General features: G+C 39.1%; 21 protein-coding genes, 1 long non-coding RNA gene and 1 other non-coding gene across 58 annotated transcripts; 9 read left to right on the top strand and 14 right to left on the bottom strand.

Annotated features, from left to right (window-relative positions):
• Positions 1-17,311: 17,311 nt before the first annotated feature.
• PTBP2 (polypyrimidine tract binding protein 2) lies at positions 17,312-66,621 on the bottom strand. Of its 7 annotated transcripts, none has more exons than XM_035537802.2 (14): positions 66,110-66,621; positions 64,514-64,544; positions 51,565-51,640; positions 39,021-39,193; positions 38,551-38,694; positions 35,928-36,092; positions 35,741-35,851; positions 27,341-27,536; positions 20,822-20,976; positions 19,377-19,410; positions 18,829-18,921; positions 18,257-18,473; positions 18,081-18,158; positions 17,312-17,951 (listed from the first exon to the last, which is right to left on the bottom strand). In XM_035537802.2, exons 1-14 carry the CDS (start codon positions 66,289-66,291, stop codon positions 17,819-17,821), a joined length of 1,788 nt encoding a protein of 595 aa, XP_035393695.2. In that variant the 5' UTR covers positions 66,292-66,621; the 3' UTR covers positions 17,312-17,818. The 7 variants fall into 7 exon arrangements, with proteins under 7 accessions (XP_035393695.2, XP_035393696.2, XP_035393697.2 ...); XM_035537803.2 differs by having other exon boundaries at positions 17,312-17,948; XM_035537804.2 differs by having other exon boundaries at positions 20,822-20,961.
• Positions 66,622-410,950: 344,329 nt separating this feature from the next.
• RWDD3 (RWD domain containing 3) lies at positions 410,951-418,288 on the bottom strand. The gene is made up of 4 exons (XM_035537645.2): positions 418,171-418,288; positions 412,279-412,763; positions 411,453-411,568; positions 410,951-411,354 (listed from the first exon to the last, which is right to left on the bottom strand). The coding sequence occupies exons 1-4, from the start codon at positions 418,253-418,255 to the stop codon at positions 411,240-411,242; spliced, it is 801 nt and encodes a 266-aa protein (XP_035393538.1). The 5' UTR covers positions 418,256-418,288; the 3' UTR covers positions 410,951-411,239.
• A 7,574-nt stretch (positions 418,289-425,862) lies between these two features.
• LOC118243643 (holocytochrome c-type synthase) lies at positions 425,863-430,615 on the bottom strand. 2 transcript variants are annotated; one of them, XM_035537880.2, is made up of 7 exons: positions 430,497-430,615; positions 429,946-430,098; positions 429,131-429,279; positions 428,361-428,509; positions 427,464-427,583; positions 426,562-426,648; positions 425,863-426,301 (listed from the first exon to the last, which is right to left on the bottom strand). In XM_035537880.2, exons 2-7 carry the CDS (start codon positions 430,061-430,063, stop codon positions 426,103-426,105), a joined length of 822 nt encoding a protein of 273 aa, XP_035393773.1. In that variant the 5' UTR covers positions 430,064-430,098; positions 430,497-430,615; the 3' UTR covers positions 425,863-426,102. The 2 variants fall into 2 exon arrangements, with proteins under 2 accessions (XP_035393773.1, XP_035393775.1); XM_035537882.2 differs by having other exon boundaries at positions 429,946-430,122; positions 430,497-430,573.
• Positions 430,616-432,864: 2,249 nt separating this feature from the next.
• Positions 432,865-465,697, bottom strand: TLCD4 (TLC domain containing 4). 2 transcript variants are annotated; one of them, XM_035537878.2, is made up of 7 exons: positions 465,618-465,697; positions 454,750-454,915; positions 449,985-450,074; positions 445,577-445,635; positions 443,676-443,770; positions 441,254-441,327; positions 432,865-439,401 (listed from the first exon to the last, which is right to left on the bottom strand). In XM_035537878.2, the coding sequence occupies exons 2-7, from the start codon at positions 454,902-454,904 to the stop codon at positions 439,086-439,088; spliced, it is 789 nt and encodes a 262-aa protein (XP_035393771.1). In that variant the 5' UTR covers positions 454,905-454,915; positions 465,618-465,697; the 3' UTR covers positions 432,865-439,085. The 2 variants fall into 2 exon arrangements, with proteins under 2 accessions (XP_035393771.1, XP_050568253.1); XM_050712296.1 differs by lacking the exon at positions 465,618-465,697 and adding an exon at positions 459,703-459,834.
• Positions 465,698-474,717: 9,020 nt separating this feature from the next.
• Positions 474,718-506,434, top strand: ALG14 (ALG14 UDP-N-acetylglucosaminyltransferase subunit). Of its 2 annotated transcripts, none has more exons than XM_050712295.1 (4): positions 474,718-475,052; positions 476,596-476,747; positions 481,608-481,734; positions 505,951-506,434. In XM_050712295.1, exons 1-4 carry the CDS (start codon positions 474,908-474,910, stop codon positions 505,962-505,964), a joined length of 438 nt encoding a protein of 145 aa, XP_050568252.1. In that variant the 5' UTR covers positions 474,718-474,907; the 3' UTR covers positions 505,965-506,434. The 2 variants fall into 2 exon arrangements, with proteins under 2 accessions (XP_050568252.1, XP_035393770.1); XM_035537877.2 differs by lacking the exon at positions 505,951-506,434 and adding an exon at positions 496,278-496,661 and having other exon boundaries at positions 474,721-475,052; positions 481,608-481,730.
• Positions 506,435-513,135: 6,701 nt separating this feature from the next.
• CNN3 (calponin 3) lies at positions 513,136-536,706 on the top strand. Its single transcript, XM_035537733.2, has 7 exons — positions 513,136-513,353; positions 530,978-531,099; positions 531,527-531,593; positions 533,078-533,215; positions 534,096-534,212; positions 534,966-535,112; positions 535,597-536,706. Exons 1-7 carry the CDS (start codon positions 513,297-513,299, stop codon positions 535,942-535,944), a joined length of 996 nt encoding a protein of 331 aa, XP_035393626.1. The 5' UTR covers positions 513,136-513,296; the 3' UTR covers positions 535,945-536,706.
• Positions 536,707-540,474: 3,768 nt separating this feature from the next.
• On the bottom strand, positions 540,475-645,354 carry SLC44A3 (solute carrier family 44 member 3). 10 transcript variants are annotated; one of them, XM_035537414.2, is made up of 20 exons: positions 645,174-645,334; positions 620,352-620,388; positions 619,470-619,508; positions 616,308-616,531; positions 582,125-582,174; positions 581,245-581,352; positions 578,693-578,835; positions 577,950-578,086; positions 576,475-576,568; positions 574,806-574,975; positions 574,139-574,228; positions 573,385-573,509; positions 571,682-571,868; positions 563,128-563,293; positions 557,082-557,238; positions 553,941-554,024; positions 544,479-544,616; positions 543,735-543,971; positions 541,801-541,893; positions 540,475-540,742 (listed from the first exon to the last, which is right to left on the bottom strand). In XM_035537414.2, exons 7-20 carry the CDS (start codon positions 578,833-578,835, stop codon positions 540,737-540,739), a joined length of 1,827 nt encoding a protein of 608 aa, XP_035393307.1. In that variant the 5' UTR covers positions 581,245-581,352; positions 582,125-582,174; positions 616,308-616,531; positions 619,470-619,508; positions 620,352-620,388; positions 645,174-645,334; the 3' UTR covers positions 540,475-540,736. The 10 variants fall into 10 exon arrangements, with proteins under 10 accessions (XP_035393307.1, XP_035393304.1, XP_035393305.1 ...); XM_035537411.2 differs by lacking the exons at positions 582,125-582,174; positions 616,308-616,531 and having other exon boundaries at positions 645,174-645,354; XM_035537412.2 differs by lacking the exons at positions 582,125-582,174; positions 616,308-616,531; positions 619,470-619,508 and having other exon boundaries at positions 645,174-645,353.
• A 397-nt stretch (positions 645,355-645,751) lies between these two features.
• Positions 645,752-652,506, top strand: F3 (coagulation factor III, tissue factor). The gene is made up of 6 exons (XM_035537416.2): positions 645,752-645,894; positions 646,824-646,938; positions 649,080-649,264; positions 649,701-649,882; positions 650,004-650,163; positions 651,328-652,506. The coding sequence occupies exons 1-6, from the start codon at positions 645,825-645,827 to the stop codon at positions 651,465-651,467; spliced, it is 852 nt and encodes a 283-aa protein (XP_035393309.1). The 5' UTR covers positions 645,752-645,824; the 3' UTR covers positions 651,468-652,506.
• An 8,947-nt stretch (positions 652,507-661,453) lies between these two features.
• ABCD3 (ATP binding cassette subfamily D member 3) lies at positions 661,454-692,355 on the bottom strand. Its single transcript, XM_035537183.2, has 23 exons — positions 692,141-692,355; positions 680,059-680,095; positions 677,658-677,756; positions 676,767-676,855; positions 675,526-675,595; positions 674,698-674,795; positions 673,907-674,030; positions 672,744-672,800; positions 670,688-670,830; positions 670,298-670,367; positions 668,864-668,933; positions 668,616-668,713; positions 668,446-668,537; positions 667,826-667,911; positions 667,669-667,744; positions 666,912-666,975; positions 666,485-666,562; positions 666,327-666,392; positions 666,138-666,227; positions 665,794-665,913; positions 665,253-665,357; positions 665,025-665,081; positions 661,454-664,462 (listed from the first exon to the last, which is right to left on the bottom strand). Exons 1-23 carry the CDS (start codon positions 692,257-692,259, stop codon positions 664,385-664,387), a joined length of 1,986 nt encoding a protein of 661 aa, XP_035393076.1. The 5' UTR covers positions 692,260-692,355; the 3' UTR covers positions 661,454-664,384.
• A 119-nt stretch (positions 692,356-692,474) lies between these two features.
• ARHGAP29 (Rho GTPase activating protein 29) lies at positions 692,475-770,993 on the top strand. 10 transcript variants are annotated; one of them, XM_035537179.2, is made up of 26 exons: positions 692,475-692,569; positions 692,655-692,761; positions 711,530-711,650; positions 716,905-717,250; positions 740,879-741,022; positions 750,294-750,390; positions 750,780-750,852; positions 754,757-754,817; positions 755,268-755,405; positions 755,684-755,748; positions 756,225-756,335; positions 756,465-756,545; positions 756,851-757,039; positions 757,279-757,416; positions 759,615-759,805; positions 761,615-761,781; positions 762,323-762,451; positions 762,577-762,675; positions 764,153-764,316; positions 764,541-764,729; positions 764,894-765,031; positions 766,544-766,776; positions 767,496-767,802; positions 767,964-768,072; positions 768,437-768,553; positions 769,056-770,827. In XM_035537179.2, exons 4-26 carry the CDS (start codon positions 716,989-716,991, stop codon positions 769,955-769,957), a joined length of 4,104 nt encoding a protein of 1,367 aa, XP_035393072.1. In that variant the 5' UTR covers positions 692,475-692,569; positions 692,655-692,761; positions 711,530-711,650; positions 716,905-716,988; the 3' UTR covers positions 769,958-770,827. The 10 variants fall into 10 exon arrangements, with proteins under 10 accessions (XP_035393072.1, XP_050568101.1, XP_050568106.1 ...); XM_050712149.1 differs by lacking the exons at positions 692,475-692,569; positions 692,655-692,761; positions 711,530-711,650 and adding an exon at positions 714,549-714,645 and having other exon boundaries at positions 769,110-769,501; positions 769,593-770,931; XM_050712144.1 differs by lacking the exons at positions 692,475-692,569; positions 692,655-692,761; positions 711,530-711,650 and adding an exon at positions 714,536-714,645 and having other exon boundaries at positions 769,110-770,929.
• Positions 770,994-778,699: 7,706 nt separating this feature from the next.
• Positions 778,700-853,384, top strand: ABCA4 (ATP binding cassette subfamily A member 4). Its single transcript, XM_035538111.2, has 50 exons — positions 778,700-778,802; positions 782,542-782,634; positions 786,415-786,508; positions 787,491-787,632; positions 789,642-789,781; positions 792,313-792,440; positions 797,195-797,392; positions 800,865-800,954; positions 801,341-801,578; positions 802,800-802,939; positions 804,116-804,232; positions 804,992-805,189; positions 808,817-809,022; positions 809,849-810,025; positions 812,475-812,697; positions 814,481-814,702; positions 815,858-816,062; positions 817,973-818,058; positions 822,120-822,192; positions 824,957-825,134; positions 826,519-826,650; positions 827,400-827,539; positions 828,399-828,536; positions 829,143-829,330; positions 830,104-830,194; positions 830,769-830,974; positions 831,389-831,437; positions 831,984-832,222; positions 832,635-832,759; positions 834,086-834,184; positions 835,252-835,441; positions 837,095-837,189; positions 838,057-838,089; positions 839,234-839,339; positions 839,451-839,525; positions 839,996-840,165; positions 841,186-841,363; positions 842,786-842,901; positions 843,851-843,998; positions 844,948-845,071; positions 845,803-845,932; positions 846,803-846,923; positions 848,135-848,197; positions 848,311-848,417; positions 849,365-849,506; positions 850,065-850,199; positions 851,455-851,558; positions 851,644-851,736; positions 852,080-852,329; positions 852,914-853,384. The coding sequence occupies exons 2-50, from the start codon at positions 782,569-782,571 to the stop codon at positions 853,031-853,033; spliced, it is 6,828 nt and encodes a 2,275-aa protein (XP_035394004.1). The 5' UTR covers positions 778,700-778,802; positions 782,542-782,568; the 3' UTR covers positions 853,034-853,384.
• Positions 833,091-834,853, bottom strand: LOC118243746 (uncharacterized). Its single transcript, XR_004777310.1, has 2 exons — positions 834,748-834,853; positions 833,091-833,415 (listed from the first exon to the last, which is right to left on the bottom strand). It is a non-coding gene; the product is annotated as an uncharacterized LOC118243746 (long non-coding RNA).
• Positions 853,385-854,535: 1,151 nt separating the features above from the next.
• On the bottom strand, positions 854,536-878,849 carry TECR (trans-2,3-enoyl-CoA reductase). 4 transcript variants are annotated; one of them, XM_050712411.1, is made up of 14 exons: positions 878,721-878,849; positions 878,220-878,300; positions 867,534-867,584; positions 866,970-867,021; positions 866,595-866,639; positions 865,181-865,284; positions 863,075-863,190; positions 862,851-862,956; positions 858,945-859,017; positions 858,813-858,856; positions 857,317-857,374; positions 856,654-856,742; positions 855,562-855,607; positions 854,536-855,460 (listed from the first exon to the last, which is right to left on the bottom strand). In XM_050712411.1, exons 4-14 carry the CDS (start codon positions 866,983-866,985, stop codon positions 855,333-855,335), a joined length of 825 nt encoding a protein of 274 aa, XP_050568368.1. In that variant the 5' UTR covers positions 866,986-867,021; positions 867,534-867,584; positions 878,220-878,300; positions 878,721-878,849; the 3' UTR covers positions 854,536-855,332. The 4 variants fall into 4 exon arrangements, with proteins under 4 accessions (XP_050568368.1, XP_050568370.1, XP_050568367.1 ...); XM_050712413.1 differs by having other exon boundaries at positions 878,220-878,315; positions 878,721-878,847; XM_050712410.1 differs by lacking the exons at positions 878,220-878,300; positions 878,721-878,849 and adding an exon at positions 877,059-877,137 and having other exon boundaries at positions 865,181-865,281.
• A 40-nt stretch (positions 878,850-878,889) lies between these two features.
• On the top strand, positions 878,890-890,413 carry GCLM (glutamate-cysteine ligase modifier subunit). Its single transcript, XM_035538110.2, has 7 exons — positions 878,890-879,214; positions 881,819-881,884; positions 883,602-883,686; positions 884,427-884,483; positions 885,050-885,252; positions 886,415-886,529; positions 888,262-890,413. Exons 1-7 carry the CDS (start codon positions 879,095-879,097, stop codon positions 888,429-888,431), a joined length of 816 nt encoding a protein of 271 aa, XP_035394003.1. The 5' UTR covers positions 878,890-879,094; the 3' UTR covers positions 888,432-890,413.
• DNTTIP2 (deoxynucleotidyltransferase terminal interacting protein 2) lies at positions 889,370-901,317 on the top strand. The gene is made up of 8 exons (XM_035537424.2): positions 889,370-889,400; positions 890,774-891,096; positions 891,863-893,604; positions 895,084-895,219; positions 895,929-896,024; positions 896,412-896,576; positions 897,630-897,739; positions 899,128-901,317. Exons 1-8 carry the CDS (start codon positions 889,370-889,372, stop codon positions 899,219-899,221), a joined length of 2,697 nt encoding a protein of 898 aa, XP_035393317.2. The 3' UTR covers positions 899,222-901,317.
• Positions 901,318-903,483: 2,166 nt separating this feature from the next.
• TRNAR-UCU (transfer RNA arginine (anticodon UCU)) lies at positions 903,484-903,569 on the bottom strand. Its single transcript is given in 2 exon segments — positions 903,484-903,519; positions 903,533-903,569. It is a non-coding gene; the product is annotated as a tRNA-Arg (tRNA).
• Positions 903,570-946,745: 43,176 nt separating this feature from the next.
• Positions 946,746-1,001,404, top strand: BCAR3 (BCAR3 adaptor protein, NSP family member). Its single transcript, XM_050712211.1, is given in 13 exon segments — positions 946,746-946,749; positions 952,669-952,996; positions 963,786-963,825; positions 989,087-989,215; positions 990,281-990,723; positions 991,803-991,903; positions 992,982-993,276; positions 993,278-993,620; positions 995,492-995,607; positions 996,766-996,937; positions 997,076-997,187; positions 998,136-998,348; positions 999,197-1,001,404. Coding segments are annotated over 12 exon segments (2,472 nt in total). The 5' UTR covers positions 946,746-946,749; positions 952,669-952,676; the 3' UTR covers positions 999,385-1,001,404.
• A 90-nt stretch (positions 1,001,405-1,001,494) lies between these two features.
• FNBP1L (formin binding protein 1 like) lies at positions 1,001,495-1,054,164 on the bottom strand. Of its 3 annotated transcripts, XM_035537422.2 has the most exons (15): positions 1,053,969-1,054,164; positions 1,030,921-1,031,036; positions 1,021,849-1,021,902; positions 1,020,127-1,020,274; positions 1,019,672-1,019,734; positions 1,017,986-1,018,090; positions 1,017,273-1,017,401; positions 1,015,065-1,015,211; positions 1,014,194-1,014,397; positions 1,006,420-1,006,529; positions 1,005,657-1,005,789; positions 1,005,085-1,005,179; positions 1,004,434-1,004,582; positions 1,003,888-1,004,046; positions 1,001,495-1,002,767 (listed from the first exon to the last, which is right to left on the bottom strand). In XM_035537422.2, the coding sequence occupies exons 1-15, from the start codon at positions 1,053,990-1,053,992 to the stop codon at positions 1,002,760-1,002,762; spliced, it is 1,644 nt and encodes a 547-aa protein (XP_035393315.1). In that variant the 5' UTR covers positions 1,053,993-1,054,164; the 3' UTR covers positions 1,001,495-1,002,759. The 3 variants fall into 3 exon arrangements, with proteins under 3 accessions (XP_035393315.1, XP_035393314.1, XP_035393316.1); XM_035537421.2 differs by having other exon boundaries at positions 1,001,495-1,004,046; XM_035537423.2 differs by lacking the exon at positions 1,001,495-1,002,767 and having other exon boundaries at positions 1,003,897-1,004,046; positions 1,005,158-1,005,179.
• Positions 1,054,165-1,064,301: 10,137 nt separating this feature from the next.
• DR1 (down-regulator of transcription 1) lies at positions 1,064,302-1,075,450 on the bottom strand. The gene is made up of 3 exons (XM_035538117.2): positions 1,075,107-1,075,450; positions 1,069,580-1,069,743; positions 1,064,302-1,066,443 (listed from the first exon to the last, which is right to left on the bottom strand). Exons 1-3 carry the CDS (start codon positions 1,075,324-1,075,326, stop codon positions 1,066,297-1,066,299), a joined length of 531 nt encoding a protein of 176 aa, XP_035394010.1. The 5' UTR covers positions 1,075,327-1,075,450; the 3' UTR covers positions 1,064,302-1,066,296.
• An 800-nt stretch (positions 1,075,451-1,076,250) lies between these two features.
• On the bottom strand, positions 1,076,251-1,084,568 carry LOC118243749 (retinol dehydrogenase 8-like). Its single transcript, XM_050712398.1, is given in 7 exon segments — positions 1,076,251-1,076,837; positions 1,077,754-1,077,774; positions 1,077,776-1,077,938; positions 1,079,589-1,079,682; positions 1,081,218-1,081,393; positions 1,082,636-1,082,801; positions 1,083,947-1,084,568. Coding segments are annotated over 7 exon segments (951 nt in total). The 5' UTR covers positions 1,084,044-1,084,568; the 3' UTR covers positions 1,076,251-1,076,603.
• A 6,807-nt stretch (positions 1,084,569-1,091,375) lies between these two features.
• On the bottom strand, positions 1,091,376-1,113,108 carry CCDC18 (coiled-coil domain containing 18). The gene is given in 26 exon segments (XM_035538114.2): positions 1,091,376-1,091,588; positions 1,093,028-1,093,171; positions 1,093,576-1,093,692; positions 1,094,786-1,094,885; positions 1,095,469-1,095,682; positions 1,096,474-1,096,637; positions 1,097,266-1,097,408; positions 1,097,871-1,098,038; positions 1,098,521-1,098,637; positions 1,099,463-1,099,540; positions 1,100,117-1,100,251; positions 1,100,980-1,101,111; positions 1,101,973-1,102,004; positions 1,102,007-1,102,082; positions 1,102,843-1,103,063; positions 1,103,733-1,103,890; positions 1,103,997-1,104,097; positions 1,105,439-1,105,748; positions 1,107,321-1,107,442; positions 1,108,230-1,108,326; positions 1,109,408-1,109,536; positions 1,110,427-1,110,536; positions 1,111,604-1,111,771; positions 1,112,012-1,112,162; positions 1,112,345-1,112,487; positions 1,112,976-1,113,108. Coding segments are annotated over 25 exon segments (3,528 nt in total). The 5' UTR covers positions 1,112,473-1,112,487; positions 1,112,976-1,113,108.
• A 101-nt stretch (positions 1,113,109-1,113,209) lies between these two features.
• TMED5 (transmembrane p24 trafficking protein 5) lies at positions 1,113,210-1,121,399 on the top strand. 2 transcript variants are annotated; one of them, XM_035538113.2, is made up of 5 exons: positions 1,113,213-1,113,480; positions 1,115,340-1,115,437; positions 1,116,109-1,116,292; positions 1,116,829-1,117,027; positions 1,118,422-1,121,399. In XM_035538113.2, coding segments are annotated over exons 1-5 (747 nt in total). In that variant the 5' UTR covers positions 1,113,213-1,113,216; the 3' UTR covers positions 1,118,424-1,121,399. The 2 variants fall into 2 exon arrangements, with proteins under 2 accessions (XP_035394005.1, XP_035394006.1); XM_035538112.2 differs by lacking the exon at positions 1,116,829-1,117,027 and having other exon boundaries at positions 1,113,210-1,113,480.
• A 6,838-nt stretch (positions 1,121,400-1,128,237) lies between these two features.
• On the bottom strand, positions 1,128,238-1,152,376 carry MTF2 (metal response element binding transcription factor 2). 3 transcript variants are annotated; one of them, XM_035537847.1, is made up of 15 exons: positions 1,152,116-1,152,376; positions 1,141,964-1,142,162; positions 1,141,738-1,141,819; positions 1,140,148-1,140,243; positions 1,139,687-1,139,787; positions 1,139,193-1,139,341; positions 1,137,555-1,137,650; positions 1,136,164-1,136,232; positions 1,135,196-1,135,319; positions 1,133,052-1,133,119; positions 1,132,488-1,132,658; positions 1,131,708-1,131,816; positions 1,131,484-1,131,542; positions 1,131,232-1,131,336; positions 1,128,238-1,129,155 (listed from the first exon to the last, which is right to left on the bottom strand). In XM_035537847.1, the coding sequence occupies exons 1-15, from the start codon at positions 1,152,118-1,152,120 to the stop codon at positions 1,128,801-1,128,803; spliced, it is 1,788 nt and encodes a 595-aa protein (XP_035393740.1). In that variant the 5' UTR covers positions 1,152,121-1,152,376; the 3' UTR covers positions 1,128,238-1,128,800. The 3 variants fall into 3 exon arrangements, with proteins under 3 accessions (XP_035393740.1, XP_035393742.1, XP_035393741.1); XM_035537849.2 differs by lacking the exon at positions 1,152,116-1,152,376 and adding an exon at positions 1,151,627-1,151,821; XM_035537848.2 differs by lacking the exon at positions 1,152,116-1,152,376 and having other exon boundaries at positions 1,141,707-1,141,819; positions 1,141,964-1,141,981.
• Positions 1,152,377-1,153,433: the final 1,057 nt, after the last annotated feature.

Below are 1,153,433 nucleotides of genomic sequence, written 5' to 3'. Positions count from 1 at the left end.
ATCCTCTTTTGTCAACCAATAGTTCTCTAGTCTCAAGCTATAAATGAACAGCACAACAAATTAAATGTTTGACAGGGAAGATGTATGGGTTCACAACACTGTTTGATCTATGTTGTAAAGGAGAGAACACTGAAACACATAGCTTTAGCTCAAGTATTGATTACTGGAAAAAAATGTTTAAATAAAGAATATAGAATATTTCTCCCCTTTTTCTCCTACCCTTGGAAATTATTCTAATTCACAATCAAAATAAAAATATTAAGAAAAAAGAGGAATTAATAAAAAAAGGCAAACTCAGTTTCATGCTTCAGAAAAACAGTTTTTCACAATTAAAAGGAAGGATATTGATAACTGAAGTTTAAAAGATGCTTTACCAAAGGATAGAACCTTCTCTCACCTTACTGTCGAAAGTCACTAAATTAAGTGAGAATCATCAGAGAAAAACAGCTGTCTCCGGAGATGACTTATCCCCCAGTCCCTGCTAGAAACCTACCTTAATGCAGGTCAGACTGACCTGTTGAGCTGCTTATCTCTGATGACTAATTTTGAGACTAATCTAGATGACTGGTTCAGATGAGGTATCCAATATTTAGGCAGCTAAATTTAGATGTCTATTTGGTATGATTCATCTCACCTAGCTGCTGTTGCAATCAACAGGAAGACGAGTTCTATTTGAGTGGTGCACTATGAATGGCAAACCGGCCATTTTAGCAAATCAGTCATGCTACAGTCATGCTGTAACATGCCATCCCAAAACCTCTAAGTACTGAATTGTTTGAAACACCCCAGGAGGCCTCTAATCCAGCCTAAGCACAACTCCGTATTTATCATCTGGGACAAATTACAGCCCAGGAATGTGGGTAATTTGGCTTGTTAGAATGGCTTTCAGACAAGGAAAGCTAAGAAAGTTTGTGTTTCATCTTTAAAGATATATAGCTGTAGATTCAACCTGTATTCATGGGCACCCATATCCACGATGGATATACGGAGCTGCTACTACAGAACTGCTGGAACTTGCAGCACAACTCTACAGCTAAGAAACATCAATACACACAGTAGTTGAGAGGTATCAATAGCTGGCACTCAAGTATGAACTATACTTCCATGAAGTCAGGAAAATGTGCACCACAGTACTCTGTCAGCCTTTAGATGGACTTCAACAATGCTGAAAAAAAATCCCACTCAGTGTCGCAGGGTAGGCAGACTCCAGCCTGAGTGCAACGTCCGTTTCAAAGAGCATCAGCAAGTCCAAATTAACCCAAGATCCCATCTACACAAAAGGTAACTGCCACCAACAGGTTAGCACAGGGATGTCTTCTGTAGACAAGAAAAAAAGTCTGTTATGAAACATTCAGTTCTTTCCATGTCCATCTTTTCTTGACACATGAACTTTCAGCATCCAGTGCTGCATGAAACAACGGCAATTTTCCTTCAAGCTCCTATTAACAGTGATGAGCTGACAGATAGGAAGCACGTGACCAGCCCACTCAACTTTCTTTTTACCTGCCAAAACAATGATGCTACAGAATGAAACCTGCCCTTGGCTTTACGTATTTTCCAGAGAATCTGGTGTGAAAACTTTCAGAACATCTGTAAAGTAATAGGAGAATCAGTAGCAAACAATTTGTGAAGTGTCAGCCTGGTATTTGTTTCAGATAGTACCTGAATAATGAATTTTACAGGGAAGTAGATTCTTTCCTCAATTTAAAGTTTATACAAAGCGTATTTTAAAAAAAAAAGCTTCCTTCTCCTAACAAGTCACTAATCTGCCCATAGGAAGCAATTTTCAAGCACTTCCCACACATAGACACAAAGTTGTGCCCATCTCTCTATTGGCATCCTTAGGCTCCCTTTTATTTGGTACGTTCTCTTGTAGAAGGAACTACAAAAGACTGAGTAATCCAGTGTTTTCAAAACAGTTTTTTTTTTTTTTAATCTGTTTAGTTATCTGACTGGGAAGAGTAACAGAGAAAAAAGTAACTCAGCCCAAGTTAACTTCTCTACCAATCCCCTCTGTTAGGGAGTTGTCCTAGAAAATTAGAGAAGCTCCCTCCCGGCACCACAGAGAAATGCCGAATGCAAGTAAGAAAGCGTGCCCGAGCACATGGGGTCAGGACAGCCACAGCCTCCTGTTCAGTGCAGCATTTATAGCTACACTGCTGGCTACAATGCCTGCAAATTCAGACCCTGCCACAGAATTTGACACCAGCCATACACTGCTGCAAGTGAAGAAGGATTTGAAGTGCCAGGGGGAACTGGTCATATAGGTTTCTTCCAATGCCATTCCTAATCCAGAGACATGTATATCCTCTGCCTGCACTAGAGGTTTGAACCAGCTTTTAGGCCTAAAGCCTAGCTTTCTGCATGTCCACCTCTCCCAGTGCAGAGAAATCCTTTTTTCAGTCAGGACATCAGCACTTGAGCCTCTACCCAGGCCCAGGCAGCCCCACAGGCCTCACGTTGCCCCCAGCCAGCCTGGCGTGTCTGTAGGCCATGCCTTGCTGCCGCCTCCTCTCCTTCGGCCTTGGCTGTGGCAAGCCAAGTCCACAACTGTTCCTCTTTTGCTGCCCTTGTCAGCAAACACCCTGTTCAGCTGGGGTCAGCCCTCAGGCTGAGTTACTTGGGCCTAACAACGTGTCAGATTCCTGAAAGTAAAATAAAGTAGTAAATGAAAAGATTAGGGCTGCAATCCAGGAGACCACAAGCCACTATACACAAAAAAGTAGGCGGGTAACTGTTGTGGCTGTTGGAGAAGCCAGGACTAAAAGCCCTGGCTTACAACAGAAAAGTAATAAGTTTTGTTTACAGATATCTTGCCCATTATTGACCACTGATTCTGAGTTTTTGCTATTTACAGAATCCTCATTCTCTAGTTTCTGCTTGCTACTTGTGGTAGCCGAATCTCCAAAGCTATCTCTGTCTGGAGAGAAGAGTTTCAGACTTTTCAGCAAGATGGCCTTGTGGAAGAAAGTACAGCCTGCTCCAGACTTGCCATGCCTGCAGAGCTGTGCTCAGCACAGTGCTACCGAGGGACCCAAGCTCTTCTTTCCCCCCACTGGTTGCTCCTGGTGTCCCACTGGGGCTGTCCCATGCTGCCAGCAGCACACCATTCCTTGGCTCTATTATGATTCCAAGACATCATTCTTGCAGAGCAAACACTGGTCATAAAGTGTGTATGGATTCAGTCAAGGTCAGCTCTGTGGTAGTCCCCACATCCCACTGAATTCTGGTCACGCCAGGCTGGGCAGACATTGGAAAAGATTTTCCTCTCAGATGGCCTGGGGATTTTTAGTAGAATCTCCTCAACTGACCCAAACTTCAACAAGGAGAAACTTTTTGGTTACTCAGAACTTAATAAATGAAAGAGTGCAGAGGTCCCAGTAGCATAGTGAGCGGTGTGATCTAGTGGCAAGGCCAGACCACTTCAGGAGCTATGAAGACCACTATGGCCCAGAGTCTGAAGCCCAAGGAAGGTATTAATCATTGTTTTCCAGCCTCATTGGTGTTAGGGCATCCCCAGTGAGCCCAGGAAAGGATCTTTGCCTATACCAGTGGGGTCAAAGCCACACAGGTGTGTCACATGTAGCTTGTCCCTGCACTGCCCTAAGAAAGTATTGGTGTTTCCAGAAGAGCTGAGTACTGCTAAAAAGATATCAAGTAACCACCATCTGATGTGTTATGATAGTAACCATGGCTTTTTTTTCCTGACACAGAGCCTGGAAATCACGGTTAAAAAAAAAAAAATCACGTTTTAGAAATGAAATCCTAAAAGACTGCTCCTTTGAAGAGAGCTCAGTAAATCTCTCTAAATTAGCTTCTGAATAGCTCTAAATTAACTTCTATTCAGGACTAGATTAAGGCAGTCTGAGTTCAAAGGTGCGTTATGAGAGAGAGCCACCAAATGATCCTGCAATCATCCAAATAATCCCCACCAGGGATAGTCAGAGTGACTGAAAGTGTAGCTCAGGCCTTCCTCTCTCTCAGAAGTGCTGGCAAGGCCTGCTCTGTTTTCTGCAGAACAGAAACTTTTACCACCAGCAGGACAGATTAGTGCTAGTGGACAAGTGGGCAAGACTTACAGCACATCCTTCCCCTTGCCACTCTACACAGCCTCTTGCTGGTATTTCAAGCTGGTGCTTTGACACTGGCAGGCACCTTGTGGCTTGCTGCAGTTTCAAGGCTCTAGGGAAGCTGAGGCAGCTGAAGAAACACTGGTTAGACTCAGGCCACATTGCTGGCATCTCCTTATTCAAGACACAATGGCAGTGCACATCTTTGCACTGAAAGCAAGTTTAAAAAAAACCAACTCCCTATCTGTGGTAATACCTTAAATAGCTTGTTCAAGAATGCCAGAAGATCAGTGCTATTTTGAAACAAAAATAATATAATCTAAAACTGAACTCTCTGATAACAAGATGACTTGCACTCTGGAATATTCATACTATGTTCAGCTTCACAAGCTTTTGGCCACATCTTGCAGCTCTTGTGTTTGGAGGTGGCTCCTGTAGCCTGCCATAAGATGGAGGGCTTGCTTACTGCTCATGAAGAGTCAGCTTCACACTTGCACAGGGGCTTGCACACCATAATGCCAGGGCAGTCCTAAAAACACAGCACATGAAAAGCCTCACAAGCACCTCGAGCTGTTCTGAGAACAGTGGGATCCTTGGTGGTGGCTTGCGGTGGAGGGAAAATTCCTTCACGGAGAGTGCAATTTGGTTCCCAAACAGCAAATATGTATTTTAAAAAGCCTTTTTCCCCGTTATTTTACCCTCCTTTTCTCTGTGCCACTTATCTACAAAATAAACAACCTGCCTCTAATGACACACCACACCACCACTCCCAGTGGTCCCAGTATTGCTGGCCTCTGTGCCCCAGCTTGATGTGTCTGACATTGTTACCAGGTAGTCTCAGCCTTGCATGGCGTTTCTGACATGTTTACTTATTTGCTGTTTGCCTTGCAAGACTGCACTCCCCCCCAAAGTACCCTGCCATTATTTCTGAAATCCAGCTGTTTCTCACATAACTATACCTTTCCCACCTTCTGAAATCCAAATAATCCTCACAGTTACAGCAAATCTGCAACTTCTGTTAGTTTCTTACACTATTATCTGTCACAGAGCAATTTCTCAAATCATGTTCCAGTCAGTTTTTCACATCTTCAGTTAGATTACCTCAGGACAGGGCCTGGTCATTTGCCTGTAGCCCTAACAGATGTATATAACAGGGGAAACGTCATCCTCCACTACAGGTAGGCAAGAATGCAGTAGTTCCTTGTTTCTATGGACGAAGAAAGAAAAAAAAGTAATTATTGAGGTTATTCTAAGAGAAACATCCTCTTGCACCCAAACAAATGAACAGGAAGTAAGGTGTCTCATGCTGTCCTCTTATGCATTCCCTCACTAACAGGTTAATAGTGCATAGAGGTTATATTACTTATTTTAAATCTTGGCCACTGTTTTATTAACCTTACAAATTTAAAATTAGGATACAAAACTGTAAATTGTCCTCTTCCACTGTTGAATTTTCCAGTTCTCTCTGATTACTTAAGAAATGATAATACAGTTTGAATTAGCAAGAAAGACTTAAGTTAGTTGTATCTGTAGAGCAGAGAATTATAGCACCTTATAAAGTTACACCTTATCTCAGTCATCTTTAAGAATCTTAAGAGATACTGTAAGATTCTCACTGCAAAGTACAATTATGGTAGGTAGGAGTAGTGAACTCATGTTAATCATATTTAATCTCACATTCCAAATAATGCACATAATAGATGTGAATTAAAAAAAAAGGAAAATAATCAAGAACTTTCTAATAATGTGGCTTAACCCTGGTTTCTATGTAATACCTCAACTACCAGCAGCCCAAAGTTAATTTAGAAGACACTAGACACATACTACGTGACAAAAAAAGGAAAAACTCGATTAGCTTTTAGCCTAGGAGATTAAGGAGGAAAGAGGTCTTCAGAATGATATTTTCAATTATCACCTTTATGTTTCCATGACCCGTGACCTCCCAAAAATTAATGACAATTTTTATTCACCCTACACTGATTTATAGGACCCAGTCTTGGCCATAAGGAAAGAGAATGAATAACTTCTTCTTTTTACCTTAGCATCAGCTGTAAACACCTCGAAGTCAAAAATAACCAAAAGGGAAGCATTTTGGAAACAGCGTTTCTTTCCTGCTCACACTACCATGGCCTCAGTCTCTGTGAATTTTCTACTGGTTCTTGCTAGAGATTTTTATTTTGTTTTGAACAATTCTTTCCATGAACATGAGATCCATACCACTGCAGCTGATTATTCTTTTCAGATGGTTTCCTTCCCTAACATCCTGAGACTTAATTCTTGTTACAGTACTCTCCCTACCCTGAGGAGCACATTTCCTATTGACCAATACTCTGCTCAATTCTGATTATAATTGTAAAGGCACTGCACTGAGATTAAACCTCCTACTTCCACATCTCATGCACAGCAATCTGAGAGGGTTATTAAAATAGACTCCCTTCTGATCATATCTGTAGACAGTTTAATCTTACATTTGGTGTTTTTATATCCAAACTTTGCTCCTCATACACAGGGGGAAGGGAATTAATTGAATTGAGTGGGAGGTTGATTTGGTGGAGTCCATTGGAACCCAGCAAATGTATAGTTCATCTATTGAAAAGCACTTACCCTGAATTCTAACAAATAAGCCCATTTTTAAACTGTTCACTTCAAAGGAAGGAGTGGGAATTGCTTGTGCTCTGTCTTTCCCCACTAGTGTTTCTATTATCATTTATCTTAAAAACAAAACAGGCTAATGGGAAAGGATGATACAAGTGCAATGTATGTAGTGGAACTTTTTTTTCCCTGCTTTTTGATAAGGAAATGTGGAAGGCGGAGTCTTCAGTAACTTCTAGTGGAGTCACGGGACAAGGATGGACCGTGGGGGAGACCGTGAGGTAGGCAAAACTGTACTTAGTTGTCTCCCCCTCCGTGTGAAACCCAATGGCTTGGGTTCACTGACTGATTTTCTCACCTCTTCTACCTAGTCATTCATTATACATAAAGGCCACAAGAGGTGGCAACAGCAAGAGAAAGGATTCACCTAAAGCCTCCATGCAATGTTAGAACCAATGCAAGCAGTAACTTGCTCCTCAGGAATGCTCCTGAAAGGAAGAGCTGAAAGAGCTGCCTGCGAGACGATTGGGCTGCAGTAAGGACAGTGGCTCTCCCCGGACCAGATAAGTTATGAACAGCAGCTTTTAAAATGCAGGTGTAAGGTAACCCTTCGGCTTCTACCGCTGAATAAAGTTTTGAACTTTCAAAGACTAGAACACAGCACTCCCAAGAAGCACTGCTGTGCAGTTGTATCCTTGGCTTCCAGGGTCCCTCAGAGAAATTGCAGGCATGCCTCAACGCCCATTGCGTGTAAAAGTGTCCTCTGGAGTTCCACATTTCTAGCTTTGGCATCAAGAAATGTAAATCCACATTTTGCTACTCTTTATTTTTCTGATAGGTAGTGGAATCTCAAGCGAGCCTGGCAAGCACAAAGCACTTGATTGCCCCAGAGCTCCTCTCCGCAATTAAATAGAAGCCTGAAAAGATATCTGGGTACCTTCAATCCAACAGAGAAATCCTGGGAGGTAAGGACATATTTTCTGCTCAGCTAAAGTGGCTACTTCAGCACAAACAACATCAAATGCTGAAGCACAAAGACGAGGAATTCCAGGAGGAATTAAAGTTTTCTCCAACAAGGAAAAATTAGTCATAAGGTAGCTCATGACATCAGGAGCATTCACAGCTCTGTAGCACCTTGCTCTTACTTATGTTAAAACTCCCCTCACTTGCATTCAACAACAAGCTACTGTCCTCCTCAATATTTGTAATTAATTGCTTTTATTTACTAGATTTTACATTTCTTAATCTGATCAATATCAAATTAACCTTACCTTCAAAGTCATTAGTGAACACACAAATTGTTTTCAGAAAACCCTGGGAATAGCACATGCATTCTCCCTATTTGACACTGGCAATCATCTTCTCTTCTGTCAATCAATCCTTTCTCATTGCTAGCCCTTCCTTTAGTATATCAATATATATATTCAATTGGTACCCAGCCTGAGAAACAGGCCTGGACAGACGGGGCTGGTCAGGTGGCAGAATGCCAAGAAACCTCACTTGTATTTTCCACATCAGTGGATTGGAACAATAAAGAGTGCATTTTTGAAGTGTTGCTACCACCACTGCAACATTATCAAACAACATTTAAAGTCTCTTCACCCTGTATATGCATCCATATAATCCCACACATTCCCACCCTTCACATTTTATCATTAAGACCATCCCGTTACCTGGGAACCTCCGTGCTGAATCTGGTGGTGTTCCACATACACTTTTGGACTTGCTTGGGTCTCCCATCACACATTTTTTGGTAGATCTGCAGGTAATGTCTCCCAGAGCTGGCACTCTGCACTCAGGATGCGAATGATGAAGACGACACACCAGCAGGTAGTGCTTTCTCAGCTCAGCCCTCCCCAGCAGTGCATTATTCCAGCTGGGGAAGACAAAGCGTTTTCTGAACCTTTACCCAACAGCTCCTAGCGTTTTTCCCCCTGCAAATGACTAACAACAGAATTTCAAAGACTGAGTTGCACAGTACCATTATACTTTCACCAACCATCACAGGGAACCCACACCAAGTGTCTAAGGATCATTTACAGATGAAAAGTAGTGCTCAAGGGCCAAGGAGGCAGCAGAAACAGCGGAATGCACTCTGAATGAAACAGGAACGGAGTATCAGCAGTATAAAATGCTCTAAAGTCTGGTGGTGTTTTTTTTTTTTTTTTGGGGGGGGGGGGGTGGAGGCAAGGGGGACAGGGTGAGAAGGTATTAATGGCAGAGAAAGGAAACACTCATTTTACTTAAGGTTTGGTCTGGTATATCTAGCCCGAGCTACATAGGAAAATGGGAAAGGACATGAGAAAGAGTGAGAAAAGACATGAGAAAGGGAAAGGGAGATGCAGGATTTCAGACAAGACAAACTCAGTCTAGCAGAACTTTTACTGTTCAGTCCACTTAAGACTTGAACTCTAAAGGACAGAGCTATTGATACACTTTAGAAATTTAGTACAGGGACTCCTATACTTAAGAGCTGATCGCATGCTGCAAAGTTTGACAATGCTTATCCCCCTTATTTCACCTTTTAGCCATATGCAGAAATATTTTAATCTATTCCTCCATTATTATAGCCTCTTACAATACTCATAGTACCGAATCAATTTGGTGAAACAGCTTTACTTTTGGCTCACTTGTTTTGACATCCCAGATCACAGTGTGTTAATATACATGGCGATTATGTTCTAACTACAAATGCCACAGTATTTTTCTTCATTCATTACTATGTATGTAAATTTATGTGCATGGCTCATAAGTTGTAAATATTGCCATTATCTGTCATGATAAAACAGTAAACGCCTGGCTCACAAAGCACTAATTTCTTGCCTTTCTCCCTTTATACTACAGTGAGGGGCAAAAATCTGAAATGTTTGAGTATTTTTACAGCCTTTATAACATGACCAACAAAAAGAGCCTTTGCTTTAAGAAACTTAAGGTATATACATCGGCCCAACTCAATGTGGTGAAAGCAAATATCTTTCTCATCACAGCTAACAAGGAACTAACACACTGTTTCAGAAAAGCATCCCTTGAAATAGAAGAACGGAAAGAAATTCTCACTGAGACAACTAGAGACTTCAAAATAGTTGTGTCTGGAAAATCCTGCTTGGACCTAGAGTGGCAATGGCAGATATACAACAACAGTTGCAAGATACCTACTAAAGGTAGGTAAAAAAAACTGAAACATCATGCAGAATAATCAACACCCCTGAGACCATCATCATTAGTCCACCATTAAAAAAATATTTTTTCCACCTCACTGAGGGAAAAAAAGAGGCATTAAGAATTTAAATAACTTTACTTAAGGAAAACATTCAGCATAGCCCATAAAGCTGATATAATTCAGCATTTGGCAGCATGTGGCAAACCATTTCGTAAGACGCTGCCGCTGCAGTGATGTGTTTATTATGTTAATTTATGTTACATTATATCTCTGTATAATATACAGTAGTTTTAGAAATTATTAGTGTCTGGGAGCTTAACAGCTTCTTACAGGCATTTAGGTCCATGAACATCCCAGTGTGTATTAACTTAGTCCTAGAGCTACTCAGTATTTCTACCTATACCTAAAATCCACACCAGTTCTGCTTTTAGGACTGGTAAATTATATCATCATGAAGTGTTTTAAAATTGATATTTTCCCTGGTTTTGGCTGAGATAGTGTTAATTTTCTTCCTACTAGCTGGTATGGTGCTGTGCTTTGGTTTAGGATGAAGAAAATATTAATAACTCGAGGCTGCCTCTTGCAGTGCAAATGGTGTGTTTGGAACACCTTCCTACCCTTGATAGTCACATTAACAAGAGGACAGAGAACAAATGGGTTATGTTGTTAGTGTCTATATATTTCAAGTGAAATGCCCATTGTGTAGTATAAACATTTCATATAACAGTATTAAGAAAAAGGATGTAAGCATACAGTTCATTCATTTTTTGATTTACTGGAAAATAACTCCTTGCATTTTGCTTATTGAAGGATCACATTTTGTTCAAGTGATTTTCTAGTAGCTGTACATACTGGAGACTTCAAAAATCCAACTATAAATTTACAAGCATCAAGTATATTGCTTCTGCCTTCCACTTATCAGTTCCTACAATCCTTTGTTTCACTAGTTCAAAATGCACAAATCGGACATTTTTCAGAACCACTGAATCAGCATTTATGAAAATAATGTTTAAAAGTTCCAGGTGATAGTAATCTGTCACCTTCATATGGTGAAGTAATTGAGAAGGCAAGTACTACCTCACCATGTTAGTATTCCTAAAGATTAGGTGCATCATATTGCATTTACAGGAGGGGCCTGAAACGTTAGTTACTGATAACCTACATCAACTTTGCAAAGAAATTGTAAATTCACTTTTAAAATTTGTATTAAAAAATATGTTAAAAAAAAAGAGAGGTGCAGGGAGACATAGGCAGACAGTGGCTGAGAAACCACACCGCTCTGACACGCACCCCTTGCCCTGCATGTACTGCCATCTTTCACAGAGGAAAGTCTCTGCTACTGTTTCATCCCTGGAGAGCTGAAGTTCTTGCACAGCAACTCAGTATTACCATTCTTCTCTCTCCATTTCCTTTCCCTTGCATACTCGGCCAAACTGGATGGATGGACTTGTTCTTCTACCTAGGAATACAGTTTTGGCTGGGCAGAACAGACACCTGCAAAGAGAACATCTCACCATTCAGTAGCAGTTGCCTGGATAAAACTTCCTAAACAGCAAAAGTCTATACCCAGATTTTCCAGCACAGAAAATTAATTCCCTCTGTTGCAAACTCAAATCCCACTGAATCTACAAGTCATAGATGCCTAGAAATCTACTAGCTGCACTAGACAACCAGGTTGTTTTTGAGCATGATGTCTCAATGAGAAAAGTTCAGCATTACCACACTGTGCAAGTACACCAAGTACAATGCATTTACTTTGCAGTAAACCTGTCTGGAAGCTTACCAAGCAATTATAGGACAGGTGAATGCCTTCTCCAAATTAGGAATAAAATCTCTACAAAGTTTCTTCAGCTGTGGAGGAATACCTTGCTTACATTGTCTCAGATCAGGGCTTTGAAAATGCCCTGATTTTCAGATTCCCCTTCTACAGAAAGCGAGGAAGCTGCAGTTGCCTTAAAACTCAAGGGTGTTAAGGGGTATATTCTTTCAGATCAGCAAAAATGCGAGTTCTCAGCTGGATCAAAACTTGCAAGAGCTGGAATCAGAAATGAAATGCAGAATTGCTTTATTTAGAGCAACCTATTCAGAAAGCCTGCATAAAGCTTATAGACAGCCTGTACAAAGTCTACACTTCTGTGAAAACAATTCCTTGACTTTACTGTTTGTTTTGAAAATTGAACTACTTTAACCATTTTGAGGCACCCATAAGGAAACCACAAATAAGTGTCAGCGCTGGTCTTGTCAGTGACAGTGTTGATATGCTATAGACTTCAGTTTTACTTAGCCAAGCACTTGCTAGTGCTAACAGGTGGTGATTTGGTAATTCTACCGCAACAGCTAAGAACACATCCCTTCCTGGGCCAAAAGCTGGAGGAAAAAAGCTATGTAGAGAAATGCAGAAGTGCTATTGTCACCATTACTGTTCTCCTTTCATAATCAAAAGAACAATGCATTCAAAGTATACCCACCTCTGTGAAACAAGTTGGCATCGCAAGCACCTTCACACTTAAGAACCTTCATGAGCAAAGAGCCACCTGTGATAAAAAGGTCATCTACTATAAGTCATATGTTCTGAAGTAACAAAACCACAGGGATGAGGTTTAACTACATGTAACAGAAATTTGAAAATCACATTCTACAAACCAAAATGGACTTAAATTTCAGCAAAAGATTTACATAAAAAAGTTTTCTCTGTTCTTAGTTGTGCAACTTCTGTCTTCAAAGTTGAAAGACCAGATTAGACAACTCTGCCCCAACTGGTTAAGGTTTACCGGAATTTGCTCAAGAGCTGGGAAACAAAAGCTACTTTCTGTAAAGTTCAATGGGAAGTTACTGACCCCCGGGTAAATCTTTCTGCTACAGCAAAAAACAATCAAAAAATTGAGGGGGTAGGGGAGAGAAGCCCCCCCCAACACACACTCCTAAACACAACCCACTCAAAAAAAACATACCCAATTTATCTTAAAGTCAATACCTGTAGGTTAACGTTCAGCCCACAAGGCAGAGCATGCTAGCGAGTATGCTGTTGGCAGAGCACGGGGGCTGTCAGCCAGCTGAGGACTGCCAATGCTTTAAAGCGGCAGCAAGGCTGGCGTCCCCTGCTCGGCACACGGAGCAAGTCACCAGGGCTTGTCAGGTGCAGCTGCCAAGACTCCTCTCTCTTCAGAAAGAAGAGCCCAGCATGATTTTGGCTGCACAGTTGAAACCTTCACAGGATGTTGATGCTGCGAGAGGTAAGCTCGAGCATTCAGGAGCTAAAGGGGATGGGGTCAGAAGGGATACTGAAGCACTGTTCAATACTTAACATCAACTGCATCATTCAACAGGATACAGATGGTCAGAAGTTTTCTAGCAGACACTTTTTCATCAAAAAATCAGTTCCCTAATGTGTCACTTTTGACAACTTTTCTAAGAAATCTCTTCCTAGACCCAGCTAGCTCCTGGTACGGAGCTCTTTGGAAGCTGTCAGTGTCCATTATCCCAAACCACAGTGACATGCAGCCCCTCCAAGGGCTAGTGGCTTCAGGCTTTCAGTCTTGCTGACTTCTCAGGAAGATCAGTACTCATCCTGGGGAGACCAACTTCCACAGCAGTCTGCATTAATTACAAGCTCCAGCATCTCAACAGTTGTTGAGTGGAAGTTACAAAATAGAGTATTTACCTCACATTTACCCAATTTTAACATGACTCATTTCTAAAATAACAAATAAATAATAGTAATTCTCCCCTTATCAGCAATTTTGAAGGTCTTATTTACACCAGAAGGAACTTAAAGAAGCCTACTGAAACCCCCACATGTTCCTGCCCTGCACTCCTCCTGCTGCAATACAGCCCTTTCCCTGAATAAATTATTATATTAAAAGAAAAAAATTAGAGAAATCACCTGAAGGTTCATTATTGTTGCACAGAATTCCTCAGCAAGGCAGGAACCTTGTCACCGGTTCTAGCAGGCTAACTGAAGACTAACAAAATAATTTCTAATAGATTTTCATTCCCTACAGTTACTGCAGTCCATTGATTACCTTTACCAAGGCTCGTTAAGTAGAAAATAGCATGTCAAGTATCTTTGTTTTGGAAAAGAAAAAAAATCCATCTCTCTCCTCATACCCTGCACGGATGAGAGCTGTACTAGCATGCTGCAGCTGCCTCCCAGTACAGTACAGTAAGAAATACTGACGATATTGCATGACCAAGACCTTGGAAAACCTATCTTGACCACATTCACAACACAGTTAGCCCTTTCTACACATGCGAGGATTACATCTATATTGTTGCTTTCATGCTGTGACATAGTATAATAAATGAACTTACAGTGAATCAAAAGGATTTTTTTCCCTAAGATGGCTTATGAAACTGAAAATTACTGTAAAACATTAGAAGTGGCAACCTACAGTCATTTGAGCTGTTTGTTTGAGCTGTTATTCCTGCAGGGCAAAGGTGCCTGTTAATAAAATGTTAAATCACAATAAATAAAAGTACTTGCCACAATTTTTAGTCAGAATGCTAATGCAGGTTTTATTTTACTTCATTTATATACTGTATTTGCCAATGGATATTTCCTGACCAACACCTTTGGAATTCTTTCATCACTCTATTATTTAAAAAAAAAAAAAAAAGGAAAGTAGGAATCAGCAACCACTTCCTATTCATGTCAAAAAATTAAAATTATTTTAAAAATCTGAAACTGAGTTTGGAGTATCAAATGCCTATGGCAAAGCTCTATAATAATCTAAAACTCATTCCACTGAGTAGGTCAAGTTACTCATAACCCTTTTTTTTTTTTAGTAAAATTATAATAAAAATTATGCTTTGCATTTTCACATTCTGAAGAGCAAAAAATACTTCTTTATAACAATGCATGTGCAAATATACCCCCTTTAAAGACTATGTATCAATAAATAAACAGGGATTTTCTTCACTGAGTTCGTAAAAAACACTTCCATGCCATTTATGACTATCATTGCTTTTAATTGTGACTGATACAAATATATGCTCTTAATAAAAGTTACTTAGTTTATAACAATTTCAATATACATTCTTTCCCTTGAATTTTTTTCCACAGAAATTTTCAAACTGAGAAAAGTATAGAAACCTAAAAATTAAGGAAATAGGCCTGGCAAGAAGAATGAATAAAAGTTATAAAAAACCCTCTATTTGTAAACACTCAAGCACTGCAGATATTTGAAGTTATTTCAACATTGTACATATGGCAATCACTAAATGCTATCTGATACAGATGTTTCAGAGTAGAAATAGTTCAGCACAAGCTGAATCCACCCTAAGAAAGCTGAACCCACCCAAAGAACAGTAAATTTCGATTCATATTTCTATTTGAAACATGCAAGCACATTCTGAAATCTGACACATTTTTACTTTTAAAAATACGGAACACCATAGTATATAGATGAAAAGCTTGAGAGAGCAGCTCAGTCAGATCCATAACTACTGTTCAAGGCAATTGTGAGATAATCACATCAATGCCCTTAGGTGTCTGAGTCTTGAAAAAAAGATGTTGATTCACGAGTTTCACATATGGATGAATCTTATTTTACTAGTATTTCAGATTGACTAATTGCTACAATATACGAAGTATAGCTTTTAAGTCAGATCTTGGGTGTATTTCTGATAAAGCAGATAAGAACTTAATAAAATTTATTTCACACAGTGAAGACTAATGAAAGCCCCCTAAGTTAGATCATGACCTTTAAATAGCTGATAGCTATTTATTGATTTCAAAGCCAACTCAAAGAACAAGCACTGGGTCACAAAGTAATCAGACATCAATAAATCTACAGTAGGTATATTGGAGAAGTGACAGAAAAACTGCTTTGAATTGAACATTGTGATAGCTTTCACCACCGTAATGCTTCAGAATCATACAGTTATTCTTAAAAGGGGACTGCGTAAATGTTTCAATCCTATTTCTAATTGAGGAAAAACAATCACAGAATGAAAAAAACGACAATCAATTCAAAATATCATGGATGTAGAAACACTATTAAAGTGCCCAAACTGCTTTTACATTCATTTGAACCCATGTCTCTAAAAAGGTGAAATATCACGGTCTAGAATGTATGGTCCGCTCACCTCACAACTTTGTTACTTAAACCCGTAAGTATACTGTATGATTAGTAGAAAATCTTTAGCAGACAAAAAAAAGAAAAATGAAACTGCAGCAAGAGAAAATGAAACTGCGGGCAAACCTGAGATCCATTAGTGCATAAATCTGCTTAAAAACTAAAAAGATAGAAAGAGAAAGCTAACAAACTACAATAAAAGTTATGTGTTTAAAGCAGTAAGTTTTAACAGGGTGGGAAACGTTTAATATGAACATACGCCTGCAAAAGGATCATGGTCTTTCTGAACGAGCTGGTACTTTTTGCAGCATCAGATTTGCAGTAAAGACTTAAAATTGTATTTATTAATATTATGCTTTTCCCACCCTGACGGAGAATAAACATGAATTTAGAAGCACAGTAGAAGTGAAAAACAGAGTAGGAGGAAAAGAGAGAAAGCAGCAGAGAAAGACAGAAAAGGTGAATACAGAGCTACAGAAGTGTTTATTGAGCATGCTACAGAGGTAAGCAGAGTACACACAAAATGAAATTAAACAACCATCAAACCTCCCGACTTTGTTAGAAAATTATTTTTTAATTGTGCCACTTTCAAACTATACTGAATTTTACAATTCTAAAGATGTAAAAACTCAACTAATAGAAAATATACATGACCATTTTCTCTACATAGATAACAGAATCTATGAATCTTGAAACTAAGTACATCAATTTCAAAAAGTATTGGTCATTTAAACAGAACCAAGGTAACAGTTCAGACTGACAGAGAACTGCTTTCAAATTAACTGGATCTGTAGATTCTGAGCCATGTTTATAGTAAAGTCAGATTAATTTCTAAATACAAAATATTTTGAAGAGATTTATTAAAACTGAATATTACAATGCAAGGTAAATTAAGACTAAAGGCACATAAACTTTGGTCCCACCTGGTTGTCAGTTTTAGAAAACTGCCACAAAATTTCCTGCAATGTTCGCAGAAAACTTTCTTCATCATTGAAAAATACATGCACCATTTCCTGAACTAGCTTGACCAGTCTGTACATGCTCAGAAATCCACAACCATATTCCATATCTTAATTACAAACTAAAGATGGCAATATATATTTAAATGCACATAAGTCATGTCAACTTCAAAAACATCTACGAAAAATATTCAGCCACAAACAGGACATTACTTAGTGCTGACATTTATATGATACATCCCACAAGAGTGTGTACAAAAAGGTTAAGATTCTATAATGTTTTTCACTTAGGGCTCAAAGTCACAGAAGTCACTTCTTGTCCTTTACAAAATTAATATTCTGTACCTTGTTAATTTTAACAAATGCCTACATTCATAACTGAATCTAGACCAGAACCATGAAATACAAAAGGCCTTTTTTTTTTTTTTGAAAAAAGCACAAAGCAAAAAGTAGCAAAATCAAATAACATTGTTTTATTCTTTCAGCATACTGCATCTTACCCAATTAAAAAGAAAAATAAGTGACAGGCCCGCAGATACAGAAATCAATTCCAAGCAGGAGAAACAAAAGCTTAACCTTTTTACACACCCCTGCCTAAACGTATTGAAATCATCATGTAACAGTGTGCCCCAGACAACCAAATTTGTTTTTACTAGTTACGCAATTTCAGCGGTACTAGTTTCCCCTTTTAAGGCACATATGTCAACTCAGTTGAAAAACTGTGGTATTAACTTGAAATCTTTTAAACAAAATGATGATTTATCTAAACAACAGCTGGACAACAGCAGTTAGTATCACTGCTTTTTAATATTAATTTTTATTTTTTAAACAAACAAGGAATGATAACAGCATGAAAGAAAATCCAAAAATAGAAGACAAACTCTGGTCCCCACTTTCCTGAACAGTCAATAGGTGACAACACCAAACAATGCAATACACCCTCATTTTCAATCTGCCTTTTTAAATAGTTGACTTGGAGAAAGAAACTCTCAGATGGTGATTTTCTCCAAGATTGTAATTGTGAAGATCAATCAAAGCCTGAATAGCTTCTTCTACTGTTGACATCTGAAGAAGTGCCATCTTGTGATCTCTTCTGAAACAAAATAATGGCATTAGGAACTCAAACAATACGGGGGTTGTTACTAATGTTTTCCTTAAGACATGCCACAAAAAAACAATTAAGCTGTCCTTTGTTAAAACCGCATACAGAAAAGTTACTTACTGAAAAAATTTAAATGCTTTCACAGTGCCTCCAGTGTTAGCAAACAGTGTGCGGAGATCCTCTTCTGCTACTGATGGTCTACAGACGGAAAACAAGCATAACCAGAAAATTACTAGTCCATTCAGTGTGTTGTGATTAGTATTAATGCTACTGGCTTACTGACAGCCAACACTCACGGAATATTGGATAGATGAAGAGTTGCAGATGGAGGGAATATATTCTGAAAGTTTTTTGAACCAGGTTTCTTGAAGCGATGCAGAGGTGAATTACCAAAATCTTTAGTCAGCCCTTGGTCATCAAGTCCCTCTCGAGGTAGTTGTACTGTCTGATGTTTAGAAAGGGTAACCCGAATAATCTTTCCATACATTTTTTGTCCATTAAGATGGCTCATGGCTGAAAGAGACAAGAGGTTTACTCAATTCAATATTACTTTTCAATAGCATGTTGCATATCACACACAACCCTAGAAACAAGGAAAAAAAACAAGAAAATCAAAGGGTCATTGCACTAGAATCAAAAACGAGGTCTGCAGAGTGTTTAAAGACCTCCACACGTGTTTCAGCTGTTGAATTCATTTAGGCTATTGTGCAAACTTTTTGGAACCTAATACAGTAAGATTTTGGATCTTGGTGGTAACCAGGATACAACAAAAACTAACAGATGAAAACATGCTCAGTTCACCTGATTTCACATAGCTTAATTTCAAATACTTAGACTATTGGGAATATAAACAGAAATCTAGTCTTACCCAGCTGTGACTGGTTTCCATCAGCCATCTGTATAAGAGCACTGTCTTTCTTATTGTATAAAATCTTCACACGCTGCACATCACCATAAACACCTTTTCAAAGTCAAAGGTAACCCAAAAGAAAAAGGTTATTTTAAAGCCAGTCAACTAAGTTATGCATTTTGACATATCAATGGAACATTCAGACAGCAACAAGATCGCTCACTCAAACTCAACACTCTCACAAATGAATAAAGGAGATAAAGATTTTGAATAGTGAATTTTGAAAAGAATAATTTCTGATAAACCCTCAAAGCTATGTGAATGATATTAAATTAAAGACCATGCAAAATATATTAGCATGCATTAAAAGAAAATCTGTGTCTATGGAGAGTTTTAAACAGCAAAAGAAAAATAGCAAAAGATTTACTATTCAACTTTAAGCCAAAGTGCTAGCTACAAATAAGAATTAAGGTGAAACAAACAAAACAAAACAAAAAAAAACAACAAAAAGCAAAACAAAACAAAATTAAATCAATAATAAAAGTATAGTGCTAACAATAACATACCGAAGAGGGTAAACAGACTTTGGGGCGTAACCATCTTTAGAAGGAGAGAAGAGCAAGCAGCGTAAGACAAGAAGAGAGAAGAGTCGAGGAAGAGCGGAGATGAACAGATCATCCATAACGAAGGGTGGTTCCCGCAGAATGGTGAGGTGGTCATGGATCATGGTTTCAAGGCGGTTAATTGGGGCAAGTTGGTCCGAGGAACATTTTGTTCAAGCACAGAAGCATGAACGTAGGGAATGAAGACAGGGAACATAGACAAAGACAAGGAGAAAAGGGTAAAACAGGGAAGGGCACGGGAATTTGGGTAAAGACAAGGAAAGGGAAGTTGAACACAAAGGGAAAAGGATGAAATGGGGAAGGGAAAACAGCAATGCAGAAGAAAAAATAAGTGGGGAACAAAAAAAATAAAATATAGGTCAGTACATAGGAAATGCAGGAATTTGGTCAGAAAATGGTTGGTTTATGTACTGTACAAGAAAAACTGAGTAAAATGTAGTCACCCAAGACAAATATGGGTAAAGTACATTCATATCAAAGAGTAAACTACAGCATTTCATCTCAACATGAAAATAAATTAAAAAAAAGCATGCAATAAAAATTTTAAACTTTAAACTTTAACTGCGTAAGCATGGCTGGTTATGAAATGCAGGCAAAAAATCTTTCAAAATGGCACTCTGACCTAAAACATTTTAACATGCAAGACTGGATGACAAACTAGTACCAGATGATAAAATAAGCTTAATGATTTATAGTGACAGAGGCCAGTTAAAAATGGAACAGCTAGACTGATACAAACTTCCCACATTTCATACCAGCTTTCACAGCCATCAAAATAAATGTAAAGGACAGTAAAAATGTGTAACTAAACAAACCCCTTTAGATTTCAGAGTTAGCAAGAAAGATACAGTGAAGGTAAAAAAAGCTTTGTCACCATTTTTTTTTTTTAATAAGACAAATGAGTAACTGCCAAGAAAAAAAATTACTAAGAGAGACTGGAAGAGTGCCTCGTCAAGATCTTTGGGAGAACCTTTAAAGAAAAATGTGTTAGAGTAGTTCACATAAATTAAAACCTTAAAAAGTGAGATACAAGCATGAAATGAAGCAGCAAACAAAAGAAACAAAAATGGGAATTCTAGTTTACATGATTATAATTGCAAAAGAAAAAAAGCTTTCAATTCAAATGTCAAACATGCAGTAATTACCATATTTTTCTTAGAAAAAAAGGTAGCCAACTATCAAACAACAGTAAGTTTTTAGCTACCTGGAAAAACAAAAGTATTCAACAATAATGGTTTTTAAATTAACTTTGGGGGAGGGTAGGGAGCAATAAACAGCAAAAATACTATGAGCTTAAAATCCAAATATGAGACGCCAAATTCAAAGAAATAAGATACTGATTGATGAAGTATGGCTAAAGAGGAAAAAAACTGAATTGTTTCACTGACCTCTTCATTTAAATTGCTAACCAGGAGGACTGTATTGCCACCAGCTGAGACTCCAGGCATTCCCACACGGCCAGCAGCAGCAGCAGCTGCAGCAGCAGCAGCATTTGGAATAGCCAAAGGACTCAGAGCTCCTGGAACAGCTGCAACAGGAAGCCCTAATTTTAAAATAAAGCATATTTTACGAAACACACACAAGTCGATTAAGAAAAAAAGCACCTATATCAGTACAAGTGTTGCAGACAACACTCTACAGAGCAGACCACTCCACTGCTACAGTCGTCCAAAGAGTTGTGATAAGGGTTAAGTAAACACGAGGAACAGAAATATTTTCTTTATTCACATCAAGTCTTCAAAAATATGAAGTACTTTTTAAAATAAACATTCTTGTGCACCAAAACTGTTTTTTTCTGTACTCCAGAACATACTCTGCATTGTTATATCCTTATTTTGTATCACCCTTTGAGAGGTATTGTTCACTTCAACTTGATGCTTCAGGCTAAATACACAACACTACAGAGTTGGTCAAGTGAAAAGGCCTACATGAACAGCATAAACCAGGTGAGGAGGCAAACTTCTAAATTCAGGATTCAAAGTAGCACCAAACTGGTTACTCCATGGCTTTATGTAATCCGATCCTTTGAAGAGGCACGCACAACTATTAGCTAAACCTTAGCTGTGCTTTACTCTTCTTCTTCAAAGGAAACTGAAATCCTGGAGAGATCTGGTGGTTTTGCCTGGTGATGTCACTGGTATACCAGGCAAGTATGCTACTTTCAGGATCCATGAAAGGTTCTTATGACACACGTGCACTATACACACTTCATAAAGGACCATCTTTATCATATGCTACCAACAGTTTATTTGTACATTTTACAGAATCCAGCAAAAGGATATTTATATAGCAAAAAGGGTAAAGAAAAGAAAAAACAGAACTTCAGTATTTTATTTTCTGCTTCTGGCTTCTCAGATTTCAGCATTTTGGCAAAATTTCGGATGTTTATATGATGATACTAAGCTAACACTTCTGACCAGTCTTCCAGAATGCCAGGTAGACAGTCTAAATATAACCTGTACACTATGTACCTAAGACCATTTTCCTTCCTTTAAAATAAAACTTAATATAGGAAGTCATTATGAGAAAGCAAATTTCTTCAGTTTCAGTCAATGACCAGATATGACAATGACAACAGTAAAGATAGTCATCTGTATATTCAAAAAAGATTCCAGATTTAGTATCAAAAGGAAAAAACATGTAGGGAAAGGAGATGTTTTCATACAGGGGGATAAATATGGTTACCATTATTATTTTTAATTCTCTAGAAAAGATCTCCAACACTTTATGTATACTTTATTACATGAATTCATAAAAAAATAAGTATTTCAGAAAATTAGATTTTGCTGGGCTGGACAAATGTCTCCTCAAAGGGAACAGGACATCCATCACAACTTTGCGAAAGCGTTTATCAAGGATAATAAAAAACACATTCTGAAAAATATTTTCTAGTTGTCTCCTATCAAATCACATAGAAACGTGTTCTAAGAAAGGAAATTAAAAAAGATACAGCATGCCTTCTGATAAAAGCGTTAGTACTCAGAGATAAAACCAGAGGCATAAGAAGTACTGAGTAAAGATCAGTTAGAAAATTCTAGTCATCTCTTATGAAACAATATAAAGGGAAAGTGTACTAGAATAGAAACAACGAATACCATCTTTTTATTGCATTACTTGCATTAGTCGTGGAACTGACTAATAGAAAACAGAAGGAAAAACCCTAACTTGTCATCCTTCCATCCTGCAAACACTCTTACTAGGATTTTATTAAATATGCAATAAAGTGACATGTAACATGCTTCAGCACATAAGCCAAGCACCAGCTATTTGGGGTTTAAGAAAGCACTTCTCTCAGGTATGCCACTGTGTGATCATCCATTATTGAGGCTGTCCTCAGTCTTCCCTATGAGAACATAGAAGTAACAGCTGCTGTCAGAGAAAGGATATCAAATTAGACAGACCACTGCTAGTCCACACATAGTGATTACTGTTTCTTAAAATCAATTTTATAAAACAGGAAAGCGTAAATACAGATCTATATACCTAGGTGTATAAATAGCAAGACAAAAATCTAATATAGGTGTGTTTTGTACTTGGGTTAAATCTGAAGAATATAGCTTTATTCTCAAGTAAAAGCTACTAATAAAGGAGGCAGTTAAAGAAAGCAGCCCTGCAGAAGAAACAGAACAAAAAACCTGTGATATGCAGGGAAATCTGCCGATATAAAATACAACTTCTCAAGTAACAATTTTTAAAAATTCCATTTGGTTCTGAAAGTCATATTTTGGAAGTGCAATTTGTGCGCTTTGTATTGCATATACTAACTCGTATTTGTTTATGCTTGGCTACCATAGAGGTCACACAGACAGAAACGTGAAGAATGACGATATGGTGTGACAGGCGTTCACCTGAAAAGAAACAGGTCAATGGCAATCATTTAGCTATGAAAAAATGCTGAGACGTTAGAGCATTTCAAGTCTTTTAGTGTGTCTAAGCACCTCTCCCTAGCCTTAGAAGCTTTAAGCTAGTCCAGCACTTTTAGGAATAAAGGAATTTTAAAGATGCTAGTGACACTGTTATGGTTAGGTGTAACCAAGTAATTGCCTTTAGAAGGCAAAATTCTTCATAGCATTAAACCCTCTAAAGGACATTCTTGGTACTACTGATGACATTAAAACCAAACATTAATTCAACAGCATTCATACAAAAACGTTTTCAGTTGTTATCCTCTGAAACAGATTCATTTATTAAGAATCTTTAGAGGGAAAAATTAGTGGAAAAGTTAGTGAAAAGGAATAATAAAACCTATGGAAAACAGTGATGAATAAAGTTGTGGTAGCCCATAACTAGAGCAGCGTATTTCCAGCTGTTTATTTATATTTGGCATAATTTGTAGTGGTTAAGTACAATACAGTTGCTATTTATTCTAGATTTTTTTTTCCCCTGTAAGATCTCCTGTAACCTTCGTCACCTCACGTATAAAAGAAATACACGTTCAAAACCAAACAACTATTTGCTGCTGATAATTCATTTGAAAACAACCAATTCTGTCCGTTAGTGATTTTCTGCTTTCAAAAGATACCAAGGCTCATTGAAAATACGTACAATTTACAGTCTCCAAGATTTCTGACAACTTAGTTACATCAAAACTGATGGTGCAGTATATATGAATGAGTATATTATGCACGTGAGCTAGGATCATCTAGTCAGGAAATATTTTTCCACCTGATTACATAGCAGACAGACCTTATTTCTTAAAAAGGTCAGACAAATTATGAACCCATAGAAAACAATTCTTGATCTGTAGGTCCCTACCATTTACTACTATAAGTCAAAATTGTAAAAAGATTAATTTGTATTGTAATTATTAGTTATCACTCAACACACTGGTGACGATTTGAGGACTTACCTGCAACTATTTAGAAACACGAGCTACTTTGTCAAGAAGATGAACTGGTATTTGAAAGCTCTGTCATCATTAATTTTATTTTAGCTTTCAACAATTATAGATAACAGGATTTTGCTTTTTCTGGATATTAATTGAACCATACAAACATTATACATCTTCCTTCCTAGCCACTGAGTCTTTCACCTAAAAGGTCAAACACAGTATGTCATGTATTACTTATTCGTCCTTGAAGTACCTTTTTGCATGACTTCTGAAGTGCAAATTATTAATGACATTTTAGTACAAGGCAAATTAAAGCTATACTAAAAATATAACATGAACTTATGTGTGAAAAACATTGGCAGGAGTAGTCATCTTAACGTAGGTATGTATAACTATGACTGAACTAGATTTACTCCCTACATTTTTCATTACAGAAAACAATTGTAAAACAAAATAAAATGTGAAAATAAAATACAGAAGCAGGAGGAAGTCACTGCCATCATACTACCATATTTCACTCATCATGGTTTGCTAACCTCCATCTTATAACTTTCTGAACTTTAAAGTGTTCTCAAAATTCTCCTTTTGCATATCTGAATAGAAACACAGCCATAAACTGCATGCACAAGCACCCATTCAGGCTTTCATTTTCTCTCCTATCCTTTCTTATTGATGTTACTAAGATTTTGTGCATTTTTGCACAGTAAACAGCACAGAATGAGAACCCTGTTCTTCCATACTCAAACAAGCATCATTCCCACTTTGACATCTGAATGGCTAAGACAGCAACAGTACTAAGAGACCCCTTTTGTGAAGTTTTACAGACTTTGAGCTCTACAGCTGAAAAAAGGCAACCGTGAAAAAAAGCAACACAAGGAGAGATGACAGTATCGTCATCCCCACTTGCCAGATGAAGCACAGTTAAGACATACCCAGCTATCTTAAGTCTCTTCCAATACATAATCCTCATTACTCATCAAAATAAACACATGACTGACTTCACTGATGCTCAGAAAACTTTCAACAGCTGCAATCGAAGTTACTTGTGTTACAACCCTTTTATTTTCCTGCTGCTTAGGAAACAAGTGCAATTGAAGAGATGCATTCAGACAGTGAGAATTAAAATATTTAATTTGTTAATATGACTGGCATCTTCATAATTCTACTAGCAAAAAACACGAATACATAGAAGAACAAGTCTAATTAAAATCAAAAGGTTAAAAAGAACTTGAGCAGTTTTGTGGACAAAAATCACAAAAGCATGTAAGTAACCTACAAGCCTAAAACACTGGAACATTAGGTCTGCTAAACATAACTCATTTGGATACTCTGATAACTTTACAATTATAGTAAACCCAATTACTAAACACACCCAAAGTGATACAATGATTCAAGCATCTTCAAAGTGCTATTCCACTATGCCAAGCAAATTAAAGTCGTCAATTTGACACATACTAGAAGCATTATACACCAAGAAATATGTTAGAAGACAGACTGGAAATCAACTTCTCGGGACTCAGGAAAACGTCAGAATTAGAGCTACATACTTCATGTTGTATTTGACACCGTTTTATAAATCATGACTCTAACTCTTCTCCAAAATCCATGCCTTACAGCACAAACTGATTGGTCTCATTAATAAACAGCTTTGGTATTGTTTTTTCTCTTTACTGTTCATACTGCAGCCCTACATCTAATACCACTGTGCTCTGACAAAAGAATTACTAATTGCTTTGAGTGCTTTTCTACAGCACTCACCTCTATGGTGTCAAACTTCTTCACAAACACTCATCCATCTTCCCTATCAATCTATGAGACGAGAGATTTTATACTTTCAATTTTTAATGATGAGCAGTTAAAACAAGATACAACTTTACTGGGAGGTTCTACAGCTAGATATGAAATGTATCCTTTAAATAATCAGGTTTTTGAAAAAGGCAGACAATGCAGCATTCAGTAGCCATAACTAGGACACTGACCCTCTTCCTGTGTTTGCGGCTTTCACTATGGGCCGCCTAACTGCTGTAACACAGAGAGCAGAGGCCTGCCTTTACTCTTTACATTAACTCTGCCTCACTCCAAGTTGGCCCATCCTTTACAAAAAGCAACACAAGAAATCTGTTGTTCTTAAGTTCCCTGTAGAAGAAAAATGAGAAATTATGAAAAAAAGGAAAAGACTAAGCGGGAAGAACAGTGATCACAACATAAAAAATCAGGTTTCATAAAAGTCGTAAGATTACGTCTGATGTTTTGAAGAGTGAAAGGTGTTCATGCCAAAGAATATCAACTTGACAGAAGTAGCAGCGAAACACATGTAATGAACTATAATAAATTAAAATAAAACCCAGAGTATTACAAATTTCTCCCAAAGCATGCGGAACATGCTGAATTAAGTATTTTGCTAACACTTGAAGATGTAATTATATGTTTTCTCAAGGCGATTCACCTATTTCTTGTGATGAGCTCGAAAACTGACTGGATATTAGAACATGAGTTCTACCATAAATCTATACTACCACAAATCTAGTACCATAATCTAGATACCATCTATCTAGGTACCATAAATCTAGGAGTGCAGCTACAGATTTTCTTTTCTTGTAATTTACCAAAAAAAGGGGCACATTTTTTTTTAAGCAAAGAGTATAATCATTCCTCATTGAAGGAATGAAACAAAATGCTATTTTTAACAATCTGATATTACAAATAAGCATTCCTGAGAGTGCAACATGCAAATCATGTTAAGTCTGTTACAAGCATGATTGGGAGAGTGGGCAAGGTGGGCTGTAGCAGCTGACTAACAGGAACATTAGAAAGAAGTGAAAACTGGCTTGGGAATAAAAGCAGGAATAGTTAGATTTCCTTTTAATTTGTGCATTTCTCATTTGTCATACATTCTCTCATCTACTTCTCCAGGTCTTCTAAAGACAATGCAATAGTGTTATTACTATTCAGATCACGATATAAAATGAACAGGCCTTTGGACACTATTGCAGTTTAAGATACTTATTCATTAGAAGGATTGATAAACATTTTCATCAAGTGACTGCAACACAGAAGTACAATGCCAGAGTCATACCTAAAAGGGAGGTCTCCTTTGCAAATGCTGCAGCAATAGCTGGGTCCAGCGCTGGTTGTCCATCACCAGATGGAAGATCAGGACGAGTGTAGTCTCTGCTTTTATCGTTGTTGTACTTGACATTCAAATTCACCAACTTGGAAAAATCAATCCGTAGGGTACAGCAAGCATTATAAATATTCTGACCATCTAGGGCCTAGAAAAAGAAGTCAATTTATTTAAAATAATACATAATACACATTGGATGTACTTAAATAAATGCTGGGCTTGTGTTTCTTTTATCCCTCTTACTGTCTAACTTAAAACCAGTTAAGATTACAATGCATTAACCTCTTTTAACATGATTCCAGGAAGCTCGACGTTTACTTCTCTTACCGAGAGACTGCTTATGCACCAAGGTGGGAAGAGACATTTTAGTGCAAGCTTAAAGGTTAGTCCATTGAATATAATTAATTAGCCTGCATTCCACAGCATAGCTGCGGCACAGACAAAATGCCAAACATTTCTCAGAAAGTTAAAAATCAAACAAGTACTCTTCCTAAAAAGAAAGATGACCTGAGAAACTGAAAAAAACCCTAAGCTTATATACCACACAGTGGATTGCTATATATTGAAGCAGAACGTTTACATTGTTCTTGCATGTTTTTGTTCTCCCCTTAAAGGTAGTTATTGCAAAAATTTGAAGAAAAATATTATCTGCTAACCTAATATTACTTATACTTAAAAATCCTATTTCCACAATTAGTTGGTACTTCTAAATGGATGTCTACCAACAGTAAAATTCACATGAACTCTTAACACAGCACCACTTTGAACTACATGAAAACATTCTCCAAAAAAAGCCTAATCATACATGGTTTGTCCATCTTCATTCTATACCAAATAAATGAATATATCTGGATTTTATTCCATTTGCATTTTGGGCATACCTTCATGTAGTGTGTGGAGCACTAACACCTATACAGAAGAGATTAGTAAACCGACAACTTCCATAAGTTATTTCATATTTTCAAGAAATGAAAAGAAATAATCACACAGCTCATCTGAAGAAAACAAAAAACCCTAACACGCTTTCAAATACCAAAATCAGATCTTTTGTTTCTTTTGATTAATGCGGTACTAAAACACATCACCTCTGGACCTAAACTAGCTCTTGCAGAGCTAGCTTTGTTACACCTGCAACGCACTTTCAAACACATTCAAGTTCTGGTAGGACTTGCTATTTTGAGCCAAGCACTGTGTGAACCTAATGGGCCTGCTGGGTACGGAAAGCAACACAGCTATTTTCATACAGTGATGCATCTGGAAACTGAACATCCTGCAGACACCCCCCTGCTAGGTCTGGGCCAGCAAGACTGTCCCTTCCTCCAAAATATATTATCACAGCTGACATATCACCAGGGCTCACAAAATTGCTTTAAAGAATTAACACCATTAGCAGTCCATGTACAAGAACAAATAAGACAGTACTATTAGATCTTTCAAGCACTGGGAAAATAAAATACAAAGAAAAAAAGAAAGGATAGAAACCTGACAATCTAGACAATTGTTTCAACAAATACCTAGCAATTAAAGAGGAACTCTTTTAAACTCAGCTTAAATGATGTTTTATACAGTATCAGCAACACAAAATCTACTCCCCTGATTCACAGAATACAAGCAGAGAATTAATTTTGTATTTTGAGGGGGCAAGGAGGATGAGGGGAAAAGGAGGGCAATCAACAATACAAAATAAAGTATTTGCTACCTCTTTCATATACCGTGAGGAAGCAAAATTCAAGACTCTCCTGAAGTTTGTATTTGAGAATATCCTCACTGGAACACTTACGTACAAAAAAGTATATACCAGAGAATCAATCACCACTTTTACAAGACTTATGTTCTAAAATACACTACGATACAGATTAAAGGCAGACCCAGTTTACACAGCCAATGTCATTACCATCAAGAAATAACCATTCATAACAAAAACTAGGTACAACCGGGACCAAAAGGCAGTACTCATTTAGCTTTGTCCAAATCACAGAACGTGACATAAAGCTCTAAGTCTTCAAAACACAGTCAAGACTCTCATTATACCTCTCTCTGGAGTCTGTAGACATGTTGATTTATGGCTGGCAGAAGGATGTTAGTGGTTAAAATCTTTAGCTTTAAAAAACAGAAATAGTAGCAAACCACAATATTACCTATGTTTGTAGTTTCCAGACTAGTCAATGGTTAAGAGAGCCATGCAAGTAATTAAAAACTTATACTAAAACTACTAAAAGGTTTAAATCCTATCATTCTGAAAAACTCAGTTACCTAAAGTACATATGAAAGAATACAGCACAATAGAAATCCCTTGTAGCGGGAGCAGAGACAGTCTGAAAGAAGCTCCTGAACCAGAATGGAAGGAGATGCACTCTTAATGAGCACTGCAGTCACACTCTAGAAAAAGCCCCTTGCAACAGATAGAAACAGAGAACCTACCCCACCAGCCTCTACCAGCAGCATCATACACCTACAACAATGCAAGAAAGCTTGCCAGCAGCTACTTTTTTTCCCCAAGAGTAGCTGTTATAAAGTCACTATCGTGAACGTTTATCCTCAGCTCCTTTTTATACCGCAAAAAAGCAGGTGCAAAGTTCCTCTCAAACTGGTAACCTAAAAAAACTGAGGACAGTAACGGTACTGTTAGTGAATGTACAAATAGATATAATCTCAAAGAACTCTAGTTACTGCTAAGAAACTTTTCTTTCTTTGAGCACTTATCTATACGTATTCACATGTGACAGTGCCACACCACTTGCATGCCAAACCAAGGAGAACAAGTACAAAATGAGAGTATCATTCTTTATCTTGCCTTTGACAGCAAAACCATTATGTAAGCCTCAAGAACAGAAATAAAACTTATGCCATCGTGGACAGATACTTCAGTGGATACTTAAGCAACTGCTGTGATACTGAATCTTGTGAAATTCAGGCCCCTGCCTTCCTCCCTTCCCCCCATCACAAAAAAGTGTACCATTCTCTTGGCCTTTCCTAAGGGGGAAAATGAGCCTGACGAGTTGGTTCATCTCCTGCCAAGAGCTTGTTGTACAGACTCGCTCCTGAAGAAGCCCACTATGGTATTTAGGAGCATACAAACAAGATGGCTAGAAAGAACATGCAGAAGACCATTAGAAAACAGTAGTGAAAGAAAAGAAAAAAAAGCTTAAGTTCAGACTAATACCCATAACCCCAGGAATGATGCACGTGCTTAAACTGACACAGAAGACCTCAACTCTGCAGTACAAACTCGCTTTCACCATTAAAACTTTCTCTACAGCCACTAACATTGCTATTGGGCTGAAAACCAGACAAAACACTCCACACCTCCTAATCACTAAGTATGCTGCACAGTTCCTCATCAGCTATGACAGTTAAGGAAAGAAACAAGCCAGAAATAGAGAAAAAAAATCAAAAACCCCCAGTGCTGCTCAGAGTTTCAAAATAGTGGAAAGTTGATTTGGCTGGAAAGAAGTCAGTATTCCTAGATAACCACTACAGTAGAAGAATTCAAAATACTTAGAAAGTGTCCTAGTAACCAGGCTTAGATTCACAAAGAATCCAAGATCTGCTCATGTCTTAAAACAGCATCTTTCACAGAAGGTAAGAATAGATAAGCACAGCCTAACAACAAGGAAAACAGCAGAAATAACCTGGTGAAAGATCCAAAATAGAGAACTATGATGGTCTGCCAAAGAGTGCAAGTATGACCATATATTCAATGAAATACAAATATATATTTTTTTTTGGTAATAGCAACCAGGGAGATGATGGAGTGATGAAAATGGCTGAGAAAAAGAATCCCAGATGAAGAGGTGAGATGAGAAGAGACTGTTCCAATAAGAAAACAAAGCTCAAGGAAGAGTATTTCCTTCTATTGCTCAAATAATCAAACACACACAAGCTTTTCTGCAAAAGGACAGCAAGAATTTCTATCTAGGCAACATGGAGTTGTAACACTTGCATCTCATTCTCCAATGCGACTGTGGATGTTGAGAGAAGTGACAGCAGCAGCAGCTAAGGTGAACTCAGCAAAAGTACCCTATGAGATTACAAAACATTGTCACATCTTGAATGACTGATGCAGCTCTCTGATGTCGCCTCATGCAGATCTATCAGTAGGCTCTGATGTGGAGAAAGAGAACATTCTTCGAATAATTTATTCTGTCAGGCCTTCCTTGCCTGAATGAATGAATTTCTGATGTTACAGATACAATTCACTGTTCTTTTTACTTTCAGGGTTCAAGATGACTCAAAATCCTTGTGATAGAATGGCCCCTGGAAAAGTATTGTATTTCTAGGAACTATGCTTCAATGAGCTTCTCCCAAGGCCTGTATAGGCCATCAACCTGGGGAATTAAATGCCCCTACAGGAGATGGTCAAATTAGCCCTCTGAACTTCAGGGAGAGAGATGTTACTTACAAGGTTCTTTAGATAATTCACATATAGTACAAAGACAACAAACAAGAATGCAGCTTGGGAGATAGGAAGTGATTTTATGTTTAGATATCCTGAATTCCCAGTTCAGAAACGTAACTCAGAAATTTAGCTAGCATGTATTTCTGGAGACATAGTGCCTCAAGCCACAACAAACAGTGTATCTGCACCTCTCTTTTGTCAAGCACTTCAGGCACCTGAAGTGATGATCCAAAACAGGAAACAGATCTATCGCATGATGAGAATAGCTTGAAAGCACTTGCCAAGGTCTGATAAAAAAAAAAAATCAAATTAGACTGGAAGGAAAAAAAATGAGCACAGAGGAAATACAACAAAACCATTGAGTCCCCACCATCTCTCTCTCCCAAAACACAGCAGCAACTAAGAATAATATTTTAAAAAGGACATGATGTAACAGTTTAGAGTAGTAAAAAAAAATTCCCAAGAGATCCTTACAAAACAAAATCCAGACTCAATTAAGTACCTCAAAGGTGATACGGTAAATCTTGGGAGAGATGTGTCCCAAGTGCATCCTACGGATACGCATTTGAATGAAAATGTTTCTTTTGAGACAAGTGTCTTGGATACAAGAGGTTTCTGTGGCTAAACACCACACGTAAAGCATAATCCATTATCCAAAAATGAGTTTTTGTGTGCAGTTCCATGACTAAAGGACCAGTCATATTCTTCTCTACAACGCTGGAAAGTCAAGGACATGAACATCATTACTGCATTTGCTGGGCTTTCTGCTATAATGGATACAATCCAGCACTCTCCTGGTGATCTAAATATTGCTTATCATTCATTTCAGCTAGCAGTCTTCTTCAGCATTCAAGGTGTCCAAAAATCCTTAATGCAATAATCTAAGATAACTGCCCTGAATCTAAATATCTTATCTTGAGATGTCATTGCTTTGTGTTCTGAAAATGACTACCTGAAGTTCCCATTACAGATTTTATGGCAATGAACCCCAGCAGAAATTTTCTGCAAACTGCTACCAATGCAGAGCCACCCTGAAGCTGTCACTCAAAGCCACTGGAAAGAAGGCATCTTGAATGTGAGTCAGACCTCAACAGAATCTCTGCAGAGAAACAAATCCAGGGTAATATGAAACACTGACATGCCAAGTAAGGACCAAATGGTCAACCGTAACAAAAACTCTCAGTTAGACTTGTGATATTTTTAACTTATTTTGGGTCAAGACAACCATCATGCGTAGCGTACTTAAGAGTCTCACTTAATCCTGCAGAAGACATTATTAACTGTCTATAGCCAAGATTTGGCAAGAATACTTCTAATTCGTTTACACAAAGACAACAGTTTGAATTAGCCAGCTGTTCAGATATAAACACTGGCACTCCAATCTCATTATGGTATACCACATTAGTGGTATTCCAATATTTATGTTTGATGCTTCTGCCGACGGTATTATCATTTACTATGAAAATGTACTGGTTCTGATGCACAGAAAGTCTCCTTGTGAATACAGACATCTCCATAACACCACTTTGTTTCACTGGAAGAAGCACAACTGTTCAGTGTGCTCTACTGTTGCAGGTTCCCAGGACTTTCTCCAAACCATGGCTAGGCTGCTGAATCGTACAGAACCTGAAGTTTGTCATCTTCACCTTTACTTGCAGATATAATGAACTATAGCGATCCAATCTGAAGGCAGTGATGGAACATGAACCAGTGTAGCCATAACCTACTACTACAGGAAATGAGTTTCTCACAAAGCAAGTGGAGTAGGAATGCAATTTTTCACTACGTGCTCATTCAGATAGCAAAGGAGTCCCACAGGGCTAGATGCTTCATATTGAACATTCCTGTCAGTGTCACTATTTTCTCAGAACCTTCAAATGAATAGTATCTCTCCTTGGTACTTACATCACTTGAGTTTTTCAAATTGCTCTTTAACTTCCTTAATAAGTCTTCAATTTCTATTAAGGCCACATTCTGATTTCCTGTGAAGAGTGCCAGTGGAAAATTAAATTTTCCCCATTATCTTCTATAGTAACAACTGATGGAAAACAAATCGAAAACTTCTTTACTCTTTTACCATGCTTTTAATTTTGAACTCCATGCAACAAATTGCCACCACATCCGCTTGCTTGTACAATTTCCAGATGTATTTAAACTGTTTCTCTCTTATTATCTGACTTTCTTTCCTTTAGGCAGTTTTGTTTTGGTGACACTTCATGTTTTACCATAATAACTCAACCATAAAAACAGTTATTTTACTCTATTTATCTCAGGGAGAGAGGAGGGTGAGGAAAAAAAATAAAAATCAAACCTTCCTTCAAATACAGCATTCTTTACTTACTTAGAAGTTCTTTAAAATGAGAAGCTATAAACCTAAGCCTGTTTCAATTCATTACTTTGGATCAACAGCTTCAGGATCACTCAATGACCACACATGCAGGAGTCACTGTTATTCAATTAAGATCAGTCATTCACGCAGAAGCTGACCACTACAGTGTCCAAACAAGCTAGCATTAGTTTGTCTGAAGTCAACAACAGCACCAGATTCTTTATTTCTTTTCATACTTTTACATACCTCATCCTTTGTTATTTTGCAACTTCTTTACTGATTTGAAAATTATCAGTATAATTCTAGGAATATAATATACAGTCCATTTCACAGACAACATTTTTCCATTAAATCTTCTGATAACGTATGTAAGACTCAAAAAATAAAGTCAAAAAATGCATCACTTGATATTACATTTTACTTCAAAAATGCACTTGTTTTAAAGAGTTATTAACATCCACTACTGAAAAACAACTTTGCAAACACAAATCAAGACTAAATTACAACACTCTGCAACAAATACCCGAGAAACACTTGGATTAAAATATACCTCAAATACGAACCCAAATGGCTTACAATCAATTCCTGCAGCAATTGTAGGTTAAATATCTAGTTTCTGTATCACTATTTTAATTCTACTTACAACATGAAAGATGTAATCCCATCCATGGGAGTTTTTATTTATTACAGTAATATATTTGCACCTCCCTCTATTCCGAAGCATCATCTAATATTTTGTATTATACATCTCAGAAAATAATTTTAACTGTATTCCAAGTTTTTAAGTATTTCCAGACTGGTTTTCAGGGGTAGATTATCTTAAAGTAGATCATCATACGCCAAGTTGAAAAACTCCCTATCCCTGACTAACTTATTTTTTCTGAATAAGAACACCACTTATACTTTTCTTTTTGATAGCCTTTTTTTTTTTTTTTTGTGATTCCCTGTTTTGGCCACCTCATACTCTTTTAATCAATGCCTAATATTTCATATGGTGATGAAGATAAAAATGACCATCTTCTACTTTTTAACGTCCATCTTTATCTCAATAGTCATCATTCTTAAAGGCAGAGCAGAAACCTAAGCCTGCTTTTTCTTTCCTCCACTTTCCTTCACTTTTTCCCCTTAAGTTCTCAGCTATTCTATCACCTATGGGTAATAAGCACTTTCTATGCTACCATGCAACAGTTAACCAACACGTCAATTTTAATCAGCCTTCCACAAACACAGAGTGTATGTGAAGGTTTAAAAATATACATTGATTATCTCTTGAATATTTTTTTTTTTAAATAATATCTATCCTTCCCCTTTGGGTCACCTTTCCTATTGCCACAGATGTTAACAAATCTTATTCACTTAATTCAAAATGTCTGGTCTAGATGACAGTCGATCTTTGTCATTGTTTATCCATATGCTCTCTCCTGCTGTAATGAATAAAAATAATTACTGGTTCTTGCCTCTCATATCAAGGATAGAGTCTCCTATGAACTAAAATTAGGATCTCGCTCTCTTGTGTCACTGCTGCATCATACTCTGGTCCCACAAGTAAGAAGGCACTCTCTTCTGGGCACTTAAAATGAAATCCATGTTTTGTAACTTAGCCTTAAAAGAGAACTATACTTACTAGTTTTGCTTGCTGTGCATTCACTGGATCACCATACTGCAGTAAAGCTTGAAACTGGTTATTCTTTGTGAATGTGATTATCTTCAATACAGCACCAAATTTAGAGAATATCTGTCAAAAACATCATAAAGTTTTACACACAAGTTCCTGCCAATCACAGCTCAAATTAAAACAAAATTCAGCTTACCTGATGAAGAACATCCAGAGTTACGGGATAGTACATGTTGTCAATAATTATTCTAAGTACCGGACTCTGAGCTGGAGTCACTGCACTCTCACTCACAGTGGTCCCACTTATGGGAGCATTTGTTGCCTGCACGGCTGTCACTGCCTGAAGAACAGCTTGGGCCCGCTTTAAGACACAAAGCAACAAAAGACATTTAAAGAGATCTTATTTAATATTTCAACACAATAGCTAGAAATTAGTTAGCAATATTCATAATGGTTATCTTCAGAAAAATCAGAGCTACACACAGAACATAACAGAAGTGGAATGCAGTCCAACTTTGTGAAAAAAATGAAAACATCAATTAAGCCTTCAGACTGCATAAGTATCAATCTTCCTAGTAGCAAGCATATTGTTCTACTAATAAGGACAAAAAACAGAGGATTTTGTGGATGTCAAGACTCCTTCCAGACTCTTTTATAGAAAAAAGCCTACAGAAGCCAATTTTCGTAGTGTTTCCAGTTTGTCTTACAGTTAACATTTCAATTCCATTTTAATTCCGTAGAAGGCTCTGAAAGAAAGGGATAATGCTAAACACTTCCAAACTTCTCAGTTGTAACACAAGGAAATAGTACACAGAACTGACAGTGCCAGAAAGTAGTATCCATAGAGGGATAAACAACCTGGTGTCTGATATTCACTCCCTTTACTAAGAAAAAAAAAGAAAGAAAATACTCTTCAACTGTGGCTGTGTTTTTTTTTTTCCCCCCATTTGTTTTCTTTTGAAACACAAGCAAGGTCTTAGAAATTCAGAGGTTAATGACAACATCGTAAAAACACACATCTACTACATTAAACTACTTCTACTGCCAAAACTGAAAGCATCAGAATGACTAATTTTTTTTTTCTGAGAAAGAAAAAGTACAGGGAAAAAAGATTTCCAGTTAATACTTCCATTAGGACAGTCTTATGAAGCAAAACAATACAAAATGAAGAGACAAAGCGAGCATTCCACGTAAAAATTATGACCAATAATAACCACAATATTAATGCACACAGCATATTTCAGTGGTATTAGAGCTACGACCAGTTCTCATGTCTCACAACTTACATGACACTCCCCAAAATGAAATGAATCAATGAGTAAAGGAGTAAAGAAAGTTTAAAAAAAAAAACAGACCTGGTGAACACTAGAGGTAAATCTTGTTCTCCCAACTACATTTAACATTAATCAACCTAACTCTATAAAAATGCCTTTTGGTAACGATAAGCTCTTTTTGTTCAGAAAACTAGCAATATCTGCACCACCTTTATCTTTCCTTACAGAAAAATGAATAATCAACCACCTTCTGGCTTACAGAAGGACTCATGAAATGCTAGTTACAGAATACTTACTGCCAGGTACCTATTTATAGTCATTAGTTCTGGTTTAAAGAAAGATCTGAAATCCTAGGAATATGAATGTTAAAACTGGGCATCAAAGGGTATGGTGGCATAAAAGCCGCTGAAGAGTCACTACATCCCACGTGCTGTGAAGGTGGTCCTGGGATGTACACAAACCACCATCACCACAGAAGCCAGAGAACAATACTACAGAAAGCTTCTTAAGGCTTACCCATCCAGTATAAATTGGCGTGCAGACAGAATCCAGACACCATTCTTCTCCCCCCAAAATAAAGGTAACTATTTTCCTTTGTAACCGACATTTTGGAAAAAAGGAAAACCAATTTTTGAGAAGTACCTTTGACAGACAAACTATCAAATGTTTCTAAGGAACTGGAACGCTGACGTGATCAACAAGAAAATCAATTGATCTGAACCAAGATGCCTTTAAAAAAAAATTCAGAATAATTATTTTAAAGATAACAGCTACAACTTTACTATTTCCATACCTTATCTAAGACAGGACACCAGTAACAGAAAATGTAACTCAGTATTTGCACAATCTTTTGTAACATCAAGGGGATATGAGAAATTAACCTTAAAGTAATTTTACTTGTGGTAAATGAATGTCTTTTTCCCTATAATTTGTGAGACAGGGTCATCACATTAGGAAAACCTATTTTGCAAAGGTATTATTTTTGCTAAATTTCCTGTCCTATCACACCCAGACATGATAGATCTATTTTAAAATAGGTTCTGCAGAGGCAAAAACTTTTTTTTCCCCTCTACTAGCAAATACATTTGTACATTAATATGTTCTTCTTGAGGAACAGTAAATCACATAAACTGATGTTACCAGTGCTACCAAGAGCGATCACTGAAACGTAGGTATTAGTCATTATCACTATGGAAATTCAAAGAGGCATTAGAATTTCAGTTGTCAGAATTAAATAGTTATTTTTTTGTCGTCCTACAGTTTCTAAAATAAGATGAAAACTTATTTTATGAAAAAAATAAAGTTAAGGCATCTTCAGAATCTATTTTACATTAAGAGAACATATTAAGAAAATTCATCCTAATGGAAAGATCACATACAGAGCAAAATCCCCTTCAATATCACAAAATGGAACAACATAGGTAAAACAGCAGTGTTTAGATGTGGACAAAAGTAGATGGTTTAAATATATGCTACACAAGCCAAGACTATGCACCATGAATCATGTTCTACTGTCTATATTTCTAATAGTGCATAACAGTATACCTGGTTCAGTGTGTTATCAGTCTTTAGTTCTTTATGATTGGAATACTGGATATAGATAGGTTGGTTACGAAGATGAGGTGTCACAGCAGAGTAGTAATTAACCATAGTGATAGCTGCTTCTTCTGTAGCAAGTTCCAAAAAAGCCTGTAATACCAAGACAAACAAGTAAATTTCAATATTTACAAAGTAGACAACCTTTATATTAAAAGCACAGGAAAAACCCAGCACTTAGAGGTTGGATAAAATATTTTGCCAAGTATCAGTCTCTAGAAGATGATTTCTTTCTCCACATGCCAACTTTATTTGTTAAACTACTACATTCAAAAAAATCATCTGTGAAGATGCAGAACTGAGTATTTATCCTACAGCCATCTTTCCTACTTTATGTAGCTGCTAACCACCCCACACTCCCAAACAGAATTACAAGGCAGAGTAAATTAATAATAATATAAAAAGAGGCAACAAATTACCTGATTTTTCCCTTTCAGCATCAGGATGTTGGTTACCTTACCAAAAGGTAAACCTAAAGCAATGACTTCTGTTTCTGTTACTTCCCCAGGCAATTTTCTGATATGAAGAACACGAGACGGAGCCCCATCCATTTTATCGTCACCTTTGAATTTCTTGTTGTCATTACCATTGGCTGAAAGACATATTCAGACTATTTGAAGAGCTTACTGCTATTATTAGTGTTTTGTTAAAATGTTTTTCATTATAAACATGAGAATTTTAAAAGAGCCACCTCTTACTCTCATCTAAATAAAAATCAAGGGTTTAGAACAAATTTTGAAGAGGCAACTGGAAGAACATGAAAAAGTGTTAGGTGGTTCAAGTCTGTTCAAGACTAACTCAATAGCTCTGTGATAACATTTTCTAAGCAAGATAAAAAACACAACAAATCTTTTTTATCTCACTTTCAGTGAGGTATCATATAATGCCATGTAGGAATACTAATAACTCCTCAGAAAGGCTTGAATAAAAACCATATGTAAATAAAAAGATCACCCAGGTTTTTTTTTTTATTTTTTTATTTTTTTGAAAGGAGAAAGATGTCAACGGAATAAAGTGACTAAAGATGCTCCTTAGGGAAAATTGTTTTTAAGGACTGTTTTCACTAAGTAACCAGACAAAGAAATGATAAAAGTTTCAAAGGAAATTTATTGATGATACAAATACAGGAAAAATCATTAAATGCTGAGATGGATGACACTGGAGAACAGTGATGACACAGAGGACTGACATTACAGAAGTCTGATGAAATTTACATCCCCGTAGTTTAAGAGCCAAGTACAAAGTGACCATTATGAACTGTGGACAGAAAAGGGAAGACCAACTATTAAAAACAATGCTGCTAACTGGGAGGGAGGAGAGTAAAAAGAAAAATATAGTATTTTCCTAGCAGAAATGAGGAAAAATCGACATCGTTGTAACAAGACACCAGGAAGATAGTTTGGAATGTTGTCCAGAATTCTCGTAAAGATTTCGAACAAAATTCAATAAAAAATAACTCAATCTGGAGCATGTGAAATAAAGAGCTAGCCAGCTGGATAGAAGTTTTGCTTTGAAAAGCAGCCTACAAAAATACTATTTACTTTGGCTACAAGGTAATAAAACTACTGCCTATAAACATGTCACTGGAGCAAACATCAGAAAGGGTTAAAAGCTAAAGAAAAACACTGTCTTAAGATACATAGATATTAAGAATTAATGCTGGAAATCAGAATGCATTTAGATATGAGGAAAGTGTTCAGATTTCCTTTTTTATATTTCTTTCTATAAAACATGCAGCTGACAGTGAGATACTCCATCTCTCATTTTACCTTAGAAGAGCTGTTCAAAAAAAACAACAAAAACGTGATTAGTAGAAAAATTTATGTAATTATTAGGGTTCAAAATCATGGTTGATGGCAGATACCAATGAGGATTTAAAAAATAAAATTATGAACAAAATTACTTTGATTTTATTTTCTAACTAAAAAAAGTCAGAAGATATAAGGGAGGGAGAAGAAGTGTTAATAGTAAACATTTACATTAAATTCTCCAAAAGCCTTGCCTTTGCAAGAAAGCTGAGGGCAGCATTTTCCAAAGGGAAGAAAATAAAGAAGTCCTCAATTATCACTCAGCTATAGCTGAATATAATCCAGATTTTACATCCAGGAAAGTCACTTAGACCTAAACTGGTCACCTGCACAAAAATATTTCATTAAATTATGAGTGTACTGAGAACAGTAACTTTTGCTAAGAGTATGCTGAAATCATAATTAAGAATTAAAGCTTTTAACTCAGTTTGCCTACACCACGCCAACTCACTGAAGATTCAAAACACAGAATGGAATGGACTCGTATTTTTACGAGTGTACAGTATCCATGCTCCGGTTCTGGATCCAAACAGCCAGACCAGGTAACACATTTAACTAGCTTTTCACCACTTCTAGCAAAATTGACAAACCCCAGTTCTCTGACCAAAGCTATGAACTGTTGCCATTTTCAGTAATAGGGTCATTCTTCATATTTCCACTACAGGAAGTGCTGGAAAAAAGAAAAACCTCTACGTCGCAAATTATTTCTATCACTCCCTTATATCTTTTTCTAACAGCTAAACTTCTAATTGGAACACTTCTCTTTCTACTTCTGCTTGCTTTTCTAATGCTTCTCTCAAATTACAATCTCGATTGATCTACAACTAAAAATCAAAGTAGTCAGTATGCTTTAGAATCAGGTCATATATTTAGAAGATAAAAAATAATACTCTAAAACTGAGCTTTTAAGAAGTTCTTTCACTGCTGAACACTTTCTAAGCCTTTTCCAACTTATTCTAGGAAACAACAAAATCCTTGTGACGTTGCAACTGGTGAAAATTCAGCCAGTAGCATGCAAGCAACAGCACTAGGAGAGGATGAATCCAGGCAATAGTATATGTTTTGTTTTGCTGTGCTGCCAAACCTCATGACTATCGCTTATTTTCATGAGTGTGGAGTTTCATGAAATCAAATATAAATAAAATATTCACTCCCAGCTTTTCGAAATCTTCCCTCATCTCCCAATACACAGGATAAGGAATAAAAAGGAAAAAGCTAAATTCTAGATCGATGTTTTAGTCAGGCTTTAGAAAGATCTCCATCAAAAATTAAAATGCTCAAAAACAACTATTCCTATTCAGTATCTAAAAATTACTTTCACCTAGAATTAAAAAAAGATCTAGGCAATATTTGTCTGCTTACGAGCTTAACTGTATGATCTCATTTTTTCTTCACAGAAGAGAAGGACAAACTTGAGGGAACACAGAAGAGTAAAATTTCAAAAAGTGCACACTGAGCTAGGATTTGAAGTCCCTTTTTAGTCTGTACAAGGCTCTAACCTGTATCAGGTTTTGAAAATGTGGGGAGACTCGTCTTCCAGGTAGCCAGATTTCTGTCTTTCAGACTGAGACAGGGCACAATATAGCATGTTATGCTAAAAACCACATGCAGCCAAAGTTTATGAAGTACTTTTACTTTTCACCTGAAGCTCATTACACAATAGCCTTGCCTAGGTCTTAATTTACGTCTCTACAGAAAGCTAGAAGAAAACACTAATACATTAAGCCTGCCACTCTCTACAATCAACGTATTACAAACTCGCAAAGAATAGAGTTGCAGTGATAATGAAAGTATATTTCCAGTGCCTTTTTATTCTTAAACTTCTAAGTAATCTGAACTCGTTACAAGTTTCGAGAATTAAGTATGGGAACATTAACAACAAGAAACGAAAACACAGAACTCGGACATATTTTTTTCCACAGAATAAGTTCCAAGATTTTTAAGTTGATTTTCTCTTTTTTTCTTTCCCCTTAAAACTAAGGCCTATATTAGGATTACCTAAAGCCTAACCCAAATGTTAGTATTAAAAAAGGATCATAGTCTAGTATATAACCACTCACGCACATGGATTTGTAAGGAAATGCATCTCCAGTTCCTTTAATAATTTCTGTAACACCTGACTACATTACTTTGCCATCTATAAACCTTCCTATCTGATTTTCTTCATTTTATAGAGTTTTTCAACTTTTGCTGCAGTAGGTTTAAAGAACTGTAAAATAAAAATATTGTACTATGTAGCATCTCTTCCTAAAGAGCAGCCTAGAGCCTAAATGTGATTCAAATATCTCATATAAGTTTATTTTTTAAACTATCTACATCCAACACTTACTAATAAAAATAAAAAAGAGGCAAACTAGAAAGTGCTTGTGATATGTTTAATACAGAAGGTATATAAATATAATAAAATAATATACAAAAATGTACAGGATTATGCACTGAAAAACGCAAGACAAGACTTGGGTGGTCATTTAAGGACTGCTGTCAACAACCATTTCCAGTGCTGTGTAAAATGCCCGAAGAAAGCTTTCAGCAGTGGGGCAAGTAAGCCCGACAAAGCTGTTTGTAAGGTATACTCTTCCCAGTAAGTAGCAGAGTGAAAGGTGAACTGACAACATTCACAAAACGAAGCCATAAAATTTACCCCAAAACATCTAAGACCAGATTTTAAGACAGAAGAAATTAACACAGCAGTAGCTATCACTGCTTTTCTTGAATGAAACACAGAACACTTTTTAAATTTTTGGTTATCCAGCCAGCATAGCCTAGCACTAACTTATTACAGCTATTATTGAAACAGTAAAGTGTCATATATTAAACATGCATGCACATATATGTGAATTTTCAAAATATTTGTCAAGCAAATGAAATCAGCTTTTAAGACAATTAGTAAAGTTTTTGGCACCATATGACATCTCTCCCTAACTTTATGTAGTCTTTTATTTGCCATTTTAAATGATACTTCTCAGCTGGAGATGCATCGTTACACTGCACTTAGGAACAGAAAGCCACAGCATTTAAAAATGGGAACACAACCTTTTTTGAGTCACTGAAAGGTAAGTTCAGCTACAGTTAAAGCACCAACTGTATAACAAAAAAAGAACAAGGCACTAAGAATAACACTGCCTTGTGTCAGAAACAGACTACGGCAATAAGCAACCTGAAAGATCTTTCTGGAAAAGGACAAAATTGCAGAAAACTGGGGAGGGTAAGGGAACGTTGGAAGGGGAAATCTCACATGAGAACTAATAACTACTGCCGAGAAACTAACTGCTGTTAAATTGGAAGCTCATTGGCAAGGAGCTATTTCATCACATAGTTCGGCTTTCACCAGACTTAAGAAGCCTGATCAATGCAAACTCCTTTCCCCCCGCAGTTTTTAACAACTATAACGATGCACTGGACCATAATGCTGCGAAGTCTACAGTGGGGAAAAAAAAAAAGTGAGAACACTATGACTAAAACACAGTATTCAGTGTTTGTCCATTTCCAATCAAGTCACAGCCTTAAACATACAGTAAAGGAAAGTCCCATGGCTCTATGATGATAAAGCACTCAATTAAACAGAAATCTAACCCTGAATATTTACTATATTCAATTCAGAATTACAGAACAATTTTTATTTATTTTCCTGTAACAGCTACTGCACTGATGCAAGCCCTCTTTGGTTCTCCGGCGAGGAGAGGAAAAAAAAAAAAAAAGCAGTGTCCTTGTAACATCGATTGTCTAATTCTAAACAAAATCTTGTGTCTACAAACAGCATTCAAAAGCATTATTCTCCCATCTAAGTAGGATCCTGCAGTCTAAACGTAATCAACATACAAGCCACTCCCCTACTGCACAGAAAACCAAGTCACTGAAATTGAATGCATTAGAGTCAACAAAGCCTATAAATGGGCATTATCTAAGCAATCTGGATTCCCTGCCATTTTTAGTTAGAAACTCCTACCTTATTAAACAAATGAAGGAAAACCTATATATATGAGCAACAAAATGAAGTATAACACACACAAAACACATGGTAAATCTGTGGCATTCTATCTATAAAAACCTCAATGCTCACAGGTAGATTTTGCAGAAAAACAGATCCTGAACTTCAGAGTAGCTCCTAGACAACAGTAAATAACATACTTCCTGCTGATAACGATTTTAGAAAACATTAAAAATAGAAGATTTCATCCTAACGAGTTCTTCTTTGCACACTTCCCCACCCCTCCCCACCCCTTAAGATATAACCTCAAGTGTTCTGAGGCCAAAAACACAAGAGTTAAATATTTATAGTTTTACTTTCATATATAAACCCTTTATTTTAAGATGTATATTTTTCCTTCACAGTAACTGTAATGAATATTTTCTCTATAAAGTAAGAGCTACTACAGTAAATACTTTTCTTCCTCATGCACTTTCCATAAAAAAAACTTTCATATTTACACCATCTCTTAATACAGAAATGCAACTATGTGGGTATTGGCAAAGATCTTGCATACCAAAAAAAAAAAAAAAAAAGTTTTTTTCATCTGTTACTTCTTTAAAAGAAGGAGGAAAAAGGTCAGATTTCATCACAGGACACTAACTATAAATTGCCGTATATCTGCAATAGCAAAAATTAATTGATAAACACCATTTCTGCAGAAGTTAATCTCTGTATCACAATGGTCAGTACACCCCACCAAACAACTACAAAAGAAATGCAAAGTTATGCATTCCTGAAACACTTATTTCATCCTTCAATACAATCACTTCATTCAGTAAAAACAAGAGGCTCACTAATAGTTGTATTAATTGTTGTCGCTAATATCAAACATATTTCTTGTTTCACCTAACCGAATAGTTAAGAAGTAGAGAGAGCATCAGGCATATATCCACACAGGAAATATTTGACCAAGTAAAAGGCAACAGAATTAAGAAAATGACAATGGAATTAAGAAAATACCTAGTTTAAAATTGTGGATTCTGACCAGACAGGAACATTAAATATAGCAGTAGTTACTGAAAACAATCACCTACCTCTAAAACAACCAGCTAAGGAAATCACAGAAAATCACAAACTGTGAGGGTGTAAGACAAAGAGACCACTGTGGTTTCATTTGAGATTTTCTTAAGCATATGTGCCTGGCCTGACATCATAGATATAAGGTAGGAAGAAAGGACCTTTGGTTTGATCCAGTGAGAGACTCTGAGACAAGGGCCAGCAGGTTCCTAAAACAAGGAAAATTGAAGTGCTTTTTATTTTTCATAAAGACATCTTGGAGTTCAACCTAAAGATAAAATCTGGAATTCAGAACATTGGAAACAGAGGAAAAAAGTAGATTAGGTACTCAAGGTAAAAATCATGAAGAACGTGGAATTCTCTGAAGTTTCCATTTTTTAATTCTTAAATTACAAGTTACATGTTCAATGTCAACTTGACTTTTTGTTGTGGTTTTGAGGATTTTTAGGGAGTGGGGAGCACATTCTGTAATATTTTCTACTTCAAAGCATGTTATACCCCATTATCCTTGTCTTGCTGGGCCACTGCTATGTTGCACAGTTCTTACCACTTGAACTAAAGCATTCATCAGTAATAACAGATGGATCGTTACTCTGGATACAGGCCACATGCAAAGGAAAGTCTTGACCAAACAGCAATAAAACTACTTTATACTACACAGAATATTGCCCATCAGGAATTTGAGCTCAAATAACTAACTATGGTCAGGCAGATTAAAAGATTAACTATACTGCTTTTAATTAGAACTAGCACATCTGCACACAGGCTGCAACTGTTTCAAACCCCACTAATTAACTTTTCTAACTATAATACAGTTATAATATAGTATAACGGCTATTCAACGTTGCACACCACAGTCCACAACTAATGCACTGAATTTTGGCCCTTAAAATATGTAAAAAAAAAATACTACGGCTAGAGTGCAGTGTAACAAATAGGATAAAAATGAATTGTGGCATAGTGATGCAGACAGAAATCAATTAACGATAATGGCCACATTTTATTTCTCCCATCCTCAAAGGTGTTTTTGTTGGCATGGTTGGTCATATGGTTTTGTTGTTGTTTTGTTTGTCCTTAAATTTCTTAATTTACAAAAAGACAGTGTTCAAACATTCAGAGCATTAAAATTCAGTTTATCCACATGCAAAAACCCACCTGAGTCTGTAGAAAAATGTAAATTATAGTCTATTAATGTTATGATACTTTTCAATCATGTGTTGTACTTCTCCAAATCTTTCCAATTACTATTAATTGTAATCAATTTGCAAACTTCAGAAGTAAATTACCTATGCTAAGGCATCATTAATGTTAACTAATAACCAATTTTACTTAATGTGCTATCAAAAACAGCACATGTATGTTTATACCATAAGTTAAACGGGGCACTTGAAACATGATTATTAGCTTGCATGCCTCAGTGCCAAGTACTCTGTTAATACAATGAATTACCTGTCAAAGTCACCACTAACTTTCCCTGCTAATGAAGTAAAAACAAGATCAAGATTAATAGTATCATTTAAAGCTCCAGGAGTTTAGTGAGCCCAGCTGCAAAATGATTTTTGAAATGTTTTGGCTGATTGAGTAAAAATGCACAAATGTAAACAATAAAAGCTATGACAACTATAGGAAAAAATCTCCCATTTTTTCTGCTTCAATCCTTTGTCTTTGATAAGCCAACTTCCATAAAAGTTTCACCAACTTTCACTTTTTATCTATATCCCTTTAATTTTTTTGTGCTCATGGATTCTAGCAACACAGTTCATGGCATAAGCACCTTCAGGCACAGAGCTGTTCCTAAAACTTCCATCAAGCAGCCCTCTACCTCAAGCAAGCTTGGAATAAAAATAACCCATCATAAAAGAAAGACCCTTTCTAGTTCAACAGAAAAAGGGATTTTTTTTTTATTATTATTTTCTTAGTTTTAAATTTGAAAAATACAGAGTTAATAGTCAATTTATTTTTTTCAATGTAACCTGGCTTCAGCTCTTGTTTCTCAGAATCCTGCTATCAAATCATATTTCAGTTTATCTAAACTTCCCTTTGAGTCACTGGCTGCTGTGCATAAACATGAAAAAATGAATGAATAGTTCCTATGAAGAGGTTATGCCCTCCAAAAATGAGAGCCAAGCATGGTTATGGTAGAGAACAAAAATGGACTCCAAGAATATTTTCAGAAAAGATAAAGGAAAACACTTAGAGTAGTGCAAGGCCTGTGGTTCTGACAACACACCCTCAAGACAATGTCACCTCATGCTAGAGGAAAAAAAGCTTAGGTATCTGCTGACCCGAAACCTTACATAAGTCTTTCCTTGAAAGAAATTATGATCTAGGAGATAGGATTCTACCATAAAACGTTTAAAGAATTTACTTTCATATTGCTCATAAACTACTTATGCTAAAAAAATAAAGAGTCTTGTGTAATTAATAGACATGTTTAACTTAAACGAAATTCCTTAAGGATAAAGACAGCAATAATAGGAGATGCAAGGGTTCAGAAGTAAGTGGTAAGAAAGTAACAGTCATCCTCAAATATCCAGGTCTAAATTTCTTTTGAGGCAGTTCTTTTACTAAAGATACACAAAGTACTTAAGATAGTAACCGGACTTGTACTAAACGTTAGTGTAGTATACTGCCAATTTTCTTTTATCTATATGGTCTTGGAAGATAGATACTGCTGACAAAGCCGTTTAGAAATTTTTCTAGGAACAAACCTCGTATTTTGATCAATTTCTTTAAACAGTCCAACATGATGACATTTTCCTTAATTCTGTATTGTTTATCAAACTGCCAGTGGTGCAAATAATCAGTAAGAATGCAAATCAAACGTTTGTCCAAAAATTTTGCACATTTCTTGACAAAAAATTGGGGACAGATTCATATGTAAGACTCTCCAAAGGAGAAAGAAAGTATGCAACTTTCGTGCCTCTAAAAAAGAATTCGCACAAGAGTGTTCTTAAAAGCATTAAACTACCTGAAAGAGTTGAATACCAGAACCAGAAACAAACAAAAAAAAATACCCTCACAGAACAGTTACTATGTTAAAAAGTTAAGATGATCATTTTAAAAACCTCAGGTTTAACCTTACCCCTAAAGACAGAATCCTTAAAGACACAGCCAACAATTCTATGGAAAACATCAGCTTGCACTAAGAGGTCTTTTTTTTTTAAATGAAGAGTTTTTTAAAACAAACTTCCTCAAGCAATTTGTTTTAAAAAAAAGATATTTCTATAGCACAGACTTGAAAAAAATGAGGGAGTCAAGTTTTTGTTCTAAGTTTAGGCCCGCTAGGGCACTGCTGGTGGCAAACGTGGTTTTTGGATTGTGTACTTTTCCATTAAGGCTCAGAATATTAGACAGACAAACTGGTTCTTTTTTCTGTTCACCTAGGTATCTGCTTAGAAATTATAATGGGATCATAGGTTGAAAATATCAAGGACAAAACCAGTTTAGTTTTCTATGTATTAAACAATGGCCAGGTCTCAAAATCGTGACACCAAACTCCAAGTACAGAAAGTAGTTTTAAATGGTACAGAATAGGCCAGTTTTGACAATATGATTAAGCTCTTCATAAAGGAAGCAGTGACTACAGATTCTCTGAACAGACCCTAGGAAATCTACAAGGGCTGGGCTACAGCTAAAAACCCTATTCACAGAAGTTTTAAAATTCTTCTACAGGAAAAAACCTAATATTAATTTGAACATAAAAAAAAAAAATACATCGACTCATTTGGCTTCAGGAGACAGGTACAGAAAAATTAACATACCAGTTTCCATTTCAGGCCTAATTACTTCTGCATCTACAATTTACAATTGTAAAGGAAACCTGTGCAAGTTTGGAAAAAGTACTTCCAGGCTTCTAATAAGCAAGACAGATGCATGCTCATATATTCAGAACTGAATTTAGAACTGAACTGTTGATTTAGCCTACTGTACAGGTTTCATACACTATTCAAAGACCGGAAGGCAGTAGTGAAATTTGAGCACAATCCCAAGAAATTGCTTAAAAACAAAACAAACAAAAAGCCTCAAATGAAACTAACCCCTTCCCACTGACATCTGTAGAAAATGGCTTGAATTGTAATACTGCATTCAGACTTGGGTATTTTGTTCGTTTGATGTTATTTTTCCACACCAACCTCCTTTATATATTACACAGTTAGTACGACCACTGCAACAGGCAACCACCCTGATACTACAGGAGCATATCTCAGGCCGCTGCTGTTTGTTAACAAGATCTTTCCTCTGAAACCATGTACAGTTCTGGATGCCTAGAAATGTATCAAGAGGTCTCCTTTGTATAAAAAACATAAGGATCAATTCGTCTGAAAACTGCTTCCCAAATCTTCAGTGGTTGGTAGAGGGTGGTGGGAGAATTTGCATGTGTTAAATACAAACTCTTCAGTATACATAATGGACTCTTCTATTTGAAGAGCTTTAAACAGAAATTTCATTTTTCTCAAAAAGTTTCAAGACTTCTTAGAAAAGCTTCTGTAACTTTTCTTCTGAAAACTCAAGCCTATAATAGTTTTTTTTTCCTTCCCCTTTTAGCTTTTTCCCTTTGATAAATTAACTTCCACTTAGTTTTCCTGAAGAAAAATTTTCTCTGAAAATATATGGAAAGTTCCAAAACATTCAGGAAAAACTAGTTTGTCCTGGTAACAGTGACGCCCTGTCCAAAGCTCAATGCCCAACGTCCCCCCCAACTCAAACTACTTAAATGAGAAACTAGAATTAAAAGGAAAGTATACTGCTGAAGCAGTATTATCTTGGACCGCACAGGACATCAAGAAAATGAAAAGATGCATCTCTTTCAGAACCAGAAGAAAGCAAGAAAAGCAGAGAGAGATAAATGACTGTTCCAGGGGTTCTAAAATGGCTACCAGTACACTACACTTATTTTTGATCTATGCTAAAGAAGTCTCATCTCCCCACCTCTAGTTAGGTAACAGTCAACGGAGACAGTACTACTCTCTTCTGCCAACCCACCCTGCACAGGACCTAGCCATTGCACAGCTGCGTGCCTAGTCAGTATGCTGGAAAGCTGCACTTCTCAGTGGCACAGTTCAGTGCTGCATTAGCTCACCTTGCAGGCGTATGAATACTCCAATATTGTGTCGAGCAGAAACATGACCAGTTGTGCATTTTTTCCTGCTTCTGCTAGCGATATAGGAAGAAAAAGCACAAAACTGCCCACTCTGGCAACAGCTGCCATCACAGCACAGCAAGTGTAATATGAAACTGCATCGTGAAGCCCAGTCTTTTACTGCTAGATTAAAAGGAAAGGAAATGATCTGCTACTAATATGAGCAACTGTACTGCTCAACACAATGTGAGAGGGGGAATATATCAGGCACATTAAAACAGTGAATCAGGCAACTACTTGGGAGGCACACCAACACTGATACCAAGAACTATTTCCTCTACATCTCTGAGAGAAAGTGAAAAATACATGTGTTCTTGGGGAAAGGAGAGAAAGGAGAGAAAATGCACAACTCTGTGGTGAGCCCCTCTGATAGAGGTCAATGCAAGTTCAACACTCAAGAGCATATACTGCAATACAAGACATTTTATTATGTGCCAATTCATGAAAAAATTCTATCTAGTAACACCATAAACGTGACTAAAGAATAACTACACTCACTTTGCATTGACATTCTGAGATTGTAACATTGTCATCTCAGACTGCAGTAGCAAAATGAAGTTTACTGCTTTAGCAGTCTACATGGGACCAGACCAAGTTCTCTTTTCCTGAAGCCATACTCTATTATGGATTATGGGGCAGCATTCTTCTCCGTAATACTCAGACTTGCAGATGGCTATGTGTGAAAAAGCAGATGTCATAGAGGAGTTGTTAGCTGTTTACCTTTAGTTAGTAGCTCTTATTCCTTACTTTGAAGGCAGCAGTACAAGACAAGTGTAATTTTTCATCCTGTTACCCACCAACAATTTGCTGTACAGACATCTGAAAGTTGCTTTTTGTTTTACAGGATTATTATTCTCATATACCTGAGGTTTGTGAGTATATACAAGGTCACTACAGTCTGATGCATGCCAACAGTTTATCCCTCTATAGCACAATGGAATCTTGTTTCAGTGTCCTCCCCTTGTAAATAGGAAATGAGTCCAAGTATAAATGATAGATTTCTCCTTTGAAAGGGCATCACTTACCAGTAACTACCATGCTGCTCATGTTAGAGTTCGGGCTATTGAGTACACTGCCTGAAAGAAGTTCGTCAGATCCTCTCTAAAAAGAAAGAGACAGTAAGAGATTTTTTTTCCTCTATTTTGTGATTTTTAAAGATGATATTAAAAATGTCAGTTTGACAGGGAAAACCTTTAAAAGAACTTAAGCAAGCATAACCAAACCTATTCAGATTTGGCACACTGTCTTTTCAGATAAGTGTAACAACTTGAAATCTACGTAAAGCAGTATATTTACATGGTAATCTTCGCAATGAGAGCTGCTGAAGCAGTTGTTTCACCCACCACTGAAATACAGCCACCTTTAGAAAGAAGTGCTGAGCAGTAACTTTGTTCAGCATTTCAAATTAAAATATTATAATTGCTTACTGTATTCCCATAACATATTTAATATTTTTATATTTTGTATGTAAAATTAAAATATTATATCCAACTGAAACTACAAGGGAAATATATAGACAGAAATATTGAGTTTAGCCCAATTCTAACACCCCTATTTGAAAAAAGACTTGTCTTCAGAGGATATTATTGCTTTTCAGTCTGGGGACATCCATTTGTCCTGCAAAACACAGCTCAGGGCAGGGAGTTGCATCTTCACTGTAATTCTTAAAACATAACAAACATGAAGTAAACAGTCTTTTTGAAGACTATTCGGAAGTAGGCTGAAAAAAAAAATCAGAGTAGCATTTAAACTGAAAACTTAAAAGATAATCTCTCAAATTATATTCAAGATGAGCACTTGACACAGATGAAGAGGCTTTTGCTTCTTTTCCTTCCTATTGTTTTCCCTCCTTTTTTTTTTTTTCTTCTTTCCCCACTCCAAGAAGTCTTCATCTCTTGAAAAGCCCTTAAAATATTTCTCTTTGTTCACTTAAGGAAGCAAAAACTTTCTAAAAAGGAACTGACCAGACATCCTTTAAACATTTTTTCTAACTAGATCTTTCCCTACTTCAAGACTGTTTCCCCAGCAGCCTCAACACTAAACCAGGTAACGACTAAAATGGAGAAGAGGGAAAAAGTCAGTTACAGCCCATCTTCTTTATAAAGTAAAAGCTTTTCACTCTGTTATGGACACTATGATAGAGTCTCCAGGGTAGTCAGTGAAACGTCTTACACGGTACCTCAAAACTACTTGCTAAATTAAGCTGAGGATATCACCTTTCATTGCAGCATGGTTGCGAGAAGCATAAAAGCAAACCTTCAACACTGCATCACAGCGCGCTGTTATGCATATAGACAAAAAGTGACATGTTAAAGTTTGTTTAATCCATACCTGATATCCAGAGGTTCTTAAAAATAGTACATTTGCATATGCACACAGAGCCATTAAAGTCTACTTAGTTTTCAATGTCAGCTCTGAAGAATCTTTATACAGTTTATGGAATACTCCTAGCAACCAACAAAGCTGTGCCCATCAAATCAACACCAGATTTCCTTTAAAAATAAGTAATGGCTAATACCAAGAAGTCTTCTCATTCTCAATGCAAAGATAGATCTCCAATGAGCTATAACTAAAGAAAAATTTAGTTGGACATAACTGAGAAATAAGTTTGAGAAGTTATGGAAAGTCTCCATTACTCAACCTATACTGCTCTCTATTGTTAATGCCACACAGTAACACAGGCTCTCCACAGAAATGGCTACATAAGCATTCCTTCTCTCTTTCATGGTCTGTTTTCTGACACAGTATTTGCATGGTTAGAACGCCTCAGAGTTCAAGATCCCTAACAGCACTGCTCCCTCAGTAATGCTGCAGTTATTTCTGCCCACAGCTATGCACCCAGCCTTGCTTGGAAGCCCTCATCTGTAGCCTGGACAACTCAACAGGCAGAAGCAGCGTCAGACTTGAATCCTTTCAAAGTCAGGCATACTAAAATAATTCTGTGGCAGTTTTGGTTTTCCTTAATATGCCATGCATTAATTTGCGACTGATGCTACAGAAACAACTGAAACCCCCCAGTACCAATGACTGAATGTTCTCCCCAAAGCCCGTAGGAATTTTACAATTCTAAAATCTCAAATTTATCTGAATTGTCTTCAGCTTCAGGAAGTTAGCTAAATGAGCAACTCCTGACTAGCAGCATGTAAAAGAGATTACATGAACTTCTTGCTCCTAATAAATCAGGCTCTTAAAACCTGGTCATTTCTTAATCCACAGCAGAGAAAAATCCAAAACAAACAAAAAGCTAAAGAATCAATAATTACTCAATTATTTGTTTTCATGAGCAATGAAAAGAGTTTTCATTTTGAAACCTTTTTCACATTTCATAAAAATACAGGCAATTACAAGATTTTTGTCATTGCACTTGAAAAAGTTAAAAATTTTGCTTCAGGAGAACAACTTAATGCAAGCTTCCTATGTTAGCAAATATCAAGTATAAATAGCATTTGTTTTGTTCTTATAAATCAGTGTTCACCAAGACATCAGAGGTGTATAGCAAATCTATGCAAATTAACCCCCATGAATACTTGTCTAGCTTTTGGTAAGAGACAAAGATACCTCCCGAGGCGAGCAGACCACCTGACTATATGTACATAGGTATTTCTCCTTGGTGGTTCTTAAGCAGCCTACACAGCCCTGAACATCATTAAAGCACATAACTTCAAAACCAGCTATGCAGCAGAAGACACGCGATGTATGTGGAAACAGAGCGATCAAATTATAAAATCAAAAGCAGTGAACTGGCTGGTAATTGTTATTTACTTCAGAAGGGTTATCTTAAGATGACAGTTGTTTAACAATTTAACGTAAGCATTTCAAGTAAGCCAGCGTACAGACTAGCACTGCTATGTGACACAAGCATCTCCAAAATTATAGCAGAGAGAAAAATAGTTGTTTTTCTTACAACCATTCAGCAGAGATAAGATGTCATTCAATTTGTGTGTTTGGGCATATGACATTTTTTGTGTGCATTTTCTTGTAGAGGGGAATAAGCCAAAAACAACTTGCACCTTGCTCCAAGGACAAAGTTCCTCATCGCTATCTCACACCTGATTTCAGAATTAACAACCCATTTTCTAAGCATCTTGGACTCAGTCTTAAGCACATCACTTCCATTACTCAAATCATCCAAAGGGAAGAAACCTTCCAATTGGTTTAGCTCAATTCTGTTGAGTGTTTCAGAAACAAGAAAACCAAGCTCAATCTTTGAGGAACACAGAGAGTTCAATAAAGAATGGAAGATTCAAGAGCAACGTTCACTTTGTGCTTTTCTCCATCTATGCGAATTGCTGCATGTGAATCAAACAAGTTTGAGACCGCAGAACAAGACCGAATATCACAAACACACAGGTCACAGAAAAGGTTAAAATTAAAAACCAAAAAAAGCATCAAACAAAAGCCACCACATTTTTTCCCAATCACAGACTGCAAAGGAAACTTCCAGTAACAGCAATGTGCTAGAGACTAAGTGAATACCCATTTTAGCATGAGGGAAAGAGAATTGAAAGGACAAAATAAGAAGTACAAACTGCTATTGTACTATTAATAGGTCATCTTCTGAAAGCTAGTCCTCAACAGCAGAAGTTTTCAATGCTGTATTCCTGCCAATGTCAAGAAGAACATTAATCTTGCATAAAAGCTAAAACACGAACTGTAACACAGATATCCAGAACATTTGTTCATGAATCCAACACCTGCCAAACTACTATGTCAGAGTAAATCAAGGAATTGCCAGATTAGGTTCTTACAGGGAGTAAAACTTGTATTTCTTGCAGTCAATATTGTCTTTTCAATGAAGGCCATGTTATCACACCCTGGCCCCAATGACACAGTATTTCCTTCCACAGTGTAGAAACAGAATGTTAAGCTATGGTTTGAACCAACCAATGAAAATACACAAAACTGACATATAGGATCACTTTCAGCAAAAGATGAAACAGTTATCAACTCAGGTTCTGAATAGGTATTTCAGAGAACCTTAAAATACATACTAAAACTATTTTGTGTATTGGAAACTGAAGATATTATTTCAATATTTCAGTTAATTTCTGTAAATAAGTAGTTGGATTTATTTTGTCTCTTCCACAATTCAAAAAAAAAAAAACAATTATACAAAGAGAAAGAAAAAGCAACTAGCTTAGCAAATTAATCTCCTAGCTCCTTGTTTTAACAGGCACAGTTAACTCAGAGTCCCTCACTACTTAAACTGAATTTATGTAGCTGCATTTCAGATTCCCTCGCGCCCCATAACAGATTATCGTAAAGCTTCAAGCTATCACATGTTATATTAAGTACCTTTGTAATTTCAGGAAGTCATTATACCATCCTTCCAGACTAATCAAAAACAAAGAAAAAATACTATTTAGAATTTAGTTAAGAGTTTTCCTCACATTCTAGATAACACTTCAAATAATTTGAACATTCTCCAGATCTTATTACATCCAACCCTCCTCCCAAAAACATCACCAACCTCCACCTCCCTCCCCCCCAAAATTGTAAATTTAAGCTAGAGAGCTACTAAGGAGGTTTGGTCTTTCAAGCACCAAAGTATTTTGACACCTGTTTATAGAAGAGAAGTATTATCAGCTTTTTCCAATAGTTCAAGGCCATGAAGACTCTGATGAGAAGTTACAGCCGCACCTAACATGACAAACCGTGTATATTACTGGAGGCTTATCAGAAGTGTGTACGTGCAGGCTTCTTTTAACACTACAAAAACACTGCACTGATACTACTAGAAAAAGAAAACAAATGAACAAAACTGCACTTTAAGAAGTCAACAGCATCATCTAAAATCATTTCTTGAAGTCCCGTTAGAAAAGCTACAAAAGGTAACAAAAATCACTGTCGACAAATCCTGACTCGTGGCATACAATTTGCTGATACTACAGACCTCTCACAAGAGCAGGATGCTTTTCCCCTCCACCACTTCCCTCCCTCCCTCCCCTCACCTCCCCCAGATGAAAGAAAAAAGGAGAACTTCAGCTGCACTGCATGTTTACCACAGTCATTCTCAGCCTACAATCATGAATTTCCCAAGGGGTATGACAAGCCAGGAGACAGATCTCACGATTTAAAGAATTCTAACAGCACTGTAAAACACTTCATTTCTAACAACATCTGGGAACAGTTTAAAAGCAAAAGCCAGAAACTCAGCAGTATGGGAGATGAGTAAGAGCATCTGAGAATTCCTGCCTAGATACTAAACACTCCTCTCCAACAGATACACACATGTAAACCCAATCTCTGAATTAACTTTGGGGACTGCCTGTTGAAACAACAATGTACTTTAAACCCCCAAGCACAGTGTTTATAAACTTCGCTCTGTTTACACGCAATGGATCAGAATTTAATGAATGCCTTATTTTTATAGGATACATTTTAAATGAAACATTGCTCTACTGCTACACCTCTTGTACATACAGCATTGCATAAGATTAATTTGGGACAGGACAAGCTAAGTACAACCCGAAAGAAATTTGGTGCAGTTTGTAGGTTTTTTGTTTGTTTGAATGAAGCGTGCAATTTCAACTCTAAGCTTATTATCACTACATCAGAACCGTACATACAAGGAGTATGTCTACTTTTTTATTTTTTGTTGTTATTATTAACAAAGACTACAAAAGCCATGAACTCCATGAGTGCTTAATAACCCAATTACATCGATTGCCTCTAAATTCAGAATGAAATAACTTGATACATCACCACCTTTCCATACTTTTCCTCTACATTCTTTTCCCCCCACTTCAACTTTTTCATGCCATCCCCAGCTAACCATATATCATTTACATATCCTAACAGTAACTTCAGTATTTGTACACTCATACTTTTTCCAGTAAGGATGGATCTAGAAGCTTTTTTTTCTTGCAACTGTAAGCCAGGTATATGCCACCGAATTTGCAGAAATTGAGAGCACAAAATGAAGGGAACATTAAAAGTCTTTAAAACTGAAATGAGACAAGCCTCAATTCCTCAGAAAGGACTCCAAATTCTCAACTGAAACAGTGTGAGAAAGCCAAATTTCTCAAAGCATCTGAAGATCAACACAGACTATATTGGACCAAAGCCGAGAAGTTAAGAACCAGATCTCCATTTAAACCATGCCACCCTGCCTCATTTTCAAACCTCCAGACTTTACATTGCAATGAAAGAACGCAAGCAAAAGTCCAAGACCAGACAATACTTCACGAAGATGGTGAAGGGCCTAGAGGGGAAGACATATGAGGATCGGCTGAGGTCACTGGGCCTGTTCAGCCTGGAGAAGAGGAGGCTGAGGGGGGACCTCATCGCGGTCTACAGCTTCCTCGTGAGGGGGAGTGGAGAGGCAGGTGACCTGTTCTCCGTAATCACCAGTGACAGGACCCATGGGAACGGTGTTAAGCTGAGGCAGGGGAAGTTTAGGCTGGATTTCAGGAAGAGGTTCTTCACCAACAGGGTGGTTGCACACTGGAACAGGCTCCCCAGGGAAGGAGTCACTGCACCAAGCCTGTCTGAATTTAAGAAGAGATTGGACTGTGCACTTAGTCACATGGTCTAAACTTTTGGGCAGACCTGTGCGGTGCCAGGAGTTGGACTTGATGATCCTTATGGGTCCCTTCCAACTTGGGATATTCTACGATTCTATGATTCTACTTCAAACATCCAGGATGAAGTACATAAACATCATCTATTCCAGCACTTCAGACTTACTTGTTTGCTTTTACCAGCACAGAAATGGTTACTCTGAAGCTGCTGTACATAACTGTAGTAAACTGGAAGAGGCAAGAGTAACTCACTAGAGATACTGTTTGGATGTGTTCTTAGCTTTTTGGTTAGAGAATGAGGGCATCTACAAGTACAGAGTTAGTCCTTCTGTAACAGTTGCTACATCTCTAAAAAGGTCCCTGAGAAAGGCTTTTTCTGCTTGACTGACTGCTATTCCGCAATAATTAAGTCCAGTCTTTAATACAATAATCAAGTTAGGTATTCATAGACAAAGTGATTTCAGGAAAAACTAAGAATAGCTCTATGTACTTGCAGCTTAAAAACAAGTAAAAAAAAAAACCAACACATCACATAACCTTAAATGAAACATTAGTCTTCTGAACAGCTTGTGAAAACACGATCTCATTGGAACCAACACTACCACCAAAAGCAATAGCCCTACCTTCTCCCCAGCCCTAGCAATTCGTTCCTATTGTCCTCCTCGATAATACATTGCTACAAGCATTTATGCAAGTATACCAGGTTTGTTCCAATGCCCTAAGACCACCTAACTCATTACACTAGCTTCAAACTGGTTAAGTTCCCAAGACAGATTATCCAAACATCTGTGCCTGAAATATCAGTGGCAGGAAAAAACAGAGAGAAGCTTCGCTAGCTTGTGGCCCCAAAGCTCTCAGAAATGAGAACAGTATTTTTATAGTGATGCTGAAAAATGCAACCAGTCTGTGCAAATGATCACATTTCTCTTCTTATAACCCCCTCAATTAAGATGCAAGTATAGGTGTTCTGTTACAAAAGACAAATAGGTGACTTCCAATTATCAATAGACATCAAAACTTTCCGTAAGTTTTCAAAACATTCATGCCTACTTGCTATGCAGCACAAACTAACTTTCAACATTTTTCTTCTCTCCATTTTCAGTTCCCCTTGTTTTTCAACTTAAAGTAACAGAACAGATGGACACAAAGGAAGAAAATATATAAAAGTTACAAAGAAAAGAACTGGAGTAGAGTATCCTGAGAATAAATACGAAAGTTACCTTCAACAGGGTCAATTTTAAAGCCTGTTGAGAATAAAGCAAGTGTATTTCATTGCAAGAAGTTGTGTTTGTTTTTGTCACCAAGGACATACTCCCCATAGTCGTGCTGAAGAAACAAACCCAGATGCCAGTTCTAAACTTCTGAACTTCATCACACTTCATTCTTCCTGCACGGTTAGAATGTTCTGCATGTTGTAGTTGTAGCAACAGCAGAAAGCAGAGTATTATTGGACACAAAAGTTGATTATCAGCATTATCCTAGCTAACACAGAAGACAGTCTCGCCAACTCACAAGCAAATAACCCATTTTTCTCATATTGCTGCCCTTAGTAGAATCTTCATCTAACCTGCAAGTAGCCGAATTATACCAAATATATCAACAGTATTCATATATCACCAGTATAAGAAGTAGTCTAATGTTTTAAAAACAGTAAAACAGGCCATTACATGGCATTTGTCTGTATGAGTGAATCAAACAATTTCTCATACTATAATTCCGTTCCTCTTAAGAAGTCACTAGAGTGACAACAGTGAAGGCAAAACCCTCAACAGATCTTGAGGGGAAAAAGAAACTGAAGGGAAAAAGCTATTTAAATACATTTTCTCCTTCTGTAAGAATAAGCTAAACACATCTTCTGACAACTTAGTAGAATTTATAAAAAAAGCGTAGCAATAATTTAACTATACTGCATATAATTAAAATAGAAAGCCACCACATATCCAAAGTACATTTCCACCATGAGGAAACTCAATTATTAGTAGCAAAAAACAGCCAGTGTTCTGTAATTTCGTAAGAGAAGAGAACCCCTAAGAACTTGAGTTTAAAAAAAAAAGTGAATAATGCTTCAAGATTCTTTACACACAATGCTACTCTGTGCTTTCTTATTTCTCTCCATCAGCTCATACCTCTTTAGACTCGCACTGGTTTTAGCTGGTTTAGCTACTGCCTTTCCTGTATACTGTTAAATTTCAACAACCAGGAAAAAAACAGACTTGGTGACACATGATGTTGAAAAACTAATAAAGAGTACTAGTACACTAATTTCCAGCATTTCCTGCCCAACCCTAACATAACCAACTAAAAACCCTTAAGCATATTGCACAGGTTGATGCTGTCTTTTGGAAAAAATAAAAGGCCTTTCCTGTATCTTCAAGTGCTACAAAATGATGTTTACACAAATATGAGTTTTCTCTCCTAGGTTTAACTGGGGCTATCTGTTCACAAGCACTTCAGTTCTTGGCCTGTGTGCTGCCCAAAGCACTTCCACAACATCACAAACTCCCAAATGCTATGTACCAAGTAATATACCATGAATGTACGGCCGCTTGTTTTTCTTTTTCCCCTCCTCATCAGGTAGAGCATTGTCAGTAGACTGCAGCCATTCTGAAATGTGCAATGCACATATCCAGAGTGAGTCACTCAATTGTTCAGGACACATTCACTGCACAGCTACACATGCCAATCAGGAGAAAGACAGTATGTCAGACTAAAGTGGCCCACACTGAAATACTTAAAAAACAAAAACACTATCAACTTCAATACTAACCAGAAGCTTACTAAGAGTTATTCCCTGTACCTGTGTGAGGCATATTCTTTACACCACATTTATACACCTCAGAAGATTTTTGCAATTACTCCTAGGATACATTAAATACTTAGTACATTCACTTAATCAACTGAAAAGTCTCTATCAATCCAAGCCTCCAAATAAGTTTACTTACCCAGGGCAAAGCATCGTAACTGTAAAGAGAACACCAGTCAGCAATCCAAATTAGTTATTAGACCCTGATACTAACATCTATATAGCCAGTGAGTGATGCAGCGTTTGAGATTAGAAGCTAACTAGCCTCTGAATTTCCCTGAGTTAGGAGGCCATTTTGGTTTTAGTGACATGGACCACATGCAATGAGAACAGAGCAACTTGGATGTACACTTTAAAAATAAAGATTTAAAAACAAACATTTTTATGTAACATGGCAATTTTCAAATATATGTATGAAGAAATATAAGTTTAAGATGCACAAAATTTCTTCAAGAAACAGAAAACTAAAGAAGTGTCTATGTATATAGTGTTATGACTGGAAACTCCTATACGTAGTGGGAGTTCATAAAGTAACATCTGACAGAGCTAAAATTCATTCTTTTCATACTGTTATCTAAATTGTAGTGTAAGGGACAGTGTACTGTGCACAAAGCAACATTTCCATGTCTCTGTGAATTCTAGCTAAGCAAAACAAGACATTACACATAAGTATGAATTATTTCACATATGACCACAAGATGACTGGGTTTTGACATGTTCTGATACCTTTACAAACCAAGCATGCTGCTGCTTTGACAGATGTTAGCTGGGAGGTGTGCTCTCTTTGCATATTTTGACTTAGGACAGAACACCACGTTTAACTCCATATAAACCAGGCTTTCAAATGGCATTTGTCATTTTCCCACCCTTCACTTTGTGTTGAATGTTTTCCTCAGTTTTTGGCATTAATTTCTTCTGACTCATACGTAAATAAAATAAAGATGGAACATTCAACAGTTTGATGAACAAAAAATGCTTTAAATCAAATCAAACTACACAGCACAAATAAATGGTAATCACCTTAAATTTAACAATCTCTTAGCAGGTAATTGCTAGACTACACAACTCTAAAATTACAAGTACTCCTCTCGTTTTATACTTGCCTTGCTCACACACAGTTTCCTAAAGCTCAAAAGCCTCTTCCAATCCATAGACAACTCCCAGGCTACACTTGTTAACTTCTATTATTACTCTTTCTATGAATGGGTTTAAAACATAGGTGGCACACTCATTTTTCTGCTTAAGAGAGAAACCAGTCAGACAACAGTTAATAATGTTTTCTTGTTTTTAACCAACAGCACTAACGATGATTTTGATAAAATAAATCAAGTTTTTCAAAGAGATGGGTCACAGTCCTTTTCTTCAAGTATAATCAAGTATATTACAAACATGCTATGTAACTGATCAGCATATATACAGCAGGTACAAAAATCTCAAGAAAGCATAAGGTCAAACAAATATTCTGGATAAGCTGACCATGTGCATGGACAGGTAAATCCTTGTCTCCTAATGCCTGTCCAATCATGATAAAAACAGTGCTAAAAGAGCATTAAAGATGCCAATGCAAGTCCAATTGCTTGGACTCAAAAGGAGCTCCCTATTCGCTCCCAAAGCGCCCCAAAGAACATATGACAGCCACTGAAAAGCAACATGAATTTTCCCAGTTGCATCCCTCAATTTTATGTTGTCAGTTCATCAACAGCAATGAATAGGTGCCAGAGGGAGAAAAAAAAAAGGGACATTTACATGTTTCACAATGCTTTCTACAAAATATGACTAAAGCCAACACTAGACTGCTACACAAATAACACATACGAACGGGCAAGAAATTCCATTTTCCATTGTTAGTGTCCTGAGACAATAACAGGAGATCCAGAAGACAGCCCTCTCCCGTAACTCCTCCCATATTTAACAGCTTTCTTCAGAAAACCATCATCCTTTTTATTCTATTCCTTTTACTCCTGTGCACAAATAGGTTGTTTCTTTTTTAAATCCAGAGAACAAGTCCGTTTTCGCATGGCAAAGAGCATATTATTATGTACTTGTGTGCATTTCCTTGTACTTAACTTAATCACTCTCTGATACACCTGCCTTGCCTTCTTTCTTGTATTGTATTAATAATTAAACTTCTACAATCAACAGAAAGAAGTAGTTATGTCATCTAAAGTGTCTTCATTTCATTGGCAAGCTAGTATCTGAAAATACAGTTCCAACATTGCACTACACTCAAGGTATTTTAGGAATGCTCAAATTTCCATAGGAGTCTAAATCACTCAACATTAAGAATGAGATTGATACTGGATCCACTTACTTCTCCTGAATTAACAATGTCACAATTTAATGGTCAAGTAACACATGGTCTACCTGAAATTGCTTCTTCATTAGAAACGAGGAGGGCAATTTATACATTGTTTTGCCTCAAAGCCAACAATATGGCACAGTGTATTTCTTAAAGACTTGAATCTAACTGTCAAATGCATTCCTAATGTTTTAGTAAGTCAACGCTGTCCTCCAGGGTGACCGGGAAACAACTGTACCAGTCTGTGTTTCTGGTTGGGATTAGTTCCCACAGAAATACTTTTAATAACTGTATTTTTCTCCTGATTCTGAGAGTGATTTTGTCTGCAACACTACACAAACACATGGAGCCAGACAGGACCAGAATCTATACAAATGACTTCCTACAACACCTCCTAGAAGTGAGCTTGCTCAGGAACATAATGCAGATGCATCTGCCAGAGTAGCCACTATTATCTGCAGGCTAATTGTATTATGTAAGAGCTAGTCCAAGTCCAGTAGAATCAGTACTGAACTTGAGAGAGAGCTTTACTAGACAAAACCTGGCTCAGCAAGCAGTTAACATAAATCAGCTTCAGGTGAAAAGGCAGCTAGTTAGTACAGCTACAAGTTCCCTGGACAAATATGGAGACTGTATTCATTAGAAAACTTTCGCACGTTCCACTGAAATAGGATTTCTTGCATGCATTCACTAACAACCTACAGTTCTCTTGTCCCATATATTTTTTCATTCTCATTTCTCAGCCTGCTTTTATGAAGTACTGATCCAATTCCTGCAACAAAGCTAAGTACAAAAGTGAAATAAATAATAAATTAATAACCACCAAGAAGCACCTTCCTTGTTATAACAAATATGATAAATTCATAACTGAACTTGAGAAAGAAAAAGTAATGCAAGGCAAATGTCTGTTTCTCTGTCTACAGAAGTTCTAGTTCCCGTATTTTTCTGTCCTGTTACAGACACTTTTTTTTTTTTTATTTCCACGTTAACTGTTTTGGAAAAGGGGGAGGGAGGAAGAGGACAGAAGAAAGCATGTTTTTAACCACCATACAACACATGAGAGTGTTGCTTTGAAAAGAGAAAAAAACACAAAAATAAGCTTTAAAATAGTAATCTGACACCACTATATTAATTTAGAACTCGTGTTTACAGTTCAGTGCTTAGAGAAGTCTTTTGTGTAGAGCTTCCAATTTATCTCTAGGGATTTTTGGTTAATAAAGCATATACTGCTGACTAAATATCAGCTGACAATGACTGGTTAAAGTCTTACAATTTGCAATTACTAAGGCTTAAAGTAGTTCATTTTGTATTGGCAATTTACCCCCTTATTTGCTAAGTGTACATCCTACCTTCACACCAACTGCAACATCAGTGACAATGCTGTAAAAAAAAAAAAAAAAGAAACAAGTCAACCAATTTGTCCTCATAAAAACAACTTTTAGATGTATTGCAATACTAAAACAATTCGGAATCAAAATAGCTAACAACTTCCCCAATCCAGAAAATGTGTCCAAAGAACACAATGTGACTATGGGGAAGTAAAAAAGCAACCTACAAAAGCCACTGAGCCACTTACAGGCATCTCCAGAGTAGTCCGAAGTTTAAGTAAATATTACTCTAATGTAACACTGCCAGGAAATGCATTTAGGAAACTCAGGTCTCTGGACCACATGAAATTACAGACAGGGTGAAAATAAAAAGAACCTAAGAATATATACAGAACTTTTCTCACACACCCTCATTAACCAGACACCCAGTTCAACAAAACAGTAACCCTACAAATCTTCTAACTGCATAAAGCAATAAATACATTTTTTGAAACAAGCTTAAATAAATTAAAAAAAAAAAACACATTGGCTAGTATTAAGATTTCATCATCAGATATCTATATGAAACTGCAACAGGTATACCAAAGTGCATCTTTTCCTGAAAAGTTGTGACACCATAACTTACACTGTGTAACAGAACTCCAACGACAACATAAAACAGTACAAAAGAAAATAAGAAAGCAAAATATGAATATCTGAAAGCATTCCACAGTGTAATAATACTCATCACTGACAAGATTTCTCGGGCAGGATAAGTAACTCCCAACATTATAAACACAAGTAACCATAAAAAGCCTTTAAAACTCTCACAGTTGAAAACTTATAAGCGTAAAGCATACCAGAGAGATTGCTTCTCTGTTGAATCAGAACAAACAACTTAATTGGAAACCTGGAAGCGGGAAGATGTTGTATTTACACTGATGAGGGCTACAACCACCAGTCTCCCTTTCCAGGTCCAAGAGAAAGGGGGCCTTGTGCGGAGCACCTGCCTGCCCACCATGCTCCTGGCCGGCTCTGAGGGTCCTTGCTGTCCCCTAACGCCTTCAAAACCTCCCCTTCTTTGGCTTTTACAGCCTGTCTCCAGCGTGCACAAAGGCATCTTTCTACCTGGGGAGGGGAGGCAGCCAGAGGACTACTAGTCAGTTTCTGAAAACAAAAGAGCTCGACATCTGGCTCCTGCTGGTATTGCTCCAGCTCCAAAAACAAACCCGAGCCCCACACAGAGCGAGCCTCCGCACCCCGCGGCCGGGGGGCAGCAAGAGGGAGCACGGACAGGGCAGGAGCGGGCAAGGAGCCCCCGAGGGGCGGCAGGGGGGCACACCGCGCCCCGTCCTCGCGGCGGGACCCGCCGCCCCGGGCACCGCGCTAAGCAGGGGGCGGGCTCGCACGGCCCAAAGCCCTCGGCACTGGGCACCGAAGCCCCCCCCGAGGGGCGGGCAGGCTAAGCTCCCTGCTCCCCACCCGGCGCCGGGCCTCGGGCTCCGGCCGTCCCGCAGCGAGCCGGGGCAGCGGCCGCTCCCCACGCCCCGCCGGAGACCCAGCAGCGGGGGCTGCTCCCGAGCCCCGAGCGGGCGGCGGCACCGGCGCGGCGTGCCCTCGCCCCCAGCCGCGGCTCACCCGTCCATCGCCGAGCAGGACGAAGCGCGGAGCAGCGGGACGGAGAGCCGCGCGGCCGACGAGCACGGGAGGGCTGCGAGAAAATGGCGGCGGGGCCTGCACGGAAACCAACCAACGGTGCCGAGCGGCGGATTCCGCTCCTCGGCGTCGTCCCCCTCCCGCATGCGCCGGGCGTTGTGCATGCGCAGTCGCCGCAACTGAAGGTTTTGCCCTCAGCTGCTGCCCGGGCCCGGGCGGCCGGTGTGGCGGCGCAAGCTGCCCCGCCTGGGCGGGAACGGGCCCTGGGCGGCCGAGGTGGCGACAAGCACGCTCCCAGGTCGTGGGGCTCCTCCGGCCCTCGGCGGTCCCTGCCCCGGTGTCTCAGCCGCCCCGGCGGATTGCACTTGTGTGGTGGGAGCCGCCGGAGTTGGTGCCGCACCCGCCCACAGTCTGTCCCGTCCCGTTAGGGGAAGCGCGAGGAGCAGGCGCTGGGCGCCCCCTCGGCCTGAGCGCCCCGCGGTCCCGTCCTCGCCGCCCGGCCGCCCATAAGGGAGCGTCCCGCGGTTGCCTTTACTCCTGACTGCTAAATACTATTTCAAAAAATAAAGGTGAAAGTGCAAGTCTAGTGTTGCAGAAACTTTGGCTGTCTCTGTGGAAATCAGTGTAGCCACGGTGGTGAACCATCAGAGCACAAACTGAGGCCGTTAGGAAATGTGCTGCTTTTCCCCACTCCTGTGCTCAGTCTTGCACATCTCACAATGTTTCTAAAAAGAGGTGTTCGCAGGACACTCTGGATTGCATTCAAATGAAAAGTAAATCTAAAGTTTCTATGCCTATGATGGAAGACTTGAAAATGATCTAAACATGCCTGAGCACAAGCCCAGACAGATACTAAAAAGTAGAATAATAGAATCACAGAATGTCTCGAGTTGGAAGGGACCCATAAGGATCATTGAGTCCAACTCCTGGCTTCACACAGGTCTACCCGAAAATTCAGATCATATGACTTAAGAGCACAGTCCAGACGCTTCTTAAACTCTGAGAGGCTTAGTGCCATGACTACATCCCTGGGGAGCCTGTTCCAGTGCATGACCACCGTCTCAGTGAAGAACCTCTTCCTGAAATCCAGCCTGAACTTCCCCTGTCACAGCTTGACACCATTCCCTCAGGTCCTATCACTGGTCACTGAAGAGAATAGGTCGGCGCCTGCCCCTCCACTCCCCCTCATGAGGAAGCTGTAGACTTCGATGAGGTCTCCCCTCAGCCTCCTCTTTTCCGGGCTGAACACGCCAAGTGACCTCAGCCACTCCTCGTACGTCTTCCCCTCGAGGCCCCTCACCATCTTTGTAGCCCTTCATAGTACTCAAAATGTCTTTGTATTTGCTATAGTAGGTTCTGGCAATACTGGTTTCAAAAATACCTTTTAGGAGATAGCCTGATATTTGATTGCACTATTATTTTTTTCTGGTTAGTATAAGCCCCTTGGAGTCTGTCACTGAAACTATTGCAATAAAGCACGATAAAGAACTTGAGAGGCAAAATACAACGCACATTTCCATAACTAGAAAACCAGCATTTTTCAGTTCACTGTGCTTCACTATCCCTGTCTCCATCTCCAAGTGGCTCTGTGAGTAGCACAGCAACTAACTTAAAGAGTATGTGAAAATTCTCATTCCAATTTTTGAGTTTTGTTGCTCTGTTATGGAAAAGTCACTTGGGTTCTCTGCAGCAATGAATTTATGAGGTGGAAAAGAAACTAATACCGGTTCTTATAAATACTACTATCATTTGGGTATCTGCAACTACCTTTTCTTTCAGCAACTGTTTTCAGCACCCACTACTAACCACTAGACAAAAATCGTTGAATCATAGAATAACCTGAGTTGGAAGGGATCCACGAGGATCATCGAGTCCAACTCCTGGCTCTACACAGGACCACCCAAAAATCAAGCCATATGTCTCAGAGCGTTGTCCAACTGCTTCTTGAACTCTGTCAGGCTCAGTGCTGTGGCCACTTCTCTGGGGAGCCTGTCCCACTGCCAGACCATCCTCTCAGTGAAGAACCTTTTCCTAACACCCAGCCTGACCCTCCCCTGTCACAGCTTCATGATGTCCCCTTGGGTATCAAGGCTATCATTTGTTATATTCACTACACTGCTAGGTAGAGCAGCAAAATTGTTTAGCCTATGTCCTCAATGGAGCTGACAGCCATGCCCACATTTGGGCCTTCCAGTGCTGTGCCCTGAGCACAAACCAATCATCTCTTCTTGCTGACAAGCAGTGAAGATTTGATAATTGTCATTCTTATAAACCCCCTTTTAAAAATTGCACTTATTCTTCCTACTTTCTTATTTCCAACGTTCTTATGATTAAAAAAAAAAAAAAAGAAAAAAAAAGTATTTCTTGTAGCATTCTTTACTGTTAGCATGTGGTAAAATTGAGAACTTCAGAGAGTTAGAATTTCTTATAACTGTCTTTAAAAATCCAGTTCATTTTTGTACATTTAATCCAAATAAATCATATTCCTGGTGTTTCTGGCATGTTTAGTACACTTTGCCTGTCGTATACAATTGCAGTTCGGGGTTATAGTCAGCTTCCCTCATTTGCCACTGCCTTCACTCCTGTTTGTTGCCACATTATGTTGGTGATTTTTCCCTTCTTTTTTTCCCTTTCTAAATCTAAATCAATTTTTGTTGTTGTGGTGTTTTTTTTTTTTGTGTGTGTGTGTGATAGAACTATTGGTTCTTCTACATATTACAAATATCAAATCTGTGTTTCTGTTTGACTTACCTCACTGCCTATCTCGCTTACCTCTGCCTTTATAGTAATGTCATCTTAAAACCCATGCTTCTCATCTTTTTTTGTTGTTGTAATATTCCAGTTTTCTTCTTTCATGAAACGTACCAGAATCCATCTGATTAAATGCACTAATATTCATTCTGTTTATCGTCTGAGTGAAATGCTCCTCCATATAAGGGAGACCGAGGAGAGAGCTATGAATGTTTACAGCAGAAAAGACATTGGAATTGAGTTTACAAATCTTTGTGAAACAGTTAAATAAAATTAAAAAAATGAAAGAAGTATGAGTGGATGGGAATTTATAGAGCAAAACTCTGGTCCTTCTGAATCCAGCAATAAAATTGATAATTAATCTGGATTTTACCTAGAGCATTTAATCTTAGAAAAAATATATATACATATATATATCAATAACCAGCATGTAACTAACAAAATCAATCTTCTTGCTCATTTGCTTATTAAGTATGGTATTCCACTTCATGTAGCTTTGCCCTTTATACTATTAAAGTATCATTAGTAAGCTTTTGGATGTCTTTGTAAAATATCTAGCATATTTTGAACATTGTGATAGTACAAACAATGACTTGGTCATGTTTTCTCTGTTGCTGCAGTTTGTCATTCCTTTGTCTTTATCATATTTTAGAAGGTCAGAAAAACATTGCTGTCCAAAACACTCCCCTTTTCCTTAGGCCCTGTCAACTTTCTGCTGAATTCTAGTACCAGATACTTTAGAAGAAGGCTAAAATATCTGGTATTAGGCAGCAAACCACCTCTAGAAAAACCCTCCACATTTAGTGGTTATATTTATGAAACATGAGGGTTTATACCCTCTATTCAACTTATTCTAACTAGAATTTAAGTGTGAATATTATTATTAGCTACACAAAAGTTCAGTACTTTTTAAATCCTATTAATCTTACTGCCACAATTATATTTTGTTTCCCAAAATAATCTCCTTTGATTATCAGCACATTTAGATGTTTCACTTTCATTGTTTCCTTTTTATTTCATGAGCATCTAATAACTAATAGCCTGTGTAGTCCAGCAGCAGTACTAACAGTGGTGTACACTTAGCGAAAGACTAGGAATTAGGCAGCACACAGAGATACTCTCTCCACTACCTTTTCCCAAATTCAGTCCTGAGTTCAGAGCTGCTGAGAAAGAGAAGAGCATCCACACTTGCAGAGGATAGCTTTTCCAAGAATACATCTGAACACTTTTTGACATTCACAACATTCTAGGGAAGCAAGTTATACAATTTAATTAATCATTGTGTAAAAAATATTTCTTGCTGTTTCTTTCAAGCCTGCTGCTTGATCATTTCCTTCAATATCCATTTGCTATTTTCTTAACAAAAATAGCTGGATGACTTTCCCTGTTCACCTAACCATACCATTCATGAAGGCATATACCATCTTCATTTTATTTCAAGAATCTTTGTAAATTTAATTTCTCCTCTATTGGAAGTCATTCCATATTTGCAGTAATTTATCTTGCTTTTTTCTACACCCTTCCTAATTCTTTTCTAGAAGATTATGATGGTCCTCGTTATTCATGTTACAAAACAAATGTTTTTATATAGATGAATAATACATTTTTTCTCTTTTTTTTTTTTTTTAATTTTTCCTTATAAAACCAATCTGATTTGCACATTTGAGTTCTGCTAAACCATGACCTGATATTTTCACAGAACTCAAGCAGTCTTTCCTGTGTGGTAGTCATTCATTTAGATTTCAGCATTTTACATGTATAGTTTGTTTTGTTTTCTCCCTTGCATATTGCTTCAATTTTTCAGAACAGAATTTAACTTGCCATTTTATCATTCAGTCACAGAGTATCATGAGAGCTTTCCACAATTCTTCACGGTCAGCTTTTGTTTTTATTACCATGAATAATTCAGCATCATCAGCAAACTTGGTCGCCTCGATAATCAGTCTTTTTTCCACATCATTTAGGAATATGCTGAACAGCACGGGTCCCTGTGGTACACTACCAATGACCTCCTTCTGCTGTAAAAAAAATATACTATTTTTTCTTGGCCCTTCACATCATATCTTGTAGTAATCTGATATTAATAACTAATAATAAGTTATTCATTTATCAAAGAATGTATCTGATAGTCCTGTATCACTTTATTCTCAAGAGTTATGGGCAGAGAACTCCAACAAATTCTTTTTTTGAAACTATTATGTTGTTTCAATCAATCCTAAACAACAAACTTACTAACTCCTGTAAAAAATGTTATACTTTTTGCTGTTAGATACACTTGTAAAGTAAAAACTCTTCATTTGTCCGTATCACCAAACTAGATAGCTCTATCATCTCTTTAGTTTCCTCATATTAACAGTGATGTTGCTTAGTATAACAGTTCCTCTGGATATTGTGGGAAAGGTTGATCAGTTTACCAGTCTTTGTTGTATTAAACCACATTATTCTATCTTAAATCAATTCTTATCAACTTCATAAATTCCCTAGATGCCTTTGAGCAAAGTCCCAACGTTTATTAGTAGCTATTCATCTTTTTGTGCTCCTGCAAACAATATCCTTAATCAACATTTCTTCCCAGCAGTCTGTGTTGATTTACTTTGTTTTATTGAACTAAGTTTTGAAGTGACTTGAGTAATTCTTACAAGCACAGTACCCTAAATAAAAGTCTCAACTTCAGGTCAGAACGTGTCTCGCTGGTCCAAGTCCCACAGGGTATTCTCCAGCATTTTATTTCCTAGAAAGACAGCTTATTTGGAGGAAGGGAAAGAGGGGGAGCTGGGAGTGTTACTGCTCTCTACCATCTTAAATGTCAAAACATGTGACATATCTTATACTATATTTTACTAAACATTCATACAGATCAAAAAGTCGATTTTTGACAACTACATTATTATTTGCCTGCTCACCTTTCTCTCTTGCTTGTACAATATCCGCCTGGAAATTCATTTTCCAGAGCAAATGCACCTTTTTCTAACACTTATTAAATATATGTACATTTACCTTCATTAGGGCTAAAGATCAGTTTTACTTTTTCTTGCAAACATTATATACCAGAAGTGGTTGCTTATATCTTTCATACTGTAAGGTTGTCTTGTTCTTTGCCTCAGCCAGTTAGCAGCAGCACAAGGATGGTGTTGTAGGACAGGCATGACTGCAGCTCTCATCCTAGTGCAGTGTTCTGTCATGGAAACAGGAGAAATGGATCTTTTTTTTTTTTTCCTGAAAGCAAATATATGTCTGTGAGGTTGTAAGGCAAAGGGGAAGAAGTTCACTGCTTCTCGATCTAATAAAATGTATGGATCCCTCTGTTATCACAGACTGATAAGAAAGGCTGGCCTTGCCACTCTACAAGACCCAGCCAAAATATCCCAACAACAAAACAATGATTACTTTCCAAGTATGTTAATATAGTGTTAGCCATTTGTGAGAACCTAGTTTTTCCCCGACTGTATGTGCAGTAGGTCTGACCAGCACTGAGGAGGACGGCTCCCTTTCATGATGTGTGGTTTGCCATCTTTACTTGCAGACAAAAGCGAGCTCAGACCAAACATTTAAGCCACAGCCTGAGTAAATAATTCCATACCTGACAAGTAAGATGCAATAGATTAGCAGTTTGTATCACAAAACTATGCTTAGATGTAAGCTAAATGGGCTGCTTAGATGTATTTTGACTCACCCTCTGCCCAACTCACAGGCCAACCTCAAACTGAAGACTTTCTGTAATGTATACAGAGAGCCCAGGCCTGTACAAGGTCGGAGGTTGCCTACATATACAAACATGGTAACTATGATTAGTAAAAAGGTGGCAAAAAAGAAATGAACTGGTTTTTGTTTTAAGAAATGAACAGCATGTTCAACACCAGAAATTAAAACCCCCGGTAACATAGTAAATTAAAGCAATATGTTCTCAAAAAAAGAAAGAAGAAAACTCACAGCAATTTCAAAGAATGCACAGTTGGACTGAAAATGGGACTTTTGCTATTGATTTCAGGAATCCACAACTTGAACTCTGAACTCTAATAATTTAAAAGGAGTAAAAAGTGTCTCTCAGTAATTTTTGAAAGGTCATGTAAGTGACGGATGAGCTCACCTTTCCACTTTACTCTTTCATGTTAGAAAATGGAATTATTTTTGTAGATTTTTTTTCAAAACTGTGCTCTCACAACATCTCATCCTACAGAAGTTCTTCCAAACCCTTTTACATCTTACACAGGCACAATATTAGGCTTATTTAATAGGGATTAGTTTACAGACTCCTACAAGAATGTGTACATTATCAAAAAGAATATCACAGAGGAAAAATATTTTCAAATGGATGCTGTCCAGGGTGGTGAAAGACATTCAAAATATAAACTCTTTAAGAAAAATATCTTCAAAGAGGAAAACACAGAGATGTGACTGTTTTTTAAAAATGAAAATCTTCAAAGCAGGCATCTCTTTCTGTGAGGAAATCCTCAAAGAGGCATTCCTCCAGAGTGATTTCATAACTTTGAAAGAAATAACCTATACCTAAAAATGAAGGCAATGTTTCCTTGATAGAGTATAAAGTGTTCTTAAAGGGAGAAATGCTGCCATTATTAACTACAGAGGTGATCAACCCCAACTTCTCTCACAAAAAAAAAAAGCATAAAGATTTTTAAAAACCTTTTAACATAATATCAGTTATGAAACTACATTATTACAATATGTTTAACAAAAGTATTGGTGGCAGTATGCTCTTTCATCACTGGACAGGTAGTTTCACACACACTGCATAGCTGAAAACAGCTTCTTCATTTCTAAAAATGGCAGTAAGGAAGTTCATGGAGTGGAGGCCAAAGGAAATACTTGTGTGAATCGTGAATTGTATTCTCAAGCAGTAATACAGATTTCGTAAAAGTAAGATTTTTCACAGAAGAATGGAGGTTTTCAGTACATTTTCCAGATGAGAATAGGATGGCTTTTAAATCTTGACTGTTTTTCCATGAAGAGAATCCATTTCGTGTCACAGAGATCAGTGCCCGCCCCTCCACTCCCCTCATGAGGAAGCTGCAGGCCAGCATGAGGCCTCCCCTCAGTCTCCTCCAGGCTGAAGAAACCAAGTGAATGCAGTTCCTCCTCATACATTATTCCCTCTAGACCCCTCACCATCTTCGTTGCCCTCCTTTGGAGGTGCTCTAATAGTTTTGTCTTTCTAACATTGTGGCATCCAAAATTGCATGCAGTACTCAAGGTGAGGCTGCATGAGCACAGAGTAGAGCAGGACAGTCTGACACACTGAAACATGATGGCTTTTAAGATGACTGCTATTGAAGCATTTCTTTGAGCAAAGCCAGGAGATGACCCTGCAGGATCACTCAAAGGGTCTGACTGCTGTGGCACGCACTATTGGTGTATGAGCAAGCTGCAGCTGACCTACAGCCAAGGGCAAACCAAAATGATTTTCTAGACAAGATGTTGGAGTTCAAAGCAGCCTGGAGAAAGACAATCTTTTTTTTTTTTTTAATTGAAAAATTCAGAAATTAGAAGATAAAATACATATTGGACCACCTGAATGGCCATTTTAGCCTCTTACCTATGAAGTCTTGGCAGCAGCATAGAGCAGCATAGGTCGCATACTGTTCCCAGCCATGCAGACCATACAATCAAAAACCAGTAGAAATTCAATAACATCGTTTACCCAACTCTCCTTTAGTCTCTTCTCATGCTGTCCTCACACTCTCCTCACTTCAGGATTTGTATACAATAAACACCCTTAACAGCACACAGCTGAGGTGACACACTGACGCTGTGGTTTTTCATTGCTTTGCTGTACACACTCTTCCCACTCCTCTATTTTTCTAGCAGCAGTTTATCTGGCATCACTTAAATATCTTTCTGTATTAAATATTCTGGATAAAATTATTCTTTCAGGCCTACTCATCTGAAATACTTTTTAGCATATACATTTCACAGAACTGTGATTCCTGTAGTGTTAGTGGGAGATTCAATACATATATATAGGATACAAACCTGACCCAAACAGCATACTCTATATGACAGAGGTCTTTCATAATTCTTTCTCTCATTTTGGGAGAGGCGAGCGCACCTGCAGTTCCAGCTTGGCAAGACTGGCCTGGTGAATGTAGAGCTTTGGTGTCATGAGCATCAGTGTCCAAGTAATTCTTAGATGGTGCTTGAATACCACAGGTAGATCCAGTAACTTCCACTGCACCTTGGGCTACAAGGCTAAAAAGGCACCGAAAAGCAATCCATAAGCTAATGGTTTTGTTTTGGTGTTTTCTTCTTTTTTTTTTTTTTTTTCTCATGCTCCACAGGAATTTCATGCTATGTTAGCTGCAATTTAAAGCTGACCTGTTACAGCAAATAAAAATCCCACTTATGGGGAAGTAGCAAGAACAGAACAGGGGCACCTCAGTAATTTTCCTTCTCAAGTCTAACTCTCCTTGTCTTTGTAATTTGGAGAATAATAGAAAACTCCAAATGTTTCTGAGGGCACATATATTCCTCTCTAGCCTAAATGGTGTTTTCCATTTGAAAATTGTAATTTGCTCTATCAACCATACAAAGCAGATACTGTTTTCTTTCTTTCATAACATAAACAGTTTTAGAAATGTTATGTGGTAAAAGGCACATCAGCTGACTCTGAGAATCTGAAAACAGGTGCCAAATAGAAGAGCAACAAGTCAGAGATGTAAGTCTGAAATAATCCTGTAAAGTTCATTACTTTTTCAGAATGGGTATCATTAAAAAAAAACAAAAAAACTTCAGTTTGCCATTCCAAAAACTAATGTACTTTATAACTTTGAGAGTAATCTTCTGTGTAGTCTGCTGTCATTTAGGACTGCTGATGTAGCTGGAGAACAAGAGCAGCTTGTCACACTGCATTATTAACTGTCTGCTTGTAAACCTCAGAGACTTTCTGCCCAATTGTGACTTAATATCTCATTAACCTTTTACAATATCTGAACCCAACAAAGATATCTGCATTTTGTGAATAAACATCAGCTATCATCTCAACTTCTGTCATGAACAGCAGCAACATTTAACGGTATGAGATATGGTCCAGTGATATACATACTCTTCAAAACTTAGACTGTAGCAATCTTCTTTATGGCAAATTTTCATGTCTATACCATTTACTTATTTTTTATTTCAGATATCAGTCCAATATAATGCTTGCTGTCTAATGTTGTGACTTAGGAACTATGTAAAAAATATATAGATATATATATTTTAAAAGGTAAAACTGATCATTTACAGGCAATATAGGCATGGAGTGCCAGAAACAGAAGTCACTGTCCTGTGATAAGCAATCAAAATACTAGATTGCTCTGCTCCTGATGCAGGTTTTCAGACAGGCTGGGATGCCCAGGTGGTCATATTTTACACACGGGCAGGCAGAGTTAAGCCTTGGCCTTGAGGTGCAGGAGCTTGCTGGCTGAGGGAGTCAAGGCTGTGGACAACACTTGAGGATGAGCAGCATGTTCAGAGGCACGAAGTCTCTCACAGTTCCAACCCAACCTGAGGCAATACAGCTCCCTCCTATTACACACAGACTGATGAATAAAACAGGGTTATACACAAACATAGTCCTAAGAGCTGTAGAGACTCTGTTTACATATCTCTAGACGTCTTTTTCAGCTCTGGTACTGTTATTTTTTTCCAAACACCAATTGCCATGCACTCATTTTTGTTCTTAGTTGTATTTGTGTCGCAAAATGTTGCTGAGATCATCCCAGACGTAAAGCTTAGGGACCACCAGACCTAAACCTTAAATCTCTGGCTTTTGATTGTCTAACAATACTAAAGGCATGTTCTTAGTGCTAGAGAAACCGCAGACTTACATGCTCAGTTAAAAAGGAAAGTTTTAGTATACAGTATGTTATTGTTCAGACTCCGCGTATTTTCATTATTGGCAAACAATAAAATAAAACGCCATCACAGTATCTAGCTCCCCAGCTTACTCCTTACTTGCAACATGTTTCCTCACGCTGCTACTTCTGGAATTAGATGTGACACCCTATGCAGTGCCCTATTAGGACCATAGTCAGTTGGACAAAGTATTGATATTGCAGCTTGACAGTAGCAAAAACATAAAGCCAACAACAATTTCAGGAGTAATATCCATACTCTTCTACATTTTCCTCTTTTAGCTGTTTTTACTCTATTTTTCTTGTAAGGACACATAAAATAAAGTAGGCTGGGGTTCACCAGAATTAACAAGTTAATAGCATTCATATGTTAGGAGGGCTTATTTTTCTCGAAGCAAATTAGTCTGAACATTAGTTAAGGTACTCAGGCAAGTATAGTGAAGGCTTGAGTAGAACAGTCTATTCTGGAGAGGTTTGCAACAAAATGTCAAGATTTAATAATACATTGTACTTAGATGTCAGAAGCACCTTTCGCATAATAATCATTGTATGTTTTTACTGTTGGACATACCAATTCATTTCAAGTCACAGAAGAGCATGGTAGCAGAGGAAGAAAAAGATGTTTAGGGTTCAGTCCCAAGTCTTCCACTGTAACCACTGTCAAAACTGTCATACTGGCAGTGGGATTCTTTGGTAACAGGACAATCATGCCTTTGAATTTTATATCTCCAACAGTATAATACTCCATAAAGAAATTAATTAAAATGCATAAATGCATATTTTATGGGACTTCAAAAGTTGTATTTTAAATTCACAAATATTCCAGAATGCCTAGATTCTGATCAGCTCCCTCCTCTATGGCGGTGTTACACTGCATATTCTCAGCTTTCAGTGAAAAATATAATGATCCCAACTGTTATGGTTGGAAAGATAATTTTTAAATCATTTCACTCCTGGAGGTACAAACAGCCTGACACATTAGCTGTCTGAGAAGTGTGAGCTGCCTTACTAAACTGAAGCTGAAAAGTCAGCTTATATCAAGATTTTTTTATTTTTATTTTTATTTTTTTAACTCTTTTAGTGACTGTCAGAGTACCTGTAAAAGGTAGGACATTGAGTAAACCACCCCAAACCTACTATCATCATTAAATGATTGATTGCTATCATATATAGTGTCTATCAAGAGCCAATAATAAGCCAGAAGCATTAATCCCAGTTATAGGCTTGTATGAAGTATGGCACGTTTATAGATTCAGTGCAGATTTGGACATTGTCTTACCAAAAATAGTATTTCATGTCTTAATGGTCAATGATTTTTAAGTAGTCTCATTAAATAGAGAGGATTTTGGCACCAAGGGTATCGATGGGAAAGAGGCATCTCCAAAAACAGTAGGGACACCAAATCATCACAGAATCACAGACTGGTTGAGGCTGGAAGGGATCATCTAGTCCAACCTCCTGCTGAACAGGGTCACCTACAGCACATTGCATGGGATCGCATCCAGATGGGTTTTGAGTTTCTCCAGAGAAGGAGACTACACCTCTCTGAGCAACCTGGTCTTTACTGTAAGGGTGACAGCACTGGAAGTCTTTTCTCATATTTGTCTGGAACTTCCTGTGCCTCAATTTGTGTCCGTTGCCTCGTCCTGTTGCTGGGCACCACTGAAAAGAGTCTGGCACCATCCTCTTCACACCCTCCTTCAGATATTTACATACATTGATAAGATCCTCTGTCAGTCTTCTCCAAGTTAAATAAGCCCAGCCCTCTCAGCCTCTCCTCATATGACAGATGCTCCAGCCCCCTAATCATCTTAGCAGGCCTCTGCTGGACTCGCTCCAATAGCTCCAGATCCCTCTTGTACTGGGGAGCCCAGAACTGGACACAATACTCCAGGTGTGGCCTCACCAGGGCTGGGTAGAGGGGCAGGATCACCTCCCTCTGACTGCTGGCAACACTTCCTCAGGCAGCCCCGCATACCATTGGCCTTCTTGGCCACAAGGGCACAGTGCTGGCTCATGGTTAACCTGCTGTCCAGCAGGACTCCCAGGTCCTTCTGCACAGAGCTGCTTTCCAGCAGGTCAGCTCCAGCCTGTAATGGTGCATGGGGTTATTCCTCCCTCGGTGTAGAACCCTGCACTTGCCTTTGTTGAATGTCATGAGGTTCCCCTCTGCCCAACTCTCCGGCCTGTCCAGGTCTTCCTGAATGGCTGCACGGCCCTCTGGTGGATCAGCTACTCCTCCCGGTTTTGTATCATCAGCAAGTTTGCTAAGAGTACACTCTATCCTTCAGCCAGGTCACTGATTGTGAACTTCCGTGAAAAGTGGTTTCAAGGATGATGGCTAAAATCACAACATCCCATCTCAGCAGCTGTGACGATCCATAAATCCAGGCCCTTTTGCAATGCCCGCTTCCAGGTATCGAAACAGAAGCGGCACAGTTTAGGCAGTGGTGATGCAGGGGTCTGTGGGGAAGAAATACATTTTGGATGACCTGCATTAGCCACACAGACAGCAGAACATGCAGAGAGAAGACAACTGAAAAAGAATTACATTCTGGTTTGTCCTCTACATTTGCAATTGTCATAGCTTGTTAATAAAAGCAGCCAGATATTAATTAAGCTGAAAGTGGTGTAGCATTTCAGGCAGAGCAGCATTGACTCCCCAGATCTTCCTGCAGAACACAAGTCTTCTTAATTCTGGATACATTGGACCTTTATTAAATGTCACAAAAGTAAACGTAGTTTGGAGACATGGAGAGCTACTTATATGTCCAGTTCTTTACTTAATTAAAATGTAGTTGTACCAGCAGAAATTCTAATATGACTTGTAATTAAAAAACATTACATTCTGTATTAATTCACCCTTCACTAAAATTTCAACAAAAAATAGAAAACAGCACTCCTGAAAAGACCAAGAAGGAGAGAGATTGCAGAAGGCCCTCTGTGAAACTGTCACATTTATGCAAGGGGATCGCTGATCAGTTGAGAGGGAAAGCTGTGGAAGAGAACCTTTCTGCAATATTTTTCTTTCACAGCCTGGTAGAGCTGCTAGAAGGAATTCCTGGCGGGAATAATGCTGCCCATAGCTGAGAAGCAGCAAGCTTTTAGTTACGTGCCTATCTCCTGAGTCACTCCATGGCAGTCTTTCACCTTACTGCCTTGCCCCAGTGTACATCCTTATAAAGAAAGAAGCAGTACTTAAGTATATCATCAATATCAGCACGGCATTAAGATGATCAATCCCAGGCTTGTTGTGTACTACCTTCCTCTTCCAGACTAGCACAGCTAATCTTTCTTTTTCTCTAAGTACACTTGTTTTAACGTGATATAAAAAGAAAATTTTAGCTTGTAGAAATACTGCATTGGTTATCAGAATGAGTGTGCATGGGTGAGGACACGAGCGACAGATAAGTAGAAAAAAGCAAAATATGGTTATTTTTTAAAGACATTAGTGTTGATAACATAACAGGCAGGTTATTAGAAGCCAAGGTGTAGAATACCATTTTTATGCAAGGAGGAAAAACAAACAAACAAAAAAGATGTTTGAAGTTTAGCAGGGCAGTTAGTAACCTGCAGCAAGTTCTAATATTCACAAATAAGCACAGGTCAAGACCGTATATTACCCATCTTTGAATTAGAGACGGCAGCTGAAGCTGCAGCCACCACACAGTGCAGGCTTGTGGTAGAGGCAGCACCCTCCCAGAGCAAACCACCAGCCACGCTTGGGGAGCTGTGGTCCCACAGGCAAGACCACAGCCCTGCTGTGGTGACACTCAGTCCAGGCTCTGGGAGACGCTGCCTTCCCACTCCTGCTGCCCCTGCAGCATATCAAGCTTTCTTCATGTCAGGTTTATTTCAATGTTCTACCAAATGCAGTTCTCATATCCCTCAGCAAGCTGCAACAATGCACGTTACAAGTCTTGGAAATGCAGAAAGTGGCATTTACTGGTAGCGTACATCAGGCCATGCCCTATTTCTTTGAGCATCATTTATTCCAGCTTCCATAATACCTTACAATAAACAGCGGACTTTTTTTTTTCTTTAACTGTAAAAGGATGGAAAACTTTTAATGATTGTCAAGATGAGCAAGCATCTCATTACTGAATCTTCAGCCAATTCACCATGGAGAGTTTTTGTTTAAAAGGCAGCTCGTTCAAGCCAGGCTGTGGTTCATCCTTTGAGACACCCAGCTCGCAGACTACTGCTCCTTCCTTTAAGTAGCAGTAACTTTGTCATCTGCCTCTAGCAATACTTTGGGATGTCACACATCAAAACACAGCTTTTCTTCGTTCATCCTAATAGGTAGCAAAGAGTTCAGAGTTTTTAGGTTCGGAGGCTGATGTAGTCTTGTTTTGACCCTTCTCAACGTAGTGAATGCCCTGCAGTGCTCTGCGCTGGAGTGCAGCAATCGCAGCAGAATTCTCATCAATCTCATGGAGAGAGGCAGCACATCTGAGCTGCACCATAGCTTAAGAGCACTGCCCCTGTATCTTAAAATCTGATGTTGCAGCCCATTTGCTGCAATGGTAGATGCCTCAAAAGCTGCAGTTAGTCTTGCTGAACATTCAGCAGCAGCTCCGTGTTCCTCATTACTGCCAGCTCTAAGTTTATTGGCAGCACTTAATATCTTTTAATTAAAAGCAAGCAGAAGTAACAGTATACCTTAACCAAATGTTATAAATAAAAGTGGCTTGTTTTTCTTTTCTGCTTGGAATGAGAAAGCCATTACCATCGCTATGGCATGGCAAGAAGTGCATTTTCTATCTGTTGCTGTTTCTGGTTTGGATGCAGAACTTGCCAGAGTGACAGACAGCATTGCACGTTCAAGCCTGCATGGCCAGCAGCTCTGTGCTTCCCTGGGCTCAGAAACTTCAGCTACTGCTGGATGCTAACTCTATGCAATAGATCATAATAATGCTTTGGTTTTATTTAAAATGCTGTTTTTTTCCTACACCTAGCACTTGACAGAGGTACATATCATTACCATCATTTTGTAGATGAAGAAATTGAGACAGGGTAAGCTATTGTGACTGGTCTACTGTCACAGTGCTGAGGTTTGAAGAGCATGGCTTTTCTTGGACCAATTCAAGCTCCTTGAAGTCAAAATCAAAGTAATGAAAAAATGTGTTTTCTTCACTGGGAGATTTTTCACTGGCCTGCCACTTCGATGTACGACAAAACTTGCATCAGACAGAAGGATAAGAAATGAGAAGGTAAATGAAATATATGAAAGTATAAGAAAAAGTACTATGAAGTGAAGCAAAATGTGAATAACAAACAAAAAGCGGCTATAGATTTACAAATGAGGTAAGAGACCTCTAAGGAAGCCACATCATCTGTCTTAGACAATTTCTGCCATCCAACTTAGGTGCGATGCAGTGTTTTACCCCTCAACTACTGTTGGCCTCTTATCCAAAACAGTGGAGAGCTGCACACCCCTTTCCCTCATCCATCAGGTTATGAAAAATACTGCCCATTACGGAAAAGGCACATTTGGTTATATGACAGGACACGCATGGGGTCCTAGTTACACAACCACTCATGCAACCATCATGCAACAACACATGGCATTTTTTCCAGAAAGAAAGGATAGCAACTAGTAAGCAAGGTCAGTTGTTCTGGAAGACCCCGAGATAGCAATTTCCCTGCTTTTCAAAAGTTAGGAGCATAAGTTTCTTTCTTCTAAAGTAGAAAGTGTTTTTTTTTTTAAAAAAAAAAGGGGGGGGGGCAATCTATGTTATACATTTAATGTTAGATGCTTTGCTATTAACTACAGAGTGCAAAAATACACCTGTATAACTCTGACTTGCTTGTTCTGCAATCATGTTAATCATTTTGATTTACACACAAGCTGCTTAAGGTTAGACATGCTTCATCTGCTGCGCACTAGCCATTCAGACAGCAAATGTTTGGGGCCATTTCCACAGCTTCTTACTTTTAAGGAGTCTCAGCTGCAAACAACAGATAGAGAACATAAATCACTGGAGAGCCAGCCGATCCCTGCTGAGCTCCATGCCAAGCATCCTGTGGTGCCGTTGGCCTGCTCTGGTTTATGGCATCCAGCAAAGAGCACGGGGCCCAAAAACACAGCCTAAAGCCTGCCAGATACACGACCACCTCCGGGTCGGCTGAACAGCTGGATTACTCTCACAGTAGGGCTCAAATATCACAACAACAGACATTATTGCTAAATAGTCAACAAAATGTCATTTGCAGTGCAAAGTAGCTGATAGTTACTACTTCAGAGCTGTATATTGTTGCATGAATAGAAGCCAAAACTACTCTTTATGATAAAGTTAATGGTGTACAGTTTGTAAGTTAGTTATAACAACACCTCAAGCATTTCTACAGAACTTAATTTAATATTCCAACTCATTAAAAATCTTATTATAGAAACCACTTACAGGCTTTATAAACACATTTTTGTATTATTAGGGAAGGATCTTAATAAAGAACAGTTTCAATGCAAAAATGCACATGTAGAGTAAATTGCTTATAGTAAAACTAGCTAAATGAAATTTGCTGTCAGCAAAGCTCCTGACTAGTTTCTTCATCTGTGTTACAAATGTGCTATGTTTTTATGTATGTAGACCTTTTTCTAATCGAAAGAGGGCACCAGAGAATTCCAGCAACTGCGATAATGGTGTTAACGTTGGCCATAATGATGTTCTATAAACCAAAATATCCCGGAGCAGTCAATGATGAGCACACACAGTTGATTATGACAATGGATGCAACTCCCATCCCTAGATATTTCTCTCTTGCAAGCTATACCAATTCTTTAATAGTAAAAATGAGAAACAATATTGAATCTTTGGAAAAGCCTCTTGTAGAAAACCAGTTTGGATCTACTTATAACAGTATTTGTTATGTTTAGCTACTAAATAAGCTACTGCTTTATTATTTTTATTTATTGCCAGCATACTGTGACATTGTGTGGTGATATACCAGTAAAATTATTCATTAAAAGAATTACCTGAAAGCGAACATGTTTCATCTATGTAACTGATTTTTAAATGAGGCAATAGACTAACAGTGAATTAATGATTGCTTTGTCATCAGAATAGAAACCAGTAACATTTTGCATCAGAAATGCCATATTCTTCACCGGCATTACTGTTGTTGCTATTCATACTATGTAAATTTTAGAAACCTGTAATATTTACACCTGATATAACAGATATTTTCATCCTTTTGTTTTAAATTTTGTGCACTAACAGGCTGAAATAGGTATCATTTCAAACCTTTGTAAATAACAAAATTTGTTGTTTATAATAACACTTTAAATGTTGATCTGCAGATCCCTATCTTAATGAATTAGTAGCGTTTTCTACATGCAAAATAAATGCAAAAGGTCAGCTTATTATACGAACAAACTACTGTGACGTGAGAGAATTCATTTTGTTTTTCTGCTGAAACTGCATACAGTCACAGAGGTTTATATGGAGAAATATTACTAAGTTTTGTTCAGTGACACACCACAAAATACAAAAAAAGAGCTAAGAAGTGCAGGTTACTGAAATTACTCTTACATGAAGTCAGATTATTTTTAAAAACAAGCTTTTCAGATTATTTGACAGCAGACCTATAGCTGCAGCTAATACTCCATTTCTGCTTTCTCTTTCTCACACCTCTCTCCAGAAGTACTCTCGTGAGCCTGATGGAGCCAAATCACGCTCCCTGTGGGCCACAGACAGCCCTTCTCCATGAGGCAGTATCCAAACCAGTATTTCACACTTAGTTGTGGTCAGGCCACCTGGGCCAGAGAAAGGGGAGGAGGACCTGCTTCTAGCTGTCTTCCGTGGTAGAAGAGGGGGCATGAAGAGATGGGAAAGGGTGGGAAAAGATGGGGAGTCAGAAACGTGGGGCACAGGATAGATCGGTAAAGTTATTAATATGACATTAATTATGAAAACACTGAACCAGGCAGCAAGACCTGCTAAAGAGGCTTTGCAGGGAGAAACCAGGAATCCATGGCCCCTCATATGAGGGTCACAGTCCATATACATTAGTACCCTCTTTACCTTCCTCCTTTTTCCTCAGTGCTCACCAACAAGCTGTAGGCATATGGGGTTTTGCCTGGTCTTATTGTCCTCATCTCTCTCACACACATCTGGCCCTGTTCTTCCCTTCCAGCCAGAAATCACTTCCAAATGGTCCTGGTGGAAACAGACTCCCAGAGAAGCAGACTAGCTTGAGGAACCAAGTAGAAAGTAGCAAACACAGTCCTTAGGGTCCTCAACTGTGTGACTAACAGTGAATCCACACTCAGAGCAAAGTTCATAATTAGCTTTCTTCCTCATCACCATGCATGTGGAGAAGTGGTCAGCAGGTGGTTGTCCCCGCCTGCTTGCATCCCGTTGAGCTCTTCAGCCATGAGCCCTCTTGCATCTTGTAAGAGAATGAGGAGCTGTAGTAGACATTGCTGCTAACTTCTGGAGGTTTTCTGCAGGGAGAAAAAGTAATTGATGCAATGGAGGACGATGCGAGGACAGAGCCAAGCACCCTGGGGGTTTCTGCTGGCCCCAAGGTGACATTGTCACTTTTCCATGCTAACCCAAACACCCCAGGAAAGCATTTCAATAATATTTAGCTGCAGTCTGTGCCTGGCGGTGCTTTACATAGTTTGTAAGAAATAAGTAAGTCCAGTCCTATGTAGCTCTGTTCTCCCCTTGGCCTTTCTAAGCTTTCCTGGTCTGTACCACTTCTGCTTTACCTGGACACTCCTCAGCAGTCTGACCTCAAGGGGTGGAGCGGAAGACATTTGGGTATGGCACTAACAACAGAAAAACTTATTTTCCTTGCAGAAAATGCACATTTTGAAGTCCAGCAGGGATGGACTTCCTCCATCGTGCCTGTAACCCTCTACACCAGAGGAAAGGAAGGGGGAAGGATTTGCTCTAGCGTGAATAAAACCTTCAGTACTGTTTGCCTGAGATTTTTTTTTTGCAGTAACGTGTTCTGTTTTTTTGTTTGTTTTTTTTTTTTTTTTGGGGGGGTGGCTTTTTTGTTGTTGTTTTTAAACAAACTTTGGGAAGTCAGTATTGTGTTTCATCCTCTAGTGCATTTGCTCATGACCCTTTCATTTATCGCAGAAATAGGTCTTACATTTACAAGTATGGAAGACGCATAAGAAAAGATATTTTTTTTTCTTCTCTCTTTTCAATATCTATTCCATTGATGCTGCCCTTGTGGGCTTTCTATTGCTGTACCTCACTCCCAATGCAAATGTCATCATCAGGTAAAAATAAACTTTAAGACTACCTAAAAGACTACCTAACAAAGTAGCTTTGTTTGCCTTTAGCAATTTAATATATCTTCAGCATAGAAAGTTTGCCCGCATGTGGATGAAAAAGCTTTGGTGCATCTGTATGCGCTCCTGATCTGACTTTTCTCTCCTCTGGGCCCATGGGCTGAACTGATTTAAAGGTGCCTGATCATCTTCTAAGTACATAGCCACAAAGTTCAGCTGGTGCTTTGTGATTAAATCTTCCCTCAAAAGCCAGAAAGCTGAAGTGACAGCACTAAGCCTACAATGAAAGTGCCTTTAGCAGTTCCTTTGTGTGGCATCTGTCGATGCAGAATCCAAGAAATGAAATCCAAAGAAAAAATATAGTTATAATTATGAATATACTCCTGCATTTCTGTAAATGCTTGATATTTAATCAAAATAACAAATATTCATTCCTTACCAGGACTTACTGATGTGAGCCAGAAGATTGAAATGTTGGTTGTTTTTTTTTTCAAGCCACAGATGTTACGTTATCTCAGGGAAATGACAGCAGGTTCTGAGGCAGAATGTTGAACTTTTCTACCGTGTCTGCGGTGCCATCAAATAGGTTGTCGTGATCCTGGTTCTTACTGCGATGTGCCAACAAAACTAATTTTATATCACTTCTTGGAGTTCCATAGCAGGATGCTATTCACTGCTAATGTATTTTGGTTCATATATATACAGAAAGAATCTGTGATAGGTGACAGTATATCACCTTGTTATTTTTAGTCCAAGTACATAATTTATGTTATTTACTGTTACTGGGGCTCCACGACTGATTCAGGACTGTGATAGTGACTCAAATCAAGTTAGAAAAAGAACATTAGCATTACAATCTGTACAAACTATGAACCAGAAAATTCAGATTCAATTTGGGGGATGAGAGAAGGCTGGAGATGCTTCACCTGCTCCTAATAATGTCGTGAGTGCTACACAACCAGATACGTTAGATAAGGATTTCCTCTTTTAAAGGCAAGCATAAATGAAGAGGACTAGTGCTCTGATGATGCAGAATTACATAGCTCTGTTGACATAATGGAGCTACAATGATCCAGCAGGGTATCTGGAGACAGTTTAAAAATACTGCTTCCATGAAATTTGTCTGGACCAGTTAAATCAGCAAGACGAGATAGAGCTGGCAAATAATCAGAAAACATTTTGCCTGTCAAAATTCAAAACTTCCATTTCTGTTTTTTTCTAAAAAGCAAAGGATGGGCAGGTGGGCTCTATTTGCTCCTCCTTTATTTCAACCATTTAAATAGCCAACCAATTGCCTTCCTATTACTGCATCCTGCTGCATCAGTTGTCCTTTTTTTTTTTTTTTTTGTGACTGATATATTAAATATTGGGGATTGGGTTTTATTTACTGCTCTCACTTTCTGTAATCCAATCAACCGAGTCTTCTCAGCTGCCCTTAAATAAAAGTAAATAATATTTCCTAAATCATTAGTAGACAAGTCCTCAGTGTTCATTGTTAGATCTAAGCTAGAGGGTATTTTATGTGACCAGAAGCAGATCATTGTCGACAGAAAAATTAGATGTTACATCACAAATCACCTTTAAGCATCTCTCTATAGATAGTGTATACAAATATCACATTTTTTGAAATGGAAAAGAAATCCTAGAATAAAATCCTACCATCCAATCCAAGTAACATATTCTAGGTATGTGGATGAAATGATGCACTAAGAAGTCATAATGTATAATTAATAATTACCACATTTCTCTCCTCAAAATCATGCTCATTCCCATTAAGTCAGAACTATTTCCTGATCAAGCCACTGTTCTGCTAGAAAAAAAATTAGATGCAATGTATACTAAACAGTAATGAATAACTTAAAGTCTTGCTTTGCATATCCATAATGCTCTGATTCCAAAGATTTCAGATCATGCTTCATAAACTTTAATTGAGCTGCCTATCTCCCTATGACATAGGAAAAGATTACTTCCTGTGTTTTATAGCGAGATGATAGCACAGAGAAATACAGAGGCAAATCCTGCCCTCAAGCAAATGGCCACAGAGGGTCTCCTCATTGCCTTACCAGTACAGTGCTGCTCTGCAAGCGCTACTCTGAATTTATTTTACAGGTAAGGAACAGAGGAGGATGCTCTAGCTGTCAGTGCTAAGGAGCCTTGCTGTTCCTTGAGGCTGTCTGGGGAAGCAGGTGCGATCCTTGTGAAGCAGAGAAGGGCTTCTGTCCTGCACTGCCAGCTGGCAACACCCACATGGGGTTAGCATCTGCCTCAGGAGCTTTGCAGGCTGAAGGCTGGGATTTTTTTCCCTGCTCCTCTCTATATGTTACCAGCCAGCACACTGGCAGCTGCAAGTGTACCCCTGGCAACTTAAAAATCCCCATTTCCATTATATTTTAAGTTCTCCATGACACAAGTGAAATAAGGAGTATGCACAGAAGCTAATTCTACTGTCTCTTGAAATGATGGTTTCTGGGATGAGCCAAAAATTACAACTTTTCTTTTACATAGCTTCAGATTTCACATGTCTTCAGTGGTTTCAAAGACTGTAGCATAAGCACAAGCAAACAACACATTCATGGTCTTCCGGTTTTCTAGGTTAACTCACTACTTACGTTGCTCTTATTGTCGTATTTGTTCTCATCTCTGCTTTGCCTTATCTCCTGGCGAGCTACAGACACCCATTCCAGAGCTCTCTTTCATCCTGCATGTGCAAAAGTACAACAGACACCACATGAGAAATACAGCCATTGCAGGTGGAGAAGTCATTTACAAAAAAAAATAAATTAAAAATTTAAAAAAAAATAGCACACTTACCCACTGACAAAGCTACCTACTTAAAAGCACATGACGTCGAAGTAGAAACCCACTGTAGCTAAGTTTAACAGGTGACTTTGCACTTTTTGGTCACCCTCCCCACTGGTGTCCCAGACACCGTTATCAGCCTAGTTTCCACTTTGTGAATAACCTGGTCATTGCATGGAGGACAGGGCAAGGCCGTACATGAAGCAGGATGCCCGAATCATCATTCGTTACTCAAATTTCAGTACCACGTAAGCTGAGCTGAGCGCTGTGCAAATAAAAGGATGATCTTTCACCACAGGATGACAAAAAGTAACCCAAAGAAACAAGTAACAGCTCCACTGTGATAACAGCATTGTTCTATTTAAGCCAAGGCGTAAGTCTCAAACAGGTATAATCAAGAGTAATAAGACGTGATAAACAGCAGGGCACAAAGCATTTTGCTGGGGAAAAATGGGTGAATTTGCTCTGTAGTTATTCTCAAGGCAAACGACTAAGAGTGGTTTTAGCGTTGCCTCTCAGAGAAAGTCATTTAAAAACATTTTTTACTAAATTAATACTGTATTTGTTTCTTAGTAAATGCTTTATGTTGTATTTCTGTTTCTAAACTTGTGGCACTACAACCCTGCTTTTCCAGCAAGTTCCTCTGTTTCCTTTTGGTTAAGCTATGGAGATGCAAAAGGTCCCCCCGTCACCAGGAGAAATCACCTACCCTTTTGGTGCTGCTCACCACAAAACCAACTCCTTTCCAGACCTTTGCTCATTAACAGATAAACGATTAATACAATCAAAAAGATACTTTGAGCCTGTCCCCAGGCACAGCTGCTCCTAGTACTCCCCACACCCCACCAAGCCCCACAGCACGCAGCAGCAGGGAGCTCGTGGGCTGCTGCTGGCTTCCCCCCACAGCAACAGTGCCTGCTACCACAGCGAGGCCTGTAGGCCAAGAGCCCGGCCCGCAGCTACGTGTAGCTCTTTGGAGCTGCTGCATCAGGGGTGAATAAACTGAATTTTTGAGGGGACTGTTGCCACAATAGAAATAGCAGCAAGCAGCATGTTTTTGTGCAGTGCAGTTATAACCAGTAGCGTCCCCAAATTGCTGTGTCACAGCCATGGGCTAGCCTCCCCACACAGACGACTTAGAAAAGGCTCCTGAACATGCATAAATTTACAGTATCTGCCCACTGCTAAAGAAGAATTACATTTGAAGCTGGCTTTCTTAGGATTCTTGTTTAGCTGTTTATTCTGCCATTATTGGAGATCAATACCTCTTCAAAGGGAAGATTTTTATGAATGACTGCAGTAATATTTAAACTCCAAAGAAATTACTTAGAATTCCAATTTGTCCCCAATTCTCCCGAGTACCCCAAGGTCACGTCCTGTCAGGGCAGAGCAATATCGTTGACTGAATCTGTCTGAAAAAGGAGAAGGCAGGGCAGCAGGTCAGGTATGCTCTCCAGGTTACTCCTGTTTATTATGGCAGAAGGCTTCGTAACCTGGGGAAATGGGCTTTTGTTGTTCCCGCTGATCTCATTTTCTTGGCATGTGCATGCTAAGCAGGAAAGCAGATGAACTCTTGAAAAACAAAGACACTTTTTTAATGCAAATGCTTCTAGTAACTTGGAATAAAGAAATATGGAAAGTATAGGCTATATAAGCAGAATTGTTTTGACACAAAGAAATGTTTAGCATGACTTTCCATAAAGCAGCTGCGGCTCTGTGAAGTCAGCAGAACTGTAAAGTGACAACATCCAGTGTTTATTGTTTGTAATTAGTGATTTCTCTCCCCACTTCAAATTCAGTGTCCATATTACTGTGTACAAACCCAGCACAATTATCCTCATTTATGGATAGTTGGAAAACTATCTTCTCCCAGAGATTATAGTCCAAAACGATTGTGTGTGTGTGTATGTGTGTATTCAAAGATAGTAACATTGTGGGTAGGCTATATGCAATTTAAAAATAATCCTTCTGTGAAGATAATAGCTGAACTTTTTGTAGAAAGAAAGCTTCTAATACTTTATAACGAATAGGTTACTATAAAGAATAGATTATGTAGCCTTTCAATGACGTGAAGTGCAGGACTGAGCATGCAATTTTCTGATGCGATGTGAGCTCTCATCAAGCAGGAGGCCAGCTTAGTTTGGCAATTAAAGGAGGCACAATAAGAAACACCTGGACCTCTGTACCTCTTTTGCAGAGAGCAAAGAGCTCAGAAAGTGTACGCTGCTGCCTGGAAGAATGGCTGTGGTAGCACATGCCACCAAATGGAGGTGGGATGGTTCAGCGCCCATGGATGTGCGACGCTCCCGCGTGAGGCAGTGGCTCCCATCCCAAGGCAGGAGCCCGGCTGTGACACTGGTGATACTGTGCCTGCTGCCAGGAGAACACACAGCAGAACAGGTCAGATTTATACACCATTCTGCTTCTTCAGTCATTGTTTTTTTCATTTCAGAATGCTTCAAAACCTAGAATTTAAAGATTGCCTATGAAATGAAGTGGCCAGGAGAAGTGCTTGGCACCTGAACAAGAACCTTCATTTTGATGAAAACAAGATGCCTTCTGCTTTTGACCTTTCTATTCTTTTACCACAGGGAGACACACCATGCTGTGAAAAGTTATTTCATAGCATAGCTTAAAAAAAATAAAAAAAACTAAAAATTGTTGTTGTCATGTTTTTACCCACAAAGAAAGTTTGGGTTTCTTTTTCTGCCGTTGCCAGGTTCTGCCCATCAGGAAACTCCCCCTGCCTCTGTGGTAACGGCAGCCAAGGCCCAGCTTGGACAGAGAGGCTCCAAACCCGGTACCAGCAGTGGGAATCTCTTCCATGCTGAGCTTGGGCAGCTGATGCCTAACACCGTGCGAGGGCTGTGCTCATTCTCCCCAGCAGCTCCTGTGCTTAGTTAGAACATGCGAGATGGTGTGTGATGGAAGGGCATGATCTTGCAACAGATAGATCATTATCACAGAGGCTAATTACCCTTTGCTGATTCCTGGACAAGGAGATTAGCATCAGTGAGGCTGGGAAATCTATCAAGAATAAAAAGAGACACAGAAGACAAACAATGGAAATTAGATCCCACGGTTAAACAAAGCAGCAAGACGTTTTTTGAGGCAGAATGAAGCCCAGTGCTCCCTCGTCCTCCCTGCCGCTCGCAGGAGGGGGAAGAAAGGTACTGATAAATTGCGGCTCTTTTGGCACCACCGAGCGCAGCAGCCAAGATGAAAAAAGAGCTGCTGCCAGCCTGTGCTGAGCCACGTGCGTCACATCCCAACCACAGACACCACTCGGGGACAGCACAGCAACTTCACCTGCGACAGAGCTGAAGTGCAGCAACACCACAACAACCAGCCTGGTGCCCGGGGACTTGGGTGCCATTGGCAACGGCCTTCAGGCTTCCAGCGCTTGAGCATGTATGCTTAAACATAAGACCTGAATTTATAGCCAAACAGTTACAACAGAAAAATAGGGTGACATTTTTAAAACCACTTGGCAGTGATAAACTTTACCTGTAATGAGGTCAATGGCATTTCTTTCTACATGTCTTGAATGGAAACCAAATTAGGTCTGTGATGAAGTGCTTTTGTAAATCAGACCTGTGCAGTAAGCAAGCAGGTACAGCGTGTTCCTCTCTTCGACAGGTTAGGGATATCTCCTGTCGTGCAGTACAGCATGAAGCACTTCTTGATGACAAAGAAACCATTGTTTATATCTAGAAAAGACAAGTTCATTGTGCATATGAAAGCAAAAATATTTGAAATGCTCCTAATAGGTTACAAAATTACATATTTGAAATTTAAAAAGAAAAAGGAATATATGTTTGTCTCTCTAGAATTTCCCTACACAATTAGGAAAAAAGTGCACCTGTGTTAAGAAGAATGCAAAAACCTTCTTCCAAGAGAGCAGGCCACTTGTAATGCAGAATTGTTAACCGCCAAACAGTCAGGAGGCTCAGAGAGGTACATTTCTAAGTCCTTACCCAAGCAATAATGCCCCAGTAACACTACACCACAGTAACGGATAGAAAATTAGAAAAATCCTCAGAAAAAAGCAGTTTATGAAAAGATTAGACACACAAGTGTGTGTTGAATATGCATGCACAATTGCATGCTTAATTTGCACACCCAATTATTGCCATTGTGCATAAAATTGAATAATTACCCATGAAAATAACTGATTATGGTTATTTACTTCTATAATTACTTGATTTGCACATACAATCATGGTAATTAGGCACACAAATCACTCATCACACAATTGCATGCCTAACCTTATTAAGAATCAAAATCAATGTATTTATTTTAAATTGCGTTTGTCCAATGCTGTTGTACTGTGATTTTGGCTGGTTGTGGAGCTGACACACGGAGCACAAACCAGTTTCAGAGCCTGCCTTGCCCTACTGCCACTCGGCAGCCGTCTGCAGAGCCCACGAATGCCCTGGACCCCCCTGGACCCAGTGCTGAGCTCATGCACAGGAGACTGAAGTAACGGTATAAAAAGGAAAAAAAGCAGGCAAAATGTATCAAAATTAGTCTAAACAGCATACAGTGTTCAAGTATTTGCTTTCAATTCAGGAACAAGGTAAATTTAAAAAAAAGAAGTTTCAACAATTTGTGAGGAGGAAATGGGAAGTAATATATAGGAAACATTTTAATGATGTTTTTCAGCATTAAATCTGTGAAATTTTGTAAGTACTGTATAATCAGTTAGTATAATGTTTCTGAAAATCCAGAGAAACTGTTATATTCAGTTCATAGTCAAAGTCAGCTAAGAATGGAGATGTTAAATGCCCAAGCCTGCATCTATTCTCTGATACAATCCCAGTAATAAAATCCAATTTCATCTCCTAGATTTGTGATTTCACTTATTAGTCTAAATGTCTTCCCTTTGTGGATGTCCTGTCTCCAGGTGCAGTAGGTGAAGATACCTTTATTAACTTTCCTATAAATCACATTTTGCTAGGAAACATAATAAAAGCCTGGGGAATTAGTCAATAAAATAATGCTGCTTCTCTATCACTTAATAAATGGCTGGGTCCTGCAGTTGGAACTTGGTATGCTCTCTAATTAAAAAGAACAAATATGAGAAAAACACTGGCAACTTGAAATATTGAGCTGTTTCATGTTTGTTACTGGAGCCTTCTTGAGTACAATTTTCTAATAATTGGGCCAGATGGACAAGAAAAAAAATAGCATGACAGCTTAAACTGAGTATGTTTCTGTATAGAAAGAATCATGCATAGAGGATTTGTGAATTTCCCTATACATAAATCACCACAAGCCCTACTGTGTATGTGCATATAATCTACTCTTTTTCCTGCCACTTTTGAGTTAACGCCAAGGTAATTAATGTTAGAAGAAATATAGGGGTTAAAACATTTTGTCCTGGATGTATCTTTTTTTTTTTGTTGTTGTTAATTGCGTCTTAATTTAGTTCTTGCTTAATGCACTTTAGAATGAATTGTATTTCTTGTAATTGCTTTATTATTACTTGACATTAGACCTTATGTTAAGCAATCAAAATGGGATGGCAGGCTGAAAAGGAGGGAAGATGATCAAGATATAGTGAAGATGAGTTTGCATCCTTAAAGCAATCACATAGTGCCCAACTGCCAGAAACATTATAGGATTATCATTACACTTGCTCTAGATGACATTCTATCAAAGAGAAGAAGAAAGAATCCCTGAGCAGCAGCTATTTGATTTCCCTTAGCTTGCAATGGAGATTTGCTCCGAGTAACTACACACACGGGAGACCTGCTGCCAGCCCGGTTCTTCTTTGCCACCGGGTGCTGAAACACCTCGCCTGGCAAGCCACAGGCCTTGGGGTGCCTGAGCGAGCACCTGGGCATGCCCACCTCTGAAATGCCCGCCGAAGTCAATGGCAAAAATGCTTTAATAAAACCAGTTAATGCCCTGATACAAAAGCTCGCTGCCAAATCCCTTAAAATATTAGTAGATCTAGGTGTCAAAATATGCCAGAAAAATATAGTGCCTTTGCAACATAGTCCCATTAGTATTTTATGGCAGTAAGAACCTTAAGACTCCCCTATCTTAAATCCTAAGGAAAGCCGTTTAATAGAAATAACTCAGGACTTCCAAAGCGAATGTTAACACCTCTTGCTAGCTTAATTCTTTCACAAGGCTATTTTTATAAATCACAAGTAATTGATGGTTTATAATGTAATTGCAACCAGTCTGAAGTTAAGACACAAAAGAAAAACCCAACCCCAGGAGGTGTTTTAACTTTAAACCATTCATTCTACAGTGTGTGGTCCTACTGCAGCCCGATGGCATACAAATTCGATGTGCTGAGCAAGTGCTATGACCATGCAGAAAAAAAATTATTTATTTACCTGCATAAGGACAGTATTTTATTTTTTTTTAAATCTGTATATTTCATGCTGCTAAGGGGTTATTTGTTTAGTTGATGTAATAGTTTCCATAATGATTTCTGATTACCAAAATGCATAGCATAAATGGTAATCAGTGCCCCTTTCAAAGCAAATGCTGATGCTGAGTACCTCCTATGAGTTTAATCACAGTGTGTGATTCACACCTTAATGTGTTATAATTGCCCCCTACAAAGTTGATCCCGTTTCATTTTAATATCACCAGACTAACTACTGAAACTCAACATGAGTTCCTTAAATGCTGCATTCTTCATTGAGAATTTTACATACATAATTAATCTCAAATAAGGTTACCACGAGAAAGGTGAGGCATTTTTTTAAGAAATGCCTTGGCTTTTAATAGCTCTAAAATCAGTAGTGGTACTTTCAAAAGTTCACACTGTTGGACACTTCGCTTTGAGATCCAGCCTGATTGCTGTTTCCTTTAGATAATTTTACCTATTCTTTGACAGGAGTAAGGTGTGCAGCAATGCAGCAGAAAGCTTTGTACTTGGTTATGTTCTGGCATTGGGAAGTTTATCCTCATTTTCATACACATGGAGTCACCTACGTACATCCGTGCACACCGATACGAGATGATAACTCCTGTACTACTTTTAATAACGGCTGTTCAAGGGACACAGAAATAAATGTTATTTTAAGCCGAAGACCTGAAAGAGCAACTGGAGCTGCAGCGCGCACCTCACCTGGAGTCAGAACATGTGCCACCCACCTCTCATGTCTGTAACAAGGACTGTTATTTGCACGGCGAGCCACAGCTATCAAACTATTCACTATAAATACCTCTCCATGGAAACGGCACTCTTTTTGGCTACTTGTCACCTATTTGCAAGCCAGTCCTTGGGCTCTTACAGTTAACACAAACGCTATTGAAAATACTTGAGTGTCCCCACAGCATTTCCCATTGGCCAAAACTGGGCCAGCCCTGCCACCGCCCCTGGGGTGCAGGTGCTCCGAAATGCACCTCAAAGGCATTTGAGGGTGCAGGGGTGCCCAGCCCAGCTGAGTGGCTGAAGGCAGCAGGACACCCGCCTGCTAGGAGCGATATGACCACCGCAGCTGTGCTGAGGGCATCAGCCAGAGCTCACTGCTGCAGCAGCTGCAGCAGTGGTCAGGGTTTATGCTTGAAGGAGTTAAGGGCTTCTGAATCCACCAAAGGAACAAACATTCACATCAGGCAGTCACCTGGAGTTATTCATGGAAATTACTGGGGAGGAAAACACCTCAACCATCTGAACAAAACACAAAACAACAAAACCAACCAAGCAAGCAACCAAAAAAACCACCAGAACTGTCCATCTTAAATTGTCTATGTTAAAGGGATTGCCTATGGGGGGCTGCAAGACTTCTGGTAAACTCCCAGCTGTGCTTGAAAACTTTCTGGTGGTACACTGTTGTCTCCAGCTGAGATTTAAAAACCAAACAAGCTTCTGAGTCCCTGCTGGTGGCTGAGCCCCAGAGCCAACCCGGGAAGGGTGACACAAGCCCTCCCCACTTGTCTGTCTCACCTCATGTTTTACTGCTCACTTCTCCTCTCCTCCATGTCTCTGCCCTTTAACCGCTTCTCCTCGTCTCCTTGTCCTGCAACACTGAGCAATGCAAAAATTGCAGTAGATGCAAAAAAATAAACATTCACTAGCATATCACTAGTCCAAGCTCCTGCGAAGAGACAACATCGTGTGCAGTATCTGGTCTTTTTCCCTTCTTTCTACTGCCTCCCCCCAGCAGACAGATTCACCCAGACAGCAAATTCCTTCTCATCTTGCTCTCTCTTCTCCCTGTCTTTGTTCTGAATTTTTGCTTATAAAGAGAGGAGGGTAAAAAAAAAAAAAGGGAAAGCAGAACTTGTGCAACCAAACGTCCAGCTTCCAAACCATTTCAATCACTTCATGCTACCTTTAAAAGCATTTACCAATACCAAAAACAACTGAAAAAAATAACTTATGCAGCTCAAAGGAAGAAAATGAGATATCCATCTATCTTGAAAGTTAAAAACGAATCTTAAATGTAAAATGCTCTGTGCTTTTTCTAGCCTTTCGCAAGAGATTATTTAGCAAAAAGAGATGTGACACTGCTAAAGCACAGAACTGCCCTTGCCTGTGCTGTGCGGTAGCGCTCATTGCTGCCAGTGCTCCCCCCTTGGCTGAAGCCCAGACAGCCTGTCATTCCAGTACACCTCTCTCCCTCCCTGGTTAACACCAGGAATTCATTTTTTTCCATTTTTGAGTGGAAGTCACTTTGGCTTGCCAGGTATGCTCAGGAAGGAGGCAGACTGAAAGGCCCTGAATGGCACACCATAAATACACAAGCAAAGTGTGTAAAGAGATGTTTACTGAGTGTTGATTCACAGACCTTCCATTTTTAAAGCCACTAACAACCTGGACCCACACACAAACTTGCCAGTTTTCTATTTTAAGACAGCATATATTCAATATGTAGCTCTGCAAATTTCAGAGTCAACGACTATTTCAGATGTGAACATCATAACAGATCTTCCAAAGCTATAATAACTATTGTCAGAGAGCATTCATGGTTTCAAAAATAATTAAGTCAGAAATTCTAGGGTATATCTTGCCAAGGTCCTCTAAAGTTTATTCCCTGAGCAGCATTGTTTGAGAGGAAAAAAAATAAACAAGAAAAAAAGAAAGCATTGTGAATTGTAATTACTCAAAAGCTACAGTAAATTCCTTCACAGTTGAACTCAACTGTTTAACACATGAAAACTCTAATTGACAATTCTGAACCGAAGTGTAAATTTGTCAAGGAAGGATGCGCAACAAGTTTTTGGGGGGTTGTTTCCTTTTCTGCTTGTATATCCCAGTGAGTGCTGTTGTGATTTGGATCTATTACTTCTGAATATTGCATGAAGCTGACAAGCACTTGTCATTTAAAGACCACATGGAGGCATTTAGTTTTCCATTTAGACATAATAACACATTATGCAAATCAGCTTGCCAAGGAAAGCTGGAGGCTTACATGAAATAAACTGTCAAACACTAGTTGCTAATAAATGAACATTTCTTTATAGATTGTCTTAATTTGGGCAACTGGAAAATAAGCGTGGCTGCACGGATAGACATTCTTTCAATATGAAATCCTGTGGATCGCACGGAGCAGAAATCTTTATGGCATATTAATATTCCCTGCCTTGACAAAGTTAAACAAGCAGAGGGAACTTTAAGCAGCCATGTAACACCTTTGCAGTATGTTGCACCAAACAAGAGGGGCTTTGAGACCGGCTTCCCACATCCCAGAGGTCAGCAGGAGTTGTGCCATGCCTGGGCTGGGCAGCATCCTCCCGGCCTGCAGGGAACCCTTGCAGCCCGGCCCCGGGCTTTGCACCATGCCACAGGCAGGGTTAAGGCTACTGGTGACGGGACCTTGGGAAGAGTAGCATAAGACAAATGAACCAAAACACGGACTCCACAGATGAGTGATGGTCCTGGCCTCTCATACACTGGCAACTGGGCGAGCACCCCGCTCAGTCCAGCTTCCACAAACATTCACCAAATTAAACGCATGCAGACCTCTACAATAAGTCAAACGATCAATCAGTGGATGAGCCACTACGGCAGCACAAACAGATTTACGTGTAAGAAGTAGGTTGCCAGGAGTCAAAGGAGGGTTCTTGCTAGAGGGAATTTCCTCCCCTTGGCCTGATAATGTAATATTAGAAACGGTGCGTTTCTGCACTGTGATTTGAGAAGGGCTTTAGCACGGAGCTCTTCTGTGCCACGTTGAAATATTCTATTAGTTAAGAAGGAAAACAAGCCTTGGGATGCCAGAATGCCAGGTCCTGCTGGGGAAGAACGAGCCAGGAGAAAAGGGTCTCCTGCCAGCAATTATTTGTCCACTCTCTAAGAAGAACGAGCGAAGAGAAGGATTAAAAACAACAACAAAACAAAAAAAACACAACAGAAAAGCAACCACCAAACAAACTAAAATATAGCATAAGTGATCACTCTCTACTTGTACAAATTAAAAGCTTTATGTAGAATATTGATTTACAAATTCACTCTATAAAAATAGCCTAATTGCTCTACATTTTTAATATTGCTTTGAAGGGAAACTAAGGCCAATATGCAATTCCAGTGGTTAATTTACTATGTCATTCCTTGTTTCTATTTTTTAATAATGTGAATAACATACAGTTGTTTCTCAGTTGGCACTTTTTGATCCTGTAGGAAACTACACTACACCCTAAAGTAATATTCTGTCAGAAATCCACTCTTAATAGGGCTAATCAAGTAGTATTTCCACTTTAGGAAGGAAGGATTATAGTCTAATTTACAGAGAAGTTCATATGACAGTTGCAGACATTTATATTTGAGTAGCTGGTTTGGGATCTGTCCAAATCTTTCTTTTTTGCTTCTTTTTAATTAATACTTCAGGCATACAGGATAGCTTCTTTCTTTCCTTTTTTTTTTTTTTTTTTTTTTGGAAAATGAATTGAAGGATTTGATTTCACTGGGCATTTTGCCATTAGGAAAAAAAAATCAAAAACCTAGGGAGAAATTCATGAACTTTTGTTTTGTAGCTAACCCAAAGTTTTTCAGGTATAAGGGAAACTTTACCTGGTCAAACCGCCCTGTCCTTCCCGTACAGAATGAGTAAGGAGAAGCTATTTTAAGATGAAGTAAACTTTTTTAAACATTGTGTGATCCCAGCAACCCTCCCGGAATGACCGAAAGAAGGTATATTAAAAGTTATTTGAAACTGAAGACTTGGATGTTATTTAAGAGCATTTGCAAAGCTTCCTGATAGCTCAAAACTTCATCTTTCATTAGTCTGTGCAAATTTTGCTGTACCGTGACTCTCCACAAAATGGTAAGATTCAAATTTAGGTTTTAATAAAGGCTGTCAACTGCTTGTGGGTGGAAAAAGTGCAAAGCAGCAGTCTGGTTCTATTCAGGATTCACACCTGCAGTGTGAGAACGAGGAGACACCTGACAGGACATAAAGAAGATTCAGTCTTTTTAAATGAAAGAAAGTGCTCCTTTACATAGAGAACAAAAAACTTCTAGAAGCTGCTGTCACAGGGGACTGGAGATGGACCATATCAACAGATGCAAGGAGCATCAACACAAATTTGTGGAGAACAAAGTCCACATACAGATACATCAGAGCCTAGACAGAAGATTGTAGCTCACAAGGAATATGTACAACCAGAAATGTAAGCAAGCTTCCAATTTGAAGCATGAGCTTTCCAGCCTCCTCTTCTGAATCCTAAATTTACTACATCAAGGTGTTGCTTATCCGCATACACGCACAGCCCAGAGCCCCAGCATGCAGTAGTGGCAAAGTGGAAAATGTTGAAGAAACTCATGAAAGAAGAACACAGCACTGACGGTGCATCGGGGTGAAAACAAAATGCAAAAACAAAGTAAACCTGCTTTCCTAATGCGTATTCCCCTGTTCATTTTATTCATGTGACAGCCAATTTCAGACAACTACCAGCAGCTCCACCAACAGCTCCACTAATCCTCAGCATTGTGTAAATACTGTAGAATTGCCACAGGCTTATATGCAGAACAGCACTAATGTTATCAGCTCTGATCAATTAGCAGAAAGAGGATCCTAACAGCGGGCTTATTTTGGTATTGTCTTAGTGCTATTAAACAAAACTGTTTTTAAATTTGGGAATTAGCTGAAACAATGTGGCACAAACCTGAACTACTGACTCTCATCGGAATCAGACAAGAGCACTGAGATGGAATTTCATTAGACTGTTATTTCCTTGCTCTCCTCTTGACATAGTCAATCTTTCTTGCAGGGTTTACATTAATAAATAATTACCTATGGCAAGAGAAAGAGATGCATAAAAGGCCATACAAGTGCTCTCGTACAGCAGGCAGCCTTTTAAAAACCAAAGATGGAATTGAAAAGTTTCACTAATCCAAGCCTTGTCATCTGCAATGCTGTTGAAATAACCCCCTGAAGCACTGTTGAAAGGCACAACGGAGCAGCGCAGAAAGCAAGAATCGGTCGACTTCGAGATGATACTGTCTACTACAAGGGCATCTCTTTGTAGCAAAGATTAAAGGGAGAGCGCTTTTTCCTGAACGCTGTTGACTTATACAACTACCATTCAGCAATTTTACTTTCTTTTTGTGGTCTAGCATGTATTATTAATGTGCAGCCCTTTACAGAACGTACTAAATTCCTTTTGCGTTTAGCACTTACAAAACATACAGAGAGGGGGAAAAAAATTGTCAGTGGTTTTCACAGTCTAAACAATAACAAAGTGCCTCCAGGATCCATTTTAATGAGAAACACCAGTGTTGCACTGTGGAAGTCTTGAGATGGGCAATGTGTGCAAGCAGATTAATTATAATTTAGGAGGCAGGAAATACATGAGTTTTATAACATTGCTTGTAGAAAATAAATATTCTGTTAATCGCTGCAAGAGTTGCATTTCCTCAAAGGTGCCATTAACCTATAAATATATGTGCCACATACATTTAGAAAGAGCAGGAAAGGAAAGAGCCCTTGCTCTCTCCCCTCTCCAAAACTACAAGCCAATAGATTTTCTTCCCTTGTAACCAGCACTGGCTTTTTGATCTCTATTTTGGGGGGATTTTTTTAGGTTGAGATCAGTAGAAGTTTTCCTGGGCTTAACATAGACCTCAGCAGGCGTGCAGTGTGACACCCAGCAGTCCTGTGCACATACACAGGACAGATTTATTATGGCTGGCATGCTATGTAAGCGATGGCTTCAATCTGCATTGGAACAGTCATTGACTTTCATGAAGCCTTTATGGATGACCGAGTCCAAGGGGCGTCTTCTGGTATCTCTTCCGGATTTCTGGGTGACATTTGCAGAGCAAAGCCCTCTCAGTGCCCTGATGCAGAATTTCTGTACTGGAAGAGGCACTTCTCTGCCTCCAGCAAATCCAGTTGGCAGCTGACACTGGTGCCTGCAGCCTTCCAAATGGTAGATGATAAGAGAGGGGAATTTTAACAATGCGGAGACTTGACTCATAACCTCACTGAGCATATTTGATAACTACAGTGTAATTTCTGGTTGTAATTCAGAGGAGGACTGCATTGTTTTACAAGATAAATGTATTAATCCCTATTCTTCTGTGGTGGGTATCTAGGAGATTAACTACATTGCTGAATGTGTGAATTTGTCTGTGACCAAAACCTGACATGAATACAAACTATATGAATGATTTCTCAGACTCTTTTGTTAGGGAATAATCTCTAGACAGATGTCCACAATATCTGAACAGTCAGTCCCATGCTGTATCATTTATCTGAAATTCGTACCCCAAATAAAACTACTTGCCTACAACTTGTTTGTTCTGTAACTGCTGCATTACCCTCTAACCCTCCTGGATTCACAGCGTTCAGAGGGCCTGGGCTCACAGTCAGGCCCTTCTGAAGTGATATGTTCATGATGAAATGGATGTGGTACAGTCCTTTGAATAAGATAGTTTGTTTAAAGTAATACTTTGATAGCTTTCTATAGGAAGGCAGCTCTTGTGAAGTGGAAACATTTTCCATTTACCAGTCAAAGCAGCGCTGGAATGTACTTCTTGCTCCTACTACTTCAAATCCCGCCAGCAGTACTGATCTTACTCTCCCACCGAAACCTTTATCTTGTCCCAGATCCACAGCAGTCTCACTCCCATGCCTTCCAGCCCTGAGATGGTTTGGAGAAGAGGGCTGCTCGCCCCTGGCTGAGCCAGGCACACGATGGGTAGGACAAAGTCCCAGGCATGTGGGCTCACACACCTGCACCAGAGCTGCTGGCACCAAGAACCCCCCTCTGCCTCAGTGCCACTGCTTTGCAACCCAACTAGTAACACCAATTCATTAACCCCACTGAAAGTAGGGCTCTTCGTGCTGCACACGTACCAACTGCAGCGTCCACGCTGAGCAAGTGCTTTCCATATCCCAGTGTTATACACAAGGTGACTCAAAGTCGTTTTTTCTTTTCCAGAACTAGCAATATTTGATGCTAGTGCAGAGTTGTTAATTCTGTCTCAAATCATATTCCGCAACTTCTGCAATTTTCATGTAAGCAGGCTGATTCAGGTTGCTCTGAACAGATTAGTTACTTATAAATGTTCAGTTAATCCATACAAATAGATTGCACTAAGGTTGTTAATACACCTTTTTTTTTTTTTTCCTGCACCTGCTATGGTTACATGATGTGATTTCTTATTTCTGAACAACTTTTACAAGCAAGTGGAAAAAGTGAATAACAATAAGCAATGCATACTTTGGTTAATTTTTTGGGATCCATGTTAAAATTTGTGAAGCTTTTAGAATAAATGAGCATTTCCCCCAAACCCTTGGCAACCGATTACTTTCAGAAAATGAACTCTGCCTGCACTTGTAATTCAAAAATACCCTCTCTGGATCCCAGGCACACAGAGGACACTGCGTACAGATAAGACCTTCAGAGGAGATGAAACATTATTGCCTTCTGAAAAATAAAGGGAACAAAGCCGAGGCAGCAGATTTTGGTGCCGTGGGTTCAGACGGCAGGCGCAGGAGGAAGCAGCGCCCATCCCCTGCTCGGCCGGCACTCGGGCAATGCTTCACAGCGCTGGGTCGCGCTGGGTGGCGGCACCCCCGCCAGCATCACTCCCTCCCCGGCCCCGCACAGGGCAGCAGCAGCCCAACTCTCCCTCCCCAGCTGCCCAGGTGGAAGGAAGAGACGGTTTCTAATCAGCTTTGAGGCCCGCATCTCACAGATGCTGGGTTTCCCCAAGCAGTCTTCCACTGTTTGTTTATGCCTAAAGCCAGCTCTGCAGAGAGGAGCGGGCAGGATCGGCAGCAGCGCTACCCACTGCTTTACACACGCGTGGGTCCCACCGCTCAGCGCTGGCCAACGTCCCCAGGACAGTCACTGAGCCACTGCCTGGCCCGACAGGAGCCTGCACTGCTGCTGCCGGGTGAAGCTGGGCCAAGCAGCTGCATTGAGCCACAGCTAACGAGCAGCCCAGGGCACAGCGCTCCAATGCAGAGACATCCCCCTCGCCATCAGGGCCCCGGTATTCATGCATCTGCAGCCGAGGCACAAAACAATCCCAAAGCCAGCACCGAAGTACATATGCCTACAGCCTCGCTGACACTGCTGTAGCATGGGGAGACCCTGCTGCGGTCCCTTTTCTGGAACAGTGACTTGAACTGAGCCCCCTGTGTCCTGGCTGCCCAGGGACTGATACATTGGTGTGAATTTCCCTCCCCTTGCAGCTACTTGACTTTGTACAACTAGCTTCAAATGACTGGAAAAAATCCCCCAGCACGTTTTCCCATTCCAGGTAAATGACCTAGCTACATGGTACCCAAATCCATCCCCATCCCAGAGCAAGAAATGAGCCAACAGAGCAGCTCCAGCAGTGTGGAAAAGGCAGAAAAGCACGACAGACCTGGTGGTGTGGACACCCTCTCCAAACTGGAAGTGGCACAGTTTCAAGTCCTTTCCCCTGAACACAGGCAATGTTTCATAGGTGTGCTCAAAGCAGTAAGGCACCTGGAAGCACGGAGCATGCAGGACTCGGAGCCGCTCTGGAACCTCTCTATATCCCTAGCAACCAAACTACCTCCACCATGAAGCATTTCAGCCAGCAATATTAAAAACTTCTCTGTTGGAATGAGGGGAACTTTCACAATTGTTATTATTAATTTTAGAATAATTAAGTGAGAAGCTGTAAGGCTATCATTTTCTCAGCAGGACGACAAAATCTTTCAGCTCTGTGAAATGTTTTACTATGCCCATATGTTTGGCTACAGCTGAGTCCGACTATAAAAGTATGACATCTTTTAATTACATTTTAATGAAAGCTGTAACTAATCTAATAGCTCATTTGTTAGTACCTTGTGGGAGAATGAAAAGCACAAGAATGGCTTCAGAATTCCTGTTTTTGGAGTCTGTGGAAAGATACAGGACTGTCGTCATGTCACATTCCTGTTAAAAGCCTACACTGTCAGATTTTATTGGCCAGTGACCACAAAGGACATCTACATTTAAACAGTGTTTAAAGGTGCGCTCCAATGTGTCTCAGTAGGACAAGTGCTTTCCTCCATTTGTCAGCTTGCTCAACCACTGAAGGGAGCAGAAGGTGTTCAAGGGGCATATGGTCTAGGAGCATGTCTCGCTTGAAGGGCTGCCCACTGACTTCACTGAACTTTGAATCAGGCCTTTACAGAGGCATCTCCTGTTGAGACCTTTCACAAACCCTTCTTCAACACAGTGAGCAGGATCATTTCAGCTATTACATACATTGAAAAAATTGTTTCTGAGCCCTCAATAGACATAATTTCCCCCACCTCTGAAAACTGACATCTCTTTTATATTCATCAACAATAGCATGACTTTATACCTTGCCTGCCTGCCCTATAGATGAATACAGTCATAATATTCATAATTGCTGCATATATCTCTAGAACAAGTGAACTATACCTTGTGGATTCAGACTTAGCTCAAGGACAGTCTGGAATTGAATACATTAAGTAGTGGGCTCAAAAAAAAAAAAAAAAAACAAAAAAAAAAAACCACAAAACCACACAATTTCAACTACTGGGGGAAGAAAAAGTGCTTCATAAAGGAAATCAAGCATTTGGTGGGCATAGTTTGGCCCCTAGTGGATAGTAATTCTCATTGTCACATTGAATTGGTAGACTTTGCTTAAGCAAAAGCCAGGACAGAATAACCCTGGAGACTAAATTACCTCTCAGCTTCGAACATGAAGCTTGCTTCAAGCCAGACCTGAGATGAATTTGCAGTTTACTGACAGGACTGGAAACTAAAAACTGTTTGCCTCCTCAGCAGGACTGCCAATACATTCAAAAACCACATCCAAAAAAATGAATTCTCTTCTTTCCTTTTATGTGACAAAATGTTCATCTGAATGGAAAGGTCACTAAACATTTTCCTATTGCCTTGCTAATTAAGAGGCAAGTAATACTCTTAATATGCCAAGAAATAAGGTCCTTGTACTTCTCATGTTGAGCAAAAAGCTCCAACAAATGCACTTGATGGACCCACATCTATTGCATTTTTGTGGATGCCTGCCATCATTCACCCCAATGGAAATGATGCAGTTTGCTTGCGATTATAGACTCCTATTGACTTCCAATTTTCACCAGACATGCTTGAGTCCCTTGGGATCTACGCATTTGTAGATCCCTATCAGTTTTGCAGTGAAGAAACAACATGGCAGTATAATTGGTGCAGCGTAGCAGTAAGACTCTCCCATTCTGCTTTCAGTTTAGTCCCTTACTGCTATTTCTTTTCAGTAGATTTCTTCTTGGCGTTAATGGCCTCATAAGGTTCTCAATGACCAGATTAAACTTTAAAAAGAAGTATATGTATTAGGTCTTCTTAAATTTAATAGCCATTCTCTTAATAGGAATACTATATCCAGAGCTGACTGTACAACACAACATTGGCTTTGTTTAGTTTTCTTCTTCACTAGCAATATCAGTTAACGTTCTATGTGTTTCTTTGCTGCTCAGTTACGATGCTAGTGCAATTTTGATCAAAGCGTTTAACGTCAGTAAAGCATGCTCATAACAACTGCATATCTGTAGTACTAAAGTATAGTATACATAGCCCCAGGTTGTTGCAAGAATGATATTTGCACAGACTACAGTAAAACCAAGTTGATGCATATGTAATGTTCTCCTGTAAGGTGTAAATGGAAAGTGCATCAGCACTATTTCCGTTTAGAACAGCTCTTTCAGCACAGAATTAATTCCAGCCCTCCTCCACTGATTTTCCTCTGCAATATTTGTGCTCCAGTCTGACAATTTAAACTGCTAACACAGGGTAGGGAACTTGAAGTATGCTGAAACAATGAAGAACAACGCATTTACACAGAGTTCTGGAGAAATCAAAGCAAATACATTTCTATTTACAAGTGGACAGGGCATAACATTTATTGTTGGTGTAGGTGCTCCTCTACATGCAGCAGACAGCCTGGTGGAATAGCCAGGTGCTGTTTTTATATGATGAAAGTAGAAATGGTGCTTTAGCCTCTCTGCAGAGCAATGCTATTTGCAGTGTGATGAGAAGTTCCACCAGGAAGCTACAGCCTGACTTCATCAAGGCACAATCAGAGAATTTGTCTCAGAGAATTTGGAGATTTACTAACCTCAGAAACATCTTAGAGCAGCAAACCATGCAGAAATAATAGTTGAACCACAGGTGTTGTGCTTTGTTTTACCAGGTAGCATCTGAACCGGACTACAACCTAAACCAGCAGTGTTTGATCAAAGCATCTGATGCACAGCTTTTCTTACAAAACAAACCCATCTGAGGGGACACACAAGAGGTACTTGTCATCAACTAGAGATGGAGGGAACACAAATACCCTCACAGCCTGTGTGGCTCTCCAGCACAGATATTTAACTACGTGGACAGTAAGGCATTTAAACAAGTGTCAGATGCCGATTCCTGGGAACAGATGATTATAAATGCCTTGGGACTGCATTCAAGTGTTTGCAAAGACTTAACTACACGTTGTGGGCACTATTAGAACTGAAACAAAGAGCCTAAATGTAGCAATGAGAATCATTATAAACATAATGATCTAAAAATGCAAGCAAAACAACGTTTGTAAGTTGAAGTAGCATCTTATGCTAGACAAGGGAATATAGAAGAGAGATAAAAGCAGTTTAGCCATACAAATCTTTCTTCAGACAAGAAATGCCTCAAAGCTTGCTTTGTTTTTTAAACTCTGTAAGAACATCTCTGTGCAAAACTCATTTATGTGAAATGTGGCTACCCACTTGGAAAAAAGTGTTCCAAAATATAGGTACAAGGCTCCTACTGCACAGCATGATAGAAAATAAAAAAAATAAAATACAAAGAAGAAAATATAGTCAGTGAACTCCTTCAAAACTATCAGAATAATGAGGAAGAGCTAGAAGAAGAATGTGCACCCTATTTGTTATTTTTAAACTAAATTTTAATTGAAAAGTTATAAGTACAGAAAAATCACTGCAGTCACTTTTAACGAGTACGTTGCTAATGACAACCTGATCTACTGTTTTGTTTTTGGATTTTCTCCCCTCAGTATCAGACTAGGACATAAAGAGAGGTCTTTAAGACTTCTTAAAGCCTTGTACAAACCCCTGCAGTCTGCAGAAGCAATCTCCTCCCACTGAAGTTCATCAGGATCAAATAAGACTTAACAAAACAAGATTTACTGGGAATAAAGAAGCAGTGGCCAGGATTTTAATGTCATTCTTGGAGACTGGAATGCAATTATTATTATTATTTATTTTAAGATCTACTCTAAAAGAATTCTAGCCAAAAATACTGACAGTAAAAGTAATGATATCTTGGGATAACACCTGACAACTTGAGCTCTTAAATGGTAAAAAGCTCAGAGTCACTACTCATAGTAGCAGGTGGCATATTTAGTGACGAGAATAAATGCTCAGCATAGAAACTTGAGGACCAGGTATGCTTTCTCTGAATGAAAATGAGTAACTCCGTCACATGAACCAACAGAAAAAACACATATGGAAACATATGCTCATGATGATTATAGTGTGCAGTCACTTTGGTAGACAACAGAGGACAGTTACAGGATGCTCGCCCTGTGCTCAGTTACATGGAAATGGTAGGTCTGGCACAAGAGCTAGTTTTCATCAAATTATGAATCATCAGTTTTGAAAAGATCTTATCTGAATGGTTGGTTTGTGTCCTGGTTTCAGTTAGACCAGAGTTAATTTTCCTCCTAGTAGCTGGCAGGGTGCTATGTTTTGGATTAGGATGAGAAGAGCGCTGATAACACGCTGATGTTTTAATTGTTGCAGAGCAGTGCTTACACCAAGCCAAGGACTTCTCAGCTTCTTGCTCTGTCCCGCCAGCGAGCAGGCTACAGGTGCAGCAGGAGCTGGGAGGGGACAGACCCAGGACAGCTGACCCAAACTAGCCAAAGGGGTATTCCATACTATCTGACATCATGCTAAACAATATATAGGGGTGGCTAGCCGGGGTGTGGGGCCGGCTGCTCGGGAATAGGCTGGGCATTGGTCAATGGGTGGTGAGCAATTGCATTGTGCATCACTTGTTTTGTACACATTATTATTAGTAGTACTATTATCATTATTATTATTTTCCTGTCTTAATAAACTGTCTTTATCTCAACTCACAGGCTTCACTTTCCCATTTCTCTCCCCCACCCCAGAGAGGGAGGGGGGAGGGTGAGCGAACAGCTGTGTGGTGTTTAGCTGCCGGCCGGGTTAAACCACAACAGTTTGAAACCCTCTAAAAAGTATTTCCTTGAAATCTGTATCTGAATGCTTATCCAAGTCAGAAACATTCTCAAAGACTCCAAGTTCAAAGGCAAGTGCCAAAACAGATCAAAAATACTAAATTGTCAGATGAAAGCATAATGAAACTTTTATTATTATAAAAAGAAATCAAAAGATCAGAAACCAACACAAATCTAGTTGTGTTAATGTGCTAAAAAAAAAAAAAAAGGAAATACTTGACTTGAGGCCAACGGTGACAATGGGGTGGCAGTATACACAGCCTCCCTGACAGGCCGCAGGCCTCAGGCCCGGACTGCATATGGAGCACTGCCATGCATCGCCCAGCATCGGAATCACAGGGAAAGAACTTGCTGGTGACTCAGAGATCTTGTGAACAGCAACTGAGTTGTAGAAACAAAAAAATCTTTGACAAAAACTGTCCTGGAAATCCTGCAATTTCTTTGAAGTAGAGAGAGGCCATTTAAAGTGTCCCTGCTGCAGGCAGGAATGAGGCAGGTATTTCCAGCAAGAGACCCTAATGGAAGTCCTTGGTTTCATCCAGTGACCACTGTCATAGGTTATGCAGGTAGCAGACACAAATGTTATTTTACAGCTAACCCTGTGCTCACAATGCAGCAAAATGGGCAAAGTGCAACCACTGCTAAGTGAAGGTAGTATCCTACATCACAGATAGATACAGGATGAAAACTCTTGAGAAAAAAATAAATACAGAGACCAAATAAGCTACCCAGGTACAAGGTGTTCCCTCCATTAGCCACAGCAGCAAAGCCAGTGGCTCACATTTCAAGTTCAGATGAAAAACAGCTGTGATGAACACGAGGGCAGGCGAATGCTTGGCTCAGTGCACAGCCAGGCCTGCACCAGCCAGGCTATGGCCATCTGGAGGCTGCCTTATTTCAACCACTATTGTTCACCTCTGGAAAACAAGGAGCAGGAAGAGCTCCTTGCCACCTGAAGGGCCTGGTCACAGCTGGGCCACGATGCTGCAACTGCCACACTGGGCCAGCCCTGAGGCGTCGTGCAAAGGCCAGCACCTCAGCAGGCCTGTGCTGCACCCAGCCCTTCTAAAACTACTATCTTGTTGTGTAACTTCTTGGAGCCGAAACTGTGCTTAACCTATGCTCGATCTTCTTCAAGGCTCACTGTATTCAAGCTGAGCTGCTCGTGTTGCATTTGCACAGAGAGAGAGATGCTGTGCTTGTCTGCAAGCCAAGACAGACAAAGCACTACAGACACTGAAGTTACAATTCTATGCGTAACAACATAGGACACCGCCAACTTGAAATCTGATAAAAAAAAAAAAAATCCGATTTATAGCATTTCTAGCTGTTCTGCCTGACTGAGTTCAAATGAACTCTTAAGAATCATTTTACAGTCATATTTTTCTCTTCTAAGGATGCTTCTGTACTCTGCTGAGGTAGTACACATGCAAGGAAAAAAGGACCTGCTTCGTCACAGACATGCCACTGTCAACTGTACAAAGCACACAGTTTTTTAAGAAGCAGAAAGTAAATTGCCTCTAACCTCTCTCAGTTAGATTTGTTTCTCATTTAACTACAGCATATATTTCAGACAAGCCAATTTCATATCGTTTGCACTAACCTATTAATTACATTAACCTGCATATTAATATGTGAAAGATATGTAGATGTGTATATAAAAATAAATACATGCAACTGAAGTCGCACAGGAAAACAATATTACCAGGTGTGTGCTGTACAGCCTAGGTGTTAGTACCATAACTTCTGCTCAGCAACAGCAAAGCTTGCAGCATCTCATTGTCATTCAAAACAGATCCAGGTAATTTTGTATGTCCTTAAGTGGTCTTACTTGTGCTTTACCTTGCAAAATTCAGTGAAATAAATAAGGTGTTGTAGGAATTAATTCCTACATTTGCTCTCAATTCTGCTTGCTTGTGATAACCTTCTATTAAAAAGCTTTAATACAGCCATTTTAATAAAGCAAAGTTAGATGAGTTTGGATTGAGATCTTTATGAAGTACAATGATGATCTGTGTGAGAATTTTTATCATTCTAACAATAGCAGAAGCAAAATTATGGAGATATCTGAAACGCAGTAGATTGGTTGTTTCCCATCCTCCCACCTTACCAGTAAGCAAAGACAGGACCTTTCCTTTACAAAAGGTTTTGCCATGGATGTTTCAATTTGATATTTCAAATCTCCCTTATGCAAAGACGACTCCCATGAAATTAACTCCTCTCCGTTCACTGCCGCGTAACATCTCCGTGACAACTCTGGTAATTGCTTTCATCGGGTAAGCAATACTCAGAAAGCATGAATATTCCTTTGTGAAATTCAGCAATTACAAATAACTCGGAGGCTCGTGTTGCACAAGCCCCAGCACTGCACAATGGGGATGGGCTTTATAAGCGGCCATTTGGAGATGACGCTCCAGCCCCACCACATGCATGGGATAGATGGCTGGCAGCCTCTTCGCTAAGGGAAGCAAGCATTCTCTTATTGCTCAATGACTCAAAAACAACACCCTTCACCTTTCAGCTAACAGTGCTGCCCAGCAGGGCCCCAGCACCCAGGAACCCCAGGGTATGGGGCGAGAGCCAAAAGGGGTGCCCATGCAACGAGAGATGCTCCAGCCCGTGCCAGGGAGCACCCAGCACAGCCAGGTACCATGCAGCACTGGCCCAGCATGCTTGGAGAGCACTGCCTCAGTCTCATCCCCAACACCAGACCACAGGCATTACTACAAGTGCCACCACACAGTATCGTGAGACATAAGGGGACAATGGATGTGGTACAACAGGCATGCTGAGCATCAGCTGTACTCTCCAGATCTAAATAACAGATTTACCATCAGTATTGTAGAAAACTTTTGGAAATTAAAACTGCTCTAATACCTCCAAGGGGGAAAAAAAAAAATAATAAAAAAATACTGCTGCCTCTGATGGCTCACACAATACAGCAATGCCTGGATCATCTCAAAATTAAATATACCTTGATATTTGAACTGTTTGGGCTTCAGAGCCTCAGCCTCTGGCATTTCATAATACTTGGGTAATAAACGAACAATCTTATTCTATCAAAAAAATATATAAAGGGGCTAGGGGTGGGGGGTGCGGAAGAGCGCAGAGGAAATAGTGTCTGTGAAATGGAATCCACAGTTTCAGACACCAGCTCTCATTAATCTGGCTGATGAATAGGATCTTTATAGAAGGAGACCCTGCAGTTGAGAGAATTGAAAGGAAATAGTATGGAAAGTGAAGCTGCAGTTTCTTGTACTAGTTCCTATGTGTTTTAAATTAAGTGGCTTTTGTGGAGGCTCGAGTCAAAGAAAAAAGAAATCCAAGTAATTCCTGCTTTACGAGAGAAATGCACTTGGAAGCCACTGATGCTCCTTTTGCTGCAAGCCTTTTTTGGCAAAGAGATTAGATCAAGAATACAGCCAAAAAAGGAATGGAAATGCACTGTTCGGTGATTAGTTTATGACATTCTACCCTATATATAGTGTCTACTTGGCAAACCCTCCTGCAGTTCTGCGTTTTTCATTGCAAGTGGCTTATATCAGTACTGACATCTTGCAGATGTTAGTAGCTTTGATTTTTTTCCCCCATATTGCAAATGAGTTGGCATGGAAACAACTATTTTCTGGCAACATGACATATGATTCAAGGCAAAATGCATTTAACACAGATGAATAGTTCAGGAATATGCCTATAACAAAAAGTCATCTTGAAAGCTGCTTTGCATTTGTTGGTGTTTATGACAACTTTTTCAAGACAGTCTCTCAAAAAAAAAAAAAAATCAAGTGTTTAAGACTAGGTACAAATGATGAATTTCTCATTGCTTGGTGCTGCATACTCCATCCTTGATAGATTTGTTTTAATAATAAGAAGATAATATTAAGAAAAAAATTTTGAGAGGTTATTTTCTTATTTTCAAGGAACTGTTACTGTATTAGTTGCTGTGTTTTTAAGATAGGTGCATCAGCCAGGGCCACCCATGCCTGGGGGTATGCTGGCAGCCAGGTGAGCACAACCACATGCAGGAGTAGAGGGCAGCCGCTTGTGGGGCGAGGGCTGGACCAGGACACCACCGGGTCCCTCCCAGCCACCATCCTGTAGTGCCTACAGCAACTGGGACCAAGCAGTGAGCTCTCCCCTTGCCTGTCACTGCGAGCTCCAAACTAGTCCAGAGCCTCAGAAAAGGCCTGAGCATCCTTTTCATCCCCCACAGTGATTTAGGAAAAAGCTGAGGGAGCTCTTGTTTCAAGCAAGAACTGAACCCCCACTTCATGCAGCTAGAGCACAGGCAGGAAAAACACGGGGAGCCAGTGGCTACTTCCCACAGCACACGCAGGCTTTACCTTTTAAATAAGTTGAAAAGAAAACCACAATTTTGAAAGTCTCCAGCAGTCTAAAACTTCCACATAGGATGCATTTAAATACCAGCAAGAAGGTTTCAAAGCAGTAGATGAAGGAGGTGAGCCTGCAGCAGGGAGGAAGAGGAGGGCTTGTGCAGGAAGAGAGAAGAAAGCAAGATGGGAGATGCCTCGTGGGCTGCAGTCAACATTGGATGTGCGAGCAGACCTTCCAGAGCCTGTCCAAACCTAATCCGAACTTCAAACCTTTTGAAATATTATTATTACTGAAGGAGTCTGGCAAGAACTCACCTCAGTGATTTAGAGGAGTCTGAATTCAATAAAATTAGCATTTAAATGAACCCAATTAAGAAATGCTTTAAACTGAGCATGCAAGAAGGGAGTATGGGCGACTTGTCTATTAGAAAGCTGTGGAGTGCTAATGCACGAAGAGACAAGCCCTTATGGGGCTCTACAGAGAGAGAAGAAAACACCAGGCTCTGTGGGTTGAATGCACTGCCCATTAGCATACATAGATGTGTTTTACATTTCATTGTCACTGAAAAAATATTTTGCCTTATTAAAAGTAGAAACTGATTGCAAAGGATGACAAAAAGATATTAATTACTGCCTGCTCAATATTTGTCTGAATGCTCAAAAAAAGCAAGTCAGATTATTTTACAAAAGGTACACCATAAACATAAATGTCTGCCATGTCACGAGTGTGTATTGAAGCATCTTCTACATACTTAGCCTCCATAGCATGGAGCAGCCCAAATGCAACAGGAAATCTGAACAGACTCCATTTATTTTACTGGTATTTGAATGCAATTTTTTCCTAATGAATGCATCTATTTTGGATGATAAACTGTCCATTAGAGAAAGCTCAAGTTTTGTTTTTTTTTTTTTTTGTGTGCGCGCATGTGCCGTTTTGATTACGTTGCTGTTAACATAGTGTTGCATTCACTATTTTAATTTTATCATTGTTTCTGCCATCAGCTATTCAGTACAGGAAAAAAAAAACTTGCTAGAGTGAGCTTATAATCACAAGTATTTTAATTTATTAAATAAATGACCTAATTGCTTGCCTGAGATCTATTTTTCTTCTTTCTCTTGACCCTATTGAGACTTAATCAGTTTCTTGGTGCTAATTAGGTGTCAGCATTAGTAGCCTGCTAATACATAAGAGATAATGACACCATTGTGCAAGACACAGTGTCCAACACATGACCCTGTTTCCTTAAATTATACCCTAAGGATTCATCGGGAAGCCTAAACACTTCATGGTTTTGCAGCAGCAGCTCCTTCTGAACATGGACAGTGGTACAGATCTGACACAGAAGCGGAGAATTAAGACACAAAATGCAGCTTTTCACCATGCAGCACTTTAACCGGAATTACAGCTGCTACGCTCTTGTCCCACTTTGTGGATTCATTATGCAGGATTTGCTCAGTGTAAAAACAAGGACACAAAGAAAGCTTAAATAACAATTCAGTATTTGTCCTGTAGACTAGCAAGCTGGTGGCAGGGAACTGCAACACACACCTTCCTCAGACACCTCCCTGACCCCATCTGCATGCTGCAGTGTGCTGCCGGAACAGCACATCCCATTTTGTGCCAACGTGTGTTCGCAGGGCTGGGAGACACCCAAAGCAAACTTGGAGCTGCACCAAGGCCATGGCTGCAGATACCATCAGCTGTGGGCTGACAGTGCCCCGCAAGCACAAGCAAAGCATCCTCCCCAGGGCACTCATGACAGAAGGGGCACAGAGGTGAGAAGAGCAGCGGCAGCGAGGAGCACATGCAGCAGCACAGGGATGAGCAGCTGGTGAGAGTGCTGGGGAGGCCAGCACGCAGGCAAGCAGCCGCTCGAGCTACTTGCTGCCAGAAAAAGTGCAGAGCAGCTTTGTTTTCTGTAGAACATAACACAGGCCACAGTCAGCACAATGGGCCAGGGCAAGGCGCGCTTGACAATCAGGCCTTCTGTAGAAGATGCTGAAAGAAAAAGCAATCTCAAATTTTGGAGAGCCTTTATTGCAGGTCTTCTCCACAAAACTACATCTGGGGCTTGCAGCCCAGTCCGAGGGCAAACCCCTGCCAGCAATAGCCTACTATACCCTGAAACGTCCTCCAGCATTCAACACCTCAGTTATTTAAACAAGCTCCTGCATTAATCACAAGTAGCCTCTCAACAACTGAGGGGGAACAAGAACTTCTGCATCAAAACATCTACAGATCTTAGTCTCTACTGAGACAGCCTATCCCTGTCCCTCTACCACAGCACTCAGATTCGTGGTACAAAGGAACAGCTCTTAATCCAGTCCTTTGGCATCAGGAAAAAAAAAAAAATCACTTTTCTCTATTGGAAAGGTTTTTGCATTAGAGCAGGGCCTCAAACATTTTGCTATTAATTCAGTGAATATGCCAGCAGAAATACCTGACAGTACAGAAGTGCTGATCAGAGCTGGGGTTCTCAAAGTTTCTCTGGATCAACACAAGCTCTTGAAGTGCTAAGCACTTCACGCACACACACACAAAAAAAAAAAAAAGGAAAAAGGAAAAAGTTACCTGTCATCTGACAGTTTTATGATGGCAAAATCTTCTAGAGTTGAGTTGACCTTAAAACATAAATGTGGAAAGCACTGTAGGGGATATGCAATGAAATTGTGAGCTTTTCATGATTGTTCACGCTCAAAACACTGTGACCAGTTATACACCTGAAAGTCACTAAATGCATTTGCTGTTTGATATTTTTAAGTGCTGTTATGTCTGAGAGGTGTTAATGGTTCATCCATTAGTTGTGACCCAGACTTCACAACTTCACCCTGACTTCATTAGAGCGATTGTGTGGGTTAATGCACTCTACTTTTATCTGGCAGTTAAACCTCCTGGGATCATTTGTATCAAAGCTGCTGTACAAACGAAAGGTCTCCTTTGAAGGGCCATAGCCCTGCAGAAGGGTCTTTGAGCTGGGGACAGTTCCTAAGGGGAAGGATAGAGTAAGAAGGGAAACCTTGTTCGGGGTGCGAAAAACAACAGAAGCTTCAGCGAGGCAGAGCACCTGGAAGTGGTCGCATGTCACAGAAGAGCGATGATGCTTTACCAGGGTTTCTGCAAGAGGCCTTTGGACAAGTTAGATTTGTCTGCGTTTCACAAACAACAACAACAAAAACTCTCCTGCAGTGGAGAAGAAGGTACAGGGTCAGCTTCAGTGCAGAAGTACAAGAATCTGGAATTTATGGGCCAAAATAACTGAAACCTCCAGGCACCACACAGCAGGCAGCTTTCGAAATGCAGAGTTAACGACACGTAAAGCACGAGGCTGCCTAACGCACCTGCTAGCTCTGCAAGAGCCTACACGCACCGATTCCCATGACCTAGGAGAAAATGCTTTACAAATCAGAGCATGGGCCCAGGGATGCAGCAATGAGCTCACCTACCTTGTAAGGTGAGCACCCAGAAAGAGGTAGAAAGGAAAAGAATTGGGCTGCCTGGCTTACTTGGGGGCATCCGCTGAGTCTGTGCTGACACACAGCATTTCAGAAACACCCTTACTACAGCAAACCCTCCACAGTACTGGAAAAAAGAAATATGTTGTTAATGACGGATATTTAACTTCATTGTTAGTCATGTTAAACATAGCCAAATCACAGCACCCAGCTCCATATCATCTTTCATGGGCAGTATGCTAACGGAGAAGGAAGCAGCAATCCAGCCCTTCACAACAGATCCACATTCCCAACGTGCTTTAAGTGTGTATTCAGGCATGTATCCCAGAGACACCCAAATGAGGCCAAACAGGGAAAGAGAAAGAGGAAGACTCTTGTGGTGGTGGTGGTGTTGTTAAAACTCTGAACATATGAAAATGTGTACACAATTTCAATTTGTGGTAGCTCCTGGGGAAATGCATGTGAGATTCTCCATGTGAGAGAAAGCACTTTTATGAAGAAATATTGCACTGTTGAACTCACTGTCCCCAAACGGACAACATGGAGCTCCATTTCCTGCATTTAAGGAAAAGAGAATTATCACAACACTATAGCCCCAGAGTAAATTCAGCAATTATAGAAGTTGAAGCATATCCCCAGATTTGTACTCAGCTCCCTGGAGGCAGCAAGCTGAGCAGCACATCCCATAGGCACATGTTGGGGACAGGTATGGGACTACAGCTGTGCAGTAAAGTGGGGTATGGAAGGGGGCTGTGCGTCACTCTTCAGCACTGGCTTTCCACTTGGCTCTGATCATATGCACACACATCAAGAGAGTATGTGAATATAACCAAATCACATTTTATTACTAAAGCATACAAGAGACTCTAGTATACACATTGCACCAGTGTAAATATTTATACCACTTACAGGACAATTTAATAATGACCTTAATTTCACTTGCAAGCCTAGAACTGCGAGGACAAGAGTTATCTTTAAGCCATGATCTAAACAGCCCTCCAGGAAGCACAAGAAGAACACCACTTATAAGAAGTGAACTGTATCAACAGTTTTGGGGTTAATGAAAGGCTGCTCCCCAGAAGGATCCTTATCCATGGTAAATTGAAGCAGGTACTGGGGCTGTCCGGTGCTCAGGGGAGCTTTCTGTGAGCCCTGGTCTGACTGTGCAGGTCTCCTAAGCTGCTCCCCAGCAGCCTTGCCCACGCTAGAATGATGCTGCTGCAGAATGCCTAAAGAGAGATTTCCTGTAGCAAACTGGGGGAGAAGGTATTACACCTAAAACAATGTTACTGTTTAGGGAAAAAGTTTATAACTGCACATGGAAACTTGCTGCTTAATATTGCTGGAAAGATGTCCAACATGCAGTATTACCCCTGAGTACCTCAAAGTATTCAGGACCATGTGTAGCTCTGCTATGAATTATTCTCTGTAAATATCTGCTATACTTAACCAAAAGGAAAACCTGAAATGGTAAAAAAGAGCACAAGACAACATATTTGCCAGAAGCCATGGGAAATAAGAACCAAAAATAATAATAAAAAAAATAACCCAGAGTCAAATAATAATAGAATGCTAATTAACAAGCTCGTGTTTATTTACCGAATAGATGATAAGTTAATAAATATATGTTTGACCTTTTTAGTCATATTTCTAGCCAGGAAAGTCATGGCTATTAACTGTTACCAGGGTGCCATGGGATTCATGTTCAGAGGCTTCCTTTTCACTTTGTTGTTGTAATCCTCTCATCTTTTACTGACATTACACACCACTCATCACGATCAGTGTCAGAAGCTATAACAGCATCTGTTGCAGTGGCAGCTTCTGCTGGATGAAGAGTCTCCCTCTTTACCTTAAAGAATGTCAATCATTTTTCATTTTCAGTATTCAGACTTGCTCATCAGTTAGTAACAACACTTCCAGCTACACCAAACGTGATTTTTGAATAAACACCGGACTGAGATCATTGGAAATGATTGACAGCATATAAACCACGCTTTTTCAGAAACCAGTAAGAAAGGGAAAAAAATAAGAAAATCTTTCCCTACTTCTAATGTTTCGCTGTCATTTGAAACAGCTTCTACCTGAGGGGGTGGGGGACAAAAAACTTGATTTGTGACATGTGAAGGCCTCGCAGGTGGCTTTCTGCAACGTACCTTGCAGAGTCCCCTGCCTCCTTCCTCCTAGAAGCCACACTGGAGAGAGAAGGGGAGGCGTCAGCAGTTACTTAACGATCTTCATTTTCCTTAATTATCCAGCACCTAAGTACCCAGTTAAGTTAGTCCCTATGGAATAGCTGATATTCATTATTCTTAGCATAACTATCCTCTCACAAGCTTTGTTTGTTCATTCTCTGGGAAGTGTTTCCAACCACACCAGATGGAGACAGGCCTATGCCACCTCCAGGTGCCCATGTCACACCAAAAGGCTGCCCCAGCCCAGCCTGCTGGGCAGTGACAAACAGGGACCCAGGGAGACTTCCCTCTGTGGGGAGGGTGCCTATTACCCTGCACAGGAGGCTGGTGCTGTGCTCTGCCTTGCAGATCTGCCTGCTGCTGCCACGTGCCCACAGGCCAGGGGCAGCAGCTAGGACTACTTTTTACTCCCCAGTCCCCAGGTGTGAAAGCACAGCACCGCCGTAACAGCGCCTGGTCCTGCTGCGGCCTAGGCCCAGGCCCAGCCACATACCTGAACTCGCCACCTCCCTCACATGAGGAGGATGTAAGTGTCTCAAGAGGAGCGTATGAACGTATGAATCACAGCTTGGAAAATGAAATTGCAGAGAGTTAAACAAGGCAGAAAACTGAAGGCATTTACACTTCCCTGCCTCTTGCACCTGAACAATCTTAGCATTGTTTTTCAAAGTTTTCCTTCAATTTTGCTGTGATCTCAAGGTTTGCTTGTAAGACAAATGTAATTACCAAAAGTTGTACTCAAATTGAAGAGGCTTCATACTTTCTCTTTTGCTCTTTGCAAGTGCCTTCTACTCTTGTTAATTAGCAGCTCATCGTATGGTCAGTTGCTGCGGCAGCAGGAGAATCTTGCTTAGGGCTGGGTGCGAGCCCAAGAGGGGAGAGGAGTATGCCTGACAGCCCTAAAGGAGCTAAGGGTTTCAGGAAGAAGCTTCCTATGTGGTGGCATTTGTTTTCTTTAATACGACCTAAATATGAAGCTGAGGCCAAGAAGCTCTCAGCATGTGTGAAGCTGCGTAGGATCTGGTTAACAGGAACCTACCTGATACCCCACACATCACCACACAATCCTACTGCCAGCGGGCCTCAGCATCGTCTAAGGACCTCACCGGAGTTGCACGTGGGAAGTTCTCTTCTCAGACAAATCAGACTGATTGACTAACATAGCAAAATAGGATCAGAATTTCATTGTCTCCCCCTGCCCAGGAAGCATAATTTATGATAGCATTTCCTGTAATATTCCTCTTTTTTTTTTTTTTTTCCAAAGCTTCCTGTGCCCTTTGTCTGTAATGCTCGGGTTAGGTGGGTTTTTTTGTTGTTGTTGTTTGTTTGCTCCTTTCTATTAGTAGTGAGCTTGATACAAATACTGAGAAATTCACTATTAGGTTTAAGTCTTATCTTATAAAAAAAAAAAACTAACTTTTTTTTCCCGATATTGTAAAAAGATGTAGTCTTCTATCAAGATAGAAAAAGTCAAGAAGTCTCTAGATACCATCTCTTAGATCATACCCTGTAAACAAAGCTCACATCTCCTTCCTTTGCAAACAACAGCAGGACATTAGCTTACCAACCAGCTCCACTGAAGTTACTCAGACCTACAGGGGCTCCTTATAAATTCTACCCAAGATTGAACAAGATACCTCAATATACAGAGCATAGATGCACCCCAGGCTCCCAGACAGGCTTAGATGGCAATGTTTGTTAAGGGGAAAGAAGGTGGATGTTTCTCATCAAAAAGATACTTTTCTGTTTCAACAAAAGCTTTTGAAAAGAATAAATAAATAAATCTCCATAAAACTTTTCATTTATTAGAAGACTTCTTAAACTTTGCTTTGATAAGCACACGCACAACAAATTACAGTACTTGCACTCTTGAAAAGTGACAATATTAGTCCATAATACATGTACTTACTCCAGCGGCATGCACAGATGTTTTTCCCTCAACTCAGGAACAGGTTGTTGAATTACAAACTCACATGTTCAAAAAAGTAAATCTAACCCTTTTCTTTACCACCAGAAATTCCTACTCACCTCCCCAAGTAACAGTGGGGGAAGAAGTGGAAGGGAGGGGCAGGAGGTTATTAGCTCATCTGTTCCAGGTGAGCATAATTTGTGTAGTTGCTCTTTCTGCACAGCCAGTTTGTGAAAACTATTCTTTCCCTCCATTTTCATTTTAACAGGGCTCCCAGTACATATCTTACTGAGGGATTGATCACATCCATTGCTTCCTCTAGTCGTAGTAATCTTTATTTCCATTCAACCTCCCAATAGCTCTTGGAAGGTCTACAGCCTGGAGCCAAGGGTAGGAGTAGAGTCCCAGTTGAAATTCCACTCCTCTGGTTTACAAAAAGTCTCAGTGTTAACACAATAGGGAGAACTGAAATCCATAAGATGGATCAAAAAAGCTCCATGTCAAAGTCAGCAGATGCCATATAACTCATTACTGCTTCTTGTGAATGCCGTTTCCAGAAAATTCTACAACAGAATAGGCTCAGGCTTCCTCAGACTGAAGTTAAAGTCATGCTAAACTGCCAGGCTGGATTTTACCGATCAGCAGATTCAGTGGGTGTTCTCTGTTTTTTAATGAAGGCCCCCATTTTAAAATGTTCCTGCTTTTGAGTGGCAACTGGATAGTCTCTAAAAGACTCTAGATGTCAGATGCAGGGCAGGCTGAAATCTGTACAGTTTATTAAAGTCAACAGAAATTACAAGTTACCACTTTTTAGTTGCTAGTTGGAAGGAGAATTTAGAATGTGGACACTAAGAGAATTTGGATACTAAGGCTTCTGTTCAGGGCTGTGACCCTAGCTCAGAGTGCTTGGGCATCAGTGACACTGGGTTATATTTTCTATTGATCTTTTTTAAGCTTTTGAAAATGTGTATGCAAATGCTTATTTTTTCTTACAAAAGGTGCCAAGGAACAAACTAACCCTCTGCAGCTTTTCTGCAAAAGTCATCCAGTCTGACAACTGTAAGTTTTCATGGTTTGTTTGCCATGCCTAATGCTCACCGTTCTTGTCTGAGCTCATGACTGAGTGTACAAATGTGGTGAACATCCCTATTCCCTAAAGTTTAGCACAGCAATTTTGAAAATGATTGTATGAAGAAGGGCTGCTTATAGTGTACAAATGATAAGACTAGGGCTGATACACACAAGGCCAGCAGAGAACAACTGTTGTTATTACAACCTGCTATTTGTCGAATCTCTTAACTAAGCAATTTTCAGAAATATGAAAAATAACATTGCTCAAAAAAGTGATACAGAAAATGATAAAAACATTCAAATGTGAGTTAATCTTAAAAGAAAAATGGAAAGCAAAATCAATACCATCCTAAAATGAAAATATATTTTGTGAACAAAGAAAAGGAGAGGTTAAGTCAATTCTGTTTTGCTTTTTAAAATATTTTCTTTCTTTTTGCCAATATACTGCTTTTGCATAAATTCAAAGTTCTGGGATAACATCTCCAGAAACAGGATTCAAATTTTGCTTCATGAGGGTTTTCCTTTGTTTATTTTCTATGTATGTTTTATTAATATTGTGAAGTATAAAGTATTTTAGGATAGATTAGACTGCCATCAGAAAAACATATTCAAAGCTAAAATTAAAATTGACAATATTAGTCATTTTCAGTGAAAGAGCTTTCCAGGTCAAGGTTTAGTTGCAGAAGAAACATTAGCTGAAGATGCAGCATTATAAATGGCTTTCTCTCAGCCACTTGTACCAGTAGTCGAATAATTCATTTCTTAGTAAGAAATATGATGGTCTATTAGCGGAAAGAAAGATTAGGTACACATTAATCAAACATTTCAGGGACGTATAAACATGCATATAGCAACCAGGAATATCCCATTATACTATTCCAGAAGATATATGTAATCAATATTTCAAACATATCTAGTTAGTTTCATATCATTGAGTTTTAAGTATTTCCTCTCTGTAAAATAGGCAGGGTTTTCAAAGGCAGCATCACTAATTTCCTGAAGTTCTGTGCTATCCAAATGGACCAGGCCAAAGGAAAAAAAAAAAATCTACCAACAGCTGAAGTCAAAAAGACGGGCCAAGTAGTAATATCAGAGTTCTCTTTAAAATGCATTTACTTGAAATAGTGCTGGTTCTTCACCTTTTTCTAGCTGAGGATAGCTTACAAAGCATTGACTTCCTGCCCTCAGCCTCCCCCCCTCCAAAAAAAAAAAAAATTTAATTAAAAAAAAGCCAACCAACTAACAATGGAAAAGTGTGAAAATATATTTGGTGGAAATCAGTCTGAGGCAGTAATTTGTTGTTTGTACTGTTTGGAAACAGAAGGAGGCATTTGCAAACATCATCTCACTGCTGTTTGCATCAAGTAAATATGTTTCATTTGTTAGTCATTTTCTGGCTTCCAAAAAGAGCTCTTGGGACAGGGAAAGCCCTTGGGCCCATGGCAACATTTACCTGGTACTCTGCCGACAGCTCGTGTTGTTATTTTATACTTGCAGGAAGAAGAGTGGTTTAAGGTAGAAGACTAGCTCATCTGTGGATATCAATCAGTAGAACCCAGTGAGCTCGGAGCTTCAGTATGTACCACACTCTTCAGAAAAAGAAGCCATTTTTCATAGCTCAAAACTCAAATATTCATTTTGTGCAAAACCTCACATCAAACAGTGCATCTTTCAAGGGCAGTACCAGCAGTATGTAGCAGGGAAAAAAATTTCTGTTTCAAAGCCAATACCCCCAAAGCATTTCTAATAGCCAACAGCTGCGAATTTCAAGAAAATCTCTTAGTATGGAATTGTCTCACCAGGGTCAGAGGACTGTTATTTAGTTATTTACTAGGATACTTGGAATCAGCATTTTCATAGTTGTGAAAAATTGTGTGTGAAAAATTCCAGATATTATTTCATGTTCTGGTCTACAAAGCTCAGAGTATGCAGCGTTTCTTTCATTAATTCTGTATATTGCCTCAGGCTTACACAACGTGTACTTCAACACCTTTAATATGGTGGCTCGGTGTCAGAGTACGTTTCTGAGTTCAGTCTGTGAAATGTCTGTAGGCATTCGTATTGGACTTACAATATATGTAGAAGTATTGCTGGAAGTTGGCTTCATCCCAGCCATGGGGGTTGTGACTTCACTCCACACAGCTGTAGCAGGGACACTGGGATGAGTCACATATTTTCCTTGAAGCAAATGTAGATTCCTCTTGACAGCACTGCTAGATGTTTCTCAGCTCAGAGTTTACCAAGGGGCAGCTTGTATTTGCACAGAAATAGAAAAAGAAAGAAAGAAAAGAAGAGAAGCACCTACTTTAAAAGCAGTGAAGTTGTTGTAGGTCCTGTACAGAAGGTGGCACAAGCACCAGGACCTTCCTGTCCTTTCTGGCAGAGATGGGACCCTTTGCTGGTGTGTGCTCACCCAAACAAGGCTGCAGGACCTGTCACAGGGCTTGAAAACACGGCAGGGCAAAATGCAGGGAGTGCTTTTCTCATGCACATTTTCAAGCTCTTAAGACTCCATGCAACGTCTGTGGGGAGGGAGGACAGCAGCACTGAGAGACAGGGACCACAGATTGACAGAGAAAAGGAAACTTTCTGCAAAGTCTTCCAGAAAAAAAAATCGTCAGGACTTCTGTTAGGACTCTCACAGGAGGAGTACATGTGAAAACCTTCTTTGGACCTTCAGGGAGGACAACCAGGAGGAGCAGGCAGTCCAGCTAATACTTTTGGATTCAGCAACAAAAAATACTTTTGGATTCAGCAACAAAACCAACTGAATGAGGGACACTGGGTCACTTTAGCTTGAAAACCAGGCAAAAGTTCAAAAAGAATATGAAAATATTTCTAAAAAAACTGGAAAAAATATAGCAGCTATGGTTCGTACCTGCAGAACTGAATCAAGCAGCACACTCACCTGGTAGCAGTGATTCAGCAAACTGTTTTCTGGTTTGTTTTTTAACTAAGCAGTATGAGACCTAAATCAAAAAATGAAAGATGAACATAATGCTTGCTCTTGAACTGAGATGTTCCCATCTAATGGGCCAGCCCTCTTGCTCTGTTTGCCCACTACCCCGCCAGCTTATCTGCACTGCTCGTATCAGCCATCCCCGGGGAGTGCAGTGCTACTGGGCACGGGCACGGGCACAGCTCCGGCCAGGCTGGGGGGACACTGCTCCTCAGCTGGCGCCACGCGTGGCTCTGCCTTACTGAACTACACCAGGCAAATAAAAGATGGTTAGATGGATGTAGGAGCGTGGGGCCAGCCACGTGCTGCTCGGACGTGGCCCCGGGAGGCAGGGGACAGCGGGAAGCACTGGCAGCCTCCTTGCACGGTGGGAGCGAGCCCAGCCCAGGAGTAGATGGCCTCAGGCTGTGTGCAAGGAGCTTCCTCTTCAGCATGCACGTTGGATGCAAAATATGTAACAGCAAGGGACTTATGAGTCTCCATTTAATGGTTAATATACACACAGAGGCACCCAGACGCCGTGCTTGCAGTGACACCCTGGACATCTCTTTCCCGCAGCTCTATGAAGAACCACCCTCGGCTCCTCCCTGCGGTCACAGTGCTGACAGCTGCTGTTGCCTCTGCAGCTGCAGGGAGGGAACACACCAGTGGCAGGCGTTACTGGGTGCCTCTCGGAGGGGAAACCAACATCGCACCTTCAAGGGCTCCAACTGCACGCTTTTATCCAAAAGCGAGACTCCCTGCTCCCTTACACCTTGCGTCTGTACACCCACAACACAGCGGGAAGCTGTTGTATATTGCCACTGGTGGCGCAATAGCAAGTTTAGCAGGGTAACATTGTGTACTCAGTATGTACAGGAAGGGTTTTTGGTCTGGTGTACCAAAGAACACTTACCTGACTTCTGCAGAACAGGTAATCTTGTGGGATTGAAGGCGATTTTTGGTCCTTGCAGGTGCAAGGAGTTAATGGATGCTGTATTTTGCCTGTGGATGATCTTTACTGCTCACATTAGCTCTGAAAGGGCCAATAAACAAGACAGAATAATGTGAGACTTTTCAGTTGCTAAGGCAATGAATTAATCAGCATGTATGCGTTCAGCATATTCACATGATCCTGCCAAGGCCTACAGTTCTGGGTGTCCTGCTATATTTTTGCCAGCATGAGAAGGGAGCAGAGGAATTGGCAGAGAATGAAGTGTCAGTTAGGGCTGTAATAAAAATTTTGGAAGGAGAAACCAGGACCTACTGCATACACTATGTTCATGTATTATGTGATGTTATAGCATGCCAGCGAAACGTGGCTCTTTGCCACCATTCTGTGTAACAGCTTCATTTAGCCTAATTATTGAGTATAAAATCCTCTTGTCCAGTAAGAGCTGATTTCTCCTCCCAGAGTTGTGAATCCAGCCTTAACTGTATTCAGTGCATTTGATCAGATTTACAGACCCTGAACCAACTCCGCAGCTGACAAGACATTGCTTCACTTAAATCATTAAATTTCTGTCTATCTCAGGAGCTGGGTTCTTTAAAACCTTCTTCAAGTAAGATGCAAACCAGCCAAGCAGCACCAACTTCATTTCCAAACCCAAGAGCATCAGTGCATGCTCGGGAGGGTTGAGGCTAGCACAGCATAGTTGATGTGCATAGATGAGCCCATGGTTTGTAAATGTTTTTTGATGCTGATCAGGCAGTCTGACTTAATGACTGTAAATTAAATACTATGATGGCTGCTGACACATGCAATTAGTCAAAAAATAAAAATAAAAAAAAAAAATTTAAAAAAGGAAGACAAAGAAAGTTGGGTTGTTTTAGTTTGGAAGATCAGATGAAATGTTTGGGTTCTTTGTTGCATTCCTTTTTACCTACTTAAATACCAGAGATTAGGTCTTTCCTACCATCCTTTACCACATGTCAGCAGCTAGCCAAAAAGTCCTGTCCCTGTCACTCTCCTCAGAGCTGTGGTCATGGAACACCTTTTGTTTCATAAAGAAGCTTACCTGCTCTATTACCTGAAACGAACGGTAAACATCCAACAAGGTTTAGCCCGATCTGAAACAAAAAGGAGCTTGTAAGAAGGAAATCCATGGCCTGACCTGCAACATTGTGCTGGGAAAGAGCTGTACAATCTACTGCCTTAAGCACGCAGCAGGTTATCATCATATCTGGAGCTCTGAGCCTGGTCCTTACCCCAATTCCAGTCTGGCTTTGTGTGAATGTAAATCTCCTTATCTGTAAAGTGAAGATAATGCTCCTACAGCACAGTGCACAGTGTAGGAGAATTAAATGGATAAAGTTTATAAAGTGTTTTATATGTCAGACAAAGTACATATAAAACCTAAACATCCTTACAGAAAGCCGTGATAGCTGAGTATCAGAAAACTAATAGGGAGAAAGGCATTACAAACCTGGCAGAGAGAACAGGTCTGGTCCTGAACACTAGCACTTGTGCAAAATCGATTTAACTCCAGAGGAGAACAGCCCTAGGCGGGAGGTGCAGGCACCAGGGCAGGGTGGCTGCAGGAAGCAAAGGCTCCCGGGCAGACCACGCTCATCCCTGCATCTCCCACCCAGGAGCAGGTTCGCAGAAGAAGACCATGTGCCTGGGGAATCTAATTAAAAGCCATGTGCAGTTCATTAGCCAGGCTGGCACAGCATGCAGGCCTGGTCTGCCATCGCAGTCGCGGCTGGGTGCTGGAGGCACAGAGGCAGCTGGAGCAGCCCTGCCTACCCTGCGCACCCAGGGGCCCACAGCTGCAGCCCTGCCACCCAACCAGGGCTCCAGGAACATGCTGACGGGAAGCAGGGGGCTGATTTAAAGCATTAAATACCAAAGCCGTTCGAAGCTCCCAGTTGTTGGCTGAAAGCAAAGCAGTAGTGGAGCGTACGCCTGTGCCGCATGGATAGCTGAAGCTGTAGCTCTCTCTACAGGCTTCACGCACAGTCGCTGCACAGTCGGAGGCAGCACGGCAAAAGCAGAAAGCCTGTCCCAAACCATAACTGGACAGTCTTCTCTCGGGAATCCTGATCTTCACCTGTCCAGGAGAAAGCTCGGCATTGCTCTCAGCATGCACTAAAAAGCCTTGGGTTAAGAGAGATTCTCAGTGTAACAATGAAGTGCTGCATTTTTATCTTGCCATTGTGGTGAACAGCTGAGCGATCAAATGGAGAACAGGGAAAAAAAATAATGAGGAGAAAGAAATGCATCAGTGGCTGCTGCCTGCCTAGGCACTCATGGCAGCGGGAGGCTGCCCCATGCTGAGCACCCACTGCGCTCGTGTGGGGAGCGCCAGAAGAGCAGAGCCTGCCGCTCCCACCATGCGCAGCCAGCGGGCCTGGGGACGGCCAAGTCCTTGTGTGCCCACGTGTGAGGATGTTACAGGGAGTCAGGAGGAACGGAGGACTTACCCCCTGTGCAGCGCTCCAGCAGGGCAGGAGCTGTGGTGGGGGGCACCACGTGCAGCTGCTCCATGATGCGGGCAGCAGTGCCTGCTCAGGATGGGGTATCACTGACAGGGCTAATCGGCACCAGCACATCAGCTCGGCACCCACCAGAGCTCGGGGCAGTTCTGGCCAGGCCCCGGGTGCCACCGCTGTGCCTGCAGCCGTCCCACAGCCACCCGGCCACCAGGCTGTCCTGGAGAGGGAGAGGAGCTGGGGCTCCCGCAGCCTCGGCCCAAGCAGGAAATTCAGCTGTGAAGTCTGGATTCCAGACTTGAAAGAAAATGCTCCATCTCACAGAGCATGAGAACACAGAGGGGAAGACAATTAACTTAAAGCTTCGTTACAGTACACGAGGCTATAGGTTGCAGCCTGTTCAGAAGAGAAGACGACCCAGGAGCACTGCTGTGTGGGAGCCCCGCGCTGTGCCTGTGCAGGGCCATGCTGCCCCGTAGGAAGGCGGCGAGCACGGGGCTGCAGAAGACCATCGCTGTGGGGCGATGCAGCTGCACGGTGTGGAGGTAACCGCTCCAGTTGACCCTCTGCCACCACACTGGTGGCACAGCCTTAGGAGGGGACAGGGCAGAAGAGGCCACAGCCTCAACGCAGCTGGGAGCAAGGAGAGGGGCAAGGGCAAATCCAGATTCAGTCTCAATCATTAGTTAACGCTATCACAATAGGGTGTTTTGGTCTGGTTTGGGGGTTTTTCTTTGCCTGTTAGGTTGGTTGGGTGGTTTTTTTGTTTGTTTGTTTTTGTTTTCCTATTCCTAATAAATACTCAAGCTGTTAACAATGTAATTTGATGATGCCTTCAGGTTATCTCATTGTAATGGATTTATTGGGAATATAACCCACATATTTAGAGCTAAGGTGGACAAATATTTTATTTTCTTTTTTATTGCCCCATTATTTATAAAGTTCTCTGTAAATCCTGTAAATACATTTTTTTCATCTCCCTTCAGAGTTTGTCTTTCTCTTTGGCAAACATTGATTTTTTTCATGTTTTTTTCCAGTGAACCTTGAAATTAAAATGTCTTTTTTTGTTTAATTTCTTTTTTGTACACCGGACTCATTGTCAGCACAGCAAGAGCAAGGTGCTTTGTTAGATTACTGCTGCTTCAAAGCTACTGAAGGGAAGAGTTGACCACATTTTCTCATATATATGTAGTTCCTTCATAAGTTGCAATTATTCTCTTTAAAACACAAAGCCAAACCCAAGTTCTCAGCACTTTAATGAAGCATTTAAAACTTTTAGTATTGCAGAATCAATTTTAACCAAATTATACCAGTTTTAAGAATTGTAGAATTCTTTGTCCTGTGAGTGGACAAATCATTTGTACAGAGATGGCGATGTACAAAAATAGCAAGGATTGCAGGCAGAAGGAATATCTTTTATTAGACCAGCTGATATAGTTGGAGGGAAAAAAAAAAGCTTTCAGACACACAAGCCCCTTGAAAGCGTTTCTGGTTTTTTTTCAACTATGTCAATTGTTCTAATAAAAATATTACCTCTCCCCTCAAACCTTACCTCTCTTCCACCCTCCTACCACAGCAGCTACAGCAACGCTATTTCTAGCAGAAAAAATAATTGTTTTTGTATAGCAAAGAAATTATATCGCCATTTTCCCATGTGTTTTTCATCAAAATTAGTCTGTTCCTTTTCTTACAGTAGAGAATTTTTAAAGTATTTTTAGAAAAGAATCGTTTTTATGATAATTACTTTGTCATTGCCATTTTATCTGCTATTGCAGAAGTCTCTATTACATAGTCTTGACTAAGAATGCTTTTTTCTTTTGCAAATTAACCAGGGCACTGTAGGTTATGAAATTAAAGCTTAAACTATAGTAGGGTAAAGTGGCTGGACCCAGGAACACAGATACATTTGTATCCTTGGTTGGATTGATGTGCCATCAGAAAGTTAGGAAATTCTGCCATCTTCAAAATATTCAGTTAAAATGACATCTCCAATAAATTAAAAGGGTTTGCTTTAGCTTTGTGACCCAGGGACCATTATGCTAAGCAAGTACAACCATCTATGTTCAAAGGCTAAAGAGCAGGTAGTAAGTGTTTAAAGCAGCAAGAGTCCTGTTAAAAAATTAAAAAAAAAAAGTCTTTAAAAATGGATTGTTCTAGGCTATAATAAACTATGAATTGTAAAAGGTTAATTGACAAAATGATACTCGTCTAATGCCATCTCTGTAATAGCAATCATTGCTGAATCCATAATTCAGGGGTCTTGCTATATTGACGATTACATTTCCTCAAAAAGACTCCAGTTATTTCCTCAGTCTGTTTAACCTATGGTAATTAATTATAGATTTACAAGTGGTACACAGTCAGATACAGGTATCTGTAACCACTGTGCTACTGGCAAAAAAGGAAAGTGCCTGTCTGCAGACAGGGGTGGCCCAGGTATCAGTATGAAGATTCATGCCATGAGCTGACCTTTGCCTCCATCGCCGTCCAAATCAAAGAGACAGTGCAGGTTATGGTAATCAGCCTCATTTCACGTCTGGCATTCAAGGAAGGGCAGCTTTGCCTCAAGGTTGCTGCACTTAGGTTCAAATCCCATTTTTGCAGAACCTCTGACCCGCAAATCTGATCTATTTTCCCCCAAACTGTATTTCTTATTCAATGAGATACAATATGCTAGCAGTGAACAAACTGACAACATTTTAAGAATAGTAATAAAAATTCAGTCACATCTCTTCCATGTATCGCATTCTCAGAGTGCCAGAGATACCCTTTTCATGATATAAAGATTCCTTTTTATTTTATTTTTTCTAAATGTATCACTGCCAAATTAGAGCTATTTGTTTTGGTTGTTTGTTTTTTAAAAAAGCAACAGTTCTCCAACAGGATGACAAATGAAGTCACTGGTATTGCTGCTTTGCAGAAAGGATTTGCCAAGCACTGGCTAAGTAAGCGGCTTTTGTGAGCAGAATGAAGTGAAGCACGTTCACTTCTATCCACGCATGCTACAGTTTGTACCCAAAAAAATGGCACAGACTTGATAAGAAGGGACTATTATAATGTCTCCTTAATTACAATTTATTCCTTTTTTTTTTCAGTGCAAACTTATCAGCTATAACAAAAGATGTTTAAGAAACAAACCTTGTCAAAATAAATGAATTAAGAGCATTCATCCTTTTCTGGAGTGTGAAGAAGTTTGTAAGGTGATAATGAATTCTGTAATGCATTAGCCACACTTCTTAAAATGTGTGTACCACTTCCTCTCTAACTTGCTAAAGTTTTGTCATTCTTGCTGAATTTCCAGTTACGGGCACAAATTAACAAGATTTGATTGTAATTGGACTTCAAGTAATTCAACTATTATTCTGCCAAAGGCAGGATGTTTTCACCGTGCAGAAGCCTGTTAAAGCTGCATGAAATCCATATGAAATCCATAGGCTTACTACCGTTGGGCTTTGCTACATTACTTGGCAGAGGCTCATGCTGGAGAAGGTGCAGAGCATCTTCTGCTTGCCAGGATTCTGCTACGGCTCGGGCAGCCCCCATGAGCCTGTCCCAGGAGCTTTTGGGCTATGCTGCCAGTGACGACTACACACAACTGAATCCAGCTTCAGTGCTGTTACCAAGTCCACCCATACAACCACTGATTTAGTCCTTTGATGATCAGGCACCAGCACAATCTCGCCATCACTGCAAAAGCCCAGCCCTGTAGCTCCCTGACTTCATTTTCAAAAATATCTCAATATTTGCTTTGTGATACACTTCGCACCCATGATTTTGTCCCTTCACCATTGACAGAACAGAGTCCCACAGTACACACAACAGATAAGTGGCATTTCTGCTTCCCCTCCAAAAAGCACTTACAGGACAGACTGCAGACCTTAAGCTGCTCCCCTATCTTCCTGTTTCATGACTTTTCCTGTAGGACCTCTCTTCTGTGCAATTCACTGCCAGTCTGGTGTCCTCCTCTATCTTGTCATACCCTTCTTCACTTGAGAGCTCCGGTGAGGTCAGTCCCTGTGGCTGAGTGCACACGTTTGAGATGCTCTGGAAACCAAGGAGTGTTTGCCGTGTTTACTGAGGTATGTGTGAATACAGCAAACCCAACCAAATTTTTAAGAAGCTTAGCTGTTTGCAATCCAGCTCACACGGGGCTGTGGATATCTTCAATCTGTCTATTTTCAGATTCTCACAGAAACTCTCCCCCCTGCTGTTTAGAAACAGAGATAGGCACAAGGAAGTCAATACCACTAGCAGTCCAACCTAAGATTCGAAGGGTCAGAAATGTGAATTAGCAGGGAAACAAAGGCTTTGGGATTTAGGGGAGATGTATCTGAGGTGAAGGACAAAAAGGGTTGGACAGATTTCCAGGGAAACAAGGAGGCACAGCAGAGGCCAGGACATCGCCCCTGTCCCAGTCTCCCAGTGCTCCCTGGCAAAATGAAGGAAATACAGTGTGCACCGGGAGAGTTTTTCCTAAAGCAATACAACCCTGTTATCGCTGAAGTATGTCTGCACTGCAGTGCAGTGTAGAGAGACTCAGGCTACCTGAAAATAAGGGAAATCTGGAAATCCAGCCTGGATGGCCCCTGCACAGCCCCGCAAAGCTATTACTGGTACCCTACTACAGTGTGTGATGCAGACATATCCCTTGTCTGCTGTAAGAGCAAAGCATGCAGCAGCAAGGAGGAATTGTGCTGTCTGCAGTTATGGGAGATGGTAGAAAGCATGGAGCTGTGGAGAGGCTGAAATAACTAAGCAAGTTTGGGAGCTGCTAACTTACACTGCAGCCATTTCCAACGCCGCAGCCGCCAAATTCAAGGAAGTGCAAAAGCAAATTCACACCAGTTTTATTCATTCACTGGGGAGCAGGACCAACATCTAAGCTCCAAACTTATGATTAAAACATGTTTTAAGAGTGGCAAATAGACTCGAACATTTGTGCCCAGAAACCAGTATGCTCTTTGAATACTGATCTCTGCTGGAGATCCAATATGCCATTGGAAGAGTTATCCATGGATGTTGAAAACAATTCCAGCACTGAACCAGCCCAATCTGGGATAATATTTCCTATTAGATATCTCACCGAACCTGCCAGATTTGCAGTAAAGCACATAGGAATTCCTAGTTAATAATGCAAAAGGCATTTCTTATATTTAGGATATGCCATACCTGTTGACTGGCAAACTGCACAGTGTTCCTTGCGCCTGGGGGACGCAGCATCTCTCCAACGCAGAAGCCGCTCCTCTGCTGCATGGCAGGTGCTGCTGGCAAGGACACCGTGGTCTCCCGCAGGTGCACGAGCACAGCTTTCCATTCCTCCACCTTATCACTGCCGATGTGCTCCCCTGGCACTGCGAGCATCTCAGCAATGTTCTCATTCATACTTGGAATAAAGTACGTCTTCTCACTCACACTTGGAATAAAATACGTCATTCTTCACCACCAACAGTTGTTCCCATCCTACTGTGATACTCAGTGGTAATTATAGCAGTAAGTGTTTGGAGGTTAAGTTGTACTTTCTAAACACTTGATATTTATAGCAGTAGAACTATTCATGAATTGTCACGTTCACCTAAAATGATTCATGGTTATAATTGGAGAAGACCTTCAACAGGAAAAATTAGGCCATATTGACCCACATAAACAAATTCAGTAAGCCACAAGAAGCTGCTGTAATCTATTTAGAACAATACTTTGGCAGCATATCACATTAATAGTTCGCTGACTGTTCAGTTAGCCCTAACATAGGGTCTATTTCCCATCAATACATATAAAATGTTTCAGTGAAATAAACAAGTGATTTTGTTTGCTGGAGTAAAGCCAGCATGTGCTGCTACTGTGGTTCACATGCCAACATCAAAAATTCATTATTTTTAGTATGAATTAGGTGAACACTCAAACACCTCCGAAATTCTGCAGTTCGCAGAGGAAAACTCGTCTACATAAATTACAAACAAACTTGAAGTCTGGTATTCAACTTAACTGAAAAATAGGCCACAAGAAAATAATCCTCTCTTGCATGTTATTTATAAACTGTATATACGGACTATAGGAAGAACTAAAACTATTTCCACTAGTGATGTACATGTAATTTAATATCACCAGTGAAAACTAGAAGTAGTTGAACCAGCTGGGATGAACTCCAAGCACTGCCAATTTTTTAAGTTTTGGACACAAAAACCAGGAGCTAAATAGAGCTCTTTCTGCATCCTTTTCTGGAGGAAAAGATGGAAAACCAAAACTGTGTGTGGGGAAAGAAAAAGAACAGAGAGAAAACCAATGCTCCCACACTACCATACTATCAAATTCTCATGAATGGATCCATTTCTCCACCCAGTCTTAAAGAAAAGAGCTGTGCATATGAAGAGGTATATTGAGAAGAGTCACAATATACCCTACATTTCATGCCTCTTCACCTAGTCTTTCCCTGCATAATGCTGTTCCTGGGATCTCACACCTCATCCACTCCTTCTCTGCTCAAAACAAGGTCATAAATGCACTGACCTTGTATCCCGCAAAACCAGAAACATCCCATAGCCTGGTGTTGATTTTTTTCCCTTGAAATCTCCAGACTAGGGAAGAGCATTCAGAGCACACGACTCCTGCTGACCTTTAGAGAAACTTCCCCCAAATTGCTGCCTCTTGCACTGAAAAGATAGTAATTCCCCCTGTCTGATTCATGCTTCCTGTTGCAAGCACAGCAGAGGCGTCCTAGGTTACTGAAGAAAGGACAAGCCTGAGGAGCCCAATAAACTTTCAAGACATGGCATCCACGGACCAGGGCTCCTGCCCCGAGCCCAGCAGCAGGATCCACAGCATGCCAGCACCCTTGCGTCCTGTTGGAAAGCAAAGGGAACAGTAAGCCAGCCTTGCTGTGCATACATCTCTTACTCTCAACTTACACCTCCGTGAAAAGGAAGCTAATGGGTTTACAAAGGGGTCCCATGTTACTGTTTTCCCAGTAGCCTGAGGAACAGTGTGGTTTGGACTCAGGGACCCCAACGCTGTGTGGAATTGGACGTGAAAGCAGGCAGCCAGAGGAGCAGGAGAGGGATGAAGTGTAAGCCTGGAGAGAGCAGAGGGAAAGAAACAAGGTGACCAACCCGGACACCAGCAAGCAGGCCATCTGCTCCAAGTGGCCCCACAGCTGCTCCCCTTCTCCCGGGCGCACAGATGGGTGATGGCTTCTGCATCAGGGCTGCTCCTTGTGGGGCCCCTACAGGCTGGGTTAATCTCACTAGTTCATCATACCTCCCTTTGCTACAGGACTCTGGTTTCCTAAATAGTCACTGGGACACAGCTTACTAGTAATACATCTATATAAAACAAAGTTCAGCACAGCATTCATTAACAACCACCATAGCGGTCACATTGTAGGATTCAAATGCTGTGCAAGCTAAGGGCTATTTCCACAAAAGCCTTCAAGTTAGATACATAATTTCTCATTAAAAAATTGCCGGTAGCCTCAGATCTCAACAACTCAGGAAGCCGATGGGGCGGACCAGAGCAGCAGTGCCCCGGTGTCTGGGGGTCGCCCTGCTGGGGCCCCGGGGCGTCCAGCTCAGCATGCCACAGAGGTCAGCGCCGCGCTGCCCGACCCTGGGCTGCATGCCACATAGATGCTGCCTTCACCGTGCCCACAGAGGGATGCGGCCACCCAGCCTGGTGCTCTAAGTGACATGGGGCTGAGGGTAAGCCAGATATTTCAGTCCCAGCCCATCCTCGTTAGAAAAAAAAAAAATAATAAAAAAAAATCCTGTTCATGACTTTACATTCACAAATACTCTCACAATGTTAAGGGATGGGGGGGTTTCATCAATTCATTAGATCTGCTCCCATGAATTATTTATATGCAGTGCTAAAAATGGTTCTGAAACATTACAAGAATTCAATATCAGTTTTCACAGTGGGATTTCATCATTTTAGCACTGGAGCATAATAGCCTAATGCAATACTAATACGATATGGTGCTAATAGGGTACAATGAGAGTTCTCTCTAATATGCAAACATTTCCATGTTGCATTATTATTTCTTTTAAGTTAATATGATATGGTGATAATATGATGAAATGAATTAGTTTCATATCATTGTTTGCATGAGTTGCGCATATTAAAAGAATATTTTCCCCCCTCCCCTCGAATTCACTTGGAATGAGCTTGAAAATTTACCCTGTAGTTATTCTTATGCTAATGAGGCTGTTTAGTAGGAAACACTCCCGCTGTTGCTTAGCCAGCTGAAGAAAGAATAAGCGCTTGTCACCTCTTGCTGGAATAAGAATTTTCCTGGCCTGTTTTGAAAGCCTCTGTCCTAAACATATTTGCTTTAACATTTCCCACTAGCTCATAGATTCATGGCATATTTATGATAAATTCCCCGGTCAATATTTTCCAGGAGCATTTCTACATCAACGGGCATGTCTTCCAGTTCAGCTACTGCCTTGTGAAAGGAACAGGTATTCACGCACTGCCAGCCCCAATGAACGCCGGTTGCAGACTTCACCAGAGGCAGACGTCCTGTATTTCTCTGCTACGGGGTCTGCAATGTACTTGCTCCACCCAGAGGGCTGGGAAGAGCGAGATGACAAACCCACACCCAAGCTCTGGGGTTATTCACCGTCCTCCTGCCTCCCTCCCTCCCTCCCTCCCCAGCATTGCGTGACCTGGCATTTTTCCAGTCCTGCTGTGCTTATACAATGCAAAAGGCCAAGCTGGTTTGAAGGTTTTGCTCTTTGCTTCCAAAAGCAGCTTATCCAGCAGCCTTGGAAAGGAATCCTTTCTGCACCTCCTGGCAGAGAGCCCTGCTCCCTGGCACTTCGGGCACTTGAGGATCCCTTAATTCCTGCTGTGGTGGCAGGCCTACAGGGAGAGGATGCAGGGTTGTCCCAGACATCTGACAGACACTTTGGCATCCCATGCTGGACACGAGCTTCAGGGCTTGGAGTAGCTGAGAAGTCCTGTCCTGACCTTCTGTGAGGATTTTCCTACTGCACTTAAACATAGAAACTGAAGTGGCTGTAATCGGGCTTCATTCGGCCCTTTTCTGAGGGACTCCCAGGGCTCACTACACTTGTTAATAAATTGGCACTGAGGTGTAGAAATTTCTATTTGGGATGTTGTGGAATTCCCATAGAGGATGATTCAGGAGGACATCCATAACAGCTAACGTTAACCTTTGCCAACTCTCTCACTGCACTCCCTATGGAGCGAGCAAGCATCCCGTATGGGGTGGCTGAGAGCAACAGCCTCATCTGCCCACACCCCCATTGCAACCTCATGCAGATCTAGGTATCCCCTTCAAATCCCAGTAAATCCAGCTTGACTGAATCTAAATTCAGCTTGTATGACCTTTAATTCACATGGAGTTACCCAGGAAAATTTTACACGCGAGGTTAGCAGTACATGTACAATGCTGAAAATTTCCCCAAATGTTACAGCGGTTTAAAATGTCATAAATAAAAGAGTCCAAAGTTTTTTCATTATCAGATTTCCAAAGCTACTCTACATAATTCCCTGTATAATCCAATCTTAAACTCAGAAGACACTCATACAGCTGACATTTCCTCTCTGTTTTGAATGGGGATTATTTTTTAAGAGGATACAGAACCTGGAAATATTTCAATAGGTCTGATATTTAAAGCATATTTAATGGCATTTATGTTTTAATCTTCTTATTGACTAAACTTTAAAGAGAGCTGCAAGTAATTCAACAGTGAAAAAAAATAATTAGGCATTAGCTAATAACAAAACAGGCACAGGTAATGGGTCAGTTGATTCAGGAGCAGAATGAGAAAGGCAATGATTGTCAGGGCACCCCAGGGCACCATGCTTTCTATGATTAAGATTTGGAATAGGCAGTCACATTATTCACATCTTCCCGACACTTTGAAAGGTTTCTACAGCTTATGGACTTTGGCTTCACTGTTGGCAACAGAGTGATCAGAAAGCAATGAGCCAAATTCACCAGATTCCTTATAAATGAGCAGATTAAGGGAGATGCTGCCAGGCAGAGACCAGAGGCAGCTGAACAATTCTCACGACTTCCATTCTGTGCTTCCTAGCCTGAATGCAGCCTAGCACCGTCCAAGATCTCTCAGGGGATGACTACTCACGTTAAACAAATCTCACAGAAAATTATACTAAAAGGAACCCATAGTTTTTCTGAGCTCTGGAATTTTAGAAACAAACTGATTTCAGCCATACCGATCCAACCCCTCTGCCTTAGTGCTGTTGAGAGACAGGAACTCAGCTGCTGTTGGGTGTTTGAGTTACCGGGCTTCCCTGCTTGGTGGCAGGGCTGGTGCCCTGCTCCCTAAACTACATATACTCAGTTTTTGCTTCAGCCCTGAAAGAGCCTGCAGACAGTTCCCTGCTTGTTTTTCTCCTCACACGCTGCCTAGCCCCAAGAGCAAGGAGCTACTTTGTTAGAAGCAAAGGTGTTAATTAGCAGTGAACCTGTTTAACCCACATGCTCTTTCACGCAGCTTCATAATGAATCCCAAAAAAACTCAGGTTGTAACACAACTACAATTTTCCTAGATTAGAGCAGATACTAGTTTTCTTGAAATCAGAGGCAACGCTCTAGCAAATGCCTCTTTCTGGGAAAGACACACTTCCCATTCCCTGGAGCCTGCTACAACTTCCCCACAAAGCACTGGGTGCACCCACATCTTCCCCAGCTTCTCTCAGAGAATCACAAACATCACAGTGAGGTCTTACTTCAGTTATGGAACCAGAGTGGTGTCTACAACCCATGCAGGGCACGTGGTGCTGGCTGTAATGCTTGACAAGACACCTTGTAGGCACCAGCTTAAAGCTGTGGGCTCTGAGAACAGAAACTCTTCCAAACAGTCCTGTCGTGGTACTCGTATGTCAGGACTCAGGAGCCGCTGCCCGAGGAGTAACCTCACGCTGACCATCAAAAAGCACAAATCAGAAGAGATGCATTTTAAAAATTAAAATGCATACTTATTTCTACACTGATATACCTGATTTTGCAAAACCTTTCCTATGTGGACAAGCCAAATTGACATGATTACTTTCAGATGTCAGTGGGAACAAGTAGGTCTCACAGAACTTAAGCACAGTTAGCCTGGCCATTATTTTACACTGAAAATCATTTCTTTCGTGCTACCGTTACCATTGCTTGGTTACTTGTAAAAAACAATTCCAACTATCAGGAAATAATTATGAACAAAGCCCAGTTAATTATACAAGACATCTCAGCTGCCCTAATTAAGGATCAGTTCAATACCGTTCACTTTTTTTTTTTTTTTTTTTTTAATCGTGAATAGATTTAGTAGAAGCCCAGCTGATAAACAAATAATGAGACTGGTGCTCCAGAAGGAATCTGATTAAAAAAATATTCACCAATCATTTATTTCCTCCGGTTTATATCATTCCTCCTTCTCCATTAGAACAGGAATAGAAGAATAGGAATTGTATTGACTGGTTTCAAAGACAATGGCCCTTCCTGTCACAAACATCCCACCCTGGTCCTGAGCTTCAAGGCCTTATTTATGCAACTGTGACAAAATTGGGCAACAATTCAGAATCAAGAAAACACTAACTCCCTGATGTAGCAAAACGTCCCATACAGGTAGATTCCTTGACCCAACAAGCCTCTGCCTGCTGCAGTTACCCACCATGCACACCTACAACGTTTAGGCACACTTTTTGGGTCAAACATGAGAAAATGGTCAGGGCAGAAGAAAACGAAGAGACCAGCTAGACCTCCAGTCCCTCACCATTTCCCCAGGAGAACTTAGGCAGAGCCTGTCGGCTCCCAAATGCAGTGTCTTGAGCCCAGAAACAGGATCACAAAAAGAAGAAATCAAGGCATTCAGACATGGCTACTGAAATCAGCCCAGAGGACCCAGAGGGAGCGGTGCCTGCAGGGCGCAGCTGGCACAGAGGTGGAGACGAAGGCACCTGGAGCAGGAGGACAGACTGCTGGTTGCTGTTTGGAGTGCCTGCAGCTGACTCCCAGCAAACGTTGTCATGTTACCACCGGCTCTACGATGGATGACTGCAGTTAAAGCAGGAAAACAACTTTACATCTGTTTTAAACTACAGTCTGTTAGCCTCATATTTTAATAGTAAACTGAAGCAATTCACTTCCTTTTTTAATGGGTTATAGAAGGAAGTCAGGCATAATGTTCCTACCCTTGTATGATCAATAGCATTAACACACTTATAAATTATTAATATTCTGCTCACAAAAATTAACCACCTCTGAAGAAGCATAATTGCTCAATACAGCTCAAAAGAAAAAAACATTTAAGGAAGTAAAAATTTCTTTGCATTTTAAGAAGTTTCTAGCAGCTTGCTAGCATAGCTGCAAAGCTACACTGCATATTATTCAGTGTAGCATATTAATTGTTATTTATTTATTAATTTTTCTTCCTTCTGTGGCATCGTAAAGGGATTTGGCATATAACAGTTTAATCAGTCAAATGCCCACACCAGGAAGACTCTCATTACATTCCTCCTACAAATGAATCTCTCTTCCAGATGGGAAAGCTTTTGGTAAGCGGAAGGGGCTGAGCTGACTGAGGAGTTAGCATAAGTCAATATTATTCAGGACTGGTGCATGCAACATTACACAATATTCCCAGTGCTCACACCACAGTGCCCCTGCTGACATCCTTTCACCGATATTGTTGATAAGTACCATAAAGAGGACATATATCTTGCTGCTAATTAATATAATGTGCTATATTCACTTAGCTGCATTTCTTTAGCTGAATTATCAAATTAGATGATAATCTTTCAAAATGCATCTCATTTTTAAAATTTGTGCCTCATTTTTCTGAATGAAGAGGAAATACAAAGATCTCAAATCTCTGCCTAGGGACCAAAAACTTTCAGTGTACCTCTGAATCCAAATTTTTTTTTCCAAGTGCTATTCTATGTGTGCTAATAAGATAGAATGAGGTTATCTTGGCCAAAAATGACAGAATCAAACTGTAAAGCCTAAAAAATTCTTTTAAAATTTCAGCTAACAGAGAGCAAATGTGCTTCCACACAGGAGTCAGTAACTCAGAACATCACTTCACATCTCGGCTGCTTTCAAGTGTGCATTCCAGGGAGCACTGGAAGGATTACAAGGCTCTCCTTTCTATATCATACTTCTCTGAGCAAAAGGTCTGATAAAGGCAGATCTACTCATATAACATCATCCTTTCTTTAATGAAAATGAATGATAAATATGTTCTTATCTAAACAATAGATGAAATATTTGATCAAAGATTTTGAAGACTTTTATATATATATATATAAATATATATATGGTTAGGAGGACAGAAATAGCATGGCTTAAAGTTGGTTAAAATAAAACAAACTAACTAAATATAATGAAATTTCACTTGGTCTTTTACACAACTACTCCAGGGCTGAACAGACCTATAGTTACTACCAGTGTTTGAGATCCATTTGCAATCTGTTTGCACTGAATTAGCAGCAGCCTCATTTCTACATCCATAATCACGTTACCATCTTTGCTGCAGCTACAATGACTGGAAAATTTAATGGAAATTTTTGGAGTATGAAGCACAAACTTTCATTTGAAATTGATCCTTTCCATCAAGACCATAGCTGCAGCTGCAAAGGAGTTATGTTCCTATGAAGACAGCTTACAGACTACAGGTGTTAATGCCAGTTACACTGAACTTTTTGTGGTGTTTTTTTTTGTTTTGTTTTGTTTTTTTGTGATGTTGGTTTACCATCAGAGGTGCCAGAAAGGTATAAAACTGAGACCACCAAGCTACTACCAGAATTTTCAGTTACCCACTACAAACCAGCCACAAATGGAGACTTTTGTTTACCTTCCATGGATCCTTTAAGCTTCCCCTTATTTACTCAGTTAGTGCCGATGCTGGAAAAGCTGTGACCAACGTTGTTTTAAAGAATTCTCTGGTTCTTTACAATCATTTCCTTAAAAAGCATCAACACGTATCTGAAAACAAATGCTGGATTTCAGCAGCCTCTTGTGTAGCCTAGTAAAATAGCAGGAAGAAAAACATATAATTAGCCAGATTAAATTCTCCAACTCAAATATGTTAATAACCTTCATCAATACACATTTCAATAGATGTTATGATGCTACACAGTGTGAAAACTTAGGTTTTTGTTTTTGTTTGTTTGTTTGTTTGTTTTTCTAAGTCTAGAGGCAGAATACACAGTTGCCAATACAGCCAGGAAGTCCAAGCAGACTTAAAAGCAAGAAACTCTGTCACTTGTGTGAATGCTAAGAAAGTAGCTGTCTTTATACAATTAAAGTTCAAGGTTGCATCTATAATAGGCTTTTCAGCTGTATTTGAAAGTAGATTTAAATAGTTACTCACCCCTAACCTTGTTACAGATTCATGGTGTACAGTAGGTAAAACAGAACAGACTGAAAGGGTTATAATACATTTACTGAAAGAAAAGGGTCTTGTAGCTAGAGAATATTGTGCAGGGAAACTATAGGCTTTTGGAACTGGTGTGTTTGGTGAGAGGTATGCTCCTTTTGCACCAAATTATTCTTAGGAAATAATTCTTTAGAGAGGCAGTCACGGTCATTTACCAGTTTTATAAAGATGGTTATTTTCCTGTTTATTAAGCAGGGATTTGAAATTTTCAGATTCAGTTAGTTATGAAATGGGTCCTTGTGTTCTATTCAGCCTTGGTAAGGATATGGAAAAGGATTTTCCTTCAGTAATTCAGATAGTTTAAAGAGCTGTGATTACCAGCTGTTGTTCTCCATAACACCCTATGGGCCCAGAAATGCAGCAAATTCTTCAAGGCATCTCTGGGAGCTCCTGTGGAATAGTGATATGATTGGAGTTGTTTTCGCATTGATTACAGGATGTTTCTCACACTGTTCATCAAATACAAAAGGACGTGGGAGCTTTAAGTGAGGAGAATAGAGTGATCAAGATCCCACTTTGTTTCAGGACTTAGAGAAAAGAGGGTAGAAAAGAGGAAAAGAAAGGAAAAAATGAAAAGAAAAAAAAAGAAAAAAATGAAATGCTAGCAGGTTAGCCTAGACATTTAGAATGACATAAAATAAATAAATAAAAGAGAGAGAGAAAGAGGACATACAATGGGTAATATTAAGTAATGGCATAATGTCCAAATATTTGCAATGTTTGCTTCCAAGTAGCTAGCAAAGTCATGTTTTCCATTACAGAATAATGCCAGGGCATCACCCCATGATTCAGTCGCAGTCCTCTCTCACTCTTGTCACTGATGAAATACTTCTGTGGCAGCTCTGCAAATTCCACTGTCCAAATCTTCACCTCCAGGAGAGGCTCATATGATCTCTCTTGAAATTTGAAAAATGTCATTTAAAAAGTACATTTCACCCTAGTCTGCTCTTTTCATTTAGAGAATCTGAAAAAGAATGGGGGTATTTAAACGTCTTAAAGGGTTATTCTCACAACATTTTCAAGAAAGCCAAGAACTTCAAAACCCTGCTACATCTGTGCAAATTTTACACTGTACCCAGCACATGCATTTTAAACACCTCCAAAACGTTTGAGTACTTTTTTGACCACGAGGCTTGATAAGCCTCCTGGATGCTTATCTTTTGGAAATAAGAGGTTAAAACCTTTCAAGAGCCATTTCTTTCTAAAGAAACTTCTGTCTCACAAATCATAGACCTGACAGAGCCTGTCAAATGCAAGTTCACTGAAGATACCTTGTAGCTGTAAATGTATTAGTGATATTCAATCTTATCATCACAAACTGGTATTTGCAACCCTTAGTGGCCCATGAATTTCACTGCAAAGAACAGTTATTTATTACATATGTATATATTTATATATATGTGTGCAAGGCTACAGGTGCCTGAATTCATATACTGTAAACTATGTTAAATATGCTGAAAACTGACTGATGATGAGTGCTGCTCTTGTACACTAATTTCTCTTCTAATCCATGATATGAAAATTCCAGCTAATGGGCTTGTGACAAGACTAAACAGGGGTAATAGCAGACTTAATCAAGAAAACAAATGGGATTCATTAAAAGCTGGCACTCGTCGGATAATCTTTGGAGAGTTCTCACCTCAATCTACATGTCCCCATCAAAAAAAAAAAAAAAAAAAAAAAAAGAAGAAATCTTCAGCTCTTTTTATCTCAGGCTGTTGAACCAATTCAGTGGAACTTCATAATGGAAAATAGATACAGTTAGCTTCAAATTTCTTGTTCCTTGTTTTACAAGATGTACCCTCTTTCCAATTCTTTTTATACTCTTTTTCTGAGTATTCACAGGGAAAGGTTAACTACAAGATTCTTCTCACAGCTGAGAAGACAAATTGGCTACAGTTTTCACATCCACCTGTAACAGGTAGCTTAAGAAAAAGTAGTCATGAAAGTATTTCTTAGCAAATGCCACTAGGGAAATACATATATACATCATCATATACACATCTATATATTATACAAAAAGCCTATAAAACCTATGCATTTAGATCAAAAAGAGACATCCAGCCACCCTGCACTGTGCACTGTTGCAAGCTGAAAGGCCAAAAATGGAAGACAAATTCTATCCCAAGTTCCAGTTTCAATTCTTTGTTTTTACAATGAATGAGGCTAACTCACTAAATATAAACATATTCAAAATTCAGCTTCAGGTCTGCCATTCAGCCTCCCATAACAAGGAAGAAAAGTTAGAGCAATTATCACTCTCCTCCAACAGCTATTATCTTGTTAAAATATGCATATAATTAACAGATAAGCAGATTAATTCACCAAAATCTGTAACTTAAATATTCTTTTAGTCAATATCATTTTATCAAAGATAGCGGTAAGGCAACATTTGAACTGCAACAGATATACATCCAGCCTTGATCTACTTTGAATTTAAGAGCAATGAAAAAATATATACAATGGAGTTAGCATTTTTCACTGCTTCTAAAAATGCACGTCATCTTGCGTGAAATCTGTGTAACCTACCTCAGCCATTTGGGGGCCAAATAAAGACATCACTGATGGCAGAGGAAAGACTTTTGATAAATCTGGGATCAGAAACTGTTACATGTATTCCGTCTGTTTTGTAATTTCTGCAAAGACATTTTACCTTTTGCTAACATCTGAAGTACCATTGTTAAAAGAAAGGGTTATCTACCTTCTTTTTTCTGCAGTTGCAGAAACCCTGGCTGCTGGTTTATTTGCTCTTATTTGCTTCACTCATACCTTGTTCTGCAAAAGCTTATTTACTCTCGATACCACTTCCTAATTACTTCAGAGAAGTCATATTGTTTTCTCATTATGTTCTTCTAGCTCTCTTCTGAGCAAGGCATATTTTCGGTTAAAGTGTCCAAATTCTTTTCAGGTGGCTGCACACTCTGCAGCATATGGCTTTACAGAGTGTCTAAACTTGCTAAGGCAATTTGAGCATTATCTGATTGCTAATTAATGCCCTATAATAATTCTGACCTTTAGAAATTGTCTTCTAGCACCGTTGTTTCAGAGGCCTGCTGTGCATATGCTTTTTGTGTGTGAAATTCCTCCACTTACGACTTGTGCTGTCAGAGAACTTGGCTCACTTAAGCATTGCTCACGAAGGTTGAGAATAGGCCTGGCTAGCATTTTAAAGTTTGTTTTGAGGTTGTTGGCTTTTTTCCCCTCTGTTTGCTCTTGAGGCTTGTTTATCTCAGTTATTCTTGCAGAAAACATTCAGAGATGAGTTGTTTGTGGTGTTAACGTGTGCTGCCAGCTGGATCTTTGGCAAGCCACATCCACCCACGGGCCCTTCCCCTCCAGTCAGTGTCCCGACATGCGGTCAAGAGCAGGGTGATGAACACCTGAGCGTTACAGGTGAGCTACAGAGAGCCTGTGCTCTAGACCACTTGGTGCACCAGAACCAGTGCTAACATCCCCACCTGCCTGGGATGGCCTTTCTTCAGGGATGTGGGGGACACCTGGGGGACGTGCACAGCTCTGCCGCCCCACAAGACAACCCTTTGCCAAGTGTGACCACATATAGTCCTTCTGGGGTACTGCTACTGACTCTGTATCTAGTGTCCTTCCCTAACAGATGTTAACAATAGGGGAATGGCTCTAAAAGGTTTATTACATGACCACAAAATGAGAAGCTCCCTTTGCAGTGGAGCCATCTGAGAAGTGCAGGACTGCATATAGCAGTCCGTGCTTTTGCAGCCACAAAGACACGTGGTAACTTAACTGGCCCTGTTGGAAAACTTTCTCTCATTTTGAGGTTAACCCAGAAAAGGCAAACAGCATGCCCCATCAGAAATTACCATAACAGCACTCTCTGTGATTCCACCTCAAGAAGAGGTGGTGTTGCAACCTGCTTTCCCTTTCCCACCCCTCAGGCACATTTTCGCAGCTGTCAGAAATCTGTACCTGTATGACAGTATAAAGCACAAGTAAGCTGTCCGTAAGAGAGCAGCTGTAACTGTGTTCACCTGGAAATGGAGAGGGCATGTGAGTAACCAGAGAAATATTCCAAAACATGCTACTGGAAAAGACATAAAAGTTCGTTGACCCATTCTGTAGTTTCACTAAGGAAGTCAATGCATTATCAAAGCCTAAAGAACATAAATGGTGCCTTTTTACTCCCAAAGTATTTCTACATTTTTGTTACTGAAAGTGAAATCAGTTATATTAATTCAAAATGAACAAGAACATGCATACACCAAGCACACATCAAACACTACGTCGATGTCTTTTACAGATTTTAGTTTTTGTAAGAAAAACTTCATTCTTCGAAATTCTTTTAACGTAGTCATAAACTGCCTGTATCAGCTAAAGCCAAGATATCTGATTATGAAGATATCACATAGGAAATACCTTGTTGCAGATATTATCACAGATAATATCGCAGATATTATCAAGATTATAATCGATATCGAGAGGAAATATTGTACTGACAGAGAGATTGTGTTGGGTAAAAGTACCTGCCGTGCAGATATCACTATGTACAATAGGTATTTTATTATGTTATTTCATGCCACCTCAGTGCATACTCACAAGGAAGAGCAAAGCACATTAATTGTAATTACCCACTGCATATGACTGAACCTCTGGTAATGGGACACTTGTAGCAGTTCACCACCCATGAAAGAGGCTACATGAGACACACCACATGCTTAAACATATTTTGACCTGTGTAGAGGAATAGCAGAGTGCTTAAAAATGAAGCAAAGTGGTCTGTAGCTGATGTGCTATTACACTGAAGCTGGAGGCAGTTCTGCTCTGTCCCCATGGCCCTCTTACCTCCCGTCACGTTGGTCCTCGTGGTGGCAGGGCCTGGGGCCAACACTCCCCCTGTGGCTCCCAGCAGCAGACCCCTCTTGCCTTGACATTAGGTTGTCCCTCAGGTGATGACGGCAGACGTTGAGCTCTTCTGTCAAACTCAACTCCAGCAAAGTTTTGGTGAATTCTTAATTTTTGCAGCCTTCTGGTGCTCAGCTTTCAGATCACCCATTAGCTTGAATAAAATGCATGCCAGGGCACTCCGAGTGTGGGGACACGTTGGAAGTGAACAGACTCCTGCCCATCTGATGGGCTGGCATAAGCTCCCCCAAATTTCCTGCCTGTAGCTGGGGTAGGAGGGCGAGGAAGGGGAGAGAGATGAAGTTGTCCTTTGACATTTTACATCCAAGCCTTACTGTGATAACCTTTACAGATAATTTTCCCAGCAGGGAATTTCTTGTGAGCATTTTACCAGTGAAACATCATTAAGTGTTCCTGATGAAAGTAATTTATTACAAAAGTTTTTGGAGGGGTGGAACCAAGACAAATTAGCCTCAGAATTTTAGATACAAAGACATGTTCTTTTTGTACTAATCCTATTACTGTGGATATCTTTTCCAGTATATTTGTAAGCAGCTTCGCTTGTGCTGAACTTACTGTCATACATCCAAGATGCCCTTTCTCCAAACTTTAGACAGAGGGAACTGCAAACAATTACCATTAAAAATATTTTAAGGGTTTTGCAGCCATTCCTGATTGATTTTAAAGATGCTTTTTTCAGCAAGAGATTAAATCTTAATTACATTTTTCCCATTTTAGGATATCTGAAATAGTAAAATTAATCCTACCACTTCATAAATTGTAGCATCACGAACAAATACAATGGCCTTGTTTTAAAGCTTTACCTGTTGATCACAGAACAGTTGAGGTTGGAAGGAACATCTGAAGATCATCTGGTCCAAGACCTCTGCTCAGTGATCTCAGAAGGATAAGATTTTAAATCAACTTTGTTGTTGTTTTGCTGCTGTTGCTGTTCTGTTTTTGTTTGTCTTTCACAATGCAGAAAGTGTCACTGTATGGACACACGTGCACTCGCTGAGCCATCCCAAGAGCACAGCAGCAGCCCCATGCCCGTGCGCAGTGCAGTGCCCTCTGCCACCCGAGCAGAGCAGCTTTCTTGCAGGCTTTTCCAGGGGGCTTGGCCAAACCCAGCTCTTCAGAAGTAAACATGCTCTCAGATTATTCGGAGCAGTCTCTCTGCCTGCAAAGGTCAGCTGGTTGCTCCCTCAGCCTCACTCCACACCCACCCTTCGTGCTTACCCCCTCATTGCCCAGCTTGTCTTTCACTTCCCTCATTTTTCTACTGCACCAATGCTTTCTTATCACCTCCTTCCTCATTCCTCCTCTTCCACCACCTGCCATGGTCAGGCCCATTTTGCCCCCACAGCCCCCAGTTTTCAAGCAGGAACTGCTCAGAGCAAGGAGCACCCACGGGCAGAGCCCTGCATGCCCCCAGGAGTGGCACAGCCCCAGTTAGTGACAATCCAAGGTATTAGCAGCTCTTATGCAAGTGTTGGCTCTCTGATGGCAGGGAAGTCTGGCAGCATCATTTTAAGGCTGCAGAGCTCCAGAGATGCTGCTCTACAACGTTTTGTTTTGTTTTATAATGGCTGCATTTCACACACTGATGCAGCTGGCTTAACCTACTGTATTTCACTTTTCTTAATTAGATTTTTCTCAGTATTCCCGAGCACCTCCGAAAGCTGGAGCAGCACAGCACTGCTGCACACCCCTACAGCCATGCTCCAGCACCGTCAGCCTACAAACAGCAGAGTGCCATGGCCGAAGGGAGAAACCCAAACCTGCATGCCAGGAGGATGCCTCACCGACCTGGGGCAGCTGGCACAGCTGCTGCTCCTGCTAGAGCAGCCCCTGGGGCTGAGATGATGGTCTGGGCCCTCACAAGCTGAAATGAGGAAATGTATGTTTTGCAGTGAGGAAGGAGATGTGCAGCTATGGAGCTCAGTAAAGCACACAGCCGTGAGGAGAGGCGAGCACTTACCCAGCTGCAGCTTTGGGAGCCCTGTGAGCATTGCTCCCCAGCTGTACGCCAGGTCTCCAGCTCCTGCTGCACTCTCAGCACACCTCCTGGCTGCTGCACCCCCGCTTCCCTTCTCCCCCCGCTCCGTTTTGAATACAAGGCAGTATTTTCTGGAGGAGTGAATTATCTGATACTTATCTCTGACTCCAAGGCCTGTAGGTGCAGTACCCAGCTCCTGAAGCCCCTGGACCTGCAGGAATTTATAGCAGCAGATTGACAGCAAGTTTTTTCTGCAGGTTGTTTATATTATCGTAAGCTGCTTAGGAGGAAAGCTTTAACAGAACACTAGATAAAAAGAAAATGGGTTTTAAAACCACCAGTAACTCTTTTTTCTTAACTTGTTCTTGAACAAAAAGTGCTAGCCCTGGGAAAGTACCCGGAGGTGCTTTCACAGGGAACTAGCACAGAATGCAACTGAGCGCAGTAGGCAAAACACCCTCTGCTCAGCTTTTGGCAACAAAAATCTGACTGAAAACCTGGGGGAAGGAGTAGGACACAGGAAGTGAAGGCAGGTAACAAATGCTGGCACTTGGGAATGTGAATAAATAAAGGGCCTTCACTTCTTCTACTAGTTGGATCCCATATCCCGCAGTATTACATATCTTAATAGCTATTGATTTTTTCCATGTTTTGCTGACAGCTAGAGAGAAATTTCATTCAAATGAAAAACTCACAAACGTGCAGGCAGTTGCCATGGGTGAAGGAAAGATGAAGTGTTGGGAACCAGATTAAACATAACATTCCCTTTAGCATTGTGCTGGGGTCCCAGTCAGTAAAGAATGACCAGCAGCAACTCCAATGAAAATTAGTGGGGTTTAAGGACATAAACAGAGCAGTTGTCTTTCATCTACAGTAAAACTGAACTGTTGCCTTTTTGGGGACAAGCGCATTTCCACCCATCACTTAATGCATCTTTAACTGCACCAAAGGCTCACCCTGTTGTGAGAAAGGCAGCACAATGAAGAAGTAACATAAGGTCTCCCAGGTAGCTCCAAATGGCAGCTTCTTGTGCTGACCTCTTCGCCATCATCCCAAGCAAAGGAGGGGCTGACAGCCCATGGAAACATTCTGTCCAGAAGGTACAGCGTAAACATGGTTAGAACAGGACCATTACTTGGGATTTCTAGTGATCAAAAAGAAACGAAGCCTTCACACTGGGGGGGTGGGGAATAAAATCAAGTGGTAACTCAATCTGCCCCGTTGGATGATGCAAAAGAAGAAAGAAATCTGAGAAAAACTGTCCTAATACTATGCCTGTACAAGTGGGGAACACCAGGAAAGAGCAATTCTTTCCTTCTTGCTAGTGGCTAGTGGAGACAGACCAAGCAGGATTCCTTTTAAGCATCTGTCATCAGCCTGAAGGATAAAGGTTTTCTCCAGGCAGTGAGAAGACATTGCTTGGCCAGACTCAAGTTCTAGCAGGAAGTTTCCCTGCAAAACACAGAATTTAAATCAGTCATTTGGACTACTCATGTCTAAAGGAGATACTGAGAGGGAGAGAGAGAGAAACCTGGGAACAGCAGGCAGCTTCCTTGGAAGGGAACCACAAATACAAAAGCAAAAGGGCAGCTGAGTCCTTGTGCAAAACATGGTATAAAGCCTGGCAATTCTCAGATGATAAAAATAACTCAGAGCAAATTCACAACTCATGGCAAATTGAGCAGCAGCAATTCAGAGCATACTCAATAAATGACTACATTTCTTCAGTATAGCCTCTAATAATTTAGCATATTAGTTGCTGTATGATAGCAGCCTATTTCCTTATTGACAGCATGCTTAGTTAGGGTAGATAATTAAGATTAACTAATCAAGCTCTTAGTCATTCTTCTAGGAGAAAAAGACAAGAATGAGATAGCTTTTAGTGCAACCGTGTTAATCCAGGTAATAAGGATGAGCTCTAAGCTGACCTGTATGGTTGTGCCAGCAGTAACCGTTCTTTGTGCTCGTGCACAAGGCAGCGGAACATGTAGTAACAGTGGTCTTTGGTATACCACTGCTCTGTGCTACAGGGGGAAGGACTGTGGAGAAGCAGAAACATGGGCAAAAACGTGGGAAGGAGCAGAAGCATAAAATGTCCTGAGATGCAGGGAGCCAGGCAGGGGCTCAGGCTGGAAAAGAAAAGCTATTGAAAACAGAAGAGAAGACAAAGCTTTCAGACCCGTTATGCTGCCTTGCTCAGCTGGAGAGTTGGAGGTAGAGCATTTAAAGTGCTAAAGCTTGTTTTCTAGGTAGGGAGATGAGAAAGCAAAGGAGCTGCAAGATAAAGAAAGTGATCCAATGATGCTAGGGCTTGGGGCAATAGATTCAGTCCACAAATACAGAATTTAGGGTTAGGGTTGTTTTCCCGGCAGGATATTGGCTACTGCTCCATACAAGTTTAGTTAATACGAATAATTGAACAGAAGGGTGAAATGCAAGAAGCGGTGTGTTGGCAGTTCATACCTAAATGTCTGATCTCTGTAGAAAAAGTAAGTAAACCTCAAAGAGTCATTGATCCCTATCATACTGTCATCCATTCACTTCAGCTCCATATATCAGTCTAGCTGTCAGTGTTTGTGAAAGGATGAGAGTCCCGCTCCTTCAAAGCCACTGCACAAAAATTGAATGACTGCTTCTGGGCATGTGGAATGTGAATTGGCTGTGTCCTGGGATGAAAATCTGCTCTCTCCAGCATCCATGATAAAACAGGAGGCATTAGGTGTATCAGTGCCTGTTCTCCCCGGCTTTGGGAAAAGCATGCACAGATGGCTCCCTGCTTTCTTCAGCGGTGGCCCCTAACAAGCACCTGAAAATAGACTCTGACCTTTTGATTATACATGGCAAACTTTCCTGCTCTTATAGCTGCTGCTGCTGAGTTTTCCCAAGCAATCTCTAAGCATAAAATAGGAGTGATTTTAAAAGAAAATGGGTTCATCAGGTCAGTGGTAGTGTAATTCTGGAAAGGGTATGAAAGTAGGGAAGTAATGATAATGCACAAATTGAAAGGCTGATATAGTTTGCCATGGCTGCATTGAGGTAAGGAATTGTAAATAAAACTTCCTGTCTGACTGGAACATAATGAGTTCCCTACCATTTAACAGTGGCTACAAAATAAATTAAAAGGAAACACATTCTGCTTTTCTTCTCTAGCAGATAGTATCTATTTATTAAGGTAAAGGAACAGTGACAGAGAATACTGCTTCTGCACAACAACACTTGCATAAACTCAGAAGTCCTGGCCACTGCCCAGAGAGACGGAAGAAGGGGGAATGACAGTGGCATGGGAATAAAGTGATCTGAAATTGCTACTGACAGTAAAATAGGGAGAGCTATAGACAGTAAAGGCTTGTCCCTGTATTTCTCACAGCCTGTCTTGTGCTGGAAGGAACAGTGATTTTAGTAAGGGAGAAGGAGAGGGAGAGGATAGTTGAAGGCAATTATTGTTTCTGCAGAAGAGGTATTACTATTACTGTTAACTGCATCCAGTGCTTTTATAACTTCATAGTGCCTCAGTAAAGAAGCACTGCTCTGAAATTTTGGAGTGGACTTGCAAGTGCAGGAAGTACATGAAAGGACAGTGAAAAGTGAAAAGAGAACAATGTTCATAGGACAGCCAGTAAAACAGGCCATAGCCAGAGAGGTCGAGCTCAACAAGCCCACTAAAGGACACACAGCAGCCAAGTTTCTGAATTATGCAATAATTACACAAAGCATCTCATAAAATAGCACTGAAGATATCCTTTACCTACCCGGTGACTTAAATGCACAACACCAAGCTTCTGCGAACAGGGATATGGCTAAAAACAAGCAAGCAAAAAAAATAAAGAACAAAAATTGATTTTTACCTACACACAACAGGCCTCTGCATAGTTACTTCTCATTCCCTTAAACCTCACTGCAGGCAGGGACCCCATGTCAATCGACTGATCATAACAGGCTTCTATTTCTTATCTAGAGAACAAAATGGAAACTATGGTAACAGAGCTAGACCTAGTAAGGTCCATCAAAGACCGAGAAGGTAACTCAGCCTACCTCCATCTGGAGTCCTTGACCTCTCTGCTGAGACTCCCAACAAGAGGGACACTTCTTGTGACAGTACATATGGAGGTATAATTAATAACTCTGATATAACCACAAGCCGCTGCACAATTATTACTGATTTTCACCTGTGCTGACTTCACCTCCTGACTTAAAGGCACACATTTCAGGATATACCTCTTAAAAGTACATATCATTTTAGCTTTTATCAGGAAAGACACTGAATAATCCAAAGCATTGTAATTTTAGTTGGTAATTTTAGCTCAACCTGTTATGCTTACCTTAATCTGTGTGTATATGAACCACATCTGGAAATTGCGCCACTGCTGTAACTTAGAACTTCATGTAAAACACATTTAAAATACAGAAAATATTTCTGAATTTACTGCTTGTAGGGGTAACCATTTAAAGTTTTGCAGATTTCATTTTTTCTGAAACAACAGATAGAAATTTAAAAAATAGGATAAGAAACTTACCTCTCCAGCACTTTTCTTTTCCCGCAGGAAGTACGGCAATTTTTATAACACACTCACAGGCAATTTACTGCGACATGACTTAAAAAGTAAAGCTCATTTTTACAGAGTATAGTTTTTTTGCAACATGGTAGAATTCCTGTATGTCTGACAGCACGAGGAATAGTGTACAGAATACCATGTGGATTTAAAGTGACCAAAAGGAGAGTCTAGCTTATAATTATATTTCCTTTTGTTGCAGAACACAAATTTTTTTTTTTTTTTTGGGGGGGGGGGGGGGCGGAGCTGGAGAAGGGTGTCTGTGAGCCTCAAGAGAGAAAATAGGTTATATATTTCAATGAGGAAAGGATGCATTTTGGTTTGCTTAGTTTTCCCACAGCTAGAGGAAAAAACTACATTCTGAGCTTAAAAGCAGAAAGCTCGGTGTGGTCAGAAGTAAATGAATCCCCATGCTGTATTTTTACCATTTGCCTTTCCAAGCTGATTTTTTACCTCAACCTTCAAATGTTACAAAGAGGCTCGTATTATTACTGAAAAAAAAATAAAATAAAATAAAATAAAATAAAATAAAATAAAAGCACACATCATGGCAGAGCACCGAAGATGGTGCAAGTCTGCTCCTCTTCCTGGGCTGTCCAGCAGCTGAATTCGGCTGGAGCCTGGCTGCTGCTGGCATTGCACAGGACAGGGACTGTGCCTACGACATCACACTGGAGCAAAAACCTGCCTCCTGTACAGTTCGTGCAGTGGCAGGGGGTGCAGGTCAGAGCTAAGCTGTAAGTATTTGCACTTACACTTTTTAAAGGCTTTTTTTAAACGATAGGAGATCCAGTCACCTCGGAGAAGCTGAGGAGTGGGAACAGGCACAACCTTGTGTTGTTTAACCCAATAAATGGATCTAAAAGCATTAAAAGCAATGGAAACCAGACACAAGACAGTCGGATAAAGAAACCTGACTATACTATACCTTTGCCACTAGATTTGGTAACTTCTGGTTTGGCTGTGCTCCCACCCACAGTAGCCAAGGAATCTGGCCCTGCAGCCCCTCACAACGTGTTCAGTGTTCTGATTAAGGTGCACCACGTAATTCCTACTGTCCCATGATTATTTAGGAGCATTTACATTGGCAAAAGAGCAAAGGAAGTAACATTTAAAATGTTCAACTATACTTAGGTTTGTTTAGATGTTTGAGAATCTAGGAAACAGTAATTAGACCAGTTACAATGGAAAGATGGCTTGAGATGTCCAAAATCCAAATTGCCTACAGAAAATCCTTCAAAATATACTTCTTTTTGGTATCATTATAATATATGTCATAAATGTAACAAAGACTGAGAGAGACAACTTTCAGCACAAAACTAGCATCATCATTTGGAAGATTTATATGTATGACAGACTCTAACATGAAAGAAAAAATAAAAATCAGTTTTGTTTTAGGGTAGAAAACAAAATCATAAATAATGTTTTTTTCATGCACATTTGCTGATTACCCACAGCTCTGGAATTTTAAGAACTGGTGTTGGAGAAAGGAAACAAACTGCCAAATGCAATCTAAATTTCAGTTTCAAACAATTCCAGCACCCGTCCCCTAGCATATCAGGCCACTAATACACAGACAGGTATCTGTATCATAGCAGCAGAGAGATCAGCCTTATGCCCGAATTTTCTCAGAAGTTTCACAGAACTAGCTTTATTCTGGAAATACCACTATCTCATTAATTCTGGATCTCAGTGGACTTCCCAAACACCATGCAAACCAAATATATGGATTAATTGCAGAAAGAATAGACACTATCACTTACCTCTGAAATATAATTGAGATTGCAGAAAAGGCTTGTAAGCAGAATTAAAAGGAGCAGTAATTTCCTTCAATCAGTTTTGAGCTATTACGCACTACCAATTTTCATTAAGACTTCTTGTCTGCTCCTAGACCATACAGTGCCAGGTTAATTTTAGAATTATTGTTACAGCCTGTCTCAGATTTCAGGTCCTCAAACTTTCATAGTCTTTCTATATGAAAAAGAATTTGTGTTTTACAGTTCCCGGATATGGGTTCTAAAAAATAAATTTTAAAATAAAACCTTTTTCCTTTCTTGTAGCATTTGTGCACTGACACGCACCGGTCAGTATCACCACAGTGCTACCATTGCATCTTAGCCACCTGTAGCATCAGTTTGTGTAATTTTGCCACACATGGCATGGTTGGCAGTCATGTATATACATGTGGATAGAAACTCCCAAACACATCTGCCCGCCATGAAGTTCTAAGAGTTTTAGTGCCTTGCAGAGCATGTGTGCTATGCCACAACTACCTCTTTGGGTCCTGGTCTGCCACATTAATGTGTCTAAAAATAGACAGACGGATAGACAGACAGATATAGAAATATACACACACACAGTTTTCAAGCCCATGATAGCACAGTTCGATTCTCCATACAGATGCGTATGAGTGGGAAAGAGGGTGTAGGAAATAGCATTTTGTAAAGTTCTATTGCACTTTACATACTGCTCTTTTTTTTTTTCTTGTGTGTACTTTTCAGCTTTTGTACATTTTAAAATGATATAATAGTATACCAATTATAATTGAGTGGTTAAAAAAAATATTACTTCTCCCTTTGCTAGATGCACAGTATGCATGAGTCAAAGCGAAGATTTGCAGGCTGTGGAGAGAAAATTTAAAAGCATAATGGCTGTTACTGTTTGCTTGTGTTACTAAGTTTGTTTTCTTTTCCTTTTTTTTTTTTAATTTTTGTCATATAATTTTTACTGTGTGTTTTTCTACTCTGGAAGCATTTAAAAAGACATTATAATCCACCACCTTGTCCTATTAAAGGTCATTAGTTCCACAAATTGTCATTTAAGTTGAACTTTAAATTCTACAGCTTCTCCGTTTCAGCCTGTAAGAAATGAGACTGGCAGAGGAAACTAGGAACTGTTCCCTGGTCAAGAGCCAAACAAGGTGTGAGGGACACCTCAGTGGGGTTTGATGGTGTACCTGGCTGGAAGGATGCTCAGCCGCGCAGGGTCAGGGAGAAGCATCCATAACAGCCATGCTGTGGCTGCACCCTCCACATCTAACCTTTGGAAGGCTCCAGCCCTTCATCAAAGGCTATTTAAAAATGCGCTATGTCCTGCATCATCTCTGTTTTTCAAAACATTAATGTAAGATCTAAAGAGTAAAAGGATAGACTAAACCCAAACAAATAGTGAAGGGATCTTCCACTGTGCCCTGCTGCCTTGGTAAGTTGTTTAGAGCTGTTAATGATACTTGGATTTTAGGAAAGAGAATGGTACTCACATACCCAGTTTTCAGCTGTTATGATCTTCTGTGAGAAGGCTCTTGTCTACTTTTCTGAAGTCGCAGCTACAGGCACAGAGCTGAAATGCAGAGAAGCCAGACCACCACCTTTTAACCTTATTACTAAAACCAAAACCAACCCACCTCACAACCTCACCAACAGATTTTTAAATGACAGATCTAGGGGATGAAGCATCCTTTTCTTTTTCTCTTTCTCCTCATCCAACATCACTTCGGTTAGGTGTATGCTGGGCAGTGGGAAGGAGAAGGAGCAGCGCTACAGGGATGCTGCTCGCAGGGCCTGGGGTGCAGTGGGGCTCAGCATCCACTCGCTGCCAGCACTCCCCACAGCCCTGAGCAGCAGGGCAGCATCACCAGGGCCTCTCGCACACATGTCCGATGCTGCAGTGTTATTCTGCATCTATGGAGCTCTGCCTCATTCAGACTGATGTTTATTCACAATTTGCTACTGCTGTTTTCCACATTTGGAGTCTCTTTGCAGGACAAGGCCATTTTTTTTGTGGCTGGATTCTCTGTTTCGCTTGAAGATTTGTTTCACATCATGTTGCTCGTGTACAAGCCGTTGTAAAAAATGTTCGGTGGAAAATTAACGCATAAGCCACAAATAGAACAATTTAGTCCCTGTTTTTATTAGTGCAGACCAACACAGTTCTTAATTGCAAAGCTGACCTGGTACCAAAGAAAAGGCCAGCTGTGCCTAATCATCCAGTGGATGGGCCAGAATACACTGAATAAAGGAAATGGAAAGTAATGCCAAAATGTTTTAAGATGTAAAATGACACAACGTTCAATGAACACTTGCCAACATCATCTCTAATTACTGCAGTGATTAAGTAGTAAAGAATTTGGTCCCAAGGGGATTGCAGTTCTGAAGGAAATACGGTGCCATGTGTTACAGATTTTTTTCTTGCAAATCATTATGGAAATTCTGCTTTCTGTGGTTCTCCTAACAAACTCTTTCTTTGCAAAAACCATGCTTCATTTGTGAAGTGCAAAGGGAGTGTAGCTTGCCTGCTTCTGAAGATTTACGTCTTTATTGCCTTATATTCAACTTGCCTTTTTAAAAAATCCTTTTATGTCTCTAAAGAAAGAAGCACAGAAAGCATTATATATTTGCATACTGTAAGGGTTCCTCTCATCCTCACTGAAGAACAAACAGAGAATAGGGGAGGGCTAGATAAAAGCATCAAGACCTTAACACAGCATGGCAATGGCCTAACAAACAGCCAGAGAAACTGCAATTAATGAAAGACCAGTTTAAAATCAGAGTCCTAGGGGACACCTTAGAATGCTCTTAACCACGAGATCAAAAAATTTCCAGCTTAAAAAATACAAAGCACAACAACAACACAAAACAAAACATAAAAAAAAACCACCCGGAGGTTTAGTAACAAAAGTATTTGAATTGATTTTAATTTATGGGTTGCATTTCAACTTTTTATAGCCCTGGATCAAAATTTCTATTGTACAAGCAAAATATATATTTCACCGTAGTATGCTCATGTTTGTTGTGTTTTATTCTCTCAGCAGGCATCTCTTCTTTTCATTCTGCAAAGGAAGAGGAAAAATCCTTGTCCTCTTGCAGAGCTAGGAGACAAAGAACAGCAACGGAATAGCCATGGTCTTCCTTCTCTGTTTTGTCTTGATTTTTTCGCATCAGATCCATGCCTCTGTCCTCCTTCTACCCGTTGCTATACAGATCTTCCAAACACACTATTGCATGTTCCACAAAGAAATATTTAGCTCTCACAAAGCACTTTTATCAGTACATCAAAGAGACACAATTATCCCCATTTCACTGATGCGAAAACCAAGACTCAAACATCATCTGTACGGAATATGCACAGCAGGGAAACAGCACGGTAAGTTCCCAGAATACGAATGCCATATGTATACATTAGAAATGAAGTAGTAAAGAATACGATATTTCTGTCTGCCGGGCAGGATTACAGAGCACAAAGAGGTCGAGAGAGAGAAGGAAGTAAAGGCACCAGCCCCTAACACTCCCGTTTATAGGCCTTCTCTTGTCCTAAGAAAGATATAGAAATGCTGCTGCAGAATCAACCATAAACAATTTAAAACAAGACCACTTGATTTCACATGTAGCTTTTAGAGAAAAACACTACATGTGATTAAATGTGAGGGAGAAATGTCAACATAGCCAGATACTGTCTGTCAGCTGTACACCGAAAGCTCGGCCATGCCATGTTGCCAGGTATGTGGTAACATGCAATAGCAAAAAAAGAAACAAAACTCCATTGTTTTTAGCCTGTCTACAGCAGCAAATTAAAACACTTCCTCTTGCTTCTTAGTAGATATGAGGTTTAGCTGGAAAGGCAACAGATGCTCTGAATTTTAGCATTTAAAATGAGACATTGAGACACTTCCTCCTTAGCCAAGTTGCTACGAGTATGGGAGAAGATGCTCTTTTTTCCTCAGAATTGAATAAGATGTTAAACTTAGTTTTCTAAGCTCACTTCATGAATCATTCATGATCATGTACAAATCCTCATGAACTCACAAGCTTCCTGGTCGAGAGCACTGAACCAGCAAGAATATTTAGGGAGATTTAATGGGAATGACAAAACAGTTAAAAATGTGACTAAAGGGATCATAAACAGTAAGTGAATTCATTGGACCAGACAGAACATTTATCAGTTGATTCAGTCCCATTTGCACTATCAGCAATGTTGATAATAAAAGTATTGCAGATTTTGCAAAGAACTTCAGATTCTCAAATTCTTTCTATATTTTAATGCGCCTGTAGTTGTTATTTCTGTAAAGGGAATCGTGTCATCCTGGTACGCTCATGACTCACTGAAAATCTGTTTTGAGACTTATCAGTATGATGTTGTAAGTCATGCCGAGAGAAACACTAATTTAGGATAAATAGATCCAATTGTGTTTATGGTGACCAACAAACGTTTAGTAAGTTTTGTCTCAAAAAAAAAAAAATCTAAGAAGATAACCAGATTTAGAAGAAAATGGGTTAGCTGATCACCAACAGTGTTGAACTAACAGCAAATATTTGGAAGGCACTGAAAGCAAATGTCTCTGTGCCATTTTTACTGTTCCCTTTTATGTTCTAACTCAATTAGAAGGTGCGTGCATTTCTGTAGCATCTGCTCCTCATTATCCTGCTGAGGGAGGCGACAGAGGGCAGAAAGAGGGGTTAGGGGAGGCCACGCTGAGGAAAAATGAAGATGACAACCTTAGAGGTTGTAAAGGGAACAAAGATGATGTACCCTGCTTTAAAAATTGCCAGGCAAGGGCTAGCTTATGACGATCCTACCTTCAAGAGCCTGGCCAATGCCATGAGGGCGGTCAGCTGGGAGCAGTAAGTGCTCCACGGCAAGCAGCTCTGCATGCCCAAGGCGGGACTACCTTAACCTCTTTGCACCAAATCCTTCAGCACAACCTCCATAACTCCAAAACAATAGGTCTAGCTCTTTTTACTTTTAATGTCTACTGTAACCGCATATAAACTTCTGAGCAAATATAGGAGTGATTTCAAAAAGAATGTGCAGGGTCATCTTCACAGGCTCCCAACTCCTCGGGGCTAGATTCCTCTAAACTCAAACACTTGCACATCAGTGTAAGGTTTTGGCTACCTCCAAACTACACCACTGCTTTCTGGTAGCACTATAGCAAGCTCCTAGAGGCATCATTCAGCTGGGCATCTGCTGCAATTACCTAGCAGAAACAGGACACGAGACCAGGAGCGGGAACATTCTCAACATCAAACTGTACTCTCTGTCCCCCACCTTGAAGGAGAATGGAAAAGCCATTCTCTTGTCCTTCTCGAATCCCATAATACCTCCATGACACTGTCAAAATACAGGAACTATTGTAATCAGACCTCATCTATGTCAATTTCATACAAACTGAGTGCTCCCAAAATGCAATGAGAAATTAGTCTCTTCTACAGCTTGCCACTTCATATTTTTGTCTGAGGCTTAGGTATAGTGGACAGAAATGAATTAAAATATCGATAGATTAAGAATCACAGAATCATTTAGCTAAGCTTGAGTGTTTTAATTTTTAAGAAGGAAGCAATGTCTAAAAATATCTCAAAATTAGTCATTTATGTTAAATAATAACTGCTTGTGATTTCCATTAAAAGAGGGCTAGTTTTCTTTTTAACTAACTGTATTAAAAGATAATCAGGAGTTTTTGTTTTTTTTTGTATTTTAGGCTCGTGTACTTGTAAAAATCAAAAATCACATGGTTCCTAAACTGCTCTACATTGCATTTATACAGAAATGTAAGTAAACTTTCACCTTTTTGAAAGAGTAAAATCTATGTATTGCTTTGAAAAGGGCACTAAATGGCTCCTGCATTTAGGACAGGATGGCAAACCCTTTTTACTGCAATGTCTGAGATTATGCTGCTGGCCTTTGCTGTGATGTCAAGCATCGGCCTTTGTGGCATTGCAATTTCCCTTCTAGAAAAAAGTTGATATTTGTGGTGCAGATTGCACTGAATGAAATTTGCAGTCTCTGATGCCTGCTAGTGGGACATTTGTTACATGCTCTGCTCTGAATGTAGTAATACATATTTCAACGTGGCACTGCTTCTGCAAAAGATTAAAAACCTCTTAGTCCTGTGAGACTTGTGTCAGCATCTGATTTCATGTGCAAGGTAATCTTTAAATATTAATATGGAGCAAGGTCATGCTCTCTTTAACCCCCAAAATGGAGTTAGTAAATCATGATCTGGCAGTAAAAATATACAGGGCACATCAGTATTTGTTTAGGGCAAAATCTAAATTTAAATTAAACTAAATTGGCTACTGGTATTTTTATAATCACATATATGTAATATATTATCTGTGGGCAGGGGAGCAGCATGGATACCCTATGAAGCTGTAGTTGAAAAACATTTATTAGAGGGATATTAATAAAATCTCCCCCATTGACAGCAGAGAAATCTGAAATACCAGAGAGAGAAATGTAAAGTGGGAATTCAGAAGCTCTTGGGGCAAATCCACTGCTGTCAGATCTCTGTTGACTGCAGCAGAACAAGTCACTTTACACCAGATGAGCAGGAGCCTTTTGGGCTCTCATCTAAGCTGAACCCCTGATTTATGGCATGACACTAGTAGTCTTTTTGACCTCTTTATATGGCATTCATCCTACCAAGCAACAGGGGAGAGGGAAGTGCTGGACCTTGCTGGAAACTAGATGATAGACCCATATAGACTTTCCCTAGGCAAAATAAAACATTTCATAGTTAAATTTCTTGAGAGGGGCTGATGGGTTAGTCCTTGTAATTCTATATACACTGCCATTACATGTTATCTGGAGCTCAGCTCCCAGTGCAGCTGAGGTTCATGCCACACATAACTAAGCACATTTGTTTTGCTGCCAGGGGATCTCCCTTGCTGTGGAGATGGGGAATGGCTTTATCCTACAAAAGAGAGCCAGTTGAACTCTGTGAGGAGTCAGTATTGTGAGACCATGACCTTTCATACAAAATACTCAGAGGGCAACTGAGCGGTAGCAGAGTCTGGGGAGTGAAAGAGTCTTCATCTGAGCACTGGGAAATAAAGGGAGACAAATCATTTAAATTTAAAAACATAGAAAGTGTGCTTGCAAAATAGGCAGTGAATGTGTGATCCTCGTTTAGAGCAAGGAACAGCTTATTTTAGCTTTAGCATGTAATGATTTGAACTACTGAATGGGCAAGATTTTCTTTACAGAAGCATCTGAGACAAAAGGTCCTCGTAAATAATCATCTAAAGTAGCTCTACTTTGCTCTTTGCTCTGCTTCCTAAAGTTGCCAACTATTTAAAGTTATGCATATAAATTTTGCAATGTGGACTGCTGAGTCCATTGGGAGATGCGCTAAGGCTTTTAAACCCATTTCCCTTGGCCCTTTTACTTTGGTCTGAGTCCAGAAGTGTTTTATGGGCCTCATCTGTGTAAGGTAATGGGTGTCTCTGGATCAGGTCAAGCAGGCTCCATTACACCAGACACAAGTCAGTCAGTGGGAAGTATTCTGTACAGACTTGGAGTCTCCAAGAAGCAACATCTACGGTTAAGCCTCTAACTCTACAAAGTGATTAAAATGCTTAAATCAGTCAATGTCACCATTCAGGCCAGGTTGCTCAGCTCAGAGAAGCCATAACATGAGCTTCAGCAGGAAAGATCCTCCCAGAGCTCACAGAGCATTAAATCACCTGGTGGCAGCTGTTTCCAGCCCGCAATTTGTGGGTGCTCGGAGATCTGTGGGGTTTGTTCTAGGCTCTGCAGTGATAACAAGGAAAAATTTATTTTCAGTAGGCTTAAGTTTGTTATACAGGTGCCCACACCTCCACTGGAAGCTTTCTTAGAAATCCACAGGTAAAGTCTGAATTAAGATCTTGCTCTCACATATAACAATTTGATACTAATACTTTGCAGTTCCTTATTCACAGATTGATTTTTTCAGTAGGTTCAGAAATTGCTTTCAAAGCACGTTTCCAATTCTCACTAAGCAGCTCTCACCTGCTAAAAACTCACTGGAGTTGTTTTGTAATGTTTAAACATGTATGGAAACCCAATCCTGCCTTGCATTGCCTCATAGAAATCAAGCTCTGAGCAACAAATGGCCTTCCTCTGAGGAAGATGCAGGAGCAAAGAAACAGGGCAGTAGGCAACGAGGACATCGAGAGAGAAAAAAAACAGAACAAAACAAATTATCGAGCAAAATTCAAGATTGAGAAAAGAGAAGGGAGGACGATGGAGATGATTTCCATCTGAGGATGGAGATTACGTTACAGTCCCTCAGCAGGATGGAGAAGTCAAAGACGGGGGAAACCTGTCAAAGCCTTGCTTTCCAACAAAGGCAGCAGAATAACAGTTTTGGGTGCTCATTTTAGCCATATGAAGCAGCACCTGTGCAGCTGGCAGAGCGAGAAGGTGTCAGTGGCACAAGGAGTGGCCTTGGCACAGGACTGCTGCCATACCAGCGTGCTTCCAGCACAGAACGGGCTCAGAATGGTCAGGAAGTGGCTGGGGAAGAAGGTGGTGCAGACAGCCACCCAGGCTGGGGCTGGAGCACCCGAAGAAGCCTTCAGAAGCCAAACCTCCTTCAGGAGAAGGGCTGTGGTGTGTCAAGAGCAGAATCAATGACAAAACAACAGAAATAAGCACGATTTAAATATTCCTCTAAAATACGCTATAAATCTCTTTGCCCTTGGAAGAGCCAGAACAAAAGACGAGCACAAAACTGCAAGCAAATGCAGAAGTCTCCAACTCACTGTGCAGGCAGATGGAGTTATTTAGTCAATCCTCTACTGTCTTCTCTGGGCTACAAGGAAAAGAAGAAGAAGAAAAAAAAAAGCTGCTCAAAGTTTCAGTCAATATTTACCTCTTGGGTTAATAAATTGTGATTCTGACCTCAACAAAAGTCAATATCTTCTGATTATTATACGCAGGCACCTTTTTATTTGTCCTCAGTCATCGTATAATGAGTCACCCGTTTCCACTGGCAACTTCACTTTAATTTTGAATGTCTGAATTGAACAATCATTTATACTCCAAAAGCAAAAGACAAAATTACTATTACCAGAGCTGCAAAATGTGGACTGAGGTTGCTATTTCTAGTGAATAAGTGAGCTTGGGCAGGGGGCAGAGGGGATCAAGGATTAAACACAAAAAATAGACATTTAAAATCGTCTTTTAAATACCTCTGAGTGGCAAGGAGCAGAGAGAGGAAAGCCGTGAACTTTGCTATTAAATACAATAAGGCTGCAAGTGTGGGAGGGAAGAAAAGAAAAGAGAACAACCTGGCCTGACTGGTGAACTTGTTTTAATGGAACATCATTAATTTTTCCCCCAGAAAACAAAAATAAGAGCAATGCCAGAAAATATACATCAAGGGCAACAAGTATGGACGGGAACACCTGCAGGTCACAGAGGCAGACCTGAGCAAAGGCCACCACAACTCAGTCCTTCGTTAAAGGTGGCCTGGGCCAGCACTGGAGGGAGAAAGCTCAGGGCATTAGTCTTATAATTATGCAATGTTTTATGTGATACCACAGGTGTGCACTCTGCTTTCATGGAAGAAATCAAAAGCACAGCCTCCCCCTGCAAGATCAAGAATCAGCTAGAATCACATTTTGGCTCTTCAACTTCTCATTTTTCTAACATCCCCCACTGACTATAATAAAAACGTCCTTTGGGCTTACAAACCTTGTGATGCTGGAAAGATTTTTCACCCACGCAACCCACTATTCTCATCTCTTTTTTAAAAAGTAAGTTACTTTACCAGTTTAAGTTTGTCTGACAACATTATTTTACTATTAATCACACGCTGGCAGACAGTGGTAAGAGCAGCACACCTCTAGCTTAAGGAAAGCTCTTTTTGAAAAGTTCAGAAAGAGCAAATTATGATCAAAACAATCATGATCTGGCTAACTTTGTGAACACCTAATTAATAAATCCCATACAGACCCATCTTTGCACATTTGCTCTAAAAGCCAGACTCTGTACCGCACTACTCCGATACCACGCTACCTTGTGCTGTAAACAAAAAACAGCTCATTATGCCCAAAGCAGGTTGTGTTGTACTCCTGGGAAAAGCCACAGAAATGTTATTTTCATACTCAAAAAGACGCTGCTTTTCAGATGGGACATTCGACCCACTGTTTAGCCATTCAACAGATATTTTTATTATTATCTGTTAACATCGTGCTTATTTTCTATAATATTTTTAAAGGCATATCTCATTCAGAAGTGGAGTTACTCTGCTTTAGTTTTGGAGAATGTATGCCATCATAAATAGATTTTCCCATTTACTTCACAAAGCTGGTTTACAGCTCACTTGCTATAAACATGTTTTACATGGAGACCAGCAGACATAAGGAAGTCATTTAGACTGTTTATAGACCAAAAAGCAGCTGATTTTCTGATACAAAAATACAAAATTTATGAGAATAAAAATCTGCTTCTTCCCAAGAAGTTACAGCCCGGAATGTGACAATGTGAAAGCTTGATGTATTAAAGGTTCATTTGATATCAGCAGACCTGTTCCTACTGAATTCAAATGTTTTCCACCATTAACATAGTTGAGATCCTTTATTTCCATCTAATGATCTGTATCAATAACTGCCACCATTACCACATCAGTACCAACAGGCAGACATTAACTTGTGCATATTCATACAGGAAAGGTGGAAACTGTCTTATGAACAGAAATGGATGAAGTTTCAGTAGGTTTGAATACATTGGTGGACCCTTTGTGGCTATGTAGGATTTTAATCAACAGCCTTTGTAATGGAGTGAAAATGGAAACCGATTTGAACTTCTTATAGTCAATAGACAGAAACAACTGCAAGAAGGTGGCAAAACATCATTAGATGCTGCTCTTTCTTAAAACCCAACACGCTCCCAGGGAAATGCTTACTTTGGAAAAGAAATTCTCAGCAGGGAGCAGAGCAGAACTTGGGCCGAGGCTCTGGACGAGGTCATTGTCCCTCTCTGCCCTGTGCAGAAGGCAGCTCCGCTCTTGGCACAAACCATGCTGCTCTGCTCCAGAAGCCATCCCTAGGGCTGCTCCTGCACTGCACCCACTACCAAGGGCTGCGAGGAATGCGGACTTGGGTTTCTTCTGAAATTTCACAGCAAGCCAGTGCAAAGAGCAGAGAATATTCTTGATGTGTTTATTGTAGCCTGGGCTGCTAAAGAGACTCAGCAAAGTGCCCTAATTTAGCTGAAGCTCGTGAATCCTAAGGAAATGTAAGAGGGTCTTGTGAAAGAAGGCAGGAGGCAGATGGTTTCTGCAGTGCAAAACTAGAGATGGCTTTTGTTAGAGACTTTCGGAGGTGCTGAAGGATTGTTTCTACCGGCAGCCAAGATCTTAACAGATATAAATGTTACAAACTAGCAATTCAACACTTATTTCCTCAGTCACTCTATGTTTTATACATTATTTTAATTAATAGGTTTAATATTTTGAGCTGGATGGATTTCTGTTTTCTTCTGTGCTCTGCCTCTTTATTTTTCCAAGCGATAACCCAACATATAGTGCACTCACCAGACCACAATTGAATGGACTAAAAAATAAGAATCATAAAAATACTTGTTTACAATATAAAGCTTGGATTAATATTCACAAGTGTTTGAAAGCACTGAAAGAATATTTGCAGTCTCCTCCTTTCTAGTCAAGTAAATCTTTGCTTTATGCAGACAATAGTATTCAATAAAGAATATATTCTAAATTTTGAATTATATAAAAATCACAACACATCCTTTTTTGCTCCCCTAAAATTCAATAAACAGTTCAATAGATCTTCTTTATTCCTTTCACCCTTCCAGGGAAAAAAGTGATTCTTAGGCAAAGAGCTTGCAGGCCAAATTTCAATCTGGAAATAATCTTTATGGCTGAGTTATAAAACAATGAGAATAAGGGTTTATGATGTGAAAGTTGATGCAGACTTTACTTTTTTGGCATGATTGGTGAAGCTGTATTAAAAATAAATAAATGTAAAACAAAACAAACAAACAAAAAAAACAGCAACACACAAAACAGGCATTCTAGACCCTTTGACTAAATAATAGAAGCTGTATGCTATCATGGCCATATAAATCCGAAGTCTTAAACCACTCCACCCTTATTATCTCTACCAAAAGAAAAATGTTTATAATAATACATATATTGACTTTTGCTTTTTGTTCAATAAGAAGATTTACTGCCCCACTCTTCAGTCAATTGTAACCTCTTTGGGTCAACAAATCTCGATACTGATCTCAATAGAAGTCAATACCTGCTTATTACTTACCTCCACATTTAGACGCCTATCACAAATTCTTATGGACATTCCCTCGACAAGAAGAAATGAATATTTTCTCTTTAGTTTCTATACAAAATAGGCTTATGTACTTTTCATGAAGACAGTCTATTTAAAGCCATATGATGATGCTGTATTTTCAGAAAACATTATTATACATGAATTTCTGTAACTAGTGACTGAAGTTGCTTAGCTTCTCTGTGTTGTTTCCTTAAAAAGTCACAGACTGACCTTCTTGTAACTCCTATTTTCCTCCCACATAAAATGCAATTGAGCAATCTGACATTTTGTCCTCACTAACCAAGAAAGGCAAATAACAGTAAGAATTAAAAAGCTAGTTGCAAGAAATTATAAAGAAACAAGCATGCCAGTTCAACAGAGAAATGTAACAATTGCTTTCTCAGTTGCATTTGTGTAAGGCTAGCATAGAAAAAAATGAACCTTAAAACCCCCTATCACATCTCAGTTTATGTATGAATCAAATCTGTTCTTCCACAGAGAGTCAGACTCCAGATACGCTGTTCAGCACCTGAAGCATCTAAATGCTTACTATAAGACATTCAAAAGAGGATTTCATGTCTTACACGTAGACAGATTAAATGGACATTTATTTACCATGCAGTCCAAAGACTTGCATTAAAACTTTAACATAGAGCCAGCTAATAAGGAATGTATTTTAAAATGCTGTCTCATTGGATTTTGTTTTGAAAACTGGATTACTCAATTTTTTGCATGTGTTCAGAATGAAAATTGAGAAAATACTGGTACGGAAGTCTGGAACACATGGCAAGGAAACGTCATCAGTAGCAGAAGTTATTCTGAAAAGTGCCTTTACAAATGTCTCGGGCAGCCACAAGAAACCTCACTGCACTGGTCTCCTGGTCCTTTCCAGTTGCACATGCAGTATAATATTAGTTGTGTCAAACATAGCAGACAACAGATGGAGCAATGATCCTAACCTTGAATATTATTATTTTGTTACCTTCTCTTAAAATTTTCTATTCTGAACATCAAAGATGGCAGTGTTCATATTCCCAGCATTAAAAAGAGTGTGGGAGAGAAACCAGGAAAAGACTATAACTGAGACTGAAACATAAAATCTATTTTTAACTTTTAGCCTAATCAGAGTAACTCATATAACACCGTTTAAGGCCTGCTTAATGTTAGACATTCCCATCACTGTCCCACAACATCTGCATTATCTGAGGTAAAATGAGAATACACAATCTGCTATGATTTTGCTTTCATGTATTTGTCAGTTAAACCCCAGTCTGAAAAAATCCATAGTGAAATATTAGGTGCAGTTTAAGCACAGAAGGCCCCATTCTGCACTCATTTACCCCAGTTTTGTATATACACGGAGGACAAAAGAGGTGTAATGCATGAAAAGCATGGCTGCACTTACCTAAGAACTGTATTTGACTAACGAGTTAAGACAATTCAGAAATTAGATAGTTTTTCAGGCTAAAAAAAAAAATCAGTATTATTTATAGGATGTGATAGTAGGCCTAAAACAACAACAACAATAAAATACATTTCTAGCTTTTTTAAAATAAAAATATTGATTTTCAGAATGTGAGGCATTAGACTACTTAGACACAACTGCCACATAAAAGATCTAGGTAGAGAAACACCAATAAAACTCCCATTCATCTATTTAGTCAAATAGCCCGGTGAAAGGTCAAGCAAGGTTAGATTGCTCTGTCCAGCGCTTGATATTCCTGCAGGATGACAAGATATTCTTCACAACCAGCTTTAATGATGTCCCTGACCATCAGGTGAAGGCCACGTGCTTCCTGGGCATGGGCAACACAGCAGGGAGGCACTGAGAGCCTCCCACCACCCATCATGGCCTGTCCCCAGCTGAGCCCGATCTGATAGCCTTGTCTGGAGGGCAGCACCCTCATTTACACCCTCAAGAGCAAGAGAACTGGATCCACAGAGGCTTCTGATCCAAAGCACACGTGGGTACCTAACTAGAAGACAAGGTAAGCCTTATGCAAACTTCCCCTGCTGCAGATCTCCATGACAAGGAGTGCAAGTGTGCCACTGAAGAGCAGCGTGGTGGGATGCAGCCAGGACCTTAAACAAGAACGTATTCGACCCATATACCACAAAGATCCATCTAATAGGCAGATAATGTTAAAATTGGACTACAGTAGCTCCCGTAAGAAAGAAGAATCTAGGATTTGGTTCCTATTCTAGAAAATAGTAAGGATTACATGTATTGAACCTGACTGTGAAGAATTTCCTTCTAAAGAACTGGTATCAGCTAAACCATCTCCAAACTAAAATATTAGCGCATTCTTAAGTGATAGTGATTAAAGCAAGTGGACTTCAGAACACGGTATTATGAAGGATGACAGTAATCACCATGGATGAAGTACCAACAGAAACAGCAGAGAGTCAACAAAGATCAAGTGCCAGAGTGAGGGAAGGTAAAGGAAAGAGGAAGAAACTAGAGAACATTTCTTGAGGGCAAAAATAAGGTTAAAGAATGATCATTAATGTGCTACTGACACTCCACAGTTATAATGAGAACTGTGCAAATGAATATATAATAAAGAATAATAATAATAGCTGGGTAGCATCAGCTGGATAGGAAGAGGCAGAGGACAATAGGAGGATTGGTCTGATAACAGACATTCTGCCCTGACTGTGGCAAAGGCCTTGGAAGATGCTCACAGGAAAGAAATCTCCATGGAGATTCATGAAAGCCGTTCCTTATTATTATTTTGCAGAGAGATTTCTACTCCTGAACAAGCCCTGAGGCCCGTTCAGATTTCCTGAAGGTCCTAGAATATGAAACCTGACTTTGAATTGTGAGGAGCTTAAGCATAAGTGGTGTTTTACCACCCTCTGAAGGAGGTGGGCTATCTCCAGGTCTATCTGCTGAGAGGCTTTGCAGCTCTGCTACCTCACCCAGCAATCTCCCATGCATTTTAAAATACCACTTACACTTAAAACTGCCATGCTTCAGGTTTTGGTTTCAAAGTATCTTTACTTCATATTATTGACCAAACACAGGATTATAGATCAGCGTCTTTATAGAGCAGAGAGGGAAACAGTTATGAGGGGAGAGAAAAATACTGAAATGTTTAGTTTTACTCCATGCTAATGAATGCACCACTTATTTTCTGAAACAGAGTTCAGATAGGACAGACATCTTTGTCACTATTTGCAAAACCTGAGCTCCCTCATTTACTAATTTCTATAGCTGCAGAATTAATAGGACTGATTACAGCTAGCATTTGACTTGATTGCATTTTAATTGAAAATCTTCAGATGTATTAAAGATTTTCTACTATCAGCCTTTCACATGACAAGAGATGATGAGGCTGATGGAGCTACCAATGCAGCCAAATTTTAAGTGGAGTTTTGACTGTGAGGGTTATTGCTATAGGAACCTCTTGAGTTCCAGCACATATTTCACGAGCAGAAAGCAAAAAGTACTATTGTGTTATGTATTCCACTCAAGTTTCTCACTTGGAAATAGTTATGATTGTCATCCTTGGCCAGGTTTAAATTGACATTTTTATCACAACATTCCTGGCATGGTACTGCAAATTACTTGCTTGTGAGTAGTTATCAACTGGCAAATATTTAAAAAGAGGTTGGCTGATTAAAATTATATGACAAGAGCTATACAGAAATAACAAAATAACTAAAGGCTGCAAATATTCTTTTAAAGATATATATTTTCTAAGAAAGAAAACCTATACATGCAGATGAGTCATAAATCCCACATCTTCATTTAATATTTGATCATCAAAAAGCTAATAATTAAAACTAGGAAGGTTAGTTTGGTCAAGTTTTACAGCTGAGCGCACTCCCTGAACATGCTCAAATCAACACTTATGAGATTAATTTATAAGCTCTTCAAATTCTGAATCTCCAAGGTTTTTGCTATCTGTGCATTGTTTGCATAATGTAGTTTTGCACTGCTAAAGCACTACCTATAAAGGGATTATTTTCATATTCAGCGCATTAAAGATACAGCACAATTCATAGATATCGCACTGTGTTTATGCCTGAGATAGCAGGTAAAGTGTCTCTTGTTCTGATTATCCATGAAGCAAACCTAGGAACGTGGATGTTTTGGGAGAGAGTGTACCCTTAGTGAAATTAATTCCCCAATGGTTTTATTAAAGTCTGCAAATTGCATTATTTTCCCATCATATTTGAAATATTGCACTTCCTTAATGCTTGCTCTAACCCATGGCATGCCATCTTCCCTGGGGTGTCTAGACATGGTGTCTTAGATTTATGTGTATGATCTCAGTGTGTTACAACATCACTCCTGACTAATGCATTATTACGATACTTACATATATTCCCAAGTGTCACTGTATTGATTAGAAAATCACCAATCTGCATATGCACACCATCTGTGCTTCAGAGAAGCAAAACATGCAGGATAACATTTGCTTTACTCAAAGGGAAATTCACATACTACTAAAAGAACAAATGGGAACTCTTTTTTATGTTTTGTTTTGTCAAATAACAAAGAAAATGAACACTATTTTTGCAAAACAACAGCTCATGCCTGACAGTTAAAAACAGAAGCATTTTCCTCACTACACAGCCAGAAGATCTACCTTTAGTAACGACATGTAAACAATCTACCCTTTAGAGATCACAAATAATACAGAAGCAAAGCATACTGCTGCAATGAATTTTAAAAATCTCAGTTCAAATGCAACAACAGGGGACTTTTCAGCAGAACTGGCTGTAGTCAGCAGCGAGTCCTTTCTCAGATGAAAGCTCCAAGAGTGGTTGTAAAAGATGAATGAGGCCCTTGCTTACTGGGGTGAAATGCTTTTAAAGGACAAGAATCTGCTTATCTTTGATTGATTGCTCAGTCTGATACTTTCCTTTATAAAGTTTATTGACTACAAGCCCATAAATCAAAGAAAAACAAATCACAGGTTCAATTTTGGGGGCATTGACATCCTGCCATCTTGCAGCAATAGCTTAGAAGTCACAGGGCAGGGAAAAGGAGGGATACGGGGGATTCACAGAGACAAAAGCATCTACTTGAGGTAAGCCATTACTTCAAATGTTTGGAAATGATTATTCATTTATTCCCCCGTAACATTTTTAAGTCCAGAGAAAGACGCAGACAACCAAGGTACACTGATCATTTTTTGAAGTCTTTAAATGCTGAATTTGCAGTGAAGAAATATACTTTCCACTGTGTTGCGGTCTCTTGCCAGTTCTGCTAGATTACAGTCACATTCCTACACATTTCTCACCCTCTGTAAGGATGCTACGTTTACAATTTAAACTATCAAAGCAAGAATCAGAGTTCTTTCAGGGGGATTTAAGGGTTTGGAAAGATCAAGATCTCTATACTGAAAGCACCCCCACCCACACAGAAAAATTGTTGCATGAAAGTCCTAACCATAGATCTTGCTCATATGTGGCATACGGTATAATATGACAGCACAATAATATAGATTAATTTGTGCTGTTGACCTTGACACACTATTCTATTGTGTCTTCTTTTAAAGTCAATGCTCGGGTCACTAGAACATCTGGTGTGTAACAAAAAAAATCCCATTCTGAAGTGCTAAATGTGTTGAAACAAATGGTACTGTACTATCATTATGCAGTGCAACCTCTCTGTTAGGGGTCTAATTTCAAGGCTACCCTGACTGAACTACATTATTATTAGTGGTTTTATAATTCACATCTTGCCGCAGTACACAAAATACCTCATTATCAAAAGTAGCCTTTTAAAAGCTGGATTGGGTTCCACGTAAGCAGGACTGACTGTCGCTTTCTTTTCATTTTATCTTTAGAGACATCTGGAAGGGTTCAGTTTGCACACTGCTGAGCATCCTGGCCCCAGCCCAGCAGAGCACTTTAGCACGCACTGTGTATTTATACACGCAAATAGCCCTCTTTATTTTAGCAGGACTTGCTATTAAGTTACATGTGCACTACATTACCTTACTGAATGTAAGAAGCGGGTCCACCACATCAGCTAGGAAGCGTGAAGCTCTCGGTATTGCCTTCTCCCCGTTTTACACTGTCTTCTTTTCATATTGTGCTCGAATCTAAGCTGGTGCTCAACACACGGAACAGCTGGCTGGTGAAGCCTTTTATTGGAAGACTGAACATCAGGGAGGTAATCGGTGGCAAAGACCAAGCAATTTTGTTTCACGGGAGTATCTCCATGATGTTTAACATGCAAAAAGACGAAACAAAAGATGGCTATTTTGTCCCACAGCATCTTCCAGCACATTGGCACCCCTGACATCGCTGCCATTCCTATGCCTCTCTACCACCATTCAGCCTGCTCTTTGTTCCCCAGCAGAGATTCTCCACATAACAAAACATGTTTGTCTCTGCAGCATCCTAGGGAACCTCACAGCACTTCCCTGGAAAGTACTGATGGTTTCCAGCAGTCTGATAACCTTCACCTGACCTGAAGCAGACCACAAGCTCTATTAGCATTTCAGCTTTCCCAATTAGCAGAGAGGAACACCAGTCCAAGCCAGGCTTCTCCAACTCTGTTGTGTTTGTGCTGAGAGGCATGGTGGGCTGGCTCTCCTCCTCTTTGCAAAGCTTCCCACCATTTATATCCCAGCAAAGCAAGTACAAGTTGTTACTGCTCTACTTTTTCAACCAATTTGCACTTGCTATGCAAGTACAGGCAGAAAGGAATCGGTCCTAAGAAATATACCAGTAGTTGAGTACCACGTATCTGACACAGCTTTTTTTTTTTTTATCAGGTGGAAAAAATCCTCACAATCAAGAGCATGCAGAAGTACTACTGGCTTTTATGAACTAAAATGTGTGAATCATATTGCCTGAGGAGGGACTGGTACCTCCAGCTTTTAAGAAAAGGGTACATTTCTAAGGAGAGTACGTGTGTGTGTTTATAAAGAGCAAGAGAGATGTGCATGCTGAGCCAAGCAAAGACAGGGTGCCAGTAAGCTGCTCGAGGTCATTTGGCACAGAAAAGTAACAGCCCAGAAAATGCCTTTGACTCACAGCAGGGCTGGAGGACGAGGACATGGCTGTTACTCTGAGACGTGGGCCAAGGTGAAGTCATTTCCAGTTGTTTTAAATGAGATTTCTGCTGCAAGGTCCCAGCTGATCTCCATGAGAAGTTCATAGGCAGTTGCTGAGAAGAAGTAAAAAGAAAAAAAAAGACTGACATCACTGAATGAGAAGACAGCATCGAGCAATCAATCGCCAAAGACCTAATCTCATTAACTCCTTCTAAGATTTCAGCTGTCAGTCTGCAGTCAGCAGCTAGCAGAAAACTGAGTACAATGAATGAGACATCTTTTAAACACTACTTTTTCAGGCCATCTACCTGATCTTTTATACTTGTTTGTTCTGCAGTTTCTTAGAAGTTACAACTGCTGAAGGAAGTACAGAAAATTCAGAAAAAAAAAAAATCTGCTCTCCTATGCAGCTTCATGTCGCTGGGTCAGTGATTAACAAAGACAAGGTCCTACTGCAGGGAAGCTAAATGGAGTTCATTATGGACATGAAAGTTAGTGGGGCCAAAAAGGTGAGGCTAGAGGAAAGAGGATGAAATAAGAGCCTAACAAGTGTGGATTTTACTTCCTCAGTACAATAAGGACAGCTTTTAACTACCAACTACTATTAAAAAAAAAATCTAGGTAATAGTGACTTTAAGATAGATATTGTCCTATATACTATATCCTGCATATACTTAGCACAATTCGTATTAAAATGTATTACTTTAAAAAAAAAGTCATGTTGTTATGAGTAATCTTTTTTCTAAGTGTCTCTTGCAGTTTTGACTGAAAAATTGTTTTTGCAGTTTTCTGGAAAAATTAAGGAAATGGAAACAAAGCTGAATACTATTTGTGTAGAGTAGAATGATGCCCATTGAACCTGGACAGAGACATCTACCTCAAAACTACCACAAAATTATGAGCCTTTATCACCAGTGCTCATTGCTGGAGTGCCAGGGGAATGCCAGTGCTTCCTGGGGGTGCTTCCCCACTGCAGCCTTCTGGAAGGACACTACAAACAGCTCGCTCCTATACCCACTGACAGAACCTGGAGCTGCACCCAGCAGACAATGAGATATGAGAGGATTTTCTCAGCCCTGAGATCTGCCAGTGATAGTCTGGGTCTCACTTGCAGATGATTTTTGGCCAGGCACTGCAGCACTGAGCACCTGGGCAACATAACGGGAGCCAACTCTAACTTCAGCTTGTCGTATTTGCCCCCAGAAATCAATAGTGAGTAATTGCTCACTAAAGGTCTAAAATGGACTTCAGACCTTTTACAAGATACCATTTAGGAGATGATCTGTTGTCTAAGCAACCCTTAGAATAGACAGGAAGAATCAGATGTTAAAGTAAATTAACGTGGCATTAACTTGTCTCCAACAGCTTGTCAATGGAAGGGAATTCAACAAGCAGCACATCCTAGAAGAGGGAAACTGTCCCTGTTTGCACGATTGTGCAAAGTCAACTTCAAAATAAAGCAAAAAGATCTGACAACTGGCTGGTACAATGGACACAAAAAGCTCCTTACAGTGAACACCCCTGAACGACTGCAGCCTCAGCAGAGAAGACATGGGATGAAACAACGCAAGTCTGAGCAAACCAGATAACAAGAAAAAGGAGCAAACGGCCAAAAATGCAAGCTTTTGGTCATCTTTAACATATGAACGTCAACGAAACTTCCTGGACCTTACAGCCACTTTGCTCTTCAGAAAGCGAACAGGAGTTTGAAATGGGGCCTTTAATTTTCAAGTATTTAGGTGAAAAATTTGCCTGTTAATAGGAAAAGAAAAAGAGCTACTATACTGACACACAGTGACAATCATTACAAGAACTATTGCTAAACCATGTGAGTTCTTGAAAATATCATACTTTAACTTTGCTCCCACTGTTATATGTTCTCAGACTTGAAGAGAAAATGAAGAACCTAGTTTGTTATTTTGCTCAGATAATAACAGTTATAAAAATAGATTAACTGTCAGTATCATGAATTAATATCACAGTAGTACAGAGGCTCAAATAACAGACTGAGGCCATAAGGAAAGAAGCAGGAACACAAAGCTTATGCTTTGACCTGGGAAAGGATAACCATAACACTACTGTGGATAAATGTTTACATGTTTAATAATTCTTTTTGCTTTAAAAATCTGCATTTTTTTGTTGTTTTATTCTACACATAGAACAAATTATTTTGTTCTACATATAGAGAAAGCTTTTGCTGTTAAAGCATAACATGCTAGCTACAAAAGCTAATGCTCAAGTTAAAAATCTACAGCTTTTACTTCATGGTACAGCTTTCAATTTCTTTTTTTTTATTATTTCCTTTTCTTTTCTTTTTTTTTTTTTTTTTTTTTTTTAAAAAAAGAACCTCTGAACATCTAAATGATAACATGTTTCAAGTAGCTGCTCCTTCCCTGGAGTTGAACAAAATTGAAAAGATCAAAGTTAGTGCAATCTTGTTCAAAGGTGAAGAGGTGAAATCTTATGTGTGCTAGAGGATCAGAGCAAATAGAAATGTACAATGCTTAGTGTGCGACACCTGAAGCCCACTTTCATCAAGGTACCTCATTTTCATTTGAATTCAGAATGTTTCTCATTTTATGGTAAAATAAGGAACAACACAGGATTCGTCTGCTTACAGAAGAGAAGAAGCCCTTCCCCAGCGCTGAAAAGTAAACATCAGTAAAAGGTGAAAATGGTCAATTTTTTTTTAGAATGACTAAATTCACCACATTACATTCTACATTTCTTCTTTAAGTAGCATTTATATAATTGAGTAAGATGAAGCCATTACACCCACGATGTTTCAAGTATCATAATGCTGTTGATAGTTGAAGAGTTTCTTGAAAAAACACTATGTTTTGAAGGGGGCTGCAGAGAGGGGCATCTAAAAAGGGTATGTTTTTTTCTCATAAAATCTCATGTGACTGATGTGCCCTGACATAATGTATCATGATGAAATACAGCTGCCAAAAAAGAACTTCAAATGATGCCCTTTTTCTCGAGGAGAAAAAAAAAAAAAGTGATAAGAAAATAGGCACCTTTTCAGCAAAAGCTTTTAAAGCTTTAAAAGCATGGCAGCCAGTAAAAAGGTTCTCAGGTAAAGGCTTCTTTACTCAATTTTGTCTAAGTAGCTAGAAGCTAAATGGGGGGGAAAGGGTATGGAAAATAATGCTCCAGCCTCTGTGAGAACCATATCCTGAGCAGGAAGCATCCATGACACAGGAAGACAAGATTTTAATATCTTTGTCCCACAGTGGTATTTCAAACACACTGGAAGGTCAGTTTCCAAATTATTGGAAATTGTGCTACATTACCCTAACAGTGCTGATCTGAAAATGTTTTAGCATAAACCTGGACTTGAACATGGCAAACTGGTCACACACACACACAAACATTCAGAAACCAAATAAAGATCCACTTTTCAATTTTCCTTTTTTTGAATATGTAGAATTTCTTTTGCATATTTTCCTGTACAAAGGATGTTATTATATAAATTCCAGCCTGTATTCCACTGCCTTAAAGCAATAACTATTATTGTCTGTTATGGGTCAAACCTTGATCTGGAAATCAGGTCTGCTCAGGAGTACTATATAAGTCTTTTATATACAGCCCTCCTAGGAGCAATTCCACACAGCTATCTGCCAAAGCATGTTTTCCAAGGACTCACACAGCACATCCACATCCAAATTCCTGTTTTGTTTTCTGTCAAACCTCAACTCTGCTAGAAAAATCTGCTAAAAATAAAATAAAATTAAAAAAAAAAAAGAAAAAAAACACCACCATTTAGTCTTTCAGCGGTAGTTCTGGAAAATGAAAGCCTGCAAACGAAGCAAGCAGAGGCACTAGGATCTGCAGGCTGGGCATGATCTGGGGTTGAGAGAGACAAAGGTGACAAAACATCCAAAGAAAAGATCCAAACATTAAGACAGCGCATGCAGAGAGTGGCTAACTCCGGTACAATACATGTGCATGACCAGACGAGATTCAACTGAATCTTTCACCAAACTTACCTTATACTAGATCAGAAATTATGTTGTTCAAACTTGGAAAACTTCAGGATTGCCAATTGGCACACACATTTCTATTTGTTCGCTTCAGCATATAAACATGCACCTCCATCTACCATGAAATATGATCTAAAATATACATAAACAGCTCCCAAAGACATGACCTTTAGGACACACATCTTGCTGTTTCCTACGTGTTAGTACAAGTCTTAGATAGTTCATACATGTTAGTACAAGGCTTAGAGAAGAGGAATCAAGCCCTCATGATTCCTTGCTTATCTGAGTTTCAGATCAACATTTTTTATTTTACCATAGGAGTACAGAAAGAATTGATCTAACATCCTATATCTATTACCAGCCTCCCAAGATTAACCTGAACAGATAACTGTGAAAGCGTCATAGGTAGATTAAATCTCTCTACTACAGAGACCTTCCATATGTTTCAAAAGATTGACAAAAATGACATTAGATTCACAAAATATATAAGGATCAGCCATGTTGTGTAGCACAGAGTGGCTGACTTGCAAACAGAGGTTGTGCCAACTGTGTATTTTTACGCTGGAGTTCGCTCTCGCATTTTGGTGGCAGGCAGACAGGCATGTTTGCTTCTTTGAAAGGGGTGATCTGCTGGGATTTCAGATTTCTTCTGAAGTATTCTGCAGAACTGACTTCAGTTACTTCTCTAACCAAATATTTCTGCAGTGTTCACATGCTTCAAGCAAAGCTCCCAAGGTTCCCTACAAACCACTATTTTAAAAAATCACAAACGACATGTTGTATGCATAAGGATGGCTTTTAGTCATTAAAGACCGCACCAAGAGCACTGCATTTGGAGACATGGCTTCCATTTCATACATGACTCTCCCATTTGTCTGTATAACAGAAAGCCCTCAGAAAGCATTCAGCTGGTCCTATTTCGGTACTCACGATACAGATTCTGGTAAGGTGGGATAATAGGTCAGATGTATCATACTGTTATTGTTCCTTTCTGTATTTGTATTTGTTATGGACTATAAACCCTGATGATCCAATAAAGGGCTGTGACCATGAATCCCAATTGGCTGCACAGTGCTATTTCATGGTGGGGCGAATCCAGTGGTAACGAATTCAGTCAACATAATGATTTCAGTTTCACTGCATTGCTCTGCTTCCTGGGAACCTGCAGAAGATAAGTGAGTGTGTCACGATCATAAATTCAGACACATACAACGTTAAAATATCTTATGGAGCTTTAAGTCCCCGTGAAATGTCAAACTAATAAATATGGTGATCATATTTGCTATTTGGCAAAAATATTAATTAACTAGGAAAAGTTAATAAAACTATATTCCCCCAAATTATGCAACAGACAAAATATTTTTTTTTTCTCATTCATGGTTATATGAATGCAAAATGCCATGGATTCTTCATATTTAATACCTAAGGGATTTATAAGCATATTGCATCCATAAAACTTGGTTCATCAGTACAGTACACAGCCCAGATATGCATATTTAATTACTCTGAAAGTAATTTACTTGTACAGATGGTGGTATTAGAAGGTCTTACTTCAATTTAAATTACTTCTATTTGAAAAATAATGTTATTTTGCTATGAATCTTGAGTGAAGAATTCACTCTTATTACAGATGAATAATACTTGACTATCGTAATTAATCTGTGACTAATCTAATACTTCCTCAACAAACATTTTGTTTCAGATTTTACCAGGCAGAGCATCCTTTTTCCAGGAGGCCGATCTAGCAGCGCTTCGGATCCAAACCCACTTATCGTGGGGGGGCCCAGCCTGCCCTAGGGGTAACAGCACAGAACGCCACAGAAGATGATGTTAAACATCCCCGAGACCTCCTGAGGAACAGAGGCACTGCAAAACAGTTTGCCTCTTTCTGCAGGTTAAGTGGGGATTAAGGAAAACACACGGGGGTCCCTGGCAGGGTGCTCAGGGTGGTGGTGACTCCCTACCGCCATCCCACCACACACGCCATCCCATTTCCAGCAGCATGCGTCAGCAGAGCCGCGGCACCCGGCAGCACGCTGTGCCACCTCCTACACCCACGCTGGGAAAACACGGACGTTTCCTGAAGCGAGGCCGTTTGCTTGTACATCTCCTTCTGCATGTTTGTGAGACTTTCTGTGGGGATCGCCTGCCTGCTGCCTGTGTTACGGCGCTGGCAGTCTCAGAGGCCTGCCTGCGTTACGGCCTTAGAGGCAGCGCACACACCGTGTGCCACCAGGGTTGCCATGGCAAGAGTTCATGTTTTATTGAAGACTAAATGGCCACAACCCACCTAAAGGTCTCCAAAGTGGCCCTAAAATGTGCTCTGTCTTCCCCTTCCCTAGTCTCTGTCCACAGAACGAGGTGCTTTTGGACAGCTAACTTAATGTGGGGGACCCACCTGGAATAAGGCACTTTGTTCCTTTTATCTATACAACTTCAGCCTCCTGGCCTGGATTTAATACAACAAACTGGCCGTTGTGGACGAGGTGCTGAAAAGGTTCTGGGTTCCCAAAGAGCTGGGCGGAGCAGGAGCTGGATATGCTGGGCAGCTGCAGCTCTGAGCCACTGCAAGCCCAGCAGCCCCACATGCCTTTGTTAAACTAAAATGGGGGAAAACCTGCTTCTCCCCATCCCCACAGTGCTGGGCTGACACCGCAGACTCAACAACTGCGCTACCACCGCACTGGCACGCTGGCTATAACCCTTCAGAGACCCACGACAGCCACACACAAAAGGCAGAGGCTCAGCATAGGATTAAAAATCCCCTACAGCGCAGCTGGTCACATGCAGTCCAGCAGCAAGCACGCCAGACAGCGTGACCATGAGACTTTGGTAGAAGGGATGAGACTTGGTGCTGGTAGCCAGGTGCTGCCAGCATCACTGTGTGTGTGTGTGGGCCTTCCACTGGGTAGGAGAAGGAGGCGAGGATGGTGCGGGTGACAGTAGGGCTATGGCTGGCCTTGCACGAGCAGCAAGGGGTGGCAGAGAGTTCGGCACACGTCCCCTGGGTGGGACAGTGGGGAGGTGAGGGCCGCGAGCAGCAGTCCAGCAGGAAGAAGCAGGGGGATGACAGAAGGTGAGTCAGGAACTTGTAGGAGAGGGAGTACACAGATTCACACTGTAGGACAGCTGTAGCTGAGCTGTTCTTAATTACGAAATTCCTCTTTGAAGCCAGCCACTTTAAAGCATGGAAATTCAAGGCTACAGTTTCTATTTTATAACACAGAGTCAAAAGCCGAAAACAGAAGTATCTTAACAGTTGTGTCCCTTCTTTTCATACAATTTCACACACGTGCTTGTACACATATGAAGTCAGCCCTAACCACAAGATCCATAGTAAGTTTTTCAACAAAATAATCCTTTAGACACAGATAAATCAAGCAATAATGACACAGGGACACCATAGAACCATTAAAAACATCACCACAGTTAACAAGCCTGCTTGCTTCCACAAAAAATAGCGGTGAATAATCATCCTTCAGTTAGCACTTAAAAAAAAAACATGCCTGATGTTGCTTGCCTAAAAAATGATGGGAGTGGAAACACTGTTTTCTTGCCAGGTTATTTTCATTTTGAGAAGAGAAATAACCCAGGGAAAGACGGAAAAAAAGAATAAATAACCATGAGGGGGAAAAATCCTTCATAATTATGCTGTTGCCTCTGCTTTTCTCACTATCAGTTTCCTCTCCTGTACCACACTGTGCCAAGCCACTCTCTGGCAGGGCATCCTCCAGATGAATCAGCACAGTGGCACGCGGACTCTCTAATGTACATCAGAGGCACAGAGGAGGTGTTTGATATTGTATTTACGAACATATCAGAGACAAGAGCTTGGCAGGGTTTTTTTGTTTTTTTTTGGAGGAGGAGAAGAACTAAGGGAAAGAAGATTGTATGTCAGCTTTGGAGAAAAAAAACACTGCATCTTTTTAAATTTCATATTAACTACAGATTCTGTTCAGCCTCATCCTCTATGTGATAAACTAAAACGGCACACACATAATCTGTAGATTTATCCATCTCTCAGAAAACACAGTATGAAAGACCGCCTGTTCTCCTCAGGACTTCTTTGCCCGTCACACCGCTGCACGCAAGGGAGGAGGGCGGGCAGTGGGCACAGCACGCTGCCTGGCAAACACAGCCTGGTGCTGCGTCCCTAGCCCAGCACATGGCTTTTCTTAGCACAGGAGAAACTCCGTGCTGGCAGTAGCACCATAAGGATTCATTCACTTCACTAAAGCAACATTGACAGATTATGCCCACAGGCCTGCATGCCACCACCACTTCATAGGCAGAGCCTCGTACTTGGTTTTCTCCTGTCTGCAAAGCCTCACCTGTAAGCCTTTCTTTTTTTTTTTCTTCCCCTTTTCAAAATAGGAAAACCAGATATGGGAACCATTAATCACACAAGCAATAAACCTTAATGTCAGCTGAGGGGGAAGATGGAAGCTGAAGTAGAGGAGAACAAGACAGTCTAGCACATCTCCTGATGAACTAACAATATTACATCTGCAACTGAACTGTAGATCATATCAGATCATCATAAAGAATGAAAATTGTTATCTTTCAAATATTTCATGGGTAAAACACTTTAGTCAGTAGATCATCAGGCACATAAAATACTGATACATGCAAATAAGCTACTGTATACCTCGGCCACAGGATTTAGTTGCTAAAAGGGGGTGTGTGGGGCGAGGGAGTGCTCCAGTGGAAGAAAAAATATCTCCAGCATACCTCCTGTAGCTCCTGCTTCCTAACCTACAGCCTTGCAGCAACTGAGAGTTGAAAACAAAACTGGAACCTTCTGCTGTGGTAAAGAATATCAGAAAGGCAAGCACTTTGCCATTCCAGGCTCTGAAGAACACAATACATATACAGTTACAAAGGCTGGTCAAATACTTCAGAGCTTGGCTATATAGTTTCAGAAGGACTAAGACCTGGAGGAATAGCTACAGTCGGTCTTACCTGTAAAATAGGAGCAATGAAATGGAACCCACTGGCCTCCAACATCAGGCAACCAGCTGAGTGAATTAGAATTGTTCAGTTGGAAGGGACCTGCAAAGATCATCAAGTCCAACTGCGTGACCACTTCAGGGCTAACCAAAGTTAAAGCATACTATTGAGGGCACTGTCCCAATGCCTCTTGAACACTGTCAGGCACGGGGCATCAACCACCTTTCTGAGAAGCCTGTTCCAGCATTTGACCATCCTCATGTTACAGAAACCCTTCCTCGTACCCAATCTGAACCTCCTCTGGCGCAGCTTTGTGCTGTCCCTCGTGTCCTGTCATCAATTCCCAGGGAGCAGGGGCCAGCAGCACTTCCCTGTGGTCTTCCCTGCTTCAGGACATCGCAGAGAGCAATGGAGTCACCTCTCAGCCTTCTCTTCTCCAGACTGAACAAACCAAGTGCACTCAGCCTCTCTGTATAGGACATGCCTTCTAGAGTGGGGCACATCTTCTACAAAGCCATGCAATTTTGATAGGTCATCCACCAGTCCCAACAGAAGTCCTTCCCAATGCCTAATTATCTCACTCTCAAAAATGTGTTACTTACCAATTTTACATTTTCCTATCTTTAATTGCAATCATTAGATCTTTCTATACATATTTTTCACATCCTGGGACGTGTTCCAAGTCCTCAGGTAGCAGGCATCTTCACTGGACGTAAGTACTTACGTAGCTGAGTTAATAGACTGACCTGGCTCTCATTGTACAATCACAATTCCCAGACCTCAAATCATTCCTTCCATTCTTTTAAACCTACTTGAATTTTTTCACCATCTTTTCGCTTGACAGAGTACTCCAGAAGAAGGCTCACCAAGAAAATACACGGAGGTCATTCCAATTCCTTGCTGTTGGTTTGTCACACTTTTTCAATAGACAAACACACATCTGCCTAGCCTCCTCAAAGGAACAAAATGCTTTGTGTTTATTTTTTATTTTTTTTAATTAAAAATGGTGTTCTGCACTCAAATTCCAACACTGTTGGCGATAAGAAAACGCATCATTAAATAAAAGACTGATTTCCCCTTGTGTTGCTTAAATAAGTAAAAGTGCTTACACCAAGACAGGGATGCAAATTTCAGGGGGAGTGAATGAATGTACGACTCAGAATGAGCGTGTGTGGATATGCCTGAATATAGGGATGCACCTGGGGATGTGTTTTCCCTGTCTGTACATATATGGACTTTCTGAACATCAGACTACTACAGTGAAACTACACAAGACTTTGAGCACTTCCCTTAAACAAACTTTGAAAACTTACTTAAACTGCAGTCAAGTACAGATTTTTTAAAAAACAGAAAGTAATCAGTAATGCTAACTGAGTCTGATTTTATGTTTGGATTTGACTCTGTACCCAAAACTGGATTTTTATTAAAAATAATCAGTGTTTATTTATCTATTAATAGATTGCTTATTGCACCTAACTTTATATTACAGATGCCAGGCTGAGAAATTAGGTATTACTTTTAGATATTATAAAAACATAAATTAAATGAGGTATTCTACATAGCTCTGCACACGACATGTCTCTGGGACACTCACTATTTTTCTCTGACAAAATGTCTGTAAAACACCTAGGCGGATACTGCTTTAGCTGGCTATATACTAATCGCTTGCAGAAAGCTGAAGCTTCTGTCAACCGTATGAAATTAATAGACAGAAGACTATGACCCTTGGTGTCTTGATTACACAAATCAGGAAAAAAATCAAGAATTACCAGTAAGAATCTTAAAATATGCCAGACGTACGGTGTAAGTGCTGCTACTAAGTTACTGTAAGTGAAAGGTGTTGCTTTCAGATTTGGAAACGCCTACTACAGAATAACCTCTACATCAATGTGTTTGCAGCTTTGCAATATTCATTTCTAAATGAATTACTTTATGGAGAAAACCAAAAGGCAGAAAACTAAAGAAATAGGGGTCAAATTCCTCCTGTGAGATCTACCTTGTAAAATTATCCAGAATGTAATAATACCATGTTATTGACTTAAGCACAGTTCCCTGTGACATGCTGCAGCTGACCTGTAATTTTTATCCTACATGTTGCCAGCACTATTAAAATGACACTTGTGAATGTAAATTAAGCTCACAAAGGGGACAGATTGTATGATTCTGGTTTCTCTCAGATGCCTGTAGGCTATCACAGGTTCCATATGTGAAGTAATTATGTTCACTGAAGGAAAGAATAAATGCTGTCAAATTGTGTAGTGAGAGAGAAAGCAGCTATTATATTGCAGTAGTCACTGGAGCATTGCCTCTGAAAGTGGAAAGACGTATAAGAAAATAATAATAAAATAGAAAAACTGGTGCAGCACTATATTAAATATAACCTTTAAATGAGTATCTGCTTTTGAATATATATTACACAAAGTTAATATTTCACAAATAAAAGCATTTCAACTATAACAGCATTTTCTCCCTCACATCCAGAGGGCAGGGCACAGAGCGCCTACCAGCGGGAGAGAGGGCGGATGAGCACCCTGCAGCTGCCGGCGGGACACTGCCCTGTCCCTTTCCCACCTGTGCCCACCTCCTGTCCCCAACATGCTCACACGGGGCAGCAGCCAGCAGCCCTCTTGGCCACCTGCAGCAGTGCCTGTCCCCACCAGGAGGGACCGGTGGTGGCCCCTTTCACGGACCCAGCTCCGCACCCAGCAGCAACCTGCCTCTCCGGGTGAGATGCAAACGTTTTGCTGCACTCCTGAACAGCACCTACCTAAGGCAAGAAACACCGAACACATTTGCTGAAGGAACAACGCAACACAAACGGCAATGTTTGCAGGCAGCGCTGTTACGCTTGGACCAACACCTCCTCCACGAGCCTACCTTGTGGCAGCACTGCCCGCCGAACCTGGCGTCCATGACTAACAGGTGAGGCAATGGCACTGGTGTGTCACACCAAAACTGCAGCTCGTTGACAACCCTTCCATTTGTGTAATGTTACTTCACATTTCTGGTTTTGTGGAAATAGACACTATACATTTCTGAGGTTTCTTAGGAGAAGAACTGCCAGGCAGTGGGGTCTCCTCAGATGCCACCTTACCGACTGGCTGCTGCATTGGCCATTTCCCACCAGGGAGCCCCAGGCTCCAGCAACTCGCCACCACTTTGTCCAGGGCCAGCTTGCAACAGGCTCAGCACAGAGCAACATCCAGACCCGCACACGAACTCAGAGCAAACCCTCTGCCCATGCACCGAGGCTGCCCTACAGCTCACACCTCTGCCAGCACGTTGAGAAGCCAGCCATGGCTAGCCGCAGTCAGCTGGCCACATTTTATGCTCCTCAGCTCCTGCAAGGAGGGGACTGAGGTGCTGGGGGCCAGTCTACCCAGGCAGAGCACAACTCAAACACGGGGCAAGGCGACAGAGCTGTGGGCAGGGCTGCCCCCAGCAGTGCCCCCACGGCTGCCCACCGTGGGCAGGGGGCACGGCACAAGGACGCGCTCCCTGCCAGCAGCTCCTTGGCAGGCAAGTGCCGGGGGGGCGGAGGGGTGCTCGTGCCTCAGTGAATCACTGCATTTTGCAGGCTATTAATACCAATTCGTCACAGATGGACAGGCAGCTAGATGGGCAGACAGACAGCCTGCCTGTTTTCAATTAAATGCAGTAGCAGCCGTACAATACACCACCGCGACTTCTTCTTTAAATAAAAAATTGAAATCAACTACCATTTCCTAAGCAGCTCCAAACTATTAAACAATTGCTTGCAGGGTGGCTCGTATCATACGCGGGAGGCTGAAACGTAAGGTAGAAATGAGAGGTTTTTCTCTCGTTCACAGCATTGACAGCAACTATAATGTATGACTCCTTTGGATGCACTGTGGCAGCAGCAGGGCGAGGATCATCCGGCACTATTCACTAGTGAAATTGTTCTGCACAAAAAAGAGAGAGTCGAACCAAAGATCTCGCAGTCATGGCAGGAAGGAGGGAGGGAGAGAAAGATGTGGTTTGCTCTTACAGTTTTAATAAGGATTTGTGGGGTAATGTTGTGTAAAGCTAATACAGCTGGATCTTTAATAATAATAACTAGAACCAACTCTCCATGTTAACTGACCTTTAAATATTATTGTCCCTTTCAGTTTTACCAAAAAGACATTTACTTCATGAAAGATGTTATTCAACTCTGTTTAAAGATCCAATAGGCTAAAATATGCTAAACTGACATTTAGAATTATCTCATAACACTTTTTACGATAACTCGTATTATTTCCATGTGATTTGAATGTGACATTTATTATTTTTTTTAAATGTATTTTGAAACCATTTCAAATAATATCCAGATATTGCCTGGACATTCAGGTTATCTGTAATGATATTAGGACCTTTCTCAACAGCTGAGTAATTACTTCCTTATTACGCTCAAGGCAAGTTGGAATCACATGCCCAGCCTCAGATTTAAACCTGCATCACACAGGCAAGGGAAGCATCCAGACTGACATTTTACATACCTAACCACATTTTTTATAATAAGGAGAGCATCTGTGCTATATTGCCTTGATAATCTGTGAAATGAAGACAACTGGGAGCACCAGAAAAAAAAAATAATAAATCTGTTGCGTTAAAGGCAGAGGGGCTCGAGTACAGGTAGACGTATTGATTCTCTCAAGTGTCGCTATTGCAACCATCTCCCCAGGCAGCAAGGCACGCCAGCGTGCCGGAGCCTCAGCTACTGCTGCAGGGCTGAGTGTGCAGCATTGCACATTGCACCCTGCCAGCCCACAGAGGACAGGAGCAAGAACGAAAAAAGGAGGAGGAGAGAGGTTCCCAACCTGATGCCCTTCAACTGGGCAGAAAGACAGAGGGGTCACCCAGCGATAACAAAGACACAAGCAACCCTTCATTTTTTAATGCTATGTTTTCTTACCATGCAGCATTCACTTTCCATGCTGGGGACCTGCCTGCCCCAGGCAACGCATGCCACCGCCCAGCCACCCCACCGGCAGTGGGTCCCTTTCTTCAGGCATCCCACAGCCCCAAAGGGAAGGAAATGAGAGTCCCAAGAGGCAGGCACAGCCCCAGGAGTACGGGGATGCTCTGCACTAGCTTCAACTTATTACATGTGTGAATCAGAACAGATTGCCTGCATTCCGACAACATAGACAAGTGAAGACATGGTAAGCATAAGTTCAGTAATAAACATCATCCAGCAACCTGTTTATGCACTCCTATTTTTAGTATTTCATAACGAAAGAGAAAGACGTGGTCACTTATGTGATAAAATGCTGTTAGATGATTAAAAGTAGCACACAGTCAGCAAAGAACCAAATTAAAAGCCACCAAAACAGAAGAAAAGACAGAAAGGATGGATTAAATAATAAGAGGAAAGTCTAATATTTTCCATAAACACATGCTAGTTACAACATGATCATAGGATGTGTTTTAGGTTCAGGTCAGCTCTTATTTCAACTACAATATTTTTAACATTAGGAATCTAAAGCAGAAAAAAATAATTTTTAATTGGATATTGCAGTTCATTTCAATTCAGCTGGCAGGAAAGTATATGCAAAATCTAAACACAAGACTTCAATAAAATACACGAGATAATCACAGCATATCTAACACTGGTGGGTAGCTCTAGTGTGGAAACAAACTATCAGCATTGCATCTTTCAATGAATTAAAAAAAGTATTATCTTTCTTCTTATTTCAACATTTGTTTTGTGAGTTCTGGTAAATTCTAGGTCAGATATTGTACACTATACAACAGAAACAACTAATTATGTTAGAAATCCACAGCGATAAGGAAACTGCACAATAAATACATTATATCCAGGCAACAGCAGAAGCGAAGTTTTTATTTCATTTGCTGTGGATTGCATAAGTTGGTAAATGTTTTCTGGCAAGTGTCCTTCAAATTCCAAAAATAATGCATCTATTTCATAGCATTATCTCATTTCTATTATATTTGTTTATATCTCTGCAGTGAAACCATATTGTTATTAAGGGTATCATTATAATAGAAAATTGCATTAGCTTTTAAAACCCTCTTCTATTTTATGTGTATATAAATAGAAACATTGTGATCATGTGAGATTCCCATTTGTCCTTGCTATACTCTTGACACTGGTAAATGCAAGCAGAGCACCAAGCCTTTACCGGTATTTAAAATATTGCCCCCTTTGATTAGCTGTGCAGAAATCTTCTCTGCTTCTAGCATGCAAAATCTCACCCTGCTGGCTATATGCTCAAAATGTGCCAACATGGTGCTTCTCTTTACCTTTGATCACCAATATGGGTCCATCTATGTCTTTATTGGCATGGTAAAGCAAGGCAGAGTCCACCAGAAGACTGATTTTTGAAGGTATTTGGGTGGCTGATGACAATAAGGTGGCTGCATCCCAGACAGCTCCTGGGGAAAAACAAGACACACTGTCACTATGAGGCAGGCTCAAGCAATGTGCAGCACCCAAGTTTCTCTTCAGGTGGACTTTGGGCAATTGTACCTGAGCGTGCGATGCAGAAACCTGCTCTCCATACCAACATGTCTCCCCAGCGACAGCAGGAGCTCACATATTTTCTTGGATAGGATGGAATTCAATTTCAGTCTCTCTAAATGTTTTACCGAGCACTGTTGTGTTTCTTACCCACTGCTGGAGCACCCAGTAGTTCAGGGAATGCAACTGCATCAGATATCCCTGTCGGGTATACCATGTAACCAGGGCTGATGTGTAGTGCTGTGCTCTGAGAAAACCCAGAAGAGCCAGGTCTATAAAGTGAATCGGGATAATAACAATATTAATCACAATCCATTGAACTAAAGTGGAATTAAATACAAATTTTCTGTTTATATAGCATGCGCTGAATGGCAGCAAGTTTGCAGCAGCCATTTTGGTCTGGTTTAACTGCCTCACATCTGGAGAACATTATTACAGAATCATCAGTGACTTGGCCAGTACCCAATATGGAAGCAAATTTACGCTCTTTTCTCTAAATATCAGCACAGCCTCGCCGAGACATGCACATTTCTCTTTTCTCTTCTTGAAATGTTCTCTTAAATAATTTCAACACTGTAGAATTTAGATGGGATAAACCACTTGTTTCTGTTTAGAAAGCAAACAAAATTGGATCAAAATAAACTGATTTTAAACATTTCATTTTAGCAAAGATAGTTTACGAGAGTCCATGGTAAAGACAGTTATTCCAGTTTTTTAAACAATATAATTAAATAGCATTTCAGAGTATAAAAGTAAGAAACAGATTACTAGAAAGTCTAAAACCATATGCCCTTGTTCCTTTATAAATACGTACACATAAATATGTGCCTATCACTAGTTACTACCAATTTTATATGAAGTATAATTTGGTCTTTATTATGGTTGCTGTGCTTGAAAAGAACCTCTCTACTTATGAAGAATCTTTTTTTTTTCTTTTTCTTTTTTCCTATAGTAATGAAAAAACAGTTGTCAGCATAATATCCTGACATTCAGGATGCCAGCCTGTCTCTACTGGAGTCAGATGTGAAAATAAATAGATATTAAACTGTCAGTCAATGAAATTACAAAGTCAAGAACAGCTCTAGCTGAGATCCTGTGTGTTCTGTTTGATGGACACAGGTGTTTAAGTGTTATGAAATCCAGCAGAGCCTCAGAGTGAATAATGCACCTTCCAGCAGTCCCACATTAGCCAAAAGAGCTGCAAGGAGCTTCCCTGTCATCCTAAAGCCACCGAACAATCGATGTGGTCTCACAAAGGGACCAGAGAGGCCTTTCAGGTTTATCGGAGCTAAAAATCTGAGAAGTCTTACGGCTTGTGTCACAGCATATGTCCAGGAATCAAAGCTACGCTCCTCTAAAACTGCAAAGGTTAGTCCCACTGGCTTTGCATACAAGTCTGAGGCAGATGCCCAAAATCCACATCATTTATTTATTATTCATAAGGCACTTAAAGTCAATCATCTGTCACTAATAAACATTAACACTATTAAAAATTAATGATCATCCTACAGCATGCCGAGACAGATTCCTCTTTCTGTTTGATAAGTATTGGAGCAAAGCACGTTGCGTTCATTCACCAATTCTTGAAGTGTTTATGTGATGTATAATATTGCTATTTTGGCTCCTCCTCTGTGCCCTGATGACCCCCTTCTCCTGGGATACCAAGAAATGATCAGTCAAGTGAGAGGAGCTTGAAAAGATGGGTTTAGATACAAATATGTATCTGCAGAGATGAAAAGAAATCACGGATTCAAGGTTATCACACAGCACACATCACAAGCCTTTGCAATTACAAGGCTTTTTGTCTCCCCTTCCACTCTCCGCTAAAAAATACAGTGTCTGCAACAGGGGGACACGCGCTCCTGTGGTCTCCACCGTACGGCGGGTCCCGGCTCCCGTACCACACCAGAGGTGGACAATGAGGCTGGAAATAGCAGCTCCAATGAGACTACCCAAGAGCCTCACAAGCTGGAACAAGAAAAGGCTTCCTGAAGTGCAACTGAAAGAGGCAACTTCACCAAAGGTCTGCATGGTGTCGCAGGGCACTTTCTTCTCTTAGTGGGTGGGAGGCAAAGACCACTGCTAGAGATGAAGAAACAGCTTGCACCTTAACCCTCAAAAAGGACATTCCCTCTAGAAGAGAAAATGATCCCAGGCCCTTCATCTTTTGTGTTCAATTTTCAAATATAAATCTTGGGGAATACATTTTCCCCTTGCCTTTATCCCACTTCTGTCTTGCACAGACTAGCTTTGTAAGACTGCACTGTCTCCCAACACACACATAGTGCTTTGTCCTGTTCTGCATTTTAGCAATTACGAAATTGTGGGAGTTCTGTAAGTATGTGACAGGTGATTACTTGATACACAGTTAATTTTGTTAAAATGGAGATAAATAAATCTAACTAAACCTGCACGAAAGAACAGTCTATGAGTGTGTGCATCAAATGAAACCAACCCCATGTTTCTTTGAGTTACATCAAGCTGCTAAAAACAAGCTAAACTTAGGGTCTCAATATTAATGACACAGTGGGAAAACTTGTCAAGATGGAAGATGTATTAATCTTCCTCTCGCAATTTACACCATAATATTTCACTGCCAAATCATTTTTCATACAGAAATGGTGACTTAAGAAAGAGAAAAGGGTTCTAAGTAGGATTGAAGGACCAGGATTCAATCTCCCTTCTTTCTTTCCTTACCCACATCTCATGTGAACTAACTAATGAAGATTTGCAAAGAAAGTTTTGCAGGCTATCAGAGCTAGAAATGTACAGACGAAATGGAAAAACATAATGCCAGAGCACCACACTCACTGTACCAAGGACTGGAGGGGATCATGTTACATATGCACTGCCCTCATATCAGCTTCTGACATTACAAATGAACCTTGGTGCCATTAGAAAAAAAGCTGTCATCCAAATTTAGTTCTGAATTTCAGGGAGCAGCAAGTCAAGAAGTAGCTCATGCAATTTCCTCATCAAGATCTGACAAATGCATATTTATTTTATTTTTTTCAGACCAGTAAAGACTGATACAGTGCCCGGTACACCATTTTTACATGTGCATATCTCCACTATTTCTGCAGAACCACACAACCATAGGCAACTCCATGAGCCATGACCTGGGAACCCAGACCGTATCCTGCAGCCTAACACACACCAATAAGCCCCACAGAAGCTGCAATTAAACAGTTTTGAACAGAATTAAGCCAGAAAGCCTTCTAAATCTCAGGCTGAAAACCTTGCTGCTTTGAACAGTATTTTTTAGTTATACCATCTTGTCCTGCTGCCCATTCTCTACTGCCAACAGGCTTTGTCCTAATTTGTCTCTTTTTTAGCTTAGAATTCATGCACTGTGAAGCCAAGTTGTTCTTTTAAGGATGGTGGAAATTACAGTTGAGAAAAGATATATTAAAGCATCATTATTCAAACATAAAAATGCAATGAAATTGTTAACCAGCTTTCCCTAAGGTGAAGGTGTTTATTGCTAAGTTTTTTCAGCACAATTACATTCAAACAGACAAATGCTAGGCTAAAATAAAGCATTTATTTTCTGAATCTACCAAGCAGAAATGGAAAAACATCTTGCAAGTAAGCTGCCTCATAGCAAATACTTCCCCTAAAAGCTTTTCTATTAAAACATTAGATTTTTAAGAATAATTTTGAGAAAATGAGGCAGCTAAAATACAGCACCTTATTTTCCTTTCTGAAGCATGAATAACTTGCATTGACTTTCTGCAGTGGGTAGGTTTGGAATTTATATTCACAAACAAAACCTGATGCTTTTTTACATTACGCAACCCCCCTTTCCACAGACGTACTGCAGTTAGCACAGCACAGACATCTGCAGCCACCAGACGTGTCACATGTACATCAGGATGTCTATTTCCCGACTGCCGTTCCCAAGAAGGCTCCCAGAACCACAGGGTCTGCACATTGCAGGATTTTGTGAGCATTTCACGTGAAGCTGAACTGCGCTTTGGATGGGGCAGTGGCATGCAGGACACACAATGCTGCCAAGAGGTGCAGGGCATGGTGAGGTGTCTGGCAGGTTGGTGACACCACAGACACAGCCCTTCCCGACAGCCCCTGGTACCCTGAGGTGGCTCAGGGCAGCACCAGCCCACACCAGGGGACATTCAGATTAAATATAGCCAGGGACTTCCTTTTTTTCTTCTGGCACAGATGACTCAGAGGATAACCGAGCAGGACGTGCTACAGCCCATACTGGGCCACGAGAAACAGCAACACTGCAGCTCCTATATTTCTAAACATAACCAAGGGCTGCTCTCTATCTCTTTCCTACAATTGCTGGACCACAGACTATGGGCCATCTGCCCGCAGATGATTATCACAATCTGTGAACAATTATAGACAGGATATTTAATCTTAGGAAATGGCAAAGTTAACAAAAAAAAAGGTACTAAAAAAAAAAGCCAGAAAACATTCAAAAAGCAAGCAACAAAACTGTGCTCGGTCGTTGCATGGAGCCCTTAACCCCAGCAGTGCTTTTTTCCCTGACTCACCACCATTCACAGCTGCAGAGCAGAGGTGATTGCAGCTGCTGAGGCCATGGTGGGTGCAGCTTCAGCCTTCTCCATGCCCAGAGATGCGAGTCTGCTGCCAAACGGAGAGGGGTGCTTCCACCACACCACAGCTCCAGCACACACCCTGGCTGGGAGATGACAAGGCCCTGGAAGCCCTGACACAGCTGGAGTGAGCTTTCCCCAGGTGCTTCTGCTGTGCTCTGGGTGGGAACCTCCAAGGATGCCCAGCGGTCAGTCCTGGACAAGGGGAGCAGCTGGGGATGGCACTGCTGGGCTGCCGCACAGAGCCCATGCAATGAAGGGCACAAGGCGTGGAGTGACAGAAACCACGCACATGCAAAATATCCTGCATCAGCCTCCAGCGCAGCCTGAGCAATTAGTGGTTTGTTATAACAGTGCAATGGTACTGAAAGTAAAAATCCAACTGCCTTAAAACAACAGATACTCTCAATTCATTTCTAATTTATGCATTCTTGTCATGTAAAAGCCACTTGCTTAAGCTGCTTTTCTATCTATTTGCAGTCTGTTCAGACACACAATGCTCAGTAGGGGTCTGTCTCCATGATTCATTGGCTCAGATTTCCTATAGAGTTTACATGATGTCTACTAAGCCCCATACAGTTTTGTATCCATTATAACCAGGGACAAGCAAGCAGGGCTCGGGAGGCTGAGCATCCATCTAAGAATAGCTTCCTGTCTTCCAGCTTTCTTCACAACAAATGAACAATGGTTACATTTTACAGGCTAGCACTGCATGGTGAGGGGAAATTATAGGAACTTGTCTGAGTTAAATAAGGGAAGAAGCATTTAGAGTGAAGCTCCTTAAATGAGCAGGTCAATAACTAGTTTACTGAAACCAAGGCACATAGCTAATGAGAGAATAAAGAATTATTCTTGTCAAGAGAGAAAAAGATGCTGCCCTAGTTTTGTGCTAAATAATTACATTCATTATGTTTAGGACAGCCCTGCAAGTGGTCTTTTGCACTAGTAAATTCATTAGCAAAGCTAATAGGCAAACCACTATTGGGGCAAATTTAAACGATCGCAATAGGATGGATGGTAAAGATGGGGAAAGGTAGTATGAGAGCTAAGAGCCAAAGTCAGCTTTAAGTATAATTGAATTTATCTTCTCATCAACTTTAAGGCCTCCTTCTGGGCTTGAAACAAGGAGAGGAAAAGCCATTGAAACCGAAGGATATTCACTTGATTGGATTTGTTGCTAGCTTTTCCAGCTTAAAAAGCTGTCTTAGCTGACCTCTTGACACATGAGAACGATTATAAATCCAAGAAAAATTTAAATGTTAACTAAACTAGCTCAGTGTTTCCAAATGACACAGGACCTCAAATGTGTCAGGAAGCCATCCCCAAGTAGATACACTGGAAAAAGTAACAAGGCTTTGCAACTTACCGGAAAGTTGGTGAAACTCATCAGGACAAGAGGAAGGTAGGATGCAACTTCTCTAGACAAGAGTCAGGGTGACACAAGAGCTACAGAGGAGGACCAGGGGAGGACCAGAAGAGCAGCAGTGTGTGGCCCCGTGCTAGCACTGCAGAGCGGTGGTGTTCCTCCCTGGCGAGCATTGGTGGTGGTGGCCCCTGTGCCCGCTCCCAGCAGAAGTTCCCAGAGGCCATCCGGAGGTTGTGGTCCTCCTGTCAGCTGGCTGTGGAGCCAGGTAGGCACCTGCCATCTCCTAACCCTGGTGGGTGCACACACCCCTGCTGAGGCAGCTGAGGTCGCGTGGTCTGGATGCTTATGCTACAGCTTGGAGGGGGGACGCACCTTTGAAGTACAGAGGGGAGACAGTTGTCCTCCTTTCTGCACCCATGGTTCACACTGACGAGCAGCCTCAGGTAACGCAAACCAGATTTCGGGTGACCATAAACTGGGAGACAGAGCCTGGGAGTGCTCTCATGGGCTCCAGCTGCTCGTGCAGGTTCTGCCCACGGGGGCATGCTGAGGTGGTCTGAAGCAAGCAACCAAAACACATACACAGTAATATACATCGAGTCCTTTGGTGTGCACAGGGATTTCACTTGTGCCACACATCTTCCTGGGACAGGCACAGCTTAGGGTCAGCATGCCATGAAAGCACAGGGGGCTGTCAGACCCCTCTGATTCAGGCTGGCTATGCATTTATGCAGATGCCAGTGCAATAGCTATGTTTAGCAAAGGTTTTCTCCACAGATAAATTTCAGATAAAGAGGTTAGAGTCTGATAAAATCACCAGAGGAGCCATAGGCATAAGTACCTCTTCTTTAATCACACCTTGCCTAGACCGTAACCACAGAAGCTCCATAGCCAGAAATACAGCACATCAAGGTGAACCTGGAAAATTATGGAAATCAATTTAGCAAGGCTACGGAGCTCAGCAGTGGCATGTGTGGGACCATAAAAGCCACAATGGCACTCATGGCAGCATCAGTGCTAGCCCCCATTGCCAGGTCGGCCTACACGGCCTGCCCCGGCCTGCAGCACAGCCTCTGGTGGTAGGGGGTCATGGGCAATGGAGACAGCTTCTGTTCTGGGCCTGAAAGAGCAGGAAGGAGGTTGGTTTTTTTTTGTTTGTTTTGTTTTGTTTTTAATTTTAAAACATTTTTTAGCATTTTCAAATAGAGATTCCAAATTGCTTTTTTCTACTAAAAATGAAAATGTGTTGTGATTGCAAAAGGATAGTTATTAAAACAAGAGAAAAAGAATCCAAAACTATTTAAGCTTTTTTCTTTGGATGTAGAATAAAATGTCTTTAAAAATAAAATAATAAAATAATAAATAAAAACATAATTTCAACTGTCTCATTCAGGTTCAACCAGGTCAGGTTTGTCACAAAACCAAAAAGCTGTTATACATCAAATCTGTGTCCATCTGTTTTAAACGGACACTCAAGAGTATTAGCCAAAGGCATCCAGAAAGCAGCTTTTCAGTAATTGAATTTGGGAAAGACAGAAAAGAAGTAACAACAATGATACCCGTATCTGGAAAAAAAAATAAAAATAAAAACATTCTTTGCCAAGTGGAAATGGGAATAAATGTTCTTGGCTACTGCTGCAGTCTGAAAAGCCAGAAGGAGCCTGAGGCTCCCCAGTAAACCTAGTTTTAAAACTTCCTCAGCTGATCTCTTATTTCTTCTGGCTAGTTGCCTTATCCAGTCAAGTTAGAAAATCAGGATCTAACTCTCAGTGAGAAATTGGACAGATATTGTGCATCTGAAGAAAAAGAACCAGAGAATTAAGTGTCAAAAGGCTCTCCGCCTTCATCATTTCTTTTGAAAATGTCTAAATTACCCTGGCAACGGTTCCTAGCTGTTATCTGAGCAGCAGCATGACTTCTCATTTTGCCCAGAGAAGCTGTGGATACCCCTTCCCCGGAGGTGTTCAAGACCAGGTTGGACAATGCCCTGGGCAACCTGATCTAGTGGGTGGCATGGCAAGGGAGGTGGAACAAGATGATCTTTAAGGTCTCTTCCAACCCAAGCCATTCTATGATTTTCATGAACATGGGCATACTGCAGGTGCCGCAACTTGACCTTCCTTGTTGCCCCTCTGCACGTACCACAGATGGGTCTAATAAACACAAACTAACAGCTTCCCAGAGGAGAGTTTTTGGTGTTAGGAGCTGCTTGTTCACCACTGTTCCAAAACGTGTGAGCTGACCCCTTACATCCAGCCATCATGGTCCACCTAACCTACCAGCTGCTCTGTAGTGTGTGGGGTGCAACATGAAAGGTCTGTTGACAGAAGAAAACCAGTGATCAGCAACCTTCCCTTCTTCCCCTACCTTCTTTCATGCATCTACAGCCTTCAAAACCAGACTGGAAAGGTTAAAAAAAAAAAAAAAATCTGAGGTCTCCAGAAAGTGACAAAGCTTCCTTCCTAATGAATTTTTAACTATTAATTTCCACGGGAAAGATGAAAGCTGGAAGATAACTGTTAAGCGTGCAGGAAGGGTGTCAAGAGGTGTTTCACCGAGGACAGGTCTAACAGTAAGTAGGTAGAATCTGACATCTTGTTGTCCCAGAGGTCAAGAGTAGACCTGGCCTTTCTCACTAGATTTTTTGCCAGCTATTACGCAATGCAAACACATTATGCACTCTTTTAGAGAGTCTAAAAGTTCAATTATATGGCTGTTCAAGGGTTGTTATGGTCAGAAAAGTGACTCTATAAAAATGTCCCCTTGTTCCTGCACTTACGTGCTTCCTAAAGTGTCTGCTCTCTTGTCAATATACATCCATATTGCTCATTAATGTTAATATGAGTGAGCTATGCCGATCAGAATATATCGGCCCCTTAAGTCATACCTATTTTTCCTGCTAGCAAAGCAAACTTTTTATCTCAATAAGCATGAGAAAGCCAGCACAGGTGTGCAACAGTAATATGCATTGTATTTTGCCTCATGCTATGTCACCACTGGTGAAGCTTTATTCTCATTCCAGAACTTGTACACTTGCTTAAGGTTAGTGATGAAGTGCAGTGCAGGTCATAAACAATCAAGCTTCATTTTCCACAACTAGACAGAGCAGTAGGCACTTAGAAAAAAAAATATACTAGCTTGTAAATGGAACAATTTAATATGGAAGTAGCTGATGGCAAATAAACATTGAATGCCAAGGCAAATTCTCTGTCACTAACCGTACTCTGTTCCTTTCAAAGCTAGTGAACTAGAATTTATTCAATCATACCAAATAAATCAGGTTAGAATGTGAAATATATCCTTAAGAAGGAAGAACACTGTGCTCTTTCCTGATAAAAACCTTTTTCTACAGACAGTAAACTAGCTAGGTCTAAATATGTGCAACTCTTGCTAAGATTTTCCAGCTACACAGCTGGAAACACACTATGCTGCCTTTCTTCAATATTCATTCAGTCATTTTTGTGGTAAAACCTCTTTAAAAGAGCAGAGCCTAAATGACATGAATGGCGAAACATCTCCTTGTGTAGTTCCTTCAGCTACCTTCCAAATACATAGGTTGTTCCTCCAAACTTATGATGCTTTCATATATGCTCTGGCCAAACATTTCTTTTTTAACCTACGTGATCATACTTGTTACTTACTGCAGCACATGGTGCTTGAGCCCAGTCTCTTCTAGCAGCTAAGATTTTATTTTCTGGCTTTATGCTGCTAGAAAGATTCATTGTGTATAGACTCCCATTGACAGATGAATGCAGTCTCTGTGATGCATCAGTGGAAGATTTCAGTTTTTATCAATAAGTTTAGCCATAGAAATCTATGTGTACCTCTGAGAAGCACTGTCTCCAAACAAAATCAAGTTGAAACCAAAGAAACTTGTGAAAAGACACCTATACTTCAAAAATGTGATCTCTATACAGGGAACAGCAGTGGAGCAAGGGCTCTGCGCATCTGTGTTATCTCCATCCTTGGTGGTTTACAGGATGGGACTAAAAGAGGCTCTGAGCAACCTGGTCTGGCTTCAGGCTGGCCCTGCTTTGAGCAGGAGGTCAGACCTGAGCCCTACTGCAGTCCCTTCCCACCGAACTTACCATGTAATTGTGCAGCCTGAGGTCTCATTCATCTTACTCTGCCATGCAGGTAAAAAGACCAAACTACAGCTCAGCTTTGCAGCATTTGGGTCTAAGGGAAGAAAAAAACACACCAAATTACATTTGGCATAACATTTCTAAACTGGTGATGGAAAAGCTAGCTAACATAACTGTATCTGAATTTAATTATTTTGTTTAATGTAACAAATTATACTACAATTTCACATGATCTATATTCTTGGCCTTTAAAACTAAAGATAATTTATAGATTCTAAATTTTCAGTTTATCCCTAAACAATTCTAATGGTTGTCCACAGCAGACACAGCTTTGTCAGATGGGACAATATTGGAAATTTGTGGAAGAACATCTCCATCTAACTGCCTACCTGTAAATGAGAAATTAGCGTTCCTCCCAAGGGACAAAGGCTGAGGTTAATTAGGTGATCACTGGACAATGCATGTAAAGGTTTTTATTGTGAAACATGACTTTACAAGGAAATGTATGTGCATGCCCACCTTGCCACAGTCTGATGAAAAGTGAAGGAGAGTACAGTACTTACCGCCAAATGGATGACGACTTCATATAACTTGTTCTGAAAGAAAGCAGCCTGTTGTTTACTGCATTTATCGACAATCTGTGAAAGTAGACCAGAAATCAGTCTAATTACCAGAGTGCCAGTTGTGCTTGTTAGCACCAGCTTTGTGACCAAATGTTATTCCACAGTTGTCACATCACAAGAAGGTTTCATTACTAACATAATAGTGAACAAGATCACATGCCTGGCTATTGATTGATCTGCCACACAAAGGAAGGACATTGTTGTCTCTATTATAACCAGTTACATCTTTGTCTGCTTATATAATATGTGCTGGAATGTATCATGAGCAGTTGCCGCACCATTTCCTAATTTCTTCCTGTTAGCCCATTAACAGCCCATTATGACTTGCAGGCTTTGCCACCAGAGAAGAAATGACCTTGCCATAATTTCACTCTTGTACAATCTTCAAAAAGCTGTTTTCATCACCCTTCCTGTATTGAAAGCCTACAAGGATTGAGACTTATTCAACATTTGCTTTATAAATATATCATTTCTGTCAAATAGAAAAGACATTTTAATTCTTTTCAGATGCAATTAGGTTACACTGCAGGAATAATAAAAATATTCATCATTGCTGGCCCTGAACTACATCTTAGACCAGAGAAATATTCTACTAACAAGCACCTCAAGCAAAATGAACTAACATTGACCCTTGGACCATCAAGATATTGCTTTCTATTCACTGACCAGTCATAAACACAAACAATAGCTTTCAGGCCTGTTGTTAATATTAAAAATGAACAGTCTTGTTTATTTTTCTATGAACTCAATAAATATTATAATATAAAAGTGGATTTGTTTATCATTGTGAGCCTACGGAAAAACAAGCATGCCTCATCATCTTATCTGATGATGAATGATTTATCAGGCAGAACGTGAATCTGCTTCTAACTGAGTCTATTTTCTTGTTTATGCTTGTTGAACAGATACAATTTAATGAAGAATATAAAGTACTTAAAAATCTGTCTACCATTAATAGTTTAATTAAACTGACATGTACTTCAGAAACAGAGAGACAGAAAACATTAATTTTGGCTATAAAGGGCATGGCATTATTAAAGTGCAATTAAAAACAACATTCACTTACAATTAATAGCTAAAACAATTTAATTATTTAACATTTGATTGTCAGTTCGGGCTAACTTAGCCACCCTAAGGTAGATATGTTCATTGGTCCTCTCTGAAGTACATTACACAGCTACCATTACACTGCAAGGACCCAAGCACAAGCTAACAAATCTCTTCTGAGCAATATTTCAATGTAAATCCCCTGACAAACATCTCTCTGTGCTATTATCCCCTGGTCTCTCCAGTGCCCTTGTGGTGCCTGTCTCCCACAGGAGCCCTCCCTGACCTCTCCACTGGGGCAGATAACAGTCCCTGCTGACACTAGTTCAAAGACTACGGGCTGACTGGTGAGCTGGCTCTTGGCTTTTAGATCACTTTTCCTCAGTAAAATCATTAATTTGGGTCCCTCAAATGTATACAGGCAGCTGTTTTCTTCCTAAACTGAATGTCTCTTACAACTTTGTCTTTTCATCAAACTCGATCGAAATTGGCCAATTGGCTCAACAGTTATTTGAGAGAAGGTGCTGGAAGAGAGGAACAAAGAAAATCAGCTCACCCACACAGGTCTCATTTCTTTTGGCAACACGACAAAAAAACTCTACTGCAAAATTCAAAGTTAAAATCTGATGGTGCAAAGTGAGAGTTTGCCAAATAAATGTTGTAGGTCCACTTCCCGGAAGTGTAGTCCTTCCTCAGCAAAGTAGCGTTAGAAATTTCATTGAAATCCAACCTATGTTTTTTTAATAGCACAGCAACAAACACATCTAGAAATTTCATCAGAATTTCAGGATCAGAAGAAAATCCAGGCCCAAGACTCGAAATGCAGGACTAGTCTGAATAAAGGGATTCCGTTCCTTAAGAGAGGCTTTGATATTTGTTTCAGAGCTATATTGAGAATAAAATTCAGGTTTTTCAACTTTCAAACCAAAAGTGAGAAAGCGCTGTCCCTCAGTAACCAGCACAACTACTGCAAAGCCATCCATTTGCAACTGAAATAACCGTGTCTGGATTTCATCACTTGCCAATATGCTAGGCAGCACTAGATAGCTGGCTGTTCTGGGACATGTGCTTGACAAAGTTTGGCTTTAATGATTTCTTCCTGAGAAACTATTTCATTGAAAAATTCTCAAGGAACTTTAATTTTAACCACAGTTTTTAAAAAACAGATGTTACACTTTTCTCTTCATAGGCAGAATGTCATGGCAAATTCCCCTGCTCTCAGCAGGACTTCACAGCTCTCAGACAATCACTCATACATGCAAATGGCAGGATCAACATCTTATTAAAAAAGTACGCTTATTCATGAACGCAGTCTGGAGCAGATGTAGTTTAAGGACTATTTAACTAGCTCCTGTAAATTTGGTTTGCTTGTTTCCTTATTAGCTGAGGTGCACGAGTGGTTGCAACTGGTCCTACAAATTGTATGATACAGACCTCTACTACAAACCCAGAAGGAAAGGGAAGAAAAAAAAAAAAAGGAAAAAAAAGATAAAATCAGGAAAAATAAACAAACCTGCCAGTCTTGCAGGGATAGCTTGCGCACCCAGCACTCAGGCCTGGGGTTGGCCCCGACCAGCTCCAGGCCTTTCTGTCGCACTGCCGGTCGGATGAAGGAACAGCAGAGGACTTCACGTGGAGCTCTGGTGACAGATTAATATATTGGAAAACTGCAAAAACGAGAAAACAGTTTTATTCTTGTTTTTACAGACAGTGTTTTAATGACAAAGATTTGTTACAGTGCACCTGTAAATAATGTATATAAAATGAGAATAGAAGTAATAAGTACAAAGCAATGTATTCCTGCACTTAAATTTCTCCATAGAGAACAGTAAATTTATCTTGATTTCAACTTCTCTTAAATTTATCTGTGGAAAAATGTGAATGAAGAGGGAAATGGCAAAGGGTCGGAGTTAGTAGTGTTCATCAGTTGTTTTGTTTTAGTGTCTTCCTTTACCTTTTTTCCCCTCTAAATAATAGTCCTATTTTCAACGCAGTCGCTATGCCTGCCACCTTCACATAAAAACACCTGCACTGACACAACGTAGGCTTTGAATCCAGTTATCCCCCAACAGAGTAAATTTATTCATAAATGGTCAGAGCTAAAGCATTTCAGCCCACTAAAATAAATAATAAGAACTGATGTTCATTTGAAGGTCTTGTAAGGAGTTCCTCAACTGAGCTTGTTGAGCATTCGCTGGAAAGATCCCAGATACTGTCACCATAAGTCTAAGACCTGATTTTACATTGTGCTAATCAGAGAAGGGTGATTCCTCAGGGTTTGGGCTCTGCAAAGTCTAACCACATTAAAACCTTACTCATTTTCTTTTTAAAACATATAACTCATATACAATTGCAGTCTAACATAGACCACCAGAGTATGTAGAACTGAGTATAAAGTCTGGAAGCAGATTTGAAAGAAAAACCAAGGAAGAGAGATCCTATACACTACTGGATGTAAGCTAGAACTAAAATCACTTGTGCCTGAACTAAGCTTCTTCGCTCACATGTGATTTTGCATCAAATTGCTAGCTCCATTGGTAATCAGATGTTTTCATGTATGGAACAAAACACTGGCAATTACTGAGTTTACTTTCTTCATGGTTTATTCACTGTTATGTGACTAATGTAGCCTAGAAATTCAAACATTTCATGAAATACTATATAAAGAAAAGGTTGAAATTTGCAGTCAATTAAATGGCAGAACATCGTATCCCACAATATTTTAAGTTTATATACCAAACTCCACCCATTCAAAATATTCTTCAGATTTTTCTTTCAAAAGATACTTTTACTTACAAGTCTACAAGTAATATATTTAAAATCGCCTTGTATTTCTAGTTCATTTTTAATAGTGCGAAATTATGTTAAAGTACTATGGATTTCTAGTTAATGGTTTGCCCCAAATAAGACTTCAGCAAAGTATGTTTGAAGCACGCACTGATATGGAGCCTTTTAGACAAAACTTCCTTAAAATATATGATTCTCTAGGTTGCTTTGCAATTGAAATCAAGGCATTGGATGTAGATTTTGCTATTACTGTGTTTAAATTAAGCTTGAAATGCCATACAACTGAAATAAAATCAGAAGCTGAGCAGCATATTGTTTGGTTTCTGAATATTAAATGCAATCAAAAGGTAATAGTACTTATAGATTTTTCATATACAAACAGATTTATGGAACTGATGAAAACCATTTGCCCATTGAGCTTCAACAATTAGATCCTTTCTTCAGTGAATAATCAAATAAGTTTACTCAGGCAGCTTCTTTGGTTCAGTGCTACAGGTATACAGGATTTATACTTAAAGGGCTACTATCTGGTTAAGATATGCTTTTAAAAACCAAGTAACTTAACAAATGTCAGTTAAGATAATGAAATATAGAGCAAAAAAAGTTCAGAGAGTGTTCACAGCTGATAAAAAAAGCAAGTCAGCAAGTTTCATTTTCATTGCTAATCACTTTTACTTTCAGGTTTGCATACATGAGAATGAAATTACAACACTCGAAGGCAATAGTATTTATTTCTACAGATCAGTATCTCTATATACTTTATTTTTATAATTTTATGTAAATGTGACATTCCTGGAGAGCTTTTTTCACTTCAGAAAATCTCAGCTGTTCCTGATTCCTCTAAGCAACCTTCTCTCTCAGTATGAGAAGGCAGTTTATTGACCCAGAATTTTCTCACAATAGCTTTTCAAAAATTAGGATTTATGAGATGTGCATTAAGAAAATATGGAAAATTGTACTGCGAATTTTAGGAGCCCTGGTGCCTTCACAAGATGCATGATGTCTCTCCCCTTCTTCAGTCTCACAAGAATGCTAAATACGGATAAAGAAATCCCTTCTTTCAGGGGAGGAGAAAAAACCCACCCACACCCTTAAAATACCAGATCATGTCAAAACTGGGAAGGTTTTAGATGCTGTCGGCTGTGGCTTTATATTCACGTTCAGCTTGCCAATATTTTGGGTAGTATTCTGAAGCTGAGTTTTGATCCTTTAAGGACCTCCTATCCTCTAGGCTCAGGTTTGACTCAGTATTGGAAATGCCAGGACAGCAGCTGCTCCGAGAGCAATCTGGATAAATTTTCACAAGAGCAGCTTTTCCGGCAATATTTTAAACTAATTTGAACTGAGAAAAACAGGGAGAAAATAAAAAGATAAACACAGATTAGGCAAAGAAACCCTGGAAGGGAAACATGGAAACCAGAAGAGGAATGGGGAAATAAGCACACGTGGAAGGACTGCGGAGCCAAGTGGGGAAACTGAGAAACACTTGGAAAAAAAAATCTGAGGAGCAGAAGGTTGACAGAGAAGGCAAACCTCCACGGGGAAAAAATGAAAAGGGCTGAAGTACAATCACAAAGAGGAAGTTAAAAATAAAAAATAATGCTGAAAGGAAGCAGGGAAAGGACAAAGGGTAGAGCCAGAAACTAGTGAGGTGCTATATAAATATCAGCAGGCAAAGAGAGAGTAAAGAAGGTAAATTAAAAATAGAGATCCAAAAATCAAGACAGATTTTTTTACAGAACAAAAGCCCAACTTATACAGCTTCACCAAGTTTGCAGAAAATTAGTTCTGGGGAAAGCCTGAGAAGAGCAACGAGACATACACATCCTTTACCTTCTGAACCTGGCTTCAGGTTAACGGAGCCGCTATATATAGCAAGCCCAAACATAAGCATCCAGCCTATCAGAACTGGTAAGAAGGACATTATGTAGCTACTGCCTTCTCCCCACGAGCAATGCAATCTCCTTCTTTTGTGTTCTGCTTTTCAGAAGAGGAGGAACCACCAGGCAAAACATAATTTACAGTCTTGGTTTATCTGTATCCACAGCCCATCTGCTTACTCAAACAGCAGCAGAATGTGTATGTGTGCATTCAGAGAGATGGCTGTCATTAGACCAATGAAGTTAACCAACGGATAAAAGCCAGGATCAGATCAGTAATAAAGTTTACACTTCATTATGGATGTCAAAATCCTTGCTTTTTTTTTTCATAAGTATTTAGCTTATTGAATTTCACGAGCAAAACCGTCTCCAGTGAGCATTCAGCAATCGGTTACGTGGAAGCTCTAGCATTCAGTATTGAAACCTGAAAACAGATATTTCCTTAATAAATGTACAGAATTAGAAAAACTGGACATATTAAAATACATCTCTGTATTCATGGACTTACAATGATTGGATTCATGTCTCATCAAATTTACATTGTGGAATCTGAATATAGTATGATTAGACATTATTTTAACAACTACATTACAATACAATTTAAAATAAAATGGCCCTTCATATCGCACTAATATCAGTGTTTTAAATAACAAAGGGGATTTTTTTTTTTTAAATAAAGGAAAGGATTAGCATTTAGTTTCAATCAGTATAAGCAATGCTGTACCAGTTGGTGTCTCAAAGATTCAGGATTTTATTAATATTCCAGAGATGCATTTGTGTTGCCTCTGGGTACACTGAAAAGCCACTTAAACTGCACTTAAAGCAGCACTACAGGATCAAATTGATGTGCATCAACCATTTACAATAAAACTTGATTATTATAAAGGCATACATATTTGCATAATTACATGTTTGATTTTTTGATAATGCAGCATACACTACAAAATGTTGCTTCATGTAGAAAGGCATCATCAAAAAGCACCATCTGCTGTAGTGTTTAATGCACTGCAATGTTTGAAAAGGTAGGTTTGAAAATGTTTTGAAGGTAGATTTGTGTGAATCAAAGGGGAGAGCAAAAGAGTTTTGGTAGAACAAGAGACTCGGGGCTGGAGGATAGGACACTGCACAGTTTGGACTTTTTGTTAGGCTGTCGTCTGTTTCTCTCTGGCTATTTTATATATAATTGTCAGTGGAGAAAGGTAAAAGACAACAGAGCAGCACATGCTATGGTCCTCAGAAAGTAGGAGCCAGAACTTGAAACCATTTGGCATAAACAATTTTGATGTTTTTATTCAAAGCAAAAATTTCAGGTGTCTAATATATGTAATGAAGTAATTACATTTGGAAGGAAAGCATACAGCACAGACAGTGTATTCAGACACTTACTACTTTGACAAGAGTGAATCCTTTTAAAGGAATCTCTACTAGACATCAGAATAGTTTAAAAGGCAGAACTTGAAAGCAAAACTCTTTCCATATTTGCTCAATTCAAAAGGACAAACAAACTGTTCCTCAGTAGTAGTTGACTGTGAATTGTAACAAAAGCACAATACCTTCAGGTCCAGAAAGCCCAACGCTAAGATCGCAGAAGTAAAAGCATACGTTGGAGTAAGAGAAACAGTTGGCACTCCAAGATTCAGCACATTTAGTCCAAAGTTCTCATATCCTAAAAACATGCATCCCTTTGATTATCACTACATGTCTATAATTTTAATATCTGAGGCTGTCTTACTTGAGATGGATTTTGAGAAAGACATTAATCAAACATAGCTGTAGTTGTTTTTAATATTCTGACATCTCAATGAGTTTGTACATATGCATCCAGAACACACTAAGAACAGGTAAGTTGCAGCCTTTTCCTAGACTGTTGCTACCTCTGAGCTATGCTGTGAATATTTTTGGATGCTGTGCTGAGTGGTAAAGTGCACCACAAAGCCAAGACAGAGAAGATCTGGCAGAGAAGTCAATAGGCATGAATTAGCCCATTGCTTCCCAGTAGGAGCTCATTCCTCCACAAATTGGCCTTTGGTAAGCAGTGTGATTCATTGCTCAGGGACTGGATTACAAACTGAAACCAGCTGCCAGAACCTGGGCAACTAATTTCCTTTCTCCATGCTTTCCATTTTCCTTCCTCCTGACTTTTTCACATCACATCAGTTGAAAATATAACACACTTTCGGACAAGGAGTTTTTCATAATACAAGGTTCCAGCACATTGGGCATTAAGCACAGTTTTATCTCTATGGGTACCTCTAGGTATACCAGGATACAAACAACAGTTGGATTATATGCCATATATGGGACAAATACCAAGTCTTTGTGTTGTTAAACAAAGCATCTCTAACAACACTATCTGACTATAAAGTCCAGCAGTCAAGAATAGCATCTGGCTCTGTCCAGTGACACAAAAGAGCTTCAGAAACAGGCAAAACTGGGCCCAGAAACCTGAAGGAAGACCGTGTTGGAGTATGTGTGAATGCAAATACACCAAACCTTCTGTGCTCAAACCACATCTTGTACATAAATTCATTGAAACCGAAGTGATGACCACAGAGCTTCAAGCCCTGAAGCTGCATTACTGGCCTGTTAGCTTACATGGCATCTGGACTAAAATAAATTTACATTTCTACCAAGAAAATAACCACTGCTGTATAGTTATGAGATATGTTTTGTTTCACCTTGTAAAGCAGGATCTGCTTGACTCCTTTGTTGTACACAAGATTTTTAAACATCTAGGTCCCTTACCCTGGCTTATCAAGTACAATTATAGCTTGGTGTTCAGAGATGCTGAACACCCACACTCTCATTGACCTAGTGCTATGAAATCCAGTCCCTCTGAAAAATCAAATCTAGTGTATCATGCAAAGAGTATAAAGCATTTTTTAAATAACTAATATTGTTGTGTGCACATAGTTCACGAAAACACAAATATTTATCCTTCGGTATTTTCCCACACTCATTTACTGAGTTGAACCACACTGCAATACAATGCCATGCTGTTCTCTCCGCCTGCACGTGAAACAGAATCTGTGTGGTTTTCTGCTCCTCAGGTACCCATACTGAAAAGATAACAAAGTATTTATAGCATAATATTGAAAATAGCCCCAAACTATAACAGAGCATCAAAAACATTCGCATTTCTCTCCCAGTAAAGGCTCTAAGCACATTTGGTCACAGCACCGAAAGGGGAAACAAAACCAGGCAGGCAAACAGAAATCTCTAGAAACAATGAGGTTCCCTTTTGTGCCTTAATATTCTGCACTTGGTGAGCTTTCCTAACAAAGTCTGCACTAATCGTTGCTGGAATCAGCACAGCAATGACTGCCAAGCACAGTCTTTTTCTCCACCCTCCCTGCACTAGGCAGACAGGGTTTTTCATTACATATATCATTTTCAACTTGCTGCAGTGATTCCACAAAGACAGGAGGATTTAGAAAGCTAATGAATGGGGGTGGGGAGCGGGCTAGGATTGGAGCCTCTGTGCTAATGTCTAAGGCTACATACCCTGAGTGGCTTCACACACGGGGCATTGCCACTGATTTTATTTTCATTGCATGGCACTGACAGACTTTGACAGCCAAATCATTCATCTCAAGTTAATAAATCAAAGTAAAGAGTGGGGGTGGGGGCATTTGTTTGAACATTTAGTGCTACAGGATTTAAGGCAAGGCTCACTGGGCATTGCCTTGCCCGGATTGTTATCGTGCTGCAATGACAGCAAAATTGTTTATCTTTTAGTTGCTAATTAAGGACAGAACTGAGGAAGAATATGTTTGGTCTGAATATACTATATCGTTAAGGGACTTTTTGCTACATCATAATGAGATGCCATAGATGCTGTAACTCAGTACTGTCCACAAGTCTCTTGTAATTTTATTATTTGGAAAAAATTTCATCTTGCCAGTTAATTGACATAAAGTTGATAGTTTATAAATAAGATTAACCTGAAAGAGAAACTCACATACACACAAAACAAAAAGATCACATCCGTTCCCAAGGTCCCTACAGCCACAAAATGCTCCATTTCACTGATATCAATACTGCTGCTACAATACAGCACTTTTGTACATCTAACCCCCTTTTTGCAGACATGTCATCAATATTGCCTGCCACTTGGGACAACAGGCTATACTGATTACAAAATACCAGTTCTATAAATCTGTTAATTTTAATGATAAAACAGGATATTTTAGGTTTTCTCGTCCCTGAAGAACCAAGAACAATTGTAGATTGATTGTCAACCAATTAAGGACCAAAAATCTTCAAGTTGTGAATATCATCTTTTTTCTTAGAAAAAAAAAAAAGAATTACCTTAAGAATTACCTTGGTCTTACTTCTTGATATAATAACTTAGGATGTGGGTGAAGATGATAATTCGGATCTGAGCAATGAATTAGGACTTCAAATTCCTCAATCCATAGTCCTTGCCAGATCTTAGTCAGCTGATTCTTTCATGACCCTCATCAGCAGCACGTCAGGCAGAGGGGGAAGCAAGCATTACATCAGTGAATAACAGCATACAGGCAAGCACAAGTGGCTTCAGTCCTTGGGTGTTCTCTGTAATACCTCAGCACAAGTTAGTAACTGCTAGTTATAGGCAGGGGCTGCACTTCAGTCCTAATTGCACCAATTCTCCCCCTCTAATAAATGCAAAAATTGGGGCAACAGAGGCACTCCCAGGTCTGGTAGAGACTTTGAGGTGTTCTCCAGATCAGGTGTAGCAATCTGCTCCCACTGTGGCAGATGGACACTGTCCCAAGAGCTGAACAGAAACTACATGAGTTAGTTGGTGACTTTTACTTCATATTTAAGGATAGACTATTCCCTCCAATTGTATCCTGCTGCCAATGCTCAGTTAATAGGCTCCTGCAGTGAATAACATCATGTGCTCTGTCAATTATTAATAACGAGACAAGCGTTTTCACATCATTGTAATGTGATGAGCCTGTATCATATTAGTGCATCAAAGCGCAGACTGGGAACATCAGTAGTTTACTAAGTGAACTTTGAACAGAATTTATTCCCCAAACAGTCTGCTGAGTACTAATATTCACAAATTTTGTAAATAGCAAATGTCTCCTTATTGGCAATATTTTAGAATATGTTTTATATTTTAGGTGGTTGATTTACTGCTACATTGCATTTATTCCAACACATCATTGATCCCCTGTCTCATACATCAGATTTAGTTACTTCTTTATTGTGTAATTTCTAGGTGACAGTGGCTATCCAGGACAGAAACAGCTGATGGATCTAATTTGATTTTGCCCTTATACCAGCAGAAGTTCACTTACTAGTTCACTTACTCAGAATTCATTGATCATTCGAAGGTCTTCTGGGATTGTGAAATCTCATTCTCAGTGTCTTTTCCAATTGTCAAAGCACAGACTCAATACTGCATCTGACATCCTCGCAGCCTGCCTCATTCTGCATAACACAGCAGTCAACCATGGGGTTATAGTCAATGATGGGGCTCTCATAAAGGATGACAAGGCTAACTCCTACTGACTTCAGACATGGGAAACAGGTAGATCTTTCTGAAAGGTGGGTTTACGGATGATAAGCGAGGGGCAGCTCACTGACAGCCATATCTTTAAACACGGAGAAGGAAGAACCGGGAAAGGAAGATGGGAGACAAAAACAGCGATAGCAAAGGAAGAAGAAATCACAGAAGTAGTTTTACATGAAGATCCATGAGCCTAAAAATCAAAGAAATTGTACTATTTAGCATAGCAAGATGATTGAATTCCTTTATCTCTGTCATACAGTTCTTAGCTAAAACACAAGATAATGTCCTGTGCACAACCCATTCAGTTCAACAGCAAGACAGCAAGCCTCACAGAGGATACTGTCAGAACAATAATCACTTTTAAAGTGGTTGTAAAGATCTTCTAGTCACTAAGCACACACAAAGAGGCAAGAGGAGGTTAATGAAACTTCAAGAACTGTTTGTGCTCAGTAAGGTTACTTCATCTTGAGTTTTTGAGTGCAGATAAGGTGGAAAAGAGAGATATTGGGAAGGTGGATGACATTTAAAAGAAGCAGTATTAAAGTTCTCCATTACAAGAATAAAGATCACTTTTTTTTTTTTATTTTGGTCAACAGCAAATACATTCATTGTCATCTGGAGAAACAAGTGATAGTTCCTATAATACACGAGAATTCTAAACCATGAGCTAATACAATTTTTCAAACATGCATTGGTATTAGGGTCAACAGTTCTGGAACAAATGCATTCACTACCAGATACGAGTGAGTTTCTATCACAGAAACAAACATTAGAATCCGCACAGACCTGCTTTAATCACAAACTGTTTTCTGAAAGCATTCAACAGCCTAATTTCAAACTGTTCAAGCACCTGAGCTTTCATTTCTACTCTCTGAACAGTATTAAAGAGCCTAAACACAGTCAACTGTTTTGGGTAACTTTTCTCTGATACGCATTGTCCATCTTCTCTTTTTTAGCTCATCCTTAGGAAGTCATGAAATATTTCTCAATTTATGTGTTTGAAACCCACCCACAGTCATCAGCTGCCACATCATCTTTTCTTAATCTTGTTTATGTTCAAATAGGAGCTAATGCACCATCAAGAGACTCGGTCAATAGTTCCAAAATGGCAAAAATATGAGGGAAAAACAATGAGGAATTACACAACTGGTATTGTTGGTACACAACATGGTATTTAAAATCCCTGTTGGCTTGCAGACCATGATACTCCTATTCACAACTGTTGCTTTATTTCAAATAGAATTTTATTTAAGCAAAAATAAAGCATAGCTTCTGAATAAGAGCTGAAGCTTTGGAACAGAAGATGAATGATCCCATACTTAACATCACTACTCTGAGCTATGATCATTCACTATTTTGCTAAAAACATCCTGTGCAGCCTTAGTCAACTTGCTTAGGGTTTTCTGTGGCTTAATCCCACATCTTTGAGATAAGCATGACTTAGCTGCCCTATCTCACAGGCACACAGTGAGGATAAATATATTAAAGAAGAATTAATATATCACAATATAGTGATAGGAGTTCAATACCCTGAGTATGGAGCCATTTATCTTTTTGTCTCCCAGATCAAGCACAGTTTCTACGTGTGTGCAACAGTAAAAGCCTAATCTATTAATACATACAGAAAGCAAACAGCAACTCCAGCCATACATTTTTATATATGAAACCATGAACAAAAACAAACCTGTAAGTGTAGAGTGGAAACACGGGAGTAGAAAAGAACAGAATTTGTTCCTTTATTACAATGGGCTTAAAACATGGGTAATAGCTACAAACTAGACACAACTAAGTAAATCCATTAATTCCAACACAGTAAAATAGAAAACACAACAAACCCTAACAATATATCAAAATCATAGATAAATATATATATGTATTGAGACATATTTTTAAAAATCCCTCTTAAAGTTATCTTGTATAAGGCATACACTAAAATTTACTAGCATATGTATTATATATTGTTCCCAGAATGAAACCTCCAAACTTCTTGCTGAGCCCATCCTTCCCATAAAATAGCTTTACTAGAGTCGAGCAACGTTAGGAAAAAAGTGAAAGTAATGTCTATACCTCCGATTAAAAAGTCAATCATATGTTGCTTAGTGATTATTGTGTAATGTACTATAAAAAAATGAGTTTTCACCAAATATTCAAAATTATAGATTTATTCAGACTCCCAGAGAAAAATCAAACTTGTAAATTGTGCAGATTATATATCCAATAAAATATTTATTGTTGCACAACATGTATTGTTAACTGTGTTGACTACTTTTCACCAAGGTACCAGAGAAATGAAAAATTAACCAGTGTGGAATATAAAACAGTTTTTTTCAAGTCCTAGAGCTAGCTCATGAGCATACAAAACAGATTGTATTCAGAGCTGTAATATAGAAATTTTTCAGTGAGGACAACACTGGAGCTGAATACCTGACAGCAGAACAAAACAGAGAACAGCATTAAAGCTGTGTAGCTGAGGTGCTGCATGCAAATGCAGGAAGACCTGAATTAGTAATGCTGAAGGTCTAGCTAAAGTAGACAGTGGCTATGTCAATGAATGTTTTAATGACATCTTACTAGTTTAAGGACTAACAAGTGCATATATGCAGCCTAATGGAATCCTGCAAGTTCAGCTGATATACAATCTAAAATCTCTTTGCATTTATAAAACAAGTAAATATTTGAATATGCTTCTCTGCAATTTCATAAACTGTCCTATGAAAACCACATGATTTGAGGTATACGTTCATGTTTCCAGAGTTAACCAGAGACGAACAATATCCCATTGTCCCTATAATTTACTCTTTTTCAAAATTTACATGAATATTCATTTAAACTGTGGCTATAGGGCATCGAGCATCGGTCATGCTATAAAAGGGAAAAGTTGACTGTAAAAAAATATATATATAATAACCCATGGATTGCAGCTCAAACTACTGGTTACTTAGCATCTTAATGCTGGAGCTTCAAACGTACCTCTTTGTTTGCATACCTCTCATTATCTTCGCTTTGAGAGGATCTTCAAAATTTCCTCACGCAGGAGAATGATAACCAGCAGGTTGGTGGCAGCAAGCACTGGTGGAGCTATGGGTGTCACTCTGGCTGTGTGCTGGTCCACGCAGAAGGACAGACATCTGACCTGCCCTCCCCATTCTCAAAGTCATGGCTAAAAGAAGTAAAATAAATAAATAAATAAATGTATCAATAACCTGGAGTGATGGAGTTCATCCCTGCCCTTGCTCCTTCTATCTTAGCTTTTTCACAACTATGCACAGGGTGAGTGTATGTTGGCTTAACAAAACACTGAAAAAGCAGCATCTGAGCTCAACCTGCCTCTTTTGCTGTGTCCCAGCTGGAGCCATGCTCCTGGCTCTCTTCTTCTAGGGACGTGGGTCACTCCAGCTGGTGTGTCCACCCTTCCTCCACAGGAAAAAGCACAGCGACCTGGGCTGCTGAGGGGGCCAAGGAGGGTTTGCCTCCTAACCCACAGCCCTCCTTGCAGTTCAGTGGTGCTGAAGACAGGATGAGGAGCTACCTCACAAGGCTGTAGGTTGCTTGTTAAAGCAGGAATTTAACAGATAGCTATCTTCATCCTCTAGCTCTAACTGGTTGCACTCATAGCTTCGCCAGGGGTGATCCATGATGCTGACTGCTGTGTGCAGTAGGGGATCTCCAGCTGCTAAGATAGCATCCCCAGCTGGCCCCAGAAAGAGAGTCAGCACTTTGAGGAGGGTCTTTCCTTCCCTTGCAGAACCCAGGCAGTGCAGCCAGTCTGGCCAGAGGGAAAGCAGCTCCTCTGAAACAACTCATCCACTAGCCAGGAGACACCTCGGTCCTGCAGCACCTACTGTGAGCAAAGGTGCTGGCGGAGCTGAGGTCAGGGAGCAGGGACACCCGCCCAGCAGCTGCGCAGGGAGGGACGGGAGAGATGCTGGCTCCAAAATGCCCCCAGCAGCTGAGCTGCAGCCCCAGCCCTCAGACACCAGGAGCAGCAAAAGGACCAAATTAAAAGCTTGCAGGTAGACAAAGTTTGAGCTAGGGGCAAAGCCAAATCATAACTTGGATAAACTATGGACAAAACAATTGCTGTTTTATTTTAATTTAGTTCTGACGGCAAGCACCAGGCTTGCTGCAGTGCTGCTTTCTAACCTGCAGCCCAGGTAAAGCCCCAATGGTCTCCAAGGCACACCTAGCTCTAACTCCATATGAGAGACTCATTTCTGCACCACAGCAATGCCAAAGGATGTGGCGGTATTAACCAACACATTCAGATCAAATATTCTCTTCGGATCATGCAGTTGCCGTATTTTCAAATGCTCATTCTGTCAGCATTTTATACCTGCACATTTTCAAAATCTTTTTTGATTTACACTGAAGCAGCTGGATTATACCATCAACCAGCATGAACTTGATGCAAAACACTAGTATTGTCTGCTTGTTCCTGTTGTGTGCAGAAAGAGACTGAGAGCACACATGTACTTGAATGAGCAAAAACCCTATTTCATCATCTTTCTGCTTAGACAGACTAAAGCTTGGAGTCCCACTGTGTACCTATAGGAGTGCAGGTCCAGATCCAAGACTGGATGTCTGAAACTAGGTTACTACATCAATGCTTGATATGCCTTAAAAAAATTGCCATTATCTTAAGAAATTGAAGCTCTTGGACAGCTTTTCTGAGGCCAGTCAAAAATGTTGTGCATTCAGTGTTTTTGTATGCATCTAATTTTAGGATCCCTTTCTTAGAAATCTTGGACTAGAACCAAACCCATCTTCATATTTAAATGCACTGAGGAGCAGAAGAAAAAGCAAACAGCCCTGGACTGCTGCACAAACGGGCAGGCTGCAACCCAGCACAGGCAGCAGTTCCAACCTGCTGACCTACTGTTGAGGAAGGAACTTCATTGCTCAGGGTAGACGGGCACAGCACAGGAAATATGCAACTTTTTATACACAAAGAGAAAGGATTACAATATTATATAGAATAAAGATTTACAGTGCTTCAAGTCATGCATCTCCATGGAACAAAGGTTTTATAAAAAATAAATGAAAATTATATATATATATATTTTTTTTTTTTTCCTGAGACTGCAGGCTCCCCTGGAGACTTCAAGGGATTATTAGTCAGCCATAGACCAAAAGCTGCCAGATGCTGCCAGAGACCTGGCTGCTTGCCGGGGAGCTTCAGGCCTTTCCAAGAGGGCAAGGTAGGGCAGCTGGAGCCTAAAGGGTATAGAGCTCCCCAGAGAGACTTTTTGTCATCATTGGTTTCATGTGAATGTCTTCTTCATAAGACTCCATTTGAGACTCACTTAAGTTTTCCACCAAGAGATTTTATTACAGGGAAATTAGTGCGATTTTTCTTTCTTTTGACTGTGTCCCTGACTTAAAAAGTCTTGCAAATATCTGGTGTTCATTTAACCATCGCTAGCCCTGTGTTAACAAACACAACATTCTTCAATTTGTCTTTAAAAAATTAACTCAGACCACCAGCTAGAAGAGCTTTCATTCCCTTCCTCCATAAATTCTTTCATTTGCCCCACGAATTTCCCAAAGGAAAGGAAACTAACAGCTGAATTGTTTTTTTCACCTACCTCTAAATTCTTTCTAGCTTGGATTTTAGAATCTGAAGTTCAAACTTCACTCATCTCCATATGAACGTACAGTGAGGTTGAACTTTTACAAAACAGATGCCCATTGACAAGAAGCAATTTGCCATCAAGAAATGTATTTATGAAGACATTTCCTTCCTCACCTCTAGCACAGTCCCCTTCCCAGTCTCATACAATACCTACACATGTGGCACCAGCTCTTCTCAGATGTGTGCTACTGCTGCAGCCATGTGAGCTGAAGTGGTGTCAGTAAGAAATGCTACAGGCACAGTATATGATTTTACCTGTGTGTATTTTTCAGTCTGTCATGAAGTGCAAACAAAAAAAATTTGCTCAAAATAATCAAAACAACATTTGGAGTCAAATTCTTGTGCTTACATAGGGCTGCTTGTTCAAAGCTATGGGAACTCTTGCATGGGAAGAGCACAGACTTCAGTGTCGGATGATATAATGCACCAAAAAAGTTCACTTTTGCGACTGTTTATTTCCCAGAGAGTGCTAGCAGAGGTGGCTGAGGCCTCTGGAAATAAGAAGCATATTATTTTAAAGGGGAAGGGGGATTATTTTCTCTAATCTGGAATTGAGTAACTGCTGAAGAGGCCAGCCCCAGTTGCGGGCAGCTCCTGAGGTCCCAGGCTGTGCTGGGCAGAGGGGCAGCCACTGCCTCTGCTCCCCACTGCCCACGAAGCAGTCCAGCTCTCACGACTGCTGGGATGCTGGTGATGCGCAGCCAGCATCATGGAGATGTGAACCGCAGAACTGCATCCCCAGCTTATCAGCCCCTCTGACCATGCTCTGCTATGATTTGTAGCGAGACTCAGACCTCCTTATAAGAGGGGGAGAACTACTAGAAGAAACAGTAACTTCTCTACTTGACCTATTGGCCATGCTTCTTTTGATGCAGCCCAGTGTATGGTTGGCTTTCTGGGCTGCAAGCACACATTGCTGGCTCATGTTGAGTTAACCAACCATTAACCAACACCTCCAAGTTCTTCTCCGCAGGGCTGCCCTTAATGCATTCTCTGCCCAGCCTCCATTTGTGCTTGGGATTGCCCCAACCCAGGTGCAGAACCTTGCACTTGGCCTGGTTGAACACTTGAAGTCCTTCATTCATTTCATTTCATACAAAGACAACAGCCATCAGGACAGATTTTACATGGATTTTACATGGTGAATTGAAACATCTTTGCTATGTTTCAGACCCTGTTTGAATAGAGAAGTGTTTCCACAATCATCTGTTTTAATGTAATTTCAGACTTGAAGCACTCAAGGCTGTAAAAACAACAGCTTTTTTTAAAAAAGGATGGTTAATAACCAGTCTACATAGAAGAGATTACTTTCGTCTTTTTTTCCCCAGAAATGAATGGAGAGATGGAGATTACAGACATATATGTAAATATAAATATATATATTTATTTATTGAAGAGAAGAGCTCCTTTAAGTGTAGTGATCCATTTACACATCAGGAGTCTAACACACATCCTACTTCAACTCAGGATGGGACAGAATGAAAATAAAGGATGAACAATTTACCAGAATTGAATGAGGCCTTAATAAGAGGTAGACGATTCCCACTTTTTATGAAAGATACGGTGCTTCCTTTCTCATACCACCGACTCAGAATAGGTGACCTCAAGTTGTGGTTAAACACAAAGAAAAAAATAGCATATTGTTGACAGATGCAACTATGGTTTAAACACAAAATACTGGATCTGGTTCAAGCAGATGATGCTAATCTACAGAATTACCATAAGGAGGTATTTTCCTTTGATTTAAGGACACACTGTTGTTGCTTGCTAAATTTTCCATGAAATGGGCAGGCACATATACAGCAGCACACAAACACCATCTGAAATGAGCAGTTCCACCCCCCTTTCTTATGGCCACCTCCACACCAGCCGGCACAAGTCCCCACTCCCCATGACACATCCTTGAATGTTCCCTGCCTGAGGGCACCTGTCACGACCTAGGCACACTGTGAAGGCAGAGGCTCCACGCATGGCCCTAGGACAGCTTCTCAGCCAGCCCAGGCACATGTATATGGAACCTAAACTACAATGTTCAGACTGTACAACCTGGTATGTCCAGCAGCTTGTTAATATTCTAATAATAATTTACAGTATATGAATAAAAAGCACGTGTTACCAGTCCTCTGTGCACATCCTGATTACGCATGTGCATACTCTATCACAAAATGAAAAGGAACAAACATTTACCTTAAATTCTAACACCAAGTTCTGACTTCACCAAGTACAGTTTAATGCCACAGTGCTGAGACATGAGACAGATGGGATAGATAGATCTGAAGTGCTACAAATAAAATCTAAAACTGAACTTTTAAATATTCATTCTGAACTATAAAGAGAGCTGTGGCTTTTGTGCACTACAGATGGCTTGGAAATTCAGTGCAAACAAAGGACCAATTTTTGAATACTCATAGCTGCTCTACCATAATAGCTGGAGGCCCAAAACTCCAGGGGTTTGAGATGATTCAACTCAATCCTCTTACCTGCCAAATTTCATCAAAGCAACATTGCTTTTACCATCTTATAGGGATGAAAGAAGTATGAATAGTGTCGTTTTTTTTTTAATGAAATGTGGACTGCTTAAGCTTGGAACAAAAAATTACAATATGAATGGAAAGTGCAAGGTAAAGGGAAAAATGTCTTTTTTATCATAGACACTAAAGCACAGTATAAGATGCAATCTGTACTTTTTATAGATTGAAAGATTAAACAGATATATTTGGTAGATTTAGATAAATGAAGGAAATAAACAAAAAAAAGCATAAAAATTCCTGCCAGTCATAATCAATGAGAAACTGCTGATTGCCAAGTACAGCCTTAGGTTTAAATCTAGGAGAGAGACATATGTTTCTTTGTAAGGTAGCAGGGCATGACCTCATCAATCAGAGATTATCCTCTGCATAATAGTTTATAGAAAGAAACCACTAATGCCAACTTCTCATCTGCCTTCCAGACAACAGCAAGCTGATACAAATACAGCTGGAAAGGGAATAAAGTCATATAACACAGTTGCTAATGCCACACACTGCAGCATTTACACAGCAGTGTAAGGAGTGCAGCCTCTGTGGTGAAAACCATACGAACATTTCCATTTTAATCTGTGTTCTGTTGCTATTAGCCACTTCCTGAAGCCTTTGACTTTAGAGAGGATGCTCACTCTTCTTTCGTATGTATTTGAGTTTCTATAAGAATCAAACGGAAAAGCAAGATACAGAAGTGGAGAGGCAGAGTGCCTGCAGGGGAGCAGGGACCACCCCAGGGGCACAAAGGACCCCTGAACTGCAAATGCTCTTCCAAGTGTACAAGCTATGGAGACAAACATGCAGTGCTGAATCACAGCTAGCAGTCAGGCTTATGGATATTCATGAAGCACCACTGCCAACTGCAATGAGATAACGCAAAAGAATCAAAGAAGGCATGAGGTACTTGATGGAATATCTAAGAGTTGTGTAATGACAGCAGGTGCCAAGAGACGGTCATAGACTGATATCAAGCGATGGGTGAGTGGTAGAATAGGCTGACAACAATCAGATTACACTATCAGTGAAATCAAGGGATTTAGTAGTGGAAGGACGCATCCACAGAGGCTGCCTAGCTGGCATGAGATGCCAGGGAGAGGGTGGTTTGGATGGATGGCAGCAGCTATTGCCTTGATTGTCAAGATTAGAGAAAAAGATGTGAAAAATCAAGATAAGATGATAGGAGTTGAGGCAAGCATTTTAATTGCTCCCAGCCGAGACATAAGTGGCAGCTTATAGCAGGGAGCCAGTCTACCAATCTTGGGAATAGCACAAGGTCGGAGGTCTGAACTGAAGAACAGACCTGCAACCTTGCAGAAGAGAGGCAGGGTCCCAGCACTGTCTGCAGACAGAGAGAAAGGAAGACATAGCAAGGCTTGAGGAGGCAAGCAGAAAGACCAGGGCCTCCCTTTCAGCTGCGTCAGGCTGACAGATCCGTCCGAGGATGAACAGGGACTTCAGCCTGCACAGGTGGCAGCTTGAAACACTGGCTTCATCTCTGTTTGCAGCAAAGGCAAAGAGTGGGAGACAAGCAGAGGGGAAAGGGCAGGATCCTGTAGAAAGAGGTTTTCCAGTGACCTCACTGTCCTTTTGAGAGTAACGGCTTTCCAGGACAGCGTGTCCCAACAGGATACTTAAATGCCTTCAGCACAGTACATTATTTGAAGATAAAACCATACAACTTCTCATGAAATCTGCCTCCAATAAAAACATCTTTATTGCCCTGGGCTAATGTGTAAGTTAGCGAGAGATTATGGTTCATCTTCTATAGCCATTTTATGTAATATGAAAAAAAATCCATAGGGACCTTGTCTGTTAGTCCTCTAAAACATAAAATATAGTCTTAAGCTACACTTCCATCATGGTAATAGGCTATCAGCTATTTTCCTAAACCCTCAGACTCATCTCTGTCAGTCTAGGAAGACTGAGAAAACCTGACTTAATCACCTCCTTGTGACTCACTGCACCGTGCCCCTTCCTTTTGAACACATATAAATCCTAATTATCTTTTAATCCTTCACTAGTACACCAGCAAAACGATGGCTACACTCACAGCATATAAATGTGGACGTGTACAGGAACCAAAGCTGGGGCTTCGGGGGCTCTCCTGCCTGGGGAGTTGCATATTGCCAGTGGGACTCAGCACATGGGACTTCTGCCTCTCCAGCAATAGTTCTCTTGTAACTTCTGCTCATCTTCTGGAGGGGCAGCAAGCATTAAAGCAAGGTTACAGCCTTGTTATTCAAGAGTATTGCAGCCAGTGATATAAATGGCTTAAACCTAGCCCTTACCTGAGTTTGGTTGTCTGTATAAACAACTCACCAAAATCCTTAGTAACCTTAAAATCCTGAGATGATTTCAGTGATCACAAATACCTTTTGTGTGTGTGTGTTTGGCTCAGACTACAGCTTAAGTTCTGTCCTCCTCTGTTGCAAAGACTTGAAACCTAACTATTTATAATCAACAAAATGTTCAGTGAGAACCAGGGCAAGGAGGCGTTATTTTTGTTGGTCTGTTGCCTTCTCTAAAATCTGTAATATGACAATTCACGCATTCAAATCACAAGAAGCAGCAGGAATTTCACCAGTTTGCTGTCTAATGCACTTAAACCGCCCAACATGTACTAACAAAACTGACGCAGCCTGTAAAGGCCTGGCCCCAGACAGCTCCTGCAGGCCTGTGGAGACGTGGGTTGGGACGAGGGGCACCACATAGACAGGTGCTGCCCTGTATTTCCCTGTCTTCCATCAGGAAATGGAGGTGAAACAGAAATCACACATTGCTATGGCCTCAAAGGTGCTGCCTGCCCCTGGCTCCCCCACCAGCAGCCCTGGCTGGTGAGGACATAGAGGAGCTCAGTTGCAGGTTGGTGCTGGCCGCAGCTTTGACATACAAATCTAGGAGCCAGGCTGCGGCCCCTCCACAAGAATAAGCCCCTCCTGATCATGACAGAGTTTCCCCCAATTTGTATAATGACAGTTCAGGAAAATGAAATTTCAGGTAATCTGGAATCTGCTGCCCAAGCCTTCACAGCTGCACAGAAGTCTGCCTTCCTCATGGCTGCACCATCACATGCCAGCCCTGAGGGACACCAGCAACTGAATTTGCACCTCATGACATAGCAGCAAACCCCACTGCTACCTTCCACATGTAATCCTAGAGGGATTGTGGACTGAGGTGACAGGGGTTCAGTAGCTGGCCCAACATGGCCTACAACCACACTTCCTTTTTTCCCAAGCTATCTTGTGACTTCTACCAAAGAAGCTTTTCTTGATAAACCAGAAACTATTGCATACTGTCACAAGTGATAGATATACATGCACACAGACAGCAGGTTCATATCACATACGTGGAACACCCTGGATTCCCAATCACAGAATATCTGGAGTCGCAAAGGATCCATAAGGATCATCACGTCCAACTCATACCTCCACGCAGGGCAGCCTAAGTGTTAAACCATATATCTTAGAGCACTGTCTACACACTCCTTGAAAGGATGGTTCCAATTCCTAAAGCTGTCCTCACAATGACAGCAAAACAGGACCTGTGCTTATCATAAGCCTTGTGGCCCTCTCAAACACAAACCACATTTTAAATGTTAGCTTCTATATTATTATCCCCCAACACTTTCAGACAACAGCTTGAACCACAAGCATCTCACAGCTCTTCCTCCCCAGCTCTGTTCCACATGCAGTTTCCTTTTCTGTCATGAAAATAAACAAGCCAGAGGCAGCTTGTGCTGCCTACTTTAACGTCCCAATTCCCTGGCCTATGAAAGACTATCTGCATCACAGTGTATTTCTGTCCAAGCCCTAGCAGTTAACTCTCCCCCAGGAACTGCACATTATTGGGGAAAGAAGCACTGCAAAAGCAGACAACTCACTGCAGTCATTCACATACTGGATCACTGATTCTGGGAGACCAACATGATAAACATGGCCCTAGCTGCTTCCTATGTTATCATAGGAACCTTATAAAAGCACTCTTATAAAATGTACTTTAATTGGAAGAACTTTTTAATTTGCAATTTTAAATATGAGCATGTTATAACTTGTAGCTGAACATTTCTATAAAGATAATTACATATGGCAAGACAGAAAAACTTTTTAAAACATTTTCTCTTGAATGTATGCCTGAATTCATTTACAACTGTTGCTGCTTTAAACACTTCAGGCAGAATAAGTGGATGGCACTAAACAGCTTAGCTGCAATTATTATGGAATGTCTGAGGTATAATTTCCCCTGCGGTTTTGTTAGGCGTACAAAATTCATAATTCTGATTTGTGGCAGGTACTTATTACCCATCGCAGGTGGAGATATGCAAATATTATTCTAGTAGGGGTGAACAGCCTTTATTTCAGTATTCAGCTATTAACGAGATTTGTGAGTCTGGTACTCTGGGGCCATTTAATTAATTAGATGGTACAGATAAAATATAAATTGTATTGTAGGCTACACAATTCCAGCTCTAGAAGATATAAAATATGGCTAAATGAACTTAGTATGGACTGATTTGTTGTTTCATGTATGGCACAGGGTACAGGCAAATCCTGCTCGTTATTTTTGTCCAATAATAATCCTGGACAGAATCTTTCTATTGTCAAGTATTGCAGGAAAGAGATGTTATTTATTTGTCATTACTACTAAGAATATCTATCAGTTAACCTTTTTATAAAAACTGCTGGCATGCATAAAACAAAGAAAAACAGGCATGTTCTTTTATGCAAATCCAATATATGCATGTTTCAGAGTGAGCACACATTTTGAAGACATGCAGATTTGGTAGTATATTATTGTCTCAAGGACTGACACTTGTATGTTAAATAAATCATTTCCATGGGGTAGATAAGCCGTATTTGCAAAGGGAAAAGAGAGAGAGAATCTACAGCATCATTTTAGCATCTAGATCTTAAAATAATTCTATTAATTGGTTAATTCATGAAATTCCTTTTCCTACGTATGATCTCTTGACAACTCCAGAAGATTTTGGAAAACCATGAACACAGGAATTGGTGGGAAAGGGAGGGGAAGAAAACAAAACAACAAAATAAACACCTTTATTCCTCAAAGTGATAGCTATAGTGGTCACAATAAAAGAATCAACATTTACAAGGAGTTACGGCAAACTACATGTTGAGAAATTCACCCTGCCCTCATATGGAGGAAATAAAATGCAAGATGCATGAGACTGGAAATTGTTAGCAAACTGTCAGCATTTAAAGGCAGGCATTGACCATTATATTAGATCTAAATTGTGGGTAAAAAACTACACTACACAATTACCGTACTCTAAACATTGAATGAAAACCAGTTACTTTTACTGAAGTAGGAGTATAATCAGCAGTCAGCTTTATTGGTTTATTGAACATATTTTGGGGTCCATTCCAGCTGTCTTTATTAGCTCTAATGCAAATGATTTTTACACTGCTATTTTGCCAAGCCCTGGTAGCTGTAGTACTGCAAACACACCCCACTGCTTTCTGTCTGCTGGGGATTTACTGACAAATATGATAAAGAGTACATAAAATGAATAACAGTATAAAACTAGTGCCATACTGGAAAACGAAAACTAACTGAGGGAAATTATATTGTAAGCATTAAGAGCTATTGTACGGTTTTGTACAATATAACTCAAAAACACACAAGTTCAAAATTAAATATCTATCAGGAATCACTCTGGTCATTTCTCCGTAGAGGGGGGACAGGGAGCTGCATCGCAGTCAGCACATCACGTGCTATTTTGGTGGGGCACAGCCCCACCTCTGCTGCTTACCTGCATCCCTGGGGATGTACCCAGTGTACAAAAGCATCATCGGCCTCACTTCTCACCCAGCCTCTGCAAAGATCCGCATGGTTGGCAAGAAGACGAAGAGACTGGTAGAGATGGAAACAGGCCGGTACAGACCAAGCAGGAGAACAGCAGGTGTCCAAGCGTTGTCTAAAAGACAAAAGGACGGAATTTCATTCAAAGAAAATGCTTTTGACTTTGGAAGCATCCTGCACAGGAGAGGTGCAAACCTGGTCTCCTTGAACACGGCAAGATGTGACCGAGGAATCTGGCTGCATAAATAATTTTAACTATAATTTTAACTGTAAGACAGAAAGTAGAAACAAGTCAAAGTGAGGAGGAATTGACTGGGACCTGAGGAAAAGGGCCAGTCATATTTTGTGGGTGAAAAGAATTGATCACATAAGAAATTCTTTGTGGCTCAATTTTCAGTGAGAAATGCCAATTGTGTTTTCAGTGAGATTCCCTGAAGCTGAGGAGACTGCAAAACCATGAGATGTATGGAGAAATGAGCTGTGGGTAACTGAGTCTGACAAAGGGATTTCCAGGGCACGAGAGCCGTGGGTGTTATGGTCACAGCGACAGACATGCAACTTTGTGGCTTGTCTGAATTGCCAGCTGCATTTTGCGCACTGAGAAACACAGAAATCTTGGTGCCAGTGTAAGGGACATGTCCTCATGTTGCACTTGTGTCAATCTGGGAACACTGCAATATTCAACTCAAAAGCAAACCCTGCAAGCAGGCAACAGAGGTTGAGTGAGTAGCTTGCATGGACAAACAGAATAGATGTTCAGTGAAAACACTAGAAAAAAAAACAAACAAACAAACTCCAAGGAGAAAAATGTATTTGGTTAGACACCAAATAAGATAAATGGCAGCATTATGTACGGAAGAGCTGTAACAGAACCATAAGAAATACCTAAAATGTTCAGATGCAGCGAGCCCAAGTTACCTGTAGGCTTTTGACAAACTACCAAAGAGCGTCAAAATAGCTCCAACCTCATCTCTCGCAGCTGTGCAGATTAGCAGGATGTGGCCTGCATCTGCTCCACATAACAACAAAATACTTGTAGGGGGGTGGAAAAGTAGTACAGATTTCCAAAGAATAAATACACCAGAATAATATTCTGCATTTAAATGCCTTAAATTGGATAAATAGTACCCCATGGGTAGAACCAATAAAAGGCCATTCCTAAGGAAGATGAAATCTAGAAAGCAGTTTTAATTAAATCTTTCCAAGGACTTCATAAAAATCGAAGCCCAGCAGCAGTGTTCCATGTAGTACCACGATGACAGCCCTGAGCTACACAGTCCAAAATGGAGGAGGTATGCAAGCACATAGCACTTTTTTTTCCCAGGTATGCACACAAACACATCATTAGTTCAAAATCAATGCACAAATGAGAGATGTGATCAGAGCATTACATCTATTCACAGTAACACAGAGAGAACCGCGATGAACCTAAGGCAGTTCCTGAGAGGCGGAGGAGAGCAGTGCTGCGGCGGGCAATTGATTCCTCTGAACACAGAGGAAACCGCTGCCTGCTGGTAGGTGATTATTACCAGCATTTTTTCAGAATAATGTAAGTAAGCAACATTTTAGGTAGCACTGTAATATCCACCAGGCATAGTATTTGCAAAGAGATAACAGAGCAAAATGCATATCTGAGGAACCTCTGCAGCGCACAGCTGGCGCTCCCCCTGCCACGTGCCCGCCAGGCAAGCCTGGAACTGCATGCGGAGAGGTGGGCAGATACCCACCTACGTGGGAGTCAGGGTTTTCCTGACCAAATGCTGTCACTTGAGACACCACTGCTGCAACACATGCCTGGAACCAGGCTCTGCTCATCCCCTTAAGTGACAGGCAAAAGATTAAATTGGTGAAAAAATCCCTTCCCTTGCCTCAAGCAGGATAAGGGAGGAATGGAAGGGGAAATTGTAATATGATAAGAACATCAGCACGCTGCAAATTGACAGAAGAAATTCCTTTGTGACCACAGTACTCTGGTACACCAAACCAAGAAAAAGCCAGGCCCAGTAAACTAACCCCAAAACAGACAGGCTGCTGGCTGGGAAGTGTTGCAGTCCCTTGAGACCACGTCCCAGCGGCGAGCAGCACAGCAGGAAGGGGCCAGGACCCGCCGGGTGCTGAGCACAGCAGAGCCCCTCAGTGCCACAGCCGCTGCGTGCTGCTGTGCCAGGGCGCCCAGGATGAGCAGCTGTACTTACTGCACATTCAGCTGAAAGCATACCCTGACAGCCCACGAGCACAGCATTTTTGCACCCCTGTTGTTTACAAGTCCTGGTCATCATGCAGAGGGACCTGGATAAGGGCTGACTGTCTTTTTGGAGAGCACTAGAAATCACCCTAAAGCTCTGTGCTGTAAGTATAGGTGATGAGCTGAGCCAAGAGCAGTGGACTTGACATTACCCTGGGTGAAAAACCCAATCAAATAAGTAGCCTAAAGCAAACCAGCACCCAGCCCCATCGAACCACCACTTTGTCAGCAATTCCCCCTCTTCCCTGCCTCCTGCTAAAGCAGCAATGCTTGTTCAATATATAGTGCTTTACAGGCTGCATGCTCCCCAGCCACCAATGTCTGGCAGAGCTGCAAACAGGACTTTGGCAAGATAAGATCAATTACACACACTATGCAAGCATTCAAAAATTAATGCAACTAATCTGCTGGTTTCACCTGACAGGAGGTAAATTAACGATCTTTGCAATATGAAAGCACCAAATAGAAGAAACTCAGAACTGCACACTTTCAAATGCACCCTCATCTCCCTTTGTCACACTTAAAGCTTAGTCGTATCCAAGGGGCTGCAGGGAGATTTGAGAAACACATGTTCCCCCTCTACGATTTAATCATGGTGCAAGCAAAAGGCTGATTCTCCAACAAGCCGATGGTTGTGTCGAACATGAAACGGCATCACCCAAACCCCTGGCACAGGCCAGTGCTCATGGGAATACATGCAGGGAGACTGACAGTGTAGGCTATCGAAGCCTTTCCTTAATCTTTAACAAGCAACTGAGGTTGTACAGCCCTACAGCCAAATCTTTTTGTGCACCTGAAAGACTGGTACAGTTACCAACACATCACCAGTGTTACTCACCCAAGGGGCAAGCTTGCTTTATAAAACCAAACATTGCTTTCCCCAGTCCTGCCCCCCTTCTCCCCCCTCTCTCCTGGCAGCTCTCTATACTGCTACATAAACACAAGCTCCTATAAAGTTGCTACAGGAGCTGACGCTCCGTGAGATAAAAGCCAGGCTGCCCAAGGATCACTTCCCTAAAATGGGCACCTTCCCATGTGCCTGCCTGCTCCCCCTCATACACAGCAATGAAGCACACCAGGACTTCATCCTTAGCTTTTAACACGTGATATATAAGAGAGAACAGAAAACAAACCCACCAATATATGACATTTTTTTCTAACTTCTTCATGGTCTTCTTTGTGAGGGAAAAGGAGAGCAATTCCTCTAGGATAGGGCGTTGTTCCATGACATAGAGCATTACATCAGGTTACAGAAATTGACATGAGAGTCAGAACCTGCTGATATTAGCTAAAAGCCTGATTTTAATTTTTTTATCATTATTATGTCTCTTCCCCTCTACGCACCATGCACACCACCACTAATTTGTTGTATGAATGAAATGGCTTGAATGCTCTTAGCTCAGAAAAGAATTTCTCTGAAGATGCTGAAGCTAACAAGTTGAAACAAAATGAAAGGATTATACTTCACTTTCTACTGATTTTGCTCATCTTTTTTTAAGCCTTCAGATTCCAGGTTATACCTAACCTTTTTGCTTCACGCAGCACTGTCTTTACAGTACAGATCAGCAGAAGCCACTCAGCCTCCACCAGGCACATCATGCCCTTCACAAAGTCCATCACCACAGGAGGAAAGTTCTCCAAACCCTGTGTAAAACCACAGCATTTCAAACCCGAGCTGTGTATTTAATACACTATACTTAACTGCACCTCCCAGAAATGATTCTGCTATTCAGTGGAAAGGGGTCAGCTTTCCTTCTTATCCCGTAAGGAGAGCCATGACCCACATACTCAGCCTCCAAGCAGAATTTGAGCACAGGGTGATGGAGAACCTCAGCGTGTAGCTGTGACATGGTCTCTTTTTCCAAATGCACTCAAGAGTGAATTTTGCATTTTATCAAAACATTGCAGAACGCAGCACAGTTTCAGGAGAAAAACATGCTTTTGAGAACTTTTCTTAATATTTATTCCCCAACTTTTTCTTTATTTGCCTCAGGCCACTTTCTTGTCTCCAGCTCAGATGGTGAATAATTCCTTTGTCTTTTGCACTGTTCATATCTTGAAGGTACTATTGATTAGGAACAGGCCCTTTAGGTCTTCCCACATTCTATACATCTCTTGGTATCACTTTCATCAAGTTATTATTTCTGTTGTTTTCTGTAGAAACTGTTTTCTCCTCCTGCCCTTCCACCTTCTTTCCAAAAGCTGGGAGCAGGGGAGAAGGAACTGTTAATGCTCCTCTGCTTACACTGGTATTTCTGCTAGCACTGAACCTGAATATTGGCAGTAGTTCATACCGGACTGCTACTCCAGGCTTGGCTTATTCTGCCTTCAACAGCCTCACGGGTAAATTGCAATGACTGTTCTAAAAGAACAATTCTGCTCAAAAGTTCCTTAGTAATGTCATACTAGTAAAGTTCCTCTTAAAAACAAAAGATAACAAAACCCTCTTCGTTCTAAGAGAATTCATAGTAACACTCATTATTATTCTGCCATCTCATCCCTTAGCAACAGCCTTGCTGCAGCCCCACTGGAAAGACTAATACATTTTATTTATATTTTACATATACAATTCTGGGAGGAATACTAAAGACTAACAATTATTTATTCTTCTCGTTTTGCAACATACAGAGTTCTTCCCATTTAAGCTTTATATAAAGTATTCGTTCTTTAATCTTGACTACTATCTTTCTTGGTCATACCCCTATTCTCAGTATAATCAAAATCCTTCCCACCTCAATCCCCCCTTTACCCTCTGCCTCCTGCTCCCACAGAGCATTCACTTCTGTGAATGAAAGAGATGGAGGCAGATGGAAGATAGGGTTGTTTTCTTGTGTTTTTCTTATTATTTTATCAAAAGCTTATCATTTTCTCCAAGAATTGAAGTGGCATACGGTATTGTCAAAGGCTAAGAGTAGTTTATCACATTTTCACCTCAGCACATTACAATTCACTTGCATGCAGTCTACTTTTAGCGTATTTTAAGTAATATATTCTATTCCCCAGACCATGCTTGGATTGACATCAGCATCTCCAACAGACAAGTCTACCTCAGTGCCCATGCTCTGCGTTCTGTGCAACTCTATCAGTAATACCCTGTGCTGCACATCCCATCGCAACGGGAATGCGCTTCACTTCCAGCCTCGGTATGGTGTTTCTCCTGGAGGACCTCCCACAAACAGTACTTGGATTGCTTTCAGCCCTGGAGAAGGTTATTTGCTTTTGGACAGCCACAGCCCTGGCTCCCTGCAGTCAGAGGGTGCATCAACTTGAGGGTAAAGCTTCTAGGACACAGGGCACCCTGTCACAAGGAATCGTGTCTTGCCTCTCCTGGGAGCGAGTCTCTTTTTCACCTTTGATCTACGTAGGATTTGCCAACAAGTTACCCAGAGGGGAATTAAAAGCAAACAAATTCCAAGGCTATCAGGAAGCCTCGGTTTCCTCCCCCAGTTTCTGGCTGCTATCCTCATTCCACAGCTCCTTCAACACACAAACACTTTCAGATTTTGGCTTGTCTGTGCTCATATGTAAAACGAGAACTGCCTGGCTCCTTGCCCTTTTAACAGCAAAGGCTGGTACAAAAAAAAGTTTTCTATAAAATAATTATCCCACACGGTGAGGCATACTTTTTTGTTTTGTTTTAATCACTTTTACCACCCCAAATTGCTACAGTAATGTTGACATGCACCATAAGGTAGCTTTTTGACTATTATACTGTAAAATAATTTTGTCTCTTTGCATGCAAGTTTTAAGTGGCCTGTCATGGCTGGAGCTAATACTTGTATGTGGATTAACTGTGCTGCCTTTGGTAGTTACCACATTATACCTAGAATATTCTACCAGAGCTGCTAATGGTGCAATCACGCTTTTGTACTGTTTAAGATAAAATGGGAGTCTTTCATTGTCTTCCCTAGGTTCCAACTGTTAGCACCACTACCTTGAGTTGTTAAATTATTATTAATTGCACCAAGATATCTCAAAGAACATTGCAAAAACTTATTACAAAAAAGTCACCATGAAGACATTCTTTTCAGTCTCCACTAGTTCTCCAGAAATAAAACAGCAGTAATAAAAAAAAAAAAAAAAACACATAAAATCTTGCCTACATCAAAAATATATTTGTTGGATAATTCAAGTATTTGTTTGTCTATAGAGATGCAAAGATAGATAGATTTGTTTAGCCTCCATCATTGTTAAATACAAGCTTACCTGCAGCAGAATTAAGTCTGTCAGAAATTCGCAGCCGGCACTTACAGCAAGTCTGTAATTGTGTGCAGGGTCAGATGTGTCAGTCCAGCATCCCTGAAGCGCTCATTTTGAGTTCAAACATACTATCCTTTGGAAGATTGACATACACAAGAGAATTTTCTGTTTGTAACCTTGAGGAACAGGAAGACCCTCGTGCTTTCAGTTACACACATGCTGTCCCAGCAGAAGGCACTATTTTCATATATTTTACTAAGGTTTCTGCTTTCTTCATACCAAAATATAATGCAAATGGAGAATGAAGAAGATATTTAAAAGAAATATTTTTCCACAACCAGACTCACAAATCAAACTATGCCATGGAACCATGTAAAACCAGAGGACAAAACAGAGCCAGTGGCTGCCCTGTGGCAAGGGCCCCCCATCTCACAAGGCGATGGCCCCCGTGAATGCCCATCCCCATGCAGTGCCAGGGCAGCTGCTGCCCACCTAGTGCCAGTCTGCTGGGACATTACCATGACCCTGTTATCATCTTCAGATAGATTATTTACTCTTTGCTCATCTTAAAACAGAACTGACAAGCTTGTAGCAATATCCTTCAGTCGCAGAATTACTGGAGGTCAGTAAAAGATGCTGGGTAAGCTGTACAGTCTGCGTTATTCTCCTACAGCCTGCAAACATGATTTTTGGTGAGTTCATCATAGCTTGCTGCCCAGGTACGGAGAAGCTTTAGCTATCAGACAGTTCCCTCCTCCCTGTCGTTCAAACAAGGGGCTGCAACATTTCGATTGCTGATGCTGTAAGTATGGCTTTGGTCAATCATCTACACTGAAGACACAAAGGAAAAATCCACCTCAACCAAACGCCCAGCAGGAATTTGTTCAGTTGGTATTTTTAGTAGAAAGCAGCGATTTGTTTGATCACCCTGCCACAAAATAACATGGTTACATCATACACCAACTTTCTAACCCAGAGGTAGTAGGTTCTTGTTAAAGCTTTCTGAAAGGGAAACGGCTCCATGCACGGCATTGTTCTGCTGCCTTCTGAACAGCCTTCAGGAGCTCAAGTGTCATCTTCTGTTGGCAAGAACCGCTAATGAGCCTGTGGAAAAATTTAGAGATGAGATCCTATAATTTTGTCCAACGTTTTAGGCTTTTTAGGCTTTTGTTCTTGACATTCATATTAAAAAACACAGTAGTATTAACATCACTTAACATTATTAACATCACTAACATCCACTGAGGCTTTTGCAGTACACATACACATGCAAGTCAGAGTGAGACATTTGTATACAGCACATCTATCTAGCGTATGGCAGCTTGACATGCATTTTCCATTAGTCTTTGGCAAATTAACCTTAACAAGTTCAAAACTTGTTTTCCAGGAATTTTAAGAATAATCAAGCAACCCAATCAAATAAAAAATAATTCAGTGCTAAATGGAAGATTTCACCGCTTATCCATATGAGATACTAGCAGAAGAGAAATAACTACAGAGAAGGGTAAGCCTCTGCTGAGGAAAGCTCTCTTTGTGCTACCATTAGAGACCTCAAACAAGTTCATTCAGATGTCAGCAGTGGAGGGTTTGCCTTTAGATACCTCATACCTGGAAATCCAGGTTTTCCTAGCTGCACCACTGAAGAGAAGTAGAAAACTTAAAACGCTAAATACATACACGCAATTATGCAAAAAGGTTTCCTTTAGTGCCCTTTGCATGGTAAACGGAACCCCTTCCCATCACTTCCTTGGCTTGCTGACCAAATAACGAAGACAATCCTTTTGTGTCTGACTGGGGGCTGCTGGCAGCGGGCAGGAGAGCGGCTGTGTCAAGGCAGTGGCATGCGGAGAGATGCCACGGGCTGCCCAGGGCAGGGAGCGCCTGCTGCAGGGCTCCCTCCAACAGAAACCCGAATGAGGTGTATACAAAGCCTTTGTACAGAAAGGCAAGCAGATGACAGGTAGGCTGATTTCATGCATGACTCAGGTTAGCACCAGTAATTTTAGCAGAGAGGTTTTATTGCATGTAAACATTATTGTTTCTATTTGGTTGTAGGAACATCCATACAAAAGCAGGTCAAAAGCAGTAAAGGCACAGCTTGATTTATTACGGAAGATTTTATGACTTTTTTTTTTTTTTTTTTTTTTTTTTACTCCTAAAGCATAACTTTTTGGTGTGACAACTACAAGCCAAACATTATCTATAAAACAAAAGGGGGAATATTTTGGCTAACAGTCTCTTACTCTCTTTTTGAATGTCAGCACATGTCCCATTGGCAGATTCCAGAAATTCAAGAGCAACCAGATGGTTGCGTAACAGCGGTGCCCAAAATACGCTCTGCAACTTAAGGAATCATAACAGAAGACAACGAGTGGGTGGCTCAAAGATGCGAACAACATCTACTCACAGTTGTCACTTTGTTAGGTGGACATCCAAGAACATCACCTGGAAGAGAGCAGAACACAGCCCACCCTCGCACGACAACCCTGCACATAGCAGCATCCTGCAGATACTGCTCAAGATGTGTATAAAAACAGTGCTATATTTTAGAAGAGTTTATTTTAAAATTTATGTAATAGAAATGAATAGAAAATGCCGAGAATAATTTTCTTGCAGCATTTCCTTTGGGAATGCTTTATCTCCACATACAATACTCATTTGGTTTTGAAACTTCAGCACAGGGTTTTTCTTTATTCTTAATTAGGCACTTTACATATCACCTCTTCTAAACCTACATCCAATTTCTTTTATGGTTAAGATTTTTTTTTTCCTTATTCAGTAGCTTTCCCACTTAAAAACGGCATTGCAAGAAGTGTTCCCAGTTACAGGTGTGCAATTCAGTCATCAGGGATATGTAGATAACAAATTATCCACAGTTTCAGATTTTCTCCATCTACTTTGTAGCTACCGTAACAAAACCTTGCCTGACAATAGTATTTTTATGAAATCTTAGCTCCTGTCCACAGAACACCACTGGTTTAGGAGATGTGCTATAAGTGAGTGTTTATATTCTGAATTTCTGAGGAAAAAAAAGTGATATCGCCATAAGATAACAGGAAACTTTCTTTGGGAGATGGCAGCAGTACAAGTTACAGTCAGGTGTCACAGCTTTTACATAAAAATAAGGAGTTTCCTTTATGAAGCACAAGCAGCAGGGCGCTGAATGCTGTGAATGCTGAGAGAGGAAGACCTTGGTACTTGTGTCTGTCAGCAGGACAGCATCACCTCCACAGCCGCGCAAGGGCAAGGAGCAGGAGTGTGCACTTACATATGTCGTGCGTGCAGGCAGCAGGGCCACGAGTGCAGGGAGGAGGTCGTGTTCCTCGCATCACAGAGCGTCCTGCTCTTCGGAGGATCACCCCTTCGTGGCTGTCTGAGGCTAGCCAGAGAGGCAGCTGTGCTTCCAGCCGATCACCAGGGCTAACAGCCTTCTTAGGGGAGCTTCTGACAGCACGAGGGCTGGTACAATGGTGCTTGTCAGTTTAGCAGCGCTGGAAATCTGAAAATGCCAAATTAGAGTTTAATTTTTCCTCTATATTTCATTACTAAGATACTAACAGTATCAACGGGATTAATTTGATGATGGGATTAAAGAGGTGTTAACACCTTTTAATGAGATCAATCATATTCTTAAAAAACATATGAAACTATCAGGAGGGAGTCAGGGAAACGATTGGAGAATAGGTTTAACATAAGTGCAAAATTTGGTGCCCATAAAACATTGCTGGCAGAGTATTTTAATTCACTTGAATCCCCACATAGTACAGTCTGGAAGTCCATTAAGGAGAAAACTACAGTATTCCAGTTTCAAAATGAAAAGGCATCACAGTAATTAATGTCCCTGCTGCGGTGTCTGAGGGAAGAGCGCTCGGTCAGGCAGCATTTCCAAGAAAACAGGAGGCTGACACAGCCACAGCAGGGGCAAGCTCAGCAAAGGAGAGCCCTGGTAAATGGCAGGTACCTGCTAAACCCCTAAAATAGGCCCCACACTGCTGTGCAGCAGAGTGTGGGTTTGGCCAACTTCGCTAGAAACAGCCCTGTTATCAGCCCTGTTATCTGAAACACTGCCCCCAGCAAGCACCACGAGGGATCAGAAGCAAATTAATGTGTACTCTGTGCCATGCAGGAGGTGGTAAGGGTAAACGTCGTAGGAAGAATAACACACAAATCCTGAAGAACCAAAACTATGAAATCCAGGGTCAACAAATAAGAAAGAGGGGAAAAAATAATAGGGAAACTTTTCATAAATCACAAATTAATCATAAAACATAGGTTATTCAACTTCTTGCTATATTTGATTACATAAGGCCTTCCTACAAAAACCCATCCCACAATAGACTAAATCTGAATAAAAAGCAAGCAAATTATTCTATTATTGAAGCTACTAATCAAAAAATTACATTAATTAAAAAAAAAAAAAGGGTAATTCTATTCCCAAGACATTTTTGTGCTCCACAGCAGTAATTTTTACTTTCTCAGCACAGGATGAGTTCTAGTGTCCCTGTTTCCATGAACACGCCAGCTCAAAAATTCAGATGTTGATTCAAAGTGTAAGTGAGCCTCCTGTTCCCTGGATGTTCCTGTTCCTAGGATGATAATGTTCACAGCTCATTGTTTCCCAAATTCACAGACTCTCCCTTCTACTCTCAGGAAGCTCAGAGCACTCTGTAGTTTCGATAACAGGTTGTCCTGTCCCCCTTTCTCCCTCTACAAATGCATGAGCAGAATTATTTGTACGGCCTTATTTTATTGTTTTTAAAATGCTATGTCAAGTTTATTTTTTTTCACATCAACTCAGTTGGACCGCAAATTTAGAAGAACTGGCATTCTGAGCAGGAGACGACACCACAGGTGACAGCATAGCCCACTTGCTGAGCACGCCCCCACGTGTCCTACGGATAGCAGAGCCTAGTGCACCAATGCCTCCTGGACACTGTCCCAGTACCCTGCCACCGCTGCACCAAGCCACCTGCGCGTACTTGCAGCCACCAGCTGTAAGAGAGGCCAGGTTGCCATTAACAATGGCCACGGGAGAGGCTGCAGCCACTGCTCTCTGCACTTGCAATGGGAGCACACACAAGGAAGCTGCGCAGGGGCATTGCAGTGCATCCATGAGCAAGTCCGTTCTGCTGGCTGTCACAGCACCAGAAGCGCACGCAGTGCTCAAGGAGCAATCACGCTCCCGCAGGCAGTCCCGCTTCTCCCTTTCTGCACCACAACCAAACTGCCCTTGCAGGCAGAGGAGTGGACACTGACCCCTGCGAGTACAGGGCCGGGAGGAGATGTTGCTGTGGGGTCCTGGCTCCCCTGCAGCACTTCCCAGGTCTCTCCTCCTCCTTGCAGCTGATTCAAATTGTACTCCTTTAGGTGGCCTGCTCTTACCACCCAAAACCCACTCTCTGCTTGTCAGCCCAAGCTCCTTTTCTCTACAGACACCTAACATTCCCCATCCCAGCTGCAACCCTACCTCTCTTTTTTTCCCCACATCAGTTTAATGCCATATTGCTTTCTAACTTTCTTGGGTGTCACCTTCTTACTGATTAGCACTGCTCCAGCCTGATGAAGGCAAACAGGATTATTCAAGATAATTAACATTTCTATAGGGCACTGACAATTACACACAGATTTGAAACCCGGAATACAAAAGAGCGGCACCAATTACAATTCTAGGAGGATTTTCATTCATTTCTGTGTTTACTTGCAAACATGAAATTAGTGATGCCTAGATTAAGATTAGAAACAACATGAGCTGCTGTCACAAAAAAATCCTTTCAAGTATATTTCAAGCACAATGCATGCGATATCTCAAAATACAAAAAATGGTCGTATCACAGATAATCTAATGGAGAACATTTTTTTCTTAATAGTGGAAGTACAGCTACATAGAACAGAGAAAATGGCTTCTTGATCTATTTGAATTTTTTTACTAACAATATACTTTAAAAAAGAAGAGGCGTGATAATCTGTAAAACATTATAATATTTAAACTAAACTTAAAATCCACCTCAATTCTCTTGCTAGTAGCAAAATTCAGCTATATAATTCAGAATATTTTTTTTAACCCCTCCTCAAGAGATGCCGAGGAAAGGCTGGTAAGCAGAGTTTGTCTTGTCTCACAAAATTGTATTTGAATAGTAAAATTGAGCTTAATTGTTAGAATTCAATTTAAAAGATAATTTTGCTATATGCCAGCAGTTACAGGAAGAATACAGTGTACCAAAAGCAAAGTTCTATTTGAGCCCTGCAAAGACAGTACTTTTTCCTGTAAATCCAGATTGATGACATGAACCCAACCACTGGGATTTAAAAAAAAAAAAAAAAAACAGAGGAAAATCGGAAAAAAACATTTATGGTCAAAATCCTGAAGGTGATTCTAAGTAAGAGAAGAAAATCCTAGCAGCAGTCAGCAGTACTTAGTAAGTCAGAAACAACAAACAGGAGCCACGTGAATCAGAGGTTTCTGAAAGGCACATATGGCCTGCTTCCCTCCAACAAAAAGCCCCGCAAACTGAAGACAGCAACTGTGAGCAGCTACAAGCCCACCACCTTCAGCCTGACCACCCAGCAGCGGGACAGATCACAAGGACCTAATTAAAACACGATCGAAAATACATTTGAAAACAGGGTTTTAATTGAAATCTATTCATTCAAGCTCTCGGAAGACAGCATGTATTTTTCTTTAAGCACAGTTCCCCAGTCCAAGCCACGACCACCCAAGGTCCCAGGGAGGACGCATTCACACGGTCTCGGGTCGCAGAGAAATTCCCGACTGCTGCAGGTTGCTGCCCTGCCTGGCTCAGCTTGACCTCTGCCCAAACCTGACAACAAGGACACACATTTTTATTTTTCTTCTAAGGTAGTTTGAAGACATTCAAAGTCTTTCTCAGTTTTGATAATGGTGATCAAAGGTACAGCTCTTTTGAGGACTGTGACCATAATGCCCATCAATTTTCGGTACTACTGCGCGCATGCACACACGTACACTGCATTATTTCCTTTTTTCCAGGCCTGTTTTTCTGTTGTTGTTGTTGTTTTCATCTCTACAGATGTTAAGCTGCTTGGCTCCTGCTCTGAGTCCATGCAAAAACTACCACGCCGGGTCTCAAGCCTTTGCTAGAGTCTTGGATTTTCTTCTTGTCACCACATGATATAATATGATATGATGATAATTCCTACCATGCTCAGTTACAATGAACATAATAGCAGACACAGTACTACTGACACAGTAAAGGCAATAGATACAAATAAAGCAGAAAGGGGCTTAAACTGGACTTGACTTGTCAGGCTTGCAAGACCACCACCACCCTGCACTTGGGGAGAGCAGCCACCTCAGGCTGCAGCCCCCGAAACAGCGGCAGGGAGGGTGCTGCCCCGGGGCTGCCAGAAGACTTGGGGGTCTGGTTTCTAAAATCTTATTTTAAGTTGATTACTGTCCTCCGTCGTAGGGCAACCATGGAAGAATCACAATAAAAGCCATAAGCCAGACCCATTGTTGAAGAGGAAGTGAAAAAAAAATAATATTTTGATTCCAGACCTAAATTTAGACCACAACAATTTTTTAAGCGAATTCTCGAAGTAGTGAGCAGAGTTCTTTCTCACCTCTTCTTGTTTACAGTCTCTTAAACTGGGATCCCACACTACCAGTGTCACACAGGATGTCATTTTTTCTCTTGGCAAGTAAACACATGTGAAAGAGAAGGCATTGCATTTATAATGATAGCAGCAGAACTCGCTAACATAGTTTTTACCAGGTTTCAAAGGGACAACTTCAGCTTTCTGATGTACTACGCAATGTCTCTTAGCTTCACATGTGTTTTTCCACCCTGCTGAGCACAGTTTAAAATGCAGAAGTACCATAATTCAATATTAGACTATTTCACAGTACCATTCGAGTTCAGAACAGAAGAAACAACATTAAAAGCACCGAAATAAATCAAGTGAATCATCTGAAAATAAAATTAGGGCATAAATAAAACAAAAGTAAGGCCAGGAATAGACAGACTGTCTCCTCTTTTCCTCTCAGGACAGATTTCTTTTAGCATGGCTTCAGTCACTCGCCGTGACATTTCCTGGGACTCCCCGGAGCCCTGGCAGCCGGGCTGGGATGGAGCAGAGAAGTTGGAAGGCACCGCGTAGCATTTACTTAGTGGGAAACATGGGAAAACAGCCGCGCTCTTAGAGCACAGGATACCTGTGCATTTCCTAAGGACTGTCTTAACCATTGATTTAAAGTGTAATTAGTTTTCAAGCATCTTTTTGTTGTTTGATTTTTTCTTTTTTTTAAAACCTCAAAACGCATCTGCTCAGCACTTTTGTACATTAGCTCTCTCTCGCCCTCGACTCTCCCCGAGTCAGTTTCTCTCCCTCCAGCACACAGCCAGCACCAGGCTGCTCGCCTCCTGCTCCTAACTCAGCTCCTTCATTTGAAATAATTTCCCCATTTCTCCTCAGATATTATCTGCAATGATGGATGGTCAGTAGCTGCTCTGCTCCTACGGCAGCTGGCACCAGGAGGGAGAGGCAGGGCTGCTGCAGAGCGCCCGAGCCACGCTCCCATCGAAAACACAGAGCCGGACTCCACTTCAGCCACTCCTCGAGGACAAGAGGCGAGGGCTGGTTTGTCAGGGGGATCTCTGTGTTTAAAAGCCGGAGCTCACAGCACAAGCAAGTTTGGAGATCGCTTTCTGGCATGAAAGGGGAGTTTGAGGGGTTCCTCTTCCTCACCAGGGTATACACCCTGGTTTGGGAGGGAATGATTCAGGAGTACATTAGCAAAATACAATAGCAAGAGATACAATTTGTCCTAAAAAAGAGAGAGAAAAGGAGTTATGCTAACGGCAGTCCTGAAGGGAGCAAACTTCTGTTTCTTGTAAAAGAAATGAAAGGTTATTACTTCTACATGACAAGAATAACATTTTTAACATTCTCCTTTTCAATAATAGCAGCTAAATTCTCGCAGGATTCAATGTTTACACTCAAAAATCAATTTTTCCCTTTTATTAAAAAATTATGTACAGTAAATTGCCGCTACAACACAGTCTACATTGTTTAACATACCCTGCTTTGATTTACTGTTCCATTCATAATCTGCTGATGATTAAGCATCTCAAAAAGAATCCACTAGCCTTTCTAAGTGATATCAAGTTGTTTGTTTTTAATCTGCTGAAAATCATCCTGTAGACAGATGCATTATTGAGGAATTACATTTTAATTTATTTTCATGCAGTGCCTGTGATGGGCATTTGGATTAACAGAGTATGATAATGCTTCTTTATGCCTGTATCTATTCAAATCAGAAATTACCTGCATACACCGTCTCTGATGGTGGTCAAAAAATGTACAAAGAACTGAGAACAGTGCTTCTTAATATCACACAGCCCTGCTGCTCATCAATGAGTCTTTTTCTGTTCTAATGCTTTTGTCATGTATATGAAAGTCATTATGTAGTTTAGAAAACAGGAGATGAAGTGAAAGAGGAAGATCAGGAACCTGGGATGCATTAATATTCTACCAGCGTCAAAGATATTTCCCTCGAGGGGCTCCTACAGGCCACACTGTTATTACAGTGCCTATCCATTATCTGGTGCTGTACTTGGTATTAAGACAATAATGGAGAGAATAGGATTATGTGCAGATGATAGGAAATGCGAAGGCAATTCAGCAAGATAGGAAATGAATGGAGACATGATTCTTTCATCAAAGCTAGGGATGGTTTAGCATAGGGTAAGGGAGAAGATAAATGAAGCAAAATGAAATCTTTACAGGTTAGCTAGGGTAAAATGAGTGTTTACATAGAATCCGATGAGTTTAACCTTTTTGATACAGAATATCGCAGCATCTTTCTTTAATGTACCCATGTATATCCCTTCAGAGGTCTGTTTTAATCTGAAAACTTACTCGACACATGGGGAAACGGCCAGTGTTAATTCGATAGAGGTGGCCTTATACAGTGGATAACCCTTTAATTCACTCTAAGAAAGGGAAAATTCTTATCACCACTCCAGGTTTCTGTTTTTCAACTGCAGGCTAGAAAAACTGTCTCCTGCCTGCTAAACAAACAGACAAAATAAAATCAAAACAGCAATAAAGAAGGATCGAGCATAACTGAATCGCTGATCCCACTTCTAAATGCTCACGTTGTTTCACTATTGCACACTTTTAATTCCTCAATTCAAAGCCTGTGGCTGATACCAAGTAACAAAGGCTAATGATTTTAGGAGGCCAGCAATGCATTATGATGGTGATAAACAAAGACAGGACCAGACTCTGTCATTTACAGACGTTTCTCTGGCTTCTGTCTGTCATTTTTTTAATTAGGATAAATCACATACACGCATTTGTTATAACAGCACAATGCCAAAGGAGATCATTTTTGCTCCCTAAAGTACAACCGCAATTTTATTCTTTTTAAGCTGTGCTTGGAGGCTTCCCTGCCGTCGGGTTAAAAACCAACAACATACTTCGGCAGCACGATGTGCGCAGCTGCAGGCAGGCAGCGCAGCGGCGCCAGGCAGCTCCCACAACCCCGCAGCACACGCGCTGCCTACGGGCTTGATTGTGGAACAGGAACAGTTTGCAAAGCAGCGATTAACGTGCACTTCCCAGAACCCATCCGCCAACCTGTGCTCTCCAAGTCAAACCCAGCACCCTCGCTAGCGCTCTGGCTGCCAAGTGAGGCAACGTGCCCTCACACAGAGCAGGGCTCCGCACCAGAAGTGCTTGTGCTATCAGCCTTAGCACGCATCTCCTCACAGGCCTGGCCCTGTGGCGTGGGCGGCCGCCAACGTGGCTCCATGCTGCTCTCTGCTGTCTCCCGCTCATCAGGTTTTCTGCTACTCCCTTTGTCTCAGTCCTGCGGTTTGCCCATCGTGGCTTAAATATTGGCGTGCCTTAGCTGGCAGTGCTGGCTGAGCCGTGGGGCCGTGCGTGTTGGCTGTGGGCCCTGCTCATGACTGGGCTCCCCCTGCTCACCCTGCAACCTCGCCCCTGCCCACTTGCCCAGCGAGGTTGTTCTTGTGGAGTTTTTTCATCCAAAAATGAGTAGAAAATGAAGCTTCTACAGCCCAGCACAATTAGCATCAATGTGACACAAGGACCTGGTCCCCACCAGCTGGGCTGGACCCAGCACTGAACATCCCCAGAGGCAATGAAAGACAGGCAAGGAGCTGCTGTGACAAACCCCAACAGAGGAAGGCTGGAAAGTGACAAGTTGCAATACTGGCACACAGGGGACTGGTAGCCCAAGAGCATTCCACATACAGAAAATAGCACAGGTCCACATAGCATGGGGTAAAGTAAGCAAAACAACCCAGCTCTGAGCTCACCTTGTACCAGTGACATCCTCCTTTACAATCTTTCTCCTTCCCTGTGATCAATACACATTAAATTCAGCCCCTCCACACGTGCGTTTCACCCCAGCAGGGGCATGGCTCCAGCTGAAGACAGGTCCCTCCTGGCTGCCCCCGGGAGTGAGCACAGCATCACCCAGTGCCCAAGACCAGCTTTTCTGACAGACTTCTGAGAGGAGGCATTTCTGTGAGAAACACAGAATTGGCAGATCTAGGGAATTAGGAATATACCCATGAATTCTCCATAAAAGACAAATACAGAAGACTACACAGCAACAGTGGAGCTACATGTCAAGAGCACCCCTTCACAGGGACATGTTGGCTGCACCAGGGTGCTCTGTTTGCCCCCTCACAGTGGGCAATGCCACATACCCCAAGGATATTGCTAAAAACACTGCGAAGAAAACTGTCCACATAAGAGCTACAGACCGAACGACATTGTACAACTGGCTGCTGACTTGAAGAAGAGTGTTTATGACCCTGTTTTAATGTTACTTAAGATAATGGACACATTTATATAAATGTCTCATTATGTTTTGAATTAAGTAGAGCCTAGACTGTCCCATAACAACACATGGGGGCAATGAGAGATAATAACACATTATATCCTTTTATGTCATCACCTCAGTCTCATGCAATGCTTCTAGTTTTTATATTACCAGAAGTAGTTAACAAGGATGGTCAGGTTAATCAATCTGCTTTCCTTACTACTTTGTACATGTCCGTTGCTTTCTCAGCTGAACGCAGACTTACTCATGAGTGAGAGAAGCGTCTCTGTGAGTTAAACTTCACGATTTCTTACATTAGTATTTTGTATCAGAAATTAAAGGCAATCAGTTGATGAAGCCACTTCCAAAAAATACAGATTAAGCACTTTCCAAATCGCTTCTTCAGTACGATCAGGTGTGATTGCACTGAATGACCCCAAGGGTGCCCCAGCATGGGGCCAGATCCACTGCTTTGGTTTGCCGCACCATATTTTATTGCCTGATTTCAGAAACAGGTTGGTGATTTTTCAAGGGGGAAAACCCCAGGAGGGTTTTGACCTAAGGCTGAGAGCTGTGCGAGTGATGCCACAGCCAGCTTCCCAAAAGCAACTCATGCCCAGAGCTCTGCAGCAAGGCCTAGCAGCGCCCCCATCCTCGTGCCTCCAGCCTTCCCCTCAGGAAGGGGCTGCCTGAAGCCTTGTGGCTCCTCTGTTCACAGGAGGCCCTCATACCAGGAACGTGGCATCACTTGCTGGGTATGACGTTATGATGTGACACAAATGGGGACTCACACACCCCTCATAGCCTCTCATTCAACTCTGGCCAAAGCTTGTGAGTCCTCATCTGCTGGGCCGTGTGGGTGTGCAGGCGGAGCAGCATCTTTCAAGCTGGCCACAAACTGGACAGCCCTGGAGATATTTCAATTTCCCTTCTCAAGTCCATATTCACATATTCAAATCAGATGAGTAGGGATTGGTAAAATTGTTATAAATTGCTATAAAAAAATGCTGTAATTCAATGGCTACAGTTCACTCTCACAAGGAAATTCCAGGTTTGAGGAGATTGTTTTCTTGCTCGCTTCCCCCAAGGAACATGTACATAGGCTAGAGAACCAAGGTTTATGGGAGGAGGCAATATCTTTTATGAGACCAGCTATTAGAGTTGGGGGAAAAATAGACAAGCAAATAAGCCCTTCTTTAGATCTGAAACAGAGGTTGCAAACTGCAGTAAAAGCATGTTGGGAGGACATGCTCTGGGATGAAGTTATTATATTATCAATTAAGTGATATGAGAGGAAAGGACAACTAGCACCTGTGGAGCAGCAAGCAGCTCCTGCACAAGGAGCCATGTTGAGGTCACTCGCTCCTGTGGGACAGGGAAATGAGTGAAACAGAAAAACAAGATAGTCGGATACAATTGAAAAGTTAGCAGGAAAGGAATGAAAATTATAATGTCATAAACCAACCTCTCTGTTGGGTCCCTGCTACTCAGCATCTTCATTTGCAGGTTCTTTCTTTGGTTTGTTTTGTAAATCTGCTTTGAAAACCATAATGCCAGAATGGCCAGATTATTTTCTGAAAAATGTTTATCCTGTGATAATGGTGTTTCTGTACCCCTTGATTCCCTGAAGGAAATAATTTTGGTGTGTAGGGCTCATCAAGTTTCCACTCACACCATTTCCACAGCCCCACCTGGTGCAGTGGGTAAAGCCTATTACAGTACTGGTACCTATGTGCAGGATGCACACGCTGTGGAAAAATATCCTGACTACAAAAAGGCTACACGGTAGTGCCACATGGTCTCTTAATTGTTTTGATATTTTTGTGATAAACACATACACTTAATCAGTCCCCCCCCCCCTTTTTTTTTCATGGCTTTGACTTTATTCATTGAATTACTGAAAAATAATTTACCTACGAGCAGCAGATTAGCTGTTTCTTTTCTGCTTTGCCTAATACATTCAAAATCATTATGGACGCTGTCATAAAGGCCAGTCCAAAACACTTTTTACTATGTAATCCTGTCTATGGAAAAAATGTATTTTTGAAACAATTCCTTCTGTAATAATTAAGAACTAAAATTTCATAAAAATTTAAAAATACCGGTTATAGAAATGAACGTCCCCTTTTGCTCTCCTCCATTACAAAGCAGAAATACATTATATATACTGCTTGCTATAAGAATAGTTTCATTTCTAAGCAAAGAGTTCAGAACATCTTTGTGAACATGAAATGATTACTGAGATACTAACTACTACATAATTCAACTGTACCTACCCTGCCTACCAACCTGTTGAATCCCTACTCTGGAAAAAGGATAAGCTTAGAAGCACAGAGCAGGCAAGAAAATAACATCTTGAATTACAGAAACATTACCAATTCTCATCTTAGACAGGGATTCAACCTTGTTTTGTTGGATCCAAGAGACATCAAATGCCACCTTTCCACTGACCCCAACAACTTCCAGCTCAGACCCACCACCTCATTAAGATGATTCCAGTGTTTCCAAGCATACAACTGCTATGGACAAAGCTGTCCATAACAAATGACCACTATCTATACCCAATTCCCTTAACTATAAAATATATTGAAAGGGAATTACAGACTGCATTTATTAAAACAGCTAACAAGGACAACAAAGAAAGCATAACATCAAGACGAAGCACACTTAACCAGAAATATTTTGCTTCTGCTAGCATGCACCTGGCTCACAGATAGTGCATTATTAGTCTGATACCCATGAACTGACACTTCCACTTGTTTTCATTTCTCCTCTAATTGTAAGGAGCCACTGAGTGCAGTGTGCTCATCCAGCAGCACCCCAAGAGCCTTTTCCAGTGAGAGCTGTCTCCTTTCACAGCAAGCACCGAGGATGCTGGTGGCTCTCAGACCTGCCCAGGATGGGGCCAGAGATCATCAGGGCATTAGTACCTTAGTTCCCCACTCCACTGATAAGGCCCACTCAACTAAGCCCATCAAAAGTCCTTAAAGGGAATGTTTTTGTACATCTAAAATCAAGCTGTATTTTGGCTGACATCATTTACCCTCTTCTGAAAGACAACATTTTCCCTGGCAGGTGACAAGCACCACCTCCATCCTCTACTGTAGATGCCACTAATTAAACCACAGTGAAATTCAGATAATTAGCAACCTTTTCTAACACGTCAGGTTACTTATTCTAAACCTTTTTCCAGATGAAATGGTATTTCAGACATTTAAAAAGTCTACTACTTTCCATGCTTTTAAAAGTATTTTCTGTTCTAACAGTAAGAAAAGGAGAAAAGCACACAGAACAGATGACATAGGGTACTGAAAGCAGGGGAAGCGTTTATCAGCAGTGTTTCTTAGCATTTTGCATCACTTGACCACAGGAATACCAAAAATACTATGTTAAATCTCTCCACCTAAGACAGTCTCTCATCATAATGACATGGCATTTTTATTACACTTTAAAAACAAAAGTAGATTTTAACAGTAGATATACAGGCTCGATGCCTATATCCTTGACAGAGACTCTTCTAACTTTCAGAATGTATTACATTACCAAAATCTGGTATGTGGTGAATGCTCTAACACAACACGTTGCTGATGTTTCTGTAGAAGCGGACTTGCTTATATTTAGGGTTAATATAGAGATGGCATAATTACTGGGATGGTTGCATGCCTATCCCTTAAATATACTGTGTATCCACCAAAACCATCTCTTACTCTGCTGGCTGAGACCTCTGCCCATGTATGTCCATTTAAACCTCTGCATCTCTACTGACAGTTCAGGAGATGAAGTCATGCATTTTTTTTAAGGTAAAAGAAGTTGTAAACCAGGAGGTTTGGTTCCAGGTCTTGCATAAAGGAACCGCCACATTTGCCTCGCTCTAGAATATCTATGGCTATTGGTCAAAACAGTAGTCATAGCAGAGAACAACAAAAACTTCCTTCACCTTTTTCTCCTGAATTACAACCAGAGCTGTCCCCTCATCCCCTTCCAGTCACTCTCTGCAGCATTCAGCTGGGTTCTGAAAAGGGTACAAAGCAGGACAGAGTTGCCAAAGCTACTGGGCTGAGGGACCACAGCTGACCCTCACTCAGTACACTGCAATTCGTCCTGGGCACTGGACAGCACGGCTGCAACTTTTGGCCTCTGCTGCCTAAAGTCTTTGAACATCCCTAATTACCAGTAGTCAGCTGTTCTCCCCCTTCTTCCTCCCATACGCACCTCTAATCACACTTCTCCCTCATCAAGCTGAGAGGTATGCTAGGGTTAACCCTGAAAAATTTTACAGTAAAGGCAGCTTTTATTGTAGTGGCAATTACAGAAAAAGAAAAAGCAATTTAGTCTTTTATGTAGCTCACAGTTTCATTGCCATACACTTTTAGCCGACTCAAGTTGTTATGCATTAACTCAAAAAGGCATGGTACACAAACACTGCTAAAAAAAAAAAAAAAAGGCAGGGCAAACTTTAACTTCTCAAATACAGGCTTAATTCCTCAAATACCAGTAATGCTTTTTATATGACAGCTTTATTAGTGTTCTAAGCTTCAGGCCAAACTCACTGTGAAGTAAACTGCTCAAACGAGGCTGCAGAAACAAGGAAGAAAGATTTAAACAATCTGCAAAGAACCCCTTGTACCTCTTGTTTTAGCAGGGAGCTCTGCTTCTGCTGCTTGCTGCACCTTCCATAACCTCAAATGGTGACAAAAGGAACTTCGAAAAAAGGCAATCCACCGCAGCAGTAGTGGTTATGTGGCAGCACAGACCTTTCAATGTAACCTATACAGCCTGTGCTTCCCCTCCTCTAGGAACGGCAACCTACAAAACAGCAGCCCTTCAGCATTTCTGGTGCACCCACTACATTTCTGAATGTATTTTCCTTCTCACGAAGAGATTTCTTCAGCCACAGAAAGGAACAGCCCACTGCGTTCAGCCTTGCTAGATCATCTTACGTTAACAACCCACAGCAACTCACCAGCCTAATATCATCTAAGCATAACGTGATTTTGCTGAACACCAAGGCCTGGTATGGAAGACCAAGAAGTTTGTGTGGCACTTCCTGTTCACAGTAGCTTCACGAAGTTGTCAACAGTGTCCCAAAACAGCTGGTACTTACCATTCAGGAGGCAAGCATCATTCTGAAGAAATCTTCCGTTACATTTGCCTTGCTAGCCAGGTGAATCAGACGAGCAGCAGCAAAAACTGGGATGCCCCTGTGTGCCAGTGGTGCTCTAAGCTGTTCAAAAGTGGACTTCCATAATCCTGGTTTCTGCCAACATTTTGCACCATTGAATGGCTCCAGCACTATCTTGTCCTGTCATTGCCATTTGTCTGACATTAAAAACATTCCTCAAAGGAAACTGTTCCAAAGACATGCTGAAAAACTGGCTGGTCAGTGCTTCTCCTCCCTTTCTTCTCATTAGGTATCAACTGCAAGTTCAGAGATGCTTCTGGGATTCTGCTGATATAGACGTCGTGTTAGACAAATTTCTCCAAAGTGACTGGTATCATTTTATATCTTTGGACTGAAAAAAAGCACAGATGATGATTACACAAAGACTAATCACAGAGATTATTTTTGCTGACATTCAAGCCCCAAAATTTCAGAGTTTGGAATTCTGAATGAAGAAGAGTCACCGGTGTTGTAGTTTCCAACACGTGAGCAGATATCAAGCACTTATTCTGAGGCTTTCCAAATATTTCTGGGCAGTGCAGTTGCACATAAGAAATTAACTGTGTTACGCTGTGGGATCAGGGTATGTAAGTGCAGTTTATGAAAGAGTTCTCACCTATCACTTTACATTGTTACACAAAAACCCACAGCAAGTTATGGGCATGACTACATTTTAAATAAAGCTTGTACCATACATCTGTGTATAGGTTTTTGTTTGTTTGTTGCTTGTTTTTTTGTTTGGTTGGTTTGGGGGGGGGGGGGGGGGGGTCTTTTTTTTTCCCTGCAAGAGGTCATTCAGGCAAGTTAAGATGAGTCAACTAAACCCATGATAATAATGCATGTAAGTTAAAATACATTAAATTCCTGTGTGGATATTCTCACTGAGAAGTGGTCTGACTTTAGTGTAAAAGAGGATTAAGCTACCATGAACTAAGGCCATTTTCCTTCTGAATTAGATCATCCACAGAGGAGCTTAAACCCCTCTAGCTTTGATGCGCTTACTTCACACTTTTCATTCTTCTGAATTTTCCTACAATTGGAACAATCCTTGTTTAAACAAAAATCTCCCCTACTATGTATTTCTGGTTGATATTAAACTACATTGCCTGCTTACCTGGTTCGCAAATGTATTGTAAAAAATAAAAATAAAAAAAATCTAAAGCTATTTTGCAAGTAGCAGAAACAGACATCCTTTTGTAGAGGAAAATGACAACAGCACGCCCAGAGCCTGGGACACCCAACAGATCACCAACTTCAGTGCTCACCTTAGCTGTTGCAAATCTTGAAAAGCAAACAACAAAGAAACACAACTTTATATCAGTCTTATATCCCATCTGAAAACATCTCTTTAGATAAAAAAGACAGACAAACAAGGTAGTCTCATGAGACAAGGTTGTGATGGAAAGCATCTGGCAACTTTGTCCTCTAAAAGGATGAGCGGAGCAGGCATGGATCTGGGGTGCCCTGTCACTGAACATTTTTAGAGGTTAAATAAGGTGCATTCTGAAATTTACCCATCCCAGGCTAACAGATGAAATGTTAACTAATGAACAAGGAAGAGTAAACACTTGCAGCCTGAAACCAACTCAGGTGTTAGTTTATCTGAATGATAAATTTTACATGACTAAAAGGAAATTGATACAATTCATGTTCCCAAGTACTGATAAGTAATTGAGATGTGGCAAACAAACACAAAGAAAATAAAGTAATATATATATATTAAACAAATATTCCCCTTGAACGCTAAATAGCAGGTTGGCTTCAAATGGGTCACGGAACAGACAGCAGTAACTATGATACAAAAAGTTATTTTTGTTGTAAATGCTGTCTTTAGTTTTCTCCACAGCAGATATAGGCACATATCTGTAATACATATTTTGCACTAACATATCCATTACTATTCCCTACAGATATGAGCTACTAACAGCAATAGCGGGAAAGTTTAAGAAAAATCTAACATAGACAGAGGTGTTGAGCTTCCGTACTTCATTTTTTATCATTTCCACTGTTTGCCCTTATTATACCTTGACCTTCTCAAACCCAAAGAGAAAGGATCTGCCTACTCAAAGATGACTGCAGCTGCCAGCCCCACTGCTGTCCTCACACCTGCAATCCAGATGTCAGCTAAAGCAGCAGCCCCAAGCTCCTGGAGAAGGAGGCAGCTCTGCTGCCAGCAGTCCTGCAGGAGAGCACTAGGAACTGCTGTTGCTTCGACTCCAGGCTGGTTACGATCATCTCCTCCATGCATCTCCAAAGAAGTAGTAATAAGTCCAGGTTTCTGCACACTATAGTCTTACAGCACTTCACCAGTGAAAATCTGGGTAGTTTCTCTGATCTTGTGAGGGTACTCTGATCTACATCAGGCTAAGTGACAGACAGGTCTGATATGAGAATCTGTCACGATTTCAGCAGAAGTAATAAAGCTGCAAGGAAAAGACTGTATATTGCTCATGAACTAGGGAATATGCTACATTCACATGTGCTGGTAGAATGTTTTAAAATGGCTCAATCATTTCCTGCAAGAAAACAGGCCATTCAGATCATTTTTCTACAGGTCTCACAAGCCAAGCCAGAAAGAACACCCCTGCAAGTCCACAAATGTAAGACCTTTCATACTAGCTTATAGCACAGATTTCTGCTTGCAAGTTACTTTCCTGACATATCCACCCAGCATGCTGGGATTGCAGTTTGCACTGCACTGTATTAAATCATTTTGTTATTATTATAATAAAGATGTATTTGATCCATATAGTTGGACGTTTCCCCATGCAATGACTCTGGAGAGCAGAATCCACTGGTGTGAAATTCACAACTATGTCACCCTGTACCTCTATCTGACCTGGCCTGAATCTTCTTACATGCCTGCAGAGCCCCTCAGCGTCCCTCCCGCCACCCTGCAACCCCACATCCCAAGGGATGATATGAGAGCTCTGCCTGGAAGGGGACTGCTCCTTCTCCCAGGCTGTCCTGACTGCCGGGCACACTGCAAGCTACAAGGGCTTGTGTCTCCTCGATCTATCTTCCTTCTCCACTTGCTGGGCTATGCTAGTGATGGGATTTGAAATGGGACCGAGCTAAGACGTTTGGCCTGAACCACCCAACGTACACATGCCAGGTTCTTCCGTCTGGCACAGCTGGAAGCTTCTGTATCGCAGGGAAACATTACTTGGGGGTATGTGTGCCTGCAGACATTCATTCCATATTCCTCTTGCAAAACTATCTTCAGGATCTACACCTCTCTATGATTATCTGAATGCCATTCAATCTACCTCTAACTTGAGTAGCCTACGTATATTTGCATGTATATTGTAAGCATTATACTAAATGAGATGGGACTGCCTGTGTAATCATGCCATGACTTTCCCTCAGGGAAACCTGGTAAAATTATGTTCCATTACATTTGTAAAATACTACCCATTAAAAGCAGGAATAAAACTTTTATGTTCATGTGAAACAAAGCAGAAAAGATTCTCCACCCTGTAACTTATATCAATTTTGATATGAAAGAACCATTTTCCAGGCAAGCAGGGATTTCGAATTTGAGTTCCGTAACACGCACTTTCGGCTTTGATAGCTTGACTGTTAAGCCTCTTCCCAAAATTCTTTTTTCTTAATATTATTTTAAAAAAAAAAAAAAGATCAAAAACAGTTCATGTGCCTTGAAGAGAATAGACAGCAGGTTTGGAAAAATCTTTCTTGGTGAGCTTTCCTTATTTATAGCAGTCTATGTCACAAAATAGAAAAACTGTTTCCTATACAGTAGTGTTCAGTGTCCTTTACTGTTGCTGCTGCTGAATTCATTGTTTTAATTCCTTGATGCTCTGGCAAACTTTCAAGTATGCCATAGGAGAATTTTGAAAATGAAGCATTCATTTAGAAGTCACGCAGTGGTGATATATACACACAGCTTCAATTTAAACCATTATTGCATACCATCCTTTTCCTTTTATAATAATCCATTAAATGCTTTCAAGTATAGAGAAGGAATAGCAACCTGTAGATCAGAATGGAGCCCAGATGACCTATAAAACACATCCTGCCTCACTGCCTGACTTGTTCCAGCTCTCATCGCTAATGGTTGCTATTGTTATTCCTCCATCCAGACAACCACACACATCAATTATACATTCTTCTGGGTCACGAATACATTTTCTTAGGCAACCTTTTTGTCTTAATGCATAATGCTTTTTCTTCAACCTGTGAACAAAGTTGAAGGTCTCGATACTTAAAAAAATATATTACTTTTTCTTAAACTGTGTTGATAATTGGAAAACATCTACATGAAAAATCAGAAGATACGGATTTCTGAACTATTTCAAAGTGCATGTTTAGACCATATATTTTCTCTCTATTACACCAAATACGCTAGGCAGCACTCTGTTGTAGGTGAACATTTTTTCTTTTGTTATACCACTCCCTGGCACCACAACTATAATTAAATGTTGTTTGCCTTCTCTATTTTACGACACTTACAATTCAGTCATCTTAATTGGACTTTCCTTGGTATATAAATGCCTGGCTCAGAAGCAAAAACTTTTCCTCTGTGAAGCAAACTCACTATGAGCTCTCTATGACTGTTTTAGAGAAGAGAGGATGGCAGCTGCACACGTTTCAGGAATTCCATCACTACACCATGAGAACCATGTTAATTCCCAGTCTCCCAACCCTTCCACCCAATCTGTGCTTTCACTCACCACATTTTTAAGAGAGCTTTGTTTTTAATTCATGTGAGGACAAAGGTAGCCTTAAAGCAAAGCTGAAGCTGGAGGGTAGGCCATAGCTTCGCATTCCTGCGCTTCACATGCTCACCAGTTTTAGGTCTTTACAGCAGTCAGTGGGACCCATTTAGCAGAATCCTATTCAGATCTACAAAAACCAAGGGATAAATATTATTTTAACAGGGGTTTCTGGTTGGCTGATCGGTTTGTTTGTTTGCAAAGGCAAGGGGGTGTGTTAAGCTTAAACTTTATTATAACTAAGCCTATATAAATGCAAATACTGTTTCTGTAGATATAATTTCATAAAGCAAAACTATCCACAATCTTTAACAGTGAAATTCAAGTGGCAACTGTGACAAGCAAAGAAAAATGAATGCAGTTAACTTCAGCCATCCCTGCTCATCTGAAAGCTTGTGTCAGTTCCTAAATAAGCTTTTCATTTTTCTATTCAGTCTGCTGATCTTTGTTGATTTACAGCATGAATGAGCATGGCACATTGCAACTTGTATAGTATATTTTTCCTAAATAATAAAACATTTATTGCAGACCCATCAAGCCTGCTACCAGCTTTGAATTATTATGGCTGTGAAGTGCCATGTTAACAACTCATTTACATTGTTGCAGAATACTCTGCATTAACACCACACATAATTTAATCCCAATCACGAGAGGGGACTCCCCAGAATATATCCAGAGTTGATGATAAATTACAACTTCATGCCATTTTTCTAATCAACCTCTTCCCAAGATGGGGCTGCCTCCCTCAAGTCCATCCCACCCCTCACTGTGCACAGCGTACAGATTGCAGCTGAATGAGCCACTTCCATGTGCCCTTCACCTCAGCCAGCCCCAACTTCAGGTCCTTCCTCTGCTGGAAGAAGAAAAAGGAGAAGAAAGTATATTTAGAGCTGCAATGATTTGATGCTGCCACTCACACCTGCTGCAGGTTTCCAGAGGAAACATCAGGAACATCAGGAAGAAGCAGGAACATCACAGGAAGAAGCTCCTGCTGCTGTACTGACATGGGTGACTAAAACAATTAATATATATATATATTAAAAAAACAGAGGGGAAAATCCCCCAGGATATATATTATTCTCCTAGTGCTCATCAGAAAAGATCCTGTTCTTGCATATGTTCCTAAGGTAGGTTGGATGGTATTGCAAAGCCTGTTTTAGGCAACCATAAATAAAATTATAACAGCCAAACTTTACTGGAAAGAAAAGTGAGATTAAATGTGTGGATTTTAACATGATATATAATGTTTAAGGAGTAATCCAAAATACCAGTGGTTTAATGATGAGGATAACTCTGACTTATTGTACAGAGGAGCCTGTCTGGAACAACGCAACTTCATTTTTAATTGGGTAAAACAAACTTGCATGGAAGCAGAAAGCATCATTTATAAACATACCCTAAGACAGTACCCAATTCATCTCCCTGTATTCTATCTCACTAATTACAGGTTCAGGTTTATAAACCAGGCCTACAGCTCTAACATACACAGGCAACAGGTTTCTTCTCAGCCATGCTCTTCCACAACAGGTCTGGCAAAGCAAGTGGATTTGGAGGCAACTTTAAAATCACAGGTCTGCAGCTGCTTTGAAAACTTCACGGGTGAACGTTATTAAGCACTGACCGCTGGGTTTGTGTCTCCTTAGTCACAGACCATGCTCAGCTTAACTCCTCTTTCTAACAGGATTACTTGGCGCACACAGAACGAGCTGAAACCCACCTTCACATGAACATCCTGCAGCAATTGCCCTGTGGCCACAGCGAGGCAGGAGCCAACACAGCAGAGGAATGGGGATGCTGTTCAGCACGCAGGGGACATAATACAGTTGCCTCAGAGATGGTGGTGTGGTGGCAGAGTGGGCACAAGCTCCATGACACGCAGCACAGCTGACACCATGTCACCCTGCTGCTTCTCTGTAGCTAGCTCTGCAGAGAGTCTGCAGGCACTACTGCAGCATCCTCAAAATAGGCTTACCGACCCTAAATATAATTTTGCATGGACCCCTGGGGACATGCTCATGTACATAAAATGTCCAGGTTACAACCACTTCTGCATTGCAATACCCAGGTTTTGCTAGACACCCACAAGCCAATACAAAAGTGATCGTTCCTAGAGTCTTGTGGGCTTATGACTTTTATAAATAAGACCAAGAAAATAACATTGCAACAGTATTGTTTCAAGGTCTTAAAACTTACTTCAATTATTTATGAGAAACACTGCCTTTTCTGAACACCATTTAGTTTGTGTCCAGTAGGTCCAAATTCTTCCTGCATAATCTTACTTTGTTATCTAATAAATTGCAAAAGACAACATGTTGCTAGCCTCTCTAGGTTCTCTCTGGACCAAGATTTCCCTAAGAAATGCTTTGTACCACAACAGGCACCAGTCTTTGGCTGTGATTATTTGAATAATTTGATCCCCTCAGTCTTTTCTTAAGACATTTCAAGGTAGGTGAAACTATTAGCATGCTAAAGTGTTACTGTCATTTTCTGAATCCCTGAGATTGCTTATAATAGAGGTCAGAATTTTTCTTCTTATCTACTAGCTTTACTTGCAAAAACATTGTTGTTTTTCTTTTTTCCTGTACAGAAAATGTTAGTTTTCTCTGTAGTGCCCCAGGATGAGTACTGACTTTATTCACTTGAAAAAGACTCCTACTCGAGCTCCATTTCCACCTGCTTCCAGGAACAGACTACAAACCAGCCAAGTGCAGTGCACCTTACCATCTTAAACTAAACAAGCCGGCACCTTGCACCTGAAAGTTGCCTCTCTCGGTCCAGCAAATCCAACCAGACCATTGAAGGTATCCAACTTTCACACAGGTGCTGTCCTAAGTAGCATTGGCGAGGGACTGCAGAGGCCATAAGAAAGCAGTAGCCATACAGTACAAACTGCTAAATCTGTCTGTTAGAGAAGTACTCCTGCACATGAGGTCACTTTGTTGTTATTCTGAAAATCTATGATTGAAAACTACAACCATAAAAACCCTATCTTATGGCATTTAATATGTTAAATCTAACGCAATTTCAATGTCCCTTCCACATGAATACACTTATTCTGCTTTATTTCACATAAATTACCCAGTTAAAAAATTATTTGAACAGGAAGGCACAAATAAGGGAGCATTATTGCTTGCTGGTTGACTAGAAAAGGAGTTAAACATCTAGAGGTGAAGTGGAGGACAATTAACGTTCTAGCCTGCTCAATTATCATACAATGCCCAATTCTCAGGGAATTAGAGCTATTATGATCTACTCCTATGAATAAATGAGAATTTTAACTCTCAGAGGAAAATGCAATAGTTTTTGAAATAATCTTTTCATGAGATTGTGGCTTTATCAGTTATATTTTAGAGTCAGTATAAACACTTGTGTATCATAGGATAAGAACTAAAGACACACTTGTAATTTTAATTTTTGTTCTCAAATTCTTAGTTCATTTCTCCTTATTCTAGAAACCAAAGGAAAAATTAGATTACTTTTTCAAGTTTTCTACTTTTGTAAAATATTACCAGAAATCTAATATCCCAATAAAGATATAAATAATGATTTGAGTAACACAAATTCAACACAAATGGTTTTCCAATGCAAATGAACACGCAATGAAAGTAGTCTTGATGACACTCAAGTGTTGAAACACTCGAGGGAAATTCAAATACAGCTTCAAAGATAAGGGAAAAAACAAAGAGGACATTTCAAATTTCAAGTGATCTAGTAAAACGTTTGTCTTCAGTTTTATATAAAAATATTCTTTGTTGAATATTTGGATGGAAGTTCTTCGAGCCTTTATCAACAGAATTGCTGATTTTCTCTACAGTTGCCAAGTTTCAGACTTTCATGGTCATTTTCTCAGCAGACAGAACAAACCTAAATATTTGATAGCTTTAAAGCAGCCTGACCACAAAAGAAAGCTTCAGGAGGCCCAAATAGTGGACCATATGTGATATCAAATGGGCAAGCCATTAGCATCAGCTGTGAACATATTGTACCAACTGGGAATGAAAATAAAACATTCAACTACCAACTGTTATAATCTGTAAATAGTCAAACCAGTTCCTCTGGGTTCCAAAAATACATGAATAGGGTGACTCATTGGGGCCCCGTTGTCCTGTTCATAGGTAATGGGGTATATTTGGTCCTAGAGGAAAAAAAATAGTAGTTACTGAGATCTGATATCAGACACAGTCCCTGTACATTATACTCCCGGGCTTTTCAAAACTATAACTGAAGATTACACATTAAGGATTATGAAATACAGAATTCTTTTGAAGCAACTTTCCTCTGTACAATATACAACACCAATAAAAAAAAAATCCCCATTGTAAATTATGTTGAGAAACTAGCAGAATACTAGAAAATTTATAGAGGGCATCAAACTGCTGAGAATTCATTGTACAGCTGGCAAGTGCACTCCTACCTACTAGTTGCTTCACATTTAATAATGTATGTTATGAACAGATGGATAGAATGTCAATAAGGTTCTCCGTATCATCAGTGGTAATGAAATACTGGACTTTGAATGCTTAATAACACAGAAAACAAAAAGCCTGGAGGAAATTTGTCAATGTCATGCATGCAATACTTTAGCAGTGCTTTAACACTGTTAGTGTGAGGCCATATGTTTCTTCTAACAGCATCTACTGTAGCTGGGTGCCAAAAAAAAGTTTGACACTTTTTTTTTTTTTAAACTCTTACAACATGTTAAGAGCTAATACCCTGTGAATCAGTCAAGCACAGTAGTCAGCAGAAGTGCAATATCATTACTCTTTTTATTTCATTTCTCAATGAAAAGAAGCTAAGGGAAACTTGCTAGTAAACATTGTTCTTTATACCTGTTTAAGAAATACACTTGAAAGTAATCTCTTAAAAATTAAGTACAGAAATAAAGGCAATGAATTATCTGTATTAGGCAATAAATCTCACTGTCAAGAGCTGTGGAAGATGTAAATCTGGAAAATATTACAAGTATAAGTAAAGCAGAAATGTACACAGCAGAGTCTAGAAATTAGGCACAGAAAAACGAATAAAAGTTATCTTGGGTAAATGTCAGGTAAAACATCTAGGGAAAATGCCCTGGAATAGTCAAATGGAAGAGGAAAGCAGAAAGCTGCCATTCTGAACAAGAGATGCAGACCTGGGGATAAGCACACCAGGTACAGATTTTAACTGTGACATGGATGGAAAAGGAGTGGCCTGGTGGACAGTAGCACCAAGGCTAACAGTGGCACCTGGGGTGGCATTCCCACCTCACAAGCTCCTTGACGAAACACCGTGCTCAGAACTACATAAGACGGCAGACCACTGCTGCAGGTAGTCCTCTACAAGACGTGGAGAAAGATCTCAAGTTCAGAAACACAGCTGGAATTTTAAGTATATGGTATCAGCAGAAATCATTGCAAGTTTAACTACTGATTTGAGGGAACGAATGATTAAAACAGTGCTGGGTGTATAACAGCCCGAAAAATCCTGGGGAAAGGTTCAAGTTCTTTGGGCAGGAAAAACACTACCTCATGCCTTATGACACACCCACAAGTGAGGGACCTACGGTGCCTTCCTTCCCCACGCTGCTTCTCCAAAACCATCCTCAGCCCAGTGTCCCCAGCCACAAAGCCCTCAGGCACCCGCTGTGCTACCAGCCAGGCCACCAAACGTGCCCCAGCTGCTTCCAAGGCACAGGACCACCGTGGGATGCTGGCGTCTTTGGGACCTTTACCACCACCAGACTCAGCTGTGAAAATGCCCAGTGTGTTTGAAAATAATTAGAGAAGGCTGACAGACAGGCAGCATTTCCTTAGAAAATCAAGCTAGAAATTACAGCATCAACAGCAGCTACTCCTCCAAACATGAATAGCTTGTAAACCATTTCACTTACCCTCCATTCTCTGTAAGCCAGGACTAACGCTTAGTGCTAATAACAATAACTTAAGTTGCACTAAAAAGAAAGTAAATTTTTCCAGCTGCTGACAGTAGAAGGCCCTTGCAGCACCAGTATCCATTGGCAGCCAGCAGCAGACTCTCAGCTCCCCTCGCACAGCACAGAAAGCTGCAGGGAAGCAAAGGGCCTGCCTGTCAGCATGGGTAGTGCACCAGCTCACCCACGCTCCCAGCTGGCACGGGGAGCCCCCCTTCTGCCACCGTGAACTGTGAGAAGGTGGGACCAGCCCAGGCTAGCAAGTCTACCTGAGAACTTGTCACAGCTCTCTGCATTTTCCTGCATGGACATACATTAGTTTAGTTTCCTAAATAAGGAGCTAAAAGACAGCTGAGGGCTTCCAAACTGGACTTCAGACTATAGCACAGCATCACCCTCCTCCTCCTGCCTTCTGTTTTACCTGGAAATATCCTGTGTACTGACCACAACAGTTACATTTGCAGGAATGAAGCAAATTTTATGCAAGCTCCAAAGTACAAAAACTAATAGGGATGCAAGTTTTCTGTGGAGTAGAAGACTGAGGTAGGAGATAAAGAACTGAATAGCAGTAGGGGGTCCTCATTCAGCACGGCCAGAAGAGCTGTGCATCGAGAAGCAAAGCAAAGGAGCCTTTCTCAAAGCACTGATAAAATCATTCTATCAGATTTCTCTTAGCTAGAATCTCATATGGATGTTGGACCCTGAGAAAAAGAACCTGAAGAAAATGCTGTGGTGAGCATCTTTCTACAGTATGGTTTGATAGTAAATGTCATTCTCAGCCTAGAAGGTCTTAGGTGGGTTTTTCAAAACCAAAAGCATATTGATAGCTGAGGAAAGTTTCAAGAACAACTTCTTACGGGAAAAGTATAATAATCTATAAATATTTCAAGTGTGTAAAGCCATCAAGGGAAAGGGATATAACTAGAAATAATGGAAAGAAAAAGCTTAAGCTCAATAGAGTATCGGGAAAATCTTCCTGACAGCGAGATGTATTAGCCTGTGAAATAGTCTCCCAAGGAGAGATATGGAAGCTTTCACTTGGGATTTTGAAAACTAAAGTTGACATAACACTAAAAAATGTTCTCTAAGAAATAATCCTACATTGGCAGAAAAATGGATTGAATGATCTATTGTCTTTTCTCTTTCGAAGTTCCTTCACCCTTTGATGATTTCGTAACACATCGTAAACAGCAAAAGGTTATCAGATAGGAGCTTCTTCAATTAATATGATGAATAACAAGATTACAAAGGTCATCATTGTGAAAGCCTGTTACAAAGAATTTCTTTAAATGTGGAAAAGCAGATGCTTTTCAGACAATGGGATTTTTTCCCAAGACTTGTGAAATATGACCTCAATCCAGTTTTTAAGTACATGCTTAATTTTAAGTATCCCATTAATTCAAAGACAGCCCAAACCTACAAGATGAAGCAAACTTGTAAGAAAAGGGCTTTCCAAGAGTCCTTGTAAAATTCCCCATCCTCAACATAACCCTGCCAAGCGTTGTACGCTATCAAGCAAACAAATAATGTTTATTACACATTTATTAGCACCTTTCAAACCTGCCACTGACAGGGACAGCCTAAGTTAGCTCAGAGCTACTATTTTGATCACTGGTCGAAACCACACATCTTCCTGCACTAATTCCTATTTAATCTAACCCACATGACACTGTGAACAGCGTTAATGAATATTACAGTCTGTCATACTGACTTGTACACCACAAAAAAAAAAAAAAAAGATGCTGAAAATACTTTGGGAAGTGTACTGTGAATTATGTTCTGCATGTCCATCTTGAAATTGTCCTATCTTATCATATGATTAAGTCACTACCAATATTAATATTTATCAGATAGTCTATTTCATTCACTGCCTCAGATCAGTGATGGATAGTTAAATATTAGGGCCATGGAAATAATTTATTTACTGGTTCAATGCCTGAGAATGAAAATAGAAATCAGTACATATAACCTATATGAAATTTCTTGCCAAAATGAAAATTCCAGACCATTACATTTAGGATCACAAAAAAAGGAATTTCTTTTCTATTTCTCCCCCTCTGAAAAAGGGATGCTTTGATATAGATATAAATAGATATGACAATAGATACAAAAGGTATGGCAAGCGCCTCTCAGTAGGGTTTGCTTTTGTGTAGCAGCATGGCATCAAGGAGGGCTGGACGAGCCCGTATGCTGCAGCAAAGCTCCCTCCAACATGGCCAGGCGATGCTGGTGGAGGGCACGGACTTTGTGCCCTGCAGATGTGCTGCATCAGTGCATCACTGAGACCATGCTGGTACCCATACGGACATGATCCCTGAGTGGGCATTACCAGCAGCTGCCACGCAAACCAGGAGCGAATGGAAAGCCAGGGTTTTGCTTCTCTTATGAAAACACCTGAGGAACTTAGCAAGAATAAATCAATCAGAATGAACAGACTTAACTTTGAGCACCTGGAGACTGTAACGGAAAATGTTAGCCCATCCAGACCTTTAAGGATTTAGTTCTACAGCAGAGAGAGATACAACATATTAAATATTTTGACATCAATAAGTTGTGAATTATTTCTTCTAGGAGCATTACTGAAGGTAAATCAGGGTTGTTTTGGAAGGAATTCTCCATTTGTGCACTTTAAACATCAATGTGCTATTTGTATATTTTTAAGAAATACATCCTTTACACGCATGAACCATACAACATATAACCATAAGAATAAAATTACCACGTATTTTACTGTCCAAGAATCTGCAAGGATTAAGTAACCCCAGAGCACAGATACCCCTCGGTCGTAAGTCATAACTTTGAATCCTCCACCCCGTGCCACCAGTAATTTTTCCCAGAATAACTCTCCAGTTTGGGAGAAATACAAAACCCCAGAGCACCAAGGAGGCACTGCTCAGCCCTGTCAATCTCAGGCACCGCCTATAAGCAGCGAGAACAGAAGGAGGAGAAGCATTTGCTCATGGGCTGCCCTCCTGGCTGTCCCATCAGCAGCCATGCACCCCACTGCCTAGTGACCACTGCTCCCCTTCTTCCCACCATGCCCCTTCCCACCCTTCACATCTTTTCTTCCCAACCCCCCAAACTTTATTTTCCTCTCTTATTATACGACTTTTCATAGGGTTGTTTTATTATTATTTTTTTTCTCTGAGTTTTACAGCTGGCACATCATCCCCTGCTGCACTAAATCAACACTTCTGAAAGTAGCAGCCTTTGAGTGACTGACTGGAGCCGCTGCTCGCGGAAGTGTCAATTTGGTGCAGCAGGGGATGGTGTCGCAGCTGCAGAATGAGAGGAGAGGCCCTATTTTATGTTTTAAAATGGTAAAAATGCCAGAGGGGAGGGAAATCTATACAAAATATAAAGAGTGTAGAACAAAGAAATAGAAGAGGAGGAAGAGAAAAAGGGGCCAGAAGGAAGAAAGAAAAGGAAAAAATGACACTGCACAGCGGAACAAAATCACTGGTAAACAAGACGCAAGATTTTTGAAAGTGGGCGCTTTCAAGGTAAAAACAGGTCATGTGCACATCACAAATACAAACCTACTAGAAGTATCCTTCCACTTTGGGGAGAAAGTCTGGTTCATTAAGCTTAAATTATTCTTTTAATTAACTATACCCATGATAGGTTGTGATGTGCTTTTAAGCACAAATACTGTGGCTAAAGGAAAATTATTTCACAGAGATTGATTTTTATGAAGAGATTTCAAAGTAGAAGACCAAGCATCCTCCACTCAGAAATTTGAATCACCAAAAGCAAACAGAAGTTTCACCTCCTGAAGTCAATTGGGCACACCCACTCCGAACACTCTCTAGAGGCTCCCACTGGAAAAGGATGTACCTATTATTTTGACAGCTGAAAGAAAAATAAACCAAAAACATAGACCCCAAAGAAGAAATCTCAAAAAAACAAACTTGTGATTTTCACATTATGTGAATATGTAAATTCATCTAATGCATATTTCAAATACCACAAGCATTAACTTTTTGCTTTCAAACAATGCCTTTTGTTTCTTCTAATCTTTGTGTGGGAGCTGCTGCTTTACTTCCTCTCTATTAACTTTCCAAAGCATGCTTGCAGTAAGGGAAAATATAGCTGGGGGCTGTATAGCCCTAAGATATTTTCAAATACAGTCAGCGTACCGTACAAAATTTCAAATAAATGCACCATTTAAATCAACAAGTGAAACCACCTCTCCTGAGCTGCAGTTGTGCTCTGGTGGCAGCAGAGCTTGCAGCACACAGTGCCTCCAAAGTTTTTCCTCTCTAGGTCACTTTGTACATGCCAAAGTAATCTCACTTTTTGTCTGCACTGCTTTTCCTTACCAACCTCACCAGTCCACATAATAGACAAAAGAAAAAACAAAATGCAATAAAAAAGTGGACAGAACTAAAAATCAGAAACCAAACAAGTAGCCCTTGATGTTCAGGGGCTAGATATTCTGTAGTAGGAAAATTCATCTTTGTATCACCTGGAGATGAGGCAAGCCAGCTTCACATGCTTTACACAAAACTTTCAACAATTTCTCTTCAAAATGTTTATGGAGAGCTCCAAATTCAACCCCCCAATGAACCCAGTCCCAATGTTGTCATAAGTCTGACAGTCAATGCCCAAGGTGTAGGCTGTACACACCTGCAAGACTGTGACTCTTCCTTGCACTTCATCTCTTGGTGCAGCACATCTCAGCTTTCCTGCTGTCTGTTACTTGCTCCCTCAGGGTGGGTGCCCAGCCACAACTGCCTTTCTCCAATTTCTGAGCTCCTCGTCCTCACATCAGCAGAAAACAACAGATTTTTGCCTGGCACAAGTCAAAGGAGTCCCAAGCCAGGGGATGAAGGTGCATATTTGCAGGACAGATTTTAAATGTGGTTTCAAAACTTCAAAAAGTTTTACCATAAGAATTCACTACCTCTTTTCTGCCCACTTAATTTCCAAATTGGGTTGTACCTGCCCCTCTGCTCTGATCTTTATCCTGTTGTCCATCACATACAAGTCACTTTATTAAATGCTCCTATTCAACTCCATGCTTCATGTTGATAGAGAGTCCTAAAAGGATGAAAAACATTATTTTCTTCCAAATTTGTTAAATTAAAACACAAATACAAAAGAGTCCCACACACAAACACACAAAAAAAAAATCAACGTCCATCTACATCAATATTTAAGTCAATATTCAATATGCAGTAGCTTAGGTATGTGGTCTTGACTCTCTGGCGGTTCGACTACAATACAAATAGCAGGCTAATTATTAAATAAGGAACTTCTTAACAGAGCCATTGCGTGCTAAAGAACCCATATTAGAACCATAATATTAATCTTGCTAGAACCTTATGTCATCTCAGTATGTTGTATTAATATATGGATTTACCAGTCTGATTGGATAGTTCTGTTTAGGCTTGCTCTAACCATATAGTACCATAGTACCATATAACCATAGTACTCTTCACCTCGAGTACTGTGTGCAGTTCTGGGCACCACAGTACAAAAAGGACATTAAACTGTTCGAGAGTGTCCAGAGGAGGGTGACGAAGATGGTGAAGGGCCTAGAGGGGAAGACATATGAGGATCGGCTGAGGTCACTGGGCCTGTTCAGCCTGGAGAAGAGGAGGCTGAGGGGGGACCTCATCGCGGTCTACAGCTTCCTCGTGAGGGGGAGTGGAGAGGCAGGTGACCTGTTCTCCGTAATCACCAGTGACAGGACCCATGGGAACGGTGTTAAGCTGAGGCAGGGGAAGTTTAGGCTGGATTTCAGGAAGAGGTTCTTCACCAACAGGGTGGTTGCACACTGGAACAGGCTCCCCAGGGAAGGAGTCACTGCACCAAGCCTGTCTGAATTTAAGAAGAGATTGGACTGTGCACTTAGTCACATGGTCTAAACTTTTGGGCAGACCTGTGCGGTGCCAGGAGTTGGACTTGATGATCCTTATGGGTCCCTTCCAACTTGAGGTATTCTATGATTCTAAATACAAGAAGATCCTCTGGATCAAGTACAGCTTTCAAGTCTGTTACAGGCTCAGACCATATAAAACATACATTATGTATAAACAAGAGCAGAAGATGTCTCCCATTCATTAACTCAAGTACATCTTCTCTAATCCTAGTTCTTGCAGTATTCCTAAAGTAATTGAAAAATTTAAAGATATCAGACTGACATTAAGCAGATTAATAATTATCAAATTATCCTTCCAGTACCTAAAGGGGACCTACAGGAAAGGTGGGGAAGGACTTTATTTGGGAGTGTAGTGACAGGACAAGGGGGAATGGCTTTAAACTAAAAAAAAAAAAAAAAAGGTAGATTTAGATATTAGGAAGAAATTCGTTACTCAGAGGACGGTGAGGCACTGGAACAGGTTGCCCAGAGAAGCTGTGGATGCCCCATCCCTGGAGGTGTTCAAGGCCAGGCTGGATGGGGCCGTGAGCCTTTTACCAGCTCCCGCTCCTCCTCAGCCAGCCCCTGCGGCAGGGCGCAGCCACCTGCGGCAGCCTCAGACGGTGCATCGTGCCATAAACACTTCTGGGTTACTTCAACAGCGCTCTCCAGCACAAAGAGGGGAAAAAATTACCATCAATTAATTGTCAGCAAAATGACAATTCTGAAAGTGGAGCAAATATTTATTTTCCAACAAGCGTGTTGTTATGGAAACAGCTGTGAGCTGCTGTTTGTTAGGACACACGGTGCCAAGGCCCCAGCACGGGGCTCCCCAGGCAGCCCCCGAGAGGGCAGCACGCAGCAGCAGCTTGGCCCAGGAGGGAACGGGGCAGGGAGGGGAGAGCGAGGAGGGCAGTGCTAAGTCCTGGGGAGCTGCTTCAAGTCACACTAGAGCGATTCCGATGTACTTTGTAAGTACCAAGTTCTTGTTAATCGGCTCAAAATAGCAGGTCGTCCTGCGTGGAGAAATGAAAAACAAAACACAGCATTTCTACTATGGTGAGAAGCCCCCGAAAACAGACAATTCAGTGCTTCTCATTACAGCTGTATTTTTTTTTCTAGGTAATAAACAGCTGACCAGCAGATGTTTGGTTACATGTACTGCGGTGACAAGTGAAGGCAGCATCACTCCACAGGCTGCATGTGAGAGAGGCCAGTGACTGCTCCACAGAGCCCTGTCCCACACTGGAGCTGCTGGAGCAGAGCTGAGCAGTCCTTGTCCTGCACAGACCCAGGACCTCCCTCAGTGCGGGGCTGAACAGTGACACAGGTGCCTTCCAGGAGGGCCATTGTCCAGGCTTTGGTTACAAGAGCTCATTTCTCCTCTTAAAACTTCAGCAGACCTGGTAAAAAGCAAACAAGAAAACCCAATGAGATCTAGCCACGTAACACTCTTATTTTACTCATAACAAATATTCCTTGATCTTTTTGGCATGATAAAAATTTGTTTTGCCTAAGTAATTAGGCAAATTATTTTTGTTTCCAAGTTTATGTTATTACAGCATTCGTATATTAAATACACAATGCATACATACATGAGCATGTTCAGCTAGTATTCAGATGGAAGAGCAAGAGAATTCCTTTCCAAAAAAAATTCAATATTTCATTCCAATTATAAAAGAAACCAAATCTTCAAATGTTGGAGTACAATGTAGCTACCCTGGAGAATAGATATTTGGTTTTCCAACCAGCACTACGGATTAGTAATTGAACAGCTGCAGAAAAGAGAGAGGAAACAAACATACCAACAAATTAGTTTTCAAACCTATGTTCACAGGAAAATTTCTACTCTATTGTGCTTTTGGTCACAACACGTGAAAACCGAGTTCCTCACTTACTTGTGTGATCTTCCACAAAACAGACTAGAATGGCCCAAAGCAATTTAATTTATTATATTGTATAATCCGTCACTCAGAGGGGCAAGTTAAGCACATAGTCCAAGTACTTGAAGAACTGAAGTCTATCCACAGCTGCTAGGATTGTTAGAACCCATGGCTTAATTCATTTATTAAACAGATGCAATCCTTTTTGAAAAAAATCTACTATGTTCTGATTAAAGGACACTACTGTTGTTTGATTATTTTTAAGTGCCTGGGTCATCACTAATATTCTAAACAAGGTAACAGTCAAAAGGACAAGGCAAAATTTTAAACATAGCTATTTTAGGAGTAGAAACCCTCTTTGTATATCTTCAGAGAAAATGGGGGAATACATCATAAAATATAAATTTAATGTTTATATGTGTATGAGCATCTGTATATCTATGTATAGTCTTCAACACTGAAATCATAAATGTTTTAATGCATCGACAACATTTGTTCATTTCACATTTTCAGGGAGGAAGAAAAAGAAGGTTCTTTACTAGAGTACAAAGAAGGATGTTCTAATACCAAAAGATCCAATTAAAATAATAGGGCCATTTATTTCAGTAGGATTTCACACGTACAAGAGAAATGCTAACCCTTGGGAGAATGTTCTCAGTTCATTTAACAATATATGTTTCCTCCGATATGAAAACTTCAGCTTTTGCATTATAACATCATTGCTAACAAGGCACATGTATATATCTCGTAAGTAGATGGAAACGTGAATGCAGGAAGAATGATAATAGTTCTTTATCCATAATGCACTCATCTCGGGATACATATGCATCTGTTTTGTACTCACGCTGGGTAGTTTTTTCCTCTCCGTGCATTTAATAAACACTCAAGAAAGTCTCTGTACTCTGAAAGACAATAAAAAGATTAGTAAAGAACTAAAAGAGATCAGCAAGGAAAAGAACTATGAAATGAAATGGAGAATTTATATTCCACACCCATGACTGCCAGAACATTTTAAAGGGCAGCTGGCATACAGCTTTTCTCCAGCAGCCAACAGAACGATTTACTCCCAGGCTGCAGCTCCCCGTACATTTGGGGCCGTGACTCAGCCCATCGGGCTCGAGGATGCTGCAGGCAGGCACGGACCTGGCGTGGCCACCTCTCCTCCCGGCCGTCACAGCACACCACGCCACAGGGAGGGCAATGCTGGGTGCCCAATGTACACAACATCACCAGGACAAAACACAGGGGTGGGTGCCATGCCACCAGTACCCTCTTGTGCTGCTTGCATATTGCTAAGGACAGGCAGTCCCTTCATTGCTGCTGGTGACAGCACCATGCCTGTGGTCTGCAGCCCAGGAGGTGCTGTCTTTATGGTGGGTGTCTGGGCAGAGCAGGCTGGGTGGATGTATAAAGTAGCAAGGCTGATATCATGGGGCCTACTTCACAGTTTTGTGTATCCAAACAAAAATCTACTCAAAAATGGACTTCCCAGGGTATAACTCTTTCTATTGTTCAGCTAAAGATATTCAGGACTGGGATCTGATGTCAGTGAACAATTTATAAAGTCTGGAGTTTTGAATGTTGCAATTAACTCATATTACAAATCTCCCTGTTTAATTTTCTGTGTAACAGAAAGTTGCAAATCAACCAGTCAAGCCATTAATGAGATTCGCTTCTGTAGATCTGTTCCTATTGCCTGTCAGCACACAAATATTTCTACCTAACCACGAGGACAAACGTAACACTAAGATTTGAAAGATCAAATCCCTAAATGAATTAAGGCAATAATCTCAAATCACAGATACAGTCTTACAGTCAAAATGTCAAAATTATGCCCATCCAATTCAGGATGGAAACATGATTGATGCAATTAGGCATTTCATACAGCACACGGAAGGGACAGACCTCTAGGAAAAAGTTGGTCTCTGAGTACTTTTCTCTGCAATACACTACTTGTAAGCCCAGAACAACAGACTTGCACATGCCTTGTATATTTGATTGACTCCATAAGGTTTTCATCTAAATTCAAAATATAACTGTGTTTAGATATATTTGAACATTTTATTGCATTTAGTTATGAGATATGAATTTTTACTGAGAGAACCTGGGGCATATAGCATTGCGAGATCATTCCAAACAAGTTAATTCTGAAATGGGCTTGAATCAATAACACAAAAGAGGCAGTAAAGCCAATTTTTACGGTAGTCACAGTTGCATAAAATAATATCAAGACAGTCAGATTGAAAACTCCGTGCATCACAAATATAATTTGCAACCAACTCTAAGCACAAAGAGGAAATAGATAGATAGGTGGAAGATATAGATAAAAAACAAATGATACATAGGACAAAAGAAACTGGTGGTAAAGAAAGAATGCAGAGTAATTTCCATCCAATATGGGGGGAGGGAAGTATGCCATGCAAGTAGTTCAAGGTAAATAGAATGCTTTTCTTTCATTTAGGCTTTAAAACTGTTATGAAAAGGCTCTCTTCTCACTCTGTCTATAAGGCATAGACAGACAGGGAATGAATGTATAAATAAGTATGTCACTGCAATACTTCGCTTTTAATGAAAATGGATTTTTAATGATCCAAAAAGCTGCATTTCTTTCCAACTTGCTCCATTTTCAGGCTACCCACAGGAAGTAGGTAGAGCAAATGCACTTGTTTTCCATGTCCTTCACTAAATCCCAGGACGACCACGCATCCAGGTACTGAAAAAAATAAAAAATAAAAAATAAAAAATAAAAAATAAAAAAGTGGCCATTATGCAGAGCAGATACAGAAAAGCTGCAAGTCTTTCATTGTTTTTCTTGAACTCCAAGAGCTACGTGACACTGCTGCGCCTCTCTTGCCGCAGCCCTGCGCAGGTTACCTTGGTCTCCAGCTGCACAAGCAAAGGCGGACGCGCGGCTCTGCTCCTTCCTGGGCTCTCCACCTCAAGGAGGCTTGTTAGCAGCACGCTGCTCCTCCCACTCCCCAAAGCGGGCACATTGTGCTCAAGTGCCCTGCCTGAAGCTCACAAATACCGGAGGATTTAGTCGGCAGATGAAGAAAAGTCACAAGGGAAAGAGACTGATGCAATCCTTCTCGTTCTCATCAGGGCACAGGAGTTCTTCTTTCCCGTGTCAAAGATCCTGTTACAGTCAGTAATAAAAAGCACACTGAAAAATGTGTAATAATGCACCAAGTAGTAAAAATAACATTTCTTCCTTTTTTTTTTTTTCACCCAGACAACAATATTTTTAAGTCTTCAGGTTCAGAGAACAAAGGGAAGCTTTCCTTACTCCACCTTCCACTTGTGAAATTCCACCTACAAATAGTTGTTGTAAGGCAGGTCCGTACACTGGGAAACTGCAACACAGTTCCCAAAGCCAAGATAGCATTTAAAATAGTCTGGGACTCTCACATTCCAGTCACATTCAGTAATTCTCAGGTAATCTTTGTGCAATATACATTATTTGGGGAAAAAAATCCCCACGTTTATTTCCCATGTTTTTACTTCTTTCAAATATTAGAAAGCACAAGAAGGAACCAAGAATGAGAACAATGCTGATGAGAGAGAGAGAGAGCACGACTGAGGTGCTACACAGCCAGTTAAAAAACATGCTGGTCCACCTAATGAGACAAAAGGATACAGCCTCACGAAGGGCTCCACAGAAGCAGAATCAAATGTTTCTCTTTCTTAAAAACATTTTTAAAAAATCCATTTGTCAGGCACTCCCAAACTCTTGCGTTTTCCATTTTGTCTGCTGTCCTTGCTCAGAATGCCTGCCAATTAATATTTACCAAATGTCTCTCCCTTCTTCATTTAAATCGGTTCAAAAACTGCACCTGTTTCATGAGACCTGTGTGAGCTTCTGACAGCTGGTATTTGAGAAAAAACAAGTTAAAGTTCCTAAAAAAAATATCCTAGCTATCAACGTTAGGCTGGAGTCAAGAAAAGCAGAGCTAAGATTAGCTGTGCGAGTACAAGACACCAGCAAAAACACACACGGGTAGCCAGCTTCTTTGAGGCTCTGTCCCACATCAACAGGGCTTGAAATGCAGCAAGGCATCCAGTAGCAATTTAGAGGGACCTGGAGGCACTGACACTGGGCAAACAGCAAGGTTGTAGCTGCATTATTCCACTAGAAACCTGGCAAAAATAAAAGAATACAAATCTGTAAAAGCGCCACAATTTCCAAAAGATTAAGCTTCAGAAAGCCACAGTGTTCAAAGCCCGGCTTCATTTTAAGCAGCAAAATGTAACAGGCCAGTTAAGAAAAGAGCTTCAAAATCCAGCAACAGCTACTGTGGACAGCAGCCAGAGGATTCAGCAGAAGCCAAGGCACAGACAGCTAGAGCCACTTGCCAAAGTACAGATTCAGGCCAAACTTCACTTAAAATAAAGTTGTTATCAGTGCTTTGGTATTGTAGAGGAAAGGAACCAGATTTGCCCTAAAAAGGCTGGACCAGACGTGAGCAAAAAGCCAGACGGAAATGGGGTTGTAAAAATGGTATCCCTCATCAGTTTATAATTCTCCATGATTTTGAAAAATCCTAATATTTAGGAAAAGAAAGAACACAATGATCAAATAGGGCACTTCCTTTTAAAAATGCAGTTAAATTGCCAGTTCCACCAGAGGAAACTTATCAGGATGAAAATAATAAGGGAAACATATAAAAACAGTATCTGTTGTGTTATTAAATACTGTTCATATGTAGTTTCTGACAGTAGACTTAGTGTGCTGTCCCTATTTGTTCTTCTTTGCCTAAAAAACTCATCCATTTTAGCCTTTCTTTTGCAGTCTCTTTGAAGGCTTGTCTAAGGGTACATCAGCACTGAGCACATGTTTAAGCAGATACTCCACGTAGCCTGTGTTGCACCCTCAAGTATTTTCTGAATCAAGCCCATCACTTCCTAAGTCATGCTCCTTTCCATTCATTTGCTAATATAAAACTTATAGTATTTTATACAGGAGTTCTTCCAGATTATCTAGGTAAAAGGTAATTGCACAAGGACAGGTAAATCTTGTTAGAAAGTATCCCAAATAAGAGGCCGAGGAGTGGTGTGGATAATGTCCAACCTGCCTATAAAAAACACAGAAAACATTAACATCTGTGTATTGCGTTCACTGATGAATTCTGCCTGGGATTTCTTAAATAGTATTCGTGGAGGAAGAGGCTGAAGCTTTTCCAGCCCTTTGTAGTAGATTCTTTCAATGCCACCATTCCATATTTCCAGTTACAATTTTCTTCCTGACTTTGCATGATGTGCAGGACCAAGAATCCCCTGCCGGCATTAATAAAGCAGCATTACTTGGGCAGGTGAGCAGCCGCAGGGTTGTCTTCTACAGCAGTCAGCTGGGCCTGAGCCCACAGGTGGATGCTGCCAGCTGCTGGTCTTTGCCCCAGACACAGGGACTGAGCAGCAACCCTACCCAACAGAGGTCCGTGCTCATTTCTGCATTACACCAGATACCTCCGTGCCAGAGCATCCTTCAAATACGGTCCACTTCCCTTGTATGCCATAGCTCATACAAACTAGCTCCTTATATACCACTATCGAGCTGACAGATAATTGAAAGAATTTATAACATAGAAGACATTTTAATGTGCTAATTTCAAGTACCTTATTTAACTCATATCATTTCTCTAAAGCAATACCTCCTACCCCCGAGTTGTATTTGTTAATTCTGGATGTAAATGCATCCTTTTCGCACTAGGACAGCATTTTAACAGTTATGCCCACACATTTTTAAATTCTTATTAAATATTAATCAAGAACATAATTTTATCATAAAGTAAGGTGTGGGGTTAATCACAGATGCAGACAATTTACATTCTGTATGTTTTGCACGCATTTCGGAGACGGCAAGTTAAACAATATTTATTCAATGTAAGTTTACTTTCACTGACAAAACTACTTTTCAATGTGAGAGACAAGTCAGCCAAACTAAGAAACAAAAGGAGCCACCTACCACAGTCAGCACTGTCTAACTACACCCAGTAGCCATCAAAAGTAAGAGTTTTCTCCATCACCACTCATGACAAAAGTGATGGGAATCACTCAGCACGAGAAACATCGCTGTCTCTGCATGTATCTCATATGCCCTCTTTTTTCTGCTCGCTGTACTCCTTCAATCTGCCCACCTCTCTGCCTCCACATCTCCTCCGGTCTCCGCTTCTCTTACTCTGCACAGACCCCTCCATGAGGCAGGTTCCCACGGCACGGTGCCTGCAGGGTCTCAGCCTCGCTGGTCACGCACCCAGCCTGGATCAGGCCTGATCCAGAAGCTGCGCCTTCTTCACCCCTCCAAAACCTGTCCAAGCCCAGGACCACTCAAGAGTCACCATAGGCAAAACTCGCAACTCGTTTTAGTTTTGAACTACACACAAACAACTATCAGCCAAAAACTCAGCCTCTTTCCATCCTCAGAAATTAATCCCAAACTTTCTATGAGCTTCTAAAATAAACATGTCAGCTGAGAGTGATTTTTTCTGCTTTATTTTTCAGTGTATGGATTGTTACAGAATTATCTTCAAAAACCTGCAGCTTTCAGTCCCCAACAATTAGCTCAGTGCTGACAAGTTCGGTTGTTTTTGCATTTGCTTCTCTATTTTAAGCATAAACAGATATGCTACTGACACTCGTGTGCACAAGTGTAGAGGAATGCCAGCAATTTGAAAAGAAATCAGTTTTCTTTTTTGCTACTTAGATGTTATTACTAGTGTTAATGCAACTCCTAAGTGCCTGATTTCGTTTTTTTTTTTTTTTTTAAACAGACTACTTTTTATTTTTAAAATGTTTCTTATTCCCCTGTTGCTGGAAAAAAAGGTGTGTGTACAAACTCTCTTATTAAATGCTTTAAAAGCTAAACAAAGTAGAAAAAGAGAAAATATTTCCTCCCACCTTTCATTTACACTTGTCTTAGAAATTCTGTGAATATGTTGGTTATACGTTTGGGTAATCTGGATAAAAGAATATTTAGACAGCAGTAACTTAACATTGTTCACATACTTTAAATCTCTACTCTCATAAATACCTGTGAAAACAGTCCTATTTAATTCTTGAAAACACTCCTCAGTACAACCAGCCCAAGTAAGACTTTCTGGAGAGTACAGATGAAGTTCTGAATTCCCAGCTGCAATAAGGCAAAGGACCACAGTAATCATAATCCTAACAATCCCTATTAAGATTTTTCTTTAGCACTTCTTTAAGAGGTTGACACAGTACTAGTTATATCCATAAATAAGGTGTTTTTATTACAATCTAACAAAATCAAGACTGTAACAGTGATTAATTTTTTTTAATAACCTCAGTGCTTGAAGACTTCCCATCTTAATAGGGCAATTGTGTATCACTGTTGTGTTCCAGCAGAACTATTAGTCTCTGTGCTGTGTTAGGCTAATTGCGGTCTAATGGTTTACGCTACCATAATAGCACTAAATATTTTACTAAATGGAGTACAGTATCTAAAGTGATGTAAACTGTTCCAGGCTTTAGGACTTTATATTCAAAGATTAAAAATAAAGTGGTTTGGTTTTTTTTTCCTCTGAACTGAGAGTAACAAAACTGTCAAAATTAGATTCTTGTTTGTCATCTTAATAAATCCGGTAAAAGGTTAAAAAACCTCTCCTTCTGGTAAAAGAAGGAGAGATTAAAAGAGATTAAAAATTGCAGCATAAAAGGATCTGATAAAATATGAAAAATATTGTGATGTTTTAATACTCTGATATAGCAGGCTCATGCAATTCACATAGCCAGATTATCAAAGGCATTACCAGATTCATTAAACTATTTTTTTTGTTAGTGTTATTTCAGAATTTCTAATTATTTGATAGAACAAAACAACAACAAAACAAAAAATTCCCTTGCAGGTGTTGCATATGCTAAACCTGATCTAAACAGCCCTAGATTTGTGAGAAACAATATCAGCAGGGCTAGTGAGACGTCAGCCAGCCGCAGCAGCGCACCTTTCCCAAGGAGCCACTGCCCAGCTCGACCAGCCCTCATAATGCCCACAAACAGCAAGGCCATATGCCAGTAACCTGCTGTGGTCCCAAGATGAGATTCTTTAAACATTCAGAATATTCGTACTCACAAAAATAATTCTGTGAATTAAATTACACTACTTACATAATGAAGGACTACTGAGCCAGGTAAGGACGTGCTAAACCTTGCCATTATCATGCAATGGTAACTCTGACTCCAACCCATAACGCATACTGCCTTACTGCCTTGAAAAAGCCAAACTTCTGTAATGGCCCTGAAGTTAACATGAGAACTGTTCTAACATCCTAAGTCTGCCTCAGAGCTCCAGAAATGTAATTTTCAAAAAAATAGTTCTTCTAAAGAGAATACATAATTCTTCCTGGGTCTTGGTTTATTCACTATTTTGAAACTATATTCCTTTTTTTTTTCGTCTTTTAACTGAAAAATTTCCAGTGTTTTTCAAATTGAGTTTTCTTAGAAAATAAAAGTTTTTAAAAATAACTAAAAAATCAACCCATTTTGTTCAGAAAGGGTCTTTTGAATTTAGAATATAAAACGCAAAATCTTGTGTGCTACTGACATTTTCCTACAACACTGATCCACTTTAAAATGTTGAAAAAGATATACTCTTTATCATTTACAAAACATTTTGCATAGCTCATAACCTCTTGATCTAGGGACTGCCAAGATCTATGGTCGCTTCTTGCCTGGAGAAGAAATCTATTATTTTAGAACAGGATAAAACAAAGCTTGTACTTTGTCCTGTAAAGCTTGTCCTGTACTTGGAATAAGTAAATGTAAAATACATTAAATAATGAGTTAAGCAATTTGTATACTAGATAATCCTTGTGTGTACACAGAGGTGCCAATAACAGAGCGGTTCCTTGCTTGCACAGCAAGGGAGAAGCCTCAAAGATGCTGCTTCCTCCTGCTGACATTGCACAGGGTGAAAACCAAGCCCTGCCCAGGTGTGAGAGCAACTCTCCAGCAGCAACACTCCCACAGGGGTTAATATCTCCACTGGACTAAAAAAAAAAACTAGAAAAATCTCTGATAAGGGGAAAAAAAGTTACTTAACCAAATTTCTTCTCTGAAATATTATTTTTCTTGAAGAACCTTGAAAATTTTGCTTGGACTTCTGTTACCATCATGAATATATTTTTTTTTTAATAAAAATAAAAACACAACCAGAATGACAGTAGAAAAATCTGTTCTCTCGAGATCTCAAAAAGGATTTATTTTTGCAATATACAGACCTAGCCTATTACTCTTAGATAATTACCTTGCATAATATTCTAATTTCACAGAGAAATTTAATTTTAATTTACAGTTTAATTGTCCTACTTTAGGTAAGCCTGTCACCTGTGCCACTTTGTGACTTATAATTGTAATCCTCATTTAATTATTTACTTTGAGGGAGCATTTTAATTATGGGTATTACTATGTGTCTAGAGTAACTTATACTTGAGAGTAGTGAAAATTTACACAGCAGACTGCTCACCTACATTTCCACTAGCTGTGACTGTGCACGTGTCCCAGCTGCAGAAACTACTCTTACAATTGCAGAGCAATGGTATTTTGTTCATCTCTGACAGACGCCCAGTTGTACACAGACACTCTTCTGCACCACTTTCAAAGCAGACGCTCAAATCTACATCCCAAGAAAGCAGTTTGGGTGGAGTTTTTCCACCACAGAGCAGAAACTGAAATGAAATGGGATATTTTACAAGCACTCCCAGCATCTCTCATCCCTCCCACCCATGCTCTTAAAATCCACATTACCAAGAGGACAGGCAGCAGCCCGCAGGGTTTCCCAGCCCTCGAAGACCCGCGGGGCTGGCAGTGCTCACAGGGCTGTGGCACCCATCCCACCTCTCTGAGCCCACAGCCCATCCCCGCGACATTGCCCTGTCAGGCGGGGAATTGCATCCAGGGTGCCCGAGATCAACATTAGTGATAAGTGCAAGGTCCCCAGATGAAATATAAATGAGAAGATAATGACTTATCACCTCTAAGTTTGACCCTGCAAGTAATCTTTGGGCAAAGGAGCAGCCGTGCAGCACTGGCTCCGTGGGGAGGCTGACACAACGACCTGCCTCCATGGTGGTCAGTAACAGAGGTCCAGAGACCGTGATGAAATGCAGAGCAGGAGCTTTCTTCTGCTTTATTTCACCAGATTTGAGCAACCGGTGATTTATGGGTTTCCTGAGCTGAGGGCCGCATGTCAGCTGTCAGTTTTAATAGCCATCATTCAACCAATCTTCCATGAATTTATCTAATATCTTTGCAATCTCTTTATATTTCTGGCTTCCCAAGTATCACTTGTGGTAGCGAGCTCCACCATTTAATCTATTGCGTTAAATATATATAGATAAATATATTGCTTTAAATGTTTGCTTTAAATCTGACAGATTTGTGAGTTTGTCTGCTATCACAGGATCATCAGTCCAGTAATTTTAACTTCCAAAAGAGACATTTCATCACTGCATGAGCTGCACTATTCAGCTTTCCTGCACTGCACCATGCAACGCTTATTCTTCCCCCTTCCTAAAATACAGCCATGGCAGGCTTAAACCTACAGTTTTTCTGCAGCCTCAGAGCATCCTGAGCTTGGCCAGGCTCCCTAACAACTGAGGGTGCTTGGCACCTTTCAGCATTGAGGATATCATGTTTCCCATCTGAAATTGCTTACCTCATCAGTCACTAAGGGCTCAGTTTGGAAGTCATTAAAAATAATGAGAACACTGGCACTTGTCCCAGCAATAATGGCATTGGATTCGGTGTTACTTTTCTACTTTAAGACATTTGTATATATCCACAGATCATTTAACTCGTATCTTTATACTAGCTTTAATGAAACTAATGGCTGTTGAAACTGTGGGCTTTCTATTCTACTTTTTATTTAAATAAGTGTCTGCCCACTCCATCATAAAGTGACACAAACACTTACACAGCATATTGCATCACGAATGCCCCAAAGTGTTTACCAGGATCACCATATCCATCACTAAAATGCAAGCACTTCTCAGTCAATAAACACTTCAGCTGACAATAAAGTCACAAGAGAGTTTTCAGGAGGAAAACTGAAGAGCAACAAATCTAATTTATCCAAAACAAATTTAGAACCAGCACTGCTGGTAGAGTCTCACAGTGCCCTGCATTTTCCTCTCCATCTGTATTTATTGCAGCATTTTTCCTTCTAGCACCATGCAAAAAGACTGACTCCATACCAATGCACTCCAGTATCAGCATCACTCCTGCAGGGTCTGTATTTTACGGGCTTTGACAAGATAATGAGCCCTCAGTAATATGCTGCAGGCCATCACAAACCGCAGCTTTAAAGAGTTTCATTAATCCCCTCAAAATAGAAAATACTGATTGTTGCAAAATGCATATTAAAATTTTAAAACCCTTGCCCTTATTTTCAACATCTACTTTAGGACTAATGTAAAATTTCTCACTGCTACTATTTTCCTGTTAAGAACAAGTCTGAATTACATTCTTTGATATAAATAACAGTAATATAAAACTGAAAAAAATACCATCTTCCTTCGATACATACATTTTATTACTCTAAGCATATATTTAAACTATACATGAAAAACAGACCTGCTCAGGTAGATGGATTCAAAAGTCATAGACCCAGTACTTCTGCACTGCCAAAGTGAGATACTTCAGGCTCCCAGAAATTAGTCACAGTGATATGAACATTTTGGGATCATCTGCTCACAGATAAGATACCTCTGAGATGCACAGGACTCAAACTCTAGGAACCCTGGAAGACTATCCACACTATGAGAAGTCCAGAAACCCTGGACTGCTGCTGAAAACCATATCCTCTTCTCAAAATCAGTAGGGCTTAATATGACTTAACTCACTACTATACCTAGATGGGACCATAAAATTAAAAGGCAGATATGGGTCAAACAACAATTCTGCACATAAAAAAAACTACAAGTATCAGATTTGTTGGAAAGTTCTCTTCATAAAGTTAATTTTAAGTGTTTTGATGTTATTATCAGCATACGTGAAAAATCTGAAGAAGAATATTACCATTGCATGAAACAAAATAATTAAAATCTTCCAAAAGCCTCTTTGATTAGGGAAACAAGCTACTCAGTTATTAAAATAACTATTTTTAAGGCCATTAAATGTTTAGTATCTTCACAAAGTATTTTCTTTGCACTTATTTTTACATGGTGGACAAATTCTGTTTTAGGAACACATATTGCTAATATTCTCATTGGTTTGTGCAGCACCTCTTATCTAAAAATATTTTATGGTATGTTACAAATAGCTTACAAAGCCAGAAAAAAAATAAACAAATAAAAATCACCCAGCCATCCCTAGCAGCACACAGCATATCATGAAGTTGACTTTACTTTCATCTATTAGATTTGTGATCAACTTTAAAGATATCTACTAAACGTCCATAGAACTACTGGTTCCAGCCACACAATTTAACCAGTATGTGTAAATGTTTAGGTATTATGAATAGTCTCACCATTTTAAGACATGAGCGTGTCCCTACACAGCTCAAATAAAAAGTGAAGACCAATTTAACAATTGATTTGAGGACAATATAGAACACCAAGAATGAATTAAATCATGAAACTCCCAATTAAAATAGATATATTTTCAGAATATTTGGGAAATTCTATTATATATTCTCTTGCAGTAAATGATGAAATGAGGAAAACAGCTTTGTGAGAAACCTGAAGCTTGCCTGTGGTTCATTCTGCAATTAATTGATATGAGTAAGTTGGTTAAATCAAGCTAAATGACAGCTCGTTGCTCCACAAGGTAGAAGTATACCAGAGTAAGAGGCTTTCAAATAATCAAATCAGTGCAGAGGTTGTTCCTTTTGAACTTTAGAAACACATTAAAAGGCATTTATATTTGCATCTTCAGAACAATAAGATGACAAAAAAGGATGACAACTAATTCATACTTAGAAACTTGAGATTACAGGAGCTGCAGTAGCAGTGGAGAGTTTCACTATAAGAGCAAGCCAGCATTTTTGTATAGATTCTCTTCTGGAGGGAGATGAAACGATTTTTTTTTATATACCTATTATCTCAACTGTCCCTGTCATATCATCCCCAAGGAAAGAGAAGACAGCTCAGTGTCTCTGTTTCTCCCATCCCCTCCTACCACACCTGGCTGTGCCGATCTGAAGGCACCCTGCTCTCCAAGGTGCTCCTTTGCACACTGAAATGGGAATGACACATAAGAGAACTCAAGGAAGCTTGTTAATCTCTTAAAAAAATGCATGGAATAACTACTGTTAAGGTCTTCTAAGAATCCTGTCTTTGCTTTGCGCAAATGCACAGGGCTTATAACCATTAAACAAGCGAGGAAGAACTGAAGCTGGATTTGTTAATGTTTGTGGTGGAGGGGAGCCTGTTTGTTTGGTATTTTTTGTTGGTGGTGGTTGGTTGGGTTTTGTTTTCTTGTTGTTGTTTGTTTGATCTTGGTTGGTTGGTTGGTTGGTTTTTTAATAGAAATTCAGCACCACGCAATGCAGAAAAAAAAAACACACTCCCTTCTATTTTGATGTAAGCTTCAGTGTTGACTAAAGTGCAGGTTTTAAGATCTGCTCTTAGGAGCAAAAATAATGTAAATGCTCTAAAAACTACATACCTAAGCCCGAGCACTGCAGAAATGGGGAATACACGTTCCTGGGCTGTACAGATAGCTCCTTTATACGAAAAAGAGCACAACTCTCCCTACAGTTGAGGTAGGTCTCACCCTTTTTCATATTAGCGTTGGTTTGTTTTCCACCCTCCTCCTTCCTGCCCTCTCAGGCATGGAAACCCAGGCAGCCAGTACAAACAGATAGGACCTTGATATCCATCTCAGCTCCCTCCCTTTCTCTCCATTTTGTTTATTTTTCATTGTTTTACAGGCATCAAAATGAGAACTCTGTCCAAGATGTTGCTTGTGTCAAACAGCCTGTGGCACTTGGTGAACCTGAGCACTGGGCATTCGCTTACGGCTTTCATCAAGCTGATCCTCAACAGAGGCAGCCCAGAAGGTAGAGCTAACACTCAGTGTTGTCACAAGGACAAAGGGCATGGAGAACACTGGCATCTCTCCAAAATACGCTGATGCCAAGGCTGTCCTGAGAACAGAGATCAGAAAGGAAATGGCCTTAAGAACATATGAGGTATGATTACAACCAAGTTCATGTTCACACATGAATTAACAAAAAAAATAAAGATGAGTATTTAAACTCAGAACATGTCCTTTCTCTCTCCTGTCAAATCCTTCATGTACAAAGATTGAATTTCTAATGTCCATACACTTCTTAAGAATACAGATATTCAACCACAGCAATGACTTCATTCTTTGTTTCCCACAGCCACTCATTCACCCAGGTCAGGCTACCTGCCCAAAATACTCCACACCAGTAGAAAAGCCAGGCCTTTGATTTTCAGATCCAAATGTTTGCTAAGTGTTCAGCCCTGAAGACATTTTCAGACAATTAGTTCAGAAGCTTTGCACAATTTAATCAGAAGTTTTAAACTCTGATTGTACAATTAAACACAGTATATTCTTGCAGTTGTAATTTATCACGCTGCTCCCGTGTCAAGTAATCTGGCCAACAAAACTGCCTGGTACCTAGGAGTGGAGAAATGAGGAGGATAATGTTCTGCAGGAAAGCAGGTCTATCTAACATTTTACAATGCTAAAAATACCCTTGGGACGTGTTCTGATATCTTGTAATTATGTGCACATATCCTGATTTATGGTGCATGTCTCCCAGCTCAAGAAACTATGCACTCTGCCTCATATCTTGCCCTATTTATGAGTAAAATACTTGATTCTGTAATGTCATAAAAGAGAGGACAGGCTCATTGCACATGTTACTATCGATTTCATATGAGCATGGGGCATAATCTAATGATCCTTTTCAGCTGAGGATAAATATGCACAATTTAGCCTTAAACAGAGTCACCATCAGATCATTTCAACTGCTGCCTTTGAGAAATGTGGCTGAGATGCTAAAGACCTCCACTGTCCAGCCTCCTTCGTAAGTCTGGTGGAGAGTGTGGGAAAGGAGATGGAGACAAGCAAGTTGGAAAAAGGACAAGAAATGTTAGCACCTGTGCATCAAGAAACACAACTTCTTCAGGCCAAATTTGTGAATTCATGTTCCACTTCGCCCCCACCCCATCTCCACATTACCATGCTCTCCCACTGGGCAGCAATGAACAAAACAAATAAAATCTTCTTGGCAAAGGGCTGAGGTGGTTGATAGCAAAATAGGTATGCATTTCAGTTGTGAAGATTACTGAAAACATCTTAACCAATAGGCAGATACAGCTCCTTTTCAGTTATACGCAGTCTCAAAAGGAGGAGGGATGGCCTGGCTTAGACCAAGAGGCCAGATCTCCATTCCCTAAACCTGCTCTGCAATCCTCGCACAACCCTGGGCATGTGGCTGAAGTCCTCTCTGTAACAAGACATGGAAAGCAAAATAGCAACCAAACCCATAAGCAATGCTCTGAGGTTTGAGATATTAATAGTTTCCAAACAAATGTCGATCCTATGGTTAAAAAAAAAAAATAGTCTTAATTATTATTTTAAAACATCCTTTTTTGTGTTTATATATAATTATTATTATCATTTTCAACCAGATTCCAGATGAATTAACATGTGCAAATTTAGCATTGTAACATGTTTTTCTATAGTTATTTCATGTTGGTATATAGAGTGAAATGTAGCTTAAACAACTGTTTTTCCCCACATATGCAGAAGCCACAAAAGTTGATGGAAAAGCAACAACCTAATGGTGAATTTACATCTGTCCAGTTTTCTCGGGAAAGTTCACATAGGTAGATAGGCAGCCAATTTTATGAATAACCTACGCAAATAGAAATAAAAAAGTGACAACTTCTTGATAAACTTTTTTTTAAACAATATAATTTGTATGATGTTCATATTTTAAACATTTTTAAGAAAATGAAAGTGGGAGGCTCACTTATCCTGACCTCTTTCTACAAATAATCCCAGCATTCACATCTGTTACTAGTGTCTGCATTGCTGCTAAAGTAAAATGTTTGGTTTTGTTGGGAGGGAGTGGGAGGGGAGCACTCCACTAACATTTTTTTAATGTTCCTTATTTCAGAAGACTCATCTACTTAAACAGCCTAGGGCTCTATTACATGTCATGCATCAGATGCAGCCTAGAAATAATTTTATTCATCCAAAGCCATTGAGGTGCTGTGACAGTGAGGAACAAAACCCAGATTTCTTGAGACACGATCCAACATTTTAACGACAATCAATACCTTCCTCCTTCTACAAGTGAGCTCCCTGATTATTAGCAACCTTGATGAATGGCAAGCTGAACACTGGATTGGGTGAAGTACTAGGCACTACCTCTGCTGCCAGTGTTTTGCTGAACTGGATGCAGAAAAGCAGGAGTAGATATTTTTAATTATCTCACTTTGACTAGACCATGGAAATAAAGTTCTCAGCAGCAGCCTGTCAAAGCAAATGTGTAACTCAGAAAGAGAATAAATTAAAAGGAAGGGGCAGGGTGGGGTGCAAATATTCTGAAGAGCAGATAGGAGGATTTAATTCTTTAGTTTCTGTGCAAAATCTTACAAGATTATCTGGAGGAGAAATGAAGAAACATTCTTCAACTACATAGTTACGTGGAGGCAAGGAGATACTGCAGCTAAGTGTGATGCATCTTTTCAATACTCAGTACTCACTGTTTAGTAATGGTCATCATTTTGGATTAAGCAACAGAAGTAACAAGACTGTTGCTTGGTTTTCCCTCCTTCACACACACCACCCAACAGCCCCTCACAGAAAGTAGTGCCAGGATGGTTCAAGAGGGACCTGAATACATTGATTCAGGAATGCATTTAATACGGCACACACTCTGTGCAAATGCCATATCCCTCAGAGCATAGCATGCTGGACGGCAGCTTCCCTACCCTTCACAGGATGTTTGGTTTGGGGGTAGTGCAGAAGGAATGCTTCTGACCATCTCACCTGTCTCATACAGGAGCTAGTTTTTAAAAGAACTTATTTTTTGAAGCCAAATATTTCATATGATGATATGAGAAGAAGTACCATGTATTGATGTAAGCGTAGTATTACACTAAACAGACCGAAAATTACAACAGTGAAAGCAACCCTTGCTGAGCTAACTCAGGCATCCCCACATGATATGGCACTGGGCCACAGAGTCAAACTGTTCTGAACGTCTTCTAAAAAGTGAGCAATAGCAGCTAGGGAGCAGCTCACCTTTTCTGAGCGTCAGCGTGAGCTCAGTTTGGCTTTCTGCACTTTCCTCACACCAGCAGTGCTGTGCCAGAGCCTTACGCACACACACGTGCCATCTGTCCTGGGAAGAAGAGCAGATAGAAAAGTGCTCTTGGTTTGGGGAATAAAAACGGTCTTAACTGATTCTGCTTTTACCTTGAAAGTGCCACCAGGAGACTGTCCCAAGGGCTCTTCTGAGCTGGATAAAGCCTTTCTCCTGCCCAAACTCATGCTTTGGCTCCCGCGGAGCCAGCAGCTGCCACTGCCAAGAGGAAGCATAAGGCTGAAGCTCACCAGTGGCCTTCCCGCCTCCACAGCCCTTGTGAAACAAGTGAGCCTTTTCAATCCTTGCCTCTGGGAGAGAGCATCTGCACAACATCAAAGGGAGCCTCTGTATTTTCATTTGTAGACAAGAACTCTAGGAGACATACAAGTTTTTTAATGTACCATTTAGATTAAATGAGATTTGACATTGTTACTAGTAGGAGCATTTTTATTTTTTCTTTCTCTAAACTGAAAGCATTCAATCTCACTGATGAACACAGTATATCTGTCACAGAAATTATCGCTCACGTAGATGATTTAGGAACTGCCCTTCGTGTACCTGAAAACCTACCTACAGAGAAAGGAAGGTGATGAAGGTCAAGCACATCTTAGCAAATTAAAAATAAGGGAAGGCTTCTACAGCAAATAAGAGACAAAATAAGCCATCGCCACATTAAGAACCATTTTTTTTTTCTGCAAGGATATTCCACAACAGTCAAAATAAAAAGAGCCCCAGCTCAGAAAACCAGGAATGTAATGGCATTACTGCTTTCTAGCCATGTGGAGCCATGGTGATATTTAGCATTGCAAAGAAATGGGGCCCAATATTGGAAACCATATGGACAGGAGAGAGAGAAGGATGGACATAAGAGTCATTTACAGTCTCAGCAGCCCAAAACTGTCAGGAGTCTGCAATTTTTAGCTTGCAAAATATAGTACATATTTAGCATCTGAAAAGTCTGGATTCTGTAATAAGTACCAGACTCAAAACTTAATGCGCAGAGGATATAGCCTCTTTGTAACACATTCAATAACATGGTACTTGATCGAATAAGAGCAGCCATTTAGACTTTACATATTGAGCAATAGCTCATCTACAAAATGTCAGAGGATAGAAAAAGGAAAAGAACACGTTACAAAAGAATATCCAGTCCTTCAGATAAGACTTAAAAGCAATATATAATATATCCAGGATTAATAACATATTAATAGCTGTGCAAACTCATACCATTCCCATTTCAATAGCTTGAGCCAAATAGGGAATGCATCTGACTTTATCTTTTCCATAATTCTACTTTTTAACAGTTACATTGAATCAGGTCAAGCAGAACTCAAGATACTTTATTTCAAGCTTATTTCAATGGCTAGAGCAGCAATTTGAATAGGAAGCGAGAGTAGTACTGTTCTCCATAGTTTAAACTATTTTAATAGTTTAAATAAATGAAAGTTATTGAAACTGGTTTCCAGAAACGAACTTGAATCATGCAGAAATGTGCTGTTTCAATAAAGAATAGGATCAGCAGCACAGAAATGAATTACATTAAAAAGCAAAAATATGCCAAATCAGACAAAGATTTAAAACTCCAATACATCACACAGGTGATTCTCCAGTAACACGTTTCCACATACACCTGTTGCACACAGGAGGTAGGAAATAAAAAGAAATGTTAATCCACACAACAATGCAACTTGATGGAAGCAGAGAAGTGACACAAGGGCTTCAGTCCTATATTTCAGAGCAGGTATTGGGCCAAAACTAGATATGGCAGCACGCAAAAGGACTAGGTAGATGATTAGAGGAGCACTACTGCAGTACATGTAGGAAAAACATTTTAGAGAAATTCCAGCACCAGAGGTTATATGTTATTGCTTCAAAGCATGATGTTTCTAAGATCGCACTCTCATTACGTTTCTTTTTATAGACATAGAACCATGAAGGAAAGACCTTGCTGACTGCAGCAATTTTCTCTGCTGAGATACGCTATTGGCACTGAGCTGACAGATTTATATTAAATTAAAATATAAATCCTAAGTTATCTTCACTTAAACGCAAAAGCATATACATACTGGGCTCTCAGTGAAAAAATAAAAATAAAAATAAAAAAAAAAAAAACAGAAGAAAAAACATACAGAATGATTTCATTTTTAGCTGCAATAACCATAGTGTTCACACAGTTATCATCTAATACTCTCAGGCCAACATACTAGTACATCACTACATGGGATTAATGGGAAGGGTTGAGTAAACCAAGTACTGTTCTGCAATGCTGACTTACCTCTTGCTTGGAGCCAGTGTGAGGATCTCCAGTGTCTCCAAGTAATGCCCACAACCCAGCATCATCATGCAACAGAAACTTGTCCAAAATCACTGGAAAGCACGTGCCATAGTAAGCCACAAACATACACGATGGATGTAGGCATTAGGTACCCATATTTCTTATTTCAAGCCATAACTCTAAGCCTCAAAACACACATCAACTAACCCAAGATGCCAAAATTTTCATCACAAAATGTAAGTAGACCCCAGAATTTCCACATACAGCAGATGTGCCCAGAAACATTTCAACCCCAGGAGGTCTGAGAAATTCACATCTTTCCAAGGCCTAACCCTCATTAGGATCTTCTCCCTCCTACATCTTGCTTAAGGCAGTCAGCCCCACAGGTGTGCTTAAAACATTTTTTCTATAAGTTCCACATAAAAACACAGCAGTAAAGTTTGTCTTCAAAATCAGTTATTATCACAGTGGCAGAAGCATTATATCTTGCACTCTTTCAAGCAACTCTTCTCAGCCTCTACGTGCAGAAACCAGGTGCCTATTTCAGGAACGAGGAATGAACCTATGAGGTGGACCAAGAACCCAAAGACCAGACATAGCAATTGTTCACGTTCTGGCCATAAAGTCCCCTTATGAACCTGCATCAAACTTGACTGGCAGCTCATTCAGTGTCTGGAGTGAAGTAAAGGGGAACAATTATACTATCTCAAATCATCATTATTGTTTCAATGATTGCATTAGCATTCTCCAAGCATAAACGTTCCACAAAACATTTCAGGCAGACATCTAATGATGGATTTTCCCAACAGAGAAAGCAATTCCTCTAAGCAATAAAACAGTCTGTGAGAAATCCTGCAGTCATAAATCTAGTATTTCTCATTACAAAATTTACATCAGCCACAAAGTGATTACTTCTAAAATTACAAACCCTTGTGGGCAGCAATATTAGTGGGTTACCAATTGCTATTCTCATGACTCATGAGAAAAGCAAAGTTATAATAGTCTTGTAAAACACAAAATACCAAAAGAATTAATTGTCTTATTATAGACAAAGTTTAGGGCATCCACAGAACAGACATGTAGTTATTGAAGTACAAAGACCAGCAGTAAGTCCCCGTGGAAACTCTCAAAGGTTACACAGGAAAGTCTGAACAACGCAGCTTTGTCACAGCTTCCCAACACACCCTCCACAAGAGCTGTCCCCACAGCAAACCCTTCACTCCCACTCACCACAGGCACCCAACAATTCCCCACATGGGAGCAAGGAGCACACAAGAAGGGAAAAGAAGACGAAGAAAGAGTGCATCCATGGCCGCTTTCTCCTCCTGAAAGCAAGCTTTAACTTCCCGGCCTAACCCAGCTGCTGGCCCCCATTCAGTGCCAGGAGCTTTGGGGCCCACAATGTTTGGCAGGTCCCCTCCTGGGGCAGTGAAATTTCAGCTCACACCAGGTGAGGGGGGTACGTGGGGCAACGCGTGCACTGGTTTTGTCTGGCTAGCTTGGGTCTGGAGCAGACTGACCGTAGGACATTTCAGAGAGCAGACATCCTACAGAGCCAGTTCAGCTCACCTCTTTCTTCTTGCAGCCTTCTTTTCCCTAGATGCTGCAACCTAGCCGTGACCTGGTGCATGAGGATCAGGGAGCTCTATAAAGACCACTGGGATTAAACCAGACACATTTTAGCAAGAAAAGCCTGTCTTTCAACACCTCACTTTGGAAGAGGTAAGTGTTACCAATTCCTTGAGAATAGGTAAGAAATTGCAAAAAGCACCTTAACAAACACAGGATTGATTGTGCAGTGAATGTAATCATAAATAAAATTAAATCCATTTAACTCATCAGGATTCATTTTTCCACATATATTAAGAAACTTCATTGGTTTAACTGAAGAGAAAGCAGAGGAGGAGGAGGACAAGTGGATACAGCCATTTCTGCATGACTAGAAAATGACCCACCAGTTACCAAGCCCACGAACACAACACCGCCAGCACAGGCAACACTGCTCAGGCTCCTTCACTAACTTAAATTTTAAGCAATACAGAAGGCATCCTTCAAAAAAGGCAGTGACTGCTTTAAGGGCTTTAATAGGAAGGAAAAAAAGTGTTTCATTTTTGTCCCCAGTCCTCACCAAGGCAACTGCTACCAGCAGCATCCACACTACTTGGCCTTCCAGCATGAGGGGGAGGTTCAGTCTTGAGAGGTGACACCTCTGTAGGTCCAAATCTTCATCCCAGCTGTGTTTTCCACACAGGTAATTGCACTCTAAGGTACAGAGCCCACACACAGAACACCTTGCTTTTCACAACTGGGGGACTCCCCAAAAACTCAGTGGTAGGCCAAGGGACAAGCATGTAGCCAGAAGACTAATCTCGACTAAACACCATGGCAGGCAACACACCGCTGTGGAGAGCTGTCCCTGTTCATCACTGTTATGTACAGGTTTTTTTGTCAGTAGGAGGCAGCCCAGGAAGGAGCAGAGAGGCTGTGCCAACTCCAGAGCAGCAATGTGGCACCCTGAGCAACACAGCCAGTCCCCGGGCACAGGCGAGGGACGGAGGAGGCAGCACGGGACATAAATCGAAGGCAAGTCAGGTTCCAGGCACAGCACGAGCCACTTTGAACCAAGCTGAGGAAGTTGCTCTTCAGCATCCTGAGTAGCAGGTTTTGGAACCAGTTCATTCTCACGTCTGCTCTGCCTGGATCTTTTTGGGGCTTGACCAGAGCCCAGACGCAGATGGGGGTAGCCCACTGCTCGCTGCAGCTGTAGGAAGTTATTATTACTTCACTTTTACTGCAAGTCCGATCATTGGGTTTTGTATTGCTTACTTTGCATGGTATGGTGCAAAATTTATTACAAGCAAGGTAACAGTAGCAAAAAAAAAAAAAAAAACCCTGTAAATACATGCTCGCAAAAGAAATGAAGTTTTATTACATACAAAAATATACTAAAAACACATTCCCACAATTTATTACCTCATCTTCACCATACCCTGTGCACTTCATTTTAACTATTCTGGGAGTAGCCTGGTCACATTTTCCATGTTTATGAGAAAACTATTTTCCAACTATTTCTGTTCCTTACCATAGAATGAAAAATATTCAGTATGCTTATGCTTTCTGCCCTAATAATATATTTGAAATTTATAGGGCTGTAAAATGATATCCTAGCATGGCATTAGCTATTTCAATCTTTGATCTATTGGTGCCATTTGAATGGGTGATAATCGTTTACCAGCTCAAAATACTGGCCTAGTAAAAATCACTTCAATGCTCCCATAACAAATATTTACCCTCTAGCTGTAAAACGTATTTTCTGTGGGTAAATTTTCTATTTTAATAGATGTTCACATGCTGTATTGCTCTTGTGTATCCAGTTCTACATACACTGCAACCCACAGTCTCAACCTTTCACAGTTAATTACAAAAAAGAGTTTAAAGGACCTTTATTTAGAGATGGATAAAAATTGATAGGTATATTATGCCTAAGTTAGCTTCACATCTCACAACTGAGAACCATCAGAAGGCAGATTTGCTCTAAATTGGGACTGTCTGAGATCTGCTGATGAGCACAGAGTAAGGCCCAAGTCCTCCCATCCCTCTCGATTAGAGGGATGTGCTCTATGTGGTAGCGATCTCCAGAGTGGTTAATTCTGATACCTTTTAACCCTGTATAATTTTCCTGTCTTCACCTTACTCCTGTTAGGTGATTATGAAAAAAAAAATGATCACAATCCAAAACCAGAAGTCTTGTATTTCTGCATGGAGCACATGTATCTTTGGATTATCGGTGCAGGGAAAGTAGCTCAGCTACTGCCAGACGGACATCACCCAGGATAAAGACCGGCCATCTCCACAAGAGATTGCTTTTTGCCTCTTAAAAAGATGCTTCAAGTTGAAAAATTAGTTTTGATATGGGAGTTAAAACATTTCATCTTGAAACTGTCATAATGAAAACTTTCAATTTCCTGGACTGTTTATTAAAATCTCAAAACATTGCAGTATATTTCAAATTTTCCCCACCCCACCTCCCTAAGCAGGGAAAGAACAAACGAGAAACAAAACTGTTTGCCGTGTCAGACCATAGTTCTTGAACATTCACGGTCTTTCCCTACTGTGACAAAAGACAGAAAAAAAATGCATTTGTCTCCCCAGCACATTTACTACTCAACCAAGAACACCCTTCCCCTTTATTGGGGTCGTGTTTGCAAACACATAGCCAAACTACCACTCTTCACCTCAACTTTTTAAAATTCTTTTTGGAGTATTTTCAGTACAGTTTCCAGTAAAAAAAAAAAATGAAGTTGATTTTAAGCAATTAATTTTGGCAGTTAATTAGGATAAGGAAATTCAAATTAGCATATTTTTCCAGAGAAAAAAGATCTAGCTTCACACAATGAATTCCTGGTAACAGAGACCAAACGCATGCCAACAGCATCTGGCCCAGTGCATGACTGGTCACTCTTTACTGTTGTCAGAAGATCAGGTTGTGAAATCAATCTCTGATTCCCAATTAAACCACTTCCTTCAGCTAGGAGACTTTCTGCCATATTACCAGAGAACAAATCCTGCACCTACCATGTCTTCCAGTAGAAGGAATTTACCCTCCAATGGTCTTTCTGCAGGGTCCTGTCCTTGCCTTGCAGGATGTAATTTACACCCGATACCCCAATGCAATTTAAATACACATTTTCCCCAAATTCTGCTAATTTGGAAAAAAAAAAAAAAAAAAAAAAAACTTGATTTCCAAGCCGGCTTTTTAGAATGCACATGACAGAGGTGAATAAGCCTATGTTGCTACTTTTGTTTCAGGGATGAAGCACAACAATTTACAAGTAGATCTCCAGTGGGGTTTTACAGATGTGTGCTCAATTCTGTGAAACACAGAACTTTCATAAATAGCCTGGAAAAAGTTAATATGGAAGTGAATATGCTTGCTGGAAATGCTCCTTTCCTTACAGCCCCAAGTAACTTAGCAACAGTGAAACACTCAAAGAAATTTATGATACGAAGTGACTGGGTGCTAGATGCAACAGCAGATTAAATTCAAAAGAAGAAAAATGTGAAGCAATACTCATGGGGCAGTAGGGGGTGGGAGCAGGGAATTAACTTTCCATAGAAAATAGTTGGGCCTGAGCCAACCATCACCATTCAGGATTTTGGGATTATGCTGAATAACACCATCAAAATCTCTCAGGTATATTCCAAAATTTCACAAGGAAAATGCAATGATGGAAGTTATTAGGAAAGGACCAGAGATGAGAAAAGAGAATTTCATATAATGTGTCTTTATAAAAATACAATACTGACACTTGAATACTTCTGTGTAGTTCCAGTTTGCCCTGCCCTGCTAGAAGGTGTAAGAGGAAAGGCAAAAGCTATGAAACAAATTCTGTCTGAAAGATGATTAGATAGATCACGATGCCTCAGCCTGGGTGAAGATGATGGACATTGCGATAGACATGTATACAATGACAGGTGACACAGACACAGAGGGGAAAACACTGCTCACCTTCTCTTCCAACACAAGAATCAGGGTCAGAAGCAAAACTAGTAATACCAAGAGTGATGTCACTTGATCCATTGAATAATTAAAATGAGGAACCAACTGCTACAGAAATTAGGCAATAAAAATTTATGTAGTCTGGGAAGAATGAGAAGTAAGAACATTTACAAAGAGCTATAACATGTAACAATGCTTCTGCTGGTCGAGGCAGTCCTGACCTACAAATCTTGAAGGGTGGGGGGCAGCATGTACCCAGGAAGTACTGCTATAATCTTGAACTGCTCTTTGCTGTTTCTTTTGTATCATCCATTCTCAGAGAGAGCTGACACAAGGCCAAATAGACTTTATTATGACAGTACTTGGGGCATTATGATACACACTTTTATGACATTAGAAAAACAAATTTCAAAAACATTCAACCTACATCACTTTTCCTGTGCTTGCAAGAATAAAGGACAGCTTTCATTAGAAAACCCACTGCTGCTAGGCTAATGCTATGACTTGAAAAAGTTCATCTTACCTGTGGGAAAGGGAAGGCAAAAGACATCAGAAAACAGAAAAAATATGAATCAGGAATGGAGCCGACAGATTCACAGAGTTGCCCTGACATTGCTCTGTGTTCATAAGTGCAGCTGAGGATGTCTCAGATCATCAGTGCATGGTGCTTCACCCACTTGTGGAGTGGCTGCACAGAAATAGGTTGTTTACAAGTTATTCTTCACAGGTGCCTTTCAAGCAAGGTTTTGCACAGTTAATTTTGATAGTAACATCCACCAATGGAAAACTAAAAGTTGCCTCACTGGTTTTTTCCCTGAAAAGGAGAGAGGGGATACAAAACGCAGTTTGAGAACTGTGTTTGAAATGTCTACAGCATTCATTGCTGGAAAGTGTTTTTTTCTTCCTTTTTTTTTTTTCCTTGGGGGTGGGGGGAGGAGGAAGGGGGCGTTTTGGCTTTGTTTGCTTTAAAACCTCATATTTCTTCTACTTTTGAGTGCCTTGCATACTAAAAATGAGACACAAATATGGATTTGTCTGACAATGAGAGCTTGATATGTAACCTACCATTTCAGATCATGAGGGTACTACACCTACTTTGATTTCTTTAAAGAATCTCAGAGTATATTGGCTAGAGAGTGTGACATAACAGCTGCAATAGTTATAAACAACTTTTATTCTCCCCAGATAAGACTTCTATGAAATTTTCCCAGTAAGAAATTTTGAAACCTGACATGGGGTTGCTGGTTGGATTTCACTGCTAGTAAAATATATGTTGTTGTGTCATGTCCTGAACAGAAAACTGAAGCATCCTTTTTAAATTCTCAGCACTGCTAACACTTCCAACAAGTACTTCAGTATTGGTTTTGGTCTTATCTGTTTCTAACAGACAGCCTCATGCCTTGGAAATTTGACCTGAAAGAAAAATTCAGCCCCAAGTATCTGCTGTCAATTGTGCAGAAAATAGGAGATGACAGCAAAGTCACTTATGCATGCTGAATTAGATCTCTTTCCAACATCTTCTAATGTCATTATTAGCACTCAAATACACTGTGTCAAAATGCATCTGTATAAGGAGGTGGACTGGGCAACATCAAATTTATCTCTTAGTCAATAAGACAAGATGGTTTTGATTCAGACTTTTGAATAGGGAGAGACTTAAGAAAAAGGATCTGTTCCACCATGAAGTCTTGTTTGTGAATTTGGATGTTATAATGGAAGTGGTTAGGAAAAAAACTGAATTATGCAACTTCATTAAATTGCTAGAATCAATAGTGCAATGTGAGCTGTTAAAATACCAGTTTGAGCCTTAGTGCCTATACCCCAAATAAGTCAATGATGCAATGTGAAGAGTTTCAACAGCAAGATCATCTGCAGGAAAACTACTCTTTGCTTTGGAACTAGCCTTAATGACAAAAACTAATTTTAATACAACCACCTAAGTGTAGGTCTAAATGTGGTTTTAGAACAGTATTCAAAGGGCAGGAGTAGGATACTGCATCTGGAAAGATGGAATTTTTCTTTCTGACAAAATGTATCCAAATAAGTGAATAATAATGCACAAAAGGCATTTAACTGACAGAAAATAGTTCCCGTAGAGTCAGCAATGTCTACCCCTGTAACACTGAGAAGGAAGAGTGCCTCATCTAAACAGCATCAGTGCTAATAAATAGCTAAAACTACAGTAGTCATTACAGCTCTACACCCTGCATCTGTGTGGCAAAGTTCACAAGACTAATAGAAGGGATGAAATAAACTACAATGAAAAAGGTTTGGATTCTCATATACATGGGACTATTAACTAACCTAAAGAGAGACAAAAGGCTATTTTATTCCATTAATAAATGGATATTAATAAACTTCTCCTAAGCAACAAGACCCTTTATGTTATTTCATCTTTTTATGCTCTCTTGATATCCATTCCATTCAACTAACGGCAGGCAATTATTACTGGTAATGACAATAGAGTTTCATCCCACCTCATTAAAATTAGTTGGCTACCAAAAAACATTTATGAATGTTTAAATATTTTGATTCTTACTGGGCATGTGAAGTGGCTGTAAGCCATTTACATCAATCATCCACAATGGAAGGGGTCATGCTCTGCCTTCTGTCCTGGGATCACAGATTGGTAACTAACATATCCTTTGTCCTGAAAAAGGTGTGTGGGGAGGGAAATAGTCAAAGTAGCACAACTCTTCCACCCGTTTGTATGATTTTTGTCTTGTGCAACAACAGAAAGTTTGCATAAATCCTAAAACCCTAATTTCTCATCTTCTTATAACACAGGAAGTTAACCACAATCAAGCACACTTTGAGTGGTATAACAGTACCCAAACAGAGAAGTATGACGACATTTCCGTTCTTTGTACACACAGTATATGTATAATATACACCAAGTTCCATCAGCCACAGCTAAGTGAACTCTTTTCTCCTCTGCTTATTTGCAAATTAAGACTCAGTGAAAGACTGAAGGGCCAATGACCAAGAGACCAGAAGGAGAAGATACATGCATAGATGTTATCTCATAACCTCTTCCCCTTTTTATTTCTTTTCTGAATTACGAACAACTGTTTGCTTGAATGTTGCTTCCAATGTTTAAAGTTTTGTCTGCTTGTCCACTTCCATGAAAAGAGCAAACCCCCTGCTGGTTTATAGGAAGGTGTGGAAAGAGGGAGGCAGAGTTTTAACTGCTTCCCCATCTCCTCTCTAAAGCTGGGCTGGGAAAGTTGGCACTATTTTTTAATCTCACCACGTGGAAACAGACCCAGTGAAGGCTGCCCCAAACCCAGCATCCTACTAAAGATTAAGATTAATCTTAAGCATAATTTGGGATAAAGAAGGGATACGTGGACAAGTCACACAGAAACATACGGGCAAATACTGGTTACACTTACTGTTGCTCAGCAGTAGACTTTTCAGGATAATAAATTAACCACGTGTGTAAAAAATGCAAGTAGTCTTGCTCTGTATCTTCATCAATTGATACATCTTACATGATGTGAGACTGCAGGCTGACATTCCTCCAAAAACTACACCAAAGAAGATCAAAGATTTTGAAAATAAACTGGAAGATGGGCATATAAACAAGGTCACTGCTTTAGTGAAAGATGAATGCAACAAACAGGTATAGTTTTTAAAGTAGCTCTTTTCAAAGACTGAGCAGGGACCAGGCACTATCCACAACTACAATGACATGGGATCATTGTTCAAAAGAAAGTGATAAATGGCTTCTTGAAGGGCAGCTTTGCATTTGGGAAGTAGAAATGGCAGAAATTACCAAGCTGATGTGTAGGTCAGAGCGTTTCTTGTATGTTCTTGTGCCCCTCCTGGGAGGGAGAGCTCAAGCACCCTCATGCCTGGGTGAGCAACTGCTTCCCTGCAGTCACAGCAGAGCAGAGCTGAGTTCGGATTGCTCTATTTTGATCTCCTTTCAGGGGCTGGGAGAAGTTTTTCTACCTGATGGGCAAGTACAGTGAGTCTGCCAACAGATACAGGAGAAAGCTTTGTGAGAATTCTCAAATGCACTAATAACGAAGCTGCCTAAATAATGTACATTCATACATTTCTTTTACATATTCCTCATTGAAAGACAGGAATTAGAAAACAAAAAATAATAATAAATAAATAAAGAGCTTGAACTACAGGATTTAAAACATAATAATCATTTCTGGAAAGGGACTTATAGTTGTTAGGGCCATACAATTAACCCAAGAAATGAACAATACGTTCTTTGTTTCTCATAAAAAGCTTTTAAGTGATGAATTAGATTAAACAGACACCTTGTTTTGCCTCCCAGTAAATGGCAATAACAGTATGAACCAAGGAAAAAATGTGAAATCAAAGGATCATGCAATTTAGATTGATGAAAAAAACAAAAGGATTTATCACACACGAATTGTGTCCCAACCAATGATAACAGTGCTCAGAAAGGTGCAGTTGAGCACCAGAACACATCCGCCACCAGGGACAGAAGCCAGCAGCTCAACAGTGACAACAAGAAACCTTGCCAGTGGTCTGTGGACAAAAAGTTATGAACTGGCTAAGTTTCAGTTGCCAAGGTTGGTGCTTGTGCCTATCTCCAAACTCAGTGGCACAGCTAATAAGCACAAGAGGCCACCCACACCCTCCCCTTACCTCCACCTGAATCGACTCCGTGAACAGACCATCTAACAAAATGGGAAAAGGGAGAAAGAAATAGAAAGAAATGGGGGAAAAGGATGTGAAGTATCCTATATCTCTAAAAGAAATATGAAGCCTAGCAAGTAAACAACAATCCCAAAATAATGCGTATGGGTACTAAGTAAATACAGTGCTTTATCTTCAGCCCAAACAGATTTCTAATTTAACAAACTCAGCAATTAAAAACCAATTGTAATGGTACACAAGATGCGTGTGTGCTTCCCTCAGCTGAGCAGGGTCAGACAGTTTCTCATTCAGGGAGTAATTAAGTTTTCCTAACGATCTCACAAGGTTTCCTGCACAAAGGAGCCAGGCCTGCTTATGCTATTCATATGAGCAAATATTTTTATGGAGCAACAAAAATTGATCGAACTTCCGTTTTGCATTCTTCACACTATAGAAAAGCACAAAAAATAGTCAAAGACAATTAGAGACTGTAAAGCTATCAGAAACCCAGAAATATAATCAATTAACTCTCAATAGTCTCTATTTACTCTGTTTTTCCAAAGCGAAAAGGTTCCAAAGAACCTTGAAGATAACAGGTCTAATGGCAATGATACTCTCCTAGACATCACCCAAGCAGTCCCATGTTGCATATACTTTTATCGGTATCTTGCTGACCGTGATCAAAAAACTATTTTAGTTACGTTTCCCATAAATTACCTGGAATACCAGAAATAATAAATAAAGGTCCTAAAAGCATTCAGAACTTATCTAGCCTGATTTTTCATGTATTGTCCCCTTTTACACATGCTTTTAACAAAAACACAATTATACTTTTGAGGAAATGCTAAACTCATTGTAAACATTACAGAGGACACTGGTTTAAATCAAACCTCAACTTCATTTTAGGGGAGTCAAATTCTTGACTTCTACCTCATGGTAGGAAGACCTCATGGAAGAAGAAAAGTTATACATGACCATAGGCATAGAAGAACTGGCTCCAGAGGTATCCTCAACATTTCAGAATCAGTTGAGTCAGCCAGACTCAGATTCTGAAAGAAAGATCTACTCATTTATTTTATCAGAGAAAAGGACTTACTCCAACAGCCAGCAAAGATTACAGACTTACTATTGGTGATTTGCCTGAGGGTTTTTACAGATACTCACATTAAAAGCAAATAAAAAAAATACAAAGCATTCCACGTTGAACATATAACTAGCGAATATAAATTTTGCTTTACCATCATATGGTTTTGGGACCCACACACAATGTTAAAAAACAAAACTGCATCACTGCCTAAGGGAGAAAGGGGTAGAAATTTACTTTAAAAAAAAAAAAAGTTAATGAAAAATACTCTTTTGGTTACAAACTAAATATTGACCAAAAAATAAATGCTATTTTCATAGCAATATTTCTGCAATTAAGTTTATGCGCCCTGTGCCCTGTAATCCCAATGAAACAACACAAATAGCTACTTTCATTTGCAACAGTTTGATTTTTGAAAAGAACACAAAATTAACTACAGCAGAGCTTTTTTTAAGACATACTTGTGCTTGAGAAATCATTCTAGGAAAAAACAGCACAAAGTGTACCTCTCAAGTTTGCAGGTACAGTAGTACAAATTTTATTTAGTTTCGCCATTTGTTAGCTGATTAGCATATGCACATAGGATGAAAAAAGAGACCTAACAGGGCAGGTCTCATTCCTGCCTTATGTTTCAGCAGATGATGTCTCCCCCACAGAGGGCCCAGAAATTCTGTCCCGATCTTGAACTTCAAAAACCTCACACGGAAATGGTGATAATGGCATTGGGGTGTTTGTAATTTAATTCCTAATTTTCCTAAAAACTTGAGCATCCTTTGGTAAGGCACTTTTCTAATTCCTTATGTGGATTTCTAATTTCCTGTTTGTGTTTGACCTGCAATGTTCTCAGGACTTTCCTCTTCTATTTATTCAGGCAGGCTTTCCCTCTTCCAGCTGCCAGCCATTTTGCTACCATGCCCTCCCCTGGCCTTCTTACTGAAGGAGGCTCCTAGGGATGATGTAGTTTTACCTTGTTAGCATGCATCATATCAGGGGGCTGCTAAAAACTTTATTACAACAAGCTGATAGGCTTCCTGGACAATTCCTTAAGGTTTTGGGGTTTTTATTTGACCAATTGCCTGAATGTTCTGTGGACACTATACCTGAAACTGCATGACCACATGCTGCACATATTTATTGTGCTCTCTTCAGCTATGAAGTTCCACCTAATCCTACGATGGTTGCTGATTACCAAGCAGCTCTCAGAATTGGCCGCTGCACACCACTCCAGACCACATCCAGGACTGCACCTTTCCATCTTGGAGTCCTAGCACTGGGTGCTCTGGGAAGCAGCCACTTTGCACGTCCAGATGCATCCTCTCTGCCTCCCATCCCAAGGAGGCACTGGTCCAGCCTCTATGGGCCTCGGTTGTAGCCTCCCACTGTTGCTGCCTGTCCTGAATTTGCAGCTTCTCTACTCTCATTTCACATTTCCTGAGCACTATTACAGCTCTGGGCAGGGGGCTGGTAACACAATCTTAGCACTACAATTTTATTAGAGCACAGGATTTCTGCCCAACATAGTTCCACAGTCCTTCTCTTTTACCATAACATCTTTATGCTGCTATACTTGATAAAATACTCTACATACAGCACCACTCCCCTGACTGTATGTCCTCTTCAGCTTTCCTATAAAGCCAATATAGCCCAGCAACCAGGCCCGTTTCTTCGAGGTCATCATTTCATGCCACACAATTCCCTCATCTTGTATATCAGGCCTTAAAGCCAGTGGGGAAGCACTTTAAGTTTTGTCGCTCTTCCATCACTTCACACTGTTTGTTAAATAGCATTGCAGGTGCTCTGATAGGACACTCCTACTTCTTACACTGCGGTGTCTTTTTTCCTCTTGCAGCCTTTTTCAGAAGTACACTGAACACCAGCCACACTCCCACTGCAGCCCCCGATTTTCCTGCCTGTGCTCCCTGCTACAAGAACACCTCACTGCAAGAAGACACTGTGGTGTCAACTGAACTCAGACACACCTGAGAGACCAGGTTGCTCTTTTCCAATGGCTGCTTCCCTCCCCAAGGCTTGCATCCTCCTCAGCAGTGCAGAGGCTGCCACAGAAGGAGGCAGTACTCCTCTCCAACACCTGTAGAGGCTCCATCAGCAGCCCTGCTAGAGTCCCACTGACTTATTCACAGCTAACTGGAAGGAGGCACCCACACAAAAGCTCTATGGGGCGGGCTACCTCACTAGTGAAAACGGGATTGAAATGAAGTAAATGAAGTGGCTCAGAAGAGCAGAGAAAGCAAAACACTGAATGGACAAGGTCAGGCTATATGAAAACAGACTGTCACAGTATTTGGATGTAAGTAATACTCATCACTTCACCAGTACAACCTTACCTGCATTCTGCACTCCTTCCTCAACAGCTACCACCTGTCAAATTAGGCACTCCTTGCTGAGGTCAGAATAGTATGGCTGCAGGAAAGCATTTAGCTCATCATTGGTGCAACTGCAAAGTAATAAATAATACTTAGACCCAAAAAGCGTGTTTTTTTGTTTTCTGTTTTTTGTTTTTTTTTTTTAAATCACATTTGACTTGGTTGATGGCCTTCACCCCTTAATGCTATATTATTATTGCTACCATAGGAAGACATTTAGCTTCTAATTGTGTTTGAGACATCTGTGAGTGACTCATTATTGCTTTCCCTTCTTACAAAAGATTGGTTTCTGGCTCAACTCAAGAACAAAAACACACTGAAACACCTGGGCACCAGAACCATGCTGCTCTGCCTGCTGATCCATCTGCAGAACAAGCTGGCTACCTGCTTGATCCAGGATAGTTCAGCAGCGAAAACATCTTCATCCTTCTCTATAGTTACACATCCTTCACCCAGAGACAGAGGACAATTTGTATGTTATCTGCTCATTAGGTCCTTTTTTTATCTATCAAGGCATTTTAGAAGTCAACTGACTTGTAAAAGACGTCACGGGCACAAGCCAGGTGCTGTAATGTCTTGGAAGAATGAAAAACAGAGGTTTTAGCAGGCGAACAAGTACTTTGACAGTAGCAATTTAGTTTCAGTGATAGAGATTTGATTATCAGTTTGGTTTATCGGTTCATTTCATTACTTATTGAACTTTGATTGCAGAAAAGCACCTGAACAACTTTAAAATATTTTAAGATGTTCTCTATGACATAATTGATAACCATCATTTTTCTAGAAAGACAAATTGCCTTTTCATTGGCTGTCCGCTCTAATAATTACAACCTGAATAATCCTTTCAAAATAGCTTTCTCCTGACAGAAAATAAAAATATAGAATGAAAAGGGACATTACACACAGCTTCTAATGTTTTTCTCTTTCCCACCTTATAATTAAAGGGCTTGTTATTCCAATTGTTGCTTTGCTATTGCTGTTACTAAAATGATCAGGAATTATTCTAAAGTCTTTCTGCATATGCCTTTAAGTATTTCCATACTATATTGCTACCATTTAAAATATACTTACTATGGTCAGTAATTCGTTTCTTTTCATAATGGCACAGAAGTATTTCACACTGGCATTCTCTCACTCTCTCCAAGTGAGATCAACAAATGCCACAAACATTTTTCAGTAAGAAGAAGAATTTATAGGAAGTGTTTCCTCTGGATTGGGAAAGAGTCTTTAAATGGTTTAAAGCCTCCTGATCTACTTCCATTAATACCGTCCCACATTAAACATTAAAAACAACTTATTATTTCTAGCTTTTAAAGCAAAATATATCATGACTTGAGAACCTTCCCTCTGAGATACTGAGCTTAAAGACTAAACTCAGAAGTTTAGTTTATTGAGTTAATAGGAAAACCCCAACTCTTAGTCTTGCACATCATAAATAGTATGAAAAAAAAGGGGGAGAAAAATGTCATTAATTGTCCACAATATCTATTAGATGATCAGTACAAGTCAACTGTACACCTGTCTCAAGTTAAATTCAGTACTTTGCAATGATGTGTGTGAAGAGATAATAGGAAGAGGGAAAGGACTGTTATTACAAGCACAAAGTGCTAATCTGCTGTCTAGGTCTTACTGAACCTCTCCTCTAACATTTAATCTAAAATGCTTTCAGCTCTTAAATTCATCTTCCAAAACCAGTAGGAGGGTAAGGCAGGACCCAATGGGAGGTTACATTTATTTAATATTCAGCCCTTTCTCAGATGAAATATTGCAGTCTATCCTCACAGGTATTTGTCAAACCATTAGAGTAATGGTTTATAGCTATTACATGAAATTGTAGTTCCATTTGTAACTACCATTGACAAAGGATAAGCAAAGTGCATTCATTTTCTTTGAAAAATACCCAAAACCTTTGCCACAGAACACTGACGGAATTTGCCCTGTTAACTAGTTCAGAGCTGTAAGCTGAGGCAATGCTAGTAATTATTGTTTACCAAACATGAACCTGCAGCTCTGTAGGACCTGCTCTAGTACCCCTTTTCACACATGGCAGCTCCATAGTTTGATGCAGATGAATCCTAAGAGCCCTCTGGTACTACCCCAGTTCCAGTATCTTCACATATTAACAAAACCTCTAAAATATAACAACTAGATAAAGAATTATTAAAAAAAAAAAACTAGCAGTATATTTAGCGCATAGTATTGTGCCTGCATTTTCCTAGCATCCATTACCCAAAAAAGAAAAAAAGAGATCAGGAAGAAGCTGTAATCTCATAATGAAATACATAAAACCATCTAACTAAACCTGTCACAGAAATCTCATACACAATCTACTTAAATCTCAACACATGCAGGTTCCACTGACTTTGCAGATCTCAATTTCAAATTTGCTCTTACACACAGTTTCATTTCTAGAAATTTACTTTACTCTCAGTAGTTTCTAAAACCGATTAAGATTTGAAAATAAGTATAAAACCATCTATTACTCCTCTTCAAAGAAAAGATGGAAAACAGATTAAACACGTCCTCACACAGGTAAAAATCCACTAACAAAACAGCCCAAAATAAGATAAACTTGAGTCTAGAGTACTATGTAAAGTGGCTGTACAAAGAAGTGTGATTTACCAGCTTTAACTGATCATCACTATAGAAATAAAAATCTTTTTTCTTCACCTTCAAACAGGTATCTGAATCGTGTCTGAGACAACTGATTTCAAGATATTAATACCTTACACAGCTAGGCAGTTTTGACTTCTATTAATTTTTCTTTTCCGTGTCACTCTTGCTGACACTGAAGAAAAGAGACATGGGTAATACTTGTTGCTAACATTTTGAAAGCTGTCCTTTAAATAAAAGGGAATCTGGTATGAAAAACCTCCTGTTATTGAGAGCGCACAGTTCATAAGAAAAAGTTTTTCACTCCCATTAAAAAAAGTTGACATAAGTATCTAGTGTCATTCTACTTAGATTCTTTTTTGTTGTTGTTGTTTTGCTTTTTGTTTGTTTTGCTTTCAATTTTTGTAATTTTTCCATCAAGAAACAACTACTGATACGAATAATATAGCCTGCCGATGTGACTCCCATCTACGAGAAGGGCCGTAAGGGGACCTGGGGAACTACAGGCCTGTCAGCCTGACCTCAGTTCCAGGGAAAGTTATGAAGCAAATCATCTTGGGTGAGATCACATGGCACTTGCGTGGCATCCAAGGGATCAGGCCCAGCCAGCACGGGTTCACAAAAGGCAGCTCGTGCTTATCCAACCTCATCTCCTTCTATGATCGTGTGACCAGACTGTTAGATGAGAGAAGGGCTGTTGATGTAGTCTACTTAGACTGCAGCAAAGCCTTTGACACGGTCTCCCACAGTATTCTCCTGGGGAAACTGGCTGCCCGTGGCCTGGACAGGAATACTCTTCTCTGGGTAAAGAACTGGCTGGAGGGCCGTGCCCAGCAGGTTGTGATTAATGGAGTTAAGTCCAGCTGGCATCCCATTACAAGTGGTGTCCCCCAGGGGTCAGTACTGGGGCCTGCCTTGTTTAGTATCTTTATTGATGACCTAGATGAGGGGATTGAGTGTACCCTCAGTAAGTTTGCAGATGACACCAAGTTGGGAGGTAGTGTCAATCTGCCTGAGTGTAGGGTGGCCCTTCAGAGGGATCTGGATAGGCTGGACTGCTGGGCTGAGGCGAATGGGATGAGGTTTAACAAGGCTAAGCGCTGGGTCCTGCACTTTGGCCACAACAACCCTATGCAATGCTACAGGCTTGGGGCAGAGTGGCTAGAAGACTGTGAAGAGAAAAGGGGCCTGGGAGTTTTGATCAATGGTCGGCTGAACATGAGCCGGCCATGTGCCCAGGTGGCCAAGAAGGCCAGTGGCATCCTGGCCTGTATAGTGTAGTAGTGTAATAGTGTAGCCAGCAGGAGCAGGGAAGTGATCACCCCCCTGTACCCTGCTCTGGTGAGGCCACACCTTAAGTACTGTGTTCAGTTTTGGGCCCCTCACTACAAGAAAGACATTGAGGCCCTGAAGAACGTCCAGAGAAGGGCAACAAAACTGGTGAGGGGTCTGGAACACAACTCTTACGAGGAGCGGCTGAGGGAGCTGGGAGTGTTTAGTCTGGAGAAGAGGTGGCTCAGGGGAGACCTCATTGCACTCTACAACTTCCTGAAGGGAGGTTGTGATGAGGCGGTGGTCGGCCTCTTCTCTCAGATAACTAATGATAGGTCTCGAGGAAATGGCCACAAGTTGCACCTGGAGAGATTTAGATTAGATATCAGGAAAAACTTTTTCTCTCAAAGAGTGGCCAGGCACTGGAACAGCCTGCCCAGGGAGGTGGTGCAGTCACCGTCCCCCACAGTGTTCAAGAAGTGCCTGGACATGGTGCTACGAGATATGATTTAGTAGCTTAGTGGGTAGTACTGGTGATAGGAGGACAGTTGGACTAGATTATCTTGTAGGTCCTTTCCAACCTTGTGTTTCTATGATTCTATGACTTTGGGAAGCACTCTTGCAGAATCAAAATAAAGTAATAAAAAAAAAATTGCTCTAATGATGATTTTTGTTTACAAAGAGTATAAATTTTAATTTTTAATTTCACGTTTGCAGTGTCCCTTGGCTGAGCACAGCCAGGTCCCAGCTTCAGCGCCTTTGCCAGCCACTGGGCTTCAGACATCCTTGTAGGACATGCCTCTCAAAACACATGGAACTGAAACCCCAATGCAAAGGGCAGATGGAAAAATCTCAGGTTCTTAAGTAAAATGTTACTTTGCTCTGGACCACTGTCTGGGTAAAGCTATATTGCTGACAATTATGTTATTTTCTCTCTCAGATTGGTCCCTCTTAAATAGCCTTTCTTGTTATTCCAGGCCTCTACACATATCTGCACATCCAGCTCCTACTTTAAGTATTATTTCCCCAGTTCCAAGCCTCCTAGCATTAAGTTTTGTTTTTGTTTTTAATAGAAGTCTAAGGTTAAGGTATGAAACACTTCAACTAACTATACTTAAATGTATTTAATAACAGTAGTTAATCACAGCTATTGGGAGCAAATGCTATCCAAGGCCACAGCTCAGTTACACCACTGCAGAGACACACAGCTAGGCAGACAACTTCAATCTCAACAATTGCTTCTGTCATAACTTTTAAACTATTTTTTCAAGTCTCCTAAAACTACAAAGTCAAAGGTGCTAAAACACTACCAGTGTAAACAGTGTCTGTGCCAAACCCAGCCACATTTGCTTTCCCCAGGTTCCAACACCCTCCCAGACAGGTTACAAAGGTCTGAACAGCAGCCAGAGCAGCCAGCACCCCTGCCACCAGCAAACACTCAGAGCAGCAGCCTATGCCAAGTGGAGCTCGCCTTCATGGGGCAGCAGGAGCCTCCTGGTCACAGAGAACATGCACAGCCAAAAAACAGAGCTCCTATAAGGTGCAGGGCAAACCAGCAACATAAGGGTTATAAACACTGAGCATTCAATTGTTAGTTTGCTTCTTGCCCTTTGATAACCAGGGACAAAATTGCTTTTCTGTTGCATAAAGTACCTTTCAAATTCAATTGCTTATCTCCTCATTCATTCAAGAAAGAGAGCTCAGATTTACAGGAATGAAAGCCCATGATACAAATATACCATGTTAAATATACAACAGAAATCTGAAAAATAACCAGAACACACTCTATTGATTTTAACCTTCGATACTAAGATACTCTCTAGCCATCTAAACTGAACCCAGGCTATAACAGTTTCCAATTACTTGAATGTCTATATATGGAGTAAGTATTTAGTTATCAACATCCACTACAAAACACATTTCGGTCATCATTAAGGCACCATTACAATGCAGAATTGAGTGTGTTTCTGCTGCAAACTGGATGACCACTGAGGTGTAAGGGGCTGCCTCCACAGGAGGAACGCCTGCCAGGCAGGCGGCCACAGCAGGGCTGGGCACCTCCTTAGGGATGGGAGGACAGGATGCCGCAGCAAGGCTTCGTCCCGTCCTCCTGACAGCCATGCTAAGCAAGACACCTGTCTGTGCATCAGCTCTGTGCTTACAGCGAGCTGCTTGAACAGTGTTTATCACATTACTTAATTACACTACACAGGGATGTATTTGCAGTCCTGAGGAATACTGCATTTACTTGGCAAAATGTTACTTTGAAGTATGTGTGTGTTGTTTTGCTTAGCTATCAAAAAGACCTCATGCCTTCATTTTATCTTTCTATCTCCACATCTTAATTTTGAAACATCACAGCGAGCAACAGGGAACCCCAGGGTGGGTGTACAGGGCCGGGGCAGGCCCCACAGGGTGTCCCCATAGGCCTGGCCCACAGGGCTGGCAGGCCCTGCCCACACACCTGTCCGTCCCAGCAACCCAGGGAGCTAAGGCAGGAGAACGTTGGAACACCAGCAGGCAGTGGTCTAAGCTCAATGACAGATTCCCTCCTGGAATCCGGGATTTTTCTCCACAAATTCTACAGATTTTAGTCAGAAGCAAGCGCTAGTGTCTGTGTGAATCCTGTCAGCACCTCCAGGCCCTTAGCCTAAGCGTAGGCCTGCAGCCTGGCACAGGCCCTACAACAGGGCCTGTATGCCCATCACCAAACGGTTACCTGGGTTTCAGAGGCAGGATAAGACCATTTCAGGCTCCTTGCCTTTCCACATACACAGAGGAGGCCACAGAAAGCACTGAGCTTGCAATGGCTTCACTGTGGCTCCTGAGTGTTTGGTAGAACAGTGCTGGTGCAAGGCGTTGCATCCTCAGGCAGGAGGCCTGGCTTGCCAAGCTGCGCAGCCCTGGAGGAACAGCCATAATGATGCTTTGAACTTTTCCTAAACTATCTAAAATGTGCTGCTCTGTTACAGCACAATCCTGAAGAACAATGACGTACACCAGCCTCCCAGGTGGGCTGCTGGCTGATAGTTCTTTGCCTCCTGCCCCAGTCCCTCAGGAGCTGCCCTACTCCTGCCTTGCAATTACCAGCACTAACATGGCAATGCATGCCAGGGTGGCACACAGCAGGCAACTGTCCCACTGACAAATAATATTTTTTCCTCCTTCTGAGGAGCCAGGTAGTAGCATTGCTTGGTACACATCTGACTTAGCAGCAGTGAGGACTGTTGGTAAGATCTACTCACATTTGATCATTCAGGACAGTCAAACCTAGACTTCACAAAAGGAAAAATAGAATTAAGCATGGTTTAAGGGCATTAAGGCTAAGATAACTAAGGGCATTATCACTGACTTCCATGGCTCATTTGGGTGCCACACCACTGCAGAGTCTTCCAGTAGAGAGTGCAGCTATGGGTGTATTCAGTGATTTCAAAGTAAAATTCTTATTTTATTCCTTCCTTATTTTCCCAGCACTTCCACAAACATCAATCCAGGGCTGTTTGGTAAAAGGAATAAATAGTTTATTAAAATGACACTTTCCATTGTATTAAAAAAATAAAATAAAAAAAGTTAATCTGAAACTAAACCATAAACCTTACAAAGAGCTGTTTATGAAGCCCCTGCTAAGGGGCTCTGTTCCCAATGAAAGGAAAGCGATCACATCTGAAAGAATAATAAAAGCCTCTAATTTGTATACAAGCTTTCAGTCTACTGACTAATAAACTAAACTTTAAAGGTTACATGTAAGTGCTCAAAATAAGTTCCTGACATTTCATCACCTTACTTGAACTTTTCCAGCCACACCAGCAGTCACAGCTATTAGCTACATTTCTTCTTTCATGTGGTGAATCCTTAGGACTCTCCAAACTTTTCGGTGTAATTTTTTCCATATGAACTCAAATATTACTTCAATAATTATGATTTTTGAGACCAAAGGAAAGAAAGAAACACCACTGAAGGTGTCTGGAAAGGATGATCCTACTTTGCAAGCCCAGATGACAGGCAAGGTTTCTTTCCTTCCGCTAAGAGGAGGATTAGGTCTAATACTCTTGCAAGAATTTTATCATGGCATTTTTGAAATTAAGAGCTTTTTCTATGAGGCAGTAATCTTGTTTGAAAATGGGTATATTTTAGGTTTACTCCACTTTCGACGGATCTTCTAATTAAGGTCTGGAACAGAATATTTGAAAAGCAGACACTAAATAAACAGATTCAAGAAGAAAGAAAAAAAAAAGCCACATAGCCTTGTTAGGTTACAGTTCCAGGTAAGTACTGTACCAGAAGCAGCTCTCCAAAAATCAGAAGGTTTGAACATTGCTGCTTATGTCACCTCAATACATACTTGAATGATGCCTTCGCGTATCTGAAGACTGTATTTTATGTATTTATACCATTACAGCTCAAAATGGCAGTTGGTAGAAAAGTCTAAAAGGGTGATTATAACAAACCTGCTAAAGGTAAAGTCAATGACATAACTTTTAATAGAGCTTTACAGCTCCAACTTTGTAGTCAAAAATAAGGGTACGATGTCTCGCTTTTGTAAATTTAGCTAATTTTAAACATTCTTTCAAAGTAGCTTCTAATAGGTATCATTATAGAGAAAAAGCCACAAATTTTCTGTGGGTTCGCTTCTTCTTTTTAAAAGGAAGATTAGCCTATGAATTTGCTAATCTCTCTATTATTTCCCACACTGAACCGAAGAGTAAAAATCTTTACTATATATTTACTTTTAAAGTAATAAAAGGGGTTGATTACTTTCTATGCCAACTTTCACAAGAGTTTAGAAAACAATGATCTTAATGTACTGGTAAATACAGCAGTTTGAAGAATATCCTTCTAACAATAGTAGAGAGAACCATGTTTTATTACATTCCCATGACACTACCAAGCAGTGGCAGCAATAATCCTTCATCACATTGTATAATGAAAAAAGCACTACAACTTGCAAAAAAAAAAAAAAAAAAAGACAATTTACTGTAGTTTTCCTTTAGAGTGCTATAAAATGCGACCACATTCACATGACAGCATGTGTGTGTATATGTCTCTTAATAAAGCTTCTCTGAAGGGCAATACAGCATGTACCATGGAAACAGGGGTTGCCATGGAAAGAATGCTTTTTAGTGAATAGCAAAAGAAACGAAGGCTTGATTCTCCTCTCACACTTGTCTTAAAAAAAAAAAAAATCAATGTTACTGTTGGCATCAGCAGAGTTATTCCTGAAAAACATCAGTACAAATGAACAATCAAACCCAGTACATGCGCAACAGACAATTTTTGGCGTTAGGACCGCAGTGATCTGTATAGCCCTATATTTCCAGGGCAGCTTGCTAGCTATCCCTCCTCACACCCAGATCCGCAGTCAGCCCCCCTCAGGCGTGCTCGTGACACGTGTCCATCGACACACGGCAGGATCGGAGCTGCAGCAAGCTGCAGGAGAGTGGGCTTACAAAGTTGTCGCTCCATGTCGCTCCAACATCCATGCAGAAAGTGCCAGTCTTCTACCTGCCAGGTCTTGTCTTTGCTAAAGTATGAAACGTTTTCTGTTAAAATGCACGTGGTGTTACAAACGAATGAAAAGCACGGATCACATTAACTTAAAGCGTATTGGTTTCTAGACATGCTTAAAATGAAGTCCAAATTGATGCGTTTCATCTACCTTATTCATTAAAATGGCATTCTTGATGTCCTCATGTTACTGTAATCTCCAAAGCACTGGACAAACAAGGTCATTTGTTTATCTTTATCACTCTTTCCTTACTAAAGAACAGGGTTTTATTAAAGAGATCAATCACCTGTGTACAGTTTAATAGCCTGAGCTGTGCTTGTAAGACAGAACTTGCTTCAATAGCCCACAACTCCCAAAGTATAGAGGGGCATGTAAAAGCATTTGTTGCTTTAATAAAACAAAATTTTTCTCAGAGCTAGCAAATACCCTATTAGAATTAGTAATTTGAGACAGAAAAGCAGTGCTTAAAAGAAACCAATTCTAATAAAAGGAGCAGAATCAATTCTGTTTGCTTACCTCCATGAGAGCCCTATGCTTCTAACCAGAGACACAAAAACACTTTACATGCTTAATGCACTGCCTTTCTCTTATTGAATCACACTTATTGTGGAAGCAGTCTTTTGAGGCTTCTAGCCGTGTTGTAGTAATTGGAGGATTGCTGCTTCTAATGAATGGCCTCCTTATAATGGAGGCCAAAGTGTTAAAAACTTAATGTCAGAGGCAAAACATACAAAAGAAAGCTTTTTAGAAACACTGATGAACAATCTGAAATACACTGTTTTACTGAAATATATTATTTCTTACTAGGCTACTGCTATAGAAGTTGTATGAGCACAGGAAACAGCATTATTTACTAATGCTGTTAGATGTTGCCGCAAACTGCAGCAGCCACCTCTTTTGAAAGGCCAAAAAAAGTGTTAGTTAAGATCACAGCTTTGAAGATTCCACTTCTTCACAATCAAAAGCACCGGTTAACAGTTCGGCCCCCAAATTATCCTTCTACCTACATTACACAATGAAGAACAGAAACTTCCTAATTAGATAAAAACTATAGCTCATTGACTGTCAAGTTTGAGAATTCTTATTAATTTCTGAACTACTTACCTTTATAGCAAAATTATATTAATTTATTAAAAAAAAAAAAAAACTCCTTTTAAACTAGCTGCTTACTTTGATTAACAAGTGGCTTTAGCAAATGGTCATGGTATGTAAAGCAACTGCTGGCAGCCATAATATAAAAGATAAAAGCCAAAAAGTTACTTCAATAATACTTTAAAAGAAAATAAACCCACTATAACTGCAGCAACTAAAAAGCCACTAAGGTGATCAGGAAATATTTCACAGATTTTGAAAGTAAAGCAGAAAAAGGAGAAGAACTAATCCTTCATCTCCTATAAGCTGCTCCTGTTGCCAGTGATTATGGCAATATTTCACAGGGAACATATGGCAATGTTTATAGCCATCAGGCAGTATTTCACAGAAGCTGCGACACCATGTGTCCACCAACTAGCCTTTCTGATTGCAATTAATTAGAGAAGAAGCAGGAGGCACTTTTTAAATAACATTAAGTCTCAAAGATTCCTGAAGTTCCATGGCCCGTGTACAAGACTAAGTGACAGGAAAGCCCATTAAGAGTGTAACAAGCCTCGTACAGTGGATCTGTCCTTGAGGAACAAGACCTAATGAAAAATACACTCTTTAAGGAGAGTAAGAAAGAGCAGAAGTATAATAAACAATTCAGGGTGGTGCCTTGCAAGCCTGCAACAATAAGGAAACATTTGAAGACCTTTAACATGCCATTTGATGGAACAGATTCTGCAGAAAAGCTGCCACAGTGAAAGCTATAGCAGTTGTTTTATAGTTGCCAAACCCAAGAGGATGTATATCAAAATTACGTGGGGATCCATTAAGGAGCCAAGACTTATGAAATACTCTGTGGCAGTCATTTCATGATTCCTATTTTAATAAAAGCAAGCAAGAGAGAAATTAAGAATAATAAACTACCTGATAGGTTTTCATACAGCAGTGGAAAGTCAAACTTTCCCAGCCAGCCCCTACAGTTGAATCCAACACTTTCAGGTAGCAACCCTGGGGGATGGAGCAGGTGGGCAACACAGCCCCCACACCCCAGGACTTTCAGAGAGCACTGTGAACTACAGTGCAGTGATTCCCACAAAACAGCCTTCCATCACAGGGGAATTCTCTCAACCCAGCCCAACCTGATCCACTGGAGATGAGCCAGGAGAATCATGCTCACAAAAAAAATTGTTCCAAAACTTATGCTACAGGTAACAGATCGGGCAAAACAGATATTAAAAACTTCAATATCATGTTCCTGATTTGGGGATTGGCTCATAGCATCCTCTCCCCCTTACTGGGCAACTTTGTCCTCACATGAAAGTATTCCCCATGCAACTTGCTTCTCTGCTTCTCCTTGTGTTGGACTGGGACATTCCCTAGAGATGATGGATAAGAAAGCAAGGTCAGGTAAAATGTCTCAGCTCCGGTCTTGGCAGAGCTCCTCTCTGCCTGTTCTCCGAGGTCTAATCATTAACTGAGCTCACCCTGCAGCTCTTCCCACAGTGAGTGTACAAATATATCTCTTTCTCTTCCCTCCAGACTCTAATTCTTACAAAACTTCTAGAAACTCAACACCTTTGAGCTCTCTCTCCACCTGTCAAATTTGGCTAAATTGGCCAGCCACATCAGAGGTTATTAAGACACACTAACAATGCAGTCATCCCAGCCTCATTTCCTTACGAAGGAAGGCTTTTAAACTTCTCTACCATTATATTCTTGTTATTTTAGCTTTCATTTCATTTCCCCAAACATCTAACAGCCAATTTTTATTAAAGAATTCTCATCCTGAGGCTTGAGACACAGAAAATGCAAATGGTAATAATGGAGGCATTGATTTTTATTAGTCTTAAGAGCAAAATTCCACATTACCTTTTTGAGATCTGCCATGAGTATAATCTCATGGCCACAATACACCTGCCTAATTGCGATACAATAACCTAGGATTTGTTCTCACAGATGTGACATGACAGCAAATACAAGCCATGTTCAAGAGGATGTCAGATGGTTGTGATGGGTAAAATCTTTCCGTCAGCACCAGGAAGACTATTTTAAAACTCCAGATGCAGCCCTGACACCAATCAGCAGCTAAAAACAAGCCACCATTCCACCCACTGCTACACTTGCATGATGACAACAGGGTAACTTAATAAATAAATAAATAAATGCACACTGAAATAAAGTGACAGCTGGCAACTTCACCGTCCTCGTCTACACTTTCCTAGGAGCAGAGTTAATATTTTGAGCTGTGCACGCAGAACGCTTTCAAGGTTTGTTCGCCATCAAAAAAGTTCCCCAACTGTGAGGCTGACAGCTGCCACCGACTTTAACAGCTATACTAAAGTTCCCAGCACAACTTATAGTGGCTTCTCTAGAATTTAAGAGGATCTTCAATGCTGAAAGCAAATTGCAATATATTCCTTAATAAAGCACATTTCAATGAAAAGATGAACAATGGTGTTCAGAGAGAAACTCCTGTCCAATATGCTACCCACCAGCCGAGGTGCCATCACTAACAGCACCATCCTATTACTCGTTATTTTTAGGACAGCCGCACAATAGCTGCTGATAATCAAGAGCTGTAGCAGGGATCACCCTCCCCAATTAAATCCCCACTTTCCCCCCTTTCAGAAGGCTCCGTGGGTGCACTGCTTCCTGCAGCTGGGGCTGGGAGCTGGGCAGAGCAGGCCCGACCCGTGCCCAGAGGGCACATGAAAAATATTCACAACTGCTGAGGAATTATTTGATTCGAGTCCCTCACCTGATATGCTGTCAGCCCACTGCGTGATGAGATAACTAAATGAGAAGGAAATTGAAGAACCAACATGTTTCTGGAACTCCTGCCTAACACCTCCCAACAACTCATACACTGCCCCAAGGAGCTACCAGAGGGGCCGAGGATTGGCTCCAGTGCACGCAGCCTGGGGGGACTGGGCCAGAGGGTCTGGGCTCCACCCCGGCTTACACTGCATCCATAGAAAATAATTAAGAGCTGTGAAGAGTCATTTTAATGAATAATTGAATTTTCACCATTAATATTAGAGATCTGTTGAACACTGACATACTACAAAGCATTTGCTGCTCACTCCAGAATTTATTTGTACTTACAGTTCCAAGACTTAATTTAATTTTCATTGGGCTAATACATGAACTAGAGTTAAAGTTGGGTTGAAATATTTTTTTTTCCCTGTTTTCACAGTGAAGTCATGAAGAACTCAATTAGATATGCTCTTGTTAAACAGACCTTGAAAGAGTCAAGCTCAAGAGAAAGAACAAGTCCAAACTTTACGTTCCTAAGTAGGTACATAGAACATACCTAAGCATAACATGCTATTACCTGGATTACCTTTAACATGAATAAATGGATAATATGAAATATATCTTGATAAATATGCTCTTTTATGTTTCTAGAATATTAGAATATTCTAACTGTCTTGCACATACTGCTTAGAAGGGAGTACTATTATTGAATGTCACAGGCTGCTCTGTCACCTTTGCAAGTATCACATAGGGGAACAACTGAAGCCAAAAAAAAATTAGTTGAAACTACATGAAACTACATTAAGCGTGAAACTTCTGAGATTCTTTCTGCCCAGAATACTGATATTACAAATGACAATAAAAAATAACAATAAAAATCCAACTTAGAACCAAGACAGTTTTTCCTGTAAAAGCAGATTTAAATATTCTGAGTTGTTAATTTCATTCTTTGGATGCTTTTTAATGATGCATTAGTCCTAGTAGTCATGTACTATGCTATTAATAAAGATGATGGTATCTTCCAGGTTAAACTCTCGTTGCATTAAATAAAAATCAGAAATCTAATCTGCAGAATAAATATTAAGTGTAACTGTCTTAAGCATTTGCATACATGTATGGGGAAAAGTAACACATTACTAGTGCAAGAAGATTCTAACTGAATTGTGCCATTAACAGTTAAAAGATAAGAATGAAAATGAAATTTGCTATCAAAAATTTTCATTTGCCATTTTTCCCTGAGAAAACTGTCATTTAGCTAACATTTCTGAGAAATTCTTTTCTCCCTTTTTAATAGCTGCTTCAATTAAATTTCTTGTCGTTCCAACTCTAAAGATGCTTTGGACAAGAGTGACAGAATCAAAATTGCTAATTACTGCACAAATCTAGTATTAAGAAAAAATGAGAAGCAGGAAAAAAACCACCTACCAATGGACAAGGAATCACCAAGAAGAAAAATATGCATTCTATATTATTCGTCTTAACCAAGTTCAAAAGCTTAACTAAGAATACAAACAATATTATTAAACAGCTTAACTTTTTGTTCAGGGTCAATTATAACTTTGAAATAGATAATTAATGTGTCTCTTTCCTCAGCCAACACCATCAGGTTACAGTTTACGTCTTAGGAAAGAACATTATCTTGAGTTCCCGACAGAGAATGTTTCTTCAAAGGAACAAGTAAAGCCATTATACACCTTTTGCAAAACAGTACTTAAATGTGGAGGGTAATAAGTGGGACAGGGACTCTCTAGTCCCTAGGGATAGTGTAGCCTCTGCTACACTATCCTGAAAGGAATAGTGCGCCATGCATTTTTAGAGAAGATCTTTGACAATTAAACCCATGCTGTGATAGGCAGACAAAAACGTTGAAGCTTTTGGTTTTGGCAGATTGGAGACCTGCAGGGTCATGTATGTACTACACTGAAGTAAAGTGCATAAATAACTCTTGAAGGCACTTCTGAAAGACCAGCAGGGTTGTGCCAGACTCCTCAGCTGTAAAACAACATGAAAGGGTTGGAGGAGAAGGGGAAGATCTGTTTTGATTTTTTTTTTTTTTTTTTTTTTAATACCAGCATACGTTATTTGAAGAAAAAGAGTGGATCCCCATGCTTGTCTACGTGCCATGTGCCCAAGGGCTTTGACCTGCAAATCCCACGACCCCAAAGCTGCATCATGATAGTGGGTGTTGATCCTATTTTGGAAAGGGTTAAACAAGTCTAGGTCATCAGATGAGATCTGTGGCTCACTTTTAGAAAGGGATGAGTTGGCTATTAATATATATATATATAAATAAATAATATATATATCAGAAGCATCCAAGCCTGAGTAAAGCATTTTGGTTTCACACGGGTATTCTAATCATATTCTTTTGTTTGCTGCTGTAAAGTAACATGTAATTTTGTGTCATAGCTATAACACTAATGGACAAAGATCTTTGTTGGGATATTTTAGCTTTGCCAAAGAATCCACTGCATTGCAAACCAAACCAAGCTGATCTACCATCAGAACGGTACTTTCACGTGCTTGTGCTTCTTGTGTTTTGTTTTTAATCTATTTTCCCATGAGACCAGAATTCACATGGTGTTGCTTCCGTTGAGAGGAACACTGACAATCAGCTTATTTATACTTTATTCACATTTGCTTCAACTGAAAACTACGGATGTTAGAATGATATTTGCAAACTAATTTGTATCCACATTTTCCACTTTGAAGGCAGTGATAATTCTCCATGAATTCAAAATTCTCCCTGTCATTTTGTTTTAAAGGAAATGCAACAGTAAACTAGTAACTCTTACCTTTTGATTATACTCCAACATATCTGCAAGTCTCAAAAACAGAAACGTAGGATCTGTTTCTGCAGAAATGTAATCCATTTCTGCATTACCACAGACCTGCCAGACAATCAATTTGAGTCTTGAACCCCTTTTTTCCGTAAAAAGTCATTATCATAGATGAGAAATTGTGAGAGGTTGTAAGATGGTTATTTTAGTTGTTTCTTGGATGTTGCAAACCTAGACCAGATCACTGAAGGGTTTATAAAGTATTTCTGCTCCAAGGACCTCCTCCTTGAAGTTGCAAAAAAAGATGCAAAAACTAGAAGCAGCATAGTACAGACAAAGGCAGAAAAGCATGTACAGTTTCCCCTTTCCACTACATCACAAACTTATTTTTTCTCCATCATCTCTCCAAAGACTGCAGCAACATTGCTGCTTCCTTCAGCAAGGTGTGTGTTTTCAAACTCCACCAATCTAACACATTTTCAGAGTATGCTCTGAGATGGTTCTTCCTACGTTCTCATCTCTCCTCGTTGATTTATTGCATTAAGCAGCCTGTAAATATTATCCCTTTATAGTTAAAAAGGATGCACAGTAACTATTAAGCATTTCATTATTTTCTTTGTCAAACACTATTTGTTTGCTTTCCCATTAGGTAGCAAAGTTTTGTTTTTGTTTTTGTTTTTAAATAATTTTCTTGTTTCCTCTGTACTCATAAACCTTTATCTCGTTCCCTTTTACGCTTGTTACCAATAGCATTTTCGTCATTCTTTAGTTTATACCCACATATCCTTAACTCGTCTTTTTCAATTAATTTTCCCTCATTCAAATATTGTGCAAGTACTAAAAAACTCTGCTTTTACACCTTTTCTAGCTAGAGCAAACTGTAGGAAACAAGAAATGACAGCCAGCTGTGTCACTGGTGATCTGGTCCTAGGAAAGAAAGAATCTGACCCAATTTTAATAAACAAGTTTTCTTACTAACCTTAAGTTAGGGTCAGAACAAAGCAATCTCAAAAACTGAAAATAAGTCAGGTGTGCTAGTATTTATATACTAGTGTATCTGTGTTTTGCTCGTTTACTGAATTTCCTACACAGATAAAGTTCCACACTCAATCTTTAGTGACACAAAGTATTTCATGAAGGGTTCATCTCGATTAATTTTACCTGAAGTTATGGGCTACAGCATGCCAGGACCAGGATACAGGTTTATTTCAGAATTCAGGAGGGTGCCAGGAGACAACGCTGCCAAACCTCACCATGACTCCTGGTGCTCTCTTATCTCCCACAGCAATATCCAGAATTTCCCTATTTTCAGGGCTCCTTCCACAACCAAACTACCTCCATTTGGGTGTGGATCAGAGCCTCAAAAGTCACTGACCCCAAAGTCATGTGGGGTGACCAATGGGGATGGTGACAACACAGGAGCCCCCAAACACCAGCCAACAGGAGCTCACCTCTGTCTGGACCCTAGTTTGAATCTTCTCTGACCTCCTCAACCATTTTCTGCCTTGCAGCTGGTCGGTACATGGAACTGAGGAGCTCAACGCTGCTCTTCTGAGAGTAAGTCCAACCAGTTCTAAAAGCAAATGAATAAGGGCGAGTTGTTAGAGCACAGCCACTTCTACACTGAATAGCAAATGTAATGTAGCAAATCGATCTAAATACAATTAAATGTAAGGACAGGATATGTATTTTGATATCATGTTCTAACAGTTGTTTATTTCTTGGTCACTTATTTCATTGAAAACAGGCTCTTCTCCTCTTTGGCTTCACAGTGTAATGTCACATTGTCCTTTCTTTTTGCCCATTTTTCTCTTTGCATGTATTTGATAGTTTTGTTTTTAATAAAAGTGGAGGTGTTCTTGGCATTTCTACTGCAACAGCAGGGCTTGAACTTAAGGTCAAATGAAAGGAACAGTGTGTTCAGTCACCATGGCAACCATACCAGTCTAATATCAGGTACTAAGATACCAAGAATGAAGTGATAAAATCACTACATTAGTTTAATAAACAAGTTCCATTGTCATCATTTTACTATATATATGGTTCTTTGAAAAATATCAAATTTCAGAATTTGCTCTGCTTGGCCTATTATTTATTATCTAACAAAAATGAAAAATGATTTGCTTTCTCAAGAGCTTCAGAAACACAGATATATCAGGAACTCATTAAGGCTGCTATACATTTTAAAGCCATATTCTAGGTATGCCAAGTTTTGCAGATCCTAAAGCCCTAAAAACCTTAGTTTGGCATTTAATTTCAATTCTCATTTTACATTTTTCTACTCTGCCTCAACCTTTTAATAAATGTATAATTAAATTTTAAATACAAATGTTAACATGTCAAACTACAAACCCAAGAGCACACCTTAAAAACATTTTATACCAAGAGGATGAAACCAAACCAAAGCCCTTCTTGGTGCGCCTCCAACAGCCACAGAGAGCTGCTCCTCGGGCATGCCTCCCGCATCCCAGCCTGACACCCCGCTCCAGAGCTTGTTCCCAAGCCAGGGCCAGGAGCAAGCAACCCGCTCCCAATGGCAGCGAGATTAAATTCCCGCAGAGCTAGCTGGAGCTGGCTTCAGGTACCCTTGCAGCAGGTGAACGGGACAGAAGCTGCCAGGCCAGCAATTAATGCCATATGATTCAAAGCAAGCACCCTAAGAAGCCCCTGAAAGCCCAGATGGCCACCAGGCAGTAAGAGCACGCTACCGCCTGTAACGCCGGGGTAAGGGCACGCCACCCTCGCTCTGCCTCCACACCGAGCTCCCGGGCAGCCTGGAGTCAGACGGCTGACAAAGATGCCAGAGGCACATCACAGCACCACGCCGAGGGTGCGGCTCTGGAGCAGAATTGCTAATAAAACACAGATTTACAGTGTTGGTTTTGGCTAGTGGGGACAATAGTGGCTAGAGAAACCATTAACACCAATTTCCATATTATACATAACTCTGCACATGAAAAAGAATAGGGCCAAATGGTTCTGAGAATTCAAGATAACTCCAGAAAGTCACGAAATCCAACAGAGTCTGAGCAATTGAGTTGTGAAATAATTTGAAATTACTTTGCATAGTAATAGGATTCTGGAGCTATGTTGTTAACCATGCAGAACAGCCACATTGATTGAGAGCTGCAGTAGAGGAAAACAAAATGTTTTTCCACAGCAGAGCACTCTGAGACATTTTTGTGCCATCTTTACCCAGGTAAAGAGCAGAACTCACCCACCACAAATCATCAGCATAACTTCACTCAAAAGACAGAGATAATTCACCAGCCACCACCAAAAGGGACACTGCTCAATTTCATCAGCCAAACTAAAACACTCAAAATTTCTGTAGTGTGTTATATTTCCTTGTGTGCACCTCAGACACATCAGTGTCAAGATGTCATCACTGCAAAAACTTCATCTTTTCAGTATAATATTTAGAAAACAGGTTAATAATTGTCATTTATCTTTTGATAAATATATACAGTTAATATTTACTTTCCAAATGAAGTCAGACCAAAAATGAATTGCTGAATTACAGCAACATACTTTTAAGCAGATACTGAAGTACTCCTGAAGCCATTACAACTTGTGCACTCATCTGCTTCTCAGAACATGTCGTTTTGTATTGATTTTATGCAATTGTGTCAACCTGACATTGGGGAACTAGAAGTAGCCTATGGTCTTCCAATCACATATCTATACACAACCTCAAGTACTGCAAGGATTATAGCTGCAACTGCCAGTTTCTGTTAAAAAATAAAAAAATCTCAGGGCAGAAGGACAAGCTGACCTAATCGGTGGGTTGTTTGAATAGGTTTTGCAGTGGGGGCACAGCTAATCCTTGGCTGACAGTCAAGCCTATTTTTTTTTTTTTTAAATCCATGATTAATGGACTTGACATCCATGTTCCCACAGCTTCCACTAAACATGCAGTTCAGACCTTATTGTTAAATACCACTGAGATCACAGAAAACTAAACTCTTATGACAGTGGAAGGACTGTGCCAGAGGGCAGATTTTTCTGAGACGAGTATTGGATTACACTAGAAATATAACAGAATAATAGGGCACTACAAAAAGGTTGACGATCTTGGGCCCCTGAATACCTTACATCCTTAAAATGAGACTAAGCTTTCTAAATGGAAAATAGGTTGTATGAGTTAAGAGATCTAAAAAGATAACATGTTATCCAAAATTATACTGGGAGACTACATGCCCATATGATGCGCTTATCCTATTTAAGTCAAAGGCACGTGCAATCAACTTGACCTTTCACTTTATATTTACTCACTAATCAAAATCTTAAAACAGTTTGACTGAAGCACTGATAGACATCTCTCCTCCAGAACTTGCAGGTTTGGATGTGAGCCGAGACACAAAATTTGGAAATAAATTTTAAATCCTTAAAGTCTGAAGATGTTTGGATCCAATTAACATCAATAGTTCACATGTTCACAGACAGAAAAGAACAAAACCTCCAGACAGATAACCTTTTTTCTAACTACTCTGAGGTATAAAATTTAATTTCCTACCTTCTGCACTACCTACACACAGAATGTTCTGGCTACTCTATATAATTGTTTTCTAGCCTCTGAGCTTCTATTAAAAAAAAGCGTTGATGACTATTTCCTAATTTCTGTTCTTCCTGTACATTTTGCACAGAAGCCCATAAGAAAAAAAAAAAAGAAAAATAGTAAAACATGTCAGTCTGAAACGGAGGAGCAATGTCAGTTCATAAAGGATGTTGTTTAAACAGTTAGCTCTGTCTGAACTATCCTTGTTTTAGACTAGGAAGTATTTCAAACCTTAATTACAGCAGTCTGCAAGACCGTGACAGATCTATCTTTTTCTTATGGGCATCTTGCCAAAATGAAGCATGAATTCTACTTTTAAGACGACCGTACTTAATTAATGTTTTAGCTAACTTTATGTTGCTTGCATGATTCAATAGACTACTTTTGGCTCTGGAAAGTACATGTCTGCTGAAGGTTTCTAGGGTCAAAGCTATTTTGCATACGTTTTCACAATTTCTCATTATCATCTTTGTATCCCTAAAGATTTTGATTTTTAAATGTAAAGTACAGAGAACAGGAAACTGAAATTTCCAAATTTGCTTTTAAAAAGTCTCCTCTGAATCCTCTTTGCTATATCAAAATTCACTACTTGATTGCTGCTTTGGTATGTTATTATAGCATTCTGATATGTATTTAGAGCAACAGCTCCATATAGGAAGAAAAATACTAGAGATGGAAATGCTGAACTCAGTAAGGATAAAAACATAAACACGTTACCCACTGACACCAGCACTCAGTCAGTATTTCATCTGGAGCAGCTGTCCTGTACTGGCTTGTTGCATGCTGTTTCTGCTGAGAGAAAACCTAAAGGCTGTATTTCATTGCTGCAGCAGTTTTTCCACAATTAGCATAGATGTTGCCCTACTTTCTGAATGCAGACAGAGCCCATTTCTTCTCTTTGCTTGTTGTTCCAAGCCCACTCTCTACCTCCCACACACCTGTTTGCTGGATGCTCAATGAGAGCCACCCTGCCTGGCTACGGGACTCCTCACAGCCCAGTCCAGTGACCTTTCTCTCAGTTATCAAACACTGCCACAGGTCTATCTAACTCCAAGTTCCTGTGTTGGTGTAGAAATGAAACCTGACATTACACAGCCCAGCAGCTGGCCAGTACTGTGGGAAGCTGGGGCTTCACCTGGGGATTCCACCAAACATTGTCATTTTCTTTTACATTTAAACATAAGGCAAGGTAGTCATTATCTTCAACAACTGTCATACCCACCACCTTCAATGAAGTTCAACTCTAGTGTTAGCTGTAACAAAACAAGCTTCAGCTCTGCCGTCAGCTCAGGGTCTAAAGTGACATCGTATCTATGAGCAATCCCAAACAGAGTTTTCCAATGTCATATAATATAGGCAAAACTATTTTTATATTTACACTTTCTGATCTCCTATCCAAACCGAGACTCTCTCTAACCACACATCAAACCCTGTCTCTGCCTTTACTCAAGTCCTCTGTGGCAATTCTGTAATATTGGCAGCTCTTAAGGGTGAAGCTGTATCACGACACAGGAGGCAGCACAGACCACCCACACAACACAGCCTTGCTTTAATGCTACCACCGATCACCTCTTCGGCCAGGCCCGGGCTGCACAAAGCCCCAGCACCACAGACCCTGAGGGCAGGGGACGGCCACTGCCCCACGCCAGCTCCTGACAGGGCAGGTGACTGATTGAAGTGACAGGCAGGGTTTCAACGGGGAGAGGAGCTTGTTTTAGCACAGGCCTGTCTACTTCAGTAAATCTCCAGTTTTATCAGCTCCATGCAACTGGCTCATTTAGAGCCGGTCGGCGGCAGTCCATCTCCTCGCAGCCCCTTGTCAGTGACAGCCCGCAGGTGCCGAAGTGTGCCAGGTTTGGTACGAGTCAAACCCTGCTGCAAACAGAGATTAACCTGCAAAATCGTGCCAGGCTCCTTTCAAGTATACTCTAGCCAGGCACAAGGATATACTGATTCTATCAGACTCAGTAAACTTGCTTTAGCCTCTCCTTGTCCTGCATCTCATTTGCATTCACTCTAGAGGCTGAATAAAAATAACTGGTGACCCAGGCAGCCCAGCTACCACACAGGAACCACATGAGCAAAGAGATGTCAAAATAGCCTTTGTATAACAGAGTAGTTTGTCAGAAAACACTGGAATGGCTTTCAAAAACCTGCATAACCATGTAGAAGATGAAATATTAATAGCTTTAATATTAAAATACTTGATTAAATTAATATTAATTCATGATTAAATTTTAAAGAGTTTCATATTTCATAAGAAAATCACGGTGAAACTACCAATAGGGATTTAACGTGTGAAACCAATTATACAAGATCATTAAGTAATTCCTCAAAAAAAAAATAGGGAAAGTTTTCGTTGATAAAGATGAATTAAGGAAATTTTGTTTACAAACAGCACCATTTGTGTAAGTCCTTACTAGAAAGAAGATTTGCCCTCACTCACAAATGTTGCATATATGTTAATAAAACACTAATACATTAGTCTGCTTCAACTCTTTTACATACAGAGCCTTAACTCTTTTTCTTTATATATACTCCAGTCTATCAAAACTGTTTGTTAATTTTGGGCTAGTTTTCTCTAGTCAAAAAAAAAAAGTCATAGCAACACAGAAAAGCAAAACCTCTGAATTCTTTCTCTGATTATTGTAAAAAGCCCTCTTAAAGAAGCTGACTTACTGACAGCTGAAGACAAAAAGCTTTGATTGCATTCAGTTGTCTTCTGACACAAAGCAATGGGGACAATGGAGAGTTTTTCAAGTGGGTCTATTCATTTTTTTTGCTACTAGTTCCAAAGCCAGAAAGCTAACTTCTTTCTCAAGGATCCAATTTTGCTTTCCATAAGCACACCTGTACTTATATACACATTATTTTTAAGAGTTCATTTTGATAACACAAGATTTATTTAAAGCATAAGCAATGAATTTTGTTCAGTTATTCCATCTCTCTTATATTTTCCTTTAAAAACAATTCTCTCTTTTTGTCCTTTCTCAAGTATTCCTACTGCCAAACAAACCTCAGTCAGAACATTACAGTCAGTTCTCTTCAGATGTGAGCTACAAGTTTATAAAGTTACAATGCAAAGTGTCTTTCACTGTAGGACAGTGTATCCAGACTTAAATTATTTTAATAACATGAAAACTGTGTTTGTATAACCAGCAACAAAGGACTAAAATGATGCATGGGGTTTCATAATTAGATAAAGCCATTGTTTAGAGTCAGACAATGCCCTTTTACAGTTGAACAAACAGCTTGTCACAGTTGGCTGGTCAGAGCAGACCTGGATGACAATGGAAACAGTTAGCGCCAAGGTAGTGAAATAAATTGGTCTCTTGGGTAAATAAATTGGGCAGCAATGTGCATGTGCCTCATCAGTAAAAACTGTAATTTATAAAAGCTTTGTAGAGTGTTTTACATCCACTGACATTTAAGGGAATGCCTTACCTCCTATCATGTTTTTGAAAAAGCTCAACAGTCTTTGGTCCAACAGTTTTGCACTCATTAGTGTAGACGATGCAAAACGACGCTAGCACAATGAGAATTTTGAATATTTTTCTCCATAGATAAATACAAGTGATTATACCAGATTATGGTGTGTTTACATTTTCTATGTTGGTTTTGCCATTTGGAAATACCCAAGAGAAACAGGCAGAAGCATGTTGAATGTTAACATGCTTTTAGCCAAGACACATTATGATTTCTTAGCTTCACCAGAACCATCAATATGCATCTATCAGCAAAAAGTTATGTATGTCCACACAGTGTTATGAAAATATAGTGAAAAATTTACCTTTTGAATGATATCTTATCTTTCAAGTATCCTTCCAGAGAAGTAACTCTTCAAGTATTTAAGCTTGTTTAGAATTTTGATTGTGAATGATCTCAAGAAAGCCAGTAGTCTTACACAAAATCATACACACTTATACAGTACTTCTTACTTTTCTGAGTGGTACTAGATAAATGGCTAAACCTAAAAATGATGTCAAACAGTTTGTAGACTAAAAGCTTTCCATAGAAACTTTTATGCTTGATGAACATCTACTCTCTTGTAAGAAAAACTGAAATAGGAAAATAAAAATTTCTTAATACCAGGAAATTTGTATCTGTATACACAGACACACACCCCTATAAATCGCAGCTGCTTATAATCATGAAAATCCAAGTACAAAGGTTCCTATTAATACTGCACTCATTCGCAAAGATCGTCATTATTTCTGGCCTGTGTCTAGACAGATGAAAAATTGATGGATTGTGTTTTCTAGGACATTTCCCAAAGCAAAGGACATCAACAATGCTATTATCTCCATGGAAATAGTTTACTTAGACCTAAATTAAATTTCCATTTTAGCACATTAATCCATAACCATCTATAAAAAGAGGAGTGGGTGGGTGGAGAACAATAACATTAGTAAAATTGTACATAATTCTGGAAAGAATTAGAGGAACAAAGTCTGTCTTTCTATTTCCTTTATTGTTCATAATATGGCTTCCTCTGACATTTCTAAAAAGGAAGGAAAAAACATCTATTAGGTTTCAAGTCCAAAGTGATTAATCATGTGAAAACTATTGAAGTATTTTAAAAGTTACCTCTTCAAAATGCATAACATTTGCTTCTAAAATACCATTATTTTATTTCAAAGCTATTTATAAATGACTTATTGAACCAAAGTGACTTTTACCTTCAAATCTGTGTATATATTCTAATGCTTCTGAACTCCATACATATCACTAACCCACCATATTTTTCTGTTCTTTCAAATAGAAAACTAAACCACCCCATTTTGTATGAACTGCAGTACTTCGATTCACCAGCATAAACACCAAGTTATTTTCTCCTGTTTTTTTCAGAGTTAAATGTAACATTCTCTATTTCTCACAAAAATCTCAAGATATAAGACTTTTATTCTAATTCAGCCTCTTCTGAAGTCAAGTATCAGATTCATTTTACTTGATAGGAGCTAGTTCTATTTTTCTTTCCAAAGAAAATCTCAGAAACCAACTCAGGTTCAACTAATTACACGCCGGTTTATTAGAAGAGAATAGATATAGGTAATTTCAATAGAAATCTCTGCAGGAAGGGAAGAACTGCACATTACCATGGAACACAAGCGACAAGATCATTACAAGCTCCCTGTGCCTCCCTTACCACCTCAGTACTGTTCTCCCTCAATTTCTGTGTCCTTTTTAAATTCAAAGACAAGTGTCATAGTTTCAGTTCCTCTCTCTCTTTCTGTCTCTACTATCTTAGAAAATTAATTCATTACTGTTTCTGAAGGTTGCCTTTAATGACCCTGACACTTACTGCCCAAGACAACTTTGATTGGCTCATCTGTATTTCTTCACAGGCCTTGATCTGACATGATCACTTCAGGGCAACTTGACATTACCTCTTTCAGAGGCATATTTCCTTGAAATTGCTGCTTCCATTTAAATGCTTAATATATTATCTTTACAAAAATTTGTTAGATCATTTTTCCAGCAGCCATCCTACTTTACTGTATTGAAACACAAGTAGACATTCCCTACAAAGAAATAACACAAAGTTTGAAAATGCAGGAGAAAATTAAGTCATTTTTGCAGACATAGCCATTTCTCTCTGTTTTAGAATATACACAGATATACAGAACTCACCAGCATCATGCCTGTATCCAACACAAACCACCTCCAGGATGGGTAAGCCACACTACAGTTCAAGTGACAGAGGAAGAGGAAACAGCACAAACTCAATGGTTGGTGGAGTTTGTGATCATCCAGCCTCTTCCAAAAACATGGTCTAGCTATAATTTTTGAGTGAACGGTTTCAGTGACTTTAAAATAAAAATGTTACCACATCAATAAAATCATAATTCAGCTCTATAAAAACTCAGAGACTTCCTCAGCCTACAATCACGAAACACCATTGTCAAATAAATATATGAAGAACAACTCATGCTAAAAGAGCTCAAGTAAAGGTCTGTCACTTGGTTTCTTCCTTCCCATGTAGGACAATAGTGCCATACAGCTGTTGAAATTCTTCAATTTCTAATTACTTTACAATGGATGATTTGCTATGAAGTGATCTCCTTCCTACTTTTAGGTTCCTACCTTTCAGAGATAAGTAACACCATAACTAACAGGGGAGGAAAAAAAAAAAAAAAAAACTTTTTCCAAATGAATTCATCCTTGTTGTCTTCCTTCAATCATTTTACCCTCTCTGGCTTAGTAGATACAAAATGAGACTGTTTTTAGTTTCCCCAAGGATATCTACCCTTTCCCATGCTTGAACAACATTTTAAACTGAAATAATATTACTAGCATTTCTGTGTTGTATAACTGAAATAGTATGTAAACTGAAAAAAAAAAAAAGTGGTATCATGAAAAATAAAGTCCCAAATCATGTGGCACTGATAACGTTAATCCTGGAATCTCCTCCTATGAAAATTATGCCTCTGCAACCTTCACATTCCCTTAACATAGATGTATTTTAAACACAGCAAATAAAAGAAAACTCTCTTCTTGATTCAAGCTCTTTTTTCTACAGGTAGATGAATACCAAAATGGAAGGAAATTGTCAATGTCGTATGCTGAATGAAGTCACCATTCCTCTTATCACAGAACAGAACCCAGAAATGCATTAATAAATAAAGATGTAAGATTCTAGACTGTCATTTTGGTTATTAGACTAATGTATTCCAGCAACAAGGGAGGAAAAGAGTGCTCTTACAGTAAGTATGTGGTTCCGCAGGTATTAACTGAACAGAAATACTGTAGCACAGCTCCAATTTGCAGGAGCCTGCAGCAAGGTTGCATTCACAATAAGGTCAGTAAAAAATGGCAAGCATTAGCAAGTAAGCTACTCCCAAAAGAGTATAACACTTTTTCCATCAATATTTTGTGGGAATTTAAACCACAATGATTTTATTATTTTATAAATCTAGGTTAGCATGTGTATAATGACATGTCAGTTCATGCACAGTGTCAATATAAAATGCCAGTTTTGAATTCAACCAGGCATGTTATTAAAATGAAAAGTTGACTGACATTTCCAAGGAACATTAGTTCTTCCATAAGTAACTCAGACCTCAGAGTAACCCATAGATAGAGTGAAGTATATCTACTTCACTGTCCAGCAGTCCTCCTACTCAGGGTATGAGGCAGCAAGTCATTTCCCTGTAGACTGAGGTTTTAGTCCAATACTATTCTGTCCTTTTCAACACAGACATAAACAACACAAGAGAGGTATTGACTATCACCCATGAAAAAGTTCATCAGCACTTTTGGCTGTGAAGCACATGGCAGTCAGTCATAGCTGGCCTAAGTAGCATAAAGCTTTAGCAACACATGGGAGAGTAACCTGTAAATGATTTTACAGCCTTTTTTTTTTATTATTTATTTAGGCTGATTTGCAAACTGGTGGTTGAATCTTGGTCTTAATGAATTCAACCAGACGTGTGTCACTGACTTCAATGGACTGAATATTTCTTACTGCAGAGGCCTTTCTTGAAACCGTATTCAACAGAAATGTTTTTAGGTACAGAAAGGATGTATTATAACAGCCACTAAACATAGTACAACAAATTACAGTTCACTCAATTTCCTGTAACTCAAAAGAAGGATATTTTACTGAGTAGCTGGGTTGTTTAACCCAGTGAGGCAGCATTCTCCTTCATACGGCATAGGTGCTATCTGGCTAAAGGAATTGAAAACAGACCATTACTGGCTACAACTGCACCAACAGCAAAGTTGTGAAGAAAAGGTCAATGCAAGTGGAAGTGGCTAAAAGGCTGTTGAGGCAAGGTAGGGTTCCATTCAGTTTCTAAGAACTAACTCTTAGCCAGCTCTCAAGACTTCTCAGCAGGAAAGGAAAAATCTGGTTTTGCTGGAGCTGCAAAATAGGTAGCGGAAAGGAGCAGAGGATTTTAAGAGGTCAGTAGTTAATCAGGTATGAAGATGCTTAGGAAATCTTGGAGGCTATGAATGGGGAAAGTATGACAGGTAGTAGGTTTTTTTTTTCTTTTTTTTGTGTTGTTGGTTGTTTTTTTTTTTGGGGGGGGGGGGAGTGGGAAGGGGGAAGGGCAGCATGGCTCCAAAGATAGAGATCTTTAAGCAGTAAATTCAAGTAAAATATTTCTTACATGTATTTTTATTAAACATTTTTGGCTAGCTCTTGTCTAATGCCATCACCATTTAGATGCCTCCATTTCTTTCTCTGGTCACTTGTAAACATTGAAACATAAGATCTTCTTGCATGATCAAGAAGATATTTGTCTTCCATACACGTGCCTTTTCCAAGCCAAGTAAACAAACACGAAATCCAGCCATCACCTAAATACTTCCTGCAGAGCTGAAAAGAAATAAGTCTTGACATGAGTACTTGAACCAATCCCTCAAGAACTGTCAAAACAAGCCAGTGGTTGAGTAATGCTACCTTCTACTCAGAGCAACTAATGTGAGTATCAGACTGCCCCACCAATTTCAGCTTTCAGGAAGTTTAGGATAATGCTAAGTAGAAGACAATGCAAAAATGCATGTCTGGAGTTTACAGGAAATATGACTTTTACTGGTTGTGAGAAGGATGAATACCATCATTTAACAGTTTAAAAGTAGCATCGTTGGTGGCACATATCTGGTCTTGTGTACAAAACAAGGTGGCAACAGAATTGGGAGACAGTGCACACCGAAGTGCAGATGTCCTTAATCAAAGTTTTGCATCATTGGCCAACAACACTTCCACCTTTTACAGAGAGCACCAAGTATTTTTCAACAAGCTCCCATTTCACTGAATCATATCATTCGTGCCTGCATTCCACTGAACTCATAGCTGCCCATTCCAGGACACAGAGCTTTTCTCCCACATACCTGGGCTGGTACAGTTGTGCATATGACTCCAGAAGTCATATTTGTATTTGTGAGTTCCTACAGAGGATTTTGCCCCTTCTCCACCCCACCACCTCCCATTTGTCTTGCCCTCAGACCTATGACTCAACTTGCTCCTGCGCTGTGGCGCATGCACCAGTCTGGGTCTGAAACTGTAAGGATGGGCCTTCCCTGAAGCTACACTATAGATCATGTCTAAAAATAGCTGTCCTGTTCAAATAAAAAACATTACGGCACTATAATAAAGAGTTCTGGTTTACATTGCAATGCTATTTTTCAGTGCTCTTGACATACCCAGATCTCAGGTTTTGTTATTTGATCTTGTCTCCATTTGCTACACTTCTAAGAATTTCTGAAGCTTTATTTAGTGCATGGCTCTGTCCTGCCACAGGGCAGAGCAGCACAAACTCCTTTACAGCCTAACCTGAGACACTGCAAAAGTAGACTGATTTTTACAAGCTTGTAAGTAAATACTATAAGCAAATTTGCAAATAAGTGATTAAAGCAATGTTTTGCTTCAGGATTTACAGATTTAAATATATATATATATATATTTTTTTTTTAATGGAGAGGACTATTTTCACCAGGAAACAGTTCTCTTTAAGAACGAAAATACAGATGTAAAAACTTTAAGTCACTCTCACTGCAGTTGGAAATTACTGATCAGTAGTGTTGATTACCACTGCAGTTTTTCAAAAAGCTTTAAGATTAAGAGATGTTCACTGCTCTTCTTCTGTCAGGTGCCTCAAAAGGAAACCATGAGAAGAGACACAGAATGAAAAACAGCAGGTAATACCATATGAGACTCCTTATTAAAAACATAAAATGCCTTTCACTCTTGCTTTTATTAAGTCTACTTTTCAAGCCAAATGAAAGTTAGGTGAGACGATTATAATACAAGTCACGTCTAACTATTTCATTATCCGCGTCCTGCAGCATGATAGCCCACAGAATACCTTTTGAAAGCTCCAGAGTGACGGCAGCAAGTTGGATATAATGAACAGTGTTACAAATGGGGACACGAGACGACAGGTCTGGTGAAGAAGGAGTCTCCTGGAAACTCTACGACTGTAATTACTGAGTGCTGGTGCTGTCTCAGTTGGCTTCGAACAAAGGTAACCGCCTTCAGCGAGTTTCATTTCCTCAGCCAGCTAAAATGAAACCAGTCAGAGACACAAATATTTATGATACACAATACATAACCAAAGTCATTGTCTGCTTTTATTACCTTATTTTTGCTGTAGCTTTGAAGTCTCCCAGATCAACAGCACAAGAGAATTAAACAGTAGAGCACTGGATTATTTTTAAATTAGACTTCCAAAACTAGAAATGTTGAAGTCATTTATAGGAAGATAAAATGCTCCTGGTTTTAGGCACTTTGTTTACGTCACAATTCTTTCCTCAATAATTCATTTGGTTTGTTGATCACAAACCAATCAAGCAGAAGTCAGTGAGAGATGAGACCTCTGCATTCCTCACACAGGAGCTCACTGGGCTCCCCTCAACAAACACAGAACAGGTGTACTACGGGGGGATGAAGAGTTTCAGATGCAGAAGGCAAGTTGTGGGAGACGGCAAAACTGAGAACAAAGCTCAGGCTAATCCATATTTTCTTACCCCAACCTGCTAAATCTCAGACGTGGGCTCACTTGGACTTCACAAACGCGATGGATTGAGTAAGAAACCCAAAAGAAATTACACACACTATGGCTGAGCACAGTCACCATAAAACCTTCTTCACTCAAAGGGCCATCAGTGAAACAGAAAGCCACATAGCCAAAGCATTAAACCTTACAGTCTCTAACTGCACGCAAATGGAAAATTATTAGCCCCACTGTAAAAATCATAAACAGGGAACAACAGACAAACATGTCATAACTAAATAAAAAGATAGCAAGGAGAAAAAGAATATTGCCTCTGTCAAAAATATTCCTTGGCTAGTATCTGCTTCCTTTTCGCCCACCCCTTTCTCCTGGAGAAATCATGAGTTCTGAAAATACAAATCATCAGCATCAGATAACCATTAGGTTGTATACGAGAAAATAAGACAAACTATCGTTATCTTGATACTATTTTCTTTCATGGTCAGTTATTTAAGGGGAAAAAACACACACAAAAACACAGAAAGCAAAAATAGAATAGGTTCAGATAGGTGCAACAAAAAGTAGTACGAGTTTGGAAAAAACTATAGTGAGCAACTAAAAAGGATGGGAAAAGTTAACTAGTGAAGAGAAATAAAATATGACAATATGACAAACTGTAATGAAGAGAATGGAAGAGGTCAGCCAGGTGCACCTATCCTTTCATGAAAATTGTATCACTCAGTGCTCCTAATCATATTAGAAGGCAACATATTTAAAAGCGATCAGAGTGATACATAAAATGAGTTTGCAGAAGTTACAGCAATGGCCCGTGGGTTGCACCTGTGGCACATTCAAAATTAAATCTATTTATTGATTACCAGTTGTGGTTCACCTTTCAGTATGGAGGAGCAGAGTCAGCCACAGCACAGATCTTGATCAACTCTCATGCAGTTAAGGCTGTCACAGCACAAACATATTAGCAGCTGGTACACAAAAATTGCCCTACCGAAGCAGAGCAACAAAGAACAAGAGGAGTTGTTTCACACACACACACGTCGAAAAAGAGAAGCCATTTTGCCACTACCATCACAAGAAAGGTGGAAGGACTGCTCCAAACTAAAGACCCAGAAGATAGTAAAAACAGAGGACTCTCAATGCTGATCACATTTCCACTAACCTGCAAGTCCCCCATTCTCATTTAAATTTATTGTTTTTTGAGATACTCATTTGATAAAGGGTTTTTCTATGCTTTACTGCTCTGTTCTTCCTAAAGTGGTGTAACCAAAGCTGTAAGGTAAACATGCTTTTGTCAAATCTAGCAGCAAACCTGAGAAGAGTCTAGTACTACTTGGACTAGATGATCTTCAGAGGCCCAGCCCAACCTCAGCCATTCTGCGATTCCGTGATACTTGGGAAGTCAAAGTGATGGAACTGCTGGGTCCCTCAAAGGACCTGAAAAGGGGCTGCTGCACAGCCCTTCTCGAAGACCCCAGGTGAAGAGAAGCGACTACTGGAGCCCAAGTACATGCGAGATACTGAAACAGGAGTTGATCTGAACAGCTAAACATTTCAAATGGAAAGCAGGACCAGGACTGGCCAGGTGTTGATTAGGCCATGTCAGAAGCCAAACATGTAAGCAAGGGTCAAGTTCATAGGAAGAGGAATATCACTGAACCACAGAATCAACCATTATTTTAACCACAGACTATATCAAGCATTTCTGGACCACATTTTGTGTGTGGCTGCTGAATATAAGCTGTTCTTGTACGCAGCTCTGCATGCAAAAAAAAAATTCATGTGCAACTAGTACACTCTTTCCCACTAAGCACCAACACTTACACCCCCCTCTACCACCCAACCAAAGCACTACAGGATAAAAATGCCTTCAAATAAGGCAAAGAAAACAGTCGCTGTTAGTGAAACTTAGCACAAATACATAAAAGCTGAGAAAAGCAACTCCAACTGTCAGTACCTGTTTTCTGCTTCTTCCCTAGAGGCCCACATCTTACCATTACTGTAACTACTGTGCCCTAAAGGCCTGTGCACCACAACCACAATTCTGCCTTTTTTTTAAACAGATGCCTGCCCTCCATCAAGCCGATTACCACATTACATCCTCCCACTGCTACTTTAAACACCTTCTATTCATAGTATTGAGAACGGGCCATTTCACAAGGAGGGCAAAAATAAGGCAAACTTGTTCAGTCTGGAACACACAAGTTGACTGTAAACAGCCAGGTTCATACTGTTAGTGCTGCTAGCACTACATTTTCCACTGAGGTGCTTGGTACTGCCCACGGCCTGCAATGCTCCAAGGCGAGCCTAGCTGAGAGCTGGGATTCCAGTTCCCTTCCCTCCTGTACAAGCCACCAGCATCCTGCAGGTTCCAAAAGGAAAATACCCTTGAAATATCGACCCATATGCGGGTGGGTTTTTTTTCAGCTCCCAACCACTCCATCTTAGCTAGCCAGCATAGCCGATCAGGAACAGGTGAGACCAGCATTTGACACAAGGAAGCACGTGCCCAAGTCACACAGCACTGGAACAGACACCCACAGCGCTGCTGCCAAGCCCTGCCACCAAAGGCCGTGTCCCCTGGCCAGACATGATTTGCCCAAATCTCAGTGTACTGGGAAGGCACAGTGGGAGAGGACTGCCTGGGCAATCCAGACCAGCCTCCTGTCACTGGGCAACGAAACTATATAGGTGCTTCAGAAAACACCATGTCAAACTACATGTTAAAACCAGTTTAGTTTTAACTTGAGAAGGAGTTGGGTAGGTAGATGAAGACAAGGTAAGGCTAACTATGAGACTGAAATTATTGCATCTGCAACTAAGAAATATTTTGATCTACACTACTAACGGGACATCTGAATTTGCTTTTGGAAAAAAAAAATGTCTTTCTGCAGAGGCTGTTCAGCTCCAACACAGATAAGATGTAAGGTGTAGTACAGCTTCATTCTGAACACAAACACCAGCTGATTTCAATCACCAACTCCTAGATAAAATATTCAAATAAGTGAAGTAACAAAGACAACTGAAAATCTTTGGCATTCTGATAACAGCGTGTGTCACGCATGGTTACCGAGGGCATTATTAACACACACAGTAATGAAGAGGTTTTGCGAGGTTTTTATACATGATATGTAAATTTGTAATTTTTTCATATAAATGTCATTACAGACATTTGCTATAGATTTTTCTGACTGTATTTTATGACTCCTTACATGCAGTATGAAGGGTTTCTGCCAAATTGGTTCCTAATTGTATCTCATCAAATACAACAAATTCATCTATCAGTGATGTCTGCTACCACATGATTTTCATTACACAAACCATTTTATGTCAGACTTTCTGAAATTTTGACCAGAAGCAATAATTCAGGTTCCTGGTTTAGGGCTTCTGGATTTGTCTGACATGTAAGTCAGGCACTGAAAGAACTATAAAAATAAGGAAATCTCAGTCTGCAGCATTTTCCAGTAAAGTTGAAAGCCTTCTCATTTGTGTTAATCACAAAAAAAAAAAAAAAAAGCATTTAGAGACATTGCCTACACAAGTTAAGCCATCCCTGCACTATGCTACTAGTGGTAAATATTCATTGGCTGCCATTTAAGAGTCCCAGATGACCAAAAGAGGTTATTCTCAAAATAATGTCTCCAAATTCACTCAGATAAAAGTTTATATCTCTATATTTCTGATCAAGAACTTAGGATGCAATTGGGAATACAGTAGATTTGTCCTACAGAAACTTATACCAGCAAAGCAATTGCAATCATATTTTGAGCAGAGATTCTGCAAGAGGAAAAACAAAGAGCAAAATATAGACAATAATTGCTAATGTCAGTCCATTCAGACGGTATTATCTTTTATCTGCAGACTGCCTGTAATGTGCACAGTAATGACTCGGTAGGCAAGGCAACAAGCAATATCCTTTCCTACTTGGTTCTTGGAAGAGTAGCCCTTCCTACATACTACATCACTTACATTGTTCATAGCCCTGTTGATATCGTGTGCTATGCTGCCAAGCATGCTAAAGAATTCAGCATCTGTTACGTATCTTTTCCCTGTGTAGGGTAAACAGTATGTATTTATCAAGAACCCCGCCTCTGCTGATTAACCACCCTGTTTCTCTCTCCCTTTCCCATTTGCAATTCTCTTCCATGAAATTTCTGTCTGGGCTAAGTCTCTGCCTGTGCACACACCATATGGTACAATGATACAAATGAGATGAGACTAAGTTAATTGGTCATATTAGACCACATGAAACAGATTTTTAAGTTCAATTATAAACATTTTTGTACCTATGCAGAACACAGAGGCATTGCCTGAACAACAGAGGGATGGTTTCTTGCACATGTAAGTTGTTTGCCCACAGAAAAGTGGATTTTTTTCTTCATGTGCTCACACATCCACCCAGCCAGATCCTTTCATAAAACGGAGATGAAAAAGAACCGCAGACTTGACTTCCATGTTTGCTCTAGGAAAATGTATTTGCACTACTGGAGTGTGCACGGCTGTGAACACACACAGCGGTTTCTGGAGCTCAAAGGGTAAGCAAAGGTGGTTGCCAAGCAAAGCAATGTGAATCTTGAGTCTGGCAAGCACTCTGCATTAACTTCACTAGCAGAGACACTAGAACCAGGCTGAGATACTGCAAACACAAGTGCTTTCCTCTACTTCTCCTGCTATTTTGTGAACCACTTCAGTATCTTGGGATGCAGGGGTACACACAAGCCCCATGAGCAGCACTCATGTAGTTTTAAATGTATGTTAAATCCAACCCCCTGCCCAAGTTTTTTTGGGTGCTTCCAGTAATGAAAACCAAGAAAAGTCTGTCACTTTGATACAGCTTCCAAATCACAGCAGCACTAACAAGATATCTTAGATGAGATTTTATACCTATTCAAAGAGAAAATATGAAGTACTTTTCTAGACAAAAAAAAATCATAAGAATGCTAATGATATAGTAATAAATAAGAAATACAATGCTCTTCCTGAGCTTGGGCATAAATCAGGTGCTGGTGTGCTCCCTGCTGCTTATGTGTGGTGTTGCTCATCACTACCATAATTTGTACTCAAAACAAAAAAATCCTTTTAAAAAGGGATACAATAGATTTCAGCTCAAACTCAGAAAGTTGAATAATACCATCATAAACAAAACATTCTCCATTCAGGTCACCCAGTAATGAGGAATTCTGGGAAAACATGACCAAATTTGGTTCCTCCTAAGGTGGATTTCATGATTCGCTAACTCAAGTATCTCTAAATCTTTTTGTACTAAATCTTGTAAAGCAGTTCCTCCTTGGTATGTTTGCCCTCTGCCAACCACCCCTCACTGGAAGAGGAAACCCAAGGGAGGCAGGCTGCAGCCCCACGGGGCAGGAGCCACCGCACACCAGCAGGCCGCCTGCCCAACCTCCATCAGCACATGCCACGAGCTGTCCTCACCTCCCCAGGGCTGGCAACCCTGGCTCCACGGGACACAAGGGCACACACAAAGCTTTGTGGTGCCTGGGGACTTTGTGCTGGGCCCACACGCACTAAGGACTCTGAGACAGCACTTCAATTGCATGGGTGGAGAACGCGGCCTGGCACTGGTGCGAGGCAGGCGGGTGCTGGGTGACCTGGTGGCAGGCCTGACGTGGCCGGTCCCCAGGCACCCTCAGAGGGCACATGGCCTTCAGCGACAGCACTTCCATCTACCAGGGTCTCCTGGGGACAGTCCTTTCCAGACAGGTGTCCACCTCAGAAAGCAAATGGACTTTTCACTGTGGCTTTTCCTGCATGAAAAGAGTACCCGGGCGTGCCCGAGGGAAACATGGTCTGCTTTCGGTTATTTCTTGGCCACAAGGGTTAAGCCTCTTCCAGTCAGAAAGGCAGAACAAACAACATAAGACTGCTGGGCAATTCTGCTCTAAATACAGAGATCAAAATAAAAGGGGAAAAAATATATTACTTCACCATTTCAAGTCGTTACCAAAAGAAAGATTTGGGGGTAAAGTGCTGCCAAGTTTGGCACTGCAAGGCAAGACACTGCCGTCATACTGGGCGCAGGGACAGAGACCATGCGTGCTGTGTAAACACAGAGCACTGCATCAAAGGTGCACCTGACTCCACCATCCATTTTTCCACCTAATGGGAATAACCTGGAGGACCCCAAACACTACCTAACAGCTTGGATCAAAGGGGACAAAGAAATGTTCGCTGTACTCCAGCTGAATTGGAGTTTGCTCTACAAGATAAAAGAATATTTGTTTTTCCTCATTATATGAACCTTTTTCAACAAAATAATTAACTGTAGCATAACAGAAAGCTGCACTGGATAAGAGTTTTTAAAGCATGTATTGAAATACAACTATGCCACTGGAAAAGAATTTGAAAGGCCATGTAGGAATATGCAAAAAAGATTAGTTTTTTTTAGAACTTTATTTTTATATATATATATTTTCTACCCTCTTAAAAGCATAACCATCAAAGCAAATAAAAGTTTAATAAGTAAAAAAAAAAACATTTTAAATGAAAAACCATGATTAACTTATTAGGACCCATTAAGTGTATAATTACAAGGATTCTATTACATTAAGATACCAATTTCTTTAAAGCCAGAAATAATACCTGCTGAAACTTTAATTATTTAAATGAGAAGAGAAAGAGGCATGTTATCTTCTCTGACAAAGATTAAAATCAATTTAATTGCTTCTCTGCTGCACTGACATGATTCTTGCTGTGAGTCAAGCAACCAAAAAGGGAAATTAATACTGCAGCTGTTAATCAAGTGATATTTGTGTGCTCCATCTTATTATAGCAGGAGAAAGAAAAACTGGTACTTTGGAGTTTGTCCACACTATATTTCATAGAATTATTTTTTTTTTTTGCTTCAAAGAGCACCTTTACTTCATTTGAGTTGCAGGCATCTCCAGGTGACGTGCAGCCTGAGAAAATTGTATGTTATATTGTTTGATCCCCTTGCAAAAATTGTTCTGCCAAGAGTAAGGTTTGTTTCAAATTAAATTCACCCTTGGGTATCTGACTTGCTACTATGAAATTACTAAGTCACACCAAAAAGGGATAAAAATACAGCTGGAGGAGGGGGTTGCCTATGAATCATAATGTATCTTCAAGGAAGAAAGCAGGTCAAAAATCAACAATTTCAGTAAAATTAAAACATGCATTGGAAAACATGTAACAGCTGAGCACACAGTACAACCCATGGCTTCTATCTGCTGATTTAAAAATGTTTATCCTTGCAGTGCCTTTGTTAAACCTCTGTGCCAAGTGAATATTCAGCAACATCTACAGTCGACAAATTAATGTATCTGATTGTAAGAAAAATGGTATTGTGAAATATTTATGAGTTCTGAAATACAAACCCGTGTGGTGCCTCATCATCTCTTATCAGCCCTTGTTAACTTTACAGATGATGAGAAGCACCAGAATAACTGAGGTTGTCAAAACTAATAGATCTCAGAGGCTCAGCACCGGCACAGTTCAGTTCCATCTACAGTCCATTTCTAAGAAGTTTTAACTCCTTCATTTCTCTTCATTGTACATGAATCAACTCCATTACCTGGGCTGTTATTTACTGTTGATAGCATCCAGTGCTCCAGGCACTGTCCTAGACATTTCAGGATGCGCAGGTGGCACTATGGGGAAAGAAGTTGTGTTAATAAAGTGACAGACAGATACCAAATAGTTTGATTTAAATAAGAACCAGACAGAACTTTGGGTCCTATTGGAAACTCACAGAATCATAGAATATCCCGAGTTGGAAGGGACCCATAAGGATCATCGAGTCCAACTCCTACTCCAACTCTTGGATGTGAGGACAGCAAAATTGAGGTAGAATTCTTGGAGAGGTGGCTTTTTGGGATAACATGTATTTGCTAACAGAATGGTTGGTGCATGGAGTGATGCATTAACAGCTACAGGAGACACCGCAAGCTAGAGGATGAGGCTGGCATGCTCTGGAGCAGCAAAGAGAGGCCACAGAGAAGGGTCAAGAAATCTGCGCCACTATTCAGCCCAAAAACAAAGTACAGGAATCCAGCAGCAGTCTCTGATCAGCATTAAAGATTTACGTGGCATGTTTTGTAACTGGGTGAGTGGAGCACCACCTGCATCAGACCAGCCTCATAGCAGGAGGCCTCTGCAGCCAAGGAGGACAGAACTTGAGCAAGAGTCGCAGCAGAGGAAGATAAATGTCATGGAGATACCAAAGGAGTAACAGCCAGCTCTTGCTCATGTGCATACACGCACGTGCAGGCTGGGAACGAAGCACGGGCTGAAATGCAGCATGAGCAGGGGCTTGAAACAAGCTGCAGCATCAGAGTAAAACTTTTCACTCAACTGACATGGCAAACAAACATATCTAATAACAATCACATCCTCTGATGTGTGGAGAAGAAAAACCAAAAAGGGTTAGAGAAGGAGATTTATAGAATGAGCCCAATTTTATTTTCTGCGAAGTGTGACACAGCAAGCTTCACTTGCTTTGATACCTGTCAGAGGGTCTTTGTCACCCAGAGACAGTCTGTCCATTGTCTAGGGGAAAGCAGGATTGACTTTAATGGTTGCTTCTCATAAGAGTCCTAAATGCAATCCTGCATATCTCTAGGAATAAATAGAAGTGATCCATCTTGTTTGACAAAGATAACATTATGTTCTCTTTCTTCTTTGCCTCACATCTTGTGTATCCTACCTCCGTCTGCCTTCAGTGTCAATGGGACTCCATGGGATTAAGAGTTCTTTTACATGCCACAAGAGCTAACATGACCACTTATAGTGATCAATATGTGAGGATTTTGTGGCCAGCCATGGTGCTAGACTCAACAACTGACAAAAAAAAAAAAAAAAAAAAAAAACACCACCAGCCTGAGACAAATGGCCAAGAGACACAAAATAATTGAATAATTGTACACAATTCAGTACTATCTTTGGTGCTGAAACATTAAAGCAAAACGCCCAAAGTTATCAGGTACACATCCAGCACCTTCTGGTCAGTCTGGTGATCGCTTTTGGAAGAACTTAAACTTCTGCAGGATGCACACCAGCCTCCCCAAGGCATGGGAGCGCTGCTCTGGAGAAGTAGAGGATGGGGGAAAATAGGAGGGTCATTGTGGGGCAGGGAAAGCACTCTGGAATGGGGAGAACAGGATAAAAGCCTCCTGGCTGTATGGTACCCATCTGAATCTACCACAAGAGAACAGAACCCAAGCATATTGCATGCACCTTCAGCAGCTTGCACAAAACAGGCTTGAAACCATGATTCAGTTCACAGCACCAACTTCCCAAAAAGCTACCTACAGGGACCCTAGAGAGTAACGCATTTGGAGTACCCAAGCTTCCCTTCACCAGCTCTAACACCAACTCACAGCCAAGAGATGCAACCAAAGCAGAACTTAATCATGCTCTGACCCAGCCAACATCACCTCAAAGTTGCAGACTTACTAGCAAAACGCTAAGCCTAAATGCTTCATGCTGCTTAGGTCCAATGCAGACCCAAATGTATTTAAAGGATCTGGAGAAGGAGAGAGAAGAAAAAGTTTCCGTAGTTTCAAAGGATGACAAAGATACTGAAAGAAGTATCCTTTTGTAGAAACCTGCCCAGTAAAAGCAGCTTTTGTTATTGATTTCAAATAAAAAGAACAAAGCTGATGCAGGCCATTCTATTGGACACAAAAATATTTTCAACATGTATTTTGATACATGATTATGGGAACTCTTCCAACAGACATCTTTCTTTCCTGAGTACCTCACTTGCTTTTTCAAATGGCAGATGTACACGTCTATGATTCTATGACTCGCTGTTATCACCTATAAGACTTATAAACCCTTCCACTCCTCCCAACAACATTAATTCCCACTGGATTTTTGTACTTACATTCCTCCTTTTGCAGAGGTGGAGAGAAATGCTGTCTAACATCTCAGCATGGTGCCCAGCTGAACCTTTAACATTTGCAGTACTGTCTAGCCAAAATCATGCTCCTGCTAGCGGTTATGATGTTTGTGGTAGGGGTCAATGGGGAGAATATAAATAGAAAAGATGGTTTAATTTTCCCTGCAAGAATAATTTTATGGAAGGAAAATGAGTCAGAAACCAAGGCCAACAGTATCTGTTTTTCTTGATCCAGGCAGATCTGGTGAAGATTCCTGTTCTTCACCATCATGTATTAGTTCTGACATGGAAAGCACTTTTAAAGAGCACATTGATCCACTGGTATGGAGAAAGGATCTGCTCTTTGATGGCAAGCACGTACAAGAAAACAGCTGCTTGCTGTCCCAGCATGCTGAGACTGGAGTTGGGTTTCTCTACAATTCTGCACTGAACACCAAGGCCCCATGTCAGATAGACACTTTTTTTGGGACACTAGCAGCCAGAATAAAAAAATAGCGATGAGACACTTTATAACCAATATTTTGGTCTCAGTCTTTTCTCAGCCAACAACACTTCATAAAATTAAAAATTGTGTTCAAAGCAGGTTTCTGGTCCCGTACAGCATGCCAGGAAGTAAAAGGACATTAGAAGCTTATCAGCTTTCCAGTATCCATTTCTTCAGCAAGGCATTCTCCCTTCTTGCAACGCCAATCATTTACAACTAGACTGGCAGGAAAAAGGAAAGAGGGAGGAAGGGAAGGGTATCCCCATAATTTTCAACATCAGTAGTTTTTATATTCTGACATTATGGGAACATAACTAGCAGCTTAGTATGCATCACTAGATGAACAGTCATCATCAGGGACACAAGAAAAACACAAAAAGGAAAAAAAAATATGGAGATTAGTGGCACAACTTAGAGATTTGGGAGCTGGGAAATCCCACACTTCAGATGCCTAACAGGATTCTACACTAATGGTTCTACAGGGATGCTTGCAATGATTAATTCATGCTTATGGCTATACCACTGACATCTGCAGCAAGTTAACCTCTCTGCCTCAACTTTAACTTCTGCATATTACAGATTATGGTAATCTACAAATGATGTGCTAGGAATTAGTATTTGAAACAGAGCTAAAGCACAAAAAGGCACAGAATGCTACCAGCTATCAGAAAAGAAAAAAAAGATTATTTTTTTTTTATTATGATGCCCATGGATGTGTAATTCAATACTGTATGAAAAGAATGCAACCTGGTTTGTATGTGACACGTTCTGTACAAGGAGAAAGAAAGAAACTTTAGAGATAGATAGCAATTGTGAAAAAATGTATACAGCAAGCTCAGAGACCGACAAATGCTGTGGATTTATGAAAAGAACAACTATAACTATTATTATTCTAAGTCGTGACAACCCTCAGATATAGCTACGCAAACAGGTTCCACCTGGGAGGTTAAGTGTGGATTTACAGCAAATTTACTGCTTTGTAGTGTCTACCCACATGTATGCTTTCATTGTGCAGTGAATACAAGGCAGTTATATCTATCACATTCATTGTCCAGTTTATGTAAATTCAAATATATCTGAATCTCAGAATATTATCATTAAAAACACATGCATCTGAGGTGATAACAATAGCAGGTCCTGTATGATACCAGCAAACAAACCTGAAATGGAATTCAATACAACATAATGTAATCCAATGCAAAATGATGTGAAAATGGCCTTACCACAGCTCTGTGCATTGAACAGGCATTTAAATCTTATTGTGTCTGGTTACATTGCACTATTTGGGCACATTTCTAGATAGCTATAAAGAAACATTATGCCTAGTAATGCTAATTCCCCACACATAGCAGATGGTTTCACCATAGTGAAAATGTGCATTTCAAAGTCAGACCCTATGTAGGAAAGGTAACGGTGGAAACCGTAGCATCTAGTTTCAAAGAAATACAGCTCAGAGGTACAACAAAATAAATAAATAAATAGAGATGCAGTACTGGCAGAGAATACAGTATCGTTTTACTGGACTTCTACAACAAGTGGAGGAGCCAGAAGTGAGATGTTGAGGCTTTCTTTACCGTTTAGGAACAAGCAGATGCACAGAATATGGCTAAAGATGTGGGGACCCAAACAACTTTTTGTTGTTTTATAAGCCTGGGGCATCAGAAAGGGGAACTGCCAGTCCTAAAGGAGAGCTCAGCAGAAGCATGAAAAGAAGCAATACCGCCCCATAATCCAGTGAAAGAAACAAATACCTTTCTGAATGCCCCAGGCAGCACAACCACATCAACTGTTAGCTCTTCCAGAAGGTATTTGGTCTTGGAGGAGTTGTCTTGTTGTTTCTAAGAGATTTCTCCATTGGAAAACAATCTGACAGCTTTTTGAATTGGAGAATAAAGATGGTAACCCTGTAGTTGAGGAAGATAAGCCCATCCCTGTCACTGTCCAACTTCCTGCAAGCACAAGGTTTTGGTTTTAGTGCCCTTTTATGCTATAACCCTTCAGGTGGAGAAATGGGCTTGGCAGACTTCTCACTAGCTCCTGCGAATTTATGCCCTTTGCAACCAGCATGAGCGAGGGCAAGCAGGCCCAGCATTTTACATTTGATATCCAAAGCTCAAAAGGAATTAAATGAACCTAAGTTTTTTTGTTGGAGGACATTTCCCCTGAGTATCTTCAAAGACCCTGGCAGAAGGCATCATTGCTTATTCCAGCCCTGACTCCTGGCCCAGAAGAAGCCTGCTCAGACCCAGCGGTAGAGCTCACACCCTGCTGAGGGGCGCAGGTCCATACAGGGGCTGCTGAAGCCCACCCAAGCTGAAGGAGCAGCAGCTGGGACCTTTCCGTGCAACCAGGGATGGGCTGCACACACTCAGCACTGCCTGCAGCACTCAGTGCTGGTTGTATCACGAAACCAGCAAGAGTTCAGAGGGGTTTTTACTACCTGCAGAAGTTTAATATATTTTTTCTATGATTACACCTATGTGGGTTCTATTTAAGTTGGATTTAATGCTTCCACATTCCCTGTTGGGACATAACTGAGCCAAACAGACAAGATTCACCAGGAATCAACTCCCAGATGGGGCGCGTTTCATACCAGCACACTTTCAGCTTCCCACAGACCAGGGTAGTGGTCTCTTTCATCCTCAGACCAAAACCCATGCTGAAGTCATGCCCAAGGTTTCTCCAGAAATCATTTCACAGAAAATGCCATATTCTCTGAGAAACTTTGGGTTTCAACAAATCGCCACTTTCTGATATTTGCTTTATTGAAAAATACCCAACTAGTTCCGTGAATATAGCATTAAATCTGTTGTACAAAAATAAACACAGAAACTGGATATTGTAAATTTGGAAAAGTGTTAATTACAGCTAAGCACATAAAACATATGTCTGTTACTAATGTATATTAAAAACAGTTATATATAGCAGCTTGTTTTCCATTGCTACAGCTATGTAACGGCTGGTGCAAAATGAGATGTGAGAGGGCAATTATCTTGAGACAGTGCATTAGTATCTACTTTGGTCACTTCACTGGTGTCCTATGGACATCACGTGTACTGAAGACAAAACACCACTGCTTTTCAAGGACCTTTGACATGTGAAATCCAAGTATCAGCTCTGCCCCCTTTCTTTGTGAGGAGCAATGAATCCTAGATCAAAAGCTCGTCCTCTCAGAGCTGCCATGGCTCCACAGTGAACACGCCTGGAAAGTCTTTGGTAGCAGCCTATGGCAGGGCTTAGTTATACGTATAGAGTCTATCACCTTGGAAATGTCACCTGGTGCTTGCAGTGGCTGCTGCTGGTAGTTCATCAGAAGTTATGGAAACTCTCCTACAGAGTTAAGAGATGAAAAGTAGTATCTAATATAAATAGAGGAATTAACATCAGCTTTAAAATAAATTAAGTGACTTGTCATTCACAGAAATGGACCTCACAACCTTTTCCTTTTAAGTGCCATTCATTGCTGGGCAGCAGCCAAACTCCTCACACAGATGAGGACTAGACAACGAAGTGTCCAAGCTCTAACCTGCAGCCTGTGCCCAAATACAAACTGGCACCCAGCACCACCAGCTTCTCTGCAACCATGCAGCAGACCTGACGCTGGAGCCAGCCACCACAACCCAATGCATGCACATACTTGGCTACTTCATTGCAGGCTCTCCCCAGACAGGCTGAATGCAGACTTTTTTTTTTTTTTTTTTTTTTTTAACTGGTGACTAAATGCACTGGATCTACTCAAAAGAGTACATCTGCCAAGAGAAATAAAGCCCAGGACTTCCCATAAAAGCAGTACGAAAAAAGAAGAAAAAAAAAGAAAAGAAAAAGCCACTTTAAAAGTCTGATCCAGTTTCCAGCAAAACAGAAATCACTACACCAAAGCACCTTGCATGAATAACAGCAGAATAAAAACCCTGAAACAGCAGAGATTCCAGTCACATTTGCACTAACCCAAGCATCTTATTGGTATCCTCCAAGGCAGAACTTGCCCTTTCCCCATCCAATACTTAGTTAAAATTTAGAAGCAATCAATAAGCCTTCCGTAGCAGAGAACCATTTTCTGTATGTGTCAAGTTTCCTCAATCATTTGCATACTACACTGGGGTTTTCTCCACCCTCTGCCCAGGGGCTAAGCCCTTACTTCACTAGAAGGAATTACAAAAAGCTGGAAGTGTTCAGAACATACGGTGAGCTGTTTCTATCCTACTAATGGCTTTTATACATTCAGCATTTATAAAGCTAGTTGCATACACACACACCAGAATAGATATACACATAGGGCAGACAAATGCAATAAAGTGAATTTGATGTTGCTAACTAGTAGCTATTGAAATTCTTTGATAATACTACAGAAGAGTTTGAAAGTAGCCATAAAAAATATTGGTTCCTTTACAAAAAATTAAAACTTAATATCACACAAGAAAACCTCATTGAAGTTTTATCACATTTTGCCCTTGCTGAATAGTCTTGGCTTCAGCAGCTGCTACATGAAATGCAACTGTCACTACAGTGAATAAATAAGTAAATAGTGCTATAATGCAGCTGCCCCCAATAACAGCATTAGTATAAAGCCTTTAGTGGTACACACCAGCAAAACCAGAAATGCATTCTGACTTTAAAAAGATATGTTTTCATGTCATCAAACATCTCAGTCCGTATTCTATTAAGTGTATGTACCAGAGCTTATCATTGATTTTTCTCTTTCTTCAGAGAGCATAGAAAAGAGCAGGTACCTTGCCCACTGCTGATTCTGGTTTCCACCCTGTAAGACACTTCTAACACAAAACATAAACCATTCAGGTTCTCTGTACCCCAGCACATTCTCCAACACTACAGAACGAGTTCTCTCATCTCACCCTGTAACCAGCACTACCACAAGTTTTCTACTCCCTTTCACAAGGCATAACACAAACAAGGGCACCAGAAAAATGCTGGTGGGGTAAAGGGACGAGGCAAGACCAACTCCCTTGCCTATGCCAGTCTGCAGATTTCACCTACACAAATATACAGCATTGTAACAAGCACATTTGGGCACTATGAATGAAAAGTGTTGCAGACAAACCATTTTTATTATGGTTTTAAGTTCAATAGCTTGTACTTATTCTGCTTTAAATATTTCTTTTTAGTTCTCCTGTGGAGTCTCATTTAAATACAATCACAATTCTTCAAGCCAAGTTATTTCCTTGGTAGACAAGCTCTTTTCATAGAAATGAAAGACGAGTCTTTTGTAAGGTCACCCTCAGCTTGCCCAGAGAGAAGAAAACATTAATAAGGACCTGCTCCACATTCTAGAAAAAAATATATATTTTTTTTAAATATATTAAAAAAAATAATAATCAGACAAGCAAGAACCAGGTGGGAAGTCTTACTATCTACTCATTCAGCACTTCTGAAAACAAATCAATTTAGTCATCTGCAAGCTTGGCCATAAGCTCCCTGCAGGAATTTTAGCTCATGCATACACAAGCCCCAAAGAGTTTTTTTCACCCAGTTTAATCACATGGCAGAAAATATCATCAGTTTTATTGTATATGCTAGCTCAAGTTATGAGATAACATCACATTTCCGAAAAGGTAAAAGAACTGCGGAGCATGTTGGATTTACTAGCAAGGTGACAGAAATTATTTTAAATGTTCGATTCAGCAGCTATTCTTGCTGTTACTCAAGGTATTCTCATAAAGAGTAGAAAAAAAAAAAACTAAGGCAGTCATGAAGGAAGGTAAGTGTATGGAAGTTTAAGCATTAAATGTAGGACTAGGACTGTAGTATCAAATATGAAATTCAGGTGAACCCATTAGGACTTCCTCCTTTCCCTGTTGCAAGGACACTGACAATTAAAAACATCTGTTTTTGTGGGGTTTTTTTGTTTGTTTGGTTGGTTGGTTTTGTTGTTGTTTTCCCTCTTGACATGCAGGTCAACACATTAAAGTTTGGGAAGACCTGTGGGGATAATATACTGCAGAGTGAAGTGCCAGAATAGCAGAAAGCCCTGCTGCCATTTTGAATAGCTCTTGAAGCAGCTGGCTGTCACATCAAACATCCCAAACTACCTAATTTGTGGCCATACCACACTCCGATATTCTCATTAATTTAAAATCATCATGATACCTAGAATAAGGAAATACCTGTGTTTTCTGAAAGAAGTTGTTTCTCTTCCTCTCCCCAACACCCCTTCCCTTTGGCATTTCTGTTTTTTGTTACTCCTCTCACAAATTATTTAGTTATAAGCAGGAAGGTGGCAAATACATCTGCTGCATTGTTTAGAGTACTTGATTTGCTTGTAATCTCATATTACTTCTGCTTCAAAATGTATTTTCTTAGTTTTTAGTTTTCTCATTCTTCTTGTAGACTAAAAAGCAACAGCCAGCTATCTCAAATGTTGCAGAATGTATGGGAAAAATTGTTTACCTCAGACACAACACCTTTTCCTCTGCAAAGATATTTCAGCTTCACCTGTCCCTTGCAAGTCTTGTTTTTTTTGTTTGTTTTTATATACAATTTCAAGTCCAAAGTAAACTACAGAGTACATCCATATGTAATCATTTGATCTTGGCTTAAGCTAGGCAATCAGAAAATGGTTAACACACTACAGCTGCTCCGTAACAAGGTGGTCAACACCCCCTGAGACCCGAGGAGCCAGCTCTCAGAGGACAGGCCCAAGTGGCGGTGCTTTGGCAGCTCTTTGGGATTCCTCCCACAAGTGTTGCAAGAGACCCGCTCCAGAGCACTTGCTTATATGATTACAGGGGCTTTGTGAATACATCCAGATAAAAACAAATTCTAGATGTATTATTTAGAGCTGTAAGGAGAAAATCCATAATCCTATAAGCAGACTGCCATTCAGGAGCCCCTCACCTCATTGAGGCACCACACGCAGGCCGGCCTCTCAACACACACTATTGTTAACCCTGGGAGGTTTGTGAGGTAAAACAAGGCCTCTGACTCCAAATTTTTTACTGGATTTTTAAACGTCCTTTTTAAGGTTTGAGGATAACACTTCTCCTCAATAAAATGACTCTGCAAAGTCTTTTGCTTAAAAGACGCTTGTCCAGGGATCTTAAAGTTGAGGTGCGTTCTAGAAATAGCTGAATTACAGTCAAACTTTCTTGAAGTTAAAAAAAAAAATTTTTTAAATGAAGAATTCAAGTCAGACACCAGGTTGAAAACTTCAGATTCAACAGTTAAAAAACAGACCAAGCCATAAAAATCAAGAGTCATGACCTAAATTATAAGGTCGTCCTTACACCTGTGCAGTACAAATTGCACACAATACAGTTTTGCAACACTTTTGCAATAGGATGCGGTAGTGTCACAGATTTTGGATGCGATGCTGACTCATAATTGCACAAAACATCTCTCCTCCCCTCTGTTTATTTAAAGATTATAATACTGTCGCTGAAAGCACAGAGGAAAGCCAGCATCTCCCAGCACACCTTCATCAGAAAGAGGAAAGCACAAGTGAATTACTACCCTGTGGGAGGCTGAAGGAGGGATTCAGATCTCCAAATACCAGGGTGAAGCCAACCTCCTCAAACCCATTTTTAAGCAAGCAGCCTGTTTTTTCAGAACAGCTGAGCTTGCAGCCCTCACAACTGAAGAAGCATGTGGCCTCAGTGTATAACGTTGCCTAGCCACCCAGTTTCATGCTGCTATTTTGAAAGTTGTATCGTAGATTTGCTTATTTTGACTCTTTATTTGGCTTTTACTAATGTCCTCAATACCAGGTTTCAAGAACTTCCAGATGTGTGTATTAACAGCCCAGGCAGCTTTTCTAGAGAAAAACAAATCTCATCTTTGAGTTGTGCTTGGAAACATCCAACTTTCATGAGTTTACATCTACACCGTCACAAAGACAGAGAGCCACCTTGGGCCCAAACTCACCATTCCCCTAGAGAGAATTATAGATATGAAAAAAGAAAATCAAAAGGCTTTGCAATTCCTCTGTGGCTCACTGAGCCTGTAAAACTAAACCCATTTTATTTCATCATATTCAAATCCCTATAGTTCCAGTGAAATTTAATTATACCTTCACTTTGCATAATTAAACAGCCATTGCATAGCTTTATAAAGCATATAAAATGACTGATGAGTGTAGCGGAAAAACTTTCAGAAGTACTAAGTGGTTACGGAGGCTATAGGTATATCTAGAGAGCAGCTAACTCATAAAAGAAGCACCATTTTGTTTGCCCAGCAGGATGAAGTAGCTCTCCACATATGCCTTTTTTTTTTTTTTTTGCGTCTCATCTATTGCAGTCAAGATTGGGTATTTTATCTACCTAATTTACAGCTAGCTTAAGTAATTGCATCATGCAGAACAGATATATCCAAAGTCCTGCCAATTATCAAATGGGACTCACTATCAGCCACAAAGGAGCTTTTGAAAGTTTCCCTGTTTGGTGAAGTGGTAGCTACAGAACCATCAGCTAAATCCTTAGCACCAATTCATTCCAGTACATTGAGTGAGAAACAATATATTTACAAACACACAGGCACGCTCAACAGTCCTATTACGTGAAGCTTTCTACCTTCTTTGTATGGCCTGAAAGCCAATGTAGGTCACACTCACTGTGTTTTGGTAGGTTTCCTCTTCCCTGTATTTTTATACCACATCCATCACTTTGGTAAACAAGTCTGCCTTCCTTAATTCATTCCTCTTTGAGAAGAGGTGCTAATGAGCTGTGATATCTTTGACTGTAGATCATGAAAACTTGTTCTGTTTTTTTCCCTTTATCAGAAATCATATATTTTTAAGCAGCTAGAATATGATTCCAACATATCATTTCAAGGATTATATCTCTTTTTGTTTTCTCTCTCATTCCCTTGTCTTTTCAAAGAGATTTCCTTTGCTGATAGAGCTATTGCTGAAGCTAAAGAATACAATTTCCAAAATCTTTTCTTTAAGCAGCAGATGATACACTTTTCAGTCACCGCGTAGAACGTGGAATGTAATTAACAATAGCCTGCTTTGAGAATGTATTTTATGTTTCATGTACTAGGTGAAAAGCAGTGTGTTTTTTACCTTTCTTCTCAGAAATTCTGGAGAAATTTCACTGTGCCCACAGAAAGCTACCATTTTATATGTAAAATTACTCAGATTAAATTGACGTGTCTTGCCCTCAGTCATTTTATTAAACATTTTGCTTTACTTTTTTGTCTTATTTTATCAGATCACAACCCAGGAAAGCATTTCTGTGCGCAATACATAACATATAAATGTACTAACATGCAAGAAAACAGGAAAAATATTACCTAGGACTAATACATCATAGTGTAATTCAGATGGTGAAACAGGTGTTTTAACTTAGTTTACAGGTTTGTATTCAACTATACTTTTAACACAGAGTAGTAAAGACTAGATGAAAAAACAGATAAAGTAATATTATCCACGTGCAAAAATGTTGAAGTAGATTTATGGCATATATGAGAGACTACTTAGACAATCAGGCAAAAATCAAATAAGCACAGCACTCTCTGTTTTAGTCTGCAGTCTTAAGATGGACGGAGTTTTCATATCTTTTAGAAAGGTTGGATCGTTCCTTTTTCTTGACAGACTACTACCACACTCCCTAGATGAAACGTTTTTTCCTCAATTTCTATTACTCGGTTTCCAGAAGCGCTTCTTAGCTTGGCTCAGTTGGCAACTGCCCGGAGCACACAACCTGATCACAGCAGTTCTGTAATTTAGCATTTGCACCCATACATATGTAGCCTATAGACAGGCACAGGAAAACTGAAGTTTATAACATACATGTCAGTGGAATAACTATACAGCAGAGATCCTGATTGAGGAAAAACAACCTTGAAAGTCCACCAGATTGCATAAACTAAAAATAAAATAGTTATGGTTCATGGAAGTGTCATTGAAAAGCAGGAAAAAAAAATGGTTTTGGACAGGAAAGAAGGGAAAGCTAAAGCAATATATTATCCAAAATTGAAAGTCAGATCATCAGGTTTGAACAGCGTGGTAACAGATCAGTTCTACTTTGACCCTGGGACAGGCAAGATTTTGGTTAGAAGACAACAGAAACCACCACAGAACAAAGTGGAAATTACTGGACAATCATTGTCCAATAAACAGCTGAAATACACAAATACAAAACTGAATTGGAAGCAATAAATGACCTACTTTTCCTTAGAAGATCCAGCCTTAGGAACTGCAACACCGGAAATACCCAGAGCCTCTACAAACCTGCAAACCTACTCAGCCATGCCATCCCTAAATTACTCCTCTGACACCTGGTGCCACCAGGGCCTTGGGCTGTGGTGGGTGCCCCTGAGCACACAGCTGCAGCAGTTCAGCATGACTGCCCGTTCCACCTGCTTCTTACCACCCCTGGGTGGGAAGCTGTTGTCTCTGCAACAGGATCAGAGCAGAGCTCAAATGCCAACACCTCAGCTCTCCCACCTCAGACTGTGTTTTAGCATAAATCCTTTGATGTCCGTTTCAGCTATGCCAGATCTCACTAGGCCAGCTGAGGCACAAGCATATTGTTCTCTTTTTGCATAAAACAAACAACCAGAGACAGCAATGGCTTAAAGTGCTGCTGGAAAACTTGCTGCCACCACCATGTGAGAGAAGTGTCACATGCGTGGAAATAGAGCAAGTGTCTCAGCAGCTCAGGCACCAGGCTTCCTTCTCACTTTCCTGCTTTACGCTATGTCCTCTGCTAGTGCGATGCACCACGGGGCACGGGGAGGTGGTTGCCAGCCATGCCCAGTGAATGACGTCCTGCTGGGCTTTGTCTGCCGTGCCTGTACTTTATGCAATATTTTAATCTACAAAGGCATTTGTCAGGCAGGTTCCTTTTACTCAAGCACAATGCCGGTTTGTGCAGGTGGAAAAAGAAAATAGGGGAGGAAATTCAGCTGCCTGCTCTAGCACTTTCAGACTAACTCTTGGAAACAAAGGTGCAGCATTCACTGCAAGTGTCATCGCTATAAAACCAGCAATGAACACAAAGGATTTAAAAAACAATCCTCACTTACAAATGCACATTGATTTTCAATAAAGCCATTTGCACGTTTTTTCCCTGGGACTCCAAGTTGACTGTCACCACTGATTTACAGGCAAGATATCTCTACATAATACTATTACTATTATTATTTTGCAAGCGTTAAGATTTTTTAAGCTTTTTTTTCTGCTTCCAACAGTGAGGAAAATAATATGAAAGCAAAAAAGAAGAGAAGAATGACATTTGATTTTCTTTTCTTTCCTAGTAGAATTGCTTGGAAAGCTGAAAGAACACACAACCTTACTGGATAAAGAGGCATTTGTTTTGAAACTGCAACACATCATATTGGCTTTTCACCAGAAATGCTGCTAACAGACCCAGCACAGGAAATTAAGAACAGACAGCTCTAGGAAAGCTTTTTATGATTCACATTCTAGGTGAGTGGCAATTTTTTCTTCCTCTCTCAGCACCTTTCCACTACAAAACATCCACATACTAGAAGGCTGTCATGCAAGAGCAAGAGGTCATGTGAAGAAATTAAAGTAATACAACCGGCTGATATAGGTCAACCTGGTGATAGCAGACCTTCTGATTCAGTACTGACTTAATTGGGCTAACAGGCAGGATAGCCACCGAAAGAGCAATCAGAGTAAAAACATACTAATAAAAACAGGGCAGGGAAGTGAAGAACACCTGTTTGGTGATGCCAGACACTTCACACGCACACACCTGGAAATGCGAAAGGAGAAAACCTTACAACAAACCCCTTGGCTATTTTTCATCCACACATAGATACCTATGGGACCTGATTTCACTTTCCAAATAGATGTAACTACAGCTGCTTCACTCATGAACTGTCTCCTAACACCGCTGATGAATAGCCCTACATTTATCACACAGGGACACTGATCAGAAAGGAATCTGCCTTCTGCTCCAAATTTCAGTAGAAGTGCCTGAAACCAGGAAACGCCACAGACAGCCATGGATTCATCTGGGAATAATGACACCGTTGTTATGACTCCTAAAGAGTTTTCAGTTCCTGTCAAAACAAAAAGCCAGCACGTGTGCAGAATGGTTAACAGGGACTGAGGGGGTTTACACGGGAGCCAGCTCCCCTTGCAAGCCCCTGACTTTTCCCTACACGGGTCCCTGGTTCTTGGCTGCAGGCTGCAGGGAGGGCTGCAAGACTGCCCGGTCTGCTCTAGGGCCACGAACCGGGTACATTCATAAATTCTGCATTTCACCCATTAGTATCAGTGTTTAACATTAAATATTTAGCGTCAATATTTAACAGGGATGAATGAGATGACCTGGATAATTATAGTCTTCTCAGCCCAACATCAATCCAGGGAAAAATAATGAAGCAGCTGATACAGGATGCAGCTAAAAGAAGTGATGAAAGGTGATGTCACGTCAGAAAACATGGTTTTATGGAAAAAAAAATAGATCTCAAACAGGTGTTGCCTTTCTTAAGAAAAATACAAGTTTCACTGAGAAGGGTAATATACGTAGCCTTCCAAAGGGTACTTGACTTGGTAGTTCTCGTTAAAGAGCTTGAATGATACAATGCCAACCCTGGAAGTTTTAGATAAAAATGAAAGAAACTTTCTGAACAATATGTGGAGGTCACTAGGCTCCAGCTGGCTAATTTAAGGGGAGAGAAGGAAGAGAAACCCTGCAGGAGGTGCGGAGACAAAGTGGAAAGTCCCTTGTTCTAGAAAGTGCCCCACTGATGATCCTGCATTTCACATTGTTCCTGATGCCCTGGGAAGTCCCATGGCTGTTCCCAGCTCGTCTCATCATTTTTGACAAGTGAGCTCTTGGTATCCCTTTTCAGGACAGTGATGCAGCAAAGGCTAATTATTGTTCTGCCTTTAAATTGTAGCTAAATATATGCTACATCCTGCTGATTTTTGTGTTTGAGGATGATGGATTCATGCACGTGCTTAAATCAGAGTCTGAATCCTTCACATCTTGGCTGAGCAATGAGTGTCAAGCAAGGAAGGGGAGCATATTTTTGTTGCCCAAAGAGAGTAGGACTGAGCCCAAAAATCAAGTATGGTCCTGGATGTTACCTGAGGGTTACCTTCAAGCGGTGTCAGCTTGGCTCATATCTGAAGCGGTAGCTTTGAGCAGACAAACACACACAACGTCCTTCCCCAGGAGCTATCGCTATGTCCTTCCAGCACAGAGGGAAGCAGATTATTTCTGGCCCTGACAGCCTGGCAAAATCCTATCCCTGCTCATACAAAGTGAGCAATTCTTCAAGGCTTGTTTTTGAAAGGTTTTTTTTAATGGTTAAATAACTATTTGTTTTTACGTTGTTATCAATCATCATGGTGAATGGCCAGTGATAACAGAAAAAAAAAATAGGATGTCTTGAGAAGGGAAGTATACCTGGAGAGCCGGTTATAAACATTCCTCAAAAAAGCATCCTCGGGAAAGCTGTTTTTTATACCTTCCAAACACATATCTCAGGCACACTGGCACTTCCTGAAAAAAACATTTTAACTGCTTTAATTAAGGAAATATAGCTAAGCTGTCACATCCAGGTAAGCTACTGCCACTTCTGCTGAACAATAATGACAAAGGCTTTATTCCCAGAAACCTGGGGGTGGGGACAGTTTTACAAATCATTTTCTTTCTGTCCATCCTGATTCTTGTGTGAGACCAAGTTTGTGTTCTCCTCTGTACTGAAATTCACTGAGCTAGAAAATGTAAGACTAGAAATATCTGTTCACCAATCCATGCTAGAGCATCAGTTTAGAAGACAGCTGATAAAAATGTTATTGGTTTTAAAAGCTGAAGTCTGATGTCACCATGCCCTCTTCTCTCTCCTCTCCTTTTCAAGGCACACGAGTAAGTCTCATCAGTCTCAGAAGGAACTGTTTCTATCACAACAGCTGAAATTCTGGCAAAAATATCTAATTCTGGAGGAGGAAATAACAGACTGCTCTAGGATTTAATGTTTGTATTGCTCTACCAGAGCAATGTTTTGTGTTTTAAGAAAAACAGAAATGGAAGAATAATACCCCGAATTTTGCATATGGCAATTTTAAATGAAGAAGCTGAAAATGTTTATAAACATAAAGGATAAAATCCACAAGAATATGAGCAGAATTGTCCAGCGTAGGCAAAAATACCATTGCAAAAAATAGAAATTGAAAAAATAAAATTGAAAGAATAAATTTGCCAGATTATTATGGAGATTATACCTCTGTCCTAAAAGAGAGAGAAAGAAATCACCTCTCTTTTAAGCTGATCTTAACTATACATGGAGACGGGAAGGACATGCAGTTGAGGGGTGATTCTGTGACCCAAGGCACTGTGAGAGGCATGGCTGTGATCCTACCCAGCCCTGGCTGATGCAAGGGGCAGAGAGGGAGCCCCTGCCCTTGGGTCTGCCACAGCACACAGCACCCAGCCCTATAGGTGGCTTTCCCCCTCCATACCCCGTACCAGCTGAGTGGGTCCCAGTATTCATGCAGCTAGCCCAGACAGAGCTCCACCATGCAGCAGTGTGGTTACGTGTGCTCCGATCGCCTGCTCTCAGGCTCACTCTGGCAAGCATGCATGAACTGCAGTTGCACCTCTGAACTCCAGTAGCATAAGGAATTAGCTGAGGTGACCTGCCCAGCCAATGCACCCTGGTGCCAGGGGTGACCTCGCCGGGACATCAGTCCTGTGCACGCACAGGTCCCCGGGGAGACGCCTTTGTCCCCCAGCTTTCCGACCTGAATCTCTCATGTCGCACCTCCCGGGGCACAGCAGAGAAGCCTGGCCAGATGTTTCAATTTCCTTGTATTCACAGCTCTGATTGCATTAGACTAGACAGGATTTCTCCACTGGCACTACCCAGGGGTAATATGAAATGAGTTATGAACATTATCCACTCTGCAGTGTACATATCTGATGCTGAGAAAGCCTTAATAGGGTCAAGTGGAATTTCATGCTTGAAGAATCTCATATGCTTGGACATGACCCAACTTCAGAAAACGAGTTGGTTGTGTTCCTGTACAAATGCGTTGGAGATTGCGTTCCTGGTAGAAAGCAGCTGCCAGCTGGGGAAGCCGGCATTATCTGTCCTGAAGGGGAGCCCTGCATGGGGAGGATGCTTTCCGTTGTTTCACTATAAACTGTTTGCTGCATTAAAGGGCTCTTACTCTTTGTGAAATGGTGACTTTAACAGTGTTTGGTTCTGTTTATTGGAAAAAAATGAACTATAAAGGAAAGAAGAAAAGCTTAGCTTTTGAGCAAGTGTTAATCACGACTCAGCTCTTCGCATGATCTCAACATTTCAGATACTTAACAGAGAGCAGAGGACACAGCATCTCTTCCTAAATCAAAAGCTGAAGGTTTTGTTAAAATCCTCTAAATTGTTCAGTGAGCAACAGAATCAGTGAAACCTCACTCCTGCACACGTCTGCTCCCAAGATGAGCATCTGCCAGCACTCTGCTTCCAGCCTGGTTTAGCACAGCACTGCTGTGGTGGGAGGGTTTCCAGATGCCCTATCTAAATGCATAAGGATGCAATGTCTTTGAAACCCTCACCGTCAGTCAAAGCAGATTGACACGGACTGAGCCCAACAGGTCCACGAGTTACAGGGATGGGGCAGAGATACAACAGGCAGACAGAAAGTGATCACATAACGTCTCACTTTGTTGAGAAATCAGGCTAAAAAGCAGTTGAAACACAATACATTTGTGTTTGTATATACTGATATATACATGATCAATAATAATATTTATCATTGTTGTGGTGCTTTTCACATGCAACATGTCCCGATTTAATCACTGACCACACAGTGCTGAGGGGGAAATTCTGGTGCCTGCAGAGTTTTTGCATAACTGCAAGGGGGACTCACCTGACAAAGCCTGGGTCAGGAGGAGTTAACACATAGTGCAAAATTATCACTAAAAGAATGGGTAATTGTCTTTAAGATAAAATATATTTATTTTCTTTTAATCACAATAGCTCACCCAATATGCACTCCATTACATCTGCATGCCAAAGATTTGATCCAAGCCAGCTCAACCAGCTACACTTATTACTAACTTTGCTTTGTGTAAATTCGTGGATTTATTTACAGAGGAGCTTGGGGAGTAGACTGCCCAGCAAGCCCTCCACTGCTGACAGAGGCCAGCTACCACATGCTTCAAAGGCTAGTGCAAGAAACCCTTCACAGACTTATAGGGAACAGCCTATTCAGAGAAAAATCCCTAATTAGTCAGAAGATGGCTTGTACCCTGAAGCACAGGAGACAGTCTAAGGTAATTAAATATAAAGAAAATTAGCATGTAGTTCATGAACCACACAAGCAAGACGAAACAGTGCCTGGTAGCACTGAAGTGAACTATTCTGGTCACACAGAAATTAATACTTCTGTTATTAACGTGACCTTTTCCACAGCCCCAATTTAAGCCTGCAAGAAAAGGAGAAGTAAGGAGGAGAATTCAGGAGCAACCGCAAAAGACACTGAGACTCGCCAGTGACAAACACGGCGTGAGGAGAAGGCAGAAACAGCAACGGCTGCTCAGCCCTGAGCAGGTGCCCGTGGGTGGATGCGGGGCTGGTCGCTGCTCCTACCTCCGCCAAACCCCCCACCAAACACTCCAAAGAAAGCACAGATGGTAAACACTTTGAAGAAAAAGGCAGAAAGGGCTCCGAACAGCAGCTGAAGTTACTCAGGAAAAAGCCCCAGAAAAAGGGAAAAAAAAAAAAAAAAAAAGAACCTATTATGAAAGAGGGCACCATATAGGAAACGCACCAGGTAGGCTGGATAGGTGCAGGAAAGGGCAAGAAAAGGTGTAGAGGAACATAGCTGAAATGTGAATTTCCTCTCCTACTCAAAAATCAAGATAAAGAGACTTGGAAAGAGACAAAGACGTGCAAAAGGCTGACAAGCAAATTGAAAGGTGGCACTGAAAAGACAAGAGACAGGTAAGATGATCTTGACAGTACCAATACAAGACGTAAAATGTGTAAGATACAGGTCATGGGAATAACAATGGCATCACAAGTGTAAATCCATCCCGCTCCCCAGCAAACCATACATATGAGAAATCAGAGGGGAGCATCAGTGCACATAAAAGATATGCAGAGTAAACTCAAAACTGTATTAAAAACTGCAATGTTTGGTAACAAATTCCACCAGCCATACTATATTTTGCAAAGATAGGAGGATTATTTGGTTTTGTTATTGTTGTTTTTTTGTTTGTTTGTTTGTTTGTTTTTGGGGGGGGGGGGGCTATTTTTTTTTTCCCTCTAAGCTGAAGATGCCTTTCCTCCTGGGCTATAATATCTCAGCACAAAAGCCCCTGGAGTTCTCTCTTCCCATTACCAGGCCTCCACTGCAGGTCCTTGCACTTGGTGCTATGAAATTCATCCCACTTTTATACTTCAGTGTGCACAGTGATCTACCTCTCCCCACAAAATATTCTGATCCTTATCTCTAATGAGAAAGCCTCCTAATTCCTATCATTGTATGTGTCCAAGAACATTGATTATTTTCAGCCCTGCTATTATTTTTCAATCTGTAAATCAGTTCTCCTTTGGGACTCCACGTGAGGTAGTCTCCTACTGTAACCTCTCCTGTTTCTCTTTGCAATTAAACTTTTATGTTTGAATTCCCTGACATTGGTCACAGCCCTTATATTTGGTTTCAGACCCTTCTTCCACATGAGCATTTCTCTGGCACTTTGTAAGAAATGGACTCAGTGTCCCAGACAATTCTCACAACCCCAGTGAGAATGAGCTCTGCTGGGTGGCCATCCTTTTGGCTTCATTGGAAAGTCATGAAACTTCGGGGGAGGAATGAAAGCAAATTTCAAAATCTCAGTATTTTTCCCAGGAATGCAATTCCTATTTCCTAGCCAGCCGTAATTTATAAACGGAGCGACAAAACCAGGGGAGCATTGTGGAGGCAGAGCTGCGTGATTACCTCCCAAGGTCTGGCAGACAGGCTGCTTTCCTGCTCCTGTTACCTGATACAACAAAAGAGCACACTCAGTTAATCCCTGCTGGCAGCTACCGTTTCAGTTTCTGGGGCTGGTGGCAACGCAAGGCAGCTAATGCCCCTTTAAATGCCTAGGAGATTCATGTGAAAAGAAATATGGGCACCTAACTGGAAAAAAAACACTACAGAACTATAAATCTTGAGTTAAATTAGGAAAGACCTTCTCACACAGTACTGCAGGCAAAGAAAAAAGTGAACGTATGTATAAATGGTGACAAGTTGCATGTTTACAGCCACTCATCTTTGAGTAGGGTCGCTTTTGTCTTCAATAAATATACACAGCTTTTTATATATGTCAATGCAGACATACAAGGCGATCAATAATACTGTTCAAACAGTAGACAGCAAACCTGAATGAGTAATTCTATCAGGAGTTTATCAAACCATAAACACAAAAGCCACAATGTTGTCTTAAAAAACTATTCATAGCTAGTGTAAATTAGGGATGGCATGGCTAGCCAAAGCATTGCAAAGGCACAAATAAAAGCTAGGAACCCACACTATGTATTAAAAGAATACCTGTTCTTTGGCCTTCATTTAGACTACCCATTATAGGTGCTAATGCATTTGCACTGGCTGTGGGAAGCCAAAGTCTGTCAGCCTTGGGGTACAGCTTGCCTCAGTCCCTCGCTGTAGGTTTGGACACAGACCTTGTGATCAGCTCCCAAAACCACTGGCACTGAGGTCTGCTGCAGGTGCTTCCGAGACAGCCAAGCCCATAGTCATAGCCACCAGCCACGGTGGGCGCACCGCCCGTCACTCTCCCACGAGTGCCAGTCCTCGGTATTTCCAGTCACAAGCCAACGCCCCCAGAATCATCACATTTCCAAAATGCTTATTTATTTAGCACCACCAAACTGGTGCAACTGGGGTTCTCTTATGTGTAGGCCATGCATCCGTGCTCGCACAACTCCTCCTGCAGCTACAGCCCTGCGCCAGCCTGCTCCTTGCCCTCCCGCGCTGGGTCAGCCTTCAGCCCTCCAGCCCTCGCCTCCCTGGGTGCCAGGCGGGTGAGAGGGCCCATGGACAGCCGGCAGGGCTTCTCGTGGACTCCACCACCAACTTCTTGCTGGGCAAAGCGGAGCTCAGCTCTTATTTCCTTTCTAACCCAAAAAACAGTTTATATCAGTTTACATTTCCAAGGCTATCATGGCAAGGAATAGTGCCAGAAAGTTACTTTTTTTAAAACGAAAGCCTACTTTACATGTTTAGCTTCTCCAAATAATCGCAGCCTACATTGTGTTTTGAGAGGCCTACAGTCTAGCTCTGTGCAAGTGAGAGAAAAACTCAGGGCCTACATCTTCTTGAAATATATGCTGAGTGTCTGTGATTACCAGTGGAAATGTGCCATAACACGCGTCAATCTAATTTTGGAAGCAGAATGTCCAACCGGATGGCATATTGCTAATTTTTTCTCCTTCCCTGTGATTCTATGCAAATCCTGTCATTTCCCCCATCTCAGAGTTGTCTACAGCCATCAGAAACACTGACTTCTGTGCATTTAGCATTCACGTGAGCCTGACAAGAGCCAGCATTTCTGATCAGTGCCAGTGCTGCTGAGGGAGGACTTGACAAGATTTACAGGCTACAGGAGTTTGCACCTTTCTTTTCTTTCGCTCTCCCTAACCCCGTCTCTGTAAAATGTCCCAAACCACTGTTTTCTGTTTCTGTCACTACATGATTAACCTAATTAGCTACAGGAAACAAAGAAATCAAGACAGGGTGTAATATACTGATCTTCTGAACAACCTGCTGCAGTTCTGTCTGTGCACAAGAAGATGCTGTAAGAGAAAAACTAAGTTTTTCTAAATTAACCTCAGAATCAAAAATAAAAAAATAAACAGTGATCTTTAAAAAGTCTTATTAATTTTTGCATCAACCTTGATTTTATTTTTTTTTTAGGAAAAAAAAAGTATTTTTATGTTAAACTTTCAAGATTTAAAATTTTAGCATAATGGAGATGCATAGTGACATAGCAGATTAAAATATTAACACCTTGGGGGTTTTTTGTTTGTTTTTAAGGAGATGGCCATCACTCTTTTAGCATGTATTTGTCTGGTTTATCAAGTTTAACAATTGCGGTGTGTCTCTGGACTATAGGTCTAATATAATTAAATCCTATTAACACATCAGGAATAAAATCCTTTAATAGGCACACGAGGATTTGAGAGGCAGCTCATTCCTGAGCAGATTTAATATCCTTAAATTAAGCAAGTGTGAATGGGAGGATGAATCTTATTAAAAACTTAAATCTGATTATATTTGAAAATTATTGGTTTCTTAATGTAATAAATTATCCAATACAGACTAGAACAAATAATATATCCTAGCTTCACATAACTCCACTCTATAACAAGTGACAAACGAAATTAAGAATGACTGTGGGGCAAAAAGGAAGGTCTTTTTATAAAAGTCATTTTGCATAATGAAATACTTAAATCATTTTAACAAACACTGGGGGAGGGGACGGAAGATATATGTGCAGATGAGGGCATTAGAGCAGGACTCATTTTTCCTCTTCAAAAAGGGAACGCAAAGATAGTAGGATTGTTTTTTTTCCCTCTAAAAATGCCATTCTGACAAATTTGTTGTAAATTTTGAAAAGAAAAGCTGAAGCTTATGTTGGTGGGAGCTGATTCCTTTTCCAGAAGGCTAATGCAAATGTAAACCATCTGCCACACATTCTGCTGATAAAGCTGTACTTCCGAACAATGGACCAACAGCACTGGAATACTAAAACATTAGCTCAACATTAGGAAAAAGTTTTGAAAGCAATTATAACTTCCAGAAGACATATGTATTTTTACTGTTCTTTCACCCAAAGAGGAACTATATAAGTGTGTTTATACATACCCATGTACACACACAGGTGTTTTCTTATGTAGTGTATACAGAGCATAAATCAGGAGCACTGAGGAAGAGGTAAAGGTGACAAGGTTACCTCTGATAAGGTATAAATCACCTAAGAAAACAAATAGTTCAAAGCTTGTAAGTAGCATGGCTACTTCAATCAAAAACCAGAGATTAACATTAATCCCTGAATGCAAAATATTTTTAAATCTGTCCCTTCTAACATTGTGTCATTGCAAAGTGTTAACAAGAAACTTTCAAGCAAGCAAGTAGTGTGACTAGCAATAGTCTGAGGTCTTTCAGAAGCAATACTAATAACCAGGACAGGGGACACCATCCAAATCCTAATGAATCAAAAGGAAAACCCCAGTGAACTTTTAGTCTGGTTCTGTGTGACATATTTATGAGTAGAAGAACCGAAGACCAGAGAGCTTTACTTCTAAATCAGGTTACCAAAATTGCTTTCTGCAAATGCATGCAAACACGAATAGTTAGCCTGAAGAGAGCACCACAGAAACGTCTTTATGTATAGACCATAAGTCTACACAACTGATTAAATATCATGCACAAAATGGTCTCTTATACTACTTTGATGATGGTGGACACCAGGATAAGGATCTGTAGTGAAAAAGTTTACAATGTTTCTATTGTGTAGTGCAGCAGCTTAAAACTGTTCTGCTATTTCACTGCTGTGCAATATTCTGAAGTTCATTCCGGGCATGCACAACTATGTATGTATCCACCATAACAACAGATCTGGGTATAATGTAACGTAATCTTAAAATGTTGATGATCTAACTAGTAAACTTCCATATCCATGATTTCCCTCAGCTGTGTTAATTTTTCAGGTATCAAGGCGAAGATGGGAAGACAAAACTATATAATCACAAGTTAAAATTTCTCTAAAATGCAATGCCAGTAATACTATATATATATGTATATGTAAATATATATACACGCACTTTTTTCTTCCTTTTTTTTTTTTTTTTTTTTTTTTTTACATACCTGCCTTCTAGAGCTGATGTGGTTTCAAATTGTAAGCAGGTACCAGTAGAAAGAATCCTCAGTATTCTAAATTTCAGAGATTTTTACATGATTCTGCAAGTCCACCTCCACATGCATTTCCATAATTTGAATTTGACTTCTCTTTAGGCAAAGAAGTGTCATTTAATTGCAGAAAAACACATATAATTGTTACTTCTTTAACAGTAGTTTTCTTGCTCTTTCTAAAACTTCAGCTTAAAAACGACTATTAGTCTTTCTGCAATTACTGCCTCAAGTTGTGTGTGTGTTTGAGATTACCAGTAATTTTCCCCCATTCTTTTTATTTAAGTAAAATAACTGATACATGTGTATACAATATACAAAATAGCTTATTCTAGAATAAGTAAATTAACTCTCCCCCCCACCTTTGGTTGCCAGTACTCATTTCTCTTTAAATCTGAGGAGGAAAAGAAAAAAAAAAAAAAAAAGATTTCTAGTTGTTTCTTAGATGGATGACAGATTCTGTTCTAATTAATCTAGAGCACTGTGTATAGAAACGACTGCAAAAGCAAACATGTCTATTAACAAAAAGCAGTGATTACTGCTTGGCATTTAGCCAGTAACTCTACATAAGCAATGAATTGATGCCTGCAACTGTCTCAGTGCCATATGGGTTCTGCTGTAGCAATGAATTGGATCCAACGCAAGGTTAAGATGTGTCAAATTTAACTGGGGTTTAATTGATACTGGTAAAGAGGCTCTAAATAAAGAAACAGTGTGTGCGCTATTAGAAACAGGATGCATGTCAGCCTACATCCCCCAGCTTGTTGGCAACAAAACTATGTTGAGATATCCAAAGGAGTTTCCAAACTCTTTTTTTTTTTTTTTTTGAAAGAAAGAAAGGAACGAACAAACGAACAAACAAACAAACTCTGGGTTAACAGCTTTACTAGCACTTAATTGGAACTGAAAGACAGACCGCTAATCAGGTATACAGTGCTACAGTCCTCATACATTTCAGGCTTTAACATCTTAAGAAATCTCTTTTCACGCTGATGCCAGTCATTTTGCCTGACTGAAAATCCAAGCTAATGTTTCCATTCACTTATGAAAATATCTCTAAATTACAGGAGTGGCACAAGATTATACAACTTAATATTCAAGAGCTAGAAATGGTAAAGTTGCCTACCAGAAAGATTATCTTTTCTTAGACAGCAACAACATACTCTATGATCACCAACCAGCCTCCGAAGTTTTTCATTGTTTGTGACTGTTATTTTTGTTCTACTGACAGCTTTGCCGCAATGAGCCTTTTTACACAAAGTGACACATACTTAGAGTGTAAAGATGTAAATTGCTCAGTAGGAGTGGATTAGTGCCTGGCCTGAGAACCAGGGAGCTACAGGGAGTTATTCTGATCCTTTTTGTATTTGGAGTAAATAGAGATGAATGGCAGGTCACAACTGTTCACCTCAGCACCCAGAGACTCTCCTCTCCTATCCAAATTCAAACCATTTCATGTCTGAGCTTCTGGAAGTGCCACAATGACAGATGCTGATGTTCAAAGTGACATCCCCCCTCTGCAGGCCTTGGGTAAGGAAATTGAGGGAAAGGGTAAAGTGGCTTAGAAAGAGGAGTGGAAACCACCCTTAGTGGCAGCTTTCCACTGAACCACCTCTTCTCCTTTCTCTTCCCCAGCAAGGAATAATATGGCAATAGGAGCAGAACATCCAGATTTTTCCACAGTGTTTCTGTGGAGAAATTAACCAAATCCTCTCAAAATATAGATGACTGTCCCATACTTTTCAGTTCTCACAGGATCAATCCCATAGATACTGCAGTATGTCAGCTTACTGAAGTTGAATTTCAAAAACGTCAGAGATTTGAGTCAGAGTATGACTCCAGCTTTAAGTACAACGGATAAATGCTTGGGCTTTCTTCTCCTCATAAAGTGTCTTCAACTTCCCTCCTCAAAAAACACAGAAATATTGCAGAATATCTCCATTTACTCAAGATTTCTCTTCTGCTTCCAGCACTCACTGGGATGCTAAACATAACAGGCCCAACAAAGTTGTTCCATGAAACTTACCTAGATTTCTTTGAATCTCAAAAATATGAACTGAAAATAATTAACTTGTTTCGAGATCAGACTGAAAATACAAAGCAGTTCATATTTCCACTCTCTCCAACTAAAAACCAAACAATCAAATATATGTGTAAAAAGCAAAACCAAAAAAACAGTGGGTACAAACCAGTATTTCTGAAGGACTAACAAAAGATCCTGAAAAGAGAGTTTTAGCAGAAGGGTCATGTTTTTAAGAGGTGTCTTTATGAGGTACACACCTGGTGATACTCTGAATGCAAGGTCCTGCACCAGCACAGGCAGGGGCCAACCATCTGGCAAGCAGCTTTGCAGAAAAGGCCCTGGGGGTCCCGGGGGAGAAGCTGACCACCAGCCAGCCACGTGTCCTCGCAGCAAAGGCCAGCAGTGCCCTGGGCTGCATCAGGCAGAGCATCGCTAGCAGGCCGAGGGAGGTGATCCCTCCCCACAGCCCAGCACTGGTGAGACACCCGGAGCACTGCGCCCAGAGCCAGGCTCCCCATGACAGGGACGTGGCCTTACCGGAGTGAGTCCTGCACAGGGCACTGAGGTGATCGAGGAACTGGGGCGGTCTGCCCCATGAGGGCAGGCTGAGAGCACTGGGGGCGTTTAGCCTCAAGCAGGGGAGGCTTGGGAGGATCTTACCAATATGTAAAAATACCTGATGGGAGGGAGCAAAGACAGCAGAGCCTGACTCCTCAGAGGTGCCCAGTGAAAGGCTGGGAGGCAACAGGCACAAGCTGACACAAAAGGAATTTCACTTAAACATAGAAATAATAATATATACATTTGTTGTTGTTGTTATTATTATTATTAATGGTGGTGATTATTACACACAGGAACACAGCTGACCAGAGAAATTGTGAAATCTCCATCCTTGGAGATATTCAATACCACACTGGCCATGGTCCAGAGGGACCTGCTGTAGCTGGCCCTGCTTTGAGCAGGTGGCAGGACTGGATGGTCTCCAGCCATCCTTTCCAATCTCAGTGGGTCTGTGATTTGGTGATTGTGTAAATTAGCAGCCTTTTGACACTGAGCCTGATCTCACCTTTCATGATTCAAAAATACATAAATAAATAAATAAAAATAAAAAAGCTGATCAGTAAAAATATGGAACTGAAGTATTTTTAGGACTCCCTGTCTTACACTTGCTACATTTCTGAAGATATACTGCTTTCAGTCTAACTGTTCCTCATGCTCAGGTGGCAGCAGCCCATAAATATCTCTAGCTACCTTTCCTTAAAATTGCTTTGATTTACTTCCCTTAAAACAAAAAAAAGTAAGAAACCACCCATGCTGAGACCATGGTGAACCTGTGCTGGCTCTGCTACATCCATCATCAAAACATTTTAAATTTTGGGTTGGAATTAGGCCACCATTCACCCCATATTTGAGCCATGCATGGCATAGTGATGTCCAAGTTGAAAGCCAGAATTTCTAGGCGTTTCTCTACTAGCAATAGTAGTATTATACTTTATTCTAACAACAACCTTGATAAGTGAAAGTCAACAGTATCTTTGCTTCTGCCTCCCAGACTGGTATATTCTGAGTTAGTGTTTAGTTATGCAACAAATGGAACCTAGCCTTTATTTGATGCCATATAGTCTTTTTCCTCAACATTAAATTCTTGCAATATTCTACGGCTATTCTGACAACTTTTTATCACAGTGTTTTATTGCACAACTAAATTATTTTTGATAATCATTTTGATGCAATTTTGGTACATTTTGCCAGCACTGGAAAATGTTTTCTAGTAATTGTAATGATTTCTTTTCTCTTGGCTTTGCTGGCAGTGTTCTAATCCTGTAGGTAGCTTTTTGCATTGTTTTTAACCCTGCAGGGAGTAATGACTGTGTGACATATTCAGCAAAGGAACCATTTACAGTAAAAGGACATTGTTCCATTACTTGTATTAAGAAACAAAGCCAAAAAAGACAAGACAGGGAAATAGAGTAAAACCAACTGTATCTATATAGCTAATGTCTGGTATTTGTCAGAAAGACGTAACAGAGTTGTTGTTCTCTCTATGCAGACAGTTGAATCGATACAATTCTACAAATAAACCTATGACAAAGAAGAAAAAGTTACTTGTTGCTTATTAATGTTCAGTAATATTATGTGCTCTGTATATTGCAAGCAAAATGCAAACCCCAGTCGTGTGCTGCAAGGAGCACAACAACCAAGGAATTATTTACTACTGTATCTTTAATGCCCCACTGACTATCTTGTCTGAAAAGTAGGAGCTTGATTTTCTTCCTCTCTGTCCTTTCAGACGATGTGTGTGTCTGAGAGACAAGATTGCCATGTTACTGCCAATTCTCTAATACACAGTCTTGTACATGGGAAATCAGTATGGAACACTGCACTCACATCTCCAGTAACTTTTTACAGCCTTTAAATTGCCAGTCTTCTGACTATATTTCTTCAAACAATATTGCCATCTGACTGATATCAATCAAACGTATTGCCCTTTGATGTCAGAACTCAGAGTCATCCCACTTGACTGAATTTTGATTACCTCTGTATTCAGAAAAGTAATGTGTTGTGTTGTTCTTAAAAAGAAAAAAAAAAAAAAAAAGAAAAAAAAAAGAAGCAGCAGAAGCAGCAGCATAGCCACTGTGCATATTATTTAATGAAAGGAATATTGATCCTTGTACTAGAAAAAAAAAAATGCCAAAAACATTATCTTTCAAAATATCAACTTTTAAATTCCAACTTTGTGGGTGTGTTTTGCTTCCTGAGTGGAGGTAAGTTTTTTATAGTATAGAATGGAATGGATAATAAACATTTAGAGATTTAACCTCTAATATCAAGTTTTCATCTGTTGTGGCCCAGACTGCCTCCACGTTTCCCACATCCTACTAGCCCTACAGTACCTTTACAGAAGGGGACATGCGCACCCTGTTCTGGTGTCCAATTCTATTTCATATGCATTATAGCAGGAGAGATGCTACCACCCAACTTTTTTTTTTCTTTTAATCGGTTTTATGTTGAAGCATGATTCAAATATAGAAGCCTTTGCTCAACAGGGAACAAATCAGAGATCAGATTCCCTGTTGTTTAAGTCAGATGCAAAAACCCTACAGGATCAGCGTCACAAAGGAAGGGAGCATCAGGAACACTGATCATGGTAACTGCTGCATTCAGCCAGTCTGTGAGGAAATGAAGAGACTGGATAGCTTACAGTGAAACAGCACTAAGAAAGGGTCTATGAAACGGTGCTGAAAACTGAAGTCATAATTTGGAGGTTCTCTGATGCTAGCTGTTAGGGTTTGTTTGTTTATATGTTTTTTCCATTTATGCTTTTCCTATGTTTTAACACCTGCAGTATTTTCTTTCTCTGTTCTTCTCTGCTTCAATGAATGCATACTGTTCCCTCAACAAAATAATAGACAACTGCAAAAATCACATCCATTGCTACCACACCTACCCCCATCCCTGCATCTTGCCCTTCACGCAGATCCTGCAGGTGCTCTGACTTCTGCTCTCACATTGTCAGCTTTTACAGGAATCCATTATTTGAGAAAAAAAGCTGCTCTCCCAGGTGACTTGCTTTGCCTGTTGCTCAGGGAATGGATCTGCCACCCTCACAAGAACCCCTCACCTCCTCAGACAGCACTGTCAAACATCAGCAGCAATCCCCAAAAAGAGCAGTCTCCACAGAAGGGAACTCATCCACTCCTCAGGTATGCACAAATTTACAGCTTATTTCCCATCCATGTTCAAAATCTTTATGTGCTCAAATGCTGGTGAGTTGGCTTTACTTTTATATGGGCTAATTTAGTGCTATAACAAACCAAGCTGCTAATTTTTGGAGTTAGACATAGGCTTGGCCCAGGATGAATGTAAGAATATCAATCTTCTTTCTGTACATCAGAATAAGATATTTCAGCAGATTTGGCTTTGCAAGCAGATATTTTAAAAGCTGCCCAAACAGAGAGCCATTGGCCACCTTTCAGTTCTGGCTAAGCTTAAGCAGATGTTAATCAACTCCTGACCAGGAAAGAAAGACCAGTTCCAGGGAATGAGATCAAAGACAGTCTAAACGTATCAAGGATAACTCATTGCATAGCAGGTAGAGGCTAGCAAAAACTTCTTTACCCTTAAATGATTAAAGTGCTGAGGAGATGGGAAAGTTTTGTAACACAAGGAGATGGCAACCCAAGTCGTCATCATGTGGAAACGGTTCTCAAACCTGTGGACAGCAGAAATAAAAGTTTAGTTTTGAAAGCCCCTGTCTAAAAGATAAGGGTCCCAGCAGATGAAATTCTAATCTTTCTAGCGGAAAATGATAAGCATGTTATAATAAGAAGCTCTGTTTTTGAAAACCATCTCTGTTAAAAGTTTGTGAAGGAAGCAAGGTGAGATGTGCACAGAAGACCACTCCTTGTGATCTGTGATGACAGTTCCCTGGGAGATCAGAAGCTGTGTCAGTGCTTCTCTGTTAAACACTGCACAGTGCCTCTGCTCCAAACTCCTCAGGCTACCTGGTTAAAAAAATTCTATGTACAGGAAAGCTTATACACAGCAAGTGGTTCACACATTAGTATCAAAAAGAGTTGCACTGTTCCTCAGATTCCTGCATTTTTTCCACAAATACACCACTTCCTACACACAAATTCATCCAGTATTATTGTTTCCAAAAGTTTTTGTGCTGACTTCAACCAGCACCTCCTCAAATATAGATAGGGTGGGATTTAAAAAGGAAAAAAAAAAAAAAAAGAAATTAATAACCAGTTGGGACTGGAGCAAAGTTAAATCCCTCCAATGAGCATTAGAAGATCCCATCCTTAGAACACAATCCAAGCAGCTTTTGACAGCAAACTACTAGTAGCAAGCTTTCATATCTTCCTTAGCTTTCTTTTTGGTCTGTTAAGTATTTGAGTGGGTTTTAACCATTCTTGACTTGTCTATTGGTACACGTGTGTTACCATACATACCCTAGCATTCTTCTTAGGCTCACTAAATGAGCAGAGTTTCTGCGGCCTGCATTTCTGCTTAAAGTGCTGGCTATCTTTTGCTTATGTCTCATGAAAATTCAAGTCTTTTGCAATGCTTAGCTTTTGCTGTACTCACACTCCATCACTGTTGCCAATATATAAAGTTCCTTGGCACATCAGGGCAGGCAAACCGTTTCTTTGGATGGCTCATTTTTCCAGGAATGACATGTGTCACAAAGCACCTCAAACTCCATAAACCCCGCATTCATTCCCAGCCAGTCAATATATTCTTATGCCCTTGTGTACAACCTTCAGGCTTTGAGAGGAAGAATTAACATTCATCAAATCAATCCATGGTGTCCCCAGCATACTGAACTGTCACACCTAAAGCCCCTGCTCCTTCAAACAGCCTCATCTTTTTTTTTTTTTCTTTGGGGGGGAGGGAGGGAGGGGTACAGGGCTGGGGGAGAGAGGAGGAGAATATCGCTTACTTACTTAACTCTCACCCTCAAAATAAACATAAGTATTTATGGAGGTAGCAAAACCCTATGCTGTCAGAATTATGTCCTCCTTCTGCTGGAAACAGACGCTCCAAACACTCACAACATCATTTTCCATTACTGTGCCAGGCAAACTGCCCCAGCCTGTGCTCTCCGAGCCTGAGAAAGCAGCAAGACTGGCTTGAGGCTATACGTAATTCTTAACGCTCTACTTTGAAGAATGATTTTAACTCAAAAGGGTGGTGTTTTGTTTTGTTTTCTCATTTGGGTCTAAATGGCTTACGGTGACACATATTTCCATTGGTCAGCTATACAAAAAGATTAGCTCTGCCAGACATTACAGTACCTGGGTAGTGCCAATCAGGAAAAAAAAAAAATTAGAGCTGCGTGGGTGGTTTCTATCTCCATTAGGCTTCTTTGCCAGGCCACTACAACTTTGAGTTGTGTTTATAACCCAGCTCTTTATATATTAAGGAGAGAAACATCAGTATGAGTTTTCTTTGCTTCCTCAAAACGCTGTGCTCATAGGCACACAGGCACATCCCAAAAGGAAACATGCCAGGCACTCAGCATCCCTCCCAGATGCTCCCTCACCACCCTTTTTATTGCCCAATTGAGCATGTCTACGCAGAGATGCCAGGGGAGAAGCGCCAGGCGCAGAGGTCGGAAGCGGGGCGGGCTGGGCTGGCCTCAGGCTCTCCACTGGGACCAGCGGCACAGCCCCCGTGCCAGCGCCAGCCATCGCACCTGCGCCATGGCACGGCCCCAGCGAGCAGCACGGCGTGCTCGCCCCAAAACAGGAGCTCCGCGGGGCTTATTGTGTGCATTAGGAAGGGGATTTCCATTTGGAAGCAAAAAAAGGCTTTAGAGTTACAAGACCATTATGCTTCCCATTTTCCCAGCTTGTCACTGGCCTAGTCTCTTTCCTCTCTTCTTTCTTTTTTAATTTAGGAATATATTTGGTTTTTTACAAATATATATGTATATTTATATATAAGCTAAGCATCAAAATTCTGTAAACTGTAACCACGTGTATGAAGGGCTTAACAGCTAGCACAAAAGAGCTCGTGAATGACAGTAAGAAAAGCACATATGTGACTGAAATGCTGTCTACAGAATTAGGACTCAAATCCTGGCACTTCTTAAAGCATGGTCACAAGAAAGTTGCACGAGTGGTGCACAGGCATGGAAAGCATCCCTCCTCCAAGTCAGTAACAGAATAGTCCACTGGCAGATGACTTGTAGATAAAAATAAAAAATAAATAAAAAGTAAAAAATAAAGCAGGTGAGCATTGTATAAAATAGCATTGAATGATTATTATATTCTGGTCATCTGTTAGAAGGCTGTTGGAAGACAACACCCACTTTTCAGAAGGAAGCCATACTCAAACAGGGCTTATACCTCTCAAGTGTAAGTGATTCATTTTTTTAAAGCATGCTCAGCCACCCTTTCAGACATATTTCTTCTTTGTGTTTCTGGCACCCTAGTCAATGAATCTGTTGTTGCAAATCTGATGGATAACGCTCCATCCTCTGTACAAGTTATGGTCTACCTACAGATAAGAAGGCACTTTCACTATAAGGTCCAAATCACAATTTGGCTTTTCAACATTCCTAAAACATGAGTGTCCTACTTCCTTCTTCAACCCAATCCCAACCTCATAAATAATTGCGTCCAAGTTTCCACAATATGTACAAATAGAAATGTTGCTATTTAAAAGAAGGGAGGGAAATTATACACAGTATGTCATTTTACAACAAAGTCACCGGTCAGATGTTAATAACAATTAGGATATGCAGAAATATTGAGCTTATGGACTAGTTTAATGAGGAAATCCATAACCTCCCCTAGCAGATGCTCTAGCCAGTGCAGGAATAAGGTATAAACTCCAAAAATTAAAAATCTACCTAAAGGCTGCCCATCCATACACACAGAGTGATTAGGCTGGGGGTTGGCTGCAACAGCCAGTTTTTTCTTAAACACGTCTACTGAGAAGAGAGAAACATGGAAATAATATGAAAGTTTCTTCTGGCATTCTTCAGGGCATTAATGCAAAAAATAGGGAATGATTAAATAATATTTTGGTTGGATGGGATGGCCATTTATTTCAGCAGTTCAGAGAACAAAATGTTACCTTGAGAAGCTACTTGCAGGAGTTTCAAAATTCAAGCACAAAAGAGGTTATCACCAGAGGATACAATACAATATTAGTTTAGCCTATGATCCAGTGTAGTGCTATTTTCTTTAAAAGCTTACACAATGCTATATTTTGTGCTGCCAGCAAAAAGTTCTAATAACATGCTTTTGGATTGGCAGTTCTTGCTCTTGGTGTTCATTTAAAATTTGTTCCTGTTTCAAAATTGGCATTTTCAAGATGCCAAAGAAACAATGAACACTTTTGTATCATGGCTCATCACATTTTGCTGTTCTGGATCATTTCTTTCTTTTGCGATTTGATTTTTCTTGGCTGCTCAGTCTTCAAACAGCTCATCTTTTAATTGTCACATTACACATCACACAACAATAATACAATGTGGTGTTGCCCTTGAGTATTATTTTTTTTGAAGCCCTGTCAGAGGGATTGACCTTCCTCTCTCTTGCCTTGAGTCAATGGTTTGTCACTGAAGTCTACACTGAGCCTTTCCTCTTTACATACTTTTCCATCCCTGCATTTTGTCCCTGAAGGCTGCCAAAAGTCAACAGAACGTCACCCTTACTGACCCTGTGCTACAGGTCAATATATCCAGGTACATACAACATAATTGCACTCCCATGCAAACAAAAGGTGTTTTATCCCAGTACGGGGTTTTAAAAAACCGTGTAGTTACCAATACTTCATTTTAATTTATAGCTACTGTGACAATTACTGCCAAGAAAAATAAGCACGAAGGCTCAATTTTACCCTTCATCAGTTCAGAACCAATTGTTTTAAGAACTCCATTTGGATTTATTTTTTTTTTTAAGGACACGTACCTTTGGACCAGAATTTTTTTTTTTTTTTATTTCTTTGCTATTGGGATTTCTCCTCTATACTGACTCGTTATGCCCACCTCTGGACAAATAACAGCACAGGCCAGGGACTATTATTTAATTGCAGCTACAAAACACCATAATTTTAAGTCTGTTATTCCCCTTCAGCAAGGTCATGTCAAAATTGTTTTTTAAGCAGTGATACACTCAGGCAGCCTAACTCCTGAAAAGATGAACATTGGCTATTTTAACCATGAAACTTTTCTAAGTTTTAGCCACTAAGTATTTTAAACTAGAAAAATACAAAGAACAAATGACTGCACAGACGTCTTTCTGGCCAGTTCTGCACTGCCTTTGTCCATTTCAGCGAATCACCTCTGTTCAGATTATGAACAAGTTCAAAAGAAGCACTTGCTTAAATGCTATCCTGATCTTAAGCGATGTTAAGGCAGTTTTGATAAATCAGCAGCCTTGTGAAGATTTGAATTATCCCTACTTTTGCCCTTGTTTTTGAATGCAGAATACAAGCCCAGTAGTCGTTAGAAAACACTGCAAACTGTCGTAATGAAGAGCAAGTACTGATAGGAGGAATTTACCTGCTTACAGTTCAGTCCGTCTAATGTACTCACATCTCATACATACAAAGCAGCTGAACCTGCCCATTTTAATTATTATTACACTACTGATTTAAAGACTTTCTATATTGCTAGGAACTTGCATTTTCAAACTAAGCCTACTTCATGCCATCCCTTTGCCAGCACATGGACCACCACAGCAGTTCTTGGAAGCCTCTGTCCCTCACAGCAGGCTCGGCCTGCTCCAGGACTCCTGCACACGTACATAAGAGCTTGCAAGACATGGCACTGAGTACTGCTGAGAAGATAGAGTTATTCAAACTCGTGCATACACGTGCAATCATATGCTGCAAGAGCGAATAGTTCTTTCTATTTAAAATGTTATTCCCTTCTCACATCACCTTGAAGCAGCAGTAGGATAATAGAGATATCTGCAAAGGTGAGCAAGAGATCTTTACAGATCTTCTTGCCCAACAGTAATTTACTGCCTTTACATCCTATCCTGATGGCTGGTTGCTCCCTTCATCACCACTGTGCTTTTTCCATTATGACAGAAAACGATGAAGCAAGAGGAAAAGACCTGCAATCACAAAGCAGCCCAGCAATAGCCCAGCTAATAACATGAAATAAAACGCATTGTGCTTCCCTGCTCCTGTGAGAGACAATGATGAAGCACAAACCCAGCTCTCATCATTCAGTAGTCTGGCTTAAGGAAAAAAAAAAAAAAAAGAAAAAAGTACATGATTGCTGAAGAAAAAGATTTTGGACTATGTCAAGGCGATTGTTCTATTTTCGGTATTACATAACCGACCATTTTTGAGTCTGTCTTTGTAGCACCACCTGTGAAGTCAACAGACCTGAAAAAGCAAAGAGATACTACAGCATTTGACAATACCACACATTCTCAGTGAGCAGTAACAGCCATCATGTTCCAGAAGGCACATACTAGTTCAGTTTTGCACGTGGATTATTCCCTCCAGTAACTCTTAACCAAACTTCTACCTATTGAGTTTTCTATACTCCACGAAATATGCTGATGATTGCAATGTGGGAAGGTAGTTGCTTTCTTCTATTTACTTATTTGCTACAAAACTGCCCAAAACAGCAACAGCTTTACTGTTTAGTTGTTTTGTTTGTTTCTTTTTTTTTCCCCAACTGCTAAATTGTTAGAAATATATTCCATTAAAACAATGTCTTTGTGATCAGTTTCCCAATCTTTCAGTAAAAAAAAAAATTCTTTTGTCAAGCAGATTTTGATCATTTTTTCCAAAAATAAGTAGTATTTATCTAATATTTAATATTTATTTATAATAATAAATATTTATTTATTTTAATATTTAATATTGTAATATTTAAAAAATAAAAAAATAAAAAATAAAAAATAAAGAATAAAAAATAAAAAAGTAGGTTTGAAAAGCTCCAACTTTCAACAATTTATTTCCCCTTGTCATCTTTACTCATAATGGCTGGATTCTGTAATTCAAAATTTTGTTTATTCCTTAAGCAGGCTGACTGCTTGGGGAAATATATGAGAGCGCCAAAACCAGCCTACAAAGCCCGACAGTCTGCCACAGCTCCCCCGACAAAATGCTAACCAATGCGGGGTGCAATGCTACAAGACGCCAAGTGACGGGCACCAACGTGAGATAAGGGCGCGCAGCACCCGACAGGGTCAGCAGCCCAAAAAGCTCTTTGTATGCAGGTGTGCAGAGCCTTCTGCAACAGCAGGCAGCACGTGACAGAAAACTTTCAGTCACACATGATTTGCGTACTGATTTAAGGCAGTAATTGCCACATTCGGGGAATGGCTCAGCTCTCCTCCACCCCACCCACGCCACACGTTTTCTGAGCTTTTGAAGGAAGCGGCAAGTTTTCTGTCTCTGCTACTCTCTTCAAGCACTCCAGCTGAACAAAATACCCTCAGGATTACAGTCAGAGCGAAGAGATCTAAGTCTGTTATGCCAAAGACATTACCAGACTTCCATGCCTTTCATTCCTATGATTTTATAATTAAGCAAACAGCATTTGTTGAGAATATTGCAAAGTATAGGGTACAAGCTGAGTAGGCATATTATCAAACAATATTCTTTCCTTTTTCTTCAGATCTTCAGGTTATTTTCTTCTGTCTTAACTACATAATATTTCATTCTTCTTTTTTCTTTTCTTTTTTTTGTGCTATTTGTGTTATCTCTACCTTACTGTGCAGAGACTATATGTTCTTTGCTACTTTATAGAGGAGCTCTTTGAAAATAAGCAAAAGAATAAGTCAGTTTATGAGATTCAGAAATGTATTAGCCCCTGAAATTGTAGCTTCCCACATTACTGCAGGTCCACATTTCTTAGCAGCATTTTCACTTCTATCAGTATTTCTTCAGAGTACAATGACAAACAGATGTTGCATACCCCCAGGCTCACAAGCAGTTGAGGAAAGATCTGCCATTATAGGAATATCCAAATGCTAGATTTTAATAAATACACTGTGTCATGCAGCTTTAGACCTAATACAGAGACACACATAACATATCAATATTAGAGGCACATGCTAATTATATAACTACATTACAATAATGCATTTATTCCCTGATTTATTCAAACTCTATGCAATGAGCTTAATTATAAACACAGACAAATTAATAAATGCATAATAATCTTCAGCTCCCTTCACAAATGGCCAGCACCTACTTCAGTGGCTTTCCAGACAGGGATGGATTATCTTTTTTAAATCACTGTGTAACATAATTTGGAAGGAAATAACCACCTCTGTCATGTTTACACCTATCCAGCAAACAGAAGTTGATGATTAATGTGTAAAATATTTCCCACAATGAAAGAATCCAATTCTTTCATATACTTTGATTTACTCTCTCTTATTATTATGCTGTAGTTTGATAAAGGACATTGTACCTGTCTATCAGGCCTGGTCTTAATCTTCGTAACAAACCCAGCTCCTGAAATACTCAGGCTTCACACAAGCTATTAGTATTTCTATACAGGCACATTACCAGCTGCTGCAGAAATAAAGCAGCTTCTTGCAGCCAGGTTACCCTTTTAAAAAGCCCCAGTCTTTTCTCTTATAGGGAGAAATATAATCAAGACAAGGCACTGGAATCCATCTTGCAAAGTAATATTCATCGTATAACTTTATGGCAGCAGCTTTATTTCCTGTCAGTTCCCAACAGAGCGGTCACAAGGTGCTTGCTCTCAAAATCAGTCCAGCAGATTTTTCCTCACAAGGTTTTCCAATATGACCAAGAACAGGGACACTCCTCTGCTCAGTGCCACCAAGCTGGATCTTTGGTCTTCAGCTGGAAATGCAGATTCCAGTCACCTTCTCCAGGGTAATGTGCCCCAGGTCCCCCAGTCCCTCTTTTGGAGCTGCTCCATTTTTTATGTATAATTAACTAGGCACTGGGGCAGCCAAAGGCTCCGCAGGGCAATGGGCAGGGCCCTGGCAAAGTCCCCAGTCAAGGACACGCTAGACAGGAGGATACAGGGGGAAAGTCAGCTCCCAGGTCATGCCTGCAGATCAGGAGGGTAACTTCTATGTACATCTTGCACCTGATCACACATTCATCCTTCCCTAAAACCAGCAAGAATGCATAGCACTACCCCTCCACCCCCAGCAAGGTGTGGCCCAGCACTGGGCACTCACTGCAGCTCCTAAACCTCCACTGTCCCCTCCATCTTCTTCCCGCCCTCCATGCCTCCTCAAATAATTCTGTCTTGGGCTCTGTTGGCAAAGTGATGCAGAGATGCCTTGCTTTTCTCACGCCTCACCTTCTACACGCAGCTGCGGGGGAAAAGCAGCACAAGTGGTGACCAGCAGGAAAGCTCGGGCCTTGTGAGGCTTAAGAGCAGCCAGTGCAGACTCGGGCTTACAAGCCAAATTCATTATTAATATTACCATCTACTTGGCTGTGACATTTGGCTAAATAGCAATTAAATAACAACAAAATACAATTTTAACTCTAATGTGAATATTTTTAAAAGGACTTGTTGAATGGGGACAACTGGCCAGAAGCTGACGGTGCTCTAGTAGCCACTGCACAACCCCTCCGTCTGAGCAGCAGCATCTATTCCCTGCAGTTTGTTGCTTGAAATGGGATAAAGGATAGAAAATCTCTTGACTCACAACACTTAGGAGCCACAGTACAAAGCAATGTTTGTTTTGAAAATAAGATTACAACATATACAGTGATTCATAAATATTTGCATGTTATAATTGTTTCTACAAGTGAATTGCCAAGTCAAACCACACAGGAATGTGATTCTCCCCCTGCGAGGAGCGTGAGCTGCAGAATTTTAACTAGTTTCATTCTTAGCGTCTGGGAGCCCTGGTCACTTTTCCTCTCTCAGAGCTCTTTCTTTGTGACTTGAAAGGGAAAAAATTACTAATTTTTCCACTGCCTGTCTTCTTACTTGGAGCTGTGTGCATTAGCTGGGAGAGGCAGCTGTTCCCAAAAAGCAATAAGAATGGCAGGAGTAAGGCAACGGTCTATTTGAAAACAGACATGATGTTTCACTCAGACTCCTGCAGTTTCTCCCTTGTACCATATAAGTGTCTATACTTAAGGCTATGCTGCCACAAAGAGGCAAAGTGTTCTGGTCTTGCTGCACACAGAAATCCACCTACTGAATTCCAGACAGGAGGACAACCAGTCTTACAAATGCTGTTTACAGTGATATAAAAGAAGCCCCTGGTAATACTGGGGAAACTAGAAGATGATTAATTAGCCTATAACACCAGGATAATGCACACCCTCATGGGTGCTTTCCCTGAACTCCAGGTATCAGGAGTCCCAATCCCAGATGTTCTCCCCATCCTGCCTGACCTACAGATATTGAAAGCTGGAAATCCCTCCCCAGCTGTGGAATGGCAAATCAAGAGCACGTAGAGAGAAATTACTGAGTCACTTCTCTCTCCTTCCTCATACACCATGGAAAGCCAGGGAGGGACCTTCAAAAGGCAAAAATAAAATAATCCAAGTCACAAAAAAATTACCAGACAACAGCCCAAAAATGAGGTGGTCAATCTGACAGTGCACAAAGCATTGATAGAATTGCATGGAGGAATAAAGAAAAAAAATCTAGGACTGGAGCTTGTGGCCAGACCCCACAAGACAGTCCTCTGTTGTGCCTTACAGATGCCCTACACAGCAGCAAGGATGCTTTCCCAGGTCTCCAGCACAAGGGCTGCCTCTCCTAGGAGAAGGAGAAAATGGCACACACAGAATTTTATTTCAGAGTAATCACTGTCAAACCCTCCTCTATTCCTTCCACATACTCCTCCACAGAGGCAGACCTGTATCCAGGCTTTGAGGTATCGTTCTTTTTCTGCACAAAGTTGGAATCGGCAAGGCGAGTTCAGGCAAGAAAACATACGGCAGAGCTAGGTGCTGCAAACACATCACCCTGCGGGCCTCTCAGTACCACCAAAGGGAAAGCACTGTCTTCGGGACAAGAGTGCTTGTCAAGTAAACCATGCTGCAGAGAGAGAAGATTGGCATATCTAAAGTTGAAGGAAAATAAACACATTTACAAATATTACAAAGAAGTTATCTGCATCTACCTGCCACAAAACAAGTCTCCCTTTACTGAAATGATGATCAGCATACAAGGAAGACCAAATGTGCTTAACAAATGCACCTGCACCAGAATTTCAAGCATAGTCAGATCAAGTACACGTGTTTAAACAGGCCGCAGCAGAGCTTTACTTCTCCATTTTGGACACTCACTCCCTTCCCTCCTTTGCCTGTGTACCTGGCAAGCTCCGAGATGCCTCCCAAATTCCAGCAAGTATACCAATTTCAGATCATTTGAATGAGGCTGTTGCTAAGCAACACCTTTCCTCTCTCTCATTCTCTCTCTCTCTTTCTTCTATTTTTTGGGGTTCAATTATACTTAAAAAATCCAGGATGTGCTGGATGTGAGCATAGAGAGAAAATGTTGCTTGAAGTTTTGCTAATGCTACCACAGTCTGTAATAAAAATAGTTAGGGTTCACAATTTTCATGTTTTACCAAAATAATGCCTAAAAGAAGCCCAAGTCTGTAGGAGACTAATCTGTACAATTTTATTTCCTACATTCTTCTCAGTCTTCACATTAAAACCAAGTTTGTTATTAATAGATTATTACTAACTCTTATCTACAGTCCATCCTATACCTTGAGCCTCCAGTGCTAATCAGCTTCCTTCCCACATAGACTTCTGCTTGCGTGTGTGTGAAGGTTTAAGGGCCCTTCTCCCTTACTGAGTTAGTGTAAATATGTGAAATCAAAAATTCACTCAAGACCTGACCCAAAGCATGCAATACTAATAGGGGATTTTCCTTTAATTTTAACATATTTTGGATCAGACCCTAAGAAAAGTCAGGCAATTTATAAATTTCCTTGCAGACATTGCACATAAGATTATGAAGCAGTTTCTGTAAAGCGGCTCATTAATTTAAAAGGGTGTTGGATCCCCAAAGGGAAGGCCCACTTCAACAGGAAGGGTCTGATGTCACGACGGGATTTCATTAGTGTACTGGCTAGAAAAGATGCTAAAATAAAATGTGACTAACTAACTAATTATGCATGCACTACAAAATGGAGTGCCTCCAAAGTAATTAGGAATGTCCATAGATGGCAGGCAGAACTGTAAGCTCAGCACGGAGGGCTCGTGCTCGCCAGCTATGACAACCAAGGGATCGCTGAGAGTTTCTAGGCTGCAACGGGGCAAAAGAGACAGCATTTCCTGAGTGTGTCAACTGCGACTAAATTTAAATTAATAAAATTACCAGGGATTGAACCGTTGCCAAACCAAGACATTCCAAATTTGTCCTCATCTGTCAGAGATCCACCTTAAGCAAGGCTTGAAATCAAACATTAGCAGAGAGATAAAACTAGACTTTTTTTTAGCAGAACTGAACCTCAGTAAAGACAAATATAGCTCTGTATATTGCCAGTGAAAATAGTGGGAGCTAAGAGAGAGGATGAATGTAGTGACAAGTCAGGAACCAAGATGTTTCACCTTCCCTTCACCAACCAAACTTTTCTCTTATTTTTGTGCCATTATTCTACCTGTAAAACTAACGGATTCAATGTAAACACTTCATTATTTTTTAGAACTCCTTGTTAGACCTTTTTAATCTTTGGCACAAAAAGATGTCATTTGGAAATTATTTTCATTCTAAGGAAAGTAATATCCTTGCTAAAAGACGTAGGAAACTTTCTTTGTAGAGAATACAATTATGCAGAATGGCACAAATTTTGCTGCCATTTGTAATCCTAAAACTCCTGTGGAGCTATTGAAGCTATATGGGCATTTCAGAGAGGAATCTATTTTAACTCATACACTCTCCACTTTCTTTACAGCAAGATTTGTCTCTTCCCACTCAATTCTTCTGCTAAAACATCACTTCTCCTCTCGTGCAATTTAAGTGAGCCCAGTTCTGTAACAGCAGTGCAACGCTCAGCACCTGTGCCGGAGGGTTTGTAGCTGAGGCCAGGTCACACCTGCAGGAGAATTGCCAGCAGCCAACATAAACAGTACAGGACCCCTCAGTCTGTTTCCCTTCCTAAGACTTCCCTCCATTTTGATTTAACAGTTGGTATTTGGGTAAGAGACTCTCACGTCTCTATTTTTCTCAGCTTGGTGTTGCAGGTGCTACTGCTATACACGTAACATTTTTCTTGTTATAATAAAAGAAGAAATGGCCCTCCATTTTGACGTTCTGCATGGCTCACAGGATAGGCACCCAAGCCACGGCGTTTCCTCCTATTGATCAGCTCACTCTTTGCAGCATGCAATATCTATCTAGTGGGAGGCATCCCTGCCCAAGGCAGGGGGGGGAACGAATTAGATCATCTTTAAGGTCCCTTCCAACCCAAACGGTTCTATGATTTTGTTATTGCGTTTACCATATCCATGCATAACTTCCTCTACTCCTCCCAGCATATATCTGAAAATGTTGCTAACTAGGAAAGTCAAATTCCTGCTCCTTTCTTATTTTCAGAGTTATTTAAAGCCTTACGTATTACAAGACACATTCAAGCTCAGCCAGTAACAATTTTATGCCGCTCTGTGTTTGTATAATTCCTTACAAGCTGCAGGTCTCTTCTGTTCAAACCACAGTGGATTAGAAACCCCTGGCCACCAGCTTCCCACGTACTGATGCATTCGCCCCTCCTGCACCTCCTGAGACGGCTGCTCCACACTCCTGCTGGCAGCACAGCATCCCAAAGCCCAGCTCCGGGGCAGCACCCAGCCAGCCCCACCGCCACCCCTGCCAAACGAGCTGCTCACAGCATGCATCACAGCAGCCTGCGTGTTTTAAAGGGTCACGCTAAAGTATAAGCTGCTTGTACTGTGTGATTTTAATGTATTCTTCTATTCCTATAGTAGGGTTTTTGGTGTGTGCTCCTGGAAAGAGCCCTGCAGTTCCCCATATCACTCCTCATGCTCCCCCACCAGCATCGCCTCTCAGGCCAATGTGACCTGCCCATTAATAACTAAGGCGAAAAAAAAGATAAGTAAATCTGGGACAAATGAACACACTTTCCTAAACAAGGAAAGTGATTACAGTCTGGAACAACAGCGCCTTCTGGTAAGAAGATCCCAAGATCATCATCAGCTCGGTTGCAATTTCTGCGCAGTTCGTTTTACAGCTAGGCTGCTCGCTTACGGGGGTACTCTGACACTTTTTTTTTTTATTTGCTCCCCAGGCGAGACAAGGCCGCTGCGGCCGCACAGCACCAGCAGTCAGGCCTGGCCCCTGGGCACAGCACGGGCCCAGCGCGCAGGCGGGGGCCGGGGCCTGCTCTCAATGCCCCAGTCTCACCATAACTAACGCACGGGCCCGGCTTGTGGCAGTTGCTACGGCAACAGCCTTTATTTTCCAAGGCAGAGTACACAGATGTGTACAGCCCACCAACTTGTTCATTGTCGATTATTGCCTTCTCACGGGTTCAATAACTCGGAGGCTCCTTTCCAGAAGTTGTCGGAAGTGTTATTAAACACACGCTCTTTTTGGGGGGCTGTAATGACAGCCGGGCCAAGAAAGGCTTGGAAGGCGGCATCAGGGAGCGAAAGGGAAGAGGTGGGGATCGTGCAGGGACAGGCACAGTGCTCCTTCCTCTGGCACTGCAGCATGTCCCACGAGAATAAAGGAAACCAGCTCCAGAAGGGATTTTGCAGAAAGTCCTTTGCAGAAAAATGTATCGTGGAAATAGAATTTCAGCTTAAACAAGCTGTGAACGTGCAACTGATCGATCAATTACAGCAGGTTTCACTGGAGCCACTAGTGTAAGTGCTTAAAAGCCATAAGCTTTCTCAATAGCGTGTAATTTTTAAGAAAACCTGCAAGTTTTAAAATGTTCCTAGTTTGAAGCTGTGAAGTGAGAACAGAGCATGAACAAAGTGATAATGATAAGTAAATAAAAATAAATGCTCTTTACAAAGTTTTAGAAATGAAAAATAAACACTTTAATAATGCAGGTGTAAGCTGTATACCCTTTCATAATAGTAACAAAAAGAAGTTACAAATCATAGGTGCACAAAATGTAGTTACTAAAAAAATTAATCAGTGTATTTACAATCAATTACTTCTTTGCTTTACTAAACCTTCCAGAAATAACCACTGAATTATTACACTAGAAATCTTATGCTGTGTTGAAGTGCAGGGGTGCACAGTGGATTCTGAGAAGACTACAGATCCAAAGAGAGAGAAAACAAATTTCTCTGGAAAGTGTTTGCTGTACGAGCAGAGTATTTACAACTCTGTATATGTCATCTTCAGCATTTTCTTTTTTTTTTTTCCCCTCCTTTTTCCTTTTTTTAGAAAATAAAGCAGGGGGAGAGCTGCTTCTGGTTTACAGGCTACAAGACAGAATTTGAAACATGCCATATTTTGTGTGGTCTAGCAAGATACTACAGGTTCAGGGAGCATACTATTTGCAACTGTTTTCCTGGATAATAACACCACGTGGAAGTCTTTTATAACCAAGTCATATAGATGGTTTATAATCCAAATGTATAAATACTCAAATAACCTTGTGCTAAAGCAGGTAAGAAAGGCTAGAAGGAAAATAAACAACAAGAAATCATGTTGGGGGGGGGGGGGGGGGGGGGAGGGGGGCGAGGGAAAGAGTGAGAGAGACTGCTGCTGCTGTTTTCCTAATGCAGTGAGGTGGTTTGTGAAGACTTTTACATTTCTGGAAGATAATGTTAAATTATAACCATACCTTATCCATTCAAATCATTAACAAGATGATTTAAGTTATCTCCTACTGAGGACTTGATCTGGGAGAAGGAATACATGGGAATGAAGGTGCTTCACTGCTTGCTATATTCTGAAAGTATTACTTAAATTACATTCAAGTCATCAGATAATTATGAACTTTCTTTTCCTTTATATTTATATGGAATATTTATTGAATTGCACAGTGTGCTTTTACAATAAAATGCTTTTTACGTTGGTTTCTTTGTTCATCCAAAATAAAACTGACAGTTATCTTTTTATAAGCTATTCTGAGAACATTTTCTCTTCTTTGAAACTGATTGATGCACTACTTTAAATGTTCCTGCAAATATCGTTTCAATTCAAGTTTCTGCATAATGTAATAAGAAGATAAAAGAATTCTATACTTCAACAAGAGACATTACAAAGCAACTAGAGACATTATCAAGGGCATTAACAAGCTCCTAATAGCAATAAAACCTTTTAACTGTCTGATGTAGAACATGCTCCCACCAAACCACCACATATTATGGTAATTGGCTTCAATTTCTGAATCTTTCATTGTAAAGTTACGAAGAGTTAGGTAGAACTGAAAAGTGAACCCTGAATCCACAGTTTAGTTGCTTATCCTTCATTATTATTATTATTATTGGTGTTTTCTTTATAATACACAGAAGCAACATAAGGCCCAGAAGTAGCAGCCTGTTATATTCTGTTCTGAGGTTGCTGATTCTTTATTATTCTTGTTTCTCAATACTTAAACATATTGTTTTTTAGCCCTTCTACCAGCTATCGTTTAAACAGATTATTACAATGTGTGAATGTCATATTCCAGTCACTTCATATGTTCATTCATTGGAACACTAGAAGATCAGAAAATGAAATGAAACTTGACTTCAAGGCTCTAATTTACCTTATGAAATAAAATGGGTATGTTGCTTAGGGTGTGTTTTTTTCCAGTTTCCCCTCTCAAAAATATGCAACTCAAACCTTATCCAGTGTCCCAGGAAAAGAAATACAAAATTCAGTAAATTATAAAAATAAAAATAGATTCTGCAGCAGGAAAGTGGAGAACTGACATGAGGCTCCCTAGTGATTAACCTGCAGTTTAAAGCCATATGTCCTGCTGACATGTCTATCGTACCACGCGATCCTTCACAGGCTGGCAACCTGTTTACTTGAGAAGGGCAATCCTATTGGTATCTAGCATCATGCTCTGAAAAAGAAGCTGTCATTTCATGTCTCTGAAACAATCCTGACTAATGTACAAGATGCCAAGAAACAAAGTACAGCAAAAGAAATTCCAAGGGGAAAAAAAGAAAAAAAAAAAACTATTTAAAATCTGTAATGTTTCCAGCCCAAAGCTTGGTGTTCAGACAACACAAAACCTGTCAGGCGCAATCTGCATTAAAATGGTTGGTTTTGGTGCACATGTGCAAGGTTTACAGAAGAAAGACACACTAGAAACAGATAAGGATAATTGGACCACCACCTTTTCTTCCTCACAAGAAGGACGGACTACTTCATTTCTGAAGTTCTTGCTATTTGCATGGAAGGTAATCACTCGGACTTCACTATGATCGTAAAAACACAGCATGCAATTTCTGTCTGCTCTGAAAAAAGTAGTTCCACTGTTTCCTGTATTATTTAATGGCAAGATCCTTTCATTACAGTATAAATTAAAGTAATCCTTTATTATTGCTATTATCAAAGCCTGTTTTAATTAGACTCACTTAAGGGTTTGTTAAGGCTTTTTGACAACAGAGTGCACAATTATTGCACAGTTACCAGCATGCTTCCAGGCCGGTTGCTAACATTCCTTAAGCCTACTCAGAACTAAAACAAAACCAGGACAAGTAAACTAATTCATTTTCCCCTCCCAAAAAAAAAATTAAAAATAAAAATAAAAATCTTGGAGTGTGCTCTTCCCACTGCAACTATTGTAAAAGTTTGTGGAAAAGAAAGACCTGAGGAGAAACAGAAGAAACTACAGTGACACCAAATATGTTGATGAAACATTTTATCAAAACATTGTAATTACCATATGACTTCACCTTCATGAAATACGAAGTGGCGTTTTTGCGTGACACCCAATTTTCTTTATAATATTACACTAAAAATCTGTATAGCCTTACCTTTTGCTTTTTCTGATCTTCTCTATCTCACTGGTGTCAACTCATTAACTATCAGCAGTGGGATATTAACCTTGTGAAAACAAAGATGGCATCACTCAATGACATATTATCTCACAAATGTCTGAATCAAAGCCTACTGTCTGCCATGGATCAACGATTTGAACGGTCGCATTGCTAAAGATATTTTTAGGGCATTTTAGAAGATTTTCATGGTTGAAATAACTTTTCAAGTCCATATTTTACAGGAAAGAAGCAAAAAGAAGCCAACAATCTTAGAGGACAAGAAGGGAAACAGGAATCACAACACTTTCTTTAATGTACATTCACGATAAAAACCTCACCAACACTGCCTTAAGAAGGGAAGACACCTGACTTATCCCCTGTAAACACGTTAACATTAAATTATGGCTGAGCTACAGTCAAGCCCTTCCAATAAGCAAGCAGGTTTGGACTGCAAGTTTAAACTATCGTATTAACGTATTTGAGAAAATAAAAAATAAAATAAATAAATAAATAAAATACCCCGGGGTGAAGGGGAGGGAGTGTAATTACGCCCGTATGACACTGGCTGGCGGGGGATCAGCGGAGCCCCGCGTGAGGAGCCCGGCAATGGGGCCCGGCGCGGCCCGGTCCCGGGGCTCTGCGCGGGGACCTGCTGCCGCCGCCCCGCCCGGGCAGGGCCCGGCACGGTCCACGAGCAGCCCCTAGCGGAGCCCGGGGAAGGTTTTGTCTGAGTCCCTGCTTTCGGCTGGCGGGCAGCCCGGCGGCAACGGCCCCGTCAGGTTCTTGGTGTTAGCGGCCTGCCTCCACGCCCGCTGCCCGTGCTGGGGCTTCCCTCCCCTACTACGCCTACCCGATTCTTCTTCCACTTTGGGCATTCTGAGAGAAAATAATAAGCCGGTCATGCTCAAAAATGTCGGTTCATCTAAATAAAATGCTAAGCCCCAGCACCTGGTGTCTCCACACACACCCTCCTACATCCTCATAATCCCAAAGCATGGGGCTCTGGCCCCCACTGGGACCCCCGCCTCCCTCAGTAGCTTGGGCCACCTCAAAGCAGCTGTTGTGGCCCCCTGGGCCTACCGTCCTGTAGCAGCCTCCTGACAAGGGGGAGCCAACACTATCCTCTCCTGACCTGCCTCCTCTCTGCAGGCATAGACGGATGCAGTTGCTAATTAGACACATCCCTGGGTCAGGACGTCAGGGACATGGTAACCAGCTGTGTGAGCTGCTTTACCGGCTAGAAACATGAGGCAAACACATCAGCCCAAATCACAAACTCCAGCACAACACACAACGCATGCCCACACCTCAGAAAAGACTTGCTTTTGCTCATTCATGGAGCTCAGATGGCACCTGCAACTGAATTTTACAGCCATCTTCTCAGTTTTGTTTCTTCCCATACAAAAAGCATGCCCTGGCATTTCACAGCGTATTCTTGGAAGTCCAATATTTCAGTGCAGCTGCATCGTGTTTAAGATAAATCCCAGCTTAGATAAACAATTTTTCAAAAATAAATGGGCCAAATCAATCTTTCATTTAAAAACAATATATATAGACACATAAACCCTAGAAAACAAACAATGAGAAAGGAACTAACCTTTGAAATCCCCATCTGAAGCTACAAATCTCTCCAGTACTAGAAGCAAGTAGGACTGGGTTCTCCCAAATAAAACCTCCTAAAAAATCCCACAGTGTTATTTTGAGGAATTAGCCCACCAGAACAAATACAAATGGTTAAATATAATCTAAAAAGATTGCACTGGGCAAACAACTTCCTGGTCTAGGGAGTTCATAGAAAATCTGAAAGCTAAATGTTACAGTCTCAGCATTAGGGAGGGTATCCATCTCTGAATTCCCCCCACACACACACTTCATAAGCTCCTTGGATAATTCAGGTTGGAAGGAACCATGGGAGCCCAATCTGTCCAGCCCCTGATCGTCTGGGTGGCCCTCCACTGAACCCCCTCCACCTAAGGACATCATTAATGATACCTTAGCTACTGCTGCGGCACATTGCTGTCTCACATTCAGCATGCTGTTTGCCAGACCCTAGGCACTTTTTCACAGAGGCTCTTACAGCCAGTCCAGGAGAACCCCAGGGATTCCCCCTTCCTCAGGACAGGGCTTGGCATTTGTCCTTACCAAATTTCATGAGGTCTCTGGCAGCCCCCTTCTCTATCCTGGCTACATCTCTCTGAAGAGCAGCCCAGCCCTCAAGCACATCAGTTGGCATCCCTCCCCTAGATTGGTGACACCTGTTAACTTGATAAGGATGCACTCCACCAGGTCCATCCACTGATAGGGATGTCAAACAGGCCAGGTCCTAGGACAGACCCCTGCTTCTCACATGTGACAGGCAGAGTGCAACCCATCAAGCACAACCCTCCAAGACCCATCACCCAACCAGGTTTGTATCCATCAAGTCATCCACCCATCCAGAACTTAATGTACTAATTTGGATAGTTGATACCCTCCATCTTTTTCAAAGCTTTTTCTCCTGTACTGATGTAACATAGAAAAGAATGTCAATGTAAGAACCTGCTTAAAATGCAGAATAAACACCCCCAATCACCGATCTTAAGTAGAATACTATTTCTCACAGGAAAGAGTAGAAAAGTAAGAAAACCACATGAATGTCCTACATTTGACTTTAGTGACAAGCCTGTTTACATAGTTTGCAGCATTGCCTTATACCATGAGTGTCTCAGCAATTTAAGGAGTTATTACACTATGTACCAGATGTTTAAATATTTTATAGATCTCACTAGCAAATGAAAGCCATACCTCATTTCAATCACCTGCTTCAGTAAAGACAGGGAAATAGGTGAGCCCACCACACACGTGCATTTTTCTCTCACACTATTAATTTCCTTATTTCCTGGGGAGTAGAATGGCTCTGACCGTGTGGAGCAGGCCAGTGCAGATTCCCTGACAGCCCTTCCCCTTTGGTGAGGGACTGCCACTTGAAATCGTAGCACAGATCTGAGCCCACACTGCTGGCCTATGGGCTGTCCCTGCTTTCCTCAGCACAGGAACAGCCATCTCCCACACAGACCTTTGTCTTCTGCGGCCTTTCTAACCCCATCACTGATGCTTTCCTGAGTCCCCACTGCTGTCAGCTCTCTGTCTTGCCATGTCCAGGGCCCCATCTCCCCAGTTTCTATTTCCATTTCCCTTCTTCCCTCCCTTTTCAGTTCTAAAGGACACAAGCAGCCAAACCCAGACAGGCCAAAACAGTTTTTTTTCCACAGTCAGAGAGCTCCAGGTGAGCCTGGCCTGACTCTCACCTGTCCCCTGCTGGGCTTCTGCTGCAGGTTGCCTCCAACACTTCATGAGGAACGTTTTCCATTACATTTTTCATTTCCAACTCTCAACCTTTCTATCATATGATTTCAGGTTAAAACAGCAGGAATTTTGTACAGCTTATCTAGTTCAATATGATCTTTCTGTCAGCTGCTAGAAAAAGATTAGTAGACGTTAAAGCCGAAAGCCAAAATCCAGCTGTGATTCGTCTCCAACTTCACCCTAGAAACTTAACCTCATGCTGAATACCTGAGTTTTTCTATTGGAAACCAAAGCTTTGTACACATGAACCATAATTTGTAACCTTAACATTTACCACAACACGATTGCAACATAACCAGATTTTCCTCGTTTATGCATGTTTTTTAGTGATTAACATAGTCCAACAGCTTAAAAAGAAAATACCATGTAGTTGCAGCTACTGAACATGCATTTAGCGGCTACTCACCACCTTGCAAGACTGCCAGCATTGCTTTTGTCACAGATAGGTAAAAGAAGATCATCAGAAGTCACGTAGGCTTAGACAACCAGTGCACCCAGGCAAGGGATCTAACCATGCCCAACAGGGAAGAGAAGAAAATATAAACTTACTGGGATATTCCCTCAGGACTTCTCTGGCCTTAAAGATAAAGCCTTTGTATTCAATAAGAAAACACACACAGCAGAAAAAATACTTCACTGGTGCTTCTCATTGCATTCTTAAATAAAAGGAAAAGCATCTGACGAGAGGAGTCCTTCTCCAAACTGACAGTGTTTGGTGCTCCTGCTGGCACAGCTCTTCCAGGGGATCCAGGGCAAGCTTCTGCCCTAAACCTAACATGTAACACCTCTATAAAGATACATAATTTACATGTATTATTCTTGATTAGCAATAAGACAAATGTTATTTCTGCCACTTTAAAACTATTCCCACATTGAACAGTGTTTATATATCATTTCACAGAATTATATCTACTCTTTCCTGAGCCATCGCTTTATATCCTGTATTAGTTTGTTTTGTATTTTTCAGATTCCTTGTGTTAGAGCAGTGGTTCCTAAGCTGCAGTCCACAGAATGACAGCAATTGATCTAAAGGAAATATCCACAGATCTGCACAGCCTTTGTAATGTTCAACAAAGTTTAAAAAAGGAGGACACTTTATTCCTACCCATCACGTCACCCCTTGCCAAATGCTGAGACTTCATAGTTGCCTATGGAAAGTCAAAGAACCTTGGGAGTCAACATCCATTTTCTATTCTAAAGAATAATGGCTTTATAATGATTTTTTCTGCGTTTATAATGCAAGGAAATCTGGCTATAAAACCAATTAGGATAATTAAGAAATACAAAAAAAAAAAAAGATAATTAAGAAATTCACAAAAGTATATATCTGTAGCAAAGTGTGCAGATTCAGGAATTTTGTAAATCCCAGACACTAACTCTCTTGATCCTCTAATTTACACTGACATCACATTACAATGACCTGTCTACATCTGACATTAAGCATAATTTAATGCTTGTTAATCAACAATGAAACAAAGTGTAAGCCCTGCTTTCCTTATCTAATGCTTTTTCTCTCCTCTGCTGAGAGAGTTAGAGGATTTGTCTTGTTCTGTCTATCATCTTCTTTGGTAAACACCAATCACTGGAGTAAATCTGATAACTAGAATGACTTCTGACCTCTTTGTTCATATTTGTGTCATATATAAATATGTTGCTGGCAATATTTTCTGGTGGCAAACTACTTGTTTTTTTATCCTATTAAACAGAGAGTAGAACATAAGGGAATTTCAAAGCATTATAAATATAGGATTAGGAAACTTGCCAGCAATATCTATTGCTGACAGCTGACTTTATTAAAGTTCATCAGCATTAATTGCCTCATTGTTGAATGACTTTTGCATGTAATTATCACCAGTCTAAACACAGATTGCCTCAGGTACAGTATCTAATGTGATCATGTGTTCTGAATCCTATTAAAATAGCTGAGATGTAGCAGCGATTATTCTCTCCCTAACAGTAAGGAAGTGTAAGAAGCAACAGCAATAGGGAGAAATGATTTGGCTCAGCCTAAACAGTGTCAATTTCTCTGTCTCGTTCCAAGATTTCCGGTGGTACTTTGGTGCCATAGATGCTGAAGCAAGACTTAGAGATGCCAATTCCATACCAGTGTCATTTATCTCAAGGACAAGTGAAAATTCCTGCGCCCCACTAGAAAGAAAATGCCCGAGGCATGATTGCTAAAATGGGCTTTAAACGTCATGCTATATTTTAATAGACAGAAAGATGGATACATCGATGTCTAAAATAATAATTCTTAGATTATATTTATCAGAACAAGGCAAGGCTAGAATTGTAATTTGAAGAAGCCAAAGCTCCAGTATTGTGAGCTAATACCCAAGGAGAGAAGACACAAAACCCTTTCTTTGAACTTCTATGCTGTTTTAAGATGTTTTCAAGATCTAAAGGCTCAACATCAAAGACAAAATTTCATACATTTTTACACCAACCTAAAATCTTTATACCATATTACTATCCTAGTCGTAAACCCTACTTTCTCAATAAAAAATAAATAAATCAATTACAGTTCCTTTTCCTCAATGTACCAGACCTTTTGAAACCCACTTTGCAAAATACACTCTACTCTTTTGAATCCTTACATGCAATAGACACATTAAGGTTTTGAAATATGTGTATTATATATACAATTTTGCTCATTGATTTATTTAAAGTTTCTAATTCAAAAAGGATCATCTCAAAAGCCTTGACATAGTCTTAGGAATGAGTTGCTTGTCATAGTAAAGTTTATCAATGTCAAGTACCCACCATTCTCATATATATGCCTACCTTTGTGCATATGTACCTATGATCTAGCAGGGTTCTGCTGTGACTTTTTAGAGAAATTTATATTCACAATTGTGTTTCAGCTATGGATTTAACAACAAATGAGTTCAAAACTGTTACACAGTGTTTAAAAATACAGCATGAAAAGCTATTGAATAAAGACTTTAAGTAGTCAATAAAAGATTTGACTATGGCACAGACATAGCTTCAGAAATTTTATAATATTTTTAAACACTACTAAGCAGTTCTTGATTTGATATTTTGTGTTGCAAAGGGCTTTTGCAGTCCTCTTGAAAGAAAAGTAGCTGCAGACAAATGCTTGAATAAAGACAAGACTTGTCACATATTACCTTCCCTTACCCCTCCTCACTTTGCTTTTTCTCTCAAGTTTATTAGCATTAATAACTATAGAAGCACTGATGTAGCCTTTTAGGGTATTAGACTGAACCTGCAAATTAATGCATTGGTTCATCACAATTCATTAATCAAGCCTGTGTTGGATTTAACAGACAGCAGATTATTAAAGACACCAAATTACACAGACGAAAAAACCCAGCTCCCAGAGGGTCAGATGTAATGTGAATGGTTTTGCATAAAACCATAAACCTGCTATTAAATTAAAAACAGGCAAAAATTATGTCCGTTGCTTATCTAAAGTAATTTTTTTAAAAGGGATGTTACGCTAATTTACTTCTTAACTGGTCCTGGTTACACAGCAAAGGACTAAAGGTTAACTGCAATGGCTCCTCTGATGCTTGGTTAAGCAACTTACACTAACATATCCTGACTGAGGTGAAGAAATTAATGAAATTACTACTGTAATTCATTACTAATGGAAAATTGTCGATGCTTTCAGCCAGCAGTTCACACAAATTTTCTGCAGACACGAAGACCTAGTACAGTGACTCATGCTCTTAGACTTGCTAGTCCTATTTCAAGTCCTAGCACCATTCATCACAGCCGAACTCTATGCCATGCTATCTAGCAAAGTTTACCGACCTTTGATCTCAATAGTTGAGGTCTTTCTACGTCTGCGACACAGGTTTATGAAGGAAGAAAAAATAACATGTAAATTTCAGCATCAATCCAAGGAATGTTAAAATAAACAGAAAGGCAGAATTGCTGCAGCCAGCATCCACAGTATAATAAATATAGGAAAGATTGTAATTTGACAACTAATGCTACCAAACGTAAACAGTGTAAATAAGTATAAATATATATATCAATTACCAATGTAAAGGACATTTGTAATAAAGAATTAGTAAACAGCCTGAATAATACTTGCCTGTTGTGTTACATAGTCCTCTTTTGCCTGGTTTCCCTTTTTATTTCACCAAATGGGATATCAAACTGAGATAGTGTAGCAATGTCATTCATCCCTAAAGAGAGATTCATCTGTGACTACTCTCATCATCATCTACTTACGAGAATGTTATATTCAGTCACTTTGACATAAATAAAATATTAAATTTTATTTTACATATAACAAGAAACTCCTAACAGAAGCATTCTTTTATGATAATTTGTAGGACACTGTTGTTTTATGGTTTGGGGGTTATTCTGGGAAGAAGCAAATAAAGAAAGTCTTTATGATCTTTCCATTGATTCACTTTTTGTTTGTGAGCAAGAAAGATACTGCTTCTGATGGTCATAAATATCCAAGAGAAAAGAATTGTGCAGCACTGTTCCCAGTAGAGCAGCAGGGTTAAATCGTGCAAACAAAAACTAAAGTTTAAGTGTTGGTACAGTTTTTCCCAAGGGGAAGAGCAGAATTAAAAGAGATATGGAAATCCCTACTCATGCAGGAACCCAACAAAGCACACCCAAAGCTACTATGAGTGTCTTCTGTACATCCCACTATGTGAAATGGAAAGAAGATCTAGTACTACAAGAATAACACCGGCAGTTACTGTGAGTGCTTTTCATGGAAGAAGTCAGATCCTTCCCTCCCTGTGGGGCACTGCTGATGATGTCCAGCTAGCCCGACCAGAAAGTCCCTGTACATCACCCAAGTGATGTATGCGGTGTCCTCAGGAGAAGACAGTGCAAGTGCACACCAAAAGGAGGCAGAGCAGGGAAGGGCCTCCCTGCAGACATTGCCCATTCCTTATACTCGGTCTAGCAGCATCTTGTCAGCTGCTCTCGGGAAACAAGTGCTAAGGCAGGCAGGATCCCAGTGGCCCCTGAGTGGTATTTCTCAGGCTAAGCTTTTGCCAAGTTCAAAACTTAGCATTTCTCACAACTCGGTGAAGGGTACTACAAAAACTCTTATTCAAACTCCAGCTAGCTCTGGTGTCACAGCACATCTGAGCCACAGCACACAGTGAGAGCAAAGCAGTGGGCAGGAAGGTGTCTGTCATCTTCTCTTTGCAGTTGTCACTCCTGTGGGCTCAAAAATTGGGTAAGGCAACCTAGAAACCAAAGGAAAGATGAGGTCTTTAGGGGCAAAGTATGTGTGGAATTTATTTAATTTAAGAGTCTCTGGTTATGTTATTTAATACATGAAAATGACTTACATTTCTAAGGCAATTCTCATTAAAAACCTCTGAGCACCACCTTGTGTACACGTCCATGTCACTAGGCTATGAAGTACCACATCAAGCACAGTCCTTTTGCCAGTATCCCAAGACCCAGTCTCTACTTCAGACATAGGACTTGTGACATCTGATGATGCAATTTAGTAACTCTTCCATCAAGTTCTTACAACATGATTTGGAAACCTCTCTCTAGAGCTCAGTGAGATGGACTGCACAGTCCCACTTCTCCACAGACATGAAGGCCTAGTACAGTGACTTCTGCTCCCGGTCTTTTTGCCAAATGTCCTGAAACACTTGGGGGTTAGGGGAGAAACTTAGCACACAGATGTAATAGCTGTGGTAATAGCTGGACTTTTCTATAGTACAAGCAGTTTTTTATTTTGTAAGATACCGTAAAATATTGATTGTGTGTATTATAAGGATATGCATATCATAAGATATTATGAGGACTAATTGAACAAAAAAGTACACTTTCCTAGCATTACAAAATTTTCCAAATTTCATGTTGTATGTGTTCCTTAATTACATAAACTCTGCAAAGAATAGCATGCTTTAAATTTATTATGCAAATGCTCTTAATTTATGACATTGCTACTTCAAATATGAGTATTAAATCTCTGTTAGATTCGTTGAGGTAATGCACTAATATGCATCACTAAGGTCTTAAATTCCTAAGTAGCAATAGTGTTTGTTAGATGCAAATAAGGATTACTTTAATTAAAATACTATCCTCAGCATCTCAAAAGATTTAATCCAAATCTTTACATAGGGCACATTCATTATCTATCTCCAGTTAATAAAAATATGACCTACTTTGGTTACATTTTAGAATTTAACGTTGATTACCATTTTGTTAATAGAAATAAGATGCTAAAGACTTTAAAGACAAGCCGAACGCAATTTTGCCAGCCTAATTAAAATACTATTTAATGGCCTCAGAAGGAGCTTTATATTTATTCATAACTGTAGAGGTACAGTTCGTAGAAATGTTTTTAAAATATCAAATTAGACAACGGATTCCTAAAGTACACCTAAAGATAACAGATGAGATTTATAACCAATGAGCTTAAAATACAGCCTGAAGAGATCTGGCAAAGAACTCCTAAACCCCACAGGGACATTTTCGAACAAGCGAGCTGTCCTGATAAACTCGACAAGACTACTCATTTCTGTGGGAGGTGGCCCATACCATGTGTCTTGGCAGAAGCAAGACTTAAATTAATCATAACACTCCAAACGGAGCGTCAAGTTACGGCTAAGTAGTAGTTTCCAAGGAGACACGATGCTTATCAAAATACTCTGATGCGCTGCAGCCTGCCAGATCTAAGACAGTATCTGAATGGGATGGTGCACTTCTTAGCAACATGCAGTTTATTCTCGATTAAATCAGGGACATTGTAAGCTCAGTGAGAAGACAATGTTTTGGGAGAGCAGGGGGAGAATAGCTGCCCACCACAAAGCTTCTCCTGTGCTTACCACTGCAGGGTTACATGGGGTAAATGGGGCAAAATGCAGCCTCCCTGTACATGCCATCTTCTCCATGCAGAATGTGGGATAAAAACGTGCATCCTATAAAGAGAGCGTTCCAGGATTTGTCCTTCAAACACCCACACAGGTGCCACTTACAGTATCCTAAAACCAAGTATTTATTCTTGAAGTAAAGAGTGTAAGATGATGGCTGAATCCAAAGTCTTGCCCATTCATTACACAACAAAAACACTAGTATATAGTTTCTCTTACTAGATTTAATTCAGATTTGTCACCTCTAGTTATTGCTGGATTTAGTTTATTAAAAGGCTTCCAGTGCCAAAAAAATAATAATAATAAAAAACTTGCTGCTTTCAAGTGACAAAATGTTTATGGCCTTCTACTAAAAGTTCTTATCAACTCCTACATTGTAAACCTGAAAGCCTAAAAGTATTGTGGGTGACTGATGCCACAAGATCTCTCATGAGGGTGCTCCCCACAAGTGGAAATTCCTGGCTGAATTAGAGTCAGTACACACTGTTTCCTCTTGATCTCCATCAGGTAGAAGCCACCTGCTCACAGGAGGGATCCAAGCTGTCAGTGGCCACAGCTGGGTTTATAGAGGTTGGGAGACCAAGTGGCAAGCTCAGGCAACCCAACATCACTCACAGCGGAGGCCAGGATAAGGGCATGTGCAGCAGCGAGGAATGCTCCCTGCACAGAAGATGACTGGCTGGAAACACAAGACACACCAGCAAACCGCACGCTCACACTTCAGCTCTGTGCCCACTCGGTTAAGTGCAACAGCCCCTGGCACCACACGGCCATGGGGACTGGCCAGCCCGGGGAGCTGCTGCCCTGGAGCAGGAGGGACACAGTGGTGTCTATGCTCTGCTTTTACACCTTGCACTGTCTGGCACCCTCTGCTTGGTTTCCTCACACTGTTTTTAGCATCAGTTTCTAGTCAAAGGTCTTATTCCTTCTCCCTCATTGTACTCTATTTCTTCTCTACTACATGACTCTTCATTGGGCCCTGTACCACTGAGAAGTACCCCTTCCTTCCCAGCTCCCAGGTACATTTGCATAAAACCAGCAGGCTATGGTATACATTTCTGTCTCTTCCACGCTCAGTCCAACAGCAGCAGTCATTGCAAATGCCACTTTGGCTCCCACCTGCCCGGGGCAGCAGCTGCATGGAGCCAGGGCAGCAGCACCCTGCCGCAGCAGCACCCTGCCCTGCACGCACCTGTGGGCTTCCCTCCTCAACCCCGAAAGCTGATCACTGCATGCAAGGAGTTAACTTTATTAGACAAGGAATTTTTTAAGCCTAAAAAAACTGATGACATTAGAAAGCTCATTGTAAATTTTACATAAAGAGGTCTTGTCTCTTTATCATGTACATAAATGTCACCCACTGAAAGACTGTTGTCACAAATGTCTCCCGTGAGTGCTGGATCTGTCTGTAACACAGCACATAAGATGCTTGTTCTTCTAGTAACCTGCACTTTTCAGCAATTATTAATTTTTTAAACATTTAAAATAGACCTTTTCACTTGTGCTTTCACCTCTTCAGGTCACTGCAGCAATGTGAGCCTGTGTGGCTCATAGTCCCCCTTTCAGCATCCATTTTCAAAGACACATAAAGCGCACAGACAAACCAAGAGTCAAAAGAGGACTCCTGAGGCTAAGATCTGTTTTTCCCCAAAACTCTTCCATATGTTAATATAACTCCCTTTTACCAGGTTTCATGCATGAGACAAGGGACTCTAAAATATCCCTTATCTCAGGGAAAGCACAATAGTCAGGATTTTTCCCCTTTCAACTCTCAGCTACTCCTCTTCATAAGAGCATAGGCTGGAAAGACGATAAGGAGAGTATTCCAGCAGATCTGCCCCTCTCTCTTCCTCTATTATTAAGAAAGCAAAAAAAAAAAAATAAAAAACCCATTACCTCTAAAATGGAGGCAGGCTTTTGTGAGATAAGCCACTCCTCCACATCATGTATTCCACCGAAGGGATTCATATTGGGCTCAGTATCTTCTAATGGTTTCATCAGATGATATTAAATTGCTTTTAGATAGGAAAAAAAAATAATTTTCCTTGCACTGCACTAAATAATTTGCCTTTACATAGACTGCATAAACTGCGTTCTGAAGGGGAGCAAACAATTATTGTTCCATTTATGTAAGTGACAGCATATGGCTTCTCACATATTGACAGTCGGTATCCCATACTGTTTGTATTTGGCTGTGTAGTTCACTCCTAATGTTTGATAATTTTCTTATACTAGGGAAACAGCTATTTCAGAGTAAAAATGCAAAAGGGTTGCGTTGCGTAGCATGGAGCTCAGAAGGCCTTCCCGCCCTTACAGCAGCAAGGTGGCCCTTAGTGTCAGTGCTGGAACTGCCCTCATCCAGAAACAACCCCTGCAACAAGCAGGACAGTTAATGGGGTAAGGTCACCTGTGGGTGACCCACTTATATGGGTGTTGGTCAGGTGTTCCCAGAGACACTGCCAAAATCAGTTTTCATGTAGCCTAAAGACAGCTCTGATGCACACCTAACCCCTGTTCCTGTTGGGTGGCCAGGAACAGCCATTGCTGGGGACAGCTTGTGCCCCCTCTGTACGGATGGAAAGCGTATCACTACCCCATCTCTTCCAGCCTTGGCTGCCAGAGCAGCTTTCTACATCCCTGGGGCAGCCAGACTGAAACCATGTCTGTCTGGTGCTCCTTCAGACAGCATCTGTGGAGCAGCTGGGGTTCAGTCCCAGCAGAGTTCAGGCTCCTTTACATCCCAACAGGCCATCGTAGGCTGTTCTCACTCTCAGGAGCTAACCACATTTTTTTCCCCCTGACTTTAGTTCAGATCACAAGGCTTCTCCATCCTTCAGTCTATGTCCAAATCTCCTCCCTCTTCTTTGGAAACTCTCTGGGCAGAAGGTGCTAGGGACTATTTTCACCACTGCCAGCTATTGTTCTCCAGGGAAAAGATACTTCACCACAGGATTTTGCTGCCACAAGGCAATCACCACACAAGCCTTTCTAATTGCCCTCCTGTCTACATGCGATACCAAAGGGATCACAAAACAAAATGTATCACATAAAGAACAGACACAAAAGGCTGCCAGTCATGAAAATGCTACAGCTGGGTCTGCTAACCACTGTTACAACACACATTGCTGGGCTTTACCACACTGTGCAACAATTTTCCAGTACTGATAAAGCTTCCTATTTCTGAGGAGCCACAGGTTTCAGTTTTGCAGTGGAAAGCTCACCCTTTTTACTTTGTACCCAAAGGTAAATTACTGCATTTTGGAATGACTCACATCATGTTCGACCTTGAGCGACAACCTGAGCTTTACTGCAGATTATTTGTTCACATACTAGCTCTTGTTCAAAGGTTTAGCATGTTCCCAGCATCCCCCTAGCTTTAATAGGCCAAAAAAAAAGGAAAAAAAAAAACACCTTACCCTTGCAGTAGTCTTTCAAATACAGCCTTGCACAACCTAAGAGTTGTCACTTCAGATTGCCACAAGCTATGTTTTGCCATGAAAGTAATCTTTTCCCAGGCCTCTGGTTCCTCTTCTGCTTGCAGCTGGACAGCAAAAAGCCAACTCTGTTACACAAGAAATAACAAACCTTCCCTTCAGGATAAAGAATCGCAATCCTTTAGAAATGACTTTTTTTTCTTTTTTTTTCTTTTTTTTAATTTATGATTGAGACTTACAGATTTGTTAAAAAATGTGTTACACCCTCATGACGTGCTTCCAAGAGTCCATCCCAAACCTTTTTGCTTTGTTTTGCTGTTAGAAAATGATGAAGTGGCAATTAAGTGGCATATATGTAATATCTTGCTGCTGGCTCAAGAAAAAAGCAATCCTCATTTCTATCCAGAAAAAAACATGAGACCCCCCTTGCTACTACACCTAAAAAGTCCCTGCAAAATTCTGAGCAACAGGAATTAGGTACACTCACATAGTCTGTGGTAGTTTATAGCACGGCAGCTGAAATTTTTTAACATTTGTTGTTCCACTTTTAATGATTTGCTGTTAGCAAGAAATTTTCTGTGAGCTGTAACACATTCCTACTTCAGATCCACAAGAAACATAACAGCTAGTTTCCTCTTAGGACTTTAAATCTCACTTTCCGCCTAAGGGCAAGAAAACTTTTTTGCCACTAAACAATTATACACAACTTGTTTGAGTTCAGCAATGAATTTATAGGAGAATTTTATAAACTACATGAGTAAGAAATTTATTTCCCTTTTTTACAAAGCTGTTACTAATAGCTATGCAAAAATCCCAATTATTAGATTTGTCATTGTCTCCAAGACTGAGAAAACTCCCAGTGTCCAACTTGCAAAGCAGCCTTCCGCATCACTGAGTAGGTTTGCCTTTTGCAGTGACTCTTCGTTTGGAGCTGATGACATGGTTCTTGTTTAGTTGGCTTTCCCATTATATTTGGGCTGTTAAATAAATATTCCTGGGCCAGTATCAGTGCTCCTGTGGGTATTACAAACCCTGTTACACATCAAGTAACCTAACTTCCACTACTGTTTAAAAGCTGAGATCTTAAAAACATCGGCACACTGCAGGTACTTCCAAGCTTTGCCTCTGCCTTCAGCTGTCCCCAGCCACCTTACAAAGAGCTCCTCGGCAGACATAGGTGACACGAGTCCCCCTGCAAGGCTGCAGAGGACATGACACGGGGAAGAAGTGCCAGCCACAGGCCACCCATCCTCACTGCCCATTGATGGCATCAGCTTTGGCCAGGAGCTCGGAGAGATGGCAGTCTAGACTGGCTGGGAACTGATCTTCATACCTGCTCTGCTTTATGACTTTTCTTGCTATGGTAATTTTTTTCACATCACCAATATGTAGATGAACAGCTTTTCTCAAGGTTTTATCACTGTTATCACTGTTGCTTTCTTTGCTTTGAAAAGCATTCATCTGATCCCTCACAATTGGTCTGAACAAAACCTGTATTATCTTAATAATTGCCAGCACAGGAAGCAAATGACAGAGTTGATAGCAAGCAGCTCCCAACTTCCTCTCTGCAGCTGCCTTAACAAGAAAAGAAAGAGAGAAAAAGAGAAATGTGGTGCACAGCTGCCAGGCAGATGCCCAGTCTGTGCCAAGCTCCTCACTCCCCAGGTACCATGCAGCCTAGAAATTTGGATTGACATGCTCACACCCAGCTGAGTTTCTAGCACTTGTCTTCTTGTAAATGCAAATGCAACCTTCAAGTCTTTCTTTACTATACTGATACCTCAGAAACACCATTTTCTAGAACTCTTGTGGCCATTCCAGTGGAATCTTTTATTTCCCTCCTATTTTTGCTCTTATTAGATGTGCTGTGCCTAACTAAGAGGGTGGCTCTTACTCCCACAGAAAATTCTTGACCCATAATATGTTTGCAGCAGCTAAACCTTGTAACACCAGTGACCACCCTGTTTTCATCCAAGACTGCCATTGCAATTGACGTGGAACTGAAACACCCAAGCCTCCTGAGACATTGCACACTGCTTGAGCAAGAACAATCCAACATCTCCACTCCAGGTTTCTATAATATCAATGAAGAAAAAGTCTCATAAAAATTAAACACTTACCTATGTTCTCTGATCCCACACACAAGCAGGCAATTTTTTTCTGGAAGTGATTTGCCAACCCTCTTAGTCTTTTCTTTCCAGAACGCCCATGGTTTGCAGGGAATCTGCTCCTGAAAGCTGCTGGTCACCTCTGAAATCTGTCCAACCAACCAGAAAGCCTGATTTGCCAGTCTTGTAAGACTTTTTCAGGTTATTGCCTCAACAAAGCCTCTATCATCCCTCAGTCACTTGAGGAAAATTTCTAAGAATTGCTCCAATTCCTTTGCACAGCCGACAGCTCTTGAGCTAGGTTAGTCATCTCTATACCCATGAAGCCTTCCATTATTAGTTCTCAGTTGTACACGTCGTTTCTGCTAAAAAGAGAAAATGACAATGAAGCTACACATTTATTTCAGGCACTTCCACTTGAAGCTTAGATACAGTAGCAATGTCTTTCCTTATATTCCCAAACCTCTTTCCAGGGAGCAATCAATCCAAAAATTCTCTGAGAGCCACATCACCAGCGCTTTTATTGCCATCTGTTCCTTTCTAACACCTCCACTTCTACCAAACAAAAATCAGCCTCTGGCACAGCTCTATCCATACAGCTCAGCTTCTGTTCAGCATCTCACAAGGACAGTGTTCTCACAACTAACACAGTTTACTTTAAAAAAGAACTGTTTTTTATATTATTGTGACTGAAAGGTACTCATAGCACAGACTCCCATAAAAATGTATCCTCCTCCTCCTACAATTTAGTGATCAAGCAGAGACCAACAAAATTATTTTGAGTTTTTCTTTTTTTAAGTGCATCCCAAGAACGTTAAAGGTACAATGATTTTAGCACCTTCAGTCTTAAAATCATGGCCCTGACTTTGCATTGCAGCGTTGTGACTAGCATGGGTGTAGGCCATGAGCTGCCGCTCCACTAGCACAAGAGGAGTACCACACTGCTCTCCTGATATAAAGCTCAGATTAGGCAGTGGTCAACCAGTCTATGTTTTCTGCATAACTAAAATTAGTTCCCTCAATTTTCCACACAAAGTTCAAGAAACCTCCGATAGCAGCATTAGTGGAGGACTCAGATGTTGCCAGGAGTGGCCCCATAAAGGCCTAGAGGACATCCCACCTCCAGGCAGCAGTTACCCAGGTCTACGACAATACAGTGAGTCAGGCTGTTAAATTCCACTCAAGGAAATTGTGATCATTCACAATTCCCTTATAAATCAGTCCTCCTTTCTTATATTCAGAAACAAGTTGATGATAAGAAGCCACCGTTCTCATGCAGAGATCTGTTGTATCAAGTTTCATCCTAAAATGGCTCTTTGCATTCAAGGTGTGATAGATAATGTGTATATATAATGAATAATATATATATAATGGGAAATACTGATAAAATGCTTACCACAACTCCATGATCAGCCATTTTCTAATGCAGGATACAAACTGATTACTGGCATTCAATGGCTTAAAGAATGCAAAGAAAATCAAAAGTGTAATGGCTGTTACCTTACTAGGACAAAATTAAAGCACCTGAATACATAATTGATTGAAAATACTGAGGTATTCATTTTTAGAGTCAAAAAAAATCCTTAAATTAATGTGAAAATCTGTCTTTTAGGCAATATTTTCTGTCACTCTGAAGAGTTCTCTTTGCTGCAGGTTAACATTGTGGGGTTAGAAAACATGAACTAATCTTGATATATGTGAAAATAGCTTGGAACAATAACTGCAAAATGCTATTAGCGTATTTATATTTCAAGCTCCCTTTATGTCTATAATTAAGGATATAAAGAACCATAATTCTTGCATAAGATAACATAACATTAAGTATATCTACAAACTATAAAAACAGAACAGAGTACAGGCAGCATTGCATGTGTTATGGACAAAGAAACAGGACAATAATGCTTAATAATACTGTAAGATATATGAAAGTTGATCCCAACAATTGCACTATTTCATAATATAAGCCATTTCAGTTTCAAACTCTGGCAGAAATACAGTATGTGCAACGTTTCATCATCTCACTTCAATGAACTATAACATTATTATGTTTCTATTTTCACAGATATGCTGAACAAATCAAGGGACACTAAGTTTTAAATCATCCATATGCAGGTTTTATTAAACTATTTCTAAAAGAAACAATGCAAACAAAGAAATTTCATTTTGAAAAATATTTTATTTGATGCTTATTACAGCTCTTCTGTGCATAATTTATTCTAATTGTGGTGGGTTTTGTGGGTCATTCACAGAAATAAGAGACAAACAGTCTTATTATTGTAAAATGAGATATAACTACAGAAACATAAAAACAAGCCTTATTTACAAAATAATTAAACTTCGATTAGTTTTTTTAATCAATTATTTCAAAGATTTTCACCTAAGAGTTTCAACAGTGTCCCATCTTCCCTGTAACAGAAAAAAAACAAATGGGGAGCAGGGCAGGGAGAAGGAATCATAATCTTAAATGAGACTAAACAGGTTAGGAAAGAAAAAAAAAAAAAAAAAAAGCTGTCAAGTTCCCCATACTGATGATGCCCCCCATTAAAAGTATTTCCCCCATCTGGAACTTTGCATGACTTCCACTGAAGTCATGCAGTTCTCCTGAACGGTAGGCTGCTGCACAGCACATGCTGCTCATATGGATTTCTTTTCGAGATGTGATAATATAAACCCTTAACTATAAATAGCATGTATTAATACTATAAATAATGATTAATATCAATGATTAATACAGAAATTAATACAGAGTTTTATTCCTACTCCTCCCTCTACAAAGACATAAAGGTTTTTATCTCCAGACCTCGGTCACAAGGGAGAAATGGCTGTCAGTAATGATTCTTAAAAAAGACCAGACTAGAAAGCCTGTGGAAAGACTGACTTCTGGTAGAACTGAGTAATTTAAGCTGTTAGCACTCGGATGTCCTTGTTTCCACAGACATCACTACTCTGCCACAGTACTAGCGTATATTTGTGGTATTATATGTATTGTATGTAACCCGATATATTACATGCAATAGTAAAAATTACCTGGATCTCATGCTGCCCTTTTGGTTACTTAGTTTACATGCACTGCACAAATGTAGTTATCTTCAAGTAGTTAGTCCTACTGCAACAGCTTTCATTGGGGCCTGATTTTCAAACTAAAGTATGGTTACATGGCTGTGCGGCCCATAAGGAAGCAGGAATATTTATACTACAAGATTTTTAAGTTTTCAATTCAACTCATGTCAACTAAAATGAAGTTAATAACCCGAATGAAACAAAGTTCCAACAGCTTTGATGAAAACAGGTAGGAGGCAAAGAAAAAGCAACTGATACTTCAATCATTTATGCAGAGATCACTACCAACATCAGACACTGGGAAACCCACCTGGAAAAGCACCATCATGAGTGTCTCGCCAACGAGAAAGGCTTCACGAGCGCTATTGTTTAGACACAAGCAACTCCACAGGAGACAAGGCTTTACTAAACATGTTGTTCAAAGAATTGTTTATAATATCCACAAGAAAGCTAGCTTCTTATTTGTTAAACCATTTTTTGTTTGTTTGTGGATTTCTTTTTTCCTTGTCTGACTCCAATAGCTGCTTGTCTGACTCCAATGACTCCACTTACTTTTTAGGCACTGATACATGCCCTCCCAACAATTCTTAGGAGCTTTGGCTTCGTTTCCCTGCGTTTTGTACGTCTGTGTCTGCTTCACTTCCTTTGGAGGGAGGAACATGCACTACAGTATGCATTTCGATGACTTTTGTGCCCCAGGGGCTCACAGGCTTGCCCATCTCTTTTAACAGTAAATGCAAACAAACCATCTGTTAACAGACAGCTGCAACATCCTTCCAAAAGAACAACCTTTAAAAATATTGTTTACTTGTCTGAACACAAGATATCTCCTACCCTTCAAAATAAGTGACTGATTGATGGGTAGGCAAAAGCATTTGCTTTGACAGAATCAGACTGACATCAGTTTTCATGTTCTTCTTTGCTGTCTGAACAGTATCACACTGATCAGATTTGTAATTCCTCTGAAGCAAATCAAACCAAGCATAAAAACTGCATGCCTCTCCCGCACTGGAGTTGTTGATTTGTCCAAAGAAAGTTAGTGAGTAACAAAGTCAACTATGATAATGAAACTATGATTCCTTTGTGTATATTGCTTTTTATAGCTCCTGAAATACAGAAATCATCTAGCTCGTTAGAACAACTCCATTTGGCAAGATGAGGTGCATAGATCAGAAGAGAGCTACAACTTACCCATTTGTCACTTGTATTTTTGTTTGTTTGTTTTGTTTCAAATGGGCTGTTGCAGAATGCTAGCTCTGTCCAAACAGTTAACCAAGAAGGTATCAGGTAATAACATTCAAGAAAATACATGAGTTTATAACCAAGTGTGACTGACAGCCACTTACCCTGCAAACGGCTTTTCTAAGGTAGCTAATTATAGTAGCGTTTACAATAATGAGGAAAAAGTTGGAGAGTACGCCTAAACTTGGAAGAAAGATGGCTGAAATTTATCTGTAGGTTCGTGCCCAGTGCGCCCCGCCAATAAGTACAGAGTCCACACAAACGTCTTTAATTAAATAATTAATTATCTAACTCTGCAGAGCTTGGGACTACACCACAACTGTATGCCTCAGTTACTTTTGCAGTCAAAGACAACTTGAGATCACATGACTAGGTACACTATTCCATCCGATTCCCAAAATTAACAGAAAAAATATTCAACTGATTTAAATGGAAGTTGGATAAAGCCCCAGCTAGACTTATACAGCCAAGATGTTGATATAGGTTGTGCCAAAGTACCTTGCAGTTGTGTTTCCAGAACACCGGAGGATTTTAAAGATCTGGCTGAGGACATATAATCCACCTGGCAAAACCTTAAAACATAGATATGCAGAGAGGTACCAACTAGTTTTTCTTCTGATGTATATGCTTACGCCTTTTGTTGTTTCGATCCTCGCCAGATGTATCACATAGTGTAAGGAGAGAGCCTCTGCATCTTATCATGGCCTTCTACTCCACTAGTACACAATTTTTCAACACAGATCTTTTTAACTCAGAGTAACAGAATTCTGGAAACTGTAATTTAAAATCTTTGTTATTTTAATATTTTAAAGATACTTGTGCTTTATTCAGCTTTATAAATGTAAAAATTCATTTCCACATACTCTTAAAGTGATATAAGTTGTGCTTCCTTTCTCTCAGGGAGCTATTTCAAAATAATACAGAACAGATTTGTAAAACCTCTTTAACCCACACTGTTTTCTGCTGTGCCTGAAATGCTGTATGTACTATACATGAAAGGCTCATTAAGAAGAGATTTTGCTACTGTCTCATTAAATAAGCCTCAGTGAATACACATGCAACATACATGTTTGACACACTCCATATTGGGAAAATTACCCAACTCTAAAAACTTAAATTCTGAAACAGTCTAGCCACATCCCTTTATGTATTTGATATCTCAAAGAATAAAAACAAACAAAAAAATCTTACTAGTTTTCTTTAGTTGGTTTTCTAGTATACACAAAGAAAGAGGTATGATCTCATGGTCTGAGTATGAAACTGGAAGTAAAACCTTTTACATAATGTACATAATACACCACACTTTGGGAACTAACCAAATAGGACTGGTCTTCCCCTGGTACAATGGAGAGAACATAATTTACACTGAATTGATCAGGTCTGTTCTGTAAACACAGAACATGTGACGCATTTGGCTGCTGGGAGTGAGTTTTAGAGAGCAGTAAAGCACATGTATAGCTATATGCTAAAACCAATTAAATGGCATTGCTAGTTACTGAAAAACTCATGACTTCAAACTTTTTACTCCTGGACAATTTATTTAGCCTTGCTAGAGGATGGCATAAGGTAAAACAGAAACCAGAGGACGCTAATAATTATAAGAAATAAGCAGTCAACTCTCCCTAAGCAAAAAGAACTTGCACAAAATGATTTGTAAAAATGCTGTATGTAATTTTTTAACACTGCACTGAAGTAAAACATAGACTAGTGACAAAAAAATTTGTAAGATGGCCAAGGCTACTGACCTCAAAAAAATGCTACAGGTGGGTACGTTTCAACAGGGACTTATATCCTACCAGCTTTTAAATGATAGAAGACTTAACATAAGTCTTGAGAGATAGAAGACTGAAGTCTCTATATATACTGCTCTAACAGTTTAATTAAGTCAAGATATCTAAATAAGCAGTCAGTAAAACCAGAGTGCAAAAAGAAATCTGTAAACTATGAAAGAAAATACAATTGGCTTTACCTCAGATGATATACATCATTTTAATCAATTTAAGTTCTCCACTTGAGTTGCTTTATACATTTTAGAATAACATTCACAAAGACACTTCCAGTTTTTGTTTAGATCCCAAAATCACATGAACTTTTTCTTGAAATCAACACTCCAGTATTTACAGATTCAAGTAAATAGAGAAGGAAAAGTTAGCAGATGAACACCTGACGATTATTAAGTATATGCTGTATATGTCCTCTTGTATTCAAATCTGTTTTGCTATGCTTTTTTAAAAAATATATAAGCTTTCACAGTGAAATTAGTCATACTTTCTAGCAGGCCATTATGAAAGACCACTATCACAAAAGATAAAAAAAAACAAAACACTGAAAACAGGGACTGAAAAACAGTTTAATTGAAAGACTTATTTTAACATGACTTCCTCCCCGTCTCTCATGTTTGCCATGCAAATATCACAATTAACTCCACATTCCTTTGAAAAAGTTATAATGCATAGGAGTCAAAAGATTATCAATTCATAATGTATGAGTTGCTTTCTCCTTATTGCAAAAGGATATATACTTCAATTTTTTTTTCCAGAAAATCTTGTTTGTTAAATTAGTCTTTGTATTTTCCAGCAGCATCTGCAATCGACTGCTGCTTTGGTCCAGTGTTTTATTTTTACTTTAAGAGAGGAGGCACAAACTCAGAGAAGAGAGTCGCAAGTCCTGCAGTTTCAAATTCCTTTTGTAGCTCATCCAGTGTTGAATATTCTTTGACTTCAAACATCTGAAACCTACATTGTACAAGAGAAATTCATGAATATGCCTCAATTTGTCAGAATGTAATTATCTATTCAGTTACTTTTCTGTCCACAACAGTATTAAATTATACCTTTTATGCTGTGATTGTACTTTTGTCTCACACAGTACACTAATCATTTTCTCTTTGCATTTCTTTCCGCTTGAGTCCACATCTACCTTAGAAGTTTTCTGAAGAATCAAGTACTCCTAAGTGACAAAAAGAACAAAATATTAAATGTCACCTAGTATCTCTGAAGTTTAGTAAAATTCAAAAACCTATATGAAACAAAGATCTTTTTTCAGAACACAGAAATCAAATTTTGAAAGCGACGATTCCAAAAAGCGCATGCCTGTTTCAATTCATCAGCTTGAAGTTGAGCACATTCTTAACTGACCCAGAGAACTTGAGTTTGAAAAATAAGAACATTCTGCTCCAGTATCACCACAAAGGCCTGCCTAATGCAGCAAGAAAACGTAAGCACAGACAAGTTCCAATGTGCAGCAGGAGGGAGCACCAGGTGGCTTAAATGTCAAGGAAGGAGACAGTTAGGAATGAGCTACAAATAGTCTATTATTAATTTCTCATTACAACTTTTCTGTTTTCTGGAATATTTTCTGGAGTGTTTCAGAAATAGAGGAGAATGAATCTGGGCATATTACAGTCAGGAAACACAGGGAATAGAGGAGTATAATTCCAGTGGTAAGCAAAGGAATATGAGCCACATGCTTCACTGGTTTCTTTCTCACATAATAACTTCTATTTCTTAAATACAGAATAAAGTTGTTGGGCCTTCCTACTCTCCTAATGATCAATCTGCTTCCAAAATTGTTAATCTTAGAAAAACACACACAAAATATTCAGACACAGGTTTCAGTACTAAATCGATAGAACTAGTCAACATTCATTGTTCCTGCACCTTAATGTTGCTCCTGTCACCCTGAAGAAGAATCAATATTATCTTGCCCATGAACATCAGTCTTCCAGTCAGCCTTAGATCTGAAGCCCATTTTTCCACAGTTTTGACGTATTTTGCCTTTGCTCTCATGTGATCTAAATGCAAAAGGAGCATCCAGATAGCATCCTCTGTACTTTCTGCTTTTGACAAAGTACTTTTTTCATTGCAAACTGTTGCTGGTTGCTTAATGACATATTTAAGATTCTCCTGTATCCAAAGAACCAGCTCATGCACCATGGGTTCAGAAAGATGTTTCTTTGCTTGTTCAAGTAATTTATCTTTCACCTCCGCACACTGGGCCCTTGTAAGCTGGTCTGAGTTAACAGAAATTTCTGGTAGAGTTGATGGATAATTAACTGGCAAATGAAATAACAGCTTTAAAAGTATATCTGTATCCAGTAGTTCTTTCACGTTGATTTGAATTCTAAATGTGATTCCATGCGTTTCTGGAAAGTATAAAAAATAAACATTAATAGTTTGCTTAAAATGGAACTTAATAATATATGTTTTTCAACTATTTTCTTTATCAGTTCAACTCAAATGACTGCCATTCTATATTAAAAATTGTGTTTTTGGGCGGGGAGGGGGACACGACAGGGGATGGGTTGCAAACAATGCCTCAAGCTGTACTTGCAGGGAATCCTGAAATGAAACACTTCCATATCATATTAGAGGGAAAGTTATTTAACACATTTTATAAAGCATTCACACCTCTTGGCTCTTTTAAAGTCTAGACAAGCCAGTAATAAAGAATCGTCCTAGAAACACTTAAGTCAGCTTCTACAGGTCAATAGCAGTAGCAAGGACAACTGAAAATAGAGGGACTCAGCAGTGCCCTAACTTTGCTCCCAGAAAAATCTGTAGGGCTTTTACCACCAACACCAGCACAAGGCAAACAGCCTTATACTGAGTATTTTTGAAGACACGACCACTCAAAAGCAGTTCAACACTGAAAACAGACATAGAAAGAAAAAACATCATAGATTCTTTGTCCCTTACAACTTTCAGAGAAACTATATTTATTTCTTTTCTGTCAACTTCTCTGCATCTACAACATTTGGAATGAGAAAATTAAAACTTTTCTATTGTACAGTTGACCTTAAATATGAGTCCTTAAATGACCTTAAATTATGGGTCCCTTCCAACTTGGGATATTCTATGATTCTATGAAATACTACAAACATCCACATATACATATATGCATATTCATATATAAAATATGTGTGTATATATATATATATGGATACGTACTGAAAATATGTTCTTGGTGTATTTCAGAATATAGTCATTTTCAGTGTGAAAAGTATACATACAGCACGTAGCATGAAGGACAAAAGACCACACTCTCCTGACAAACCACATAATCCAAGACACAATATGAAAGTTATGTACAGTAATTCCTGCAATAAAGTCCTTCTTGACTAAAACATGTTTCACAGAAAAACAATACAAAACTTCATAACGTGAAAAGAGGGGACAAAGACCTAACCTCTTCTACAACAAAAACAAGGGTATCAGATAAAAGGTGAACTTCTTCAGATGTTCTCTGCTTCACCCTTTTGATGCATTCCAAACACTTCACCCTATTTCTTATTTAAAATAAAAAAAAAAAAAAAAAAGAAGAAGCTAATGATGTCAGGTTGATTCATTCTATGAGGGCAGGAGAAGACAGATTTGAAAGGCAGATTAGAGCAGAGATGAGTTTCCGAGGAGCTCTTTTGAAGTGATTTGCCTTCCTCTCCCCCTACTTTATCTTCCTTTGCACGACAGTCATTCGAATTACGTTTGATTAGCATTGCTGACACTACTAGCCAACCTCAGTACTCTCTATGATTTTATATTTAAACCATATTAAATAAGTGAAAGAAACTAAAAGTGACTTGGACAGACAGAAGTACTTTAGATTGCTTAGCCAAGGGTCTGTCTCCAAAATTCCTTCTTGGTTCACATGAAGAACATTCTAGGTCAGAGCCATCACAAAATGAGCAAACCCACCAAATACAAAAAGTAAACTCTAGCATTACAATAATGAAGCCTCAAACAACTACAGACCATCACTACGTAAATGGAGTCAGATCTGGTGCTGAAAGTAGAAGATGCAAATGCAGCGAATTAAATGAGATTACGCCCACTCGTGCCCACTACCTCCAGGCACTAAGGGTCAAAGCCTCATTCCTTGCCGACAGAAGCTGCTCTCCAGCCTTCTAAGACCCTGCTAAAGATTCCAGACTGCTTTTAAGGCAAGTTTATTCCAGAGAAGCACACCAGCCCTGGAAGAGATTCAAGTCTCCAGAGCACCAGCCTGGCAGCAGGCACCACGCACAGCACTTGCTGACAGGCAGTAGCTAGGCCGGGGACCTCAAGCCTTCCCACTCCAGCCTCCATCTTCAGCTGAAACAGCCCTGACAAACGTTCCTTGCTGGGCACCAGCAATTATAGCTCCTCTGCCGTTATACTAGGCTCAGTACACATAAGCACACACCCGAGAAGAAAAGCCTGCCTTGCGGCTCCCAGGACCCAAGTAAGTTCCCAGGCTGAGCACCATGCCTGACAGAGCGCTCCTTCCAGCGGCACGCTGCTGGCTGAAAGCAAGTGGTGTTTGGCTGAACACCATCAACATCCTCAGATTCCTGCCCAAGAGATACCTTGTTTTAAACTAGGTTGCCAATAAATTTTGAGATGGACAGCCTATAGATGAGCTGAAGAACAATACGCTATTGCCAGCTTAATTACAGTGACAGAAAACCAAGTTACCTTTCTGACAATCCTGCTAGGATTTTTTCACTGACTTGTCACGATTGGTCTCACCAACTCAAACTAACTGAGGGACAGCCAGACAGGCCAACCTGCCTCTTCGGCAAGGGCCTCCTGCTGCCCTGATCACATTCGTAAGACTGCAACAATCTCACACCTTTCCCGGCGATGATGAACTAATCCAAAGGCAGCTACGCAGCTTCACATCCCAAGGTGTATCACTCTATCACTCTGAGCCGTCGCGAAAAGCCCAGCCATGCTCATTTACATCTGCTGCAGACTTACTTTTAAAAAGGAGAACTGGTTCAAAACGTTCGTGGGGCTACAATGTGTGAAGTTTATTTAAGCATTGCAGCATCCATGTTCTGCGCCAGCACTGCAGACTGCTGGCAGAACAAAGAGCTAGTGCTCGCCGTCCTTCGTAACTAGGCTCTAAAGAAATATTTCCTTTGTTTGCACACACTACAAGGTCTGAGTTGCCTTCACAACAAAATGGTGATTATTCCTGAAATAAAGAGTTGGGTATGACCATTCTATCGGCATTTAATGTGCTAATAAGGCTAAACTCAATACATTTTAACCTATTTTCCCCCATAGCGGCATGCTTATCAGTATATTTAGCTCTAGCATACTTCAGATTTTTTCTTATGTTCCATGTCAACCAGACAGATATCCCCCTCCTCTCCTGCCCAAAGGCATTTTATGCAACACATGCGGTCTATTTTTAATTTCAGAAAATGGCACCTATTAAAGTACAAGCTTAGAATATATAAATATATTTTTATAGCAAACTGGGTGAGCAAACCAGAAGAGCACAGATTAACAAGTAAATTATGGATTTCTATCTGTAACACTAATCTTTCTAAATAGACACACAAGGTAAGAAAGATACACTGTAATTAGTTTACTTAAATTCATCAACACATTGGTTTGGATAAAAACATATTTTACATTCTGAATAGTTCACTATTAAATTCTGGGAAGCTGAAGTTTTTAGCATGCCCAGAGATCTGCAAAAGCATTTTCTTACATTCCTCAAAACCATAAATCCCCAGTGGCCTCCTTTTTGATCCTGATACATGCAAATTATTCTTTATATATTAGGGATAGCAGAACATAACAGTCTTACTGGAAGTTACCTCTGTGCACTGTTTGTCAATGACAATTTATACAGTTTGAAGAGACAAATCAAACATAAGCTAGTGAATACAGCAAAACTTTATTTTATACTAACTTAGGGATTTTGTAGCAAATTAAAAGAGAAGCAAATTCCCAAAGTAAGAAAATTACCAACAATCAATACTGTAAATGATATTCTCAATTCCAGCAGAAAACAATGGAAATAAGCCAGATATAAATGATTCTAACACACCATGAAAACAATGCGGCCAATGTAAATATAACCTGTTCCCATTGTGCACTCATGGCACATCACTTCATGTCCCAGGAAGGCTTCTAAGCCTTTTATGTCCTGGTAACTTATTAACACAAAAACATTTTGCTGTATATGAAGGACAGAGAAGGATGTGCATATATTTTTCTAACAGACTCGGAGAAACAGACATGCATATGCAATGCTCAGATATGATTACCTTTTTTTTTTTTTTAAATGAACAACTGTTAAGCCTGGATACTGTATTTTCAAACTATGCCTGAAAAAAACATTTCTGAACTTTATGACTTTTAAGAAAATAAAACTCAGTTGAAACATTTCATCAATCATATTTTAAAAATATACCCTTAAATACCACTTGAAAAGATATCAGAACTACCTGCCTACACTAGAGCAAGAGGTGTGTCACGCAGATCTAGACACAAAACAATTCTACTTTTAGATTACCTCAGTTAATTGTTCTCCATGCAGACACTGATGTCTTCAGCCCTCTGAGGCTGTCTACATGTTCTCTTTTCAAACAGCTACCTGTTGTTTTCTGAGAATCTATTTCTACAACTATTTTAAAATGAAAGTTTGGGTTTTATTCAATGAATTTCTTAGTAACCATTTAAAGTGAGTCACTTAAGAGAGCCACGTACAATTTCACACCAAAGCAGCCAAAGCAGTTTTCACAGAAGGGCTGAGGTGGGCAGGGCCCTCTGGAGGTCATCTTGCCCAAGCCCCTGCTCAGGCAGGGCCAGGGGCCACAGGCAGATCTCCAAGGAGGGAAATGCCACAACCGCTCCGAACAACCCCTGCTGGTGCTCAGCCATTCTCACAGAAAAAGAAACAAAGTGTTTCCTTGTCCATCTCAGTACTTTGGGGCTGAGTACGTATGCCGACAAGATCTCAAGGCAGGACATTTAATCAGGTTTTACCAGCCTTCTCCAGGTAACCTCTTTGCAGTGCACCCGGCAGGGAGCCACTGCTAGATTGTGGAGCTGGGCAGCATGCTACAACAGCGCCCATGACACCAGGGAAACTGCATATTATACAGAATCACCAAAAGTATACAGGACAGGTGTCACATCTCTAGTAGGAACTGAGCAAAATCTACCCGTACTCTGGATCTGAGCAGACATACACTGCTTGCACGTCCTGCCTGGTACAGCCTTCCTTACCTCCCGATAGTAACTGTGAGTGCACATCGGATCTACTGAGATTTACTGTCCCTTGCTGACGGGGCACCTCAGCACTATAGCAGCACAGACTGCTACAATTCATCTCTAAAAACTGTGCTCTGAACAATGGCCACCAAGGCTGGCACAGACAACGTGGAGTCACAGAACCTACGGTCACTGCGCTCCCATCCCACCGCACCCAGGAGCGGACGGCAGCAAGCACTCTCTCCTTCCCACCTAGGGCAAACCCGCAGCACCCCCGTAAAGCCTACACCCAAAGCGGCGGGGCGCTGTGCGCACAGGCAGCGCCGGCAGCCGACTCCCCAGGCAAGCCGGATCCCTGCGCTGCCGCCGGGGGTGGGCAGCGGCCCCGCAGCGCCTCCTCTCGGGGCCGGGCCGGAAGAAGCGCCCCGAGCAGAGCCACGGCAGTGCCCGCCGCTCCCAGGGGCCGAGGGCAGCGGGGGGCCTCGGAGGGCGGGCACGGACCAGCCCTGCCGAGCAGGGCCACCGCCGCAGGACCGCAGCCGGCGCGGCCGCCGTCACCTGAGACCGCCAGCACCTCGCAGGCGTCCGGCTCGCAGTAGATGGCGGCGAGCGCCGAGAGCTCCTCCAGCGCCTGCCCCGACATGGCCGCACCTGCCCGCAGAGAGGCGGCCCCGCCGCCGGCAGGGGGCAGCGCCGCGCCCCGGCCTGCGCCTGCAGCTGTCCCTCAGGGCGGTGGAAGCGGGGCCGGGCCGGTGACATCGGCTCCGGAGGGCGTGGGGGCCGGGGCGCCGCCGCTGCGGGAGTGCCCGGAGCGAGGCGGGGGCAGGGGAAGGAGAAAGGGGCGCCCGGCGGGCAGCGCCGCCACGAAGTGGCCGCCCGGCCCTGTCCCGGGTGTACCCGAGTACGCGTTACAACTGATTGCAAACGCAGCCCAGCACGATGTAAAACGGGACCTGCTGGGAGCATGAAACGTGCCAGCGCGATTCTTAACGGTGTTTTTTTATAAGCACTGTGCCTAGGTGTAAAAATTGGCATGACAATTCCTGGCCCATACTGGATGCTTTAAATAGAGCCATGTTGCATAAACGCACAGCGCTTGTAACAGAGGTGTTGGTCAAGTCACAACCTGTGCAGCAAAGCAGTGGCCCATCCTTTCTGCTGAGGCACCCACAGCAGCATGGAGTTGGCCTTCACAGCCGCAACACATTTCTTCAAGGCAGCACACAGTCACGATACAAGAAACACCCTCATAACTGTGCTACAGCTACACGTAGTACCCCAAACCAAATTGATAGATACTGACATGCACAGGTGCATGCACAAGTACACATGAGCACATCAGCAGTGTCTGTATTCAAAGAAGGTTAAATTCGTGCTTCTTGGAGTCAACTGTGGTGGCTTTATGGTCCTTTAGTGGTCATTTGACTGAGGTCTTCTACAGGCAACGTTATAATGCACAGGTCTAATCACGTCAAAGAGATATTATTCAATGTTTTCCATATTGTAAGACTCCCCAACTGGAAACGCAACAGGAGGCTGAAAGATCAGACAGCAGTGGGCATACATCACTGAAGTTTATTTATTACAAATCACTTTTAAAATCAAGGGATGAAGAGGGGCTTATTTTTTCAGGAAAGTATATCATTCTATTTTTAATGCCATAAGTTCTGTTGAAATACCAAGAAATACCAGAGTGCTGAGCTGGGAACAAGTGAAATAATGTGAACAGACATAAGACTGGAGCTGTCAGAAGTCCTGTGAGGCAGCAGTCCATGCAGCTGTCAGAAGGCTTCGTGGAAATTAGCCTTAAAAGTGCCTTATTCTATTATTGAGAACTTTCTTGCCCCTGGTCTTTCCCCCTTCTCCTCATTCACTTTCCATATTCCATTTTACATGTTTAAATAAAAAAAGTCAGTGTAAATGTCTTTTAAATTGACACTATCACAAGACATTGAGGTCCCTATGAATAAGTTACTGCACTCTGACATTTGGAAGTCATCAAATGAGACAGTATAATGTCAGCTTGATATTTTTCACACTATGAAAATATCAGCTTCATGTCAAAGATCTAAATTCCATCTTAATGTAATAAATTTTCTTGTATTCGCAGACTAGTGAAAATGCTAAATATTTAAATTTGAAATGAACTTCTACAGTTACAATCTGGCCTTCATATTCCATTACTATTAAATTGGAAGTCAAGATCTATTTTCTCACTTTTTTTTTCTTCAAACATTGTAGTGTTTGATAGAAAAACATCAGCTATATTCATGTCTCTAAATGGCTGCTTTCCCATCAACACATGGCAAATAAAGTTCAAAAAAATCTCACTTTTTAGAGTTAACCTATATTAAAATACCTTCAGCCTCCTGTCATAAATACCGCTGATACCAGTATTTTCCACTTTGCCTGACAAAGCAAACAGAATGCAACCTTTCATAGATCAATAGGATTATTCTCCCCCGTGTTATTTGCAGAAGTGGTATCTTTTCCTTTCCGATTACAATAATTATGACCCCCCCCAATCAATCAGGTGTTGCATCGACAGCCAGAAGTGATTAGATATAAAAGTGTGCATTTAGACCTGTTCTACCCTAAACTGAGTGGTGAATAACAGAGGAGTAGACAGACATTTGAACAAAAATATTGACTTGGACCATCCATCTATATATACTTTTGCCATCATTTCCATGCCAGCCAACCTCCTGTCCCAGCTACCACAACTATATGCAGTCCTGAAAGTATGTACTCTAGAAGGCATTAAAGGACCACTAAAAAGAGTCTAAAAATCACTTCAGTTGCCCATTCAAGGGTCACAGAGCAAACAGTAATGAGAAGCCCATAACCATGGCATGAGTGTGATGGCTAAGCTGATGATACTGCTGGGAAAGGGAGAGCTGGGGGACAGCATTTCTGCAAAGCTCGTTAAACATCCATCCATTAAGGTCAAATTTGCCTGTTTACCCCTAAGTTTTGTGCTGATTCTTTACAGAACAGACAGTAGTTTCACCTGGAATAGATGCTGCTGCTTCCAAGACACAGATACTTTGGAAACTGATGTACCTCCAGGATTTGGTGCTGGGTCCAGGAACTTGCAAAGCTTTTACCTGAATATGCTTACATGGGTGAGAACATCGTATGAATAAGCTCAGGGCTAACCTGCCTCCACAGGTACACACATTACATAGGCATTTTTCTAAATTAGAAACATAACTAATTTGGAGGGTTTCCTATTTTATATGGCAGCATTCTAGAGCCCTATCAAATGAAACTTCAAGAATTCAAGAATAATACTCAAGTGACTAACATCATCTTTCAATTACTCCATGATAACAGTTTGTCTTGGTTATCAGGACAGAGTAAAATAATATATGCTTAACATATGCTATAATCTTACCTTTGGATAAAAAGAGAAATCACAAATTACCCTAATTCACCCAGCCTACTAATATATCATTTACAACTTATGCTTAGAAATTTGCAGTTTGGAAGATTCTATTTAACAGTTTTAGAGTAAGCATCATAACAAAAAGCACTACAACAATGTTACCTAAATGAAAATGTTTATTACGGAGTGTAAAGAAAATACTATTTTAATTTAAACACCACTTAATACCTATCTCAGAGACATTAGGTGATGTAAACATTTTGATTAGAGAAAATCATTTAGCCGCAAAATTTAATTCTCAAACTTTTTAAGGGAACATTTAATTCCTCCTTCACAATTTCTGTATGTATTAATTCATCTATAAGTGCAATACAAATCACATCCATCTTTCAGTATTGCTATAAGACAGCTGCCACTACTATCTTCTGCTACGCCAACGTTAATAGTTCTAATGCAGACAATGTTACTTTTACCATCTAGAACTGTTCTTAACTAAGTTAAATAGCACTGATTTTTCAGATACCTAAGAAACTAAGCCATTATTTCTCTAGTAACATCAGTAAGTGTTATCTCAATGGTGCCAGTTTTCCCAAAAATGGCTTGTACAAAAATTGCCAATAGAAAGCAACATAAAAACTTGCAAAAATCACTCAAAATGACCTAAAAGGTGAAAGTTGAAAGAAAGCAGAAGGAGAAGCAACCCCTCTAGTTGTGATAAAACATGAAGCGATGTTGTTCCTCAGTATTCTCAATTACGATGAGTAGAAAAGTTTGTTTGTTTGTTTTTTGGCCCAAAGCAGGTGTTTTTTGTTTTGTTTTGTGGTTTGTTTTTGTTTGTTTGTTTGTTTGAAATAAATTCATGTAACTTAAAATTTACTTGCAAATAAAACTGCCAAAAAATGAATAATTTCTTCTGAAGTAAAATTCAGCATTTTCATGACATTTTGCTCTTTACTTTTTGAAAATTAGAGTTAATAAATTCTCATTGATATCTTTAAAAAGGCTTCTCCAATTTGAGAGACAAACATATATATATTGCTTTTCCTTTTAAGTATTTTGGAAGGAAATTTTTCAAGGATTTGTGGTCTAGCAGTGTTTTTTGAAGGCCCTTGCATTTATCCTCTATTAATCATACTGCTTCAAGTCAATTCCCTAAGACACTTAATCTTTTGTCAGATAGAAACTCATTTTGAAAGTCTACTAATGATCAATTAAAGCTTTAGCTATCTCTATACAGAAGGTTTATGGGGTTGTGGTCTTCAGAAGCTGAAGGCAAGAGCAGCAGCATGTAAGAAAAACTGCTAAAATTTGATGTAGTTACCACAGAGTTGGCAACACACTGGAAAACAAAAATCATGACTTAGTCCTTGATTTTCTTTTTACTAACTACACTGAAAACAAATGTGACAGTTTCTATTTTCTAAGACAGGTTATGGTCCAAACTGCAATGGAGTTTCCTCAACAGAGTTTCCTCAACAGAGGAAACAGTGTATTATTTTAAATTTTTCAATGAGACCTAAAAACAGTACCAATGCTTCCAATACTTTGATATTATCCTTTGAAAATTGAATTAATTCAGAGTCCAGTCATAAGCATACGTATGCATGCTGCAAAGATGCAGTCATGTCTTGTGAGTAGCCCTGAATAGAATCAGCGGGACTGTTCAGGAGGGTAAATAACATATCCTTTCACATGTGTTCAAGGCCACACATCTAGGTTTGGAGTCAAGACTAGTACTCTACCCACAAGTTTCTGCACAATTTGACATACAAGTATTAAGACTAAATAGAAGCAACTGTCACATTCATAAAAGAATTTCAGATTCTTTCTCTAGGAGCTTGACAAGCCATTTTTTCTTGAAGATGCACATAAAAGTGATTCATCATCTAACACAAATAGGAAAGGATGCTTTTTACAAAATGACATATCTAGTATGACCATAGATTCTTACTGACAATGCCAAAAGAATCAATGCTTACTTGACTCACTGCGTATAGATCTTTGCCTGTAATTTACCTTGAACAAAGTTAAGACAGTGTAATAAATAGAATGCGTTTTCTTTCACTGAGAGTAAAAATGCATGCTGAAGTTGCCTGCTAAGTTTGTTTAAAAGTAGTCAGGTTCTGAACTTCTCTTTCAGCCTAACTGCGATTGGGAGCTTGACAGTGCTCGAAAATGCCCTGAAAGGGCCTGATCAGGATACTTCACCTTTTTTTTCATCATTTTTCATATTATTTTTTTCAGCAATGCTACATGCCTTTCTATACTTACATAGGAGGGATATAGATATATGTATTTTTACTTGCACACACACACGCGCATGCACATTACCTTTCAGCAACCCTAGATAATAGTTTTACAGTGAAACCATCCCCCTGAAGGGTAAAAATTTACAGTTTAAATCACTGTTTTCTAAGTTTTATATTTGAATTCTAATCACACTGACACCTATCTTAGAAATAGTGAATTGCCAACATCATGCAGAAAGTAACCCAAACCTAAAAGGGAAAAATTGCATGTTTATTTCATTAAGTCTTAGAAAAGTCTTGTAGAAAGTATTTAATTTATACTCCAATGATTATTTAAAAAAAAAAAAAAAAAAAACCTTGAATTCCTCTCTTCTGAAGTTAGATGGACTCAGGATGAAAATAATTGTCATATGCTCTTATTCTGAAATCTGCTGGTTTGGTTGGCTATTACTTGAATTAGTCCTTTTTTTTTTCTGTCTTCTCGTAAGTGTATGAGCAGTACATATTCAAAGATGTGTTGTAACAGACTATAAAAATTCACATGTAATACATAAAAGAGCTTATATTAATAATTCTTAACGCTAGAAATATATACCAAATACCAACATTAAGAAAACTATATTTATTTGATTCTCCTTTTTGTTTGAATGACAAAGAACTGCATTTTATTAATAGTTGAATGAATTCCAGAACAGAACGAATTCACAGAACAGAACAATTTTGAATCTAGGAAATAGGGAACATAACATAAGATAGTAAACTCATGAAGTGGCATGAGATATCTTTTATCAGATTTAGCAGCAATTACAGTCTTTGTTAACACACTTAATGTCAAGCTTCCGAAATCAACAGTACAGGTTTGTTTGAAGCTTCTGAAGCACTCCCTCCACTGTTGTACCTTTTCCATATTTATTTGTGAGAAATACAGAATCAGAATTCCATATATATTGTTACCAAATGCATACATAAACAAACAATCAATCAAAAAAAAATCAAAAATCTGTGGCCCTCAGTCTTTTCTGTTAGAACTGAGAGGAACATCTCTTTTATCAGATACAATGCTTCATACAAGCTCACACATTCCTCGTATCTAGTATATATATTGCCTACTCAGATTGAAGGTTACTTTTTTTTTTTCTCCAAACTATTTTTGATTTATATATATATGGTTCACTGAAAAAGAGGGAAAAGGAATGTGGAAAAGTGGAAAGGGATAAGAATGAGGGTTAATTTTTTTTAGTATTTTTGACTTCTGGTTAAGATTTATTTCCACCTTGCAAGACAGTTGCCTCTGAAGTAAGAGCCATTTGTCTTTGTTGGTACTACAAAGTATGGTGGCTTCCCTGAATAATTTTCCTAAATGGGAAGAGCTACTTCACTGAAGTACTAAGGTGTTTTCCCGTCAGGAGCGGGGGGGGGGGGGGGGGGGGGGGGGGAAAAAAAAAAAAAAGGCCTCTATTGTCAGTTAAAAATAGCTACTTTCAGAAAATTATTGTACAGCTGGTTCCCAGTTAAAAGTTTTGAAGTTTCATGAAGAAACTCTGACTTGAGAAGCTACAACATAATACTTGGTTATTCCTTCTATTCCCAAGTGTTTCGCAGGGAGGTCTCATTCTCAACAGTAGGGTATGCTGAAAGGGAGGAATAAAGCTATTACACTGGAAGACTTAAAATGTTAGTTTCCCTTATTAAGCACAAACATCACTCAAATATTTAAGCCCCACAGCATTAACGTGCATAAGTCTTAGAAAGCACTCAAATCACTCTTATTTCTTGGCACTTCGGATATTCTTTTAGCCAAATTATCTACACATCTGTAATATGCCTCACTATAATCACCATGCAGAAACATGACTACACAGTCATACACCGTTGTGCGACTCTGTATTATATATATAAAAACCACTACTCTGTAGTTGATGAAACTAAGATGCAAAATCCAGATGCAATAAATGAAACATTCTTTAAATACAGCTTGTCTTGAACACATTACAAGACATAATAAAGACAAAAATACTTAAGCACACTAAAATAATACAATTTTCTTACATCAGAAAACAAACCCTTTAAATACTCAAATAAATATCCATTAAAGATCCACCCTATCTCCTTTTAGATTGTTTTAAAAGCAACTGATATACTAATTTCCTGCCTCTAAATCACCTGTTCTTCTGTTCAAGATAAATTGCACATTAAAGCATAAGTATATTCTCCACGTTTTCAACTTACCATACCTTTAAAAATACTCATACTGTATTTCCTTTAACAGACTAGATCTGACTGAAATTTTCTGAGAAAACGTGTTTGAACAGGTAAAGTGCTCATGTAAAAACAATTATGTGGTTTTCTATAGTTAATAAACTATGCAGTTTGTAACAGACCAAATTTTTTATGCTTTAGCATCTGAGTATGTAAATAGTGTAACTATGTGAAACCATTCATGAAATTTCCAGTTTTCACTATTTTTCAAGTAATCCTCAAAACTCCAGTCAGAAGAACCAGAAACCTAATGTATTTGGCGCAGCACTGGAGGCATGAAATTAAAGAAAGAAAGCTTACACAGTATCTGTGACAAAAAAAAAATAAATCCCAACTCTTAAGAAAATTAAGATACATGTTTTTGCTACTGTAACTTTATTATTTAATTCAATATGTATCATAGACCACTGGTGTACTTAACAAGGCATTTCCCCATACCCCCGTCACCCATCACATCCCCCCCAAAGAACAGTGGTGATGATGAAAATCACAGTTGCAGTCAACTTCTATTTCAAGTCCTACTGTCCACTTATCCGCAGTCTAAGAAGACAGTGGTTTCCTTTTTGATTACACACAACAGGAGTAGTGTAGTAGTTATGACGTCCACCTCCACCAAGCTACCTTCATTCTGTCCCATACAGCTGAGAGAGAATCAAATGCAGGCCGAACATCCAGGATAGTGAACTGGTAGTTTTTATCTACTGCTCCACCATCATAGTAATCAATAACATATCGCACTTCTTTTCCACATCGGTCAACAATCCAATCATGTCTGTCAAAGGGAAGTTCATATCTGGAAGACAGATAATAGACAGTGCAGACAGTTTAATGGGTAGATAGTATGAAACTGGGAAAGGGAGTGGAAGTTGTATTTAAGAGAATTTATTTATCCAGATGCTGGTATAAGATCCCCCACTACTACATAAATCTTCTGGTAATTATAACTTGCAATTTCATTTGCATAACATCTTTAAGTTACTTCTACACTATGTTTTCAGACATGTCTCTCTACTCTCCCACCTCACCAGAAGTCCTACTTTCATGCCCACGTACCCCATCCATGAACGTATTCTGGCTCTTGGTGAGTACTCCTTCGCTTTGCCTCCAAACCGCATCAGTGACGGTCCACATGGACATTCCCTACAAACCCAATTAGAACAGAGAAAATGGTTTTTACCTTTAAAAAACAAGGTCTTATTTTAAGTGTTTAAACCACGACAGTAATTTATTTTAGTAAAAGAAAAATGGAATAGGAGAAATAGCAACAGTAAAAAATTAATCACAGTGATCTAAGCCAGCTATTTTTTTAAGGTTTGAAAAGTCCCCCAGTTTTTGACAGCATTTAGTGATAAAGTACTTTTGATATGCTCCACACAACTGTTCTAACTCATCAACAGAGTAGTTATCCACAAATCTAATCCACAAATTTAATGGATTAGAGAATAGAAAATGATTAAAGAACAAAAAAACATAATCCAAACCACGCTGGAACAAAGGTCATAGAATTTCAGAAAACAATTTCTACATACATCACATTTAATTAGTCTGTGTCTTCTAGGACCAGGGACTATACTGACCTAGAAAGTGACGTAGTTTAAAAGTGACCAGTATAAAACAACATTTACATTCCTCATCTTTTTCATAACAAAGAGGGAAACTAAGTAGTCCCCAAATAAACATATGCAGTAAGAAGCTTTACTTCTCCAAATCTACATTACATACACACCACCAAAAGGCTGATCAGTTTTGCCACCATAATTATTTAGTTCTAGTCAAGCTCTTCTGAGTAATCTTCCTACCTGGCAATAAAAATGGGGGATCCTACAAGATCGTGATTTTTTAAATGTATCAGCACCAGAATATATTCGCAAAAACTAGAAAGACATCCTGCTTCCAAGGAGTACAAAAGCATGAGCTAAACCAAAGGACTTGCTTTTCATTTCATAAGTACGTACACTGCATGAAGAGCTTCCCACTTCAAAATCTCCTTCCAAGCTTGCTCATTATTTTGATTGTGAATCTTAATGATGTTAGTCATGTCTTCACTTGTTATGTCATCATCTTTCCACCTCCACCTAAAAATAAGAATTTGAAAACAATTTACAACTGAGTAATTCCTCCACTTTCCTCATTTTATCTGATGGGCTTTTGAATCAAGAGATTTAAGGGTTTATGCAAAGACAGAGCTAGAACGGTAACTGTTGGCTCATCTGCTTAAGCATCTTGAGAACCACTTCATTTTCTGTGTAAATGCATAGTTGTCAATGTTATCATCACAGAGATACACAAATTGTAGTCAACAGATTAAGTTAACAGCTTTTCTGGATCAGAAAGTTATCAGAATGTACAAACAATGCAATGACCCGTTAGATCTTGCCTACACTGAAGTTTTGTATAGACAGAAAACATCTACCAGTCAATTTTTATTTTCAATTTTTTAGCAATTTTACATAGTCAAAATAAAAGTTCTTGGATTCATAGAACTTTTCCTGTCAGTTTATAGGATTAGCCTGAAACCAAATGCATTTGAAAGCAGGCAGTCATACAAGGTTTTTTCCAAACCTATGCATGACTTTTAAGAACGTTTTCTGACATAGTGGCAGTTGCCTGACATTCTCTACCATCTTGCAGATCACAGAAGAGGGTGTGGTCTTTGAGACCAGCTCACCCTTTATTTTAAAGCTGTTTATAAAAATGGTTATTTTTAGAAATTCAAGTTAATTGTTTGCTGCTTGGAATATGCTGCCACAAACTCTTAAATATTATTGATGAATAACAACTAATGATACTGTTTCATAAATCTCAGGATTACAGGCTCACACAGATTTCATCTGGTAATTCTGTGTATTTACCCTTTTCTTAGCATGGCATTCCAAAACATTTGCTCTGAAGGATAGACCCATTTCTTGTCAGAATGTGCTCTAGGAATGGAAGATTCTTCTCTAACAGTTGACAATGGAAATGGTTGACCTGGGGATGGCAGCTGATTAGGAGGAGGCATCTAGAAAACAAGGAGAATCATCTGAGCAGGAACAACAATGAACTAGAAAAAGAGTGTGTTTTTTTAAGCGTTTGAGAAAAAATTAAGCATAATTAATCAGCTGCTACAAAGATCAAGAAGTTCAGCCTTTGTAAGTCCACTGAAGTTACCTCTCTTTTTTTTGCAGAACTCTGCACAATTGTGTCACCTGAAGACTAAAGGACACCATTTGTCTAAACTTCATCTTTCAAATCAGCAGTGCTTTTTTGTAAATCAGAGGAAATCTCAGAGAGACCTAAATCAGAACTTATGCATACCACTATTACACAGAACCTGGAAACCACTAATGTAACATAAAAACCATGCACGCAACTAACAAATAGAAATATGCGGCATAAAATACTTACAAACTGGAAAAACACCTTTTATCAAACAGACATAACTTTGAAAAAGAGAATGTTAAATAAGATCTAACATGTTTTTATCAAATATTTGGATATACAATCTGAAAAAGCAAATTAAAAATGAAAAAATAACATTAATTGCCAGTTTCCATCTTCGCAGCAACACTTTTTACATTTTTGGGATAATATTTCAGGAGAAACAAGACTGAAGAAAACATGTGAACTAAGTGAAAGTTACCATATTGCTAGGATCTATGTCATCACTCCCTTGAGATGCACCAGACTTCACCGGACATGCTACGTATTCATACGCTCTTTCTTGATGTGCAGGAACATTATTTGTGTTCTCAGTCCTATGCTCAGGAGTCTTCCTGTGCATTGGACAACCTGAAAGACAGGAAAAAAACAGTTTATGTTTTGCTACAAAATGAAGTCTCTAAGACATGACAGGACACGGGAAACAGTTCATTGAATGCTAACGTAAATATTAAACTGGTATTTCACTTTTTCTTTTGAACTTTATTACAGTTTCCAACTTTTCCTATTTTAAAACCCAACACCATGTTAAGATCTAAGCTTCTTACACAGTCCTTGAATGCTTATATCCTGCTCCACACTGGTCCCTACACTGAGCTGTTTGTAGCCAGAATTTCCATGGCAACATTAACACAATGCATGTTCATTTTGTCAACAAACAGCTGATTTCTGCTTATACTGACATTTATCTTATCTCACCCTTCTGCTGCCCTTTCCCAGATGCATGTTCTTCAGCGACAACCACCTGCTCCCAGCAACCACCCACAGTGACCTGGGCATTTTCCTGGTGGGTCTGCCCCCTCTGAAGCATGGCAAGCAGGAGCAACCCGCAGGTTCTACAGCAGGCACCTCTTCTGGTGAACACCTGACTTTTTTTTATGAATGGTTACTTGCAAACTACTTGCAAGGTAGGGGAAAAACTCAAGTTTTTGTTGTAGAGTCATCTTCCTTTCTGAGAAATATTTGTCAGTGTTCAGTGTAAGGAGTTAGTTCCACTTAAGCTTCAGGCACAATTACCGCTCTTTTTCTCCTGGTGCATAGGGCACTCCGCAGGTGGTGATGCTGCCTGATGCTGCTTGGATGGGTCAGCGGGCGGCTGGCCTGCAGCAGCTGGGGACGATGCAGACAAACCCATGGCCTCTGCACACCGGGCCTTTCTAGAGCAAGTTTCTGAAGAAAACAAAAAGCAAACATCTGTAGAACAAAACCACAATGATTATTTACTACAGTACAAATACAGGTATATCGCTGCATCACAGATTACTTATAAAACATCCAAAAAAAAAAAAAAACGATTTAAGCAACAGCCTAACTATAAGCCCGCAGCCTCCAGCAGGGCTCACAGCGAAGTAACTCCCGTAGGCCAGAGGGGGACTCCGTCTCCTCGCGGACGATACCCGTCTCTGCAGCCCGGTGCCACCCGCGAACCCCTGTGCCCGCCCCGGCGGCCGCCCGCGGGCAAGGTCAGGCCCGCCCCCGTCGCCGACCGGCCCCGCACGGCGGCCTGCGCCCGCCCTCCGCTCCCGCTGCCCGCCGCCGCGCGGCCCCGAGCGCCGCCGCTGCCTTGCCTCGGCCCGACCCGGCCCTGCCGGTGTCCCCGCGGCAGCGCTCCCCGCGCGGGCCTGCCAACAGCGCGGCGCCGCCGGCCCGCTCCGCGCCTGCGCCCAGCTGAGGGCCGCCGCCCGCCCGCTGCGAGGCCCCGCGGGCCGGGCCGGGCCGCCTGAGGGGCGCCGCTCCCTGCCGGGGCCGCTCCCCGGCCCCACGCCCACCCCAGCGCCCGCGGCAGGAGCAGCGGCCGGCGGCGAGCCGGGGGAAGAGGCGGGCTGTGCCTCGCACCTACACCGCCATCGGTCCCCAGACAGGCGGTTCCGAGGGCACCCTCCGCGTCTGAGGGCTTAACGTTCCGTTGCTAAGGCCGCGAAAGTTGTTCCACGTGCCTGAATTAACACAGAAATAGCTTTTATGCATTCTTCTCGGAGTTGAGTGCTTTTAAGAAAGCGTTCACATACCAGCTCTCAAAACAGGATCTTCCTTATTAAATAGGTCATTGCCACACGCTGTGAGCACCACACGAGTGTGAAGCTCTGTCAGATACTAGTCCTTCCACTCATTTTTGCGCTTTTGTAGTCTACTGTCAGAGGAAGTTGTTTTCAGCCTGCTTTTCTGCACATAGGAATTCACTAGCACAGTATAGTGAGAGCCTGGAGTTAGAAAAGTGGCACCATGTCTGTAACTGAGTTTCTATATGCCTTCAAAAACATTATTTTTTACCTCTGATGCTATCTGAGTTTTGGCTTTGCTGAAACCGCTCAGTAACAGCTGTGTAAACAGCACTGAACTAGATTTCGGTCTTCCCGTGCTGCACTTCACAAGGCAGATGAATAAGAGCCTCTTGTAGACTAAGTGACATCTTTGCTCCCAAACATTTCAGGTTAGTGGCAGAAGGACTCTACCATAAAGCACATTTCTCCATGGACTCTCCACTTCTCTCAAAGTACAGTGTGTTGCTGACATCAGTAAGTCGCTGTCTCCCCAGTTTCCACCATCACACTCAAGCAGGATCACAACCTCAGTGAAGCATACACTCTAAGTATATTACGCTGTGGACTCAACTTCAGAAAAGCAGAGCAAAACCAGAATATACTCACAACAGAAGTCCACCATCTAAAAAATTAGATACCCACAGTGAAATTTAAGACAATAAAATAATAAACTAATTCAGAAGTATCACACCAATACAAGTACTGAAAACCAAAGAAAGCTTTCAGCAAGAACACAAAAGACTGAAGAAAAAAAAAAAACACACGAGGGAGAAAATGAAGAGCAGCTATGCCCTAAAACATTACATAGAAGTGGATACACAATACACTTTCTGTATCTCAGGAGAGGTTTCTCAGACTTCAGGCAAGATTTGTTGAATTTTTCAAGTTAAGAATGGCTCAGAAAAAGGCATTCCTTGTTCCCAGCCATGTTCAGTCCTTCCTTTCTACCATTCAGTGGTAAAAGCCATCCGGTGCCAAACTAAAGCCTCCCACCAAGCCCCCCTTGTCTGTTCTCAAGCAGTTGGAAATCTGACCTATTTAGCATCTGACCCCAAATAAGGTTTCCAGATATTCCCAGCCTGAGTCACTTTCAGACAGATCGACTAGTTAATGAGTAATTTTCTACACTAACAGTGCAAAACTAGTACTCTGAGAATATAATTTACAAATGGCACAAAATTCCCCTTAGAATATGAGGGGGGGGGGGGAAGTAAAAATCACTGCACTGCTTCTTATCTTCTTCTAGTAACTTAACCACTGCGTAATACAACAGAAAGCTTAGAGAAACGCAAGCAATTCTTGTGTTTGGAAGTCAATGGCTAAGATATAAAACAGCAACTTCCTCTGAACATGCTAAGAGAAAGCTCCAAGCTTTACTATGCAATTTATAGTTCATGGGCGCACACATAAAATCTAGAACTGCCATATTAAGGAGCTTAATTGCTTGTACGAGTATTCAGGAAAGGACTGTGCAATGCATCACATCTATAATACACAGATGGCAGTAGCTCTTTATCCCAGCAGCCTGCAGAAAAGTGTTTGGTTTATGTCCTGAAACATGGTACTACAGTACAGTACAATACAATTATACTACCTGATATAAACGTAAGTTTTTCCTCGAATACGCAACATAATTTCAAGTTACGTTCCTGGCCCCAGTCAGGTCCTACACAGAATTTTACCCTTCAGAAGTCCAGCCAGTCTGGCTCAGAGCTTGTACTCACTCCCCACATTCTTCTAAAGAAATGAAGACGCAGCACACAGTTTCACAATACCCTAACGAGCCAGCTGCTTCTGAACTGAACCCTAGGTAAATTGTCCTTTTATGATCCATTTATTACTATAGGTACATAAACTACTACCATAGTAAGAAAGAAACAAATCACAAAATAAGAAACTGTTTCTTTCATTTATTACAAAGTACCAATACCTTGCATACAACATGCAATTTATTGCTCATTGACATTATTGCATATATCAAAGGAAAAAAAAACAGCTGATTTAACTTCATGCGAGCTCCTAAATTGTTCAAACAAAAAAAAGACGTGCTCTACAATATCACTGAAATGCAAACAAAAATTCAGAACTTTTACAGTAAAAAGTAAATTTAAACCCATAATATTTAATCATCCACTTTACTACAACTGATTACATTTATAGTCAACCTTCAGAATTATTATATTGCATTTTTAAAGTTTTTGTGCAGCGATAAGGATTGCTACTACAATCAGGCCACATTACTATTTTAATTTAATAATGTGATCCTAATATTTTGTGACAGTATTAGTCTTTACTGCAAACCAGATTGTCATGACTTTCCAGAAATGAGTCCAGCAGAATTTTCACTCTTCATCCTTGCTCTGTGTATAAATTAGCCATACCATATTTATCAAATTTCTTTTTAGACACAAGATTATATAAACATTTTTGAAGTACAGACTCCATTACTCATGCTTAAATGATAACTTATTTGTTCCCAACAGATTGTAATTTGTTTTTGTATCAGTTTAACTGTGCTTACATGTTAAATTATTCTCCATATATAGGTATCCATATATATTAAAGAAAACACTGTTTGGTACAAGCATGCTAGAAACCAACCCAGAATATTTGGATGTATGCATATTAAGTGTATAAAATATATACCAGAGCTCATGATTAGCCCTTGTCCTCCTTCCCCCTACCATATGATGGATTTCTCTTGTGAATCTGGTATAGTGTTATAATAAACAAAACCAATACATTTTGCATTGCATTCAAAATGTTATGCTCTGTATTAGAGCTTAATATTAATATGTTGCTTTCAACCTAGCAAAAATTTTTAAATAGCAAAATTTAAGAACTTAGAAGACAATTTACATGCAACATGTTCCACTTGGGTGCAGATCCTCATATACTTAAATATTTATAGGCTCATAAAAGCATGTCCCGTCCACAAGACAATTTTTGACATCCCACGCATAGATTAAAAATAAAGATACACTACAGAATACTTTATTTGCTTTTATATTTTCAATGACTAAGGAGTTATAAACAGCACACTGAATCATTATATGGCTGACACCAAGGCATGCTGAACTCTTCGTAAATCACTCCCTTAAAGACATTTCCTTTACATTACAACTAGATTAAAAATTTACGTACATTGTTATCATCAGATGCCCTCTCAGTGCAGGACACTACATGATGAAACTGATCTCAGAACTAATTTTGACAAAGTATTTCTTATACCAAAACACTACAAGTTATTCTTTATAGCTACCTTCCACTCTTTACTGAGCTATAAAGTGCTTGGTTATTATAAATAGAGTAAGAATGCCAGACGAGGTAGCTAGTAGAGATTTGTAATGGATAAGAAAACTTATCAAGTGTTATGATCTAAAGGTACGATTTGATGCTTAATCCCAGCATCCCAAGCAGCACATCTTTCTTTTTCTCTCCCATAAAAAGACCTTTCATCAAGTTGCTTTCAGAAAATCGTATGACCTTCACCTGTCCAACAGAGATTTCACCCGGGTTTGGATGAATGTTAAAGTTTGTAAATATTGATCATTACTTCCATTTGACTGGTGCCAGATCTCAGCAATGAAGTACTGTTTTTTCTCCAGCTGTCAGATACATTCCGTATATAGAGACACTCTACAGAAACTCTGCCTTGTGAAGTTCCTTGTAACCAGTTAGTGAAATTGTACAGGAGGCTATTAAAAATATGAAAGAGGGCTGCACACACTTGTTGAAGTCTTCTACATTTGCATTCATCATCTGACAATCCTAGTCCCTCACTACATGCTTTATCGATGGCTTTCCCCAGCAGTGAACACTGCAACAGGTCCTAAGCTGGAGTAATTTTCAAGCAGCCCTTTATTTTCCTCTGAATGGCTCAGCAGAAGCATTACAAAACAATTTAACAAACTTCTCTATTAAATGATCTTTCACAGAAAGCTTGTATGTACATATACACACACGAGTCCATGAAGTCCTCTTCATACAGCAGTCAACAATTTATAAGCTATTTTATACAGCTCAAAAATAAATTTTAAAGTTTCATTTTGCTCTGTGTATAGAGATATAGAAACACCTAACCCTTTCTGCTACTTATCGTTCTACCATTGTCCCAGCAACAGCAGCAGGAAGACATCTGGATTCCTGCACTGTGCATTCTCAGTCTCCTCTGCCTCTCCTCTCTAAACTTGCTTGAACATATTTGCTCACTTGTGTGAGCTTTCACTTATAGGTTCACATTAATTTTACAGTATGACTAATCCTCTGTCATAATTTTTAATGTAAAGACGGAAGTAATTCTCTTGCAGACACTAATTAATTTGATTTTTAATAAACTTTAATACAAAATTTGGAATTGTTAAGAATTTATATAAAGTCAGCTCCTCTCATTTTTCCTGCTCATAGAATATTTTTCATTATTCAATAGATTCTCTTTTTAAGCAATTAGGTTATGAAAGCATTGAGCTCACCCAAAATAGCATGTATTTATAGAGGTAGAGTAGGCTTCAGAGATGGAATTCGCATCACTGAAGTATGCGTACAGATACCCATTAAGCATCCCTGTAGTGTAAGGCTCTCAACTTCATTGACATCCACTGGAACACTCACCACGAAGATGAGTATTCGTACTACATTTCCTCTCTGCAAGTTCTGCTTCCACAAATCAATTATAAAAGCAAAACCTGACCTATCATTCCCCCATAGTAGTTCTGAAAATGGTATTTATTCATCTTTTGATGAAAAGTAAAGCCATAAAAAGGGGGAACATATTCCTACACGTAGCCTTACTGGTACAAACAGACTCTCCCATGGTCACCGTGCTCATTTAATGTCACCTGGTACTGAAGAAGATTAAAAAAAAAAAAGAAAAACATGATTTTTGAATATTTTACAAGATTAATTCCTTCAATATGTCCATGGCAAAGACCCCTGGTGACATACTAAGGGTCTGCTTTGCAACATAAATGTTAAAATAGAAGTTTTAAGCCACTAATAAAGTAATATCACATTCTAAAGATAGTGTTTATTACAATGCTACTAATCATGCACTTACTTTTTTGCATAAAAAAGCAAAGAGACAAGTTTGCAACATTAAATGTTGTCAATATTTTAACAGTTTTTAACTAAGAAAGTGCAATTGAAAAATGGGTGCCAAGGCTATCTAATTTGCTGTATTATAAGCTTTTAATAGCAGGCAGCAGCGCCCTATGCTAATGTATTCATTACAGCACAATTTTGCAAAACTGTTTACTACAATCCCCACAACAAAAACAATAATATTTAATATTGTTTTCCATTAGAAAGGTGCCTTCTGACACACAGTAGATGCATCAGAACGTAACGGTAATTCATTAAAATATCAAAATAGAAAATCTAAACTAAATGTACTGCAAAATATTGTTTTAATTACGCTAATTGTGTGCAGCATTCCAAAACATTGCATGTTCTAAGATAATTATCCCACTACCCTTCCATTCTGGATTGTTGCCCAATGTGCATTATGCAGGGCAGTTGGTTTTTTCGTTGTTGTTGTTTGTTTCCCAGTCTAGTTTTAGCACAATCTTCTTATAGCTTGACTTTTTCCTATGATACACAAATCTAACTAGAAGTGAAGAAAACTGACCATTTTAATGAATGTTCTACACTGAAAACAAACAAAAAATAAGATACTGAAATATAAAAGATGAATGCAAAGAAAAGATGAATTTGAAAAGTTTTCATGAATTATCATCGTAAGAGCTGCTTCGGCTCATCTTCCTTATCAATATTTTTCATCCTACCTCCAGAATAAAAAAAGGATGCTTCTACCTTCAAACATATTCTCCAAGATGTTTGAATTTTGTTAATTTGAAATTTATTTTAGAAAGGAACAAACTATTAAAAACAATGCCCTGATCTAGTGACTCTAACAGCACATGAAAAAGGTATTCCATTTATGCCTTTAAATCATAAAGGTAATACAAACAGAATGTTAGTACGTATCCTAGGTTTTGCATTAGATACACCAAAACCACTATTTTAAAAGATACCATGTTCTGCAAATGAACATAAAGGGAGTCTGCTTCTTTCAGCGAAATGGGTCACAGAATCAATTCATAAAGACTACGAATTTATTGGTACCCAGATAAGGTTTTGCATTCATTCATTAAAAAAAAAAAAAAAAAAGGCAGCTAAATAAATTAATTGCTAGCTTTCCCAAGGCATAAGCAGATTTTTGTTGACAGGTTTGTGAAGTATTATTAAAAACAGAACCCCCAAAATAGAGTTATTGGCAATCCTTGACATCTCCCTCAAGACAACAGTATTGGAAACAGTATGGGAAAATGCCCAGTGGGGGGAAAAAATAAAAACAGGCAGAAAAAAGCAAGTATTATGCTACCCCAGACAATACTCCCTGACATCATTGTCACTGGGAACTAAACTCAGCGCAGCTGCCTTGGTTATAAGGCACGACATCCCACAGATTCCTGGGGGGGCGGGTACCACAACTCTGCTTCTCACCCAAAAGCATCATAGCATTGGTGCACTAACACCTTGGTCTGCAGAGGTAAGAGCTAACTATTTCACACAACTTTGTTGAAGGGAACAGGAGCAAAAGAAAACAAAATATCCTATGCAGGGTAAATAGCTTCTATCTTTGTTTAAACATAAATTGCTTACACGGTCTGCTACAATAGTTGGTATGTGCACTAAAGTACTGAGTGAAAATGCATACTTCTGGCACACCTTACCAGATGATATAACAAATAAACTGATGTTCAAAAGTAGTAATAAAAATTTAAAAAAAAGGAAACAAATCTAAGTTAATCAGTCACAGTTCAGATATGATTCAAATAAGCAAAACAAAACCAAAACTATACATAAATACAGTTCTAAATCATTTTTAAAAAATCCGCTAATATTATAATTTAGATTCTGGAGCATTCCTAGATGGTAAGATTTTTCTCCGATGTCCTCCAAGCCTTTAGGCTTGCAGGAGAACAGAGTGAGTACCTATGACAAATACACAGTTCTGAAAAACGTGCCTACAGATGTGAACTATCATTGTACAGAATTATGTTACAGCTTTAAAGAAGTTTGGCACAGTTAATTCAAGAATATTTTTTAGTCAACAACTCAGATGTGATTAGCAAGGAAAGCGTGACAAAAAAATTCAGCAATCACATCAGATGGGTCACTTCTGTGATATAAGTCATACTGTACATTACATGGCACATATACAGAAGAATTTTATCTCTTTACAATTAAACTTCACATCCCAAAAGTCAATGGTTAAAAATACTCTCAGCAGAGTTGCAGTGTTTCTCAAAGGCAGCAGCAGCAAAGGAAAAAGCACTCCAGTAAGAATTATGCTGTTTCCAAACAACATTTCCTATATTAACTTACGAAATAATTTCCATGACTGATTTAGTAGATGTGGTCTAAAACAGCAAAAGTGAATCCTTTCCATAAAAAAATCAGAGAATTTTAACCATTGTTAAGGTATCTTGTATAGTCTTATAATACAGCATTTTACATAAAATTATTTCATAAATTTCCCAAAATGGTTTGCATTCATACAAGGCAGAACAAAAAGCAGTAAAAGACTTCACAGAATCAAAGCTAGATTTTGTTTTCCTTGCAAAAATTAAAAAGTTTTCAAGAATGAAATCTTGATTGTTATGCTTAGAAGAAAACATAGAAACATGCCAGGAAAATTGCACCATATCAGAGTTTGGGGCGTTTCGTTTCTGTTTTTTAAAAAAAGAGAGACGTCACTATTCACTAGTTTTATAAAACATTAATCTGAGAAACCTGAGTGAAACACTTCAAACACACTGGTGGACAACAACCAAGTAACCAGTCTGCTCCTTCCTCATGTCAGTAGTTTGTTAAGTGCTCAGAACACACATGTAGCATTCATTTCTGTGAACTTTTGCTTCTGTTCCTCACTGGATAAGATCCTTAAAGCGTGGCCTTGGGTGCACAGGCAGTGTGGCTAGGGAAAGATAAGATCAGTACAGAGGTAATACCTTGTTTCCTTAACAGGAGCTTTTCATGGCAGAAATGTGCACTGGTTCAGTGAACCCAGATTATTTTCATAGCAGAAATTTCATTTTATGCATAAGATCTCTAGTCAGATTTTCCATTTTTGTGAGTTTTAGCTTCCTCCTGTCCAACAAGACAAATAACTTTGTAGCATCCTTTTGTAATTTTGACCATCCACATCAAGTTCATAATATCCAAGACAACACTTGAGATAATCCAGGCGCTCTGGGCTGCAAACCCTAATCTCTGGAAACCCTCAGTTCCAAACGAAGAAATTACCCGGCTGTAATACATAGGTATGACGGCAATCCTCACCACGAAGAATACAACTGTCATCAGCACACCATTGATGATGTTGGCCTTTGAAGATTTGGGATATCCCAGTACTTCAAAAAACCACCTGCAAAAGAAGTGTACACACAGATGCCAGGCAGACTTAAAGCCATTTCAGCAAAAATGATTTTTATTTATTTAATTAATCATGTATTTTTAATTGCTTCTAGCTTGTATTTCTAAGTTATTGTTTGCAAATTGCACCTGTAGCAAGGTGGGGATCAGGCTCTTCTCCCACGCACCTAATGATAAGATGAGGGGAAATGGCCTGAAGTTGTGCCAGGGGAGGTTTAGGTTGGATATTAGGAGAAATTTCTTTAATGAAATGGCTGTGTGGCATTAGAACAGGCTGCCCAGGGAAGTGGTTGAGTCACCATCCCTGGAGGTGCTTCAAGAAATGCATAAGTGTAAAATTTAGAAGCATGGTTTAGTGGTGGACTTGTCAGTACTAGGTTAAAGGTTGGACTAGATGACCTTAGAGGTCTCTTCCAACATGAATGATTCTATGAAATTCTTCTACTTGGCTGCATTTTCTCCCTAGTTGAGAACTGCATGATATTGAGAACATTACAGCAATAACATGTAGAAAATTCTGATTCAAATTGTAAACCAGTTCACAAGAAGTATGCATTTCAACGACTACCGTGTTATTACACTATAATGCAAATTTATTTTTAAAATGATCAATACAAACTTATTACTTGTTACTATAATTTGCACCAATAGGCAACTAGTGATATTTTAAAAGGTTTTTAAAATCTACAGTGATGTGCCAATATAGGTAACTGTTGGAGAAAAGGGTAACTGGACATCTGCTTAGTGATTTCCCACTCCCAGGAAATTCAAAAAGATATTAGTCAGTAAATCACAGTGATCATGAACATTTTACCCATCACAGTTCACAATTAATTACATAAATGCTGACACTAACATAAAAAGATCTGAATGTTTGGCATGGAGACAACCTCCAATTAGACAACCCTAACAACACAGACAGGAAATACAAGGAAAATACTTCAGCTCTGGGATCAGAATATCATTTGATATGTTAATATTGGGTCTTTTTTGGTAACACTAAGAATGCAAACAAAAAACATAATGTAAATCATTATCCACAACTTGCTGTCTTATGGATCTGGTTCTCTTCAAATTCAAAGAAAAAAAATTCATGCACTAATGAGGACATCCCTTAGTGCAATGCACTTTATCATCTCCTACAGAGATTTCCGTTTTTCTCAGAAAGCGGTAAATGTGGGTTTTCAAGGACACGGTCTCACCACAGGCACTTTATAACATGGTGCTTTTAATTAATCTGAAAGGTTAGCAGCTGTATAGGTACCACTTCAACATTTCCAAGATGAAATCTATCTTAATAAGACAGTTTGGAGAACACTGACCGGGACGTGAGTGTCAATATAGAAATCTATAGGATAATACCACCTTCAGATTACAAGGCCATCTTCCCTCCCCCCCCCCCCGCCCCATTTTCTTACTCTCCTCTTCATTGTATCACTAAAATAAGCTTAAAAGAAGCCATGTCTCTTCTTTTCCTGACCCACAATATTGAAGAAATCCCTACTGAAATCGCTGGCTTCTACTATAATAACTGGCTAAACACCCACGCTAATAAACAATATTGAATTTATGATTTTTTGTCATTCTGTAGTTTCACAAAAATTTAGCAATTGATATGAAGGATTGTCTACTCTAAAAGGGAACTCAAGAGCGAATACACCAGTTATACTGTTTGCAGTTATAGCAGCTAAAAGTTTTCATTGCAAAAACGACTTCCAGGTAGTAATCCTTAGTTGTATAAGTTCCCTTTTAGCAGATGTTCAACAAAAATCTTTCTAAGTGAGAGAAATAACCATACCGAACAAAATTTTAAGAACTGTGTAAAAAATTCCACAACTGCTTACCGCTGATTGACAAAAGGAGTGGAGAATTCTGCAAGCAGACGGAAGTTTCCAAAATAGGCCAACAGACCTTTGCTCTAGTTAGACAAAGACAAAACAGACATAGAAAAATCAACAATCTAGCAGATAAACCTTGATTAAAGCCTCCAAGTATACACAGTGATAAAATGTCTCAACTGCTTTATTAAAACTGACAGTAAGCAAGTTCGATAGCTGGGGCAAACTTCCTTGAAATTTCAAAATTAAGTTTTCTACAGAAGATGCAACTGTCCTTCAGGTATCTTAAAGAGTAGTTTTTTATTTTAAATAAATCTTTAAAAGACTTACAGATAAGTGGTAAATGAAATCTAGAGAAGGCTATCTAGAGAAGACTGGCACAAGTTGACATAGGTTATAACTATAATGGCACTGCCCAAGAGGATTACAAATATTTTGGATTTCTCATGTTTAAACAAACCCAAACAGAAACACTAAATGGAAGAAGAACATCCCTGCATTGTTTTAGAAATGCGATTTGCCAACATGAAGATGAATTGCTGGCTCTTATTTGGCAGCAGAAAGGGCACACAAAGCCCTTAATTCTTCTCTCCCCCCATCTCAGGGAAACACTATTCCACCGGTTCTGTTGTAGCCCCTGCCATATCCCCTGGGTTGGAAGAAGAGCATGTCTTTTTTTTTTTTTTATTCTGGTATCCAGATAACAGCATGGTACTTTTACACCGATACACGTTGCAACTGAACACTTCCCTCCAAGTGACAAAGTACAGAATCTTCTGTCTTATCTTTTGGTTGGGCTATGTGCTGGAAATAGTATCTCATTGCATAATGACTGGGTAAGCAGCACTTGGCAGGTAGAGAGAAAAACATTTTTAAAACAAACACAAACAAAACCCCTCTGGCCATACCACTGAACAACCCACAGCATATGTCATCACTGCTTTTTCCCCCTTTGAAGGGGTTACCACCCATTATTTCAGGCATTTCACATAAGTTAGCACCACAGCAAACAGAAAAACTGTGTTCATAATCAAATTCTGTCCTAACTGCAAGAGCAATTTTCTAAATAAGATACATATGAGTAACAGAATGAGAGTAAGGCATAGACATCCAAGGGCAGAGTTACACACAAATAACAACTACTTTAAAAAAGTTTATACTAATACTACAGTATTAACTCCAGAAACAACTACTGAATTTTCTGCATTAGGGATTACCCCTGGTAGTGATATTTTCATTTCTCTAATATTCAGCTCTAATTCAGTTTCATCCACGATAACAGTAGCAGATCTTATTATTTTTAACTAGAAACAGACTGTTTACTTGTCAGTGTACTTCATTCCCTTTAAACCGCTACATGGAAAATCTGACAGTAATCTGATGTCTTGACACATTTTTAATACTGTAAGTGTAGGATTCGTGAAGTAGGTAGGGAAAGAAGTGTTGTAAGTGATATAAATGGTATTTTATAGCATTTCTTTATTTATTGAATGAGCTTTTCAGAAGAAATTCAGCAGTCTTACTCTGGAGTTCAGTGGGATTTCTACCAAATCACATAGGCATCTTTGAGAAATGCCAGCAGCAAAGCGTAACTAAGTTAGTCTTCAGCCTAGAACAGTACCCTTCTCTTTCCCTCTTCTCATTGATGTACGCCACAGATATTTAGGGATATAAAGAGTTAATAATCATCAACTGCTTCCCCAACAAAGCAAGTTTAAAAAAGAAGTCCCAGAAAATCAACAGCAATCTTTATAAAAAATACTTAATGAGAAATCTCAGTTATAACAAAATTTAAAGTTAGCCTAATACTAAACAATGGATATGGTCCCTTTATTAGATACTCATGAACTTCATATAATAGTACATTTTTCAGGTGAGTGTACTAATATTACATATTAACAAGTCAGCTGTTCAATAACTCAAAGTGGAATACATTTCAGAACCCTACCTACCATAACAGTAAAGTGTTTGTGTCTGGGTGACAAAACTGTGTGTAATAACATTTTTTTTTTTCTTTTTAAATAAAAAGAAAAACCCACTGAAAAAAACACATCCGGCTGACCAGAGTTAGAGGTCACTGACCTATGGCCTTACAAATACGGAAACAAGCAGAACATAACCCATTGAAACCATCTTCTTCTGATTTTCTAAATAAATGTTCAGATTTGTGGTTTTATTTGAGACCCCTTTCCGTAACCATGTAAAAGCCCCTCTCTCAAAGTCTCTCTACAGCAAAAACTGAGAAGAGCTTCCAAATGACTGATAAAACCATTTATAAAGTAATGATAATTGAAAATATAAATATGCCTTTCAGAGGTAATATACCAACCAGTGAAGAACTTTTTTAAACTTTAAGCAAATGAGATTCATAAAAGCATTGTCTTCAATCTCATCTGCTTGTTATGTTGCTAGAAAATACAGTACTCACCAGTACAAAATAGTAAGCATACAGAGCCGCCAAGTGATGTATTACAAAAAATTTGTCACCAATCGCCTTCCAGTAGTAAATAATAAGCAACAAATCTACAAGAAAAAAGGAATCATGTTAAAAGAACAAGTTAGTATGCTACCATTTAACTGAGAACAGTGTTTCTTTAAGTTTTTAGAGGTATGAATGCAAACATATGGTACCAGTAATTAGTTATCTCTGAAGAGAACACCTTTATCCCAAAGGCTTTCCTTTACGTAGTAAAAGTTCTGACAAAGCATTAAGCAACGATGTTCTTCCAACAGTTGCCATGAATTATTTTCTGTATCAGTGGAAGTACAGGAGCAATACCTTTAGCTGAAATATTCTGGAAGGAAAAAGTGGATCCAAAATCTCATAGCAAGACTTCACACTTATGAATCCACAAATTTGGAAGAAGTGACCCCAAAAAAATAAGGGGGGTGGGGAGGGAAGGGGCATAGCCAATGTACAAATGCATACAATAAATGCAGGGGAACTTGTGAATCAAAAAATTGTATTAGCAAACAGGGAACCATTAACCAAAATATTTTGCAAGAGACACTTGGAAGGAGAAGCATGTTCATCTTAATCAGACTTTTCCAATTACTGCAAAAAGTATTGTGGACCTGAGCTAATGGTGTAAAGAAAGATTTGACAACCAAGTTTTTCTTGTCCTGGGCATAATTCAGAAGATTTTCTGTTCTAAACTGGAACAAGCAATTTCTGCCTCTACTTTCTCCAAATAAACAAACACTTGGTACTTTGAATGGAATACTAGCGATCAAGGTTCAAAATCAAAGACCTTACCCCTATGCTTTTCTTAACTCCAGTGAATGCCTTGATCTCTTTTAGATTGGCTGTCCTCAGGCAGGACTCTATATTATCTGATACAGCTGCTCCATTTCCTATTAATAATTTAACTATGTAAGGAAGTAAAAGAGAATGAGTGGCCAGGTTCAGGTCTCTGTTCAAAGGCATTCATTAATTCATAATGAAACTCTGGTGTGTAATTATTCAGAAATAGACACCAATGAATTTAAACACAGAAGATGAAGTTCCTTTCACAGACAAACCAGAGACTTAAAAAATGCCACACTTTAACAGAGTGTGCTGATTACCAGATTATCAATTCCATTACAGTGAGAAGCCTAGTGTGTAAGATAATCAAGTGTACTGGCCAGTCTCTGATCAAAGGCTTCATCCAAGTACGCAGTTTTCCCCGAAAATAGTCCAAGTTACGAAGTTTTCACTTTGGTAAGTCAGTATTCCCCAGACACAACTCAAGTTCCAAATAATTTTGTAACAAAATTCCCATGACAATTTTAGTTGACAGTAAACAATTAAGAACTCTAACATATCTAAGGGTTAATGCAGTATTAAGAAATAATTAAAATTTTGAAGTTTTATACACAATTAAATTTTGTCTTAAAATGAGACTAGAAGGTGGGCAGGTGAGATCCTACGACATCATTTGCCTCAGCTTGTATTAAGGGTTATTAGAATTCCTCTGCCAGTATTTTCAGGTCATAAGAAGAAACATACAATAAAAGCGCTCCAAGTTCTAGACACTCTGAGCGAGTGAAGGGCAACCACTTTAACACCTGAACTGGCTGAAGTACAAAAAATTAGTTGGAGTTGGTGGCTATGTATCAAATTATCACAAAGCCACACTATGGCACTTCCTTAGGGCTTGGGGAGACGTCATTTCCATCTTTCACATCCACAGGCAAGATCCTGTGATTTCACCACAACCCACAACCCCATTACAATACAGTTTCTGCTGTGGCTTTTAAAATTGCTATATACATATCACATCTCCAGCATAGTGACTTAATATAAATATATAGGTTAAGCGCATTATACAGACATTGCATAATTACCAGAAATGAGGTAGCCTGTGGTAATAGCAATATTCAGTTGCACAATTGAAGGGTCACCCCTGTAAACACACCAAAAATGCAGTTATAGCCTTTATAACAAGGTAATTTGCAGAGAACATACGGATATCAAGCATCATTACGTCCAACAGGTCACATAATATTTGGCCCAACAGTAAGACTTTATGACTTTTGGCTAAAGATCATCCTCGTCACAAAAATGGATTCCTTTTTCACCCAGATATAAGACATCTATCTACTAGCTACCCTAATTGGGACTACCCCTGGCCTTGGGGTAGAGACCCCAATAGCCTTGCTGCAGACTAGAACCGAAACCCAGCAAGTACCCTGAGCTGGCTTCTCCGGCCAAAGTGAATAAAAGCATACAGCCCAGGCAGTGTCTCTTAGCACTTCAACTGACACTCTACATCTCCATTTTTGTTCTTCTGCCAGTATTAAAACTTTGTTGCGGATGACAAAAATAACTCGCTCAGCTGATGCTTTTCACATTTGTGAGAGGATGGATGCTTATAGAAATAAACAGAATAGAATGAGACATGAAAGGAATTATGTGCCTGCTCTTTGAAGCCAAGGAACCTTCCAGCAGAAATGTTTCTGGCGTAGTTTCCCACCTCCTGTACCTTCCATTTTGGTGCCAAACATTCAGCAGGCAAAGCTCTTAGTAGCAAACATACAACTTCAGTTCCTCTAGGATGTTCAACAAACCCGAACTTGTGAACACTGCTCAAGGGGAGGAAGCATTCACATCACAGTAAATAACTTTTTTGTTCTTTCTTCCATTGTCCTCCATGCCTTCCTACTTTGAGGAGTTTGGTAAGCAATTCTCTTTTTCTCTCCATAAAGATATGCATATATACACACATATATATTAAACTAATTTGTGTATCTAATCTAGATGTGTTTTGTGTACGTATGAATTGAGCTTCAAGGGACAGATCTACAGATTTATAGAAAGTGGGCTGCCCAGGACAGGCTATGAAAGCAATCTTTGTTGCAAACCTTTTAAGAAAAAAAAAAAAAGGAAAATAAATGTGTTTAAATCAACCCTCAATACAAAGTCCACCCCAGCTAGAAAGCAGTAAAATGCTATTAACTTAGCTATTACTTCTTAATCCTACAGGAATGAAACAATGGGAGAGACTTCCTGTAGTATTACAATCTCTTCTCTACATCTCAAGTCTTTCTTGGTGTCTACAACTAATTGGTTGCTTGAGTGAGAGGGTAGCTTACAAGAAAATGGAAGGACTCACAACAACAGAATTTTGCCATGAGCTGAGGAGAAACATTACCAGGAGAGCCCGGAGCTGTGTCCAGCTCTTAACATAGGCCATACAACAGGCGCTCTTAACTACAGTCTGAGACAGAAGCATTTTTCACAGGCTTCAAAACCTGGTTTCATGTAGGCTGTGGGCTAAGTGCTTCTTCAGATGTAACTCTTCAGAAAGTCACAGCTAGATGCAGAGCACAGACAGATGTGCTCTCACAACTTCAGGCGGTGTTTGAATAGTTCCAGCCCTTTGTTAGAACTCCAAGCTGCAGCAGGGGCAACACCAAGCCATAACTTGCAAGCACGCCCAGATCAATTCAGCACAATCACCCAGATTGAGCCTGCACTCACTATCCTTCATTTTCTTATCCAGAGAAGACACAAAGGTCTGAGCGTATGAAATTGGCTCCCTGATGCTGGTAAACAAGACTTAACTGGAAGAGACACCTCCCTTCAGCCTTTCCGTGAGAATGATCACCTTGCAACAAGCCCTCTCTAGGCTTGCTAAATCATCTCTACAACGTACACTGCTGCACTACCCATTTGTCACCTTCCAATACCTTCAAGAAAAGTCAGTCCATGTCAGATTGCCAATTAATCTCAATTAATGGAAAATGCAGAATTTAGTCTAAAATTTTCTGGATTCCTGATCTGTTTGAATGGGAAGTACAACAGAGCTTATGAGCCTTGATGTTTGCAGCCAAGTTTTGATGCAAGCGAGTGCCAGGAATGACAAGCAGGGAGTGACCTGAACAAGAAGAGAAGAGCTCTCTCGTTTGCGATTCCTAAGGAGGTGTGCATGACAAAGGAACATGCACAGGCAGATACAATGAACAAAAGTCCACACGACCAACTTTCTTCGAACTTTTCTGCAAATACGATCATGCTAGATAAAAACAAAATGCTAATTGAACGTCAGACTTCACAAAGTTTAATGATTTTAAAGTGGACAGTTGCATGAAAAAGCCCGCCTTTTTGTGAAGCTACAACTCAATTCACTTATTTACACCGTCTCCCTCTCCTTATCTAATCTCTGCCACCTCCACATTTTCTACCATGTTATTCCCATCACCTCAAAAACAATTTCTACATCACCTCTGTTACCAACTCTGTATTACATACAGAAAACAAGGCAAAGTGCTACAGGAAGTCCTAGACCATCAAAAAAGGTGTGCATACACCAGGCTAATGAGTCTCTCTAATTTATGGATGCTCTAGTCTTTATTATCCTTTGTTAGGATCTACAGTATCTAGTTTCAGGCATTACCTCAGAGCAATAGCACGTGCTCTCTCCATTGCACCCAAAGCCTTAGCAGGAGCCCTGATCCTTTTCCAGACCTACACGTATCATCAGCAGCATACATTTAAGCTTCATATGAGCTCTGAAGTTGGGCTGACAGGCTGAGACTCAGAACCTGTGATTTTCCATTATAGGTAGAGATAGATATAAGCCCTGCAGAGAATAACTGGACATGGTCATACAGTCAATGACTGCACAAAGATAGTGGCAATAGCTACAGGGAAAGAGTGCCCATATCAAAACCTTCCCAGCAGTCTAACGTTGGAGCACCTGAGTAATGTTCTCAGGCTACATGAGTGCAAGTGAGCTGCATCAAGGATTCCTGGGCATTTACTCAAAAACTAGACTTTACTCCATAAACAATAAGCTTTCAGATCAGAATATAGAAATATCTAACATAACTTTTCTCAAACTTTGTAAGAATGAAAAAAAAAGTTAGTTTTCTATTTAATTTGATTTTTTACTGGATTTATACCAGCATAATTTAGTAAGTATGAAGACTTTATCATCACGAAGTGGTTTTCGTTTCTGCCATTCATGATTTCTTTTGTACTGCTTAGAACAAAGCCTACTCAAACAAACCATGATAAAAGCTTGTATCTGATAAAGCTTACCACAACACATACACTGAGCAAGTTATAACAGCCTCCTTTTCATCATGGTTAACAGATCTCATAAGATATTCAGTGTATTTGGTTTCTCTAAAGATACTAGTATATAAAGAAAAAAATCCAAGACAGCCAGCAATTTAATCCTGTTTCACTACATACATGAGGCCAATGTTGTTAAATTTGTGTTATGAATTAGTGTTGCATTTATGAAAGCCACATAACAAGTCAGTGGCAGAGATATGATCAGAATTCGTAGCTTCAAGTATCCAATTCTGTCTAGTCCACACTGCATTTCCATTAGTTTACAATATCAAAAGAGCAGAACAAACATCAGATATTACATTTATCTAAGTTTAAACTGACTCATAACACAGTCCTTTGACAAGGTTAAAAACAGCAGCCTCTGACAGACATATAAAATTAAACTTAAAGTAGGTAATCACTCTTCAGGAAAAATATGGCCTCTTCCTTCCAGGGAGCAAGAGTTTTCAGAGGGTAGAGTGAGATGTCAAAATACCAACTGCAATCTATAATTAACTAACACAAGAGGCATCTTATATTCCCCCCCCCTCAAAAATAAGTATGAAAAAAAAACAAACGATGTAACTCAATATAACTAGAAATCACTAAAAGATTAAGCTGAAAATAGAGTATTTTATAACTAGACAAAATGTTAGAAATTTATTAAATAATCCAATTCCTTGTGAAAATAGCATTATTTTCATCTTCTTTTTCTTAAACAAATATTGGTAGAAGCTCTTTGAGAGGCTGAAATACAAACATCTTAACTCACCACTTTCCACATATATTTTAAAATATATAGTAGGCCCCACCAGCTTCTTTTTTTTCCAAGACTATCAACAGCATTTCAATTTTGCTTTAAAATGATTATACTAAATAGCATAGTTTCAGTCTTGTCAGCTTACACTTACGCGCTCAGTTTCATGGATTAGTAATGCAATTTGCTATTCCAAATCAATTGCCTCTCTGTGAAGTGGCATAGAAACAATAAAGACAATAAACTAAGGGATTAGCACTGACAAGTAATTTGGAATTATCACGTAGTACAGACAAAAATGGACACATCACAACTGCGTATTTTAACAGAAAATAAAGCAATTATTTCAGTAATTAATAAACAGCAAAACTGTTTTCTATTCTCAGTCATGTTATTTTATTGCGTAAGTGCAACATATATGTAAAATGTCTTACCAGAGATGGTCAGCGTTAACAGCGTCATCGTACAACAAAATATACAGACAAAACCCACCAACCACCAAGGCATGGAATGTGGACACTGTCCTGAAAAAGAGATCACAGTCACAAGGAGATACTGCCATTCACAACTTCCCGTACTGTACTTCATGTAGGATACATCCTAAGTCATGCTCAATTGCATCTCTTCTTTATGCTACTACCAACGACTCATTTGATGTCAGGTGGGAAAGACAGTCAAAAAGTAGAAAATATCTATTAAATAAAGAGGGGGGGTGGGGGGGGGATGACAAAGGAAGGGATGCGTTGAACAGAAAGTGGGGTCTTAAAGTACAGTAACTGAGATCTACATTTTTTCCCCCTGATTATCCCATATATTAATGAGTCCTTACAGACAATATGACACCCAGTTCTCAAATAAATACTTACTGCATTGCATCACTTGCTGGAAAAACTAGAGGAAAGCACCTTGCATTTTATATTCAGATTGGCCCATGAGTGCCACAGCAGCTGGCTTCTCCGTCCTGGCACCAAATTAACAGATGGCCCAACACACATCTCCTGAGACCACGTTTTGGGAAGAGGGGCATTAAATTAAAAGTCCTATCAATGAAAGTTTCAGAAAGAATTGCCAGAGCACTTGAAGTAGATTCTGGCCCTCCAAGAGAAAACTCATGTAACCACAAGCTATAGCTGCACATGTGATGTGTAACAGCTGCAGGTTCTTACAGCCAGCAGCTTGCAGCCTTCCTTGCGCTGTTTTACACTCCTCTTCCCTTACACAGAATTGCAGTAGTCAGGGTTGCCTGGCCCATGCTCTCGTACTAAATACCCATGTACAAAGACGTCAGCATTGAGCATACAGGCTGCAGGTGTAACGCAGATAAACACCGAAGGCCAACATGCCTGGAGAACTGCCTGCCCTAGGGCACAGGAGGGCTCCTGCCAGCACGGGGCCAGGGCCATGGCACCCCTGCGCAGCCCCAATGTATTCTTGGAAGGCAGAACAATGCGGTGGGCGCAGGTCCAGCAAGGGAACCTCGTTCCTCTGGCCAGGGGTTGAACACTGCTATAAGCTGCACCTAAGTGTGCAGCTACAGACTGCTGTCCCACTTTCTAAGTGTGACTAGGAAGAAAAAATGAAGCGCAGAAGTATTTTTACTGAATGATGGATGGTATTTGAAAGATGAGAACTCTGAGTTAGGGCTGAGCGATCCGAAACTCCTTCGCACCACATTCACAGCAATACGTACACACAAACATACAGCTGCTGTTAGTTACTAGTCTTGTCTTTGTATGTACTGAATAAATGTATTTTGAAGTTATTCATAGTTTAAATGTGCATAAATCACTCTCCAGAGTCTCGACACTACCACGCAAGATATAAAAAACACCTTAATTCCTGTAGAAGACTTTCCAAAGAAAGAAGGGTTTATAACCCTTAGTCTATTTCCAGCGGGTGTATTATCTTCTCCTGGCATTAGAAGATTCTATCACTTTTCATGAAAGAAGTCTGCATTTACAATTTGCTTAAAGAGTGTATCACGCTATTTTCAGCAGCTTTTTCAGAAGTGTTCCAAAAACTGAATGGAGATTAATACAATATGAATATCCACGTGTAGCATGCTGGATGAAAACATTTACTAACCATTATAGCACAGGATTTTTTCTTTTCTTTTCCCCCGAAGAAAGAAAATTATGTTATCATCAGAACCTTAATGATAATTAATAGTTTAATTAAAATGTCAACTCTTGCAACACAGAATTACAGAAGACTAGGAACTTTGTATCCTTGTTTAACATATCCTTTGCTTTAACAAAGCATGGCATGTAAGATTAGTGTTTAAGAAATACCCAAGGTTTTTGAACTTTAGGAGAGGAAGTGCTGAAAGAAGAAAAATTTGCCCTAGCAGATAGTTCATTAGTTTGCAGTTGCAGTTTGTCTTAGGAGTGGCTGTTTATTCAAACCTTAGGTTGGATAAGCTTACAACCTATACACAAACAGAGCATTTAAAGAGGGGAAAAAAAAAAGAGAGAAAGAAAGAAAGAGAGAGAAAGAAAGGAAGGAAGGAAGAAAAAAGAAGAAAGCAGATTTCCTCCTTAAATTTGCACTTTGAAGTTTCTCCACAGAAGAAGAGACAGAAGGGAAACAGTGCAACACTCCATTCGAACATGGAATCTAGGTCAAGCTATCAAGCTCAGTACACTTCCTTGAAATTACTGTCAAAGCTTGCATCCTTTAACTCCTCATTAAACTTAAAAGGAAAAAAAAAGTTACACTGGTAAGTTGCATGCTTATTCCTTTACTACCGAATGTACATATTTTTACAACTGCATAATAGCAATACAAATAAGTATTGTAGAAGGGGTGACAGGAATTTATGCTCCACAAACAAGAAAGTTATACTACATCTGTGTCAAAGTATAACTTCTAACTCAATCTGAGAATCTGCATACTTAAGATCCCATAATCAGTTACTTATTGGCTCTTAATTCTTGGAAGGGCAGAATGAACAAATCCACAGCATGGAAAACACAAACCAGAGCTGCAGTTCAAATGCTTAATTCAAAAACCCCTCCAAACTAACAATATATTTTCAATGCTACAGCTCATTTCAGACAGATGCCCTGCTCCAGACCCAGCTGAGCTGATAAAAATGCAGAACCATCCTCTGTGCCAGTTTCCTTCAGGACTGCCAACAGAACCATTTGTGTGAGCACTCCCTACATCAGTTCAGTGTAAGACAAAAGAGCAAGCACCTACTTTTAAATCACTTAAGCTAACCAAACTGATTTTAACAGGAGATAGTAACTTTTCTTCACCTGCATAGCTATATGCAGAATACATACGCATCCATCTATATTCTGTGAATACACAGAATACCCCTAGGGGCATCTTTTGATTTAAGTGAAACACTGGAGTGATGAAGCAGTTTGACAAAACACCGCATTTGGTTAGCAGAGTTAACAGTCCATCTCTTATAGAAACATAAGCACCATTAGCCGTTCTTTCACTTCATACCCTCCTCAAGTATAAAATCAAAAAGCTGCTGATGAACCATGCTCTGCGTTTCATGCCTTCTAACTCCAGAACTCAGTGTGACACTGGACCATGACTCATCTCTATGCTGACATCTACATCCTGCTATAAATTCCAAGCAAAATTGCAGAAAGTAGTAAAAACGGGTACAGCCCAAGGTGCTTTACCAACTTGAGCAGTTAAACACCTTACTGCAAAGTAGCCCACAGATTACAGAACAGCTTATTTCCAGCAGACTTGTGATCTGTGAAACAATTTGTATGTTGTTATGCAAAGCACTGCAACTTAGCATCGTGCTACCAGGCATGGGATATGTCCTCAGAAACCCTATTATGCAATTCAAGGGTCACTTGATGTGGCTTTGAGACAAAGGTTCAGCTCCAACATGATAAAAGTTTAGTTTAGTTTCCTTGTCAACCTTTATTATTGATTTTGAACACAGAGATAAACCTAAGCTTGCATTGATATCATGAACTGGCAACCTAAAGAGATGTTCTAGCAGATAAACAATTATTCAAAGATCGAACTGAAATTAAGATGGTGCCTCTAAAAGCACTGCAAGTGGACATTTGCCAAATGGAAGGACAAGACTACTTGAGTTACTAATGCTTCAAAGACCAGTGGAAATAACTTTAAAAGTATCTACCTGATAATGCCTCTGAATGGCACAGGGGAGGAAGAGTATAACACTAATGCATTTTGAATGCAGTTACAGCAGTGCAATACAAAAGTTTGAGCTCAGAATTTGAGAAACACCTGAAAAACATCTGAACATTATAACAGGCTACTCAAGCATGAAGTTATACTATATCAATTCCTTTCAACCGTAGAAGCTTGTGTACTATATATGTATAACCTTTCAGAGTAGCATATTGCAAACACAACCTCAGTGACCTGTTTGCAATTACTACCCTATACTTCCTCTATGGCTTAAAAGTGAGGAAAGCACCCATCCCAAAAAGTTTCACAGGACTGAACAAGCTGCTACCAGTGCTCTGTCTGAAGGACAAGTGTGATACACCAGGATATACCCCAGTGACAGGACTGAAGAAACACAAAGGGAATGGGGAAGGGTTTTAGAGCAAGTTTCCACAACTCCTTTCCAAACACTTACCCAGTGTCTCGTAATGTCCTCCTCCTCTTCTTGCAGTCCCCTTCCCCACCAAAATACCCACGTAGCTGTCCTGTAACTATAGCATAACGCTGCCTCACCGCAATGCTACACTGATGATTCAGCAAATTTCTTCGAGAACCCTAACTTACCCAAAGCAGGTTGTAGTAGTAGCTCTGGGAGAACAGAGAGCAACTTGCATTTAGATCACAGAATAAATTGAAACATATATAATTTTCATTTATGTTTGGGGAAAAGGAATTCTGTACTTCTCTAACTAGAAGCATCAGAGAGAAACCATTTAAAATTAATCCACATTAGCTTAATATCTGTCAACGGTCACTTTTCTTTTTTAAACTTATTTTGTCATTTGTGTATCACTGTCTAAAGAAGCGTTTATCGTACAAGTGTTAATGCTCTGTGCCTAAGCAGGGGCCTCAGCATTTTACCAGCAGAACTTGTCATGTGTGTAGAACTGTCCCGCTGATCATTGAGCTGATCATTGTCATTAACTAAACGACATTATGAGCAGTTTTAGACATATAAACACACAGGTGGTTCAAATGTTGAAAAGAGCAGATAGTTCATTAGCTGTAGTTTGAACACTTTACCTTGAATTCCATTCGATCTTCCTTTTTTGGCTGAGATTGTTAAAACCAGGTGTTATCCATGTTGATAGCCAAGAACTTAAAACGTGGAACAGGAGCTGAAACGTGGTAAAACTGGCAAGAGCAATACCAATAGTCAGGTTGCTGAAGGAAGCCATTGTTCTTCAGCCTGCAAAGAGAAGCATCAGGTAATTTCAGTCCATTGTCCGTTTAACTGTTTTAATCAGGCACAGTGTGTTATTGACAGCTAACTTACCAACAGAAATACTATTCACTAAAAATACTGAAGTATCCCCAAACTTTTTTTTTTTTTTTTACTGTAGAAGTTGTGGTGTTGTGGATTTTTGTTTATCTTTGTATGGTACGCATCCAACTTGAGCTTCCCAATTTCTGCTACTGGATCCTCCCTACCCTGAACAATGGAAGTGCTGGCTCAGTAGCCTCTGCTCCTGTCCCAAGAAGCTCCGAAGTTAAAACCCATCTCACTCTTAACAGATTGACGGCTATCAACAGGATTTTGAAAGCAACAGTGAAATCACATAAGCATAGTAGAGAGATTTCCAGGTCAGCTGAGAAGGCTTCAGGAAGTACTAACCTCACTGCAGCTTTGTTTTTGTACTTTACAGGGACAGGAGCTCTCAGTTTGCACTTTTGTTCACAGCTGAGGGCTTCTCCTTGCCATATCATGCAAGCTATGGCATTTGAACTTTTTTCTTTACATGGAAAGCTAAACTTTGTGCAATTTCTGAGCACACTGAAAAGCTTCCTATCATCAGGGCTAATGCATTTTTCAGATACTGTATTGTTTAGCTATTTTATGAGGTCTAAATCAATAGCTGAACAATTCCAAACACAAATAACAGTCTGTAAATACTTGAAGTCATTTCTCAGAAGCCTCCAGTACTTTGCAAGGCAACATGGTATTTTCCCAGAAGTCACAAACTTCTGACATATATCTCTGGTTTGATGGTGTGGAGAAGTGTTTTATATTCCATGACTGACAAAGGTCACAAACTCATAAAAAGTCAATTTCTATTAAGTTGAACAGAAAAGGGGAAGAAAGCCACAAACAAATGGTTTGCTCTAAAATAACAATTTTAGTTAAATAACAATATAACTACTGTCACTCCTTTGATTTTTTTTCTGAAGAAAACATCTAAAAATAGAATGAAGACTTAGAGGCTAGCATAATTTGATGTTATTACAACAACTAGTGGTAGCAAAAACTGATACAATAATACAGTACACTTATGTCCATATTCAGTTCACATGCATTATACAATGAGGGAATGTGTATTAGAGTTTTAAAACTATATCTGCATTGCAGATAGAAAGAAACTTGAGCTTCAGGGAGAGACAAAAAGAAATAAAAGTCCATTATTTACAATAACAGCTTCTAAAAAAATTAAGTGCAATAGTGTAGGCATGTGGGGTACTTGGTGAGTGAGTGTATGGAAACGTTTTGCATTTAAACAGAAAACTTTACAAATGTGTACTATCTATAAATAGGAGCTAAACAATAAGGAAGAATGCACTTTTGTCTTCAAAGTTTTAGAAGCAGAAGGTTCAACTGTCTCAAAATCCCCCCCGCTTCTCTTTTTTCAAAAAAAAGTGAATTACCTAAAACATTCTCAGAGCAACACCTACCATAAAAGCTACAGCTGTGTGAGCAGAGTGCAGCTCAGACATGAGCAGATCTCTCGAGTGAAGCCCACACCCATATCATATGGATTTCAGGAGTGTACCTTAGCCCAGCTTTAATCCAGTCCTAGGGACCCCACACTTGTTAGATTGCATTTGATGTGCTCTCTGGGTGCATCTTCCTGCTTAGAGCAATGCAGAAGAAAACCTGCCTACAAGATCTGGGACTGCTATGCAACACAAACCAAAAGGCAGTAAGTGGGCACGATGCAAAGATTCAGTTTGTGAAGTGCACTTTTACTCCACATTAAGATTTGAAAGTACACACGCTGCAATGCACTACAACAAAGTTTGGTTCATTCCAGTTGTTCATCTGATGACCTGTTCTAGTTCAGCAGCATACCAGCCTTTTGTACTTTTTAATGCTAGTCTACCTGAAACTTTCAATTTCAAATACTATCTGAAAGTATTCAAATACTATCCTGAAAGTTCTGCATTCTCTCGATTATGTTTATAGAGTTCTCCCCATACTTCTCCATTTGCCTCCACTGGCCAAGAGGACACAAAATATACTGCAATGCAGTTTTTAGTACTGGAGACAATGGGTTCAAAGTTTCATTTTCTAAAAACTTTTCAATTTGAAGGAATAAAACAATCAGTTAAGTTTTATAACCTCCTATTTAAGCCCACTGAAAAACATCGCATGGTGCCCATTCCAGATGCAGCGCCTGGGGCCAGAACTTTGTTGTTACATCTTTAATTTGTAGTAATAAAGTCCTCTCCTGGACCACTTAAAGAAAAAGTAAGTCTGCTTGATTTCCAACGTGTATGAAAGAAGCCAAAATGCATGGTGAAGCCGAATCTCCTCAGAAAAATATCAAAGGCAGTGAACACAAAACACACCTACTTTACCCTTTTGACCAGAATATTAACAATTCTCATGCCACCAATTTTATTCATCTGCCATGACTACACTAGTACCTCTGACTTTGAAAGACACTAACAATTTCTTGGACAAAAGAAACGCATGTTTTCTTTTGTTCCCTTAGCACCAGAAGATTTTATTAAGTAAGTAATATTTCAGTGCATGGCAGATGCTCATTTCAGTACAGGAGATTAGGGAGTTACACACCAAAAAAACAAAACAAAACAAAACAAACAAACAACAACAACAAAAAAAAAAACTCCCAACCATCCCTTGCAGGAAATTAATAAAAGAGTTTATTTTTGTTCTATGGAGATTGTACATGGAATTTGTTTTAAGAAAAAGCACTTGTGTGGAAAGTACATGATCTGACTTTCAGAAGTATTATGTGCATACACCTCTCAGCACTTTTAGTAGCAAGTACAGAAAGAACCACGATGCCAGCAAGGGAGGAAGGTATCATGGCAGCAGAGAAAGTAGTCACCCGGCCCCTACGGTTGGTCTGACAGGTACTAAGAAGAGTTTTGCAATACTGATTTCAGAAGGGGATTTCATACGTGCTTTATCAACACACTGTTCATGCACATAAAGTGCCAAGGTCCAGGAATAATTTCATATTTTACTTTGGCAAATTAAGAGTGCTGCATTTTAATTCAATTCAAGAACCAGGTTTTAGGACACAATGTTTTATATGAGATGAAAGAACAGTTCAACTATAAATGTTTTCTCATATTTCTAAGTTGTTTTCAGCTATATCCTGGTTAACGTCAAAATTAACTGCTGCTTACCAGATTTCATTTTAAATAAGCAAAATCATTCACTTTGCTGAACTAAACTTTATCATTTAAAAGTAACATAATATGCTTCTGATTACATATTTCTTTGTTCTGACAAAAAAATCACTAACGTAAGTCAAAAGTGGATTTCAACTACGCTGTGTTTTTCTGCCCCAGTATCTTCTCATGGCTGTCCAGCAAAGTCCAGTCTAGATACAGAACTTCATGGATTATATATAAGCTGACACTTTATCCCACAAACTGCATAGTCATTGATTACCATTCAGTCAGCGGATACGGTTTTTGAGCTACTGGAAGGTAGGGAAGGGGGTGTTAGTGTAACTACTTTGTAATTCAGCAAAAAAGTAACGTATCAGGGTTGGTTCTTCACCATTAGATATTTAACAGCGGACTTTGCCTTGCTAACCCAAAATTGCTGTCTTAACCATTCAGCTAGACAGTAAGTACAAGTGGTCCGAACTTCACCCTTGCATCTTTTCAATGTAGTCTTGATGTAAATAAACATCATCAAATGCTTGAAACTAAAAAATTTCAGCAAGGTATTAGTTACACGTGTCTAGCACAGTATCAGATTGCTCTGTTGACCCCACCGATTTTGAAAAAGCTAATAACAGAGCTTTTCAATAGTATTCAGAAAGCACTGAAAATGCAATCTTTTCATCTGGTAATAACATTCTGTGGTTTTCCTGAGACTCTGTTTCTACTTTAGAATAAATAAATAAATAAGAGCACTAAAATTACATATATGTATACGACAACTCAAAATTCATTCACCCCAGTGTGAAACCATTACAAACTTCTAATAGGAAGAAGTCAGCACTTAGTGAGAGTATAAAGGAGCCGAAGAGCTACCAAGCGTTTGTACCATCCATGGCATTTGGTGTTTACGTTTTCCCTGCTGATATCAATCTTTCACAACACAAACATAAGACATGCTATTGTATAACCACAAGACATAGTATGGAGGTGCAGAGCAAGGTGCGTGGCCCACAGCCCCTATTTTCTTTAAGACTAGGGCGATCAATTCCCAGCCGGTATTAGGTGTTGAAGCCGCTAGCGACATCAGGACATCCCATCCAGCCCTAAGTTCTCCTGATCTGCTTAAAACTGAAAGCTAAACCCAATCTTCATAAAAAAAACTTGCCACGATAATATGCAAACAACTTGGTACTAGCAACTGTTGGCTCGTTTTACAGCAAACCTAACAACACAACACCTGCAATGCTCCAGTGTTGCCACGTTGCCGGTCCCCACCAGCAGCTCCCGCCGCCCCAGTCACGTTAGACGCACCGCACTCGGTCTGTGCCTCGGCTCCGGAACAAGCGCAGGACGACTCCCCAGCACGCTACGGCAGCCCCCCGGAGACAGCGAGACAAATCACAGCCACCACAGCCTAAGCCATCCCCTCCTCTCCTCCGCAAGGATAGCGGCGCCCCGAGCTCCGACGGGATCCCGGAGCACCGAAGCGACGCCGGCGACCACCCGCCGGCCCGGGCAGCTCCGCGCTGCGGCGCCGCTCCCCGGACCTGCCGGCTCCCGGGAGGGCGCGGAGGGGCAGGGGGCAGCCCCGGGGCGCGGCGGGCGGCCCGTTACCTGCTCCTGGGGCAGCCCCGCGGGCAGGGGCCGCCGCACAGCTCCGCGCACCGGGGCCGGACCGAGGGAGGAGAAGGCAGACGAGAGCCGGAGGCCGCCGGCCCGCCCTCCGCGCCCGGCAGCGGGGCCGCCGGGGCCGCCCCCGCCGTGCCTCCCCGCTGGATGCTCCGCCGGCGGCGGCGGGGCTCGGGTTACGGCAGGCGGGGCCTTAAAGCGGCCGAGCCGCCACCGGCTGCCGGGCCCCGGGCGGCCCCGCGGGGCCGGGGGCTGCCGCTGCCACCCCGGGAGCCCACTCACCGCCCGCTGCAGCTGCCGGGGCCGCCCGTGCGCCGCGCTGGACTCTGGACCCCAAATCCTGCCACATGCGGGCGGCTGAGAAGGGCTGGCGTGTCGGGGGGCTGCTGCGGGCAGCGCGCCGCCTGCACCCCCTGCGGTGCTCCCGCCTCCGGGGCCCCGCGGCCCGAAACGCTGGCCGGGAGCAGGCTGCCCCGTAACGCTGTACGGGGGGCGCAGCTCCTCCGGCACCGGGCTGCCCGCGGAACTGCCGCTGCTGACGCTCGCTACTGCTGACACCAAACGCTGGCATGTTTCTGGCGGATTCGTTTTCATTTCACATTTTTGAATTGTCACGTATTTACAAAACCAAGCAAAATTCTGCTAACGCAATGAAATACTGTGATGATCAATGGGCTTATTTAACTTTTTCCAGGAAATAGCAAATTTTATGAACTAGGAAGCGTAACGCTCATCATTCCACTTCTTTTTGTATAATTCTACTATCATAGCATCCCAAACCACTTCAGCTTCCATTTTCCCTTAAGGATGCCTGATCTTCAAGATCAAGAATGTCTAAGTTCTCTTCTCTAAAACAATTAACATTAAAGGTATTCAGATACACCTTGCAATGAAACAAGCTGCACATGCCCAAGAAACCATCTCTCCCAACTGCATACACCGATCTCTCTTGCGAGAGTCCCCCACGGCAGGAATGCAAAGGCTTAAATCCCGAGCAGAAACCGATGTTGCCTTACTGCCGCCAGCCAGAATGCAGGTATGGATATTGAGCCATTGAGCCATCCCTCTGTGGAAACGGCAACCTGTAGGAGGTGGGCAGGGCACACCCCCAGCATTTGTCCTTGTTTCAGGCTACTTCAGCTTAATCCATTGCTAAACATATAAATCATCTGCCAGATAAACATTTGTGTAAAGATGAGAACTACTAAGTTTGACTTCCAATGGACTTGTGTCGTATGGCTGACTGACTTTTCTGAACCACGAGGCACGCTCAGCTGAGTAAAGCAGGAGATCCTGATCCTGCTCCCAAATTCTTCCATTCCAGAAACAAACAGATGGATAAAGACAGTAATAGAATATAAACACAACTTCTTAATGAAATTGGGATAAAATCCGCATCTTTTACTCTGATGTCCTATCATTTCATTCTTCATATAATGAAAAGATTTCAACCTACTTTCTTTTATGTATGTCTGCAGTTTCTAGCAAAACAGAACAGTCATTACAACCTAAGAACAGCATGGTGGAATCATAAACCACTTCCAAGATGACAAACTAGAATGTTTTAAGAGAGTGTTTTCTTCAACAATTCACCTTCCAAAGAGCAGGCCTCACTTCTTGTTTAGTCTGATATCACCAAATTTAAAATGTCTTTATATGTACTTCTTGCTCTCCCAAGCCATAACAACTGTAACAACCATCTTCCACGTGAACGAGCAGGAGCCCCTGGGGATGACAGAGGGCCTGTGGTGCCAGGGAAGGCTGCAATGGCTGTTCTCAGGCCCTCAGGTACACCGGGACAGGCAGGCACCGGCAAGGACTGGCAAGGACTCTCTGCTCGCAATTCAGAGCCAGAGGCTCTGACCAACAAGCTCTGGCACATTCAGCAACCTTGTTTTAGGATGTTCTTTCTCCCAACTGCCTGAGGTCATGATCGTTCCAGCAGAGCACAACAATTAAGTAGGCAGTTTTTTAATACACCTGTTTATGATCTGGAGCCTCTACCTTAAAAGCATGGTTGTACCTAGCAGCAGGGTAAAGCAGGCAGTTAAGAGTGGTAATGTCTTAAACTGAACGGATAACTGTCAGAGCTCTAAGCCTCAGAATAACCCATCACCATTATGCAGTTACAAGGCTAGGAAGCATCCAAAAGACAAACCAGATTCTCCCCAAACCTCTGCATCAGGCCAGCATAGCACGCTTCTTACCAAATAATTCCTCTGGCCCAGCATGCTGCGTGGGTGAAAGAAACTAGTTTGACCTGCCTCACTACTCTCACCTTGGCCCTTGATAAGCACGTTGTTGAGCACGCAGCAGATGATGACCAGAGGCAATACTGTCTCTCAACAGCCCAACAACACGTGCTCGGTTGAGCAAAGCTAAGGAAAGCTGAGAGATGGTGATGTGCTGAGAATTCCTGGCTGGTAGCTGCTCTCCATGTGCATATAGTGGGATCTCTCTCAGCTTTTTGATAAAGAGAGAACTTGCAGATAAAAGAGAACTGGCTAAGGAGGTACAAAGGCATTGTAGTAGAAGGCTGTGGACATGTTTAAATACAGCTACCTTAAGCCCAGGTTGTCTTTGTTTGTCTGTCCTCTTTTCCAGCCAGAAATGTTCTCCAGGAGGATTTTGAGCACTGCCTATATATCTGGGATTGTTTGTATCTAGTAATCCTACCAGACTGGTTGCTACTGCATAAGTGCGGCAGCTTCAACTTGGATGTCTTACGTCCAGCAAAGCCAAAGAGGTCTCAGCACAAACACACTATGCCAATGTTGCATGGGCAAAGAAATTCCAATGAAATCAAGAGTGTTCTCATACTCTTGTATGGTGTTGCATGAATCACAGAATATCCTGAGTTGGAACGGACCCACAATGATCATCAAGTCCAATTCCCGGCTCCACACAGGGCCATCCCAAAATCAAACCACACCTCTGAGAGTGCTGTCCCAATGCTCCTTGGACTCCAGCAGGCCCAGTGCTGTGATCACTTCCCGGAGGAGCCTGTCCCAGTGCCTGACCACCCTCTCAGTGAAGAACCTTTCCCTAACACCCAGCCTGACCCTCCCGTCCCAGCTCCACGCCATTCCCTCGGGTCCTGTCGCTGTCCCCAGAGAGCAGAGCTCAGCGCCTGCCCCTCTGTTTCCCTCGTGAGGGAGCTGCAGGCCACCATGAGGCCTCCCCTCAGCCTGCTCTGCTCTGGGCTGAACAAACCAAGAGAACTCATCTGCTCCTCATAAATCTCCTCCATACCCTTCACCACCTTTGTGGCCCTCCTTTCAAGGCTCCCTAATAGTTTTATGTCGTCTTTATACTGGTGGTACCCAAGGCTGCACACAGTACTCGAGGTGAGGTCGCACCAGCACTGCGCAGAGTGGGACAATCCCTTCCCTCAACCAGCTGGCAATGCCGTGCCTGATGCACCCCAGGGTATGGCTCGCCCTTTTGGCTGTCGGGACACACTGTTACTCATATTTAACTTGCCATCAAACAGAGCCCCCAGGTCCCTTTCCACAGGGCTGCTCTCCAGTCTCTGTACATATAGCCAGGGTTGCCCTGTCCTAGGTGCAGAATCTGGCACTTTTTCTTGTCGAAATTCATGCAGCTGGTGATTACCCAGTCCTCTAACTTGGCAAGATTTCTCTGCAAGTCCTCTCTACCATTAAGGGAGTCAACAGTTCCTCACAATTCAGCATCATCCACAAACTTACTTCTTAGTGTACCATTGAGCTTTGCATCCAAGTCATTTATGAACTTACCATACATTTATGAACTTACCATACAATTACTTTCAGCATTTACAATAAGTCCTAAAAGTATGAGGCTTATTGATGTATCTTGTGCACCTAACTTTTGCATTGAAAATACAGTAGCCCAAGGGTGGGGTAAGCAATAACCAGAGTAGTATCACAGCCAATTGGTTGCTATACAGCAACCATGGTTCAGCTTTCACAGTTTATGCACCTTTTCCTCACTTCCTTGTGATGTGCAGCCATCATCCTCAAGCCGTTGTAAAGAAGAGTTGCCACCAATAAATGGTAACGGTCAAGAAGTTCCCCAGTAACAAATACAGCTTCTGGAGACAAGCTTCAGAAGGGAAGTAAGGGCAATAGGGTTGCTATGGTGAGGTGTAAAACAAAGACACAGGAACACGGGGGAAATATATATATATATATATATATATATATATATATATATATATTCCATGTTGATAAAAGAGCAGATATACTGAGAGAGCACAGGGGGGACATGGAGGTACTACAGTACATTTGCAGATAACAGCATAATTCTGGTGGCTTCAGTTGGATCATCTTATTTACACTATGTAAGAGAAAACTGGGCTCTGCCTTTCATCTACACTTTAATTACAATAAAACTTCTTGGCTATATTGATAATTTTAAGCTTCATGCCAAATAGGCCCAAATATTCCATAAGTGAGGAACAAAGCTGGATGAAATGGAGTGGGTCTGCTAAGATGGGGTGGTAAAGAGAAGGCAGTCCACCGTAAGTTGAAGTCTGTAGTAACCCATCCTCAGCCAAGTTGTACACACCTGTTCCATATCCTTCTCCTTCTGTAATTGACTTTCAGAGTAGCATTTCAGACATGGTAAAAATTTCTTGTCAGATGACTGCTTGTAACTCCTACTAAAATCTGTGAGAGAGGTGACCACAAATAGAAAACTACATGGCACCCTTTTCTAAGTATGCCTGTTATTTCAGAACTGAACTTACCTCTGCCAAGAAGCAAGCTTTTATGATGGTTGCTGTACTGAAAAGTGAGGCATATGTGAGAAAGCAAAATACTTCTAGAGCAGTCAAAAATATTTTGGTTGCAGCTTTGAACTTAAAACATAACTAACCTTTCTGTCTGAATTTACCAACTGTAGAAAGAATAGAATCTTAATGTTTAAAGAACAACCTGATCAGTTTATGAAACAAATTATATAACATTGTGCTGTAGCAGCAGTGGATTGAACTCAGTGACCTAAAAAGTGCTCAAATTTATTTCCACCTTAGAAAGTTCCTATGTCTACCTGTCAGCAGCAGGAGATATTCCCAGAAAATCAATTATACATGTAGGCAAAAATATCATGGAGAAGAAGGAACGTATGAAAGAGAAAGCACAATTCTCCTTTCACAACATTGTGAATCAAGAGCAACTCCACTGAAGCCAACAGTTACACTGGTGTGAGTGAGAAAAGAGCCAGCTCCATTGTCTGAAAATTGCTCATGCCACCCCTGGAGTCCAATCACAGGAAGTGTAGGCAGCTAGTATTACAGCATTTAATTCAGACAACCCATGACTGAAAAGACACTGAAAAGAAAGGATCTGAATTTGGTGTTAGCCAAAATAGCTGAAAAATAGCAGGGAAGTAGTGAATGGAAAAAGAAAAAACAAAAAAAACCCACTGCATTTTAAAAAAAATCCCTTCCCCCCAAAAAAAAATTTGCATAGAAAAAATGACTGTTTCTGCATGCTTTTTGTTTGTTTGTACTTTTTTTTTTTTTTAAACACTCTGCATGCTCCCAGTTAATAGCTGTTGAGTTGTATGTTTGCCTGAAGGAAAAGTGTAATCCTCACTTTCCCACTTTTTGTATGTTGATACATACTTTGCTATACCTACTCAGACTGAGTGCTATAGAATGTGAATCTTACCTTTTCAGCACAGGTCACTATATCATACCTTGTCTCATTTTCAGGTAACAGTGCACTAAATATCTTAATTTCCCCGTGTTAGTTTACTTCCTCCAAACACACCCTCCTTTTTTCATGTCAGATCAGTTAGTTGAGCTTTCTCAGCTCCTGTCACCTCCCCATTTGAAACAGCATTTCTGACAGCAGTACTTACTCTCAGTGATCAAACAAAGGCTTGTTCTGGAAAGCTGTCTGGTCACTAACCTCTTCCCGTATCTCAGCCTCCCTTGTTCAGTTTTCTTCCAGCTTTTCTGTCTTCTCTTCTCCATTTATCTCTCATCGCACGCTCTTTCATCTAGTTACACCTCACCTGCAGCATTACCCTCTCTGTTGGTGTTACTGTCCTGATTATAACCATCCAGAAGCTATTGAGGACCTGTAAAACGGCACATTGTGAGTTTATTATTCCGCATTACAAACATTACACCGATGCACCTTGTCAGCATTATGACAAAACATCAAACTGCATTAAGACAAATGTGCTGAATGTGATCTACAGAACTTTCAAGAATAACATTTTTTTTTTTCCTTTTCCAGGTCACTCTTTTTTGCATCTTTTTGCCTTTCCTACTTTATTCTCTATTTTCTTAGCACCTTTCCCTTTTATGTCACATTTTCTTCCTCCTCACAGTCATCCTTCCCGGCTTCCTTCACTGGCCACCTCACACTCCTGCATGCATTTTCTTTCCTCTGATGCACCCATACAAAGGGCTGTATTAAAGGCAGTACTGCAGCTTTGTTAAATGTGTCCTTTGCTCTTTCATAAATAATGCTGCACCTGGGTGCATCCTTGGGATCTGCAAACTGAGGGTCTAGAAAGCATTCCATTCCCAAAGGCTTAAACCAGACAGCTCCAAGAGTAACATGACTTCTTGCTTCCCTAATGTGTGACATGGAGCACACCAAAAACAGTAGGAGGAAGCCTGAAATAATACAAGACTTCTTTATTCACATGCACGTATTTCCTTTTGCATTGTGGCAGTTGAGACTCTTAACAACAAGAGCCCTGTAGAATTGGGTAGTGACTAGAATTTGGTAACGTCAGAGCAGCAGAAAATGAAAGAAGATGTACTTTGTAAAGGCATACAACTGAAAAGCATTACATTGGTGCCAAACTGTACTAAAACCAAACAAATTATTTCCCAAATATTCAATGTGCGAAGGGCCAGAAAGCAATGTCTTTTTATTCAGACTGTCAATTAAAAATTAGCATAATTTAAATAGTGAACAAAATAGCGTACATTGGCTCTAGTTTTTTTTTTGTTTTACGCATCAGCATCTGATTTTCAGAAGCAGCACATCAGGTAACAAGACAGAATGCACACTTGGGAGTGTATCACTCATCTGTATGCTAAAGACAGCTTCCAAGCCTTGCTTAAATCAGTCTCAACTTTGGCACACGCCATAGCAGCTGCACAGCATTCAACTATGCCTCTTTCAGAATGTACCATGGTGCAGAAAAAAATGGTTTATTTAGATATTTTAATGTCAGATATATTAATTCGGAAAGGTTACGTAGTTTCTTCAGACAATATAGTTTGCTATGACCGTCTCTGTCAATTTTCAAGATTTTACAAAAATTTATCTATCACTTTTAGTAATTTTTCCCTCCTTTGCTGCTCTGTGAAAGTCTTGAGGAAACAAGGAAGGAAAATTAGTGGCACAAAGAACCAATGAAACCACCTGCACACTCACATCATATATGTCTAAATACTGTTGAAATCCATTTGAAAAATCTTGAGTAAGAAAATAAAATCGTTTTCCACACAGTTCCCAAATACAGTACTCATTAATATTTGCAGCAACTATATATTTTTCAGAGAACAAGATGATTTTTACATTGTTCTCTCTTAAATACTAAAACTTTTAAATTTCATATTTTGGGGTAGATATTAAAGTGGTATAATTTATCTGCTTAGGAGCCTCAGAATGAACTATTCTTCCTTGCTAAAAGATATTATCAGTAAAATAAAGACCCTGCTTTTAGAAGTGCTAATTGTTAATACTGTAATTTATTTAAAATTTTTGTATTGGCACACTTACCAATTACTAACTTCTTACCTAGAGTTTAATTCTTAGTTTCTGTTGATATCAGCAGGTCTAGTGATTTTGCCCCTCTCTAAAGCCTTGATCTGCACATTATTTCATACAAGCCTCCACACAATCCTAGTTGTTCGAAGGAGATCACGTTCTGTCCTGTAACTTGCAAACCTATTATCTAAACAGCAGTCCTGGTAAGAAAGATTTAAAAGAGAAGAAAAACTCTTTTTACATCCATTGGGGCTAAAACACAGAACTAAAGCTTGCCTTTCAGATCAAGTGGAGAATTTTTTTAGCTTTTTCACACCAACATTCATCAACGCCAGATACATTTTTACAGACATGCAACACTCACTCTGATCGACTTACTCAAATGTCTACAAATATTAGGGAAAAAATATAAAACCCACAGATAATTAAAAATAAGTTCAGAAAAATGCAAAAATAAACCTAATCGTCTATCTAATATACATGAAAAAATGCTAAGGTGGAAGTTTCACCATAAAAATATATCATGCAAACATTATAAATGAGTTTGAAAAGTCTCTTTGCAAACTGCAACAAATACACTGTATAAATGCAATTTTTCTGGAATTGGATATTCACTAATTACAACAGCTTGATTTCTTTTCAGCATTGCACATTTATTTTGTTGTTCATGCACATTTTGCTATAATAATTCTATTGGAACTTCTTAAAGAACTTCTTAAAGAAATTCAGCATTTGTTCATTTGATTTGCTGAATTATGGATATTACACATCTGGAGTTCCTCTGGAGATGTCCTCTTCTTAAGTGGAAATTATGCCCCAGCAGAAACAAGAGCTTCCCCACTGAAAGCAGGAACCTTCAGATTCAAGGTATTTGGGGCAGCAGCGCTGCGCGTACGCAGACCCAGTCCTGTGGTCCATGTGCTGTGCTCTGCTATGCACAAGTTAGGTACGTTCTGGCCATACCGTGCTCCATGTGCATGCACGGAGTGTTGGGCTGGCCATCTCTGACTCACTGGATGTGCCAGACTTACCATGCAGCAAGTTCACAAGTTTCACAATTCAGCAAATTCGATGCTCACGTATACAGGCCATCTGGGCGCTGAACAAACTTATTTGCCAGGTTATCCTAGGGAAAAACATGAAACCAGGTTCCAGGGCAGGCAATGCTCTGCACCTTGCATAATTAATCTATCTTAAAAAAAAAAAAAAAATACTTCTGCTTAAAACGGGACAGTCTTTTCACCTTTCTTTTATATTGTGCTTGTCCCAAAGAATTCCCGCGTCCCATAACAATAAAAAACAATTCAGAAAAGAACACAGTACTTCATCCCCTTGTAAGCACTGTGGAAGCTGCAGGAATACAAGCTTCTCATGATCTGATTCTTAACCACCAAAATAAACAACGTAGGGAGAAGGTAACAAGTACAGGACCAGTAACTTTTCGTGTCATTTTGAACAAACTATTTTTTCTTTCTATGGACAGAACCTTCTAACTGAGATTGCAGCTTTCCTTGCAGTTTCTCAATTAGATGCAAATAAATATATCAACGCATATATGTGCCCTTGGTGTGACTATTTCCTGCTTAAGAACTGCTTGTACCTACAATCATACTAGCCCTCCCGATACAAAGGTCCAGTCAAAAAGACAACATAGCTTGTCTTCAAAGTATTCTAAAAAAAAAAAAAAAAAAAAAAAAAAAAAAAAAACAGGAAATCACTTTTAAGATCTCTATTTGGAAATTCTATTTTTTACTTGTCTTTGGTCCAGCATTAGAAAATCAGAAGCTACCATGAAATCTCGTGTTTTCACATGCATAAATTTTTATTCTTTTCACTAATACATTCATCATCAGTCAGCAAAATACTTAATACCATAACTTAACTCTAAGCAATTGCCTCATCATTGTTTAATTCACAACAGGAACTGACCAACTCCTCATGACACCTTAACAATGCATTTAACTCACACCAGCTGATGCAAATCGTGTATTTTTTCCTAACGTTCATTTTATCAGAGAGAGAACAGTGTTGCACATTACCTGAAGTTGATGAAAAAAAGGTAAGTGAGGCGGTATCTGCCTTTAAATTGTACATGATCACCCAATTGAGGACTTTTAAAATGTAGTACAGAAGGTGAGCCATTGTGTTCTATCTGGACTGTTAGCTGTGAGACCTTTTTATTGCCAGTTTGCTGCATTTCACATTATACATATTTGTAACAAACCAGATAAACGCAATAGAAGGAATGTCAGATTTCAATTTTTTAATATATTGTCTTGCAAGGGTTATGCGCAAATTTACACAAATTAAAATACTGACATAACTTGACCAGTCCTTGCAAACTCTACAAACAATTCAATTTATCTCCACTGAGAGTTAGTGGAGCTGTAACATTCAGCTGCCTTTAATAGGATTTGGACAAATCCCCAGACCTGGCAGTATCCCCAAAGCAATAGTCAATAAATGACATTTTAAAATATTACTGCAAAAGACACAAGGAAAAAGGGAGGAAGGGAAAAGTGAATGAAAGACAGCATAGAGCAAACCCAGAGTATATCATCAACTCCAGCATTTCACTAACTCAATGCTAGACCTTCAGAAACCTGAACAGCTCAGAAAACTGTCCTCACTTTCAACTCAGGAGCCCATCTTTACTGGAGAAGATATCACATGTTGTATCCTCATAAGGAGGGGATGGAGAGAGCAAAGAAGGGTGAGGCATTTTTCTTAAGCCTAAAAACGCTAAGGGTGGAGTACTGAAACCTAGAAAAGGACCCGTGATGCCAGCAGCATCACCCCAAGTGCCTGATTTCCAGTCTGAGGGAAGAGGAATGTGCTGATAGATGAGACAAGGCTATCTCCCTTCACAAGAAGCATTTGCCCTGGCCAGTTTTCTCCTGGCAGCAGGGATCAGGGAAGGCCAAGCAAATGCTGCATGTCTCCACAGTCTCCTTCCAGATCCAGGGAAAGCTCAGGAAATCCCCGTCTTAGTGAAGCAGTGAATATGTACAGAACACCACAACTTGACCCCCGAGTACACTGCAAAATTTCATCTTGCATTATAAGCAGATTTGAAAATATATTTTCAGGAAGATAATATCAGACTCCAAAGCTAAAAAGCCTTATTTTTACAGTCTGAGCAGCCAGAGGCACCCGGTGACCTCCAGGTTGCTCACTACTTTTAAGTTATGAAACAAGTCTCCTTCTCCTGGCTTTTGGAATAGATGAGAACATGAGTTTACATTATGTTACAGGGACTGCTCCCTAAGCATGCTTCCTGGTAATTAGAGCAAATTGCAATATGTAATTTTGGTGTTGCCTACTATAAATGTTCTTGCTTCATAAAATTGCAATCAGAATGCGTCCAAACTGTTACAAAGCGTTGTGTCATCAAAGCAAGGCGGGCTGGCTCTCTGATGCAGCAAGCTGAAGCAACATCTGCTCAGTGTAGCTCATGCCTATGAGAGAAAAACTTCTTCCCTACGAATTGCTACTGATTGTAAATTCATACACTGCACTTAGACCAAGATGGATTTCTAAAAACAACCTCTTACCTCTTCCCCCACTTCCTCAGACTATATACAGAGAATTTATCATGGCCAGAAAGACAGAAATCTTTAGGCAGTTGGAGGGAAGGCTACCTTATTTCTTTGGTTGGTGTAAACTAACGACCACTTTGCTCTCCGTCACTTACGGCAGAGTTACACACCAAAGCACACCAGTGAAAATTAAGGTGGAAAGAATAGCAAGCGTAATTGGGAGAATTAATACAACCTTAATAGAGAACAAATCCCATTATTTGGGGAATTGGTTCCAGCTTTTCAGTTACTTAGGCCAAGCGCTGTTCAAGTGTTTGCAAATGTTGTATCTTTGTGATTAAACAAACAAGAGCCATCTTAAATATATATGAGAAGTGCCGTTATGCTAGGAAACACGGCACTAACTGTAATGTTAACATAAATATTACAAATGTTATTGATTACAGATACAAATCAGGGCTTCTAAGACTGCATTTCTGTAATTGCAATGACAGCATCTTTTGTAAGTTCCTGACTCATGAAGAAGTAAAACAGCACTTAGCCCAAAGAAAGCAATCGAAAGTAACTGCTGCTAAAAAGGACAAATTTTGCCACAGACTGGCTCTGACATACCCCAATTCTGCCATCAAGTGAGATCAGCCAACAGCTTGTACGCTGATCAGCTGCCTGCTCCATCTTGTCCCCAGCTGGTCCACAATGGTCTAGTCCACTGCTTTAATTTAAAAGCCCTTTTCCTCCCAACAGCAGAGCTTTTTACAACATCTGTGATGATGTTATTGTTCTGAAGTCTTCCAGATGCAACTTGAATTTCTATTATTAAAGAATAATCATTAGAAGCCCAGTCAGAAGCCTTCTAATTAGAGGTTTCCTCTAATCAGAGAGCATAATATCACTTCTCTTTATGTTTCGAAGAACAATTGGAAGCACATAAAAAGTGTTTTCTGCAGAAATCACATTTACTTATGTAACATTTTGTTTTCCAAATCACTTCTCTTATAAAAAGATCTTGCAGAAACTAAGAAAAATAGTTAGATGCATTTAATATATAACTGGCGTTTTAACATTGTAAACAGTTCCACAGTACAATTTTTCCAGTAGCAAAGACTGGCTAAGAGGTTCCTACCCTTTTCCTCACCCCTTCTCGTAACATTTTGCTAATTCACCCCACGGTTGTGCTGATGCAGCTGTTTGTGGAAGTCCAAACAAGGCAAAATGACCTCACTTAAGAAAACAACAAGTTCAAAAAGTTTTAAAAGCTTTATCCAGAATAGATAGCTTTACGTAAACTTACACCTTAAGTTATTTTGGAGTAAAAATCCTAGACTGACAAACGTGAACAAACCTCATCAAATGGATCTAGAATTTAAAAATTGTTTATCATCTAGAAAGCCAACAAAAGCAAAACATTATCTGAAAAGCACAAGTACTTAATTTTCCTATTGGTTTTTAAACTTTTGTATTAATAGCTTTATGTCTACTTCTAGAATTCATAATTAGAAGAAGAAAAAAGTAATTATTCAAAGTTCCAGTTAAGAAATTGTGAATATAAGGTATAGTTTAGTTACATGGAAAGAGTTTCTTTTTTAACAGTTAAAATTAGATCACTTAAAAATTGAATGTCAGAAAGTTAGTGACTATTGGATAGCCAAAGCTGCCTACATTTTTTTTTCAAGAAAAAAATACTTTCGTTTACAGTCTATTTGCAGCCTTTCCTACTGAAGACAGAAAAAAAATGAAACTAGATAGCGAGTTTTCTTCAATTCAATTTAATACTCACCAGTGTAACTTTCAAAGGAGACATGCACCAGATGTACTAGTTTGCTTCCACAGAGAATAGTCACATATAAAAAGGACAGCAGCAGTTTTTTCTCCAGAGCATTGGCTTACAAATGGTAAATGGAAAAAATACTATACCATTTTACATTAAAAAAAAAAAAAAATCCTATTCAAGAGTTTAAAAGTTTTCTTTTGAACAACAGTGACCAATTGCTTGGAATGAGGGTGGTTTATTTCTCCTTCAGTGAAGCAGTTCAAAGGTACTTCCTGCATAAGCCACACAGGTACCAGGGACAGCCCTTGTAATTACTGCACTGACATCACTTTCTGTCAAATGACTCTCAGGGCAAGTGCACTGCTTCCTCTCAAACAAATAGGTTCTACATTCACTGGCAGCACATGACATCTTTGTGGGCTAACTCTACTCAACTTTTAAAACAAAAAGAAATAATGAAAACACCTTGCAAAGCTTTAGGTTTGCAGGTTGCATATTGTCACTTCAGTCTTTAAGAAATTCCTTTAACCAGCCTCACCAAACTCTGAATCTTCCCTCCAGCCTTGCAATTGGCTGTGGATACTCCTTGGAAGCTATATTCCTTATTCAAGCAAAATTCCCAATGATTAGGACTTCCAGCACTTGTTCTAGGAGATTATGAGGCAAACTCACTGGTAGCTTTCTAGACGCCTCGAAAGTCGGGACCTTTGCTTTGAACAGTCAGCTTGTCAGTTTCGTAGTCCAAGGAACAGGTATTTCACTGAAGAACGTTTAAGAGGGATGGATACCACCACAGACAAAATTAGTATTTACATTGCCTACAGAGCTTACTAACTTGTTTTAACACAGTAGTTTATTTTCTGAAAAAGGACTGTGGTGCTTTCTTCCTCTTCTGTAATTTAGGGGCATGTATCTCTATTGTCCCTAATTATTAGTTTTATGTAGCTAATTAAGTGGAAAGCAAAACTAATTTTTGAGATTCATGCATCATCAATGTAACTATTAATTAAAGCCTTGTTGCTTCCAAATGTCAGTAATGATTAAGTAGTGAGATATTTGTTGTGAGGCTGTCTACAAACAGGTTACTCACTTGGGTGGAAAACCTTACTATGGCAACACTTTTTAATAGTCTCTGCTTCAGACAACTGCCAATTTACACACTGCACTGACTTTAAAAAGAAGGACAAAGGATAACGTGTAGAACTGCAAGACATGAATTGGAAAAAATCACTTTACTTCAGATCCTAAGATGGCAAATGGTAGCTAGGAATAATACAATTTACTCATAAATTATACAAGAATTACTTGAATCCATGGCTGACACAAATTTTCATTAAAAATGAGAAAGAAATGTTCAGCTTCCAAGGCTGATGGGGATACAAAAACTTGCTAAGAATGAACAAGAAAAAAAAAAATACAACAGCCAGAGAAACCACAACAGACAGGTGCAGAATTCAGGCATCTGGTCTATTGTGTTTGTGAAGTCTCCAAGAAGTTCTCGAGCTCATTGATCCCCATTGCGAGGCCAATCGCAGAGCCCTCCTCCCTGGCAGGTGGCTTAAGGGCAACGATGAACAGACACCACTGGAGCTTGCTCTTTCCTAACCATAAAGTGTGATCTCCTACTCTCTTTTAGCAAACGCACACCTCATCTGAAATTAGTCCCAGCGGCTGCATGATCACAACCTCCTCCTCGCAAACGGCTGGCTGCTGACAGGGATGGAATGAATGCTGGTGTGGTGCTTCGCGTTTCCTACCGGAATGAAAGGCTAAAGCGTTAGAACAAATACAAACAGGGCTCGTGAGAGGCGGCAGAACACTGACATGCCTGTGTTTATGCATCGTTGTACGGTATGTGAGCGGTAATTCCACGTACGCATACATACCTGGATAGGGGTCATGTCTGCGTGTTTGCAAACTCCCTCAAGACTCGGCGGAACCACACGGGTATTTCGTAACGCATAACTTAATCACGGGGGCCACACCTCCTGCCGCACGGAGGACCAGCGGCACAGAAGCCCTCACCTCACGCCGGTGTCTGCCTGCCCTGGGGCTGTGGGGGCCGCCGTGCCGGGGCCCGCGCTCCCGCCCAGCGGGGAGCCTTGAGCCGCGCCGGCTGCCGTAGGCCGAGAGGTGCCGCCCGCGGCCGCGCCATGGAGCCACCGCTTCCCCTGCTGAGCGGCACCGCCGCCATCCTGCTCCTCCTCCCCCTCCTGCTCGTCCCCTTGGCGTTCCTGGCAAGGAGACGGCGTGGGCGGCGGGCGCCTCCCCTCAGCCTGCTGGTGGTGGCCGGCTCCGGTGAGTAGGGGTCGCCGCCAGCGGGTCGCGCGGCAGGGAGCCCGCGGAGGACAGCGGGAACTACAGCTCCCGGCATGCAGCGCGGAGCAAGGGCGACGGCGGGGTTCACAGGGGCGTCCCGGTACGTGCCGGGAGTTGTAGTCGCGGCGGAGCCGTAGCCCTGGGCTTCTTACACGCTGACCGGCGAGAAATTAATGCCGGTCTTTGTGCTGTCTGACGGCGTTTTTGTAACGTCAGGTGATTTTACTCCGGCCAGGACTGGTAATGTGCTTGTTTTTCTTCAGTCCTGTCAAGTCTAGTTTGCACATATTAAAAAAAAATAAAAAGGTTTCCCAGGTGAAATAATTCATCAGTCGGTTAAGATTCACACAACGCTCAGACCCATTATTACAGACTTCTTTGAAGTAGGAATCTCCTTCTCTTCTATGAATGCTCACACGACTTTATTAAAATCTGTGAAAGCTTCAACAAGCCATCGCTCACGAGAAAACCCCTCCAAAAATGTTTGAAAACTGGTGCATAAAATCATGTGGGGAGGGGGCAGATTCTTGCGCCTAGTCCAGCAGCGTCAGATCCTTGCTGGGCCGGGACACTTGGCTTCAATAGTAAAGGTCTCGCAGGAGGCTGATGAAAGCTGACAACAGGAGGCAGCAGGGATACGTCCAGCTCACTGTTCTGGTCTGCAACTTCCAGCAGCACACAAAGCAACACATCCCATAAATGCCTGTGTACATACTGTGGGGTGCAGCCTGATGTTAGGCTGATCCAGCCCCAGGTGAGCAGACTTCATTCTACACAGCTACACCGTCTTCCCCCTCCCCACTCCACCGTTATTCATATACCCCCAGTTCTGGAAACTAAACTGACAGAAAAAAAAAAAAAGAACACGCCCTTCTCTTCAGCCTACTGCCAGTTCAGCTCCCCGAACGAAGTGACCTTGCAGTTAAAAGCTCGACACCCATGCAAGGGCAGTAGGTGAGGCATTTGGCTGGGGCTGGACGGGCTGGTGCGTGACATTCGGCTTTTGCACTGACCTAGCTGCAGAGTGATATTGCTGCCTGCTCGTTTCCAGCTTTATGAGCTGGGACAGCGCGGTCCCCGAATCTGGTCTTCCAGGCCGTAGGCTGAACGCTCGGGCGGCTCAGTGAGAGTTACACTTCCAAGGTGCAGCTCCTATTCAGTTTTATTTCGACAGCTGGACTTGGGTATGGTCTCTGAATATGGACTGCAGTATAACTCTACCCAATTATTTTTGCATGATGTACAGGACATTAAACACAAATGTCTCACTTCTACGTGATCCTGTTTCAATCTCATTTAACTGAAGAACTTCCATCCGTATAGCTTCAGTGGGACCTGAATTGCCATTATGTTACTTAAACAGTCTCAATCATCCTTTAATTGAATCTTCTCCTTTCAGAAGAGTGTGACTGATACTATTAGTGCTAAAAAAATTTAAAAGGAAAAGCGACTAATTCAACTGAAGAAATAGAAAGTTACAGAATATTTCATACACTAACAGCAGTTTATTTTATTTTTACAGGAGGGCACACAACAGAAATCCTGAGGTTACTTAGTTGTTTGTCAGAGTCATACTCGCCTAGACATTATATTTTTGCAGACTCAGATAAGATGAGTGAAGCTAAAATACGTTCTTTTGAACAAAAAAGGGCTGAAAAGTTCTCCAATTCCCAGGTAACTTGTTAAATATGCTCTTATAAGATAAATTGATCTCAACATGACATTCTAATTCAAGACAATTTAGAAGTGATTCTTTAAAAGGTTATTTTTAAGATCAGCATGTGCTTTTGATTTTCTAGCTATTGATAATCATTTTCACTAAAGTTCAGCTAAAGTGCCATTCTGTACATACTGGATTTTATGTTGCTAAAAGTGAGCTAAATAAATGAAATTGATTTATCTTGTACTAGAGAGACCCTGAAAACGCAAAGTACTTAAAAATAGCAAATGCCATTATCGCTTCCAATTTTCACTCCTACCTTCCTTACTTTCTTAAAAGGAATGGTCTTTACCACTGGTTACCATGCTAATCCATTTAAAGCAATGGGAGAACATAATTGTAGCGAAAGTGACTGTAGAAAGAAGGCTATCTACTGCTCAAGAAAAGCATGCTGAAAAAAAACTCTCAATTCTGTAAACTAGTTAGTCACAGAAGCGTTACTTGTAGCTATAAAAAATATTTGTATAGAAATATGGTGTGTTTTTTGTTTGGTTTTGGTGGTGGTATTTTATTTTTTACTTTGGCATTTCCCTCAGCAACATAAGTATATTTTTGAAAGAATTATTATCTAAGGTTTTATCTAAGAATAGAAATTGAAATTGATTGAAATTGTATTCCTTTTGTGTTTCTAGACTGTGTTTTACTGTGTTTTTAAAACTGAGCATTAGTTACACAAGTGTTTAAAAGTATTTAATGCATCTTAATGTCAGTAGTTTTCTGGTTGATGACCTGAGCAAACACTGAACTCCTAAAAATAATGAAAAATCATGAATATGTCCTGAATATCTTTTTATCAAATGTTTGCTTGCTTTGAGCCAGTTGACTGTATCACTAACAGACCAGCAGTATGACTCTCTGCTGATGTAAAGTACAATCTGATGCCCAGTGGAATTAGTAGAAAGATTACGTTTTTATTTAGAAAATGGAACAAGTACAATGGAAATTAGTGTTTCAATTACAAAAATCTTATTCCTTTTGAGCAAGCTGTACAACATGTCATAAATAACTTATTTATGTGACATTGATTTCTAATGGTGCACTTACACTATTTCTGTTGTTTTCAGCAACACTGATAGGACTGAAAACTAGGACTCAGTACTAGTGATTTTCAGAATAGACCCTTTCCTTGTAAAGCAACTGCTGCTAAGGCGAGCAACAAGCTCACTTAGGAATGAAGTTTATAAGTTTGTCTACTCCACTTTCAACTCTAAAGGTGAAGGTTCCTTGCATTTCACAAATGGCTGAATCGAGTGGGGATGACTTCATTTACAATTCAGTGTGGCTGTCTCTTCTCTTGTTGTGTACCAAGGATGAGTTTAGTTAAGTGGCAGGAGGTATTTTGTAATTCAGAGAAATCTTGTTTGGTAATTGGTCATTTGCATCAAGAACCATATTCACTTATCTGAAAAATGTCCAACCCTAAGTTATTAAATTTCTTAAAAAAATACATATTTCAAGTATTAAAAAACGATGTATTTTTCACTAGTTCACTTAGTTTTGCTAAGCAACTTCCCTTTCCTACCCCCAGCCAACTGCTAACACATCGTGTAGTTACATTTTCCTTGAGCATTGAAAGCCAGAGGAACGTACTTGGCTGCATCTGAGTTTGCTGTCTGGATAACAGATGCTTGCTTTACTTTGGCCATTCTTTTTCCACTGAGCAAAAAATATTCAGAGTGAAATAGAAGATACATTTTGGAAAGTGAAGGTCACGTGCCTATAGCATATATTTGCCAACTTTCAGAGTATGCTTTCACCTAATGTGTGTTTTGGCACTGAGGGTGCTAGAATACATACCCGTTTAAAAATCACGTTAGTGGCTTCTTGCAGCTTTGAATAAATGAAGGGGAAAACTCTGAAAGCTTCAATCCACAATCATTACCTTCCTCTTCTTGTCAAGGAAGTATGTTTTACCAGAACTAAGGACTGGACAGAAGACAGATTAGAATAATGATCTAAGAGAAAATCAATGTATTTCTGTAGCAAATTACCATGTAAAAAACACAAATATAACCAATTTATCTTTCTGATATGTGGTTTAGCCCAGATCTAAAAGCTGCAGTATTCAGGCAGAAGGAAAAGAAGCTAAAGGCAACATCTTGCTTACAAGAAACAAAATGCTGCACACCTACCCACTAAGTCTTCTGGAAAATAAAATCCAAAAAGCCTCCTAAGAGAAGTCCCTGGTCATGCTATCACTTTTATTATCTCTGGCTCCCAACCTGTAACAACAGTAATTCTACTTGGTTGCCTCCACAGCTGATAGCCAGGTTATCTTCTGCGCTCAGCACAGAGAACCTGCTTACGCTCCTGCTGACTTAGTCTAGCAGCAGAAAGACAATTTACATATGTTGACTGGATAACACACATTCTTCAAGGGATCTTGTACCCCCATTCACCATGTCTAAGAGGACAAGCCAGATTAACTTGCCTTTACATAATGCTCATTTGACCACGTTCTTTTCCGTTATGTTTCATGAAAGTTATCATGCTAGGAAATCCTGTTCGTCAGCATGAAAAAGGACTGCATAAACCCAGTTTCTTTGGAAAAACTGCAGTATATTCAGTTGAGGATACTATAACAAGTCACAGCAATGACAGTTTTCCATGATGCATGCATGCAACTTTTCCCTGCATGCTTGCAAAACTACGCTATTAAATAGGTAAGGACTACATCACCGGTTTTTAAAATTGCAGTACCCTGTCAACATCATAGAATTGCCAGTTTGGAACATTTGTCTTCAAATAATGAAAAGGTTTCTGATTCTGCTACAGCAGTAAGAAAAATAAATGCAACAGTATGAGACCACAGAAGTTAGGGACGAGTTTGTCTGTTTCTGATATCAGACATATTATGCAGTTTTCCAACAAAAGATTCAGGAGGTGCCTTTGTCCAGAATACTAACAGTACTCCATTAGGTGAGAGACTGGAAAAACACCTGGCAGTGGCTTTTAAACAAACAGAATCCTATTTTGTTCCCCAGCTAAATATTCAAGGGTTGATTGATGCATGGGCTGAAGTTCTAACATACGATACAGACGTCAGTGTGCAAAGTTTCAAGCATGTATTGTGAAGAACATAGTTTATATAGAACATAGATAAAACCAGTTTGATCTTTACTTCAATTCTACAACTAAATTTCTACTTCGATACTATTTGGGGTCCCTTTTTTTTTTTTTTTTTAACAATGGAGAAAATTACATACAGTTCTTTGGCAAGAACTTTATTATTTAGTACCATTCTTGCAGTGAAGGGAACATCCAAATACTTCTGCTAAAACTTGATCTGCCTAAAACTACCTTGTCAAAACATATTTCTTACAGGATGGCATACTATGAAAGAGTCTAAACTCCACTTACAGCATTTCTTTTTATCACCTGATCTCTTCCAAAGCTTTAAGAAATAGTGATAACCAGAATCCTGTTAAATGGGGAGCAGGAGGCACATTTGTTTTTCCATATTTTGTTATCAGACTAATGCAACCAGTTTCAACACCTTCAAATAAAATATAAAACAGCCAGTTTGTAACATCTGTTAATGCCTTATAGTATTACAACAATTAAAGAACCTTATTGCAATGAAACAAGATAATTTCAGTCAAGAAAATTAACTTAATATTCTGCATTTGTAAGGGTTCTTTTTGTTTGTTTTAATTCTTTCCACTTCACATAAAAAAGACCTCAGTTACACCTATTCAAGACTGATTCCTAGTTTGTATTTAGTGTGCAACTATTGGTAACATCATCTTTCCTAGTCACAAATCACCAGGGCTAAATTGTGTCAGTCAGACATGGTGTAATTGAAGTAAATGGGGAATTTTCAATATGTATAATGATATTTAGAGTCCCTCACTCCCAATATGAATTCTGCCAGAATGTTAGTGATCTGGTGTCCCACGTGAAGTTAGTGACTACTGTCCAGATCTAAACAATATGTTAACATCACTGGACAGTACAGTGTACTTAATGTATTTGTTTTTCATCTCAACAATGACAAATTGAGTTGGCATCAGGACTGCCCTTGGCTGTAGCAATAATTCTTAGGTGTGGTTCCTCTATGTCAAAGACATCGGGGGAGAGTGCACGAAGCCTGATTACTGTTGGCGGCATACAGTGTTCTGAGACAAACAGAAAACATCCATATTTTGTTAATTTGATACCTTTTCAACACATTGGATGATCTCTAATTTTGCCTAAGTAAAAAACAATGAATAGTATTTTTTAAAACTTATTATGTTCTGTCCTGTTTTAAAATGCAAATATTTTGCATTTTGAGTATGTCTTGCATATTCTTCTGAATATTCATCGAGTACTCGCTTAAAGGAGAGTGATATTTGCTATTACATTTTAATAGCATGCACTGGACATTAATTGAGAAATGTCGTTACATTTTCTGCAGTGTAAATCCACAACGAATTTAAGCAGGCAATAAAAAGAAGAGTCACCTTGTTTGGACTAGTTTATGAAACCTAGAAATGTGTCTCGGTGACCACTAGGAGGGGCACTAAGTTAACATACAGCAGACGAAGTTGCTCCAGCTGAGTTGTTTTTAAATTTAGGAATGTTTTAAAGTAATATTGGAAACGATTTAAAAAATAGATATATAATTCTAGTATTTCGTTTAACCTCATTCCAAAGAGTGCTAAGCATGGTAGTGAATAAGGCATCTAAGAAAAGATTTCATACCCAAATATTTCCAACCTAGATTTAAAAAAAAAAAAAATGTTGGCACAGATAGGTCTAATAACTCTATAGAAGGAACAACAACATTCTTAGAAAAAATAACAATTCAGCTTTATCATGCTCTCTTACAGTTCACCCTTGATCGCATTCCCAGAAGCCGCGAGGTTAGACAATCTTGGACCTCCTCCGTGGTAACAACCCTGTACTCCATACTTTATTCCTTTCCTTTGACCTACAAACTGAAACCAGATTTGGTAGGTAAAGTACATTTTAAAGTATTGAGAATTTGCTAATCTTCATTGTAGAAGCATTTGGAATATCGAGACATTGCAGACTGTATCACATATGTGTGCTTAGTTTTACAGTTCACAGGACATACATTTTTGAATGTTAAAAGCTGAAAGAGATACTGTAGCAATACACCAAGAAACAGAATGGTTTCATGCAAGTGAATTAAACCAGCAAAACTAGTGTCCTTCCTCAAAGTTTTCAGGTAACATTAGGAAGTGAATGCCAGTAGAGCTACCACAAACAGGTTTGCAGGTTCTTGATAATATCTCTTCAGGATTGCGACAGCACAAACTATGCCTGAAAGCCTGGTTATCCTGTTGGCTGGTCTTGCTCCAGAAATGGTGTGACCAGTCTGGAACAGACAGGTTCAGACCTGCAGAAATGTTCTTGTGCTTACATGGACTTTTCAGCTAGATACATATGTATTTAGTCTATGGCAGACTAACAATTACCTGATGACAAAAAGTATCACTGCCAAAACATCAACTAGAGCCTCTCACTTCTAGTAGCTTTTTGTAGCTGTTCACAAAACCACAATTCCATGCTAATTACAACATGCATTTTAAAATATTCCACACATTTTATCGAGTCAGAAGCATTCAGGGTTGTCAGATTATAGAAATAAACAAAATAGTAAGACATATCTGATCGATAAAGATTTTTGTTAATGCAAGACTCAGAAGGTAGTGCATTGGACTCCCTGGTTTGAGTCCTACCATTCTCTAAGAAAAATTTTGGTAAAATCTGACCTTTTGCTAGAGTTGTCATATTAAGGTATCAGATATCCAAACTTGGGATTTAAAAGACATTTTAGCAGAATTTCAAATTATTATTACTTTTAATATTTAAATGAGACCCGTATAAACTTGTGCAGTTGCAAGTTATTTTTCATAATTTAGTAACGATGTATATACACCGCAGAGGATGTTTGTAAACAGACTTTTTTAGCTCTCGTTGTGAACTGTATGGCTCATTCCAAAGAGGCTCAAATATATTTGTGTTACTTTGAACATTTAGAGAAGCTGCTGTGAATTGTATGATCTCATGGGCTTCAGTAGTACTTTTCAGTTCCTATTAGATCAAAAGCTACTTACTTGCTGAAGTTTTCAGAACAGTTTAATGTGCAGAACAACACACAGTTTCTTTTCAGTCCTTTTTTTCAAGCCTATAAAGTTGGGATGGAGGAGGGGATACTTTTCTTTCTACAGTGATTTTAATTTGGGGGGGAAATATTAATGGGTAGTTTACATGAAGCAGATATCTTACAGGAAAGGTATCAGATATTTAGGAATCACCTTGCTACACCACTGGTTTCATTGATGTATATATATTTTTAAACTAAATATCGCAAAAGAAACTGACTGGAAATCCCACTGTGTAGCTTAATATATTACCAAAAGTGTCAATAGGATACATTCTAGGAGAAGAGCAGCAAGTCACTAATTCCATGGTTCCTCTGTTTACAAGAGAAATTTAAAGTGACAGTAGGATTTACATGTAGAATTACCAGAAATGTGGTTGGAGTTAATAAACTATGATAAGATGTCAAAAGCTTAATGCCTTTGAAAAACACTTGTCCTCATAAAATTAAGAATACATTTTAGCAAGACCTGTAAGACCTTCGCAGTGTTTAAGGGAAACACTAGTCCAAAGATTCCTTATCCATGATTAGAAAAGGGCTTGAGGGGAGGGAGTTCCCAAATATTTTTTTGGCCACAACAGCAGCTGGTACTGCCACTGGCAGGAATATTTCTGGCTTTATGCCAAATCTTATACCACTTCAAAGTAGCTTTGCATACTACTTGCATACTATACTACTAGTTGTGTATGTATGTATCTCATAGTTAGGATTTCTTCAAAACACAGTAAGTCAGAGAGCTGTAAAGATTGTAAAGCACTTATCAAAGTAAAGCGGTATGGGGATTAAAATGCCTCGCATTGCCAGTGAAAAGATTCTGTGTGGTACGTGAAGCAACTGGTAATATTTAATTGCCTTTAGAGGAAAATGTTCTCAGTGAATTGCAACTCCCCCTATTCTTGGCAGAACATAAATGATTAGTAGTTTAAAGACCCAGAAAGGGTGGAACAAATGCTGGAGTTTACAGGATTAATCTATAACTTTTTGGCATGGAAACGAACACCCGAATATAGAAGCAAGCACACTATTACATCATGCTGAGAGTTTCATATTTTTGAACAGTAGAGCTTACGAGTAGAGTACAGTTTCAGCCTAGGCAATTGTTTTTGTTGAACTGCACGAAGGAAAGACACATTTGAATTGCTTCTAAGTCATTTATACATACATGTGATCCCCAAATCTTTACACTTGCTTTTAGGCTTGTCACAAACTTGTTGTTTGAAGGAATACTAGCTATATCCTTTGAAGTCTTTTCCAGACACCCAAAAGCTAGAGAAAAGCAGATTTGTTGCAGTTTCAGTTTAAGGAATGCGGGACAAGAGAAGTAGTGCAAAGGGAGACAGAAACCAGTAGGTGTACAAAGGCAAGTTTGGAGCAGATAGGCTTAGGCTGGCATAACTCGCAAAACTATCCAGCCAAAATAGCTACAAGGGGGAAAACAGCAAACCTAGCAGCACAGGAGTTACTTTATATGTACTTATTTACATGAGCACTGTGTCCCCTTTGCGTCTCACACTGATCTTCTGGCAAAGCTTCTTAGTTTACTTTACATGAGAAAGCAGTTTCATCTAACCCTTCTTCAAGACAGTGAGTTCAGAAAGAACTGAACAACTTCCAGGAGACCTTTACTGTCTTGCAGGACTTGACCTGCACTTAAAATGGGCCCCCAGAGGGTTTAAGAAATGTAAAAGTTAGTTGAGTTGTTCAGTTTGAGATCATATTCAAGAGGCCCATTTCTGAGTTATGAGCATCTGCACTGTGCGAAGTTAAATCCCTTTAGAGGTATTAAAGCAAGTAACAGAATTAAGACGTCAGAAGTGATGATTGTCTTGTGTTCTTATAGCCAAATACAGAATTCTAGAAATATAGGTATCAAAATGTTTTGCAGGCACATCTATGCTGGGCAGTCTTTACAATACGTCAACCTTATATGGGCTTCCTAAGCAGAGACCTAAAATTCCAGGAAAGCAAGGCTCGTGCCAGCACGCTCTGTCTACACCTTCCTTCCCCCCCCCCCCCCAAAAAAAAAAACAACACCATCAGCTGCAGCCAGATTTAATATACACTTATAGCCTCAAAGACTGCAAAATCCTACCATGAAAACAGGCAGCTGGTCAGAGAAAAGAGATTTTTATTGCCTTCATTGAGAGAAAAGTTGAGAAGAAACTTAAACCCAAAATAAGGTGTTAGAAGATCTGCTATCTAGGGAAAGATGCAAATCCTGCTTAGACAGATACAGAAAAATAGATGAGCTGCACAGAGATTTTCCCAAAGATAGAGAAAAGTTATTGAATCTTTTATATATATATTATTTGTTGTCCAAGAAGGCATAATGCTACAGCCTTTCTATAACATGCTTACAGTCAGTAGCTACAAGTTCAGAGGATCCTAGTCTTCAGTTTTCTTGCTCCTCACAGAGCCATTGTCTTTGTAGTCTCTGGGCCAATCTGCCAACCCTGAAACCAGGTCTTCAGGTGATCTAGCCCTTTGGCTGGATCACAATTACTCCAGGCATTCTGGCATACCGCAAAGTCAAGCTGAAAACAAAGGATACACATGCACCGCACAATAGAAAAGTGTACAGAGATTGCATCCAGCCCTCATTTTCAGCCACAGATGGGATGTGTAATTGGGTCAGTGCTGGACTCTCCTTCAAAGCTCTGCAGCTCCATTCATTACTGCATCATGCATCCTAAACTTTGGGGACGCTCCTCAGCAGTGTCTGTTGCTTCAGTGCTCTACAGAGCCTGAGATAAGCAGATATTTTCAGGCCGCTGCTGTTTGGAAAAGCCAGGGTTAAATCAGGCAAAGAAGGCAGTCCTTCCACTTTAGAGCCTCCTTCCCGTGGGAAGTCTCCAGTAAGAAGTTTACATTTGCACAGCAAGTACAACAAGCTGTGCTGTCTCCCTCCCCACCAGCTGTCAGCTGAATAGGACTCTCCTTTTCAAACTTTTATAGAAGCCTGAAATCTGCACAGCTGATTATGCTTTTAGCAGCCTACCGATTCTCGTATGAGTCATCTGAGGCCTGCACATCCCATTACACACGCTGGTCCCCAGACTGGTTAAATTCACTACAGCAAGCTTCTGGAGTTGTTACAGAAGTATTCACAGCAAGCTATATGAAAGGAAATCATTATTTCATTTAGCTAAGATTTTCCATTCTTTGTACCCTGCCTAAAATGTCTGAAGTTCATAGCACTTTGATAAATTGCTATGATGAATAATAAGCTATTGTCCCTTATATCACGGTTCTTATTAGAACTTGGTGGAAAACTACAAAATCTGGGTGGTGACATTTTTTCCTCTGTTCACTTCATAACAAGTGAACTTTGTATAATACAGTATTATGACTAGCTGGTTCATTTTTTTTGTTTACTGAATCCTTCTCCCCTGCTTATAATTCTTTTGGATCAAATTGATTTTACAATGTCTGATCAACTGTTGTTCTTCTAAGATCAAAACGGTCAAAACAGATGAGTGAGAACATCAGGTTAAGACCAGTGATTTAAGTTGTATAGTCTAAAAAGAAAACAAAGTGAAGACATCCAAATTTGTGTTGTAACTTCCTAGTGTTAATGAAAATGAGTCATGTTTGCCGCTCCTCTACCTTGTATTTTGTGTGCTGTGCACAGCTACCCTGCGGCCACTATGTCGAATTACCCTCTGCTGAGCAGAGATAAACATCTCAAGCCATTCAGGTCAGCTGCTTTAAAGCTAGCTTGGTAGCTGTGTCTTCTGTTACCACCAGTCAGACATGCCTCTAGATACCACATTTCAGAAAGGGAATCGCAATAGCCGTAAAGATTAACTGAGATCTTAGCTTAGATTTAAGTCCAATTTAAACTAAAGGCTGATCAGTCTTAACTCATTAGCTCTGTCATGAGCCTAATGCACACCCTGGTCACGCTACTTCCACATACATCATACAGCCCTGTTTCAAGTGAGCAGTCTCACTAAACCTGACAGCTGAACCAGGCCCGTGCCATCCAGCGCAGACTGCTCACACCTCTAGGTTTTGCATTGTGAAGAAGTTTCAGGCAGGTGTTTGATGCAGATTCTTGTTATAGCAACTACAGTTAGTATAGTAGTAGCCTCAAAAATGTTAATATACTACAAAATGTAAGTTTTAGCTAACCTAAAGTGCTTATTTAAAGTTCTACTTAAATGAATGCTTGACTAATGAAAGACGCATTGAGATTTGCAATTAAAGCCCCATTCCAGGTCACTGTTAGTATGTATGATATAATTTAATCTTTGGATTTCATTTCTCCTTTCCTTCCAAGTAAAAGCAGGCTATTATAATAAGCATTACTTTTTGACATGAGGAGATGAGATGCTCTCTTACATTTAAACAGGCTCTAGAAGGGTTGATAGTATTTCTCGTGGCTCTCTGACCAAGCCCATTGTCAGGTTGACGCTCAGGCAAGGTGACAGTAAGTGCAATAACAGCTTGCTGAAAGACATCCAGCACCTAGTGTTTGTAGCTGCAGGTGTGGTTTGGTAACTGCCATTCCATGTGCTTGGCACAGGCCCTTTGCTGAATTGCACTATGACCAACTTTTTCATCTACACAAAGTCCAATTTCTTTTACTTCTCACAAATTTAGAAGTGGCAGCAATAAAGAACAGGCTGTTGGTACTCCATGGTAATGTAGGTAGGGAGTTAACTTATTCTCCAGCCCGCACCTGCCGTGGTGATCTTGTTCTTTTTTAAGCAACCTTTTATCCGTCTCCCAGTTTCTTGCAAGACTCACTCGTGCCACTGTTTCCTCACACAGATGTCTGGCAGAGACAATGATGCTTGGCTGGTCTCATTGACAGTCTGGGTGTTAAAGTTTTAATAACCAGCACCAACCTTCCAATAGACTTGAGTATTAGTACAACTTTCTTGCCTGTCCTTCAGCATTGTTTTTGGCTGATTCGTTCTATGATTCTCATTTTACGTTTGGTAGCTCGACTGGGGAGAATGCTAAGCTCACATCCCCTTCTGCTTCCGTGTATCTGCAGCATCGTATATGGGGATGGAAACTATCACTCCAAAGACCTTTTCTTTCCAGTCACAGACCTGCTACCTTTTGCCTGATTACAGGGGCAGTTAAGTAGGGTAACTAAGGTTAGTTTAACCCAAAAAAAAGTCAAACTTGCACATTTCTGTATGCATCCAAATCTAGATTTTCAAACTTACCTTCCTAAGCTGTTGCCTAACTCCTGAGACTTTGCATGACCCCAGTTATCTTTCTTTTCAACATGTAAGCCCTTAGGCACACACAGAAACAGACCTGAGCTGTTTATGGCTTGATGGCATCAAGTAGCCACATTCCTGAACTCTGCTGAGGTCCAGAAACTCTACTACTTCTTCTCTACTACTACTTTGCACATGGAGACTGACACATGGCACGTCAGCGGTGCTCCCTGCCTTGTCTCTTACCTCTGAGGACAGTTGGCTAGTAACTCAGGGCCAGGCAACTAAGTGCCTAGAAGGCAGAAGTGACAATGCTTATTGCTGTTATGATTAAATCCAGTTGTATCTGGTCCCTAGTATTTTGTGGAACTACTGTTTTCCACCTCTAGAAAATCCCACCAGGTAGGATTTTTGTCTCCCTCTCTCCAGCTTTTTTTTTTTTTTTTTTTTAAAGTGAGAGCTGGGAAAATGAGGGATTTGATGATGCTTCCTAATACATTTTTATTCTTTAATGAAAATAATGCTCCTATCGAAAGCAGAAAAAGGTAGTGCACATCAGGAAACCAACTGCACAGTTTTCTAATTTAAGTCATTGCTCTCCCACATCTCTCTTCCAGTCTGGCATTCACTGTTCTTATTTACCCTTGTTGGGTAATCTGCCTTAGAACCACACAAGTCTCTGCTTGTTTTGAAGAGCACTTCACCCACTGTGGGTATTATGTGATAATAACAATGGAACTGTAGCAATAAAATGCCCAGGAGTGGACTAGAAATGTTTCATGGCAGTTCTACAAGCTGTAACTGGTGACTAGCTTGAACACAAGCTCCTGCTACAGAACACTGGAACTATTGTTTTGTACTCATGGTCATTCCAGGGCTTGGAGAGTAGAAGATAAAGGGGTATCTAGGTATGATTCAATTCTACCTTAACTACCTGATTTACATCAGACTACATACCTAGATTTTTTGTCCTAGCCTGAGCATGCAGGTATATTCAAGCAAGAAATAGCGTGAAGTTTTAGCTGCTTTTACACAGGTTTTAGAGGGAAATGAACTGGGCAAGATCTTCATTTTTCAAAAGGAATAGGCCAATAGCTAGTTTAATGACCTTTATACTGTTCAACCTGACTTTCTTCTTCCTCCCCACCAATAACAACAATAACAGGGAATTGTTGGAGAAGGACTTCCTGCTTATTTTAAACCTCAAGAAATACCAAAAATATTAAGGCAGTTCTCTGTTTGTTTGTTTTTTTCTCCTGATTACCAAATGGTCTTGTATTCCCTAGAATTCCTGATTTCTGTCATAACAGCAGTACCTCCATGTACACCAACAATTTATCTTTTGAAGCCTTTTAGATTTAGTTGCTATGAAAAAAGTCACAAATTTTCTGTGTTTGCCATCAATGCAAATGCATGCTAATAAAAGCAATACTCATCATACCTGGAGATCTTCACCGAGAAGAGTATACGGGAATCTTGATGCATCCCCTCTGAGCAGTAAATTACTGTTTTCCTGGTGTTAAAGTAGAAAATATTGATATGACAGAAAGTAAGTACCAGGTCCCAAATCCCATGCTGACATCACAGCAGAGTCATGAATACAGCCTGGGTTTCTTGGCTCTCCATGCTTGCATCTTGATCATGAGCTCACAATGTAAATAAATTTACAATTAAAGTTTGAGATATTTGTTCATCAATACTTTTTTGTTTGTTTAATTTTTCATTAGAAGAGTCTCCCATATTAAGAGAGCTGGTACCACAACTACAGGGCTGTAATGCTCACAGTTGTGTTTCTCACAGACTGCAGGTGCTGCTTAGGATCCCCTGAGCTGAATCAGGTCCCTGAGAAGCTTGGGAAAAGACATGGTAACAGCTGAGACCAAGAAGCCCATTACACCTACCTTTGTAGCCACTCAGTATTTCTGTGGGTGAAAAAAAAATTGTTCAACTGGATACTTCATTTTACAATGCATTAATGTGAAATTTTCATACCGTAAGATAATATTAAAAACAAGCAAGTGGAGATGAGCTCATGAGATGCTGTAATTTGCATGGTGGAATACAAATGAATTCATTGCAGATTCTCTCTTACTTCTCATGCCACAGAAAGGAATAACCCCCCCAGCAAAATACCCACAAAACACACGAATTCGTTATTGTACTCTGAAATCACAAAAGGCAATAAACTCCTGAAATGTTAAAAACCCTAGTTCCTACTTAACAAAAGCAGAAGTCCAAAAACAGCCCATGCATAAAAATGAGTATATTATTATGGTTTTTCTTTTAATTGTCCTCTCCATGTCCAAGGACTTCTGCAGAGCTTTTACTAAATCTAGCTGTTCAGTTTCCCTGTCTTTGTAACCATTCTCGGTTCCATTTCCCTTGTTTCTGAAAGATCTTCAGGTTATTCAATGGTCAGATTTTTGGTTTCAGGAGTGTGGTTTCTTTGTATCAAGACAGCGTGTTCTGCTCCCTGTTAGTTTCTTGTTTATGTGTCATCGAATTGTGTTTGTTTACTGTTATTTTTACTGCTTTTGTGAAAGGCTTACTTTTTTGTCTGCCCTTTTTTTTAGAGTTTTCTAAAGCTATTTTTGTAAGATTTCATACATTATAACTTGCTAAGGCATTTCTTTTTTGTTGTTGTCATGCAAGTCCAGCCACCAACAGCAGCACATTTGGGTCTGTCATTTTTAAACGCCCTCTCCTTTTCCTTTGCCTTCCTTAAAATATCAGAAACAGCTATTCAGATTTCCTTGGCCTTCCCGACAAACCTCAGAGATATCTTGTGGGCTTTCATAAGCTGAACAGTTACTTTTTTGTTCCCAAATGTTAATTAGCCATTGAAATGAAGTATTTATCAACAAAAGCTGAGTTTTAGCAGTCCAGCAAAAATATGAAGAAAATAAAATTTATAAGCAAGCATTTTAGGCTAGGAAGCAGAAAATACCTAATTGCTTTTTATTTTTTTTTAACATTGTTAAACATTGTTTACTGGCATAGATAAACAAAGGTCACACAATTAACCCAATTTGGGTCAAACCCAATTTTGTATCATCCTGTTTTCCTTTACCTCTTTTAGCAGTTTTCTGCCTCCACTATCCTCTCCCTTATTCATGTCCCTGGCTGTTTAGCCCCGTGGGGAAAGGGCATTACCAGGGCAGCAGGGAGGCACGAGCAACGCCCTGACCCCCTGCCAGGAGCTAGCTGCAGGGCTGCTGAGCTGTATGGTGTTGGGTTCAGGCGTGTGCATTGCCCCACAGTCAGCATTTCCATGCTACAAGCTGCCCAGCCCCAGGCTGTGAGGAGTTGCTCTGCTCTTGTCTAGGTGGTAAAGGCCAATGTCTGTGGAAATCATTACAAACAGCAGGTGTTAACAGTTTCTTATGCAAATCAAGTCTCACTTTTTTTTTTTTTTTACTTTCTGACTAGGTTTAGAGGGGCTGATGTTGCCCTCATTTGATTATCGTAATTTGGAAATGTAATCAGTACTCAAATACTTGTTCATTAAAGATTTACAGCAAATACATGTTTACATAGTTATAGGAAAATCTACAAGTTTTCTGCTGTTCTCACTTTTTGTTCTAACCAGTGGCTTGACATTTAGTCCCAGTGAATCTGCGAGCTATGGTTTCAGTGTTTGAGCTGGTAAATGTCACTCTGCTACAGTGCTGCATTCACCAACTCTAAAGCAGTTTTTATCAGCAATGGTGCCATGTGCCAGAGTTCCCTGTGTGCCAGACTGCTGGCTTAGCTTGTTTTCTTTCAACAGCTGTAGAAAATATCTGAAATGCAAAGGCAAGAACTATTCCAGTTTTATGGGAAAGTGGTTATTATGAAATTAGATTTGTAGAATCACTAAGCATAAATGTTTTATACTGATGCTTTATTTTCAAACCCCCGTCAATAAGCAGATTGATTAGTTTACGGTTTAAAAGACAGCTTCCGTTGACTTGCTAGAGGATTTCAGTATGTAGGATTGAGCTTACAGGCCTCGCTGTGAAGACAGGCAGCCAGTTTAAGAGTTGTCTGGAAATTTCTTTGCATTAAAGCTGAACACAAAGGGTGTAAAGAGACCTGCTGTGCTGGCTTCTGGAATGATCCCTTACAGCTTGCTGGCAACAAAGTGAGATGGACCAGTGACCAAGAAAGTCCGTGGGCAGTTGCAGCAGAGGTCACAAAGGCAACAACACAAAAATTGTCTTTGACACTTTTCTTTCACCCTTTCTGCTGCTTCTTTGAGGAAGACTGAACCAAATAAACCAGAAACCATCAGAAAAATATCTCATGCAAGGCAAATATGCCACAAGCAGCCTTGTAGCTAAAGTAAATAGACATTGGGAAACACCCTAAATAGCCTGATCGACCTTGTAGAGGCCCTAGTCCTTTCTTGCCCAATAGATGCCTGCGTCTGCTGCATGGGGCACTAATAATTCCCACAAGATTCCCCAACAGATTCTGCTGGGGGGAGAAAAAACAAAAGCCTTGATCTTTGCAAGATGGAAGCCATCAATCATTCGCCAAAAGTTACTTTGGCACAGTGTTTTGAAATTCCCTAAAAGGAGAGCTTATCTTCTCTTACAAGCTTTGGGAAGGTTGCAGATCATTCAGCTCCTTTCCATCTTCACGAAAAGTTTGCTTGCTGGAAAGAAGTGAATGGCAGCATTTCTAACTTACAGGTCTGTAACAGGTCCTCGTCCTTAGAGCGTGCATGCTCCTTTCCTCAGAAGTTTCCCTTGTATCTCTCGATGAGTGTCTAGCATTGCATTGCACATGGTGGAAGCACTGCTGTCTCTTCCCAGTGACAGCGGGAGAGGGAGTGAGTAGGGCTGGTCAGACAAGATTTTTGGAGGGGAATTGCCCTAATAGTTCCAGGTATGACATGTCTCTAGACACGTACTGAAGGTTAACTGAAGGTTAATTTTTAATGATCAGAAAGGTTGATTAATAGTTCTGACTTAAAGATCACAACCCCAAATTCGGACAGGGATCTATTTGTCTGTTGGGTTCAGCAAGTTCATACCAGAGTCTTTTTCAGGGCAGAATTCCTAAAACAGAGGATTTTAGAATATGAACATCTATAGCCAGAGCATCTAATGGACGTTTTGAATACAGAGATCCCGTGGAGTCACATCTGCTGTCTCTTGTTTGAAGGGGTATGTGTGAAAGGGCATGAGTTATGATCAGATAATTTTTTTTTAGAGATGCTTATTCCATACTTTTCCTGATCCTTTTTCCCCATGCAAGGAGTTTTCCATGAATCAAAGAACATCTAAGAAGCAGATCACAAGTTACAAACAGCTAGTAGAAGGTATAAATTGAGTATGTCATATCTAAATCTTTATATAGTAAAGATGTTTTATTAGGATTTTATTTTTGATTATTGCTTTTCTGGCTTGTAGGTCAGTAAAGTAATAGCACCAGTGTGCTCAGCACTCAGTGTGGCCTTTAGATCTATGTATATATTCACAAACAGACCAATTTAATATTATTTCATTACAGGATCTTTTGTGAGTACATTTAGTTTGGAATTCATTCTAACTGTGTGTTGCACCCAGTCAAAGTACTGAAAAGACTAGAGCTTTTAGCCAAGTTTAATGAAGGAGGGAAGTAGAACGAAGTATATGGCACAGTGGCTTGATAAACATCATGTTTATTATTAATTCAGCTTTTTATAAAACCTGTTGTACCATCCTCAGCTTCTGGGATGAGGAGAATGTTAGGATTTCTGTGCGACATAAATCTCATCAGTGATTGTTATTTTTTGTGTCAGACTGTAGAAGGTAAGGGAACGATGTGAAACTCTTCCCTTGCTTTAGCCAGCTGGGCTGAGCTTTCACAGGGGCTGGAGGCAAGAATAATGCAGAGCCAGCGCGAGTCCAGAAGGAAGAGAGGTGGAAGTATGCCTGGGAATAGGGTGGCAGAAGGAGGAGAGTACTGAGATCACAAAGATGAGGAAGGAGAGGATGGGTGGAGACCTCTCAGAGGGCTGGGCAGAGTGCAGAGAAACACTGAAATGGAAGACAATGAGGAAAGGACAAGGGAGGGGATGGGACTCGAATGAAGCAGAAAAAGATCCTGGAGAGCAATGAAGACAAGACAGGCAGTACTTGTACTCCAGGTAGCTCTACTCAAGGAAAGGATAAATAGAGTTTCTATTTAGCAGCAGCACACATTTTTATCTATCTAGTTAAAGTGGAATTTTGAAGCTGAAAGCAGTAGTCAGACTGAATATTCAACTCACAAGAAAAAGTAGTAAACAATTGGACTGTTTTGGTGCTTCTTATGTGTTTGTCTGAAACACAGCAGGTTCTGCAGCAGATTTCCTGGTTGATTGTGTTTCTGTTTTTTTTCCCTGAAAACTCAGAAAAACACTCCAGGTCGATTCATACACCTATGTTTACACTACAGTAACAAATGCTGTTACTAAACAGAGGTACACAAACATGCTTTAATTTAGGTATCAGGAGCCATATACCAATAGCAGGATCACCATCAATGCAAATTAATCAAGTTTGTCAGGATATAGGGCAAAATGCATGGTTTAGTTAACAGGTATGGAAGTTTCTTTGAAATGCTAAAAGGCCAAGTGTGGTTGATTTACATCCTTGTTTGCGAAGCCAAATATATAAAAAAAAATGGATTTTCATTCTCATCAGATTGTAGAGTAGGTTTTTAAGCCCCAACATGGATTTACTTGAAAGAAAGTTCAACCGGAGGTTTGAAACTGGAGAATATGACTTTGATTTCAGAAATATCATATGCAAAGTGGATGTGTTCAGCTTAATCACTTCTTTGCTATGTAATTGTTAACAAAAGAATTACGCTCTTGCAGTTTTCTTATACAAATATTTCAAGACAAAAACAGTATACAGTATGTTGGTTCAAAGGGTCTGCCAGAAAACACCAGCAAGTTTTGGATAAATTAAGATAAACAGTAAAATCAGAATAACTTTACATATAATATCAAGTTTTGTGGATTCTGATAAGAAAGTATTACCTTATGGTCTTCACATCCCCAAACTAGATTTCTGGGTCCATTTTAGAGACAAAGGACAGTGTATGTGAGCAGGTCAGTAACATCAAAAGCGTCTACTTTTAACCGAGGCAAGGTGCTGTCATCCAGCTTATCAGTGGGATCTCACCATGAAGCAGGGAAGGAAACATTCTGAAATGTTTGTTACAGCCCTGAAACAGAAACTCTATTTTTTTTTCTCCTCCCCACCAATATAACATTTTTCACAAGCTGTTGAACTTGGAACAAAAATGTAAGTTCATAGGATACAGGACCACAATTTTGTAAAAGAACTCTTTATTTCCATATAACCCCCAGCTGTGCAGAAAAGTGCTGATTACATGGTAGCAGTTAAATTTAGTAAGAAATTCCTTGCCCGAAACCAATTTTGATACTCAAGTAGTATGCCTGATACATACCCGGCTTTAAAGCTTTTAGTTTTAAGCAGGCTGTTTGTCAGTTTATCAATGTCTAAGTTTGAAAGACCACTTTCTTTTGCTGTTAGCATTTACATGTGAATTTGAGACCCTCTACTACAAGTATGCAACACATACATAGAAATAAGCCTACCTAAGGAAGGCATTTTGGTAAATACTAGTGTTTACTGAAATAAGAATCCTGGACATGCAGATCAGCTAGTAGGTTTTGATGAAAGTCCTAATTCGTCAGCACATTTTTGCTGAATTCTCAAGTCTTTTGCTGACTTAAGCCAAAGTTCAAGGGGTTTATAACTGAATCCAAGGTTTAGTAATCCTAATTAAACTTCTTTGGCCTTATTATGCTTTAATCTGTGCATAAATCTCATGAATGATACAACACAAAGCTGTGATTGAGAATCGAAGCTGTTTTAGTTATAAATCCAAGAGCCCAGGAGTCCTTTCTGCTTCCTTCTTAGGCAGACTGTACCATTTCAGAGCTCTTCTTCTCCTTGAAGAATGAAGTGATGATCTCTTTTGGCAGCTACTTTGAAATAATGTCTTGGGTTTGCCACCCCCCCCCCCTTTTTTTTTTTTTTTTTTTTTTTACATATTCAGTTGCCTCTTCTGTTTAAAATATCTTTGTAATCTTTTTTCTTTTTTTGTGTGTAACATTTAATGTTACTAGAATATGTGCATTTTTAATTCTTTACTATATGAAAAAACTCATGGTTTACTTCTATAAAATGTTTCTCTTTTAGATACTGTGCAATGGACCAGGAACATGTGTTCCTGTCTGTGTATCTGCTCTTCTTCTTGGGCTTCTAGGAATAAAAAGAGCAATCATTGTGTACGTAGAAAGCATCTGCCGCGTGGAAACTTTATCCCTGTCTGGAAAGATTCTTTACTACTTTTCAGATTACTTCATTGTTCAGTGGCCTGCTCTAAAGGAAAAATATCCCAAGTCGGTCTATCTTGGTCGAATAGTATAACAACAGAAGACAGGCTTTACCTAAAATAAACTCTGAAAGCTCCTCACTGAAGAAATTCATTCATGTAACAATTTATTTTCAAGTATTCCTGTTAGAAAAAAAATCGGCCATTACTGGAAAAGCAGACAATAATAAAGATCTCTCTACATTAAAGTACATTTTTGTGTAGTTGTATTTATTGGCATCATATAGGTCTGTTCACTAATACCCATAATGGCCTTAAGTCTATGCCATCTGTTTTCATCTAGTTTTCCTGCTATGTGAATAGCAATTTTTGTCTACAAATAAATATGGGAATTTGTATGAATTGTAACATTTCCTGTAAGGAAACTTTGTGTAGTTTTCTAAATTGTAAGAAACAAAGTCTTGTTCTAGCACAACAGACTTTATTTCCTGTATGCTAGCAGTGAAGTCCCTTGTGAATCCTTAGAGTATAAAAGAAACAGTTATATTAAGTTGGCTTCATGACAGTTTGTACTCTGCAGTCTTCCAAACCCCCCAAAGCATTAAAGCAGTATCATTTTTCCTCTGGGCTTGTCAACGCCATCCTTATAGTCTGTAGTACACGTTTTGAAAATTTTTGTTCAGTTCTTAAGATAAATAAAAAGGTGACAAGTGTCATGCACAGGCACATTATTTATACATACGAGTAGTACATCCTTCAAAGCTTACATGCTTACCCTTATCGGGGTTACATCACAGAGAGCAAACTGTCACTTGGAAGAATTGAACTGGTTCACGCTCTAATATATAGAGGGGGAAAAAAAAGCCTTACTATCTGTTGTAGGGGAAGGAACAGAGATTCCCTTCTCTTTTCCCAATACAGGGACTTTGAGTTTCAGTATATCCTACCTTATCATTTTGAGCACCTTACTTTCAGCATTATGATACACACTTAAGATTCTGTCATGGAAAACGGTATGCTATCCATAGGAACCATTTTAAAAATCTATTTTGTTGGAGCTAAGCATGTGAAGCCTACTTTAGTATTTCACATTCATCTGGCAAAATGTAACTCTACACACTGTTCCACCTCCAAAGCAATATAAACACATCTGTCATCTGCGTGCACACAGAGCTATGTGTCTGGCTACAGAAACATATACAAAGAAAAAAGCTCAAAGAAAAGTAGAAATACTTTACAGACATTGTGGTGAAGCCAACAGCAGCTCCTCGTGCTGCCACGGAAGGAGACTCGCACTCTAAAGCCTTTTCCTCAGTGTCAGATGTCAAGAAAGCTGCAGCAGTTATTCGGGTAGGGAACGGGGGATGGCATTCAGCTGAACAGAAACTGTGGGTCCTGCTGTTAGGAAACAGGAGTTAGAAGAATATTTTGCTTTTTGTAAAACATTAAGTAGAAAATGACTGTCATGCTATTGCGAGGCCCTGTGGGGAAACCAGCCGTTATAACCTGTCCAACAGGCTTAATAATCCTGAGCTGTGGGAGAGACACAATTAGAGTCCCTTGATGTGGTCACATGTGAGTTTGGAACAGACACTTTTTGTGGTTTTTACCCCAGATTGCGTCTGACATTAAAGAGCAGCTAATAGGTTAAGAATACGTGGGAAGGGATCTGTACAAAATATACTCGGGTCCTTGAAAATGACCTGAGTAAAGCAGTTCTGATCTGCTAAACATCTTTTTTTTTTTTTTTTCCCTCCCTCAAAGTGGTGTGAGGACTATCTTATCAGGACTTTCTACACAGTTGCAGATAGTTCAGTAAATTGGTGATAGGCTGGACTTTATTATGGCTAACGGCACGTTATTTTAGATCGGTGCTCTCTGAGCTGAACCTTGCTTTTAGTTTTACAAGGAAACTGGAGTAGAGGGGAAGGAGGACAGAGGCAGCCTCTTCCTCCGCTCCTGGTTAGGGGCAGCAGCACAGGATCACACCCTGAGGCTCAGAGAAGCATGAGAAGAGAATGGCAATGAATGCTCCCATTCATGCACCGCATCCGTGCCTGAATCGCTTGCTGGCCCGGCAGCACGGCCACCTCCCAGGCCGCCCAGCGCATAAACACAGGCAAGGCTCCAACAGCACGGAGTTCACGTGCTGCTTCTGTTCAGAGCAAAGCAGGACATATCCCATCCTTCATCCTGCTGTAGATTTATACCTTTGTGAAAGCATCTCTGGCTGCTCTGTTGCCCCTTACGGCCCTGCCCAGGGCTGGATTTAGGGGTTTGGTGTGCTTTCAAACTACGGGTTCATAAACTTTATGAGTTTGGCTCTGAACACCAGAGAGTTCCAAGAGTGTTCTTCCATCTATCACCTGTGTAGTAACCACTGCTGCTGAAGGAAATCACTTGCCTGTTTAGACTTGTAACCCCACACATAAGTGCTCTGAAAGTAGCAGTTGATTTCTTTTCAAGAGACTGCTCTGAAAAACTGAGCTGCTCCAGGCCTTCTCATGTGGAAGAGTTTCATCTTCAAGGTCTTGGGAAGACTTTTTCCCCTTTACTTCCCTCCCAACCTTTGGGAGCAAGGCCAAAAGAATCTCTGCCTGTGTTCCCTGAAAAGCATGTCCTTCACTAAATTTCCCAGATTGACCAAACTGAGTCAAAGCAGTGAATGCAAACTGTTTTTTAATCTGGATAATCAGTTTGGGTGTGAGCCCATAAGAGAGTGGGACAATACCCCAGTTCCTTGTATTTGAAGCTATTTTCCTTACTGCTTACTGGCTCAGGCATCCACTTGAGTTAAGGAAATTTACATATTCAGCAGTTTATAATCAATCTTAGTAAGCAAAAACTTGGGTTAGAAATGACAGAAGTGTGTAAAGTTAAAGCAACTAGAACTACTTAGGAGAGCTCAGAAATGAAGGATCACAGACTGACTTTGACCAAAGCCTTCAGCAAGAGACTGCATTTGTAACCATGCAGAGTACAGAAAAGAGTTCCTGGCTTAAACTCTGTTCAAGGAAGTTTTCTTATCAACCAGATTGACTTTTCCTTGAAAAGATTATCTCAAGTAACTGCTAGTTCTCTCCAAAAGCGGTGGAGCCAAAGTCAACTATCGTTTTATTATTGACTAGCTCTTATCTTTTGTTTGTAGTAGGTGGGTACAGCCAAACTGTCATTGTTCTGAAGGAAAATTGCATTCTTCCTGCTCCCAGCAGTGAAATGCAAAAAAGTATCCTGACAATCTACCCCAAAGACTTAGAGTTCACTGACTAGATTCCTTCTGTTTAGCTTCTCGCATTTTGCTGTGTCTCATTCTTTCCCTTAAATATTAACATAGAAGCAAACAAGTTTGCGTTGTATAAATTTCACTCCAAACCTCTGTCATATATTACCTCTTCTTTCTCCATGTCCAAAAGAGGAAAACAGTATCTTATGGATTTAAAGAAAAATAGGGAATAAATATATTTTTTTCAAAGAAAATAAATATTACTTTATTGAAATACCATCATCAAAACTGGCAAAGAATCAAAAGAGAAGAGAAGGCATCCAAAAATTCCTTCATTTAGTCCTAGCCTGGAAATTAAAACTTAAAAATTTAAAATGAGTTTTAGTTATCAGATTGTTTTATCAAGATATGCATTAGTTGACAAGCATTAAATATTCAGAGTTGTTTCACTTTTGACCTGGTTGTCTTCTAAGGGAAAATACATAGTGCATATACAATAAAAGCTGGTTAATTTTATTTAAAAGAAGGAAGGGAAAATAAACGAGGAGTGCCAGTTGGACTGCAATAAAGTAATGATATGGGAAGAGAACTGACGCTTGATAAAAACAGCTTAAGAGATTATTTCTATGTTATGCCAGAAGAAATCTAAACAGGCTGATCTACTTTCAGCCAATAAAGCAGATAGCTTTTAACTTTCACACTAACCATTTTAATAAGGTTATGCTGCTCTGTAGCATGTTACAAACCATTAATGATTTCAGGGGACAAACAAATTTCTTGGACAGTAAGTCAAAATCACAAAGGTAAATTCTGAGGTTGTTCTCACACAAATCTATAGACACCCGTTTTTAGTGCAAGAACACTGTCATAACAATGACAGCCAGTTAGTGCCTTGAAACAAAAGATTGACCTATGCAAATAGCACACAGACCAATTTAGAGATGTTTACAAATCATGTTTGTAAAGCCAAAGATACTCTTGCATCTGTGCAAGGGGCCACAGAGCATAAACGAACCCAGCTTAGTCCTGTGAGACCATCTTTTCCTCCTTTCAGCCCCAAGTAAGCTTAACAGCATGCCTTAGCCATCGTGGTATCACAGATTGCATCCAAGAAGCAACCTTTTTTTCTTGGGACAATAGAGAAAATAGGTCGCTTACATGGAAGAGTGTCTGAGACAGCCAGCCACAGAGGCACACAAATCTCTGCTTGGTTCAGTACCAACTGGCACAACCCAGTTGAACAGCTGTTTGCCCCACACATAAGTCCTTTGCAAATAGCACGAACACCTCACGAACACATCAACATTTCTCTTTAAAGACTGCATGTCCTCCATCTTCACGATGGAAATGAAGGCTACAGACCTGTGCTAGATACCGTAATGGTAGCTCAAACACATTATCTGCACAGTACCTGAATTCCCTCTCAAATCATCTGTTTACATTGTCTTTCCCTGTATTGATCACATCTGAAACCAACAGTCAGCTTAGGAGGATAGGGAGCTACAGCAGTGTGCAGATACAAGCCGCTGATCTTACACAGCTTTCATTTCTTCTTTAAAGGAACTTCTGCTCTCACTAAACGGCGGCACTGGGAATGAACACAAATGCACAAGGACTGCAATGACAGCGCTCTCACCTCACTTCTGCTAGTTCAGTGCTGTGCTTTGTTAAAGCCTGGCAGACTACTATTAGGTCATACATTTCAGAAACATTGAAGCTTTAAAAAGTCACTTTTTTCCTTTGCTTTACAACATATTCTGCAAATCAGAAACATAAAATAGCCAATGTTAGATAAAAATGTAAGACATTATAGCAAGGATAAGCAATAATGTTTTCTTCATGAATATTTTCTACAATTGAATGCAGTACTGCTCTCAGGGCAGAGCAGTAATGTATTTGCTGTTAGTCTGGACATAGGTAGAGTCTTTCCTTCCAGTCAAAGAAAGGGACATCACCAGCTGTGATGTATGCAAGAGCTTTGATCATTGGAGTATGTATTAGATGTTTATCAGCACTAGGAATAGAGCATACAACATTTAATCTGCATCTAGTTTCCTGAAATGAATCTAAATTTCATGAAAGTAATTACAAGCTGGCTGTTAAATGTCATGTTTAAAATATCCATTCCCTAGGACATCACTTCTTAATTATAGTTTCAGCAAGCTCAGTCTTCCATTCACTTAATAAAACTGTGTGAAAGAAGGACAGCTTACATGGGATGAGCAAAGATCATTTCAGTGGAGCTCATTTGTCAGAGTATTGCACTGGCGAGTGTCTATTGTGGGACAGAACAAGTTCTACAGCAGAAAGCAAGACCTTTCAGAAAAACGTATTTTTAAACAAGACTGAGTTATATTTTTGTTTTAGACCTGACAGTAAAAAGTTAGAAGACCACTAGTACTGGTCACAGTGTCAGAGCACAAGCGAATACCATGTAAAGTCTTTGAAGAAGCTCTTCGGCTCGTTCTGTTCTTTGATACTCCTGTCGTTAACCCCCACCAAGGCTGTGTGCACATTGCCCCAATACGTGTCTGATAGTTCTGGGAGGCGAGTGAGAATGCAGGAAAGTAAGCGTCAAGCCCTTCTTGTTCTCTGTAACTTTTTGAATTTAGATCTTCCTGAAACTTGGATGTGACTTGCTTTTTTATCACCATACTTCCTTATAGCATAACGATACTCTTATGACCAGTACTGTTAGAGTCAATAGGAATTACTTTGATGCAGAAGTCATCTTGCAGAAAACAGCTTTGTGAAGGACAGGCAAACCAGTAGCTTCCACTGCAATAGCTGTAGACAGCATTTTTCATCTGCATTACTGTTTCACGCTGCAATGGTAATGGATAACGAAGAGAAAGTGTCACATGCTACACAAAGATGAGCCTCTGCTGACACGTTTGTTTAAACTCAAGTGACTATCCTGCACAGTGCAAAATTTCTCATTCAATAGCTTCTATTCTTTTTTCTACATCCCCACTCCAGAAAGAGTTTAGCATGCTCTATATTACAGTTAGTGGGTCAGACAAATATGCATGAAACAAAAATAAGCAATTCCACATTTAGCTATGCCACTGGTAGGCTTTAACCATGCATGTATCCAAAGATCTATTTGTTGATAACAGTTTTACACATGCCTTTTGCTATCTTTGCTTATACCTGAAGAATAAAGCTAAATGAGATGTTTAAAATTTACTATCTAATCAGAGAGAGACTTGAGGCAAGAATAATATTTAACAGACAAAAATGGAGAAAGTAGGGGGGTCTCTGCAAGTGTTGTTTGCTGTTTCAAACAAGCTATACCACTTCATCAATTAAGATATTATACACACTACACACTACCATGAATTGATGCTTCATTAATGGTAGCACAGACACTACTCCAGTATTACCATATTCTCATCACTATTCCACCCAGAGGATTTCATTTGAGTTTTTCCAAGAACACAGATCAGATATTCATGACTGTGCAGCACTGTGGTCTTCCGGAACAGGGTTCAAGTGCTCAATTTAGACTTAACTGTACAATTTTCAAGAGATTTTGTACAAATTTCATTCATAAAGAAAGGGAGAGATAGTATTCGTAGATGAAGTTGTCCTTGCAGTATGCAGGAGATAACACTGTGTCATGACTTGTTTAATATATATATATACACACACTTTTTTTTTTTTTTTATAGAGATTAAGACTTAGGAAGTATTCTAATCCATGCAGTGAAGTTGCAGGTCAGAACAGTCATAAATAATTTCAGAGGAGGAACTGAAGAGAGTAGATAGCTAAAACTGTTTGCACTGTTGTGCCTGATTGTGCCTCTTCTATGCCTTGGTGCACAGTAGGCTTCTAAAAATCAACCCCCCTCTATTTCATTTAAGAAAGCATGGGTATTTGTAGTGTTGTATCAGTTGGATCTGCTCGGTTCGCATTACTGTAAATTCTACTTTCAGTTACCGTAGTCTGCTAATTAGTGTTTCCTGCTTTATTGTTATATAGTGCAATCGAACACCCCTGCTTTTCATTTATGATCCAGCCTGGGTTGTCAGCTGACACTGAAATGAATGTCCTAACCTCAAATCCAGTGGCTTAAAAGATATCTCCCTAACATTCATTGCCAAGATGAAGTCCAGAAATTACTATTCAGTAGAAGCAAACAAGGCCTGTTTTTGCAGGCAACCATTTGTATTAAAAAAAACAGCATGACAGCTGGGAATCACAGTTAATGGTTTCATATATCTACACTGAAAAGCAAGATAAAAATAATGCTGCAATATTTGTAAAGCAGCACTTGAAATGATATCTTAACAGCTCTAAATTAAATACTTGTAAAAATTCTGTAAAAAAAAAAAAAGTAGCACGGCTCTAAAAGGGTGCTATATCTGATTTTTCACTGTAGTTAGACACATAACAGATACTTTGGTAAATTATTGATGTAGGTATTCTCTGCTCTTCTGTCATGGATTTACAGGTTTATCAGTATGATACAGAGATATGAGCATATTCTTAATTTCTCTCCAGACGAGAGAGAATTCCTGAAAACCTTCATCTAACTTTTTCCTTAAGTAACAATAATGGGGGTAGAATAGGAATGGTGAGGAAAGACAGAGAGCTGCTTCCATCTCCAAACTACTTTAGGAAAGATTTAACAATTCTAACAGGAAAGATGTCATCACTGCTGCCTTGCCACCCTCCCCTCCCCCCAGTTCTTTTAGGTTTTTATTTTTTTGAAGATTCAGAATATAACATAGCAGTTAAGGTTCTTATACCGTGTAGGCTGAATTTACAGCCAGTCTGTAACACTGAACTGTGCTGGCTAGGATGTCATGAGTATTTCTAGAATATCACGCTCATTTTCCAAGCTTTTTCCCTGTAAAGAGGGCTTATTATAGAATGCAGATACAAAATAAAGCTGTCTGTTTACTTAGCATTTTTAATCTCCATAAGCTTCCTTTGTAAACATTACCAGTAAACATTACCCGTACTTGCACTGAGTTCTCCCTCCCCACCCCTTTTTGGAGGCACGTCAACACGCAAAATGCACAAGAGAACTTCATGTTCAGAACAGTAGCATCTCCAATACCGCATTTACTACTGAGTAAGCACACCTAGTACACACAGAGGACAAAGTATTACTATTACCTATTGTTTAAAACTCAGTATTCCTTTCATTAAAAGTTAGCAAATAACTACTTCAGATATTAAGCCTTTCTGCCAGTTTGGGAAAGAAAAGACTTCTCCACACCACACACAAGAGGAAAAAAAAAAAAAAAAAAAGCCACCCACACTCAAGATCTTCTGGAAATTCTGAAGTTTTGTGGGATGCAACACAAGCATAAAGTGGACAAGATTAATGATCTGGGATGAAGCAGCTGAAAACCTCAGGATTCTGTATTCCAGTACGGTCTCAGTTATCTGAACATCAGCTATTCCAAATTCCCTTTTCTCCCCCGAAGTCTGAATCACATCCTCCAACATCTACTGAAGTACATTAACAGTGACACTGATTATTTGAAACCTCTCTTATCCAAACAGATTTGAGATCCCTACTATTGTAATAACAGAGTCTCCTCTCTGTGGTAGCGAGCCCCTGGCTAAATGCCACTGTATCTCAGCCATTCACTCATCATGTGCAACACTCATCAGCCGTTTCTCCTTTGACTCAAATAATCTTATGAAGGATGCTGAATATCACTTATGTATTGTTTTAAAGCTACATTAACTTATTCTAAGTAAAGCTCTACAATTGAAACGTTGAAAGGAGGGTAATGAACTAAAGTTAACAAAAAAGCAAAAGATTTCCTCAAGCGTTTCAAGAGCACTGTGTCAGAGGTGGGAAACACTTCTGGTTAGGAATCAGTCTCACTTAGAAAATACAGCCTAGATAATTAAAATTGAAAGAAGTCACTGAACTAGGCAGTAAGGGGAAAGTTTTCTATTCTTTTCCATATTCAGATTTTGAGAAGGAAAACAACAGTATCACTGGATAATTAAGCAGCCATTTAAAATATCAGCACTGCTCAAGCATAGTCTTGTTTTCAATAAAAGGCATTCTGTATCAGAATTAACTGCTTACATCAGTTCATTTTTAGGTCTGCTCAGAGCAGAAGACAGGACACTTAAAACCAAGCCTCTATAGTTTTAAGGTGTTTGGCCAGCAGTGCTGTCCCGCTGGGCTGGAAGCGCCCCGTGGCTTTGGGCACACCAAGCCCCTCAGCTCTCTCTGCACCTGGCACAGCTTGGTAAAGCAGAGCGTGTGCTCCTAGGATAGCTTCACCTGCTAGCATCCTTTCAAGACTACTCATTATTTCTCTTTGTCACTGATGCAGATACAGGACTCTAAGTGTGTGCACACATCCTCTGTCCTGTCACTGGGAGGAAGAGTTGTGGCGTATTCTGCTTGGTGGGTCTGGACCTCGGCTTTCTGATGCTGAGGGCTGCCAGCAAAGCTGCCTGGTGAACTTGGGGAGCAACAGTGAGACTGAAACAGAGCTTCACATGGGAAATTTTTAGAGCTATCAGAAACAATTAAGGAAAAAGCCACCATTTCTTCAGGCATTCAGTGTTCTCTTCAACAACAGCATGAAGATACAGTGCCAAGTTACCTGCCTACCAAAGTCTGCCTTCAATAGGCACGTGAAAGCCAAGTGCTTTTCCTTTTCTTCCTTTATGAAGAAGAAAAGAAGAAAAAGGAAGATAGCACTTCTGTCAACTCCTTCACAAGGATGATTGCTAGTAACATATACTGTCCATGCATGCATTGCCTGTGTGTGCTTTGCTACAGTGTTCTTGTAGATAAATATCAAAAATAAAGCAGATGTTTGTTAACATTCTTTGTTGACAAATGGAATAAAACACTTGAGTACACACATGCTGGTGACAAATCACAGAATCACAGAATTGTCTAGGTTGGAAGAGACCTCCAAGATCATCTAGTCCAACCTCTGTCCTAACACTAACAAGACCTCCACTAAACCATATCACTAAGGACTACATCTAAACATCTTTTAAAGACCTCCAGGGATGGTGACTCAACCACTTCCCTGGGCAGTCCATTCCAATGCCTAACAACCCTTTCAGTAAAGAAGTTCTTCCTAATAGCCAACCTAAACCTCCCCTGGTGCAACTTTAGCCCATTCCCCCTCGTCCTGCCACCAGGCACGTGGGAGAATAGACCATCCCCCACCTCTCTACAGCCTCCTTTAAGGTACCTATAGAGAGCGATGAGGTCTCCCCTGAGCCTCTTCTTCTCCAGGCTAAACAACCCCAGCTCCCTCAGCCGCTCCTTGTAAGACTTGTTCTCCAGACCCCTCACCAGCTTTGTCGCCCTTCTCTGGACTCTCTCGAGCACCTCCATGTCCTTCTTGTAGCGAGAGGCCCAAAACTGAACACAGTACTCGAGGTGCGGCCTCACCAGAGCCGAGTACAGGGGGACAATCACCTCCCTAGACCTGCTGGCCACGCTGCTTCTTATACAAGCCAGGACGCTGTTGGCCTTCTTGGCCACCTGAGCACACTGCTGGCTCATATTCAGCCGACTATCAACCAGTACTCCCAGGTCCTTCTCGGCCAGGCAGCTTTCCAACCACTCATCTCCCAGCCTGTAGTGCTGCTTGGGGTTGTTGCGCCCCACGTGCAGGACCCGGCACTTGGCCTTGTTGAACTTCATACAGTTGACCTCAGCCCATCGGTCCAGCCTATCCAGATCCTCCTGCAGAGCCTTCCTACCCTCAAGCAGATCGACACACGTACCTAACTTGGTGTCATCTGCAAACTTACTGAGGGTGCACTCGATCCCCTCATCCAGGTCATCGATAAAGATACTAAAGAGGACCGGCCCCAGCACTGAGCCCTGGGAGACTCCACTAGTGACCGGCCTCCAACTGGATTTGACTCCATTCACCACAACTCTTTGGGCCCGGCCATCCAGCCAGTTTTTAACCCAACGAAGCGTACGCCAGTCCAAGCCACAAGCAGCCAGTTTCTTGAGGAGAACGTTGTGGGAAACGGTGTCAAAAGCTTTACTGAAGTCAAGGTAGACCACATCCACAGCCTCATCCACCAGGCGCGTCACTTGGTCATAGAAGGAGATCAGGTTCGTCAAGCAGGACCTACCTTTCATAAACCCATGCTGACTGGGCCTGATCGCCTGGTTGCCCTTCAAGTGCCGCGTGACGACATTCAAGATAATCTGCTCCATGAGCTTCCCTGGCACTGAGGTCAAACTAATAGGCCTATAGTTTCCCGGGTCTACCCTCCAGCCCTTCTTGTAGATGGGCATCACATTTGCTAGCCGAAAAAGATCGTCTGCAAGTGGTTTAGGTCCTACTGATAGAGAAATGAGGTTGCCAAATAGGAGGGAGAAGCGTATCTCTGCTACCTACTGCAAGCCAGCAATCTTACTTGTTGTTACTATGCTTGAGGAAGAAAACTGAAATCTCAGCCATTTTGCATAGCAAGTGATCTGAAGTCCTTGTTTGCCTTCTGTTTGTATATTAGTTATAGCAAGTTAAAAACCAATACCAGAAGCACACCTATCAATCATATTTGGGATGGGAGGGGAGGAAATCCATAACGCTAACCAGGCTGCAGGTAAGTTGTATTTTTTTTAGTCTTTAATATAAAAGCTCTATCCAGGAATGTACTTTGGAACTGAACTGTTGTCTAGCTGTACTCCCACCGGTAAGAATTCAACTATCACATTTTAATAGGTGATGGATCTCAAAAATAAAAAAGCACAAATGTCCATCTTAAGCTTATTTATCAGCAGCTAGCCTCACGGGGCGGGGGATTTTCATAGGAGAACAGAAAAGGATTTCAGCACTAGAGTCACTGAAGAAAATGGTGAATTAAGAAGTGAACATTTAGATATTGAAACAAAACTGGATATGTATGTGAAATAAAGCTTAGACTGCTACACATTTGTATCTGTAGAGATTTTCACTTCAGGAAGTTATTTCGTCATCAATGTGACTAACATTTATGTTGTAAAAATCTAAATACAAAGGGGAATCTTTCTCCAAAAGAAGACTAAAGCTCCCAGTCAATTTCCAGAACTTGTGCTTAAAAACCCTTCCCACAACCAGAGATTTCCACTACCGCCGCTTCTCAAGGATGGTCTTGGTTTATATTTATTTTTTTCTACTACAGTATTTTAGGTTTGGTCCTATGTAATTCTCAGAGCATTTTGGCATTGCATGTGTCACTGAAGTCTCCATATAAGGTTTTTTTATTCAAACAATACAGGGAAAACACAGAACATAGATATCAGATAATTCCATCAAGGCCGAATCTGACCCCATATTTCAGTTTGTGGTATTTGTTAGAAGCACGCATGCTTTGTTTTTCCAGATGTTGGTTTTTGAAACACTTGTAAATGCCAGCCTTTTAGGTAGAATTAATGACTGCCAAGAAAATATTGTCTTCTATAGTCTGCTTGAGAGGAGAGTGGAGTGGCTACAAACACCTCATACAATCTGTAATTGTTCTACAAGGCAAGAGAATCTCATGTAGGATGAGAATGGAGTCTGTTAAATTAGACACGGAGGCAATACCACATACATACAGTATGGCATGTTTCCTTAAAGCACAGAGGGGAGGACTGCGCACCCCCTGAAATCCCCCCACATAGTTACAATTAGTAGTATGAATATAGCAATGTTTTAAATAGATATTTGAGGTAATTTATCAACAGATGTTACCTAAGTTTACCTAGGGAGACATCACTTACTAAGATTCCTTTTGAAAATAATCAATGAAAAATCCAGGACATATATGAGTACTGGTAGGGTTCACCATTGCCTGTCCTGTACAGCTCTTTTTAGGCAGTTTTTTTAAATATTACTGCGTGCTATTCTAACATTTGTTCTGAACAGGAATCAACCAGCAGGGAGATGCAAGTCTTGCTGCAGACAGACTCACAAGCTGTATCTATCCTGCAGTTGGTTTAATAACTTTAGTCCCACACATCAGTTAATCAGGCTAAAACATTAGCAAGCAGCAGTGTCTCTAGCACCCTAGGACAGGCCATTTCGCAGTACCAGGACTAATTAACACACTGACGTGGGACAGGACTGCCCAGGAAAGGCACCACCAAGTTCAGAGGAAGTGCAAGAGGTCTTAGCTTCTTGCCTTTCAGCTGAAGTGCATCAGAGGGGAAACAAGCAGTACAGCCTTGTCCTTTGCCTCACCAGGTCAGTACTCACAGTATTCTCCCCCCAACCTCAATGCTCAGAAAAGGAACAGCTGTAACTGAGAAAGTGTCCTGGTTTCAGGTAGGACAATGTTGAATGGGGCCCTGAGCAATGACAAGCCTTTGAACAAATTAAACAGGAAATAGTTCATGCAGTAGCCCTTGGGCCAGTCCGAACAGGACCAGATGTAAAGAATGTGCTCTACACCGCAGCCGGGGAGAATGGTCCCACCTGGAGCCTCTGGCAGAAAGAACCTGGGGAAACTCGAGGTCGACCCCTGGGGTTTTGGAGTCGGGGATACAGAGGATCTGAGGCCCGCTATACTCCAACCGAAAAGGAGATATTGGCAGCATATGAGGGAGTTCGATCTGCTTTGGAAGTGGTCGGTACTGAAGCGCAGCTCCTCCTGGCACCCCGACTGCTGGTACTGGGTTGGATGTTCAAAGGAAGGGGTGGATATCCGGCTAGCCACCCCTATATATATTGTTCAGCATGACGTCAGATGGTATGGAATACCCCTTTGGCCAGTTTGGGTCAGCTGTCCTGGGTCTGTCCCCTCCCAGCTCCTGCTGCACCCCCAGCCTGCTCGCTAGCAGGACAGAGCGAGAAGCTGAAAAGTCCTTGGCTTGGTGTAAGCACTGCTCTACAACAATTAAAACATCAGCATGTTATCAGCGCTCTTCTCATCCTAATCCAAAACATAGCACCCTGCCAGCTACTAGGAGGAAAATTAACTCTGTCCTACCTGAAACCAGGACAGAAAGCTTAGAGTACCTTCCCTTCCTTAAGGCACCCTTTCTTCAGCCAGCTCCCCCATGGTTACTGCAGCCAGGTAGCACCATGAATCACAGAGCATGGGACTCCCCACACCAGTCACTGCTGCCTTTACCCTACGGGGGCATGGCCCCAGCTTCATCCTTCTTTTGTGCTGCAGCACAGCCCCCCCCAGGAGCCCACTCCTCTGCTCCAAGCAGAGCTACACCCATATCTGCTACTACAAACATCTGGTAGCATCATATCCCACCCAGCCCCAAGGCTGACAGCACCTCCTTACCTGCTGAGGAGCTCTGCTCCCCTCCCTAGACAAGCCCCCTCTCAGCAGAGCCCCCTTCTTATGTATCACCCTCTGGAGCCAGACTTGGCAAAGGAACTTCCTGAGCACAATTTAGCTCTCCTAAACAACCTCTCTCCATCCTTCAGGGAAATCATCCAGCTCCTCCTCAGCTGAGCCAGATAATTAAACCAAGGCACTTTATCAGGATCAGATGGGTAGGCAAGAGAAGATGATCTGTCCCAGGCAGGGCTAGGCCTGAATCCACGTGGACGACTTGCCAGTCACCCCATTACATGGCTTCAATCACTGACGCTAAATAGGACCTCCATGACAGAGTCAAAAATGAATAAAAGTGCGCGTTTGATGGTTTTCCATTGAGCCACATTAATTCTATAGATTACAGTGGAATTACACAAGGGATAATTTAGGCTCAGGGCATTTAATAGGACTACACATATGCTTACAATAATTCATGTGCAAGAATGTTTGTAAGATTATGGTCCATGTTTCCAAGAAAACAGATTGTGTCTCTTCATAGCTCTTTTTTCCTAGTTTCCAGCTGAAGTCATCAGCGCATGTTTATGATATTACATGTGGTTGCTGAAGAAGTTATTACAATGTCACAAAGAGGATTATGATTTCAGGTGGGGAATAATTCTTCTACAAATCCTCTTTCCATACAAACAGCCTTGGTAATAAGTAATGTGGAAAAATAGGGCAAAGATAAGAGATTTATACATAATGAGCCAGATTGCCCAGTATGGTCCAGCTGCTTTGTATGGCACTGAGGGGTTTAAATTTGCTTTGTGTTCTCAGAGGGATGCAAAACAGAATGCATTTTTAACTATGCACAAATATTTCTCTCTTGTTGTTGTTTTCCTGTAGGGTATAAGCATGATTCTGTGATAGTACTGGTCACAGAATAAATAGCAGCAGTCACCCCAAGAGATCGGTAGCTTTCTTAATGGGTGTACAGTGTCAGAACAAAAACACCAAATGGCATTTGTGTCCTGATCAGATGAGGTAAAAAACAAAAATGCTAAGTGATTTATTTGAGCATTATTTAAACCTGATTGTTCAGCGAGAAAGTATTATCCCATATTTTTGTCTGCTACTAATCAGGAACATTTTGTTTCAAAATTGATGACACATATAATTCATGGAGCTGAGAAAAGCATACCCATTGTAAATGTCTGAAGCTTCCCAAGCCACTGTGTACTGTAGCAGAACTGATTGAGCACATTAAGAAGTAAGGTTCTGATCCAACATTTCTTAAGTCAATGGAAACATTTCCAAAGACTTCAGAGGATCTAACCCTAAATCGTATGTTCCCTTGAGGTCACGAAAGATGAGTTTCTCCCAACATTAATGTCTAAAAATTAATGAACTTTCATTATGCTTACGTGAGCCACCATTTCCCTCACCCCATTCTTTAGTTTCCGGCTTCTCCTGCAGTTTCCTTTTCCCAATGGGTAGCTCAGGCAGCTCTGCTTCCTTTAATTAGGAACAGCCTCGGCTGTTTTCGTTAGAGGCTGAGCAGTGGAGTGGTTTGAGCTGAGGCAAGTCACACACCACCATCTCAAACAGCCTCCTGGCTGCCCCACGGTTCCCTCAAGACCGTGGCAGCCTGACGGGGCTCCCACCCCACGTCTCCTGCAAGAATCCCGCTGGTTTCAGCCGGAGCTGAGCCAGGCCTCGCTCCTCGATTTTTGCTGCAAAATTCAAGTGCAGAGCAGTGGTTCCTGGGGGCGCAGGACAGGCAGTGAGGCAGGCCACCTCACAAACCACCATGCACCCACTACCCAACCCACCCCATCAACCGAGGGGCTGGTTTTCCCCACAAATATCTCGACGCCAAACTTTTTTTTTTCAAATATTTTTGTTTGAAAGGACACCCCGCGTGTGGGGCAGGCGTCCCTCCCGACTTTCCAGACGCCTCGCCGCCGCTGCCCTCGCTGCTCAGGACAGCCCGTGAGGGGATCTCACACACCTGGGGGGCCCGGCCCGGGAGGGGAGCCCCGAGGGGCGGCACGGGGCCGGGTCCTCCCGGGCTGGGCTCTCCGCGGAGCGCGGGTCCTCATCCCGGGGGATCCAGCGGTCGATGCCCCGTGCGGGAGGGCAGCACTGCCCTCGCTGGCAGCGGATTCTTTCCCGTTGACGTCTCCCTCCCGCCCCGCTCCCCCTCAAGCGGCGCACGGCGGCGGCGGCGGGGCGGTCCCGGCCTCTCCTCCTCCTCCCCCCGGCCGGCCCGGGAGGGGCTCCGTCAGCCCGGCGCCGCGATTGGCGAGCGGGTGGCTCCGAGGGCCGCGGGGCCGGGCTGCGAGGGAGGGACTAGAACTTTCCGCGGCCGCGGGCTGACTCTTCCCTCAGCCCCGCCGCAGCGAGCGCCCGCCGCCAGCGCCCCCAGGCAGCGGGGAGACCGCGGACAATGACCCACTTCAACAAGGGGCCCTCGTACGGGCTCTCCGCCGAGGTCAAGAACAAGGTACGGGACGTGGCGGCGGGCAGCTCGCCGGGGCTTTGTCTGCACGGGGGACGGAGCGCAGCAGCCGCCGGCTCCACGCGGTGCGGCGGGGCGGGATGGAAGGATGCCCTCACACACCCCCGCGGCGGGGAGCGAAGCGCTGCCGGTGCCTGGGCGGCGAGGCGGCCCCGCCGCGCCCCGGCTGCCGACACCTGCCCCCCCCTCCCCTCCCCTCCGGTCCCGTCCCGCCGGGGCCGCGTGGGCGGGGCCGCGCCGCGCATTCCAGCCGCGTGACATCATGGGCACGGCCGGCGCGCGGCCAATCGGCGGGGGCGCCGCGCTGAGCGCGCCTCGCCCGCCCCGCCCCGCCCCGCCCGGGCACACAAAGGCGCGGGGGTGGCGCGGGGGCGGCACTGGGGGGGGGCTCGGCCCTGAGGGCTGCGACAGAAAACAACGAAAAAATAAAAAAAGCGGGCACTGACGTCGCCTGCGGCCGCTGCGCCGGGCCGCCGGTGTAGCTGGTGTCGGGCTCCTGCACGTCCCTGAAAGGGGGACGGAGAGGAGCGCGCTGTCAGCTCCGGGGCTCGTGCAAAAGGCGGCTGCAGCGGGAGCTGCCCGAAGGGACGCCGGTGCGTAGTCGGCTCCCCCGGGGCGGCACCGTGCAGGGGCTCCCCCGGTGCCTGACCCAGAGCCCCGTGCGTGCCCGTGGGGCCCCTGCCCGAGCACGGCAGGAAGGACGGCACCACGCGTGAGGGGAGCGCTGCCGTGCTTCACAAACACAGGGGCAGCGCGCAGGGCGAGGTGGAAGTGCTTTGTCTCTTCCCTCAGTCGCTTATTGTCACCGGCTCCCGTGGGGCCCCTGAGAGGAGCTGTGTGAGCGCACGTGTTAGCGGAGGGGCTGACGCCGGCGTGTTTCACGCCCCTGAGGGAAGGCCGCCTGCTCCTTGTCGCTACAGCTCCGGCCCTTCGCTCACTCGCGCTGCTTTCTCAATGCAGGTAGCGAGGAGGGAGGGAGGGAGGGAGGGGTGTTGTGCAGGCAGCCCCGCTTTCCTGGTGTGCAGACTTCTCCTGTGGTCCTGGGGAAACATCGGAGCAGCGTGGCCATAAAAAGTTACTCAAATGTACCAAAGACAAATTAACTCCCATTTTTGTAAGAAAAAAAAGTCCAGCAAAAATACAGCTTTGAACTCTGAGAATGTTGTGCTTACTGCGAGAGATCAAATTTCAGAGCAATTATGTTATGGACAGAAATGCTGCATCCCTCCTAGCCCGTATCTTGCATGGCTCCATGCATTGGATGCGTCTCTGTTTCCCTGTGATTCCAGAGGATCAGACAGGAATGGCTTTGTGAAGATCAGAAATTCCTTTTTCCAAATCCTCCTGTGTCATAAATGAAATGTTTGAAGATCAACATCCAGTTTCCAGCTCTCGGTGGACTATTTATTTAGTACTGATCTTAATCAGGCTTCCTAAAACACTGACCTTCACAGAAACCATTGTGTGTGTGTTTTTTAACGTGGCATTGGCGTAACGTTTGTCAGTAGCTGCAGTACTTCCCTGCTTGAATGATGCCGTATGTTAGATGCCCTTGTTTGAAATTTTCAGTGCTAATCCCCAAGCAGTTTTTTTCCTACAGAAAACAGACGTGTTGATAGCTGTGCGGCCTGAGGGCCCAGCTCTGCTGGATAGAAAAGTCTCTTGGTTTTGGTTTTTGTTCTTTATTTTCTCATTTGGCATTGTATTAGTGTTCAGAGAGACCTTTTGTTTGCTGTGGTATTTGAATAGATGAATATAACATGTCTTGGTGCTGCCTAAGAAATTTTTTAAAATTTATGTTCTAGATTCTGGCTCTAAGCTTCAAATCCTTATATAGTTCAGTTTGGTGTTCAGGGATGTATATATTTTTTTAATTTTCTTCTGAGGCCCCACCCTTCTCTTGTTTTGCTCCTTACCTCAGTTGACCGATAAGGTACCTGCTCTCATTACTGATCTCCTTCCCCCTCTCAACCAATAAAGGATGGAATTTGGGTACTGGTTCCCAGCTAGAAGGAAACTTGTCTGCATGAGAAATGTGCAGGTAGTCAAACTAGCATAATCCCTTTGAAGTTGGTTCCCTGTTTACTTGAGATCATAGCTGATACTTGATCCAAAACAAATGTTCAGCGAGGAGCCTTTTAAGCTGATTTAAGCGGATAGTTTCTTCTGCAGGCAGTAAATTTTCTTCTTAAGAAGTGGGACGGTTTCTGCAGTGCACGACGTTAGCATAGCTTGAGACAATGATAGAATTAAATAAAGCTACAAGCTGGTGTTGTCTTGGTCTCTGACTTAGGACCAAGGTAGCAAGGCGTTAGCAGAAGCTTATGCTCCGTTGTCTCACGGCATAGTGCGAGGAAAAAACAGGAACAGGGGTATGAGCTGAGCAGGCTCCGGGTCGCTCAGCTGCTTCCTCGCGACTCCACCCTTCCCATGTCAGCCGCGTTGGGATGGGGCATTTATCTATCTTCTCCCTCCTCCCAGCTTTGGTGCATTGCCGCTCCGTCTTAGCTGCGCATGAAAGGAGGATGGCAAAAGGGAGGTGTGGGTGGGGAGTCAAACTTCGCGTGGCCTTCAGCTGTCCCACGTCTCGCCTCCAGTCTCCATCATTCCTCCCACACCGCCACCCATGAGGGAGTTGGCCTCAGCCCAGACCATTTTCTGACATTTTATAAAAGACAGGGAGTACCTGGAGGGAGTCTGGCTGTCCCTGCAGCGGTGACCCTGAAAGGCCAAGCGCTGGCGACACGCAGGAGGCAGGGATGAACAAAAACATCGCCTGGCGTGAAGGCGTGCGGGAGGGCAGCGGTGCTTCCTGCTTTCATTCTCAAGGGCAAATATGAATTAATTAGCATGAAATCAAGTCTGTGCTGAATAAGACCAGCCAGACCTAGGTATGATTATTATGTTCCTCCTGAAACTGCTGAGGAGAAAATTCTTGTACTGATTTCACTTGCTACAGGCCAAATAAAAACAGATTTAATTTCTTCATCCAGAAATTACCTTTTCATGAATACTTTAACTGGGAACCAGATTCAAATTACTGCCTTTCAGACTTTTTACCTTTGTGATCCAGTTGGCTCAGGATCTACGTGAAGTTTTGTCTGCCTGTAGCTGGCCTGCTGGGTCCTCTCCTTCCCCTTTCACAGTCTTCCTTTCAACATAAAGATAATATATACCCTTTTCTTTTTAAAAAGTAACTTAAAAATAAACTGTTCCAACTGCACACTTTTTTCCCTTCTTTTCACACTTCCTATGTACTGTTTTCCTTCAGCAAACCTTTAGGTTTGCTCACAGAGTGTTCTTTAGGAACCTTACATAAGAATTTTTGCTGCTGATGAAACATATTTCAACTAACATTTATCTATAATGACATAACAAAAAATAATAATAAGGTAATAATGAGGCTAAAGGCAATGAGAACTTAACACTTTCAGAGCACAGGTGATGCTAACTGACAGTGCAGGATTTCTGCTTGCCTATTCTGTTGTACAGAGTAGTCTAACCTTTAAAGAAATAATATCTTTAATTTACAAGTTATGAATTAAACACAGGTGATTAGTTTAAAATAAAATCAGTCTCTGACCTTTCCCATGATACACATCTTAACAGGTTGTTGCATGGAGAGTAAATTAAAAATGCAGTATTTTGATGCTGTCAGAAACATTACAATAGAAGTATTATACGCTGAGATTTTTCACAGGGAATTTCAGAAGCAGCAGAAGGGTTTTAAAGGATCAAGCGCTGAACTCCAGTTTGCCCCATTAATTGGGGCATGGTTTCTGATAGTTGATCATTGGTCTTGAAGTTAACATTTACTGGCTAAATATAAGGTTCATTGTGCACAGGACTGATTTTTTTCTCTTCGTGTCTGATTTATTTTTTTCCAAAGAACTGTGAATTTTTTCCAGCTGGATCCAGGCTTTAGTAACAGATCTGCCGTTCAAATGAACTACTCGTAACTTTGTCTTTTATATTGATTGTCTTCCAGAAATCTCAGAGCGCAAATCTTCAAGGATCTTATTTTTGTGATATATGTTCCCAAACCTCCTTTATAATTGTAATGTACAAAGATGAATGAAACACTGAAAAAATTCCACTATAGATTTAGTTAAGAAGTCTACCCAACAGATACATAGAATGCACCAAACGTAAGAAGAGAATGGTACTTAGTGGTATGGTTCTGATAGCGGAGTCAGCACAAATCTGACCGCAACCCACAAATGTTACAGTGGCTATTCCATAGCTAAACTAACGTTCAGTCTGTTTGGCACAACAGCTATATGTACCACTTAAAATACATTACTGATGCAAACACAAGAAAACTTGCATTTTGTAAGTTAATCTTGAAATGCCAGATTTTTTTATTGTATCAGCAACCTAGCTTACTTCTAAGTTACTTAAAATATGCTTGCTGGTTACTTGTTTCCGATGCTTAGTTTTACTTTGACTGATAATACTAAGTTTCAGTATCTTAGGTGCAAGGTCACTTAGAAAATGGTCCTGCCATGTGCTTCCATTCACGTCCAACTCACGCGTTGCTCCCTCTCTGGACAGAAGTCTCTTACGCTTCTGAGCATCCTGGGTGTGAAGATCCCTAACACCAATTCAAGTGGCATGCAGAAGCCTAATCAACAGCTACGCGTTTAGTTTAGATCTCTTTTTTAAGGGGGGAAGGTCTTCCTACAGCAGGGAACCTGAACTGCGGCGTCTGCATTCATTGCTGTCTGCTCCCTGCTCTGTCTCTGCGTGTCTGATCCGTTTTCTGTCACGCTGCTCACCATCTGAGGACAGGCCTGCTCTCCCGACCATCTCTCAAGCGCAGGTTTCCAGTTCATTGGGCATTCCTTAGAAGCGTTAATACTAAAGCAGCAATAAGTGGACCTCCTAACAAGCTGATGGCAATGAAACCTGTGTAGTAGACAGTTCATACTTAGAATACTTCTCTATGATAAGCAGAGACGCGTATTTTGCCATGGAACTGTTTCCCTTGCCAGCTAACGGGGATGTGAGCACCCTTCCCGCCCAAAACACAACCCTTGTTTCTGTGTGCTGAGGACTGCCCAGCCTGCACCCTTCCTGAGCTCACGGACCCTTCCTCAGCTGCCACCCGGGTAGGCCCATCCTGCGGCCACGGTCACTGCTGGGTAACCCCACACAGCTGGGGGGAAGCACGCCACTGAAGTGGCTGCCGGGAGGACGTTTGGCCGTCACTGCTGTCACCAGGGATGTGACAGGCGATTTCTTTACCACATGGTTTAAATCCCCAGTAAACCTTGGCATGTCTCTGTCAAGCTGACAGCTGTCTTTGGTAGTCCTGTTGTGTTCCTAAACTGGCCTGGAGCAGCATCCAGCAGGAACTCCTGAACTGCGGGACTTGTATCAGCATCCTGTGTAAAGCCCTGCACAACAGGTGGAATCTCAGGTCCGTCCCTTGGCTTACCCCATCTTTTCTGGGAGGAAGGTGATGAATGGCAGAGCTTAGCTGGGATCAGCTGCTGCTGCCCCATGAACGCCTCTCTGAAAGCAGGGGTGGTGCACTGGGCAGGCCTGCACGGCGTGGTGGTGTCTGAGATGCGAGGCTGGTTGCTCCATGCTGGTTTTGTGATTAACCTTGGGCAGCGCGTTGGCTGCACTTCCAATTCAGAGCTGTTACTTTATAAAATGTGTTACAGAAACATTTCTGGTGGATTAATAAACTTTTCAGTAAAACTTTCACTGGTGATAGAAAAACATAAAACTTGAGGTTAGTGTTTAAGGGTGGGGAATAAGTACCAAGTTTTGCAGCCTTTATGTGCAAGCTAACAGTATACCTCCTGTAGCCAGAACACATCTGAGGAAAGCAAATTGAATTTACACAGTCGTGATGATTAAATAGGATTTGTAGTCTCAGAAAATAGAAAATGTAATTTGCACTTCAGTAATACTTGCTTGTTTCAAATGTTCGGATTTTTTTTGTGTGTATGTGTGGATTCAGAGTTAGACTTGGTTTAGAATTTGGAGAAAAGTACCTAATATATATATATATTCCTGTTGCTGAGTCAATACTCTTTAAAAGCTGATGGATGCGTGCACGTGTTGTTTCAGGATAATGGCACGAGTAATTTTTTTCATCTCAGCTTTCTTTGTAAGTATTAATTCAGAGGCTTTTTCCTGGGTTATAATTTACCTTGGAGAGTAAAGGATGGAAACTTCTCTGTGTCCAGGATTGCTAGCTTTGGTAGCTACGTAACACCGTATGCACTGTGCATCTGACACATCCTTTTAAGGAAAACTTTTTAGAGATTCCCATCCCCTATGGAACAGTACAGGAAAGGCCTTCAGTAAAAATGGGCCTGAGGCCAGGACACGTAGGGCAATTTGAAACAGATTTTTTCTAAGTGAGATCATGTGAAAATCCCTCTTTGTAAGAGGGACTCTTTTGCTTAGAAATGCTTTTTGTAAGTGTTTGATTCTACACAACTGTTAACTTGTATGGCTATATTCAGCAGCAAACGTTCTCTTTTGGGTAAATATTTTTGGTTTTGCAGTATTGCGTCAGTAACGTATGTTGTTTCTGTTTAATTGGATTGAATTACTTTGTGTTTCTCTCTACCGTTTTGACTTTCTTCAGGTGGGTGGTTCTGTGTTCTTGTTTTCTTTTAAAAAATAAAAAAAACAACCCTTCATTTTTTCTTAAACTAGTGCTGATTTTCCTAGATACTAGGAGGGGAGACATAGTGAAAATCCTTACTGCCTTATACAGCCATCTCTTCCCTGAAGCAGATGAGATTCTGGCATTTCCTTGCTGCCCTGAAAGGTGTTCATGAGGGTGGAATCTGCTCTCCTGCATCAAGGACCGAAGAGTTACAGATCAATCCCAAATGAGCCTCCCTAGCTCGCCTTGCATGCTTGGACCATGGCTGTTCCCAGAGTGAAACCAGACATCACAACTATAAAAGCTTTACCTAGCTTTCCTGTTAAGAAAGCTCTCCTGTTATATTGCTTTCCTGTTGATATTTCCACTGCTACAGCCTCTTGTTTATAGACAAATAGCCTGATCTTAGTACTCCTTGTTATGCTTGAATAAGAGTGACTTAACTGAAAAGTGTTTTTCTGTTGTCCCTAATCCGTTGGCTAAATGCTCCCAAGTCTTGCCAGCAAAAGACAAGGCAGAAAGAACAAATGCGTACAGGAAGGCGTTCGCTTATCCCCAGAGGCTCAGGGTCAGGGGCAGCTCTGACTTGGCCGTGAGCAGGGACCCCCGCGGAACGTTTCCCGTCCGTGCTGAGTGAGGCCAGGCCGGGAGGAAGGCCCGCACACAGCCCCCAACCCTGCTCTGCAGCAGCTGGGTCTCATGGCTGCCCGTCGGGGCTCCCGCTGCCTGGTGAGTGTTGAGCTGCCGCTGCTATGGCTCTCTGTAACACCACGCTGCTCCTGTTCGAAGTGACCCTATACATAGCACATCTGGAAGTCAGTGCAGCGTTAACTCGATGGAGCAGATATAATTCAGACATCTATCACTAAATGTTCTTTGCGTATTTTTGTAGAAGGCTGTCCCCTTACCTTGCTGAAATTCTTGTGGTAATCATGTCCAAATAAAAGTAAACGGTTCAGGAAACTTTCTAAGAAAATAGAGACTGCTGCCTCTTCATTATGGCCTATCTTGAGAGCACCCTTTATCATTACTAAACGATGGCATGAAAATTTTTGCGGTATGGAAAAGTACCTCTCTTTTGAAATAATGAAGTGGTTTTAACAATAATTTTAAAAAGATCTGTAAGATTAAACATCGGAGAGAAAGAACTGGTCTTTTAATGGGTGGAAAAGAACTGGAACAAAACGTAACTAACAAGGGTAGAGTTCAGTCAGGGCACCCCAGCACTTCGTTCTGCAGAAGAGTGATGGAACCTTGAACACTTTAGGTCAGGGACCTCTCAGTTACACTTCGTTTGTAATACAGCATTGCCCTGCTCTTAATTCACTTGCATTTTACAAACTTACACTGCACACCTCAATTCATTGTAATGAGACTACAACTTATCTTGCAGTATCCAGAGTTTTGGATGCTGTGCATACGTGCATCCCCTACCCACCTCTAGTGGTGCTGACTATTGATAATCCTGTAGGATTATCAGGGCCTTTTACGATCTGTGCCATTCACTATCTGAGCAAAAGGAGCTGGCAGGAAGTTTCCAGAAGACCAACCACGACCTGTAAAACGAAATCTGTTGTATGGTAGGGGAAGACCAGTAACTGCCCCTTTTTTTTTTTTGTTACGAACTATCTCTGCCCAAGGTGGATTTATGTAAATTAGCAAGGAAGAAACTGCTGAAATAAATCAAGGAACGTGTTTTACCTGTAAAGTGCAAACAAATCTATATGCACTTTCTGAAAGACTTTTCATTGGTTACTAGCAGTAAAACCACAATTTTTAACTTTTTAACACTTTTGTAGTATATACCGTTCACAAACATTCACATGTGATTAATTAAGCATGTGTATGGGTTACTCTCCATTCGGATTTTTAACCAATTCCAACTCTCTTATACTGTATTCTGTACGTATGGTGTGAGTACAGCTGGATTTGAATAGAGATGAAAATTCAGTTAGATGCCAGAATAGCAAATAAAGCAAGTGAATTAAAATAAACAAGTATACTTATGGTAGTTTTCTGTGTAGAATAGATCATCTTACATTCCATGCTAAGAGTATGGTTGTATCCAGTGATGTAAATGAGCCATTTCAGAACAGTGTGTGCAGGATCCCATCTGCTGGGATCTTTGTCTTCGTACCGATTGGAAGACATAATTGAACTTACTTTCACCATTTTTTCATGCTAAAATAAATCAGTTACTGAAATGCTTTAGTTTGAAAAACTTACATGGAGAAATATCCTTCCAGTACTTGCTTAATTGCTGAAAAATCCTGGCTTAGAACTTATTACAGGGCGGTTAAATCAGAGCATCTTAGTGGTTTGACTGTCTTTAGTACTTTAACAGTAGTACTTTCTTTCATACTAGTTATAAACTTCAGTATAGCAGGTTTGTGGCTTGATTTTCACATAACTTAAAATATAATTTAAATAGTTGCTCCAAAAGTTCATCATAAACTTCTTAAAAATACCTATTCTACTGTCTGTTACAAAGATTTTATGATTTCTATAGAACTGCCTACAGGATCTGTGTAAACCGGGAAAGTGTCATGCTAAATTTCAAATGGTCTTAGCATATGTTTTCTTAGACTTTCTTGAGTAATCTTCCAGATTTTAAATGGTAGACTTTTAAAGATAGATGTTATTACAAAATTAAGTAAATATTTTCTAATATTTTTGTACTTTTTTTTTTAATATCACAGTAATTGCAGATCATATTCTTCTTGCAACTCTTTCTACGTGGTTAAAGCACAACTTGCCTGGGTGGTCATATCCAGAATATTCTTTGATGTTTCCTGGAATACGATCAACATTTTTTATCTCCTACTGGGACATTTTAAAAACTGTTCTACTGGGGGAGAAAAGTATGTAAACTTGAAAGAGCGCATGATTTCATGGATAGTTGTAGCAGCAGTAAAGAAGTACTCTCAAATAGATAATAGTGATCCTTGGTGCTATTGCTTTCTGCCTGCAGGCTGTCTAGTCTTTGAGAACACCGTTCCACCAGCATTACCATAGGAGGAACCTCAGGAGACACTTTCTAGTTTGCTACTAGGGAAAATAGGACATTCTCAGAATTTTTGTTTGATATTTGATGTTTATGTACCAGGTTGCTCAGTTAGATTTTGTTTTCCCCCACCCACAAAACAAGCAATTAGATATCACTGGTCTTTCTGGATGGCGTGGTAACAATATTTTCAGTGCATGGCTCAGCACTTTTCTTTCATCAGAAGTAGTCACTGCTGCTGATGGTGTGATCTGCACCCATCTGTTGTTGTACCGGAGTTCAGTAATGTTGGGGAAGGGCTCAAAACCAAGTAAAACCTGTTCTCAGGAGGTAACAGGTCTTTGTGCATTGTGTGGGATCAGCACTGTCCTAACTGAGAAGAAACTTTACATTCTGGCGCTTTTTGTGCAGTGAAAACTGCCATGGTTTCAAATAATAGGTAGTGAATATTACTGAAACCACGTTCTGCAAAGAAATTCAAACTATTCAGAAATACACAGAGTAAATAATACAATGCAAACGGATTCGATATCAAGAATAATAATGTACGGTGACAGGACCAGATCACAGAATCATAAAATGGTTTGGGTTGGAAAGGATCTTAAAGACCACCTAGTTCCAAACCCCTGCCATGGGCAGGGACACCTCCCACCAGACCAGGTTGCTCACAGCCCCATCCAGCCTGGCCTTGAACACCTCCAGGGATGGGGCATCCACAGCCTCTCTGGGTAACCTGTGCCAGTGCCTCACCACCCTCTGAGTGAAGAATTTCTTCCTAATATCCAATCTAAACCTACCATTTTAGTTTAAAGCTATTACTCCTTGTCCTATCATGTTGCTGCAGTTGGAAGTAGAAGCTGATCAATGAGGAGAACAGGAGCTACAAGCCAGAAAGCTCTGGCAGCAAAAGCTCATCGTGACTACAGGTATCTTGTTTGTAAGATGACTTGGAAACTGTGAGGCATGGCTTGTTCTTACTTCACAGGGCTTCAACTTGTGCAGGTGGAAACAATGCCAGGAAATTTGGATTAATTCTCATCCATTCCTCTTTTAAGGTTTGTGTTCTAAATTATGATTTACAGAGAAAACAGTGAAATGTGGGTGAGTTACCAACTATGCTACAAATAACAACAAAAAACAGTTTAATATTAAGCAAAATGGATACAGCTGTAAAAATTTTGTGCTAGGTAGTGTATTGTGCTACAGTGAGCTCTTTTAACATTAGCGTTACACACAGTTTCCTGCCTTTCTGTACAACAGTCCATAATGACAGAAGAAAACTGTGTGTTCAAATAGCAGGGCATGTTTAATGGTGGCTTGCATTTTGTACTGTACCTTGCCATTTATTTTTCATCTGGCTGTCTGCATTTCTTTTTACATTTGGGTTTCTCACTGCACAAATACGCATCCCGTGACATCTGTTTTTGCATGGAGCCCTGGTCAACATACATAAAATTAACAGGGAATTTTAATTTGTCCTTATGGTGAAAGTTCATTGGGTTGGAAGCTCAAATGACAAAAGGCTCCACTTGACGGTGAGCTTGGTGCTGTCACTCCCTCTTCTGCCCCACCTTCAGTAAAACCAGAGATTTGTAGTTTCCCACTGCCTAAGATTCTTTGTCTCATTTTAAAGGTTACACTCTTTATTTTATTCTACAACTAAACCACTTTGTTGACAGACTTACTTGCTCCAACTAGAAGGGTTGTGCTGAGAAATACTGATTATGTCCTTATGTTACTCTCCCTTAGCCCTGAAGTTTAGATATGTACAATGATCTATTTACACCTTCAACCACAAAGTTTTAACTCAGTTGTATAAAAAGTAGATCCAAACAACCTTAAAAAAAAAAGTGGGAATTGAAAACGTGTTCTGGAACCACAGGCAATGAACACAACAGGGCAATTCAGATGCAAGGAGCAGGAATGCTGCAGAATAGTTTGGGATTAGCCTTGTAGTCTGCCTCACTCCCGCTTTGACAAGCAGTTGCTCTTAGGGTTAAAATTTTTGACCAACGATCAGTTTTCCAGCTGTATTCTGGTACTTCAAATACAGCATGCTGCATGCTAAAGGCGTGACTCCTGCTGCGGGGGCGTGAGGCCTGAAGCGCAAGTCAAAAGTTCCAAAAGAAGGAAGAGTTGTTGGCAGATGTAACATGATAGGGAACTTCGAAAGTTTTATCTTTTATAACTTTTCTTTTTAACTTGCTAAATTCTGTGTTTGTTAGTCCCAGTGACTTGTAAAAAGGTATGCAGCGTGTTTAAACATTTTCCTGAGATACCGTTACAGTATTTTTCCAGAGCAGCAGCAAGATAGCCGAACTCAAACTGGAGATTTGGCATATGTATAGCCTGTAACGTGCAGTGTGTAGCGTGTAATTTGGAAAAGATTAGTATAAACGGACAAATGAAAGTCCATATGAGATCATTTATGGTGTGAAATACTTGTTAACATTATCACTCAAACTCAGCACCCTACAGGCACATACAGTAACTTCAGTGATCTGCCTGTGTCCCTTTGGGTTGGCAAAGATAACTTCCCATTTGTTTCAAGGAACCCATACACTTGATAAAAACAGTGATGATGATTTCTCTTGTACTAAGGATGGAGGAAGGTTTTTTTACGCTGTAAGAGGTCCCAAATGGGAAAGTCCTACCTGAACAGAACAAGATGTGAGGATCAGAGAGAGTTCAAGAATCCTGAATTCTCTGTTTGCCAAGATAAGCATATTATAAGTAAGCATGGATAGCATGAAATGCCGCAACAAGTCTATCAATGTATACCATCACCAAAGAATATTTCATTGTACATCTAAGTATTGTGAAGTTTCCAGAGGAATCAAGTTTAACCCAAGGATTTTAGCCGAAGGCATATGCATTGGCATGAATGTACATATATCAGGATGCCTAGTATTATATGCGTGTGACATTCAAAGATGAAACTTGGCATTTAAGATGGGAATTGCTAGTAAAAGTAAGAGCTGACCTATTGGTACCCCAAGTTCTAAAGCCGAGTGTGCTCCTTCCACTCCAGAAAGACAACACAAATCTAGGAAACAAAAGCTGAAAAAAAAAAAACAAGCCTCCACCTTTAAGACTGAAATGCATCAGTTCTAGGTTATAAAGATAATGTGCTTTAAGTTATCTGTAATAAAAGATTACTATGTGGAAGAGATTTCAGCTAAATTTCATACTGTGTTAGTAAAGCTTTTTTTTCCTGTTTCTGTGCATCATTAATGAGGCAGTCTTCTATTCTGGCTTTATAAGACAAGATTGTATACAGGACAGACTGTACAGCAGCAGCACATAAGCATCTGAAACAGCTTCTGATAAATTTAAATCCTTTAATAAAATGTTAACATTGTATGACTGTGTGACAAGCTCAAGAAGACAAATTTAATGTCTGTGATCTCAACCGGTACAAAAGAGTCAAGCTCAAAATGTTCTTTTAAAGCATGGAGAAGTTTTCCAGATTTTGACCTCCTTCCCCAAAAATTCAGATAGAGCTGGAATGTTTTGCAGAGATGCAACTAACTGAAGTATTTTATACAGCTCTATTTGAAAAGGAGTACGTGGTGTGTTTTTTTTTTTTTTTAAATGAAAAGAAGCCAGTCCTAAATGACAATAAGATCCTAATTTTTCTGCAGCCTCCTCTTGTGACTTACAGTAGCAAAGTGAAACCTACTTAATCTTCTGAAGATTACCTCTATGGTAAAAGTATCATATTTCTACTTACAGTTAATCAGAAAAGTTGTCTTCAATTGTCAAAGTATTTTTTCTGTGCTGAAAACAAAGCCAGCTCTTCCATATTATGAACTTGACTAACAGTCAGGAGCTTGTAAAAGGCAAGTAACATGTAATTGTTTCCTCCCACTACCATAGATTTTCACCACTTGCGTAAGTTTAGTTTCCTTTCAAAGAGATTTCTTTGAAATCTGTATCTCAGAAGTAACAAGAACAATAGGATTCATAGCTTTATATCTTTCAAGAATTATCAGAACAAAGTAAAGAACTTATATTAATAGTTGGCTTCCTGCTGTTTTTAAACCAGGTTTTAAATTTTTATATCCATTGCTACAATTGGATCTTTTCTACAGTGTTCTGAATGGTACCTTTTTTCAATGGCACTGGTGATGAACACTTCGAATTAAGCTGCTTAGCTACTGCTATCGTCTTCACTAGACAGTGCTTTCTTTTTTGTGAACGTAAGTTTTAAGCATCTTCCATGAAAGTTAGTACTTTAAAAAGAATCAAATGTTGGCATGTTGATAAGCAGTAATGGAAAAAGCCATAAAGTTTTTCATTTATATTAAAGCTTCCAACTTTCCCCTCACAGATAGCAATCAAAGGAAAACTGGAACAACTGATGGTGATAGACATGTGGAAAATATGAAGTATTTACCAGTTTGGTGTTACATAACTTCTACTTGTGTGACTGGGAGTAAAAAAAGAGCTAACAATTCAAAGTAAACATAATACTTTGCTCCTGGTACCAGACCCAGGCTCTTCCTGCTTAACTCCTTCTTGTCACATGTTTAAGCCAGATTCTAAAGTTTCCGTGTCTTTACCTTTCAGATAGTTTCTCTGAAAGTTATACTTTATCTACCACCCGTCTTTACTTTCTGTAACCTAGTTGCCCACCAGTTCAAATACATCAAAACAAAACCTTTGCCATATTTAAGTCAAACCGTACAGTACTTACTGAAGACAATGCAGAAAATTTTCAGATTTAATACTAATGCTTTTAATGCAAAAAATGCAAAGTTTCCTCACGTGTTTAAACATTTCCTATCTGTATTTAAGCACAGTAGCGATATCCCCGAGACACTTTAAAACCTCTTGAAAAACTGAAGATTTTAACACACATGAAAGTACTCCAACATAAAGTAAATATGTAAGAGACATGATAAAATTCCATCTGATTACTTCCAAGTTACCCAAGCGGTGGGGGTAGTGATTCAATATTCATATCAGTTGTAATCTCAAATGTGAAATGTACTTGACATTAAATGAGGAAAAATGCTACCTTTCTTTTTCCTTTATATACTTGCAAAGAAAGACTGAAATAGCCACACATGTAGAAGTGTTTGGTGGTACTCTGTCTAGTAGACTTTATATTTATTTATTGTAAATAGGGGGAGGGAGGAGTGATCTTTGAAGCTTGTCCCTTGATGGCACGATCACCAGCTTTTCTATAATCTCATTTACTTTCATGCACTGACAATTTTTTTCTTCTTTTAAAAGGAAACTAAGTTGTAGAAAGACAACTCCAGTTGTACTCCAGACCCTTCCAGCTGCAGGATGGCTGACCTATCACTTAGCATTGCCTTTAAGCTACAGTGAAACAAACTGCCTGATTTTTGAAGTAGCATAATGTTTGTTACATGTCTAAGTATGACTAAAGAATAGTGGAAGAGAGCATAAACCCCTCTCTGTACCGATGTGCATGTTAGAGCTGAGATTTTCGTGTCGTATGAACTGTCAACACAGAAGCAACCAGCCTGCACAGTTCACTCCCCTACCCAGAATATTGGAACAGGCCGCGTTCTGGCCTCCGCTGAGCTGGGCATTTCGGTATATTACCTACAGCACATCTCATCTGTACATCTAACTTCAGATTTTGTCTGTGCGCTTCAGTAAGGTCTTTGTAGGTTCTTTAACACGTAATAATGGGATGCTACATTTTAGTCTTCGGGAGTGTTTTGAGATCTTTCTCCTTTGCCTGAATACTTTGACACACACACACAAAATGATGGATTCAGTTGTTTCTGAGATTGCAGCTCCTCTCTGAGTTTGACACAACTCAGGCAGCTTGTTCAGATGTTACTAGGGAGACAGACCTAGGGTGTGATCACACAAGCCTGGTTTCCATAGGAATCAAAAATAGCCATGAAAAGTCATTTGTAAGCTAACCACCAGGTCAGGAAGGAGAAAGACAATAACCAACTTCCTCATACACCATTTTCAAGACAATTAACCTTTCTGGTAGGCCTTCGAAAGGGGCTACCCTCTCCTTACTATTATTACAATCACTGAATAACGTGGTAGCACTGAGTCTTGGGCTAACCTTAAAAAAAAAAAAAGGGCAAGAGGAGTATTTCTTAAAAAAAGAAAAAAGAGAAAAATGTGGTGGCTTCTAACATGGATCTGTGAACTTAGCAGCTAACTTTTCTAGTCCACTTCTCATCTTAGCTATGTAATATCTGAAAGTTATGATTAAAGAAAGTCATTTTCCTCACACTAAGCAGGATAACCTGAGCTTTCTTCCTTTTTTCTTCAATAAGAGAGAACGTTTGATTATTTTAGACCACCACTGGTCTAAGCACTGAGGTACTTACTTACTGTCTTGTGCAGAACACTGCGGAGTTTCATGTATTAATCAATAAGGGAATTATCCTGATCTGTAACTAAGGCACCAGAGCAGCACTATTACAAATAGTTTAAGGAAAATAACTATTACTCACCCTAGTTTCTGAAGTAAAGCCAGAGATACGGGAATTTTCCATTCCCTTTAGAAGAAAAATAGAGAACAACATACTGTAATTTTTTAGTTTGGTCAGATTGGAGTTGGGGATTGCTAATGCTAGCCAAAATGCAGTAATTTCCTCTCTCCCAGTAATTCAGATAGATTGGAATTATAATGTCCTGCACTATAAAATGGTTGCTAATACCTAGTCTTAGCCTTTCTGGGATGGAGTCTATATGCAAAAAGTATGAAACTTACATTTTGGCCTGAACATTAGCGGCTTTACCTGAGTTTCCTGTTAGGAATCTGTAAGGGACCGGAGGCCAGCCGGCCGAGGTGTCAGTGAGGAGTACTGCAGGCACCCCTGCGCTCACCCATCACTCACATTCGTTGTGGCAACTCCCTCATCCCAGTCCTGCTCACTGACCCACGTGAGGCAACTTGTAATGCAGGTGGAAAGGTGTTGCCAACCTCCGCACTAGAGGAGGTTGGTTATGCCATAAAATCCTGTGCTCAGTTCACTTGTTCTGTTTGCAGAGAAAGTAGCAAGTTATAGTACTAAGGATTGCTTTCACTGAGGTAATCCCTTCTCTCCAGCTTGCCCCAATGCTTTTCAGCATCACCTGTGAAGAGCAGGGATGGGGAGCCAGTTGAAGTGTGCTGGTTCGCATCAACTTCTAGCGAGCGCGGCATAAACTGACACGCTGAGTGGTGAACTCCGAGTATCTGGAAAAGGCGTTTTAAGTCACCTTGCTAACAACTCTTGGCCTCTGTTTGGTGCCTTGAACTTCAAAGACCAGGCTTTCTCTCTCTACCATAATAGTGCACTAACTTTGCAATTAAGACATGAGATCACAGCTTATTCCATCCGAGTCTTCCAGCAAACCCAAAGAAAAGAGGAATAGCAGGGATACTGACTCTTAACTTGGGGGGGGGGGGGGGGGGGGAATGCCACACACAGCCCCCAGATTCCCTCACGAGGTAGCTCTGAATGTTGTAGCAACAAGGGGAAAAGCTAACAAGCCATTTCCATTAGGTAAAGAAGCAAATCCACCATAATCTTCTGGTAAATAACATCAGATCTATTATGCTAAAGTTCCCATCTGGAAGTCTGTGTTGGAGCAGTACTACTGATGCTGTGGCAGTTAAAAATTCTTACTTCCATACAACACTATTTCACTTTTTACTTGCTGCTAAAGTACAACTTAGATGTAAAATAATTTTTCAAAAAAGTCCTTATTCCTCTGCAGCTATCAAAAGACTGTTCACAAGTTCTAGCAAATCTTACAGTAAGAGGAACTGTTAAAAGTGCTTTAAAGGACTATTTCCAAATAAACATTTAGTAAAGCCATTAGCATTATAGTAGAAGGAATAAAGACTTGTATCTGTAGCCTGATAACTAAAATACCGTACTAAATAAATGCTATGGCATACTCTTTGAAACAGATTTGGGAGAAAGACTTGCAGTTTTCTCTTGTGAAATAACTTTATAACTGCTTCTGTTACAGATAGCCCTCAAGTATGATCCCCAGATAGAAGAAGACCTGCGTAACTGGATAGAAGAAGTTACAGGACTGAGCATTGGTGCAAACTTTCAGCTGGGACTAAAAGACGGCATAATCTTATGCGAGTAAGCATTAAGTAACCTTATTTTTAGCAATTTTCCACATTTGCAGAACTACAGAGGGACTTTCTGAAGATTCCCTTCAAACACATCAACAATGACAGTCAAAGATAGCAGACAGTAGGGTGGGAGACAGCTTCTTTGAAATTGTGGAGAAGAATGAGAAATCTCCTTTATACTTCAGCAAAGATATCTAACTATTTCTAAATTTAACAACAAAGATCTTTTCTATGATAATGAAATGGCACACAACAATAATGACTTATTTGTTACACTTGTTAGACCAGAGGCACTCTGTATAAATCAAAAAACTAACCATTTTGATTAAACTAATGCAACTAATAAAGTATGAGTGAAAATATTATATGCCTGCACAAATCGTATAAGGATGAGATTTATTGTTTAAGCATTTCCCTTTTTTTCACCTCCCCAGGCTTATAAATAAGCTGCAGCCAGGATCAGTGAAGAAAATTAATCAATCAAAACTAAATTGGCACCAGGTAAAACAACAGAATAAAACCCCAAAACTACACCTCTAACCCCTCCAACCCCAAAACAGTTCTTTTGTATTAACAAATTTCCTCTGAATATCTACACCTTAAATCTTCATAGCATCAAGTTTTTTGTATGTGTAGCAAGATACACACACAGCAGTTGAGATTACTGCATACATGGAAAGCATTCAACAGGAGAAATTCTAATAACTGAGATGTCTCATAAATGGCAGTTGACTATACATATTTAATAGTAACGCTTCAGCTGTTATATGAAGTTTTAAATGGAGAATGAACATAGAGCAATACAGCAAGGCTTTTTCCAAGTTTAAAACCAACAACACCACGTGTCCTTGCATCTGTGTCTTCCTCCCCTCCCCCCCCCCCACCCCCCAAAAAAAAAAAAAAAGAGAAAAAAAAACCTTTTTAACCCAACAACACCTAGAGTATTCCATCCAGGCAGTGCTGTAAGGCCCTGAGGTCAACAGCTTGACTGTACCTGGACATCTGAGGTCACCATACAAAGCATCCTCCTGAGAAGACAGTTGGGGGACATAGGGGAGGGAAAGGACCCAAACAGTCTCAGAGGAAGTAGTTGTGTAACAAAACTCAGAAAATACATGGTGCAAACTACAGTGTGTGTTTGAGTTCAGTATATCCAGATTGGATTTCATATGGGTGGTCTACCAAGCGCTTTTTTTTTTTTAATCCCCAAGAGACTATCAACAGCACCATGCTTTTAGAGCAGGCATTGGAAAGGCTGCTGGTTAGAGTTGGCTGCCTTTACTGATGCTGGATCAAGCTCAACACTGCTGTGTCAGCCTCTTATTTTTATTGGTACCAAACACTAATAAATACAGAGGAGGATTTTTTTATTTTTTAAGTTTTAATCTCTTATGATTCCAAAAGGAAAGATGAGTTTTGGTCTTCGCTTATGTACTCCCTAGTACTTAATTGCCGTTTTCTACGGCACACAGTGCTAAAAACTAGCAGTAAAACCCAAAAGCTTGTCTGAATTTTTTCCAGTAGGTGATCAAGAGAATACTTTCAGACCACGTTTAGTGTTCTTACTAACCACATAGTTACGTTTTTGATTCTTTTACTCAAAATTATCAATTGCTAAAGTCAAGCAGCATCGACATTTAAGTAAATTCTTCCTATTCGAAGGTTTTGAATTTGGATTTCTCTTGGGACACAGTTGAATTTTGTCATTACAACCCCCCCCCAACAGATATTCGCTGATAGAGAAATGCCAGACTAGACAAACCCTTAAACTGATTTCAGAAGTCAACATTAAAACTACAGAAAGTAATCTCAAACTCTCCATTAGTCACTCTTAACCAGGCCAGCTGTTTTGACAAACTTCACAAGGCAAAGAACCTGTGTAAAGACAAAACCAACACCAAAAAGCTGTGAAGTTATGTAAACTAGTTACTTAGTTTCTGAACTGAAACACTGAACAAAAAAATGGCTTTTTTGTTTCTGTTTAGCTGGAGAACATTGGGAATTTTATCAAAGCCATTCAAGTCTACGGCATGAAGCCACACGATATTTTTGAAGCAAATGATCTTTTTGAAAATGGGAACATGACTCAAGTACAGACTACTCTCGTGGCACTAGCAGGTCTGGTAAGTATTTATACCCTTGGCAGTGGTAGAAATCCACATGCCAGTCAAGATACTCTCTTGCCACTCATTTAAATACAGAAAACAGCATCCAGCCTCTCAGGAGGGGATAGATACTATCTACTAGATAGTTGCTCTTGAAATGGCTGTGTCTTCATTCCTTGAGCAAAGGCTGAAATGATGTTTTTTCCAGGGAGCCCTTATAGTGGCCTTCCAGTAACCTAAAGGGGGCCTACAGGAAAGCTAGGGGACACTGTCAGGGAGCGTAGTCATAGGACAAGGAGTAATGGCTTTAAACTGAAACAGGGTAGATTTAGACTAGATATTAGGAAGAAATTCTTCACTCAGAGGGTGTTGAGGCACTGGTACAGGCTGCCCAGAGAAGCTGTGAATGCCCCATCCTGGGAAGTGTTCAAGGCCAGGCTGGATGGTGCTGCGAGCAACCTGGTCTGGTGGGAGGTGTCCCTGCCCATGGCAGGGGTTGGAACTAGGTGGGCTTTAAGGCCCCTTCCAACCCCAACCATTCTATGTTCCTTGACTGCAGATACGCAGAACCAGGGAATATCACAAGAGAACATTAATGACTGCAGATTGTCCTTCTCACTCTGACAAAATATACTTAGATAGATTGGGAGTGCCACCTTCAACTGGTGATGGGAACTGTTATCTCCTCCCACCCACAATACAGAGTTTCTCATACAAGTTAATCCTGCTTGTGGCATCATTTGAGAGACCAGAGGATCAAGTACAGAGGCAGCCTGCCTTTCAGCCTAGGTATCCATATAATAGTAGCAATTTCAGTAGCAGAAACTATACTTTTAATACATACTTCAAGTAGCAGAAACTATACTTAATACTCCTATATTCCTTCCCCCCTAAATAGGCAAAAACCAAAGGTTTTCATACTACAATTGATATTGGTGTCAAATATGCAGAGAAACAAGCACGAAGTTTTGATGCAGGAAAACTAAAAGCTGGTCAAAGTGTAATTGGCCTGCAGGTAAGTAAGAAATTCATGTTCGCAGATACTCTTGAGAACAGCTTTCTTGTTTTGATTAACTGATTTATTCTGTATGCAAAAAAAAAAAAAGCTGCAGTTAGAATATGTTCTTATCATGGAAGGAGGTGTGAGGTTTTAATTCCTGTAAGCAGTTGATTGCCTTTCTATGCTCATGTGACTGTCTGGAAGGTTTTTCTGCTTGTTCTAAATCTGCACTAAGGGTAATGAAAAGAGTAGCTAATATTATCAGTATTATCTCTGTCCCCGACAGCGGCTTTAAAATTAGTAGGAGTCTTTGGATATCAAAAGCTCCTTAAATGGTAGAAGATTTTTTTTTTCTCCCCCCTCTCTCTCCACTTTCCATAATAGTCATAAAACCCAAAATAAGTGACATAAAATCCTAAAATTCCTGTGGTAAACAAGTTGTGGCAGTGAAATTGAATCTTTACTGTCCAGAGTAGAAGCCGATTATTATATTTTGATGCATAAATTCATTTCTAACTGCATATGCAGTCGGGCAAATGCCAGTCACTGAAACGCGTTAGGAGGACAGTTGCTTTATTTTACCTTTTGAAGCTCAGTATGGAGAAAGGGTAACTTATTACAGGTAGTGGTCAAGCTACATGAGAAAAGCATGCATTGAAATTACTTTTTCTGTCAGCCATCAATTACCAACTGTATGTTTCCTTACAATGGTGCTTGCTGTACAAATAGATCTCTTACTCAGTCTACCTCTTCCTTCTCCCCATAAAGATGGGCACCAATAAGTGCGCCAGTCAGGCAGGCATGACTGCTTATGGAACTAGACGACACCTCTATGATCCAAAAATGCAAACTGACAAGCCATTTGACCAGACAACGATTAGCCTACAGATGGGCACTAACAAAGGAGCCAGTCAGGTAAGGAGGACTGTGTGTGGTATTTCTAGAACAGACAGAACTCCCAACCTGGGAGAGGCTGCAGGATGGGCAAGTGAGTTCTGTGGAGTCATTTAGGAACTTCAATTTCTTATCATTTACCAGTGTGTTCTGTGCTGAAAAATCTTCAAGCATAAAGGTGACCTGGCACTTTTTTCCGCTGGCTGTGTTGTATCAGGAGAAAGTAGCAACTTCATTTCCAGTACTAACTAGACAGACACAAAAAAGAAATTACTTCCTGAGCACTACCTCAGTTCAAACAGTATATTCTTATCAAAGAGGGAAAAGTCCCTTTCAGCAGGGACTTTCTTCCCAGACTTGCTTCCTAGTGAACACATGCGCTGTTCTGTTGTATTTAAGTTTGTACTTTCTAGCACTTCCAGTAAGTCATACAAGTTGTAATCATAAACCCTGTAACCGCAGCTCTTGACCTTCTTATTGAACTTCTACAATCCTGTTTCACTAGGCTGGTATGCTGGCACCAGGTACCAGAAGAGACATCTATGATCAGAAGCACATATTGCAACCTGTGGATAACTCAACTATTTCATTACAAATGGGTACCAACAAAGTAGCTTCACAGAAGGGAATGAGTGTGTATGGGCTTGGACGGCAAGTGTACGACCCCAAGTACTGTGCTGCACCCACAGAACCTGTCATTCATAATGGCAGCCAAGGAACAGGAACTAACGGGTCTGAAATCAGCGATAGCGATTATCAGGCAGAATACCCAGATGACTATCATGGAGAGTACCAAGATGACTATCAAAGAGATTACCATGGTCAGTACAGTGACCAAGGCATTGATTATTAGATTTGCATCAAAAGTTCAGTATTAGTCCATTATTTTATTCAGTAAGAACGAAACTAGCCTTGTGGAATTGTTACCTGTCTTTCCTACACACTATGCTTAATGTACCTAAAGAAATACTGCCTTACGTACATTCCTTTTTCCTTTCTCTGCCCTTTCCCTGTCTAGTTGCCTTTAGTGCTGTAACAGTTGTAGTCTACAGCATAAACAATAACTGCATATGAAGTAAAAAGGAATACTGTGAAAGGGGGAGTGCTCTCGTACAGCCAGGCCTTCTAATAAGAAGCTATGCATTTTCACAATCTACTCAAGTAGGTTTACATACCACATTAAGCCTTCATTTGACATATTTACAGCTTTTCTGTTTTCCAGATGAGATAAAAGAATTTAATGCTTAAAATTAAATACGGCCTTTGCCAATTAAGTTTAAGACATCACACTAGTGATTTAAATATCATTACTATGTTTCTACGGTATTGTTTGCTAATGGTAAGTCCTGCATTAGACGTAAGTGTGCATTTGTGATTGTGTATTCATTCCATTATCTACACTGACCAAACTCATAGAAATAGTTGTCTTACTAAAAAGGGAGCTTGTACAAAGTCTTGAGCCAACAGAAGTCCCATGTTTGATGGTGCATTTACCTTTTATTGTGCCATAATATATCCATGTAGAAATGCTTTTTCTTCCTTGAACTGTATTTATTGCCACTTCTCAAACTGATCCCAGTGTATTTTTATAAATAAATATTTTTTCTTAAAGGTACGTAGAAGATTCTGCCTCATTTGTTATGCTACCGTTATTAAAGAATAGAAGGCAAAAATTATTCCCAAATCACCATCACCCGTGCCTCTGTTAAGGGCAATGTAAAACTGCTGTCTGTTGCAGCTAAGTTCTTTATTTTCCATGGGATTTAATCTAACAACCTTGTAAAAATCTCTTGTGAGTGAGTGACAGTGACTTAACAGGAAAGGAATGTAGCTCCTTTACAGCAGAGTTCACTTCCCCTCTACATTACTGTGAGATTACAACCAAAGATCCTTAGATGTTCACTAAATCCCTGCTCTTCTCTCAAGGCAAATAAGGAACTGCAGATACTTAACGCTGCCTCTGCTTCAGCCTATAACCTTCCTTCATACCATCATTTTGAGAAATTAAAAGACACTTGCTTTAAAATATGAAATGAGATATCCAGATCTTCATTTCCACTGGTCTGCAATCTGCGTTCTTTAGGAATAAAGCTCTGATAATAGTAACTAAATTGAAAATGTTTTTGTCCTTGCCATAGAGTACAGATAGGCTGCATTAATTTACCTGGGCTCCTTGCAACAGGAGAAAAAAGAGGCTTCTATCAAGGGCGGGGGGAATTTCACTGGTCCTAAATTCTGTGAATAATAGAAGGTATTTTAACATTTATGTTTTGGACTTGTAAAAGATTCTTCCCTCAAGACAAAATTTTGTGCTTTGCTCCATTAAGTTTATCTTCAGGTCTGGTGATTTGACTTTCAACTGACTTATTTGTTGAATAAGTCTTAAGCTTATTTATTTCATAGAATTTAAATTAGGAAGGACCTCTGGAGATCATTGGTCCAGGCCCTACATGCAGGGCAAGAGAATTACCAAGATGTCTGTTCAGACCTGCTCTTCCTGACCTACACTGTACTTCCCCCCTTCAAAATAATAGTATTTAACAATTTAGAACTAGGTTATTAAATGCTGAAAAGCAGTGCTATGATTGACAACAAAAGCTCTGCTATTTTCATAGTTTGGGTGAAGTTAGAATCTCTTTTGAAAGCCTGACCCATGCCTTCCTTCTATTTCTGAGGCCAAAAATTGTGTGTTAAACTGCTTGCACATATTTATTATGTATGTACTTGACAGGAGGCCCAAAACAACATGCAAATTATTCTCAGCACGTCTGTTCCTTTCATGCACAGAGGTACACAATGGAATCATAACTAAATTGAGATTGAAGAAGACACCAAGCAAGACTAGATACAAACTTCCTTGCTTAAAACAATAAACTGTAATATGTAGCTATTTCCCAGTATGCAGAAACACCATCTAATCATCCCCATCTCTTTTTTTTTTTTTTTTTTTTTTTTTTTACGGGAAGTAGTTTCAAAAGTACCTTCCATTCCTCGGAATCCAGTCTTCTGTAGGTGCAGGAAATAGCATCAGTCAGTCCAGAAGGGTCCACGTGCTGTTGGGCTGCCTTGCAGGGCAGACATTGCAAACACCAAAAGTGACTTGGACAAGTACCAGTACATGCAGTAGTAATAACTACACTCTCACGAGCTCTGCCTGCCTTCCTACACCAGCCCCTCCACCTACTCCAGCCTGCTTTACAGTTGCCTGACTAGGTATCCTGCAGGGGAGGACAGCAGTAACGAGCACTAAATAGCATCAGCTTCTCTAAGGGTACTTGATCCTTTTTACTCAGGTGAAGATTCTTGCTACATTTGGAGGCTGTTGACATAATTACTAGAAGAATGTATATGATTAGGAAGTCTTGTGTTGCACCTGAAAGCTATAAAGCTATGCTTTCTGTACAAAATATAGTTAAAAGGTAAACATTCTGAACTGTTCTGTAAAATTATACCTGACTGAAAACATTCTGTTGTCACAGTTGTAACTTCCGCACTACAGGCAGTACAGCACTGCTTAAATGAAACACCCTCAAGTACAGTTTAACTGCGATTTTCAGTAACTTCCTTCTTTGAAGTACAAACCAAACTTCCTAGTAAGCATCTAAAAGTCCTTTCTCCATCCAGTAACTGCACTGAAGGCAATGATACTGAATCATAATTGCAATGAACATAACCCCAGAATCATTGAGACTGAAAGGTACCCCTGGAGGTCATCTAGAGATTGTCCAGCATAGGGACTGTCTGAAAATGGAGATACATTTATTGAAATGTCCCCTCCTTTCTTCCACCACTCGGTTCTCAAGTCAAGGGCCAAAACATGCAGTGTGAGTATCAAATACAAACCAGGGAAAAAATAATGCACAGTAACTGATTGTTCTAACTTCCAAGGCAATCTACTATGCTTTGTAAATTGTGAAACATTTTTACATTGTGCAGATGCTATAATTTGCAAACAATCTTACTGAGACCTGTGGAAGAAGAAAGTTTTTTTCCCTCTGTAAGTACTATATCTGCACACCTTCTCAATATTAGAGCACTATTGCTTATTCGGTGTAATTTCCAGTTGCCACAGCATCCACAAACACAAGCACCAGAAGTACCCAAGTGTATAGTTTAAAATAATGAAGAGGTAGTGAGTCACAGCCAAGCAGATCATCAAGCTCACCTGCCACCCAGAAAGTAATTAATCTTTCTTTTCCCTTCCCATCATGCATCCCTTATCCTTCCACTTCTTGAAGTCGCTCATATGAAAGTAGACAGGTTGTTTAAACGAGGAATAAGCAGCCACTGTTTCTGAGCATCCCCTGGCAAATAGCTAGTCTCCTTTCAGCAGCAGATCAGATAACAGTATTCAGATGAAAACAGATTTGGCATTCTTACCATCAATGAGCTTTACTATTCTGTATGTCACTTCCAAGCTGTGACTAATCAGAGGTTTAGCAATGTATTCTACGGGCCTTACTTGTTACAGCAGTTTCAGTCACTTAACTTGCAGTAATGTCTTGCTTCCTGATGTACTTGATGCGTACTGTACTGAAATCCCTAGTTGGAGTCATCTTTCTACCTCAAACCTCTCTTCAAAGAGAGAAAGAATAAAGTCATGTCCCACTAAATAAAATCTAAAACTAACCCCATACCCAGAACAAGGTGGACTGTGAAAGTGTTTTATAAACAGTCCAAGTATGAAGTTTAAACAGACCTCAAATCTGCTCAAAAGAAAACAGAGTTTTTCTTTTTAAACCGCATCTAAACTTACCTTCTCTCCCTCTTCTGATTTAAAGCCCTGTCAGTCACCTCTACATTCCTCCATGATACTGTGTATTTCACATCCACGTTTCAACTAACACTTCTTCATAAAGTATTATTTACATCATCCTTTTATCTCATTTCTGTTCAGCCACCACTTCTTTGTCAAGCTTTAAATCCAGCTACAATTTGTATCTGCTTTGTCTTTTCAATTGCAAAGAGAAGGTAGTTGTTTATTTACACACAAAAAAAGGCCATTCCTCATCTGCCCTTTGAAGAGGAGCCAATGGATGGTTTATGATACTGACTTGTAAAGACCATTCCCAATAGAGTCTAATTACAAGAACGACAGCTACCTCATAACTATTAATTATCTTGACTACAGAGAATTTCCATCAATGAGCTCAGTGCCATTCCTTAATTGGATGCGCTGGCTGTTCAGATATACTGAATAAATCGGGAAACAATCAGAGTGCCTCCTCTGCAAATGTTTCTACATTTTCTGATCCAGGCACAACCGGCCCAGAGAAGCATGATAAAAAAAAAAAAACCCCACATGTTAAATGACATGCTACAAAGGTAAAAAGGACAGCTCTATGACCTTGTAAACTCAGTATTTTTAGTTAGAGGACATAGAAACTTATAAGGAATTTGTTTATTAACAACTTTCATAGACTATCATAACAAGTCTATTAATAAAAGTAAGATATGCTGACATGAAATACATTATTCATACAAATAGATGGTCATTTTACCAGTGCAGACGGTACAACAGATTTAACAGAGATTTACAGAACTAATAGTTACTTTGTCCTGGGTTATTGGTAACCTTTACTTTTTTTCTGCAACTGTTTTTGCTATTGCTGGTTTGCCTTCATACTTCCTGGTGTACTTCACATTCAAGTCTACAAACAGAGAAAAAAGGAATCAAGCAATGTGTAGCACTGGTCCTGTTATTGCATTTATATGCCTGAAAAAGTAAACTGGGAAAATAATTACGGTTCGTTTGTGTCTTAAATCTGCAGTCATCTCTTAGGGAACAGAAACCCCCAGTTTCTGTGCTTGCCAAAATATTACTGAAGAATGCAGTAACAGACACACACAGTGAAAAGAACAAATATTATAAACTGAAGCAGTGCCCTCTAGCCCAACTGCCTACAGCAGAATGCCCACAAGACTGTGGAGGGTACCCTAGAGCCTGGGACCTCTTCAAAGTAGACCAAGAAGAATCATCACAATCTCTGCGCCCCCGTAAGGAGTAGCTAGGACGCAAGACACTAGTAGTAATGTGGAGCAGGAGCTGGTGCCAGAGTAGCTGCTGCATCTTTCTCCAGCAGCCTTGGTGTAGCCCCCTGGTGCTGGAGTAAAATCACCCCAGATTCTCAGCTGGCTGGGGCAGTTCCTCAGCTTGGGCAATGTGCAGACCTCAGATGGCAGTTGGTGAGCTTTCACTCTCGGGACATTCCCATGCTTGGGTGTGGGAGAACACTCCCTTCTAGCATCTCAGCTTTTTTACCCCAGCATAAAACAGAGGCAAGAAATACTTAATTACTGTAGAGGACATGCCAGGGAAGTGGGGGAGAGGAGGGGTAGGCATCTAAGCTCTAACTTTACAGTTCCAGAAAGTGTTCACAAAATCAAGCAGCCTACTGCTGTTCTGACTTTCCTACAGCAGGCACGTGAAGGACTATCCAAAGAGGATTGCTCTCCCATCACCTTGCAATTGTCTGATTTTTCTCATCCTCTGCTGGGCACACTGGGGAATGGGAAGAAGGATGAGTATAAATATTTCATCCTTCCATTTTGTACCAGCAGAGGGTTTCCTGAGGAGTGAAAGCAATAGAAGGGAAATGTTTGTGGCTGTGAAACATCAGAAGACGCAACAGTCTACATCTTTTCTTCTCAGGACATAAAGGCAAACAGCAGCTGGCAGACAAGTTCACAGCCCATATTCCCTCCTCACCATAGGTTGGAGCTCTGTCCCATCTTCGTTGTCACATCTCATGGTTCTGTGTTTATGCCCTTGTGTTAAGTTGTTACTTTGATTCACAAACATCTACAAACAAAAAGCAGGGTGAGATCATTCAGGAATGCGAACCATTATGTAAATAAAATAAAATAAAATAAAAAAACAGCCTTGTAAAGGAAGATAGTTAACCTGGGGCTATAAAACTAGCTGGTTCCTAGCTGGATGACACTTAGTGATACTTTGAGGCACTCTGCAGGGTGATGAAAGCAGCTGAATAGGATGAAACAAGAATCCCTCTTACTTCCTCTACTGCAGCAATGAGAGCTCTGGCTGTCTGAAATCACTCACCCAGCTCTCCACCTATTGCCACATATCATCCTGAGGGCCACAGAGCCTCCCTTCCACCCCCAGATGTTTATCACCCAACTGTAACACAGATGCCACACATCAATGCCTTCATGTGTTGGGAAACTCCAAGTCCTTGTCTATGTGATGAAACATACTATTGGTCATGCAATGAGGAGGAGTTTGGATGTGCTGCCCCCAGTTTTTCCATACAAGGTTATACTGCCTGCCCTGCTTGGATGACTCGCCCCTGCGGGAAGTCCTCTCTTCACCCCAGACCCCAGGGAATAGCTAACTACAAAGAATTAAGAGTTAAACCAGAGTTAAAGAAAAACTACCACAAAGTCTGGAAGTGGAAAAAGGAAAGCCTCTGTTTGTCTCATGAAGGAGAATTGGCTTAAGAAGTATTCTAGCATTTGGCAAAACAGAGGAAGAAGAACAGAGGTCAAGGCTTCAGCGTTTTCCATGAAGTAACATATTCCTATTCAGGACGTGTGCTTAAGTACTGTTCTGAATCAAGGCCAAAGAATCACCATCTGCTTTCTTCTGTAAAAAGGGTTAAGCCTATGTTTAGGCTGCCTTTTTATTGTTTTTGTTTGTTTTCAACAAAATTCTAAGAACATTACAGGAAATCTAATAGCAGCATTAAAACAAACAAACAAAACCAAAACCAACCAACCAAACAAACCAAAACAAAGCAAACAAAACAAAACCAAACAAACCAAAAACAGTTCTGACACTGTCCTGAAGAAATCCTTCCAGAAGATTCATATCATCTGAACTAGTCTGGCTGGCTGCTAAGACTTTCTTTGTTGCATGGTTTATGAAAGAATGGACAGGACAGGCAAAAATAGTATGAAAGGAAAAAAAGCTTCCACATTTCCAATATTCATATGAAAGGGATGGCCTGTATACACTCAAATGCTTCAAATGCAGCTGTTAACTAAAGCTCTCCATCACTATTAGCTATGCATTGATTCTCCATGGAAAGCTTGCAGTTCAATACAGTAATTATCAGGGTAGAGACAGAACAGTCAGTCCAGAGACAGAAGGATTTAATCAAGAAACATAGGACAGTATTTTGGCAAAAGAATCTGTATATGTATGAAGGAAAGCAACTCAAGTTTGAATCAAGTTTGTTCAAAACTACAGCATCCATAAGATGTATATTAATACCTGACCTGCTACAAGCTCCTTGTTCTTTAGTTTTGCTCCTTGCTGTACAGAAAGGAAAAATGGAAATAAACATCTAATCTTAGGGCACACTGTGGATCGTACTGCAGCTAGCTCAGCTATTTATTTATATATTTACTAAGCCTTAAAAAGTCAGCCATTGCCTATAGGGTATGATCTAAAACAAGGTAGCAGATCATCGCTAGCACGCAGGGGCCAGAGGGAGGAGTTCATTTATTTCAATTTTTAAACTCACTTTTTTAATTTGCATCCCTGAGCCCATCCTTTTCTAAGGGCTTGGAAAAGAAATCAGATGGATTAAGAGTTCAGATTACTAGGTCATGGGAAAGAGAGAGTCCTCAAAAGCTTAGAATGGCTCAAATATTTTTGTTGTTATCACTGGGGCTTACCAGCAGTTCCTGATCTACGAAGTATGGCTTCTCTGCAGATCCATCATTTGTTTCCATATCAATAGCAAAGCAAAGGAACATGGCATCTAGCGTCACTTCAAACACAGACAGGAAGCTGTGGGACATCAGGTAGGCAAAAAATCCAACCAACAACAGAGGAACTACCCAAGCTTGCAACTCCCGATGGTAGTTAAATGCCATCAATCCTCCAAAAACAGTAAAACATACAACAAACACCTGTAAAGGGCATTGAGAGAGAAATGCAGCCTTATTAATCACATAATTTGTTTCTTTGTTTTCCTAAGAAACAACAAAAAACCCCACCAAAATCCTCAGGCAAATTACAGCTAATATTTTAAAAGAACATCTCATCTGAGAAATGGCTACGCAGTTTTCGGAAAATAGTTGCCACATTTTGTATTCAATTCAGTGTGCAAATTTTGTAGGGCAGGAGCAATCTTCTACTATATATTTACCAAAGACTCAGTGCAACAGGAACTGCAAGAGTGGCACCAAGGACACTAACACAAATAAGTAACTCAGTAAAAGCTATGAAAAGGATTAAGTTCCTCAAACATTATCCTCTCTTCCAAATTCATTTTACAGCATTAACAACACCTAGTTTAACAATAATATTACCTTATTTAAGCTTAAAACCTTTTATTTACTTTTGGTACAAGAAACAGAATCATACCCTGATTATTCACTTCAGCCTTACGGAACAGTACCTTTTCTTACTCTTACCTTTCCTAGAAATATGATAAAATCTCCAAAACAACTAATGGATGCAAATTCAGCAGAACTCTTTGCCAAAATAAAGACAGCATCCTTTGCGGATGTACAAAAACTTGTCCCATTTATGGCAGTAGTTGTGTACACATGCTGAAATGAGAGAAGACAATGCAATGGGAGATGAAAGACCCTTTTAATCTAGATTTTACTTCAACAAAAATGAAATGCTTTAAACATGATTTGGAAATGCTGACTTTGTGAATAAAAAAAGTTATTTTGCATGATATGACAATTTTATTTCAAGTGACTGGAGTAACTATGCTTCTAGTGTCAAATAGTTTTTTCTACATCATTTCCACCATTAGGAAATGCTAGAACAGGGATGAAGTAAGTTTCTAAACCCATCTTTATCCAATTTATTTTAAAACACCGAAGTTCTCTACCCTAATTTTTGTTAATTAATTTAACATAGTTACGACATAACACTTACCTGAATCATGCTATTCAAACTTATTTTCCAGATATCTACCTTCCACAACTGCTGGCAACCTATATATGCAGTACAATCAAGCTATGTAGTGATCAAGTAATTTAAAAGTTGATGATTTTTTTAAAAAGTTTTATGCACTGCCTTTTTAGACTATTCATATGCTACTGAAATTCAAGCTTATGGCTACAGCCATAAAATAAAACCATTGCATGAAAACTGAAAACAATTACGACAATGATTGTAAAAGAACAGCTAAAGGACTAGACCAGTGAAGAATCTTGTCACTAAAAATAATAATAATTATAACAGACAGAAGGGGCAATCAAAGGTATCAGGAATATTGTAAGATTTCTCTTTGTGGAAGTTGGCCAATACATGTGGGATGGCCTTCTTGGACTGGATTATTTTAGCACCTGTTCTGGATAACTTGACACACCTGTCCCATTTATGGAACTCCTCAATGAGGCTTTGAAACAGCATCCAAAGCATCAGCTAGGAATAACAGCACTCAGGATACCTGAAATATTTGCTGAACTTTGCCAGCAAGTCTTATGAATAGTTTCCCTTTTCTCAAAATATTAGAAGGTGGATTATGTCGCAAGATATTAGTTACATCTGGTACATTCAGAAGAACCGCAGTGTGCAAGGGATTACTGTTTTGAAGGAATTTATATACCCGAACATGTACTGAAGTGCTTAGATTACTTTCTGCTACACGTAGAAGCAGAAAAAAATGATTTGCTAAAAGTGAATTATATTGGCCTACTACAAAACAGTTCCTGTTCAAAAAATCTGTTTTTTCTTACAAATCAAAATATAAAACAGCTTCAGATATCTCAAGGCAGAGAAAATTATTTCTGCAGAGTCCAGTTTTATCCCAATTTCTGTAATAAACTGTAGTGTAGCAAAGCTATATTGACATTACTGTATCTTAAACTATTGCACAGAAAGAAATTAAACACAAAGATCCTTTGTATCTTCATTTTTAATATTATTTATTTTATATATAGCAAAGGACTTATTTCCTCTGATTAGTAAGCAAAACAAAGAGTATAAGCAAACAGTGACATCCTGTAAGCACTGTACTTATATGGTAGCTAACGCATCCATAGATGGAAAAAATACAACTAGAAACCATGGATTTATTGCCCACTATGAGGAAAAAAATAAATAAAATTAAAGATTCCCCTGAACTCTACAGAAACATGTAGACTATTTGCATAAAAATCTGTTTAAACAAGCAAGTTCTCTCCATTCCCAAATAAGAAAAAACGCTTTCAGTATAACTTTCATTTACACCGTCCTGCGGAGTGCTGCACCGGGGCCTGCAGGCAGCCTGCCCCTTGGCCCAGCCAGCCCTCATCTGTTCCTTGGGCTTCCCGGCTGCCCACGCCTCTGAAAGAGGCGGCCTCGTTCCACCTGCCTCATGCAGCCTGGCCACTTGGCAAGGAAAGCAGACGGCCTGCCAGCTTGCCCACCCCAGGGTTGAAGGCAATCAGATCAGCAGGCCCAGGGCAGCCTCACTGGGCCTCCCCCTGCCGAGGGCACTGGCACCAGGTTCAGGGAGTGCGGCCTCAAATCAGGCTCCCTCTCTGCCTTCTGTCTCTAGCTGTCACTGCATTTTTCAAACACGGATAATACACCTATCTTTATAACATGCTGTGAATTAAGGCTGCTTCATCGTTCCCCTTAACAGACAGGAAACTGAGACACAAAGTGGAAAAATTGGTTTTGTAAGTTTGTTGCTGTCCCTTAAGAACTAAATTCACAGAGCAGATCCTGATCTGGTGAGGTCAGTATACATTTTGCCAATAAATTAAATACAGATTCTGTATTCGTTATAAACTGAAAGAAAAAAAAAGTTCTGTTTTAAAAATTAAAAAAGAATGCTGAAAATGCATGTGCACTTATACAAACACTGTACCAAACCTTAAAATAAACAACCACTTTTTCACATTCTGGAATTAGCCACTTCGGTATCTGAGGAATGTGCCACGAAAAGAATTTCTGATATTTATTAACTCAAACAGTTTTCTTGGAAGAACTGGAAAACAATGCTAGAGACTGAATACTACCTGCATAGGCATTTGTGATGCTACAAACCGGTTAATAAGAAATGGAACTTATAACTATTACAACTTCAACAAATACAAGCATCAACTAGTCATAACACACAAGCAAGAGAGACAGCTAGGTGGTAACCCAACATTACAGAAGAGGCACAGAAATTAATGAACTACTAGAAGGCTACAAAAGTAGTCATTGGCATGGGTGAAGTATGAATGTTACTAGTAAAAGCTGAAGACTGAGTCAAGCGATCTTTGGGGAAAAAATACATTTCCATCAAACTCAGAGTTGCACAGAAACTAGTTCAAATGATTTCTCATCCTTACCAAAGAATAACTAATACACATAAGCTACTCCCAATATTTGCAAATGATTTTGGACTTTGGACTAAGAAGCTTAGCTCTCCCCTTTACTTTCTAGTTGCAGGGAGTGCAACCCATTCCTTTTCAAAGAAAGGATAGTTGCAAAGGCTAAGACGGCAGACCGCAGTCACATAAGAGCCTGCTATCATTTAGAAACAGACTATTCAAATGTGTTTTTTTTCCTACCGTTGTATTCTCTTTCCTAATGCACAAAAGCTTTAGTGGAATTGGAAATGTGTGAGAGAAGGGCAGCAGGAATGATCCAAAAGGTATGGAATGTCTTCTGTCTGGGGAACTACTGAGTGCACCAGACTCCACTGTCTGGAAAAGAGATGACTGAAGTAGGATGCGGTAAGAGGGCTACAAAAACACAAGAAATATGGAGAGCGTAGGTATGATTAGATGCTTACTGTTTTTTCTAATGCAAGGACTAGGCAGAGGGGGTAACCATATGAAGAAGCAGGAACCAAATTTGAAAACAGATGACAGTTCTTCTCACTGTATCCTGTAAGTTGTGAGCTCCTGGCCAAAGGATGCTCTCTAGCCGCTAAAAGTTCCCGTGAGTTCAAGGGAGACAGGAGAAGTTCAGGGAAAAGGGATCCACTGAGAGATATTAACCACACAGAAACCACACACAGCTCAGGATGTTCCTAGGCCTAAAACAGATTCAGAAACAGCACTGGAGACAGGGGAACATACACTCTTTATGGCTTTGCAGCCACTCACAGCCACTGTTGGAGATGGGTCACCAACCTAGGCAGAGGTTCTGTCCGGCCCAATAAAGCTGTTATATACTTAAACTTTGCTTAATGCATCGATGTTTTACAGTGGTAGTCTCTGCTGCAGTGACAAGCAAGTACTAATAGCATTGATAGCGTACCATGGATCAGCAAGCGTGGGAGACAGTGGGTAAGGAAGTGTCTTTATCCTTGCACCATCGAGTTGGTACTGTGTCACCAATTTTGTGAAGAACACAAGCCTCTTCTGGCTCGGAGCCTGGGAACTAGACACTGGTTTCTCAGTGTCAGGAGGAATAAATAAGGAATGTGAATGTTTACATATTTCCAAATACCATGCTATGCAAAAAAAAACTATTTAAAGAATACATCCTTCTATGCTTCACAACACAGAATGTCAAGGGTCTTGGAAAAACTGACCTGCCAGTTTCATGAGAAAGGCACTGTGGCTCAGATCCAGCCCATAAGTTCCCCGATTGTTGAGAATAATTGCTACTTTGTGTAACAGCTGAATTCAGTCTTCCATTCTAGGACTTGCTTTAATAAAATGAGCTTGGGGAAAGACCGGATTGCCATAGCAACAGAATCCTCTTAAAAAAGAAGCAGGAGACATGCTGGTCTCACATCCCATTTCAGCTTTTTCTGCTCTACTGATATTTTCAGCCTGATCCAATCTGCTTGTTGCTGCCAACTCCCTTGGGGGCTGCCCTGGCTATCTACACCCACTACAATGTCATGCAGCTCAGCCAGGGCTTTTAAATGTCCTAGCTTGCAAGTGCCACAGCTGCCATAGGAATTCCCTCAGAAAACACAATCTAGTGGTAGCAAGTGGAAGTGACATTTCTGTGGCTGCTGTACAGGCCTTTAGTGACCCAGTGGGACAGCTGTATCATGACTCTCAGGTGGTGGGGGGAAATTAGAGCAGTGTGGGCCTGTGAGGCCCTGCTGAAGAGATGAAGACATGTAAAACTGGAACAGACGTTCAGCCACTCCAGTCCCTGGCTATTTCAAGCTATCATGCTACTCAATTTCTTCTATTAAGTGGAAAGCTCCCTCTTTAAACTACTTAGGGCTTTTCCCTCTCCCAGCCCTTGCATTTGGATCTATTCCAGACTGTTGTTCCTCTGGTCCTTAGGATCCTTCTTCCAATTTCCAGACAACTCAGGAACTCATGAACAGCCTACAACTACTCATTCTTCTGCTTATCTTGTGTTGGCTCTTACCTTTCCCTGCTGCTTCTTTTCCTGATACACTCAGAGATGGCAAATGTGCATGCTCTGACCCTTTACTTGTAAAGGTAGACACACCAGGATATTCCAGTCCCACCTTGTGAGGTAAGGCTGACTACCTAAAACCAGCAACCTGAACAAAGGCATTCATCCCTCTTTCTGGTGCAAGTATTTCATCCCATACCTTCTCCAGGACTGAATCTGCCACTTTTGCGGCCATCTCAATAACCAAGTAACGGCTATTGTCCTGTGAAAGACAAATGCACGGAGCACATTCTCGTCCATCACTTCCCCAGTGAGCACACAGCTAGCTAATACAGAAACTGTTATTTTTGATTCTTAGGCTAATAACTATTTATAAGAAACTCGACAAAAGCCTCCTGATTTTTTTTTACAAGCAGTCCAAAAAGCCCAGCTTTGCATTCCACCTTATATTTGCAATCTGGACTTGCTGGAAAATACCTTGTCCTTCAACTCGCCTTGTTTTCTACTCGGTCATGTATTCCCTCCACAGGTGTCATCCAGTGGGTACGATCAACACAGCTTTCTCCTGGAAGGGTAGTTGGGTGTTCTCTCCTGTAGCATCTCACTGCTAGGACTCTTACTGCAGAGAACCTGCTCTAAGTGCCCATTGCATCATGATTACATTATTACTGGAGTCACTTAACTGTAGCTTCTGCAATATTAGTGTGACATGTTTCCATTAGGGAGTTCTGAAATAAAAACAAACTGAATGTGGTCTGAGAGTTGTTTAGAATTGCCCTGCTTAAGAGCACTAAATTAGTGGTCAGTTGTTTCACTGCATCCCATCCCCCTCAATTTTTATTTATTTATTTTTTTAAGTGGGAGAAGGGAGAGAAGAAAAGCATCAAAGCAAGAACAGGTCATTCTCATTCATCTCTATGCCCCACATGGTTCACCCTATGAAGCAAGGAAAGACCTGCAATATTTATCTCCTATTACTGCATGTTTAAAAAGTCTTTAGAGGGAAAACAAACATTTAAAACAAGATTTCACCAAAGATTAATGTTTTAGCCAGTATTTTCAAGATGATTGAAAATTTAGCTTCACATCTAGAAGAAACTTTGCCAGTAACATTAAAGTGCAGTATTGGTTTTGGGAGGAAAAAAGAACTATTTGATGGTGTGAGACACAATATGTTTGGCAGCACACAGGAGAACTGTACTTACATTAGCATGCCTGAATTTGGGTTTTATCTAGATCATTTCTCCAGAAGGCATTTAAGCACAGCCTCCTGATAGGCTTCCATCCAAAGTTTAAGAGACAACTAACTACCGCGGATACACGACCAACAGACAGACTTGCTTCTGTTTTTTCACACTAGACAGTTGCTGGCTTTCAGTGTCACTGAAGGGTCTCAGTACCAGCAAATGCAGGCGATCACACTGTGTCATTCACCAGTAATGGCTACCACAGGGCCCGGAAGGCTACACAGCACGAAGCTGTGCTGAGGAAAACAGAGAAACCACATACACTCAGCAGCTCCAGAAATCCATGTGCTGCACTGTGGAGCGGTTGCCTGCCAACTGGCTGCAGATGAACCCAGAGCAGACACAGAAAAGCAGAATTATCCTGAAATAGATATATTGTTTAAAAATGTCATTGCAACAAGGCTGTAAAGAAAAAAAGTGACTGCTTTGATGTATCAAAAGTTAAGACTTTGCCATAACAATTTAAGAGAGCAGGAGACAGACAGACCTTGTAGCTCCCAAACCACATAAAGAAAACAGTATATTCTTTTTACGGAAGAGAAATTTCAATCTCCCAGATTTTACTTGAGATGATTGGATATGTTTATCTGGAACATACTGAAACCATCAGAGCCAGAAGATGAAAACTCTGTGGTAATTCTGACAAGTGTTGGCAAACAGAGCTGTCAAGTAAGGATAATGACTTTATATTCACAAAACACTTTTCATCCAGATGGAACCCAGAGTGCTTTACAATTGTTACTAATGGATTATACACACACATGAATCACTTTGCCCATGACTGAAATGGAACAGCTTAAGGAGTGAACTGTTTAACAGCACATAGCAACACTACACCACAGTTTAGCACAGGATCCAGTTGCATATCCAAAAGAAATTTAGGAAGGCAGAATGTAATTATCCACATTGCAATCTGAACAGGATACTAGTTTACATTATTCCGTCTGCAATAACCACCACTGGAAATACAGCAACTGTCAGCATCAAGTGCACCATCTGTCACAACAGGAAGATGACAGGGTACTTTTCTGGCCCTGTTCAACTTAAATTGCAAGAGAGCTGAACACAACTTAGCTGACCCTGGAGAGAAGGAATCTCTTCAGGAATACACACAACAATCAAAGTTAGCGTTACACCCCACCTGAAAGACAGCACATCAGCCCATTGACATCATAACAGGGCATTTGGTTCATGCTGCATGGGAAGAAAGAAGCTCACACACTACCACCAATGTTACTTCCTCCAACACCTATATATCATCTGCAAGTTTCCCAGAGGGAAAACAAGGTGCTCTGCTTAATCTGATTATACTTGTGAATGAAAGAGCAAGAAAGGATTTAAAACATCTAAGCAATACAACAACAGGTTGAAGAAAATAATGCAGAAGTGATGGGGAAGGCTTTTTAAGTTTCCAGGTAATTATACGCTTATTACAATGGTGAATGTAATAGTGGGATAAAAGGCAAAAGCACAGTAAGGAATGTTAATGAGCTTTGGACTGACTTTTGTAACAGCTGTTCCGCATTTCTATAATTTCAACTCATAGAAAAATCAAAATCTAAACTTAAAAATACTTTCAAAACATTAGATACATACGCATACGTACAAGCAATTTTTTAAAAGTCCCTAAAGTCCTACCCTTGAGTCCATGTTTAACAGCAATGTGAAATTTCAAGGCTGTACCCAACTTTCACAAATCTCAGTGAGCGCTCTTAAATTCAACACTTGTGTTAATCAAGCTGTATGTTAAGCTTCTTAAAACTATAGTTATTTTTTTCCACAAAGACTTTCAATCTTAGTCAACATTTATATTTTTTAATAGGCTTGAATATATTCTTTATAGAAAAAAACATTAATTGCCCTATGAAATTAAATAATCTGAGAACACTACCCTTTCATACAGATAAAATTTCTATCAAAATCTTACAAAATGTTCTTGCTTTTGTTCTCCTCTGTCTCCCAAACTGCCCCAGATTTGGAGCTTGTGTAGCACCATCATCTTTGCTAAACTGATGTTCAAACAAACAATTATCTAACAGCAAACACAATACTAAGATCATTAGGCTAAAAAACACAACTTGTATAGAAATAAATTTGCCTACAATAGATTAGGAAACAGGAAATCTTTTAAGGGAACAAGAGATACAAAACAGCCTTCTGAAACAAAAGAAAGTACATTACTGTAATTAATTCTCCTTTTAACAAACACATACCATACAACAGCTGGAGAAAGTAAACACTATGATGCTGGCTATCTCTTTGAAAGGCAGGAAGCCAAAGGGAAAGGGTGACTACAAACGGGAAGCCTGAAGTTAAAATGAACTCTAAGATTCCTCGCCGAGTCAGTGACCATAAGATCTACCTAAAAAATGTAAGTCTGGAAAATTCATTGGCTAGAACCAGAGATTTTACTGCACAAGTATTTAATCTAAGGTGAATTAAGTGAAAAAATGTTCTTTTCATAGTTGTCCAGGATTAAGCTTTATTTATGCAACTACTTTAGAATGAGAAATCTGACCCTTTATCAGCATCGTCTTGTTTACTTCACTGCTGTTCTTAGCAATGAGAACAAAGAAAGAAACAGAGTTATGAATCAGCAAGAACATCTGATTCCTTGTCACATTAATAATATCACAGCCACCAGAGATAACAAAAGGGGACAGACAAAGAGAAAAATTAGCTATTTACAATGATGTACATGGAGCTTGGAGAAATATACATAAATTTGGAGAAAAGGATCAGGAAGGAAAGAGTATCAGAAAACCTGCTGCATGTCAGAAGTCATTCATTTCCAATAAAAGCACTTCTGGAACAGAACTGCTAACAAAACAAAGAAGTCCTTCAAATACAGAGAGTATTATATCATCTGGCTTTTTGATCATGGATTATATTCCTAGATATTTTGATAATGGAAATCAGGCAAGACTTCAGTTTTCTTTAATAGGGACTTTCAGGTGGAAAATACTGTATCTAGTTTAATGACGCATCTCCAGGTCTGTTTCTCACTTAATTTCTTCCTTCTACCTGGACATTTCAGTTGTCTCTCTGGCACAACTTAACAATATGTTGTCCTCTTACCTTCAGAAATAGCAAGTGGTCCTCAGAAAGGGTCATCTCAAGCTGTATTAATAAGTTTTCTGAAATTTACACTCGGTTGCACGTTTGTCAACTCCCTGTTTCTTTACAACAATCTCTACCTACACTTGAAGGATTTTTTGTTTGTTTAGCTAGCCAGCAGGTAGCTTTGACTTACGCGCACTGGATATTGCTTTAGTCATGCTAAATGGAGCTAGCATACACACATGGTTTCTAAACTACGTATGCAGATGGTTGAGTGGTGGAGATGACAGAGCGTACCTGGTTAAAGTAACTTAAGCAACCTTCCTGGCACCACAGCCAGCAGGAACAGTATTTCAACAGGCACTTTGCACATGCACTCTCCTGCAATAAAATGAAATGTTTGGTTATTGGACACAGAATTAGACTCAAAACTGCCATTTTAGAAAAGCATGCTTTACAGGTGACCGACTCTTCTAACAGAGTATTCACTTAGGCAGCACATGCTTCCTTTTGGATTATAGGGCTTGTTTTTAATTCAGACCCTACAGTATTAATGACTGATGAGCTGAGCGTATTTTTTTTCTTCCTGTAGATGGAAGATACTTCTCCAGGAAAGAAAGTAAGTGCTGTAAGCAGCTTTGTGAGCGAACAGCTGCACGGAGAACAAAACAGGCAGGCAAGTCAGTAACGCTTACAGTACTATGCAGTGTTTAGGGAGTATAGTTTGTTGGTTTTTTTTACATTTAGTTTTAAACTTTTTTGTCATTTATCAAAAAACTTTCATAGTTCTGAAATGAGCAGTATCCTAATGGACGAAAATTAAAAAATGGGCAGGACTTGTGTGTTTGTGTTGATCCAGAGCATACATTCACTTTCCAAGACATGAGGAAAAGAATTTTTTCTAGAACAGACCGCAGACCACTGATCTATGTTAATTTCATACTAAAAACAGAGAAGAAAACTCAGTGTTTTTTCTACCCCCCACAGCCCCATCAAGAGCTCAGAACTCTTCATCACCAAAGATTTTATCAAGCAAGACAAGAAAAAGATATCTTGGTAACCCTGGTAGCCTTCCAATTTTAAATGGCTGTTTTTCTCAGCAAAAGGAATTTCAGTTCAGTGATATTTGAGTCTTTTTAACCTTATTTTTCCAGAGGCTAGAATGTTTTTCTTTTGTTTTGGAAAGCAGAGATCTTCCAGTTACTGTATGAAATACTCAGGTCCCACAGCTACCATGGAGTTATGTTGAAACCATGGGCCTCCCAACTTTTTTCCCCCAAGTTCTTGAAAATATTCCATGAATAATTCCTTTAAAATGGTGAGTGTACATACAAACTCCTGATAGCAGAGAAATACTTTAATCCCGCCATGCTTTGCTGGAGAGATGATTTTACTACAACTGTGTTAATCTCATTAAGTACTGTTTATTAAAAACAGAGTAAGGGGCTTCAACTGCAATCTCCTTTCTGCTATTTGGCTTGAAGACTGCTGTGTACAAAACACCAGTGAATTTACCTGCAAAGCTTGCAAACCCCTGACTTCTCCTCTTCTCAGAAAACAGGAGCTTATTTTGCAAAGGTGACAAATCTGGGTGAGCTCTACAAGAATGCAGCATCTCTTCTCCCTCTTTAGTACTTCTCCTGCCCTCTGCTGAGAGAGCCTTGATGGAAAGGGGCCACAGCCCCTCCCTCCTGCCATGGGAAGGAGCAAAGTTACTTTGTGGGGCATCCTTTTGTGGACTGAGCACTTCATAGCCTCTTTAGGAGCAATTATGGCAATGGGTCATGTCACATCCTAGCTAGATGATTGGCGGCTGGACCGAAAGGAGTTTAAAGCATGCTGCTATTGAAAAAAAAAGTAATCTTTCTTTCCTAGGTATTTCTACAAGTATTCAGATTACAAACAAGCATGCCCAACAAGTCCACTGATTCTGCTTCCTCTAGATTCAGGCAATACTCTGTCTTCTTTCTAGCACAACTCAACCCACCTACCATCTTTAAACAAAATTCTTAATTGACCCAAATCACCAGGTTTTATAACCGTCATACGTTTTTGTATGAAAGTGATGATAACCCAGACACTTCTACATCTCCTGAGCATTGTATTAAGAAGAGCGTTTTTATCTGAGCATTCTCAAAGTATACCCACATACTTCTCAGAGGTAGACCCAGACACAGACACAGATTTCTAGGTTGGAAGAGACCTCAAGATCATCGAGTCCAACCTCCGACCTAACACTAAGTACTCCACTAAACCATATCGCTAAGCTCTACATCTAAACGTCTTTTAAAGACCTCCAGGGATGGTGACTCCACCACCTCCCTGGGCAGCCCGTTCCAATGCTTAATAACCCTTTCGGTAAAGAAGTACTTCCTAACATCCAACCTAAAACTCCCCTGTCGCAACTTTCGCCCATTCCCCCTCGTCCTGTCACCAGGCACGTGGGAGAACAGACCAACCCCCACCTCGCTACAGCCTCCTTTAAGGTAACTGTAGAGAGCAATAAGGTTGCCCCTGAGCCTCCTCTTCTCCAGGCTGAACAAGCCCAGCTCCCTCAGCCGCTCCTCGTAAGACTTGTTCTCCAGACCCCTCACCAGCTTGGTCGCCCTTCTCTGGACTCGCTCAAGCACATCCATGTCCTTCCTGTAGCGAGGGGCCCAAAACTGAACACAGTACTAGGGATGCTCAAAACTATACCCTGTCAAAACTATATATAACATGCTTCACGGTCAAGGCATTTTTTCTGGAGTAAAAGATGAATTCTAAGACCTACATTTAAAAACTTTGTCTAAATCTACCTCTGAAGTCAGAGCTGTGCAGTCACGAGAGCTCACTCGCTCCTTGCCGAAGTGCCAGAGCTAACCACACTGGTATGTTTTCAGCAGAAGGTAAGAGATGCAGAGATGCATGAAAGACAGAAAGACTGCAAGCAACAACCACAACAGCCTAGCCGTATTTTTATATACCATAAAAGACGTGGTTTGGATCCTGTATAAATCTCTAGAATAGTTCTTATTTCACATATTCTTTCTCTAAACACACATCATAAAACACATGAAATCTTTTCTATAAAAGGTATTTTATACTAAACAATATAATTCTTACTTATCTTTACTTTTTTCAATTTTTTCAATGTGAAAATTCTAAATAAAGCCTTCTGCCAAATCTGTATTTTTCCTTTATCTGTCATAAAAACATTTACATACAAAAACTAAATAAAGGTGTTTTTTCATGTTAGCATTTTCTCCTCGTATAAATATCTGAATTGAGAGAAAAAAATGGAAGCACTTGAAAAAGGCTTTCTTCATGAAGAAAATGGAATAAAATAAAAATTCACATTATGTCATCCATTTTAAACAAAGTATATTCTTCACATTATTTTCCTTGAACCTCACCATTTAACTACTACTTTTATGTGTTACAGAGTTATATACTTACCTTTTGTTTTAGGATATTATAAAGGTACAAGAGAACAATCCTTGGTATTCTCAGTATAGTAATTAAAAATGAGCCTTTTACAACAGTTCCTAGATGATAGCAGAAAAGGATTGAAATGGAAGACAGGACTGGGTGACGTGGTGGACTATTTTTGTTTCTAAAAAGAAAAACAACATTTTAAAATGTTTTGGAAACTTATTTAAGGAGATATGCATAGTATCATTTTAGTATTTGGAGATTTAAGCATTTAAGCTGGTATACCCTTTCACACATAAAACTACTCCAATTTTCCTTCTGACTTCATCTGAACGTTCACCTTAGTACAAAGCAAAGTAGCCAAGTTTATAACTTTTATTAGATTTGTTTAATTCTTAAGCAATGAATATTTTGATATATTCACTAATGGAAAAAATATCTAGAAAAAAATTCTATGGAAAAGAACAGAAGTGAACAACATCTGAGAACATTTCTTCAAACATCTCCCTCCAGTTTCTGTCACTTTTATCCTCTCAATCTTTTATTTGACTGTCTTTTCTGCAAGATTTTATTCTGAAGGAATGAATTCACTATTTCTGCTTTAGTGGTAAAGCTAAAAACAGAAAAAATATGACAAGATCTCTTGCGCAAAACTGAGATCTAGTGTCTACTTCCGCTGTTGCAACTTGACCGAATTTTGTTCTAAATTTTGTTCAGATAATTAATGCTTTTTATTTTTCACTGAACAGGTTTTGTTTTAAAATGGAACACACAAGAACACACAAGGAAGGAATTTCAAATGTATGTTTAACATTATAATTTGGCCTAAAAATCTTGTAATTCCCCTGCAATCTGTGTCGTTTTGGGGAAATAATGTATTTCCCAAATTTCAAATGGAAAGAGAAAAAGTTAACCTCATACGACTGGCCTAAGAATCCCAAATACAGGTTTTATTTCCTTGCTTCCTTTATAGAGTTCAGTTTAATGTCAATCATTTACAGAGAATAGTATGACACAGCTCTCAAGAATTTATCTGAAATCCAGGAAATGAACTTAAAGCCATTCCCCAACCCCTCTTCAAACACTGTAAGAAAAAAAAAAAATCAGAGTAACACCATAAATACCTAAAAAAATATTTCAGAGTGTTCAAAAAGAAACAACAAAAAAACACCAATGATTAAGAGTCACAAACTATCCATCTATAATGCAACTGTATGCAATAGGCCCAACCCTGAAAAATTTACTCAAGCAACAGAAACAGTGATTAAGTAAAGATTCAGACATCATAAATATGATGTCCTATTTTCATAAGTGATTCCTTCAAAACATGTTACCTTGAAAAATTAATAGTTTGCAGAAGAAGCTAAAAAATAAAAAGTAAGTGATAAGAGAGAGTGACTGGTTGGGGCTAAACATTTACAAATATATTTTTGTTATATAAATACTTTTTAATTAAGTCTTCATATACACTGCTTTATGATGGGTACCACAGTTCTGCAAGAATCCTGCAGGTATCACTGCAGTTCATTTAAAACTCTAACTGCAGTTATATTTAAATATGTGAATATGCCACATTATTTCAAATAGGAAATTCCAGCAATGCAGTTGCTGCATTTATTATTTTTGGTCTCACAACTAGAGGAACTGCTTGGGGATACTGCAATTTTATAATAAGTTTTTTTTTTTTCAAGTTATCAGGTTTCCATGTCGGAAACACTTACATCTCAATATAGAGAAGTCACTCTATTCATATAGCACTAGTGTTTCCTTTTCCCTTTTACACTGCCCTACACATAACAGCCTCAGTTTAATCTCAGAATATAAAAGATTAAGTTTCTGCAAGTTAAAAGGTAACCACGGCTGGGAAATAAAAAAGGACAAAGTTTACTTGATAATTTACTTGCTACCAAGGAGAAGAATAAAGAATGCCTTTCATACTTTTAACAGGTCTGATTAATGAGCAAAAATCTCAGAATTTGAAGTTTAGATAAATTTCTACACATTTGGAAGCTCTTCCACATCTTCTTTTCCTAGCATAGGAATTCTCACAAGGACAGAGTCTGACAAAGTTTCTTGCTTTGCTTCCAAACAGATTGGGAGAAGAACAAACTTTTTCCTTATAATTCTGGCTCAGGGAAGGAAACATAGGAAAATAGCTAGCTAAATACAACAACAGGTGATGCTTGTGATTAATCAAGTTCAAGGCTGGCTCAATTATCCATGTACACCCAAGTACCCTCTAGGATGAAGTTTCATCCAGCTTTTTACATTATGCCTGCAATCCTGAAACAACTTTAGCACAAGCATGCAGTCAGCCACATGCATAAGATTTCGTGGAAAGTTTGTATTGTTCAGTGAATTCTGTGCATGTAGGCTCTTGGCATGGACGCAGTGCCCCAACATATGCAAAGTATCAGGAAAACAGGAAGATTCCTGATAGGACTGGTTACAAGATTGATTAGAGCCACAGCTTGATTTTCCTCTTGAGTATTCCTATTTTATGTCACCAAGGGATTGCTTGATTTATACAGAACACTACCATTCCAAAATCCTGTGAATCGTCCTCGATACTACATCATCTTTTAATCACTTTATTTCTTCAAGTTCTGCCAACTGTCTTTATTTTCTTATGAGCTCTGTGATATTTGATATCTTTCGTAACACTTAGTTCCTCGGATTGAATGATCACACAAGCATCTCAACTTTAATTTTAAAACCACTTTTTTGTGTGATGAAAAAATGCCATCTAGACTCACCCAAAAGTCTTAGATATTTGAAAGAAAAAAAAAAACAAAAACACTTCTCCTCCTTTTCAGAGCTGTGCTTATAGTTTTCTTAATCCTGCCTCACCTTTTTCAAAGCTTGCCTAAAAAGAGATTTACTGTAAAATACTTCAAAAGCATTAACAAATGAATCATACATTCTCCAAGTAAATATGAATTCCAGTTTTTAAAGAAGTACTAAAAATTTCAAGATTTGTAACAGAAGAGACATTATCAGGCTAACAGAAAACTCAGCATGTACTTAAAATTGCCCTTTTAGCTGCTCTCAACATCACAGGGACAGGTTTGACTACATGCATACTGATAACCCTTTTCATGAGGTAGGTCAGTAGGGTAAAGGATGCTCATAAATGCTACAGATGTACTGGAAAAGGGGAGAGGAATCCTTTACAAATTTGGTCCTAGTTCATGTCTCAATGACTTTGGTGCATATCCATAAATCTCGATTGTAAATCCATAAACCTTGGTTTACTGGGAGATGTATTTCACCTCTTACTGCGTCGACTGGAAGTTCATGGTGCTGAGCATCTTAGAGTCAGGTTGAAAACTCCAGTCCTGCAAATGCTTATACACTTCCTGATCATCAACACTGTGCAGTGACATACATACAAGATTTAGTTATTGGATAAGCTCAAACATGGACAGGACTGTGATCGCTGTGACATAGGTCAAGTTACCATACCACCCTCCTTAAATCCCAGGGAAAGGAAAAACCTCATCTCATCAAAAAGGCAAATACGTGCATAACCCCTAAGCACACCAAGGTGAAAATAAACCCTCATGTAGGACAGCAATACTAACAAAGAATATATATATATATATTTAGATTGAGCCTTCTTCACAAGTCATAAAAAGTAACCATTCAATCTATTTTATTGAATTAATAAATTATTTCACAAATTCATGTTTTATCTAAAACCAAAGAAGGCAAAATTCATTTGTGGTGGTGGTACTGCAGGTCAAACGTACATTACCTGTAAAGCTGACCCAGCTAAAACAACCACCCTGCCCTCCCTGCTCACAACCCTGCCGCAGCTGACAGCCGCACAGCACATGGCTGCGTGTGCTGTGGAAGGAGATTTCCGCAAGGAAAGGCCATGCCATTTCCTCAGAGCGCTCAGAAGCCAAGAAGAAAGCATCTCTGTGAGCTATCATAAACAAACTCTTGTGACATGCCTTTGCAATGCTGCCCCAGGGAATACATTAAAAACACATAGCAGGCAAGGCCTGAATTTCTGGAACAGCTTGAGATAACCCCTGCCCTCAACAGTGTGACTGCTCTTGTAGCTCACCATCCTCTCCCCGTCCCTTCCCTGCTCTCTGCAGGTCTGTGCTGACAGCCTAAAGACCAGGAAGAGGGGTCACCACCACACCAAACCTGCATTTCCTTTTCCAAGCACAAGTCACTCAAAACACTGTTTAACCTGGCAAGCAAGAAGAGGGCTCAAAAGTAGCAGTACAAAAATGATTTCAATACAAGTGGGTGCAGGAACCTTCTGTACTCCACAGCCAGTTCCTGCAGCAGCAGAAAATAGCTGGAAAGCGGAAGACCCTGACAGAGCAGCAGAAGTCACCACAACAGCTTCTACAGCTGCTTCCCTGCTCTGTATGAAGATATGGACAGTGTCTTTACCTTGGGGATTTAGATGGTGTATTGTCCAAATATGCACTGCAGCATGCAAAACAGTAAAAGGCAGCAAAACTTATTTTCTTTCCTGTGCTTTCCCAAGCAAACAATCTAAATGAACACAGTGCCTCAGCACTCAGCTGCCAAAACTAAATCAATTGCTAAAGCTTGAAGAACATAAAATTTGCTTAGGAGAAAAGAGCAGCCAGCTACCCACGGAACCACAGACATGCTAGTTACTTGCACTCAGAGCCTCAATAGGGAAAAAGGAGATGACTTGAACTGTGAGCTCCTCCCTTATCAGGTCCTTTCACAGCATGTAAAGTAGCAGTGTCACTCAGCAGGTCTTAACCTTTTGAAAAACAGCATTTTAGGTTTTGTCAGCACTCTTACTAGCACCCATTCTGTGGAACGGCTGTTGGCTGTGTAGAGGATCCTAGCACAGAATTCGTAATGCACATGTTAAACAGTGCCCTGCTCTGGATTTCTGAATGGGATGACTAAACGTTGCTTAAAACAAGAATGGCCACTGGCTGTTACACCTTCCAGCTTTGCTGGTACAGCTGGAGCACTCCTGCATGCAGGCCCTGTGCTGCTGTCTCTGCTGGGCACAGTAGAAACCATTTGGAAACCTTTTGGAAGGAGGCTTTTCTCAGAAACAGAAACATCCAGGGATATGTTCTAAAGAGCATCAACAGAAACCTGCTACCTAGGTGTTGGCGAAGCCCAAAGGCTCCCTTCCCTGATCCCCAATCCCAGTTGTCCCAAGCTGCTTTGGCTGAAGCTCCCTGGGCCCTCTCCTGCCACACTTGAGTTTTTCACAGACGGAAACCCTCATTGCTGGGAGTAGAGGAACAGAGCAATGAGGGGAAGAAAGCTCATGAAATATTTATGAAGAAAAATGCTTTCCAGATACTACTCTTCCCATTGTCAAGAAAAAAAAAAAAAAAAGCCCAGCAACTGTGAGATTTAAATCTCCCTCACAGTGACAGGGTAGCACCACACAGGTGCATGAAACCAGTTTAGTTTCATCTTATAATATTTTAGATGTAAAAAGCAGTACAAATCACGATAAGTAAGGATTTTTCTTCCACCTTTACCTTTCAATGTAGTATAAAATTCAAGGAAGTTTCTTTACACATCTCAAAATTCTTAACAGGGCTGTTAAAGCATTTACAGTTAACTGAAAATATCTGCACAGAATAAAAAAAGTGGAGCAGGCTAGGCACTTATGCAGTCAGAACTGGAAACCCAGAGCAGGGATGAACACTTAGGAAGAGGTCAAACAGCCAATGAATACATGAAATTATGGCAGAGCTATATATTACATCCCCATTTGGAGCTAATGCAGTCTCCTGGAAAAGGGTCAAATGGAGCCTTGTGCCTTATGAATGTCAATTTCATCAGAGTCAACAGAGTTCTCTTGGCTTATATCATGGCTTAATTTGGCCCAATAACTCAAGTGGTAGGGGTGAGTCATATTAAGATCACTCACACTGTAAAATCAAGATCTTGCAACAAGCAACACTATTTTATATTAAACTGGATTCCAAAATATTGGCATAAACTGCAGTTCCTTTGAGACTACCTTACGTAGAAAGAGACTGAAAGTAAATGCTGGTAAATCCACAGAACTATAAGGGGACAATTCAGCACTCACCTGTTGAAGTAGCAAGTAACCACTGCCCCAGCAATTGTCATTTGCTGACAGGCAAGAATGAATTCACTAGTCCAGATAAGGCCAACAAAATGGTACCATGCCATGTGGCAAATTCCAGACAGAGCTCTGTATTCTACTTGTCCTTCTGAAGTGGTCTGTGCAGTACCTGGGATTGGGATTATATCACCATATTAATATAATTCATTAGAGAAGAACAAGTATGTATGTATGTATCCTTTTTCTTAACATTTGTTCAATGAAATTATAAAAAAATAAGTTCAAGTGCTATTTATTTCTACCCACTCCAACAAAACCACAGAGCCAAAATTTTGTAATTGAAATAGAATTTTGAAAAATAAAATCTTGCAAAAAGTAAAAGCTTGGGTTTAAATTTGGTCTAAAGCAGAGCTGCCAATAAAGTCAAGAGGAGAAATATAAATCAGTAAAGATTTCTACGAAAACATTACTCAATATTTTAGTAATCAAATGCTTCAGAAGCATCCTAAAAAAAATCTTTGTTTTCTTCATTCAAATTTGAAAAAACTCATAGTTATGAAATGTTTTAGATTTTCTCTATAAGGAGCAAAAGAGAAAAAGTGCATAGAAATATTAAGGATGTATAACATTGCAACAAAACAAAATTACTACTTTTATGACTATTACTAATTAGAACAATGGCAACTCAGTTTGCATTCTCTATACTTTGCAATCTTTGTGCAAAATACAGGCATATAAGGAAAGCCTCTCCAAACCCAGTTCCAATAATAATGCAGACATCTGTATGGTAGTAAGCGCTCCAGAGTGACTACATTGAGGAACATTGAAAAATACACTTATTCAAGCTAAATAAAATTGTTTCCACTTCCATTAATAACAAAGAATTCATTCCATACTCAAAAGATAGCTTTTCACAGAAGGTAGGAATAACTCAGGCAACTTAGCAATCAGACCTTTCCCTATATAATCCAATTTATGACACTTCACTTTCAAGTCTAGTCATGGAATAACTGTATCAGAACATTCATTCCTAGTGAAAGGTCTCTAGGTCCATAACCTGTGGTTGTTTTTTTAATGTTTTGATTTTGCTTTTTTTCTTTTTATTTTACCAAGCCTTTACTCCATTAACCTTCAAGATATACACGATCACAGAATAAAATGATCTCTGGAGGTGAGTGGTTTCTTACTCCAACTGCTTGAAAGAAGAGATAGAATTGTCTTTTACTGCTGGAGCAGCATTCTAATGCCAGCACTAATGTGCACCATCTGCAAGTTCAAAAATACCACAGATAGTAAGCTATGAAGTGGTTCACTTAATTCTGTCCTATTTTCTACAACAACAGAGTTCATACTCAAGAATAGCTAGAAGTAGAAACAATAAAGATTTGTTTTCAGCCATCAGGTTTAGACAAGCTTTACAAGCCTTCACAACCCAAGTCCATTTGCCTGTAAATTATGAAAAATACTAATCCACCCCACAGCAGCACAGCAAAATTATTTTAAAGTGCTTTGAAAGGACCAAAAATCACTACACAGGTGCATAATCATTACTATGTGGTTAGCTTAAATATGTGTCTGTATTTAAAAAATCAAATTATTTTACTCCTACAACATTAGCACTATAAGAAACTCATCCCTCTTAGATGCTCAGAGAAGAACTATTTGCTATTGAAAGCCATGGAAAAAAGAACAAGTCTATGAATAGATTTATAGCCTACAAACTAAGCATTCTTCCCACAGGTGAGCCAATCTTGTTCTCAGCACTCTTGTAATCAAGACTCGCATCCATCAACACAACACAGCTGGCCCTCAAGGAGGTGTTTGTAGGTACTGTAGGTATCAGGCTTGTTCAGCAAGGCAACCTTCGCCGAAGTGCAAACACAGACATATTTTTTAACTATTTTGTTTTCTGAAAGGTTATGAATTTTAACTGAACAGCTAAACTCTTTGCAGTGCTGTAAGGCTGATCATTCCCAGAAATATTGCTGCTTCCATTATATTCAAATGCATTTTAAGTCTGTGAAATGCAAGATGCTTGCTGTTGTGAAAAAGCTATTACTCTTACCTCAGATCCCTTATCACAAACTCTCAGCCATTCTTCCCCATTCCCTGGCTCCTTGTTTTTAAGTTCGGATACAAAAGTTATTTATCCTTTTTAGATTTTTTGAGAATAGATTCATCTACTTTGGCACATTAAAACAAGCTATGTGCTATATCTTCCCTTCTTGTTCTGAATCTAAGTGGGGGGTTCATCGCCCTTGCTTCTTCCAGGGGCTCTAGACTGCCAGTTTCCAGCAGCACACCCAACTAATTCCCCCCAAATATGCTCATTAACCATAGCCTATAGCCTTTTCTGAGGAATTTGGGCAAATGATAGGTCAATAAAATGCAAGGTCTCCTACCTCCCCATTTCTAGCATTATATATATATATATATATATATATTTCTAGCATTCTAGAGACATTATGCCGTTTGGTAGCAGCATTAATCATGTTTTCCAGCATACAATCTACTTGAACATTTCTTTTTCAAAAAAAGGCACATTTCTGGTTTTGCTTCTCTAGCTTTGTCATGAGGATTGGAAAATATCTGCTTTGTAAACTAATTCCTTTTGCTTTTTTCCAGCCTACTGAAATAACCACCTGCAGTAACAACAGCAATGGTTTTGTTTCCTGGCCAGCCTTACACACGGCTGTGTGTACAGCACTGTACCCTGCTGCACAGGTTGTTACCTCACAGAAATCTGTTTACCAATGTAAATATCTGTGCCTGACTGATACCCTGTCTGCTGGGCCTACTGTGCATATACAATGTTGTCAACAGAACTCCATGCAATGCTGTTTTTCATGTCAGTCCTAGCAGCACGGATAAGCTTTAATGCTACCTTAGATAGGCTTATGAGAAAAGTATATGCCTTTTTCCTCATCACTCCACTTTGATCTTACTGTTCACGTAAGCTATTTCTCAACTTTCTCAACTCGTAATTTCTCGTAACTTTCTCAACAAAGCCTTGAAACACATTTTTAATTTGTCAGCAGAACATTTTTCCTCCAACTACATACTCACAGCAGAGTCTGCTGAAAATGAATCCTTCTGGTGTACTATATATACACTCCTAGCGGTAAGGCTAACAAGTCAGTAGTAAAGAGCTTACAGAACTAGAGTCCTCCAGCTGAATCACCAAATCTGAAAACCTCTGATCAGTACAAATGTTTATCTGCTGCAAATACTTCAAAGCAGTGCTGTTAACAATGCAAACAATCACAAGTGTTTGCGGCAGGATTCGGAACAGTTCCTCCACCTGGCTGTGCACTGACTGCAGCGCGGTGCCATGCCGCGCCGTTGTACCAACCAGCCCAGCAGTGCAACGACAGGAAAGGCAGCGTGCAAAGGCAGCATCACCAGCTACACTCTGGTACTCTAAGACTTGGGTTAGATGTTCTTGGTCAGCAGCAGCTGCTGCAAGTTTTTGCTGATGCCCGAAGCAGCAGGCTGTTTTAAAGGGATGAAAATTCCTGGGAAGTCTAGTTCAGCAATTTCATTATCAGAACAAAGAACCACTGCCCAGAAAATACCAAGAGCCTGTTTATCAGTTCCTGTTAAAATGAAAATACAATGTGCACTTCCCACTGCTAAGTGAGGAAAGGTTCTGGCAGCATGCACTGAATCTTCATGCGTCCTCCAACAGAATTTATTGTGTAATTTTATTTATTTATTTTTTCCATGTAGTGGTATTTACAGCAAAGCTAGCCAACTGTAATTGGAATGTCAAGGACCCCGCAAGCAATAGGTTTTTATTGTTGGTTTAGCTACTGAACAACTTTATATAGCAGTTCTATTGCTCTTGCCTGTAGGATGCACCTTCACTACAGGAAAATCTCATGCTGCCTTCTCATCCTGCATTACGTACACAGTATTAATGCCACCTGGACTTCACAGCTCCCGCATGCTAGAAAGCTGAAAGACATGTTTTGCTCTGCCAGACAGCCACTTAAGTTCTGCAATGAAACACCACACGAATTTGCAAACAATAAGACTCAACAACCCTAAGACACATCAGCTTTTCCAAAGCACAGCTGAATTCCATTCCTAACCGGCTAATGGTTCTAACTGGTGCCACTGTTTGCGCTGTCTCAAGTCTTGTGGAGTCTGGCATTCCTCCTAGATTTCTAGGTCTGGAATTCACTCGCTCTCTGCTGCTCTTACAGACTCTGAATTACTGAGGTACTTAAGCAGGTGCCTACCTTAAAACGCATAACTATTCCCACTGATTTTATAGGATTATCAACGGTTTTCAAGCCAGTCATGTGCATAAGTACCTTTCCAAGGGCATCTATAGGTTTCTACAGCTCCCAAGAAGTTAGTCTCTTCTCAGAGTAACACTAACTTTTGGAGAGGATGTAAATAAGGTGCCTGTGTGGTCACATAAAGATCAGGTGCATCACAGCTCAAGCGAGAATCCAGTGCTCCAGAGCTGTAAGATGCAAAAACGCTATAAATATTATATGACTAGCGAAGATCCAAGAAAAATGTTAAGAACAGGTGCAGCACAGTAGCAAGTCAATTTCATTTGCCCATCTCTTTGTATTATACAAAAGAGTCATGTCTTTATAAAAATTTCAGTTTCTCAGCTTTCTTAATATATTTCCATTTAAGATATAGATCCAGAAAATACATGCGTGAGAAAAAAAAGTCAAAGTATCATAAACAAGACAAAACTACCTATATTTTATGTAGTGAATGCTGGCTAGGCAGCTATTTGTCAACAGAGAAAACAAATTGTTCGAAGAGAGCATATCCTGGGAGATCTTCAGAAAAGATCTGTGAGCTGTTGCAAAAAGTCCCCAGAATTCAAAAAACAAAAGAAATGTCTTCCATCTACAGGGTGATTAAAGAAAACAAGTATAAAATACAAAGCTGGTCTGCCAATGTATTATTAGCCAAACAGTACAGTATACATATATATATATATATTTATGGGATGCTTACGTTCTAGCCGTTCTAAAAAACCAAAGCAACCAGCTACCTTACTGTGATCTGCTTTAACAGTCAGCATTTTGAGGACTCATATTTGGGTTGAAAATTTGAAATAAAATTTATAGGAATTTTCTCAATATCAAATCTAGCCTAGAGATCATTATCCTCGTTTTGAACTACAAAAGAAATCTAAGCTGTGGTTTACTGGGTCTGGAACAGGACTGGAACAACTGTCATACATACTTCTTGCTGACACTGACCTTCTCTCTCACCTCATCAAACCCCTTGATCTGTGAGCCAGATAAAAACAATCCTTTATTACCTCCCCAGATCATTAAAAGGCTAAAACTGCCTTTGTTGCCTTCGAGCTCCTCTCAGGAGGAGTTGTTCTGTAATCAGAGCAGCTGTAAACAACTGAGCAGATTCAGAAATAAACCTTTCCTACATTACTTTATCGGCCCCTAGTGGGCACTGAGGCTGCTGCAGGTCATTTACATGTTATTTACATATAAACACCTAAGCCCCTGGACTTTGCCAAAAACTCGGTTTACATCTGTTGGGTAACAACAGCCGCCATTTAACATAGACATTGTAATAAAAAGCATACTTGCAAACAAATGATAAAACCAATGGATTCAAATTTTAATCAGGTAAATTAATGAAACTCGTAGCGTGCATTTTCCTACCTGCATTCACACTTAGGCTGTAACTTAGAATTGGTACAGATCCTTTATCAGATACACATTCCCTTCTAAGTATTAACATGCTATCTATTAGCAGAAAACTCATACAGGGATTGACACCTACACTAAAAATATCCTGGCAGATCTCAGTTAAAACACGTTTTACTAGACTCCCTACATGAGCAATATATTGATAGTTAAGTGCCTGGAAATGACCTTCCATTCTTATGCTATATCTGCAAGAAATCAATTCTTTCAAAACTGAGAGCATGCTAGAAATTTCAACATTGCTCTACTATGCAGCAAGATTATGCTGCCTTCCATACTGCCATTTGTATCTTGGAGCACTAGCATTCCTATTATGCTAGGGAAAAAAACAAAAAGTAAAATACCTCTGAGCCAAGAGACGTCTGCTGCACTATGAATGTCAGAGCAGGTCACAAGCTATTTGAATTCTGTTCTCCAATATGGCAGGAAAAAAAAAGCTGAATGGAAATGTCTAGCAGAAAACAAAGAACATAACCAATACGGGAAAATGGCACAACATGGAAAAATCATAAAAAGTCTCTCAAAGGCAGTTTTCACTGTTTTTTATTTCCCTGTGAATACATGTGGAATTTGCTTTCAGATGTAATGTGCAACTCACTATTTTCCTGCAAATCTGTAAAAGCCTCCAGGAAGTATCTGACTAATTCCCCATCCGGCACTTATCATCAAGCTGTTTCTGTCATATAAGCTAAAATATTTCTACTCTTTTAATGATTTCTGCATTTCCAAAAGCTTTTCAATATGACAGACTCAGCTGGCATTTTCTAAATTTAGATTTAACAAGGGCAAGCTTCACATCCCTACATGTGCTTATTAAAGAGTACCAATGAATATTCTTGTGGGTAATGTGTCAGCTCAGATAAAAATCAAGAATGTAGTATTTTTTCTAATAGTTCTTGTTAATTATATATTTAGCAAATCTGTGTGTTATCATTCTTTTTATTTACCTGCTGCTATTTTTACTATAGTTAATGTCTGTTTTAAATTGCTTCTGATCCAAGCAGGTGCATGAAATGAACAGTTGGTTGACAGCCCAGGAGATGCTCCTTTCTATAAAGGACTTGTCTGAACCAGTGAAAAGGTACCCCCACAAGGACAGTTTGAAAATTACTGCCACCTAGCTGATACGTGCAAAAATGGGATGAAGACTACAGAAAAGCTAAAAAGGTATGTCTAGCACACGATACTGTCTCTGTAACGGGAAAACCCAACTCAGAGGAGCGTGGAAAAGAAATATCCATGACCCTTAAAGCAAAGTGAATCTGTCTGACTATTTAGTCAGGTAGGAACCACTCACAAAGAGACTGCAGGCTGGACATCTGGCCTTGCTAGGTCAGACTGTTTTGTAGAAGCAGGTCATCAGGCAGACAGTGCTTCAAGCAGCAATTTCTGATGGACATGAGCTACTGGGAAAATGGTAGCTGAAACAGAGAGATCCTTGCAAACCTGCATAACTCTCCAAGGAAAAATGGAGGGAAACAGATCCTGGTCTAGCCTAAGCAGTGGCTGACTGATGCACGATACCAGTATAGACTCAGACAGATGGTGTCTCATGTTGCAGGTGAAGTGGGTTTTGTACATTGCCAGATTTAACAGGGTCAGACTGAGATGGAAGCAGTTGTCATGGGAGAGGAGTGAGGTGCCTGACCCACAGAGGTGAGGAATACTGCCAGTTTTGGCAAATGGGCTCAGCTACAGAAAAGTTAAAGGCTTTTCTGACCTTGAAGGGATCTGCAAGCCTGTGCAGAGGAGTTACTACAGCCACAGTCTCAAGAAGTGGTGAAAGCATATGACAAAATAAAACATAAGCGTTAAAAGAGCTTGGCTGCATTTGCTTCTCCACACACAAAGGACTGCAAAGATTCAGGAAAACAAAACAAACAAACAAACAAACAACAACAAAACACACAAGAATAATGAAAGCTTCCATGACAAACAGCTGTCTCTGCCTGCATCAATTCTGTATGAACTCCAACCCACAGGACAACATCTGACTCCTAGCAGTCACTGTAGAAATTCAAAATGAAAAACAAACAAAAAAACCCAACACTCAAATCATAATGATTCCCATGGACAAAAGCTGATATCTGCATGAAGAGGTATTCCCAGAGCTACACACAACCAGCTTAGCATCCTTCCTTCAGGTGATGTTTCACAAAAGGAAAACCTTCCCCTCCCTCAGACAATGATGCTGTGCCAAGGGACAGCACCCAAGTTAGATATGGTTCAGTCAGTGACAAATCTTATAGCGGAATGTCCCTCAGTAATACCATTTCCATACTCATAATCTGTTCTTCTTACAGATCTTTCACAGTATGATTGACTTTCTCTACAGAGCACCTCCTCTACAATTGCAAGAGCCTCTGGATCGATCCAAATACTATTGTACCAACCCAGATAATTACAGCAGTTGTCAATAAAGTACTGCTCTAAAACAATGTGCTGCCTCCACGACAAGTGGGCATTGTTTATAGTCAGAGGAGATTAACAGGAGAGAGAAGACAACTTTTAATGCAGTTATGAAATGAGAATGTTACTTTCCTCATTTAAATACATAAAGCATATACATATCTACCACAATCTAATCATAAATTAAGTAACTGAGAAAGAACAAACCTAAAGCCCACATCTAGGAGCAAAAAACCTTTCTCCTGTGGTGATGACACACAGAAATACAGCAATGTCAAAGACTGTAGCAAGAGTTTAAAAAAAAAAAAAAAAAAGAGTAAAACGCCTAAATAACATTGCTAGCCCATATTTTGCATACTAACAGCAGAAGGTCACATATTTAAGAACTGAACTTAGAAAGCAGATAACATTCATCAAAAACATGGAAAGCATATACTTACCTGCAGTTCCTAAGCTTAGTAGTACAGCAACCCAGAATATCCAGAAGACAATCAGAATCAGAAAGGTCCAAAGTGGTTGGAAAAGGAGGAAAGGGATTCTGCTTATTATTTTACCAACAATCTGAAAGAGTTGTACAGTGAACTGAAGCTTCTTTCTTAGCACAAGTATAAGGGAAAGCAGAACAATCTGTTACAAAAAAAGAAAACAAAAAATAGTTGTTTTTTTTCTTTTCTTAAGAGAAGTAGGAGAAGTTGTCATATGTGAAATTTACATTCCACAAACACTGTGCACTGGAAATGCTTTCTAAGACACTGCCTATATTATCAAGGAGCCTGTGAATTAAAATCTTTAGTTTCATGAAATTAAATCTATTAAGTGTTACTATTGCTGCTTTAAAAAAAGTAAGACTCAAAAAACTGCAGTTCACCCAATGGAAACAGTCTGTTTTGCTTTACAGCAACAAACATAAATGTATGTTTTGTGCTACACTTTCAGATATTCTGTATGTCATGAACATGTAAACTTCCTTCCTACTCAAGTCAGCTTGCCACCATTCACAATGGTAGGAGGTCCAGTCCTTTTCTGCAGAAAGTAACAGTAGCAAAACTAAATTGATTTAAGAGCTCTGTATACACTGAGGCAAAGCAGACATAAGATGAAACCTCTATTTAAATAATTCAGTTTTCCCAAAGTACAAAAACAAATTCAAAAAACAACAACAAGGTGTAAACACCACACCTCACAAGTTTTTTGTATTTGACAAGGAACTATGAACAACATTTAAAAGACAGGCTGGAATTCATAAAATAATAAATGCAACGAGTGGCAGTTGGTTCACCAGTTTTCTTGCCTGTTCAACAGAGATGCCACCAGCCATGAGAGAAGAGCAATCTGCAGCAGACGTTCCCACTGTCCTATGAATGAAAGTCAGCTGCATACAAATAGACCTTCTCTTACTCTTTTATTATCGACAGAAGTTAAAAGGTAAGTTCATAACTTACAGAGGATATGAAAAAAATCTGATCTGTAACATTTATATTTTCACTATAAACTCATAGGCTGTTCATATCCAGTGAATCCTAGTATATGGATCTGCTTTAAGAAAACAGAAATACAAACATTTTGACAAATGTCTCATCAACTACAAATTGTACACTTGTATTGAACAATGACTCCTCTAACACTGCAACATCAGAGTGAAAAAAATGTCTTTAAAAGTTGAAGGCCAGAGTCAGGTTTTCTGTTGGAAAACAAGGTCAGTGAGAGAAAAGCAGAATTTAACCCTGTAACTTGAGGCCTACACACTGCTGCCCGTGCTTCACCTACCCCTTTCATTGTCTAAAAGAGCCACCCCTCTCTACTTCTGACACGGCAGGCTGAATGCACAGATCTCCTCTCTGTTCACTCGCCATGGTTCTACAACTAGCTGATGCACAGAAGAATGGGGATGGAATGTAACTCCTGCATTTCTACAAAACTGGTGCTAATGCTGCTTATACAAGTGTGACACAGCCCTGTGATGAAAAATGAAATTCACAGTGAAGATATAAAACTGTTTAAATGACTGTAAGCAGATCTCATCATTGATTCTCCTTTTCAAATTTGAAATGGATGAGGAATTATTCTTATTGCTGCAGAACCCCTGTAGTTCAAATTTTTTAGTTACAGCCTCCATCACTGCCTACTGTAAACTACTACTTACTGTAATTATTGTAGAGAAGATAGCGTATCCAAGTAGAAATTTTACGTTCTCCTTTTCTGTTTCCAGTTCAGTGCTGGGATCATTTCTGTAGTCATAGTAGAGCCACCAGAGGACACCTGAGACAACTGCAGCAAACAAGCAGTGTGAAGGTGGGCAGTGCTCCCCGGGCTGCAGCATGCAGCCTCCCACCTCCCTCCTGATCCCCTCACCCTTCTGCCTACACCCAGCTCTGCTCAGGAGCTGTCATGTACGAGAGGTACAGTATCCGTGATCACAAAGAAAATTCACATCATGGTCTGTTAGTCTGAGGTACAAACCCAGAAGAAGGAGCTAGGCTAAAACTCAGCCATATAATTTTATTGAGGAAATAAGAAGCTAACTGTTATGGAATGACAAGCATTAGCTGGACACATTCCTACAGTTCTCCCTTTCCAAAGCAGGCAATATAAAATTTCACTAAACTTTCTGTGAAATAGCAGCATTTTCGTAAATGCACTCATCTGCCAAAAGAAATGTCATTTCCAGGCATCTATAAATAACTAAACCTTATCATCACCCCAGCAGCTGGAACAGCACAACCAGATGTTGGCACCCCAAGGCAAGCAGGACTCAGTTTGAAAATGTCTGGGGTAAGCTTAAGGTTACCGAGGAGGGCCATGGAGAAAAGGGACAGCTGTTTGTTCAGCTGTCTCTCCTTCAGTTTAGTGAGATGAGTGCTTTAACTACCCATACACTAAAAGGTAAATATACTTACATAACAACCCAAATACAACCAGCGCAATCAAAGTATGGACCAGAAGTGTCCAAATGAATCTGAAGGTTAAAACCACTATAAAACAGAAAGCTGAAAAATACACAAAGTTTATTATTAGTGTTACCAACCATTTAACTTAACTCTTATTTATGTTATAGTTAAGTTTAAGGTTCTTGTAGAATTTGGGCTTTTACTTTTAAAGGGTGGTCTCAAAAGCAACAGCATGTACTGAAGTTGGTGACCTTTTTAACATTTAAAACAATTATCTACAACTTTCTAGTAAAGAGTTTATAACTGAAATATTTCACTTTGGGAATAATTGGCTATTCAGTAATATTTTGTATAAAGATTAAAGTTAAAATCAAAATGTTAAAGCTAATGCTATTATTCTTTTTATCAACAATTTCTTAGTCCCATGAAAAAAGGTATATGATCATATCTAGGAACACAGAATCTGCTATTTGCTAGCACTGAATTTCACCTGTCTATGCCTCCTGATAAGAAACAAGAACTCTTCCTTGAAAACAACTCTGCCCAGAAAATGTAAAAAAGGTCAGTACTTTTAAATAAAAAACTATAAAGGTCATAGAAACATTTTAAACCTCACATTCTAATTGAATATTATTCACTTTTTATTTATAACCTCATTTTTTATTTGTAACCTTACCTAGTGCAAGGACACTCAGTCCTATCACAGTATCTCTTCCTGCCAATATTCCACTCAGAATTCGGTGAAAAACATCCATTTCATTAACCATACTTATTAAGACAGATGCATATTTGGAATAGCATTCAGGATGTTGTGGAACACACCGATTAAATAATGGAAAAGATTTACTGGAAGGTTAAAAAAAAAAAAGATGATGAAAAATGTTTTCATTACTGGACAAACAGTTTCAAACTCACAGCAATCTATTCCACTGCTCCCTTTCAAGCCCTCTGCAGTGCCCTTCCAACAGCCTCAATACACTTTTGCAGCAGCATCCAGACAATCTGCAACCTACCAGTTATCCTCCCTGCCTGGGAGAAAACCTTACACACAGAGTCTGACACAACAAGACATTGGACATGGGAGTGGTCTGTTACAAGTGGCCAGACAGTAGTTCTATGCTCCATCTGCAACATAAACTCTTGGCAGCACCATGCCTGTGTTGCTGTGCTAGAACATCCATTCAAGACCAACCTGGAGAATTACTATCTCAATCACCATCAGCATGTAGCTCCTATCCTGTTTCTAATCTGGCTTTGTCTGCTTTGCTCCCATGTGTTTATGTAAAACACAAACTCCTGCTAGTATGGCTGTAAACTATGTTGTTGTAGAGAATGTAGAGACCATGAACATTTTGCATCATTTTGAGGATATTTAAGTATTCTCAAAGCTGCTCCAAAACAATGTTTGTAATGTACAATTAACATCACCTAATATTTACATATAAAATTATCTGGCTCTCAGAGCCAGCTTATTGAATTTATTTATCATCCTATTTTGGCAAGGCCACACTACAACAAAGAGACATCCCTACCTAAAAAGGAGAGGTCTGTTCATCAGCACTTTAAAGCTTCTCTGACTAGCTTTGCTGCTACTGTGAAATGTTACTTTGTGAGATGTATATGGTAAGTTCCTTGCCAAATAAAGGAAGGCTTAAAAAGTCAAAGAAATAAGTAAAATATGCCATATTTTTCATCAGTTTACATGTCTTCCTTTGATCCATTGTATAACGCTTTTATGTGTCTCCTACTCTCTTCTGTGTTTTTTTTTCCCCTCTATTTGCTCTTGTTCAGAGCAGTAGAGGACTTAGCTCTGCAGACATGGAGATTCCAATTCTTTGCTGTATCTTCACGACAGCAGAATTGAAAATCATGGGTTTAAGGATTCTGACTCACTAATTTGTAACAAATTAAACAATACAACTAAACTGACATCTGTACTTTTTACATGCTGCAGAATGTTAGATGCTGACATCCACAGACCTGCGGTTCAAGCCAGTTGGCTGTGAAATGATTCTGACAGAAAATTTCTGGGTTCAAGATAACAAGCCAGGTCCGAGAGCACAGCTCCTTTTCCTTGGCATTGAGGGAGAGAGCAAAAGTCTGTGCAGGAGATAAGCTGCCCCTCATGCGGAGTGCTCTGACCCTGATCTGGAGAGAAAACATCTCTAAAGGGTGGTACAGTCCTTGTTCATTCTGTGGGACAGGACACAGGCGTGTTCACAGGCACACACAGCAACAAAATTTGGATTGTAAAGCATCATGTCAGCTACAAAATGCGAGGAACTAAGAACCCTTAAGAAGCTGTTTGGACTCAAGGGTGTTGTAAAGTACCCATTAATTCTTACCTTGGTGGAACTGGTAGTGTGGGACACAACTCAGCTGCCTTTGGATTTAGTGTGTAGCTGGAAACATTCAGGTTGTAAACACAAAGACAAGAACCTAAGAAATAGGAGAAATTGTAGCTTAATATTAGTTACAATTTTGGAAAAAAATACATTAAGCTTTGTTTGCACTTCTGCTTTAATCCCTTAGAAGGCCATATTCATCACTGATATTCTTGTAGGAATGTAGATTAGAATTAGTTACCCATTAGAATTAATGGGTAAATCTACAGCAACCTCTACAGGATCTTTTGTCTTCTACACTTAACTTCAACTACCATTTACAGATCTTCCCTGAGGGCAGGCACACTGTTTGTTCCATAGCACAGTACTTCAGCTTTAAACTCTTGCTCCTTTAGACAACAGAAAAACCTAAATTGACACAAGCTACAATAGAATCAGGTCCCTCGTAATTTAGAACAGAATATATGTCTATCCAGAAGCTTAATACTTTCTGGACTCTGCCTAAATAGTGCCAGGTACTCTGCTAATAATACTCTGCTCCATTATATAATGCTTCTAGGAGAGAAATGCTGGTTGCATTCAAGCCATTCAAAATGCAACACTGCCCTCTCCCTTGAGATGCATATGCAAGCAGTTTTAGCATGTGGATGGAATTTCATGCCATTTTATTCAGTTACATTGAAATTACTTACACAATATCACAGGTGCTTACAGCTTTCTGTACATAACCAAATGATGACAAAATATCCCAAAATGAAATTAAAACAAATGTTGTCAATTTAAATAGAAACGCTTGACAAAAACTCAACAAAACCAAAAAGAATGGAATTCTGACCTCCAATAAAAATAGCCACTAGTATCTGTATGGTCTGCGGTTGATGCATACACTGTGGAATAAGGGTTAGGCCTCAGGTTATTTTACTTACATGTTGGAAATGAATAAAGTGGAGCTGCCTCTTTTGCACAATAGCTACTTCTGCCATCATATTCATCTTGAACAGCAGAAAAATTTAAGAAAAAATCTAGGTAAAATAGCAAATTTGGGGCTCTGATGTCAAAAAAGGTAACAGTGCCTATGTATATCTGGAATTAATAATTCCACCATGGTTTTAACCAAATTTAAAAGAACCATTTAGGCAAGTTTCTCAAATAGCATGTAAGCTCTGTTCACATACAGGCATCCCCAACAAACCAATTTAGTTCATTCTCAGCAGCCAGTTTTCTGCTGGATAATCTCAGCATCGTGCAGGAATGAATCAACAGCTTTCAAATTTGCATAAGAGAGCTGTAACAATTCTAGAAACTATGGCTCTGAAATAAAGCAGAGACGAGGTTTTATTTTCTGTTGCCATGGACTGCTCAGGAAATTAATGGTAAGAAATGACTCCCTAGCGTAGCAAACGGAAGAATAATAAAGTGAAAGCTTCTCAACTGTTCTACAGATACATTAGATACTCATATTCCCTGTTGCACACCATTGTTCCTTGCAAAACTCTGGAGGTCTTCCAAAGAGTTGAGCTGCTCTTGTGGACAACTAGACACGCACAAGGAAACTGAACTGATTTTGAGGCTTTGCATTTCCAGGCTGCATGAATTCAGAAAGAACACATACCTAGAAAGACAAAAAGATCCTCGTTTCAAAAAACAAGCTTTATGGTTTTCATAGGTTTAAATTCTGAGTCTTCTTTCCATCTTTTTAAAGTGCTACAAAGCAGATGAAACTTTTTCCACATACAATGAAAAAAAATGGAGTTTGAAGGCTAAAGTTAAGAAGCAATTTGAGAATATGCTATATTTTTACATTTCATTTTAGGTTCTTAAATGTGATCAGAAACTTCCAAGGTGGATGCCACTCTACAAGTGTTCTCTTGCACAGCAGTCAACAGAATGACTGGCAACTTCAGCTTTTTTTAAACTTCCATAAATTCAAATACTTGTCTGTGTAGATTGACTACTGGTCTGTCTGAAGTCCTATTTAAGACCCTATCTAAGAAAAAATCAGCATAAAGCATAACGATGTAGTACCTTTTCAAATTCCATCTTAAATTTTTAGTTTCCCCCACCATTTTGCACAATTCTTACACCTTATTTGCCTTTAAATTTAAGCATGTATTTATATATGTTTGAAAATGATCGACAACTAGATGATGTATATCGTATGAAGTTATGCTCACTTCTCAAACATTAGATTTATTTAAACATTATCTGATGTACTTACTTTTTATTAGTCATGTCCTGTCCAGAAAGGGGTGCCCCTTTTACAGGAGTGTTCTTCCTACCACATATGTTCCCAAAGCTGTCATATCCAAGCACAAGTCTTTCTGCCGCACCAGCCATCACAGCATAGCCAGTTATAAACATCTATTAAAATATTTTTTTCATGTGAAATCATGCTATGATAGCCTTTCCCTCCCATTCAATAAATATTTCTTTTAACACATGCATTTTTGTCTTGTGAAGGCAAACAGTTAAATCTAAAATTCACCCCTCTGAACAAGGCCAGAGCAAGTCATATGGACAAGTTTAGCCCTGTTGTCTCCTTAGACCCTTCCTTTATCTTGCAGAAAGCGGACGGTACATGAATTAATTTAGCAGAACATCACAGGCAAAGAAAGATAGGGGCTCAGATTAAAATGATTGGAAAGAAGTAGTAAGGTGCTAAATCCTGCCTCTGTCAAAGTTCCTGTGTGTCCCTGGGCAAGATCATGCAGGTGGTAATTTTCCATATGTAGCCACTGCTTCTCATATTTCAGAGTGCCCTTCAAGACACACCTGGGCACTATATATGCTGAAATGTTGAGACATTGCAGCTGCTATTGAGGTGTATTTTAAAAATAAAGAATAATTAAAATTCAGGTTATCTTAAATTTCAGGAAGGTGCATTCTTTACCACATGTGAAAAACCTCAAGAGAACTACATTGTGAACTTAGGTGTCACTGCACCGAGCTTTTGGATGCTCTGTTGCTAAGCACCTCTGCTACCTGAGTAGCAGCAACACTTTGTCAACATAAGATGCTCTGCCTAGGAATGCAGCATATACCCTGCTCGTGTACCCCATGAGGGCCAAAATGCCCTTTGAAGAGAACCTTTCTAAGTGCCAAGCAGCAGTAATTCTGTGAAGCTGAAGTCTTGAGCATTTTACCCAGCAGCTTATTTACAGCTCTCCAGCTGAGGAACTTGGTGATTTAATCATCTCCTCTGTCCCATGGGGTGTAAAACACATTTTGCGTATATCAAGGACAAAATAGTTGGCTCTATGGCTGCATGCAAATTGTTGGCAGCAGCAAGTCTTCTCTGTCCCTCATTAACCACTGCTACTTTGCATAGAGTAGCTGAATATCAGCTGTGCTGGGCAGAGATGGCACGTATCAGATCCAGCACAACTGCTTTATTAGTTAAGGTTTAGTGCCTTTGTTATTCTACTTTTAGCACTCATGACTAAAGATGGGATCTGGGCAGAAACTTAGTCTCATACACAAACAAGTAAATGTGTCTCCTTAGTCCTCAGTGTAGTCTCATTTGTGCTTATGTGTTTGCATTGTAACTATTTAAATAATACTATTTAAATTATGCTCACATGTTAATGTTGTCTTAACACAGAGAACTTCGTAGAGACTCCATAATTAAAGTTGGCATACTACTTGTGTGTGTGATGCTTGTTACAGTAACAAGTTATTTTCAGATCCAGTTTATTTACAAAGCAAATACCTGTTAAAAATCATTAGTGTTTTTTTTCAGGAGAAAAAGAAAAAAAGGAGCTGACACTGAAATATGCTTTAGAAAAAATCTGGTAAACCTTCTAATGATAGAAGTTACAGGGCCATTGCCATCAGTGCAGCAAGTACTGTGTGCACGTGAATGATTTTTTTTTTTTAAGGTACAGAATGCTGCATACAAGCCATATTGTTAAGCAACAGACAGCTGTATGACTGCTGGAGGGGTGTGTCATTCTCTACATGTCAGTGATACACGTTTCCACAGAGCCAATAGTGTGATTTCTTTTTTTTTTTCCCCACTATGTGAATAAATCAGTATTACTTTTTTTTTTCAAGTCTTTTAAAAATAAGATTAAACAAAACTATTTTACAGAAATTGAGCACTAAGAATAGTGGCAGAGAAAACAAACAAAAATCCTAAATCCTCACCATTTGACAGGTTTAATATTTGGCATGCCTTACACTGATCAAAGCACCAAGCACAAGACAGCACATTTAACAAAAAAACAAAAAACCAACCACCCTGATCACAAAGTTCTGCTTCAGCTTATGCAGCGTTCAAGATGTGTATATATTCTTCTGCATGAGCTTCCATTAAAGCACTTATTAGGAATTGAATCTAAAACTGATTTAATAGTGTATTCATTCCTCAGTAGCCTCAGACACGTCGTGAGAAAACACTCATGCTTAAGAAAGACAAAGCATGCTCCCCAAAGCTTGCGTGCTGTTCCAGGCACAGGGCAGAAAGCCAGCTGACAGACCAAGAGAGACATGTTGCAAGATAAAAAGGCTACAGAGAGTGAAATAAGTAGAAACAAGAGTCCAGTCGGAGCCTGATTAGCTTACAGAAAGTGGACCCCGAGTATCCCAGCCCTGCACAGACCCGAGATATGGAGCGCAGGGGCAGGACCCGAAGGTGTGAGCAGGCGGCGAGGTGCAGGAGCCCCCCGGGCAGCAGTGCCCCAGCCCCGGCCCCGGCCCCGGCCCCGGCCCGCCGCGACCCGAGCACACCGCGCTGCGGGGCTGGGCTGCCTCCGGGCAGGGCATGCTTACCGAACCAGCCCAGAAAAGGAAGAAAAGGAGCAGCCACAGAGGGTCCGTGCACTTTCTATAAACGACCGGTCTCCATTCCCTTAGTTCAGCAACGCATTCACCGGAATCCTAAAATGAAAGAAAACCAACTGCGAAATCAAAAACAAGTTCCCAACGCCTGAGATCCTCTGAAAGCACCTAAAATGCCGGACACCTGGCAGCTCTCTGCCCTCGCAAGCCTGGCAGCTCGCCCGCCCCACGCCGGCCCCGCACGGTCCCGGCCCCCCGGCTCACCTGCCGCCGGCCCCCGGGCCGCGCCATGCTCCCTCCCTCCCTCACGCCGGGCCGGGCCGGGCCGGGCCGGGCCGGGCCGGGCCGGGCCGCTCGGGGGCGCCACCGGGGCCCGAGGGCCGGGCCCTGCCGGGAGGAGCGCCCGGGCCGGGCAGCGGCACCGCGGTGGCTCCTCCTGCCGCCGGGGAAAGGGCATTTTCCCTCCCCTCGCCGGGGCAGCCGCCGTCTAAGCCGTCGTTCCGGCGGCCTTGCCGAAATACAGCCCGCCATGGGGCCTTGCGGGCTTGCGCTGGGGGTGGCCGTGGGGCTTTGTGTTGTCTTTTTCTGTTCGTTTGTACAGTTACATTACACTGACACTGTAGATCACACATGCCTCTCATGGATGTCCACATGAATTTAGCATGCACAGAAATAACCACCGAGTTAGATCAGCACCTGTGACTGGAATGACCAGTGAATGCAGAAACCACCACCCGGCTGCAGCGAGCCGTTTTCTGTGCAGTGCTGTCCCTGCTGTCTTTTTAGATATATGTTCACGACGTCCAGCTCAATAAAGTAGAGAAAGCTAATATTACAAATCAAAAAGATAAAGTGTATTATTGTTCTCTACCTTGACAGTCAATGGAAAGATGTGCTTTTTCAGCAACACAAAATCAGCAACTGCAATAAAACAGAATTAAATTGAACCTGTTGTGAAAATCTGTTTAAGAGTTGGTCTGTCTTGCACAGGAGGGAGAGCATAAGGCTGGCTTTGCTTAGAAGAAAGAACTTACCTCAGATTTAAAAAAAAAAAAAAGAGAGAGAGAGAGAGAGAGGGAGAGAATATGAATCTCTGTCCCAGAGCATTTCAGACTTCTTCTATGCTAACTGAAAATAAATACATTTTTCAAAGAAAAAAAAAAAAGTTAACCTGTGCAATGTTTCTTAAATTAACTTTTTCTACTGATTTAATATGGCTCAGCACAATTCTGCCTTATATTTAACCCCCCTGCACAAGTGGTTCTGACCAAACATGACAGAAAGGGTTGCTAAAAACTGTTTTAAAAGGGGTTTCCTAAACCTTTTAATTTCCAGGCAACTCACAGCTGTCTTTATCAGCATTGTACCTTTTAATGTTCATGATTCATCAGTTTGTAGAGTTTTCATAATGTAGGAAATTTAGAATGAAGTTTTAAGATTTAATACATGTTGCACAAGTAATTTTGTGTCTGTAGAACCTAAATAGACAAATAACTTTTCCTTCACTTTGCTCTACTGCACTTTAAAAATACATGAAAAAAGAAGTCATTTTCCATCAAAATACCAATGTCAAATTTCATGCAATGGTCAATTTTTTTTCTGTAAGAGAAATTTAGTATTTCGATTATATCAAGAAAAATAACAAAAATTATTAATAACTGGTAACTTGGACAGAAGGAGTAACCTCCTTGTCTGATTGAGAAAAATCATTCTGAAAGAACAATGCCAAGGATGAAGGCTAATACTAGAACTGATGGCTTGCTAATACTAGCTTTCATTGTTGATTTGCTCCTTTCTGAATGATTCTCCTTAAACTTTGCATTACATTCTTATTGTGAATAAAGGAAAGCAGCAAGAAGAGCGAATGTTTTTAACAAATTCAGATTCCAGGCAGATGAAATTCATGGAAAACCACCAGAATCAAGTGTAAGGTCTGCTTTTACCAAATGGCATCAGAATTAGTGTATTCTTTCAATCAGTCTGGGAAAGTTATCTTATACTCGATAGCAAATACTTCCGGATTAGAACAGGATTTAACAAAAATAATAATAATATTTTAATTTAATAGTGTTTTTGTTGTTGTTGTTGTTTTGTTTTGTTTTCTCCTGAATTTTAAACATGCCCGAATCAAACCTTTATTGCATTTAGCAGTAGCAGGTGGGTAATTCTGTGGCGTGTCACCAGGTGGTGCTCTGCTCCTTGCTTAGAGTTACAGTACAGCATTCCGGACTTGTGCGAAGGGCCTTACGCAGACCACAGCAAAAAATAACAAATGAGGATTTTCATGTTACGGTTGAAGAGGATACCCCTAAGCAAGGCTCAGATTTTATAAGGGTTTAAAAATCCACATCCAAAGTGTAATACTGAAAATTTTTTCTTGTTATTTGTCCAATCCTGCCAGTGCCCAAATGGCCTGGGTCAACTAATGACTTTGAAGTTTCTGCCCTACTGTTTTCAGGTATCCATACTGAGCTTTGGGGTGATGGCCGCCAGCGCCACACCTTGCACAGGCCTAGCGGCCCTGAGGTGCCTCACAGCTGAACGCAGCCAGGACTAGAGGGCTGGCACCCCCTCAGCACAGGGGCTTGCTTCAGAGCGTGTTCTCACTGCCACATGCCTGCCCTGAACACCAGACGGGGTGAAGCCTGCAGAACTTGTACTGGTAGCTGTAAAGGTTTCTTGCTTTTGTAACAGCCGAATGGCTGGCACTGGAGCAGTAAGGGACTGGGCTCTGTTCATGGTCTTTTTCTGCCCTGTATGTTACCTGAGGCAAAGAATTCTCTGTATCTCTTTAGTGTGAACGTTTCTACCAACAGAGAAAAGTTGAGTTTTAAAGGACTGGAAAGAGCCTGGTTCTGCAGCTCGGTAGTTCCAGCACTTAATGGGGAATGGGGATTTTTAGAATTGACAATTTGTGGCACTGATCCTCTTTAACCTAAGCAGAAACAAGATAAAATAGAGTTCTGGAAAAAGAGTACTGGATTCCAGAATTGTTCCTTTTCTGAGAGCACTAATGACTTGGCTACAGAGGTGTATACTGACTTGTGCCCTCTGATGAGAAGCTTAACTTGGAGCCTTTGGTCTCCATCCCCTGGGCCACATGCACAAGACACTGACTTTTATAATTTGCTACATTTAAGTCTTGTATCCAACTACAGCCACTTTCCTGGGAGATTAGTATGATGTGTGTCTGCATTCTTCTAGGAGTCTTCACTGCTGTCTGGAGGATGCACTGCCCCCTGCAAAGACAAAAGCTACTTAAAATCCTAATGCTTCATACATTCTGCTGTAACCAGGAACTCATGGGCACTGTCCTCTGTTTTCGATTCACAAAGTCACTCAGAATATATATAGAAGAAAAACTCAAGCTTCCTGACTCCAAGCCTCTGCTTTAATCACAAGGTTCTTACTTATGAGGGTGGTGGTTATTCACAGAGAATGAGTCCTGGTGCTGCCAGGACAGCATTCACAGCTCCTCTTTCTTACCAGGAAACTTACCTGGTTAAAACTGGGGCAGGAATGTGGGTTGGGAGAAGGTTTTGAATGAGAGCATGGCAGTTCCTTGCTAGACTGGTTAAGTGAGATGACTACCCTTATCTGTATCCCCTTCGGGGTCAGAAAAGAAACAGAGACCAATTACTTTAATAGCAGGACACAGCAACTGAGAAAGTCAATCTAAAAGCAAACATTTTCTGCCTAAATAGAGAAGGTGCAGCTAGGCACAATTTCCATTACTCTCAAATAATCTTGCTTATGTACAGTACTTTTGCAAGTAGGCACTATTCTCCATATGTAGCTATGTTACTTGGAATATCCTGAACTGAAACACCCAGAGACTGAACATAATGCCACCTATTATGTTCAGGCTGTTAGGTTTTCTGACAATTTCCACTCTAAAACCTGTTGTTTATGACCTTGACTTACTCGAACCATTCAGCCTGAAATTTCTCATGGCAGGTGCTGAAGATTTTTGGACAATTTCAACCCAAACTATTCAGTCATTTCTAGGAATGAAAGTAGAAAAGCAGACATTATGATATCTGTAGTAAATAAATGCAACACCTTTTTTGGGTATTAGTAAAGAAATTCTTACACATGTTTTGGATCAGAGATTGGCTGGACAAGGAGAAGAAATTCTTTCTATTTCTTCTCATGTCTGAGAAACGTCATATGCGTTTGCCCAAATTACTTTGATAAATCACACTGTAGGCTCAGTCAACTTGCTAAGTTTCAGAAAGAAGCTAAGGAGTCTGAAGACTGTGTCTGCATGGTATATTCCTGAGTCTGCTTGACACTGTTTGGACTACCCCGAAATGTGCTTCTGACCTGCCACATACTCACACTTTTTTGTGTCTCAGTGACTGTCTGTCACTGAGAGTGACAGAGGGACTAGGTGAGTGTCCAGGTACAGTAGTCAAAGAAAAATGCTGAGATGAATGTAAAGAAAAACAAAAGCAGTGATTATTTTTGACAAACAGCTTCTTGCAGTTGATAAGGAATACCTTGGTGAATAAGGAAAGCAGGGCCTAGGAGCTCTCTGCAAGTGATCAGAGGATTCAAAAGGTCAGTATCAGGAGGGCTCATTAAAGCACCTAACATATAGCCCTACACAGTGAGTCGTTATGCCTCTGTTGAGCCGCAGTAGCTGTGACTGACTGACAGCCAGGAGTGGCTCAGCAAAGACACTAGAAATAAGTCTTAGAGCAAAATGGGAGACAGTGATGGCAGGGGAATGACAGCCAGAGAGAGGAGGTGGACAGAGAGCCATCAGAGGGACAGCATGCAGGATTGGAGAAAGGAGTAGGAATGGATATGAATGAGTCTGAAAGCCAGCAGGGAGACAGCTGGAAAAGTGAGGTCAAGATGGGACAAAGAAGGACGCAGAGAGCAAAGACAGGTCAGCACTGGCTTAGGGAAGAGTACCACTGGCCAGGGAAGAAAAGGGTAGGTCTGAGAAGCATGAAAACTATGTGGGGATTAAGCAAGCAATAGCACAGGTCCTGAATGTGCATAAAAGATTAAGACTGTGGGGAATGAGTAAAAGAATCTGGGTCTGCTAACACCACTCCCTTTCACAGCCAGACTATCACCTTTCCTCTGCTCTCAGCAACCATCCACAAAGCTCCCTTGGAAGTGTTCTGTTGCACTCCGGCCTGCCTAACAAGTCAGATCGCCCTCCCAAGGCTCTGATCAGCCTGCTAGTGCTGTCAGTTCCTCCAATGGATCAGCTGGCAGAGGTCTGTCCCATGTATCTAGGGAATCCAATCCTTTTGACGATTTGAATTAATGTCTTTATGATGCTCCATGTTAGCTTTTCTGTTTGCTCAGCTGCAAAGTCCCACCTGATAAAGCTATAAAAGAATATGCTTCCAGCTGGGAAACAAACTACTCTACATTATCCAGGTGATCATGAAGGAAAATGCACAAAAGATGAAATAATATTTTTTCTAGTCATTTAATGTGTTTTTTTTTGAGATGTTTCACATCTTAGCCTTAAAAGTCACTCTAATTTAACAAGCTAATAGTCAGTCAATAAGCCAATAAGCCAAGTCCTCCGTTATTCCCAGCTTCCAATGAACATCAATCCCACCTTCTCATGGGTGTTTCCAGTGCATCCAGAGGCTCTATTTATTGTGTCAATTACACAGGAATTTAGAATAACAGAGTGTACATCTCTTATAGCCCAGCTACATTAGCTTCAGCTTGCTACCACTAAAGACCACCCCCTCCTGTTATTTACCAGTCATGTGAATCATTCAAGAAAGGAGTATAACATCACAAAGTTAGTTTGTTCCAGTTTCCACATGAGCAAGCAGAGATCTTCACAAAGAGCCCTTTCAGCCTTGTCAATACCAAAGCTAGAGTACAATCTGACCCTAGCAAAGTTTTGAGTGTGCTTGCTGAGCTGAAGCTGATAATAAACTCCAAAGCTGAGTCATTTCAAGGTCTTAGAACTGAGCAAGAGGATCAGTGTTTCAGGATTGCGTGGTCTTTATACACAAGCCCAGACAAGAAACGGCAGTAGAGTTGTACCTTTGTGGAATGTCACAATTACAGTGTACTTACTAAATGGTCTGAGCGGTAAATAGCATGGGTGCCATAAAAGGAATGAGCTTGATTTGGAAGTATATCTGCTATTTGGGTCTGCTGTTGTCCCTCTCCATCCCAAAGAGTAGACATGCCAGTACATCCGTGTGCACCAATACACAGACCGGAGAAGTACGTATATTGCTCTTCTCAACACACAGCAAAAGCCAGGGAACAGAATTGGCTGAGTTTCAGAAAAATTGAAATCATGAAAGAGTAGTAAAGATCTGTTTTTGTAAGGCTGGAGAAGACTCGTTTGTTCTATAAATTATGTAAATGGAAGGAAGGACAGAAGGCACCCTAGAGAGCAGCAAAGGGAACAGGGAATATCTGGGATAAAACCAAGCCAAACAGGCAGTTAGCTGCCAAAAGGCATCAGTCAGCCCACATGGAGCCTGTAGAGCTTTCTGTGACCAATACAGTCAGGTCTAGCTCTGAGTGCAAAGGATGAGAGCTTTTCATTAACTGGGTGGAGCCCATGGCAGCGTGGTTTTTATCAAGTAACATATTCATTACCAGGACTAGAGGGAAGTCTTTTGTGCCAGCACAAGATCCTTCATTGATAGGTCAGTCCTTGTAAGCTCAATTTATTTTAACGAGGTGGATTCAGCTATTGAACGTTTGCCAGTGAAAAGTAATCCCATTGAATCCCGACAGACAACTTGGTCTGTAGGCTTTTCGTTAGTCCCTTTCAGAAGTGCTGCTCCTGCGCAAGGAGCTGCTGCTGTGGCGGATTTCCCCACAGGATGTCACTCTTGGGCAGCTTTGCCAGCCCTGGTCTTTGTCTTCAGCAGAGGAAGGATTATGAATTCCAGATGGCAAACGCATACACAGCACATCACTTTGTTTACAGTATCAGCTAAGTGGCCTAAGTGCAATTTTGTTGTTGATTTTAATTTTGGACTTTCTGGAACTGCTTCCCACTGGTTCCTTTAGTGACTAATTAAGAGTAATGTCATGGCTTTATTATGTCTAGACATTTGTTGTACAGTTTTAAAAGCACGTACACTTCTATCTGTATTTTTATAGTTGTCTTTTTAAAACTAAACTTTTTACAGTATAGAGAGGCATAGACAGCAGCATATAGTTTCTGTTTTTTCTTTTTACAAATAACAGCTTTTATACTGAGAAGACATTAGATCATCCAGTCCTTTCAAACTTACCCGGCCTAATGCTCGCAACCACAACACAGGCAGCCAGCAGAAAATCTACTCCAGTTACTGGGCCACTTTGTAGACTTCATTGTATTCTCCGCATATGTCTGGTCTCTTACTGCCATTACTATACATAGGAATAATCATTACGGTAGTGAGGAATTCCAGCATAAAGCTCTTCATGTGTAATGACATGCTTCTGTATAATTTTATAAAAATGAATGAGAATCAAAATTCCACCACAATGCACTTTAAAAGACTCAAAGACATGGCATCTTTGTTGCTTGAAAAGAGAATGCTAAACATCCTGCTTTGCTCAGCGTGTTAACAGCGGGAGGAAAGGTAACTATTTGCTCACTGGCAATATATTCGCCTTCCAGAGAACTGACAAACTACTTTATAAACATGGATGTTTGAACATCAAATTTAAAAAAATCTATATGCAAGTAGTTGTAGGAAGTCAGATAATGGCCAACAAGATGTCTGTTTTTTATCTGACTTATTCCTTATACTATCTCTATTTTACCTTCATGGTTTTATAGAGACACATTTTAATAGTCAGGACTTCTCATAAATTACCTGCTCAATTAAAGTTTCACCTTAATTACTCATGAAAAGAAAATCAACAGTGAGCAGAAGGCAGCCATGACTAGCAGTTAGCGATAGTTCTACAGAATGTTGATGGCATGAACTACGTATAAAGTTTATTCGTCTTCACTAAAGTTATACTGAATCAGCACTGGGCCACTGATGAGAAACTCAGATGACAGGCTCTAACTCACAGAAGTTATGTAGTCATCCTTATAGATGCAACTGCTTTCAGGATGAGTTCAATAGCAGAAATATTTGCTGGGAACTATGGCCCAGTTCTGCGAATCCCAATTAAATGTAGTATAGCTAGAGAAATAATTCAAACTCTATTAATAAGTGACTATATGCTACTGTTTCAGAAAAGAGAACCCTGAAACCTGAAGTCTTCTCCATGACATTTTACTTTTCCCCATTATCAGAAATATCTATAAAATATCATTATATGGTGTATGTCAGACTCTGTCTTCTAACATCCTATCAGGCATATATTCATGAAGTTCAGCTAGTTAGAGCAGCTGGATGCTAAAAACAGGAGCCTGGCAGCTCCATGTCATCAGTCAGCCATACTCTTCAGTGCTCCATCCATTTCCCTCTTGCTACTTAAGGTATCAATATATAGTTTCATCTAATTTTTAAGCACTTTGCAGCAATGTTTCCATTGATTGTTTAAAGTGAATGAAGAAACAATTTTTCTATGATAGCAGTAAAACCAATATTTACTTATTTTGTAGTTATCGTCACTGAAGTTCATTATGTTCCATTTCTAAGATTAGGTTTAAGAAATGCATAAGAGAGACTTGTGAGACTTCCTTTCAAGTAATAACACTGCCGCTGTAATAACAACTAATTTGCCATGGTCATAATGCTTATTACAGAATCCTGATGCAGCTTATCAGCAATATTATTTTGTAAAATGCTTCTGTAGTCTTAGCTAAAATGAGATACAGTATTACTTCTGTAGTAGACTTAGAGACCTATATGAAGAAAAATGTACATGAATGTCTAGATATTGTTGCAGTATTGATTTATTTTCATCATGTGCAGTTAAACCTAGAAGTGTTCCAAGCTGTTGTGATTCAACAACAGAATAACAGTATCCCTAATCCATTACATCATCAGAAAAGTTATGGGAAACTACTGTACTTTGTTCATTTTCATGCAGTAAAATAGTTATCATTTTAAGAGCTGTTCCTACAAGAGCTTTTTTTTTTTTTTTTTTTTTTAAGTAACTCTCATTACAGTGGAGTAAACTATTAGGTAATGTGTGATACAAACACACTTGATGGGAGGTAAAAATATCTTCTTTGAGCAGCTATTTGAGGAAACAACATTTTGCAGCAATCACTGCATGTTTAATAATGGGAAGATATTTTTTGAAAAGAGGATGTTGACCATCTTTCTAGTGACTAAAATTTGAAATGGTCTGAGCAATGATAGTATAATACAGTTTCCTGTTCACGTAACATGTTTGCACAACATAATGTTACTGATAATGCTAACTGTTTAGTAAAGCTTATAAAACCAAAGGATGTGCATGTGTCTGGGAATTCCCATGATCCTTCCTGTCTACCAGTAAGGGGGATCAGACAAAACTAACATCTATGGGCTAATCATGCGAAGGCTTATTCATACGAGTTGCCACTCTTCACCCTGCTGACCTATGAACTTTGTATCAAATTTCTGTATTTACATAAGTCAGTTATGCAGCTAAAAGTAATCCCGTTGTCCGTCAACACTTGGCTCAGAAAGTAACATGCCACAGCAAACAGGGATTTAAAATTTGATTCTATTCTGTGCATGTAACTATGGTAAGAGAGTTAGAGGCAAGGGGCAATCCTCCACTGTTTCTGGCTTTACTCTGAAACCATTGAAGTCTGTAGGCCAGGTAGTGGTCTTGCTACTACTGCTGAAAGCAGAGTATTTGAAGCACACCAGGACATAGCACCCAGTTGAACTCACAGTATGCTCCCATATGACTATTTGTTTGTAGTCGCTTGCTCATTCTTGCAGCAAAAAAATGCATAGGCTTGGGGTTATACGCAGAGATGTGACCTTTAGAGAGTTCCTTAGTTCTTCCTTACCTCACTAACTGCTGTTAAACAAGTATCTATCTCCGCTTGCCTCAGCCCTGTTCCTTGGTAAACTGTGAGCTGTGGTGCTTTCCTGCTCTTGTAAAGCACTCTCATATCTATCTACGTACAAGAAGTAAGCTATCTTTGCTACAAATGATTTTGTTCATTCTATTAACCTGAGTATGGTCTGTTATGGATGAATGTAAATAAAACAAACAGTAAAAGGAGAAAAATATGCATATCAGATTTAAGTTACAACATTGATATTATTCATGTAACAAGATGGTTGAAATTCTAAAAATAGTGGCCAGTGTACATCAGTTTTCTTACTCCCAGATGATATATTAAAAACAAAACAAAAACAACAAAAACAAACAAACAAAAAACCACCACCACCACCACCACCAACAACAACAAAATATTTGATTTTGTACCAGGAAAAGAGGCATCAAAACCAAATATATTTATTCGAGATAATGTAATCTGAATAAAAACATTCAACTGTGATATATTCCCCAGAGGAATCAGCTATCTGCAAAGAGGTTTCAACATTCACATCTGTGTGAGTCACAGTGGGAGCCTGATTTCCTTGAATGTATTTTTTTTGAAAATTACTCAAAAAAACAAAAAAAAAGTTTCACATGCCAGCTTTCCACAGAACAATGCAACTTCCATTCTCACTACGACATAGTCCCAGAGTATATATGGTATGTGTATGTGATGATCTGAAAGGACAACAGCTATAACCCAAAGAATTATAGCATGTGTGGTCTGTATTATTTATCAGACTTAAAGAGGGTTATGAACCAAGAGATGGAGTCCAAGGTAAACAGTGCTTTAGCCATTGATAACAACGTGTGTCATTGATGTAGCCTGTTAAATGGCATCTGGTCAGATCTGTGGAAAGTAGCTGCACGTTTTTAATGCATATTAGCAAGCTGTACTCCATGGTTTGTGTCTTATTACTGCAGAGTGCCCTGAAGCTTTTGTTTAAAATTAAAAGCATGAAGATACTTATTTTCCAAACATCATAAGCTACCTGTGTGGACAAGGAGTCTTCATTCCCTTGTACCATATTTTTAAAGCTCTCCTGTTAATATGTTTGTAAATCAAGCCACTAGTCATACCTTTTCTGTTGCAGCTTGCTTTTTAGGCTTTTCCATGACACACGAAGGTGGTACTTAGGCACTCTAGAACACTTCAGATTTCTGGAAGTATCCGTAATACTTCCAGGTAACTGAATAGGAAATTCTATTATTGCTCATACACGTTTGTTGCAAATTTTTATCATTTGGAAATCGTTATGTGTAAATCTCACTTCCTTCCCTCTAGGGATCAGTGAAGGAGCTTTTTAATACTGACTGACAAAGCAAATTTGGTGGAATATAGAAAACAAAACAACTGATGTGGAGGAAGATACACTGATTGATAATACTTGCTGTCCTTCCTAATGTTTCAAAACATTGATTCTGTAGCTGTCACATCTCATGCCCAGACCTCTACAGGGATGGAAACACCTTTGTCAGAATGTCACAAATATTCTGGGGATTGTGTATATTGATTCGGGAACTTTGACTTAGGTACACTGTTATTTACCAATGCCATCCATTCTTCAATGGCTTTCTTTGTTTCTAATACAATCTTTTTGTATTTTGTGTTATTGCTTTTATCCCATTACACCAAGTTTGGGAAAGAGAAAACATGAGATGTGGACAACAGAATAATTGGTAATAGAGGCTGACTCACCCCTATTCAGAGCCCTGTCAGATGAAGCTAGGCTTATCAGGCGGGCTAATGTGTGCTAGCCCTGTTGTTACAGCCTGTTAAATGGTTCTGGAACTGCCAGGCTGGAATCTTTAGAAGAGTTACAATTGACTGAAAATGGCTTTAATAAAATGTGGAGTGGAAAAATATCCTCAGTAAAGTCTAGTAAAAATAAACTTTGTGTGTATGCCTGTACTTCAGGTTGAAATCTGGGCTGGCAGAAATCAGCCTGTGATTCAGGGACACAGCAGGTCTGCAAGCCATCAGGAGGTCATCTACAAAATGACTGCAAAAGGACTGCTCCCGTCCCCCTCACACATGCACCGTTGTGCACACAGCTGGCAGTCGTGTGAGTGCTTCCTAGCAAACATAGGCTGTTCACAGCTAGCCCCCAAATCCCAATACATTTATATCCTTTGTATTTTTCATTAATGTGCTTAGAACAGCTAAACTGTAGTGCTGTAAAGCAATAACACTGTGCTTACCTAGACAATAAGAATGTTACTGATTTATCTCCCCCTGGAAATACCAAATAATTGCAGAATCCATAATGGCTTTTCCTCTATGCAACCTGATTAGACCCTATTAGAAAAGGCTGCAAATACCATTCTAGGCTAAATTCTCTGCTCATCCATGCGATGATGGAGCACAATACACAGATGGTTGTATTCTCTGCTGCAGGAGACCTTCAGAGACAGAGAAGGGACTCCAGAATATGTTCCAGGAATTCATTTTGCCTCTCTTGTCTGAAGCAGATTACTTACGCTCCATCTGCCCCAGGCCACAGTGCTTTTAAAACATAGGGTCTGGTCCAAAGTCTGGTGACCTTGGACTCTAACTGAATGTATGCTTCACAAACTGTATAAAATGAATTTGCCCTGTTACTTGATCTGCTCTGAGGCTTTAAGATGATGCCTAAATGAGCAGGCGGGAGGAAACCCTGCTGTCTCAAAGAAACATGTAATATGCTCCATGTCTGGTATCAATTATATCATGGGAATCTCAGAAGCAAAAAATTTAACTGGTGAAATGGTCCCTTACTTCTTCACCAGAAAACCAACACTTTTCTCTAATGTTCAGCCAGGACCACTTTTGACTGAGGCAAGGGGGATCAGGCTTTCAGCACTTTCCCAGGGTATCTCTTCTATAGCTAAAATATTGTTCTGTCATTCCCCTTCAGGTTATTCATGGTCCCTAGAATTACCCTAGTAACATCTATTTTTCCTGTTCTTCTATTTACTGTTATGATACTGTTTCATTCCCAAAATTTTCAGTAATCATCTATCTCCCTCTGCTAGTTATTTGTTGAGTGATTTAGGAAATAGTGTAAGAATGTCTTAAGTGAATTGAGCTGTAAGACTGTAAATAATGCAGTAGGAAGCTATGCAGTATCTTCCAGGTTTTTAAGCACAATAAAAATATTTACTTAACAACCATCCCCAATGTATATTCTTTAGGAAATAGCTTTCCCCAACAATCTTCAGTGTTTGTGGCTTAAAACTAAAACAAAACAAAGTAAAACCAGAAAACTGAAAACATGAGATGTCATTAACTCTCCTTCGTTTACACATATCAAGTCCAGCCTTGTTCAATTTAACGCGAGTGTTTATTCCTCTGGAAAAATCATGCTGTCAGAAGTAACAACTTAATGAACGATGATGAGCAGTAAATACAAAATATTTATATTATTATGATATGCATAGAGCCTTCAATGTCTTAAAATTGATTTACTGCCTTAGCTAACTTAATCCGACAACGAAGATGTCTCAGAGGGAGGAGGTGGTGCGATGGAAAAGATGGAATAACAACCATCAGATGGATCCCCTTTGCAGTCATACACTAAGAATGATCACAGTCATTATCTGCTTTGCCATTAGCAGAACATTGTTCTCTGAACACACTATGCGAACTGAGGATTGAGGAACTGGGTGAAAGCAATGTTGGCTTCTGAGAAGTTGTATTTATCCAGCAAGGGCCAAACTGACAGGAGACACAGAGTCTGGAGTACTGGGGTGAGGCATGGTGTCAGCAGGGCTGCAGCACAGAGGTTCCAGGCCTGGGCTGAGAGAGGTGGCAGGACAGGCAGGGCAGCAATGAGGAGCTGTGGCCCCAGCACTGTTCTGGAGGCTGAGCAGACACGGAGGAGTAAGGCTTTGGGGCTGGGAGGATGATGGGAAGCAGGTGTGGTGAGAAGGCAGCTATCATGGCAGGGTTCCAGGGGCAAGGCAGGCATGAAGGAGGGACACCCGGGGCAAGGGAGGACCATGAGAATGAACCTAGAGCATAATGAGGAGGTGCAGCTCATGGCACCGCTTCAGATGTGGGACAGGCACAGAGGTATGGGCTTGGGGCTGAGGAGGGCCACCAGGATGGGCCAGAAAAACAGCGAGTCCCTGGCACAGCTTCAGAGAAGATAGCCTCTGGCAGTGCGTCTGACGTATGGGCATCTGCGGAGGCTCAGGTCTCAGGGGAGTGCTGCCAGGCCGAGCCCAGTGGATGCTAATGAGCTGGGCTGGGACAGGCACAGATGGGGACCTGGGTGTGGTGAGAAAATAGCAGCGGCACAGCTGAGAGGTTATGAAATGACAAAATGCCCAGACCTTGGCTGCGTGCCCTGGTAAAATAATAAAAATGAAGGAGAAGGAAAGAAATCACATGGAGCACGTGGCAATGTGCTCTGTCCCTCGATCCTTGCTGGAAAAACTTGGCAAAAAAATGGGTTGCTCTTGTAAGTCATCTGTGTCAAGACACAACAACATTTCTGAGGGGTTGAAAACTGGCTTTGGTGTGTCATTGTCTAAGGCAACAGACCGTAGCCTGATGCTATGTTTTTCTTTGCAGCAAAGCTGATGAACAATTTACCATTCTCTCCTTCTCCAGGTACTTGGCAGAAAAGAACCTTTACTGCCAGCTCCGCCATGGAAGAAATCACATTTCTGGTTGCTAAATTATTATAAACTTCAGAAGTGAAATAGTTCACACTGTTGTCTTGTTATTATTGTTTTCCTTGTTTTTCTGAAAACTCTTTCTTCGGTTTAAAAAAGGAACATGAATGATATACACCCTGCAGCCAGCTAAAACTGAACATCTAAATCCCCAGAGAACTGAAAGGGTTGACTCATGTATAAGAAACTTGCTGAGTAATACTAACCCTTAAAAAAAACCTGCTCTGACTGTTGCAGACTATTTGCTATTCTTTCAGACCACGTTCTCTACAAACAGAAGGTCTTACTACTTCATGTTGCGTAATGTCTGGCAGTTGTGCTTTCTATTAGCTTTATTGGTGCTTAATAAGAATACAACTATTTTCCAGTAATTTTGCTTGTTATGTCTCTATGTCTCTGTATGGTCATGCTAAATGCTGTGTCAGAAATTGCTATGAATAGAACTGCAACATTCCTTAGCACTGAGCAGTACTCCGACTTTAGAAAGGAGAAGTATAACATAAACCAAGCTTTTTTTTTTCCGTGTGGTGCCACCTATGTATGTACACGTATATTTATACATAGGTATATATGTGACATGCATATATACGTATGTAAATAACAATACACATACATGACAGAGTGTTGTATTTCTGAATGTTGCTGTTCAAACGTCCTATCACCTAAATATAACTTCTTAAACAGAAAAGACAGTACAACCAACCTGCATTACAGACAAATTTTAGAGTTTAAGGCCTACTGGTAACAAGACTTTCCTGAAAGCTTACCATATGTTAATTCTGCATTCCTTGTGAACCCAAAATTCCCATTAAACTGTAACAATACTGTAACAATAAGAATCTGCACACTGAGGTGATCTTCCAGATCTTATTTGTTTTGCTGGTTAAACATTTCCATGATTAAAGGTGTCCAGAAACACACGGTGAAATGTGGAAGCTATGGTAGTATGTTATTGAATACACAACCTCTAAACACCCTAGAAATGGCACGTAGGTATATAAAAATATGAAGTTAATTCTCTAACAAATATGAAGTTAATTCTCTAACATTTATCAGAAACTACAATGAAATCTGCCCTACTGGAATATTAAACCACAACTAGGAGTTGGGTTATGTTCAGCTGTGACAATAAGAGACAATAAGAGATAAGACACTTTTCTATTTTAATAGATCACCTTTTGATGTCATATAGCCTTTAGTCACTGTCTCTTAAACGGATGGGATATATTTGTTTTGAGAGAAACTTCATCTAATCTCAACATCAACCTATATTTGTTGATTTCAGTCCATCTGCCAAAGACTTTTCTCCACTGACCCAGAAGTTTTGCTGATGGTGCACATCACTTTATGCCACTTTCTTTGATGTGTCTTTACAGTCAATCATTTTACCACTGTAAGAATAGATCGTGGTTCTCACAACTACATTTCAGCAAAGCAAACATGCAAAGATATGCACTATCCTTAGAGCAAATACAAAGACATATGTTTATAAATATAAACAAATGTGCCATAGCTCTCAGCAGAACTGAAGATGTAACACTGCGAGCTAAGGTTTGCAGGTGGCTTTGGCCAAGACACTTATCTCTCTGTGACCTAGTTTTCCCATCTGAGAAAGAAAGACGGTATCACCAAGACCTCCAGCTTCCTTTTATAGCATTCCTCAGACAGTTTGCTTTATCCAAAACACCTTGAAATGTAAGTACAATGCACTCCTTGTTAGTGAGTCTGGTAGTAGAGAAAGAATACTAAATACCCTTCTGTCTCATACTGCACACTATTATAATGAAGGAGTACTTTCATTAGTTTTAAAGGCATTTAACCATATCTTTGAACGTACCAAGATTTGAAAATGATGATGGTGACTTCATGAGAAGTGATTATCTCCCCCAAAGCATTTCTGATTGCTTATACCTGTGGTGGAAACAACAGAAACACGATATTTCTCAGGGAACATCAATGCTTTTGGTTTTGATGCTGATCAGAAGTCTTAAGTCTCTGGTTTAGAAGACTCTTTAATTCCCTTTTGTAGCATGAGCAAATTCGGTCCGAGTTGGTGCAACTAAAACAAAATTGTGATAAACAAGATTTTCACCTTTGGAAGCTTGATTAAAATCTGGCTTCGATCAAATACGCAGGCAGTTTTATGTTTAACACAGGAAGAAAATTCACGATTAGCAACTAATATAATGCATAACTATTCAGTGGTCACAATATGCAAAGAATAAGACACTGAACACTAAATTAGAGAGCAAATATTATGTGTTCAGTTTGGCCAACATTAGGCAGACATTTTGCACATTCAGTTTGTTGGTGGGAATTACATTGACTTCTCCTAGAGTGTGGTATCTATTAGACATAATCATTTATCCACAAGTTCAGACTACTGTTTGATAACTCTGCTTATACAGTGTTTTAAACTTAAGTGTGAGTTTATATTGGGACTAAAAGGTGTATCCGGTCTCTCTGAACATGAGTCTGTGGTCATACATGGGCTCTGGGTGAATTTGATAGCATTAGGAAGGGACTACTTGAATGCCTTCTCCCTAAGCACAATCCTATTAGCAGCATGGCCATACATAGCTATTCCTGCTCAGCTCAAGTCTGCCACTGTTCGTCCCGCAGCACCTTGCAGCAGCATCAGATGACACAGGCTGCTGTACTGTTCTGTGGTCCTCTCCGTGACTTGGTTTCACATGAAGTGCCTTATCAGAAATATACGTAGCAAGACTATCTTAAGCCATGTGGGCATTTGGACTACAAGATCTAGGACAGATCAGGCTCTCAGCTTGCCTGGTTTTGGACTTATATTTCACCTACCAGCATAAAGGTAGACTACATACACAGAGTGCTAGCAGGCTGCTTCCTACATGTTTCCAAATAAAGAAATAGAAAGAGAGATCTTTCTGCATAAAAAAAACCTTTGTAATGTTTTCAATAGATTTTGTTTTCAATTTTTTGTTTGTTTGTTTTGATCATTTCCAAATACTCTGGCAGAACCAGAAATTCATTATTTAATGTCTTCTTGCAGGGTCTTTGAACAGACTGCTGGAGGGGGAGGTCTCCGACAGAGATCTATTTTCATGAGAATCAGACATTAAGAGCAAAGTTCCTTTGAGTTTGGAAAGATTTCAGACATACATCTGACTTTAACAAAACATCTGTCTTTGTTCATTTCCAGCACATTTATTTATTTTGAGAAAAATAACCACCAGCAGCCTGTTGGTGGGGCTTGGCTTCCTGAGTCAGTATCACTCTCTCCAGTGCTAGCTACAGCTTTTTTATTTTCTGAATGAAGATTTTTTTGTTTCTCAGAAGCAACCAGTGTAGTAGAGTCAGAAGTAGAGAGCACAAGAAAAAGGAAGAAATTGTGTTGATGTAAACCTCACAGTCTAAGAAAAATCCTGTTGTACACTACATTGATGGAAAAGTGTTAGTAGAAGTCAATGAAGGCTCATCAGAACAGACACAAGTATAAGAGGTGAGAAGCCAGAACATTTTTTTCAGCAGTGGAGTTTAACAGTCCATCTACCTACTCCCAAATCTGTATTTGGACAGAGCAATTTAAGAAGTTGAAAAAAATATCATTGGATGTCAAAACCTTCATTTCTCAAAATAGTTTCTACTATTGAACTATCTCCTCATTACTTATCTGGTTTCTGTTTGCAATCTACCTGGCATCAGCACATTCCTGAGTCTACCTACTCACTGTTGTGGCTGAGCTAACAATGGTTAAGACAACTTAGTGAAGAAGAAAATAACAAGCTGACGGGCTGGCCTCCTTAGCTATTCAAAGAAGAAATTAAATTGCTTTGTTCAGCTTTTAACCAGACTCTTTGCACCCATATTCATGAAAACACATTCTACAATAATAATTTGTCTGTCATTAAGTTTTTCCTTTTAACAGTGTGGGAAAATAAAATTATGTTCAGCTGGCTTCATTGCTGGATCCTCAAGTGTACCTATTTGATGCTGGGGAATCATTAGCTTTTATTTTTTTTATAAACTGGAATTTTATGTGCTAGGGAATAGAAAAAAATAATTAAATGTCTCATCTGTGAATGAAAATATATGCCAAGAAAATGGCTGGAAAGTTTCTTAAATTAAAAGTCGTATTCTACAGACAGAAAATCCCTCTGTATCAAAACACATATGGTGTTTTATTTTGGTAATTGCACACTTTTGATTCACAGACTAATTCATTTTCAGAGATTAAAATATTACTAGTTTTAAAATTTAGCGTTTTTCAGCACATCTCTCAGTTCTCAAATGTTTTGTACTTCTCTGCTTTATAAATCTGGAAAAGATTGATATAAAAGTGGGAGGCTGTGGAAAAGGAAGAACATCTGACTCATGCAATTAGAAATCAAGGCCAAACCACTCTGCAAGGAGGAGGTAGTAATATCCTGGGAAAACTGAAAACTAGCTGTTAAGAACAAGAAATGCCAATTACATTCAATAGGTCTATGTGAGCCTGTGTAATTGGTGCATTGCTCTGAACATGTAGTCAGCTACGCAAATTTAAAAGTAATGTGACAGAAACTGACACTAGTGAATTAATTCACTGACACAAGTGACAAGTGAATTAATGAAACCAATTAAAATAACTGCAAACTTACTGGGGCCTCTTTGTATTTCAGATAATAGTTTGGATATGTTTGCAATTCTAGTGTCACTGTATGTTGTAATTTAAGGATCAAAACCAAACTTTTTCTTAGCATTTTCTACTTTTCCTGAGATTCTATGGATTCTATGATATTTCTATATTAAAATTATTTGGGCATTTGTAAATATTAATACAAGACTGATCATCATGTAAACAAACCAAAAGTTTTATTCTGAATAAAAACCCTTATTTTATTTTATTTTTTTTGCTCAAAAGTGATCATTGTCTAATTAAAAGTTTGTATACAAAGCCAGCCCTATTTTGGAACAGAAGAATCCCTTTTTTGATTGTTGGAACTGTTATAACAGACTGCTGTTACTGATTCACATGGACAGCTATCATCTTCTTCTTAGCACTAGACACCTGACTTTATGGCTTATTTGCCTTTATTGCATATATGGGAGCTCTGTTTTTAATGAGAAGAGGTTTATACAGAGATGTCCTCTCCTACATGGGTCAAGAACTGAGATTTCAAAATATTTCTTCTGCACCTGAAAAATTAAATAACTGTAGCGCTGAAACTGTAAGGGCTGCGGCAGGACATGTGGGATCTCTCTGGGTGCAGGAAAGCAGAGGCCTGGTGAGACAGGAGCAGCACAGGCACTGCCAAGAGCTGGCTAAGGCCCCAGTGCTCGCGGAGGGCCTCCTTCAACTGTACCAGGAGCTATGCAAGAGGATACAGGGGCAGGCACGAGGAATTGTTCTCTTCTTATTAGACCTCAGATTGGCCCAGATGCCTAAAAAGATTTATCTTTTTTTCATGCAATGGGCAGAATCACTTTTAGTTCGTTTTAGTTTGACTAGCAATAAAGTCAGAGAGCTTTTCTGTGGGAGCTGTGACAAACATCGCTTGGGCTCGGTTACCTGCGTGTAATGGCAAACATGAACAATACAGCCATGGGAAAATGGATCCAGAAGATGTGGTAAGGGGGAAGGAGCAGCAAAAACAACTCTGGCAGATTCTGGTGAGGCAAAAAGTACAACCATTAACAACGAAGCCTATGAATAATTATTAAAACCCACTAATAACTACCAGCAAGTCCAACAGAAACTATAGGAAAACCAGTCCTGTTAGCAATGATAGCAACGCCTTGCATAACACTGCAGTTATCATAACAGCAATTCCAGGGAGAGAACTAACAGCAGTTTCTGTTCTGCCTGTGAACCCATGAGAACCAAAGTCCCAGTCGTGGTGCTGGGAGACACTACAGGAAATAGGGAAGTCCTCCTAAAAATGGAGTGCCGTTAACTCAGAAGTCACTGTAAATATGTTTGAGATCAGTAACTGAGAAAGGGATGAAAGCCACCCACATAGGTTCCCGTCCCTCTGGGGCATTCCACACAGTAAGCATGAGGTGCAACGCAGTGGAGCAAATCTCTTTATGCAGTCAATTCAGATGACCCTGGCCTGAGTAAGAACAATTACTGGTGATGAACTTGAAAATACCCCAGAAATCCAACCTTGAGCAGTACCTTGATAGTTCACAGATTTATATATATATGGAGACTGAAAACTAAGGCACATTGCAAAGGTGGCATGAAGCAAGGTGAACTAAACCAACTTGGCTGTATCCTTAAGAACGACCTTGGTACTACCAGCTGTTTGTATTTCAGGTACAAGAGGCAACATAACTGAAGAAAAATGACTTGAAAGCAGGACTGGGGTACCAGCTGAGAGCTGGGAGAGGGATGCACCTTGTAAGGGGCAAACCCAAATGTTCAGCCTTTGTTGGTGCGGTTGGGCGGAGGTTATCTTTCATGTTGGCAACCAACATGAATACTTGTTAGCACTTACAAGAGGCACACCAAGGAAGAAAAAGAGGTCTTTTCATATTTTATCCTGTAATCAGGAGGTGACAAGAGCAGAGGCTATCCCTTTGTGTGGTGTCTCATTGTGTGCTTCAGGGACTAGGTAAGATCCACCAAATAATGCTGCTTGTCATGTCTGTGTATGTTAGCTGCCTATGATGATGTACGTTTCTAGCCTGTGCACAGGAGAACAAGTATGGTGCTAACAGTTACTCAGCAATTGTGGTACCTAGTAATATCAGCCTACGACTGGGATTCATGGGCCTCACTCCTGAAAACAGTCTTGGAACATCTAATGGAAGAATATTGTCCTTTTTCTGACCCTCAATTGTTGATCATTAGCCAGTATCCTGCTGAAAACAATGCTGAGACAGCAGGGAGATGTCTGTAGCCCAAAGGAACTTTAAAAAGCCTTGGAGTACAGTGTAGTACAGAAGTTCTGGTGAAATATCTTGGGAAGTGGGCTGCTCCCACAAACCCTCTGCAGCTGGCTGACATTCTCCTGTATCGAGACGGATTTTGTCTAAGGTCAGAGAGCCCTGTTTTGTACGTGCTGTTCAGCAGATGGTTGATCAACTTCCTTATACTGAAGTTTCCTGGGGATGATAATCCCCAACACGGTGGCAGGTCAGGGGATTGAAAGCACCTGAAAAGAGACAATGCTTCTTCGGGCTTTCCACCATTTGAATGGCTGTATAGAAGGCAGCCCTGAAAAATACTGGACCTCTTCCAAGAATATGATCAGAGAGTCTATTTGTTCTTCTTTTGTCACTGGTAATAAAAGCAGCAACCAAATCTTAAGCTTATTTAATGTCTTCGATTAACAAAACAGCTGGAGGCTTAAGGAAACATGGTGTTACAGAACCACACCTGGCACAACACTGGCAAACAGCCTGAGCCCCAGAGCTCAGTCTTGCTGCACATCCTGGGCCCTGACAGGTTCAGTCTCCTGCTTACACTACACAGTCTCAATACAATTCTAGAAGCTGTTCTGGTTTCCAGGCAGGTGATACACCGTGGTGAACTCTGCCAACCACCTCCCTGGCAGAGCTCTTGGAGAACATTCAAACTGCCCCGGAGTCTCCCTGTCAACTTGGTTAAACGTCAAGGCAGGCATGAATAGACAAAACATGCGAGGTGAAGCCTGAAAAATTAAGATGCCTGTCATCAAGAATTAAGAAAAGATAAACCCTCGTTTAGGTGTGGTAAATTTTTCACTGGAATCCCCTTTGTCTATTATTAAGCAACAGAGGATATTTTGGGGGATAGTTTTAATGATCCATTCAACAACCCCATTAGCTGGTTTACTAGGAGCAGAAAAGCACAGTGCAATGCAGCACAGTGGAGGCCTGCATATCTGCCAAATACACAGCACCCAAGACTGTACTCTGTAAATGGGTGCTTCTGAACAGTGTTATTACTGTGTTATTACTGTGGGATTTAGGTTGCTACTCAGTGGCTGACATAATTAGTCTACTTTGCTATGTTTTTGTAACAGAGTCAGTATAAACTCACTGATTAAAAAAATGAAAATGAAATTGTACTTAGCTCTTTAAAGATATACATGTGATTTATTTGCTGCAGGTAGAAGATAGTTAATTTCTTGTGTTTTTCTTGGTGTTCTATTGCTTTTCAATTTATCAGTCAGCTCTGTTGAACAGGCTGCGGAGTTCACTGCTACACTGTGAACTTTTATTCCTTATCCCAAAGAATACACATGAGAATTAGGTTCTCTGATTATATTTTGCTTGGAATGGTGCACACAGGCCAGAAACAGTATCTGCATGAAACCTCTGCATGCCTTTGCTTAGGGTTGTACACTTTCGTTCAGTCTTGCATACTGCTAAATAATTATATGAATCATAAAAACTTCTACATCATTTCATGCAACGAGAAAGAAAGGAATACAGTCTAGTATAAAAAAACTGTGTTATAGATATCCATGCTCACATCATTTAAACTTCATTTTAAGATTATCTATCTCATAGAGCTGCTCAAAGATTCTGGAGGGCTTATGGCAAAAGATTGTGGCCCTCACATTGCAAAATGGATTATATAAAGTAGAGGCCCTTTTCAACCCCTCAGAGGAAGAAGTCACAAGGAAACTCTCTCACTTCTACCCTTTTCTGCCTTCCCATTTGAGACACAGAATTATATCCATGCTAAAATTCAAACTCCATCCTGTTGCTTTGCTCTGTGAAAAAATGCAGGAATTTTACTACAATTACATGCCTACATCTCACTGTATAACACCTGACTGGTGGCTCTTTTAGTAATATACTATGTGACTCAACTTTAATTATTAATACTTTTTTTGAGAGAGAGCTACTGGAACGTTGATGAAGGAAGGGGGGTGGGAAGGAAATGTTATCTTTTTAATAAGGACTTTTCTAGCTGCATAGCTAGTCTTAAACATTAATTCAGTCCTGAACTGAAAATTTACTTTTGCAGATAATAAACTCTACATGTTATTAAATTATTAGCTACATTCTTGCGGTCTGTGGATAACTCCAGACTACCCAACTATTTCCCAAGCAACTGAAGCTCTTTTGCATCTTTTGCTTCTCTCCTGTACTTGCACATGCTCTAAGTGTGGCTCATCTGCTGGAAGTGGGGCAATTTCTGAAATTTCCATATCTGCTCAGAGTCACTCATCATGTAATGCATGATGATATGGGAAAAAAGCAGAGCTTGGAAAAAGTCTTTTGAAATCAACTGTAGTCATTGTGGATATGGATTCATATCAACAGCAGCTATGTCATGAGGCACGAGAATCCTTCATTAGCTCTTCTCTCTATTTATAATTATGTTTTAAATGAAGAGTTAAAAAGTCAAAACAGAATCTCACTACTAAAGCTCCCAAGTCCAACAGTCACTAAGCTACTTGACTGAAGAAGGGTGTCATAAATATCTGTTAAAAAGTACTACCAGCACAACATCATACTAAGTATAACTGTTCTTAGAGGATGTTGGGTTTTTTTGTTTGTTTTTAGAAAGAGACTGAATTTGCATAAGAAAGAAATTTTGCAGGAAAAAATACCAATTTTCCCAGTGCTTTCTTATACCTGTTAGAGTAGTTCTGTGCAGTTCTGTGAAATCCACTCCCTGCTCTATTCAAGTCTTTTCTCTTTATGTTATAGTAACTTGTAATAGCCTTGCATAAATACAGGGAAAAAGAATCACACAGTTAACAGAGAAACATGATCAGGCAGAAAGGCAAGTAAAGACTTAAACAGAATTGGATTGATACTATCTGCTAAATGAACTTGAATTCTACGAAGTGAATACATGATACAGCACAAAATACAGCCAGCAGTCAGGCACTGAGTATCAGTTTGCTATTTCAGATGAAGATGCTGTCATCTTGAAGAAGTTTAAGAGTATAAATACTGGTAAATCCAGTGACGTGAATCCTGGAAATACATTAAATAACCCCCCATCACTGCTCACTGAACTTGAGTAAAATTGACATCTAAATGAAATGTTCTGTTTTGTCAGTTTTAGACAAAAATTTTGTATTGTCTAAATATAAAGAAAATGTGAAGCAAGTCCAAGGATAAAATATAATTAAAAGACTGAAAGTGATATCATTAAACAGCAGTTACTTATAATTCAGCTTGGTTAGTGCAGTAATCATCCTGCTGTTGGGGTCTACTGTCTAGGGTATTTCTAATATTGTCTGATACAGGTATCTGGAGAAAACATACCTTGTACATTTTCAGGATGACACTGGGGTGTCTGAATTTCCCCCACTGTAGTTTTAGAAACCTGAACATAGAAGACAAGCCCCTGATTAATTTGTAACTGTTTGGAAAAGCACAGTCACATTTGACATGACATGTTAACTAGAGTGAATAAAGAAATACACTGAAAACTGAGAAACACGGTCCTGGTAAAAATAAATGCAATTTCAAGCAACTAAGACAACCGATGTGGAAAAAATATAAAAATAAACAAACAAACAGGGAAAATATAAAGACGACAACACTACAGTAAATTGAATGGAGCAAAAGGAGTTTTTTGTTGCTGTTTTTTTTTTTTAAATCTAGAAAAATGTAATTTCTTCTCAGACTGACTGTGATCCGTTTTGAACTACCAGATATAACCCTGAAGAATTCAACATGTTTACTCATGAAAGCGTAAAAGAACTTAACAGTGAGTTTTCACATGAGTGAAATTTTGATTTATTTTTTTGCATTTTTCTCATGTCAAAGGAAAGAAAGTGGAATGTCATTTCTTTAGGGAGTAGCTTTTATATTTTATCCTCTAAAGCTCTTAATCTTTCAGAATAACAGAACTCTCATCTTCAATTCATTTGAGGTTGAGACACAGGAAAACCGCCCACGTATGGTCACAAGACTAAGTATCTAACTGTTTAAATGGGTACAGAGTAGAATAAAAACACATCTTTTTACCCTCAAATATTAATTGTCTGATACATTTTTCTGACTATAGATAGGATTTGAACATCATCTACTCTATCAATAATTCAAAAAATTTTTAAAAGAAATTAAATGGAAAGACACCTGTCTTTCCCTCCAAATTTTGAGAGCGCTAAACATCACCACTTCATGGACATTGCTGCCACTTACTTAAATTAAAAGAAACAAAGAAAAACACAATATTCAAAAGAAATACTGGGGAGTGTATGCTGCTTTTAAGACGGAGCAAACTAGACTGCAAGGTTAGCTGTAGTCTTTCACCCTCACATGAAAGCGTGACAAACTGAGAAATTTTGCCTGCTAGTCACCTGGACACTCTTAGAACCACATCTTCAGGAGAAAGTTCTTGCTTGGCACTTAAGACCATTAAGAGCTTTCTTGGCAGTCTAGTGATCTCCAACCCTGAAACAAATTATGTAGCAGCTGGTCTCCAGATGTGAAGCCCTATAAGCCTGAGCTCTGTAGCAGCAAATCGAGTGAATTGGAAAGGCAGCAGACAGGTCTTTGTAAGAAGGTACTGCATGGTATCAGAAGCCACTCAATACAGAGATATTCTTTGCCAAATATTTGTTTAAACAAATGATGGTTTTCTAGTGAAAACCTACTTAGTAGAAAATTGGTGAGCAGCCCTACTTATCACCTTTTTATGAGGCCCCATTCACAAATTAAAGAAACAATCTATATCTTATAGAACCTGTACCATTGGACTACTCAGAATAAGACCTCGCAGATCGAACTAAAACTAAAAAGCTATAAACAAAAACGTAGTCAGATGAATGGAAAGGAATGGGAATCTCACATTCCATGTCCTCCTCCAATGCCATGAAACTAAAATCATCCATTATTTAGACTATTCATATATTTAACAGGTCATCTTTAATAGACATACGTTAAGAGCTGTGACATCTATCGATTTTAGAGCCATTATGCAAGGTATTAACCTCTGACACTGGTTTGTGCTTTACTTCAAGAATATAGACAAATTCTTTCAGTTCTAAAGCTTCTTTCAAAGTGTTATGTCCCTAAACTCTGTGCTGCCAGAAAGACAAAACTTCCTACGAGGATAGTATTCTAATAACATAATGTTCTCTTCTGAAAAGAAGTAGCATGTGATCATTGTAAAAGCAGCTCTTTTTTTGTGGCGAGGATTTGTGTGATCTGATGGCCTACAGATGTGCACTGAGAACTGCTTTCGGTCTCCTTCCTGCAGTCTACATGCTTAGTCACTACAGCTATAAATAGTCCCACTCCTACTAGTTTTTATTTTTTATTTTTTTTCCAAAAGAGCATTCATCAGCCCCCTTCACAGGAAGATTTCTCTCAAGGGGAAAACGAGAGCTTGGACACATGTATGGATGAAACAGTATTTGTTGAAATTTACAAAAAAAAAAAAAAAAATCAAGTACATGGAGTAGTTTCCTCAGAAAAAAATATTTGAAATTGCTGCCCTCAACTCCCACAAAAAAATTTAGCTGTTAGTGGGTGGTGCGGGAGGAATGGTAGGAAGGAGCTGGTAACAATTACTAGTAAAAGTTTTGGTCCTTGTTGTAGTCTGCCTTCTGGGACTTGCCACATGTATTCTTTATTGCAAAAATCTGTTGGCAATTGTTACTCAACTCCTCAGAAGGCAGCCTGAGAGTGATGTCAGCTTCCCAAGGTTTCTGCGGGGAACAGTTCTTAAAACAGCAGGAAGGAGTCTTTTCTACCCCTGTGTTTTGTTCATTATTCTCAGCATGTTGTCGATGATATCACACTTCTGTTATATTGGGCTTTTGCCAGAAAACCTTAAAGAAACTCAAAGAGGAGGTCTGGTCTAAAACTAATTGAAGAAATCACAGGGAAAAGACTAACAACAACTTCAGAGATTTACTTCAATCCCCAATTTTTCCTTTCACCATGAGGTGCGTGACTCCTTCCTCTCTTTTACAAAGAATTGGGAATTTGAAAGGGGCCCAAACCTAAATTCCAGTCCCAAATTCTCCACATATTTTGAGGAAGTATTCATTAAGGTCTGAACTATGCAGCTGACCCCACAGTAATGGATGAATGAAATTGTGAGTTACAAGCACCTGAAGGGCATAGGATGTTTATAACTTTTTCTTTTTAAATTAACCTATTTGATTCCCATGCATGTAATTGTCCAGGCGCCCCTCAAGCAGCACAAGTGAGGGGGAAGAAGAATTAACCTACCCATAAGCTATAAAATTTAACCAATGGCTTTCCTGAAAACTAAAAGCAGAAAATCTAAAGGTCAGTCACATTGCAGTTTTGGGTGCCTAAACCAGATTTCATTATAAATCTAAACATATATGGTTTTCAGTTTATTTGAACGAAAACCTCAGTTTAAGGCATACTCTTCTTTCTTTCTTTTTTTAAAAAAAGAAAAAGTATTTTCCTGAGCAGGTTTTGTTAATGTTTAAACACCAGCTGGAATTTTATGGGGCTTAGTATTTTTTGCTACAAATGAAATAATATGCAAGATACCAGTTAAACGATCTTCAGTGTGACAGAGAAATAATTAATTTTTCATAAGACAGTTTTTATTCCCCTTAAATCCATTTCAATTTCTTAACTCCTCTCCCTAGGCATCACAGACTTGACTCACGTACTACGATGAGTAGTGGAAAGCACTCTCTGTACGCACAGATGCTTTCTGTGACATGTTGGAACTGGTATGAAATGCCTTATAAGGTATTGCACTGCTTTGGCCTCACACAAATTATTCTGAGATTTTTTGGCCTGAACTGTATGAACTAAAAAGTTAAGTAATCCAAAACCTGCAGATGTACAAGGAGGAAAAGCCTGGTGGGGATTAAGTGATGTGGGGTTTTAAACAGATACGTTATGCAATAATAAGCAACCAGGGACACGGGTTAGAGTGCTTCTTTGTGAGAGCTTCTCGAATCTTTACCTTTTCATTTAATTAAAGTAATAAAGATTTTAGGGAATAAACAGAGTAGGATCTCAGTCATGGGTTCCTAAGGGTAAAGCTACGTTCTGCTTCCTGCTTCATATTCTAGTCAGATGAAGAAACCGCATGATGTCAGTAAAGAGGGCCTTCAAACTCCAGGCAAATGATCCCTGTTCAAAGAAACAAAGATGCACGGGCTGTAGATCTTATCTGTATTAGTAAGTACAGATACGATACTCAGGATAAAATAAATACTTTCACAGAGTTTGTGCTTTTAAGGTATCCTACATGAACCATGCTGCTATAAGATACTTTTGTTACACTCCTTGCTTGGAGCTTCAAGCCCCAGGGTTACCTGACAGTGAAAGTAAAATCAAAATCTTACTTCTAGCTTGCTTACATTACTGCATACAATCAAGGAAATCACAGAATCATCTAGGTTGGAAGAGACCTCCAAGATCACCTAGTCCAACCTCTGACCTAACACTAACAAGTCCTCCACTAAACCATATCACTAAGCTCTACATCTAAACGTCTTTTAAAGACCTCCAGGGATGGTGACTCAACCACTTCCCTGGGCAGCCTATTCCAATGCCTAACAACCCTTTCAGTAAAGAAGTTCTTCCTAATATCCAACCTAAATTATACATGGAATCAGGGTTAAGTCTCATATAAGCATTTAGCCAAAAACCAACATGAATTTCTAGCTTCAACAAGCTGCCATATATGTTATATTTTTCAGTTCTGCTGAAATGCTGCTTCATCCATGTCTAAAGTGTGAAATATGTTGAAAGATCATGGTAACATCTCATTGGGAATAACTGATGGATAGCTGAATTTGTTTTTCTATATTATCTGTATACATAGGTTCATCTGTTCCTAGACTATCTATATAATTTCTACATTATTATTTCCTTTACTATAATACCTGAGTATATCAGTTAACACTAAGACCTCACTGTGGTGGCTTCATAACGTAATAAGATGCCTCAGTTGCAAAAAGCTGAATAGATGAGTGTGCAGAAAGGAGATGGTGTTCCCGCTGCAACACATAGGAAAATGAGATGAAAGAAGATGCTGGTTTCAGTTTTTAGACTTCAGTATAGTTTAAGTGGAGCATTCAGTATTTCTCCTTCTCCCTGATTCTCTCTCTTTTTGTCTCCTTTCCGAGTAGCATTTCATCCCTGCTTCTTAGCATTCATGAGCTGCCTTATTGCTTCCTCTCCTGTATACTTTGTTCTTACCCCTCTGCCCAAGTTCTCTCTAGCTTGTCTGCTCAGACAGTAAGTTCTTCAGAGCAAATACTGTTTTATTTCCTGTTTATATAGTACGTGTAGAACAACAACATCTCAACATCAACCATTCTACAAATATACACACCTGGTACAGAAGAACACATGAGAGATGTTAACCAGTGCCTTCATCTCTTCAGGGTAACAACTACTGAGCTGCATGGGTACATACCTGCCACAGCCTTTGATTTCCCTATAGCTTGCATTAAAAAAAAAAAAATGCTCAATTTCTTTCTTAATAGGAATGCCTTGTTCACAAAGCAGCTTCTAGGCTGACATCATTATAGTGACTGATCATAGTAAGTCTAACTGCTAGAAAACCTGGTAATTCCACATACTTTAAAATTTAATACTGAGGTCCACATACTTTGTGTCTATTTTTTTTTTTAGTTACTCACAAAGCCGCTGGTTAATAACATGCATACACAACTTATATGAAAGTGCTTGGTTGTGTATAAATTCGATGGGAAGAATCTCTCATATTTTACACAACACATTTAAGAGAGATCCCAATAACCTTTTCTACCCTAGTCCCCCTGTCAGTAGGACTTGCTGCAGTTCCTATGGAGCACACTGATGTTCTCCAGGGATACTGGAAACTATGTGAAAAATGAAAGGGCAGTGCCCCATGGGGTTGTCAGGATTAATTTTGAATATAGGTGCACGTGTTCATCGTTTACAGAGAAAAAGCTGTTAAATTTCTACATGCTAGTAGTTGCACACACTGGTAAATGGGATGGTTCCTGACTGGGAATTTGGAAAGCAAGTGCTCTTGTAACAGCATTTCATCTGAATGTGAGAATATACATATATAAAAAACTGCGACTGCTTCAACAATTCAGCACTTTGCCATTGTTATTGCCAGCACGTTTTTTATAGTGCTATGCTATTTCCTGCTCTCTACAAATGACTGTGAAGCATTTTAGTCCTGACATTTTAAGCAGTAAATTAGAAAAGGTTGGATGAGGTTAAGATGAAAATGAAGATGAGTCCAAAGGACCCAGTGGGTCAGTCTTCACACCCCATGACTTGCTTATTTTCTTACTAGGGATCTTATCTAAGCTAAACTTGTTAACTAAAAGACCCTATGCCACTTTCAGCTTATTCAGCCAACTCACACCAGCATCAGAGCAGTAGTTTACAAAAAAGACATACAACTTAAGAGCAGTATTTGGCTCTCTGTGTTAGAGGATCCAATGTTCCTCTGCTGTCTCAGACACGATTTTCTTCCCAGCTGCTCCCTCATTTCCTTGGGTGCAGTGAAACAAATAGGTTGCTCAATAGATTACTCTGATATAATGTTATTTCATGGAAGTTTGTGTAAGAACAGCCAGTGGCTTCTAACCTTTCAGGCTGACTGATTTACTGCCCCTTTTTTTATAGGGAGAGGTGTTAGTCATTGTTTTGCACTATTCTGCTCAGGGGTGTGGCATCGCTAGTTTAAAGTAATGCCAATTTTAGGAAGTTACAGTGCAATGTATAGGCCCCAAAACATTCTCCATCCCACATTTTTTGCAAAGAAAGCTCTATTATTTCCATTCTAGCCATCCCAGAAACAGGTACATGCAAAACTTGATTCTCAGCCCAACTCAGGAACTTCCATCACCAAAAAACTTACCAGTGCTTCCAGGGCAGGAACACCTGAACACCATGAGCCCACCTCTCACCTGACGGGAAGGTGTGTGACCAGCAGTACAACTACTTACTTTCTCTAAGTTTCTCAGAAACCACACGGTCCACAGACATTTATTTTTTCCTCCAGTTTGTCTAGTTGCCGAGTGCAAAGCCCAGTGTCCCTCAAGAACATCACTGTACACTAAGTTACCGTGTGTTCTGAGAGGCATGTTGTACATTCTGATAAACAAGTCCTGGGGTGAGATAAAGAAAGGCTGCCTGTTTAACTGGGAAAGGAGAGCACTCCATCATGAGAGAAACTGAACGCGCTCAGACTAACTATAAAAGCTCCTAGGGTACAGGGTCAGGCAGCCAGGAGGGAGACAGTAAGTGGGAAACTACAGACTGGGAGATTGCTGCGAGGAGAAGGGGGTTTGCCTGCTGTGGGGAGCAGATCTAGTGGCAGTATGACAGAGCTGAATAGAAGGCTGTGACTGCAATAACAAGGGAGGTAGGAGCAGACCTGCATGGCTGGTACTGCGTGCCAAATATCTGCAGTGTGATTAGGTCATTTTACTGCAGAAAAGTTCTGGTTCTGTAGCCAGAAATTCCCATAAGAAGTTGCAAGACATGCTATGTTCAGGGGAAAATCTTGTGCTTTAATTTCATCTGAAAGGTGGCCAGTTTGCGTACTCAGATTGCTAGATAATATCTTTCCGTAACCATCAGGATGTGGCATGGTTAACTGAAAAGATAACACTGCAGTCTGTAACTGTGAAAGTGGATTTGTTTGTCACCTGGAGAATATATAGGAACAGTGCCCCAGTCATTCTGAGCTGCTATACATGTAACTATGTTCAAGATCTGTTCCACTGCATTACCAAATTCAGAAACACGAAGAAAGTATTTTCTGTATTAATAATAAATTCCTGACCTTTATTGTGTAGTTAACCTCCTGCCATTCACTCTGTGATGTGATGATACAAGGAGGAAATGAGAAATGGAAATCCTAGTAATGAAAGACAAGCTCAGAGCAGAATGAGAGGGAAGTGACATTACTTTCTGATCATCTGAGAGGTGCATTACAGGAAAACAGCGTCTAAAATCTTTTTTATGGATTCATACATTATGTAAAGAGAGATGCTTTTAATTGTACAAGACAAGAAGTAATTTATTTAGTTAGAAGAACACAACTACATTTTCTAAGCTTTGAAATCAGTACGTGTTTACCTGATTCCATTTTTACAGTGAAACAACTTTGGCCACTTTTTTAGATCTTAATCACTTTTGAAGAAAAGAGAAGCGAACTGTATTGCAATTTAAAAGTTGAGTTTGTTATTAGTAGTAGATACACCTAGAAACCCACATGTAAACACAATACATTTTAAAAGCGCCATGATTTTTAACTTTGTTCAAGATCTGAGATGTGCTAATGTGTTCCAGTTCTCCAAAACCTATTCTGCCTATGACTATAGAGAGATTAGTTTGCTTTCCAGTTTGAAAACAAGTCTTAGCGTCCTCTATAACCCCATGTCAAAAATTTTAATTAGCTTAGAATTGGTGTGCTAACACCCAAATTTTGGTTTCTCTTCTGCTGACACTGTGTCTTGTGCCTTTGCACTACCAGTTCAATCACAGGAATACAAGAGGTGGGTTCTGAGGCAGCAAGTTTTGTGATCACTTTGTATAAATCTGTCTTGGATATCCCAATTCAGTAGCAACTTCCTCCTCCTGCTCTGCCACATTTTAAGAGTGACCCAAGCTCCTAACTGTAGAGTTTTCTGCAGTTCATATGCATATTTCTGGGTGTACAATCATGACAAGCTTATCTTCCTGTAGGTCTATTCAAAGCAGAGCTTAAAACCTTTCTAAAGGCCTCTGACAATGAACAGCAGCACATGGTCATTATAGGGGACAAAGTGACGCAGGAATATACTGAGAGGAGTTAACTGAACTTAAATCTAATTGTTCTTCCACCTCTACAGAAGTACTATTCTGCCTGGTACCTACTTGAATACTACCAGATGTCACCTGCCACCACTTCTTAAGAATGCAATAGAGCAAGTATATTCACACATGGCAAGGCATTTCAGGTAAAACTAGGCACTTAAAAAAGTTAAGTGATACAAATGGCAGTTGGGGTTTTATTTATTTTTTTTTTCCTCTTTTGCAATTTCCTTTGGGCTAAGACAGTGTTGATTGTTTGGGCTTACATTTGTTAAGCAAGCATATCAAGCTGCCAGAAAAATTTCAAAATATCAAGTCCTTTGTGGTGTATATGGACTAACAGCACGATAAACTGTTTATTTTGGAATGAATTTAACATGTATGGAAGTAGAACAGTATCTCAAAGACTGCATGGTATACCATGCAACTTTCAGCAACACACAGAAGTGTTGAGATGGTACCTAAATATATAAGCTAAAGTCCCGAAATTTTCTCAAAGGATACAAATACCTATTTTGGTTTGAGTTAATGAATAAGGATTTTCCAAAACCCACATATGGCTTTGACCTGTAAATAATTTTTAAGGATCCCTGTAAGTATGGATTGAGAGATCTCCTGCTCAGTGGCTTCTACAGTATTCTTTCTTAATTTGTTAGTTCTTGAGCAAAGTACCACGTTCTTTGCTTTACGCTTTATGCTAGTGTCAATAATTAAGAGTGCTACAGACCAAATTAGAAGGCCAGCTACTTCTGGTAATCCTACTGTTGGCATTATGCTGTCACAGATGCAAGCAACCAGAATTAGGGAAGAGTGCTTCTGGTAAAACACGGAACAGCTGTATCCAGCTTCTGCTTTTAGATGGTTGTGAAAAAGCAGTAAGATTCTCAGAGAGAAGAAGAAAAATCTAAGAGTCATGCTTAAAAGAGTCAGGAAATGCACTAAGTTTCTCTTTGGTAAAAAGAATTACATATTTTTCATGGTACCAGCCTTTTATAAATAAAAATATTTTTAGAATAAATTTTAATAAAGTTAACAAATTTTTATTTTTCTTTAACAAGCTTTTGTAGCAGACTTCATAACTGCATAATAAATTGTATAAAAAACATTTCTAAAAATATAAAGAATATGACTAGTGAACCTTTCTATCTTAATATTACCATGAAGACAAAATTTTGTAGCCTTCCAAACTCATGTGTTTAAGTCTTTCTTTGTGCCGCTGTTTAATAATATCAGCAAATATGGAAGAAGCTTGCTAATAACGTAATGACAGTTTTGTTTTGTTTTCACTTCTTCATTGACCTGTGGCTACAAGAAGAAATTAATTAGATCTGTTTCTGCTTACTGTAATGAAGTACACATCATCTTAGCAGAGATCCTGGCATGAACAACAGTTAAAGTCTGAATAATTTACTTCAGCAGAAATTAATTCATTGAAAGGGTTTGTGGTGAACCGTGTATGTTATGACGCATTCACTGTAAAGATTTTCAACAGCGGTGTTAAACAAAGAATTAATTTGACCAAGGATATGAAACTTGACTTTGTTAAAAATGAAATCACAAGGGAAAACGTCATTTTCTGTCAATACATACATCAGTCATCAGTACGTGAACCTGATACAGCAAACAACTTCAAATGCAACTGAACTCTATAATCGCTTGAAAATAAACCAGAATGAGCTCATCTGCATGTATAAACTAAATCCATTAGAGGTCAAGGAGTGTTCAACAGGAACAGTTATGCAAAAGGAACCCATTGTACCCACCGATGACTAGGCACAGAAGCACGGAGCGTCTGGGACTTTTTCCAAAGTGTCAAGCAAAAGTGAACAGAGGAAAGAAAGGCAGCAAAGCATAACTAGGCCTTAACTTCTCTCTTTGAACAGGAAGAAGAAGAGATTTCCAATAACTTCCTCTTCCTTTTTGGTTGGTGGGATGCAGGTTGTCCAGTCTAATTCCTGGTATTTATCCATGTGAGAACAGTGACAAACTACAAGGAAGAAGAAGCATTAATAAAGTCCGTATTAACACCATGTTTTCTAAAACAGGCAGTTGGAATGCTGTAAGGGCATTACAACTCTGTAATTCACTAATTTGTTGAGTTTTATTAGTTCAGGACTAAGCCTTTTTTGCTCAGTCTTGCGAAGTACAGACGACTACTACTAAATTACATTTCTTGGATATCGGTATTTATAATGAAGCTTTCAACAGCACAATCCACACTTCCTACAATGTTTTGACTGACTTGCCCATAAATTGTGAAGCCTTGTTATATGAGCATAGTACCTGTACTCAAGTAACACTGGTTCCATTAGATGTATAGACAAAAGGCAGGAATACGTGGCCAGAAATTTTTTCTTTAATCAGAGATTAATTTAGGAGGTATCACTAAAGCTAGTCTGAGTACGGCAGAACTCCATCCATTTTATCCATTATTATTCTGCAGCAGAAACTGACCAGACCAGTCCAAGAGGTTTTAAACTTGCAGCTTAAAGAAGTATCTGAGGATTAGACTGCCTCAAAGACATTGTCCTGTGAATAATCCTGTGTTATATAAACTATCATAATATTTACATATAATATTCTACTTTACAGTGACTGTTCCAAATTTGCATCTTATTTCTGATCAAGCTTCAGGGTTGTCAAGCTTCAAATTTTCAAGCATTAGCTGGCAATATGAGTGCCTCCCTAGACAGGAGAAACAGCTCTTCTGCAGACAGTTTCTTCTACACTAGCAGGAGTTGTTTCTTTGTCTTCACAAGTAAGCAGGTTGAATTAACTTATTACTGAACTAAGGAAGACTTTTTAAATTATTATTCTAAATGATCCTGTAATTACACTAATAATTTGTTGTTACAACAGCAAAAAAGAAACTTATTTTGTTTATATTATTTCTAAAAGTTACACTGGATAGTGACTAAAAATAAATGGGATAGTTGAGTAATTAGAAAAAGAATCAAAGTGAAACAATTGGAAAAGATAATCATTTTTCCGATTCTGTGAGTCAAATCAGTTAATGTGTCTAGCCAGGAAAGAGACTGAAAGTATTGCAAAACATATTGCTGTGTTCTTTTTTCCTTTTACTCTTCACCTGGAAAGGAAAGACTACAATTACTTCTCCTGTAATCACTAGCCTTAATTGTGCCTCTAGCGCAGTACCACAACATTTTAAATGTAAGTTGGTCCTACATGGTCTGACATACTGTAGCTCAAATGTGAGAGCTAGACTAGTAGAAAACTATTACTATTTTTCCGTACAAACAATATTCTGGCAGTTTTGCTGTAAAAACTGTTCTCCTAAAAGAGAATGTACAAATGTATGTGCCTTAACATGTGAAGGAATTGGGTCATAGCAGACGTTACATTGGCTGAAATCATTCTGGATCTGCACCTTCACTGTAGGATTGGTATTGAGCTGGTGCTACCAACTTCTCCATTTAAAAACATCTTAGGGCTCTATTTACTCAGTGCAACAAGAATGCCCTTGCAACTGACAATGACTTATGCTCAGTCTTCCAGGTTCCTTCCAGCAAGACAAAGACTGCAAACAAAACAGCTACAGGTCTGGCAAATGATAAACTTAGCTTGTTGGTGTACTCACAGCAATGATGTGATAGGGACATAAGCATCAGAAACAAGATAATCCTAACACCTCAGAAACATTCAAAACTTCAGAAGAAACCTAGGCCAAAATGAATTCTATGGCCTGAAGAATGAAAGGCAACAGTCAATTTGGTGCTGGCAGCAAAGAAGATTCCAAGAACGAGTTGATGAGGAATTAGTTGAGCTTAAACCATGTTGTTGAAGTAAACGGGGTCTTTGGAGTGTGCCTGGAGTTGTCAGAGAACTGATACAGGTCTGGGATTCCCACCTCAGCCTGACTGCCTCCCAACATCTTCCTTCCTCGCCTTTTTCTCTCCAGACCACAGTACAGGGCTCTTCCCAGCCCAGCCCCTTACCAGGATTGCCTCCTCTTTTCCCATCCCAGCTCCCCCTACAGCACCCCACTTCTTGGTGGAGCACGCCTGGCCCAGCTGTGCTGCTTGTTTGCTCCTCTGCCTCCTGCCACCACTAACAACATAAGTGAGACATGAGGGGAAGCATGGATCTCTTACAACACCAAATTTTGTTATTTTATTTAGAATTACTATTTAAACCTAACTCAGGCAGGTCTATGCAACATACAGTGCAACCTATTCAAAGAGGGGTCAAATAACATTATTAGGAGAATAGGAGATACAGCACACATCTCTGGGATCCCACATGAGCATGCTTCCTAAAAGAACCCTCACATGGCTTTCCTGCATGCTTTCAAAGGCCTATGCCACATGCCAACAGCAGCTTGGCCCCCAAAACACGCAGGGACAGAAAACCAAACAGCACCAATTGTTTTTGCTGCCATTGTGTTTACACCATCCTCTTGTAGTTTAACAGCTGTGAGTGCCTGAGCCAGGGTACATAGGAGAGCCTTTCCAAGCTTTACACAGATGAAAACCTCATCACAAATCACAGAAAGACAAAGAAAAAAAAACTAAGCTTGTCTGGCATTTATTTTTTACTGACGTAGTCTGGGTTTCTACCCAAGCTACCCACTAAAGAAAATACCATAGAAACTCTACACAGCATCTGTGTATCGTATGTCAGCCTGGGCTTGGATCCAAACCATCCACTAAACAAAATACTACAGAAACTTACTGCACAGCATCTTGTATCATGTGTGCCTTACTCTGAAATATTTATCTCCCATACAGTGGAAGGCTAAAAGTTCTTCCTCAGTTCTGCTGCTGCCATTAATATCCCCCTGTTCATTCACAGGTAAATAGACTCCTTTTTTGTTTTGTTTCTTTTTTGGTTTATTTTTTCTTTAACTTAAATAATTAGTGTTTTCAGATGTAACTATTTTGTAGTATCATTTTTTATATTCTTACCTTGTATATTAGCATCATTAATTACAGTAGCAGTTGAGTCTGGAAAGGGCCAACAAGAAAGAGCAGCCAAAAAGTGAATGGTTTAGTAACAAGAATTTCAAACTATTACTACAGAGCAATTCTGTATTTTTAGAGCCATTTTAAACTTAATATATTTGATTAAATTTTCAGCTTCTGTAAAACTGTATAGTTGCTGAAGATAATGGCTTTAACATGCATTTAGTTCATCTAAGTATCAAGAACAATAATTATATGGGGAAAATAAACTTCTATGACTTCATTATTGGATGCAAAAAAACAACATGAAATCTGTTTTGAAACTGACACATTCCCAATTCCAAAATATTTTTGCTTGTATTGCTTTTATATGACAGAAAACTGATAGAAGAACGATATTTACATGAAAACATCTTTGCAGATTTCTAAGGAAGTTATGCAAATTTCCTCATTTAGAAAACAACGTGTCAGGCTTTGACAGTTCTATTCAGAGATGTAACTTCACTGACCGGGCAATCTCTGTGACATCATTTAGTGGAACGACCATTCCAGGAAAGTAAATTATTCTTTTTATTTTGGTCTTGGAAAGCTACCCACAGAGGAAATGTTTTCAATGCTCAGAGACAACGTCATTATTGCCATGCTATTAATGTATGAAGTTGCACCAGTTGCACCATTTACACGAGGTATAGAATTTATTTCCTGTTTTCAAAAAAAATTAATATCACTTCAGCAATACTGCTCTTTACATTTTCATTTGAAACAACATGAATTTGCTATATGAATGCACTTACATATTCTTAAAACACTATAGGAAAAGAAATACTAAGATTCTAGATTGTTTTAAATAGAAGAAAATATTCTGAGCATTACAGGCATACTAACCTCTTTCATGTCCTCCAGCCCCCACAGATCAGTAGAACTGTTTGAAAAAAATATTGAAATTGGTAAATAAAAAACTTAAACAACTCTTTTCATTTGCCACATTTGTTCACTAAAATAGCATTTTATAGTACTAACTGTAGGATCACAGGATCAGTAACTGAGTTGAATTTTGTGCTAAATCCTCTAGTTTTGTCTCCTCTACCTGACACCCACTGTGCTCATTAGACAGTGGCTGCACGTGACTTGCCACGGTGGCTATTTCTTAACTCCATGCAGTATTACAAACACCACTTGCACCACCATGCACTATGCACTTTCATAGCCCCATTTCTACTTGCCTCCAATCACTTTCAGCACTATCCCTCCTTTCTTACTGTATTACAAGACTGAGTCAGTGAAATTTTACCCCTTCTCTTCATATTCTCATCTTCATTAGACAACAACTATTCCAGTTTACAGTGCAGTTTTCCATCATAACAAGTACCATCGTAGCAAATTGCGTCTTGCAGCAATAACCTGCCTACACGGTTTGCACAAGAATTTCAATAAAACCTTCCACAGTAATTTTCATAACAACAAACTAAAGACAGTTGGCAGTGTTAGTAAATAAACCATCATCTGGCATGTATTCCTGACAGCCCTAATTGCACAGACTCCGCAGTTAAACAAGTTCCTTTGCAAGAGAACCAAGCTCACGTCACATCATCACAAAGCAAGAGCTGTTTCCCCTGCATCCTGCAAGCTTCCTGAAACCTCTTGCAGTTGTTCTCTCCCCCTCAATTCTGAAGCAATGATGTAATCATCATACTGATGGTAGATTGCAAACTGCAGAAGAACCAACCTATTTTAGCTTCAAATGTTTTTCAATGTACATTATGTCTGTTCTCCAGGTAATGCCTATGGAAGCTCTAGAAGATAAGGGTAGCAACTCCTTCTAAACACCTGCATCTATGAGAAAGTTCCACGAATTTATGAAGACCTAGTGACATAGTGGTAACACCTTCTTTCATACCTGAATAAGTTCTTTCTCAGGTACAGATAGGATTCAGCTATTTAATACAGGACAAATGTATTTTAATTTTGACACTGAAAATTTAAGACCAAATTTCTGAATCCCTATCACACTCTTTTCTCATGCCTCACAAGCCTAGCTGGCTACAGGGAACTGCACACAAAGGAAAGAAATCACACCTCGTTCCCACTTGTCTGCCCTGCCTTAGATTACGAATAAAGTCCACATTGCAGTGCTAGCAAGTGGATTGAACAAACATGTGTGTATATTTAGATTAATTAGTATTCAACTTTAGCCTAAATTATAAGGCTACTCTTTGTCATCTCCCTATGTAACCATTAATTTTACGTTAGTCTACTCCAGAGGGCCATTCAGAGCAAGACCTGTTCTATCTCCACTGACTGAAAATGGGGTGAGGTGAAACTGAAACTCCTAATCTCAGTATTTAATGTTAAAAGTAGAAAGATAGGATACATGAATGCCCTCTTATCCTCATAACTGAGAAGAACTCAGTATTTCTATTTATATTCCCTGTTCCACTTAATTTTCTACACACGTTCTTTCTTCATTCAAAGTAGCCACCATATTTCAAGATGTATTAAAGATACGCAAATCAGATTGGAAGTGATCACTAGTTTTATGTTCTTTATCTTACAGTTACCTGATCAGAAGCATTGGGTTGTGACTCTCTGAACTATTATCTGAGTCTAAGTAATGTATTATAAACAAACTTAAAAAAACATCAAGACAAAAATCTCACATCTCTCACTTTTTTTTGGGAGGAATCTACCGAGTCAATCTACATAAAATGGTAAACTGACAAGTACTAGCCATTAAGTCCTTTTTCAATATTTTGTAAGGTTTTAGGGCAGGCTGGAGAACAGAAAAAATGGAGATTTAATTAACCCCACACCACCAAACCCTCAAAATCTTCTGTCCTAAAATAGAGCCTTATTGGAAACAAGCTGTAAAATGAACAAGCCCTGGGATATTAACTAATCACAGAATGGCTGTCAGACTGCTGCCAGTCTGAACAAGATATATGAGACTATGTTGCATTGGAAAAAATTATTTCCAGCAGAGAAGTATGAGTGGCTTTGTGCATGTCTTCATCTGGATTACTGGAGAAATACGGGTCACACACATTAATGAAAGGAAAACTCGAGGTTTTACAAGCACAAAAAGAGGCTAGTAGTTAAAGATCCCATCTGACAAAAAAAGAGGAGAAAGCTTAGCTTGTTTAAGATGACAAGGGAGGATTCTTAAGTTCTGTTCTCCATACAGAGAAAAAACAAAAGGAGGAAGATAACTATTCAGGTTAAAAATTAACCTGAGCATTAGAACAGAAGTATACACGAGTATAAGGTTAGTAGCAGTACTTTTAAGCTGAATCTCAAAGGCAAGTTCCTATTAATCACACTTTAGAAAAGTCTTACTGAATAATCTTTTGACAAGAAGATCCTCAAACACAAAAGGTAACTCACTAGGTACTGCAGACAGTACTGACAGTGTAAATTAGAAATTAAACAGCAGAATTACATTAAGCCCTGTTTTGTTACTACTGGCCTGTTGAAGTTTTGGATTGGTGCTGCAGGACTCTATTTCAGGACAAATTCTGACTACCAGTTTTAACCATCTTTTGTTTAATTCTAATGATTCAACAACCATCTGATTCATTGTTGTTATGTGTATCTACCAAGTGCCAGGCACTCTAAAGTACCTTAAAGAGAGGTGAGATGGGTACCCATTTTTTCCTTGCTGTATGACTCATTTAAAAGTTGTATTATCCAAAAATAAATAAATTAAAAAAAAAAAAAACTTATCACAGGTATTCAACCTTCCACAACTGTAGAAGTCTGCGATCCATGAAATCCCAGTCATATTTGCATACCTCTATGAAACCAACTAAATAGTATCTATTGTGGTTAATCTGAATTACTAATACAGTAGAAGATACATAAGAAAACCATAACAGATGATAAGTTTTTGAAGTCATAATAGGCCCTTATCTTTTTTCCCCCCTCTCCCTCTATGGAAAATTGTTCCAAGGAAGGGCACACACACGACCAGCTGTATCAATTACAATACTTAAGATAAGAAATAGCAACACAGCATAAATCAAACCACTAACTATGGAGATCGCTGCCAAAACAAGCAACAAAACACACAATTCTGAAGAAATATGGAAAGGGATGGAGGGAGAACTGTACAACAAACCAGCCACCAGGAAATAAACAGAGTGAATCTAAGTCAGCAAACCGCAGCCAGACATTTTGGGCTAGACAGTACAGTTTACATGGAGACTTGTGTTGAGGGTGTGAAACAGCTGTAGAGTATCAAACAATTGTCCACAACACCCTCTGATAGATTTTTATAGACTTTTTGCTGCCATGAAACCAGCCCTTATTTCTCACCTAGCCCCCAAGATGAGGGGCACTGGGGCACAGGGACTTTGATCAGACCTAGTCTGCTTAGTAGTGTTACTGCTAGTGCACTGGAAGGAAAAGGTGCTCCTGAGTCCTCACACTGTGCTTTACAATACATCCTTATGTGAGTCATGAAAAAAGACTGGAGAGAAACTCTGTATGTGCACCCACCCAGATATATTTCTGTAAGGGCCTGTTGTAATCTTTGCTGAAGCGCAAGGTAATATCTATGAGCGGATGCAGCACACGCAAACCGGGTCATTAAGCAATAAACAGACATTACTATCTCGATTGTTCTCTTCATTAGTGCCAAAAGCTTTCAGTCTCTTGGGTGGAAGGTGTGTTTATCATCACAGTACACACCCAAACGTGTCTCACTGAGCTTATGAATCCTAACTAGCATTACCTTAGTAAATACAAGTTTCTCTTATCTTACTAAGGTGGAACATTTCCTATTGGTCTATTGGCCTCAGTGTTACAGCAGTGAGGTACTAGCCCTTCTACCATTCTACTGTGGTGTTTTATAACTTCATTCCAGATGAAGAGCAATGCCTTGATCCCACTTTAATCCCACCTGGGATGACTGGCTGCAATACATATATTTGGACTACAAATACATATTTGTGGCATTAAAATGAAAACATTTGGTTTTAGTCTTATTAACATGCTAAGTTTAGAGTTTCAGATATCACTGAGGTGCAAACTAGCTTAGATAACATTTAGATTTAACTGAAGTCAGCAAAATACCTGTAAATGTATTATTGATTGGGAGAATGTTTAGTTATCACTAATTTAAATTTGTGACTTAACACAGTGAAGCAGTAAAAGTCATACTGACAGGACTGAGCCCTAACCTCTTAACTGTAAATTGAAGGTGGAGACAGTGCTAGTGGACCTTTAAAGGAAGAATACAAGATAGGTTTTCTGTACAAAGAAAAAAGTGAAAATGCAGTACAGATAGGGAGCTAAGAAAAATTTGCCACTGATCTGCAGTCTGCTTTAGAAGCATGTGAGCTGACAGCGTGTCCTACCAGGAACAAGGAGTTTAGGTTCCTCGGTCCACAGCTCAGCCACAAACACCCCCATTACACTGCATTTGACAAATAAAGGGCTTTCAGAAACGATGATAGATTTCAAGGAGAAGCATGACTGACATCATAGGGTCAAAACAGCACTGACTACGTATGCGATGACTAAAGAAAAACAAAGTAAAAAGGGCAGTGAGAATAATAAATCCCTAAAATGGTAGCGTGATTACCTGGAAATGTCTAAAGAAATAGTAGCATAAATAAATGAGAGAAACTAAAGAAAAATAATCTAGGTAAATACTATCTTTTCACCTAAAAAAGCTGCCTAAGGAAATCCTATATCCAGTAGCAATTATGTTCAAAAATGCCTCTTTTCCTTTCTGATAGAAAGGGAAAGAAATATTAGTTGTGACTGAGAATTGTATATATTATTTTTGCTCTATTGCAGCAGTTCTGTACTGAGAAATAATGGATTTTGAAAAAAATCAGTGTTTTACAAAAGTATAATGTTAAACACAAGCAAAAAATATTTTTACAAGCATAGTGATTTTAGCCTGTGTCAAAGCAAATATTTTTCTGTGATGTTACAGCTCTAGGACAGGTTAACATGGCTTGCCATTTAGACATCTAGTATTTTGCCTATATGTCATACTTGAGCATGTCCAGTGCTCCTATAAATAAGCTATCAAATAAAACTCTGGTTATTTCTTAAGCAAAACAGATTTTGCAAAGGTCAGAATCCTTCCTTCCCCTTTTCCAAAATAAGTGCAGAGCAATAGTAGAACTGATCCATGCCTAGCTCTACTAATGACTGAGCAGGTGAATTGCAGCTCCCATAGAGTCTCCCTGACTGACTTGTTTGGCCTTGTTTGCCATGAATTATAAAGTCTAAACTGCTACAGTCCCTTTTAAATACACTGTTGCCTTCAGAGATTTCAGAGTATTTTCAGGCATGCCCTCACAGAAGATTGAGCGATTTTTCTCTTCCAAGCCTGTTTGGGACAGGCAAGGAGAACAGCTTCTGTCCACACACCCACATACACACTTTATTACTAACCCATTACCATGCTTTATCAGGGTCATGGGACTCTCATTTCTCATCCTAACTGCTAGGATAACATCCTAACATCAAGAATATAGTTTCTAGTTGAAATGTACTCACACCCTTATTTATCTTTGTTTGCAGTAACTGCATTTATATCAAGCTTCTCCTCTGCGAAGCACTAGTAACAGCAGCTCCTGCAAACTCTCCAGACAGTCACTGACCTAACGAGCTAGCACAGGAGGTCCTTTCCCCACACTGCCATTATCTCTCTTCAGACTTGAGAGAACTTTTTTCCTCCTTTGTTTGGCCAAGGTGTGGTGTGTTAATCCATGCCTGTGACTGTAGGTTGATAGCTTAAAACCTTGCAAGTCAGAGCAGCAAGATATTACATCTACCCTGGTCTCCAGGGTACCTCAGAGGCCCAACTTTACCAGGAATACCCTTTGTATATTGAAGACAAAGTGTTATATAAATATTGTTTCAGAAGCTTGTCTATCTGGTAGCATTTACAATTTCAGCTAAAGATAGATTGCTTCTTTAAGTAGTACTGTGTGTAACTAACTTATATATCTACTATATAACAACTTCAATACTGGGGAGGACTGTAACCTTTAAACGTCTGGCACATGTTGTTGCCTAACTTCTAAGTTACTTAAGAAGAAACTCTGAAGTTCCCATTGCACATCTGGCAAGAATTCCTGCTTCAGGTAGATAAAAGACTTCGCCTTCCAGTGGGAGGGAAGTAGAGTAGCATCACTTCTTTACAAAAGCAAGTCCTTTGAAACAACAGTGAGCCTTAGTGCAAGAGCTGGTATTGTTCTCAGCTGCTGCTTTGTTGGGAAGAGCAGCCTCTGGCTGTAAACATCACTTGTTCCTGTTCCCTGGGAAGCCTCATTAGTGGACTTTGAATGTTCTTAGAAAAAGATGGATTAAGACTTCTCAAAATCCTTTCCTATTCTGACTAGGTTTCTTGGCAAAGGATTAATTCATCCTGGCAGGACCACGGTCTGCTGATCTGAACATATTTACAGGATGGTAAATTTTTGCCCTACATCCTGGTGGTTTTCTAAGGAAGCAGCCAAGAATGTTGTACAATCATTATCCACAACCTGTGATGATAGGAAACCAAATAGGAGTTATGGGTGTTTTATCCTCACATTGCAGGTATCTTGGCAATATCGATTTTTTGATATGGTGTGGATAAACAAAGTCTGAGGAATACCGTGAGTGGAAATAAAAACATTTCTGTAGAATCAGAAGAAACAAATTTCAAGTGTTGACAACACTAAAAATTACTTGATGGTTAATAGTGGTAAGTGAAATTCACCTGACCAAAAAAAAAGAAAACACCACTAAACCCAGAGCATTTAAATTTTAATTAGTGCCCTTATCTGCTTTCTTTATCACATCAATAAAAATAGTGGTATATCTTGAGCTCATATTTTTGTGTTTTGCATGCCTACTGCTCTGCTTCTCTGTTTTTATAGTGGGCTGTTAGGAATGTATGATTACATCAACATTTAATATATCTGGCAAGCTTTATATAATCTGTATGTAACTTAAAAGCCATTTATAAATCTAAGGTAGCTACTGTGTAAACTCCACTCATTTCCCTAGTTTCTTGTTTACCACCTTCCCCCCAAACTAAGGCATAATTCTAGGTCCTTTAGCAGCTTTATGCAGCTGTTCATACATATACTGAAGTGCTCTTCATTACATTCTTTCTGGAGAAAGCCACTTGCACTGTTAAACATCTCCTAGGCTACTAGGAAATTTCGATTATTATTATTTCGTTTTTCTTAACTTACTGTATGCTTTTAGTGTCTTAACCTGATTGCAGCACTGCTTAGGAATCATAATCACATACCAAGAATCATAAGGTCTATCTCTCTGTATAATGTCACCTACCTACAAATACGAAAGAATTCATAGTCTTGCTCCATAATTCAGCGTCAATTTCAAAAAGCACTTCTGTAAGTACTCGTGTTTGGCTCAGTCACCCCTGCCCACAGCAGAAGCTGTCTCCTGACTATTGTGGGAGAAAAGCCGACACATAATACATTGCTCGTAAAGGTAAGTAAGGGTACCGAGACTGGTACTCCCACTGTTTTATAGACACCATTTTCACAGCACAAAGACAATGCAAGACACCTTTTGTTGTATACGTCTTCATAAGATTATATTCCTAAAACTGATTATTCATAGGAACATATTTTAAGCTATGTATTTGTGAATTGGAAGAATTTCATTATCCTTGTAAAAAGTAACATTATCACCCCTTTGTCTGATAAAGAGGTGGAAAATGCTTGCAAGATCACAAAGGCTTCCTGTAAGCTTTATCAACTGTTACGGATTTCAGATTAAACCATACAGGGGACTTTGCTGATATGAAGACACCTGGAAGACATTTTAGCACCACACCAGATAAAAACTACTCTAGGGAGCCATCTCTCTCTTTAATAAGGTAACATCCCACTGATTTCAACATCTCCCTGTTTTGCACACCTTGTGTATTCTTCCTTTCCTTCCCCATTCTAACAATTTCCAATAGCTGCTCTCTTACAGAAAGAAGCTTCACTTCTTTCTGTCTGACAGCTATAAAATGTTTAGAAGCTGTCAGTGTGTTTTATATTGTTATGTAGATGATGGTAAGAAGTTGAAAATGCTATGGATGCCTCCAGATCCACTTACACTTACTGTGCAAGCTGCTCATTTCATTCCAGAAGGTGCAGGAAACTGATTGAGGTGCCAGCATGTACTCAGACTGAGATACATCCTGCAGTGCAGTCTTCAGGTAAACAGTGCCAGGCAGATATATTGGGCTGACAGTGGAATATGGGTCTTTTGTAACGTGAATTAGAGATCTATTTATTGGGGGAGAGATTCTGTATCACCAGCTTCACAGTTTCCTCCTTCTGAACTCAAGGCAAGCTCTGAAGTAGAGTAGAAAATTTTTATGAAGCCCTTCAGCAATATTTCTTTAACAATTAAAGACTCTAAAACATTAAAGAATTCACTAGATGCTGCATGAATTTTCTGCATAAAGTCATGGTGTTGGATTGCAGAGACCAAGAGTCAGGTTACATATTAGCACCCTCCATTCAATAGCACCCCCAATACTGTCCCCTCCCATCAGTCGGGCCTAGAACACGACACAAATTTTAATCAAGTTCCACAAGAAGTGGGTGAGATAAGGAAAATAACAGGTATCAACAGCTTATGAAAAATAAAAACAAATCTCATAAAAATTATGTCCCCAAAGATAAATAAACACTCTTGGGAAGAGCTAGAAGTTGTCATCCCAGATTCTTCCTCCATAAATTTAATTGGTAGATTATGCTGCCTTTTAATACATGAAGTTAGTAAATACAGAAGATAAAAATAGTCCTTTTCAGGCTACATTGGAAAACAAAAACAGAAATGATGTTTAAGCTTTTAACTAAGTAATGAAGTCTTCTTTATAGCTTTTTTATACAGGAAATTTTTTCAACATCTGACTTCAGCTCAGAAAATTCCCCTAGGGCTGAATACTTGCATCTACTAGAAACTTAAAAATACCTTCTTTTTTTTTTTTTTGGAACATACCATAAATACTGAACATAAACATTCAGCCAAGAAACATGATAGAAACCAAATACAGACAGGTCCCAAGCAGCTACAAAATTCCAGTTAGCTAGATCCCTCAAAATCTGAGCATATGCAAATGAAATTTCAACAAACTTTCATTCTTATCACTTCAAAACAAAGGAGTCATACAGGAGAGAAAAGGAGAGTAAGTTTCTGCCGGAGATTTGAACCTCTTAGAAAGGCCTTTCCTCCCTTTATGAACTACTGCAAAACTACAGAAGAGAAGCATGCTGGTTCTTAGGGTGTTAATTGACAAAGTAAATGGGACTTACTACTCTTCCTGGTTGTCATAACTTCTGTTAAGTAAAATTTAGTTTGACAACTAGAGCCTCAGAGTGATACCTATCACATATTTTATCATCATTAACTGACAATCATTAATGGAGTTCTGTAAACTTACATAAGCTTTTGTAAACAAAGGTTTAGAAGAAACATTGAAGGTTTACTCAAATTGGTTCTTTAAAGAAAGATTTGCACTAAGGAACTGTATCTGGAAGAAAATTAAAGCTATCTGAGACAAAAGCTGACTGAAAGGTTATAGGAAATACAGTCAGAGAATGGTATAAGCATTGTTATGCTTTGGATGTGAGTCTTCTTAAGTAATGCAGTGGAAAAAAAAAAAGGTATAATCCCTGACCAACGTTCGGGTAAACTGGCTGTGAATATGAGAAATCTGTGGGTTTACAGCTGAGACAATCTTTCTCACCAGGCTGCAGAAAACAGACCTCATCTTGGGCTAGAGGAGCCCAGGTGCCTGCCTCCCTGTTGATGGAGGCTGCCCACCTTTGGTGACCTCAGCCTTGACCTCTTCTGACTTGCCTCTGTCTTGCCTGCCCGGGGAATGCTCACTTCCACTTGCATTCTAAATAAAAGCAAGCCTGTAGACAGAGAAGTCAGAAAATCAGGCTCCTGAGAATGAACAAAGTCAGCAACAGCTAGGTCAGATGTCTTAGTCCATCTGCAACTGTGCCAACCCCTTAAGTCTTCATTCAGTTTGAATGCCGTTCCTTCAAAAGATCCCCAGAAATCTGAGAAGCAAAATGCTCAACAGCAAGGGACAACGTTATGTTGATTTTAACAGTAGTCTACTTTCCTACAAGTCTGCTACAGTGGGAAGATGAGGCCATTCTCTAGTCATACCACATTATTAAAAAGAGTTAATATTGAGAAATGTATAAAAACTCAGCATTTGGGCTGATTATACTCTTAAATTAGTTGCATGTGTCTCAGTTAGGTTTTATTTTTATAAAGACAGGGGGCAAATTTCCTAGTGGAAATTCCCAGTGATGGTTTTAGCTGTGTACTCCTTGGTATTAAGAGTTTTTTCTTCAAACCTATACACTAATAACAGCAGGATAACCTGGCTGGTTTTTGAAGCAGTAGCACATAAATATTTTCAAACCCTTAAAAATGAATAATTTGGCCCAGTGGCCCTCAGCTGCCAAGTTTTGAAGGCACTGTGCCAATGACACTGCTCGTAGAGAATAAGTCTGGAGAAGAGCTTAAGACCAAAAGCAGTGAGATCCATACACTGAGATTATAGAATCATTACGACTGGAAAAGACCAGCAAGATCATCTGGTCCAACCACCCCCCCTACCAACAGTATCACCCACTAAACCGTGTCCCTGAGCACCACGTCCAACCTTGCCTTAACAACCCCAGGGACAATGACTCCAACACCTCCAGAGATGAACCATATCTCTGACAGTATTTTCTTAGTTTGCATTAATTAAATTCATTGATTTCATATGTGGATTATGTCCCTGGTGGAGATACTCCTGTAAATGTATACCATCAAATTAAATCAGTATATTTTTCCGTCTGGGAATACCCATATAAATCATGATGTAATTCACGGGGTTTTTTCATTTTTTATCTTTTAAAAAATGCCTTGTTTAGGAAAAGAGAACAAGGATGTGACTAGTAGTTGTAAAGAGAAGTAAAATAAGGAAGGAATAAAATCATGCAGCAAATAAGTGACTTTTACAAATACAATAAATCCAATAAAATTTCAGTGATTTCATGGCCTGCTTCTGTTCCTTCTCACTCAAGAGCAAAAATGAAGTAGTCCTAACTGAATTACTTAGATTCACTTTTTTACTAATTTACAGCAGCCCTAATAAAACCAGAACCTCAAATCTTGTATAGCCATCTACACATTACCAAGTGGGTGTATGACACTACAGAATCAACTTAATACATTTCATATTCAAAACTTATATTAATAAACAGTTTGCATATGTTGCAAACTATGTGTTTCTTGTTTGTTTTGTCTCAGTGTTTCAGCACTATGGTTTCTGAAAACATGGAGATTATGAGAGCGAATGGTAACAGGCATTTTTAAACATATAGCAGTTTAAATTATGACCCAGCATAGCATTAGGACATGACAAATAGTGTCCAAATGTGCTAGAAAGCCACAACCCTTAAACTTCCCTCTTTATGATGTTGTGTCATCTGCTTCTTTAAAAATCCCATGTCCGCCTCTCTCTTTTCACTCACTGCTCCAGATGAAAAAACATACCAAGCAACACTTCCACCCAAAAAAAAAGCACAAAAAGGAAAAGTTCAGTTGATCTCAAATAAAGAGATTAAATGGAAAGCAAAAACATAAGAGTTTTGCAACAAAAATCTAGCACACAGTTATGGTGCTGATGACTAGCATAAGCTAGGGTCTGAGAACAAAAAAGCAAAATATTTTGGTTCTTCATATACATTAAAATATGTGCTGTATAATTTCAGAGTATATTTGAAATTGATGTTTTACAGAAGGCTCATCTGTCAAGCTGGATATAGCATTTGGGGATATCTCATTGCTCTCTATGTCAATATTTGTCAATAATGACCAGTTTCTACCACAAAGTAAATGCAGAAACATAGTTAAACCCATATTTAATAAGGCCTAAAGATTCCTTCATTTTTACTAGCACCAGTGTATCCTTTAAGTATGTATCCCATATTACTGGTAGTGGCAGAAGTGCAAATGCACACACGTTTTCACCACATCAGAGGTACGTTAGTCAACATGAGCCTTGGAAAGTCTGCAACACACAGCCAGTGCTGTATGGTTCTACCCTGTCACTGCAGTCACAGTCACTACCCTGTCACTCCTGTCACAGCTGGGGGTGTAGTTGTTCCATACCTGGAAATTATGATGCTCTGAGAATTTAACTCTGGATGTCAGCAGGAAAGTTTTCTTTGGAATTTTAAACTAGAATTGCTGTGAAATCCACTGATCTGGCTGGCAGAATATACCATTAGCTGATGATTGTTTCCTTTGCAGAGAGGGTCTGGTCTTATGGAGAAAACAAAGTTCCTGTATGAATCATAGTTTTAAGCCCGCTGATGAAGAACGTACTACGGCTGACAGATGTAGGTCTCGCATGCATATCCAAATCTCATATACCTTGAACCTGATTTTCTTTTCATTATCAAATTAACTTCATAAAGCTTAAGTTCTCATATAAGCACTGCAAACAAAATTAGTATATACGTCCTTTTAACAGAGTTGCACGGGTATATAAAGTTTAAAAATAAATGCAAATGATTTGGAAGTAGGTGATTTAAAACTCAGTTCCAAGTTCCTCAGGTTCAAACTTGTTATAAGCCACATACCTTCAAATTATAAATTTGGCTTGTAATTGAAAACTCTTCTGAAAATCTCTTTCAGATCTGGAGACAAATTAAGCTCCTTTAGTACCGGAAGGTGACTTTTGATCTGTTTCAGTAGTACAGATTTTTGCACCCAGAAGTTAATGATGTGTAGGAAAGCTGTTCATTCAAGTAGCACATCAGGTATTGCTTACATGATATTACACCAACACCAAGGAAAAAGTTTCCAGACATCAGATCTATCTTAAAAATTGAAAACAGAAACTGGGATTACAAAGTTAATTTAGCCAGCAGTGTAGAAGGAAAATCTCTGAATTTGAATTAGGACAGAAGTAATTGAGATGACTATTATTTGCTGTCTTTCTTCTGAAAGCACTATTGAAGGCAACTTAGTCATAGACCCGGTCACTCATCTTAAAATCTAAGACACGTGAAAGAAAAAGACAAAAACAAAAAAGCCATTATACTTTTTGTAATACTTCCAAGAGCAGTAACTCCAGTTATAAAGCTGGAGTTCTCTGGATATAAAGCTTGAGTCTCTGGATATATTCAACTCAAATGTGTGTTTTGTTTTGCAATTTAAAAATGTCATGAAATGTCATGAAGAGAAAATGAAGTCTCTAGACAGATTAATATTTTTACTGTGAAGATAAATTTACATTGGATTTTTTTTTTTTGCTAATATAGTTAGACCTGTGAAACTTTCCTGGCCAAAAACTTTCTGTATAGTTGTTTGATGTTCCAGCTTTGCTTTTGTAGGACAGTTCACTTATTTAACACAAGTATTCTATATGGGGAAATAAAAAAAAAAAAAGGGTTATGAGGCATGTTTTTTCTTATATTAATTCCCCTTGCATCTAAAAGCAAATTATCATAAACATTTTCATCTGGAACTACTGTTCTGAAGGATATATGAACCTAAGGATACAAAAATAATCTACCATTAATTCTATCAATTACAGGAACATTTTAAAAGTTATTTTATATTAACAAAATGTTTTAATTTTTATTAACTAAATTTTCTTCATTGTACTTCACAGTGTCAGTTACTTTCCACTTCTATACTGACAGAGAGAACCAGGGAGAGTTGAGGAAACAGTACTGAATGGAATTATAAAACCCAGCTGAGTAGGAGGCTATTAAAAACACAACTGAAAGGGGAATTAGTTGCTGAGCAAAAACTATGGAAATGTGTCAAACACAGGCTGTATTTGCCAAGTGATCAAGACAAAATGTAAAACTCTTATAGATGCTATGTACCATGGCAGTTCAATTTAACAGCATTTTTATTTGCAACACTCCTTTCTATATAACTGACTTTTCTTTCAGGGTTAAATCAGGACAAGATATGAATGTCAGCTACAAGTGACAGAGAAAAGAGGGATGGCAGAAGAGACTAACAAAAGCTGCTCTCCTGCCTGCCCCTCTCGAATAGGAGTCTATACCACTGATCCCTGGCAAATAACCAGAGAGGCAGAACAAAATTTGCCTCTGTTTCTTTCTTGGCAGAAAGAAAATGTGTTTCTGCGTATCTCTGTTAGTTTCTTTAGACTTCTAATTTCTTCTGTGCCATCAAGGCTAAGACCAAAAAAGTGTCTGTCTCCATCCTTTCTTTCAAGTAGCTCATAAAGGCCTGCATGAGTCTGGTATTATGTGTGTCAGATTCCTGGTTAGATTGAATCATTAAGCCTTAGTCAATTCATGGGTAAAGCAGCCCCTATTTATATTCAGAAAGTGTCTGTGTTCCAGTTCGTAGGGCTACCTCCTTTCTTTTCTATAAGATGCAAGTATCGAAACCTTTATCATACATAGGAATTAGAACAAGCAATGAAAGAGGAAATCCTCAGTGCATGCTTAATCAAAACTTCAAGTTACAGATTCAAAACTGTTAGTGAGTTGTGCACCACTACACGACTTCCCATTTAATGCAGGAAGCCTTTTCAAGCAGAGTAATGAACTCGCTAAACTCTGAATGATTTCGGACAATAATGTATAAAGTATTCAGAAACATTTAAGAAAAATAACAGAGGGGCTGGAGACAATCTTAGATTTTGGGGACGCAGTTTCAGATTGGACACAAGATAGCAAGACTGGATATAAGCAAAATCGTGCAGTGAGGGTTTAAGGCTATGTCAAAAGAGATTGGAAGCTGAAATCCAGCCAATTCCAGCCTCTCTTACTGGAATTTCACCTCCCATTTAATGCCTGTCTCTGCCTGGCAGTACTAAGTGTTTGCAAAAGTAACACCTCAAGTTCAAAGGACTGCAGAATTCTTCCTGAGATTTTAAAATTCCAAGGTGATAGAAACTCAGCTCAAGCCTCTGTTGTGTATCAAGGATGCCTATGCCAAGCATGCCTCAGAACAGGAGAGAGGCAAGAAAGGATCCTGTGAAATATTTAAAAAATGCAGTCCAAGATTTTCTTTGCCTAGCCAGATTTTACATTTTAACTGCAAGACCTAGAGACTCTTAAAATTCCAACCAGATTAAGAACAAAGGAAAGTAATATGTAAGATTAGAACTAGGTGCTATAAAATTTTATGCCTCTTTTTACTAAAGCATTTCAGGAAAATTTATCAGGGCTGATCATTATTAAAAAAAAAAAAAAAAAGGAAATGCTATCAAGGAAAGCAACAGTAGATCCACAGTCCCAATTTTAATTTTATTGGGACTGCTAATTATCAGCACACCATTATCTGCCTTCAATACGTGCTGCACAATACTGTATTTGATCAAGGGAATTATCAGCACAAATGCTACAGGTTATTCATCAGGAAAGGCAAAGCTATCTCTACCAATCTAAATCTTTCCAAATCTTTTCATATCTATCAAAAACGAATGTGCTGGAGCTGCATAGAGTGCATGGAGTTGTTATCAAGTTGATAGCGTACACCCTGAGCTTTGTAAGCACAAAGGAAACTATGCAAGTTGGACAGTCAGGTTTTGCACTAAATTAGGACTTGCACTAAAGAATGGAACAACCTCCAAGCAGATTAACTGCTGGATGTACACGTATGGAATTCAGGAGCAGGTATATTGTGCTGTATCTGTGTATCTACAGGACTGTAAGTATGCTTCTCTATTATTATCAGATACAACTTGGTTCTATTTACTTCTTTTTTCTTAGGCTTTCTCCCCAAAAGCCAAAGAGAAAAAAATAAAAATAATAATTGTGCTGAATTGCAGGGGAAGAATATATTTGCTCTGCATATCATTTGAACATTAGTCTCAAAGAAGTTCTTCTAACTCTGAGAAGTTGAGAAGTTAGAAGAGGAAACTTTTATAAGAAGACCTGTTTTCAACCCTCTGTTTGAACAGTTGAAGTGCTGCTATTTTTAATGAATTGGACTTGATTACATAAGTACCAAATTCCATGTTAGTTTCATGAATGCCCCTCATGGGCCCATGAACTCAGCAACCTCTTTCTTAAGTTCTTAAGCATTATGTTTCTTAAGGTGTCCCTGATGGACAACAGTTTACAAGGATTCCACAACTAACACTCACCTGATCACATTCTTTAGATAAGAAATAGTTTTTCTTCAAAACTTTGTCCCCAGCATCTTAGTGGGAGTTTCAGATGTGTTTGTGCTGGTACTAAAGTAACTCCTAAGACCCTGCTTTATAAACCTGGAAAAGTCTAAAAGGATTTTGCCAAATCTTTGGGACTTCTTAGGTGACAATTCGCAGCATTTGATTGTGGTACTGACCTATTTATGAACTGACAAGTTTTTGTCTCAAATTGCCTGTAAACTAATGATTAACCACAAAACTCAGGGCATGTAGCATTTGAGATATGTTAAGGATCTTTCTTCTGAAGGAATCTTTGTTGCAGAATTGCTATCTGTTATAACAGTGCAATAGATGCTCTCTCTTTTATTTGTAGTTTATTGTGTCCTGTATGTTGTGTTCTGCTATTAAGAAAGGGAGAAAAAGAATGAGTGAGAGGCATAGAAAGCAGGAGCCTGTAATACAAGCAGAGACTGGGAGACTGCTGAGATCAGGGAAAAAACATACAGCTAGTTCTCCAAAAGGTTAAAAAAAAAAAAGTTTTTTCTAGGGACCTAGAAGGACTCTATTAAGTGTATTGCAGCCCATGAAAGACTGGGGAAAAGTACAAGCCTAGAGGACAGGACTGTCTTTTGGAGTCTAAATGCAAGTTTGTTTTGAGTTTACAAAACACTTTGGGTAGGCAATGTATGAAAAAGACCCAGGCAACTGTACTTCAAAATTTGCACTAACCTGTGGACTTGCTACCAGCAGAAATACATCACCAAAGCTCTGAAGAGCCTAAGTTCGTAACTGCAAGCTTACAGGGTTGTTTTTATTTTTTGGCTGTCCAGGTGTCTTAGAGAGCCAAGGAGTATTTTCTCTTTATATGAAAGGTACTTTTCCTCCTACACTGACAATTGGTTTATCAACCAGTTACAATCAAGACAGACCAAATTAGGAGCTGGAGGGGAGGCATATAGTCCAAGATGTTCCTGCTGGTATCAGCAGAAGTCAGTATGGCCCAGTAGGGTTTAGATGATGCAGAATGATACCAGGAAATAAAAATTGATCTAATGTTATTTAGAAGTTAAGTATCACAGAGAAAGAACAATTATAATTGGGCTCCAAATAAAATCAGGTTCCCAATCTTAAAACAGATATGCTGTCTCTAGCTGTTCAGAGAATCATTTGAAATCACACTTTTTATGAGCAAAATCATTTGAACTTTCAGAGTAATTAATACTATTCATTTTCAGTTTTTCTTTTTTCCAAGGCAAACATTCAGTTTAAGAACCATTTTCTTTATGATGTGCTTTACGTTCCGTTCAAATACACTCACAAAGCTCCAAATGCAGCTAATCAAATTGCTATGTTTAGAAGGTAACACTTTGGAATGCCAGAATTAAGGCTCTACAAGAGATCATAACTTGCCTTCTATTGCATTAAAAGAATATAATGATACAGTTGTTTTAAATTTCTTGAGACTTTCGGGGTTCAACATTCAACAGTTGGCTGCAAACCACAAAGATTTTCTAACTAAACACGGGTTACTGGAAGTTTCACTTCACCCCTTCTTTACTAACTCCTGAATCAACCCACACAGGTCAGTGAAGTGTAGTGTTAGCCCTCTGATATAGTGAAAGAATGCATTTGGATGCTGGCCACTACAGGAGGATTGCTCCACACAGAGGAATGTGTTGCCTGAGTTCTTACCAGTTTTTGCTGTAATCATCCAGTCTAGAGCCGGCTGAGTTAAAATTGGTTATGACTTTCAGACACAGACAATGAGTATGCCTGTCAAGACCAGTGCAGTGTATTGATATTCAAGAAAACCACTTCAGACTTTGTCCCTAGATCAGACCTATGATGGTTCTTACCCTTTGTATTGGACAGCTAAGAAGCTGATTGGTAACAGTGATGTCCCCCCCACTTGCATAGCTTGTTAGCAGAGCTTAAACTTTAAGATCCTTACAATGACTCTGTGATTTGAGCTGACAAATAGCCTGAAGGAGCAGAGAACATCTGATAGGTGATATGGTCTCTGCCAGTATTCTGTCAATACTAATTGACACCAGAGAATTCAAATCCTTCTTTCATTCTTTCTTTCTCCTTTTTTTTTTCTTCACTTCTTTCCACATCTTTCAGAAGATCTGGAAGGTAGACTTCACTCTTGTCATGATGATGACTTCTGAGCTCAAACCAATGGTGCACCATTAACCATTTAAGTTTTTTAACACTATTTTTTTTGTTCCTATTTTAAGAAGGTTTCCAATCTGACTCTGAGGGACAAGTGCATTTATTTCACTAAATAGTATGCCTAATCTACATTGGTTTTGTATCATTTTAAAATAATGTTTCTTTACAATAATATTTAATTATTCAGTAAATCGTAAGCAATTATGTCACATTAAATAGATATGCCTAGTATTTGGGTATTGTTCTTTCCATTAGGATTTTATTAAAGAAAAAGGTAAGAAGATGAATAAGAAGGTGAATGTGAAGATAACAATAAGAATACTTCAGTTGTATTTTTCTGAAAAAATACTGTTATTTATTTCCAAAATCTCTAACCAAAACCCTTTTTTAATCACATAGGGTAACTTACATTATAAGTACATTTCTAACTACCACTGGCATGATTTGTTTTCTGAGGAAACAAGAAACATAAGGATATTAAATTCCAGTGATAACAAAAATATACTAAATTAGCTAAGTTAACTGCAATACAAACTTAGAAAGTGCAAAACAAAGATTGTACTGTGGCAATCATTACAAATCAGCCATTTTCCACTGTGCAGAAAGCTTTCAAAACTTCAAGGACTACCTCTGACCAAGGTAGCAATCAGTGCTGGGTCTCATAGTAACCTATAGTACCATACAAACTTACCTAATGTTTTACAAGAAGGAGACAAATGCAGTTTTTTGATGAAAGTATAGAAAGTATACAGAAAATATATGAAAGTAAATAGAAAGATGACTGACAGGACACAGCAATCTACAGTCTGATACCTGGGGAAGAAAAGTGTGTCTACCTAATGTCATCATTAGTGCACAGACTGTAATTCAAATACATGATAGTGAAAAAGTTGTCTATATACTCCTGGGCTAAACAGGAACTTGGGATACATCTTAAAAAGTCAAATCTATGTTTGATAATCTCATTGACTCTCCTTGGGTGTGAGACAGAAAAGCAGACTTGGGAAGTGGAGAAATCATTTCAGAAGGAAATGCCCTGAACTGTAGAAGGGACAAGCTACCAGTGGGAGTTACACTGGTGCAGCAGGCTAATTCTGTCTGATTATCAAATCCAGAATTAGTCTCCTGTAATAGCTAAGATGATCCATTCTCTAATTATCTTTAATCTATTCACCCCCAAATCAGCAGTAAAGGAAGCATCAACAGAGTACTGTAATGTCAAAGAACAGAGATACAGCATATTAAAGAAACTATCACTTTAATTTTGCAGGGTACTTTCCGTACAGATGTCTTTTGTTCCTAGCAAGTAACTCGAAAAGAGAGCAATACAATAGCATTAAACATTAGAACAGCCAAATCAAACAAGGTTCAGTTTACCTTTTCATCTCCCACAGTTCTTAAGAATGCATGTAATGACAGACTGGGAACCACACTTGTTCAAACTGAAGCTTGCCTGACCTCGAAGGCATGTTCACAACAATATTTTTAGAGCACAGAACTTGACTTCCATTTTCTTCATGGAGAAGTTGCGTATGCCACATCTAATATAAAAAGTCCCATTTTTTTTAATGAATAGGTTGGGAAAGGAAATGATTTCCACTAGCAGCTATAAATAACTGCTTAGTAGAATTAATTTATTCCAGTTACTTCATTAAAAAGTCATGAGCTGAGACTGGATTTAACATGAAAATAGATTCATTAGTGGACATGCCTTCTGTTAAACAGGAACCTTGTCACTTAATACTGAAGTTGCTCCCTTTTTTTTTTTTTCCCCAGTTTGGCCACTTATGTTTGGAAACCAAACCCAAAATAAATTGCAGGGAGAAAAAATGATTTTTTGTTTTTTTGACCCATGCATGAAGAATGTATACTGGCCTAGGTGAAAGAATGTTAAACCTTAATTTGACCTCGCATATATTGAAATGTAACAGGAGTACCTCTACTGTTGTCACTGGTGATGAAATTTGCAAAAGCAAGCTAGCTGGGATTAGGCGTACTGGCTTTGCCAATGAGTATCCCTTCCTCATGAACTCAGGCATGAAAAGAAAACATACGTAAATAAGGTCTGGGAGTTGCACCTGCGTCACATCTATCATCATTTGGAAAATAAAATCTTACAAGAGAGATGCAAAAGAACTGCAAGATTAATTAATGTAATTAAGATATTCTGGGGTAAGGGAATTACTCTAAGAGTTCTCCACAACTGTGGTGGAACACAGGAGCAAAGGGAAGACAGACAGAATTGCAGTGCTGAACAATAGTGCAACCTCCTAACAGTTTGGTTAAGCTAACCAAAAACATCTAGGCACAGAAGGAATTGATACAATTCAGTGCTTTTCTCTGTCTCAACAGTTTCTGTTGTGCTTCAGTGACATTAAATTGCTCACCCTCTGGCAGTAGTGCCATAAACAAACACAGCTGTGTGCAGCGTCACACCAGCACCTTACTGCTCCTGAGAACACACCTTTGGCATTGCCATAGTCACTCAGATGCACAGAAGAACAGATGCTGAGAAGACTTCCATGCATCAAACTAAGCAAAGAATAGTTTAAATTTTCATTTAGACAATCTCTTTTACTGCAAAGCATCCCCAAAGACAACAAAAATTAAATGTACACAAATCTGTATCTCGGCTTCCTCTTCAAGAAATAATGCTGTGAAACAATTTCTGGAAAGGATGATAAATGCATCCCACACCATTCCATGAGCAGGAAACAGGAAAGCAGTCAGTAAATTGGAGTTAACACCAAAGACATGTCCACAGGATTTCCAGCATGCACACAGCTCACAGCCTCCCCCCGGCAGGGCTCCCCAGCAGGCACGGTTCCACACCACCAGATCCCAGAGCCTGCGCAGACCCAAAAGCTCCCACAAGCTTTGTTCTTCTGCTAGTTTTCTGGTTTTCATATATCAGTGTAAGTGAGAGAATGTGTGTACAATAAACGTGATAATGAAACAAAATTTAAAAGCACAGTATGAGAAACCCCTAAAAGATTTGCTTCAGGAATTCTAATATCGACCAGTAATTCCTATTGTACGTGGGATCTCACTTGGTAAAATACCTGTTTTGTTGATATCAGCTTAGCTCCTTCACCACACCTCATCCATCACACTGCTCAGCAGCTACGTAAGCAGGCCAGCAGCAGTCGGAGCGCTGCAGAGCAGCTCAGCAACCGGAGCAACTGCTGACCAGTGCCCGACCCCACTGGCTCCCACGCTTGGGCTCACGGCCGCCCACGCTACCCTGGTGCAGGTCCTTCACACAAATCAGTTACTTAGCCTTTAGACAGATATGAAGTATCTAAATCCTGATATCAATTTTCTGTATTTTTCCTTTATCTTCACTAGAGACATTCCACAGATATGTTTTTTCTTTGCTTAATTAAAAATAAAAAATAAAAAAAGGAAGCACAAGCCTGTGATTGTGGCACAAACCGCAGAAATCAGTATAAAATGAAGACATTGTACATTCCTGACTTCACCACAGGTTTTCAGCACGTCCATAGGAAAGCTGGGTAAATACAGTTTCCTTCCAGTGTATAAAATGGTTGGAATACAACTCACAACATGTAAATAAGCTAAGTTAATTGATCATTTTGAGGTATTTACATGCAGAGGAAAAAGCAGTGTTGATGTAAACTTGCTCTCATTTCAAGATTTTTGAATGGTCTTTTCCTTTTAGAAATTTGGTTGGAACTGGAAAAGACTGAAAGAACAACAAAGAACTATGCTGGGTATATACAGTGTATGTTATTGAATTTCACAGCCTATTTACTACCATAAAAGCAAACGTATTGTAACTGGCAAGTATTTCCACTTACCAAATACATTAATTATAGTACTGCTAAATCATAATGTTTAAAAGACAGCAGTATTTGTAAGTCTGTGTATGCCTTTCCAGTACTGTACTTGATTGAGCAGCTCTGCAATATAAATGTTCAGGTATTTATAGAAGAAGGTACCAAAGTCAGTGAATGCTCCCTAAATTTCTGTTTTATCTAAATAAATATATTTAATTGTATATGTAAATTAATTAGCCAGTAATATGCATTGCTGAGACACATTAAAGACAGATCTAAAAAGCCAAGTGAATGGAGCAAATATCATGAGAAATTTCATTTTCAAAAAAGCTCCCAGGGATTTCAAATCTTACTCACACAAGTAAATTTTTCACTACTGGGCATGACAACGTTGCTGAGTTTCATGTTAGCATGGAATGATGAATGTTCTATAGCATTACAAAATTTCAGAACTTTAATAAGTATTACAAAATCTTACCTAAAATGTTGCAAAACTATCAGCATAGGGAAACTGATCTTTTACTGATGTTATCTGAGGCATTCTACTTCAATGTCAATAATTATATATGACAGTACACAAAATGTATGATGTTGAAATTGCTTTGCTAAGCAATAAAGTATTTCTTAGCTATCTCTAAGCTAACCAGTTTAGGGTTAGAGTCCTAGTAGATCATACAACAAAAATAAATAAATACATGCATCTCTTTCCAGAAACCAGGAGTTTTGCAGATTTAGTTCCCCTTTTCTCCTCACCTTTCGCATAAGCTATATGTGGTTTTGGTTCATATCAAAGAATGAAAATCTGTGGTCTGCTCCTAATCCAACAAACTTTCCCAATGGTGAATAACCTTGATTCCACTAAGCTCATCAGAGGGACACACAGAGTGGAAAAGGTCATCTCCTTAGCCTAAGGCGTGCAGCCAAGCTTGTGCTCTTGTACGTTTCCCACACTTTCAGTAAAGTCAAGATCGTGGGCTCTGCCAACAGAAATCTCCCGTTTATTTCAATATTAAGTGGACTGATCTGATTTGCTTTAGATGCCTGTACTAGGAAAATATGGACTTCACCTTAGGAGAGAAATTTTTCTCTGCTGACTCTAAAATGAGCAGAGGATGACTAAATCAGCTATAGACATATACACACTAGATGCTTACATTTTGACATTCCACTGTGGAAGCCAAATTCTAAATTTCTATAGAAATTGCTGGACGTCTAAATCAGCATAATGCTTGCCTGCATGCAGCAACACATCTTTAAAATAAGGGGAATTTTTCTGTCTTAAACAAGCTGTTGAAATACCATTAAAGCGGACAGGAAATGTGACCCAGAGTGTCACCAGTCACCAGCTAAGTTACCAGCTGCTGAGCAGGCTCCCGGCTCAGAGGCATTACCCCTTGTCAGGCAGCGCCGGGCTCCCCTTACCTCCCACGGTTTGGTGCCTGGAGTTGGGCAGCACGGTAACTCTTACCCTTCTTATCAAATCTGCACCAAGACTTGATGGAAGAGGAGGAAGAAAGCAGAGGCGGCAGCAGCGGCTTTCCTCGCCTCTGTGCTTCTCCCTTCTCTGTCATCCCTTTCCCCTGCTGACTTCATACGGCCACTGTCCCTGGAGCACGCTGCCTTCCTCCCACAGCTATCAAATTTTCCCTCCGACTTCCTTCCCTCGCCACGCAAAGTTTCACTGCTTCCTCCAGCCTCACACCCGACCTTCCCTGCTAGATCCATACAGGCCCTTCCATTCAGGCCCTGCTTCCCAGCGCCCTGGTGAACTGGCAGCCTGCTCCCCTCGTCCTGCAGTGCCCAACAGCCTCTAAAAGCCTCGCACTACTCAACAGGGGATGGATATCTTCCTGGAATCTGGAACAAGGTAACACTGGTCGAGGTGGTTATTCCAGACAGTCTGGAAGGTTCCTCGCCTATCTCAGGTATGGGAGGTCACAACAGAGGAGATGGCAGTGAGGAGAGGATATTGAGACCGTCTCCATAACACAGCTGGCCTGCTCTCCATCTTTTGTGACTAAACTGCCAGGAAATTTAACTGGAATTAGAGCTTAAAGGTGATTTACGGTTTTATATAAAACCTCTTTTCTTTAAGAAAATGAGTGTCATCTCTGTGAAGACCTTTGGAAATCAACTATGATTTTGTAAGATCACAATCTTGAAAATCTAGTCACATGAGATCAGGATTCTACACATAGCTAAAGGCATGCGAGCCTTTGGGCTGACGTCATGCTGGCATACAGCTGCACGGAGACAGCGCTGAAATTTGGTAAGAAAAACCAAGGGAGGAGAGTCAGGTGTACAGGTGGATTTTCACGAAGGTATGCTGATAATTTAAAAACCCCTGGCTTTAGGCACACCTTGAAACACGCCATGTGATGCAGGCTGTGAAGTTGATGTAGTTTGGTCCATACGTGTTTTACTGGGACACAACCACTTGCTTGTATCTAAGTGTGCACCAAGCATGAAAGACAACTAAATGCGAAGCTTCCCTATTAGTCTTCTCCTACCCACACTTTCCAAGTATAAGTCTTTGTAAAGGCACCGAAACCCGAGGAAATGCCGGGTTAACACCGCAGGACTCACCTACGGCCTGGGATCCCGTTTGGGGCGGGAGGCACAGCGCGTTCCGCCCCCTACAGGCCGGGCGCTCGGCGCGGTCGCAGCTCCCTCCAGGGCCCCGAGGCTGCGCCGAGGCGTGAGGCCCGCGGGCAGGGGGCTTCGCAGAGCCCCTCGGAGCGGGATCCTCCGCTGCCCGTGGAGCCTTCCAACAGAGCCCGGTAGGGGAAGGGTCAACAGGTCCCCGATTTATGAGGGAGGTGAGGGAGAGATCCCGAAACTTCGCCTGGCGCCTGTGCGGACAGGTGAGCCCTGGCACGCGTCGCTCAGGCGTGAGGACAGGGAGAGAGAACCGAGGCGCAGCGTCACAGCGCGGCCCTCCGGTGCGGCGAGGCGAGGGCTGGCACACGCCCCCGGCCATCCGGAACGTGCCGCCCGGCCCCAGCAGCGCCCGCCGCGTCCCGCGGCCCGGCAGCGGCGACACCGGGGAGCAACGGGCACCCCGCTCCTCCTCCGCTGCCCCGCGCCCCGCCGCTCCCGTCCCCCGCGCTCCCGGCCTCCGCCGCTCCCACCGGCTGCCCCGCGGGCGAGGCGCCCGCAGTCCCCGCCTCTGTCCCGGCAGATATAAGCCCGCGCTTCCCGCCCCGTCGCAGCTCACCGCCGATCCGCCCCACGAAGATGCTGCGCGCCCACGCCGGATCCCGGGCTCTGCTGCTCGGCGCCCTGCTGTGGCGCCTGGCCGCCGCCGGTGGGTATCAGCGGACGGAGGGCGCGGGGCTCGGACCCTCTGAGAGGGCGGCCCCCCCGGGGAGAGCCGCCCCGCGACTGCGGGGGCTCCGTCCCCGTCCCCGCTGCGGCTGCGGAGCGCTGGGGTGGCCTCGGGCCGGCTTCTTCTGAGGGGAGCCCTTTGGGTACCGGGGGGCGCTGGGGCGGGAGTGAGGTCTGTTCGCCTCGGCCCCAGGGCTGAGCTTGCGGGGGGCAGAGCGGGCTGCGGGAGGTGACGAGGGTGTCGCCAAGCGCAGCGCCGGCCGCCCGGGGTCGCGGAGGTCGCGGCGCTTCCCGCGGCTCGGGGCTTCCCGGCCCGCTGCCCCACGCCGCTCTTCCCCGAAGCGGCGGCGGCCTGCTCGGCAGGGGCAGGCCGGGGGGCGCGGGGTGCGGGCGGCCGCTGCCCCAGGAGGGCTTTGTCCGCCTTCCCTGAGTATAAGGGCTTGTCTTCTCCAAGTAAATGAAGGGTTTGGCTTCCCCAGGTAAATCAAAGGGGGAGCAGGGCTCGTGTTTCCTGCAGAAGATACAGCTGGGGTGATTTTGAACTACACTATATTTGCTTGGTTCTTGGACTTTGCCACAAGCGTCCGAGATTTTGTAAGTTCTCGGGGGGTCTTGGACCAAAAAGTAGAGGCAGCCTTAGACAAGACTCCGAATAAGTTACCTCAGCAACCTGGGAGTTAGAGGAACCAGGAAAGAAAATAATTTTGTTCTCGTATTTCTCACCTCTGCCAGGACACATTCCTTCATGGAGTGAAGCATGAGCCCAAAGGGCAGGACCGAGCCTTTTTGCCCAAAATAACCTCTCTTTTAAGCAATTAACAGCAACTGCCTCATTTAACAAAGCAGTGAATGCAGGGAGACAGGAATTACCTACAGTGCAACTGATGATGCTCTTTTCTGTTTTTAAAGGTAACACAGAACTACCAACAGCAGTTAATGTAACTTGGTCTTCAATCAATTTTAAAACGATACTACAGTGGGAACCAAAACCGTCAGGCTACTTCTATACAGTAGAAATACATGGGTAAGTAAATAACACCATGGCATGTACCTTAATGGCAACTAGAGAAGACGCAGACAGAGCGTTTGATTATTTTTGAGACCGAATGTAACAGGAAAAGAGCTCAGGCAAGGGGTCTAGGAAAACTGCCAACCCAGCTGTTAATACTTCTTTATATCCAACTATAACAATATCTGATTCAGGTTTCTGGCTTTGCCCACTTCAGAAATGATAAGTTGAGCTTTAGGTCAGTATTTCAATTCTGAGGTTTGATGTGGGCCAGCTGCACTGGAGATGTAGGGCAGGATACTCAGAAGAAGTTGACACTCAATGTGACATACCATGTATTAGAGAGAATTTCACTTTTTTATGTCTTTCAAGGTGTCTGGACCAAGTCTTTGTTCTTCAGTCTTGGGAGGTGTCTGATAAATATGAGTCTGAATTTTATTCTAATCAGTGAATCACTATAAATGTATAATTAATCTTGCTGGGTAATACTAAAAACCCCCTTTGTCAAGACTTCCCCTGTCGTAATGTTTCATAGAAGCTATAAAATACTGTGGACATAAAAAACAATCAGCTTATGTGAAGTGTCTAACACCTCTTTTAATACTGCACAAGAACTTCTGTGAAGTTCAGTAATAAATGTGTATGGTTCTTAGCTCCCATATTAATTCATAGACCATTATTAAACGTGCCCTGAAGGGAAAACACATCATCAGCTCTCCCACATATTAATGAAAATATGATGCTGTAGCTTCTTCTGTGTATAAAAGTTGCCTAGAAATGAGAGCTCTCATGACTAATGGATGAAATACCAGTGCAGTGGTCTCATGTGCTCTTTTGTTCTTTAATCTAAGGGAGTGATAAAAGGAATAGACTTAAAAGCACATACTTAGCAGAATGGCACAACTTACCTTAGCAGTGTGATTCTACAAAAAGACATCAAAAGGACACAGAGCCTTATCTAGCACTGTGCACTTTGAAATGTTTTGTGAATCTGGAGTTTATTTCCAGACATTTTTGCTTGTGAAATACTGAAGTCTGTTTGCCCAAGATTCAGTGTAGAATCAAGTGTAGTTCTGATACAGAGGCACTTCTTCAGACAAGGTGTTCCCATGGATGAAATGCACTTAAATGTTTTCTTTCTCTTCCATGTACTCTTACGAAAGTACATTTGATTGATCAACAAGATCAAATCTATTCTGTCCTATTTCAAAGGAAGGATACTAAAACAAATAGATCTGTGACATAAGAAATCTAGTGAAGTGGGAAGGGATTTCTGGCAACTCTTAAATAAAGTTTGACCTACTTGGAGGAAAACTCATTTGTTAATTTCCAGTCACCATGCTTTCTCTTTCAGCTAAGTTTACACAATTTTTCTTTTCCTTAATTCACCAGCAAAAACAAGGAAAAGAATTGAAGCAGTAATATCAAAACTGTTTTTCTGTCCCTTCTTGTGAGGATGCAAAGTGAGCCATTAACACTTATTTTACCAGTTTATTCATTATTTCTCAAGAAAGTGGACCCACCCTCAGCCCTTTAAAAACCAAGAGAATTAATGGGTCATGTTTTTTGTCAATATTTTTTCTTGTTTCTATAATGCAATTCTGCAATTAAAATTGCTGCTAGTGTCAAGTTCTTAGTGACATTTCTACCTGCATAGATGCAAACACAAGTGACATATATGAGGAGACGTTGTAAACGATTAATTTACGTGGCAGCTTCCTAGTACAACTAATGTTTCTAAAGGCAATAGTTTTCAGATGCATCAGTGATCAGGGAGAATGCTTTCTAAGTGATTTACACATATTTTTTTTCATAAGTCAACAGAAGGAAAAACAAAATAAGAACTGCTTATGGTTTCAGTTCAATTCATATAAGTTCATATTGTTAATTTATATGTGTATCCAATGACATCTTACTGTAATTACTATTGCTCATATTTTACTTGATTCTACTTTTGAGTTGTGAAATATACCTGTACAGAACAGTGGTCAGGTTTGGTTTGGTTTTTCTTCTACTTTTCAGCCTATACCTGAAAGGTTGTTCCACTGACTGAGGGAAATCTATACAGTCTGAGGGGAAAAATGTTTTTAACATATATAAATAGCTTGTAAAAGCCTGCTTGGGAAGAGTTGACACTTTGTTCTTACTCTTTTCAGACAGACATCTGACACAAAAAAAAAATGCACACTGACCACGGAAACAGAGTGTGATGTTACTGATGCACTCAGGAATGTGAAAGAGACCTATACAGCACATATATTGTCTGTACAATCCGCAGGGATGGATAACTTTGAAGAACCACCTTTTGCAAGCTCTGAAAAATTCACACCTTATAATCAGAGTAAGTAGGATTGCCAATTAAATCTTATCATAAACTTCATTTCAAAATGATTTCCACTGACTTAAGGTTTGTATTTGGCCTAAAGATTTTTCCTATAGATTCTTTTAGTAGCCCTACTGATATTTTAGAAGAAAACATACAGGTGTAAAGATTTCCCTGTTGCAGGGCAGTGTCTAAGATTTTATTTACCACTTGTTTCTCACTGCAGTAAATTGAACATTTTATTACCATTGTGTACTAGATACAGATACTTGTTAATAATCCTGTACTGCCTTGGCTCAGTAAACTTATAATTCATTTGAGGAGGGAAGGAATTAGAGGGAGGAAGAGAAAAAGAGCATATTATATAGAAAACAATAAAACCATAGAACAGCTGACATTGGGGGGGGGGGGGGAAGATAATACTAGTGTTTTAATCCTAAAAATGCTTTTTTAGCTGTTCTTGGAAAACCAGAGATCCAGCATTACACACAGAAGGATTCCAAACTGAATATTGTGTTCCAAGATCCACTTACACCATATATGTTTCCTAATGGAAGCTTTCAAAGTATTCGAGATATTTTCAAACATGACCTGGAATACAAACTCTATTACTGGAAAGATCAAAGTTCTGGAAAGGTAAGGTATTGCTCTAGTTTTTACATATTCCGTAGCTATAGAACGCTGCATAATTTCTGTACCACCTTAAAGAGCTAGCATTTTTGCAGAGAATATCTTCCTGATTTTTTTTTCTTTACAGAAAGATGCAACTACAAAAAGCAATACTTTCGAAATAAGCGTTGACAACAAAAACAACTACTGCTTCTACATACAGGCAATCATTCCCTCTCGCAGAGAAGACCGTACTGGTCAAGAAAGCATAGTGCTTTGTACCAGTGTGGGAAGAACTATCTTAGATGGTATGTATCTCGTGAATTATGTCATGCTGTCTTTAGCATTGCAAGAAAAAAGTGCTTTGATTTTTGAATATATTTCGTACGTCCTTAAAGTGTGATGCCTAAGTTGTAGAATAAACTACTTGCTCTGTAAGCAAGGGGACACAGACAAATGTGGAAACTCATGGGAAGAACGCCATTAAGGAAGAAAGAGTCCAGCATCTTCAGCTGGATAGAGTTGGTTTCAGGGTTTGGCTAAACTGCTTTGATTTAGTTTTAAATTGTTTGAGTTGATGGCTGGCCACTGATGTTTCAGATCTCATCACTGGCCTTCATCTTTGTGTTGTTGTTCCATTGTTTGCCTCAGATCCTTCCAGTACTGGGTCCCATAATAAGTGATTGATTAGCAATCCAGAATAGGAGTGCTGGAAACCTGCATAACAGGCATTTCTGTTGACTTGCGGTTTGAACTAAACTTTAGTTACTATCTCAAAAGCAGATGAGAGACTTTCTTTACTGTTACAATGCCATGTCAGCCGACAAACTGACTTCTTTGCTGGTAAATAAGTTAGTGAGTGGTCAGTGAATCAGCCAGTTTAATTCCAAACAAACAATTTGGAAAACAACTTTCTTCAGTATAAAGCCATGATTATTTATTAAATAGTATCACATTACTATATCAGATGAGACTATCTCATCTGTAGGGGAAAAAAAAAAAAAGTAGAAAACCTCTCCCAGAACTGGCTGTCTCTAATTAACTTTCTTACCTAGATGTATACTTTCATATATCACAATAGTTTTGAATTCTAGTAAATTTGAATAAAAATCTCTTCTATTGGTGTTTTCTAGCTTCTAGCCTAGAAAAAAAAATCCACTTGGACTTAGTTTCACAGAATTAATGCAGGGGTTTGGGAGGTGCTTGGCCTAGTCTTGAAGTGGTAACATGGTATTTTAGTGTACTATCTAGTTTAAAACCCTATTGTGGACCGTGTGAAATAAAGTTTTACATGAGTTCAACAATTCCGTTTTAAAATGAATTTAGTTCACGCTGAGGTGATCGTTCTAATTCTGTGATGCTGTTAAATACAGAAAGCAGTTTTTGAGTTCAGTCGGGTGGGTTCTAAGAATTTGTATTGTGACATTATACCTCTGATAACTGAACCTTGGATTTTTTTCCCTATCCTACAGAATATGGAGCAGAAGTCTTTATCATCATAGCAGTGATAGCAATTGCAGTCATCACTCTTGCCATTGTTCTATCAGTGATCCTGTGTAAACGCAAAAAAGCAAAAGCTGCAAGAGAAAAAGAACCGTTTAATGGTATCTAAGGAAAAACTACTGTGGATACTCATGGCAGTTCCAAAGCAAAAAAAAAAGAAGTGAATTGGGTGAAACCTTTAGCCTCTCTGGTACAGGAGTTTTGAAGCCAAAACCTTATGTGGATTTGAACATCCATTAGACAGTCACAGATGAAAAATCCCCAGATACCAGGAAGCCCTTGTGTCACTAGTGGCTGGAGGCTGGAAGAGTATTCTGATCTGTTACAGTATGATTACCCTGCACATATACTCTTCCCAAGCACCTTGTATTGTCCTGTTTGAAACAGGATTCTCAGCTAAAATCAAATGAGTCTTTGATTTGGCCAGGTATTCTAAAGTATAAGCCTTACTGAGCCAGACAACTTACGGTACTTGTGATGGGAAAAAACACTACTTTTGAAAAATACGTTTCCTTTACTAACTAAAAGGAACAATTTTCTGTTTCTGTGAAACAAAAACCTCTGTTTATCTGACTTTCTTACAACATTATTAACTGGTGAAATGGTCTGTTAGTTCAGATGGGACAAAGATGCTACTATCATTTCTGCACTTCTTGGATAAAATTGGCTTGGTCTATTTATCTATTCATATATGCAATCAGTGGTAAACAAACTGAAACTAGTGTATTGGTGACTTTAATGAACGCTCTTGAAGTAAATAGCTGCTAACCATACGGAAAGTGTATCTGGATTACACCTATACTTGTACAAAGAGCGTAGTCTGATGGTTCCAAGCAAGTGTTAGGATAAATATTTTGCAGTTTGAGGCAATAATAACTCACCTCAGGCAAACACTGAGTAGGTAGCAGTATTTACTGCATTTTTAATTTTATTTTGTATTAAACAGTGAATCAGTAGGTTCTGTGGTACAGTATAGATTAAATCATGTTGGTGATAGGTTTCGGAGGTACCTTTTGCTATGACTATTTTAGTATTTATTTTATGAATGTCAATCTAATTTTTGTACTGGTGATATCTGTATTTATGATACTAATTTATACTTTATTAATTTATACTCTAGTGAAATAAAGGTGACTGGGAAAACAGGATTTTCTTTTGCCTTTTTTTTTTAAGGAAGTACAATATTCATTCAAGAACTAAAGTTAAAAAGATGTTTAGGAAACGTATCTTGTGACAGCAGTTTAGAAAAGTTGTTGGAAGTCTAAACAGGACCAGGTGAAATAGACCATCAGGGCACATATCTGTAAGGATAAAAATAGAAGACATACTTCATGAACTGATAAAAGGTTTTGAAGAGTTCCAAGTTGTTCCTGGTTTGCTGTTGCTCCTGCCTTTTTCCAAGTTGCTTGTTTGAGTGATTATTCAGTATAAATTTCTCATTCTAATGGAAAGTATATTGGACACCCACCCGTCTGGATGTCTGTTTAGGGATTCCCACACCGTTGCCTATAGCAGTTGCGGTATTTGTGTTTATTCAAGGCAGTATGGGGCATGGCCCATAGATAAGAACTGCTGCAATTTGATACCTCTTGATGCTGCTAATGGTGGGGATAGGCACCAAAACAGGAAAGAAACAGCAAAAAAAAAAGGAATGGGAAAAAATGAATCTTACAGTTTACACTACTTGGCTGTGTATCTCAAAACTTTATATGTGCCTTTAAAGAGAATATCCATTGTGTTTATGATAATAACCCATGAGTATCCCAACCTATCAATTTTTGCAGAATTGTATTTGATATTTGTCATCCTTACTATATGATAGATACTTCTTTGTATGAATTAAGAGTCCTGTGAATATGCCAGTGTGATTTATGGTCATTTTCTTTGTCCTTGACTTCTGTTTTTCACAGGGTGGGAAAAAATTGTTTACTTAATATTGTGCAATAACTGCTTGATGCATTTTCTGCTAATGCACAAACCTTGTAAGGAGGAGGAATCTTACACCAGCAATCAAAAATACGAAGAGTGTGTGGGAGTACATTTAAAAGCATTCCAAAGTTGTCACCATTACTCCCCTTGCCTCTGCTGTTCTACTTCAGTGGTTTCATTCAGTGCAAAGCTCAGTAAAGGGGAAAGTTCGTAAGAAAATTAAAGCCCATAGAAAACTGAATAGCATTCAATAAGCTATATCATGCATTTGATTATTGTCATCTACATAGAAAAATTATAGATCATGCTTCATTACTTGGGAGATTTTTCTTTTGTTCTGAATATGAAGGTTGTTTTTATTGAAAGAAAGAACACCCATAGATATGTAAACAGCGCCTTAAACAGCATTAAGAACGACCCCTGCTGCACAAGTTTTGGAAACCTGTGGTGCTTCTGCTCCCTAGCTACAGTACTTTATTGCCTTATCAATGCTAAGTAACCAGAGTCACAGGGTCTACAGATCCAATTTTAAAAGTTTTATTGCTGTTTGTGGAGACAGTTAAGAATTGGGCTTTGGTGATTTTTTCCCCCCAAAAAAAATATCTGCAAGTGTTATTCCTTGGATCAGTGTATACAGCCCAGGTGAACTGCTTTATGCAGAGATTCAACTTTGTCACAGTATCAGGGTGGAAAAAAGTTGTTGAGTAGAGGTATTGTCACTAGGGAGAAATACTAGGTCCCATCTACAGCACACATGGCCAGCTTTAGCACTGTAAAAATTGAAGACAGAGCCAGCAATCCAGAGAATCAATGGGAGAAATAGAAGGTTTTCCTACGTACCTGCCTTCCCTGGCTTATCTCATAAGCAGGTTTCTGTCACCAAGTGTTCCTACTGACAATCCTAATTCCCATCTGCTGATTTGCTCCTTGACATCTATTGTGGAAAAGGGTATCCACGGTATATACTTGTGTACCCTTCCTATACAAGTGAACGTGTGACACTGCATACTGTAACAAGCCACTACCATAATACTGCTTTAAAACCAAATTCTTCATGTGAGTGAATGAAGGCTGATGTTGTGATGCTAGTTTTCTGCTAGTCCTAACATTACAGATGATAAAATTACTGCCGTCACTTAAAATGAACTTTACAAGACTTCATAAACACATGACAAATAGCAGCAGACAGCTTAGCTAACCTGTTTCTAGCGGACTCAGCTTTTCATTGTGAGAAGGCTGCTGCTGAGAGGCATGTAATGATAAGAACGCGATTATAAGCTTAACTTGGATCATTGTCCATGTGGCAACTCAGGACAAACTTCCTACATAGAGGGAGCGAGAATGAACCGCTATGAAATGTGTCCTTCTTGGTTCAGTTTTGCAATGCTAATTGTTTTCCAGGTTAGTAGTAATTGCTACACAATATTATAACTTTATAATACACAGGAACGTGGGCTTTTGAGAGGACTTGAGAGTCAATTCAGTAACTGCAGTTCCTCAGCATTTAGCCACATACATGTAACTGTGCTTTCTATCACCTAGGTTCGTTACCGAGAGAGAGAAGTCCTGGTGTGGTGGTTTGTTGTTGTTGATTTTATTTTTTGTTTGTTCAAACACAAAGGACGATCTGTTAGACAGGACAGAAACAGGAATTGGCCAGCTGAAAATCTTTCCAAAACCATTTGGTGTGGTGTTATTCACCATGCCATACTCTCTCTCTCATGCTGTTCACCCACACCCTGAACAGAGAGACTCACAGAAAGCTGCCCTTCCCATATTTGTTGCTGTGTGTCCTCCAGTGCTTTACAGTGGGACACTTACAAAGCTCAGGGTATAATGACCAGGAAAGACGTGCTGCAAATCTCCTCTGCCTTCCACCCTATGGTGGGATACGTTCCCACCACCCAGATTGTTTTGTTTCTTCTGGCAAGGGCTCTAACCCAGCCCATGTCAGTATCTCCACAAGGACCCAGAAGGAACGACTTTTCCTGCAGTTCCCCAGCCTCTAACTGCAAGTGAATTAGGCAATTTCAAAGGAAGATTTGCTTCAGGGGTGATTTCTTTCAGTAAAACCTGCCATTACCTGGGAATAAAGACACAACCTTATTGACTGCCTCCAGGGCTTTAATAGCCAGGTACTATTTGTAAATCCAGTTGCAGGGATTATGCCTGTTTCTCTTGTAAAAATGTGTGCCCTATTAGTGACATACTTCAGTGATTTGTTCCTATGAGATGTTAACAACTTTTCTATTCCTTACTCCCCCCCAGCTCCATTGTTGTTTCAATTCCTCCCATCCATCTCCTACTCATTTCCACGACATGTTCTTCCCCAAAGAAGCACTTACCTTTTCTGCAAATGAGATCCTAACAACTTGTTAGGATCTCATTTAAACAAAAATAAAGCACCAGAATAAATATATATCCCTTAGTCAACAACTAGGAATATACTGATAGCATGGCAGCATTTTTTTTTTTATTCTCTACAGCTTCCCTTGGTCACCATAATTAGATCAATAACTTCCAGAGCATTTGCTAGCACTGTTCTGAATGACTCCGTGCACCTACTTGCCATTACATAGACACATTTTTATTGACTTATTAACTAGCAATGAAGTTATTAATCTGAACTCAAAGAACATTCACAGTTAAAGATCTCGGTAAGTCTCTACAATGCCTTTTCTTCTATTTTTATTTTCATATTTTTTACCATATTACTTCAGGTCATATTTAAATAGCAAAGTAGTATTATATTCACAAAACTATTTCATCAAAAGAGTGGTGTAATTAAAAATCTCCTTCCTCTGAATAGAGACATTCTCCCAACGAGATCTCATTCATTATTTTTTTAATTAGCTCTTCAGTAATCATATAACTCAATTAAAAATCTAGTGTAATAAATGACCTAGAATGACAAGGGAGATTTTAAAATCTACTCCAATAAGTAGTCCTTATTTCAGGAAAAAAAGTGTTTTTTTGTTTGCTTTTTTTTGTTTGTTTGTTTAATTTAATTAAAAGAGTACATTCTTGATTAACATAAAAGGTTTTCCCTCTGCTGCCTTCATACTTTACTATCCATTCACATCAAATACATATCTCCATAGAACTGATAGTCTTATTTTCCATCTTTCCACTCTATTCATGGGTTCTTTTGCTTCCATTAAGCATCAAGGTTGCAACCATACCATCATATGTCAGCTTCAGCTGTTGCCACAGGAGTAGAACCACAAACACATCTACTCCTCCTTTACTCTTTGTACAGCTATATTAAAACTGTGTAAGCAATCTATGCTCCATGAGACATCTCTACAACATTAATCCTTCAACAGAATGTTTGCTCTTTCAGATGACTTAGGAAAGATGACCCCAAGTGGCAAAAAAGGGCATAATCAGTATGCTATCAGTGCAAATTTTCCTAAATGGCTAGTATGCTGATACACCACCCCACCCTCCACCCCCGCTTGAATAGATTTCACCAGAATTTGAAAGAAAAGTGCATGTGAAATTTGTTACATCTTTTTCCTAGTAATGAAGAGCAACAGTTCATTAGAATAGTCTGAAGAGACCCAATGGGAAATGTGGGAGGAGCTCTCTCCCTGAACAGTTCCTGTATCTTCCATTGAGTCTGCATTTCACTCTGCCAGCTTCTCCAAGGATTTTCGGTTATAACATACCTTATCTTGTCCAGTTTTCAAGTGCCATTGGAAACACAGCCATAGTCAACAATCCTTCAGGTAGCAGCAAGTACTTATTTACCCTGTGCTTGATGGTGTTAAAATCTTCACAAAACCGTATTTCCTTCTCCTCTAGTCTCAGAAAACTCAGAAGTAGCTCAGTATCAAGAGATTTTCACAGAGAATGTTAGACTTACCAGACTTTCTTTCCTCAGTATGCCTCAAGCAGTATGCCTTGCTGTCCTTTTAACTCTTGGAGGAATGGACTGAGAACCTCTGAGAAGCAGCTAAGGTCTTCCAAGGAGCACTGGAAAATGTGTCAATACTGCACGCAACAAAAATTGTGCAGCGAAAGCTGTGTAAGTTGAAGTACAAGTATGTTTGGAACTACAATAACATGCTCTCTGTCCAGTGACAAGTTAAAAAAAAAAAAAGGCACAAATAGGAAGATACCAGCTGGAATGCAACTGCATTTGTAACAGGGGCTATTTTGGGCTTTACATGCTTTGAGTTCTACTGAGCTTGTCTCAAAAAAAAGCAAGTCCCCAAAAACTTTTCAGGGAACGACCTTCTACCCTAGAGGCAAGACAGGCACAAGAAGTTGCCAGAGGAACAGGCCCCATGTGAGAGGCTGCTCATCGGTGCTGTTTCTTTGAGATAGATCACTACCTTATATACAATGATGGGGAGAAAAACTTAAAGGGTGTACACAGGAACTACCCCGTCCATCAGACTCACCAATGCGAGTTGGTCCTGACCAGCAGCATCCCACTGGCACAGCACGCCCCAGCATCTCAAAGGAGGGGCAGGGAAGTTTACAGAATATATCCTAATCATTACGAAATTTTTGTGAAGAATAAAGCATTAACTTCAAGCAGCCTTTCCAAAATTCTTTACTTTGGACAACTATAAATACAACTATTCTGTCACAGTAAATCTGCTTTAACTTTTTATTATCTACCTAGCATTTGCGGGTTAAAAAAGAACAGAATGCCAACGTACAGATTTGACTTTGGCCCTTACTTCCTTATTATGTGTGGAAAAAAATTTGCTAATAGCTCATGGCTTTCCAGAGAAGTCCTGTTGCAATGTGTAAGATTGCACTGGGGTTTTAAGAAGCCTCTAGCACACATTTATTTTCTTTAACCATTGTTTCCCCAAAGCACTTCAGCTCACTGGCCCTTCTATAGACAGTTATCTTTCAATGTTGTACTAAGTCTGGCATATTAGCAGCTTCTGACACAGCTGTCCCGAGCTCTGTGGCTTTTGTGTCAACATATTCCTGCAGCTGCCACACCATAATAAAATAAATAAATAAAAGGCTGGTTTATTTTGGGGAGCATTTTGGGGATCATCTTCACACTACTTACATTGTCATGATTCACAAACTTTGAAAACAGTCAAATGTTTCTTAGCACCTGATTGCAATAAGCCATTCCATCTAAGAAAATAAAGGGCATATTTGGTTACATGGAAGAACATCTCTTTGGTTACGTGGAAGAACGTATGTAGTGTGGTTTTTCCAGAGCAGTGTTCTTCAAACTTTCTATAATCAAGGTTAAAAAAAATTGATTTGTGCCAAACCCAAGTTTTTTTCATGTAGAAAATTTGCTCTGTCATGTAGGTGGAGTTCCTTATTTCTGCCCATGTAAACCATTCTCAGCAGCCTCAGTTTTGTCCAGACAGCGCTGACTTCATTTTTCCAGTTCTGTTCTATTTTGGTGTGGCATCATGTGTGGACGCTGTGTTTCCCAGAATGGGATGGATGGGCAACAGGGATGGTGGTTCGTGGAAAAGCAGAGCGGGGAGTGGGGCTGGGCACTATGGCATAATAGCTCCTCTTACCCCTAAAAGATGGTATTAAATCTTTACAGTACAGACTTGACAAAGGTCACTGAGGGTGAGGTTTCTAACCAGAGTGAAAGAGTTTGTCATTGTTAGGTCGAGTTTGTTGAAGATACATTCCATATGCACAGGGGTGTCAGAGTTCCCCTTCTTTCGTATTCTGAAATGCCACTTCATCATTCTTATGCTGTTGCATTCCTCACAGAATTACTGAGGAAACGTCTTTAGTTTCCAAAGTCAAGCCCTACGGAATTTCAGCAGACATAGAACATATTATTTTTTATGTAAATTTTGAGTCTATCGTGTTTTTTAAACTATTCCCTTCAGACAGTCTGTAGAGTTCCAGGCTGTTTATAATCTGGCTCTGGTTTTGCATGCAGGGCGAGAAAATTATGCAGCACTTCAAAGATGACGGTGCAACAATGAAGAAACATTCTTTTAAGGTTTTAACATATAAGAAATTCCTTCTGCAGTAATCTAGCTTGGCTGTATTTTCTGTTTCAAGACAAAACCCATTTCATCTTGTGTATGAATGCACATGACAAGATGAGTTTCATCAGAACGCAAACACGTGGAAACCTTTACTGTACAATAATTCTAAAGTTTCAAGTTTAAGGCAATATATAATTGTATAATTATTTATTATAATAAACCTGACTGTAGCAGGAAGGAGGGGTGAGGGTGGCAGTCTGTTCCCCACTGAAGTCATGGAATAAGATGCCTATTAATTAATAATAAACTAATCTAAGGACAGCATAGGCAGACTGACCCATAACTGTTAAAGGATATCCTCAAAAAATCAAAAAGCAAGTATGCACACACAAGAGCAAATACACTTCCTGCAGCACTCTATTTTAAAGTCTTTACTTTGTATACTCACACTCATTCTGGACCAGGGGGCACGGATTAGAATCCTGACATGCAACTTCCACGTTGACAGCTTGAAGGAGACTGAAATTAGACAATGCACTGCTATCTGTTGGGTCTGCAGAAGGCTGTAATTCTATGGGGGAAAAAAGAAATCACTGAATTCTCTCTCCAGTGCTAAGCTATGGGATACTACACTTCTACATAGATTTAAGAAACACAAAGATCAAATCCCCAACTTTGCTAAAGTGTAATGACTCTTGTCAATTCCAGTTATGATTTCATTTAAAAAGTCTGTCAAGTAAGCATTATGGTGGCACTCCATGGAGAGAACCACACTGCTGCTTCATTTCTCACTAGTTAGCTTTCTCTTGTATACAGGACAGCTAGTGAAGTGGCAATGCCTCCAGACTTTTCTTTATAGTACAAGTCACCCTCAAATGATGCTGAACTAATTTTATACATGGGCTGTCTAGCCAGGTGTCTCTCCTCCACTGTGCATGCCTCTTTTGGGCAAGGAACATCCCTACAACATGAGTACTGGCCCGGATGGAGTTCACACTGCCAACTTTTCCCAGATTAACTACAAGGGTCAGAAGGCAGCTGGATTTTTCTTACAAAAAAAAGGAAAAAAACATTATGCAGTGATGCACGCTTTGCTCTGGGGATGGAAGATGACAAGGCTGACAATGGTCTGTTCACCTTGCAGATCATTCGTGTCTTGTGCTTTATGTGTACCATCAACTCCCAAACAAGCACAGTCTTTGTCAGGAAAGATCAATTTTTGCTAAGACAGGACAGTAGCCTGGACATTTAGCAAACCATTCAGAAACACTGGACTAAGGGTATTGAACATGCTCAAAGGATTGTAGATTGATTATCAAAAATTAGTTTGAACACGTTGCTCCATGATTTCAGTTGTACCATTACATAAACTGATGTTTTTCCTCTACATAAGGAAGAATTACTGTTCAAGCATACAAAGCAAGGATTTGGAAACAAACTGGGTAGCAGAGTCCAGAACTGTACACATAGGAGACCACACTGCCCTAAACGTTAGAGTACTGAATATCATTTATGACATAAAAGGTCATTTTTTTCCATCCAGCTCATCAGCCAAGTAGGAAGATTTTTAGACTGAATCCCTAGTTGAGAAACTTCCTTCCAAAGGCAGCTCTACCCTTTAAGAATGCTACACAACACACTTGTTGCATACATAATCTCAGTTAGAGAAGGAAAAAATAGTATTAACATTAGAAAGCACTGATTACAGGATAAGACCCTTAGTATCAGTTCATCTAAGTACATCTTGGTTTCACTCTTACACGACTGAGTTTCAAGTATCCTGACAGTAGTGATCAACCTATTTTTCCCCAAAGTACAAGGATTAGGAAGCACTCAAAATAATTACCACTTCAGTACTGCTGTTAATCTTATTCAGGCCTACACCCTTATAGTATCAGTAGCCTTGAGAGGAAAAGAAGTAGACAGTGGAGAAAAAGAAGAGAGATCAGAATCAGTGCAGATTTAAAACAGATTAATGCAGCTATAACCTGATTGATCTAAGAACAGATATTCAAGTATTGAGTTCATGTTTTTCTTAAGCCTACAACTGGATGGCATCATCTGGCTGATTCCAAGGGGAATTTCAGGCAGTACTACTGACTTCGTAAGTTGAACACAAGTCAATCAACTCATTAAGGAATTGGGTGTTTGTTTAACATGCGCTCAACCATATAGATACAAAATTCCTAATCACATGAAGAAACATAAAAAGCCTAGATGTATTTTGTCTTTAGATTTATTATTTCAGAGGCACTTAATGTCTTACATTGATATAGCGCCATTTCCCCCTCCAAAGCACTTTACAGTATTTACATACAGGAATGTTTCCCACCGCTGTTGAAATGCAGCCATCTGAATACTATTAGTACCATCTTCAAATCGCCAACAGTTTGGAACTGAAAATATTTATCAGTACTCTGCCTTACCGAGATCGATCAGAATTCCAATTTACAAACTTCCAACTTGTGCTATTAAAGAGACCTAAGAAATAAAATACAGTATCACAGTGCGATCCTGCAACGTAACTGGGACTTGATCATTTTCATTACGTTTTAATAATCATTCATTAGACCAAGTCTACCTCAAAATACTTTAAGGCCTTTTAGAAATACCATTCTAAGTCATTTCTTGTACTTTCTTTATAAGCCTCTTACAATCAAGCATGGATTTTTTTTCTTTCTCCCAGTATACTTAGAAAGACTAAATCCTGGCCCTAAGGAGACAGCAGCATCCTCCATGTCAATGAATTTCATGTCATCTACAAAGGCAAGCCTATTCCTCCTTGGTTACAGAACTGGACTTTGTTTTTTTAGTTAAATCTGAGTTTACACAAAATTCTGTTATTAACCAGTTGAACTGTAAAGACACAACATTGGTTGCTGGAGTTCTGTATAAAAGTATGCTGTGTGTGGTTTTGCTTGTGTTAGAAATATGTTACAGTATCTCAAGTCCATTACTCCACTGTCCTAGTCACAGGGACAATAACAACTTTCTCATTTTAAAGTGTTTTTGTTTTTTTCTTTATCTTTCTAAAAAGCTACTAAAACACCCCTTCCAATAAAAGAAGTTGCATTTGTGCTGACAACTTTCACAAAAAAAACCTGACATCCATATTTTCACAGTTACAATTAAAAAAAAAAGATTACAACCTCACATACTGCATGCTGCTACCTGCTACATTATAAATTAGGCTGATATGAGAACCTGAGTGCACAAAAAAATTAGTAAAATGCGATTATGTATTTGTTATCATGTGGACCAAGCACAAAAATTTATTCCGGCGTCTTATGCTCCTGAATATGCTACACTTTGATTTTCATTGATGCATTGTAAAATCAGTCTGCGATCACCAGATTCTTAAACTAGGTTAGCTGTTTGCATTTGAGTACTATGAAAGAATATTAGTAGTGATGGATATGGCCAAGAACTATGATAAAAGGAAAAATACTAACAGGTAGCAATCTTAACATGAAATAGAGTGAAATTGGGTAAAGTTAACAGACAGCAGTACATCCAAGTTCATATCATTTTTATAAAAAGATATCTTTTTAAATCTAAACCTGTGATAAAAGATGCACAGAGCAGATTTATTGCATATTTTATGCATGCCTTCATGTAGCGCATTCATATATTAAATCTTATGTGGAACAATAAAGAACTACTAGACCTTCACTGTACAACAGTTTTCTTGTTTGTTTGTTTTAAAGCCTAAACAGTAATTAAGTTCAAGTTATACCTTCCTATTCCTCAATGACAAAAATCACCCTGCTGCATTTATTTTTGTAGAAGTCACACGGCCACCACAGGAATCATTTGTACGGAGGGGAGAGGAAATAAGTTTACAGTAAACCGTTTAAAGAGTTTGGTTTCTTCAAGGGGATTTGGCAGCTGGAATAAGAAAACCAGCAGGGACAAGCGATTCGTGGACAACAGCAAGAATCAATGCTGAGTAATATCTATTAGAAATCAAGAAACCTCACAACAGAAATTAGAGAAAAATTTGAAGGACAAAACATTGTTTTAGGCTTCACAGACTGGAAAAGTAATTAAGAAGTACCCTTATCACTTATTTTCAAATTCAGATCTGAAGAGCAGCTAAAACTATTAGGAGATCTGATTTTTTTGAAGAGGGATAAAAGGAGGGACTCAGAAAAAGTAGCTGCTGTATCACAGGACTGAGCCCAGACAGGACAGACATCTGCCTGCCATTTTCAGGCTAACATTATTTTTCAGAGGAATGAAGATCTGAGTCCATTCTAACTCCTACCGACTTCAAGAGGATGATTGGTGCCACACTTGACTTGTGGGAGCTATTTGCTTCCTCAGAGCTGAAACTGGCACAAAGTTTTTTTGATACATCACTTATCTTTTCCCTTTCTTTTTTTGTAAGTCCTTTCCTCCCAACTCTTCATTGCCATAGTATTTCACTGACAGAAAAGGTGGGGCAGTGGGGAAGAAGAAAAGGGGTCTTGTTAAATTGGAAGAGAATGGTATTGGTGAGCAGCAAAGAACTATGGACGGACAAATGTGAAAAGAATCCCAAACCCAGCACAGAACAAGCTTAATTTTTCTTAGCAGAAGGAATTAGTTTCATCTTTTAGGTTCAGTTCATTCTTTATCAGCAAGGGCATATTGGCTATATCACAAGGCTTGGTCAAGGAAAAAGCTCTTTCATCAACCAAACAGGGCACAGATCTGAAGATGGGATAATGTCCTGCACAATGTTAGAACTCAGAAATATGCATAGAAGAGAGCAAAAAATCCAAGACTGCTTTGCAGGAACAAGAGAGGTAGCAACCCTAATTTTAACAGGGTTTTTCACTGAAGGGAAAGAAGGTCTACAAAAGTCAAATCAGCTGATTTCAAATGGTTTGCATCCCAGGATGAATCAGGTTACACTGATTTAAGCCCAATTTAATTTAGGCAGGTTTTTAAACCACAAGAATAAAGACATTCTTAGTACATATTAATAATTAAACCAACATATACACAATTAGCAATATCCTACATAATAGTAAACGCTTAACAGCTTGTTTTAGGTTACCCTCGTTAATTTGTTTAAAAACAAGCTGCGTAGTTTATTTGTACAATGTCTGCCATTCTATGTGTTTCCAGTAATCAGTCTCTGTAGCAGCTCAGTTTATGAATTTTAAGATCCAAATTCAACTGTGTCTTCAGTTATCTTCTTGAACTCATAATTCCCTCTGCCATCCATGTGCAAGTAAAACTGAAATAAAAAAATACATTATCAACCCCTTAACATTTTCCAGCTCAAAAATGTAATTTACTTATGCATTTATAAAGCAGTTTACTCATCCCTGTGTATTAATTCAGTATTACTCCACAGTCATTTTATGTAAAAAGTGATCAGTAATATCTTAATTTGGAAGAAAAGATGTCCATGTATTAAAGATGGACTTATGCTTAGGTATATTGGCTATCTTTTGAAAGCAAAATCTCCGTGCTCTTTACTGGATTCTGGTTAAAGTTCATTTGTTGTTTGTTTGTTTTCAGGCTAAGAAGTCTAAGACTGTATTTCATGACCCTATTATATTTTTCAAGCTACTTTTACACTTACAGATTTTTGGTTATTTCACCTTTCATAAATTGTAAGTGTAAGAATATTTCAAATATTGCAACTGGATTATGAAAGAATTAATAAATTTTAATAAAACAGAATGCGATCTATTAGGAAGCAAAATATGAACACCCTGAATTTAGCAGAAAAAGTCAAACAACAAAACCTTAACCAACTACAGATATCTTCAGCAAAACAAAAGACTACATACATCATGGTGTTTCCAGAGTGACTTTCTGTGGGAGACAGTGAAGAGAGTGATGCCAACCTACATGACGAAGGAAGCACACACAATAAAACCATTAATTTCATTTTTCTAACGTGTTAAGTTGTATTTATTTTTCAGCTTGTTAACAGCTGAACAGATTAAATTCATAAATACAAACTTCCAGACTACTGGAAGTTTTTATTTACTGTGACATAAAAAGAAAGGGCTCACCTTTCGACAATGGCTGTAAATGTAGCCTTCTACGTCAACACTAACAGCACTTGTGCATTCATCCAGAATTGCAAACTGGGGCTTATGATAAAATAACCTTGCCATCTGAAATGCAAATCAAAACCATTATGTAGATACAGGACCAGAACCAGTACTGCAATGTGACAAGTTAAACTAAAAATCCGTGTCCAAAATTTGCCTGTTGCAATGCAATAGAATTTCCTTTAATTTGGCACTTACTGAAGCTTGGAAATTTGAGTACTGTATATTATCCTTATTATCCTTTTTTTATAAAAAAAATTTAGAACTTTTGTTTATATAAAAAAAATGTAAGGAGTCATAGAAGTTCAATGTTTCCTATTAAATTTGGAGCAGAAGTAAGCCTTACTTTAGCTAGTTTTCTCAGTATTCAGGTACTCCACATTTTGATGTTTTCTTCTTTCAATAAAATATTATTATTTATTAAAAAACTCTTAAAATTCAGACTGCATTTTCAACTTATATACCATATCTGTTAAGTGTTTATGCTTTTGTGACATACGGCCATTCTCTGTTTTTCTCCCCCGCTGAGTACATCCATCCAGTCCTGAACACTATCCCAGCCTCCTTCACGTTCCAAGATCTGACCAAGCTGGACATTATCCAAGTACTCTTTCAGCACCTTTATCAAACAGTAATAACAAAGCTTAAATGAACTCGTTAAAAAAAAGTGACTGAAAAAAAGGTTATAAAGTGTTACACTACTGTGCAGGTGTACAATCAACCACAACAAGCATTAGAAACATACTACATGCGGTGTTTTTAATAGCGACTTCAGTATTTTTTTAATCTGAAGCATAACAATTTGTCTCACTTAAGATGAGTAAATGAACTGCTCATTATTACCTGGTCAGAAATCCCTTTCTTTCGTTGATCTTCTAATGTATCTGGATATATAACTTGATCTCTGAGGGTTCCAAGAGTCATATATGGTCTCTTGAGACAAAGTTACAAACAAAAAGATATGTCAAATGTTTATAAGCACAGTCAAAGAAGGAAGAACAAACTCTTGTCAATTACAGTACTTTGCCTCACCTGGGGAACATAGAACAACTTTCCTCTTACAGGTTTTGTTAAACGTCCACCAAACAAAGGCCACAACTGCAACAAGAAAAAAGGTTTAAACTTGAGAAAAAAAGTTCAATTGCAACAGTGCTTTAGACTTTTCCCTGTTTATCTGAAAGTTTCCTTACCTCACCAAGAACACGAAACAGTGAGCTCTTCCCACACCCATTCGGCCCACAAATCAGAACATTTGCACCAGATCGAACCTAAAAATGCAACGCCAACACATTAAAACAGTAGTTAGAAAGTACTGCTGTACACAGTAGTTATTGACATTAATGTGTGATTTCCAACACTATTTTTTCTCCCCAACTAGTTTAGCACCAACTGCAGCTGGAAGAAAACATGCTTCTAACAAGCATTTTTGTGAAAATAGCTTTTTGGTTTTTAAAATATCTTGCTGAATTTTGTTTAAATATTAAGAATGCCATATCAATACAGCTTTTCACATTTTTTGTTTGTTTTCTTTTTAACTCAGACCACCTCTGAAATTATCATTTTCACTTTAAAGCATTATATGAAGTGTAATCTATGTTTCTATGTTTAAAAACTTACCTCAAAATTCAGGTCTTGAATCAAAACATCTCCATTAGGTGTCACCAATGGAACGTGATCAAATCTATTTGTATTGGGGTGTTAAAAAAAAAATATCAAAATAAGAGCAGCTGCCTAAAAGCAGCTAGCACTGCATGCTTACTCAAAGACTTCAGGATTAGGGCAAGACTTCACCAGTATTTCATTGTCCCACTGAATGAACAGTATTTCATTCAGTCCCACATTCATTCACTGTCCCACTTTCCTACTATCAATAGCTAAGGAAATTAAGGTACCATTTTTCAAGAGTGTTTAATGAACCTCTTGAAACTTTTTTTTCCTTCATATATTTGTTTTCTCTATCCTTCTAAATCTTTGGCCTCCAAAATATCCTATGGATATAAATGTACATTTATGGATGCACTTGATTTTAAACCTGGTAGTATATTCCTTTAGTTCTAGGACACAGAATGAATGTCTTGTCTGCTGGCTTGTCTTTTTTTTAAATAGGTCTATCACCTCTTCTTCTCTTGCCTGCCCTGCCCCCTTTCCCCTCTGCTCCACTATCTGCTTTGCACATTGACCAGATTGAGGCTATTTAATCTCTTGATTTGCCTTACTTTATACTTCGGTTTTAGTAGTACTACTACGTCAATACTATGCTTTTCAGGATGAAAAAAAGTATATTAAGAGCTATATTAACCTTGGTAGAAGAAAAGACTAAAAAGTCAGATGTTATGTTAAAAATACTGAAGTCATGGTAACTTTGTAAACATACTTGATAAGGTTATCAGTGTTGATAATTTCTCCAGATCCAGGTATCAAAGGCAAAGTTGGCTTTTTATCTGCATCTTAATTTAAGAAAAAAAAGTATTAGAAATTGGAGCACTACAAAGAGGCGCAAGCATTGCATAGTATACATCCCATTTACCTTTTTTCTTGCGATACCATAGTACGCTGGTATTTGCCACTGTTCAAGTCCTTCAGAACCTGCATTAATTCCGTAATTCGAGCTGTGAAACTAATGAAAATAAACAACAGTCCTTAGAAGTTTTGGAAATAAGCTCTAATGAATACTCTACTAGGATGCCAAAATGACAAAGTTCTCCAACCCACAGAAAAAGAAGAGTTTACATTTTAGAGTTGCACTGAGGTTCTCCAACACTCACAATATTTGGGAGAACCTTTTCCTGTTTCAGCCAAGCATTTGATACTTTAGTGAATGACTTTTCTTAACATAAAGCCCCCAAATATTTTTGCAAACTAAGTAACACACAATTGATTTACATGTACTTGCCAATGTCTTTTCAAATAACCATTCAAACTGTATGCTGCTACTCTCCAGATACAAAATTATTAGTGGAGATAATTAGCATATCTTCAAATACAATTTTTTTGTATAAGATGTTTTAGATTTCTAGATTTACTGCTCTGAACAAAGCACATGGCTCATTTTATTTTAATTCTACAGTTATCAGTTTCTTAAAATGAGGTGAGAAACAGCCAAAAGACAACTTTAAGAAAGATTATTTCATGCAACTACTATTAGGCTTACCCAGCCAATCTCGTCATTTCACGACCTGCTAGGACTATTCTGCCCAAAGCTTGAGACATTCTCAGTAACATTCTTCCACTTTGGTAGTAATCCTAGAGTAAAATAAAGTCTCTGTAGGTGAACTAACAAACTATACATTTGAGAAATTGTTTTAATTCGGTTCTGCTTACCTCCAGAAGTTCTGCATGGGTACTGTTCTGATGACGAGGATCAGCCAGGTTCAAAAACGGACGACTAACAACCAGGTAACCAACCACAGTGGCAAGGTCTGTAGTTTTTAAGGATGAATATTAAACAATATATTAATAGCTTCTATTAAACAATATATTAATAGCTTCTGTTAAAAAAATAATTCTCCTGTAAAAAGTTTACCACCTAGTTATTTATTACAGTCCATCAGCACTGGACAAACACTTACATTTGGCAATGATAGTATCAATGAAACCCATAGAGAACCGGAACAGGATGAAGTTATGTAAATGTTCCACCTGGCAAGTAACAGAAACAAAAATGTCAGTATTTGTTTTACTATTTTTTATTATTTTATAGAAATTTGATTACAAGTATAGCTACTTCCCAGTACGTCATGAATACCCCAACAATGCCTATGGCCTAACTGTGACAAGCTCTACATATGTCCCTGCTGGCAAAGATCTACATTCTAGATCAAGACGATCTATACCTGAAACAAAGCAGTGAGAAAACATTAATTGTGGTTGGTGGAAAAGAATTAAGCAGCAAGAGAAAGTCCATTCTGTCAGAAAACTACATTCTGCTTATAGCCTACAAATCTATTTTTAAATTTGATGACTGTAGCAGCACAAACACCAAGCCACCTCCATTTAATATACACACCATGACCAGGGGAAGGGCTTGAAATAAGAGTCCAAAATTAATCAACACATACAACAGAAGAAGAAAGAAAGCATAAAGTTGTGCAGCAAGAACAGACGGAAGAGGAAAAGTGGACAAAGTATGGAAATATGGCAAAACAAGGAGCAGAAACAATTAAGGGAAAGATGGTAGAAGAACAAATAAACAAGAGGGTCCTTAAGTTCTGAACACACTCTAAATGCATGAGAAGAGGAATCAAAGGCAAGATAGACCCACACACACAGAACGGCAAGACAAGACTGAGGAATATTTTAATTTTTAATGCGCTGAACAGACAAAAATCAGTGTTAAAAATTAAAACTACAATTGAATTGGAAAATAAGACTTAATCAGGAGAATTATGAGTAGGGTTTTAAAAACTATTTTTGCTGACACACACACTTTGGACATTTCCAATTTTCAACTTCTCCTTTATGTTCTCCACTTTCATTCCACTACATTTTTGTGTATTCAACAGTTACTCTGAATAGAAGAAATGCAAGTCTTTCAATACAGTTATTATTCAAACTCTTACAGAAATGAGTATATGACAACTTTTCAAGAACTCATATACTACAGGTTTCCAAGATATTATCCATTTCTGTATTACACAGTATCACCTTTCTTCTGACATGAACCTTAAAGACTACTTACGCAGTACATTTATAGCGTTATAATTATTGTAGTTGAAATCACAGTACCAACTTGTACACAAAAATTCATTGAAGCAAAGTTGGCAATAATTGAAGTGATTTTAAGATTGCGAGTATGTAATCAGCTGTTTCAATAAACTCAACTCAGACTTAGATAAACCTTTCTCTAGTCTTTATCCTTTCACAAATTCTGACAATATATAAAGGGAGAAAGAATTGAGAGAAAGTCAATGAAAAAAATGGTAAATTAAACTTTGGCTCACCATGATAAAATTACGCAAAGTTTTGCTTAAAATGTTTTAAAAGATTAAAAAAAAGAGTCTTACCAGTTTACGGAAAGTTCTGTGAATAGTCTGTTTTTCTCTCAAGTTTCCATTATAGAAAGCAATTTCTTCACTTTAAAGAAAGACACAAAGAATGAAACTTATTGTAATGGCAGTCTGAAAGAGTCAACTATAAAACACAAACAGCTGTTTTTACCTGAAATAAGAGTTTGTATCTTCTCACAATAGAACATAAGTTTATTGTACTACAGCTACAGTTTTTCTTTCAAATTAGAAATGTAATGAAAATAGGAATTATTTAATAATAATCTGCATAAAGATGTAAACACTTTTGCTCAGAACTGATTGTGTCAGACTTTCAGACTATATTTTAATGTTTATAAGTGACCAAGTAATTTTGTGGCATATCTTGGTAACCAAGTAAATTTATACCTGTTTGTAATAAGCCGTGAGTTGACGTATCTGTACTCCCCTTCATATTTTTGTTCGATGATAGTCATCTTGCCAATTGGTCTCCTTAAACGAGTAAGGAAAAACCCTGAAACAATCAAGTATGCCATCATGCTAGCTGGACCCTGTAAATATGAAAAGAGAATAAAAACTTACCATCTACTGCTTTCAAGTGCAACATCTGTACCCAAAATGCACAGGAAAGCTTTAATTCCTTGATACTTTCCTCCCATGTGTCTGCATTACCAACCTCTTACAATTCCCAACATGCTCCTTCTCTTTTGTGCTGTAGATAATGCTTTCTTCCTCCTAATTCCCTGTCCCCCAAATACCCTCCCCATCCCAGTCTTCTACTCAAGTTTTTATCATCACCCAGTGCAACCTCCATCTCCTGCTTTCCCTGCTAATTTCACTAATAATTTCCTGGTCCTTTCTCATTTCCACTCCTTCCATTTCTACCCACTTCTTGTTCTCTGTTTTTACTACATTGCCACAGCAGTTGCTCATTCAATCCCCTATTCCTTTCTTTGATTTATACATCTCTAAAACATTTCCTGCTTCTCTTGAGCAGTCCTGGTAGGGGTCTCTTCTGGAACCTATGATTCAGGACACAAGGGCTCCCAAACAGCAAAATAAGTCTCTTAAGCCATAACACACTTGAACATTACTGAGTGTGGCATGGTATAAAGCCAAATATATACACTGAATTTGATGTAAACTGTCTGTGAAACTACCTATTATGAAAAGCAATGCAAAGACTTGTAAGACTGGAAAATTACCTAGGTTCAGCTAAGCCTTACTGCAATCCACTACTATGAAATCTACATCACGTGCCCAAGAGCTGCTACTTGTTGAAACCTTAAAAAAACGCATTATCAGAAATGTTAAGGTAAACAATTTTTGTAATGATTTGACTCATTAAAGGGAAAAAGATGACCTCCTAGTGATACAGGATTCAGTAACATTAGATTTTATTATTACTTAAAATTGTTGTTTTAATTCAAGCTTTAGAACTTCAGTAACCTTGTAACACCAGGGAAAAAACAATCTATTATTGCTTTTTGGCATCCTGTACATTTACCAATGAAACAAAGTATGCTGGTTGTCAAAAATGCAGACTAGAATCCAAAGATAACAGATGTATTCCTCCCCCCATACACACATGAAAATTATTTTTTCTTATCTATTTAAAAGAAATGGTTGCAGTTGTAGAAATGCTAGCTGATAGCTTAATGATGTTGGCTGCAAGTCTGTGACTGCAGTCCTAACAGCAACTGGTATTTTGATTTTACAATTAAGTTTTGTGGATCACGTGCAATTTTTAAAATATCCTCATCTTAATATCCTTTCCCTACCTAAAATTATTTAGGTACAACATATAAACTCAATTTAACAGATTACAGTAGTAAATTACAGGATTTTATAGAAATTTTAATACATGGAATATGTAAGATACATGAATGGAGCAAGCAAGGAAAGAAGAAACAGAGCTCCTGCCCAAGAGCATGACTCTTACAACTCTTCTCATGTTGGAAAAGATTCCTAGCAAATTAAACATTGAATAGTTTGCCATTTAAGAAACATTTTTAACAGTACAAGGTCTCTACTTGCTATCCTATTGCTGCTTCTTATGTTCCATCAGCAAGTGTATTAAGCTCGATGCAAGGAACAGCTCCCCTTTACAGAGGTTGCAAAGAAACAGAAAACTTATTTTCTCCCTTTAATTAAAGTCATGCAAGATATAAGCGGTCAGGAAGAGTACTATACTAAAGGGATTCCCAAGTAGCTGCTAGAAGAAATTGAAGAACTTTCTTGGGTTTTATGATAGTTGACTGCCCACAAATTGTTTTTACCTTGCGTGCCTCACGATAGAAAGCACTAAAGCATTCAAAACACTAAGCATAAATGAGTATTTTAGTACATCCTTTCAAATAATAGATCAATCTATAATTAACGTCTAATGTTCTCCTCAGACTCCAAACAGGTACAATGCTATAACCAAAGGGAAAACTTAAAATGCTGAGAACTCTCAAGTTACCTGAGCTCCTATTGCACTTGTGAGCTTGAAGATATACAAAACTATATCCAAAAAGGGCTGTAACAGAAGCACAGAAAAAAAAAGCATTAGAACACCAATGTAATATGAATATAAAATGGTGCAGAAACTATTACCTCCCCAAGAACAGCTATAGCTCTGCATTAACAGCACAATACTGCAGTTAAACCTATCACACAAAGTTAAATAAAAGGAATTTCAACATATTTTCCAGACCACATTCATTCAAGAATTGAACATCATAGAATAGTTTGGGTTGGAAGGGACCTTAAAGATTACCTAGTTCCAATTCCCCCGGCAGTGGGGAAAGATACCTTCCACTAGATCAGGTTGCCCAAAGCCCCATCCAATTTGGCCTTGAACACTTCCAGGAATGGGGACATCAGACAAAAGACATACTATATAAAAAAGTAGTTTGCTATTTTAAGTCTGTAATAACTTCCTCTCTGCTACCCAACTACATAAAGTCGGACTACATCCTCCCCTTAACACAGATGATTGTGAGAAATAGAGTGGAAAAATAATGCCATATAGTTGGTTATGTACCTGATAGAAGCAATATTACAATTTGAAGGCAAAGTATTCTCTGTCAAATCTAGAGCAGCTGATCTACAGATTTTGGAGCCAGAAGTTTCTGAAAACATTAACTTGTATTTTACTTTATACTTTACTTGTACAAACAATGTAGCATGAAACAATACTGTTGAAATTTTTAGAATAATTTTATTTCGTTATCTCAAAAAACACAGGTTTACATGTGAAACACTGGGAAATGCTTGTTCAACCATACCTCTCCAGCCAAAATAATATTTGCATTTAATGAAAAATTAGCAATTGTTTTTTCTTCAGATATCTAACTAGCTGAGAAAGTATACTCATCCCTGTTTAACTGCAAAAGAATGCATTAAGTTCCTTAAAACAAAATCTATGAAAAATTATTACGATCAACAACAGTGCTTTAGCAGAGATCACAGAAACTGCAGAGAAAAAGAAAAATTACAATATATTACCTTAAACAGTTTTTTTTTTTTCAGCACTATACCCCAGGCAAATACACACTTAAACGCAAGCAATAGTTTTGAGCTCTGACATAAGGTTACAAGCATCCACAGCTATTACTCAAGGTCCTCTCTGAAAAGACTTACCTTACTAAGGTTTGAGTACAGGTCCACTACACTGTTACAGAATTTTTCTACATCCTGTGTAAGGAGTTGATCTGGATTAGCTATTCTGTTGTCCAGATTTCCCATTTTGTAGTATGTATAAGCTCTGAAACAAAACAATAGTTAGTTAAGAGGTAGGGAAAAAAAATCAGTACCTTGGGATCTCAAATATTTGGAAACCTCTTACACCATACAATAAGGGGGAAAGCAGTGCAGACATTTAATGACTGTATGGAGTCAACATAGCTCATGCTTCTGTGTGAAGAGATCCACATTAAATCCTACAGAACTGTTTAGGCTCCCGGATGTTGTCTTGGTTGAAGCTCAGCTCCAGACTACTCTATGCACTGGTGTTGCATTTAGAGTTAGAAAATCTTCATGAACCCTGCATCAGCAGCATACCTGACAACCTAAACTCAGTGCTGAAGAATATAAGAAGCTACTGCATGCAGTTCATGCACCCAATCCAGTTTGCAGGATTATTACCACTAAATAAACTCCCCAAGTCCCTCGGTTACTTTCACCTACTAACAGAAGCAGTATGGTACGTACTTTTTGTGTCCCATTGACAAATGCAGACTCTGCTGTGTTTGTACCTGGTACCATATAAAACCTAGATAAACCACTTTTCCTTAATTGTAATCAAAAGCCTCTTCTAAACAATATAGCTACTAAGCACCATGCTACCTTCTTACTATGGGCTTAAAATGATTTGTTTTGATTTTGATCAATTTAGTTAATATCTAATGGTTTAAGAACCAGGTGTTACTTACTTAAGATATTCCTCATAGAGGTATCTGGTGAGTCTTACTCGGAAGCAGAGTTTCAATTCATTTAGACCATATTTCAAGAAGTTATTCACTAAGGAAATCTATAAAGAGATAGTATTTCAATATTTAGGCAGGAAGACTTAATTTAGCTCGATCAGTTTGCAGCATAGATTATGCAAACACTCTGAAGCAGGTAAATTGTCCCCTTAGAGTCAACAATACTGTTAACACCAACCATACAGTGTCTGCAGGACCACTGATTTGTACCTACATTTTTGACAACTCCAGTTCTCAGTGGGATTCACCACATCAAAAGACCTAATATAAACCAACGTTCAGTTAACATATCTTTAGCTTGGATAAAGATATAATAAACATATCTTGATCATTTAACAATCATTTAACTACTGTAAAACGGTCAATTCATTTTAAAATCTATTGTAAAGCAGGTACATTATCTATTCAGTAGTAACAATTACTTTTATGTGGTGGGGGTTAGATGTCGACGTGCTGAAGGAAAGATAGTGAGGAAAAAATTAGAAAAAGCTGTAAGAAATTTAAAACTTGAAGACTAAAGAAATCATCTTCAATGGTATCAAAAGCATCCTAAAACTACGTTGCTGAAACATCATCCAATCCACAGAATGTTATTACGCAGAAAAAGTTATGTCAGAAATATTGCGTCAGAAAATGAAATCTGTTTAATACAGATCTTCATGTAAAACAATTTCCCATTGATTCTGAGACACTCATTTTAGATCTTGTCCTCAAATTCTTAACTAACATTTAAAATATTTTCTACTAAAAGAATGACACAAGAAAAACACTTACAGCAGGCATTGCGGCAATGAAGTTGAACAAGTATTTCTTGAAATCTTTTCTGCTACGACCAATGATAGCACTGCAAACAACCATAAGCTAAGCGTTATTTACAAAAGAAACTATAAACTAGTACTCCTTCAGTGAACAAATTCTCAGTGGACCACATAGCAGAGGAAAAAAAACATGGTGAAGACATCTAGTAGGATCAAGTATGACAAACTTTTGTAAGTTAAGTGGTAACTGACCCACTGTAAGCAACTACCAGCCTTCTGTTCCTGCAGTAACTGCTTCCATTACGGGCTCAGAGATACTGGGTCACAGAATACCAGTTCCTTTCCTTCTTTGATCTGGTCAGGCTGGGGTGCTGCTGTAGCACTCATTTTTTGCAAGTTTAATAAATGTATAAAATTGAAGAAGGATGACAAAAACCCAGTAAACATATGCAAGAGAAGGCAAAAAAAAAGGAAAATAGAGTAATAAGGAGCAGAGCGTATGAATTGCTGCATAATAACCAGTTGTCAAATCCCTTTAACTGGACAGGAGATATAATACACAGATAAACAACAACTACCTGTGACTAATTAGAAGAAAGAGGATTTTTTTTAGCCTTATCTGCAAAGCATTCCCAAAGAAATGCAGCTGCGTGTTCATTTTCTTGTAAATTTTCAAGCTAAAATTAAAACACTAACACTTGAAAAAATAAATTCAGAGATATTTTTTCTTCTATAAAAACAAAAAAAAGTAAGAAGCAAAACGGTAGAGGGAAGAAGGCAGGGACAGGCACACAGACGAGCATCACAGAAGAGAATCAATATCCATTCTACAAAGCTCTAAAAGTCTCTCCTGTAATACAATGTCATTTTGAACTTTAAAACTATGTAGTTCAAAAGGTCCAAAATTCTGTTTCAGATCTATAATGACCTGTATATTGACCTCACTGAAAATTTACTATACCACTATTCTAAAGTACTCTCTAGTCAGTGTACACAAAGTGACGAAAAGACTGAAAAATCATTTACTAAGAGGTAAATTTGGCTTAAAAAAATAAATTATTATTCTGCTATTGGGCACTTTCAAAAATGAATTATTTTTTTCCTTTTCAAAAAATATAGAATTCTCTCCCCTTAAAATCATGACTATACCTGTTTCCAACTGCTTATAAAAGCAATAAGAAAGGAATAAAGTGTCTGAATCAGGCTACGCTCCCTGTCATACATGAGAAAAAATATTTTAAAAAAGTTTATGGATACCTTTCAATGACCGTTCCATTTTGAATCATCCAAATATCACAATATGTGCGGACTACCAGCATCACAGCAATAAGCAGCAAATAACCTGTCTAGTACAAAAATAGAAGCATAACAGTTAAACAATGGATAAGAGTTACCACGTTTTTTCTTAGCTGTCCATCAAATCTCTTGCTAGTACTAATCCCTCATGAACTTTGACTTTCCAAACCCCATCCTTGCATGCCTAATATCTCCATGCTCTCAGTAGCCCATCCCTGCTTCCACATTCTTTGTGCTTTTCCTTTTCGTATGTGAGCTGTCAGAGCTCTCCCTTTTCATCCAGGTTGGATTTTTTTTTTTTTTTTTTTTTAAAAAAAGCAAACTTAAGTGTTCTGGAAACCATGACTAGGATGCTGAGACAAACAGTCATATCATGCTAAATTCTAGTTTGCATAGCTTTCCTGAAATGCTGTTAACAGACTTTCTTTGCAGGGACAATTTGACTTCGTGGTCAGATGGCCTACACATAAGTTACAAAAGCAAAGTTATGGACGAACAGCACACTATTTACAGATGTGAAGCACTTACAGGGAGAAGTGGACTACCTTGCATTGAATCAAGCAAAACCTGGATGCTCTTTTAAAACATATGCTACAGGCAGTAGTTACTCGCTGACGGCCGATGGCTTACTTCGCAATTAAAACCAGAATAGAACTTTTTAAGTGATCTAACAACCAAACATGAATGTAGATTTTTGTATGTATATGTTATGTTGCTATTTTAAAATATGTATTACAACGTGGTCCTATTAAAGCAAGATAACGTGTTTTCACTTAAAATCTAGTGTAATTGCAAGAGAAAACATGACTCCAGAACTACTCACTTTTCTTTGTAACTGTAGGCAATGCTTACCTCTTTACAAAGTGCTCTAGGGACCATTATTTTCAGAATTCGACATATTCTTGCAATAAACACTCTGTCCACCATTGCTCGCTCCTTCTTTCCCTCTTTCTGTTCCACATGGAACAAGTAAAACAAAGTAAGTTTAAATGATACAATACTTTCCCTATCCTCATTATTTACAGCTACTTTCTTTCTGCAGCATTTGCAATTTTTCCTGCCAATTTAAGACAAGTTAAATGAAACTTATGAATTAGGATTGTATGCCTTAACAGCTACCAGAAATGTTAAGAACTAAGCCATCAGAACAAATTGCAATAGGAAATAGCTGCCATGATGCTAAATTATATTTATTTCAATTTTATGTTAAAAGTAATACACAAACAATGCAGACCACAGCATTAAAACATCCAATTATAGGCTACAATGCAATTTGCTATCTCTTAAAGTTGCGTGTCTCAGGAAGACATCATCTGCCAGTATTTTTAAAGATGTATTCCATCTTTTCTCTAGACCATCAACAGTTTAAACTCCTTGACTGTATAGCACTAACTTGCTTCAAGTGGATCGAGCATTTGTTATTCCTTCACTTCTCTGGGATTGCATTACACTGTTTTTGAGAAATAAATCTACTAGACTTAAACCACCCCTCCCACACTCAAGTACCTCTTTTTTCATGTGTCAGTTACATTTTTTTTTAAATCACATAGCCCTATCTCCTGTCTCAACTGAGTATTTTAACAAAGTAATGGTCCAGATCTTTTCTTTCTTTTCTTCTACAGTTGTGACATAAGGATTCAGTCCTGAAAACAGACCAAAAGGTCATACGTGTGTACTTAAAACAAGTCCTGTTTTATTAATCTAATACCGCTGTCTTTGCTACCCAAGATGTGTATGAAACAGAAATTATCAGTATATCATCATATTAATACTGTAACAGGAAATCTGAAAGAAAAACCTAGAGAAACAGTATAGTGAAGACAAGCAAAGTAGAAAGAAAAAGCTTCTGTTTCACCATTAGTCAATTTGGACAATGCTATCAAGCACTCATCTTTTCTCTCTCCCCCCTCCAATTCCCAAGTATTATTAAACCCCAGAAGCTTGCACAGAGGGTTTTACTTAATCTCTTCACTTGCTGTTCTCATATGCAATATGATAAGCAACAAGTGCAAGCTCTGAGCCCCAGCAAACACCAATTTACACTGAATGCTCTGGGAATAAGCCTAAGCTTGTTTTCTATAGGAAGAAGACAGCCAGAGCTCTGTCCCTTTTAAACAAACATGTATGAATAGAAACTACAGATAAAATTTCTGTTCTGACAGGATGCTTTACAGTAGGTGGTAAAATATTTTAACTAAGAATTTTTATGCAGAAATTCAAGCCAGTCCAAACAAAGACTACTGTCAAGGTTGTATGAAGCATGACACTACAAAGTTACTGCTTTGTTTGGAACAGAAAAGACAAACATGGCATCTGATGTGCAACGTTTCTAGGAATACCTGGCTATATGTACCTGATGTTTGAGCTGAACTTATTCTCCTTCCTCTTTAATCATGTCTTCCCTGTTTCTACCTTTGTGTTGAACTTACACTAATTCCAGTATCTTCTTTCCCACAGGTATTTCCTTACACTGTTAATACCTCATTGAGTACAATTACATCCAAGATGGTTAGGAATAACAGACAGCTAGTTAAAATTTGTAAAAATAGCTATTGGTCTGTGAATCAATTTTTTATGGCAGATACTGCAGTAAAGGCCTGGCTAGAAGCTACCATGATGATACTTGCATAAATCTTAGTATATATCCAGTGCAAGCCTCTTCGAGATTTCAAAGACTGAAGTATTTGGAATAGTTATCTATTCATACCATGACAGGACCCTATACTTCTAATCATGGGCTCTGCCCTTTGGGCTAACTGTTGTATTTTATTTTAACATGAAAAAAACTTGACTAAAAGGGATACACCCTTTTGAAAATAAATGAACACACACAAATCAGGAAAACGCCAAACATCCTATGAGAATTATTTTAGAAATGGTCATACTACATCACGTTGCATACTTTTTTTTTCCCTCTTAAATAGAGGGCAATTACAGATCCCACCAAATCTACAGGCAGCTATTTGTTGCTAAGCATGTAGTCAAACTCACAAAACTAGTCCTTAAATGTTCATAAAGCATGAAGAGATTAAAAAGCACATGGTACACATCAAGCTCTTATGCAAATTTCAGCCATATGTGATTCATCTCATTCCTCCACTTGTTTCACCAATGCAAGTCTGAAGGTATCATGCAAGCCACATTTACATCATACCCATCCTACTGTCCAAAATAAAACTGTTGGGACTGAAAGTAAAAAAATGTCAATAGCATTTAAAATTATTACAATAACAACACATGAAGGAATAATTACCTCATTGGTCTGCAGTGATTGTTTTCCACTTCTTTTACTGTAGAAGAAAAATAAAGTATTTTACTTTTTATTAGCAAAAAGTTCTTAGTCTTGATCTCTACATGCAGGAGACAAAAACAAAAGCTTACAATTATATCCCTATCTATTTATTTCAAAGCAACACAGTGTCTTCACAGTACAACTACCCTTTGTGTCAAACTTACATGCTACTTTTATACTGTTTCCATGAAATGCTACCCCTTCTGCCACTTGGTTTCATGCAGGAAAGCTACCTCTTTCATCTCCAAGTTTGGCTTCACCTTGTCTTTTGTAGCCTCAACACCCAGTGTTTTTATGCCTGTAACACATACTTTGCAGGTATGGCTATAAGGTTCCAGTGACTACAAATGAAATTACATGAATGCAGATTCAGCGATCCAACTTCAATGTTTCACACTATCTACACAAGCCAAACAGATTTGTTTTGCATGGTATTTTACTTCCAAATAACTAATTTTACTACATGTAAAGATTATTTATTCATAAGCCTGTGCTGCAGGGGGAAAAAAAGCTAGATCCTGTGAAACCAAGGTTCTGTAAAGACGCGCAGTGGAAGGAGAGCTGGTTTTCCTTCTGTCCTTTTTCCTTTCCCCGCATCTTCCAGAGCGATTAGAGGAAAAACATTTATCAACTAGTACTAAACAATCATCGAAAAATACAATGGTATTCTTTTTTCCCTCTTATAAAAATGCAGGCTGGCATGTAATACAGTTATAGTTTGCCTTCCTTTCTGACCATTCAAGTATCAAATAAGCACATGAAGCCACGGGGAGAGTTCATGCATTACGGAGCTTAAAAGTGACAGCTACCCATATTACATTGTAAGCTGCCATATCATACAATACATTATCATTAGGCTGACCTCAAAACTGCAATATTCATACAGTTGCAAGACAGCACCTGGGAAGTGACAGGGCAGCAGAAATCAAGAAAGGCACTATGCTTCTGCCTACAACATCGAAACAACTGCAGGCCGCCCCGTGACCAGTTACCCCACACCTCTGCCAGCACCAGCACCTTGCACTGGTGCTTCAAAGCACCATGAAGGAAGTACCTAGGATGAAACTATGGCTGGTTTAATTTGCCATGATTAGACTACAGATCTGAATGCCATTGACCAATGAAGAAAAGTAACTTAATTACAAGGAAGGAAGAGGCAAGGCAGCAGAATATGAAAAAGAAGAGACCAGGAAAGCGAGAAGGAAGAGATGCCAGTTTAACAAGAACTTAATTAAAGGTAATGGTGAGACATAAGCCTGAGAGGAGAAGACAGAAATCTTGTAAGACTACTTGTGCAAAACACAGAGCAAAGAACATGACAGACAGTAGATGGCAGACAGGAGAGAAACAAAGCTTCAGAACAGATGTAACGCAATGGAAATGTCTGGAAATGGTAACAGCGTGCAAAGCCTAAGGAACAGCTTAGTTAAGAGACTACATCCTGGTGATGTCGGAGTGATGACTGCTGGTACAAGAAACTTCTTTCCTCCTCAACACATCTGTTAATTTTTCAAGGTACAAAACAGTAACCTATTTTTAAAAATGCCCTAAGCATGGATCTGATTAGGAGTCCAATCACATCTGGTTTGGGACAAGGAGAAAAGTAGTACTCTTAGGAGTTTATGATCAAACTAAGCGGGTATTTTTCTGGATGATTCATGACTTGCAGTAACGCATAAATCCTACCTTCGTTGCTTCAAGGCTAGCCAATGTTTGAAGTCACAACATTCAATATACAACTACTGCACCTTTAAAAGGATCAGAAGCAAACACATCAAAACAGTAATATTAGGAACATGGGGCCCAGAACTGTTGTGGCAGTTAAAAACCTTTGATGTATTTATTAAAACACTTTTTCCTACAGTAGCTGAAATGACTGAACTCATCTGAAACTGATTGTTTATTAAAGGAAAAGAATTGTCCAGAAATAGTGACCTTATATTTGTGAACTTACATTTACTTAATTTTTATCTTAAACTTTATAAATATACTCTAAGTATTTGTAAATTAAAGCTCTATTTTCATCAGGTTTTCAACAGTGCTTTTCCTTTTTAAAAGATCATGCAAGCTCAAAACAAGACTAATGCTTCAACAAGAAAGAAAACAAATCTTACATCTGATCTGTGGATTGTCTAGATGCAGAAAAATAACTGGCTACACAGCTCCATAAAGTTGTTCTCAATATTAACAAAATTAGTCCATTGTTACTTTAAAAAGTAAAACTACTTTGCTTTCAACAAGAAACTCTGGCATAGCTCTGCCTCGAATAAACTGCAGAACTTTCCTTCCCGAAGTCTCACTTCTTCAGCGAGACTGAGAACTGGCGCTACTCCAGACCCCATTATACTATTGTACAAGTTTGTGTGAGAGAATTGTGGTTGCATTCCCATTGAATTTAAAGACCAAATTAGTCAGCAAGAATGCAACAAGACTATCTTGTTGCAGCAGAGAGCTCTGTCATTTGAATCGATGCAGCTCTCTATTACTCCAGCCCTCTCACTTACTTGGTGCTGGAGCATCGCAAACCTTAGCGCTGAAGGAAGGTAACTGCTACGTGCTGTCCAAATCCTCTGCTGCAAGTGACTTCTCCAGTGCAGGGGTCATGTTTGAGTAGTAAGGGCTGATTGGAATAGAAACATAATGCTGCTTTTTACTGCCAGGTTCATCTGAGAGATTACCCTATCCGCACACACCACCCTCCAGTCTGAGTTAAATGGTGCTTTTCATTTGAGATAATGGGCCTGTCAGAGGTGGGCCTCAAAGCTCAAGTGCTGTTGATGCCTAGTGACATGGCAGAATAACAGATACGGGTACAGCTCAGGTTAGTACAGTTTGTCACATAATTATTCAATTACTAGCTGCCTGAATTGTAGGAATAGTATTGAACTGCAGAAGAGCTCTACTTCCAAGCTGTAGCACAGCTGCTCTCACTCCACCACACGATACTGACATGAAACCCTTCCTGAGAGCAGACATCCTGAGGCTGACTGGCTGGTGTAACGAGAAATACCAAGTAAGAGCAACTTCCAGACAGTCTGGATGGAAGTAATGCTGGATTTAACAGTGACACGACAGATGTCCCATAAGGAACACACTTCAGTTCCTCTTTACCTTGAGGTCTAAACCGTGCAGTGACCTGTCACCATTCATTTTCCACCTTCTCCCTCTACAACAGAAAGTCCCCCACACACACTTTTTAAAAAACTCTAGAGAATAGTTCCCCTGGGACATTAGATTTTACCAAGCAGAATTCAACAGTTAGATTACAGAGAGCAGGAGAATACAAGACCTTGTTTTAGTCGACAAAAAAAAAAAAGTTAAGGTGACAGAATAAGGGTACAAGAATAAATACTTAAGAGCACCTACAGCAACAAAAATAAAGCCGAAACACTATGGCATATGCCATAAAGCAATGACATCCAGCAAAGTAAATTATTAAGTTTTTGAACTTATGAATGCCTAACTTTGCAGCTTAAAAACAATGTGATTTTAAACTGAATCATGGCAGTTTACAGATGGAGAGAATATCTTGAAAGCATGACTCAAACACAAATTAATACAGTAACATTAGTCAAGATTACACAAAAATTTGTATATTGAAATGCCCTATTAATTTATTCCTCCAAAATAACAAACCCCGTAGAAATGTAAAGCCTAGCTTTTTTTCTCTCAGCATACAAGAGGAATAAAGACTTCTGTAGCGGAATTATTCCTTAATAAAACTTATCTTCAATGGCTGCTTGCTCTTCTGTTTTCCCACCTGGAAGAGTTTCACATGAACTGAAACTACGGGTACCGCTGGAGAATTAAGAAAAAAAAGGCCTACCAGCACAGTAATGAAATAACTGGCTTCACTAAGTAGCAAGTAGATGACAAGCAGACAAACTTCCAATGCAGATCTTGCTTTGAGCACACGCTTGGATTAAGTGACACACAGAGGTCTCTTCTACGCCGAATTATTCTGCAATTCATTCTATGTTTCTACAACTTTAAAAAAAAAAAAAGAGAAGGCCAGAGATACAATGAGACATGTATCGCACGAAGAAATTTCAGGGAAAGGAACATCCCGTATGTAGCCTGCTATCTGTTATTTAACTGCACAGAGCTTTTACAACAAATGTACGTATGGCAAGCCAAGGAAGCTATCAGCAGTACTTGGTTAACAGCTGTGCCAAACTTGTCATTTATACGTGCATGGTTACTGAATAAATAGCAACTCACTAAAAATAAGTAAATAGTTAAGTACTTACCTAATAAATAGCAGGTAATAAAAACAAAACACCTTCCCCCAACATCAAGAAACACGATGAGGTAAGAAAAATGCAAGATATTTTAAAGAAGCTGATGTGGTTTCAGGACTGTGCACAGGCATTTGACAGCTGATCCCCCTTTAAGGGAAGCAGTGAAGCACAAAACTTGAAGATGATAATACTGTGCAATTTCAACTTGCAAGTCAGTGTTGGTCACTTGGTTTTGTGTTTGCCTCTCTATTTCCTTATCAGTAGAACTATTCTTCCTAAAGAAACAGGCCGCAATGGTGGTTACTCAAAAAGGATCACTCTCAACACTACTGCAGAAGAAAGTGATTTGAGAAGCACTGGGAAAAGTCTTCCAGAGACTATCTAGTTACTGAAAGGTCTCAGGAGTACCAGTAGCTCTGTGGCATTTATTAGCAAACAGGAAAGTTAAAGAATTACAGCTTCTAGGATTATCCATCTGTTTCCAGAATAAAGTTCATTTAAATTCTGTGGAAGCAATGTACACCGAGCTAGGCACAACCACGTGGAATTGCAGACGAGATAAGCAAGTCTTCCAGTTTAATGATGGGTGAAAAGGAAATTTGGGGTTGAAAATGGTATGCCGCGTGTAACTGTGGAGAAAGTCCAAAGTTCAGGTCATGCTACCTGCCTTCTGTGGAGTAGGCTGCCAAGCTTCTGCTCAATGCAGGACGAAGAAGTGTCTGTTATAGGGGTAAATGGAGCTTTTCAGATGGTTGTTACCCCTAAGCAGCTCTTGTGTTTGTCTTTTGCAGACCATGCACGATTCTAGGTGCAGCTTTCAGTTCATTTCATAGTTGGAATACCACTCTGACATTGTAAAGGCAGAATACAACTCAAACAACTGAAGCTTGCACGCACTGTTCAATTGCATGCACTGTTACAGTGTGAAGGAGTAACACGTGTTGAGAATCGCATAGCATAAACCTCCCAGCACAGTCACTGGCAGACAGCTTCACACTGCACACAGCGCGAGAGGCAGCAACACCGCAGTTACCTTGGGTCAAGGGCAGCGACCTTACTCAGAAGCACAGGCACGCTCCGAAAGCACGCCCACTTACACAGGACACCATGAGCACACACAGAAACCAAGAGAAAATTTTCTTGGCTCTAGGTTGCAGCATAACCAAAAATAATGTGAGAGAATGCATTCAGGCAAGCAGGACAGGGACTGAGAAGGTCACAGCTATGTAACTGCAAGCCGAGCGCTGGCTCCTCGCTGCACTGGAAGTTTCTATACAGATTTTAGAAGGCAGCCAAGCAGCAATGTTCTAGAGAAAAATGTCCGTTTCAGTAGAAGCCTGCATCTCAGTAACAGAGTAACACAAAGGAAAAAGGCAAAAGCTATTAGTTTTTTCCATAAGCTTGTGCTTTCACCTAAGCTGTGGCTGTAGCTCTCGCTCATGTACAACAGTGGAAAAAGATTTGTAATTTATTTCCTGCTTTCTGCAAAGTGGAGAAGAAATCTGCTTCACACTATTACACACTCTTACACTCGATTTGGCATTGAGAGCAGTCATTTTACGCGATTTAGTGAAAGAGAAACCACTAATTAACTACCCAGGCTCCAAACAAAGGCAGTTTGAATGCTAGGAGTAGACCCGAGCCATCTGGTTTCTCCTGCCTCCTTAGCCTCCAGGTAAAAACAGGTTTCCTGAGCCCCAGGCAGTTGGTTTTTTTCCTATGAGATTAGATTTTAGATGCTTTTTCTGGTAATCCTATCTCTATGTTTCAGCATTTGTGATGTTTTATTTTTTATGTTTGGTTTTGTGCACATGTATGAAGTAGTGGACTGAACAGTCCCATTCCCATTCTGGATAGGCCTACCTTAATGTAGCTGCAGTTTTTCTTGACACCTTCTTAAACCACTTCGCAAAGAAGCACAGATTCTCCTTAAAGCTTCTACATGCATGTAAGCGGTGTATTCATCCGCTGTAACGTAACCTCCCCCTTTTTGTCAAACAGCCATGGGGACTCCAAACCAGAACAGGCCCCTTTGTGCTAAGCACTCAAGCCAGGCTCTCCGAATCTAAAGAAACAAGGCATGTTAACAAAAGAGAATGACTCAAACATAGAATTAAACAAAATTGTGACTTGCTTTAAGTTACAACTGCCACTTGTTAGGTTTTAACTTCTGTAATTACATTTCCAAGCATTTGTACAAGTTTTTGTCACTTCTGGCTGCGCTTGTACCGAGCACCACCAAGCTGACAGGCAGCCCCACCAATGGCACCAGCAGCACACCCACTCCCACTGCCAGCGGCCCAGGGCTGGGAAGTCCAACAAGAGGCGAGCACATGGGCAACACACCACCTGAGATGACCTGCGTAAAGCCCTGTCTGATGCACGCTGCCTCAGCAGCTCTGCTTATTCCTCTCAACACAAACGAGCCTCTCCCATTGCTTTAGGCAGACCTAAACTCTAAAGACCCAAGCAAACATTTTTCTTCCCTTCTGCATTTCTTCCCCACACAGGATGGACAGAAAACACCTAGATTTCAGAAGTTGAATTTATAGAAAACTAAATATCCATACTCTGGCATCCCCTTGAATTCTAATGGACATATTAGGTGATAGGAAAGGCCAGTGTCTCTAGGAGAAGATCTTAAAAATGTTTTATTTTGGCACCTTGCCATTTACTATAAATTCCTCCTATATTCTCCATATTCTCATTTGCTAATCTTACAGTTCCAAACTCTTTACCTTAACTACCTCCTAATACTCCTTTCAGTCCCTCTTCCAGCAGAAATCTGTAAGTGTTAAATACTTAATCTAAGTACATTCTCCATTTTTATAAGTACTTTATTTTAAACCACATAGAGATCAGGAACAATTCTTTCTGGGGGGAATCACAGACAATGCCCAGCTTTTTTATGTAATACCCATTAAAATTTTATTTCTGAAGCAATCAAATCTTAAGCAAATATTCTGCTTCTTGTTCTAGGCAGTAATGTCTAGCATTCAAGACAAAGCTCATAGAACACGGGGTTAGACTTTTGGGGATGAAAGATAATATATTAACTTCATTCTATTTTACACCTTATACAGCATAGGCTTGCTCCCTCCCACCCCCCCTTCCATTTTACAGTCCTATAATGTATAATCCTATTTCATCATTTACCATCTTTTTGACTGCTGATACCCACTAGGGACTTACTGTCTTTGTTTAAAGACATAAAATGGTTGGGTGAACCGAAGAGGAGAAGCAGAAAGATAAAGGTCGAGAAGCAGGGAGAAGGGCTGAAGAGGGGCTCAACATTTCAACCGTCTTGCTTGTTTTTAATGTCACACAAGTACGGATTACAAACCCCACTCATGCATTGTCCATAAGGTTGAAGCCAATTGCATTTCATTAAAATAGCAATTCATAGCAACAAACTGCTACCCATAGTAACAGCAGCTCTTAAAAAGAAAAACATTTGTTTGATTTGCACACATCCAAACAGCACTTGTATTAGACCAGAATATGTGATCATTTAGAAAAATTGTAAAGATTAGTTCAAAGTTTTATTTCAGTACTTCCATTACTTAAAAAAATCAATTCCAAAACCCAATCTTCTCAGACCTTGCTCAGTGGCAAGGTCTTGGGCATTAAACTTTTTTTTTTTTTTATTAAATCTTACAGCGAACAAAGTACAGACCTGATCTGACTTCGACTGGTTTTCCTTTGTTCTTTTACACTTCAAATCTTTCTTCGATACTCAATAGTGAAAAAAATAGTACCACTAGTCTTTAAAAAAGATTTTACAAGTAATTTCCCTAAACAGAATCAAGATTTTTCAATTGTTAGACACAGACGAGAGCTGCAGCTGCTTGTGCTTGCAGAAACAGATCAGGATTGACTAATGCCACAATTAATTTTCCCTGTTCCTGCATTATATTCCCAGAATAACGTAGCTTCTCAAAAGAGAACTTCTTATAACTCTAAGAAGACTGCCAATACTACAACCGAAGCCATAATTGCATTTACACATAACTTCCTCTCTCCCAGGAAATGAAAGCTTTTCCAAGGAACCAGACTTTTTGAGGACAGCTACTGAAATGGAGAAACAGTGCAGTTTTTTATTTCTACGCTTTACTTGAGGAAGTAACATGAAATACTGGCAAGTTATTTACTACAAGCAAACAGTTCTACATCATGCCTTTTTGGAGGAATTTAGGAAGTTGTGGTTAAAATATATTGTAAATTGCAAGGGATGCCACCTCTCAGTCCTGCAAAACTGATGAGCAATGTAATAGGTACTACAGAAGAACAGCTGTGACTAATCTAACACACTAATTAAGGGATCTTTGACCTACTAAGGTAGGTTAGCATAACATACAGCTTAATTATTCATACATTACTACTTGATATGAGTTGTACTGGACCTTGCTCCTATTGTCTGACAGCAGAAATGTAGGTGGAAGTTGTCCCTTTTTCCTACTCTAATTTCTACAGTTGACTATTCCACATCACAATTAACACACACAATACAAAGTCTGCGTAAGATAAGTCTGTTCTTGATATGTTACAGATTTAACAGATATTTGATTTGCTAAAATATGGTATGTGTTTTTCTCATTTGCATTTGATATTTTTATCATTTCTTAACTTTGGTCAGCAGTGATACTGAGCTATTGTCAGCCTGCCAGCAGACATGAAGAAAGAAGTTATTCTGGGAAAGCATGATATAATAGTGTATCTTATTCTGAATTTAAGTATTTATACTTATACATACTTAAGGTATATATATTTAAGCTATACTAGGAACAAGTAAGTTTTGCAGGTAAAGTTTACAGTCGCACTAGAACCCTTACATGATTCACTTGAAAGTGAACAGCAAAACACTGGTCTGCAACATTTTCAAATTTCAAGTCTGCAACATTTACCCTTTGCCTTTAAGGGGCTCACAGTCACAACTTCACCTTTCTGAATTCAAGAAGCTGAAGTTCATCTCACACTGAACAAGATAACATTTTCTGGCATTATATACTAAGGTGAACGAAGGAATTCACACACGTAAAACTAAACTATCCCATAGGTTGCTACTACTCACTTGCTTTTCTGAGCCAACCTCACGCTGCAGATACAATACAGTTCTTATACAGACTATGTAGATTGCCAGACAAAATCCTTCTCCTTTTGAAGAAGTAAATAAATTTAGGCCAGCCGTACTCTCAACTTCTCTCTCTCAAAGACTCTGAGAAAAACGCAACACAAATTAGAGGGCACACTAGGCCCTGGAGATTTTTTATCATTATTGCATGATGGTTTACCACTTATTATTATGTGCCAATACCATATACCAGCACAAGTATGCTGGAATACATAAAGATTTGGCACAATGACAGTCCTTCCCAAAAGTATGCTATAATTTAAGTTAGCAACAAAGCATTAGGAAATGAATGATACATGAACTAATGAGACTAAACGAGGACAAGGCAATGATAATAAGTGGATGCTTTTGTCTAGGCAAGTGGTGTAGGCAATATAGCTTGCTTACCACCTAGTCTTGATAGGTAGCATTCTGTAAGGCTCCTGGCAAGATTTGCCACACAAGGAAACACGAAGAAAAGAATGACAACCAATGGCAAAAAAAACATCCTCAAAAACAACATTCATGCAGCAGCACAGCTCTTTTTGAAAGAACTGAATGGCGGATGTAGAGTTTGGAATCTACAGCCACAATACGGTAGCAGTACTAAGAACTACACTGTGGAAGGATTCAAAAGCACAAACCAACACACACACACAGGTGGAACAACCTAGTTGGTACACATGGTACTTATTTTAGCAACTACATTTTCTACCAGGTTTGAGGAAAAAATGGCTTAAGAGGAAGATTGCAGCAGTAAAGATAAAGGATGAAGTATCTGGATGACTGAAATACAGATAGAAGAAAAGGGACAGATCAGGTCAGACCATCTCAACTCCATTCAACTGCTGAATGTAATTTATCAATCTTCTCCACTTTCCAGCTGTCACTAATCTTGAAGCAGTGTTTGATACGGCTAATACATATGAACACCTCTGATTTTAACACTCTACCTAGCAAAATCAGACGATCCATACAGCAGGAATGCATTCTAAATACAATCTTCAGTGTAAGGCTAACGCTCAGTTTCAGCATACCCAACACCCTCAAACTAACAGCAGCACTGCTCTTGTCAAATCCTGCAGATCAACATCAGGAGACCTGCAAAAAAACACTTCATGGGGACAACCCAGGTAAACCTTGCATGAAGGTTTACCGATTATTATTTTATGTCAGTATCATATACCAGCACAAGTGTGCTGGAACATATAAAGAATTGGCACAATCTTAAAGGTACAATGACAGTCCTTTCCAAAAGTATGCTATAATTTACATTAGCAACAAAGCATTAGGAAATGAACGATACATGAACTAATGAGACTAAAGGTGGACGTAACCCACATTACAGATTTCAGGGGTAGGGAGATGACTTTGGACAAGTTCTAGCCTACTCTATCAACTCAATACTAGTGCTTGGAGTATACTAAATGTACTTCAAAACTACACTTGACCTCCATCTGCATTTGAAGATGTGCTCCAAACTGAATGTAATCTAGTATGTGCTCCTCAACAAAGGGAGAGCAATCAGGAGGTTCTCTTTAAAAGCACACTCTTCATCTGAAGAATCTGAAGTAGATTCTCCCAGAATATCTGCTTGGCCTTGTCTTTCTTACAAACACCATTACCATATGCTAAGTGTGAAAATCTTGCATTACAGTACTAATAATACTCCCAGCTCATCACTTTCAAGCCCTTCTATATAGCTTTTCACCTTTTTACAGTGTTATTTCACTAACCTCAGCAGAGATACTTGAAAAAGACCATCCTTCCCTATGAGTTTGATAAAAGAGTAACTCTACTTGGGATCTCGCTTCTATTCTTATGGAAGCAACAAAACGTAGCAAATTCCGTAAACAGTTATGCTACTGATCAGTCGTGTGTTATATGACAAAGTTACCTAACTTCACAAAGCTCTAAAGATATCATGTATATGAAAGGAGTTAGGTAAAATAACACTAGATTGTTGCTTAACTGCAGGTATGTTATTACTTAAGTCTGTTGGGTAAGCCCATTTCACCATCAAGATTTAGCACTGGGATAAGGTTATAGTAACCACACAACATCTAACTGTACCACTGTAACACAGCAGGTCTTCTGTATATGATCAGCAGACTACATCCACAAAGACACTAAAATCATCAAAGGATCAAGTGGGGAGCACATCCTTGATCTGCCGCACGTTGTGGTAGCCAAGTGCTTCACGGAGGGCTGGCAGACAGACAGGAGCACACATGTACCTGTACAACACCCTCACAGGTACGAGAAGCAGCTACAAGCTCTTTGTAAGGGCTGCCAGCATACCCTACTGCCACACGGCCGTGTTTGAGGAACAACTCGGCTCCACTACTTGCCTGTGCAGACAGGACGCACCTAAAAAGTCACCTGCTCGTCACTGTTAGTCCACTGAGGAGAAAATGGAACAAACGAGGAGAATTTGAGCAACGAGGCGGCGGCGCTCGGATGCGCGGCCGCACCTAGAGGACGGGGAGCTCCGGAGCCTCCCTGCGGACCTCTGCCGGGGAGGAGGCCGGCAGCTGCCCCGGCTCGGGCCTCCAGGCCGAGGCCGGCCCCGGCCCCGGCCCCGGCCCCGGCCCCTGCCCCGGCTCCGGCTCCGGCTCCGTCCCCGTCCCCGTCCCCGTCCCCGTCCCCCCGGGGCCGCCCCCACCCTCCCCGGCCCGGCTCGCTCGCTCACCCGTGCTGGGCGGCCGCCCGCCGCTTGTTGAGCAGGCAGAGCAGCGCGCAGGCGGCGGCCGTGGTGGCGCCGGCGATGGCGGAATGGCGCACGGTGAGGTACTTGCTGTAGGCGGCCATGGCGCGAGTGCAGGCGCGGAGCCCCGCCGAGCCGAGCCGAGCCGTGCCGTGCCGAGCCGAGCGGGCGCTGGGAATGCCGGGACGAGGGGCGGGCCGCGGGCGGGTTGTGCAATGGGAGCGACGGCGAACAGCTCCGTCCTCAGGCCCCGCCGGGCCGCGGGCAGCGGGTGAAAGGCAAGGGGGAGGTTCCCCGGCCGCAGCCTCGCCCCGCCGCCGGAGGCCGGGCCTCCTGAGGGGCCTCCCGGGGTCCCGGCCGGGCCCCTGGGCCGGGAGCCTCGGCGTCCGCTGTGGCCTCCTCGCCGGACACGGGGTGAGCGCTGCCCGCCTGTAGAGGCAATGCGAAATAAACCTTCCCGAGAGCTTTCTCGTGTGAGTTTTGCCCTGCTGTTTTTTAGGGCCATGCGAGCAGCTGCCAAGGTTAACGTTGAGAGGGCGGAACAAGCTGTCAGCTGCGTGAGTACGGGCAAACAATCCCTGACACCGTCAGTCGGAGCCACACCAGGTGCGGCCGTGCCAGCCAGCCCCTACAAAACCAGTTAGACTCGCGCAGTGCTTTTTCGCTCAGAGTCGATAACAGTTTGACACATTGAGTTATCCCAGCAAAACACCCGTGCCAGCAGAACCGTGTTTAGATTAGATCATCCCCGCTGGGGACATAGCCCTCAAAAAGACACCTGATACTGCGATGAAGTGTCGGTACCTCATGCAGGATCGGGTCGATCTTACGTTTAGAGCCTGTACTGGTGCAATGGTTGACGCTGGAATGACAATTACTCTGGTCAACCTTTTAAATGCAGAACACAATGCAGTTAAAATCAAGGTATCTGCTTTTAGTCTGAGAAAAGCTTTTGATAAAGGCTTTTAAAAATATTTAAATACTTTTGAATGTTGCATTTTTGTCATTGTAGTATCAGATTGTGTGCATAGGTCAGTCCATTTCTCAAATATTCATATTTCTTTCAAATATGTATGCCAGGAGTAGCAGGGCTGAAGCTGCAGTTGATTGAGAAATAATCTGTTTCTTCATAGTGAATCACCACATATACTTTTCTTTCTCATTCTCTTTCCACATCCTTGGTATCATCAGGCATTTGGGGGCAAGTTTATTTTTTGGAGCCAAAACTGGATTCCCAAAACATCAAATTGTTCACATTTTCTACAGCACCGGAGTCAGGGCTGTTTAATCTAGTTTTATGGCATTAATTTGTTGTGTAACCTCAAACTGGTAATCTCTCTGTTTTAAAGCATCATTTGTGTTTTAAGGGAAAAATCATAAACTATTTAAGTTGTTTTCTGATCCTAAGGAAAATATACAGCAGAATCAGAAAACATTATTAAGTTTATTGCATATCAAGATTTTGCTGTATATGTTGCTCAAAGTTGGAGGTCCTGTCATGTTTTCTTAAGCCTTGGATACTTTGGCAGGAGGTAAGTGTAAGAACCTAAAAAGAGGTCATTTCCTCATCAAATCAAATTTCCTATATTCATATCACTATGAAAATGAAAGTCTACAAATTTTCGGGTTTTCTGAATCTTACAGTTTTGCGGCTACTTTTCATCTCTCTATGTGTGCTGAGATCAAAAGCAGGGTGGTATTGTGACCCGTTTCTTTACAAATCCTCTTCTCTCCATAACCTGAGGTTGGTTGCACCTTTCCACGGAACTAGCAATCTAATATAGTCCAACTTTATTTACATTCAACGTCCATCTATTTGGGCCATGCTGACCTTTGTTGTTTGCTTGTCTATGTGACTTGTGTTCTGCTATGTTTATCTTCTTCAGCGTCCTTATTTCACTTTTTAAGGCTGCCCAATACCATGTCCTATTACATATTTTTCTTCTAACTTGTCTTTAAATAATTTTACATATACGTATCATCTTTTTTAAGAAACTTGTACCATGCATCCAGTCCTCTACTGTTTCTTCTACTTTCTGTCTCCATTTTTCAGTGTTGCTTTTTGCTACTTTGTGTAACTAGCTTTGTTAGTTATTCCTAATGTAACTGTGCACTTAGTGTAAAACATGAGGTTTTTATTGATCCATTATTTCATCGACTTACAGCTGCACTCATGGATAAGCATATTCTTGATAAAATCACTCACACTGATCAAATGCTTTTGTGGCAGAAATTCCTTCTTTGTTCTGCAGTTTGAGATCTTCTGCATTTCAATACTTACACATTGCAGCCACTTTCTGTTCTTGGCATTCTTGGTAGAAGGCAATTGTGAGAGTTTTCCAAGGTAGCAAGTAACAACAACATTAATTAAAATGTATTTCAAATATAAAAGCTAGAGGTGGACAGGTAGCTTGGAAGAAAGCAAAGCAAACAGTACCAGGACTGTCATCTGTATTAATGATGGCACATAGAGTTTCTTAGAAGAAGGAAGAACAAATTGATAACTGTGCTTTTGATATGGTCCATGGTATGGTTCAACTTCTCATTGGCTGTGTAAGAACATTCATAGAAAGAAAGCTATTTGCACTTAAAATAGCGCTATGGAAGACTGAAGTCTGTAGGAAGAAAAAAGCTTATTTACTATTAAAGCCTAAAACCCAGTAAAGGAAATAAGGAGACCTCGTAACAGCAAGTGTTAGGCTATGGTCCTGTGTCTGAAGTGTCAAGCAGCACTATCCATGTAAACACTTCCCAGCCAAGCTGGCTGCTTTTTTCTACACAGGATGACACATTCTCAGTTATGCTGGTTTGTGAGACCAGCTTATGAAATAACTCAGAAAATTAACACCGTGAGACAGAAGAGAGTCAGGGAGTTGATCCAGGTTAAAATACAAGAGCTTTTGACAAGTTTTGCAGTGCAACCCCACTAATACTTGAGTGGGTAAAACATAATGTGTTGTGCATCAATTTCACAATAAGTGAAATGTCTGTGTAATAAATAGTAGTAAAAAAATTGCTAAACAGTTCAGACTCTCAAATCGTGTCCTCTGTCAATACTGATTTTAGCCTGTTGAATTTTAGGAAGCGTCTCTAAGACAGGAACATAAGAAACTTGTACAGAGTGTTTTATCCCACTAATAATTATGTGAATACCTTTTTTTTTTTTTAATGTAGTCTGGGTTAACAAATAAGATGCTCTGATTTGGTTTCTCTCAGAACAGGAAGAACCTGTATTATTTGCTGTTGGCACTTGGCGTACAACAACCAACTACATTCTGAGAGCAACATATCTAATAATTAAATGAAAATCATGCTGTTTATTGTCGGTCCAATGTAACATTAATATTAGGGAGAGCAATTTACAAGTGTTGTGAAAGGTGTCAGAAGAATTAGATTAATTTATGTAAGTTGAAGTAAGCTGTAAGATGCAAACTGTACAGCATATGTAAGTTAAGTTTGAAAGTAGTTTGTATAGTGCTGGTCTCCAATCTGTAGACCTGTACTTGCTTGATTTCTAAGCCCATATAAATTCAGTAAGATTGTTCACTTGTTTGATGTTGAGTACTGCAATATTTGAAAACTCAATAACTAGCAGAGCAAACGGAACAGTTCCAGGGATTGTCATGTTGTCTTCTGTCAAATGTGTGTTCTCTCTTACATATATCCAGCCATTCTTAGCTTATAGTTTTAGAATTTGGCATGGGTTGCAGGGAAATTAATGATTACTCCATTTGTGCAGGCACCAATGTTAAATGATAAGGTTTTGTCAGTTCTACTGAAGTAACATGCCACAGTATTAATTTCTTGCTTGATTTTTAACAGAAGGAAAACACCTCTGAAGCTAAGCTACATTTAATTAAGTATCAGTGTATGTATGTGTGTGGTGAGTGGAGTATTCCAATGACAAGCTCGTCAATACAGCTAATACCAACCAAATGGAATCGTTATATGTTTAGTTACACAGCTTGAAACTCCAGTGTGGGTGAAGTAATGTGGATATGCTATCAGCCACTCAAAAATCAAGCCTCCACCTCCGTGAAATATATGCTGATTATACCATGAGTTTGATCTGGGGTTTGAGTGGGGCCTCAGTTTTTGGCTTGAAGAATAATCCCATTGATCTGAATGCTGGAGGAAGACCAAGTAAGGGATGAAATGAATACAAGTAAGATGAGGCAAAATTGAGACCAGAAAAAAAAATAAAGGGCTTGACAAGAAATTGGTGAAGAAAGGCTGCAGAAACTGGAGCGTCTTAGCAAGACAGCATGTAGGACAGGCAACTGAGACACCTTGGTCAGGAAGCCAGTGGAAGAAGGGTTTAGAGACCAGTTGAGCAAGGAGATTAGAGGGGCTGAACAATGATTCTGGTATTGGGAAGGAATCAAATGGTTAAGCAAGACCACACTGGATGTGTGTTGCAAAACAGAAGGATGACACTGAGCTAGTGAGGTAAACAGAAAGGAGGGATTTAGAACTAACTGACTGGAGGGGAAAAAGGTTGAAAGAAGGTACTTAAATTTGATGAGCTACGATATGGAACTGTCTAGACGTAGGAACCTGTGGTACCTGAGCTAGCAATTTATGGTGGAGGAGATGTGGGTCCCTTCCAGGATCCAGGATATTCTGTGAGTCTATGAGTGTAGGAGAAACACTTGATAGAAATTTGCATTTTCTCATTTTAAGAACAGCATGAGATATATCAGAGATACATTTACAGAAGCATTCTGTGCTACCAAGTAGTTGCAGTTAAGTGGCGCTTGCTCTAAACATAGTAATTCTTAAAGTACTTAGCATTTAATAACATATTTTTAAATTTTGCGTAGTATTTGGATGGTGTTCATTAAAGTCTAGAGCTAGATACTGATTACAAGTGAATTCAATATTACAAATGAATACTAAATAACTGTCTATTCACCAAATGAAGCAGCAATAGTGTGGCAAATATGAATGACCAATGATTTGTCAAGTGACAGGAAAATAGTGAATTCAATGGAACTGTACAGAAAGTACAAAAATGGTGGATCTTTGAATTTGATTGAGGAGACCAACAGAGACTTCAGTGTTGGTTAAAGATCATAAAATTGTGAAAAATTGGACTGGAAGGTACCTTTAGGACCATCCGGATTGACTTCAAAAAGATGGTATAGAAAGAGAGGAATGAAAAAGGCCAGGGAAATAAGGTTATTAACATGGAAACCCTCTTAGTTGAATGGGACAGGCAGGAAGAAATATGTTCTTAATATATTGTGGAACAGGTAATAAAATGTATAATTTAGTGAGGAAAAATCAGAAATGTGAAACAAGTATGCTTTTCTTAAATAAGTATGGGATCAAAAACAATAGATGCAGAAAGTGGATCCGTAAGGAATGTGAAGAAAATAGTAAACTGTTAAATATAAAGCTCCTCTCCGTGAAGACACGTAGAAAGAGTGCTGGTGTTCTTTAAAAAAGGGACATGACTAGTACATGTTACTACTATTACATATTGCTACCAACATCTGCTACTAATAGTGTTTATTACTTATGTATATTATATATTGGTACTAGTAGTAGTTCTGTGATGATACCGGTATTATATTTAATGACAAATGACTAGGATAAGTCATTTAGATTACTAGTGCCCAAGACGATGCTTGCAGTTAAACATGTTTTCACTTGTTCAGTGTGCAGAGATACTGCTTACTCAGCTTTCTAGTATAGCTCGTGTCCACAGGAAATTAAAATTTGAAACTGAATTCCTCAGGGAATATAATGTAGAAAACTGTCGAAATGCATTACCCTTCAAGACTTTTGCCCTCATACTATATAGGCCAGTGCTTTACATGTTTTAGAAAAAAATGGTGAAAGTCTCTGCAGGTATGTAAATATACACACGTGGATGTATACAAATGCACTTTTTCCTTTATTGATACAGAAAAAAATCATCTTTCATACAAAAAAAATGAACAGTGAAGTTTTATCCCATTCCAGCAGAAGGAAAAAAAATCATATTATTCTTCTGCCTTAAGGCATAAAGTTGTATGTCTAACCAACGTGAGAAAATTCTCTGTTCCTTCCTACGTAGAGCTACACCCTAAGCCACAGCTGAAAGCTCATCCTACCTGCCTGCCAGCTAGGGCAGAGTTTATAGGGTAGGGCAGGATTCTTTGCTCCAGCTCAGCAAGACTGAACCCACACAGTCCATTTTAATGCCGAATATATAAATAGAAAATACACAGTTTAACTATTAAGTAAATCATCATCCAAATTACATCATTACAAGTCAAATGTCATTGCCCTCTTATCTGAAGATGAGAGTGAGCTTTTACCACAAGTAAAGGCAAGTTTGCATGTTATTATCCCAGATTTGTTAATGCACTACCCTACACACCCTATTTGATCTCACACTAACTTGTTGAGAATAGCATAAACAGGCAGCAAAAATAAGCAATACTATGTATGGACCAAACCTTTAATAGTTGTTGGTGTTAACTAAGCAAAAAGAAACTAACTTAATCCTCTTAGTTCTTTTCCTGAACTTAGTTGTGCCATACATTTGTCCTTGGGGAACACCTGTCCCCTCCCTAATCTTTAAGCATATTAGATTTTCCAGATCTGAAATTGTAAATCAGGCTTGACTCATGTGACTGCCTGAGTAAATCAGAAGCAGAACAGTTATGTTGTCCTGGTTGTATTGAAATACCTTTCAATACAAAAAGCCCTACGGTCCTGGGAAGAGAAAGATGAATGAAAATGTTAAAAGCAGGCAAAAGATCAAGACACAAGTTCTAAGGATCCCTTGTAAGCACGTTTTGCAGAGGTTACTTCAGACACCATTTAAATCGCTGTTTCTCAGATGGATGTTCAATGGGCTCATCTGTGCCACTGTACGTTAAAGCAATAGTTCTACTTACTGGTGGACCTTTACTTCTTCAGAAACATCTTTATTTTTTCCTTCTCATTAAGGAAAATTGGAAGCTTCTGTTAGTAACAGAAATAAGGCTTTGGTAGCAGTGTAGCACAACCACTGCCTGTTCTCTCTCCTCTGCTGGGAGGACAGTATCTGGAAAAGATTGAATGCCCGAATAAAGTAGGATTTTATAGAAAGTGGAGCACTGTGACTTCTGCCTTGGATAAAGAAGGGAAACAAGTTAATAAATGAAATCTCAGAAGAACAAGAAAGGTTAAAACAAGCAAAAAAGGTCTAGGGAAAGAGGAAACAGAAGTGGGGAGGGTTCCTACAAACATAGTTTAAATTTAACAGTCATTCCCTAGAAATTCTAGAGATGAATAATAGGACCTCCCAATCACAATAGCAAGCCATAGATGCCAAGTTTATTCAGTTGTGGTTACATAAGCAGTACTTCACTGGTTCTATAAAATTTAATTCATCTTTTCAAACTTTTGGATAATAATCTAAACTTGAAGGTTCTTCTCCAAACGTTCTAGATTTGTCATCTTCCTTTTGAATGCAAAGTGCAATCCCACAATGAGCACAGCATTAACATTTTAGGGATACTGTCGCTTGTGCTCTCAGAATTTGCAAGAGAACTAGTAGGAAATAGAAGTTGAACAAGTGTGAGAATAAGGGTTAAAATGCTCTAAAGTTTGCTTTAAATCTACAGAGTTTCCTCCAAGAGCATGAAATATTTTGACCAACACCCAACCTAAACACAGTAGCTCAGGATTTCTTCCCAGATGCTAAGTAATAAAAATTGAGTTCTGAAAAAGAACTCAAAAACTGGATACATGGTAGTGAATTCTTGGGTTTGGGAAGTCAAACTAGCTCTTCAAAGACTTGCTTTGACTGTAGGTTTTGTTTGTTTGCTTTCTCAAGGTAGTAGTAATGCAAATGAGAACTCAGATGTAGCACAAAACTCTTAGTCAACCTCTGCCATAAAAACAGAAAATTCTTCTATGCTTGTGACTATTCACTCCATTCGCTTTCTGGTATAGATATCTTACTTAACTACATTCTTAACTTTTGAAGGTTGCATTCAGCATCATTCCTAGCAGCTCTAATGAATTAGTATGTCCAACCAGTCTTTGGGAACACCTGATCCACCACAGGTAAAGCTGGGCTGACAGCTTGTGGAAGACTCAATAACATTTCGCGAAGGACAGTTTGTTCGAAATTAACGCTGGAGAGCGCAGTGCTATACATGACACCATGCTGTGTGGCTCTGTGTTTCTTCCCAGAGGCTTTCTAGTCAATTAAGGACTGAAATACAAATATTACAAAAATCTAATAGCTTTCTTCTAGGCTGGATTCACCATTCAAAAATCATTCAGTACCTTATCATTATCACTTTTAACCAATTTCCTGCCTATATTATAATCCATTATAAAAATTACCAGCTTTGCAAGCTTGATAAAAAAATTCTGAGCATCACATAATGTGTTCTATTAACATTCACTTGGACAGTGTATGTAACACTGCTTTTGTCTAGAAGATCCATTTATTTTCTGGGGAAAAAAAGTCCAATACACTCTTGCTACTTTGACATCTGGTTATTCACCACTTCACTGTTATTGCACACAACTTGGGTCAAATTCAGGGACCTATGAGACATGAATCCCGTTTTACAGTTACTGTGTTCCCTGCTCTCCCATAGTGCCACTCTGACTTTATACTCATTTGAAATATTTCCCATGGAACTGATCCAACAGCCTTCGGATTCTGGTTTGTTGCAGAATTTGGGGATGAAGATGTTCAGCCCATGCAATTTGATTTTTTTTTCCCTTCTTCAAACACATACCCTATTGCTGTATTCTTCTCTCTGTTAATCATACTAGCCTTGTTTGAGGAGTGTATTTAAACCCATTTTAGGATCGTAGGGAAAGCTCCCCCCCTTCAAAGCACTTTGCTATGGATTATCTGAACCTTGGCGAGAGTACCCAGTATCATAGCCTGAGACAGACATGAAACGTAAACTCTAAGCTATCCTCTGTCCACCGCTGTTAGAGATTGTGGCCACTCACTGCTGAAAAGTCACAGCCAGATCACAGCAGCTAGGAGTCGTGCAGTTATCGAGTGTGCCACGGGATGGCGCCATCAGGTTAGCTTTGTAGATCACTCAGAGGTCACTTACATTAAGTTCATGAAAAAGCAACGCTAAAGGAAACAATACACGCAAATATTATACACTTAATGGAGGGCAATATCTGCATTTGCTGTAATCTTGACAGGTAATTTACATCCTAAAGCTAGGTTAGTTATTTTCTCGGTCTGTATTCATTTCCTCTTCATCCTCAGATCTCATGCACGTATTAGAGGTAGCTCTGTGGACCAACAACAGTGAAAGTGAACATCTGCACGCTAAGGGCTTATTGCTGTTGAAACACAGTAGACTTCTTTGCCATCATAACTTCGATTTTATAGTTTTTGTAAAACAGTGCACAAATAATATGAATAGTGTAACTACTAAGCTAGTAGTCTACAGATCTCTTCATTTTCCTTTAATTTACCAATGGTGTATTTATACAGCATATTCCTTCTGCTGTCATTGTAGCTAAACCAGTCTAAGTCACTGTTGGTCTACTTTGGGTAGTGTTTTAGTACTTCGGGGACTAGCAAAGAGGTATACTTGTAAGACCACCTGAGAAACAGGTATGATATTCCATTTCTGTGGTATGCTGAGCTTTTTATACACAAAAAAAAAAGTGTTCCTAAGAGTTCCTACATAACTGAAATAGTTGATGTAAATATTCAGGGAGTGATCTGTAAAATAAAACTAAAGTGACTGAGATTGTCAAATGCTTTTTGTTGTTGGTCACAGACCTTAACCTTCTGAGGTTAACAAATTGATACCATTAATTTCACTGTACCAGGAGCCCTGCAGTTATTGAAGGCCCCTCTGTTATTTCAGATTCATTTTGAAATTAATTACATGAACTGACAAGACTACCAGCATCTCTGAACACGGCTCAAAGTACAGACTTGTTGATACGAAATATATACAACATATGATAACTATATGCAGTTTTCAGAAAGTAATACCTGTTTCTTTATTAATAGGAATTCAAAGCTCTAATTTATGTAAATTTTCAGTCTAATTTAGATTAACACTTGGGGGTAAGTCAGGATGGCACTGGTGAAACAGATGCCGTTCTTTTTTTCATTCCCCTCTGTACTTGTCTTACAAGTATGCAATTCTTTAATTTTGTTGACAAAAGTCTTAAATTAAGCCATTATTCTACTCGAGGTTTATCAATCAATAAACATGAGTAAAAATACTACTGTTAATGTTCTCACTCTATTACTTACCATCCCAGTTACAGTAGTGCATGTTTTTACTCTTTTCAGAATCATGTTTACCACAATTTTCAAGTCTTAGATGCCTTCTGGTCTCTCTTACTGTATTTTCATTTCTGCTGTGGACATATGAAAAAAGAGCCATTGCTGCTCTATGTTGAAACTTATTTTGGCTATCTAGCCAATGCTTCGCTAGCATGTTGTAGGGGAACTTCTGCTGCCTCACCAGAACTGTCAAAACGTTTTCTAGGAAGCAACTGTTTTCAGTTATATTCTTAAGACTTTACCTGTAACAATAAGGACATTTACCTCTGCTCGGAACAAAGTCAGGCAACACGAGTGGGGTGTTAGCTTATAAAATGCCTCAGAAATGGTGATAGGAATAGGACAAGTACATAACAGTGACAAATTACTTCTGAGTTTGCATACTCAAATATTTTATTTTCCTAGTTTAATTGCTTAGTTGATTGTTTGGAAAAAAGTATAAACTTGCTGGTATGTTACTGATCTGTCTTGTGTTGATCATGGGACTCCTCTTGTTATTCTGTGCAAATTATGTCAGTAGCTACAGAAACATGGAATTGTGATCCAGACTACTAGTTGATAATATTCTGGGACAAGAATTATTTTGTCTTAATCTGCCTGAACAGCTTTGCAAAATTCCATTGCTTTATAGAATAATATTGCATGCCTGATCAGGAATCGTAACTGAAATTTTCTTCTTTCATCACAAGTGAAAGCAAACCAGCAGCATTCCCTTCTCCATACAGGTCTTTCATTGTAAAGGAAGCAATTAAAACTTGCACTCATAACCACAACTTATTCCAATAAACAATTCTTCTTTCATATATCTGTTCTAAGCCTTTAGTGAGGAATTGTGTTTGATGACGCTTCTAGACTCAAGTTTCTGTAGTCACAATTCCATCCAGGAAACTTCTAAATCTTCAGATGCAAATGAACACATGAAACTGGTTATGACCATGGGACTGGGTGCATAACCCACTTTCATCAGAAAGATCGTGGTGCCTTACTCGATAAGTGTTATATTAACTGTCAGGAATTCAGGCAGTGGCCTCCAGGTGAAGACAATTAAGCTATCCTACCAGATCTGGAATGTGTTGGGAGCAATCCACTGACTACGAGGGAGGGAGGGAGGGAGGGAGGAGTCCTGCTTTTCCTTGTTAGGGCGTGCTGCCACCCTAGGGATAAGAGAATTGGTTATTTTCCTCTTGAAGAAAAAAAAAAAAGGTTTTATGTTCCACCTAAAGCAGGTGATCTGAACAGCTTAACCCTTTCCTGCTGTGTATGATATATTCAACAGTAGTCTTTTTTTAAAACAAATATATTTGTAGGAGTACAAAGCAGGAAAATTCTGATTTAACATACCACCTACCTGTAAGTTTCTCTGTCCCTGCTGGAGGCTACAGGGAATCAGTGCTTCCCACTGGGAGGGGGAGGAATCTGCTTTGCATCCCCAGTGCACAGGCAGTCACACAAGTCCAGAGCAGTAGCAGATTCTCCCATATTTGGTAACACTGCTACACACTGAAAATTGAGAACAGAACTTCACAAAAGGAGGAAAAAGTTATCAATGGAATTTTAACTAAAGCCTTATGTATTCTGGCACCATGCTAAGCCACACAGAGCATACAAAATGTGCTAGAACGCATTTGGGGAATGTCCTCAAGAGGTCATTTTGATGTGCAGGGTCATGTGCTGTTATTTCCTTCTCCTTACTGATTTGTTTCACTCGTTGCACAGTGGCACTGATGGAGACCCCGATTCCTGCAACTTGTTCTGGTAGAGTCTGTCCTCACAGATCAGGTTTTGTGGCAGAAACCAGATTCAGAAACTCAGACTGAATTTCAGTACAAAGCCGTGATTCTCAAATGTCAAAACAAAAAACAAACCACCAGCACAAAATAAATAAATAAAATACCACAAGTCTAGTTTTTAAAGCTGTGGAACTCCCTGCTACAGAATTTTGGAGTTGCTAAAAGTTTACATGGTTTCAAGAGAGAGCTGTGCAAGTTAACAGAGGAGGAATTCACTGAAAAATACTAAATATACAGAAATAATGCCTGGCTCAGGAAGTCTCTTAGCTGCAAATGGCTGGGAGCTCAGGGAAGCTGTTATACATTCCTGTCCAGTGCTTATCTTCCTTAGGCATCCATTCATGGGCGTTATGAGAAACAGGATCTTACCCAGCCTGCTCGTTCTTATGTTCTTCTTTCGAAGCATTACCTCTCTCCAGAGTTCTTTCTACATACATTTTACATTCACGTTACATTTTTATTCTTGAGAACTCCTTATTTGAGAGACAAGGTACCAGAGATGATAAAAAGACATACTAGTGAGACTAACCCATACCCCAGTAAGTATCCTGCACTGAGTTCTTTTAGGTTCCACACTTGGATTTTGGCAAGTTATGTGAAGAACCTGCTCTATAACAATGGTGCCTTTCACTATTACTTACTTCCTCCACTGTGATAAGCTACATTTAAAAATGTAGTACACCAGCTTTTTAAGTGTAAGGAAAAAATGTTGACATCAATTGTTAGTCTCCTTTCGAGACACTAACTGTATATATTTATATTCTGAGCGTACTTATATATGTCTGAAGACAAGATAGCTGTTGCTGACACAGCACACAAGACCATAAAGAGGCAGTGCATATTTCTTCCTTTTATTTCCTTTCCAACTTCTCCTCAAGTCTGAAGATTTTTGTTTCTCTGTCTGATTTTGAACACAGTTATCAATTTTCCACGTATCTTCCACCTTTGAAGTCTTTTCATATTATCTTTGAGGATTTTCTCATGGTTTTCTGGCTTCCAGCCCTTGCAGCAGCATTCCCTGACATACCTTTTGATGTTTTTGTAAGTCACTGACATACAGCTTTTACCTGCCAACAGACTTCAAAGCCTGCAATGTTTGGCAGTCAAGCCTGTCTCAGAGCTTTTTTCTGGTTGGAAGAAGTTATTGAAATTAAGTGGCAAATCCTCCATCAGCACTGGAGTCACATTCCTACCCTAGAGAAGATTGCCAGCATTGCTTTCTTGACTATATGCTGCTTCATGGCTAAACCTTGATTTGGTAGCTGGGGAGGATGGTCTCCAAAAGCACTCCACAAAATGGTATCAGGGTGGCAAGGAAGAAACCAGCCTTGGTTTGTGGCCTGCCCTCAGTAAAGACCTCTGGCTCTAGGAGAACGGAATTTTCTTCTCCATAGGCTTGGACCTACTCAGACGTCTCTTCCAGAGCAGCTACCAGCAGTGTTCACCAAAGCAAAAGGTCTCCATCTACAGTCCCAAGGGGAGGTGCTAAGGTACTGGGCTACCATACCAAGGTGAGAGAAAACTAGTACAAACCTCAGCCCTCATCTCTGCCCCGAGAGTTCCCTTGTGGTTCCCAAGATACCTCCTATATTCTTCGTGGAAATAGGTTCCTGGTTTTCAAATAGCTCCTTTTAACCAAGCAGCTTCTCAGTTCCTAAAGAAATACACGTTCATTTTTGGGAGGGGGAACCTCGGCCACTTGGAAGCTAGTTTAGGTTCTTTGCTATCCCTCAGGTTTTATGGTCCCCTCAAGAAGGGACAGACAGAACCTGCCACTGAACCTCCATGTTCAACAGCAGCCCTTGTCATGTAGGCCTGACGTGGCAAAGTCTCCTGACGGAGGCACCCCATCATACATGGGGACCACCACCTTTCTGAGCCATGGCACGAGCTGGGGTACTTGTGGTGACTCTCCTCATGCATTCCTAGCAAGACAATTTGATTCACAATGGAAAGCTGAGGGGGGGCTCTCTGGTCAGAGTGTGTTCTGCTACAGATCAGGTGACATCAGTGGCACTTCTGTTTACTGGATTTGCAAGCTTGTCAATGTAGATTTCTCATTGATGCTGTTAGCAAGCACAATTCCATAAAGCTAATATGCCAATGAGCCAGTAATGACTTGGACATAAACAACTAGAGCTTTGGTTATTTTCAATTATTATTTTTGCAATTTGCAAATTTTGCAATTTTCTTTTTATACTGAGTTATGTATTATTCAGATATCTCATTAGGGATGCAGATTTATAAGATAATATTTGATTAAACCAAGCTCTTTCTTAATAGCTATGCAATAAATGGCAGCCAGTTATGGCTTCTATCAGAATAAAAGTGTTAAAATACAGTGGTTTTCAGTGTAGCTAATTGTACTCTGTATTCTTATGCCATATATATAACCCAAAATACCAGAGCTTTACATATTTCCTTTGTTGACCTTTAACCAATATCATGCTGAATTCTTTTATCTAGGCAAGATGACAGTAGTAGATCAGTCATATTACCTTATCACGTAAGCCTTCTGTGATCAGTGTGGTACTTTAGAATATATACTGCTCTATTAGAGAAGTATTTTCTAATATACATGTATAAAATAATGGTCCTGATTTTGTGCATATTGTTCAGTAAGGAGTTTCTCAAAGAGCAGAAAACCTGTTTTTCATTGCACAGTAGAATGTTAAATAATAGTAAATAACATGTCATTTAAACAAAGGCCACAGCGTGGCTCACACATGTTATTCAAATCCTATATTACAACAGCATCTGCTGTCTTACAGACATTGAGATTCATGGTTACTATTTAAAGCAACAACAGGAAACAAAACAACAATCAAACCACTGCTGATGTTCGGTTAGCAACTTTTGGGCCAAGTCCAGTGAGAGAGTGATGGGCTGTAACACTCAGTGTCCCAGCCTGTGGTCTGCAAAGAATTATGTACTGGTACCTACACTCCCTGTATTGTGCCCAAGAAGAATTAGCAGCCTCATTAAACAACAGCTGAACAACCCGTGCCTTGAGAAAAGAGCCATGAAGGTCAGCAGAAAAACACCTTGAGAAGTTTAGGTGCTGCATGTAGCCTGCAGGGAAGTTCACAGCTAAGGTCCACAAACATTTACAACAATTTCATCAAAAATGGACTGGAGTTCACTATTCTTACTGTACCAGGAATTAGAACACTCAAGGATATTTAAGAGATGTTTATTAACTTGCTTAGATCACCCATACCTACATCTTTTCAACTTACATTTATTTGTAGCAGATCTGTTCACATGGACAAGTCTTGCAGCTGCATGTCATGTGTTTTCTTACCCTCTATTCATAATTGTATTACTTAAGTGAAGATCCAATACTTTGGATTAAAGGAAGGAAATACTGATAGGTGGAAAAGCTCAGTACCTGGCCCCAGGATATAGAATGTTGATAATGTAAAACAGAAATGTTAGAGTAGCTAATCCTCTCCCCAAAGCTTTGTCTGAAGTTCATATTCATGATTGAGACATTCATAATTATTATTAACAGAAGCAAACAGACTTTTTAGATGAGCAATAGCATTGACAACTTATGTAAAGTGCTCAGCAGGACTAAGAGCAGAGCTCTCTCCCGAGTCTCACCTCTGTTAGTAATCTGGACCCTACTTACGTACACAATTGGTCTTAGCAAATTCAAATTTAACATCCCGAGGCAAGAGAGACGGGCAATAGCATTGTACTTTCAAAAACCTATGAACACATTGTGATCACTTTAACAACTTCATTAAACACTATCATAGCCTCTAGCATGTGTACTCATCAGTGTTGAATGAAGTAGGATAACATTCAAAGACCTAAATTAATGCAGGTGACTAAGACTACTGCATCACAAAGCAGACTTACTTGATTTGGTAAGAAGACATTAGAAAGAACTTGCCTGAGACATTCAAGCTATAAATTCCAGAATGAAAAATACTGAATGAGCTCCTTATATGAAAAAATACTTCCTTTAGTAAAACGCAACCAGCATATGGAATTCAGTAAAATCTTCAGATCAGCCATACATTATAGCTGGATTATTTTTTGTAGCATCATTAATATTACGGTTAGATGTTGCCTCTAGTTATAAAACTAAATTATCAGATAGATCTACTCTAGCATAGAGATTCACTATTTATGAGCTATGGTAAGGATAAAATATACCTTGCTCTGTAATGATGAGAATAGCCTATATTCTCCAGCCCTTTTCTGAAGTATCAGATGCTGGGCTTTAGTCATGCACAGCAGAACACAGTTCATCACTTTCCCCACTGCCTCCACCCCCATATCCGAGCTGGCCCCCAGCCACAGTTTCAGGCTGTGATACAATGGCACACACAGTCACCGTACTTCAAGTTTGCCACAAATAGGTCGATTGTCCCTACTAGCCAATATCCACCAGCTTTATTCTTCCATACTGCTCGTTACATACAGCTCGTTCAGCTGTATTCTTACAAGCATACTTATACTAACATACATTGTTACGAGATTACTAAATGCAGTAGTATAAGACATTTTTTTTGCCTGCATAACTGCAAGCAGCTAGGAATAGTTTTGGTTTAACTACTCTTTTTCTTTCCTACTTCTCCTAAGGTAGATGGAATTAAAAAAAAAAAAAAAGCAACACACATCCCTATATCTGAAACGTATGTTGGCACGAACAGTGAATATGAGAGTTTCTTCCTGCACAAACCCTACAATGGCTGAGGCACCAACAGTGCTGGTCCTTAGTGAATCTCTCTTATGCTTGTCTATGCTCCGGCATAAAAATATGATCCCTCGCAGCAAAACAGCATATGCTTACCAAAAAAGACTACAAGACTATCCCAGGAAACTCTAATCCACAATGAGAAAAAAAGTATTTCAGCGTCACCTAAAACCGGTTGAGAAACTGCAACTCTCTACACCATCACAAGTTGTTACGCTTACATTCATCAGCACAGACGCAAGACATGTTTTCTTTCTTGACAAAATGATTCTCGTTGACTACAAGACCTTGAACCATACAGGGTTATTTTAAACTGGATCATTTTATCAGGCCTGGTAGGACAATTACACCAGAATATCAGAGGTGGGAGAAGGAAGGAGAAGGCAAAAATATAGCTCTGGAAGTACTAACCTCTTAATCACATCATGCATTTGATTGTTATTTAAGGACCTTACCTGGTTTCCTAATGTGAAATATACCATTCTGTCTTGCAGAGAAGTACTTTTAATTTACCTCTGAAAGTTTGCTTTAAGCCTTGTTACACAGCATTTTTCTTACATCTCCTTTTTCTCTAGCAATGTTTATGAAACGGTAGAGGATTTGGGGTTTTGTTTGCCACATTTGAAATCACTTACTGTTGTGTAAGGAGTTATGCAAATAGAGGAAAAAAAAAAACCATATTTCTAGCCATATATACTTTTCTGTTGTTTTCATCTGATTTATCAAACACTTAAGCTACTGAAAACTTTCAGGAGTGTACAAAGGAATTCTTGCTTTGCTGTTGAGAGCGGTGATGGTCGGTGGTTTCAGGGTGATTCTAGCATGCTCCAGAGCAGTGAAAAACAGCCCAGGGGTGCCAGGAGGCCCCACAACACGCTGCCAGGCACCTGCTAGCATCCTGGGCAGCATCAGAAGCCACCTAACGCACTCTCTGTATCTCTTAATCTACTTCAAACTCTGAATTCAAAACACAAGGCCAGCAGAAGCTCCCCCACGAGACAAACCCCAACACCAGCAGCTTGCGGTACTGCCTCTTGTTTGCTGTACTGCCTCTTTCTCAGCCAGCAGGCAATAACCCTGTAACCCAGAGCATATCAAAACAACAGCCTGACTAAGAGCATTTAGCAAGATACTACCTACAAGCAGTTCCCAGCCAAACCCCTGTTCTCTCCTACTCCTTAATTGTTGGGCTTTGTTTCCCTTAAATCCAGCTGGTACTGGTACAGCAGGTGGGGCTAAGGGAGGAGGGTGGTTAGCTTCAGGCCTCCTGGCTCTGTGAGCAGTAGGTCGCTGTGCCATAATTGGGGTTGGTTAATAGTGTGTTTGGCAAGCCAGGAAGGTTCTGGAAGTAGTTTCCTTCATGCAGTCTTTCCTCTCATTCCTCACCACCCACTGTCCTTGACAATTGCTAGTTAAGGTGGAAGTTTTTAAGACATGGCTTGTTAAAAGTTAGGAAATGGGGTGCTGCCCATGCCAGCAGCGATCTTTTTCCCCTGGAGGATTAGCAAATTGAGCTGTCCTGTGTCCAGCTGCAACTCCTCCATCACACTTCCAGCCTTGCATCTTTTTTGAGGAATAGCTTACGACAGTATGCAGATCATCCTGAGCAGGGCAGGATGTCGTACAAAAAGAGGAAAGACCAGGGAAAGAGTTTGAAATTAGGCCAACTGATATAAGCGAAAAGAAAAGCCCGCCAGTTTGGGGGCATTGGGTTTGAGATAGAGGCAGTGAAAGGTCAAAACTATATAAAGCTGAGAAGAACTGCTCTACATTGAACCATATATATATCAACCAGGTTATCTGAGAGAGAAAAGTCAGTAATTGTGAAAAAGGAGAGCTTAGTGGAGAAGAGGACTATTCGCAGGGGATGAGGTGATTGAGTGATTATCTCCTGTGAAAAAGACTGAGGCCTTATTCATCACGTTAAGAAGTATGGAGGGATTATCTTGGAGGTGAATTATAATCAGCCCTTAAACCAAATATGTGTTTTTTAATACCTGCTGGAGCTGTGACTTTCACTTCCTGTACTCGTCTTTTGAAGTGTTTTGTGGTCTGCCTTGAAGATCAGGACTGCGCAGGGAGGGACGGCACGATCCCTCAGTGCGAGGCCTGTGTCTGCAGGTGATGGGGGTTTCTGTTCCTCATCAGTTGGCTCTGCGAGTTCATTCCAGTGCACAGTGGCTGCCTAAGTTTCACCCACATAGTTTGCCTGAGGGCATTTGGTGCACTGCTTGAAATATGCTTCATTCGAGGAAGTGCATGTGGATCTGGGTATCTCAGGGGGTTCTCAGGTAGGCGGTGTTTATTACAGTCAAACTGGAGATCTCGTGAGAGGAAAAAACACTTTTCCAAGCCAGCAGTAGGTGTAATGGCGGAGGAACAATTTTCTGAGTTTTCTCGTTGTTGGGTAGGATGATTTTGTACAAAGAATTTTCAGTTTTGTGTTCTAGCTGTTCTTCTTTGACTGTTTGTTAAATCTTATAACATGGCTATGGATAAGATCTTATTTTACCAAAAATGTCACATTATTTCCTTTAACAGTAGCTGAGTCCTGAACTGTTTTCTGATACACAAATGATATTGGTCTTTTGCAGGAGCTTGTATGTAAGAAATGATTCTTGGAAAGAAATGGTTTATGGAAATGCTTCTTCAGAGCAGAATTCTCTCTTTGCTGGAATGTAAACAGAATGTGGAATCTTCTTCCAACATAGCTCCGTAAGTCATTTGTTTAATCTTATTTGCAGTGTTGCTTAGTGTGTGGTAGAAGGGGGGTTACAATACTAACAAATACCCAGCTCTGTATTGAACTCTTATTGCTCATATTAACTTATATACTAATTACGTCTTCCAGCTAATCTAGAATATTTGGTTCTTCAGCAGATAAATTGAAGAACAGAGCCAGTATTTTGAAACGAATTTATTAACAAATACCACTTTCACAGTTTTAGTTACATTAATGGTGCTACATGGAAACATATCTTCTTTCTAGCTTCTTTCTAGCTTTCATCAGGGAGGCTTTTCCTTGATTTCAAACGGACATTTTTTTTTTTGTGAACAAAGTACTATTCAATGCAGAGAAGGGAGAAACGGGCACTTGGAGTTTACTCCATAGATCGTTTTCTCATAAAAGAGATGTGCTGTGGCTATTATTTCACCATGTACACATGCGCTATATGGGGAAAAATCTGTTTAAAAAAATGTACAGGTGGCTCTTAATGAGTTAGAGTTCAGTGCCTGCTCAGAGGAAATTTCAGCATTTTTGATGAAACTAAATTCAGTTTTGGTTTCTCTTCTTGGAGAATACATTGTTGAGGTACTATGCTATCTTTATTGCCCTGCTGTTCACTATTTGCCTAATAACTGACTGTTCATTGTTCTTGTTCATTCCAAGTAAACTATGACATTGGATGATGTGCAGAAAAAAGAGGTGACTTTAAATAACTTTCACATGTTCAACTTCTGTTGCTTTCTTGAAGCCTGCATTAGTGATGCTGTAGGTTATATTTGGCTAGAAAGGACCTTAGCCCTGTAGAGTAACAAGAGATGACAAAAGCATAGCAGCTGTCAGACTTCAATCCTCCTTTCAGTTTACCTGTTGCAGCAAAAATTGCAAGCTAGGATGTAGACCTGGCCTTTTATGCAAGCCGTATTTTCTTGAAGGTGTATCTGTTACTTCTGTGTATCTTTCATGTCGTATTTTCTAAGGCAATTTAGGAGACAATCAACACTGTACAGTTTGTGATATGATTGGGGCTGTTTTGTGCTAGTTTTGATTCAGGGGGAATGCAGAGAATTATGTATTCAATTTGGCAGCCAAACTGAAATCAGGGAGGAAAAAAAGCTCTGAACAACTGAAATGGAAAAGTACTTTGGTGAAGAAAACCCCAAACTTCACTTAACATTCACGTAACATGGCAGATGTGGGGTCAAATCATTTTTTCTCCCACAGTGTAGAACTCTTTCGTGTTTTAAATCATGAGCCGGCAATAAAATACTTCAGAAGCATAAATGCATTTAATCTTAGGATTTGTAACTTCCATCACTTTCAGTTTCACTTCTGATTTTTTTCTGCAAATAAATGGTTCACCAAATAAATTGATGAATTCTAATATAGACGCATGTTAGTCTATGGGAGGACCAAAGTAAGAGAAAAGACTAATGCACAGAGTGGCGAGGCATGAAGAAATGTACGTCTGCTTCAGAAACAGCAAAAGGACTAGAGCGGGATACGTACTCAGGCCAGCAGAGCTTATTCTTCCTTGCATTTTCTAAAATGTGCCTGGAAATGGTGTAATTATAGTAAAATAAAATGCTTTATCTTTTCAAGAAGTGTAACAAAGACAAGGAGTCTGCTGTAGCTGCTATATGCTTTTCTGAAAGGTTTGGGAAACCGAATGGTATCCATTGCTTTGTAGCCTATCAATTGATAAGTATAGGTGGAATTTCTTATTTATCTTTTTATTGCTATCGTACACTTATCTAACAGTTTCAATGACTTTTCCCAAAATAAACCTTTAATACTTTTCCTGATTATGTGATTGCTGATTGTACTGTTTAACGCACATTCCGCATGATTGTTCCTTGCTTTCACATTAAATTAGTTTACAATTGTTTGTCCTGGCCTGATTTTGACATCTGCTGGATCAATTACCTGAATCATCAAAATCTTTTTGAAGCTTAGGGCATTGTTTTCTGTGTTTGTTTTTCTCCACACTTGGAAGACTTGAAGAATTTATGACCACTTACTTAATTTCTAAATTTACACCACATTTTATTTAGTGGTGGGGAGTTTTTTTTTAAGGTAAAGAAGTTACTGAACGATACTTGAAATTAGCACGAGAGATAAGTGATGTCACAAGTTGCTTTAGTTTGGTTGCTTAGTTTTGGGCTTCAGAAATTCTGGTAGAATTGGGAACAGAGTTCTTCAACTGGAAGCAATTGTTTGCATACATGGAGGGGAAGAATGGTCCGAGGAGAGTGGTGCCCTGACACAGCCCTGAATGAAGCGTGCTGGAGTAGCTGGGGAAGGAGACTGGAGGAGCGAGGACAGGGAACGTACAGATGGGAGACCTGGAACTGCTGGGGATGGCAGACTGGGCCTAGACTTACATCAAGGCCCTCAGCATCTCTGATCTAGAGTATGTCCCATTCCAGAGCTTCACATCTAGGACTGCTGGATTCACGTGGCCCTCGATGAGCAAGGCGCAAGGCGTGGGCTGCAGCCCCTGCTCTAGCAGACAGAGCTCCCGCTGCCCCCGGCCACCCTGAGCTGCCGCAGGAGGTCTGTGCGGAGGTCCAAAGGCCCCGCCGGTGCGGAACGATTTTGGTTTCTGTATGGTGCTGCGTGGCCGGTGCTCCAACGGCTTCCCTCGTCCTCTGACCACGCCGTCACGCACGGGTGTGTGCGCGCACAGCCCCTGCCCGCGCCGCGCCCCGCGCCCCGGCGCCTGAGCGCCGCGCGCTTTCCCGCGCCCCGCCAGCACCGCGCGTCGACCGCGGGGGCGTGGCCTGGCGAGACAGGAGGCGTGGCTGCCTCAGGCTCCGCCCCCGCGGGGCTCAGCCGGCCAACGGCGTTGGGCGGGCGTGAGGGGGCGTGGCCCGCGGCGGCCGCACCGGGGCGGGGCGGGGGCTTCGCTCCGTGGGCAGCGGGGCGGCCTCGCGCAGGGCCCGCGGCGGCCCGGCTGCTGCCTGCGTCGGCCGCCGCTCTCCGGTAAGGGCCGCGGGGGGGGCTGGGCGGAGGGAAGGAGAGAGGGCGGCGTGGCCGCCGCGAGGCGAGGAGCGGCGGGCGGCTCGGCCCCTCACGGGACCCTGGCGCTGGGCTCCAGGCGGCCGCGGCTGCCGCCCCGGCGGGACGGGACGGGACGGGACGGGGAGCCGCGGGTTGTGGCGGGGCTGGCGGTGCGGCTTCGCCCTCCGCTGCCCCGCGCGTGCTTCACTTCCCTTCCCATCCCAGCCGGGAAGCTGCTCTGGGAGAGCACGTTTCTGGACCGGCTGCCTTTTTTGTTTTCCCTTCCCCGTGGGGACCGGCGGCGCCTGGCCCCGGACCGGCTGCACGCGTCGGTAGCGAGGCCGGGGCTCGCTTTTCCTCCCCCGGGTTCGCTGTCCCGAGCCCCCGGCCCGGCGCGGCTGGCAGCGCCCCGCGGCGGAGCAGTGGCTGGCCGCCGGCCCGTAGCTCTCCGGCAAGGTGCCTCCGGGAGCGTGGGCTCGCCGCGGGAGCGGGTCTAGCCCTGCACGCTGCTCCAAGCTGCCTCTGGAGCTGGCCCGACTTAAAAGGGACGAGCCTGGTTTAGATGATAGGGAAATCTGTCCTGATACAGATAGATAGGTAGCGGGTTCGTTACAGGAGAGAAGGTTGGGCGGCTTTTTTTTTTTTTTTTTTTGTGATTGCGAAGTGCCTTTGTACCCCTGAGAATTTTATGTGGGAACAGAAGAAAGTTGCTTAAACGTTATGCTTGATGTTTAATGTAAACCGCACTTCAATCCAGCTGAGCTGTTTAGAATTGCTTAATTATCGGCGTTATTTGTATGGACTTATGTGTGCTCCTCCAGGTACAGCCTGTAAACACCAAACAGAAAGCAGAGCAGCTAACCTGGGTTAAATTCTGAAGTTTTCTCCCCTGGCCCCTGCCCCCTGTGCGCAGTCCCTGGAAGCAGTGCCAGGGTAATTACAGAAACAACTGCTCTCACCACCTTTCCCTTGATATTCTGAAATTGCAAGGAGAAATAAAGTAGAAATAATGGGAAAATAATTGCAGTGCATTAGAATAATGCCTGTTGAAGTACGTGGGGGGAGTGTTCAAAACATTAAAGGCGCTGTTCCTTTAGTTAGTCTAACCAAAAACAGAAATACGTGTGGTAGCCCATTTCAACCTGCATTTAATACTCAAATAGTAGTGACTTATTTTTCTCTAAAAGTGGTTGAATTTGAAATTCCAGCTGGTTGGTATCTGCAACCAGTGTTAACGTTTTAATCTGACATGTTCCAATTTTTCTTTTTTTTTTTTTTTCCCTGTAGTGTTTACCCTGTAGTGTAAATGCTGAGAATTTCTCCTGGTGTTGAAAAAATAATAGCAGGCATTGTGAGAGCTGCTGGAACCAAACCTGGCTCCACCACCTGGAGTTCGCTGCTTGGGGAAGAATGGCTTAACCTGATGTAGTTAGCATTCTGTTTTCCCAAAACTAAACCAATGTGGATAGGTTTTTTACTTATACCAGTGTAATAGCCCCCAAATCTGAGTATTTTTATGGTGGAATTTTAAGGTGTGCTAAAGCAGAATAACACCCTTCAAGCTAACTGCACCGAGACTTGCAGATAAACTGTGGTACTAAAACGTGTAAAATGGCTTCACTTTGCAATGTCTTTCCTTTGATTGGCTTTCATATTAAAAGATAGCAGGTTTAAAGGCCCATATAACTTCTTTCAGGATGTTTTCGTTTCTCAGAAGGTGATAGTCAAAGTCTCTTGCTCAGCACGATCTATGCAAAGAAAATCACCCTATCAGATCACAGCTGGCTATTATCTTAAGAGACAGGATGCTGAATGCAGCTTGGTGGTTGATGCAAGCTGGGTTGTTGCTTGTGGTCTGTATCAGAAAGGTTTTTGCAATTGTTTTCAGTTGTAGTAACATTTCATGGTAAAGAAAGGACAAGTGTAATACTTAATTCTTAAGGTTTCCGAAATAAGTACTTAAGGAACAGACTTTTTCTCGTGAAATAAGCGCGCAACATGCTTAGCTTTAGAAATGAGTTTTGCACACCTCTGATTTTTATTTGCTGTACAAATTGAAAAAAAACACATTTGAACAGTCAACAACCTTTATAAAGCTTCAGTTAAACATTGTAATGTAAAGTAGTGTCATCTTAAAAGAATTTTTGGATCTTGTCAGTACAAAATGTTACATCACATGTATTTCTACACTAATCAGCATTTTTCCTTCTCCTCCTCCTTCCCCCTCCCACAATTTTTAAGGGCTTCATCTTAGACTTGTCAAATGGACATTAACCAATACTGAATGTTAACTGCGGGAGCTCTATAAGCACAGCGGCTGCTGGGATGTTGCGACAGAACGGTGGAAGTAACAAACGTGGTTTGGGATTAGCCCGGCTGTCTACCTCCAACTTCTTCACCATCTCTAATTCAGGAAATTGGGGAATGGGGCGCAGCACCAAGAGCAGCTCTCTGAGCAGCATTAGCTCCAACTCTGATTGTTATGACAATCCTGTTGTGGACCCGGAATATATCATGCACCTGGTGAATGATGTCAGAAAATTTGCAGATGTGCTACTCTATTTGAAGGAAGCCATTCTTTCAGAAGGTATGTGCCAGTTGATTTTTATCCTAAATTCTTAGGTTTTCTGAAACTCCCACACCTCTACTCATATGGTTTTATCTAGTGTTTGCTGTGGTTATCTTCCCCTTTACTTCTCCCCTTTATTGCACCCCCCCCCCCCCCCATGCATGATGGTTGTGGGAAATGGTGGTTGTTACTTTGGGTTCTGTGTTTCCTCATCAGAACACTGCAATCTGTTTCATAATCTGTCATGTAGTGCTTTTGAGCATGTAATATTTAAAAGGGCAAGGGGGAGTAGGTTTTGAGCAGGCTGTTGAGGCTGCGACTGAAAATTAGTGAGACTGTCAACTGATTAGTTTTTAACCACTTGAATGTTCTTGTCATTTCAAAGAATTCTGTTGATGGTGGCAACGTTCCAGTTTTCTGGGCTCATATGATTCTCTGATTTTTCTGTTTTGATTGTTTTTTGAGATGCTCATATGTTAGTTTGAATTTAAGGTAGAAGGAAACTCTTCATGCTTTCTTCCTCTACATGGTAAGTGTTTACCATCTTCTGCCAGCAGGTGGAAACTGCAAATTTTTTTTTGCTTACGAGGAGTGTTTCTTATTGTGCCTTCAGATACCTTTAGGGAAAAGATACTAGTCCGTGTCTGATCATCAGAAGGAAAGTGTTTATCTACATTTTACAGAAATGTTCTCATGTTAATAGCTGAACTGACATCCAAAGCAGCTTTATATAAATGTCCTGAATACGAAGCATTGTTGCACATTTTTTTTGCCATTCCCCATGCCTTAGTGCTATAAATGTCTGTTTTCTCTTTTTGGTTCAAATTTGCCAATAAGCAGATTTGGGTACTGTGTAGATATTCAGAAAATGCTGTTCCTGGAGAGTAAAATAATGTTTTAAGAGCCTTCCTCAGCTCAAAGGCAGTGAATTTGGTAGTGCTCATCTTGTATACTGGGTCAGTGCAACGCTTATTACCTCTAACTTTGTATTTAGGATTACCACTTTGTTTATAGATATGATAATAAGCCTTAGCAGGAATGAAAAGAATGATTACCCTGTGATTTCAGGTTTTGCATTGAGCCTTCTTTGAGCAGAAGGCTAGACAGTGAATGGATCCGGTGCTTTGTAAACCCAAAGTGCTTGAGCGTGCACACAGCTGAAGCAGCTGTGCCAAAAAGCGTGAACAAATCTTAACAGGGCAGTAACTTGAGACTCGTGATTGCTTCATGTCAACAGTATTTCTGCTGAACACACAGGATGAGCACAGTTATTTGTGAGGTCAGGTGTCTGGTGCCTACTGACACTGAAGTAGGCATCCTGTTAGGAAAGGACTATCAAAATACGAATGTATTCCAGCTGCCATGCAGTGCTTGCTAATTAATATTCAATATAAAATTTTGGACTCGGAAGATTGGAGAAGCTAATATGGGACACGGGAGCTGTCTTCTTGTTTTATATTAGATTGCAGAACTAATTTGTGAAACAATGTTGTTCATTTAAAGGATTATTTATAAAGGAGAGATGTTTCTTTTCCTTCATTGGGAACATCTTTTGGATATCTGTTCCCAGAATCTCATCATAGAGTGAGTTCTGTAATATTGGGCTTGCTTACTGCTGGCTGGAGACAGCCCTTCTGAAGCTGAATAGTTTGGATTGCATTTTTCCATCCTATCTTTAGAAACGTTTATAGTTTTCTATCCAAAAATTGACAAAAACTTACTAAGGTGGCTGAACACACTCCTTACACAATTCTGGCTTGTAAGGCTTGCAGCTTATACCACCATTCTGGAATTTCTCATGTGATTTATTTCAAGGTGGAATCAGGACAGGAAATTATTTTTTTTCCTTTCTGGACAGCATTAATATAATGACTTGATGTATTTTTTTTGTTGAATAGTAAAGCTTTGCTCTGAAGTTCATGAAGTCAGAACCAAAAATAAGTTCTGCTTCTAGCTACAGCAGACATCTTACCCTGATGTGCATATACTGCGTGCATCTTCAGGCAGCTCAGGAGTGACCGATGTAAGTGGTGCAGCAGGGTTGGGGTTGCAACCACAAGCTCTGGTGTTTGTCTGGCAGGCATTCCTAGAGCCTGGTGCAGGTCTTTTGACTTGTGGCTGCTGTTCCCCAGTTAGCTTCCGCATCTACTCCTAGCCGTAGTGTCACTGCTTTGGCAGACTTGTCTACAAATTCCTTTGCAATGCACAGTAACTTCACTCTGGTCACAGGACTCAGCTGGCTCCAGGCTGCTCCATGGTTCAGGTCTGCATCAGTCGTGGGCTGGCACCTGGAGGTGCTGGCCCTGTGTGCTGTGCCGGCAGGGCGGTGTGTGCCCTGCTCACGTTAGCTGCGCACTGCCAACGTCTGCAGTTGCTTGCCAGCAGTTCGCTTAATGTTCTCCTGATGTAGTGATGATATCTGGAGTGAAAAATTTAAGCTATTTTGGTCTATAATATGCGTTCATGTCTTGACTAGATCCTAAGTGTCTTTAGACACAGAGTTGTACTGTTTTGAATGGTACCAATGAGAGTCAATAAATGAAAGACCTCAACAACTTCATACTAGGTGGAGAGTGTTATATAACTGAAATTTCTCAGCCATTTTTTTGTAAACTTTGGTGCTATTTCTCTTTGCATTACTTATACTAATATCACTTAATTACTTACAGCAGCTTCATTGTCATAATACTGAATGAAACCTGGCTATTACTTTTAAATGTAGATATGTAATGATGATTGCTGTGTAAACTGAAATCTACGAAACGAGGAGTCTCCCTGTTGGCACCAAGTAGTAAACTTCCTTCTCAGCAACACACAAAAACTAAACAAACCATCCCCCTTCCCCAAAACAACCAACCCATCCTCTGAATAGAATTGCTGGCTGGAAGTTTTTCAGCTGCTTGGACATGAGGGAGCTGCAGTTGCCTCTGGTGGTGAGTGAAATACCATGTGTTCCCTACGCTTCAGTTCAACTCCCTCTCTGACTCCAGGCATTGTACTTGCTGGTCATAATAATCTATTATTAGCAATCCATCTTGAGGCACAGGACCAAGGCGCTTACCAAGGTCTTCATTAAAGAAGAGCTGCATGTGTTATTTGAACGTAGGTCAATGAGTCCAGTACTGTTTTGCAAGAAAAACTGTATTTAATTCTAGCTGATGACAGGCTGTATCTGTGGTGGTTGAACTGCACAAACAGTTAATGGATCAATCTGTTGGTCTGGTCTTAAGTTAGGTTTCCAGATGAGTGAGATTGTGTCATATGGCTGATATTAATAAGGATAACTTAATTGTCGTTGTGTATTTGTGCTCGAACTGAAAGGCCTGGTAATTTTGTAGCATTAGTACTTTCTGAGGTCAAAGATAATTGGAGTGTATTGAGGAGGCTCAAAATAAGTCAGTTGTCTTTCCTTTCTGATAAGAAAAAAAGGAAAACAGTTCCTCAGGAATCCCTGCCTGGAAGGCCAAACTTGAGTGTATATGCTGAATTAATACCTAGAAGACTCAACACTATTTTTGTCACCTACAATCTGTGCTACTCCTAAGATTGTTCATCTGGTGTTCAATTTTATTGATGGCATCCTGCATTCGGTACCCCAGGTTTACTTCTTGTCTCAGTTTTAATGTACATGTTAAACACAAGCTGTGAAGATGTAATGGCTTGAAAGCTGATGGGTTTTCTGTTTGTGTTTCGAGTTCAAATAGTGGCTTTTCAGCTATAGGTTGAGAGTGTGAGAAAATGACTGCTGGCTCCAACTGGCACCCCGCTTTCAAATGGTAGGACATCCAGCGAAGTACAGTCTAAAGGCTGGAGCTATCTTGGATCTTCAGAGGTAGTGGTACACGAGAGAAGAAGTAACTTGCCACAGTTGAGAGTGCTGCAGAAACTGAATAGTTTGGCTCCCACAGACCTGCTGAGGGCCCGGTAACCTGACCACAGGACTGAAAATACTTCAGAATTTGAAGTGCGTGGAATATAAGTGAACTACATTTTGTGACTTGAAAGAAGGATAATTCTTGTCCCAAAGCATGGGTTTAATGTGTCTGCAAGTAAATGCTGTTCAGTTTTATAAGGCTGAGTGACTTTTGCATGCAGAGTATCTTTCTTTGGCAGAGAGGAGATATGGGGTAATTACTTCATACTGTCCAACCTCTTCAAAATATAAGGATGCGTATACTTAGAAATAATATAGAAAGCATGTAAGCCACTTTTGGGGGTGAAACAAAGAAGACCTACCTCTTAAAAACTTCTATTATAGAATTTATTGATTCAAAAATAGTTTTGTGTATTGCATAGATGTGCAAAGTTGAGAATCTGCGTAAGAAAAGCTATCTGTGTGAAGCCGCTGCCATTATACTCTTACTGCCCATAATAAATTCCACTGCTGCCTTAAGCAAATGATGTCGCTGTGGTCTCTGCTCAAATGACTGTCTTTTACTTAGATTTAAAAGGATCACACAAAAGAATATTTAGGGCACAGTCTGAGTTCCTAATTAGAATATTTTACTTAGGGTTTCATTTTTAAGCAGTAAATAGTAGTTTTTACTCGTATGAAGTCAGAGACGGGAAACATTCCTGTTTCCCTGGTCTGAAGATAGTTTACTAGTTTTGTGACATCTGCTATTTATTTTTTTAAGGAATGTATTGTATGCTTCGTACTGTAAGGTCTACCCTTGGGACTGTGGGAAATAGTGTTGTATTATGAATAGCTGTAAGGGTAAAATTTGCATGTGGTCTGAGTGTTGGTGTAATTATACTTTATAGTTGAATATATAATCTGCTTGACTCTACTTCAAAATATATTTAGGTGTTACTGCTTTCTTTATCACAAACTTTGAAGTAATCTTCAAAGTATGATATTGTGTGCTTCATGTGGGCAGTTCTGCATACTTTTCAAGAGCAAACGCTTCTTTCCTCAAGTTCATCCTGTCTTCAACTAATGCAAATTGGAGCTTATTCTAAAATGGTAATGTACCTTTTTTCCAGATAGATTAGAAAACAACGGCAAGGAATAGCAAGGTAAAGCTCTTGGCTTTCATCACAAGTTTCACTTTGAGGATCAGATTTCACTGTCTGGTTTCTTAGAGTTTGATAAGGTGGTTTTTTTCCTTCTCTTATCCAAAGCAGAAGTGAAAATACTGGTGAAGCTGGATGGCCTGGTCAGGAATGCTTGCATCCTCCTTGTAGTAGCAGCAGTACTTTCAAAAGGATCAGGAATGCTACCGAACTTGAAACCTATCAGGCCCTTATTCTTGAAAGATAGATATTCAGCCCAGTGGACAGGATGTCTGTAAAGGTGTGTCAAGTTAAATAGTTAGTTTCTCAAAATAAGGAACTTGTAGTCGTTAGTGACTTCAAAACCACTGTGGAGATTGGTATTAATTGCATGCTACACTAAAAGCCAGAAGTTGTCTACTTAAATATAGTGCCTGAGGGTCAAAGATGAACAATTTCTCTTCACTCCTTCCAGGTTTGACTGTGTGCTTTTTCTCATACTGCTTACATTCTTAGTATGATTATGGCACTATTGTATTTTTAGCTTTTTATTTCTTTATCTGCTTGTAGTGTAAAACATTCAAGTTCTTTGCAGCAAAGTTCTGAGGCAGTATTTTGGAAAGTTAGCTTGTCCTGTTTTGTTAGGGAAATCTGAAGTTCATTTGCTTTGGCAGTGAAGATTGCAGATTGAAATTATGATAATTCATAATACCGAGTGTAATTTTGCTGTTTGTTCTTTATTCCAGTTTTGTTGCTTCTCAGTGAAAACTGCTGCCTTTGATACACCTTAAACTGGATGTATTACCTCTCTAATGACACTGTAGAGTCTAAAAATGTAATTTGTAGTATGGTAGAAGTATTGCTTGCTAGGTGGGCAAACTGCTCTGAGCAAGGTTCTAATAGTGTTTACCTTTCTTTGTAGCACTGCCTGAAAGAATTATTTTTTTGGGTGATATATTGCTTTCTTTAGTTTTGGGGAGAAGATGATATTGTTTTTCTTCTTGATAGTGTTTTATGTCCTAAATTAAAAAGCTTTTTGGGGAAGTGAAATGCTGACAGAGCAGCTAACTTTCAGGGACCGTGAGAACATAGTGATTATCAAATATGTAAACAATCTGTTTGTGAAGTGATTGTGACCTTTGAGAATCCTCTGGAAAAGATAGGGGAATTCATGTAAAGCATAGGACATTGTTTCTTTTATTCCATGTAGCGCAAAAAAAAAGGGAAAATAAACCATCTGGAACATAAATCCTGTTACAGAAATCATGCCGCTTCAGAAAGCTAACATACAGACTGAAGTGGAATTTCAGGTCGATCACTTTCAGGATCTATTGAAGTGATACATGTAATATCTGTGTTATAATTTTGTAAATCTTATAACTTACTGTTAAAATATGCCTTTTTTTCATTTCTTTGATTTCATAGCTCTGCTCACCCTTGGTTCGCAAGGGACTAACAGTGTGTTTTAAATGTATTAGCTTACAATAACTTTGTTCAGACTCCTGCTGAACCAAATAAGGTGTTAAGAGCTGAATTCTAGCAGTTTGTATTTGCTGTTTTGGATATTGTCATTCCCGTAACTGGCAGAAGTGATCTTGTGAACTGCAGTAGCAGAGAAGCCAAGATTCAAACAGATTGGGACAGGTGTGAGGCAGCTGGGCAAAGCTGGAAGTGAATTTCTGAAAGTGATCCTGCAGAAATTCCAGGTTTTTCTTCCCCATCAACAGCTGAAATGATAGTACAATTCTGTAAGTGTTGAATATCTGCCAGACATTGTTGATCACTCATTATTATAAAGCTTGTTATGTTTAGTACTCTGTTTTAAACCGTGCTAATAATGTATTTCTTTTTAAATTTAAGTGTGAGTTGCTGTGATCTCACCACTTCTTTCTGGCACTGGCAGTAGTCCTCTGGTGACCACATAGTGCTCCTGTGAGCAGATCTGATGGATTACAAGTCCTAGGAAGAAAAGGAATAGTTTTCAGCCAGATCAGCTCTATGAACTGTAAGGTTGTACAGAGTACAAGCTAAAGAGGGAGAAGGCAGCTGGCAAAGAAACAAGTGGCCAGAGGTTAAAAATGGAATGAGACTTTGATGGTTGGGGTACTCAACCATGACATTACAGCATACACTGCTAAACCTTCTCGCAGCTTTTTTTTTTTTTATCATCTCTGTTGAATGTTATGTTTGGCAGAGATATATGAAAGGTGGCGAGGAAAGGACTGCAAGCAGAAAATGCCCTTTGTAGATGGCAAATTAATCAGTTGTTTGAGCTTTAGGCATATTTGAATTGAACAGTCATCTCTTAAACTCACCTTCTGAAACTTGCTTTTCATATGTATGCAAAAACAGAAGGTTAGTCTTTCTGACCTGGAAATTTCTCAGCATACCCCTGCACACATATCCTAGTAGTCACTTCTAAATATTAGTACTGCCAATCTGAATTGAAACTGTTCTTTGACAAATGTGAATGTCTTTCAAGCTACAGGATGTAAACACAGATAAGAGCAAAGTAAATAGTTCCTTAAACTTTTTGTTTTAACAAGTTAGAAATTATCACTAAGAGCTCAAAGCCAATAGTAGTGATTTACTCATTTCTCAGAGCTTTTGATGCTTTTTATGGTAAAACTTGGAGGGGAAAAATAACCAGGCCTGTAAACGTTTCAGAAGAGCTCCGTGACCACAGCACACTGAAGACCTCGTGGTCGTTTTCCTGTGCTTCCCTTTCCTTCATGCTGTTGTGTTTTCATTGTCTCTTTGATGAGCACAGCATTGAGATCCCTGGCTGAGAGTCCTGTCCTGTCCAGTGCTAGATTTCTCAATGACATGACAATTTCAGCAAAGAAAAGCAGAAGTTTGATGTACTTCCAGAGAGTTCAGTCCATAAACACTAGTGAAACCTGTATGAAGGCAAGTTTGCCTTCAAACCTGATGGGAGACATCAGTAGCTACAGACTGCTTTTCCCAGGGGGTGCTACGCTTGAACCAGGGGAGAGACCTTTCCAGCTGTCTTGCTTCTTCACTTCAGGTCATTCCAAAAGCTGTTTTACCCAAGCTGCTTGTTTTTCACCAGTCTACATCTTTCAGGCTTTTGTTAGGGAGTCTTGGACTTTCAGTGACTGTGACCTAAGGAGAACCAGAGGAGTTGGGCAATTCCTTTTCTTTGCAGGTTTGTACTATTAGAACACTGCTTAATTAATCTGCAGTCATGGAACAAGTCTGCTGTTTCCAATTCTCTGAACGACAGGAGGAAAAACACTTCCTGAAGTTCATTTCAGCAAAGCCATGTTCTTCATAGTCGAAGTGTAAGCTACTAAATAAATGCAGGTTGCTAATGTTGGATAATAAATGCTGTTTGCTCAATTTCAGGGTTTGGAGAAGATTTAAGTTAAACAATAACTTAGTGGACTGGTAGACAAGTCTGTGGTTGATACCACCCCCCTCCCCCAGCCACATACTCAGCATTCCTGCAGAACAAATGCTCACTTGTTGCTATAGTGTCCAGGAGCAGCAGCCAGGAGGGGTGTGTGTGTCTTGGCTGTCTGTGAGTGTTTAAAATGTAAAATCAACCTTTATGGGTACTCCGGATATTTTTGTTGACTTAAATAATTAGCATATCTGTCTTGAGGAAAACTTTCTTTTTATTAGGAAAGCATCAGCATTTTCCATTTTTATGTTGCTTCGGAAGTCCAACAAATGTAATACAAGTAAAACCTCCAGTCTTTATGCATTTCAACGTGCAAAAGAATCACAGGACATCTCATTTAAAGAACCTTAGTTTTTTGTTAATTAGGATTAGAGCCTTTCCTTTCCGCAGCAGCAACTAGACTAATGAAACATGTTGTAAGATTAGCAAGATGAAATGTGAGTAGTGAGGTAGAAAATCAAGTCAGATTTTCTCTTATTTGACTTTAAATGTAAAGTTAGGCCTCTTAACAACAGAATATTTTCTGATATAGTTGGCAGCTTCATCGAGAAAAGGGAACACTTGGACACACAAACTTGTCTCTCCGAGAACTCTGCTCCAACACCTGAAAGATTAGATTTGATCCATTTCCACTGAAATCTTGTGTTCTTAATGGCAGTTTCCATGAATGTAGGAGTACTTGTGTTTAAAGAAAATATATCCAGTATCGCTAAAATACATTATAGCATATCCACAAATGTATTCTGTTTTATCATTTCTCTGATGCATGAATTTTGATGAATTGCGATGTAAAACAAGAACATCAGTACAAACGGTTACTGTGTACCTAACAGCATGGAAACAAGTTGTGATTGTCTGTCCCTTTAATGATCGTGACTTTGTGTTCACAAAGTTTTCATAGACTAAATCATACCTTCCCTCTGTTTTGGTGGAAGTGTGCTTCCTATTTATGTTGCTAGGTCACAGAACTGAAGCTAACTTGTTTCTTAATTCGGAGTAAATGTTCATGTAATCTGGCAGTTGCAGTGATTTGGTTATGTTTGGTTTAATGTCTTATTAATGGATTGGAGTTAGAACTGTATGGCAGGGTAATAGGTTTGATATGCATCTGGGACGTTGATCTTCATAGGGAGCTGCTTGCCTTTTTATAAGGAAAATAGGGATTTTATGGGGACTCATTCCTTTGTCTCCCCTAAAATGTCACTTTTTTAATAGAAGATTCAAGTGACTTATATGATGCTGTAGCAAATTGTTACGTTCAGGTTAAAATTTCATCTTAATGACATCCATTATAGAAGAGTGTAAGTGGAAAGCAGAGGACTGAAGCAGTTTTATTGTAGAGGCTGTGATTTAGCTCAACAAGGGATTCTTCCTTTTTACCATTTTCCTTGCTGTTTCAAAGCACGTTCTTGGGCTAATTTTTAAAAATCTGTAGGAATTCATGTTTTCCAGTTTTAGTTACCTTTACTTCACAGACGCTGTCAGCTTAGGAAGGTGAAGGTTGGTTGATCAGACTTAACCTGTTTGGAGCTGTGCTCTGTGTTGTGATTAAGCTGCTTGAGATATTTGAGCAAACCCAGTTATTAAGTTTGAAGTGGCAACGAAAGCTCTATTATTGTTTAAATTTCAAATGGCAATGATGATATATCTAAGGCATGAACCATTGAAAAGCTTTTAAAGGAACTTAGAGGACTGATTTCTGGGGTTATAGTTCTCAGTTGCAGTGCTTTTACACGTGAGGCAGCATTTGGAATGGTTCTGGTTGATTTGGTCTAGAAAGACGAATGAATGTGAGGACTTCATGGACATATTTTTCTTGTAACTCATGAAGTAACATACAGACTTTTTTGATTCTCTGTGCTGTATATTACCTGGGTTTATATTATATTACTATTATATTTAAATATTTTAAAAATTTTAAGTACTAAGCGATGAGATAGTGACAGTGATACCGCTCATGTGGCCATGCACACTGAAAGCCGAGGGGAAAGGCAGGCTCTTATTTTGGAAAGAATAAAGTGTATATTTTAGAAAGAATAAAGGAAATAATATCTCTAGTAATTATGTCTTAATTATCTTCTAGTTTCAAGAATCTGCAAGATGTGGAAGGCCAGGTGAGGAAGTTTCAGCTAAGATGTGTTGAAAAAATTTTGGCTTTGGTTAAAATAAGTTGCAGGATTGTAGATGAATAATTTGTGGGAAATATATTTGTAGGATGGAGTTTAAGCACAAGTATGTTCTCTCTTACCCCATGCTAATCCCTTCTCAACAAAGGGCTTTTACATCTTGATGGTTTGGGGCCAAATTTGAGTGTTGTTATACAGGATTTTGCAAAGATGCTCTTCTGTGAACATTATATTGAGATTTTCCCAGTTCATGCAGGTGTGATCAGTTTAGGGTTCTGTGTTGTGAACAAAGTTAACATCTCAGCTGATGTGCTACTTTTGGACTACAGCATTGTTTTCACTCCATTATTAAGATCAGAATGTTACTGAAATAGCTATGGACGTGGAATTCCTGTAGCATTACCTTAAAAGACTGCAAAATATTCACAAATTCCTATTGCTGTTCTAGTGTTGACAGTGATATGAACAGATTCTTTAGGATGTTTAAATTCTTTAATCTCTTTGTTGTGTTTTGTTGTTTGTTTTTTTTTTTTCCCTGAAGATTTTTTTTTCCCATTGATTAAGTAAGGTAGTATATAAGACACTTTATTCTTGATGCTACTGCACTCATGGAACAAAGAAGTCCATCCAGAAATTCTTGAATGCTGTCGAGAAGTGGAAAAAATATTTACTGGAATCACTAAAGCAGAGGTGCAAGAAACAAAACGGTGCAGGTCAACAAAATGGACAATGGTCCATGGTCACACAAGTAGGTTAACTGCTGCCAGCGAAGGGCTGCTGAAGGAGGCAGCTGCTCAATGGATGATCCCAGATGTTTTGTGCTTCACTTGGTAAGATGTGAATTGTTTACCTGAAAGTATCGTAGCATAAGTGACTGAAATTGGCATTGTGCTGGTTGAGCGAAGACAGTTTGTGAAAATGTGAAACAAAGAAAGTGACCGTGATAAATAGCTTATGTCAGTGATGAAGAAGGGGAAACTAACAGTAGGATTAAGCTTGCAGAGTGGTCATATTTAAATACTCTATCTTATTCATCTTTAAACCCTTGTGTAAGAGCATGCTAACAAATGCAGCAAGGAATGGAGAATTCCTTTTAGCAGTAGCTGGCCTCAGCTGATGACTAGACATGAGAAACAGGCTGAGATCTTAATTGGAAAGAAAGCAATAGGTCTGGAGCATGTAAGTAAATTGCTTTCTTAATAATGAGAGAAGCTTGTTGGGCAACCTCGAATGCTGCATGCCCCTGGATGAAAAATGAAATGCATGGGGCTACTAAGTATGTAGTTGACCAAGTTCTGCCTGTTTCTGTTACAATTTTCTCCTTCTGTAACTTTTACTTGCCTGCACTTCCTTTTGCTTGTTACTGTTTTGTTTTCTACAACAGCTGTGTAAATCCAGGACCATAAAGCAAACATTCTGTGGTCTGGCTTTATTTCACCTTTCTATTCTAAGTTATTTGTGAAGAAATACTGCTCAGCTAAAAATATATAATGAGCTGTGCTGTGGATTGTTGTTGTCTTTGGGTGTGTGCAAGTACTAGTATGACATTGGTTACTACTACAACAAAAGTGTTTGTGTCTTCTCTCCATAAAAAAATAATCAAAGATGTTTTGGTGTGAATTAGCTGGTACCAAAACATTGTGTTGCAATGGGAATTGGCTGTTCCTGGTTCTAGGAAATGGGAAGATTTTGAAAGTATTTCCTTTTGAGCATTCAAATGGCTCATCGTTTTGCTGTCACCTGTGGAAGTCATATAGCCAGGCTGTACTCTATTGTCGGGTGGTTGTTTCAGCAAGACTTCAGTGCTGGAACTTCAAACAGTTAGTCCTTTATGTTCACCAGTTTCCCAGATAATGGATGTGATTGGTGACTACTGCAATGATTTGAAGTATTACTTAAAATGTGAGTTGATTTTTTTTTTCTTCAACAAAATAGAAGTGGAATGCTATCATACCCTATATCAGTCCGTAACTGTGTTTAAAAGATCCTTTAAAAGAAATGGACAAAGTAAATTCACCTCTTGTTTAACACTATATAATCTCATAATCCTGGCTTTGTGTGGTCTTTTGAAAGCTAGGTGGGCTGGCAGCAATAAAATAGCTTCTGCACTCAGTCAGTGACTTAGGCTAAAAGTGGAAGGAGCAGCCATGTAGAACAAATTGTATTTAGACTAAAAGTAAAATGAGTTAAAGGTTAAGTATTCTTTGATAATATCTTGATATGGTTTACCAAATGCTAAATTTATTTTCTTTTGAATTAATTTAAAAAAAAAAGTCCATACTGTCCTTTCTGTTTGGTACAGTGTGATCAACTTTCTGGGGATATTTTTTTCTTTTCTGACTTGTGGTGGTTTTGGGGGATGTGGTGTTTGTTTTCTTTTCCTCCAGAAATCGGTGTTGTGAAAGTTCTGGGGGGGGGGGGGGGGGGAAGAAAAAGTAATACTCAATTTGAAGCAGTACACAAGAAACATAGTTGCTTGATGAGGCATAATTGTTTTCTATTTTTTATTTTATGAGCATCTTTGGTAAACTGGGACTATTGTGCTAGGCTGTAGTGAAATGCCATTGAATTAGAAATTAGTAGCATACTACTAGAAGTATAGCCAGTAGTCAGTAATCTTGATGGATATGACTGGTGAAATGTGACTGGGTCCGACTTACTGTAATTGTATTCATTAAGAATGCAGTCTTGCATCCACTTGACAATTTACAATTCTGACTTCAAAATGTGTACTGGAAGTGTTGACACATTACCCTCACCTGGTTTTATTCTTAAACTGCTGGCATATTTGGGGTAGGGGGTGGGGGGAGAGCGGAAGAAATATTAATAGTGACTAAAACGGCCCTATAGTTATGCCACTCTCATTTGTCAGAAACAGGTAAATAAGGAAGGAAAATTCAACAGTTTTCATTCCTGTTTTTTGGTATTTAAATTTTTTGTTAATAAAAGATTAACGTATTCTAAAGATTAAACTGCATGGCTGAGCACATCTAGGTTAGTTGACTGGAATTTCAAGGCTAGTAGAATACAAAAGTTGGAGGAATGTGGCCTACAGCATATTGAAATAGATTAATGAAAAGCTGCGTTGTGGTAGGTTTTTTGAAAGGCTTCCTCCCACACACAAACGCAGAGTTTATCTGTGAATTTAAATGTGAAATGGATGTGAAGTAACAACTGTTCTGTTGATATCAGTTGGCACACCAAACATAATGAAAACATTTAACTGTTTTCAGTGTAGGCAGAATTACAAGATTTTGATTATTCTAATGTATTTTACGTGTGTACATTGTGACTTTTCTAAAAGATTTTTTTGTTAGGATGTCTTAGTTTTTGCCACTTTAATTTCTTTGACTTCTAATAATTTCTAATTTAATTGTACATCCTTAATTCTCATGGGTTTGTCATTATACCAATTTAGACTTATAAAGAAATTTGGAATCAAATTAGGCTACTTTACCACCACCACTACCCCTAAAAAAAAATACTGGAAAAAAAGCACTTGAGCTCCTTTACAGAGCCATGGGAAAAAAGAAATGTGTTTATTTGCTAATTCTGCCTGCACTGATGAGGGTAATATTTGCTATAAAGAATAGGCAACCCCCTGTCCTCGAGCAAATGGCTGCAGGCAATCGTTTTGGAACAGAAGTGAATAACCTGGTAAGATTTTTTTGTACTGGTTGTCACTTATGTCCAGCATTGGTAAGGTATGGTCATTTGGGGCCAATAGTATCTGGTGTTGCTCTGCTTCTTCCTAGGATGTGCCTGTGCCACTATTTCCTCCCCCTTCAGTTTTGCTACCTGGGAAAAATAAGGGCATCAATTGGCACCCAGTCCTTTCCATGCTTAAAGCTCCAGGACGAATACTGTACGATACCAGCTTTTCCATGCACCACATAACTCCTTACTGTCAGTGTTTTTCTTTTTGTGACTAACAGGGAAAAAAAACAGGTGTTGCAGAAGTCTTGAGTTTGGGGTGTCCCTGATAATGGCATCTTAGTGTCTAAGAGGTACTTAGGCAACCTTCTGTAATGTGTCTTTGGTATGATCATTGTCTTATTGTTCCTTCTATGGGACCCATTCAAAGGCTTTTTATCTTAAATTCCCTCGTTGAGTGTTTAATGACACTTATCTTAATCAGAGAACAGGCTTTAGAGGTCCCGAAGCTTCCTGTGAAGTGTACCTCAACTTTCAGGGAGTCATCAGTGGCTTGCTAACATTGAGACCTAAACCCATCTGCTGTCTGGTAATGATTTGAAGGGTTTTGACTGGAATGTGTAAAGTAAGAACCTGAGCCCCCACCTCCTGACCGAGGTGGGAAGCCATTTACAGAGCTAACCCTGTAGGGTCTTAGCTACCTACCAAATAATTGGGATGTCTGCTTGTTTTGTCTGTCACCCCAGTTCCCACTGTTATAAAACCATATGCTGTCCGTGCTCAGGCTGGGGACTGGAATGGAGGTAGGAGACGTGAGGCAATGCAGACATGCTGTAAGAGGCCCTGCTGGCCGACGTCACTCAGGCGCGAGGCCTGCTGTGGGTGGAACCTGCATTGCCTCAGCTGTGACGAGTGGTAGGTGTTGGGTGCCCGTGTGCTCTTCCTGTCCTCTTCCATCCTGGCATTTCTTTCTTTTGTATTCTGTGAGGAGTGGGATAAATATGTATATTTCCATTCCGTAAGAGCAGTTGAAAAGAGGACTGCCACAAAGAAGAACTGCTTTCTTCTTACAACAAATTGATAACTCCCTGCAGGTGTGATTCGTTCAAGTAGAATGTGACTGGGTAGAGTGATGTGTTTTGGTCAAATGACAGATTTCAAAAGAGCTAGGTTGGATATTCATGTGGTACTCAACAAAAGGTTTTCATGCTGGAAATCTTGCTTGGAACTCTTCTCTAACAGAGGATAGTCTCATGTTTTTATCCAAGAGCAATTTTTCTGCAGAAAAAAAAATCTGCACTTCTGTGCTGATTTTCTTAAAAAGTCAAGGAAGAACTGCCCTTAAAATATCTAAAACTGCAAATACCAGGTATTCTTTCATTTAAACCTAAATTTGTAACCTGATTTTAAGATCAAATGTAATAGTTTAGGGAACCAACTTGCTAAATGTGAAACACTTTGTGCAAATTATTTTTATAATACAATAAATGAAAAAAAAATTACTAAATTTAATGTACTATACTCAATAAGCTATTTGCATAAAATATCCACGGAGCTTCATAGAATCGGATATGTGCATTATTCTTCTAAAAAGAAGTCCTAAATTTTTGATGCTTTTATGTCAAATGTAGGGATTGGGGCTACAATGTTTTATGCTTTCATTCCTAATGAAATGTCAAATGTTCTTAAATTTTCTTTATTGAATTAATTGTTTAACTGTTTATTTTCCATAAGTGGTCACATTTGCTGCAATATAAAGTGATTGAAGTACTGTTTGCAGTGAATTCTGGAGCCCGTGTTCCCAAAGACTATGAATTTGGTGTAGTATCTCTTAATGATGCTATGATAACAACATTGCCATGATACTGATTAACGAAAAAAGGTAGGACTGGTCAGCTTGTTATTTTGAAAACTTCTAGTACAAGGGAAAAAAAAAAAAAGAAAATAAACAAAATTCTAGATTTAAAGCTGCTTTAAGGCAATTTATTCCTTGGAATCTTCAAAAGTAGACAGCTTCTCAATATGTTGAGTAATTTGGGAAGAAATGATAGGCATGCTTTTTTTTTCTTTCCATTCTTCCAAATTGCAGAGTTAGAGCTCAGCAGTCATAGCTGAAAGGTATATACTTTTCACTTGGCATAAATCTTCCTCAGAGGTTTTTACAGTAGATTCTTAAAAACATCTGGTAATTTTTGAGTATTTTATTAGCTATTTCTGCAAAAATTAATGTTCATCACTCTTGGGAAAATTCATAAATAGGTCACATTTTCTCATCTGAAATTCTAGGACAAGTTATTTCATGTGTTGGGTTTCCAATAGTTGTATGTGGTGGTGGTGTTGTGTTGTGTGTTTTTTGTGTGTGTGTGTTTTTTTTTAAGTGACCAATTACAGAGGCAATATTCTAAAAATCTTAGTGGTTGTTTTGTGGTGAGAAGTAGGCTTTTGTCTGTGACTCTTGTGAACCAGGTAAATAATGAAAAGTTGATGAGGATAGATGCCTTGTTATGTGCTGGAAAAATGCATTGGGTGTTTTTATTTCTCCAGGTGCTTATGCATGCAGAGCAAAGGAAAATGGCTCAAAGCAATGCTAAGGATGTAATGGACACTAATGCTGTTTTAACGTGCTTTTCTATGAAGAACACTGCTAGCTGTTTTATGCAGATGATTAGTTGTGTGTGGTTTTTGGCTTTAGGCCTACAGGTTTCTATCAGAGCAGAAATCATTGTGGCTTAGTTTTTGTCTGAACCATTTAATACACTGAGTACGACTTGAACATGAGACTGCGCTACAGCAATTACAGCTTTCGTTTTGTAGCAGCATATATGTGAAAGTACAAATTTCACAGAAATGAAGATTTTTTTTAAATGTACAGGATCTAATTTCAATGCATGCAAATAGGAATAGTAGTTTCATTTCCCAATAAAACTTAATAAATTAACTGTAGTCAAAGATGGATCTCGAAAGCAGAGGTGTACAAGGCTCAAAGCCAAGGAGAATAAATAGTCCCTTTACAATTGTCCTGACAAAAAATAATGAAAATGCAGTTAGCAACACCTGATTTGCTTTAACAATATAGCTTATTCTTCTAGATTTTGACTTTTGAAGGATTCGGAGCTATACACTGGAAGTCCTGGGTTTCATTCTGTGTAAAATGATTTCATTTGATTGCCATCTCTCCTGCCCTTCTCTAAACCATTCATGTTGGTTTGCATAGCTCAGGGGAGGCGTTGCTACTGTAGAAATTGTGACTTTCTTTAATGACTGAAAAATAAGATTTCCTAAAGTTCAGGCCAGCTGCTGAAGAACAACAATACCTTCATTTGGTATAAAATTAGTGGAGCAGATGAATAATACCCAAACTGATCTGGGTGCATGATTGTATTTATTGCACTTGCCAGAGCACATAATACAAAGTCTGGGCTCATTTCATGGTGTTGTGCCAGCTGCACCAGTAGTCTGTGTCAGCTGTGAGAAGACAGGCAGCTGATTTAGCATCAAGCTCGAGGTACATTCAGGTGGTGTCTAATGATTAACCCCTTGCCATTTTGAACAACCTCAGGCTGCTTTATGACTAGTCAGCACTCTGTGCTGTGTGGCAATAGCATTTTCTGGCACCGGAAAAACCTGAAGATATGTTGCTTGTTACCAGCCCCTGGCCTGTTTCTTGATGTTGAAGGGATAGGTAGGTAGCTTCTAATTCTGTGCCATAAAATGAGGCTGAAGCACGATGACTTCCCTAGTGCCACTGGCAGCTTGCAGCCTCTCTAGAGATGTTAACACTACAAGATTCTAGGATAAATTCTTTCAGAACTTTTGAGTTCTTGTTTTTCAGTTACTTAAAGTGCTTTGTTCCTTATATTTGTGGCATGTTTATACAGTCAAATAAAGGAATAAATGATAGCTAAGGCTGCTGTTATTCTCATCCCTCCTGAACCATGGCCACCAAGAAATAAAATACCTACACTACCATTACAGTAAATAAGTTTTGTTCATTTTATGTTTGTACAATTAAATAAAATCACTTCTAGCTGATACGTATATTTTGTTACAAAAGCTTCCAAGAGACTAGAATAAAAAGCACTGACAAAGGTCAGCTGTACATATGGTCAGACCACCGTGTAAAAGACACTTTAACTGTATGTTTTGATTTAGATCTTGAGGTTTTTGACTGATAGTGACCTCTGTCAGATCAGACAAGTAGGGCAGACTGCCAGGCGTGTTAGTGGGGCTAAAGAGAGGGAGGAGGAAAGGCAGGAATAAAACAATGGGTTAATCTGAGGCTGTCTCCCAGAGCTGTGGATATATGAATTAGGTGATTTCCACACAGTTCACTACTGTATGATTGTTTTGCTTACTCTGTGATGCTCACTGGGAAGTCTCATAGTCATTTGGATGGGGTTCAGAACTGACTGCTGACAGTTTCCTAGTACGCAATGTGGGCACTGTTGAACCTGATAGTAACACAACTCTAGCTTAATGTTGTCTTTTCTTTCTTAGCTTCATTCTAAAGCTGTTCTTTTTTTCTTTTTTTATCAAATTTCAATGACATAAGTAGCGATACCATTTAATCTTTCTCAGTAACATAACAAACAGAATGTAGTTTACCATGATGCCAAAAATGAGTTTTTTGGTAAATAAGAGATGGCAGTCTTTTAGCCAAGGTGTTGGCCTTGCAGATTGAAATGTTGGGTACTCAAACATATTCCCTCTGAATCCTTCCAAGATAAGAGAGGAATTTAAGTGTTCTCAGCCGGTTGCATTATCATCTTCTTAAACTATTCTTAAACTAGTAACAACTTCCGTAGATCTAGTTAGTTATTTCATGTTAGACCCCTGTCAAAGACAAAACATTAAATCATACTCATGAAGGGAGATAAATGTGAAAAAACACAGGTTAGCTTGTTTTACAATAAAATTTTCGTGACACATGAGATAAGTGTATATGTGTTTCCCTCGTAGTTAAAAGTCTGGTCTGTGTGGCTCTAGAAAGAATGCATGGCGTGTTATTCCACGCTGATAATATCTTTCATTGTGTGTAATGTTCTTGAAAGCTGTTAAATGCATGTACTAAAATAATTCAATTTTTCTGTTTCTAATAAGCTTTGTGTGGAAAGCAGGATATCATTATGTGGTGTTCACTAGACTATTTGCTTTGAATGTCTCGCGTGTAACCTGCCTTCAAGAACTTTTCACAGATGTGAAAAGTTTTCTCGGCTGTTTGATCTAGATGGCCTGTGACCAGCTTCAGTTTTAAACAAGTTTTTTTAGCTATGGCATAACAACAGTTGTGTAACTGGCTTCTTTTGTCTCATGACTTCTGGAAGTTGGGTGGTGGAGGATGAGTTTGCTGTTGCTAGAAAGTGTTGATGTTCTAGGTGGAGAAGCTGTGACCAGGATGGCGTATGTGTCTCTTGCAGGGGTCTGAACAGCAGCGTAGGGTGGGGTGATGGCAGTGCAGGGGAAAAGCTGTATGTTAGTCCACATTGAAACTTTTCCTGGCAAACGTTAGTTGAAATAAACAGCTTCAGAAATGTTTGGGCCAACAAATCTGATCAGACAAAAGAATGCCAGCTAACTGACACAGCAGTGCTTTTCCCGACCGTGTGTATTATGATCAGCCCTGACTTGGCAGGGAGGGTGACTGGCACTGGCAGGCTTGATGAGCAAATCTTCTTTTGTTTTGGATGAATAGAATCCATAGCTATTACTGCTAGCTAATGTTTATTAAATGAGGGCTTCCCTTTGAGAAATATCTACAATTAAAATAGGTAATGTGTTTTTTACACTAAGGGTAGCTGTTTCAATCACATTCACAACCACTCCATCGAGGAGTGGGATGCTAATGCCAGAACAGCGTGCTCCTCAGGTGGAAAGCCTGTTGGCGTTAGCCAGGCCAGCTGCTTTGCTGTATCGTCCTTGTGTATTAGATTTTTCTGCGGGTGAGTTGAGGCTGTCAACTAAGATCTTAATGTAGGTTTGTGAACTTTGAAAACAAGCTTTTTATGTCCTATCCTTCTTTCTCTGCTTCTCCTACAGAGCGCACTTCCCTTGTGGTCTCCTTTACGTTTGGAATCAGTTTTTTTTCAGCTGAAGTAAATGATGGGTTAAACCCCAGTGACAAAAGATTTGCAGACCAACTACTAAGCTCTCCCAAGCCATTTTTGTTCACTTTTAGGAGCTCTCTTTTTCTTTTCGGGCAGAGAGCTGGTTGATTCTTAAAGCAAGACTTCCAAGAGACTCATCAATGAGGCAAGCAGCTGGACTTGTGTGTCCTCTCTGCCACCAACATCATTGCATTGCTCTGGTCCAGAGTACTAACTAGTCTTTCATGGTATTGGAATTCATGTTATCAAGCTTGAGAACAACGTATGTATATTTTAAACTTGACATAGTATCCATTGCTGGAGGAATTTTCTGCTTGCCTTCATGTAGAAAAATGAACTTGTACAGTGAGGCAAGAAAGGACGGAAGAAAAACTGAAAGTAAATTCTGAGTTTTGTGACTACTTAAGTCAGATTGTATTGCTGCAGGAGCAATTGCTGCTACATTTCCTCATGCATCTTTTCACTGTAAACAGTGTTTGCTCTACCGTTGTTTTGGTCTCTGGGAACTCTTTAGTACTGAAACTGTTTTTATTAATCTGGTATATTAAGATTCTTTTACAACCTGAGGTTTATAAATCTGTCACGACCAGGAAATCCCTCTATTAGCGTATGTTTGAGTTTCATTTGCTGAATGCGGGGTCACTGTAGTTCCTGATGGCTTCTGCCCCCTCCCTGATTACTCCTTGTGTCACGGTCCTTTTGTCTTCACAGGTACAGAAACAGTGTTTGGTATTCTGTAAACAAATAATACTGTGATGGAATACAAAGAAATCTCAGTTGGGTGTAGTCAGATTTTTGCTTTTGAGAGTAAATAACTAACTGCATGCTTGAATGCATTTTAGTGATAGTGTTTCTCTGGGATGGTATGATAAACCTCTAATTCAACTCAGCAGTTGTTTTCAACATGTGTTTTCCTTTGAAGCTTACCGCTTCTGTTTCAGACTTGAAGAGGCTTGTGTCCCCTGAGATTTTTCTCTACCTCCTTTCCCTCTCTCCCCGTTTTTTTGCTTGTTTTCCCCAGCTCTGCTGGTCTGGGAAGATACTAAATGTTAATACTCAGAAACTGCATCTCGGTATCAGATGTACTCTAATTAGCCTCCTGTATGACTTTTTTTTTGCCTTTACCCAACCTGTAAGGAACCTTAAGAGGCTGTTTATAACAGCCTGTAATAACAAGCCTGTATTTGCAGATCATACTGAACCCTGCAGAGGAACTTGTCCAGTTTGTCATATGTCTGTAATGCCATCCTTCCTGAGGATCTGGGAGCAGTCTGTAGACTGGCTTGCCTGCTTTCCTGCCTTGTTTGCCCTCCCATACTTGTTATGGGACCATAAGTCTGCCCACCATGTCCCCAAAGGACTTGGCTATGGCGTATGTGCATGGGTATTCCAGATCACCTGATCATAACCTGATGTTTTTTTCTCTCTGGCCAGAAGTGGATGTGTGTCCATCAGAAGATTGGGTGCCTTCATCTTGGCTACATGAGAGATGCAGTTCTGGTCAGATAGTGCACTGGTGCAGACCATTGCTAATCGTCCTTGTTCCCATATGAGCTTCTGTCAATGCTGTGTTTTGGTGAGGAATTATGCAGGTCTCTTGCATGAAGAATCACCATTTCTTGTTTTGACTCTAGCTCCTGCTTGCTCTGTTTAATCTTCTGCGGTGTGTTGCTCTTAACTGAAAGAGGTGGTAAGCAGTTGAATCTGTCCACTGTTTTCATGCCTTTCTTGATTTCTGTAGGCTTCTTTCAGACCCCTGTAAGTCACCTCTTATCCAGTGTCCCAACTCCCAGTACTGTTGTTTCAAGCCTGGTTAACTTTTCATATTAAATTTCAAACCTGGAGCCTTTAGATCAAAGCGTATTTGTCATGAATTACTTCCACCACTAATGTGTATGTACTGAATTCTTGCCATTTTTTGTATCAGTGTCTTCACACTTTCTGCTGTTGTCCACTGTTGCCTTGTCAGTTCAAAATCACTGGATGTATAAATGTAAATGAAGATCAAGATACAACTATGTTTCTCTTTAATAAATTGCATACAGCTTTCTTAATTTATGGCTGTGTGAGATGGGTTTTTCTAGTCTTCTGTATATCCTGTCAAGGATACAGAGCTTCCTACCCCCCTCTAGCAGGAAAAAACATGCAAAGTGCCAGTGAAGGGTAGATAATGTTTTGCCTTAGTCCACTTCCTGAGTCAGGGTTTTTCCTTTGACCGTGTAAAAGCCAGCCAGAATTGAAAAAAATCTCCTGATATTGGACGTCTAGGGACATAAAGCCTGAAGCATAGTGATCCTTAGAAGGCTTGCTATTGGGGATTGTATAAGTTTACTTTTGTACGCGATATAACGCAGTATTGTTGATTTGTAGTCTTCCCCACCTACACACAACAGTAGTGGTATATTGTACTGACGTATCATGTTGTACTTTGCTGATTCTTTAGAAAAATCAGGTATTTCTGGCCTAAATGTAATGTCTTGTAGTCAGAATAAAATGGCTCAAATTTGCTCTGAGTAATACTGGATCAATTTGCACTGTACTAGATGGTCTGTATTGACCTGTTTGTTATCGTGCCCACAGACAGCACAGAAATGCCGTTCCTTTCTACTCTATGGGGAAGTGAGTCAGCTTGTACTAGATCCTCTTTTTCTTTTTCATAAGCTAGACTTTCCTGAGTTTGAAAGCTTTTTACCACAACTTGCAACGCAGCACTCTCATGCATGTGAAACTTTATTCCGTGCACCAGCACCTTTTCTGTAACAACGGAAGAGCTTGTGGTTCAACCTGTGCAATGTATACAGCAGGAACTATTAAAAAAAAAAAAGGGGGGGGGTTGACTGAAGGCACAGGCACAAAGCAGGAGAATTATGCTGTAGAAAGGAGTGTATGTTGTCCCGTGTATGCTTTTTTGAGAATTTTTCTAGCTTAGAAAATTCTACAAAAAATATTTCGGTTTTCAACTTCATCTGGTTTGACATGCCCAAAGACAGAGCTTTGTTGGATCTAGGCCTGTGTACTAAAGATGCTTATGATTTAACTGTTATGTGTTAAAAGCTAACCAACATTTGCCAGAAACTTGTTGTTTTGCTTAATTCTATGAGTATACAGAATTTTTGAAAATGACTTTACTTGCAATGTTGCATGTCATTTACATATAAACTTTTGGCAAATGCAAGTATAACCTGTTTTCTAACAATTTCCTTGTTTCAAGCATGCCCAGCTTCCATTTGGCTTACTTCAGTGCAGCCAAATATCATCAAAGTATTTTTTATTATAATTTTTGGGTGTTAATTCCCTGTTCTAATATAGCTTCTCATTTACTTTTTTTTTTTTTTTTTAGAAAATCGAGATGGCCTGCATCAGGTAGTACACGAACGCTTGGGAGAGTTGCTGCGTGTTTTAAAAGCAGTGATAAATAAACATCAGACTCTAAACTCAGTTGATATTCTTAGTGCTGCCGGAACAGTTATTGCGAAAGTAAAAGGTAAGGAAATATTGCCTTTTAAATTCAGGGAGAAATTTAATGAGTGACTTGCTTGACTATGGCTTAGAGTTTTAGGTGGGATTCTTTGTATACAGAAGAAACAAGTTTTTTAATAGCAAAACATTAACATATGTTTAATATACCTTCTCTAAGTGAAATGTAATATTAAATAGTTTGTTCTCCTGTTGTAATAAAATTCAGTTGAAAGGAAGCTAGCTGCAAAACCACACTGAATTCTAAAAGCACAAATCTTTGATCTTGATCTGTTCTTTACCTTTATCTCAGAAGAATATCTCAGAATGATAAACATCAGGTTTATCCACTGAAATTTGCCAAAAATTTTTGCTGAGTTCTGTGAATTTATAGGGATGGTGTTAGATTTATATCAAGTGAAGAAATATTTAAATGAGCAATCCAAATCTGAATGGCCTAACACTTAAATAAATTCCTTTAAACAGATAATAAGCATGGTAAAGGTAACAACAAAGGATTGCAGGCATATATGTTAATACTTTCTGTTATTGGCCTTTACTGTTGCAGTTTTCTGTGTGTCAGACAAATACCAATGGTGTAGCATACAACTGTTCCAGCCCAGTAAATCATAGCTGTTTCTTCTCTGTGTAGCGTTTGACTACAGCTCTCCCTGTTCTGGAATAAATCCAGTATATTCCTGTGGAACGAGCAGTTTATTCAACCTGGCATGGAGAACGCTTTCAGTAGGATTAAATCTGTACCTCTTGTGTTAAATGATGTGGAATGTCTTTGATCAGAGATGTCTAGTTTAGTTTTTCTCCTTGTTATAGTTTTTTTCCTCATTTCCTAATTAATGTTAGTATGTCTGAATATATACTGCCAACTCATTGAAGTAGGAATTTCAGTGAAAATACTAACATGTTTAGCTGCCTGATTCCTGTATCTCAGATTCTTCCAGGCTTTTCCTAGCTTCTTTATGTTAATAGGTAGTTTTAGCTGTTTGTTTGATCCTTGAGTATGGCAGCTACTAGCAGCCCGTTTTGCATTTTATTATGGCTGCATGTAGAATGTGCTCTAGGTCTCCCTGGTATTTGATATGATCGCAGGATTGTAACTCTGCAACCTCTGAGCTTGCTTTAGAGCATTGTATGTAACAGTAGAAAAATAGAGGGTATCCCTGAAATGTTGTTTTCCTGGCTGCTCTCTGGAAGACTGAAGTACATGTGTGAAATTGTAATCAGATATGTATCAATGAGAACAGGTTAAATGTTTAGTGAATGTAACTCTACAGCCACCTTAGACAAGCTGTTCCCATGCTGTAGTGTTATGGTAAGATTCCTTTGTCTGTTGGACACAGGGCAATGTTAAGCTGCTCTTTCTTTAGTTAGAGCAACCTTGAGGAGAACTGACTCGAGATATGCAAGTAAATCAAATTATGTCAACCTTTGCTAAATCCCATTTCCAAAAACTTCTGTAATGATATCGATCCTTTCTGGACTACGTGCTTTATCAAGATTGCTATTGATATGCAGTGACCCCAGACTGACCAATTCCTATGCCATTCGAGTGTACCATTGCTGGGTAAAGCAGTAGGATTATTTTCATCCTCTCGTGAGGTAACAATGTTGATAGATCCCATAAATATGTTGGCCTTCTTTATAACAAGTGCACTTTTTCGTCTTTTTTTTTGTATTTGATTTAAAGTCCGTTCTTCATCCTTGGTCACTTTATGTAGTTCTGTTACAGAACCAGTTAACCAGATATAGGCTTACATATTTTTCTCCCATTCCCTTCTTCTGAAGTGGAGAATTAAATACTTTTTTGAATTACATAGTTTTGGATGGGGGTTGTGTTCTGGATGTTTCAAATTCTAATCAATTCCTTCAGAGTACTTGTAATTTTCTGAATCCAATACCATGCATAGTTATTCTCTCATCTTTTCACACTCTGTTCCATCATTGAGTTTCAATAGCACTGAACCCTGGTCAGGTGTACTGGTGTTTCATATATTCTCTTACAGGCATCTATTTCTGCCTGGTTTGATGAGTAGTTGTTCTTTGGATAGTTACGTTAGGATTCATTCATTTCTCTGGATAATGAGCAGAAGAAATAACTTGTATTAAGCTGCTTTTCGGTGATACAGATACTTAAAAATACTTTTTGACTTTTTCTCATGGTAACAAGATTTAATATGTTTGCACTTCAACCTCAGTGTTAGCAGCTAGTTAAGTTCACTTACTGTTAATATGTTATCAGGAACTATAGTTGTAGAGGATTGCATAATTTTCTAGATGGAAAGAGAAACTACTGTTAGGAAAACTACTGCATGTTGTATAAGTACTGAATTTTGAAGTAAATATTCTTTATTCTAAGAACGTCACTTAAAGCAAAAGCAGTAGAGTCATGTCATCCAGTTGTCTGGCAAATGTATTCAGGTGGGTCAAGTTGTAAGACTGTACTTGAGGTATGTCTGAAAAGTGTGTGTTCAGCCACAGCTCACTTGAATTATCTTAAATATGATCTTGTGTGATGAGAAACCTCTCAAAGAAAAAAGCATGTTAGTGGGTGATTTTGTTATAGTTGGACTTTGGCCTTGAGCTGGAATCGAGTACAAGTTTTGACACACACACACCAGGTTGCATTAATTTTTGAATAATTTTCTTATAGGCAATAGTTTGACAGTACTGAAAATCTAGCTTTAAGACTCTTGCTACAGTGATTGTATGGTGCACAGTGCTGATCTGATACAAATGTGTTCTTCCAGTTAGAATATATAAATAAATAGATTATCTGATAGAATAAAAGACTGTGGTGTGAAATTACTCTTAATAGCATTCTGAATAGTTTCTCATGGAGTTATTCATCTATCTCATAAGCAGCATACATTCAGCTGGCCTAGAATTGAGAAGCTGGCATAAATTGTCTGACTATTCTTTGGCTAAAGCAAACACGAGCTTGCTCTGTGGTGAATCATCATTCTTCTGATCCTGCGCTGTGTGACCTGGCACTGTGCATTTCCCAAGTTAATTGCCAAGGAAATGGAGCCTGAGCTGAAGCTAAAGACCATGGTCTCCATCAGTCCTGCCTCAATATTTGTAGCCTTTGATACAAACAACATGAACATGTAGTATCACTTACTACTGGTTGCTCAGCCACTTCAGAGTATTCCTCATGTCTGGAGATAGAAATGGGAAGTTAACAGGGCTTCAGCTTGTTCATATTGTTCCTTCAGTCTTCTCAGAGAACAGCAAAACCTTTGTTGTATGAAAAAGGCCTGTGTCCCCCCGCAGCATCATCTGTACTAAACGTGAGGGCAGCTTGTCCCTCTCCTCAGCACCTGTTTGGTTCTCACAGCTGGTTTTTGTGTGAGCATTGTGTTACTCAATGTCTGTGTTCAAACTGAAGTAAACTGCTGCTGGAAGTGAGGAAGTTCAAGTAAAAATATCACATGTTGCAGTGAATAGTGATCATATCAGACCTTGAGTTTGCTTACAGTGACCTGTCAGTAACACAAGAGTTCGCAGGTTTTCGTCTGTGGTTATTTCACTAGAAGTAATGTAACTTTTGGATAAACAGGAAGCTACAAGAATGAGAGGACTCAGTAAGATAGAAGTAGTATCCTTTTTCCTCTGTCTTCCCAGGCTGTGTTAATGTGACATTACGGAATAAGTTCATCTGAATCATCTGCTTCTTGTCACTGGAGGACAGAACTATAAAAAGACGTGGAAGCACTCTGTAGTCAAATTTATGACTAGGAAGCTTAACCTGCCACAGAAAATTTCTAATGTTGTTTATATAGGAGACGATGAAACAGCAGCAACTTGGGATTTACACATGATTATTTTTTTCCCTTTTCAGAAATAGAAACTAAACTGTTTTAGGTTCTTGAAAGATCTCTGTGAATCTGCAGAATGCCAGGTTTTCAGTCCTAGGTTGTATTTGGAACTTTACACAGGGACATATGGTGATTTTAACAAACGATTGCCTTTGTTCTTAATGAAATCAGTTACAGTAACTTTAGAAACAGTGATTGGGAGAAGAGTTGGAAATCTGGCTTGTGATACGTTTTTAATACCTAATGCTTTCTCTTTTGGACAGGTTGAAGGAGAAACTAACTATGTAGCATGTTACCTTAATCTTGTTACAGAGAATGATGTTTGGCAGAACAGATCATGTCAGACTCTACCATTCTAAACTGAGGCTGCAGAAAAATGTGGAGGAAAAAAAACCAGCCGTGTTCTCTCAAGTTACACCTTTAATTGAATAGAATAGTTCAGTTGGAAGGAACCCGCAAAAATCATCAAGTCCAACTGCGTGACCACTTCAGGGCTAACCAAAGTTAAAGCATACTATTGAGGGCATTGTCCAAATGCCTCTTGACACTCACTGACAGGTGTGTGGCATCAACCACCTTTCTAAGAAGCCTGTTCCAGTGTTCAACCACCCATACGGTAAAGAAATTCTTCCTTGTGCCCAATCTGAACCTCCCCTGGCACAACTTTGTGCTGTCCCTCGTGTCCTGTCATCAATTCCCAGAGAGCAGAGGCCAAGAGGCCAGTACCTCCCTTTGGGCTTCCCTGCCTCAGGAGCTGTAGAGAGCAACGAGGTCGTGTCTCTGACTCCTCTTCAGACCAGGCAACCCAAGTGTACTCAGCCTCTCCTCATAGGACATGCCCTCCAGCCCTTTACCAGCTTTGTTGCCCTCCTGTTCATCTCACAGTTGGACAATTCAACCAGAAGGATGCTGTGAGGGACAGTATCAAAGGCCTTACTGAAGTCCAGAAAGACCACATCAACTGCCTTCCCTTCATCCACCAAGCAGGTGACCTTGTTCTAGAATGATATCAAATTAAGAAGGCAGGAGTTGCCCTCCTTAACCCATGTTGACTATGCCTGATAACAGCTTAGTGATTTAGATGCATTTCAGTAGCACACAGAATAATCTTCTCCATAAATTTTCCAGTGACTGAGGTTGAACTAACAGGTCTGTAGTTTCCTGGGTCAGCAGGGACATCTTCAGAATCTCAAGACCTTTGGTAAATTGTTGAGATAGGTCCAGCTGTAACACCCACAAACTTCCTCAGTACTCTGGGGTGAATCCTGTCAAGCCCCAGAAACGTTCAGCTGATACAGCTTGGGCATGACGTGGTTCACTGTGCCTCTGTGCTTGGACTGTACTCCTCATGCATACTTGCTTGTGTGCTTTGTGAAGAGTGTCTTTTAAATGACACCTCACCTCACTTGATCTGGAAGAATTGAGACTTACTGAAGCTTCTCACTTGGAACTGATTCAGACTCCTATTTCTGGAAGTCACTTCCCAGTCTGGCACACCGTCATACTCGTAGTTGTTATTTTCCCATTCAGTATCCTTAAATTGTTGACGGCCACAGACAGCACAAAGTGCATGGTTCTCATGATCAAATGCTGAATTCAAGGCTGCAATGTTATTTTGCTCTAAATTGTGTTTCTTGACTTAACTGAATCCCTAGAATGAAAAGGGATTCCTGGTAAAGCTGAAAATTGCAGTTACTTAGGAATTCCTGTTTTAGATATGTTTCTTATAATAGCTCTGTGTCAAAGTTAAACACCTCTAGCAGGGTGAAGTCATTTCAATTTGGTTTATCTGTGGTGTAAATTCTAAGCAAACTTTATTATGGAATGTGTAGGAAACAGTTCCTCAAACTTGTAAGCACTGGGAGTAAGCTAGTGGGGAGGTTGTCAAACCTGGTAGTAGGTACAGGTGGGTGAAGTTTTATGGCACAGAGAGCTCAAAGTGGAACTGGGGTGATGGTGGGTAATAACAAGAAGCATTAAGTACTTTTCATCTGAGGGGGGCATCTGTTTTTTAGTTTTGTCTGTTTTCTTGTTTGAGTGGTGTTTTTTGTTTTTGAAACAATTCTGAAAGGTTCTTGAAAGTGTTGTTGGGAGTTCAAGGAAGGAAAATGTGTTGCAGGGGTACTTGGGTCCAGTGAATCAGCCAGTTGGTTCTGGCTTGCTGCTTAAAAGTCAGCTGGTGAGGCACGAATTGAAGTTGTATTCTGTTTGAGGAAGTGGGTGGTGGTGTTGCCATCTCAGCCTATCAGGTGTGAGAAAATTGATCAGCAAAGAGAAAAACCTGCAGCCTGTACTTTAGACTTGCCTGGGCTCTGCATGCAGCTGGCAAGGTAACTTTGCTGCATCCAGTCCTGCACATGTCTCTGGTAGGGGGAAGGAGGAAGCGAGCAAACTGCTGCAGTCTCCAGCATGTCCCCTGGGTTCCTGGGCTGTGCTGGCCTCACTGGACGGGCAGGGGACGAGAGAGCAACGCAGGAGCTTGTGTGCTGTAGCCACTGTGAGCTGTCTCAGCTTCATCTTTTGAAGACCTTGGTCACACTTTGGTCTTGACGCTTGACAGCCTCTTCTGCAGAGTCTCAGAAACTTAGCTCAAGTATCCTCAGTCCAGCTCCCGGGATTGCAGCTTCCTGAAGGTCTGCAGCGATTGCTGGTTCCCCAGCCTCTTCTGTGCTTGGTTCAGAAAGCTTTAGAGAGCGTGACCCAGAAATAGAAACTCTCCAGGGTTTAGCAGCATTTTCATGAGAATACCAAGCCCACCTCAGTTTGAAGACAGTTTTGCTAGCATTGGAAATAAAGATACACTTTCATGCAAGCCAGGTTTGCAGTTCAGGTACAAGCTTCTAGATCTTAATGTATTGCTACCATATAATTGTTTTTAAAGCCTGTCATGTGCAATCTGAAGTCTTACTTAAAAGCACTGCTACATTGCATTCTCACTTTGAAATGTGTACAACTATAGATAGATAGCTGTCACTTCCAGACAGGGAAATATTACTATAGTTCATTGTTGTCAGTAGCTATTGTGTGCAGTCAGGATGTCCTGGGGAAAGAGCGTGCATGGTTTAAAGTCGATGTTAAGTACATCAGCATTCCAGCGGTTATAAGCTAGAAGAAAGCTGTTTGTATCTAGCTGAATTGGAGATTGGGCTAACCTTTTTTTATTGTTTTTTTTGTTTGTTTGTTTGTTTTTGCTGTGGAGGGGAAGTGGTAACTGAAAATTTTTGAGATTTGTTGTTCAGTTTGTTATGGAACCTGAAAAGAAATGATTTCTCTGGTATGTAATACGTAAAGCTTAATAAAACTCTTCCTGGAAAAGAAAGGCAGAGCGAAACAGACGGCATTTCTTTAGGGAGAGATTTTCTGTATTAATGTCTTGATAGCAAAGTAACAGAATAGCTCTTTCTCCGAAGACTCTGCAGCTAATGGATATCCGAATATTTCAGTGGTAAGTGTTTTGAACATACAGTCAGCTTTTGTCAGTTCCTTTTAACTTTGAAACAGTTCGCATGTCATGTTGGCACTCAAATGATTTTTCCAGTCATTAGTGGCTGTTAATCAATTGATCTCATAATAACCGTTGTTGCTTACTGATTTGGAATGCAAAGTTTAGATTTATAATCAGTGTTATCTCAGGAAAGCTGAGACTTTCCACTAACCTGAATTTTAAAAATACATACATAAAAAAAAAATCCTCTGGTATTTACAAAGTTGTTAAAAACTGTGGTGTTTTGAGTCTCATTTCAAACAAAGCTGCCAGAGACTTTTTTTAATGTAATGTACCAGAAGAATTAAGAGGTGGGAGAAGCCTTAATTTAGCAGGGAACTGTGGCTACAGAATCTGTTAACATTTTTGTAATACGTGGTGTTTTTTATTGCTGTAGGCTTATTACAACACATTTTTCCAGGTCTGCAAGTAATTGTGGAAATAGTCCGCAAGAAGAATACATATTTTATGTAATAGCTTTGTACAGAAACATTTGTTATAGAAATGCTGGTCAGGCCTGTTGGCTTGCTGTGTAAAAAGGAATGGATTCAATTGTGTTAATTTACTAGTTTAGATTTCCTTTGTGAAAGGAAAAGTTTTTACGGGGGAGCAGATTACTGTACTTTCTTTGTTTGTTACACATTAGGGTTTAGGCACCTGGCAGGAAGCTTGAATGCTTCTAAAGATTGAAGTCTGTTACATTAATTTGTTAAGAAAATGTGCGTAGAATGGATAATGGTATAAAATGATTTAATTTTTGCTACTTTTAGAAGTCATCGCAGTCGATTATTTCCATATTCTTACTTAAGATGTAAGGAGGATTAATAGTCACAGATCTTGCAAAAAGTAATTAATAAAATCACGATAGAAGCAATGTAAAGGGGTGAATAACTGTATGTGTCACTGCAGTATTTCTGAAACAGTATATAATTCATAGCAATTTAGGCATGTAGTTGATGAAGTATATTGCATTGCTTAAATAAAATCAAGCATTTAAAGATACTAATGTGGGAATGTCACGGCTCCCCATGTAAAACTGACTTCCATCGAAAGGGCTCAGCTTTGGCTCAAAGGGGTATATTTGACTTTGGTACAAAAAAAAATTCCTTGTCACCAATGATTTAGGAGTTGGGTTGGAAACTAGATAAAAAAAAAAAAAGTTGTGGTTTTTGTCTTCTTTCTCTGTCCTCTCCCTTGTCTGGCAGTTGTATTAATAGAAACTCTGAATGAATCATTCCTTTTGTCTCCACGTTATTCCAGTTTGTCATGGAAGCCTGTTAAAGGGTTAGTGTTGCCTGCCTAACTACTCTTCTTGGTTACCAGCTCAAATCATCTAGTTTGTCCAAAAATGTTCCCTTTCCTATTTCGAAACTATGATAGCTATGCCTTGCTTCTTCCACACTTTTAACAGGCTGCGGGGGTTTTGCCAGACTATGAACCTAATATTTGAAGTGTTTTGCAATGGATGCTACTTTTTAGTAGCTTTCTGTTTTTCAAAACAGAAACACCATTGGGTGTTCTGGGTGTACACAGGATTGCATGCAGATAGAGGGGGGACCCTCATAAACTGCTGCTCCTGTTCTGAAGTATCTAACCAGAAAGGGAGAAGCAATTGTTCAAATATTTTGTTTGTTTTTGTGAGCTCTTTTATGATGGTGTCACTGCTGTGATTTGATTTGACACTTGCTGATATTTAACTATTCACCTCTTCCACCAACATTACCATCGTGTTCCTGCACAAAGCTCCTGTTTAAGTGGGAAGATAGAGGAAGTAATAGTAATCTGTTTGCATTGTGGAAAGCATCTGGAAGGCAGTCATTTCTTTCCTTTCAAGTTCTTAGAATTTTTTAATGTGTTTTTGAAATTGTTGAGAATTATAATACTGCCTGTTCTATAGGAGACTGTATAAACTTGTCTTCAGGCACAGTGAACTTTCTTGACCCCACCTCTCACCCTTTGGTTTTCATCTTTTTCATAAGCGGTGAACTTCAAAGAAGTTAATGAAGAAAACAAGAGAGAACTCTTCAGTGAAATATTTACTTCCATTGAAACATTGGCATTTACCTTTGGAAACGTGTAAGTTGGAATCTGAGAGTTGTAAAGAGTTCAGTGGAGCTGAATCAAATTAAGATTTGAGCAACAACAACAAAAAAAGCCTTTTGTTTCCTTACAACCAAATATCGGCTGAAAAATGAATTTAAATTGACCATATTCAGAATGCTTTTTCTGCTTTGTTTTGACGTTTGTTTGTGTTTTTCTTAACAAGGGAAGCCATGATGGAAATAGATGGTATAGAAATGGTAGGACATGGTATAGAAATTGCAGGGAATTCAAAACTATTCCTGAAAATCTTTGTGCAGAACTTTTAAAGAGTATTAGAGAGATGATCTGAATTTTTGTTCTCAGTGATCTGAAATTACGTAGGTGAAGTAATGAAGTAACACAGCTCTTTGTTTTTCTGGTAGTGTTTCAGACTTCCTTATGGGAGATGTAGACAATGGCTCGTCACTGGGACTTCCTGTATCTCGGAGAAGTCAGGTAAGCTAAACGTTCTCTTGGAGCGTGAAATCATATCTTTTAAAGGAGATTTTAATTTCCACTGAAACTCTGTGCATCGTGGGTCTAGGATGCTTGAAGTCGTCTGAGTGCTAAAATAAGATTAAACCCATGAAAAAAAAGTATTTAGGGTTTCAAGTACTCATACATGTTCTCTGTTCTCAATGCCAGTGATGATTCAACTGGGCTAGCACTTAAGTGTTAGGATAAATGATAACCTGCTCTAAGTTCACTTGATATTTTAAATTGGTTTAGTGAAAAAAGCTAAATACTTCATAATAAGATACTTGATGAAATGAATTATTTGCATGCAGGAGTAGCTGGAATAGACGTGTCAGATCTAGAATCTAAATTGAGGTTTAATGACGTCTTTTGGGTTTTTAAAGACAGTTATTCCTTACAAAATAACCTTTTGTTCTTCTAGAGCCCAGTTTGTGCTGTAGCTGTTCCAACAATTCACTGAGAGAACTGAAAATAGCAGTGTCAACTTATAGGTAGTCAAAGAAAAATATTAGTTTTTTTAAACTCCCTTTTAAACAGTCTGAAGGTGAGATTTAAAAAATGCTCAGTACCACATGCAACTCTGAATTTTTGTTTATGTCAAATCAGACTTGCAGGTAAATCAATCCAGATTAATGTAACGAAAGTGTGTATGCCAAGCAAAGTTGTAACAAGGTTAAAAAAAAATAAATCTTTTTTTAGGTTTTATTGATATGTTACTTAAGACATAGCATTCCTTCATACAGGCTTGATCATAGGAATGCTGTGCAATTATGGCTGAGAAATAGTCTTTTTTAAATTTACGCTATGCTTGTTAACACATGAGAATAAGATGGACAATCATAGAAATTCTTCTAAATCTGTAACTGTTACAAAGCTAGTCTTCTCAAAGGACATGGAAGGGAAGGAAGCTGCTCAGAAGACTGGTTCCAGCAGACACAAAAAGAGGGTTAGGCTGCTGAGGAAAATATGTAATAAAATAGCATAGAAGCCAGCATCTCAAGTAACGTAGATGAAATTATTTGAACAAGTGCTGTTTCAGATGATCAGTTCACCAGCAGAAGGAAGGTGATGAATTTATTTGCTTTTTAATCCTGTAATGGCTTCATAATGCAAAAATATATTCCCAAGAAATAAGATGGTCATGCTTCTAAATGTGGGGGTAGGTGGAAGCCAAGGAAAAATTACGGTTTAGTGAAATGAAGAAGAAATTCTAGTCTAGCTTCTCCAGAAGTCACCAGCTTGTATTTAAAGTCCCATTTTTGTAGTGTCATTTGCTTTCCCTAATGTGGAAAAGAACAAATTTAAATTCTGGAGCAGGTAGAATAACATGGTTCAATTTGTTGGAAATATGTCTTAAATACATATGCACTGCATTCAGACAAATATTTAACAGGTAAAGCATTTCACTTTGTTTTGCAATTCAGAAAGTAATTTGGAGGCCATCTAGTAGATGTGTTAGGAGGAGCTAAGTGCAAAATATTTAAGTAGCTGTATTAACTTTTCATTCCTTCAGATCTGTACGTTCACTGGTCAAACACAGCAGCTAGCTGTATCTTAAAAATATTAGAGCATAGCATTTTGATAGAAATTAACGTATAAACAGTTTGAAGGTTAATTTAGGAGAAAGCTTTTAATTGCCTGTTAAGTTAAGGGCCTTCTTAGCTAAGCTGTTGAGGATTGCTCCAAGGCTTCAGAGGGGGTTGATCTTGCTTCTCTTGACTACAGGGGCGCCTACATTCTGTAGTTCAGGCATTCAGCTTGAAGGCTTAAGTTAAGTGATATGTATACCCCCCTCTTTGCAAGTGTAATTATTCTCATTTTAGTCCTTGTAGTACAACCAGAAGTACAAGGTAGAAACAGATATTTCTTAATTAAAAACAGAAGAGCTTTAGAATATATTGGGAGAAGTGAGATGGGCACGTGTGACCTTTCATTGCTCAACAAGCTATTCGAATGCTATTGGACATTATGTAGGTCTGAAAGCGCAATAAGAGACGAATAAAATGTCAAAGTGTGCTCTTTGCAGAGTTTTGCCTCTGACAGGTTGAGAGTTCTTGGGAAATGAGAAAACAGGCTTGGTTGAAGTTCAATTTAAAATAAAATCTATGTGCAAGTCAGAAAGTTTGGGTTTATTGGGGGGGGCTGGCTTGCTGGGATGAGTCACTGTCTTTTTGGTGGTGGGTTGAGTTCTGACAATAAAGCAGTATATAAAGAGAAGTAGCAGAGCATCAACAGCAGTCTATATGCTTGCCTTTACAACGTGGTATTGCATATTTGTAGTGGGGTGAATTTGGATGGACAACTGAGCATTAAATAGCTGCCCTAACCAGGCTGTGTGCCTGAGTTACTGGAGAAGACTGAACAGTTCTCAGGGCTAAAACGATTTAGGTTTTATAGAATAGGAAGTAATTTTTTAGGACCAGAACCTCTAAGTACTTACTGAATTAGTATAAGATGTGGTTGTTTTTTTCCATTTCTTGTTTATTCTAACCTAACAGTTGTATCCCACTTTAAAAGCTAAATTTTTTGCTGTGAAGTGAACAGTGATCAGGGATTTTTCTGATTTATGATCAGTTCTCATTTACATTTAAAAAAATGCAAAAAACCCTACTTGCATCATTGCTACCATGCTCCATTTTAGCTTTGTCTGATGATAAAACACACCAAAATCTAAAATGGAAACAAGTTCTTCATGTGAAGCTTAAGGCTATTTTGCAGCTATTTCTTCGTGTTTGTCTTCTGCCTGCTCTCTGCTTCTGAGTTGTCTAGAGTAATTTATTCATTTAAAATGATGCAGGTCTTAAAAGGCAGGGGAATTTTTTTTTACTAGGTGAACTTTTAATTCAATTTTAATTGGCCTGGTTTGCAGCACAGTCCTACAAATAATTCTACTTCAACAATTAAAAGAGATGCAGCATGAGGACAAAGGGATGAAATCTTATGCTAAGCTAAATTCCGTTTCCTTATTGTTGGATTAAATTCTGTCAGGTAGTACTGAGTATCAGTGCTTCATTAGAAAGTGTTACTAGTCAGCTGTTGTGCCTACACTGCACACGTGCAAGTAATTTAGGTGAAATCATGGCTTTCTTCTCCTATGGAAGAAATCCAGGATTCTTAGGGCTTGTAGAATGGTGTCTGTTACACGTATATGACATCAGGTCTGGATGAAATCCTTCTTAAAAGATAGGTAGCAAATCATAGAATATCCTGAGTTGGAAGGGACCCACAAGGAGCATCGAGTCCAACTCCTCGCTCAAACACAGGACCACCCAAAAATCAAGTCATATGTCTGAGAGCATTGTCCAACTGCTTCTTGGACTCCGGCAGGCTTGGTGCTCTTACCACTTCCCTGGGGAGCCTGTCCCCGTGCCTGACCACCCCCTCAATGAAGAACCTTTCCCTAACACCCAGCCTGACCCTACCCTGTCCCAGCTCCATGCTGTTCCCTCAGGTCCTGTCACTGTCCCCAGAGAGCAGAGCTCAGTGCCTGCCCCTCCTCTTTCCTCATGAGGAAGCTACAGGCCGCCATGAGGCCTCCCCTCAGCCTGTCCTGCTCTGGGCTGAACAAACCAAGAGACCTCAGCTGCTCCTCCTATGTCTTCCCCTCTAGACCCCCTGAATGTTAAACAAGATTTTTTCATCCCAACCTTTCAGGATTGTTGGTTTAAAGATATATGATGATTCCCTGCTATTTGTTATGTCTCAGTTGACAGCTATGGGAGCTTAGATCCTATATTAGATGAGAGGGAGTTACAGCATAGTTCTTTCCTTACTTTGCAGAGGAGAAAAAAAGGGGAGGGTTTAATTTGAAGTTTAATTTTTTGGACTATCAGCTCTAGTGAGAACTTACCTTCCCTAACTTGATCTCTTTCCTATACACCAGTCTTTTGAAAATCTGTCTGTGGAGTCTGGGGGTTCACTGCATGAAAGGGATGATATTCAAGGTAGGTCATTCCTTTAATATTTAATAAATACAATTCTGTATATATGTTCTCATCTTCTAAATAAGTTGTTTGGTCACTTTTTGCCAGTAAAATTTCAGTGTAAATAATTTGCTTTTGCAGAGGTTTTGCACTTCTGTGAATAACCACTCTGGGTTGCTTTTTGGGAGAAGGAAAAAACAAGACGCGAAGCACTTCTGTCATTGATTAGTGTTTTTTCGGGTTGATTTCTTTAAGAAAGCTATGCTGGCCATATGACTAGTCAAGATAAAATACTATGACCTGTTAATTTGTTCTAAAACCTCTGTCAGTCCTGTTTAGAATCAACTAGCATTAAAGAACAACTCAAGATGAGAGCTGCTTAAGTATTCACAGTTGGCTAATACTGGCTTTGCTCTCAGTGTGTGGTCATGTCTAAAATTCACTTCTTTGTGTTTGATTCTTTATTTTCAGGACATCTTCGAGCAGAGGAGGTTGATAACATGCTTCTAAGGAATGACAGTGGAATTGAATCAGCTCTGTCCTATGCTAAAGCATGGTCAAAATACACCAAGGATGTAGTCGCATGGGTAGAAAAAAAGCTTAGCTTGGGTGAGTGTTTTTTTCTGGCATTTAATCAGCATTGTCACGATAGAATTAAATCTGTTGTCAGGCCCCTGTGTTGCAGACTGTCAATAATGTGATTTCTAAATCAGTAGCTGTTCCACTGAAGTGGACAGAACACCCATTTCCTATAATTAAAGGCTTGTAACGAAGTGAAGGTGGTCCCCTATGTAGCCTATCTGTTAGAGGAAGAATGTAAAAAGCATTTGGGAGGTGGTATAATAGTTATCATAAACAGTTAATTATGTGATTTATTTTCTTAACAGAAGTTGAGTGTGCTAAAAACCTAGCAAAAATGGCTGAAACTGCTAAAGCTGTTGTTGGACCCCAGGTGAGTGTGACTTAGGAGCTCTTTTTAAGTCTTAAATATGCATTAGATGTCTTGAGCAAAATGAAACTTTGGGGACATTAAGGAATATATTTTTAAGTCAATACAGAATTGATTTATACTGCAAATTACTGTAAAAGATCTGTTGCATTATTATCTCTTCCCATCCTCTATGGAAATTTGGATAAATAATTTTTTTTGTTGAAAATACAGAGTAGCCTTATGGTATTCAGCGTTTTTTTTGTTCTTTCTAACATCTTGTATGTTGTGTAATTTGGACTTGTAGACTTGCCTTCCCAAGTTTTTCGAGTAAAAATGAAAGATAGCTGAGAAATCCCACTTTCGATATTCATACCTGACTTCCACACACATTAATATTGTATTAAACGTAATTGAAAATCTAGTTCAATTATACTGACACTTAGAACATCGGCTCCACCTTACCTAGAGCACTTATGTTTTGTTCTGTATAATTTTAGGATTATATGCCATTCCAATCAATATTCCTTAATGCTTTTCAAAATGATATTGAGAACAATCAGCTCTGGCAACAAACAGCTGCTGCTCTCCAGTCTAACAAATTTGTGCAGGTAAGCTTACAGAAACTGACAAAAATATTGTTTAGGTTTGTAAAAGGTTTTGCAACATCATGGCTTATTTGAAAGAACAAACTTGCAACCTGTAAGTCTTGACATACTTCTCTAATATTTCCTATCTAGCCCCTTCTGGGAAGAAAAAATGAGTTGGATAAACAAAGGAAAGATATCAAGGAGCTTTGGCAGAGAGAACAGAAAAAAATGGTTGGTATTTTTCATATCTAACAGTGTTCAATCTCAAATTCTTAAAAAGGTCAATATTTTCTAACTATGCTGTCTAATGTTACACATCTTAATTCACATGTAGAACCCATAGGACTTAATGGATGTAGAATGTAACTGTCAATTTCATGGCATATTCCTATTTGTAAGAGGTTATCCTTCTATGACTTTGTAGTCTGAACTGAAGAGTACCAATCTGGGCATAACATTTTTTTTAAACATCCCATTAAACAAACAGAAAATGAAAATAATTTCTTTTGCGTTTTTTTCTTTGTTGCATTCTGCAGCAAGAGCTGGAAGCTGCTCTAAGAAAAGCAAAGTTGCTATATACACAGCGTCAAGATGAGTATGAAAAGGCGAAATCCTGCACCGCTCGTGCTGAGGAGGAACATCTTAGCTCAAGTGGAAGCTTTGTAAAAGATTTCAGCAAGCAACTGGAAAAAAAACGAAGGCTAGAGGAGGAGGCTCTTCAAAAAGTAAGTTTTTTTTCTTACTTTTAAAGATAAGTCTTAGCTGGCTTCGCTTGTTCTTTCACACAAATGCTCTCAATGGGAATGTTCTGTTCATAATTCTTCATTTTAATCTTGCTGTGCTTTCTGGCTTCTATCCTAAGGGAGAATCTCCTGTTACAATTTGTCATGTGTATGTATTTTTCTTACCTGTTAGTATCAAGGTTTGTTGTCCATCAACCCTTTATAAATGTGTTTTTCCATAGGCTGAAGAGGCCAATGAACACTATAAAGCAAGCATAGCAGAGATTGAAGAAAAAAGAAATGATTTGGAAAGCTTTAAAAGTGACGTTTTAATGCAGCTTCGGGAGCTTATTTTCCAGTGCGATCTTACTCTTAAAGCTGTAAGTATGCTTTTTAAAATAGCTTTGGCAATAAAGTGGCTTGGCCTAATTGTTAAATAGAGCTATATAAAGATTCTTAAGACTGAGAGAAAACTGCATTGATAGTGTTAACTGCTTAAAATAGAAAGTTTTCAAAGGACAGAGGGCAAGCCAGTAGAAAAAGAAGGAAAACTTTTAATGTTTGTTGTTCCTGTTTGTATTAAGAGGTATTTTTAGTGTAAAAAAAGAAGATGTGAGTATACCCATCTTGAATTTTTAGATGTTTTTGACGAGCTGTTGCACTGCAAGAACCTTGACTACAGAATTCATGTTGAATCTTTCTAGTTATATTGAGGGCAGTAGTATTATCTTGTTACTTTGAGTACAGCTCACGTTCCCGTTATTTTCATTTGTGCATTAGCAAAGAAGTTTGGCTTAAGTGTTTGTTAATGCACTGCAGCATGGAGCCTGCCAGCCTTAAAAACTTTACTGATTACTGCAGTATCTGCTGTGACTAATTTAATATACAAATGTAATGGGTGTAAATAAGCAAACGATTGTCAAAATGTTATATCTACATATACTGGTTGTAAAAACCTTGAGTGCATTTTGCTAATAGATGCATATTTTCATTTAGATGAGATGAAGTCAGATATAGCACTGTGTCATGGGGGGGGGGGGGGGGGTTACAAAAAAACACAGTAAGCTTAGTAGAAAGCTTAAACCTGTCAGTGCAAGTTTCTCTAGGTTGCAAATTATTCTGAAATCAACAGTTTGAGGAAAAGTAATTCTTAACAACTAGTTGACATTTTAATCTTCATCTTCAACTGACACACTAGCAAGATAAATTTCACTGGCAATTGAATTCTACTTGTGAAAATCAAAAGCCCAAGCTTTTAGCTAGATGATGAAGGAAGTTAGAAATTCTGTTGGAGAGCTTAGGAAGATGGAAGTGTTTCTCATTTACAAATAATGGAATGAGCAGGCTTGAATTCCTTACCTGGCTGCATGCTGCCACATTAGTGCAAGCTGGTCAGGTACCAGCTTGTTAAAGGCCAAAGAAGAAGGAAGGTGTGAAGGCAAAAAATCTTTTCCCTTCTGAAAAAGTTGGAGATGTGTTGTGGTTTAAACCAGCAGCCTGCTAAGCACCACACAGCTGTTCACTCACACCCCACCCACAGTGGGATGGGGCAGAGGGAAAGGTAAAAGCTTGTTGGTTGAGATAAATATAGTTTAATAGGAAAGAAAAGGAAGGGAAATGATGATGATGATAATAGAATGTACAAAGCAAGTGATGCACAATGTAATTGTTCACTCTGACTGATGCCCATCCCATCCCCAAGCAGTGGTCCCACCCACCCCAGCCAGCCACCCCATGCAAATTCTTTAGCATGATGCCATGTGGTATGGAATGTCCCTTTGGCCAGTTTGGGTCAGCTGTCCCAGCTCCTTGAGCACCTGCAGCCTCCTTACTGCCAGGGCAGTATGAGAAGCTGAAAAGTCCTTGTTTTAGTATAAGTAATGCTCTGCAACAACTAAAACATCAGTGTGTTATCAGCATTATTCTTATCCTAAATCCAAAACACAGCACAATACCAGCTACTAGGAGGAAAATTGACTCTATCCTAGCAGAAACCGGGGCAAAGCAGTAGCAGTTATTCCTGCAACCCCCTACCTGAAGCAGAAGCCATGAAGTGTCCCCTTCCCTCGTCTCTGACTTGGATAAACTATTTTAGAAGCTTTATTTTACTTAATGTTCAGTTAGTCTGTTTTGTTGGAGCAAGGCATTTTGTCCTTTTTCATGTCTCAAGGTGATACAGAGCTGATTTGGGTTTGGAACTCAGACTACTTCATTGTAGACTACTTCATTGTAGCATTGACTAACGTTCCCAGAGGATGAAAATTGCCTTTTTGGTAGCAACAAACCTTGCTGTATAAAACTTGCTTGTTTAACCCAAAGTGGGAAAACACTGGAGTTGCCTTTGCTACTTTGAGTATTTGATAACCCAGAGAGCAAAAGAGGAATACTGCCTCATATGAAGTATTTGCAGTAGATATCCAGGAATCTTGCACAAAACCCATCCCTACATGTGTTAATAACTCCTAGCATTTTATAGTATTATTATTTAAATCACTGTCTGTCGTGATGCTAATTTGGGTTGAGCATAGTGAATTGAAATACCTAGTAAATCATGTACAAATTTTTCTCCTCCTAACAGGCAACAGTTAACCTGTTCCAGCTGCAGCATGCTCAGGTTGTATCTCTTCCAGTTAACTGCCAGTCCCTCTGTGAGAGTGCCAAACTTTATGACCCTGGTCAGCAGTATTCAGAGTTTGTGAAAAGTTTGCCAAAGGAAGGCATTCCTATTGAATCAGGTTCTTTTGAAACCCGTAGTTCCCAGGTTGATGGGTGAGTCCCAAACTACTTGCGGCATTTCCTTGTTTCAGAATTAAATGCAAGGCATATGTGTTTACCAGTAAAAACTTCTGGAGGAGTAAAATAGCGTTGAATGAATCTTCGTGTTTTATTTTACCATTCTTTATTTCTTTGACACATAATTTGGTGGTTGATTACGTGTAATATTCACATTCAAACATGACAATGCTTGCTAAAACATTGACAATTACTGTGTAAGAATTCACTTGTTACTACTTTAATGTAGATAGTAGTTAATATGAAAAAAATAAACTTTGAACTGTAAGGTTTACTAGTGTGGTGTGGCAGTAATATTTGATAATTTGTTTTAGAATGCCTGGAAAGGTACTTTTCTCCTTCTGCAGGCCTTGCTACTGTACATTCTTGTATATTGTTTAGGTTTGGAAAACTTCAGGCAGGAAGTTTTGTTTGATTTCTGTCTCTTGCTGTGTGACAAAAAAAAGTTCAAGTCCACGTGTCCCTTTGTTATATAGCTTAATTATTTTTTCCAAGCAGTATGAAATAGCAGCTTTTAATGTTAATCTATTAAAGATATTGCTAATATGGAAGTAAAGACAGCAAGACAAAAAGATCTTGTGTCGGTATGCCAAATGCTTTTTCCACCTTTAACTTGTTGTAAAGTAGTCATCTTGGCACTAAAGTACCAGAATACCCATTCCAGTCTGTATGTTTCACAGTTGTACAGGAAAGTGTCATCATCGTCTTTCAAAAGAGAACTAAATACAAAAACCTAATGCTTGAGTCAGACTTGTACCAACAAAAGCCAGGAAATTCAAAGTTAAAGCTGAGATTCTTAGTTCTTGTCTGTCAATTTCCTGCCTTTTAAGACTGATTTAGACATGCTCATAAGCTTTGACTTAAGGGATTTAACTATGAGGCTCCCCAAGAAACTGATGAGCATGAAATTTCAAACTCTTTTTATGGTCTCCCAGCTATTTAATGCTTAAGATTCATAGGAGCTTGTTTTTTCTCCTCCCTTCTTCCCTCTTGTTTTCTTTGACGTGGCCTTGTGATTCTTCATGCACTTGAAGGGATCATTTTTATTGTTCAGGTGTGCATTTATTTAAGGGATAGTAGCTTGGACAAATGCATGTTTTAATGTTTCTTAAGTCTGTTACTTCCTTCAGCTGGACAGGGTAAAACTGATTAAGCAACAACTTCCTGACTGCTAAACTTCGCTAGTAGGCCATTTTGTCCACAGAGTGCTTCAGCATTTTACATGAGACTAACTGTTTTCTGTCCTCATCTTGAGAACAAATATTTCACAGTGGACTTAACATCTCTGGTAGCTTCGACATATTTTCTGGTTTTTAGCGACTATTGGTTCTGCAGCAGTATCTAGCAACATTTTAACATCTATATGTTTATAGATGAATAGTGGTGATAGCTGGGCAGAGAATCTTTCATATGAAAGGATTGAGAGTAGGATGCAATAGCCACTAAATTTTTCTGGTCTTCAGCTAAACAGATTTGCTGTATTTGCAAAATCTACCAGACAAAAACCTTGCAGATAAAACCTTGCAGAGATGTGGAAAAGCTGATTTACATGAAAGAAAAAAAAAAAAAGAAACTGCACTTATTTAATTAGAAATAAATTGCCTTTTTTAATTTGGGCTTTAGTAATGACAAGTGAAAATACATATGTTCATGAACATTAATGAACAACAATGTTCATTAAATGAAGCATTTTTAGTGTCCTGGCATGGGGGGGGGGGGGACCAACTTTGTCTTTCGTTCAATTCTGTTTTATCCACTATTCAAATTACTTTCTTCTTTCCAAAGGGTTTTTAATAAGCAGTCAACCAACAGTGTCCATACATCACACGGTAACTTATCGCAGTGTTCAGGAGATTTTCCATCCCAGATGTTAGATGATGTGGGAAGTCCAATTTACCATCGTTCACAAAGGATTGGAGAAAAGAGATCATCCAGCAGCACAGATATCCAAGGTAGTTCTTCTGTATTTCAGCTGCAGTTCAGTCCCTAAATAAAAATATCAGGAAAAATAGGTGCTTGATGTCTCACTGCCAGAAGAAACTTAGCAGTGAAGGGAAAAAAATCCATTTTAAAGTTTGAAGCCTGAAAGCAATTATACATTCAAGCATAAGGAGAAATGGAAAAGTACATGTATGTGTAGCTTAGATTCTTCCAGCAAGAAGGGTAAGGGGGTAACTCAAACAGTAAGTTCTGTTAAGCTCAGTGTATTGAATTATTTCTATTGACATTAGCAACTTAATATCCTGTGTTTTTGTAAATACTGCATTGATTTCTGCTTTTCTGCAAAAGTACAAGTGTCAAGTTTTCAAAGCTAATTTCTTTCATCCTGAAGCTTTTACAGAAATATATGCTGTGTGTTTTTCACTGCACTGCATGTTCATATAACTTTTGCAATATTTGCCTATTTAGAATATAATCATAGTTACTTTTCTCAATAAAAAGACTGTCACTTTGTCCTTTACATTTGGAATTCTTGGATTTTCTTTCTGAAAGCAATACGAGGGCCACCACCATTCAGATCTTGGTCAGTTGGAAACCAGAGTGGAGGAATGTGCAGTGATTCTGAAAGTGCAGGGGGAAGCAGTGAGTCACGATCTATGGATTCTCCATCTGCTAGCCCAGGTATAGTTACACTCGCTGCTGTACTAATTTTAAATCTTTTCTTTGAACTGTTTAATGAAGACAACTTTATTAGTTTAGGGCAGAAGTGATACTTTCAGCTTCCTGAAATTTTTGTCATCTTCCAGGGGATTTTAAAAGACGACTTCCACGAACACCTTCCACTGGTACTATGTCATCTGCAGATGATCTTGATGAAAGAGAACCACCATCTCCTTCAGACTGTGGTAATGTTGTTTCCATACCTGAAAATTCCCCCAAAGATGTTTTTGTTGTGGAATTTCTTTTTCTTTTTAATGCTCTCGAGAAAAGTACAGTGCTGTGGTTACCAACAGCGTAGTTTTTCAGTACAGTGTATTTTCCACTTGATGTTGGAAGTTGAAAAATAATGTTCAAGTCATTTTAATGAAGTGGTGCTGAATTGTCTTAATACATTTAGATTAACTTTGTAGGCAACCAGTGAATATTTCTAGTGTTTTCACCCTCATGAGGTAAACATGAATGATCCACTAACCATTTTCACTTAACGTTCATTAACTGCATGGCATTGAGTCAGATATTTAAGATCACTTCATAAAGTCAGGTAAAATGCACAGATATGGAGAGCTGGTAATAGTCAAATCCGTGAAAAAAAAAGTTCAAATGTTTAGGGGGGTAATTGAGATTTTACCCTTTTGAACATGGAGAAACTGGTTTCATAATGTCTGTCCCACATTTGAACAGACCATTTCCAACTTTCATATGAATTAATTTTTTACTGTATGAAGATGAAGTTGCCACAGGTACTGAAGCCTGAATAACTAGATTATCAGAAATAATTCTAAGGGATATCTGCAGTACCTGCAAACTAGTTCAGTTATATTTGTGGCACTGTTCATTAAAGCATTTAGGAAATCCTTTAGTTAGTCCTTATTTCCTAAATATATACTTTGCCTTCTGTGAATGAGCCTGTTGTTAATACTAGTTTAGATTTAGATTTAAAGCATAGCAACATACCAGTTAATGCAAACTTTCACTTGGAATAGTATCTAATCAGTATTTGAGCATTTAAGAAGCTTTCTGGGCTTTCTAACTGTATGTATTTCTTTCCTATGTTCTACAGATAAAATCTTAATTTTTGTTTCACAGAACTGTTGATAACTTGGAAAAAAAAAAGTCATGAAAAGCACCAGTTGCTATTGTGTTGTAGAATCCTCTAGAAACTATTTTGATGTTATCATAGGAAACTGAGAATTAGTGATTGGGGAGGAGTCATTGTTTTATATGAGTTCTGCTGTGTGTATTAATTCTTACCATATGCAGTGTATGCTTATGAAGTACTTCTGAAAGATTACAGACCAAACCATAGTGTAATCTTTCATATTCTAGTACAGGACTTTGAAGTAAATAGAAAGAAACTTGCCTGATCTGCATGGTAGCTGGAATTAAATATCCTAGTGTTTTCATGTGCCATTGATAGAAGAGAACTGAAATACTTTATGCAAAACTATTTGATTCTACTTCCATAGAATATTATTTGAGGTTAATTTGTTAAATAAACTGTAACAATGCTTTGGTTCCTTGTGATTGAAATGGTTTTGGTTACTTTGATAGTTTCTGTTATAGAACTCTGTGTTCTACAGCACAGTTCTTTTAAAAAGAAAAATAAACAGCCCATCCCAATAGTAGATATTACAATGACTGAAACAAAAAAATTCTCTCCAGGTTTAAATGATCTGACATCTGAAACTGCAAACTCTCCGGGACCTTTTAGAAACACTAATATGTCTAAAGCAGCACAAACGCACAAACTGCGGAAGCTGAGAGCTCCATCTAAATGCAGAGAATGTGACAGCTTAGTGGTATTTCATGGAGCTGAATGTGAGGAGGTAAGTTGAAAAGTAGTTTGAATTGCTGCTTGGGATTTATGTGAAGTTGAGAGTTTGGGAAACCTACATTTTTCTATCTAAAAAGTACGGACTTTGTGGCACATAAGCAAAAGCACCACTGACTAATGAATTTTCCTTTTTGTTCACATATGGGGTGACAAACACCAGAGATTTCTTATAGTGTTAGACTGTGTCAAACCATGTACTTTTTTCCCCCCTTGTAGTGTTCACTTGCATGCCATAAAAAGTGTTTAGAGACTTTAGCTATTCAATGTGGGCACAAAAAACTTCATGGAAGGCTTCACTTGTTTGGAGTGGAATTCGCCCAGGCTGCTAAAAATATTCCTGATGGTATTCCTTTCATCATCAAAAAGTGCACATCAGAAATTGAAAGCAGAGCACTGAATGTCAAGGTATGCCCAAGTTTGTTTATAAAACTTAAGTATGAACACACTTTTTTTTAAATTAAAAAAAGGCTTTCAAGATGATAATGTTACACTGTTGATTTTCATCTGTATTTTAAACTTGCACTTGCATTTCAAATCACATTAGAGTTGTGCTGGTCTTTTTATTTCAGGGCATCTATCGTGTGAATGGAGCCAAATCAAGAGTTGAAAAGCTTTGTCAAGCTTTTGAAAACGGAAAGGATTTGGTTGAGCTTTCAGAGCTCTATGCACATGATATCAGCAATGTTCTCAAGCTGTATCTCCGCCAGGTATGCACTTCAGAGGTCAAATGGAAAAAACGCAGTAGGATAGTATATTTCATTGTACAAGACAAAAAAAAAAAATCCTTTTCAGCAATCCTGCAGCATATGCAGATGACCTGAATGCCTTCTATATTTGCAGTAGGCTTTTTTAATTTTCATATGGAGGCTGTGATAAGGGCAGGGAAAGCTCTGAGACGGCTGACAGCTTGTATTGCAATCTAGATTCCATGTGATATGATGTCTCCAATCTAGATTTCATGTGATATGGTGTCTCTTAACTACCAGTATCATACACAGACCTAGCTTTTATTTATCCATTTGTAGTGAAGCTAAAACTTTTAAAAACCTTTGGTTACTGTGTTTTGGCTGTTTTATATATGTAGTTTAAAGCACTGCCATATTCTCATATTCTTGCCTCAATATGCAGACGTGCTAAAATATTGCTGTTAATATATGCTAACAATGATTTGATCAAACACTCATAATCATCATAATGATGTGCTCATCATGGAGGGATTGTCCATCTTTTCCGTACAAAATGGAGATTTAAAGCTTTAGGATTGATTTTTCCAAAAGGATTTCAGTGTGTAACTGAAAAGGTGAGGCTGGGATGTTGCCCAGTGTGACTACTGAGTCACTCAAAAAAAAAAAAAAAAAGTTAACACTGAGAAGAGCATTGCTTAGCTTCAAGGTCCTGTCCTATATACATCACAGTGGGATAGTTTGTGGCACTGTGCCGTATTTTGAATACGGCTTATAACTCTAAATATAGCTAACTTGTTTTCTTCTGGTCTAATTACTTTTGTAGATAGTCTGTTTTTTTAAGTAGACCTGTCCATTTTAAATGTTGAAATAATTCTAGAAACCTGCAGACATTTTTTGACAGAATCCTGAGTTAAACCCTAAAAATAGTTATTTACACTAATTATTTTGAGTTTTAACTAGTTTTCCTGCTTTTTGCTTTTATCTAAACTGGAGCTAGACAAGTAACCAGATTAGGTTTGAGTTTTTTGTCTTTCTGTGATTTTTTTCTTAACATTCACTTGGTAATACACTACTGTTACGCCAAGAGAATATTTGAATCATGATTTAAAATGCTTTATGGCCTAAAATCCAATAAAAAATAGAATATGGACTAAACTGGATACCACATGTAGTATACTATCAAAGAATGGAGGAAAGAATACTGTGTTTTGTTATCACAAATGTTTGTTTCATGCATCTGCAGTGTAACACCTTCTCTCACAGCAATCTTGTTATCGAAATACCTATGTATATTGATAAATGCTCAATGCTGAAGCTCTTGCAGTAAAGTGCTAGCAAATAATTTATGGAAAAAAAGTGTAGGAGGGAGTCTTTTACTGTTACTGACGTTTGTTTTTGAGAACTTGTTTGAGCTAATAAACAAAGATAAAACGTCATCTAAGAAAATACGCTAGACCAGACAAGGCTGAAGAAAAACAGGAAGGAAACAAAATTCAGGCTTGAGTAGTTTCTGAAATGTTCTTATTTATTCAGCTTCCAGAACCCTTGATTTTGTTTCGGCTTTACAATGAGTTCATTGGACTTGCAAAGGAAAGCCAGAGTGTTAATGAGGAACTGGATGCTAAACAAGCTAGCCCTAAATCAAAGAAAAGGCAGTCAATCTGTATTGAACTGAATAGGATCATCATTAAAATTAAAGACCTTCTGAAACAGCTGCCTGTACCAAACTATAACACTCTTCAGTACCTTATTGGACACCTTCACAGGTGAGAAAAGACTTTAAAATGCAAATTGCTGTTGAAAATTGAGCTGCATGCTAGATGGTGTATACTAGGAAACCACTGTACCCTTCTGGATGACTGTAGAGGAAGAAGTTGCAGGATTTGTTGTCATTTGTCACTGTTTATTCACAGAAATAGTTACATGTGGATTCGGGTGTGCTGCAGTTATATTATTAGGTCCTATATTACATAACCTTATGCCAGAAGAGAATTTAATGAAATCAGGCACGTTCTGACCTTTTAAGAGGTCCTATGGAAAAAGACAGATCTGTATTTGTATTCATCAATTACTTTTACTAGGCGCTTCAAAAGTAGCGTAGAGACTTTATAGTTTGCCTAAGCATGCCATATGTGTAATGATATTGGGTTTAGGTCTTCAAGTTGTCATGTTACTAGACTCTAACTTGTATTTCTCAATCTGTTTGCACATACCCTTGCCTACCCTCCTGCCTCATTTACTCAAAATTCCAGATGGTCACAAATAACACTAAATTAGACATAAAAAACACACTGAAAGGGCTTAGTCCAAGTTGCTGTTAAGTGCTGTCATCTTTGATGATTCTGCATGCAATCCAAACCCACCTTCGGTATTTTTGTCTTTTAGCCTCTTTAGACATAACTTTAGAATTAATACCTAAAATAATTCTGAAGTAGTGAAACCCCCTCTTACTCTTGTGGTCTTTTTCTCCCCTCTCCTTATGCAGGGTTACAGAACAGTCTGACGAAAATAAAATGTCGGCCAGCAATCTTGGCATAATATTTGGTCCAACTCTGATCAGGCCACGTCAAACAGATGCTACAGTTTCCTTGTCATCACTTGTGGATTATCCGTATCAGGCACGGGTAGTGGAGTTACTCATAACATACTATGAAAAGATATTTGATGTTTCATTGCAACTACTTCTGAGCACATCTCAGTCTGAAGAAGCTGCCATTACAGTCAGAGTTGCATTATCAGGAGGAGAGAGGGAGCCACAGCAGCAGAGGAAGTCATTTGTTGCTGTAAAGGAAGTGAGTGACTTCTCTTGTGCTGATGCAGTGCTACCTGTGCCATCTTCTCTTGTGTTAAATGCTGCAGCATGCTGAAGCACATTTCTATAAAGTACTTTTTTTTTTTTTTTGGAGTCTTTTCGTTTGTTCTCATTTACTTTCACTCTGACTCCTGTTAACAGGGTATTCTGATAGCTCCAAGTGAAAACAGAGCTTCAGAAACAGCTGCATTGTTCTTGGAATCAAACAACAGCAAGAATACAAAAGAACAAGTAGACACGTCTGCAACTGGTTAGTGGAATTTTATTCTTGGATGGGCGAATAAAATGCATTTAGATGGATGCGTAGATGCATTAGATTATGGTGCATGCAGCTCTTCAATTCAAACAAGCTAGTCTTGCCTAAAAGCTTGCTTGTCAGTGCTTGATATAGTGTTTATCTTTGTAAGAGGAACAGAATTAAATCTTTCTAAAGGCTATCAGAAGTAAATGTGGTTATAGAATCAGTTTAAAGTATTTAAGACAACACAATGGTGAGTAGACTTCTTCAGTAAAAAAAAAAGGTAAAAAACATTGTGGCTGTGGATTTCTGCAATCTACTATGATGCTATGAAGCAATATCCAGTGATTAACATATTTTGATCATTTTCTCCCAGAACGTGCATCATTACCTCTTAGTGGTAAACAAGAAGGCTCTGGAAAGAGTAGCTCTCTGGCAGAATCAACAGCTGCAAGCATTTTGGACATTAACATTTCTGCTCCAAAAGAGACAGGTTTGCCTATCCTAGCTATAAATCTTATATAAGAATTTTGTTCTCCTGTTTGCATGTGCTACTACAGTGGTTCATTTTAACGTAGGCATGATTTCCTACACTTTATTTAGGTGTAACTATACACAATCTCTTAATTATAATGATTTTGAGCTGCTGTTACCAGTTTGGTGATGTTCTGTACGTAGAGTACAACATTCTGAAATGTGTTAAATTCTTAAAAATGGAAAATTATCCAGGAAATGGGAGAGCACTAGCAAAAAAAAAAAAAAAGTAATGCAGTGTCTGTCTGCTTTCTCCTTAGTCACATCTGTACAATATCTGTTTTACTGTTATTGAAATACTAACATTTGGTTTTAGTAGGTTGCTCATAGCTACGTGGAAAGTTATACGTAAAAGCTGTTATCCTATTACAATACCAGCTGTGAAGGAGTCATTAATGAAGATTGTATTCTGTTTGTTAAAGTCTTGCTGACTTGACTAACATCTATTTATGTGTTTCTAGGTGATGCTGTGAGTCTAGCTTCAGAAAAAGACAATGATTCATTTGTTTCTCCAGGTGAAGATGGCTGTAAAATTAACTTACTTCCTGCAAAACCTAATCGTCAAATTAACAAAGTTCCATTGCGGGTTCCAAGGACAAAACTAGCTATTCGCCCTGTGAGCTTACCCGTAGACAGAATACTTCCTCCATGTGTTTTGAATGAAAGAAATACAAGAAATGCAGGAGCAGTAAGTCCGGAGAATCTCGGCAAGAGCCCTACTATTGAAGAAGTTTCAGAGGTAAAGGCACTCCCTGCTGTTAGTACCTGTTGCAGACTTTCTTGTTGTGACACCCAGATGCTGCGAAAAACTTGGGACAAGCAATATAAACAGTATGATATCACAGCAAGGACAGCGATGATTGTGACTAATGTGCCCCAGGAGAACCGAGCACTGGAGAGTGGAACTGTGGGTGCCTTATCTTCATCATGCAGCGTGGGTAACAATTCTGCTAACACTGTTCTTCATGTTAAGCCATACTCTCTTTCTGTAAGGTCAGGAAGGACAGCAGCAGAAGGGAATGGTCCTGATGCCAAGCCTGTTACTACCTTCAGAGCACCAAGAACATTGCAGCCACCCCCAGGGACATTTTATAAACCACCCTCTAACAAATTAAAACAAAATGAAGAGAGTTCTACTGCAAAAGCTTGTGTACCAACCAGTGCTAGCTCGGTGCTTCACCAGGATAATACTGTGAAACTAGCTAGGAGCTCTGTGCCTCCATCAGGTGATCCTGGACAAAACACAGATGATCAAAAAACTAGCTCAGAGGATGCTCACCCTACAGATCTGAAGCCTGCTTATCAGAGACTGAGACCAAAAAGGATCCAAGAGTTGGAACACAGGGAAGCTCATTTTGTATAGGGTACAAGCTCCTCATGGACTGTATGCAGTTCGTTGGTCTTGCCAGGGGATACTTCCCTTTGCCCATTTACCCTTTGCTTTCCCTTGAGAATCCCACTTCTGTGCCATATTGAAGTTATTTTTATATATGCAGCATTTTAAAAATGGGGGGGAGGGGTGGGGAATTGTGAAGGAAATAAGTCAAACTTTTTTGTAATTCAGTGGATTTTCATAAGGATCTATTGCATTCCCGATCTAGATACAGCTAATGGGCTCATTGGATAAGACACAGAGCTTCATTTCACTGTATGGAATGAAGTACTTAACATAGAGAACTGACTATTGCATGTAGCAATGAGATGACCCATTTTTCATAATAGATGATGCTAATAAAAATGGAAGGGTTTGTTTACTGTCTAAGCATAAACCAAAGCTTGTAATTTGCTCTATAGAAGCATTTGTTCAGTTTTATAATCTGTGCAATTAAAGCTTTGCTCCTGAAGAGACTTACTTACTGGCCAGTATGGCCAATCATTATGTGTCATATGTGTATATTTAGGCAGATATGGTTATCTGTTGCCAATTTTCTGTGTGTCACTTTAATGTTTTTTGTACAGCAAAGATGTACTTACTGAGCTTTGCTATTCAGAAGCAGCAATCAAACCACATCTAATTTCTTGTATATGTTAGTGAGTGGGACAAATGTGCACAGTCAGTTTCATATGGGTGCCCTTCTGGAGAGACTCAGTTGCAGTGGTGCTGTCTTTCCCAGTGGAATGAAAAGGCAACGATTTGCTTGCTATAGATCAGTTTTGCCATTTAACCTGGTGTAACTGAAATGAAGAGCACTGTTTCCAAGTTTCAGTGAAAGAGCTTGAAAATAACCAAAAATCTGCAGTAATAGGTGCATCTAATGGTTTTCACTTTGTATTAAATGGTTTTTAAGTGTACACTGTTATATTTGCTTTAAAATATATTAACTTGTTAACATTCAGTGACTCTGTGGCTTCTATATCTTCTAACTTATTAAAATACAGACATTTGGCCTTTGCGATAGTATAATACTTTCCTGCATCTGTCTTTGGGGGGATGGTTACACTTTCCTTAATCAGATTACAGTTAATTTGACCCTTTCTAAAATGCTATAGAGAACAGTTAGCATAGTACTTTCTAAAAATAACTAAAAGGACTCCAAGGATAGGAAGAGCAAAGAAACAATTTTCTGTTTTACAGTGTTAAACATACTGAACTTTTCTACTCCATTCCTTTAGTCCTTCCTCCCAAAATACCCAAATAAATCCCACGTTGCTTTCAGTGGACATAATCTGATTTTAGTTTCCAGAACAAAAGATGATAAACTCACAATACAGAGCTTCAATTTCCTTGTACAGAGGCACGGCCCACATACTTGCCAAAGGCCATGCTACCACTAGTCAATTCTGGTCATGGCATGAGCCATTTTCTTAGGGTGCTGCCTCGTGAAGCCTGAGGATGCCAGCCAGACAACTCCTTCTGGCCAGACTGACATTTCAAGCTGCATAATAAAATTAGAGGAGCACTATGTCGTCTTGACGTAGAAGGGAGTTTCTTCCATTTTGAGAGTGGAGGAGGGAAAAAAATTGCTTTGTGAGCAGAAATAGCATTAATGAAATCTAGAAGCATGGTAGCAGAACATTATAGCACAGTTGTGAAAAGGTGATATCTGTATGGATTAGGACTGCATGATGGCAAGTTCATTTTTGAACTTCAGTTAAATCTATTGTCTCACTATATTTTTAAATACCTTAGCATATGTCCAGTACTAAATATGGTAATGGATTAAATTCTAATAAAAATTTTGATACTTTTAGTTCGCGGTTGTCAGGTGAATGGAGGGCCTCCAGCACTCCCCCTGTGCAGGCTGCTGAGATGGAGAATCAGTGTGTGCACTGGGTCTGTGGGAACAAATAGACGTGTTTCTCAACTAAGGTGTAACGTTAGCTGCTACTGGCCAAGTTACCATCCTGTTTTTTACGTGCCATCCATGTATGTCGGGCTAGTGTGAAACACTTCTGCTGTTTCTAGTGTGCTTCAGCTCTTTGGACATTTCCTGTAGGCAGGCAGCTCCCAGAAGGTTGGGCTGAGCATGGGGTGAGGGCAGCGTTGCAAGATGCAGATGCTATAATGCTATAGCAGGTTATTTTTATGGTTATTTGAAAGGTTTATCCCTTTCAAACTGCGTGTCTCAAAGTATCGGGGCTAACTGCTAAATGTGCTTGGTAACCTCGTAGGCGTGTTTTGTGTGGTACGAGTGCAGCAGCTAGCGCGCTTCTGAAAACAAGGCGTTCGCGTGAAGTGAGGCGCCGAGCAGCGACCCCGCTGCCCTTCAGCCGGGGGGCCGCCCTGCCCGGCCCCGACCGCTCACAGGGGACCGGAGGCAGCGACCTCTTTAAAAAGTATTTCTAAATTCTTCGTAAGCCGCTGTATCTCGGTTTCAAGCCCTTCTGCTGGGGGTGGCGCAGCGAGGCCTTCCCGCCCGCGGGGAGAAACGCCTCAGCGGGCCGGAGGCGTGAGGGACGTGGCGGGGCGGGACCCCAGCACGGCTCCGGGGGTAGCAGGGCCGTAAGGCTGACGGGAAAGGTGCTGGTTTTCTTTCTGACTGGAAATGTTACGAATGGGCCCTATTGTTTGTTTCTATTCTGATGCAAATTTCTCCAGGTCTTGCGTTTGGAGTTGCTTTACCGCAGCCGAATTGCTGCAATCCCACCCACCTCCCTCAAGTGACAGGACTCTGGGTCATGCAAAGTGCGAGCCCCCTGCGGCTTGCCCTCTGGGGAGGAAACCTTTCTGTGTCAGATTTGCTTGGTAATTAGGTTTTCTGAAGTTGTAATGCACTGCCTCATCCCTCTTAAAGCTTTGTCAGAGTACTGACTTCCATAATTCCCTGACCTAATTAGTCATGACAGCTGTTTGTTTAGCAGGGCCCCTAATGCTACCAGAACTACCGTTCTGACACCATCTTTTCAAATGCACGGTTTGTTCAGATCGGAGGGAAAATCTTAAAGGAGTATTAGCTTCCTGGTCCATATACCAGTTGTGCCTGTCCTGTTCAAACCGAGTATAAGGGAGGTTTTTTATTCAGGAGTTCTTAAAGTTGCAGATTGAGCTGTTCTGCATCAAGCGCAGGATTAAAACAATCTCCTTACCACTGAGCAGTGTTATTCTGCATCTAAGATATGTGTTTCTCTGCAGCCAAGCTGAACGTTTCCTTCAGAAATCTTTCTCTTTCCCATAGCACAGCAGTGCTCACGCATGAGGTAAGCTTTTGTGGTAAGTTTTCTAGTATTTTATTGCTTCTCCTTAAGTCCTTGTTTTGCTTGCAAATCCACGAATTCTTTAGCTCCTGTAGTGTAGTAAAGGCCTAATTGAGGTCATCTGAAAGCCAGCACAAAATGCTGTGTGAATGCTGTCAGTGTGTGTATGCTAACATTGGTAATCTAGCTCAGATCATGTTTGTACTTTTTAAGTGACTCCTCTACATATTACTCTGTGATCTCAGCACACAAGCCTGACTGGTTTTGGATGAGATTAATCTGAGATGTGCTTCAGCAGTGTACCTGATGTGCTTCAGTTGCTAATGTGTGGTCTGTGGGCCCAGACTGGAGATACCTGAAGCAACTGAGACACCGTGTCTGGGTGCTGAGCCCTCACCACTCACTCTTTCACTCTACAGATTTACTTTTACAAGGTCATCACGCTTGTTAATGTACACAAACTTACTGTGCTGGGAAAATGGGACAAATCATTTTGGCTTTCCACTAGCAAAGCTTTAGGGGTGGTTCTGTGATATTTAGAAATAATGCTATTTTATATAAGCATGTCAACATGTAAATAAATTACATAGCAGGAGGCTTCAGAACAAGAGTTTCTATCTGCATGCCCATTCTTCTTTGTAGAGGAAGGAGAGTTTGGCTTCAAATACAGATGCGTGGGATCTTGAAAAGTATTTTCGCTCACAAATAGAAGAAAAAGGCATCCTAAATCTCCCAAAATGTAAGATGTTAGAGAAGGGTAAATGCTAGCAAAAAGCCCTTGTGCTTCTGGTTGGCAGAAGTTTCTAAGTGAAGTAAACCAAATTATGCTAGACTAGAAAACACTCCTTCCGAGTTTGTACTTTGGTATGCTTTGCAATTGTTTAATCACTGTGTGTCCTGTGTAGATAGGGGTCATTAGCCCTCCACTGACTCTACGTCATAGGATCTGTTTAAGGTGCCACATTTGCCTGTTTTGAAATGTGGAGGAATCTGTCTGATTCTGTTTACCTTTGATTCTTAGGAGCATGCACCTTTCAAAAAAAAAGTTTTTCTAGGGTTTTTCTTACTCTCTGATTTCTTGCCAGTGCACCCCTCAAATCATTACATCAGTAACGTTATGAATTGTACAGTTTTCACTAGTTTCTGTGCACTGATTTCTTTGCAGTCTTTTTAAGTGGCACAACTCAGTTCTCTTTTTCTCTCTTTTCTTTAATTCTTTCACTAGCTGCCATTACCAAGAAATACCATTTGACCCCAACTGCATATTCTTGTCCTTCAGGTCATGCCTTATCTGATTCATAGAGGCTTCTGAAACCCAGCAGGAAAAACATGAAAAACCTTCCACTTGGGTTTTCCACAGGAGTTTAGAATAACTGGATGCAAAAATTACCTTAACTCAGAAAATCCCATCCTGACTCTGTGCATCATAGTTTTCTCGATATGCACACATCAGTGTATCTGCTTGACTGTAAGGTATGTTTACACACACACTCCTTTGGTTTGCCTCAGCAAAATTGTGTTAGCATTTAATTGTGTTAGCTTTCTAGTGAGGCACTATCTAGGAACAATCTAGTAAGAAGATTCCTTCTATGTAAGAAGGAACAACTCACCAGTTCAGAAATTGTCAGGATGCTGGAGAGCATTATTCTTGAAAATTAGAAGTGTTGGCCCATGAGCACACCCAGTACACAAGTGTGCATATATTCAAAGCTATCTTTGCAGGTAGTTTCAACGTTCTAATAATTTTAGAGAATTTTTTTCTTGTGTTGCTGGAGGGTTTACTAGAGATGTTTTTATAATTTGCTGGACAAACAGCACTTAACCAAATCTGACTTTGTAGTCAAAATTCAGGAATAAGTCAGGAAATAAGAAAACTAATAAAATGCTGACAATGTTAAAACTATGGCACATGTAGGTGAAGTGATGTGAACATTTAATTAGGTCTTAACAGCGTCCGTTATGACTCATTTGGGCCTTTGTCTTCTGTAAATAGTGCAATCACAGTCTTACTCTGGCAGAACACGTATACTGTATGACCCTATGCTTTGCATTTATGTGTTCATGAATGTACAGCCCAGGGAACTTTATCATGTGTTTATTGTAGGCATAATACAAGGACTGTAATCAAATCTGTATTTCCACTTACCGCTTTAGCCGTGTTCTTTTTTGCTGCTGCTAGCAACAAACTACAGATTAGGAGATCCCTAAGTGATGGTGACAACTGTAGATAGAGCTACCAGAGAAATTGTGCACAGTGCGCTTTGTAAGCTGAACCATATTTTCTCCTCCCCTGTGAACTGGTAGGCCCCACATAAGCTTTCTGTGTTTACTTTTGAAGATCCCACTCTTTACAAAACAAAGGTGGGTCACAGATAGAGCTGATGTAGTTGAACTTAGAAGAGAAACATACTGCATCATTATCCTTGTGATGTAAAAATCTAATTAGGGGAGATTAGTTTAATCTGTTAGAGCTGTCTCTGCATACCATGCAGGCAGCAACAAAATAGCAATTTTCTTAAAATAACTTGAGTTCATCTCACGGCTAAAATGTTTGTTTGCTGAATAAAAGAGTTAAATTGTCTGATTGCCTCAGACATAGTAGCAGTGCTTAAGCACAAGCTGCAGCCTACTAGCAGTGCTAGTGTCTCTGTTTTGCAGTGCCATTAGTCAGAGTGGACTTCCCTCTGCAGGTTCATAAAGCCCTTTGTTTCTTTGTTAAGATTGCAGCAGGGCCGTGATATGAACGCAGCCAACAGAAATTAGACCAAGGCCACGTGTAAACGATGAGGTTGCCACGTAATCCTTCCTGAAGAAAGCCAGCTTGAAGTCGTTGGTTTAGGCAACAAATCTGTGCAGCAGCTTGAATGTCCTGAGATAGTCATGGTAAGCAAGCACGGTGCTAAGTGCTGTGCTGTGCTGTCAGAGCTGCATTGTGGTCTGACGTAAATTTATGAATTATCAAATTCAGTGAAGCAGAGTTCTGTGGAGGATTCCCAAAGGTCTCCCAAGAGCCCTACGAGGAAGAAAGAAATGGGCAAATGCTGCCACAACCTTTTTCATTATTTTTTAAATAATGAAGGTTGGAGTAGTGATCAACTCCTACTTGGAAGAACAGCCCCAGTGAGGCAGTGAGGGACGTTATGATAATGCTCATACAGAGCCACTGCCTGACAGAAACGCTGGTGGGAGTCTTTGCTGCATTGTCGTCTATTGAAACCCTTAAAGATGAAAAATCTGTTGAAAAACAAACCAAACCCTTAGTGTTCATTCAGTGCTTTTTTGCTTCTGTGTCTGACCTTTAACAAGTACTACTTGGGGATAATTTATCTTGGAGATGTGCAGTGAGTCATTTAATCCTAATATGTAACTGGATATAGTAAATATTAGTTGAAGGACAAAGCTTGCTGAAAAGTTCTCTGAATGCATCTCTGGAGGTGTGAACTAGAACACATACAGCCAGGCTATATTCAGCTTACTGTGTTTCTGTGGGAGCTTGCAGCTTGCTGACATTTTAGAAGTTCTAGAAAACCTAACATTGAAGAAGCCTTGGATGAGAAGAACGGACTTCTTTCTCCTATAGTGGTGTTATGAAATGGTTACTTCTGTGTCTGACTCTCTCTGTTCCTTTAGAAATCCATGAAGATCCATGAGATCCATGAAGAAATGTACTGAACTACTTTACCTGGCTATTTTTGCACACGCAGACACTAGAAGAGCAAACTTCCAATGCTTTTCACAAGGGAAGTGTGGCAGCAACAGCAAAATCATTCATTTTGTCATAGTCAAGTGTGAAAATGAACTGGGTAAAAAAATATTTTTCTCCAGTTACTGCAGGTTTGATTTGTCTAGACAGCCCAGAAGAAATTCCCAGTCTCTAGAACATTGTCTCTTATAGAGAAAAATACTTGTGCCACCTTCATAAAACAAATGGAGCTTAGAGAAAGTGTTGAAATTCCTATGAACTAAGTGTTGAAGTAGTGGGAAAGGCTTGTGTCTTCTCTAAGACCATAGAAGCAGACATACAGTTGAAGGAATCTGCTTATAAAGTTACTAAGGGCAGTGCTTAGATTAAACAATCTGAGAATTAATTAACACACTGCATTGTTCTTAACCTGGTAATGAAGTAGTCTGATATGTCAGTACCCTTGGAGCTCAGGGGCTCAGGGTCCTCAGCAGAAGCGGGAACATAGTGAAGGTATTGATTAAATTGATAAAATAGAAATACAATACCTGAAGAAATACACAGTTAAGAGAATTTCTTGATAGCTTTTATTAATAAGGTATAATGGGTACAGTATAAACAGGGTTAGAGTACCCTTTGCTAACTGCTATTTACAATCTGGAGAAAGAATGTTTTACTGAACCTCCAGGATTAAGTCAGGGAAGAGCTATTGTTCGTTGTTGGCAGCCAGTCAAAATATGAAACCTACTCCACATGATGTGGATTTGTTTAACTCATTTTTAGGCCTCCCTGTTACCTAACATGAAGTAAAATACAGAGGCATCTGATTTGGTCTATTACTGTCTTCTGCCTCATTTACTATCAGCTGAGAAATAAATGCTTAACTTAATTTCTAACGGCTTTTTGTAGTTCCAGCTGTAACACTAGAATGTCAAGGTTTTAAAAGCTGTCACTATATTTCCCTGTTGAAGGGCAAAAGCTAGAAAAAAAATGAAGAAAAAGCCCCTTTTTATGACTTTATTGTTTAAAGATATTTTCATGCCTTGCTTGTTTGCTTGTTTCTGATGTCGTCCTGAAGGTAGTAAGATAGGATTGAACTTTGAGAAATTAGGTTTTTTAAATATAAAAGTTAATTTATTTCTACTGATTTAAAATCAGTATTTAGCTTTGTTACATTGTGTAGTAAAACTAGTGGTAATGATTGATCTAACTAATTGTTTCACTTGTCTTCTGTCAATAATACATATAATTTTTTTCTGAATGTATGCAGCAAATCGTTTTTCTATGTTATCATACTAACAGCTAGGAAAAAAGGAAGAAAACACAGAAGAAGTGCCATTTTTTATTTTCCGATGGTTTGGGAATTTGTAATAGTCTTCCCACGCTTCAGCAGTATGCTGCTGATGGAACCAAGTTATTTTTGTTGACCCTTACACTCAGCCCCCGGAAGGGGAAATCAGTTCCTGCAAAAGGAAAATTAACAATCCAGAGATTTATGTATGCCATGGATATAAGTCACATCCTTTGAGCTTGTTATCTTCAGGCAGCAAATGCATGCCGTTCTAAATATTAACAAACTTGATTTGCATTAGCTTCTTTTGAAAAGCTAAATGAACAGTTCTTAATGTGGTGGGGTTTTTTGTTTTTGTTGTTGTTTTCTGCTTTTAGGAGGGGGGTTAATATCTGTGTTAATAAACTTAACTTTTTTGGTAACTGAATTTCTTCTAGTGCCTGTGCTGTTCCTAATTGCAGTTGCCTCAAGCCACGGCTGATCTTGCGATCTGGATGCTGCTGCCTTTAAGAACGAAGGTAGATCTACAGCATGACTAATCACTTCAGAAGTTCACGTACCTCCAGAGCCCACGTGGAGTTCTCAACGCATTGTTGCTAGGTACTATTTTTAGCATGGACCTACTCAGTAATTAAATTGCACTGTTTTGCTCTACTTAAATTAGTAGAGCTTGAATCTTGACGATACAGTTCTATGTTAGTCTGTTGAGTAATGCCTAGATAGGGAAGGATATTTCGGGACTGAAAATGAATTACTGCTTATTTATTCTGTCCTGCTACAAAATCTGAGGTTTATCTCTCCACTGTCTTCTGATTGCACTATTTTAGTTCTTTTTTCCTACACTTCTGTTCCATGTTTACTTGTCTAATTTAGGTTTCTAAGCTGTATAAGGTTAAGACAATTAGTCTTAACAGACTTAAGACAAAGACAACAGTCATAATTGTGAAAGTGTTCCATTTAGGAAAGCAAACTTCTTTCCACTTAGCTCCCAATTAAGGTTTAATAAACAAGGCAGTCTGGGGAAATATAAATATGCAGTAAAATTAGAAATGTTTCTAAAATATGTCCGCAGAGCAAAATGGAATCTTTCTTCATGTTTTATATGTTGTCTGCACCTCAGGTATTAATGCTATAATTTAAATATCTTGGTTTAGACTAAAAAGAAAAATGTTTTTATATTCTGATTTAGTTAGCAGAATCTTAAGCTTGGCAATCAGTCTAGTAATCACTGTTTTCTTTCTTTCACTGATTCCTTTGCAATTTGTACATGTTAATTAGGTTGTCTATCATTAAGGAGTTACTTCTCTTATAAGGAATCTCTCTCCTGATCGCTCTCAACAGCCCTAACTAGCAAGGTTTAATGTAGAAGGACAATCTGGATAACCTTACTTGTGTCCCTTTTTCTTTCCAAGGTTATTAGTTCTGTCTTGTTTACTACTTAAATGCCAAGTCTCAGAAAAGTAGCTAAATTTTCTAGGGCGAATGTTAACAGCCATTTTATCTGGCAGTCCTAACCCCATTCATGACCTTGCACTGCAATTTTTACTTGCTAACAACAATAGTGAAAGTTACAGGATGGTGCAGGTATGTCATACATTGTGAGCAATATGGGAACAAGAGCTGACAGACTCTGTACTACTAGGGAGTCTCTCAGTGAGATAGAAACAACATATTGGATAGTTCAGTAATGAGCCAAGAGGAAGAAGAGTAGAGGCCAGACCACTGGCAGAGTACATATTTTATGGCCTTGACATGAAGGCTTGAATTTCCTTTCACAGCTGTTGCAGAAAGATTGCAGAGTGTCCACCTGGGGTATAGAGGAGGGTGAGAGGAGCTAGAACAGAACTGGCCTTTTCCCATTTTTCCAGCTGTAGGATTCATTCTTCGGAACACCAACAGGTTAGAGAGTCCTGGGTGATGTAAGGGTGTCAGAAAGCCATCTGACTGCTCGTAGTCAGCAGCTCTGTGAAGAGAACCTCAGTGGAAACCCTTAAGGGGTTGCAGGCATGCCACACTAATGGCAACAGCAAGCTGGTTGCTGCTGGAGCTGCCTGCAACTAAATATATATATAAACTTGGCTTTCCAAGGGAGAAAGTTCTTATGAGCCATCAGCCTGTTCAGCTGCAGAACCTGCTGCCAGTAGTGAAACTGCCAAAATCTTGTCTTGTCTTGAAGGTCAGCCAATTTTATTTATTTATTTTTTTGTGAGATCTAAACCCTTCCAACAGTTAATTGCTCAGAAGTGCTCTGGATTGGGTAAACATCTGAAGAACTAGATGTGCTTCTTTTCAATTACTGAGGAAAAGAGGGGAAAAAAAGTGAATGTTACTGTCTAAATTTCAGCCTTTTCTATCACCCATGTATATGTAGGAATCAAATGGTCAATCTGAAACTTAATACAGATTTTCTTTCTCACTCTTCTGTATTCAGGTGTTTGGTCTCAAAGTAAGACTTCAATTTTGTTCCCTCTGTTAAATGGTCAAAATAGGCCTCAAATCCCATCAGTGTGAAGCTGGATCTCCCAAAACAAAATTGTTGTCTGCTGCATGTCATTATGCCTGTTTAGAATCTTAATGCTCTCTGTACCATAAGGACCACTTTTCAACGCAGTTGCATGGAATTGGTCAGTCACTCAAAGCAGTGGGTTTATTTTGTTCCCTTTAGATTTTATCCACTCAAGCTGGGAAGCTGTTGCAATCCAAAAGTGTACATCTTCAAACCCTCAGATGTTAATCCATTTACACTTTACAACAGCAATAGCTTTTTATAGCTGGTCTCATTTCCTGTGTTGTTCTAGAACTCGAGTTATTACAGTTGATGGACTAACACTGAAAATTACATGAAACTCTTAACCTACAAAATATGGGAAATGATGCAGGTTTTGTCATCATCAGCTTTGCATGGATTTTTTTTCTGCAGAATTGATGTCTTGTTATTTGGTCCCCAGTAAGCAGCATAGACAATTCTAGCTAAGCTTGGTCTCAAATACCCTGCCCCAATCTCTTCCATGTTCAGTGTGTCAGAAGAGACCTGCATGTTTTTTAGGAACATTTTCCAGCAGGTGCCAGCCCCTCTAACCAGTGCTGTCTTCCTGCTGCCTGTTGAGGTCTGAATTTGTTTTCATATCTTAAAATGTGCACCTGAGAAGATTTTCTGAAATGGTCAGAGAGTTATTACTGATTTTTGTGTCAACTAATGCTGTGTTGACAGGTTAGGACAATATATTCTTACATGCTCTCCAAGCCTTGCCTCTTAAAACAAAACAAGATTTCCTCCACTTAATAGGTTTTCTACAAACAAAATTCTAGACGAACAGTGGCAAGAGAGAGTCAACAAATCACTTAATCTGTGAGCAGTTTTGCCTGTGCAATTCTTGATAGAGATTTGGGTAATATCCAACAAACAGATCTACTTCATCATTCTTATAATCAGAAAGTGCTTTCCAATACTTAACTTACATCTCCTTTCCACTGACTCGCAGTTACTAATCAGTCATGAAGAAACTACTCTCTAATCCCATAAGGCAGCTATAAAGTAGGAGGTGTATACAGGAGCAAATTGTTTCCTTTATTTTTGAATAGGTCCCTGTATGTGGAAGGTATCTGTTTAGACTTATGTGTCCAATTGTCTTTTTCTTTTTGAGGGTAAAAATTCACGGTGGTTAAACTGAGGCATGAATCTAGAAAGCAGAGCATACAGTGGCTTAAATTCTATTGTATCCCCTGTAAAGTGTCCTACAAGTCGCTGAATTTAAAAACCTGTAAATCTGAGATCCTGTTTTTTTTTTGTTTCTTTTTTATTTTGTTTTAAATGGCAGCAAAATTGATTTGCCTTTCCAAAACCCATTCCAAGATGTGCTTATCAATGTACATTTATAGTGTCTAAATGGAAAGACTAATTCTGCCTTTATTGTAAGTATTTTTTATGTAAAGTAATATCCACTTGGAAATCCATGTTTTCTTGGAAAACAAAAAATTATTTTGAAAACACTGATTTAATCTGATAAAGCAGTTAATTGTTGCATCATTTCATTACTTGCAAGTCCAAGTTAATAGCTGGATTCAATGTTAGTGACATTTTTTCACTTGAAAGAAATGCTTTTCCTCTCTCTTGCTTTTTGCTGATAAAATGTGTCACAGGAAACAGCCTCCAAACAAAGGAAAACCACAATTTTTCATGTGTGATAGTGTATCAAGTGCAAAATTACACAGTGCAGACAATGACAGGAACCAATCTCTACAATAACATAATCTTAAAATAAGAACAGAAAACAGTTTTGTTGGTCTGAGATCTGTTTAAATTGTCAGCTGAGAAATGTCAATGTATCCTTTGCCACAGGTTAGCTAGAACAGTTGGTGCAGAAGAATGAACTTCCTTAGACAAATCAGACTTCTACTCTGGAAGAACTGGATTCTTCGGAAAAGACAGAAGGTAAAATATTAGTCTTTGGATTTCAGCTTTGGACCATGCAGTCCCCTGGATGAAATGACTGGTGATATGTTTATCAGCATATAAAAATCACAAATTCCTGACAGAATCAAATGAGACTGGGATATTGTCTTGTGCAGTTTGCAAAGATGTTTCTTGCAGACAGTGTTGCATTGTTTTCTTTGTTTGTTTTACAAATACTACAGCATACAAGGAGAAGAGTTGTGGGCAGTAATATTTTGTTACATTCATAGAAGAAGATCTATTGTCAGGAAAATGTGGGCTCAGGGAAATTTGATTCCTAATTTTAGATTTGCTCCTTACACCCAACTGCTTTTAGAAGTGAATCCAATTAGGGACCTAAAGCTCAATTAATTTTTTTTTCTTTATGTGCTTGAATATCACGATAAATAAAGTGAAAGTCAGAGAAGTATTTTAAATCCTTTCAATCCTTCTAGATCTTATGACACTTAGTCATGGATTAGAGCAGATTTATCTATTAGTTTCTACTGTATTTCACCTTTTTTTTTCTTCTTTTTTTTTTTCCGAATTTTCTTGGTCAAAACCCTAAGACAGGGTCATGGTCATATGATATACTGCAACTGCCTCTGTCAAGCTATTTTTCATGGAAAGTTCCCTTTGAGCTCATATAGAGAAAGACCAACCATTTCAAACTAAAAATAATAAGGAGCTACAGTCAGGCAGCTGTGAAGCTGTAACAGTCATGCAGATGATTTTGTCTTGATAACAGACATCAATAGGATCAGACAGAATCAGGATAAGTTGAAATGCTTGCCTATGCTGTCCTGATGTTTTCTGTGCCATCATTGTTTGAAAGTTTTAATAAATGTATCCAGAGTTGCTTGGAACCAGAGTTGCTTTGACTAGAACTTGGTCAAAACCAGACAGAAGGTACCTCCAACATTTCCAGCTATTTTGCTGATGGATCTGAGACAGAGCCCACTTTTGTGTCCATGCTAATGTGATTGTTTGATTGGTTTTGGCTAATAGAAAATAACAAAAGGGATATTGTGTAAAAATGCACCAGCTGTCTTGTCCTCTTCCATAACTCCTGGAGATCTTAGTTGTTAGGAATGACTCAAGCTAAAAGTTCCAGGATCAAAGAATTACCTGATTTTTTCCATAGACAAATTGAATGTCCATTCTTTCATAACTTCTCTGCAGACTTTATCCCACAGTTTGCTTTGCCAGCAAGAGCTGATGCATACAACATTGTCAACTCATGATTTAATACAGTATGAAATTCACTGATCCACACTTGACCTAAATTACACCAAATATAAGGACCTCTTTACAAAGCTAGCCTGCATTTACTGATTACCAAGGAGCTGTAATAGTTTGGTTCTCAAGTTCAGGGAATAAAAAGAAAGGAAGAAGGACAGAAAGGAAGAAAGAGAGAGAGAGAGAAAGAAAGAGGAAGGAAGGAAGGAAGGAAAAGTAAGCAAGTCCATCTTGGAATGTGTAATATCTATACTGAGAGAATTGAAAGCCTTTTTTTTTAAACTTTTTAGCAAATGGATCTGTCTTCAGTATTTTCAGTGTATGAAATATTGTTGATTTGAGCAAATATTTCCAGATATTTCACCCAAAGTTCTTGCTTGGGTTTTAGGAATTCCCTTTTTTTCTTGTTGATATTTTTCTTTTAGAAGTTTCAAAAGTGCTAGCCTTGGGGTTTCCTGGTGTTGCCAAAGAATGCCTTTTTGTGGTGATCATTCCTAGCTTTTAAGCACAGCGATTTAATCCACGTCAGAGAAATATTTACTCTGAAGGGTAAAACAAATTTTAAAACTGAGCCAGTAAAAATATATTTTTTTTAAGTATATAAACCTACCTGCTTATTTGTTCACACAGAAAAACAAGGTAACCAAAACAAAAATCCCTAACATCAAAAGCAGATATAAAACATGTTTGGGGAAAACCAGCTTGGTTTTTGGTAACCATCACGCAGTACCACAAATGGAGGCATGTCCAATCTTTTACCTAAGTTCATTATTTACTCTAATTCACAAGAGGAAAGACTTCCTTACAGTTAACAGATGATCCACAGCCAATTTAGACTTGTCAGATTTATATGGTCTTATCGCTGATCTTGGTCCATTACAAGTCCACGTGGATATTACATTTCTCTGTGTGCATTGCTGGGATTTTTGGCTCTTTATCTTATGGTTCTGTGGTTTTATGGGCTGCTCTTTGATCCTTCCTAGTATGTTCTGAGATATCTTCGGGAAAAGGCCTACAGGAAAATATCAGAGGGCTAACAGCATTTGGTCAGTCCTCATTGTACAACACACTGAATGAAAGCTTCACGTGTACTTTAGCCTTCAATCCCATCCCAACTAGTTAGATCAGAGAGAAAGTAATACTGAATTCAACCTGAGGATTTTTTATTTCCTGGGAATGGAGCAAGACCCAACATCTGAGCAATAACCCAGGTTAACTGCAGCAAAAATGACAACTCAGGAGTCTTCCCCAGTTCTTACCCCTTTGAGTTCATTTACACATAATGCTTATCCCAAACATCTTATTAAATTGTTGGCGGTGGGTGTTAATGGTCTGCCCTGTAGACACGTTAGCTGCTGAGAAGGACCTGTAACACTGTATTCTCAGCTGTGGAGGAGAAGAGCTGTACAGTGGGAGGTTTCCTACTCCAATAATTTTGTCATCTGCCCTTTGCTTCTAGCAAGATTTTGTCTGGCTTTAAAAATGAGGCATGCATAACTTCTTAGGTGATGGGACTTTTTTTTTTTTTTTTTTTAACAAACCAGCCTTGAAACAAAGTGTGAAATAGGAAACAGTTGCCTGTTGAAAAGCTTTGTATCCTTTTGCCATAATCTTAAACTGTGTTTCATTAAAGCCAGTAAACAGAATTACAGTGGAAAAAGTAGGGCAGCTCCAAAAAACTGTTCTTAATTATTCTGTGGAGTATCTTTTACCCTGCGTGGCTCAATCTGAAGAAAAAGGGGGAAAAAATTACATTCACATGTGACCCATGGTGTCTTTGGCTCTGCTGCTGTACACATTACTGTTACGTATTTGATGCCTGATGTGGGAGGCAGGAGTAAAAGAAAGGAGGCAGGGAGAGCTTTCCTGTGCATGTACTACAACCCAGGTTGTGGAAAGAGTCTGTCCTGGCTCTTGTAGGGAGGAGAAAAAAAGTGCCACGTGGCTGGGTCCAAAAAAAAAAAAAAAAAAAAAGCTGCTCCTCAGAGCCCAAAGCCTGTGTCACAAGATCAAAGGACTGTAGTTTCAAACCTCTGCCAAAACACACAGAGGCAGTAAAACTGAAACATGAGAGTGGAGGAAAGACTGAAAAAACAGGCAGGATGTTGCTCTGTGGTACAGTAGTGCCCTTGATTTTCTGTCACGGCTAGCAGTTGATGTCTGTGCTAAGTGTATTGAAAGACCTGGGCAATAAAGCAGCCTTGGATGGAGTCTTGCATGTTATTCAGTAAGAGGTTTGATCTTAATGTATACATTTTTACCTGTATTAGAAAATTAATGATGTTGAAATGAGTGGTGAAAAAAAGAGGCAAAAGTAAATATAAAAGAATGTAGGTTTATGAAAAAGTCTTTACCTTCAGGTATGTATGTTACACTTTAGCCTGCTAATGAGCCCAACATTGCAGAAGTGTGGATAAAATCCCTCTGTTTCTCTATTGCATCTAATCCTGTTTTTCTGTATTGTTACAGTGTCATCCACTTTGTGTAAGAACTTAATTTATCTTTAGCATTTGGTTTGAATGATTTTTGCTTTTTTTCCAGCTTCGTCTTCTGGTGGAGCTTGTGTGGCCTCTGTCATTATTTCTTGCCCTTGTGTGGCTGAGGAAGGCTAATCCACTATATCGCCAACATGAATGTAAGAACATTTGACAAGTTTAATGCTCTGACTTGTGCTAGATAATGCCTAGAAGGTCTCAGACAGAGATACTGGTCTTGTATGCCAAGTATTTTCTAATGGCAAAAGGACAGACTTTGCTGTGAGTAGTTTAGTTGTTTGTAGCCATATATTATAAAACTTACCAATGAGGGGGAAAAAAACTCTAGTTTTCCTGTGAGCTATTTTGTGGTTGGACTTACTTGATGTCTCAAGGCTCTATCAAATTGCAGATTTCTATAACTCTGTTGTTGATAAATTGTCTCACTACTGAATAAAAACAAATAAATAAATAAATAAAAAGGCTAGGTCAGAACTAATTCCAGTAGAAAATAGCCATATTGCTTTTATCAGTGCCTTTAGAAGATATATTGTGTGAACACTTAAAAGTTTTCCAGTGGAAGTGTGGACCTTAGTGAAGCAAATATGAATTTTACACAGTAGGCTTCTTTTCTTAGTAGGTAGTAACCAACTGACTGACTTTATGCAAACCAAAGACCTTAAACCGCAGTTATACTGAAAGGCTGTAATGCTGATTATTGCTCCTCTTGTAATTCTTTTTGTGTTTATTGCTGCTTGCACATACTATAGCATGATAATCATCCTCATTGTTTAGTGTGCAGGCTAGATAATTGCTTGACTCTAGAGATACCAGGTTTTGCTTGTTTAGCTCGAACTGTTTATGAATGTGTTGCCTGAAAAAAATAATAATCAGAAAGTAGGATTTTAAAAAGTATTCAGTATTCTAGTATTCTTCCATTTCTGTTGACAAAAAAAAAAAAAAAAAAACAGCTCTGCCACTTGTCTCATTGGAAACAGAATTAGTCCGGTGCTAATTACTTTCAAAAATCCTATACAAACTATTCATTGTTTAGTAAAAAAGCTCACAATGCTATTCAGGTTCACACAAGCTGCGTTAGAAAAGGCTCCTAATCTTTTATATTCTTTTGTTTCCATACTCCAGGTCACTTCCCAAACAAGGCAATGCCATCTGCAGGAACACTGCCATGGTTACATGGCATCTTCTGTAACATGCACAACCCTTGTTTCCACAGCACAACCCGTGGAGAGAGTCCAGGTGTTGTGTCCAACTACAACAACTCCATGTAAGCAGAGCTCTGTCTGCAAGACAGGGTTGCAGTAGTACAGGCCTGCTAGGCAGCTGCTGCTAGCTTGCCCTGGGCACCTGTTGAACCTGTTGTCACCTGCTGAGTGTTATGGGGAGAAAGGATGAAGCACCTTCAGCCTGCTCAGATTGGTCCCTCAGTATACTGGGGAGAGTTTATAGAATAGTTCTGTGATGTAAGCAAAAAGGGAAAGGTGAGGATTTAAGAAGACACCAGGGTGCAAGTACTGAAAGGCAAAAATTTTCAGATCTGGCAAGTCAGTTTCATTCCAACAGTAGTCAGCAATGTCGGAACGGATCTCATAACAGTAGGTCAGTGCCTTTTTTGAAAGAGTTCAGGTGTACTGGTCTCTAGGAAGCATGTATTCACATAATAAAATCCGTTCTTTCTGTTGCCTACTGTTCGGTGACTGTGTCAAGACAAATCTTTTTGATGAGTTGGAAAACCCCTAAGCTTTCTTTTCTCGTTACTTGAGTTGTTTCATCTGAATGAGGGCTCTGATATAGTAGTAGCAAGGGGAAATCTGCACTGCTACTTCTTATATAACACTTGTTTTGGCTATATATCTGTGAGACTTCAATCAGCATAGTAACCTTCAGCTACTAAGGTTATTAGCAAAATAGAAGGATGGAAGATTTCCGGACTGTTAGTGAAAAAGAGCTGTGGGAGTGCTTCATTGCATTCTTCGTTATAGCTGAGTCATGAAAGACAGCACAGTGGACAAAGACCCTTAGAGTGGACAACAACCTGTTAGAATAGCTATAAAAAATATTCCAAATCTCCCTTTACAGCTAGTCCATTTTGGAGCATCCAGAGATTATACTTCAAGTATTGACAATGACAATGCCATCAAAGTTCTTGTAGTATTTAAATCCATAGCTTGGAGTTAATTTAGCATTTCAACTTTTGTTCCTAGTGAACAGGGTTTAGAATAGTCACCTGGGCTTCTTTGTGGGTACAGTCAGTCATACAGTGAAGCTAAAGGGTTCCATTTTGTGTACATTCTGGCTTTTCTAGGTTGCTGATTACAGAACGAACTGTCCCTTTGTGAGTCAGAGTAAATTCAGTGCACTACAGAGGAAGCAAATACATTGTGTTTTCTGAAAGAATTTTGTCCTTCCTGTTTGCTGTTTCCTGTAAGCTAAAATAAGTCATGTGGGCAGAGATTTACCTTTCCATGTATGGAAAAACATAACCATTAAAGAAATACTGTGCTTCTTAACAGGTATTTGTTCAAATTCTATCTCAGTTTTACTGCAGAAGGAAAAGCCTGTGATGTTTCAATCCCTAGATGTGCTTGGCCTCCCATGCTGCTAATAAGATCTGTTTTTCACATTTGTTTATAAACACAGGACCTGACTGAATCCTTATTTGAAATGTGTGTCCTAACTCAGAACTGTAGGTGAACAGCTGCCTATGGTGAAGTCAGGCACTGTTGTTTTCAGCCCCCAATAGAAAAATTTTCTGAAAGTACTTAAAAATCACTGTTACATTGGAGGGGACTGAGATGGGAGAGGGGGGAGGATTCTGTAGCTTTCCATGTCACTTATCCAGCTGAGCAGGGCTGCTTGTGCTCTGAATGCCCCAACCAAATGTCAAAGCAGATCCTGGGCCATAACCGGAGCAGATTTTCAGTACAACTGTGACATAGGTGTAGTTTGGGGAAGGTCCTTTCCCCCCAGCAAGATCATCATGGCTAATGAGAGAGTAAGGGTATGAGAGACCAACCTTCTGCCACACCAGTAGCCCTCTGAAACCTTCTTTGGACTCCAAAATCTAACTGAATCCCACACCACCTGAAACTACTTTGTTACCACCAGAAAACTGAACTTTGAATTTCAAGGCTAAGGATAAAATAACTTTTTTCCTCATCCATAGCACAGAGAAAGTCAACCTTGCTTTTTTTTGCTTTTTTTTTTTCTTTATGTGAAAGGTTCTTAAGAGTCATCAGTCTTAAATTATTATTGATTCACTACTTCCTCTTTCAGCCTTGCAAGAGTATATAAAGATGCTCAGGAGCTCTTACTGGAAGCCCCTGAAATCCGTGACCTTGGCAGAGTCTGGGAAGAACTGATCATTATGACTCAGTTTATGGAAACAATGAGAACTAATCCTGAAAGAATTGCAGGTAATTGTTTTCTCTATATCCTTTAGACTATTGAATTTTTCCTTCTGAAAACTGACTAGTAGTTAACTATGCAGAGACTAACAACATAATGTATTTCACACCTGGCTGTTACTCTGCTTATTGTTAGAGAGGGTGAGCTAAAATTCACTAACAGGAGGTGTAACAAACACCTTTCATTTGAGAGAGGAGAGAGGCATACAGTTTTGTTCTGCAAACAGGTTCCTTAAATAACAGTAGACAAAACTCAAACCACAAAAACAAAGAGACATCACCACCCAAAGTGAAACACGTAGATGAAGAGATTTCATTAATTGTTACTACGGTAGAGGCAATAGCAGTAAGAAAGCGTCACTGGAAGATGCAGAGGAATGAAAAGCTAGGAACATACCTGAATAAATATGAAGGGCATAACCCAGAGAAGAGCTTAGAGAGATTTTTATTTCAAGTATTAGCTGAAATAGGTTTGGAACAGCGAGGAAAGAAACACTTTGTTCCTGTTTTGATTATGCGTTTAGAGGGATTAGGTATTGCAAACTTATATAATTTACAATTCTGTTTGCTTATAAACTCCATCAGTTTTTACGCAAAGTCATGTGCCAAACTCAAAACACTACACTTGGAAAATATAGGAAATGGATCAATAATCGTTTTCTTAATTTAATATTTGGGCTTTAAATACATAATTTGAAAAGATACTCCTAAAACTAATGGCACAAAAATGGAATGACTTTGAGAATTGATCTGTCCCATTCTCAAATCCTTTGCCACAGGAATAATATTCGTATTAAAATCAAATATTGTCACCCAGCATATGTTTTAATAAGATGTGTGTAAACCATCAGATACACATGCTCCACTATCCCATCAGAGGTTTCTAAGTAGAAGTAAGAAAGGGTGTTTCATTATAAATAACAGTGGGAAGATCAAAATGCAAACAACAAAAATCTGAGTATAATCTGAGATGTGTTTTTTACACAGCTATAGAAACCAAACCCACCTGTACAGGGGAGAGGAAAAGCATAAAGTGCAGTGGGTTTGTAGAATATTGCTCAGGGACAACACCCCATGGTTTGGGAAGTTGCCTTTGCATCCTGTATCAACTTTACTTACCAGCTGGGAAGTAGAGCATGTTGCTCCCAACTCCTGTGAAATATAATGCTAATGCTGTTTCAGAATCTGTTATTTTGTAATATGTTTTATTAAAAAATAAAAGACTCTTGGAATCTCCTGTTTCATAAAGCAAAGTCACAAAGTCAGTCCTGGAGCTAAAGTAATGAAATGTGAATTGCCACTTTTATCTATGCAGAAAAAGATACTGTTGAATTAACTATATAAGGTCTGCGTGTGTGTAACTTATTACTATTGCCTGTAAGAGACAACCTTAACAGAATACTAGGGCTGCAAAGCTGAGCAATGAAACATTACCAAATGCTAGAATTAAAGCTGCTCCTCCTCCCGATTTCTTAACCCCGATTCACCTCTTGAGTCCTCCTTCCTTGTCCCACTCCCCCCTTGCATTTGACAATATGTGTTCTTGTAACGTGCTTCCTCCTACACTGTGCCTGGGTGCCAGGAAGGGCATCATTGAAAATACAAGCAACAGGCACCTGGAGTTGTTTCAGTGTCTACTGCTGAAACAAATACATGGAGAAGCAATTGCAGAAGTTCTGCTCAGCCCCTGCAGCCCAGGGCAGAGTTTGCGTAATGCAGCTGAGGTTGTAAAAGGTAGTTGTTGGACTTTAATAAGATTCTGCATAACTTGCATGAACAGAGACATTCAGCAGCAAATTAGTGCATGTTTATGTGGAGATGTCCGAAGCTGCATTCCCCATGTCATTGTGATATATGTTGCTCCTATCAGCCTCAAATTCCTGTTCTAAAGGCTTCAAGAGCTACTGCTTTTCAAACATTCTTTGCATAAGTCTGGGGGTGCTTGGTGAACTACCTTTAATTAAGGCCATAGTATTTAACAGACAGGAGTCATTTCACTTTCCAAGCTTTCACTTGGACCATGCTGAGGCAAAATTCATGCTGATACGCTAAATGCAAAAACTACAGAATCAAGTTAAATAGCTAAGGTTATCAACAGCAAGCAATAAATTAGTCTAAGTGTAAAGTGTTGGCCAAAGTTATTCACACAAGACACAGCAGAAAGGACCCTTGTTCTAACAACAGTAGCATACTTCAATCCAAACATTTAAAATAAATCATTACCTCAGAAAAAAAAATGCACAGACTTTCAAATGCCATCGGGGATGCTTTGAATATTCTCATTGCTCAAGTCCTACTCAGAAGGATTTTTGAGAGATCAAATATGCAGAGTCAGAACAGTCATCATTTTCTCATAATCATTCCCCAGCAAAAGATTAAAATCATGTTGAATTTCAAGAATAGTTTTGGACCCTATTAGTCACTACTAAGCATGTGAGTCAAAGCACATAGTTCTTGCTGGTTTAAGCCAGTGTTTGAGATGTTCCTTACCTTCCTTTGTCTAGCATTTCACTGATCCCCATACTCCTTTCTTCATCCAGGAAGAGGAATACGAATTCTAGACATTTTGAAAGATGGGGAGACTCTCACTTCCTTCTTGCTGGAAGATGCTGGTCTTCCAGATGTTGTTGTTTTCCAGCTTATTAATGCTCAAGTGCGCCCTGAACAGGTGGGTAGAGTGTAAAAACTACCAAGCTGTTATCTGTGTGGAACACAATCCCTTGAGTTGTATATGCAAAGTAGCTTCAGTGGGGACCTTGTGCCCAGAATTTCTGTTGCCTTATAGGTTACATGCATTATATCCACCTTTATGTTTTTGTGAATCTGGAAGAAGAGGTGTTTGTTTTGTCTTAAAATAATAATAATAATTAATAATAATGTTTTGAATATGTATTAAATAGAGGTGTTTGGTTTGATGCTGTTGTTGCTCCTGAACTACAAAAGAAACATCAAGAAATGATACTGCCAAGCAATGCATCTGTCCTCATGATTACAGACTTGGCTCAAAATCATAAGGCAGCTGTGCGTCTTTTTGGAACAGCAGCCCTGCTGAATAGCAGCAGAGAACTATTTTCAGGTTCTTGATTTAACATTTAAATTCTTTGCCCCAACGTCAGCAAAGTAATACGTTGGCCTTACAGCACTGTCTCACGTGAATAGGTGGGAGTGGGAAAGCAGCCCCACTTTTTCAGATTCCAACTGAATAACAGACCTGCTCTGAAAATTCACAGTGAAAGCTGCAGGTCAAATCACTCCTGAAGCAGCTAAGCGGGAGACTGCGTTTGACCAAGTCCAGGCTATCTGTGCATCTACATGCACTGGTGTCTGCGAGCTGAGAGGAATGCTGTATTAATGAATGAATGTTGCTGAATCAGAACTCTGGAACAATTTCTACGTTGTGTTAGTGTGTGGGTGGAAGCAAATGAATAATTGACACTAAAAGTTGCAATTCCTCTTTTTCATCACCACATAAAACATAAATGCTAGAACTGTGTACGGCCAGAAAGAGGGAGGAGATTAATGAATTTGCATTCAGTTCCTTTTGTGCACCACAGGTTCCAGCTGGAGTGACTAAATTGCCAGGTTACATATCTGCTCTATTCTCAATAAGTACAGGAGAAGCTCTTCCCTCTCCTCACTTCGTTATGAAGCAATACCACAAGACAATAGCAAAGGCAGTGTCAGTTGATACATCCTACTTGTCTTCACACCTCTGTAGCAGTTGAAATGGCAAAAAAATTGTTTCCTTGCTGCTCATGACAAGAAGAATTGTACAGAGATCCTTTTGGGCTTGATTTTTCCCTTTTTCTCCCTACCCTCTTCTTTGTCAGATGTCTGCTGCATACAGAGAACTGTGTGCTGCTGTGTTAGGCTGCATTAGCTCCCCAGTGGCCTTCATTCAGCTACTGTTGAAAACTCTGCTAGTGTATACAGGACTGGTGGTGTTTTCAACACCATCACTGAAAGTCTGACTGAGACCTGCTGGAACATGGTGTCTTTCTAATGTATTCTCTGTGCAGGTGTAGAAAGAGATGTAGTTCTTTTGATGCTGGGAGTTAAAAGATTTGAACATCAGCTTGAGAGGAAGCTGAAGGAGACCTGGCATTAAATACCACTTTTGCTGTCCTCTGTGAAGTTTTCTTGTTAGCAGTAATTGCAGGGGTACGAGGTCTTCTCACTGGAGCTGGTTTACAGATACGAGGAAAGAAAGTGCTATGAATGCTTCCTCCAAGAGCAACTGAAGTAGAAAAACTGATTTCATAGTTCTCAAAAACATAAGAGAATTATTTTCAATGGGAATTGAACTCTTTCTCTGCTGTGCGGGATAAGTCACAAAATTCCTATAGACCTTATTGATATGACCAGCCCAAGTAATTGCTTTTAGTTGGTTGAGTTAGAAATTGCAGAGCCATGACTGGAACACAGATCTGTGTTTGTAGCCTTAACCATGACAGCTCACTTCCAGTTCTTCTTGCTGCTCTACCCTCTGTTTGCCTGTATATTGCTGCGCGTCCTCTCTCCCGGGCTGTAACGGAACAGAGCGCATTGACCCGAAAGCAGCTTGTTTACAAGAACCTGACTGTTGCCAACAGCTGGCTGCATATCTAGGTCTGAGCTGCCTGGGAGTGCAGGAAATGACACACAGACCTGAAAGCTAAACTTGATCAAACAGGCAACTAGCTGAAAAAATAATTTGGACTTCATTTCTTTAGCCAAACAGTGACACGTCGATTTAAAAAAAAAAAAAAAAGTATTGAAGTTTTCCTCTGAGGACCTGCTTCTTTTGAGTCACTCTAAGATAAGGATAAGAGACTGATGTTAAAACACAATAAGAAGTTCAAGAAAGATTGGCAACAGCCCACCCTACCGGAAAAATTGGAAGGGCGGAGGTTTGTTGTTTTGCTAATCCCATCTGTTCATGGAAATTCCTGAAATGCAGTTACAGTTTGTAAATAACCTGTCCTTTTTTCTGTGTTTAATCCTCCTCAAAGATGTTAATGTCACAGTTTTCTCATTTCACAAGTCAAAGCAAGGCTCCCAGGCTGCCTCCCTGTGCAGCTCAGTTGCATTACAGCCCACGCTGGATGGTGAGGTCAGGCATGTGCAGCTAAAAAATACTCTTTTCACATGCACATCTCCAGAACTGTAGTGACTGAGCAAATAAGCAAGTTCTTTCACTGACAGGAGGTCAGTCAAATTCAAATCTTAGTTTGCAAGACTGTCCATCAGTTGCATTTCCTCTCTTGCATTCTGTCTTTACACTATCTAACTTGTGTTAGCAATGCAACATACGTGCCCTGTCTTTGTGTCACTCTCAGTATGAGTTTTGACTTTGCTGTAAAGCAAATCTCACTTTCTCAGTAATATCTGTACTGGTAGATTCCCCATAGGTGAAATTGTATGGTGAAAAGGCACTAGCTAAGGCCACACTGTTAATTTGTCATTTAATTTTTGAAAATTCATAATCTAGTAAGTAAACTGTCACTGCTACTGAATAGATTTAAGTGCTTATTGCGCCACTTATGGCAGAACAGCCCCTTGCAAAGAGAAAGCCTGTGCTTTCCATGCTGCCTGGACTGATGGTTTAGACTGTGTATTCTCAAAGATCAAGCAATGATGTAAAGGATGACAAAACTGAGGGGTTAATTAGTTTAATTACGGCTGTGTGCTTAATTTTCAGGTATGTCCTGGTTTTTTAAGTTGTGTTATACGTTAGAACTCTTTGAGGATTTGTTACTCTACTTGTTCTCGGACTCCCTAGTGCAAATACGATACAGATTCTGGCAATATGTGGGTACATCTATAGTGATGATAGGGACTGTACCTGTCAGATACTTTTACTAGAAATTCGTATCCCTTTTTTGCATTGTTGTTCCTATACACAATCTGGGTGTAATTCAGCTGTATTTTTTGTAAAAATCAGCTCCACAAGCTGAAATTCAGAACAGTCATGACTGACAAAATACACTCTTGTTCTAGACCTCTCTTCACCTGATTTTCCACAGACACACTTGCAGTTTTGCTGGTAGCTTCTGACATCTGAAGTACTTAATGAATAACTTCTCAAGCCTGAATCCACTCTCCAAAGCAACTAAATTAATTTTATTTTGATCTCATTCATCTAGGTTTTTAAATACTTCTCTTTACAGGCATCATGAAGCAAGTCTCAGCTGCTAATTATAGGAGACTGGCAGATACAAAATTTTGATAATGTTCAGAATCACTTAGATGGCCTTGTTAATTTACTTAGGAAATAAATGTGCACCTGGTGTAGGCTTGGTATGTTTGTTTTGATCCAAATGTCTTGAGGACTGGAATACTCAGCAGATAATTTTTCTAAAGAAAGTTATATTTTATGCATATTTTGTCAATTTCTTTTTCTTTGCAGTTTTTAAAAAGCATCTAGCCTAACAATGTAGTGTCAGTGCACAGTCCTCATTTGTCTGAATGTCTGTGTTTGTCTCAAACATGGTAGGTATTTAGAGTCATTATGGTATTGTGAACTTTTTTCCATGCAATTTGTACGGGCAAAGAGATGTACAGAGGATGGGAACAGCCTCTGAGCAATTTCCAGTGCTACTTTTTATTTTATTGTCATGTATTCTGTCCACTGTAAAGCAAGTAGAACTGAATCATAGACTTCCAAAAGTATTCCATTACGACAGTACAAGTCCTAGGTAAATACATCAATTTCTGAGGAGTTATACTGTATTTACACTGGTTTCAACTATAAACTAATTTGCTGTCACTGGTTAAACACTAAAGATAACTTCTTTATTTTCTGTTCCATACTTATATTAGAAGCTGAAATAAGTAGGCTGGGTGTGGTTTAATGTAAAATGGCTTTGTTGAGCCTGGCTGTATGCCTGTGCACAGTGACTATGAATAATGGATGTGGGGAAGCACTGAAGTGGAAGAATCATAACTGAAATAAAATAGTGAGGGAAATCAAGCTTGAGCAAAGGCAATTGGAATTGTCTTTTTCCGGTTAGAACAGCTGACAGCAAAACTATAACCAGGATAAACAAAAGTTATAGTGATGTGGCACATTTGATTGGTCCTGAGGAAATACTTTCAAACAAGTTAAAGCTTAACCATAAGGATGGGTTGCATGGCATGGCCTCAGGCATGCTTAGATGACAGGGAGAAAGCAAAGAAGACTCGTAAGAACTTCTGCAATGGAAGGAAGAATCACTAGTGAGAAGAAAAACCTGTCTGAAGGTGAGGTGATCTAGCATAACATCGGGTGAAGGTGACTGAAGAGTTAGTGCTTCAGCTGACCACATCTTCCTGCCATTCAGGAAAATATTAACAGATGCTGATATCAAGATGTCTGTTGTTGATAAATCTCCAGTTGTTCCTGCATAGTCTGAAGGTTCAAAAATAATAATAATAATAATTAAACATTATTTTTGGTTGCAGTTTGCCTATGGTGTACCCAACTTGACTCTGAAGGACATTGCTTGCAGTCAGATGCTCCTGGACCGCTTTATTATCTTCAGCAGCAGAAGAGGTCTCCCTTCTGTCCACAAGGCCATGTGTGCCCTCTCCCAGGAAAGCCTACAGAGAGTGGAAGATGCCTTGTATGCAAATGTTGATTTCTTTAAGCTATTTCAGCTGGTAAGTATTAACACAATCATCTTGCCTTATGTGGTCATTTTTGGCTGATATTTCATTGTACTTCAAGAATTCTCTTTCTAATGCATCGCCAGTGTTTTGAGAGGTCTTTGTTTATTTGCCCCCACAAATGTGAAGTTATGGATATACAATTATTAACCTAACATCAGCAGGACCACTAGACAGTTTGGAGCATGCTTTGGGAGGTAACAGATAAAATTCACTTACAAGAGAACTAAAAGATTCAAATAAAATTTTAAAAGGTTTGTGGAATCTGGCATTCCTAGTCTGTGTAAAAGAACAGAGCTCAGGAAGACCTATCTGGACCTTGCTGAGAGATCTGAAATACTCCTATGCAACCCATCCTGTATTTGCTCCATCCAGCATGACGGGATTTTACTCTGAAGTCACAGTCATGATGCAACTTGAATTGGGATACCCATATGTGCCTTTTTATTTGTTTGTTGAAACAAGTTGTACTCGTTTTCATTACTCTTTCTACAGAAGCTTTTCCTTCTGTTCATTTTCATTGTTCTTCTTTGTGCTGCTCATATTTCTACTGTGTCCTTGCCATAAATTAGCTGCTACTGCAGCCAGAGTTCAGTATTTCCATGTGTCATGGATATACATACATATATATGTATATACATATATATATATATATATATGACAGCATAATGGTATTTTTTGTTCTTGCTCTCTGTTATTTTCCTTGTGTTTTCTAATATTCCATTTGTCTTCTGAACACGGAGCTGATGCTTTCAGAGAACTAACTGTAAAGACTCCAAGGTCTCTTTCCAGGTGATAGCCCATCACTGTGTATGATGATGATGTTTTTTCCCCATGTTTGTGACTTTGCGTTTTGCAACCCTAAAATTAATTTGCTGTTTTTCACCTTGTAAATAAATGTCATGAGATCATCACATTGACAGTTTGCTGTATACAACAGGCAGCATATATGGGGAGTTGCTGAAGTTAGAAAGCATTGATCAGACTTTCCTGCCACAGCAGGAAACATCACAGTTCATTTAACATGGATTTAATTCAGCTTTGAGTTACTCAGAACTGGGAACACAGGATGCCAGAAGCTTTAATTTACACACCAGCCAAATTACTGTTTGATTATTTTAGCATTGGCAGACATTCACTGAGCCTGTGTGATTTTGCCAGTCCTGATAAGAATCTGTGGTGAGTTTCTGAAAGCTTCTGATTGTTTTCCCTTTCTAAAAATATGCACAGATATTTTCATATAACTGGTGCTTGCTTGAAGTAGAAGAGAGCCCTACAGTACTTCTCGGGTAAGTTTTCAGCACTGAAGGACTTCCTGTGAATATGCATGCTGCACTGCCCAGCTTCAGGATTAAGCTGCTAATATCATGGTTTTGCTGCCATATCAAATAAAATGGAAAGAAGAGATTTGATGAAGCAGTTGTCTGTGTTTAAACAAAAATAGACTTGTGAGAAATAGGAACATAAACCTGAAACTAAACACCAGAATTATCAAAGATGCAGGTTTATGGTCTGGTCTTTTCCTACAAGGTCTGTCTGCCAAGACTTCCCCTCAGTATTGGAAGTTGGTTGTGTTGGAAGGGATATCCACAGCCTGATTCCCAGTGGTTTTAATATGTACCTAGCTGAAGAGGGAGGGTTTACCTTTTCATGATTCCTAGCAAAATGATACCTCATGTCTTCAAGATCCCAGGTTATTTTCTACCCTCTTACACTGTCAGTCCCTCTGTACTTCTTGGTCCTCAGGCTACAGTTGTAACCAACTACATACCAGAATTTATTTTTGCAGAGCTCCTTTTGTGAGTAGGCCTCATTTTAGGATCGGCAGCTGACTGTGGATTCCAGAACTGGGCTTTCTGTTTTCTGAAGGAAACTCTTCAATGTTCATTTCTTGTTGTTTTTTCTTTTGTTTTTATTTGTTTGTTTGTTTTACAACACTATCTTTAATTCTAGTGAATGTGAAAATAGTTGGATAAACATTTTGGAGAAAGCTTTTGTTCTCCTCTGTGCTAAGGGTCAATACACATTCCTAACTATATGCTCTGATATTTAGGTCAAACATGTGCATAGTTTGTATATAATCCCTGTTGATCCTGTCTTTTGTGTGCTCCTAGAGAACATGAACTAACTTGAGTACAAACTCAGGCCTTTTAGAACATTTCTTTTAAGACCTAGCTCCTACAGAGTGCCTCCTGCAAGAAATAATACTTAGGAAAAAACACATGCAACTTTGCCCCTATTTTTCCTTCTTTTCCTCTAGCTCCAGGAAAGAGGTTCTTAATTCCATATTTAGCCCAGGCTTTTCTCTGGTTTGTTTCATGTTGTTTACAATATTGTTGCTCATAGTTTCAAAAAGGCCAGGTTAGGACAAGTGCTCCAAGAATGCTGTATAATCTGTGCAGAAACTGGTTCCTTTCAAGTGAAAAAGGAAAAGTATATTTTGAAGCAGTACTTGTGTGTACTTCCTGCCTCTACTGCAAGTGACAGATCAGAACATGCAAACATAAGCTTTCCATAAAAACTCTTGCTGCTGTGATTCCCTGCCAGGTGCCTACATAGTGCAGCTCTGTCTTTTGCTTTTTTAACTACCAACTGACTGAAAGAAATGGCAGGGAATAAGCAGGGTGTATAGTTGCACAGTCTTGGGAAATCTTTTTAGAGGCTTATCTAATAAATATTATGGTCTATTCAAAAATCCTGCTTCTTTTTTTTTTTCTTTATTTTTCTTTTTGTAATACTTGAGAAATAAATGCCTGTAAAAACCTCAGAGTGCTAACACCAAGTGCACACATGATTCTTCAGAGAGTTGACAAAGAGGGATGCAATGATGCAAGCAAAGTAGTAAGTGGCAGCATGCCATGGTGTCACCTGTTTCTTAAAAAGCCAGTGATAACTGAAGTGTTAACTTCTGGCAGAAAGGCCATTTGGTCAGTCTGCAGGAGCCTGGAGAAGCAGATCTGGTTTCTGGCAGATCTAACAGACCTTAAGAACCAGTCTCCAAAATCAGGAGATCTCAGAAGTACTACTAGGTATTTTACCTCCATGGCAAGCAGAGGCTTCTGAATCACAACACTTGTTAAATTCAGAAGTTAATAAGAGTCTCTGCATCTCACTGGAAGAATAGCCTCTGAGAAACAGCTTCTCATAAATCCCAGTTCCTGCATTGCTCCTTTATTTTTGTACCTTTTGGTATTGTGGGCTTAGATAAGCAAAACATCCCAAGCTATACTTTCAGTGGCCTGTGACTGTTTCAGCCTCATATTAGTAAGACAGCTTACTCAGGCTGCTGTGAGAGTTTGCACTTGGGTTATGGGTTTGTGGTCCCATAAATCTCACAAGGCAGTGTTACAAATAATTCAAAGCATTTGAACTGAAGAGATGCTGTCTGGATTTTCTTCTCACTATATAAGCTGTTGTCGTGTAGAAACTATCCAAAACTCATCTGTATTTTCTGATGTATTCACAGCTTCCCAGTGTGTTGGACAGAAACTCACCAGGTATTGATCTGAGGTCTTGGGGGAGGGTGCTGTCTAATATCTCCCAAGCAGCACAAAAGGTAAGTGGTCTGCTAATAGATGGCATCACTTTTCTGAATAGTTTGTAGTTCTTTGTCCATTTTGTTCTTTTTATTTCCTATTATCTGCTTTATCAGAAAGAAAATAGAATTGTTTGGGAAGAGCTCCTTCCTTAGAAATTCATTATTCTCTCATTACAAAATAAATGTGGGCATAAGCATTGGCAATTATGAAGCATTTGATTTCTTCAGAATAAACATGAGAGAACAAGAACTGAAAATCGTGCCTGTGACCAGCACAGAGGAGATGAAAGGATGAGGTTCTAACTGCATCTAGACTGTACTAGTCTGTGCACTACTGGAGATCTCTCCAAATACTTTCTTCTTCTGAGGGCTGCAATTAACAAAGAAGTCTTGTTTTACTGCAGCTAGCCAGGAAGCCAAGCGTTCAGGACCTTTTCAAGGTTTTAAAACCATTTGTACAAGATGGAAGAACTGAATCCTTAGGCCACTTGGTGAACTCCATGTCTGATCTTTTCTGTGGCTACCCAGAAGGAGGTGGATCCAGAGTGCTTTCCTTCAACTGGTATGAAGATAACAACTACAAAGCTTTCCTGGGGATTGACTCTACAAAGAAATCCAGTTATCTTTATGATAATACAACCAGTAAGTTTTTCCATCAAACTGTGACAGAGAATGTAGACAAGTGAAGCTTATGTTAGAATACCACTATGGCTTTTATCAAATAACATTTTAAAGTAGTTAATTTGGGAAATTAGGGACAGATGAAATAGTTTTGCTCAAATGTACTTTTTAACTGAAAGCAAAGAAGACCAGGAATTGAGAACTGACAGAAACACACATTAACTTTCAATATGAAGGCATAAACATCATCATCATAATTAAAACATTCCCACTGCCTTATTTTCTAATATATGCTACTGATATCAGGAAGAACTAGATACTTCTGAAAAAGGTTCAGGAAACTCTATGGTGCATCATTCTCGATTTACTTTTCTCCAAGACAAATTTATTTGGAAGTCTCTTGATTGTTGGCCTGGAGTGCAGTAATCTTTAAAACTCTCCTTTTAAATAACACTTAATGTGATGTATGGTGGCTGGTTTTCTTTTCCTGCATAAAAGTACATATATTTTGTTGCAATAATGTTCTACAGGTTAATTAAATCTTACATAGAAATTAACTCAATTTATAACTTTAAAATGTTTTTGCTTTGATTTCTTCACTTATCTTCTTGCTATTGTAATAGAAATGTTTTTCTTTTCTACCATTCATTATTTTATACCATTATTATGTCCTTTTTATTTGCTGTTTAGTTTTTCTCTATATTGAGACCACCAGCAATTTTTGTTATGCTAACATTCATATCATAGCTGATATTAGATTTGTCTGTCCCTTCTGCCATGATGGATATATTTGTGTGCTTGCAAAGTACAGGTGAACACTTTGCCTGTGAAGGGAATCATAGATTTCACTTTTTGTGTTGCACTTGGCTCTACATATGTCTGAACCTCCACGAGACCTGGAGAAGACCCAGTACTCCCCTTTCTTTATCCAGGGAACAAAATAGTTGAATACTTTACAAGTAACTAATCCATTGTAAGATAGAAATGCTTACAGGAAAATGCTTAGTTCTAAGTTATTGTAGGATCAAGTTCTCAATCCTTCCAGAGAGTTTGAACTATAAAATCTACTACAGTCTTTTCCATCTTTTCAGACATACTTCTACATTGGAAAATGTGCTTAACCCATTCAGATTGAAAATGCTTTAAATGGTCCATGTCATTAGTAAAAAGCCCTGCAGGATGTTATGTGTGGTAAGATTTAAGGAGGGTTACTTAAGGATTTGTCTGTCTTTCGGTCTTTAGCACCCTTCTGTAATGCATTGATCCAGAACTTCGAATCAAACCCTTTAACCAAAATAGCCTGGAGTTCTGTGAAGCCCCTGCTGATGGGAAAAATTCTCGTTGCTCCTGATTCACCGTCTGTACGGCAAATCCTAAAAAACGTAAGAAATTCTGAAATGTAAATATGTGTATTTCTGAAAAAAACAAATGCATTCTAAGAAACATCCTTTGAAAAACAGCAAGCCACCTGTGTCAAACTAATCAGATTTTCTCATTAGAAGTCCTGTTCTGGTGATCATCAGAGGAGGGATAGTTAATCTTCATTTACAGAAACAGGAGACAGATCGTCACTAATTCATCCTGCCTTGGTCCACACTACGAGCTTTTTCTAGCTCAAGTAGCATTTTTGTTGGCATGTTCCCACATTTACACTAACAAAAATAGTAATGTTCATACATATTTTACAGATGTAGGAACATTAGCAGCTCTGTGCCAGGAAGAATTTTAATGGTGCTGCTATGAGGTTTGGATAGACTCATGGAGACCTGACACTGAGAGATTACAAACCAATAGCAACATAGTGGTTTAGTAATATATACATTGAAAGAATAAATATTTTTGACTTCATGAATTAGGATGCTGGATTGATATTAGTGTATAAGATGTAATACTTCTGCTATCTCAAAACTGTTGCATATGTGGTGCAAAGGAAAGAAAGTCAGAAAAGAGACAAAATGGCAAAAAGTTGCTTGGGGTTCTGTGAAAACTTCTTGGCCTGAAAACACTTTCTCAGTGTTGAATTGCAGTTTCATCTTCCATTCTGGAAATGAACTCTATTGAACTGTCTTGAGACTAGATGTTGAGAGTAAGTGAGTGGACAGTGATAAGGTAGGTAAAACCCAGGTCATATGTGAACTTGATTTAACTGCTTAGATTCATTTCACCCAGCTTTAGGCATTCTTTAGGGCAGACTTCATCTACAGTCAGTGGAGGGAAATAATCAACGGAAAGAAGAGAGGAGGAAATCATTCTACCTAAAACCTGAGTAGTTAAACGAATTGAAGTTAACTGGGGCTAATGTGGGCTCTTGTTTTTCTCGTTACACAAACAAAAGAATTTTATCCAAAATGACTTTGATTCCAGTTGGATTTTAAGAGTTTCTTTTTTGAGAAATATTAATATTTCTGGCATTTAAGCAAGTTTATTAAGTACTGAAGGTAAAAACTACAACATTCATAAGTTACACGTTTCACTGTCGCTGAATGCTTGGATTATAAATTCTGTGTGTTTCTTTCCCTAGCATTCTAAACATTCTTTCCTGTTGCTTTGTTCCTCAGGCAAACTCCACTTTTGAGGAACTTGAACGCCTCAGACTGTTGACCAAAGCTTGGGAAGAAGTAGGACCTCAGTTGTGGTACTTCTTTCAAAACAGCCTGCAAATGAATATGATCCGTGTATGTTATAACCTAGCAGAGAGCCTCAGTAAGAGCGGCCTTTCACCATCCTATACTTTAATTAAGAAGCTAATTTTTTTGGAGGTTTGGCTGGAAGCACAGCCTTTGCAGCAAGGAATTTGTAGCCTTTAAAGTTGTTGGACTGGTTACAGAACTTTTTTTGAAGGATAGTCTTATATGCATTTCAGAGAGTTCGTGACAGAACCTCAGATCTGGACACTCTCTTCAGTCTGCTAATGATTTCTTAATAAAGACAGCAGTCGCCACTTGGCCTCTGCAAAATGTCCTGCAAGAACAGCAGAAGAACCAACTTGATTTTGTAGGGTTCTACATAGACCAAGAAGGCAGTAGAACCATGTTTTTTCTGAACCCAGCAATTTACTGACTTAGGAAATTACTTAGTTCCTCTTCCCTTAGATCTGACTCTGGATACAAGTATTGTTTGTAGTTGGAGTTTTTATAGAAGTTCATACTGAAGAAAACATTTGTATTTCCATACTTATTTCTTTTAAATTATCCTCTTGCTTATGCAGAAAAAATATGCAATAAATAGTCAAGGATAAATTTCTTTTCATTCAGTCTTCAATTCTCACCTCCTGTTCAGCTGTGCAATTACCCATCTATAAAATTCCTTCCTTAACATACCCTTTTGTACTACTTGGTAGCTCAGAAAGAGCTGTGGAAATGGAAACCTTTCTGGCTAAACAGAGCACGTGAAGAGAATAATTGTAGTGAAGCTGTTCTGATGTATTTCCACAGGACTCTCTGAAGCACCCTACAGTGAGGGACTTCTTGAACAGACAGATGGGTGCTGAAGGCTTAACTGCTGAACACATTATCAACTTTCTCCACAATGGGTCTTCGGGGACCAGGGAGAAGGGAATGGTGGACTTTGACTGGCGGAACATCTTCAGTGTTGTAGACCAAGCTCTGCGTTTGCTCAGTCAGTATCTGGAGGTAAGGTCAGCCCTTCCACTGCTGGGAATCATTCTAGAGAATATCCTGAAGCACAGTAGGCAGTATGTGGAGTCTGTGGCAACAGACAAGACAGTTAAAAGTATAAGGTATCTTCATTTGTTTCAAATTTCATCTCAATACTAAAAAAATGTTTTAAAATAATACAGTAGAACAAGAACACAAATATTTTTTATTCTGAAAAAGCTTAAATTTGACGATTTCTAAATCATATCATATAGAATGGCTCAGGTCGGAAGGGGCCTTAAATATCATCTAGTTCCAACCCCCCTACCACGGGCAAGGATACCTCCCACTAGATCAGGTTGCCCAGGGCCTCATCCAACCTGGTCTTGAACACCTCCAGGGATGGGGCATCCACAGCCTCTCTGGGCAACCTGTTCCAGTGCCTCACCACCCTCTTCCTGCTACCTCTCACATTCAAAATACTGATTGAATGTCTGAACACATTTTGATACTAAGAAGCAGAAAGTGAATTTTTCCTCAAAGAAAATATATATATATATTTAATATTTAATAACTGACAGGCCACTAATTTCAAAATGACCATCATCAGAGAAGCTAATATTTTGTTGGAAATTTCAATGTCAGGATTTTGAACACCTGATCAAAAATACATCAAAACCAATAGGGAACTTCCACTTGTCCTGTAGCCACTTCTGCCAAGATGTCTCTCTTTTTCCTGGAATCTGTGCACCCATTTTCTAGGAGTGCTGTGTTTTTACTGGGGCTCTCTAAAGATTTTTGAAAGTCACAGTGCAGAAAGTGACATGAAGTTTAAGTATGCAAATAAGAAATGCTAAAAACATAGATTAAAATATAAAGCCATTCAAAAAATACTTTGGAAGATACTTTTTATGAGGTTATTCTGGCATGAATGATCTAACTTACTGATAAGTTCATCAGACACAGATTAATAAGTCCAGTGCAAAGAAGATTTTATTTTTAGAGGGCTAGACAAACCGCTACATCCATTTCTTCCCACAGCCAGGTAAGTGACACAAGGAATTATTTTTCGTCTTATATCTTTCTGACTGCAGGTAAAGATGTGTTGGGAACTGGACCTGATATGGTCTGGATTCCTGCTGAGTTAGATAAATGAAATGCTGCCTCTTTGTAAACTTACAAGTCTGGACAAAACTAGCAGGTCCTGCAGTGCTGTAGATTAACTCTGAGAGTTTAAAAAACTGTTGCATTTGGCAGTAATATTAATACCTGTGTACTCTGTATTTAGCACTTCCCACCTGAGGTTCAGAGTCTTTACAGAGGTTAATCATATTGTACAGCATCTCTGAAAGAAGAGTAAATAGTTATTTAATGGTTGAATATGCTGAGCCTAAAGTTTACAGAGAAAATTGGTACTAATTGTAGGCAACAGGAGCAAGCCTAGCTCTCCTGATTTTGGTCCAGTTCAGATTAAAAGACTATCCATCCTCTGCAAGAAGGCAGAAACTGAAGGTTTATCTGCCTTCTTATAGCAACTACAACAGGGAGCAATAAGACTTATGCACAAAGCTCTGCTAATTCTGATGATGTTTTGCACGATGTTAGCAGAATTATTTCTTACTCAAGCTGGGTGAAATATATTGCTTTGCTGCAGGTCAGTGGTTGAACATGGCCAATATCAGGGCAGTTGTTATACCTGGTAATAGATCTCAGCGTCCTAAAATTCTTTGTAATAAGTTAATTCTTTTAAGTCTGCCGTTTACACTGAGTTGCTAGCATTTGAGAATGTTTTCACACTGTGCCAAGCACAATGGGAACAAACAGCTCCTTTTCAAGGACACCCTACTCCTCACCATAGTATACAATGAAGGAGGTGTGCTGCCAGCAGCTGTCTTTGGAGACTCCAGATTTCTATGGTGCAGCTGAGAATCCCACAAGTTATGAAGTAGCTGCTTATCCTCACCACACCAAGAATTCCTGTTACTCCCTTTGATTACCTTAGGCCATGGAGCAGCTAAACCTAAATACCTCTTTATACTTAATTCTATTTTCATATTCCAACCCTCTTCTTGGTATTTTAGTTTTGGTTTTCTGATCTTCATGGGGCCATTTTTAATTGCAAATAATTACTGGGAGAAGATGTGAAATAAATTTCAGTAAGTGGAAGATGACTTAATTTTGACATAGCAATATTTCTGAAGGCACAAGCTGTGTTGCAGTTCACCAAGAAAAAAGCCTAGGTAGAGCATACAGCATTTGTTTTGAATGCAATTAATGTTAAGGGAAAGAATTCTAGTTTTTGGCTAGTAGACTACAATATAAAATCTCTTTTCACTTCCAAACAGGCTCAATTATTGCAACATCGGTGTGTTAGCCTGTGTTCTTACACAGGCTTTGGTTTCCTTCTGCTCTCAAGGAAAACCATAAGCACTTGTGTTTCCTTTTTTGAATCCTTGCTACTTCCTTTACTGGACACCTGGGTAAAGCCTGTAGTGTTCCTCAGCATAGTCGAAACACTGTGCATTCTGCGGTGAAAATCTAGACAAGATCACTTGTCTGTCATAACTTTGCCAGTGCTGTTTCCACAGATTCCCCTGCAGAACTACATGCATTCTCCTGCAGCTGGTAAAAGTCCCTTGAACAGAATTCCAGGCCACCTCATCACAAAGAAATAGCTAATAGTCCATCAGACACTGCAGAGGCACAGTAATGACAGTACAAAGACAAAGTCACATGGCAGGACTAAAAAAACTGAGTACCAGAACTCAGTTAAATATGTGGGATAAACATAAGAAAAAAAAAAAAAACAAGAAAAACACCACCACCAAAAACTATAGACACCAGTCTAATTTGAATTTTTCTCTGCAATACAAACCAGAAAGGTTTTTTTCTGCCTTATTTTGCTTTCTGATAGGAAATTCTATGCAGTTCAATCCTATAAAGCAAACTAGGAGAATCAACATTAACAAAATGGGATGCAGTGTCACAAAGCTACAAAACAATTTTGTCAACTTAAGCATTGTTTTGTTCTTTTGCCAGTTTAAATATATATTTCCATTATAGATACCATTAAACAGTGATACTTCAACTTCTAAACAACGAAGTATGTTTTATCACAGGGAAGGGTTAAACAAAGGAGTCTTTAAGACGTCTGTTAAATAACAAGTTGCCTTTATGAGCCCTTTGGTGTAGAATAATTCTTGGTTATTGACCTGCAAGAGGTGATCAAGAAGATAAGATCAAATATGTAAGATCAAATAAGCTAGCGTCATGGCATTTTATGAAGGAAGACAATTGAATATATATCTTCTCAGTCCATTAGGAAGTTAAGTACTTCTACTCTCTGGTAATGTCTTGCTGATTCTGAAGGGAAGAAGATGAAGATACAAACCTAAGCCTGCAATTTTACAGATAAACAATGATGGAATTTGTAGAGTTTACAGTCTTCACACAGTTTTATTGCCAGTTTGAGATGAAGAGATTCCCTTTTGATGCTAAATCTAATTATTTTTCTGATTTTTCTTGTACACCCTTGCAGTGAAATGGCAACTACTTCAGATGAGCCTATCTTCCTTTTTTGTTGTTAGCCACTGATGTTTGCTTTAATGCATATCTCTTGCTAACTTACTCCAGTGCAATTGTTCTCTTTGTGATTATTTGTAGTGCTTGATCTTGGATAAATTTGAAGGTTATCATGATGAAACCCAGCTGATTCACCAAGCCCTTCACCTGCTAGAGGAAAACAAATTCTGGGCTGGTGTGGTTTTTCCAGATATAGAGCCTATAGCAAGCAGTCTTCCACCACATGTGACATACAAGATCCGGATGGACATAGATGCAGTGGAGAAAACAAACAAAATCAAAGACAGGTAGGTGATGGTTCCTTCTCAGTTCTTGCCTGCCATCTTTTGAATATGAGAAATAAAGGGACACTATAACCTGCCTTGGATACATGCATGAAACCCATTTGTATTCAGCAGTATTTGGTATGTAATGCAGAGCAGAATCCATCTCCAGTTACCAGGCACTGACACCAGTGGTATCGCTCCTGTGACAATTAGGCCAGGCAGTGGGTAAGTGCATGGATACGTGGCAGAGGAAACGGCTCTGCTCAGACTCTGTTCAGTAACCTGCCCCAAGTTTTCAGTTGGCTCTCTTGCTGGGAGAGGTGAACAAGGAGGTCCCACACAGGTTGTGACCCAGCTCTCCTCTACCTGGACAGCAGAATTTCTCTGCTGTTTCTCCTCAAGTCCCCCTTCACATGGACTCACTTCTTAAAGGGTTAACAGAAATGATTTCTCAGGGTTGTCTACATAAAGGAATATAACAGTGAATATGATAGTGTCTGATGGTTGCAACCCAACTGTTCCAGTTCAATCTCCAGGGATACTGTATTACAAATACAGATATTTCTGTTCTAGAACAATTACTCCGACACACAATTAATTTATACATGTTTTTGGCCAAAACTGCTATTCTGTGTAAATGGAGAAAAAATTAAAGGAAACAGAAGAACCTTCCAGGTCGTAAACTTTCTCAAGCAAGTCAAGCAGACTATTGGTCTGACAGACCAAAATCTGGAAGGGGCAACTCCAGGCAGTGCCCATACAATTTCAGTAGTTAAGATTTTTTATTTTTTATTTTTGTTAAAGTCACTGTTTACCCAAATGATTTCCATATGAATTTTCTTTTTAGGTACTGGGATCCTGGTCCAAGAGCTGATCCTGTGGACGATTTACGTTATATATGGGGAGGCTTTGCGTATCTCCAAGACATGATTGAGCATGGGATTATAAAGACCCAGACCAACACTGAAGTGCCAATAGGAATTTATCTGCAGCAAATGCCATATCCATGTTTTGTGGATGATGTGTGAGTAAGAGGAGTTAATTTTTTTTAATTCTGATTAATACTTGTTTTTATCTAACTCTGGCACTGAGCTTCATGCTCTAACGTATGACCAGTACTGGTAGGAAAACTGAACACAAAGCACTAACCTGTGTTATAACCAAGACTGCCTCCTTCAGTTAGCCATGTGGAACCCACAGAAGTATTGTAAGGCCATTTCCCCTAATTACATCTCTAAAACCTACCTTTATTTATATCAAAAGTACTGTTTCTTCAAGAAAAATTGAACAAACACTGCTTGTCCCAGTGGAATTGGTGCCTCTCTTTCTGTCATTGTAAGTTCTGAAGAACCCAACAACCCAATCTCTTCAAGTGTATTACCAAACCCTAACCCTAGACTTATTCATATCTAGATATAACAATGCCCACAGCAGTAGTTTTTGTTCCTTGAAGATAGCCAGCTTTCTACAGGCCTTGCAGAATTTCAAGACACTTTAGGCTCTTGAAACTTTTTCTTTCCAGAATCCTAACGACATCCATAAATATTATCCCATTTATAACTAAATCACAAGTACCTGCAGTAAAGCTGGTTGTATGGCATTGGTTTCTGTTAACATCAGTCCTTTTCCTTTCCTTGCAAGTGCTACAGTTTTCAGCAATTATCTGATCTTACCAAACCTTCTTTTTCCCTAATTCCCATCCATGGATTTTTGTTGAGATTGACTGGTTTTGTCTTAAATCTCACATAACTCCAGTGAAGGATTCCAAGAATTTCTTTTCTTGGTGAAGAACAGAATAAAAAAGCTAAAGGAGAAAGAAATTTGTTGCTCTGTAATAAAAGAAAGAGGGAGGGCAGGGGAGGCATGGGGAGGGAGAGAAAGAGAGAAAGAGCATCTCCTGGCCGTGGAGATTTCATGACTACGTGGGCCTTGGAGCGTCTGTGGTTGCTATGCCCTTCGTTAGCACTGCCTCAACCAGCACATGTGCTCCACATTTTATGAAGTGGTGCCACTTCTGCATTCAGTGTGCCTGTTCCAATGCTGCAATCTGTGCTGCTGCAACTGTCTTGGTATAAATTTCACTTAAGGAAAAAAAAAAAGGTTATAGAAATCATTACACAGTTCTGTCAGTATGTTCCGTGCAGGCAAATGCTAGTACTTCAGATAAATGCAGACTGCAGACACATGATTTAACCTGTCGTTACCTGTTAGCCTGACAAAAAGTTGCCCTAGCAATCCTGCTGTTTATGTCCTCCCCACTGTGAATACTGTAGGGCAGAAACCTCAGATATGCAAAAGTTCTCTGAAGCCTGCAGCAGCCCTACACATTTTGGGGCTGATAGCCAGTGAAGCTCTCTGCAGAGAGCCTGCTTAAGTGAAGCAAATACATCCTCATGGTGAGCATGTATGCTGCACTGTGCATGGTCTAGTGCTGGGTTGCATGGGTCCACCAACAGGGAAAACCTAGTGTGCCCAAGGCCATTCCACAAAAACACAGCTTTATTTCAGGAGGTCAAGTTGCTCTTCAGGAATTGTTGGTGAAAAAAGTGACAATTTTCCATTTGTTTAGACCATGAAGTAGCTATGATAAAATATGGCAAAAATGTAGTTCTGTAGAGCTCAGTTTTAGAAATCTGAAGGATTTTTGCTCCTTTTAGTTTTTAGCAGCTCTAAGCTCTTGGCCTTTAAGGACAATCAAGTCCACTTGGGCTTCAAGGTAATTTCATTGAAAAATTGCAATCCCAGATTAGTAGAAAATATTTTCTGCTTTTTCACCGAAAAATCTTTTCTTCACCCTGAGAACACACTTGTGGCAGTGCTTTATCAAAGGATCATATGCAAGGGCTGAGCAGCAATAGAAGCTGGGGGGAAGGATGGAGGAAGGGAGCAGCGCCTTCATTGTGTGGAGGGACACACACAGCAGCCTGTCCCAACACTGTTTTGGAAGTGGCACTGTGTGAGATGGTCACAACATATTTTCCAAGTCATGGTTTCGATGAATTCTGGCAGCCTTGCTGGCAGCACCAGATGCTTTTAATGCTTAATATATTTCACTCTTTTCCAGTGACTCCTGGGAGCATAAAAAGACAGCAACACTCCCAAATTGTTAATATTAGCATGTCTTATTTTTTTTGTACACCATAGCAAAAGCATTGTGGCAATTCACTGTGAAGAGAGATGTATTCTTGTGCCCCACTGCATGTTCTGTAGCTTTTAGCATCTCTTAGGACCTCTTTGTAAAACAGAAATGACATTTATCTATCTCATGGAAGTGAAGCAACAATTTATTCATAAGTACTTAGGTTGCTTGTGAAGTTCACTAGTAACATATTAAAGTTCAGACTGAGAATTTCCAGTCCCATGTTTAATGAATGCATTCTTCCCCACTCCTGTTCCTTTTCATTCTTACTTTTTATCTTAATATTTCTCTGTTTTACCTAAATTTCATTCATCCTCTCTTCTTGCTTTGGTAGCTTTATGATCACCTTAAACCGCTCCTTTCCCATCTTCATGGTGCTAGCTTGGATATATTCTGTTTCCATGACTGTGAAAAGTATAGTGCTGGAGAAGGAAATGCGTCTGAAGGAGGCAATGAAGAACAGGGGCATCACCAATGGGGTGATTTGGTGCACTTGGTTCCTAGACAGCTTCATCATGATGGCTGTGAGCACATTCCTTCTCACAGCACTGATTATGGTAAGAATGACTGCAGGAAAGACAGTAGAAACTCCCAAACTCCCTGTTGTGTTTGCATTGGTGATACCAGTTTGGGTAGGTATAGGAGCCATTCGTGGGGAACAGCTGGTGGCCTGTTCTGATCACAGCACATAGCAGGCACATTCTTGTAAGCAGACCTCATGACAGTATGAGCACTTAGCAGAGACCAAAAGATAAATTCACCAGTAAGATTTCTTGCGAGAGCTCCCACAGAACAATCAATCAAGCCGATTACTCCATGTATTGTATTTCCTACAGACAAAGGTCCCAATAAATATTAATCATTGCTTTAAATAGAAGGGGTCATAATATGAGGAATCTTAATCTTAAATTCACCGTATGTGATTCATTTATAATATTCAGTGCTTGCCTACTTAGAATTTATGACACTATTGCAATGCAAAAAGAGACAGAACAGCCTCAACGTTTCGCTCCCTGACTGAAAACAAAAAAATATCTTTTGCTTCTGTGGCTCAGAATTGCTGTTATTTTTCTAATATTTTAGAGCAATTTGGTTCTTGTCTTTGAGGCCCACCTCCTACCTCTTTCACCTGAGAAAGTGTCTCCTGGCTGCTCTATTTAGTTGCATAAATCTGTAACATTTTGATGGGCAAGAATGCCCTTCCATCTTTTCTAATGTGGGGAACTGGTGTTGGTATAAATGCGTAGTTATAATTGAATCCACTCTATTTAATCAACCTGCCCTGATGTTGTTTTAGTTCTTTGCAGTTTCATTATAACTTGGGTAGATAGAGAAACCTTCCTTCATTTGCTATGCTTGTTTAATTAAAAATCAGGATGTAGTTAATACCAGAGAGGAATGTGTTTAAACCTATAATTCACTTCCCTTCCTGAATTTCACTATGTCAGTGGGATGCAAATTTGTAAATACATTCTTGTAAGAGACTGCATCTTTATTGATAAAGAAATCAGTCTCACAGGCCCACTGGTATAGTACAACAATGTTGAGACTAATTTATAGCCTTGTAGAGTTATTCTGAACCTTTTGTAAGGCTTGAAACAATGTTGAGACTAATAAATAGGTCTCAACATTTTTTTAGAATAGAAAATCAGCAGCAGTCCATGTTCTTTTTGAGAGGGCATGTTCAATCTACAAAAGCTCTAAAGGAAGAAGAGTCAGAAGTTCACCCAGAGGGTTGTTTAGTACACAATTAGTTCAGAGAAACTGCAGTTGGATTCCTCAGTGGTGATAGCCTTCTGGAATTTGAATATCATTTAGGGGCAGAAAGAAGTACTTCCTAATTTTCCTGTTACATTTTTTTAAGATGCATTTTGTCAGGCTTCCTTACGTCATCTTTCTTGCATATGAGCAAGTGGACTGAGGAGAAGATAAGAGATCAATGAAAAATTCTTATGACAGTTCGGATAGTTTTATTTAAAATGTGTGAATTTCCATGCAGGCACATCTTGCTTAGAATCATTTGCATATTAAGACAAGGACATACTGTGTTTTCAATCAGTTTTGAACTTAGCTCAGACATCAAATACAAATATGAACGCTGCAGCCTGTGGTGCTGACCTGTAGTCACAATTCAAAAGCAGGGATAAAGTTAAATAAAGGATTTGTTTTTGTAATGACCTCAAGTAGTGAAACATTACTCTTGGGCAAATTAGATGTATTGGGTAAGAAAGACTGGCTTACTGCTTATTACAGGTTACGTGTCAATGGCAATTCTGACCTTTTCTGCTAGTTCAAAATGTGACAGTGCTTCTAATTCATCTGTTTTCCTTTTGCCTACAGTGCGGCCAAGTGCTACATTATAGCAGTCCACTTCTCTTCTTCCTATTCCTACTGACCTTCACTACAGCCACTATAATGCAGTGTTTCTTGTTCAGCACCTTCTTCTCCAAAGCAAATCTGGCAGCTGCCTGCAGTGGAGTCCTGTACTTCACCTTGTACCTGCCTCACATTGTCTGCTTTGTCTGGCAAGACCGCATGACTGTTAATCTGAAGATCTTAGCAGTAAGCCTTTCACTCATTATGTGGTATTTTGGGGTTCACATTGAAGATGCCCTTCTCACTATCCATGTGTGAGTAACAAAGAACTGCACACCTCCTTGCCTTTGCTTTTTTGATTCAGAGAGAGACACGCCTCTGAAATACCTAGAGATTGCAAGTGAATAAGCCTTTATAAGGAAATGAGTAGGGTTGGCCCATGACAGGTTCTGATTTGAGAAGGAAAAAAGATTACTTTTTGGAAATTGTACACAGTTTAACATAAAGATAACTCTCTTCTCACCCTAAAGTGAAGGAGAGAGGACCAATGTAAGACTGTTTGCTAGCCAGAAGCCATGAATACTTTTCTCTGCTGCTAGTATGTTCGGTCTTATATTTGTTGTTCAAAGGTTGGCCTCTGAAGAACAGCTAATTACAAGAGTTACGGGGGGTTGTGCATGTGGAGAGGGGTCTGAATTAAAAGTAACATTTTTAGGACAAGTAAAGTAATTGAACAATGAACGATTGCTGAAAACCAAACATTTTTTACTTAGCACACTATGATAATGCCTTACTGGGAGTTGCTGTCAGGATCCTTCTTGTCTGTCATTCCTGGCTGAACTACATATCCTGTTAAACAGCACCATGCCCTTTCTTTATGTGTTTTTGTAGAGCAACACTGAAGACAACTTTTGGATGCTGTGCTGGTTTATTAGTTTGTTGTGTGAAAAAACAGTAGCAGGGGATGGTTGCAGATTTCCTTATCCTGAGCATCTGGTATACTTTGTCTTGTTACTCACACTGTCCCTGCCCCATACACTCAGATATTTTGTTTCTCCAATATAGGCAAAGTGTACACTGCGAACTTCTAGATGAATATATAGTATTTTCTGAACAGAGACATTTATAGAAAATAAAATATTTGAAGGGTTTTTTGTTGCTAAATAAAGTGGGGCCAAGGTTGAATTCAGTCTATTATGGCTAAATATTGCTTAGAATTGCCACCATTCAGAGGATTAGACATTCCAGTCTGATATAAAAGTGAAAGCACTTTTCCTGATTATTTTTTAGGCAGGATTGAGTTTTGAAGTCCAGTCCCCAAAGGTCTGTTTTTTTTTTTTTTTTCCTTGCTTTAGCAAATGTCCCTCTGTCTGAGTTCATGACATTTTTTCTTCATTCCAGAGTTTGCTTTCTCAAGTAGCTTTTGGTTTTGGTACAGAATACTTGTCGCGCTATGAAGAGCAAGGTCTTGGCCTACAGTGGGGTAACATCAGAACCAGTCCCTTGGAAGGAGATGAATACAGTTTTCTGTTTTCCATTAAAATGATGCTTTTTGATGCTTTTCTGTATGGAATACTTTCTTGGTACCTTGATAATGTTTTTCCAGGTATGTTAATTTCTTATTCATATGAAGTAGTGGTAATTGTTGTAAGTTACATTAGTCTAGTCAGTCTCTGAGTATTTCTCTGTCAAAACCAGAGTATTTGACATTGTAGACCATGAGTCTTACCCATTATGGCACCGTGAGTTTATTAAGGACTTCCACTTTTTTCTTTTTTTTTCCTTTCTCCCATTTTAGTCCTGACAATAATGGAAATGAAGGAAAGAAAAAGAAAGGTGATGTACTTTCTGGTCCTGTACTTGTCTGTACACATCACTTACTGATAGTTAATCCAAAACAAAGTATGTATTGTTTTTTTTAAAGTTGTTTCAGATGTATTTGAGGATATTTTGCTTCCATAATTGTTAAATGGCCTTAATTCTGCTTTGTTTGTGTCCCTTTTAAAGTGAGCTATGCTACACCAAATTAACACCATTTTGGTTTTTAAGAAATGTGTCCTCCCAAAGAAGTTTAACACAAATTATCTTATTTACTTTCAAAGCTGATATGCAGTAACTTTCATAAAAGTCACTTTTTGGACAAGTCTGTGCTGCAACCCTGTTTATTTAAACAAGTGTAGACAATGTATTATTTCCACAAACACAGCAAGAATTAAACAACAGGAGAGAGTTTCTTTGCTCATGTTTCCAAGTCTATTTTTTTTCAGCCAGCACTTTACACAAAAGTAATATTTCTCAGCGATTCTATTCAGCATGTTCAATTCCACTCACTGTTTGTTCTGAGTGTCTCCTTGGCTTTCTGCTTCTCTGTTTCACTGAAATTTCTCATAGCATTTCTCTCTTACACACATGTAGGCCTAGCAAATCAATGCTGTAATATTTGAACTTACTATTTGAGTTCCCTGGATAATCCTTTGAATCATATGGTTCAGCTCCTGCTCAAGTTTTCTCTGCAAGCAACCACCCATTGGCACACTGCTCTTTTGGCTATTTAAGCATTCTGCTCCATAATGGAGTTCACTTGGCTTTTTGCATTCATCCTGAATGAGAAGCAGTTGTTTTAGCTACCAGCTTCAAAGGAATAGAATCCAGTCTGTAACAACTCAAATAGGCAAACTGTTTACGAATTCAGACAGGCCGTTTTTGTGCATAATGGGAGTACAAGTGGTTGCCTGACATAAAGGATATTTTTGGTAAGTCAAAAATAAGCAGACACTTTCACAAAGTGTTTTTCAGTGCAGAAAAACTGACCATCTATCAGTGAGCGTCACAAATTTCCATTGCTTATCACTATGCACTATCCACTTGCAAATCACTGTGATCCAAGAAAACAGTATGGACTGTCACTGACTCGAGTCTGGTCCAGCAAGAATGGATAATGTTATCATACTTTCTTTTTTCAAAACAGAATTAACCTATGACCAAAAAAGGCCCATTTCTGTTTAAGAAAAGATCTGCTTTTTTCCTGGTCTCATTTTTCCTGGAAGGCTGTGTGCTAAAAGAACAGCTAGAGTCTCTTTTCTCATTGCGAGTTGAGAGTTCAGGCCCAGTGCCTCAAATGTCAAGTAGTCATTTAAAGAAAATTATTGAGTGAGGCTGGGATCCCATCTTAAGCAATCAGGATGTTCCTTGGCAGCTGCTGGTTGGTTTGTTGGTTTGATTGTCCCCAGGTAGAGAGTAGCTTTACTCTGTAATTAAACCACATTCTACTTAAGAAAATTTAAGGCAAATCAGATTACATTTTCTGAATATTTTACTCCTGGGCTAATAATAATTGCAAACAAAATCTGTTCTGACAGGTGGTTGGTGGGCAGTTTGACCTCTGATAGGTAACACTATGACCGCTAAGGCAACTGCAAGTGTTTGTAATTACAGTTCAGACTTTGTCTAGATGAATTTGTGCCCACTGAGAAATGTGGTTATAAAGTACGTGTCACCTTCTTATTTTTCTTCTAGGGGACTATGGGCTACCACAGCCTTGGTATTTCCCTTTGCAGGAATCTTACTGGTTTGGCTCTAGAAACCCAAAAGCTGAAAAAACAGCAACTGCTGATGGTGAGTTCTTTCAAAACTTTGATATTTAGAAATAACTTCAAAACCACTGATCTGCTTAGAGGTGACTGTGTAGCATTTTCATTACATGAGCTGCTGCAAAGATTAGGGACAGACATATACTGGGAATCTCAGCAGGTGCCTTTGAACTTGGAGTGGCCTGCTATTATTAGAGTTGCTAGAAGTGAGTCACTGTTCCATCTGAGAGCCTTTAAATCATGGGTTAACAAGCAACATCAAACTCCCACTCTCTAACCAACACCTTTTGAGACATTCAAGGAGTTCTTATTGCACAACACGGCATTTGTAAAATGAGTCAAAATGAGATACAGTGTTGATCTGGTTTACACTGAGGATCCCCTTTTCTAAAGGCCTTTCCCCTTTCTAAACCTAATTCTTTTCTAATTCAGACTAATTTAACTGTTTCCTTTGGGTTTGTAAGCACGATCAAAATTGATGACGCCCTTGGACTGACTTGAGTAAGAGCAGAAATCTTGCTTTTGCATAATTTTGTCTGTGTATTGATAGTAGAGTAGTTAAGCACATCATGTGGGTGATTGTATTTAAATTGGAATTAATGCATAATGATGATTAATGTCTGGAGTAGAGGCTTGCTGAAGGTAGTGTTTTGAAACCTGTCTTAGTTTTACAAGTAACAGCGAAACCAATCAAAATGACAGATAAAGAAATCATTTCTTCAGTCTGTTCATTACCACCCTTTTACCCTTCATCAGCTCAGACTGCTGACAAGGCAGTCTCATTTCAGGATGATGCTTTTAGACCAGAAGGGAGTTAATCCTTTCTGTGAACATGCTGAATAATACATCCAATGCTCACATCTTTTGATCAGGAAAGAGGAAGCTATAACATTGTTTTCTTTGAAGAGGCTTTGTCTTATGGTGCATTCTGAAAGAATGAGCAGGTTTTCCTTTAGGCTTGCTGTGAGAGTATTCAGAATGTTAGAGGCTCGTCTAAATATTATGGAGCCTGTCATCTGCTTGTGCTTTGCAATTGCTACCCTCCTGATTGAAATGTGCGTAGGAAGGAGGAGGAAAGAGCCAAAAGAGGGCTTGGAATATGTTTATAGATGAATGAGGAATTGCTGAAGGCACAGATAAGATGTCAGTCACTACATCTCATTGACTTTTTTTGGAATTTGGGCATATTCTGCATCAGAGCTCCTTTGAGTATCTCAGATTTGGAGCACAGTTGCTTATAGGATTTTGACATTTTCTAGTTACTTAGTTTAACCTAAATTTAGTAAAAACAAAATCCATTTTCTGGTTATCTTAATGGCTCCTAAGTTCTGTGTTCTTTAATGTATTTCCAGTACAAGGGGGACACGTGATTTTGCAGGCGTGAAAATGCCAAAACATTCAGTTGCTCAGGTGGGTTATCAACAGAAAAGCCAATGGCTTCTGCTTTATTGCTAGCTTTTAATAGTATTTTTCATGTTGCTTAGATAAAACATTTTGCTCAAGTAAACCCTAGAGTTTATTTTGTGAGTGAATTTATATCAGATATCTGAGCTGATCTAATAGTTCACTGTTGAGAAAAAATGGCACAAATTTTCAGTCCTTTCTGCAGCTGTCATCCTAGTTCTGTAGAGGCTAGCCTGGGTACCTGGTCAGGTTATAAGGTAGATCCTTCTTGGAAGCCAAGTACATGAAGGACAAGATGATAAGAAATAACAACATTAATTTACTGAGAGCAAATCATGCCTAACCAATTTGATTTTCTTCTGTGATGAGATGACTGGATCACTGGACAAGAGGAGAGTGTTGGATGCCATTTAACCTTTCTTTAGCAAGGCTTTATAGAATGGAATTCTGTAGCATTCTGATAGCCAAATTAGTGAGATACAGGCTGCCTGAGTGAACAACAAAGGGGTTGAAAACTGACTAGACTGTTGAGCCCAAAGGAATGTGATCAATAGTACAAAGCCTTACTAGGAACCAGTTATTAGTGACATCCCTGGGTACTAACACTGGGGTCAATACTGTTTAATTTCTTTAAGAATTTGAGTGATGGAATAGAGTGCACCCCGAGCAAGTTTGTGGAAGATAACAAATTGGAGGGAACAGTGGGGTGCAAGACAGCTGTTCAGGTGGGCCATGACAGGCTATAGAAATGACTTTACAGAAATTGTACAGAGTTCAACAAAAGTAAATGCATAATACTGTATCTGGGATGGAGTAACCCCGTGTGACAGTACAGACTGTCCACCACCTGGCTGGTAGGCAGCTTTGTAGGAAAGGCCTGGTGGACAGCATGTTGATCATGAGCTGTCATGATCATGATCAAGTGTGCTCTTGTAGCCCAGAAGACCAACTGTATCCTGAACTATATTAGCAAGAGTGTAGCCAGAAGTTCAAGTGTAGTGATCATTCCATTCTAGTCAGCACTTGTGAGACTGTATCTGGAGTACGATGTCCAGTCTGGGCATTCCCAGTGAAAATGAGACATTGAGTTAATGGAGGGAGCTCAGCAAAGAGTCACCAAGTTGATGAAGAACTGGAGCGTATGACAAATGAGGAGATGCTGAGAGCTGGATCTGCTCAGCCTTAAGAGAGAAGGGTAAGAGAGGGCCAAACTTCTCAGAAGTATCCAGTGGGAGGATGAGAGGCAATAGATATAAGCTGGAAAACTGGAATTCTGATTCAATATAAGAAAAAAAAAATCTTTACTATGAAAGTAAAGATACCAGAACAGGTTGCCCAGAGATGTTGTGAAATCTCTATTCTTTGAAAAAGTCGACCTGCTATAATTTGGCCTTATTTTGATGGTTGAACTGTAGACATTTGGAAGGCTCTTCTGATCTAAATTATTTCATGATTATCTCTGCTAGGCTCAGAGCATTACTAAGAATCTGTTCTGTACTATTTCATCTTCTCTTTCACAAAACATCACCTTGGGTTTTCTCAAGCAGGAAGAGTTAGAAAGGTCAACTCTGTGTGATGAATTCCTGAGGCATGTGATTCTTACCTCTTTAGTGTGCCTCAGCTTACATGAACAGCTGTAGAACTTCTCTCAACTCCTATCTTTTCCTTCAAGAGCATTACTAAGTATTTTCTTCATTAGTCATAGCTCATTAATGTGTTTGGAAGGAAATGGGATAAGAAAATGTCAGATAATGAAAATGCAAGACTGAAAAATAAAACTAAACTGGTAAATCATCCAGGTACTTTTAAAATTTGGTTGTATCGATGTACTTTTTTTATCCCTCATTTTGCCATTTTAGGTGACTAGATAAATTTGTTGCTTATGTAGCTATTTGTGCCCCTGGTAACTTTATGCAGCTCTACGTTCTAGAATTTCTTATAGCAGAAAATTATGGTGAAATTCCACAACAAAATTAAGTCCCGGGCTATTTGATAATGGTAGTGACATTCTAGGCTACCAGCATGAATCTGTTATGTATACAGTTTCTTCAGGATCCCTCTTCTTACACTATGGTTCTTCCTACTTCTAGTGATTTTGTATGACTCTTCTTTTGTGTCAATAAGATCTGAGACCAAGTTGGAAAGCCAGAAATTCTGGTGTAAAAGTTAACACCAACTCATTTGCTCTGGTCTGGAGCTAGCCTCTTAACCTAAGTAGCAGTTTGCTTTTCATTTCATCTTTTCATTGGGTTTTCTTCCTCTCAGTCCCTGTAAGTCTGTGAAACACTTGTATAGCTTTTCTCTTAGCGTGGTGAAGTATTTAGTCTGGAGCTTCATGGACAAAATATAAATATATAAAACATATACATTATGTTAGTAAGGACCTTCTACTCTTGAGTCTATAATTGCAAAATTGTCAGTCTTCTTCTGTAAATATCTGTTTCTGACATGGTGAAACAGATTTTAATCTAGATGGCCTCAAGTGCTGTGTTCTTAACCTGAGTAAAGCACTTTGATTAATGCTCTTGCAGATCTCGAGGCTTAGGACTACGTCCTTTTCCTCAATGCACCTCTAAAGATAAGAGGAAAATAAATTTTGGTTGACTAAATGTTGGTTACTTTTGTTTTATATAGAAAACAGTCCACAGTCAGAATGCTGTGTGGAGCAGAAGGCCATGGAAGGGGAAAAAAATGAAAGCAGAACAAAGAAATCTGAAGAACCTGAAAAGCCAGAAGAAAAGAGTGACAACCAGGGGGAGGATGGTAAAAACAAACAATGTAAACACAAACGAGAAAAAGAGCCCGGCGAGCAGGGGATGCCTAAGACAGATGTCCAGGACAAAGATGAAATGAATAGTAAGGAGAGAGCAATCTGAGTATTTCTCAGATACCATACTTATAGTACTTCATAAAGTACTATAGTAAAAAGTATAAAGTATAAAGTACAAAGTAAATATAGGAATGATTGCAGTTATTAAAGAGGTTAGCATGCAACTGCCAGAGCTAAGTTTAGGAGAGGCACTGATTCTCCCAGCTACCCTCCTACTGATTTGTCTACATTCAAGATCACTCAGAATATTTTAGACACCACCCATAAAAGAGATGCCTTTCAGGAGAGCTGTGTAATTTGGTGGTGGTGGTGGTGGGGTGTTTGTTTTTGTTTTGTTTTGTTTTGTTCTTAATGGTGGAAATGCAGGCTGTCTCTGTAACAAGTTAGTGTACTTGCTAAGGGAAACCTCTGAGAGGCATACATTGACTTCCTAGGATTAAACAGAGCCATGACTTTAATATAAATACTTATGCTGAGAAGAATGCTGTTCTCTCCTGCCCCCCTTTCTTTGCCTGTCTTCAGTGTGTTTTGCATCTGTGGGGATAGGTTGGTTTCAAAGGGATTTATCTGATGTGCTGTGTGTCTGTCTGTAGCCTCTTCTGATGCTGACATTAGCCACCACCTAAGAATTCCTGAATGACCTGTCTTGTTTTCAAGTGCCAGTGTCCTCTTTTGTGGGAAGCCAGAGGAGTTTTCTGCATGTGGTGCTCAGAGGAATGATGTGGATTCTGTAGCAAAAGTAACTGCTATAGACAGCTCTCTTGAGAAGCTGGAGATGAAAGTGGGGTCATCAGAGCGCCTCACGTAGGCACTGAAAGCATGCATTCAGGGTGAATAGAAACAGGACAGGACTTCAAAAGAAACAAGACAGGCAGAGGGCAAAGGTTACTTCAGCCAATCTTCTCTTAGTACTGCCTTATCTTTGTGGTGCTGTACTCATCAGCTCCCAGGTTCCAGCTGTTACATGCCCAGAGAGGAAGGGCTTTGCCTGTCACTGCACAAAGAAGCCTTCCTTCCTTTTCAGCCAGCCATGCAGAAACTGGGAAGTGGGTAGAGAAGTCAAGAGTAGAGCTGGTATAGTCGAATGATACTTTCTAAAATGGCTTTGTGTTAGCAGTGGTGCTTCATGTAAGAGTGGTGGGATAGGAAATGGTTCTAATGGCTTAACTCTACTGCAGTCCAATATTAGCACCAGTTCACAGAGCAGGGCAGACACAGCATAAAGCCTAACTGCTTGGTATGCTTTAAGCAGAGCTTTCACCAAAGGCCCCATTCACATCCCCTATAAATGCTGCCACCTCTGAAGAAAGACCTAATGGTCCAAAATTTCATTGTGGGAATAAGATCAGGATAGAGGAATGGCCCACCCCAATAAAGGGAGCTCACCCCCCCACCAGTGCTTGTCAGGTGATGCTAAGCAGATACTGGAGGAGATCATCAGAGCATTTGTCAGCATTTGTCTCAGAAATTGTCTCAGAAAACACAGCATTTGTCTCAGAAATTGTCAATGAGCCTTGCAGGCAAATAAGAACTGAGCTAATGATACACATAAAAAATGGGATGGTACCTCAATTGCCCGTATATGCAGAACTATCTAGCCTTCATCTCAACTTCTGAGAATACAGGGAAGTTTGTATTTGCCCCAGTAAAGCAAAAGCCTAGATTCCTTAAAAAAAAAAAAAAAAGTTTGTTATGAGCATCATTTTATTTCAAATAAAGCTCTCCCATCTAGATGAGTTATTTCAGCTGCTCTGTAGTATACGCAGCTCTCTCATGTACAACATATTTGGGACTTTTTCCCAAGCATTGTGTGTAATGACAGAGTCTTAAAAGTCGCTGATGGAGGTGGGGCTGGTTTCACCCAGATGGCATTGGCTGCTCTCCACACAGGCCTGATGGGTAGTGAATGATTTAAGTGAACTGCAATTGCAAAACAAGCCTCCTTACAAAGCCTTAAGCATTCTGTGTAAACAAAAGTGGACAGGGTCTTTAGTTTAAATTTCTCAACTCCCATAATTCACATTGCCCAAGGGCTTAATTTACTTCAAAGGAAGTTTGTTTTGTCTAGAAGCTGATGCAATAAAAATTCCTGATGGTGCTGTTTACAATAATGCATTTTTAATCCTGAGGGAAAGCCATCCCATGTAGTGTTCCTGTTAGGTAATGCCTAAGTTTTGAGCTGGCCTCAGCAAGGGGGTAAATTTCACCTACCAGGATTAAAGGCGAATGTTGTTTTTTTAAAGCATCATGGTAAAAGAATGCACAGCTGGGCAGATGATTTGAATGGCAGATTTCAGCCTGGCTGGAAAGGCAACATGCTGCTCGTTTAATGTAATTTCAGCCTATCTAAGTATCTAAAGACAACAGTGCCAAATAATCTTCAAGCTACACAGTAAAAACAGAAAGCATGTTCAGCTCCACCTGATCTAGTGAGCTACATCTCCACAGACCATTACAATTCTGGGCTCTCTTTCTTCTGCCATTCATAGCTAGGTGAATCTAAACAAATTGCACTGCAGTTAGGAACCTTGCTTCAGTTAACTACTGGTGTGACTGGAGAATCTGGCCCTGGCATGTTTTACTGGGTATGTGCACTTACTGATGTGTCATCATCAAAGTTGGGATCGACACATATTCTTATATTCTTTTCTCATTCTTAATTTCTTGCCTTTCAAGTAAATACCCTCTGTGAACCTGAGCCAACAGGATTGATTCCAGGAGTATGTGTTCAGAACCTGGTGAAGATTTTTGCGAACAGGCCCAAGCCAGCAGTAGATGGGATGAATATTACTTTTTATGAGGGCCAGATCACAGCGTTTCTTGGTCACAATGGAGCAGGAAAGACAACCACCATGTAAGTCTGTATTTTAAAGAAGCAAATCCAGAGCAGTGTTCTGTTGAGTCCTGAGGAGCAGCCTTCTCATTTCACTCTTCCCTTGTTTCTCTGCCACCCTTGTGGCTAGATTGACACAATATCAAGCTTGTCCCAGACAGGGAAATGCTGCCCCTAAGCAAAGAGAAGATACGCTGGTCTAGCTAAAGCTTTGAGAGTGAGGCAATGGTGACACACACTAGTGGAAATACAGAAAGGAGGAAGCAATTCTGTCCTCCAACACCCCAACATTAATTTCCTATGGCCAACTCCCAATAGGTGAGGAGTAAGAAACATCTGGCTGAAAGAGATGAAGATTTGAAAACTACTACAGTCTGCATATTCTTGGTTTCTCTGTCTAAGTGGCTTTGTCAGACATGCTTTTGGCCTGTGTGCAAAGGATGTAAATTCAGATGCTCTTTAGACAAAATGGTTATGTATATTAAAGATATATACCCAGATTAAAATGTTCCTTTAGTTCTAGAACCCTAAAGTCACAGGAAGATGGACTTCAAGTATGTTTAATCTTCTTCATACAGGACTTTATTTATCATAATAGGATTAATTGGTGAACAAAACACCTAATGAATCTGTGAAGAGTTCACCAAATGTTGAAAGAACTGAAGTGTTTCATTACAATGTTCCCCAGCAGAACAGTTTAGGTTTTTAATTCAAAAAGACTTTTATTTCAAAAGCACTTTAAATTGCCTTTGAAAATTTTACTTGTTCCATGAAAAATGTTTGACCCCAAACAAAATGATTGTAATCTGCTGAAATGTTGTGTAAATGTATTTATTAAATGCTTGACAGTTGGACAAGATGATCTTAGAGGTCTTTTCCAACCTTGATGATTCTATGATTCCGCTGATAAAAGCAAAAATTTCTACTGCTTTGAAATTTTCAGAACGGAGAAATCCATTATCCTATCCATTTGCAACCCAATGCTCTGCCCCCCTTCCATTTTACAGAAAATAAAGGTTAAGGTATGAGCCAGTCAGCATGGCTAGAGACCTTAAAGCACTATTGGTCCTACTGAGCTTCATTTTAGACCAGTTTGTACACAGGAGTAGTGTAACACACTTAACAAACTCCTCTGAAACAGCGTAGCTGACAGAAACAGTTTTCTGTTTGCAGGCCAAAACCAGGTTTACAGGCAGGTTTATCAGAAGTTTTAAACATTAGCAGAGCCACAAGATTCTCACTGCAGTGTGCAAGAATATGCATATGTATGCTTTTCATTAGGATTGTTTCATCGAGGCCATAGTAAGAAGTCATCATGCTCCATCTAGTGGAATCATGTAAGGTGTGTTCCTAATCTGGCACAGAAAGATGGGTGAGTGGGAATTCCCTCATTTTATTTTCATAGGTCAATACTGACAGGCCTCTTCCCACCCACCTCTGGAACTGTGCTGATTGGTGGCCTGGATATTCAAACCCACATGGACTCCATTCGGCAACAATTAGGCATGTGCCCTCAGTACAACATCCTATTCAATCAGTAAGTATTGTTCCATACTAGCTTTAAGAACAAGAGTGCATTCTTGTCACATCCCCAAAGCCTGTGTTGTTTCTCTTGCTCTGCTCTCAGTGTACCTCTGTATCGCAGAGGTACTTCTCCAACTCTTAACACTCCTACAATATAGTTGTTGTATGTCCTTAGTAGATTTCTCTGGCATCATTTATCTGGGAACAAACAAGTTTCCAAGGAAGATGACAGTGTTCTTTGTATTGGCATTTTATGTTGTAGTGTGGGTTGGCAGGAGTTCAGCCTGGGATTTCACGCACTATAATGTAGGCCACTTTTTTTTTTCCTAAAGCAGAAAAATCTGATCTGACACTGCAGTAGCAGGATATTTTTATGCCCATTGTGCCCTACCACTTGACAGTTGACTACCTTCTCAGATGATTTCCAGATTTACTGCCATCAGTTGGTAGTCATACCAACAGTAGTCTTTCTTCCTCGATGCTGTTGCCCACATCAGTACCTGTTTCATTCCCGTAAACAGGTAGCTTGATGTCTGTTATGCCTGTTCCTTTGGTAGCAGTTTCTGATTTGAAAAGGCAAAGGAAGATCCTGTGACAGCTGAGTGAAGTGTGTTGATACCAAACAATATCTGTGATCCAAGTTTAGGGTAAAGTAGGCCCTCTTCTTTCAGCAAGATAAACCTAGAGCAAATTTATTGTTGTTTGGAAAAATTGTGCTAATTCATTTAGATTGCCTTGATGCCTTTCTGTCTGATTTCACAGCCTTACTGTAGCAGAACACATATTGTTTTATTCCCAACTGAAAGGGAGATCCAGGGATGAAGCTGAACAAGAGCTGGAAACGATGCTAGAAGACATGGGCCTCACCCATAAAAGGAATGAAGAGGCTCAGAATTTGTCAGGTGCCCACGAGACTGTTCTAAGAGTTGTTTTTCTCTGCTGCCTTTTCTTCATCTGTGGGTGAAGAACTCAAGTATTGTTTTAGTTCCATTGTCTGAGGCTGTATTTTGCCAAATCACTCTGCACTAGGGAGGTCTTTACTCTTAAAGAGATTGCTTAATGGGACTGCACAAAAAACTGGCAAAATCTGTCCCTGAAGCTAGTGCTTCTTATAAATGTGACAAATTCAAATATACTTAAAAGTTGCTGATTTTAAATGAATATATAAAAATATATCTATCAGCGTAACAACAACAACAAAAAAGTCTGTATAATTTCAAGGCAAATGAAATATTATACCACCGTGCTGGTCCCCTGTTTGTGTCAGTACTCTAGAATACTGCATTATTTGGTAGGGGCAACTTCTTTAATTCTAAAGGTTAAAAAATGCATGCAGTGTATTTGAACATATTTCACTTTCAGGTTCAAAAGCTGAATTGAATACAGAGTCAGGAGTTCTTACACTTTTGTCTTGATTGCAGCTGTAAAAGTTGGCCGATTTCACACAAAAATATGAAAAATTTCAGATTTTTGTGCTTTTTCTTTAGGTCAGAACTGGAAAATGTAACACGGAAATGAAAAATTCTAAAATAAGTAAATGAATTATATGTATGTATATATATATATAATAATTAATGAGTTGTTTTGAACTTCAGAAGAAATATGTGACTATGGATCCAATGTTGCAGAAATCTGTTTGAGGATGGGTTTTGTTTTACTCGTATCAGTTTGTCTCTCTCTACCCTGAAAAACTGTGTTAATTACATCCCTACCATGTGCATGATTCATCTCAGACTCCTGGGTGTCTCCATCCTCTGGTAGGTGGAATGCAAAGAAAACTCTCTGTTGCCATTGCTTTTGTTGGTGAAGCGAAAGTGGTAGTTTTGGATGAGCCCACTTCTGGAGTTGATCCATATTCCAGGCGATCTATCTGGGATCTTCTGCTGAAGTATCGCTCAGGTAACAGGTTTGAGGGAGTAAAGTGTGGGGTTTTTTTTGTTTGTTTTTTTTTTTTTAAGCCTGCAATAGATACAGCATGTGCCTGCTGTGTAAACTGTTTTATCATAGAATGGTTTGGTTTGGAAGGGACCTTAAAGACCATCTAATTCCAACTCCCCTGCCATGGGCAGGGATGCCTCCCACCAGACCAGCTTGCTCAAAGCCCCATCCAACCTGGCCTTAAACACTTCCAGGGATGGGGCATCCACAGCTTCTCTGGGAAACCTGTTCCAGTGCTTCACCACCCTCATAGTAAAGAATTTCTTCCTGAGATCCAATCTAAATCTACCCTTTTTTTGGTTTAAAGCCATTCCCCCTTGTCCTATCACTATACTCCCTGATAAAGAGTCCCTCCCCAGCTTTCCTGTAGGCCCCCTTTAGGTACTGGAAAGTTTGCATGCTAGGGATATATGCAAACAAGATTCTTTGAGCAGACGATTATGGATGCAGCAAACTGAGTGCTGGCCCTGGTGCAGAGAAAACCCTGCATTAATTGCCAAAAACTATGTGCTGTTTTGAGTTCCTGAGAGAGGTCGTCCCTTAAATGTTCTTCCTTGTTCCTTCTAGGCAGAACCATCATCCTCTCAACCCATCACATGGATGAGGCAGACATTCTTGGAGATAGGATAGCTATCATATCCCATGGAAAACTCTTCTGCTCAGGCTCCCCTGTATTCCTTAAGAACTGCTTTGGATCTGGCTTCTATCTCACTCTTGTTCGCAAGATGAAAAACACCAGAATTGTAAGGAATGCAGTAAGTATGTGCTTCCCTCCTCATGTAATCTGAACAATACATATGCATGCACTGCACCAAGGTAGAAAGCAATCAAGCGCTGCTTGAGGCTTCGTACAAAACTGACTTCAAAATGGAGAAAACAATGACAGAATTTGATAACGCTTCATGAAATTACATGGCTGCATGAGGATCTCTGTAAAAATCTCTGATTTTATAAATATATATTCAGCAGGACAAGTGAAAATAGTAATTTGACATGAAGTCTTCAGTGGTCTATAATTCACTTTCCTCGATTATGTCTATCAAAACCTTTACCTGTTAAGTTGCCTTTGTGTGTATACCGATCTTTCTGATGCCTCGTTTGCAGTATACTTGTAAACATGGTGCTCTCTAGTACCTAGCTGAAATGCCAGATGAGTCTAAATTTAATCCATAGCTAAAGCAGCATTCCACAGCTTGAGAAGTATGGTTCTGGATTGTTTCTACTGTAGGGAGCACTTTCAGCCTTAGTACCAACGTGATCTTTATACTTATGGCCACTGCTGATCACATTTCCCCAGGTATTTGCATGTAATTTAGAACTGACAAATATGGTTTGTGCAGGAGAATTCGTGTTGTCTGTTTTACTTAATCCAGTCCTCAGATGACCTTCAGTGCAATATGTTCCAGATGCTTCAGATATGATGTATTTTTCACTGACTCAAAGTGTTCAAAGGCTGACAGCCTTTATATACTGTTTTGCATGTATCTGAAGCACTTTCATCTTTGTATCTGTTGCTTGTCCATGCCAGTCATTTTGTAGCTGTGGATCTCAGTGCTCCTGCTCCTGCTCCAGCTGTGCACGCAGGGACAAAGAAGGAACTCAAGTGCAGGAACTGGATGGTAAGAGTGGAATGGTTCAGCATTCCAGCACATGGCTATGTCTCCTGTTGTACTGCAGTCTCACCTTACAGATCACTGCTGCTGAGGTCCACTTTTCCAGCACTTGTCTAACTGCATTGGATTGTAAAATGAATAAAGTTTCTTCACACTTCTGTATACCATTGCCCCTGTTTGATATATGTGTGGTCTCAGTGTGCTTTGGAAGTCTACTGTGAATTTTCAACAACTCTGCACCAAAATATACAATTTGGTAATGAAAACTGAAGCACATGTAGAGCAAAGGAAACTGGCTTTCTCAGAACAAGTTATTTTGGCTTTCTATGTCAAAGAAGAAATTAAGCAGATATTCCTGAAGATTTTGTTATGCTTTATTAATAGACCTGAAATAGTTTCCTGCTACCTTGTTCCAGAACCATAATTAGTAACATGGCCCAGTCTATTACAGGTTAACTGAGATATCTTTAAGTTGCGTAATAGAACAGTCCCCTTTCGTATAGTACAAACAATGGCTTTTGAAATCATGCTTAGCATGGTGAAATATTCATTCTTGGAACACCGTTTTGACTTTTCACAGGAGATCTGAATGAGCTAGCAGAAGTAATTCATCATCATGTCCCAGAAGCAAAATTAATTGAAAGCATTGGTCAAGAACTTATTTACCTGTTGCCCAGTAAGCACTTTAAACAGCGATCTTATGCCAGTCTCTTCAGAGAACTGGAGGAAACATTGGATGACCTGGGACTTAGCAGTTTTGGAGTTTCAGACACTCCACTTGAAGAGGTAACAGACAAAATATTTGCTGGTCCTACCATCAGTCCCCAAAATGTTTTCTAAGACTGTTCCTTCTCTTAAGCATGTAACCTTACTAATTCCTACATCTCCCTTGAAACCCACTCACATTTGGTGTGGCACACTCAGAAAATCATTGGAATGGGCATAGAGAAAGGCCCCAAATCTGACTGTGTGTTAGCCTTGTGGAGCATGACTCATTAGCCAGAAATCTCTCTCTCTATATCTAAGTTGGATCATTTCTTTATTTTCTGAGATATTTCATAAGAGACCACAGACTGTGTAGTAAGCAAGAGTACTGAAAAGGTATTGAAATCTTTTTCTGTTGCATTAAAGGATAGTATATAGTGTTTCTGAGGTCAGGTTAATGTTCTGTTCTTTACCAGATGTGCTTGTCTCTGACAGGTTTTCCTAAGGGTCACAGCAGAAGCTAGCCCTGAAATGCAAAAAGCAGGTATAAATCCATGAATCAGTATTTGATAAACTTTTCTTGGGACTGTTCTGTATTCTGAATGCCAAGTAAAGAAGAGCCTCAGAACTTTTGGTCTATGTATGGTATTCTCATCAAAATACATTTAGTCAGTAAATACCGGATTTTAGTGCCTGACATGATATCTGAGAAACCAGATGAAGTCAGCAGAAATACTTTTATTTTGATTGGATCAGGTCCATAACTGTGTAAATAAAGATGTAGTGTCCATCCCCCAGATGTCAGTGGTTTTTATAAGAAGTATTGTGTTGCCTAGAAGTCCATAAACTATCTACATGATTAACTAGTTCATCCTGCTGAGTAAGTGTATAATCTATGTGACGCTACTGGATACAGCCACACTGTAACAATTATAATTAAAGCAATCTGGTGATGTGATACATACTTTTGATCAAATCTTGAGCTCAGTAAAATATTTGTGCTGTCTTCATGTATGGAGAATAAAGTGTCTTCTCTGCCCCTTTTCATCAGGGTAATTCCTATTATTAATTGCAATTTTTAACCTAGGAGACAATCAAGAAAATGGTTCTACTTGTGGCAAAATTTCTACTGAGAACAAAACAGCTGAACAAACCCCACTGGAAACCACTGACACTTCTCAAATGCCAGTAGGCATAGCAGGAGATCAAAATGAAGGCAAAGGGTCCCAGCGGTATAAAGGTTTTCAGCTTGTACGTCAGCAGATCAAAGCACTGTTCATCAAACGGTTCCACCATGCCTCCCGCAGCCATAAGGACTTCCTAGCCCAGGTATTGACTCACTGTTGGTGTCCTTGACTCTTTCCTATAATGTTCTTAACACTGTCTTTCCTGGTAATGTCTCCATGCAAAGCAACAGAGGTGCTGCAAATAGGTAGCAGGTCCCTCGCTTTTCTAATCTATGGTTCCAGCTGTTCTGTCTCTGTCTTTCTGCTTGTAATCTGTCATTGTCACCAAATTCGGGATTCAATCACTACTAGCCCAGCATTTTCTTTTTAACACAGTACAGTTCTGTGACAACCAGTCTTAACCGAAAGTGTTAGAAGTTAAATAGTTGGTGGTTGGGAGCTAAGCCAGATCTCTGTTATCCTGCTGTCCCTCCTTCATTTATGTATGTTACAAGCTGCGTACAGTGTCACTCTGCAGCATATGTCTTAGTGTGGTGTTTTCATGTCCCCTGCAGATTGCTCTCCCTGCTAGTTTTGTGTTGCTGTCTTTAATGCTTACAGTCATTATTCCTCCATTTGGAGAATATCCTGCCTTAACCTTACACCCTTGGATCTATGGACAACAGTTTACTTTCTTCAGGTAAGAGGAATAAATAAATAAAAGTACATCTGTCATATAGACACACTTTTCTCCCTAGCATTAAGGATCATGGGGCTCTGACTTACTGGGCTATCCTCAGTCTGTGTAGTATAAAAAAGTAGTAATTCCACTGAATCAGCATACATCAAATAGCATGAAATTGGTGCATGTGGGGGAATACAGCTAGTAGTATGCCTAACCAGTAGTCCTCAAATACATTGTTCTCTTTGGTACTCTTCTCCTTTTTCCTACCTGAATTCATGACCTCAGCACCTAAAAAGTTACATATCCGAACAGGAGATACAGTACAGTAAGAAATCTGTCTCTGGTATGCCATTGCATGTCTTTATTCATAATCTTACAGAACAAGATTCAAACCTATCTGCTGACCTGTGGTAGGTTTATTTATAGTTGGCACAGTAATTGCAAAGGTATGGAAACAAGACAAAAGCAGACTCTTAGGTTTTGTTAATGCTGCTGCTTAGCAGTTTCTCCCCATGCTTTGGCTGGATCTATTTTTTTCAGTCTGCTAGCACTTTGTCTCCTTTCATTCTTCATAGCAGCTTCAGTTCTGTTCTCCTCAGGTCACTGCACAATTCCTCTGTGTTCTTCAGGGCACTTGCTTCGCTCTCACTTGCATCCATTCCACAGCTGAACTTTTGCACCAAGTCCAAATATGTGCAATACAGAGGAAATTTAGAAACAATATGTAAGTCTTAGATGAGACTGCAACAAAACTGATGGCAGTAATAATTTTGAAGCATTTCCTCTGAGTTTTATATTGAAAATTTGCACAAAATTTTAATGTAATTTACACATAGTAGTGTGTAAAGCAACATTTAATATTCATATTTTTAAAACGGCAATAGCAATATTCAGTAGTCTAGTGTTATTAGGCTGTTAATTGTAGACACTTCATTACTATTAGCTACATTGTCTCTTTAGCCTCAGCAAATGTAAAACATAGAGTATTTGAATAGATTAACATTTTTCATCTTCTAATTACTGTGTGTGACAGGGCTGAGAGGGTAGAAGTACATATTCAAGCCTGTTTGAAGAATATTGCCATAAGAGCATGTGAGAAGTAATTTAATATTAGGAGAAAATGGCCATTGCTTTAACCCGTTAACCATCTTGGAAGGTTCTATTGGTTTTACTTTCTTTGAATTTCTTTTCGTGCCTTTCCTTAACAAAATAATTTAATTATCAGCATAGAGAGGGGGCAGTTAGTTCTGCCATATGGGTGTCCTTCACCAGTTGCTTATGTGTATTCTAGTGCAGTAATTTGATTTTTTTTATAGAGAAAGTCTTATCCTATTCCCTTAGCAATGAGCGTCCTGGCAGCGAGCAGATGGTCTCCCTTACTGATGCTTTCTTGAATAAACCCGGATTTGGAAATCGCTGTTTGAAGAATCAGCCCCTTCCGTAAGTTGCCTGCTAATGTCTGTTGAACCAGACTCTACTAGGATATTACTGGTAGAACCTGAGTAGTGGAAAAAGAATGAATTGGCTTCACTTTTTGCTAGAGCCAATGCTTCAGATTGGTTGTTGCAAGAATATCTCATATTGGGTCAAAAATAACATACAGCAAAAAAATCCCCTGGATTAAGAATCAGTCACAGTGCTAGATGTGAATAGCTGGAAGACAGCTCATGTAGCCTTGTATTAGGAATTAAGCTACCAGGAAATGTGTGAGTAAGGCAGTGTAATCAGACCCAGATCTTCACAGCTTCCCTGGCACTTTCCACATGTGAGTCCCCTCAGGTTCCTCCTGTTCCCACTGATGTGTTTGGAAGCAACAGCTTCATCAGTTGCTTGGATGATGAAGTAGCAACAGGGCAGTCTCTATGATTCAAAGTTATTCTCACTCTGAAGTGAGGATAACATTGGTAGAACTCTTAATTTAACATCTGTTGCCCACTTCCTCTGCCTATGAGTTCTGCTTTGGAGTCATTTATCCCTATCATGCTGCATTCCTTTTCTCTCACCTTTCTCTCGGCCATGAGAGAACCAGCAGCTTGATTCTTCTGGCGGTTTTCCTCTTGCTCTTCTCCTTTCTCCACTCTACCTGGTGCAGCAGGAACCAGGAGAAAACTTTAAATAAATAAATAAATAAAAAAAAAAAAGAGAGAGAGAGAAGATGCCATGAGTAAGAAGCAAGGAGAAGGATAGTCTCCTTGCAAAGGTATCTCCTCACTATGTTTTTTACCTGTACTAATGGGTCAAACACAGTTCATATGTTCCTTCAGTTCCCTATCTGTAAGCTGAAGACAGTAAATTTGGGAGAGGTTTGGGGGGGAGATGATACTTACTCATGTAACTACTTTGGAGTACTTACTTATGTTTATCAAGTACCCCAAAGTGTTATTACTCAGAAGTCACAGGATAAGGGGTGAGAGGAGGGTGTCTGGTGAAACCATTGTGATTTTCTGGATTTGTGAGCTCTTATAAACTGTATCTCTGAATAGCTAAAGCACTCTTCCTCTACACAGGAACTACCCATGCAATAATACGCCAACTGCCTGGAATACCCCTGCTGTTCATCCTAATGTAAGTAGCCTCTTGCTGAGCCAAAAGTGGAGCTTCGAGAATCCTTCACCTTCCTGCAAGTGCAGCACTCGCAAGAAACTCACCATGCTGCCAGAATGCCCCCCAGGAGCAGGAGGCCTCCCACCACCACAGGTAGTGTCCCTGTGCTGTGGATCTTTGTAGAAAAAGTTTCATGGTGAGAGCTGGAAAAGGGATTAGTGTATACATTTCTTTTGGCTGTTCTTCTAGAAAGAAAGTACTAAGCTAGAAAAAATGAATGTTTGTGTGCATGTGCATGAAGATGAGTAATTTAATAACAATTGATGCTGTAAAGAGAGGAGATGAGATCTACGTTCACACCTGGTCTGATTAATGAATAATCTTAGTTGTGTCCTTTATAAAATGTTTGCTCACTTGAAGATGAAGGGAAAATTATAGCCTGTTATTATTTACATTTTTTACATGCTTTTCTAACAATTTAAAGAAAACAACTGCAGCAACTCTCAGAGTAGTAGCTCACTGATTTACTGCCTCGTCATGCACACTGCTCAGCTTCAGTGTTCCTCTTTGCCAGGCTTGCGCACATTAGCAAAAATGACTTAGTAAAATACAGTTTTTACACTAATGGTACAAAGTTAATTGATTTCTGAATCCAAATCCATGACATGGACTCTTAAAAATACTGATTGTTTGCTTTGGTTTTGCTATCACTATTCACAAAACAACAAAGCAGAATTATATTATGAGGTTATATCATAATCTTATTAACAGCATCCAAAGTTATTTCTGATTTCCGTGTAATCCCTGTCCAAAGGACACCCGAAGTTGAATTTTCCTAATTGCGTACTAGTATATTTGTGAGGAAAATTTTATCTAAAACTTCCAATCCAAGTAGGATGCAAAATTAGTTTTTGTTGCTTGTGGGGATTCTAGTCCTCTAAGGGAGATTTATTTATTATAATAACATATTATCCGAATTATTTTGCAAGATATGATTATTTTGTTTAACTTGTCATGAAGATACAGTTTATATTTCAGTCTTCAGGGAAGCAACAGTATGTAAATAACTGAGAAGTATGTTTAAAGATGAATACCTCATTTATGAAGGCACTAGGAGGATGCGATCTTCCTGTTAATTACCTAGAATAAAGACAGACACTCTGTGTCATCCAGTATTACCTCTCTGTGGACAAATGTAGGAGCTTCTGGAAAGTTCATGAGTCTTGTTTTCTATATAGTAGCTCATTTTCAGGTTGCAAGCTTTGCACTCTGAAACCTTTATAAGCATGTTCCACCCTAGGATGAACTCAACATGTTTGAGATTTTTGATAACTTCATTTTCATTACCAAAAAAAAGAATAATTTTTGTTCGGTGTATCTAATGTGCTAGTAAAGGTGAGCATGTTTGTACACATAATTTTTATTTCAACTTGCTACATCATGGGACAAAGTGAACACCTTATCTTCACTAGGCCTTCAATTTATTTTAAAAGTCTCCTTCTTTTATAGTGAAGAAAAAACCTTGAGCAACCTTGGCCTTTGCAAATAACTCAGGCCAAGTTTCAGAGTGAACTGCAACTGTTTTGTGCCAGGCATTGCAAATTTCTGTGATTTCATTATTTCTTCTGAAATCTCAATAAAGACATTTGGGCTAGAAAATGAAAAACCCACTCTGGTTTCAGTGATACTATTAACCTGAGCAATCGCCCTGAACTGAAGCCACTTTTACTGTTGTTTTACTGACAAACAATAGGTGTAGAGACTCTAAAGTTTACTGTGACTGATTGGATTTTCCTTTCTTCACAGAGAGTGCAGCACAGCACAGAAATTCTTCAAGATCTGACCCACAGAAATATCTCAGATTTTCTGGTGAAAACATATCCCGTTTTGATAAAAGGAAGGTAGGCACAAACCACTCTATTTTTCACATGACATTTCATATCTGTCCATGAAATTCTCATTTAACAGCATAACACCTGATTTGTCACGGTATTGGGTAGACTTGAGCATCATGTCCATATTCCTGATTTAAGCATAGGAGATATGTATTTTAAGGGAGTTAAATTGTTTTTATTCCACCTGTTTGTATAATCGGGTTCTCCTTTATTGGTAGAGCTAAGTTTCAATGTCAATGGCATGCCGTGTTAGCAGTAACGGTGTCAATGGTGAAAAAACTAGTGAACTGCAAAGATACTAGTTTGTGTCACTGAAGAACTGTAGCCACACCAACACGACCATCTGCCTGAGTTAATTATAACTTGCTTCCCAGAAACACTAAAGGGCCAAAGGACAATGTTGCGTAGATGCATCTATCGTACTGTTAGCTCCTGGGCTTGTCTGAGTGTCGTGCATGTTCATTAGCTGTGCAGTGTCCATAGCCTTTTATTTCTGATTTGGGCCTTGCTACCTTTTCCATTCCCAGCACAGTTCTTGATATTCCCATTATATCAGCTATTTGCTGGCTACATTTTACATTTAACTGATTCCTCTCAGGACGTCAAAATTGCTTCAGATGCATATTTTAAAATCAGTTTGTTATGGATTTAGGATAGAGCCAGTATGTGTGACTTTAGAAATTTTCCTTATCTCTGTACAAGCTGGAGATGAATCATGTCAGAAAATAAAAATTTAAAAAATTAAAAAGCTACCTGTGGAAACTAAAGATCTGCAAAGCATAGGAATTCACCTTTAATTTCCATCTAAGTCTGACAGTACAGTTGACTTTGGTTCAGTGCATTAAGAGACAGGATTCTCTTTGTCTTTTTCAGCTTGAAGAGCAAATACTGGGTCAATGAGCAAAGGTAAGAAACCATTTCACAGACTGTGGTGGTAAATAAAGGAACAATGAATTTCTGTTTAACCATGGGGCCTCACAATGTTTCTCTGAATGGACAAGAGGAATTGTGGCAGATAGCATAGAACAAAGAGATGACTGCAGTGTGAAATAGGTTGTGGGTCAGCAAGGGTTTTATAAAGACAAAGGGATTATATTTGTTTGGACTACCCCCACAAGGGTGAAGGCAAGAGACATACAATGGAACTACAACAATTTTATTATCTACATGAATTTGACTAACAGGATCTGAGTGATGGAAAGTTAAATGCAGCTCTACACTGTGCTCAATTTAGTGCTCTGATGCAGCTCTTTCAAAGAGCAGCAGAAAAAAATATGATCCCTCCAAAAAAAACACCTGGGGAAGATGTAAACTAGGCATCAATCTACCATATACATGGGGATAGCAACTGCAACTCCTCATCCCCACTCTGAATACATGCAGTAATTATAAAACAGATTCCACTATTTGCTTCATGCTTGCATGGGGACATCTAACCCCAATGTGATGTCTACACTCGCAGATACTAAACTTAGAAAGATGACATATTAGCTTGAAGAAAACACTTGTGTTTTTCATCAATAGAGGAATTAATTTCAAGAGTAGCAGCTAGATGACTGGCTTCCTTCAGGGAATATCTCCTTGGTCGTGTGCAAACATTACTTTCTATGGGATTAGACTTTGGTTCATGTCATTCAATAGTATTTGTTATTATGGCGTATTGGCTGGCACCAGCACTGCTGAATACCTGCTCCACCAGCTCCACTCAGGGCAGCTGAAATTTTAACTGAGGTCCATGATGTCCTCAGTCCTCCATGTTGTCCAAACAGTTCTATGTCAATTATCTCGATCTAAAGATTTTGAATTGTAGAAATGGCTGTTTTCTCCAAGTATTCTATATAAATAATAATTTTCTCAGGATCCTGGCATGAACCCCTCATAAATTAATATAAAGACCTAATACAACTTGTTAGAAAAAGAGTGGAGATTATTATAGATAAATGATACCATGTATGTAATTTAAACTTATATTAAGGGAGTTTTTAGTATTTGCATCACTGTACAGAGGGTCTGTGATACAAGTGGCTAATAATACTGTTCTCTTTGTTAGATATGGAGGAATTTCTATAGGAGGAAAGCTCCCTGTCCTTCATGTTTCTGGAGATGAAGTTGTCAGTTTTTTCAGTGATTTGTGCCGAATGATGAACGTGACAGGAGTAAGCAAGATTTTTTCATCTCTTTACTGAAGAATTGTTACAAAGCTGAAAATCTGCAGCACTGGAATTCTCCCAGACAGCTGATCTTTATCCTTTTCTTTTTTATTTTAGGGACAAACTTCACTGGCTGCTGCTAAAGAATTTTCTAATTTCCTTAAATACATGGAAACTGAAGATAATATTAAGGTATTTGCTGGAAATTGTCTGAAAATTTACTTTGAGTGTGTTTTGAGATAGAGTTCAAATAGTGAGAATATTACTAGTGGCATTCTCAGATGCAAAAAGAGCTGAAATACTATATTTATTATAAATAACACTGGATACAATGTTAATGCAAAGTTATTTTTAATATGAGTTTTTTTTTTTTTTTTAATCATGTTCTTAGTACTTCTTGCTGCCCTAAATACTTTTGAGTAAGACACATTCTGCTAAATTTTAAAATGTCTTCAAAATCGCTTTACAATGGTTGACCAACCCTTTAAAAGCACAGTATGTGAGCTCCTCCTGCTGGACTGTGCTTACAAATTCTTGGTGCTGGATTCTTTCCTGTTGACAATGCCCACCAAAGTGGATAAAATGCAGCCAAGTTTTCTCCTGCAGCTCAGGGTTATTAGTGAAAGCTTCTTAAACGAATCTATGCTTTCTGACTCTTTTAGGTATGGTTTAACAATAAAGGCTGGCATGCTATGGTTAGTTTCCTAAATGTAGCCAATAATGCAATCCTTAGAGCTAACCTGCGGACTGGCCAAGCTCCTGAGGAGTATGGGATCACTGTTGTAAACCATCCTCTGAACCTCACTAAGGAGCAACTCTCTGAAGTCACTGTGTAAGTCTGCCTGTGTTTTGCCACTGACTTTTACGTACCCTCTCCTGGCAGTTTACCACATCCAGTGGTATATGAAAATATTAAAAAAAATATGAAAAAATATAACAAATATATGAAATAGTTCTGATGATAGAACATGGAGGCCTTTCCTTGAAGTCTTACTCGAATCAAGACTTAGATGCACAATCCATTTTTTTCTGTTTCATAATCCTGTAAGTATTCATTCCTGTTCCTATGTAGTAGCCATGACCATTGGTTATACATGGGTACATGTTTCTGTTGATTCCAAAGGATAAAGGTCAAATTCTGAAGTCTTTGTTCATGCTCCAAAGCCAATAGATCTACTTGTGAAGTGACACAGAGATCATAATCAAAAAAGGCATCAGAAATTGTTCGTAAGCAACTACAAGTAGGCAATAGTCGAAAACCTCTGTCTTGGTGTCAAGGACAACATACAGGTAGATTTTCAACGGCATGTAGTAGGGTTGATGTATTCCTGAACTTCAAAGCCATAACTTCTTGAAAAAGACACTCATAAGAAGTCATGGCTTCCCACTCATGTCTTCTATTAAGTTTAGAAGTCAGTGAAACTGGAAGCTTTTGCCTTAGCGCATAGTCAAGATCTGTGCTTCATCTCACTTTGCAACTTGCCTTTTTGAATACCTTTTCTCCCAGCTCCCAGACCATTTCTGCTGGTGTGCCTTAATGTCTACTTTGTGACACACCATCCAGAAAAGGCTGTCAAACTGAGATAGGAGCTGAACTGTTCCAGAGAATGAAGGAAATTATATAAAAAAAAAAAAAAACTGAATGGTGCCATCAACAGCCACATTTGTTAGCTGCTGTCCAGTGTGATATAGCAAGATACACTAGCACATTTTGAAATTGGAAAAGTCTTCTACTTACAAAATAACCTTGCTACTTCTAGATCTTAACATTTCTATCAGCTTTCCCAAATGCTAACGTAGAGCTGTGCTGCATCCATTCCCTTGCTCAGTCTTTTCTTGTGCTTTGTTGCAGGCTGACCACTTCAGTGGATGCTCTTGTTGCCATCTGTGTGATTTTTGCCATGTCCTTTATCCCAGCCAGTTTTGTTTTATACCTGATTCAAGAACGTGTGACGAAAGCCAAACACCTCCAGTTTGTCAGTGGTGTGAGCCCTGCTATCTACTGGCTAACTAACTTCATGTGGGACATAGTGAGTAACTTCTGGTCTGATTTCATAGCCAGCAATTATTTCTGGGTTTGCATTAACTGGAGACTGATCAGTGAATTGAGTGAAGGTAATTCTGAACACTGCAAAGTATTCATTTCTTGAAGTTCTTTCTCAGAGTATGTGCTAAGGATCTGACCTCTCCTAACTAATGTTAGATGTAGAGATTGTCAGGTGCACAGCACTGAACTAATGGGAGGGTTGTAATCTGAGGATTTCCAGTCCTTAAAACTGAATGTGTAATCAAGTAAAACATGCCATAGCAGGGGAGAGCACTGTTGCCTGAAGCTAGTTACAACCATCTGTGACCCTGCCCTCAACAAGAAACTTAATGAGTGTCAAGATATTCAAAATAGCTAAGTGGGAGATTCATGGACTGCTGGAACAATAGCTGGAGGCCATAAAAAAATCTCCAGGGTGTCTAAAATGATGTGGATATATTTGTTTAGGCCACTGAATCATGTTCACTGTGTTATGCCAAAAGGATTTAGAGCACAGGTCCAGGCTTGCTTAGGCAAGGCTCAGCTATCCTCTCATTACTCTTCAGGCCACTCTGTCATGAAGAAACAAATTATTTGCCTTGTTGAAGCACAGCAAGGATCTTGTTTTGTGGTTATGCTGGCTCAAGGGCTTGTTTGATAAGAAAAGCATTAACATGGAGTAGAAAAAAAATTCAAAAAATAAAAATAAAAAAATTTAAAAGCCCCAAACGTTGGGTGTTTTGGAAGGTGCTTTTTCATGAGAAGGTAAAGCAAAACATATTAAATGAGGGAAAAGAATCAGATCTCTGAGTTCCTGTACCCTGCTGGTCACAGCAGCCTCCCATCAGCTTCACTGCTAGGAATTCTGCTTGGCCATGGCCCTTGACAGCATGGTGCAAAGGTATTAACTGGGGTTAGCAGTTCTGTGAAATGCCACCTTTCAGTCTGCATGGGAAGCTCTGTGCATTGCAGTGGACCTGCACGACTAATGCTGAACAGAGAAACTGAACAGAGTAGTGGCCAAGCGTCACTCACTTTGGCCTCCTTCCAGTAATGTGGCTCAAATAACTAGCTTTTTCCTTCCTATACATAACCTTTGTATCACCAAAAACTGCATTTCCTTGTATACTCACTGCCTCTTTCTGTGGGCAGCCTGCCAGCAGGACCATGAAACAATCAGTTCCAAACCATAACCTAAGAAACAACAATATGTTATAATTTTAATAAACAGTCTGATAAAAGACGCCTCAGAAAAATGTCAAATGCTGCCAGAAGTCCATTGAGTTAAAAACTTGAGTAACTAGTCTAGCTCAAAAATTCCAGTGTTCCTCAGTACAAAATCCTTTGGGAATAATGTTTAGGATCTAGATAGGTTTGCAACCCTTCTCTGGTCTTACACACTGATCTTCACCTTGTGATGTGGCAGGTGAATTATGCAGTGAGTGCTGGACTGGTTGTGGTTATATTTGCTGGATTCAAGAAGAAAGCATACACTTCTCCAACTAACCTCCCTGTGCTTATTGCTCTGCTGCTTCTGTATGGGTGAGTGTTCAAGATCATTCCTGCATGTGGAGCCCTGTATTTCACATGGAAATGATTTCACGTTGTTGAGCTTGGTGCTTAGTGAAATCCAGCTTCAAAGAATAAAACTAAGTTGGCACAATGCAGGTTAGAACTGTATTCTGTTCCTAATTCAGGTTACTTACACTCTTTGTCCAGCCACATGCTGTGAAGATTTTTGTCACTACTTCACAGAAATTTTCACCATTTAATGTTGAAATTTTATCACTCCTCACTCCCACCTGCTACTGCACAGAAGATTTTTCTTAACTACACTCTCACAGAGGCACAACCAGTGTCACTCCTTGGCTTGGCTTTGGCCAGTGCTGGGTCCCTTTTGGCGCTGGCTGGAACTGGCTCTTCTCTAACGTGGTGCAGCTGCTGGACTCTTCTCACAGAGGCCACCCCTGCAGCCCTCCTACTACACATAAATCTAATACATCGTCTAATTTACCTTGACACGTAAATCTAATACATCATCTCGTTCCTTTATGATATGCACATTGTGTAGGATTTTAATGGTCATTTATTTGCCTCATTGACATCCAATACTAAAATATTATTCAGCGTTTTACCCAAGGGCAAAGAGAATTGAGTCTTCAACAAATATTTTTTTTCTTCAAGTGAACATTTGTGTTGGCAAAATAGCCTTTTATAAGGGTGACTGGAATTCATTTCCTCTCATTTAATTAGTTATCATATGTCTTTATATATAAAATAATATTCCTACTAGCTTTGTAGTGGGAGTTAGTTTAGAGAAAACAATCTAGAAAAAAAAAAACAAAAACAGATCTCTCTCTGGATTTAAAAAAGAAATAAAGTTTTTTGTATTGTCCTATGTATATCACAAATTAAATCTAAGAGGCCACAGATGTTTTCTGGACAGACTACCTTTAATTTATATTGTAATATTTCTATCTTTTGCCTGCAGATGGGCAGTAATTCCCATGATGTACCCTGCTTCTTCTTTCTTCAGTGTCCCCAGCACTGCTTATGTTGCATTGTCTTGTATTAATCTCTTTGTGGGGATCAACAGCAGTGCCATTACATTCATCCTGGAGCTATTTGAAAATAACCCAGTAAGTAATGTTTTTGTTGTGACCTGGTTTTAAAAAGCTGTTAAAAGGATGTCCAAGCATAGCCATCTCTAACTGTCTCTCTCTATCTTGCCATTATTCTGGCAGTAAATAAGTGAGTGGAGAACTTGCTGTGTTACTGCAGGGACAGGTGAGCAGAATAAACCACAGAAGCAAACCTCAGGGCTGTTGGTATCTTGGGCTTCCAACCATCCACATACATGAGGAATGACGTTGAGCTGACTGCAATCCAATTACCTATCATTACCAACAGTACGTTTTAAGACACCCCGTGCTGATAAAAGCATTGTTGTTTGGTCGGAAGGAAAACACAGATCTTGATTCAATTGGAGTCATGGTTTCAAGGGCCAACTTTACAATACTTAATGTCTGTGGGACAGCAGCCCAGTATTGTTACTTTTGACAATATGTCTCCATTGCAGACATTGTGTCTCCAGAGAGATAACTGTCCTTCTCTGGATTCAGTGGTGGTGCAGCTAGATTGATGCAGGTACTTACACTGCGTTGGGTATCTCCACCTTTCACCAAAGTCTGCTGTGTAGTTATGCCCAGACACTGGTATTTTTCAAAATTATGACAGCCCTGATTATGGAAATATTCCAGCTATAAATAAAGCTATTACGATAGAAAAGTACCAAAATACCAAAGTACTCTTACTTCTTGTTCACAGTTCTTGTTTGCAATAGCTGACACCAGAACAGCATGTTGCCTCAGCTACATAGACAAATATTTCATTACGAAGATTAATTTCTCTTCTCAGTGACAATTTTTCACAAGCACCTTGATGGTGCAGTGTATGCCAGTATTCTGCCATGCTGCAGATAAACATAAAACGTCCAGTTTCTCTGACATGAAAAATAACTTTTCATTCATTTCGCTATGTTTTAAGTCTTGTTTCAACTGCTTATGATGTCCTTTCTGTTCCTTATAGACTTTGCTAAAATTTAATAAAACATTGAAAAATGTGCTGATTGTCTTCCCACACTTTTGCCTGGGCCGTGGACTCATTGACTTGGCCATAAACCAAGCTGTGAGTGAAGTTTATGCCAGGTTTGGTAAGTAAGAGCCAATAACCAACAAGGTGTATCAGTTTTACCTGGTCTGACCTTGGGTGAGATGTTTCAGAGGGTTGTTTTGGAAAACTAGAGTCTTTTTCTAAAATCTTCCCCTTTCGCATGATCAGGTAGATGAGTATGAAAGCTCAGTCTCCCTGAAGGAATCACAGCTGCCAGAACTTTAGGGTCTGACCAGTGGTCTGTATTGGAAATTAAACTATTTGTTCAGTGCCAGACTGTGGTGTTTTTTATCACTTGTCCTGAAGTCCCTAGATTATCACAGCTAGGGTATATAATTTCATTTCGTTTGAATATTTTGGTGGCCCTCATGTTAATGATTAAAGTGGCTGTTCTTCAAATGCATGTTCTTTGGATGTGGCAGTTTTTGTTATCAAACTTCTTGTTAAAAGCATAGTGATAAAGCAAAACTTTTTTTTTTTTTCCCAGAAAATGTCTTTCATATAATCATACAAATTTCATGCTATGAAATCCAAATAAGAGCATATTCAGAGAGCTTATATTCATTTTTGCTCCCATGCAGCAGCTGAGCTTGGGGTATAGTTTCTTAAGAATCAGTATTTATAATACACTGGAAAAGGGCAGACATTGCCTGGTCATGATAAAATAAAAATTTTCATTCTAAACCATTACGCTTACGCCTTTTGTTCTGATGTGCACTGTTTTTTTCAGCAGTATTTGATCTTGCTTTCTGGTGCTCTCTCCCTCCATAGGTGAGGAGCATGTTTCCAATCCTTTTCAGTGGGACTTTGTTGGAAAGAACCTGGTTGCCATGGCTGTTCAAGGAGTTGCATTCTTCATTCTGAATCTCCTTATGCAGCACCGTTTATTCTCCTCAAGATGGTATGTCTGAAAGCTTGTATTAATATTCTTTCATTAACAGGGCAAGTGTCTTTATTGTTCTGTATGTTCCTGTTTTGTTTTTTTTTTTCTTTCTTTTTCTCTGAATTTATAGCAGCTTTTATAGCTTTATTCTGTTTACTTATCTGATTTCATCTTAACTTGTTGCTAGTCTCTTTATCTGCATTGTTTTCATGGGATTTAAGAATATATTTATATAGCTTATTGAAGAAATTAGTTTTCTTGAACTAGGACTTCAGTGTAAATTTTGTAGATTAGGACACTAATGGTGAGATGATAAAATGACTTGGAAAGCTTGTTGTTTCCTAAGTAATGGCACGAAGTACTAGCCTGACATCCCAAGACTAGAATACTAGTCCATTGCATAGGACAGTCACAGCCTGGGCGCACTATTCAAGCTTCCCTTCTCTGTTTCAATGAAAGCAGCTGCCTTTCAGGTGTGAGTGGGTTGTTCATTGCTGTTGGAGATTGCCAACAAGACTACTAGTTGGTAGTTCTGAAAATACTGTCCTACAGGGAAGTCTGCTCAAAAGATAGGTAGAAGGACTATCAGTAGATACTGAAGAGCTGCCAAACAGTGAAAGCTGTCGCTTAGAGGCAGCTTGTCGTATCAGTGACTGGCAACATCATGCTCGTTTGAGCAAGCGATTTAATCCCTTTTCAGTATTTAGAGCTTAACTTTCAAAGGTCAGGGATTCTCCCAACCCCAGGAATGCTCCAGCCAATGTCACAAGTTTACTGCTTCCACCAGTCACAGTTTTGGCAATTGAGTAACTGTTGTTTCACACTCCTATTGTAATCGCACTCAGGGCAACTCATTGTTTCTGCATTCAATCATCTGTTTTTTTCCAGGTTTGCTGAGACTACCAAATCACCTGTTATTGATGAAGATGAGGATGTTGCAGAAGAAAGAAAAAGAATTATGAATGGAGGGAAAAAAACAGATATCTTAGAATTACAAGAACTGACCAAGGTACAATTTGAGAAGAATGAAATATATGAACCCAGTGTAAGTTGATTCTCGTAGAATGTATTTCAGCAGTGGATTCAGATGGTATTGTTTTCAAAATCAAGCTTGTGCCTTGGAAAATAATGAACATTTTAGAATTCAGGGATTTATATGTTATTTGGCTATTTCCTTTTATTAGAAAACAAACCAGAAAATCCAGCGAGGACATTGAACCCCCTCCCTTCCCCAACACACACACACACACACACACACACACACTCCTTTTCTTGAAGTATTTTACCTCACATCATCCAACTTGATTTATATATTGATTGTCCATTTCTACTACTAGTCTTTTCTTCTGCATTGCTGTTTTTCCATAGGTGAATTTCAGTCTCAAGTTCACCATTTAGTTCCTTTCACATTTAGGGCTATAGTTATTGCTAATTTATCTTCTTTCAAGACAGTGAAGGCATATAACTGTTGCTATCAGAATACATGCAAGCCTGAGCTACAAAAATAAAAAGGCTGCACACATGTGGGAAAAGAATTTGCAGGGAGCTTTGCGCTGTTTCACACGTCCCTGAATTAGAGATAATGAGGAAAACAGCGGTAGAACCAAAAACTTGAGCAAGGTCGAGATAAAGTAAATTGGCTACAGTGTTAAAGATGAGCTTTGGGCAGTGGCCAATTGCTGGCTGGCTCGAGGCATGTCTGAGGGTCTCTAACCAATTGCATGACAGATTCGGGCGTGTGGACAGCGCGTGGGACTACGGGGAAAGTATATGTAGTAGTGAAAAAGGGCAATAAAGGTCTCCTGTTCAAGAGCCATCAGGAGTCCGTGTCTTGCATCCCTTCAGCACACATTGTTGGGATCTCAAGAACAGAGAACTGGAATATCATTCTCCAGATCTTGCTGTATTGTTCCACTTTGTTTGATATGTCAGAGATACTTCGTCCCAGCAAAGCATCAGGTCTGCTGCTTAGCACTAAAGATATGAAGTAAAAGGGTTCATGAAGGAAACTTGGAATTTTTAGGGGTTATTACAAATGTATTTAATGTAAATAAATGTCTGACTTGGTAGAATGCTTACTCTTTCTTTCCAAAATTTTATTTATCTTTTACTTTTGTCTTGGTTCTAAAGTTGCCTCATTCCAACAGCATTAAACTAAAAAAATCAGAAATTTTTCTTTGCTGCAAAAGTCCTGAAATATTTTTTTTTCTGTCAATTTAGATTTATGCAGGTAGGCACAAGCCAGCAGTGGACAGGCTCTGTGTTGGCATCCGTCCTGGAGAGGTAGGTTGTTCAACAGCACTAGGTTACTCATTCCATGGATCAGTTCAAATTGCATGCCTTTGTTGATTTACAACTTGTAAATACTAAAAAATGTGATAAATTTTATAATTCAGTGCTTTGGTCTTTTGGGAGTCAATGGTGCTGGCAAAACAACAACATTCAGAATGCTGACTGGAGATACTGATGTGACATCTGGAGATGCTGTAGTGGCTGGCAATAGGTAAGTACCTTAAACAAACAAACAAAACTGTGACAGTTCATTTACCATGATAGACTCTTAGTCTCAATGACCCAGTAGCTCCCTTCCAGTTTTATGGGACTGCGAGAGACCATACTAGCACCTTTAACACTGCGTTGTAAAATTTGGGGCTAAGTTATACTAGTGCTAGCAGTGCAACTAGGCAATCAGATCTAATGGCGAGAGCTTCCAAACATAAGATAACACCCAAGAGAGCATTTTGATTTGAGCTTTGGAACTTTTCTCTGTCTGTTTTTAGCTGCTTTATTTAAACAGGGCTGGCATGCCATGACAACTCATCACTACATCATGATTCAATATGTATGTCAGTTTAGTTCCAGGTTGTGCATCTTGGTTCCTTAGGTGTAGTTGGGGTTTGACTCTTTGATGTGATTTGAATAAATAGCTGTTTTGTTGCCAGGACATGATTCTGAGCAACCTGCTGCATTTGACCTTGTTTGAGCAGGGTGGGCGGACAAAGACGACGTCCAGAGGTTCGTTCCAACCTCAGTCATTCTGTGATTCTGTACTTCTCTCATCTTCTCCCATTGCTACTACCAGCAAACATTGTTAGCTTCGTATCTTGCATGTCTGTTCCCAGTGACCACAATCTGAGATGAAATTTCCTAATTTTTAAATCTCAAAATAAACACCATTTGCAAAAAGTAAGATCTATTGGGAACTTCTCTTTAAGTTAGCCTATACTTACACAGGAAGTGGATTTGCACTCTTAACCAGAGCTTAGCTGGCTTAAATGAGAATATATTCCTTGCTACACCGTACAAACATTTTAGTAGATTCTTGTACTGGGGTGAATTCATTTTCCTCTTAGAAAAGTTGCCCCAGAAAAGGAAGATTTTATTCAAACTGTCCATCTCTGTCTTAAATCTAGTGTTACAGGTATAAGATTTTTTTCTTTGTTTCTCCAGTATATTGACTGACATTTCTAGTGTTCATCAAAACATGGGATACTGTCCTCAGTTTGATGCCCTTGATGACCTGCTCACAGGACAAGAACATCTGTATTTATATGCACGCCTGCGAGGGGTTCCAGCAGAGGAAATCAAGAGGGTAAAGCATCTCACTTTTGACTTGTATATAGTTACAGTGAATGTTTGAGATGATTCACCTCATGCCAAGGTCCAAAGTTTCCAAGGTGGGCTTGCTTTTCTCTGTGTTGAAGTCCTGGGAGTGGTTCTTGTCATTTGGAGTTCAGTACAAGAATGCAGAGTCAAATCCAGGTTCATAGGCATTAATGATACTGGCAAAACTGTGGAGCCAACTCTGGAAGGCTAAGGATGCAACTGCTGTGACTCTGAACTGGTATGGTTGCTGTTTTGTTATTTTATTTGAAGTTGTTTATGTATGAGAAAAAAAAAACATGAAGATTGCAGAAGAAAATAACGTACATTCTTGCACAAATAGGAAGTCTACAGCTAAGGCTGGGTTATGGCTTTGCTTCAAGGAATTAGAATTCCCCTCATCATCATAATTTTTTTTTTTGACTCCACTGCTCCAATACTAAAACAAATGCGCCAAAACCCAGGGGTTTGCCAGAAGAGGGATGTATCAGCAATCCAGTCCGCTGTGTATTAGCTGCTGTGTGAAAAAAAATGTTCTTTCTCATAGGTTGCTGAATGGGGCATCCAGAAGCTGGGACTTCCCATGTATGCAGACCAGCTGGCTGGTACCTACAGTGGTGGCAACAAGCGCAAGCTCTCCACTGCCATTGCACTCATAGGATGCCCACCACTCGTCTTGCTAGTAAGTGTCATGGTAGCATAGCTTAATATGACATTTCATGAAACTACATGCTAAAGAGCTACAAGGATGGTAATGATTGTTCTTGCAAGCTCCTTTCTGCCTCAACTTAAGTCTACTTCCGTGTAAACTTGAGTTCTTTCATTTCAGGGTAGACTGGGATGCATTGCAAGATACTGTTTCAAATGGAACCTAAGTTATGAAAGAAAGGTCTTCAGTAAAGAATGGCTTGAGATAAAATCTATAACCTAGACAAATCTGAATTTAAATCCATGTTTGGTTTCAGTCTGCCTTTTTTTGTCAGAGAAAACCAGTCATGTAAAAAAGGATCTTATGACATATACATTGCTGCTTTTTCCAGCAGAACAGAGGAAGGTAGTTGCCCTTTTGCAACATTTAATATCTTTAGAATGAACTATAAAATTTTTGAATAAACTATACAAATGCTGAAATGTAGTCCTCATCAACTAACATAAATTATCAGATAATTGCATATCTCAAGGGTAATTTAAAATGCAATTGCTACAAAAATTATTTATTTAGATTATACTGTACCACCTAAATCCATAGGCTATAAAGAAACATTAATAACTGCTCAGTAGTTAATAGCTTAATAGTTCCTTCACCTATTTAATATGCCTTTACATGTATTCTGCCTAAACACAGTAAGCAGCCAGATGAAATGTTTTCTCACAATATATTTTATTTATTTATTTATTTTCAGCTGGTGTAAATCAGGGTGGCTTCACTAGCTTCTTGGGTTGCAAAATGTCCTGTTTCTGTAAGAAAGAAGGTTACTTTTAAAGCCAGACTTGACACAGTTTGATGCAGCTGCTACTACATCACTCTCTTTCTGTTTATTTTTATTTTAGGGCCTAAATGTTTTGGTAATGGGGTATCACGAGGCTTACATTTTTTATAGCTAAGACTCCAGACTGTGGAATGCCTTTATCAGAACATTCACTCTGTTCCTTTCCCTGTAGCTGTGCCCTACACAGACAGCACTGTACTCTTATGCATTATTTCTTGTATTTGTTTCCTTACTGCTTTGTGCCAAGAAGTACCTTAGTATTCATTCACTTAGATATTTCTCAAGGCATTTGTGCTTTCTCAAGGCACAGATTTCAGTAGGGAAGCAGCTATATCAGCTATATGCTAATTCCCAAATGTGCAACAGATTGATTCCAATGGTTTACTTCTAAATGATTTTTTTTTACCTGCTTTTCTTAAACTGGCTGTCTTAACATTTCCCTTCCAGGATGAACCAACTACTGGAATGGACCCTCAGTCCCGGCGCCTCCTGTGGGACTCTATTGTCAGCGTGCTCAGAGATGGACGAGCTGTGGTTCTAACTTCACACAGGTATAGAGCTGGGATTCAGAATGCCCGAGAAGCTGACATTCATCTGCTGGCTTTTATCTCAAATATCTTTTCTCTGTTCTGAAAGTATGGAAGAATGTGAAGCTCTCTGTACTCGTCTAGCCATCATGGTAAAAGGTACCTTCAAGTGCCTGGGAACAATTCAGCAGCTAAAATACAAGTAAGTTGACTACATTATGGTGTTTTTTTTATGGGAAAACTTAGTACATGTGACACGAACTGTTGTTAATACAGCAAACCAATCTGAAGAGCTGTTGTTTGAACAGACCAATTTCTGGGTGCAACTCTGTGGTATTCTAGACGATTTAGGTAGACTTCGTTTTCAAATCCGTTATACTACAGGCCACTTCTGCAGGCCAAACACAGTGCTTCCTACAAAGCTAGATCTTAGGCATAATCTTTCAGATATTGTTACTGCTTTCATAGCCGCTGAAAATGATTTTTCTCCCTGAATAATGAAATGATCTCCTCATCCAATTCCCAAACCCATATGTGCTTCCCAGGTTTGGAGATGGCTACATTGTCACTCTGAAAATCAAAGCTCCGAAGGCAGGGCTGCCTCCAGATCCTAGTCGTGCTGAGCAATTCATACGCATAAACTTCCCAGGGAGTTTACAGAGAGAGAAACACTACAACATGCTGCAGTATCAGATTTGCTCGTCCTCTCTGGCTAAGATTTTTCGATTAATAATCTCCAATAAGGAAAACTTGCATATTGAAGAATATTCTGTCTCTCAAACAACTTTAGATCAGGTGAGTAAAAAAAAAAAAAAAAAGCATCCATGAGAAAGCCTATTCTGCGATGCAACGAGGATGTGTCCAAACAACTGAAGGACCAAACTGCTTAGAGTAGAGAATTCCCTCACATCTCCTTCTCAGACAAAATTCCCAGACTCCTCATCAAGGAAGGTGGATCAGGTATGAAATCTGAAACTAATTCCCTGTGTAAATAGGTGCCAGTTGAATGCTAGTGAGACAGCATTTCCCAGATGCTAGAGTTCCCACAACCCATTCCTTAAGGAGCAAGGTCAGCTAGTCAGAATGAGGCTTGCTGAGCTAGGAATGATCTAATACTTCTTTCCATTTCATTTCAAGTAAGAGATATGACTATGTTGTGTCAGAGATGCTGATAGAGAGATGTGGTATCTAGTTAAATGTTTTTATGTCTCATCATGGTTATTATACCAGAGCAATATACCAGAATCCAGTATCTCAGTTCAATACATCTTTGGATTCCCTTTTCTGTATCTTCCCTGCAGAGATGCCAGTGTACAGAGACATTCCACTAACTCACCTCAGTTGATGAGGTGGTGACATTTTCTGCTTTCCTCACACAGGTCTTTGTGAACTTTGCTAAGCAGATGGAGGATGAGGAAATTCCTTTGCATCCCCGTGCAGCTGGAGCCAGTCGAGAAGCAAAGGTGTCCCCTGCTTTGCATCAGCAAGCAGTTGCATAGACTATTCCTACTGTCACTAGCACTTAATGTGCCATACCAGAGCAGTAAAAAGTAAAACAAGACTCCTAGGCTCAGTACTATACTAATTTTTTGTACCTTTCTGAGAACTGTGCTCATAACTCCCTAGCAACAGCAAACTTCTGCTGCTCTACCAGGAACACTGCATACAGCATGTGCTGAAAGTGTTGAAGTAAAGGCTGGTTCTTGGTTCTACAATGAAATCTTCTTCTAATGTAAAGTTCATTTAAGATACAAGAAGAGAAGTCACACTCCTCCTTGTTGACGTGTAAAGAGCATTAAAAACAGTTTCTCTGTCTGGCCCTTTCAGGCTGGTAGGTTTTTCTCATTTAACTCGTTTTTCATTCTCGGCAATGGAAATAGACAGTTGTCTCAGCAAAAATGAGAAGAACTCATTAAGATCTCAGACCCAGGCAAGAAATTTGCTTAAAAGAAAACATCTTAATGAAAATTATTTCATACTCACTTATCTTCAAGTTCAGAAATAGAAGCAGAATAGCAAATTGGGGTTTAAAGAAAATAGAGTATGTGCAAATTGGCCCAAAGTTTAGTTTTATCATGGAGGCTTGGAAAAATATCTTTGTTACCAAACAAGATCAAACTTTTCTTCTTTCCTGTAACCTGGCCCTCAAATGGGTGTGTAGTGTGAGTAAAGTATGTGTTTTGTCCGTGCTCAGGAGAATTTCAGCCAGCTTGTACTCCGCACTGCACTCAGTGGGAAATCATTTGACATTTAGCTCCTTTCTCTGGTTCACAGTTAAACTAGTGGAAAATAACAGTACTGAAAACAAATTCATAATGATGTATTGCTTCAGTTATCTAAGAAATCATTTCATTTCCAAGAAATCTCCAAGATGTGTTATACAGAAATAAAATCTGGGTCATGTATTTTTGCTTTTTTAGTTTTTTTTTCTTCAATTTATCTTCTTATTTAATGAAAGTACATTCTTGCTTTGTGCTTTACAAAATATTATGAAACTTTGGCAACCACCTGTAGTCTTCCTCTTTTGCCGTAATTATTTCAACTGAATTCAATGTAAAGGCTAGAATTTATTGCATATTTCACCCTTACAAATAGCTGCAAAATCTTTCTATACATCCATTATAAATAAATTAATAATAAAACAAAACAGTATCTATGCATTCTCTTCATATTCTGAAATAGCTTCTTCAAAATGTCATTCAGATAGATTGCAATAGTCTTTTTTTTTTACTAGATTTGCATAAAACCCAACTAAGTCCCACTGAACATCTTGTGAAAAAGAAAACACAGGAAGTTCAAAATGTAGCTGATTTTTTTACCCCTGGCTCTGAAAATAGGAAGGGAGCTAGCATTCTGAGGACTAGCAGCCACTTTTTGTATTTACAAAGTACATTAAAAATTATTCAGAGAATACTGACAAATAGTACAAGGTAAAAGGTCCTTTAGTAACGTAAGGACTTGTTATATGAAAACAGGCCAAATATCACAGATACAGCATAGATCAGATCTTATGAATCTTATTTACTAGTATGCAATTTACTAATGAAGAATACTAAAACCAAAACAAACAGAAAACAAGCTTCCCCCCCAAAAATCAACAAAAGATGTTACATCTACAAATTCATCTTACTGTAGAATCATTTGGCAAATTATAGGTTAGACCCAAAACAGGTATTTGAGATATTGCCTATTTCTTTATTCTAGGAACCATTCATATTCTTTGGTAATGTTGTTTGTCACAAAGCACCTGCCCCCAGGCAGCACACTCTCTTTTTCAAGTCAAAGAAGGCAGAACATGCAACTGTCTTCAGGCCAGCTGGCCATGCTGTCTGAGCTGAGCTCTCTAGTAGTTGGCTGGTATGTCCTCGTTCCAATGTACTTACGTCACAGTCTTGTAGAGTGCCACTGCTAAATTTGGAGCTACTTTTCAGCACAGGCTTCTCAGTATCTCAGAGGCATCAGTCTAAATAGACTAGTACAGGAAAATCTAAGTCAATTGGGTTGCAGTGAACTATAGGAGCTTTTGGCTACCAAATGTGCAATGAAGCCTTACTTTCTGAAGGTGCTTCTGAGCTGAGGAATTCTTGAACATAAGGAAGTATAGTTTTCAAATGTACACAATTTCCCTCAGCAGTGGAGATTTAACATACAACAGAATTATTTAAATTAATTCACTTATTTTTTGGCAGGAGGTTTATGAATAAAAGATCCATCAGCTTTTTCTTCTTGAAGTTCCATGCAATATTGAAGTCAACCTTTTTTTTCTTCCTTTTTTTCCTTTCTTTCTTTTTTTTTTTTTTACAACAAAAAAGGAATAATTGGCATTCTAAGACTTGGATAATCCTTGAATTCTCGTAGGTAGGTGTAGTGTTTATCTTTTGCCCAGATTGTCATCTGAATGAAGCAAAGCAAGGTGAACAGACCCACTGGGAGGAAGAAAAAGAAAAAGATATGCTTCATACCCAGGGAAAGAACACGCTCTTGTCGCTGACAATGCTTCAGAGAGAAGTTCCAAAACTTTACTCACCTGGAACACACTGAGTCATGACAGTGAAACTGATCCATGTCCCCACCTGTTTTGGCCAAGGAAATTTAAAACATTTCTGATGACAGCATTTGCACTTATGTCTCTATTGATCAAAACCAACCTTGTCCTAGTATAGGTAAATAAAAAAGCCAAGGTCAGCCAGATCATTTTCTAATGTGAATAACCTTTAGCCAAAAAGGTGAACAGTGCCTTGTTACCACAAACAAAACCTTCATGTTTGCTTCCATACTTAATATGACAATGTTAAGCATTACAGCATAGCTTCCTTTTTCTCTGCCTAATTAGTATTTGTTACTTGTCCATCAATGGCAGGCACAGTAATTTTCTACAGCCTGAGACTTAATGCTGTTCTCATTAACATCTGCTAATGACAGAATGACACTTAATCTTCACTTAAGTCAAAACCTGACACAGTCTTTCTGCACAAAAGTGAATTTTACACTCAGTTGCACTGTTTCTAACAAGTTTTGAATTGAGTTGGGAGTTTGGCTCCTGATTAAGGAATATGAAGCAATAAACTGGTTCAAGCTTCTAAACCAGACAGCACCAACACAAACGACTGTATAACTTAGGAAAATGGGGATGAAGACCTGGCAAGCATTGCCTCATACACACTACTTCTCCATTTTCTCTACTACAGTATCCTCTATTTACCTGTGCACTATCTTCTTGTACATTGTGATATTTGTTCCTGGGCTCTCTTACATTTTAAATCCATTAGATGCCCCAATCCCCTCACTGCCACACACCCACTGGCACACACCCTCAGTGTCGATCCCCCTATTCCTGTCTGCAAAGTTTCCACTGCTTCAAAGTGCATTTATATCTTGTCTAGCAGCTACTCTGAAGCACAGGCCCAGGTCTGTTTGGCCCATAAGTACTGCCTCAAGGGTGGACAGGAAGAACAGGTAAGTTCCTGTCTGCCGTGTGGTTTCTTGGCGTTTAGAAGAGGAGGGAAAATATATTGGGCTGAACTGTTTCAGAGTTTTCTTCCATGTTTTAACATGCCAAAAGAAACGAGAACTTATCCAGCAAAACTAAAATCTTAACAGCTTGTTCGAAAATACATACCTCATAGGTATAGTTAGGGCAAGACACAAAGAAAAACAGCCACGTGAAAGGATTCTTTGTTGGATATGGGATCTTACGGGTTTTGGATCCTATAGATTAGAAAACAAATCACAAGATATTCATACTCCTAGATATATCATTTCCTATAAAGACAACCCAAATCTGCCTACTCGTGTGTGTCATCACTGTCATAGGGACAAGAAGGATGTGGAAAAACAGGATGTCCTCTGGACCCACAAGAAGGAACAGGATAACTGTGAGGAAATTCTCTGGACATTAGCAAGACATACATAACCCTTTGATCGCAGTCACACCTGTTGTGACTTATGTATGTTTTAGATGTTAGAAGTTAAAGGTGTTCTCTGTTTGTCACAGAGCTGGATTTTAATAGTCATAGTTGATAGCTGTTAAGATATTTGGCTCATGCACAAGGAGCTTTGGTCTGCACAGAGATCTTGTGCCCCTCTTCACATAAAGTCAGTGAAATTACTTTTCCTTGCTCACCAATGCGTTGCTTATACCAGCACTTCTGCACTACCCGTGTTTCCTTCTGCGCTACCTGTGTAATTGATACCCTCCAGAACGAGTCCTTTCATGAGACAGCATAACAGTGGAAGTACTGAATGGCTGGACTTAAGCGAAAAATGATAATGTAATTTTTACCATCTCTCCGGAGGTCACTAAGTGCAACATGAATGGAAAAATTTCCAGCTTCACACAGCTGCAAGAAAAGGCATGACAGTTAAAATGCACTTCTCTTCCACTTACTCTTCTTCTCTTTGTTATTTCTCAGGGTATTTAAAAAAAAGTTAAAGAAGTTATTGTATTAATATATGATTAAAAAAAGGGAGTTAATTGTAAATAACCAAGATTCCTTTCTGACAGGTGGATGGAATCTTTTTGTTCAAACATAAGACCATATTATGCTCTGTTACAGTATTTATGAGATTTGCCAACAAATGTGGACTCTCTGTCCAAAAGATCAAATTTACTTCTTATACAGTCCCCATGAGATCTAAAGGCAATAAATAAAGCAGATAAAAGTAAATCCACAAGACGCTTTCTTTATCTTTTAGCTAAGTCTTAAAAAACACCAGAGAACTTGATTCGGACAGTTTTGATTTCTCAAAAGTTATCAAAATCCCAAGGAGGATATGAGTTGAGCTGTAAGTTTTCTTTTCTAGAGTTTAATGATACAAATCATGAAATGTAATTGACCCAGCTTCCTCCACTGGCTTTAAACAATGCTTCCCCAATCAGTTATGCAGAAAGTGTATTGAAACAACCCATTTATATGATTATGGATAGTCTTCAGTGTCTGCAAAGCATAACCATTAAAGCAAATGACTGGTCGTCAGACCTCCTGAGTTTTACTGTCAGCTCTTGTACATAGTTATGTAGTCTCTCTATAAAATGGGAATGGGTTACTAACTCACAGAAATTTCATACCAGGAAGCTGCTTTGAGAACCTCCAGTAATTGACCTTTAGTTTCTTCAAGCAAGTGAACAGCTGGTGTTTTAAGTGAGTTAAACATACATAGGAAAAATGGGTACATCTTTGTTGGCTACACTAATGTTACTTCTGCACATATGGAAATGTTCCTAGGAACAGTGAGAATGAACAGACACTGTCTTAAGAATTTTGCTTTGTAAGGAAAGCTGTAAAAAATGTTCCTGAAAATGCTTGTAAGGAGCAACACCTCCTCCCCTCACCTCCATTTGCTGCTAACAGTTGTATCAAAATGAATGCCTTCCCTTGAAAATAAGCAATGTACTGTCTTAGTTGGCCAGTTCACTAAATTTTATGACCTGTTGTGATTCTTAACACTCAATGAATAGTTCACAAAAACAAACTCACTGGCTTTTACACACAGTGTCTCAAACCGATAGTTCCAGGATTCTTTTAGACTGTGAGAGATCATTTTAGCAGATCAATATCCCAGTCTTAGAATGGATACTTAATCAAAATCTTCCCTTCTGTACAAGATCACATTAAAAACTGACATGTATCTGTTCTGCATGCAGGTGGTTAGCTTTAGTAGTATGTCCCAAGTATTCTAGTTTTAAGTATCTGCTTATCCTACCCGTTACCCCACTTACACAACATAAAAAATAAACCAGCATGTTTTAGCATTTTATAAAAGGAGCAACAGACCTACCAGAAACATGATCACAGCAAAATTAATCTGTTTTTTCCCATAAGCTACAAAACAAAATGTTTACATATGGTTACCACTAATATACAGCGAATAAAGGATTTAAATCATGTTGAGGGCTTTTATGCTACTTACAAGGAGGAGTGTAAAGAGGATGATTGATGTAATAAGCAAGCCAAGCTGCAAATCCCCAGTAATACAAGCAGTTCTGAAAAACAGTTATTTTTACTTTGTTTCAGTACAATCCTCTGGGTCGTTATTCACTGCAAGGACCACTGATAACAATCAATTGGGCTGATCCTCCAAGTTGCTGATAATACAACAAAAAGTGACAACACTGGGTATGGTAAGGCAGGAGCAGACAACAGGAAATAACAGGAAGGAAGTAGTGCTCATAGAGTAAGATTTCCTTTCAAATATCTCAGAGCTGTTAAATTTATAAACAGTTTTAGAAAGTACAATCCTACTATTGGAAACAGACTTCTCTTGTCTGACAAGCCATTTGGCCAAAGATGATGCGCCATACAGACTGTATGTTAAAGACAGACTTGTTTTGCTAACCCCTGAGACTGTGCCTAAAATCTGATTTAGGCATCCTGCTCTCTTCCTTGCTTATTTCTTTGTATTTATTTGTACAATTTTTATTTGTACAATGTATCGACATTCTTTTTCTCCTTCATCCCATTGTTTTCTTTCCTTCATATGCCTTAACCCTTCCTCCTTTAAAACATCACACCTGACCTTTCCCTCTGTCCCTTTCACCATGATATCTTTATTTTGTCCCTTTTGGTGCTGTTCTTGGCTTTCTGTGATCCAGCTTCCATTCTCTAAACTCTGATAATGAAGCTTGCACTGTACTGACTCATTCCTGACTAATTTCAAGCGCTTCATCCAAAAAAAAACCAAAACTGTTTGGTTTTTCCATTTCTGCCTATTGTGGTTTTTCTCCTTCAGTATCTTGGTGACAGGTTATCTTCTCCCTCCTTGTATGTCTGCTGGGAAGCCTCTTCTTGGCCTATTCCTCTTTTTCCTCTATGGTCTCAACTCTACGTGCCATTCTCTCACAGACAGACCTTAAGCATTCTTGACAACTCATACACCTGTCTCCCATCAGTTCAGATCTCCTCCTTTATCAAAGATAGTGCAATCATTGAACTGCCCAGAGACCTAAGACAAAATGAAGATCCTTTTGGGTATGCTGTAGTACAAACACATAATGGTTCCTTGCTCTGGGATTATATATTACTAGGTAACTGATGAGACAGAGCAAATTATTAACTAATGATTATAGATCAGGTAGGACAAGAAGGGCAAAGAGATTAAGGATCTTCCCCGTGACGACCTCCCTTTTATCCAGGAAAAGCAGCAGAGCTGGAGGAACAACTCCAGTGAGGAACAATCTAGTCAGTGTCCTACTGATAAACTACTGCTTCCTCCCTAACACTGATTTCTTCTGCCATCACCCACAATGTACTAACTGCTGTGCAAACTTAGGTAGAAATGGTTCGCTGTAATCTTGGAATGGCACCTTATGAACAACCATCCTATAACTATGAAAGCTGGCACAGGATGGGTCATATGGGAATGGATTTTAGTAAAGTTAAATAAACAAATAATCATGGCTCAGCTCCCAATAATACATGGTGTAATTAAACTGATTATTCATCCAAAGAACGTGATTGACCACAATAGTTGTAAGTTATACCTCAGTTATAAGAAAAGGAGCTTTAAGATGAGTGGAGTCTGCCACTGCTAAGATCCTTAGCAGTAATACTACAAATGGCAAGCTGTCACTAGAAGCCCTTACTGCTCATACAAAAGCCTCCAGTGAGGTTCAGATAGGAGCAACAGAATATATGCAGGCTTAATGAACTCACTTGAAAGAAGGGAATTGTTTCTGTGAATCTTTCATATTCCAGATAAATAACAAAGTTTTACAATAATATTTTATAAAGAGGTTTTGTGGATGATCAAGTTGAGATATTGCAGGAATAGTTTATTTATGAGATCTCTAAGTTTAAATATTTCTGGTTAGCATTTTCGTTTTCTCTATTCCGACTTATCATCATTCCTATGATAAACAAAACTATTTCTTAAAGTTCTGCCTACGTTTACTCATATCCAGCATGTTCCTTTCTGTTTGTTTCATTATATTATCTTCTGGTTTAAATGATATTTTTCTTTAGCTCTAGATGTTTTTTTTTCCTCCAGATGTGATCATAGAAAGCAATAATATCCTGTTTTTTAACCCATGAAAATGCTGTCTAAGACCAGTCATACGACCAATCTTCGAGGAATTCCACCGGTAACCTCCCTATTAATAAAGGTATGAGAGATCCTTTTCTGGTATAACCACTATCAACTTTCCCTTAGTTAGTTCCTTTACTACCACACATTTTTTTTGTATTAATCCCTGTTTTACTCATACTGAGCCACGTATCTGAGAAATATATTATGTTAATCTATCATGAACTGCTTTTGCTGAACCCTTACTGCATTTTACTGCATCATTTATTCCCATTTCCATTTGGTGAACAAAGGATTAAAATCACAAATCTCATCAATTCCTGTCTCAGGCCTCTGCATAGTGAAACTTAAGTATCTCTTGCTAACTGAAACATTCCGTTGTGCTTGGGAAATAAGCATCTATATTTGCTTTGTACGTGATCACACACTTAAATTAAGAAGCTTTGTCTACCATCTCTGTGTGAGAGAAAAAAGGGAAGAGGACGTGATACTTTTCTGACTGGCACAATTCTGGAGTAACACCATCAAAGTCAATGAAATTATAAAAGCAAATCAAACCCAAGCACTGCTAAGCAGGGAAAACTGAGAGCAACTTTACAGATGAAAGCAAGTACCACCAACCTGAAAAGGTAGAAAAGTGATCAGAATGACTGGTACAAGTGACAATTTTAGCAACTACATTTTGTTTGGTCTGAAAGGAACTAAAAGTTGGCAAGGACCACAGTGAAAAATGAAGATTTATCACACTGTACAGATTCTTTTTCAAAGTAAAGTTGCCCATATAACTGTTGTTTAGCATGCATTAGCTACTATTGTGTGAAGAACAAGTCTTTAAGAGATCTGCTAGCCTTTTAACAATCCCTGCATTCTTCTGCTTCAGAAAACATTGACAGTAAGTTGCCAGGGAGGGTTCTTTCTGAGGGCCACTGCTCAACTACAGACCCTCACTCCATTTAGAAAGCATGAAGCCATCACCAGAACTACCAGAGCCACTGCAAAGCTGTAAGGAGTTAGCCACAAGGTAAAGCTTCAACTGCCTGGAATATTCATTGCCATAACGCAAATTCCAAGGGACTGTCTAAATGCAAAATGTTAACTACCCAAATGGTCATACTATATGTTTTTCTAGCTGTAGATGATAATCTCTTGTTTTCCTGAGTACAAAGAGCATTTTTGAATATCACTGTGTACTCTGTTGCTAACATTTTAAAATAAGCCCATACAAAACTGTGCAGCTTTGCAGACAACTAGGAAATAAGGGATCTGCATCTTAAAGGCTGCCCTATGCCACAGCAGCACTGATAACATTAGGGGATGCTCCTGGGTGAGAAGAAAATATAGAACAAACAAGTTTACTTTGCACTGGAACAATGAAAGGTAAATTAACAGTTGCTTATCAGTAAAGACAGTATGAGGTGGGGAGAGGTAAAGTGACTGTTTTTTGTTATTTGTATTTTTAATAAAAAAAACCCAACCCTCCCAACATTGCACCTATCTGTGCTGCCTTAAAAGTTAACTTTAGTAAACCTTCACATCCAGGGAGGTAGTTGAGTGGAAAGGAAGGGAGAGCTAAAGGTCTAAAATTTTAAGAGAGCAATGAGAAAACTGTAATGTGAATAACTGTATGGCAACAAATGGGTTATAGAAATCTTTTGAAGGAACTAGATTCATGGGTAAGATTTGCTGCACATTACTACAAACACCACGCCAAAAAATCTGTGCTGCAGAAGCAGAGAATAGGTTGGCTAGGTTGGATTTGTAGGGGGGCTATGGATAGATTCTGTCACAATTTACCTTCACAATATTCCTCAGTGGCATAGTCCCATGGGAGAACCGATGAACAAATATTGTTTCAATCAACCTTTTGATGTAGTGGAAAGAATGGCAGATACATGCCAAGCTAGAAACAGCAAGACAAAAGCATTTAAGAGTGCTTAAAAAAACAAATGTGGCAAGACATTTGGAATAAGACTACAATGCTAACAAGTAATACAGCTCAAGCCTGCAAACGGACTTACTTAACTACTGGATGTGGGCTTGATGTAAACCTCTCATCCAGTCCATACACAAAAGGCATGCGGAAATAAAACAGAAAATAGATGAACAATGGACCTGTATATTCTATCAAAAACACCTGCAAAAAGAGAGAAAATAATTAGACAGCTGAATCAGATGGTGGTTCTGCTTTGGTTTCTTTATGATAAGTAATGCAGTGGGATAAACACCTCCACTGACTCAGAATGGCATTTAGAGATACAGGGAGGGAATAGCAGGTTTGGGCTTAGGCTATGAAATCAGCAGACATGCATATAAATATTCTGCAATGTATTTGCCTCAGTTGCATACAAACAGCCATTGCCAGTGCAGCTGACACAGTATGGGTATGAAAAGCTAATCACAGCAGCCCAGAGATCATGATAACTGTGCATGCATGTTACATTTATGCAACTCTCACCCTCCTCTTGCCCTTAAAAACTATTCATTTATTTTGGGTTAAAATGAAAGTTGTTGAAGAATTTATCTTGAAGGAAATGAGCTTTCTTTCCAATGAATGAATTTTATTTAAACTGGAAACACAGTTTGCAAGTGTTCACAGGTGACCCCATCTGTATGAACAGTTAGCGCAGCAGATATTCCGGAAAACAATCAATTAATTCTATACTCAAATAATCTTTCACTGGGGATGGGGGGGAAGAGGAAACTAAAGAAGCTATTTTCTAACCTAACTTCATTTCAGGTAGGAGTGTATTTCTCATGAGCATCACTTTATATTGAGGTTAGCTTTGGACCAAGCATTAACAGTTGCATTTTCCATTTTTAAAGTGAAGAAGGCAGGTCAGTACTTCATTTATGGAGAAAGAAGGGAAATTGATTGTAATTCCATTGAAGAAAACAGAACACGTCACTTTTCAAATGTGTTTAGAGTTATTTTAACTATGAGAAAAGATGTTTTCATTTCAACTTCTGTAACAGAATCAGTATTTTCTGTGGCAAAGGTAGGACTTGATTGTCTTTTTTATTTGATAAAACTGAAGCATTTCTTGGCTTACATTTGAATGAACTAGTCTGAAGGGCAGGGAAAGCAGAAGGTAAAGGACGGATTATGGAATTGAAGAAGTCTGGTGTTATTTTACTGTGATATTTTAGTATATATTAATGCATGTATGTCTTGGAGTCTACATTGCCATTACAAGTTTTGCTTGTCTTCCTGGTTTATGGCTTGTGTAATAGCTGACTTACTTATCAGCACAGCATTTAAAGTGATGATCTGAAGATTCGGTCTTGCAGATATTTAAATTTTTTTTTTTTGCTTCCTGTGAATCCTTGCTATGTCATTAACACAAGATTTTAGTAATGTTTCATAGCTAGGAAATGGTAAATGTGTTGTAAATTACTGGGTACCCTTCCCTTTGTGCTGTGCTGGTTCATTGTAACTAGTGGAAAATACGTGCGCCTTGGAGTTCCTGAAGAACTTTCTAGGGTTATTGGTCACCTCACTGCATAAACAGCACGCACCTGCAGAGTGAGTTGTGATGGGGCTTGCCTTTGAGCTAAGAGAGTAAATGTGAGGTCTTTGTGGATGGCTTCTAACACTGCAGAAATGATCAGCTGTCATTAGCCTGGCACTAGCATCCTGGGACGCAGCCACATGCAGACAGCTAACTCATTTTACTTTCATGCATTTTCCTGCTGAAGTCAGTTCAGTTACTGACAGGTAAGTTGCTCACATGCCTCTTTGCAGAACAAACTCTGAGTATAATCCTGATTTTGTCAGGAGAGTTACACAGGCCCTCTGAAGCAGATCCCCAAAGGCATTTAGATACCTAGTTCCTAGTGATTTTGCAGTAGACATCTAAATCCCTTTGAGAACTTGCACCTTAGTTCAGTACAACCAAACTACCCTGTAGCAAGTTTCCCACTGCTGCTCTCCCAGGGAGCTAGACATTCAGAATATTTTGTTGCTGCTTTCCCTGGTTAAATGAACTGAAGCGATGAGGATTCATTGCCTGCATCCACTATCAGAGCAGACCATGCAGAAATATTGTAGAGAGACAAAAAGTGATATAAGGATTAATTATGGAGAAATAGCCATTAAAATGGCTCAGATTTGACACATAGCTCACCGTAGTCCATCCTATCTGTGGCCCTAAATCTTTAAAGTATAAGGTAGCAGTTGTGCCAACAGGGAGGTGCTGCAGGATTTCCTCATCCCTCAGGGACTTTCCTTCTGAGAAGGAAAGAGGTAATTACATCTCAGTGAAATTCAAGTCAATTTTGCCAGCATGCTAGCTTTATATTGTGCTTTTATCCATCTGTGAGATTCTTTGACCTGACATGGGTTTATTGGAATCTAAATAAAACAAACAAACAAACAAAAAAGACTAAGAATGCTTATCCTTAATTTTGATTTATCCCTATAATCATATGTAAGCCTAGATCCTCTATTCAGGATCTCTCTAGTCAGGAGAATTTCCGATCCTATCTGCCTAGTCCAGTAGACTTGCTTCATCACTGCTACAGTAGAATTTGCTGATGGGTCACTGTCCATTAATACAGTTCACTGACCTCGTAGTCAGCTGCACCTCCATCTTTCTCTTCCCTGCTTCTCACTGCTCATCGCCAGACACAAGGAAGCTGTAACAAGCTAGGACTGCAAGGCCCTCCTACGGAGGTCTTCATTGCCTCCTTTTTTTCCAAAGCTAGGACGTGATTCCACAGGAACTGAGCTGGTGATCAAGTTTTTAATGCCTGGATTTCAGGGAATCCCAAGAAGGCCAGCATTTTCTCATGACAAGTCTCACAACAGAAACTCATGGAGCAATCTAGCAATGTAGATCTTAGAAGAAGGAAACAAGGTACTCATACGCCTGTTCTTCATGGACAGATTCTACACAATGAATTAATCTTCACCAGCATAATTCTAAGGGAATATATAAATTATGCTTACTAGAAGCAAAAGAACAAAGTGCTACATTTTATACTGAATGCTAAGATGAATAAGCACAGTTTGGCGATTGGACTTTCTTTTGTGCACCCAGACCACGTACTGAGGCTTCTAGCAGTGATGCCTGCAACTATGCTAATCAAGTCAGTCAGCTGGCATCAGCTTTGTCAGCAAATCCTACATCCACAGCAATGTGTTTTACATTAGCTTACCTCAAAGGAACTGTAATTCCTGTCTGAGAGCAGAGGATTATGTGAATTGATAGCTGTAACTCAGTTCTTTTTAGTACTCCCAGCTGAGCATCACTATGGGAATCATTTCACTGCAGCTAAGGGAAGTTAGAGTCTAGATTCTGTGCTGCCTTTAAAGCAAAGGTGCTCAGTAGTTAGAAAGTGCATTGGAAAAATGTTCAGACTCCTGAGTTAATTACCAAGCGCCAAACAGATGGATGGAACTCTTTTCAATACTTTCAAAGAATTTAATTTGTTCTCGATTCATTTCAGTCTTCATGGAGCTAATACCCATGCAAAGTACACCTTTTACACAAGGCCCCTGCTCAGAGCTTTATTACTCTAGTCCTCACAGGTACTTACTTGGATCAAGTTTTATCGACTGTCTTGCTGGATACCACCGAGGATCTGTAAGACCATACAGAATTTTGTGATATGCAATATTTGTTTTAGATTACCCACGGTTACAATAAATGCAACATAACAGAGTATGATTTTTTGAAGATTTTTAGGAATATTCATTTAACATGAATACCTGTGAGAAATTATGCAGCAGGAAAAATACAAAGGTGTATCAGGATAGTATAAAAATGGTATTGAAATCTCACTGTGATCACATTCATGTGCAAGTTACTTAGCATTATGTGTGTGTGCATCATGTTTCAAGTTCATAAGTTTCTCTTATTTATATACTGGATATTCTGATGTGATACAAACTGTTGCAAAAGTTATACTCACATAATTTATGGAACATCAATCTTATCTCCCTAATTGTAGCATTTGGTTCCACCTAGACAAAAAATAATTCATATATATAGATATATATGTAAGATATGCACGTTTTGAAAGACAGCTATTAGGTGTAAGGCTATTCATGTAGAAATGTGACTCAAACAACAAACAATGTAACTTTCTTAGATATAGCTAGGATTGGTATGGATGATTCCAAGTATTTCTTACAGGAAAATGGGAGGACCTAATTTGTGGCATCTGTTTCAGAGGCAGTTACAGTGGCAGTGATCAAGAGTTACTACAGCAGCATTGACAGTTTGATGGCTTATGAGTGAGTAAGGTACAACTGGCACCAAAGAGAGAAGTGAGTGAAGTTGTGCTATTTGCCCAAGGCTCCTTTGTGAAAAGGGCTGAAGTGCTCTGTAGTGAGTATGAAGTACGCATAGCTGTTGCCTCTCCAATGGCCAAAAATGGCTATTGAAATACTTCTCACAAACACTAAGTTTACTTTAAAAAACATTAGTAATTTTAAAATAGTCACCTAGCATTTTGAACAGATTTTTGTTTTACCTTATCTAGGAAGCATAGCTGTTCCTTTGTCTTCCAGTCAAGGATTTCCACCTGATAGGATACAAAATTATAATTATTATTGCCTACATAATCTCTAAACTCTTGGTTGATTCTCAATTTTGCAGTCATTATTCAGAATGAGACACATTTTTCCTCTGACCTATGGACTGTGTTAAAAACAGTTCTGATGTGTTCAAGAGACAGCTTTAATCATTGACGGGTTCTCAAAGCACTCAACTTGTGAAAAAAATAGCACTCTTGCCAAATAAATTGTCTTCCTGGATAAATTCAGAAGCAGAAGCAGCTAACTGATCGAAACACACATTCTGGGGTGTTTTGTTATGCTAGAATAAAAGGAACAAATAAGGGACAGAGAAGTTTCATGGTAATCACTAAGGAACAAGTTTATCTTCAGAACTGTTCTGATTTATAAAACTAGAAAGGCAATTTGAGAAAAAAAAAGTAAATGTGTATATACATGCATGTAAGCAAGTATTTTGAGTACATAGAGCATAAAGATTACTGTACATTGTTCCCAGAATGTGTGTTAATTATAAAGAGAGTGGAAAACATCGAAAGACATAATGGACAAATGCAGCTAAAGATGTGGACTTCGTAAATCATTGAGAGGTTGTTATAGGAATATTCAATGTTACTCTTGCCTCTCAGATCACCCATACTAGAAACTATGTATTAGCATTTTATCTTCCAAGTGGTGGTTTAATTGCAGCTCTGTATTGGACAAAGTGGATTATTTTCATGATCAAATGACATTTTGGCAAAAGGTTTTGATTTTAATTAACAGCCAAGCAGAAAAGTCCCCAGATGTTTCAAAGCCAAGTTGCAGCAGACTAGCAAAACTTACCATATAGTTCTTGTGTTTTAATTTGTTCTCATCAAACACTTGGTAATTGAACTTTAAGGTACAGCTAAGACTGAAAGTTCAAAGCTTATCTGTCACAGTCACAAATGACTGGGACTATCATTACTCAGTTGTGTTTTTTTTTTTTTTTAAATAAATGTCTAATGTTAATTATGATTGGTATTAACTGACCAAGGGGACAGATTAACAGTAGACTTTAAATATGATTCCCTACTAAAAATAGGAGTCACAGTCCAGTATCTTTCTAATAGGATATCTTTGAAGAGATGACTTGGTTAGAGTATCTTATTTCCTTCTTTTACTTGTCCCAAACTATTCTTTATCTGTTGGCGTAGCAATGAAGCACTTCAGCTCCAGCCAGAAGTATCCAATCTGATCCCTACAAGGGACACTAATGCAGTAGTATTTTCTACTTGTGCATTGTAAGCTGTCAAGGGGCATCAAGGGAGGTAAGCACTTTTCCTCCTTTGCAATGCATAATGCATGTGTGCCAGATTATTGTGTTATTACATATTTCTACCTATCTCCTTTAGAAATAATATAAAGTACAAGTTTTACTGTCTCTCTGGGAGATCACTGTGGGAAAGCAAATGAAGTGGATTCCTCTTCTCTGGGATGCTGAACTACAGCACTCTGACTCTTGCAGCCCACAGAACAGGTACTGTGGGGACAGTAAATATTTTTTTGTCACTTCTGATGCTGAGTTGTCACAAGGGTTATTGAAACCTTCCGTGTATTTCAAAGCTCTTGTATCAAAGAACACCACTGGGCAGCCCTACAGACTGCAGCAGCAACCAGTTTAGAAGCCTCCTTCCCATTCCATACCCACTCCCAGCATATACATATTGGATCAGAATCCACCCACTCCACTCTGCCCTGGAAGTTTTAGTCTCTGGTCTTTAGTGTCTGCATTAGAAAAATCCTCTCCAGGCCAATTACAGAGTAATTTGGTTATCTGTTCTGCTACCTATCCTCTTTTAATTGGGTTATTCTTGTTATGCACAAGGCCAGACAGAAAATTACAGAACATCTATCTGCTTTTGCTCTGTGGTTTTCTTGGGAGTAGCTGTATTAAAATGTAGGTATTTCTGTGAACCACTGGAATCAGTGTGGAAAATAACCAAATCATCCACCATCTTCTGTATTGCTATTTGGTTCTGTTCCAGCATGTTGCTTTCAAGTGCCAAACTGGCATACCTTCCTGTACTAGCCCTTTTCTTCAAAAACCTACAAAGATGATGGATTCAGACTTCTGAAGGTGCACAACGACAGTGGTGAGTGGTAAGGTCACCAGCTGCAATATGGGAAATTCCCATCAAATATGAGGAAATGACAAAAATTGGAAGAGACTGCTTAGAGGGGATGTGGAATCTCCATCCTTGGAGGTATTTGAACCTGGACTGGGCAAGCCCACGTGCAGTCTGATGTAGTTGCATCTGCTTTGAGCAGTAGTTCAGCTACATGACTTTCAGAAGTCCCTTGCAACCTAAATTATTCAATGATTCTGTATTTTTGAACACTCATTCCTGAACTTCAAACATTTTAGTTACCATCAGTTACATTCAAGATCTAAGCAAATATAACACATGCTTTCCCTTTTCAGAAAGAGGGACACAAGAACACTGCTGTAGATTCCATTCCAGCTCATAGAAATCTGTGCAACGACAGAGTGAAAGCAAGGTGACCATTTCCTCTAATTATCATGCCTCGTATCTGTGACAGAACGTCCCCACCATGGTTAGCAGTTTCCTGCATAAGAGCCAGAAAAGACTGATCCAAGCTAAGAAATGTTATCTTTTCTGAACATAACGGCCAATGGCATGAACCCACATAGCACTGAACACAGTGTTTCCAGTCCTCAGGCACAGCACCAAGTCAGTTAATGTACTGGTTGGCAACAGTCTTTAGATACGCAGCAATCTGTTCTTGGAACACTTACTGATGGGTATCATCCCTTTTAAACATAAATTGTTTGGCTCAGAGCATTTTAATTTCTGAGTGTTTTCAAAGCATTTAGCACAATAGGACACTGACAGTCAGTTTGCACTAGTGCGGTATGACTTGCAGTCCACTTATTTGGTGATTTTTTGACAGGCATTTTAAATTACAGCTTCTCAAAAACTACTTTGAATAGAATGTAAGCAATAGGCAGATTTGTGCAAGATAGCTGAAAGTTAAAACTCTTCTAGAAGTGACTACAAATACATACTTTCAATGTTTAGGAGACAAACTTGTTCTCATGCATAAGGAGCAAAGATTGATAATGTCTTTAAAGACAGAGAAAATCTCTTAATTATTGTTTAGAACAGGTCAAGAGCAAAGAATAATCAATTTATAATAAATGCAGAAAAATTAATTGCAACGGTTAAACTTCTATTCAGAAGGGTGGAAAATTTATTCACCGGGGAAAAATGGTTGAGCAAAGTGTTAATTTTTTTTAGATAGAGTGCCTTTAATGGGATTACAAAAATACAGTAGATCAAATCCACCCAGTTTAAGGCTGTTTCAGATGCTCAAGCATCAACAGATCTTCAAAAATGATGTGGTAACTGTAATGGAAATACAGACTCTTGGAAGTTTTATTTGCAGCCATTTGTACTCAGCAGATTCAGTAAACTCTAGCTTAGTGAGATTTTTTGAACACTGACATAAGCATATATTGTATCGATTTCTTTTTAAATTACTCAGAAAAAAAAAATGCTTATTTTACAGTCTTAGAACCAACCAGCCCAAGAAAGAGCAATGCAGAATGAATTAATTCTCCCTGAGCTACTGGACTGCTTACGTGAGTCAGGTTTCTGTAATTTAACCATTAGAAAAGTCAGTGGTTGCTATAGTTCTAATTAAATCTTTCTGAACATTTAAATTTTCCAATGGAATTAGTAATTTTCTCTATTCCCTTAGACTTTTCTTGAATACTGTGTTGTTCCTGAAAGAAGCAAGCATGCCTTAGTGTGGTCTCCCACTAGGGCATATCAGGAATAACGTTCTTGAAGTCAATAAAGTTAAGCCAAAGGGAAATTGCTGTAACCGTAGTTACACTGAAAAACTGTGTTTGTGCTGCTGCTGCTACAACTGACTTTCAGTCTGAAACTTGCCTTGCATAGGAATGTACAAACCATTGCAGAGGATGAGTCTAAGGATCCATCCAGAATGGTACCTTTCTTTCTGATACAGCCAACAGCAGGTGACTCACAGGAACAAAATACGGCAAGAATGTAGTCAATGTGGGGAGGAGAGAAGACATACAGATTGAGATTTTCCTGCAGCAGAAGTGCTGCCTTTGTGTTTATTAGCTTTTTGTGGATTTTTCTTCAATTACTTCTTCCACTTGCCTTTTAAACCTGTGTAAACTTTTAGCATTCACAGTGTCTTTAGGTGAGGAGTCCCACAACTTAACTACATGCTATGTGAGAAAGTTTCTGAGCAGAACCAAGGCAAATGCTTAACCACAAAACCAAATTTCATCATCTTTCCTGTGGAGGGCTACACTTTTTTCTGTAATTAGTTCAGCTATGTAAAGCCTTACCTTTTTGAAGTAAATAGCTCACATTTCATGAAACTAGAATCTTATTACATGATTTCACCAAGTATTAAAAAAGGAGATTGTGATACCCATACTCACAAAGTTTCACACAATTAAATTTCACTTTTGTAAAAATCAGATGTCTAACATTTAAAGGTTCACAGGACATACACCAGGTGTTTACTCATCAGCCTCTTAAGTTCTGCTCCTACGTATGCCTGAGAACCATCATCTGGACTACACTGAAACTCAGTATATTTTTATTTCTTCCACCTGTTAGAGGTTTGTGCGTTAGAGGTTATCACAGTGAATTCTGGCTCCTGAAAGCCTATGAAAGCTTTCCAGCTTTTGCTAGCATGGCATCTTCCATGAGGATACACAGGATGGGAAAGTAACCAGCACCAGTTAATTCTGACTCAGTGGGTATTTACTTGCATTGGCTAGCACAGCTGCCAATTTCCCAGTCATGCTGAAGACTCACATCATTCACCAAGTATCACTGTCACTATTAAGCAAATTGGAGTGCTTCCATCTGTGAACCTAAGCCAGCTTTGACGCAATACTAAGTAGACATCCAGGTTTTTCAGTGGCACCTCATAGCCTTTTCAATGTACAAAGGAGACTATTCATAGCTCAGGGCTCTAGTTCATAGTGATTATTTTCTGCAATGAGAATATTCAGGTAGAAGAGGTTTATAAATGCTCTGTGCAAATCAGCACTGTGATTTGCGGTGTTGAACTTCGGTATCTATAGTTCTATTACTACTCTTCATGGATCATTTGGTGTATGGATGTCAAAATGTACATCCAGGGTGTGCTTTCAACATGGAATTGAAGAGACTGAAGAAAGATTTTTTCCTTTAAATTATTTATGTATTTTTCCCTAGGGGTATTAAGGTTGGGTCTGCTGTCTTTTCACAAGGCAAGAAAAGAAGAAGCTGTAGGAAGCCTGTAGCCCTTATACTGATGGGTGAACTCACAATAGTTGTATTTACTTTTTAAAATATACTCTAAAGCAGTCCATTATTTTCTTTAAACAAGTCTTTTGATTTCAAATGTAGCCTTCAAATCCTAAGTGGCTCCAGGTACTCCCTGCCAAGTAATGTTTTATTGTCACATTTCCCTGTACAAAATTAAGTTTCTCTCTTGCCACAGAGAAAAAGGACAAATTGCCTGTCTTTTAAGCGAAGCAGCACAAATGACTGTACAAAGTGTTGATAAGTGTATGGAGAAGTGGTGAGGGAAAAGAAAGGGAGAATGTTTTTCCCCATCTTCTCAGTTCTGTGATAATTTTGTGTGTTACTTGTGAAAACAGAGCAGACCTTTTCAAATAGCTGGGCAGTTTTTGGCAGTCTCCCTTTAAATGACCGTTCAAACATCTCATATATGGCCTTGTCTTGCTCAGGCTGCTCTTGGAGGATACAGAATCTTAAAATCCTCTGCAGTCCTGCTTTTGGCACTTGTTCTCAGTGTTTCTACTTGATGAGGCTTTAGACAGCATAGCTCTGAGTGGGAGAAACCTTTGTAACAGGAGCTGTGACATCTCAGCAATGCCAATGAGGCAGCAGCCATCCCCCTTGCATTCAGAAGGTTTTCATCACAGTCAGAAGGGGGAGAAACTTTAAATGCCAGCAAGGAGGGGGGCACTACATTATAGCTTTTAGACTGTACTGCATATGTCAGCTCAATCTATCCTCAGGGAACGAAGATTCCAAAACATTTTGGGTTAGCACAGCTTACAAAAGGCACTCCCCATCCAAACCAGTTAAGGAAGCAAAATTATAACTGAAGCTCCTATGGCACTAGTTTTCTGCAACGTGAGTGTGTTTGCTCAAGCGTATTTCCTCTAGGAAGACACAGGGACATACTATTTTCTTTATATGAAATGCTTTTGAAGACTTAAACCTATCAAGTAGAAAAAAGGGTAGAATTCATTAGCCTAACTTCAGAGCTCTGCACTACAGACATTTACATCTGAGCATGTCATATAAACACCCTTTGTAGGGAAAGGAGAAAAGCTGGCACTTTTAGGATAAGCTTCATCATAAGCTTTGAAACACATCTAAACTAGGTCAGAAGAGTTGTTTTCTAATACATTTAGAGAAATGAGCACTCCTAGAGACTATCAGTTATCTCAATACCAGTCTCTACCGTAGACCTCTAAATTCTGGGAGGTGAATCTCAAATTATCAGGTGCGGTCCTTTCAGGTATGCACATGTCTTTAAACAGTAGCTGTTCTTGCCAGGCTTCTCCTGAGCAATTAGTGATAAAACAGCTGCGAGGTGAAATTAGAAACATACCGGTGCCCAAAGTAAATAAAACCCATTCTAGCCTTATTGCAGAACAAGAAATGTACAGACAGTCACCTAGACATGGGTCTAGGAGTTCAGGGACCTGACTACATATGATAAGTAGGGGAAAATCACTCAGCCACTCTGGATTTTTGGTGGTTGATCCATTAGGTCCAGCACACTTTGGCTTAATTAGTTGTTGCTCATAATTTTTGGTACTTAAGTTTGAACACAACCTATTCAAACTAATTAGTTAAAGGTGATTCCAAAGCTGCACCTGCCTTTACTGGCTTCTTAGAAGTCACTCTAATACAATGTTGCCTATTTTTGAAGTATTTCTGCCCTTAGCAGAAATGAGGAAGACTCTCATTCAAGGAAGAGAATTAACAGCTGGTGTCTGAGCACTCACAGTCAGACTGGTGTTCTTGTCCATCTTTTTGTTGGTCCATTCACATTTTATTCATGATTAGGGGAAAGGACCTTCCTATATATTCAGTATGAAATGGATTGCAGAATCACAGAATCAATCAGGTTGGAAAAGACCTCTAAGATCACCCAGTCCAACCTTTAACCTTGTACTGACAAGTCCACCACTAAACAATGCTACTAAGTTCTCTATCTACACATTTCTTGAAGACTTTCAGGGATGGTGACTCAACCACTTCCCTGGGCAGCCTGTCCTAATGCCGCACAACCCTTTCAGTAAAGAAATTTCTCCTAATATCCAACCTAAACCTCCCCAGGCACAACTTGAGGACATTTACCCTTGTCTTATCACTTGGTGCTTGGGAGAAGAGCCCTTGCTACAACCTCCTTTAAAGTAACTGTAAAGTACAAGAAAGTTTCTCCTGAGCCTTCTCTTCTCCAAGAGAAACCCCAGTTCCCTCAGTTGCTCCTTGTAAGACTTGTGCTCCAGACCCTTCACCAGCTTCGTAGCCCTTCTCTGGACATGCTCCAGCACAATATCCTTCTTGTAGTGAGGGGCCCAAAACTGAACACAATATTCAAGGTGCAGTTAGGTACTAGGCATGATAAAATGCGCAAAAAAAAAAAAAAATCAACAAAAGAGAAAGAAGCATTCCACTAATAAACCTCCATTAAACTTGTAATAGTCATATTAGAAAAAATTTAGACAGCAACAGTTTGGTGTTTGCAAAGTGCTTTGTTATTCTTACAAAGACGTACCACAGAAAAGCAATAAAGGGTAAATGGCTCTGACATGTACACGGAAAAGCACAGAATTGCAGACTAACCCAAAGCAGGGAACATTAATGTTTGTAATATCAATAGAGATTTTTTTCCCTTTAGGAAGTCTTGGGAAAGGTGCGACATTTACTATCTCTCCTTTCCTAACTTAGGTTTTTTCTCCTTTCATAACTTAGTTTTGAATGTATGGTGAGGAGATGCAGTTCAGTATGCTAAGCTGTCTTGAATTTATAACAGAAAGCAAGTCAGTGGGGAGAACGGTGCTGAAAGCGATATGCAGCAGCACTGCTTAGTACTACCTAAGCTGTCTTTGTCCACATCCCACACCCTGAGTCTGCTCACACACACACTGGCAAATCTGTTTCCACACATTATCTGCTGTACAGAGAAAAGGACTAAGACATATGAGGCTGACTTGTAAATAAATTCATGAGACATTCTGAATTTGGATTAGTGTTGCTTAGACACAGAATATCAATTAAAGACACAAAAGATCTGGATCTGCTGCTGTTGTTCTGCCTAGTGAGGTAGAGCACACATCATTCCACTTTCTCATGTTTCTTCATCTGTAAAATTAGGTAGTAATTATATCCATGCTTTTGAGGTCTTCTAGTAATGAGTGCTATAAAGAAGTTCAGTACAACTGGAGCAGAAGAGCAAACCTGCCAACCAGACAATGACTGGAGATGTTTAGAGGGGTATTACACATGTGCCTGATCCTGCATTTGGATATCACAGGACCTTGGGACAGTGATAGAAATGCAGGAGGCAGTGAAAAGCACGGTCATTTCTCCTAAAAAAAAAAAAAAAAAAAAAAAAACACACAGGGAAGCGAGTATTGCAGGGGAAAAGGCACTGCAGGTGCCTACCACACACCCACAATGGATAGAGTCAGCTTAATTTGCGGAAGCCTTAGTGACATCCAAAAAGCTCTCATAGCTTTGAAAAGCAACATCTGAACTTTTAGGTCATGGTAAGTAACTACAAAAGCAGTTTTGTTTCTGATTTCTTTTAGACTCTGTTAATGTTATAGTAACAGTTGTTTTGTATTTTGTACGGGGAAAAAAACGCATTCAATTTTAGGTGAGTTTTGTGCTGGAGAAAATGAAATGTAAACCTGCAGAAACATAGTTAGGATTGCCACCGGTAGGCTAGCACCAACCTCTTTGGGTAACACAAGCCACACTTAAGAGATTTTGCATTAGCCAACATAATTCCAGCAGAGTTGGTGGGGCTGTTTATGTAAGCGGATCCTCGCCCGTCCCGCTCCCCAGGTGCATGTCACTCCGCACTTGCAGCGTGCACAGGGAGCCAGGGGCCCCAACCCCTTGCGGCCGCGCCAGGCTGCGCTCCTCTGAGCCCCGCCGCGGTGCCGAGCCGAGCCGGGCCGCCCACCGGCACGGTCCTGCCCCAAGCCGGGCCACCAGGTGCCCAGAACATTCCTCGTCCGGCCGAGGCGCGCCGCCAGCGCCGCACCGCAGACCGCAAGGAGCCCGGAGCCCCGGGGCACCGCTCGGGTACCCCCATCCCAGGCCGCCCCCTCGCCCCGGTGCCCCCCCGGCTCCCGGCGCTCCCCTCCCGCTCCCGCCGCCCCGCTCCCCCCGGCCGCCCGCACCCACCTCGAAGAAGCCGGCTCTGCCGCCCATCCTGCGGGCCGCCGCCTCCCGCCGCCGCGGCACCCTCCCGGCCCCGCCCCGCCCCGCTCAGCCGGCGCCCGGCCCCCGCGGCGGGGCTCCGGCCACGCCCGGCCCCCCCCAGCCGCCCCGCCCCGCCCCGGCCCGGTGTGGGCGAGGCGCTGGGCCCTGGGCGGCAGCAGCACCGCGGGGCGCCGGCAGCAAAGCGTCCTGCAGCCTTCAAACACGGGGAAAAGCAGGTTCAGAGCCACGACTCGGCGGCGTTTGATTCGAAAGGGCGCTTTATTTTTCTTTGAGAGGCACGGGGGTACTGCAGGAGATCAGTGTTTCATGGTGTGTGCCGATCAGAGGTAGAGAAATGAGATAACCAGCAAAACCCACAACTGATCAAGAGCCAGAAAACACCCTCCTTTCTTTTTCTGCTAGCGTACCTCGTGTTTCTGTGTGATTTGACAGACAGCAGACCTGGGCTGGGTCCCTTCTTCTGTGACGTGCTCCCATTGCTGTCAGAATTAAGCTCATAGCATAAAGCAGTACGGAGGCTGGTATTGTTTTTTCCTCCAACTAGTATTTATTCCATTATCCTCTTGTGAGAGCTAAAGTAATTAAACATTAGTGGATTCTACCTGCTATAAAGAAACATTGCTTTTTTATGGCTCTAAGTTTCCATTATACAGAAAGGTTTATGCCATGCGCTCTTTGGAAGCCCTCTGCTAACGCCAAATTTTATCTGCTTCCATAGGATTATAACCATCAAAGCTTCTTAAACAAAATATTGAAGAATAAATTTCAGATGTACAAAGCATGAGGCCCCTACTAGCAAGCCTGAGGGCAGATCAGAAACACCCAATGGGACAGAATTTACTACCGGTGTGAAGACAGGCTGAAAGTGTGTGAAGGTGTGTGCTCCTTTTCAAGGCAATTATGTGTTTGGATCGTTAGTGCTGGGATCGGGTTAGACCTTCTGGATTTTTATGTTAAACAGAATTACTGCCTTTCTAAAGAAGCAGACGTTCTTTTGGTATATTTGTCTTCCAAATGGCCTGCATTCATATACTGAGGAAAACTATCTCCAATATGTGAAAGTAATCAAGGTAAATACAGAAAAGCAACCAGAACACAAATATAAAAGCCATTTAAGCTAACCTTCTATCAGAAAGCTCTCGGACAGTACTTCAGACCAACAGGTCGTGCAAACGGCCCCTCCGTATCGGTGCGGCATACCACCTGGAGAAGGAAAACCTGTAACAGACCATTCGAATTCCAGTGCTGACAACATTGCAACCTACAGCCTCATGCTCCCCTGAACCTCACTTACAGATCCCCCCTTCTGAATCTGTAGCACAGAAGGACTTTAGCGCTCAGGGTCCATCATTCCAGAAGAAACCCAGCCTTGGACAAAAAAACCCCAAGCCGTAATCCTTCAGGCTTCACCCAGCTGGAGCAAGGTAGTGAGGTTTGATCAAACCTCGGGTTTGATGAAGTAAGCGCTCGGCTCCCTGCGCGGGCCTGGCAGCCCACCCCCTGGCAGCCACCATTCGTCACTTACGGCGCCGCGACCACACTAGCACAGGTTGGGCCGCTTCAGTGACTCCACGGCGCAGCCCAAGCGGCGGTGCCGGGAAGGGGCCGCGCTCGGGGACCTACCTCGGCCGCCCTCCCGCAGGACCGGGCCCTTCCCGGGCTGGGCCGGGGCCTCCCGGGGCCTCCGTTCCCCCGTGGGCTCGCGGGACTCCGCGTCCCGGCCGCCCCCAGCGCCCAGGGGGCGCTGCCGCTGAGGGCCGCTGAGGGCCGGGGCCGGGGCCGGGGCCGGGCGGCGCGCAGGCGCACGGGGTGGCGGCGGCGGGGCGAGCCGTGCCTGGTCCGCCCGCCGCTCTCCGGGCTGGGCCCGCCCCGCCGCCCATTGTCCTCCCCGCCGTGTGACCGGGGCCGGCTGCGGAGCGTCCCCGCCGCCCTCCCGCCCCGGGTGCTGAGTCACGGCGCTGCGCTGCCCGCCCCGGCAGGTGCCGCGGGGCTTCGCCATGGGGACGGACAGCGCCCGCACCCTGCTGGAGCGTGCGGCCACCCTCAACCTGCAGACCGGCAACCTGCTCAGCTGGGGCTGCGGCCGCAAGAAGTGCCCGGCCACCCCCAGCGAGGAGGTGAGCGCGGCGGCTGCCGGCCCCGGGGCTTTCCCGCGGGAGGTGCTGGGGGAGGGCCCGGGGGGGCTGCGGCGGAGCCTGAGGGGGCGCCCAGGAACCCTCAGCCGGTGCCGGGGCCGGGGCTACTGGCTGCCTGCTGGCGCCCCGCAGCGCCGCCGGGCCCGCTGGGGAGCGGAGCCGAGCGGTGCTGGGCCCGGCTCGGGTTGCCGCGGGGAGCCCGTCCCGCCGCAGGCCGGAGCTGCCCCCGGGGCGCTGGCCGCCCATCGGAAAGGCCCGGCTGTGGTGGGGTCGCCTCCTGGCGGAGCCGAGCCGCGCCGCGCTGGTGGCCTCGGGGGGTAAAGGATCGAAAGCTGACAGGAGAAAGGGCTGTCTGTAATGGCAGCGGGATTCCTGATGCTTCTGTGGCGATAGATGTGTCAGTAGTTAGAAACCGCCACTGCAAAGGATGAAACCGAAATTCTCCTTTATAACTTGGAATTAGTCTTAATAATTCGCTGGTGGTGACACATCTTGGGGAAATTTGGTCATTGCTGTCTTCTCTAAAGACTACAGTGGTCCTTTGTTTCAAAAAAAACCTGGAAGATCGTTTTAATTAATACTTGAAAACCATTATCTTAAATAGTATGTGTCAACCTTTGCAATAATTCTGTGTAAATGGTTGGAGATCCTGCGGCCACAGGCTTCGAAACCGCTGTGTTTGTTGTCTGGTCACAGCACAGGGCTTAGGGAATGGTCGCTGACCAGACACAAGAGCTTTCATTGCAGCTGGTTAAAGCCTGGTAGTGACACTGGTCGTGTGTCAGGAGCTGGTTGAGGGCATGTTAATTGAGAGCAAGCGGTAAGAAAGGTGACTGTGTGAGAGGATGATGTAATAAGGTGGGAGAATTCATCATACTTTTGTCATGTGGTAATAGCTTTTTAATTTGTCCTAGTTACTTATTACAGTGTTCTGTGATCTATGTGAAAGAGGATTAGATTTTGTAGCAAAATAAGGCTGCCTATCACAATGCGCCTGTCCAGTAACTTTTGGAAAGCTATTACATAAAGAATGGCCAATGTGCATAATTAATCACTTAAGGTATTTCTCTCCATTTGTTTACAGAGAAATCTGCATTTAAACATAAGGCTGCCAACTTCCCAGAGTTGCTGGTACTCCAAAAGCAAATAATTAGCATTATTTATCAGAAATAAATCAGCTTTTATCGCTTCTATTCAGTGTAGTTAGTGTCTGTAGTTCTCAGTGTAAGAATGTAAGCCAACATTTTTCAAAATATGAACCCAAGGGCTAGGAGTTTAGGGATGTAACTATATTTGGAGTCATATGCTGTGCTTTCCACGTGTGTCGAGAGGTGATGGTGGTGTGCTTTGGAGGCAGAGGTTTGTTCATACTAACTGCAGTAGAAACACAAGGTGTGAGTGTTGCAAAGCAGTAAATGATACATCTTTAGCACCTTTTAACTTTTCCTCAGAAAGGAAAAGATAGCATATTTTGACGTAACATAATGTTAAAGACTGCCAGCATCATGGGTATCTGTTTGAGGGGGCAAGCCAGTTCTTTCTTGCCTTTCGAGTCAGTTATTTTTTTTCCTAGCGTTTTAAGTGACAAGGACAGAATGTACCGCATTTGTGTTCACAGAGTGTTCTCCCAGTATTATGTCTTAAACTTCATGATATCCAGTTTTTTGTTTGGTGGTGGGGCATTGCCTTCAGTCAGTTTGTGCACGTTATTATTGGCTCTCTGAATTCAGCGTCACAAGAAATTGCTATTTAATGGTACAAAAAGTACGTATCCATGTAGATATAAAGTACGTTGTTAAAATGTGAAGTGGGAACTTAAGAAGTGCTTCTCTCCATGGCAGATCCCAGACTTTCTAGTACATTTCCTGAGTCTGCAGGATGACCTTTCCTGAGAGATATCAGAAGGCAGTTAGAGCGTTGGAGCAGCTGAAGCATTGGTGCAATGTGCAGTCAGTTAATTAGTTTATGGAGACCTAATAGTTATGCCTTGCTGTGTTCAAGAAGATCCACGGACAGAATCCTTGTCAGGTCTATTTTGCATCTGTGAAATCAGGAAAAATGCAAGTGCAGGGTAGGAACTGAAGGATCCCCCTAAAGATTCAGCACAATGGAATAGGTAGGTGGTGAAGGAGAAGGGTCAGATGCATCTCAGGAAGAGAAACGATGAATATAATGAGTAATTAGTGATTGACTGTGAAGACTCTTTTCCAAGGATGTTACAGCATGTTATCTGACTACTTTGCAACTTACGAATCTTTATGTTTCAAAAACAATCAAAAAAAACAACAACAAAAAACTCTAGTTCTTAACAGTTGATCCTGTCTTTTAAGATGGCATTGGAAAATAAATGAAGTACAGTAGTTGTATTACTGCTAACATGCTGTGAAAGAGGAGAGGAATTTTCTTAAGTAAACTAGTTTGAACAAGTTTCAGATGGAAGCTATGAAGGAAGAATCTTCTGTGGTTAGAGGAATGGTGTCATGAGTTCACGGGCTGTCTGTCTGTCCTGTATGCCTATGAATCATTGTATTTCTCTGCAACTAAAACATAACTACACTTCAATAAGAAAAAAAATATTTTTTTTAGGTGCGGGACTGCATTCAGAAAACACTGACTGAATGGAGCTCAAAGATAGGACAAGATCTGAATCAGGTAGGAGAGGTATTATGCCTGTTACAGGTGAAAACAGAAATATGTGTATGGTTACACCTTTTAAAATATGAATGAATCTATTAAATTTCTATAAAATTATCTGCAGCTCCAGATACCTTAAAATAGTATTTCTCAAATCTGTTTTTTTTTAAACATTTAATGCTTCTCAAGAGGTTAAGAAAGACCAAAGTAAAGAATTCTGTTGATGAGAAATAAGATGATTCTTAGTTGGAAAAAAAAAAAAAAAAGTCCTGGTTGGTAAGATTTCCAGTTAATTGTTGAGATGATCAGATGATCGATCGCACACCAAAAAAAATCATATACCTTAGAAGTATGATAGTTCTCTCCTGAGTTTTTACAAGCATGCTATCTAAACCATGGAGATGATAAACTAGATAGATGAAGATTGTCCAGTTTGGCAGGGAACTCTGAAGTGTAGTCTTGGGTGTCTCAGAAATATTCCCAAAGATGCAGAAGTGGCAATCTTCCCTTTAAGAACTGAAGACTTTGACATAATGCTTAAAACCACTGTCATTGCCAGCTGACATGAACACAAAGTTTCTGGTGCATGTCTGTTCCTTTTTCACTATTGCTTCTGAAATTGAGCAAAGCAGTAAGAAGTTCCCAGTAAATGTATTTGCTCTGTAAAATATTAGCATATTTCTTTTAAAAACAACACAAAACTTTCCAGACAGTTTGTTGTTGTTGTTGTTTTTTGTTACCAGTTCTTGTGTAACGATGACACATGAAAATGCACTTTGCTACATTCCACGCTGGAGTGTGGTGAGGCAGTTACTGCTGAATGATTTGTGGAAGATCTAATGATTGCTCAAGAAGTGAACATAAATATAAATGTTTGTATCAGTAGGATACAGTGATCCATTTAAAGTTAATTGTTTAGTGTAAGCTGGGTTTTCTCTCAAAACATGTTAACTGCATATATATGAATTCTTTTATGAATCGTATCAGCTTCCAATAATTCAAAAAGTGTTAACTTCCGTTTAGAATGTTGACTGTATGGAATAACTCCATGATTCACTTGAGGACTTTTTTGTAGGGCAGGAAAAACTACCAGAGATCTTAGTTATAGGGGTGGGGTGTGCGTGCTTGTGTTGTTATCATACAAAATCTCACGGAGATAAAGCCTTAAAGTTACCTTGTACCAGCTGATACATGGTCTGGTCTTAAGTGAGCACAAAGGATGAAATCTCTGAAAATTTCTTAATTTCAAAATTATTGTATAAAATTTTTTTACAGCACTTTCATGCTAGATTTCCCTGAAAGTACAAAATACTGTTATGCAAAGTTGTTCCCACCCAACACCACAAAATACTAATTTGGATAATGCTTTTTTCAGCCAGTCCTGAGGCTTTTTTTTTTTTTTAGTGAGGTAGTTTGAATTGGCATGGTGATCTTTTTACATCAGAAAAGCAGAACACTGCAAAAGGTTATTCCAATAATTCTCCCCAGACAGTCATATTTTTTATGTTAGGAGCATAATATGTCCATAATTGTCATATAGCTTTATTTTCCTCTGTTGTTCTCACAGAGGTCAAGAAGCAATGGGTTGCTTTCTTCCTGTGTGATTGCATTTTTATACTACTTTTGTTTCTAATTGTGCTGTAAGGTGGGTTTTTTGTTTGTTAGCTTTAATTAAAAATATTCCTCAGAAACTTATTGTCACCTATTGATGAGTTGTCTCATGTGCTTACTAAAGGAAATACTGGAGGTTCTGGAATGTACTGTAGCTCAAGCTGTAGAAAAAATGAATCCTGATGAAAGGGATGAGTTGAAAGTATCAGGTAAGAAGGCAATTTAAAAATCTGGTTGCACCAAGAGGTTTCATATGCTGTTTACAATAGGATGTTCATATATTTTTTTTCCCTCATGTTTTGTTATTGCAAAGTCAAATGTCATCAGTACACACTGTCGTATTTGAATCAGTTGGCTGAGAAAGACCTGAATGTGTTTCAGGTTTTAAAGCATCTCAATTTTCAAGCAGCTTAAATTTTTCTAGTTTAACTTCCATCCCCTCAAGACATTTTAAATGTATTTTGTGAATCTTTGTTGACTTTTCTGAAGCAAATTACTAAGAATTAAGTAATTAAGAAGTAGCATTGGAAGCAGATTTATTTGCATAATTTTTCCAGGTTGAATATGATGAAATTGAAGGAGGCAGTCCAAACTAACACTAGTACATTTTGAGTCTCAGTAAGTTGTGAAGAGGTCTGTTTGTACTACTATGTATGTTTTTTTATCCAGGTTATGGTTAGTGGTTAGTGTCTTGATGCGTAAGTCCTAACTTTACAGCTTATTAGACCATATGGTTTCTTATTCTGAGACTGTGCAACAGCTACCAAATTTAAGAGAACAGTGTCATTATTGGGCAGTCATCTTTCAGAAGTTTTTTTCAGTTTTGGTGTATATTCTTAAAACCCTTTACCCAAGCATTCAAAAATATCTCTTTACTTTTGCTAGATACACCATATATTTAATAATAGCTGGTTTGTTTAGATATTGATTTCAGTTTCTTTGAAAATAGCAAAACTTTTCATCGTTGGATCAAACTCTTCATCAGTCAGAGATGCGGTTGACATGGGTAAGTGTAAACTCCCTTTGGTATTTAGAAATAAAATTAGGATATTTTCAATCTAAGAGGTGTATTCAATATGTGTCACAAGTATACATTGTTTCTCTCTAAAGAGAGACAGAAGTGGTAAAGTATAACTTGCACGCTATTTCAGTCAGTAAGCTTATTAAACGTGGATCTCTGTAGTCTTGGATCCAAACACTCGTCTGATTCCTTGCTCCAAGAAGGAGCAAGTTCTTACTCTTTTGCACAGAACTTCTTAAACAGCAAGTAGCACGTGGTTTTCTTGTAACAGTGATACAATAAGTTTTTAAAAGGGGCAGCTAAAAACAGTATGAATTTCACTGTTAACTGTGATATTTCACATGTCCTTCATCTCTATGTTTGATTCTTGGCTAAAAAATTTGCGTTACTATCCTTGGCTAGCGATACATTTGGAATTTTCAAATGGTGAATTGGAAACTAGCAGAGCAAAGCAGATTTTTTTTTGTTTGTTTGTTGTCTGAATTTAAGATGTCATGCTGCTTATGTTCTTATTTCACAAAAAAAAAAAGTCTTTTTTTCTGTTTCTTCAGCATGTTCAGCCCTTGGAGTTGCTCAGTTAGATTCAGTCATTATTGCCCCACCTCCTATTGAAGATGGAACTAGCCTCTCCTTGGAGTATTTGCAACCTTATTGGCAAGAACTTGAAACTCTAGTTCAAAACAAAAAGATTGTTGCCATAGGTACCTCTGACCTTGATAAAACATTGTTAGAGCAGCTGTATGTGTGGGCACAGGTGAGAACAAACTTCCTATTTGTAGCATTTCTAAAACAGATTAACTACTGTTTAGTTGGCTGTCACATTGTTGTAAATGGTTTTATTAAAAAATAGAAAAAAATGGCCCCAGTTATTTTCAGTACCGTCAAGATGTTGGTCAGTGTTCTTGCAAACAGGCCTGCAAAGACTGGAAACCATGGGGCTGTTCAGTAGTGGTTCTTTGAAGAAGTGAAGGTTTTAGTTTTGAATGCTCTTATACTTAAAAAGGAATATAAAAAGTACCCTTAAACCTTTGGATTTATTCCAGTGAGTCTTTGAGCACATACCTGTTTTCACTTCAAGCTGTGTTATGAAAGTAAGGATTTCCCCCTAAGAAAAATGCTGCTAAAATGCTGAGCTTAAATGGAAAAGAGACTCTGAATCAAGCAGCACAATATCTTGTTGTCCAGTGTGACTAATTGCCTTGTCACATTTGAGCAATGGAGGTCTTTACTAGTATCTGGCCATGCTCATGTAAGCTTGTGGATTTACTGTTTCCTTATCAGTTCTTTGGATGCTCATTTTATGACATTTCTTTTGTGATAAGTACTGCATCTGTATAAGAGGTCCTCCTGAGAGTCTTGTTGTGTACTCTTCACTGCATTGCATGTGTTGAGAGGAGGCCAATTGAGCGAATTCATGGCCACCTGCATGGTGATCATGAAGGTAGTTTGTGACGAACAGATGCTCAACAGAAGAGAGTCCCTTTTAACTTGAGCAGTTCTAGGCACTGACTTGAATACATGGAAGATGGCAAATTCCATATCCTTAACAGAACTGGATTTTTATTTTTGATCTTTTTCAAACTAATAGCCCTATAATGCTTTTACTACAAAGAGAGGGTGGAAACCCACAGCTGTTTAGGGAGCACAGCAGGCATGAAGCCAAAATGGGTTAGTACATGCCTCACAGTGACAGTACCTGAAGTTAGATCTTATTCTTGTTTTAGACCCTATGCTGCAGGAAATTGCACGTGTAGGAGTTGCCTGTTCAGCAACATGCAGAATTAGTTATCCTTGTCCAGACCTCAGAACAGTGGTCAAAGGCAATTGTTAAAAGCGGCATTTCTGTTGTAATAGAGGGCACGGGGCAAACAACTAAAATAATGTTTTTTCTTATAAAAGCATTCTGTTACTTTCAGGTGAAACCAAGTAGTAATCAGGTGAACCTAGCTTCCTGTTGTGTGATGCCACCTGATCTCACAGCATTTGCAAAGCAGTTTGACATACAGCTGCTAACTCACAATGACCCAAAAGGTAAGGCTTGTCTGGACAAGTTAACAGAACACTTCTGAAGTGCTCAGACACTTCATGATAACAGAAGACTTCTAAATATATTTATTCAGTACAGAATCAGGAATAATCTTTCTCTGAACTCTAAATTTCATTACATTTGAGTCCTGAACTTTTAGAAGTTTCACCTTCATAAAATATTTCTATTAAGTTCTTGCTTTCCCTTCCAGGAATGGAAGGGGTTGGGAGGCAGTCTCCCAGCCTGGTATAGTCTTTTGAAATAGTTTTAATCAGAGAAAATGAAGTCAATAGAAGAACAAAGAACTGAGAGATTTTTGCTATGTATTTTTCAAAAATAGATTATTTCTATAAATCATAGAACAAAATGACAGTTGTACTGGTGAAGAAGAGTAAATGACAAGTGAAAGTTCACTTGCCTGGAATTTTTCTGTCAAAAAACTTGCATAAAAATGTTAATGGTCAGTTGATTTTTTTGGGTAATGGTAGACATTAAATTATAAACTTCAAGCAGGGGTCTCTCAAAGTAGTGATGACTTGTTATTACAAAGAGAGTTGGTGTAAATTCTTTAGTTGTTTAGTGCAGTGATTCATCTACGAAATGATTGAAGGACTGTTAGACTTTCTATAGACTCTTGAACTCTGAGTTATCTGCTCACTAGAATATTCTGGGATATTGCATTTGTTTCTCTCAAAACTCATCATCTTCACTGTAACGATGCCTTAAATGTCTTGCTGGAACTGTAAGCCAGAAGTCTTAAACAATACTTAGTTTATTTCTTCTCTATACTCTTCCTTATGACCAGCTATTCACAATGACCGTAGTTTTCTTTCCTTCTCCTTTTTTAACATCCCCCCCCCCAAAGAAAAAACCATATGAAATGCTGTTTATTAAGTACCATGTTTTACATAATCATTGTCATAGCTAATGAATTGCATCAGTGCTTGAACATGTAGCAGCCTATAAGATGAATTGCCATTATATGTGGCAAATTCTATGTCCAAAACAGAGCCTGCAATTTAATAAATGTTGCCTATCAAGAGTCATGAAATGAAGAAGAGGAGTTAGATTGAAAACAAAGCAAGGAGTCATTCCCATATGCATTGTTTGCTAAGCGTTATTTTTCTGTCTTGGTCAGCTGAAGAGCATTGAGACTATCTTTTGGGAGCACTCCTCTACAAAGAAATTGTTGCCTTGATTGCCTTTCCAGAGGAAACTAGGAGAAATTGTATTTGTCTTCCTTTTCTGCTTTGTGGCATTTAAGCCTATTTTTCTTAATGCTTTCTTGGCTTTTGCTTATTACAAGCCCAGTTATGGGAGATGCTATAAATGTTGAGCTTCCTGTGACTGCGGAAGTAACTCAGTGCTTTGCTGATTTCAGACTTTTGCTTTGCTCTCTTCTCGTTTGTCTGGCTAGCTTCTCAATTTTAATTTTTGCCTTTTTCCTGCTAATAGCTCTGCTGATCAACTCCATTTGATATTGTAGAAGTTTCAGTTTATTAGTTCTGTGGGGAATAGTGTTGAAAAAACAACAACAAAAAAAACTTGTCATGAAGATTTCTTCTGTAATGTTCAACAGCTTTTACCCTGCATGCATTCTGGAAGAGTGGATCTGTGGAGTATCTAGCACTGCTTAAGATTTTTGACCGTAGGCAGAAGCTTCTCTTACTAAGTGTTGCTTTTTGCAGCTGTTTACATGACATTGTTTAAAGCATGAATATCCCTTTTTAACTTCAGAATTACTTTGTGAAGCAAGTTTCCAAGAAGTTCTTCAGGAAAGCATCCAGAACGTCAAAGCACACGAATGGATTCCTTTATGGATTCTCCGATATTCAGTCATTGTTAAAAGCAGAGGAATTATCAAGTCCAAAGGCTATATCATGCAAGCTAAAAGAAATGCCTCTTAAAACACTCTCATCCTTTTTTCTTCTTTGAAATGGCCTACTGTTTTAATTTCTTGGGGATGGGGGAACATTGTTTTTTCCTAGAGATTTTTACAGCATTTATAACAAAGACCAAAAGTTGTAATTATTCAGTGTGATGTTAGCAGGAGTGTCTGCAGTGTTCTAACACTATTTTTATTTCTTAACCTATTAACCAGTTCATTAAAAATATGAAATATTTTGGGTTTATTGTTTTTAATTGAAATGATCTATAAGAAACAGTTTAAAATATTTCTTTGTATGACCAGTTCACTGTAAGAGTTATCATATTTTAGCTACCATTAGGTAGTATAGAGAAACACATATTTTTAAAATTTAATTTCTATTAAATAATAGTTACTGATATGGTAGGTACCTAGATTTAAAGCATTCAAGGACTAGTTTTTATAGAAAATTGTCATATTTCATGAAAAATATCCTGAAAAAATAAACTATCTCGTTACTTCGTGTGTATGTACAGGTAAATCAGCTAATTAATTTGTGTGGATGGGAAAATTGGTTTATTTTTAATACTGTGTAAGAAACCTCTGATTTAGAAAAGACGCATCTTCCAAATTACTTTCTATTACTTGAATTCCTTCTGGCTTCTTTGTGCCTCGATATTGTTTTAGTGTTTGCACAAGTGATGACATCTTTACAGTTTGAAATAGAAAATGTTTTATTGTATGAGTGTTTAAAATAAGAACTGGAAACAAATGATGAGAAATCTGTTAATCAGAATTCAAATTGTACCTGGCTTGTCCTCAACTGTTTGGTGTTTTCCGTTTGTTTGGTTTTTTGATACTTGGAAACCACGCAATTGGAATCAGTCGAGTGAGAACATGTTTGCTTCATGATCATGTAAAATGGATTATTATTTTGGGGTTGCCTAGGAAACTTCATTGCTTGAGTGCCATTCAGAAATGATGCTAACAAGGGTTAGCTTAAACTTAGGTATGTTTCTTTTTGGCAGTAGCTTAATGCACTGGCTTGGTATCTTGGGGAGATTGCTGCAGCTAAGGCAAGGCTTCTGGTTTAAAAATAGTCTTTCTATTGAAAACGCCTTTTAATTTGCTTAGTATTTTAATCAGGCTATATTGCAAAAGCTCAACCTGTATTTCAGCACGGGCTCTAAGTGTCTAAAATCAAATACTCCTTTTCCTTTTGATTTCAGGTAGGAATAGGGCTTTATACTATTACTCGGTAACTTATTTGTACGTATTTTGAGCTTCAGAGTGTAAGGAAATAAATTTTCACCAACTTCTTTTAAATTCTGTTGTGCAGGCAGCTAGTAGAATTTAAATGCTTTTAGGCACTGTCTAGAAATACTAGCTTACTATAAACCATTCCACAAAGTTAAAATATCAATTTTGATAAAGATACCTTTGAGTGCTTAATCATCTTATCTGTATGTGGCAAACTCTAGGAAATTCTCATGGATTACTTCGATTGTTTTGATAAATAAAAAGGAGAGAACTAGAACTAGTAATGTACCAAGAAAATGTTTATTTTTTTTCTCCTAATCAGAATGTATTCTTTTTTATGTCGGGTTAGGGTGTATCAGATTTTGAAAAGGAGTTGCATTTTAAACTTCTGTACTAGCTCTGAGATGAGTGCTGCTGCTGATTAACCACTCTGTAATTTCTTTGACTGTTGACATTCTGTACGGTATTAGACTTGCATGTGTGTTCAGTTTTATACATTGAAATTCCATAAAATTAGAATTGTGCTAAAACGATGTACAGGTTGCCCTAATGGAATAGTTATTTTCTTCCTGACTATAAGCTGTTAACAGGTATTTTGCTGTAGAAAAGTACCTTTTAAGACACAATATTATTTTTGTAGTGGCACTAAGAGCATAACAGTTTATCAGGTTCTCATTATTTGTGTGTCAAGGTGGGAGAGGTGGGAGTTCCTTTCATGGGAAATTGGAAAAAATGAATTAAAAATTGTAGGCTTTTAATTTATGCTATGTATAACTTCTCTTTCTGTTGATAATAGTATTTTACACAGAGACTTTGTCATGAAATGGTCTTAACCGTGTTTTTACGCTCAGGGATTTCCCTGTAAAATGGCACACCTCAGCCTTTATGTAACAGAAAGGGCACTCCCTACTGCGTGGTTTGATCATCTGAAAATGCCACGTTCACAAATTTAATATAGTGGATATGGAGAGGGGGAAAAACAAAAAACAAACAAACAACAACAACAACAAACAAAAAAACACCACCACCGTTGTAATTAGTGAAGATACGTTAACTAACGTTGCGGTTTTTCCCCTCCTTCTTTACACTTTCCTAGACCCCATTCTTGCACCACTCTTTAAGCAGAGCTGAAGGTGAACACGGGAGCCCCCGGGTGCCTTTCTGGTGCCTTTCCGTGCCAAGCAGAGCCAGCGCTGCCGCTGCTCCGCCAGTTTCTGGCGTTTGGCCGCTTTACTTGCGGTCTCACGCAGGGGACCGAGCACCCTGCCGGTGCCGGACGGCGGAGGCCAGGCCGCGCCCCGCCTAGCGATCCGGAAGGGGCTGGGCACGGCGCGGCCGACAAGATGGTGGCCACCAGGCAGGCGGCGAGGCGGCAGGGGCAGGCGCCGCCGGCAGTGGGGGACACCGGCAGCACCCCAGGGCCCCAGCCCGCCGGGGCGGTGGAGGTGAGGGAAGGGGCCGGGCGGGCGGGGGGGCGGGCGGTGGCCCCGGGCTGCGGCGGGCTGCCTGCGGCGTGAGGCGCGGCGCTGCGGCAGCCATCTTCCCTCTCCCCCCTCTTTTCCCTTGCTGTTAGCTGAGCGCTTGCCTGTAGCTTTTTCACGAGACACACGCACTGTCCTGTCAATATTGACCCCTTAGATAGCATGTTTTATGGTGATCCAACGTTATGCTGTGCTTCGGGAAGATCCTGCCACTGCAGAATGCTTTTTCCACTACAGAACAAGTTTTTCTACGATTTTGATTTGCTTTCAAGGGTAGCTTACAAGCATAATTAAAGAAGCAGATAGTGCCTAGTGTTGCAGTTGCTGTGAGACCAGTCTGTTCCTAAAGCTGCAAAAAATGGATTCAGAAACCTTTTAGGTCTAGTTCTGTAGTTGGGCAAATCTGCATGTGTTTCCGAATGTCACCTCTGGATTTACTCCCCATGACAGCTTGCCAGAATTTTGTGGAATGAGACAGAAGGTATCTTTTTATTTATATTTCTTAATGCAGTGGATTTCTTTACTCTGTCTTGACCAAAAGACAGTAAACAAATGGATAAGAAAGGGATGGTTTATTAATGCTCCTTTGACATAGATAGTTACTTGGAGAGTTAACGCGTTATCAGCATGACTAGATTTGTGTAAAGAAAGATTGTTAGTGATTTGTGTAGCATACTTTTTTATGAGATTATCTTATCCATTAATAACAGATTTTTCATTTTCTTTCTAGAGGACATATACTGAAATTGGTACTTCTGTATCTACAAAGATGCCCAGAAGGAGTAGAGCAATTTGTAAGCCTGAGGTAATTAAAGAATCTCAGCTTGAACAGGTGGAACGCACAGAAGCAAAATCAGATGCTAGTGATAGCTTAGAGATAAAAAGTACTAGAAATGAGAACACGAGTGTTCATTCAGCACAATCGGCTGCCGAACCCCAGGTTGATGGGGATGTGTCAGAAGCAGAATCAAACTGCTCTGCTGTGTCTGGTCTTCAGACACCTTTGATTATAAGAGTAACAAGAAGACGACAAATTGTAGTTCCTTATCAACCAGATTCTCCTGCAAAAAAAAGACACGACAAGACTACTTTTCTAAACGAGTTAAGCAGTACTCTAGATGAAGATGATGTCTCTGAAGCTGAATCTTGTTCTGGTGTTGTTTCTGGTGTCCGGATGCCTAACGCTACCAGAACTACAAGAAAAAGGCAAAGCAAAAAGAAGTTACAACCAGATCCAGTCTGTGAAGCCCAGAGTGAAGATATTTCTGATGCAGAGTCATGCTGCTTTCATATGGAACAGCCCATTACTACCAAACGACTTACTAGGAGCATGCGAATGAAAGCACAGGTAGAAAATAATGAGGAAGTAAACAGAATTGTTTCAGAAGATGAGAATTTAATTGAGGACACAGTTAAATCTGAGCCATTAATAATTTCTGATTCTAGACCTGCTCCACAATTAGTCTCTGACAAAAAAGATGCTTCCTCTGTCACCGAACATAATGAAGAATCCAGTTTATCTACAAGCAAATGTTCTTCCAAATCTGCTAATGCAACCTTAAATGAAGATGTGAAACAAGACTTTTTGAATGATACAACACCCAGTAGTCTTACAAAAATGAAACAAAGTAGTAATACTGAATCGCCCAGAAAAAAAGCAATAAAAGATACACAAATTCTTGGGGTAGATGATTCAGAGGAAGAAAGTGACAAAATTCAGGAAGAGCACAGTAAAATACTTGTGAGGGGGGTGAAATTAAAGAATATGGATCTTTGTTTAACTGATTGCATGAGTCCCAAACAATTGTTAGAATCCGAAGGGCAATTAACACCAAATGTAAGTAAAAAAGTTCCAGAATACAGAAGAATAGACGCTGAGGCAGCGGTAGAGAGGTCTTTAGCCTGTGCAAGTGAATTAAAAAAGGATGAACAATCTAGTGCAGTGAGCAGCCCACGAGAGGATGCACCTGTTGCACAAATAACTGGCAGCGTAGCTGGTAGGTGTAGAATGCTTGAAATCAGTGTGGACAGTGGTGAAGACCAAACAGTAGAATATGCTGATTCTGTATCCCACAGCAGTGAAAGATCAAGCAGTGGAAATAATTCTCTTACATTGTTTCTGAGCAAAGATGAAAGTGATGAATCTGAAAATAGTGATGTGGCAGACATAGATACAGTGGAAGAAAATAAGAGTTACATGGAGGCAGATGAAAGGACTCCTTCCATGAGCAAACCTTTAAAAAAGAATTCACTGCATGTTGAAGGGCTTTTTGTAATTGATACTGAGCCTGGCATGGGTTCCAACCAAAAGTATTATCTAGATCAGGTTGACCAAGCTAGTGTTGTTGAAAGTAAACATGAAGGAAATGAAAAAGTTGAAGAATCCTCAGATCTAGAAGAGGCTGAAGAAGAACTGATAGATGAAGATGAGAAAGATGAAGATGATGATTTATTGAAAAATAAAATTGATGTGTAAGTATCTTTCTGGGAGTAACTAAGAAAATCTGCATTATATTTAAGCATATTCATAAGATGTACATTATGTGCTCAGTGACAGAATAAATGAGGGAGTAGTGTTGTCATAGTCATAGATGTGGAAATGGATTGCTCAGATTATCAGAGTTATAATTCAGTTGTTTTTTCAGGTTTACATGTAGCAGAACAGAAGTGTCTGAAATATTTAGGTATCCTGAAGCCTTGTATGTGTTCAGCATAAAAAAAAAAAAAAGTGAAACTGGTTTAAACTGGTCAGGCTGACTTAATTGCTTATTCAGAGCAAAGGTTTTTATTTATTTATTTAAATTGGGGAGGGGGATATAAATAATAGAAGTCCAATAAATCACTTGCATGTTATTTAATTAGATCAAGCTTTTTAATCCTAAACATGTGCATAAGCTTTTATGTTTTCAGTTCTTGTTTTCACAGGATGGCTCAGGGAAGATACTAGATTGTGACATAGTAACACTTCAAGCAAAGCCAGCCCAGCATAAAATTACAGAATAATTTAGGCTGGATGGAACTTCTTGACCTCATGTAGTCCAACTCCCTGCTAAAGCCCCTTTACGTGCTTCATGTGTTTAAAGCATAATACTCTGTTTAGGTCTGATAAATTTAAGGCTTACTCTTTTAAGAAACCTTCAGGTAGGCCAGAAGTCTTACAAAAAATGAGACAGGCATTCTGTGTAAAGGTGTTACAGATTATTAGTTCATAATGTATATAAACATTCAAGCTACAGTAAATACCAGATATACCAGTTTAGATATTGGCATATTTTTCCGTAATACTTTATAGGTGTTATGCATTCTTGTTATTTAAAAGCTCCTCTTGAGTCAGCCATCATACTTTGTTTATAGATGGATTTCTTTGGCTGCCTGAATGTAATAATGAAGAAAGAAAAGGTGAAACATCCTAGCTTTGAATTGTTAAATCACATTATTCCTAGCATTATTATACAGACAGTGACTTACCATTCCAACATTCCTCTGATGAATTCTAGCATCTTCATACTTTTCACTAAAAGTTGAAAATATTTTTACCACCTATGTGTTTGGCCTTTTTTTTTTTCCTCTTTAGCTAGCAAGCTTCTCGATGTATAGAAGAAGGAGACTGGTCATAAGTTCTTTTGCAAGGTTAAGCAAATTGATAATTCACTTTTACAGAAGATAGAAATATCTAAGATAGGAATACAACATTAAAGTTAATGTGAAAGATCTGTGGAAGTGAATCTACAGGTATTGCTCTTTAAAAGCCCTCACTTCGTGTAGTGGCCTGATTTTTCCCCATTATCTTCCGTCACCTCTTAATTAGGTATTTCTTCTAGATACTGAGACTTAACTGCAGTACTGAACATAAGTTGGAAGAAGAAGAAAATATTTTTTTCTGCCTTTCCTATTCAGAGGATAGCAGGTGACTTATTACAATATTCTAAACATTAACTATTTCCCTTTCAGTTTGCATCTTTCCAGCAGCATAGACCCTGGCTTGAACATTAAAAAGCTCGGAGGTTTATATATAAGCTTTGATGGAAAAAAACAGAAGCCTAGTTCAAGTGTAATTAAACAACCGATGGAGAAAAAGAAGGACCAGGTAATGTGTTTACAATTATGCAGTTACCTATGACTACAGTAACACAAAGTTGTTAACTTCGATAAGGTTGGTTTACTTGTTTTTAAAGAAGTATCCTGTTTTCTGGTTTGCTGAGAACCTCCATTCATTTTGGCCAAAGTGTGTATTTACACTTGGTTTTAATCATAAGAATTCAAATACATGTGATGCTTCTGACATAGAAAAGCAGCGTGAGTACCAGCATTGTCATGTAAAATAAAAAGGTTGATTGTGCATGCAGGTTTGCCTAACCGCACATGAGCTTAAAGTCTGCTAACAAGATACGTAATCTGTAGCAAGAATGAATTTCAGTAGCTATGGGACTGTACCATTCCTAGTATGAGATGAGTAGTTTTATTTCAAAACACCCTTAGAGATAAAGGAAATCCATTATTTTTGTTGAGACTGTTTTCTTAGGCTTGTCCATGATAGCCCACTTCATTATGGAGCACTTGCTGTCATCCTTCTTCCAGAGTTAGCCACCTGTTGCTGGCCAGGGTTCTGCTCCCTCTTTGTTTCGAAGGCGACTGCTATTTTTGTTGCGCATCAAATGAAGTGTTTGCAACTCAAATGCTTTATTGTAATGCTTGCTTAGATTCTGTATCATTCCTTTGGTAAGTTCTGTAACTACAGGTAAACAATACGTTTGTATTGCTGATGTGACTGACTGACATTTAAAAATACCTTGCAGCTCTTGCAGAAGAGTATAATAACTCCAGATTTTGAAAAAAAGGAATGTGTCCCACCCTTCAGGGAATCACTTCACCAGCTAAAGAAACAGCGCAGAGTAAGTGAAGAGCTGTTAATGCTTCAAGTGACAACGCAGCATGTTTAGCAGAAAACCCCACACTGGGACTGTGTGCACATACACGGCTCACAGAAAGTGGAGTGTTAAACTACAGTTTATTATCTTTGAGTCATCTTGTGAAAAGCAATCTTTTTAGTAAGTAACCAGTACAGTGGAGGGAAATATAATGTGTACTCATGGGATACAAATCTGGGGTTAATACAGTGCTGATGATCTTACTGAAAGGGTCATAAAATACACTTTTTAAAGGTACAAAGTTATGTTCTAAATGCTTTATCCATCTTTTGGAGGGAGGAGGGGGAAGTTCGTTGTTGTATCCTGTCCTGGTAGCTGAATGAACTTTAGTATTCTTGTACTGCATCCTAGGCAGAGCGAGAGAAGACAACAGGTGATGGCTGGTTTGGTATGAAAGCCCCAGAAATTACAAGTGAACTGAAAAACGATCTTAAAGTTTTGAAGATGAGAGCTTCATTGGACCCTAAGCATTTTTATAAAAAGAATGATAGAGATGGTCTACCCAAGTACTTCCAGGTAAGGAAGAAGCAAAAGAAGGCATTGTGCTACTCTCAGGTGTTCTGAACAGTTACTCTCTACCTATTTTATAGGTGCCCTCTGTTTTTGTTGATTTAACTTTATAGCTAAATTACTAAGTATTTTGAGTAATTTGCTGCAGTTTACAATTGCTTAACTACATTAAATAGTTAAGCAATTGTATATTTTTTATTTAATTTTATTTTTATTTTAATTAAGCAGTTGTATGTGCTGGTTTTTTTTTTGCAGCTGATCTCATAGGACTGAATGAACATGTGACTTAATCGTTATTCTGAACCCTCAGTGACTAGGTTTCCACTGCTTTTTAAAGTACTAGCCTTTATAATTAGTGTGTAGATAATAATTAGCATTTATTTTCTTACTAGCTAATATAGTTTGAATGGATACAACTAGCTTTGTGAACAGCTAGAATTTCTGCTACTTTGAAAGCTCTTGCCTTTAAAACATTTTGCTTAAAGAAAATAAGTACTGGAGAAACTGTGGAAATGGGCTTGGTTCCATCTACTTATGTCTCTTTGAATAGTTAGCATGCTTGAGGAAATTGTTTACATTTCCATTTCATTATAAAGGGTGGATTTTACTGGATTTCATTGTGTGTTTTGAAGTTTATGGACATATAAATACATTAGAACTGGCCAACATGCCAATTGGAAGAAATGTGATGCCTTACAGGATGAAGCTTTTATTAGAGCTGCTGTGGAACCCATCTAGCAAAACTAGCACGCATAAGAATTTCCTTTCCCTCCTTGGGAAGATGTTTGAAAGTTAACTGGATTTCTTAAATATTGATACAGCAGTCTGATGTTGAAAATCATACTGTCCTAAAGCTGAGACCCTCCTGTGTCCACTAAGCATGAAGGAAAAAATGACTTTGCGTACCAAATATTGCTTACTTTTTGATATTTTGCACTTATCTATAATAAATACAATTCTGATCTTCTCTGTAGCTGTCTTTAGAATTGTCGTTAAGGATTAAAAAATAATCAACATCTTGCCATTGCAGTAAGAATGTTTATAATTTTTATTTTTTAGGTTGGAACTGTGGTTGATTCTCCCATAGACTTTTATCATAGTCGAATTCCTAAGAAACAAAGGAAGAAAACAATTGTTGAAGAGCTGCTTGCAGATTCTGAGTTTAGAAGGTATTTTAAAATAGTTTTGTATTTCTAATACCACATGTAGAAGAGAAGTGTATTTTTAACTATATAGCTCTTCTGTTGTTTCCATTCAGTTTATATGTTGTTTTTGAAATTCAAAGAAAACTTTTTAGTCTGTTTTAGCAATTCATCAGCACTTGCTATTGAGAAGATATAAGGGACAGGAGATAATTGGAATGTGATAGCATATTTTTTTTTATCTCCTTAAAAGGGCTTTACCCAACTCGGGGGTCACTGATATTGGCAGTTACTCTTAAAGTAGTGTTAGTGTTGAAAAGAAAACATTTAGGCTTGTTCTGGTTCGCTTCTAAAATAGGTGTCCATACGGGCTTGTACTAAAAACTGAGTGCTTTATGCCTATGCATCAACATTTTTTTTGTACTTGTTGTTCATTTGTGTGAAGACTGATTAATTTTTCTTGGCATAAGTGATAGAAAAATGTTGACTATAATAATGTGGAAGTTGGTGGGATTTCATTTGATAAGTATGTCAGTCTGCCACCTGTCATAGGAATCAAAACTGCACAGTATGGATGATTTAATTTTGGCCTAACCTCCAGATTTTTGGAGATCGCTTAGTTGATCCATTTTTATATTAGTTGTTACATGATGTTAATTTGTATTACTTTTTTCCCCCATAATGATATGTTTTCTTGGAAATAGTACATGATTTAGGCTAATAAGGTTAGTCTTGTCAGGCTTCTAAATTGATTGTTAATGTTGGGAAGGCAAGTTAGTATAGCTGTTTCTTAACTAGCTTTCTGGCTTGACCTGATTCATAAGGTGTTTATTAGAAGCAACTTTAAAAAATGAATGTCTTTGAAATTTGATCAGCTAACTTATGACTAATTAGGACTTCAGCCAGCTCTTTTAGCATTAGTGCAGATAAATGTTTTTAGTCTTGCAATTAAAAGCGTTAGTAACACTAAGCGTGCAATGATCCATTGTGATAGGTACATGAAAGTCTTGTAGAGGAGCTAGCAGCTCATGTTCAGTACGTATATCCTGTTTATTGTGTGGTGTTAATCTCATCTCACTCTCCAGTCTTGAGTAGAGTAAGGTTGATCAGCTAAGTCTGCTGAGAGAGTAGCATAAAAACAGGTATAATGTATCCATAGCATTGTTGAAATTGGTGAGTCTTCCCAATAGGAGCAGTAGCAGCTTTTTAGCAAACTGTCCAAAAATGTGATTATATATGCAATGATTATACCAGAATTCTTGATTCTTGAATCAAATTTATTTCTAAAACAATTTGACCTGCATTTATGTGAAATCCAAGTGTTGATATCCCTTTATATATGCATAAGTATCCATATTATCTTTTCCTGAACCTTGATTTGCCTTGCTTAAAAGTAAATTATCTATTTTGTTCAGATATAATAAAAGGAAGTATCAGGAGATCATGAGTGAAAAAGCAGCTTTTGCAGCAGGGAAGAAGAATCGGAAGAAGAAGAAATTTCACAATTAAGACTTGAAGAAAAATAACAAGCTGGAACAACTTATTTGTTATAAAACTTTCCACAGATTTCTTTGGTTCGTGGTGTATTGTTTTTTTTTTTTTTTTTTAAGATTGAAGGTCATGTAAATTGAGGGTTAGGGAAATTTCTGCAGTAGGAGTGTGTTAGGAAGCTGTATCAAAAAAAAAAAGTGAGTTTATATGTAATGTATATTTAATGTTTGTTTTAAAAGTTGATGATTTGAAAGCATATCGTTAAATCTGAGAACAACATCCAAATTCATTGGTTATGTCTTGTTCAGTCTTCAGTCTTTATGTGACTGAATTAGTAAATTTAGTTTAAAGTTAGGTGTGTAATTCACCTTTACACCCATTATATATCGTAGCAAATTTTTCTAGGTCTTATCAGAGGTGCTTCTGGCCAAATCTGTAACAGAGGGTATTGAGAAATAGTTCGGTTGTGAAGAGTTTATTTCAACACTGAACATAACAGGGATGAGAATGCTGTGGAATTCAGCATAAGCACATATATACAAATAACATATGTAACTATAAACAAATATTAAAGTATATAGTATTGCTTAATTCATAAAATAATATAGTAACTATTTATATGCAAAGTTTTAACATCCAGTCTTCTATCACTTTTATTAGCTTTTAGCATTTAATCATTGTTTAATGAATTTTGTGAAAAGAATTTGACAATTGGGTCCATTACCTAGGGTGTGGTCTGCAGATTGTGGTCTAGTAGCTGATTTGGAATAGTTATTCAGAAAAATGAATAGAGTGAGTTTGGAAGAACTAAAGATGGTATTAGTTCAGTTTCCCTTCAGTGACAGTTCATAAAGTACTGTGATTGTGAAAAGTTTTGTGTTGTTTGTTTTTTAATGACCTAGTTATTGTATTGCTGTTACAGTCAGTTTAATTCAGTTATTGCAGAAAAGACAGATGATAGAAGAAAAAAGGCTGTTACTACATTGTGTCAGATGGATTGGGTGAGGAATTTATAAAAGAGATTATCAGAGGACCAGTGATATTTATTGTTTTCTTGAAAGTCCTACTGAATTTTAAAGGTTGTAGATTTTAAGTGAAAAGGATGTTTTTGACCAGTGTTTAACTATGATTTTCTTTTTTTCCATTCTCGAGAATGAGTAGTTTTTTTGTGTGTTTTATGTTAAGGATATTAGCTATTTGTGCTGGAGGTAGCTAAAATGAAATGAGAATCATGGTATTTATTGATCACCAACTGAAATATGAAAGAAAATTTCCCGTGACCCTTTGGATTTTTGAAATTCTTTTGAAGTTAACCATAAATATTCATTACCAAGGACAGACAGGGACATAGATTCCTTAAAAAGTGCTGGTTGCCTGGAGATAAATGGTGCACAAAGTAAAGTGAATTTGCTGGGAAGTATGAAACATGTAGACGTAGAACCACTAGCCCCCAAGTCCCTGCTACCATGCAGATATTATTCTAATACAGTTGTATGTAAGCTAAAATCTTGAACCTGTAAATGATAAAAAGCCAATAAAAGCAACTATGGTGTCTTGTTCTCTGGATGAGAAATGGAAGCACAGAAAATGCATAGTGAACACTGAGGAAAGAAAACAAGGCACCAGAGTAGTCGTTATTCTGTTGCATCTTGGGACCTTCTAGCTGAACTCCGGAAAAGAGATGTGCTACCCTGAAGGGCCCTAAGAGAGAAGGAACAAGTTCTGGTTTTAGGCAGCAAGCAACAACGCCATGCCGGTTGTTCAGGCTGCTCAATAGCTTGTTGCAGATCTTAAACCAAGCTAATTTATATACAACATTGCTAGTGTGGGATTTGTTTTATGTTCTTTATCTTTGCCCTTCTTTCAGATGTTCTAATGTCTTCTGTTTTGCCACATGCTGTGTCCAGCAAGTGCTTGTGTTCTACTGTGGGAGCGAGAAGGGGACACATCAGACAGTGTGAGCGGGGCTGCAGGGCAGGACCTGCACCTCGCATTTGCCAGCGTGCTGGTCAACTACTGCCTCACCTTGTGCTTCATTCAGCCTCTTCCGGTGAAGGCACCGGTTGGCATATTGTTTTGCAATGACCTATTTTCATAAAAGCATAGGAACATAATGCTTTGGAGTACTCCTTAATTTCAATTAAATCAATTGAATTTGATTAAAAGTGACAAATTTTAAGTTGCTGGGGAGAGCAGGTGAAAAGAAAATGTACCACGTGACTCCATAAACTTACCAGATGATTGGATTTGTCTGGAAATACTCAAATTTGTCAAAGAAAGATTGTTAAACACCAGCATAATTTGAGAAACTATTTGCCTATAAATTGCAAGTATTTTCTTGTAATTGTGCTGTCAGAAATGCTTGTGTTACGTTAATTCTGCCTGTAATGATATAAACAGTTACTGACAAATTTCCCTGAGATTAAAGAGCAACAGAAACGTAGCTAAGGGTGGCTGGGGTGGTCGTGGGGCAGTACCACCAGTAGTTATGGTTAATTTAGGTGCAGAAGTAAAATACTTCTCGTTTTCCTTTGCTCATGCTTCCATTTCCGTACCTTGGGCACTTTTAATCTCCCTGCAATCAACAATCCCTTTAAAATTGAAGCTGCCTAATGCTGCCAATTTATGTTGTTTGCCATAATTCTTGATTCTTTTCCTTCTGATTCTCTTAATGCGTTCCGAAAGACTATGCGTGTATTGTCTTTGCAACGTTTTCTTCAAGCCCCTCTTCACACGCATGTTTTGTGGAGTTGTCCCCCTGTACTTCCCCACTGGGGCTTGTGCCTGCGCGGTGGGAGAGCCGTCGCTGCTGCTGCCGCCTGTGTGCTTGCGCCAGGGAATTCACCGCTTCGCCATCAGGCATGTCTCTCTCTTAATTAACTTACGCACTTCTCAGGTATGGTTGTGTAAATGTTGCTTGCAACATGCAAATACATACATGTGAAAGCCTTGGCCTTCTATTTTTTTCACTGGGGTCTAGGCAGATTCTGTGGCACTATCCTTAAATACAAAACTTAGGGGAGTAGTAGTTGGAAATGAATGCATTGCTGGAAGTGATGGGATGAGGAAGATTTTGTCTGTCGCTTGACTTAGTTGCTTTTATGGGATTCATGTAAGAGAGGTTAGTGTTGGCTATTTAACTTTGAATTCTGGGAAAACTGGATGTTTTTGTAAAGGGATGTACATATTTTATAGCTAGATAGCATTCCTGAAGGGGCTTCTCTGCTGTCAGTCATAGTTGATGTTACTAACAGCATGGCTCATTTTCAGTTATGGGGATTTACCTTGTTTTTAAATAAACATTATTATGATTTGAAAGAGAGGCTGTAGTCACCTGTGCAGGATTTAAAACCAATTTTTTATTTTAAGAAATTAAATACAATTCATTAATTACATTGTGAATTTATTAAGTTGTGAATAAATCATGAATTTATTTCAGTCATGAATAGCATCGAGGTTTGCTTATTGCTGCTGCTTTTTAATTATTATTATTATTTTACCACCCAAATTTTTAATTTGTTTTGATAGGTCTTATTAAAGTGGCTCTTTGTCTTCTTTTTATTGGTATGCATAGGTTAGGAAGAAAAGATGGTATTAATTCAAGCATTAAATGCTTGTTTCATTTGCTGCATTTTGTGGGTGTTTTGTTGCTTGAAAATGATTTTGACTAGGTCTGTGTCAGACCATCACTGAAGGAGAGAAGTAGCCTTATTTCCAGCTAAGACCGTTTTCCAGAGACGGTTCTAGAAACCTAACAGCATGACTCAGTTGGTCAGATACAAGTGCCAAGGTCGTTGCTATTGCTGGGCTTTGCTTGGAACCTTTCTTTCCACACATTTTTTAAAAAACCGCTCCTTGCGTGAGGCACGGGCGGGCGGCTACAGGCGGCCGTTGGTTCGCCTCGTGCGCGGCCGTTGGTGCCCTGCGCGCCTCAGAGCTTGGTCGCTGCCTGAGGGAGGAGGCGGACTCGAGCGTCCCGTAGCGGGGGCGTCCGTGTTCGGCTCGGCGCGGCCCCGCTGCCGCTCTCTCATAGTCGTGGTTCGAGTCCAGGCGGCGGCCTCGCGGCCACCCGCGACGCGGGCCGCGGTCGTTGTCGCTGCCCGCCGCCCCCGCTCGGTCAGGCGGCCCCGCAGGGACTCGCTGACGGGAGCCGGCCGCCGGGAAGCCCCAGGCTGGTCGGCTCGGTTGCCGCGGCCGTGAGGGAAGGTACAGCAGGCAGCAGTGGAAAGGTCGCAAACGCACGGAAAGAGGAAGGGGACTAAAGAGTAAAAGAGCACATGCGACTCCGCCGGGACTCGAACCCGGAACCTTTGAATCCCTTCAACCCTCTAGAAGTCCAATGCGCTATCCATTGCGCCACGGAGCCACCTGTTGGAGTCTTTGCACGCCGCCCATAGAGCCTGCGCGGCCCTGCTCTGACTGTAAGTGGCCTTGGCGTCGGGTGTCTTCCTTTTCACTCGTTAATAATGCGTTTTGTATCATTTCTCCATCTTTTAAAACTAGTATCGATAGGCTTAGCCTTATTAGCTGCTGTGTAAACAAGTCCCGAGGCAGCCTGTGCGCACGGCCGGGAGGGGGAAGGGAGGGTGACTACAGCTTGCTGTGAGGTGCTCGGCAGCCTACCTCTTCTGAGAGATGGATTGTTGTTTTTTTTTCATCAGTACTGTACATAAAATATTTATTGTCATCACACTTGGGCGGTTTCAATATTAACCCTTGTATTAGAGGAAACATAAGGGAATCCTGTTCCACAGGTTCCTTATGTTGTGGAACTGTTCCTCCAAACATCCTCAAATAAAGTTGTGTAAATAAATCTTGTTAGGACTGGGTCTTGGTACACACATGAACATGAAACATTGACGAATTAGGTTAGCTCTGATTCTGCATCAACAAATACAAGCATTTCTCATATTCCAATTATTTGATGTGCTTTTAACATCACTCCACTTCTGGACTAAATGTGAAAATTCAATTTCAGACCCAGAAAAAACCTTTCCATATCAAGGATATGGAAGCTACACTGGGTCAGCTCCAAACCTTATATTCATTTAAATACACTTCACACAGGAAGTTATTTTAACGTGGGTGATTTCCAACATTGTAGGTTTTTAGAAACAATCTCAACACATTTTCTTAAAACAATAGTATTTGAATTAAAGTATTTGGGAAAAACATGGGTATGTTTACTGTGCACCCTATACACTGCAGCATTTTGTAGCTCTCCAGTGCCACATGAGACAAAAAAAAAAAAAAAAGCTGTGTGGGAATCTGAAAGGTGGCAAGTGAAAATATGTCCCTGAAGTCTCTGCTAGACATGATGTTGTGAGGTGACAGAGAAATACGGTGAGATGCAGGAAATGCCTGGAAATCAGTGACTGAGAATATTTTACTGAGAATATTTTGGAGTCTTTGAAAAACCTTGTAAATGGGAAGAACAAAAAAACAAAAAATATAAATAAATTAGGGAAATAATATTCCATTATGTGGCAGTATTTTCGATGAGAATGAAAACATCACAGTATACCTGGATCGTTGTTTCAAATACTGTGTCTGTCACTAAATCCATTAAGGGAAGCAATGACTGAACTATATTTGGTCTAAATTCACAGTAAAATACCCAGTATTTCTGTAAAACAAGATTTTTCCTTAAAAGCTGTAGTTACGATCAGTAGCATGTTTGCTGCCGCAGCGCTCGGAGCGGGGCACAGGGCTCCTGGGCACCTGGGTGGCTCAGGAGAGCACGCTGCGGCTGGAGCAGGCAGGGCTGGCAGCACGCCTGCTCTGTAGTGCTGCTGCCTGGGTTGCACAGGATGTACAGGTTTTGTGAGACTCTTGTATTTCATGTAATAATCGATATCAGTACCTATAGGAGTGGAGAAAAACACAAAAATAAATGCATCTAAGAATCAAAGTTGTGCAAGAGTCAGAGTAGGTCTCATTGGATTTATGAGCTCTGGGTCTGTGTTGTCTTGCCACAACTGTGCCATTCTGGACCAAATTCCTTTGTGCTTCTTGTAAATAAATGTTTATTTGTGTCCTCAGACTAACAACTCAGGCTCTGTGCTTCATAAAGGAAACAGAACTTTTGTTTTTAAAAGCTGAATTAGTCATCAAAATAATGAGCTTAAATTTATATTTGTTCAGCTCAAATAAATCACTTGTATGTAGCTAAAAATTGCCATGAACATCCTGTAGTATAGGAGTATCCGGGCACATTTATTGTAGGGCAACAGGGTGTCAGCACCTCACCAGTGTGATTTGATACCATGGTAGTAGCTTTGGACAGCAGAGCACTAATAATTGCAGATAGTGAAGAACAGGAGTTAGCTTTGAGACAACTAGTCTGAAGCTGTATGAGCAAAGAATTCTGAGGCTTGTATGAATGTTATCTCCTCTCGTAATTTCATTTTGGTTAGTTGGTTTACACAGGCAGGTAACAGGCTGGCTGGTGTTCTTGCAGGGCTGACTGGGGATGTGTTCAGAAATTGTCCAGAGATATTTAAAATTGTTCAAGTCAGTTTCCGTATTTTTTTCCCCTCCGCTGTGAACGTAGTCCCAATGCAAAGTCCACCTTTCGTTTTTGACAGCAGATGGAGCTGCTGCATGAGAAACAGAACAGCTCACAGTTCATGAACTGAGGAAACGTGGTATGTTAAGCAACAACAGATGAACCTTTGATGGCGTTTGGACCTGGATGTGTCCTTTGGACTAGCTTTTCTAGGGCCAGCTGAAGTTCAGTTCTCTTACAAGCTGTCTTCTTAGCTCCTCTTCACATTTATGCTCTGTTTCAGGGAGTTGAAGTTCAATCGTGTGGGCACTTAGACAATTTCATTGAACTAAGCTAGGTGCTATTCTGCTAATTTTAAATGAGGAGAAACTGAGATAGCAATACCTTGACACAAGACAGCAAGTGGATCAAAAGCAGGCCAAAAATATCACCACTGTATGGTATTTTCCCACTGATAGTAAAAACCTAGAAATTAGTCATAAGATTGGAGTGGTCTTTGAGACACTTTGTACAGTTTGGGTTTCAGCATTGTTTTCCAGCGGAGCGTTGCTTTGCAGAATTATTTCATGCTTGCTTTATGGACCTTTTCTGCTTTTATTTTTTTGGTCCTTGTTTGTGTAGCTTAACACAGTGAAAAATAGCTACAAGCATTTTTTCAGTGTTCATTTATAGTTCTACTGCATTTCACTCATCTTATGTTCCTGAAATGCACTGGAATACAACTTTTGTGCTTTTCTGTTGCAAAAAGGAGAGCCTGTCCACTTTATTTTAAAAATGTGGAGCTATTTGCTCTTTATTAACATCTCAGTTTTGATAATAAGCTAAAGTTTGTCACTTCTCAAACTTTCTCATGTAGCTCTTTTCAGTTTCCTTTTTGTATGTTCCTCAAGTTGTGTACTGTGCAAGGTACTTACCTGTGATGTGTTTCGAATTAATGTTCTTAACTGTACCAACCACCCTTGATCTTTGGCCTTTGTTTGTGCTGCAGCTGTCTATTTCCGTGTGGCTTAGTTCCGCTTCTTGCTGTTTGTGGGGTTTTTTTTGTTTGTTTGTTTTTGTTTTTAGTAGCAAAATCCTAGATTTCAGCGTATCTTTTAAGTAAGCATTTGCTCTTAAGCTTCTTTCTCTGGTATCATGAAATTTTATCTAGTCTCTCTTTTGCTATTTGTTGTTTTTAGAGCAAAGAAAGAGATGAGCAACAGCCATTTTTGCCTCAGCTTGATCCTCAGATTTACCTTAAGTTGTGAAACAGTCCCGAAGACTACAAGCTAAAGTTAATAATTACAAAAAACAAAGTTGAAGGTGCAAAGTTTTTGTTCTTGCCTTACATTTTGAAAACCAGATGTAATATCTGGGCTTTTTTTTTAATTATTATTATTAACATCAAGCCAACAAATATTTACACAATTGAGTCGTTCCTGTAAAGCTTTTCACAGATGTCACTGTAATTTAGCTCCTCCTATGCAAAAAAATAAAATAAAATAAAAATGTATCTGCAGTCTAGTGATTTAATCTTGAACTTCTGGATTCTTGTTCCAGCCTTGCAACTACCATGCCATGTTACAGTCTGCTCCATTTTCCCTTCTGTAAAATATAGGTGCTAGATGTTTTCTTATTCCTGCATGTTGTTGTGCAGTTAGTCATCTGCAAGGTAACTTCAAAATTCTGAGATGAAACCTCCTCTGGAAACGCCTTATTACATACCTGATTTTGTTTGTCAGTTTCCATATATCAAACGTAAGTGGCAAAAGTTATATATTAGAATCTATCCAGACAGTTGGGCTGCTTTTCACCAAGCTTCCCTTCTCCTTTGTACAGCTTTGCTAAATGCTACTGGATGATGGAGTTTTCCTGTTCCCTGTTTATTTGGTTGTTTCCTCAGTTCAGTTACTGGTTCTTCATTTTGTAAGAATGAAGCAGTTGTATTGTCCTAATAAACTTGAGACACTGATAAAGATTATTCTCTCTTTGCCAGAGTTTGCATGCAAAACAAATAGGAGAAAACCCACAGCAAGTATACAGATTTGGTCTCAAGACTTCAGAAAAAATCAAGAGGGGTAGGACATACTTCTCTAGTATGAACTTCTTTATATATAGGACTTTGAGATATTTAATATATAAATTTTGCTCAGCAAGGATGCAGATTAAGAACAAGAATTTGAATACGCAGTTAAAAGATAATAATTTTGAGACCACTAAAACAATCTTTACTTTCCCCCACACCATTTAAATGCAGTATTTGTTTTCTCTCCTCACTCATGTGCTCTGTGAATGATGTGTACATATGAAACAAGTGCAGTGTTTGAGCAGTGGTGCAGTACAGACATCTGGTTGAGTGCAGGTAATGGGAATGTTTTGTAAGTAAAACACTGGCTTAACTTCTGCTTTCATTTGCACTGTTCTGAATCTGACCTAACTAAACCAAGTCAGTGAAGTTATTTCAAGGCAATGCTGACGTTAGTAAGAGGAAAAATTGGCCTGTAATGCCTTTTAGTTTGTTTGTTTTGTTTTGTTTGTTTCTTACCAGCTGAGCTGGCACAGTGTTCACTTTTACATAGCAAACAGGTGATTTTTGCCAACCTTTTATTTGGAGATGTCCCTGGTTAATAAACCCTGGCTTTAAGTGTTGTCATTACTGTTCTTTCTGGAGAGAAGTGCTTTGAATCTCTACTGACTGAATAGAGGCAGGAAGAGAAAATGTTGCAGACTCACGTCTCCTTGATAAGGAGAACTTGATCTTGGAATAAATTATGGGTCTTGTTGTGCTTTTTAGATTTCCCACTGTGCAGACTATTTTTCTTGACAGCTAAAAACAATAGTTGGCTCATGGTGTCCTGCCAACTGTTAGGTCATCACTGAACAGAAAGTGTGTCCCTAAGGTTATGTGTAGTCCGTGTCACTTCTGGCAAGGAATTGCCAGGCATCTTCTGAAAGGATGAAAAGTTTTATTCTTAATGAAATTTTGCTTTGTGATTATGAGCAACTGACTCAGCATAATATGTGAATACTGACTCTGATGTAATCGCAGCAACAATGTTATTTAAAATCATGTTCTTTTGTCAGTCTTTTAATTACAAATATTACACAGGCTAGGAATCTAGCCCAGAACTATATATATACTTTCCTCCCTCCCTCCCTTTCTCCTTCAACAAGTTTTTACTAGATCCATTTCAAATGTATGTTGATTTGACTGTACTGGAATTTTTCAGAAAATTATCCCTCTGGACTTCTAGAACCAGAAGACGTGAATTGTATTTTCAAGGTTTATTCATAAATCATCTGTGTCTCTTTGAATTTTAACTTAATGGAACTGTATCACAATGTATGAATTTGACTTTTGTAACTGAAGTCACTGCGTGCAATATGAGGTAAAGGAATGGCACAGGATGGGGTGCCAGCAATTCTCAGATTCTAACTGTGTGTTTGTCTTTTACTTATGGCATGGCTTGGCAAGCCATCCACATTTACTTGCAGGTATAGTGAGGATCATAACCAACTCAGTCTTCTGCAGAAGCTTTGGCTCCATGGTACGTCTGTGGAATTGCCTAACACTCCAGTCAGTGCCTGCAGCCTTCCGACTCTGCACTGACATTCTTTGTCTTGCTCACTCTTTCACTCCCACTTGGCAAGCTGTGAGGGAAGCATGCTGGCAGTAATGACTGGGCATCCGGCCCTGTGCAGGCAGAGTGGTGCAGAGAAGATGCTCAGCAGCTCGTGGTGCATGCACACTCTCAGGCTCACCCTCCAACAAGAATAACAGCAGGGAAGTTAACAAAGCATGAGTTCTATAAAAGAGTTACCTGCAGATACTGCAGGTATTTTGGATGAAAAGATATGGCAAGCAGGAAATCACTACTGTTTTAGGGCTCTTCACTTCTGAGGGTGAAGTTCACAGGGGCACAGGTGTCTCTTCAGTCTTTCCAGAGGAGGCTGGGATAGGAGGGAATACATCCCATGGGAAGGGTTCCCATAATCTAAAGAGAAGTGATGGCTTGGGCTCAGTGAAGAGGTGCCCTTATGATGCGGGAGGATCTCACTCATCCTCTGTGAAAGCAGCACACCTGGGGGCCCATCTTAAGTGCCTGGATATGAATGCTTGCAGAATGGGAAGCACACAGAGGGAACTGGAAGTTTGTACTCAGTTGGAAAACTGTAATGTTATTGGTTTTATGCACATTAGAAATAGTACAGCAGTTACCTGAAATGTATATTTCCATTGTGAGTATTGTGGTAATTTCTAGCCTTTTAATATTCTATTTATTATCAAGTGGTTTTGTAAAACCAGATAGATAGCAAAATTCCAGTTGTAGGTAGACTGACTTGAGAAATGGCTGAGTGACTCGCTTAAAGACGTCTGCCAGTCACTAGCAGGGCCAGGAGCTAGATACAGCTCTGCCTTACCTGTCTGGAGTTCTGCTCTGTCCTTCTTTTGCTTACATTCCATCTTGGAATTGTATAATGAAGGTGATTATATAACATAACTTGACTAATATTTCTAGAACTGTAGATTTGCCCAATCTATTGCTGTTTACAATAGATGATGATCATCAGTTGCGCCACATTTATAATCTTGTACTGGCCCACTTGAAATCTGGCTAACTTTTATTATAGTTCCAAGACAACTTATTTAGCCATGTATTGTAGATAATAGGTGTATCTAAGGAAAGTGGAAACAGCAAAGATCCCCATACACCAATTAAGTTAAAATATCTTCTCAAGAACCTCCATTGGAATGACGTTATACATAGGAAGTAGCATTGTATGCTGGTCAAAAATATTACAACTTGATCAGTGCTTCAACACTGACGGTTTAAAAAAAGGTTTTTTTTATCTGTAAACACAGTAAATTTATTCTGGAAGTTATTTAGATATTGTATAAGTGAATGCCATGTTGCAATTTTGCAGCAAGCTTATAAGCAGACCACCAAACTTGTGTTCTGCACTTCTATCAGAATTCTTTTTTCTCTGCTTTAACAGCTATAGCAGAAGAATGTTGAACTAGCAAGAGTTGTCTGTAGCTAAGCATTGCTTAATTGTTGTTCCATATTCTTCATTCCAATTTTTATCTCATAAAGCCAGTCACTGAAGTTAATACAACTTACTACTCTGCAGAAGTTACAGTATGAAGACACAAAAAGCTGCACATCGAAGGCTATTCTGTGCAGATAGTGCAGACACAAAGGCTGCTTTGTGATGAATGTGCGGAGTTAGCTCTGCCACTCTAAATCAGTACTGAATTTTCCTCGGTTCTAGTGTTGCAGTAAAATAATCTCCTTTTGTTCTTTTGGGGACTTCAATTTTATTTCCAAAATACTGGCAGGCAGTGAGCATTGACTTAACAACCTGAAAAAAAAAATCCACTTTAAAAATTGAAATTCCTGTTTAGTCTCTCATTAACTCAAATTTCCTTATTTTGTAGAAGTGATATATACTTACATATGGTCATCTTGATTTGTTTGAATTAGTAGTATGTACCAGTCATTACAGCAGCAAATCAAAACAAGCAGCTTCCAGGGTCTTTGATATCTGGAAATTGTAGCAATCACTACTAACGAGATCTATTCTTTTTGGCAATCTTTTTCCCTCCATGGAAATAATGCAAATATAATTATTGTAATACATGGTTGTAAGTACTATTGTAGATATTTCAGTTTGCAACCACTAAGGTGTGGAATCCAGAGAACCAGACCGAAAAAGCCTGAAATACTAGCACAGCCCCTATCCAAATTTGCAGGGGGGCAGTTACACCCAGCTAGAGGCTCAGTGGTGCTTCTTTCAGATTCATATTTATGTGGACTTTGTTTAATGATTAATGTAATTGCTACAAAACTGTCATTTGCTTTTGTAGGTCTTGTGGTGACAAAGCTAGTTTGGCAGGGAAATGGGCGCTTTTTGCATTTAGTATTAAATGCCATGCAATTGTTATTGTATGGAGGCCTTAGTTTTTTTGACTGACAGTTTTGCATCTTATTTTTCAGTAACAGTTACCTACTAGAGATGGTGGTATGATGTAGGCTACTAGTCAAAATGAGAAAACAGTTGAACAGCATTTGGTGAAAGTGTGAGAAGTGATATCTCTAGGCAGGCTGGGGAAATTATAGCCACACTAAGTTAAAATAAAATAGGACTACTGTGGCAGGAGGAATTTGAAATTAATTTAATTAATTAATTAATTAATTAATTTGGAATTCCTGGAAGATATAAGAATAGAGTGGCAGAACCTGGTGGACAAAAGAAAGGACAAAGGAGAAACGTGAAGATGTGGGCTATGGAGAAAGAGAATAAAGTTGATGGTGCTAGTAAAAATTTGGTAGGGGGTTGGCTTTGGTTTGACAGTTTTTTTCTGGGTCTCTGCTCCTGCAGTACAGAATGGAGCTGGGGTGACTGTCCTGCTAATCCGCAGAAGATCATGGTGAAATCAGCCCCCCACAGCCTCTGCACAGTCACTTCAAGTCAGAAATCCACATCGGCAATTTCTGTGCTGGCAGAGCTCATGTGACACGTGTTGGGCATGGGAAATTACACCTGCAAGATGCACATGGCTCAACTTTAATTTACTTATATAAATGATAGTCATTGCTCTTCAACTCATGGATTTTAACATTCCTGACATCATACCTCTCTTTCTTGAGGTTTTACCTCAAAGCAATCTAGTGACCTGTTGTTTGGCATCAGGAGGTACTGGTTCATTATTGTCCGAGAAATGAATGCACTCAGACTCTGTAAAGTACTGCTTAAAATACCATGCTAATACTGTAGATTTTTTTTTTTTAAAAAAAAAAAAAAAGGAAAAAAAGGATTGTATATGTAATTTCGTGTCCTTCCCAATACTGGGAACCCTGCGTTGTGTGGTATCAAACAGGTTTCAGGTCTCAAATCGGGGTGCACTACGGTGGGCGTATCCTGCCCATGGAAAGTTCACCTGACGTTTTGGTCTTTTGAACTCTGACGGGATTTTCTCAAATAGTTGTAGTTCTCATTTCTATTGTCAAACAGAAAGGACGTTCACATGAGAACTGGTTGCTGCACTTTTAAATAAAGCCAAGGACACGCAGGTGGTGCAAGTGCCAGCACTGAGTGGGAGCTGCCTAGAGGCTCCTGTGTGGCAGGGAGCTGGCCAAGTTTAGCCTGCAGCCACTGGATGTGCACAGCACAGGGCTGACAGCAAAGCTGTGCACGCAGCGCAGTGCAGCACTTGCCTCATCCTGTTCTGCAGATCCTCAGTACAAGGGCCTTCTGGTTAGGATAAGTACCTGTGGCTGAAGGAAAAACAACCTGGATTGCAAAATAATGTAAGTATACATCTAATTTTTGAGAGCATCAGGGATTTCAAGGCAGACATGCAGCATAGGTAAGTGGGGAATGATCCTAACTGAACCTTGTAAGTGGCTACCATAATCAAATAGTAATAATAAAACATGATAAACTATAATGTGATACCTGGAGTAGATAAGTGTACCTCTCCCTAATAATCTTTTGATCTCTGGTACTGCTTGAATGTGTTTTGAGCTTGTGCATTGTTTTACTTTGATGTAAATGCATCATTTTTTTTTTAGTTTTTGAATCTTTTCTCCCAGTGTATAAGCAAATTTCTTTTTGAAAAAATACATTTTTTGAAATAGCCTGTAAAAGTGACAGCTGAAAAATAGGAACTTCTTTGTTTCTTAATGAATCATTGGCAAGTAGTTGTCACGCTTTTCATCTAGTAGAAAAGTACCAAAAAAAGAAAGTCAAGAAGTTCACAAAATACAGCATACAGCTTCTTCCTCATTTAGGAAACAAACACATACAAAACCACCAATAACATAAAAACAAACTTACAGCTCAATTATCATCATTATGATTCATCAGCTGCTGTCTCCTAGGCAGGTCTGACTGCTGATTGGGCACAGGGCTTCTCAAGGTGTGTCTTTTACCAGAAAGCTTTTACATTTTAAGCCTACATAATAGAACATGATAACCTCCTTATATGGTAAGAACTGTTATTTATATTTTATTAATCATTACCATTTTATTGTTATGAACCATGTTATTGTTATGCTCACAGGTTAATAACAGACGATTAGAAGTGCTAGCAGATGTTTCCTATTCAACTTCTTGTAGAATTAAAATTTAGAAAGATCTTAATCTTAGGTCTAAGTCGTAGGAGTTACTCCTCACTATGTGAGCAATGCTTTTTAAAACTCTGAATGAAAATAAATGTTATGTAATAATAAAAGGTTTTCTAAAATCCATGAAGAATGAGATTAAAATCCTCTTTGCAATAATGTAATATATTGAGAGAGAAAGGTTTGTAGGGAGATTGTATATGATCTGCATTTATTGTAAAAAATAATTGTGTTAACAACTTGCAAGTTAAGTAATGCAGGGAATCCTTCTTCTTGTATAATGTTTAGGGCATTGTTTTGTTTTGTTTTTTAGATGTTTGAATTGGTTTTACATTTTTGTAAATCTAAATTACTTGGAAGATAAAATTAATCTTATTTTAACACGTCTTTAGAGCTGGATTGGGAAAAAATAAGGGAGAAGCTTGAGGAAAAATACAGGAATATGTTAGTGCATTGTCTGTTTTTCCCACTTTGACAGCGGTATTGCTTAGAGCTCATTTCACATGACTGTACTTGTTTCTGCTCTTGGAAAAATGTTGCAGTCATGGCACAAGCATGAATTTCTGTGTAAGGGATGATGAAGGGAGCCATGCTAAATAGTTTTTCATTTTAATGTTACATCAAAAATGATCTTTTTTTTTTTTTTTTTTTACCAAATACGTAACTGAAAGCAAAAACCTTTTAATGGTAAACAACTTATTTTAAGCAAAGAGACAGATACTAAGAAGTAGCTCTTTCACCAAACTATCAAAAATACAGTGATGGTTTAATAGCAAGAAACCTTTGTTTGAATAAATTACATGGTTGGGTTCTAGTGTTTCTGTATTTCTTGGATTTGGAGCACCAGTTGGTGCTTTAGAATAGAATCCAGTTCTTTATGTACATCAGGAGTGGCTTCACATTTAGTAATGTTATGGATTTTTTTCTCTGAATTTTAACTCTCAGCACCAGTCAACACCAGAGGGTGATGAAGTGCAATCCAGTATCCACGAATTCCTAGTAAAATAGCGTTATATACATAATTTGCCTTTTCTCAACGTTGCTGTTTTGATCCTCAGCCTTTTCTTGTTTTTGTGTTCACCGCCATTATTGTGTAATACCAGAATGCTCCTGGCTCCAGTTTTCCTTTCGATGATAGCAATGCATTCTTCTCACCAGTGTCTGGTACCACCAAAGAAAATGTTTAAGTATGCACACAAACTTTGCGTAGCTACAGCAGTAGTTCATGTCATGTCCTCGCCTTGCTTATCCTGTCTTCAGTTCATGGGGATTTCATTCCTATTTCTACGTGCCATGCTTACCAGGAAAGGAAGGAGTTGGTAATAAGAACTGTGAAATGCATTTGTTGTTCTTAGCAAGACCTCATAGTGCAATTAATTTTATAATTTCTGTATTTAAGTGAAGTCCTTGTGCATGCCAAAGCCTTTAGGATCCACTCACGTTCCTCTGTTCACGCTTTTTCAAGTCTTGCATCTAGCATGCTTCAACACAAGGGGAACTAAAATGCAAGTACTATTGACAGAGACACTAGCATTTTAGGGACTTTGAAATCTGACTTCAAGGAATGAGAAATTTTGTCTTTGTTCCTTGAATGGCAAAGCATTTAAGATACTCTGAGTGGCATATATTTTTTTCTTATTAATTTTATTTTATTATCTGGTAAAAAATACCGGACTTTATAGTCCCTACTGCTGAAGAACTGCAGTGTATTTCTAAAGCTGGTTTTAATTCATGAATCAGCCAGGGGAAGATACAAGTCTCTGGCTAAAGAATACTAAAGAATACTTAGAGAAGGTCTCCTGTGTGTGAGCACATTTGATCAAGTGCTTGCAAAGAAGCAGATGCTTCTTTGTGTCTTCCTCTTTGGCTGCTCTCAGTAATAAACTGAATTCAAATAATAAACTGCTAAGTCTAAAATTCTTAAATGCAACCATTAATTTAATGCACTCTTTTTTCTGCTCTAGCAGCTGATTGCAATCAATAGTCCCAATGTTTAGACACTTACCTGACTTGTGTTGAAGATAGATATCTAAGTGTGGCATTAGTTCCTGCAGTAAATTACAGCTCCAACTTATGCAAGGATTGTAGAATCCTTCGCAGTGGATTGTATGTTTGGAATGATAATTAGATGCCATGCTAAGAGCTCTCAATGTCATATAAACAGGTTTCTGAAAAGAAGGAAAATAATCTAGTCGTTGTTGGAGCCTTTTCTGTATATTTTTAATAATAGGCCTGTCACTTTGTTAGAGTAGTATCATCAGATTAGTGCTGCTTTCTTAACTATGTCTAATCTCATTTGATTCGAGCATTATGAAATTAAAAAAAAAAATCAATGTAGCATAGATTTGTCTTGAAATAGTGTTTTTTTTCTTTTTTTAGCACATCAATAAACATGAGTTCATCATCATGCTGTTAGGTAACAGGAATTTTCTGAAGCTATTAAACATGATCTGGACTAGCAGATTGGATGTAGGTTTATTAATATATAGGGAAGTATTGGTGAGGAAACTGGAAACTTTGAATCTGACTGTTTTCCTTTATACAAACACATTTTTTTTAATTTAACAGAGTTCAGTTAACAGAAATCAGAAAAAAGTTTGTCGTCTTCAGTAGCTCCTTCAATAATGTGAAGCATTTTTTTTAGTCCTCTTCCATCTAGCTATGAAATCAAAAAGATTAATATTGGCCTCTATCTTCAGATCATTTGCAGGAAATAAAAGATTGTAAACAACTCAGAAAATCCTTTATGTATCAATATATCAAATGCAAATCAAGTGAACTTGTCAGTGTTAGAGCAGTGACCTTCAACCAGACTTTGAGTCTAGAATTTCTGTTTCCAAGGCTGCTCATTCTTGCTGAGTATTTTCCTGGCATAATGTATGGATCTTTTGTGGTGTGTTGTTTGATGGAGAATGAATGAAGCCCCTCTGGCTCATTTATCCTCCTCTTGCTTGGGGTTTGAACTGTGTTGGCAGAAAAGAAAGTCCAGTGCTCTCACTTTCTATTCTAATCCCCTCATTATTAGGCTTGCTATAGGAGCTCCCTGTTGCATGAATATTTTTTGCAACTATACAACCTAGTGGTAGTAGTTTTGGAGAGTCAGTAAAAGTTGGATGGTTTTGAACAACAGCTAACATTTACAGAATATTGTAAACCTATGCTTTTCAAGCTCTCCATCAGCAGCAGCATTTTATATTTTAGAATGAGAAGAAAGATGTGTATTTTTAATGAATGCATTTTGCTTTCTCAATACACTGTCTTCCTTTTTAGTTTGCTTGGTCTCTTTTTGTATTTTCCTTGTCTCAAACAGTTGAAACTGGGGCTATCTGATATATTATTGTAACACCAATATAAAAGCTATAGCAGACTGAAAAGTAATTCTTTATTCTTTTCTCTCCTTCCTCTCCTTCCTCTCCTTCCTTTCCTTTTTTTCTTTTCTTTCTTTTCATGAAGGCAGATACCATTTAAGAAGATAAATACTGTTATCACATATAAAACATCTTGATTTCCAATTGTGTAGGAGTAGATTTTTTTGTTGTTGTTAACTACATATAAGATATTGTTAAGAGTTTATACATAGTTATTAAAAAATGTTCCTTTAAAAACAATTTCAATTTGTAATTAGACCCAAGAGGGGGTAATTTCATTAAGACCATTGAAATTGCATGTAGGTTCTGGTTTTAAGTGTATATTTACAGTGTAAGTACTTTGCTTTGCATGTGAAGTTCATTTTGAAGATCCAGAAATACAGATCTGATCTGATGAACATTTTGTTAATGGAGTAAGGAACAATCTCCATTTCAACAGTCTTTAGTGGGAATTCATGAGACTTATTTTGTAGCAAAGAATGATCTTTTGTGCAATTATCTCTAAATGGATTATGTCATAGAACTGCCTTGTATTTATAAACCTCCTGTTAGGTCTGGATAGCTTGCTAAGAAAATAATATAACCCTGTTTTTACAGAATGCTCTGTGCAGACATAGATTTTGGGAGAACAGAATAAACCCTTTTGCAGATGGCATTTCTTGAATTAAGTATCCAAGAAATGGCAAGGCAATAATCAGTATAGTTTGTATTTTTAACTGATGTTGTTAGAGTAAATTATGATTAGTAACTTTCAAACCTATTATTATTTAGAATAAATATTTTTATGCTCGAGTTCCCCTTGAACTCTGCTGAATGTATGAGCTTGCTGGTGCATCTGTGCACTTTATATCACTGACTGATAGCTGAGGTAATTGTCTCTGTTGGAGGAGAGTCAAGGAGCATCAATGAAGCTGGCACAGAAGAATGTGTGGAAAGCCTGACATTAACCTGTACAGAGGGCTGTTGTCATTAATGGACTGTAACACTGGACTGTAACACAGTTCTCTAAAATGCTAAATGCTATTCCATTCTTGCAGAGGCCTTCTATGTTGGTAACAGTACCTCTTTTCCCTGGAATGAATTTGGAACTTTTGTATCGGATATGTTTGAATACTAAATACCAAAATGATTTTTAGAAATATCAATCCATACTCCAGAATCCCTATTTTCCCCTGGCATCTCTGTTTGATGCCTTTCTTTTAGAGGTGTTATACACACGTGTCTTTGAGGACTGATATCTTTGTGATTTCTTCTTTAGAAATCCAGTCTTATTTTGTTCCCACTGTTAGCTCTAAACTAATAACAAAACTTTAAATCCAGTTTTGGCTTCAGACTGTTCAGAACTTACTGCTTCTTTATTGTATTTGGCAAAGGATCTTAGACCATTTACCTAAAGCAAATATAAAATGGCATGGCTTGTCATTCTGGAAAACAGTAAGAGGTGAAAATCCATTCATTGGAAACTTTCTGGCACAGTGGATATACTATAACCTGGAAAAAGTGGCATAAATGTTGATGATTCATTAAGCAGTTAAAAGGTTAAAAATGGGGAGACTTTTAATCCTGAATTTCACTGACACACAGTGGGTTGAGGCAGACTGATATGTTAGTTTGAATTTTATGATTCATTTGCTTGTCTGAATTCAGAAAATTGTATTTCAATTGTTTACTTTCCTGTCTTTTTCTTACCTTACGTAATAACTGTTCAGAATATTAATGCCTTTAAAAAACAAAAACAACAAACCACCACAGCCCACACCTCTGCTGTTAACTGTCCCTTAAGACCTAATGAAATTAAATATATCAAAAAAGTGCCTTGAAGAAGGCATAGCTTCACAGGGTTTCAGTCAACAGACAGCATACCAACTGATCTAATTCAGGTATGTTATTGGCTTGTTCTTGTTCTTTCTTGGTTTTGTTTTGTTTTTAACAATGGGGAGATTTTTTATATTTAAAAATGGAAAACAATTATCTAGCCAATTGTTGATCTACTTCTAGAGCAAATAATGTGTTTATAGACTTTTCTTCTAGCAAAGCTGCACTACTGCTCATGTAATGGTGGTTGAAAAAGAAAAAAAGAAAATTCTATTCAATTTACTCTTTTTTTTTCCTCTAATCATGCTTTACTACAGGCTTACAGATCTTTGTTTTGGTCTGTGGTAGATTCCTGTTCTCTATTCACTCTCTTTACTAACTTCAACTTAAAATGTTCTTCATGTCTTTTCCTTCCATTTTTTTTTAGCTTTTCTTTCTCTTCCTCTTTGCTGCATTCCACATTTCTCTATGCCTTTCTTGTTACTGTGGTGTTTTTTTCTACTTTTTGAAAATATTTCTAGAAAGACTTCATTAGAAGTGGAGGAGTCTATGAAACTGTAACATGGAAAATGAAAATTAAAAGGGCAAGTTAGTTTGAGGAGGGGGAAAAATAGAGTAGTTATACACAGAGAAGGACTTCAGAAAGACTGCAATAAAATTAGAAAGGATCAAGACTAGCAAATACAGTTTAAGAAACTTCTCTCGTTACTCTGTCCTGAAGTTTGGGAGCTATCATCTTTAACAGTTGAGGGAAGGAAAGAAGAGCACTCAGGGTGATTTATCATACGGATAAGCGGCACAAGTCCTCAAGTGCAGTGTTCTTGCCTGGTATTCCACTGTCTTTCTGTGTACAAGCTCTGTACACCCATGCCCGATCATATCATTAGAACTGAGAGCAGAAAATTTCCTTACAACTTTAAGCATCTTGTGGAAGTATTTCTGTATACTGTAGCTTACTGTACTTGGTATACTTTAATGTACTCATCTAACAGCTACTTTTGACATTTGTTCACATACTTAGTACAGTGGCTACTGTGTTACGGACTGGTGTACTTTCATCAGATTTCTGTGCATATCAGCTAATGTCAGTGTGACTTTTAAGATGAACACAGATATTTGTATTAATAAACCTCAGGTTTCACAGTGCAATTCTGTCAGTGTTGAAACTTGCTTAGCCTCTTGTTCCAAGAGGGAACAGCCCTTTCCCCCCACCCCCAATGACAGCTCTGTCTCCTTTAGTCTTCCAGGACAGGTGATAAACTAGTTTCTGTTTTAGTTGTTTTCCACAAAATGAAACTGATGACATAGAAGCATGTTTTACTTTTGCATGCAGATTTACTATTGTATTGTTAACACTTAGAACTTCTGTGAAATTGGTGAAATATAAATGAAAGCAAATGTATAAAAGCAGATCTGCTGTTACTATTGTTCAATGTACGAGTTGTTTCTGTCTCTTCTTCCTCTTCTAAACAGAATATGTAAAGCTTCAGACAAATGCCAGAAGAAAAGTTTCATGAGTTTGACACTCTTAAAAGCACTGAAGAATTCCCTTCATTTTTTACTTGTTACAGCATACAATTTGTGATGAGGAGTTTATCCAATTATTGCAAGATTACAGATGTTTTACAATCAAGAGCAAAGTAGTGCAGCTGCTGGAAGCCCAGTGCTACACCTGAAATGCATTAAGTTTTTAACTCAAAGATTACACTTGTGCCACTCAACAGGTGTTTTGATATTGGTGTAAATGCAGAGCCTGGCTAGAGTAATAACCTTTGCTTTGAATCACACATGAGTTCCTTTAAGTTGTACTTAAGAACTAAGGTTCTACTTGCTGGTGTCCTGTACTACAGCAGTAGGGGTCATCCTGCCTGGACATGGATGCTGTATTATTGCAGCATATCATGCATAATAATGGTGAGGCAAGGCTGGAAGGCCTTCTGATGAAGAGGCTCAGTGCATGTAACGATGATGACGGAAGCTTGGTATTGGGAATGCTGCAGTACAGAAGTCAGCAGGTAAGGAAAGCCTAACAGTGGTTCCTGAGAAATCAAGATAATCTAACCTGAATTATTCAGCTAAAGGTTGTTCGTGATTTAGATGCAGTATTGCTGCTCAAGGTGTAGGAGAAAAACAGGAAAGGATGGGAAAAAAAAATCCTTTGGGCAATCTGCAGAAAGACCAATAAAACTGTTATGTAGACAGAGTTAATAAAGCACAAAGTTTGCTACCACAAAATTAATCAAAAAGACTTTGAACAAATTTGAATTGGCATAGCAAGTTCAGACTGGCTCAGCATTTTGTGTTATCTATCTGTAGTACTTTTTATCTGGTGATAGGATTCCTGGCACTGCCTTTACCATATCTTCAAAGGGAAAGGAAACAGTTCTTTGTCTGGGACTTGCCCTGCGTTCACAAAGATATGACTGGTAGCATCTTTGCAAGTAAATTCTGTTGATTCAAGGAAATTCGTGACTCACCATCAGTGTTTTCTCCAAACAGAAACCAAATATCGTAACATTTCAGCTAGCTAGCTATTTGGATCCAAAGATGTAATGGAAGTTGTTGCTTTTTGTGTGCACAATCAGATGCTAGAATTTATTAAGTAAAAGATTTGACTCTTACAAAATAATTGACATATTAAGATGGTTGATGAGATTACTAGCAATACTACCCTTTATAGCTAAGCTCCCTGTAAAGTAGCTTCTAAACTGTTGTAATTTTTAGCCCAAGTTTTAATGTTACTCAGAAATTATTGTTATTGGTAGCTGTCGCAATGCAAATTACCTGTTCTTGTGAGCTATAGCTCTAAATGCCATGTATGCAAAGGCATTCATAAATAGAATTTAGTTTAGGACTACGTTTGTTGCAACTCATGCCTAATGCTCTATAGATCATTCTCACCAAATACAAAAATTAATTTTAATAAGCCTGCTTTTTGATCACCTTCAGGAAATGAACTCTTTCTTTTCCCATGTAATTATAAGTTGATTTTAAAAAGGAATAAAATTGGAGAGTGATTTTACTTTCTGAGGCATTGAATTTTCAACTAAATTATTTTTCCTTTCAGACAAAGTTAGTTATTTCTGTTACTGCTTTTTATGCTGCTTGATTAAGTATATCTGGATGTAGCAACTAGTGTGTTATTAGCTGCTCTAAACCCCCTGAAGAGCTGTAATTTTGTTACCTTTGCTAGGTAAGCAGACATCTTAAGTAGTAGAAATTGTTCGCTGTTCATCTGTTTTAGAAATAATATAATGAATTTTTCCAATAAAATATTGTTTGCTGTATTTAGTAAGGAAGAAATATTTTTATTTCAGAGTAATTTACTATAAAAAGTTACAAAATAAGCCTCATACATTAAAATGAAAGCACCATGGCTTAGCAGCAATCTATATTTCCTGTTCTTTTAGATCTTATCGTTAAGTGTGTTTTGTCACCAGTATTCTGTTTGTTGGTTTTGTGAGATTCAGTATATAACTGGAATGGTTATAACCTATGTGCGTAACCATTATGAAATGTTTTTGGCTAGTGTCTTTTCCGCTTAATCCATTATTTAAATAAATAGAAGTAGTTTACATTAGGGGTTGTGCTTGAAATTGTGAAATGAAAGTCAACTAAAATGAGTGCCTAGATGGCTTGCGGTTCCAGAGTAGTAGAGAGAAGGGAGAGGAAGATGGAAGGAAGGAAGGAAGAGATGATTCCTGTTGCTAACTACACAGTTCAGAAGTTTGGGGCAGTCAAGCAGTAAGAATAAATGTACATGAGAGTGGTGGCACATTGCAGAGTAGGGAGGCCAAAGACAATTAGGCTATTGGAGAAGAGGACGGAACCAAGCTCAGATAAATTGAGATTTTTCTTCTAATCAACCTTAATGCAAAATCACCTGTGTTTGCTCAAACCATGTTTATCAGCATCTTAAACTAAAATAATTGATTTAGCCCAGGAGCACGTGAGGAGTGCCAACATAAGCCAGCTTTCTTGTGTTACACAGCAATAGCCTGCAACATAGGAGCATAAGGAACCACAATTTGTGAAGAGAGTATGTAGTTGTCCATTGGCCACAATGTAGCAGACGCACACGTGTGCTCTATTTCATTAATTGTAGTGCTGGCAGTTTGATTTTTATCACAAGTCTAATTTGATAGATAAGATAGCACTCAATTCCTAGAATTATTTGGTCATATGAAAATTTCAGACTTCTAAAGAAGTTACATAATTTGTAGAGCAACTTGACCTAAATTTACCATAAAAGTTCAAGCACCAGAAGGCAAACAAAAAGAATGTATGTACTGTTATTAAACAGCAAGAGCAACAACAAAATTGTGGAAGTTGTGAACAAAATTCAGGAGTTGTGTGTGTTTCAAGTCAAATATTGTGTATAAGCAGTCTTATTAAAAAACACTGCAGTCCTACTATTTTTTTCCTATACTGATGGGCACAGAGGTGAGTTCAGATCTATTCTGTGGCAAAGCATTTCAGAAACCTACTGCAGTAGTAACTAGTAGTTAAAGGACTTGAGATAGGTTCTTTAACTATTCGAGTGGTCCTGGATCTGCACATTTGAAAACAAACACACACGCTATGGGGAGCTGTTGTTTTCTTTGTTTTCTAAAAGAGGACCATTTCCAGTTTAGCCTTTAGCCCTCAAACAGTAGACTTGGCACAGTGGAGGTTAGTAACTTGTGGGTTGATGTGGCAGAATTGAAAGGAGCTGGTCTAGAACATTTGAAATTGGATTTGTCTACAGTGAAACAGTAGCTTGGATTCACAGTTGGAATTTCATTTTCTCTTGAGCCCCCTCTCCCCACGGGTAACTTAGCATGCCAGCTTTAACCAGATTTCTGATTATGTGACACATGCATTTACAGTCTGTTACTGTTAGATGCATGATAGGTTCTCTCTGTTCAAGCTGAGGAACAGCTGTGCAGTCTTTTCAACAGTATATACTGGCTCAAGTTCAGCATTGCACTACGAACAGCCATGCTGCTTCTGGTTGGCTTCAGGTGCAGGTAGAATGATTTCTCATCTACCTGCAAAGACCACACAGGCATACAGAAAGAGGAAAAACTTACTAGGCTGTAGGGATCAATGCTTTCTGTTGAAGTGCTTGATGATCTTAGTTGTATTTATTTATTTAACTAGAGTCTGCATCACAAATACTATTACAATGAGCCCTAGTCTTCAAGCTGTCTGCTATGATGCACGTACTGAATTAATTAGAAATTTGTAAGTCTTTTCTGTTGAGGTGTTAAGTTAATCATTACTTATTCACGTGATTGCTGTCTGATCACCTGCCAAGGCAAATCCGATCTGCGTCAGTCATGACCATCTACCATTCCTGTCAATCAACAAGCACACACAGTACAGTATTCAGGCTAACTTCATGCCAGTTACAGGAGGGTGGATAAAAGCTACTCTAGACATAGAGCTGGGAGTTGCAGCTATGCTAGGTCAGATAGTGTTAAAGTCAGCAAGAGCCAAGTGACACTTTCAAAGTTCTTTGAATTAATTTGCACTAGTGGAGTAGGTTTGTGCCAACTTAAATGCAAGAACATCTGTGTGGAATCAGACCAAAATTATATCAGCCTCTTCAAAGAACAAGCTTGGGCTTATTAAAATTATGTAAGAACGTAAGTATACAGAGGTACTTATTACCTCAGGATATCACCACAGCTTTTGGTAATTCATTGCTTAAGGTTTTTCAGAGATTGTGGTTGTCTCTGTCTCTGCTTTAAATAGATTTTAAAAAGTTGCCTTGCATAGATTGTCTTTTCAGCTCATTTACACTTTTGCAACCCAAAACAACTGTGGCACTATATTCCCCATTGAACGTGAGTTGTGTGAAGTACTGCTGCTTCTGTTTTAGAACTTCTGCTTAATCAAAATGTATTGATGTTATGAAGTGGAGAAAGTTGCACTTCTGTTTTGTAAATGAAGGATGACTAGTCTGTGCCTTCCAACAGAAAATAGCTGGTTTGAAATCTGACATAAGGGTAAAGTAATTCAGTGTTTGTGGTATTGTTTGTGAAATCTCTGGGAAACAGAACTGTATCACAGGAGCAAAACCAAATCGATATATTTCATATAACTGAATTACTCTGACACAATAAACTGTTTGTCTTTAACTTCTACTCAGACTAATTATCTATGAGTGATAATCTTAATTTGCTGTGTGGCTGCTGAGTCTGTCTGTATTTAATCCCGATTGGTTTTCTGTAGATGTTTTACGTTAACAGTGGCCAGAACAACATACACAAATTGATTAATGTTTTATGTTTGTTTCTGTATAGTCTATAATAGATTTTAGTTCAGTCAGACATTTAGCAAAATTCAAGTTAATAAGTGCCACTTCAGTGCCTAGTCTGCCAACAATATTTACACTAATGGTTTCTTTTCAGAGAATTCCTGTCCTTAAGTCCTTCGCAACAATTTGTCAAAATTTTACCAAAAATATTTTCATTCTGATAGCTTGAACAAGAAAACATGAAGCAAATACAGGATTATAATAAAAGAATGAAAGGATTGATAAGTTTACTGAGTACATTGTGTGATACTGCATACTCCTATCTCTGTCTGCTCTGAACTATTACTACAAAAAACGCTCCTTTTAGTTCAGGCCAAACAGCATGGGTGTCTGTGATGGCTTGAGCCCTTCAAGGTGCCGTTGGTGGAACAGAGTAGTCCATGCAGGTGAACACTGGGGATTCATTCACATGGAAATCACTTTTGGAGCAGTTGATACCAAGTATGAGTTAGAGAGGAAACTAAAAGGAGCCCCAGAGGGCTGCACGCTCAGCATAAGTGAATCAACAGGGCTTCGTTACTAACAACACATATTAGTTACTTCACATCACATCAGTCTGGCCCAAAATTTTAGGAGGTAGTGGTGAGACATAGTTCCACAGTGAAAGATTATAAACTGATTTAAAGCCTGATACTTATTTATGTATATAAATAGCACATGCTTACCAGTGTTAAAACCATTCAAACAGCAAACTTGAAAATGAAGTGATTTTCATTTTCATCTTCCTTAAAAGCCCATTGTACTGAAAAGTTGCATGAGTCTAGTTTAAATCAGTGAAGAGGGTAGGAAAAAAATGCAGAGCTAGTCAGTACCAGCAAAAGCCTGGTATTAATACCTAGGACATCTGTGTTTTTCTGAATTTTGCTGTATTGGATGTGCCTCCACTAGAAGGAGTTATCATTATATCCTTACACTGTAATTGTATCAGGCATGTGTTTGTTATTTAAATCATTTGAATGAAAAATTATAGTTACAATATTAAATATCTATAAAGTTACTCATGTCTTTTCATTAAATGGAATGGAATGTGATTCTAGCAAAATGCGTGTTTGGACAGTTTTTCAGCAATACGGCTTCTGCATAGACTCCCATGGGGGAGAGAGACAGAGATCTGAATCAAGCCTGACTTCTCATTAAGAGGAGACTGCTTAACATGCATGTCTTAGAATATTTACACAACTTTTGGATTGCTCTAGAGCAAAAGAAATAAACCTCTTGCATATTACAAACTAGAACTGAAGTTTTCCATGCAGGTTTACTATTTCTCTTGTCTAAGGGCCTTGACATTTGCACTGAATCAGACAATTACATTAACTTAAAATGTTGCCGCTCCCAAGCTGCCTACCCCATCCATATGCTGTAGTTGTTTCCACAACACAGTCGGCAGAAATAAGTAAATCTGTTCCTCACTTGCTTTATTCCACAATCCAAGACTGACTAAAAGAGTGTATATTTACATGCAGACTGTGATCTATATGGCAATGCGGTCTGTAACCTGCAGCAGAGTTTGAGAGAAGTATTCTCTCAGGTTTAAGGTCTCAGATTCACACTTTTGTTGTTTGACCACTTCGCCATCATTACTTGCTTTGTGTCAGCACAAGCTTTTCTATGGCTGTACAATGAAGGAAGTAATAAGAGGCTGATCTGACTTGAAGTAACAGCCTTTGAGTCATTTTCTCTGCCTGATTAAGTCTCTGATCCCCTTCACTGCATGGTTATGTAAATGCTAGTGCTGGCCCAGCAAAGAAATCAGCGGAAGGCTGAAACAAGCACCTAGGGCTAGAGGCTAGTAATAGCTGGTAATTACTTAAACTGGCTTCAGCGGTGATGCCACCAGCCATCTGTCTAACCATAGATGAAAGCAACTGAAGACTAATTGTAGTATGCAAATGAATTTGACAAAGAACAGAGAAGCAGTGTTCAGACATTCCACTGGAAAACGAATACATTTCTTCATTTTTTTTTACAGTTTTTATTCACATCTCAGGAAAGTGCAGAAACTAAATATTTGAACTATTATAAAGTTCTTGTATAATATACTAAGTGCACAGTCAGTGTAGGCGTGATATTTCCACATTTGATGTGGACAACAAATCTCCAGATTTGAAGTGGAAAGTATAAGTAAATATTAGTTTGTATGTTAGTTTATGAGATTTTGTTATATTATTAATTTGGTGAGGTCTGTGCAGAAGGAAAAAGGGAAAAATAAATTTAAACACGAATTAAAAAAATGCATTGAAGTTAGCCAAATACCTGAGTTTTTATTTCTTATTCAAGTTTTTTGATTTATATGTCAAAGTGAAATTTTATTTGCTTTTTCAGCACAGAAGAAAGCAAAATTGGAAATGCAAATGTATTATTAAATTTTTTGAAAGTGCATTTACAACCTAACAATAGTTTAACGCAGTTTACATGAGTGATTACTGTATAATGCCAGCAGCATTGTATGCACTGAGCAAATCTGAGTAGTATCTTTGGAGCGGTCTAATTTATTAACTTAAGCAGATAATATGTAGGATGACTGTTGCTGTTTCTTCTCTACTGGTTTGCCCAAAATTACATAAAACCACTGTAAGCATTTGTATTCTCTGTACATATGAATGCATTTATTTTAAATAGTTGATGTGAATCATTGCACAAGGAATGTCATTAGCAGTCTTTGAATCTATTTTAAATTCAGTATCTAACATAAAAGTTCTTAATACTTCCCTCTGTTTCGGTAAAAAAAAAACATTACTATGCTTATAAATAATACACTGGAAAAAATATAAATAGAATGATCATGACAATTCAGCTGTGTGATACTGTTTATAGAAAACAAGTTTTATAATAAAGTTAACTGTAGCTAACACCTTGCTAGCATAAGTGGATAACATTTGCATTGAAGGTTCACATACAGAATTTGTCCTTTTGGGTCTCTTTCTTCTGTCCAGTTAATCACTCCTGGTTCATAATGTGCAGAAGGCATTTATAGTTTAAGTCCAAACTGTATGGATGTAATTGGTTTCCAAGAGAACTGAGAATTAAGTATGTAGTTCACTTTGACAAGCCGAAGATTTTCTTAACCTGAGTTGAATGTCATTATCCTAAGTAAAATAATTGTATCATCCTCATTTTTTTCCACATCTTTGCTCTTCTTAGGTGTTTTCTACATATAATAACAGATTTATCAGAGATAGTGCTGTGATCACTTTTATTTTCTTTGTTTTATTTTGTTAAGCCATCATTGTAAGAACATTACCCTTTTTTTTTACGTGATATTCTTACACTTTCTTTTTCCATTTCTGCCCCTTGCTCTCAGCATGTGGATTGTATATGGAACACATACCCATCTATGACACTTCATTATGTACATAGTTCTTCCCTTGTAAAACGGCTTTTGCAAGTCTGCAGATGGAATCTGCCTGTAGTAATTATTATCTGATGAATAGTTGTCACCTATTAGTCTGTTATTCCTTTTCATGCAGAGCTAACCAAACCTTGAAGGTTTTGCATGTTGTTTCTATCTGAAGAAAAAAAAATCCTAGGGATAGCTTATCTTTGATGTCATCCCATTTATATACAACATACCAAGCTCAGTTCCTCCGAATACAAGAGGATTAACATAGGGGAAACCGGTTTTAAGTCATAGTTTCCCACTCCTTCCTTGGTCCAAATAGTGCTTTCTCTGGACTGTCTGGTGCACAGTGCCAGTATTTGTTTGATCAGTGTCTGATTTGCTTCTGCTGATGGATTGCTTCCCTGGTATTTCTGCTGGTTTTGTCTCTTGCCCTGTCTTACAGAGGCATTTTCCCCTTTTTTTTTCCTTTTTTTTTTTTTTTAGCAGAAAAGATGGAGATTGTATTACAATATACTGTTTTTAACCAGTCATTACCAAACAATAGCCTTATCGGATTACAAGAACCGTGCTCAATTCTTAACTAGAAAATTTCTGGTTTTCATTTAAGGCACAAGTCCTTTGTAAACTATGGCAGCTCACCATTCCTGCATATACGAATCCTGGAAAAGGTTACTTTTGTCATTAATATGTTATCACGGACATAAAGATGAACACGCTTTGGGTCATTGACAGTTAACTTCTGACTTTGCCACTCTGCATTTAGTATTCTGTTTATAGAACAGTTTCTGAGATTTTTCAAAGATACACTGTTGTCTTAAAGCATGCTGTCAGTGGCACAGTTTAAACTCAGCAACTTGTTAAGGGGGAGGAGAAATAGAAATATGACCAGGGCCACAAAAGACAAGGTAGCTCTCCTGTATTAAAATGTTAGAATCTCTGAGTGGTGGCATTGCAAGTATGATGACTGCTTCCAGCTTATCTAGCTTTTCACTCAACTGCGTTTAAGAGCATATTTCCAATTGGTTTTGCTTGGTATTTCATATAACAAAAGCATATACCAAAGCATAACATCGGAAGTGCCAATGTTATGCTTTGGGACTAAGGATTATCATCACAATTTGCTGTATTTCTGCTGATTGATGAGGAATATTAGAACATAATTCTTCTCAATTTTGGTATTTCATCCTGATCTACCTCCAACTGTAAACTGGGAGGGCTATTTATAATTCTTAATGACAAATCATGTGGTCGTTACACTATTTTGTCATTACACCATGTGTAAAACTTCCATTAAAATAATCAGATTTTCATTAAGAGGTGCTAATAGGTTGGTTTTTAGGCCCTTGTTATTTGTATTGTTTTGTTTCTTTCTGCAAGTGGAAGATCAGAGTCCTTGTGCATATCCTGACATTTAAATTATTACCTTCTGAACTGCTACACCACCTCCCTAGATGTGTAGATTCAGGGTCCAGAAATCTACAAATCCTTATTTTAAAATCTAAAAATTGTCCTGTTGAAATCTAACTAGCTTCTACCAAACTTCTCTGAAGTTGTTGCTCACAATAGCTTTTAATGAATTGCTCTAGTGAGGTACACAGAACCTCTGTAACTCATTTTTCAAGGTTTCCTAAGTTTGCAGAAACTTTCTGCCATTCAAACATGTTGTGATGGAATATTCAAGAAATAGCTGTCTAAATTGCTTAGTTAAGCATAAATTGTTAAGATGTTACGATCAGCAAAGAGAGTGGACCTTTGGTCAGTGGTATTCATACCTCATTACAGGTCATGAGGTGTATAGACTGTTGTATGAGAAGATTAATTTTATCAGTGCTGTGTCATTGAGGGTTTAATTTCACTGATGCCAGAGGGAAATTGGGGCACGTCTGAAAATTAAAATACATCTGAGTACATCTGAAAACAAAATTGGTGGGCCCTTGATTCAAAGGAGCTAGCTAGGAAGACATGCCAAGTTTAAGCGATTAAAATCCTTATGGAAAATTTTACTCATGCAGGTGCCCATTAAATTCATTTTTTCCTTACAAATGATTGTGTCACAGCAACAGGCTAGTTGTAATTTCAATACATATCAATAATTAGATATCAATGTAATTTCAATACATACCAATTTTGTTAACATAGAAAAGTCACAATGAAAGAACTGGTAAAACACTTTTCAGCCCGAACATGGAAGTATGAAAATATGGCTTGCCAGGTGAGATGAAATAGCTGACTGTCTTGGTGTCCTGGCTGTACTGGCTCACCTTAGTAACTCTGAGGACAGGATTACACCGTGATGTATGGCTTGCTCCACTCCTGAGCGGCCTAATTACAGCCTGAATCCCCAGTGGCTGAAAAAAGGAGTATGAATCGGTGTCCCTGGAATACTTATTGTATAACACAGAGATTTTGAATTACTTAACCTTTGTGTCTTTGGGGAAAAAAAAAAAAAAGATATATATATATATGTATGTGTGTGTATGTATATTAAATTTACAATGAAGCTAATTTAACAAAACCTTAGCTGAATTAAGAATACATAACTGCATATCACTTACCTTGCCTGGAGCATAACAAGCAAAAATTATCAGTAGCATCATTTGATAGTCCTGGCATATTGTGACAGGGGAAAGAAGAAAACTAATAAATTAATGTCAGAGTAAAGCACTGCAATATGAGCAGTTGGGTTTAAAGCTACATATAAAACACCTTTCACTGTGCTTTTGGTTCAAATATGCTCCAATACATATGACCACAACTCTTTGTGTGTTCCTAAAACATTTCCAGGTTGTTTTTCTGTAGTAAAAGCTAAGATCAATTCAGTAGATCAGGGTGCTGTCATAAGAACATCCTTTCTTCTTGCTACCCAAGGGAGAAGTTACCCATTGGATTAATTTAATTTAATCAAAAAACTTAAACACATTTCCACTGTTCCAAGACTTACAGAAGTGCTAAACAACCTCTCTGTCTGTTAGAGAGCACCGCAGGCTCTTTGCTGACCATAACGTGTCAGTCTGCAGGCAGCTTTTTCTCACGTGTTTGGTGTAGAGAGATGTGTTGAAACAAGTGGTTAGCTGCTGGAAAGTCATACTTCTAGTTAGTTTATACGAAATTAATGAGCAAGTCCTTTTCTTGAACTATGGATGAGAGGAAAATATTCAAATAAAAGGATGTATCAAAGATGTAAGATTGAAGATACTGCATGTCTGAACATGAGCAGTTCCTGCTTCTGGCATCGGTGCTCCAATACAAAATGTTCAGGACACAAGTTGTAGGATTTAGAACTGGGCGTCCGTGAATTTATTTAGGATATGTTCAAGCTTGCAATAAGAAATCTCTTCATAAACTCAGCAGTTTTTGGAAGGTTAATTGTTTGCTTATGTAGATCTTACATAACCGTTTACACAGAACACTGATGCTGGGAGAACATTTTCTGTGTCTATCTGTTGTCTTATGTCCCTCATGCTTATATCTTGTTGTCTTATATTTATCTTATATTTTATTATCTTATCTTTTATATCAATTTAGAAGTTGTAGAAAAGGAGAAAAAGTAGCAAAAAGTATTTTGCTTACTGATAACTTAAATACCAACAATATCATGGAAACCAAGTTCTAACAACTTCTCAGGTGTTTTAGTCACAGACATTCTCTATAACTGGTTGACCTTGACTGTGTTCTCATCTTGGGCGAACACCCACCACAAACACTTTTTCACTTTGATGAAGAAAGAATGAGCACTTTCTAATTGATACTATGGTACTGCGTGACTCTGTTGATTAGTCTTCTAAAAGATAATTCAGCCATGAGAGCTAAACGAAATGCAGCCATCAACATCCTCTGTTTTTATGAGGATTACAGTGAAACAATGAATTGATTATAGGCCTGGACAGACTCTCAATTGTCATAAACTGTTGTCATGTTTCCACCAATTTAGGTATGGTGAAATAAGATACTTAATGCATATATAACTACTTGTTACCAAGTGACCAAAAAAGTATTAATCTCTTTGGCCATAATAACAGGACTTGCATGCTTTCTGTGTTGTTCGGTCATTTAATATTCATAAGTGATAGTAATTGTAAAGGGAGGTGGTTTTTTTGTTTGTTTGTTTGTTTTTCCCAGAGTCAAATGCACTGTGAGGTGAGGGAGTAGATAACGAAGCATATACCTTTTTGTAACTGGCTGACCCAACTTGATCTTGCAGAATGTTGCATGCTCTTTGAACAATATAGTAGTGTAGAGGTAAGAACTGATTTTTTTTTCAATAAAATCCTTGCGAAAATTTCAAGCAAGGTGATATAGTACAACTTGAAGAAAAAAAAAAACAAAAAACACTTTATTTTGTCTTAGGAAAAGGGAAAATAAAACCAATGTCTTTCATAGCTGTATGCTAAAACTCACAGTGAAATTCAGCCACTTACCAGTCAGCTAGATAAAATTAACATTTTACTGTTTCTAATGCTGCTTGTCCAATTTAGTAGTAGTTATCTCAGATTGTAAATAATGGGCATGTTTACCAGAGCACACAAATAAGTTTTGTTTTGCAAAAGTGAGCAAATAAGTTTCTTTATAATATAGGTAAGAATTTTGAGAAACACGTTTATTGTTATATGAAGTTGGTTTATGGATAAATGGATGCAGTGTGGCTTAAAGGTAGTCTTCACTATTGAATAAGTACCACATTACATAAGTCATCTTGAAGATCCTTAGAAACTTATTTAGAAATTTTTAAGAAGACCTTTTTCCCACAGGTCTTACTTGATCAAAATTTTCTCTCTATTGTCCTTTTTGTGTTTTCAGTTCTTATCATCAATGTACAAATTTATTGACACATACTATATCATCAATTAAATGCTACTTGACATGTTTTAATTCTCTCTCTGTATTCATAACTAAAAGTAAATGTAGAAGTGTAACTGTGTATTCTCATTCATTCAAAATAGCCTTGGATTCATTTCTAAACAAATTTTCAACCAATTTTTGTGTGTGTGTGTGTCACTAACCAAAGTTTCATAAGGCTTAAGTTTAATTAAAATTGGTTTATCTGTCACATTTGTGCTGCTTGTATACCAGAGTTCTTCAAATATAGAGTTTGTAACAACTAGGAAAAAGACTATTTCTAATTTCCCAAATGGACTCAGTCAGTAAGACTTAGAAGCACATCAGGGAATGCTATTATGTGACTCACACTACCGTTGTAACACAGGAGATGGTAATACAGAATCTTCGGACAGCTGTTTTGATGGTGAACTTAAAAAAAAAAAAAAAATAGGCAAAAATAGGCAAAAATAGTTCACAGGTAACCTAGCCTGAAAGCTGGCTTTGGAAAGTTTTTGCTGAAGTGCAAAACTTAAATATAGGCTTAGCATCTTGTTTTGGATACAATGGACTTGTTTTAAGTTCAAGGCCATGAGTCAGAATCTCAGTTCTGCAATGTCCATGGAATGAAATCTACAGATAATCATTCTATCATTTCTTAGTTCCTCCAAATGTATATTTTCCTGAATAAAAAAAAATAATAATTTAAGAAAATGCCTGCCTTACCCTGACTTCACATACTTAGTAACCTGCTTAATGCTGGGGATATGCTTAGCAAACATGTTGTACCGTTTCTAAATTCTTGGAAGTCTGAGTACTTGCCTTTGACGTCTTCTACCTTTAAAAATAATTACTAATAACTATTTACATTGTGTTGTGTGTTCTTTTGTGTTTTTTTTGTTGTTGTTTTAATCTCTGCAGTAGAAGGTAAGGTGATTGTTATCCATTTTGCTGAGGAGGACAGTGATGCACAATATCTTGAATTAAATTCTTCTTAGCTAAGTAGTAAATTTACAGCAGTAGAAGCCAGACTTCTTGGCTGTAATGTCAACTGCTCTAGCTAATTCTTAAGCCGAACCAGAAAGTGTTTTTGATCTGGAATGAAGGAAGAAGGCTTCAAGGCAGGAGACTGTTCTCCTAGATGAATAAAATTTTCACACATTATGGTTGTCTGCTGCAAAAATGAAGCAAGTTCTTTAAAGCTTCTTAAAAAAAAAAAAAAACAACTCAAAAAAGCGTTTATAAAAGCTCCAACTGTTCCCCTGCGCTTATGCTGTTACTTACCAGAAACAACACCAACCCTTTCTGTGCTCCTCCTTACAATCTTTTTGTTAAAGTTTAAAGAGCAGGCATATTGTGTTTGTACTCTTTGTGGTTTTCTCTTGGGGGCTTACTTTGGAGTAACAAAATGGAGTACATTGCATAGATTTATCTATCTGATTCGCAGTCAAAATACATAACTGTAAAATTAAGAAATATTTGATCACAAACTTTCCACTTTAAATAGATTTGCTTTTTGCTCTAAAGAATTAACATCAAATTGAAATTTTGTACAAAAATAATTAAGTTATTCAGCAACTTATTTTGGAAATAAAACAGTAATGATTTTATGCACATAAATGGGAAAAAGAGAATTGTTCAGTTTTGATTATTTAACATAAATTTCCAGATAATGCATTTATTCAAAACAGTGTCACAACCCCTGTTATGTATTAATTTGCAGTAAAAACTCTTGAGTATCCAAAAACTTCCTTTCCAATATTATTTTGTGTCTCAGTTCGCTTTAAGATTGGCCTTCCTTCATTAGCTTAAATACAGTTGACACACTAGCACTTTCCTTTTTTGTTTTTTATTCAGAGGAGTCTTAGCTTTTACCAACTCTCCAGTTATCTTGGCCAGTTCTGTTCTGAGGAAAAAAAAAAAATAGGGATAATGAATTAATGTTTTAAAAGAAAAATTTTTCATCCCTTCAAGGACATAGCTTATCACAACAAAGGGGCTCCATATAGCACAGAATGCACTTACGCTTGCTTAGGTTACAGTATCAGAAACAGTGAAAATGTCCAAAAGAAACTTCAATTACTCTGGACTGATAGGTGTAGTATGTTCTTTACTCTGGCTACAGGACTTACTCCATCTTATAGAAGTTGATCTTAGAGTTGTTCTTAGAAAATTGGGAATTGAAAATCGGGTTCAGTGAACACCCATTGTTTCCAATATTCTGGTGCTTAAGGAGGTAGGAAAAAAAGATTTCCACATTGTCTCCTAATGACTGAGAGAATGAGTTAAGGCAACTTCAGCTTTCTTGTTGCAAAGAGAAGATAAACTAATACTCTGATTCACCCTATGGTACTGCCCTGAGTACAGATTACAGGGGTACTTTGCACAGACAATAAAAAGAATAGCTAAACCTTAAGATTTTGGCAGGGTTTAAAAAAAATACTATAATCTGTACTTTTCTTAGAACTTGTCATTTAGAAAATCCTCCATTTTCAGTTTCATTTCACTTTCTATTGCTCTCTCAGTCTTCAGCTTAATAAGATATAGTAATATTAACAGACCATAACTGACAGAAGGCTATGTTATGAATCTGTGTTCCTCACTCAGAAAAACCATAGGCAAAAGGTCAAGACCAAGCAATCTTGTGTAAGTGCCACCTCATGTCTTGTAAAGAGAGAGGAAGAGTTCTTTTACAGGCAGCCCTTGCCCTCCTTTTCCATTTTGGACTTTGCTATGAATTAAGACTTGATCACTATGTCTTGCTGCTTTCATGATGCTTTTATTAGTTCACTATCAACATTCTACTCAGGTTTGTAAGAGTTGGAACAAGCCCCGTAAGGCATTCTATTCTAAGTGGAAGGATGTAGTGAGATGTTATTCAACTATGACTCATTGTACAGGATATTTTGTGAATAGATAACAAGACACAGTTATTATGCAGTCTGTCCAATAATTCTAAATATCACGGCCTAGAACTTTTACAAATTTCATGCAAAGCAGTGACTTACTTAGTTAACATTCCTGCTTTTCCCCTCTCTTGGTCAAGGTGAGAAGACTTTTGGAGACTCTGTAGAAATAGGATATTCATAAAATGTTTTTAGCTACTCTAACTTTTTAGAAGAATCCAGAACTACTTGTGTTCAAGTAGATTAGTGTATGTCCTCAGTCTTTTCTGAGGAGTTCAGAAAATGGTTTAATAATTATATAACTTCCAATTCATGGGTTTCACTTTCTTAAAATATAAATATGACTTTTGTAATTGCTACTGTGGAAGGCTGGGAAATCATTCAAGTTGTTTTCTGTAGTGAAACCAGACATATTTCAATTAGATCTTTTCCACTTGTTTTGGGGACTGCATTTTGTAACCTTTTCAGGTACCAGAGTGAGGAATATATTACAGTTCTCAATGGAACATTTTTCAGATGAAAGGACTGTTCAAATTGTCATTCCTGTGGTGAATTGTTTTATAGGTAGGTTTGTAACAGTTCAAACAACTGACTAGAATGTTCCAATTTCTGTTAGTATAACTTCTGACTGGGCAGCTTCAGATACATTGTGTTAAATCTAATGTAGCTATACTGCTGTGGATTTCAGTGAATTTGAATTTTAATCAAGAATTTTATCTCCAAATTCAAGTGTATATTTTGTGATTCCCAGAAATGCATCTTGCAAGGTGATAAAGTGATGCATATGTTTTTTGGCAGTTAAGCGCTTGAGTTCTTTAAGCTTTCACAAAAGTATTGGTGTTTCATATTTTTCTGTGTGAGCAATGTTTTTATTCACTCTCTGGCTTTGGCTAATGAAACAATTAAGTATATAATTGAACTATGTGCTTGAAAAATAGTGCCATATTAATCTCTGACTTCTGTTTACACCAGGATATTTACATCCTAGATGGCTTTTCCTATTGTATTAAAGAATTCTGGGAAGGCTGCAGAACAGATCAGTTCAGTCAATCAAACATAACTGCAGACTGTTTTGTTTTCACAGTAGGGACTAATGCTTGTTATCTAGTCTCCAGCCTATTATGACATGTTTTTGTTTTGTGTCTGTCTTTGACAGAGTGCTGTGTCTAGGAGCAGAGTGCCTAATCAGTTACACTGTAATGCTTCTTTTCCAGTACTGAACTGAGGTCAGACATTAGGAAAAAAAAAACATTGTAAAAACATCTATTAAATATTAATGTCTTATTAAAAGTTAAGCCAGTACAGAGCACAAGATATATTATTCTGTTTGCTTAAAATTGAGCTTTAAACAACAGCATTGTATTTGTTGCTGGTTCAACAGTTTCCAGGCAGTGGCTGATGTGATAAATCACTTTAATATGCAAGCATTTTCACAAGGTTAATTTTACAGGACTAATCATTTCCTTGTATATCAAAGTTAAGTTTTGGAAAATCTTGTTAAAACATTTTCTGTTTTCTAAAGTCATATCTGGTTCTGAAACTACTTTTAACAGAATATGCTTCAGTATGCTAAGATTTGGATTCATCCTGTTTAACTCGAGGTACTCAGGCTATGGTTCCACGGTAATTAATACCAAGATCTATGCACTGACATAATGCCCAGCAGCACATTTGACCTGGATCAAATACATGCACATGATCGCATATCTGTTGAATTAGGCAGAGTACACAATACGAAGGTCACTACCTTTATGCTTTTATGCTATCTTTACACCAGCCAATGGGAGGGAAGTGATTAGAATAACTGATTTGACATGAGTGATGCTAGCTAATTATTACAAAAATAACTATTCAAAATTGTTAAACAACTTCAGTCCAGCAGAATGAATTTTATAGTGGATCAGTGCTTTGATTATGATATTTTAATCATAGCTGGGCTGTGATATTTTTTGTCTTTATTAGAAAACTTAAAGGCTTCTGTGCCATTGATTCTTGACCTTAAATGTACGTTGGGGTTCCAGAATGCCAAAATAAGCAGTCTGTGCCCTCTTTAGCTTTTCTTTAGCTGCTTTTTCCCATTTCTGTATCATTCCTTTTGTTGTCAGCAAAACTATCCTGTGGATGTGAGGTGAATCCAGTTAGGTGAAAAACAACTTTTTTTCACCTCATGTTTATCCAGATCAAGTCCTCATCCCAGTTCACTGTTCAGCTGTGTAAACACTCCAAGTATGAATGGCCAGGGAAGAAACAGCAGAGCTAAGCTCTGGTGGCAGAAACAGCAATGCTGCTTAAATGGAAACCACAGCCAAAGTTGCTGCACTGGGAGGCGAGTCATTCTATGCTCTAGTTCTTAGAGACAGATAAATTCAGTCAATAATTCAGTCCACTTTGAATTTGAGTTGCCCTGTGTAGCTGTCTATACCTTTGTTGTTGATTGTAGAGCTGTCCTAGGATGACTGACTTGTTAGCAGACCACTCAGCAAGAGTTGGCAGCTGGTAGAATGAAGTTAGGCCTAAAAGCTACATCTGCAGTTGGCCTGGAACATTAAATCTCTTCTTTTGAGCACAGCCTTCCAAATTTCAAGAAAGTGTTTGTTTCCTCTTCTCTAAATCATGATGATCTCATTTTTTTGCGTAGGACTTATTGTTGTATTTTATTTGGCTTTGTGGATTTGTGCAAAGCATTTGACACTGTCCTGCATGACATCCTTGTCTCTAAATTGGAGACACGCAGATTTGATGGATGGACCACTTGTGGGTAATTAAAGAGGATGGGTTTAGATAAGGTATTTGGAAGAAATGCTTTACTGTGTGTGTGGTGAGGCACTGGCACAGGTTACCCAGAGAAGCTGTGGATGCCCCATCCTTGGAGGTGTTCAAGGTCAGGCTGGATGGGGCTGTGAGCAACCTGGTCTGGTGGGAGGTGTCCCTGCCCATAGCAGCGGGGTGGAATTAGATGATCTTTAAGGTCCCTTCTAACTCAAACCTTTCTATGATTTTATGATTTGCCTGCAAACCGAAGTACACAAGTGGAAAGATTCTTCCAATTTCTGCAAACTTTCTTCCTAAGTGCAGAAATGTTACCAGATATGCACATAGTTCCTAATGCTGTTCCATGAACAGATCACAGAAATGGCTGTGTACTGAGTCCAACTGATAGCTGCTCAGGTCTGGTATCTTGTATCTGATAGTGGCAAAGTAGATGTCAAGTAAAACACAAAAGCACTCCAACCCATAGTGATGCTTTCCCAGAATGCTTTCTCAGCCCCTGAACATCTAACAAAAAAGAAGTAACAAAAAGGTATGAATGTTGAGAGCTGTAAATAATCTTTCACAGTCCTTTTCCACACATCTTTCCACAGTCCTTTTGTCTGTGTCATCACTTACCTTTTGATGTGCACTGCAGTACATTCTAAACCCTGTTGTCCTGCCACCTAGGCTGGCATTTATTCTTGTGTTCATAGCAGGTTATGACTCCTTTCAGATGCATTTTTTGTTTTCTGTTCAGGACAATTTTGGAGCCAGAGGGTGGGGCCTGCCTCTTGCCTTGGCTTGTCCCAGTATGGAACCAAGATGCATCCAAAATTCACGTAGCACTCCCAAGTACTACAAAGTAGGGACTGTGCTTCCATCTGTGCTTATAGGAATGTTCTCAGCTGCAATCCAGCACCTTTTGCAGTCTTAGAAATGTGTGTTTGGCATTGCAAAGAAGCCTGGAAATAACCTCATCTAGAAATAGCTTCATTAAAAATTACCTTGGATTTTGCCAGGCATGGAAGATATTTCTTGGTTTGTTTATCCGCATGAATTTAAATATATATTTTTTGCATCATTTGGCTGTTAAAATGTTTGTTTACATTCATAAGTATTCATGATGTACTTTTCTGTGCATTTTTGGCTGAGTTATGAATGCAAAGATGTATGAAATGCAAAGTGACAAGAAGTATTTTACAAGGCATTCTAAGAGCTAGAACTTTTTTTTTCCCCAGTGTCTTCTCTTACTGAGCTGAATTCTAATTAATAGCGTTTTATGGCTCAGTATGATTTCATTAGCATCTTAGAGTGTTTTCCTTTGAGTGGCTAACAGTATAAAGAATCTTTCCTTTTTGGCTTGTGCTTGTATTGGTTTTCTTCTACCAAGAGATTGCACTTTTAGTAGGATATATTTTTGGAACCTTTGTAATTTTATTTGTCATACAAAGAAGGTCAGCCTTAGTGGATTAAAGAAAATATAAGCATTGACATAATTTACTGTGGGTGAATACAAAATAATATGCAAAACCTCAATTAGGTGAAATGTAATTAACGCAACATAATTTCCTGCATTTGCTGGGGAAAAGATGGTTTGCATTTCAATTCTTAAATGACCTTTTAAGAATATGTTCTATTTCTTGCCCTGCTGCAGTAGTGTAAAATTAAATTTGAAGTGATTTCTTGCCATGTGGGTTTTCTCCCTCTCATTCATGATACATAAGACCTAAGATGTGTACTAATAAGAGGGAAGATGAGTGAGCAGCGCAGAGTTTTACTTGTGCTCGGGACAATATCAACAGAGCAGCTTAAAAAAAAAAAAAAAAAAAAGTAAAATAATTGAGGGATTTCCTTATGTATTTTTATCAGAAGGCTGAAATAATCGGCATAAAGCCATAACTGGTGTTGCCTTTTTAAGCCCAGATATCTTGCCTTTGTCACTCTCAGATAAAGCCCTTTTGCTCATTCTTTCTTTTTTGCTTATGTTTGAAACAATGCAAACACAACCAGAGTCATTTGGAGCAGTGGTATGTAGTGTCAACCTGGCAGATTCCAGACTAGTGCTAAAGTATTTTGGTAGCTTGCCAATAGATGAAGAGGAGACTGCTTTAAACACTTTCATCTGCATAATAGAGGTGATATTGCTACCTGTGTGGTCTATTTCGCTCTCAGTGAGAGATATAAGGATTTGCAGGTTTTCGGGATTTCTGTTTAAGGAGCTCAGAAATGTAGATGCTGTTACAAAGTGTGTAAACACACACCTCTCACTGTATTTCATCCCTTGAAAGTTTCAACTTTTTTAGGGCTGCTTTCTGGCCTTCTATTTATCCTTTTCTTTATGTTGGTTTATGTTCTAAACGAAACTCGTCAACATCTGTCACATTCAAAGAGAGGCTGTTAATTCTCTTGTATTTGAGGCTTTTAACAGAAACATGAAAAAACAGAACCTTACAAGGAAGTCTTAGCTCCACAGTAACAGTTCTTCCACTGCTAGATTGAAAAAGAGGAAAATAGACCCTCTGGTGAAAGGAACCCATAAAACCCTGCACAGCTTCTTTCTGGTATTGTCTTCTAGTTTAATGTCATTTACCAAAACTAGTCAACAAAAGAAAAACAGTTTTGATGCAGTTTTAGTCCCATGTTTCCTGCTTCTGCAACAGGTCTATCTAATCTATGCAAGCTCAAGTTTTTTGATGTGATTGTCAATGCCAAACTGAAGTTTGGAGGTGGTAGTGGTGAACATGTTATTGTCACAGAATATGTGCAATCATTTATTTTTATAGTGTAGAGTGGATTTACTAATTGATAGTTAAAGATGATATTTATTTTTATTTTATCTGGCAAGGGTTGTATTATACTCAGTTTTTTGGTTCTAGCAATGGTTGATACTAGCTGACTCATGGCACACACAATTCAGCAGCAAGCAGCTCTGAAAATTTCTGATAGCTACAGTGAAAATCCTTCCAAAATTTTCAGTTTCTTTCTAATTTAAGACTCACTTATGTGAGCTGCAGATTAGAGGGGTTTAGCAGTAAACCAGTTCCTACCAGAAAATACTGATCTATCGAAAGTGAAGTTTTTAGCCAGTAGTGAATGAGGATCAGACATCTGGTGTTATTATGAACCCAATCGGCACTCCTCTAGGGCTGCAAAAGTTAAATGTGCTGAAGCCAGAAACTTCAGCAAGCCAGAGCATGCTCATGCTCCAGTTTGTCACTGAATTAGGTCAGGTTTATATAACTCCTCAAACTCTCCTGCTTTACTACAGCATTATTTCCAGGATGATCAGCTATGGGACATACCTGCTTGCAAAGTGTTTTGAACCTAGGGATTGCAAAGGCTTCTTGACTCTCGCTCATAACAGATGGCTCTCAAAAGTTTCTGAAAGACCTAATGTCTCCAGGACTAAGACCAAATAGCAAGACTGGGTGTTGGTAACTTTCTCCTGGAGGTCTGGAGAGCTGCTGGCTAACCTTGTCTGTTTCAGTTGGCAACCAGGGCAAATTTTACTGTTGCTATAGCTCATAGTTTTCAAGCTAAATATTGACTAAATATCGTGAGACTTTCAGATGTGCACATTTGTCCCATTTTGGTATTTTCATTCTAATTTAGCTTGAGCTTGATACGTCTTCCATTAATTTGAAAATTACCAGCAAGTTAATTTGATTTCCTAGCCAACAGTTATGCTGAGCATTATTTTTTTCCATGTGGTGTTTGTGGGAGTAGAGGGCATGTAACATTTTGTTTGTTTGGGCCCTTTCTCTTCTAAGAAAAGTCTACAGTAGAAACTTGCTTTGACTTTTGTTTATTAGGAAATTCACAAGAACTGCTGTGTGAGCAATCCTTGCATACCATGTCCTCATCTTGTGTAGTTACTTCTGCATTTTATCACTGTAGCTGAACAGCATTGCTTTTGGAATAGACAGATTTCCTCCCAGATATTTTAGGAAGGAATTATGATGTTTTAAGGTTAAACTGAAAAGTTTCAATGAATTCTCCTGTTTCCTTGCATCACCTCTGGTTGTAACTGTGAGCCAGCCATTTTCGTTTTGAAAATGATCTTTCATGAACCAAGTACCCAATTCTTAGCACAATTAAAGTAAGCAAGCTACAATAGCATAAGTCTTGGGACTGTCTTGGGCCCCAGTTATGTTCCTCCTCACTTACCTGTTCAGATTTGTATAGGTGTCTTTGCATTAGGTGGAAAGATACACCTGTACATACTCCTTTTCTTCATAAAGTAGAAGTCAAGGGTGACCATACAAGGCCACAGCTGTGTTGTGTGATGTGTGGCCAGCAATGGTCAGCACACTGCTGGTTTCTCAGCCTTCCCCAGCTGATGTTGTGAAGTACAGTGATTCACCACTAAACGTTTTGTGGCAAGGTGATAAAGAGAGAACATGATGCCATGTAGATAAACAGACGATTAAGGGCTAAGGCAGATCAGCATGGAATACTGATAGGGAGGGCTTGACAGAGGTGCTGCGGTTGTTTCAGGGCATTACTGCTTTCAGACTTCAGCTGACATCTCAGTAAACCATTTCTGAAGTAGATTTAATAAAATGTGAAAACACCAAAAATTTTTCAACAAGGAATCTAATCTAACTTAATTCAAAATAACTCAGTAAGTTAATGTGACAGCTCACAGTAATTTTGTGCAGCTAGTGTCTGCAGCCCTGTGAATCGTTCTCACAGGTTGCAGGTAAATTTTCTTTGAAAGCTTTGTATTGAAAATGTACAAGGATGTGTTATGTAAATTGTCATGTAAGAAGACAAAGACCAATTTTCAGTTTCATTTGAAGACAGAATAAAATGCCTAGGAAAAGGATGTAATGACTCATGCAAGAGTAATCACAGTTTATGCAGGGCTGCCCAGCTACTAGTACCATTACTGAGCACCCAGTCATGTTACTAAGGAAATTACTACTGCTTTTCTAGGTCTTATTCATAAAACATGACAATGAACCATGACATTACTTCCTATGTAATGGCAGTGCCTGAAAATTCCCTGAGATTTTTCATATCTGTCAATAAATAAGTTGTGACTGATGATTATGTGGTAACCGATCTGAATTTTTGGTGTGATATTTTAGATATTTTTTGAGATTTTTCAGTGAACTGCAGAAGATATGGTAGAAGCAAGACTTTTTCCTTTATGCAATAAGGAAGATACTAGTGTGCACTTATGTAGTGTGTTTCACTCGATCTTGTGGTACTCAGAGACATGGTTTTAATCGGGAATATTGGTGGTAGGGGGACGGTTGGACCAGATGATCTTGGAGGTCTTTTCTGACCTTTATGCTTTTATGATAACTGAAAAAGTACTATATGGTCTTTCCTGTGAATATATTTACCACTGCGATGTATGTTAGAAAAAACTTACAGGAGGTAAGTGGATTCATCAGAACATTAGAACGAAAAGCGTAATCCAAGTGTCTCAACTCTTCTTTCTATGTTCTCATTATAATTATGTTTTTCTTGCACAGGACATGGTGAGACATTTTGTTGTCCAGGACAGGATCACATTCTGGTGGTTTGGGTTCCTTTCCTCCTCTCCCTGCTCTTCCCCTCCCTCCCACAGCTGTATTTGAGGAAAGATTGTGCCTGAAATATCGTATGGGAAATCCTCATAGATTGTTCCTCATGGCATGACATTCTGGAATCTGCCACTGTGGCTGAAACGTTTATGGTTTATATTGATTTTCCTGTCCTCAGTACTTACCTGATTTTGCACAACTGGCAATGACAAAAGCTACCATCACAGCTTGCCATCAGCTATCCCAGATTTGCCAGCTTTCCTAGTTCATCAGTATCTTAAATGTCATTGCATTTGGGAAAACCTTTGTTGAAAAAAGATTAAGTGGGTTTAGGCCTCATTTTGTGCGGGAACAGTTTGAATTTAGATTGTAACTTCAAGGTTTTGTTCAGTGTCAGTATAACGTTATAATGTTCTGTAATTTGGGATGAAATAGGTATGAAGGTGTAGCCGTCTGTGTCCATCAGCATGCCACCAGTGGTGAGTTAGGTCCTACCACAAGGGAATGAATCCTTCGGGAAACTGTCATCTTTTACTTTTTTACCTAAACTTAACTGTTTTTGAAGTAGTTACTGTAAAAGGGGTGTGGCAATACCAATGATAATAATGTTTTCCTACTGCTTGCACCTTCCTTACGGAACCAAAGTGGAATTGCGATGGGGAGGGAAGCACCAGTCAGAAATGTCACTGTAAGCTTCCTTTATTTCAGACTGTTAGACAAATTTATTTTTCCATTCTTCTATTTTTCTCCACTCTTCTTCCTCTACAGCATATTTGAGTTCTCTCCACATTTCTTTTTTTTTTTATTGTATTAAACTAACCATCTTACTTGAGTTTTCTTGATTTCTCAGACTTTTCCAAGAAATTTCCTCTCCCAATACTTAATTCTGCAACATACATGGTGCCTAAATAGTCTTGGCTTGGACCGATAGGAGCAATCTGTCACAGGGAAGGCTGTGGCTTGTACATGTACGCATGCACAGGCCGTGTCTGGACTGAAACAAGCAATAAATGGGATTACCTGGGGAAAGGAGATGGGTGACTTGAATACGTGTCTTAAAGGTGATACTGAAAAGGTAGAGGGGAGTGAGTTGGGCACTTGTGGATCCGACGTCAGGCTGTGCTGTTCTTCAGTGCATAAAGAGAAATTGGCATTTGTGGTTGTGTGAAAGGAGAGGGCGGTGTGTTTGCTGTCTACGGCCAGTCTGTTACTAGTGCCTGATCCTCTGCAGATAGATGAATCTTTGTGTTAGAAAGTATGTTTCATACCACGACCCTGTTGTACAGATAACTTCATGTGACATGGTAGGATGAGGGGAAGTCTGATAAAGTCAGTAAAGTGGAAAAGTGAGCGTGGAAAAGTGCATGGAAAGTGAGCAATGCACTCCGAATTGTCCGTCAGCGGGTGCATTTGGGAACTGTTACTTGTCGCCTTGCAGCCCTGGTTAGTGGCAGAAATTACGGCAGCCGAGTTGTTAAACGCCTGAAACAGGGCCCGGGGAGGTGACTGCATGTCAGCGCCTGGCGTGGCGGGGCCTCGGAGGGTGTGGCCGGGACCGGCAACCGCCGCTCGCAGCGCCCCAGCTCCAGCCGCAGCCCCAGGCGGCCCGGCCCGCGGCAGCAGGTGAGGGGCGCCCGGCAGCCGGGCGCGGTGCCTGAGGTGAGTCCCGTGGAGAGGCGCGGAGCCAGGTCCGCGGTGGGGTGCTCGGGGGAGGCTGCGGCGGAGTCCCCTTCAGGGCGGTTGTCGCCAGCTGCCGCCGCGGCGGGGCGGCTCTCCGGCACGTCCCCGGCTCGCTGGCTGCGAGCTCGCCCTGAGCGCCCGGCACCGCGACAGAAGCTCGGCTGTGCCCAAGGATAGCCGCGGCGGTGGGACCGGTAACTGCGGGCCGGCGCGTTGCTCGGAGCGGAGGACGGAAAGCTGGCGCTCAGCCACAGCCGCGGGTCCCGGCGGGCAGTCCCGGCCCTGGCGGCCGTGAGGCGGCGGGCCTCGGGAGGGCCGGGCCTCCGCCCCTGGCGCGGGCTGCCTTACAGCGGGGTCGGCGGGAACCTGCCGAGTGGTGCCCAGCTGCAGAAAGGGTGCGCTTGAGATACCGAGGTACTTCGCTGAGGACAGAGAAAGGAAACGCTCTTCTTTTTTACTTTTTTTTTTCTCTCAGGCGCTTATATAAAGGCTCTTTTTTTCTGTCCAAATTTACAATTTAGATAAGTTGGCTGTTAGTTTAATATAATAAAATGCATATTTGCTGCTGAAAAAAATTTTGAAATATTTCATTTGCAGTTAGAGTCGTTTTTTCTTCTTTTTGGTACTAAAATTGTAGGAACAGAGCAGCAAGCAAATAAATGACTTTCTATATGAGAGGAAGAAGAACAAAAGCTTGTATTTTGAAGCTTTAGCTGAAAAACGCTTAGGTTTGACACTTGGTGAAGTCTGCTTCTGCCAGCAAAATGGGGATAGAATGGTTATTGCAGGTTAAGGCTTCAGGATTACTGGGCAGACTGGTTGGGCATGTAAGTTTCTGAGATAATTTTATAATATAGGCCCAATGATGAGGTCTGTACTTGTTTATTCTTGAGAACTCTTCAGTGATCACTTTTTCATGTTCTGCGTGCTTTCTGTTGCATGAGAGTACTAGTTATAAAGCACATTTAAAATATGTTGTCAGGTTACAGTGCAAGGATGTATGGGGGAAATGATGTCTTGTATGCATGTATACAAGGAAAGAGGAGAGCAAGAAGAGTTTGATGACTCAGGAGCCTTTGGAAGCACTGACCTGTCTGTAATCTGGTGCAGAGTTTTTGATGTTTGACAGACTCATGCATTTTCTGATAGTAGCTTAAAGCCTTTGAACTGTCATGTATGCTTTCTCAATCTATTTCTCCTTATCATAACAGGCTGTAGGTTTTTGAACCTTAATATTCTTCTCAAAGTCCTGCGACCTGTTTGCTATAGCAGCTACTGCAGAAGTTTATCCTGTTTAAAATACAAACAAAATAAAAAACATAAAATATAGGTTGTAGCCATTTTAGGAGCAGAAATAATCTCTCTTTTATTATACAAATGAAAAAGACTCTAAGTTGCTTCTTGGGAAATAATCAACACGTAATCTGCCTTCAGTTTATAGCAGCTTTAGTTTTGACTTCATTTCTTCCCCTAATATATTAACTTTTGTGGCTTTTCAGTCATGCTTTTTGTGTTTCCCTAAGTTTTTCTATTACTACACAAAAAATAAATATGAGGAAATTGATCGATTTTTTTTTTTTTTTCCCTGAACTTGGCTTTCTTTACCACTGAAATTGATTGCTTTCTTTAGTTCTCACATGGTTATCCATAGCACATGTAAATGTACCAAGTAGCTCAACGGCAAGAGAAGAGTTTTATATCCCACTACTCATAATTTCCTGTTACTGTTTGGGAGGGAGGGAGGGAGTATGGAGGAAACTTGTAAGGAAATGTACTGTGTCAAAAGTAAGTATGGTTTTCATAAAAGTTGACTACATCCCATAAAGACTAGAGAACATAAGGCAGTTTTTGACTGGATGTATTAAACCATTTTCAACTCTCTTAGCTTCATAATATATATAATGATAAAACAGTGGTAAAACTGAGTCAAGTGCTGTACCACGGGTGATATAATAAAGTGTTGTACCACGGGTGATATAAGCAACAGGTATAGACTTAAGTGAGTCTGAAGTCCAGGGGATTCTCCTTGTTAGATCAGTAAGGCTTTGAGAGAAGTGTGAATCTTTTAATGTCCAAAACTGATGTAGTTATAATGCAGAGTTTGAGATAGCTTGAGAGTCTGTTTCAGAGCTCGGAAATTGCTTTTCAGTTCCCTTTTATGAGACTTCCATTAGCATGACCATGTACTTGGTCTGTTTGTTATGCTGTTCACGAATCTCTGAGGCCAAAGTGGAGATTCCTTTTCCTTCCTTTACCCTGCTCCAGTGTGCTGAAACAATGAAGTAGCAACCATTGGCACCAGTTGTGCTATGTTGTGGGCTGGGAGGGCTGCTTGTTCTTGTACCCTTGTCAGGTTGAACGGAGCTTCAGAATGCTTCGGACTGCAAACTGCATCGGCAAGTATGTGAAGACTGAGCCAGAAAGTTTGTGTTTGCATCCCAAAGCTAAAAGGACATAAACAGAAGGATTTCTGTATATTATTTTTGAGCAAAGGAAGTTTTTTTTGTTTCATTGTTTATATGGTTCTCTTTGGTTTTGAGCAATGATGTGAAGAGACGCACACCCCATTGGATTAGAGCTTGGTTCATGTTTGGTCTTGCCCACCAGATAGGTATTTTATTCTGTGTCTGATCTCATATGGTTTCCTAAAGGCCATGTTGATTTTAAAGATGACTTAGTTTGTGTTCCCTCATTCCCATTCATAACAAAAAGACAGGACATACCACAAATTACCTGGAAACAGTTCATGCCCTCCAGTTCTCTGAATGTAGAATCTGACTTATACTTTCCCTAATTACAGACTGAAGAAAGAGAAATTGGATTCTCTATAAAAATACAAAATCATACAGCATTTGTACCGGTATAGTGGCATGAATCAGTCTTGTTTGTATCTAGTTAGAGGAAACGTGTATGACTTCTGAAGTGCTCTGTTCTGTTAAATGCTGTGTTTTGACAAATAGCAGTGTGGACATTTAAGTTACTTTTGGTCTCTCCTTCCACTATAATTTCTACCATTTCCATTGTTGACTGCGTGATGACAGATATTTAAAGTTCACTGTCTCTTAGGGAGTAAAACTGCCAGGGGTTCTATCTCTAGCAAAGTCAAACATTCTTTGAATCATACGTTAAAGTATTTGAGATATTCCAGAGTTTTCAGCTGAGGAGGCTTCCTCCTGCAGTGTTTACATTGAATACAAGAAAAATGTATGGGCAGTTTGGCAAGACTTTTGTTACCGAGCTAATTGTTGTAATTCGTAGTTTACATTTGTGAAGAATACTTAGTATAGGAGCAGATAAGCAAGCAGATAAACTTGTGTATAAGTTAGCAGACCTGTTTGTTTTGGTTTTTGAGGGGAGGATTGCTTGAAATATTGTCAAAGCTTCTGTGCACATGTAATTGTGGCTAACTGTATTGCAAGTTCTTGAATGTCTTGAGTTTCTTAGGTTTGGAACTGTAACTCAATTCCTCAAAACAAAACTCAAATGTGAATTTGAGGGTTGGGTGTTGAATATGTGAATTGGAGGATGTTATTGAGGGAGTGAGTTACACGGTACAATGATTAGGACATAACTGAGGGTGTCTGGTTCGGTTTTCTTTAAGATTCGGTTTTCTTTAAGAAGGGCTTGTTAGGAGGGGAGGTTAAAAAGAAAATAATGTACTTCAGGAGATCATCATTCATTTGGTGAAAAATTCTGAGATCAGATTAGAATCCTATTAGATTGATATAATTATCCTGTGATTGAATTAGGAGAAGGAACACTTACCTTTCTTTGTGGATCCTCAAACACGTGGTGATTGAGAGTGTACTGTCATCGTAAGCCTATCATGGACTCAGCTGGTATCAGCTATTAAACTGAAGTGTCTATTGTTTATACCTGCTTGGTTTTGCTATCCATCCACATGAACTATCGTGTTTCATTTCAGCATAGTGATGGTCTTGCAGAAAGGCCAAGGAAAATCCTGCTGACTGGATAAAACAATCACTTAAATAGTCAGAATTCAGGGTTTTGGAGGTGTTTTTTTGTAAACCAATAAGAAAATATTATTATTAAATACAGAATCTTTGCAGCCCCAAAATAGGAGAATAACAATACATTTGTGCCATATGAGCAAGCTAGCCTCCATTTTTTAGGCCATTTATAAATGATGATTGCTTCCTTACTACATTAAACACAAAAAGGTTGAGTGTTCAAATGATTGTGTGAATTATAAGGAGCTTATTACCCCTCCTCCTCCCCTGCCCCCCCCCCCCCCATATTGCTTGAGATCAATTTTATTATTCCTCTCTAATAATAAATTAATTTATAAATTAATTTACTGGAAATAAGCTCTGTCAGTTTGCTCTAGCTAGGAAATTGTAGCCTTGTGGTAAACATTTGCATTTTAGAGCTTCCCCTCTGGACCAGTTGTTTTGCTTAATAATAGATGCAATACAATTGTAATACAAGCCTGGCTTTACAACACTTTTTTTTTGTTTGTTTTGTTTTGAAAGTAATTGTGATATTTTTAATACTAACCAGCAGAAACTATGTCTTCAAGGCAATTGGTAAATGGAGAGGTGACTTAGTATTTCACATCAAGGGACCATATGATAATTTAAGATAAAGATATTTTTATTATAATTATTTTTGGTGAGTGTGTGGTTTGGTTTCTCTAGGGTTTTGAATTGTATTTGGATCTACACAACTAACAATCTCACTTCTTTTTGACTTCTCAGCTCTTTTCTACGCTTTTCAACAAGAAACATGTCCGAGGTCAAACAGATTCTCTCTCTGACAAGAGATGCTGTTTCCAGAGGCTTTTCTAGTAAAGTATATAGCAGCTATGTTGAGAGTCTTGGTAGATTTGAAGATGAAAAAAATCATAATCTAAGTGTTTCTTATCATGAGCAAATATTTATTGTAGGGCCTTCAACAAGGAAGAAATGGGAAGGGGTTTGTGGTGGAAGTCTGGAAACTTTACCCAGTCTGTGAATCTCTCTTCAGTGCAGCTGACAGAAGATAGCAGAATTCTTTCATAGATTTGACATCAGCTTTAGTGTAAAACTAAGCCTGTTACGATAATCTCTGAGCAGAAATAACAGTAGTGACAGTGCAGTGACACTTTCATAGTCCTTGTGATGCTGAGGCTGGAGAAGGGAGCAGGAGAGTATAGTGCCAGCTATGTTTTTGTTGCAACACCTGTACATTTCTCCAAACCAGAGGAATTCTTGTGTAGTTTTAAGAAGCTGACTTCCAGGATGTTGGACCTTCGAGGTACTACTCTTTTTTTTCTGACATGAAACTAGACTAAAGTCAGAACAGATTCTTTCTAACTTCCATCTCCAAAAAGCTTTCCTGGCTTCTGATTTCATATCAGTGTGTGCTGCTCTTGCACTTTTTCTAGTTTTCATAGGAGACACGTGGTTGACTAGTACCTGGCTCAGATAATGTGGGATTAGTTGACTTTATGACATTCATTGCATAGAATAGCTTTTGCAGTCTAACGTACCTGGATAGGATAAGGCAGCTTGTCTTCTGTCATGTAACACTATGAAGTGAAGTGAGCTTTTTTTTTTTTTTTTTGAGGACGAGTACAGGGATCTGTTAATGTGCCTGAAGTGTTTGTCTCACAGAGTTTTTTGCTCATGACAACAGAAAAACCTGTACTGTACAGCAGGTTACAACTGATGGAACAAGAGACTGACAGCTATGCAAATCCCTAATGTCAGCAATGATTTGAGCCAGCAGTCTGTGCATGCTGCAGAAGAGAATTCCAGTAATCTGTTCCTGCCTTTATCTCTCGGGTAGAGCCCTTTAGTTTTCAGCTTGTTGTAAATATGTGACCAGTTCTCTGCTAGATTTATTACTTGAGCAAGACTTTTCAGGAAGTATTTTCCTCACAGTGTGCCAGCCACTGGATTTAGAAGTGTCCAAACCAAGCTGTAGAGTGCCCTTTTATTTTTGCCCAAATGCTCTTAAAATTTTGCTTTTTGTTAATGACTCTAAGCTGATGTCTGACTCCTCAGAGGATGTGAATAAGCAAAAAAAGAGGAACCTCATACAGAAAAATGGAGAATAGTCCAGGGTCTGGTGTTGCATATGTGCTCAGATCAGTTGTTTTTTATTGTGACTTCTCATGTATGTAAAAGTTGATACCCACATGCTTGACACATGCAGTTGGGAGCAAACGTGACTTGATTATAATACAGGCTACCTCTTGAAGTAGCTGACTGCCTTAAAGCAAAGCAGAAGTTCAGTTTTAAGTGCTTTTGTTAATTGTGGTATTTAATTTCCATTAAAATGGGGCTTTGATTGATGTGCTATGATTTTGTTTTGTTTTGTTTTTTCCAGAACCAAGAATGATAGCTGCAGGGAAATTTGCAAGTCTTCCCAGAAATGTCCCGGTGAATCATCAGTTATCATTAGCTTCTTCCATGGACCTTTTGACCACCAAACCCTCACTAGCTGAGCATCGCTCAGACTCCTTTCAAGACATCTCTATCCATGGCACTCTCCCCAGGAAAAAGAAGGGGACAGTTCCTGTTAGATCCTGTGATATATTTAGCCACATGGGAACGTTACCATACACCAGAACACACCGGCAGCAGCCACCTTTTATACAGGATGTCATAGAAGAGTATCCTCTACCAAATAGAAAGAGCAGCAAACTCCATGCCAGGTACTTGTAAAACCTTAATTTACATTTGCTTGTTGTGTAGGAATTATTAGATATTTCTCTAAACCTCTAAATGTCTAGTTAGTGGTGCAGATGTTTATTACAACTTCGTGTGCTAATGGAAGTTGATTTCTTCGCTTGTACTCAGTTTAGCTCTTGATGAGAGGAGACAAACAAAAAAACAATGTGAAACATGCAATATTTGGGGTTGTGTGGGAATCTGATGCATAGATTTCAGGAATTCTGAGAATTTCTTTTTTGACTTAATATCTCAGGCTTCAACATAATTTCCCTTTTCCAGTAAGATCAGTCAGTATGGGAGGTTAAATATGAATGCCTGTTTAAAACTACCTTCTATGCCACTGTGTCTGTGGGACTTAGTGATTTGGATATTTAGTCTTTCTTAGACATCTGTGGAGCTTTGCAACAGTAATTTTCAAGGACTAGGTCTTGCCTCTGAACCTTTAAAAGGTACATTTTTTGTACCGGTGTTGCTATACCGTTCCCATGGAGGAAACTTTTTAAATAAAGAATCAGAAATCCCTGAATTGCTTTGAAATGGCCCTTTGCATTGTTGGAACAGAGCAGTTTTAACCAGAAAATCAAACTGGTCAAACTTGTTTTGGATTTGGATTCAGTGCTTACAGGGATGAAGTGTGGAGGAAAGGAGAAAATGGTACTCTAGCTGCCCCCTACCTAGAGCTGTGTGTGAGCTGTTGTTCTTGAAGACTCTGTAGAACCCAAAGTACGCTCATCATACTATTCCTGTAGTAGTCCTTGCCTAACTTCTGGTTATATCCATGACTCTTGAGAAAGAATTCTGCTTTCATAGGTAGCTTTTGTTTTGGGAATCTGTCTTCACCACCAATATTCATTGCCACAAAAAATAATTTTGTGAATAGCCTTGTTTGTTCTGATATTTAGGTCTATAAAATGGGACATTTTTTTCAGCTAACATAAGAAAAATTCAATGCAATACAGTGGATCTATTAAAGGCACAAAGGTGAGCGAGTGTCAAGTTGTTTGGGTGACAGAGATAAAGGTTGAGGAGAAGGTAACCGAATAACAACTTCTGAAAAAGCATGCACAGTTTGCTTTTCAGTTACAAGATATGTTCTCAAACCTCATGAGGGAATGACAGTTCTAATTATATGGGGTTGTGTGTGTACAGTGGTTTTTGTTTGTATGCTTTTGCTTGTGGCATACGAGATGAAACTTTCTCCTCACTTGAAAATAAATTTTTCTTCTCTATATCCCTTTTACTTGTGAAAGAAAAAAGGACCTCAACATGTTCAGTATTCTGCTGTCAATGACTTCTGAGACACCTGCTTACACAAACTGACTTCTTAACATAATTTACTTCTTTGATTCTCGTACTTTTAGAGAATCCAAGCAGCCGTGGTTGCTACCATTAAAAGAATATGGTGGTATACCTAGAAGTTTTCTTATGCCTTCCTTCCCAGGAGCAGTTACTAAACGTGATATGCAAGAGGTGTTTTTTCTCTTGGGAGACCAGAACTTCTATATTAAATATAGAATACTTGTAACTGGTAACTTTCTTTGTCCTCTGAAGAACACATCTGCACAAGCTGTAAGAGTAAGAACAGAATGCTTGCGAAGAAAAGGTCAAGAAGTTCTGCCTAATCAGAATGAAAACAAAGCTTTTGAAATGATAAGAAATTCAAAGGATGTTGTCAGTCTAGCCTATTCATAGAATTTGCATATTTTGAGTCATAACAGCAAGTACTGTTTCTGTGTTTGATTTTCCAGTGGCTTTGCTAAAACACACACGCGATACTATGTTAACAACTGCTGCCTTTTGCTTTAATTTTAACAACAGATCTTTAGACAGTCTGCTCCATAACCTGACAGCCCAGTTATATTGGAGCAGGAGGTACTGCCAACTTGACAGCAAATATGTCACTTCTCGAGTCTCCTTTGGGTGACTGTACTATTCGCTAGTATATTTTAAAAGAAAACTGAGAGAGCAAGTCAGATTTTCCTGTGGTAAGAGTTCTGCTGTATATGCTAAGGTATATATTCTAACACTTACACTCAAATTGAAATTAGTTGAGACTGACGGTATAGGGAAGTCCACATTATCTGTGTTTTATGAAAACAGCCCTGTAATAGTTTGATTCTTGTAGGGACATATGTATAATGTTACAAGGATATTCTCGTTAGGAGTAAGTCAGTCTTTCATTGCTTTAATGCTGTTTACAAAAAATGTGTGAACACATGTTTTAGTCAAACTTCTTAATGATGCATTGTTCAACTCTGGTGCTGTATTTGGCATCAGCACACCAGAACTAGCAGTCATTAGGACTGCAGTGTTCATGTGCATGTGGATCTGGTTATACTGAACTTTGACTCAGGCATGTCCATAGCTTTAAGCTTGATAACATCTAATTTTAAAAGCATAATTATGGTAACATTTTTGATAATTCAGAATGAGTAATATAGTCTTTAATCAAATGTATTTATATAAATAAGCATATTTATTTATACAAACATGTAATTTTGTGGGACAAAAAAATAGGACAAAGCAAGGAGAATGGGGAAAGAAGGTAAATTGTATGGTTACCTAATGGAACTCTTGATTTCCAGAAACTTCTCGCCTGTCTTACGTGATAGCTAACTAATTACATTGCTCTGTAGCTAAGATGGAATATATGTATAGTTGTTTATTTGTAGGATTATGTTCTCTTGGGTTTCTATAGTTTTACAACCAGAAAAGTATGTCTTTGTGGAATTTTTAGATTTCTTCTGGATTAACATAGAAAAATATAATTCTGATGTACAAAAGCATTCTTCTAATGTTTCAGTAGCTACTTCATGTAAATGTTTCAGGAAAAAAACAAACCACACGAGATGAAGATGGAAAAACATGATAGTCACTTCTGAAAACTTGGAAAATAGTATTTTGTCGGCTTTCAATAAAGGAAGATGGTGTTCTCTATTTGGTTTGGGAACGCACAACTGTGCTAGTTTAAGAGGGAAAAAAAGGTTTCTTGAGAAAGCCTGTATGTGATTTTTTCGAGTCTCTTGGAAATAATTCAATGGCCAAAATTAGAAGTAACTGAGCTCTTAAAAGCTATTCTGTTTTATGAGAGAACTCTTGTTTTAGCTTGTAAAGCTACTTGTAATAATTTTTTATCTGATATTGACAATTAATCCTAAATAAAGCACAACTGGAATTTCCCTTTGACACCTGATCCATAGCTCACCCATGTTTAATTACCTTGACCTTGTTTTATGATGTCTTTATTTAAAGAAGAAAATCTTCAAATGCATATCTGTTGGTAGATTTAAAAGATACATATTTTTTGAATCTGCTGGGTGTAGGACAGGTAAGGGGTAGGTTGGGGTGAGCTTCATTCTTTCACTGAGAAAATGGGTAAGCAATCTCTAACACCTTCCAGTGCTCACTGAACCCTGTTGCAAAAGATCAAAACGTCACAAACATCCTGTAAACTAAGAGGTGTTTATAGACTAGCCCAAAGAATCTATGTACAAGCACTAAGAATACTCTTCGTGGTTCTGAAAGTATGGTAGGTGTATCCAGCTTTATATTTAGCCAGACTTCAGTCTATTTTAATTTGAGTACTGATCAGCGAACTTTGTTGTTTTTCCTGTGTCAGCTCTTTTTCCCTGTAATTTCAGATAAAGCGCTATCATCTAACATTGGACTTTCTGTTGGCCGCAGTTGAGAGTTATTTCAGACAAGATTAGTTTATCTGGTCATTTAGGATGTTCTGTACTCTTTAATATTTCTGATCTTCAAGGCTCTGCACATTGAGCTGGGTGAAACATATACTTCTCTCAAATATGTGATAGCATCTTAAATAACTGTCCACGAAAAAAAAAAGTTCAATTTTAAACTGACTAGTACCACTGACATCAGTAGGACAACTTTATCAACAGAAAGCTAAAGAGATTCACTGTCCTCTGCAGAACTGTCCTTGGAGAGCAGTACGTTTGGAAGTTAGCAAGGTGTTGGTATTGAGTTATAAAGCCATTAATGGAACTTTGGTTCCCTTTGAATTGTTGTTTTAAGGTGGGGAGGAACTTTTTATAAAGCACATAATTTTTGAAGTAAAAATAATTGGTTTTGGTGTAATGCTTGACATTTCCTCTTAGTATGAGTTTTATTTTCCTGTAACAGACCTGTAACAGACTGTTTGTGGTTGTGTTTTTTCACAGGAGTAAGACAAGCATAGTAAATTTAGAGCTACTGAATATGTTTTTGACTTCTCCCATGTGCAAACAAATGCTTTCTCAAAAGGAAGGGTTCCTTAGAAGTTGCCAAAGCTTCATGCTTTTTGTCTAGAAGTTTCCCATTGTTTTTCTTGATCTGACCATTCACATGTACACCTGTAAATCTCAGCTATGCTTTCACAGAGATGGAGCTTAGCCATCCACTAAAGCTGATAGACATTTGTGATAGAAGCAATGCTCTGTTGTATGAGCAGAGAATACCTAATGTTCTCTGCTTATATTCAGAATCAGATCTTCTTAACCTTAAACTTTCGGGGCTCATTTCTGGTATGACTCATCTGCCTTCCCTTTCCAGCCCCTCAGTCTGTTGTGTGGACAGATTCTTCTGCTGCCAAGTATGTACCAAGTACTGTGTTGCTTCTTCTAATGGTACTTTGTTTCACCATCCCTCATCTTACCTCCTGTCCGCATGTAACCATTTATTTTTCTTTCCACTCCTTTTATGCTGTGAATAAAGTTCTGCTTTCCATGATTACTGCAGGACATAACAACAGTACGTTGGTACCTGCTGTTAAGAACCACCAGTCCTGCAGATAAATACGATGGTTTTCTTTTCAGTTCTCTTTTCAGGTATAAATTACATAGCAAAAAGGCAACTACATTTTTCCCCCCACCTGTGCTTAGGTGCTTAATTCAAGTATAAATCTTTTTGAAGGAGGGCAGCAATCATTTTAGTGACATTCTTTTCAAAAACACGATAAATGAGAAGAGAACATGTCAATGTTGTACTAGGGCAGCTGTGCTTATAATTATGGTGGACCATTTCTTTCCGAAAAGTTTTACTAACTGTGTGTCTGCTGCCATGCACCCATCAATCTGTCGCACACTGGCCGAAACTGCAATTTGTAGCTGTACTTTTACTTTCCAGCAAGAAATGTTTGTTAGCAAAACAAGCTGGCCTCTGAAAGTATTGTAGAAGCCACAGTTTGTTTGCCAAGTGGTGATAAGGTTGCATGTTTTTGGAGTTCTGGGCTGAGTTTGTTGCAGCTCAGGAGGCCACACTTGTCAAAATACAATCTATTTTGATGAGGAGGAGAGGAGATGAGCAATTAATTGTAATATAGGGTTACAAATTTCTGATCTGTTAGTGTGGAGGAAATCAATGAAATTGAGAAGAATATCCCCAGTGGATGTCAATGTCAAACAGAGGAGTGTATCATGTATTGCTGATGCTTGCTCACAACATCCTGTATAGAGAGGTGTCTGATACAGTGAGCTTCTTAAACTGGAATAAGGGAATAGATAGGGAGGAGAGCTCTTCCTCCCACCATCTTCTTGGGATTAACTTTCCTATGTTCCAGTTCAAATACACGTTTCTGAAAGACACATCAGCCACATGACAACTGTGCTTTGTGAATAATGTTTTTTACATAGATTTACATGAAATTCAGATGAATTGGAAGAATCCGTGATACTACTGAGTGTGTGACAATTTTTTTGAGATTAAGTGATTTAAAATTGTTTAAAAAAATCTGAATAACTGGATCCTGAACAACTACAGTAACTAAAGCACTGACTGTAAAGAATTGCCAGCTAGAGGTATAAATCAACAGATTACAGCACACATACAGAGAAGTGTATAGAAGCAGTGGCTGTTTGGATAAGCCATAGTCCTGCTGCCCAGCCATTGCTTTCACAACATTGTGACAGTCTTGGAAAAAGAATGTTTAAGAATAGCTCTAAAGAACAAAGCTTTGGCTCTGAGACTCCTCAGTGTTAAGGAAAATAAAAAAATAGAAGTGCCTAGTTTGGGTTTTGTGGATACCAGTACTGTATGTGGTTCAGAAGTAGAGAGTGACTTGGAAAAAGTAGAAAGCAGTAGATTTTCTGCTGTGATAGGTAAAATGCAGCAAGTGGAGGGATGCAGCAAGTGGAAATTGTGAAAGCAAATGGCTGTAACAACATTAGCTCTGCAGGGGCATTCTGAACAAATATGAATGAGTGAAGATCTTATTTAATTCCAGAGAAGATGATATTTTATCTTTTCCTGAGATTTAATTACTGAAGATTCCCTCCTGTTCTTGTGTGAACTGCAGGTCATTATGCAGTTAGTCATAGAAGTTTGCACTTGTTTCCACTGGTGTTTGAATGAGTCATGTCCATAGTGTTGTGGAGCTGTAGACAGAAGTGTGGAATGGCTTTAGGAATATAGTAGGAGTGTGTGTGTGAAGCAGAAGCTGCCCAAGGATAAAATCACTGGGTCTTACCCTAGTTTACAGTACAAATAACATCAGTCTACAGTATGTATACTTAAACACAGTATGTTTAACATGTTCAAACTTGTACCTTCATACTTAAGTAGTTGTGTATTGTTTAAATCTACGTAGGTGAAAAGATTTCAGAGACAAATTGAAGGAGACATTTGATCCCATTTGATCTCTATAATATTTTTGTCTACCTAAGCAGCCATGCACCAGTTTCTCAGGCTCCATTTGAGCCTGCATTGTCTTCACACTGATTTGTCAGGCGTCAGTCTTGGCCCTGTTGAGAAGATTGTTCTTTTCAGCCTCACTTTTTCAACACAGTAGAAAGGAGATGCTTTTGAAAATGTTCCCATCAAAGGTCACTTCACAGTGAAGAAACATGCTTTCACATATCAAGTATTGGCAATGCATCCTAATGTTTTTCCCCACAAATAGATTTATAAAAGTGTGGAGTAGCACAGAGCTGCTTCAGGGCCATTCAGCAGTTTTCATAAATGTAAGAATATCTATCTGATCATTGAATGATGGGGAGGATTTGGGCATCTCTGATAATACTGTTGTGTCTACACTTAAATTTTGTTAAAGTTAGCACAGTTACTTTATTAAGTGTGGCTGTGAGGATGGCAAAGGCCTGGAGAAAGCAGATGATTAATATGGCTTAATCTGTCCAGGTCTGTATGTTGCAGGGCTCTTCACAGCAGCAATGAGGACAGGAGGTCATGTACAATTGTTGTAGAAGGATGGAGGTTTTCTTAGAATCAGCAGCTAAGTATTAAAGGATATATCTGTGTAAAGATTCTTTATTGAAGCAGTGCTAGAGAACTATTGAATAAACCTCGGAGTACAGAAAAAGAAAGGCTGAATGTTTCTGAGTTACTGAAATCCTGGCTATTTTGCAGCCACTGGACTGAATAATTTGTGTTGGGGTTGGACTCTTTTCAGCTGTAGTATTAATTGCAAGTACATTATAATTTTATCAAATATATTTCTAAGTGACTAGTTATTCAGACTTAAATATTTTCCTTAGCAGATTCTCTTGCTCAGTTGTTCATTGTCTTTAATCAATTCATATTTTGAAGCTGGCAGTATGGCAGTATTTAGTTTGTCATACCAGAAGTATGATTTGAGTAGTTTACAAGGATTTTTTTCCTTCCTTTTAACTGATGACAACTCATGTTGACAACTTCAAAAGGTATTTTTAAAAATTCTTCCCACACATTTGGCTGTCAGGTGTGTTGGGAGGTGGAAGAATATCATCCAATAACATCTGAATTCCATCCCCTTGGAGGGAGAGATTGGAGGGTTATGTGCCTGCAAGGTCAGCCAGAAGAGAGAAAGGTGTTTTCAGGTGTAACAAGGGAGCTCAAGAAAGAATGTATTTTTGGCCAGGACATCCTTAGGATGGTGGAGGCTAAGATTTTGATGATTGATTTCTTGTACAGGTGAACTGTTATTGGAGGAGTGTTTATTCTGCTAGTTTCCACACAGACCTTGTGCATGTTATGTGTATCATCAGGCTTTTTTTTTCCTTTCTCTTTTTTTCTTCTGTAGCCAAACACAGACTGAAAAAAAAAGAGTGAGTCTTTGTTCCTTGCCTCGTGAAATGAGGTGACGTTGGTGTGAATACCGAATATCCCTTTCTTATATTCTTTTTCTGTGACAGACTGAGTATAAAAAGAGCATGAAGTCAGTGCTGTGTCATACTGCAGCCATTACCCAATGCCTTACTTTGAGGTGTGCTGAAAACACCTGTGTCTTCCAGATGACATCTTTCTGTATTATATAGGCTTTTTGTCTAGGTGGAAGTAGGGCCTGTCTAATTATTAGGAAGCCAAAATGTACAATAAAAGCTAACCTGTGAACCCACAGTTTATACACTAATGGTTGACTTACGTACTGACTCTGCTTTATACATATTGTAGGTAAACATACAGATGAACGAAGATGTAAAGTCAAGCTCATTATGAAGATTTATATTAGCATTTCTTGAAATCCAACAAAATCTGATGAAAAATGAAAAGCTCAGTATTGTTGCAAGAAACCTTCAATCACATTGATTTTGAGAAGTAGCAGAGCCTGCAAGTACCTTTCATCTGGTCTGGTAGTTATCTGAAAGTGCATTTTATTTTTTTAATATTATCCAATACAAAAAAATGAGGCTGTGGCTTCACCCTTCTTATTAACATGCTTTACAAGAAAAAAGGAAAAGGCCTTTGTTCTGAGCCTTTTTTCTGAAGGGTCTTGACATTATAGATTTCCTTTGCTGGGAGCATATGGCATAAAGGAGCACATTATCATTGCTAACAGAGAACTGAGATTCAGGAGGTAGTTTTGTGATCACTTCCTAGTTATTTTGGCAAACTGTTTAATGTGGCCATATTATGGTGGAATTGAATGATAGGAAAATGTAGTAATTAATCTTTACTATTAGTTATTGCAGAAATTTACCATTCCTTGAAAATAAGCTCAAATATTTGCACAAAGATGAAAAGTTAGACACCAAGGTAAGGTGGGAGAGAGGGGAAGATCTGTTGGGAGAAAGGTGAGGAGAGCTCCAGCATGAATATCCTATTATATAAACCTGAGCTGGTCGTGAATTGCAGGGTTTGCTACATTTTGTTGTGTAACAGCTTACCAGATTAAGCGTTCTAGTACTTGTGAAGAAATTTGCTACAGCATCCATTTGCTAAGACCAAATTTTTCAAGGCACTTCTGTTGTGTGGAAGGTGAGTGAGTACAGTGAAAGAAATGTAGATTTCTCTCTCTTTCTCTTGTTTTCTATGTTTTACATGGCAGTAAATAGACTGTTTTGTCTTAAAGTGTTTCTGCCTCTTTCATTTATTTTACTTTGGCTTGATCTGTCATAAAAATCCATTGGCTTGTATCTGACAATGGGAACAGTAGAGTCCATAGCAAGGCTAGTCTGCAGGAGTAGAGTGTTAATGCAGACCATAAAACATTCTCACTGCTGAAGTGAGCAAGTAAACTAGTTGTTAGTCTCAGGTTCACATTCATTCTTTTGAAGTTTGTTGCATACACAGTGCTGTTAGATCCTTTTTCTGAAAGATTCCACAGCCTACTGATGAGCAAAATTGCAGACTTTTTCAGAAGTTTTTCAGAAGTGTTCAGTATTTGCACAACTTTCCACAGATCATTTGAGAAGACTTTATGGACTTTGCTAACCTGGTTAAGAATGGCATTTTTTTCCAGCCAAATTGCAAACTGTTGTAAAAGAAAACATTTTAATTGTTAGCAGCTTCCTTTTCCTTTTGCTTTGTACTTCACTCCTGTTTTCTCTGGTATGTTTTTACATATTTTCTGTGCATATGGTTACCAAAATGCCCCTTCTTTATACATTGTCTAGGAAAATGTTTCAAATGGACCAAATTCTATTTCCACTGGGCTTGGCAGCATTGTTGTTACTTTTCTGAAACTAAACTGGGAATGGAATTTGACCCTTGATAAATACTGGGATAATGTGAAACTGCAACCCATGCTCCAACATGGACAGCTGAGCACCATCATATTGCAAGACTGCTTAGAGGCAGGGCTGAGAAGCAGGAGAGTTCTGTTCTTTAATGTTCTGCATTAAAAGCTGTGAGGGAGCCAAACTTAAAACTGAGTATAAAACAATAACAGTTTCAAGTGATACACAATTACATTTCAGATAACACAGTAAATTTAGAGACAGTATTCTGAGTTGGCTGATTCTAGTGTAACCCATGTCTACATATCTAAAGCTTATTAGTAAGTTTCCAATGTAATATCATCATAACTTTCACTGAACAGGGTTCTCTTTCTAAATTTATAGGGCCTATGTTGTCCGTGTGGCAAACTTGATTGACATAACAAGCTTTTTTCTGTTAGCAATGCTATCATTATAAGTAACTTAAATAGGAAAACAATACAAGTAAAGAAATAAATTTGAAAGCTCGAGAGATTTCTCCCTTTACTTGATATGTTTTAGGTGGCATATAACTATTATCAGCCATCTTTTGGAGTGGTTTTTTTATAAGATTGTTTTTACTTTGTTTAAAAATGGATAATGATCTTTATTTCCCAAATTAATTAATAGTAGTTCTTCTACTAGTACTAATTTTCTAAGAGGAATCAGTGGTTTATAAATTAGTTGAAAGTTTAAATAGGCCATCTAGATACACGAGCATTTTTTAACAAGGATTTTAACATGATCTAGTAGCCTATTGCTCATGTGAGTATCTATTCAGGATGAGAAATATCTGAACTCACCATTTTTTTCTGTTTTTGTTTTTGTGTCCTTTCTTCCTTCCTCTTGCCCCGTTTTCTTACAGAGATCAGAATATTCTGGATCCTGCTTTGGAGTATGTTAAGGTAAGGTAACAGTTCTTACCCTCCACATATTTCATTCGGTATATAACCAGCACTGCCAGAGTCTTTCCAGTTCTTTGTAGTTAAATAGTGCTTCAGTCTATCTTTTGTTACAGATAAACTAATTATAAATGTCAGACTGTTTTCTGCATGCTTTAGTGGACATCATGTTTCAGGGGTAGACTGCATTTTGATATTGGGGCCTCTTCTCAGTTACATGGTGACTTTGATCTTTGTTAACAATTTAAAAGAATCCATATTCTTGTTTATGCATTTCTTGGGAAGGAACATATCTGAAAAAATTACAAAAATTCAGGTTTATGGTTTTAGCAATATATTTACTAACACTATAGTTAAAAATTTTACTTCTGATCCAAAAAGTAAGTGGAATCCTGGCAAAACTGTATATTCTGTTTTCCTTTTGTACAAGATGAAACTGCTTAAAATATATAAATACCTATTTTGTTAGTGTAAATCATAAACACTCTGGAGCATTCATAAATTTTATTCAAAAGTCAGTCCTGGTTTGGCAATATAGAAACTTTGGAAGAAACCTTAGGGATGTGATTCCGTACTGAGAGCCTCTTGTAGTGCTGCATGTCTGTAATTTCCACTGAATTAGCACCTTTTATCATGGTTAATTTAAATGAATAGTATTTCATAGAAAACAAAAATCTGGTTTACAAGTCATGTCTCTCAAATATGGGATTAGTTAATTTCTGACTTTTTTTCTCTGTCTTTTAGAAGATGGTAATTTTCTGTAAAGGATCTGAGAAATACAGATTATCCTTGACTATAGGGTATTTCTGTAACTATTCCATGTGGACACGTGAATTTCTCAGATGTGTATATTTCTGCTTTAGGTTAGAGTTGAGGTGATGAAGAAACTAAAGAGAGCCAATAGCAACAAATTGAACAGGATATTCCAAAGTCAGCTGGGTTCTGCTGCTAGAATTCCCTGTGTGGGTGTTCATAGTTGAGGAAAATGGAGGGGTGCCTAGGTTAGGGTTGAGGCTGATAGAACAAGTAAACTAGGAGAAACAGTAAGGCAGTGTTGGGAGGGGAGAGATGTATCTTAGGTGTGCCTGCCCTGAGCCTCACTCCTGGAGTGCTGAGTGGGAAGCCCTGGATGGACCTTGGGTCTGGCCTGTTAACCTGTCTTGCCTGAGGCTTGCTGGACTGTCACAGGACTTGTCAGTGTCATCACCCTCATCAGCATGCTTGTGCTTTGGTGCTCTGGGACTGGACCTTATTGGGGAGCTTGCCTAGGCATACCTAGTCCCCTTCAACTGCAAGACAGCTAGTTTTAAACTTTAAAATAGTAAGAGGTAAGCAGAGCAACTTCACAGCTGCAAATCCTCACTGTTTCCGTAGTGATGCAAACATGCTACTTGACGTTGTGGGTCCCATAAGAAAGGCAATACTTGTTCAGAACGTGCTCCTGCTGGGAAGTGTTCAACATCTCTTCAGAATTGGATTCTACGGTAAATAGAATGGGCAGAATTAATTCAGGTACAAGAAATAACATGGTTATCTTCTGATTCAATGTGCTCTGTTTCACAGTGGAAAGAATATCATAGTGCTTATCATGGCAGTAGTGACTACATGCAGACACTGCTACAAAGGGCAGAGAGACTGATGGTAAACTCAGAAGCCAGTTGTATCAATTTTCTCTTTATGCAAACTTTTACCTTGCTAGAATCTGGTGACAAGAAGTAATATGAATAGTTCCTTGCATTTAGATATGCTCTGGCTGGAGGAAAGGCAAAATAAATTATTTTTCCTTCTCTATTCTGTTCAAGATACAAGATAGAAAAGGCATGATTATAAAATTAATCCTCTGAAGATGTTCTTTTATAGGCTGCTGTCTATAGATGTGCTGTGGTTTCAAATACTTGAATCTAGAGTACAGCTCACAAATGGCAGTTTTCTGCATCTTGAATGTTGATGTATTAGTTCATTCAGTATACAAAGAGACCTAATTATGCAAAAGCAAGTTCTAAGGAAAAAAATGCACTGATTTGCTGGAGTCTGAGTACTGAAGTGTCTGTATGACTTCAACCCTTCCTTTGTCTTCACAGCGTTGCTGAAACCATGGTCACAGTTAAATGGCTCTTTCAAAAACCCTTTTATGGTAGAAGCAAAAACAGGCCAGACTGCTTTGAGTCAGGCTGCTAACTAAGTCATGAAAAAGATTTACAGACACAATAGCACGTTGTACATTCTGTGAGATTTTTACAAGTTTTATGAGCCAAATAATAGATCCATTGGTAGTCTCAGCAGGTTTCTCCCACACCGTGAGTCTATGCATCCACAGAACAGTCTCCTGCAGGGGAGAAAGGATCAAGTGCTGGCAGCTTTGAGTGTGTTGGAGAACTTCTTGAGAGTTGTTTTGATCAAATTTGTGTGAACTGAAGATAGCTTTCTGTTCCATTCCTATGCGCTGTAAATACTTTAGGATCTTCTAGACAGAAGTCTGCACTATAGTCATTAAAACTGTATCACAGCAGAAAGAAAGAAACAGATTTCTCTCTTCGTTTTATGGAAATCTTTTAAGTATTTCCCGTGGAAAAGTGCTAATAATTACAGAAATACTCATCAGAATATTATTAAGGCCTGAGATTTTGGAAATGTATTTTAATCCATTACAAGAAGAATTACAGAATTTATGACTGATTGTCTGCTGAGCATGGTCATGAGGCAAGTTTATATTTAGATTCATATTTGAAAATCAACTGTCACTGGTTTAAGGAAGCTACAGCTGCAGAAAAATGCCATTCCCTTGTGATGTTCTACTGAATGATACATGTTTCTCAGCACCATAGTGTTCATTTTTCCCTAGTTTTACTCCTTGATTTTTTTTATAAAGCAAGCTGTCAAAGATCATATTGCCATTTGTGACAGCTTTAGTGAACGCAACTAAAAATAAAATGTTGGTGACATTCCAATGTGTTGGTTATATCTAGTTTTGCAAGATAGGACAGTACTTTGTGGGTTTAATTCAACTGCAGGGAACTTGGATCCCATGATGAGGTTTATTGATGCACAGTTTGTATTGCACAAATTCGTCATATGGTTGATGTCAATCACACGTGGCGGCATTTGACCCTCATCATTCTAATGGCTGTTCCAAGAAGATAACCTGGGAGGAGTACTGTCAAAAGGGAAGTTTGTTTGTGTATATGTACATTTGGGAAGGTTTAGAAAAAAATCCTTGTCAGCATAACACGTATTTGCAGTTTGGGAAAGAGTTCTTCCTGATCACATTTGAGATTGCATTGCAAGAAGCCTTTTTTAGACATGGAAATATATTAAAGAAATCCCCCCACTGGAAAACTTGCCAAGTACAGTGTATACCTGTTTATGAGCCTCTGTGTATCACTCTCCTGTAGAGACTTGTCTATTGAGATGCAAGTTGTGACTTGTGAATGGAAAGTTTGTTGGGTTTCTGAGTTGTCTGACTGTTAGACATTAAGTATCTGAGCTTGGAGGATTGACTAACACTAAGGCACCAAATGTTCTTTTTGACTCTGTAAGTCTTTTTTTTTTTCCTTTTTGCAACTGCAATAGTGGCAACAGCATTGCAGAAGGTAGAAGTATCAGGTGAGTATTTCAGCAAGGAAAAATGGAGTATGCCCATACAGTTAAGTTTGACTTTACATATTGCTTTGTCGCTATGGGATTGGTATCCAACTTCAAGATCGTTGGCTTGACCTTGGCATTGGTCTCAATGATGTTTTACTAAGACATTTACATTTTTCCATGTTTCTCTACCTAGTAGGAGCTTATGCTTCACAAACATCACTCCACGGCAGTTACCTCTTGTATATAAATCATGTAATTCAGAAAGTTAAGAAACTGTTAGATCTAATCTAATGTTAAATATATAAATTTATCTACCTCACAGTGCAAAAAATCCTTAATTTTTTGAGGCTTGCTGACTTAACTGATAGTTATACGCTGCCCTCTGCTGGAAAAAAACACCGTACCTGTATTTTAATCGAGATGGCTACTAAAAATCAGAATTTTCATAATTTATTATAACTTTCATAGTAATAAAAACTCCGTTTATTTTTCTACAGAGGCAAAGAATGAGGAAGAAAGATTTCCACCATCTATGCTTCCTCTTATATCATAAAAATTTTTGAGAAATTCTGTATGAGAGTGTCACTGACATTGTTATAACAGATGTTCTAATCTGTTCAGCAGCCCAGAAATTTTTCAAAAAAGACTTTAGGAGTTGTATACGTAATTGAAATTCAGCAGCTCTTAAGTAGTTAATTGCCCTAAAATCATTATGAGAATCTTGCTCCCATATATTTGAAATTAATGAAAACTTGTTTCATTTGATAGAGCAGTTATCCATAATTACACCCAAGCTTCAATACTTTCCAATGTTGAGATTTGTTTGACCCAACAGGTTACTGTCTGAAAAGATGGCTGAGTCAGCAAGTCCATAGTCTTTTGGGTACAAAGTGATGAATAAAATTTAAGATCGTGTTTCCAGTAAATATGCAGGAATGGTGATTCTACAGCTATGCAAGGCAATGCTCTTGTCAGTCTGCTGTCCTAGTTCATGTTTCCCTAGTAGGGTGATTCCTAAGTTAGCCTGTTAATGTCTGGGGCTTTTTGTTCTTTCCCAACCCCCAATTCTTGAATGACCTGATTAGCTCTTAAGATCTGGGTTTTGTTGTGGTGGTGGTGTTTTTGTTTGTTTTAGCATACTGAGAGCAGGGATTTTATTTTATTTTTTCATTTTGGATGATAATCCTTATGAATTTAGTCAAGTGGATAGTGACTTTCTAATTTTTCTGGCCTTTATTGTGAAGTCTTTTAGCAGTGGCTCTTGCATTCCCTTTCCCTGATGCTGAAATAGAGTTTAGGGTATTTTGCATGTGGAACAGCTTTTGTAGTGCCTAGTGTGCTTTGGTAAATCTAAAATATTGATAGGTCTTTTTGCAGCATACATTCTCTCTAATAGCATGCTAAAGATTAACCTTACATTTAGCCTCTCATTATAAATTTGACCCTGTTGACGTCCGTATTCTAGTACTTGAATATTATCACTCATTAACTCTTAAATTATGTCTGTTCTGGAGTCATCGCAAGCTACTGAATGCACTGATATTGCAATAAGCTTTGAGTAGAAAACCATCTATAAAATTACACTGCACTATTTTTTCTGGTGCCAGTAGACACTTAGTTGATCTTTTCAGTATCTTTGTTAGATCAATGACTATTATCGAGCCATGTTCACAGATGAGAAATGTCAACTGGAAAAACCTGAATCTGACAGGTTGGCCAGAAATTTTGAGGTGCAGAGAAAAGCCTAGCTTTCATATTATGAATAATTTTATTTTGTCTCTAGAGATCATGTGAAACTTGGATTTAAGTGAAAAAAACTTTCTCCAAAATATTAATGCCTATGGCCTTCAAATGCTGACAGTTACAGATTGCTATTTATGTTATCCCCAAGTCAAAATGATAGTGTCAGTGAAAAGAAATAGTAGTAGGTGATGAAGATTATTTATGTTTCAAAGAAAGGGGGAAAAATGGGTGTTTTTTTTTACTTTTAAGACATTGTCTAGTTCTTCTTGATTTGTGATTCATTTTCATTGCAAATGGAGTTACTGCATACCTCTGTCAGATATCGTGGTTGTTGAAGGGACGGATCATTTCTGGAAAAAACAGTGCTTTCCTGTGTAATCCCGTACCCAATCCGTTACACTGCAGTAGGCACTGTATTCGCTTACTTGCTAAAAAAGAGCATGCTATTTCCCACAGAAGTGCTTCCCATGGGGAAGAAAGAAACGTGCAGAATCATACTTCCACTGTGTCTAATTTCTCCTACCTCAACTGCAGTGTACATTTTAAGTATTCTTGGTAAGAGCAACCCTGTGCATGATAAAAAGTGTTTGAAGATTTGAGCGGAGAACATAAAACTAAACATAGTTGTAAAGCGGGTTTAGTTTTCTTTCCATTTTCAATTTCTGTACAAACACTTGTGTCTATTGACACAAGAAGAAAAAGGTGTCTTGCTGTGTGTTGGCATCAGCTGGAATTCTTATAACTTACAGTAGTCTTTTATATATCTGTGTTAATAGGTGTATACATATATAAATGGTATGAGTGCAGATAAAATTTAATCCTTTTCATGTGAGATATTTGAACTCTGCAGAACAGAAGAGAGACCTGATTGCAGTCTGCCATCTTTAGTGCTGATCTGTTCTTAACTGTTACTGAGCTGTGTCCTTTGTGCAGAATGCTTTTCATTTTGGGTTTTCAGTATTGTTCCACAGGAACTGTGCTTTGAAGATGACAGTTATAGATGTGATTGGGTCCTTTTCATTATCTTGTGGGTGGGCTAATAGCAAAGGCTGATTGGCACATGAAAATGTTTATATTTAACTCCTTCATAGTGGCACCCGACTTAAGTTGATTTTTAAACATATATAAATACATAAACCACAAGGGGGAGTGAGTATATAGCTTGTTGAAGTCAAATTATTAAAGAGCATTTCAGGTACTCTTCCTGACAAAGTGTATGGAGGTGAAGCTCCTAATCTCTCGGAGCTTTGTTTATAGAAACTAATTAGGGTAAGACTGGTATATTGTGCATGTCTGTACAATCTTGCCTCTTTTTGACATACTGTTTGGCTATAGGTTGGCCTGTAGAGAAGGCAGCAGAAGGAACATTAGAAGTATATTTCAGTAGAGATACCATCTATTAATTTGTGTTCTCAGAGGAGCAGGATTTGCTGATTGTGGTTTTTGTATGTCAAATACTATTAGAAACTAAGCACCTATGTGAATGAGAGAATATAATGTTATGTTGGCTATCTAGAATACGCTGAGGTCATTTGCCTCCTTGCCCTCAAATCTTTCCATTAGGAAAATGTTGAAAGGGAGCATATGAACTGAGGTGAGCTTGCTGCTTTTGTTTCAATTTCATCAAAGTGTATTACGCAAAAATGTGTGAGGGAAACAGGCCTTTCCAAACTCATACATGCTGCTAAAGAATTTGAAAAACTGAGCTCCAGCAGAGCCCAAATGACTTGTGGATTTAATTTTTAAGTGTTACACAACCAAAACCCCTCCTTCTATAAAAGGGAAGTATTCTTGGATATTTGGGAGTTTTCAATAGAAGGTTGATTTTAAGGTGCCTCCCCTCGGCAAAGTAAAATATATGTGTATATAATTATTTTTTTGAGTTACAGTTGAAATTGGAGTAAATCTCAGATAAACACTTTATTTTGATAGGACTGGAGAGATTTTCAGAAGAAGAAATCTGCAGCTAGCGATTGCATTAAATGGGTCCTTTTTATATGCAAGAGAACTGTACTGTGTCAAGTAAAGCTGAAGTTAGGCTAATGACAGTTATGTTGGCTAAAAAGAGAAGAAAATATGAGCCAGAAGTTTGGAACTAATTCTGAAAAAAAAAGTAAATTTACGCCTTTTCAAATTTATTTATTTATTTATTTTTATTCCAATACAAGGAATAAATTGAAAAAATAACAGGTGAGGCATTACAAAATAGCTTCATGTTTGTACACAAGTTGGCAGACAGTAGATGGAGCTCAAGCGTATATAGACTAGTTTTTGATAAGTTATATAAAACTGGCTGGTGGCCTCTTAATAGATGGCTGTAAGACAAACTATGCCTATTGTCAGACGTCTGAAAAGTTTGCATGTTATTAATAAAAGACCAGGTTTTTCAAAGGTATTTGGATATCTTAAAGTGCGCCTTAGGACCCAGTAGGAAGCTCTTCAGGAGGTTGGGCACCTATTTCTTCCAGTTTCCAATCTGTATTTTTAGATAAATCATATTTCTAAAGAGATTTCAACACTGAATGCTAAATAGATGCAAACTCCATGTTCTTACTCTTACTGTACAACAGCTACAGACCTTACAGAACTGCAATAGAAGGAAGGAGTTTTGCTGACCTCTCCTGTACCACACCCTTGCAATGCAAACAAATGTAATTACAACTACAGCTCTATCTATTGCTTTATTATCAGGAGCTGCACCAGCAGCCTGCAGGAAGTGAGGTTAGAGGAAGGACATGAAAGAGTCAGTTCCAGTAAGACGTATCACAGGAGTGGTACGACCTGAGCTGGGTGGTGGGACATTACAGTACCTGTAGACAGTTAAGGACAAATAAAAGTAAGCAGTGTTTTTGAACTGTGTTGTCATCCCTTTTCTCCCACATATTCTACAATTTAAAAAGTGTTCAGCTGTAAGCAGTTGGGCACTACTTGTATTTGGAGGCATCCCCCACAGAAGTTTGGTTAGGGATGCTAGGCCATGTCCTAATGACTAAGTACTAAGACTAAACAGTAGTGGGCATTGTGAAGATGCTGTTTGTGTGGACAACTTGTTTGGCAGTTGTATCCTCTGTTTCCTGACTTTTTCTTTCATCAAAAGAACAAATAATTAGTTATAGAGAGAAATCATACATACTAAATGAAGAATGTTCCAATCTTAGGATCTCCATGCTTTGATTTGTTTTTTCTCTTTAAAATTTTATTCATATTATACCTTATTACAACCTTATGGATGCCATTTTATAGCAATAGGTGCTCACAACCCTTGTTAGATTGTGCGCGTGCACTGTGCAGTCAGGAGGTGCCTGCCATATGTCGTCACTAGTCCCACGCACTGTGCAAGCAGGAGGTGCTGTATGCCGTATGGTGACATGAGTCCAGCGCCAGTGAGCGGCATGCTCTGGATTGGCTGCCTGCTGCATCAGATCGGATTTATGCTGTTAACCCTTGTACTGTACACCATTTTCTTCTCTCGTTTATAGTTGACTTTCTGGGTGGATTGTTTACTTTCACTTAGTGGAAAGAAATCTAATGTAGCATTGCATGTATTCCACTGGATATTGTTGGGCTGATTTAAATGCTTAGGTGATTTGTCGATGTAGCACCATCTAACAGTGGCAAGTCACCAATTCCATTGTGTTTAGTTTAGTCTAAAATTATTTCTCTGTAATATGAAATCAAGAATCATAACTCTATGTGTGAATTATAAGTACACCCGTGAATATGAGTGCTGTTTGGAGCAGATGATCTCGATGGTATTTTCCAACCTTTATGATTCTATGGAAATAACTTTTTTTTAGCTCCGCAGACTGTTCTGATAACTTCAGACTGCTTGTGAGCTTTCAAGTATTTGTATTTTTACAGAGTTCGGTTGCATTACTTGAGCCACTTGCAACTTTGAAGCCAAAGAAATCTTTGGTTGGTTTTGTGATGAGAGAAAAAGAAGCCCAAAACCTCAAGAGAAATGATTCCTACATTCTGTCTCATTTAATGTATAAGATTAAAGCAGCCTAAAAGGATTCCCCCAGAACAGGTTTGCACTATCCAATGTGAATACTTCAAGCTCTTGCATATGCAATGTGCTGTGAATGGGGCTGGAGACAGTTTAGGTGTGTCAGGAGAACAGTCCCAATCTGCAGTGCTGAATAAGTGTAATTTAAACCAGATCACGAAACTCCCTAAATAACTCTACAGGCTTTATAAATAATACAGATGGGATCAGGAGAGACACCTTAATTTCTCTTCCTGTTGAACTATTAGGAACCTGATACAGAATGTGATCAAGTGTCCTTAAATTTGTGTCCTTAAGTTCTATGAGTTTAGAAAGACTTTCTTAATAAACTTACCTATCAAAAGCACTCTAGCCAGCCATCCTTAGAAACAAATGAAGGTATTTTCAGATATTTTAAGATTCTTGGCAAGAATCTTTGAAAACAAAGAAAGGAATCTGATATGATAATTGATCTACTGATGTTGGAAAGTATTAGAAATGCATTGATAGGTTGACTTAGCAGAAAGATCACGTTTGCTGTTTCTTAGGTGCATGAAACAGTTTATTTCTCGTGCAGTCAACCCAAAGTACCAGCAAAAGGTTGCAGAACAGGAGAGTGGAAATGGCTGAACCATCCTTAGCTCCTCTGAGTCAATATTTACTAGATATAAATTAAGTGTAATTTGGAGCAGCCTGAAGGCTGTTCATAATCATGCTGGGTGAAAGAGCTCCGTGGTAGCCAACAGTGCAAGAATTATTTTACCATTACCCAGAGGTTTCTTGTGTACTACTTTCTTCCAGTAGTCTTAATTTTCATAGTGATGTATCACAGTGTCATATGAAGGTTCCAGTTCTGACTCTCAGTCATGCATTCTTAAGAATGCATCATCTATTCATTGAACTATATGTGCAGAGCTTGTGTAACCTTTATTAAAAAAAATCCTATTAGTTTTGCTTAAAAAAATAGATTCGCTATCTAAATAAAGCACTCTTTCCTGCTGGTTATACTATTGATTTAAAAACAAACAAACAAAAAACAGCTGCTGTATAAAATTGTACAGTATTATTTTTAAGGGTTAATTTCATTGTTTCTGGCATTCCCACACCATACATAATTTTTTTATTCTTTAATTTGTAATTTATGCAGTACAGTTTGGGTTGAGCAGTGGATGTAAAACTTTTTTTACTGCTGCTTAGTAACAAGCCTTTCAAATGAAAAATAGGTACGCCCACATTGAGTACACATTAGGCCAAATTTACTTTCCAGATTGAGCTGTGCTAGTCTCATTGAAGCAAAGAGATTGTGCCTACAAGCAAGGTAGTCAGTTGAAGATGCTCATTCAGTCCCAATGCTTTCAGTATGGAAAATACTAGAGGGGGAATCCAGGTCCTGTTGAAAAGGTTTGGGAAGATGATTCATATGTAAAAAAAAAAAAAAAAAAAAAAAAAAAATTCTTTGTCTTGCTTGTTTTTTTTTATGTGCTGTTTCAGGTGAAGGAACTCTGTCAGGAATTGTATCATTCGAGCTAGACCATTAAAACTATACCACTGAGTTTCCCTAGGTAAATGAGTCACACAAGAAGTTGCAAAACTAGTAGGTCTTTCTGAAAGACATGAATGTACACGTAAAGTCATCAAGGCCTGGGGAAATGTGTGCATTAACTAGTGAACCACAACAGTGGTTGGATTTGCAGTCTAGGGCTTGATAAAGAAGGAAAGCACAAGTACGTAAAGGATATTGCATCCTCTCTGTTGTCAGAAGTACCGTATCATGCTGTTGTTGGGATCTGGGGGTTGTTTCTTTTTTTTTCCTTTCAATAGATCGCTTCATGATGAACTGTATTAGAACTGTCGCTTCAGCCTTCAATTCTTTGGAAATCTATTTTTTTAATTCTTACGATGACTGAGAACTTTTGTCTGAATTCTAGTGTAGGTTTATTCATTGCCAAGTCATAATAAATCCCCCCCTGCAAGCACCTCTCCTTTTTCAAACTGATTTCTGATTCTTTTTGGAGCAAAGGTAACCCGCCTTACTTTTCATTGCTAAACCATTTAGCTTCTGTTGCCAAAATAACTTACTCATCCTAATAGCTCTTTTCATCACCTGGAATGGTTTTGAGTTACTTGTATTGTGCACTGATTCCTAATACTTTCTTGTCATCATTACATAGTAGAAATGCTATATAATAAAAATTCAAGGATGCATCCTTGAATTTCACTTCCCTTTTTGTGTATGTGTTTTTCCTCTTCTATAAATTGGATTAGGATTTTACTATAAGAATTTCTTTGTGAAGATTCTTTCAGAAATACCGTCTTTGGTATGTCCTCCCATAGTACCAAAAATGTCCAGACACAGTCACAGTCAAGGCTTTCGTCGTTGGAATTCTTCAGAGTATCTTTTGATCTCTTCTCTAAAGCAATCTTAAGGATTTCCTCAAAGTGGAAAAAGAACTTAAAGTATATTAAAATACACTGCATCATAGAACAGAGAGAAAAGGAGGTTACTTTCACGTTTAGTGTTTTATTTACTCATTCCTTTTTTCAGTCTGTCAGACTACTTTGAGGTGTTTCTTCTCCCCAGCTATAAGTAGGACTCTGTATTCAAAGTCGTCATTGCCAGCTTCTTTTCTGAGCTATCTTCTATCCTTTTTCTTGTCAAGGTAATCACTTTTGAGTCCATTTTCTTTCATTCTAGAGAGTTTTCCTTTCCTCAAAAGAGTCATGGGCATAACATCTCCTGCACTGAGCCATGTAGTGTGACTAATTTTATGAACATTCCGGTTATATTGCTTAATTTGGTGCTAGTTACCTGCAAACATTTGGTGGTCAAACAGGGTAAGGGAACTTCACACATCATGCTTCCTTTTTCTTGGTTTCAAGACTGGGGTTACATTTTCTGTTTGAATGGGCTCTCCATTCCCCTTGCTTTGAAAGGCAGCGCGCATTTTAAGTCTTTGCTCAGTGCTGCTGCTTGGTTTATGTGCCAAGTCCCATTGCTTGATGCGGGCACTGAGGACATTTCACATTGTTCGATCAATGTGGGAAGGAGGTACTCTATTATTAGGTGGGAAGTATTGCTTTGCAAGGTAATATCTGAGGACATCCATAAACGTTTAATATATATGCCCTCCTAATTATGGGTTATATTTGTTGCTGATGAAAAAGACAAGTAGCTCTTCCTTTTAACCACTCCTTGGGATTTACTCTTTCCTAAACTGAGGTCTGAAACATCTATGACTTCCGGATTTTTTGCTACCATCCAGTTTATAAATGACTGATACTTTCAAAGTTTCTCTTTAAGTGTTACAGGCCTTCTTGCAACACTTAATCCAGTGCATTTTGTTTCCTTCACATCTCCTAATCAGGCTGCTTTGGAGGTGAGGTGTTCGCTGTAAGTGCTATTATAACTAGGCAAGTTATTTCCCTTTTTTGGCTTAGTTCTTGAGAGGTCATTGAGGTGTGGAGGGCAGGTACTTTGCTGATCAGTGGTTTACCAGTCAGTAAGCTATCCACTGACTGCATAACCTGGGAATTTGTTAACTCTTTCTTTCCTCTTGTGGGGAGTTTTTGTTCTCAGAGCTTTTCATACCCTCTCCTCTTGTTTTCTGTTGGTAGAAACTACCTCCAAACCAAGAAAACTCACTTTTGATTGCACACTTCACAGCAAAAGTTGTCTTTTGAAGTTAAAATACAAGCTGCTTGGACTGCAGAAAGTAGATGGCCTCGTCTATTTCCTAAATGAAGCACATCAGAGTAGGTGTGCTTAATACCATTGTTAAAGCAGAAGAGGTAGAATGAGTGCAAAGTTGTGAGAACCAATGCTGCATTGATTTAACTTAATTTCTTGGCACCTCAGTCTGCACACTGAAGTTCTAAGACAAATTTTAATGAATCGCTAGTTAATCTTGAATGAAATAAAACTTCTTAAAATTACTGAAATAAAAAATGTAGTGTGTTATTATTTGAACAGTTATTTTTGGTTTGCTGGTCCCTTTTCTCTAGTGGTATCTTCTGTCAATGAATTCCACAAGCTTTTCATACATTTGGGTGAAATTCGCTTCTACTAGAATCTACAAGACAGCGCCAGCATCTTTTTTTTTGAGGGTATGTGTGATAAATGCAGTTTTTATTCTTGTTCTCTACTAGTGGCAATGGAAAAAAATAGAATATGATGCTTTATTAACCATGTAAAATATTCTGAACAAGTTGCCTTTGGTCAACAGGCCATACGTTAAATGGAGAAATGGATTAAAAAACATTTTGCAGCTATAGAAGAACTACACAAATTATGCTTGAACTAAACTATGTAGTCTCTGCAACTTGGTAGGAGTAAGAAATCCGAGACACAGCTGAACAGTTGAGGTTTCACCTGGATGAAAAGAATGCTGTTTAAGCAGGCAGTGCAGAAATGTGCCCATCTCATTCCATAGACAATCTGTGATCAAGTTGTATCCTTGGAGAAGGATACTGTGATGCATAAATTCTGGAATGTCACTGGAATGCAGAATGTGAGACAGGAAGATTAGAAGCATGGAACAGAAGAAACTGTTACGCGGTTTTTAGTTCTCTTTTCCACAGCACAAAGACATTGAAAATTATAGATGAAATATACTAACAGTCTCAATCTTGCAGGTGATCTCCATGTGTGAGCATGGTATCCAAGAGAATAAAATCAGAGGTGTAAATATAACTTGTTTTTATTTTGTTTTGGTGTTCATTTTTACTTTGTCAAAGCAGATTGTCTTTAATCTTTTCTTTCTCTAGCAAATTGCACAATCCCATGGAACTATCATCAAGCTAAAGCTGTCAGGTGTTAGCTGTACCTACTAATGGTACCTTGGTTACTCCACTAATACTGACCATGTTGGCAGTCTTGGTTTCTTGCTATTTTTTTATTCTTTTTTTTTTTTTTTACAAGGACTAGGTGCCAGAAACTTCCTAATTAAAAATGAACAGATTTACCGTTTTCCTTGGTTACTGAAGCTCTAAGGATGTAAATCTTATTCAAGTATGATGAACAACAGTTGTCAAACACTAATCAACTGCTTTTTCTCTTCGGTTATCTCTTTTATGTGTTTGGAGGTGTTATTGATGATGCAGATAAAAATATTGCATGACTGGGCTGGAGCAACTGATTAAGGTTTTATCAGCACAGGGAGACAGTCAGGTTCTGTATCTCATCGAGAAGTTTGCCTTGAGCTGGTGCCTTAAATGCAGCTCTGAGCCAGGGGATACCAAGATAGAGGAGCTAGGATTTCACTGGGTGAGTGGAACAGATCACATGAGGATTCTGGCACACACTGTATGGCATGCTGAAAGCAAGAATGACAGTGGTGACTGAATTGATAGTATCAGCTTCAGCTGTGGAAAGCGTCCCAGACTGATATGTGAGCAGGGGGTGTAGCAGCACTGGCAGGCAGTGGTCATACTAAAGAGCTTGCTAAACCTCTGAAAACTACAAGTAGTGACCATTCATCTTCAGTCTTGAGGACACACAAGCAGAAGAACTGAAAATGTCAAAGGATTATAATGTTTTTCAAATGCTGATTGCAGCACTTTGCTGCTTTTATCATCGTAAATCTATTATCAGAGTCAAGGTAGGTGCCCTGTTTCAATAACAGTAAATAAACAGTATGCTAGTCTGTAATGCTCTTAGCTTCTGTTCAGAAGTGTTTATATGATGGATGGATGCAGTGTGTTTCTGTTCTAAAGAACACAATGCACCATTATCTCAGAGAGAAGCTTAAACAGCTTTCAGTTTTATGAGCCTGAAGCTGGCTGTCTTCATGTTGAAACTGCAAGTATAAAAATGCTCTGGTTTTGGACTTGTTGAAAAGAATTTTAACAAAGTTTCAAGCTTTCAGAATGTGAATCAGATCACTTGGTTCCCTGTCTTTTTCACCTGCTTATTGAAAACACAGGCAACTTTGCTCAGAAGCTGTTTTTAAAAACCCTTTAGACAATTTTGGACTTGACCTTATATTTCAGAACTTTTAAAATTAAAGTGAACAAAATGCACACTATATGCATGCAAAGATCAAGTCTTTTTAAACATTCAGAACAGAAGGGGGTAATTGTACTGTAATCAGGTAGATTTACTTTTAGGTGACTTAGGTTTTTTTTACTTTTTAGGTGATTACTTTTGAGTATCTGTGAGCTACACCTAAACTTCTAAATCTTTTTATTTAAGATTTATGCTTGAATGGTTCTTTGAATTATGGTCAGCTCTTTAAGTTACTGTCTAATGTGTATGTTTTTTCTGGCACGCCTACAACGAGGAAGGATGTTACGGTTGCTGTCTTGTAGCCTGTAGTCTTTCAACTTTTGATGGAGGCACTTACAGATTGGGAACAACCATTCCTCACCTCTCTGATGCCCAGCGATTCAGCCTTCTAACTGTCCCTTTCTGAAAGTGGGAAGTGGGGATCAGTCTTCTGGGCATGCCGAAAAAGTGACTTTTATCAGACTGTCTTCTCTTTGACTGTGACAAATACCAGAAGTTATCATCAGAATGGAGAGCTAGAGATGCTGTCCTGTTATTGTAATTTTCATTTTCTTTAGAATTTCAAACACAAGGCTTAAAATTTTGTTCTAAAACTTCAAAAATGAGATTGGGTTTTATTGTTGGTTGTCAGAACAGTTATAAAACTGTTGTTCTTGACCATGCATGCCCTTTGTTTAACTTGGCATGAATTCCTAATACCTAAAATAACGGTGGTGTTGTCATAGCAACTTTCCATTTGGTCTAATCTATATGGTCTCCAAAGAAACTGAAACATTAATAGTGTTTGCAGTATGGATGGTAAAAAATAAAACCTTTTATGCAGAAAAGAAAATACAGCTAGACTCTTTCAAAAATAAGGTTCTATTTAAAGAGATTTGCAGCATTTAAAATAGATTTGAGTGCATGTGTTCCAGAATGCAGATTTAGCATTAGATGAATCCGATGAACTGCTATTTTAAGAAGTCCTTTGGTAGGAAACTGGGGTGCATTTGTTTAAGAGAAAATGGTTGTGGGTATAGAAACAGCTGGTGGTAAAGTCAAGTAAGGCTCTCACCTTGAGGCCAAATGATGTCTGTTCTATTAAGTGCCAAAGTGCCTAGGACTGTATGAACAACTTGGCGTAAGTTGTCTTAATTTGTGGAAACCTACCACTTCAAGCAAAATCAGTTTGTGTAATTAGGTGAGATTAATTCTTTGTTCTAATAGGGAGTATTCATGTAATGAAATATCAAATTGATCTATAAATAAGTATGTTAAAGTCAGCAGCTATATCTGAGAGATTTTTTTTTACTGCATCAAGATAAATTCATTATAACTACATTATCTGACTTAATTGAAAGTGGTATGTGGCCATGCTCAAGGGTTCCTTGTGCTCTTTCACAGCACAGGAAAAAGTTCAGCACTTGAGTACTTGCATTTCACTGTACTTCTAGCATGTGAAATTAGGATCTCAAGAAGTTTGGTTTAGTTCCCCGTACATTAATAGAAAATACAATAATCAGTGCAGAAGATCTCAGCTTGGATCAACATATTCTTCACTCGTGATGTGTCGGTACCTTTTACAATCCCATTTGTTTTTAATACCTGTTTACAGTTAAGGTCAGCTTCTGTATTTCAGGAAAATAATGAGTCTTTAAGGCTTAAGGTTTCTGTTTGGGGTGTGGGGGTGGAACTATGGAGAGAGAATGATAAATTGTGACTTTACACCACTTTGAAGCCAAAATATTGCCTTTTTTGGGAGTTAAGAATAAATCAGTGATAAACAGTGTTTTAAAAATGAAGTGGTGTAAATAATGGTATGTTTGCCATAATAAATTTTAGTTAGTTAGTTACTATTTTTGTTGTTGCTTTTCTAGCTAGTTTGGCCATCATGATTGGAAAGAAAGACCTTGATGTCTTTAAGGCCAGGTTGGATTGGGCCCTGGTCAACCTAATGTAGTGGGTGGCATCCCTGCCTAGGGCAGAGGTTGGAACTGGGTGGTTTTTAAGGTCCTTTCCAACCCAAGCCATTCCGTGATTCTGTGATGTTCAGATATTTTAATTCTTAATTCTCTGCTGTGATTCACCCTCAGCTGAAGCTGTCTGTGCAAAAGGGGAAAGCCACTCAAATTATTGGAACTGCCAAGTTTTAAAACTTCAAGCATGCTGATCTGTCTCACTGCTGGGCAATGTACTAATGCTATGAATGTGGCATGGGTAAGAAGCCTTTTATAAGCAACTACTTATTACAAGTGCCATCTCTTATCCTGGATGAATTGCAAACTCTTTTCATAGATAGTAGATCTTAATTAATATTTCTTCAGTATGTGATGGTCTAAATCTGTTTCACTGGCATCCTTGGGCTTTGTGTATCCAGTTTCAGCTTGCACATGGAGGCAGTTGGGCTTGATAACATGAGTTTACGAGTCATCACCACCCAGCATTATGGGTCTGCCTTTTGATGTTAAATTTGTTGATGTTGGAGAGGGCCAGATGGGAAAGACTGACTTATCAAAATGGCATGAAACTTTGTGTAGCTTCCTGGACTCCTCACTGTCTTGCTGTAGGGTTTGAGTTTTTGGTGAGTCTTACAGTGTGTCTCTTTTTTCCATTTTTCACTGCGATATGCTCTCTTTCATACATATATAGATAGTAAAGGGACCATTGTTCCTCTGTAAGGGGTTCTTGTTCACTGCTATGGGAACATTCTCCAGTGGATTGCATTTAACTTCTTGGTAGTACATTTTGTTTAGGTATTTTTCAGATTAAAACAAAATAAGTAATCAACTTCTAAAATCCTTTAGATTTGGTAGAAAAATCCCCAGGGCCGCTGAGTGATGAGATTAGGATTTGACTAACTCTAAACTCAGGATTTCTCGGGATCCATGTTCTGGAAATGAAGCTGTCCTCCTAGCTCTGAATGTCGTCACCTAGAAAATTAAGGAGTTTTTATAAGTGTAGTTTTGTAGTGGAAGGTAGATCCAGAGTCCACTGGAATTCTTTCTCTTGCCTTCAGTTGACATTAGACTGAATTAAAAGCCTGTACTAAAAGCCTTTTTTATTGCCCTCCTCCCAAACAAATACCTCATTTACTAGTTAAGAAAGAATGGCTACTTTCTGTGAATGTCAGGCAGGTTACATTATGCTGTTTATAATGGCAGACTGAGGACATGCACAGAATGGAGTTTATTTGATTTTAAAGAGCCATGGCAGTTATGATGGAAATTGTCATGGTGGTTTTTTTATATCTTCATCAGTAACCTCAAAAGTTGTCAGCTTATATCTAAACAACCACAGAGAAATGTTGTGGTTTCAAAGCTGCCATTCTCCTATATTAATTCAGGGCTCTGGTTAGTTCTAGACTTCTCTTGTATGTCTTAGAACAAATAATACATAAACTTTTGCTGTGCCTATGTCTCAACCAGTTAAGTCACTAGAATATAAAAATAAAATCCTGCAGAAATTGACAGTCATGTATGCAAGGAGACCTTTATCGTCTGTTTTGCACCTCCCATTACTTAACATAGCACTTGTTATAGTCCTGCATGAACTTTGTGCGGTCTGGAAGGTTAGAGAAAACTGCCCCTGTGAAGAACATTGCCACAGTTGTTTAAAATGTCCAAGGTAATCAGAAAATGTTTTACTGAATTGAAAAACTACCTTTTTTCTGTTAGTACTTTCTCAAAAAATATTTGTGAAATAACTTTATCTTTGTATTCTCATCCCTTTGTAAGCTCTTGTACAAAATAATAATAATAAGTCACTGGCCAGGAAAAGATAAGGACCAACAAGACTGTTTTTAAGCAAAGATTGAGAGTCTGGTTCTGCATGGGTATTCTTCTAAATGCCAAGTTCAACTCTGCTGTTTCTTGTGGCTGATTAGTAGAGTTTTAAATGAAATAAAATACATTGTACTTATAAATAAAATCAAAACATCTTATAAATGTATATAACTGCATATTTTAAAATGCTTGTAATCATAGTGCCAGACATGCAGTCTGATCAAGATCACAAGAGTCCAGGGTTAGAGACTTCAGGGATTTCTGCAGTGACATATGTTTTATTTCAGAATTGGAACTTGAACGTGTTCATTTTCTGTATGATCAAGATGATTAAGGTTTGCTCTCTAGTGGTTTGGAAATTGAAGAATTTCTTTAAAATTTCACTATTTTGAAAGTGAATTTTTAGTTTTATTTTTTTAGATATTACAAGAGGAAGTTGTAGATCAGACTTCATGGTGCTCTTAAGCAAAAGTAGCAGGCCTCCAGTGTTGGAGAAAAGATGTATTCGGGAGAAACCTATCATAGATCTGTTTTTAGAAAGATCTAGTTTATTTATTAAAAGTTTAGTAAAGGTGCTGGCTTGACTTACTTCCTCAATCAGGTCACACTGTCATTTCCACAGAGCTGTTCTCACTTATCCCTGCTTTTTCTTTTTTCTCTCTGCTTCTGCTTTTCTTTTTCTTGTTTGTTTTCAAAACCTTCAAGGCAACTGAAAATCATGTGCTTCCAAGGCTGCCTGTTGGGCTACTTTAAATACCATCTGGCAGAGCTGTGCAAAGCACCAGGAAATAATTGAGTTTGTATGAAAATGCAGCCACCATTAGTAAGGTATCTGTAACAGTCCTTAGCTGTGCTTTGACTAAATAATGCTTTGCCAGGAGGATACAGGGAGAGGTGATGTGAAATCCCTTGTTATCAGAAATGAAGGACATGATACAGGTCCAAAATGACAGATTTTGAACCGCTTTCAAATTGTGTCTAGGTAGTAAAGTTCTTCCCTTCATAATTAAAACTGTTTAAAAATAAATAAAAACAACTCTTAATCACGTCAGAGAGAAATTAAGATGTTTTCTTTCTGTCTAGGCCATCCTCTACTTACATTATGCTTGTCTGTCATTTTTGGTTATTAATTGAGGTAAGCCAGGAAAGCTGAATGCATAAGATACAGCTTCAGGGATATATGTAGAAAACCATGTGATTCTCCTCTCAGCTACTTCAGTAGTCCACTGGTACATGTATTTCATTGGCGTTGATGCAGATAGGAACTGGAGAAAGAATCCAGTGCCACTAGGGAACAGAAATAACTGTGGGACTTTTATTTTGTTTACCTCTAAACTCATACAGTAGACTGTTCAGCACAAGTAAAAATTATTCTAATCTAGTGAGGTAGATTCAGCTAGGATGATTGACACAAGCTTGATACATCAAGTTTCCTTTGGTGAGTACCCTACTCAAATGGAAATAACATTTTGGATGCATGAACAACAGATTATTATAGATTTCCTTAAATGGGTTCAGAGGTGTCACAGGTAGAGCATATTGTGGTAGGTCAAGTCCTCTCTAAATTTACACGCAACAAGACTGTATTTTTATGTTTGACTTCTCTAAACTTTATTTTACAGTTTTCAGTCCTCTGGGCTAATACTTGCCTGAAAAAATGTAAAATCTTATGAAACACCAAGATGACATTGTTAAACTAAAAGCAGGCTGTGCTTTTACAGATGTAATGGCCGTGAAGTAGAAGTACTTTGTGTAATATAATCAACTTCTGTGGCATTTATTAAAACCCCTAAAATAATTGTATTGATTGGACTTTTTTTTCCATCTCCAAACTCTTAGCTCTCTGGGTTTTCCATCAGCTATGTAAGTAGGATTGAGGGCTTTTTCATTAAGGTTAATAATACTGCATTGAGAGATACTTATTATTTTTCTTACAGAGATCTGTTTAAAAAACAAACAAAAAAAACAGCATGGTGGGAATGTTTTAAACTAGCACCAGGACTGAAATAATTGCAACTAAAATGTGAACAAGAAGTTCTGGAAAGCACCTCTTACAGGGAGCTCTTTGTAGGTCAATGAAAGTGTCTGTATCTGAAAAGAGACCTGCATTTAATTTGCTTATATGTTCCAAAGACTTCTGACAGGGTTGTTACTATTTGGAAGTCTTGACATACATAGACTGGCAACTTCCCTGTTTTGCCTTAGCTGTGTTTTGTTGCAGAATATACTGAAGTCTTTAATTTTTTGCCCTAGATTTTTTTTCTTGTTAATTTCTTTTTACCATCCACTTCACTCTCAGGCTTCAAATGCAAATTCAGTTTTCTTTCTGTCATTGGGAGGGAGCCAACAAAGCCTCTTAGAGAAAGACATCAACTGAGGACATAATACTAAATGGTTTATTGCTATGAAGTTAGTGAAAATGCACATCATGCCATTACTGTCCATTAACATTCAGGTTTTGTGACCTATTGAGAAATGAGGCTGCAGTATCTGCATCACATTGCACAGAATAAATCACCTTTTCTTTTAAAATGTAAGTCTGTTGAAATAGCTAACTATGCTGTTCTAAGCTGACTCTCCTCCTTGCTTACAGACTAACACGATTGCGTAGGCTATTCCTGAGCTGATTTTGAGTGTGATGTGAAGTTGAGTGTGTGCAGACATTCTTGCAGGACAGGCGGCCTTGGGTATATAGCCTTTGGAATAGAAAGGCATAGGCTGGTATGATTACTGACAATTTATCGTTCACACTTTTCTTTTAACATACTGAACTTATATGAGAAATAAGTCTCTCAAACAAAGAAACTGTCCAGGAAGACATGGTATCACTAAACTTGCTTACCTATTATGCAGTTTGTCCCCTGCGTATTTTGGGATGTGTGCTAGCTGCAGGAGTTCTTCACTACGTTCAGAGTTGCATAAGGGTTACTTCAGTGTAGTTGCTTCATCTCAGGAGATGTCTGACCTCTGGCAATCAGAGTATGCTCAGAGTGGTGGAGTGATTTTTAACAAATGAGTAATTGTGAATGTTAACAATTTAGTTGGTTTGGATTCCTTACACGCTTTTCATGTTGTGTTGCTAGATGTAATTCAAGTGTAATATGTCTCATTACATTCACTGGAGTAGTGAAATACCCATTCAACCACCAGAAATTCTAGGTTTCTATGCTGGTTTTGAAATTCAGATGTAGCTTGGATCAGCCTGTTTTTTTGTTGTTGTTTGTTTGTTTGTTTTTAAGATAATTTATATCAGTACAATGGATGAAATCAGTCGATATGCAAAAACCTACTGCTTTTTCTCTTGGGTAGTTCGCCTAAGCAAACACAGTTATTGCATTTGTATGCTGTAGTGTGTTCCACTTACAATAGCTTTGTCTACCACTGAGATACAGTGAGATGCTTTGGGAATTATGCTAACAATTTGCTAAACCAGTTTTGTTTTGTTTTAGTATCTCTATTCAGTTATTCAGTCAAAAATAGCTTTCAAATACTATTTTTGTAATAAGTACAGTTCATCTATAAGTAGTAGTTCCTTTGAGAAAGTCAGCAAAATACATGGCTATGAATGTAAAAGATATGTGTAACATTACAACTGAATCCTATTGTTTATAGATTGGAGAGGGGACTTGGAAAGTTTTTTAGACACTTCCATGGAAATGGGGTGGCTCAGGTGCTCTTGAAAATTCTACTCTTAAGTTTGTATGCTCTACCTTTACCCCCTCAGCTTGTGTAAATGCTATAATGCTTTCTGTAACTCCGTATAATGTGACAGTGAAATGGCTGTTAATTCTGGAATCAATGCCAGCCAACTGGGTAGCCAGCCATTTGAGTTGGGAAATCAAAGGTGGCAGGCATGTGCCACTGGTTCTTTTTTCAGCTACGTTAGCCTGACAGCTCACAGAAGTTTGGAGTGGGGAGGGGGATTATTGACTTTACTTGACTATGTTTTGATACTTTGATATGTTTTTAGATCTGAATCCTCACCACAGTGTCTTGCATGACTCATTCTACACCCAGCACCTTCATCTCTTGATGTTGGCCATGTGTTTTTGTTTTGTTTTTGAAAAATTGCTTGCTGTGAAGGTCATGTGGTGTGGTTTGTTCCAGCACAGACTTTTCTTCCTTGAAAGGGTTGGGAGGAATTGGTGAAAGGCCTTGACTGTACCAGAGCACAAAGGATTTATTCCTTGTTGAAAATTTGCATGGACCACCCTGTTGCAGTTCACAGAAGCAAAATTAGTGAAAAGTGATCCTGTACCAGATTGTTTTTATCTTTTTTCTTTGTGTGTAAGATACTACACTCATTTGAGCTTATCCTAATAATAATAATAATAATAATAATAGTAATTTAAAAAAAAAAAATCTGCCTTCATCTTCTCTGAGAAAATCAGAGAGAAGTAGAGTGAACTAGAATTTATCTCAGAATTTCTCAGGCCTCTCGGCATGTTTAAATAGCCTTGGCAGCAGAATGCCTCTTCTGGCATTATTCCACCAAAAATCTGCTGTCTAGTAAACCGTTGTAATTCAGTCTACTTAAAATTGCAGGGAGGATTGTTGAAAGTGGTGCTAAATGTATGCCACCTGCTCCTACAGTTGGTGCTAGGAATATTCAACACCAAGAGGAAAACACTATAGAGAGCAGTGTTCATGGGAAAAATAGGATTGGTGGGTGAGCAATGGCTTCCTCAGTTCTTTTTTAAGTAATGCATTGCATGTTTACATCAGTGTCAGGGAAGGGAATCTGTAAGCTGTAGCTCATATCCACAGCCAAGATAAAAAGTGTGATGCCATGGGGAAACTGCTGCATTTTAATCTACCTTCCCACTGGAGGCCTATGTCACTCTCTCTTTTTTAATTATCTTATTATTATTACTTTCCTTTAATGGGGAGCATACTCTGATTCTTTGATCAATATAGCAGCATGTTGCCTGCCACTAGCATGTGTCTGCTGAGTACCTCTCAGTGTGCCCTGGCAGCACAGAGGGCAAATTGCTTTTGGGGTGCATTAAGCATAGCATAGCCAGTCGGTCAAAAGAGGTGATCCTCCCACTGTATTTAGCACTGGAGTGGTCTCACCTTGAATATTGTGTGCAGTTCTGCACACAGTACCATCAGGGTGGTCAAATGCTGGAACAGGTTTCTTAGGTGGTGGATGCCCCACGCCTGTCAGTGTTCAAGAGGCATTTGGACAATGCCCTCAGTAGCATGCTTTAACTTTTGGTTAGCCCTGAAGTGGTCAGGCAGTTGGACTTGGTCTTTGCAGGTCCTTTCCATCTGAACTATTCTAATTCTCTTCAGTAACATTGAAGGTGGGTGGGAGTCCCTGACCATTGAGAGGATGTAAGGAAGTCCAAAAACTTTTCCTCCACTAAGTGCTTATGAAAGTGTACTTGACAGATCTCTAGAGAAAATACTGCACCTGACCTTACTAGCAGTAGCACTGCATCCACAGGAAGGAAGCACTAATGAGCCCTGATGGGAGCGTTCCAGCATGGAAACTGTACTCAAAGAGATGAAGATGGAAATTTTCCAGAAAATCTTACGGTAGTTTTATAGTAGTGATAGAGAGATCTCCATGTAGATCTTGTGCTTTTGGGGATAGGGGGCAACAAGAGCTTTTTTCCCTTAAGAAGGGAAACATCTTGGGCGTGCAGATTTAGTGACCCTTAGAAGTAAGCCCGTTAATGGTGAAAATTTACTTTGGTAGAGTCAAGTTATTTTTAGTGCAAGAGAAATATTGAATGTGGAATGTTTTTAATTGGATGGGCCAAAAGGATATAAAAAGGAGAAAAAAAAAGAATCAGGATTTAAAATGGAAATTTGAAGAGGAGAAAGGATATTGAAGTAGGGAATTGGGGTCCAACTCCACTTTTTGAGTGGAGTACAGTTAAAATTCTTACTGGGAAGAGAAAGTAAGAAAAGTGACTTTGCAGGTGTGTCATTATTAGCTTGGTATAGAGAAAGAACACTGCTGCGTTTTGTGCAGTGTATAACAATCATGTTATCTCACTAAATGCTGGATTTTGCAAAATACAGCGTAGATACTGAAGCCAGGCCAGCCTGCTAAAAGCAGCCACCTGCATTCCAGTGGGTTAGTGCAGATCATGTGATGGAAGTTATAACCTAGGTAAAATGTTAATGACTAAACTTGGCACAGTTGAAGCTTTTAATCTTTTATTGCAGTTTTCTAAGGAGCGGCAAGTTACGGACAACAGCCCGGAAAAACTGAAGAAGGAGTTAGAGGAAGAACTGCAGTTAAGTAGTGAAGACTTGCGTAGCCATGCCTGGTACCATGGACGTATTCCTCGACAGGTATGTGATTTCTCATCTTTGTGTTGCCAAGAGTGCTTTGAGCTTTTATAGAATTTTGCACTAAAGTACTACACACATCTGTGATACCTCCGTTAATTTAGTAGAAACGTAATGCCTTCTTAGTGTGAAAGCTATATTTATCACCACTTGGTGTAAAATGAGGTTGATGAAGGATTCAGGGCAGACACTGGTGGAAGATATAAATATTTCAGGATTTTCATGCACTGAATAAAGACAGAAATGGAATTTAAACTTTATATCAGAATGCTATCCCCAAGTATTGTTCAGACACACTGATATCACTGTACTGAACCAAGTGTTCTTGTTTGTTTTCTTTATTGTGTATCAAAGTTTGGGGAGGGAAAAAAAAAATCTATTCGATAACTTCATTTTGATCGATTATAGTTAGAAATATGTGAAGCTGTCGTTGTATTGGAGCTTAGCTTGCAACGGCACCTGGAGCTCCCCCTGCAGGCTTCCCTCCTACCCAGCTCTCACCAGAGCTTCAAGCTGCCTGCTGCCCTTGGTGTACATAATGAGAGCCTGCACAGCAGCCACATTTTCAACTTACTGTTAGATGCACAGTTTATCAAATGCAAAGGACTAACTTAAAACAGAAAAACAGATTTTTCTGACTCCTCCTAGTTTTATGCAGCATTCATGAAGAATAAAAAATGAAAGCTTGTCATTAAGGTAACAATGAAAGGACAGTTCCCGGGGTCCTGTAGTAATGACTTCTAAACTCTTGTGTGACTGTATATTCAGATTCTTTAAACTCTATTAGCAAACTAGAAGAAATTTATATATGTAAAAGTGGGTCATGCTTCTGGCTGCTGGGCATTTTCCATGGAGTCCTTCCAGATACTGTGGGATGAGCTTGTAATTTTAGAATCAGAGACATTCCTCTACCATGCTTTATGCTTTGCTTTATATTTTCTGGCTTTGTCCTGCCAGAGCAGCCAAATTAAGTTCTATGTATAAGAATATTTTGTTGTTTGGTGATGGTGGTCGACTATTTCCTTCCTTATTCTTAAAGCATTTCTTCTATGTTCTTTTTCCTTAAAGGTGGCAGAAGGCCTAGTTCAGAGGGATGGAGATTTTCTGATCAGAGATTCTCTTTCCAGTCCTGGGAACTTTGTTCTTACCTGTCAGTGGAAAAATACCTCTCAGCATTTTAAAATCAACAGAACAGTTCTAAGATTCAATGAAGCCTACTGCCGTGTTCAGTATCAGTTTGAACTTGAAAGTTTTGACAGTATCCCTGGCTTAGTTAGATTCTATGTTGGGAATCGCACACCAATATCAAAGCAGAGTGGAGCAATTATTTTTCAGCCTATCAACAGGACTGTACCTCTCAGATGTCTAGAAGAAAAGTATGGTGTAACTCCAGTCCGACAAAAAGAGCAAGGTATACCTGCAGGAAAAACAGAAACTGCAAAAAGACTGAGCCTTGGTAAATCCAGCATGCAGTCGCAGGAGCAGAGCATACCCAGAGGAAATCTTATGAGGTACTTTAATTTTTCTGTCCTTACAGGGTGAAAAGAGGTGACTCCATCAGCTCCAGTGTGGGTGGTGATAAGTTTCATTCTGACTATAGGTGGAAGGACTAGGTGTCAGGGTTTGCTGATTTTTAGCAAAGGATATTGTAGGGCCTTTATTTGAAACTTCCTGAAATTGTTAAGATGTTCTCTACCTGGTGGTTATTGTGCTAGATCTTTAGAAAATATAAAATACATTGCGGAGGTAAAATAAATGGAGATGGATGAAGCCATGACTTAAGTGGCAAGGCTGCACTCTGCAGTCCTTATGTGAATGAGAACATGCCCCAGTTTTACAGGGTGGCTCTTACCCTCCTATTTGCATTGGAATAATGACAAAACAGTGCTTCCTGAAGGCCATTTGAGTATGCAATTAGCCTAGCAAATTAAGAAATTCTAGTGGCATGGAAAATAAGTGCATAATTGCATTCTGAAAGTATCTGTGGAAAAACAAGATGCTCATGTGCAGTTCCAAAGGGTTGGGTTTGTCTCTGGTTCTCTATTTGCAGATTGATGCTTTTTGAAGAGAGGGAAGGAATAACTCACTTGGAATTCAGGGACTCTGAATTCATGTGGACTCTGGAAGCACAACAGTAGTGCAACATGTTCTTTGGTGGCTTAGCAAATCTAGAGTAGTATAAACTGAAGGGTTAAAATAAAATCGTGCTGCTTCAGAGAAGTCTTTTTATTTATTTTAGTCTTTTTGCTAAATATTTCTGTATTTGCCTGCTGCAATAAAAATACCAAGTGTGGGATAATGGCTACTAATGTCAGTGTCCAGATTGAATGTTCCATTAAAAAGTCTCAGCATTCAAAGAAACACCCTCATAAATGCTGGAAGTTCATACAGTATATAGCCCGTTTCATTGCTACCATACCAGCATGAAGTACCTTTTGATCTTATAAGCTGCCCGAGTAGAAAGCTAATGATCTCTGCCATGGTTAGGATATGTTCTGTCAGTTAGATAGGTATATTAAGATTGTTGGATATATTGATATATTCGTGTTGTGTGTATTGATGTTTGTGTTTGCATTTTTGTCTACCCTAGAAACAAAGAAAAAAGTGGTAGCCAGCCAGCTAGCTTGGATCATGTTCTGGAGAAAAGATTCCCTTTAAAGACTCACCAGTCGGAGAGCTACCTGCTGATTGGTATGTTTTGTAATTACGCATTTCACACACACAAGTGGTGAGCTCCCAGGTGATCTGTTACACTTCAGACCAAAGTGAGACTGTAGAGTGTTCTAAGTACTGTATATACAGTTAGTACTTACTGGCCTATATAAGCTGAATTAATATACTGATTGCTCTTTAAGTACAGGAACAGGTTCTTTATTTCCAGTGTGCCAGCTAGTTCATTACTTTAGTGTGCAATTCAGCAGGATTCCACAAAATGACAGGTAGACTTGGCATTGATAGCCTTTTTGACAGTATTACGTGTCCTTGCTTGTGCTTCACAAGAACTGCCTCACATCTTTCTTACAGTCTATTAAGTAGCATTGATTTTCATGGAAATCCTTGTTTCCTTGAGAGCAGTTCCTTGGGAACAAGCAGTAAAGCCACTTAGCTGTAGATACCAGCAAATGCAGTGAGAACTGAGATTGGGAATTAGGGTTCAGTTCTATATTGGATGTTGAGGTTTACGTATGGAATGAATACAGGATGAGGCATAAATATTTAACACAGCAGTATATGAATCTGTTTCTTCAGGTCTTCAAATCAGCTTTGTTTTGCAAAGAGATGAGCATCCCTGAAATTCATTCCTTCCATACCTTACTACGTGCTCAGGCTTGACTTTGGGAAGCTTTCCTTTCATCTCAAACTTACCATTCTCAGAAATGACTCATCTCTTATGTGGTATGGCTGGAAGTTTCTGTTTTTATAGCATAGATCAAGTTACATAGAAACCTCTTATTCTAAGCCATGGAGGCTATCCAGCTCTGACATTATAGCCTATGTATGCAGCAGGGACTAGAGTTATTGTCAGCATTACCACAGAATAACATTATAGTGCAGCTGTTCTGTGTATTTGGGATTTCGGGAGGATCAGCAACTGAATGGAATTTGTTGGCTAGCTCTTTCCTCAAAATACAATTTCACATACATTTAATCAGTGAATAATTTATATGAGGGGACAACAATTTCCTCAGGAATTGTATATGTTTTGGCCTTCTAAGTCACTGTATCATAAAAATAGTAACTTTTTTTTTCTTTTTGTTTTCTTCTGCAGGTTCAAGACATCCTTCTCAATTACCTGAAGCAGATGCAGACTCCTGTCCAAGCTCTCCTGCATTTAGAACAGGCAGTGAACCTTCTCTAAGCCCAACAGTTGTTCAGAAAGTCACCTCTGAGACACAGGTAGGGGAAGCTCTTAGAGGATCAGACAGTCAGCTCTGTCCAAAGCCTCCACCAAAACCCAACAAAGCACCCCTGCTAAAGGCCCCGGATTCTCCTATGGCTTCCCACAGTTCAGATGGACACTATTGTGAACTAAGTCCTGCCAGAGATCCTGCAGCAACAAAACATTTGTGTCAGAAAAAACAGCTATGTGGAGCATCTGACACGGAAGGAGAAGGGAACACACTCATTCAGGAACTCTGAAACAAGCTATTTGATCCTGGATGATGACCCTACAATGAACCCTGCAGATTGTTTAGAAGCTTCAACTGAGATGGCTGAAGACAACAGCATGTTTTCTGCACCTCTTTTTGAGACAGTGTCTAGTTTTAAACCAAATGATTTTGAATCCAGACTACTTCCTCCTGAAAACAAGCCATTGGAAACATCAATGTTAAGAAGAGTGAAGGAGTTTTTCACCAAGAACAATCCAAAGGTTATTGCACAGCATATTCTTAGGATGGACTGCAAGGTAAAAAAGAAAAAAAAAAGTAATTTTAGAAAGATTTTTTTCATTATATTTTATATTGTGCGAGCTTAGACTTTCCAAAGATTGATTTGAGAAGATTAATGGGTAGATTTGCAGCTAGTGTAATAAATTTGTTGACTTGCTTACAGGATTTTTTAGGGTGGGAATTTTTTTTTCCATTTGAAGAACAAGGCCAAAAAGGCCTTTGAATTAAAGGTGCCTCTCAGCAGCTTTGACTTTAGACTCAAATTCTCAGTGCTCCATACATCTCATTAATCTGTCAATTGCTGTGTATCTGATTCTCATTTAGTGCTGGCTGCTGCTACATGAGGCTTCAGAGACATGGTGACTCAGAAAAACTCGGTGTAGGGGCATGTTAGCTAAGAGCAGGACAGCAGCTCTCCAGGATGCTCACGTATGAAGGGGGAGCCCTTGGGTTTGCAGCCTTCCTCCAGTAACCATGTCCTTATTTTATATTGTGTAAACTTTGGAATGGGGACAAGGAAACTAGCCTGCTGGTAGTGTGGGAGCCTGTACAATTAGTTACGAGGCACTGGAGTGTCTTAAAGATCCAGATTTTTGTATTTTAGAGCAGGAACAGTAACTAGCTGGGACAGGTAGAAGTCTGTATTTTGTTGTCTTCTTGTGGAGCTGAGAGCCAGTGACTCATTCACTGGTAACTTGTTGCATACTATTGCACTGATAAGAGCTGTATGATACAATGAGATTGGCATGCGAACTGGGCCAAAATAAATGCTTTGTACTGAGATCTGTGATAAGGCTGAAATTTGTAGTCCTCCTTGTGGTATCAGGAGCTCAGTTTTCCTTTTAAATAATGACATATATATAAATGTTATATATATATATATATATATATATATTCATATATAATATGTATATAGAAAATTTGATTTGTGAAAGAAGCACCCATTCAGTAAGTGATGGAGTGAATGTCTGCCACCTGGTTGCCTGAAGAGGGATCTTTGTGAAGGAGTTGCAGTCAGGGTGTATCCAGGGGCTTTGTATCACACTCCTGCTTCTCTAGGAGAGAAACAGGTTTATCAACAGTGCTAGATTTTGCACCAGCAAGGCTTGTTGTGGCAAAGGTTGCTTTCATCTTTTCATAACCAAGAAAGCCTGCTGATGGATGTATCAGAAATAACAGGCAGATTGGTTTGTAAATGTGTCGATGTACAGCCTTTAATCCAGCAGATAATCTCTCATTATTATATTAATTTAGTTTTGCCTGTAATTATCATATCTAATTGTTACTGATATAACCAGCAGCTAATGCTGTATGTTTAGAAAGCAAGGACAAATCGGTGAGGGTGGTAGCTTTCCATACTGACTGACTTAGGCACTCAACGTCGTGTCCTCCCAAAAGTCCTTTTACTGATTAATCCTTATGAGAACCCTCTAGCATAATCTCAACAATTCTCAGTAATGTTGTATTTTTAGAAATGAAGAGAGCAAAGCACACTGTGCGACGTGCATGTTCTTTAAGGCCAAAGAGCAGTAACATGTTGATTAAGCATCAGGCCAAGAGAGCACCACGTTTCCTGGAGCTTGCATATGAAACTTTTACTGGGAATGAAAGACATAAATTTGATACAGCATTTAGGTCACACTTTTTTTGTTTTGTGATGACTGAGTCATTGTGCAAAAAAAAAAAAAAAAATTGGCCTTCTTATATGAGGCACTGACTGTCCGTAAGTTAATTAAGTTGTTCTTAGATGACTATTCTAACATTGTGCACTCAGCTGTGTATGTCCTGCACTAGCCTGGAGTGCCTCTGTGTGGGCAAGTTTGTGGTAGTTTTGTTGTTGTTTTAAATAAAGTTTCAAAACTAAAGCACAATTTTTTGCACTTGTCAGGTGGCAAGGATACTAGAAGTTTCTGAAGAGATAAGGAGGCTTATGGGAGTGAACTCTGGTCTTGAACTGATTACCCTGCCTTACGGACACCAACTGCGCCTGGACCTAATTGAAAGGTAAATGTTCCTGTTACACAGGGCAGATGGCCAGAAGGTGAGCGCATTGCTGCTTTGTACTCAACATCTTCTCAAAGAATGCTCTCTTGCAAGATTTTCTGAATTCATGTGTACAGAAGAAAATTTAGTGAGATACTTTATCACTTCTTTGGCAAAAATAAATTCTTTGAGGTCATAGGGCAACTCCATGGTTGTAATACAGGAAAAGGCAAACAGTATGGAAAGCAGGGTCCTAGATCTGCTGAACATCTTCAGCTCTCATTTAAGCACTTGGATTTTAGGTAAAGTTCAGAGGACCTATATTCTAGCTGAGCATGTGTTTGTGGTAGAGAATGAAGGTAATAGCCTTCTGCAACTAGGGAAAAGGGCAGAGGAACTACTAAAGTAAAACACAAAAACAAACCAAAAAAAAAAAAAAGCCACCAGAGATCAGCAGTTTTCTGTAAAGCCTCTGCGCAAGTTAAGGAGGAATAATTAGCATCTTCTATCCTGATCTAGTTTCTCTGATTAAATTTCAGCAGCTGAACTACTGAAATCTAAGGGGGAAGATCCCAAGATTTCAGTGTGGAGGACAACAGGAACTGGGTGGAGCTGTTTTGCACAGGGTTCAGTCATTCATCGCATGAGGAGAATTTTGTGTTCAAAATGTGAGGGATAGCCAGCCAGCCAGCCAGCATGCTATAAAGTGTTACTGACTTCCCTCTGATTTCTAGCTCCTGACAGCTCACGTGCGCCTGACATACGCATGTGTGGAGTGAAACGAAAAGTAACTCATTTGGCTAGTTCAGGCAGTCAGTCATGCTCTGTCCTTACTGTTGAGTGGACTTTACAGCTACTAGCCTGTAACACTGGCAGGCCTCTAAGCAGGTTTTACCTTCCTTGAACAGAGTACCACAGGAGGTCTGGCTGCACAATAGTAATTAATTAGTATCTTAGGAAAATGTATTAGAACACAAATTCGGGAAAACATATATTCTGTGTACTGGCATTGCTGCTCTTGATACAACTATGTTTTTAAGAAGAGCAAATAAGTATGTTTGCTAGGCACAATCAAGATGTTGAAATAAACCTTTGAATTGATCTTCTCTGAACTAATGTACAGCATAATGTATTATTTTACTAATTAATAACCAGCAGTATAAATTGTTTCACTTGCAGGCATAATACTATGGCAATAGGAATAGCTGTGGATATCTTAGGTTGCACAGGAAATATAGAAGACAGAGCCGCAACATTAAACAGGATCATCCAAGTCGCAGTGGAGCTGAAGGATTCGCTGGGGGATTTGTATGCGTTTTCTGCCATTATGAAAGCACTGGAAATGCCACAGGTAAAAATCTGCTTTCACTTTATGTTCCAAAACATGGAGTTGTTCGTTGGTTCATTTTAACTAATTTACGCAGTAGCAGTGTGTTTCTCCTGTGAATTACTGAAGTTAAAAATGGATATTTCTGTTTCATTTGAACAGGTCACTAGGTTAGAACAAACCTGGACCTCTTTAAGACATCACTACACTCAGACTGCCATTATGTATGAAAAACAGCTGAAGCCCTTTAGCAAAGCTTTGCATGAAGGACAAGGTAAGTGGAAGAGTGAGCAGGAATGGTAGTGGTTTCTGTTTAGACTTCTACCTCTCTCCACTATCACTTGCTGGTGAAGGGAGATGAGGCAGCTGCTGTTTCATAGCCATATATCATAAATTGACTACGTGACCTCATATAATGTAGTATAACACAATGAAATAGAAGGAAACAGTCTGCCAGCCACACATGAGCATGTGCTTGTATGCATGCATCCACGTAGAATATAACATTGAGTGTAACATATGTCTGCTCAACCCCACGTGCCCCTCCCCCCCCTCCCCCCCCCACCGTGGGAGATGCAGCAGAGCAGAAACTGAGAGGAATGACTCTGCATCATCTTGCCTCAAAGACAGGACAAAAATGTCCCTCTTCCTATACAGGGAAGAAAAAGTTATTTCTGGCAGCTTTTGCTTTTTATATGCTTTGCCTATAGGATCAGAAGATGAATTCGGGAATACAAAGAATGGGTTAGTCAGATAATTCCTCTGATCACATCAACTGCTCCTGCATCAATTTTTTTATTTGTTTTGTTTTGTTTTTTCAGCTCTAGTCTCCATAGGGGTGCAAGGGGGAGGTAATATTTCTCTGAACATTTCTGTGGCTACAAGAACAGTTAGAGAAGGAATACTTTTTACTCCCACAGACTGTATTGTGGCTTGGATTATAAACACGTTTAAAATCTCTGTGCCACTAATATTTCAGCAGAGCCTTCTCCTGTAGCAAATACAGTTCTCCAATGCTGTTAATTTATCCTGGCTGTCTTCCCCAACCCCAGCAACTTACTGGAAACTTGTAGGACAGGTGCATCTGAGGTGAGGTGCTAATAGGAAAAGTGGGAGACAAATACCAGTTTCTGACTTTGAAAAGAATATTGCAGTTATACCACCTTCTTCAGTTAGCACTTTTACAATGTCTGATGATATGGTGTGTTACTCTGTATTCCAGAGATGATCAGTTCTCCACAGAACAACATAACAGTGCCACTCTTGATGCCTCTTGTTACCTTAATGGAGCGACAAGCTGTGATTTTTGAAGCGATGGACCTGTGGGAAAGCAGCGACCAAAGCTGTGAAATAATGCTCAAGCACTTGACCACAGCTCGACAGATAGCACAGAATGCAGAAATGTACAGCTTGACCGCAGAACGGATGCTGGAAGGTAGGGAGCACCAGCAGGAGATACTTCTGCACAGTAACAGAATGTGTGGGTTATGTCTGAAGAATAAGATCTTAGCTTAAGTGGCAATAGAAGTCACTGCAATAAATTCTCAGCTTTCATGGGAGCTGACATGGTAGCACATGTGCTGCAGGAAACTTAGGCTAGGGACACCATGGATACTGTTTAAAAATAGACAGCAAGTTAGTCATCACTATAGTTCTACAATAAGCAATACAGCATACATTTCTGCTAAATGTACTCCAAGGTCTCAGGACTTAATACGCTCAATCTTCTAGCAACTAAATGTAAGTACAGGAAGGACAGAGGATAACTTACTGCCTTTTGTACAATTAAAATTCCTACTCTTATCTTTCTTTGCAAATAAATCACCACAGTAAAATTCTTCACCAGCAGACCAAGATGCAACACCAAGATCTTTACTGTTTGCAGCCAGAAAGCAGCAATGTGTTAGTAATACGACTTTTTAATTTAAACTTGCAGTGAAAAAGTTGAGAAGGGGAAGACATGTAAGTACTTCTGCAGGCAGCAGGTATACATCAGTAATTACAGGCTATGATTATAATGACAATTATATACAGGCTATAATGACTATTCTAGACCATTACAGTTGGTCTAGGAAAGCCTATCCCAGTATTTGAATGGTACTGGAATATGACAGAGGGAAAAGATTTTCATTGGTCTTCTAGCTTGTTAAAAGAATTGTGCAAAAGAAACCAGTGCGCTAAAGCTTATCTTAATTGGAGGGAATGCAATTTAAAAGCCATTTTTTTCCAAGTAAAAAAAAACTTGCCTGATGGTGATACTGTGGGATTCTTTTTACTTACTAGGTTTCCAACCAGATGAAGAGATGAGTGAAATCTTCAAGACAGAATTTCAGATGAGATTGCTCTGGGGCAGCAAAGGAGCACAAGTTAATAAAAATGAAAGATATGAGAAATTCAGCCAGATTTTAACTGCACTTTCCCGAAAACTGGAACCTCCTCTGGTGAAGCAGGTGGAACAATTAAATATCTAAGACTCTAAACACTATTAAGTGATATACTTGAAATAACCATAGCTTTCTTTTGGTAATTTGATACTGCACAAACTTCTTGCATTTCACAAGATGTTTAGAACTTTTAACAACACAATGCACACTTGTTTTAAAACTACTGATTTCTAAAACAAATTATTTATTTACTGTGGCACCAAGTCATTTAATGATCCTTTTAAACAGGTAGGTTATCCCTGTAAGATAGTTTTACAGCTTTCTATATTTCTCTAGTGTTGCGGTGTTTTCATAATGTCTACAACTAGGGGCATCGGCCTCTTAATGATATTAAAATGAAGCAAATAGTGTAAATGAAGTGATAGATTAACTATGTGACACTGCAGAAAATTTCAGTTGTATAATATTCCTTAACTGAGTACAAAACACTATGTACAGAATTGTGAATTAAAGTCTATCTTTATGCAAAATTATTTGCATACTATGGTTGAAGAAATGATCTGTGACTGCAAAAGAAGGCTTAAATTTCACATTACCTGTGAAAGTAGAAAATTAGTTGTGTATGTGGTGGGACAACTTCAAGTGTTTTTTTTAAGACAATCTGTAGGACTTTGGCTTTTACTGGAGCCTGTACAACAGCTATGCTGCCAGGAAATGAATGATGAAATGGCAAGAACAAACAATCCAGATGATTAAAATGCTTTCCGATAAAACTAAATGTGGGTGTATGTATATGGTAAACTTGCTTCATCATCTAGAGGTGAATCACTTTGATAAGCAGTACTTATATTTTTTTCTTGGATGACAGTAAAAGGTAAGTTGTTAGCACTTTTCATAGATAATCAGGGTGCATGATGTTTACATAAAGAATGCTTTAGCAGCAAATTCTACTTTGTCAGATACAGATTCAGTGTTCTCAGAAGTTGTACAAATATTTAGGCAAGAACTATGGTTAGTGTTGAATTTGCTTGTTGTCATTAAGCCTGCTTCTAGAGTGAGATGTTACAGCATTTGAAAGTACTGGAATAGTGAGTAGGCTAACCAGAAAACTGACCAATACCAAAATGGTAGCATTCTGTTCCCACCATCTGTAATCAGTGCCGAGGTTCTACAACCATAACAACAGGTTACAAACTTCCTATTTAGGCCAGGATGCTCTAAGTCTCCCCGTCAATCTTAATAGAAGAAAAAGGTTGAAACTAATTATTTAGACCATGAAAAGATTTTTTATTCCATGAAAATATTCTCAACAGAGAACGCTATTTTTAAACAGAGCATTTAACATTTAAGAAATCAACATGTGCACAAAAAAAAAAGATTAAAAATTACTGGAAAATGTAAGATTCGTTAAGACAATTCACGTTCAAAATTTTAGAATAAGTGATAACTAGCTATGCAAGGACAGATGTCTTTTTTCCTATGCCTAATAACCCTCATAACAAGTTGCACTATCCCTCATGAAAGCAACCTGCCTCCAAAGGAAGCAAATCCTGGTTTTAGAAAAACAAACAGTAGCGTGAAAAGAACATTCAGTCCTTTACCAGGAAGTGTTATTACTGACCTGCAAGGCTGTTAGCCAGGCAAACAAACCACAGGCCCTTTAGCAGAAAATACACAGATCACATTTCCAACTTCTAGCTTTAAAATAAAAAAGCACTAATTAAAACAAAACAAAAACTACATAAGTAGTTTTGTCAGTATTGAGTATTGTCACATTATTATATAAATAACCCTGTATACAAGCTCCAAAAATCTAAACTTTAGAGTTTAATAGCCCCCATAATACACTAGGTCAAGCTGTGTAATAGTGGTATACATAACAAAAGGAATAAACCTCTACACAAGTCACTCAAATTCAGTTTTACTCGTAGTACAGTTCCTAATAACACTGAAATTAAAAAGAATCCAGCACTGCTGCATCCAAATATTGCTTCAGACCCCAGGAAAACAGGATGTTTTGATTATTATTTCATTTCCCCAAACAGCAGTTGGCTGGGCTGACAAGCTTTGTTTGATGCAAGTATCCCTCCCACCCCCCACCCAACGTTGCTAGTCTAATTCTTATCACCCTAATAGATCAGATATGATGTATTTATTAATAGAACCACAAATGGGAGGCAAGACAACATAAGCAATAGGGGCACTGCAGACAACTATATTTACACGTATAAACATATCCAAATTTCAATTGTTTACAAGTAAAAGTGCACATAGATCATTACAAAGTATCACTCAAATTTCAACAGGTCCATACAATGAAGCATCACCTGGAAACGGACTAGCACTGCAGTAATTAAAATGGGAACTTCATAGTCAAAAACTAAAAGTTTCCATAAAAATATTTTTTAAAATATTAAAGTCAAATTAAGAGATATGCGTCCCAATGTATAAAAGTCATGATGCACCATGTATCCTGTAAAGTAGAACTCTAGAAAACACCTACCGTGGCTACCTCAGCAGCTGCAGCACTGTGGAAAGAGCTGAGACACAAAGCCCTTTGTGAGATACTGTAAGTGGTAGTGTTGGCAAACAACAGATTTAGGCACTCTAGTTTAAGGCAGCATTTGAATGGCAAGCAGTCGACTTCTGAAAACAGTCACTAGCTTGCAGTGGTGAATCTCTGGTGGTATTCCAGGTTTTCAGTGCGCACAGTAGGTTACTGAAGTGCTGAAGATGGACTACAGGTCTAGGAGTTTCTCTTGACTGGATTGTAGGCTAGAGCTGTGATGTATTATTTCCCCAAATCAACATAAATACATTACGGTCTCTTATCAGTTATGCCAAAAACTGGAATGTAATGATGGTTGCAGTGGAAACGTTGTGGAAAAGTTATAGCAGCATACATGGATACTGGGATGAAATTCTAGTGCTGAAGATATTTAAAACAGAATGATTTGTTACAAAATAAGAAAAGCAATGATGTCAAAAAAGTGTTACACAGACATGCCTGACTGTCCTAGGCATGCAGGAGGAGGTTAAGGGCGAGCATGGAGGTGGCACAGGCAGACTGGTAACTGACATGGTTCTAAATGACTGCCAATTACGTGAGTTGGAAAAAAAGTATAAGTGAGACAACCAGAATGTAGCACAAGCTAAAATCTAGTTTGTGCCCTTCGGACCACCTATGACAAAACAAAGAAATTTTAGGAGCAGTTGCCTTTTTACTCTGGTAATGGAATGCTATTTTCCTGCACAAATTTAAGAATTTGTGATGCATCCTTAATTATGTATGGAAATGCTAAGAATGTTAGTGACTAAATGTATGTCTGCATGCATTCATGCAACTAGCTTTTCCCCTTGTTTAATGGGCCTCCCAGTCTAATACCTTCCCCCCCCACCCCCGCCCCAAGCAGCTGCATGTAACCTCCTTCAAGATCTCGCCCATTTTCTCAGAAACCCGCTTCAGGAACCTGCAGTCCAAGAGGAAAAAGAAAAGAAAAAAGTTACTGAAGGCCTTTAGAAGACAGAGAAGTGTGCTCAGTTCTAACAGGCCATTCTCAGTGGCTATGCATTAGCCTTGTATTACTTCCACAAATCCACATTACAAATACAAGCTTTTAGTTTTTAGCTTAGTTTTTTTTTTTTTTCTCTAGTAATCAAGTAGTGCAATGCAGTTTCCAAACCTCAGTGATTAACAGTGAGGGAATTAATTACTGTACATTCAAGAGCTTGATTTCAAACTAAACATTATGCAATTCAAAGACTTAGCTTACAGGCACAAATTAAGAACATAAAATCATTCCCTTTTCTGGAGCAGAGAGCTTAAAATTCAGTGAAACATCATCAACAATTACAATTATTGGCTTGTTTGGTTTTTTGGTGGTGGTGGTGGTAGTAGTGTTTCGGGTTTGGTGGGGTTTCTTTAGGTTTAAGGTATCTAGAGTTAAAATAATGGAGTTGTGTCCTGTACACAATGTTTTACTTTACAACCACAGAAAGGGAAGGAGAAACACAGGTCAGTGGACTTTCTGTCCTTTTAATCATACTGTTTCTTCCTGAGTAGTTCTGTTGAGCTTTTAGAATCAGAAAAGATTTTCCTGTTTAAGAGATGAAAGCTGCCAAGTATTTGCTAAAGAAGGAAATTAATAATTTTCAGTAACCAAGTTCAGTTAGTTATTAGAGGAAAAAAACCTCTGGTTTAAGCATACAGTTTAAATTATAGAAATGAGAACAGCACATCTTAGAAGTCTTTAAAACTTAAATTTCAGTTCTCTATAAAACCAAAGTATTGTGTAGAACAAGCAGGAATCCTGGTCTTTCTCCATTTAATAGCTGAATTGGATTTAGTACTCTGTAGAGCAGGAACAGTGAAACAAAGTAGAAAACACTGGCCAAAACTATAGACCAATTTAATGCTGTTGTATCTGAAAAGGCTGTGGCAAACCCACATTGCAAACAACAGGCCCCTCCTCACTTCTGTTATTGTAATGCTTTCCATGAACCTGTGAGACTTACTATTTGTCCACTATTTTCCCTGGGGAATGTATACTTGTAAGCTGCCAGTTTACTGTTAGATATAGGTTACTGCACCTTTGCTGTTTTTCTCTAGCGTTACATCTATATATGATGTTGGTACGTAGCCTTCCTCTCCATTTTGTCTTCGAGCTCTTGTCCACCCATCTCCTTTGTCCTCCTCAATAATGTACAAAATTTCCCCTTCTTTCATTGCTAGAGTGCCTTCGTTATGACCTGGGAAAACAAAAGGCAAAGAAGTCTTAATGTGCAGACAGAATTTCAAGTCTTTTTCCCAGACCACAGTTTACAGATTATATATAAACAGGAAGTATCAAAAAATCTGTGCAAGAGAACATATGGTCAAACAGGCTTGCAGATGAAAACCTCGTCTTTTTTGTAAAGCTGAATATTTGCCAGTAGCTGTGCTAATATTTATCTTAGAACAGCACAAAAGTACTGCTTATGAATTAAGGTTATTTATAAAATACTTCCACTAATATTATAAGCAACTAGTTACTCATAAAACTTAATTTACTTTAAATCATTTTACCTCTCTTCTTTGTAACAAAAGAAATCCATACATTTTACTGAAGGAATCATAGTGTATGTTGTCAACCTTACCATCAAAGGGATATATTGCCTTGCAATGTCCTATAGCTGGTAATGGATCATCATCTTCAAACTCATCATCAAATTCATTTGTATGTGCATGCTGCTGTGGTGGGCCTCGAACTTCCTGATTTGCATCATCCGTGTAACTCCCTTCAGGGCTGTAATGCAATGAGTGGAATGTGAGGATTCTGGAGAGTTTTTAGCTCTGAAACACTGAACATACATGCATTATAGAAAGGGTAAGACCATGGATATTGTTCTGGGAAGGCCTGTTAACAGTGTTTATATTTGCTCCTGGAGGTGATTTTCTGAAAATGTTTTGATCTAACAAAGGTTTTGGACTGAATTCTGCTACGAAAACAAACATAACTTTGACATACCTGTCTCTACAAAACATGGAAAACTGGTGAGCCTTATGGAATGGAAAGAGTTCACTTTAAGAGACGCTGGTATTTAATGAGTGGTTGTTTCCATCAGACTCAATTTTTCTATGCTACCATAATGACGTGAAGTGAGCTCTAGCACTCAGAACCAGTAAGATTTTCCTCTGGAAAAATAAACTTTCAGAGGATAAGGAATAACCATCACCTCCTCTTAACTATCAGACGGATGTATTGATTCTAGCGTAAGATACAAAAGCAGTAGAGATAGAATAGTGACCTCTCTCTGCCCTGTGTTACAAGGTGGTTGATATCACTGCTGTGCCGCCTGTCGCTTCTGGCTGCTACTTTACCTTCAACTTCAGACAGCCAGGCCTGGGGGAAAAAAAGACAAATACTGGTTTCAAGACAAAAGTTGATTCTAAACCAGCAAGAACCATTCCAAAAATGCACTTAACTGCATGCTGTTCAGTTGTTAGTACACAGCCACAAAGAGACTGCATTCACACATGAAATCTTGTAATCATTTCATATGAAGTATTAATCTAATCCTCTCTGCTTAGCATATGCTCCATACTTGAGTTAGGTAATAAGGAAAAAAAAACTTTAATCTCCTATGAATTGCAGAATAAGTGATTAATAACTTCTTCTTAACAGTTTGCATCTTTAATAAAGTATACCGTCATTATAGCTAGACTAACATACCTGAAAATAGCATACCCTAGGGACAATTGTATTGGGAGCTTGTTGTTAAACCAAGTAGTTTCATGACTGCTACATTTATAACCCATAAGGCAAACTACTACATTACCATTCATTTAGATTTTCCGATTAATTGTTTTAGATTCTCACCTCATTCTTGTGTATTTCCATCCGAAGACGGTCCATGTTGCTCATTGTCTCAGCTAATTTTGGTTGCAGACTGCTTGGATCACCCATCTGGGGATTTTTTTCATAAACATCTTTCATCTTGATGAGGGCATCTCTAACAGCATACAAAACCCCACAATAATTATAAAATTACAAACATCTGTACTGGTTCATTAAAGCTAAAATACTATTTAGGTGTATGAGAGCCCGACCCATGATTAGAGTTCCTAGATCCTAAGCACAGACATGAGGAACTACTGCTCCCTGTAACACACCTAACGCCTTTTCCCGTTCTGTCATCTTAATGTTTTGCTTTACTTTTTCATGTCATGCACAAACATGCAAGGAATCCAACTGTCAACACTTCTCTATGCAGTGTCAATACTGTTTTCTGTACTGTTATACACAACTTTCTAAATATTAATGTTCTTTTCATAATGCACTAAGCTGCAGCTCTCTTGCTCAACAGACCTATGTATTGTTTTTTTTTTTTCTTTAACGGCATGCTTTTAGATCCAATGTTTCCTATGCAACATTAGGATTGAAATATGTATTATAGTGAAGCAGCAGGAGGAGGCGATGATAACAATCTACATACAACAGCACATCCACTAAAAATGCTTTGTAATAGCTTGTAATAGTGTATTCTCTCCTAATGTCTGAGAGCTGTTGGCCTAAGCAGAGGACTTCAACTGAAACTGACATAAAGAGACCCATGATGAACCTCTAGAAAAAATGCACTCACTTTTGGTCGGTTTCCTTCTGTAGTTCTCTGTTGAGTTCATCAATTCTCTGCTGCAGTTTCTTGCGCCTTTGTTCTGGAGGGAGGTGGCTGAAGTCTTCTAGTGCAGGGCCCTGCAAATATGAATGCTATTAAAGAAACAGCGCACACACATTGAGACAGCTGAACTGACATACCCACACATGAACAGCGGTCACTGGAAGCAGGATGGACCTTCTTAAAAGCTCTCTACTTGACACACAGCTTTTTAAGAGACCACAACAGAATAAATGCAAGTTTTTGGTGCCAGCTTGTAGTCACTCATTCAAGGTTCTTTTTGCCTTCTGCAATAGGTGTCTCAGGGTTGTAATTAATAATTTCTACGCTTAATAATAATTAGTCTGAAAAGCTGAGCCACGAACCTCCCTTTAGCAAAATCAGAATTAATTACTAACAGTAATTTCAGTCAGAACAAAAATCTAAGATGTGTATATAATAATAGTATGCACATAATTGATTCTTTCCATGGATTATGTTTTCTATGGCTATTTAGATGCTGTCAAAAGAAGAATACTGTAATTTGGACCTACGTTACAAATCAGTACTGTAATTGCCTTTCAGAAGTTCATCAATCTTGTTAGAGAACGTATTACAAGAATCTCAATTAGACTTACAAACTTCTGATACATTTTACCTAGCATAAAACCAGTTCACAGAACACAGAATTTACACCATCAAAATTATGACTTAAATTTGTTGCTGAATCAAAACTTGGTTAAATATTCTACGTCACCTTTTTAATTATAAAAAAGAATGTTTCAGGGAGAAAAAAAAAATGTTACTTTTCAAACACGATTCCCCCACCTCTCCTTTTTTTTTTTATACTTAAGACCAACTATTGTTACAGTGTAAGCTTGTGCCAGGGTTATAAACAGGATGGAAGGACTTGCGTGTATAAAGAATGGGAAGAAATTTTTACATATCCTGTGAATTTGTTGTGCCAACTCTTCCCCTTGGGTGACAGACACCTACACTACTTTCTAAGAAGGAAATACAGTACACATATTAATAATAGAAAGTTACGTTACTTTTGTGCTAGTTGCATAAGAAAGTTATTTTTAGCCCAAGAAACCTGCTTGCCATTACAGAAACCCTCCTCAGAGGTAAACTGAACTTGACATTTCTCTTCACAAGAAGAAATTTGACAGAAACATAACTGTCAAGATTTTGATACAAGCAGCCTCAGGCTCAGATGCTAATTCCAATTTTCTAGATATGTCCCCCTCTTAAGATCTTCTTGCCCCTCAACTTCCTGGTTCTTTTTCACTTGTAAAATCATAATCTCATTACTTTTTAAGAAGGGAATACAAGACACCATAAAAGATGGACAATCAAGATATGTTGTTTCCAAAATAAAGCAAGAGCTCTTCTTTCTGGGGGAAAAAGTCTTTTCAGGTGCTTCTACATGCTACAGGGAAAGAAAAAGATAATCACATCCTCTATATGATTGCTCATTACAGGTCAGTTAAAACTACCCTATCCTACAGTAATAATCAGAAGAACACTTATTTCTGTGAATTTTGCTGATCTACTCTGCAAAATTATAATATTGATTAAGATGTGCTTTTAATTTATAAAAGCTTCATTTATTTATTGCATTTATTTCAAATATAAAAGCTTTCTAATACTCCTGAACATAAAAGATCATCTCCCCTGCAAACGTTTGGTTAAATTCAAGTGACTGAATATTGCAGTATTCAATATTTCTCTTTTAAACAAGTTTTGTAGTCTTTTTGTATAACTATTTTATGCTGCTTTAACATTTCTCCTGACAAAAGAAATCCCTAAGTATTTCCATTATCACCAGCTGATGAATACTGGTCAACCTTAAAATTCCAAAATCACAGAATTAGTTGCAGCTGGATCACGTCTAATTATCTCACATTAAGCATGGATGATTAAGAACATGACTGTGTATGAGAGTAGAAAGTCTGGAGATGCATTTCAGCACCTGACTTAGCAGTTATGATATGGAAACACTATCAAAAGATTACTTTCATGCTATCTTAGCAGAAGTACAGCAGACAGATCAGCACACGGGCTTACCATCTTCACCGACCACTGCACAGTTCATTTGAAAGCAGAAAGAAACGGGAAATTATTCACATGCAACGACCAGTTACAAAAATGATTAATGCCTAAAACCATATCTTTAAAATATTTTTAAAGATTAAAATTTAAAAATTATTAAAAAAAAATACATTTTACTATGAGCACAAGAACAGCAAAATACAATAATCAGAAATACACTTCTGCTTTAAGCATTACTGATTTTAAAAATGTCACTAGGTGATAACGGGTAGTTTAACTTACAAAATTGTAATACACAATTTCATTGAACAAATTTTGAATTTTAGTGCTTCAAATAATATGCTTAAAGAACTTCTGTTGTGGGAGAAGAAACGAACACACAGCCAACAACACACAAAATAGCAGAATTCAATGATGATGAAGGACTGATCAGCCATATACAAATACTTTGTTAATTATAGCTAACAATCCACTACCATCGATTTTACAAAGGTAAAAAGGTATTTTTACCAAGTGTTTTACCTTATTATCGAAGCAGAACTACAATAAACAAAGACCTTTTAAGTTAATAATTTTACTTTCTGAAAACAGCACATTTGAGTCATTGCTACTATCCTAAAAATGTTTTACTTGGATGAAAATAAAGCCATTTAGAGAGTTACAAGTTCATCCTTAGAGGAAGCAAATAAAACAGGTGTCAAAGCTTTGGCTTAACATGTCACAGCATTTGGAAGATCCACTACGGGTCCCATGACCTAGTACAAGCCTGTCCAGAGGAAGGCCAAGCAACTTAGAATACAGTTATCTGTGACATCATTTATGACCTTCAACAATTGTTGTGACAGTTGATTAGAGCACACACTTAAAATTGGAATTTCTAGCCATAAAGAAAATGATACTCCTTTGCAAATGTTACCATGGTAGAAACCTCAATAAAGTCCAAAGACATAAAATGGCTATAAGAATAAACTACTTTTATGTGTACAACATATCCATTTATGTATCAAGTAGCACTGAGCAAAGACCTCTCACAAGCACTAAGACTACCTGGAAATGTTAAGACTTCAAAGAATAATAAACAGTACAGAATAACAGTACTAATAAAAGAAAGGAGCAGCTACACTTCAGACTTCAACAGCCTATTACTTTTATATAGAGTTGTAACTTAAACTACTGTATGCTGCTTTCTCTATACAGCACATGACAGGAAAAATCTAATGCACGAAGTACGGAATGAGAGCAGTTTGGTTTTGCGATTTCTAGTGCCTTGAGTGACATCTTATACAGGGCATGTAAAACAAAATAACCAGTGTGCTTATTATCTGGTATATGGCAATTCATGGATAAATCTCAGTAGAAGCCAAAACAAATTAAAATACCATTTGATAGCTCTTCCCGTCAGTACTACTTGGACATCATTTTCCAAGGACAAAACAGAATCATACTAGCATCTACTAATCACTGATTCAAGATGTATTAAAAAGATAAATCTGATCCGTAACACACACAATCTATTAGAATTACAGTATACATTTCAAGGCACTTGATACATGTGTTACCTATTAAAATATTTGAAAGGTATTTCAAAAAAAATAAGTCATTAAGTGTTCATCTCAAAGATTTATAGAGATTAAAATATCTGATACTGTGGGATATTTGAATTAATCCAGATTTGTATGACACTAGCACTCCTTGTTAATTTTACAGAGTACTATGTATTAAGTTCATACAGTTTTACAGCATGATCAATGAATTACTAAGAATAAAAAATTAAAATACTGTTTCAGTTTCCATGGGCATTGTGTAGTTGTTACAAGATAATCTTTTGCTTCAGTAAGGGATTCTAGAACTACTAATACTGTAAGGTGTTGATTTGTGAGCCAGGAGCTGATACATCTAGTGATAAACAAACAAGTGGAGTAATCAAAATCTCTGCTATTTCAGCAACCGTGCAATCAAATTCTACATTGAGTGCTAAAGAAGGAACATTATCTTCATGACCAAAATAAATTATAACACAAGTAATTCAGAAGGAGAAAGGAGAAACTGCCCTCCATAAACACTTAGAGGAGCACAAGAATCTTCTAAAAATGGTGGTGGTAGAAGGGTTATTCAAAAATAAGTGGGGGCCTGAAATAAGATACGACAACATGACTTAAAGAAAATAAATTTAAAATTTGAATAAATTTTAAAAATATAACTCATTTTGGTTCAGAATGACAGCAAGGGAGCCTCTGAATTGCTTACTGCAATACAACGTTGTGCGTTGTATTACATTACGTTGTCATTACATCTACAGTATCCAGCCTTTCTCGATGCATATGAGACAGCACGTTGATTTTGTTTTCAAATATGAGCAAATCATGAATTAAATATAATCGAATTCATCCAATTACCTCATTATGTGGATCAATATCATAGCACACACATGAACTGGGCAGCCTGTGTTTCACCAACATAGCAGGAAAGTGCCAGTACATTTATCACTAGTACTACAAATGTTGCTAGAAAACCACTTAACAATTCCCTTTTACTGTCTTCCAGCAAATTCTATTTGCAGATTATGCCACTACAGATCAGTAAATGAATTGATTAATCTCAGAAAGTAGCATTTGGTAGTAATTTTTCAGTAATTTTACCTAAACAGACCTAGGATGACGAAAAACAATCAATCATAAAATGCATTAAAATTGCAATGTTTCAGTATTTCAAAATCTGCAAGCACCATGTGCTATAGCCTTTGATGTACAAAAGATAAACAAAACTTCTCTTAGTTCAGTCTTGTCATCAGTTACTATTATTTCAATTAAAAGTCAGCAATAAGATGTGATCTTTCAGATTTTTTCTGGTGACTATATATACACCCAATGATAAATTACTGCAAAAATATGTTCCATGATGGTAGGAAAACATTTGTGAATGTGAACGACAATGAAAAAAGGTATCAAACACATGCTGAGCACCCTCTTTATAAAACCTTCATTTTAGGCACCAGTATTTGGAATGTTGTAAAGGGTATTTCTGTTTTATTTTCATTTTAATATGCTGGTAAGGTCTATGTAATAAGAAAAAAAGAAGTATTCTGAAAGTGACCTTGTAGCTGAAGTGTTACTTTAAACAGAGTAAGCCTTATAATGAGGGTGAAGAGCATTAGAAAAGCCACATCACAAACACACTGCTCATAGCCCATCATGCATTTCAACTTGTTATCCAACTTACCCCTCTTTTGAGGCTTCTGAAAGAAGGAATTCTGGGCTTCCCTGTTTTTATGTCACTCATGCAATAATGCACTGGTTCAATGGAGAATATGGGATACTGGGACCCATTAGGAGTACTGGATGTGTATAAACTAGTAGGGGTTAGGGGTGGGGACTGTGGCTAATGTGGAAATAAAGAAAGCAATAAATAAGCCAAATGTTCAGTGATTTTAAAATGAAAAGTCTGTCTTATAAAATTTCCATCCAACACAGAAACACCTTGTAACGTTCCACAGTCACATTTACACTACAACTGTATTACTTTTAAAAGGTTTCTGTCACGAATCTTCACGACAACTTCAGAGTTACAATGAAGAAAGCTTTAGACACAACTTCCACAAGATCCGAAAAAGATCCTGAAGTTGTTTATCTCCTCTCTTAGAACAGTTAGTTCTGCTTTTCCCAACCTTAGTTAGAGTCATTTTGGAAGCTTGTGCATTCCTGCTCACATTTCCTTCCTATATTTTGATTCACATTACCAGCTAAGCTATGTAAATAGAAATACTACATGTATCTATGGAGAATGACTAAAAAAATAAGTATACTCAATCTCTGTAATCAAATTGGACTTAAATAATGGCTGAATGGCGCTCCTAATCAACATAATCCCTAGAGCTTTCTCTGCTTTCTTCCTCCCCTTTTAAAAAATTGCTTCTCTCATTTTTTGTCTCTTATACCCCTGCTGCTTTTGCCCATTTCAATTTTTCTATTTCCTCTGCTGCACAATTCATTCCCTTTCCAAAAGGCTTTTATATCTACAGTAAATAAGCGTGGGGGGGGGGGGAGGGGGTTCTTATATTAGCTAATATAATAATATATTTTTTAAATTTTCAGTAATATTTACAATTGTATTTTTCTGTTAAAATATATTGTTTTTAGTATTTTATATATCTATATATATTCTGATATTTTGCTCCCAGCTGCTGTTTTTTTGAAGTGTATCCATCCATCCCTCCCCAGAAAAACAGGAGAAAAAAATGGACATAATCCTCCATTTCCTCTAGGTACTTAGGGAAGAGGTGCATGTAGTACATATGTACATCTGTGATTCCATATAGGAAACAGTAGGGATGAGTCTCTGAATGCTACATACCAAAAAAAAAAGTAGGAAAAAAAAAAGTGTCAGCTTTCTTCACCTATCATCATACAAAGGAATTTCTTGTAACTACAGTAAATGCCAACATCCAGACTGTACACCAATTTAGATTTTCACTGCTTCACTGTCCACGGAAGGGGGGTTGTTGCACAAAATTCTTGGGAAGATGGCTTATTACCAAACTAGTAGTCATGATCTAATTTCAGAACAGGTTAAATCCCACCCATCTCTGCAGCCAAACGCAATAAATATACTAATGCATTGAAATGATAAACTACTATCAAACATTAATTATGCTGCATGAAAAGTAAATAATCGATTTTCATTTCAACACAGCTGCAGTTACACATAACAAACACACTGAGAAGGAGATGTAGCGATCTGCTTGCTTGGAACAATATCAATTGGTTTAAAAAAAAATCCTACGACTAATGAGCTGTAACAATAGCTTTCTATAATAAGTGGCAAATACTGATTTGGAGCATTAAAATGACCTCACTGAAATTTGAGGGAATCATTAAAATGACTTTCTGATACGCTCTAATACTAACTAAAATCCTAGTGTAAAATTTAAACATGTATCTGCATTTATATAGCTAGCTCATGCTTGTATTAAAAACCTTTTTTTGTTGATCCATGAAGGCACCTAGCACAGAAAGCGTCAATTGAAAGGAGCAATTCCTCTGCTTTCAATTTTTTTCCCTCAAGCTCAGGAATATTTTTACCTATTTCTTAGTACTATTCCTTCTGGGATATTTACATGTATGGAGCTTCAACAGTATGTCTTATCAGTAAGGTATTGTAAGTTTTAATTTTTTCAGACAAACTTAAATGTTTTCAAAGCTAGCAAGTTTAATAAAAATCTATATAATATTCCTCTATAAAAGCACATATAAAAAGTGCCAGTTAAAAGTGGGTTGCTTGTTGTAATATTAAAGAGATCTGAAGTCTGCCTGCTTTCAAACCATACCTCTCCTTCGTGACCTTTTTTGTTTATTTTGACACTCAAAATCAACACCTTTTCTGTGCAATTGCAAAAAGTCTTTATGGCCACTTAGAAATAAAAGAAATTGGAAGCTACTTTTATTTACACTATTTAAACCCACGCAGAATATCAAATACCTAATAAAAAAACATTCCAGGACACAAATGACTAGAAGAAAAATTGCAAAACTTCCCCCATTTTTAATATGATAAATATCCAACCTTACTCAAACCTTCAGATCTCTTTGTACATCTTCAAAAAGACAGTGGAGGGCAAGGGGAAAGTTATATTAAATTAAGTAATTGCTGCTTCCAGGTACTCTGAATCTTTACATTTTAATTTTCCAAATAGTAATTTCAAAATTGTTACCTTTGGCTTCTTTCCAAACAGCCACAGCTTTCCTTTAGACTTGCCCACTGTAGTTTTTGAATCAATTCTCATTCCTTCCTGCTTTGGTGTACTGATGGTTCCATCAGAGATAGTTCTGTAAATATTCTGACTGTAATCTTCAAATGGAAAATCTCCAGGAGGTTCAAAACCAGATTTGAAGCAGTCTATCACTAGCTGGGAGTCCTAAACATGGGACATTAATGAGTTTAAAAAGAAAAACAAGCAAAGCCATCAAGAGAGAAGGAGAAGGAAACATGGAGACAAATTTCCCCTTTAAGCACGAAGATGCACAGGTGGGAAACAGAACACAAAATGCACGCTTGTGGATAGATCAATTTAAGACAGCATATATTCTTTTTTCTCAGTAGTGTTACCAACAGTGTAAATCACAGTAAACCCTGCTATTCAGAACCCAGCAAATAGTCCCCCCTGGTTCTCACAGATTTAAAACAGAACATGGTTTAGGCCCAAGCTACTACTACTTCTAATCCTTCAACATTAGCACTGAAATTAAGGTAACACTCAGAAACTAGATACAGTAAGATCTAACGGGGTGTTAACTGAACACCCTTTTGTATGATTTAATGCATACCAGAGAAGATACCAACCATGCTGGTATTCTGGGATGTTTCAGGATACCCAATGCAATGTGTCCAAAATCATACACAACATGGTTAAAGATCTTCAGATCAAAGGAAAGAAATAAAACATGAAGAAAACAGACACCAGCAGTGGTGGAAGCTACCATTTAGACTAAACAGTGATGTCACGACACTTTTAACACTCTCCACAGCGTCTGTATCAGTTCCTTTACTCATGTGCACTTAATAAGAAGCTCAATTCTACTTACCCTATGTTCATCAACTGATTTTGCTGCAAGGATCATCCCTTCTAAGCATTTGGAGATGATCGGAATAACCTTGCGCTCAGAGTCAGCAAAGCCCCTGTAACATTCACTGAGTTTGATGGTCCTTCTTTCATCCATCTCTTGAAGTTGCTGCAAGCACAAAGAAGGATTATTTTATTGAAGTTTTTATTTATGGATTTTTTCCTGTTCCTGATGTTTGCAGTTAGTGTGGTCATCACAGTGTAGTACAGAATTTCTGTGCTTTCCCAGTGTTTTTATTTCCCTAACAAAACAGAAGCTAATTAAGTTTAAAAAAATTAAGTCCTTTCAGGCATAGACTAAAGATGCACAGAACAGTGGTTACAATGAGTCAATACTCTTTTATTTATTAAATGGTGTGAAGGCCTGGACTCTATTCTTTTTTAAAGCCTGTGTATAATGCCTACCCCCACCTACTTGTTAAAAATATTTGTTTCATGCAAAAATGGAAACTATAATGAAAAAATTCTACTAGTTTCTACATCTCCTCACTCTCTCCTTCCACTTCGAAATAATTTCTCTGGTGATAGGTATATCCACCTGAAATCTCATCTTCTTTAACTTTGCTTTTACTTTTATCCTCTCCAATAAATACCTATGATTAACAAAAAATAGGAAAGGTTAGAAATATGACACTTATATGCATTTAGATGTTCTCTGATTTCAAATAGAAACCATTTCCTTTACAAGTGTGTGAGAAAATAAAAGATTACCATTACACAAGTAATGGTACACACGATTTAAGTTTGTAATTAAAGTCTACTTATTGGAACATAAACATAACAGAAAGAACAAACTAAAGAGAAATCCTATGAAGATAATAGCCCTGAACCTTTCAGCTCAATGAAGGTAGAAAAGAAAACAAACAGAAGAAAACAAAAAGCAGTATTACATACCTCAACCAGTTATCAAAAATGGGATAAGAAGCTTGACCTTTCCTGTATCTACACTAGCAAAGGCAGGTATCTCAAACAGCATCTGATTTCATCTCTTTGAAACACAGCAAGAGCCTAGCCCTGCTACACTCCTCTCCCCATGCTTTCTCGTATAATGTATAGCCAACACCCTCAAGGAAGTAATAAAAAAATGTAGTCCCAAGAAAAAATAGGACTAGGACTTCATGCTTTTACTGGAGATTTCAGAAAACATACATCTCACAATGATAATGGATTTTAACCCTAGAAATAAGGCAATAAACAAAAACACTTATGCAAGCTACAAGGTCGACCAAGCTGTTTCTCCCAGGACTTAACTGCAATTACTCCCTCAGTTTGCTAATGACAGATCTGCTGAAGTGCTGCTTACCAGTTAAAATATTAAAAAATTCTTTAATCAGCCAAGAAAATATGAAGCATTCTTAAATTGATACATCTTCAAACAAAGTCAGCGTTTTTACTTTCCTTTCATTTCCTAACTCCATGTCTCAGAATCAGTTTTGACAGCCATAGTAATCTCCCATGTGGCTGAACATACATACCACTAGGTGTCTGAATGCTCCCTCAGCTGATGGACCCCAACTATTTTACTTTAAACTGAAGTAAAGCCTCTGTTTTTGAAAGCATCAAACAAAATTTAATAGTTATACAAAGCACCTAGAAATAGTCCTTTTCCAGATTCAAAGTACTGATTTAATTTGACTTTTTTACTTTTTCATTATTTTAGAGAGTTTTGCGGATTGCTACTAATACTGATAAAGCAATGACTGCTTGGGAGAGGAGGGAGCAATTCTGCCTCCAAATCTACCCAGTATATACCTGATATGAGATAGATTAAACCACAAAGTCACGAATAGCCGTGTGCTTTTCTACAACTCTACTGAGATCAATGCATTTAAAAAAGAGAGAGAACTAGTTATCAAACCGTACTAGAATGACTGTTTTAAACATTTGCTTTCATGTCACAAATTTTTATTTTACTGTACCTCTTCAGTAATATTTCACATCTCTAAAATATAAAACTTTAATAAAAAACTCAAGAGTATTTTCATTGCAAGCATAATTACTGAAACCAGCAAGTCTTGTGAGAAAATGCAGACTGCATGAGATTATGTTAATTTCCTGATAAAATTATCTACTATAATACTAAAAAAAAAAAAAAAAAAAAAAAAAAAAGAGACATTTAAAATCTAATTCCCCCTTTAAACAACACCAGTCATACTTTCTTACTTTTTACCTTATAAATCTGAGGAATGACAATGTAGTAGTGTTTGTGTTGCTCCCCATTAAAATTCTGTAGTTGTGCAGCATATTCATTTTTGTTTTCATCAGCCATGTGTGTGCGCAGGTTTAACTGTTGTTTAGCCTAGTAGGAAAGTGTTATCAGTTCAAACATGTCTTGTGCTTTTCAATGATATTTAGCATTATTATGTTATAGCATTATAGCATTATTATAATTTATCTTACCACCAACTATGTAAAAACACTAATCAAAATCATCATTGAAAGTTATGCCCTTATAATTGAAAGAATGTGACCCCTTAATTTATACTGACAGCTTACATCTTGTTACATACAGAGAGAGCAATGGTCATTTCAGCCACACTGCTTAAATATATATCCAAAAACATAGAAGTAACGGAACTAGACTACATACTACTATATACTACAAAATACCAAACACCACTAAGCCTGCCTATTGAAGAAAGAAGATAACTGACTCAGCATCATCTTGAGAATAATGAAGCATACTCTCTCTGCACTCTTACATTTTACTGTACCTTTGATTTTGCATGTAATAGGAAAGTGTATTTTATATGTAATTTTATACAAAAAATGTTGTTCCAATACTGATGATAATCATACAAATAAAAATATGCTTATAGAAAAGGGACAGTAAAAACAAAAACAAAACAAAACACACAAAAAACCCCACGGCACTGCTCTTACCTTTTCAACATCAGCCTTTGTCGCGTTAGTGTCATTGTCCAGTCTTTCATAGCTTTGCTGCGCCTTCTCTGCCTCTCTGCATTCTCTCTCAAATTTCTTTTTGCTCTAAAAAAACCACAAACTTACTGCTTCTACAGCCACTATCCCATTTTGGTTTTGTATAGCAACTTTGAATTCTAGGTATCAAAGCTTCCCTTTAAATGAAGACCTTAAATTCTAAGTACTTTTATTTAAGTAAATACACTGTTCTCATAGGGGCATGCAACAGGTATCAAATATATTCAACTGGTTTTTATATACAACTTGTTTCCTTTAAGTAGCAGCAGGAAAACAACTGTAATTACGCTATAAAATATCAGAAAATCAAAATACAAAATAACCCATTACAAACAACATCAGCAAATTAGAAAACAGACAAGTTCACTGTTTAACCTGACTTCAATAACCTAAATGGAAGTTGGAGGGTGGGCAAAAAACTCAAATCCTGAATTATATTTGTAAAATTTAAAGTTAACATCTTCAACACTCAATTTTAATTCAATAAATTCAACTAAATTATTTTGAAGGTAATCAGAAGGATTTATCTCTATTATGAGATCTTAGCATATTCATCCATTATCATCAGTATTCATATCAGCTAGCATAGCTGTAAGCAGCATAGACAACAGTACTCGATATACCTGATGTTCAATAAATCTGGCTGTTGTCCAGATAGCTGCTGTAGGAAAAACTGTTGCAGCTCAAGATGTTAGTATCTCTAGAGACAAATAGGCAATAGAGATGGTGTAAGCACTGCACTTCTGCTTCAGAGCAAAGTCAGACAATTGAGGTTAATGTGCCCCTTTAAAGGTTGTATGAATTTCAGAGTCGCCTTGCACTCAAGTAAATACCATGCACAGAACACAACTGATTGACTGAGTTGAACTCTGGGAATTATCTGGATGAAAGATAACAGCATCTTCAAGTATCACACCTGCTTCTATTCTGATCATCTGACCATGAATTAAAACTCTCTGACATGACACTGACCCAAGACATTGCTTATCTGAGTCCAAAACAACAAAACAGAAATTCACCTTTCCAGTTTTGCTTCACAATAATCTGGATCAAAGACAATAAATTTCAAAGACACAGAAACAGCAGAATATCAGAATGCATCGTGAACATACTTGTTTTATATTTTCTACTCATTACAACCACTGCCTGTAAACTGTCCTAGAGAAATTTCCTTTCTGCATTTCTCTGTGAAAATGTAACTGTAACTCCTGAAAGGATCATGGCTTAAAGTGGTATTCTTGAATAGACCTCATATAACAAGCCCTCAAATGCAAGTCAAATACTTAAGATTTCACCTTCATGGAAATAAATTGTCACTACTAATTACTCTCTAACTGAACAGGAGCCCACTGAGAAGCAACCAATGAAGTCTGTACCCGTTTTAAAACCTAATTCCTTTGCGCTGAATAAATACTAAGTCTTCACATACACACGCTAAATAGCTGTTTGCAAAAGAATTTTTTAAGCAGTGAACTACAAACACTTTGGAATGTATTTTGGGTGTTACTAAGACTGATTTGGCCATTCAATAAAATAACTAAAGGTTAAAGTCTAAGCAAGGGAACTGACATCAGTTCCATTTACAAATTGTGTATTATTAACACGATAGATCCCCCCCTCCAAACTCACATTATCCATCTGTTTCCAGCACATGTCCAGATATTGTTGAGCCTTTCGCCCTTCCTGAAGATGCTAAAAACACCAAAAATAAGTTTGATTTACATATATATATATTCTTTTTTATTACTATTACCATTATCTAGTTTGTGCTCTAGTTGACACACTACGATACACATCTCCAGTAGCTACCAGTATTCTTTGGAAGACATTATTATTAATGATGCAAGAACAGTACCACATATGAAATTCACTTGGCAAAAAAGCTACCAGTAAGCACTGTCTCCCAAAATATCAATTCTTAGGTTTTAATAACTGTAGTAAACCAGTACATAGAAATACATGAATAACTTTAATTATGTGTATTACAAAGCCTATTTATTGCTGAGTTCATGAAATTGGGTAAACAAACTATTCAAAGACATCCATTTTGATATCCTATTATAAAATCAAAGTATAGAAATTACCATTTTTCTCTCAGTTTTTAGATCATGAGAGTATCTCATCAATTCTCCATAGACTCTGTGTCCCATTTCTTCAGCAACTACTTCACGTTGTCCTGCATAGTCATTCAGCTCGTTAAGGATGTTAAAAAAGGCAATACACGAAGTAAACCTGGCAGAAAGCACATACACACAAATAGACATATGCAAAAAGTGAGATAGTGCTTGGTTTTTTAATCATTTCCTTTAACACAGTCTTTGCTCCTGATTAAATTGAAGAAAAAAATCAGATACATTTTACAAGAAACCTTATTTTAATGCTGACTGAATTACAACAGAAATGAAAATTGGGAAAGCCTACATTGAGCCTAGCACGTACTATATGTTGCAATGTCTCTTCAAATACATTTTATAAGAACATGGATTTTTGTGGATAGAAAATAAAGAAGAAGAATACTACCTGGAAAGCCCTGTAGTATAGTGGTATCTCCTAAGCTGCCAACTGAGAGGCCTGAGCTTGGGAACAGATATATACGTCCCTAGGCCTGGAGGCTGAACTTGTTGCAGAGATGATGTGCTTGATAGTCTTGAGGTTGGAACATGCCAATCATACCACTCATATGCATCCCGATGGATGATCTACAGAACAAGTTTGCTATCAGCTCTGGAGACAGCTGCCTGTTTGCCTGCCCACCTCTTGGCTGGAAGTAAGGTGCCACTATGGCTGGCACTGAAAAGGGGGGAAGAGGAGGGGCAAAGGGTAGAAAGTGTGTGTGGAAGGGAAGAAAGAAAGAAAAAAAAACAGGCACCACATTAAAATATACGTCTTTCTCTCTTTAACTGTGGAATACTGCCATCTCCACAGGCTTGGCTTTGTGGAATTTATACGCCATCCTAGAACTACAAATCCCATTCCCTGTGGCCCAGGATCTTTAAATAGAGTCAAAAGAGCTAGAGGAAATCCTAGCATAGATTCCCAGGCACACTGTGCACAGCATGTGCTCTGGTCACAACCTGAAACTTAGCCCACATTCTTTCATTCATAAGTGTTTATCCCTAAAGGAAAAAAGTATTGTGCTTTTCTAAATTAAAAAATGGTAATGGATATGGACAGCAAAACAAGCACCTCTCTGTGTAACTAGAGAAGCAATTTATGCTAAACAACTCTATAATTATTTATTGTACAAACTTATTTTGTCTCTGGAGTCAAAGCAAGTCAGCAGCTTAAGAGGCCTAAGCTCTCCTTGCCAAAAATAAGAGTTTTGTTTATACTCAAGTCTCAAACCTGAATAGCTATATTCGTACTGCAATACAAATACACTGAAGAAAAGTCTACTGCACTAAGCAAAAACCACAGCCTAAGGGTAATCGTTGCTAAAAAGCAAAAACAAAAAACATCGTCGTTAAAAAGCAAAAACAAAAACAATAACAACAACAAACATTAGTATGTACAGAGCATACTAAACTTCTGCTTTCAAACTTTCAGCTCGCTGAAGACTGATTTGGAACAGAGCAAGTACAGCCTGCCATGTTTACTACTTTAAAATACTAATGAAACAGAAGTGATGCTTCATGATTAAGAATTACAACAGAAGTGTGAAAAGCCAAGCAGAATTCTTTTGTTGTCTTAGCCAGTTCACTATTTTTTCTTAAACAAAAGAAATACAAATCCATAAAGAGACAAGTAAACACAGTTTATTGCAGTCCTTATTTCTTATACATAGAACTCGAAATGCACATTTTTACCTGGGTTCCTCATCTTTGGATGAACGTTTAGGACAGTACTTCTTAACCAGATTTCTATTAAGGAAGAAAAAAAAAGAGTACACTACTTTAGAGTGTCTTTTGAGAAGGCATACATATAGTAAACTGCACGAACAAGTAATTTAATTTCAATGACTTCCCTTTGTAATCTTGTAAGGGTCCCTAATATAACAAAGTCCTAAGTCACTCTGACCTAGAACAATGTATTCATAAGCACTTTAAAACTTCTATTCCACAGTGACTAGACAGAAAAAAGTGTTCTTTATTTAACAGCCTTTTCGTACATGTAAAATAAGCTACAAATAAGAAAGAAAAACCTAACGTATGGTCAGTGTGTATGTAACATATACATATTGCACACTGTATGCTATACCCATGAACACAAAGCTCCATGCCTGAATTAAGCTTTGAGTGTACATTCAGATCAATGGTTTTACCACAATACCTTCAAATATTCCATACATATGTTTCCAGAACGCAGGGGGCAACATCTCATTTAAGGAAAGAGGATACATTTTGCCTCACCACCACTGTTGTGAACACCAGGTTGTTGGTAAACCAAGAAAATCTCTAGAAGAGGATCCACGGACCCAGCACTTTGCACCACATCACAGCCCAAATTTATTTTCAAGAACACTGATGTGAATTATTCTGCTTATCATACAATGCAGAAACAGCACCTTAAGAAACATATGAACCACATCTCCTCTACCTTAGAACACCAACAATACAGGCACACGCTGCTTACACCACAAAGTATTTGCAGTTGCAAAATAGTGCTGCAAACATCATCCCAAGTCCTGTGATGGAAGTGGAATTAAGCCACACAGTTCTACACGCACGATGGATGGGAGAAAATGCGCACCATTTTTTCAAATTCTAATCTTTCTGTGAGCCAACCTTTGCTTTAAACTTCTATGGATATGGTTTTTGCTGCACAGCATTCTGTCCTGACTTACAATATTGCTTTTTTCACAGCAATAGTCTTTTAAAATTCTTGAAATCCAAGAAGACACATATTGTCAGTCTTGAAAAAAAATCCATAATTTCGCTCATATTTGTAGTAGTTGGACAATCAACTGTATGTTGAATTTTTTTTTGCTTTTTTCTTCTGTTACTATGCAAGCTTTTTTGAAGATTGTCATTTTTTCCAGGAGACAAAAAAAGAAAACGGGGGAGAGTTATAACTGTACTACAGTTCTCCTTTCCCTAAGACAGTGTTATTTTGCCAGCAATAAAGAATCACAAAGCATTTTAGTTGCTGTGTAGTTTTAAAAGTGACAAATGCTATTTAAAAAGAGATTGACTACTCAAATTAAACAGACCAGCACTGAAAGACTAATGCCCATACCCTCACAAAATTTCCCGTATTTTCGAAATGTAAGAACCACTTCATCACATCACTTCAGTTTAAACTGTGGCACACATTGTCCATTATGGATATCTCTCTTTTAAACTATCCAAGTAATATTTTTAGGTACGAATTAACATCTCAGCATAAAGTAAGGAATGTCAATTATTTGCTTTACAACCCATAAACAGAAGCAACAGAATGCTGACAATTTTTCCATACATCTCTAAAAAAGAAAAAAACCCAGAGCTTCCAAAAAATAGATAAATAAAAAGAATTGCCCACAATTTAAACATTTTGTTCAAGAAGCAAAATGTTTGCCTTGAGCTTGTCAGGGCAGAATTCTCAGTGTGTTCTTGAGAAAGGAACCTGAATTATGCAAAGAATGGTTCTGGTTTTTAACTGGTATGAAATAACACTTCGTTCAAACTTTTGTTTTGTGTAAAGGGACAATATTTTGTAATTAAACTGTTTTACACACCTACCCAAAGAAGAAATTAAGTACAAAATGCCAACCTTCAGAGCTGCTTTAACAGTTGTCTTTTAATTGCCCTCTGAACATAATTCTTCCGTCTGTCCAGTAATAATTGAGACAACCAGCCTTTGACTTCTTAGACTAATTCTTAATTAGTAGCCCACATCTGCTACTAATCTAATCTAGTTCAAAATACTTTCCTCAGAAACAGCCAAGAACTGGACAGTAAAAGCAAACTGTACCCTCCACACTACAGAAGAGTCTATGAAACAAAATCCTGCATGTATGTTTTGTATCCCATTCCCACTGGCTGCCTGTGACTTTGGTTGCTACAAACTACTAACCATCTCATCAAGAAAGCACAGGTACTAGTCCTGCTTCCATCTAAAAAATCCTTCTGCAATTTCCCCAATCTCTTTATTTGGAAATCACGTGTTATCTCTAAGGTAACTATGTCCAAGCAGTGAGATCATGTTCAATCATTAAGCATATACCAAAATAAGAAAAGGAAGTCAGTGTGGAAACAGCAAGCTTATATCTTTTGTCTCTTTCCATACGCTCAGACACTACAACCAGAAAGAACAACTGTAAGATCGTCACACCCTTTTCACATCCATTGGCACTCTAAGAAAGAGAATAAACACTGACTTCTTAAAAGGTATCTGCAAACTGTATGAGAACTTTCTCACTGAAGTCTAAACATAAAACACTCTTCACCGTCACCAAAATCCACTGCCCGTTGTAAAATTCAACTCAGTAGGGATTAAAAGGAGACATTTGGATTTCAAAATTCATAAACTCAAAAGGAAAAAAAAAAAAGGATTTAATAATCTTCTTAGCTAAGTAACTTTCCCATGTTTCGTTTTCCCTTACACTTCTGCTTTGCTACTCAGTGCTTATTAATTACTGGGAAACTCCTGAAATTCACCTTATTATTATTCAGAAAGTGAAATGCATACCAGGCATACAATGCTGTAGCTTAGCAACCATGGAAAAGCCTTTTCAAGGGAAGATTTTCAGGGGTGTTACAAGAGAGAAAAGAAACCACTTAAAAAAAAAAAAAAAAGGAAAAAAACACCACACATACAGTTTAAAGTGGCAGGAGAGAAGTACTTCAAGGTTCAATAAACAGTACAAAGTACAACAATCAAAGTTAATAAATAAATATGAACTAACAAGCAAACGCAGAGTTTATAGCTAAAAGAAAAAGCAAGTGTTCATATGAACAGTGAAGCATAAAAGCTTTTTACAAGTGAACACCAACAGTTAGAAAGATACCAGAGAAATTAAATTTAAATCTTTGAAAAAACACAGGTTGACTAGAAGTTAAGGATGAAGGTGGATCCGAAGAGTCAAGTTTTATTTCAAAGAGGAGCCAACTGACACTTCAAAGGGAGCATAATAATCTTTAACATTTTTATCTAAACATAGGTCTAATTCTCAGGACCCCAAGTATGGCTCTAGACTAGTTATTCCCAAACCTGGCAACCTTATCATATGTGTACAGCAGCAATTAGAGTGGTTTAGATCTTTAAGTAGACCTTTAAAGCACAGCAATAGTGCTAAGGACCCAGTGTTTGCACTACATGAATTTCTGGAGGTTTTAGTTCAGACCAGTTCTAGCCATTTCCACGAGCTAAACACCCACCATCATTTACAGAATAGGCACGCTTCCCACAATTCAGTTTCCCTGCAAAGAAATCTAGTTTGCATACTTTTAGACTCCTCCACAAGTGAACACGACCACAAATGGATACAAGTCACTTGGTTCATTTCCAAAGAGCATTCCTGCCTGAGACTGGAAGACTCATTTAAATACATCCTTATTAGAAGAGCAGGCCTGACAATGCTTCAACGGCAATTAACAGCAGCCCCTCCCAATCCCTAATTGGAGCAGGAGAAACTATGAACAACTTACCCCCACTCCCAGTCAGATTTGTACTGGCCCCCAACAGCGCATATTGAGTTTTATGTGCGTGTTTGTATGTATATAGATGTATGCGTATATGCACATGTAAAATACACAGAATAATATACATACATGCATATGTATGTATTGGTTGAGAAATTAAAGAGCTTAAAAGTAAAAAATATGAAAATAATTAAGTGCTTACTTTATCAAGTAACTCTTGGCACTCTGCTAAGTTCTCCTGTACTTTTAGGGAGAGTTTACTTCATACTATAACTGGAAGGAGACAAAATGAAAACCTACCAATGGAATATGAAAAACTTTGTTCGTTCATCAGCAGCATAAATCCCACTAAGTTGAGCTGTGATCAAAAACGACCATGAGCCAGTCTGATATATTAATTGTCTTAGCAGATAACATAACCTAGCAATTTTGGTAGACATGCTAGAGATGACAAAGGTCTCTGAAACAATACTATGAGCTAGCTTTCTCTGAGCCTAAGTCCTTCAAGAAGATGGCCGTAGCAGTCTTGGACTGCCACATTTAACAATCTACTCCAAAGACAAATGAATGAACTCACAAATACACTGGGCCAAATCAGAATTATAGGCATCTGGCAATTAAATTAAAAGTAAATGCAGAATCTCCATTTTCCTTCAAATTTTCTTTTTATTTCAAGGAAAGAAAAGCAAAAAATGCAAGTAACAGATCTGAGTAACGGTACTGTCAGGTTTAAAGAAAATTGAAGAAGTAGCTGCAGACTATCAGAACTGAACCAAATTTACTGGATAAATTGCTGTATATTTCTTTAGAGAAGTGTAGAGTGATGACAGGTTAATATTCTCTGGAAATACAATCTAGTCTTCTACCACACTCTGACTTACATCTGGAAGCAGATTTCATACAGGACTAATCACACTCAGCTGTGATGACCCTGTAATTTTATCAAACTCTCTTCTCAGTATAAATTGGTCTCTGGTTAAATACCAGTGAGAAATCAGCTGAACTTTATTAGTAATTTTTAGGAGAAAAACTACCTTAGTCATGTAGCCACAAGTTTCAAATGCCACCCTACTTGATACATTTAAATTATTTATAGCCATGTACATAAAATATCTACATTTGTACAGACATTTATACAAAAATTCATAACTAAATTTTATTCAGTCATCCAACACAATGTAAAGAATGGGAGCAGCAGCATCAATATTGAAGAATTTATGTCAAAGTAAATGCTCAAGCACTGTGACATCTGTTTATATTAAACTTCTACAGTCCCTACATCATATTACAGGAGACTGGGAGCAAAGTGAAGTCTGCTTTCAGAAATTAATTTTAAAATGCAGTAAGAAATTAAAGGCATTTAATATTTATATGTGAAGCAATCATTTCAATAGGGTTCTGTGACTGCATATCAACATATAGAGTTGGTGAAAACAAAGAAAATGTACTACTGTATTTAGTAATAGCACCATATCGGAAAAAGCCTTTAACTACATGAGTCTTAAAAAATTGTAAGATGGAATTTAGGTTTACAAAGCCTTGTAACCATTAAGAATTCATGTTTTGACTTGCAGAAATACCACTATAAAAAACCTGCTATGTGTGTATTTAGAAAATCATAAACAGCCCCAGCTCCAACCAAAGAAAAAGGTATCTGAGAACTGAACACAACTGAACACAACTTCACATTTGAGCGTACATAGACTTTAAATAACGTTTCCAAGATTCTGCATATAAAAATTTGGTAACTAAGTCTCAATTTGACTAAACATACACATATATTACTATCTTATTTAGAAAAAAAGACACTTAATGGCATACAGAAGGAAATAAAAACCATGAAAAATGCATTTGCTCAGATCAACTAGAAATCTCTTAAGATTACAATGTTGAGTTTTAAAGAGAAACAACTAGTTCAAGAATAATCACATTTTTTTCTTTAAATTTGCAAAAAAGAGAAGCTGATCAAATTCAGAAATCTTATTCTGCAAGGTAGCTTCATCTGTAACTATGGGTGTAACTTTTATTACCACCTAGCATTAAGGAAAGTGGAATTCCATCTTCCCAAGTGTCGGAATGCTTCAGACAGTTAAAAAAAAAAAAAAAAAGGAAGAAACCTCCTGAATTATTTTGCATGTGGTGACATGGTAGTAAACAAAGTAGAACTTCACCTCACCCCTTTTAAGCAATAATACTAATCAAAAGCAGCATCTGAGAATGCAATTAGAAAATTCAGCTACGTGCCCAGTTATTTGTCACATACTCAATCTAGTGTTGTTGGTTTTTTTTTCCACTTATAAAATAAGAACAAATTAAGCAGTTGTGCAATCAAAATGAAATCTATGAATATGCAGCAATGCATATTGCAGTATGTTTGTCCTTGTTCACATCCCTGTAACTGATTAACAACCTATAATAAACCTCACTTTCCTTGGGGCACCATAATATGTTAGCTGAGACCTGAGCTACGCAAAGCTTAAGGTTTTTTTTTTCCAAGTTAGCTCAAATAAAATAAATTAAGGTTGATTTTTTTCAGAACAAAGTATATTGCAAAGACAGGACAATCTTTACAGACAGTTTTTCTTTTCTGTAGACATTCAAGGTTTCCTGAATTGTGCCAGTTCTTCTTACACTTCTGAGCATCAACAACTGCATATCAAAGAATAACAACAATAACTTGTAACTTAGGCAAAACATTTGGACAGAATTCTCACAAGTAATTTCTGGAATTACTCAGCAACCATCAACTTCAATCAGTTTCAGTAACAACATAGTGAGCTCATTCAAACAGTTCTTCATATGCTACATGTGCATCACTTGCTTGCCGTCTCCTAGAAGATTTGGAACAGCTGTTGCCAACTGGGAACATGCCATCACTAAGTTGTGACTGTATACCAAAAAAATATTTTATCAAAATGCAAGGGTATGCACTAAGTGAACAAGAATTTCTGCCAGGACATGCACTCTAATTTGTGCAAACTGCTATGAAAAATTAATTCAAGTTTACATCCTTAGATTTAAGGCTATAAAATAAGATCCACCTCAGCAAGATGTTGGTGGCCCACCACCGATGAGGTGGTAGGCCATATGGACTACCAGAAAACAAACAAACCCGCCATCATACATTGCTAGCATTACGCCCCTCATTAAACTTGTTTTTTCTGTCTCCCATCCAAATACTAATACAGCCAACAAACTACCACGAGGTGACCATTTTCTGTATAGTTTATACATCTGCTAAATAAAGGCAAAATAAATATCAAAGTTCTTTAGTAAGAGATTCTCAACACTGTAATTGCCAGGTTGTGTTTCATTACAAGAGGGAAAAAATGATAAACAAAAAACTGCTATTAGAGATATTAATATCCAACCTACAAGTCATATGCTGCTAGCATTAAAATTTACCAGAACCACAGTCTATCCCCAATTATCTTCTCTCTCAGCTTCTTAGGGGTAAGCTACAGAATGGCTAACTTTGCTAGCAATGAAAACTTCACATATCTCAGTCTCCCATGGGGTCTCATGACACTTCCCTTTTACATGGTTAACACCAGTACGTGTTCTAAAAAGAAATGATGGTTGAAATCAAGGTGATATCACAAGACAGTGCACTACTAACAATCAGTTCTCCCCCAGGGAATACCCAGGCAAGAATATCTAACAGTGGATTCATGAACTGGTCTGCTGGCAGAAAATCAGTCACCCTCGTGTGTGTGTGCTGTCCAGACCCTCGCTGGCAGCAGGCAAGAAGTGCATGCATGCACTGTACAAGTGTGCAGCAAGGCCAGTGCTTCCCGAAACTGCCATACTTACTGCACATACGCAGTCAGCCCAGTCATCTGACAGACGGGGTACTTGACATAACTCTTGTTTTTGAAAGATGCTTTGAGAAAAATCAATAGTTTTACCCAAAAGAATAAAATGCTACACAGAAATGATTTCCCATTTTTAATTAAATCCTGGAGTACTTATGTCATCTTGCTAGCTGTCAGAAATTAACTTTTAAATGTAATTAAGCAAAATGGCATTTCTTCATACTATTTAAGGAAAGCATATAATAGACCCATGCAAATTAAGCACAATCCCATTTTTTAACAAACAACTGAAATCAAAACTGGGTTGTGAACTGGGGCTCTGCATGCTTCAAATTTCCCTTTACCTCCTGAAGTTCTTCTATGTCAGTTTTGGAAAAGCGGTGTTTATTTCCTTCCTTTTGAGAACAAATTTCCTTCAGTAAAGTAACAGGATATTAAGTTAGGTGACTATACATGACTGGATCAAAAGAAATCAAACAGGAAAGGTAAAAGAGCAGCCCAGACAACACCCACCCCCCTCAGCTATAAACCTCTTTACTGTGTTTATGAGGATGGATTCCTCAACTCTGTATCTGGTGATGATATTGTTTGCCAATGACAAGATGATGGAAGACACCACGGAAGAGAAGCTGTTACCAGTTTTAGTCTGACAAGGACTTGGCAGCAGCTTCAACTGAGTCCCCAGAGGAATGCAAGGTTAACAGTTAAAACCAATTTCACAGGAATATCCTATTTTAAACCTTGTTCTTCAAGCAGTGTGTGCTTTTTGGTAAAACTCAATCCCACTTAATTCTGAAAGTGGGTTCCTATGCCATTTCATTGCAACTACTCTTCTTTTCGATCCCCTATCCCTAGGAGGGGAAACTCCTATTGAACCTAGATCTTTCACTTGGCAACAACAGAATATAAACTAGAGAAATAAGACAAAGGGTGTTTGGGTTATGGGGATATCCAAAGGGATAACTAGCTATGGCCAAGGCACGCTCTAAGGACACGAAGAACTGCTGCTTTCTGAAGTTCTTGTCAGTGATTTCAATCAGATTTCTAAACAAAACGTAGTGAAGCTCTTGCCAATTCAACATGAGAAATTAATTACTGGGGCTTGAATTACAGAGGCTTGAAGCTGGTTGAATACAGAGAAAATGTAGATTTGGATAATGCACTTTGCACCAAATAAGCAGATAGAAGAAAAACATCAGTGTTTTGGTTTTAATCTTAAAATTTGAGTCTTAAGACTTTTAAGTTCAAAGATTTAAGGGGTGGATGGGAGGAGAGGCAGGGATAGAGAGGAAAACAAACAAGCAAGTAAGCACACACCCAAAGATAATTTTGTTTTGGACTGGTAAAGAAAATCTTGTCTGTCATGAAAAGAACTAATGATCTAATTTGCTCGGTAAATGAAAAAATAGTCTTTAATCATGAAATTACACAGTTGCCCATCATGTGATTTTAAGTCACTGTTAAGAGCCTTTTAAAACAAACAATAATAATAAAAACTTACCTCAGTTGTTTTGCATAGTTTTGCTCAATTTCTATCCTTTCTTTTACAAATTTTGCATATTTCTCCAAGAAGTCAATGCCCCACTGTGTATGCTTGTCTAAGTTATCGAACTGATCCTTAAAAACAAAAGGAAACAAGAATACTGACAGTTAGTTAAAAATCACACCAATACCAGAAATGACATATAATTTAAGAGTTGTACTTTGAGGGAACGCTTTCTACTTGGATAGAAGTCACTAAAGTTACAAATCAGTCATACATGTGCGTATACACCAGCCACGTACTGGAACAGTAAGCTGTACATGCAGGCACAGATCTAGCTCTTTCCATAAAAACAGCTCTAAATATCTTCATTTAAGTTGTGTACAGCCTTTGATCACTTTCACAAAGCAAACACACCTTTTTCCCCCCTAAAAATACTCCCATGGAAAAAGTGGATATTTTCCACCAAGACGGTGAAGACATAACTAGAGATTAGTATTAGATAACTAAGGGAAGCGACTGTTCAACAAAAGAGATGCACTTGGCATTTTTAAAACACAAGTAGTAATAATTTCATTTGTCATGAAAAAGTAATTCCACTTTTAAGATTGCCCACTGAAATAAAAATAATGCAAATTACAGCTGCATGACTAAGTTGGGTGTAATCTGCATATGAAAAATATTTATTAAATAAATCTATACACAAAGTTCATCATCAGCTCTAGCAAAGATTCCAAAGAAAGCGAACCTGCCCTTATCCACTGAAAGTTATGGTAAAGCAAATGCACAAAGCAAACAGGAGAACCAAAAATAAACAAGATTTCCAAAAAAATGGTTGTGTGATTATTAATAAATTATATCATCTCCAAAACTAATCCTTCACTTCATTCAGTATTTATCAACATCTGTTGATCCTAAAAATTCTGCCAATGGAAAAATTGAGGATTTTCAGCTCAAGCATTTCCTGTAAATTTTCTGTAACAGTTACTTAATAAGCCAAAAATACAAGGAACTGCAACATCAAAGTTCGTGTGTTCGGTATAAGCTGAAATCAAATACACTTCACACAAATTAAAAAACAAACAAACAAAACCCCACAAAACAGTGGGGGAAAAAAGCCAAAGAAGCTCTTAAAAGCAAGACTTAATTTACATAAGGAAGTTTGGAATGAAGGGTATTTATCAGAAGCTGATTCAGTAACACGTCCGAACCTAATGAATTATTGTCAACCTTTAGTATTACCAATTTAAGTCTAATTTCAAAATGCAATAGGATGATCTGAAGTTAAATCAAAGAACACCAAAATGCTGCATAGCTGAAGACTCAAGGAATACATATTCATTAAAATAAATATCAAGATTACACACCTATATACAGCCAATGGGAGTAATAAAAAAAGAGCTACGAACTTTTAACAACATGAGGAATTTAACGGTATTCAGGTTCTCTCAAGTCTTGCCTCACTGCTCTTAGCATTTCACACCCCAGGCTAACCACAGCTGTTAGCGCACTGAAGGTGTCAACACAGAGGCATGCCAACCAAGCAGACATCCTATTCCACTGCTCCACGTGCTCTCTGGATCCTCTCTCCACCAAAAAAAAGCCAACCACCTCTTCCTGATGTTTCACCAAAGAACCACATTAACAGGGAAGAGACAGAAACGGGACTGAAGACAAGATTTCAAAATATTTGGGAAACCAGCCAAATTTACCCCATCTGGACATTTCAGCAATAATTGCTTTCTGTCAAATAAGGTCACATTCCTGCTATTGTTTTTAGAAGAGCTGCATATGCTTTGTTTGTGTGTGTGAAGAGGGAGATGGTTATCACAGTGCTTTTAGTTTTGAAGCACTGTTACACGTATGTATAAAATTACACCATTCTGAAAAGGCCTTTTTTATATTGTACTCATTTTGTAATTACTCTGACTATATTAACCTGACATCCAAAAGAAATTTCAAAAAGGTGCTGTTGGCATGGAGCCAACATCCAAAACCATTTAAGAAAATGTTATTTCCTTCAATGAACACCAGAACAAAGCCATTGCTGTCCTACTTAGGCGCTTTAGACCACGGAGCTCTGATTTGATACTCAGGTTTTATTAACATTATGGAATGCTAAATTACTTGCATTTCAGAACGTGCAATCAGAGAAGTTGGCTTTCCAAATATTTTGCTCAAACAAAAGAAGATTCTACCAGTCAAAATTTCCTCTTTGCTACTAATAGGAGAGTGGAATGGAAAACCTATTACTCTCCCCTCATGCAGTATGTTCTTGCTCTTCAAAAGAGTGAGACAGCTCCACAAGGTCAGTTTGCTTGCTGTCCTTTTTTTGTCAGCAATTATATTACATGCTATCTTAGAATGAAGCATACCGTATGGTGCCTACAAAAATAATACTTTCAGGAAGTATAAAAGCATCTTTTGAACACTGGCTTATGAATGACCAAAGCTGAATGCCTTAAAAAAAAAGAAAGAAATTGATTATTTATAGATAACAATTTGTGTTCAAAATAAAAACACTATTAAAAACTTCCATATAAAAACTGATAATTAATCAATTAAATTGGACGTACTGATGATGTCTCAAACTCTCTATATAATCACGTACATACTGCACAACAGAGCTCTCAATTAACAAATAAAATGTATGTTAAGTGAATAATACATCTGCTTTACAATTCTTCCAATTCTTGAACACAAAACCAAAGAACAGAAGTCTGCAGTGTCACACAAATCATGTTACACTGCTCAGTAATGACCCTGAGATAAATGAGCAAAAAAGAAAAGTAGCATCAATGAATCAGCAGAAAGAAAAAAAATGGATCTTTTCAGAAAGGCTTCTAGATGTGAGTCACAAATTTAATCCTTTCAACTTCTCTCACGTAGCACCCACGTTTGAGGCTCTGGGCCTCAATCAAGCCAAAGACATCCTTTTCATCCAAGAACACAAACAGAAAATCTTTCACGCTGCTAAAAAGGAAACCAAATTATGCACTGAGAAACAAACCAGGCTATGCAGTATCTTGAAAGGAAAAAAAAAAAAAGCCAAAATTGGGCAATACTATACAGAGAAGAAAATGGACCAAACAGATGCAACAGACTATCTGCCTGGAACTTTCATAATTGATCTATCAATGTATTAATACAGCCAGCTGCTTTGTAAGAAACGTGAAAATTGCATTGACTGAAGATCAGCAAAAGGCGATTAAAAACAAACAAACAAAAAACCACATCCTACGATATCTGGCTGTCTACTACTTTGATAGCAAAGAATTTTCTCTACAACATTCCAAAGCAAAACACACATTGCTGTTTGTCCAGTAACTCCCCACCACCCTTAACAGCTGAGCAGGCAATTTTTGTAAAAAAAAAATAAAATAAAAATTTAAATGCAGCTGACTATTATTAAACTGATTAACGTTAGCTAATGGATGGTGGCCCTCAGTAGAAACTGCCCCCTCAAAAGCCGGAATGCAATTCAAAGTCTGCTTTGTCAAAACAAATCTGAGACTTCACAAAAGTCTGTAGTAGGTGAATATAAACTATTCCAAAAGAAGTGTTATGTCCCTAAATTTGACTTCCAGATTATTTAATGTAACCATAGATTAACACTACGCATACTTCAGTTATGCAGTTCTAAACTTATCAGGTTGTTGCAGATACCAGGGAGCTTTTCAATAACAGCAGCTGAAGTATCAAAGCAAGTAGCCGAGCTGAGTCAAATCTGCACTGGAGATAAAAACATCATTCCCCAAGTTAAACTTAAGAACTGATCTCCTCTTATTGGCACCTGTTTTTTCCCCCAAAACAAACCTCAAAAGCCAATAAAAAGAAAAAAATAATGAGGATCTCTTCAGAGGGATAAACACTGAGGGAATGCTGCAGCATAAATGCCAAACCTTTCCTCCTCCAAAAACTATCTGTAGCTAGTCCAGCCACTGTTCATCATAGGAGTTTCAAATGAAATGTGTTAGGCCAAACTGAGATTTTTAAACAGTTAATGTTCCCAGTTTTCACTGACTTGGAAAGCAGTTATACTTGCATTAAAAGCTAGGACTGTGGTACTAAATTCTGTAAAGAAAAGATAAAATCTGCTTTACTAAATGGTTCCCTTACAAAAAGCTCTAGTTTATCAGATCAACATCCAATTGTGGATTTTTCCCAATTTCCCTGACTTCCATTTTGATGATCTCCAGACAACTCAGTTGAAAGCCTTAAGAATCATCTCAAACACAGAACTACATCAACTTATGTTTAAGCAACCTACCTCAACTAATAATGTTTAGATCTACAATCACTTTTAAATAATTAATAAAAACATTTTATTCCAAATTATGAATGACTTCATGCCTGTATCATTTTATTCTCTTGACTCAATTTGTACATCAGTATTTCCATAATTTTATCCGACCACAGTTTTAGTCTGCAGTTACCCAAGTGACCTTATTTGCAGTTTTGAAATACTGGCACAGGATTAGTTCTTTCCCTGTTCTTTGTTCTCCAGGCTGTCTCACTTGACCAGTCTAAACTTCCAATTAAGTGAGTGGGAGATTAAAAGCTGAATTCCACATTCAACTCTCTAAATTGTTAACACTTCTACAAGTCCTGTGTAAGGAAATACATACTACACTCCAATGAGATTCAATGAACAGAATGATTCAGAGCATGGAGCAGCAGGATGCAGGTCTTGTTCAGGTAAAAAAAAAAAATAACAATAATAATAATAAATGGAATCAAAAAAGTCCAGTTCATTTGCAAATAAAATGTTGTATTTTATATCACTTTAGGAAAAGCAACCATTTACTTTTCCACAAAACCACATGTCCAAAGTAATCCAACTGACAAAATAGGGCTGATTATATAACTCAATCTAATATTGTTTACTGAATCTAAGCCCATTAGGGTTTCCCAAATTAACTGGAATTATGGATAAAGTTAAATGATAATGTTCTTCCTTCCTGCATCTACAGTACTACAGAAGACGAAAAGCCCCAACTACACTTAAATAGTTAAGCATTTTAAGTTAAATTACAAAGTAACAATTTTCACATATTATCAAACCCTTCTCCTGAAATACCTGGTGTGTGTCTGAAACATGAAGCCTGTTTTTGTTTTTTCCTTTTTTAATGAAGATAAAGGCCTTGAATTAAGTTCAAACTGTTCAACAATTTATACCAAATCTTGTCTACATATATTTTTATAAAATAATAAATTGGTGTGTATTCAACATATACGTTATACTTGTTTAATTTGCAGTGTTTGTGCAAAAAAATTAATCATGCTACATGAGAAGTTATGGAAACCACAATATATTAATGAGAAATTACCAACAGAACACTGTGTACCTTCCCCTACTTGTCCTCAGCACAAATTAGATTATAAAACTGTATTTTAATTAGAGAATGTTACAGTAATCTATTTTGGACAATAGATTTCAGTTTTTCTGATCTTTGTAACCTCTTCTGTGTCTGTTTTTTGTTTTCCTTTTGTCTCTATCTTTACGCATTCCTGCTTCCTTTTCTATCTTAGTATAATAGCTCTTCTATTTTACTGACTGAACTGATTATCACTTCTCTCTTCCTGCTTGTTTGCTTTTATAATTATTGATTTGGTCTTCTGGTCTTTCTTTCTTCTTGCAACTGCAATCTGCTTCTTTCTAACAGGGAGACTAGATCTGCTTCCAGCTAAACAGTAGTTATTTTTTTAAACATCCTGTTAGTTTTAAATCTAAAAACTAACAAAGAGCTGCTCTATACCGAGAACAAAACAGAAACCATCTTGCTTTTCTGCTTTGTGAAAGTTCTGTATAGTAGCTTCCAAACAGACTAACCTGCAAATTATACCTTATTGCTCTCTGAAAATAACCTATGTATTAAATTTAAGAGAGGGGAAGAAAGGTGGCTAAACATTGTTATAAACTTGAAGATTAGTGTAAACAAAGAGTCAGAGCAGCAACACTGAAAGGCAGAACTGCTCTAGAAATAAAGCAGAGGCACTCAGAGATTAAGATGACAAAAACACAAATTTACAGGTGCTTACATGTAAACTAAAGAGTACTTCACATTCTAATTTCATACTAAAACAAATGTTTAGTATAGACTGTTCAGACCCTTATAGTCTGAATAAAACACTCATCTTTTGAAGACAAAAAAGGAAAAACAATATTCCCAAAAAAACTTCTGAAAACACATTGTTAGCTGACCTTCAGGATGCAGAGCTATTTTGCTTATGAAAATGAAGAAATTGGGGTTAACAGTAAACAGTATGTTGCAGCTTTAAAATATTTAGGTGAGAAACTCTGCCAGAAATGCAGGCTTGAAGTGCTGAATATGCAAAAGGGAAAAAAGCAACAATTAAAACATGACTTTTAGCTGAACGAACAACGACTTTGCTCTAAGGAATAAGAAATAGTCATTCACAGCTAGATCACAGTATAAAAAATCCTTTTGCCTGTTCAACTTTTGTATATAATCTGAAAGAGCGATACCAATTCTTTGTCAACTTTGTTGTTAAAAAGTTGAATCTCTGTATTTTATTATTAGAGAAATGTTTGCAAGATAAAATTAGCAATCAACTCAAAAGTGATACTGAACCACTGGAGACATAGCCACCCTTGAAGATAACATACAGCAAATCAGGATTTTACAGAGAAGCTACAAATGGAGAGTAACAGTTGAGGAAGAGAAATACAAAGTCTGTGTTTCTCCCTTTTAACATCTCCTTAGACCACCAACAGAAGAACTGCACTGGGATTTCTTTTTTTTTTAAATGGAAAGTCATGTCTGGCAGGAGGGGATGCCTTGCTTGGCAGCTAGCAGCTTCAGAGGCCTGACGGACACCTTTCTGTCACTTTGCAGGAAGAGGCAGGAATCTACCACAGACAGAAGAGGAGTACAAAAGTTTGTGGTTGCTTTTGGAATGAGCAGCCAGAAGTGCAACACAACTGAGTTCTGCATTTGGAGATCAGCTGAAAAACAAGTAGGTAAATAAAGCCACTAACACATCTACTGTATTACTGTATGTACTACAAGAGACCGTTTACATTTGGAAGTAAAAGTACTGACACAGATTTCATGGCAGATTAAGCTAGGATGATCCAAGGAGTCACTGAACCACTTCTGTGAATGGTCAGACCAGTACAAGCATCCAGACAGGGGAAGGAATGAGCCACCATTTTCAGAAGCAGGCAGCTGGTGAATTAGCTCAGCCATCTTACGGTATGGTGTCCTTGAGGACACCGCTTGGCATTACAGATTACAGCTGTGCACTTCAGTTCACCCATGCCACTGGCTGTATCTGTTAGACTAATGATTAGATTTTAACAGCAGTAGTTTTCTGCCAGCACAGCAAATTGATTGTCCCAGTTCACAGCTGCAGCATTGAGCACCAACATTAGTAAAAGTATAAAGGAACAAGCTGCTACAGAGGGTAGCTCAACACACGCTCCTGTTGTCCAGCTTGGGAGTAACCTCTAAAATTCTTCATTTAATGGATGTGCATCTTCATATGAATTGAATGGTGTGTCTACCTCACTGTATCAACATGTAAACCTAACTGGAGAGAAACTCAATTCTTCTCAAGCTTACCTATGGGTCTGCCTGAAAGCAGGCACTTTGCAAGTGTCCTGGGAGTGCCTGAATGCTGTCACTAGACAGAGTCATAGAACGACAGAACGGTTGGGGTTGGAAGGGACCCTGAAGACCATCTTAATTCCAACCCCCTGCCACAGGCAGGGACACCTCCCACTAGACCAGGTTGTTCAAAACCCTATCCAACCTGGCCTTGAACACTTACAGGGATGGGACAAGAAGCTTACGTAGATTTTAGTCCTAGTTATGTCACTTGTAAAAGGAGCCATGAAGACTTTAAGCTTAACCATAAATTAACTGTGATATAATGCATCACAGTAAAAACATATTAGTGTTTGTTCAAAACTCAAAGATGCTGTTGCTCATTGTAAGAAAAACCTGGAGATAATCCCACCTTTACAGCAAGACTGGAACAAAACAGAGTATAAAGCACTGTGGCTACGTATCAATGAAGTAGCAGAATACTAAATTTGCTGCATGCGCAATAGCCACACAAGGCCTCAGACAAAGCAGAAGTTCTGTACCAAAACAGTACATTTACAGCATGACTAGCGTTAGCCTGTAGAAAATCTGAAAATCTGCAATTATCTGGCTGGAAAACAATGCTGCAAGTTTTTTACTTTTGAAAAGCTGTGTAAAGAATGATTTTGTTCCTCAATTAGAAGGGTTATTATATGGTTCTACAAAGTACAAGGTGAACATTTTAGTGTACTATGAAGCACCATTGGTGAAACTATCCAAAACTTAAAACTAAGAACTTATAAGTATCTCTGTAAAAAATTATACATACTTCCACAATGTTATTGGAAACGCATCCATAGAAAGCCAAATGAGCAGGAAGCCTTGACACTTTCCAGTTCTTGCATATGTGACCTAACAATCTACTTTTGCATTCTAAAAGATAAGTTTTCTAAAAACTTGTAGAAACAGCAAAGAGATCGTACCTACCACCAGCTTCTTCAGAGAGCAGCTGACTTAAATTCCTGCTCTGGCCAGTCTAGCACAGCATCCAACAAGCAGGGTATCTACGGCTTTTCTCCCCTCCATGCAGTAACAAGTGAACTTAGAACAGTATGCTCAGGAAAAGGGAGTGGTACATGTGTTACAAAGGGAAAAGGTTCGCTGAGAGGAGGAGGAGGTAATTACCCTGGAGGTAAATCAGCCAGGGGAGAAGTACACAGGAGACACTAAGGTCAAGCTAAATGTTTTGTGAAGGAATCAGAACACCAAGGTACCCTCTATCATACCTTCAGAAGAGAAGTTCCACCACCTTTGCTGCTCATTCTGTCGTGATGCACCTGCAGAACACTGCTTTGCAGGACACAGTCGCTACTTAGCGAGTGGATTCCATCCCTTACACATACACGCACAACTCTGCACAAGCGATTTTTCAGTTTGTCCAATTGCACTACCATGAAATCCAGCTTATATTATTTAGTGGAAATTTTAATGACTGTGACATGGGTAAAATAACTACTAGTTTGCATATATCTTACGAGTTGTAGTTCTGAACTCCCTAGAAGCCAAGATGACTGTGATAACAACTGACACTAATTTAGAACAAGGAAGTTCTTTCTGCCAGCTGGGGTAGGGGAAAAAAGAAGGGAGAGAGTATCAACTTCCCTGTCATCCAAGTATCACTTCCCTGTATTTATTTGCTCAGCTACATTAAGTAGACAGTACTAAGGATACCATTTTTAACTGACATAAAAACCATAACAAGTAGGGTGTACAAATCCCATACAGAAATGTCAATTTGGTGCGTTTCACATTTAAAGATGCACATTTAAGTCTTATCTCAGTGGAGTAAATACAAAGAAATAAATTGTATGGTATATATTGTATCATGCTGCTTATCTTTCTGACAATTAGGACAAACCTAGCATAAAAATATTTATACAGAATCCAAGCACTGAGTATCAGCAGCAGAAATGACTTCACAGTTCCAGCACAGAGAGCAAGGCCTCTTTTATCTTTTTCAGACTTTTAACAAAGGTATAGGTTATTTGGAACGTTAACCTTGACTCAACTATTCCTTAAACAAAATATATTTCAGGACACTATTCCTGAACAATAATTTGGAGTAAATAATGAACTCATAAAATAAAACTTATAACACAGGAACAAAGCAAACACATCCTGATGTTAATTTTCAGATCACTTCTCACAATAAATGTAACTGAAGTAGCCAGTAAACCTACAGAGCACTGTACCTTCAGGTAAAGATCAATCTTTTACCTTTAAACACAGACACGGAGATCCAGACAGAAACTCCTCATTGAGCTTAGCTCTGGTAAACTGTATCATCTATTCTCACAATTCCTATCGCAGATATACTGTAACACAGTGAATGCAACTGGAATATAAGAAGGTCTTTCAAAGTGCTGTTATCAGCACCTGTCAAACAGATTTAAGATGAAGGCATATACCTTACCTTTGATGCTCCTGGTACTCAAAAAATACAACTGTACTACATAGACTGTAAACAAAATTTTGCTCTTCTACACTATTCAGAGTAAGGTACACATACACAGGTATTCTGATCACCTCTTCAATTTTATGGAACGCAATTCTTAGCGTTTTGTTGCTTGTGAAAGGCTGCAAATATTAACAGAATAGTTTAATATGTCTGTACATACTCCATTCTGAGCACGCTCTCCTCCCATGAAATGGGAGTAGACACTGTTCTATATTTCAGAAGATCACAGGGGACTGGTGAGGTAAACAGCCAGCAGAACTGGAAGGCTAGTCTCTTAACTCATTCACCATATGCTGTTTGTTTTTTGTCAACTCAATAGATTAGGGGATATTTCTGTTAAACGCCCTGTCCTAAGGTGAATTTCTCCTTTTGAATATTTTGTGAATATTTTAGCGTTCAAAAGAAAGAATAGAGAAGGCACACCATTTTCTCTTCATGAATATCTTGCAAACAACAGGAAGTGTTTTTCAAACTTGATTTTAAAACCAGATCCACATACTTAACTGGAGATTGACAAGGCAGTAAATTAGAGCCTTCCTATCTTCCTTGGAATATTATTTCAGATAAAAAAAAAAACAAAACACCATGTTCACAAAGGAATCTACTGCATTCATTGTTTTTAAAGCAAAATTCATAGTAGCATTAACATAACTGAATAAAGAATGTTAATTAAAACCAGATGTCACTACTGGCATCTTCAAAACCATGGAATTTTTCAAAGTTTCACGATTCAGATAAATAACATTAAAATGTAACATGATTCCACTGTGTATTAATTTATCTCAAGAGTTTTTAGGATATAAGCCTAGAAACTATACAGCAAATTTCTCTTATACTTCACCATAAGAGACTTCAGCATCATAACCTGGATTATATGAAAAATATTAAGATTATTCACAGAACACATTTTTCTAATAGAAATGTACTTTGCAAGATCAAATAATACAAACACACTGTTTCCCTGCCAGATTAACAAGATATTTTTCCTTCCCAAATACCTTAAATTTCAAGGAAAATGATCGGTGGTGTAATTTAACAATAAGCACATGCACTCTGTTAGAAGAGTAGTGTTTTTAAAACAGAAAAAAAAACTAATTATCAAAATACACTTGACAAAGTTTTGAACGATCTTCTGCATCGCATCTATCACAAACAGTCACATAAAGGATTCATTTCCCAGATGCTTTAAAACTCACAGTAAGAATAAGAAAAAATATCACAACTCTACAAGAGCAGACTGGGCAATTCAGGTTAAAAAAAAAATCACAAGGTTTATTGTGACAGTGAAATTTGTTTTCATATCATAAAGAAATCATAAGCAAAACATTTTGTAACTAACAATATGAGATACGTTCAATGGTACTTTGCACCAAGATGAAATATCTCCACTCTCCATCTTCGAAGTAAATTAATGAACCGAAATGAAGGTAGCAAAGCTGAATCAAGTAACAGTCAAGAACATATTTTTATCTTACCACAAATGAAAACAAGTCAGCAAAAAAATGAAGCCTCTTTTCCAATGATCTAATGAAGTAAAACAGTCATGAAAGCCACAGACTTCAGGTTTAACTTTACGGTCTGATTACGTCAGCATGGCAAAAGTCTAAAACGCTAAGTACAAGGTACTACAAGTAGTTTATCAAGATTCTAAAAATACATATAGGACCTTAGAAATTAGGTTTAGAAATTGTTAGAAATTGATTGTTTGTTCTCAGTTTCCCAGCATTCATTGCCAATAATCTAACAGCATTACTTCCACCTTAAGTCTGTACAGAGATGAAACAACCACGCTTCTTTCAGAATTAATACTAAAGAATGAAACATATTTGAAGCACCGATAATTCATTATGCCTCATTATTGAAACGAAAGCATCAAAGTTGGCCCTTCAGCATTATTACCTTCAGCTGATTACACAGTTTCTCAAAAATTGCAAGGCATTTCATGCAAAGTCAGGACGTATTCCTCATATAGCCCACAATTACAGCCTCGCAGTATAAACCAGACAGAACATGGAAAAATATTTTATCTACAACCTACCAAGCATAAATACCACCAGCAGCTGATTTCCAAGAATTTATTTTAAACCTTTAAGAAAATGATTGCAGTTCATTTATTGCCTGAAATTTCAGTGAAATCAAATGATAATGCCTCAGAATCAAAGTAGTTGAAAGTCATTGGTTTTTAAGCCATGAAAACACAAAGAGTAGCTAACATAAATGGCCTGACATTGTTTTATTTGTACCTACTCAGGTTTTAACTGACAGAGCCAATTCCTGGTTTTACTGGACTCCGACTACAACCCACTGATTGGGTTCTATGTGCAGCTCCTCGCATCTCACTACTTCGCTTTCAGGAATGCAGAAGATGAAATTGAAACTCAGGGAATTAAACTTCACTCTCAAGAGCTAGCCTAGTGCCCTGAAGACCTGCAGTATTGTTCTGGGAAACAGACGGTCATTAAACTGCCCAGCACCAGTACCAAAGGAAAAATGTTTTTTAAAAAGCCATTTTAGCAAGAAGTTGCCTGTGCTATTAGGAAGGGACCACAATCAGGAACAAACTACTTAGTAGGGTCTCAAACCCAGAGAGATAGACAAAGTAACCTAGGTTATATGAATGCAGTACTTGAACAGGAGTGAGAAGAGGACAAGGAAAACAAAAAGCCTCACAGCTTTTACAAAACAAAGAAGCAATCAAGCAAAACCAAAACAAATAACACCCAACCCATACTTCCTTGGTTTCAATCTAAAGACTTAATCACATTATCACACCCCTTACTACAGGAATAAGTATTTGAGCCCCGCATCAGAGTGAGGAAACTTGGCTTTACCAAAATTACTTGCCTCACATGATGACATTTCTATTTGAAGTTTGATGGCACTGTACACTATACAGTCCCCTCACATTATTTATGAAGCAGAAAAATCCCAAGCAATTGGATTTTCCTGATTAAGTTACTGTTTATCTTCAAGAAACCCATTTTTCCTCTTTCAAACATGTCATCCTCTGAGATAAAAGACCTAACCAGAAATTCCAGCCTGCTGTTCTTTCCCATTTTATTACAGGATCCCAAATTGCTTTTCAACAGGAAGTTCATCTTTTTTTTCCTCTCTTCCAAATAAACAAGCACCTTCTTGGCTATTCTGCACAGATCTCAAATGTCACTATCTACTTCTTAGCGAATTCTCCAGACAGTAAAAAAAATAGTTGTTAAGATAAGCTTTTAATTAATGAGGTTAATTCTGAATCCTTTGAAAGCAGAATTTTCACCATTCATAAATCCAAGTACTAACCCATATCCCCCGTTCTACTAAATCCCAGTTTCCAGCAGTCAAAGATTGTAAGTCTGAAATGAGATCCCATAACAATTAATGAAAATAACAAAACATCAGTAATTTTTGCTGATTTAAATAATTAAGGGCAGCAACCACAATCTACAGCTAGAGCCAGGAAACTCAGATGTAAAGTTGTAACACAGGATATGCTGCATATTTTACCTCAGAAGCGCACTTTGGGAGCCAAGCAGGGTGAAAAATAAAAGACCACTCTGTAAGATCACCTGGAAGAATGCATTATTATTATTATTATTTAATTATTATTATTATCACTGGAGTATCTGCTGACTTCATTAGCTTCCCATTTGTCCCCTCTCTTAAAAAAAAAAAAAACTGCTCTGAGAAGTTACTTGTATACAATACTTACTTTCAAGCACATCCATGTGATCCTGTGAGGCTTTTGTTCGCAAAATGAACAAATGCTCGTACAATACATAGACAAGTATCTGCACTATTAGTACCTAAACAAAAGTTTATCTAAGGGAGAGGAGGGAACTCTTACTTGACTTTTCAGAGCTATATTGATTTATCAGTCTTCATTAATGAACCTTCATAGAGTTTTCCACTTACTAATCATAAATTTGAATTCATTTTCAGGGAAAAACTACAATAAAAAGTGTTTCATTAAAATCCAGATAATGCATATAATCTCTTAACTTTAACAATGCTTTTCATTGCTTTTTATCTTTTATAAACTGTGGACTTAACCTTTAATTCTTCTTTCATTTGAGCATCTGATTTCTTTCCAGAATCTCAAATCCATGTTCTATGTTAATAACATTTTCTATGTTGTTTTTGGAAAATTAGGCTCTTTCAAGCCATTCCAACAGCTGCAATCTTTATCCATTCTTTATGCATCTCATTTTTAAATTATTGCAACATCCTTTCCTCTGGTATTGAGATATCATTTCACTTGCATATGTTTCTTGAGTATTCTCACCCCGTTTCTTTGCATCCTTCTCTATTGCATCAAACATTGGCTTCTTGACCTCACTTTCCAGGGCACTGCTGTCTGATTCCAACTCTATTACCTCATCGTACCAAAGGACTGACACTTGCTTTCCAAGAGACTCCAACACTCCTTCGTACATTTCAACAACTATTTCCTGCTTCGTAGGTTGCTTATGATCTAATCCCTGCAAACATTGCAAATTCTCCCTGCCCTCCTCCTTTGTGTTCCAAGACAAACAGTTAAGACGCTGCAGTTGAGATCAGTGCCCATCATGCTACATGAGATTTGGGTCTGCACAACTCTGTCATTTGGCACAGCCAGTAACTGACCTACCTCCTGCTGGCACTGAACTGGGAATAGTCCTTTTACTCTGTGCACAGTATAACAAGCACAGCACAATTCAAACCCACTATGTGACTAATGGCTCTAGGCATCAAATAAATACAAACAACATAGAACACACTCCAAGTATTGATTACGGATGTCAAATACACTGAGAATATTCCTCTAACTGTGCATAACTTCACATAAACAGCAAAAAGAAAAATCAAGACAACTAGATGTCACAGAAGACTGCTAGAACAGGAACAATTTATCCATTATAAAAATAAAAAATAAACTGGGCATTAGGTACGTTAAAATTTCCTCTACCTGAACATTCCTCTACTGCAGAAAAAGCCAACTGTAGCACAGCACAGATAATGTCTTTGGTTCACATGTATCAATTATGTTCCTACTCAAAGCTGAAAAAAAAAACAAAAACTATGCCACCTACAGCAAATACTTATTTGAAAATATTATTAGAAAAGTGACACTTTTTTTTTTTTTTTAATCTTCTTGGAAAGAAATCAAGCTCCTGGGGAAAAGAAGCAAATGAGTGTACCCCACATTCAAACTCCCTCAATTACTCTGCTAACCAGAGTTTACAGAGAGGAAGGTTTTCATATCCACCTGAATTGGACACCCAGCATGAAAGAAACAAGAAATCAAATGCTGCCTTTCAAAGGATTTACCAAACAGATAAAGATGCAAAAGGCAGATGCCCTTTTTCATCACCTTCACACACATTTGGTTCCCCTAAACATGCCAAAAATCTAGACTGCCTTTTGACTCTCCAGTGCAATTGCTGTCATATTTCAGATGCTCTTCAGTACTTAATTAACACTCTAAACTCAAATCAAGTGGATGTAATTTCATTGCGCAATGCTGCAAAAACATTGTTTGCTTAATGAAGAACTATAAAGCAGCATGTGGCACTACGACTTGCGTACCATCCAGTGACAGGGGAACTACACAGCATTTGCCTCCTGAACAAATATTTAGTAAGGATAAGCATTACATGAAGAAATAATGATAAAATGATGAGCTTTGTTAGTGTACAGCAGACTTCACCCATTCAAGTGGCATTTGATCAAGTATTGTGAACAGATTTCTTTCCAAACATACATTTTTTTTTGTACAAAATCTAACTAGGTAGTTAAAATGGAGTTACGCTTTACAGAGAAGAGTTTTAAATGGTTACTTCATGTAGACTGATGAAAGAGAATGAGGAGGAAGTTATCAGGAGTTTGCGGCTTTTTGGGTTTGCGTATAACATTAAAAAACACGGTATTACTTTGAACTTACAATTAAATAACCTTGAAGTATTCTACAAATGCAGATACTGTTACAATATTAATTTGATGCAAACAAACTTTATTCCAATTTTACAACCTGAGACAGAAAATAAGTTTACCTGCCCAGGATGATACAACAGGTCCACAGTAAAGCCCAAGAAAAATTGAGATCTCACAGCATTTTCAAACCTATGAGACTACATTTCTCCTCTATAAGATGTAACAAAGCGATGTATAAATGTACAAACCACAATGCCAGCAAGCAGTTTTACCAGCCTAATGCCCTTTTTATTTTAAGTGACAAAGCAGAAGACGAATTTTGAACAAAGGGAAAAAAATGAAGGAACAGGTATTCATGAATCTGGCATGTAACTATTTCAATTTTCAGTTCTACTACAATATAAGCAGAGAATTAACTACGCTGAAAATTAAGCCCATTCTTGTCACCTAAGTAGGAAGTAAAACACTATTATCACTCTGCTTTTAGAATAGAGCTTGTAGTGGGGGGGGAAAAAAAGACTAACAACGAATAAAGTCAGTGTAAAGGGTCAGAATTTTAATGAAAACCAGAAGGTTTTCATTATTATAATACATTTTTTTTTCCTTCTCTTCCCATCCAGCTGAAACACTGACATGCTTCCGAGGACAAACCTATAAAGCTTTCTGCCAAGAGAGCACTGGGACTGGGGTACGTAAACTCACTAGGGACAAAATGAAACAAGCTAATTGGAATTGCAGCTTTCACTGAACAATTTGTTCACCAACACAAGGAAAAAGCTGAACACATCTGGACTTTGGGGATTCTTTTTCTACCAAAAGAATTCAAGTTGCTGGAAAAGTGTGCACGTGTGCTACGAACAATGAAAATTTAATCTGAAATGTGCTGAAGAACTTCCCGTCCATAAAAAAATCACTGCATTACTCAACTACTGGCTTCACCAAGCATGCTAAAAAACTGCACAGCAAGTTTAAGGGCTGAAGTATTTAACTACTTTTCTGTCAATATAGTGTCTCACCTAGATCAGTCCAGTGTAAGAATTTAAATACACAAATGAACTTTTAGACGTTTTCCCAGGGTATTACAACTTATTTCAGTATGTCTATAGCACAAATGACAACTCTACTCATGCACTGATACAAACTTTCTGGTTTTGACCATTTATTTGCAAACTGTTGAAAGCCCAAATCATACCTACTTGGTCACTCCTCACCAAGAACAAACCTGAACACATTGATAACAAGACTTTTCTCTATTCCTGCTTTTTTCCATCCCAGGTCCTGATGGATTTTGCCATTCCAAAGAACCTTGTTGCAGGCATTACTTTGATAGGTACGGTCTTTAAAGAAATCCTCTGCTTGGCTGAGTTAAATAAATAAATAAGTAAATAAATCTTACAATCTCAAAAAATCTCTTCCCATTCTCACTCAGGAAATCAAACTGCGAGCATTCAGATTCTTGACGCAGCCAACCCTCAGAATTTGTACTATCAATACGGATAGCATGTACATTTCAGAAAAAAATAAGTCCCATGTATGCTTGTAAAAACTTCCTTGAAGAGCATTTATATTTCTCAGTACATACAGAAATCAGGCCATAAATAAAAGTAAGATGCCATTTTAACAGATATCAGGTGATAAATGGTTTTCAAAACTGAAAAAAATACTCTCTAAACAGATACTCAAAGACGCAAGCATGTATGCTTCCTTAAATTGAAGTATGTTCAACATCAAAACCAAACTGATAAAGTCTCAAGACAGTGACTCACCCCTTCCTGGAAAAATCAGTAAAAAGGTCAGATGTTTATGAAACAGACAATTGCTGGAAAAATAAAGACAAATATTATTTCTAACTACAGCTCAGTACAATTGTTTTCATTCCTGAGCCTGAGGTAACTACACATTCACTAATCAAGTAATCAAGTACTCGATCCTTACATAACTTTCCATTTGGAAATCAAGAAGTCTTGACAAGAATGAGATAAGCTGCACAATATTCCTTGTGAAACAGACTGTAACCTCACAAAGGTTACATGTTTTGTCCAGTACCTCACCCATGACAGAGGAAACGTATGGCCATCTCACACATCTAGAAAACCGTGTAATTTCATACGTTAGCCACAAGACACATTCCTTGCGCACATTTGCAGACCACAACAGCAAGAACACTGAATTAAAAGAGAACTATTTGCACTCTTTGGATTCAGTTGAAGGAGAAATCTGGGGAAAAAAAAATCCAAGCTTCATCTCACAAACATCTACATATAAAATAGAATATTGACTTAACACAGTACACGTTACCATTCTGGAAAACCAGTTTATGAAACATTAAGATTCAAAACCACACAAGAATTTCCGCATAGAATATGGCTTAATATGTAGAATTATTTTCAATTTTTTCTGTTTAAAAGAAATTACTACCATTAACAATGCAGTGACTATATAATCTCACTCTTGTATTAACTGTACACAAAGGTTTCTCAGTATCAAACTGTTTTGAAAAAAAATTATTTAGATTGAAAACCTGTTTTTCTGATCTATGAATAAAAATATGACAAACTATTAGGAAAGAAACATGTAACGAAATAGTTATTATTTGTTAAAGTCAACTTTTTCATATTTACTTTTTGTTGATGTTTTACCATCAACAATTAAACATGGTGACTTTTAAAATCAGACGACATCACCACACAACTTACCCTCTTCTACACAAAAAGAATAGATTATTTTAAAATAAGAGGCAAACAATGACTGAAACAGGCATCAGAAGCACAAGAAAAATTACAACAAAAATTGAAAAATTATTGATGCAACTGAAAATTATTTAACATTTTCATAAATAAAACTTGGTTTTAGGCACTGAATTAATTCTGTTTAAGTAAAGATTAAAAGAGCACATCACCAAACATCCTTTGATCTTTGGTCAGATGTAACTCATTTCTAAAACAGCGTTCTACAGTGCCAGTGGTTTTTTAATTATAAAAGATGGGGTGCTTCTGGCCCCAAGGAGCTCACAACAATAGTATCATTAAATCTTCCATAGCCATTTTCTTAAATCACAAAATCTTAGCACAAAAGCCCTCAGCAAAACTTCTGCTTTAAATATTTATCAAGAGGTGAGAAACAGATGGCTAGACTGGTTTTACAGACTGAAAATGTTCTGACATGGTATTCGACCTCTTTTGCTGCCAACTACTATTAAGAGATTCAGAGGTTCAGAAACACAGAAGATACACTAAAAGTTAAAAAAAAAAAATCAAAAAGGATGTTTTTCAAAGAGGCAGCCTTAACCTCTCTAATTAATTTCCAAGGAAGCTACTTTAATAACAAAACTGCCAATCACACACTAAGCTTCACTTGCTTCCATTAAGCGAAGGACTTCATCACTAACCATCCTCCAGCCTCCAAAGCTCAGCAAGCCTTTAGTGTCAAAACAAACACTATATATTCAACTTAACTGAACAAAAACCCAAGATGACAATAACCAGGTACGGTTTGTCAAATCTTCTATGTTAATATTATTTGTACAGTTGATGCCCATCACAGAAAGAACTCCAGATGTACAAACATATACACTGAACAGAGGTTCATGCCAAATAGACTCGAACAAATCAGAATCCATCATTTTTATTTCCAAATACTTCACTTGCTAAATTAAGGCCCACAGCCTTAGTTCTATTCTATCTTGCCTTGGATATTGCAATACAATTTGACAGAAGTCAGACTGGGGCATCTTATTAAGCAAGTGTGCAAGTCCACCCAGGACTTGAACGTGTATGCCCTCAGAGTGGCTCATGAGGAGAACAAAAACATAATACCAAAACAAACAAACAAACCTTACTGAAGTCAAAACCCTGAAAAGTGTATCTAAGTGAACAGCAACAAGCAACAATTTCTCATTACCAACAAAACAATGATACTTTGTTATTATATACACCCTTTCATCAGATGATCATTGCTTTACAATTCCTATCTATAAAAAAAAAAAAAACCACCTAAGTATTACAGATAGGAGAATTTAGAGCACAGCAGTCCGAGTCTCAGAAAATACAATTTTACCTGGATGACAGACAACTAGAACCCAGGTGTCCCAATTCCCACTACTTTCTCATAACCATGAGGAGAAGACTATCATGCAAAGTAGTTCACTGAAGTATCCTGGTTTTAATGAGCACATATCATGATGTATATGCTGCAGTCACTACAAAAACAAATGCACTAATAATTATCTGTGGAACAACACTCAAAATTCATCACAAAAATTTTGTTGTGGAAAAAAAAGAAACATTTCACATAGTGTGGAAAAAAAGGTAAAACAAAAGTTCTAATGACAGAATGGCTTGAACAAATCAACATTTATTTCACTATTATTAGTTCGTATTATTTTATAGTGTTATCAAAGATCATTACTGAAAGCAGTTACACACCAGGGAATATGCTGTTTGGCCAAGACGCACTAAAAACACAAAGCACCTCTACTTCAGCCTCCCCAAGATATATGTGCATTGGCCACCGTATACCTAATTCTGAGTGGTGTACTTATAAAAATGGTTGACTGAAAGGCAAAAACACCCAATAATCCACAAATAGAAATAGCAGCTGAAGAATTTAAGAATTAGGAAATACTGGCCCATCAAAGAAAATATTTCCCTTTTTTCATGATATAACCATTGAAGATACTTTAAACATGAACAACATATGCAGCACTTTAATACCAGAAGAGCCATATTAAACAGGTACCACATAAATATTGGACATGAGTTGTTTTTTCTAATCCCCTATATTTTCTTCTGGATCCTTATTTCCCTCTAAATGTACCCTTGCACACTTTTTACTTTATCAGAAGTACGTACAGATTCCAGGAAAATAAATAAACAAATACATCAGAACTGCAAATCAGCGTCAAATACCAATGATCAGCACGAAGAGATACTAAGGAGCTTGACACAAAATCACCAGTGTACGAGGAGAGCCTACATACGTATTTGCTTACAAACACATTGTGAACGTTTGCTCAACATCCAGAAAAACCGTCCTCCAGATGCGAGCCTTGATCCCACCAACCTGCCCTTCGGAACCCCAGGCGCCAGCGCTACCAAGGGCAAGGCCTCTCCCCGCTGTGTTCGCGCCGAGCACAGCACGCCGTGCCGCTGGACGCCCCGCACCAAGCCGCAGGCACCCCGCTGCCATTAGCGAGTCCAGCCTGGCTCTGCCGCTTCGAGGCTGCGCTGAGGGTAGCAGCAGGGGAAGACGAAGGGAAAGCCTCACGATGAAAACATAGCTAATACTTTAACCGCCCATTCTTCGCAGCCCTGTCTCCAAAGCTCCCAAAGCACTGTTTTTCATTGTGTTTTTGGTCTAGAGGGAAGCTAATATATTTATAAACAAAATTTTACACCAGAATTAAAAGATAAATGTTTCTCTGCCCATTTAAAGATGTCAAAGCAAACGTTTGATATTCTTTTCAATTGGTATGAGAAGCACTGAACTTTTTTTTGTGTAAGAAAATACTTGGCTTTATAGTCCTAAGATACAATTTTTCAAAAAGCATGACATAATTCAACAAAAGTAACCCATTTAGAAGATACATTTTAATATAAAAACTTAAATTATCAGAGAAGCTAGCTATATACCTACAAACAGACCATTATATATATATCTGCATCTGTACCTTAAGGAAGTAGCTATCTCCTAATAGTATGAAAAAGCGTATTAAATTTTGCTGAAATAAAAGCAGTAGCATAGAACTTTTAGTTTAAATATCTGGCATTATTTCTTTAAACCAGCACAATGGAATTAGTGACTTAGGGAAAAAATGTAGTAGGTCTAGACACAATTCAGGCAGTTTTATGACACTGTAAATAAAATTGCCTTTTATTGAAATGAAGTCTGAAGTTGAAATCCATCTTTTTGTACGTATTTCTGAAGCGTTTTCTCGCAACACTGAATACCAGTCAGAACACAAAACCTTAACTATCATTCGCAAGCCGAACAAAGAAAACAAAATTAAGAGGCTGCCAAAAGGAACAGAGATGCCCACAGAGATGCTTACTGCTGAAAGTCTGGTTTCTGAAACGATACGTATTTAAGTACACACAAAAAAATTCAACGTTCTCCTCCAGCGCACCCCCCCGACTCTCCCCAGCACCAACCTATAACCTCTCCCGGGTAGGGGCGGGTGCACCAGACGACCACTGAGATCTTTTCCATCCTTAACGATTCCACGGCCGTAGTACACACAGGCACGCACTACAAAGGCGCACTCGCGCTGCCACTAACCCCGTCTCTCGGTGCCGCTGGCCGCACCGGTGTCCATTTGGTCTCCTCGCAGCCGAGCCGTGCGCCCCTATCGTGCTGCTTCCCCCTGCACGCGCCGGCCGCGCAGGGGCACGGCCCAAGCCACAGCCGCAGCCCCTCGGCAGCTCCGACGCCACTTCCCCACACGGCACGGGGGAGACGGCGCTGCTGCAGCCCCCCCAACCCCGATCCACCCGAAATCCGCCCCCGGCCCGGGCAGCGCCGCTCCCGGCGCCCAGCGCGCCCCGCAGCCGTGCGGGACAAAGGGGCTGCCGGAGCCGCGATGGGCGTCATGGCCGAGCCGCGGGCTGCTGCACCCGGGTTTTCGGGAATATTTTCCTCAGGGCGTGTGCGCGCTTCGCGCCCCGGTCCGCAGGGGGCCCGCCGAGCCCCCTCAGCGCTCTCTGCCCCTTTCCCCCCACCGGCTCGTGGTGGTGGCCGCCCCCGCTCTGGAAGTTTCCCTCCGGAGAAGACCCCCGGGACGCGGCGCCGCAGACAAAGCCAGGCCCGCTGCTCCCCCGGGCCGTTACCGTGACGCCCCCCCCCCCCCCCCGCACCCCGCCACGGCCGCCCCCAAGCCCCGGGTACGGCGCTGCCCGCCGAGCGCCCGCCTCTCAGCCCCGCCTCGGCGCCCCCCTTCCCCGCCGCCCTCGGCAGCGCCTCTCCCCCCTCACACCGCCCCGACCCCCCCCTTCCCTTCGCCGGTGCCGCCGCCCTTCCCCAGCGCCGAACAAAGCGGCCGGGCCGGGGGGGGGGGCGGCGGGTGCCGACACAATGAGCGGCCGGCCGACACTCACCCACAGCTCCGTGCCCCAGCTCATGGCGGCTCCGCGGGCAGCGCCGGCTGCGGCTGAGGCGGCGGTGGGGACAGGGGGCGGCCGGAGAGGGTCCCGCCGGTGCCCTCGGTCAGCGGGGAGAGGCGACAGGCGGCACCACGAACGGCGGCGCTGCGAGCTGCGGCCCCGCCTGGCTCGGGGAGGGGGAGCCGCGGAGGAGACTGGGAGAGGGGCGGGCTCGGCGGTGGAGGCCGAGGCTGGGCAGGGCTGAGGCGCCGCTCCCGGGGGAGGCCCGGCGCCCAGCCTCCCTCCCGCGGCGCCGGGCGGCCCGCCCCCGGCCTGAGGCGGCGCCCGGTACCGGGCAGAGGGAGGCAGCGGCAATGCTCCTTAACGATACAGGAGGGGTGTGAGCGGCCGCGCCCCCCTCGGCTCTGAGGCGACGCCCGGGGCCAGAGCTCGCGCAGCGAGACCCCGGCCCTCGCCGCTGCGCCTCACGGCCGGCCGGGCACGCGCTGAGTCACGGCGGGAGCGGCCCCGGGCACACCTGAGGCGGTGCGGGGCCCGGCCCCGCCGGGCGGGTAGTGGTCCCCGGCGGGAACAGGGAGCTTCCTCAGCGACTGGAAAGGAAATGGTGTTAAATCCTCGCAGTTTTTCCACCAAAATGTCCGTTTTGAAACCTCATAGAAGGCAGAGGCTTGGAGAGCCATCAAAATTCCCTTCAAAGCATCAATTTTTGGTTTTCCTCCCATTTTTACTCAAAAATTGCAGCAAGGACTCAGTGAAAAGACTGCTGTTCTGCTCAGTCTCCATCACGAAAAAAAAGTGACTTAAATCCAATCATTTTTTTCGTTTCCAAAGTCACCTTCCAGGTATTGCTCATTCACATCACACATAATTGACATTTAATCTTACCTTCTTCCTTATGAGAGCAAAATACAAATTCTTTTAGATCTATATGAAACCATTACAGTAAGATAATGTGAATTATCAAAATAAGCAGATGAGATCACAGGTCAACGATGTCATTTCTGGAGTTAAGTGTTGGAGCCAGTCACATTACACTAGAAATGTATTTGGTCTGGGGGAAGCCACAAGCTGAACGATTCTGCCACGTGCTGTGGTGGCCAACATAGAGGATGTTTTAGCAAGCCAGCAGTCACAAAACCCCAGATTTGTACTCAAATTCCACACTTGGGCTCACTTCAATTGAACAGATGTTAATTCAAACACTTTGTACATTGCATGTTACTGAAAACATTCACCAGGCTGGAAGCATTTTGAGGATTCTGATAATGAAGCACTGATGAATAAAAAAAGTAATCAAATACATATTTGAACTCATTCAATTCACATGCTTTTAAGGATTAGGAAGAAAAACTTAGATCAACTCTTTGCTTAGCTACTTGTTCAATAAAGTTTGATTTTTAGTTTGCTTCTAACCCAAACTTCTTCCTAAAAGAGCAATCATATATGTATCTCAGGTGTGTTTCCACACAGGTGCATTTCACCTTTACTTCAACTAGGAGCCACCTGTTCATCCACAGTGAAAAGATCATAGCTCATTTCAACAAGCTACAAATGTAACTTCAAATCAGGTAAAAGACAAAAGAGCAGTCATTTAAGTTCCCAAAGAACCTGGAATTCCTAAGCAATATATAAAGACCTTAGGATCAAACCTAATTTTAGCTCATTGAAGATAAAATAGAAGTCTTAGCAGCATAACACTTAGTATCTCAGTTTAGAGAGAAGTTTGACATCAGCCACCATCAGGCCCTTTCCTGTTCAAGTACAGTCTTGCTTTAGGAGATTCCCATCCACACAGTGAGCTATGCTCTTCTCCAGTTTAGCAGTTCAGGGTGTGAAGTGACCTAGCTGTAAAATGAGGGAAAAAGCTTACTGCATCTCTGCGGGACACTGCTGGAAGCATTATAATTAATCATTTAGAATTTTGATGTTGTTTCCTTATCAGGAACTGCAATTGGCCCTACTCCTAGACATAATTAAACAAATATTACCCCACAGATTTTTATTCTCTTAGTCACACCTCTGAAAACATTTATCTTCAGAAAAAGTGCAGATGATTAAAGAAGTCTCACCCAAGGGACTCAAGAAGAGAAATACACTGAAGACATATTTAAGTAATTTTTACACACAAAAGCGCCATGATAAATTGCATTGTCCTAGTATCCTTATAACCCATTATCATCTTCTATCATCTTCTAGATGATGATTACAGCTTATATTTAGCTTAGAAAAATTTACTACTGTACTTAGCTGTTTTTTTCCCATCATTGATGGATGAACAAGGGCTTTAAAAGAAAACTGCCTGATTTTATTTTTAGGCCAAATCTACATCACTCTAGTTATTACAATTGTTACATGTTCTGTTAATTCTGTTCACTTCTCAACAGAATCTACTCAGATTTACAAGTGTACCTAAGGATATTATCTTGGCAGAACAACAATTTGTGTGATTAATTTGGAGTGGCAGAGAAGTCTGTCTGGCACTCCCTGCAGGCACGCTTCCTAAAGAAGGAAGCAGCTTAGCTTTCCATTGCCACAAAAATCCGCAGGACCAAACAAACCATTTCCAAGTATCTCTTTCTCAGTGTGAAATGCCATTAATCCTTTTCTCTGCTAGCCAGCAGTCTTTGTTATATTAAAATTGGATTTTTACTCCACGAAGAAATGTTGCAAAAGCATATTCTCTTTTCACTTTGAAAACAAAAGAATTTAGCTTTTCCCTTTATTTATGCATGTATTTCCTCCATTGCCAGCATTCTAAGTGCTCTAATTTCTAAAAATATCCCATGTTCTTAACACCTGTGTGGTGAGCAGATGATCATTATTTTACAGCTAGGAAAATATCTAGAGACAAAAGGAGTCTTGACAATTCTACTTGCTTTGCTATCTGCACAGAATTCCTCTGTCTCCCAGAGGCTGGTTATTCAACAATAACCAGCAGCTTCCAAAGTGTCTGCAGTTATGCATCTGGCTACAGGCTTACTTCCATTGGGTTCCTATTTCTACTATTAGGGAAAATATTTAAACTCACTTTTAAATATTTTTTTTAAATATTTTTACATGCGAGCATTTTTGACTATTTTTTTTTTTAAAAAGCAGAAAAAAACTGTATTAGACTGCACTACCTCTGCTTCAAGGCAAAAGTAAAACAGTACTTACTAGGGCAGCTTCAGCCACTGGTTAGGTCATCTAAGTTTTTCCCCTACCTCTGAATTTTTGTGGGAAGTACTGTACACCCTCCCCCATCCTTTCTGGTTTGTGCTGTGAAATGCATTTTCTATAGCAGAGAAGTGTATTTCTTCTCCCCACCCCCCAGCAAGCAAAACAAAGGTATCACCTGTGATCAGGTAACAGAACTAAAAGGACAACTTACACAGCTGTACACAGGGCAAAAATGAGAACTTTCATCTGCTTTTATGAAATACTGCATGTTCACTCCTTTTGCCCACACTACAGCCAAGAGCACATCTTCTCATGCTATACGTAGCAGAGGGAACGTGCCATCAATCAGCATCAACTAGCAATACTTGAACGTCAAACAGCTTCTTATTTCACAGGAATTTGCTTTTTTCCAGTGAAGTGAGACTCAATTTAGCATTTCATCTGACAACGTACAAGTGTATCCCAAGCTGAAGGCTGGCCAATTATTGCAGAAATATCAGGGAATACCCTTAAGTCATGATCTTAAAACACTACTTTGGACTCTAACGCTTGAGTATTACAAAGCAATTTGCTTTCATTGCATGTAGTTTCAGAATTTTATCGAAACAACCACTAACACCATGGCTTTGCTACCTTAATTTCTGAAATCTCCACCTAACTCCTATCTTCTCCATTCTCCCACCCACTCCATGCATATTTCCTTACATTAAAAGGACATTGAGCTGTAACAAATGTGTGGAATTAGGTTAATAACAATGCTGAATTTTGATATACAAATTTTCATTACTGTATTATCTACACACATAAAGATCATTACTGTCAAGATAAAAAGCAAAGACTTGAACAGTAACTACCATCTGCATTGATTAGCTAGCACCTTTCAAGCAGAGTATAGATTAACATGCTGTATCAATATTGAACCATGAAGTCTGTCACGGTACTAATTCAAGCTGCAGAAAAATGAGTGGAGGAACATCCAGCTACAGATCAGCACCACCCATTTTCAGAGTTGTTAAAATATTTTACTATCATCTGACTGAATTATGATCAGAAATATACATTAAATCGTGTGCAACCTTTTGTAACATTTGAACTTAATCAGTATGCTGAGTCACTGGTTAATCTCTTTAAAAGGAATTTAAATTTAAAACTATATTACCCCAGACTGTGACAGTAACAGGTAACAAGTTTGCAGTAATTTCCAGACACCAAGCTGAAATCATTTACTGAACTTGACAGCCACCTGCTGGCAATCACTGGAACAAACAGAATAACAACTCATTTCTGCTGTAGCTAATCAGATCCTATTTCATGGAGCCAGTGTAAATTACATTAATCTGAAACTCAGAGGGCAAATGAGCCCTGGATTGCCCTACCTTCCACACACATCACTGCAGGTCTTGACTTCTCTCCTTTAAGGGAACTCTTGTCAGTGGTTTACTTTCAAGTATCCTTCCTTCATTATTGTAAGTCTGTGGTGGTAGGTACCTCCTTTTCTCATGAGAAAGTTGATGTCCATGTTGCATAATACCACATTTACATTGGTGCATGAAAGAACTGGCAAAGGATCACAATACAGAAGGAAACTCAGCAACTCAAGAACATTCCCAAGAACATTCTCTCCTTCCCATCATTAATCACTTGTAAGAACAGGAGCCTGTATATAAACCAGCAATGCCAATGAGGACACTACTGTTCATAGAATAGACAACCCATCAAGCAAAAAGATGTAGTTACCTTCCTACACCTTTCTCTCATATTAACAAAGATCACTACAATTCTGTTCATCATCTTATTTCTCCCCAGGTGATACCCTATCAGGGACTGTTTGCTATTTTTACGTAATTTCAAAGAAACAAAACAAACAAATCACTTGTCAGAAAAATAATCCTTCCTAAACATCGCATTTCTGGTGCTCTATTTAACTAAATTCAAAGACCAGCATCTGTTTTTAGGACTTAATATGCAGATCAGGTCTAAAAGGTAGCAAACAAACATAGTAAGAGTCTTTTTTCCTCTTTGTCTTAAGCATATTTTTCCCTTAGAGATAGTGGGAGATGCAGAGGGAAGAACACACAGAATTTCTTAATAAATTTTTTTTTCCCTCCCCAATACACTTATCTTCTAGTAGCCAAGGTTTTCCTCCTGGATTTCCTGCTACCTTGAGTACTCTCCTTACATCCAGATTCTCTTCAGCTGCTGAGGTTTTGAGAAGAAGGTAAGGACTAAGTTCTGTTGCTGCCCTCGTCCCCCCCATACACACTGTACAGTACCATTGATTTTCTGCCATAGTAATAGTGGGAAAGTAATGACAGAATCAGTCAAAAATCAAATATTAAGTTCAGCGAAGTAGCAGCAATAGAACTTAATTACAGGTTCTCCCTGGCTTCACCAGATTATCCACACAAATTTGGCTTTATGGTCTGCTAATTAGATCATACACATGGCCCTGCAACCAAAACACCTCAGCCTCTAGAGCAGAGCCTGAGGCCAGCACAGCCCATGCCAATTAGCCCAGCATATGAGTTGCCTGTTGAAGAGGCTCACAAATGAGCTTCTCACCTGGGAAGCAGGCAAGAAAGAGGCCACACAGGATTCTCCCAGTCACACCACTGCAACTTGTAAGCCGCATTCCTGAGAAACCCAAATGATCCTGTAGTTTTCCTTTTAACTTCAAAACTAACCAATTTGCAAGAGGACTCATGTCTTCTACTTTATCCACTGATTTATAATACAATTACTGTATGATCAGCTTTGAAAACTCAAAGTACTGGAAATTATCGGGAAGTTCATCTCTAGTAATAAAGGTTTTTGTTTGTGACCAAAATGTAGCCAAATTTGAGGACTAACCTGCCCCTCCCCTCTAGGCTGAAATTTGTACACCTTTCGGGCAGGTTACAAAAATATCCAGGCACAGATACATATGAAAATCTATTTCAGCATTCAGAAGCTTTATTCTGAGCTCATAAAGGAAAAGATTTTTAAACATGCTGTCATAAACTCAGTCAATACTGGAAATTTCATTTTAGGGCAAGGTCCAGTTCTCAATCCCTTTCCCTTTCTCACATGATTAAAGAAAAAACACTTAGAGCAATCAATGAAATGTCTTCTTTCTCCAAAGAGAACCGCAGAGAATTTCTACCATAGTTCTTCCCTCAAGACTGTGTGATTGATTCATGCCTTAGACCCTTTTCATCTATAAAGGGAAGCCAATTTAGAGTAAAGATTTCTACCTACATAGGTTCTTGAAATTTTCTGTTACACGCCTATGTGGGCCACTTCTATTTGTGCCTATTCTGTTCTGCACCCATTTGGGCACAGAAGTTCATCATCACTAAAATTCATTTAATTAATGTTCATAATTTTCCTGAAAGAAAAGTTCAATAACTGATTTTCATCTCCTAACATCATCTAATGCTTAAAACGCATAACAGAGCATTTTTCAACATTTTGAAGATTAACTCACCAAAGACAGTGACAACTTTGCTGTTTTCACATCCTGCAGACAAAATACTTGCACATTTAGTCCAGAATTGCTCCTTTAAAGCATTTTAATGTTACAATATATTAAATTTTTATAAAGCTTTAGTTTTGTTTAAACTAACTTCATTGAGAACTAAATGCTTTTAACCTTAGAAAGCCCTTCAAAAACTGTCAAAAATGTAAAAATGAAAAAAATTTCAAGCTTCGTGACATTTCAACATATCAAAAGCAAGAAAATACTAAGTTATTCATAATTTAAGAGTAATAAATTCAGCTGCATACAACTTACCCAGCAATCCCGGTTAAATTACCATAGGTAGAAAACATATAACAGCATCTGAGAATATGGAAGATGGGTTACCAGCCTGAAAAATAATCACTCACGCATGAGAACTTGCACCAGTTAGCTGTTTACATCACAGTAGAAAAAACACTTTTTTTTTTGCTCACATTCCTTCCTCATCATACAGATTTGTCACAATTCTGGAAGTTAAGCCTTTACTGCAGAATGATTTGGTAAAGACAGTCAGACTTCTTGTGTTACCAACACTGTCACCGTCCTGATAAATCTATTTCTCTTCCATGGATTACACTGTTTCTGACCCAAGAAAACAAATTTGTACACAAATCAAAACAATGCTGAATTTAATTTCTAATTCAGCAGTGGGTTCTCATTCTAGAGGTGACAAAATGATACATAAACACAACATTAATCAAACCGAGTCCTGGCCCATAATCAACAGTCTCAAGCACTGGGCTATTACAAATAAATGCTTTCATCTCTGACAATGACTTTTAGAACAAGCCTGTTTGTTTTTCCTATTACTTACTCTCTCTAAATGAGTCACCCTTCCATGAAGTCTGATGTGACGATAACATCTTGTTTCTCTACATAGTGCAGCAACTTTTAGTTCTATAGCATGTGAAAGCATTAACTTCAAAGCACAGCACAGACTGTTCAAATACTCACTTTATTTCACTGGGCAGCGTAACATTGCCTAAGCCTAATTAATGGTTGTATAATGCTTTGAAGATTTACAAAAGTTCACAGTAACTGACTAGTAACAGTATTGAACTAATACCAAAACTGGATAGTGAAATAATTCCTACTGAAGTGGGTGTGGAAAACATTCTAAGTTACACCAAGCATTACTACAGCTCCAAAAACGTTAATTACCTTAGCTGGGGGCTAAGGAAGGAAGGGGAAAAGGGTAATTTAAGTCCGAATCTTGCTACAGTAAGACTCTTCTGCCTCTGAACCAAATGAAAATAGAGTTCAGTGTCCCTAGCTTAAGACTTCGTTTCAAAGAAACACAAAAAATCTATTACTAATATTAACCACATAGACAGCCTTAAAATTAAATGTAATCTTAACCCAATTTAATATACCTATTTTAAATCTTAACCCCATATATGTAAAGCATAGTAGGTCTTCACATTTATAACTCAGGAAAATTTGTACAAGTATTATCAATCCTTACTTGAACGTTTGGTTCAAGCTGTGGGATAGAAGTCTTTATGATGTATTCTGTAGCTGACATTACAATGAATTACTTCCATGAGTTAAAAATCAAATGTCCCATTCTCCAACATACAAAGAAGCATCACCTACCTGCTGCACGTATCTACTCTTGACTATTCAAGTTTATACTAGGCTTATCTATACATTAAAACCCATGCTTATTGGATACATGAATGATTAAAGTATAGGACCAGACATACTAATGTAGCAGAATCCTCACTCTCTTGGGTTCACAAATTATTCATGTATGGGAGCTGCCATATCCAGCTGGATTCACTGTCTAATCGTTTTGCTATGAAACAACTCTCCAAGTATTGGCTCAGTTGCATTACAGGACAGGACCACAGAACAGAATCGCCTTCAATTAAAGCATTCCATGAATCTTTTCCTCTCCAGAAGTATACCACCCTAGGAACTTGTTACCCAGGAACTGGGATAATATGCCATTATTAAATTTTCAAGATTTCCAACCTCATCTCTGTAGGTATGTTTGAGTGTTTTTTTCTTTTTGGTTCCAAGTATTTTAATCAGTGAGAATATAATTTTAAAAAAATATCAAACTAAGCGCAAGCCTCTTTTGAAAAGGAACATGATTGCCTGCAAACCTTAAGCAGCCTACACTAAGCCTCATTGATGATCCTTTTCATTAAGTTATACCCTACATACTCAGGTGTTACTCTAGTCACAGCTGGTACATTCACCAAGTATACCTTCAGCAAGTCCAAGGAACCAAAGAACCAGATTGCCCAATTTATCTGGGAGAAAAATCCATCTTAACACTTGAAAGCATCCCACTGATGCGCACCCACTACATCAGCTGCAAATTAAAACGTTACCATGTTAGATTAGTAGTGTAACACTGAAAGTAAATTTAACCACAGCATTCTTTAGTACTATTACGTAATATTACGCTCCTCTCATATTGTTTTGTGTGTAGTTTACACAAAATTGCAACCCAATATTGGGAGACTAACATTAGGTGTACGTCTCTGAGTAAGGGTTTTACTGTTCCACAATAATCATTAAATCACTTTAATGCCCTTGATTTGGCACTATGTTTCAAAAGTACGAAAAGATTAACACAGGCATTATTACACAATGTCCTCCTTAATGGAAGTACTTTTACAAAATCCAAAGAGCAACATTTATAATTGTGGCTTTCAGAGACATTTTCCGTTCTTGCAGAAATTCCTTTCCAGCGTTTCAATACCAAACACAACTAACCACAGTTAAGTAGTAAAATTCAAATACCATTTTAAGTATTTGATGTCTGTAATCCTGAAGACACTCCCTTTGAAAGTAACTCAGTGTAGTAAATACAACTATATTCATTATCCACAATGTCATGCAGACATACAACTTTATTAAAGGAACAGAAAAGAAAACTTTCGCAAGAAAGTCACTTTTAGTGAAAGCACTCAGACTGTCAGAATAATTTGGAAAACCTACAGATCTCATCAACTCAATATTTAAGAAACAGACATATCCTTACACATTTCTTCTGAGACAAAGTAATCATACAGTTCACTAACCAAACTTTAAGATTCTGTACCAAAACTCAGTGATACCATGAATTCAGAAATCTTTCGTCTTCACTGAACAGCTAGTACATGGAAGGATAACAGGAAAGCAATAAATACAAAAATTCTTAAGTTTTTTGAAAGACCAGTGAAGATTCTCCCCTCTACAACTGGTAGAGTTACTTCTCATACTTGAGCTGGAATGGCTGAATAAGTAAAGCAGACTCAAAATTTAAACAAGTCTACCTACGTGAAATTAGTTCAACAGAAGACAAACATATATTATTTCCCTAGCCTCTGCTGTGGTCTTTCACTTCGACATATTTTCAGTATAACAGTAGGCTACCTGATCTACAGGGTTTTTGTCCAACTTTCCAAGTCACGAAGGTCAGCATATAAAAACACCTATACACAAAATGCAATTCCCAAGAGGAACGAGAGTAGGACAAGCCCAGAAATATTGTTTGCAAGCATGTAACAACCCCAGTGAACAGCAATGCCATCCAACAGCACTCAGGTTGTAAAGACTTTGGTCACATGAAGTGTTGTTCAGTGGGTCAAAACAACAGCAGAGTTTAAATAGTCTTTTTTTCCTTTATAAATGCAATGAAGAAAGCAAACTATTCATTAAATATAAAAGCAGTTTTATAAAAACACATCAGAATTTTATTGCTTGAAGAATACAGCATATGAAAAAAGCACAAGAATGTCCAAAAGAAAGGTAACAAGGATCCAAACATATTACACCATACATACTAGATGCAGTAAAATGTTATCCTGAATTCTGCATCAGAAAAGAAATGTGTGAAAATATACCTAATATTTAAAAGGAAAAGATTTGTTTAAAATAGAAAGTGTGAAGGTGTTACAGTACAAATTAGAAAAGCCAACACTGCACATTAACATTGTATCACTAGACTACATTTTCCTACCTTTGGTACTTAAACCTTCACAGAAAACCACTTCCTTAGTCAAACCTTGCCTATTTCATATAGTAGCCACGAAAGGTTTTTTGTTTGCTTGTTTGTTTTAAATTAAATATTCCAACACATACTTTTCTGAGTTTTCACTGCCTGAATGCATTTAAGGAAGTGTTCACATTTAATCAATATGAAACTTAACACATCTCACACTTAAATCAAATGCCACTATGTGACTGAGACCTGAATATATGCCAATTGTACCTTGTTCAGATCTTTATGTAAAATTGGGCACATCATTTTCTGTTTGCTTCCTTATGTAAACAGTGTTGCTGCCCTCCTCAAGAACTGTGACTGGAGAAACCTGCTGAGGACATAAGTTAAAATAAACAATCCACATTGTTACAGAGCTATCGGATCATCTACAGCAGTATGCAAGTGGCTTTTCTAGTCTGCTCAGATTAGTGTACCAGAAGATATGCCAGTATTACTTCAAGTAACACATTAAAACTCAGTAATGGACACTACTGTGCTTTATTTCAACACAAAGAACAGCTGCTCATCCATTAATCAACAGAATTTTCAAATCAACTATCAAAAGGACTACTACATCTTTTCTGTTCCATGTATTGCTGACCACTTCTGGGGAATGGTTTATCAAAAACCTGGACTTATCTACAAACCAATTTGAATGAAGAAAATGTTAACATACAGCAAGGTATCTTAGTAATCCAGTGGCAATCTAGTCTGGAAAATGTTAGCATTATGCCAACAACAATGACTAATCAAGGTTAAATAAAATCCCTCTTTTATTGTAAGCATGCTCTTAGCTTCAGCTTTCATAGGCTTGAATATTTAATCATTCCCAGTTATAATCAGTGGAACTGGAACAATTCTGTTTTATCAAGTTCCAGCTTTATATTTCAACAACATGAATATATCTGGACTAAGCAATACCATCAACAACAGTTAACATTAAATTGGAGTGAAATAATAACAGTTAGTTCTCCAAAATGGGCAGTTTTTGAAGTGAAATATTCAGTTAGGACTGTCAAAGGATGTTATAATAAAACCATGGGTTTATTTTTTTCCACCCCTATACAAAAAATGACCAAATTTGTACAACTCCTATTAAACATACCTTTCCTAGCTTGATGAAAATGTATCATTTTCAAATTTTAACAAGTGTGGTCTTTGAACATATATAATATTTATTGCCATACACATCCTCATTTTAAAAAGAACTAAGAATTCAGACTGTACTATGCTGAACTCGCCTTTTTTTTCCCATTAACAGATTATGTCTACTGTACCACTCCCCCCAAAAACAATTAAAAATTCTAAGTAAGATTTTATAGTTTAGTTAAAAGGGAAAAAATGCAAATGTGGATTTAGAGCTTTTTGTATAAATCTCACTATATTTTATAAACTTGTTGTTTATTGTAACACTGTTTATTGATCAAATAAGTGACGCACTGCTATCTAAAATTTCCATATACACCATTAAAAATCCAAAGTTGATATGATACTGAACCTTAAATCTTCAAGAGTTCAAAAAAAGACAGTTTATACATGTACAGCACACAACAGCAGACACCCCTAGAATACCAATTGCCAGTCCATGATGCATACAAACTTACAGGTAAGCATTCATTTCACTGTTTTCATTGTGCAGGAAAAGTATTTCTTAGTGAAGACAGAAACTCAGCTGGTGAATTTCAGATATCATCTTCATCATCTTCATCCTGAGAAGATCCTGCCTGATTGGATGCACTGGCTGAGGCAGCAGCAAGCTGTGCCTGTTGAGCTGCTTGTTGCATCTGTAGCCATTCCTGCTGTGCCAGTTCTGCTTGCTGTTGTCTAGCCTAAAGACATGAATTTAATTGTTAAGGCCATACTGTAGCTTGTGAAGAATCTCTAGAGCACCTCAGCTGTAAAGCAGCTCTATCTGCACACCTGCAGATTCCTTCTGTATAATTTTTATTAATTGTACATACAAATAGAGGTACTTCTAAGCATGTTTTTGTACCAAGATGTTTAGCTATATTCTCTCTTCCTCTCAAGAGGCCACTACTTGGAATATTTACACTTTCCAACAAAAAGAGGCAGGAGATAGTCTACTCAAGTTCCATTGTACAGATTGTCCTAAATGACTTACTAATGGAAAAATTAAGTAAGGCAAAGCAATGGAAAACTTAAGCTTCAATTTCAAGGCATCTTAACATTCAACCACTGTTTAGAGATGGGAATAGCCTCACTTTGTTGATTACAAATACTAAAACTCACAATTATGAAGTCATACACTGTATCACACAGACACACATTATTACAAAAAAGAAAGCCGTTATCTTATTTGGCTAAGCAATCTTTGGAAAGCAGAGCAATCTAAGGTCTTCTCAAATAAAGACACGCATCGAGGGTGTCTGTTACAGAAAGGTACAATGCTTGTACTTAAAGGTACAAGACACTAACAAAACACTTCAAATAGTTCAAATGGTGCCCTCACATTTTTCCTTTTACGCTTTTTGCTTGTTGTTTGGCAACCACTTTTGATTTCAACAGTATACTAGCCCACTGCGTTAAAATTAAAACTTCAATTCCTGTTTTCAATGAACATTAGAAAAAAGTTATTGAATTAAAAGTCCTTCAGTCTTCATTATTCACTTACTGAATTTTCTATTTTTTTTTTCCAAAGCATGAACAAATCAGTTTCAGACTTCAAATGCCAACAGATGATGCTTCGGAAAAAGTTATCAAAACCAGTTTATCTATTTAAAATGTGAAAAATAAGAGTCTTCCCATATGGTAAGTGTCACATTTATTTCAGCCTGTGAGACCTTTCCAATGAGGATTTTTCAGTATTTCAAAGTTCAAGTGCCAGTCAAGTTACAAGGGGTGAAAGACAACTTAAGACACTGTAAAGTTTTATAGTTTTAAACAAAGGAAGACATGAGCATCTGTACACAGAGGCATAAATATTTATCACATGCAAAGTAACAAGAGAGTTCCCTACTAACCTTGCTACAATTAAATTTACTGTACATTCAATGAACTAATACACATGCATGCACCAGTAATTGGAGACTCAGCACTTCAATGTTCAGTGCCTACCCTCACTGCCATATTTATACTTAGCCATTTCAAAAATGGAAAAAGAAAATTCCATTGAGTTGTATTGACTAAGAAACCTTAATAGCATCTGGTAAACTTAACTCATTTATTGGACAGGCCATTTACATCACCTGCAACCTTTAGTAAGGAAGCCTCAAAAAAAATCTGCTGATGCCCTCATCTTACAAAGATATTTAGAAACATGCATGAACATCAGGATGAGCCATTCACTGACTTCAAATATTTACAAACATCCAAGCTACAGATGTCAAACATTCATAACATTAACAGGCAAATATTTTAAAACTAGAGTAGGTATTTTCACCCTTCAGGAAGTCAGCATTAGTGTCCTGTTTTGGAACATTAACAAGATTATACAAGTGCCTGTTTGTTTGTGTTAAGTATTTTCAAGAATAATTATAGTACCTCCAGCAGCATCCAACCACTGACTAGTTTTTTTGCATAGTTAGACCGACATCTTTGATTTTAAGCATATATTCTTCAGTAATATGGAAAACGTTTTTTAAAAAAATATTCATACCATCTTGTCAAAGCTGTAGTCATTGCCTTAGTTCACACATTGAGGCATGGTACTACAGAATTTAAAAAAGAATATGCCTCAAGGGATCATGAAGCATGGCCTACATAAGGTGGCAATGGTTTTACATTACTCAGGAGCTAGTACTCCCGAAATACACTTTTATCTTTGCTGCTGCTTCTTTTATTATTTTGCAAACTATGCTAAGAGATTTAACAAAAAATAAGTAAAAAACATGGCAAACTTCACTGTAAATTGCACCCTTAATTCAGAGGCAGCCATATTGGTCTTTGTAACATTAGCACAAAGAAAATTGGGCACACATGAATTTGTCATAACTAGTTCAACGAATGCTGACAAGAGCCATGTGCAATGCTGAAATTTAACTGCCTTAAAATTCATCATGCAAATGAGGTTAACATAGTTGTCACCTAATCAAAGAAAAATAACGGTTATTAAGTGCTTCAGGAAGAGAGTAAAGAAAGGGGAGAGGAGGTTGCAGTAATCAGACATGACAACTTAGTAACAATTTTTCAGAGGAAATTAAAGCAAGCAAAATCAGAAAACAAGACTCATGCTATGTGTAAGAGGAGAGAAAGCAAAGGTTATTTTCACACCGTTTAATTTAGAGAACCACCTTATTTTCAAGGTAAGAATAGTAGAGAGAAAGATGGTGTAGAAAAATAAATACAATTGGTTTTTAGTCATTTGAACTCAGAAGCGTTCACAAACTATCTGGGAAAGATGGCAAAGTGAAGACTGGGATAAAAGAGAACATGTGTGAAGGCACACACACAGTATTTGCGTGCAGTCTTCTGTGCTTGAATCGCCTCCTTAAAAATGTATGCATGAATTCACTCAAACAGAATCTTTCCAAGAGTAAAGATAAAGGACAAATTAGAAGTTTTGAACAATTGTTTCTTTCAAAGCCAAAGAATTAACGTGCACACCGTTTCTGGCCATCAGAAAGATATTTTCACTTTTTAAATGATCAAAACTGCTAATTCCTACAACACCAGTTGCCATTTTTAATTTCCTCAGCCAAGTAATTCTTTGTGTATTCTCTACAACACAATGGAAATACCTGTAAGTAGCAGCAAAAAAAACGCTAAAACTAGAGTATAAAATTTGATTGTTTGTACATGTCAAATCAAAGAAATAACCAGAAGTAGCATCTTTTTTATTGATTTTCCTTTGCCTAATTCTAACAGGCCAAGGAAATCAACAGTATCTCTGATGCCACAGCAATTGAAAAGGAAAGGCATAATTCTGGAGGTGTGCATGTTTTTGTGGACTTAGGTCTACCACGTTAATTATTCCAACCTCATAAGTTCAAGTATTGCTTCACTTACTTTCGCAAATAATTCCTGTTGCTGCCTTAGAAGCTCTTCTTCCGGAATGCCGAGGTTTTCCAAGCGTGAACTGGCCTTTCTTCTCTTTAGTGCTACTGTTTTGCATTCTTGTAAGACTTCTTTTACTTCGCTGATATAGGAGCCAAAACCCAAACTTTCTAGTGCTAGAAAGAAAGAAAACACATTCATCTTTTAGAAGGCTTTTGATAATAGATACCAGTGTGTTTATCTGAAAGATTTTTTTCTAAAAAATAAGTTTGACCATTTTTCTATTATCTGGTGAAAATCTATGTTCGTAAGAAGATCTGATGGTATTCTCCCTTCCACTTCTCTTATGCCATTTAAGAGTGCATGTTTTCAGGCTAGAAATTTTAAGTTTAGTCAAGTGCAAGCAAAGACAACTTCACTTGCAGAGGATTCAGGACTTTGATGCATTTTTTCTAGAGGGAGGCATGATTCTTTGAAGACCTCTTTTAGATGTTCTACATATCAGAACCAAGTAGGAATTACAGAGCGAAGATGTCATTAACCATTAATCTCTGAAGAACTCTGTATTTCCATTTTTGCTGCAAGCCTTCAGTAAAGGTAAATTAGCTACCTATAACAGAGCAGAAATACAATACATGGAAAGTGACCACAGATCTTCGATTAATACAGAAATGATATTACCACAGAACTACAACTTTTAGCTTTTGTCTCTGCGTATCTAAATTTATTTTCTGAATGCCCATGAACTAGAAGTGTATATTAAACATATGCAAAGTTACATACAACCCCTTTTTATTTTTTATAACCCTTTTATCTCTACATGAAAACGAACTCAGAAACTAAAATGCAGCATTTTAACCTTCCCCAAAAAAAAATTGAAATGCAGATATATACTGCAAAAACATTTTTTAAAATAATGCAGAAGTAACAGAAGACTTAAAAATACAGACAGAACATGTGGTAAAAGGCATACTGCTTCTTGATTCACCATTTATTGCCATGTGCCTCCATGAATACACCCCCCCCAAGTGCAACCTGTTACAGACTATGCTAGAAATATTACATAAACATCAATTACATCTGAAACAAGCCTCAATTTTATTACACCTCGTTCACTTCCAATGTTTACACAAATCTGAGTTTCTTATGTAACGCCAGTTATTTTAATATTTATCCTACTTTATTTCAATCCTGTCACACACTATTCAAGAAATAACACTAACCTACAATACACAGCAGCAAACATTACTAACATTCTAAACCAACTCCTATTTACACTAACTCAGACTACATTCTAACATTAATTTTGTAAGCAATCTTTTCCTACCCATAATTAAGGCAGCATGCCATTGTATCGCACACCTAAACAATAACCAAAGGCATTCTGTAAGCTCCTGGCTTCCAACCTGGACCCGAGGAGGTGGTTAGCACGTTGTCTGCAGCAGGGCAGCACCGCAGCTGTCTAGTCATGAAGGACTACCATTCTTTTAAGAGACTTGGCAACCATTTGGCAAATGAATTTACATAATATGTATGTTTCTTAAGAAAAATAAAATTAAAAGATGAACTGATTTAGAGATAATTAAATTACATTAGGCAGTATGCCAGGTCAGCCTCAGCCCACACAGATGCTGGAAACACTTTTTTAAATTAGTCCACAGTTTGTGAGAATCACCAAAAGCCTTCTAGAAACTATTTAATACAGCCTCAGCAGAGAGGAGGGAAATGTGTTTCATCGTGCAGAACTGGTTAACTAAGCAGCCCATTAATATTAAAGAACTCATTTAATTCTAATACGTAAATAGCATATACGTTAAACCATGCATGCTGATAATTTTTCTTTTTAGTGTAAGAACCCTACAAGCCTAACTCCGCTACGATTAACTATCACAGCAAATACGTAAATGTTCATCAAAAAAACATCCACAGTGATCAGGCTTGGCAGTCTGCTGCAGAGTATGAGGAACAGCCCAACCTGAAGTGAACAGCAAGATGCAGGCTTTTATAGAAGCTTTACATGGCACTTACAGAAGAGAAATTAACAAAGAGAACTTAGTTATATACTGAATATCACACACTAGAAAAAGATCCAGAAGAAAACATGATATAACCATGACAAAAGTGTACAATAGTTCAACATAATCAAGGTATGAAGAAGCATTACAGAACAGAGGTCTGCTGCCTCAAAATTCCACTGGCAGCAAAACAACTTTAGAAATCCCCTGTCTTGTTGAAACAGATCAACGCTTTATGGAGTACATGCATGGCAGGAACAAGCACCCCCTTACACCAAGGTGGTACCCATATGTGTGATAAGTTACTACTTTATCCAAGTTACTATTCCACCAAAATTTAGAATCTATTTCTAGAATCTTAAAGACTGTCTAGCCAGATTGCTGAAAATTTGGTATCTTGCAGATGTTAGAATGATCACACCAAATTTAAAGCAGCATCTTTAAGGCGTGAGGGGAAGGAAACATTTACAAACACCAAATCACAACTGTCAACTCCCCAGCTTCCTCCCACTCTTAGAGATTGCAGGAAGGTACAGATCCCTGGTTAATCAGTTAAGCATAATTAGTTCTACATTTGTTTTCAATACAATCAGGTCACTCGTACCTGAGATTTTTACTCTTTATGCCCCTTTCAAATGAAAAATAGCTTCCAATGTGAAATTCCAAACCAAAACAGATTTTTACCTTAAATGCTGAAGTAAACGGTGTCAATAGCCTGATGGTCCATGAAGAGAAGAGCCTACCTTCCTGCAACACAGTGCCTCGTAGACAAAATAATCAAAGTAATCAGCTTCTTAAAAATAGTGATTTAACACCTCATTATTTTCAGAATTCAATGGAATTTCAGTTTCTCACAAAAAAATCTGCCTCATCATAACTCACATAACTACCAAGTGTGGCTATTTTCTGTTCCATGTGGAAGTCCCCAACGGTGAGTTTCAGCAAGAGGCACGAAGACTATCTCCACTTCAGCCTCGATGCCTCCGGGCACCCTGCAGGGAAGCAGCTGCACATTTTATCACTAGGAGCGAGTGCCTGGCATAGCCTGAGTCCATCTACAGAGTCAGGCCTCCCAAGGGACGCAAGAAGCCTCTGCTTTCCTTTCCCTGTGCTGCTCGTAGGCACTGTGCCAGCCGAGTGTTTGCACTACCACACAATGGAACATGGCAAGGACTTCCTCCATCTGAAACAGAAGCTGCTGGTAGGGGGAAGAGTCCTAGCCTAGCCCACGGCCACACAGCCGCTTTCACTACTGCAAAGGAGGGGGTGGGCTTAAGTACCACTGCTGCCAAACCCCTAATTACAGCAACAGAGTTGCAGTTTCACTTTAGCTCTAACCCAGCCCTGCAGCAGGGTGTCACCAGCTGCAAGGAGGTCTCTTTCCCCTTCCTCCTGCCCAGTGAAATACCCTTCCTGCTCCCTGCTTCCCAGCCAGCAACTTCTTGTTTACAGAACAGCCAGATCAGCGATCTCACCCCACAGAACATGGTCCCCCTCCCGCACCCAGCCCCTCCAAAAGCCACAGGGGCAGTCAGATCAGAGGTTGCTGGAGTCAGCTCCGGGAAGGGTGCAAAGAGACTCCTTTTGGCAGCAGCCAGTTCGCTGTGATGTGATACCCATTAGCCTCACTTTACCTGTAATGGAATTGGCTCACACAGTTAAAAGGACAGAGGCATCCTGATGACCACGGCAAACATATTTCAATTACTGGCTTTGTTAGCATCACTGTCATGAAGCTACGCTAAAGGACAGTCAAAAGAGCAAGTACCTAGCATGTATGAAGATCAATAAAAATGCTGAAATGCTGTACCTATATACAGATCTCTGCTGTTTCCAACCCTAACAATCTAGATCCTCATACTTCACAGAAGTACCAGCTGCTAACTGACCAGCACCTGGCACAAGCTAGCAGCACGAACACCTCCCCACAGGTGAGGACAGCACTAAGTCCAGGAATAACAACTTCCACCTCCAGAAGCACTACAAAAAGGTGCTGAAGAAAACTGTGGGTGCTGGAAGAAGTTTTATTCAGCAATATCTCAATAAAATGGAGAAACCTAGTCTGAAACAAACTTTTACTAAGTCTGATAACACAAAGACACGAGCTCAGCAAGATCCTCAGTTGGAGACCACCTGCCGATGATACACACATGTACACATATATACATTCTGATTTCAGCTTGTCTTCAAAATAAAAAAACAGAATAATCCTACAACAGCAATAGGTTTTCTAAGAACCACATCTACTGAGCATAAAATACTTCCATACCTGAATTCTTTATTGTGCTCAACCTTAAAGACTACCTCTATTCCCACGTTAAGAACTGAGCTCCAGACTTTCAGGGATCACTTGAAGAAACTACCCCTGCATTAAGAAGCATCGCACCCAAAGAACATTTCCACGTGCAGGCACCTGCTTGACTCCTCACTTCCTGAGCTTCTGTAACAGAGCTGCTTTGCTAAGCTTCCAGGTACTTGTCCTTTTTATTTAACGTTTAAGCCCACATGAATGCCGTATCTTTGCTGTTCATAGCCTTGTCAAGTACTTGAAACTCTTCTGGTAAGCAAGCTAATAGGAATCAAGTTTTGTTTTGTCTGATTGTTTTAAACAGGGAATCTAGCAGCCCATTACAAAAATGAACCTTTTTTTTTTTTGACTGACTTGATACCTTCACAGTCCTGAAAGTAGCTCTTCTGCAAGTGCTACAGATTACAGCTCATCCAGGCAGCGAAATGAAGCACCCTTTCACTATTATTGCTACAAATTTGTTTGCAGCAGGCGCTGGCATCAACCATCTTTGCTAAAAAAGCAAAGCAAATGGTTCCTGACAAAAGATGCCTGCTGGCTGCAGACTTACCCACGAGAGAAGGAAACTCCCTAACTAGGGCAGAAATTAAAGAAAAAGTAGATGAGACACATAGAGGAAATTTTAATTCAACAAGGGGAAATAGAAGGCAACAGCTTAAAAAGATGCAAGGGAGTATGTCTCGTTTAAGTGCTCTCTCCATCAGATATGAATACTTAATTTTAAACAATCACACTTGGTGGGTGACCCTGGAGAAATATTTTACTCTTTGTAAGGTCCAGACGGGAATGCTCTGGATTAGAAACTGGGCCCCACATACCCAATCGCATCTCTTTTGTCAGTCTCCAATTACAAACACATTCAGTAAGTGCAGGTCTTGAAACATGCTGTAAAAGAAACCCGCACAGCCATTCCAAAAAGCAGACCTTATTTCACAGCTACAAGAAAGGTTTATGAATGTGGTGACTTCTCCCAAGGCATCGCGGGCGCCTCTGAATCACTAAACAAGGGCTGATGCCAAGCACACTCATCGCTCACTAGCCACACAAAGACAACCCTCCCTTGCAATGCAAGACAGGCCAGACAACGCATGCTTTTCCTCCAGAACCTCTACAAAACCCTGCCTTTTGCCTTTTATACAGTTCGAGGAAGCCAGAGAGAAGAAAGCTGCGCGGGGCCAGGAGCGACCCCAAAGCCCGGCTGCCTACCAGGGCTCACCTTGTATGACGTGCTCGGGGGATATGGTCTTCTTCTCGGACTTGTTGCAGATCTCGTTGGCCTCGGAGGAGATGAGGTGGATGAATTCCGTGCAGCAGTTCACCACCAGCTCCCGCGCGTCGTTCGCCACGCGGACGTTGGGCAGCGTCTCCTTGATCATCTTGTTGATGGCAGCCCGGGGGATGGTCAGGTCGTCGTCGTTGCCCGACGAGGAGGCCATGCTGGCTGCCGCGCTCAGGGGCTCCCCCTCGGCTCCAGCGCGGGGGGACCCGGCGAGGGGCGGCGGCCGGGGAAGGCCGGGGGCGGTACCGGGCGAGCGGCGCGCAGCGGGCCGGGAGGCGCGGCGGGGCTCGGGGCTCAGCGCTCCTCCGGCCGCGGCGCCTGCCCCGGCCGCCTCCGCCACATCCTTCGTGGGCCGGCGGCGCCGCCTCAGGAGCGGCCGGCGGACGGGCGGCCGCACGACCACGCGGGCCCCGCTCCGCTGGGCCGGGCTGGGCGCCCCCGGCTGCGCTCCCCGGCAGCAGCGGCCGGCCCGGCGCTGAGGGCGGCCGCGAGGCGGAAACGGTCCGACTACGGGCTGCGCGGGGCGCCGCTTCCGCCGGAAGCCGCAGCGCGCTTCCGCCGCCCGCCTCCCGCCTCCTCCCCTGCCTTCCCTGCGAGCACCGGAAGCGGCGGCGCCGCGGGAGGCGGGGTCACGTGAGGTGGCAGCGCCGGGGAGACGCGGCTGGGCGGGGGCGCAGCGCCCCGCCCGGCGCTCCCTGGGCCAGGGGCCCCTGGGGGTACCGCGTCCCGGGTGGTGCCTGGCGTCTGGGTCTGTGCCGCGCTGCGCGCGAGGCGGGGCTTTTGTGTAAGCAGGAAATAAAGTCACAGCGCCCCGATGAGAAATGACCCCGAGAATGCGCCGACGTTACTTCCTCCTGAGCAGCCCCATCGCCATGAGCTGCCACGCGGAGGTGCCTTTTTAAGAACTTACTGCCCGTAGCGCATAAGGGTAGGGGTAACTGTCACGTGCAAAGGAAGCATTAAGGAAATGATAAGTCGAAATAATAAACGTGCCAATTGTGACATTTTAAGATTGATTAGACTTGCAGGTACAATATCAGTAAACAGTCTTGATTCCTGAATGAGAATGCTACTGCGATTGAAGGACTACTATACTCAAGTAAAAAAAAGCTGTTGTTAAGAATCAGTAAGTAATTTACATACAGCACACACCGCAGTCTGTGTTGTTACATTCTAATAAGTGAAGGATCACAGTTTAATATTAAATACTTAAGAATTAGTCAATGCTTGTTTCCATGAAAACAAATCTCTAAAAAGCAAGCACTAAGCAGACTAAACCTATAGTTAAGAGGATTTTAATTTTAAGGTCCTGCAACCTAAAGTTCAAGATAAATGCATTGAGATTAATGTCTTTGAGCTTACATAAAATCATAAGTGAAGACATTTAACAAAATAGTAACTATAACAAATGTTCCGGTTTACACAATCTCATGCTTATTGTGAGGGTTTTCCCAGGTCAAAGCTCTTTCTGCTTCTCCACCTTAGCAATTTGATAAAGTTAAGACTTGCACTGAAGATTTTGTCATGATGGAAAACCATTTTGTAGAATATATCAATGGGTAGATCTCCATTTGGATCTGCGTATTTTAGAGTTGTCATCGGAGTGTACAAGGTGTTGGTCTGATGGCGAAAAGGTGGGTTTTCTGCAAGAATTATCTTTACTGTATGCTGTCAAGAAAGAAAAATTAGATCTTTAAAGAACCCTTATCAAAATAGTAAATTAAACATTTAGTTTTCAGTTAAGCAGAGGAAAAGTGGAAGAATAAAGTTTTAGAATTGTGTAAAATGCTGCATGTAGTTTTATGAAGATTTCATTAGATTTTTTTCTTAAAATAACGTTAAAGCCAGAAGTACTTACTTATTCATAGTCCTATTTCTGTTCATCTACACCATGATGATAGCACTTTACACTTAAGTATCCTGCATAGTCCTCCAAAGTTATCCCTGTAGGCCCACAATAGGTAGATACTTTCTCTTACTGTTGACTGGAAAAGGATCAGAACAGTGCACTTTGCAGCAAGATCAGGGAAGCTTCAACTGACACTTAAAGCTCCTCGTTAGTAGCCAGCATCTGAAATTGTCATCCCCTTCCATATCTTGCCTAATCTTGTCTTTCTGCAGACAGCCCTAAACACCAGGAACTACGTCCAGGTATTTTCTATTATGCCTCGGTGGTGTGGGGTAGCCAAGTGAACTTCATATTAGCCTCGCATTAGTGAAGGGATTGTTAGTGAGATGGAGAGGCTTGAAACAAAGGTTCCCAAAGGTGGGAACCCTGCAGAGACAGAAGGTAGCACTGCAGAAAGCCCAGACTTCACTAGATGGTCTGTGTCCACAGTCGCATGTAAGTTACAGTTCACAGTAGTCTTAAATTGAAAAACGAACATTCTTTTAATGTTCTTATTGATTTTGTTTTAAAACTTGAAATTCTCTCAAGGTTTTAAAAATTATTTTAAATTACATAAATTCCATGTAATTAAATCTTAACACTTCTACAAAAAACAAAAACAAAAAAAAAACACCAACCAACCAGTGCATTCTTAAATTAAAAATACACAAGAGGAGAGATTTGTTGGTAGGTTACCTCTGCAACATCCTCAGCACTTTTGTCCCAGGCTCTGGAAAATTTGTTTGTAATTTTTAAGGTAAATATTAGTAAACATCTCAGCTGTTTCCTCATCTGCAGCTGAAAGATCCATTTTCATACCATCTTCAAACACTTTTCTTTCAAACTCTGTAATCACTGGGCCTGGTTCAATCAGACTTAACCTGTTCAAAAGCCAAGATATACTGGTTACGGACTATTCTCCTCATGGGAAACACACCTCTCTATACTTCTTTAAAAAGTATATTAAAGAACTGCAGTCTTGAGTATGTGCTAGCAAGCAATGTTAACATTGTATTTTGACAAGGTCATCAATAACACATTATTGAATTTATTCAATGAATATTGAATTATTGAAACTCCTACCCATCCTCATAGACCAGAAGATCTGTAGAGCTTAAATTTCAGGGAAGCACAGCAACTTAATTCATATGGAAGTGAATACAGTTGCTACCTGCTGTCTCACAGCTGTACAATCTGAAGATGATTTATCCGCAAGAATTTCAGAAATACGAAGAAAAAATAACTTCAGGATCATTAAAAAAATATATATTCTCTGGACAAAATCCTACATAGATTTTTCTATAGCTTTCTCATGATAATATTAGAAGTAGATGAAAGTTGCAAAAACATGGATTTTCTTTGTCAAGCTGTCAGTATTACATAATTCAAGACTCCCCTACAATACCATATAAAACAAAATATGGAGAATTTTGCTGTTGATAGACTGATTTGGCTGCTGCCAAATATGGAAAAATTGATTTTGATACTGGTCAGCTCTTTTCTGGTTCTACTCTCAGGCAGTAATTATCCCCAGTCACAACTTCTAATAAAACACTCCTTGCGATAGGACCTCTTCGTAGGGTTGAATTTTGGGCAGGCTCTTCTTTAGAACTAAATCTACTATTGACCTTGACAGCAGAATTCCAACTGCTGCTGCCTTTTCTCCTGCATCACTCTTCACACTGGACCTTGAACTTTTCCTGTACTACATTCTGCACACTACATTTTTTAAACCTTCTTTTTTCTGTTTTTGCTTTGTATTATTACAGTACTCATTTTAAATCTCTCCAGGCTTTTCAGAGATTTATGCAAAATCAAAGTTTGGAGGCAGCTTTGTCTCTGTAATCCCATGACAGCAGCTGTCTCTTCTCCCGCTGTATAGGAGCTAAACACTCAAGCATACAGAGACGCAAGGGATGTTTAACAGTTGTTGGACTTCACTCAAAGAACAGTGGGAGAATTATACCAAAGTGAATATATGTGACAAATCAAACACTAAAGTCCCACAGACAACGAACAGGACCGTTCTCTCAAATACTGTCTTAAACACTAAAAAATAGTACTGCATTCTTGTTGCTTTCCTCCCACCTCCTGTCCTTATAGCAATCTCATCCTGTGTTCCTTTCTGATGAATTTCTACATGCTCTCTTTGAGCCCTTGACCTTTTTTATCTTGATCTCTAGAAAGGACTATTATCCTTTTAAAAGGAAAATATTACAGGTTTACTTTATAATTTTATTTCTATGATATTATATGCAAGAATCTGTTTTCAGAAGTATTAAATAGAGTATATTTTATCCAAACCTAAAAACCTCTAACTGTCTATAAGGATGTTTATTTTAGTATCAAAACTACTTGCTTATGTAGTGTGAAGACTGTGGACACTTCGATGCCTTTTTTGATGTATGATTTCCACGGGTTTCCCAGTCTGTTTCTCCTAAATAGCAGGAAGCTTTAAACATTTGTGCAGTAACTCTGAATATATTTAAAACTGTCTAAACTGTAATTTACACCTGTGGATTGATACTTACTGCAGTTTGAACTTGAGTGCTTGTATAGCTAAACTTTCGCAAAATCCTTCCACCGCAAACTTTGATGCAGCATAAACATCATTAAATAAGATACCTGATGGTACAAATAAAACAGCCTGAGAATGCGATCATATTCAACATGCAAGTAGTTTAGTTTTAACACTTGTTTTCCTAGCAAGACTGTAGAAATTCTGGGAAAATACATTAAGAAAATCCTTGTGGATACTGGTCTAATGAGACAGTTCATAAGTAATAGTAGTTTAATATTATGAGTAGTTAAGTAGTATTAAATACTGCTGGGTTGTTTGTTTGTTTTTGCATATGTTCTCAAAATTCCTCATGCTAAAGCATGCTTGACTAACCTAATGCTTTTCCTCTTTCTAGCCGATACTGTGATCTCTCTGGCTGCTATTAAATATTCTGTAGTCTACTGGATAAGTGTATATACATACAATACCACCTGCACTATTTATCAACAAGACTTTGAGCAGGCTAGAGATAAACACAGAAACTGAGCAGATTTGATTATGCAAGAGATCCATCTTGCATCTGAGGGGCTTAGGGCCATGGAGTTGATCAGGGGACTGGAGCACCTCTCCTATGGGGACAGGCTGCGACCTGGAGATGTTCAGCCTGGAGAAGGCTCCAGAGTGACCTTACTGCAGCTTTTCAATGTTTAAAGGGAGCTTATAAAAAAGATGGAGAGCAACTTTTTGCTCAGTCAGATAATGACAGGACAAGGGGGAATGGTTTTAAACTAAAAGAGGGGAGATTTAAATTAGAGGTCAAGAGGAAATTCTTCACTCAGAGGGTGGTGAGGCCCTGGAACAGGTTGTCCAGAGAAGCTGCGGATGCTCCATCTCTGGAGGTGTTCAAGACCAGGTTGGATGGGGCCCTGAGTAACCTCATCCAGAGGGAGGTGTCTCTTAAATGGTCTTTAAGGTCCCTTCCAATCTGAGCCATTCTATGACTTGGAAAAGGCAGTACAGCAATCCAATAACCACACTTGCAGTTTGCTTTAGGACACCTGCTCACCAGAATAATCCAGGTTAAGATCAATGCCAGTGCCTTAGTAATTGAAACAAATATAGTCAAACCAGAGGGAACGGTAGAAACATCACTTTTTTGCTAGAATTAGCTCTGTGAAACTTTATGAGGGGAAACTTTACCAAAGATGGTACAGTTGTCCAGGACATGACTGGAGTTTGTCCCATTAACACAGCATAGCAAGTGTGTTTGCCTGTCCCCATAATCCTTTCCAACAGGAAAGTGAAAAGTAATATTACTAAATCCTGTTTTCCAGGTAATCTCTAGTAATTAAAATAATAATAATAAAATAAAAAATAGAATGTGAGTTAAAACTGATAGCCTTACTCCCATGAAAAAAGAATTCACTCCACAGCTTTTGTTGTTAAAATATCTTGAGAGTAGTTGTGCATAGTAACATACTACTGGGTTACATAAAACACCAGATCTAAATGCTATGCTTCCTGGAGTTTTAGCATTACAGAGCTCAATAAATAGATATGCTAACTCCTACATTTTTTGGGGGGAAAAAAAAAAAAAAAGGTGTGCTCTAGATTGTACATACTGAACTTTTAGATTAAACAAAGAAAAAAACCACTTTGCCTTGTATTCCCATAACACTGCTTATTATAACTATATGCCCGCTCTTTCTCCTCTTCATGTCAGGCAAAATCTCCTTCAGGAGTCGAACCAGTCCAAAGAAGTTGGTATCCATCACCATTTTCATTTCATCAATGGTCTGACATTCAATTGGTCCAATAAGCCCCATTCCAGCATTGCTAACTGCACAAAATGGAAGACAACAGTGACCAATAACATCCCTAAACATTAGCTTATCTTTACTGGAAAGCATTTAGAAGTAAAATAAGGATTAGGGATTAAATAATCCTTAGAGAAAGGATTAAAACACAAAAGATATTATTGTGTTAGTCAAGCTCTGCAAATACACTTCTCTATTTTTATTTTTTGATTAATTATGGTTTTAATTCAATTAAAAAATCCAATTACCTGATATTTTGCATTTTAACCAATTTATTTCTGATCAGTCCTTTTTCTTTAAATTAGAAAAGGATTACAGGAAAATGAGCCAAGAATCATCATTATGTGTTCATCATTCAGTAGCATAAGTTAGAGGCTCCAGTCAATGCCCATATCAATGAATACAAGACTTCAATCTATTCCAAAAGGTGCTAAACTAGGCCATATTTTAGTATGCCTTTTAGGTTTTTCTTTGCTTTAAAAATTCACGTCTTCAAAAGAAACTTGTTTGTTTTTTGTGTGTGTGCATGTGTCTCCTAGGTGTTTATAAGTGGGGAATGACTGATAAAACTGGCATGCTGCAATAAAACTACCGTGTCAAATTGGAGCATAATACAGACTGCAGACAAATTTTCTTAAACAGTTCTTTAATGAGTTCTCAAAATGAAGACAGGTCCTTGATTTTCTCCTAGAGATTTCATTGCTGAGAATATAAGCATCTTTCTTCTATTACTATTTATTTTTAGCAAAACAGTACAAGAAAATTTCTTGCTAAATGATTTGCACAGTAGAACTATAATTCTCAATAAAAAATTAAAGTACTCTTACTCTGCATTTGTTCTTTTACTTGCTAATTACCAAGTGCTATTGCTTTCTTAGTAGACAACACTATTATTATAACACTACTTTATTATAAACAGAGCTGTGCTTCATCTATAGGGCAGAAAGTTGTACATGAAGACACAGATTTAGGCAAAAGTCCTATTCTCACACTTACTAAAAAACTGCATCATCTTATCCAAGACATTTCTTTTCTGTGATCAAGTTTCTCCTTTGTAAATAGGAGAAACAAGCTTCCCTGCTTAAGAGAAGCACAGTGAGATTTAATCCACGTCTGCACAAAGCCTTAAGAATCATGAATAAATTAGGCAATTATTATTAATTTGATCATTTAAAAAAAATACACTAATGAAACTTCTCCAGAGTATTTGAAGAGACGATAAACAGAAAACTTATCTGTTCACAGCATACACATCTTGTACTTGCCTAGGACATCAATCCTTCTGTCAGGGATACTATTCACACAAGTTTTAATGGACTGTTCATCGCAGACATCCAGTTGTTTTATTTCCAGGGTTTTGCCCAGCCTGCGACCTGCAGCTTCCTCAAGTGCCTCCTTCTTGGCCAGATTCCGCATTGTGGCGTACACTGCAACACGTCAGAAGCAATAGTTAGTCACAAATAAAACCTTTTCTGTGGTAGTGTTAGAGACATATTAAACAATATTTTTTTCATTCATATCTTAAATATCATTGATAAAACCCAGTTAAAAACTCGAAGTAGAAAGAACTTATTTTCAATGCATATGACACTATTTTTCCAGAATCTCGTTCTGAAACCTTCAAGGAATCTAAAAGAAGAATTAAACCAGTATGCGCAATGTAAAACATGCGGCATGAGAAGACACTACTATCAGCAAAATTTAAAGCAATGGGTACCAAGTCAGGCTGCTGAGTCATTTTTAATATCCAAACACAATATTGGAATACAGATTTTTTTTTTTTTAAAAGCACTGCCAACATGTTTAGCAGAAATACCATAACTTTATTAAAAAAAAAAAAGTGGAAGACATCTAGTTCCTCAGATTGCAAAAAATGTTCATTTGTGCAACCTACTTCTCAAATTTGAAATTAGTTTTACCGTTCTTATGCCCTAATTACCCAAAAAACTATGAATCTGCATCCAGCCACTTGGCAGTAAAATACCGTAAGAATAAGCTTGAGAAACTGATTTTCTACAGATTGCTGTATTTACTTTGCCATCCATTTTCAGTCATAGCAAATATCCCATTTTGCAGCAGAAAGAAATCCCAGTCCTTTTCTCACACTTTTATGGGTGCACAGCATTGGAATAATGAATCACACTTCAGGGAAAAAATGTAAATTTAGAATTCTTTTCCTAAATTAATTTTGTTGGTCTTCCAATTGGCATGCATGCTTCATTCAACAAAATTTAGTAGCTAGAAGCAAAGTTAACTGTGTGAATGCATATCCAGGCAGTACACTGCAGACATTTTCAACTATTTATGGTGGGGCTTTTTGTAATCTAATTTTGTAATCAGTTCAAGTAGGTGTTCAGCTTTGATACAGGTACAGAAATACCATCTGCTTAGAGGAAGCAGTCTATTTTCACTGTATTGCATTTTCTTGCATGGTAGAAGGGGGTTAAACGGGAAGCAATCACCAGATTGAATACAGTCAGCTCTGATAAATCATGGAGGGAGGGAAGAGAATATTGCATTGAAGAACGTACACATATATATAAATAAAGATAAATAACAGAAATATTGTTACCTTTAAATCTTTTCTGTTCATCTTTTGCCATTTTTACAGCTAAGGCCAGTCCAATTCCTGAGGAGCAACCTGTAATGAGGACATTTCTTTTTGCCATCCTTTTCACTGTGTGGTTCAAGCAAGAGTTCTTGCTCAGAGGCACAACAACCTAAATGCAGCTACAGTATAATGTCACTGGCCTTTAATGCAATCTGCAGCTTTCCTGAGTCAACAAATCCCAAAATGCACACCTGGACCCTGCATGATTAAGGGATAATCTCCAACTAGACAAAAACAGAAACAGATGCTCCTACATGAGCTTATAATCTGCATTACCAATATGGACAATATTTAATATAAAACTTGATTAGTCTTTGAAATGAGACATTTGTAAACTACATATGATTTTTTAAATAGTAAAATAATCATTTTGCACATTACTGGAAGAAAAAGCTTTGCCACAATTACAACTGCCACTAGAGACAACCAGTCTCTGATGTGAGTGCTGGACTCAACACTAATGACAAATACCCAAAATACGATCCCTTTGCTAAAGGTGTTCAGAATTTCAATGCTTACAGCACCCTCCACATCCTTTTGAAATAGAGCAGCGCTTGAATTTATTCCCTGATATCTTATTACTATAGACATGTTTGTAACTAAAAGTCCTAACGGGCTTTATAGAAAAAGTAAACTGAAAAGTATGCTGTCGATTTGGAAGGAGACAAGTTATTTAGACAGATTTCTCACATTTATTTTTGGCACTGTTCCCATACAAGAAGGGGGAAAGTGAGCAAGCATGCTAGCAGTGAAGAACAACTAGAAAGACACTAAACTGACCAGCTTCACTATATCCTTGCAATCAGTGAAGTCTTTGAACGTTTTCTATTCTCCAGCTGACAAGTTGAAAGAAAAAAGTTTTCCAAGAGACAATAACCCCATGTTAATACAATACAGTTCAGAAGAATTAACTTAGTTTTCCAGGATTTGTGTAGATGTAAACTAGTTAGTAACTCAAAAGAGTAGAACTCTACAGAAATGCTTCACTGAAATGATGTTAGCTTTCCAGACAAACTAATGTTGACAGTAAAACAAATGAAATCATTAACCTCTCAGACCTGCGACACAACATCTAAACACAACACAACATCTAAAGTTAATGGGAAATTTTAATTATGTTTCTACTTATTTACCAGGTTTGACCCAGGGCTTTACCAAAGAAGTTAGTATTCAGATACATGATTTTACCGCAAATGCTGTGTAGCTGATTCAGCCATTAGGCAAATTCCTATTGCTGCTCATGCACATTTATATTTAGTGCATGTAGGAGGGGCAAGCAAGGCTTCATGCAATACTACGTTAGTGGAATTCCACTAGTGTGGTGATGCAACTGTAATTACAGATAGGATATATTTTCCCCTTGAAATCTTGGTTTGAAGGGCTTTAATGTTCCTTTGCTTCAAAAGACCAGTCTGAAGTTTGATGCACAGATTTCTAGCCTGAAGGCAAACTGATCTGCTTAACAAGAGGAAAAAAAATAATATTTTTTCAATTATGCTCGTCAAATTAATTTTACTGGTTTTAATTTAGTGTTATGTAGAGGAGCAGATAGCTTGTTCTGAAATACGTCATACAGTAATTTCCCCAAGTAAACAGCAGTTTTTGCTACATTATAATTTTTATAATAGAAAAATAAATACACTGAAACTGCAGAAATATATACTTCATATGAGTGTATCTTGAACTTAACAACAGCTGCAAAGTGTGTGCCTGATTTTGTATAACCACTGGAAGTAGAATATTTGGACTTGGAGCATGTTTGAATAACTAGTTAAACTAACCTACCTGCTACCAAGGAGGTTAGCACACCTCCACCTGCAGAGTTTCTGAAATACAACAGTTTTTTTTGTTTTGTTTTGTTTTCTGTCTGAGATGCACTCTTAAAACACTAAACACCTCATTCAGGCTTAAGCCTTACATTAATTTTTGTTCTTCTCTGCTCTACATTAAATGCCATTGCTAACTGGATATTCTGAACTACCAATCTCATATCTTAATGCGCATAAATCATGCTTGCATTAATCAGACTCACATTTATGCCTCTCATATTTGCAGTTTCTGGCACTTATGTAATATAAGCGCTAAAGACTGTGGTCACTAGCCATTTATACTAAATTGTGTAATACTTCTGGAAAACTGTTTTAGTTTGTAAAGAAACAGTCAAGCCTTATGGCCCCGTCCCACACATCTCTGCATCTGAAAGACACTGGTTGGAGTGAAGCACACAGATTTTCCCAGCATCTATTAATGACCAAATCAGTGACCTAAAATGTCTTACACACAGGTTCATTCTAATAAACATAAAATGTTACAGGGACAGTATCTTAAGACAAACAAATGAACAACAAAAAACTATTCCCAAAGAAAAACTGATAGAAAGATAATACCATTTTGCTCTTAATAGATGTGCCACACACCTACATCATTTTAAATCCTAGGGGGGAAGAGGGGACGACATGACACTAGAGGTGAAATTTAATTCCTACAATTCAAGTTACTTAAAAATAAAATTTATTTCTGAAAAATAAAATAAGTCAATTTTTAAGGCAATAATCTCAAAAACCATTGGAAAAAGCAAGATAGGCTTTTGCATCAGTAAAAATACATTCATAATTTACAAACACAACGTTAAACTTTCCTCTTTGAATGCACTATTATGTTGCCAGCAACAGCATTCGTGGGTTACTGCTTGTCCAATAGCCAACATTTCTTCCTTCATAGTTCTTGCCCCTGCAACAAAATATCTTTGATCAGAAACTTCAAACTTCCGAGTTCAATTTACCCTATCTAAATCCTTTTGCACTAAGATGTTACTTTTTATTTTGAAGATCTGTCTTAACAAATTAAGCGAACTATGTGCAGGTCTCAAGTCCATGGCTTCTTTCTCGAATTCTGCCTCCTAGACTTAAGTTATTATTGCATTCCTGTTTACTGTTCTGTCAACCGAAGTGCATTTGCTTTCAAAATAAATAAATGTTAAAAAATTTGTAAGCAATGTTAAGTTTTAAGAGAAGTGTAATAAAATATTATGCAGCGTATTTTGAGAAGAAATATTAATATACAAATTCTCCACAAAATTGTAGAATTTGAAGGAGTACTGTCTTTTGAAATAACTGCACTGTGTAAGGCTTAAGGTTTCTCTGTGAACTGGATTATTGCGTTTCAGTTCCTCACAACTTAAGATTCTAAAAATTCATGATGTGTTTTTAAAAAACATATCGACAGTATCAAAGTGCTTCCACCATGTGAAAGGAAAAAAAGCCTATGATTTCTACCATTAAAGCATCTTATTTAAAAAATCTTATTAAAATAAATGTTAAATATTCTGGATTTTATAAAGTAAACAGAAATGCGTGGTCAGTTATAGTATGCTTTTTGTTGTTAATTTCTAAGGGGCTTGGCTTTTTCTCCTCCTTTAAGAACAGGCTTGCATTCTGGACTTAATTATTTGGCAGTACATTTATAAAAAAAAAAAAAAAACCAGAAGTATGAGCTGATCAACAAAATGGTTGCTCTCATACAGGATTCACAGCAGCTACATTTACAATAGCCATTACTGTGGCCCATATCAGCCAGTCTAATATTTGGTAACATCATAATATACTGTGGCTCCTGTTAATTATACCTATAAAAGCCATTATGTTGCATCTATTCCCTATTAGCTAGATGCTTATTCTTAAGGGAATGCTATAAATGGAGTACACAGACATCTGTAAGTAGCACATAATAAGCTTAGAGCTAATGAATGAAAGACTATTACACATACTTCTAATTATTTATACCATGTATTAGATGTCTCATCTTCCTCATAGCTTTCTGCATTTTATATGACCACTTTTATACAGACCACTTTTTGCAAAAAAAATTTTTTATATACATATATATATATATATATATATATATATATATGTAAACATCAAGCTCTAAAGGCATAGATATACAAAAATGGATTGGGACTAAGTGACACACTCAAGTCTTAGATGACACAGAATCCTCCTATTGTCCTTCCACGTCTTTCACATAACAAAACAAAAAAAAAGCCCTCTATAGTTCTATAATACCCTCTATAGTTCTATAATACACAGGAAGCTGGGAAAGATGAACTTTTTTTAAGCCTTACAGGCCTAAATTTACATGCATTTTAGTTATTTCTAGTTTCTCAATAATTATTACAAATAAAGCAAAAGCAAGTAACGCAAAACCAGAACTGGGTAATTCACTTTGTTCAATTCTCTTGGTTAAAGATCCTGTAATTGTTTGTGTGTGCAAAAATCGCCTTAGATGCTTTACGCATAATGGCTAGTTAAGTCAACTTACCTCAAGCAATGCTTCACTTGCAGCATGAAACATTTCATCTCTAACCTGAAGTTGTTGTTGCAGATTAGTAACAGTATCTTGAGCCTCTTCTAAATCTCGCTTCATCTGTTGCAACTGTCCACTTAGATGATAAGAACCAAATTTTTGGTGTTGTGTTGGTATCTGCCTTTTTGCTTGGTCGTTCGGATGAGCACACTTCTCAAGTTTAAGAAATATGCCAAAAACATTGTAAAAGTTAAAGACTTACATTTAAGGAAGAAAAAAAGTACTTAATTTTTTTCTTACTTCAATTATCGTTATTAACAAAATTTTATTTCTCACTTCAGTAAGAAATTTGGCCACAGAAGTTAATTTGTCATAAGAGTCATCTACCATTGTAAATTAAGTCAAATCTTTTTCTTTTTAATAAAAGAAAGTTACTTCAACTTCCCAGAGAGTGCTGTTGTAACAAGATCTTCAACGCAGATTAAAGCAAAGCAAAAACAAAATGAGTCAACCGAAAAATCTGTGCCCTGGTTATTTTATGAATCTCAAAAGGGCAAGAGTGGACCAGGAGAGAAATCAATCCAGCAAGGAAACAATCAGATAACAATTTATAACCTGCACTGTAACAGGCAGGAAAAGTTGTGTATTAAGAATGAGAGAGGCTATAACCATCCCTCTTAACACCCACCCCCACCGCTTTCCCCAGATACATTAGTAATTGACATTTTAGAACTTGCACAAAGGTAGAAGATTGGTCAGTGAGTCTGCCATAAACATCACTGAAGTAGAAAGATTTCTCTTACATGATATTATGACAGACACCATTTTCAAACACAGAAGCAACCACATAATATTCTGAATGGAGCTAGAACCTCTGTAATGTACTCATTTTTTATACAGAATGTTTCTTAAAAAAAAAAAAAAAAGAACATTTCCCAGCATAAATGGTAAACAGTAGAGAGAATCTCATTAGAGTTATGAGCTTCATAGACTATTTATCTTACATCTTTGGATTGCCATTTTCTTCTGACTTTTATTTTTGCAACTTTAATTTGGTGTAGCATTTTGTCCAGGTGTACTTCTTTGAGAAAGACACAACATTATCACAAGAAACTATCCTTGATTGCATTTATATCATTCTCACTGAGAGTCTGAAGAGTCCAGTAATACACTGGATTCATTCTTTTAGGATTTAGCCATTTCATGACATGAGGATAATCCCTGCATATATGAATTTATTTTTGATTAAATGTGGATCTTATATTTTTAGAAGGTAACTCCATACACAACTAGATACTTCCTCAAGGATCTGGTACCTTTGAAATCTAGTTGATGCATAAAAACCCAGAAGCCATAAATGGCCTTTGAGGCTCCTACCTTCTCCCTGTCCAAATAAAAGTGGTTGATTGAAAGCAGTTCTGACTAAGCCTATCGGCTACTGCTTCAAAAGAAGGTGTATGTGTATTCTTTTAACAGACTACTTTTTTTGTCTGGGAAGGAAGCGTTTAGTCAGCATTTGTTCAGGCACTAGGTAGGAGATCCTTTCTTGTCCAGTCCTTGACTGTTCTAAATCATCTCCTTTAACAGAAGTCAAGGTGGAAGAACTGACACTGCTTCAATCTGCAGTGAAAGAACCTTCATATCCAGGTGGGACACAGCCAAGCCCCCATGCTCGAGAACACAGATCAAATACCTTCAGTGATAGAAGACTTCTCGGATGTCTTATTCCGAGACAAGGAATAACAAAGACAACATAATCAAAATGGCAGGAGCAATTTCAGTTCTAGTGCTTACCTCTCTCTGACAAGCATCTTTAATGAACATATTTCTGCAGAAAGCCTGTTTATCTCAGATTGCATTTGTACTTCTAGCTGAGCTTCACGAACTTTGGCAGCACCCAGTTCTTCTGCCAAACGGTTTGCACGAGATTCCTGAAAGACAGTAAGAGATACTATAAATCATGCCTGTACCTGAAAAATACTGTAAACACAAAACATTATTTCCACCTGAAAAAAAATCACAGGACATAAGTGAATCAGTTTCTCTGTTTTCTGCAAAGAAACACAATGAGGTTACCCATTTCCTTCTTTCTTTGTATGGAATCAACATTAGGACAAGGCCTAGAACATGGTAGTCATCAAGGTGCTGCTACCTTCTTGTTTAGCTCATAAGCCAAACATAAGCCTACTGAATAACACTGGCAGAGTCATACTCCTTTAAGTAAGAGGGAGTTTGCTTGCCATTAACGTAGTTACACAGGTCAAGCAAGAAACTTCAGAATCTAGAATGTTTTCTAGAGATTGCACAAACAGGAAATGATTACCTGAGATAGATGGTAATGAAGTTGCTTTCATAAATTATTTTTTAAAAAAATCTCTGTATGAGAACACTCTTCCAAAGCTTAGACAGGACCACATAGCTGCAGCACTATGTTTCTAGATATTGAAAACTGGCAAAGACAAAAGTACACTTTCACAAATGAATGCTCCCTCCTAACTTACAATGTTCTCTCATTTTCTTTCTAATTTTCTTTTTTCATAACTGGTGTTACAGAAGGAGTAGCTGTCTTCAAAGGAAAACAGGAACTGCAGTTGGGTCTGACCTGTGTACTAGAAAGAGGAAAGACAATGGGCAGACAGCTACTGTGTGAGTTCTGATTTAGTCTAGTTCCTTGCAGATATTTAGTTATGGAAATATACCAGCTATTTCCCCTTTCTGTTCCCTATACCAAAGGAAATACCACTTCTTGGTGAAAAGCTTGGTTAACTCTGGTAAGTAATAACAAAAAACACTGGCAGCGATTTCATTTTTAAATCTGGGCATTTCTTTTGTCCATTATTACCTAGAAAAAAAAATGAAATTTTCTCTTTTCAGAACTGAAAAGAAGGAAGCTACTAATTACTGTGAAATGCAAGGGAAAACAGAATTTGGACACTCCCACAGAGTGGGAGTTCAAAACAGAACTACAATATGCATATTACAAACTTTAAGCCCTAAACAAATGCATCCTTTCCAAAAAAAAAAAATAATTTTAATACCTAATTCTACTACTACTGAATGTATATTCTGAGTTGAAATGTTGAAACATTCAGTCACCTTTTTCTTGGGACAGATGGTTTAGTTCTTCCAATTCATGCGAGAGCCTGTCTGCTTCTCTTTGGGCCTGAACTAACATTTGACGAGTCTCCACCAATTCTGAGTGAGTGTGCTGCAGCTGTTCTCGTTCTAGCTTCAATTGCTGACCCAAATCTAATGCTTCTTTGTACTGGTCTCCAATGCAATTCCCCTGTTTTTTCACTGTCTGTAACAGGTAAACAACAACAGATCTCAAAAGAAAAAACAAACAAATAAAAAATCCCAAAACATTCTGTATTCATTCTTTTCTTTCAAAAGGGGAAAAAACAGCAGCAAGGAAAGAAAAAATACCACCAAGCCAAACTCCCATCAAACACCAAGTCCCAAAACCATAACATTTGTATAAATATAAAAATAATATAAATATATAGACTCTATAAATATAATAGACTCTAAAAGACTGCAGATCTGTCATCTAAGTTCTGTGTCATCTCATAACAGCCAACACAGATATTTAAAAGGAAGACGTAACAAAACTTGTTGATTTATATACATTAACACATTCATAAAAAGCTTATTTTAACACCTATTCATTAGCATCTCATATATGTCTGAACACAAGTATTTGTATAATTCATAAAGTTAGCTATTTTCTATTTCACTGTATGCTTCAACTCACTGTACAAAAAAGAAAACCACCACTCTTCTAGCTCCTAAGAGCACACTAGCTCTCAGTACTCCTCTGATGCAATTATTTCCACAAGATAAATATTTCACAGAATCACAGAATCATCTAGGTTGGAAGAGACCTCCAAGATCACAGAGTCCAACCTCTGACCTAACACTAACAAGTCCTCCACTAAACCATATCACTAAGCTCTACATCTAAATATTTAAGACACAAGAAGCTCTCATCACACAGTATCATTGATACAGAATGAGTCCAGAGGAGGGCCACACCAAGATGAGCACCTCTTCTATGGGGACAGGCTGAGAGAGCTGGGATTGTTCAGCCTAGAGAAGAGAAGGCTCTGCAGAGACCGTATAGTGGCTTTCCAGTGCCTAAAGGGGGCATGCAGGAAAGCTGGGGAAGGACTCTTTGTCAGGGGATGTAGTGATAGGACAAGGAGTAATGACTTTAAACTAAAACAAGGTAGATTTAGATTAGATATTAGGATGAACAATGATCAATTGTTTATTTAATTTCAAGGAAGACCATCTCCATAGCCAAAGCATCAGATTACTGAAGATGATCAATATTTTAATTTCTTCACAAAACAGACAAGAGTCTGCCAATAAATTTCTAACTTCTAAATCATTAAACTGGTTTAATTTTAGGGCATTAAGATCCAGCAAAAATCAGGATATACAATACAATTATATGGGGAGAAGTAATGACACTTATTCTAAAGAGACACCGTACAGTTCTTTCTAGGCAGTTACAGTAATGGCGTTAAAAATTTGACAATTTGTTTTAAATGAACTCTACTTAAGAATTTAAGTAGATAACTCCACAGTATTTGCAAGCACTATCTTTAGGGAGAAGGCTGTTTTACTTGCATCATTTATTAAACAATCACATGGGCCTAAGTACTAAAAATTGTGCAGTACGTTGTCAGTAACAGTTACTAAGGGAAGGGGATTGAAATCCAAGGAGCATTTCACCTTCTCAAGAGCTTCTAGGCTCTGTTGCTTTCTTTCAATTTTCTTCTTCAGCTGATTTATTTCTTGATCTCTTTGGAGTATTTCAAACTCCTTTTCACAAAGCTCATCTTTAGAATGCTGGAGTTTGTTCTCTAAGCTCTCAATCTGAACAGAAAATGCAATAATATCAGGCCATTTATTTTAATGAAATCAGAACAATTAAGAAAACCTTACAAACACTGCCAATATTAATACTGACTTTGGGATCCCTTGCTAATTTTTGATTTTATTTTGCTAATGTTTTCCTATATTAGAAGAGCGGTTTGGGAATTATCATATTAAGTAGAAAGACACATTTTCATTTTTGCACTGTCATATCCCTGTAATAGTTTTAATTGTCAAATAAAATAGTTTTGCTAGTATATTAAGGTATTCTTTCCTTCCCTACAATACAGCACCAGTATTCTCTTCCAGGTTAAACCTGGCCAGCTTTTGTGTTCCAGAACCAGACATTCTTATATAATCTTTTGCCCTTTGTTAGGGAAACTGTGTTTTAAAGCAAGAATTACCTGTTTATAGCATTCCTTAACTTCTAACTCAGATTTCTCTAAATTGCTCTCTAATTGAATTATTTGTTGTTCCATTTCTCCCCTATGCTCACGAACTGTCATATCCAACTGTGTAATCTAGATATAAAACAGGAAAAAAGGAGACATTATTTTGAACTACTATGCAGAATTTAAGCAGCAACATTACAAAATATGATAGCAAAAGGAATTAAACTAAACTCTTGTAGTCTCAGAAATATTCTTCCAAGCAGTCAAAATAAAAATGCACCCTAGCTACCTCATTTGAAAACCAGGGGCAAAACACAAAGAGCAAAGTGGAAAATTGGGGGAAAAAAAAAGTCCCTAACAGAACACATTTGGTCATCAGATACACAGAATACAAACCAAGTTTAATTTAATTCAGTTTAATCTGAATTTAATTAGTAGTTCATTATACTTGTCCATCATGTTAGAAAGTGCCAATTTTTGCCAAAGCAAGATACATAAATTAATTCTGTCGCTTTGGTGAACTCCCAGAGCAGCTCACAGGGTGCTGTGACAAGAATATACTGGAAGATCTGACCTCGTTACAGTCTCAGTTCCTTCTACAGATGTATTTTTTTGCACCTCAAATATTCTTGGATACACAAGCTGTTAATTCTTGCAGGAAGTAGCAATTAGAAGGCTACAGGCTAATTGTAAGTGACAAAATAATAGCTTTTCCACAAGGAGTACCAAATGCTGAAGCCAAATCAAAAGACTGAAAATATTTCATGTGAGATACAGAAATTTCTTCACAGTAAATATGCTGTTTTATATTTAGAGATTGCTTTAGATCTAATTAAATATGATCCAGTGAAAACCAGGAAAGGAATCTATCATCTCAAGGCACACTTCAGTGCAGATCTTTCCTCCCTTTTATCAAAAATCAATATGTCAACAGTTGTCCTGCAACTTTATTACTAAAAGAATTATGGGATGGGTTTACATGAGGCTTCTGTTCTACGAAAATAATAGTTTGTGCCCCTTTAGGGGAGCACAACCTGATCTTTCCTGTTGCCATAAGGCTTCAGGAAGATACAGCAAGTTTTATAGTCAATACTATGGCTAGCTTAGCAGTACAGTTTGGAATGATATGTTAACACAATTAAATCTAGTATATTTTTCATAAAGTATCTTAATACTACATAACAGGAACAGCTGTCAGTAACATACTTAAAAACGATCTAACCTGAGCTGCTCTTTGTTTCAGTTCCCAATTCCTTTCTTTCAGTGCTTGGTCCATGTCGAGCAGTTCTTGCTTTTTGTCTTCAATTTCTCCCTTGCAATACCTGAAATTCACATACGTTTAACTGCTTAATGCACATTCAATTGCTTAGCTTCAAGCAATTGAATTTCAGCTGGAAAAACATCACATCTATTGCTTAAAGCCAGGTTACTTTAAAGTGTGAATCTACTGATTGGAAAGACAAACCCAAATAGAGTAATTGTGATAGTTTCCTTGTGGAGATCTCCCAATAACTACATTATTCAATGTATTTAACTGGTTATCAGGACAACATATTGTTGAAAAAAAATAGTAAATAAAGGTATCACTAATTTATGGTCAGAATGTAAAATTGAAAATTTCCCTATAAAAGAAATTTATACCTCTTACTATCATTTCCACAGATCTGGGATTCAAAAAAAAATCTAAACAGATTTTAAAACAGTTTGCAAAAAAGAACTCAGCACCACTTAGAAATTACGAGTGAGCTGAGAAGCTACTGCACCATGTTATCCTACAGCCACAAACCACCTAACGATTACAGACAGCTGCTAAAAAGATTTTAAAAAGACCATCCAAACTACGTGCTATTCCTAAGCAAACAATAATGTAACTGAGTTTTCATGATAGAAACGATAGCAGCTTACCTGAGCTCAGCTGTTAGATTCATGACAGCAACATGTTTCTCTTCTAGAAAGGACTGTGCGTTCTGTAATGCTTCTTGCAATTCCTGAACTTGTGTTAAAGTGATTTTTAATTCTTCATTGGCATTCTGTAATGCAGATTCTAGTTCTACTATTTTCTGTAACGCTTCCCTGTGGCAAGTCTCACTTTGAAGCAGCTTATCTTCTAAATCATTCACTGTTTTACAGACACACACAGAAAACAAATCAAATCAAAGTGTTGAATCATCAGTAAGTCAGGCTCTTTATGAACACCACTGTCTATTAGCACTGGTAGCTGTAACCGATTTTCAGTATCACTATTTTTAGGAAAATCTAGAAAGACAATGAAATTATACAACCACCCATTCATGACACTTAAGTCTTCACTGTTTTCTATTCAGTTCACAATCTATAATAGACTTGAAATTTGAGTATGCATCTAAAACATTTTGCCAATGAGAAAAGAGAGAGACAATATAGTAAATAAATATACACTGCTACAAAAAAATGCTAACAGAATTGCTAGTAAGCCTCCAGTTTAAAAGAATGGTAAAAATAAATGGAAGAGGAGTGGTTAGAAAGTTTATTTCCACAAGCTCTTGTGTTTTTTTTTTCTTTTAAATTAGATGAATTTTCATGAATGGCATTACAACTTTGTTAAATTTGTGTGTCTTGTTTGATTACCATATTAAGGATCTGCATTGCCAGTTTACAGAGGCAAATCTGCTTAGTCATTTCACATAGGGTAAAGGTATACCCACAAAAAAGAGAATTCGCAGAAACCCCTTGAAAATAAGTCAGTGGCTTGTTTGTTTATCTTTAACTACAGAATTACCGACAAATTTAAAAATATGACTATGGAAAACCCTCAAAACTATCATATTCTGACTTGCTTGTACTTAATAATAAAAAGGGAAAATATCAAACCTAATACACAGAGAAACAGCGTGATTAAAGGAAGCCTGGAAAACAAAATAGCTGAATTACCCTCATTTGTCTTTTCATTGAGCTCTGATTGTGCTTCTTTCAAAGTGACATCCAATTGATTTATTTGCATTGCTTTGTCTTCAGCATCTCGTTTTAATTGTACTACTTCTTTTTCCATAACAGTAAGTTCATTCTTGTACTGATCCATCTCCAACTTAATTTGCCTAAATAAAAGATGCAGCCAGAACAAAATGAACCTTGTAATAACAAAAGCAGCAAATCTACATCCTTACATGCTCTGAAAAGACAGATGCTTTCATGAATAGTGAATAATATCATTGAATCTAGTGGAATTCTGTTAGCAGATCGGCCACAAATACACAGCAGATCCTGTCAAGTTCAGTTGAAGCAATAAAGTTAAAGGAAGTTTGTTAGGAAAAGAAGATCTTACAGAAGTAGAATTATCATTATTCCCATCAATTATGTGAGTAACTGTGACATTCATAGGAACAACAAGAAGTCATGTAAAGTAGGTTTTTCTTTCAACAAGAAGACATTCTTAAAGACTACCAAGCCCTCCTCAAAGTACAAACAATTTGATATATTTATGAATTGAATTGTATTATGAATTGAATTGTATTGTATTATGCAGACTAAATAGGTTGCCTGTACACATATTAATTCCATTTGAAGTCTGTTCCAGAACCTCATGCCTCTGCTAGTTAGAAACTTTCTAAATTCCCATCTATTACCCAGAGACTGAACGGTGTAATTACATAGCTGAATACCATTTCAGAGCAAACACTGTTACATCTATATGCAGAATATTCCTCCCAGTTATTCTAAACCTACCTGATTATGCTGTTAAGTTCATCTACCTTCATTCTGTTTAAATCTGCTTCCTGAGAAGCTAGACAAAGCTTCTGTTCTACCTTTCTCAACTCATCTTCTGCACGCGCTTTCTGTTTCTGAAGTTCTTGTTCCAAAGTAGATACCTATTTAAAAATGTATTTAAATATACATATATTACTTTTAAACTATGTAACAAAGAAAAATACATCCTTGTCTTGTAATTCACACACTTTTAATACAACAGGTATCTCTATAGTCTAAAATTGTATATAGTTTAAGACTACAACTGCAGTCACATCTGGAAGACAAATGTTTTTGAGTAAGTGTAACGAGGTTCAACTTTTGAATTTCAATACACCTCACCTTAACTGAAGTCTAGGGCTTGATTCTCCAAGTACTTAGCCACAAAAATACAAGAGTTTTTGATAGCAAAGAGCTTGCTTTAATACAAAACAAACTGTAATTCCTTTATTTTAGATATATCTAAATTAACAACTATCACCTCAGTTATCAGATAAACATTCAGATTCTAAAGTTGTTACAAAAATGCATATAAAAGAATTTAAACAACTGTCCTTACACAGACTCTTTTCGTGGTACTGTACCTGTTTTTCAAGCTTAATTTGATTATCTTCCAGTTCCCCATTTCTAATAGTTTCTTGCTGCAACATTTGCTGCTGATGATGCAAGGTTTGTTGCAGAAGAATATTTTGTTCACTTGTGTCCTGAAGATCATGACCTTTCAGTTTTATTTCCTTTTGTAAATAAAAAACCTGAAAATACATTTACTTTCCATTACAGTAAAACATTTTTAATGCATTTTTATTACATTTTTTCATGTAACAGTGAGAAGCATGATAAAAACTCAGTGGCTTGAAGTAGAAGTTTTCTTATCCCCAGGACTTCTTCCCCATTGAGATACTTGTGACACAAATCAACTATGGACATGTAACTTTATATTGCAATAACATGCTCTCCATTCTTTATGACAATGATTTCTTTAATCCTGATTCTGTTACTTCTTTAAACAACTCATTTCTATTGGTATTCCTTTTTCCTAGTTTTATCCAACATTTCTTAGTTATGCTTTTCTCCTTTACCCTCACAAAATGTACAGTATTTGTCCCCAGCTAAATTCCTCACCACGATTCATGCTGCAAAGGCTTTGTTTCGTATTTCACAAGCTTTTATATTAAACACATCAGAACAACAGCTTCCTCTGCAATACGGAAGAACCACTAAAATAAATTATTACCTCTTCAGACTTCTTTTTGAGCTGATTTTCAAACATCTCCTTATTTTCTTCCAATTGACTCAAATACAGTGCAAGTTCTTCCTTACATATATCTAGTGCTGACTCTAGTTGTTTCACCTAGTTGAATGTAAAAATTACTTCAAATTAGCTATTTTTTGTTAACTAGCTAGTAGTCCAAAAATGTTGAAAATATATAGCTTTTCAGACATCTTATGCAAAGATATTTTAATCTAAGAGCGTTAAAACAGACGTGAAAGATTATAAGCTTCAAAGAACTGAAATAACATTCAGAAATGTAAGAGATCAGGGGTCCTAATTTTAAGTCTCTGGAAAACAACCCAAATACTAGAAAGACACTCAAAAAAGAAAACTGATCCAACACAAATTCAGAGAACATGCTACCAGCTATGTCACAAGTATCTTCTCCTGGTAGTATCCTGAAGATCTAATACTGCCTGAAACCTGACTGTGTTAAGTCACCACATGATAATGTCTAGTAAAACCGTTGCAATTATTGCATGGAAAATACCAAGCAAACACTAAGAAGTACAGATGGTTTTGTTTTTTGTTTTAATAGATGACCAATATTATGATATCATATGTCTAAACTATACCTAGAGCAAAAACGTATGAAATATTACCTTTGTTAGGCAACCTCTTGCTTTCAAAGTACAAGTACAAATCTGCCCTATTTGTAACTACAGTAATTTAATAAGGCAATTATGCATTGCATAATCTCTTATGGCAGACTTCAGCATAGCTTTTATTAAAAAAAAATAAAAGTAGTGGGAATACTTCAGTCTAACAATTTCTGAAATATTTGTGCGAGATATTTCTGTAAAAACAGCCTCAACATAGTTTGTCCACAGAGGATAAGAAAAGAAGACATCACTATTGCAAACTTTAAAACTATTAAACGAAAATTACAGAGAGTTTACTAACTTTGATTGTTTGTTCAGTTAACCGACTCTGCAGTATCTTCAGTCCCTCATCTTTCTTGATGTTTTGTTTTTTCATTTCCTGCTTAAGCATTTTTTTCCAAAACAAAAAAAAAAGTAAATATAGTGGCAGTGATAAAAGTATAGCTACTAAGAACTCATACTAGGAATCAGGGGAAAAAATAGATCATTGTACATGTATGTATACAGCTTGCATACTGTATTTGTGTATATCATACTTCAAAGAGAATTTGGTTCCTACAAAGTGTCCCTTCATATTCTGCAGCAAAAGGAATTATTAAAAGGAACGTGGATTGCCATAGTAGAACATTCTTGTTTTTCCATCTAGTCCAGAATAAATGCAGTAGTTCTTTATCCAGACCTCTTTTCCTTAATTAAAGCAAGAAGCCCAAGGGGCAAACCAGAGGTATAAACAGACTGCTGAGATGGTAAACAACAAGGGGTCGTGAAAGTTCACACACTTTAGAGTAGTATGGGGAGTACACTAGATTCAATCAATGACTCAAACTAAAATTAAGAAGGAAGCAAAGACATTATCTTTCATTTTCTCCAGTTTTTCCACGTGTCCATGGATGTCCTTTTCATTATTAGCCACTTGCTTGATTTGTATTTAAAGAAAGTCAAAAGCCAACCTTACCTCTCTGCTCTCTATCAGTAGCTCATCCAATGATTCAATGTGATGCTGCTTATGTATAACATCTTGTTGCAAAACAGATATTGTCTTTTCTTGTTGTACAAGTTGTTGATGTTTCTTGTCTAGCTGTGTCTGAAGCTGTCCATAAGTAGTTAATGGTTTACTACTTTAACAAGCTTTTTCAGAAAACTTATACATCTAAATATGTAATTCAATTTTATTCACCCACCACTAAGAATGAGAAGTAACTAGATTTCTGCCATCGACAGTGTTGCACAATATTAAATATAACAAGAAATCCCCATTCCTTGTTAGTTTAAAGCAACAGGAGAAACAAGAGAATAAGAATATAATTGCCTGTTGTCAGCCAAAGCACTAAGACACTCATACATTCTTTACTAAAAGGTAAAAAGTTTCTTTAACAGCTAGAAATAGCCAAGGTTATATTTATAATGACATAGAGCAACCGAATTCCTCTACAAAGAATGAAAAATCCCACTGACAGTTCTTCCTGAATACAGATGCTCATAAGGTTGGCAGAGGTTCAGCAAGCAAGAGTACTCTTAGAAGCTGCAATTCTACTTTTTCTTTTTGTACTAAGTGTTTGGAGCAAAGACCCACAGTATTCTTAAGCCTGCATTTCTGTTCAATTGAGCAGAAAAGATATTTATGTCTCAGACAGAAGTCATGAGATTGTGTAGCATTAGACATACAATTAACTAAAAATCAGGAAACGTAGGAATAAGATAATATACATTTTTAATTGTGTCTGTCTCAGAACTACTGAAAAAAATGAAGAAATTAACATAGGAAATAAGTTGTCACATCTATCATGCATACATACTAGCACACAAAGAAAATCTTACTAGTTCTATCTGCTTCTCCATCTCTCTGTGCTGCTCAAGATGAACCAATTTTGCTTTTTCAAAAGCAGAAGTTATTTGCTCATGTTCTTCACTGACAGTTGTTTCCAACTCACGAATGCGGCTATTTTTTCCCTGGAAAATGGCAACAGCAAGAAGGACTTAATAAAAATAGCTAGCTCTGATATTAGTTGTTATTCGATGATCAAGTTCCCAGATTTTACAAACACCACAGAAAATGCTAAAGTTATACAAAGTATGTCTCCTCTGAAAGGACGTCACACCTATAATAAAGGTGTAGCATGCCACTGCAGCCACTATACAGAGATGGGGTGCCTGCTAAGGTCAACCAACTACCAGCCAGTGGAGGAAGGAACATCTGATAGGAAAAAAAAAATGGACAGATGCAATCTCTTAAAATATGTTTCCATTGAAAAGGAACACAAATTCTTTTCTTTGCTAGCAACTTTTGATTCCTCCCCAAAACTAAAAATATTTATATAACAATACCAGAACTTGAAGACACAGTGCTCCAAGTTTTAGATCACCTTCTTCAAAAGTTAACATCTACAAGACATTTTTATTCACAGGTTCACATTCAAGTAATTTTATTAAGCAGGTATTAAAAAGAAATTTAGAGAACAAGCTCAATGCTTTTTTTTTAATAGTATGGATGAAATGATGATCTCACCAAAACAAATGGTAGTGCTGCAGTTCATTTTAACAGGGCTAGATTTTCATTATGTATGTTATCAAAAGGAAACAGTATCATGTCCATTAACAACTTACCATACTCAAAAGCAAGGAAAAAACCATGTTTTATTTAAAGTTTTTTTTTTCTTTTTAAACTATGCCATCTAAAAACCATGCAGATTGCCTAGCAGACCCGGAAGTCTATCCACATTGAATACATGGAATAATAACACTTTAATTTAAACTTTGATCTTCATTTACGTCATTTTACACAGACATTGTTTCTCACCATGAACATCTTACCATAAGTTCCTGTTCCAACACCGTATTCTTGCTGCAGCAGCAGAATAAGCAACAGCCTTTTCTTCCAATTGTTTCTCAAGTGCCGAAAGTTGAGAAGATTTCTTTACTATCTGGAATTAAATATGGAAAAAAAAAACAGAGGTGAAGACAACCATTTCTGGTTTATTCAAGTATATTATATGCTTTCTTATTGCCAATTCTGTAGTAGCTACTTGTATTCATTAATAATTTTTATGAATAATGTATTTATTTCTGTAAGCTCTATTAATCTTTATTCATCACAGAGAAGAATTCAGGACAATTTAATGCATCCTATCTGTGATAATTTAGTGCCACACACTGTAATTAGTTACCACAAATTTATAATATTTATGGTCATTATTAGGAAATATCACAAAATCAAATTATGCTGGAACGAATGCATTAGCACCAGAATGTAAATATTAACATTTATTCAGAGAAGAGCTAGCTGAAGGTTGATTTCTTTCCTGATGTTAATCTCTGGCAACTGTATTGCAATTTAATGAGGAAAAATACTTAGATGTTGAAAGAACAGTTACCTTCTTAATATTCCACATTAATTCAGCCATTCCAAAGCAACAAGACCATGCACATTTTCCACATAATAAATCAAGCTAGCCCACTAAGAACATCAGTTTTAAAACTAGATATTTCTGACAAAGACAAATTGAGGCTTCTGTCAAAGTTTTCCCACTTACTCGTAAGTTTATTTCCAATTTCTCTCTAAATATGCCAAACTTTCAAATTAAGATGACAACTGCAGTTTTTCCATAATGATTGTCTTAACTGTCTCTGATGACTGAACTAAGCAAAGTGTGATACATTTTTTCAGCGCTGTTAGTAACTTACTTCTTGCTCTAAACTATTAGTTTTTGAAGCCTTTTCCAATAGCTCTTCTTGTATGATTTGAAACTGACTGGCGCTCTGAGCCATGCTGGTCTTCAAAAAAGAATTCTCATCATCAATTTTTGTCAGTTTAATACATAATTCTTCTATCTCTTTCTTGAATCTTTGCCTCTCCTTTTCAAATTGTTTACTGATAAGTTCCAACTGTTGACACTTCTTCCTCTCTCAAAGTAGAAAAAATAATTTGAGATTATTTTTATAAGAGAACATACAAAGCAGCACTCACACAGGTAATCATACAGTCCAAAGTGGAGAAACAATTTAATGACAGAATATTAAACCAACACAGACAAGACTGTTTAATTTTTCTCTGTAACTTAATTATTGTTAGCTGCAACTCACAGGAGAACAAAAACAAAAAAGAACACCACCTTCCCCCTACCCCCCCACACACATCATTATGTGGGTGTTCTGAAGTCATTTCACGGAGCAATCCTAACAGTAATTGCAGAGGCCATTGCAGAAATTCTGTAACAACAGGACGCAAACAAAAGAATCAAAAAAAAAAAAAAAAGGAGGTACTAACTAGCATAACCTGCAAAAAGAAAAAAAAATGTGGTTCCATTTCAACACAATTTGTAGCTTGCATATTGCTGCACAAGTAACTTAACTAGCTATAAAAAGAATATTGGGCCTAGAGAACGTGACAATTTCCAGAACTCCTAAGTGACAAATGCTCCCCATTCAACACAAGCACATCTGTTAGCTAAAAGATGTATTATACACACACACTAAAACCAATTTGAACCCCACCAAAAAAAAAAAAAAAACCAACACTTCCTCTGTTCTGTGAATTAATCAAACAAAACTGTGCAGCTTTTTTGCAAGCTTACCTCCTTGATCTCTAATCAATTTGACAGGCTCTGTTTCCAGGCCACATAACCTGCTCTTTTCTTGTCTTTCATTATCATCCAAAAGATGTTCAATATTATGGACAGTTAAGTCAGAGTGAGGCTTTCGAATTTCTGCTTCCTTCATTGCCAGTTCAATGCTATTATAAAGAAAGAGATAATTATTTAATATTATTTGTACAGGCTAGTTCTAGTACCACCTAAATACCTGCCTCTTGTCATAATTCAATAACCGGGAAGTTATACCTTAAGTCTGCAATCAAAGGTTTACGTGATTCACAAGATTCAGAGGCAGTCTCTTTTGTAGATGAACAGGATAGCTCATGTTTCAAGTGGTGCCATTTAAACTAAAAGTTAAAGGAAAAATAAAATCAACGCGAAATTGACTTTTTATTGCCTAACAGTATGACTAATTCATATATGATACTAGTATATAATTTTAAGACGTGCCAAGATATCAAAAGTTTGGGTAACTTGATCTTTAAAATTATTCTCCTAAGTGCTTGCGGAGCACTGCAGGTTCATCTCATGTTGGAGGAAATTATAGGCATTAAGGCCCTCGTTCCTTTATATATCTCTGTACAGGCATAGAACCACAAGTGTTTTTACCATGAAAAATTAGATACATGGACATACTATCAGAAATTCTACTTTTTGAACTTTCCACATTTTACTTCCTTTCAGATTTCAGCGATTGCATTTAATACCATTTTTTCACCCTCAGGTTAGAGGGCTTCTGAATATTCCATTGAATTACCAGAATAATCCCTCATTTTTCCAGAAAATGAAAATACATTTTCCAAATAAGATCATGAAACAACTTTTGAGGATCATCCAAATAAATGTCTATGGTCACAACAGCCCAAAGCATCACATTTTATACAAAATTACTACATTCTCTTGGGCAGGAGTCACTTTGGCCATACAGAAAGAATACTTTTGATTTTGTTTTCATTATAGCTATTCACATTTATATTTCAAAAATAAAGAGATCTGATGCAATCTGTACTCCTGACCTTGCATGTTTCTCTCTAGTCCTGTCCAGCTTCCAAAGCAGTTCCTCCACAGCAACCCCCGTCAGTTCGCAACTTTTTTTTATTTGTTTTGTTTTTTAAACAACACTCCCAAACACATTCGGTTTAGTCATAAACTTGACCAGTGCAAGATTTGGGCTCACAAGCCAGGGTTCATTGTGGTAAAACAAAAGTTCATTTGCAGTCATGGAAGGTGTCCCTTCTCTTTCCAAGAAAAATAAGTTCCTAAAACATCTCTCCTGTTCTAATTTCTCCATTTTCAAGGTTATCTCAGACTGTGGCTGTGTGCCACAATGTGTCTGCCATTTGGGAAATGTCATACTGTTCAGCTGAGAAGAATCTCAGCATCACATAACACGATATCGTATTTTGGAGAATACACCTTCATCTGAAGAATAAATACATAGGACAGAGGGAAAGAAAATGTAATTTTACATGCTTGCCAATTAATCAACTCCAAAGCATCTATTCATTGTTCTTGAATCAGAAGACAAAAATAAAATATTTAAACAAAGATAACATTTCTCCATGCATCTTGAAAACAATATTACACTCAGATTATTTCTCAGTAACTTCACAGAATTTCTATGCAACGTCAGTTACAATTATTTAAGACGCAAAACACAAACTAGAATGATGCATCAGTTACTGTACCTCTTCAGATGTACTTAAAGATAACTGGGAAATAATGGTTTCTAGCACATTGACCTCTTCCCTTGAATCCTCAATTTCTTGATGGCATAATTTCAAGCGGTTATGTTGCTGTGCAGTAAGCGCTTTCAGCTTTGTGTTTTCACTAATGAGAGCATTTTTCTCCTTAAGTATTGTTTCTTTTTCACTAAGTTCACTTTCAAGCTCAAGAATCTTCTGATTAGACTGACTCAGCACTGATACCATTTCAGCGTTCTTTGCTTCTAGAGTCTTAATTTCCTCTTTTGTGCTATGATTCTCTTTCCTTAATTTCCTAAAAAAAAAAAAAAGTACATCTGTTCAAAAGGGATAGCTCAATACAAAGATATAGATTAAGATTTTCTTTATTAAAAGTACCAGAAGAACACAACAAATATTGCTTTAGTAATTTCTTCCCTTTCAAGATCTAGAATGAGCACCACACAAGGGACAAAAAGTTGTCACTGTTTTATTAAGCTTTCACTCTTCGTAAGAACCACAATACAAACTGCTGTCAGCAAACTAAAGTAGAGAATAAACTCTCTCTCTTTCTCAAGCAACTTAAAGTTTCAAGCAATGTCATGGGAGTCATTGGTAGGAAATAGATCAAGGTAGCTTTAACTGTGCTGAAGCCAAGGAAATTTAAGAATGGGATAAAATAACTGTATAACTGTATCTAAGACAGAGGATGAAGGTAATATACTAAGACTGAGCTAATCTAGTACTCTGTTACAAGTAAACGCAAGGAGTACTATTTCTTCTCTATCTTCATATCCAAATGTACAGTGAGATAGTATTTTTAGCCCATCATAAATTACTCACTTTTTTTAAGTTACCTGTTGGTTTAGCAAACTGAATTAGCTCAAAGGTCTTGATGAGTGCCAAAATCAGCACAAATTAACAGGAAAAAAAAGGCAGTCTACAGGAAAGGTCCTCATCAGCAACAGAAAGCTATTCAACAGGCTCAAGCTGGCATGAGGGTGCTCACACCATCCGCCATTGGCAACGTGGCCTAAAGAACAATTGTTAAGACAGGAATGAGTGTGGATAGCGTGAGCGAAAGGGATACCCAAAACTGTCTGAGGAAGTGTTTGTCTAAACCTAATAATGCTAAAAAGAGTAAAACAACTTACTATATTTAAACTAATTAGAGAATTACCAAAAGATTTGGAAACAAAGATGGATTCAGCTTGAAAAGAAACGTATAGGAAGCACAAAAGTTCGTAACAGTGGGAAAGGAGCTTGGAGTGGGAAAAAAACAGCAGTCAAACCTGTCTGGACACCAACAGAAGCTGCAGCCAGCATTAAAGCCTCCCTTCAGACCTGAGTGCAACCTCCCCATTGGATGCTGAGAAAAGCCTTCATTCTAGCTAGGGACTGACAAGATGGTGTGCAACAAGTAGGCACTCACACCTCACAGCGCAGGTGAACTCTTAGGGTGCTTTTTCACCAGCATGTATATTAGCAGACTGTAGGCAGCAGAACAGGTATACTACAAAAAAAGAACAGAACACCCACACCTCCCACAGAAACTGTGGGTGAGCAGGGCAACCCATGCTCCCAGAAAGCTGTAGAAGTGTTGTTTGTTTGTAACTGTGAATGTGTGGCAGCGTGTGGGATCTGTTACAGAAGAGCGTTTAAAAATCTGTAGGTGTATGCTAATATTTTTTTTAAATGTGTCTAGTATTAGGATCAATATCAACAATACAACAGAGAAACCTTAAGTGTTCACGGATGCTGGTCCTGATCTGGTTTGAACTGTACAAATTGAGAAGCAGTTTACCGGTGACAGTTGAACATGAAATTTCTTCCCAAATAACTGTAACAGTAAAATAACTGTACAGAATTTTTTAAAAGCCTGTGTTACCTTAATTGCTCTTCTAGGAAGTCGAGATCCTTCCTGTAACTGATACAATTTTCATTCAACTTCTCTTTTTCTTTTTCACAATTCATTAAATATTTTTCCAAGGCTTCTTTTTCAGCTTGAACCTTAAAAAGTAAGTTTTCATTACTGTGTAGCAATAGTCTAGTTTTGAAGGTCGAGAGGTGGGGTGTTTTTTTTTGTTATTGTATTTTAAGAAAAACACTATAAACACTATGCTGTTCATTCTCTCCACGCACCCCCCATGTTAAGCATATAGATAATTCTGTTGTGAGTAAAACGAGAATAGCAGAAAACATTCCCTCACCTCCCCCCACCCCATCATTTGGGAAAATGTAACGTCATTTTGTTTTAATATTTTACGGCACATTTGAGGTTGGCAATCTCCTTCCAAAAGGAAAGAAAATCAAATCAAAATTCCCCATAAGACAACAGTCTGAAGCCTGTATAATTTCTCCTTCTGAAATTCAGGAAACATTTTGACCATTAGAACTGTGGGATATGAATTTTTTTTTTATCTCAGCTGTTCTCTAGCATGCATTTCATTGGACAGATTATAAAGATGGAGTCAAAACAATTCTTTAAAAAGGATTGTAAACCTTTAAAAATACAAGATTCCCAGCTGCAGGCAAGAGACAAGAAATAGCGGCGTTGTTAGGATACCTCAGGGACTTCAGGGATGAATAAGAACAACACTGTACAAAGTTTAAAACTGGATAAACTGGCGTTATCACCACCGACAGTTGCTTATCCCATCCCACCTCTCTTAGGACTTGGTCACCAACAAGCAGAAACAACTGATCCACCAGCGAACCCATAGCTGTTTGCTGCCCAGCATACTAAAAGAAGGAAAATACTAAGAGTAGCAAAAACATGTAAAGAAAAGAAACCCACTTTTTCTAATTTTTCAATTATTTTCTCGTTATACTTTTTGAAAACTCTTGTCAGCTCTTCAGCATTCAACAAAGCTTCATTTCTTTGCTGTTCTGTTCTGCAAAGCAGCATACAAATTAAAAAAAAAAAAAGAGAGAATATCAGTGATTAGTTAACTCCTTCCTCCAGTTATAGGAAACAGAAGAAACAACCAAATTAACAACTTCAGGTAGTCTCCTTTCTCCTTCAAAATTCCCAAGCCCCTAGATAAAAAGTGTCACAAGGCATGAATACATTTTAAATGTGATTTTTGCATGGTAAATAAATTCCAATAATACTATGAACCTAAAAATAAACTTTTCTGATGCTGTTCAAAAAGCACTTGCTATTTAAATAATCCTCCTGTCCCCTTGCCAGGTCTGATAGGAACTGATCAAAGGATAAATTATTCTGGGGATACTAGAGAGATGACATCAATAAGTGAAGGAAACAGACTGGGGTGGTATCAGGTAAACAAGCATTCAAAGAAGCACCCCCCACTGCCAACTGTTTCACTATTTTTCCTGCTTTCATAGTGCCCTTTTCAATTGTACCATACATATAGATAAAATTAAAGATAACATAAAAAACAGCCTGATCTAGTGAAAGATGTCCCTGCCCATAGCAGGGGGGTTGGAACTGGGTGATCTTTAAGGTCCCTTCCAACCCAAACCATTTTATGATTCTCTCAGATAACTTGCATTTCTATTGTTTTCCCCACACCTACCCCCAAAACACAGCACTGAGTACTGTTAACTAGTTCTGTTCATCACAACATCATATACTTGAAACACAAAAAGCATATGATGTAGATTCTTGCAAGACAGAACCGAAAATAATTCAGGAAAAATACATTCTGGACGAATTTCAGCACTAAAGAACATCTATTGTGAAGGGAAAAAAAACATATGATAAACTGGATAAACAGCTAAATTACATTTTAGTGTAATGGATCAGCTTGCAACTACCAGCAAGCTTCAAGACAAAAAAAGCTTACTTAAAACAGCCTTTAAAGAAAGGCCAATTTCCCCTTTTCTCTTTTAAAGTAATATTGCTAAAGCATAGAAATAATTTGATTCCATAAATTAAACATCTGCCAAAAGGAATAAACACTTAAGCATTACTATTTTATATTTAGTTTATTAAAATCACTTAGTCACCTTTTTCCTTGCTTGCTTTGTTCAATTAACTCCATTTTCAGATTTTTATAGTCCTTTTTATATCTGTGCAACATGCTTTCTCTTTCCATTATTGTTTTCTGGCTTTGCTCTAGTTTATCTTCTGCAACTCTGGCAAACAAACAAAGAGTGATTTAAAAACGGGAGTTTTTTCATAAAGAAACCTTTTAAAAAAATGAGGAAGGCAAGGAGTGGAAACTTTTCTGCACATGCTGTTTGACAAGAGCTAGTCAAACATACTGCAACTCTCAAAACTAGGTTTGGAACAACCCACAGCTTCCAGATGGACCATAAGACTCCCCAGCATTATGTCTGGAGTGATGTTCAAACACATCAGTAGGCATCAGGTGTCACAGCTGCCAATGACCTAGATGACTGGGGTTGTGTCATCTGAACACAGAAATCGCTATTTTTCTAGAAATATGTGACTGGCCAGCACATATACATGGTAAACAACACTAAGGTAAGGTAACTATTTTTACTCGTTTTGTGAAAATGTTTTTGTGAAAATGGACTTTTGAGGCATTATATGAATATTATATAGCATGAGGTTTTAAGATAAACTGACAAGACATCCTCTGGACATTGATTACATTAGCTTTATTTGGTCATTTGTGTTGATTAATATAGTCATAAAGAAAGAATCCTTTGTGCTACATGGTACACAGTCACATTTGAAAATATGGATGCTTGTTTATTATAGAAGTTGTACAGTCACGTAGCATACAATCACTCTATTCAGTTATAAGTGCATTCATGTTCAGTGTAGACTGTGAACTGGTTTCTTTTCCCTTTACTATGTTTTTCCCTTTCTTGATGTGCATTCTCCATATAGGATGTATGCACAAAATAGAACACCTCCCTCCTCATATACATTGCTCTAAAAATGAAAGCTTCAAGCCCTACATTACATGACCCACAATGAAACAGTAATTATGTGATCCTAAAAAAAACAGATGCAACTAGAAAGCAGACCACAATAGCATTACAAAGTGCATTACCTTAGAATTTTATCTTGAGCTGAAACTTCTGCTTCCAGATTTACAATCCGTTCTTCTAACTTAGGAATGCTGACTAAACGTGTACCTAAAGTTGATTCAAGATAAAAAATCTGAAATACAAACATATTTAAGGCTTCATTAGTGCTTGCGTATATACCTTTAGATGAGACGCCTGCAAACTATCTGCCTACTGAATGACACAGTGCTCTTCACTTTGCAGTAGAAGATGCTTGTTCATATCACACAAACTGACCTCCAACTTTCTGCTCTTTTAGTATCCTTCCAGGCCCCTAGCACCATTCCAGCTTGATATGCTGTCTAGCAGAGAGTGATTTCCTTACATGTTGATCTTGTCTCTGTCTTTTTCCCCAAAGGTTTATGTTCCTCTACTTGTTCTTTCCAGGCCAGACAGACAAATATTTTGCTTATCTACTTATTTGCACTGCCTTGGAAATAGCAATTGTCAAACAAAAAGAATTAAGCATAGCTACATTTTATCAGTGTTACATATAAACAAAGAATAACAATTGCCCTAAAAAGTATATATACAAAGCGTATATTAAATCAGTATTGATTAACTACAATAATTCCTTCTAATTCATCTTCACTTTTTCAAAATAGCAATACGATTCAAACCCAAGACGTTATTTTTCATTTCCTAGACAAATGACTACTATGCATTATTACTCACATTAATATAGCTCAGAAAAATACAGTCACACAAACGTACAGTACTAAATACATCATTGAACTATTCTCTTATATAACTTATTCTTCTATCTCTTTATTAGCAAACTAAGATTTACAAAGTGAAGAGCAGGAAAGGCTTTTCCCCCCCTTGATTTATCTCCTTGTATAACAATTTGTCATTCCAACTTACTTGCATTCTATGACTTATTGGTTTTAAGATTAAATTTTGGAACATGAATAGATAAAATTAATAGATGTTCTGTTCATGGAGAAATAGATTCCAAACAATTCTGTTCCAAAATTATTGCTGAACTGTACTAAACAGTACTGTGACTATTAAAAAAATGTATAGAAGATTTAAACAAACTTTAAATATTAAAGTTGAATACAATAAACAAAACAACAACAAAAAAACACATTAGAAGTCATGGTCCCTAGTGTTTTTGTTTGTTTGTTTTTGAAAGCAAATACATTTAAAGATACATACTCTTGTTTTTAACTGCATCAATTCCAAGTTCATTGCTTCAGTTCTATTCTTTAGGTAGCGGTTCTGAGAAGCCACAGATGCATTTTGCTCATGAAGATCATTCATCTTCTCCCTAAGACGTTCATTTTCTTCCACAGATTTATCATAAGTTATAGGTGTCAATTCAGACTAGACATTAAAAAAAATATATTTTTATCTCTACATATATGTGCATATATCAGCAATATATACACCACTGGAATCTCTGCAGAACAAATATATGTATATCATATTATGTTTAAAGAGTGCTCTGTGATACAGCTACCCAAGGATAAAGTGTATGGAAGTTCTAAGAGCAAGAAAATTTCATAAACATAGAACATAAAACAAACAAAAGCAGTAAAAAAACTTATCAAGTGCAATATTTACTTCAGATTTTCTTTGAAAATCCTGGCGAGATGTTCTACCAGCAATCTTCTTGCAGTTGGAAGAGCACTGATAGTTGCAATTAGGCTGAACAAGGTCCTCCAGGGTAAGGTCTGCAGTTTCATCAAAGCAGTTGTCAGAATATTCACTTGTACTAGTGCCAAGGGGGAGAGTAAGAAGTTGTTACCCCACTTTTCGTTATTATTTTCAAGTTGCTCATAAAGAGTACTCAAGAGCAAAGCACTAAAGTAACTACTTGCAGTAATCTGCTACACTCAGTAAAACAGATTTACACTACAAGTGACAGGCCACTCTCATTCCCAAACACATTGATACCTGGAAAGCTCTTCCCCTAGACTTTGTAGACTTTTTTCAGTTCTCCTCAGCTGATCTCGTAACGACTGTACATTTGCAACCAGTTCTTCATCAGCACTTTCAGAACGAGTCCACACAGTACACTCCATTGATACCACACTTGGCTAAGATATTAAAACACCATTAAATGTATGTGAATACTACTTGCAAATATATTTTATAGTTTTAAAGATAATTTAAAAATTTAAAATTTAAAAGAGAAAAGAAAAAAAATATTTCCAAATGTAAACACACATTTCACACACCACGTCTTCTTACATTCACTAGCACTAGATAAACATCACTCTGTACAAACGCAATGTTTAACTTATGGCCCTATTAAAGAAAAAATGTCCTGTACCTACTCATGAAGTAGGAGCAGCTTCGTGCATTTCTACTGAGGAAACCTGTGGACGAGCTGCTGCGGGCAGCACGGTGACAGACAGGCGTGACAGAAGGAGCCCGGGCACAGCCCCGCCGCCGCTGACGAACGGCTGGGAGATGCCCGTGCCACCCGCCCGCCGCAGCTCGCCGCCTGTCGCGACGATTTTTGAAAATTAATTCCGATCTCTTCTATAAAGAGATCTATGAAGAGATTCTATAAAGAGATTACCTTCTCCTGAGGTAAGGAAAACGTACCCGCGGGCGACAGGAGATCCCCAGAGGACGTGTGTCCGTGTGTCTGCCCGTCCGTCTGCGAGCTCCCCTCAGCCGCTCCGAGCCGCTTCGAGCCGCGCGGGCCGTTAGCACCGGCCCCGCCCCCGCCTCCCCCCCTCCCCCCCCTCCCCCCGCAGGGCGCACGCGCAGCGCTCCTCTCCCTCCTCTCCCCCCGCCCCTCCCCGCCGGGAGCCCCCATGGCGCCTGCGTCAGCGCCGCCGCCCGGGAGCGGGCAGCGCAGCGCCCGGCGGCGCGGTGCATTGTGGGTGGAGGGGGTCCCGGCGGCCGACATGGCGCCGCGGGCGGTGCTGCTGGTGCTGGTGGCGGGCTGCGCCGTGCTGGGCGCCGCCGAGTTCAGCCCGTCCCTGGACAGCGACTTCACCTTCACTCTCCCCGCCGGCCGCAGGGAGTGCTTCTACCAGCCCATGCGCAAGGAGGCCTCGCTGGAGCTCGAGTACCAGGTCGGGGGCGGCGGGGCGGTGTGGCGCGGGGTGCCGGCGTCGCCGTGCTGCTGGGACAGCGGGGCTGTGGCGCTGTCGGGGGGAGGCCACTGCTCTCCCTTCTCTTTGGGGATGTAACAGGTTCTCGTGCTGTGCCAGGTCTCCAAGTTGCCGTCCTCTAAAACAGAGGGGGAAAAAAGTAGAAATTGGGCTTCTGTGCCTTTGTGTAGTGGCAGCCCGAAACCGTGAGCAGAGCTGCTGCGGGTGCGCACAACGCCTCCCTGCCTGTCGCTGCTTGTACTAAACACCTTTTGTCTCCGTGAGGAAAGTTTTCCAAAAGCAGCCTTATTTAACTGGGCTCCCAGAGAGGCCCTGCTGCCCTTCCTGCTACTCTACGTGCTGCTTTCAGAATGGGGCAGGATCTGCCCCCTGCTCCTTGTTTTCCTCTTTCCCAATTAAAATACAAAGCTGATATTCCCACTTGTTTTCTAATTATTTTTGTTCCATGCAGAACTGAAAAAGAATCAAAGACTGAGGTGTTCAAGCTTTTTTCATGCAGTCTTCTCTAACCAAAACTGAAGCTTAAAATAAAATCCTACTTTAAAATGTCAGTGCAAAATAATCATAGCAGACCTTTAATTTTTCTTACAGAGAAAACAAATGTATTTAACAGGAGACTTATTTCTACTCAAGCATAAATTTCTTGTGCTACTACTAAAAGTAGTGATTCATCTTTCTACTTGAACATGGAAAAGGCACTCCATGTTACTTGAAATACTATCCTGAATTTCTAATGGCCAAAGCTTAGGGTGTTTAAGGTGGAGAGGCAGGTTGTCCTCCGGTGACATAATGCAGTAAATGCTATGCTGATAGGAAGCTTTCTTCCTGTATGTTTAGGTTGTATTATAGCCCTAAAGGTGTATCACTATGTATGGTTTTCTTTCTATCAAATGTTAGTGATTCATTTTCCCAGCCTTTTCTCTTTTTGGTAAGTCTCTAGCATCACTTCCAGTTGGTGTAAACTTTGCCCTCAATTTCAGCAGGACTGCTGTGCTCAAATAGCTCACTGGAAAGCAAACATGGAGCTAAGTAATGTCATAAAAACGATGCCACTCTGCACCCGCAGCCCCCCACGCGGTCACTACCTCCCTACAGAGAAGTCTCCAACGCAACAGATGTGGTGACCCAACTGTAGCCATGTCATAGTTAAAGCAGCACAGCTTTGTAATACTGTATACATTTACTATGAGCCTAGAAACAAAATGCCTTCCATCCCTTCTGCTTTGGGGAAATTAGAATGCCCTGGGACAGGTTAGACCTTAAATCTGCATTAAAAGGTGAGAAGTTCTGTGGCACACCTTTAATTGGTGTAACAAGTCCAGTCCTGTCTTCTATGCTGTCAGTTCACCCAACAAGGAGATCTTAGGGATGATGCTGCATAGATTGTGTTCTTACACAAATATATATGGGTATACACGTAACCTTTGTTGTGAAATTTCTTTGCAACCATGGGACGAATACTGGTATTTGTTCATCGATGATGCGTCATAGAAATGCCAGGTTTTGCTGTCTGCTGGTACTGCAAGGCTGCCTAACCCTGTTCCTTGATGAAATTGTATGCGTTCCTAAAAACATCATGGAAATGTTCAGTATGAGCCCAGTCTTGCATAATTAGATCATATTTAGTTTAAGATTTGAAATGGTTAAAATGCTCTTGGGTTGAACCAGTTTCTAATCTGTTTCAAATTAACTTGGTATGAACTCATACAGACAGGATCAGATTTTAGATCTTTCTGTGTTCCCCTACCTAAAAGCATTACCTTCATCAATGTAACCACGAATTGCACTGGTTGGAGGATTTTTGTTTGTTTGTTTCACAGGTCCTAGATGGAGCAGGATTAGATGTTGATTTTCATCTACTCTCCCCAAAAGGTGAAACTTTAGTTTTTGATGAAAGAAAATCAGATGGAGTTCATACGTAAGTTTAAAATCTTTCAAGTGTTACATAAAGCATTTTTCTGATTTCTTTAGCAAATACATCTAAAATGAAGGCTGAGTACTTTTTATTATTTTTTAGTATTACAAAAGACTTTTTATTAGGACAGTTTGAGAATACCAGTTATATGTTTATAAACATCTCTTTTTATATGGATCTTGCCATGAAGTTAAGTACGCTTTTATTTTAATGGTAACAGTTAATGGTCAGTGAACAAAAATAATTAGTGTGGAGTTGAAAAAAGTCTTCACGTATAATACTAAAAGATCTTTTTAGGCATATAAACAGTAAAACTCAAAAGTACCCTTTTTTCCAGTCCTTTTATCAAGATATGTATTAATCACTGGTATTTTACTGTAGAGTATAAGAATTCTACTCATAATATAGCTTCTTCTTTATCGTTAACAGTGATTCAAAATTCAAATAAAATTAAATTAAGTTATCTTCGTGATTTTAAGCCTTTAGTCAGTGGAGTGGTTTTGCTATGACTAACCAATCTGTAATGTATTCTTAATTTTATATAAAAAGGTTATTCAGTTTTTCCTAAGTGCATGTTTGTCTTTCTTAAAGAGAAAACGCTCACTTACAGAACTTGCTCTTTGAGAACCATCACAGAAAGTGTAGCTAATTTAATGACACGCTTATATACACAGGGTGGAAACAGAAGATGGGGATTATATGTTTTGCTTTGACAACACATTCAGTACCATTTCTGAAAAGGTGATTTTCTTTGAACTGATCCTGGACAATATGGGAGAAGAAGGTCAAGATCAAGAGGACTGGAAGAAGTATGTTACAGGCACAGATCTTCTAGATATGAAACTGGAAGACATTCTGGTTAGTATTTGATACTTAATACTTCTGAATGTAAGAATATTTGGAAAAAAGATTTACTGCCATTCAGTCTTGGTCCGTCATGTCATCCTGGAAACTCTTCCAGTTCCATATATTTTTTCTACTGATACATGAAGCCTAGCACCATCAATCTCATGCTTCCACACAGAAACTTGAGAATATTTTTGGAATAGACCCTTAATCAGCAAGAAGAAACTGTGTAGCCATCAAAGTAATTCCTTTTCCCATTCAGCTTCCTTTCTTCCTATTGCTAAAATGGGACACTTTTCCCTTGTAGCAATTAAATGAATATTTATACCATTAAAATATTACTTAATCCCAATGACGTAGTTAGAATCTGCATAGATTTTTATCATATGTTTGAGAAGTACTGCTTAAGCCTCTTGTTCCCATCTCTGCAGAAGTGGCTCAGCCAGCACATGGGTTAATTCTTCTCGTTTTTATATTTTGTCTTCCCAATTTTATTTCCACTTCCCACCTAATAAACAGACTAGGAAGTAACCTATACTGTGCTGCAGGTTCACCCCTGCTGGTGTTCTGATGACATCTGGAAGAGCAATAGTGAACCATCGTTAGGGCTGCTGAGCATGGTGCTACTGCTGAAGTACATGGAGAGAAGTAGATGCTATATGTTACTGGTGTGGCAGAGATACTGCACATTATGTCCCGAGGCCCCAAGCAACTGCTGGCAACACTTCACAGAGACCCCAAGAAAATGTGAGACCTGCTGTCATAGCTGCTTAGCTTCTATTTTTTTCATATTTAAAGCATGCTTAAGTCAGTCTGGATCCAGTCTACAGTCACAACAGCCACCGTTAGGATTTTCAGTTACTATGAACGGTAACGCTTGCTTAAACTGTACGCTGGCCCTGTTTGCTCTAGGGTGAAAACAGCTGCCCACTCAAAGCTTTTATTTCCTTTCATCACTAAATGATTACTTTTAGATTTCTCTAGAAGCAGAACATTGTTTGGTGCTCCTGGAACGCTGCTAGTGTTTGTTACGATGCAGAAAAAATTTGTTTGCTGTTAACTATTTACATCAGATCTATGTATCTACTTAAGACAAAAAATAGCATCCACAAAGACTGAAGACTCATGTAAAAAAAAAAATGTACTCTATTCCTTGCAACAAGCAAAATGCAGTTTTTTAAACGTTAGAACAAAATGTTAAAGATGACAGATCTTTTACATGTGTATGGTATATTTTTAACTAGGGTCAGTCAAACACTGAATCTGAGAAGCCAGCCAGATCTTCTTTAAACCAGTAGTTAACCCAATTACAGAAAATAATTACTATAGGGGAAATTGTGAATAAAATCCCTCTTGCAATAATCACAAAAAAATAGGTGAATTTGAGTTACTTACATAGATACAAATATCTCTTCCAAAAGGAAAAAAGGCAGGGCTTGTCTTTATTTGAGGGCTTTTCAGGTCTTATAATTTTTGTAATGTTAATTTTAGTGTTTGATGTCATTGTTCCCTTAGTCAAGTTATGACGTTATTTGCAAGTTCAATGAGGACTTTAATAAATACTGAGTGCTACTGTGAAAGCATATGGCCACTACTGTGAAAGCATAAAACAGAATATGGGAATATAACATTACTATACTTTTTTTCTTCTCCTACAGCTATAATCTTGATAGTAGGTTGCATTAAAAAGTACCTTAAGTTGATTATCCAGCAGAAAAACCTACATTTATCTTCTAGTACATCACTTGTTTTAAGACTAATCCATTAGAGGTAATTGCTTTTTATTTTTCTGAGTACCTGGAATCACATTTCCCTACGATACAACTGAATATTAAAAAATGATTTTAGGTTTGATTTCCCTCCCACATCCCTATCCTCCTGTGAAAAGGAAAGACAATCACTGTTCTATGATGATTCTATGATATTGCTGTATAACCTTAATGCTACTTTAATTAAGCCTTTTTAGTGACATATGACAGGCTAGATAAATTCATGAAAAACCTGTGAACAGGTACACATTTTAAACTGAAGTTAACTGTCTACTTGGCAAGAAATTAAAAGTAGTAATACGGTTTCAGTATTTGTTGCAAGCTGTTAAGTGTTGTTTTTTCTTCTAAATATATTCTTTTGTTACTTACTAGGAATCCATCAACAGTGTCAAAGCCAGATTAAGCAAAAGCGTCCAGATTCAGACCCTGCTCAGAGCATTTGAAGCTCGCGACCGAAATATACAAGAAAGCAACTTTGACAGAGTGAATTTCTGGTCCATGGTCAACTTGGGAGTAATGGTGGTGGTATCAGCTGTTCAGGTTTACATGCTGAAAAATCTCTTTGAAGATAAGAGAAAAAGTAGAACTTAATATTCAGTATGGCTATAACAGTGTAACAGGTGGCAGGGGAAGGAGGGCAAAAACTGCTACAGGAAAGAGAATATTTTTCAGATTCCTTTAAACTTGTAATAGACACGTCAGGTTTTCAATTCTTATGTTTTGGGGTTTTGTTTTTTATCATGAACAGAATGCCTTGCCCCCTGCTCTTCCATTTTTTGCAACTACTATTAACAAACATTTTTTATGCTTGTAGCATTTGTTAATGATCATTAATGACCAGCTTATGAGCAAGCAGCACAGCAGAATGCTTGGTGCATATGCAAAGTAATGTTAATACTGTTTGTTTTTTTTTCAAATTCACAGAACTTAAAATAGTAACTCTAGCAATGGGTTTATTTGCTGGTGAACAGTGAGTGAATTTACATATGTGCCTAAGCATTTATGGGATTGGGACCCACAGGATTAGTCTGGTGTTGCTGTCATTTATTTTCAAAATTACATGTCTTAAGAAGTCCTTAGCTTGTAGTGTACAGCGTCATGGAGAAACACTGGGCTAACATTGTGAGAACAGAAAGATTTTTTTTTATTTTAATATATAGATGACTAACATCAGCACTTTAAAAGAAAAAAAAGCACTGTCTGTGAAATTGGGGTGATGTTGAACAGAACTGGAGAAAATAGATGCCATTCCTGTTCATAAATCTTGTTTCTGATAGCTGTACAACCCTATTTTTCTTTTTGGCTGTTACATAAGATTTAAGAAACAAGTGACTATAGGGTATACAGATCAAAGCACACACACATGGAAGAATGGTTTGTGAAGGCTATGCAATAGTAACCTCATGTAGTAGGTAGCTTCTCAAGAAGTTCTTTCTCATGTTATTCTTTCCCTTTTATAAGGGGGGGGTGTATCCTAGTATGTGAAAGCATTACCTTAAAGTTATTTTTGTAGTCTCAAAATCACTTTTATTTACCTATTTCTTTTATTAGTTTTTGTCTACTACGTGTCTATGACTAATGCAGCAGTTAAGTGACTTACAGGCATCAAAAACCAAAGCTCTTCGACTAAACTTTCCCCTTTTGCTCACCCTAACCAGTCTTTTAGGTGGGTGAGTACACTCAGATCACATAAGCAGCATTTATGTATCTAGCTATTTATATGAAAAGGCATGAATTAAGTGAGCTTCAAATTTTAGGATCAAAGGAACGTGCCATATGACTCAACTAAAGCAAAGCCATCCTCAAATCACTAATGTGTAATTTCCAGATTAAATGGCTTTTAGCAGCATAGTAAGATTATGAAGAACGTTTGGTTAAAACCCCTGGTGTGTGAGTTAATTTTTTAATAATTCAAACTTAGTCTATTTTACAATGTGACAAGTCACAGTAATTTCCTGTGTGAATGTGTTAAACTATTTCATCACAAAAGTGTCTGAATGACAGCATATGTGTGAAAAGCAAAATTGCAACTTGGAGATTTTCTGCGAATGAAGTTGTTATATGGAAATAAGACAGGGTCACTATATGAATGAAGAAACACTGATACGGTCTTAGTTACTAGCAAGGGCTACAATACATAGAAACAGTGCTTCAACTTCGGACAGTGGGACCTAGCCATAGTATTTCTAAATAGTTTTTATAAGCAGAAGTATTATTCCTTACAAAACCTGTTATAGAGGACTGCAAAGTATGCTGAGCTACTTTTTCCTTCTGCAAATATGTGGCTGAGATAAGATTGTTTATCTTCAGGTTCTGCATGTCTTTTTTCCACATGATGTCCTGAATGAGAAAGCTTACTCCTGTGATCAGAACATAGTCTAGGAAACATTGATTCTTTCTGCTGGAATGGCAAATAATATTTTCATGTTATTTCTCCCATATATCTCCCAATATCAATATACTGTGTAGCTACATCCGGACATAAGCCGAAGCTCGCTGGAATCAGCTTCCAAATTTTTGATCCAGTCCCTTCAGGGCAAGCAAATCAAGATTCTTAGGTCTCCGTCCCTTTTGCTAGAAGAAGGAGATCTCTCTTTGCTTGCATCACTCAAAATGTGATGCTACAAAACATCTGCAAAATGCTGGTACAGTTCTGAAGCTGTGACCAAGACATCTACCTCTTATACCAAAGCTACTGGATTCTAGCTGTCAGCTTAGACCTCCAAGAGATAAACTCTGCCACCTTTTTCAAGGACACCTCAAGGAATTAGGTCTGCCAACAATTCTGCTGTGCTTCTCTGACAAAGGTTATACATTCAGTAGCAAAACAACCGCTCATCTTTTTTGTCTAGTGTATTCACTTAAGCTGCTCATGAAAGGAGACTTCTCTGGTAAGACAAAACTGGACTGCAGCAGTTTCTCACAGACAGACAGAGACACAACAGTCTCTGGTAGAAGGAAAATAATGCAACAATTGTCAGAGGTCATCTGAAAAATTGTTTTGTGATTAAGAGCTCTTGCTATATTTTCTCCCCATTCAAGGCTTACTGTAGAAAACTAAACAGGGAAAAACTGTAACTGTGCTTTGATAGTGGCAGCTGGAATGCTTATCATAGGTGAAGGATTTGGCATTTAAATTTGCCATTAAATAAAATTTCATTTGGATTTTGAAGACTAGATTGCTTTTGATTGTATAAAATTTACAAAGGACAACGTCAATCTACAATTTTTTTCTTAATGGACTTTTTATTCAGAATTAAGTTTTAACACTTGAAAACATTGAATAAAATTATGCAATACCCTGAGATTTTCAATAAATGAAGTTTATTTCAATAAATGAAGTTTAAACCTGTGTTCTTCATTTTATAATGAAGGAAGGATGCTTTCTGCAAAAAGATCAAGCATGCTAAGCTAAAAAGAACCTTGCTTTTAAGTAATGCAGCTTTCACATTTCTTCCTCGTGCATTGGTCGAATACTGTTCTTATTCACTCTAATCCAAAACCAATTTTATCAATGCAAATAGATTAAGATTTACATTGGTGTCAGATCAGAATTTGACACTAACTTCTAATCTTTGCAACAGAAAAACATACTTAGTTTTGAAGTTATCAAATGCATGTCAGAGTCCAAATTTAAAAATATCCCTTGTTGCACATGCAGTTTACTACACCAACCCAGAACTGAGTAGCCTTCATGCAGGCAATGGGGTTAGGAACAATTCTGGGAAGGACAGCAGGGACTGTCTTGTGCAAAACCATAGTAGAGGTCAGTAATACTACTGAGAGCAGTAATAAATAAAATGTTTAACAGTAATTAGAGTTACTCCTTGGTACAGTGCTTCTGCAAAGTACAAGGCAACATTCAGTTATTGCAGTAACTGAATTGCAGTATTACATTTATTCATCCAGGTCCTGATTGCATTGTAGACAATGAATTCATGCCAAAAAGAAATAACCACTGAACTTTTGTTATTCTTCCCTCATCCTGGCTATGAAAGAATGCAGAAATATTGTGACATTCCCAGCTAGAAATCTGCATTTAACAAGGCATTCTCTGTCTTCCAAAAGAAGCAACATACCATTCACCCTCTGGTGTAGAAGGCCTGCCTTAGCGTTATTTGTTTCTTCCACAAGAGCAGCTTTTCTCCATCTGCTAAAGTAATTCCTTAAAATTTAAGGCTATGTATATTTTAAAATTTCACCAGAACCTAACAGATAGAATTCAAGATGTACTGTTATAATTTACAATAGAATAAACTAGTTCATTACTCAAGGCCACGCTAAACTGAAAATAATCACATGTACTTAGAATTAGTACTGTGAATTCACAAAGAGCTTCAGCTTATATTAACATCTATTAGCAACTACCATAGGTAAGAAAATCTTGTGCAACAACATATTTGAGGAAGATGAAGAATGTACCATTCATTTAATTACTATGATATAAGTGATTTTAATCGTGTGTGTGGTTGTTTTTTGCTGTTGTTGGTTTTCTTTTTATTAACAGTGATAATTAGAATGATTACTGTCATAAATGAAAAAAAAATGACAAAAATAGTCTTGGTTAAAATCAGACTTCCAGTTAAAAGTAAAACCTTACATTTGTATGTACTTAAGAAAAGTCGGTGGCATGATTTACTTCAAATAATGAACCAAGTTTTGAGAATTCACAAGGCAGTAGAATTGCGGCAACCTTCTGGTAGAAGGCATTTAAAGGGAGGCAAGCCAATTTTAAGTATTAGTATTACTAATGCAAAGTGACCAAGGCATGTCAAGGAAATATAGAAGTCTAACTTGCTTCCTCCACAACAGTACTCTATCACAAAAACTCACTGCTCATATAGGAGGAATGTTAGTACAGAAGTGAATAAGCACCACATTCATAAATTATTGCACAGCAGATCAAAAGCTGTAGGCCTTGCCTTAGGGAATGGTTTTGTTTACAAAACCAACAATTTACTTAAGGCAACTATTTTAACACAGGTGAAAATGTATAGTAAATGTTAATAGTAAACATACCTATACTGCTGAAGCATTTGAATTACATCATCTTCTCTCATGCTATCAATTGCTACAGTTGAGGATAGCTAGTAAGACTTGGAAACCCAAGCAGCTCACAAGTCCCTTTCTTCCATTTCTGGAAACAAGATACCCTTCTTCACTGTCCATCTGCTACCTGCCAAATTGGAATACAGGTGTGTAAGGAAGAGAGAGTTGCCAAGAGAAAACCTATAAAAGTGCATTATCTATAGTCTGTATCTTTATTTCAAACTAAATGTTAAACCATTAGAAAATACTTAATGTCGAGTCAAGGTCATTTTTGTTATGCTTGAGGATTTTAGGGAGTGGTGAAACTCCAAGTAAAAAATACCCATGACTGTTCACTCACAGTTCTATCAATCCTAGTCCCAGACAATTAATGAGAAGACTCTTGATTACATTTTCTGAAGAGACAGTAGACACCCTGACACCCTCCAAGCCCTGAGGATACTTCACCCATTAATCATTTATGCTGTCTCTCCTGAAAGCATTCTTTCCACTGACTTCTCTTCCACAAGATGACACCACAACACCGGGAAAAAGGAAGTAGGCTCAGGTGCCATTGGCGCACTTACCTCTCAGTGACTGCAGGGCATGTGAGCACATATAATACCGGGGCTCATTATCACAAGCAGAGAAGAAAAAGCATGGGAGGAGAGAAGGCAAGGCCCTGCTTTTTTTTTTAATATATACATACATACATACATACATACATATATATATATATAGTCCTTCAAAGGCTGTCTTTTTAATAAGGATTTCACAGCCCACTTAAAAACTTTCTTAGAAATAATAATTTCTCAATTAAATACAATTCCAGTTGTTTCTCATTGCCCTTACAGGATGTGTATATTTGTACACATATGTATACATGTACACTTTTCTGCAAGAAGCCAGCTATCCTCCCTAAGTCAGTTTGTCAGCAAGGACAATTCCAAGTGTGTTTTTGTAGAAAAAGCATCAATTTCCCTAACTCAGAAACTGTTACTTGATCAATTCTTAGTTCTACCTTTTATTTCCCCCTCCTTTTCTGGCTCATTTTTTCCTCCTGCTATCACTACAAATATATTCAGGCATCCTAAAACCTGAAAACATTTGCAACAGTTTATTCATTACTTACTCTTCCCTGAATTTCCGACGATTGTGTATAACCTCTAGAATTTCATGCAACCAATTTGTCAGATTATGAATACCAAGCTACAGCAAGTAGGTGAGAACACAAAACAGGCAGCTTATGACATTCTCAGTAACGTTCATGAATGAGGAAAAAGTATATGTAGAATAGCTATCACTGCCAAGTTGGGTGTTGAATGAATGCAATAATAGCAACAGTTTTGAGTATTCATTAGGACATGACAGAGCACAAATGAAGTACTTCAAAATGGTGTTTACAAAAGAGCAGACTATTTACAGCAAGATAAAAACATTAATTAGCTTCTTGCTGTCACGCAGGTTTTGCAGAAATCTGTAAAATATAAATGAGCTTATTCGAGTAATCCTGCAGATTTCCAGATTGCAAGTTAATGCTACTGCACTGGACATTAAGTATTTATTATTGAAATATTAAGTATTTCAAGAGAAGACAAGGAAACCAAATCCACATAATAGTCAATCAATGCCAAACACAAAATTGGCTAAAAATTGAAAGAACAGAATATTGTCAAACTAAGAAGCTGGAAATAAGTTACAACAATTGAAAAATCCTCACTGGTGAATTCATATCAGTGAATAGATTAGGACAAAGATATGTAAAAACTGTATGAGCTACAGCTGTATTTGAGAGACTAAAATCTTCAAGGCAAAATACTTTGGTATGAATAAAAGCCAACTTGATCTGATGGTATATGGCTCTCAATGAAGGAACATGACAAAAAGTAGCAGAGATGAACTAGCTGAGAGGAACATTAGCATCTAATATTCTTTTCTGTTCTGCGTTTGTGAGTTACCAAACCACTACACTATCACAGACAAAAGGTGGCGGTTTTCAATGTATGACAGGAGTGATCCGAAATGAATACTAGAAATGAAAAATGAGTAACAAGAGTTAAAAACAGAATATGAAGAATGCACTGGACGTTGCTAAAACAGAGATAAACCATAAGAGTTTGAGTAAAATGCCACAGTACAAAACCCCGTTTCATAGCTGCTGAAGGATGGAAGTGAAAGAATAGCAAAAGCACTGAATTCCAAGCTCATTCTCACACTGTGCACAGCTTCTTTTTCTACTCATGTTTTGCTTTTCTAATTGCCCTAGTACTGTCTTCGTCAGAATATGGTCATTCCCCTTTGAACTTTCTTTAGGGACTTCAAAGGACTGTCTCTTCTTTATATCTCATCTACAAATGATTCAATTTATTTAAAAAAAAATCAACTTTCCAATGAACTTAAGGTTGACGATTCAATTTTTATTTTTTTTTCTGACTAAGCTAGGATCTCAACAGACCTGACACCTCCACACTCCTGGTGTTTAGGCATCAGTTCCACACTGAACTGAAAAGTGACAGTTTGAAGCCTGAAAAATGTTACCTGCATAGCATTTGCAAGATCCAGCCTCTTCCCTCCTTGCACAGAACCGATGCTCCTGTCCAGTTCATCCTTATCACTGTGTTCTTATTATTGCTCCATCTCCGGTCTCGGTATGTGCCATCTGAATTCACCAATTTCCTTTTAAAATACAACACTAAAGATCACTTTAGTAGGAGGTTTCAAATACTTGACCATTTTTCTGTTTATCCACTTATCTCTCCTCCTGCTCCCAAGACAAACTGCTTTTCTTCACCTTCAAGACCACGTTTGGATTATTTGTCATCTTTCATATTAAATGACAATTTTGACATTCATTTTTATATACCACAATGAAAGATCTTTCAAAATTACTTTGTAATCTCACTCAAAATGCCTGTCATGCATAGAAAAGCATAGAAAATTCCTCTTCAAGGAAAAGAGGAAAGAAAATTCCTCTTCAAGTTTTTGTTGTGAACAATGATTTGACAAGTAGTTTGCTATGATGTTTATTTCACATTTCTGACCAGCCATGTGCCATTATTTCTTTGCTGTCTTGTTCATTTATCTGATGCCTACATTTTTTTGAATGGTCTCTACATAGAGCTCACCTACCTAAATACTACAGTAATACAAATAATATATAATGGAAAAATATCAAATCTGATACATAAGGAAACGGCTCTAAATCAGTGACCACAACAAAGCTGAATTACATATATTTACACACATGCATACATAAAATGATCAAGTCATACTAAAATGAAATCATTATGTACAGCAACATTTATATTTTTTGTTAAGACACTCCATTACCACATACAGCAAAATTCACACAAAGAGAGAAAGGCATTTGTACTACTCTAGCCATAGCTTCAGCAGCACCATTGCAGCATTTTCCAGTACATGACATTTGTCACAGAGCATCTCTCAAGCACAGCTCGAACACTAGTTAGTGTCTATGCGCAGGGCAAGTGTCTCTAGGACAGTAACAGGCAAGGCAGAGATAGAGGAATGATGGATGGGAGGAAGCCACCACGTATGTATTTCACAAGAATACAGAATCAAAACTCATTCTTCTCTCTCAGAAAATACACACATTTAATGTTCATCTTTAATTCTAAGAAAAAAGCAATTCCAAAAATACAAACTGAACATCAGAGTCAAGTCAACCATCATAATAAAATGAAACAATGACATTCACAATAGTTAAGTCTATGGACAGCTTAAGTTTGACAAATATTCCCCTTCCCCTCTCCCCCAGCCTAAAGTTCCCATGTACATTCCAATATTTATCTTCAAATGAAACTTTACTGAAAATACTGCTGGTGTTCAGTTAGAATTAAAGGACTTGAATTAAGTGAAATAATAAGACAGATACAGATGGTGTAAGTAAGGTTACAAAGGCTTTACATTTTGCATTATCCCAAGATATAAACATTCAAAAAATTAACATGAAGTTGCTGTGTTATCAAAATATTGCAGCTATAGCCAAGGCAACATTAAATTAATAGCTGAGGGTGTGAGGAAAAAAAAAAAAACATTTTAGTGAAGGTAAACAGACGTGGCAATTTTTAATTAGCAATTTTTTATAAAGCTAATATTACCCAGCCAGCCATAACCCAAGCACAGGATAAAAACCTTTCTCTGCTTCCTTTGGCTATAAGGTGACAGGGAAAAAAATAGATCACCTTTTCAAGATGTTCAAGATGAGCAGAAAAAGAATCAAATAATCAAGTAATGGAATAAATAAACACTAACTCAGGCAGTACATTTTAAACCACACTGTCATTTGTTACATAATTTTATTTTGGTGGTAAACTTGTAATCATAGAAAAAAAGATGCCTTATGTAGTACAGTGAATAACCACCAAAGTAAAAATATTCTTCTGTTTACTCTTTGGCTCACCCCCCCCTTCAAAAGTAGCAGACAAAGAAAAAACATTTAATACTGGCAAGAGACTGACTTTTTTTTTAAACAAGTAAAATAAACTTATCAATTTAAAACTCGGTACATTTTATAAAAACAAAAGAGGTAATGTTGTAATAAAACCAGTAATGTTACTTCAAATTGCAACATACTGTTTGTTGACCCTGTGCAATAACACACTTTGTTCATACTACCTTTATCAAAACATGACTGTGAACTACAGGTATGTAGGAATCTTGTGTGCGTTTCCTGTCAACTTAGTTTATAACTGGGACACAAAAGTTACAATCAAGGTGCCACAATAACTTTAAAAATGTTATTTCTAGTAGAGTTAAAATGTTCAAATCCTGCATTGGTTTTAATAGTTAAGTCACATGAAACATAATGGAATATATTACCTAGGACATATGAACATAAATGACTGCACCCATTGCCAGAACATGCTGCACTGGTTTGACATTTTTCCTTAGTACACAGAAAGCAACAGCACCCAATAAGCCTGAGAAGAAATGCTGCTGTGTAAATACTGGCAACTATTCCTGAAAAAAGAATTATGGGATGTATACTCAGAAGCTGACCAATCCCATAATTTGTATTGCATAGGTCACAATCACACATATATATACACGCACACGGAAGTGTGTGCATATATACATATGTATATACACACACGCGCACACACACACACAAAAGAATATATTAAGAAGACAATGAAGTCTGGTCACAGAGCAATTTACAGGCTCAATATATTTTTTTTCCTTTTTTTTTTTTACACTTTGTTTGAAAGAAAACTTCAGTATTTTACAGTCTTCAGTAGGCATTATATACACTGCACTTATGAAATCTAGAAAGTATTGAAATAGAAATACATTTCTGCAAACATTTGGGTAAGAAAACAAACCAAAATTTTTCAAAGATTTGTGCTATCTACATAATATTTTCTCTAAATCACAATAACTGTATCCATGGAATGTTCTCTAGAAAATGTCTTTTTTTTTTTTTTTAAACACCATGCACATTTTTAAGCAATTGTAACCCAAAATATCCCAACCTAAAACAATCTAACAATGTTCAGATTAAAAAATTTAAGTTTCAGATCAGATTTTAAAAAGATAAGTCTTTATCACAAGAGCTGTAATGATAACAATTACATGTTAAGGCTAAATTGGTTTTTTGTTTTGTTTTTAGAAACATTTAAAGACACGCTTCTCTCGTGGCTCTGCGTTATGAACTGTACTTACAGATGACAGTGCAGTGAACATAATGTTCAGTCCTACAGTCAGGATGCAGTTGCTCCTTCCCACTCCACAAGATACTGCACCTTTCCATCAAGTGTCACCCGACGAGCCAACACACGGTATTTTTCACCACAAGCTATTCTACCTGCTGCACCAAAATAACTAGTAATTGAGTTCTTTAGATGATTGAGCTGTAACTCCTGATCTGCTAAGTTATTAAGTATCTCTGTATTGAGTTCATCATACTGGTAATCTTCCTTGCTCTCATCATCTTTTACAATTTCTGAATTTTGAGTCTGGAGTGCTTTTCGTGGAAAGCGACCTCTTCTTCTCAAATGTGGTATTGCAGCAGGCCAAGTTCTTCCTGTACGAGTCCTTTTTCTTGAGTCAGATAAACTATTAAAAAAATACGCCAGCATTAACTCCAAGAAAAAAACATTCAAAATGTATCTTTTATCATCAGTTATTCCCACACAACTCAAATCACAACTTTTGCTCTATTCTTTCAGTGATAATAGTAGTTGTTACCTATAGGTAATGATGACTAGTTAGGTGATGACCAACATGGCACTTGCCAAAGATTTACATAAGAAAAATTGTACAAATTTAACTAATGATACTAGCTTACGCCTAGTTATGGTAAGAAGGTATTTTGATACAGATGAATCCCAAATGAAAACAAATTTCTTCACAGGAATCTGCCCCAAATGTGCTTAGATTTATAAATTAAAAATACAGCTTTCTCACATAGGTATCACACTCAATTACAAAACAAAGTTGTACTGTAAGAGTTTGGGACTTGATGGCCGTAAGTAGAAGAAGGAATATATGCATGCTTTTTTTCCCAAGCTGAATATATCTCAGCAAATTAAAACTTTGACATGTGAATGAAGAATTGAAAAATCTATTCTACATGACTATTTCTTATAGTACACATTTGACATTCCAAAGATTTGTTGTATTTGGCCAGGAAAATATGTATATTGAAAACTCACACAGATTTATTATCTGGTAATGAAAACAGGAGCTTCTGGCATTATCCAAGAATAAACCATCATCCAAATATTAATTATCCAAGACACAAAACCTTATGTAAAAACCTACATCTAGAATTTCCATATTCTATAACAAGTCCTAAATTAAACAGTATGCTTACTTTGATGTTCAAGTCTGTTACGTAACATCATGAGGAAAAAAGGGCATATTTTTAACATTAAAAAAAAATGGAATAAACTGCAAAAATACAAGACAGTGACTTAAGTCCTTAGGTAATTGTTTCAGCATTCTGTAAGGCAGAAGAGTTTTTGAAGACAGATTATTTGTAGCAATAATGCACACAAAGATCCCTATGAAAGGACTTAATAGCATGAACCAGAAAGACAGGAGAAAATATAGACTGAGGATCCATCCACCAAATACACAGACTGAGGAATCATGTATCACGAGAGAGTAAAATTCAAGTAGCAATTTATTGTCGTAAATGTGGGTCATAGTTATTTATGAAGACTGTACCAAAAATACTTCATGCTCTATTAGACTGTAAAAAATTGCAGCATACTTACTGTTCTTTAACATGAATACAGAAACCTACCAAAACAAAAACTGCTAAAATTAATCTGGGGTACATGTCTGTTCTTTTCTGACCATTATTAGAAAATTAAGCTCAGAAAGTGTTTGTGGAGTTGACTTATTTTCTGTAAAAGTAATTTAAGTATTCATTTTACATTAACAAAGAACAGCAGTTAGTACAAAAAACTCTGTGTCGTGAAGAAAGTTTTTTGTCTTATTTCTTTAGATTCCCCCAGCCAATTTATAGCTCTGCATCTCAGTAGCTCGTTATACCAAATCCCTGTGAATTCCCACTTCCTCAGTGTTAGGTCCCTTTGTAATATCCTCAGTCCTTCTCCGACCAGTTCCAAAATATCCTTATCTCTATTTCACAGCTACTATAACTGCCTCACGACTTTTTTCAATCTCCCACCTTATCTTCTAGCTTTGCTTTGCCAAAACTTCAATTAAAGTCAAGACAGAAAAGAAGAGCCACACAGCACTGGAAGTGTCTAGAATACAGATGATTAGAAAATTGCCTGCCTTACTACAAGCGAGTTGCTATTCTGGGTTTCTCTCTCATCCAAGCGAGCATCTTCTTGAAGATTGTTAAAATGCAATCTCTTTGGAACTACCTGGCTCAGATTTAGTCAAAGTTAGCCAGAAGGTTCAAAACTCACTGAAAGCATAACACAACCTTGCTTTTCAAGAAACCAGACTTAGAACATTAAACATTATGCTTTGGCAAGATACCTCTTGTACTATTTCCACAACTTCTGTTTATCAAAGGTGAACTACTGCTGAACCGCTTGCTTTCTGTTCCCCTGAACATTCCCCTGAAGATTTCCTTCTGAAAGTCTTTTTAAAAAATGAATATATTAAATCTCTTAATCGTTATAGCAGATAGAGTAATTGTACAATTACCTATAATGTCTGGAAATGCTAGATGAGGTAGTTTCTTTCATACTGGCAGCACCTGTGGATTCCACATCTGAGGTATTGGATGAATGTGCAGTTCCATCAGATCTCCTGGTATGCAAGATAAGGGTTGCCATGTAATGAAAATAATCTTATATTAAAAACTCAGCTGACATTTCAGAAGCAAACAAATAAATGACATGTTGTTAGAATAGCTTTACAGAGGTTTTTTTTGTTTTGTTTTGTTTTTAAATTTACCCAACAGAGCAGGGTAATTCCAAGGCTGGGTTCTCTATCACTGGAACTGGTTCGTTATCCTAAGGAAAAAAACAAAGTATTTCAGATTAAGTTTGAATTGCTTATCTGTTTTGTTTGAGGGTAAATGGGGAGGGATATCACGATTTAGATTAACTGGTTATATTTTTCTGCAAAAATTATAATCCAGTTACAGCAAAAGAAAAGAAATATATCCAAAACCTTACCAGAGGAGACGACTCTGGAGTTTTGTGAATCATTTTTCTTGTATAGGGACCAGGTGGACGACCTACTGATTTTTTTTTCCCCTTTCTTTCTATACCATTACTTAATTCCCTAGAAGAAAATTTATATTTTGTTCTGTATTATTGAAGATAGTTTTCAGTGAATAAATGTTTTCCTTTGACAATGAATAAACATTGTGCTAAATAAGCTTTTGGTGAACCAAAATTGTCATGTAAAAGCCACATATTTTGCCTCTAGAATAATACAACGGATACAAGATCTTTCTAGTGACATTACGGACTCCCTAATGTTGAAGAGGAATGGACACGTGTTAAATGTCGTTTACTCTTATGATCACACTTGGTAAAAGAGATATACTAATATAAGATATAGCTTCACATCATACTTTCTGTTGAAAAATCCAGTTAATATCATTGCATAAGTGCACCAGAAAGGCAAGAGATACTGTCTCCCCAATGGCAGCAAAGATGAGATACTTCGTATTGTTCTTACTGCTAAATATCAAGTTTTTTCAGAAGGATCATAATAGAAAACTAATAAGCTTGAAGACCTTGTTCTCATAATCACCTTAAAGGAGAATATACAGCTAAATCAATTTAAAACTTAAAATATTTGCAAAGTGTACAAATAGCAGTCCACCTTTACAGTTATTTAAATAAATGTACATTAAACAATGAAAAGGACTTTTTTATAGGCACCAAAATATACTGCAAGTAGTTCCAGTTTACCATAACATTGCTAAAACCTTTGGATTATTTTACCTCACATCAGGAATTGGTTTAGATGATTTTCTGCCTTTAATTTTGAACTCATGAGAAGTTCCTTCCGGTTCTTTCTCAGCCTTTAAAGCAGCATTTGGTGGCACAGGAGGAACACGAATTCTCAAGCCAAACAAATGCTTCTTTTTCTTTATTTCTTTTCCAGACATAAACCTAGATGATTTTAAGTTAATTGTTAGAATTCTGACTCCAAGGAAAACAACATTAAAAATTATGCAAATACATATACATGTTCATGCAAAACAAATCTATGGTAAAATTATAATACTCATCCTAATGCTATTTTATTAACCCTCTTCCTCTACTGCAATCCTCAGTCTGAAATACAGAATGAGAATTCGGAAGAGGATGGAAATTAAAAACTTTCTCATAATCTGGGTTCCACTCAAATAGGAATGGGATGTTATAGTCTGAAATAGAAACAGTATTCAATATGTCAATATTATCCACAGCCAGAGTGATTATCAGGTTGACTGAGCAAAGGAGACTGAAAACTACAAACAATAAAACTGCAAACGTTTAGAACAAAAAATACCAACAACTTACATGGTCTTGTAATCATTTAATGCCTCCAGTACATGCTCATATCTTTCAGATTTTGGTGTATCTGCCAGCTGTGAAGTATTAAGAAATCATTTAACCTGACGAATTCTTCAGTAATAGAAAGATTCCAGTTACTTTGAGTCACTAAAATTATAGATTTGGATGTGAAGTACATTTATAAGGTATTAGTTGTGGAAACTGGCTAACCCCAAAAGGGTATTAGCCCATTACCCCATACATTCTGTAGTTCACATCCACAGAATTTATATTAGAATTAAGCCCAGGCCAAATAATTTACCTTTTACTTTTAAGAATTACAAGAAAAACATCTCTTAAATGTATTTTACTATACTCGAAGAATGTAATACTAGTCTGCCCTCCCAAGGCTGCTAACAAGAGTTCCTCAGTAGCATTATTTCCAAACTAATTGAGATTGCAAGCAGAGTACAACTACATTGGCACAAAAACTTAACTATTTTATTGTTGATTATTTTAACCAAAATCCTGCTACTGGACCTAATTCCCATTTTTTGCCTGCACTGGTGACTATAAAGTGGACATAACATTTATGTAATAGAGTTTACAAGGTTATTTTTGTATTTAGACAGCTATTTTTTAAAGTAGCCATGAAGCTACCATATTTTCAGCTGTCATGCCAGAATGCTCCAGAATTTATATCCAATTGGATCTGCAGTTAATTTATCTTCAATTATAGAGCTGATGAACAGTTGATAAAGTTTCACTTTCAGTATGGATACTACAGGAGACTGTACAACACCTGCAGCCCAAAAAAAGCCCTCAGACACTTTCTAAAGAATAAAATGGTGACCAAACAGAAGAGCTAGCACATTCAACCCATTGAGCATTTCTAAAAGCTAAATATAAACTCAAAAACCCACAACAATCTTTTAATATAATTTAGGGCAAGAGGGAAAGATTCACAGTAATTCCACTTGACTACCAAAGTTAGGAGAGAAATTTGACTGATTTTTCACAAAGTAACAACTGCTTTTAGGCATCTTTACCACATGCATTCAGTACAATCCACTGCTATCCACAGGTCTTGCAACTCTGCAGCACTTAGCTATAGAAAATTGCAATATTTTTATTGTATCATAAGTAGTAACATGATAAAAATACTGACTTCAGAGCTCTCATAATTCCACCAATTAATCCTAGCTTATCAATAATAAAAAGCTTTATCTCTTATTCAACTCTAACCAGCTAGAGAAATATGTCATTTTTGTAATATTCTTAGCTTGTCACTGTTAGAAAACTCATACCATCAGTACTGTATATGTTATTCTTTCTGCAACTAATTTTTGCTCAATAAAGAAACCAGATAAAAAAAACTTGCCTCAAATTTTTCAGGATACAATTTTTCCCAACTTCATGAGAGGTACTTAGAAATTTATCAGCATAAACAGTGAAGATTTCCTTACAGCTTTTACACAATTACTCAAAATCTAGTCCATCAAAAAATGTAGCCTTGTGACTGAAGTTTCAATGAAGGTATAGAAGCATTGGTTAAGAAATTAAAAGTACCACTTAAAGAGGTGAGTTTTCTAATTTTCAGTCTCCCCTCCCCTAAGATAACTGTTTAGTGAGTCAAATGGCTGGAAAAGATCGAAGTCTTTAGACTGGTAGATGAATTGACCACTCGTGCTTGGAAGAGGGAGGAAAGAATAAATGTTTCTTTATAATAATTTGTCAGATTGTACACCTAAGAGACTTTGATGTCTTCATACTAAATATACTCTGCATTCAGTTCAATATTTTCTACATTTTCTGGTCTGCACACATGAAAATATCGAAGAACTATGAGACAGTTACAAAAGAAAAGAAAAGCAAAACATGTATGCCACAGAATAAACAGTTGAGTATAAAAATAAAGTTGCCATGCAAACAACAAACTAATAGTTCAGTGGGTCACTTTAGAAATTCCATAGCTCAGAAAAACATACACTACTTGAACATCCAATTTTTGCAAGGAAATTGAAGATGATCTTCTCATCATTTGAATTACCAGATTTTATGGTAATAATAGATTTAATATGCTCCATAAAGCAGTTCACAGGTCCCTAAACTCCCACTGACTTTCAGGACTCAGGAGTGAGGGGGGGAAAAAAAGTATTCCAACTACTTACCTCACCAGGATGCAATCTATCCCAGTTTTCATTAATGTATGCCATGAGTTCAAGCTCCGAATCAAAGTATTTCTTCTTATGAATAACACTTAGGTTGTAAAGGCATAGATGTGCTATATCTACCCTAGAATTCAGAAATACTTGACTCAAAAACAACACAAAAGGTTTTCCCCAACTGCTTTTCTTTGAAATAATTTAGGAGAAAAGATTAGCACAATATAGTTAGACAAACACAAAGCATAACTTAAAACACTCAGTCCAGGAAACAACATTATGAAATCTCCTACCCTTTTTCTTCCCAATGTGACTGCTTCAACTTTGAATTGTACTTTCATTTCTGCCTCACCTCATTCTCATGATGTTCTTTTAAACTCCAAAACTGGTTTAAACCACATTACATTTAAATAATTCTAAATTTATACAAGTATTATCATGAATTAACATTTAACAAGGTCATTTCCACCTTATATTTGTTAGCATATATATCCATTAAACTGGATATTATTTCTAATACAAGCTACAGTTAAAAGACTTCAAACTAGAACTTAGATACTAGATATTAAACTAGAACTAGATATTAAATCTCATCAAGAAAACTACTATAAAATGTGTCAAGATGCTTACTATTGTACTCTGTACCTTTGGCTCATCTAACAACAAGACTCTAAACCTGCAAAGGACTTTTGTTTAGGTATCTCAAACTTCACATATACAAACAAGTATTTATTTGCAAATTTAATGAAAAATTCCAGGAATAAATCCTAAGTGAACACAATTGCAAATATGTGTGTGCATTTATGCATACACTTTGAAAGGAAAACTGTTCCAGTTCATACAAGAACAACTCAGGAAACAACAACTCAAGACAGCAAGTGAATTTCCTTTTTTTTTTTTTTTTAATGAGAAAAAAAATAAAGCACACTATGTACACAACTCACCTTTCTGGTTTGTTCTAAACTTTCACTTACCATCTCAAGGGTAAACGCTTGAGGTATTCTGGTCCAGAACTGCAAACTGAGCAAATGAACGTATAAAACCTAAAAATATATACACATGTATATATACGTGTGACTAGGTGGTAGGTGTCTGTATAGAAGCACACACAAAAAAAATATTTTAACATATTACTTATTATGAGCTACCACCTCATCATTCTTGACAAGACTCTTCACTTGCTTTTTTTTTTTTTTAAAGACAGATTGGGGAAAAATGAAAAGCAAGCAGTCTAGAAACCCAGCCAGACAGCATTTGATAGTCCTTTCATCCACCACCATCAGCTTCTACGATGCACCCTGTCTTCTACCTGACACAGCTATCCCTACTTTGTAAATTTTATGCTCCATGTCTTCAAAGTTAGCTCCCTCAACCTGTGACTATATTGGTAAAGATGTTCCCCAGTGTCCCCATTCCATTCAATCAAGTGAAGAAGCCTGTGCACAAGGATAAGCATGTGTTTAAAGGAGCATTTCCTAGGTCTTAATTTGGTTCCTTCACACAAACATTTCAGTACAACTGAGGGGTAGAAGAAAACGTAATGAGATGCTCCTTGATTACTTTCTCAAATTCTCTCTTATCTGCTCCAAATACTCCAAATTCCTTTTAAAAGGAAAGCACAGACAAGCGCCCTTTCTTGTTTCCTTTTCTCTCCACTCATCACACATGAACAGAGGATGTAAAGAGTTGTCATCTAACTATCTCTCCTGTTTATCCAGTTCCCTGTACTAATCGTTTCAAACGAGCTGGAAAAGAGCTGGTGTTACCCAGGTGAGCTGGATGGAGACAGGAACACTGATGCACTACAGACAATGGAACAAGGGAAACAGTCAGAAAAACATTTTATTTACCCTGTTCCACTAATGGTCGATTTTCACACTGTTTCTAGGTCTTCTCTACAGCACACACACTGACAGCCTATATCAAAGCATAGTGCCTATTGCATATGTGAGATTAGTCACCTAGAAAGTGAGAACTTGAAAGCCCGTATCTAGACTACAGGCCCACTAAAGTGTTCTGCTTTAACACTTCTGATCTCCCTATTGTATATATGGATCTATATATGGATCGCCTATTGTATAATGGATCTCCACAAAAAGTCAAATCAATGACAGTTTAAAGTCAACTATCCATTGATTACATCTTCTCTGCCTCCTCTTTTTCCTTTTTAAACAGAGATGACAAAGTGCATTTTCTTGGCACCTGAACACATCTTTTATTTTCTATAATCTTCTATGTTAAACTCACCACAATGCTTTTGGAAAATACTGATGTATTACTGATGCCTTAATAAAAGCTCACCTATGACATACTCCCTCCACATTTTAAATAAAAGCAACCGTAAAGTATAGTTCAAGTTTCTTACCTATCACCAAAAAGCATGGGCTTTTGGAGGCACTGCACGCAAGCCTCATGGAACCACTGCTTACATTTGCAGCACTGCAACATCTTTAAATACCAGCTTCACCAACAGAAAGAAAAACAACACATGTTAAATGTAACAAAGAACCATTTCAATTTAAATTAAATAGCAAGGGATCTTCTGACCCAAACTTTCACTATTTATAAAAGTCACCCGTGTTACTGAAATATGAATATGAATGTTTCAGTAACACAGTTTCACAATCAACCATTACTAGAAAAGTTTGACTCGAAGAGGCCTAAATAATAATTAAAAAAAAAAAGGATTGAGTTATTTAAAAAAAATAAAATTGAATTTCCTCTGATCTTTTAATTCTTGATCATAAGAATTAAAGAAATCCATTTAACATTTAAATGCCTTCTCACATACTGGATTAGCTTCCTTGTCATTTTCTAAAGCAACAACAGTCGCATATGTCACAAACATTTGTTCTGAGGGTTCAACTATTTGAATCCTCAAACTGAGCCTCAGTTTAGGCTCTTTTTTTTTTTTTTTGGCCTTTTTCCACCTTCTCCCTTGAGAAAAGGAACCATGCAAATTTGAAAGTTACATTTTTGTAAGTCTGCAAAATTCTCAAAGTTCTGCTATGTGAGTATAAACTCAAAATCAACCATAGAATGGCTCGGGTTGGAAGGGACGTTAAAGATCACCTAGTTCCAACCCCAAAAGCTTTACTTCTTTGTGGGACTCTGACTTGCCTTGACTTCAAATCTTCAGTGCTACTTTACTCATTCACTAATCCACGCAGACACCACAGTATTCATTTCTATCTGCTTAGATGTCCTCATTCCTTGGAAATGGAAGAACCAAGGAAGGACTCTATAATGCCGTTAAGAGAAAAAAGAGCCAGCCGCTTATGGTAACAGCTGCAATACAGGGCATCATGCTGAAGTAGAATCAGACAGGATCCTACCTCATAGTATCCTACCTTGTATTAATTCTGACCCTGATGTAAGGGAACAATTCAGCATAACTTTACTCACATGAACAAAGACAGTGTAGCACCTGTGCAAATCTAGACAATAAAAGCAACAAAATACTCCTTTTTTCAGCGTGTCACTGTTTATATATACACAAACTTAAGTCATGTTTTATAAGCTTGTCTTTCAAAAAATATCCAAAGAACTTCACAATAAATACAGCTGTTTATTCTAACTGTATTTAATAAACTGATGTCCAGATACATTTACATTTCTGACTAATGACAGGTGTGTTAACATCAGAAAAACGTTGTCTACAACTGCAAGATCAGGAATAACTCCATCTGACCTCAAGCATAGAGCAATAGCAATGAAACAAAATTATATTACTGTTTGTTGTAGAAGGGGCTTGTTTTATTTTATGTCACATGACAAAATTAAAACAAATTGAATGGGACAATGAAAGACATTAATAATATATTTCCCAGGAGATATTTTTAAAATAACAGTATGAGTAATTAAAAATTCCACTCCACATCAACTTTAATACCTATATACAACAGAAACAGCCAATGTAACAAGTAAAAGTCTACAGGATCAGGGTCAAAGTTTGCAGCTTTATTATAGAGAAAAGTGCTTGCATAGTTATCTGTTTACTTACTCTCCAGGTCCTCCACAATAGCAGTAGCACTGCTGGACATTGGTTTTATGGCCTGCATCCCACTCAAGGTCTGTTGCGTTATATGGTAATGTTTGTTTCATGACTTGCAGTGCTTTGGCATTTGGTCCTTTCTTAAGTGCACCACCTCTCTGAGCCAAAATAAATACACTAGTTTACAAAAGTAATCATACATTCCTGAAACTTTCAAATCCTTTAATTTTAAAGTTACAAAAGTTCGTCTATAATCAAATAAAGTGCTTTCACCTATCCTTATGCCTTAATATACCAGCATATTTTCAAAAAATGAAATGAAAAAGGAATGTCACCTATCTCTAAAATAAAGATTAATTCCCAAAATACAAAACTTTTTCATCCAGATCAAAGTTAACAAGAGAAGTTGCTGAAAAAATGCTGTATTATTTGCTGGTTTCAAATTCAAACAAGTTATGCGAGCAATTTGGGAATATTAAGAAGAGTTTTTTCTAGGAACATACCTTTGTTGTTGTTGCAAAAACACACTGTCGACAGAGCCATTTATCATCTGAATCAATCACACTGGAATCAATATTTGGTGTGTGACACAGCTGATGATAACCTATATTAAGTGTGATTAACCAAGGTAAAAAAAAAAAAAAAAAGGCAAAAGAAAAATAACTACATATAATTTTAATCCAACTATAATGCATTATCCTTTGCCGAGTGCCAAAACTCTGATCAAAAAACAGTAACATTCAAAACGGTCCTTTAAATTTTCTCAGTAAAAAAGTAGCTTTACTTACAGAAGAGGTGTTAGTTACTTTAACATGTTTTATAATTATTCACTGAATTTTTAATAGCCTCTAAGAGCTATAAAACTTAAGATTAGTTGAGCAATCAGTGATAGCCATGTAAATATCCTCCTCCATGAAGCAAATGTCTTTTAAAATGCAGGAAATAGGAAAAAAAATCTAGTTACCTTGCCCACATTTATCACATATAACCATTTCATTCGGTGCTTCTGAATACTCTTCCTGACATATTGTACAGACCATTTCCCCACTTTCAGTGGCTCCTAGAAAAAGACAAAGGTATGATTTTTCCCCCTCCAGACTACATCTGCAGTTGGTACCATCATCACATATATGCTTTTTTGGTAATGAGTTACAGATCCATGAATTGTAGAAACAGATTGCTATTCAGTCAAACTCCCTAGCAAAAAATAAATTCACACATTCTGAACAGACTTTAAGTATCTTCATCACTTATCACAGGCTGCCGCATAGATATAGGCTATATATTGCCTATTGACTATGCATTCCATGATTCCTCAATATAAACGACAAAAATTAAATATTTGAATAAAGAATATAAAAGCAGACTGAAAAATATGCATCGACAAATCCTATCTGGACAACTGACAGATATGTTTTGCATTCAAAGCAGTTTGCATCTTCCTATAAATACTACACGCACAATTTAGTGCATGTCTTTTTAATAAATCTGCCCAAAGTGCTTTAAATTTTAAATTTACAACACACTTAGGAAACATGTTATTACTTCTTATAAATATCTGCAAGCAAACAAAAGCACACAATAACTGTAAAGGTTAAGAGAAATGTTAGCTTTTAGACTGGAAAAAAAAAAGTACATCTTGCTTCAGTTACACCACATATCAGGGTAAAAATCTGGATTAAAATACAAGCTATTTAATCTACTTGTTATCATACCCATGAACTAACATTTGACTGTTACCATGAATGACTCAAAGATCATAAATTAGCACCATATAAAAAAATTTAAAATCTTCTCAGAAATAAAACATTTGCTATTATGAATGCAAACCTTTTCCTCTTAGCAAATAGTGTTTGAATATCAAGAATCAGCAGGAGACAGATCAGCTTTCCATTACTATTTCATCATCGTGTAAAAGTAACTGATTTTCAGATGATCAGATGAAACTCACTGAAATTCTCATCCATGCTTTATTAGCATTAGATTATTAAAGCACTTGCTAGTCCCAAAATATCTGAAAAACTAAAGTTAATATAAAACAGACATCTCACCTGATAATTGAACATTTCTTTACAATACTTAAATACCCCCATACTTTCTTATGTGAAAGAGTATGGTGCTATTTTAAAGCATGAAAAATCCATTCAAATGCAGGATCTTCCAGTCTTTGGTTTCTTTCTACATTATGCTGTTTCAACTGAAAACAACAGGAAGTCAAACTCTGTAAATGAGGTCCTGGAGTTTTCTGTTAAGACAGCATTATACTATATTCCCATCCAAATAAACACAAACGTGACTATTTTTAGAAGTGTTCTACCCTTCCTGCACATAGTTATGGGAAAACAAACAAACAAACAAAAAAGTAACTTCAATGAAAAGAGTTTTTGAAAAGAGGTGAGGCTTTCTGTTTGTTTTTTAATTTGCCTAATTCATGACCCTGGGTCACATTAAACTATATTGCTCTTTAGGAAACAAGCATACAATACAATCATTTTAACAGATATAATAATCTAAACAAAATACCAAACAATGACCACTTCACTGAAGTCCTTGCCTGTTTGTATGTCCTTCCAGAGAACCCAGGATTTGGAACTGTCTTCAAATATAATGAAGCAGTTCTGTTTCAGTTTATTTATCTGAAAAACATGAATACAGTGGAGGCCATGAGTAACAGGACTAAGTAGAAGAATATATTTAATCTTAAGTACGTGAAACAATAACGCTGTCTTATTTAACCAACATATACTGTAAGACTCTATTGAAGTTAAACAGCTGTTTACCTTTTTGATAGTTCCAAGATAAAACAAGCCATCTGACCATCTAGCTAGGACATCCTGACCTTCTTCAAATTTACACAGTGGCTTTTTGGCTTTCTGCCCATCACGTAATGACAACTTGGTCAAGGATGCTGAGGTCTTATGGCTTCGACGTAAAGGAGACCGCTTATGGACCAGTGAATTACCCACCGCTGTAGAGTCTCTGAAAGAAGAGAAGCAAGAGAAAATGTAAACAAAACTATAGTAAAGTAAGAAAACTGTTAATTTAGATATTAATGATTTACCGATAGAATTCACTTAGCTACCTCCAGAACTTCAGTTACCTAAGAAGCTGGTTGTATTTTCAGACTCCGCAACTACAAGACTCCACAAATTTGAAAGAGACAAGTTTGTATAAAAGAAGAATCTTCTATGACACTGACATAAATAGGGATGGGGACACTCAAACAACTTTTCTGCTCCATCTCTTCATAAGGGTACCAGAAGCATCAGAGAATGCATCAAAACATTCAATGGAGGATTGCTTCTGCAAATATGAATCATTGTAGACACTGTCAGAGTTCTAGAATTCCAAGGAAACTAAAAGGGTCCTAAGACAATTCTACTACCCCAGTAGTGAGAGTATCAGTCTATAGTTAATGTGGTGCACAGCAGTTAGCTACTCAGGGTAGTAAGACATGGTGTATGGGGGAACAGTAGGTTGAGCATTATGCTAACTCAAGGTCTAAGTTAACTCAGATACACCCAGTACTGTAATGTGTTTTGCCACTAAACATAGCTGTAGAGGTTTCCAGCACAGGAATGACTTCTACATGTTACATTTCTAATGTAAAACAGTTTACTTCTATGTTAGAATAAGAAAGGAAAAGTGTGAGGTCCTTTAGCCTTTCTTCACACACAAAATCAAACATACAATTACTAGAATCACCATTTCTTTTCCCCCCCCTCATGATTCTGCAATATAAGTTCTGCTGCTTCCCACATGAAAGCTATTTAACGTTAGCACTGCTTTTCGTAAGTCCTACTGCACCAAAAGAGGAGCAGCCAGCAGGTCAAGGGAGGTGACTGTTCCCTTCTGCTCTGCCCTTGCGAGGCCCTACTTGGAGTGCTGCGTCCAGGTCTGGGGCCCTTAGCCCAGCACAAGGAGGACATGGAGCTGTTAGAGCAGGTCCAGAGAAAGCCACAACAATGATCAGAGGGCTGGAGCACCTCTCCTATTGGGACAGGCTGAAAAAGCTGGGGATGTTCAGCCTGTAGAAGGCTTGACCTTATTGCAGCTTTTCAATACTTTCAGGGGCTTATTAAAAAAAAGATGGAGAGCAACTCTTTGCGAAGGCAGATAATGACAGGACAAGGGGGAACGGTGTTAAACTAAAAGAGGGGAGATTAATATTAGAGGTTGGGGGAAATTCTTTACTACAAGGGTGGTGAGGCACTAGAAGAGGCTGCCCAGAGAAGCTGCAGATGCTCCATCTCTGGAGGTGTTCAAGACCAAGCTGGAAGGGGTCCTGGGCAACCTGATCTAGTGGAAGGTGTCCCTGCCCATGGCAGGGCGTTGGAATTAGAAGGAACCTTAAAGACCATCTAACTCAAGTCATTCTAGGATATGATTCTATGATACCACAGCCTCTGACAAAGAAGCCAGGACACAGGCAGCATTCAAAATAGAAGTTTATAACAAGAGAATTGCTGTAGCTGAGCTCGTTAGCCTGCGTCATTTTACTTCTTAAGAATAAGATTTGCAGTCTTTCCCCACAGCAGTGCCATCAGGCATTGCATAAAAATTTTCAAACTATTAGACACTCCAGGTTCTCATTCTAACTGCAGTCAGTCCAGAGCTTACTGTTTCTCTCCCCACTGTGTGTTCTCTTTGCACGGGATTTCACTTGCCATTTCATTACCCAGCTATTCAGTAGGTTGAAGTTCTTCTGTTTGGCCAGGCACCTTCTGCATTGTTCCAAATAAACTCATATCCTTAAAGTACTTCATCATTTGAACTCACCATCTTCTGTACATCACTGCAAGATTTTATCCCTTCTCTTGTACATTAGCTTTAGTTTTTGGAAAAGCCTTTGAAACATGCCATCAGCCCTTAACACGTGTTGCTGCCACCTTCTATTCTCTCCTTTGTATCTGTACAAGCATTTACATACCCAAGTACCAAACAGGCTCTGAAACAAGCGTGTCTGAAGTCAGCCAGTAACCTGAGGATGAAGATTAAAACCTCAATTCCCCCAACTCCTCTGACTACATAAATGCCCAAGCTGGCATAAAGCAAGCAATGTTCAAAGGCTAGGCAAGGTTAGTTCAAAACAACCTAGAAATAGCTGTGAAACTATAAACTGCTCTTTTTTTTTTTTGGAAAGGAATCATCATTAGGAAGTATCTAAGTATTCTGATACTACAAGTTACATCATCACATCTATGAACTTGATTTAGCTTATTAAACAGGTCAATAAAATGCAGTGGGTATTCTAAAACACCCAAAGCAAATTGACTAGTCTAGTGTACCTTGAAACAGTTTAATGCGTGTATTGACAGAACAACTCTTCTAGACATTCAAAGGTGTTCTTTCCAGCTTTTTATTCAGTTTGATTTATAGGACTAGAGAAAGTGGCTGAAAAGTAGTAACAGTGTCTCTTCTGTAACAGCACATGAGAAGGGTCTGAAAGATCTTGGACACAGTAAGCAAAAAGACAGTCAGGCCATTTATTATATATAATCTAGTACAGATTTCCAATTAAAAAAGCAAATCAACAAGCACAATATTTTGAGTTTTACAAAAGAAATGATCATATGCTTGTGAAGACGACTTTAGTACAGAAAAATTTGTCCCGTAATTCCAAAGTATAACTTCAGTGACTAACTTAAGTGCCTAGTGCATCATTTCCTAGTACAGAGCACTTCTACAAGGAGTCTATACACGGCCTTGTACAACAGCCTAAATTCACAATATACGCTTCAAACACCGAAGGATCTCGACTCACACACCACAAAGGTCTGAGCCAATGAAGCAGTCACCTCTCCCCTGTCCACACTGCCTGCTCTATAGGAGACAGCACTGCTGAAGTGATGACCGAACAGCTCATGAAGTAGCTCCTGCTGAGGCAGTTTCAGGTGTAACTTGATGTGTAGACAGAAAACAGGGTTAGTTGGAAAACAGGCTGACAGTTGCTGTTAAGCTTAGCAGTTGCTTTCCACATGGATCAGAAATTCCTCCTCAGTGAAACATGTCCTCAATGTTTTAATGGAGATCAAGTGGGAACAGCCACTGTTTTAACTGGTTGATTTTAATTAACAAACCATTACCAGAAAGTTACACTAACCATTAAAATTAATTTTTTATAGGATGTTAAATGAAAATGCAAGTTACATTAACTCCTTGCCATTTTGAAATTGATCTAAGCATTCCACATTTTTAAGGAACTTGTTTTCAGGTCTTCTCTAATGCTACCTCCATAGCATCTTCCCACCAATTTATAGGATTACCAATAAAATCAGTAACATTTAAGTAACAATTTACTCACCATCTTAAGATTTCCCTTCTAGCACTTCTCACTGCACAATGTTCAATGTCTTATTTCTCCCCTGCCCCAAAAAATGCATCTAATATAAAAACTTACTTTATCTCATTTAACTTGCACAACTGAGCTATGTTGCATGTCATACAGAATGTCCAACTTAAGCATGTATTAAGCTTTATATCTTTTATTCAATACTGTTTATATGCTGTGGCTCTACTCTTAATCAAGCACTTAAACTCCAAAGAAAGTACTTACGTACCCATGCAATTCTTTAGTAGTAGGGGAATTCAGTCTGCATGTTGAAATATGCTTCAAAATAGGAAATGCACTTTGACCATTCCTTCATAAGGTAATCTCATGAAGTACTGAGAACACTCACTCATTTTTTCACCTCAGGGTCTTGATCATAACCATAGATATTCTCAAGCAAGACAAGCAAAAGCCCTTCTACTCATCTACTTAATGAATTAAGTTACAGTAACATGCTGCAGTAGGAGGAGGTCACTGTCATTCTTTGTCAACTGGAATGGCAAATTCCCTCAGAAAGTAAGCTACCCAAAAATCTGGTTCAGTAAGCGGACTGAACCATGACACCCTGTTCATAGCATTGTATCTACTAAAATGAAAATTAGAACTTGCCAATTATCTTTACTGGACGTTAGAAAGTCTGAATGTTCATGCAGCGTCTGACTCCCATTTCTCCCCAAAAGCCCTATAAGAAGACATAGGGAAGCCAGGGAGAAAAGATGGGAAGAGGATGGCAGCATTCACCCTCTCATTTCCAAGTACCAGGGTAGGTCACTCATACTTCTGTACTTTTTCAGTTTCAACAGCTGCTCTGAAGCACTGCTGTTAGGAAGAACTCTCCAGTCATTTCTCCAGGCAGCGCAGTTCACTGGTTAGTTTCACAGAATGGTTTATCAGCAAAACAGAGCACAAGCAAACAAGCAGCTTGGGACAGGAACTCCCTCAGCTGGCACTGCCAGAGCATACCACTGAGCACAGAGCATCTCGCTGACAGCCCAGGCAATTTCAAGAAGCTTGTTTCAGAAAGACTGCGTGATATATAAATACTTCACCGTCCACGGTTAGAGGTGATCACTACCCTATGAGCCCAGGTTTTGAAAAACAATTCAAAAACATTGTTAGCAACTAAGCATCCAAAACATTAACAGAAACTTTTAATTCACTGAGAACTTATAGAAGGAGGACCTGGAGATAATTTGTTTATTCCCAGTATATACAAGCCACACTGAAGGGAAGCCAAGCTTGGATAGTCCAGCAGTTTTAGAAGGAACTCAGTCTGGAAATGGCACACATTTTTAATATTTACTGGTATATACACACTGCATCCTACTGAGACAACTCATAGATCCCAAAGCTGCCTCAAAACTGGAAAAGGCGATATCACACAAGTTCATTCACTAGACCTTCCTCTCTTATAATAACTAGAGATAATAATTTTATGTTCTGATCAGAAGTAGCTTCACCCTTTCAGTTTCAACTGTTGTGTCTAGAATTAGATGAAATGTATGCTTCCATTAACCTTTAAAAAAAATGAAACACACCCTCAGCTATGAATAAGGGTTGTAAAATGCCAGCAGTCTGTTCTACTCTTCAACACAGGACAGTTAGCATCTCACAGGGACCAGAGGGGGAGCAGAGGGGAGAGCCTAACAAAGACTGGGAACACACCAGACAAGTACAGTTTCGTGTGACTGATCCAACACAGCAGCTTGCTCCCCTCCCACCAGCTCTGGGATAACAGGCTGACTTCTCCATAAGCTTCCTATCCATTTTCTCCCCCCTTATTGTGGATTACTTTTCTGATACGTTAAACAAGTTCAAGCACCTCGCAAAGGTGACTAGACAGGTGAACAGCAGGTAAGCAGCAAGACCTCACAGCCAGAGGGTGGCAGAAAAGGGGAATTAATCTCTTCTGGGAGCCACAGTCTTAGTTCATTTACCCAACACTGCATAACCAAGTCCAAAGCCATGCTTCCACTGCAGCTGCTAGCTTGCAACTGCATGTTTCTTCTCCCTTCCTTGCACCATCTCTCCCATTTATCAGATCTAATGCTGAACAATATTAGAATCATAGAATGGCTCTGGCTGGAAGGGACCTTGAAGATGATTTAGTTCCAACCCAAAATACTGGCTTGCTGTGGCAGCAATACTCCTTCCCCCAAACAAAAAGATTCTGCTGGGCCATGAGCAAAGACAGATGTAGTAGGATACTTCCCACGCTTGCCCCGAATCCAAACATACAACCAGCTTGATCCAAAAAACCTAGGAAGTTCACTTCGCTTGTGATAGTGACAAATTTGTTGCAGTAGTCACTGTTCCAATCATACAGAAACACACTATTATATTAGGAAGTTGCTATACTTATAAGCAGAAGCTCCAATACATGTCTAAACATAGTCTGTCCTTTTGTACTGATTCATGGAGCCACTTCCAACGTGCTGTGTCACAGAACACATACACAAAGGTGTACTTTTAGCACCTTACCTTCACACTATTTTATGTTCTGGTATGATGAAAAGCCTAAGCCACATCACTAATGTGCAGGAAAAAAGGATAATCGAAATCTAACCTAGGCATACCTCAACCTAGAAAAACAAATAGCAATGGTTGTGGGAAAAGAAATACATTCTCAAAATTGTTCCACTAACCCAAGTGAGGCTAACTAGCCTGTGGTTCCTGGGTTGACGTTTCGGCCTGTCCTGAAGATGGGTTTAACATTTGCTATCTCTAGTCATCACTGACTATCTCTGTTCTCCACTACCTCAGTTGATAAAAAGCAGCCCCACAAGAACATCAGTTACCTGCGTGCTCCTGAAAGCAGCCCACCTGGTCCCACGGTTCCATACGAGTCAAGTTCACACTCTTATTTAAAGATGTGCAGCAAGCCCATTCGAAGACCACGCAAGCAAGCCATGCTAAACAAATCCATCAAGGGTGGGGAGGTTAAATTATCATTTAAAGCGTGAAGATTTAGGCATGAAGGTTTCAGGGCACCCACTTTCTAGATGAGCTGCTCCATGGTAGCAAGATGAGAAACTTTAACTTGTTTACTTCCCAGCACTACTCAGGTTTAACATAATAGTATTCATCATCATCAGAAGTGATTTCCATGCAATACATTACTTACATTGCTATCCCAATATGGTGGATGTGGTTTTTTTAATCATTTGAAGAAGACTTGCCATCATTTTGGCTATGATTTTCGCTCCAAATTACTCTGTATGGTTAGACACTTTAAATAATCTTATGCTAATGACAGAACATCTTTTCACTAGTTTTTTTTTTTTAAAGTATTTCTGTCCTTTCAAAAGTATATCCATTGCATTACTTGATAAAAATACTAAGTTCTGCCTTTTTCCAAAAAAGTGGTACTAAGAACTAAAAGAGGCAAAAGCCAATTCAGCTGATGAGCAGCTGAGTCCATGAACTGAGCACTAGAAAGAAGCTTGGCCAGAAGATTGAAGGGAAGTGACTGTTCCCTTCTACTCAGAACTCTGAAGCATGAAGTATATTGCATTTGGGGTTTCCCAGTGCAAAATAAGATACAAAACTAGCATGTGTTCGCTGTAGGGCTACCAAGACAGCCAAAGACTGGAGCACTTGGCCTGTTAGAAGAGGCTGAAAGAGCTGGACTTATTTGGCCTGCAGAAGAAATGGCTTCAGAGAGACCTAACAGCAGCCTATGAGAGGATTAGCAAGATGGGATTAGCCTCTTCACAGTAGCACACGGTAGAAAGACAAGACTTCATGTACGTAAGTGGAAGAAAGATGTTCTGATGAATATAGCGGAGAAATTTTCTCCCCATAAAGACAGTTTAGCAGTGAAACAGAGGCCTAGGGAGGTTGTGTGGCCTCCATCACTGGAGGCTTTCAAGGGCTGACTGGATAAGTCCTTGAACAACCTGGCCTGGTGACTGAAGATGCACTGAGCAGAACTGGGGACTTCCCAAGATCCCTTATGACCCAAATCATCATCTTATCTTATGAAGTATGACTGTCCTTAATAGGACCGATTCATACCATGAAAAGGAAGAATGCATTTATCCCAGCAGCTGCCTAGCCCTATAACAACAAACATTTCTGACTTTGGTTTTATTTGATCAAGTCCTCCTTCAAGAAATAACTAGAGGTATTTTAATTCTGTTTGACATGTAAAGTTAAAGTATTAGTCCTTAGGTCTTCATTAAGGAAGAATATATTTCCCTGCATATTGTAGTACCTTGGGAGGTCGGGTGGGGTAGTCCTGTACCACCCCATTTGTTCTGTAAAAGCCATTTGTTTTGGGACTGATCATGTATTTATACACAAAAAGAGGCAGAAGGTAGCATTAAGGAGAGAAGAGTATCAGGTTCTCAAATCAGATCTTCCCTTAAACATATACTTAACACCCCCTTGAACATAACAACTGCCTTTTGGGTTTCCACAGTATCCAAATACAGCATGCCCAGCAGGGCACCTAAGGGAGTATAGAATGAGCAGGCACCCAGGCTGTAAAGATTACAGACAACACACTGACTTGCACTGGCAGAAAAAAAAAATTCACAGCTGACCAAAACTCATGAAGATAGACTTATTTTAAATTTATTACCATGGAGCACTCATAAAAGTCAGTTCTTGTAAGAAACCTTTCAGAAATAAATCTAACTAAAACATAAAAAATAAAGTATTATCCCCGGGAAGTTTAGTTAGTGAACAAAATATGCCCACACTCAACAGGAACATTCATCACTAGTTATCATCTCTCATAGAAAATCAAGCCTCTCGACTTCACTCAACAATAGAGATTCTACCTTCTAGGAAGAAGCCATCAGCTTGAAATGTAGGTTGTTTAAGGTGCAAATTAAACTAGTTTCAGTACTTCCACTAACAGGTATCACCCTGCCCAGAGACCCTCCAGCAATACCTGTGGTTTTATAATTCTTCTCCTATTGTGCTTTACTCAAAGACATACATCCCCTCCATTTCCTGCAAGGAAGGTCTGTAAAGAAGGTGAAACCTACTGCAGCAAGCTCAGAGGCAGTCACACAAAAAGTATTACCAAAAACTAAGAATTCATTCTGGCTTTCACTTACTTGTTTCTTCCATCCAAACTTCTTCCTCTACTCCCCATGTTACTTGTGCAAAACATGCTTTAAAGCAACTTGAAGTGTCTCAGGTACTATCTTTATTCACACCTATCTCCAGAAAATACAGATGCCCACTGCCTAATAGCAAATGAACTGTGGCTACTTGTTACAGCAGCTTTTCTCATACTTCACCTGATCACCTAATGCAGTGAAGAACTAGCATATCTGAGTTCAGTCTTGATACTAACTAGCCACGTGTATCACCTTCAACTAGTTAGAATATATACACACACCTCAACTGCAAACCAACTACACCAAGCCAACTTTTAGAACCAACTGACACTTTTTAAGAATTCGTCCTGGAGTACATATGTGGTTTCTCTAAGAATTGTCTTTCATATAACTGACAAAATGTGAGTTAACTGCAGAAAGCATTACTGTTAAACTCTCACTGTAGATGCACATTTCACTAGCTTGTAGCTCCTTGCAAAGAGCCATCCTTCTCTCTCACTACTTTGTTATTCACTTTCTTACATTTTATTTTCAATCTTTGTACCCCCTTGTTCTCTTTTCTCTTAAAAAGAAACTAAATGTATTAACCTCTTTCCTAATACTATTGTAACTATGCTTTTTCTCTTCTTCCAATAGATTTGTAATTTGAGCTCTCAGAAAAGGGACAAACGTTAGGTTGTTAGCTTTTAGCAACCTGATTACAGACAACAAAAATCAGGGAACCTGTTTTCTTACTATCCCATGCTTTTGCCAGCTTAAATACAAGACATTTATCACGTTCCCTTACATTGTAAACCAGGAAAAAAAATCACGCGATTATCCATCACTGCGTATGGCCTTTTAGTCACGAGCTGGGCCCAACCACCAGAAACCCACGGAGCAAGCAGAACGCTAGGCTGCCTCCGCGGCAGGCCCATCCTTGCACGCCGAGGCCTCCTCCTGCACGCAGCACCCAGATGCTCTGGGGGGTGACGGCCCCTGGTGCCCCGCCGCCGCCCGGAGCCGTATTGTTCTCCCCGACTACCAGGAGCACCGACCCTTTCCCCCTGCGGCACTCGAGCAGGGAAGCAGACACAGCGCGTTCTCGGGGCAGCTCCCCGAGGCAGCCCGGGGGCCGTGTTTCACGGGCTGGGAGGGCACGCTGCTCAGCCTGCCGGCCGCGCTGCTGACAGAGCTGGAGGTGAGGCACCGCAAAAACCAACCCGAAGTTACCAGCGAGCACCGCCACCGCCTCTTTTGTGTCGCTCCCTTCACACGTGAGCGAACGTAGCCATTTCGGCCAATGCCCACGGACCGAGAGAGAGGAAAAAATAAAAAGACAGGGCACAGCCGGTGCGAGGCCCCCGCCCGCCGCCCCCTTCCCTTTGTTGCGGCCCCGCTGAACTCCCCAGACCCCCTCAGCCCTCGGGGCGGGGATGGGGGCGCCGGGGGGGCGCTGCGGGGCCCGAGCTGCCGCCCCCTTCCCGGCCCTTCCTTCGCTTCCTTCCCTCCCCCGCCGCCCCTCCTTCCTCCTCCTCCCCCCTCACCTCATTCGGTCCCCCCAGTGGTGCCAACCGCCTCATACAGGGAAATCGCCGAGCGCGGCAGCGGCCTCCCCCCGGCGGCCCAGGCCCTCGGTGCGCGGCGGGACCCCCCCCGAGCTGCGGCCCTGGCGGACAGAAGGGCGAAGGACGGCTCAGAGCCGCCTCAGGGCCAGCCCAGCCGCGGCGCAGCCCCTCGCCATTTTTGTTTCCCGCGGAGGAGCCGCTGGTGCATTGTGGGAGCACAAAGGGCCGCCGCCCCGCCCCGCCCCGCCCGCGCCGCCAGGCAGCTCCTCGGCCAGGGGGCGGTGCGGCGCGGCGGCGGAGGGACACAGGTGGAGGCGAGCCGCTGCCACCCGCGGAACAAAGGCGGACTACTTTAGGCGTGCGCGCCGCGCCGCGTATCCGTGCGCTCGGCGCGGCGCTGGGGCGGGCCGCGCGCCGCCCTCCTCTCACGGCCGCCGCCCATTGTTCCCGCCGCACCTGAGGGCTGCGCGCCTGGCCGGGGGTAGGGGCCGGCCGCACAGGGACGGGGAGCCCGGGCCCGCTGAGTGCCGCCGGGAACGCGGCCCTGACAGCGGGACGCTGCCATTTTAGGAGCCGGGCTCAGCTTCAGTTTCTGCTCGCCTCCACCGCCATCGGGCTGCCCCTTACCAGCGGTGTAAGCTCAGCCGGAGTAGTGCCCGCGGCTCGACGCGGCGGGTGCCCGCTGCAGCGGTGACACGCTAGGAAATCTGCCCCGGTCCCCCAAGGGCGTTTATTCGCTGCTGTTCAGAGCTGTAAGCGGTGCCGAAGTGCAAATACCTGCCGGAGCGGACCCTCAGCTCCCGCAACGAGCAGGGCAGAGCTGACCTCGGTGCAGCGGAGGGCCGGTTCCTGATCCCGGCCCCATCCCGCCTGTGCTCCCTCATACGGTTCGGGTCCCAGCGCTGCCTCTGTCCCGGGACGAGCCTGTGGAGGGCAGACGCCGGGTCAGCCTGGCAGCCCTCCGCGGGGGGGAAGCCTGGCAGGGCATATGAGTACCGCTTTCCTGGCCAGCCCCTAGGTGCAGCAAAGTAAAACATCTATGGTCCGCATCTCTTCTTGGTCGGAATTGCTTTAAATACAAGTTGTAGGGAGCAGACTGGCCGCTGCTCAGTTACCACGAGGGTCTCTGCGGCTGAGGACAGAACAGGCTTGCATGACACCAAGGCCCCAGCGGCTCACACAGCAGCCGGGCACCACTGGTGCTAAAGGTCACCTGCAGGAAGCAAATCGCACTCAATCTGAGAAACACCTGCGGGCCAGTGTTTATTTTTTAGTCACAACAGTGATGTGAGAAGCA

Source organism: Cygnus atratus, chromosome 8, assembly GCF_013377495.2.
Source record: "Cygnus atratus isolate AKBS03 ecotype Queensland, Australia chromosome 8, CAtr_DNAZoo_HiC_assembly, whole genome shotgun sequence".
In the NCBI taxonomy this organism is placed as follows: Eukaryota; Metazoa; Chordata; class Aves; order Anseriformes; family Anatidae; genus Cygnus; species Cygnus atratus.
The sequence above is the reverse complement of the archived record's forward strand: the minus strand, read 5'-3'. Positions and strand labels throughout refer to the sequence as shown.

Bases quoted from the DNA above. Each gene is read 5' to 3' on its own strand.
- ARHGAP29 (XM_035537178.2), top strand. From the start codon at position 716,989: ATGTTGCGACAGAACGGTGGAAGTAACAAACGTGGTTTGGGATTAGCC. The intron at 757,040-757,278 runs GTAAGTTTTTTT...GTTTTTCCATAG, and splicing joins AGGAGGAGGCTCTTCAAAAA to GCTGAAGAGGCCAATGAACA. The intron at 768,073-768,436 runs GTTAGTGGAATT...ATTTTCTCCCAG, and splicing joins AGTAGACACGTCTGCAACTG to AACGTGCATCATTACCTCTT.
- ABCA4 (XM_035538111.2), top strand. From the start codon at position 782,569: ATGAACTTCCTTAGACAAATCAGACTTCTACTCTGGAAGAACTGGATT. The intron at 825,135-826,518 runs GTAAGTCTGTAT...TTATTTTCATAG, and splicing joins GCAGGAAAGACAACCACCAT to GTCAATACTGACAGGCCTCT. The intron at 839,526-839,995 runs GTATTTGCTGGA...TGACTCTTTTAG, and splicing joins AAACTGAAGATAATATTAAG to GTATGGTTTAACAATAAAGG.
- ALG14 (XM_035537877.2), top strand. From the start codon at position 474,908: ATGGAGCCACCGCTTCCCCTGCTGAGCGGCACCGCCGCCATCCTGCTC. The intron at 475,053-476,595 runs GTGAGTAGGGGT...TTATTTTTACAG, and splicing joins GCTGGTGGTGGCCGGCTCCG to GAGGGCACACAACAGAAATC. The intron at 481,731-496,277 runs GTAGGTAAAGTA...TTTCTCTTTTAG, and splicing joins ACAAACTGAAACCAGATTTG to ATACTGTGCAATGGACCAGG.
- DNTTIP2 (XM_035537424.2), top strand. From the start codon at position 889,370: ATGATGCTAACAAGGGTTAGCTTAAACTTAG. The intron at 896,025-896,411 runs GTAAGTGAAGAG...ACTGCATCCTAG, and splicing joins AGCTAAAGAAACAGCGCAGA to GCAGAGCGAGAGAAGACAAC. The intron at 896,577-897,629 runs GTAAGGAAGAAG...TTTATTTTTTAG, and splicing joins GTCTACCCAAGTACTTCCAG to GTTGGAACTGTGGTTGATTC.
- TECR (XM_050712409.1), bottom strand. From the start codon at position 877,085: ATGGGCGGCAGAGCCGGCTTCTTCGAG. The intron at 859,018-862,850 runs GTAAATTGTGAC...ACTGTTTTTCAG, and splicing joins CACTGAGGAATATTGTGAAG to AACTGCTTGTATTACTGGGG. The intron at 858,857-858,944 runs GTAAGTAGCATA...TTTGTTTTGTAG, and splicing joins TCCTCTTTACACTCCTCCTT to CTTATGGGAAAAAACAGATT.
- GCLM (XM_035538110.2), top strand. From the start codon at position 879,095: ATGGGGACGGACAGCGCCCGCACCCTGCTGGAGCGTGCGGCCACCCTC. The intron at 883,687-884,426 runs GTAAGAAGGCAA...CTTTGAAAATAG, and splicing joins GGATGAGTTGAAAGTATCAG to CAAAACTTTTCATCGTTGGA. The intron at 886,530-888,261 runs GTAAGGCTTGTC...TTTTAACTTCAG, and splicing joins AACTCACAATGACCCAAAAG to AATTACTTTGTGAAGCAAGT.
- CNN3 (XM_035537733.2), top strand. From the start codon at position 513,297: ATGACCCACTTCAACAAGGGGCCCTCGTACGGGCTCTCCGCCGAGGTC. The intron at 531,594-533,077 runs GTAAAACAACAG...GTTTCTGTTTAG, and splicing joins CAAAACTAAATTGGCACCAG to CTGGAGAACATTGGGAATTT. The intron at 535,113-535,596 runs GTAAGGAGGACT...CTGTTTCACTAG, and splicing joins CTAACAAAGGAGCCAGTCAG to GCTGGTATGCTGGCACCAGG.
- F3 (XM_035537416.2), top strand. From the start codon at position 645,825: ATGCTGCGCGCCCACGCCGGATCCCGGGCTCTGCTGCTCGGCGCCCTG. The intron at 649,265-649,700 runs GTAAGTAGGATT...ATGCTTTTTTAG, and splicing joins ATTCACACCTTATAATCAGA to CTGTTCTTGGAAAACCAGAG. The intron at 650,164-651,327 runs GTATGTATCTCG...CCTATCCTACAG, and splicing joins GGGAAGAACTATCTTAGATG to AATATGGAGCAGAAGTCTTT.
- PTBP2 (XM_035537802.2), bottom strand. From the start codon at position 66,291: ATGCACAACGCCCGGCGCATGCGGGAGGGGGACGACGCCGAGGAGCGG. The intron at 18,159-18,256 runs GTGAGTGTTGGC...TTCCGTCTGTAG, and splicing joins CTTCATCTATCCAATATTCC to ACCATCAGTAGCAGAAGAGG. The intron at 17,952-18,080 runs GTAAGTAACTTT...ATTTTGTTTCAG, and splicing joins AAAGCATTTAAATTTTTTCA to AAGAGATCACAAGATGGCAC.
- FNBP1L (XM_035537421.2), bottom strand. From the start codon at position 1,053,992: ATGAGCTGGGGCACGGAGCTGTGG. The intron at 1,017,402-1,017,985 runs GTAAGAGCAGTG...CTTTCCTACTAG, and splicing joins CAAAGGCTGATGTTGAAAAG to GCTAAACAACAGTTAAACCT. The intron at 1,014,398-1,015,064 runs GTAAGTAGAATT...TCCCATGTTTAG, and splicing joins AATCAGTTGATGAACATAGG to GACTCCCAGCTAGTGATAGA.
- SLC44A3 (XM_035537406.2), bottom strand. From the start codon at position 584,341: ATGGAGACCAAAGGCTCCAAGTTAAGCTTCTCATCAGAGGGCACAA. The intron at 578,836-581,244 runs GTAAGCATGCCC...ATATTTTAATAG, and splicing joins TCCTTTTCTGGGCTGGTTCG to ATGTTTATAACTGGCTATGC. The intron at 578,087-578,692 runs GTAAGTACATCA...TTGTCTTTCTAG, and splicing joins CAGGACATGACTAATAAAAA to GTATGTGTTCTTTCTGAATT.
- LOC118243643 (XM_035537880.2), bottom strand. From the start codon at position 430,063: ATGGGTTTGTCTGCATCGTCCCCAGCTGCTGCAGGCCAGCCGCCCGCT. The intron at 428,510-429,130 runs GTAACTTTCACT...CTTGTTTTCTAG, and splicing joins ACATAGATCCTAGCAATATG to ATGCCTCCTCCTAATCAGCT. The intron at 427,584-428,360 runs GTAAATACACAG...TCTTATTTTTAG, and splicing joins AATGCCATGCTAAGAAAAGG to GTGGAGGTGGAAAGATGATG.
- RWDD3 (XM_035537645.2), bottom strand. From the start codon at position 418,255: ATGTCGGGGCAGGCGCTGGAGGAGCTCTCGGCGCTCGCCGCCATCTAC. The intron at 412,764-418,170 runs GTGACGGCGGCC...TATACTTTCCAG, and splicing joins CGAGGTGCTGGCGGTCTCAG to AAACGCATGGAATCACATTT. The intron at 411,355-411,452 runs GTATAATTTAAT...TGTACAATGTAG, and splicing joins GTACAATCACAGCATAAAAG to GTTTCAGATGTTTGAAGTCA.
- ABCD3 (XM_035537183.2), bottom strand. From the start codon at position 692,259: ATGGCCGCCTACAGCAAGTACCTCACCGTGCGCCATTCCGCCATCGCC. The intron at 675,596-676,766 runs GTATCCATAAAC...GGTTGTTTGCAG, and splicing joins AATGGAACGGTCATTGAAAG to TGCTATCATTGGTCGTAGCA. The intron at 668,538-668,615 runs GTAAGCAGAACC...ATTTTACTCTAG, and splicing joins CCCATGCAGAACTTCTGGAG to GATTACTACCAAAGTGGAAG.
- TMED5 (XM_035538112.2), top strand. From the start codon at position 1,113,217: ATGGCGCCTGCGTCAGCGCCGCCGCCCGGGAGCGGGCAGCGCAGCGCC. The intron at 1,115,438-1,116,108 runs GTAAGTTTAAAA...TTATATACACAG, and splicing joins AAATCAGATGGAGTTCATAC to GGTGGAAACAGAAGATGGGG. The intron at 1,116,293-1,118,421 runs GTTAGTATTTGA...GTTACTTACTAG, and splicing joins TGAAACTGGAAGACATTCTG to GAATCCATCAACAGTGTCAA.
- MTF2 (XM_035537847.1), bottom strand. The intron at 1,139,788-1,140,147 runs GTAACTAGATTT...CACTTAATATAG, and splicing joins ATGTGATAAATGTGGGCAAG to GTTATCATCAGCTGTGTCAC. The intron at 1,137,651-1,139,192 runs GTAAGTAAACAG...CTGTTGGTGAAG, and splicing joins TATTGTGGAGGACCTGGAGA to CTGGTATTTAAAGATGTTGC.
- TLCD4 (XM_035537878.2), bottom strand. From the start codon at position 454,904: ATGGCTTCCTTCAGCAACCTGACTATTGGTATTGCTCTTGCCAGTTTT. The intron at 443,771-445,576 runs GTAATTATGCAA...TTTTTCTTGTAG, and splicing joins CACAGGCTACCTCATTTCTG to ATTTGTTGCTTATTATTTAC. The intron at 441,328-443,675 runs GTGAGTACTGTA...TTGTCTAACTAG, and splicing joins ATGCTTACTATTTTGTACTG to AGCAAAGGTCTGTTGGCCTA.
- DR1 (XM_035538117.2), bottom strand. From the start codon at position 1,075,326: ATGGCCTCCTCGTCGGGCAACGACGACGACCTGACCATCCCCCGGGCT. The intron at 1,069,744-1,075,106 runs GTGAGCCCTGGT...CTTTCTTTCTAG, and splicing joins CCCCGAGCACGTCATACAAG to CACTAGAAAGTTTGGGTTTT. The intron at 1,066,444-1,069,579 runs GTAAGTGAAGCA...TCATGTCTTTAG, and splicing joins AACAGGAATTATTTGCGAAA to GCTAGACAACAGCAAGCAGA.